At 40.0% G+C, this 1,153,433-nt stretch overlaps 12 protein-coding genes, 4 long non-coding RNA genes and 1 pseudogene across 40 annotated transcripts; 10 read left to right on the top strand and 7 right to left on the bottom strand.

Moving 5' to 3' along the window:
- Nucleotides 1-4,751: 4,751 nt before the first annotated feature.
- On the top strand, nt 4,752-40,442 carry LOC105481934 (uncharacterized). 2 transcript variants are annotated; one of them, XR_011625364.1, is made up of 3 exons: nt 4,752-4,872; nt 19,936-20,037; nt 40,285-40,442. It is a non-coding gene; the product is annotated as an uncharacterized lncRNA (long non-coding RNA). The 2 variants fall into 2 exon arrangements; XR_011625363.1 differs by lacking the exon at nt 40,285-40,442 and adding an exon at nt 20,395-20,508.
- Nucleotides 40,443-58,392: 17,950 nt separating this feature from the next.
- LOC105481825 (uncharacterized) lies at nt 58,393-82,365 on the bottom strand. The gene is made up of 7 exons (XR_011625883.1): nt 82,154-82,365; nt 81,909-82,018; nt 80,626-80,729; nt 75,622-75,688; nt 64,526-64,704; nt 60,594-60,693; nt 58,393-58,711 (listed from the first exon to the last, which is right to left on the bottom strand). It is a non-coding gene; the product is annotated as an uncharacterized lncRNA (long non-coding RNA).
- LOC105481826 (G protein subunit gamma 2) lies at nt 72,118-199,477 on the top strand. Of its 5 annotated transcripts, none has more exons than XM_071100187.1 (5): nt 85,303-85,738; nt 102,756-102,796; nt 110,502-110,537; nt 180,602-180,717; nt 196,240-199,477. In XM_071100187.1, exons 4-5 carry the CDS (start codon nt 180,631-180,633, stop codon nt 196,366-196,368), a joined length of 216 nt encoding a protein of 71 aa, XP_070956288.1. In that variant the 5' UTR covers nt 85,303-85,738; nt 102,756-102,796; nt 110,502-110,537; nt 180,602-180,630; the 3' UTR covers nt 196,369-199,477. The 5 variants fall into 5 exon arrangements, with proteins under 5 accessions (XP_011739881.1, XP_070956288.1, XP_011739880.1 ...); XM_011741578.2 differs by lacking the exon at nt 110,502-110,537 and adding an exon at nt 96,978-97,035 and having other exon boundaries at nt 85,311-85,738; XM_011741579.2 differs by lacking the exons at nt 85,303-85,738; nt 110,502-110,537 and adding an exon at nt 72,118-72,333.
- Nucleotides 199,478-219,829: 20,352 nt separating this feature from the next.
- RTRAF (RNA transcription, translation and transport factor) lies at nt 219,830-234,807 on the top strand. The gene is made up of 8 exons (XM_011741576.2): nt 219,830-219,986; nt 221,615-221,739; nt 223,864-223,963; nt 228,622-228,708; nt 229,825-229,913; nt 231,911-231,979; nt 234,316-234,364; nt 234,480-234,807. Exons 1-8 carry the CDS (start codon nt 219,926-219,928, stop codon nt 234,632-234,634), a joined length of 735 nt encoding a protein of 244 aa, XP_011739878.1. The 5' UTR covers nt 219,830-219,925; the 3' UTR covers nt 234,635-234,807.
- A 61-nt stretch (nt 234,808-234,868) lies between these two features.
- On the bottom strand, nt 234,869-298,628 carry LOC105481822 (nidogen 2). Of its 4 annotated transcripts, none has more exons than XM_011741574.3 (22): nt 298,335-298,628; nt 297,416-297,721; nt 290,281-290,513; nt 283,852-284,156; nt 283,411-283,770; nt 273,046-273,195; nt 272,370-272,615; nt 270,958-271,158; nt 269,091-269,321; nt 260,004-260,150; nt 259,179-259,307; nt 257,188-257,331; nt 249,997-250,116; nt 249,006-249,239; nt 245,024-245,245; nt 244,249-244,418; nt 241,600-241,729; nt 240,938-241,109; nt 237,946-238,103; nt 236,629-236,752; nt 235,816-235,928; nt 234,869-235,570 (listed from the first exon to the last, which is right to left on the bottom strand). In XM_011741574.3, exons 1-22 carry the CDS (start codon nt 298,560-298,562, stop codon nt 235,560-235,562), a joined length of 4,134 nt encoding a protein of 1,377 aa, XP_011739876.2. In that variant the 5' UTR covers nt 298,563-298,628; the 3' UTR covers nt 234,869-235,559. The 4 variants fall into 4 exon arrangements, with proteins under 4 accessions (XP_011739876.2, XP_011739877.2, XP_011739873.2 ...); XM_011741575.2 differs by having other exon boundaries at nt 260,004-260,147; XM_011741571.3 differs by having other exon boundaries at nt 283,411-284,156.
- A 159,125-nt stretch (nt 298,629-457,753) lies between these two features.
- LOC105481820 (prostaglandin D2 receptor) lies at nt 457,754-466,996 on the top strand. The gene is made up of 2 exons (XM_011741570.2): nt 457,754-458,723; nt 464,830-466,996. Exons 1-2 carry the CDS (start codon nt 457,878-457,880, stop codon nt 465,061-465,063), a joined length of 1,080 nt encoding a protein of 359 aa, XP_011739872.1. The 5' UTR covers nt 457,754-457,877; the 3' UTR covers nt 465,064-466,996.
- A 26,464-nt stretch (nt 466,997-493,460) lies between these two features.
- On the top strand, nt 493,461-508,798 carry LOC105481819 (prostaglandin E receptor 2). Of its 3 annotated transcripts, none has more exons than XR_011625882.1 (3): nt 493,461-494,303; nt 504,263-504,946; nt 506,177-506,263. XR_011625882.1 is itself a non-coding variant. In XM_024792862.2 (2 exons), the coding sequence occupies exons 1-2, from the start codon at nt 493,461-493,463 to the stop codon at nt 506,408-506,410; spliced, it is 1,077 nt and encodes a 358-aa protein (XP_024648630.2). In that variant the 3' UTR covers nt 506,411-508,798. The 3 variants fall into 3 exon arrangements, 1 of the variants encoding a protein (XP_024648630.2); XR_987203.3 differs by having other exon boundaries at nt 504,263-504,379; nt 506,177-506,227; XM_024792862.2 differs by lacking the exon at nt 504,263-504,946 and having other exon boundaries at nt 506,177-508,798.
- A 92,045-nt stretch (nt 508,799-600,843) lies between these two features.
- On the bottom strand, nt 600,844-729,949 carry LOC105481818 (thioredoxin domain containing 16). Of its 4 annotated transcripts, none has more exons than XR_011625880.1 (23): nt 729,733-729,949; nt 721,727-721,836; nt 720,869-721,173; nt 719,866-719,948; nt 715,084-715,157; nt 714,216-714,290; nt 701,327-701,448; nt 697,231-697,321; nt 693,575-693,725; nt 679,462-679,628; nt 679,012-679,072; nt 676,980-677,103; nt 671,453-671,596; nt 670,867-670,926; nt 659,374-659,542; nt 658,902-659,038; nt 646,037-646,121; nt 644,211-644,349; nt 632,127-632,287; nt 630,755-630,945; nt 617,519-617,793; nt 607,690-607,855; nt 600,844-602,744 (listed from the first exon to the last, which is right to left on the bottom strand). XR_011625880.1 is itself a non-coding variant. In XM_011741568.3 (22 exons), the coding sequence occupies exons 3-21, from the start codon at nt 721,044-721,046 to the stop codon at nt 617,528-617,530; spliced, it is 2,478 nt and encodes an 825-aa protein (XP_011739870.2). In that variant the 5' UTR covers nt 721,047-721,173; nt 721,727-721,836; nt 729,733-729,949; the 3' UTR covers nt 615,778-616,622; nt 617,519-617,527. The 4 variants fall into 4 exon arrangements, 2 of the variants coding, with proteins under 2 accessions (XP_011739870.2, XP_011739869.2); XR_011625879.1 differs by lacking the exon at nt 600,844-602,744 and adding an exon at nt 605,558-606,403; XM_011741568.3 differs by lacking the exons at nt 600,844-602,744; nt 607,690-607,855 and adding an exon at nt 615,778-616,622.
- A 528-nt stretch (nt 729,950-730,477) lies between these two features.
- On the top strand, nt 730,478-816,385 carry LOC105481817 (G protein-coupled receptor 137C). 3 transcript variants are annotated; one of them, XM_071100183.1, is made up of 7 exons: nt 730,504-731,009; nt 776,075-776,118; nt 777,912-778,140; nt 810,690-810,839; nt 812,054-812,179; nt 812,355-812,473; nt 815,059-816,385. In XM_071100183.1, exons 1-7 carry the CDS (start codon nt 730,566-730,568, stop codon nt 815,078-815,080), a joined length of 1,134 nt encoding a protein of 377 aa, XP_070956284.1. In that variant the 5' UTR covers nt 730,504-730,565; the 3' UTR covers nt 815,081-816,385. The 3 variants fall into 3 exon arrangements, 2 of the variants coding, with proteins under 2 accessions (XP_070956284.1, XP_011739867.1); XM_011741565.3 differs by having other exon boundaries at nt 730,511-731,009; nt 813,453-816,385; XR_011625881.1 differs by lacking the exons at nt 812,054-812,179; nt 812,355-812,473; nt 815,059-816,385 and adding exons at nt 798,191-798,273; nt 800,286-800,423 and having other exon boundaries at nt 730,478-731,009; nt 810,690-810,816.
- A 594-nt stretch (nt 816,386-816,979) lies between these two features.
- Nucleotides 816,980-876,088, bottom strand: LOC105481816 (endoplasmic reticulum oxidoreductase 1 alpha). The gene is made up of 16 exons (XM_011741564.3): nt 875,848-876,088; nt 862,723-862,842; nt 860,623-860,706; nt 856,299-856,337; nt 847,595-847,671; nt 847,427-847,500; nt 842,171-842,291; nt 839,874-839,920; nt 837,657-837,668; nt 833,880-833,906; nt 833,674-833,766; nt 828,789-829,035; nt 827,933-828,002; nt 822,978-823,064; nt 822,757-822,890; nt 816,980-820,262 (listed from the first exon to the last, which is right to left on the bottom strand). The coding sequence occupies exons 1-16, from the start codon at nt 875,959-875,961 to the stop codon at nt 820,202-820,204; spliced, it is 1,407 nt and encodes a 468-aa protein (XP_011739866.1). The 5' UTR covers nt 875,962-876,088; the 3' UTR covers nt 816,980-820,201.
- Nucleotides 876,089-879,300: 3,212 nt separating this feature from the next.
- LOC105481815 (uncharacterized) lies at nt 879,301-886,129 on the bottom strand. Its single transcript, XR_987200.2, has 4 exons — nt 886,002-886,129; nt 880,454-880,549; nt 880,163-880,326; nt 879,301-879,488 (listed from the first exon to the last, which is right to left on the bottom strand). It is a non-coding gene; the product is annotated as an uncharacterized lncRNA (long non-coding RNA).
- Nucleotides 886,130-886,168: 39 nt separating this feature from the next.
- On the top strand, nt 886,169-909,184 carry LOC105481813 (proteasome 26S subunit, ATPase 6). Of its 2 annotated transcripts, none has more exons than XM_071100178.1 (14): nt 886,169-886,323; nt 887,319-887,398; nt 887,492-887,531; nt 887,768-887,820; nt 890,737-890,804; nt 891,047-891,161; nt 893,522-893,609; nt 898,963-899,024; nt 899,111-899,234; nt 900,214-900,275; nt 902,064-902,184; nt 902,313-902,393; nt 905,148-905,219; nt 908,687-909,184. In XM_071100178.1, exons 1-14 carry the CDS (start codon nt 886,197-886,199, stop codon nt 908,803-908,805), a joined length of 1,212 nt encoding a protein of 403 aa, XP_070956279.1. In that variant the 5' UTR covers nt 886,169-886,196; the 3' UTR covers nt 908,806-909,184. The 2 variants fall into 2 exon arrangements, with proteins under 2 accessions (XP_070956279.1, XP_070956280.1); XM_071100179.1 differs by lacking the exon at nt 886,169-886,323 and adding an exon at nt 886,341-886,522.
- Nucleotides 909,185-911,624: 2,440 nt separating this feature from the next.
- On the top strand, nt 911,625-966,891 carry LOC105481814 (serine/threonine/tyrosine interacting protein). 2 transcript variants are annotated; one of them, XM_071100180.1, is made up of 12 exons: nt 911,625-912,019; nt 930,427-930,518; nt 932,382-932,414; nt 934,305-934,358; nt 939,253-939,350; nt 943,814-943,874; nt 944,605-944,641; nt 945,037-945,076; nt 945,169-945,219; nt 946,854-946,926; nt 957,462-957,555; nt 959,975-966,891. In XM_071100180.1, exons 3-12 carry the CDS (start codon nt 932,397-932,399, stop codon nt 960,046-960,048), a joined length of 600 nt encoding a protein of 199 aa, XP_070956281.1. In that variant the 5' UTR covers nt 911,625-912,019; nt 930,427-930,518; nt 932,382-932,396; the 3' UTR covers nt 960,049-966,891. The 2 variants fall into 2 exon arrangements, with proteins under 2 accessions (XP_070956281.1, XP_011739865.1); XM_011741563.2 differs by lacking the exon at nt 930,427-930,518.
- On the bottom strand, nt 964,148-981,463 carry LOC105481812 (glucosamine-phosphate N-acetyltransferase 1). Of its 2 annotated transcripts, XM_011741561.3 has the most exons (7): nt 981,243-981,463; nt 977,660-977,703; nt 973,459-973,626; nt 972,371-972,433; nt 970,737-970,864; nt 969,633-969,694; nt 967,016-967,411 (listed from the first exon to the last, which is right to left on the bottom strand). In XM_011741561.3, exons 3-7 carry the CDS (start codon nt 973,610-973,612, stop codon nt 967,264-967,266), a joined length of 555 nt encoding a protein of 184 aa, XP_011739863.1. In that variant the 5' UTR covers nt 973,613-973,626; nt 977,660-977,703; nt 981,243-981,463; the 3' UTR covers nt 967,016-967,263. The 2 variants fall into 2 exon arrangements, with proteins under 2 accessions (XP_011739862.1, XP_011739863.1); XM_011741560.3 differs by lacking the exon at nt 977,660-977,703 and having other exon boundaries at nt 964,148-967,411; nt 981,243-981,461.
- Nucleotides 981,464-981,559: 96 nt separating this feature from the next.
- On the top strand, nt 981,560-1,129,724 carry LOC112426669 (uncharacterized). Its single transcript, XR_003018057.2, has 6 exons — nt 981,560-981,707; nt 1,065,350-1,065,592; nt 1,073,902-1,073,992; nt 1,096,187-1,096,307; nt 1,128,120-1,128,299; nt 1,129,602-1,129,724. It is a non-coding gene; the product is annotated as an uncharacterized lncRNA (long non-coding RNA).
- On the bottom strand, nt 1,052,753-1,150,434 carry LOC105481933 (FERM domain containing kindlin 2). 7 transcript variants are annotated; one of them, XM_071100170.1, is made up of 18 exons: nt 1,150,282-1,150,434; nt 1,149,770-1,149,935; nt 1,118,527-1,118,760; nt 1,091,188-1,091,322; nt 1,078,679-1,078,711; nt 1,078,123-1,078,348; nt 1,077,915-1,078,017; nt 1,075,183-1,075,290; nt 1,071,844-1,071,978; nt 1,070,814-1,070,863; nt 1,069,469-1,069,593; nt 1,060,544-1,060,650; nt 1,060,190-1,060,411; nt 1,057,368-1,057,391; nt 1,056,812-1,056,832; nt 1,056,142-1,056,266; nt 1,055,688-1,055,829; nt 1,052,753-1,054,012 (listed from the first exon to the last, which is right to left on the bottom strand). In XM_071100170.1, exons 2-18 carry the CDS (start codon nt 1,149,924-1,149,926, stop codon nt 1,053,839-1,053,841), a joined length of 2,121 nt encoding a protein of 706 aa, XP_070956271.1. In that variant the 5' UTR covers nt 1,149,927-1,149,935; nt 1,150,282-1,150,434; the 3' UTR covers nt 1,052,753-1,053,838. The 7 variants fall into 7 exon arrangements, with proteins under 7 accessions (XP_070956271.1, XP_070956272.1, XP_070956273.1 ...); XM_071100171.1 differs by lacking the exon at nt 1,057,368-1,057,391; XM_071100172.1 differs by lacking the exon at nt 1,078,679-1,078,711.
- On the top strand, nt 1,101,677-1,102,354 carry LOC105481811 (large ribosomal subunit protein uL6 pseudogene; annotated as a pseudogene).
- Nucleotides 1,150,435-1,153,433: the final 2,999 nt, after the last annotated feature.

Genomic DNA, 1,153,433 nt, shown 5'->3' with positions numbered 1-1,153,433 from the left:
CATGTACATAGAAAAAAATAGAGGAAAAAAAATGTTAACAAGGAAATTCCTCAGAACTGAAAGCCATGCATTTCCAAACTGGAAAAACAAACAAACAAAAACAATGCAAGGAATGCCTAGAAAATGAGGAATAAAGACCAGTCCAGGACACAACATCATACAATGTTAAATACTAAAGATAAAGAAAAGACCATAAAACCTTCCACAGACTTTTTAGAAAAAGAGAGAGAGGTTTTACAGTTCTCTGAAGAAAGTGGGAAAAGTTGCTGATGCCTACATAGAATAACTGAGCGAGCAAAAAGAGGAGGTTATTAACTCTTAGAACAAAATGTTGAAGAAAAACATACAATCATAGTATAATATATGGGTTAACAATGAACAAGACTTGTAAATCATAATGTAAACACTATTATAATGTCAACTTATTAAAAGTTACATTATAACTTTAAAAGTTACAAATTAAATAAATTAAAAGTTACAAATATAACATAAATACAGGAAAAGAAGGGAAATTCTATGTCGATAGTTTGAGAGGAGTAAATGTGTGTAAAAGTGCTATATTGTCATTTTCCATAGTAGGAAGTTGATAATGTCCCAAATTGAAAAAGCATGAAGAAACAGTACACAAATATAAGACTATTACTTAGAAATGTGGAGGTCAATGCATTTCTGCTAAAACCACTTCAAGAGTTGAAAGTGTCAGTGTTTGGGGAAAGAAGGAAGAAAAAGCTGCTTTTTTTGTTGTTTGTTTGAGGCTTTGTAGTATATTTGACAAGTTGTGTAGACGTGTTGGATAAAAATAAAAAGTTCCTTTTTATAACAAGAAGATAAAAACTATTTTGGTCACTAGCATAGACTCCTGTTAATAACCCCGGGTTCCTGGAAACCATAAAGAGAAAAGCACCAACAAGTGGAAGGAAGTGGGGATTGAGTGGGTGTTCGGTCTCTATTTTGAGGAGTGGGCTGTTAAATTTGTCTTGAATGAACAGAGGACGTGGGCGCCCAGCCAGGAGATGGAATGGAAGAGGGAGGCTGCTGTTCCTTTGGAGTGGGCTCTTGCTGACAGCCCACTCAGGCTGCTCTGGGAGGTGTTAGGCTATTCATGAGAAGGCTTTGGGGAGCCGTCTGGGAGCTGTTTGTAGTGAAGGCGCCAGAAGGTGAAGCGGATCCTCTTCCCCCCTGCACACGGGGACACGTGGGGTTGACACCCAGTAAGAGTGATCTGACTCCCGTTTCTTCGGAGAGAACAGCCAGCAGATGGGTGTCTGGTAACCCAAAGCCTTTGTTGAAATGACCCAAGTCAATTGCTCCACCTGGCACTGGGGCTGGGGCAGACTCCAGTTTCAGCCACAGGCCTCTAGGGGCTAATGACAAAAAGTGGAGTGAAAGACCAAACCTGAGGCTGGTGTTCAGAGGGAGGGGTTGGAGACACACAGAGTGGGGAGTTTTGGAGTCAGGAAGGGAGGAGAGGCTAACCAGGAGATTATTGATCAGCCTAGCCCCTAGTTCTAGGGTGTACAAACTTAAATGATTCTCGGAAGCTCTAGAGGAGCTTTGCGAAAGTATAGATTTATTTCCAGGCCTTAGCCCGCATCCACTGATCAGAACCTCTGAGGGTAAGGCTGAGGGTTCTGATGCACCCATTCATTCTTTGACCTCCCTTGGGAGCCAGCCGTGCCAGTTCCAGACCACCCTGCCCATTTCCCAAGACAACCCTCTGCCTATTTGAGCTCTTTCTCTTCATCTCCCTTCATCAGAATTTCAGATGCAAAGAGAACTTTCTGAAACCCAGTGTCTGCGAGAATACTGTTAAAAAGTTGCTTTTTGCTAGGGCGTCGACAGCATCTGTCAGTAATAAATTCATGCTATCAGAGAAGCAGGTGCTTTCTGGGAGGGGTTGTAGCAAAGCTTCACACAGATTGTTGCCATTTTTATTCCCATCATTCATCTTCAGTGAGAACCTCTGAAGGGCAACTCAGAGGTTCAAAGACGAATATTTCTTGCCCCTCCCACAGCCTCCAAGGTGTGGAAGGTGTGTTGTGGGGAACATCAAAGGGCCAAGCTCTTGTGGTTTTGCTCAGCACCAAGAGATGCTACCAAAAATGAAGATACCTGAATGGGCTGAAAATAGAGCTTTGCTTTTGGAACTGAATTTCTTTTCCAGAACACAGAATACTGGGAGAGTACGAGGAGAATGCTAGAGAGCCGAGAGAAACCTTTCCCCTCCAAAATGGGGGGAAGGTGGTAGATGGATTTTTAAAATTGGAGCCACTAGATGCTGTATTCAGCTGCCTGGGACCTGCATTGCTGATTTTCCTTTTGGGTTTTGGTATTTGTAGTCACAAAGCCCTCCCCACCAAAGCCACCCTAATTCAAAATTCAGAATATATATATTTTTTCTTTTATTTTCTTTTTGAGACAGGGTGGCCCAGGCTGGAGAGCACTGGCGCAATCTAGGTTAACTGAAGATGCAACTTCCTGGGCTTAGGCAATCATCCCACCTCAGCCTCCTGAGTAGCTGGGACCACAGGCATATGTCACCATGCCCAGCTACTTTTTGTACTTTTTGTAGAGATGGGGTTTCACCATGTTGCCCAGGCTGGTCTTGAACTCCTGAGCTCAAGCAATCCGCCAGCCTCAGCCTCCTAAAGTGCTGGGATTACAAGCGTGAACCGCAGCACCTGGACCAGAATAGATTTTCTATGATGAAGAAGATCCAGACCTTTAGAAATTGAGGGTCGGCAGAGCTTTAGCTTTCATTAAATAACAAATGCACCAGGTTATAAACTTCATGAGGGCAGAAGCCATGTCTCCCTCGTTCTCAGCTTCATCCTGAGGAACTAGCACAATGCTGCATGGAAAGGGTGCCCAATAAATGTAGAATCAAGCAGTGAGTGAAACTTCTGCACCTGTGCCGGGATGCCAGGTGAGCCTCGTGGAAACCCCCAAATAAGTCCTCCTTACCTATATTCTTCATTCTGACCTCAGTTCCATGACCCCTCCCTAGAAAGTTCTTCCATGACCACCCATTCCAAAATTGGTTCTCCACTGTGTCTGTACCACAGAACCCTGTTTATTTGTTAACACCAGCAATCACAACTCTGATTCACTAATTCATGTATTGATTATTCTTTGCCTGCCTCTTGTACCATAATGTGGACCTGTGAAGGTGAGACCCTTGTCCATCTAGCTTAATCTAGCTTAACATACGCTAGCACTTAGGGCAGGTTCTTGGCACAGCAGGCACTCAATGAATTGGGGTCGAATGAATATAGTAACACTGGATCATTAGAAGAGGAGAGAAAACTTCCTCAATGCTAAAATGCACTTTTTATCTATTCTGGAAGGGGGCTGCATCTTCCATTGGATATGGATATTTAATGTCATATTTCACTCCCATTCCTCTCTGAAAAGTTGCTAGTACAATCATGTGGTAGATTGCGTCTTAGCACCAAGGAAGGACGACAAACAAGGATTATTCTGGGAAGGGAGCTTAGCTGCCTCTAAATCCAGGATGCTTTTTCTGAGCAATAAGGAGGATGGAGGCATATCAAAGGGGACAGAATAAGGAAACCAGTGCTCAGAAATGATGAGAAGGAATGTGGAGTAGGAAGGCATCCGGAGATGGCAGGCCCAGCCTGCAGTGGTCTTCATCCTGCACAGAGCAGTATGAATTTTCCTTCCTCCCACTTGGGAGTGGATGGGGCCAGGAGTAGCTGCCTCACTTCAGGTGTTCCAGCAAGCATGCATTCAATGGCCTACAGGCCTGAGGTAGCAGGGCACGTAGGCCTAATCCCATCTCCTGCTTGAGTCTCGGGTATGGCACAAAACCAAAGTCTGTGCTTAGCGACTGCCCCAGGTTTGAGCAACTGCATAAAGGATCATCTGCTCAAAGTATAGCCGTGCACCAACCAAGTGAGAACCTCTTGATAGAGCTTGCATAAAACGCAGGGGATTGGGCCCAATTCCCAAGCTGCAGAACCGGCCTTCACAAACAAAGCCCAGGAATCGGCTTTTTTTTTTTTTTTTGAGATGCAGTCTCACTCTGTCACCAGGCTAGAGTGCAGTGACGCGATCTTGGCTCACTGCAACTTCCACCTCCCGGGTTCAAGCAATTCTCCTGCCTCAGCCTCCCGAGTAGTTGGGACTACAGGCACGCACTACCACGCCGGCTAATTTTTGTATTTTTAGTAGAGACGGGGTTTCACCATGTTGGCCAGGATGCTCTCGATATCTTGACCTCGTGATCCGCCCGCCTCGGCCTCCCAAAGTTCTGGGATTACAGGCGTGAGCCACCGCGCCTGGCTGAATCTGCTTTTTTTTTTTTTTTTTTGAGACGGAGTCTCGCTCTGTCGCCCAGGCTGGAGTGCAGTGGCCGGATCTCAGCTCACTGCAAGCTCCGCCTCCCGGGTTCACGCCATTCTCCTGCCTCAGCCTCCGGAGTAGCTGGGACTACAGGCGTCCGCCACATCGCCCGGCTAGTTTTTTGTATTTTTTAGTAGAGACGGGGTTTCACCGCGTTAGCCAGGATGGTCTCGATCTCCTGACCTCGTGATCCACCCGTCTCGGCCTCCCAAAGTGCTGGGATTACAGGCGTGAGCCACCGCGCCCGGCTGAATCTGCTTTTTAATCAGCTCCCGGCTTCGCGGGATTCTTAGGTGAGTGGTTCTTAAACCTACTAAGTGGAAGTGGGGGATGACTCATTCAGGAAGCTCATTCTCCTCCGCGGCGCCTCCTCCAGCCCTCTTAGATGTCTCTTCATCTTTCTTCTGCACCTTCAGTTTCTCACACTCCAGGCAGCTGCTGGTGTGCCTGCCCGTGTCAATTACAGAGGAGAAAGGAATCCCACAGGCCCCTGCTGGGCGAGCTTGGGTGAGTCTGGGGGAGCTCCAGGCGTGCCCCATAGAGCCTGGGAGGAAGTAGGCCGGAGCTCTCCTTTGGGGACCTACTGCCTGTTCCTAACTGCAGCCTGACCTCTGGTGGTCAGAAGGGAGTCGTTTGGTAGGAAGAACCCCAGGAAGTTGTCTTTTTGCGATTGGGGGCTTGGGGGAGAAGGAAATTTAATCCTTATAAACTCCATCTCTACTTGCAGTGGTTCCTTTGCTAAGCATGGGGTTATCTGAGGAGGGAGTAGTGTGCAGTTTATGGCTCTTCCAAGTTCCTTGTTTTGCCTCGGTTGCACACTGACTTGCCGGCTCCCCTGTACCTCAACATTTGTGGGAGCACTTCAGCTGCATTGCTGCATTTCATCTGAGGGTGCAGAGGAGAGAGAGATGGGCAAGGAAGGAGATGTTGGGTCTTTTCATGTTTTTACAGGTGTTTTATTTTGTTTGTTTTGTTTTGTTTTGTTTTTTAAGGCGGGGTGGCCAAGGTTGAAAAGCATAGCAAGCAGACACAGCTCTAGAAGGTGTGCCTGTGGCCTCCATTATTCATGTCTTGACCTTCCTTCAGCAGCCAAGCGCCCACTCTGGCTCTCACTTGGTTGGGGCACCTGAAACCGCTGAGGCCTGAGAGCTCTGGCTCCACAGCTGCAGCAGCCCTTCCTCTGCCCCACCAGGCCCAGGTGTGGCTTTTCTGGCATCCAGATCCTTAACCTGGTCACCATGCTAAAGCTCAGTCACACACAGGATGAAAATGGCCATAAAAACACTTAGAGAAGCCTCTCCAGCAATAAATCATCCTCTCCTTTCCTTTTAATTCTTAGGAATTAATTAACTTAATTATTAGTTAATTAATTAATTATTAGTTAATTAATCAATTAACTAGCAGAACTAGATCACCTGACTTCCATGATAAACAATAATGTGCTTTTGCACTTCCAGAACCAAAATATAGTGACCAATTCAAGGAAGTGTTACTCTTTAGTAATCACAAATAGCGTAACAGTGTTGGTAAACAGAGAAGTTAAGGCTCGACCAAGAAAGGTAGTGCGGTAGAATGGGAAGTGCACAGTCTGGCAGTTGGGAGCTGGAGCTATGGTTGGGTTGACTGTGCAATTCATTTAGTCAGTCATTTAACAAACATGACTGAGAGCCCTTGATGAAGCAGGCATTGCACTGAATGCCGGGAAGACCAAGAAAAGCGAGACATATGACCCCTACCCCCAAGTTATTTTCAGTCTTGTGGGAGGCAATTGAAAGACATATTAACTGTTCAGACCGTGAATCTGTCTGGCATATTTAGCTCCTCGATTTGCTGCACGGTCTTTATCATTGTCAATCTCCTTCAGAGAATGCATGGAATCTCATTCAGTTCTCGCAATAATCTTCTGAGGGAGGTCTTCTTATCATCCCCATTTTATAGGGAAACTGAGTCCTTAGAAAGATCAGATAGTTTGCCCAAGGCCAAATGGCTGGTAAGTGGTGGAGCTGGCACTGCAATCTAGGTCAGCCTGACTCCAGAGCCGGCGCTGGTGGCCACCAGGCTACACGGTTCTCCAAGGTCTCCCACCTCTAATCTTGTTTCACCTGCTCTCTTGCAGAGTCCACTTCCCGCCCTCTCACTTAACAAAGTCATCCCTGCCCATCCACCCAGCCTGATGGTCTTCCCTCCAGTCTCGGGACAAGGCTCACACCCTCCTGCAAAGCCCATGCACCTCCCCTGTGCCTCCCCTAGCCCTCTTTGGACCACGCCTCTGCATCTTCCTCCTACGCCTTCAATTTATCACACTCTACTCGTTTCTTCCCCCTCAGTCCACAAATGTGTAGAGGGCCCTCCTGTTCTAAACAATCCCATAAACACAACAAAAGAGCTTCCTTTGTCCCGTACCCAGCTGAACCCTGCCCAGTCCCCACCCCACTAGCTCTACCTCAGCAGCCCCACCCCATCACCCACCTCTCTCCTCTTCCCATCCAGCGCCATGCAGAATGTAATTGCTCTCCCCATCTCTCCTTCCTCAGCTTCCGTTCACTCTTCAGTCCATTCCCCTCTGACTTCTGCGGCCTTTTCACTGCCACATCCCATGGAGAGTTTTCAGTCTTCACCTTGCTGGGTCTCTCTGCGGTATTTGAAACTGTGGGCTCCATCCTCTCGAGGGTCTCTAGTCACTTGGTGTCTAGGGCAACACTTTCTGCCTCTCTTTATACCTCTCTGACATTCCTTCTCCCTCTCCTTTATGGACTTCTCTTCCCAACAGCTTCTCTCTGCTGCTTATCCCGTAAATGTTGATGTTCCCAGAGTTTTCTCCTTGACCACCCTCTTCACCTGCTTCTGGGGCAATTGCATTCACTCTCCTGGTTTTAACTGCACCCAACCATTGGTGTCTCCCAAATCAACGTCCCAAGCCCAAGCCCTCTCTCAGGCTTCTGCTGTGTATTCTACCTGCCTGCTGGTCACCCCACCTAGAGGTCCTCCAAGCACCTCTGTCTCAGCATACACAAAACCATTTTCATCACCAGGGTTCCCTTCTAAACCAACTCTTCCTTAAAAGTCTCTATTTCAGGTGGTGATGCCATCATCTCCTCAGTTCTTTAAGCTAGAAACTTTGAAGCCACCCTTGACACTTTACATCCAACCAGTTGATGGGGTCCTCCTGAGTGGGCTCCTAAATGCCCCTCTGTATCTTGTCCCGTACCCTGGCTCTGACCCCTTTTGTCTCCTTCCTGCATTACTGCAACAGTGCCCCCAGTGGTTTTCCTACTTACAGGAACGGCCTTCCGAAATATCTCCTCCACCTTAAGGGTTCAGCAATCTGTTTGAAATATGAACTGTCTTCGTCAAACCCTTGAGCGACCATCCATCACCTAGAGCAGGAGCCCCAGCCATTTGGAATGGCGTACAAGGCACCCTGTGACCAATATTGCCTATGGCAAGAGCCTCTCCATTACTGACTCTCCTCCGCGCTTCACTCTCTCGCAGGACAGAGCTGCCTGTGGTTGCTTGCTTGCATTTTGTTGTTTCTCACTTCCACCCATCAGGTACTGCTCTCTGAGGAGAATGTCTTTCCTCACCCCAGCGCCCCCCTCCACCTAAGCCTAGCTAACGCCTGCTCACTTCTGCACTAGGAATCATCACTAACCGACTCTCCCCACTCCCTCAAGTGTTTATATTCCGATTATTCGTCTATGCATCTGTATCACATTTCCTCAAGACCTAATGGGAAAGATGGTGATTCCCAATTTAAGCGCAGAGCTTCTAGTTACTTTAGGTAATCAAAATATTCTTTTGCTTGAAACATGAGGTTTATGAAATCCCCACATTTGGGAGGCCAAGCTGGTGGATCACTTGAGGTTAGAAGTTTGAGACCATCCTGGCCAACATGGCAAAACCCAACTCTACTAAAAATACAAAAATCAGTCAGGTGTGGTGGCGCACGTCTGTAATCCCAGCACTTTGGGAGGCCGAGGCAGGCAGATCCCCTTAGGTCAGGAGTTTGAAACCAGCCTGGCCAACATGGTGAAACCCCATCTATACAAAAACAAAACACAAAAAATTTAGCCAGATGTGGTGGTCCATGCCTGCAATCCCAACTACTCGGGAGGCTGAGGAAGGAGAATTGCATGAACCCAGGAGGTGGAGCTTGCAGTGAGCCGAGATCACACTACTGCACTCCAGCCTGGGTGACAGAGCGAGACTCCATCTCAAAAAAAAAAAAAAAAATTTATGAGCTCCCAAGGAATTTAAAATGCTTTAGGTGCCACTCTGCCCTTCAGAGGTGTTTACATTCCAGGTGAAAAGGAAGAACTTGGAAAGAAGATGAGAACCTGTCAGCAGAGGGCTACCTGGGCCTGAGGTGCTGAGGGTAGCCAAGACTACTTTAGCTCAGACCTTGGTGTGTCTGAGGTGGGATGGAGATTAAAATCCACACTGTCTCCTGATATCGGCATAACCACAACAATGAATGATGTCTGAAGTGGACGTGCAGCAGCAGAGAACATGCAGAGACATGTAAAAAACAACAACAAAAAAACCCCGTGCCCTTGATATTATGGGAAAAGAAATAAGGAATACACACACATCTTTATGGATATTGAGGAATTCATAATTTTAAAGCCTGGTCAAGGATCAGATAGACTCGATCAAGGGCAGAGACCCCTAGAACAGTTCATTTTGGAGTTCTGAGCTCTGGCAAGGATGTGAACAAAGAAGAAAGCAGCAACAAGACCTTGTGCAAATACCAAGAAGGCAAATCCTACAGCTTCCAAGCACCTCTACAGGGTCTGTCTACTCCAGTCTTCCCTTCATCCCTAATCCTCATGCCTTAGCGTCTCCTTTTGTGTTCTTTGGTTTATGCTTACCATTTGAAGGGTGACAGAGGCAACTTTTAAAAATATATTTTCATCTTAATTGAAACGTGCCGGGTTGCAAAATTCCGCTGCTGCAGATTTCTTTTCTGAAAGAAGAGAGTCGTGTGCTGCCATCTTGTGGTTGAGGGCCGCCACAACAACAATTATGTACTCCCAACATCCCGCCCAGTCCAGTGCGGGGGTGGCGGGGGTGGCGGGGGTGGGGGAGGGTGATGCGGTTTCCAGGTAGAAAGTTCTGGAAAGGGTTCTGCTGCAGGCACAGTAGCAAACAGGGAATGGCCAGTGGAGACACAGGTTTCACACTGGGGACTGACCTGGTAGTAATTAGTAGCACTGGAATAGGGTCCAAAGGGATTTTCCCTGGTCCCTCAACTAGTATGATTACATCTCTAGGTACCATTTCCCCCTAATTAATAGATTCTCATTAGTGATGATTTTTAAAAATGACCTTGTGCAGTGGCAGCAACACCAGACTGAGAGTTAAGACACCTGGTATCTAATTGCCCCTCTGCCACAGACTACCCAGGTAAACCAGCAACAGAGGATAATAGAAAAATTATTGACCTGGGACCAGGAGGTTTGAATTCAAGTGTGATCACAATCTGGTGTTACCTCAGGAAAGCTGTTTCACTGAGCACCCTCCTGTGCCAGGTACTGTCCTAGGTATTTTACATGGTTTTGTTTGTTTTATCCAGTTTCTTACTCCAGGATAGTGTTCTACAAGTGAGGAAACTGAGGCTCAGCACGATTGAGGGAGCTGTCCAAGGTGTCACGAAGTCAGTGAGTCAGGATCTGATTCAAGGTCTGACTCTAAAGCATATGTGTTTTATTTATTTATTTATTTAAGACAAAGTCTCACTCTGTTGCCCAAACTGAAGTGTAGTGGCGCGATCTTCCTCTGTCTCCCTAGTTCAAGCGATTATCCTGCCTCAGCCTTTGGAGTAGATGGGATTACAGGCATGCACCACTACGCCCGGCTAATTTTTGTATTTTTAGTAGAGATGGAGTTTCATTATGTTGACCAGACTGGTCTTGAACTCCTGACCTCGTGATCTGCCCGCCTCAGCCTCCCAAAGTGCTGGGATTACAGGCATTAGCCACCTTGCTCGGCTGTGGTTTATTTTTTATAATTATTTTCCCTTCATAATTGTGTATCATATGAATATGATACGTATATTCATGTGTGTGTGCAGGGGTTACACATAGGCCAGATGGCTTAAATTTATTGTGTCCCTTGAAGGTAGGGCAAGCCCAGTTTTCACAAGTGCTCAACAAAGCTACAGATGCTTATGCTGTTGCTTTTTAATTTCCTGTGCGTTCTCATTTTTTCCCAATCTAACGTTGTTTCTAAAGGCATTTAAGAGATCTAAGGACTCTAGCTTCAAAAGTCATGTTCTTTGATTTCTGAAGATAAAAGGGATGACCTAGAGAGGGAACACCGCCATTCTGCTGAGGGATCAATCAGAAAATTAAGTTCCTTACAGGGAAGACAAGACACTCTTCATGGCATTGATTTAGTGCTTTTTTCGGGGTTGTTGCTACAAGATCTCGCCTGGCATAGCAACCTTGTGAGGTGTGTGTTATTCTCGTTTGACCCTTGAGGGAACTCAGGTGCAGAGAGGTGAAAACACTTGAGATTACACAACTGTGACTTGAAGACAGACCTTTATCTTAAACAACTTTATTGAAGTATAATTGACATACAATAGACTGCATGCACATATTTAAAATACAAAATTTGATCTTTGATCAGTTTGACAGTATAAACCCATGAGACCAGCACCGCAATCAAGATAATGAACATATCCTTTATCCCATCCATTTCCTCATGCCCCTTTGGAATCCCCCAATCTCCACCCCCACGCTGCCATCCCCAGGAAACCACTGATCTGCTTTCACTACAGTTTTCATTTTATACAAATTTTATATAAATGGAAACATACAGCATATATACATTTTTGTCTGGCTTTATTTGGCATAATTATGAGATTCATTCATGTTGTTTTGTGTATTATTCCATTTTATTGTTAGAGCATATGTCTTTACATGGGTATGCCACTATTCATTCTCTTGATGATGGACATTTAGATTATTTCTACTTTGGGGCTAGAATGAATAAAGCTTCTATAAACAGTGATGTGAAAATACTTGCAGCAGACCTAAGTTTTCATTTCTTTGGGATAAAAATCTAAAAACTGAATGTCTGCATTATTAGATCAGTGTATGTTTAGATTTTTCACAAACAGCTAAACGATTTTCCCAAAGTGGTTGTACCAGCATGTATGAGAATTTCAGTTTCTCCACATCCTTGCCAATACTTAGTATGTTTAGTCTGTTCCACTTTGGACACTGTAATAGGTAGTAATATCTCATTGTGATTTTAATTTGCATTTCCATAATGATTAATGATGTTGAACAGATTTTCATGTGCCTATCAGTCATTCAAATATCTTCTTTAGTGAAGGTCTATTCAAATCTTTTGCCCATTTAAAAAATTGGGTTGTTCGTTGGCCTATTATTGAGTTCATGAATTCCTTATATATTTGTATAAAAATATTTTATCAGATATGTGATTTTTCAAATATTTCCTTTCATTCTGTAGATTTCCTTTTCATTCTCTTAATAGTGTCTTTTGAGGAATGGGTGTTTCAAATTTTTTTTTTTTTTGAGACAGAGTCTTGCTCTGTCGCCCAGGCTGGGGTGCAGTGGCCGGATCTCAGCTCACTGCAAGCTCCGCCTCCCGGGTTTAGACCATTCTCCTGCCTCAGCCTCCCGAGTAGCTGGGACTACAGGCGCCCGCCACCTCGCCCGGCTAGTTTTTTGTATTTTTTAGTAGAGACGGGGTTTCACCGTGTTAGCCAGGATGGTCTCGATCTCCTGACCTCGTGATCCGCCCATCTCGGCCTCCCAAAGTGCTGGGATTACAGGCTTGAGCCACCGCACCCGGCCTCAAATTTTAATGACGTCCAATTTATCAAAAACGTTTTCTGGATCACGTTTTTAGTTCTGTATCTAACAAGTCTTTGTAACCCAAGGTCACAAGGATTTTCTCCTATATGCTCTTCTAAAGGTTTTGTAGTTTTGGATTTGCTTTTAGGTCTATGATTTATTCTGATTAATTTTTTATATGATGTGAGATGTGTATTGGAGTTTTTAAAATTTATTTACTTTTTTTTCAAATAGATATCTATTTTTTTTTCAGCACCACTTGTTGAAGACTATCCTTTCTCCCCTGAATTTCCTTTGCCCTTTTGTTGACTGTCAATTGACCAGATATACGTAACTCCATTATTAAAATCTCTATTCTGTTCCATTGATCTATTTGTTTATTTTTATTCCAATACCATACTGATTACTGTAGCATTATAATAAATAGTTTTGAAATCAGGCAGATAAGCCCTCCAACTTTGCTGTTCTTTTTCAAAGTTGTTTTGACTATTTTTGGTCCTTTGCATTTCCGTACAAATTTTAAAATCAGCTTGTCAATTTCTATTTAAAAATTTCTGAGATTTTACTTAGAATTGCAGTGAGTCTATCGATTGTAAGGCTCACTTCATTTTTTACCATCTCTCAAGTGTCACAGAACTCTGTTTCCTATTTTCCATGTTTTGAAAAACATTCTTTCATTTTTTTCCCCCTAGTTTTGTGGTTGTTTCAGGTAGGAATTTTAAATCTCATTCCTGTTACTCCATCTTGGCTGGAAATAGCAGACTAACCAAGGCCTTTAGACCGCAGATCCCATGCTCTTTCCATAAGAAGCCTCACGTGAGAAAAGAAGGGTCAAGTCTCACCTTTAAACAAAGAAAAAGATTTTATAAAAAGTTAAATGTTACCAGTCTTCAACAAATGCTTAAAACGCTGATCCCTAACCCCTAATAAGACTGAGTGACTACACACTAATTTAAAAATTCTCGAGTTTTGATTCTCACAGATCAAATCTTTCTTTTGTTCAACTCTTTATTATGTAAAACCACAAAAACTCTCATCTCATGGCAAATTTACTCATTGGGAGAAGATGGACAGGGTCTGTTGCCTCTGTAATTCTGATACTTCCCAAGTGATTTTATAATACATGAATCAGAGGACATGGCTGTGTCCTCTGCATTTAGAAATAGGAATTCATTTTTCTGATAAATCCCCTTGTGACCCCAAACAGAAAGTGGAATACAAGACTATGGGATATTGGTGACTGTAAGCAGAAATCCTTATGATCTACCATATATGCTTAGCTTGACTTCATTAACTTTTTGAAAATGAACCTGCTGGGAAGACAAATCTAATGTCATCCATTAAATAAGAAAAATAAAAATTAGATCATAAAAGTGAATGTGGCTGGTGTGAAGGCAAACAAAATGAAAATGTTTTATTGCACTTCCTTATTTCAAAGCAACCTTTTAATTAAGATTTCCTCCAACAGCAATACTAATTTGATAAGTTTATACAGCCAGCACATTTCAATTTACACTTTCAGAAAGTGGCTCTTTTTCCCTATAAGGAATTTATATACAATCTCCAGGAAGGAAATAAGGATAAAGGCAAAGGGGCACACCTCCAAGTGCGATGTGAAGATTCTTCCTGTCCAGGTGGAATAGAGTGAACAGTAACATTTTCCATTTCTTAGATTATATTTTATCCTGTCTGTTTTTCTCATTCCTAGCCATTAGGCTGGTGCAAATGTAATTGTGGTTTTTGCCTTGTTGAAATCTGCCGTTTGATATTGGAATACATTCTTAAATGTGGTTATGTTATACATCATTTTAATGCGCATTTCTTGCTTTATGTTTTTTTTTTCCTAATGACTTATTACTTGCTGTTTATTTTATGTTTATTTCAGACTATGGAAATGATGTTAGACAAAAAGCAAATTTGAGCAATTTTCTTTTCCGAGTTCAAAATGGGTCATAAAGCAGCGGAGACAACTCGCAACATCAACAACACGCTTGGCCCAGGAACTGCTAATGAATGTACAGTGCAATGGTAGGTCAAGAAACTCTGCAAAGGAGAGGAGAGCCTTGAAGATGAGGAGTGTAGTGGCTGCCCACTGGGAGTTAACAATGACCAATTGAGAACAACCATCAAAGCCAATCCTCTTACAACTACATGAGAAGTTGCGGAAGAACTCAATGCCAACCATTCTATGGTTGCTCGATATTTGAAGAAAATTAGAAGGGTGAAAAAGTTCGATAAGTGGGTGCCCCATGAGCTGAGCAAAAATTTTTTAAAAATCATCGTTTTTAGTGTCATCTTCTCTTAGTCTATGCAACAACAATGAACCATCTGTCCATTGGATTTTGACATGCAGTGAAAAGTAGATTTTATTCAACAGCCAGCAACAAACCAGCTCAGTGGTTGGACCGAGAAGAGAAGCTCCAAAGCACTTCCCAAAGCCAAACTTGCATCAAAAAAATGTCGTGGTCACTGTTTGGTGGTCTGCTGCCAGTCTGATTCATTACAGCTTTCTGGAAGAAAGAAAAAAAACACGTAAATCAATGAGATGCACCAAAACCTGCCACACCTGCAGCCGGCATTGGTCAACAGAAAGGGCCCAATTCTTCTCCACAACAATGCCCGACTGCACTTCATACAACCAGCGCTTCAAAAGTTGAACGAATTGGGCTGTGAAGTTTTGCCTCATGTGCCATATTCACCTGACCTCTCACCAACCAATCACTTCTTCAGGCATCTCGACAACTTTTTGCAGGGAAAATGCTTCCACAACCAGCAAGATGTAGAAAATGCTTTCCGAGAGTTTGTCTAATCCCAAAGCACACATTTTTATGCTACAGACATAAACTTATTTCTCATTAGCAAAAAAGTGTTGATTGTAATGGTTTCTATTTTGATTAATAGAGATGTGTTTGAGCCTACTTATAATGATTTAGATTTCACAGTCCAAAACCTCAATTACTTTTACACCAACCTAAGAGTTTGAGAAATATTGTTGGAGGCATCAGGCTAGCTCTGGATTTTATCCCTCCTTGGACTTGTTTATGGCGGTGGGGTTCTGAATACCAGCAGCATTTTCAGTTGCCAGTTTCTATGAAAATGAGGCAGCATGCATTTGATAACTGCTCGAAATATCAATTCAAGCTTTACCTTGATAGCCAGTGATCACTAGAACATATAGTACTGACCCAGCTTCTCGGCTCTCTTAGAAGGACTTAATTACACAGTTGAATAGCTGCTAGAGTCAGCCAAAGATACAGGGGAAACGACAGTTAGAGGAGAAACAAGGCAAGATTAATTTGTGGTCTAACTCATTAAGACCTCCTGCTGCCATCTTTTGCCAAACCACTGAGCCTTCAACTTTTTAGAAAATGATCACATACCTCCAGCTACTCTTATTAGTTCTCTTGATTTTGCAGAAATCACAACAACCCCAGATGTCATTAAAAGCACCTGGAGCATGTAATTTGTTCAAAATGGGGAAAGCCTTCCTGGAGAGACAGGGACTGGTCCACAGGCCTTTTGCCCTTCTCTCTGATGGTGGTCCCAAGTACCTCTTGCATTCTTTCCATTCTTCCCTCCTCCTTCTCCTACTTGCTCTTCTCTCCTCTTTCCATCTTTCTCCCTATCCTTATCTCCCTCTGGCTGCCATGTTGAGGCTAAAGATGGGGTATCAGGGACATAGATCTGCAGCTACTTTCAATGTTCTTATTGAGCAATCTGTATCCATTATCTCACTTAATCCTTACGATAACCTTGAGAGGAGGTATTTCTCCCCCTTATACAGGTATAGGAATTGAAGCTTAGAGAGGCTATGTAATTTACCTAAGGTCATTAAGCCATTTTCTTTCTGTTGCAAACCCGCCCTTTTGTACTGTGCTTTGTGATGCCGAGGTGGGGATTCTGCAAACCACATTTCTGTATGGTCAGCTGGCTGGTGTTTTGTTGGCATGCCAGAAGGACATTGAGGCTGGATGAGGGAGAGGAGACTTGTTCCCTCCTGTTTGCCTCCTGTTTCTGTCTGTATCATCTCAATAATGGTTTTTCACCTCAGCAACAGCTGTTTTCTCTCTTGTTAAACTTTTATTTTATGTTTGAGGGTACATGTGCAGGTTTGTGATATAGGTAAACTCATGTCAGAGGGCTTGTTGTACAGATTATTTCATTATCCAGGTACTAAACCTAGTATGCAATAGTTCCTTATCTGCTCTTCTCCATCCTCCCACCTTCCACCCTCAAGGAAGCCCCAGTATCTGTTGTTCCCTGCTTTGTGTCCATGAGTACTCATCATTTAGCTCCCACTTATAAGGGAGAACATGTGGTATTTGATTTTCTATTACTGCATTAGTTTCCTAAGGATACTAATCCATCCATGTTCCTGCAAAAGACATGATCTCATTATTTTTTCAGGCTGCATAGTATTCCATGGTGTATATGTACTACATTTTCTTTATCCAATCAGCAGTCATTTTCTGCCCTCCCAGAATGAACTCAGAAATACCAGCTCCAGTCCACTGGCACCTACTCCCCAGAAATCCAGGTCCCAATTACAAAGAATTTCTACCCTAAGCCTCTAGGTTCTAATAACCTCATCCTCTTCTCTTCGTTCCCCTTGCCCTTTTTGGAAACAAGTGCTCAGTGCCAGAAAGAAGAACCAGCACTCAGACAGAGAGCTTCTCAGCAAGGCAACTTTACTTCTGCAGAAGGGTGCCGCTTGTGTCCGTAACAATTGCAAGAGCACACTGAACAAAGGAGATAAGGGATTTTTATCCCTAAAGCAGTTCCTGTTTCTGTGTCCTTCCCCTATTGGCTGGGGTTGGACCACACAATCTAAGCTGATTGCGATTGGCTAAGACTTAAACTTTTCCAAACAGGGTAAATGCACAATTTTCAGGAAAAGGAGGAAAAAGAAAGAGGGGGAGAGAAGAAGATGGTAGCGATTTATAATGTTGCAAATTATGACCAGGAAGTTGAGTCTTTGAAGAGGAACTTAGTTATTCCCAACATCCCAGGGGCAGTAGCTGCTTCCTAAAGTTATGATCTCTTTGGTGGCCCACTGTCCCCCTTTTGTCTTCAATACCAATTTAACCAATTCCCTCTATTAAGCTCTTTTCTGTGAAATTACTGGCTTGATCTCTGTTTTTCTGACTAATAACACACAGGAGCAGTAGGATTAAAAAATGAGTATGTCTGACTCCAAATCCAGGCCCTTAATTCCTACTCTTCACCCATTTGCAGCCTGGCACTCAAACAACACTTTAAATCAAGTATAATTAGGAACTCAAGTTATATTCTTTGCATGCATTCGTTGGGGAAAGCCCTAAGCATTGTCATATTGGTGACTGAACATTCTATCCACTGTCAAATGGCTTGGAAAGACCTGACATGATGTAAGTAAGTATAGTAGCATCAGCCAAGTAAGACGGAACTCTGATTAACCTATTCCTAAAAAGACCACAGAGGCTGCATGCAGGCCTGGAGCGGCGGGTGGGTGCAGGGCCAGCATGGCTACGGGCTGTGGGGCAGCAGAAAAACAATCCTGTTCACTGTGTGGAGAGTAGACTGGACAAGAGGAGGAAGTGGAAGCCTCCATGGAAAACTGTTGCAGAATCCCAGGATGCTTCCAAACCAGTCCCTGGGGGTCAACCAGAGCACAGACTGACCAGGTACCTGGGTGGAGACCTTAGCTGGGAGAAGGTGCACCTGGAAGGAAATTACAGAGGAGGTCAACATGGAACAGAAGCCCCAGGACAGCAGGAGAGGCCTCACCTGCCGAGAGGTGCTCTTGGCAGCTGGGCTGCTGCTGGCCATGGCCCTCACGGATAAACAGTCCTACCTCTGTGCCGACCACTTCTTCATTGCCCCTCAACAGTCCGTGGCAGATGCCAGGCACTGTCCCTGTGGCCACTTCAGGATAGGACAGAGTCAAAAACTGCTCACCTGGGCTGCCCTGTGAGGAGCTGAGAACAGAGGTGAGGCAGCTGAGGCGTGTCAGGAAAGGAGCCGCAAAGAGGATGAGACTGGTTTCACTTCTGGTCACCGTCGTGGTGTTATTCCAGTTAACACAGTGTCCTCCAGCTCCACCCCTGCTGCCACGAATAACAGAACTTCATTCCTTGTTATTGCTAAAGAGTACCCCATTGCGTCTGTGTACCACATTTTCTTATCCATTCATCTGTTGATGGAGACTCTGGTTGATTGCATATCTTGGCTATTGTGAATAGTGCTGCAGTAGTCATAGGGTTCAGTCTGTGGGAAGCAGCCTGCCACCCAGTGTTAGGAGCCTTGTCTCCTCTGTTTCTGTCCTTGAGCTCAATAATCTCAGGTGTGGGACTTTATCCTAATAAAATAATCCAAAGGCAGGAAAAAAGCCAAATGCAAAAAGGAATACTATAGTGATTAAAAATGAGAAACAATAATTTTAGGGGACTAGTTTATCAAATTAGGTTCTAACCACTTGACAGAATATTCTGCAGCCATTGTGTAGTTGGGAACCCATGTGATAACATGAAGAAAACCTTATGATGATAAGTGAATAAAATAAGATACAAAATTTTATACTATACTATTTTCAACTGCAAAATTATATATTTATGTAGAAAAATACAGAAATGTCAGAAATTGTGCTAGGGTGAAAGGGAAATTATGGACAAATTTTTTTCCTGTTTCTAAAACTCTCTGATGGTATTATACTGATTCTTTAAAAATTATTTTTAATTGACACATGATAATTATACATATTTAGGGAGTACATACTGATGTTTTGATACTTACAATGTGTAGTGATCAGATGAGGACATATCCATCATCTCAAACATTTATTGCTTCTTTCTCTTGGGAACATTCAGTACCATCTCTACTAGGTATTTGAAAGTATATAGCCGGATGCGGTGGTTCACGCCTGTAATCCCAGCACTTTGGGAGGCCGAGGTGGGTGGATCACGAGGTCAGGAGTTCAAGACCGGCCTGGCCAAGATCCTGAAACCCCGTCTCTACTAAAAATACAAAATTAGCCGGGTGTGGTGCTGCTCACCTGTAAGCCCAGCTACTCAGGAAGGTGAGGCAGGAGAATCGCTTGAACCCAGGTGGCAGAGGTTGCAGTGAGCTGAGAGCGCACCATTGCACTCCAGCCTGGGCAACAGAGCAAGACTCTGTCTCAAAAATTAAAATAAAGTATATAATACATTGTTTAGTCATCCTACAGTGCTATAAAACACTAGATTTGTTCCTCCTGTCTAGCTGTAATTTTGTATTCTTTAACAAATGTCTCCCTGTCCTTGCCTTTCTGCTACCCCTCCCAGCCTCTAGTAACCTCTGTTCTGCTTTTTATATCTAAGTAAACTTTTTAAAATTTCTACATATGAGTAAGAACATGAGGTGTTGAACTTTCCGTGCCTGGCTTATTTCACTTAACATAGTGTCCTCCAGTTCCATCCATCTTGAGTGAATGACAGGATTTCATTCTTTTTAATGGCCGAATGGCATTCCGTTTTGTATATATACCACATTCTCTTTTATCCATTTGTCTGTTGATGAATACTTGGGTTGATTGCATGTCTTGGCTATTGTGAACAGCACTGCAATAAACATGGGGTGCACATTTTAAAAAATCACAAAATTGACATATTTGCAAGTCAAAGATGTAATGGGAACTTAGCTCTCTGCATTTCTGCTGGAAATCTAATTTCTCTAAAAGCAGAACATGCATTTTTGACCTTGTCTTACTAATAATTTTATTTTGCAGGAGGAAGAGGAAGAAACAAAAGTAACTTCTCTCCTAGATTTAATTCTGACCTACCAGGAAGAACTGGTTGTTGAAGCCGAAGTACTGGAGTCTCTGGAGCCAGTGAGTCCGAGAATGTCTTTCACAGCGGGGATTAAAATGCCCAAGGAAAACCATTCTGGAAAGGCTCTGATGTGGGTTCTAAATGGGTACACAGTTCTCAGAAGGTCAGAGGAAATTGCAGTTTGATCCCATAATCAAACAATCTGAAAGAGAAGACAGAATAAGAGGGATGGGAGGATCTCCAAAATGAAATCCCTAGAGCAAAAGAGTATGAATCTTGATAAGAAGTAAAAGAGTTTGGCTTCAAAAATACCAGTGTGACTAGCAGAGAGCAATTTAACGAGCTTAATTTGTCAAAAGGCTGGGTGGTAAATGGAAGTTTACAGCATATAATCTGTGTATGTCTCTTTGTTCCAGGAACTCTCTAGAAGTGAACAACCCAAGCTGCTTATACTGTAGTGGAGGAGACAGACAAAAAACCAATAAATAAGCAATGAACCAATACATATAGGAAGTATGACAGGCAGTGGTAAGCACAATAACATTATATGTGTGTGTTGAACCACTTGAAATTGATAATATTCACCATTTTTTTACCTACAAAAATGGCTATTTCAGGCCAGGCGCCATAGTTCACGCCTGTAATCTCAGCAGTTCAGGAGGCTGAGGTGGGAGGATTGCTTGAGCCCAGGAGTTCAAGATCAACCTGGGCAACACAGGGAGACCTCATCTCTATTTTTGTTTTAATGGCAATTTCTTTCTTCTTTTTTCTTCTTTTTGAGATGGAGTTTCACTCTTGTTGCCCAGGCTGGAGGGCAATGGTGTAATCTCGGTTCACTGCAACCTCCGCCTGTTGGTTTCAAATGATTCTCCTGCCTCAGCCTCCCAAGTAGCTGGGATTACAGGCACCCACCACCACGCCCAGCTAATTTTTGTATTTTTAGTAGAGACGGGGTTTTACCATATTGGTCAGGCTGGTCTCAAACTCTCGACCTCCTGATCCACCTGCCTCGGCTCCCAAAGTTCTGGAATTACAGGCATGAGCCACCGTGCCTGGCCTTAAATGGCAGTTTCATTTGATACAACCTACTATATTGTCAGAAGGGTGAGATTTGACACAAGGAGTGAGAGACGACCTCTCAGAGAGAGTGGCATATGAGCGGAGACCCAAATAAAGCGAGGCAATGAGGCATGTGCAAACTGTGGGAAGTGTGATCCAGGATTAGGGGAAAGCAAGTTTCAGGAATGTGGGGTGGGAATGCTGGGTGTACGTGAGGAACATCCAGAGGTCCAGTGTGGATACAGTAGAGGGATGGGACAAAGAGCAGTAGGAGGTGAGACAGGAGTGGATGCCAGGAGCAGGTCCACAGGGCCTTACGTGACCTGCAGGTCATGACAAAGACTTCAGGATTTTTTCTGGGAATAAAATGAGAAGCCCTTAGAGGGATGAGGACGGGGGTGATTTGACTGGATTAATATTCTCAAATCCTGAAAAGCCTGTGGAGATGAGACTACAAAGGGCCCAGTGAGGAAGCCCCGCAACCATTTGTGGGACCTGTGCAGGAATCCAGGAAGGATCTGATAGTGACACGGGAAGGTTGTTAACAGTGAAGGAGAGAAATAGTAGAGTTTTCAGGGTGTATTTTGAAGGTAAAAGTGACAGGACTTGCAGATTGAATTAGACATAACAGTGGAGAAAAAAGGAATCCAAGATGACAGTAAGAATTTTGGCCTAAGCTACTAGATAAATGATGGAGCCATTTACTGAGCTGGAAAGAGAGGAAAAGGTGAACATTTACTTGGGTAGAAAAAAAATCAAAAGTTTGATTTTAGATATGTTGACTCTAACACTCTTCTCAGGCATCCGATTTGAGATCGTGTGTAGGCAGTTGGATCAACAAATTTAGAATCAGAAAAAAAAGACAGGAGACATACATTTGGGAGTTATTAGCATACAGGTTTATTTAATGCATGGGACTGGGAGAAATTACCTGGAAAATGAGGTCAGCTAGACCAGAGAAGAGGTCTTGGGACAGAGTTCCAGGGCCCTCCAACCTTGAGAAGCTGTGGGGAAGGTGATCCAGTGCAGGAGTCTCAGGAGGGGCTGGCAGTGAGGACAGAAGGAAATCGCAGCAGTTCTGACTCCAATTGCCAGTTCTTGCTGCAGCCTTCTTAGGAAGAGGAATCTGTCAGAAGGCATGGGGGAAGCTAGGGAAGGACCCGCTGGAGACTCGTCCTATAGCATCAGTTCAAATAAACATGAGGGCTCAATTCTAGAAAGCCACATCCTCCAATGAGAATGAACCCCTGCACTGTCCCTACCTCTTCCACTTCCTCTTCCTCACTCCAAGTGACGAAATGGTCAGTTCTCCAAAACAAACATGATCAAGTCTATCAACCCAGATATTTGAGGTATTAAAAAACCTCTTGTCTTTCAACTGTCCACAACAATTATCACTAACAAATTCTAATCAAATGCTCATCACTTTCTGAAACGTCCTTAGAAAGCAACTTACCTCCCATGGTGTGAAAAGATCTGAGTACAAGGAAAGCCAGAGGATAGATTCTTAGAGGGGGGTGTTGGTGAAAGTAGTAAAAGACTAAAGACAAAATTAATCAGGGGATAGGAGGAGGAAGAAAAACAGGAGAATCCAACTAGATTATAAAAAATGGGTAACTTACAAATAGAGGGCCATTCTGGGCAGTTCTGTTTGAGGACTTTCTCTAGAATACATGGCTGCTTAGAAGAATAAGAGACTCATAGCAAGAGAGGGGCCAATTAGGTACGTGCCAATCAAAACTGCCTCCTGATTCAGGGCATTTTCACCAATTGCAAATGATAGTTTTCATTCTAAGTATCTCTGGAAATGGATAGGTAGGTAGGTAGATAGATGACTGTTAGATAGATAGATGATAGATAGACATAGAAAAATAGATAAATGCGGGTCCTGAAGATTATACAATTGGTATAAAAGCTCTTCAGAGTTGTTGGGTTTAAAATTTAATGTTCGCCTTGTGCATTACTGGTAGGAATGTAAAATAGTGCCATTGTTGAGAAAAATCGTATGGCAGTTCCTCAAAAAATTAGCCATGGTATTTCCACACAATCCAGCTATTCCATTTCTGGGTATGTAGCCAAAAGAAGTGAAAGCAGAGCCTTGAACAGATACTTGTATACCCATGTTCATAGCAGCATTATTCACAACAGCCAAAACATGGAAGCAACCCAAATGTCTAGTAACAGATGAATGGATAAACAAAACATGATATATTTATACAATGAAAAAGTATTCAGCCTTAAAAGGAAAGGAAATTCTGACACATACTGCAACGTAGAAGAACCTTGAAGACATTATGCTAAGTGAATTAAGCCAGACACCAAAGGACAAATACTGTATGATTTCACAGACATGTGGTACATGGTTTAGTCAAATTCATTTTCATAGAGCCAGGAAATAGAATGCTAGTTGCCACGGGTAGAGGAGGGTGGGATATGAAAAGTTATTGTTACTAGGTACAGCGTTTCACTTTAGGAAGATGAAAAAGTTCTGGAAATGGATGGTGGTGATGGCTATACAACATTGTGAGTGTACTTAATGTCACGGAATTGTACACTTAAAATGGATAAAATGGTTTTTGATATAGTGATCAAAGATTATACAGTTAAGAAAGATCGCTCATTAGGCAATGATGTCTCGGAAAGAATTATTAAGATTGCTTAGCTGGAAACAAAAATTACATTAATATGAAAGAGGCTGCCTTTTTAAAAAAGTGCAGGGGTGTGTGTATGTGAAAATTGATGTATATGTGTCAGCACATAACCATTTTTGTGTGGATTACTTTCAAGATTTTCTATTTCTTCCCTTTGTATATGTGAGAGCTATAAATTCATCAATGAAAAATTATAAATCTCAATATAATTCTGATAGCTGGAGGATAGTGTATTTTCAGATTTGCTGGAGGAAAAAAACTGGACTTTAAATAATTAAGCCAAAATGATTGTATTAATTAACTTCTATCCTTAATCACTAATTTCATTTTTTACATTTCCCTTGACTTTTGGGGGAGAAATAATCTTTGTCTCAAAAGTGGGCTTTAGTGACCTATGGGTTTGATAAAGCAACCAGAGATAACGAGACAAGGATATTTAAATGGCAACATGCCAGCAATTATTGTTAGTTAATTGAAAGCTTTTATGATTTTGGCCTGGGGCCAATGCTTTTCCCCTCCGCTGGGCTATAATGTGGGTAAGGGAGAGGAAAAGCTTTGTTTTACTTTTTAAATAAAAGTATTAAGTAACTTTGACATTTTTATAAAATTAAAAGATAGTAAAAACAACTATTCTAACAGAACTAAAAACCTGTTATGCTTCAGTTGAGAGATTATTCAAGATAAGTCCATTTGAAATTGGGAGAAAATTTCTACTGCAAAGTTTGTCGGTGATAGCTATGCACTTCTGACAAAATACGAAATGGGGGGTATGGGCGTGTCATATCATCATGGTGCAGATACGCGGACGTGTGCTTCCAAACGATGGTAACCTAACTCGCTGTGCTGGAACCATACAAAATACCCGAGACTACTCAAAAAGAAGGTGAAAATTGTATGCAAAAATATATTTGAAAAATATTGAGCTAATATAACATGAATGTGGAATTATAAGTGAGGTATTGTAACTCACCTACAGATGTGTTTTTTGTGATCAGTATTTAGGGACTCAGACTATACTGTAAAAGCTTACATAGAAATCATTTTATATAAACTTTCCAAGTATGAAAGCAACCTTATATGCGTTTTATTCCATCTTTATGTGAATTTAAATCACATTTCTAAGTGCCTTACGGTAATCAAATCAAGGTTAATTTGTCATAAGGAAGATGCAAATTAAAACCACATTGTAATATCACTACACACCTACTAGTATAGTTAAAAAGAAAAAAAAACAGAACATATCAAGTATTGGTGACAATGTGGTGTAAATAGAACTCTTTTTCAATAATGGTGGGTATGTAATGTGGCACAAACACTTTGGAAACCTGTTTGGCATTATACTGTACTAAACCTGAACACATGCATTGTTTATGACCCAGGAATTCCACTCCTGGGAGCCAACAACAATGCATGTATGTGTTGTATATGTTCACCAAAAGACATTCACAAGAATGTTGATAGCAGCACTATTTGAAATCGCCCCCAAGTGGAAACTGCACAAATGTTTAACAGTAGGATGGATAAAGTATGGTATGTTTATGCAATATAATATTATACAGAAAGGAGAGTGAGGGATCTACAAACTAATATGCAACTGTACAAATGAATCTCACAAATATAATGTTGGGTGCCGGAAACCCAACATTACAACCCAACATCACAAATATAATGTTGGGTGCCAGAATTCAGTTGTACCTGCAAATGAATATGTGCTGTATGATTTCATTCTTTTAAATTAAAAAAATTAGTTACATGAAGTTTTGCTATTAGAAGAGGGTGATTTGGTTGGGAGCAGGGGTAGTAACAGGAAGGGAGTTCAAGGAGATTTCTCGTTGTTAGTTATGTTCAGTGTATCCATCTAGGTGCTAAACAGGTGCAATCAAAATTTTAGAATTCATCAATTTGCACGCTTATGACACATGCACTTTCCTGTATGTGTATTTCAATAAAATGTTTTGAAAAGTAAAATAACAAAAAGACACTACTAACAAAAATGACACTATTACATTAACTGTTATATTAAGGAAAACCTAAAAATGAGTTTTATAACAGGGGCTCTGCAGGTCATGCCGTCATGCTAAGAACCATATGTGCTCAAGATTCTCATGACCTTTTGGAAGGAGGTTGGGCTTGCTTGCTCTTTCTCTCTTTCTTTCTTTCTTTCTTTCTTTCTTTCTTTCTTTCTTTCTTTCTTTCTTTCTTTCTTTCTCTTTTTCTCTTTTCTTTCTTTCTTTTTCTTTTCTTTCTCTTTCTTTCTTCTTTTTCTTTTCTTTTTTCTCTCTTTTCTTTTCCCCTCTCTCTCTCTTTCTCTTTCTTTCTTTCACAGGGACTCACTGTCTCCCACACTGGACTGCAGTGGTGCAATCATGGCTCACTGCAGCCTCAAACTTCTAGGCTCAAGTGATCCTCCTGCCTCAACCTCCCGAGTAGCTGGGACTACAGGGGTGCACCACCACTAGTGGCCTTGTTTTTCTTTTCTGACAGCTGGTGCTACTCTCCGATAGTACCAACCAATATATCATAGACATCTGCACTATTTGGATTTTATTCCAGGACACCTGAACTGAGGGTAGAGAAGGAAGGAAGAAAGAAAGAAGAAAAAAGAAAAGCATGACTACCACACTCTCCTGTGAAAGTTCTACCTAATGGATATATTGTTTATAAATCATGTAAATCAGCCTATAACCTAGAATGAAGCCACCAGTGCACCACAAATGCTCTTTTATGGGGTGGGGTTAATGTCTGCAGTTCTGGGCAGCATTGTAGTTTGAATACAGGATTTGGTGTGATAATATGTAACAGCAAATGTCAAATTAGGTAGGGGTGTATACACTCTATTTCTATATATATATATCAGTATGTATGAAAGAGTTGGAAACTTACCTATGTAACAAAATATTTTACAAACAGAGGGAAGGACCCAGAGCAGATGGTTGAAAGCACCAACATAAGCTAATGCTCCATGAAACGTGCTCCATTGCTCACAGACACATTTCTCAACATCACTTATCCATTCAGAGATGAATAATTCTTTGTGGTAGGGACAGTTCTGTATATTCCTCTATCCACTAGATGCCAGGCATGCAACCCCCTGTTCAGGTTATTTTAGAGTATGTGTATGAAAGGACAGCTGTTAAGGAAGCAGGCCCAATTCCACAGCTTCAGAAAGTGGATGCCTAAACCTACAGAATGGGAAAAAATTTTTGCAATCTACCCATCTGACAAAGGGCTAATATCCAGAATCTACAAAGAACTCAAACAAATTTACAAGAAAAAAATCAAACAACCCCATCAAAAAGTGGGCAAAGGATATGAAAAGACACTTCTCAAGAGAAGACATTTATGCAGCCAACAGACACATGAAAAAATGCTCATCATCACTCGCCATCAGAGAAATGCAAATCAAAACCACAATGGGATACCATCTCACGCCAATTAGAATGGTGATCATTAAAAAGTCAGGAAACAACAAATGCTGGAGAGGATATGGAGAAATAGGAACACTTTTACACTGTTGGTGGGAGTGTAAATTGGTTCAACCATTGTGAAAGACAGTGTGGCGATTCCTCAAGAATCTAGAAACAGAATTACCATTTGACCCAGCCATCCCATTACTGGGTATATACCCAAAGGATTATAAATCATGCTGCTATAAAGACACATGCACACGTATGTTTATTGTGGCACTATTCACAATAGCAAAGACTTGAAACCAACCCAAATGTCCATCAATGATAGACCAGATTAAGAAAATGTGGCACATATACACCATGAAATACTATGCAGCCATAAAAAGGATGAGTTCATGTCCTTTGTAGGGACATGGATGAAGCTGGAAACCATCATTCTCACCAAACTATCACAAGGACAGAAAACAAAACACCACATGCTCTCACTCATAGGTGGGAATTGAACAATGAGATCACTTGGACACAGGGCAGGGAACATCACACACCAGGGCCAATCAGGGGGTGGGGGGTTGGGGGAGGGATAGCATTAGGAGACATACCTAATGTAAATGATGAGTTGATAGGTGCAGCAAACCAACATGGCACATGTATACCTATGTATAGCTCATCAAACCTGCACGTTGTGCACATGTACACTAGAACTTAAAGTATAATAATAATAATGAGAGTGGATGCCTATTAATCAAGAACTAACTACAATTTAGCAAATTTATTTCTAGGCTGGGGGAATGAAGCTGGAGAGTTGGACACAAGAGTCAGTACTCAGCTCTGAGAACATCTCAAAACTAACCCTCCTTCACCTCCAAAATACCTTCTAGCTTCTGTCCTCAAAAATATCCTCTATTTCTCGACTGTTGAGATAAGGGGAAAGAAGACAATAAAACAAACATCTTGACAACTTTGTGGGGCTTAGCCCAAACTCCCTAGAGAAACTCTCTTGACCAGAAGGTTGTAAATTGCTTTTCGAAATGGGTTTTTGATGACTACAGAGTGTACTGTCACATAGTAAATGTGGACATTATTTATGTCCCTGGACAGCAGCCATTTTGATTTTCCTTTGGGAAATTCATCCACACGTTTTGGTCACATATTTTGGTTAAATGACCTAGTCTTCAGCTCTAAGGGATTGCCTTAAGTCAGTCAGCACCTTCCATCTTCTCTGGCCACAGTGATTAGTTCAGAGATGAGTGTGTTGCCCAGTGCAAACCCATGAGACAGAGTAAATACTAGGAATTGTTGAGAAGATGAGGATTGGTCAGAATGTGGTAGCCACCTAGGTGTTGCTGAGTGAAGTTCTGAGGTTAAGAACTGTGGCAGCCATGTTGCTGCCATGAAGGGAATGGGCCTGATGGAAAGAAAGCGCTAAGAGTTATGACCAAGACTTACCATTTGATTCCTGGATCAAACTGTACCTGGAGTCAGGGCTCAATCTGGACTACTCAGTTATATAAACCAATTCTTATAATGTTTTATTTTTAAAATTTAACCCAGGATATAAATTTTCTATCACTTGCAGCATAAAGCGTCATAAGAAATACTGTATAGGCAGATTCTCTGGGAAAACCTCTCCTGGAGGATCTGACTTGGCAGGTCTGAAGAGAACCCAAGAACCTGGTGGTTTTGAAGTTCTCTAGCTGATTCCAATAACTAGCCAATTTAGTACATCTTTCTATGGCATGATTCTCAACCCTGGCTGCATGTTAGCATTGCTTGGGAAAGCAAAGATACTCGCAGAGCTTCCAAAAATAGATCCTGCCCCAGAAGAATTGCATAAGACTTCAAAGAGTAATGTCTTACCAAAGCTTTGCAGGTTAACATTTTAAAAATTGGATAATACCAACTGTTGGAGAAGTTGCATGAGAGCAACTGGAACTCTCCTACATAGCAGATAGAAATAGAAATTGATATAGACATTTTAGAAACCTTTGGCAGTATTTACTGAAGCTAAACGTATGCTTTCCTTATGGCCCAGCAGTTCCACTCCTAGAATTCAGTGGATATGATATGTGCAAGATTGTTCACAGCAACTTTATTCACAATAACCAAAAAATGGGAAAATCCAGATGTCCATCAATAGTAGAATGAACAAACTGTTGTTGTGTATGCATTCAGTAAAATACTACGCAGTATTATATATGTTATATATAATATAAAAGTACAAACTACTTACAGACGGCATCAATGGCTCACACAGACATATTCAGCTAAGACACAGATGTATAGGAATATAGATTGTATGATCTTATCCATATGAAGTTCGAGTGCAAGCACAACCAGGCCATGGTGACTGAAGTCAGAACAGGGGTTACCTGCAAGGAGGGCTTCTGGGGAGCTAGAAATGTTCTATATCTTGGTCTGTTGGTGTATCCAAGTAGGTGTAAAAATTCCTCAAACTTTGATGTAAAAATTGTCAAAAATCCTTGTAAAAATTCGTCAAGCTTTACACATAAGACTAGTGCACTTTACCAGGTATGTCATATCTCAATAAAAAGTAAAAAGCAAATAGGAAAAAAATATGACATGAATGTGCAGCCAGAGTTGAAAAGCCTTGTTCTAGAACCTCCAGCCTCAAAAGGGCATTTAACAGTAGGTCACACTCTGCTTGGTTTCTAGAACGTACCTTGTCCCTCTTATTTCTCTGAAGTCCTTCTTTCAATGGGCCGCCATGAAGACTGGCCTTCCTGTGTCATTCATGCCCCCTGGCCTGTGGGCAATGGGAAGGAGTGAATTAAATGCTCTAAATATTAAACTACTTGTAAACTTCCATTTTTACTTATAAGAATTTCTTATGCAATGATACCACTGGAAAATATAAATCCAAAATTTATCTGTGTATCTTCCTTTCCTGTGATATTTTCTAAACTGTAATATGGATGATATGTTGCTTTTTTTTCATATTGTACAATGAAGAAGTTTCTTGGCATCCTAGGCTGAAAGTGAAATTCATTTTAAAATATCTCTTCCTGGCCGGGCGCGGTGGCTCACGCCTGTAATCCCAGCGCTTTGGGAGGCCGAGGCGGGCGGATCACAAGGTCAGGAGATCGAGACCACGGTGAAACCCCGTCTCTACTAAAAATACAAAAAATTAGCCGGGCGCGGTTGTGGGCGCCTGTAGTCCCAGCTACTTGGGAGGCTGAGGCAGGAGAATGGCGTGAACCCGGGAGGCGGAGCTTGCAGTGAGCCGAGATCGCGCCACTGCACTCCAGCCTGGGCGACAGAGCAAGACTCCGTCTCAAAAAAAAAAAAAATCTCTTCCTGCCTTCAAATGATGGTCACAGCTATCTGACTGGGAAGCCGATTGATTACATTACAGAGTCCTTTACCTCAGCAGGCAACCAAAGTGCAGCTGCCACTCCTGGCCCAAGGCTGGCAGAGGCTTCTCAGCCCTGCGCAATGCCAGTATCTGAAACAAAAACGAGTAGTTAAATCTTCCCTTCAGATTGAAGATTCCCATCCAGTTCCTAGAATGAATTAAAATCCCATTCAAGATTGAGATTATACAATTCTTAAGGTTTCCACTATTTATGGTTGGAGGCTTCTTTTTCAAGTAGTGGGTTTATCTCTAACCCTAGAAAATACCCTTCTCTTTATTTTGACAATAATCATCACAAGCTACTCTGTGCAAAGCGAGATTTCAAAGCAAGTTAAGGTCCAGCTTTTATCCTAATGAGATTTATCAGGGACGCATGACATCTGCAAAAGGAAACATATTATGGTATAAACTATATCAAGAGTTTTTTTTTTTTTTAAAGGGAGTTCAAACAAAGTGGCCTGAGGGTTCAGAGTGGTTGAGATCACTTCCGATTAGGAGGAAATAACCAGAACCCCCCTTGCCCAGTCTCTGCCCATATGCCATATTTACATAAAGAGCAGTGAGAGGGCAAGAATGATGGAAAAGCAATTGAAACCCTACTGGATCCTCTGGGAGAATGTCAAAGGAAATACAAGAGATTGGCTGCAGCAAATCCCATCCTCCTCCATTTCTCTCTATCTCCCACACACTCTGGGAGAGGCTGCGACGACCCTAGGCTAATTACTTTTGTCCTGTAACAGATGACTTAGATCAGCCTCTACTGTAAACCTTTGATGTTGTTCCTCCCCATTTCTCTCCATTCACCAAAACAATAAAAACTCTAAGATCTGGAGCTTAGAGTCTACTGATGATGTCATTAGTCTAAGTATTTTATCTTCATTTAATTTTCATCACCACCCTCTGAGTTGGATTTAACTCATGTACAAGTTACAGATGAAGGAACCAAAGCACAGAGGAGTCAAGTAGCTTGCCAGATTCTCACAGCTGGTATGTGGTAGACCCAGAACCTTATGCTGGACTCCAAGCCCATGCTGAGATTGTTAAGTGTGAGCTCCATGGAACCTTTCTCCAGAAACAGAGCTCTGGACAACAAAAACAGCCCTCCAGACTGTAGCTGTCCAGGGCGCTGAGGCTGAAGAAAGATTTCCATGACCACAGGAGCTCACACTTACAATCTATACTCTCACTTAGCCTCAAAGTATTTGATGGTAGTATGTTGTCTTCTATTTTTATTTATATCTATTCGTGTCTATGTGCCTGCCATCCCCGCACCCCCATCATAAGAGTTATTGAGGACAGAGACTGTGACTTCCAGGACCCACTAGGAATCTGATACTGTCAGGCTGCCTTGACCAGAGTATGGGTTCAATAAACACCTGATTCCCTTTCCTATATTCCCTTTTGCACCCAGTGCCTAGCACAGTGCTATACACATACTTGGTACTCCAAAAATATTACATGAATCAAAGGCAGTAAGGACACAAATTTATTTCAGAATTTTAGGCCTAAGTTCTACATACCACTTTCATTTCTCTATATTTTGCATATTTTGTGCTGCAAAACAAATAATAAATAATGGCAGTGAGGCTTATTACAGAACTTTCAGATGAATTATGGCAGACTAATAGCAATCTTGCCCCAAAGCATCATCTGATCTAATGCATTAGTATGATTACTCTCAGCCTTTGAGTGAATTTCAATCATGCTTTTCTTTCTCTCAGTAAGAGCAATGATTAACCTGTTCATGAAACAAGACAAATGGAACTGGAAAAATAAGACTCACAAGCCACAGAATATGACTCATGATCAGAGGGGGAGAGACTAGCAATACCCGCAGAGGTCTGCCCTCAGCTCACAATTCATTCCCTTAGCTCATCCCCACTTGCCCTCACTACATGGTCTGTGTGCTTGAGGATCGGTGCTCTGTCACATGTAGCAGGAGTTGCTGGGTCTCCTGCCCAGACTCTGCTGCTGTAAATCATTGCTCCTCAGAGCTGAGTGTTGTATGCCAAGATTGGAATTGCCAGTATCCCAAATCCTGCAGACAAGCCTCTGCCGTAGACTTCTCCTTTGGATCTGAAAAGTGCCCTTGTAAAAAGGGTATTTCGGTATTGGGAGTCCAAGGCTTGATAAGATGAGGGTTGCAACATGACTAGGTAAATGGAACCTCAGATGACTGTGAGATTACCTTACAGGGCATGGGATGTGGGTTCCCACCTTACAGAAACAGGGGTTCTATAATAGGAGGAGCACTTCAGAAGCTGAAGAAGCACTTAGACACCCTCCCCTGAAATATTCCTCATTAATCAATTAAATCAAGGCATTTTGGTGCAACGGTGACTCCTTAGGGATTATATATATTATTTCTCCTAGTTTCCCCTGCCCTGGAGCCTAAACCCTAGGCCTCACCTGACTTCTTTGTGTTTTGCACCAAACTAAGAGCTAGATCCACCAAATACTACTACTAGTTAACATTTATGAAGCACTTACTAAAGCCAGGCACTGTTCCAGCTCTTTGTATTAACTTATTTAATTCTCACAACAACTCTCTAAGGTAGGATTTATATTTCCCTCTAATTTATGGTTGAACAAATGGAAGCACAGAGAAGTCTGGTAACTTGCTCAAGCTCAAAGAGTAGGTAAGAGTTGAGATTCAAACCTAGATAAGGGTAGCCCTGGAGCCCACTCCTTAAACCCTATAATATAGCTATGCTGAGAAAGAACAGTAGGTAGAGATGTCAGCAGAAGAGTCAAAGGCAGAGATATGTAGAGAGAGAGGGAGAAGATAGCCACAGCTTCCAGTTGCCACTCCTCGCTTCCGAAGATGGAGTCCATATGGGCTGGCTCCGTGACTTGCTTTGACCAATAGAATGTGGCAGAAGTGACACTGCGTATGTCAGAGGCCTAAGCTTTAAGAAGTACAATAGCTTCTGCTTTTTCCCTTTTAGAAACCAAGGATAAGAATGTTTAGGTTATTCTGCTGGAGAGAGAGAGCATGCCGAGGAGCCCTGGAAAACGAGACAGCTCACAGAGCAAGAGGCCATGTGGAGAAGGCCTGGAGGTAAAAATGCCTCATGGAACAAGAGGCCACATGCAGAAAGCCTGGAGGATGAGCTGCCCTGTGAAGTGAGAGGCCACGTGGAGAAGGCCTAGAGGAGGAGAAGCCTTCTGGAGCAAGAGGCCAAATGGAGAAGCCCTGGAGGGTTGGACACCTTGTGGAGAAGGAGGCCACGTGTAGAAGTCGTGGAAGTGAGAGGCCTCGTGAAGCCAGATGCCTTGTGGAGTGAGAGGCCGTGTGGAAGAACCCTGGGACTCAGCGGCTGATAGCACAGAGATCCTGTTGTGTGAGAGAGGCCTTCATGAACTTCCTGTCCAGCCCAGCTAGAGCCAGATGGAGTCATATGTGTGACCCCAAGTGAGACCAACAAAAGAATGACCCAGTGACCCTGAGAATTGTTAGAAATGCAAGGCACTAAGTTTTGGGGTAGTTTGTTACATAGCAATAGATAACTGATACAGATGGTTTGAATTACTTGACCTTAAAGTTTCTTCTTACCCCGAAAATTTATGGCTCAGTAAACTGAATTAAGCACATTTGACTGAAACAGAGAGATGGTGTAGGAAAAGACCAGAAGGTAAGGGTAGGGCAAAGTGAGGAGGGCTTTCCGTGCCACGATAAGGAATTTGAACTTTAACTGGTAGGTTCTGAAGCTGTCCGAGGAGGAAGTGACATGAGAAGATAGGTTTTTAGGAAGACCCACATAGGAGCAGCATGTAGATCAGACATGTGGGCACACAGAGCAGATGTGAGAGAGAAGGAGGCATGGAGACCTGATTGCTGAGCCAAAAGGATGCAGCTGAAAATTATGGAGCAAGCTACTGAATGCAGAATTAAACATTTAGTCTTCAAGATACAGATGTAAGCTGCTTTAACTACAGCCTTCTCTGTATCAACTCTTCATTTTTTCCAACTATGATGTTTTTACTTTCAAAAATCCATGGGAGAATACACGGTCTGTGGTTAAGAGCCTGGGATTTGAAATAAGAAAGACTTAGCTTTAAACCCCTTCTCTCACCTTCTAGCTGTGTAACTCTGGACAAGTTACTGAACCTTGCTGTATCCCAGCTTCTTCATTTGTAAAATGGATATAGTGATACTTGCCTCGCAGGAGTAATGCAAATATAAAAAGAGATTATGTCTAATGCATTTAGCATTGATAAATGGCTAAATGCTCAAGCAACATAAATACTCAATGATTATTTCTCTTTCGTGTAACAGTCCAGGTTGGGAGTGTCAGGTTGAGGGGGTGGCTCTTTTTCACATCTTCTTGAAAGAATTCATGGCAAAGGCTGTCTTCAGTTTATGCCTTCCATGGTTATTCTGGCCATCGCCATTCCAGAAAGAAGAGAAGAGAGCATAAAGGAGCCCGCCTAAAATGTTTTATGGGGTGGTCTCAGAAATGGCACACACTTCTACTTGCATTCCATTAGCAAGAACACATGGCTCACTGGCTGCCCACAGGGCTAGGGAACCCCAGCTAGAATCCTGTCCAATAGAAGACAGAGGGGAGAGAAGAGTGGGGTATTGGAGAGCGTCACAGAATTGCTAAACCAACCCGATTGCACATATCTACCACCAGACTGCACACCATTCCAGTTCAGTCATCATCCCTTGGGATGCAGCCTGGGCATTACAATTTTTTAAATCTCCTGAAGCGACTCTAATGTGCAGCAAAGTTTAAGAACCACTGGCTTAAACCACCATTACTTGGTTTTTCTATTGCTTGCAGCTGAAATCATTTTTAACGTATAGGTTTTCAGGGGCGGTGCTTCTCAGCCTTGTCTGAACATTAGAATCATCTGGAAAGGTTTAAGAACATTTCAAGCCTGGGCAACAGGGTGAAACCACATCTCTACAAAAAATTTAAAAATTAGCCTGGTGTGGTGGTATGCCTGTAGTCCTAGCTACTTGGGAGGCCAAGGGGAGAGGATTGTTGAGACCAGGAGGTTGAGGCTGCAGTGAGCCGTGATCATGCTACTACAGTCCAGCCTGGGGGACAGAGCAAAGTTTTTTTGTTTTTTGTGTTGTTTTTTCTTGCCTCAAAACAAAAAGCACAAAACATTTTAGTGGCAGGCCATGCATAGTGAGCCAGTAATGTTGGTATTACTGCTATAATCCCAGCACTTTGGGAGGCTAAGGCGGGAGGATTGGTTGAGACCAAGAGTTCAAGACCAGCCTGGGGAACATAGTGAGACCCCCCATCTCTTCAAAAAAATTTTTTTAATTAGCAGACATAATATTTGGGAGGCTGATACAGGAGAATCAGCCAGAAGGTTGAGGCTGCAGTAAGCCATGATCATACCATTGTACTCCAGCCTGGGCAACAGAGCAAGACCCAATCCCTAAACAAACAAACAAACGAACGAACAAATTTCAGTGCCCAGGCTGCACTCCATACCAATCATATCAGAGTTTCTAGGGGTGGGACTCAAGCATCTGTAGTTTTTAAAGCTTTTCAGGTGATTCTGATGTGCAGGCAAGTTTAGGAAGCACTGTGCTCAAAAAATGGTTAAATTGTTGAGACTTACTTCCTGTACACCTCTCTGTCTTATGGGTTAAGACTACACTTCTCAACCTGGCACAGTGGCTTATGCCTGTAATCCCAACACTTTGGGGGACCAAGGCAAGGGGATTCCTTGTGTTTCAGAATTCGAGACTGGCCTGGACAACATATTCAGACCTCATCTCTACTAAACATTTTAAAAATTAGCCAGGTGTGTTGGCACACACCTATAGTCCCAGCTACTCAGGAGGCTCAGGCAGGAGGATTTCTTGAGCCTGGGAGATAGAGGCTGCAGTGAGTCATGACCTCATAACAGAGCAAGACCCTGTCAAAAAAAAAAAAAAAAAAAAAAAAAAAAGACTTCACTTCTCAAACTGCAATGAGTATAGGAATTTTCTGGGGTCCTTGTTAAAATGCAGACTGTGATTCAGTAGGTCGAGGGTGGCACCTGACATTCTGCATTTCTAACAAGCTCCTGGGGAGGCTGGCCTACTAGTACACGCTCCACACTTTGAGTAGCAAGGGGTTAAGCAACCATAAGGAGTTATGTAACTCTAAGTTACAATTTAGCAGTTAGTTACATGAATAAAAATGTTTGAAAATCAGTGAGGAATATACTTTCTTGTTCCTTCCTTCAAGGGAACTATCATCCCATAAAAATGTAATAAATACTTGCATATTTCAAGCCGTCAAGAGGGCTGTTTCAAATTACCCCATGAGACATCTCAAAAAAGAAATAATCCTCTCTCAGTACCCAAGGGGAATTGGTTCCAGGACCTCCATGGATACCAAAATCCGCAGATGCTCAAGTCCTGGATATAAAATGGTGTAATATTTGCATATAATCTATCCACATCGTCCTGTATACTTTAAATCATCTCTAGATTACTTAAAATACCTAATACAATGTAAGTGCTATATAAATAGTCGTTACGCTGTATTTTGTTTGTATTATTTTTTATTGTTGTATTAATATTTTTTATTAATTTTTCCCAAATATTTTTGATCTGCAGTTGATTGACTCTACAAATGTGAAACTGATGGAAACAGGGCCAGCTGTATTCGACAGATATACTGTCTTTGAGGAAAAATGGCTTGATCTTTTGTCCAAGGAAGTTAGAAAAGTGTAGGCAGAGAAAGTCTGTGTCATCATTTTTTTAAATTTTAAACTAAAATTTTTTGCTTTAACAAATTCATCTGTCGTTAAACTAATAGCAAAGCACTGACAATAACTTCCAGAAGAAAATGCAGGAATGCTTTCTTAAAGAGGACACAAAATGAGGACAAACCACAAAGGAAATGGATACACTTCACTATCCTGGAATTAAAACATCCGTGCATCTAAAGCTCGTCAAAACTGAAAACATAAGCAATATCAATTTTCTCTTATCCCATTCTTTCTTGAATTTCCTCCAAGCTTGCGCTTACCAAGGTCTGATGACCTGCCCTTTGAGAAACCCAGTGTTCAATGCCAGGCCTCCGCTAACTTTACCTTATTCTCCAAAAGCTGTGTTCTCTTGATTTACAGAATACCTCTCACTTGCTCTTTTCTTATTACCTTTTTAAAAAGAAATACTATATGCACATACTTAAAATTGATTTGTATTTAGACTTATAAATGAAAAAAAACCAAAGCTCATTTTCCCCTCCTTACCTCTCCTGATGCCTGTTCCCCAATGACAACCGCTTTCCACTGTTTAACTTTTTCTTCCAATATTTAAGTGAATAATACCTTTTTATTTTTTGACTGGGGTGTGGTGGCTTATGCCAATAATTCCAGCACTTTGGGAGGCCATGGCAGGAGGATCACTTGAACCCAGGAGTTAGAGACCAGCCTGGACAACACGGGGAAACCTCACCTCTACAAAAGATACAAAAATTAGGCGGGTATGGTTGTGCATGCCTGTAGTTCCAGCTCCTTGGTAGGCTGAGGTGGGAGGATCGATTGAGCCCGGCAGGTTGAGGCTACAGTGAGCCTTGATCACACCACTGTACTCCAGCCTGGGTGACAGAGTGAGACCCTGTCTCAGAATAAAAATATATATATTTTTTTATTTATCACTTTTAGATATCTGGCAAAGATAGGATCTGCCACATCTCTTCCTTGTTATAGAAAAGCCTTTCTCTTTGCAATAAATAAATATTCTGCACAATAATATTATCTGGTCCCTCTGCAGCCTGTTACCTGGTAAGCAGTTTTATTGATGGCATTCATTGATCCCTTCTTGCCTTAATCAGTTATTACATTGGGGTTGCAAATGGTTATTTTTCTATCTAAGTTCACATTTCTTATCTGGCATGTTTTCGTTCTTTTCTTTTTTTATATTATGTCAATATGTTGGCATTAGTTATACTAATTGTTATTTTTGATGCTTTAATTGTTCCAAATTTGTCTAACGGGAGTCCTTCAAGTTGCTTCCTGTAACTTTTTGACATGATCCCATTAGTTCTTATTTCCTTAATTTCTGGAACAACAAGATGTCAAGGTTCACCTGTACTCTACCTGCAATAGACTTGAACCTAGCCATTTCCGCCAAAGAGCCTTAATACCTTTTAGTGGAGAATGCTTTTTTGGTTTTCTTATTATAAAAGTAATACAGGCCTATTGTAGAAAAAATAGAAAATAAAGGAAAATATAAAGAAGAAAATAAAAACCATATATTTCTCTAGCATCTAGAGTTAACCTCTCTTAATTTAATGTACTTCTGTCCAGGATTTTTTCTATTAAAAAAAATAGAAATTTCTCCTCTTCTACTTCTTCCTTGCTAGGTGAGCATGGGAATGTTATTTAACTGCTCATAACTTACTTTTCTCAATTATAAGATGAGATTAATAGCAGTTCTTCTATATAGCATTGTTTTGGCAATTAAATTAAGTAATAAGGTGTTTATTACAGAGTCTATCACACAGTAAGGGCTCAATTATACTATTAGAATTATCATTTCAGGCCAGAATGGTGAGTAGGATTTGAGCTAACATTAATGGGAGAGGAGGATTTAGGCTTATGGTGGTGAGATAGAGGGGCATTCTGAGAGAAAGAAAAAATCATAGCACAAGGTCTATTGAGCAAACCTGTTGAGGCAGAGTTATGAAGATTAAATAAAATTGCTGTCATGGCTGGGTAAGGTGACTCATGCCTATAATCCTAGGATTTTGGGAGGCTGAGGTGGGAGGATCACTTGAGCCCAGGAGGTCAAGGCTGCAGTGAGCCATGATCACGCCACTGCACTCTAGTCTGGGTGACAGAGCAAGATGTCTCAAAAAAAAAAAAAAAAAAAAAAATTGCTCTTGGCCAGGCATGGTGGCTTACACTTGAGGCAAGGAGTTCAATACCAGCCTAGCCAACATGGCAAAACTCCATTTCTACTAAAAATACAAAAATTAGCCAGGTGTGGATGGCACGCGCCTATAGTCTCAGCTACTTGGGAGGTTAAGGTGGGAGGATTGCATCTACCTGGTTTCAAACTCTCCCTACTCTGTGTCCTCTTTCAGATCTGATAAATTTAGTTTTTATTTTATGTATTGATTTATTCTCAGAGCCAGGGTCCACTGTGTCTCCCAGACTGGAGTGCAGTAGTGACATCATAGCTCACTGCAGCCTTGACCTCCCGGGCTCAAGTGATCTTCCTGCCTCAGCCTTCCAAGTAGCTGGGACTATGGGTGTGACCCACCATACCTGGCTAATTTTTTCTTTTTTGTAGAGATTGGGGTCTTGCTATGTTGCCAAGGCTGGTCTCAAACTCCTGAGCTTAAGTGATCCTCCCATCTCAGCCTCCAAAGTGCTGGGTTTACAGGCATAAACCACTGTGCCTGAACCAGATCTGATAAATTTCTTAAAGGTACCCTGGGCACACTAAGATGGTTATATAGTGTTAAGCATGTATATACGCCACTTCTAGCTGTGTGACTACAGAAAAATTACTTAACTTCCTTCATTATTTAGAATGAGATTTATGAATATATATATAGTATAAGGTCATTGTAAGAACAAACGCAATGTCATATATGTAGCACCTAACACCATGCCAGCCAGTCCTATATGTAGGACAAACAACAAACAATAATGTTTATTTATGATGATGCAGTTGAGACTGAAAATCTTTCTAGTTTCAGCGTTCAGAACCCCCCACCGCCCATCATTATGTTGTTTCTTATTAAATTTGTAAGCTAGAATGCCCATCAGATACATTGCCTTAAATGTGCAGATCATACATATTAAAAAAGACTCTCTTGTCTATTCCCACCACAGGTATCCACACAATTCATCCATTCATTCCTCAAGCATGTGTTGAGCGTTTGGCGATGCTTCATGGTGTTGGACTCTGGGCATTCACAGATGAACACATCTCACAAAAGGTGAAAATGTTTAAATCACGTGGGATAGAGAACATTCAGGGTTGAAAGTCAGAATACATGTTTGGTTATAATACTGCTTATTAAGCAAGTAGAAAATTAGAGTAAATATCAGAATTCAGCCCTTTAAGAAGACATACCTTCCAGAGAGCCTCAAAGGCAAGGTGGGCATTTGATGGCTTTATCTGGGTACATACACTGCAGGTTCACCGTGAGCAGGTGAGAGACATGGTTATACCTCTGAAATGCTGCAAGTTCATTTTTGAAGGATTTGTGACAGGAAACAGGAAAAGTTCCCTTATCCCCCTTGTGGGGCGTGACGGGGGAGTGGCTCGCTTCTTCCCTTCCCTGCAGCCTAAACCCCTAGGGAGAGCATGCAGCCGGGCAGGTAGTGGGGAGCGTGGGCTCCACCCCTACCGCAGCGTCTAGGGTTGAGTGTTTACAGTTCCCGAAGTCCCGGTGAGCAGTGTGTTGCAGTGTGCTTTTTCAGCTTAGCCATCCGCAGGCGACTTGTGTTAATCAGCTCAATTAGACCCTCTGCCTTACGGCAAGGACAGAGGGCTTTTGGTATCCTGGGGTTCTTGCCTAGTGTACTGGAAAAATCTGATCATACATGGGCTTGGAGAATGAGTGCAAGGTTTTACTGAGTGGTGGAAGTAGCTCTCAGCAGATGGAGGGGGAGCCAGAAGAGGGATGGAGTGGGAAGGGGTCTTCTCCTGGAGTCAGGCCGCTCAGCGGCTGGGCTCTCCTCTGACTGCCCTCTGCCAAATTTCCCTCAGCGTCTGCGTAGTTCCACCGTCGATGGCCTGTCAGTGTTTTTCTGCCAGTGTGTTCCTCTTGACGCCCAGCTGCTTGCGCATGTGCCCACTAGGGTCTCTCGGGTTTTTATGGGCACAGGATGGCGGGGGTGGGGGCTCAGGTGGCAGGCCAGGGTGGTCTTGGAAAATGCAACCTTTGGGCATGAAAGCAGGAGAGCCTGTCCTCACTTAGGTCCGTGGGCACAGGCCTGAGGGTGGAGCTCTCGCCAGAGACCCCGTCCTTCTCTACCCGGCACTTTCCTGCCCCCTCCCATATCAACAGCAATGATGAAAGACTCAGGCAGCCATCTTTTCAGGAGCATGTGACAGCCTCCATGACTGGAGCCAATGGTGAGTGTTTAAATTCTGGGTCCCCAAGAAATATTTTGGGAAGGGTCCTCCTCTATCCCACAGCTTTTAAAAATGTGCTGTGCTTATGGTATTGGCTCAGGTTTTGAGGATGTGTTTCTGGGATAATTCATGACCTCAGACAGGCTACTCCAAGTCTCCCTGGACCACCTGCATGGTTCAACCATATTCAACAATGAGCACTAAGATAAGAAAAAGAGGACAATTTATTGGCTATAACTGGGGAGGGAGGACAGAAGAGATAGAAATGGTGCTTAGTCATCTCTAAGCCAATGGGTTAAGCCACTTTCTAAGCGCCCCGCCCCCCTCCCCGCCCCCCTTATCCATTCAACGCATAGTTTTGAGTCCTTTTTACAGCTAAATAAACCTGCCACATCTCAAGGCATTCCCCTACTTGGGACAAAGTTATTCAGAGACACAGAAATAATGGCTCCTGCCAACCGCAGACCATGCACTGGGGTCTTCACCTTTATGGTCCCAGAAGGGACTGGGAGAGGGTTTGAGGGCATAGAGAGTATCAGCCTATGAAATACCAACTGCAGCAGCCCCAGTTCCTATTATGAAATAATCCACTGTTCTCTCTTCCTCAAGTCTTATCAGAAGCGAGAATATTATTTTTCATTGACTCATTTACCCTAAGATCCCACGAGAGGGAAGATAATCTGTGATTATTGGCTTGATTTCTGTACCCTACTTAGAAACACAAGTTTAATAAATCAGAGCATTCTTCTAGTTGGGTCAGATTGGCCAAGGTAAAATGAACAGTTACTTCAGGACATATTTTAGGCTAAACCATTCTCTGTATCTTCATTTTCTGTAAATATACTTTCAGGGGTGGGTAACAAAAACTTCAACTCAAACTGGATTAAAAAATAAAGAATTTGGCGGGGTGTGGTGGCTCATGCTTGTAATCCCAGCACTTTGGGAGGCCAAGGTGGGAGGACTGCTTGAGCCTAGGAGTTGCTTGAGCCTAGGAGTTCGGGACCAACCTGGGCAACATAGGGAGACCACCATCCCTGCAAAAAAATTGAAAAATTATCTGTGTGTGGTGGTGCACACCTGTGATCCCAGCTACTTGGGAGAGTGAGGTGGGAGTTTCGGTGGAGCCCAAGAGGTTGACACTGCGGTGAGCTGTTATCATACTACTGCACTCCAGGCAGAGTAAGACCCTGTCTCAAAAATAAATAAAAATAAATTTACCTTGTTGCTGAACAGGACACGCAGGGGCTAGACAGGCATCAAGGCTGGCTGATTCCACAGAGTAAGAATGTCAACAAGGATCCAGCTTATTTTTACCTCTTCACCCCACCATGTCTTGTGCCAGCCTCATCCTCAGGGAAGTAGGATGCAACAGTTCCAGGTATCAAACCTGGACACAATATCCACAGGAAGGACAGAGAGACTCTTATTGTTGCTGTATCATGGGAACCTTGTCCCCGATGCCCATCAGGTTTCATCCTCCCTCCATGCTTCATTGATTCCTTAATTCAATACTGGCAAGGAAAATGAAATTAAATTACCCTTGGCCATCAATGCCACCCCCAACCTAGAGATGGGGTCAGTGTCACCTGAGGCACCTAGCTGAGTGAGGAAGGCATGGAGCGCTGAACAAACTGGGGTTCTCGTAGTGTGGAAGTCAGGAGAGTGGATGCTGGCTGGGTACATTACATTTAGTTGCAGGAAACAGAAAACCTGACTTACAAGTGGCTTAAGCCAAAGAATTATTTCTCTCTCACAATATAAATTATTGCCTTAGCTGGCTGCTGGCACAGTTTCAGTGGCTTGATGATGTCATGGTCAGCAATCTGGTGAGGCTCTTGACCTTTCCCTCATGCTTGTGACCTTGTGGTTCCAAGGTGGGCTTCAAGTTTCATACATCATGTCTGGATTCAAAGCAGGAAAAAGGGGATAAGGGGTATGGGCTGTATAAAACACTATGTAAAATGTGCTGGAATCTGAGGGGCACATGCAAAAGTAGATTTAATTTCTCCTCCTTATAAGGGTCAACTATGTATATGGGAAGGAAAAACACACCGGGCAACTGCAACCCGATGTCAGTACCAAGAATAGTATGCAAATGACTATTACGGGCGCTCAGAAGCTTCACAATGGAATGGAAGTTGCAGCTGCCTATACCCGCACCCACATCTGGTCTACCTGCCTGCTATGTCACAGCCTGGCTGCATTACTGGGCTCACTTCAGCTCCAAGAAAGCTTCCAGAAATCATGGCAGGCACACCTGCAGTGAGCAGATCTGTGTCTACTTGTCCTTTATGTGGACACCACTTTTCTGTTGGGAGCACTGATCAATGTGTCAGACAGAGCTCGTGGATGACAATATTGTCCTGGCAGCGATCCAGGGTGGCTGGGGATAGAGAGCATTAAATGAGTCTGGCGCAGAACAGTTGAGGTGTGACTGGATGTGACAGAGGATGGCACCTCTTTGACAATGACATTATGTGAGCTTGGGTGGGCTCTCGGCTCAGGTTTCAGGTGGCCAGGTATCTGTTGCTGGCCACCCTTCTGCTGACATTTTACATTTTGTGACCATAGATTAACTTTGGAAGAAGTTGATAGAAAAGTAGGTCATTATTTGGGTGTTCCTGTATTTCTCATAACATTTTAAATTCAGTCAGGGCAGAAAATATATATGTCTTTCCTTTATACCATTACCCTAACCCCTGGCACATGGTGGGTTTCCTCTTGACTTTTGTGGAACATGCCTGGACCTTAACAATCCCAACACCCCACCATCCCTGCAACCCTGTCTTCTTCCCCATCTCTCCAACTGGCTTCCTGCCTTGCTTTCTCCTCACACAGATTTAATAGATGCTCTGAGCCCTGCAATGCGCTTCAGTTCTATTCTCTGAACTTGCCGTGGCACTTGGCACCATTAACTGCAGTTCTCTCTGCCTTGACTTCTGCACCCTACTCTCCCCTGTGTGGTTTTTTTGGGGGGGTTTCTTATCAGGCACCTCTTCTTTAAATGCTTGTTTTCCTTTGAGCCCCGTCCAAAGCTCTAGGTTCCATTTTCCACTTTCTACATTCTACCTGGTCCTTCATTCAAATTCACAGCTCAAATCTCTGCTTTTGCCTCCAGCCTAGATCTCAATCTCTCTCTCTCTCTCTCAAACTCTACACAACTTGAGACATCTCCACTCACATATCCCACAGGTACACCAAACTCAACATGGTCAAAATGGGAGACAGTCTCTCACTCCAAAATGGAATTTCTCTCTTTTTAAAGGACACCAGCATTTGTAAGCCAGAAGCCAGTGAGTCATCCCAGAATCTGCCATGTATAGATTTCATGTATCAGTCATACAGCAATTATTCTTATTATTAATTATTATTATTAGTTTGAGACAGGATCTTGCTCTGTTGGCCAGGCTGGAATAATGCAGTGACAAAATCATTACAGCCACAAACTTCTAGCCTCTAGCAATCCTCCTGCCTTAGTTTCCCAAAGTGCTGGGGTTCCAGGCAGGAGCCACCGTGCCTGGTCTACACTTATTTTGAATCCTGCTTTTCTACTAAGAATATCATAATCTTTTTATATTGTTAAATATTTATTGTATTATTATGAAAAAATGTTTTTGTTCCTTCTTACAAAACAGATGGCTATGGATGGAAGATAATTTGATAAATACAGAAAGCATAAAGAATAAATAACAGCTATAATCCCACTCCTCAGAAGTACAGTTATTAATATTTTACAAGTTTATTATACTCTCTAAAATGCATTTTCCATAACTGAACTACATTTTATACTGCTGCAGATTCCTTCAGGCATTATGAAATTAGAAACACTTTCTCGTGCTATTTAAAATATTTCCCAAATAATTTTTACTAATGGAGTAAAAGTCCATTTTATGGTTGTTCCATAGTCTATTCAACTGCTCCTCAAATGTTGGACTTTCAGGCTGTTTCCACTTTGTTATAAGTTGTAAATAACATCCTTACATATACTTGTCTGTGTTTCATAATGTAAATTTCTGGTAGTGGAATTAATCTGTCAAACTATGTGAATATTTAAAAGGCACTTGATGTATATTGTCAAAATGCCTTCCAGAAAGCTTTTATCAGTTTGTCCTCTCACCAAATAGGAGAAGGTATTTCTCACTGAACTCTCCCCCAACACTAGGAAAATTACTAACTGACTTACAAATCTTTTAAAACACACACACACACACACATCTGACCATTGCTTTAATTTTTATTTTTCACTTAAAATGAAATTGAAGACTTCAGCATTTTTAAATTGTCATTTATAAATTGGCTTTATATAATAAATTGTTTATGCCCTTTGGGATATTACTTTTTATAGAAATGTTACCATTTTAATGATTTATATAAGTTCTCAATATCAGAACATTAACTTGTATTGATATTTTTCGTAAATATGTTTTCTTAGCTTAGTGTTTACTCTTTAATTTTCTTAATGACTATCTTTATATATAGGAGATTTTACTGTTTATGTAGTCAACCCAATATTTTCCTTTATGGTTTCTTCTATTGATTTTAACCTTAGAAAGTGCCTGTCTATCCATAAATCTCTTCTATTGATTTTAACCTTAGAAAAGGCCTCTCTATCCATAAATCAAATATTTAGCTACCTTTCCTTCTACTATTTTTATGTTTTGTTGTACTTTTACATTTAAAGCTTTTATCCACTTGAGTTTATTTTGGCATGTCATATGAAAAAAAGACCTAACTTAATTTTTTTTTTTTTTCCTGAGAGTTAAGCAGTCGGGTAAGCATCATTTTTATAACATTACAATATTTTGCATTGACTTGCATTTCAAGACAAGATTGCTAAAAGGAAGCCACGATAATGTTTCTGATGAAGTAAACCTTATAACGTAATTTAGAACATGAGTGAAAGCTATGACATCCCAGGAGGTGGGGAGAGGGTGGGCCAAGTATGAGTTAAGCCTTGGTGGCAGGAATGAGTCCTATTTCTGGAAATATGTTTGGCTGGTGCAGGTGCAAATAGAAAAAGCAGGAGTGTGGTTATGGAACCTCTCAGGCCCAGGAGCATTCACACGTACGAAAGATTGATTTAGCAATGCCTAGATATGATGTTGCCACTTACATTTCTTTGGAGGTCTATAAATACAATGAGATGGGAATAAGAGAGAGCAGATGGGGAAGATGTAATTTTAATTTGCATCATTTCATACCCAGACCTCAATCCTGACCCTATGTTAAACAATGACTCATTTCTCTGCAAATTGCTAAATGTTTTAAAGAATATAAAAATTCTATATAAACGGAATGCAAATGTGTCTGCAAAATTCTAGGCTGCCTTATTAATGTATGCAGTTCATACGTTTACTCAAAAGTCAGGGGTGACTTTTCAATAGGAGAGGAATCACTAATGAGGTCATTCCCTTCACCATGGGTGTGGACCAAGAGCGTCAGGACATGTGACGTTTGTCTGCCTTTGGTTAACAGATCTGGATTTTGTCTGGAAACTCAAGTGTAAGACCTAGCGCCACCTGCCAAGGACCTCTGCTTTGCCTCGGTAGGCCAAAGTAAGCTACTGTATGCACGGTCCTGGGAAATTTACGTTGTTCTCTTTTTAGTTATAATATAATGACTTTATTTCTCATAATAACAGCATTGCCATGCAGAACTGAGGGCATATGAGAACAAAAGAAAAGAGACAGGGAGACGGAACATACTGCAGCTGCACACACACACACACACACGGCTCAGCTTTACTGATGAGATCTTGACTTAGACATGAAACAATCTTGTAATTCATGCAATTTATGAAACAGACCAAAAAGCATCACTAAATAAGTAGTTGTCACAGAAACATAACAAATCCTTAAGTTACCCAGCCACAGCCTATGTGGCTATGTAGGCTATGTGGGCTACATAGCCTATACAAAAACCAAGATTTTTCTCCAAAAAAATGGTAGAATATTCAAGCTGGAAGCAACTCAAACCATATTGTAGTGCAACTCCTTTCTGTTACATTTTGAGGTTTTCAACTTGATTTTACAACATTTTCTTATCATTTACCAGTTGTTTCCTAATGACCATTTCTCAACTTGCTTTTCCAGCCAGGTTACAAATTCCTTGAGCACAGAGGCTGCGTCACCTCCTCACGCCCACAAGCCTGGCTCATTGCCTTGCACATGAGAGGTGCACATGCAGAGGATGGTACTGGTGCTGCACACACACCTTTCAGTACAATCCCTGACAAGAAAATACTGCCACCGCATTCATTCTGTGTGGTCTGATGGCCCTTAAGGATGAACGAGGCAAGCTTGAATTATAATCATATATGATGCTGGCAAAATTAACTGGCACCAGGCAAAACATGAGTTAGCTGCCTTGTTTTTCAAGAATGTTGTTCTGATTTATGGCTTGTCCAGGTCCCTGGCTTTTGTCACCTTGGAAAGAAGTGAGAACAGAGAAATGCAGACCTCTCAGTCTGGGTGTTAATGCCAGTTTCTTGTAGCAGTCTGGTCAAGCACAGGTTGACCGCTGGCATGAACTACTCAGAGCCTCTTCTCTCAGAGTGTTGTCTTTACCCATGTTTTTAAAATAGTGATTACAAATGGAAATTTCATTCACTAGTAATTTAAAGAACTATGAGCTGTTAGCTTTTTAAAATAGTTTTTGTTGAGGTATAAATAAAATGATCCACCTTTAGAGCATTTCTGTCACCTCGAAATGTATCCTCATGCCTGTCTATAGTAAATCCTGGCTCCTACCCCCAGCCCTAGGCAAACGCTGACCTGTTTCTGTCCCTACAAATTGCCTTTCCTGAACACTTCATGTAAGTGAAATCATACATATGATAGGCTGTTTTGTATATCCGGCCTCCTTCACGTAGCATAATGTTTTTGACGTTCACCTCTGTTGTGGTCTGAATCTGTAGTTTTTTCATTTCAATTGTTGAATATTATTCTGCTGCATGGATTTACCACATTTTGTTGGTCAATTCTTCAGCTGATGGATATCTGGAAAGTTTCCAGTTTGGTCTATGATGAATCATCCTCCCATGAACATTCACATCTGTGTCTTTCTATTGTACATGAGTTTTTTCTCTCTTGTAAAAATTCCTAGGAGTGGAATTGTCATACAATAAGTTTGTTTAACTTTTTAAGAAACCACCAGGCCAGGTGTGGTAGCTCACGCCTATAATCCCAGCACTTTGGGAGGCTGAGGCAGGCAGATCATGAGATCAGGAGTTCAAGACCAGCCTGGCCAATATGGCGAAACCCTGTCTCTACTAAAAATACAAAAATTAGCCAGGCATGGTGGTGTGCACCTGTAGTCCCAGCTGCTCAAGAGGCTGAGGCAGAAGAATCACTTGAACCCAGGAGGCAGAAGTTACAGTGAGCTGAGATCATGCCATTGCACTCCAGCCTGGGCGACAGAGCAAGACTCTGTCTCAAAAAAGAAAAAAAAAGAAAAAGAAAAAGAAAAAGAAAAAAAACCCACCAACCTGTTTTTCAAAGAAGCTGTATCATTTTACATTCCTACCAGCAATGCACAAAGCGTCCAGTTCCTCCACCTCCTCACTAACATGTGATATTGGCTGTCTTTTTGATTATGGCCATTCTACTGGGTGTGGAATGGCATCTCGTTGTGGCTTTTATTTGCTTTATCCTAATGGCTGATGATATTGAACATATTTTCATGCTCTTACTTCCATTCCTATATCTTTTTTGATGAAATGTCTGTTTATAGCTTTTGCCCACTTAAAAAAAAGTTTTTTTAAATTATTGAGTTGTAAGAGTTTTTTTTATATATCCTGAATACAAGTTCTTTATCAGATTATGATTTGAAAATGTTTTCTCTCAGTCTATGGTTCATCTTTTCATTTTCTTGATGGTGTCCTTTGAAGCACAAGTCTTTTATCTTTGATAAGGTCCAATTTATTATTTCTTTTATGCATCATGCTTTTGATACTGTTTATGTAATGTCAAGATAAGAAATTTTATATAAATACCATACTTAATATATGTATAATATATAATTTTATATGAATATATTTTCTATTAAATATGCTATGAGGAAAATTAATACCAAAGCTTTCTCAATTATTCCTCCTGACCTACTTTGTATTTTGTTTTTGTTTTTTGAGACAGGGTCTGGCTCTGTTACCCAGCCTAGATTGCAGTGGTGCAATTTCAGTTCCTGTAACCTTCACCTCCTGGGCTCAACCCATCCTCTGGCATCAGCCTCCTGAGGAGCTGGGACTACAGGTGTGTGCCACCACACAGAGCAATTTTTCTTCTTTTTTTGTATTTTTGGTAGAGACGGGGTTTAATCATGTTGGCCAGGCTGGTCTCTAACTCCTGGGCTCAAGCGACCCACCCATCTCAGCCTCCCAAAGTGCTGGGATTATAGGCGTGAGCCACCGCACAGAGCCCTACTTTGTATTTTGAATAGAAGCAACAGTGGTAATGAGATTCATACTCCAAACCTCAGCATCACACAACATTCCCCTGCAGCAAATCTGCAAATGTATCCTCTATATCTAAAATAAAAGTTGAAATGTTTTTAAAAAGAAGCAATGGTAGCACTCTGTTTTAAACTAATGTTAACGTTTTCAAAGCCACAGTGAAAGAAATCCACTACACATCACCTAGAACTGGAGATCTAATCTGCCAGGTGGGCCACAGTACTAATAATGCAAGCATGATTCCTATACAAAATTTTATTAAACTGTGTTAGTTGCATAAACAAAACTATGCAGACACTCTTCTGTCTGTCTTGTTCCTTCTTGTACTCGGTTTCCTGTTTGTGTTTTTGTCATTTTCCTTTATGTGTGTATGTGTGATTTTCTTTCCTGCCTTTGCTAGAGTTGTCACCATGTGGATAGGAGACCCTCAAATCCTCAGACAACTGGTTTCTCAAAGGGTTGCTGGATTTGTTGCTTTTTCATTGTGCCAGCAAGAGCTAAGTGCCTGCCTTTGTTGAGTGGTAAATACGTGTTGGAAGCAAAAGCATCCTAATATAATGCTTTATGCTGCTAGGGCAGCTTTCTCATTAGTGCCCAGCATACTGAGCAAAGAAGCCGGGTTCCAGAAATAAATAGAAGCGTGCTGTTGACAGCATGAGCAGAGTCCCCTTTTTACATGGCAAGAAAGAGAGAAAGATCTTAATTCTGAATACCAAATTAAAAAGCCTTTAAAAGAGGCATCTGGAAGGATTTACTCCTCCTTCTGAATCAGCCATCAGTGGGCAGCAAGAGCTGAGAAATGATGCTGTCATGCATATGAGAGAGTGATAGGAAAAGGGGGAGAGTTAAAGTCTAGTGAGGCTGAGGGTTGCAGGAGAGCGTGCAGAGCCAGCAAGAGTGGATGGCTGAAGGTACCACGGCCCTTCCTATCTGCAGGTTCCCAGACAGGGATCAAAAATAGATATTAAATAAATAAATAATGACAACAATTTAAAAAATGCAAATTTTGAAAAGAAAATATAACAACTATTTACATAAGATTCACTTTGCATTAGGTATTATAAGTAATCTAGAGATTATTTAAAGTAATTGGAGGATGTGTATAGATTATATACAAATTTTAAGTCAGTTTCCATGAGGGACTTGAGCATCTGCAGATTTTGGTGTTGGTGGTTGGGAGGCAGGGGTGGTCTCCAGAACCAATCCCCCACCTCGTGAATACTGAGGAACAACTGTACACATGCCATTAATCATGCTGAGTGCAGTGATGCGGGTGGCAGAATGGAGGCATTGACCTGAAACAGGGACACCTCATCCTCTGAGATGAAGGGATAAGAGGGAAGAAAGGGTGTGGCTACAGATAAGCTAGTTATTTGGATGGAGTAAAATATAGAAAGAAATCACACCTGATGGGACCAATTGTACTTGCTGAAGTAGGAGATGAGGTCACCTGAATTGTTCAAAAGGATGAATTAGAATGGTGAAGTTTTGGAATGATCAGTGAAGGAGAGACACGAGAAACCAAGGATAAGTTAAAAGACCCATAAATAAGCACAGCTGGGATTAGGCACAGAATGAGATGGCTCTGAGGTTTTCTCCAGCCATGCTTGATGGCTAGTACTTAGGAGCACTGAGAAGATGAGTTGACACAGATCCAAGGTTTCCTAGGGGAAGGAGTGAGGCTGACACAAGGATGCAGGTGGGAGGTGTAGTTCAGGTAATTCACCACACCCTCCAAGGTGGGCAGGAAAGGAAGGGAGGCTAGACGGTGATAGCAGCAGTTCCCAAACTTATCTGTATGTAGAATCATCTGGGGATCTTTAAAAAGTTCCACAGCCCAAGCCACATCCCAGGTGAATTAAATCACAATCCCTAGGAGTAGGGCACGGGCACAGATGTCAATACTCTTTAAAGCCCTCCAGGTAATTCTAACATGAAGACAAGTTTGAAAAATATTGGGCACATACACTAGAACAGTGCTTCTCGAAGTGTAGTCCCCAAACTAGCAGTATCAAAATCACCTGGGAACTTGTTAGAACTGCAAACACTTGAGCTCTACTCTAGACTTATCAAACCAGAAATTGTGGGAGCAGGGACTCAGCAATCTGCCTTAACAAGCCTTCCAGGTGATCCTGATACCTGCTAAAGTTAGACAATCACTGAATTAGCAGGAAAAGAAGGAATCATGGTCACGGTGATCCCTCTGAGAACAGATGTAGTGAGAAAGCTAGAACTGGTATTTTTTGATGTCATACAGTTCCAGACTATAACTAGCTCAGCTTTGAGCCTTGAGGTCAAAGAATTAAAGCGTTGATTAGTGTGTTGGATGTTCATCCATGCATGTGTTTACATATCCCAGATTTACACACAATGGAAAAGCAGCGCCGTGGAGCTGGATGAATCCTGAGCCCAACCTGTGCCTCCGGTCTTGGGGCGTGCGGGGGAAACAGCAGCCTCCAATGGAGAGGGAAGCAAGAGATGGTGCACCTTCAGGGGAAGGTAGGCTTCAATGAATGGTGGTGGAAGGATACTGCAAAGAGGAAAACCTTGACGTGTTTATTCTCTGAGGGAATGGTGGAAAGGTTAAGAGCTTGGAGAGAGAGTCTGAGAGCGGTAGGACCCAGGAGGGAGTATAAAGCTGCGGAAGATGAGAGAATAACCCGGGATAGATGTTTGGGTTGTAGAAGGTCGGGGGAAGGCAAGCACCATATGCCTTGGGGGCAGTGGCCATGCATTCTTGGGATGAGAGGGCTTGGTAGAACCGACTAGCTTCCTTGACGTGAGTTATTTGGTGCCACTATGGGCGATTGTGCCAGACAGTCCTGCCACCATCCCCAGGGGAGCTGAGTCACTGTGTGGTGAAAGCCACAGTCTCCGGCAAGGCTGCTTTGTCCTGGGCAGGGAAGCTGCAAGGACTGGGGAAGCCGCCTCAAGGTGAACAGGAGGTGGTGGAGCCTGGTCTGCGGTGAGTGCTTTCACACAGGCGGTTTTCCTACTTCCCTGAGCTCCGGATTGTTTCCCCCAGCAGGGAGCTGTGCCTGCCTGAAAATGGTTCCAGGGCATAATTGTTATCATAAAGGAAAGCAGGACCAGAAGAACCTTGACAGCTTTTTGATATTGCTTATCCTAGCTCTGACTGATAAGGAGGCAGGAGGAAAAAAGGAGGAAGGAAAAAATCAAGGAGATAATCACAAAACAACAAGGAGATAATCACAAAAGCAGAAGAAAACATGTTTTTTTCACTGGGCTGAGTGGTTGGCTTATGATATCTGTCTGAACCATGGCCACACTGAGGATTCTGGAATGCATTCTACCAGTATGAATTAGGCATCCAAACAGCCACAAGATGTAGCTTAGTTTACAGACCCATGAAACTGCTTGGGTTGGTCTAAGGCCGGACTGTGAAGCTGGAGAAATTTGTTTCTGACTCTACTATTTTCAGGCCTCTTCTCCTCCCCAGGAACCCTTCTTCTTGGTTTTTCCTGCCCCTATAGCCCTGCCCTCACCCTTCAGGAACACCCCAGGGGCACAGGGCTGGGGACAGCAGAGGCTTACCCCCTCTATATCCCCGCTGCCTGGCAATTTGACGTGCAGACATTACAGGCCCTCTCTGTCTGAAGATATTAGCTCTTTTCTACCGTCACACTCCCCAAACACTCTTGTCACCATTCTTGGGAATGCCAAGGTCCACAGTGATGATGCTTTGGATTCCTTGTTGCTCAGGAATAATATACACAATATATAACAAGTGGGCAAAGGCACTGATCGGTAGAACAGACACCAGCTGTGAACACCTCAGTAAGGCAGCAAGGCACATGCTGGCTGAATAGCTGCATCCTCCTACCCACCTAGCCTTTCAGTCCTCCAATGACCTGGTCCTCCTGTGCCTCAGCTGTCCACTCCCAGGGGTATAGCCTAGTCTTGTTACCATCCATGGCAGCCCCTTCTCAGTCATCATCTGCTGCCTTTCCATCTTGTCTCCCCAACTCCAAAAGTTCTTTAAATCCAACAGTTCTTGGACATGCCTGCAAGTTATTGATCATACCACCTTTTCACTATCCCTTACAAGGCCCCCAAACCCTTATTCCCTCCTTACCTAGCTCAGATTCCAGAGCTCATCATCATTATGTCCTCATCTTACTTGTCTTTCTTTCGCTCCAGGGTACTCATGTGTCAACCCCCATTCTGGCTAAACCCAACTCATCACCTACTATAGACCTGAATTTGCGTAACTGCTATTTCCTACCATCCTTATAAATAAAAAACCCTATCTTGATCCCATATTGCCCTCCACTGACCCGTTCCCCTGCTCTCTTTTAGAGTAAATCCCTTAAAAAGAAGTATCAACCTACACTGTCTCCAATTCCTTCCATCTCATTCTCCATTAAACTCATTCCTGTCAGGATTTCACCTCCACCACTCCAACTCTGCTCTCATCAAGACCACCAGAGACATCCACTGCTAAACCTAATGGCCAGTTCTCAGTGTTTATCATATTTGACCTATGCTCCTAGTTGATCACTCCCTACTTCTTTTTTTTTTTTTTGAGATGGACTCTTGCCCAGGCTGGAGTGCAGTGACACGATCTCAGCTCACTGCAACCTTTGCCTCCTGGATTCAAACAATTGATTCTTCTGCCTCAGCCTCCTGAGTAGCTGGGACTACAGGCGTGCACCACCACGCCTGGCTAATTTTTGTATTTTTAGTAAAGATGGGGTTTCACTCTATTGGCCAGGCTGATCTTGAACTCCTGACCTCATGATCCGCCCGCCTCAGCTTCCCAAAGTGTTGGGATAACAGGCGTGAGCTACCGTTGCCCGGTCCACTCCCTACTTCTTGAAGCGCTTGGTTCTTTTGACTTCCAGGAGTCCCCACTCTCCTGGGTTTCCTTCTCTACAATTAGCTATTCCTTTGTAGAGTTTTTTCTGGTTCTTTTTCGTCTTACTGATTTCAAAATACTGGAGTGCTTCAGAACTTAGTCTTTGGACCTCTTCTCTATCTATACCCCCTTATTGAGTTCATCTCCTCTCATGGCTATTAATACCATCTTTGTCCTCATGACTCCAAAGATTATATTTTTAGCAAAGACCCCGCACCTGGACTCGTCTCAAATTTCAGTTGCCTATTGGGACATCTCCACTGGATGGTTCATATTTAACCTGTCCAAAGTGGAACTCCTGATCTTACCTTCAGTCTGTTCCTCCTGCATCTCTCCTGGCTCAGCAAATAACAACGCTACATATCCTTCCAATTACTCAAGCCAAAAAGCAGAGTCCATTCATGTCTTCTTTCCACTCGCAGACTCTACATCGAATCCATAGCAAACTTTGCTGGCTCAACTTTCAATATATATTCAGCCGCTAACCACTTCTCATCACTACTTCTACTGTGGTCCAAGCTGCCAATGTTTCTCACCTGAATTACCAAAATAGCTTCTTAATAAGCCTCCTTGCTTTCATCATTGTCCCGCCTCCAGTCAACTCTCATTATCACAGCAAAAGTGCACCTTTTCAAACATAAGATTATGTAGTTCCTCCTCTAAAATCCTCCAAAAGTTGTCCATTTCACTCAAAATTTCAGTTCAGAAGCTAAATAGTTAAAATGGCTGACAAGGCCAGACAGCACCAGCTGTTTCTCAGCCCTATTTGTCTCCACCCTTGTGTCCTGCCTCTCTCTCCTTTGCTCATGCCACACGATGGCCTCCTTGCTAGCCCACAAATGCACCAGGCATGCTCTAGCCTCAAGTCCTTTGTATACTTGCCATGTTCTCTGCCTAAAATGCTCCTCCTCCAGATCTCTGCTTTGCTAGTTCCCCAACTCCAAAAATTATTTAACTCCAACAGTTTTAATGTCACGTTCCCAGAGGCCCCTGCATTTAATATTCCTATAAACCTCCTCCTCCTTTGTGTTAGCACATTCTAGCCACCTCTTTAAAAACATTTTTTGCCAACACCTAATTATTATCTAACATACTGTATTTATTTGTTTATTACATGTCTCCCCAGTAGAATATAATCTGCAGGAGGATGGGACAGGAATTATTGCCTGTGTAGATCACTGCATAGTCCCCAGTACTAAGAACAATGTCTGGCACATGTCCCATGCTCAAAACATATTTTTCAAATAAAAGGATGATATAAATGAAAAGGACAGCAAGGAGGACAGCCTTGATCCATAAAAATCTGAACTATCAGTATCAGAAACCACAAGCAATAGGGAGAACTATGGTAATAAAAAGGGGTCATGAAAGCGCTATATGTTGTTTGAGCAACCAATTCTGAGAGAAGGAAGGGAAAAGCTCATTTCTTTGTAGTAGTTAGAAATTATCTGGCACTTTTTCCTTCTCATCTCATGGTCTGTAAGGAAGTGGACTTCAAAACAAAATTCACATTTGATATCACTAGAGAAGCCCTGCTATAATTGAATTACTTCATGACCAATGCCAGCATACTGTTATTTTCAAAAATAAATCACAGTCTAACATCTAAAAAGTAATCTAAAATCTTTGATGAAGTCTCATAAAGTGAAACCAAAGTGAAATACATTATACAATATGCAACATAATTCCTAAAGATTCTCTTCTCACTGTCAAAAGTATTATTTGCAAAATCTAAAAAAGAGAATTCCTATACAAATACATAGTGAGCATGTGTCAAAGTTTTAACTCATTACAATGATGGGGAGGCTGGGCATGGCAGCTTATACCTGTAATCTCAGCATTTTGAGAGGCCAAGATGGGAGGATCGCTTGAGCCCAGGAGTTTGAGACCAGCTTGGACAACATGGCAAGACCCTGTCTGTACAAAAAATACAAAAATTAGTCAGGCATGGTGGCACACACCTGTGGTTTCAGCTACTTGGGGGGCTGTAGTGGGAGGATCACTTGAGCCCTCAAGTTCAAGGCTTCAGTAAGTCATGACTGTGCCACTGACACTCCAGCCTGGGCAACAGTGAGACTCCGTTTCAGGAAAAGAAACAAATAAAAAATTTAAAAAATGGTGAAGCTACTTCAAATGATGATAAGAGAATATAATGTGTATATATAGTCAATGAAAGCAAACATAAATGGAGAAATATGATTGTTAATTAGATGCAAAACTATTACAGGGCAATAAACAACTATCTTTGGGGTTATCTTTTCTACTTTAGAAATAATTTGCATCTCTATAGAGTAAAAATTATTCTCAGTGTCTTAGCTGGACTTTCATAACAAAATATTATAGACTGGGTTGCTTAAACAATAGAAATTTATTCTCTCACAGTTCTGAAGGTTGAGAGGTCCAAGGTCAAGGTGCCAACATGATCAGTTTCCATTGAGGGTTCTCTTTCTGGATTTCGGATGGCTGCCTTCTCCCTGTGTCCTCACAAGGCAGGCAGGGAAAGCAAGCTCTCTAGTGTCTCTTCTTATAAGGGCAGTAATTCCATTATAAGGGCCCCACCCTCACAACCTCACATAAATTTAATTACCTCTGAAAGATTCCATCTCCAGTTACCATCACATTGAAGATGAGGGCTTCAATATATAAAGTAAGGGGTTTTAGACACAGAGCATAGCAATAGGCAAAAATGGTCTAAAAAATACCTGTTAGTAAGTCAGACAATTTTACACACTTCTGAATTCAGATGACCCTTAGGCCTACTAGACAGCATCTTCGCATAACAAGGAAGGTACACAATCATCCATTTTGCCTTTCAGAGGTTGGAAAAATTTTCTCAACCTTACAACTTATTTCTCTATAGACCCAATCAAGATTAAAGCTTATGGGGCCTAAAGTTTATATAATTTGGGGGGTGGGGCACGGGTGCTCTGAAAATAAGAAAGATATATAATGAATATGTAAAGACATTATTCAGGCCTGAAGGACTTGGAGGGGGTCAGTACCAGTGAGAATTTCATGGAAAATCTACCTCTGGTACCTCTTCATAGCAATTTTCACACCACCCCCAAATCTCTCTTCTAAACATTCTACAAAAATCTTTACCTTTAATGGGCTCTTTCCTTTTTCAACTTTTTTCCAGTCCCTCTTTGTTCATGAATTTCTTCTAATGTAAATCACTTTGCCCTCTCTAGGTGTCTGCTAGTTCATCTAGTTCTTGGCAACTCATTATCTTTTCAGGAGGAGGCAAACAGTCCTCCTTAGAACCTGAAGTAGGGTAAGATTGTGAATACAAATATATAATAATAACATTTGCTCCATTACACTAACTCTTTAGGAGAAGTCCAAATGCCTCTTCAAAAGGTGGAGATGCCAGATAAAGCTAAATGTGGACCATCCTAAGGAATTTCTAACAGTGCTCAAGAAGTCTTAAAGGGATGAAAGTTATAATTTGTGGAGTAACAGACAGATATAATGGAAGGATGTGATTGCTTGAGGGACATAGAAATGGTAATACTGATTTTTAGAAAAGCTTCTGGGAACCCACATTCTACAGACTATCACTCACCTGTCACTATAACCAGTTCGTCACAGCAGTATTGCTATGTACCATCTGCTGTGATGATGAATGAAATTACTTTCACATAAGAACCACCAACTTTCCCTGCTACTTGCTTTCTCCTTTACAATGATGTGGCCATATCAGTGGTAGGGGTCATACAGTGTTTCCATAGCTTACAGTAGGTGTCTTGAGATCCATTCAACAATAGCATCAGACTGCCCTTGAGACAGCCTCATCATGCAATACCAACTGAGTTAGTAAACATGGCCCCTGCTCTCTCGACAATTTCTAGAAAAGACCAAAAAACAAAGGCAGACAAAATGATTGGTGGGATGTTGCCTTCATTCAGTAACTGCCTTTGAAATATATAACACATTGAAGCTTTTGGAGATGGGGGAAGACGGGCATTTTAAAGGCTGGCAGGAGAAGACGACCTGGAATTGTCTCAGAGGATTCCTGTCTATTAACTAGTGCGATGCAAATGCCTCCTTATCTATACATTAACGTTCCCCCAGAACACCCCAAGGCATTCAGCACTTGGCCCCCCGAGCTGTGGTGGCTGGATACCAGCACTGCAATGGCTTCCATCCCTGCACTTGCCTGGCTTCTGCCTGCCACAGACTCCCCTGCCGAGGTCAGAGCCACATGGAAATGAGGCCTTCCTTGGTGACTGAAAACAGAGCTTGTCGACCAGCTGGGAGACAAGTGTCAAGTGCTGGGTACAGGTGGCAGATGAAAGGCTGGCGAGGTGCTAATGTTATTCCCTCCAGAGGGTGACAATTCAGAAGACAGCTGCCTCTGTCTTATGCTCCTATGTTCCGTGGATCCCAATGCCACTGGGTCCTGGGTAAGGACAGGCACTCGCCCTCTCAATACTGAGGTTGCTAAAGCCATTTTTACTTTCCAGGAGGATCCTTTCCATGGGTAAGAGGGAAAGCACTGGAGATGTCACCTAAGTGAATTTGGGAAGACATCTAGTGCTATAATGTATGCAAAGTTGTTGAGTACCTGACCTGACGTTAATAGAATGTAAATATTCTGGAAATAGATTTTCTTTTCCATTCCCTTCAGGGCATTTGATTTATTTGTGCTACGTCCTACTCTGAGTTAGAATACTTTATTATATACCTGGTTTAAAGATATCCTAAATGTCTACCCCGCCTCTATATAAATGTATAAGGACAAAACTCTGTGCTAAAAGAGTTGAGGGCTCTGAAGGTCGGCTCCTTTCATGTCCTCTCTGAGGAACTAGCAAAAGAGGAGACAAGAGAAAGCTTCTAGGTTAACCTGATGTTTATGAATGGCCCCCAGCTCAGCTGAGGTGAAAGTGAAACTGAGAGTCAATAATTACTGTAAGAAGCAAGAAGCAGCAGTGAACTAATCGAATCACAGAAGAGGCATAAAGGGCCAGAAAGTAGGAGATGAAGAGAAAGACTGGGCATCTAGGCTTTTGACTCTTTTAGCATCTAAACCTACGTTCTTACTCCATTTCTTTCATCTTGAGAAGGAGAAACATTACTATTTATATGCAGACCTCAGTTCTCCCAACTGTCTTTAGCTATAATATTTCAGAGGTCCAAGGCTATACAGGTAAATAAGATAGTTGTTTTCAAACTGTCCTCCCCAGTTGCCTCTCCCCACCTCTCAACTTCAGCAAAAACCCACACCACCCCCTACCTTTGATTTGAGATATGCTGACCTAGCACGTCGAAGTCTAATCCACTCCTGAATCCCATGTTCTGTGTGCCTCTGCAAACAGTCAAACAGATGCATCTAGAAAACCATTTTAAGGTAAATTTACAGGATCATCCACTGCTCCCCTGACCTACAACTTCTCAATACAGAAAAGACCCAAATTTTTGAAGCTCCCAAAGTATCTTCCTTTTAGAATTGAGAATAAATGTAAACATTTAACAAAGTAGAAAACTTTAGCAAAAACTATATTTTTCTTTTTCTTCTCTATTGTAAATATTAGTCTCATTACTAATTTTCAGGTCTTTTGCTGGGAGGGACTTTAAGGAAGCTTTAAATGTCCAGTCTTAGAAGTTTCAGGATAAGGGCTTTACAGGGAAACTTATATTACAAATAGATTTGGTAGGTGTCTTAGTTCAGGATGCTATTCAGAACACTATAGACTGGGTGACTTAAGCAATAGAAATTTATTTCTCACAGTTTTGAAGGCTGAGATGTCTAATATCATGGCGCTGGCAGATCTAGTGTCTGGTCTGGGTTCTCTTCCTGGTTTGCGGAAGGCTGTCTTCTTACTGCACCTTCATTTGGCAGAGGAGAGATCATGATCATCTCTCTCCTGTCTCTTACAAGGGCATGAATCCCATTCAGGAAGGGTCCACCCTCATGACCTGATTATCTCGCAAAGACTTCACCTCCAAATGCCATCACACTGGGGGTTTAGGCTTCAACATATGAGTTAGTGAGGGAATGAAAACACCCAATGCATAGCAGTAGCTAGGGTGGTGGTCATGCAGTATCACAGGGCAAGCACTAGATTTGGAAGTGGTCCCTGTTCTATAAAAGTCGCTAATTCGTTGATTGACCTTGAGCTCTTTGCGCCAGTATTCTATATGCAACAGAAGAGTCTATTTTATGATGTTGCTTTGAGGGTTAAATAAGGTAAAGTATATGAAAATGCTTTTAAAAATATAAAAAGTCACACAAAGTTTTATTGCTAATTTTTAATATACCACCTGCCTCGTTAGTGTCCTCTCCCCTTGCCACAACTGTAGCAAGCACCAGTATGCCATTTACCACTGGCTTTGCATAACCTAACCAAAATCTATTAAATCTAATGTACTTCTTCCCCTACTCCATTCTCCTCTACACACCCTTAAACAAATGCGCCTGGAAAAAAAAAATCATAAAGCAAATTTATAGGATTCTCTATTCCTGCTCCTTACAACTTCCCAATTAAAAAAAACCTTAATGCTAACCTATCATGAAAAGTTTGTTTTTATAAATGCAATAAAATATTTTCAATATTATGATTTTAAGTGATCTCATCTTTTTTTTTTTTTTCTGAGACAGTTTTCCTTTGTTGCCCAGGCTGGAGTGCAGTGGCACCATCTCGGCTCATTGCAACCTCTGCCTCCCAGGTTCAAGCGATTCTCCTGCCTCAGCCTCCCAAGTAGCTAGGATTACAGCAGCCTGCCACCACACCTGGCTAATTTTTGTAGTTTTTAGCGGAGATGGGGTTTCACCATGTTGGCCAGGCTGGTCTCGAACTCCAACCCCAGGTTAGTTGCCCACCTTGGTCTCCCAAAGTGCTGGGATTACAGGCATGAGCCACCATGCCTTGCCTGATCTCATCTTAATGTTGATGAAATAAAACAAAAATAAATTGAAAAATCAGTTGTGAAAGAAACATACCTCATTTAATATTATTTCCCATACCTAGATATAGGGAGAAAAAAGTTGGGATGAGAATAAAAGCTAAAATTTATCAAACACTTATTATGAGCAAAGCACTCTGTTAATTATTGCCAGATACAAAGTTAAAAGTATAACTCAGCCAGGGGTGGCTCATGCCTGTAATCCCAGCACTTTGGGAGGCTGAGGTGGGCGGATCACCTGAGGTCGGGAGTTGGAGACCAGTCTGGCCAACATGGTGAAACCCTGTCTCTATTAAAAATACAAAAAAAATTAGCCGGGTGTGGTGTCGCATGCCTGTAGTCTCAGCTACTTGGGAGGCTGAGGCACGAGAATCTCTTGAACCCAGGACGCAGAGGGTGCAGTGGGCTGAGATTGCGCCACTGCACGCCAGCCTGGGTGACAGGGCGAGGCTCTGTTTCAAAAAAAAAAAAAAAGTATGACTCATTCAAATATAAAGGGAGCACAAGTCAAAGGTTTTTTAACTTGTTAATGAAGGAACCAGCAGGCAGCTGAAATAGGAAAAACAAGTATTTATAGAGGCTGAAAAACAAAGAAGAATGTTTGAATAAGATTCATAATTTAGATAAAGATTGGTTCATGTCCAGAGGGCAAATAATAGTGTAACCTTGGAGTGATATTTCCAACCAAGATATTTTTATCCCTCTGCATTGCTCTTTGACGAGAATTATTTGCATTGCTAACAGTTTCCTATGAATTAACTTTTATACTTAGAGTTGTAAAATATCCTCATCAGTAGTAAATAGCAAGTCAAACAAAAGTACCCACCTGGAGAATTAGATAATCACCCACTCAGGTCTATACATAAGCCCCACTGACACTGAAAAGACTTGCTAATTTCCATGTCTTGGATAATTGTTAGCAGTACTTTATGCATATTATATGGGAGAATTTAATATTCATTATTTTATGAGAGCTACACAATTCTAAAAAGTGTTTATTAACACCTGTAATCCCAGCACTTTGGGAGGCTGAGGTGGGCAGATCACCTGAGGTCAGGAGTTCAAGACCAGCCTGGCCAACAAGGTGAAACCCCCAACTCTACTAAAAATACAAAAATTAGCCAGGCATGGTGGCGTGCACCTGCAATCACAGCTACTCAGGAGGCTGAGGCAGGAGAATCGCTTGAACCCAGGAGGAAAAGTTTGCAGTGAGCCGAGATTGTGCCACTGACTCCAGCCTGGGCAACAGAGCGAGACTCTGTCTCAAAAAAAAAAAAAAAAAAAAAAAAGTGGTTATTAATCCCATTTACACAGATAAACTGAAAATCAAGGAGATCAAGAAATGTGTCCAAATCTGACATAACAAATGATTACCCAGATCTGTTTACTTAGGAAGTCCTTGTTCCACTTGCTACAAATTATATATTGACAAAAAGAAAAGTGTTTTAAATTTTTTATTGAGATACAGCATTCATATGGTAAAGTGCAATACTCCCTAATAAACTCACGTTTATATATACATCTATCCTATTAGTTCTATCCCTCTAGAGAACCCTAGCTAATACAGACCCCATCTCTACAAAGAATATAAAAAAACTAGCCGGTTTGGTGGTACACACCTTTAGTCCCAGATACTCAGGAGGCTAAGGTGAGAGGATTGGTTGAGACTGGGAGATCGAGGCTGCAGTGAGCTGTCATTGTGTCACCACTGCACTGCAGCCTGGGCGACAGAGTAAGACCCTGACTCAAAAAAAAAAAAAAAAAAAAAAAAAAGCAAGACACTCAGCAATAAGTGACCCACTGGCATGTACACCCCATGGATGAATCTCCATTACAGCGTGCCAAGTCAAATAACTCAAGTCCAAAAGGCCACCTATTGTAATGATTCCATATATTTGACATTCTGGAAAAAGCAAAACTATACAGATTGTGAACCCCAAGTATCCGAGACAGGTCTCAGTCAATTTAGGAAGTTTATTTTGCTTAAGAACACACCTGTGACACAGCCTGAGGAGGCCCTGATGACATGTGCCCAAGGTGGTTGGGGCATAGCTTGGTTTTATACATTTTAGGGAGACAGGAGACATCAATCAATATATATAAGATGAACATTGGTTCAGTCTGGAAAGGTGGGACAACTCGAAAGAGGGAGGGGGCTTCCAGGTCATAGGCAGCTAAGAGACAAACGGTTGCATTCTTTTGAGTTTCTGATTAGCCTTTCCAAAATGAGCAGAGGGGTGACTTTGAGTTCTGTCTGTCCTTTGTCCTCAAGGAAATTCCTTGTGAGGGAGGTATGTAGCTTTTTAATCTTAGTAGCTATCTTTTTAGGAATAGAATGTGAGGTAGCTTTGCCCTACACAGTTCCCAGCTTGACTTTTCCCTTTGGCTTAGTGACTTTGGTGTCCCAAGACTTATTTTCCTTTCACAAGATAAAAACATCAATGGTTGTCAGATGCCAGGGGTTGGAGGAGTTAACTACAAAGGAGTATGACAGAATTTTAGGGGTGATGCAGCTGTTCTATATCTTGATCGTGGCAGTGGTTACATGATTGTGTGTGTTTGTCAAACTCACATAACTACTTTAAAAAGGGTAAATCTTGCTATATGCAAATTATGCTTTAATTTTTTTAAATGGAAAAAGAGCAAGATGTACCATAACACTTTTAATTTTTTAAACAGATTTCCTTTTAGTCATTCAGTATAAATATGGAGTCCTGGAATATGTGCAGAACCATGTCTATCTTCATGTTATTACCGTTCTGGGGTAGGTCTCCAACAGTCTTGCAACTTCAACGAGTTGTAGGATGCTCCTGGGGAGTTGGTCTTTGATTAACTGTCTTGCAATAAGCATTAGAAATGTGTTGTAGTTTTGAATCAGTTACTTGCATCTGGCAACCAGGATACTGTGAAGGACTCCAGAAGGTATGAAAGTACCTGTAAGAATGGGCAGAGGTGAGTTTCTCATGCCTAGTGAAATCACTGCTCCACCTGGGCAGCTCCATCAATAGCTAGATGTCATTGTCGGAGCTGGGAATATGGAAGCCTGCACCTCGGTCTGGGAGCATGACACTTTATCTTCTCCTTTACTCCCAGAACTTTTTCTTTCTTTCTTTTTTTTTTTTTTTTTTTTTTTTGAGACAGAGTCTCGCTGTGTCACCCAGGCTGGAGTGCAGTGGCGGAATCTCAGCTCACTGCAAGGTCCGCCTCCCGGGTTCACGCCATTCTCCTGCCTCAACCTCCTGAGTAGCTGGGACTACAGGTGCCTGCCACCGCGCCCAGCTAATTGTGTTTTTAGTAGAGACGGGGTTTCACTGTGTCAGCCAGGATGGTCTTGATCTCCAGACCTCGTGATCCGCCCGCCTCGGCCTCCCAAAGTGCTGGGATTACAGGCGTGAGCCACCGCGCCCAGCCAACCCAGAACTTTCTTTATCCCTTATTTTATGACTAAAAAACTTTATGTTCCTGTACAGTGTCTGTTGCATCTTTCCATCAATCATGTCCCCTGTGACATCTATAAAATGTTCCACACAAAATCTACTTCCCACAGAGAATCCAAAGTAGCTCCTTGAGCCCATTTGTCCTCCTCCCTCTTTACTGGGCACAGTCTTAGTTCTCCACCCTGGATGCAGTCCCCACAGTTGCCCAGTTCCCAGTTTACTGAGAGACTTCTCTCCTCTGTAAACACCTCACTTCTGTTCTCCCTCTTCCACTGGTGCCCCAATCTCAAACTCTCTGCACCTTAAATTTTGCTTCTCAGCCTTGTGCCTGGATTGTCACTCATTCTGTTGCCTCAGAATATTTCCTGAGGTAGAGCGTAAGGTGGTTTTGGACTCAGGGAATGGATAAAGAGAGAAATAATCTATTTCCATCAATCTGCCCATAGGTCAACCAACCAGGAGAGTAGCCTGACCTTTCAGAGCCCTGTAAGTGACTGCCTTTTAGCACATCTGCTATGATTATATGGCAGAAGACAATCCCCTCCTTTCTTTTATATCAGTTAGTTATGTTAGATAAGCAAATCCCTGAAGCTTCTCCTACCTTACAATATGCTGATCCCTAAAGCTAGGTTCAGTCCCTCATGTATAATGCTACAACAATGTACTATCTTTCACCACAGCAAATCTAGATTAATTGGAGCCTTCATGTATCTGGTAATTTTTTTCCAAGAGTAGAAGTCACAATCATACCATGAGGAGTGACCACAAATGCATAATATGAAACCCAAGATCAACAAAATACTATGGTTGGTCAGTTTAGCAAGTAAGAAAATGGGTAGTTATACAAAGGTCCATAACTAGCAGGCAAAGAAAACCCCAGACTTACAAATGGAGGAAAATGCAAGAGAATAGGAGGGAAAAACAAGGACAGCACCACAGGAGACCCCCACATTTTAAGTAATGGTTCCCAAATGTTACTCCATGAATCAGCTGCAACAGGCCCCTCTCCAGACTGACTGAGTCAGAATCTATGGCAGGGGACCCAGGAACGTAGACTTTAAAATTTCTCCCCAGGTGATTCTGATATTTGACCAGGTTTGGGAACCCTATGTTTAGAGTCTCCACCAAAAAAAAAAAAAAAAGCCTGGCACTGTTTGTTCTATATGAAATTCATATAATCCTCACCGTAATCCTCTAAGGTAGATACTATTTTTCTCTCCATTTTACAGACAAGAATCCCAGAGCATAGAAAAGTCACACAGCTAATTAAGTACTGGAGCCTGGATTTGAACCCAGGTAATCTGGTTTTGAAGTCCACAATAATATTTCAACAGAACCATTAAAAGGAAAGAAAACAAGCAAGCAAAACATTAAGGCACATGAAAAGGGAAGAGAAGGAAGAGATGAAAGGCAGATGAGAAAAATTACTTTGTAGGAAACAGGAAATTATTGTGAAATAGACAAGACTTCCAGCATATAGAGGTAGGTATAGATACAAGGAAATGCTTTTCTTTGGGGCCATACAATGACAACTGTGATCTTAATGACAGTTGCAGGCAATGCAGACTCCTTCAAGAAAGAAGAATAAATTGTGTCCAATAGACTATGCATGAAAATTATATTATTAATATATTTAAGAAAGATGTTTAATATAAGTTAACTGTTTACACACAGCTACCCAGAAAATCCCATCAAGGAAAACAGGCTGATCTCTGAACATTCTGTCTAATGAAGTTTCTAATTCACTGTATGTTATTTTCCTGTTGTCAAGAGGGCCTCCTTTTTAGCTCTCCTGGATGGTTACTATGATGTCATGCTTATTTGCCCTCTCCTGACCTAAACCATAATAAAATTGAGGTCCTTGAAAAATCCTCCTATTCAGAGCCAGCACACTAAAAGCTTATTCAGATATGAGACTATTGTCCTGATAATATCTGGTCTAGACATAGGGATTCATGCAAGAAGGTACAATTAGAATCTTTTAGTCTGGCGTTGGTGTCTTGAAATACATTTTCTAAAAATTTGATTTTAATACATGTTATTTTGTAGAGAGAACAAGGAATCATCTTCTCCAGGTCTATACCAGAACAGTTCATTTGTTTCTTCCTTCTGCATCCTCTAGAGCTGTCCAAGTTGTGCCCAGCAATAATGGAACCTATGACGGCAGGCAGAATTTCTTTTGCAGCAGCCACAGGGCTCCGCACGCACAAATGGAAGTGCTCAGAAGCTGGGACACCTACTGTCCCAGTTCCAGAGTAGCTTTTCCTGAGGTCCCACCCCAATGGTCACAGACCTACTCAGGGCCCAAAATTTATTTAACAAGATGGTTGGTTGGCCTGTGTTACCACAAATGGCCTGTGTGTGACCCTTTTTCAGAGTACAGTTATTTGCCAGAATTTTTTTTTTTTTTTTTTTTTTTGAGACAGCATCTCACTCTGTTGCCCAGGCTGGAGTGTAGTGGCACAATCTCAGCTCATTGCAACCTCTGCCTCTTGGATTCAGGTGATTCTCATGCCTCAGCCTCCCCAGAAGCTGGGAGTACAGGCACACACCACCATACTCAGCTAATTTTTTTTTTTTTAGTAGAGATAGGGTTTTGCCATGTTGTCTAGGCTGGTCTCGAACTCCTGACCCCAAGTGATCTGCCTGCCTCAGTTTCCAGAGGTACTGGGATTACAGGCATGAGTCACCACACCTGGCCTATTTGCCAGACTTGAAGAAAAATCTTCTTCTCCCTCTGGAGAACTCTGCTGTTAATCTTGTTGCCACTAAGGTAGCAGGCTGAGATGTTGCAGCTAAAGACAGCAGAAGAGACTAACAACCCAATTAAGTTATAATTAGCTGAACTATTTCAGGTGTTTTTAATCAATGCCCTCCTCACCGTAAATCATAGGCAAGGTCTTCAGGGGAGAGGGAAGAAATGACGCTTCTATATTAATGCAAATGTATACTTGTTGAAGGGCTGGATGAAGGCACAGACATCTACTTGGTTGTCTCACTCTTGGAATTAATGCTGACCTCCTCTTTCTTGCTCTTCTCTCCCTCTTACCTCCTCACAGACATACCCAGACACCTGACTGCCAACTGCTATAGAAACCCCTCAAATAGAACAATGAGAACACACGGACACAGGGATGGGAACATCATACATTGGGGCCTGTCGGGGAGTCAGGGGCAAGGGGAGGGAGAGCATTAGGGCAAATACCTAATGCATGCAGGGCTTAAAACCTGGATGACAGGTTGACGGGTGCAGCAAACTACCATGGCATATGTATACCTATGTGACCTGCACGATCTGCACATGCATCCCAGAACTTAAAGTTAAAAAATAAAACCCTCAAATATTTTGAGTGTGTCTACTCTGCTCCTGCCCTCAACCCTTCTTTCAATGCCTATCCCACACTGTCACGGGGCAGTCTTTCCAACATGCAAACCCGGTCACATCAGTCCCCTTGACTAACATTTTTAATGGTTCCTTATGTTTCCATTTTGATCGAATTGCCATGGAAGGTACTTCCTCAGTTAACCCCAGCCCACCTCTTCAGTCCACCATACCCACATACACTGGCCTTTTGGTCCCACTATGCCAAGCTATTCATGGGTCACAGGATAAGCCATGCTCTGGCCCAACTCATGCTTCTGAGCAGCCAGTTGCCTCAGTCTGCAAGGCCCCCTTTTTCTTCCCCAGCCCTTGGCCGCCACCTTGGTTTCCGCCGCTGCTCTCAAGACTTTCCTGGTGACTCAGGCAAAGGAAATGTCTCCTTTCTGTGCCTCTCCCAGCTGTGTGTTCTCTTCTCAGTTCACTCTGCTCCTTTCTGCTTTGTTCATGGGGCTTTCCCAGATACTCAACTAGTTTGATTGAAGACATTCAATTTGTTGAGGCAGAAACACGGAGCAGTTTTATCTTGCAAATGGCTGCTACCAGCTGTACGTTCCTGTTATTGACTGTCCTTTCCCTCTAGGGACCCAGTCCCCTTACCATTTGATTCTATGTCATAACTCATAAGTCATCACTTGTGTTTATTAAAACAATCTGGTCTGGTTTCCCATCTCATATTTGGTTCAAACTCTCTTTCCCCAGGGTAGGCTGGACTAGGCTGGGTAGGGGGCAGATCTTATGTCTGAGACTCTCCCCTTGTTACTCATGATGTCGCAGAGGAGAGGAAGAGGAGGAGGAGTTTCTCTAAGTCATTGTTTTCTTCGTTGGCTTCAGTGGTGCTGAAGCTGCTGGTGACTCTGCTGTTGTTGCCAGCTCTGTGTGTGTGTGGGTGGAGAGGAGTGTTGTATAAAGAGTTAGTATGCTCAGATGGAAGCCCCAAAACCTCCACGGAAGAGGACTCAGTTCCAAGAAAGTCCCCTGAGCACTGGTGGTTCCTTCCCAGGAGAACCTACCATAGCTTCTGGCTGACCCCCCCCGGAGGCGCCACACCATGGCCCTCGATATCTGTTCCTCTTCACCTCCTAACACAATTTTTTTTCTTTTTTTGAGACGGAGTCTCGCACTATCGCCCAGGTTGTAGTACAAAGTGCAATGGCACAATCTTGGCTCACTGCAACCCCCGCCTCCCAGGTTCAAGCAATTCTTCTGCCTCAGCCTCCCGAGTAGCTGGGATTATAGGTGCAAGCCACCACGCTGGCTAATTTTTTGTATTGTTGGTAAGAATGGGGTTTCACCATGTTGGGCAGGCTGGTCTCAAACTCCTGACCTTGTGATCCTTCTGCCTTGGCCTCCCAAAGTGCTGCGATTACAGGCATGGGCCACTGTGTCCGGCCCTCCTGCCACAATTTTTATTGAAACAACTTGGTGCTCTTGCTTTGATTTAAAATAGATAAAAGACACCGAATTTATTGTGAATTCTTTTTTTTCTCTTGCCTCTCTTAAAAATCTGTTTCTCTATGGGCTAAATTAGTGTATCATATTGGCCAAATCACTTTTTAAAAATACGTAATTTTCAATCATTAATAACGGCTGGTGCAGTGGCTCATGCCAGCACTTTGGGAGATCGAGGCGGGTGGATTGCTTGAGCCCAGGAGTTTGAGACCAACCTGGGCAATATGGTGAAGCTCTATGTCTACAAAAAAAATACTAAAATTAGTCGGGTATGGTGGTGCGCATCTGTGTGGTCCCAGCTACTCAGGAGGCTGAGGTGGGAGGATTGACTGAGCCCAGGAGGTCGAGGCTGCAGTGAGCTGAGATCATGCCACTGCACTCCAACCTGGGTGACAGTGAGACCTGTCTCAATAAATACATAAGTATCCATGGATCTTTAAACTATACTTAGATCTTAGAGACAATCTTGCCCAGCATTTCTCAAAGGATGCTCTGAAGAACTACGATGATTCTGTGAAAGCAGTACTCAGTGGCCAAATACGTTTGGGAAACGCCACATTCTTATTCTGTAGAATTCCCTCTCAGAGAGTCATCCCAGATATCAGAATATCAAAAGCCCTGAGAAGTCCCATGGTTAATAAACCTGGTCTTTGTTCTTGAACCTAAGATTTTGAAAATGAGTTGAGCTCTGATTTCCCCATCTGTACTTTTTACCCTGTGTGCCACCTATTGATCCAGTTTGGGACATGCTGGTCTGAGTGACGAGGCAGTGGTACATGCTGGAAATAATATTAAAAAATGGTAGTTACAGGGCTGGATCCATCCTCTTTGTGCTCTGTAGTCCCCTGGGCACAGAGCTTTGTCTGTCGACGTCACTGCTCCAGCATTTATAAAACGTGGGACACTCTAGTTCATTGCAGCTTCCACCTTTGACAAGATAGGTGTCACAAAATGACCTCGTGATTCAGCAGCCAAAAATTAACAGTAAAGCACCCGTAACTCTGTGTGAATCCTACCCAATTCAGTTTTTTAAATGTATAAACCATTTGTCAAAAGGTAGAAAGGTGGATATTGGAAAAGGAAAAACAGATTAATTTTAAACTACTTGACTCAGATATAATCATGAAAAATCAAGGAGATGTGTTATCAACCATTTTAGTTTTTGTATATATTTGGAGTAATATAGAATATTTTTTACATACAATTTTTTTCACACACGAGTGCTCTTCATATATATTACTAAAGATAGATATTACCCAGGCTATGAAAACTATAGAAACCTGGATTAACCAACTTTTGTTATGTGGTTTTATCAGGCTGTTACAAATCAATTTTAAAAAGACAGGAAACCATTTAAATTTGTTGTTAATTCTCTGAAGTTGTTGAATAGAAGTAAAAATTCAACTTCAACCCCATATTAAATTTGAGCGTTTGGAATCTTAATGCTAAAATTTAGAACTATAAAAAGAAGAACATTCTAAAAAAATGTCTGTGAGACCTGTTTTTTGCTTTGTTTTCTACCTAATTCTGCCACCCAGTTGAATATTTCAGGTTTCCTTGGTGGAACACAGGCTGAGTGCTGAAGGGCTCTAGCCACCTGAGAGTGGCATCTGCCTTCCCGTCACCATGCCAACACTCCTGGCTACAAAAAGAGGGATTTCCCCTTTTTCCAGTCTTCCCTCCCATGTGGGACAGGTGCATGCACCTCTACTCCAGGAAGGGCACCATTCGTAATTACAATTGCTTCCTTCCCTCCACTTTTGTGTGAGAGAAGAAAGCTTGAGATGCAATCCTTTGTCTTTTCAAACGTGATTTTTTTGGTTTTGTTTTTTGTTTTCTTGCTATTCTTACTGACGTCTTTGTGTGGTGCAGCGGCTGGGATCCCACTGCATCTACATGGCAACCAGGAAATCAGTCATTCAGAGTTGCCATGGTAACCAGAGGGGGGGAGGGGAGGAGAAGTCCATTTTATCATGGTAGGCTGTGTCCCTTCCTGAAAGCCTACAGAATTTTTAGACAGAGGTCATTATGAAATCAACAACAACAAACGCCCGTTGGCATCAAGACAGGCCTGTGAACTGGCATCCCCGGGCAAGATGCAGACTGGGAGGGTGGGAGTGAGCATGCAGCCGACCCCACCATGAGGCACAGGGCGTCGCCTTCTCCCCTCAGCACAGATGAGAGGTGACGAATGCCACTTGGTCTCTGCAGCGTCTGTAGAGGGAAGTCTGTAAGCGGGAGTGCCAACCCCAATTGGCAGATTCTCTGACACTTCAAGTCTGCAAAGGAAAGCAGGTAACCAACGTTGTATAAGAAGTGAGCCTCTTGGTTTGGGTGGGGGCACAGCTCTACTTTTATGGTAAGAGGAGCCCTGACTGCGGAAGTGGGCTGAGGCGTGCTGTCCCAAGAAAAACGGAAGTATCTGTTAAGTCTTGTTTCCTGTCACATCCTGGAGCTGAAGGTAGTCACATTTCAAATTTAAAAAAAGAAAGTCATGGGAAGTTAACCAGTGAGATTATCTTTTACAGGCAGGATAATTAGAATCCTCAGTGGTGTAAAATCTTCCACCTGTAGGCGGGTTGAGTTTTATCGCAGACAAGAGGGGCCCTGGGCCCTCAGAAGGCCTTAGCTCCTGGATTTATTTAGTCTGATCTTTGGAGAGCAAATTACCAAGAGTTGATCACACTTCCAACTAAAACTGAGAATGTGCTCCTTGATTTTAAAAAGTCTTCTAATGGCGATATTCTAATAGGCCAGGACATAGTGATGTTACTCTATGAATACAGGTCCGTTTTTTTTTTGTTGTTGTTGTTGTTGTTTGTAAAATGAAAAATGACTTCTCATCTTCCTTTTTAACAGTAGAAGGTTACGCTTTTCCTCTTTTGAAGTTAAGATGAACAAATTCTTGATTTCCTCCCCTCTTCCCTCCACACTGCCCCCTCCACTCTCTTGATTCCATCCTAGTAAATAGCTCCACCAGTCACCCTTCACTTTGGAGTCTTCCTCCCCCTTACTCTCCTTCCCTTACATCCAAGTCAGCAGCAAATTCTTATAGCCCTAGTTTCAAAATAGAGCCTGAATCCAGTCTCTCCCCATCGCCTTTACTATTCGTCATCCTAAGCCAAGCCAACATCATCTTTCTAAATTTCAAAAGGCCCTTCTCATTGTTCTGGTGTCCATTTTGGCTACCTTCGTTCTGGTCTCACAATGCAAGTCAGATCATGCCATGCCCTCGTTCAGACCATTTCCCACCCCATGGCTGTACATCACACTCAGAATACAACCATGACCCACAAAACTCGATTAAGTGTAGCCCTCGACTACTGCCCCATCCTTATACCCTATGTGTGCATTCTGCTCTATCCATGCTGACCCCTCCTTGCTGCTTCTGAACACGCCCAACTTCCGCAGTCTCGGGAGGGTGTTGTGCCCTTGTTGAAATAATCTTCCCTAAATGTTAGGAGGCCTCCTCTCACTTCCTTCAGGTCTCTGTCTAAATGTCTTCTCCTGCAGGAGGACGTTTGTATCAGCCTGGGTATTTTAGGAAATAGAAGGCGCACCATTTTTAGGAGAATGAAGGGAGTGTTTACCGAGGTATGTGTGGGGATCAGGAAACCAACAGCAAGATCTGATGCCACATCTAGGCTTGAAGGGGCTAGTGTTGTAGGAATGCAGAGAGTTGCAGTCCTGGACACCTGTGGGGCTGCCCAGAAGAAGCTGTGGTTCTTGAGGAAGGAAACCAGGACCAGAGAACAATGCTGAGGAATGGACACACTGACCTCACTTTCTACCCACTGGTCTAACACAGATGGAAATCAGAGACTAAGGGAGTTGGAGTAATGAAGTACTGGGTACTATACAAGTTATCTACTGTTGCATAACAAATGATCCCCAAAACACAGAGGTTTCATACAATATATACTTTTTTTCTCTTATAGTTTCTGTGGATCAGGAATTTGGGAGCAGCTTATCTTGGTATTTCTGGCCCTCAGTCTCACTTGAGGTTACAGTTAAAATGTCAGTTGTTTGAAGCCTTGTCTGGGGTGGAGGATCCATTTCCAAGGTGGCTTGCTTACATGGCTGGCAAGTTGGTGCTGGTTGTTGAAAGGAGACCTAAGATCCTCCCCATGTGGGCCTCTCCACAGGGCAGCTTGAGTGACCTCACAACATGGCACCTGGTTTCCCCCAGAGCAAATGATCAAGGAGGCCAAGGTGGAAGCTACAGGGCCTGTTACAACCTAACCTTGAAAATCACACATTGTCATCTCAGTCACATTCTATTAGTCACACAGATCAGTTCTGAGTCAGTGTGGGAAGAGACTATACTAGAGTACGAACAGTAGAAGCCCAGAATAATTAAGGGCCATCTTGGAGAGCAAAGCAAAGAAAAATGGAGAATGAATAGAAAATGGTGAGGGAAGAGATGGCAATCAGAGAATAACCAGCACCCTTCCTTGATCATCCAATTTAAAATGTTGTGTGCATTCCTGCTGCTCTGTTCCCCTTCACTGCTTTATTTTTCCTCTCCAAATTTAATGTTACCTAACATATTTATCTATTAATGATTTTATTTTTGGATTCACTCACTATCATATAAAATCCATGAGATCAGAAACACTGTTTTGTTTCCTTCTGGCACCTAGTAAACTTCCAGTAAATATTTGTATATTCAAATGTATGAATTATACCCAATTTTAGATACAAAGCAAATGGGTTATTTTTTGTTGTTGTTTGTTTGTTTTTGAGACAGGGTTTCACTGTGTTGCCCATGATGGAGTGCAGTGCCATGATCATTGCAACTCATTGCAGCCTCTATCTTTTGGGCTCAGGTGATCCTCCAACTTTAGCCTCCCAAGTAAGTTGGAACTACAGGCGGGTACCACCATTCCTGGCTAATAAAAAGTGAATACTTTTATATGGCCAATTCCAGTAATATCCCCATCCTTTTTAAACTAAAAAGTTGTTCCTCCCAACCCAACTCCATCCCTAAAAAGACTAATTACTAATCACGGAATTATAACTTTGTTTCTGCGAGTTTTGGAAGCAGCATAGTTGCCTCTTGGTCCTTTCTCTTTCTTTGGCTTCTGTTGTTTTCATTTGGCTGTTCCTTGGAGATTTTTATTTTTGTTTTTTGTACTTCCGCCCCTTAATTTTAGAAGTAAGTTTTCATATTTCTCCCTCTTAAAGTAAGTTGCCTCTTATGTGGCTGTTAAAATTGCCTGTTTATGTGGCTCCCATTTGAGTTCTCTTTGCAGCAATCTTATTTAAAAAATAGCTCTCATGAAAAGAATAAACCCCTCCCTCCTAATCTTCTCCCTTATTCTCTTTCTTCTGTTTATTCCTGAAATCTACCAAACGTACCAGTGAAAATTTCTTGTCTTCTGTGGCACATATGAGGCTAAAAAGATTGCTGACCTATGGTTACTGATGGTCGGAGGAAAAGAACAGATTACAAGCAGAAAAACCTTTCTTCTGGGCACTGGGGAACATGTAGAGTCCATTGTATTAGGCTGTTCTTGCATTGCTATAAAGAAATATCTGAGACTGGATAATGTATAAAGAAAAGAGGTTTAATTGGCTCACCATTCTGCAGGCTGAACAGGAAGCATGGTGCTGACATCTCCTCAGCTTCTGGGGAGGCCTGAGGAAGCTTACATTCATGGCAGAAGGTGAAGAGGGTTCAGGCACATCACATGGCAAAAGCAGAAACAAGAGATAGAGAGTGGGAGCGGGGTGCCACCTATTTTTAAGTCATCAGATCTCCTGTGAACTCAGAGTGAGAGCTCACTTATCACCAAGGGAATGGCCCAAGCCATTCATGAGGGATCCACCCCGACGACCCAAATACCTCCCACCAGGCCCCACCTTCAACACTGGGAATTACAGTTCAACATGAGATTTGGGTGGGGACAAATATGCTAAGTATATCAACTGCATATGCAATGCCAACCCACCGTGGAGCTTATGTACACAATGTTATCCCAATCAATTGATTATAAGAAGAAGAAGGCAGCCTCAGGAACATTTGCACCCAAATCTAGAGAGGGTGGAAGGATGATTTTTGTCCTCCATTGGCCCTAGAAACCGATGATAAATTAACACCTTTCCAGATACCAAGTGGGAGAAACCAGCCCCTTAGGTTATAAAGCAGGTTCCCTTGGAGCAGGGGAGATAATCTGGTTGTCAAAATACATAACTTGGCTCCCCATATGCTTACTCATCATTCTACACAAGATCTACACAGGAGCCTTCATCATCAACCCTTTGATCATAAGATGCCCTTCATATCACCATCAGCTTTTGACCCAATGGTACTAGAGCAGCAGTTTTGACTCTCATACTAAGAGTACATACTAACCTTGTCATTTACTTATATCATAAATGGGAATAGTGAGTTTCCATTGTTCTTGTGGAGTTCATTTACTCATTTGACAAAGATTTAGTGAGCACTTACTGTGTATCAGGCACCATCAAGACCCTGCCTAATCAAGCACACGGTTGTTGTCTTCCTACAGACTTAAGGGTAGAAAGATGTTTTTATTTTCCCATCTGATGATTGTCATAGATGGTGAGTCTTTGAAGAGTTTCCTTAGACTGTTATTCCATAATAAAATGGGAGTCTGTCTCACTAATAAATAGATTAAGCAAATATATCCATTCTGAACACTTTATTCCTTAAAATCTTATCTTTTTTCTGGTGGTGTCTTCTCAGCTGTGGGGCATGAACAACTTTTTTCTCTCTTGTCTATGTTATTTGTGGTTATTGCTGTCATGTCTTTCAGATATAAAAGCATTGATATATGTAATCCTTAAATAAGGGTGCCTGTAATGTCATTTTTCCACTTTTATATCAGCTCTGCACCAAGTGTGTTGACAGGATTTTGGCAGGATTTACTTAAGTCATATTATGCTGTTAATTTTCAGTTTATGCAAATCTACTTTCTAGATGTAAAAATTTAGCAGTGAGGGATGTACATAAATATTTTAATAGTAAATAAATGACTTGGCTGTGGTCGGGGTAAATTTCAATATTCTGAACTAGGAAGAAACCAATGACCATAACTGATCTTGAACATGTAACTCACTCTTTTCTTTGGAAAATAAAATCATAAACAATAAGGTATAATGAACAAACTTGCGATACTAACAGATACTATAGGACTTTGTTAATATTTTAAAAATAAAAACAGCCCTACAGAAATTTGACTTATCTCCCTCCTCCTAAAATGAATATCTGGACCTTACTTGTCATGCTCTTGCCTTTATTCATATATGCAAATAAGATTTATTGCACACCTACTGTGTCCTATGCACTGAGCACTGTACAAGGCACTAGAGATACAAGACTGAGTAAGACATTACCTGTGAGTTCTAGGATTTCACATGTGGTTGAAGATAGAGGTAAACATGTAATGATAATACAATGTGATAAGAGTTATAACCAGGATAAAGAAGTGGTAATTTGTCGGGGCAAGGGAGGGGAGTTATAAAACTGCACAAAAATAGTAATTTGCTAAAGAATCTTAATTATAGATTATTTTTGCCAAGTCAATAATTTGAGACTTCCAATTTTACTCTATACTACATAATTCTTCTCTGTTGAAATTTCCCTGTGTAATCATACAAGTAATACTTAAAGAATGCTGAATAACTTCTTACTAAAGTAATGGAAATCATTTTTAGCAACATTTCGTGAGCAGTGTTTTGCATTACTGCAAATGCACCTTCAGAGTTCACAGATTTGCCGGAAGAGCAATCAATTGACAACACTTTGCTTCATAAGAGTTTTCTACATATAGTGGGATTTACTATCATCTGAGTAAAGACAGATTTTTTTTTTTCCTGCTGGTTTAATGTTATTACTTGGTCGGTAACTTCACGGTCTTTCCTTTTTCAAAATCACTATCACATTTACCCCCTTGCTACTCTTCTCATTTTTTTGATTTCTGGGGACATTTTTGGTAATATTTTAAGCAGTCTTAGTAGTTATTCACTCATTCTCTTAGATTTTTAGCTGATTTTATAAAATGTTCTGGTATTTTCAAAATGGTCAGTAGTGGTCATAACTTTCTTCCACAGGATCTAATTGTTTATATTCAGTTAAAGTTAACAAACAAATACTGAGTGCATGCAATGTGCCAAGTGCTGTGCAAGGTGGGTGCTGAAGATGCAGAGATGTGAGACCCAGCCCTTGCCCTCAGGGAGTGGCAGGTCTAGTGATCCCACTCTAGTGGACTCTGATGGAAGGGATACATTCACAAGCCATAGTTCCCTCCACTGCTATGGTTCTGTTCGTGAAATTCTGTCATAGAAAATTCAAAATGAGAACCTGAAAACTTAGGTACAGAATAGAGGCAGGGGAGCCAAGGAAGGTCACAAGTAAATTTATGAAAACCCCTTCCAGTAGAGAAATCAACAAAGACACAAAGAAAAATGCCTTTAAACAGCTCCTTTAATTCCCTATCCTCTCTTGCCAACCTATTTACTGACAAAATAGATCACGCTGTCTAGTCTACATTTTTGGCACAGAAAAACTAAGTCTTGCCTTTCTGCCTTGCCTATAAATTATTGGAGTTATTATTGTATAGCTTTTCTTTCAAGATACTTCAAAATGATTTACATGTGTGATATTAATCTTGCAGATTTGTATCCTTTAATTCTGACATTCCTTTTAAAGGGCTATTTTTCCAAGGCTTTGTGCGTGCACAGTGTTCTCTAACCTCTGTCACACTTCACTGCAGACTCCCTCTTCTTGATCTTCTTGCTTGTTTCCTGTTGTCCCTGAATTTCTTTTTCTTCTCTATTTATTTTTATTTTTTTTGGGGACAGAGTCTCACTCTGTTGCCCAGGCTGGAGTGCAGTGGCACTATCTTGGCTTACTGCAACCTCTGCCTCCCAGGCTCAAGTGATTCTCCTGCCCCAGCCTCCCGAGTAGGCGTGCACCACCATGCCTGGCTAATTTTTGTATTTTGGGTAGAGATGGGGTTTCACCGTGTTGGCCAGGCTGGTCTCAAACTCCTGACCTCGGGTGATCCGCCTGCCTTGGCCTCCCAAAGTGCTGGGATTACAGACATGAGCCACCATGCCCGTCCTGTCCCTGAATATCTATATTGATCTTCAGGGACTTTTTGGAAGCAACAAGTTTTACTTCGCAGAATCACTGTTTCTGTTTTTATGGTAGTAACACATTTGGTTTAAATTATTTCACCTGACCCCAATCAATAGCCCAGCTCCAACTTTTGCTGGGGTTTGGAACAGTTTCTGCTTATGGGAAGACCAGAACTTCAGAAACATATAAGGCAGTCCTGGTTTGGGGAGTGTGGAGCCCTTGTTCCTAGTAGCCTGGTCAAACTTTCTCTGGGCACAACCGTTTGTATCCACAGCAAGGCCTCCATGACTCTTTTAAAAATTTTTTATTTGTTTCTATTTTTTTTTTTTTAGGTGGAGTCTTGCTTTGTTGCCCAGGTTGGAGTACAGTGGCGCTATTTCGGCTCACGGCAGGGTTGCAAGCGATTTTTCTGCCTGAGCCTCCCGAGTAGCTGGGATTACAGGCACCTGCCACCACGCCTGGCTAATTTTTGTACTTTTAGTAAAAAATGGGGTTTCGCCATGTTGGCCAGGCTGGTCTTGAACTCCTGAACTCAAGTGATCCTCCTGCCTCGGCCTCCCAAGGTGCTGGGATTACAGGCATGAGCCACCGCACCAGGCCGGCCATGGCTCTTTCTTACCTACTTCCAACTCTACTTCTGCCTCCCTCCTGTCTTTTGCCTTCTCCCTGCCTGTGTCCCTCTGTGCTACTGTCCTCTTCAGTAAGACCTCAGGCTTCATGGTTAGCCCTCCTCCAGCCCCCTTCTTCAACTTCCATCTACTCTTGGCCTCCTTACCCATCCCCTTCCTCTCCTCATCAACATTTGTGTTTGTTTTCTCATGAGGGATTAGGAAAGCAAGCATCTTTCACTCATTCATCACCGATAGCCTCCCCAGGAGTGTATGTATATATTCAACACACACATGTATTATGTGTGTGACATTTCAGGCAATATCAGAGAAGGATCTGGGGGGCTTCACACTACTGGCTGTGCCCAGAGCAAAAGGAGAGAACTCATGGTTCCAACACATTTCTCTCTGATGAAAGAGTTGGCTATTACTCTTCATGTCCCTTGTCCCACTAGCTTTCATGCTGGGCCGTGAGACAGAGACTGACATTTTTCATTAGTGAAGGCCAGCCACTCTCTCTCCAGAAAGATTAGTTCTGCCCACCCACCCCCTGACTCTCTTCAAGCCAAATATGATTCAGTCTTCTTGGCTCCCAACAGCTGGGCTTAGGCTCAGATGTCTGGGGGTAGGGAATGATCCTGTGACACACAGATCAGATCATGATTATATCTTTTTGAAGAACTCTTTAAAGAGGCTTCTGTTCCCTTTAGCTGATCCAAGAAATGCCTGGAATTCTAGCTTTTCTGTGATAAAATAACAGCTCAGTAATTTACTTATTATTGATTACTATTCAGCTGAACAATTAAGTAAGCCATTAAATGTACCATCAATGTAAAAGAGTGGACAAGATTTATGACTACATGGATTTACCTTTTTGTTCCCATTTACTCTTCCTTCTTCCCTGCAGCCCACACATGCACTCAAGGGGTGGCTTTGCTGGCACAGCTGATGGCTCCTTTCTGATAGGCTCCTTTCTGATTGGAAACAGAGAGAGAGAGAGAGAGAGAGAGAGAGAGAGACCGACTGACCTACCTACCTACCAAAGCTGAGACAGGGAAGAAAAAATAGGGTGGGCTCTGCCAGAGAAGGCAAGACAATCAAAAAATAACTAGGCCGGGTGTGGTGGCTCATGCCTGTAATGCCAGCACTTTGGGAGGCTGAGGCAGGTGGATCACCTGATGTCAGGAGTTCGAGACCAGCCTGGGCAACATAGCAAAATGCCATCTCTACAAAAAATACAAAAATTAGCTGGGCATGGTGGCGCACGCCTATAATTCCAGCTACTCAGGAAGCTGAGGCAGGAGAATCCCTTGAACCTGGGAGGTGGAGGTTGCAGTGAGCTGAGATTGTGCCACTGCATTCCACCCTGGGTGACACAGCAAGACTGTCTCAAAAAAAAAATAAAAAAAATAAAGAACTAGCTGGGCATAGCGGGGGAGGAGAGAGAAGGAGGTGTACAGCATTGCAGAGAGATTAGGGAGTTTGGGGATTTGGCATATGAGATGCTCTGGGACAGTTGGGATGTGGCAAAGATTTGAGAGTGCAGAAGGGGATGTGAGAAGTGTTTCTAGCTTATTCATCAGTCTCTTTAAAGTTCCTACAGAGATACAAATAAAGAATAGCTTTCTTTTTAATATTTATTTTCTTTATTGATGTTGTTGTTCAAGGTGGAGTCTTGCTCTGTTGCCCAGGTAGAGTGCAATGGCAAAATCTTGGCTTACTGCAACCTCTGCCTCCTGGGTTCAAGTGATTCTCCTGCCTCAGCCTCCTGAGTAGCTGGGACTACAGGTGTGCACCACCATGCCTGGCTAATTTTTGTATTTTTAGTAGAGATGGGTTTTCACCGTGTTGGCCAGGCTGGTCTCGAACTCCTGGCCTAGTGATCTGCCTGCCTCAGTCTCCCAAATTGCTGGGATTACAGGCATGAGCCACTGAGCCCAGACTTAATATTTATTTTCTAATTACTTTTTTGTTGCCAGATTATGCTTCTTTATAAGAAGTTCAATGCAGAAATGGAACTAGGAGTTGTCCTAGAATTTTTTAGGCTTGCCCATATAACAAATATTAAGAATTTGTTGTGCATGTGCCATGGATTGCTATAGAAAATTTGCAAAATATATATATATAGAGAGAGAGGAATTATTGTTTCTTACCCCATGACCAACTTCTCGTTTTTGAGACTTCCTTTTTCTCCCCTCACTCAAAGGAATGGAATTTCTGCCAATGATGCCTTTTCATTATACAAACATCTGTTGACTACCTGCTGTGTGACAAGCAAATGTGGACTTAACCTTAATGGACCCAAATGCTGAGGGGTGAGATGCACATCTAACAAAACATGAAAATAATGTCCTTAGTGCTGAAATGGAAGTAGAGGCAAGGCACCAGTCGCACTTACAGAAAAGGAAGCACCTGCTTAGTTTCCACGGTCAGGGAAGGCTTCTGAGAAAAGCTGAGTCCTAAAGGATAAGTAGGGGTTTACTAGTAGGCAAAATAGAGGAAGGGATAGGGCATTTCTGGCGACAGAAATAGCATGTGCCAAGATGCAGGGAGAAAACAGCACAGCCCCTTCAGGAACCTGCTGTGAAGGTTGTAGCATATAAGGCTACAACAGGCACTAAGGGAGAATGTGGACAGGTGACATCACAGAAGGCTTTGTATGCCATGCAGAGGAATTAAGGCATACATCCTGTGAGCAACCCAGAGGGGAGATACTGAAGTATTATAGTAGGAAAGTGATTTGATCAACTCTCCATCTCAGCAATGTACTTCTGGTGGGGATGGCTTTGAAGAGAGACTGTAGGTCGGAGGACAAAGTAGAAAGTATTATAATTGCACAGAAAAAAACAAAGCATTTGTGAAATAAGACAGTGGCAAGAGGAAGAGAGAGGAGGAGTTTGGGCAAGGAGATAGTTTGGTGGTGAGAATGAAAGGATGAAGAACTTTAAGTCAGATTGGGATAACAAAGATAAAAGATTTGGTGGTTATTCTTATATTCCTGATGTGGGCAAATGGTTTGTATTCCTCATTAAATGAAATGGAGAATATAGAAAGAGGAACAGGCTTTGGGTGAAGATATAGTATATAATCTGGGGATTATTAAACATAAGAACTCCAAGGAACATCCAGCTAGAAAGCTCAATAACATAGGAGAGACATCAGGCCAAAATTATGTCCTCTTCATTACCCAACCTCCGCTGCCAGTAGATGTAAGAAATACAAAGTATTAATGCCTGCAAATACGGCCATGCATGAGTGTTAGAGTATTTTATAGACTTTTGTTTTACCCAGTGATAAAATGTACTGGGATAGGCTCATGGTTAGCAATTGATGCATAAACTATTAATGGTGAGATGTCATTTTCCTAAGAAATTAACACTTTGCAAACTTGGTATGCAAACATGTGTTAAGAGCTCTAAACTGGATTAATCTATCCTGGCCAAGTTATACCCCCACACTTTACTTTTCTCTCCTGAAAAAGAGGCTATTAGGATCAGTTGAAAAGCAATGAGGTATTAATGAGAGAGAGATCTTAAAATCTAGTTTTTAGCTTTGTATAGAGTTTTGTTGGCACCTCCTAAGACTGGCAATTAACCTACTCTGAGTTTTATAAGGGCCAGAGATGGAAGAACTGATTAGAAGGCAGCAGGCAAAATTCCTAGAGATTTTATTGTTTGAAAGAGGTTTTACTATATAGGCTTAAATATAAATACCAGCCACTCTCTGATGGTTGAGAGAGAGAGTGAGTTAGAAACAAAAAGACACAAAAAATTACTGTACTTGAATCTAGAGTTAATGCCAGAACCTACTGGTCTAAAATTAACCATAGTCTTGTTTCCAACCATTAATAACATGCTTCTCATTTTTCTTAGGCTTGGCATCATGCATGTTTAAATTTACATTTAAAAGCTCCTGGTAACCTTTGGCACCAGGGTTCCTGGTGTGGAGGTAACTCACATGTTGGTGGATTCATGCCCAATCCTCTCACTACTGCAATTCTATTTGCTGGTGGATCGAAGGTAGTTGCTCATTTTCAATCTTAAATCAATCCATTTTGTGGCTTTTAGGTTTGAGTGAGTTGACATCAGGGTCCTTTTTGATGGAAGATTTCCTTGAAAAAATAAGCAAACTCTGTTCATGGAACATCAAATCGAAACAAAGGGTGTTTTGGGACTGTCTCAGAACATTTCACAGAAATTAAATTCTGTACCTTCTAGGTTAATGTGCTGTGGTCCCCACGGTGTGTTTGGAAGGCTCACCTGGTGAGTTATTCTCCATCAGTCCTAGATTTCTAACATTTCCTGTTAGTTTACTTGCTGGAGGATTAAGGCAAGACTGGATTAAAAAGGAGGAGTTGGGGAATTAACTGTTGCCTGGCAAGATTAGCTTTCCAGGCACTGATTCCTGAGAAAAGGTGATTTTTTGTTGTTGTTTTTAGCTCCATAGTGTTGCCTGGACACTAGAACAGGATTCCCCTTCCCCCATCTCATGTTTAATCTGTAGCTTCCCCAAAGTACCTTGTGTTAGTACTGGGGGGAGAATGACTCACACGTTGAATAAATTGTTATTAAGGCATCCGGGTTCAGTTGCGAACATACTAATAGTGAGGAATCGGAAAACCAAGTACTGGTGAGGGTTTGGCTGCTGACTGCCGAAATCACTTACTGAATGTGAGGCCCAATGTCCTCTAAAAATAATAAGAGTTATTATGTGCCGAATACTCCCTATGTCCCCAGAACTATTAGCATTTTGTATACCATCTCATTTAATCCTCAGGTTTCCACTGTAGAGCATGGCTATCATCAACTACATTTTGCAGATGAGGAAACTGAGGCACATAGACGTTAAATAATTTGCCCAAGTTCATACAGTCAGTAATGGCAACTTGGATTGAAATTCTGGCAGACAAACAGCTTGCAGTCTCTACCCTTGTGTGTTCCACGATATTACCTCCTAAGATGAAGGGAAGGGACTGGAGGATCGCGAGGGTCCTTTCAGCCCTGCTAGTGTGTGGGGGATGGGGAGAGGGATATTCAGTTTCTCTGTTGGGAATGTGTAGCATTCAGCACCACCTCATTCCTTCCCATCTATGAGAATCTTTTGGAAATAGTCCTCACTGTTAGGCCTATAGGTAGCATCGCCAAACTTGGTTTAGTTCCCGTGCCCCATAAGAATACTTATCAGGCCATTCTTTTCTGAGCATGTGGGTTAAGTAAGATCTCAGTGGTAGTGGGACCTTGGAGAAATGAAGCACCTGAAATGTTGGCCACTGAGAAAAATGCTGCAGTGAGAAGCTGCAAGCTGCAAGCTGCAAGCTCCCAGCTAGCTGGCTTGATGGGGACCACAGTAAATCAGGAGGAACAGTGGAGGCTGGTGTGGGATCTTGGGGGCCAGAACCTGACCAGGGGATGTTGACCCAAAAAAGCAGCAGCAGCAGTAGCAACAACAACAGCAAGAACAACAATAGCTACAAGCCAAGTTCAGGCTAAAAAAGCAGGCAGTGTGCCAGGAAGGGGGCCGACTGAGCGGTGTGTGGAAGCTGTCGCGGAGGTGACGGTGGGGCCATGAGAAAAGGGGAAGGAAGGAACAGACAGCACCAGAGGGACTTGAACAAAGGGAGAAGGGGGATTAAAGTCAAATCACTGTCAGCAGCCCAGGAGCAGACAAAACCACCAGAGTAAGCCCTGAAATGGAAATGAGAGGGAAAAGAAGCAAGCCGCTAACAGCTACCAAGAAGAGGAGGAAGTGGGAGATGCGCTGCTTCCTGTAGAGAGAACGTTGATTGAAGACAAAGCTGGGTGGGGACTAGTCCCTGGGCTGCAGCCGCCGCTACACATACTCACAACGCTGCCGCCGCGCTCCGTGGGCAACTCCTACTACTGCTGGGCTGGGCTGGGCTGGGCTGCGCCGGAGCTCGCCTGCACAGATCAGCTCCGGAGACAGGGGAAAACCACACTCCTCTGACCAAGCCTCGGGAGCTAAGGTAAAGGAAACGTTTTCCATGTTGCTCGTTTTTAATTGAGAAAAATGACCGTCGCCTGTGGTTTTAAGGTCCGATTTCTAAGGGATGATAAAGACATCGCTTCAGGACTAGGGGAAATGATTAGATTCTTTTGGAAGGGTCTTTGAGAACGACCACATTTATGACACATTTGATTTAAAAAAAACCTCATCATCAGTGCTTAGATTTGATGACTCGACAGGGCAACATGCTAAATACAAGAAGCTGTTTGTATAGTTCTCTCGGAAGAAAACCAGGGCTGAGTCGAAATCCATCTGGGGCTGTGAAGCCGTGGTCTGGTCATCAGAGCCTTGCAGTCCCCTTGTTTTAGGGGAGTAAGTGGTGTAAAATATTAATTGCATTCTCTTTCTTACACATTGCACTGGGATGTCTTCTGATCTGCAAAAATAATGGCTGTGATTTCGCTTTTGGGGGAGTTAAATTCTTTTGTACTTAGATTTTGCCAACAAAGGCTCGAATTGCGTATGTGAGGGGCAGTATTTACCATTAAAAAAACAGTGTCTTCCTCCCTTAGCTTGTGCAGCTGCTTTCAGGATAACCTCAGGCACAGCTATCATTTGCCAGTAGGTCTTATCCTAAAGTTGCATCCTTGTTCAAAGGAGTGTGGCGGGTTTAAGGCCAGTAACTTGTCCAGAATCAGATACTAGTATATGTATGGATTTTATGTTTATATGCGTTTTCTTCACCTCTAGGTCAAGGTGCATGCTAGCCTCGGTGAGGGATAAAATAAAAAAGTGCAGCTGGGTTCTTTCCTTACACGAATATGCTGTAGATAGACGGAAGTAGTAAAACCAGAACATGATTTTTATTCTTTGATTTTCTTGAGCCAAGAATGTTCTTAATGAGAGCTTGGGTCTATGGCTTGTTCATATTTATGAATGATATGTAAAAGTACACTAAATAGGTCTGGCAGATGAGAACTGAGATTGTGAGATTCCTCTGACAGGATATATAGGTGAGTTTAATACCCTGGTGTAGCACGATTTAAAGAATTAAGCTATTTTTTAAATCTTCAACAGAAAGTACAGTTAAGCAGTAAGTAGTTATTGATAAAAGGGGTTTTTTTTTCTAGAGTTTCTATAATGAAAGGAGATAATTTTTCAAAAGAAAGAGGAAAAAACTGCTTATATTGGAGTAAAAATAACAAAAATGTCAATATTTTGACACTCACAAATTCTTGAAACATAGGTTCTTAAATACCAAATATGCTAGTTGAGAGGGCATGTATATATGTATCTCCTCGTTTATCATCATTCTCACTTGTGAAGAGCTATAGGGCTGTTTTTAATGCTATCTTTATGAAATCGATATGGCTTCTCAAAATCTGTGGAGTAGCAGCACATTTTGAGAGATGGGAAGCTTTCATAGCTACTAAAGAAAAAAAATGTCTATTTCTCAGAGGTTTTTTGCTCATTAAAGTAAACCTGCACCGTGCCTAAGAGACAAAGTACTGCTGGTATTGAAACCATGGAACTCCTTGAAGGATTTACTGAATTTAATCAAACTTGTGGGCAAAACAAGTCGTGACATGGATTTTGCAGTTCGGCTTCCTATTTGCATCCTAAAGGGAAATATGTAAAGATCATCTTCTTAGAGAGGAGACCTAGGGTAGATCTTAGATCCAGAATGACCCAGTGGAGTTCTAGAATCAAGCTGTACATCATGAAATGAAGTAAAAAGTTGGTAACCTGAGCTGCATGGATGAGGACAGGCTTAGCTTACCCTTTGATACTTACTCCTCTGCAGGCTGTATTCACTAGATAATGCCAACACCCTGCTTTGTTTGGGGAGGCACAGACAATCTGCATTACTCTTCTGTGTGTGTTTCACACATGAGTAAGAAAATGAAACCTTGCCCGACGGGCATAGTAGAGTCAAGAGGGCCCTGCTATCTTTCTGAAAACAACTAAGAGGTGCCTATTTTCTGCACAGCACAAAACATTTCTTAATTGTTAAATTCCAGCTTGAAGCAGAACATTAGTGAGTAACAGCAGATCAGTAACTATGATGGTAGAATGTTTAGCAAAAAGATGAATATGCTTCTATGCTGTAAAATGAAACTATTTCCACTTATTCTGGCCATATGGAATATTGAAAGACATAATGATTTTTCTTGGGGTATTCACTGGCTGTTGAGGAGTAGACCAACACTGAAATTTTAATTGTACTATTTTTTTTTTTTCTGCCATATGGCCAATGGCTGAATGGAAACATGACTCCATTATTTCATGGCCAGCCTTGGGCCTCATATGGTGGGCATGTAGTGAATATGTTTGGTTGACTGACTTTGTTTAGCCTGCTTCAGAAAGCAAGCCCAACTTTTAAGTCTAAAAGCTGTATAGTCAAAGTAGAAAGCCTGTTCATAAAAGACTTCTGTGGGTAGGAGAAAACACTGTGGAGTGAAAAGAACACAGGCTTTGGAGGCAGACAGATCTGCCTTTGAAACCTATCACTGGTTCTTACTACTTAACTTGGTACATTAACTTAGGAACCTCAGTTTCCTCATTGTAAAGAAGGGCTAATAATACATAATCAAAGTTTTTCTTTTGTTTTGTTTTTGCTTTTGTGTGCGGATAAGTGAGTGCTTTCTACATAGAAGATACTCAAATGTTATTTTTTCTTCCTTGGTGACGTAAGGAAAAGTTAGCATATTCTTGGCCTTTACCACTGCCTCACAGGTTTAGGGAGACTTTTTTTATAGTGATAAAATATACATAACATAACATTTCCCATTTTAACTATTTTTTTAAGTATGCAGTTCTGTGGTAGCGAGTATATTGATGTGCTCTCATCACCACCGTCCATCCACAGAACTGTTTTTATCTTGCAAAACTGAAATTCTATACCCCTTTATCAATACCTTCTCTTTCCCTCCTTAGCTCCTGGAAACCCCCATTTTACTTCTGTCTCTATGAATTTGACCAAGTATCCCATATAAGTAGAATCATACAATATTTGTCCTTTTGTGACTGGCTTAATACACTTAGCATAATGTCTTTGAGATTGATCCATGTTGTAGCATGTGCTAGAATTTTCTTCCTCTTTAAGGTTGAATAATATTCCATTGAATGTATAGACAATACTTTGTTTACTCTCTTTTGATGGCCCCAGGGCCACATTTTGGCTATTGTAAATAATACTGCTATGAACACGGGTGTACAAATATCTGTTAGAGTCCCTGCTTTTACTTCTTTTGGGAACCCAGAAGTGAAATTGACATAGTAATTATATATTTAATTTTTTGAGGAACTGCCATACTGTTTTCCATAGCAGCTGCACTATTTTACATTCCCACCAGCAATGAACAAGGATTCCATTTTCTCCACATTCTCATCAATATTTACTTTTTATTTATGTTTTTGATAATAGCCATTATCAAAGAGGTATGAAGTGGTATCTCTTTGTGGTTTTGATTAGCATTTCCCTAATCATTAGTGATGTTGAGCATCTTTTCTTGTGCTTATTGGCCATTTGTGCATCTTCTTAGAAAAATGTCTATTCATATTCCTTGCTGATGTTTTCCCCCAGAAATACTGTGTTGAGAATCTTTGCCAATTTTTAGTCAGATTTTCAAGGAGACATTTTCAAATGGTGGGATCTTTTAACTTAACGTGTCATTAGGTCATAATCATAATCTTTGTATTTAACGTCCTTTATACAACAGTATTATCCCTGCCCAGATAAAATACTTCTCTCAAAAGTAACATTTGAAATCAAAAGGAGAGGGTAAGAAAATGTGCCTAGTTTCTGCTAGTTGGTGATGTCCAGAACCTGATAGTGAAATTCAAACCTTTATTGTAGACGGTCACACCAGTGATTCTGCTGGTCAAGTCTTAGACCAGGCTACCACTACGGAGGCACTGGAGAGCTGTTTCTTCAGTGCTTTTCTGGTCCCCTCTCATTCAGCAGAGAAAAATGCTCAATAGGTACATGGTCAGAAAGGGAGGGGAGAAATTAAAGTACTAAATTACTCTCAAATCCTTTATAATGGGGAGCATTAACTTGTGGGGAGGGGCTATGGTAGTTAAACAATACAATGGGTTTCTGAGACAACAAGTTTCTACTAATGAAATGTGATTCTAACCAAAATTTCACTTTTAAAAATAATGAATCCTCTGTTTCCTTTTCCATGACAGATTTTACTCCTTATCCTTAAACTGGTGAGGCAGGGTATGGTGAGGCTGAGGAGAGTTGGGCAGAACAATTAGCAGGGACCCTACTGAATAGCAGCAATATCTTAGCTTTATGGTGTGGGGGCAGATATTGACCTTACACGGTTTGAAGAGCTCCTGAATAATTAATGTTAACTTTCTGTAATGCACTTTGTCCATGTGCTGGGGATCGGGGTGGGGGGAAGTTTGCAAATAATGACCCCTAATTTTATTTAATGTGTACATCTATTCATTCTACAATTACTGGGAGAACCCAGGTGCCTGACATTACTAGATCTGGGGGGGAGAGGAGAGTTGCAGAGCTGTGTTAAGATTTAGTCTCCACCCTCCCACCCTCACCCCCAAGATGATGACTATGTTAATTAGCCTGATTTGATCATCACAATGTATACGTGTCTCAAAACATCACATTGTACCCCATAAATATACACAATTATTATTTTTCAATTAAAAATATAATGCAAGTTTTATGAAGGACTTAGTCCCTGGCCTAGGACATGCTAGAATGGTAGAGCTAAAAATGATCTGGGGCTGACCCAGCCTATATCGACCTCTTCATAAGGGATAATAAAATAGGCCTGGAATTTAGAGTTGCACAGTTCATTAATTCTTTACCTCCCAGTTAAAACTCCATTTCACTTACCTCCATATTAGAGCAAAGTCTTTATACATTATCACATTTAAAATTGTTTGTAAGACTAAAATATTTTGTTTAAAAAAAAAGAGTAGACGGTTTACATTTAGTACCCTATATAAATATGGAGTTTCTGTGTACACACTTGTTCAGGTGTAAAGGCTGCCACTGTGGAATAGAGATTTAAATTTTCAGGTAAGAGTATTAGAGATATCTGTAAATATATGGTTCTTGAAAATTCTTATGTTAAAGACAACAAGTTGTATTTAGTGGGAGTCAATGTTCAGACAATCTCTAGAGGACTTCATTAAACACTGAAAATAAAAAAGGGAGCTCAATTCTCAAACTTTAGTGATAACATGTTTCTTAGAAGTAGTACAACTGTATACAGAGGCTCAAGATAAGACAGGATCAGCCCCTTTATCTCTTGGCAAATATGTGTAAACAGTCAAGCTGTTAATGAAAAGGCTTTGAAAAACCAGTCTCTTGACCACTTCTTCCCTGTTCCCTGGCCTTCCTTTGCTCCCTGGCCAGCCCGGGTGTGGGGTCAGGCATTCCCCTGATCCTTTTCCCAGAACCCAGCACTCAGAGGTAGAGGAGAGGGGCTGAAAACTGGGCTGACTGGTTCTACTTCAGATTCACTACATCTCCGAGGGCCATTGCTGTTCTTTCAAAATTCCTTCCTTCTTCCTTTTGTAGTTCACTTTTCACTCTCTGCTGTGCATTTTCAATGGAAACCATTCAACCAAGTCCCTACTGCCTTTATTCATTAGAAGTGACCTCACCTTTTGTCTCTCTGAGAAGGCACATATTACAGACTTCCTCAACCTCATTCTTACCACCTCAAAATTTCCCCCATGTTTTCCTTTATTTTAGTTCATTTGAATTGCTGTCACAAATTACCAAAGATGAGGTAACCCAGAAACAATAGAAATCTTTTTTTTTTTTTTTTTAACACTTCTATGGGCTGGAAAGTCCAAGATCAAGGTGCTGGCAGATTTGATTTCTGGCAAAGGCCATGGACATCACTTTCTGTGTGTCCCCACGTGGCAAAAGGGGCCAGCTGGCTCCCTCCGGTCTCTCTTATAAGGGCACTAATCCCATGCATGGGACTCCATACTCATGACCTAATCACTTCCAAAGGTGGCCCCACGTCCTAATACCATTGCATTGGGGATCAGGTTCCAACATATGAATATGTAGGGGGACAGAAACATCTGCATCATTCACATCATTCATTCTCCTCTTCTTCCTAAGTCAAATTAACACCGTCTTTCCTTCAAGCCAAGAGTAAACCCTCTACTTGGACTCTCTATACCATTCCCTTTTACTTTCTAAGGGATCATGTTGTGACAATAATTCTGTCCTACATATTTAGTTTCTTCTCTTTCTTGGTCCTTTCCTCTTTGCCTGTAAACATGCTCAGTTTTCCCATACTCACACAGAGTAATTAAGAAGTAGATGAAACAAATTTCCTCCTACCTCTCTGAGGGCTCCAACTTCACTAACTTCAGTTCCTGTCCCCAAATATGAGTGTTCTCAAGATACGAGTCTTTGGCCATTTAATTTCTCCCTCTCCCTTAATCAAATTCTGTCCTGTGATTTCAGTCATTGTTTCTGTGTGGGTCAGTCCCAAATCTGATTAAGCATCCTGATCTCTCACCTCCTCTCAGCTTGCACAGCAAGCTGCCTGCAAATTCACCAGAACATCCAACCCACAGAAATTGAAACTCACATGTCCAAAACCGTGCTCACCATCACCTTTCCCACTCCTCAAAACCAGCTCCTCACCTGATTTTGTAACTGTTAATGACACCCCATTTCTCATTACCTCAGTTATGATAATTCAACTTCACTATTTTCCTCAGCAAGCACCCCTAGTTGCAGGAAGTTGTATAGCGCTTTGCAATTGTGATTGGGAAAATATCTTCATACTGACTCTTTTCCATGTTTATCGGCAGTGTTTTAGTTCAGGCCCTCCTAACCTCCAGCTGGGCGGACTTGTTTTTTGAGTTCTTTTCTCTCTGCCTGGGATAGGTTAGTTCCTGCTTCCCCTTCCATACTTCTTCCCCACAGTCTTACTTCTCTGAATAACCAAATTCCATCTGTCCTGTAAAGCTCAGTTCAAATGCTGCCTCTTTCATGAAGCCTCCCTTGGTTTCTTCCCTTTTTTCCCCAATAGAAAACAATGCCTCCTCTGAAATCTTTTGTTCTTTCATCACAGCATCTAGCTCATTCTAGTGTGTATAACAGCAATCTGCATTTTTTTTTTTTTGACCACACTCCAATCTCTTTGAGGACAGCGGTCACATTTGGTTTCATCTTTGTCTTCCTTATACCACAAAATGCAGTTTGTTTATTATTCATTTATTTAGTGAACATTCTTGAGTGACTCAGTTTTTGATGCAGAGTGTGTTAGACATAGTACTTGTCCTCTAAGAGCTCACAGACTCATGGGGAAAACAGACAAATACAGAAATATAATTACAATACAATTAGTCAATCTGTTCTAAGTCTTAACGTCTGCAGTGTGCCACGTGCTCTTCAAGATGCCAGGGAGATTAGGATGAACAAAACTGTCCAGTTGTTTTCTTGAAACTTCCATTCGAGAATTGGGAGAGATTCAATAAACACAGAAACCAGTGGTTTTTAAATCTAACTGCATGTTAGAAATCACTGAGTGGGTACTTTGAAAAAAATATCTATGTCCCAACCTCACCACAGAGTAATTAAATCAGAATCAACCAGGATTGGAACCCATTGACAGAAATGACTTACAATAAAATAAAATATCAAGTAGTAGTGAGTGCTTTGATGGATTGAAGTAGAAACAGATTGAACGGTGGGGACTGTGCCTATGCTGGCAGGGGTAATTGGGAGATTACTTCATTGAGTAATCCCTGAAGGGTGTCTCTGAAAAGGTGACATTTGAGTTGAGAACAAAACGATGCTGAGGAGTCAGCCATGTAAAGATATTGGGGTGAAGGGGGCTTGTGGAGAAGGTTTTGAGCAGAAGGTGCAGGTGCCTTTCTGAAATAAGGATCAGTTGAAATTTCAGAGGACATGTGTCCTTCTTCACATGCATGTACTGTAATCTACAAAATATGTCTTTTCCCTACAGAAAGCAGCTTTTCAATAAACTTTGTGGACTCCAAATGCAGAACACTTGGCTGCTGTGTTGATTACTTGATCTGGGTTGGATTTTATTTAGTTCAAATTGATTTACACAGTCAGGAAGACTACTCTGTTTATTACATTTTTTTTGTTGTACACTGCAATCAGCACTATACTACTTGTCTGAATTAAATACTGTTCTTATTGTTTAAAATAACCTTAGGTACCTGATATTATCTTTATCTGAATAAAGAGGAGAAAGCAATCACTTCTGCCCTTAATTCTGTTTTGGGGAACCAGGGAAAACCTCCTAGAGGAGTCATTCAGACCACACAGAGTAAAGAAAGCATTAACTAGTTTGAATAAGTGAAGATGAACATACATCAAGAATTAAGTTGAGAATGAGCATTTATTAAGCATTCAGTTTGTGCTGGATACTTTATATACATTACTGTTTTAGCTAGTTTTTAAAATAACCCTATGAAATAAGGTCACTATTTTTCTATCAGGATATTTCTGGCTGCTGGTAAAGGAATGCCCTACAAAAATGGTGTAAACAATAGGAAATTGATCCCAAGACCTCTGAAAGGAGGGTAGCTTCAGAGTTACTTATGTGGTAGCTGGATAATGTCTTTAGCAACCTGGATTCTTCCCTTCCTCCTACTGTGACACCTTCAGCAGGTTGATTTCCCGTCACTGTGTGGACATGGCTGCTACAATTTTGGAATTAAAGGCATATTTCATACGTAGAGGCATATCAAGGGGCGGCTGATTTGTTATGTGGCTCTTTTTGTTTTTTTGAGACAGGGTCTCGCTCTGTTGCCCGGGCTGGGGTGCAGTGGCATGATCATGACTCATTGCAGCCTCAGCCTGCAGTGGGAGGGCTGATCCTTTCACCTCAGCCTCCTGAGTAGCTGGGACCACAGGTGCGTGCCACCATGCCCAGCTAATTTTTGTATTTTAGTAGAGATGGGGTTTCACCGTGTTACCCTGACTGGTCTTGAACTCCTGAGCACAACAGATCCACCCACTTCGGCCTCCCAAAGTGCTGGGATTACAGGCCCGAGCTACCTTGCCCTGCCATGGCGCTTCTTAAAGTCACAGAAAATCTGTGTCCAGTGGAATTTCCCCTCACAACTCACATGCTCTATGTATGAGTAAGTAGGCAGACAGAACCACTGTGATTGGCTAATTTAAGAGTTTCCTCCTGAGGCCATGGAGCAGCCCAGCCTCTGAAAAACAAAGTCATCAAACCCCAGCAAAAGAGTCTGGTTCTGTTAGCAAGGAAGAGGGGGTTAGTGGGTAGACAGTCAATAGAGTTGGCCACTATTATTATTCCCATTTTATAAGTGGAGATATCAAGGCTAAAAAGCTTAAATAACTGAGCAATATCATACAACATTGAATTGAACAGAGTTTCCACGCATTTCCTTTTGAGAAAAACACGAACAAAAGCCTTGTTTTTGGCTATATAACAAACCTATACATGTACCCTTGAACCCAAAAGAAAATATATATATTTTTTAAAAACTTGTTTTTGTTTTTAGCAATGATCCAGGTAGGCCAGAGGAAGAATCCTGGCAAAAAACACAGACTGGAGGAAGCTAGGCAAAGTGAAGAATAACCTCCTAAACAAAATATTCCAGAAGGAAATACATCAGGTCCTATAAAGCAATAAGAATGCCATTTAATTTAGACAACCAGCCCTGCATTTCTGCATTATAAAATATATATATATAATTAAATTGAATTTTCCTGACTGGTCATTTAAATCAATTTGGTCTACGTAAAAATCTACCCTGGGCCAAGTAATGAGCTAGAGACGCCAAGTGTTCTGTGTATAGTATCTGTCAAACTTAAATGAGAACCTTGTTTTCTCTAGAGAGGTAGGTATTTTGTTGACTACAGTACCTGTAAAGAAGAATGGATCATCTCTGGAATTTCTGATTATGAGTTATTTAGAAAATAGTTTCCACTTTCCAGCTCCGGAGGCAGCATATACAGTTCCATTATTGTTACAGTCTCTTTATGGTTGCTACCTCCTACTTTGGCATTATATTTCAGAGGCTATGCATGTGAAGCAGCAATAGTGAAAAAGGGAAATTTCAGTGGAACTGCTGTCATTACAGTGTTTTGACTACTTGTCTCTAAGGTGTATTTCTGTGCATGTTCATCATAACAGACTAAGCATTAATGGTAGGAGTACTTTTTTAAATAAATGATGGAGTGCTTCCTACTCTTAGATTTGCATTTTTAGACAGGAAAGTAAGTTAATTCTAGACTTTGCCAACAGAGCTCTGTTTAAGGAGAGTATTTATCTGATATATATATATCTTATATATTAGAACCATATAAGAAAAATTGTGAAAAAATTTAAACCGAAAAAAACCCCTCACTTTCATTTTCTTTCATTATAGAGGCTTTATTTAGGAAAACTAATTGATCCTTTGCCATTTTTTTAAACCTCATGAATGATGGTTGTGTTTAGGGAACATTGCTGTATATGGGCATTAAGACATTTCACTGACATTTTTATTTTTTCTTTGGAAAAAAGTTGATATTAAATAGTTTTATGACTTTTAAAATTAAAATAAGAAAAATTTAAGTAGAGGTGAAAAGTCCTAGGCAAAAAAAAAAAAAAAATATATATATATATATATGGTCCAACTAGTCTTATTCATCTTAAAATAATCATAAAATACTGAAGTGTGGAAAAGTAACATTCAAAGATAGCACGTAGGAGAGCATAGTAGTTAAAGGATATTGGTTTAGAGTCAGAATTACTTGGGCAAGTTTCCTAAGCTTCCTATGCCTCAGCTTCTTCATCTATAAAATGGGAAATAAAATGATATCTACTTCACAAAACTGTCAGGAGAAAATTACAAAATAAATGTGAAATGTTTACTTAGCAAGGTGCCTGAATTGTAACGTCATTATTCAAAATGAATCTATTATTAGTATAAGTTATTGTTACCACAAGTCTGCAGTAGACTATCTTTTATTCTATCCAAGGGATTTGCACCAAATTCTGCAGAAATGATTGCTATGGCCCAACATTAATCATAGGTGCTCAGACCTTGGAATAAAGCATCCCCGAAGGAAGCCTATTATCGTCGGATGTCGTTTTGGCTTCATGAAGTGTTAGTCTGGGTTTGTGCTATTTGTTCAGGAATCCATGTGCTTGGCTATCAATATCTCCAGTTTTCCTTTCCAACTCAGGATAGGCTTCCACTTCCCAGTCTGCTTTGGTTAGGTGTGACCACATGCCTTGCCTTGGCAGGTGCAGTGAACAGAAGCGAGGTGTGTCACTTCCTGGAAGAAGCCATCAGAACCAGCATGTGAGTGCCATGGTTGAAGGATAGAAGTGGTCTCTGCACTCTTAAGCCTGGGTCGAACAGTCAAGACAACACAAAGATCATCTTTGCCAAACCGCAGTAGACATGGAGAGAAAGTGAGAAATAAGCTTTGCTCAAATAAGCCAGAGAGTTTTTGAGTTGTTGCCACAATATAACCTAGCCTATACGGATTCAAACAATCTGGTTTGCCCTTCAAACTCTAGAGAAAAAAATATATTATTGGTTACAGTACAGTAGATATTTGAATATAGTAATTTTAAATGACTATTTTGTGTGTGTGTCTGTGTGTGTGGTGTGTGTGTGTGTGTAATGTATTATATGTTAGCATCAAGGGATTTAAGTGAAATAGATTTATATAAATTCCATTTAAATTTCTTTTAAAATAGGGTTTATTTCCACTTCACACAGAAGAAATCAACATATTAAAATTACTAGCATATATATGTTTTATTTGTTTTGAGGGAGTCCACTGTGATGCCGATGTTAGGACTCTGAACTCCAGGCCTGGTATAATCATTAGGTAATGTTCCCTCTCACTGATAACCTTACCCAGAATGGTGCCTTGTGAAGCAAAGGAGCTCCCTAAGAGAAGATAATGCACTGAGCCATGCCCATGGCCTTTGCCTCCCGTGAGAACATAGTCTTCCCTAAGCCCTATTGTGATGTTCCAGTTGTAAACAATGGTGCTTAGTACATAGAGGGTCTAAAATGATATTTATTGAATAGATGAGTGGAAGTAGTCCACAGTTCTCCAAATGTCTGGACTCTTTCATGTTTGCATTTTAAAAATAAATGCTGTTGTTTTGTAGATTTGTTTGAAAACGTCTTGGTATTAAGACTGACATCTATTCTTTTATAACACTTTACATGTGGTCATGTACCCATAGATTTAGACTTTTATTTTATATTTTTCACTAAGTTTATTTCACCTGATTATTTCATTTGGGTCTCTAAAACCACATTATGAAATACTGTAGATTTAGACTGTTTTATTTTATATTTTTCACTAAGTTTATTTCACCTGATTATTTCATTTGGGTCTCTAAAACCACATTATGAAATACCTTAATTATTTAAATTAGGAACAGATTAATTATCTCCAGTGTACAAACTCAAATTAATTTCATTATAAACCTGAGGTTTAAATTGATTAATCTTGGAGTGTTTAAAGAACAAAATGGGTTTTTTCATCCTTAAGGAGAAAGGCATATTTGATGAATCTCTCTTCATCACACCAGTTATGATAATAGGCACAAGATATGTGCAAGAAAACTTCAGATGGATTTTATAAACCAGCCAGAAACCTGTGTGTCTGGGGCTTCTTGGGGAACAATCTGTGAGTCATTTTAAAAAACAAACACACTCATAATCACGGTGCATGTTGTTACCATGGTAATTAGGCCTGTTGAGTTGGCTTGCTTATGTTCCTGCAAAGGCAAGAGGGGGAGAGAAACAGAATTCAGAGCTTTGACTATTAGCTTCAATTTGCCTACTGCAGGAGAGAGTGAAGGGGTTTCTCAAGAATGTACTGGCACAGTCATTCTGAGAGGGAAGTGAAGAAACCCTGGCATCCTGCCTTTGTTATTGAATATAGGTTAGTCATATTAGTGTTGGATATTGTGGTTCACAAGGGAGAAAAGGATCATTTGGCATTCTCTTGGGGAAAATAGTTTCTTTCTCTGATATATGACTTCATGTAAGTCTCTAAGGTCAACCTTGTGGAGTGTCTTGTGTGCCTCTGCACAAGGTTTTAATGATTCTCTAAAAGGCATCAAATGCTGCTGATGAACATTATTGCAAGTTTAAATGATCTCAGCATATTATTCTAATATGGTTAGAGGCTGGTTTTAATGAGGCCATTGTTTCAGATCTGATTCCCAAGTAGGCAAGATATCGTTTCTCTATTTTATGGACTAGGTATGACTCCTTTATCTTGGACAGTCATAATGCAGACCTGTGGGACACAAAGGAGACCAGGAAGGTTATGTGAGCTCTGCCAAATCTATTACTACTCCAAGGGAAAATAAAATCAAAGCATATACTTGGTTGATGGACAGTCAACCAAATTCATGGGCCAGTGGAATTACTGTAGGAGAAATCCAGTATGATTCCATGTGAAGAACCAAGAGCACCCTTAAATTAAAGGTATGAGTGTACACACAAATCTGTTTTGAAGACTATTACTAAATTCACTTCAAGAAGTCTGGGGCCAGGCACTGTGGCTCACGCCTGAAATCCCAGCACTTTGGGAGGCCGAGGTGGGGCGGATCATGAGGTCAGGAGATCGAGACTATCCTGGCTAACACGGTGAAACCCCGTCTCTACTAAAAATACAAAAAATTAGCCTGACGTGGTGGCGAGCGCCTATAGTTCTAGCTACTTGGGAGGCTGAGGCACGAGAATGGCGTGAACCTGGGAGGAGGAGGTTGCAGTGAGCCGAGATTACACCACTGCACTCCAGCCTGGGTGACAGAGCGAAACTTCATCTAAAAAGAAAAAAGAAAAAAATAGTCTGGCTGGGTGTATTGGCTCATGCCTGTAATCTCAGCTCTTTGGGAGGCTGAGGCAGGAGGATTGCTTGACTCCTGAGTTTGAGACCAGCTTGGGCAATGTAGAGACACCTGTCTCTATAGAAAATAAAAAAAAAATTAGCTGGACGTTGTGGTGTGCACCTGTGGTCCCAGCTACTACTTGGCAGGCTGATGCAGGAGGGTTGCTTGAGCCCAGGAAGTTGAGGCTGCAGTGAGCCACGTTCACACCACTGCATTCCAGCCTGGGTGACAGAGCAAGACCCTGTCTCAAAAAAAAAAAAAAGTCTGGTTATCCTCTGTAATGAATAATTATAATGCATTGACTAAAGTTTTACTGCTTAGAGTATGCCTCAATCAGATTTTAAAGCAGAACTTTTTAAACTATAGATTTCGTTTTTCCTATCCTATGTGGAAAGAAGGCACATGTTGCCCAAACTTTATACTATGTTTAATTTTCTTAACATTAGTAAACAAAACTTAGTTTTTTTTCGGATCAGCAAAGTAATTCATACTGATTATTGAAAAATGTGGAAATTATTGAAAATTTGAAAGAAAAAATTAAAATGGCCCCATCTATTAATTAAATTGTTAGTTGAACTACATGTAACAGAGGCCTGAGTTCACAGTGGCTAACATAAGTTAGAAGTTACTTCTTTTTAATGTGACAATCCAGATGTGGATGGCCCAGGACTGGCAAGGTAGCTATGCTCCACAAGATCATGCAGGAACCCAGCCTCCTTCTATCCTGTTGTTCTATCATTCCTATGAGGTTTCTCTCACTTTCGTCGTCTAATGTGGCTTGCCATAAAGGCTCTGCTATAACGGGCAGGATGGAAGAAGTTAGAAGGGGAAGCTCTGACCCAGAAGTTACACATACCACTTTTGATGCTGTACCATTGAATTTTGTCACATGGCCACATACCTAGCAGCAAGGGAGGTTGGGAAAGGTAACTATTATTGATATGTAGGTGCTTAGCTTAGAATTCTATTAAAACCATGGAAGAAGACAAGAGCAGATGTTGGGATATATCTAGCAATTTCTGCCACTTTGGTTATTCTATTGAACAGAGGAAACATATTGTTTATATTTTGATGTATTTTCTTCTAGTCTTTATGTATTATAAAGATACTGTGTATAATTATACTAGAAAATGTGTTATATAATACAACATATGTATGTATGTATGTAATATATATGTTAGTGCGTATATATTAGAAAAATATATTGACATAGAAAATATATATTTAAAAATATTAATTTATGTAAATATGTATATTAGAAAATCGTTGAGTTCACACTATATGTAATATTTTATATTTTTACTTTAAAATTTAAATGACAAAAATGCATTTTATATTCTTTTTACTTTATAATAAAGTAATCTTATTTTAAGTTACTTTCTAAAGTAACAGTATTTATTAATTTTAAAATAAAGTTAAGTAAAAAGAGAATATAAAATGCATTTTTTCATCATTTAAAGCTTTTTTTCTTTTTTGAGACAGCATCTCACTCTGTCACCCAGACTAGAGTACAGTAGCATGATTATGGCTCACTACAGCCTCACTCTCCTGGGCTCAAGCTATCCTCCCACCTCAGCCTTCCAAGTAGCTGGGACCACAGGTGTGCGTCAACATGCCTGGCTAACTTTTGACTTTTTTTGTAGAGAACATGTCTCGCTATGTTGCCCAGGCTGGTCTCGAACTCCCAGACACAAGTGTTCGTCCCTCCTTGGCTTCCCAAAGTGCTGGGATTACAGATGTGAGCCACTGCACCTGGCCCATTTAAATTTCTTGTATTCGTTGTTTTAAAATTTTATCATGTGGAATTTCTGTTTTACTTAATAGGTTGAATTATTGATATTTAGGCTATTTCTAACACCTTGATAATTCTTCTTTGTCCACATTTTGGGTTTGTTTTGGTTAAAGTCATGGAGTGGCATCACTATAACAATGACTGAGAGCATATTTGGGTCTCTTGATAAACAAGACCAGACCGCTTTTGAGAGAAGTTGTGCCAGCTTCCACTATCACCAATAACAAATGAGTGCCGGGTCCAGAACCCCCTTGAACAGGCTTATTTTGCGTGTCGCACCTAGTCTTTGTTACTCTAGGGTTCATTCTCTGAAAATAAGTTGTTTTTAGCCCTTGGCTTTTTTTTTTTTTTTCCTCCTTTTTGCTGTCATTAATCATGAGATAATGGTTTTCTAATAACTTTAGCCCATTTAAAAATGTATGGCCCCTATGGTAGTCTGGGAATATAATTGGTTGGGTTGACATTGTAGCACACATGCCAGTCTCAAGTAATGTGAGGCCTCTGGAGATACTGATGTTCATTTGGTCCTAGAACCCCTTGTGAATCTGAGTTCCACCCTCATTCATAATATTCTAGATGTGAGATATCTCTTTGTTCTCAGACACAGCAAAATAGGAATGGGAAAGTGTTCCTTGAGGCTTTAGCAATTCCCTTTGAGCTGAGCGCTCTAGAGCTTTTCAGGAATAAAGAAGCTCATCTACGCAGGAACTTTCTTCCGTAGGAACCACACTCGGCACTGGACAAAAGTAGGCCACCTCTGCTCGATAGCCACAGAGGTCATCAGTGGCTAAGGGCATAGGTGTCTTCTACTTCCAAACAGCCTTTTGAAGCTTTGAGTGCCAAAGATACTCTTATAACCACCAACGTGTCCTCTCCACCCTCCTAAAGGGCCAGATACACACAAACTGTATGCACTCAAACTCTGTTCCTAATACCTGGAGCAAGACTGTGTTGGTCTCTGCTGCTTTGGTCCTGCTCGGAGCAAATTAGGTTAGGTCAGAAGGAAAGATGGTTCTTATTCATTCCATTGGTATACAGCCTCTCCCACCAAGAACTGTGCTTCGTCTAGTTTCCTAAGTGGGCGCTTTGTGTTTTCGTGTTTTCTTGCACGCTAGGGGATTTCACAAAGAAAGGGACTCCAATTTCACAAATCTATTTCTTAAAAGGAAAAGAGTTAATAAAAGGTTCATTTCTAGGCTCTGAAACGTAAACCTGTGAGACCTCCTGCCCTTATAACTATACTGCCATTACCACCCACCCCCGTGTCAGAAACTTCATTCATTCTGCTCGTCCAGCTCTTGTGTATCATGTTATTTTTCCTTTTAAAAAATTCATTTTTCTCTCTGCTTTCTCAACAGCCAGATCTGCCAGTGAGCCTCAGGCTTTAGGAGCTGAAGAGGTAAGAATTCTGACATATTTTCTTCTAGAATCTTGAATTTAACCAGAACTTAAAGAGGAAAAAAAATGTTAAGTGGTCTATAGATGAAAACATGTGATGTTTTATTGAAAGAAACAGTCATAGAGTCCTTATCAATAGTGACACGACTTCAGGATTTAAAGAAATAATATTTAAAATTGATTTTCATCCAGAATTTTTTCATTTTCTTCTAAAAACCTGAGTTGGAGATCCTTTGAGGCTGCTGCCTTAACAGAATGTATCCCTATGGCACAAACATAATTAATAGGTGGCAGACATTGAGGGCATACCCTGTGCAAGATAAAACCTCAGATAAGGCAGATTAGGTCAGAGAAAAGTAAACCCTGTTCTTAACAGATGGTTGTAAACATTGTAAGGGCTTTTCCAGCAGCAGCAGCAACAACAACAACAAAAGGTCAATCTAATGCTGTAGGGGTTTCATCTTGAAGAAGCTTACTTAGCTTTCGGAACTAGCTATAGCATTTGAATCTTGTTGTAGACTTGAAAGGTAACCATAATCCTAGACGGGTGATAATGTGTTTGCCTACTCCAAGATACACAGTTTCCTGTAGTCAATGACTTAGATTCCCTTCCACATTTTAAAATGTAACTTCATTATGAAAAATGCCAAGCATATACCAAAGTAGAGAGAATAATATAATGAACTCCTACATCTCCATCACCCAATTTCAACAGTTGTCAACTCGTGGCTGGAATTGTTTCATTTATACCTCTACCTACTTCTCTTCTTTCCCCATTGGATTATGGACACTTGTTGCATTGTTAGGCTTTTAATTGTTTATTTACATAACTGTTTAGGGAATACAGCAAATGCTAATAAAAAATAAAACCTACTCATAACCTGATTTGCTTTACTGGAGCTAATCATCCATCCATTTATGCATTCAGCAGGTATTTATTTCATGTAGACTAGGTATCAGACCTTCCTTAGGATAAGAGGATCAATTTTCCTCAACTCATGTTTATAAGGTTTGCAAATTTGGACTTTGGATATCTCCAGATGAGGTGATCTGTCAGAGATGTACTGACAATGAAACAATGGCCTTCATCATACAACTCTGTCAAATGTAAACATTCAGAATATGCCATAATTTTTGAAACCTGTTTTTGACATTTCTTCACTTTTGAATATACTGGAAACATGCAAGCATAAAACAAAACAAAGCTCCCAATCCTCTGATGGACCTTCCTGTTTCACCACAAACACTCATCCAGCCATCTGCCTCCCTTTCAAGAATACAAGCTCTGCGAGAGCCAGAATAGCAAATAACTTCCTAACCATTTGCCTCCAGCATATAGCAAGGTGTCTGGCACTTGTTATATATTTAATAAAACTGTTGAATGAATGGACAAAAGAATGCATGCCAGATACTGGGAATATGAACATGAAAAATACACAGGCCTTGGCCCAGAGTTGTTCAGTCTCACAGAGGAGAAAAGCGTGTAAAGAAGGAGGTGCTTGTGTCCAGCTTAGTAAGGTGGGAGCAGGGTGTGGTGGATGCTGCTGGAGGAGAGAACCAAGATGGGGAGGGGAAGAAGCTTGAAGGGAAAGGGGTCTTTGAGCTATCCATGAGGTACCTTCAGTCAGAGAAGTAGGGAAGGGCATTCCAAGAATAAGAAATCACGTGTAAGTGTACACAGAGGCCCCAGAGGGCATGACTTATTCCAGGAAGTTTTAGAAATTTAGGGTGGCCAGGGTGTGGCCAGAAAGTAGCCAACTGAGGAGATGAGGCTAGAGAAGAAGGCTGGTGAAGCCTGGGAGGGACCCTAGGGGGCAGGCTCCAGAGTTTGAATTTTCTCTGCTGAGTGGGGAGGCAGAAAAGGGCACACAATCAGAATTTTTTTTTTACAGGATAATTCCTTAGGCAGCAGAGAAGTGGGGAGAGACTAATGGAAGGGAGACGAGTGGAGGTCTTGGGTCTGGAAATGTTGGGCTGGATTTGGGAGAACTGAGGGAATTGTTGATTAAAGGTGAGAAGTAAAGGAGAGGAAGACATCTAGAATAACTCCCAGATTTCTTTTTTTGGAACAATGAATGGGTGGCGATAACTGTACTACAAAACAGGAAGGGAAGAACTGATTCAAATCTGTGGAGCAGCCACATTCACGTGAGTATGTGCAGGAGGCTGCTCCCTACGGACAGAGCAGTGGTTCTCAGTCCTGGCCGCATGTTGGAGCCTCCAGGGGAGCATCTAGAAACCCTAATTCCAGGCCCTACCCAGACCAGCTGAATCAGAATCTCCATGGTTGGGGCCTGAACATCTATAGGTGTTCCTTAAAGCTCCCCAGGTGACCTTAACGTGCAGCCAGGGTTGAGAATCTCTGGTCTAGAGCTGATTGGAAGAAAACCCTTTGTGCATGTGTGCTTTTAAGACCATGTATCGCTTTTGCTGCCCTATAGTCAAGTTCTTTTGGATTTAAGTACCTAATGTATTTTAGGTGAGGGCTGAGACATCCCGTATTCTATCAAATGCTACTAATAATGACTCTTTTATAAGTATCTGATGTTCTTTGAGTTGATTTCTGTCATGCTAATAAGTATGCTTAAATTCTTCAAATCAATCCAAGCAGAGTTTGTCAATGGAGTTTGCTGGCATGTCCAATGGGACAATTCTTCATTATCCTCTTTGGTATCCCTGTCCTTGGTTCACAAAAGGCTGTGGCATCTTCCAGTCATTGTGACATCCAGAGCACTCTAGGGAGACATTGTGAACCTGGTAAACTACCGTGTCTTTGCACACAACTTTAAAGAAGTTATTTGCCATTTTCCACTCAAAAAGCATTTTTCCTTCATACAAAATCAGTGGTTTCAGTTATGCTCAGTAGTTCCTGATGTAAGTAGTCTCTGTGCTAACAAAGGCAAGAAGCTAAACAAAGTAGACAAGTAAAAGGAAGTATCATTCTGTACTGTCAGGGGGATTTTGAGAATATTTGGTCTAGTGCTAAATTTAGTTTTCAAAGTATACACATGGAAGCAAATTAAACATGAGGTAATGGTCAAATATTGAGGTTAGAAGCAAAATACTACCCAGGCATTATTGAACAGCAACTGTGATAAAAGATGTATTAGTTTTCTGTGACTGCTGCAACAAATTATTACAAACCTAGTGGCTTAGAACAACACAAATGTATTATCTTACCATTCTGTAGGTTAGATTCTATAGGGATTTCACCAGGCTAAAAGCAAAGTTTCAATAGGACTGTGTTTCTTTCTGAAGGCTCTCTGGGTTGGATTTATTTCCTTGCCTTTTATAGCTTCTAGAGCATCCTCCATCTTCAAAGCCAGTAGCATTGCCTCTCTGTGTGTCTTTCTACCATAGTCACATCTTAATTTTTAGCCAGGAAAGGTTCTCTGATTTTTTAAGGACGCTTGTGATAAGATTGAACATACCTGGATAAGCCAGGCTAATCTCCTCATCACCGGGGCCTCCATTTAATCACATCTTTGAAGTCCCTTTCTCTGTAAGGATATGTATTTACAGGTTCCTGGGATTAGGACTGAACATATTTGGGACCTATTATTCTGCCTACTACAAGGTCAAAGAGACTAATTCTTCAGCACGGTGGAAATGCTTCAGATAGCAGACCATCTAATGTCTAACTGTTATAGTATTAAAACGTTAACATTTCCAACATGGATGAAGCCAATTCTCATCTTGACTCTACAGTTCTCACTTTGCAGGTCCAGGTACTGAAGTCTTTTGGTTTTCTTGAAGTATCTGGCATTGGATCAAGGGGACAGGTTGAAGTCTAATGGCTTCTTTCTTGGCCAGACTTTTGGGTACTACAGGTGTGACCCCTAGAGAGTATGCTGCTTTCATCATTTCTCCAACTCTGGAGGGTTTGCCTACGGTGTACAGGTTACAAGGTCTTGAATAGAACCAAAGAAATGTGAGGTTTTTATTTTATGCTGTTAGGTCTGCCTGTCATTTTATGTATTATTTATTAGGCTTTCAAATGTGGAAATTGGAGGAAAAAATAACATAATAATACAGAACCTCACTGGAGTGGTATTTATTATAGCCAATTTCTAGGTATGGTATAATTTCCTCCATACATTAAGTCATCCCCACAAAGTAAGAAACCATTTCTTGCCTGGTATATGAGATCGATCACTGGGTTGTTTTTTTTTTAAAAAATCATCTTTTGAGTAGAATATGGCTGGAAATTTATGGTGAAGATTTAAAATTTTTCAGCTTTTTTTTTTTTTTTTTTTGTAGCAAGTCCTCTTAAAATCCACTTTTAGACACTTCAGCAATACAGACCTGAAGTCCAAACCTAGAGCTAGCAGCAGGGCAACAAACTGCCCTTACTTGCCAAGACAGGGCTTTCCTGGGACACAGGACTATCGGTGCTAAAACTGGGAGAATCCGGGGCAAATCAGGACAGTTGGTCATTCCAGATGCCTAACAAAATGACTCTAATAGAAAGTAGCTGTCACATTGATGCATTGTTAAAATATAAATTTTGAGTGAACCAAATAATGACCATATCCCATAATATCTGGGTTGAAAACGGGGGTTAATCTAACTCTTTTGGAAAATCTATATCTATATATGCATGTTTGTTCAGGCCAGCTTAAAAAGACCAAAAAAGCCCCTAAGACTCAGAACTGAGAAGCAGCAGCCACGTTTGTAGTCACAAGCCCTCACTGCCCTTTCAGTTCTCCTGTGTTACCAGCAGGCTTCTGCACGTTGCCTCTGATGATGGAAGCTTTAAAAGCTTTGTTACTGAGGTGACCACAGGACCTCGCCGAATCTTTTTCAGCCTGTCAGCCTGCATGGAAGTTATAAAACCCAAGTTTGCCAATGCAGCACAGAGCTCTCTTAGCTTTAATCTTGCCTTTCATAGAGCAAAATTGAACTTTTCCCCGCTAAGAGATAGCAGAGACTGTTCAAGAAGAGGTAAGTATTAGGAAGACTATCTTGAATGCCCAGGGGGAGGGGATTGGAGTGGATCATGTCTTGGAGGCTTATTTGATTCTAAGAACATGGCGCTTCCTGACCTCCCAGCAGTGGAGCATGAGCCACTTACCCCCATGTAAAGTTGGCTGCATCTGGGTAAAGACGCTTGCTGGGCCTTTCCACACTGCTTCTGCGGTACTCTGCCCACATCATCCATAGCAAAGCCACACTGAGAAAGCAGGGAAGCTGAAGGTCCTGGGGCCTCATCCCTTACATTTCTGTGGCTTTTCTTTGGAGAATTTTGTTCTCTAAATCATTAGGACTAAGCAAAGAGAGCTGTAATCGTACTTGAAAGAACAATAAATTAGCTTCCCTAGAATAGGCATCTGAGTTTTAGGAGCTGGAAGACTTTTTTTTTTTTTTAATATATTTAATCGTTTCCTGTCTTCCAAAATTTCCTACTTGGTAGATCCAAAGCATATTTCAATTCTTCTTTTTTTTTTTTTTTTCCTTTCCAAAAAAGATTCAGCACTATCAGTCATTGAAGTAGAATCTGGCCTTCTGACAAGGATGGGGCCTGGACAGAATTGTGAATTATTTTGACTTTTTCCTCAATCTCTTTTTGGGTTTCTTCCTTTCAGGACTTTCAATCCTGGTTTCATTTTGCTAAGACTAGCCTCATTTCAGCTTCAAATCTTTACTGATTTTTGTGAATCAACAAGTTTCGGAAGAATTGAAAACACATCAAGTTCTTATGCTGTAATTTAAACTTAGGTTCTTTTATTGTTTTTCAAGGAGAAATTAGAGAGTAAATGTAAATAAGGATCAAAATAGCTATTTATCTGGTACAGGGCTTCCTCCTGGGGTGATGGAATGTCTTGGAACTAGACAGCGGTGATAGCTGCACAACACCGTGAATGTACTAACTGCCATTGAATTGTACACTTTACAATGGCTAACGGTTAATTTTATATGTGAATTTTACCTCAATTCAAAACAAAATGCTGACTGAACGTCAAGAGGAAAAAAGAAAAAGACTGTTTCCTCCTACCTTCAAATTCTGGAAGAAGTGTGAATCCGTTTTAACACACTCATATTAAATTTCTATACCAAAGTTGTTCTATTCTGTTCCATTGCTGGGCGCAGATATTTGGATGTTATCGTGTCTGCAAGGTAGAACTAATTAGGAAACCCTTGAGAGGTAAAAGAGGAACATCTCTGGGAGTTAAGATACTAGTTGTTTATTCTTTAGATGTGTAGTTTTTGTTACTATGTTGTAGACTGGCCTATACTTTGCAGAGCTGGTCACAGTAAAAAATTGTTTTTAAGTTTAAAAATTTAAAATACTGGACTTTCTTCCACCTATCGTGGGATAGAATTTGCACCAGCTAGGCTGGAAAGTGTTTTAATAGCCTATAGTAGCAGACTGCAATTCGTAGTGATAAAAGGGAGAGTCCATTTGGGAGGTCGAGGCAGGCAGATCACAAGGTCAGGAGATCGAGACTATCCTGGCTAACACGGTGAAACCCCGTCTCTACTAAAAATACAAAAAAATTAGACAGACATGGTGGCGCGTGCCTGTAGTCCCAGCTACTCGGGAGGCTGCGGCAGGAGAATGGCGTGAACCCGGGAGGCGGAGCTTGCCGTGAGCCAAGATCGCACTGCTGCACTCCAGCCTGGGCTACAGAGTGAGACTCCGTCTCAAAAAAAAAAAAAAAAAAAAAAGGAGAGTCCAGATGTAGTAACTTTAATGAAATGACAGCAAGGCAACAAATTTCATATATATAAATGCTTTTGATTTAAAATCTCCTTAAGACATTCCCAAGCACCATTACCTGATGGGGATTTGTGTCAAGGCATGACTGCAGAGGGATGCGCAAGCAATCCTTAGCTTAATCATGAAACTTTAGGACTTTAAATTTCTTTTAGATTTAGAGACAACCATTTTAACCTTTCTACAGAGATGTAACTAGGCAACCAGTATAGCACTTAACCAGTGCATAGCATTCAAACTTCCTAGCCATTTACATCATTTTTAAAAAATACTATTTAAATCTCTCTGTTAGCTTTGGCATATGCTGCCATGTAACCTTTAATTTCTTAGAAATATCATGCAAACCCGCAGCTGTAAAATGGTATGGTTCCTAGAAGCCCAGCATCGTCCAATGTTCATAAGGAAGTCAGCTTATAAGAAGAGCAGTAACAGCGTTGAAAGGTAGCCACATGTACTGTGTTTATAATTGAGAATTTAAAAAGGAGGTTTCATGTTTGGTGTGTGAATTTATGAGTTTAAAATCATATCCGTGGCAGATGGTAATGAGCATTTCTTACAATATGATTCATGGAAAAATATACATTCATAGAAATAAAACTAGATTTTATTTTAGCTGATTAGGTGGTAACTAGGGATATCTAGATCAATAAGCACGAACTTATTGAAAGCTTTTTCTGTACCAGGCACTATATCATTTATATACTATAACTGCTATATACTGTATACTATAACGGGCATATACTATATACTGTATACTGTAACCGGTATATGATCCTTTTTTGTGGCAATTATGATTTTATTTTTAGTTAGGGTTTTTTTTTATTATGAAAGGAATTCATGCAGAAAAAAAAGAATATATGTGAAAGATTTTAAAAATTCAAGTAGTAGAGACAGGCATAAATGAAAAATAAAAGTGTTTCTTTCCACCAACTTTTAGCCTCAGTCCCTAGAGGTAACCACTGTTGAGAGTTTCTTGTGTCTCTTACAGAGATTTTTCATCTCCTGGTTAATCTGTATCAAAAAGGTGAGTATAAGTGCCATTGAACCATCTGTTCATAAGCTTTTCTTCTGAGCTAAATTTTACATTTTGAGACACTATTATGCTTCTTTTTAAAATGTGCCTTTTAAAACTGAAAGAAAAAAAATGTCAGAACCAAAGTGATGCTAACAGAGAGGGCTGGTGGTAGTGAGAACTACAGCTGAAGGATGTTAATGTGTAGTTTTAGCCTCTGTTAACATTTACATGTGGAACTTAAGTAATAAACCTTAATGTAGTTCTTTTATGATTTTCAAAGTCATCTGGGGTATATTATCTCCCTTTATCCTTTAGATGACCCTGCAATGCAGGAACTGTTTATTTTACAAAGGAGGAAGCTGTGGTTCCCAGAGGTTAAGTAATGTGCTTAGGGTCACACAGCTGAAAAGTGACAGAATCAAGACAGAATCGAGTCTTTTCCAACTAGTCTTGACCCAGACCACATGGTAACTGTGAGGAAGAGAGAAGCGCAGTTACACCTCTGTGGCTCCTGCAGGAAAAGGCTGTGAAGTGAAGGAGATGGGTGCAGCCTGAAAATCTGGGCAGTTGTTTTGATTCAGCCCCTGGACAAGTTATTTAAGGCAGTAGAAACAAATTAAGGTGGCTGCCTCTCTCCTCCTAGTCTCCTCAGTGGCCGTTGTGTTCCGATTTTGTTAGGCTGTTTAGGTAACACTGACCACAGGGGAGGAGACTTGACCCATGCTGAGGAAGCCACAGTATTTCATCCCCAGACCACAGTGGTTAGTTCAGAGGGTGGGCCTGCCATCAGCAGGGGCCAGTAGGTTCTTCCTCTAGAATTTTCCAACTCAAGTTGAGAGGAGAGGTCCCATCCTTTCTGGTCCCAAGGCAGTAAGAATCACGTAAAGCTGTGTTTCAGTCTGTGGAGAGAATCAGATCCAGTGCACAGAGGGGAAGCAGAGAGAGTCAGAGAGAGAGAGAGAAAGGAAAGGAGGAGAGAGCTCAGTCATAATTGCAGTCCATGAATCCAGTCCACATGAGCCAATACATTCCCATGTTTTGCCCAAGCTAATTCAAGTTGTGATTTATAAAAGAGTTTTGACTTATACCTCTAGGCCTTAGTTTCCTCATCTGTAAAATGGAGGTTGTCACATTCACCCTGACTCTACCTGAAATACGTAAATATCAGTTGAGATAATGAATAGGAATACACTGTATAAATTGTAAAATATGACACACATATAAGATGGTATTATTCACTGATATGTCACACTGAGTTAGGAAAAATTGAAAGGGCAAAATTACCACTTATTTGGAAAATAAGTGAGTGCTTTCTAAGAGCCATCTGATGTTATGCAGAGTTAAAACGAAAGCTGCCAGGGTCCTCCAGATCTTCTTTTGAGACCTTCTTTCAAGTACTCTCTTAAGTTCTAATCAATACCCATAACGAATACAAAGATAGAGCTTTTACCTTTCTGGCCTAGATTTATTCCATGGGTTTCTCTTTTCTATCCCACGCCCTATTCTATAACATACACACACACCCCCCCCCCCCACACACACACCCCAAACAAAAAATAAACAAAATGTCATTATTAATATTTCAACATTTTAGCCTTTTTACTTAAAAGACCTTTATAGATTCATGTTAAATGTTAATAACATTTTGGCTTCATTAAAGAAAAATCAAGGAAAATAAATCTTAAAGCAGCTATTTTAGATATACTTTATGGGAATGATATAGTTGAGGTGATTCTGGAGATAGGAAGGTATTTGTTTTGGGCTCAGATAGGATCAAGATCCATCTTTTCCTTAATGGACTTATGTCTTTGCTATAAGCTCTAAGTAATCAAAATCTACTTGAGATTATAACTTATTCATGACACAAAAAGCATCACTTCACTTTTATAGCATTTTTCACTATATATGATAATACCTCTCAATGAGGAAAAACAGATGGTACCTCTCTGAAATCTTAGATTTGCCATTTAGGCAGTTTTTATTGTAGCAAGTGTCTCTTTCTTTATATTTGATAATTACAACCAAAAAATGGCTTAAAGCTTCAATCGAAGTGGAATACCATATGCAAAAAAGGTTGATGTCACCATGGAAATATAATTTATAAGCATGAAGAAGCATGACATATCAACCCGAAAATGTTTGGCTTTCCTCGCATTTTAAAATCTGTGAAATGTATCTACCACCTTCACTGTTCTCCTAAGTCTATGTGACTATGCTTTCACCTTACACAATTGCCAATGAGCATTGGTGTGAGGCTGAATTGATGCTGTCTGACCACTCTACACCTCATCTAGCCATTGTTTATCTTTGCCTGGGCTTGTTATTAACCCCATGAATGTCAGTGTTTTCATATAAACTGAGAACTTTGAATAAGTTCATATTCTGAATAGGGCATACTCAGCCCTCAGAAAATGTCAGCTGTATTGGAAACAGTTGACATCCTCAAACTGGTTAATTTCAAGAGCACTTAGTAAAAAGAGTATTTCCAAGGATGAGGGCAGAGTATAGGAAAACTGCAAGGGAGAATGCAGTTTCCCAGGGCTCCTGTATTATCCTTTGGCCTGAGGTATGAGGACAGTGAGGAGAGGACCTCCTTAGTGGAGCTGTGGCCTCCAGGAAAGGAATATAGCCAGATTATAATGATCCTGCAGGCAGAGACCCCAGGAAACTAGTAGCCTGAACTGATTCTTCCACTTATTCTGATTGCCTGCTCATGCTCCTCATTGGCCAAACCCAACTGGGAGGCAAAGAGCAAGGAAGTCTACTACTGGCTTCATGCAGTTTAGTTTCCTGGGGCATAAACCAGGTGGATGGAGAATGGGTTTGGAGGGGCAAATGAAAGATACACAACACAGTTAACCTTCATCATGGAAGTCTTGCATGAAGGAAATGGCAGCATTTCCAAAAAGTGTAGATAACTTAGAAAAAAATTGTTTTAACCAGCTTTCACGTTTTTATTAATTTTACTTAGTCAAGGTCATAGCCCATGTCCAAGTGGACCCAGCTACAATGGTGGCATTTGGACTGAGTTCAGTTGCTTGTGTGGTGAAAGATGATCTGGAGGAGCTACACAGAGAGAAAACCACCCTATGCTTTCCCTATTCACAGATAGGATGGCAACCTCAACTTACAGTTTAAGTTTGCTACAAAAAGTAGCTGGACACCTCAGAGCACCTTTAGATAGCCACCTTCTTGGGCCTCCCAACATCAAAGGAAATGACTGTTATCCCAAAGAAATGCCATGCCTGGCTAGTGGATTGAGTGGTCAGTTTTTAGTGTTGTCCATCTTGCTTTGAATCTCAGATGAATTATTTTCATTTCTTTGAGCCAGGGACCAGGATTACTTGCCTTGATCTAATCTAGATTAACCACTCTGATCCACTGAAAATGAATAAATCCACTGAATCAGATAAATTTGTTGGGGAAGTATTTGTGGCAGCACAAAATGATGGACAAAACAAATGTGGAATGCCATCCTAAAGCACAAACCTCCTCTATGGATGGGAAAATTCCCTGACTTGGGAAGTGCTGGGAAGGGTTGGGTCTATAATAGGAGCAGTGAGAGGCAGTGTGGTGTAGAGAAAAGAGCTGGGGCAGTGGAATTAAAACTAACTGAAGTTAGCATAGCACTGACTGTGACCACCTTGGCAAGTTACTGAACTTTCTCAACCTTAAGTATCCTAGTATGAAAAATGAGAATAACTTGACTTGCTGTAAAATTAATTGAAATTATATATGCAAAATTAAGGCAGTGTTTTCCACACAGTAGTCATGCAAATACCTCTTTAGGATGTATACACTTGTTGAAAACAACCATTTGGAAGTATAATTGAGATTTTAAAAAACTGCACATATTTGATATATGTAATTTGATGAATATGCCTATGCTCCTTTAAAAAATTATTTCTTAACAGCTTTATTTATGTATAGTTGATATACAATAAATAACACATATTCAAAGGGTATGATTTGATGAATTTTGATTGCCTACACCCATGAGACCATCATCACAAACAAGATGATGAACATATTCATTCAAAAGTTTCCTCATGCTCCATGATCATCTCTCCCTTCTATCTCCCTCTCAGTATAATTACACTGCGATACATCCATGCTGTATGCATCAACTATTTATTCTTTTTATTCTTGGGTAGTATTCTATTGTATTGGTATACCACAATGTTTATCTGCTTACCTATTAGTAGTGATTACTTACTTATGGTTTTGTTTGTTTTTGTTGTTTTGAGACAAGGACTCACTTTGTCACCCAGGCTGGAGTGCAGTGGCATGATCATAGCCTCGACCTCCTGGGCTCCAGCGAACCTGCCACCTCAGCCTCTCCAGTAGCTAGGACCACAGGTGCACACCACCACACCTGGCTAATTTTTAAATGTTTTTGAAGAGATGGGGTCTCGTTATGTTACCTGGACTGGTCTTGAGTTCCTGGGCTCAAGTAATCTTCCTACCTCAGCCTCATTTTTTTTAAATTCCATTTTCTTTCTTCTTTCCTCATTAATAGTATAAAAGAAATTTTTAGAATTCCATGTTACCACAGCTGACATCTCATTGACATCCTCCAGGAGTAGGGCAGTTTGCAAGAACTGGGTATAAATGCAGATATAATAGTAATTGTGTTTGTTAATCCCTGGTTTAGGTTGAGTACACAGCTGGAATCTGGTTCTTTCTGCTTCCTAGGCTTGCTTTTGTTTCTTATCATAAACAAGCAACCTGGAGGAAACACCACAAATGTGGTGTATCCATACAATGGATTATTCAGCCATAAAAAGGAACAAGGTACTGATACATGCTACAGTGTGGATGAACCCTGAAAACACTGTGCTAGGTGAAAGAAACCAGACACAACAGGCTACATATTATATGATCCCAGGCACTGAAATATCCAGAATAGACAAATCCATAGAGATAGGAGATAGATTAGTGGTTTCAGGCTAGGGGAGAGGGAAGAGGGGAAGGGGAAGTGACTGCTAATGGGTATGGGTTTGCTCTTGTTTTGTTTGGTTTGGTTGGTTTGTTTGAGACGGAGTCTTGCTCTGTCGCCTAGGCTTGAGTGCATTGGCGCTCCAATGCAACCTCTCTGCTCACTGCAACCTCTGCCTCCCGAATTCAAGCAATTCTCCTGCCTCAGCCTCCCAAGTAGCTGGGACTACAGGTGTGTGCCACCACGCCAGGCTAATTTTTGTATTTTTAGTAGAGACGGGGCTTCACCATGTTGGCCAGGTTGATCTCGAACTCCTGACCTCAGTTGATCTGCCTGCCTTGGCCTCACAAGGTGAGTTACCACACCTAGTCGTTGGGTTTGCTTTTTTGGGGTGATGAAAATATTCTGATATTTGATCGTGGTGTTGGGTACAGAATTCACAGTCTAATCTGTGACTATACTAAAAACACTGAATTGTATACCTTCGAAGTGAACTTTATGGTATTTCATTGTATCTCAATAAAGCTGCTATTTTATAAAAGCAGTCTGAAAAACTTTGGGAAAAGTAAACATTCAAGGGAAGCCATTAATTTAATCCCCCCCCCCTTTTTTTTTTGTTTGCCAATGGGAAAACTTAAAGCTTTTTAACTCATTGGTTGTACTGCACCTATATTTCCAGGTGTTGAGCACAATGTAGAACTTTCTAGCATTAGAAAATAAAAATGTGACATCTGCAGATAAATTGTGCTTGCAGATACAAGGTAGTTCAGTGCCATACTGTTTTGGTTTATTGGAGATAATAAAGGCCCTGTACCTACTTTGGCTTTTTTGTCTTTTCCTTTACTTTTTAAAAATAACATGCATTCAGATTGTCTAATCACTCTTTCCTCTAGCCTTACTTAGTTAACTAGATACAGGATATCCTGTCGGTAAAGCATCTTAGCTAAATCAGATTATTTATCAAACTCCTAACCACAGTAGATACAACTGAGTGAGTAAAATAGAAGTCCAAGTACTCAAAATAATCCTTGGAAAGGAAAAGAAGCCGGGAGATCAAAATGAGTAGTGATTTAGTCATGGGTACAACTTTGGTTTCAGGCAGCTGTGGAGGATGGGAATAAGGACAGACTTCCTCCCTTTCTAATTGTCTTCCTTCACCTGGTGAAACACTGCCTTATTTAGAATGCTTTTAGCTGCTCAACTGCTGTGAATCAGGACCAACATTGTAATATCTGGAAATAGAGCTCCACCTGGTCTATTCCCAACAAATCATTGTTTCCTGAGTACATGAGATTTGTGGTTGAGAAAAGGCATTTTTTTCACCTGCCCTCAAAAATCTTACTAGCCAAGGTTGGAGTTTTGGTGTCATTTAGTTTAGATCTTAAAGTGAAAGAAAGGTATTATTAACCCAGGGTAAAAGTAAAACCAATGTAACTCTACTCAGAAATGTTACCTTTGCTTTTTGCTATAACTTGGTAAATTATTTTCCCAAGGTGACTTGGAAACATTTATGTCACAGTGTGTGTTTAGCTTGGGTTTTCTGTTATATTCTTTCCAGCTCTGGCATACAACAAAAAATTCCATAACTTTCCATTTTACTCTGGCACTGGAAGAATATGGCTCCCAGCAATGTTCCTTTGAGTATTACTCTAGAAATATATTCATTCCGTTATGTATTAAGAATCTACAACACAAAGTACACCTGGAAGATGGTTAAGTGGCTTCTTCAATAAGAAGCCCATCTTCAATAAGATAAAATTCAGTAAAGTAAGTTTTTCTTCAATATTTATAGGTTCTGAGTTGGAATGACCCCCTGTAACAAAAGACAGATTAAAAAGCAAAAAACAAACAAGTTTATTAACATGTTTATTTCATATACACATAGTACACATGGGAGACACACAAAGATTGAGTAGTTCCTAAAGAGATGACTTTGAATTCCAGCTTATAGAGCATCTTCAGCAAAGAACAGTACATTCTTTAGAGAAGTGACAAGACGATGGAAAAGAACTTTGAGTCTCTAACTGGGCCAACTGTGGGGAAGGCAAATAAATGGCAGATAAAAGCAAGTTAGTAATCGTTGTTCATGTGGATTCCTCTCATACCATCTCCAGGCCAATAAGCGTCTAAAGTTGTCCCCAGTAATTAGCCTTCGTTCTCCCTGGTACAGAAGGAGAGGAGTGCAGGGCGGGATACCTTTTGTCTTTAATAATCTGTGTCCTACTTTAAGGCAAATAGAAGGAGGTAAAGAACTTTCTTGCGTCTACTTCTTGGTAACCTCCAGATGAACATTCCTTCCCATTTGGGGGTTGCATATGCTGGTCTTTCGTAGCTTCATAGGCGTGAAGCTATGAAAGTTAGACATAGACCTAAAGGCATTCTTTCTGTGTCTATATGTATATGTATGTGTGTGTATGTAAAATACATCAAAAGAATGCATATGTGTATATACATATATATATTAAAGACTGTTAGTAAAACAAACCCACATACATTCCCCATCTTTTAAGTACCACCTTTAAAAACTCCTGTATGCTTCTCTCCAATTCCATCCTCCTTTTTCCTCCTTCCCAGAAAGCCATAATCTGGACATTTTATTTATCACTTCCCTGCATATATGGTTTAGTTTGCCTGTTTTAGAACTTTAAATAAATGACATCATGCTTCTTCTTTGGCTTGGATTTTTAACCAACATTATGTTTTAAGTTTCATCTAGGTGGACGTGCATAGCTATAGTTTACCCATTTTTTACTGCTATCTAGCATTAACTAGTGTACCATTCTTCCACTGTGTGAAATACCACACACTTTATTCATTCTACACACGTTGGGCGTTTGGGTTGTGTCCAGCTTTTTGCTCTGATGTGCGACGCTGCTGTGTGCATTCTGTTCGTGTATCCTGGTTCACATCCAGGAGTTTTTCTAGGACATATACGTTGGAGTTCAGTTGCTAAGGCATAGAACATTGCAAATGTTCACTTTATTAGGTTGACCATTAGTGATTATACCAATTTATTCTTCATTAGCAGTATGAGAGTTCTTTTTGCTCCACTTGTCAACAGTTAAGTGTTGGACAGAACAGTCATTCAGTTCTCTGAATTTTAATTTTTGCTAGTTGCAAATATATTCTGGAATTCTATTTTTTTAAATAACAAAGAGTTGTTATTTAAACAACTCATTTTTAACCATCTTGGTGAAAGAGACAAGGACGTAAATTATTTGTTATTATGTTTGATAAAGTGAGCCATTACCATAGACAAATGTAGATATGTTTTCAAGCAATATTGAACCTGAGAGTCTTTTTTCTTTCTTTTCCTTTTTTTTGAGACGGAGTCTCACTCTGTCCCCCAGGCTAGAGTGCTGTGGCATGATCTCGGCACACTATAACCTTCGCCTCCTGGGTTCAAGTGATTCTCCTGCCTCTGCTGGGACTGCAGGCATGTGCCACCATGACTGGCTAAGTTTTGTAATTTTTATAGAGACAGTTTCACCATGTTGGCCAGGCTGGTCTCAAACTCCTCACCTCAAGTGATCTTCCAACCTCAGCCTACTCCCAAAGTGTTGGGATTACAGGCATGAGCCAACGTGGCTGGCCTTCTTTATTTTCTTTATCAGATATTTTAAATTTACAAATGTAACATGCTCTTGGTTTTACAAGTAAAAAGCTATAGGAAGAAGCTCATTTCTCCTTTTTCCCTTACTTCCCTCCTTCCCCATGTAACCAATGTTAATGCTTTGGGGTATATCATTCCACATTTTTCTTCATGCTCATGAATGTGTAATAAATATATGTTGGGTTGCAATTTATGAGATTGTTATTTTATTAGGCCATAGTAGTTGAAATCAGCAATTGCATATAGTTCAATCACATGCATGCATATTAGGTAGTTGTATGGAAATTTTTCAAATGTAAGAGTTAATGTGCAACTATCTTTTATGTGACAAATGTCACATAATTCACCTAGCTTGTAGCTGTGGATCTAACAGATTCGTGTTAATGATTACATCATCTTCACTCCCCTGTCGCCTGTGGAGCGATGTTAGTTTTGTCTTCTTGGTTGTGGTTGTGTTTCTTCTAACTAACCTGTCATACATCCGTGCTTCATTGTGGTGGAATCCCAAACAGCGGGATTGTTGAGTCAAAGCACTTAGATCTCTTAAATTTTAAAATATATTGCTAGATTTCTTTCTTAAAAGGTTGTAGCAATTTGGATGCCCATTAGTAAGTATGAGCCTGCCTGTTTTCTGTCTCCTAGTCATCACTGGAAATTACCACTCTAATGGGTGAGGAATGGTATTCTATTTTAATTTGCATTCCCTTGAATTCTGGTGAAGTTGAGCATATTTTCATATGTTTTCATTGATCTTTTGCATTTTCTTTTCTGCAAATATCGTTTCGAATCCTTTGCCCATGTTTTTGTAAGGTTATTTGGCTCTTCACTCAATTTATACAGAACCCTTAGTTTATTAGTGATAGTAATACTTTACCACTTTACACGCTGAAGTTATTTCTTTCCCAGCCCATCATTTGTCTGTTTTGTGTATAGTATCCTTTGCCATAGTTTTTCTTTTTCTTTCTTTTTTTAAAAGTATTCACATATGTCTGTGTTTTCCTTTATGGTTTTTTGGCTTCTTGTCTTGCTTAGGCATATTTCCTCTATCTAAGGTAATATAAATATCCTCCTTATTCTTCTTCTAATATTTTAAAAAATATTTCTCCATGTTATATATTAAATCCATCTAGAATATATTTTGTATATGACATGAGCTATAAATATGTTCCTCCAAACAGCCAACTCCATGACACCATTTACTTTAAAAACCCTCTTTTATCTAATGAATTGAAACACGTCTTTAATCGTATATTGTTTCCACATATACTTGGATCTGTTTCTGTACTTTGTATTATATTTCCTGGATTTATTTTCTATTCTAATATCAATGATACCATCTTCATTACAATAGTTTGATTTCAGGTTTAAGATCTAGAAAAGTAACTGGGTCCCATTTTATTCTTCTTTTTAAACATTTATTGCTATTATTTGACATTTTTTCCATATAAAATTTAAACTCATTTTGTTATATTGCCAAAAGGGGAAAACAACCATTGGAGATTCTAATTACAACTGCATTAAAATCATGTATTATTGGAAAGGACTTTTTTATATTTTGCTGTTTCCATCTGGAAAACATGCCTCTCAATTCAAATATATTGTAGCTTTATTTTAAAGTGCATTCATCAATATATAAAGGTTTTTGCTTCTTTTGGTGTTGGAAATTTGGTAAAATGGCTGGGTGTATGTTAAATATTAAAATAAATAGCTTTTCTTTTGTTAATGCTAAAACTTGTTCTCAGACTAACATACTGAGGAGTTCCAAATTCAGATCTCCAGGGACAGATGTCATAAGCTTGACTTAAGAAATGAAGAAATGTTAAAGCAGAGCCTCGCACCACTTGACTTAATTCCAACTTTGCTACAATGGATCGTATTATTGTGGATTATTATTATAGAGGAAAATAGTACTTTGAGCTCTGTGTGGTTAAGCAGGATGTTTCTTCTTTTAGTTCTAGATCAGCTATGATGTTAAGAGTAAAATTCTAACAGAGGAAACGAATTACCTTCCAGTTTTTTTTAAAGTATAATTTTATCTGTTGGACAGAGGCTCATTTGAAGATAAAACCTCAAGATATAAGCTTATTGGTACATAAAAGTACATGGAGGAGTCTCACTTATTGGAAGAATTTTATCATTAGTTTAACAAAACCTACAGTACTTATGTACTTATTTCTAAAAAGTAGTACTTACAAGTAAAAAGTACTGTTGCTTCTGGGAAATTAATGGCCTAAGTAGCAGTATAGATAGCCTTCTTCATAGTAAACCCATTCAAATGCCAATGACAGTGTCTCAAACAAAAATCTTCAATAACATAACCTCAGTATCCAAAAAACAAAGGAGAACTTTTAAAATAATTCAACTAATTTTTAAAAGTTGTAATTCCAAATTGCAAAACTATAAAAGAATAGGAAAAAAAAAAAAACCAATGAAGTTTAAAATTGCCTGATATAACTAAAGTCAGGAAATAAAAAGCCATTTAGTGAAAATTACAGTATTACATGCAATTAAGAATATTTCCAGAACTAGTAAAGAGAAGAGTTTACATGGAGAACTACTAAATAGTTAATTAGGGAAGCATATTTATTAACTACAGAATCAAATAAAAAAAATAGATAGCTTAAATAAACATGTATAAATAATGCCAGACCAAAATGATCCACTTCTATAATGGAACACAGTGTTTTAACTTAAAAATAGTAAGTGAAAGTACTTGAACTGATAGACTAAATAAATGTTAATGAATCAACAATTTAAGGTAGACAATATTTCCAGAATTCATTAAGGACGTGGCCTACATATTAGGAAGTTAATCTGGAAATTAACATCCAGAGAAAGATGCTAAGATGTTTACTTATAACATTTTCAAACTTCAGTGAGGAAGAAATCTTAAACATCTGGAAAAAAGGCCAGATAATATTCCAAGTACTGATTTCAGATGTAACTGAAATTAAGACCGTGAACTCCCCAAGGAAATGAAACAACATCTGCAGCTCTTTTTGTGGAAAAAATTATCCAGGCAAGATGTCATTCATTTGGAAAAGCTAGAGAAATATTTTCACATATCCCACTGATATGGTTTGGCTATGTGTCCCCACCCAAATCTCATCTTGTAACTCCCATAATTCACACATGTTGTGGGCGGGACCCAGTGGGAGATGATTGAATTACGGGGGCGGGTCTTTCCTGTGCTGTTCTTGTGATAGTGAATGGGTCCCATGAGATCTGATGGTTTTAAAAATGGGAGTTGCCCTGCACACGCTCTCTTTGCCTGCCGCCATCCATGTAAGTAAGATGTGACTTACTCCTCCTTGTCTTCTGCCATGATTGTGAGGCTTCCCCAGCTATGTGGAACCGTAAATCCAATTAAACCTCTTTCTCTTGTAAATTGCCCAGTCTTAGGTATGTCTTGATCAGTAGTGTGAAAACAGACTAATATACCCACTAACCCTAAATAGTCACTGACCTACACTTTGGATTCAGAACAGGAATTTCTTCACACTGTGGCCATCTTATCAAGTCCTGCTCTCAAGATGGGATACCAAAAACATTAACTAGGAGGATCATACATACACATTAACTAGACCATAGACCCATTGCAAAATAAAATTGTGATCTAAAATGTAAAAGGAAGAGAGGAAGGGAACTAATATTTAGAGAACATCTACAATTATCAAGTTTTTTATAACACATTGTTTCATTTAGACTTCAAAAAACCCTGCAGGTATTGTCCTCTTGTTTCAGATGAGAAAATAGTCTCAAAGAGGTTAAGTAACTTGCTTTGTTAAGTTGTAGAGTCAGGATTTGAATATGTGTCTTTCTGACTCCCAAGAAAAGTATAACTTTCCGAATAACAATCTAAAAATTGAGAATGAGATAAGAGGAGGAAGGACTAAAACCAATAGCCTAAATGTTCTTTTTTACCCATAGAAAGAAGCCTAAGAGCTTTGGGTTTTACTATTGCTGTAACTAGAAATCACCAAAAAGTGACTTTGATAATTTTAGTGACTTGTGTGTGTATGTGTTTGTGTGCAGATTTGATTTACATAGAAATAATTTACTTGAAAGAAGGTAGCATATTTAAGGTGCTTAATTAATAACTACAGCATTTATAAAGTAAAAATAAGCAATAGCAAAAATAAGAAAAAAAGAGATAGATGGCCAAAATATAACAATCATTATAGCTATAAACTTTAAAATGCCACATAAAAGATATGCACTTTAAACAAAAAGTCATACATTAGAATACAAGGCAGGATTATAATACATGAACCAAAATCATAAGGAAATAGAATAATATGTCATTATTGAACATAACACAAAGCCAAAAAAGATGAATATGTGAATTATGTAATGATGACCACTATCACAAATAATAAAGTGACTAAAGGAGGAATAGTGTTGAAACAAAAGGAACAAGCAAATAATGCTACCATGCAGTAGAATGATATTAGAATAGATGCCAGTCTCTTTGGGTGGCGTCCTTTTTGCCACAATCCAGGAGTGAATGTTGACTTACCATGGGGTATATTCCAAGAGCCTTCAGGGCTAAAGAAGAACTTTGGCCTTTGGAAATTTAGGAATATATGTTGTATACTGCCTGCTTTGTTAGCACTAACTAGAGTTGGACAGTTTGGGTCAATCTGAGCTGAATACAGTAGAGTCAAGTCATTTACTTACAGTTAGGAAATGTATGAGTTTCCTTAGCTTGATCATCTAGGCGAGGAAGGAGACTTTGTAATGTCAGGCAGCTGTAGAAGTGATGGCCCCCCTAACTAAGGAGGCAGGTTGTCATCTTGTACAACTCCGGGGTGGTGGCATCATGGGAGTAAACCTGTGATGTAAAAAGGATAATGTTAAAATTAAGAGGTATCACTTGGTGGACCCACAGATGGAACCAAATTTCCAGTTGAACTAGTATTCTAGCAGTAACTTCAAAAAAGGAGAGATAAGTTGAGAAGTTTGATGAAAAAGTTATTAAATGGGTGAATCCATGATCAAATTTGCTTTCCGGGGACATAAGCCCATGTTTAATGTTGCCTTCATTTCCTAGTAGATTACCAAATAGTGTAGGGTCCCTTCTCACCTGGTTCTGGGAGGGCAAGGAACTTATGTGATGGGAGGCTAGATGGAACTGAACATGGCCAAGTAGACAGACTGTCCTTGGCTCTGCCATGTTGAAGCCAGGGTCCCACAGGGGCGTGACAGCTGTGTGCCCCACAATGTTTTGAAGGAATAATGCTTTAAAGCAAGTTAGTGGGAAATATCTGCATAGTACTAACATTCCTTTCAAGTTCTGCCTTAAAATGAGATGGCTGGGAGGCCTGCTAGTATGAAAGGGGCTCTATCAGCAGAGAAACCCTCTGGCTATGTATTTAACACTCCCTAACTGTTCTCTAGAGGGTTCATGCTCTCTGGGTATTGTTTCCCATTTATTTTACTTTCCATGTATGGCCTGGGCTTCTCAAGTGAATTGCCTGTGTCCTGTGGTTACATATGTTAGAGAACATGAATACTAGTTTACAGATCTCATTTTCTAAAAATTTTGGAGTGGCATTATTCCAACCATGTCCCCAAGTTGCCTTTGAGGCTAATATTATTGCTTAAAAATGATTATGAAATATTCAAATTATACAGGAAAGGACAGAGAATTATTATTTTTTCCTTAGTGGTTCTTTTGAATGACTTGCAAGAACAATTTTAGGGGTAGAAGTAGCCCCTGCATTTAGATTTTGCTGGGTCTGACATATGGGTCTGATGAGCATTGGAATGGATGTAGGAAGGCACACCACAGACCTGGCCAGGAGAAAAGTTGGGATGGTTCTCCGAGCTCTTCCCTTGCTTCCTCATCCCTGTTTAATAAAAAGTGAAAGATACAAGCAAGTAACATGAAACAAAGCTAAAAAAGATCACTTATTAAAGAAAGAAAGAGGAAACTGTTAAATAACAGCTCCAGCAAAAGCCCAATGGAACAAACAACCAGCCACAAAGGACCAGGGAAAGCTCTTTGTCTGAATTAAAAATAACTAAAAATGGTACAATGTGCACTGAATGCAAATGTGCAATTCATTGCAGAGCCATCGAACTCTGTAACATTGCAACCTCTGAGATGAGGAATGTCTCTGCCACCCATAGGGAAGAGCTTCCCGGCCAACTGCTCCTGGGACCAAGGCACTGTCCCCTTTCTTTGACAGCCAGCTACAGCACTTGGGTATTGTCAGTTCTCCCTTCAGTGCTCCTACTGCAATACCATGAGGATTTGGTGGAAACCAAATGGTAAGGTAATCCAGAACACTCATTAATAAAGACCAGAAGATTCTGGTTTATTTCCCTTCAGCAGCAATGAGGAAAGATGGTAAAAGTGGAAAGAAAGAGCAGCTGTGGGAAGATTTCTGTATCTAATGGTGCCTTATTGAGCTTTCTGGGACCCCCATCTCTACTCTGGAATTGACCTGATCTTCAAGGACCTATGTCCCGATGTATGATACTCTCCCTTTTAACACTACCCTGTCTCTACAGCATATTTCTTGTCCTGACCCCTTTCTGACAAATAGTTTGCTCTAAGGCTTGTTAGAGGAACTTGATCCTTTCCCCTCTCCCTGCCTATTTCAGCCCCCAACCCTACCCCCATCAGCTCTTAACTGGCTTTGCCTCCACCAGGTTCCAGCCATTCTCTAACTGATGCCACAGTCTCTGAGCCAGCCCTACTCCCTTGGGGGTTAGGCCATCCCTAGCTCAGGCATTAGTTGGAACTGAAGTATGAATGGTTCTGACATTAAACAGAATTAGGGCTTATGTTCAAAATTGAGGATAGAAAAAGGAAAATAAACTTTTAAAAGTATGGTAAAATACCCATAGCATAAAAGTTACCATCATAACCATTTTTAAGAGCACAGTTCAGTGGCATTAAATGCATTCACATTGTTGTTCAACCATAATCACCATCCATCTACAGAGCTCTTCATCTGGCAACGCTGAAAATCCAACATAGTGAGACCCCCCATCTCTATAAAAATTTTTTTAAAAATTTAAAAACTGAAACTCTGTTTTAAATAAACAATAATTCCCTATTCTGCCCTCCCCCCAGTCCCTGGCAATCAGCATTCGGCTGTCTCTGTGAATTTGACTACATACATATAAGTGGAATCACACAGTATTTGTACTTTTATGACTGGCTTATTTCACTTAGCATAACGTCTTTAAAGTTCATCCACATGGTAGCATGTGTCAGAATTTCCATTCTTTTCACGGCGGAATCATATTCCACTGGAAGTGTTCGTCATGCTTTGTTTCCCCAGTCACCCATCAATGGACACTCGGGTTGCTTCCACCTTTTACCTACGGTAAATAATGCTGCTATGAACGTGAGTGTACAAATATATCTTCAAGGCCCTGATTTTCTTTCTTTCAGGTATACACTCAGAAATGAAATTGCTGGATCATATGATAGTTCTATTTTTAATTTTTTAAGGAAGCATCATACTGTTTTCCATGGCAGCTAAACCATTTTACATTCCCCCCAACAGTACCCAAGGACTCCAATTTCTCCATATCCTCACCAGTACTTGTTATTTTCTGTTTTTTAAATTCTAATTCTGAAAGGTATGAGGTGATATCTCATTGCCATTTTTATTTGCATTTCCCTAATGATTAGTGGCTTTGAGCATTTTCATATACTTATTGAAAAAGTTAAGAACATGAAATCTCATACAAATATGTAACAAGCACATGTAAAAGATCTGATTAACTCATTGAAGGAAACACTGAGTGAAAAAACCTGGTTTCAAGAATACAAGAGACTGAATTATATACAATCAATGAAAGAAAAAATGCTGAAATGAGATTGCCAAGTTATATTCAAAACTGGTTAATGTCCCACAGGGCAATAAAACCATAAGCTTTGGGGTTATTTTTTCATTCAAATAAGTGTCCTTCTACAGTGTCAGATGAATGTAGGATCTAGTATGACATTGAAGGGGACACAACAATCTTTCTACCTTCTTTCTGAGCTTTGGAACATTTTCCTTAACAGACTCAATACTTTTACTCCCAGAAACCAGTTCTGTTTCTTCTTTCCATGTTCTCTGCAAGAGGGTAGAAATGGGCCTGGGACGGAGCAGAGAGAAACTTTTGCTTTCCTAAAGTTCTTTCCAACTGGCCTTAGTGGGATTTTGGATCTATTGGTAGTCCAATTGCCAGAAAGAGTAGCTCAACAGTTAGGATTGAATAAAAGCGATGGTGCAAATGTATTCATCCTTTATATCCTTTCATCAGTTGACTTTGGGTTTTGTTTATTTAGGTTAGATATTCAGTCTGTGCATGCAAAGCTCAAATGTGGAGCATTTAAGGATGATACCAGCGTGTTCCCACATCCTGCCATATTGACCATCTAAAATATTTGAGAATGCTTAGGATTTGCTATCTAAGTAAGTGTTAAGTCTGCCAAAATTATGTTTCTGAATTATCATTTTATATAAAGCATTTGTTGTTGTGTGATATCCAGAGTTGGCATGCACCATTAGAGCTATATTGGGTGTTAACATACTGAAATGTTTTCATACCAGTTGGTAAAGATAAAGTATCTTTTTTTTGTTTGTTTTCTTTTTTTTGGAGACAAAAAAGTTGCCTAGGCTGGAGTGCAGTGTGATTACGGTTTACTGGAGCCTCAACCTCCCAGGCTCAAGCAATCCTCCCAGCTCGGCCTCCCAAGTAGCTGGGACCACAGGTGTGTGCCACCATGCCCACCTAATTTTGTTTTTCTATTTTTTTGTAGTGAAGCAGTCTCACTTTGTTGTCCAGACTGATCTCAAACTCCTGGACTCAAGCAATCAGCCTGCCTCCCAAAGTGCTGAGATTACAGATGTGAGCCACCACACCCAGCTGAGAAAGTGTCTCTTTATTGAGATTATAAGGCATCTAATCATGCCACCCATCAGTGGCCATGGCAGGGTAGTGGACCTGGGAGGACGGCCAGCATAGATACTGACAGCCCCAATAGCCACTGAGTGGTCAGTGGAGGTGTGCACAGTGCCCTCCCTCGGCCCTAGAGTTGTCAGGGATGACAAAGCAGGCAGTGGAGCAGGTGGCATTGGTGGCAGTGTTTTGGAAGTGGGGGTTGGGGAGAATGGGGGTGCAGGGGTAGAGTCAGTTGGAGCATAGACCCTCTGGGAGGCACTAGCATCCAGGTATATAATAACCCAGTAGTGCAGAGCCTGTGGTGTGCCCAGGAGCAGACTGTCAGTATGACAGCTACATCAACTAAGATCACAATAACAATCTGTAAAAAAAAAAAAAAAAAAAAAAGACCAATGATGTGGAAATTTCTAGAATATTTTGGTGAATTATTTTCTCCATAATATAGCATGTATATTTTATGATATAGTTAATTCAGCAAACAAAAGAAATTTTAAATAGATTTTGATTAAATCTTTTTGATTTTTTTTATATCACATACTGATATTTTATCTTTCTAATAAACATTTTCATTTTGAGTATGACTGTTATTTCTGGCTATATAAAAATTAAAGTTATTTAACCAAACCATCAAAACTAAGAAAAGAGGAAATTGGGAAGATACTGGCAATAAAATAGGTACATATTTGTTTTCTAAAATTACATAAAGTGCTTATTCAAGCTAAAAAGATGGCACAAGACTCCTATAAGCAGACAGTTGAATTTTAATAGACAGTTTGTAGAAAAGTAAAGACAGGTGGAGGAGAGGTTCCCCAAAGGCAAGGACAGCGTCTGACACAGGCCTGGTGTCCTGGTCTGCGTAGTGGGAGCTTGATAAATGTTAATTAATTGAATGAATAACTGAGTCAATGTATGAACAACTCTTCAACCTCACCAGTAATTAAGTAAATGCAAATGAAAACAAAAATGAGATATAATGTCATATCTATTAATTTATTAAAATTAAAGAAATAGGCTGGGCATGGTGGTTCATGCCTATAATCCTAGCACTTTGGGAGGCCAAGATGGGAGGATTGCTTGAATCCAAGAGCTTGAGACCAGTCTGGGCAACATAGAAAGACACTGTACAAAAAAAATTAAAAAATTAGCCGGGCAGTGCACACCCATAGTCTCAGCTACTCTGGAGGCTGAGGTGGGAGGATCATTTGAGCCTGGCAGGTCGAGGCTGCAGTGAGCAATGATTGCACTACTGTACTCCAACCTGGGTAACAGAGGGAGACTTCATCTCAAAAAGAAAGAAAATAAATTAAAATCCAACGCAAGAGAAAAATTCAATGCAGGAGAACCATTGTGGAAACAGGAAAGCTTGTCATCACTTTCTGAAAGGACCTATTTAGTTTATTATGAGCAATCAGGGATACTTTCTTCAACCTGTTTAGGGTATTTATCCTCAGGAAATGATGGTAAAGAAAATGAAAACTTTCTTTAAAATTGTTTACAATAGAGCTAAAAGCAAAAACTATAAGCAATTTACATACCCAATAGTTCAGTGAAATATAATGCTTTATATTTGAAATAATATATTTCAAATATAATCAAGTGATTATATTCACCTCCAGTTTAATGTTAATGAATCAACAATAGATATTAAATGTCTTTTAAACAAAAACACACAGAAAACAAGGTTATATGTTGATTGGTTGACCAAAATGTATAACAGAGGCTCCCAGCAACCTAACTCCATATTTTTGTTAGATGCAATGTTCTGTGTTTTTGGCAATTTATAGAACATAACTACCATGAATAATAAAAATTGATTAATATGTGGTTTGAGCAAGGGCGTGGACTTACGTGCTTACAGCTGCTCAAATATTGTTGATGATATTCAAAATCTTGGGTAAGGCAGAAATCTGTTTTTAGGTTATTGTATTTTTTAAAAAAAATATGTTTTCCCTATGGCAGTTCTGGCAGAACATACACAGTTCCAGACCTCTATGATTTTCAGTCTTTTCTGGAATTTTTCAACTCTCTTATTCTTTTTTTCCCCTAAGGTCAAGAAGAATATCATTATTTGAGTAGCATAGACCTGCACAATAAATCCTTACAAGATGGCAGGGACTTTCACAGATGTACTCAATATTTTCCCTTGTGTCCCTGCAAGGTCAGAAAATGAAAACCACCACCAATTCTATGGTTTGGGAAGAACTCAGATAGTGGCAGGGTAGCTGTGACCCAAACCCTAATCAAATAACTTTGCTACAAATAACAAGGACTCCAACCTCAGAGAATTTTGTTCTGTTCCCAAGCTGTATCCACCACGGGCATTCTTAGTTAAAAGCAGTAGTCAGCAGCTTTGGTGAACTTTACCATAGAAGGAATTTCTCAAAAGCCATGCAATGCTCAGAGAATCTTGGGAGAGCTAGAGAATCTTCAGACATGCAGGATGGGTAGACAGAGTAACACTCAAATCACACCACAGACCTGATCCTAACAAGGTGCCCCACCTACCTCTATTGAATGCAAACACCACAGCTCACACAGCCAACACCTGACCCTGGGTGCTCAAAAACTGCCACTGGGATTGCTGCCACAGCTGTCCCTGAAAGTCCAAAGTGGCTGCCATCACCCCCACATCTACCATCACTGATTCTCCACATTACCAGCTTCCAGTTAAGGGTCTGGCAGGAGCCTGAGTGTGTACCTGTACCTTAGCTGCAAGGGAGCCTGGGAAATGAATTTTAGCCTCTGCTTCAAAACCTAGGAAGAGAGGGAAAGGAGGGGAAAAGAATAGTAAAAGTGCCTTACCACCTTGCACAGGCTGTGTTAGAATTCTTTACAGAGAGGGATTCATTTGTGGTTACTCAGAGCACCATAGGGAGAGGTTGTTGGGATGAACTGCCCTGGCCCACCCACTCCAAACTAAGGCAGTTGGAGCATGATTCGTGCAGGGGCCTGGGCTTCCCAGACTGATGTAACTGCTCTGTATATATCCCCCTTTCACTCTAGTGTTGAGAAAGAGAGAAACTAGATACAGTGATTAAAAAATTTTTAATACCAAACTTCAAGCTTTTTGACTCACTCATGCTCCAAAAACAAGCGCAACATCAAGACTCTAAAGATGTTTGTGTCCACGCCCATTGTGAGATTCAAGTCGAGTTTTCGGTGTCATATTTGTGGCTTAGCAAGTTGTTGATCAGCTTCATTTCTTTAAAAAATTATTCTTCTGAAGGCACTTTGTGCTCATTGATATATGAGACCTCTTCAAACAGTTGCTACGTCTGCCTGATTGCCCAGCCAACTGGGGACACACAGAACACTATGGTTTGGATATGTAGGTTTTGACAGATCTTGACAGATAAATGTAGATGGAAATATAGCTACACTTAAAAATATTTTTTCCTTGGGCTGTAACTTGAGGAGGGGAGAGGAAGGGCAGTATGTGTCCAAAGAATGAGATCAGGAATAGAGGAGTTGTGGAGTAGAGGGAACGGGGAAATAATAGGAAAAATGGGAAATGACCCAGGGTTAAGAGAACTTGATCACTGAAACAATTTTCATCTTTTGTTTCTGTAGTTTTCTATGGTTCTTGTACTTATTGGGGACTACAATTAGCAAGATAGACGCATTATCTTGAGCAGGATTCTGTCTTGTGTATATCTTTATATCCCTCACAGTGTCTAGTGTAGTGCTGGGCACATGGTTCTTAATAAAAGTCTGAATGAATGACCCCCCAAAATTTTTTTCTTTTGCCATTGTATTTAATATTTTTCAGTGTCAACTTCCTGTTATGTGAGTGTGAGGGGTTGTGGGAGGTAGAGGAGTTTGTATTCTCTTCAACTTCTGACTCGGTTGGCTCGCTGCATCCATGCTGCTGAATCACCCCATCACCCAGGGACTGGAAATGGTTGGTCCCAAGTAACTATTTACCTTTCACTGTGACCCCAATATGGAGAAAAGTCTATTCTTGTTTCCTAGACACTTAAGATTCAATAACATTTGAAAGAATTATTTACAGAAGTATATTTGTTTTACATTTTTATTGTGAGATAGCTGTGGTTTTCAATCTTTGAGGCGGTTTATATTTTCTGTTTACCATATAAATGAAAACTACAGTAGATAAGTACCTTGAAAATAAAAATGATTAGGACCTGTGTTAAAACTGCAATACAATTTTCATCCTAAATACCTCACTACATAGTTTGGCTGAACTTTTCTGACCATACCTTTAGATTAACAGTGAAAAAATAAAAATAAATGTAGGGACATTAGATCCACCTTGGTTACCTTTACTCTTTAGTCTGAATGACAAGACAAGTTTCAAAGGAGTGGAAACTGAATTTGCCATAGACGTCAACCATGGCAACAGAGGGGATATTCTTTGGCAGGGCAATATGGTTTGGTTGTGTCCCCACCCAAATCTCATCTTGAATTGTAGTTCCCATAATCCCTGTGTGTTGTGGGAGGGACCAGGTGGAAATAATTGAATCGTTGGGATGGTTTCCCCCATCCTGTTCTCATGAAAGCTAGTGAGTTCTCACAAGATCTGATGGTTTTATAAGGGGCTTTCCCCACTTTTGCGCGGCACTTTTCCTTGCTACTGCCATGTGAAGAAGGATGTGTTTGCTTCCCCTTATGCCAAGATTGTAAGTTTCCTGAGGCCTCCCCAGCCACGCAGAACTGTGAGTCATATTCTTTATAAATTACCCAGTCTTGGGAATGTCTTTATTAGCAGCGTGAGAACAGACTAATACATTGGGTACCATTCGGTTCAACAGAGAACTAAAACAGATAGCATTTTCCTTCTTTACCCTTCTCAGCCAGTAAACTCAGAGGAGACTCTTGCTATCACTTTAATTCACAGAAGTTGCTAGAATCTGGGCTTTCCACATGAGGCAAAAGTTTTTACTCTCTGCCTTTCCTACCACCTGAGCCTCAGGGGCCCTGCCCCTTTCCTCCTGCTTCTTTGTTTTACTATTTCATATTAAGCTTTGCTTTTTTAAAAACCTACTAGGAATGAAGACATTGTGATACATTTTATGTACCATACTTACTGATACATAATGAACCTATTCTCTTTTTTTGTTTAAAATTAGTATTCTATAAATGTAAATTTATGCCAGAAGCATGATTTGGTTTAATCAATTTACTGAGTTTTTACTTTTACAGAGTGGTAAAACTGGATTAGAATGCCATTATATCTTAGTGAAGAACAAGAATTTTTTAACCTCACAGTGTCATCTCTAGAACAATAATTCCCCGCACTTTGAATTGGAAAAGATTTCTTTTTAAATAACATTTTATAAATCTCAATATATTATAGGATAGGAGATGTACTTTTAATATCCACTGGTTGAGAAAGCTATTAATTGTAAAGTATTTTTAAAGGAATTTGCATTTGATCTATCACACTGCCATCTCCCTATAATCGTGAAAATAGAACATATGTGTGTAGAATATATTTTGCATGCAGCCTGCTGGAGAATCTTTTACAGGGACTCCGTGACTTTATCATTAAGCCATGCTGGAGGCATAGGCATGACAGCTCCTGGATTTTATTCAGGCTGACAGCCACTGCCAAGTCTCCTTGGACCAAGCTAGCAATGAATTGATGGTGCTATGGGAGAAATTGGTTCCTTCCAGATATGCTGGCCATGCTCCTCTGACCTGTCATTGATTTTTGAAGTGCTGATTCATTCAGACGTTTTTTTAATTATATAAAAATACATGTACGAACCATTTTAAACAGAAAATAAATCATCCTACAACTATTTGAACACATATTTATGGCTAGATTCAAAAGCGTTGAAATTAAGGGTCTTGAGTAGAAATATAGTAACAATAATAGCAGAAGAATTTCTGCAGTGAGAATTCATTTCCCTCTCTGCATTTGGTGCTCAGCAAAACTAAACCTTTATTGGAAAGGAGTCCATTCCTCTTTCATCAGAGATTGCATTTAGCAAGGAAACAATGGACAGCTTTACCCAGTGTTCTGTCCTTTTCTCATTGTCAGGGTGTTCTTCTGTGACATTTAATTTGAACCACTGCCTGACTCAATACGTAACAATTTGATTGGGTCAGATAGAAAAGGTAGAAGTCTTTTTTAAAGCAAAGGATTTTCATTTGAAGGTTTGATAACCAAATTGATTCCTGGCTCCTGTGATCCTGGTGATGTCCCCTGGATTCAGTCCCCCTCTCCTCATCATTAGTGGTATCCTCCTGAGGAGAGAACAGAATACCCTACACTAACTTTAGTTGCTGGTCTTTACCAGTTTGAGGTTGGTATAAAGACAGAACCAATGTGAGACTAGGCTTAGAGTATAAAGTTGGTATGTGCAGGTTGGGAAATAGGCACTAAAAATTATAGAGTTGACTGGGTCATGTATTAGTTATCTACAGCTACATAACACATTAACCCAAATTTAGTGTCTTAAAACAATAAACATCTATCGTCTAATAGTTTTGTGGGTCTGGAATCCAGGGTGGTTCCGGCTCAGGCGCCCTCATGAAGATAGAGTTAAGGTGTTAGCCGGGGTGGCTGTCATCTGAGGCTTAAGTGGGTCTGGAGGATCTGGTTTTAAGCTCATTCATATGGCTGTAGGCAGGAGGCCTCAGTTTCTCTTGGCCGGGGCCTCTCCATAGACTGCTCATGACCTGGCTTTTCCCAGAGCAAGCGATCCAAGAAAGAGGGCCCAAGACGGAAGCCACGGTCTTTTGTAATGTAATTTTAGAAGTAACATATCATCATTTCTACAATATTCTGTTGGTCACACAGGATGTGAATACCAGGGCAGGGCTTACTGCAGGTCATCTTGGAGCCTGGCTACCACAGGCCCAAATGCCTAGTTTTTCTAGAAACCATGGAGAGCTGCATTCTTTTAAGTCTGGTGCTATGTCTAAGGACAGACTCTTGGTCAAGTTAATAAAAATGATCTGTCATATTTTATTTATTTATTTATTTATTTATTTATTTATTTATTTATTTGAGACAGAGTCTCTATCGCCCAGGCTGGAGTGCAGTGGTGCGATCTCAGCTCACTGCAAGCTCCAGCTCCCGGGTTCACGCCATTCTCCTGCCTCAGCCTCCCGAGTAGCTTGGACTACAGGTGCCCTCCACCATGCCTGGCTAATGTTTTTGTAGTTTTAGTAGAGATGGGGTTTCACCGTGTTAGCCAGGATGGTCTCGATCTCCTGACCTCATGATCCGCCTGCCTTGGCCTCCCAAAGTGCTGGGATTACAGGCATGAGCTACCGTGCCTGGCCCATATTTTAAAGTTATATATATATATAAAAAAAAAAAAGATACACGGGGTGCGGGGGGGAGAGAGAAAGAGAGAGAGAGTGAGAGAGTGAGTCTTGCTCTGTCACCCAGGCTAGAATGCAATGACGCGATCTCGGCTCACTGCAGCCTCCACCTCCTGGGTTCAAGCAGTTCTCCTGCCTCAGTTTCCTAAGTGGCTAGGATTACAGGCATGTGCCACCACGCCCAGCTATTTTTTTTTTTATTTTTTTTTTATTTTTAGTAGAGATGGGGTTTCACCATGTTGGCCAGGCTGGCCTCAAACTCCTGACCCAGTGATCCACCCACCTCAGCCTCCCAAAGTGCTGGGATTACAGGCATGAGCCACCACACCCGTCTAAAGAAAATTTTTATACCTTTGCTTTTATAATGTAAATTTGATTGTTATATTTAAGTAAAATACACTTATAAAGTGTAAATAATACTAGGGTACAATATAGAAATCAAAATTTTCATGTAAACTTCTTATATAACCATAGTTATTAATAGATATTTACATATCACTATAGAATAAAGAACTGCACTATTCTGAATCTTTTTTTTTCACTTAACAGTATATTATGTATATCTTTCAAGGTCAGTATATAAAATTCATTCTGTTTTTTGGCTACATAATATTCCATTGAATGACTCTGGCAAATAGAATAACGTTACCAGAATTATCTAACCAGTCTCTACTGTTGGACAATTGAGCTTTTTCCTTCAGCTGTTAATAAAATATGAATCGTGTTTGTACATAAATCTTTTTGATCTTTTTGTGCTGTGCGAGAATTCTTCAGGGCAAATCTTCAGAAGGTGAATTTTCAAGTGAAAGGGTATAGACATTAAAAATTCAACAGATATTGCTGAATTATCTGCTAAAAATGTACCTAATTACACTCTTTACAATGGTGACAAAACTGGCAATAACATCTTCCTTCTAAAATGTGCCTCACTCGACTTCGATATACCTTACGATGATTTTGAGGAAGGCATGGTGTCGTACTTGGCAGAGGAGTTTAAGGCCAAAAAGGAAAATAAAGGGCCTGCTGTAAGATCATAGCAACCATCAGGGATTGCATAAAGGACCCAGTGAGTGGCTGATTCGTAGGCAGAAGCAGCCCTTCAGAGCTACATGTAGCTCCAGGGCCCAAATTTGACTTCTCCCCCTTGAGTAGGAACACTGAGGATGTTTACATACCTCATTTGTTAATGAGCTAAACTCTGACATCTTCTGGCATCTGTCTGCACATTGATGAAGGCACTAATAGCTAGAAATGAAGAGAAATGGATTATGGAAAGCTGGCTTCTTGCAGTTCTTCCCAACAGCCTACAACCATTTCTTTTTGAAAATCCCACTGTTGCTTTGGTTGATACCTCAGACTCAAGATCCTTTAAGCAGCATACAAATAGAGAAAAGAAATGCATTGAGAGACCAGGACTCTGAAAGAATAGAATTGATCCATTCATTCATGGATTCATTCAACAATGAATAAATATAGTTCCCAGCATGGTGAGGAAGCTAAAATAAGCCATATGTATGTAATTGTGAAATAAGACAGGTACCAGCATGGAGGTTCCTGTCTAGTGGGGAAGATGTACAATTATCACAAATATATATTTTGAAACTGTATTTATGTCTAGAAATTAGTATTCCAGGAAGCCAGGAAAATGGAGATCTACAGGATGAATTTGAGGTCACTAAGAGAGCTGCTGGTAGAGTCATGACAGGCAGAAAACAAACGAACAAATGGTTTGTGTGCAAAGGCCCTGAGGCAGGAAAGAGGGGGGTTAGCTAAGGAACTGAAAAAGGCCAATGTGGTCAGAGGGAATCACAGCAAGAAATGAGGCTGAAGAAGGAGCTGGGAGCCAAATCATAAAGGACCGATACATTTTCCTGGAAGCATTTTGAGAAAAAGAATTCAGGATATGGAAGTGTTCAAAAGCCCAGGGATAGAAGGAAAGGGGAAAGTGACAGCCACTGGGCAGGAAGCGAGAGATCTCAGCTGGGGCAGGAGATCTCAAGGCTCTATTAGCCATGTACCTTTTACCCCTCATTGTCTACCTGGGCGTCATGGGCAAACACTGCTGTGCCCCATCTTTGCACATGGCACACACTTCGGAAGCTGAACAGCCTTGCCTGAGCCTACTTTTACCATCATGGACTTAAAAGTCTGTGCCCCACTTTGCCTTTCATCCACCTGGGAGGATTTCAACAAAAGTCCATGCCTTGTTCTATTAATTGAATTACAGAGGAAAGGCCCTGGTGCATTCAGCAAACCTTAATCCATCTCCCCATTACCCTAAAATGTTCAATGTTGTAAAAAGCCCATGGCAGCATGCCTCTAGAACAGCACTTAATTGACATAATATGGGTCACCTGTCTACATGGAATTAGCTGGCAGAGCTTCCAGAACAACCTACTTTCCTCCCTTCTGTCTTTAGTTTTTGAACTTCTGAAATGCATCACTGCTACTCACGTCAGTTTTGAGCCATTATTTAACAAAGAGGTGTACAGTTGGGAACTGTGCTTCTAGCTCAGAATTTGTCTAGTGGTGCAATTGTGGGGTGAGAAGGGAATGTGGTCAGGGCCCTGGAAGCTGGGGCAGGGGCTTCTCAGTACCATTGGTCAGCTTCGGCATGTGCAGCAACGAAAACAGAAAGTGTAATGTGGCTTGGTGTCATGCTTTAATGGAATAAGCCTTATAAACATCCTATGTACATGTGTATGTATGTGTGTGCTTGGGATGGGAAAATATGAATAAATTCTGTTATGGAGTAGGGAAGGGAATGGTTATCAAGGCCTATGAGAATGAAGTAGTCCCTAACCAGTAACTTGGTGGTTCTTGTGTCCTGACTTGGGAAGTCACAGAGCTGAATGGCCAAAGATGTGACCTTAGAGACCTATTGCCCGACTTCAAATTGTGGCCCCACCACTTACTGACTGGGAAATCTTGGAAATTTAGTGAACTTGATCTGAACTTAATTTTCTTCATCTGTGGAATGAGAGTAATGATAGCTTTTTTTTTTTTTTTTTTAAAAGAGACAAGGTCTTGCTCTATTGCCCAGGCTGGGTTACAGTGGTGCTATCATAGCTCACTATAACCTCTAACTCCTGGGCTCATGTAATCCTCCCACCTCAGCATCCTGGGTTGCTAGGACTACAGGTGTATGCCACCAAGCCTGGCTAATTAAAACAAAACAAAACAGAACAAAAAACATTTATAGAGACAGGGTCTCACTGTATTTCCCAGACTGGTCTCAAAACTCCTGGCCTCCAATGATCCGCCTACTTTGGCCTCCCAAAGCACCAGGATTACAGGCGTGAGCCACCATGCCCGTCCTGATAGCCTTTTCTTATGTTTTTTTGTTGTTGTTATTGGTAGATTAAAGGAGTTGAAGCATGAAAAGGGCTTTATATAAAGTAAATGAAAAAATATAGCTAACAGTATCAGGCACTGTTCTAGGCAATTTACATATATTAACTTATTTAATCTTCCCAAGCTCCCAGGAAATATGTGGTAGTGTTACCATCCCCACTTTCAAGATGAGGAAATGGAGGCACACAGGTTAAGTAACTTGCCCAACATCACATATTGAGTAAATGGCAGAACTGAGACTCAGACTTGGGCAGTGTGGCCCAGAGTCCAAGCTCTTGACCACTTTCCTGCACTGCCTCTCAGTCATACATAAATGTTAGCTTTCATTATTCTTGGGAGATGGGGAAGAAAGAATGGGGGATATAGTAGGAATGGCCAGAAAAGGAAGAGAGCACTAAGATTCCCTTGTACTTTAGGCAGGACTGTGAGCTGCTCCCATCTTCCACCCCCACACCCCAATCCCCAAAATCCCTTAATTCCAGTGGCTCAGCCTAAATACTGAGTGTATGCTGATAATGTTACCCCCTCCCTGACTCCAGTTAGGTGAGGGAAAGACCGTTGCTTCCTGCTGTTGCTAAGGCTGCCCTGGTTGGTGAAGGTTGAGCAGAGGTCTTTCCAGAGATGCCTGACCCCTTTTCCAGGACAAAACTCCCCTTGTGGGTGGAATCCTGTCGACTTTCATTACTGCTGGGCTTCTTCAGACAAACCAGTGCCCAGGGGTAAAATTCCCAAAACAATTGCATAATTGACCAAGTCTGACATTCTCAGAGAGCTATTCCCTACAGGGTTACCAGCCTGGATGCTTTCTTCTAAGATGTCAATGATTCTAATAGGAGGCCAAAGGCACCACACAGGTGAACAACATCGTGTGGGCAGTCCTTACAAAAACGTTACATCAGATATTATGCTGCAACCTGTATTTCAGCTACTGGCTTGGTTTTGGGGGTGGGGATGTGTGTGTATGTGTGTGTTTTGTTTCTTTGAGGTGGAAGATAGCCCAAGAAAAATGAAAACAAATGTTTAAGTAAAACTGCTGAAGCTCACTAAATCTGCTAGAAATTAATTAATTGAACCCATAAGCTTATGTTTCTGCTTTCAAAGGGGTGATACTGTGAAGTGTTCAGGAATGAAGTCTCAAGAAATCTGCTACCTAGTTTCAAATGGTAGGAGAAACAGAGGGACAGGGGAAGCAAAAGTGACCATTGTTAACTCTAGGTGGTTGGTATGTGGGTGTTCCTTGTTTTATTCTTTCCCCTGTAATGTATGTTTATATTTTTAAAAAGTTAATAAGTTGGAGGATGATAGAAGCATTAAAAAGTAGGCCAGGTGTGGTAGCTCATGCCTGTAATACCAACACTTTGGGAAACTGAGGCAGTAAGATCTCTTGAGGCCAAGAGTTTGAGACCAGCATGGGCAACATGGCAAGACCTCGTTTCTCAAAAATGTTTAAACAAGAAAATTAGCCAGTGTGTGGCTTGTGCCTGTAGTCCCAACTGCTTGGGAGGATGAGGCAGGAAGATTGATTGAGCCTGGGAGACAGAGGTTACAGTGAGTTAAGGTTGCATCACTGCACTCCAGTCTGGGTGACAGAGTGAGACCCTGTCTCTAAAAATAAACAAATAAGTTTATGAGGGAGAGCAGAAAGAACAGGTGCTATGGGATTGGTAGGATGAGAGGACAGTACAGGATGAATGGTCCTTTCCCCCATGTCATCATCTTTGGGATCAGGGAAGAAGGAGAGACATAGGGAGGAGGTCTAGAGGTTGTATGGAGGAGCAACAGATCAAAAAGCAGTGCTCTTGATAAAGGAATAAGCACAGAGCTCTTAGTACTGCTATAACACTAGAAGTTACTGTGGGAGTGGAGGTGACTTCCTTTAAGGTACATTTATAAGTTCTATTATTAGGATCAAAGTACTCTATAGTCTCCCTTAAAACTGACCACCAACAATGAAAATGTTGCATGTATATAATTTATGCATATGTTGCATTTATAATATATGCATATATGTTACATATATCCAAATATTTTTTATACATATGTTTCATTTCATATATATGAAAAACAATGGGAAGAATATCACTAAAATTTTATCTGTAGGTAAGAATTTCCTTGTGTGCTTAAAACTGGGAGTCACTCTATCCAATACAAGGTTAAAGGTCTTTTGTTTGCATGCTTGCCTTTTTATCTACTTTTGCAGAAGATATTGAAATTGCAATCAGCTTGTTTTTGGGGGAATGGAGTCATTCCATATTGGCTCTTGAGTATGTCTGCCACCACTCTGATTCTAGCTGGAGGCTGCCAGAAATGACTGTGCCATTGAATGGAGTTATTAGACAACATAAAACAGACGAGTCAGACCAAGGTAGAATGGAAAAGGACTGCCGTCTCAGGCCATTTCACTATGTCTGAAAGAAAAACTGATGAAACACAGGCCACAGTAACCATAGCTCCTGCTTTAATCCTTTCTCCCTGAATCTTCTTGAAGGATCCTTGTGCTAAGGGTTCCCAAGGTGTGGGAGGGATTAGAATAAATGCTGTTTTGGCAAGAGGTTTGGTAAATCATCTCGGGTGTTAAGTCCCGTGTAAAATTATCTAATAGTAATGAGGTGTCAGCAGTTTTTTTTTATCTATTTAAAGCTTTAACTAGACCACATGAGTAATGTGCTTTCAGGTGCTTATCTCTAATTAATTAATTCATTTGTAAGTGAAATACCTAATTAAAGCAGTCTAAGGGAGCTCCTTTGCGGCCTGGACCTGCTAGATCCAGTAACAAAGAGAGGTCTTTGCTGATGCAACTTGTTGAACTGATCCTCATGGGCTTTTAGCTTTATCAGATTTCATTTGAAGAGTTCTTCATGGTTTTTGTGTTTTCAAGTGTAATACAGACCAAATACTGGTCTTTGATACTGACCAAAGTCACTCATTTATGCGTAACTGTGGAAGAAACCTGAAGATGGTATGATTAGGGTCTTAATAAAATGGGGGAAATGGACAAAGACAATACGTGCCCTGCCATCATGCCTTTCTGTCATGTACACTGTGATCAGGCAAGGCCAAAGAGCCTGTCACTCCATGACTGCTTGCTTGAGTTTAAAAGTTCAGAGTCCTTTCTTTCTACTTAGGAGTATGCTTTGCCTTTACTTTGTCAGAAAACTATGTAACCCAAAGTATTTACCATTTCACTTCGGCTACTAAGAGATATTGGCCATGTTTAGAGCTTAAGTGTATGAATCAATTCAGTTTTCTCTTCCCTGTACTACCACTCACCTTCTTTGTTCTTTTCTTAGAATAAACGCATCATCCTTAAAGAAAAAGAGCCAATGCCTTCTGTGAAGGGCAGTTCACTGGCTCACAGATAAGCATGGCAGCTTTGGATTGAGAAAATTCTGTTTTGTCATATTACACCTCTGTTCCATTATGAGGGAGAGGATGCATTTGAGTGTAATAATTATGACTAACTTACAATGTGTTTTGCTTCTTGTAAACTGTTACTGCCCTAAATATGACAAATGGAGCAAAGAGCTTAAATGAATTCACGAAAGACACCTAAGCTGCTCTGAGGATATGGGAGGGGCTTAAAGAGGCAACAAGAAAAAAAATTGAATTTGGGGTAAATGGAAAATTAGGGAGGGGAAATGGGTAAATATGATACATTAGAAACCATCTGTTCTCTTTTATAAAGTGACCTTTTTAAAAAACAAAAAAAGAAAGAAACAAAAGTCTTCCTCTGAAATTTTAGCCCAGCCCTTAAACGATTTCTCCTCAACAGAAAGTTGATATTTTTCTAAAATGTTTTGTGACTAAATGCTATTTGGGGGAAAAAAAAGAAGTGGTATTTGCCTAAATTAGTGCTTTGAAAGGAACACATACTTAGCCTGAATCACTTTTGCCTACATATGTGAATTACGGGTCCTGTGTTTAGAACTTAGGAAACAGCTACTGTCCTGTGTTCCCAGACAAAGACACACCGCAGAACGCTACATCCAGGTTTTTGGGTTCTCCTGAGACTGTGGTAGTAGGTTACAGGTAACAATATTTGTTGTGAGTTAAACCTGTCCTAACTGTCATTTTCAGGGCAGGAGGCATTACAGTTATATAGTAAAACTATAAAAAAAATTAAAAAGTCAACCTCAAAGATAAACTTCTTGAGAACAGGGGCCTATTCCTGTTTGTTTCTTTATCCCTTACTGTACAACATACTACATATAGTAGGCACCAAAAGAATAAAGAATTATTGATTGAGTAAATGACATCACGCATCATTCTACCTATGTAATCATTTCATTTCTGTGTAAAATTTTCTGTGTTGAGTGGTAGCTGATAGTGTCTAACCAGAGGCTAATTTTAGACAGAGAGCCATATTTTACATCTATTATTATTTCAGCTAGACGCAAACACCGAAATTGAGTGGGTGCTGGAACACATCCATTATTTGCCCCCTAGAGATAAATGGAGTAGTTGAGAATAGTGCACCGTTGGCAGAGATGGTGGGAAAATGTGCACATTGGCTTCCCACGAGGACCTATTTTGTGCTAAGTTATTTCATATTTCGGTCTCTAGGATGCCAGTGTTATAACATCTCAAAATGCTAAAAATTTTCCACTAAAATAATCCCGGAAAAAAAAAAAGAGACGGAAATTAATCCAATTAAACTTCTCTCCTGGGAGAGCGGATTTGTAGCTGGCGCAGCTTCAACAGTAGCCATTGCGGGGGAGGAAGCCAGGAGTAGACGACCCAGGTGCTGGGAGGCCTACCTGCCTGCGGTGTGGTGGAGCAGTGCCAGGCTGCTGTGGACCACACCCAGGTTGGTGTAGGTATCCCAAGGGTGCAGTGTGATGGACAGGGTATGTCAGGTAGTAGATAGTGTCAGGGTTCCAGGGCCATCTGCCTGCTTTGAAGTGGCCTCCCATGTAATAGCATTTATTAAAATTCAGGGAAGAAGGTCTGGCCACTGGAGACTGAGGCCTGGCAGAAGACCCAGCCAAAACAGTGGGATGAAGGGAGCATTATCTGGGTGACCAGGTGTTTCTTAGGTCCCTGGCTATGAGGCTTAAGGAAGCAAAATCTGTTTCAGACCTCACCCATTGATGGAGATCTGATTTTTATCTACACTGCCAGGCATGTTCAGGGCTGGCTTGGGCATTGGTGGGCAGAGCCCAGTGAAAGCAAGGCTGTGGCTAGAGGGGAGGATGTAGGAGTTAGGAAAAACATGATCTGATGGACTTTCCCAAACCTTTGGTAGCCCTTAGGCATGTAAGTACATCCTAAGCTAATCCTTACTCTTTCAAAATGATATCTCATTTCTGAAATTTCTTCCATCATAGTGAAAAGTCCCCAAATGCTCTGGAGCCAAAATATCCACCAGTCAGCACGCTTCCCAGTGAATCCCAGCCGCTGCTGCGAAGAAGGATAAGGAAGAAACAATTTTTCTGTAGCTGTACTTACTGGGCCCCAGGTGTAAAGCACAAGAAAATTGCATCCCATTTGTCAGACAGCAACAACATGGCTGGTTCTCTTCATACTGCAATCGCCTCTGTAATCTTCCTGTGAGACGTAACATCCTCCAGGGAGAGAGTTGGAACCTTAGCCTAGTGCAGAGTTTATTAAAACCATGTCTTTTTTTAAATCACTTCACTTCCAGCAAACAGTATAAATCTTGCACACACTGAATTACCTCTGATTAAAGGTATTTAGGATTAATCAAGGGAGATTTCTTGTTCCCTGAAAGTAAAAATCAGACTTTTTTAAAAAATCATACCTTTGAGATATTTGGTCATGATTATTTTAATCACAAAGGAAAATCTGAACTTTGGATTATTTTCTTATTAAGCATCAGAAACACCATATTAAAAACTGATAAATGGCCGGGTGTGGTGGCTCACACCTGTAATCCCAGAACCTTGGCAAGCCGAGGTGGGCGGATCACCTGAGGGGTTTGAGACAAGCCTGGCCAGCACGTTGAAGCCTTGCCTCTACTAAAAATACAAAAATTAGCTGGGCATGGTGGCAGGCGCCTGTAGTCCCAGCTACTTGGGAGGCTGAGGCAGGAGAATTGCTTGAACTTGGGAGGTGGAGGTTGCAGTGAGCCGAGATCGTGTCACTGCACTCTAGTCTGGGCAACAGAGAGAGACTCCATCTCAAAAAACAAACAAACAAACAAACAAAAACTGATAAACCAAGCCTCACTACATCCCTCAAAAGTGAATACAAAAGCTACAGGATAATAAACCAGAAACGATAGGGGCAAAACAGTGGGCTGAAAGCCATCCCAAAAGCATTTTTATTAGACAGTGTCAAAAACACCTGCTGACGTGGTGACCTAACAAGCTTTGGCCATGTCGCCAAGCTGTCTTCATGCTCGTGGTAAAGAGATGCACCATCTCCACTCTGCAAAGAGCTGCTTTTGGCCAATTTTGCTTCTTAGTTGTCCTTATGTAGACATGAGTCCCAGCTGAGAGCATTTTTCCAAAAAATAAAGTCAACTTTTACCTCCTTCATTAAAAACAAAAAGCAGATTTTGCAGTTGCATCTTGATAAAATAAGGCAAAGGGTTGAATCCACATTTTAAAATTATCTATCCCAACGTACACGAAGATATTTTCTAAAAATAAAAGAACAGTTGTTCATCTGTGGTGTGACCTCCATGAGAGAATACTTGCCTTGTATTTGCAGGCTCTCTTTCCAATAATTTATGCTTGTGAAAATAAGTAAAAAATAAATACATTAATTTATATAACACAAAAATAAGACAATTTATACTTGGAGATCAGCTACAGAATAGAAACTAAAGCAGATTTGTTACTTAGGCACAAAATAAACTACGAACTTGCTTCTGTTTTCTTATTGCCTTCATTGTAAAAGGGTTTATAAAAACAAGTTTTTAGAGAAATTTTTGGAGAAATTCTTGTGTATCATCATCAAGGAAATAGAATTTAGAACATTTTGTTTTGTTCTGGTTTTAGTTTTGGTTTTGGTTTTGGTTTTTGAGACCGAGTTTTGCTCTTGTTGCCCAGGCTGGAGTGTGGGTGGCATGATCTCGGCTCACCATAACCTCCGCCTCCTGGGTTCAAGCGATTCTCCTGCCTCAGCCTTCCTGAGTAGCTGGGATTACAGGCATGCACCACCACGCCCAGCTAAGTTTGTATTTTTAGTGGAGATGGGGTTTCTCCATGTTGGTCAGGCTGGTCTCAAACTCCTGACCTCAGATAATCCACCCACCTTGGCCTCCCAAAGTGATGGGATTACAGGTGTGAGCCACCACGCCCGGCCTAGAAAACTTTTAATTATTTTACTCTAAATTTTATAATTTTACTCTAAATTTTATAACTTAAGAGTCTTCATTAATTTAAATTCTATTGATTCACAATTTGCTTTATTTCAGAAGTGATTGGAGTGGTGTTTAATATTACTCAAAAAATCTTTTCTTTGTAGATAAAAATGGAAGTGTTTAATGCAATAATGTGAAAACAAGATTGTAAGAATAATGCTTAAAATGTTAAAAGAATAATTTGTTTTTGAATATCTTTAAAGTCTTTAAAGATAGCTCTTTACATATAAATTTGCACATGCCAAACAAAAATTGTTTTATCTAGCCTTTCAAGCAGGTCCCCAGAAGAAGTGTTTTATAGCGAATCCAGCTCACATACTATGAGTTAGCCTCAGAACTTAAAAGTAATACATGTATCCCCAATTTGGATGTTTTAGACTGGTCTTTTTCCTTAGTTTGATGACTGAGGTTTGACAACATAACCAGTCCCAGCTAGTGGGTTCCTGGACCCTGAATGAAAGGTAGATTTGTAAGGCAGCTGAGCTTTGGCTGACTGAGACTCGTTTGTTTGAACACGTTCCGCCCTAGTCATGGATACGGTCCAGTAACTGGATAAAGATAATAAGCACTGAACAGCAGATGTTTATCAGACAAAACAGAGATCATCTTTTAACACTCTGTTGCTGAGGCTTTGGTATAAGTTTATTTAACAAATTTTAACCAAACACCTGTTTATGTACCAGATTCTAGGTATTTATAGTCAAATAAAAATAGATATGCCCCCTGTCATGGAGTGTACAGTCTATCTGGGGAGAGGAAATAAACACACACACAATTAGATATAAACCGTTCTCACTTTGTATCTGTTGGGGATTGATTCCAGGAACCCCCTTGGAGATCAAAATCCACAGATACTCAAGTCCCTTGTATAAAATGATATTGTAGAGTTGGCCCTTTGTATCTGGGGGTTCTGCATCTGAGAATTCAACCAACCTTGGATCAAAAATATGGTATTTGTGGGATGTAGAACCTGCAGATACTAAGGACCATGTTTGCAACTAACGCAGGACTGACTGCAAGACTTGAGCATCCTCAGATTTTGGTATCCACAGGGGTCCTGAAACCAGTCCCCTGAAGATATCAAGGGACAACTGTATTTGCATGTAACTTATACAAACCCTCCCCTATACTTTAAATCATCTGTAGATTACTCATATCTAATACAATATAATAATTATAATACTTATAATACCTAATACAATATAAGTAAATAGTTGTTATACTATAGTTTTAGAAAATAATTACAAGAAAAAACAGTCTGTACATACTCAGTACAGATATAACCACCCATTTTTTCCAAATATTTTCAATCTATGGTTGGTTGACTTTATAGATACAGAAGGCAGAATATAATTACAAATTATGATACAGAAGTACTCTGAACAATAGGAACAGAAAGCCATGAAACATGAGATACAATTGGAAAGACTGACTTTGGAGAGAATTTATAAATGGAAAGGTCCAGGTGAGCATCAGAGATTTTGAGCTCTTAGAATAATGTTCCTTGAATGGTTCTTATTCCCTCTTTCTGTTTCATACTATGTAGGCAGTGGAAGATGCCTTCACCATGAATTTTACCTGTGTTACTGCCAGTATAGGTGTCAATCTTTCTCAACCAAGACATCGTAAATTTCCATAGCCCCGATAAATTGCAACTGTTGGGGCCATGGAAACATAGGAGCTGGGCTGCTTAGGAGAACCTGAGTTCTTTGGGTGGGGTGAAGGGTGTGGTATCTATACATTTCATTAGGATTAGAGAGATATTGGTTCTGCTGCAAACATTGCCAAGAAGTCACCATATTCCTCTGAATAAGTCACTTAACTTCATTGAATCTCATTCTTTCTACTATAAAATTAGAGAATTCAGATGAGGTCATCTCTGAGGTCCTTTTATATTCAGTGTCCTAAAAGGCTGTATCGTATAGTGAAAAAATGTACAGACTCAGGAACCAGATTGTGAGGGGTGAAATCCCAGCTCTGTCACCTGCCAGCGATGTAACTAAGTACATTTCTTAACTTCCCTGTGCATCCTGTTCCAAAACTGTAAGATGGGAGATAAAATAGTTTGCACCTCATAGTGTTGCGAGAATTCAGTGAATTAATCTAGTAAAGTACTTAGTGCCTGCCTCATAGTATGTAAGAAGTGTTAACTGCTATTACTATTCCCTGAAAGAAGGTCACTTCTTCTAAGGACTGGACTCCTGTAGAGGCAGAATACTCAAGACCCTGGAGTGAACATATAAACAAAATATTGTATGGGAACCAATAACTGACATTTCCACAATTCTTACCAAACCTCACTTTGTGTTAGGCATGTTTTAAAGCACAACTTTTTATTGTTGGAAGAAGGCTCAAACCACAGAATGCTTTATTTCATGCCCACTTCTTCCTTAGCACACAGGCAGGTAATTAAGCCCCTGAGGATGGGGTGCACACAGGATACTGAACTAGTGGTTTCTTCATAATGCTTTCACACCTGTGGCCAGGACAACAAAGCAGGAGAAATCGATGCCATTATTTCAGAGGCCGAGAGGTAGATTCTCTTATGCCAATGGGTTTTTGCTCTGCTTAAGCAACATGAGACCTCATAAATTAAACTTGAAAAGGATTTTTCAAATTATGAAAAAATTCATTAAAAATGTATAAGCATTAACTTCAGTTGACTTACTGTATCATAGAGATTCTGTTTTAATTAAACCCATACAGATTTGCAATAAACAGCATCATTTTCTCTTCATTTCTTAACACACCCAATCTCTGAAACTCTATCATTTTGTTCCTTCACACCATTTTCTTTAGCATTTTCTTCATAAATGATACTGCCTGGACTCAGTTATATTATGATTAATGGTTATTAAATGTTTAATAAAGAATGAATTAGTAAGACTTTTACATTTCTTCCATGTTCTGTGTGTATATACATGTTTGTGTAATCCTCTGACAGCTAAAACTCTGACAATTCAGACCACTGTGATTTGGGGATGGTTGAAATAATGGAGATTACACTTTCTTATAAAAGAGAAGAAACTACTTTTTCTGTGAGAAACTAGGATACTATCATGAGAAAGAAATTGCTTGTGGATCTTATAAAACAGAAAATGTAGCTTTTTAGATAAAAGGAAAAGGAGAAGAGAAAGACAAGAAATTAAGTTTCCTTAGCAAAAATCTAGTTTCCTGAAACTTTTCTGGAGACCAGAGCACTAGAGTCTCTCAGTGTTTTTCGCTATGGATGACTCCCTCTTTTGGGGATGGTGGTAGTTGGCGAGGGGGAAGACTCCAAGGGATAGTAGCAGCCAGCTCTTCTCTCAGCCCTGACAACCACACCCTGGCCTCTACGCCTATCAGCGGCCATCCAACACTGTCGCTTTTGCCTTAGAAAAGTAGAGTTCAACCTTTCTGACAATTTCCACTGCCCCTCCTTTGTCCCTAGCCTCCTGTCTTCCTCCCTTGAGCCTTCTCCCTGTCTTGGGTTTCTCCTCCCTCTCCAAAGACTTTTCAGAAGGAGCTCAGTTTTTCCTAAAGAGTAAGAAACAAAAGAGTCTTTCTGTGGGAGTCTGTTTAAGACATAACGGACTCCTAGTTATAAAAGGCCCTTTCATTCTGTTTGCTGGTATGTGTTTCCTGAGCAGCCGGGGGTGGAAAGTCTCAATAGAGTCCAGTCAAAGATTGCAACTGCAAATTTCCAAGGCTGCAGAGTGGGGGCAGAGAAGAAGGGAAAGCCTTGTGTATAATGCCATGCAGACACTTTCAGCAAGACTTACTCAAGGCAGCCCCAGGAGCTCTGTCTTTAAACATGCCAACATATGTTTTGTTAGCAAGGCAGTTCTTTCTGGCAAATAACTTTCTTTATGGTTTCCCATGTACAGGGTGGTTTTGTTTTTCATAAAATACCCTTATTTAAAAATGACAACTGAGCAGAGAAAATAATAGGCATTAAGCAGGAAATGCTTGGAGCCTGTCTAAAGCTTTTTTCTCTTGTGGGCTGGCGAATTGCTGCCATGGGAAGCTGATGTGTTGATGTGTTGCCGTTTCGTTGGAACCTTCAAGATGGTGCCCAGAGTGAGAGGGAGCATTTCAAAGAGGATTCCTTTTTGCTCTTAGGTCTTAAGTTAGAATTACGTAGGGGTAAGCAAATTCAAATCAGAAAGTTTGAGATTTGGATTTGAACTGTGGAGGTTAAGAGAGGGTTGGTGTAGAGATTCACGTTCTTTGAAACTGTGAAATTGGATGGTTAGTGTTCACTTTTCCCCATACATACACAAATATATGTATACATGTTTACATTTTTATATTCTGTATTGGTAAATATGTATGTGTGTGTGTATATATATATATATATACACACACGCAGATGTTCTTGATTTTGATTTAAGTAAATAAATATTTGTTTGGCAGACCTTAAATGGATTTCATACTATCTTAGCACTTTCTTAAATAGAGAAATTGCCACCATGTGCCAAGATAATTATGGTAAAAGTTTCACTTTATTTAAAAAATATGTATATAGACATGGAATGGAATATAAAATGTATATGAATTTAAGATAAAATGGAATGCAACCCTTGCTTGGACAGGAAAGGATCCCAGATTCTCTGGGTTAGGGGTGGACTCTTCTCTCAGCTTCAACAGGCTCTGGGACGCCTCTGCCTAGGGCTGATCATGCCCTAGGAACGGGCAACAAAAATCAGAAAGATTCTCTGCTCAGAGATACTGGAATTCCTACTTCCCACCCAGCCTTCATTCTGTAGTTATAAAATTATGATCCTTTCCAGGTCTCTTTTTAAATGTGCATATTTCTTGATAGGCTTAAGCTATTGGTCATTCATACCTTATGAATTACTTTAAGCAACTAACATCATATTGAGATTGGCTTCATAGACCACAGAAGCACCTTTGGGTCCCTAACTGAGGTCCCTAGGTCCCTTAACAGTTTCGTAGACTAGAGCAAGCCAGTTAATTCACTTGAGCCCCAGTTTCTTAATCTGAAAATAGGAATGATGACACCCACCTAGATATCACATAATAGCTATGAAGTCAAAATGGCAAACTATACATGGAAGACCCCTATTAAATTATGAAGTACTATTTATATATCAGTCATCACTACCAATCATTTTACTTGAAATTAGTAGTACATCATCAGGCTTATTCATTTGAGTTGAGGTTAGTTAATAGAGAAGAATGGGATGGGAGAGGTAATTTTGAAATATAAAACATTTAGGAAGATTGGGCCTATATGTGAGAGTCTTTGGGCCAAAGTGAGAGTCTTTGCTGTCTGAAGGTATAATACTGCAGGTCAGAGGCAAACAGGAAGAGGAAGAGAGTCAATGCCACAACAAACTTCTGCTCTGTGATTCAGCAGAGGAACTTTGAGGAAGAAACAGCCCCTGACAACCTAAGTTGCTCTAAGGAGAAAAGTCCATGATGAGATTCATCTTAAATTGTTAGGCAAGCCGTAATACATAGACTGAGATGCAGTACTACTATACTACGGTTCTGCGCATGGCATTTTCCAAAGCCAGGATCTACCGAAAGTGTGAATAATTGGAGGTAAACACCGGTCTCACTTAGCATCTAGAAAATATCCTGTTCTCGAGCACATCTGACAATGCTGCCTGTCATTTCTGCTCTTGTGTTCATCATCCTAATAACACACAGCAGTTGTTAAGCTTGCATTGTGTACAGGTCACTATTCTAAGCACTGGACATGAACCATCTTCTTTTATCCCCACAGTAACCCTAAGAAGTATATTCTTTAACTCTCATTTTATAAAGGATTCAAAATCACAGCTAGATAGGAGAGATAAGTTCAAGTGTTCCATAGCACTGTAGGGTAACTAAAGTTCACAATGATTGATTTTGTATTTTCAAATAGGTACAAGAGAGGATTTTTGAATGTTCACAATGCAAATAAGTGATAAATGTTTGAGCTGATGAATATGCTCATTACCCTGATTTGATCATTGAATGTTGTATACATGTATGAAAATATCACTGTGTACCCCATGAATTATTATATCCAATTATATTATGTAATTAATATAATACAATACAATTAACATACACAATATAACATATAATGCAATATAACATATAATACATGTCAGTTAAAAATTTTTCAAAAATGCTCCCATTTTACAGTTGAAAACCTGAGACTGGATGTTTAAGTAACTTGACCAGTTAGTATATGGCAGAGGATCCAGGTGACAATAGACCTGAATAGATTCTGGGCCTCTTTGAGGCTAACCTCTTCCCAACTTATGGTATAGCCATTGTAGGTAAAGATAATTAAAATGTGTACAAGATAGGAAGCGCTCAGAATCTGCTCCTCTGAAAATCAGAGGACGATGCCTTCTTGGGGGCCTGCTGCTCAAATTCTCTTATGCAAGACTTGACATTGAAGTCCTTCATTTTATTTTATTTTTTGAGACAGGGTCTCACTCCATCACCCAGGCTGGAATGCAGTGGCATGATCTCAGCTTACTGCAACCTCCACCTCCCAAGTTCAAGTGACTCTTGTGCCTCAGCCTCCTGAGCAACTGGGATTATAGGCATGCACCACTATGCCCGGCTAATTTTTGTAATTTTTTTTTTAGTAGAGATGGGGTTTCTGGTCTCAAACTCCTGGCCTCAAGTGATTCATCCACCTCTGCCTCTCTAAATGCTGGGATTACAGGTTTGAGCCGCCACACCTGGCCTGAAGTCTTAAATATACTTGGAGAAGTGAGGATGAAGTAGGGCCAAAGAGAAAAAGGCTCCAAGGAAGTGATCAGTTGTTTTTGTGTTTAATTTTTTTTTTTTAAGCTGAATAGATGACTGAGAAAACAGAGGTCTAGGGACATTGAGAAGGCAAAGTGTCCATTTTTTTAAAAAGAGTCCACTTTTTTTAAAAGAAACATTATTTAATGAGTTCTCAATCTGATGATGTCATTTTTCTGTCTTCTGAAGTCTCCTGAAATCATCAGTTTGACTTTATGTTTGCTTCTAACACCAAGCTTCACCAAGGAACATTTAAGCTTATTTAGGGAAAAAAAAAGTCATGAAGAACAAAGCAAAAAGCAGATTTTAGATCTTAACTTTCACAAATATTCCATCTCTTCCCTTCTAAACAAGTCATAGAAACTATGGACAAAAGTAGACTCCTGTGTAATTAAAAAAAAAAAAAAAAAAAAAGCGAGAGTTTATATCTGACTGTGGAATGAGTTTTGGACTAATTTTTTTCAGGAGTCAGAGTAGGATGGCCAGGAACAGAAGCCACCTGTTTGGTGCTCAGCACGCCGTGAGAAACCCAAAATGACCTTGATACTTGCCCTTGCCTTCTCAGGTTGAGACAGCCAAGCGTAAAGACGTTCCCCTAGAAACCCCGACCAGCCTGCGCACTGGGCCGCTTGCATGCTGGGGTGGAGCCTCAGGAAGTTGGCGCCATTTTGCTGGGGGGAGGAACCTGGTCTCTCCTATTGTGGGTGGAACCTGGGATTTGGTCTCTGAGCGTGAAAGCCTCCTAGCAGGACTGTGGCTTTGCTAAGAGTCTCTCTTTCCCTTTTTTTTCTTTTCACCCAACACACCCTGTCCTTCTCACCCTTCAAAGTATCCGCAAGCCTAATTTTTCATGGTTGTGTGACAAGGACCCTGTTTTTAGTTGAACTAAGGAGAAAGCCCTACAACAATGTTTTGTCTTTCCCCGCCGTTAGCAGTTCCATTTGGTCAGATAATTTCATTTAAGTGGACAGTCAGTCCAGCAACATGATAAATAATTTTGTCTAGGATCAAATTTCTATTACTTATCCGAAGCTGATGTCATTTTGAATTACAGTCATCACACTTCTTTACTCTGATCCCATTCTCTCATTTAGTAGTATTAAAATTCTTCCAATTCACGTTTTATTTTGTAAGTCAGGGTCTCATGTTATTTACTCAAAAGTCAGGTCTTTTGAAGTCTCATGTTATTTACTGTTATTCACTCAGTGGGTCTACTTCAGTTAAGATCCATTGGGTGAATAACAGTAAAAACATGAGACCTCAAAAGTCAGACAGGTCTGATTCTTGATTTCATTGCTTCAAATTCTGATTCCAGTTTATCTCCATCAGATAGCCAAGGATCCAAAATGAATTTATATCACTTCCTTGCTAACTGAGGGAGTGCACTGAGCTCTGTATTTATTAGCTAGAGAAAAATTCTTATTCAATATAACAGATTGCTGTATTTCACATAAGTACTATCAACTAAAATTTTCTTTCGGTCTGGAAAAAAAAATGCCTCTTCTAGGTGTTTCCACCATACCCTGGGGCCTGCCTTAGTACAAATCACACCATGTTGAAATTCTGTATTTATGGGTCTGTCTTTACTTTTAGAGTGTAAGCTTCCTAAAAATAGGGACTGTGCCTGGTTCCCTGTTTTATCCCCAGCTCCAAGCACTGCCTGGTACATTAAATAGGCAAGCCTGAAATCTCTTGATGACACTGAGATTTGAAAGGAAAGTAGGCCCAGAGGGCTGGCAGGGTTTCTGTTCAATTGCCCAGTTAGATTAAATAAGGCCACCTAGATGTTTAGAAAGTGATCTGTTATGTAAAGGAAGGCTGAAAGTTTTTAAAATAAAGTCTTCTGGTGGTTTGTTGTTTTGTTTTTTTTTTGCAAACGAGAAGAAAACATGAGCTGATCCCCTTGTGTAATTAGAATCCTGAGGTTTTCATCATGACTCCAAAACATTTCCTAGAAATACCAAGTCTCCTCTGAAGTCTCTGTTGGGTGTTTGCCTTTCTCTCTCTCTCTTTTTTTTTTTTTGGAGACGGAGTCTCGCTTCATCCTCCAGGCTTGACTGCAGTGGCCAGATCATGGCTCACTGCAACCTCTGCCTCCTGGGTTCAAGCAATTCTCCTGCCTCAGCCTCCCAATAGCTGGGATTACAGGCGCACACTACCACGCCAGCTAATTTTTTTTTGTATTTTTAGTAGAGACGGGGTTTCTCCATGCTGGCCAGGCTGGTCTTGAACTCCTGAACACACCACCATGCCAGCTAATTTTTTTTTTTTGTATTTTTAGTAGAGACGGGGTTTCTCCATGCTGGCCAGGCTGGTCTTGAACTCCTGACCTTGTGATCTGCCTGCCTGGACTCCCAAAGTGCTGGAAATTACAGGTGCAGTGGCTCACACCTGTAATTTCTAGAAATAGATGTTTTTATTACCAGTGAACTTAAAATTCAGGTGATATATTTTTTTCTGGCTGACGAGAACAGATACTATCATCCTAGCAAATAGTTTTCTAGAGGCACTGAGTCTCCTATAAACATTTTCATTTATCTGTCTAACTGGCATCAGAGCAGCCCACGCCACAACTGTTGCCAGCCTCTTCTCTCGACGCCAGCCTCATATCGTCCTTGTGTGTTCCACCCTACCAAGGGTAGAGGGATCAAGGAAGCTCCTGTGGCAAACGGATTCCGTTTTATCTCATCCTAAAAAAATACTGTAATGTCATGAAAAATCAAGCCAAAACTGAGGAGGAAGGAGAGATAGACATGACTTTTAGTTTTACCACTTGTCTATTCATTAACCTCACCCACGTCCAATCACTTTTGGCTTCAGGTACATACGGCTTATATTTATGACTAATGCCTGGTATTCTTTCTTTACCTTGGGCCTTGCTTGGAGGAGCAAATACTGCTGGAGCTGCTATAGGGTTCTGTGATTTACAGGCATGAGCCACCGCGCCTGGCTGGGTGTTTGCCTTTTTCTAGCCTCCATACCATCACAATAACTAGTGAGAACTAAGCCGTAGTCTATAATAAATGATGTGCTTTCTTTGTTCTCACCGAACTCTAACATTAGGCATTTTTAAAGACTTTTATTAAAGATTCTGTTCTGTCGTTTATCTATGTGTGAAGCTCAGGAATAAGAAGTATTTCCCAAGCAACTGAGATTACTGACCTTAGGATTTGTAGGACCAATCCTGGGAATTTGAAGTGACTCTGTAATGGTAAAGTATTAGACCTCTGTAAAATGAATCAGACTCATTTACTTAATCAGGAGTTACCTCAGTTAAAGGGCCAGCCAGCAAGTAACCTGGCTTAGATACAGGGCTGCTTGTTGTTTCCTTTCCAGCTATTTTAAATAGCTGCTGAAATGGGGCCACGGACCATTTCTGTTCCTCCCATTCCTATCTACCCCCAATGGTGGATGCAGTTCATATCTGCGTGACTCATCTAACATTTGCTGCAGAAGTGAAAAGAATGGGAGGATGCTGAGAATCAAGAAGCACTAAGCAACCTTTCAGGACACACAGGGTTTCTGAAATGGATATCCATAAATCACAGAGCCCTCTAGCAGCTCCAGCAGTATTTGCTCCTCCAAGCAAGGCCCAAGGTAAAGAAAGAATACCAGGCATTAGTCATAAACATAAGCCGTATGTACCTGAAGCCAAAAGTGATTGGACGTGGGTGGGGTTAATGAATAGACAAGTGGTAAAACTAAAAGTCATGTCTATCTCTCCTTCCTCCTCAGTTTTGGCTTGATTTTTCATGACATTACAGTATTTTTTTAGGATGAGATAAAACGGAATCCATTTGCCACAGGAGCTTCCTTGATCCCTCTACCCTTGGTAGGGTGGAACACACAAGGACGATATGAGGCTGGCGTCGAGAGAAGAGGCTGGCAACAGTTGTGGCGCGGGCTGCTCTGATGCCAGTTAGACAGATAAATGAAAATGTTTATAGGAGACTCAGTGCCTCTAGAAAACTATTTGCTAGGATGATAGTATCTGTTCTCGTCAGCCAGAAGAAAATATATCACCTGAATTTTAAGTTCACTGGTAATAAAAACATCTCTCTCTAGAAATTCCATAGTGTTTCTATGCAGAGTACCAATCACCACTCCCTCTCTGTAAGGTGGCCTGTTCATGTTAGCCTCAAGCCATGTGACACTGAATAACTCTCAGCCAAGCAAATGATGCCCTAACCAGGCATGAGCTGGTCTTCCGATTCCTTTGTGTGTGCTGCTTTTGGCATATTTGGTTAATACACTGTACAAATATAGTCAGAACATGCTAATTTCTCCTACCAGCGTCAGCTTTGCTTTATTCCAGTGACAAAAAAGCCTTGTCCGGCCCATCCACATTTCTTGGTGAGGAGGACACAGTAACCAGCAGCCTGACCAATCCATACCCACTATCAAAGCAAAATGATTTCAGATGAGAGCTCTCTCCTTGGCCCTACTTTATAGAGGAAACTAGTCATTTTCACAGGAAATAATTAGTGTGAAAAAGGACTTTGTTTCCTAGGGTTTCTTAGCGCAAGCTCTTGTTCTCAGAGACACAAAACTCGGCTTCTGGTCACCATCCTTGACCTTGGTCATGTCACCTGATCTCTCTGTTGTCTCTTCATCTGCAAAATCGGTTTCTGGTTGGCCTCAGAAGTGTTTCCCCAAAACAGGAAGATACAATATAAGTCCTTGAAGGCTACCTTTCACTATCAAATGTATCACTTGTGTTAGTCCATTCTTGCCTTGCTATAAAGAAGTACATGAGTGGGGGTAATTTATACAGAAAAGAGGTTTAATTGGCTCATGCTTCTGCAGGCGGTAAGGAAGCATGGTGCCAATATCTGCTTCTTGTGAGGGGCTCAGGAAGCTTCAAATCATGGTGGAAGGTGAAGGGGGAGCAGGCACATCAGAGAGAAAGGGAGAGAGAGAAAGAGAGTGAGGGAGAGGGAGGAAGAGGGAGGGGGTGAAGAGAGAGAGAGAGGCCCACCCACACTCTTTTACACAACCAGATCTCACCTGAATTCAGAGTGAGAACTTATTACTGTGAGGATGGCACCAACACATGGTGGTGGCATGCACCTATAGTCCCAGCTGCTGGGGAGGCTGAGGTGGGAGGATTGCTTGAGCCCAGGAGCCCAGGAGACTTCAGTGAGCCGAGATCATGCCATTGCACTCCAACCTGGGTGACAGAGCAAGACTCTGTCTCAAAAACAAAACAAAACAAAAAAAAAAAGGAAAGAAAGAGAAAAGAAATACAGAAATACAGGTAGCCAGGCTAGTGTGATAGCAGTAGAACAAGGATAAGGGGTTGGATTCTGATTATATTTTGAAGAAAGAGTCCAGGGGTTTGCTGGTAGGTTGGAGGTGAGATGTGAAGCAAAAGGAAGCAGTAAGAAGACTCAAAGTTTTTAATCTGAGCAACCAGAAAAAATTGAGCTGCTGTTGACTGCTGTATGGGAAAGACTATGGAGGAGCAGGTTTGGAAAAGAAGAGTTTGGTTTGGGACATGTCAAGTGAAAGGGGCTTATTCACATACAGAGGGTGAGTAGGCAGTGGATATATGGGCCTAGAGGTGAGAGCCAAGATTTGTAACTAAGATACAAAATTGGGAGATGTAAGCAAAGAGAAAGTGTTTACAGCCACGAGAGTGAATGAGATCACTGAGGGGAGTAAGTGTCGACATACACGAATAAAGTACAAACACTCTGAGACCTGGGGATCAAGGAGATGAATCAAACCAAGAAGGGATACTGAGAAAGAAGTGACAGGAAAGCTATACAAGAATCCAAAAAGAAAAAAAAAAAGAAAAAGAAAAAAGTGTTGGTGAGGATGCAGATAAATTGGAACTGCTGGTGAGAACGTAAAATGGTTCAACTGCTTTGGAAAACAGTACAGAGTTTTAAAATAAAGTTAAAAATAGAACTAACATATGATTCGGCAATGCCTCTTCTGGGTATATATCAAAAGAATTGAAAGCAGGATCTCAAAGAGATAGTTGCACAGCCATGTTCATGGCACCACTATTCACAATAGCCAGGAGGTGGAAGCAACCCAGATGGCCATCAGTGGATGAATAAAGAAAATGTGGTATATATGCACAATGGATTATTAGCCCTCAAAAGAAGGAAATCCTCTTACATGCTACAGCATGGGTGAACCTTGAAGACATTATGCTAAGTGAAATAAGCCAGTCAGAAAAAGATAAATACTGTATGATTCCACTTTTATGAGGTATCTAAAATAGTCAAACAACTCATAGAAACAGGAAATAGAATTGTGGCTGGGCTGGGTATAGTGGCTTTCACCTGTGGTCCCAGCTACTTGGGAGACGGGAGGATCACTTGAGCCCAGTAGGTCAAGGCTACAGTTAGCCATAATCTCACCACTGCACTCCAGCCTGGGGGACAGAGGGAGACTCTGTCTCTAAAATAAATTAATAAAATAAAAATAATTGTGATTGGTAAAAGAATCAAGAAAGTACAGATCACTGAAGTCAAGTGAAAAAATTGTTTAAGAAAAAGGAAACCATCGACTGTGTTAAATCCTGCTGGGAGGTTGTAGTAGCCTGAATAAATGGTCTCTAAAGTATCGGGTCCTAATCCTTAGAATCCATAAATGTTAACTATAAGGAAAAAGGATGTTTGCAGATGTGATTAAGTTAAAGCTCTGGACATGGAACAGTTATTCTAGATTATCCTGGGGCAGGGGAGATGGGGGGGCCACCTAAATCCAGTCCTAAGTATCCTTATAAGAGAGGACAGAGATGACAAACAGACAAGGAAAAGGTCACGTGACCACCGAAGCAGCAATTGGAGCAAATTGGCCACAAGTCAAAGAATGTCAGTAGCCATCAGAAGCTGGAAAAGGCAAGAAATGGACTCTTCCCCAGAGCCTCTGGCAGGAGCATGGCTCTGCTGGCACCTTGATTTTGGCTCAGTGAAGCTGATTTCAAACTCTAGCTTCTCTGTTATAGAATAAACTTACATTGTTTGAAGCCATCAGCTTGTGGGAATTTGTTACAGCAGCCACAGCCAACCAAGACAGGGGTCAAATAGGATTAGGACTGAGAAGTGATCATTGGATTTGGCCAACTGGAAGTTGGATTTGCTGGTGACTTGAACAAATGTCATTTCAGGAAAGGCACTGGGGGAAACTATTTATAGTGGATATAAGAAATAATTGAAGAAGAGGAAGTGGACACAGTAAGGATAGCAACTCTTTCAAGTTCTCTATAAAGGAAAGCAGAAAAATAGGATACTGGCTGGGACGGGAAAGCAGAATCAAGGGACAGGTTTTATTTGTGTTGTTGCTTTTATTTTTTTAAGATGGGAGATATTTTAGATGTTTACATGCCAATGGCATTGCTTCAATAAGGTGGAGAGGAAAATTAATGATGCCAGAAAGGACCAGGAAAAAACTACAAGAATCAAGTCCTTTAGTGAGCAAAAGAAAATGAGAGCCACTGCTTGAGTGAAGGGGCTGCCCTGAGACAGGGGCAGGAGTGTTCATTCACCACAAAAGAAGAAAAGGCAGAGCTTATGCAGACAGAAGTGCAGATGCAGGTAAGTTGGTCATGGGAGAATATGGGCGTTCTCTTCTTGTTGCTGCCATTTTCTTAGTGAAAGAAGCAGCGAGTTCACCAGCTGAGAATGAGGATGAGGAGAGAGGAGGTATCAAAGGTCTGAGGAGAGAAGGGAAGATGTGAAAATCATGAGGTGACTCAGGAAATGTGAAAGGAAAGCTGGATAGCACTGAGGATCCACTTGAAGTTAATATCTGTGAATTTTAAATGAGACCAGCTCTCATGATGTGTGTTTATTTTGCACTCTAGTTGCTCCAGAATAGGTTTAGAGTTGAATCCAACCAGGATTGGGGATTTTATCAGCCAGTATGATGGAAAAAGAAAGAGGCAGGATTGCTGAGTAAAAAGGGAGTGGTTCCATGACAGGCCACGGACTCTAGGCCTGGTAAAGCAGCATGTGAGGGCATGAGGGTTTTGAGGGCCAGAGGAAAGGCATTAGGCTCAGTGGATGGAAGTCCTGCTAGAGTCAAAGAATCACTAGTGTCAGGGCACAGTGGGAGTGATCCTGAAAGCCAGGAAATGGACACCCAAGAATGAAAAGCTTAAAATCCCCTTTCCAACCAACTGGGATCCTATAGGTCTTCGGGCTTTTCTGCATATTCATCCACTTTCCTTGTACATTCCATTTTGGAGTATGGACTGAAACTTCACTATACTGAGAGAGTCCCAGAGCTGTCTGACTCACTGATGCAGTGATAGGAATAAAACTACAATCGACCTCTTGAACTGGCGCAAAGAACTAGAAAGGAATCAAGCAGTTGTTTACCTCAGCACTCTCACTTTACAGAGGGGGAAACTGAGGCCTGGGGGGGAATCACTCATCCATGATCACTCAGCAAAGTTGAAAGTCAAAGCCAGACCCTCAGCCTCAGCATTCAGTACCCTCCATGTCACCCACACTGACTCCCACATCCTCTGTGAACATCGGTTCAGACCTCGGGGTGCCAGGACTGTCAGCTCATTAAGCATCTTCATGTCTCTGCTACTTCCATGACCCTCTGTCTTTCCCTTCACATTTTCATCACAAGATACCACATTTATAAAAAAGAGCTGTCCTCTAAAAGCTCCCTGGAGATCCACACAATTATCTGTTTCTCCCTTTGTACAACATTAAACCTATTTTATTAAAGTGCAGAGACCTGCTTAGCAAATACTATTCACACACTAATCAGGGAGCCTTTGTAGTCAAATTTGCAGGCTTTTTAGTCTTTGTAAAACAGTGTACAAAAATAACAACTAAGGTGGAAATTCCAGCCCAGTTTCTTTAAGCCTAATACATCAGAATGCCTCACTATTGAGTAGTGATCACCATAGGGAAGGGAGGGGTCAACAGGGACAGTAGGATATTATTTTTATTTCACACACTCCCACTCATCCATTCTCCTAACAGGGTTTCTCCAGTAGTGACCCTACATTTGGAAGAGAAGAAAGGCAACTTAGTGAGAAACCTAAACCTGAATGATGCTCCCAATTTGGGGGGATGGCAAAATGTTAGAAACATTCAAGACAGTAAAAAGTGTATCTAACCAGGTGTCTTAAACCTGGATTTAAGTCCTTTCTTCTGACACTGTGTTATGGCTATGTTTTCTTTCTCTTTTCTTTTCTTTTTCTTTCTTTGAGGTTTAATTGGCTCACAGGCCGTGTAGGAAGCCTGGCGCCGGCATCTGCTTGGCTTCTGGGGAAGCTGCAGGGAGCTTTTACTCATAGCAGAAGGTGAGGTGGGAGCAGGCAAGTCACATGGCCGGAGAGAGAGCAGGAGAGAGATAGCTGTGTTTTCTGAGGCAATTCATATAATCACTCGGTCCCTTAAGTTTTTTATTTGCAAAATCAGAGTCGAGGTTCAGTGGGTTTTTAAATGCCTCATATTTAATCTCTCTTTAAGGCTTTGTGGCATAAATTTGCAGAGGAGCCATTTTTCTAGCTTGCTAATTTCTAGAAAAATCCTCAAGCCCCATCCTGGAGAGTCTTTCCTCTCATGAGTCTCCAGGGGCTGCCAGAACTGGACCAAACTTGTTAAATAAAACACAGTGCCACTCCGGGCTCCATGCTTTGGGAGGAATTTTCTAAACCTGTGTCACAAGTGATTAAAGTGTATTAAAGGGACTTCTGTTTTGGATAGATGGTTCTGCAAGATACGTCTGGGTCCTGCTAAACACTTAGATTTAAGAACTCTGTACTCCATGGTATATGTTAAGTAAGGTCAGTCAAGTTCACAGCCTTTGCTTTCTTGGAAGTGCTCTTGGTACCTGGGGACTGGTCTCAAAAATGTTCATTCTATGAGGGTAGGCTAGAAAAGGAAGAAGGTAAGCAGCAGAGGTGGCTAAATAGCTTCTTAAAATAGCTTCTGCAATCATGGTAGCTTAGGAACTATATATACACAATTGTCGACTCCTTCCATTGGCACACTAACTTTTTTTTTTACTCCACTGATTTTTTTTACTTCGTATTCTTTTAGAGATAGTGTCTCACTCTGTGGCCCAGGTTGGAGCACAGTGACATGATCATAGCTCATTGCAGCCTCAAACTTCTGGCTCCAGCGATCCTTCTGTCTCAGCCTCTGGAGTAGCTGGGGCTATAGGGTGCATGCCACCATGCCTGGCTAATTTTTTTTTGTAGAGACAGGTTGGTCTTTTGGCCCAGGCTGGTCTTGAACACCTGGCTACAAGGGATCCTCTCACCTCAGCCTCCCAAAGTGCTGGGATTATAGGTGTGAGTCACCACACCCAGCTATGAATTTTAATGTATATAAATTATATCTTGATAAAACTGACTTTAAAAAATAATATCTGTAAGATAAATGCTGGTCATCAAGTCAACTTTTCAAACAAGCTCCTTTCACCCTTTGGAGATGGCAAATAAACAGTCATTCTGTAAAAAGGGCCCTTTTCTTGGTTCTCCTCCCCACAACCCAGGGTATTTCTCTATCGGCATGGGCAATAGCTGTCTATGCCCTTGGTGAGCAAGTAAAAGGAAAGGTTGCTTGTCCCTTCATCTTTAATTTCTTACATCTTCCCTCTACTCCTTATTATCAAAGGGATATTGGCATAGCAGTTTATTTTAGGTAGCTAGGGAAGTCATTTTAAAAACAGTATTGATTGAAAGACTAAAAAGTGGCTCTGTACTATACATTATCAGAGATGTATAATAACCTTAAAAGATGGAAAATAAAGTTTGACACTTGAGTAATGGGGAAAAATTAAAATAACTTCATTCTCTAAAGGAAATGGAGCAGGGTGGTAAATCCTGCAGTGTAGATAATGAGAAATCTTCCCAAAAGGTCAACATTTATGCAGGCCCCACAAATGACTATGTATATTAGTTAATATTTCCTTCCCTGCATGATATTAGACACAAAAATGTAAACACTCCAAGGTGGGGAAAAGCACTTGAAAAATTACTGCAAAGATTAAATTGGTTGTCTATAGGTGCTAGGGTTGTAGAAGATTTTTACTTTCTGAATCTCTAAGCTTTTCAGTTTTCCAAAAATGGCTATGTATTTATTTATAAAAAGAAGTACATAATTTTAAAAAGTGAGTTGGGAAATAGTATTTTTAAAAGCGAATTGGGAAACAAGTGTGTTACCAGCCCTCCCTGTACTTTTTTTTTTTTTTTTTTTTTTTTTTTGAGACGGAGTCTTGCTCTGTCGCCCAGGCTGGAGTGCAGTGGCGCGATCTCGGCTCACTGCAAGCTCCGCCTCCCGGGTTCCCGCCATTCTCCTGCCTCAGCCTCCCGAGTAGCTGGGACTACAGGCGCCCACAACCGCGCCCGGCTAATTTTTTGTATTTTTAGTAGAGACGGGGTTTCACCGTGGTCTCGATCTCCTGACCTTGTGATCCGCCCGCCTCGGCCTCCCAAAGTGCTGGGATTACAGGCGTGAGCCACCGCGCCCGGCCTGCCCTCCCTGTACTAAGCTGATAAAAGGAGACAGGTGCTCTGGTGAGCCTTTGTATAAAAGATATAGGCCTGAAGGGGAGAAGGGAGCAGTCAATTATGGAAGCCTCAGGTGCTAGGCTTGCAAGTTTATTCTGTGGCCACAGGAAACCTTAACAAACAATGAAAGTGTCTTCCAGAATTAGTGAGGTAACCCACAGGCTCTCACATTCATTCAGTGGCTGGTTTCTTTAGAAACATAGCATAATGTGTGCATGTGCTTCTGGGTCACACACGTTAAGCACGCAGTAAATCCTTGTAAATGAGTTTTAAACCGCAACTTAAAATAGTCACCATCTCTTTAATAGGTTGTTCATGAAAATTAGAAATTTCAAAAAAGGATTTACCAACCCTCCCTCAAAAAATTTACCCCCCTTAGGATTGCTCATTAAGTTTTTGCTTAATAGAGTCATAGTTGGTTGTATCCAGAGATTTTTCCCTTTGCCATTCTTATTTCATGAGTCTTTCTTCATGTTCTTTGTTATGAGGAATGGAGATTATGCATGTAATGTTTGAGGTCACAGTGCTTAATAGTTGCTCAATAAACAGTGGTGGTCATTGTTTTCTGTTCATTCCCACTCCTTGTATAGCACTCCTTAATTTACAACGTGCTGTCACAAACATTAGGCATGCATGTACAATCCAGGAGTTGTTATCCCCACTTTATGGCTGAGCAACTGAGGCCCAAAAAGATTAAATCATTTTCTCTAAAATGGCTGGGAGTTTCAGAGTGGACTAGAATCCAGCTCTTCTGTCTCCTGGCACATGTTTTCTCACTATTATACCTAGTGTCAGTTGTACCACTAGAAATATCCCCAGATAACACAGTGATGGCAAACAAAGTGAATTTTACACAAGGGAGTGGAAGAGGTCCAGTTCCTATTTGGGGAGCTCAGCATCCTTTGTTCACCAAAGGATTTCTCATGTTATGATTTTGGAAGCCTAAGAGACCATCTGAGCAATGGCAAGGAAGCTCCACCAGGGTAGTCTCCCTGAACTACAGGGGTTGCCTGAGGTTCGAGAGACACTGAGGATTTAGGATGGAAGAAGTGTGAGTGTTGTTTTAAAATAAAGAAATTAATTAACCAATAGATAATTTCCTGCAAGGAGGCAGAAGGCTGCTGCCTGTCAGATCCCCCTTGCCTGCTGTTGCAGAGTATTAGGCATCCATAGGTTAACAGAGCCATTTTTATGGAAACTAGTTCCTTATTTCTCTTTTGTTGGAACCCTACTGGTTCATGGTCTGGGCTTCCATATTAAAAAAAAAAAAAATCCAACATACACAGTTCAAAGTACTAATCTTTTTTCCTTGGAGTGAACAAAGCCCACCTAGCGTCTAAGAATGCCAGCTCCCATTTATAGATACAAGCCATTTCCTTATCCAAATCTCAGATGAAAACTAAAAGCTTACATGTCATTTTAAAGTTGCAACATGGCCTATTCATTTCATTTTACAAAATTCGTGAAATCCATGACTTTGAAATCATTTTTCAAGGACTCTGTTTTTTGTCAAGGTTGTTAGAAACAGCTAACCAATGACCCTCTTTCCAAGAGGAAGGCTGCATCTTGTAAGGTTAATGTTTTCAAAACCAGCCGTTTACTGGAAAGCAGAGAGCTGTCATTTCAAATGATGGCTTCTGGCACCTGCGTGAGACAGGGAAGCCGTGTTGTGTCTTACTCTCCACCCACACAGCAAAGATGGCTCCCATGCTGATTTGAGGGAAGAAATACATGGTTTTGTCTCTCTCCCACTTGGTAAGTGGCAACTTCCCAGCGAAACCTCATGGAAATAGTCCAGAGTGAATTTTAGGTTGCTCTGTCGATATTTTGCTCCCTTGAGTCATTTTCTTCCTTCTTGACCCCCACAGCAGGTTTGGTTTGATGGGGTTTCCACACTGGTCCTCATTTGCATTTGCTCTCCCCGTGGCCATACAGGCCATAAAATTGCTGTTACGGATATGAAAATGGCCAAATATACCATAGACCCCAGATTAGGATCAGTCTGGTGCCTCTGAAAATGTGAGTTGAGAAGAACTGAAAGAAAATCTTTCCCTGGGGAGACTGCTTCCGAAACACCCTTCTGACGAATGTGCTGACCTAATCTAAGCCTCAATTTCCTTCAACAAGGGATGCAGCGCTCACTTCCCTTGAGTTGTGAGAATGAAACAAGATAATGCGGAAAGCCCTTGGCCCAGTTCCTGGCAAGTGGCGAGCTCTTGGTCCATAAGCGAATCTTCGTATTAGTGTGAGTTCCTGGTCCTCCATGAAAGAACAAAGCTTTCGGCCTGTAAAATCAAATCTCCGGAAATAAGAAGCACTAAAAAGATGAGGAGTGGGGACAGAGGGAGTGGGGAGGCACTTGGAAGGCTCCTGTTTTGTTTCGTTTTGTTTTGTTTACAAATCCATTCTTCATCTTAGCCAGCACCATGGAGTGAGTCCAGCTCTCTGCATCTGGCCCCGCTGTGAACCCCCTGAGGCTATCCACAGTTGGATATCTTCCTGTTCTTTCCCTGCCCTTCCCTCTTCAAATGCAAACTTGGGGGGGCTCAAGATTATTCCATACCCTTTATCTCCAAGCTAGTCCATGCCTGTTGGTATAGACATCTACCCTACACACACCTGCCCCCACCCTCTCTATTCTCATCTCCTTTTTTGTTCATCTCAAACCTCCACACTGCTGCTCAAAAATGAACAAAGGTGAGTGAGGAAACCAGGACATCATGACACCTAAAAGATCTTTGTGACTTCCCAATTGTTGAAAGACATGATTGGGAAAGAGTGACTGAGTGTTCAAGGTGGATTCCAACCCAGATCCTCTGGGGCTTGTAAGAGTTGAGAGAAAAGCAGTAAGTGTCCCAATAAATCTTTATTGATTTAAAATCTCCTTAGTGACTGAGAAACCAAAAGAAATTAGTGTTTGCTGATTAGTAGAGATTGAAATGTGCTCTTTTAGTATTTTTAGGTCAAAGTGATGAACTGGCAGTAGAAAAAGGTGACTGACAAACAATGACCCTGAAACCTGGCAAGCCGATATTTTGCAATTATTACTTGTTCACAATTCACATTGCAGCCACTATTGATAAGTTCACTAGAGTTCTGTTTGTGAAAGCCGTTTGGAGGAATGGATATTAACAGCATTCTAGTATATATCTAATAGTAGTATATATACCAATCTAATTAATGTATATAAATATGATCAATTTTATGTTGTGTGTATATATACATCATTTAGTAGCATATAATATAGCATATGTTAGTATATATAATATCAATTTGATGATGGTTTACTTACTTGCTGCAGAATAAATTAGAGTAGGGATCAAAAAAAGTGAGCGGCAAAAATGACCAAACTAAACATGGGTTATGGTATGAGCAATTAACAAAGACATTTATTCAGATGACTAATTGCAGAATCTCTGACAAATTCTAAATTGGAACATCTTGAAATTAGTCTACTAATTCAAAAGCAACTTACAATCACCAAAGATGTGGCTGACTGACACACAAGAATAATAAAACTATTATCAAGTGCCTAAGAGACTATAAACCCCCAATTTGTATTCTAGACACAAAAATCGTTTTTGTTTTGTTTTGTTTTGTTTTTTTGCCTATGTAATCCTAACTTGTAAATACACAAAACAAAATATCTCAGCACCTACTGCAAATACCAAAACACAGTCTTGAGAAACACACAGATGTAATTGAAATTACAGGCCCTAGGGAAGTCTGTCTGGATGCCACCGTTGAAAAACATCATTAAAGTATGAAAAGGATGGAATCCTCCGCAATTAACCTACGCTCTCTCCACCCATTAACAAAACATTTATTTATCTTCGTGCCACAGAAATAAGGGGTTGTGTGTTTATTAGTAAGCCTAAGTGACAAGAAAATGTGTGGTTTCTTAACAGAAAAGTTCCTTCTGAAAGAAGTTAAAGTGCTACATGTATTTTTAGAAAATGAAATCTGCTCTAATGGTTATTCTATAACAGGCCTATTTTTCATGTTTCTTGTTGGATGGGTGGGATGGGGACTATACTCGTCTCATCAGTTGAAAAGAATAAAATTCCTTCTGTATTATTCTTCGGTATGGAATTCAGGTGGGATAATTAGGGCATTCCTGCAGAATTCTATCAATCTCTTATACACATTTCCTATAATTGTTCCAGGGATTTTTGCTATTTGTATCTTTTTTGCTTACTGGCAAATATAACCCGGAATAATCTCATTCTGTCAGTACATTGCATAAGAGACTCTGCTCTGTTTTAGATGAGCAGGGACGAGATCTCCACAAAGCACAATATTACTGAGAATTAGGAATACTTAACACTTATTCATCATCACTGAGAAAATAATAGGGATTATAAGACATAAGATTATAAAAATCTAGTGAGTTGAAAGTTTGCACATGGAGTGCTTTCTTTGAGTAGATTTTTCATGCATAGTTTTATGGCTATTTTTTCAGTATCCTTTCATATTTCTCATTGAGGGTATTATGGGCCTTTGAGCAGCACAATTCATTGTTGACTGGCATACTACAAGGCATCAGAGTCTCCACTTTTGCACACTAAATGCCAGTAGCACCCCCAGTTATTGTCATAGCCCTAACCAACCCTACGCATTTCCAAATGCCTCGTAAGAGGCAGTACCTTCCTGGTTGGTTACCACTGCCAGTAAGTCTAGTGTGGGACCTTGAGAAAGGATTGAGTCCCATTAGAATTTCCGGATAGTAGATTATTAGAATTTTATTTATTTTTTCTTTTTCGATTTTTTTTTTTTTTTTTTTTTTTTTTTTTTTTAGAGACAGGGACTCACTGTGTTGCCCAAGCTGGATTCAAACTCCTGGACTCAAGCAATCCTCCCTCCTCAGCACCCCCAAGTAGCTGGGATACAGGCATGTGCCACCAGATCTGGTTAGATTATTAGAAATTTTAAAAGACATTTTGGCTGTAGAATTCTTAAAGGATCAACCTGTGGTATGAAGCTTTTCTCATTCAAATTTAAAGAAGTGTAACCACATGTATTCCATGCTATACCATGGTTGCCATATGATCCAGTACTTGGCAGGTGCTGGCAACTACTGGGCTCACAACAGCTTGTTGGACCAAAGAATGTCACTCTAGCATTATCCAACCTTTGGTCATCACCCCAGCTGATTTCCAGAAATGTTCTGAGATCCCAGAAGTGATTTCAGGAACTCAGATTTTCCCCAAGAGAACCTACCCTGACTCCATTTACCACTGCCCCATCAACTCCTAGAAAAGGTGAAGTCCACTGCTGGGCATGCCTCTGGGGTGGTCCTCTGGTGGCCCCAAAGCCAGGGTGGGCCCTACAAAGGGAAATTCCAGGGCATCACAAGTCGCAGGGCATCACCAAAGACTAGGCTGATGGGGTGAGGGGGACGAGTCTGTAGAAATGAATCACCCTCTTTTTTAACTAAAACGTTTTGTTTTTTTGTCATTTATCTTTAAAAGGTATATATGTTTTGAAGCTTTGTCTACATGATCTTCTCAGCACATTTATTTTAAAGCCATTTCAGGGGTTAATGGATTCAAACCTTTATTGTCTCTTTAAAAAAAACTTCTGCACAATTTGGATTACACGTAAAATGAAAAAGGGACACTTGCAAAGCATATATGATGTGTGTCTGCGCTTCCCTGTTGAAACTGCCTAAGCCTCTAATGGGACTCTGTCAACCCTTTTTATTGACCCCATTATATTCACAAGGTGCAACACCCTTTCCTCAAGAAGACTTCTTATTATATGCAATTACTTTAAAACTCATGTGAAGGTAGAAGACAAAAGCGTTCTTCTCCATTAAGACTCAGTGAATGTATGCACTTACTCCAAAATTGACCCCATAGTTGGAAGTAATGCACCCCTCAGCAAATGTAAAAGAACAGAAATTATAACAAACTGTCTCTCAGACCACAGTGCAATCAAACTAGAACTCAGGACTCAGAAACTCAATCAAAACTGCTCAACTACATGGAAACTGAACAACCTGCTCCTGAATGACTACTGGGTACATAATAAAATGAAGGCAGAAATAAAGATGTTCTTTGAAACCAATGAGAACAAAGACATAACATACCAGAATCTCTGGGACACATTTAAAGCAGTGTGTAGAGGGAAATTTATAGCACTAAATGCCCACAAGAGAAAGCAGGGAAGATCTAAAACTGACACCCTAACATGACAATTAAAAGAACTGGAGAAGCAAGAGCAAACACATTCAAAAGCTAGCAGAAGGCAAGAAATGACTAAGATCAGAGCAGAACTGAAGGAGATAGAGACACAAAAAACCCTTCAAAAAATCAATGAATCCAGGAGCTGGTTTTTTGTAAAGATCAACAAAATTGATAGACTACTAGCAAGGCTAATAAAGAAGAAAAGAGAGAAGAATCAAATGGACGCAATAAAAAATGATAAAGGGAATATCACCACCGACCTCACAGAAATACAAACTACCATCAGAGAATACTATAAACACCTCTACGCAAATAAACTAGAAAATCTAGAAGAAATGGTTAAATTCCTGGACACATACACTCTCCCAAGACTAAACCAGGAAGAAGTTGAATCCTTGAATAGACCAATAACAGGTTCTGAAATTGAGACAATAATTAATAGCCTACCAACAAAAAAAAGTCCAGGACCAGACGAATTCACAGTCGAATTCTACCAGAGGTATAAGGAGGAACTGGTACCATTCCTTCTGAAACTATTCCAATCAATAGAAAAAGAGGGAATCCTCCCTAACTCATTTTATGAGGCCAACATCACCTGATACCAAGGCCTGGCAGAGACCCAACAAAAAAAGAGAATATTAGACCAACATCCCTGATGAACATCGATGCAGAAATCCTCAATAAAATACTGGCAGACTGAATCCAGCAGCACATCAAAAAGTTTATCCACCATAATCAAGTGGGCTTCATCCCTGGGATGCAAGGCTGGTTCAACCTATGCAAATCAATAAACTTAATCCAGCATATAAACAGAACCAAAGACAAAAACCACATGATTATCTCAATAGATGCAGAAAAGGCCTTTGACAAAATTCAATAGCCGTTCATGCTAAAAACTCAATAAATTCGGTATTGATGGAACGTATCTCAAAATAATAAGAGCTATTTATGACAAACCCACAGCCAATATCATACTGAATGGGCAAAAACTGGAAGCATTCCCTTTGAAAACTGGCACAAGACAGGGATGCCCTCTCTCACCACTCCTATTCAACATAGTGTTGGAAGTTCTGGCCAGAGCAATCAGGCAAGAGAAAGAAATAAAGGGTATTCAATTAGGAAAAGAAGAAGTCAAATTGTCCCTGTTTGCAGATGACATGATAGTATATTTAGAAAACCCCATTGTCTCAGCCCAAAATCTCCTTAAGCTGATAAGCAACTTCAACAAAGTCTCAGGATACAAAATCAATGTGCAAAAATCACAAGCATTTTTATACACCAGTAACAGACAAACAGAGAGCCAAATCATGAATGAACTTCCATTCACAATAGCTTCAAAGAGAATAAAATACCTAGGAATCCAACTTACAAGGGATGTGAAGGACCTCTTCAAGGAGAAGTACAAACCACTGCTCAATGAAATAAAAGAGGACACAAACAAATGGAAGAACATTCCATGCTCATGGATAGGAAGAATCAATATCATGAAAATGGCCATACTGCCCAAGGTAATTTATAGATTCAATGCCATCCCCATTAAGCTACCAATGACTTTTTTCACAGAATTGGAAAAAACTCCTTTAAAGTTCATATGGAACCAAAAAAGAGCCCACATTGCCAAGACAATCCTAAGCCAAAAGAACAAAGCTGGAGGCATCATGCTACCTGACTTCAAACTATACTGCAAGGCTACAGTAACCAAAACAGCATGGTACTGGTACCAAAACAGAGATATAGACCAATGGAACAGAACAGAGCCCTCAGAAATAATACCACACATCTACAACCATCTGATCTTTGACAAACCTGACAAAAACAAGAAATGGGGAAAGGATTCCCTATTTAATAAATGGTGCTGGGAAAACTAGCTAGCCATAAGTAGAAAGCTGAAACTGGATCCCTTCCTTACTCCTTATACAAAAATTAATTCCAGATGGATTAGAGACTTAAATGTTAGACCTAAAACCATAAAAAACCTAGAAGAAAACCTAGGTAATACCATTCAGGACATAGGCATGGGCAAGGAATTCATGTCCAAAACACCAAAAGCAGTGGCAACCAAAGCCAAAATTGACAAATGGGATGTAATTAAACTAAAGAGCTTCTGCACAGCAAAAGAAACTACCATCAGAGTGAACAGGCAACCTACAGAATGGGAGAAAATTTTTGCAATCTACTCATCTGACAAAGGATTACAAATTTCCAGACCCTACAAAGAACTCAAACAAATTTACAAGAAAAAAACAATCCCATCAAAAAGTGGGCAAAGGATATGAACAGACACTTCTCAAAAGAAGACATTTATGTAACCAACAGACACATGAAAAAATGCTCATCATCACTCACCATCAGAGAAATGCAAATCAAAACCACAATGAGATACCATCTCACACCAGTCTCACAACCACAATGAGATACCATCTCACACCAGTTTCTGGAGTGAGATGTGGAGAAATAGAAACATTTTAACACTGTTGTTGGGACTGTAAACTAGTTCAACCATTGTGGAAAACAGTGTGGCGATTCCTCAAGGATCTAGAACTAGAAATACCATTTGTCCCAGCTATCCCATTACTGGGTATATAGCCAAAGGATTATAAATCATGCTGCTATAAAAACATATGCACATGTATGTTTATTGCGGCACTATTCACGATAGCAAAGACTTGGAATCAACCCAAATGTCCATCAATGACAGACTGGATTAAGAAAATGTGGCACATATACACCATGCAATACTATGCAGCCATAAAAAAGGATGAGTTCATGTCCTTTGTAGGGACATGGATGCAGCTGGAAACCATCATTCTCAGCAAACTATTGCAAGAACAGAAAACCAAACACTGCATGTTCTCACTCATAGGTAGGAACTGAACAACGAGATCACTTGGACACAGGAAGGGGAACATCACACACTGGGGCCTATTGTGGGGTGGGGCGTTGAGGAAGGATAGCATTAGGATATATACCTAATGTGAATGACGAGTTAATGGGTGCAGCACACCAACATGGCACATGTATACATATGTAACAAACCTGCACGTTGTGCACATGTACCCTAGAACATAAAGTATAATAATAAAAAGAATCAGTGAATGTAGTATCTTTATTCACTAACAATAAGTAATGTGCAAAGGAAATTTAGAAAAAAATTCCGTTTACAGTAGCACCAAAAAGAATAAAATACTTAAGAATTAACTTAACCAGGAAGGTAAAAGACTTACTCAACAAACATTTTTTTAAAAATTACTGAAAGAACACATAAATAAATGGAAAAAGACATCCCATGTTCATGGATTAGCAGACAATACTGTTAAAATGTCAATACTTAGCCAAAGCAGTGTACAAATTCACTGTAATCCATTTCAAAATCCCAGTATTTTTTGTAGGAATAGAAAAATCTGTCTTAAAATTCATATAGATTCTCAAAGAATCCCAAATAGCCAAAGCAGTCTTGAAAAAGAACAAGTTGGAAGACTCAACACTTTCTGATTTCACAATTTATTACAAAACTGGTAGTCAAAACTGTGTGGCACTGGCATAAAGACAGACAACTCATATATATACACCAATGGAATAGCATAGGGAGCACAGAAATAAACCCTTACATATATGGTCAAATGATTTTTGAGACGGATGCCAAGACCATTTGTCTGACTCAATTTGGGCTGCTATCAAAAAAAAAAAAAAATGTGATTGACAAGGTGGTTAAAGAATAAGCATTTATCTCTCACAGTTCTAAAGGCTAAACGTGCAAGATCAAGATGTCAGAATGATAAGGTTCTGGTGAGGGTTCTCTTCCTAATTTGGAGATGGCTATTTTTTCCCTGTTTACTCACATGGCTGAGAGAGAGGGAGAAATCATTTCTCTTTTTATAAGAGTACTAATCTCATTTATGCGAATTCTACCTTCATGACCTAATTACCTCCCAAGGGTTCCACCTCCAAATACCATTATATTGAGGATTAAGCTTTCACATGTGATTGAGGGAGAGAACACAAACATCCAGGCCATAATTCAATGGAGAAAGGCCAACCTTTTCAACAAATCATGATGGAAAAACTGGATATCCACAGGCAAAAGAATGAAGTTGGCCCTAACACTGTGAACAAAAATGAACTTAAAATGGATCAAACACCTAAACGTAAGAGCTAAAAGCTATAAAACTCTTAAAAGGAAACATAGGGCAAAAGCTTCATGACATTGGATTTGTATATAACACCAGGGCTGGCGGAGACACAATGGCATCCAGTGTTGGTGAGTGGAAGAGAGGAAGATGACCACAACTGGAAACACTGGGGTGGAGCTGGAGCAGTGTGAGAAGACTGTGAATTAAGCCATTTACACCCTTCTCTGAAACTGTGCACATTTTGATGCTTCATTCCTTTCCACCCAATGGTTTTTTATTCTTTGTGATCAGTCTCTTCCTTTTTCTTTCTCTTTTAAACTGACCACAATGTAGAATGTACATCTAAATATTCATTGGAATTTGCTGAATTACCTCCTGTGTTCTTAAGATATTCTCTTTCTTCCACTTTCCCCATACATCAGACAATATCTAAATACTAGTTGTTAGTTGCTTTTGATTTGCCCACATCTATTTTTCAGTCCATGAGCGTGGTCCACAATAGACAATCTTCCCCACCTCTACTGTGAATCACAAAATTCCAACTTTGAATACTATGTTGCTGGATCTTTTAAAAACAGATCATAATTTTCTGAAGCTCATTTCCTTGTAGACTTTTTGCTCATGTTGTGACTTCTGCACAATTTGAGGGTCAAGCAAATGAAACATTACACCCCAAAACATTAAACGCATGCTGTCCGAGAAGCAAGTATTGACTTTGTATATGATAAAAAAGACAACATACATGCATCCGTGCTTTCTAGCTATTTCCTGAAATGCCAAGTGATGTACCTCTATTCCTGGTTTATTTGAATTTGTTCAAACCTTATAAAGCCAACTATTGCAAACAAAACAAAGAAGAAAACGCATTCCAATTTTTAAGTGTGTAAGTAAGAAAAAGTTTGTCTTCTAAGCTTGAGGTATTTGGACCCTGCATCTCTCTCTCTCTGTCTCACACACACACATACACACACACACAGACATACACATACATGCACGCACCCCTCCATCTATGCTAAAAGAAGACCTCTACACTGATTCGTTTTTCTTTTTTAAAAAACTGTGATAAAATGCACAATATAAAATTTACTATCTTAACCATTTTTAAGCATATAGTTCAGTGGTATTAAATACATGTATACGGTTGTGCAATTATCACCACTATCCATCTCCAGAACTCTTTCTATCGTGCAAAACTGAAACTCTATACCCGTCAAACAATAACTTCCAATTCCCTTCTCCCCTCAACCCCTGGCAGCCACCATTCTACTTTCTGTCTCTATAAATTTGACTACTTTAGGTATCTCATAGAAGTGGAATCATATAGTATTCATCTTTTTGTGACTGGCTTATTTCACTTAGCATAATGTCTCTAAGGTTCGTCCACACTTGAGCCTGTCAGAATGTCCTTTCTTTTTAAGACTGAATAATATCCCATTGTATGTATATACCACATTTTCTTTATCCATTCACCTCTTGATGAACACTTTGGTTGGTTCCATGTTTTAGCTACTATGACTACTGTGAATAAGGGGGTCCAAACATCTTTTCAAGACCCTGCTTCCAATTTTGGGGGGTTATACCCATAAGTGAAATTGCTGGATCATATGGTAACACTTGTTTTTGTTATTTTTTTTTCATAGTAGCCATCTTAATGGGTGTGAGATAGTATCTCACTTTGGTTTTTATTTGCATTTGCCTAATGATTAATGAATTGAGCATCTTTTCATGTGTTTATTGGCCACTCATATTTCTTTGCAGAGATATCTATTCAAGTCTGTTGCCCATTTTTGAATTGGTTTTTGTTGTTGAGTTTTAAGTGTCTCATATTTACGATATTAATTCTGTATCATTTAAGTGGTTTACAAATATTTACTCTTATTCTATGGGCTGTCTTTTCACTCTGTTGAACTGTCCTTTGAAGCACAGAAGTTTTACATTTTATGGAGTCCAATTTGTCTATTTTTGCTTTTGTTACCCAGCCCTACTCCTTCACCAGTTGATTCTACTCTCTGGTGTCCTTCTGTTGCTCCTATTTTAGCTTCTGGCCTGTGGAGATCCCCCACTACGTGACTCTAAACCCAAAATGGATCCAGTATCCATTTTACATGAATCTCACCCTTAGCCCAAATGCACTGTCACCTCTTAGGAAAATAAACACTTCTTTGGAACACTGGCCTAGTACTTTACAATTCTTTCAGTCTTCAGGAGGGGATTTTTTCATTGCTTTTATGGGAAATCAGCTGGATGTGAAAAAAAGGGGAAAATGCACTAATTGATTCTAAAAGTGGTGCTTGACTCTGCCTGGTTCATACAGTAAAGGAAGAATATTCAGGGTGTAGCTGCCTAAAACTAGGAACACAAACTAAAGCCTAGGTTTACTTTTTCTCTTAAGTCCATTGAGGTTTCAAATGTGTTTTCCCTCCTGCATTTCTAGACTACTACCCCATCCCTCTTGTTTCTCCATCTCAACATCCCGCCTCCCTACTTCCCTTCCCTGCCTATACAGAGGACTTCTTCCATGATAGGCAGAATAACAGCCCCCACAAAGATGTTCATGTCCCAATTCCCAGAACCTAGAAATACATTACATTACATGGCAAAGAAGTTGCAGATGGAATTAAGGTTGTTAATCAGCCGACCTAAAAGTATATTATCCTGGATTATCTGGGTGGGCACAATGTAGTTATAAGGGTCCTTAAAAGTGGAAGAGGTGGGCAGAAGTCAGAGTCAGAGGAAGATGTGACTTCAGAGGAGGTCAGACTGATGTGACATGAGAAGGGCTCCGCTCACCTTTGCCAGCTTTAAAGATGGAGGAAAGGGCCAAGAGCCAAGAAATGTTGGCAGCCTCCAGAAGCTAGAAAATAAAAGAAAGTGGATTCTCAGAGCCTCAAAAAGGAACATAGCCCTACTTGTACCTTGATTTTAGCCCAGTGAGACCCATTTGAGACTAATGCTCTCCAGAATTATAAGATCGTAAATTTCTATTGTTTAAGCCCTTAAACTTGTAGTAATATGTTACAGCAGCAATAGAACCAATATGTTCTCTATCTCAGCCTCCTCAAGCCACTCCATCAGGAGATGGAGCTTTTCCCAGGGAGCATGAAAGGCATTGAGACACAGACTTTCCTTATGCTTGAATGACAATAATGGGTCATTTACTCAGTTAATAGCAAGTCTGTTGGCTAATGACAGAGCACTCCTCAATAATGGTGGCATCAATAAGATAGGCACTTATTTCTCTCTCACATCAAAGGTAGCCATCTCACAGTTGGCATGATGGCTCCACAAAGTCAGTAAGGACCCAGATCCTTCCTGTTCACCCTAGTGTAGCAGTCATTCTAGAGGTTTAAGATGGATTTCTGTGATCAATGCAGATGCCTCCCAGGCCAGTAGCAGGAGGAAGGAGAGACAAGGCATATACCTCTTCCCTTCAAGAACATTTCTGCTTATATCTCATTGGCCAAAACTTAGTAATGTAACTCTACCTAGCCTCAAGGGAGGCTTGCAATGTATCCTTCAGCAAAATACACCTAGCTAAAATTCAGAGTTCTTGTGGTCTCCGCTAAGAAGAAAAAAAGTCCCGTTACTAATGAAGAAGAAAGGAAGAGGGATTAGAAGGCAAGTTGTGATCTCTGCCACAGGTCACCCTGTAATCTGATGTAGATTCAGGGCAAAAGAGTCACTGGCCAGAATCTTAAATCTCCCAGTAAGAACTTGGTAATTCTGTGATAGTCTGCATTCCAGCGTGATGAATGAATTCCAGTTTGGCAGAAACATTAGCTTCACAGAACAGCATCCAGGGGCTTGTAGATTGTGGCTGCACCCAACGTTGGATGAATAGAAGAGGCTACTCTTCTGAATAAGTCAATGCTCTATCTTGGCCCTGTGAAGTCTTCCTAGGCTGTTAGATGTTTGTTTAATTGTGGGGCATGTAATTTCCCTGTGAGGCTGCGATGATTGGGTCCCTAACCATGCTGATGAAATAATACTTGTTAAAGTCTCCTTTTATTATTTTGTTTTTCCATGCAATTCTCCTTCCTTTGATCTCCAAATGTACAAAAGTAGAGTTCAGAGATCTCTGATTTCAAAAATTCCTTCAATCTTCCCTCCCATTTTGTTGTCTCCAAACTCTTTGAAAATAAATTGAGGGATGACCAGGCACGGTGGCTCACATCTGTAATCCCAGCACTTTGGGAGGCTGAGGTGGGCGGATCACGAGGTCAGGAGATGGAGACCATCCTGGCTAACACGGTGAAACCCCATCTCTACTAAAAATACAAAAAATTAGCTGGGCGTGGGGTGGGCGCCTGTCGTCACAGCTGCTTGGGAGGCTGAGGCAGGAGAATGGTGTGAACCAGGGAGGCGGAGGTTGCAGTGAACTGAGATTGTGCCCCTGCACTCCAGCCTGCGCGACAGAGCAAGACTCTGTCTCAAAAAAAAAAAAAAAAAAAAAAGGAAAAGAAAAGAAATTGAGGAAACAATTAATTATCCTCCAATTTATTCTGTAAATGTTGTTGGGTGGCTTATTTTCTAGTGTTCTTTAACATAATATTCTCCATGAAGGGACTTGTATGTTACAGAGAGTTATACATAATTTCTTCTTTTGTCTTGAAAAATTGGATATCAAGAAATAAGTACCAAAAGAGATAATTCATAGATTTTTGCTTTTTGGTCATTAAGAAAAGAATAATTTGTTGATTTTAGTTGGTATGTTAAAAAAAATCTATGTACAGAATTTGTTATGGGTTATTCTTCCTTTTCCAGCTTTTCTGTGTGTTCTCTCTTTTTCTTTTTAAAATAAGTAACCTGATCTTGCTTCATCCTTTGGTAAAAAGATTGCCCAAAGCTAGCAGAAGTCATTATTTTTATATAGTATCTTCAGAACAAGATTCCATTAGTGTCGACGAGGCAGTGTTTAATGTTTCTGTTTCATGGGTCATGCACTCTAGTCAAATCAAAGCACTTAGGTTTTGCTTTATCCAATAGGGTATCAGTGATCTCAAGGAGCACATTTACACAGATGGTCCTAAAATTGCATGTGACACCTTGACACAAAGTAAGATTGATTCAGAATGTGGGGGAAATGGGTATTGAGAATAAAATAAGATATTTTCCAAGATGAACAACAATAATAAAGTGAGATGGTATAGCAAGAAAGGATTAGAAGAGAAATGAATGTGGGATATTCATGAATATGAAAGGATTGGAAGAGAAATGAATGTGGGATAGGATTTGAAGGAGAGCACACATGGAGAAAGAGGTACGTAGAGACAAAGAAACCATCTCACAGTCTGCGTAGGAACAGAACTCTACTCTCAAACTCCTGGCCTTAAGGGATCCTCCCACCTTGACCTTTCAGAGTACTGGGATTACAGGCGTGGGCAACCATGCCCAGCCAAGAACTCTACTCTCAAAATGTTAATGTTCCAGATTTATAAAAGAAATAAGTTAATAAGTTTGTTGTACTTCATTTAGAATAACACTGGTGAACTAATTGACATATTTAACCATTAGGCATGGCAATCCCTCCCACTTGGCATGATAGACATGTCCCTGGGGAATTATGAGTAAAGTAGATCGTTGTGACTCAAACTTAATTTCAAATAGAGTGGGGAGGAATGGTTATTTACAACAATGCTGGAGTAAGTGACACTGAAAAGCCAAGCCTCCCACTATAGTGTCTCTGTAGTATAATACGCTGAAGTGGTCACAGTTAACCAGAAGGATAGGGTTTGAGCCCACTGGGAGAACATTTGGTAATATTCTGTGTGTGTGTGTGTGTGTGTGTGTGTGTGTGTGTGTGTGTGTGTGTGTGTGTTTTCCCTCTGAAGAAGGGATGGGGAAGTAGGGAGAGTTGGAAAATCAAACCTCATCCTCTGGTCTGCCTGCCAATCTGAGGTAATACTGACCGTGGATGGAGAGGGCTGGAGAAGCCGGGCCTGCCTACAGCCACTGCTTTGAGATCCCCTAGTTGCGATGAACTTGCACATTTGCTGGCTCGTGAATTCTCTGATACAATCTTCGTTTTGTTTTCTTTTCTAGTGTTTCTGAAAGATCTATCCAACACTCCGATGGCCAGCAACAACACCGCCAGCATAGCACAAGCCAGGAAGCTGGTAGAGCAGCTTAAGATGGAAGCCAACATCGACAGGATAAAGGTGAGGATGGCCTAACCCCACACTTCATCTAGCCTGAGTCTAAGGCACATGATTTGCCGTCATCTGTCACGTGACCACTCTTTCCTAGAGAGGGATAAAACCAGTAATGACAGGAGAGCATCTTAAAGATTAGGCAGAAGTTCATTTCTAATGTATCTTTCCCTCCTCCAGCATAAAATAATAGAATAAATTAGATCCTCTTTCCCGTGTAGAATTAAAAACAAATAACGCAACATAATAAAAAAGCAAAACAGGCTCATGGTTAAATTCCAGTGACAGAAATTAGAGAACATATGAAATATATCAGTGCACTAGTTCCCCTCCCTGTTCTCATGGAAACCTTTTTCTCATTTGGTTTTTAATTTTTTCTGTCCTGGTTCAGGTTCTAAAGCTAAATGTCTATCCTTTGTGTCTAACCCTTCTAGTTATCCTTGCACATTATAAGTTTTTTCTTCTTTATTGAATTTTTTGTCCTGCAAAACACAAAAGTCACACCTTGCCTCCCTCAGAAGTCTATGTGTTTCTTTTTTTCCTCTCCCTCCCCAGACCTAACCTGACAACTTTGCCGTAAGTTGGGGCTAATGCACCTAGAACCAAGACTTCAAATTCAGACCCTTTGTTGGTAGTTTTCAGATGAAAAGTTGGCTAATATGCTGTCATTATTAATAGATGGCTATGGCATGGTGGCAAAGTGAATTTTTGTTAACCATCAAAACTTTACTGCCCCAGAAGTAAAATGCCTTACCCAAGAATTCTATGAAATGCAACTCGGAAACATATCTCATTGTACTAAGATAAAGCTACAACCTTCTTCTAAATGCCCTTTTAAAACTAGAATATTTTTCCTATTTTCTCTATACTTAATTCAGCACCTGGGCAATCCAGCTGTCCTTGGAGTCTGACAGGGTCAATAAACTGTAGCTCATGGGCCAAATCCAACCCACTGCCTATGTTTATAAATAAAGTTTTATTGGAACACACTCATTTACATATTGTCTATGACTGCTTTCACTCTAAAACAGCAGAGTAGAGTGGTTGTAACAGAGACCATATTGCCCACAAAGCTAAAATAGTTACTCTCTGGTGCTTTATAGAAAGCTCACTGACCCCTGGGCTACAGCAGCCATTCTCAGCTCATCTGTGGGTTCCCAACACCCAGAGAGCTCTATAAAAGGACCAATTACCGAACCACAGCCAAACCAATTAAATTAGAATCTATTGGGGTATGATTCAGGCATCACTATTTTTTAAAAAGAATATTTCAGTTCATTCCGATGTATGGCCAAGGTTGAGAACCACTGTCCTATGGGAAGGAGTTTGCTTCTGCTAAGTTTCATCAGGTATGTGCTAGAGAGTGAAGAGAGAGCTATTCTTGCTCTACAAGTAAGATGAGAAAATACCCATGGACGTCTTCCCATTTATCCTGAATCTTCTTTGTAAAATTTGATGCCTAGTAATGGACCACAGGATTTAATCAGCTCCTGCTCTTCTTTCAACAGCCTTAATTCTTTACTCATGACTGAGATCAATAAAGGGACCTTACCTGGCTCCTTTGCCATCTTCCTCTTCTCTTTTCTTGCTTCTTCTTTTTCACTGTCTTGCTGAAAAAGCACAAGGCGACAGGTGGGCACAATAACTGCTGAGAGAAGTAAGGTGGCCCATGGATTGTCAAATCAGAAAGGGCCATTCAGTTATTTTTGAGGGAGAGGAGGTTCTGCCCATGGGCCTTCTGGAAAATACCACTTTGATTTTTGAGGTGGTCCAACTGTGATAAAAGTTTGCGAAGCTTTACTGTGGTTGATGTTTTCTGTTAATATTCAGCATCCCCAGTTACTGTTCCTGAAGGAGGATGTGATGTGCTTATGGGTGATGAAAACGGAGAGCAGAAGAACGATAATAGAAATAGAGCTTTTCAGAAATAGTCTAGATTTTATCATCCCTCTCCTGAATTACTGAATGCAAGGGGCTCCTATTTGCTGTCTGCAATTCCATCTCAACACATCTCCATCCCCACCATCAATTACCTTCCATATTCCTGCCAAATATAATGTTCTAAAAGAAAATCTAATTATACTCCTCTTCACTGAAAATCAGCTCATGATTCCCCATTACCAGTAAAATAAAATTCAGACCCTTTAGCAGTGTATACAAAGTTTCTCTGACCCCTGTCATCTCTTCAGCTTTATTCCTGCTCTCTTTTCTGCATGCCATGTAGAACCACTTTTAATTCTTTTGATGGAAATTTCAAATACCTAGAACATCCAATCTCCTTTGCCCCTCTACCTTGCTGCTTTACTTACCTGACTTTACTTAACACTTCACTGCATTGAATCATTAAAGATTCAGATCAAATTATTAGATCCTTTAAAAAGTTTTCCTGGATCCTCATCATAAGGTTGGATTTTTGCTGTTTGTTCAGTTGTTCATTCATTTACTTATATAAAGCTCTCTTACTGAGAACTTTCTAAATTGCAAGGGCTTGTTAGGTTCTAAAGAGATGGAGATAGACAAAAACATGATTCTTGCTCTCAGAGAGCCCTGACCTAGTTGGGGGCTACAAAAACATTGAACAAGGCCTGTTATTGATGCAAACAAGATATCCAAGAAGCATAGTTACCAAATGTCATCAGAAAGAAGCCAACCCCACACTCTGATTGCCCTTTGAAGAGACACAAATCACTACTAAAAAAGAAGCAAAGCATGAACCTGAAAAACTGGGTGTGAGTAGTTGCCTTCCTAGGTGATCTTCACATTCAAATCTCTGAATCCCACTTGACGCCACTGGACCTTACATTGAGAAATATAGCAACAGCCTGCATTTCAGCATTTGCTGTGTACCTCAGAGCCAGGCAGGCTTGCTGTGGTGGAGTGACAGATTATTTTTAGTTGAGCAGTTGGATAAAACGTTGACTGTGTTGACACGGTTGTCAGCTAGCTGGTTTAGGGCTTGGTTATCTGCCTTTACAAGTCTTTTCAAGGCTTTTGAGCATTCAGGCTTCTCCACCTACTTTCCATACATGATCCTGTCAGCAGAAAGGGGCTTCTCTCTGAAGATCCCAGGCTTGTGATTTTCCAGTGAGAGTAGTGACCTCTTCAAGCTATAAAGGATAGAAATGGCTTTATATATGTCTGGCAGAACCTACTGCAACTGAGGTGGCAAAGAATAGGACTCTTAAGAAGAGGATTTGGGGACACAGCTGGAATTGGAGTTGTTGAGGGTCTCTTAAGCAGGCGGTGGCCTTATCCCTCATGTGACCCCCGGAATAAATTACACTGCATAGAGTAGCCCTACTCTGTGAATAACATAGTCACATGAATAACATGTTTGTTTTTTAAGCCTTCTTGTTTTCTATTCCTTTATATCACAGACCCTGGAGATTTGGGCTAAGTGAACCCATTATCTGTTCATAAGCCTCAGGCATGTATAAATTATACTCCCAGCCTCTTTGTATTTCTTTGTTAGGATTTCATTCAAGGACAGAGGGTAAAGAGAAATAAAACGAAACTGGGAAGAGAGTTAGGGGAAGGGGGAGAGAGGGGCTGTGGGCTGTGACACCTGGATGAATGAAACAGCAGTAGACTCACACTAACACTAACCAAAGACAAAATGAAATAAACCTTGTCCTTAGAGCACAAGAGGAGGGAACATGCACAAAAGTAAAGGACAGCAGGGCTTTGGTAAATCTCTTTATTCATCATTGTATTAGGACTCTTTGAGTTTCTAATAATAGGAATCTAAACCAAGCTAGCTTAAGCAGAAAGAGGTACTGATTATAAAAGATACAGGATGTCTCAATCCAAGAGCGGAAATGTGGCTGGATGGGCAGTGGAAGCGAGAACTGCAAGGCCATTGAGAACTGCGAGTGCTCCATCACCTGTCTCTGCTTCTTTCTCTGTGTCTGCCTCTTCCTTTTCCTGAGAAGAAGGGATTTTTTAGCTGTCAGGTCCATATAGTAGGCACAAGATGACTGCCCATGGTTCCCAGGATCACAACTCATAGTTCCAGCTCCATGAAAAAAGAGATGGCTTGATTCAATACTTTTCAGTCTCCATAGCACATGGTCCTAGAGTGCCATCTCTGTTCCAGCAAGAATGAGCTATCTCCAGCTTCAATCAACTGACATTCGAATTGAACTCCATTATACAGACATAGACCCTAGGAATTAACCTGCCCATTTGGAGGAATGGGAATGGGAATGGGAATCATTGTAAGCTGGAAAGATGCTCTTTGGCAGGAGTTGCTATTAGTACTATGAAAAATAATGTAGATTTAAGAGCAAAAGATATAAGATGCAAGGCCAGGAGCATGGGTAAAATTATTGCTTCTTAATTAATTGGCTGTTCCATAAATTGACCCCACCGGAAAAAATGTCTCATTTCTCCCATATACTCACCACAGACCTTTCCAAGTGATTCCCTTTATTGTTCTAAAAGTGTGCTATGCAAAGTGTCACCTCCCTGGTTATTCTGGGTTTCTCACTGAGAATACCCTTCCCCCTTATTTCTTTGCCAATCTTATTCCTCCTTTAGGGGTCAGCTCAAGTTCCTACTTGTTCATGAATCTCTTTCTATTCTGATCATATTTACTAATCAATTTACTAATTAGTTTCATCTTCATCAAATAAATTTTTCCACCTAAACTACATAGTCCTTTTCAAAGACCATGTTGTCCACTTGTTTGCATCTTTCATGGTACTGGGGTGCACAAGCATTTTGTAAAAACTTTTTTTAGTAGACAGCTTTAAATTTGTATATTAAGAGTGTCATACAACAAAACATTACTATATTCCCCATGATATTCCCAATTACATTTATGGACTTGGAGATTCCAAGCATGAATGTAACTAGACAAATAAAACTGTGGTAATGGGGAATTCAAATTAAATTTTTTTAAAAGGATGGAATTAGTCATTTTAAAGAAAGATAAATTGTTTCATATCATTGTATGATCATACGTATCTAGCGTTTATAGTGTGCCTTCTGTTTAAAACACTTTAACATATAAAAAGAACAGACTGACTTTCTCGACGAGGACAAATATGTATAAATTAGTGAGCTGAATATGGACATTTCTAATGATTAAGTCATCTTTATGATGATTATGATAATAGATTGAAATTGAACTTCATGGAACCCTGTAGTGAGAAATGGTCCAGTTAGACACCATGCTTGGAACTAGAGAGAGGACATGTATTCCAGGTTTAGGACATTTTGAGTATTTTTCCAGCATTTGAGCTGAGAGTATCCCTTCCCTAAAATGCTTGTGTTCAATTTTATTAGGAAAAATGGAATACAATCCTCCTTCTAGGTCAACTGACAGTATTATCAGGGATGATAAAATCAGTAAAGTGTATCAAAGGACTAAATACAGGAAAGGGCTGTGTTCAAAGATAGCCAATGCTAATTCATTTAATTTGCTGAAAATGAAGCAAACACATTTAAAGTTGAAGTAAGGCATACATTAATAATGAAGCATAAAACTTCATTTTTATGATGGTTGATTAATTTTTAAAAGTTCAATAGATATTAATTACCAAGTACATATTTAGCCTTGTGCATCACATCTAACACCAATAGAAGTAGTACTATATAACTTTGGTAATTTGAAACCTCTGGGAAGTGAATTTTTCTGAATAGCCTAGTTTTTATACCAGATAAACTCTCCCTTCTTAAAAATGTAACTATTTTAATGCTAGTAGTGAATGTCTTTCTTCTTTCATTAAATAAATACATATAATATACTTTGCTTAATGACTGTTTTGCAAATTATTTACTTCCTTTAAAAAGAATCCTATCAATAAGTACATTCAGTTTAATATCACCTTGAAGGAGCAGGAAGAAGAAGACAACTTAGAAGAGTCACACATGATTTTATAAATACAAAAATAGTGGACACTTGTTCATACAATTATACTTTCTCTAGTGTCACAATCAAAATTTGATTGTGGGCATTCTTCACAATCATAGTGGAAAAATCCTTTAGGCTCACCTTTGGCCACTGGCAGTGATACTGGCATCACAGTGATTCAGGCCATCATGGTGATCTGTAGGGCATCAAGGTATTGCAGACATGGTGATGCAGACATCCTGGTGATGCAGGCTATCATGGTAATGTGGGGCATCAAGGTGTTGCAGTCATCATGCTGATACAGATGTCATGGTGATGCAGTCATCATGGTGATGCTGTCATGGTGATATAGTCATCATGGTGACACAGACATTATAGTGATGCAGTCATTATAGTGATGCAGGCCATCATAGTAATGTAGGGCATCAAAATGATACATCATGGTGATGCAGGCTATCATGATGATGTATGGCATCAGGGTGTTGCAGTCATCATGCTGTTACAGACGTCATGGTGATGCAGTCGTCATAGTGATGCAGGCCATCATGGCGATGTAGGGCATCAAAGTGATACAGACATCCTGGTGATGCAGTCATCATGGTGACACAGACCTCACAGTGCTGCCATCATCATAGTGGTGCAGTCATCATGATCATACAGGCATCATGGTGATGCAGGCATCATGGTGACACAGACCTCACAGTGCTGCCATCATCATAGTGGTGCAGTCATCATGATCATACAGGCATCATGGTGATGCAGGCATCATGATAACTTCTGCTTTTCATTCCCTACATTAGTGATCTTGCTCTCCATAGCATGTTTCATATTTTTAGTATAATTTCAAGACACATGAGAGAGTACTGAATTTTCTGGCATTTACACTGTTTGACATAGATTTTAATTTTCCTGACTTGAAAAATAAAGCCTTTCTTTAAAGTAGCCAATTAGCCAGGTGGGGTGGCTCATGCCTGTAATCCCAGCAATTTAGGAGGCAGAGGCAGGCAGATCACCTGAGATCAGGAGTTCGAGAGCAGCCTGGCCAACATGGCGAACCCATCTCTATTAAAAATAAAAAAATAAATAAAGTAGCCAACAGCTTTTGACCTGGTAAAAGAACTTTCTAAATAAATATCAGACCAACCTCTCCTTGTTTGAAAATTCTGTGATCTCCTCCCAGTGATTAGGCAGTTTCTTTTGTCTTTGCCCACATTGCCAGACCTGTGTATACTCTGTTACAATAACATGCTGTGAAGTAGTAAGAGATATATATGTATTGGTCTCTGCCCCCAGTTCCTGACACAGAGCTCCTAAAACCTTTGTAAATAAGGGGGCTAAGACAATCTTCGTTCTCGTATTTGGTCTTTGACCCTGATTTCTAAGAGCTATGTCATTTCCTGGATAATAAGAGCATATTTTGTTTCAGTGAGGCGACTCTTGGTGGGCTTCTAGATGAGCTAATAATCTATCATGCCTACATGACAAACCCTCTATAAAAATTCCAAAAGAACAGTGTTCAGAGCCACACACACTGGCTCATACCTATAATCCCAGAACTTTGGGAGGCTGAGGCAGGATGATAGCTTGAAGCCAGAAGTTTGAGACCAGCCTGAGCAACAAACTGAGACCCCATGTCTACAAATATTTAAAAATTAGCTGGGCCTGGTGATGTGCACCTGTAATCTTAGCTAATTGGGAGACTGAGGCAGAAGGATCACTTGATCCTAAGAGGTTGAGGCTGCAGTGAGCTATGATCATGGTACTGCACTCCAGCCTGGGCAATAGAGGGAAATTGTGTGTCTTAAAAATAAACAACAACAACAAATGGAGATATGAGATTTTTGGGGTTGGTGAACACATCCACCTGCTGGGAAAGTGGAATACCCCAACTCCAAGGGGATACAAGCTCCTACCCTCATGACCCTTCCAAACCTCACCCTATATATCTCTTTCTCCAACTCTTCACTTATAGCTTTTAAAATACCCTTTGCAATAAGTTGGAGATAGCAAGTGAACTGTTTTCTTGGGTTCTGTGAGCTACTCTAGCAAATTATCCAACCTGAAGAGGTAGCCATGGGAACCTCTGATTTGTTCCCATGTCGGACAGAAGTTGTGAGTAACCTGGGGGCCTATTACTTGCTATTGGCATTTGAAATGGGGCGGGGACAGTCTTGTGAGACTAAGCTTTTAACCTGTGGGATCTATTTCTATCTCCACATATATAGTATCAGAATTAAATTAAATTGTAGGACACCCAGGTGGGCCAGAGAATTGCTTGGTGTGGGAAAACCCGCACATCTGGTATCAGAAAAGAAGTATGTAGAGTGGTATGAGTACAGAGTAGGAGGAAACAGTTGGATTGTTTTTCTGTATACACTTCCCATCTCAAGCCTCCAGCCAGTATAATCTTTGAAATCCTTTTAAAAAACAAATTAAAGTTAAGTCAACCTTAGATGGCTCCATTAATGCAGGCAACCCAACTGAAGCCATGATTTTATGACTGATACCCTTAATGCAGAGGCAATTTCCCATGTGTATAGGCAATGACAGCTTGTCCAGGCTTATTTTTTTGCCTGATGGCTTGCAAGCATTTTGCAACATCAATTTTAAGATGTGTCTCAATTTCAGATGTAATGAAGATGGATTATATCTCTACCTTCTGTTTAAACTTGGGGGTCTGGTTTTTATCCTTACTGACAACTGCTTCCTCTTGGCATTGTCAAGCAGTCTTCCTAGGTAATTCTCCTGTTTTTTTGGAGCCTAGAATCACAGTCCGGTAGCCTTCATTGAAGCTGTCTAGAGTACCCCCCTGCCACCCCCACAACTCCTTACTTCCTGGTTCGCAGTCCCAGTCTGGTTTGGTGAGGATGCTGGATAGCAGGATTTTAGCAATTGCTAATCTGGGGAGATCCTTGGTGTGATCAAAAGTGAAGTCCTTCACTTGTGCAGTAGATCCCATCTCTCTAACCAAGAAACCTCCTCCAGCAATTTATTCTTCCACCTCCTGCCTATCCTGCATCATCAGTTTTTGATTCTCTACATCATTTCCATTATCATACAAACATGGTGTTATTTCTTCATCTTAAATAAAATTTGATTTTTTTCTTGATCCCTCCACTTCCCCTTCCAGCAACTGCCTCATTTGTTTACATTTTTTTGCAGTATGACTTTGAAAAAATCATCTATATCCACCATCTCTAATTTCTCTTTTCCTTTTCTTTTGCAAAGTCATTTTTATTCTGGAAATAATCTCAAAGTCACAGAAGAGTTGCATGTATGTTGCAAAGAATTTTGTTTTCTCCTGAACCAGCTGAGAGCAAGTTGTCAAAAGATGTCCTGTCACCTCTGAGTACTGTAATGTGTATTTTCTACAAGTAAGGACATTGTTCTACATACTCATAATACAATCATCAGAATCAGGAAATTAACATTGACCCATTACTACCTTCTAATCCTGAGATCCCATTGAAGTACGCAAATCATCCCCGTAATGTCCCTTTTGGCGAGAGGACCGAGTTCAGAATCATTTGTTGCATGTAGTTGTCCTGTCTGGCACAGTTTTTAGACTTCCATGACCTTCATGACCTTGACACTTTTGGAGATTATAGACCATTTTTTAGAATGTCACTCAGTTTGGGTTTGCCAGATAATTATAATTAAATTCAGGTAACAAAACTTTGGCATTAATATCATAGAACTAATGAGTATTCATTTCTTTCTATTCTATCAGTGAGACATTATCTCAAATTGTCACTGACTGGTAATGTTAAGTTTCATCACCTGACTAATGTGTTTTCCAGATTTCTCCACACAAACCTATTTGTTTTCTTTTTGAAGTTAAAAAGTATTTGGAATTTGGGAAGGAATGTGCTCTTTTATTCAGTGGTTTACAGTCTGCTACTATCATCATGCATTGTTGCTAGGACTCTACTTAATGTCTCGTGTGCTAGGAAGCCTTTCTACTCTGTCCCTATGTGATCTCCAGGATTGTTTTACTTTCTCCTTCCTGATATTCTTTGCATAGCCTGAAGTGGTTTTCTCCTATGCATGTGCCAATCAGTTTTTAACTAAAGACTCAAGATGAATCCTCCAGAGGCCTTAAGAGCTTTCTCTCCCCCAGTGTAATTCTTTCTTCTCTGCTATTCTCTCCTCAACTCAGGGAGATTGCTGAACTCTGTCTGGGTACTCCCTCCCTGTGCAGTGGCAGGCAGTAAGCTGGGGAAACTATAGAATTTATCTTATCTCCCTTCTCTCAGGTATCACTCCTCTGTGCTGACTATTGTCTAACAGTTAAAAATTATTTCTTCATATATTCTGCCCAGTTTTTAATTTGAGGCAGGACAGTTTAGTTGGCCCTTATTACTCCATCATAGTCAAAATCGGAAGTATAGAATGCTATACAAGCTCTACAGGGACAAGCATCTTTGTACATTTTGTTCCCTGGTTATTGCAAGTATCCAGACTACACCTGGCATATTAGATGCTCAGTAAATGTTTGTTGCATGAAATATCTGTTGAAGAAGATTATGTTTGAGAACTCCTTCAGCAGTTACTGTGAGTGTTGAATATGTGTCAGGCACTGATTATGTGGTGGTAAATAACACAGGTGTGGTCCCTGCCTTTGTGGAGCCCAGAGCCTAAAGGGAAAGGCAAATATTAAATGGCAAATAAACAGACGATATCCATAATTATAAATTGTGATAGCAATTTATAACTTTCTGTGAAAGAAAAGAATGTGAGAAAGTACTCTGAGAGAATAATGAGGAAAGTCACTGGATGAGGCGATCAGTGAAGGTTCTGCAAGGAGGTGGTATTTCTGCTGACTTCTGAAGGAAGATAAGAAGCCAACCCATTGAGGAGATGATGAGAAGAATGTTATAGGATACTGAATATGTGACACTCTGAGGCAAACAAAGAACTTGGAGCTTTCGAAAAGTAAAGGCGATATGTGAGAGGGAAGAATGCTACAACATGAACTTGGAGAGAGGGGCAGGCCCAGAACATGGCAATACCCACAGGCTGTTTTACAAAGTTTTGGTTTTCTACAAATTACAATGAAAAGTTATTGAAGGCTTTAAATAGGGGAATGATAGGAATCCACTTATATTTTAAAAATATCTTTCCAGCTACAGTATGGAGAATACTACTCCTGCACAGTTATGAACATAGGAAGTCATTTAAAACTGAGATAATTAAACATTTTTGTGCTCTCGACTCAATTGCCTGTCTGCTGAAGCCTATGGTCTCCTTCTCAGAATTATGTTTTTAAATACAAAAGAAACTGATGATATTGACATGAGGGTCATTAGAATATTTTTATAAAACATTTTAAATAATATTCTTTAAAATATTTAAAATATCAATTTTTAAAAATATATATGATGTAGTTATACAAACGTACTCCTTTGTTAACTGATTATGTAAGATCTATAGGCCTACAGTCATAAGGTGGATGAACATAAATGCAATGTTGAGGTGTCTGCAATGAATATAATATGATTGAAAGTATCTGGTTTCTATCAGTGGCCGAGTCATATGTACTGCTAAGGCTACTACAGTGTGTTGTCTATATTTATAATGAGAGTAAATGCTAAATTTCCATTTGAGGTTAGTGAAAAATAAAAATGGAAATTTTTTGTATTATTTGAAGTTCACATACCACCCCCCGAATTCTATCTGTGGACCCCTGGGGTAATCCAAACTAATTGCTTTTTATTTACAAAGTTATTTTAGTAATCACAAAGAGAGAAGACTGCAGTATGAACTGGGGTAGCTGCAATAGAGATAACAGGAAGGGAGCCAAATTAGAGATATCTCTGGAGGAAGAATCAACAGGTCAGAAAAGGGAGAGATTTTCTGGAGTTAGTGGGGAAATCTTTGTAGAAGTAAGCATAGGAATGTAAAAGAAGCTGTGTGCAAAATGTTAGCAGGGATTGTCAGAAAGCAGAAAGATCCGCTAAGCAGACTATTGCTGTGACTCATTATAAGGCAAAGGACAAGGAAGACAGCCACAGGTTAGAAAGGAGGAATGTTCATGAAGATTAAGTCAGGGACACTGAGACTCACAACTCAGTAGCTCAGGAGCTGTGGGACCTGGGGCAAACACTTAATGAAGCCTCCACTTCACATATTTAAGATGAGAATGATAATAGCTTGTGACCCATAATGTTGTTGTAAGGATTAAATAAGATACCGTATGTAAAGTGGTTAGCACAGTTCTGACACATAGCAAGGGCTGATAAATATTAGCAATTATTCTGATTACTGCTGGGATTCTGACACTGTTGGAGCATTGCCCACAGGAGATTGCAATCTCATTGAGGAAACAAGATAAAACACATAATATATTTTAAGAAGGAAACCATTCAGAATCAAATGTTCAAATATAAAGATGTGAGCAACTCTAAGTTATTAAATTTTCCTAGTATAGCACTTCCTGTATCATAAAAAGATTTTGAATATTCATGCCACATAGTTGTATGTGAGTGTTGCAAATGAGTAGGGATGGACGGTGCTGCTTCTCTTCGTAACAAATGAGTTTTAGAAATCACTGATTTACAGCCTCTGCTGCGTAACAGCTAAGCTCCTGTTGGGTGTAACAATGACTATTGCTCAAACTAGAAGAAAGAAGGGAGAAAAAAAGTGATCTCACTTCACACTGAAAGTCTGTCCTTTGTTTGCATGTAGGGGAGCTAAGACATAAAGAGGCTGTTTCCTTTCATTTTGTCATAGAGGCATTTCATAAAGAATTTCAATTTCAACCTTTGGAGCAAGGCCCACAGTTGAGTAGTTTATATGCAGATGGCTGTGACTTAATGGCAACACATTCGAGTTCAAGTTCTTTTTCTGCTGTGTGCTTTGCTGTATGATATTGAACAACTTACATAATCTGCTGAGCCTCAATTTTTCATCTATATAAAGACGATAATAATTCTTACCTCAGGATTACTGTGAAGATCAAAAGAGGAAATTTAACTCAATGTCTGGAACAAAATAATTACACAATAAAAATATTTTTATAAGTACTGTAATGTCTATTAAAGAGTGAGACTGATTTTTACGTACATATCATGTATTGGGTTGACTAGGGTCCCCTAAAATTTATGCCTACCTGGAATCTTAGAATGTGACCTTACTTGGAAATAAGGTATTTGTAGATGTAATCAAATTAAGAGGAATCATACTGGATTACGGTAACTCTAACTGGTGAGATGAGAAATTTGGACACACAGGGAGGAGAATTCCACAGAAAGACACAGACACTCAGGAGAGAATTCCATGTGAAAATCGAGATTGCAGTGATATGTCTATAAGCCAAGGGACACCAAAGATTGCCAGCAACCACCAGACACTAGGAGAGAAGCATGGAACAGATTCTCACTCAGAGCCTCCAGAAGGGACCAACCATGCTGATGCCTTGATTTCAAACTGCCAGCCTCTAACAGAATAAATTTCTGTTGTTTTAAGTTACCCAGTTTGTGATGACTTGTTCAAGACAGCCAGAGGAAACAAATACACGAACCAATACCTGTACCACTTTGTGTCAGTTAGTGTTGGCTAGAGGTTGTGGTAGTAACAGAAGGTGCCCTACCCTTCATTCTTAGGGGGTTTGCCACAGCACAGGCACACTTCTCACTCCTACCACATGTCAATCATAAATCAGCTGCCACTCCACACCGTGTCACCTTCATCAGGAACACTGGCAGACAGAGCAGCCTCTGTCTGGAATGTTGCCTCTATCTGTTCTGTGGCAAAGGGAACAGAGAGTCAAAAAGCTGAAGGGTTTATGGGATGAGAAGAGGAAACTGATTTCCCTACCCAACCAGTAAATCATAAAGTTGAAGTAGCCTTAAGTAACAAAGGCTGGGTGCAGTGGCTTATATCTGTAATCCCAGGACTCCAGAAGGTGAGGCAGGAGAATGGCTTTAGGTCAGGCGTTCAAGACCAGCCTGGGCAACATAGCAAGAAAATGTTTGAAAAAACAGCCAGGCATGGTGGCATCCACCTGTAGTCTCAGCTACTCGGGAGGCTGAGGTAGGAGTGACAAAGGTTTAATCAACTCAGCCCTGGGACAAGAAACAAATCAAGGGTATGGCCACTATGCCATTTGTTAAAATCTCTGCATCAGTTAGGAGGGTTCCTCATAAATTATTTCAGTTGGATAAAGTGGCATAGAGGAAGGGACATGGCAAACTGTGCATTGGCTCCGAAAGCTTCTGCCTATAAGTTATCCATATAAATTCTGCTCACGTCTCTCTGGCCAGAGCAAGCTTATGTCACTGGGCAAGTCTGGTGTCGTCCTGTGGGTATGTGTGTCCCACTTGTAGGGAGGGGCAGTGACTATCTTTAGTAATAATATAATTCACCCCAATCTTACATTAGATTATCCTTTCAGTAGTTGCCTTGATATCCTTTCAGTAGTTGCTTGAAAGGCTTTCATAGTAGTACAGTGGTGTTGCTTTCATGTGGAAATCTGTTTTTTTATATCATAAATTTGACCCCAAATGGGATTCCTCAGGTTGATCATTTACCTAGTCCCCAGATGTAGCTATAGATGGCTTTTAGTTTATTTACTGAAACTAAATCCACCCTCTCATGTAGTAAAAATTTCCTCTGGTGAAGATGGTCAAAGGAAGGTACTACAGGGAACTCCTAACAAGCAGCTACAAATGTGTTCTAAGAAATGACAGCATCGCCAGAATCAGTGACAGCCTCCCAGTGAAACATCACTAAAGGGCACAATGCTTGGTTAAAGTCACAGATATAACACTTTAATGGATATGATACATAAAAATATGTATTATATAGTGTGTGTATACATAGATATACCTCCTGATGTCTGCTTAAAAAGGGAAACTGACAAGGCTTTAAGCATCCCTAGCACAACTCCTGAAGCCGAGGCATGGCTACAAAATGATAATAATGGCTAGCCTGTGTGGAAAGCTTGCTATGTGCCAGACACTAAATGATTTACATGGATTATTTCATTTAACCCTTGTTACCAGGGCTGGGACTAGGGTGGGGCAATGAGATATCGGAGCACAAAAGTGAAGGAGGACCGGGCACAGGGGCTCAAGTCTGTAATCCCAGCACTTTCAGAAGCCGAGACAGATGGATCACTTGGGGCCAGGAGTTCAAGACCAGCCTGGCTAATATGGTGAAACCCTGTCTCCACCAAAAGTACAAAAGATTAGCCAGGCACCATGGCACACACCTGTAGTCCCAGCTACTAGGGTGACTGAGGCAAGATAATTGCTTGAACCCAGGAGTGAGCCGAGATCGAGCCACTGCACTCCAGCCTGGGCAACCGAGCGAGACTATCTCAAAAAAAAAAAAAAAAAAATGAAGGAGACAGCCACCCGCGGGGCTGTGTAAGTGCAGGGTTGATACCTGCATGCCCCTGCTAGCGAGTGCCTCCTTTGGTTTTGCACCCTAAGTGCCTCACTCACCTTAACCCAGTCCCAGACTTGCTGGCAAGAATCCTGTGAGGTCAGTGTCATCAACTTTCTTCTTTGCAGATGAAGAAGCAGAGGCTTTTAGAGGCTGAATATCTTGCTTCACTTTCACACAACGATGGAGCAAGGATTTGACGCCAGGACATTGGGCTCCAAAGCCTTGAGCCTTGACTGACTGTACCAGATTCCAGTGTTGGTTGTTTTTGTCTCCTTTTCCAGGTGTCCAAGGCAGCTGCAGATTTGATGGCCTACTGTGAAGCGCATGCCAAGGAAGATCCACTCCTGACCCCTGTTCCGGCTTCAGAAAACCCGTTTAGGGAGAAGAAGTTTTTCTGTGCCATCCTTTAAGTCTTCAAGAGGGGCCTGAAGAGCCTCCGGGCTCCTGGGACATTGACGTAGAGTTTTTAGCAAAGTGGGCACCTTTCTAGTCCACGGCATTTGAAGAGCGCGAGGAGAACCATCCTGGAAACTCCAGGCTATGCATGTTTAAAGATCTGGTCCCCTTTATGAGAATGCAAGCTGATCCACATCCTGAGTTAAGAGATCTGATTCTGCCGAACTGCCTGGAGGAGGGGAATATATAAAAATAAAATTGGTGTCACTTCTTTTCTGCTATCCCCCAGTCCCCCCCAAAATCCTCATGTTTCTGCTTCATATTTTAAAGAATAACAATTAAAACAGACAGCTGTACTGAGGTAAGATATGTATGACCTTCTTGGAATGAATATTGTCTTTAGAATACCCTTTGATAAGCTGCGCTGTCCGTGTAAGCCGAAATTCTGTTTAATGGCATTGATGTATAGTCATTATGCCTTTCTTTTTCTTTTTTCCTTCTCCTCTACCCCTCCTTCCACCCCTTCCCATTAGAGTAGTGTGGAGATAAGGCTGGACTTGTCTATCAGATTGAAATCCAAGAATGATCACATGAAATGTTTAGGGAGATGTTCCCCATGGTGTATCCTCGTGGTAACAATGACAAAAAATGCCGGTTGTCTGTGTTCTCTTTTCACTATTCCTAACATGTGTACATGATAGCTTTGATTCTGCAAGTAAAAGTAAATCATGTGTTGTGACTGGTGCTTTCATATATTTGTGACAATTTTTGAGTAATATTGCATGAAAATGTCCCTACGTTACATCCATTCAGAAGTTTTGTTGTTTTACTCTAAAGCCAGGAAAGGAAATGAGAGGGGAAAGACCCTGGGGAGGAAAGGAAATCTCAGTATTTTGAAAATTGAGATTACTTCAGAGCCTTAGCCATGCCTAAAATACCTCTGCGTTAATAGTGGTATAAATGCCTCTTCAATACGTTTTCCAGAATCCAAAGCATTTTGGTTTATCCGGGACCCAGGGCAGCACAGCTGTCACCAAGCAGGAGAGTTAAGGATTCACCATGAGTTGGGAAGTGCTTTTGCCATGAGTATGAGCAAGTTCCCTCCTTCCCTGAATCATGGACATTCTAGATTAAAAGAACATTTTTTCTGCTCTTAAGAAGAAAACCATGGCCCTCCTTTGTTCAAGTATTGGAAGAAATAAACCCACAGCTCCAGAGAATGTGACCATTCTCAGAACTCGGGCTCTTCAGAAGGACCTCGAATCGCCACTCTTTGGGCAGCAGGTGCGGCCCCCACAGCCGGCTCTACCAGGAAGAGTTCTGGCTCTTCTGTCCACTGAGATGGTCTTGGTTTTTCACTTAACACATTTTTTAATGGAATCTTTGTTTTTGTTCTCCATCTTGTTTGTTAGAGTCTCTTGGTCTTTATTTACAAATTCCTGGCAACTAGAGTGCTCCTTTCCCAAGATATGGTAGTGAGAGTAATTTTTCATTGTAGATGTAGTCTCCATCAGTAACAGCAGGCCCTGGAAGGCTTGATCACCTTTTTCTGTGTCATTTTCAGTCAAAGAGGCCCTCTCTTACATCTTGTTTGCTTTCAAATCCCCAAATACCATCTCCATCTCCCAATTAATTTTATTCTCCCCTCTTTCCTCTCTATTCTCTTTCTCCTGTTTTTTTTTCTTTTTCTTTTTTTTTTTTTTAAGGCATGAAAAAGGAAGAGAAAAAGATTTGCTATGCCAAGGACAGATTTTGAAACAGACTTGGTAAATGTTTTCCTTAGCTCCTTCATGGGCATGTGGGTGAAAGAATAAATACATCCAATTAAAGCTCATGCTGGGGTCGGGGAGAAGAAGATACTGAAACATTTGTGAAATGTATCAATGCACTTCTGTAACCAGATGCTTCTCTTCAAATTGTGGGGTTTTTGTTACAGTCAGGACACCCATGAAGATTTAGGGGTGAAAGAAACAGCAGAGTATTTATTAAACTACAGCATTGTACAATTAGCTTAGTAACACTGTGGCATAAGCTAAAACATATCACGGTTTTTAAATGGGCAAAGCATGAATTGAATATGTGGTCACATGAAAACAAGCATGAATGAATAAAGCACTCTTTGGTAGTGATTAAGGCATCATTAGAAGGCCCAGACGATTTCCACTATTCACAGCATTTCCTTTTCTCAGAAGGACTCTTTATATTTCCATGTAAATCTAGATCTTTGGAGCAGTTAAGATGGAATTACAATTTCTAGGGAGCATTTTAAGGAAAATGTTTTGGCTTTTTCATAATTTTATGTCTTACAGTATGGAATTATAATACGAAAATCTTTATATGAGTTTTGGCTTATTGGTATTTGTACTTATTCAGGGGAAACAGTCTTTCGATTACTTATGCCTCTAAAGAGTTTAATTTCTTGAGAAATTCAACAGTCCCATCACCAGCATAATTTTATCTTAAGGAATAACTAACAGGAAAAGTCAACTTAATTATTTAAGACCCTAGTTTCTACGTATAATATATTCAATAGTAATGAAAATCTGCCATGGAATTAACTAATAAGTAGTAACAATAAACTTCATATTTAGAATACAAAGTCTATAAAGAACAATTTTACATGATCTTCAATATCAACTCCAGTTTAAAAGGTGTTATTTTTAAAACATTTGAAACCAAGTACTGCTTAATTTCAGTCAGAAGATGCAAATAAATACTTTGATCTATGTCTGATTTTGCTAATAATATTTGAAGGAGATTGCCTACCAAGGACAAATTAAACAATACATTTAAAAATCAAACAACAAACGATTTCTCCATACACTCATAGTCACATATGGAATTTTGAGAAAATAAAGCATGCTGTCTCTAGGAATTTTTATACTTCTTTTTCTTCCTAAATATTTGCTTCTAGCTGCTCTTGGCAATGATAAATTGTTACGTATGCATTAATGTTTTGCAGCCCAAAAGTTGTTCACATTTTTCCTATATAAGATCTGTGGAGTGTGTGTTTCAAAGAGAGAACTACAGAAATGTTAAAGCAGGAAAACCTGAATGTGATGTGCACATTTTCATCCCACATGGACAATGTATGTGTTTTAATAAATGGAATTTTCAGATTCATTTCATATGCAGTCAATTTCATTGTGGAGGCCTGTGGACCACCTCACCCACTGATTCTGTCGCTAATTGGAGAAGGACCTGATGGTACGAATGGATGGGGAAATAGGAATCCATTGATTTTCTTTAGGATTTTGTTAATAGAGATGTCCTGAAGAAGAAAAACCTCACTTGACAGTCTAAAAGCATTTCTTACTGGGTCTGTACATCTAGGGTAGAGCCTTTGGAGACCGAGAAAGGTGGGAGCTGTGAGGAGAGTCCAGGGCTCTGTGACAGGGTGGACTATGCAGACAGAGGAGCTGTATTGACACTCTCACTTGCTGCAGGTATGCCACAGTGGGCTTTTTCCCTCAGGAAAAATAAAAACTGAACAACAGAAGTGCTATTCTCTGTAGCTATCCGTGATTTAAAAGGAGTACAGGAGAAGCTAAGTCCTTAGAACTCTAGATGCAGCTGCTCCTCAGAGATCTTCTCAGTCAAGAAAAGACTTTCGAATGTCCCTCAGATTATGCCAGTAACAGACCCTGTTAGTAAAGAAGGAAACACTGGATCTCCTGGGACTTGTGCCAGCAACAGCAGCATCTTTAAACCATGGATGAACGGGACCACTTGGAGTTTGCACACTAGTGTTCCACTGACATCAGTGTTTCTGAGACTGTGGTCCATGGACCACTTGCTTCAGAAGTGTTAATACCTGGAATGCCTCTTTACAAGGCAGATCCTGAGCTACCCATGAACTCAGAATCCCTGGCAGTGACTCAGGAACATGCATTCTGTTACATGCTATAGTCTGAGGACCACTACAGTATTTATGACAGCTAGCTTTTCACACTGCCAAAGGAAAGGCACAAACACTCGTAAATATTCTCGCTCTTCTTCCCACAGCCTCCAGAAGTGACTGCCTAGGCATGAACATGTAACTGAAGGGTGAGAATCTAGCCAGCAACTAGACATGCCACACTGAGGAAGACGCTGCTGGGCTTTGACTCTGCTCCTGTTTTGTTGTGCCCCTGCGGGAGGACTGCCTCCAGTTCTCATTCTTTAATAAGCTGGTCACATTGTAGACAGCGCTTACAATGACAGAGGGAATTGGAGCTGGGTCAGCTCCAATCCACAAATTGCAAATAATTTGCCAAGGGAAATCCCTTTCCCTTCGGTTCTGTCCCACATCTACATTTTCTTCTATTTAGAACCAGGAGACTCAGGCAGAATTTATTTTAATGAAGAAGGCCATGGGCTCCTGGGCATTTCCTCAGCAAGAACTACTGCTGTTTCTCCCTGGAAGTCATAAGAACAGGCGGGAGCAGGGTATTGCATCTCTACTATGAAGCAACAGAAAGACAGTGCCTGGGGAGTTCAATCCACCTGTGCTCAAGCATTAGCATGCACTAGAGAACCAGAACTAGACCCCAGTGCTCCCATACGACCTTGGGCAAGTCCTTTGACTTCTCCCACTATAAAGTGGGGACAAGAATACCTGACTCATTTATCTCACAAAATGGTCAAAAACAAATAAAAGAGGCTGGGCACAGTGCTCACGCCTATAATCCCAGTGCTTTGGAAGGCTGAGGCAGGCGGATCACTTGAGGTTAGAAGTTCAGCCTGGCCAACATGATGAAACCCCACCTCTACTAAAAATACAAAAATTAGCCAAGTGTAGTGGTGGGCACCTGTAATCCCAGCTACTCGGGAGGCTGAGGCATGAGAATTGCTTGAACTGGGGAGGCAGAGGTTGTAGTGAGCCAAGATCATGCCACTGCACTCCAGCCTGGGTGACAGAGCGAGATTCCATCTCAAAAAAAGAAAAGAAAAATGAAAGAGGTAAAGGGGCGTCATGAAGGCAGAGGTGGTAAAGAACCATTAGACTCTACTTGACAGCAACCTTCGAAGAAAGGAAACCGCTAGATAGCTCCTGCTCACCTCTTAACTCGCCTCCTTTCTCCTTAGTCCCCAAACGCCCTGGTTGAGACCCTCAGTGTCTCATGTCTGAATTCCCATCACACCAGCTGGTATGGCCATTCTGACGCTCATCTTCTCCCACTTTCACCCAATTGACCCTGAGTATTCATTAATTAGGACTTCTTTGATTGCAAGAAACCTAATGCCCCAAAATAGGTCCCACTTCAAGCCCAGCTGGATCCAGGTGCTTAGAGGATGTCATGGGATGTCCCTGTCACCCCTTGGCTATGCTCTTCTCTATGCTGGTTTAATTCTCAGACTCTTGCCTTGCAGCGTCAAGATGGTGTCAGCAGGCCCAGGTTTACATCTCAACAGTTTAGCGATCAAGGAAGAAAGATAACAACAGCTCTAGTAGAAGCCTCTACCTATATCCCTGGAACCCTTCCTAAGACACTATTGGCTAGATCTGGTTCCTGTGCTCGCCCACTCCTGGACCCAGGGATAGAGGTAGAGTCATTGGGCCATGTGGGCAGAACAGTGGTTCTAAGGAAATTGAAGTGCTTTTGCTATAGGAGGCAGGATTGAAAGTTAAAGGCCAAAAGCGACTGATGCCAACCACATCTTAACAGATTTATTGATGTTACCTCATCTTTCACCACGTTCAGAAACCCAAGGTTCTCTGGTTCATAGTGCTCTTGTCAACCACATCACGTCCAATTTCAACTTGAGAGTCAGGCCGCACTTGGCTAATCCCATCTTGCCTTCCAAACCCTCTTTTCCAGTTCATCCTGTCTCCTTCACTGTGCTGTGAGTTCATCCCACTTCCCTGTCTTTGCTGCTTTTTACATTTTTTTTTTTTAGACAGAGTGTCACTCCGTTGCCCAGGTTGGAGAGCAGTGGCGTGATCTCAGCTCACTGCAATCTCCACTTCTCAGGTTCAAGTGATTCTCCTGCATCAGCCTCCCAAGTAGCTGGGATTACAGGCACCCACCACCATGCCTGGCTATTCCCCACTTTGCTTCTGATGTTACTCCCTCTGAAATGTCATTACACAACTCCTTGAGTAACTAAACTTGCTTTTCTGTCAAGGTCCAGCTTGAATTCCATAAGGTCTGTGAATGACTTCAGGAAATAGGAGCCTTTTTCCTCTCTCCACTCCTGTTGCCCTTGTTGTCAGTATTGTTGAGTATTTGACTGTGTTTGAGGTGTTGTGCTAGGGTAGACGGCATGGCACCTGCCTTCATGGAGCTTGTGGTTTAATGGAGAAAGTAGACAAGTGAATAGTCAGTTAACAAAGTGGTCAATTCTAGGACACAGAAGCTAAAGGGAGGATAGAAGTGATGACCAGCCTGAGGAGGTGATGCTGGAGCTAATCGTACTTAAATGAAAATCTTTGAGGCAGAGTTTCACTCTTGTTGCCTAGGCCAGAGTGCAGTGGCACAATCTCGGCTCACTGCAACCTCTGCTTCCTGGGTTCAAAGGATTCTCCTGCCTCAGTCTCCTGAGTAGCTGGGATTACAGGCACCCACCATCACACCCAGCTAATTTTTGTACTTTTAGTAGAGAAGGGGTTTCGCCATGTTGGCCAGGCTGGTCTTGAACTCCTGACCTCAGGTGATCCATCCGCCTCTGCCTCCCACAGTGCTGGGATTACAGGCATAAGCCACCGTGTCCATCCAAGAATCTTGTCTCTAGGGTAATGTAACCTTTAGGAAATAAAGAACACTGGGTGGGTGGGCTTCTCTTTAATCTTTCCCTCATTTTAGGGCAGCTGAGAATGAAGCTCTCCCCTGCAAAGGGGTTGGCAATTGGCTCTGCACACAAAACAATGGGCCAAAGCTGAGTGGAGGTTGTCACCTCTCCCCCTCCAACCTCTACTGGCTCCATGTCTTCACAACATCATGGGGACATTCTCTTCAGCCAGCAGCCCTTTGGTCTGGGTGATACCACCATGCACCAACCTGGAAGTCAGGTCTCGTGGGCTTCAGGCCCAGGGGCTGGAGGAAATACATTGCTGGCTGCATCACCTTAATTTCAGCTCCCAGGAAAGAGGCCCTTCCACTATCTACTTCGAACAGTATCTGTAATTGCCCTTCCCTGTGTGTGCATTTGGCTATTTGCATTTGGATATAAATTAACTAGAACTTTCAATAAAATTAAAAATTCAGTTCCTCAGCTGAACTAGCCATGTTTTAAGTGCCCAATAGCCACATGCAGCTAGTGGCTATTGTCTTGGACAGCACAGATATAGAACAGTTCCATCACTGTGGAAGGTTCTATTGGACAGTGCTGCTCTAGGATAATAGCAACCTTTTTTCCATTACAAACAACTAACAGAATATGTCTTCTCCTTGAGCCCAAATTTTGACAAAACATCAAAAAGAGGGTGAGAAAGTAAAAGTAGTGTAACGACCCCTAATAATCACAACGATTGGCCACTGGTCATGGTAAATCATTGGTCATGGTAAATCATACAGGCTGTGGCATAGAAGAGATAAACTGAGGACTATATGTCATTCTTGGAACCCTCTAAGTCATATATTCACCTGTCAGTCTCACTCATGAACATACAATGATAATAATCATAATGATCACAACAGCAGCCGCAACAATCAAATGAACGCTTACTTAGTACTTACCTTTGAGCAAGGCACAATGCTAGACATTTTATAGACAGCACTTCATCTAATTTTCACAATAGCTCTAGGACACGGGTATTATTTATCTCCTGTAGCAGATAGCTTTGTGCCTCATGACACATCCGTGATCCACTGCTGATTTCAGCCACAGCTGCAGTGGAGAGTTCTCTGCAAGCTCATTCTTCCCAGTGAAAATTGGCGCCCCTGGGGCAATCCCCAGCCAATGAGAGATGAGTCTGGAGAAATGCCTCAGGCTCCCACCCTTTCAGAGGGGCATCTCTGGATGCATTTTATATGATTTCTCTGAGCATCCATAAGACAATGCTCAATCCTCAATCAGCCACAACAGTAACCAGCCCAATAATAGGCCATATTGCTTTTTCTCACTTAAATCTGCCTCATTTTCTCTCTTCCTACATTTCTTCTTTCTGGGATCACCCTCAACACTACCTTTCATAAACTACCTGCATCCAGGTCCTTGACTCAGGCTCTGCTTTGGGAGGATCTCAAAATAACTTCACCCCTACTTTACAGATGAGGAATTTAGCGTTTAGAATGGTTGACATTTCTCTAAATTCCCATTACTGTGAAGTGGCAGACCAAAGATATAAACCTAGGTTTGTCCTGATTCCAAAGATTTAACTTTTAACTATGATCTTATAGTGTAAACTGGAATGTAAGTACATAAGAGGGAGGTGATAATAAAAGCTCTGAGTCAGTTCTTATTTATAGAATAAGTGGATTATTTATAAACTTCAAACCTCTGAGTTACTTCTCTAAAATGAAGAAGTCAGTGAGCTCATGTCAATATTTACCTTTTCTTCACGGTGGTCATTTGGTACCTAGAAAGTATTGGCAGTAGCTTCCAGGTTCATCTTGCACTGAAAATATTTCCTGGTATCAAGGAGCCTGTGCAAGGAAGAACAAGAAGAGTGATTCTAACAAGGAAGGCACATAGAGTGTTTATGTTTTTCTTCAGGACTTTCAGGAAGGAAAACTCTCTTCCTTTACAGACTGCTCTTCCAATACCTGCTTCTGTGTCATCTCAGAGCCCAGTGACCCTCCAAGGGTCAGAAGCAGGATCATCTGAGTAAGAGTGAAAGCTTCCAGAGGCTTCACTCTCCAAGCCATGATTTTGAGTAAAGGATCAAGAAAGAATTTTAGGACAAAGGCCATTGCAAATGCAGTTTCAAGGACTCACTCAGAGCTTCTTTGGGAAAAAAGAATGGAGCTTATCTCCTTCCCCCACCATCGCTCCATTTCCTGTCCCTACTCCAGAGACATGTTATGTCCCACTCAAGCTTGTAACACAGAATCCCAGCACAGATCAACAGATGCTGCTACACATGCACACACTTGCATATGTGCACGCACAAGGAAAGGCTGTTCCAGAATGCTTGGGAAAGCCAACTGTCACTCTCAGAAGGGACCAGCATGATATGCTGGCATGCCCATCATCAAAAAATCACTACTCCCACCGCTAGGTAATCTGGGTTTACTTTATAACAGCAGTTCTCAAAGAGCATTCCAATAACTCTTGAGGGGCCTTGAGCCCTTTTCAGGGAATCTACAAGGTCAAAACTATTTTCATAATTTTATTATGATGTTATTTGCCTTTTTTACTTGCCTTCTTTCATGAACATAATTGGATATTTTAGAGGCTACATATTGACGTCACAACAGATTGAATGCAAACGCACATACAAGAGTCTGTCTTCTATTAAGCCAGACAATAAAGAAATTTACAGAAATGTAAAACAATGCCACTGTTCCCACTGTATATTTTCTTGTTTTGAAAAATATAGTTATTCGTCACAAGAATATGTTATTTATATTACCATGTAATGGGCTTGTTATTGTTATTTTCAATGAATTAATAAATACTTTTTTTTTTTTGAGACGGAGTCTTGCTCTGTTGGCCAGGCTGGAGTGCAGTGGCACGATCTCAGCTCACTGCAACCTCTGCCTCCCAGGTTCAAGCAATTCTGCCTCAGCCTCCTGAGTAACTGGGATTACAGGCGCGGGCTACCATGCCCAGCTTATTTTGTATTTTTTTTAGTAGAGACAGGGTTTCACCATATTGGCCAGCTTGGTCTCAAACTTCCGACCTTGTGATCCACCCACTCCAGCCTCCCAAAGTGCTGGGATTATAGGCGTGAGCCACCACGCCCAGCCTCATAAATACATATTTAAAAAATTTTTCTCACTTTTAATTTCTAATATGGCAAATAACAAGAGCTATAACCCACATAAGCCAAAGCCCTAATAATTTTAGGAGGTCCTCAATAATTTTCAAAAGTGTAGAAGTTCCTAGACCATAAAGTTTGAGAACTGCTGTCTTGTAGAATGCCTTTTAGTTCCACTCCCTATTTTGCAGATGGGAAAGTTGAAGTGCCATTCAAAATTATATGAAATGTAGTGGTAGAGTCATGAGCAGAACATAAATGGAAAGAGGAGATGATTCAAAAGGGCAACATAGAAGTGTTTTAGGTCATTCCCTAGGACCGTGTTGGAATGTTTTCTAGGAAAACATTCCTGAATTCAATTTCATAATTAAACAACATATTGAAAGACAATTTTCCACAAAAGCAAAAGTCAAATCATGACTCTCACATAGGTGTTAAATGAACACATGTCAAAGATTTTACCTAACTCATTATTAATAAGGAAACAAGGCAGATGTTACAATTGGCCAAAGCAAAACTAAATAAAAGAGATTTAAAGATCAGGAATACTGAAATGAATTTGCAAATGGGTGCAAAATTGGCCTCTTTCACCAAGGAGCAGACAAGTCAGGCCTCCACTAGACATGATTCAGTTGGGTGTGTAAAACAAGGATTCTTTTGCATTGCTATCGGTTATCTACAATTTACAGTTACAAAATAGCTCAAAGGCAAGGAAAGGCACTGAGCTCCCACAGAATCAGAATTAGATTACTTCGAGCCAAGTGCTGAGGCTCATGCCTGTAGTCCCAACTACTCAGGAGGCTGAGGCAGGAAGATCAGGCTGAGGCGGGAGGATCGGGAGGATGGTTTGAGTCCAGTCCAGCCCAGGAAACATAGCAAGACCCTGTTTTTAAAAACAAAAAACAGAGAAAGAAAAAAAAGAATTAGATAACTTGGAAGAGTAATACTGTAAACAATGCATTGTTTTCTACTGAAGTACAGGTTTTTCCTTACAATTGAGACCCCTTCAGGTGCCAGACACTGAGTTAAGCTAAGTAACTCAGAAAAAAGAAGAATTTAGTTTGGATCCTGTTCTCTAAGATCTTACAATCCATTCCTATTACGTCCCATCACTAACACTGAAGAGCACCTCTTTTCTCACAGAAAGACGTGGCATTTCTTAGGGTTTGTCTCTATCTGTCGGGTAATAAAAGCTAACATCAATTTAGTGCCTCCTGTGTTTTGGCTCTTAACACCCTCCCAAAAGCCCTATCAGATAATGATATCCTCTCATATTACAGAAGAAGAAACAGAAGCTAGAGAGTTAAGTCACATGTCCAAAATCTCAACCGGTAAGGTTCTTTTGGGGACCCAAACCTCAGTAGATCCAGTTCCACCTTCACGCTCTCCCTTAATCTGGTGCCAGTTCAACAAAGAGACTCCTCCTTGGCAAGAAATGCGTGATGCAGTTAGTATTCACATTTCACACCAGAAAGAGCAGTCGTTTTGACCCTTGAGAATCATGTGTTTTTATTAACCCCCTTAACTCAGTCAGAATTTTTAACAGCACTTTGCTTAGTAATAGACATGGTAGAACCTGAAGGATGTTTTGGTTACTTCATCTTTCTTGGTGGACAACTATTTCTAGATGGTCTAGGAAGAAGAATTTGTAAAGATATTCTCTCTGAGAGACATGGGCATTACAGACGGAGTTGAGAAGTTGGGCTGAGGGTTGGCTCAGAGCAGGAACTGGCAAACCACAGCCTATGGGCCAAATCTGGCTGGTTTTTAGATGGCCTATGAGCTAACAATGGTTTTACTGTTTTAATCATGGAAGAATGTTCTAAAATAATTTGTGACATGAAAATTATATGAAATTCAAATTTCAGTGTCTATAAATTTTCATTAGAATACAGTCACACCCATTAATTTCATGTTTTCTGTGCCTGCTTTTAAGCTACAAGGTTCATGCCCTAAGATAGCTTTCTCGGCCGGGCGCGGTGGCTCAAGCCTGTAATCCCAGCACTTTGGGAGGCCGAGACGGGCGGATCACGAGGTCAGGAGATCGAGACCATCCTGGCTAACACGGTGAAACCCTGTCTCTACTAAAAAATACAAAAAACTAGCTGGGTGAGGTGGCGGGCGCCTGTAGTCCAAGCTACTCGGGAGGCTGAGGCAGGAGAATGGCGTAAACCCGGGAGGTGGAGCTTGCAGTGAGCTGAGATCCGGCCACTGCACTCCAGCCTGGGCGACAGAGCGAGACTCCGTCTCAAAAAAAAAAAAAAAAAAAAAAAAATAGCTTTCTAAAACAGATTTGGAAACCAGGGTGATGTTACAATTGGTCAAAGCAAAAATTTAAAAAGAGACATTTAAAGATCAGGAATACTGAAATGAATTTGCAAATGGATGCAAAATTGGTTTCTTTACCAAACGGCAGACAAGTCAGTTGAGCTTCCACTAGACAGAAGTCAGTTGCATGTCTAAAACAAGAATTCTGTTGCATTGCTATCAGTTATCTACAATTTACAGTTACAAAATAGCTCAAAGGCAAGGAAAGTCACTGAGCTCCCACAGAATCAGAATATGATAACTCTGAACCAAGTGCAATGGCACATGCCTGTAGTTCCAGCTACTCAGCCAAATAGTTCTTCTATTTGCAAGATTGTCATAGATACCGTATGGCCTACAAAAGTGAAAATATCTATTATCTGGCCCTCTACAGAAAAAGTTTGCCAATTCTGGCTTAGAGTGACCTTCTGTGTCAGAATAATTTCTCAGAAACCCCAGAGTGAGTAGTTCAGAAGGACTTCAAGATGGCGTGTCCTAAATGCCACAGGGCTCAGAATTACTGGGGGAATTTCTGTTATTTCAGGAGACTTGGTAAAAAGGCCAAACCCCACCGGAGGCTTGAAATCCTAGCCTGAATACCACTTTGGGAAGGTTCTCCGCTGGGTTTCCCGCAGTTGGCACCGCTATCACTCCATGGCTGTTCTGGTTCATGTCCTGTGGAAGTCCACTTGCCTTTACCATTCATTACAATAATTACAGCTAAGTGGTGCCTCCTGTGTGGGAATTTGCCATCCCTGACAGGAGCAATCTTGCACATCGTTCTTCTTTCTCAAGCGCGCCCTCTGCTGGTCAGTTCTCAGAAGGCGCCACATCATCGCGTCTTTCGTCTGCAGATGCTCTTGGCAGCCAGAAGCCGAAGGTTATTTTGATCTAGAGACGAAAGCATTTTGGCTATTGTCTCCATGGCTGTTCGAGTTTTCGAGTACATAGGCATTACTACCTCAAGGTGTAGAACTTCTTCACTGTAGAAGACGCTGATAGAACAAAACTCCCTTTGAATGCAAACCTTTGAATGCAAAGTAATAATTCCCTAGGTAAGCTGGAAAGGCCTAGGTAAGCAATGCCCTGTTGCATGCTGGCTCCCCAAATTACTTGATAATAAGGCAAAGCTGAGTGCATAGTTGCCACCATAGGGAAGTCTCAATACACGAAGAACAAGGTCTTATTTATGAAGACTGACGTCTGGTTTAAGGGAGATCTTGTAATATTGGAGAGGGAGGCCTGATTAGAAATGGGTAAGGATTGTGACATAATAGTTTAGGATTGGTGGACACAGCAAGGGAATGTGAATCTAGGAATGTAAACTGTCTGTTGATGACTTGAGACTTTCCAGAAAGTTCTCCCATGAAGCATAAAGATTTGCAACTTGGATCTTCCAGGGCAAGAGTCTCTAGGCTAGTAAAGTTATGGTCCTGAAGGTGATGAAATTGTAAATAGCTGGTTAGGGTTCTCAGCCTCATAAGAAAGTGAATACCATCTAGGAGGCCCAGTGTGAATACCATGTGAATGTAGCCATTGCCCTGGTGACTTAGTACAAAATGTTGGGCCCACTCTGGGCTTCCAGCTTTGTTAGGGGTAACTGGAAGTGTGTTTCTACCTCTTTCAGTGTGTTTGGACATGGCAACTCTGCAGCTATAAGGTAGCCCACTAGGAAAAGAGATGATCTTTCTAGGCTGCTACGATACTGGTTTGACATGAGCATCTGTGTTAGGTTGGAAGGTGCCAAGGTTAATGAGAGACAGACTCTTGGGATCCTGCCCCTACTGGGGAGGAGCTCTGCAGAGGCCCACATTAAAAAGCTACAGAAGGTGCACAGTGGACAGTGCCTAGGCTTGGTTGGATGTGGGGAAAAGTCAGGGAAACCTGCACATGGTTGATGTCAAAACTGAGTTTTGAAGGGTGATGGGAACTCACTAGGCTGGGAAAGGATCCAGGGAAATGCAAACTGTCTGTTGATGACTTGAGACTTTCCAGAAATTTCTCCCATGAAGCATAAAGATTTGCAACTTGGATCTTCCAGGGCAAGAGTCTCTGGACCAGTAAAGTTATGGTCCTGAAGGTGATGAAATGGTAAATAGCTGGTTAGGGTTCTCAGCCTCATAAGAAAGTGAATGTCATCTAGGAGGCCCAGTGTGAATACAATGTGAGCGTAGCCATTGCCCTGGTGAGTTAGTACAAAATGTTGGGCCCACTCTTGGCTTCCAGCTTTGTTGTTGTGGAGGGTGAAATATTGAGTTTTAATTGGGGAGCTTCTCTGAGAGGTGGAGATTGAACAAGTGGGTGTACGCTTATGTTTAGGCAGACAGAAAGAGGAAGGCATGGAAAATCCCTGGAAAAGCTAAAATCACCAAAGGAAAGAGCATAAATCAAGAGTAGAGATAGACACCCCCTGGGGAAAACTATGATACTTATGCTGCAGCATCAGTGGTTGGTGAAAGCTGGCCAGCTTCAGTGTTCCTATGCTTCTCCCTCCAGGGCCAGAGGTTGTCAGAGGAGCCAGAAATCTATCTAGGGACGTGAGCCTGCCCCAACATCTCGGGGCCACCTGCCCAGTGGAGAGGGCCACAGACAACACAGAGGAATGTGCTTGGGAAAGGAAGGAAAAGAACTCCCCCACCTCACGGGGTAGGACCGAGGAGGACAGAGAAGGTAATTAGTTTTTGTGGAACAGAGGATTTGGCCTATTTCTTACTCCAAATTTAGTTAACTCAATGCCTGAAAGGTTGGGAAACAGGAGTGGGAAAGAAGTTGTTCCAAATGAAGGCTGCCGCTCGGGGGATCCTGCTGTGTAGGCTGCAGGAGAAGCACGGGTGTGCCTGGGCTGCTGCTAAGGTCTCAGGGGTTGAGCAGAAACAAATGAACAGTCCTGAAGGGAGGCAAGGCAGAGCAGTGGCCCAGGAACGGGCCCAAGTTAGAAATTCATGTGTAGAAGAAGTCAGCAAAAGGAAACCCACAACGTTCTCTGTGACAGCTGTTCTTATCTTGAGCACATCAGAGTTACCTGTAGGGCTTGTTAAAACACAGATTGCTGGCCCAACCCTAGGGTTTCAGATTCAGTAAGCCTGGGCTAGGGCTGGAGAATGTGCGGTTCTAACAAGTTCCCAGGTGATGCTGTTGCTGCCAATCCGGGGACCAGCATTGAGAACCATTGGTCTATGAGATCCCCCAAAAGGAGCTGCTATGGTTTGAACATCCTCCAGAAGTTCATGCGTTGAAAACATGGTCTCCAATGCTGCAGTGCACAGAGGTGTGTCCATGTTTGCCATCTTTTAGGTAAGCAGATGAGGCTGAGCTGCCTAGCTTCACAGGCCACACTGTGGCAGAGGATCAGTGTCCCCCGGGCTCCTGAGGCCATGGAGCTCTTGTCACTTGGATGGTATGGGAGCAGTGGGACTTTCCTGTATGACTAAGAGCAGCACAGCCCTGACACAGAGCACCTGTAAACCTGTGCACCAAGAACCAAAGAGTGGATAGAGATGAGAATGGTCCAGGGGACACCAGTATGGATCTACAAGGACATGGAAGTGATCTGCTAACTACCACTCATTCCTTGGCATGTCAGAAGTACCCCCAAATTTAGGTGCAACCCCTGAAAAAGGAGATCATAATGGATTCATCACAAATTGACAGTGATTTAACTTCTAAATTGCATGGAAAAGAAGTCCAAAGCAGAAATGAGGTTCACATGTGTCGTCTGTTTTGCATCACTTCCTTTAGCAACGCCTGGAATGAATGAACAGCCTAGGACAGACTTGACTTCCCAGGGCGCTATCAAAGACTGCCCATCTCCAGGAGATCCATACTTTTTAAAAAATAAACAAATTCCAACTATTTACCAACTGTGAGGAAAGGGTGTGAAAATGGCAGCAGCTTTAGAAACATACTCCACTGAGCTCTAAAGTCTAAGGCTGCCAGAAAGTTGGGCTCATTGGGGAAATAGCTCAAACCCTCATTAACAATCTAAATTATTTATTCCTACCTAGTCATTAGTGGGACCAATGAGGTCAGGTCTCAGGTTCCACCAATGCCACTAGGGAAACTCTACATGATTACAGCTGGAAAGCGAAGGATGACAGAGATTTCTTTTCCCTAGCATTTGCTAACACCCACACCCAGCACTGAATATTAGATACTGAGCACTAAATTCCCACGAGGCTGCTGCTCTTACTCACCAATGCTAAAGTAGGAACGACCCAGCAAACATGAGAAATAAAGAGAAACAAAGGGTTCAATTAGAAACGAGTATAAAGAGCAAACATTTTCTCTTTATTATCAAACCTCAATATAGTAGCATATTTACAATATTTTCCAGGGAGCTTTTTAAAAGAAAAGACGTATAAAGAAACTATTATGCTTTTTCTGAGCCTAGGACAGGAATTGAGACCAGAATCTCACTGGAAAATTGAAAAATCTCTTTGAATTAGAAGAGTCACAGTGGTGGAGCTGGGAAGTATATGTCTTGTCTGCTAGCAGCTATATTCCTCCCTTTCTTTCTCATGCTCTCTTTCTCTCAGGCTTAGAATTTATTTTTCTATAATTGAAAAATGATCCAAGTGGCTGTTCAGCTCTTCCAGCAATGCTGAGTTGTAAAGGGGAGGTATGAAGGTGAATAGTTCATACGGGTGAGTCTCAATCACCCACGTTAATGGCTGAAAAGAAAGTAAAGTGTAATTTGCAACAGATAATCCCACCATCCATTATGCTACACCAGACAATGCAGCAGCTTCTGACATTCACCGTTCCCACCCACTTCACCACTGCAAGGGCTTCCTAAACTGGTCTCCCAGCTTCTCACTCTCCACCAGCTCCCATTCTATTCTCCACATAGTAGCCAAAAGGATCCTACAACCCAAGCCACAGCTTGTCACTCCTGCTTAAAACCTTCAGTGGCTTTCTGGTGCACGTGAAATAACGTCCATATTCCACACCATGGCCTCCCTCCTCACTTAACACCAGTACACCCAACCCCTGGCTCACCGCCCTCCTACTGCCCTGATCTTCATTCAGTTTCACAGAAGCAAACCATTCCCCACAAGGGGACTTTTTGTTCATGCTTTTGTTCATGCTCTGCCGTTTCCCCCATTGGGAAATCCAGTAATAGTTCATATTTGATAGCTGGCTTAGATGTCACCTCCTCGATGAGACTTCCTCTGACCACCCTATCTAATGTAGGTCCCTTTCTGTTGACCTTCATCTCCTTTGTCTTGCTGTTTCCTGCCTCCCTTTTGGGCTGTAACCTCCATGAAGGGGAGGATCATGTCTGTCTTCATCATTATATTACAAGTGTCCATCATGCTGAAAGAATGAATGAATGTTCTCCACCCTCGCTCTTTACCCAGCTCTGACATCCTCCTTAACTGACTCATTGTGAGCTACCTAGGCCTTTAGATGTTGATATAGTTTGGGTGTTGTCACTGCCCAAGTTTCACATTGAATTGTAATCCTCAATGTTGGAGGTGGGGTCTGATGGGAGGCCACTGAATCAAGGGGGCAAATTTATCATGGGTGGTTTAGCACCATCCCCTTGGTACCGTCCTCATGATAGTGGAGTGAGTTCTCATGAGATCGGGTCATTTAAAAGTGTGTGGCACCTCCCCGCTCTCTCTCTCTCTCTCTCTCTCTCTCTTCTATACTGGCCATATGACATGCCTGCTCCCACTTCCCCTTCTGCCATGATTATAAGTTTCCTGAGGCCTTTCCAATAGCCTAGCAGATGCCAGCATCATAATTCCTGTACCTGCAGAACCATGAGTTAATTAAACCTTCTTTCTTCATAAATTACCCAATCTCAACTATTTTTTATAGCTATGTAAGAGTGGCCTAATACATATGTCATGAACACACAATAGTTGTGTCAGACTTTGAAGTAGAAGGTAGAATATCTTGTATTCTCCATCAAAGAGACTTTTACTTAAAATGTTCACAGGTGTGAGAGCTATGGCAGGATCAGGGCAAATCTGTAGGAGTTCTTCAGCTGGCAGGCTGAACTCAGCGCTGTGGTTTTGGAACCCTGGCAAGTCTGAACCTAAAGTAAAGCTTACTGTTTGGCACTCAGCTGTCAAGACAATGCCTTCTACAAGTTGGTCAAAGGATTTTTGAGGAACGAGATTTCCCAGCCCTCTAAGGTCCCTGCAACAGCAGCCCCTGTCTAATTCCTAGTATCTTGGAGAAAGACCAGTTCTCAAGAATTCGAAACAAAGGGAAAGGTCAGGCCTTTGCGGACATCTCAGCAACTATGCCTGGCAAGAGGTTGGGGGGGTGGTAGGGGGTCACTGAGGTACTAGGGAAAGGGAAGAGAGAACAGGAATATGCATGGGAGATCTGTAAAGCAGATGATCTAAATTTGACTGTATGCTGGTCAATATCATATGATACCATAACCTTTGCCTTATTCATTACCTGCTTTCAAGCATTCAGAGGTGGCTTTTCTGTAACTTTTGGGGGAAGAATCCACATAATCCTATCACCCAAATGTTGATCCCTGTTACTCTGCCCCCAACCCTGCCTCTTTAAACCCCTTCCTCTCCACGTTTTAGGACACTGCATATTCCTTGTTCTCTTAGTCCTTCCAACCACTTTTCCTATATTCCAAGACTCTTCCTCCTACTTCTTCTTGAATATGAATACTAGGTTTTCCTAGGATGAAGTCTTCCATCCTCTTTTCTTTCCCTGTCTTCTCATGAAGTTCACTGTAACAGCTTCCAACTACAACTTTATGCTGACGACTCCTCAATGGACATCTCATCCACTCACTCACATCCATTCCTGACATTTCAGCAGTGATTATGGGCTATATCTACAGGACTTCAAATTCAACAGGTGCAAAACTTAATTCTTCAGCTTCCCCAGACTGGTTCCCTTCTACCGGTGCTCCTGTTTCTGTGCAAGAATTCACTGCTCATCACATCTCTGATACGTGACCTTCCAGAAATCTCCTTTAAGCCATCCACCTCCTTCTCATCCTATGTTAAGTCCCATCAAGTCCTTGGATCTTTCGTTCTTTTCTCTCTGGGATCTGTCCTTATGTTAGAATATTCAGTTGTAAGTTACAAAACCCCAACCAAATCTGGCTCAAGTATAAAATAGAATTTATTGGATCACATCTCAGAAAAGTTGCATCTAGCTCCCTACCAGACATTTTCGGGAATGGCCTGTCTGTGCTTCTTGGCTGTATTTTCCTCTATGTTGTTTTCACTGTTCAGCAAGCGTTTCCTCTGCAGTATTAGATGTGGAAGGTGAATGCTTTATGCTGTTTGTATGACTACATAAATTCCTATTCATTCCTATTCCTTTTCTACCAATAAAATTGAGTTCTACTGCCCTGCCATTTTGCTTTTAATGCTAAATCATGAAATTCCAGAGCCTGACCTTAAAAAGAAGCAAGTTTTCATATTTACCATAAAGAGTCTTAGAAAGAGATGAAGGAGATGTTCTCTCATCGGGAGGCTCCCCCAGGGAGAGAGCCCTTTCTGCATTATACAACTTGTTTCAAAAATTCTGATTTCATGGGGTGTTCAACTGATAACATTCATTAGAATATAAAACCTGTTTTTCTGTGCACTGTAGAGACTTTTGTGGCTATTCCTGATTATTACCAACTTGTTCTGTTCACTGTTTTTGGAAGACCAATTTGAACAAAGGCTTCTAGTAAAACTGCTAAGACTTTAAAAGATGTTACAAGTTGTGAAACTGTCCTTCAAAGAGCAACTTGTTCCTCTGACTGGTTGCCTTTCTTGATAATGTGTTGCCCTGGCAATACCATTGAAATGGCCACCTCTATATTTCTGAAACCATATATTTCCTTGCAAATATTTTAGGTTTTCTGAGTCATGTGGTCTATGTTGCATTTATTCAACTCTGCCCTGTAGCACCAAAGCAGTCAGTTAGCAAATGGGCATAGCTGTGTTCCAATACAACTTTATTTATGGACACTGAAATTTGAATTTTATGTAGCTTTCACATGTCATAAAATGTTATTCTTCTTTTGATGTTTCAACCATTTAAAAATATAAAAACCATTCTTATCTTGCTTTTTTTTGAGTACTCTATCTAGAAATCTCTTTCCCCATATATTTGTGTGGCTAATTTCCTTACCTCCTTTTAGCACTTCCTTACACTTTGCTGTCTCAATGAGGCCCAACCTGACCATCTTGTCTAAAACTGCAACACCTATTATATCCTACTTTCTCCACTATCCCTACCCCTATTTCTTACCCCCCTTACCTTGTTGTAATTTTCCTACAGTACTTTGAACCTTCTGAATAGTAAATAATGTATTTATTTATTATTGTACTGTTTGTCTTCCCTTGCCCAATGATAAGCTCCCTGAGGTCAGGGATTGGTGTGTTTAAGTTCTCAGATGCCTCCAAAATGCCTACAAGATTGCCTGGCATATAACTGACACTCTAAACACTTTATTGAACAATTCAACAGATGAATTAATGGCCTGTCAAACCTATGATCAACCATTAGATTGAAGTTCAGGTCATTTGATAATAAAAGTTGGTTTCCAAATCCTTCTACCAAAAAGACACGTGCATTCTCATGTTCATCGAGACATGGAGTCAACCTAGATGCCCATCAAAGGCTGACTGGATAAAGAAAATATGGTACCTATACCCCATGGAATACTATGCAGCCATAAAAAGAACAAATATTATGTCCAAATTTGCAGCAATATGGATGCAGCTGGAGGCCATTATCCTAAGCAAATTAACACAGGAACAGACTACCAAATACCACAAGTTCTCACTTATAAGTAGGAGCTAAACACTGGGTACTCATGAAAACACACACACACAAAAGTTGCTTTCCTTTTCTTGAAGTATACAGAGGGCTTGGTCTTCAGAAATGGAATTATGTAAGATTCACTTACTGTTGGACACTCCATTCAGCATAGGCCAAAGAACTCCTTCAAATTCAGGGGAAAAAAAAGATAACTGGGTTTTAACATAAAAAATGGATTAATATTTGTAATATGTTATACTTCTTTTCCAAAATTTGCTTTATTCCCTGTTCAAGTCTGATGGGTCCCTTTGGCATTCCGCATTGTCAGAATCTTCCTCTGACCTCCCCATTCCTCGTGGTGGCCAGGGCTGATGACCAGGGACAGTCTTAAGTTGCTGACAATGGGGACCCTGAAGTAGAAAGACTAGGCCAGGAGTAAACAACTTCATTTTTTGCATTGAAAGGTCAATTTCAGAAAACAAATGGTAAGAGACTTTTTCCTTATTTTTTTTTAAAGAAATTCATTGTCTGCAATTGTGTTTCTCCCCCTTTTAAATTTATTATTTGTATGTAAGTACTTACTATTTTCCCTTCCTTGATTGGTTCATTTTTTTGATTTTTTGGTTAGTATTTCATTAATTATACAATTAGCATGCACCACAATATGAGACCTGCATCGTTGATCAAATTTTGTTGGAACTGAGACACCCTTGAACTGGTTTTCTTGATTCACTCTATAAGCATCTTAATTGAAAAATATAGATTATCTTGCAGTGCCCCCTTAAAACTAAAGCTGTATTCTGGCCTCTGTACTTCTTTTTATTACTATTATTTTTGAGATGGGGTCTTGCATGTTGCCCAGGTTGGCACGATCATGGCTCACTGCTGCCTCAACCTTGCAGGCTCAAGTGATCCTCCCACCTCAGCCTCCCGAGTAGCCGGGTCCACAGCATGCACTAGCATGCCCAGCTAATTTTTCCTTTTTTATTTATTTATTTATTTATTTATTTATTTATTTATTTATTTTTTAAGTTTTAGTTTTAGTAGAGACAAAGTCTCACTATGTTGCCTAGGCTGGTCTCAAACTCCTGGGCTTGAACTATCCTCCCACCTCAGCCTCCCAAAGTGCTGGGACTACAGGCATGAGCCTCTGCACCCGGCCTGCACTTCTTTGTAGTACATTTTATACTTCTTGTAATTCACTTACCCTTTCTAATTCTAGATTATAAGTATTTATTTACACATCTATGTTTGTCATTATACTTAAATTTCCTGAAAAGAGAGACTGTAGTTTACTCATTTGTATACTCCACAGATCCTAAGTGTTTAATTAAAATCTGTTGAAATGAAATGAAACATACATAGTTGGCTTACCCTCAAGAATTTCAATAGCTTCCCTTAGCTTGCCATGAGAGGCTTGTCCTAATCAGACCCCTGCCTTTGTCTATAGTCTTATCAGCTGTCATTCCCTCTCACCCTCAGCCGCTACAAGCTCTAGTCCCTCTGGGCCATGCTGTTGCTCATTTCCTGCTTTATACATCCTCTTCCCTCAAACTAGGTTACCCTTTTGACTGCACGGTGAATGCCTCACCATCCTCAAGCCTTAGTTTATACTTATCTATTTATTGTTTCCCTCATTAGCCTTTTAAACTCCATGAAAGTAGGGGCCTGGTCTGTCTTGTTCACTGCTCTCTCTCCACTGTCTGAAAAGCAAGTAGAGACTGGATCAGGAAAGATCTTAAATACAATATAGAGTTTTGATTATTTCTAGGAGGTAACCAGGAATCACTAAAACATAAGCAGAGAAAGTTATGGACAGTTTTTTGCTTTAGAAAAATCTCTCTCATTGCTGTGTGGGGGAATGGTGTGGAGAAAGCAGGACTGGCCCTAAGAAATCAGTCAGATAATTAGAGTAAGCAAAAGTGATGAGGGTCTGATTTGTGGCTGTATCAGTGGGGTCCAGAAGGAGGTGAGGGATTTGAGAGTTAGGAGAGAATGGCAGGAATTGGTGACCTACTGGATGCTGTGACCGAGGGTGAAGGGGAGTGAGGGACGGGAGTGAGGGACGGGAGTGAGGGACGATCTCGGCTTCAGATTTCACTCTGGCTGAGGATATCTGGAACGATCGCATCGTATTAACAGTTGTATGTGTACCTGTGGATCACTCCCAACTAGTCTGAAAGCATCTTACTACAGGGACTTTGCTTTGTCGTCTTTGTATTAGAAGAGCACCTATTATGTAGGAGGAGTAATAAATGAATGAATAAATGAATGAATGCACTCAAAACACTAAACAGTAATTCTGTAATCCAACGGGAGGTACAGCGAATACTAAAAGCCTACATATACTATTCTCTGCATGTCATAGCAAGAAAGAAAGGAAAGTAGCTTCCCAGTGGTTTTCTGCCTAGTGTACAACCAGGAAGCTGACAATAAAGTTTATTTGAGCGACGTCGTGCGCCGACGTGGCCCCGCCTCCCCAGTCGGAGCCTCGATTGGTGGGCATTTGCCGGCGGCCACCGCTTAAGCTACGATTGGCGGAGGCCGCCGTCATTTCGGAGCGTCCAAGCGCCAACCCGCCCTCTCGCCGCGTCGCCGGTGCCTGCGCCGCCCGCTCCACCTCGCTTCTCTCCCGGCCGAGGCCCGGGGGACCAGAGCGAGAAGCGGGGACCATGTTCCGACGCAAGTTGACGGCTCTCGACTACCACAACCCCGCCGGCTTCAACTGCAAAGGTGAGGCGACGGCCTTGGGCCGGCCGGGTGTCCCTGACCTGGGCGGCGGTCCCAGCCTCAGTGCCCCCACTCCACCTCCCCGTCGGGACCCTCGGCGGCCTGGTTTCCGCCGCCGGCCTTCGGGCCCCTCTCCTCTGGGTCGCCACGCACCTCGGCTCTTCGCCGCCCCTTCCCGGCTTCAAAGTCCTCTCACCTACTCCTGTCTCAGCATGTTACTTTCTGCACTTGCTTAACTCCAAACACCATGTAACTAGCTTCTCAGCACATAAAAGGAAGAGCATTCGTCTTTCTCACTCACTATTCAACTCCACGGTTCCCTGGGTAATTAGGCGATACCTTCAGCACCTGCTAATTATGGGCCAGCGCGGTGCTGGATGCTGAGGAAGGTGCTAACTTGAAGACTAGCTCACTGCCTGCCAGGAGCTAAAGGGTCGAGGGGTGCGAGGGGTGGAAGCAGTCAGAACCCACTGAGCGGTTTGAGACAGTACACAATGAAGTCAGGACCGATCACAGTGGGAGGGTAAGCGCGTGTAGTAACGGGCTAGTTGTGTTGTGTGGTCTTGCAAAAAAAGTTAATAGCAGATGAATGGGAAGGTTGAATTGTAAATACAAAGGTATTTGGGATTTTACAGCATTAGAATTTTAAAAAGTAATAACGTTGCTACTCACTGTAACAAAACTACTGCCCACTACTACTCATTTCCTTTGTATAGTTCTGGCCTGTGATAGACTGGTAAGTTTGAAAGTGATCAAGTATAACTTGTGATACTCAGACCATTGTATAATTCTCAAGACCTTATAATGGAAGCTTGAATTTGACTCACAAATTGAAAATAATATCTAAGCAGGATGTCAGTGTTTTGTTGATCTCTTGTAGAAGCATATCAAATTATAATCTGTTGTTTTTCTGCTTTAACAAAGTAACGATGAAAATAGAGCCTTGTTCTGAATTGGAATCTTTGAGTCTCAATGTTCTTTTCTGTAAAACGGGATATTACCTACCTCAAAAGAGGTATGGGGAGGATTAAACAAAACAATGTATGCATTTAATGTGCAGTTAACATTACATGACAACAGTAGTCACAGTTTTTTGTCATTTAATTTCTTTTACTTTTGTTATTTATTTTACTTTATTACTTTGCTATAAATTTAACCTTGCCCTGTCTCCCCTTTCTGTCTGCAAAGGAACTGGAATATTAATATTTAACACTTAAATAGCAAAACTATGTGCCAGGCACTGTTTTTATCCGTATTTATTTTATTTAAGAAACTTCTTAAATAAAACAACTTCTTTTAATCTTCATAATTCTATAGGTAAGTTCTGTTAGCAGCCTCATTTTGTAGCTGAAGAATCTGAGGCACAGAAAATGTGGGTGATTATCCCAAGTTCACACAACCAGTAAGTATCTGGACCCAGAATTTGAATTCAGGCCAGGATTTGAACAGATCATTGTTAATCTGTACTTTCAACTCCAGAGTCTGTACTTTCAACTCCCTCTTTTGGTTTAATTAATTTAGTATTTTGAAGTTAAGAAAATTCCACAAGAACATATATCTGAACATATACCTGAGAAGGAGGTATTTTATATAGTGCTTCTAGTTATTTTATGTGATGTTTTTTATTGCAGATGAAACAGAATTTAGAAACTTCATTGTTTGGCTTGAAGACCAGAAAATCAGACACTACAAGATTGAAGACAGAGGTAATTTAAGAAACATTCACAGCAGTGACTGGCCCAAGTTCTTTGAAAAGGTAATGAATTAGGAAGTAAAGTAAAAGTACAGAGACCTTGTCTGAAAATCATGGGAAGATGAGTGTAAAATTACTTTCTTCTTTTAAGATAAAAGTGATAATGATCAGTGTTAGGAAAGCTGGATGTCAGGGATTTCGCTTTTTTGTTAGATGCATCTTTTGCTTTTAGAGCAAATCATTTTATGTCTTCCTACCAGGCTTTCATTATTAGATAGAAATAGTTTTCTCTAGAAACATGAAGTTTCTTAAATAAATAATGATGTAAATATTTCACTTTCCCTTTATGGCCCAAATCAGAATTTTTGTCAAACTGAAACGTAGCAATAATACAGTGCTATTTCTTACATTAAAAGAAGACATTGGCCAGGTGTGGTGGCTAACACCTATAATTCCAGCACTTTGGGAGGCTGAGGTGGCAGATCATTGGAGCCCAGGAGTTCTGACACCAGCCTGGGCAACCTGACGAAACCCTGTCTCTACAGGAAAATAGAAAGTTAACTGGGTGTGCTGGCACACACTTTGTAATGTTAGATAATCGGGAGGCCGAGGCGCTCCACCACTGTGCTCCAGCCTGGGTGACAGAGTGACACCTTGTCTCAAAAAAAGATATCATTGACATGCTTGAAAACTAAGACTGTCATGTTTATGCTTATATTTAATGTAAACAGATATCCCTTGTTGTATACTAGAGAAATAGTCCTTAAAAGATCTCTGGTATATCATATTTTTGTTCCTAAATCATTTTCCCATTGATTTCGTTTTAGTAACACTTTTGCATAAAAAAATTCTCAGAATAAAAATCCGTTTACAGTGTCATTACTTACATTAAACATTTTTATCAGTTATATTTGATGAGTGAGATATTTTTCTTGAAAAAGGCTGTTTTTCATTTGTTAGAGCAGTGTGATTAGGTACTTTCTTCGTGGAATCAGTGATTTTATAAATTAGGGATTGTATAAATTACATCAGTGTTGTTAACCTTTCCGTGTCTCAATTTTCTCACCAATAAGTGAGGGTAACAATGGCGCCTCCCTCACAAATGTGGCTTTGTTTTTAATGAGTAACTGTTCACAGAAGTCCCTGGCGCATAGCAAGTGTCATAAGCTTATTACTACCAAGCCTCTATACTGCTACTATTAATACTACTGTATTCCTTTGCTCTTAGGAAATATTTTTAAAATTTTCAGTAAACTTCTTAAAACTTCGAAATATATTTTTAGGATTTTATGTTTGTTTATATTACATTTTATGGTCTATTCATGTGTACAAGACAATACAGAATTCTACATGTAGAAAGGTATTTAGAGAATATAAAAAATTTTCCAGGCTGGGCATGGTGGCTCATGCCTATAATCCCAGCAGTTTGGGAAGCCAAGACGGGTGGATCACCTGAGGTCAGAAGTTCGAGACCAGCCTGGCCAACATGGCGAAACCCCGTCTCTACTAAAAACACAAAATTACCCAGGCGTGGTGGCGCATGTGTGTAATCCCAGCTGCTCAGGAGGCTGAGCCAGGAGAATCATTTGAACCCGCGAGGCAGAGGTTGCAGTGAGCCAAGATTGTGCCATTGCAATGTTGTATTACATATAATTAATGTTGCCTATAATACTATTATATGCAACATTTATTTGAATATACAGCTTCTGACATTTATTTAAATTACTTGGTTACACCCTACATGTATGTTACATGGCTACTCTTTTGAGTGGCATTTCCATAATATGAAAGTTAAGATTTAGATAATGATTTATTGCATATCCTTTTTAAAGTTATCTTTTTTAGTTAATTGCTGTATGTATATTGAGACTAGGAATCAGAAAGCTTTGATTCTAGTCCCGGGTGTAAGTTCTGTAACCCTTGGCAAGTGTCAATCTCTAGGCCTCAGCTTTCTCATCTATAAAATGAGGAAGTTCTCGTATTCTATTTTTTTTCTTTTTAAGATGGTACACTTAAATGTTCCCTTCTGTTGGGTTATATAATTGCATCAAAATGTAGTAATATAAATGTTATTTAAAAATTGTTAGGGATCCAAACTAAAGGTCTCTTTCAACTCTCCCATTCTTTTTTCTATGACTTTATGGTAATAATGAAACTGGTGATTTTTTTTTTTCTTCTCCCTCACAGTATCTCAGAGATGTTAACTGTCCTTTCAAGATTCAAGATCGACAAGAAGCTATTGACTGGCTTCTTGGTTTAGCTGTTAGACTTGAATATGGAGATAATGGTACGTTTTGTGGGGAATGTGTCTTTTAAAGAGAGAGGAAGGATGGGAAAGGGAGTGTGAAAATGTAGGGAACTTAGCAGTTTGTTTTGTCTAATACTATTTTACCTTTGGATCATTCTTGTCACAAGTTAAAAGCACTTTTATTGTCTTTCATTGGTGTTTATATATTTCTTTTAGAATCTGGAAATTGTGCCCTCTGGAGAAGGCTAATTGTCTTCTCACAGAGTAACACTACTTTGATAATATGGTCTGCACCTTAGCCTTTCAAATTAAATTGTTGTTAGTGTCCCAGAATTGATGGGACTTTGAAGCATTGTTGCAGCAGGTAATTTCTCAAAAGTCTGAAACATGTCTAATGCCAATATACGTTAATACTCTATAGGCCAGAATATGTTACTTATGTTTACTGTCTTATCATAGATACTTCTATGGTTGGAAGCTTCTGAATATTAGTACCTGTAGTAAAAACAATTTTTCTTTACACTTGCCTTTTCTCTTATTAGACCATTTCATTTTGAAAGGCCTGCCAGCATCTGAATGCAAGATTTGATTATCTTATCTGCATCCTCTGCATTTTGTGTTTTTTGGTTAGTTATAGCCCTCTTAATTATTTACTTTGGAAGCCTTTTTATATCTTGGCTTATCCCTTTCCTTTCATCCCGCCTACACTGACCTTTTCTTATGTTTGTTGTATCTTCATTTCCATTGGCATAATCCTAATTCTGGCTCTTGTCACTTTCTGCCAGGAGTATTGTAATATCTCCCATTAGTGTCACCTTCTGTTCTTAACTGCATAGCCAACCAAGCTAACTTTGTGAAACGTAAATCTATTTTAGGATGCCACTTGCTCCTTGTTTCCAAAGAACAGTTCTAGTTACTTATTCATATTAATAAACATCATACATATTCATAAACACTAATTTCCCATTTTCTATAAAAAGAATTTTAAGCTCCTTAGCCTGGTAGTTATTGATGACTGATATCCAGCCAGTATTCACATCTTGATATCCCAGCTAAATTAGAATACTGTTTCCTGTTTATATCCCTTTTCCCCTTCCGTTTCTTTGTTCAAACTTATCACTTGGCTAATACACCGTTTCATTCTCTCTCTACACATCTAAATCCTACCCATCTTTTTAAGATCCCTCTCATATGCTGTCGTATGTCTTAGCAGCAGTATAATTTCCCTCTGAACTTCCATAGCTTTTAACTCTATACCTTTTAAGTCATTAACCACTTTCCATTTTGCTTCTATGTCTTATTCGTCCCAGTAATTTGTAAGCTGATATTCAGCTTTGATTCCTGCATGGTACCTCTGTTAGCTTCCAATTGATGCTGTAGCAAATTACTACAAATTCAGTGACTAAAAACACAATTTATTTTAGAATGAGAAGGCTAACATTAGTCCCACTTGGTTCATGTCAAGTTGTCAGCAAGGTGGGTTCCTTTTGGAGGCTCTTGGGGGAATCTGTTTCTTTGCTTTTTTTACCTTCTAGAGGCTGCCCGAATTCCTTGACTCTGGCCTCTTCTTCCATCTTCAAGTCTAGCAGCATAGCATTTTCCAGTCTCTATCTGACTCTGCTTCCATTTTCATAACTTTGTCTCTGACTCTGATCCTCCTGAGCCTACCTGGATAATCCAGGATGATCCCCCATCTCAAGATTCTTAATTTTATCATATTTGCAAATCTTGCCATGTAAGGTAACACATACACAGGTTCTGGATAGGGACATGGACATCTTGGGGGGTACAGGTCAATATTGTGTCTGTCACAGTACCTGACATAGTTTCTTGCACACAACAAGTGCTTATCAATTTCAGTAATTATGTGGCAAATGCAATATATGTGAGTGTTTACATACACTGATTTGGAGCGTCAGCCAGTTTTTTGCTGGTGCCTCATACTTAAATTTCAGAAGCCTTATGGCAAAAATCTTAAGGAAAGCTCAATTTGAGACTTCATTTACTTTTCCATTTAGTAACAAGTTTTCCATTAAAAAAAACTTGTTTTTCTTATTTTGGAAAATACATGTATTCATAAGCCTTGTAGCTTTAGTGTAGTATACATTTTAGGGCGTTTAACAAGGTCTTTTTATCTACCCTGCTCTGGATTGGTAGGAACTGTATATGAGCCAATTTGTAGCTTATCAAAAGTGTTTTTCAGTTATTCCCAAGTTCTTACATCTGAGATTATGTTTTATTCTATTTGTTCCATTTTTATAACCTGTTAACCTTCAATGGTAGATGCATATGGTCATGTATACCTACAGTTGACTTAAGTACATGTATTTCTCAGTAATAGCATGTTCTTTTAGTGAATAAAAGAAGCTTGTGTGTGAAATGTAAATTTTTCAATATTGAAAAAGTCAACATATAGTTGAAGGTGAATGGTATCAAAAGTGTATTAAAAGTCTAAGCTAGAAAACAAGTTTATTAAAATTCAGAATTGCAAAAACAGACATGAAAATTGCTCATATAATACTGTCTCCAATCAGTAGGAGGCACTGATGTTCTTTTGTGGTTTTACATTGATATGTTGCCTCCTTGACTTTCAAGTTACTTATTTTAAAATTTGCTGAAACCATTGTGAGTTTTTATTGTTTGTGCTCTACTACTTTTTGAAGCCTTCTGGTAGCTTGTCAACATGATTAATAACTGAAATTTTTTAAATATATAATTTCAGATGTGTAGAAAAATTACAAAATAGTACAAAGATTTTCATATACCTCAAGTCCACAAATGTAACATTTTACCTCATTTGCTTCATCCTTCTGTCTACACAGATACACACACATCATTTTTTTCTAAACGATTTGATAGTAAGTTGTAGATGATTCCTTTTTACTCTTAAACACTTTAAAACACATTTCCTAAAAACAACTTTGTCTTATATAACCACAGTACAGTGATCAAAATCAGGAAGCTATACTACTATTATTTATTCACGTTTTATCAAACCCCCAATTCTCTCAACAGAAAAAAACAACCCAGAACAATCCTGGATTATGCACTGCATTTAGTTTTTACATCTCTCTTAGTATATTAAAATCTGGAACAGTTCCTGTCTTTATTTGTGCTTCATGACCCTGACATTTATTTTGTAGAGTGTCCCTCATTTGGATTTATATGATGTTTCCTCATTAGATCTGGGGTTTATACTTTTATTAGGAATAATACAGAAGTGATGTGTTCTTTTTAGTGCATCATATTAGGAGATATGTGGTAGTGATATGTGCCTTTACTAGTTATGTTGCTTTGATCTCTGGGTTACGGTTTCTCCAGTGTAAAGTTACTGTTTTCCTCTTTGTAATAAATACATCTTGTGGGGAGGTACTTTGAGACTATATCAATTATGTTTTTGCTCCTCAAATTTCCCCCACTAGTTTTAGCAACCATATGATGATTCTTGCCTGCATCATTTATTATGTTGATCATCGACAAAGAGGTGTTTTTCTAATTTCATCATTTTTTTCTACATTTATTTGTTGGCTTTCTCTTGTAAGTTTTCCCATCTCTAATTTACTTGTTTGTTTAAATCAGTGTAGATACATAGATTCTTATTTTACTCAATGGATTATAATCCTTTCTGTCATCATGTACTTTGCTGTTTATATACTGCTCCAGATTTGGCCAGTGGAAGCCTTTTTAACTCTCACTTAAATTTTATGCTTTTATTTTTTCCTCGTTTCATTAACAGATCATGTAAGCACTCTATAGCCTAAGATGCCATTTTGAACATTAAGTTTAGTGAATTATTAATAAGTGTTATTTTTGAATTCCTTTTAAGTATTTTTTCAAATGAAAAGAATAAAATCTACCTTTGGAATTCTGAATATCAAGTTTCCATGAAATAAGTTGGAGGTTTGTATATGATGGTGTATTTGATGTATTTGTTTTTGGAAGGCAAGGTTTTTGGATTTTATATACAGCATTCAAAAGAAGATGGGGGGAAGCGTACTTTTTAATGAGTTTGTATTTAATCTTACATAACCTATACTTAACCCTTCTCCCATTCTTCTACCCCAGATTTCAGAGGAAGCTGTAAAAGCAGATTTTTACCTTCCTAAAATTTACATGTTTGAAATGATTGCCTTTAGGAATGTTAATGAAAAGATATTTGTGTCACATAGTCCAGTAATTGCTTTAGCTTAATCACAAAGATAGTTACATTGTCTTTTTACATTTTCTATAGCAAAAATTAAGTTTGATTGAATGAGTTGTTTTATACTTATACAGGTTAAGCATCCCTAATCCGAAAATCTGAAATCCTAAATGCTCCAAAATCTAAAACTTTTTGAGCACCGACATGAGGACACAAGTAGAAATTTCCACACATAAGCACTTAACACAAACTTTGTTTCATGCACAAAATTATTAAAAATATTGTATGAAATTACCTTCAGGCTATGTGTATAGGTTGCACATTGAACATAAAAATGAATTTTGTGTTTAGACTTTGGTCCTATCCCCCGGATAACCCACTTTATATATGCAGATAATCCAAAGTCTGAAAAAATTAAAAATTGGAAATTATTGGCATTTCCAATAAGGGATACTCAACCTGTAATCAGTTTGGCTCAGTTAAATTTGGTAAATAGCAGTAGTCATTTTACCTTGAGTTGCAGTTCTACAAGTTATATTTTTGCCTATTTTTATAGCTGAAAAATACAAGGATTTAGTACCTGATAATTCAAAAACTGCTGACAATGCAACTAAAAATGCAGAACCATTGATCAATTTGGATGGTGAGTATATAAATGCATAACATTGAACATCAACATTTTTGGTTTCTTAAATGTTTTTTACTTTGAAGAATGAAGTCCACGTTTACCTGGTTTTAGTAAATTAAGAAGGATCCATGCAGACAGCATTTATGTTGACATTTTATTCTCTATAATGTTTTTATAATGTGCTTTCTCCTTCCCCTTGCATTTGAATATCTGAATGTTAATTTGATTTGCTTCTAGTAATTTGGAGTTTTGATTTGTATAATCATGGGGGTCATTGTTTGCCTTTTTGAATGTATAAATTTCTTTTAATCCAATGACTATGAGACAAGTGGTAAAATTTTCCATTGTTTTAAGTCCCGGATGTCTTAGTAATTTCCCTTTTTAAAAGTATGAAGAATCTAATTACCTAAATTAGGATATGTAAAATATTCGTTCACTGCCTTATTCATTGTGACCTATAATTTAAGAGGTAACCCTTTTGAATGAGTGAGCCTCTTGGACACTCCAGAGCCGCTGCTTAGAGAGAAGGTTTTGGGAAAACTATCCATTGAGGGGATCTATGTACTAAAATTAATGGCCTTGGGAATAAATGTTAATTAAAAATGCTGCATAATTTAGCCTTGCAGAAAAAGTTACAGGACAAATATAATGTGAGTTAAATTACTCATTTATTGGATTATTCAGTTTGGCTGATGAAATACAGATACTTCTTGACTTAGGATGAGATCATGTTGTAAAGTCGAAAATACCGTAAGTCAAAAATGCATTTAATACCCCAAAAGACCCATTGTAAAGTTGAAAAATTGTAGCTGGAACCACTGTAAGTTCAGATTTTCCTCATCTTGCACTAGGGTTACATCCCACTGAACTCATTGTAAGGTCAAAAAATTACAAGTCTAACCATCCTAAGTTGGGGACCGTCTCATATGGTAATAGGAAAACCGTTTTATCCTACCAATTTAATTGTTGATAGTCTACAGGGCTTTGTTTTTTCTCTTGTGAGTAGCAGTTTTAAAAACTAAGAGATTTGTTGTTACCAAAAAGTTAAAACTGTTTTTGTATGTTCACAAATACATCTTAATTATACGTTTGCAGAGTTGTAAGGTTTTGTTTGTTTTTAATCTTTTATAGTAAATAATCCTGATTTTAAGGCTGGTGTGATGGCTTTGGCTAACCTGCTTCAGATTCAGCGTCATGATGATTACCTGGTAATGCTTAAGGTCAGCTTCATGTTCTTGATTCTTGACAGAAACTGTGCACATAGAAAAATGTGTTTTCTAAATATTCTTGTTATTAAAATTATGGTTGAATGACTAAAATACACAGAAGAATATGAGACATAAAGCAGATTTCATGGTTTTATCTGATTTGGATTGTCTGTTTTCTGCCTGCACTATGCTAAATCCTTTGCAAAGATGTTCTCATTCAATCCTGCCAGCAATCCTAGAGACAGCTGCTAATATCTTTTTAAAAATGTATATCATATGAAGAAACTGAGACTCAATGTCTAAGATGACACAAAAAATGACAGAGCCAGGATTTTAAGCACTGTAACCCTGTGTTCCATTGTTTTCCCCACAGTATCCTACTTCTGTTTAGTCTTTTTAATGATTCATGGTCCACATTTGTTAAGATGGTAGAAAATGCCAAATGAGTAATGGTGAATTTGGTCAAAAATATATAACCCCAAAATCTCTTTGAGAAATGAATCTTTCTGTCCCCAGTGCTAGATAGGCCACTCAGTTCATAACTATACTTCAGGGATCCCAGTAATCTGAAAGAGGTCTCTTGTTTCTGAGAGAAATCATAAACTTCAGAAGATTTATTCCTAGTAATCGTGAAAGTACAGTGGTGTGGATCAAGGGAGTGGTACTTAAGATACCAGACTTGGAAATTATTTTAGAAATTATTACTGATTTTACAAGAGATTAAAAGCTTTTAACTAGACCTTGTGCATGTAAACTACTTTGTGATAAGTTGAATAATTACATTTCACTCTACCCAAGAGATTAAGCCATAACTTACCATGCTTTTTAGATTTTTAGGTATTAAATGTCAGTTTTAACAAGACTATTGTATTCCTAAGTTATTACAATTTTCTATACTGAATCTGAATGTTAACTTGGATTTTCTCAATCCAGATTGCATGCCAAAAGACAAAAATGTTTTTAGTGAAATTTAGCTATTTCAAAGGCTTGTTCTTTATTCTGACAATTATGTAAATTGCCTTGGAACTGTTCTATAGTGATCATGTCAGTTTTAATCATAAAGTGAGAGGAGAGTCAGACAATGCATAGCTTATTTGGGGTGCTTTTGTTAGACTTCAAAACCCAAGGGGATAAAGTATAAATCAACTACAATAAAGTGCTATAAAATTCTAGTCCTAGCTGCACATTTGTCCCTTTTGAGTTATTTTAAGAGGCACTGAAACAGTAACATAATATAGAAAACATCTTAGTACATTTGCCAAGTACAAGAATCAGTATATTAACTGGCCTCAAACTATTTAATAACGTCTGCAATCACTGTTAAACATTGTTTGAATTCTCTTTTTCAAAGATAACATTTGGTTTTTTATTTAAAAATTATAGTTTAAGTTTTCACACTGATTTTTGAGTTGTAATTGTCATCTCCCTAATTAAAATTCCATTTTTTTTAAATTTGATTTTTAAGTGTGTATGGATGCTTGCATGCATGCCTACCATAATGAAGTGCCTTGGTGATGAAAACCACCAATGGTGTCCTTTACTAGAGTGAAGTGATGAAAGCAAAGTGTAAGACAGTATGTATGATTTGCTACCCTTTGTGCCAAAAATGTGTATTCGTGCTAAGCATGCTTGTCATTTCACACTTTTAGTGAGGGTAAGGAATCTGTAGGGGATCGCAAGGCTCAGGGGTAGGAAGGAGACCTACTTTTTACCATGTTTCTTGCTGTATTTAAAGTTGTTTTTTACCAGGCACGTGAATTACCTATTCAAAAAATGGTTTTAATTGTTGCAGGCACCACTCGACATTATTAAAATACTAGAAGCGTGAAAGGTTACATTATATTAGTGGTTGATTTTTTTTTTAATTTTTAATTTATTGGAGAGTTTATTAATAAACTTAGGTAATTCTAACTTCATGAAACTTAGCATCCTTATTCTCTGGGCTCATAGAAGTAAAGGATGACAGGCACACAGCCTATAAAAAGTAAAAATATTTTTGGGTTTCTTAGGCAATTCGAATTTTGGTTCAGGAGCGCCTGACACAGGATGCAGTTGCTAAGGCAAATCAAACAAAAGAGGTATGTTTCTATAAATCCTAAATAAGTTGTTAATGAACATTTCTTCTGGTATTATCATGATTTAAACTTTGCATGTATCTGTTTAAGATATCCATTCTACATTGGAACAACTTAAAGGATAGCTTACTTCAGTGCTTCCTAAAGCAAATTGAATGTATTCAGTGCCTAGGGGGTCCTTTTTGAGTGAAAAATCAAACTTCACTGAAGTTCCTCTCACTTTGTAACTTAAAAAAGCTACAAGTAGCTCATTCACAGTCCACAAATTATGTCTGTGGCCTGTTGAAGTTTAATTAAAAGGATTTACCCTTACGAAACTTACTGGATTATTTTGACTCATGCTGGAGAAGAAGGAACACACCTCACTACAAATTACTTTTCTTTTTCCATATAAATTCTATCCTTGCTTTTATTTCTTCAGAGTAAATTGTTTTATTCAATTTCCTGGCATAAAACATGAGAAAGTAATTTGGCTAAGGTCACCTAGTTGGTAAGTGATTGAGCTCAGGCAGTCTGATGTGAGAGCCTGTGCTCTTATGATAGGTGGGGAGAAGGGTCCATGTGTGGATGTCTGCATGAGCTTGTCAATCTGCCCAAGTGAAGGGACAGGGGGTTCTGTTGGAGTGTAAGGTTCAAGGTACAGGAGACTGAAATGGTATCTTTCAGTCCTACCTTGTAGGCTGAGAAAGCTATATCCCATGACTACCTTCCCGTTCAAGAGAAAATATGGAATATTTTTCTATTATATCAGAAATCCCTATATGCCTAAAGTTTCATTCGCTGTGCAGCGGTAGAGAGACTGTCCTCAGGTCAGCAGCAGCATCTGATAACACCTCCCTCCTGCAGCAATGACTGTAGTTGTAGTGAATGCCTTGGGCACAACTGTGTTGTTTGTCCTCCCTGCACCCCTCCCCCATCTCCCAATGTCTTTTGTCCTCCAGCCCCTTTAGGCAGGCCCAGCAGTGTTAAAAGGTTACTAATGCCAGGGCAGCATCTCTGAAAGACACAATTTTCTTTTAAAAGTTCTTATTAGCTCGTTATATGTGAATCGGGCCACTGGAAGTTGGATTAAAGATCAGCTTATTTCACCACATTATAGAACACACAGTAAATTGTTCTGGCGTAATAAAGTCATTCATTCATTCATTCATTCAACAAAACTATGTCTGATTTGGAAAGCAGCGTAAGGCTTAGCCAAATCTCTTTGCTCTTGTTTGTAAAGTAAAATTTAGTTTTATTTTTAATGTTCCACATTTTAATTTTGGTGTCATCTCAAAAGATACCAACCTATAACAATTTAGTGGAGTTCTTATAGTTTAGTGTACTTGTAACCATTTATAACTAGTATTTGAGGCATCTGGTAGTTTTCAGGGGTAGCTTGGTGGCCTGTTGGCAGACAAAGGAAAAAAAAATGGAGCCTCTGGTACTAGATGAACATATAAAGCCACTCAGTATAATTCTGCTCTTTAATTTTGTTCACTTGTGCTTTCATACCCATTGGTTTCTTCACAGTTAATCTGTTAGCTGTTTTAAAGCAGATAGAGCCTAGGTAGCTTTACATTACTAGATAAGGCAAGAATTGAGCAGCAACTAAAGCATTTGAATAGTAACAGGTTGTAACATTGAAAGAATAGGTAGTGTGTGTTTTTCTTGGCAATGATATTATATAATCAGCAGGAAGTACAGACTGCCTGTCCTCATTTTAGAGATTTGTTTCTGTGAAGTTTGGCACCACAGAATGGCATCATCATAGTCACCATATTTAGTATGTCCACAGGTGCTGAGTGGTTTAGTTTTTCATTTTCCTAGACTGTTTCAAAGTAACTTTCAAGTCAATTCTTGAAAGTTAAATTATACCTAAATCTTGGTAAACACCATGCTGGCTGAAAAAATACGTATTTTAGATAGGTTTGTACAATTCGTAAAGACAAATTAATGTGCTCAGAAATGGAATATAGGGTACTATTTTTGCCCTTTATACTGTTGCTTACAGTTACCAAAATAAGACAGTAACAGCCCCGCTCAACTCGCCTTCCACAGCAGTAATGACAAGGCACTGCTGCAATAAGGATATATTGTTTTGTATGCCTGGTCTAAAGGATTGGATGAGCTGTAGAGCTTCCTGGTACATTTAAAGCTAACTTTTATCCCCTAACCGGTTGAAATAGGGAAAACTCGCTAATCACAAGGCAAATATAAACAAAATTCTTAGTTCCCTTATCCATGCAGCTAAGAGAGTTAAGACACCAGAATAGCTAGGTGGTTTTCAGTTTCAGATGAGAAAAGGATGCTGTTCTTAACCATAAATACTCTTATTTTGTCTTTTTTTTTTTTTAAAGGGCTTGCCTGTTGCTTTAGACAAACATATTCTTGGTTTTGATACAGGAGGTAAGTGATTTTAAATTCAAACTATATTTTAGAGACTGAATACTTGGGGGGGGAAGTAAATGGCCTTAAATATAAAAATTATGTATTGAAGCAGTGTTCTTTTCTCATAAAACAGATGCAGTTCTTAATGAAGCTGCTCAAATTCTGCGATTGCTGCACATAGAAGAGCTCAGAGAGCTACAGACAAAAATCAATGAAGCCATAGTAGCTGTTCAGGCAATTATTGCTGATCCAAAGACAGACCACAGACTGGGAAAAGTTGGAAGATGAACACTTTAGGACTTTAGCTTCTCACCTGCTTAGTACAATTGGGAACCATACACTTCCGGCATGTTTGGAAATCAAAATGTCACATTCTCGGGGGAGGAAGCCCAGAAAATTGGGTATGTTCTAGAGATTTACCACCATTGCTTTTTTCTTTAATAAAGTTTAGGAAAGTAGAATTTTTATTATGTGCTGTATGTTTGCATAAATCACCTTTCTCCTTTGTGGTTAAGGGCTTTGTCCTATAGACAATATAGATCCTTAAGTCATAGGAAAACTTAAAACACTTTATTGGAGTAATCTAGAAAATTTTAAAACTGTTACATCTTTGGTATTTATAAATGTGATACTTTCTGTGGGTACTTCTATAGAGGCACTACAGGATCAGAAAATGCAAACTGAATCATTTTAGCACCTTTTGATATAAATAGAAATGCACTGATGCAGAGGTAAAAAATTTTAGAACTTTTGTTGGGAAACTATAAATAATTGGTCCTTTCCCATCAGTTCTGCATTGGCTTCTCCAAACTGTCAAGGTTTAGGATTGTATTTTTATATTGATCACATGTGCTTTAATTTCTTGGCCAGAAGGAATCCATAGCAAAAATCACATTTAGAGTCTTAAACTCTTAGTTGAATGAATTTGACCTTTTAAATATTAATGATAAGTGTTTACAAGAAGTTGCTTTAAAGCAACAGTTAAAATTCTATTACCTTTTTAAACTTGCAATAACCTTCATTTTTAAAAATACAGTAGTAAAGATTGAGGTATCAACTTTTCACAAAAGTCTTTTTGCACTAAATAATGTTCATCTTGTATGTTCAGGAACGTCTAATGGCCAATTCCTTTTTTACTTTGCCTTTGCAGTCACTGTTCTTCAGGGTCCAGGTTCTGATTGTAAACTCCAAGTCTTCCTTTACATTACTGTATTTACTTTCTTCCTGTGAGAGAAGAGCAGGGGTGGGAGAGGGTGGTGGGTGAGTATATTGTAGCCAAGTTGCAACAGCAAGTCTTTGCATTTTGTGTATAAACTAGGTAGATTTAAGGTAGTAAAGACTGGCCCTCAGGGCAGGAAGAAAGCAATGGTGGCAGTGTCACAGGCAGCAGGGGTAATCAAATACCATATATATCTCCCCCCTTCTCTACCCTGCTAATTTACAGGAGCATCCTAAAGCATATTTTTTACCTGTTGGGCAGTAGGGGTAGACTGCAGTTATCCCGTAGAGGTGAGATCGTTGTTCTGGGAGATACTCATCAGTAAACTGGCCACTATGTTTATTTACTGATACAACACCATCTCTGGTGACAGAAAGGAAGAGTGAATTCAGGGAGAGTCATTTACAAGATTAAGAAGTTAGCTACAAAAAGTGAGTTGCAATAGAGGAAAATTTCTGGCAGCTTTCTCTGTCCAAGGGCTGATGCTAAAGCCACACTAAAGTTTGAGGGACCATTGCTCTAAATCTGTTGGTCATCTCTAGCTGCATGTTACAATCACATGATGAGCTATCAAATCAGATTTGTAGGACATGGGGTAAAGGGCCTAGACTTTAATGTTCCACAGTTCCTCATTTGAGAGCTCGTCTAAATAGTATTTTTCGCTCTCTCAGACAATATGTCCACAGTGTTAGTCAAAAACCAACTTAAGCTCTATATTCAATATAGTTCATGGTATCAAGGGTAGTCTTACTCTCTAAAGAACATATTTAGATTAATATGCTTCCTTTTGAGATAGTTCATTATCAAATAGCTTTGCTACTTTTTAAGCTATATGTGATCAATACCATTCAATTTCTGGGTGAAGTAAAAGAATGATTTCAAAAACATGAAAGGATGAAAAGAAACATCCTTGAAGGATCTTATCTGCCAATGAGGAGGTGACAAAACAAAAGCCTCAGAGGTCTTACTGAGTAAAGTCACGTACTGACTTTTCGTAAAACAAGTGGCGTGTCCTCTGGAACAGTTGGCCTTTTCAGGCTTGTCCAGAATGTGTGGGGCTCACCTCCTCCAGTCTGTGTGGTAGAAGTGATCTGCATAGCTTACGATGCTGAAGGGGTACTTGAGGTTGTTGTGAATGACACGCCGTCCAGTTCCATCAGGTAGTGTGCACTCCAGTTTTTTGGTTCCTTTTAAAACAAAGGGGGAAAATGAGGTCCTTTTACACCACGGAGTAATAAGTTGCTTTGCCAAAAATGAATGACAGATTCCTTCTCCAAGAAAACAATGGAAGAATGGGGAAATAAGGTATTTTACTTCCATTGCAGTCATAGATTAACAACTGTAATATTACCTGTCCTATTACTCATCTCCAGTTTGTTGGATAGCATTCCAGTTTTTAGTAGAGATTCAAACTTTCAATCCTTTTTTGGAAGACAGGATTGCATTTACTGAAATCTGGTAAGTTTCTGCCTAAGTAGGGCATTAGACGTAATTATTTTTATAATTTGTGTGATTTCAAGCCTTAGCTTATAAATTATAACATCTGGGTAAATACTTGCCCTTTAATTACGGAGGCAGCCTTTTAACCAAAATCCTTAGTATTTTAAAAATATTTTCTAGGTAGGAGGGGAAAAAGTGACTAAAATGGTAACATATTTCAGTGTAAAGGAATCAGTCTTAAAAATTTTTATAATAACTAAACGAAGAATTTCCAAGTTTCACATTTCTCATGGAGCCCTGATTTAAATTTCAAATACTTTTAAGAAATGTAACTTGTTTTAAGCAACTGGGTTATAAAAGTGACCTATGTGCATTATAGGCCCTTTTATTAGATTACAAATTCAAGAACAGTCTTTTTCATATTCTTTAGTATAGAGCTAGACACACAGCATTTTTTCAATTGTGCTGATGAAAGCAAACAAATTTGGGTTGCTAATACCCATGCTATTACTGAAGGAAGCCACCTTCCTACAACACTTTTCAAAGAATGTCTTTAGCATTATAACAGATGTTTATAGATAAGTTATAGTGACCCACTCTCCCCGCACCAGAAGAATAACTTCAATTCAGTTTGTCAGTTCAACAGTGGCTAATATTTCTTTTAACCATTAAAAATATGCCAAGCACTCATGGTCAGGCAAGCAGTACAAATTAGCTTGATATAGCCTTCCTTCCACCCAAACCCCAGAAAGTTCATTTTAAGACTCATTTAATAGTATTTAGAAGTTTACAGAACAAAGAAAGGAGATTATGTGCTGTACTGTTAGAAATGTGTTTAAACCAAAAGATCTAAGTGATGGGATTTGATTTTGTAGTACAGTCTATTAGTGCTCACACTCACTATAATGAGGGGTTATCTGCATTCCATCAGTAGTATTACCTGCATCTGCCCAGCAGAGCAGTTTAGAGAAAGGGTCAAAGGTTAAGCCATTGGGCAATCCAATGTCTGTATTGATCAGAATTCTTCTGTTTTCTCCATCTAATGATGATGTTTCAATTTTAGGAGCTTCTCTATTCCAGTCTGTCCAGTACAAGTTGCTGTAAGTTAAAAATCAAGATTGTAAAAGAATAGCTATGTAGCCTGTGGTAGTCAGCATCTAAGCAGCCCGCAGTGATCTCCATCTCCTCATGTATTAATAGTCTTAAGCAATCCCTTTGAGTCTGGGCTGCATTATTTAGTATCTTGCTGCTTCTAGTGAGTAGAGTATAGCAGAAGTGATAGGCCAATATTAGGTCTCAAAAACTGGTTTCTGCCTTAGGTGCTCTCTCTCGCTCCCTTTGAGGGAAGTTGGATGCCATGTTGCAACCTACCCTATAAAGAGGAACATGTGCCAAGGAACTGGTGTTCTTGAGGGCTGTTGGCCAGAGACATTAGTCCTGCCTACAACCCATGTGAGCATGCTTGGACTGTGTCTTCCCCAAACTGAGCCTTGAGATCACTGCAGTTCGGCCATTACCTGATTGCAGCCTTGTGAGAGACTCCATCCCTGAGGAGCTCAGTGAAGACTCCTGACTCACAGAAACTGTGAGACTAAATGTTGTCTTAAACTGCTGAGGGTTTGGGCAATTTGTTACACAGCTCTAGAGGTAGCACAGCCATATTCCACTTTCACCTGTGTCACACGGTTTTCTGATTATTGTAACTATGCGGAAGAAGTCATTACTAAACTATTATCAGAATCCCTGCCTCCAAGATACCCCCCTTGACTCAACTGCCCCAAAACCCTCTGTTTGTTGAAATCTTGAATTGAATCTTGGGTTTAGAATAGAAGCAAAGACAGCTGTTAGGAATGGCTTCAATATAAACTGTGGAACTTGAAGAGACGTGGACCAGGGATTTTTAGAGGGAAACTGTTCTTTTTCTGCCAAAAATACAATTTGGTACTTGAAGGGGAATCTCGGTTATCCTGTACCTGGCACCCGGGGATGGAAGCCTTTTAAGTTAAGCACTTTACCTTTTAAATGCCACGTTAAAAATGAAAGATATTCATAACAGATACTAACTAGGAAATAATATGGTCCTATTAAGTGGAAATAGATTATTATAAGGAAACAGGTTTATAGAGCAGAAATAATGTTGAAAGCACTTTTTATAAAATACTGTTTTATAAAAGCTATAGAAGCTTTGAATAAAGCAGTTGAGCTATAGAGAACCTCAGAGAGAGAAGAAACCATAGGTTACACCCCTGTTGTGAATTTCATCCCTTATGCCCAATAGATGAAGCAGAGAGAAGCTGAGAGCAAAAGCCAGAAAGCAGTTTCCACTTTGTGCTAAGGTAGAAGTGGCCAGAAGGTAAAGCATGCATTATCATTCCTTCATCCCTTCTGATCAGTCTCCTCCCCAAAATGATTTAATATCATCAAAAACGTCTGAAATAAGCTCACACAGGTATTTGGTATAGATTATTTGGGGGATTGCCAGAGGAAGAAAGTTGTCAAGGTGAAATCTATAGAAAGCAAATGAGAAATATGCAGGAAGGCTTGACAACCATTCTGTTAAGCAGTTCAGGGAGATGTAATACATGTGTTTTATTGAAACCTGGTTCAAGGTGGGTTTTCTTTTCATTAAAAATTAAGTCCTTTAGCATTTCTATTTGCTGTCTGGATAAGAAAATTCTACTTTCATCTTGGCTGTGTTGTGGATTTCAGCTTAAAAGTATGCTTTTTACCCAGACTCCAGAGACATGGCCAAGGTATCATTGCTTACAAGATGGCAGCTCTCCCCAGTTTTCAGGTCAAGTACCAAGAAGGAATGAGGGGCCAGACACAGTGTCTCATGCCTGTAATCCCAGCCACTTTGGGAACCCAAGGCGGGTGGATCACCCAGGGTCAGGAGTTGGAGACCAAAATGGCAAAACCCTGTCTCGACTAAAAATACAAAAATTAGCTGGACATGGTGGCACATGCCTGTAATCCCAGTTACTCAGGAGGCAGAGTTTGCAGTTAGCTGAGATTGTGCCACTGCACTCCAGCCTCGGCGACAAAGCAAGACCTTGTTTAAAAAAAAAAAAAAAAAAAAAAACCTTCCAAATGTCAGAAAGGCAAGCCTATGGAAAGAGTTTTTAAGAGGGCTATTAATTCATGTTGTTAAGTCAACTGGAATAGAGATACACCTTTTCCTTTGTGTAGAACCCAAAGTTTGAAACCACCTTTGAGGCTCTGCACTAAGTATTTCATAGTCAAAAAGCACTTACCTGAAAATTAAAGCTGAAGGTTTTCTTTACTGATTTGAAGGGCATCAGGGAATTTCATTTCACAGAAACTCCACTTAAACATGGCAAGAGTTTCTCAAGATATAAAAATTCACCCTGGTTCTAACAAGTACTGAGACACTGAACAAATCCTGTATGTCACATTTGATGACCTTAGCAATTATCACAGACAGGGAAAATGTTTATCTTGATTTCTGCTACAGCAACACTGAGGCCAGAGGTGCTGCCTGAGCTTTGGTTAATGTCACTTGATGTAGGTCAGCCCTACCGTGGGCTTCAACCCTGGTTTCTAAATGTGCTGCTGGAGGAGTCCCACTTCACTTCCAGTTTAAGTGTCATCTGAGACCTTGCCTGATCATTTGATTCAGAGTAGCCCTAATTCTCACAACACGATCTGAATTTTCTACATATCACATCACAGACTAATACTGTTTATACAGTCTTGTTTCCTACTAATAGAATATAAGGCCATGAAAGAACAGACCTTGTCTTTTCCTAGAGCAAGTCCTGACGCCTAGTAGATCCTCAGTAAATCTTTGTTACAGGAATGCATTTGAGCTTTCACACACTCTTGTTCTGACCTTCCTCACACTATTTAAAACCCAAGGGCTTCACATCAGGATCTACAGGTAAGAGGAGAATTAGGGAAGCCCAGCTGACCCTCGGATTGGATCCACAGCGATGGCGCGGGGATTCACCAGATCTGTGTGGAAGAGGACCTTGCGCTCAGAGCCATCCAGCAGGGCGCTCTCTATCTTATCCATGACACTGTCCGTCCAGTACATTGTTCTGCGGATGTGGTCGATGGCAAGTCCTTCAGGGCTTATCAGACCTGGAAATAAAGCAAAGTCAGGACTGGAAATGGAGGGCAAACCTGAAGCCCTCCAGGAGTGGGGTGGGGCAGGGGGTCAGCAGGGGAAAACAAAGCCCAAGTGGCTCTAAGTCCCCAAGAACCAGGTTAATAGAGAAACGAGTACTTTTGTTACATATTCTACTACCTCTAGCTTCTAGACCAGACCTACCAGTTTGATGACAGCCGGCATCCACAGTGCCAGAGCCAGACTGAATAAGGCCTCATCCCGAATTCTTACCATGAGTTCTTTTCTTTTGAGAATCGCTCACAGTAGGAATCACCTATTTCATTCCTTATGTATGAAGGTGTTTGCTTACAGAGGGGCTAGTCTTATACAGCTCAATAAAATGACTTGCCTAAAACTTAACCTCCCCTAGGAGAGAAAAATCGACGGGAGACTTCAGCATATAGTAGACAAGTGACTGTAGAATCAAATGAAATGCAGACTCTGCTGAGTGAAGCTGCTGACCTGAATTCACGATCGTCTCAGGCTCTGCTCCCAGTTCCAGACTGGCACGGCTGATTGTCCGTCCAGCGACATCTGTCCAGTACACCATCCTCTCCCGGCAGTCGTAATCAATCCCCACGATTATGGAGCCCTTTGTGCACCAAATCATAGAAGAATTAGGTTACATTTCCCCTTTGTTCACACTCAGCTGCCTTGCTCATGCACAGCTGCACTGAGCAACACTGCACTGTGATCCTGCAGGCAGCAGAGCAGAGTAGCTGGACATGTGGGCACTCTGGGGTGATATCCAGGCTCAGCCACTTACTAGCCATGCGGCTTTGGGCATTTAACCTCTCTATGCCTTTGTCTCATTTGCAAAATGAGGCCAATAGTGTACCTGCTTCATATGGTTTCTATAAAAATACTGTAAATGCTTGTAAAGTCTCCTAATTAGTAATTGTTATACAGTAAGCCCTTCAATAAGTGCTATTATGACCGATTTAAAAAAAGAAAACCAGCTCCTTCAGTAATTAGAGGACATGGCCTTAAGCAAAATAAGTTTTTAATATTTTACTGGGTAAAAACTGAATCCCGATGTCATCAGCACTTTTCCAAGAGCCTTAATAAAATTTGCCACTATATGCCAACAAAATCTACTCTCCCCTCCTCTGTGAATATGAGATCTTTCCTCTACCTGAAGTGCAATCACCTATACTCTTGCCCCAGACTCTTAGAAGGAGACAAGACATTGGTTATATCCTGTATTGAAGTATAGCCAGGCACAGTGACACGCCTGTAATTCCTGTCCGTTGGGAGGCCAAAGCAGGAGGATTGCTTGAGCCCAGGAGTTTGAGACAGCAACATAGTGAGACCCCGTCTAAAAAAAAAAAAATTGACTGGGCATGGTGGCACGCACCTGTAGTCCCAGCTACTCAGGAGGCTGAGGTGGGAGGATCGCTTGAGCCCAGGAGGGTCAAGGCTGCAGCAAGCTGAGATGGTGCCACTGAACTCCAGCCTGGGCAACAGAGCTACATCCTGTCTCAAAAGAAGGAAAAAGTCTATAATTTGTTGGGTTAAGGAACTAGGGAGTAGTGGTCATCCAACCTCTGGCTAGTGAGGTCTCTCCTCATTGCTAAATAAATGAGTCTTTAAAAAATGCTGAGTCTGACATTTTTCTACAACTCCATGCAGAACTTGCTTTGTTCAATGTTCAATCCAGGCTCCTGCTCTGAGAAGCCAACACTCAGGGATTCTCTGGCTGTCCCTGAGGTCATACAAGTTCCTGCCTTGCCTAACAGCCTCCTGGGGCTTGGCTTCACTTACGCCCCCTGGGAGCATAGTCAGCACAAGAAAGATTGTACAAAACGGGATTTGGCTCCAGTGGGGGGGTGGGAGGGGAGGGCTAAGGTCAACTACACTTTTATTTGAAAATTAAAAGGTCATTTGTCCCAGGCAAGAGTACACGTTGAAATGAGCTTCCATTAACCCAGGGAATCATGGGATTCATAAACCCATGTCATAACCTCAGGTTAGAGAGAACGTCCCAGTTTTTTCCTTTAAGTAAATTTCCCTAAAATGTGCAAATAACCCATGTCCCATTTCTTTCAGTTCCACTACCACTACCATCACCACCCTGTCCCGGTCAGGGGCATGTTCAGAAAGGCAATCAAGCTCTATGACTTGACTAGAATAAAAGAAGGTTAGCTTAAAGTGATGTCAACTTCTTAGTCTCTACCTCTTCCAGAGAAAGTTTTACAAAACAATGTGAGAGTTTTCTTGGGGGAGGGGATAGGACCCAAAAACTCGAATCTTAAAAAGAACACATCTCTTCCTAAAACACTGGCTGTTTCTAAGCTTTTCTGGAACCAAATAAGTATGTAAACATGAATGCCATACTATTCTTTCTTATGGATGAGCAAGTGCCTGGAGTGTGAAGTTCAACAATGGAATTAGATTATTTTCCACTGTGTCGATGCTGTTTTAGAGAGCTACCCTTGTTTTTCCCCCATTTTAGAGAAAACCCTCTCCCCAGAATGGGGTGCCTTGCATTAGGGAGGCTGCTGCTCAGGAAGCATCAAGCATCCCCTGGGGAAGGCGCCATCCACTCCTCTCCCAGCGTCACACACACACCTCAAGTTTTCATCTAGAGTCAGGGAAGCTTAGGAAAGAAGTGGGTCAAAGGGACAGAACCAAAGTGAAAGGGAAGGGCTGCAGCGGTGAGACAGTCATTAACTGACTTCCAACTTGGGAGTCCCCAACAAATCGCAGACACCACACCTTGTGGCTAGTCCTCCTGTCACTGATTTCCAGGACTTCTATGGAGATGTTATGACATACAGAGAACCCTGAGGACTTAGGGTAAGAGTCTGTCCATTTTCCCTTGGATCACCATACAGCCTCCATATGCTGACAAGTCTACAGTTCCCTTTCCATATATCTGAAACCCCATGAACAAACCAGAGCACAGCCTTAGTCAGTGACAGGTGACCCCCAGCAACGGAGAGCCCTGGTTCTGTGGTGGTGGCATCGGGCCCATGCCAATGGGCTGCAGCTCAGAAACCCTCCAGGACTTCCCTGCCCCAGTCCACTGCACCGCAACAGGGCCTGTGAGGTGGCTCCCACTGGGAAAGCCACGCAGCCCCCGCCCCCCACAGCAGAAATCCACTTTACATGCAGAGACAGCAGGGTCTTGGCTGCATCCTTCTGAAGCCTGGTGCCATTGAGGGGCAAGTAGCCAATCTGCTGGCCCTGGGTATAGAGCAGGAAGGTGCCCACAGATGGAGGGGTCACATCTGGCCGGGGCGTGGGCCGGACCATGGGTGGAGCGACGGTGGGTATACCTGTGGGAGAGAGGGTGGGAGAGGAGGAAGGGGAACAAGGGCAGGCAGGGAGATGGGAAGAAAAGTTACTTTACCACATACCAGAGCCTCCAAAAATATCAAAAGTTCTTTGCCCAATGCAGATGTGCTCCAGATGTTCTTCAAAAGAAATTTTAATTTCTAGGGTTTTTTTAAGGATCAATTATGTAAATCTGCCATTTACTAGGGAAGAAGGCAGCAAAACACTTCCCTCAGAACAAAGCAGAACAGGTTTTTTGTTTTTCAAGAAAGAAAGAAAAAAAACAGAGCCAGCACTGTGTCAGCTTCCTTTTAGGACTCCAGAGTGACACGTGTCCCCTGTCGCCCTGGGCTTGGGAGGGGGAGTAACTGCCTGCTGAACCGAGTTGCAGATGTTCCAATTATGGAAACTGTTAATGACAAAAACCAGACACCAAACACAAATTGGGATCTTGCGTGGACCAGATTATAAATCAACATAGCACGTAGTGACTTCTTTCATTAGACCTGGTGACCCCAACACGTCCCCCTACTTCAACACAGCAGATAGCATCCCTAGCAAAGGCCTTAAGTTCAGCTGAGGGGAGCGGGGGCGGCCCGGTGCTTACACGCAGGGGTGGTGCCTGGCTGGGAGCGAGTGCCCTGCACCTCTCTGCCATCTTTGTCCACACACCAGCAGAAGTCGCTCTTTCCATGGCACTGCAGGGGCGTGAAGTGGCCCAGGTCATCGCACTGGGGCACGTACTGGTCATCCCGGGGGGTGCCGCCGTAGTGCTCCAGCAGGTTTTCCCTCCAGCGCTCACAGATGGTCGGGGGCCTCTGGGTGGGCTCTGAGCAGATGGGGAAGAGGGAAGAAGAAAAGCCTTTGATTGTGAGCCAAGGACAGAATGCAAAATGTAGCTCGAGACCCCATGCCTGGCCTCCTGGCCTTCCTTCTCCTACTGTCCAGGTCTCAGCCAAGCCCGTGGACACCAAACTTGGGAAGCAAATGTGTTCTAAGTACTCTACCATGGGAATCAGAAAGAGATCGTCTGATGCTGCTTTCTTGCCAGGAGGGTCTGTCATCAAGGCCCAGCCACATCAAGAAAGAATAAGAGGAGGTAAGGTCAGCAGTGCAGCTCACTCAGCCTGGGAAGGGGCATGATCTCCCTCTGGCCAGGAGAGGCCCACAAGGCCCATCCTGCCTGCACCTCGGGCACCTCTGCTGATGGAGCATTTGTGCAGGTGATCCTTGGGGACTCAGTGGCCGAGGTGATGCTTAAAGCCAATTTGTATTCATTCCCCACTTGTTTCAAGCTTCAAGCTCCAGGACCTGCTGAGGAGAGGGCCATGTTGCGCCTGGCCAGTGTGCGTCTTAGAAAGTATTACCAAAAGCCCAACTATGCCACGGCGCCCTCTGTCTACCCACTGGAAAACTACATGGAATAAAGGTAAAACTGAGTGGAATTAGTAGTGAAGTATTGCAGAGGTGGTGGCAAACAGCTTAAAAATGGTTCTTACAGAGCCCAGTTTCCAGAAGTGCTTTACCCACCCTGCGCCTGGGATTATCTCAAAGCTGAATCTTTTCCTGCAGGCTCTAGCTTCCTGCCATGTTGCCCTTTCCCCCCCTTTCTCCAGCATCCTCCTCTCATCCCCTCCCTCACAGCTCTCTCTGTGGTTAAAGTCCTTCTGGCTTCGGTTGCGAAGCAGTTTCCTCCCAGGCTGCTTCCACAGTGCCATTGAGGCTTCGTTCAAGATACAGGTGGTTCTGAGCAGACTCTGCTGCAGCAGGTTATTGAGATAACTTACTCATTTATGTTAGGACTACCCAAAGGAACTTAAACAAGAGGAGGTACTTCTCCTTCCTTTTTAATTCCTGCAACTTAAAGCGTACGGTCTGCAGAATCACATAGCCAATAATCCTACTTGCTACCACCATTTAGATGTATAATAGAAATCAGAAACTGATAGAAACTGAGCCCCCTGCCTTCACCATCAAACCAGATGCTCCCCTAGTCTTTCCCATAGGAGTAAATGGCACCTCCATTTTTCCACTGCTCAGACCTGATTATCCTTGACCCTCCTTTCTTCCACCATCCACATCTGATTCGTCAAAAACTCTTTTTAGCGGTACCTTCAGAATCCACTTAGAATATCTTTACTTCTCACTACTGTACCCCCTTCACCCTGGTCCAAAAGCCTCGTCCTCTCCCTGGGATTTCTGCAGCAGCCTTCCCACTGGTTTTCCTGCTTCCACCCTTCTATGCCCGCACTCTCTGCAAAACCAGTGTAAACTCAATTAGCAGCAGCCAGAATGGTCCATTTAAAATATAAAGGCATTTCATGGCACTCTGCTCAAAACCCTCCAATGACTCCAAAGAACAAAGTTGGGAACATTATGATCAGGCTCCAGCACCTACAGTTCCTCTTGGAACACAAAAGACTGTGAATGAACTTGTCAGAGCTCAAACCCAACTAGCTCGACTGCACGACTCACCAGAGTTGGGGGAAGCGAATGCCATTTAGTTGTCACTGTAGCTTATGACCCATGGGAGGCAAAGCTCTTTTTGAGACCCCGTGGAGAAGGTTAAGACTCTGACTTCTTCACCCAAATGTGTCTCAATGGAACACAGAGAGGGAAATGCTACTTCCTCAAACACTGCAGGATTCCCTGGAGAAGTTCCCAACTCCACCCCTGCTCCACATTCAGACCTCCAAGGATCCTTTTTTGCTTTAAGGGACCACCCTGTGCTGTGTGTTTGCCTTCCAAAGAGATGCACCTAACTCCTGGGAAATGGGTGTCTCAAATCACTCATACATAGGCATCCCTTTCATTCGTTACTATTTGCTACTTTTCAACCCAACCATGAATGTCTTTCTCTTGTGCTTCTGGTTGGCAGGAGTTTAAGTATTTTGAAATCGGGGGCACAGAGCATCCTTACCCTCCCTGAAGCTGACCCCATCAAAGATGAGACCAGTCAGAGATAGCAGCCGGGTCCAAACCAGTGCCAAGAGAGTGTGTAGGCAGGAGAAAGTCCGCACAAGGGAACACGGCCCTATTTTCGTCATTCACTTCTCAGTCTCTTGGTTCCCCCTTTAAAATCATTGTCCTGAACATATGCTTGTCTTAATAAATTTAATCGAATTCTGAACCATTCCCCAAAGGCACCTCCCAACCATCTGATTTCTTCAAATCCCAGATGGAGTTAGAACATTTTCAAAGAGAAGGCATGAGGGAAATAGAATTTCTCTGTACCTTTTTTGGACCTTTAAAATCTTTTCCTAAAAATAGAAACAAAGAGGGACTATGGATGAAGCCATTACCAATTTTTACCTATATGAATCTGGGAACCACCAAGGCCTGGCTTTTTAAATTTTTTTTTATTTTTAAACAGTCTTACTCTGTTACCAGGCTGGAGTGCAGTGGACGATCTCAGCCTACTGCAACCTCCCGCCTCCTGGGTTTAAGTGATTCTCCTGCCTCAGCCTCTCGAGTAGCTGGGACTATACAGGTGCATGTCACGACGCCCAGCTAATTTTTGTATTTTTAGTAGAGACAGGGTTTCACCATGTTGGCCAGGATGGTCTCAATCTCTTGACCTCGTGATCCATCCGCCTCAGCCTCCCAAAGTGCTGGGATTACAGGCATGATCCACCGTACCTGGGCAACCATTAACACCATTAAAAGGGGAAAAAACTATTGGGGTAATGCTCCAGTTCTTTTTACTTTCACACATTAAAAGCCAAGACTAGTATTTATGGAACCCTTCTCGATAGTAAAAATGGATCTTTGGATAGCAAGCTGTATAGGAATCATTTTGGCTAAAACGGTATCAAGCCAATCCTATGCTCTTCATTAAATAAAGTTTTTCTGTAATGATTAAGGAAAAAAGTTTTACCCATCCCTGAATAATTCAGCGAGAAACAGAAAGTTGCCTTATCTGCCTGCTGTTGGAATCGACTGTGAACACTTGATCACCGTGCCCCACACAGATGCAGAATGCTCCGATGGTAGCAGGCATGTTCTCAGATTGTATATGGGCTAACCGAAACCAGATGCCTGTGTCTCCTCTGAGATGTTGGGCTACGTTACAGAGGGCTGGGATTGTCAGTTTAGAGAAAACTAGCTGGATCCACCAGCAGGTGTCATTTTTCTTATTTTTCCTATTGATATTAACACAGCCTTCATACTGTTTCCTGTCATTCAGAAGGCAGAGGTAAGCGAGATAGTTACAGAGGAAGGCAGTTTTCCTTCTTATCAAAATGCCAGTCTGGCCCGATCTTCTAACTGTCAGATCTCTCTAAGATGCTGTAACAGGTCTAAGGTAGTGGGTCTCAGTCTGACCTACATACACAATCTCAACTTCCAGTTTGTACTGGACAAGGGTCTAAGAAGCCAATGTGTAACAGATCATGTGTCATGTATTGTATATCTCTATGTCCTTATGACACAAACACGAATATATGTACGCACTATTATTCAAGTCTTCTCAGGAGGAAAGAGGCTATGAAGGATGGTGACTGGCCCTGTGCCTGCATGGTCTGGGCAGGAATTATGATCTACCTGCCACCAGTGCCATTCTGCTTCTTTAGCCCCAGGCCTAAGCTCACCTGGTGGTGGTCCACAGTGAGGCGGTGTGGAGCCAGGTGGAGTCTGGGTACCAGGAACTTCATGACCATCAGGGTCTACGCACCAGCAGAAGCCAGTGCTGCCGTGACACTGCAGGGGCAGGAAGTTGCCCTGTTCGTCGCATTGGGGGATGTGGAACTGGGCCCCAGGGTGGGCATACTGGGCCTGGGCATGGCGCTGCTGTTCTTCACAAGGTGTCAGGCTTGAGGTGGAGTCTTCCAGGATCAAGGCAGAGGAAGACACAGAAGACAAATAGAAGGCATTGCAACCCATCCACTTCACCAGCCCACAGCATGGCATGGAAAGGCACTAGGATTTTGGAGCCCTAGATTCTTACGTTATAATACCTTGCCACTATTTTTCTCGTCTCTCCCCGGTTCTTCCAGTTCATCCCATAGGTCCCTAGCTGGCTCTAAGTGTAAAGCAGTCCAGCCCCTCCCTATTATCATCTGGGGAAAATGAGGGGCAGCCGTGGCATCTGCCCAACATCCCAAGAGACTCTGGAGAAAACAAGCCAAAGCTCATTCATCCCAAGGCCCAGAGGTTAAGTCTGAGAAGCTGCAGGCCAACGGCAGTCACTAGACTACACCAAGCTGGCCAAGCTCCTCTAACACGGTCGCCACAGGCTTAACCCTGGCTAGCGGCACATATGGCTCCTGTTTAATAAGCTTGATCTCAACACTTCATCCAAATTGCATTCGTCAAGGTCAAGCGGATCACTAGGGCAGTTAACCAGAGCTGCTATGAGATGGGACAATGGATGGGTCATCTCCTGCAGGCCTCCAGGAATGTCACGAATCAGTGAACTATCAGTAAACTAGGCAGCAGGAGGTAACCGAGGAAAAAGAATCCACAGCCTGGAAAATCCAGCAAGGCTTCAGATCAGGCTAAATCAAGAGTGGGCTGTCATAGAAAAATACCCTTGAAGGAGCTAAGAGATTCATGTGCCTAATCTGGCCCTCTAAAACTTACCAGGTATGCACTGAAATCCATCCCCATAATATCCGGGTTGACAACGGCAGGAGAAGGAACCAGGAGTATTGTAGCAGGTAGCTGCGGGGTGACATCTGTTTTCTGAGCATTCGTCTATATCTGCAGAGGTCAGAAACAGAAGAGAGAAGCAAAGAACGCTATGACTTCACTCACACAATCTGTGCGACTGCATAGGCTTTGGACATGTGGATCATCATCCAGTGAGGTGTCAGCTTCAGAAGACCTTTGAGCATGAGCAGAAAAATGCTGACACCTAAAGGTAGGCTTAATAGAAAGGAAAAAAAAAAAAAATCAAGGAACATATGAGTTAACACATCAGACTAAACATGTTCAGTGTAGAAATCAAATGGGTAGTCACTCAAAGGAAAAAAAAAAAAAACATCCTACAGCATATGTTTCATTGACAGTGAATTCAAGGAAGTTAATTACCTTTGAACTAACCTTTAGACTACAAGTCATTAACTTCCTTTCAGCAATGCTGCAACAAAGACAAATATATCCAACAATGTTTTTTTTTTCTTTGGTTGTTGGCACCATCTCCATGTAACTAACATTCGTCTCTAGATGCAAAGGAGCCAGATGAGGCCCCAAATATTTTTCAGCTAAGAAGCACATTCCATCTTGCCTAATCAGAATCTTACTATCTAGAACCACACCCCCATTAGCCAGGTATTTTCTTTACTTTCCACTTTTAGAAGAAATAAGAAAAGAATATTATCTAGGGTTTTAAAATAATACTTAGAAAATGGAAATCTAATTTTGCTGGGCATATCAGTACAAACAATTCAGGCCCCTACACTCTCCACATGGCACCACGAGGATTAATTTTCACCATCATATTTCTCAAAACTACAAAATCCTGACACTTCAAACAAAAGCCAACTTACATTCCTTTTATTTAATGAAATCCACATATGCCAACAATGTCGATGTGACAAAGTCACCCCCCCACCCCCCATCCCCCATCCCCAGCAGAAAAAAAGCAGTTCTGAGAATTGAATGGTTAAAGGGATGAGATAAGCTATCTTAAGAGACAGGAAGTCTTTCAGAGTAAAAGGAGGATAAACAAAGGGTGTAGGTCCAATTAAGGCTTGGCTGAAAATAAAACAAAGCAGTGGTTCCATCCATCGTAATAACCAAAAGTTTCTTTAAAATGAGTGAATAGAAAAAAAAAATGTGGGATGGTGTGATCAGTGTAAAACCTAGAAAATGAGCATGTGTTGCATCAGTATGGTGCAGCCCATGGTAGAGACACATCAGCCTGGGAAGACAGAGATGTGAAGCCCTAGATTTGATGTGAGTGGGTTGGGAACAGGGCTAGCTCCTCACCCAGCCTCCCATGACCCACATGGAACTTCTTCTAGGGTTACCTGCACCACCCTTTGTCCAGACCACGCTGTCACTGGCTTATCCTCTAGTAACTCATGTTCTTTCTCGAGTACCACTAAGTACACACACTGGGCATTAAGCATAAGGTATTCCGTTCACTGGAGAGGAATCTTTTATGTTATAATTAGAAAGTAAGCATTCTGCTTATCTTCTGTCTCTGGGGAGTTTAGTCAGCATATATCAGTTCCTTGGAGTCCTCCCCCAAAAAGTTCTGAATACTCAATGCAACCCACAGAGTGTTTACCCAGGTGAGTGGTTGGCCTCCCTGGATACCATCATTTCACCTACAAAGGCAAGAAAGCAGATATTAATTCATCTGCAAGGGTAGAAACAAACCAAGTGTTCTGGTTGGTTCCTCAGTTGCCCAAAAATCAACCAATGTTGTCATAATTATCCTTGAGCTTGGCTCTGTCTCTTCAACAGGGCAACTCAAATGCCCAGCTGGGCAAAACCGATGACCTGACCATCCAACACCTTGGACCTGGAAGAGGCTGTAAAACTAAAGCTGTAAAAATTAACATCCAGCCAAATGCAGGAAATTAAAGCTATTCACAATACACATGCTAAAAGGACTTCTAATGGTAACAGGAACCCCAAGAAATGACAGGAAGCAGGAATTCCTGAGACACAGGGCCTATATCTGGAGCCCATGGAGCAGTTTCTTATTGTTATTTTTGAACTAAAGAGAGGGGATTCCCCAGAGCTACCAAATAAATCACTGATGTGCTTAGAACCTTCGGCCTAAGAATTCTGACTAAATCTGAAAAACCAGCCTTCCTCCCCAAAGATACTGTTGGCATCATCAAAGATACTAAAGTTTTGGGTAGATAGAAGCTATTAGAAATGACCAACAAGGAGGAGAAAGTCCCCAAAGAGACTGAAGATATCACAAGTGAGACATTCCTGCCCCAAAGATCGAGACTTCCTGAATTGCAGTCCTGACTCCTCCTTGGAGGGCCTCTCACACCATGATAGAGACGAGAGTCCAGCTAGTCCCTCCAGGCCCTGAGCATGCATGCACATGACTTCAGATATCAACAGAGAAAACATGGAAAGACTTTCAGCCCCCTGGCAAGGGAGGAACTTTATTGCACCATTGGAGAAGGAGGCCACTGCTTATGCTTAGTCATTACTAGCAGAGATCTGTAGGGACTGCTATAAAAACAAAAACATTCAAGAAGTAGTAGAGCCCCTTTCTCACTCAGGTAATGAAAGGTAGCTTAATCTCAATGCAATCCTCCACTCTATCATCTATTAAGCTGGTAAAGAAACTGTTTGGAAGATGTGTTAAAAATCCTTTGAGTTCATGCTTTTTTGCTTCAACATCCTTCTCACTGCCCCAATACTGAGCAAAACCACTAGGAACTGCTTGATGATAAACCTAACCACTGGCCTCGAGTTCCCCCAGGCTCCCGCCCCTTCACCACCGCCCACTTGCCTTTGAGCCCAGTGAAATTTCCTGGCATCAATTAACCTCAAACCCACCCCAGATCCCAATAAAGGCTTCAGCCCACAGGTCCCACTCTTTCTACTCCATAATCTGTTCAGTTGGGCACCCTGCTGATTGCACCTCTGTGTGGCATGTGGTGAACCCACTCCAGACCTGTGAGTGTAATAAACTACTTCCTTTCAAGTTTCATCCTTGCCTCCTCCTGTAACCACACTGATTTTACCATACCATACCCAACATCTACCTACCTTCTTGGAACAGGAAACCTGGCCAGGCACATAATGGAGATAATGCTTTTGTTATCAAAAAAGAGAGAAGCTAGGCCGGGTGTGGTGGCTCACGCCTGTAATCCCAGCACTTTGGGAGGCTGAGGGGAGTAGATCGATTGAGCTCAGGAGTTTGAGACCAGCCTGGGCAACATGATGAAACCCCCTCTCTACAAGAGATACCAAAATTAGCTGGGCATGGTGGTATGCACCTGTAGTCCCAGCTACTTGGGGGGCTGAGGTGGGAGGATCACTTGAGCCTGGAAGGTTGAGGCTGCAGTGAGCTGTAATCACACCATTGCCCCCCAGCCTGGGTGATAAAGTAAGACCCTGCCTCAAAAAAAAAAAAAAAAAAAGAAACAAAAGAAAAGAAAAAGAAAAACACCAGGAAACCCGAGAAAGAATAATGTCAGCATCTACCCTTAGGCTCCTCCTGAGTAATGATGACTCTGGGTAATGGGCCATCTGTAACCCAGCTTCCTCCACTCACACTTGCTCCTCCTGGGAAGGTCCCAACTCAAGACAATCTGCTTTTGCACCTGGCCAAGTCACAACAATCCAAAAGGACAAACATGTCTGAGAAATATCCAGCTCACACCAACACAAGTTTGAAATCACTCCAGATTGAGGGAAGCTGCAGAGGATTTAACTCTACTTGGATAAAAGCCTCCTGGCTAGTGACTCAGACCAGACTTGAGAACCCAAATCCAAGTGCAGCCTCTCCAGGGAGCCGGGTTTTTAACAAACTGTGGCTGGAGAAAAACTCCCACACCCCCTTATTGTTAGTTTGATGGAGTAAAAGAGCACATGTGCTTTAACAATGCATAGCTCCCACAAAATACAGCCTCTATTCTTTGTCACTGAGACACATGTGTACTATGGAATGCCTTTAAATATGCACACATACACCTATATTTCTATATTTATTCTTCAAGTTCCTTTCATGATTAGCCTAGCCTGATTTATGCATGGGTCTTTAGGAAAATGACCATTCATTCTCTACTACTCCACAATCTGGAAGTTTAGAAGGCAGCCACATGGTAAGTGGCTGTGGTAGGCAGCCTCTAAGATGGCCCCCAGCAATCCCTACCTAGTGGGATTCATGGTCTTGTGTGATCCCTGCCCTTTTAGTAACTTGCTTTTAATCAATAAAGCAACATTGAAGGGATGTCATTTTTGTGATTATGACTTCCATCTTGCTAGCAGACTTTCTCTGGCATTAATAAAGTAAGCTGTCATGTTAGAGAGGCCCAAGTGACAAAAAACTGAAGGCAACCAACAACCAGTAAGGAACCAAGGCTTTCAATCCAATGGTCCTCAAAGAACCGAATCCTGCCCATAACCATGAGTGGATCTTTCCCCAGTTAAGCCTGCAGATGAGACCACAGACCCATCAGACACTTTGACTGTGGCCTTGTGAGAGATCCTAAAGCACAGGACCCAGCTGGGCCATTCCCAGGTTGCTGGACAACTGATACTAAATGTCTATTGTTTGAAGCTGCTATACTTTAGGGTAATTTATTACACAGCAATAGATAACCTAAAACAGAGAGCCTAAATAAAATCCTAAAAGCAGAGAGCCAGAAATAAAATAGGGACAATTGAAAATGGCAAAAATAGAGAGGGCAAATAAAAGACAATACTTAAATTCCCAATATGAAAAAGTAGCCAATTTCAGAGCCCTAACATGACCCCAGAAGGTAACCAAAGTCTTGCAGGACAAATAAAGGAAAAAAGGAGGGAGAGAAGAATCATTTTAGAAGTGATCAAAGCATGCAGCATCTAAATTAATATTCTGATTAACACTCATCATATCTAGGCTGAAATTAATTTCAACTTCTTTGCTTTAAACCAGAACACTAAGGAATTAAATATTTTAAAAGCACCATCTCTGTTGATCTGAGCAGCCAGATGTTTAAATAAGAAATTCTACAGACAAGATTTTTCTCAATGGATTCACATTTCTTAGAGCTGGTACTAGGGTTAAACCAAACCAAATGATGTGTTCCACAAGAAGGAAAAGCATCATTCCCACTGTCAGGCTTTGGCATCTCACCCTGAACTCCATACCTGTAGAGGGTATCTGTAAAGAGTGTATCTATTACAGATATACTCAATGTTTTCTCACCAGTATATCTATGACAGATGGAGCTCCTGGCTGGTTAAGTGGGACAAACATCTGTGAATTACAAATCTACCTCATTCTAATTGGGAAATACTCTTTATCTAGAGCTAGGGGTGTTTATTCAAGAGGTCCATAGTCTTCTTACATGACTGGGCCTAATACCAAGACACACAGGAATCCCAACTGAGGGTTACCATCTGCATTAGTCAATTTCCTGTTGTTTATAACAGAATATCTGAAACTGAGTAATTGCTAAAGGAAAGGAATTTATTTCTTATAGTTCTAGAGGCTGAGAAGTCTAAGGTCAAGGGGCGAAATCTGGTGGCAGCCTTCCTGCTGGTGGGGACTCTCAGCAGAGGCCTGAGGTGGTACAGGACATCACATAGTGAGGGGGCTGAGTGTGCTAACATGTTATTTTAGGCAGGTCTCTCTTCTTATCAAGCCTCTAGTTCCCTTCCCATGATAACTCATTAATCCACTGATAGGGGCAGAGCTCTCATGATCCAACCACCTCTGAAAGGCCCTACCTCTCAATAGTGCCACATTGGAACGTAAGTTGCAACATGAGTTTTGGAGAGGCAAATATTCAAGCCATAGCCTCAACTTTCAATACTACCACCAAAAATATCTATTTAGGAAAAAAAAAAAAAAAGGGCGGGGGGCTGAACTGAGTCACGGCTTTGGGTTAGTTCAGCATAAATTGCTCAAGAAAACCATGCAGCAGAGCTTCTGTACAGCACAAGTAGAAAGAGTAAGGATGAGGCTCAGAAACCACCATGTGCACCTGCCCCATCCAGGGAGAAGTGGAGAGCTGAGCTGCTGTCACAGTGACCTTTGTTCTGTCAGTGACACATGCCCTCAGCCTGCTGTCCACTCAGCCCATCCTGCTGAAACCAAAGGGAAAAAGGAATGGCAGAAGGATGAGAATCAAACATCTGGTGAGGAGGAAGGAGGCCCGTGCTATTTGGATCTGGTATAAAGCTCCCAGGAATTGCAAAGCTGTTCTTAGCACATCAGCTCAGTGGGCCTGGGTGGATGGCAGCAGATGCAGACAGCAACACCAGGAGCAGGGGAAAGCCTGCCTTTTAAGGTTCATGTTCCCCAGCAGGCCCGTTCCCATTCCAAACACTTCTCCCACCATTCTCTCATCCCCAGTGTGTTGTTTTACACCCTGTGTGTGTGACTCACATGAAACCGAGTTTCAATCTCATCACATAGCACAGGGTATGTTTGGAAAACCTTTTGTGATTTAAGTAGATTTATTGAATGATTTCTATTTTAAAGTACTCCTAATCCTAGACATTTTATACTCAGAGAGTTACGTCTAACCTTTAAATAACAACCTCACACGTTCTTTCCAAGTTAAATTGCAATGGCTAGCCTTGCAAATGATTTGGTGCTTTTATAAAATACTGCATTAAGTCTTAAAGATAGATTTCTGGGAGAAAAGTTTCGATATGTGTGTCTTTTTATATGTGTGGAGTTCTCTCTTTTGCAAGAGAAAAATTAGAAATTATATATGTGTTTAGAGATAGATTAAAATATCACTTAAAGCAGGAGAATGACACAATCATAAGTGTTGAATTAAGCCATTAACCAAAGAGATTGAAAGGTGGAGACTGCCTAACAGGAAGGTATGCAATTTTCCCTAAATTCCTCCAGTCTGCACTGGCTCCAAGGAACCAATGTTAGAAGCTCCTGAGTGCTACAGGAATGTCTCCGCCAAGGAAGCCATATATGCTCGTCCATCTAGTCCACAGGAAATCACCCTTGGCTCCCCTTTCTAATTCAAAGGATGCTTTTTTCCTCGCTATTTTGGCAGCCACAAGGCTGTTAGAATCAAAGGAAGTCCTTTGTCTTTTCTGGGAGATCTCCATCTATGTGGGGATGTGCATCCAAGGCGACTTTCCACTCACTGAAGCTGACCCGCAGTTACTCACCAGTGCACTGGTGCCCGTCGCCAGCATAACCAGGCAGGCAGGCACAGCTGAACGCGCTGCCTCCGTGGTGAACACACCGGGCCTGTCCAGCAGGAGCACAGGTATGACTGCCATCCTCACAGGGGTTGGGAGGTGGGGTGATCACTGAAAAGAGAAGAAGGCAAGGGCGTCCAAGAGTTTAGGCCTGCAAAGGGTGAGCCTTGCTCCTCATGGCATGATCCACAGACCAACAGCAACAGACCAGGGAATGCAGGTTCTCAGACCCTACTCCAGGGGCAGTGATTCAGAATCTGGGATTTTAACAAGATTCCTAGATGGTTCGTATGCTATTAAAGTTCAAGTACTGGTATGAATTTGTGGTTAAAATATTAAGCACAAAAACCCATCACCTAAGCAGTCCTCAATTAAAGTTTATAACACTCCAGAGCAATTGCTACACACACACACACACACACACACACACACACACACACACACACACACACACACACACACACGGTTTCTCTTATCATTTCTACCCCTCCTTATCCCAGTGAATTAAAGTGCATTTTCTTTTCTTTTTTTTTTTTTTTTTTTTTTTTGAGATGGAGTCTCACTGTGTCACCCAGACTGGAGTACAGTGGTGCGATCTCGGCTCACTGCAACCTCCAGCTGCAGGGTTCAAGTGATTCTCCTGCCCCAGCCTCGTGAGTAGCTGGGATTACAGGCGCAAGCCACCACGTCCAGCTAATTTTTCTTTTTTTTTTTTTTTTTGAGATGGAGTCTCGCGCTGTGTCACCCAGGCTGGAGTGCAGTGGCGCGATCTCGGCTCACTGCAAGCTCCGCCTCCCGGGTTCACGCCATTCTCCTGCCTCAGCCTCCGAGTAGCTGGGACTACAGGCGCCCGCCACCACGCCCGGCTAGTTTTTTGTATTTTTAGTAGAGACGGGGTTTCACCAGGTTAGCCAGGATGGTCTCGATCTCCTGACCTCGTGATCCACCCGCCTCGGCCTCCCAAAGTGCTGGGATTACAGGCTTGAGCCACCGCGCCCGGCCAATTTTTCTATTTTTAATAGAGATAGGGTTTCACCATGTTGGTCAGGCTGGTCTCGAACTCCTGACCTCATGATCCGCCCACCTCGGCCTCCCAAAGTGCTGGGATTACAGGCGTGAGCCACCATGCCTGGCTAAAGAGTGCATTTTCTTTACTCTCATCCAGCTTTATCAATGGGATGAATTAGGATAGTTCTTTTGATCCATTCTTAGGTCTGTAGTAGTTTTTGGAAATATAGAAGGGGTAATTTGGTTACAGAAGGAGCTCTTTAGCCAGTCAAGTAGGACATGCATCAGTGAATGATGAATCCATCTCTTCTCATGTGAAAAATCCTTTAGGCTCTATCTAAAGAGCTGGAGGTGTTTACTAGAGAGGTTCGTCATCTTATTACATGATTGGGCCAGAAATCCCAACTGAGGTGGGCATCCTTCAATAACTCAACACCAAAAATATCAATTTAGGGAAAAACAGTGAAAATAAACAGGGCTGAAACTGAGCGATAGCTTCGAGAGATTTTGTTTTGTTTGTTTGTTTGAGACAGTCTCACTCTATTACCTAGGGTGGAGTGTACTGGCATGCTCTCAGTTCACTACAACCTCTGCCTCCTGCGCTCAAGCAATCCTCCTGTCTCAGCCTCCTGAGTAGCTGGGACTACAGGCTTGTGCCACCACACCTGGCTAATGTTCTGTATTGTTTGTAGAGATGGGGTTCTGCCATGCTGCCCAGGGTGGTCTTGAACTTCTGAACTCAAGCGATCCACCTGCCTCAGCCTTCCAAAGTGCTGGTATTACAGGCGTGAGCCACTACGTCCAGCCAGCTTTGGGTTATTTTAATGTAAACTGTCTTCTAAAGAAAACCATATAGCAGAGCCTCTGAATAGCAGAAGTCAAAACATTGATAAAAGGCAAGATTAAAGAGCACCATTGTGGCCACACAAGAAAATGATTTTGGAACTCACAGATGCAAGTATGCCGGTCATCTGCAAACTCATACCCACTCCGGCACTCACACCTGTAGGTTCCAGGCAAGTTGATACACACGGAGTTGGGGCCACAGCGGTGAAAGCCAGTTGCACATTCATTTTCATCTAAGAAGAAATGAGAACAGAAAAATTCTGCTTAATTCAAGGGTCCCGGAAGTGGAGGGTCTAAAAACTCAATGTTTTCTGACCAGTATGATGCTTCAATGGGACAAATGGTTGGCAGATGTAGAATTCTTAAAAATCAGATATGAATGCATGTTGCAGATAACCAGAAATAGTAAAAATTTCATGCCATTCAAGTAAACACCACAGGAAGATACATTTTTAAGTGAATATTCTAAGACTTCTTTAACTGTTTTAAAAATAATGGATACTTGGAAGAAAACCAACAATTTTTTTTTTTAATATCAAAAAATTTCTACCATTGCCTTTTGGGGATATAAGAAACACAATGTCTGTCTAAAATTTAAAGAAAACCAGAAAATGAGATTTTTAGTAAGTCTAAGAACTACTTATTACAGGCTCAAAATTACAAAACTTAACTCAAAACATCCAGGAATTGCAACAGATGTTTTCTTTTCACAGCCCCAGTGCAAAATCCACTCCACTCCAAACCATCTTTTCAAACCTAAACAGCTATGCTTTAATTTTTAAATAATTATATTCAGATTAACAGCTGCTAAAATCATTGGCAATGGAGGTTGTAAAGGTGACAGATACTTGTCTTCTACAGATATAATGCTGGGAGGGCAGAGGAAGAACAAGGGCTACAAGAAGGAGACACGAGAACATAGCTCTTACCCACACAGTTCCGTCCATCTCCCTGGTACCCAGAGGCGCACTCACAGGTGTAATCTACACCTGTCCCCGGATGGCACCGTGCTGTTGTGTCACACATGTGGCTCCCATCATAGCAAGGATTCACCGGAGTGGGGTCTGAATCCTCTGCTTGAGTAGAGGGGACATAAAAGTACAATCTGGCGATTGGTAAGAGAATGTCACAGATAGAGATAGAAGAGTCCTCAGAACTGACTGCATGTCTGTTTTGTGACACACCTGGAGACCTTACTCAATTATCCATATCCGAAGCTAGGGATTTTCTGCACTTCAGTTTTAAACTCCAGCATGGCTTCCTATTGCCTACCCTACAGACAACTAGTACCTTTACTTGCTTTCAGTAGGTTTGCATCCAGGGAATAAAAACGCCCAACACATCTGTTTTAAAAGTGCTTTTGCTCTATTATTTCCTGTGATTCTTGGGATAATTCTGTGTGGTGAGCTGTTATCCCCATTATGGGTCATTTTCACAGATAAGGAAATTGAGACATGGGAAAATTGCCCAAGCTCACAAAGTCAGGAAGTGGCACAGCAAGGACTCAGACTCCAACTTCCTGGTTCTAAATCTCTCGATCTCTTACTAAAATTCCCAATTTTTATGGGCAAATCCAATTAATTAAAAACATCTTGCTGTTTAAAGATTCCTAAGACTAAACGGGAATGACTTACCCAGTATTTACTCTTCAGGAGTAGCCTGACCGAGGATCCATCTACTCACTAGGTAGCGATTACTTAACAACTGAAACCTTCCCTAGAGAAGTCTATTTTGGCTGAGCATGGTGGCTCATGCCTGTAATCCCAGAACTTTGGGAGGCTGAGGTAGGAGGATCATTTGAGGCCGGGAGTTCAAGACCAGCCTGGGCAATATGCCAAGACCTTATCTCTACTAAAAAAAAAGAAAGAAAGAAAATTAGCCGAGCATGGTGGCCCATGCTTGCAGTCTCAGCTACTCCAGAGGGTGAGGCAGGAGGATGACTTGAGCCCAGGAGCTTAAGCTTGCAGTGAGCCACGATTGTGCCACTGCACTCCAGCCTAGGTCACAGAACAAGACCACGTCTTAAAAAGATGTATTTATTTCTACATAATAGTCAATGCTCATTGAGCATTTACGTGTGAGGCACTGTTCTAAACAGACAGAAGAATGCCTGATTACATCCTCTTAACTACATGGTGAGGAAAATATTATCTCCACTTCTGCATCACAGAGAGGCCAAATAACCTGCCCAGAGTAACACCGTCAGAAGAGGTGGATGGAGCTGGAATAAAAGCCTAGCAATCTGGCTCCATAGCCCATGCTTTCCACCGCTTTGCTGCAACCCTTGCGGAAGGAACTTCATGAAGTTATCTCGTCTACCAATGGCATAGAGGTATTGGAAGGAGTGTCAGATGCTCAGGTAGAATGAATCTATCAACTCGAGCACTTCTGTGTACTCCCAATTCTGCCATGTCAAATGGAAATAAGAATATGTACATTTGCCAATCCTGCTAAAGAAAATTAAGAAAACCCAACAGAATATATTTGAAAGGCAGTTCCCCGTTGGCAGGTCTACCCAGTCTCTACTGACTGCATTCCTTCTGCCTTCTCAGTGGGGCCACTGTTCATCATTATTTGAGGTTCTAGCTCAATCTCAGTCCCTAGAATTAACTCTAATCTTAGACTCAAAAAATTTCCAGAGCCCCGGCTAAGCCTGTCAGGTTCTACATTGAGCCATCTCTGCTACGAAGGGGGCTCCATCTAAGTTGTAATAACTCAGGCTTCTGCCTCATACTTCTGTGCCTGAGGCCCTGGTCTTGATAGCCAGCTTAGCATCCTCTGAGTCCCGTGCTGCTTGCCAGTTCTCACTACCCCCAGACACCAGCATCATGGCATCTGTAGGCAGACTCTGGCAGTACTACCCGTTTTACCACCTCCTCCTGGATTCTCTATCATTTCACTCTGACCCATGTCCCCCACCCTGCTTTGTACAGAATCTTCTATTAAAATGGAGAAACAACAACAGGAGAGAATCAGGTTCTTGTCTTATACTGAGCCTTCAGTGAGGACATGACCCTGATGTTCTCCGTTGTAACAGATGCTGACTCAGGAACCTGGTCTATGCTCTCAACTCGGCAACCACAACCCTACTGCTATCGGGGGAGACTTGCCCAAAGTGACTCCTAGTCTAGATCCCAAGTGCTGACTGCTGCAGCCAACCTCTTAGACTGGACTCACTCCCAGTCCTTCAGAGTGTCTGGCATTCTTCCCAGTGCCTGCCCTACTGCCCATGCTATGGCTCTTCCAAGTGCCCTCTCATAGCCTGCTGTGAGCTGCGATGCCTTGGCTGAGACAACCTTGTTTTCTGGCAAACCCTTTCCAACCCACTTTATAAGAAACACCACAGTGCATTCTTGGAGTGGAATATTCCCATATTATTGATTCCCGTATTATTGGCTGAAAATAAGGAGGGCTATGGGGTTTATCCTCAGTTCACCATAATGTTGTTGGCCGGAGTAACAGAATCTTTGCCAAAACAAAGGACCAACAAAAAATTCTAGCACTTTTTAAACCTGATGAACTATGTAAGCATAAGCCTAGCTCCCTGAAGCATGCAGACATCCTTGGAAGTCTGTTCCTCTGGATCTCTTGGCTGACAGGAAGGAGGCACTACGCTGGGGTTGTGGTTGCCAAGTTAACTTGAGCCTAGACCAGGTTCCTGAGTCAGTCCCTCAACAGGTTATAACTGAGGACAAGGTCATGTCCTCATCCATGAGGACCCAATGTAAGACAAGAATATGATTCTCCCCCATCACTGTTTTTCCATTTTAGGCAGATTCTGTACAAAATGCCTGGCATACCCCACCAAAGCAGGAAGTAATCGTCAACATGTTTTAATTTATAGATACTAATGCTTAGCCTTCTTATTCAGTACTTTCCAGCATCAAAATTTCACCATGGCACATTCCAGCAAAGATTAGTGAGTTCACATGGACATCAAGAGCTTACCACCCTGTTAGGCATTACAAGAAAAAAACAAAAACAAAAACTCAGCTCAAAAGTTGACTTGCAAACTTGGATGGGCTATATTATCCTATCTAAAATTGAGAGGAAAGTATCCCTAATTACTCAATACTGATTTAAAACGTATGTCACTTACAGGATTAGTTCCATAATTTGCAATCCCTAGTGCAGAATGAAAATGTGGAGCCCATGGTTCAAAGTAAAGCATTAAACCAAGCATGGCGCTCTTCTGAGCACTGGGCCCCATTCGCTGAACTTGGCTTCCCAAAACATTTTAAAAATACATTTCTAAAACCATTTCACGACTCCTTCTCTATGACTTGTAAGCTTTTCTCCTATTAGAGTAAGTAAAGAACAGCAGTATCCTTCTTAAGACATTTTCTATTTCACCCTCTTAAACTGCTCAACTCTCCAGCAGAGGATCTGGAACTAATTTACTCATTTAATCAAGGGGAAGAGCGGTTTTCCTTAAAGGAACAGTCCGTTCAGCTTCACTGCACGGCCCTCTGCCCAGAGCCTCCTCAACTTGCCAAAACGACCATTGAAGTGGAAGGACAGGAAGGATTTTTGGATCCTGTTTTATGACCCCCACAAAACGACGAGAAAAAAAAAAAAAACGGCTAGCTCACACTTAAAACTTAAAGCTCAAACAATTGGTGGGGGGTGGCACTGCTGGTTGGGAAGTCAACGAGGGACAGAGGCTTCGATTACTCACTGGGAAAGACACCCCAGTTCTGCAGCCTTGCCCTGGGAAATTGTGCCACAGCCACATCAGGTGTGGACAGCTGTGCTGTTTCCCATGAATTCCAACCAGATGATAGCTCCCTCCGGAAAAAGTGAGCAGTTCTTAGGAAGATACTGCTATGCACCAAGAGGGGAAAGAAAAAACTTGTCTGTTGGTGTTTCTTTTTTGTTGTCTTTTTTTTCCTCCTATTCAGGTAGAACGAACAGTACTGCTGTGGGTGGATGAAGTAGGGTTCAAACACAAAGGGTTTAAAAGACACACATTGCCTCTTTTAAAGTTTGGTCTAAATTATGAGGCAGTCATGAGGCCAGTGTGGAATATCAGAGCCATGAGGGGTAAGGGTGTGCATACTGGAGCCAGTGCCCTTGAGTCCCAGCTCACCACTTACTATGACCAGGCAAATTACTTCATTTCTATACCTCAGTCTCATTATCTGTAAAATGGGATAACAACCCCACCCCTACCCCACCATTGGGTAGAGGTCGCTGTGGGGATTAAATGAGTTAATTCATGTAAGGTGCTTAGAACAGTACTTGGCACCAAGTAAATCATCCTTTGACATTACTTGACTGGGGTGATAGGGAAAATCATAAAATTCTAAAGAAAACAAGCAACTTGGTACCTGCCAGTTTGCTTTCTCTGATCCTTTCTTACTCTCATTTGGTATGCTTCTAGGAAAAATATACCCAGAGATACATCTTTTTCCTAAATGGTTCCAGAATCTGAATGGGACTCCGTAGCCTAGGAGATTATTTCACGAACGGTTGCTTTTACAGATCAGATGCCTACACCCAACACAGGGCTGACCCGGACATTTAAAGGTAAAGACCATTCTCCCCAGTAGTTTTAAATCTCTCATTGAGAAATCTAGTACAGCAATCTTTCCCTTTCTAATTTACATGTTCCCCTAAAATCAACTCACATTTTCATGTGTTCATTTGCTACCTTACAATCCCATCTCTGGGCACCCAGTGCCTACATTCCCAACCAAGTTTCTTAAAACCAATCAACCAAACCACCTCGGGGTTCTCATTACAAGTCACTTCCACATCCTAGAAAAGAGTCTCGTCTTGATACCTTAATCTTGTCCTATTGCTGAAGCAACACTTCTTTATTGAGCCTGCTGAGGCTTAAGGAGCCCTCAGCTCCAGTAACAAAGCACAGAACTGTGTATTACTTACAGATTCACCTCGCTGAGGAGCTAACTCTGGGCTCAACAGTTTCAATACAGTGGCTGTGAATGAAGATGGTTTTTTTCTCCTTGTGTGGCTCTCACATTCCAGGGGAAAACATGACCTGGTTTTCAGAAACTAAATGTCCCCTTGATCTGACAAAGCCACTCCCCATCTGTAGAGTTCCCTGACTTCACAAGCTCATCCTCTGGCTTGCTTGAAACATTTTTTAATAATTAAGACCTTGGTTTTTAGGATGGTTTTACATTTAGAGAAAAATGGAGCAGGAAGTACAGAGCTCCCATATCCCCCCCCCGCCCGCAATGTGCAGTTTCCCCTATTAACATTGTGCATTAGTGTGGTGCATTTGTTATCCCCGATCAATATTGATACATTATTAACTAATGCCCATAGTCTGCAGTAGGGCTCTCTTGGTGTTGGACAGTTCTATAGACTGACAAACACATAATGGCCTATTACAGTATCGTACAGAATAATTTCACTGCCCTAAAAATCCCGTGTTCCACCCATGCATCCTTCTCCTCCTTCCTCCCGAACCACTGGCAAGCACTGATCTTTTTACTGTCTCTAGAGTGTAACCTTTTCCAGAATGTCACAGTTAGAATGATTCTGTATGTAGCCTTTATCAGACTAGCTGCTTTCACAGAGCAACATGCTTTTAAGTTTTCTGCATGTCTTTCTGTGGTACGATATGCTTAGAACATTTTAAAATCAGTCTTCACAGGTGAGGCTAATGGTCATTGAAATTTGAGAACCACTGCTTATTTTGAGACAGGTTTTGTTATGTGGCCAACACTGGTCTCAAACTCCTGGGCTCAGGTGATCCTCCCATCTCAGCCTCCAGAGTATCTGAGATTACAGGTACAAGCCACTGTGCCCGATGAGAATGGTTTTAGAGTTTTGTTTCTAATACTGTTTGCTTCTATTTTTATTTTTTGAAGCAGAGTCTCTCTCTCTCTCACCCAGGCTGGAATGCAGTGGCACAATCCCGGCTCACTGCAACCTCCGCCTCCTGGGTTCAAGCAATTCTCCTGTTTCAGCCTCCTGAGTAGCTGGGACTACAGGCACAAGCCACCACACCTGGCTAATTTTTGTGTGTGTATATATTTATATATTTTTTATTTTCTTTTGTAGAGACAGGGTTTCGCCATGTTGGCCAGGCTGGTCTTGAATGCCTGACCTCAGGTGATCCACCCACCTCAGTCTCCCAAAGTGCTGGGATCACAGGCATAAGCCACCATGCCCGGTCTTCAATTGAGATGTAATTCATATACCATACAATTCATCCATTTAAAGTACATAATTAAACAATTTAGTATATTCAGTGTTATACAACCATCACCACAATCAATTTCAAAACATTTTCATCACCCCCAAAATTAACCCTGTACCCTGTAGCTATTAACTCCCTATTCCCTCATTATCTCTTAGCCCTGGGCAACCACAATATGCTTTCTATGTATATGGATTTGCCTATTTTGGATATTTTATATAAATGTAACCATTTAGTGTGCTGTCCTTTGTCACTGGCTACCTTCACTTAAAGTTTTCAGAGTTCATCCATGTTGTTGCACATATCCGTACTTCATTCCTTTTTATGGTTGAATAATATTCCAGTATATGAATATATTTTTTGGTATCCATTCATCAACTGATGGACATGTGTGTTGCTTCTACCTTTTGGCTATTATGAATAATGCCACTATGAATATACACAAATCAGTTTTTATAGGGACCTACGTTATTTCTTTTGGGTATATAGGGAGGAGTAGAATTGCTCCATTAAATGGCAACATCGTGTTTCACTTTGAGAAACTGCTATTTTCTGTTTTTCACAGTAGCCACGTCATTTTATAATCACATCAGCAACGTATGAGGGTTCCGAGTTTTCCACGTTCTAGCCAACACTTATTACCCGTTTTTTGATTATACTCAACCACATGAGGTAAAGTAGTATCTCATTGTGGTTTTGATTTGCATTTCCCTGATGACTAATGATGCTGAGCATCTTCACACATGCCCATTGGGTGGGTATCTGTATATCTTTCTGGAGAAAGGTCATTGCAGATCCTTTGCCCATCTTTTAGTTAGCTTGTTTCTGAGTTGTAAGAATGCTTCATATACTCTAGAACAAGTCTTATTAAATACATGATTTACAATACTGTCTTCCCATTCTATGGGTTGTGTTTTCACTTTCTTAATAATGTCCTTTGAAGCACAATTTTTTTTTTTTTTTGAGACGGAGTCTCGCTCTGTCTCCCAGGCTAGAGTGCAGTGGTGCGATCTCCACTCACTGCAAGCTCCGCCTCCCAGGTTCACGCCATTCTGCTGCCTCAGCCTCCAGAGTAGCTGGGACTACAGACACCCACCACCATGCCCAGCTAATTTTTTGTATTTTTAGTAGAGACGAGGTTTCACTGTGTTAGCTGGGATGGTCCCCATCTCCTGACCTTGTGATCCGCCCACCTCGGCCTCCCAAAGTGCTGGGATTACAGGCGTGAGCCACCAAACCTGGCCTGAAGCAGAAACTTTTAAAATGTTGATGACACCCAGTTTATTTTGCTGTTGCTTGTGCTTTTAGTGTCGTACCTAACAAACCATTACCAAATTCAAAGTCACAAAAATTTACCCCCAATGTTTTTTCTAAAAGTTTTAGCTCTTACACTTAGGTCTGTTGGTCCATTTTGAGTTGATTTTTGGATATGCTGTGAGGTAAAGGGTTCAACTTCATTCTTTTGTATGTGGTCACTCAGTGGTCCCAGCACCATAGTTAACAGTTTAAAAGACTATTCTTTCTCCATTGAATTGTTATGGCACTGTTGTTGAAAAAGCAATCGACTTTTAATGTGAATGTCTATTTCTGGGTTCCCACTTCTATTCCCTTGATCTGTACGTGTATTCTTATACCAGGACCACATTGTCTTGATTACTCTACACTTCGAGTTTGAGAAATATGAGTCTGACTTTATGCTTCTTTTCCAAGATTGTTTTGGCTATTCTGGGTTCTTTAAATTTCCATATAAATTCTAGAATCAGCTTGCCAATTTCTGCAAAGAGCCAGCTGAGATTCTCATAGGGTTTATATTGAATTAATAAATCAATTCAGGAAGTATTCACATCTTAACCATATTAAGTCTTCCAATCCATGAATATGGAACGGTCTTCCCATTTATCTGGGTCTTAACTTTTTTCCAAAAAATGTTTTGTGGGATGCAATGTACAAGTACTGCACTTCTTTTTAAAAATTTATCTCTTTTTGAAACAATTTCTTAATCTTCGGTTTGCTTATTGCTACTATAAATGCAATTAATTTGGTGTACTGATCTTGCATATCCTGTAACATTGCTGAACTTGTTCTTTAGTTCTAATAGTTTTTTAGTGAATTCCTGAGATTTTCTACATAAAATGTCATCTGAAACTAATTTTACTTTGTCCTTTCCAATTTAGATGGCTTTTATTTCGTGTTCTTGCCTAATCACCCTGGCTAGAACTTCAAGTACTGAATTGAATAAAAATGGCAAGAGCAGACATCCCTCTCTTGTTCCTAAGCTTCAGGGAAAAGCATCCAGTCTTTCACCATTAACTATAATGTTCTGGGGATCGTGGAGGGGGAGGTTAGACATCAAGTTCCATGATGTTTTGTTTTTCCAGGTACTAGCTCTTTGCCCCACCTTGGTTTTGGATGAAAATTCTCCTCATCTGTTTTAGCTAAAATGTCACTTTTGTGGTGATATCTCTCCTCAATCTTCAAACTAGACTCATAGTTCCCTGCACTTATCACACTTGTAACAAATACTTGTCAGCATTGCTCTCCCTAATTCCAGTCCACCTTGTTCACAGGTATATTCCTGACTGGCACACACAGTTGGGTATTGCTCTAAACCAGCCTCACATACCATGCTCTATTTCCTGACTTTGGCAGGGACACTGTTCCCTGCCCTAAAACTCTTTTCTGCCTGTTTCCAACTCAAGGGCAAGGATCTGTTCTATTCATCCTTATACCTAGCACCTAACACAGCCTGGCACTAGGTAACCCTTAGTAACCTCTGTGAATCATTTTAACTCTACTTAAAAGGATGTCATTTTTACCCAACAACAAAAAAAGGAAACCTTACCTTCAACCGGGCCAATCTGATTGGTCACAGCAAATCTAAGCACTCTTTCTTCATCATTATACAAGGCAAAGACCCGGTCCACACTCAGCTGCTGGGTGGTAGGGAAGGCCGGGCGTCTGGGGGCGTGCCTGCACACCTGGTAAGTGATGTTCTGGTGGATGCGGTAGGACCATGTTTGGTTGATTGCACCAAAAGTCAGAGAGTAGTCTCTGGAACTTGTAGAGGTCACAGCTGCAATAAACACATTGGTAGTTTTTTAAAAAATATTAAATAAAGAGATTTTCATGTAGGGTGGATTTTTCTGCAGAGGTTTTCATCTAATTCTTGGAGTGTGTTCCCTTGGGAACTTCCTGAGTTTATATGAAAAAATTTGCAAGGAAATCCCAAAAACCTGAGTGGATGCAAAGCCACAGTGCTGAGGGGGAGAAGGCACTACAGTTGTCCGTGTTATTATATGCAAATAAGTGTTACTGAGTGCCAGTCATGCCAAGGGTGCTCTATACATACTGCCTCGTTTCTTCCTCACAACAGCCTGGTGAGATGGGCACTGAATTGTGTGATCAGAGGCTCACAGAGGTTAAGTAGCCTAAGATGCAACGCTGCTTCATGGTAGAACTGAAAATGAAACTCACACTGGTTTAACTCTACACCCTAAATTTTAAACCAATCCATCCTCTACATTGCACAGAAGTGACGACTTCCAACACCTCGCACTTCAGTAAATCTGAAGGATTCCAGAGAAAGAACAGGGTTGTCTCTCACAATCTGAGTCTAGGAGTCAAGCCCAGGTCAGTGATCTGGACACTGACCATTTTGTTCACAGCCCAGGTCGCTGCTTCCCATTGTCTTCCCTACATCTCCTGCCAGGCTGCCAGCTCTCAGCATAGGAGCAGCAGGGGTTAGAGGAAAGGCACAACTCAGTCCAGATTGCTGTGCTGCACAACAGCAACTGTGATAGAGGCCGCATCCTGTATGCAGGTAGTATTTTCACAGAACACATCACGCTTCACACACATTATTGACCATGTAACATAGAAAAAACATTTTTAGTTCCATGCTAAAGATGAGAAAATACATTCTCAGATATTAAGAGGCCTTTCCCTACAGATATTAAATGGCAAATCCAGGATATGTTATCTTTTGACTCCAAATCTAGCATTAGTTTTATAATAAAATACAGCATCTCTGTGTTTTTGGTTTTGTTTTTGAGATGGAGTCTCGCTCTGTCACCCAGGCTGGAGTACAGTGGTATAAGCTCGGCTTATTGCAACCTCAACTTCCTGGGTTCAGGCAATTCTCCTGACCCAGCCTCCCAAGTAGCTGGGATCACAGGAGCATGCCACCACACCCGGCTAATTTTGTATTTTTAGTAGAGACAGGTTTCGCCATGTTGGCCAGGCTGGTCTCAAACTCCTGACCTCAGGTGATCAACCTGCCTCAGCCTCCCAAAGTGCTGGGATTACAGGCGTGAGCCACTGCACCGGGCCTCTGATTTTTAAAGCAACCTGAACTCATCAGCTGAAACAAGCTGAGACAAATTCCAATAATCAATATTTTTCCATGTTGCAGAAAGTAGGATGGTTAAAAACTGTATATAATTATACCATCCCTACCCACCCCATGGACAATGTTGCTATTGATTTTATTATTTGAAAGTACTAGGTAGGGATATAGATATTGTGTATAGCAGCCAGCATTCTGCTCACTTACACATTTTCTTATAACAATAAGAGTAATAACATAGAGCTCATTTTATGTTCCATGCACTGTTCTAGGACATGGCATATAAGTCATTTAAGCCTTGTATCTATCTTGTAAGATGGGCATAATCCCCATTTTACAGATGTGAAGACTGGGTTATACATACTGGAGTCTGAGTAGTGGTACAGCTCCTTGTAGGGAGAGATGTGGGCTGTGAAATTTGCTGGGATGTAAGGCACCTGGCCTTGAATGTTGGTCTTAATGCTCAGATAGTTCTCTGGGTCAAGTCCCTCAGCAGTTTGAGTGATATGAACCCTCTCCTCTCCCGGGTAGAATGTAACTTCCATGTCATGGGTAAAGGCAGCACCTGGAGATGAAAAACATTCAGCATAGGGATGAAAAGAGGTCGTGCTTAAACAGTTACCAATACATACCGCCCCCTCCCAATTTCTACTGCTGTTGGAGATCGTGCCTAAGGAGATTATCTGATACTGAGAGTAAACACTGTCAGCTGTTGATTCCATAAGTTCCCAAACTTTTCCATTGAAGAATATGGTTTCATCCTGCCTTACCTCACCCAGCTTCTCTTTAAACAAGCTTGTATTCTGTGAGAAATACTCTTGGGAACGCCCTTGACTTTTCTCTAAGGTTGCTAGACTTAGCAAAAAACATATAAGCCTAACAACAACAACAAAAAAAACCACCCAAGACATTCAGGGTTTTTTGTTTGAATTTCAGATAAGTATGTCTCATGCAATTATACTAGAAAATTGTTTATCTGAAATAGAAATTTAACAAGGTGTGCCCTATTTTATCTACTTTTGACACAAGGGCTTTATTCAAATTTTGATTAAAGGCAAGAACCTATGAACAGCCACTGAGCTCTGCAGTTAAAGATGGGGGAAGAACTTCTCACAAAACTATTTTTCATGCAATAAAGATAAAACCACTAGGAAACAAGTTTTCAAGTGGGAAGGTGAGAATCCAAAAAATATCTTCTAAATCCTTGTTGTCAATGGGTGGCCTTTCCAGCAGCACTGGTACCTCCTAGGAGCTTGGTAGAAAAGCAAAATCACAGACCCCTTACCCCAGGCCTGCTGAACCATAATTCACATTTTGACAAGACCTCCAGGTGATGTGTGCAGGTGCAAGTCTGGGGCGCACCCCCCTATACTATTATAGGTTGCAGAGCTGGGAGAAGGGCACCCCTTCAACCATGAAGTGAAATCATCCCCAGGTGCCCCAAGTACCATTTGACAGATCTGTGCATAATTTTAAAAGCCTGACAAATATGCTTCAATGAATTGGAGTAAGAGGACACAAATGTTCTGAATGGAATCATCCTGTTTCTCAGAACAGCTGGGAGAACATTTAGAAGAAATCACTGCCTTTCAAAAATCAGTGATGTGAGGTCAAACCATTCCCAGCAACCTCTGGCCAGAGAACTACACACATGTGGCTCTAGAACGTTAAACAAGTGATTCGTCTTTCACTGTGTAAAGGCCTAAAGACATTGCCCCAAGGAGCACCACTGCCAAAGCAACACTGACTACCGACTTTCTCAGAGACCCTACTCACCTGCGAGGCTGAAGCCATTCTCAGAGCCAGGTTTTTCTAAAGCAAAGAGCCAGCCAAACAGGCCTCCAATTGGTGTGAGCGGGAGGAGGGCCTGGGCTGCTGGCTGTGGGATGTGGCTGATGGCTGTGTAGGCTCTGCCGTCATTGCCCACGACATACGCATGCAGGTCCACGTCAGTGAAGTGCACAGGTGTATGGCCCACGCGGAGGTGGCCACTCACTTTCCCATTCACTCGGTGAGGTGCCCCTAAAAGACAGCAAATCCAGTTAAGCTTGGGCATCATCCTGGCTAGAGATAAGTGTACACAGGTATAATTATTCCATTGACAACTTCCAAAACTCACTCTTTAGCAAGTCTCTTTAATGATTTCCTAACCAACCAATTATCCATATATGAAACAGTCCTGCCTCCAGTCTGTTTTCTCCCCTCCTCCTTCTCTCCACTACAACTTTGGCTCTAATGAGCTGGTAGAAGGAAGCATTTCTGGATAATCCTCAAATTGAGAATCAGCCCAAACCAGTTCATTCCTCTAACATTTATTGAGCACCTCCAAGTTGATAGCACTCTGATTTAAGTAGTGGAGATGTTTGGTCCATAAAGCAGAGCTCACAGTGGTAGCTGGAAACAGGTAAGCAGCAGGAATAGACACACAGGAGTTCCCAGTCCCAGTAATTACCTTCAGGCAGACAGTGCTTCCCATTTCCATAAAACTTGGATTGGCAATGGCAGCAGAAGCCAGTGGCATAGTCCGTGCAGAAGGCATGCCGGGAGCATTGTCTGTGGTTGTGTTCACAGGTTTCCTTGTTGGCAGCATTATATGTGAAGACTGAAAAATAAAACAAACTTGCCTTAAAAGGACTAAATGATTCCAGTGTCATTGCTGCATCAGGGACACAGCATCCACTCCACAGAAGCAGTTTACATCATAACAAACAGTTTTTGATGTTTAAGAGACTGGGGTAACATTCAACCCAAGGGAATTAACCTGCTTTGTCTGCTGGCAAGAAGAATTGCTTACTGCTCCCAGCTGGGTCTCATTGCCGAGTTGGTGAACGAAGATGAGGTTGCACCCGTGGGTTTGAGCGCAGTAAATGAAAGCGAACCAGTAAGTACGCGTTAGGTTAAACTTCATGAAACCACTATTTTTGTGGGTCAAAAAGGGCTAAATATCAGCACTTTTATATGGTTCAACCTAAAGACATCCTGAGAGGAGGACATAATAGAGAAGCTAACAAATGTCTTATGTCTAACCATCCTTCTTTCAGGTAACACTGAACTTAATAGCTGGTCTCACTACCAAGATTGTTTTGAGGGAAGGGTCTTAAAAAACACATGCACCTACCTCAAAGAAAGGGCATGAGGAGAAGGGGACGGAGGAGGGCAAAGCAACAGGGATTCAAGCTATTAAAATGCCCTATGCCCTCGGCAGGGTTTAACTATGATAGGTATGGTACAAGCATGATTTCCATGCAATAGCAGACAGCTTGGGCCCCACTCGCAGATCTTCCAGAAATTACGGAGGACCAAGATAAGCTCAGTGCTCCAGCAGCTGTTGCTTCCATCTCCTACTTATTCTACCCATTAAAAGAAGAGGGCCATCTGTGCTGCAAAGAAATGGGGAAACTGGAACAAACGCCATGGTTCATAAAGGAAATGGCCAAGAGGGTAGGGTGTGGCGGGGGTTGTGGATGGACAGGGGGGTGCTTTCTCGAGGACACTGGGGAATATGCCAATCCCAAGCATAGCCACCAGGAGGCCTAGTGGCTGCACACACCTCTGCCTCCGCATCTCCAGGAGGTGGAGTTGGCTGGAGACTCCAGGAGCATGCTGTTTAAGCAGGGATGGCATGGAATTCTAGCTTGAGACACTGATGCTAGTGTGAAGGAGGACACCCTACTCTTAGGGAAAACCAAGTGGTAGTTGTGTTTCAGGTCTATCTGGAAAGGAGACAGAAGTGGAAGGAAGAAATCCAAAGATCAATCTTTACCCAGTATTCCCAGGGAGAACAGAAAGCAAAGGAACTAACGAGACATAGCATCATATAGGTAACAATGTCACCAGGATCAAGACTTCCATCAGCAAATTAAAATGTAACAAAGTTAACACTTAAATAGCGCTTAACATATACAGGCTTTACGTTTATTAACTCTTAATTTACACAACAACCCTAGGTAGCAGGGACTCTGTTGTTGTTGAGACAGGGTTTTGCTCTGTCAGCCAGGCTGGAGAGCAGTGGTGCAATCTCGGCTCACTGCAACCTCGACTTCCCAGGCTCAAGCGATCATCCTACCTCAGCTTTTTGAGTAGCTGCAGCCACAAGCGTGCACCACACCTGCCTACTTTGTTTTTCAGTAGGTGTGGGTTGGTTGGGGGGAGGGGTCTCCCTGCATTGCCCAGGCTGGTCTCCGTCTCGAACTCCTGGGCTCAAGTGATCTTCCCACCTAGGCCTCCCAAAGTGTTGGGATTACAGGTGTGAGCCACCACTCTGGTCAGGGACAATTTTTTAACCTGTTTGCAGTTAAAGCTGAGGCACAGTGGACTAAAGTGCCTGAAGTCACAAAGGCAGTGCGTAGCAAAGGTGGGATCTGAACCTAGGACATCTAGCTCGAGAATCTTAACTGCTGCTCTCCACCACCCCTTCACTGGGAGCCAAGTACGGAGATCATGAGCACTAGGTTAGGGATGCCCACTAGATTAGGGATGACCACGTGTCTGGGGTTCATCAGCACAGACTTCAAGTATAATTCGAGTCATACTTTATAAACCGGGTTTAATGATAGAAGCAAGCAGGGAAGATTATCTAGATGAATATTACAGCATGCTGAAAAACAGCACAGGTAAGAAATGAGAGTAGCAGCAGCGGCATTAACTTTTGGACAGTACTGGAGAGCTGCCTGCAGATCCTTGGGAAAGCAGCAAGCTGAGGGTTGGCAGGACAGAGAGTGTCGGTTCAAGTGGAAAATCTGACTGGAACATAGTAGGAATGAAGTTATGACTCAAGATTTAGTATAGGGCCTTGATGACTTGGCTAAGAAATTCCAGTTTGATAAAAATAGGAAATTAGGCATGACTCAACTTTATTTAAACAAGAAAATGACAAGCTTAACTTAAATAGAAAATGATATAAAACTCAAGGCAGAACAACAACAAAAAAAACCCAGGATGGATTATGGTAAAATAGATGGCTGTGAAGAAAACTATCACTATTAAGAAAGGGAAAAAAAAAAAAATTTGGAGCGAAAAGAAATGAATGTAACTTGGATGTGTCAAAACCTCAGGTTTCTACAGCTCAGAAATTCACAACTAAGTGTAAGGAAGCAGCTCCTGGAGGGACTCGCACACTCACACTCACCAGTGTGCTCATGGCTTAAAGGCCATCAGGACTTTCTCCCAGAGCGCAAGGAATGGGGACTGCAGAAAGCGCCCAGCTCTAGGACTCAACCTCAGCCCTCCCTCAGGGGCTCTGTGGAGACTGCAAATTGTCTTTCAGCTTCTTCATCTCTAAAATAAGTAGAACACCTTTTCCTCACACCTGCATTGCCAAAAGTCGCATTTCTTCTTAATGCACTTCTGAACGCCAAGTAAAAAGGCAATCTGCTACAGGTCTAAAGAGCAGCCATTTGGTCGGGCGCGGTGGCTCACGCCTGTAATCCCAGCACTTTGGGAGGCCGAGGGGGGCTGAAATCAGGACCATCCTGCCTAACACGGTGAAACCCCGTCTGTACTAAAAATACAAAAAATTAGCCGGGCGTGGTGGCAGGCGCCTGTACTCATGAGGCTGAGGCAGGAGAATGGCGTGAACCCGGGAGGCGGAGCTTGCAGGGAGCCAAGATCACGCCACTCACTGCACTCCAGCCTGGGCGAGAGTGCGAGACTCCGTCTCAAAAAAAAAAAAAAAAAAAAAAAAAAAAAAAAAAAAAAGTGCAACCATTTTCAGAAAATTCAGATAGAAATCAATCCAAACTCTACACTCTGTTCCACCCACAAATTAAGGAAACAACAGGCACGGATTGTATCCTATTTCAGTTATTTTGTGAAGCCTTATTCTGCAACCCAATTCTTATTCTAAGGCTGAATTATGAAACAGGGAGAGTGAAGATGGAGGACAGACAGTATAGATATGGAGAGTTAAACTAGGTGGAGTCATAGCTTTTATCTAAGTAAAAAGAGACAGGGCGATGCAGCCAGCAACCTACAAGTGCAACTGTGCAAAGGTTTATAAATAGATTGGAAGCTGGACTACATTTTTCTATCATAGAAAAAGAAATTATAACAATGAGTAGGCTCCCATGACAGGCTATTATGAGACTTAAACTGTAATTACAATGGGTTAACTAGTTCCTGGTAAGCTAACCTGGGAGTCTTTTTAAACAGTTTTTTGTGGGATATTGTATTTTTAGGATGATACTTACTGAGCCAAGAACACACACTCTTTCAGCTTCATAATAGCCACAGGAAGGAAAGACGACGGATCAGCCCCTAATCTGGGGGGCAGGCAAGGCTCCATTTATAATCCCTCTGCCACGCCTGCCTTCATGCCCACGTGCACACACAGGTTTGCACACTTAGCATTTACAATGGCAGCTTGTTAGGTGAAAGGTAAATGCTTCTCACAATTTTTGTTCATTCATTCACTAATTCAACAAATATTTACTGAGTATTCACTATAGACCTGGCCTTAGTCTAGAAACTGGGGACATGGCAGGCAGCAAAAGAGACAAAAATTCACATCCCAGCAGTAGTCAATAAACAGGTAAATTACTTAGTGGGGTGGATGTGTAAGAGCTGTGCAAAGAAATACAGCAGAGAAAGACAAGAGGGTGGGAGGGGGCAGGTGTACATGGCTCTTTTAAATAGCACGGTCAGGGAAGACCCTGGGAGAAGGTGACTGAGCAGAGGCCAGGAGGTGTGGGAGTGAACCCCACAGATGAGGGGAGGCGGGGTGCTGTGTCAGGCAGGAGGGGTGTGTGGGCATGTGGGAGGGATGGTGAGAGGAGAGGTGGCCTGGGTCATTCAAGCAGGGTCTCAGAGGTCACAGGAAGGGTCTGGGCTTTCATCTGAGTGAGATGGGAAGCACTAGATGTTCTGAAGGTGGAACCAAGAAGGTTTGCTGGTGGATTGGATGTGGGATGATAGTCCTGATATGGGAAACCAAAAGGGTGGGGCTGCCAGTTACTGAGATAGGGAGACTGAGGAGGAGCACGTTTGTGGGGTTCAGTTCTGACAACAGCATGAGGCATCAAGGAAATTCACCAAGGGGTGAATAACAACTTACACCCTCAGCACAGCACCATGCAGTCCTTCACATGGAGAGCTGCATTTCTCCCGGTGGATTCCAGGGACCATGGCATCAGGATCACCTGAGGTTTCTGTTAAAAATGCAAATTCTGAGGGCCCACCTTAGACCTACCAATTCCACTCTCTGGGTGCATCCTAGCAATCTACACTTTAGCCACCCCACAAGTGATTCTCACACCAATTGATGTTGATAGAAGGCTTGGGATACTCACAAGCCTTGGATTTCTGAGCTAGGTGTTGCTCATTAATGTCGTTAACAAATTTAATCTGAGCAATTAGCAGCGCCTGGGGTGGGTAGAATGTTAGGAAATGCTCTTGTGCTCATTCCTGGCCATCTGAGAAGCAGGGCTCGGCCCACTTGGGCATCCATCCACAAGAATACCACGTGAAGATTCTTTAGTGAAGGTAACAGATGCACAGCAGCCAGATAGCCCTTCCCTGAAGAAGGGGGAGACCTGGAGCTAGAACAGTGCTTGAGCCCATGTGCAGCTATTTATCCAGGGCAAGAAAAGCCAGACCTCCAGCCGACGTGACTGCTCAAATTTCTATGGGAATTGCAGTGAAACTCAAAGAGGCTGAACTTCTTGAAGGCTGGGAATCAAGATCTGGATCCCAGCTAGATGAGATGTGCAATGAACACATCCAAGGAAAAGTGGCACTTTTTCTTTTCGGTGGTCATTTGTATGTCCCTTCCTATCGTGGCTTTGAGTGTATTTTCATGCACTTCTTCCTATTCTAGTAAGATATTATCTCCATTTTATCAATGAGAAAATTGAGGCCCACAGAGATTAATCTTCTGGCTCTAAATCCCATCAGATTGAGGGGGCATCAGAAACACTGAAGTGCAGAGGAATATGGCAGGGTCGGACAAGAGGGTGAGAGAGGGCAGGTGCACTTGGCTCTTTTAAATAGTATGATCAGGGAAGACCTTGGGAGAAGGAGACATTTGGGCAGAGGCCTGGAGGAGTCGAAGGAGTGAGCTGACTTAAAAATGCAGATTCTGGTTCAGAAGGTAGAGGAGGGGCTTGGAAATCAGTGTTTTTAACTATGTTCCCAGCTGAGTGAGAGGAGGGTAGATGAGACCCCACACTTTGAGAAATACAGTTTCTAGTCCATGGCCTCCTCTGGGACCCACACTCTTCTAGGAAGCTCCTGCCATGGAGAGTCAGACCATAAAGAGGTCTGCTGGCACCTCAGGGCACAGCGGGAAGGTGGAGGCCGGCCAGGTTTGAATGAGCTCATTTTGTCACGCATTTGTTAACTGAGGTTTGATAGTTGCTAAAGGATTCTTAACGTGAAGACTTTTTAAATCTCACTTTTTTTTTTCCATTTAATGCTTTTTTTTTTTTTTTTAACTTTTCTCATGTCCTTAATAGAAAGAAAAATGGGGTGGGGATACATCAGAGGAAAGAAAGAAATGCCCTGCCAAAGGACTTGAGACTTGTCCTAACTGGGAGTTTGTAACAAAATTCTCCTCTGCACTTGTTCTGAGCCACCTTTCAATCTTCATTTTCCCAGAAACACTTAAGCACTTGTCTGCAGCCCTTGGCCAGCCTGCCCTTCTTCACGGAGGGCCCTGGCCCAGCCACAGGGGAGGTTCCATGGTGTGGACCGGGTTCACTGGGCCAACACAGAGGGACGCGGGAGGCTTCGTGCACAGGGCTGCCTCAGGACAGCTGGAGCGACTATTAACAGTTTTTACCGCTACCTCAAACAAAAAGAATGGGCATTTTCACTGCAGGACAAATTCTTCTAAGTTTTTCCATCTCCCAGAATGACAGACTAGTTAGGAAAACCATATCCAACTTTATAATGAAAAAACAGTGGAAAGCTTTTTCATCCAGTTTTCATGTTTGTTTAATTTTGATGTATGTGTGTGGCATGTAACGATGCTGTTGGCAAACAGTGATCAGGTCCCTGGGGGTGGCCTTTTACAACTGCTGGCATGACACTAACAGGCTCTCTTCACTTCTGGTGAAGGGAGAGGGGCCCTACCAGGGAATCTCCTCATACAGGTGTCTTCACAGGTATTGGGGGCGGTGGGGACTCCTGGTCGCAGACCCTCTGCAACCTGGAGGTGCACCCAGCGGATGGTCTTTGGCACCTGGAGGGTTGCACTGGCAGCAGAACCTGCTTGAATTCTTCTCAGGGTGGAAGTCGAGCTTGCAACATGCTCCTGTAGCCTTTCCCAAGGCCAAAAGTGGAGTGGGACTACAAGAGGTTTCTGAAAACCAGGTGTCCCTCCTCCTAACTCATCATGCAGACTGGGATTAAATTAAGCTGCATATAGCACCACCTCAGCAGGCTTAAGAATAACTAAGACCCCTATTGGTAAACCTCATTCCTTTCTACTCACAACACAGGCAGTCCCATGGTCCCAGGCAACTGAAGCCCTCACTGCCAACTCTCTCACCTCACTGCCTTCATCAACCTTTGTCTCTGTCTCTCTCACTCCCTTCCTCCCTCCTCATTCCCACCTCTGCACCTCCGCTCTTGTCACTTCTCTGTTCATGTTCTCACAAATTCTCCCTTTCATACTCCGACCCCAGGCCTGGCTCAAGCCCCTCCTTCCTCACAATGACTTCCCCAACAGCAGTGACGCTCCTGGACAGTGCCTTTGACTCTGTGTCACCCTACAGCTTTCTCTAATTTCTTCATGGCTTTGTTGCAGTCTTTGCCCTTGCTAGAAAAGTCGCTAAGTATTCCCAAGCTCAGTTTCCATCTCTGTAAAATGGGAAGGATGATAGTGCCTATCTTACAGGACAATTTTTTTTTCAGACAGTATCTCTCTCTGTTGCCCAGGCTATGCAGTGGCACAATCATGGCTCACTGTAGCCTGGAACCCTTGGGCTCAAGTGATCCTCCCACTTCAGCCTCCTGAGTAGCTAGGACCACAGGTGAGCACCACCACACCTGGCTAATTTTTTAAATTTTTTATAGAGACGAGATCTCCCTATGTTGTCCAGGCTGGTCTCAAACTCCCCACAGGACAATTCTGAGGACTAACCGTAATAATGCAATCTAATGCCAAGTTCCCACTTTAGAGCAGCAGGCTGCACTCAGCAAATGCCAGCCAAAACTTCCACTAGCACCGAGTCAGAGACAGGTACATGGCAGGTGCTTGGGTAACTTTTTGACTTCACAACAAAACTACCAGAGCTCCCTGGAAACAAGACTCCTCAGACAAAGCATGCTTGCACATCCACCTACTGCTGTTCTGTGGCCTAGGAAGACAGAGCTCGAGTGTGGCCGGGACATTCCTGCCTGGTGTAGACATGATCTAAAAATCTAAATTTCTGAACAAAAAGAAAGGTCTGTAAAATGAGTCCCTAAGGGAAAAAAAAAAAATGTAAAAAGGAGTGATATTTTCTGGGCCTTTAACTAAATCTTGATTTCTTGGTTTAGCAAGATGACTACCCTGAAGCTTCAAGGGGAAACTAAAATGTATTGGGCAGGTGCTTCCCAGGCTCAGTTTCAATTCTCGCAAGTACATGACGAGGTCTTCATTAACTCTGTTTTAGGGCTGAGGAGAGCCAAGGGTCCAACAGACTCTATGTCTTGCCCCAAACCGCATAGCAGAGCTGGGAGTCAAGGTCAAGTCCACCCAGCACCAAAACGATGTGCTTTCTATTCCATCAGTAGAAAAAGCCAGATGTACGCCACATGGCTGGGTCCTTACTACCGTGCAATGTTCTATGTCCCTGCCACTGCCACCCCACAGCTTCCCAGAGGAAGTCCACACTTACCAGATAGACCTCTGAGCCTCCAATGTTTTATGTGAAAAAAATGGTCACTGCATCCCCTCAAAAGTATTTAACAATTGCGTGCTTCTATACTTCACACATCCCCCTAAATTCCTTTAAAAAAAAAAAAAAAAAAACTGGATTTTTTTGTCTAAGTTTCAACTTCTAGTTAGATTTCTTTCCCCCAAATGTGTATTAACCAGCTTTTTCACAGGCATTTTTTGCCATTACCAAGATGTCTATAGTGGACTGCATCCAGCAGGTGATAAAATATCATAGTTCATGCCCCACAGCGGTTATAGCTGTGCCTCTGTTCTACTCTACGGCTGGTTCCTGAAGCCTCCTGCCCTTTACTCCAGTGATCTCGAGCTCTCAGAGCCCGAACCAGGGTGTGCAGTCCCTTCTTAACCCTTTAATACATGACTCCATAGATCTGCTTTTTAATATTCCCACGCTCTTCCTGGGGAAGGAAATCACAACCCACAAATGAGAAGGCCATTCAGGAATGCATCTTTACCTCAAATCCCTTTGTGAAAATCTTGGATACTTGGCTTTAAAATGTACTTACAGGAAACTCATACTTTAAATTCTGGAGATTCTCAGAAGGATCTGAAGGTTCTAAAGACTTCCAATAAAATTTACATCTTCAACTTCATGGAAATGTGGCCCCTTAGGCACAAATTAACGCGAAACTCTTTAATACGCACATTCTTCATTCTCTACCCATCCTCCACCCCATTCCCACTGTTTTAAATCTTCTAAAATTAGTAACAGCAGCCACTATTTATTAAGAACCAGTGAGTGCAGACATGAAGCCAAGAACTTCACATACCCTGTCTCACTGAATCCTCCCAAGAAAGTCATGAGAAATCAGAGGCTTATGGGTTACATAGGTTACTTCATCACCCAGCCAGCTTGGTAGCCCGGATTCAAACCCGAGGCTGACACCAATGTACTCCCTCGAATCTTTATACAACGCCACATTAGTCAGAAACTATTTTCTTCCCTCCTGAAGTTAGTACTTCTCCATGCAATATCCTGCAGATAATACCAGAGCAGAACCCAAAAGGTGCTCTCTGCTAGGTCAGCCATGTTTTAGCCACAACAGTGACAGGAAACAGAAAAGGTGGAAAAACATGGAGATTCAGAACAAAGCAGTCACCTCTGACCTCTTTCTTCCTATCAGGAGGTCAGATGAGCAGTCCCTGGAACAAATGGGAGTGAATCTGGGTCAGTTTCCCATTCACATCTTTCCATGCCTGATGGGGAAGAAACAGCGGCATGACAAGTCTCGACGAGGACTAGAAGACTGACATAGGCCCCGTGTCCATGATAATTAACCACCACCTGCTCTCGGCATCTCCCTCCTCGCCTCTCAGTCCGATCAGTGAGTCATGAAATGAGGACAGGGCTCCAGGGAGGTGCATGCCACAGCTGCACAGCCATGAACCAGAAATGACAACAGACACAGGTGTTTAGTCATTTTCTTTCCCTGCGGGCTCTCCTCTCCCACACATCACAAGCATATCTCCCCAACCAAGGGAAGTGCTAGGCTTGTCCCACAACAGAGTATGAATCTGGCCTGTTCATCTGAGCCAGCACAACTCACCACTTTAAAAAGCACAAACCCATCCCTCACTGGAATGTGTATGAAGCCACAAAATGTTTTACCTTTGCTGAACTTTCAAACTGAAATAGTTCTTTACACTTGAGAGCGTAGCTGGCATAACAAACCCAGTTTTCCCCCACTCACTTCATGAGGCCCATATTTTTAAAAAAACATTATTAATGATCAAGAGATTCCAAACAGAATCTGCCTGCCAAGATTTATTTGGCAAAGGAAATTTACTCTATCTCTTGAAACACAGGGATTAAAAATTAGATCCAATCTTCTTTTTGCTAAACTTTTCACCTACCCACTTAAGAGAAAAATCACAACTCTATGCAAAACCAGCAAGGTTAAGATGAAACCTCAGCACCCAGTTTTCTAATGCACTCACCCTCAGTGTTGGAACCTATGTTGTCTTCCAGTCCCACCTCATACGTCCCTCGACTTAGGGGTGTAGTGTGACCTGAAGCGGGGTAATTTCGAAGAAAAATTTCTTCTTCGGGATGAGCTGGGGGAACATCCATTTCTGAAGGCACTGGCCCTCCATCTGGGTAGGGCTGGATGCTTCTGTTTTCAGGGTACGGTGGTGGAGTTTCCCAGGAAGGAGCCAGTGAATCTCTGTCTACCTCGGGTGGAGCTGGGCTTCTGGTGCCTCTCTCGTCCCAGGACTCAACTTGGCCTTTTAAATCTGGGCCCTCTACCTCTCCCAGAGATGTTCCTTCTTTGGTGTGAGGGTCCAAGGTAGCAGATTCTGTTTCAGGATAGAATGGCCAATAAGTAGGTGTTGGATGCAAGGGGGAGGACAGATCAGAATCTGGAGGGGAGATCCTACCCTCTAAAGGCTTTGTATCTACTTTGGACTGGAAGGAAACATCAATGCTGCTGTGGCCATTCAATGCCTCCTCTGGTTCACCCGGAAGGTATTCAGCTTCCTCCTCATTCACATCATAGTAATCCAAATTGTCCTCATTATAGTCACTTTCCAGGGCTGTAGCATGGCTGAAGGAACGTCCCAGGGGAACAGAAGAGCGGGCAGTGGAAAGGTCTCCTCCAACTGCGGCTGGCCTGACGTTGTCCAACAGGGAAGTGCTGCCGATATGGAAAGCCCACACTCCAGGGATCCCCAGGTTGCTTAGTCTAAATAAAAAGGAAACAGTCGTTGTAACAAATGTAACAAAAGTGTCCATTCACCCACCTTCCTAGAAGGTGAACAACCAACTGAAAGACAGCTGGGCATGGTGGCTCACACTTATAATCCCAGCACTTTGCAAGGCCAAAGTAGGAGGATGACTTAAGCCCAGGCGTTTGAGACCAGTCTAGGCAACAGAGTGAGACCCTGCCTCTACAAAACACTTCTCTAAAAAAAATTAGCCAGGTATGTGCCACACGCCTGTGCTTCCAGCTACTCAGGAGGCTGAGGTGGGAGGGGCACTTGAGCCCAGCAGTTCCAGGTTACAGTGGGCTTTGGCTGCAACCACCGCACCCCAGCCTGTGTGGCAGAGTGAGACCCTGTCTCAAAAAAACAAAAACCAAACAACCTGAAAGGCTATTAAGATCAGGTTCAGTTTTCACTGGTATATAAAACCAAATAAAAGCAGACTTACATGGTAACTAAAAGGATCATACTGGACTTTTGATGTGAACTACCTTTTATTTAACATTATGTTTCAAAGCTGTACGCCACAGAATGCCAGACCATCAAATTAGCAATCTGCTCTACAATCCAAATGGTTTATCTAAAATCTGGCTATCTGAAAATAAACAAGGAATGTAGGAATGTTTCATCCTTCCTCCACTTGTCTGGAAACTTATAACACATTTTTAAAATGTATGCTTAAAACTCTACCAAATACTGACACTCGAATGACTACTACATACTTTCAAGAGTTGGTGATGCCCCTTCCCTGTGCCAAGTGTTTCACATTCTTCAATACAGTCTGCAAGTTACAGGTGATCATGTTCAACTTTATAGAGGAGAACATAGGTTTTAAAAGGCTAACTGATCTTCTGAAAGTCACGTAACAAACAACTGGCTCCGAATTCAGTTAACACCAAAGCCCACGCTCTACACATCTACGTTATATTATGACAGAAAACCATACCACACACTGCAGTCAATAAGCATCTGAATTATCATTACTCTACAGAATATTAAAGACATTTCATTGTTTATTCACTTGAACTAACCAATTCGCTAATCCACAAAGAACGGTGAGTCAACGTAAAAAAATTCAAAGAAATACAAATGCCAAAACCTAAAAAAAAATTTTTTGCACGGAAAAAGTTAAGGAGCAAATAAGAAAGTAGCTTAGAGGTCTTTTAAAGCTTCTAGAAACAGCTCTCTCATTTCTTCCATGAGAAAAGAACATGGACTCCATTCAGTTTCCAAATATCCCAATATTTAGTTATTTTAGTCAATGATATACCCTAAAGAGAACAACTACATAGGAGTTCTGAAAATATGGGAAAACTTGAGTGAACAAGGGTCTGGCTATGTTGAAAATGCCAGTTTGTATACTCCTCTGATATTTATACAAAACACTAGGCTCAAATTCTCTCAAGCAATGGAATTACCTCAAAAGTCAGTCAATGAGGAATGAGAGTCAATGGCTAATAAGATAATAAAAAATTCACTGAATTGTATAAGAACAAAATATCTTTCTTCATTTGGGTGGGTATTCATCATGTTCATGTGGATTTCTATAGTAACAATATTTTTCAGTATAATTTGAAAATGTCTTTCTCTTGTGTGTATGTGTGTGTGTACATGTGTATGTATACGTATATGTTGTGGTCACTGTTGTGATAAATTTAGGGAAAGAGAAGCATAGAAAGAGAAACTGATTTTGTGTGCAATATGCTATACATATTTGTTAAGTTCATAAGAATTAATGTTGGTGTTTATTGGTAAGCAAATAAGGAAAACTAAAGACAGTAAGAGAAAATTCTGAAGTGCTGAGGATATTGAGTTTATTATCACATTAGAGGTGTTACAACTATGAAATTTCCTCTTGAAGTTAGAAACAAACTATAAAATCTTCAATAAGTGGAAAAATACAGATTATGGTCAATAAAAGCTAAATTAAAAAAAACCTTCTAATTATATATAAATCACTATCCTGGGTTTTGTCACTATGCATAATGGAAAAGTAACCAATTTGAGTTTCTTTTAAAAACCCAAGGTCATCTGAAAACTTAGTAATAGGAAGAGTTTTATTTATTAATTTATTTCTAGATTTCTTAATTTATTTCTAGAAAGGAAAATTGGGTTACAAAATGGGATGACAATGCCTTCCTTCCTGGGTTGTTAGGAGAAGTAAGTGAGAAAACCACATTAAAATGCCTAGCACTGACCAGGCGTGGTGGTTCACGCCTGTAATCCTAGCACTTTGGGAAGTCAAAGTGGGTGGATCACCTGAGGTTAGGAGTTCAAGACCAGCCTGGCCAACATGGTGAAACCCCATCTCTACTAGAAATACAAAAAAATTAGCCATGTGTGATGTTGTGCGCCTGTAATCCCAGCTACTTGGGAGGCTAAGGCTGCAGAAAAGCTTGAACCCAGGAGGCAGAGGTTGCAGTGAGCCAAGGTCATGCCACTGCACTCCAGCCTGGATGACAGAACAAGACTCCATCTCAAAAGAGTAAATAAATAAAATGCCTATCACTGGCCCTACACATCATAAATACTTATTAACGACTGTCTTGTCTTCCAGAATATAGAAAAGTATGATTTCAAAATATACACGTGTGAATTCATATTTAAATTTGCAGAGGAAGAGTATGACAAACATTATGAACTATATAATTTATGACCTTTGAGCTCACAGTTGTGAGACAAATTCGAGGAAGAAAATAATTGACTAGGAAAATAACTTTACTCTTAATTACTTGTTTATTTAGAGGTAGGGTCTCACTCTGTCACCCAGGCTGGAGCATAGTGGTATGATCATGGCTCACTGTAGCCTCAACCGCCTGGGCTCAAGTGGTCCTCCCACTTCAGCCTCCCAAGTAGCTGGGTCTGCAGGTGGACACAACCACACCCAGCTAATTTTGTTAATTTTTAGTAGAGATTAGGTCTCGCTATGCCGCCCAGGCTGGCCTTAAATGCCTGAGCTCAAGCAATCCTCCCACCTTGGCCTCCCAAAGCGCTGGGATTAAAACCACCTTGCCCAGCCTAACTTTACTCTTGAGAGATGCATACTAAGGCATGTAGCAATGAACTGGCATGATGTTTGTGACTTACTTTAAAACACTTAAACAAGCCGGGTGCGGTGGCTCACACCTGTAATCCTGCACTTTGGGAGGCTGAGGCAGGTAGATCACCTGAGGTCAGGAGTTTGAGACCAGCCTGGCCAACATGATGAAATACTGTCTCTACTAAAAATACAAAAATTAACCGGGTGTGGTGGTGGGTGCCTGTAATCCCAGCTACTGGGAGGCTGAGTCAGAAGAATCGCTTGAACCCAGGAGGCGGAGGTTGCAGTGAGCACAAGATCACGCCACTGCACTCCAGCCTGGGTAACAAGAGTGAAACTCTTCTCAAAAAAAAAAAAAAAAAAAATTAAACAAACAAAGAAATGAATATGGCAAAATGTTTACAATGTGTAAATCTAGGTGATGGGCATTTGGGTGTTCATTTAGTTATTCTCTCCACTTTTCTGTATATTTTTGAAAATTTAAATAATGAAAAGTAGAATAGAAGATTATATTGAAGGACATTTCTAAAATTTTGATGTACAGAAGTTCCTCCTAAGAATAACTCCAAGATCCAAAATCAGAAAGGAAAAGAGACCAGTAACTTTGACAATCTGAAATGTACGACTTCTAAATCATATACCCTTTCTCAGCAATTCCACTTTTAAGAATTTATTTTAGGGAGAAATGAGAATGTGAGCAATGTTTACTATGCTGTTTACTGCAATGATATTTATAACAAGAAAAATCAGAAATATGTGAAATGTTCATTAATAAGCTGTCTTTATACATATATGACACAATGTTTTATAACCTTAAAATGGTAATACAGACAGACATCTGACTGAAAGACCCCTACGAGAAGATATTCATGTGAGAACACCACTTACATAGCAAAAGAATCATTTTGGTTTTAAAAGTTTTGTATATACCTGGCCGGGTGCGGTGGCTCAAGCCTGTAATCCCAGCACTTTGGGAGGCCGAGACGGGCAGATCACGAGGTCAGGAGATCGAGACCATCCTGGCTAACACGGTGAAACCCCGTCTCTACTAAAAAATACAAAAAACTAGCCGGGCGAGTTGGCGGGCGCCTGTAGTCCCAGCTACTCGGGAGGCTGAGGCAGGAGAATGGCGTAAACCCAGGAGGCGGAGCTTGCAGTGAGCCGAGATCGCGCCACTGCACTCCAGCCTGGGTGACAGAGCCAGACTCCGTCTCAAAAAAAAAAAAAAAAAAAAAAGTTTTGTATATACCTGAATGCTATAGAAGGACCGTTAATACTCGTTATCACTTGAAGCAGTGATTATGGGTAACTTTTTCTTTTATTTCACATTATTCTGCATTGCTTGTGCTTTACTGTTTGTATTAAGCATGCATTACACTAAAGAAAAATATATGAGTCATTTGGCCCCATATCTTACTCTGCTTTCGCCAAGCAATTCAGAGATTTCTGGGAAGTATCAAAGATAAAAATGAAGGAAGGCATGAAAGGGGTTAGATGGAAATGCTGTCTGTGTGTTTGTGTGTCACACATGATTGTGAGTGTTAGTTCCAAGAGACCTTTACGGCTCTGCTCAGGGAACACAACTGCTTTTTCCCACAGGTCTTTTGGCCCCACTGTCTCCTGTCTCCTGTGTAGATGCCAGCACTTACCCAGGGCTCTGTAATTGTTGATCTATTTGTCTATCAACCCTAATAGGGTACAAGCTGCTGGTGTGCAGGACCAGTGTTTTAGAAATCTTTGTATTCCATGTGCTTGGCCATTGTCACCTCTCTATAATGCCTGAGGAATAATAAATCTATGAGCTCCCAAGTAGAAGAGGAGGGTGGAACCAGAGGAGGAAAAGTAAGGAACTGAATTTGCTCCAGAATCCAGACTAAGTGGCAGCCTAGATGGAGCCCTAAAGATGCCCAATGTGGGTCATAAGGATGGGAAAGGAAACAAGGACTCAGCATAAGAGAAAATAAGTAGTTCAGCACTCCAGACTTGAGCTTGGATTTTGGCTTCATCACTTAACCTTGAGATCATAGGCAATTTACTTAACTTCCCTAAGTTCCTCTGTAAAATTGGGAAAATAGTAGTGCTAACCTACAATTCTTGTGAGTTTTAATTAAGATAACATCTGGAAAGTATTTAGCACGATGCTTGGCAAATAGTAAGTTTTCAATAAATGTCAGCTCTGAGTAACCAAATCTGGCTATAGTGGTCTCTTTCTGGTAGCCGAGCAGAGCAGATGGCATGCAAAAGTATAAGGTGTTTCTATACCTACCCAGAACTGATTAAATGAAGCCGAGAAGCAGTTAATGGAGGCCAGGAAGTAACCAATGTATTCTGTCTGGCTTCTCTATTCAAGAAATGAATAAAAGCAAGGGCACCCCTATCCCCCTCATGCGCCCCCCCCAAAAAACCTGAAGTCAATAAATATCCTACTGGCACTATCTGTACTGGCAAAATGCAGAAGAGCTTATTATGACACTAGCTAAGTAAGCCCTCTGGATCATTCATTCATTCATCCATCTATTTGTTAAATGCCCATTATGGGCAGACACTGATGAATCTAAGGAATGGGTTCAATTCACTTTAGGTAATGAAGCCAGAGAGACATCCTCAGACTTCCGGAAACCTACAAATCTTAGTTATTTCTTTTGCAAATTACATTACTCAATTTAATGTTTAACAGTATCTGTCCAAAAGACTAAATCACAGTGTTTCCTCCTGTGAAATGATTAATCTGGAAAACCTCAAACAGGGCGGTTTATGACTGGGTATTTTTATGTGGTTCCAAGAGCAATGTTTTTCATATCAAGCCTCAGTGGCTCTACAAATATACACACATACTGTTCTGTTTCCAGTATCTATACCCAATAGAGCAGGAAAAATAAAGGACCTTTTATGTTTTGGTGAACTTGATCCTTCCAGGGTTTAATCTAGTTTCTCGGTTTTGACTTGATGCCTTGCTTAGAAGCCACCAAGATATTATTTAATGGTCTTATGGTCACTTGTGTTCAGGTACCTCCTAAAAGTCCTTCTATTCAAATAGGAAAGGGCTTCAGCTCAATGTTACTTACTGATAGAGATTTTTCACAGACTGTTCAGTGCTAGTCAAGCTGAAATACGGTCCTTCTGACTTCAGATCATCAGCCTCCCCTCGGCAGAAGCCCACCCGAGCTGGAAGCTGAAGCTGGACATTGTAAGACTCTTTGGGGCGGGTTCCAAGGAACTGCAGGCCGTTGGCAGGATAAAGAAAGAGGGCGTAGCTATCAGACCCATCAGATGCCAACACTGCCTGGAAAGTGTTCAGCTGTAAGAAAAAAAAAGAGAGAGAGAGAAACGTCCTGTAAAAAAACAAATAAACGAAGAAAGAAACAGAATGCAAGCAAAGCACCATAAAGTGCAAAGAATTTTCCCCTTTCTCAGGATTCCTCCAAACTGTTTTTAAATGTCATCTTCTTTAAAATTTCCTCAAGTTACTAATATAATTTCATAAGTGATATTATTTATTATTGCAAATACCATTTGTCAATTTAGATTAATACTTGAAATATGCATAGGTAAAACGTAGGTTAAAAATATATACACTTTTAAGTTTTCAAACTTCTCTCACCCAAACCTCTTTCAGCGCTAAGAGCAATCAGCAAAATTAACTTGTCCATCCTGCAGTCACTGCCCTAGTTTATAACCCTAGGCGCTCGGCACCTCTCATTGGTGTCATTCATTCATTCATTCATTCATTCATTCATTTATCCATTCATCCATTTATGCCCACTATGGGCAGGCACTGTGTTAGGCCTAGTTGGTCAAAAGGCCTCCTTACTGTCTCACAGCCTCACTTTCTCTCCTGTTCCATCTACACTTTCATACGAGCATCAGGGTTATCCTCATTTCACAGATGAGAAAAAGACACAGGGGCTAACAGGTCTTCCTCAGGTCAGGTGGCAAGTATGTGGTGGTGGGCCAGCCAGCTCTACAGCCCGCACCCTAGGACACCCTAACACCTCCTCAACGTGTCATTCAAGGTGAGTTGTAACCTGGCTGCATACGTCCCTCCCAGGCTCAGTTCCACTGCATCTTTGTCAGACTATTTAATAGTCCCCATTTGCACCATGTCCTTGGATGCTTCTACACTTTGCTTATGGTTCCCTGTGCCTAGAAACCCTCCTAACCTTCAAATGCTGCCACTCGGAGGTGTTTGTGATTATAGAATAATTTCTGTTCTCTGAACCTCTGTAACGCCTTTATGAGCATCTCCAGTGAGCATTCACCTCATTATGCTTGGTTAGTTGTTTATATGTTTGTAAACACTATTCATTTATTCATTTGTACACTAATTCAAACAGCCAAGTTTACTTAAGCCACCAGACATTATGCTGATGCTGAGGATGCGAAGGAGCAAAGGACAGACTTTGCCCAGGAGAGTCTCATGGTGTAGGACAGGGAAACAGTCATGGTTGAAATTGTAGGAGAGTCACTGGAGAAGGTGGTAGAGGCCACAGAAGGGGGTGTGTGTGTCCAGGACCTCAGGATGGGGGTTGGGAGGTGTCACAGAGGCAGCCGGTGAATGTTATAAACACTGCAGGAGCCAACACAGACCAGAGAGAGACCAGGAGCCTGAATCCGCTGCCAATTCAACACCCAGGTCCTTATAGGATCACTCCTTAACATTCCGTCTACCCTCATGTTTTCAACAAGATGAGATTTTTGCCTTTACCTTCATTCAGCGACCACTCCTCCTAAAGATCTGTTAACAGTGCTTGATTCTCTAAAAAGGTGTTATGTTTAGGCCTCTGAAACTCTCTCTCTCACTAAATCACACTACTTTTACAATTTAGTAAGGAACTGGAAAGGTATTTTTAAAACACAACTTACTTCATAAATAATGTGACTCTTAGAAATATTATTTACTGGTAAGTATCATTACCTCTCCATTCTGCTAGACAGACAAACTCGGGCACAGAGAAGAACATCACATTTCACTGAAGGAAACAGCAAGGAAGGAATGGGCTCTTCCCTTTGTTCTAAGCCTACTCCCACAGTTGTGCTAGCTCTTTTCTAATGTTAATTTTTCCTTTCAATGTTTAATTTCAAGGTAGGGTTTTGAGGTTTTGCTAATAGGACAAAGAAACATATGTGTAACACACTCTTCAAGAGCAAATAAAATACAATCAGCCATTCTTTTAGTTCTCTAACCCAGAAAAAACAACATCTTGCTTTGCTTCTTTCATTCATTCAATTCACAAAGTAACAGGGTGCCTAGTATATTTGTTATTGTTCCAGTTGTTCATTGTTCATCAGCAAAGCTTGACTTTTCCAGAAACAAAAAGCAAGAAATGTTTTTAGAGCTTCTCAGTGCTAGGAAGCCACAACTACTGCCAAATATAAACAAAGGCTGTTCTGCCTCATGTCTATCCGTAAGATAGTCTACATCATCAACTAATGTGGACTCAATAACTTCAGAGTTGTACATTAGTCAGAATAAAGAAAAATCTACTAGGGAAAGAAAAGTACTCGAAAAAGGAGAAAAAAAAAACCCATTGTAAAAAGCTAAGTTTTCAAAGCTCCTGGCACCGATCTCCCATAATAAATGTGAAACAGGAGAGAATCCTCTTCTAAATTTAGAGAAATTCTGTAAGATAAGGAGGTTGTAGAGACTGTGAAGAATTGAAGGGGATGGGGAAGGGGGGACGAGAGAAGTAAACAGAGCTGTGAAGAGGAGAGTCTGGCTTTTTGCTGTGCACTGTGGGCATTTAGCACTTTATTTTATTCATTCATTCAGCCAACCAGCCAACAAATTCATTTCAATTAAAATTTACTCAACATCTTCTATATACTATCCTTGAGATGAGCACTCATTATGGGTGGCAAGTATTTAATTGCTTTGTCTCCACCAAAATAGGCAAATATCAGAGGAAGGAAGTAACTTTCTTTTAAGTAGAATTTATGATCCCAAAGTACATGCCAAAGGAGTTTGGCTGTTTAAAAGCCACCCACACACTAAATGATCACTTGTAAAGTTCTCAGTTGGTTCTACAAAATTCTACATCTAATTGCTAAAGAGCCCACTTCATGAAGTCTTGAAGGGCTCCCCCTCTCAAAAAACCCCTTGACTGGCTTCCAAACAGGAAAGGTCCTCGCATTCCTAGATACAAGCCTCTGCAAGAGCCGCACAGGCTCTGTCTGCAAAGAGAAGCCCTCAGATGGGCTGCCAAACCCGACATACGAGTCACTGGTTCCCAGCTCCCCCAGGATCCCAGAGAGGAGAGAGGGGCCTCCATGGGGAGAGGAGCAGCACAGAGAGGATCAGGGTGAGTGGCTGCAGGCCCTGTTATCAGAAAGAGAGAAAAGCCAGAGCCCTCTGCAGAAACCAGAGCCTGACTCTTCCTCCCAGGTACAGGACATCCCAATCAATGTTGAAGTGACACTCATCAGAGTCAGGCTGATGCATACAACACGCACCCCTCTAAGAATTTCTAAATTTTGCAATTCATTTAATTAACTGCAGCTATCTGGCCAAAAATCAGAATAGTGACATCCTTTTCTTCAAGGGGCTTGCCTATAGAGGCTTATCAAAATGAAAATGAAAATGAAGCATTAGAGTGACTATTATAGGGGTCACAAAGTTCTCTTTGTCATCTTCCTCAGGAACACATGTCCTCTAGAGCTGTAGGATCATTGGGTCTGGCCTCCAGTGTTTGCTGTGAACACTAACCTCCATTCCTTAGCATAGTTCTTCATCTCCCACTGCCTGTAGGACACTGTCACATGCAGGACTGTCTCTCATTTATTTTACTGCACTAAATCCTATAGATCCTGCCAAAAATTCAAAGACAAATGCTGAGTACTATCACATCCCTAATACTATTTCCTTCCTGATACTCTTCAGCAAAATGTCAGCATTTCTAATTTCCATATATGGTTCAGCATTAACCAATTTCCATATATGTCTCTATTCTCTTCATCTTCACAGTGATATCTCAGACTCAGGCTGAACTCTCTTGCATAGGCTGTAGACCTCCCCTCTTCTAAACCTTGTCTCCAGAAGTCAAAAAGCTACAAAAAGTCCTGCTTTTACCCCTCATTTTCTCTGTGAAATCCAACAACCTCCATCAATGACTATCAACCTTTGAACCAAGTCAACATGTCTCAGTCCCCAACCACGTGGAGGCCTCCATTGGGCAATGTCTTAATTTGTGTTCTGTTGCTTACAACAAAATATTTGAAATTGGGTAATCTACAAAGAAAAGGAATTTATTTCTTACAGTTATGGAGGCTGAGAAGTCCAAAGTTGAGAGGTCACATCTGGTGAGGGCCTTCTGGTCAGTGGTGACTGCAGAGTGCCAGTCACTTAGGGCATCACATGGCGACAAAGCTGAGTGTGCTAATATGCTAGCTCAGGTCTCAATTCCTCTTCTTATAAAGCAACCAGTCCCACTCCATGATAATCCAGTAATCCATGAATGAATAAATTAATCCATTCATGAGGGCAAAGCCCTTATGACCCAGTCACCTTTCAAAGGCTCTACCTCTCAATCCTGCCACATTGAGGATTAAGTTTCAACACGGTTTTCAGAGGGGACAGATATTCAACCATAGCAGGCAACCTTCCACTCATCTGTCTTCTGTTATGGCCTGTGACTCCTTCATCCACTTCTCTGGGCCCAGCTCTCTCAATCTTCTCCCAGGTCATGTTCTAGCTCAGAACAATCTCTCTTGCTACCTCATTCTCAATATCCATTCTTTTTATCCCTTTCAACCCAACTGAAATTCCAGATAAACAAAACATTCCCCACACCACAGAGATCTATACAACTCAGTTGTCTCTAAACCCATCCCTAAAATGACAAAAACAAAACACTCCTCTTTCCCCCAAAAAAGCACAGCTAAAGTAAACACTAGTCCTCCACGTCTTCCATTGGTAAGTATTTCAAAGGTCTACACCATAACATTTTTGCTCTGTGAACTACCTATGACAGTTTAAGAAATCTCAGATTTACTGAGTTGACAAACACTATTTGTTCACATTTTTTTTCAGATACAATTACACCTTGATATTCCTGCAATATCAGGTGCAACATCTGGTCACACCTGACAGGAATATCCACGGAGAAAACGGGCACCAACTGCGATTGTTTTTAATGGCAAAGATGCCATTGCTTTGAATCTTCCAGTTTCCAGTAACTTTGCAATATAAGGTTAGTAAGCCAAAATTTAAGAAGGCCAAGTAGAACTCAGTCCTTCAAGCAAATTACATCATTGTTTGCCAAAATCTATCTCCAAAGAACTATTAAAACAAGAACTCAAGTTCCAGAGCTCTTTAAAATACCAGACAAACCTTCAACACGCGTAACTGAAAGAACATCCCCTATCCAAACAGAATCCTCCTTTCTTCATGAAACATTCTGAAGCCAACTAGCACATGGCAATGTCTGCAAGTGGATTTTAATTAGAAAAGTAAAAGAGAGTTGGAATTTACAAATCTTTTCTACCCTAAACCTCCCCCACCCCCAAAAAAGGACCAGACAAAAGTTTTAATTCCAAAAACCTTGCATTTAAAGAGTCCTTATGCAACAAAGAGAGTAAGCAGATGGTTACCAGAGGCTGGGAAGGGTAGTAGGGGTCAGCGGAAGGTGGGGACAGTTAACGGGCACCAAAAAAAAAAAAAAAAAAATAGAGAATGAATGAGACCTACCATTTGATAGCACAACAGGATGACTATAACCTGTGATAACAGGTTATTATAGTCAATAATAACTTAATTGTACATTTTTAAATAACTAAGAGTGTAATTAGATTGTGTGTAATACAAAGGATAAATGTTTGGGGGGATGGATACCCCATTCTCCAAAATGTGATTATTACATATTGCATGCCTGTACCAAAACATTCCATGTACCCCATAAATATATACACCTACTATGTACCCTCAAAAATTAAAAAAAAAAAAAGAGTCCTCATACAAAAGATATATATCACAGCATCCTTACAAGATAGAGATCAGTGACATGGGCACGTAACCTCACCTCTTACAGTGGGCATGTACCATCCTTCTGTAGTGAAGAAACATTTCCGTAAGTTAAAATTGAGATGAATCATATGGTTTCAGCCCTTGGAGTATGGCATTTTAGATTCAGGTCTAATTTCATAGAAGCAAGCCCTTACTTCCTTCAGGAATGAGGCAGTTCACCATTTACCAAGCCGCCCTGGCCCCACTCATATCCATTTGGAGGACTTCAAATGTTGATGACAAGACTAAAGACCGGGAGCCTGGGATTTTTTACTTTCCGCAGCTAGAGACTGTAAAGCACATTGAGGGCAGACTCCTATAAACTAAGGAACATGTGAACTGGTACCTGGAAGGCAATTAGGCAGAAGTTATCAAGAACTTTACCAAAAGTGCATCCTCTCTGACTTACCAATTGCACTTCCTGGAATGTCAACTAAGAACATGTGCAAAGATTTAGCTTTTTAAAAAGTAATTCATGCTATTATTTATAACAATGAAAAATCAGAAAAAGCCTTAATGGCCCCTGGGAACACTGGTTGAGTAAACTGTGGTAAATCTTCTGTATTATACAGGATTATAGCAGGATACAGTAGTATGCATCATCATAAATGATGTTGTACAAATACATTTATTGACATTGAAACATATTCACAATACACTATTCTGTGAAAAAAGCAAGTTATAAAACAATACGTGTAGTGTAAACTCATCATTGTTAATGGACAGCAATAAAGATATACAGAAGAAAAAACTCTGAAAATGTACACAGAAAAATGTTTATCAGTGGTAGGAAAATGAGTGGTTGTTTTCTTTTTAAAAATTCTCTGTATTTTCTGATTTTTTTCCCTTCAATGAACATATAATTGGACATACTTGTTGTATACTTAGAGATGGTTCTAAAAATAAGCAACCAAACAGTAAATTGCCTTATGTTCAAAGGGGCTCCCACATCTGCACTCCCGCTCTCACATCCGCTAAGCAATTTTTTTCGCAATGGAGTGACCACCTGCCAGGGTCTCAGAAGATGCTTAGAGACAGCATCTTTCCTCACTTCCAAGCCACTCCAGCCCCGCTACCTCCAACGTCAGGTTCAGTGCAAGAGTAGGCTCAGAAACAACTCCGAGCCAGTCCCTGGGTTGCAGCCCCAGAATTCAAGCCCATCCTTCAATTTCCTCAGCAGTCAAATATCCCTGGTCACTTACCTCTCCCGAGGGCAACGCTCCGCGCTTGACCTCCTCGTAAGCGCCCACCTGCTCCCAGGTGGCCAGGAAGGCGTGGGTGGGGGTAAAGTGCGCAGAGCGCGGGAAGCCAGCGCGCACATAGCGGGCGGCCAGGCCCAGCACTGCCGGGGAGGTGTCCTCTCGGTACAGGACTCGGCCCCTGCCGTGGCTCGTGTCGATGTCGGCCAGGAAAGGGGCGATGGCCGGGAAGTCGGTGGGGAAATCATAGTCCACATACTGCGTTTCCCTGGGGAAGTCCTGAGTGGAGATGATGCCATTGGTGCCCACCTGGGAGAGGACAGGGACAAAAAGGTGACGGTCGCTCAAGCCCAAGGACGCTACCCTGTCGCGCAGGGAGGGAAGGGAACTGACTTAGGCAAAAAGCCTCCCCTTCCCCACCGGCTGGGGGGAGTCTGGATTCAGAGAAACAAGCGCAACTTTTGCAACTGTCCCAGCTCCCCTTACCCCAACCGTGGTGCAGTAGGTCCAGGCGCCCTACAACTCGTTTACCTATCTGCTCACTCCTCTCAAAACCCCGGAGCCCCATGTCCCCGGAGAGGAAGCCTCCAGGTCTGAGGAGGGAACACCCCAGCTCCGCAGACGGGCACAGCCTTCTCGCGGTCCTAACTGCAAAGCCCGCTGGCCGCCCTTAGCAACGCCACCTTTTCTGCCTGGGGCGCGTACGTGGCTGCGAACAATTCTTGCTCTCCCCTGCAGGTCATTCTTGTTCCCCTTCAGCAGCGGGGCAGGCAGCGGCATCGCTCTGGCCGGGTCCCACCGCAAGGGTGCTGGGGGGCTCCGGGCGTGGGGGATGTTTCCTCCCCTCTGGAGGCAGGGTTTCCGTGAGAGCGACCCCTGGGAAGAAGCTGCGGGAAAAGTGCCAGGAGGGGGCTGAACTTACGTAGAGATTGCTGAATCGGGCTTCGTAGAAGTGCAGGGGGTTCGCCAGCTTCACCACGGCTGAGCTTTCGTCGTCGCCTTCCTGCAGAAGCTGGTCTCCCCACGACTCCCCGTATGGGAAGAGCTCGTCTGGGTGCAGCGCCGCGGCCCGCGACAGCAGCAACAGCAGCAGCAGCAGCACTGGTAACGGCGACAGCACCGGCCGCCCGGCCACCCGGTCTCCCTCCATGCTCGCTCGGCCGTGCGCTTCCCCGCTACACAGCGCGTCCCGCCCCGGCCTCCAGCCCACTCTCCGCGCCGCGCCAGCCTCGAACCTGGATCTACGCGGGCGACTGGGCGGGGCGGGACTCCAGGCCCACCCAGCACGCTAATTGGCTGAGGCCCTCGGCTGGGGACCAATCACCGGCTCTGAGAAAGTTCGGCAGTGGCCACCACATCTGGTTCTCGTTAAGTTTTCTAAGGCAGCGGCAGCCGCAGCAGCGCGGCTGGCGGGGTAAAAGCTCCTGGCCAGGATTGCCCGGAGCTGCTCCTTCCACTCCTCCCCTAGGGAGCTCCCGGGTCATCCTCTCATCCGGGCTGCCCCGCGGCCCCGACGAGCCCCATCCCCGGGACCAAATGGCCCGCAAGGTCTGGGGCAGCGGCGTTGCAGGAGATGAGCTCAGCGCAAAGGGGACCCCGCGGGGGCGAGCGCGGCTGCTGGCCTGCGAGGTCTGACCCCAACAGGCTGGCAGGGCGCGGGCGGGTGGCGGGGTTGCGGTATGAACTTTGCGCCCTGCCCTGGGGTCCCGGGTGCCCCTGGCCCTGGAGGCCCGGTCATCGGTCCGAGAAGCAAAGGGACATTGTCGTGGTCCCCTCGGCCGCTTCGCTCCACCCAGATATGCCCTGAGGAGAAGCGAGTCTTTGTACGAAGTCAGAGGGCTGACTCCTAAGTTCTGTCCCCTTGCCGAAGGCCGGCCGCTGGAAATACCTGCCCCCGGGAAAACCGCAGCAGGAAAGACCATGAAACGCGACTGTGTGTGATCCGCTCCGTTTGGGGAGTAGGATGAGGCATCCCGTTTGGGCACCAGGCAGAAACGGGCGAGGCGCGGGGATGGGAAGACCCTGATCTCTTGCCCATTGCCGCGGCCGTCGGAGCTGCCCTCCCCCGCCGTGGCCACGGAGGCGGTAACCTGAGCTGCTCCGCAGGACTGGAAACCGCACAACCTTGTAACCAGCTGCGCAGGAGAAGGGGAACCCCATCCACCATAAACATCCCCTCTGCGAAGCCTCAGGAGCCGGAGGAGATTTTATTACCATTTTTATTATCAAGAGCTTGAAATTTCCCAGATAGTCTGTTTTCTCTCCCAGGCCCCCCATGGGGTCCTTAAAAGCAAAAATATTTAAAAAGAAAGAAAGAAAGAAACCAAAAAGCAAATCCTTGGAAATGCCTTAAAGGACTTTCCAAAGACACACTACTCTTCGTAGGTGTTTATTCCTATGGGCCCACTGGACCAAACGCTAAAAACTGTGAAGACATCAGACTGTGAGACTCATAGAGCAGACACAAAATGGAAAACTGGCCCAAAGCAGTTTGCTTCCTCAGAGTGGAGAATTGTATATTTGATGTTCCAAAAATATATTTATGCTTGCACATATATTTTCTCATTCTTTCTGGGGTCAGAAATTTAAAAACAATTTTTATTTTACTGAGGATGAAATGAAGGTTCAAAGACATTACATGACTTGACTTGCCCAACATCATCTGAAGTTACTCGCTGATATAAAACTACTGACCCTCTGTAGTTTTACTTTATCTCTCAATTCAGCATAATAATAATAACTAACATTTATTTAGTGGTACTAAGCTATAAGCTTTGGAACAAGCAGACTCTGAGATGGTCTCCAGTGATCCCCATTTCCTAGTGTTCATTCCCCTGTATAAATCCTGCCCCGGGAGTGTGGACTGGCCTTGTGACTTCTAACAAACATAGTGTGGCAACAGTGATGAGAAGAAAGCTAAATAAGATTGTGGCTTCTGCCTTGTTAGCTGACTCTCTCTCTCTCTCTCTCATTGATTTTGATGAAGCAAGCTGTTATGTCAGGGAGGTCCACATAGCAAGGAACTGAGGAGGGCAGCCTCTGGCCAACAGTCAGCAAGGAACTGAATTCTGCCAACAACCATGTCAGTGAGCTTGGAAATGGATCCTTCCCCAGTTGGGTCTTGAGATGATACCTCAGCGCTGGCTGACATTTGATTGTAGCCTTACCAGAGACCCTGAAGCAGAAGACCCAGCTAAGCCAGGTGCAGATTCCAGGCCCACCAAAACTGAGAATTATAGTTTTGGTTAGATTATAATTATAGTTTTGGTGGGATTCCAAACCCACCAAAACTGAGAATTAAAGCTTCAGCTTCAGAAGCTGAAGAAGCTGTGTGTTGCTTTAAGCTATTATGTTTTGGGATAATTTGTTATGCAGCAATAGACAACTGATAACAGGTAGTCATTGTGTTAAGGAAACTAAAGCTTAGATGGGATTTTAAAAAATCGGTTATTATCACATGGCTGGTAAGTACCAGAGCTGAGATATGAACCCAGTTCTGTCTGATCTCTAAACCTGCACTCCTAACCACTAAATTATATTGTAGCAAGACCCTTTGGAAAGTAGCTCTAGTCTATGTCTCTAAATTTATCTCCCATCACAGCCAATCTGAAGTCTCACCTGAAGCTGAGACTTTAATTCTCAAATACAACATCCTTACAGGTAAGTACTTTTACCTACAGTGAGATTTCTTGGTCAATTTCAAGCCAACACCTTCTCATCTCTAAGACTTGAATCAAAACCCTCCTCCTTCAGGAATCTGGGAAAAGAAAAGAACTCCCCACATCTTTTGCAAAAATCTCATTAATAATCCACCCCTATTTAGCATATAATCAATAAATAACCATAAGTATAATCAGTCAAGCAGCCCATGCCACTGCTCTGCCTATGGAGGAGCCATTCTTTTGTTTCTTTACTTATCTAATACAGTCACTTTCACTTTACTTTGTAGACTCACCCCAAATTCTTTCTTGCAACAGATCCAAGAACCCTCTCTTAGGGTCTGGATCAGGAACCCTTTCCAGTAACTCTACTGCCCCCTTTTGAGCTATACATTCATCCTTGAAACTGCTTGCTATTGCCACATACATTAACCTAATAATGTCACACTGGACACTATAACTCATAGCCTATAGCTTAACAGTGCATAGCCAATCAGTGAGCAATGTTATTTCTGTAAACCAATGTGAATTCCTGTCAAACAATTTTGTATCAGCCTACTCCCTGTCCCCCTTTTCTGCCTGTAAAAAACCTGCTTGCAATAAAGGCAGCGTGAAGCTCATATCCAAGGTTACTTGGGTCTAAGTCTTCCAGGCAACTGTCCTCACTTTGACTCAAGTAAACGTTTTGTTATATTTTGTGCCTCTGTCTTTTCCTTTCAGGTGGACGAGGCTTTCCTGGAATCCACAGTCTGATTTAGAAGCCCTTTCTCCTGGCTTCCATGTGCCCTGTGCTTGCCGTGATCATACCCCCTATCACACATGTCTCCCATAATCCTGATCTCCACATGCTTCCCTCACCACCACCACCACACCTGGAGGGCAGGGATTCTGTCTTCTTCAGTGTCTGCCGCAATGCCTGCCTGGCTCATCAGAAGTGTAAGAAATGTTTGTTGAATTAGTGAAAACAAGCAAGCCAGCCTGGGAGGAGGACCCATGTCTGCTGGCTCAAAACGCAACATTCTTTCCCCTACACCACCTTTCCTGCTAATCTGACCTGACTCTTGTAATCCTCTTTACCAGGCTGCCTAGCAACTCACCTACCACTGCTCTCCCATTTTTGTCATTCTTTCATTCATTCATCCATTCAACAAAAATTTCCTGAAAGTTTAGCAAGACAAACACAACTCTGCAAGAAATAAAGGAGTACAAAATGTGGCCCCTGACCTTAGAGAGCTCATGATCTGGTTGGGGAAACAGAGCATAAGAGGATGTCACTAGTTTTGAATCTGGTGCGATCTGAGTGCAGAGAAATAGTTCCAATAGAGAAGACGCTAAAACGAACAGTCTTGTTTTCCTGTCTGCATAAAGTGGCTGAATTCTCCCTGAAATAGGAGGCTTTGGACAGCTGTACTTAAGAGGACATGCCTTTGAGCTTTTATTCTGATATTATTTTTAAAAGATGCTATGGGACCAAGGGTGGTTTCTCCTTTAAAATGTCATTTTGTGTCTTGGGGGAAAAGAAAAAAATCTGCCGTGGCTCTTTCACCAGTCAAAGTAAATACTGGAGAAATACTTTGCTTGTATCCACAGCTCTCTTTGCAAGAGTAGAATTTCCATGACTTGCCAGACTGGCTGAAGAGGCAGAGGCCCCTTTCAGACTGGAGGTTATAGAGGACTTCTGTAGCCTTCTTGGATTGGATCCTCAGGGTACATCAGAGCATTGCTTGAGAAATAAGATTATTTAGATGCAGAGCTTTTCATCAAGCCAAGGATGCTACCAGATGCCTTGCCAATAGACCTCAGCAAGAGTCTCCACAGTTATATATTTTTTGTGGTTATATTTTTGTTATAAATACCAAGACTTCAAGAATGATGATACTTCCTGTTATTTTAATCATTAGAATGGAAACACATTTGCTCCACAGTGTGGCAAATGGATCTTGGTATTTAAGAGCAAGTTCTATGTATAGCACCGATGGGTGTGTGTACATGTTTGTATTGGAGGTGGGCTTGGCAGAAAATGTCCCAGTTCTTGTTGCACACAATGTTTCTTTGCATAATTTTACTATCCATTAAATTCCAGGGTGTGTGTGCTAGCCTGTAGAGAAAATGGACTTGAACAAATTAGTATGTCTTCACAGACTCAGGTTTAATTGAAAGTAGGTTAGGCATAAGGAGAACCATGAAGTGAGAAAGTATTTAAATTAAAATGTGCAATATGAAAAGACCCTGTTCAAGCTTTTGATATGAATCACTGCAGATGCAGTTCTGCTGTAACATTTTTAAGCAGAGAGAGGGTTGGTGTGGCAGACACTATTGGAAGCTCTCCCAACAGCTGTCCCCTCTTTTTTTTTTTTTTTTTTTTTTGGTTTTAGAAACCCCATATTGTTCAGGTAAAGAGTGCAATAAGCCCGGGAATGATGGGTTGCTTCCTCAGCCCTGGCAGATGCCCTAAGATTGGTGGAAGCCAATCATGATAATGCCTTTCACCTTTATAGTGATACAGTCTCCTGTAACTTCAACCCTTCCCTCCCTGTTGGCCTTTTCCCCTCTGCCTCTAAATCCCCTCTGCCCAGTCTTACCCATAAAAATAAAAAACAAATTTCCCTACTTATTGGTTGCCTTAGTTTTATTTCTCTTACTTTCAAAAACTCTACTGGAAATGAATTTATACTTCCTGCCTCCTTCTTTCCACGGCAAAAATAATCTTCCCAACCCCATCACTGAACTGCTCAGGCAAAGACCAACAGTGAAATCATATTACCAAATGCTATAGGTAGTTTTTAGTTTTTATCTTACTGGGTCTTTTTGTTTCTGATCCTACTGACCACTCATTTCTAGAAATTCTCTACTTCCTTGACTTTTCCGGCCATTTTGTGGTAATATCGCCTGTGAGTTTCTCATTCTCTGCTTCCAATGTCTAAATATATGGCATGACCATGGCCTACTGCTCTTCTCATGTCATGCTATCCTTGAGTGTCTTGACTCCTCTGATGGCCCAGCTTCCCACCTATGCTCTAATGACTCTCAAATATATCCCCAGGCCTGAGCCTTCACTTAAGTTTAGAACTAACATCCAACTCCCTGCTGAACATCTCCCTGGAACAATACCTAAGCCTTCATCTAGCATAACTAGATTCAATACTCAGTATTTCTGAGTTTTCCATTTCAGTCCATGGCAACAATATTCACCCTTTCTCGATTACCATTGTCCTGTCTCAGGTCCTCACCAACGCTCACCTGCTAGCTTTTGTGGCAGAAATGATAGGTTCACTTCTTCAACCCTTACTTCCAACCTCCTTCTCCCTGGCCCCATCACTGTAGAAGCAAGATTATGACTTTCTCAGCCTTTCTTGCAGCCAAAGGTGGCTGTTTGTTATAGTCCTGATCTAACTTCCAGACATCCCTTGAAAGTCTGGGAATTTCTGGAAAGGTTTTGTGTTGGTGATTAAAGGAAATAGTTGTATCTTTCCCCATTCTTGCTACCTTAAACACAGAGGTGATGTTTTGAGCTTGGCCAGCCATTTTCTGACTGTGAGGTACAACGGTGAGAACAAAAGCATGGCCAAGCAAAAACACAGAGGGGAGCTGAGTATCTGAGTCAGTCAGTATCTGCCGTCACCAGACTCCTTGGCATGTGAGCAAACAGACCCCTATATGCTGAGTCCACTGATGCATGCAGTAGCACCCACTCCTCACGATCGAGTCTTTCCCCCAATTCTTTCTCTACATATGTATGTCTAAAACCACATCTGACCACCACATGTTCCTTTCATAGATCTCCCTTACCTTTGGGGAAAGCTAAAGCTGTGCAGCAGGGAAAGCCCTTTGTGGCTTGGCTTCTGTCTGTCACCTTCCGCCCTTGCCTGCCTGACATCTTAGCAATGATGAGCTACTTCTAGGTCACCACCCACACAAGCGGCTGGACCCTGGTGGGCCTCTGCATAGGCTGTTCCTTGCCTGGAACACCCTTCCCATCTTCTGATGATCTCTCATTCCCTTCAGTACTCAGTTCAGACATCACATCACATTGGCAGCCTCTCTCAGTTCCAGCTTCCACAGAGAACCTCTCCCCCAGCGCGTGCACAACACCCGGGCACACCCCTGTCCGAGCTCATCACTTATGTGGCTGAAATGGTCTATTTATGTCTGTCCCCTCCACTCTCTTCAAGGGTAGTTTTCATGGAATGATACATTATTTACTGCTTTTTTCCTTATGCCCTCTTACCTCCTCAGTTTCTCGATTTCAGACTGTTTTTACCATGAGCACAGGAAAAGAAAAGGGCCTTAGAAATGTCCTGAGACCCGACAGTCCCACATAGTCACTGGAATATGAGCCAGCCCTTGAGGATAGGACTGTATCTTCCTCATTCTCCATCTCATGGGTCTAGCACAGTGCCTATCTGTTACAGAAGGGCTGTTCAGTAAACTCTTGGTGATTTGAACTAGGAAAAACGTCCTCTAAAAAAATCTTTCATAACTCCTGTACTTATTTCCTGAATAATCCACTCCCTGATTCTTCACATATTTGTTACATTTTGCATTGTTGCTGAAAAGTGGAGATTAAATGGTTTGGCTTTTATGTTAGCAAAGAGATACCTTCCCTGATAATTATGTTTGAAAATGTTACTGCTAATGGCATCATTATGCTCCAGAAAGAATAGTGCAGAAAGGCCAGTATTGCTGTCTCCCCTCTTGTAACTCCTACTGAAAGAACAGGCTGAACCACACAATTTAGCACTTAATAATATAACATGAATATCCATCTTCTTCATGAAGACTTCTCTTCCCACCCAGACTGTAGTTCCTCAAAGGTACTGCTTTTCACTTCCTTCAAGACTCTAATAGCTACCTTAGACAATGTTGAATAAATAAGGGCTGGTCAACTTCTACTGAGTTGGGTGACTGCCCAAGAGTGACGCCAGTATGTGCTGTCTCCATTTGGTAGTGACCACCGCTGAGTTTCCAGAGGCTGTTGTCCTTGGCTTCTTCTGTGCTTCTTTCCTAGACATGCTTTGCTTCTTATGAAATGGTGACACCTCACTTCTATTGCATGTGACCTGCTGGCCACGGTCACCTCCTCTGGAAATTGATGCATGAGTCAGAACAATGTGAATGAAGCCAATAATAATAATAGCAAGCCTTAATTGAAATTTTATAATGTAGTATGCTCTGGTTAAGCACTGTGCATGCAATATGTGCAATATTTCATTCATCCAAGGAACATGCCCAGTTTGCAGATAAGGAAACTAAGCTGAGAGGGATTAAGTAACTTGATCAAGAACCCAGCCAGTGAGAATGGAAGGCAGAATTCAAACCCAGGAGGTCAGCCAAGCATGGTGGCTCACTCCTATAAACCCAGCACTTGGGGAGGCCAATGCAGGAGGATTGCTTGAGCCTAGGAGTTCAAGGCTAGCTTGGGCAACACAGTGAGACCCCATCTCTATTCCATACACAAAAAAGCAAACCCACAAGATTTGATTCTAGAACTCAGGCTCTTAACCACTTAAAACTATAGAGCTGAGGTTCTGATTGACCAATTACCTTACTTAGTAACATGGTCCTAGACTATACGTCTAAATCTGCCAATCTGATGAAAGAATTCTATCTAGTATTCTCTATCATTTATAAAGCTGGAATTGTATTATCTGTATTGAATATCATCTCGTAAATGCCTAGAAAATTATAAATATCTAAAATTTGTATAGGAAACATGACCTCATACCCTTAAGAGCTTGCAATCTAGATTTGGAGATAATAATAGCTATAATTTATTGAGTATTTACTATGCAGTAGACACTATAACATATTATTTGCAATCCTTACAACAACCTACAGGATAAGGAAAATGAGATTCTGAGAATTTGAGTGGCTTGCTCAGGCTGTAACAACTAGTACTAGCTGAAGTAAGATATCAATGGCCCCAACGGGTCACACACACATAAACATAGTTATGCTTCAGTAATCTGGTACAGAAACCTGGTTCATTAGCCATTCAGAATGATTGTGATCCCCAAAATGAATCAGAAATACTCCATGTATGAACATTAGAAATTACAACGATAACAAATAAATGAAGAGAAATGTGAAGACTACAAAATCACCCCAGTCTTTGATTCCACTGATGTAGGTAGACCCCCAAAAAAGTAGAATGTTCATATCAGACACAAAGATTAATAGACAAAGATACTCCCGGAGTTGCATAGGGTTCATTTCCACTGCCAAAGTAAGGTGGATAAAGAGCCCTTTTCTCTGTGTCTCTGTGCTGATGCCGTGGTTTTACTACCAAGAAGCCTGAGCAGACCTCAGAAACAGCTGGAGTTCTCAACCATAGCTGCAGATCAGAATCACCTGGGGAAGTTTTTAAACTCTCAAAGCCCAGACAATACCACAGACCAATTAATTCAGAATTCCAGGGGTGAGACTCAGGCATCAGTAGATTGTAAAATTCCCCAGGTGATTCGAAGTGTAGGGATAGCCAAGGGTGGGATCAACTGTTCTCTAGACACCTTAAAAATGGGTTTTTCTTTGGTACTGATTGGTTGAACCTACTTTCAATATTTTTTCAAGAGAAAATGATCTGTATAGTTTATGTGGCAAAGCAGTGACATTTAAACAAGTTCCTTAAGAGTCAGAATGATTCAGTACTTTTGTAGGGGGAAAAATATGATCTCACCATCTCTGTGGCCCACATCTGTGAGGAAGTACAATGATCCCTGGCTTGGCCCTACTTCTAGGGAAGTCGAAGGAAAAAGCAAGGCTCCTAAGTTTTCCCAATAACATGTCGACTCTGTTATTGCACATCTGTGGCCTACGGTGCTTCCTGTGAACCACACTAAATATTGCTATATCAGGCATCAGCCAGAGAATTTGGCCAGGAATTAATCACAACCCAGCCCTTAACAATGGTTTCCTGGACACACCTGATAGTTGAGACACAACCTAAGGGACATACCATTTCTCTACATTCCTGTATTAAGTGAAATCACGAGAAAATAATTTACTTGGATTGTGTTATTTTACCACTCCCAAAAATACCTTGACCGAGTTAGAATTTTATAGTTTCAACTTTTTCTTTTAGGAGATGGGGTCTCGCTATGTTGTCCAGCCTGTTCTGAACTCCTGGACTCAAGTAAATCTCCTACCTCAACCTCCTGAGTAGTGCTTTCAACTTTTATAGAAGGTCTTTATGAGAAAAATCAACTTGATATACATTTCAGTACATTTTTGTAAAGCTATATTCAAAGACATTGTCTACTATTTAAATAAATTTTCTCATGTAAGATTTGCAAGAAAAATGCCTCCTAAAATATGGGACCAGGACTAAGTGGATTTGCAGTCAAACTAGGTGCTGCTTTAATTAGACTTTGAGTCACTGTATAACACCATGTAGGTCACTTAGTGCCAGCCACAAAACCTGAGTTTAATCCAGCACTCATTTCACTTTAGAAAAGTATTTTGAGATTAGTTCTTCAACTTTATTGTGCTGAACAGCAAATGTGTCAGTCTTCCCACAAACCCAGTCTTTCTCCTGCCTTCCAGTGCAGCCCAATGCACCACTATTTCCCCTGACAGCCAAGCTGGAATTAGCCATTTGACTTCCCACTTTCCCTCTCACTGACATCCAGTTACTTGACATCCACAGATCATAAATTCACAGAGATCAAGATTTTGTCTGTTTTCCCCCCCCCCCACCCCAATATATTTCCAGCCCCTAGCACAATACCTGACTCCCGGTAAATGTTCAATAAACATTTGTGGAAGAAATGAAGTTCATAGATTTACTTCCTGCAAAGTGTCTTGCCTGCTTCTCACTCTCACTGCCAAAATACAGGCAGAGGTCTCACCACCTTTGCTCTCATGATATGACACTCCCTCACCACTGCATTTGAATCCATCTCTGCTTAGTCCACACACTCTAGTCTCTCTGAGGTCAGCTGCTGCTCATTAAGCCTTCTAAAATTCCTGAATATGCCCCTTCCTTGCTCAAAGGCACCCTTTGACCTAGAATTCAAGATAAGTGTTTGATATTATTCTTATGTCTGTTTCCAATAATCACTACTTGGAAAGAAAAATGGGAGCAGAGGCCAGATCATGGCAGCTATGAAGGAAGAACTGGGAGAGGATCAGGATGGGGACAAATCCCCTCTGTACCTTTCAGGTCATGGGAATGAAAGGAGGTCATGTACATGAAAGCAAGTTAAAACAGCAGAGCACGATGAATAGGGACGTTCTATTTGTTAGTAATCGATGTCCATGAAGATAACCCCCAGTCATTAAAAAAAAAAAAAATGCGAAGTATTTCAGCCTGTCAGACAAACAGCAGTCTCATTTTAGAAAGACTGCTGTTACTGGTTTTGGTTCGTAATCTTCCTAGATTAGAACAATCTTTACATTTGTAGAGGAGTTCACGGTTTACAATGCAGGACTCACAGGCATTATCTCATGTAACTCATTCCACCGCCCTTAAGAGATAGGCATTAATATCTTTGTGGGGCAGTACCTGATATAATTTTCATGATGGAATTTTGATTGTGAACACATTCTTTACTTCTGTGTTATCTTTACCTAAAACCTTGGACTTTGGATGTGAAGTTAGGTGCTTTGGTCTCTCCACCACAACTGTCTCTTCTCTTCAGCACCATCCATTGCTGTAAATACTTCTGGAGTAATCATTCACTGTGCACTATAAGTAGTAGTATTAGTAGTAATAGTAGTAGTAGTGGTGGTGGTAACATATAACTTTTATCAAATGTTTCATGGCCCAGGCATGCATCCATTATTTCATTTAATCCTCCTAGCAACTTCTTGGGGAGAATAGTAATATCCCACTTTATATGTATGAGCTCAGAGAAAGAAACTGGGCTGGATCACACAGCTACTAAGTAGTGAGACTGAGATTTGAACCTGAGTAGGCTGACCCAAAACCTGAGTACTTAACATCATTATGCCATATGCTCTAGAACTTTAGGAACATCTCCACCTTTCTAAATTGTCCTTTAAAGGTGTCATTTGCAAAAAATTAGCTGAGCATGGTGGTACGTGTCTGTAGTCCCAGCTACTTGGGAGGTGGAGAAGGGAGGATTGCTTGAGCCCAGGAGTTTTAGGCTACAGTTAGCTTTGATTGCACCACTGCATTCCAGCCCGGGCCACAGAGGGAGACCTTGTCTCAATAAAAGAAAAAAAAAAGTGTTATTTGTCTCCCCTAGCCATTTCTTTAATTTTTATTCTGTATATTGAATAAACAGGTACATTTATCAGTTGACTCAGAAAGAATCCTGAGCATTAGGTATCCTTGGGCATCATTATGGATTCGGTCTACATGTGTTTCTTACATTTTCTCTCTTATTTCACAGACTCATAGCTTTGTAGTACTGGAAGGAGCCTGAGAAATCCTGTAATCTAATCTCCACATTTTTGTGTGACAAAACTCTGACTCAGTGACATTCAGTCACTCGTTCAAGCGTCACAGCACCAATAGGAAGAAAACCAGGTATCTGGTGTCACAGGCTAGTGGCCAGTGAGCCAGAGTTCCAGCCCTTTCTGCTGCACTTCAAGCCAGGAATGAACAGAGGAGAGGAAAGAAGAACACCTACTGTCAGATCCGCGCAAAGCACTTGTGATGCACTCTTTCGGAGCTCTCTGGCTATTATCTCCTCAAACATAAAGTATACAGGAAGGGCTTAATAGACCCTTGTTCCATTGACTTAGATGTGGGAGCATTAACTTGATAGCTGGGATTGGAAATACCTTCTTTTAGCTCCTACTTGAAGCATCTGGTGGCCACAGTAAACAGAATAACAGGTAGATTCATAAAAGCAGAAAGCCCGCTTCTCACTGTTCTCTTCTGGCAGGAGGGAAAAGGTGGTCTATTCCAAGAAGGAGAATAAAACAATAAAAAGGCACTTGGGGGAGGGCCCTCCCATCAGCTTAGACTCTCAGGGTGCTGATCTGTGAAGTGGTCACTTCATTAAAAACATCTGGTGTACCACAGCCGTTACTTACGGTGCGATTTTAAAGACTTATTTACACAGGACAGTCTGATTCAGCCTCTCCTATTTACAAACCCAGATTTGTCAGACCTAAATCATTAATAAGCCACATAAATAGAGTCAGTCTCTTTTTTAGGCTCAGCTGGAAAATGGACTCAACAAAGCAAAGCTCAGCTTTCCAGCCCCGGGCTTGGGAGATTCTGTTGTGTTTTGTGTGTGTGTGTGTGTGTGTGTGCGTGTGTGTGTGTGTGTGTGTGTGTTTTCTTTCTCCTCCTCTTTTGTTTTGTTTTGTTTTTACTGCTACAAGGTAAAATGTAATTGGGAACAGTGCTGCTATTTTGCCAAATCCGATGCTAACTGCTAAAGAGGCGATTCTCATGCTGTCCATGAGCGTTGCAGTTTACCTTGTGGAGCCTAAGCATTAGGGACGCTAAACTGGAAGAGGAGTGAGCCCCTGGTTCTGCCCTTCAAGTGCCTTTTTAATTCATAGTTTCGATAGAAGGAAGAGGAACTTGAGGAATTTAAGAGAAACATGATCAATCCATCCTTTGGGTAGGGAAAGATAGCCCTCATGTGTGAAGGGGGAGCCGTCTGGTGTTCGAGCCTTGATGGACACTACCCACAACCCCTGTCATGCATGGTGAGTAACTGAGCCTGCCCTCCACTCCACACAGTTTGCATTTATATAGAGAGCTTCCAAGCTATGGTTCCGAACTCCCAGTCTTTCTTCAAATAGCAAGAATATCAGAGTTAATTTACACTTGGCAACCACCCCTGTCAATTTAAAAGCAGTTTCTCCCAACTCTATCCAGAAAATTTACAGGATGAATCAAGACTTGTGGAGACATTTAAAAAAAAAATAAAACATTAATTAAATTTTTCTTCCAATGGCATGTTTTTTAAAGTTGTTTTTAGATTTATATACAGTACAATTCAATTTTTTGGTGTACAATTCTATGAGTCTTTACAAATACTTAGAGATGCATAACCAACCCCCACAATCAAGATATAGAATGGCTTTTTGACCCCAAAACATTCACCAGTTCTTCCACTTTCCTCACTCCACCCTAATCCCTGGCTGCCACTAACCTATGTGGTCTCCAACCCTATAGTGGTGCATTTTTCAGAATGTCAAATACATAGAATCAAAAAGCTTTTTGAATTCCTTTTTTTTTTTTTTTGTTCTTCACTCTGACACCCACACTGGAGTGTGGTGGAGTGATCATGAGCTCAAGTGATCCTCCTGCCTCAGCCTCCCATACAGCTGGGACCACAGGCATGTGCCACCACGCCCAGCTAGTTTTTATATTTTTTGTAGAGACAGGGCCTCCCTGTGTTGCCCAGATTGGTCTCGAACTCCTGGGCTCACGCTAGTCTCCTGCCTCAGCCTCCCCAAATGTTGGGATTACAGGAGTGAGCCATGGTGCCTGGACACTTGTTCCTTTTTAGTGTTGAGCAGTATTCCATTTTACGGGTGTACCACAGTTTGTTTATCCATTCACTGGTTGAAGGACATTGAACCGTTTGCCAGATGTTAGTTCTTATGAATATATCAGCTATAAACATTCATATACAGATTTTCATGTGAAGATAAGTTTTTCTTTCACTTTTTCTAGGATTGGGATTGCGGGGTCATATGCTAAGTGTATGTTAAACTTTTCAGGAAACTGCCAAGCTGTTTTCCAGAGTGGCTGTGCAATTTTACATTCCCATCAGCAATGTATAAATGATCTGGTTTTGCCACATCCTCTCCAGCATTTGGTTGTCACTATACTTTTAGACATTATGATCCATGTGTAGTGGTATCTCATTGTGGTTTTAATTTACATTTCTCTAATTATTAATGATTTTGAGCATCTTTTCATATGATTATTTGCTGTTTGTGTATTCAAAGTTTTTAAGTAGTCTTCAAACATGATATATGCTTATTAAAAATTGAAATACTACAGAAATACGTTATATAGAACACAAAAGTTTCCTATATTAGTTTCTAGATATAGCCACTGTTAACAACTACTTCTGTATATTCCTCCATATTTTTCCATGTATATGCTAATATTTATTATTTATAATAGTATTTGTTTTTGCAAAAATGGTGGTATTTTATATGTACTGCATGAGAACGTGCTTTTATCGCTTAACAATAATCATGTATAGCTTTCCATATCAGTATATTTAGATTAACACCCATTTTTTCTGATGACTTTATAGTATAAGCTATCTTGGAGATATTGTGGGTTTGGTTCCAGACCACTGCAATAGAGTGAATACTGCAATAAAGCAAGTTACACACTTTTTTTGGTTTCCTAGTACATACAAAAGTTATGTTTACACTATAATGCAGTGTATTAAGTGTACAATAACGTTATGTCTAAAACACAATGTACATACCTTATCTTAAAAAGACTTTATTGCTAAAAAATACTAATAGCCATTAGAGACTTCAGTGAGTTGTATCTTTTTGCTGGGGGGAGGGTCTTACCTCCATGGGCTGCTGACTAATCAGGGTGATGGCTCCTGAAGTTAAGAGTCAGTGTGGCAATTTCTTAAAATATGACAACAATGAAGTTTGCCGCATTGATTGACTCTTCCTTTCACAAAAGGAAGCATACAATGCTGTTTGATAGCACTTTACCCACAGTAGAATGTCTTTCAAAATTGGAATCAGTCCTCTCAAACCCTGCTGCTGATTTATCAACTAAGTTAATAGACTATTATAATTCCTTTTTCAATGACATTCACAGCACTTTTACCAGGATTAGATTCCATCTCAAGAAACTACTTTCTTTGCTCATCCATAAGAAGTAACTCCTCGTTCATTGAAGTTTTGTTATGAGGTTGCAGCAATTCAGTCACATCTTCAGGATCCCCTTCTAATTCTAGTTCTCTTACTATTTCCACCACATCTGCAGCTCCTTCCTCCACTGAAGTCTTGAGCTCTTTAAAGTCATCCATGAGGGTTGGAATCAACTTCTTTCAAACTCCTACTAATGTTGATACTTTGACCTTCTTCCATGAATCATGAACATTCTTAATGGCATCTGAAATGGTGAATACTTTCCAGAAGGTTTTAAATTTACTTTCCCAGATCCATCAGAGGAATCACTATATATAGCAGCTATAGCCTTAGGAAATGTATTTCTTAAATAATAAGGTTTGAAAGTCAAAATTTCTCCTTGATCTATGGGCTGTAGAATGGCTATTGTGTTAGCAGGCATGAAAACAACATTCACTTCCTTGTACATCTTCATCAGAGCTCTTGGGTTACTAGGTTTCTTGTCAATGAGCAGTAATATTTTGAAACAAATCTTTTTTTCTGAGCAGTAGGTCTCAACGGGGGGCTTAAAATATTCAGTAAACCATGTTGTAAACAGATGTGCTGTCACCTAGGCTTTGTTGTTCCACTTATAGAGCACAGGCAGAGTAAATTTAGCATAGCTCTTAAGAGCTCTTGGATTTGGAGAATGCTAAAGGAGCATTGGCTTCAACATAAAGTCACCAGCTGCACTGGCACCTAACAAGAGAATCAGCCTTCCCTTTGAAGCTTTGAAGTCAGGCATCGACTTCTCTTCACTAGCTAGAAAAGTCCTAGATGACATCTTCTTCCAATAGAAGGTTATTTTGTCTGCACTTAAAATGTATTGTTCAGTGTAGCCACCATCATCAATGATCTTAGCTAAATCTTTTGGATAACTTGCTGCAGCTTCCACATCAGTATTTGCTGCTTCACCTTGCACTTTTATGTTATGGGAACAGTTTCTTTCTTTAAACGTCATAAACTAATCTCTGCTAGCTTCCACCTTTTCTTTTGCAGCTTCCTCACCTCTCTCAGACTTCACGGAATTGAAGAGAGTTAGCATCTTGCTCTGGATTAGGTTTTGGCATAGGGCAATGTTGTAGCTGGTTTGACCTTATATTCAGATCACTATAACTTTCTCCATGTGGACAATAAAGTTGTTTTGCATCCTTATCATTCATGTGTTCACTGGGGTAGCCCTTTCAATTTCTTTCAAGAACAATTCTTTGCATTGACAATGTGGCTGTTTGGCACAAAAACCTGACATTCAGCCTATCTTGGCTTTTGACATGCCTTCCTTACTACACCATTTCTATCTTTTGATTTAAAGGGAGAGATACTTCCTTTCACCTGAACAATTAGAGGCCATTGTAGGGTTATTAATTGGCCTAATTACAATACACCTGTGCCCCAGGGAATAGGGAGGCCTGAAGAGAGGGAAACAGAGAAATGGCCTGTTGGTGGAGCAGTCAAAACATACACACATTTATCAATTAAGTTCGCCGTCTTATATGTATGCAGTTTGTGGAACCCCAAAACAATTATAGTAGTAACATCAAAGCTCACTGATCATAGACCACTATAACAGATACAACAAAAATGAAAACGTTTGAAATATTGGTTGTTACCAAAATGTGACACAGAGACACAAAATGAACATATACTGTTGGAAAAAATGGCACCAATAGACTTGCCCGATGCAGGGTTGCCACAAACCTTCAACTTGTAAAAAACATAATATCTGCAGAGCTCAATGAAGTGAAATGTAATAGAATGAGTTATGCCTATATTCAGTTGTATGCTTTATTTAATAGTCTATTGTATTGTATTTTCTAGTAGAACATAAATTTGCTGTTTTTTAGGTCAAACGTCACATTTTGACAGTTCCATATGTTTCAGTGTAATAATAGTTGTGTTTCAAATATATTCCAGTAACATGTGAAGTTGTACAAACTTGATGATGAAATTATGCCTTGTACCTATCCCAGGTTTGAGCTGAAAATTGTGTTGCAGCAATAAGGACTATTTTAGAAGTGTGATCACTTGAATTATGTGGAATTATGTGGAATTTACTGGAAGTAAGTTCCAGTTAATTTTATGTGAATATCCTAAGAAACTTGGAATATGAGTAGCTGCTTTATCATAAGAAATAGCAAGAATACCCGAAATGTATGACACTGTATTTTTGTTCCACTGGGTTTTCCATATTAAACAAATTGATTCTGGTATATTTCATTTCAAGGCAATTTCTTTTTGCATCAATCACTCCTATTGACTCTCATAATATTCTCATGGGAGTCAAAGTACTATCAGTGTCCTCTTTTTTATTTATTTTATGTCTTTCTAGTGACTTAACCTTAGGTCCCTATGCTTACTTAAATTCAGAGATAAAGGGAAAATACTGACAATGTTCATTCTTAAGTAGAAGATTCTTTTGGTCTTTTTAGCCATAGATAAGCATATTTAATCCTAGAAGGCTATACAGAGTTAGAAAAGAAAAAGGAAATATCAGAGACCTTAGTGGGTATTTCCTCTCTCTCTTTTTTCTTAAGAGTATTTAATCTTTTGGTTTTCTAAGCAAATCTTTTGCAGCTGCTTAGTTCTCTGTTCATGTCAAGGACCCTTTGTTTATACTAACTGCACCCAAAGAATTCTTCTCACACAAGTTGTACTACTTAAGCTCTTTTGCAAGTCTCAAACTTTATCACATCTATGCAGAAACAGAACCATACTTTTCTTTCTCAACATTCCTTCTGGTCAAAGGAGAATGTAGAGGATTTAATTCCTTAAATGTCAAGTCTTAACCCAATAGTGCCTGTGATTTGCATGTGTCGATGTATGAGAAAACTTCCATAAGCCTGCAGCGAGATGCGCTTACCGTTTCCATGCAGAGTAAATTTTAGATGACAGTGCTAAGAAGGGACTTGGGGCAATATTTAGTTCATCTGGATTATTCAGGTAGTTATCCATCTTAACCTTAAAATCAGCAGGAACAAAAAAAATCTAAAAAACAATAAAACCACTGAAGCAAGTTCTCCTGGAGAAGACTGACTGCAGATACTTATCCAAAAGTTCACAATTTCTCAGTTCCGTGAAAAACAATTATTTGGGACACATTTGAAAAGCCCTTGAAAATTTCAAAAATCAGGTATAATTTTTAAAATCATAAACCCCCATAGTACACAGTAAATTGAGCTAATTCTGAACTCTTAATATTTTTTCAAAAGCTCAATGGCTGTGAAGAAAAGAAGTTCCTTTCATTCAGCTGTGTCTGTTCAATCCCAAAACCTAATATTATAAACATGTGGATCATAAACTCCATTCCCTTACATTGTCTCTGTTGGCACTTGTTCAACCAATTTTTTTTTTTTTTTTTTTTTTTAAGAAACAGAGTCTTATTCTATTACCCAGGCTAGAGTGCAGTGGTGTGATCACGGCTCACTGCAGCCTCGACCTCCTGAACTCAAGCAATCTTCCCCATTTGGCCTTCCAAGTAGCTAGGACTACAAGTGTGCATCATCAGGCCCAGCTAATTTTCTTTTTTAGTAGAGATGGGGCTCACTATGTTGACTAGGCTGGTCTCAAACTCTGAGCTCAGGCAATCCTCCTGCCTCAGCCTCCCACAGTGTTGGGATTACAGGCGTGAGCCACCATGCTCGGCCTGTTCAACCATTTTAGAGATGAGATAGTCAAAGCCAGGAGGGGTCAAGTGACACATCCAAGTGGCTGAGGATGCATATGCAGTGACTGAGGATGGGCTCAAATCGAGACCTTTGGAACCCTCCATATTCTTTCTACTGTACTATGATTGCTTTACCCAGAATATCCAGGTTAAAAAGTAAAAACACAGCTAATCCTCTGACATTTGCCATCTCCCAGGTACAGGCAACTGATGTATTATTTTCTGGCATTATGTAGATAAAATTTCATTTCTGTCCAGTCTTTCCAATCTTACTTGACTAACATTACTTCTCTCCAACTCCTATGCATTTCTCAGTCCCTCCGGAAAATTTCATCATCTACAGGGTTCATAGACTCAGGTCTAGCCTTAGTCTAGCCAGACCTTCCTCACTTGTGTGCTGTGTGACCTTCATCAAATCACTTATCCTCTCTGAGCCTGCGTTTCCTCATTTTTTGAAATCAGAAAAATATGAGCTGTCTCCTCAAAATGGCTGTAGGGAAAATCAAGCGAGGAAATGCCCGGGAAGCCTTTGAAGCTTTGCCTGACTGGATTAAGTGCTCAGCAGCAGTGTTCCAAAAAAATACCCGGCAAGAAAGAGCGTATGGAGACACAAATAGTAGAGGGACTGTGGACTTTCCACCAAGCAGTAGGTGACACCAGTGGTTCCAGGCTCCAAAGTGTATTTGATGACAATATGGAAGGTACAGTGTGGTTTGCTAGAAGCATCTGATACCAGCCAGAGTCAGTTTTGTGCATTTCTTTCCAATTCAGTGTTCAGTGAAGTCAAGTTGGTGGCTTGAATCAACCACGGTGGGAATATTTACACCATGGGAAACCTGCAAACACTGTAAAGCAGGTCTCCCCTTCCCTACCCAGAGAGCTGATTATTAAACATTCCCCAGAACACCACTGATAGAGATCAGGTCTAAAGTCAAACAAATCAAGGTTTGCGTCTAAGCTCTGACACTTGTAGTACCCGCTAGAGAAGCTCCTCCAGTCTTCTGAGTCTCTTATAGTTCCTCAACTTTAAGATGGGGCTCATGATACTTAGTTTAAAGGCCTGTTGGAAAAATTAAGTGGTGTAAGGTATTTGAAACACTTAGACCGGGACCTAGCAAATAGTAATGTCAAATAGTGGATGACAGTGGTTACTATCATTGTTGTTAGACAGTCTGGAGTAGTTTAAGTCTTAGGTGCATCCTATATATTTCACTTCTTTTGCATGGTACTAATGCAGACCTGAATATGATTGTACAGTGAGCTTGACTGCCTACGTTGGGAAAGAATTTGTTTTGTGGGGAAAAAAAATTCTATTTGGGTTCTTTTATTGTTTCTGTTTGAGAAAATATTTAAACAAATTTGAACATCTAAACAAATACAGTTTTAAAGCCAAAATCCAAGTGCTCTGGGAATCTCCTCTGAGCATTTTTCAACAATGTTGGGCCCAAAGCCAGAACATGCTACAAACTTTTTGAACCCACCCCACCCTCCCTCAACAGCAGTCTTCCCCCTAGGGAAAAGAGTCTGATACATTGCCAACAAGAGAATCTTCCTCCTTTGAATATCTGAAAACCTTCATCCTTTTTTTTTCTTTTCTAATGTAGCTAAAACTACATTTCAAAATACCTTCAAAATACCCAAGGGCACAGAACACAGAGAAACAAACAATGCTCAAATATAAAAATTGGTGAATGAAGGACCTAGGCCTGAGGTCCCCCTCGCTGTATGGCAGAAATAGCCCAGAAAACCACAGGGCTGAATTCTTTGTCCATTCCCAAGTTGCCCCTTCAGTTCCCTTGTCATTGAGGGAGTAGCTGGTCATCTCCTGTTGATGCCCTTGGCCCCTTGCAGTAGCTCAAGGCAATGCAACTAGGCAGTTAGGGAAAGGGGCAGCCATTTATTTCTCAGTCTGTTGCGAGGCCATGCAAAATATACAGCAGGAAAAAAAGAAAGCAGACATAATGGAGCCTGGAAGCCACACCCCATAGCTGATGAAGGAAGGATGTGGGAGGGATGGCCCCTGGAAGGTCCTTCAGTGTTGGGGAAATTCTACCACTTCCTCTTTATCCCCACCATCTGTCTCCTCCTTTTGCTGGAAGGACTGCCAAGAGCACATAATGTGTTTGATGTACCCTAGAGCAGGGTAAAATACAAGATTCTCTGTGGGCAGCTGCCCCTTCATTCATACATAGAATTTCCCTGGCGTACCATACCATGAGCTGCACTGCCACTGCCCCATTACTGTGGAAGCAGAAAGACAGACCAGATGTTAGAATTGTGATTTGTTCCACTGATAGAACCCCAAGAAGTGAAATCCTTTTTCTGAGGTTGCATAGCCTATGTCTGCAGCTCAGATGTTTTTTTACTTCCTCCCAAATGTGATTTTTCCCAGTCCACACAATGACTGGAACCCTTCACTTCCAAGATCTTAAACCTGGAGTCTCCATCTCCGAACTGACTTTGCAATTCTACTTCTTTGGGCTAACTTGAACCAAATTCCCACACGGCAATACTGCTCCTCTCCTATTTTCCACCATCAACCTCATCTGGACTCACTTATCCCCATGCAGAGGCTGGACCTCAGGGTCTGGCTCCAGGTCTAATCTGCCTTGCCTGGGCTTATATGTCTATTCTAAACTCTGTGTAAATTTTCTCTTTACACATGATGAACCTCAACTTCTTAAACATCTATTTTCTACAAGGATCCAGTAGATTTTAGGTCTAGCCACTCCACTATCTCAGCAGAGAAAGCAGAGACTGAAGCTGTGTTCTATCTCACTACTCTGTTGGGAAGTGTAATCACAGGAGTGAGGGATACAGGGAAGGAAGGAAAGTCAATGGTTGGATTCTCTATAGAGTTTTCTGCCACTGATTTCAACTGATGCCTTAATCTTGTGCCATCAGACCTTTACAAAAGTCATTATATAAACTGTGTCTAAGATGAGGAGAGAGGGTGAAGAATTTGTCTATCAGTTGCCATCTTCCATTGGCCAAGTATACACCACGGGGCATTACTGCCTTCTGCACCTCCAGGCTGAGGACAGAGTAGGGGTTTGTTCATGCATCTGAAGCTGTGGTCAGGAAGCTGTGGGTCTGGGGTCAAGAGGGTATACCACGTAGAGAGGATAAGACCCTGTCAGGGCGTGCTTGGGCAAAGTCTGCTTGAGTCCACGCCAGTGCTGGTGCCTACAGTGGGACTTGAATAAGACCTGGCGAGACCAGCTGAAGGTGTCTGATAACACCTACCACTGCCACCTCCCCTGCCCTCCATTTCCTTCTGAAGACAGGAATGACAAAAATTGTTTACAGCTGTTATTGGCCTTTCTTTCATGTGTGATTCTATGGTCATGAGTCAGAGAGGTCTTTTCTATGGTCATGAGTCAGAGAGGGCTTATTTGGATGAGCTCAATACTAACCCTTTCCTCACCCCATGCAGGTAATCATATTCATACAAAACTTACATCTCAGTAGATCCTCGAAGGGCAGGGTTAATAGGACTGATCTTCTAATTGATCAGATAACCAACCATTTGAAGCACTGCAAAAGAGAGATGTTTTAGATTTCCTTCTTTTAAACTCAAATTTTAATGATTGAATTACATGAGCCTGCCATCAAGAATGGAAACATATTCTCTATGCAAAGGGTATGATTTTACTGCGGTATCCTAGGAGTGGTCTTTATAGATTATTATAGATTATAGATTATTAGTCTGCTAATAAATTTTTTGCCAGAAAGAATGATTTAAGAATGAATCTCAATGAAATTCATCATCTTTGGCACATGTTTTCAATATTCAATCTGTAATTCTGCAAAAAACATTGGAGGGAAGTTAGTACTATCTTCTTTAAAAATTTTTCAATTTAAATAATCTCTTCTGTGTCATAGAACTTTGGAATCCTAGAGTCTCGATTGCTCACATACCTATGCACTAGAGTAGACCCAGAAATGTCTCCTGAGGATGATTTTGGTTCTGCCATGCAGAGATAGGGCAGCCATTCATCCAGGCAACTATTCTGGTCAGCCTCCTTAATTTCAGTCAGAGAATCATAATCTTACCTTTGACTCTATTGATTGCTAAAGCATTTGGATCTGGCTTTTATTAGCAACTCCAAATTTTTGCTAAATATTACAACTTTCAACTCTCTGTAGTCCAAGACTTATCCAAAGCTCAGTTGCAAGAATGGAGCTTGCCAAATGGCATATAATCCTTCACTCTATTGGAGATTAGCAACTTCGTCCTTGGCTCAAGCAACCTGTCTAGCAATCATGGCTGTAAAGTTATGCCTCCTTCTCCCTCCCAAGCCATCTCTCAACCACAAAATTACATTCTGAGGTTATATTTTCAATGGAAGAATGTTAAAGAAACAGCCATATAAATTCTGTATTAGAAGGTAACCCTACTGAAGCACTGTTCCAGAATCTGAGTGGAGTCCTAGTCAAAAAAACAAAGTTCAGCAACTAAAAAGTAATTTCAAAATAATGCAGACTTATAACTTGTGTTTCTTAAGCACAGTGAAGGAAATACACACTTCACAGCAATATTTATTTTTCTACTTTTCTTTTTTTAACAGGGTCTCACTGTGTCACCCAGGCATAATCATGGTTCACTGCAACCCTAACCTCCTGAGTTCAAGCACTTTTTCCACCTCAGGACCCTAGTAGCTGGGATTGCAGGCAAGCATCACCACACCCAGCTAATTTTTTTAAATAAAATTATGTAGAGATGAGGGTCTCACTATATTGCCCAGGCTGGTCTTGAACTCGTGGGCTCACACCATCCTCCTACCTTGGCTTCCCAAAGTGCTGGGATTAGAGGCACGAGTCACCACGCCCAGCCACACAGTAATAGTTCTAAAAATATTATCTGTTGGCAACAATAAACATTGGAGACAACTAGAGAGGAAAGGGCAAGAAGGGCCAGGGGTTGAAAAACTTACTGATGGGTATGATAATACCTTGGTGAAGAGATCATTTGTACCCCCAAACCTCAGCATGTAATATACCTAAGTAACAAACCTGCACATATGCCCTCTGAATCTAAAATAAAAGTTTTAAAAAAAATCTCATCTGTAATTCATTATCTTGATTGTGGTGATAGCTTCATGAATCCCTACATATATAGAAGCTTATCAAATAATACACTTTAAATATGTGTGATTTATTGTATATCAATTATACCTCAATAACATTGTAAAAAGTAATAAATGAAACTACCAGAAAAAAATGTCACATGTGTTCAACCATCATACCCCACACTTCCTTCAGAGTCTCTCAACTCCCAAGTCTCTGGGATAATTCCTGACTTGTCCTAACCTGCTCACCCATTTTCTTTCACCACCTATATGAGCAGGCCCTCCAGAGAAACAGAACTAATAGAATTATAGAATTTCCATATTTTTAGGTAGATATAGATAATCTATTGGTTCTGTTTCTACAGAGAGAGACCAGAGAGAGAGAGAGCTAGAGAGAGAGAGAAAGAGAGAGAAAGATTATGAGAATTGACTCAAGCAATTATGGAGGCTGAGAAGTCCCACATCTATTGTCTATAAGCCAGAGAACGAGAAAAGCCAGTGGTGTAATTCAGTCCAAGTCTGAAGGCCTGAGAAACAGGAGTGCTGATGTCCAAGGGAAGCAGAAGATAGATGTCTCAGTTTAGGCAGAGAGAGCAAATTCATCCTTCCTCTGCCTTTTTCTTCTCATCAGTCCCTCAGTGGATTGGATGATGGCTACCTACATTGGTAAGGGGACCTTCTTTATCCAGTCTGCTGATTTCAATGCCAATCTCTTCCAGAAACACCCTCACAGACACATGCAGAAACTACTCTTTATCAGTTTTGCGGGCATCCCTTAGCTAGTCATGCTGACATGTAAAATTACCACCCCGCCTCCTTTTGTACCAATTCTTCACCATAAAACCCAGAAGAAGTAGTCTGCTAACCTCAGAATCCTGCTTAGAAAACAAGGGAAGAGGAAAAACTAAACAGCTAAAGCCAGAATCTCCTTTGAGGAGGAGTGAAGGCAGGGGAAGGAGAGAATAAGAGCACTTATGTTTTAAAGCCCTCACAAAGAAATGTCCTATACTCGAAAAAACATCTTATCAATGAATGTGCTGCTGGGACAATACCAGCCATGCAGAGTGGGGATCTGGCCTGTGCCTCTTGGGGTTTTTTTGAGACAGTAGGCATTCATATATATTAACATGGAAACTAATTTCAAGTTAGCCATTTCTTGAGAGTTCTTATTTTGTTTTCTTTTCTTTCTAATGAAACAACCTCTATTTAGTGAACATGTGCCAGTGCATTATCCCTTAGCTTGCAACTCCAAGTGGATAAAGTCTTAAGTTTGACTGGCCCTTGTTCCAAAGTCTCAAGGCCAAGTGTGCTCTTGGCCTAACCATTAGAATAAAGCAGTGCCATCTGGTCGTATCTGCAGTGATGGTTTAAGTCTAATACACAGTTAGACTATGGCACCATAGGTCTACTATTCAACCTGGCTATTCAGGCCCCTCATATATTCATCATGAGTCTAGGACCCACATCTTCCTGTCTTAGAGTGGTGCCTGTGTCCAAGAAAAAACTCAAGCAACCAGCTGAGATTTCAAAATAATGCAATCCCTGACTAGTATTTTCAAACACTGTGAGACAGACATATAGCCAATATTATAAATGTTTCTTAAAGTCATTTTATTCTCTTTGTACTTTTTTCATGCCTCCTGACTCTTCCAAACCAACTTCTTCTCCAAACACTCTTTAAAGGGCACCTCTCCCAGCCTTAGTTCAATCCCTTTCTCTTTCTTCCCAATTAGTCATCAACAAAATCCAGAAAAAAAAAAAAAAAAAAAAAGCCCACAAAGGCAGACCTTTCTTCAAATTGTGGAGGAGGAGAAGAAACTGAGGGAGCAAAGCCAAAAAGCTCTTGAGGAGTACAGGGGTGGGAAAGGTTGGTGACATTCATATATTAAAAGTTATAAATTTGCTCCATCACAAATCCCTGTAGGATTTGTTAGACAAGAGAGCACGTCTTCTGTTACATCATTGTGTCCTCTTTCTGTGAGCAGAGGAAAATATATAGGCTTCAGGATCACGAAGAGCTATGCTCCTGCTTAACAGCAGATTCATTTTTATAGATACTGGCAATCCTCCACGGGTCGCGCTTCCGTGTCTGCACAGGTCATTAAGAAGTCTAAAGCCAAATTTACACCATAACTCCAGTAACATGCATAGAGAAACTACAGTGTGCAAAACTATGTGCTAATATCACATCTGGATTTGATATTTCCTATGTTTATCTTTCTCATCTACCAATTCCCTCATCTATTTATGTTCTATGTAATTTTATTAATGGTTTCAGATTTATTATGGAATGAGGTGGTATGGTGAATGAATGAATGAATGAATGAATGAGTAAAAACACACATATCTATCCTTCTATTTCCTCCTTTATAAGGTTATATCTGACTTGTCTCCTTAATTTTCCTACTTTAGCTGTACCATACTATATCCCTATTTCTGCTCAGGATTCCCCTCTTCCTCCCAATGACCTGGGATTGAAAAAGCCAGAAGTCATCTTTGGCTTCTCCTTTGCCTTCTCTCTCAGGAAGTAACTAAATCTTCATTGGCCAGTCCTCACTTCATTTGCTGCTGCCAATTTTCCCCTTCCTTTCTATTCTCAATGCCAGATTCTTGTTGAGGCCCTCATCACCTCATGCCTAGACCATTGCAATATTTTCCTAACTTCCTTCCTTGGCTATAGACTTTCCCCATTACAAATCATTCATATAGATGCTGTATCATTATTCCTAAAGCACCACCAATGCATACAAACTCCCTTTTTTGGTCTTTCCTAAATTTAAGCCCAAAATGTAAGTGTTTTTTAAACGTTAAGATTCTTTTACATCTAAATTATCTTTGAGGCGTTCCAGATGGTCCCCAGGTAACCAATAAGATTTATCTCCTAACCTTATGAAAGGAGAGATATGAAAATAATAAGGTATGTTTCATGACATTCATACTTCAGTTAGCTTTATCAACTCTGCGAATGACTGAAATAAGTATGTCAATGTCTGATTTGGGGATCCAGAAGCCAAGTCAGCATTTTTCTTTCTTAAGTGAAAACTAGACCAACCCCTTACTTTGGCTGTTTCTAACTATGCTAACCTCTTTTCACAACTTGTACATTAAAGACAATGTTAATTTTAAGGGCACTTATTAAGAACGAGAAACTTACCATGAACCCATCACCTACCTCACTGTTCCTCTTGAGCCCTCATCTGAGGCTTATTGACCTTGTTTATCTGCTGCAGGAATCCTAGCAATGACAAGCACATACAGGCCAGTTGATTGTCACCTATAAAATTTTTGGTTGTCTGCTTCCTACACACTGATTAAATGCTGCTCCGATCTAAATCCAGAGACCCTAACTTCTCTTCCTAGTTTAGATGACTCTCACAATGTCCAACATCTGCTCTAATCATGCCCTGTTCTGTTTTGACTGACATTCAACCCTGATGACAACCCTAATATGAAATTATTTGGTGGTCGCTCATACCTTAAGAACAATCAATGTATACACTGTGCTGTCTAAACAATATACTCTAAATATTCTATTATCAATCGCTTTTTCTTTTCACATATCTCTGACATGAGCATGCTACAATTAAGACAGGTCTAAGTTAATGTTTAAGATTTTGACATATTAGTTTAAAAAAAAACAAAGGATTTTTCTAACTTCTGCAGGCACCTCAATAAAAAATTTTTAAAGGAAATTGTTTACTTATTGGAAGCAATCTACCATCTAAAGAAAATCTCAATACTTAAGACTAAAGCTTATTCTAAAAGAAAATATACCAGCCAACTACAGTTGACCCTTGAATGACATGGTTTGAACGGCGTGGGTCCACTTATACATAGTTTCTTCTGCATCTGCCACCCCTGAGACATCAAAACCAACCTTTCTTCTTCCCTCTCTTAATCTGCATGCTCAACACGAAAATGATGAGGAAAAAGACTTTTGTGATGGTCTACTTCCACTTAATAAATAGTAAATATGTTTTTTCTTTTGATTTTCTTGATATTTTCTTTAAATTATTGTAAGAATATGGTATATAATACATGTAACATACAAATTATATTTATATTATCGGTGAGTCTTCAGTCAACAATAGACTATTAGTAGTTAAGTTTTGGGGGAGTCCAAGGTTATACACAGACTTTCAACGGCATGGAGGGTCAGCACCCCCGCAACCCTACTGTTGTTCAAGGGTCAACTGCATTATACAAAATGTACGGTTGTTAATGGTGTTACTGCCATTAAAAGATAGTTCTTCAATGTGATTTCATAATAAAATAGATTTACTCAAGTATAACTATGTATATATTTACATTATATAAATATAATGACAATTGCAAAATTTTCTCAAACCATTTGATGTTTTTCCAAGCCCTGTCTCTAGGGCTTATGTTTTATACCTATATGCCAAAAAAGTGACAAAATCAGGGTGAAATTGGTTCAGACTTTATAAAACTATGGGTGGAAAAAAAATTAGCTGAGAGATTCAATAGGTGACCAAATCTTGCCTTATCTCTAATAATCATAAACAGAAAAAATTGTATTTTTTTAAAAAAAACTCACTTTACAGTTAAAATATTTCAAGAAGTGTCATTGACATATTATTCCTGATGCTCTAAAAATATAAAATGAGCTAATAGTATTTTATAATCAAAACTGTCCCCGTTTTCCATTTTAATGAGATCTGTCAAAATCTCTATAAATTCTCACTGTATAAAATGGTTACAAAAAGCCCCATGAGATACACTTGACTCTCCCTCTGACAGATATCAGATATCATTTGGAGCATTCTGGTCTCGTCAGATACGATAAGGAGGATATGTAGTCATAAATCCAACAGATGTGAGCTGCACCTCCAAAAGGTACCCTGCTGGATTCACTACATGATATAAATTTAGAAGACCAAATATATTCAAACAGACCCCATTCGTGAAATGCAATGACCCCAATGAAAATCACCCTTAAAAATACACTGAAAAGGGCCATTTCAGGTACTGTTAACCACAAATACTACTCTGAAGTTCCAGAACACACACTGTAGACACAAGCTTCACAGTAAACATGCTTAAGATCCTCAGTTCCTATCTGACAATCAGCACCATGGTACATCTGACCCAAAGGTTCACTGAAAACCCTCTAGAAGCGGACAACTTCTGGAAATCCTCAGCTTCCTTCCCAATCCTCTAGAGATGAAAAAGATGACATTAGGTGTAGACCGTTTCCTTTCAATACCTTTAGATCAACATCTATGTTTGTATCAAAGGACTTACAATTGGACTTAGGTTGTACTGTTTGTCTCTTTGTTCTTTAGCTCTTTCCTTTTGTGTTAATCCTTTGGCTCTCATTTTAACTGCTTCTTTTCCTATAAAATTCTCTGAACTAAATTTGTCTTTCTCAAGGCATTTCAGTGACTAACAATCTTGCTAAGTATTAAATTTGATATACATTCTCAAAACTCACTAAAATATGTATTTTAACTTTGACACATCCACATACTTTAATGGGATCATAGGTCCCCATCAATTAACTGCTGTTACTGACATTTCTCAGAGCCCCAAAGGAATCCAAGGACATCAGAAAATAAGAGGATAAGACTTACTATGCAAACTGCAAAGATTAATTATGCAAACTGTGGTCCAATTATTTTCCCATAAAGCTATGCAGGAATCACTGCATGATTTTTAAAACTCTCCCAGGGATTCTGTCACTCAAAATTAGACCTATTAAGATCAGACTGTTATTAGTACCTACCTCATTAAACAGTACCTCAGTGGATATTACCTGAGTCTATTCCTCTTGCATAATGACAGAATTCTTGTCCTTACCATGCCAATATGTGATCTATCATTTAGACAGGGTAATCTAGTTTTCCCAAGTATTCAAAGCCTTTTTTTCCATGTGTTTACATTTTATTGAGAGTTTGACATGGTACCCTATCAAGAGTGGTTCAATACAGTGTATTTCATTGTTTTACATTAGGATTCTTGAATGTATAATGTATAATCCACAATTTATCTCTGACAATAGAAAAATCAAAAAAGCAACATATTAAAAAAAAAACAAAAACAAAAACTCCACCTTGAGTCCAAGAGGCTAGTATAAATTTGGTGGCTAAAATTGTCCTAAGTAATAAAATTTCCCAAGACTATTTACTGGCTAGTGAAAATGGAGTCTATAATATTTAATGCATTCTATTGTTCCTAAGTAAATACATCAAAAACAATCAATAAAGGGGATAAAAGTCATTTGCTCAATTAAAACTGATCAAACCGATCCTTGAGCATATTCTTCTGATTAGGCCTAGGCTAACTAAAATTAATTTACATTTAATTTTTAGTTAGCCTAGGCCTAATCAGCACATCTATTATTCCAGTACCTCTATTATTATGTATCCATAAAAATTAAAAATAGATAAATAAAAGAGCCATAGAGAAAAAAATTGGTTCCAATGTTCTTTTGGTATTTGTAATTATTGTCATACATGTTTGTATTTCTCTGCTTTTTACTGACGACACTGCACAAAAAGAGACTGAGGCGCTCATGGTAAATCTTGCTTAAGATTTTTTTTTTTTTTCTTTTTTGAGACAGGGTCTCGGTCGGTCACCCAGGCTGGAGTGTAATGACATGACTCAACCTCCTGGGCTCAAGCAAGCTTTCCAGCTCAGTATCCCAAGTAACTGGAACTACAGGCACACGCCACCATGCCCAGCTACTTTTTAAAACAATTTTTGTAGAGACAGGGTTGCGCTGTGTTGCCCAGGCTGGTCTCAAACTTCTGGGCTCAAGCAGTCCTCCCACCTCTGCCTCCCAAAGGGCTGGGATTACAGGTGTGAGCCACCACACCTTGCCAAGATTTTGTTTTGACAGACTTGTGTGCTTATGTCTTGACTCTCTCCCCCATTAGAAATGTAAGTTTCATGAGAAGAGAAACTTTGCCTTGTTTGCCATTGAAACTTCAGTCTGCCTAAATGTATTATAATGGTGCCTGGCAGATAAGAAATGTTCAATAAGAATTTGTTGAATAAATAGGTTTCCCTCACTTGCACAGATAAAGGACAACATAGAAGTATTCTCAGCAATTGGACAGAACAACTCAGCTGGCCTCTGGTAGTGGCCACATGTGTGGCTGTGGCAGTGGCCATGCAGGGCAAGCAGTGCCTCACAGTCCAAGCAGACACCTTTGTAGGGTGGTCAGAACCAGGAGCTCAGAACCCTGGCTTTGTCACTCACTGTTGCTTCAATAACCAAGACTGGATCTTGGACACAAGTGTGCATCTCTGGGAATTTCAAGATCTATTTAAGGAGAGAGGCTTTGGAAGAGATTGGACATCTTGCAGTCAATTGCCATCAAGACTAGATATGTGCATCGAAGGGACCATAGTCGTATTTACCAGGTTTAGACACTGGCATTACATTTGTATTTTCCATTTTGAATATGTAAAATCAGTCTTCCTGACTTAATTGTAAATTTCTCAATAGCAGACACTCAGTATGTTTGTGGGGGGTTATTTGGCCGATAATGGAATGAAAGCAACCTTTAGAGGTCTAAATCCAGGGAAACAAAGAACAATTGAAAGGAGGTCAAGGTCTTCCTATCTTTTCCTATACTGTACTCATGAGGACCCTGAAAATAATTTTTAAACCATGTGATATTAGGAAATGCAGCAGCAAGGAGATTGACAGAATTGTTATAATTGAACATCTAATGTGATCTGATGGTGATATCCGCTTGTTTATCTTTCAGAATAGCCAAAAATAAGCCACTTTTTTTCTGTTATTCAGAGTAAGTAGCCCAAAAAGAACCTGACCAAGAGTAATGGGTCAAACCTAATTTAGTTACTGACTTATTGTGTGATCCTGAATTCATTATTTCACTTACTTTCAACTGTATTCCTTTATCTGTTAAACAGCGATCATATTTGTCTGTGTCTCTCAGAGTTATTACAAAGGTTAATAAAAATTATATAATACAGAAATGTACTTATAATGTAAACTATTCTATATTAAAAGTGTTTGATATCTCCATTAGACCTCACATGGATTTTAAGCAGTATTTAGTTTGTAGGCCATTTGCTTTTACTGAAAAACCAGACAATCCTCTATGGTGCAAAGTCAGACAGAAAACAAGGTCGTTGCTTTGCAAAAACGTGTTGAAAGCACAGTCCTCTGCATAAAGTATTCATGAGGGAAGCCATTATTTCAGCCCAGAAATATTCAGCTACAATTTTCACAGCCTTTCTGAAAGTGGAAGGGAAATTAACATGCGGGATCACTGAAAGTTACATCTGACTCAAGCCAATAGCTCACCTGTTTGCTTTTATTTCAACTCCTAGTTCAGAACAGGCAGCGTTATCACTACTGATGCCTGCAGATTATATCACTCAGCCTCTTGCTAATGCAGGAAGCACTTCTTACGGACTAAGCTCAAAAGCTGAATAGATTGATCAATAAATATTAGGAAAATTTTGTAAACAGGATATATGCACAGGACACAAAACATTTAAAAAGACTCCAAAAAGTTTAAAATATTCCCTATCTATTTTTCTTCTTACTTATCTTTACCATCCCATAGGTAATACAATGCAGCTTGATATTTGGATAAATACAAATTTAAGAAAAAGGAACTTTTATTTCCTTGTGAGTGAAGCACAGGGAAGCCATTTAGAAGGCTATGTGTCTTTTAATCTAGGGATAAATGTCAGAATCAGAGAACCAGGAGTATCAGGTAGACATTTAACTGGCAAACACTGAGAGAGTTTTCCATTTTGTCTTAAAAGATTTTGCAAAAGTGGACATTCTATTATCACTTTAAGTAGTCTAATGTTTGATTACCATTGAGATATATAACACTGCTGTATATTTATATATAAATGTGTAAAACCAATCCAGCCCCTTTATAAGGATGAATGAAGAAAGATACCTCCTCTAGGTGGGTACATGTTTTTACAAGCAGATGATGCCTCAGTAGGAGAAGAAAGTGCTCCCCTTCCTGAGGAATCCAGCCTGAGCCAGAGCCGTTTTGCAAGTCCCCATTGACCTTCCGGGCTGCAAACCCTTGTGCAGTGCACAAACTCCACAACTGAATGGGATAATTCTTCGGTACTCCAGGTATTCATTGTCACAGCGTGGCTTTCCAACAACAGTATCTCACATTTGCACAGTGCTTGAGAGTTTACAAAGCTCTTTTCATATTATCTCATTTAATTCCTTCAAGAATCATTTACAGAGATGTTATCTGTTTCATAGATAAGGAAGCCTAGAGAGGTTAAAGTGCATGGTTGGAAGATGGCAAGGCCAGGCATTAGAAAACAAGTCTTTTCACATCCAGTCCTGGTTCCACAACAGCTTCGATGTTTAAATACACCAGCACATTTGGCCGTTTTTCATACATCTGTTTCTCCTCATTTACATCTTTGTAGGACCCTCAGCTTCATGTTTCTTTAGAGCATGGAGCTTCAAAATGCAAACACCAATGTGGAGATCAACTGATGAGTCAACACAAACCAAGAAGTGCAGCCCTGATGTTGAGCCAAGCCTTACAGCTTGCCCATGTTTCCTTCTCTTGAGGATGTGACATTGCTATCGAACACAATTTGACAACATTCATCAGAATATTAACGCCACACTTCTCTCAGGCTTTCCTCATTTTGTATCTGTAGCGTTTCATTTTAGATCCTAAATGCCCACTTAAACTTAATCATTTATCATCTTCATTTTTAATTCCTTTTCTGACACTCCATTAACAACTCCCTCTTCATCCTGCTTGATTTAACAGCATCTACAAATTTAACAAACATAAGCTCAATACTTGATTTCAAGTCATGTGGATGTCTTTCTCTTGTATCTTCCCGTCATGATAGAGCCCCTGGTAAGGGTGTTAAATTACATAAGGCTATGACTCTAAATATATTAGAGCAGGGCTCAGCAAGTTTTTTCTGTAAAGTACCAGAGAATAAATATTTTTGGTTTTTGTGGGCTGTATGGTCTCTTTTGCAACAATTCAACTCTACCATTGTAGCACAGAAGCAGCCACAGAGAATCCATAGGCAAAAAGTCATGGCTGTGTTCCAATACAGCTTGACTTAGGGACACTAACATTTGAACTTCATATCATTTTAAATGTAAAAAAATATTGTTTCCTTTTGATTTTTTTCAACCTTCCAAGCATCTAACAACTATTCTTAGTTCACAGACTGTACTAACACAGACTAGGACTTGGCTAGATTTGCTAACCCTGATGTAGAGCTCAATACTTATATTAACACATTGCAAGCAAGAGACAGCTATCGCTTTCATCCTCCCCTCCTATTTACCAGGCAATAAAAACACTACTATCAAATCCAAAAACCCAGAGGTAGAAAGGAGTAAAAATGCCTCTAATGAAAAAGATTTCATATTCTATCCAGAAATGATCATTCTCTTCAAGTCTGATTACAGATTGCTGTAGCTACGTATACTCATTTATTCATATGAGGTTTCAGATACTCATACTTCTTTTGTCACTTCAAACATTGGCTTCATGAAGTGTTCACAAAAAAATATGAAGAGATTTTTCACTCCATGTTAATAACGAATAGCTCCAGGCCGTGAGCGCTGGCCACTCTTTGTGTTGCCCTTGGTGCCAATCGAATGGGCCACCTGGGCTTCTCCTTCCTGTCTTGGGTGGTTTTAATACAGGCCAGCAGTCCAGGTCTGTGATACTTGGTTTCTAGGTTGGTTATGTGCTTCTGTGAGTTGAATAAATGATTCTGATTCAAGACATTCAGTTCTGGACAAATCTTTTTTCAACAGGAATTTCAAGCTGATGGAATGAACTAGGGAGAAACAGCTGATAGCAAAATAAAGAAATTGCCTGTGGCAGAAATTTTAAAGTGACCTCCCAGACTGTGGGCCTCATTAGGACTATAAGACCTGAAAACATTATACATTAGAAGATGAAAAATCTGGATCCTGTGGATTTAGCTATTTTGGGTTTAGCTGTGAGGTCTGGATCCTAGACTGTGGTGTGAACCTTCCTGGTTTTCACAGGACTGACTTTCGTGGCCTCATCCTGTCCTCAGGTGTCTCTGCTCCAGCCTCTTCCTCCAGTTCTGCCTAATGTGGGGAATTCTGGGTTTCTGCCCCAACACTTGCCTCTACCTGCGTTGCTGAGGCCATCCTTTTGAATTAGTGAGTTCCATCCTTGCTGTTCTGGTCCTTTCAAAGGGCAAAGTTGGGTTTTTGGAGAGGAAAAGACTGCAAGTTAAACCCAGAAGGTACCATATTCTGTATCAAATCAGTAACACATATATACATATAGGTTTTCATTATATGCAATTATAACTATATATGTGTTTTTGTGTGTGTGTGTGTGTGTGTGTGTGTATATATATATATATATATATATATATATATATATATATATATAGTTAATTCTGTTAATGTGTCCTGAAACATACTCTCACACAATGCGGGTAGGCATTCAAATCAGAACACTGGGTAACCTTTTAGGATACAATTTGACAACACACATCAAAAGCCTTAAAACTGTTTGTATTCTTCAATTGCATAGCCCATTTTTTTTGGAATATATATCCTAGAACAAGAATCTTTAATATAGAAAGAAAATCCTGCAGCACAGAAATATTCATCATAGCATAATTATGATAGAAAAAGGATAATCTAGGCCGGGAGCAGTGACTCCCACTTGTAATCCTGGCACTTTGGGAGGCTGAGGCAAACAGATCACTTGAGGTCAGGAGTTCGAGACCAGCATGGCCAACATGGTGAAACCCCGTCTCTACTAAAAATAAAAATAAAAAAAAAATTAGCCAGGAGTGGGTGCATGCCTGTAATCCCAGCTACTCGGGAGGCCAAGGCAGGAGAATCACTCGAACCCAGCAGGTGGAGGCTGCAGTCTATCCAACCATAGGAAAAAGACTTAGCTACATTGTATATATTTTATGAGTAGCATGTTTATAATACAACAAAAAGTGAAAAAAGCTGGATACAGGATTGTGTGCTGTATGATTTCCACCGTTTAAAAAGATATTTGCATAGAAAAAATTGGAAGAAAATATTCCAAATAATAGTTACTTTCCTGTTTATACTTTTAAGCACTTGATATGTACTACTAGATACACTGGTATAATCAGGGGGCAACATATGGCAAGATTAATAATATATTGCTCAGAGAAAGCATCTGAAGATAAAGTTGCATATAAAAATGAGTGCAAAGATTAAAAAAAACTCTACAGGGGCATCAAACATAAGTATCTACAAGAGCCAAACAATGAGACAATGGCAAATTGGCAAGCATGTTCCTCTCTGAGAGTGGCCACCTTTCCTCAACTCCAGCCATTTAGGAATACAGGTTCAATTTTTCAAGAAAAACCCTGTATCTAAACTTAATGTGGCATCTCTTAATTTTTGCATGTTAAGATCTAATTTAGGTTAAAAATATATCGCCTAGGCCAAATAAAACACATCAAACTGTTTTTTCCCCCAAAGGCTGTTTGTTTATACCTTCTGCTATATTTGAATAAAGATATGCATGCATAAATAGTTATAAGACAGAATCAGATCAAAATGGAGACAGCCATTATGACTGGATAATGGGATTCTGGTGATTTCTATTCTTTTTTTAATGCTTCTGTATATTCTAAATTTTCTTTAATATGCATGGATACGTTTATAATGGAACCTTTAAAGCATTGCTTTTCACCAAAGTACAATTTCTTTTTAAAAAAATATCTTGCCCAAAACCTGGTGCTTCTTTTTCTTGTTTCTCCCTACATATGGTGGCCATTAAATTAAATATTTAATTGTTCTTTTTGAAAAATAATTTTGACTTTTATTTGCGATTCAGGAGGTACATGTTCAGGTTTGTTACCTGGGGATATTGTGTGACGCTGAGGTTCAGGGTGTGATGAATCCCCTCACCAAGGTGCTGAGCATAGTACCCAACAGTTAGTTTTTCAACCCTTCCCCTCTTCCTCCCTTCAGTTGTTCTTAAAAGTAGATGTTAAACAGATACCATTGACAGAGTCATACAGAGATACAAGATTTACAGACACCAGCATAAAACATGAGAACCATGTCAAGTGGACAGTAAAACAGGGTGTTATTTATTGATTTATTTTGAGACGGAGTCTCACACTGTCGCCAGGCTGGAGAGCAGTGGTGCAAACTGTTATTTTACTGTAGCTGCCTACTCACTCTCTCTGCCCCCACCCTCTTTCCCTCTTCCTACCAAAACCCAATCAGAAGAAGGAATCATTTGAACCTACTTTATAACGAGACTGCAGTCAAGACAGTGAGAGAAGTAGGTCAAGTTATAGAATTTATGGTAATACAGGAAGAGTTGATGTCTTGGAAAAAGTGAAAGATTCTACACTCTAACTGGAATTATTTTAGTAATTCTGCTTTGAAAGCTGAGCTGTTTTTCCAGATATTCAAAAGAAAAAAAAAGTAACAAGAGAACATCTGCAATTCTACTCAAGATAGAGCTACTAATGTTAGAGAAAAAATATAAAGGAAGTTAGATGTACTCTTCTACAAGTGCAAGTGCCATTAGGGGCATTTTAAATTCTTTTTATATTTTCCTTGTAAGTTCAAAGAGATGGAGAGTTCAAGTTTCATTTTGTGCTGAGAGGTGGCGTGGCCCGTGCATGGAAGAAGTCATTTTTTATTCATTTGTTTGCTTCTCCTTGAGAACATACCCTATTTTCAGGCCTGACTCAGATCCCCTGAGGAGCTTCCACTGGGGCATAAAGAGCAGGGTTTGGGGAGGTGGGCTTGGTGGGAGTCCTGGGGCGCCGTGGTGGGCAGGGGTTAGTGAGGAGAAGTCATTGGGGAAGGTGTTTGTGTAACTTTGAATTTTTGCCAGGATTCTGATGGTTCCTGGATTTTTCCCTGGAAGGTTATATGGTTTGTCTCAGGTAAATGTTTAACAACCAATTCTCCAGGGAAAAGAGAGCCCTGATTTGTAGCATTTGCTGATTTTTACGGTGTCGGTAGTCCCGTCGTAGCTGATTTTAAGCTACTAGCCTGATGTCACTGAATACAGAACCAGGAAGAGATCCAGAGCCTTTCCAACATTCCACTCGTTTACGTGTTCTGATCTGCAACAGTCAAGCCTACTTAAGGGATTGTTGCTTTCCAGAGTGACTCAGCCCTGTTAGGAAGTTACCGCTATGAAGAAGTCCAGCTCTGTTCTCTACTGCGGCCTTAACCACCTTCGTTTAGTCAAACAGCGCAGTCTTACTCTGTGATCTTTTAAAACTTAGATTGTTTAACCATTTTATCTCAAGTTATTTACACTATTATAGTTATTTGCCTATATTTTAGCTGTTCGTTTTACTGGTTTTCTTTCTTTTCTTTCTTTTTTTTTTTTTTTTTTTGAGACCGAGTCTTGCTCTGTCACCCAGGCTGGAATACAGTGGTGCAATCACAGCTCACCGCAACCTCTGCCTTCTGGGCTCAAGCAATCCTCCCACTTCAGCCCTCCAGAGTAGCTGGGACCACAGGCACATGCTACCATGCCCAGCTAAGTTTTTCTCTTTTTTGTAGGGATGAGGTTTCATCATGTTGCCCAGGCTGGTCTCAAACTCCTGAGCTCAGGTGGTCAGTCCTCCCACCTTAGCCTCCCCAAGTGCTAGGGTTACAGGGGGGAGGCGCGGAGCCTGGCCTGATTTTATTTCCTTACTGTGGTTTATTTCAGATGGGGAACACTGGATTTGAAATGATTTCTTCTCCAAAAAAGTAGACAGCTTCATAATAAGAAGGCCTCTTTACTCATCTAAAACAGTTGTGAGGGGCAAATATAACAATACATTTTACTGTTTACTTTTTATTACACAGGTTAAACATGTGTGGCATTTAGAAAATATGATTTTAAAAGAAGAAAAAAACATAAGCAAAATGAAATAAATAAAAATTACCCATAATTCTAACAACCAGATATAACAACTGTACATAATCAACATATATCCTTCTAAATATATAAATATACACTTTTTTATTCACAAAATGAATTTATACTGTGCATTCCTCTTGATAACCCTCTCCTTTCTGTGTCAAGGAAAAACACATTTTTACTGTATCCCTCGTAATGATGTAGTGTGAGTATTCCATTACACCTTAATTTATTTAATGAATTGCCTATAGTTGGACATATAGATTGTTTCCTATATTTTGTATCCTTCAGGCTAAATTTCTGAAAGTGTAACTGCTTGGTTAAAGAATCCTCCAGATATTTTTAGACTTTTGATTGGGTTGTCAAACTGAAGCTAAAGAGTAGAGCGTTTATGAGGCGAAGTGTAGTGGTCTGTACCTGGAAGGAGATGAACTGCAGTGACAAAAATGCGATTATAGAGAGTGGAAACCATGAACTCACATTTATAATTATGGCTGAAGGAGGGAGGGAAAGGAGACAGCACCTTTTCCCAGACACAGTTTTCCTTGTAAGGTGGAAGCAGGCTAAAGCGGGAACCTGGAAAGGTGCTGTATTGGGAGCTGCTGTCAGAGATCTTGGAAGTTTGAGCTTTGGGTCCAAGCTTAGCTGCCTCCTGGGAGGTAAGTGATATTAGCTCTGTCGTTCAGGTTAGGAATGTATAACTGTAGTGGTCAGCTCCTGCTACAATTCTGCTGGGTTTCAGACAACCCCCAGGTCTTGGTGGCTGAGAATAACAAATAATTATTTCTTACTCAAGGTCTGCAGGCCAGCAGCAGTGTCTCCTCTTTATGCTGAATATTGGATGCAAGATCTAGGTCTTTCCTGTGTATTTTCTTCCTGGACTCATAATAAAGGACCACCAGCTACTGGAGCATGAGTTCCCAATAGGTAGACAAGGGAAGACCCTGATGAGTGCTCAAAACTGTCACCATGTCTTCTCTGTCTAGTTTCCACTGGCCAAAGTGAGACACATGGCCAAGCCCAGTGTCAGAAGGATGAGGAAGCAGTCTCTACTCTGAAGGAAAGGGGAGTAGAGAGAGGGAGTTTTTGCTGAACAATATTCAACCAACCATAGCAATGCTGCAAGTACTGCACATTTAATGAAGGTGTTGCATGAGCTGGTTTCTCCTGAAAGTGCTCCAAGCTGAGAAAGAAAATGGTTTACAATAAAAGGATGGAAAGCAATGAAATGAGCAGCTTGCCATGTCGTTCCCAAAGAGGAAGTCCCTCACACAGTATGTAAGTTCCTCTGACCACAAGGAAAGTGGGTTCAAACTGTTACCTGAAAGGAAAGTGGATCTTGGTTTTGAGGGGCTTTTATATACATGATTTGGGGGGAATTCTTAAAGAAAAGTAATGCAAAATTGCAAATATAAGTTAGATTAAGATTAGGAAGATAGGGCTGGGCGCGGTGGCTCATGCCTGTAATCCCAGCATTTTGGGAGGCCAAGGCGGGTGGATCATGAGATTAGGAGATGGAGACCATCCTGGCTAACACGGTGAAACCCCGTCTCTACTAAAAATACAAAAAAATTAGCCAGGCATAGTGGCAGACACCTGTAGTCCCAGCTACTTGGGAGGCTGAGGCAGGAGAATGGTGTGAACCTGGAAGGTGGAGTTTGCAGTGAGCAGAGATCACGCCGCTGCACTCCAGCCTGGACGACAGAGCAAGACTCCATCTCCATCTCCAAAAAATAATAATAATAATAATAATAATTAATAAATAAAGGAAGGAAGATAAACCGTAAGTTACACGTTTTGAAAAAACTGATAATTACCAAAAATATATCAAAACCCAGAAAAATAAGATATGTTAACTATCTGACACCTCTATGTTTTTCTACATTTGGGAACTGTAAATATTTTGATAATCTCTTCACTTAACAACAATCTTGCAATCTCATTTTCTATAGAAAGAAAAGATAGATTTAGTCATTCTTCCATCATGGCAGCTTCTGACTCCGGGTATTTCAAACTTGTTGTTTCTCCACACCCCTCACACTTCTGACATCAGGCACCCTGGACCTTGTTCATAGTATGATACTCCCTCTGGCCCTAGACCTTCTCATTGGGTTAGTTAACACGTTGGTCAGAGAGAATATTTCTGGAAACAACCCAAGTGTCCATCAACTGATGAATGGAGACATGAAATGGAATATTATTCAACCATAAAAAGGAATAAAGTATTGACTCATGGTATAACATAAATGAATCTTGAAAATATGCTAAGAGAAAGAAGCCAGACACAAAAGGTCTTGCTCTGTCACGTAGGCTGGAGTGCAATGGCACAATCTGGGTTCACTATAACCTCCACCTCCTGGGTTCAAGCAATTCTCATGCCTCAGCCTCCCGAGTAGCTGGGATTACAGACGTGCACCACCCACACTTGGCTAATTTTTGCATTTTTAGTGGAGATGGGGTTTCACCATATTGCCCAAGGTGGTCTCGAACTCCTGGCCTCGTGTGATCTGCCTGTCTCAGTCTCCCAAAGTGCTGGGATTACAGGCATGAGCCACCACACCTGGCTGGTTCTATTTATATGAAAAGTCCAGGATAGGCACATACATAGAGACAAAAAATAGGAGGAGATTAAGAGATAGAAGCTGGCAGTAGGGGAAGGAAGAATGGGAAGTGACTACTGACGGAATTCTTTGTAGGGGGTAATGACAATGTTCTAGAATTAGCTGTGATAGTTGCACAACCTTGTGAATATACTAAAACCACTGGATTGTATACTTTAAAAGTCAATTTTACGGTATGTGAGTTATCTCTCATTTTTTTAAAAAAGTGAGAGGCATTCTTGGAAGCATTTCCTGCATTCAAATAGCTAGAAATAGCTATACCCAGAAATGCCTGAAAACTATGTAAATATTATAAAGTTGGAAAAAAATGAAGTGTGTTTCCTACTTTCACATACCGCTCAATACAATACTTCTAAAACCAGATTCCACACACCAAGCAGTTCTCCAGCAGACATCAGTGGGTTGTCCTCTCTCAGTTCCACTCTGATGCTATCTACCTGGAGACAGTATCAGGTCCCACATGCCAAGCGCTAAGTTCCACAAGGCTTCCCCTCACCTCAGATGCCAGTTGCAAGCCCCCAGTTGTTTTACCTGTGCTTCTGACCGACCAGCTGTAAATCAGGGATTCCCAAGACCCCTTCTGCAGGTTCAACTAATTTGCCAGAACAGCTCACAGAACTCAGGGAAACACTTACACTTACTTGTTTATTATAAAGAATGTTACAGAGCATACAGACAAAAGAAAAGTGGAAGAGATGTATAGGTTGAAGTATAGGAGAAGGGGCTAGCTACAGGCCCCAACCTTCAGTCATCTCATTCACCTACAAAAGACACTGTTTTCACTCTGGAGATTCCAATGGTATTAGGAGCTATGTGCCAGAAACCAGGAGCTGAAAGCAAATATATCTCAGTCTAGGAAGAACTGCATAACAACATCTCAGTCTAGGAAGGATTGCATTCGCAACAGTGGTTCCATAAGATTGTAATGAAGCTGGCTGGGTGCAGTGTCTCATGCCTGCAATCCCAGCACTTTGGGAGGCTGAGGCAGGCAGATCACCTGAGGTCAGGACTTTGAGACTAGCCTGACCAACCATGGCCAACATGGTGAAAATACAAAAATTAGTTGGGTGTGGTGGCACATGCCTGCAATTCCAGCTACTTGGGAGGCTGAGGCTGAGGAGAATTGCTTGAACCCAGGAGGTGGAGTTTGCAGGGAGCCCAGATCATACCCACTGAACACCAGCCTGGGCAGCAGAGCAAGACTCTCAGGAAAAAAAAAAAAAAAAGATTGTAATGAAGCTGGAAAATTCCTATTGACGTCATAGCCATCATAATGTCATAGAACAACGCATTACTCACATGGGTGTGGTGATCCTGGTGTAAACAAACCTACTGCATTGCCAGTCATGCGAAAGTATAGCACTTGCAATCACATATAGTACGTAATACTTGATAATGATAATAAATGACTATATTACTATATTCTGTACTTGCTATATAATACTCTTTATCATAACTTTACAGTGTACTCCTTCTATTTGTTTAAAAACAAGTTAACTGTAAAACAGGCAGGTCCTTCTGAGGTATTCCAGAGAAAGTATTATTACCAGAGGAAATGACAGCTTCAAGCATGTATTGACCCTAAAGATTTTCCAGTTGGACAAGACGTGGAGGCAAAAAACAGTGGTTTTGATGCTCCTGACCATGCGTTGGCCTAGGCTAACATGTGTTTATGTCTTCATTTTTAACAAAAAAGTTTAAAAAGTAAAAAAAAAAAAAAAAAAGTACAAAAAATCAAATAGAATAAGGATATAAAGAAAATATTTTCATACAACTATACAATGTTTTATCTTTTGAGCTAAGTGTTGTTACAAAGACTCAAAAAGTTTTAAAAATTAAACAATTATAATGTAGAAAAGTTACAGTAAGCAAAGGTTAATTTATAATTGAAGAAAGAAAAGTATGATTTTATAAATTGAGTGCAGCCTATGTGTACAGTGTTTAGAAAGCCTGCAGTGGTGTGCAGTAATGCCCTAGGCCTTCACACTCACTCACCACCCACTGACTTCTAGTCCTGCACGCCCCATTCATGGTAAGTGTCCTATGAAGATACATCATTGTTTATCTGTTATACCACATTTTCACTGTACCTTTTCTGTTTGGATATGTTTACCTACACAAATACCATTTTGTTACAGTCACCTGGAGTATTCAGTACAGTAACATGCTGTACAGGTTTGTAGTCTAGGAGCAATAGACTCTACCATCTAGGTTTGTATAAGTACACCCTGTATAATGTTCATACAATGAAGAAATTGCCTACTGATGCATTTCTCAGAACATCATATCCTCATTAATCAATTTATGACTGTATTTTTTTATTATATCATAAATATACTAAACCCAAACTAAATATATCCTTAATTTAAAATCCCTTTAGCCACACACCAAAATTCCCTGGGCCACTAAATGCCATAAGATATGGATGGATGCTGATGGAGGGGAAGTCAGTATAGAAAGGGATCCTGGTTTTACTTTTACAAATTTTACAAAAACATATGACAAGGTGAATACATTGTTTAAGCACCATAATTAATCTCTTCATGCCCAATTACCCACCCTTGTGTAGACCACACACATTTAAAAATGACTAAATGGTCCTGAATCTTTTTATACAGCTTCTTGAAGGGAAACAAAGCAACAATTTCTTAAATCATTAATCCCTATTTAAAATGAACCTGAGTAGATTAACACATTTATCCAAAAGAAAAAGAAATAAAGAAGAAAAGAAAGAAAGAGCAGGGCATGGTGGCTCACGCCTGTAATCCCAGCACTTTGGGAGGCCGAGGCGGGTGGATCACCTGAGGTCGGGAGTTCGAGACCAGCCTGACCAACATGGAGAAACCCCATCTCTACTAAAAATACAAAATTAGCTGGGCGTGGTGGCTCGCGCCTGCAGTCCTAGCTACTTGGGAGGCTGAAGCAGGAGAATTGCTTGAACCCGGAGTAGGTAGAGGTTGCAGTGAGCCAAGATTGTGCCATTGCACTCCAGCCTGGGCAACAAGAGCAAAACTCCGTGAGAGAGACAGAGAGAGAGAGAGAGAGAGAGAGAGAGAGAGAGAGAGAGAAAGGAAGAAAGGAAGAAAGGGAAGGGGAGGGGAGGGGAGGAGAGGAGAGGAGAGGAGAGGAGAGGGGAAAAAAAGAGTTCTTAATTATTCAGGACTAACCTTTTTTCCCCCTCTCTAGAGATTCTCTCATTGGAATCTCTCTCAACAGAGCCTACCCCTCCCCAAAGGATCAAAGCCCACATTCCATTTCACCACCAAAGCCTAAGGAGAATCCCAGAGCCCTCCAAATTCTTTCTGCACTGATAACAGCCCCTCAGGCTGGGGCTTGCCCTGGAGGACTGCCCTCTGCCTAGCTGTGACCTTAATCGTGCCATGCACCTGGCTACCTCCTTCTCAAGCTTTTCTCCTCCTCACTTGGATTGAACTCAGGTGCCCTTCAATCCTCCAGCTGCCTGGAACCAAACTGCTTCCCAGCCTAGAGAAGCAGCTCTGCCAAACCCAGGGGTCTGAAATGTAGTCATTTGGGGGATTATATAATTCCAAACTCCAAAATGCAACTAGAGGTACTTTTTTGACATTAAGTGTGTTTTATTGACCCATTTCCCAATGGCCAAAACTATATTCATTTGGATGTAAACTTCTTACTTCCCACTTAGGCATTAATAAGAAATCAGCTTTAAGAAAATAAATTGTCCTTTCTTCCCTTTGCACATCTTCTTTTTATGTTGCTTAGAGCAAAGGTGGTGAATAAACACTAATCCCAATGGCCATCTAAGGGTTGGTTTCTGAGATATCTGGCTAGTCTAGCCAGAACTGAGACTTTTGTTTCAAAATGGTAGACCATGTACAAGCTGTAGTTTCCTCCAAATTTCTAGAAATAGTTTTGCTTAAAAACTAGATTAAGAATTTGGCTACAAATAATTTAAGGAGTAAAAGTTAAAGAGGTGGTTTTTTGTTTGTTTGTTTGTTTTTTGAGACGGAGTCTCACTGTCACCCAGGCTGGAGTGCAGTGGTATGATCTCAGTTCACTGCACTGCAACCTCCACCTCCCAGGTTCAAGTGATTCTCCTGCCTCAGCCTCCTAGGTAGCTGGGACTACAGGCATGTGCCACCACACCCAGCTAATTTTTTTATTTTCAGTGGAGACGGGGTTTTACCATGTTGGCCAGGCTGGTCTTGAATTCCTGACCTCAATTGATCTGCCCGCCTCAGCTTCCCAAAGTGCTGGGATTACAGGCATAAGCCACAGCACCCAGACTTTTTCTTTCTCTCTCTCTTTCTTTCTTTCTTTCTTTCTTTCTTTCTTTCTTTCTTTCTTTCTTTCTTTCTTTCTTTCTTTCTTTTTCTTTCTTTCTTTCTTTCCTTCTTTCCTTCTTTCCTTCTTTCCTTCTTTCTTTCTTTCTTTCTTTCTTTCTTTCTTTCTTTCTTTCTTTCTTTCTTTCTTTCTTTCTTTCTTTCTTTCTTTTTTCTTTCCTTTTTTTGTGACAGAGTCTTGCTCTGTCACCCAGTCTGGAGTGTAGTAGTGCTGTCATAGCTCACTGCAGCCTCAACCTCCCTGGGCTCAGATGATCCTCCCACCTCAGCCTCCCAAGTAACTGTGACCACAGGCGAGTGCTACCATGCCCAGCTAATTTTTTGTAGAGATGGGGTTTTACCATGTTGCCCAGGCTGGTCTCAAACTCCTGGCTCAAGTGACAGCCTGCCTTAGCCTTCCAAAGTGTTGGGATTACAGGCATGAGCCACTGCACCCAAGAAGGTTGGCCTGAAAAGGACATCTATAGTCCAAACTTATAGAAGACCAATGAGAAAGGTAGGCTATGCCTGGAGGCTGTATACACTTGGAGCAGAAAGGGGTCTGAGGCAACAGACAGGGTGTAGATGTGAAAGCAGTAGCCACCAGGCAGCAATGAGGGGGAGTCTGCCTCCAGGCCACGCTAGATCAGAGACAGGGTAACAGGTGGCCAGTGACCTTAGGAAGGAGTGGGCAGTACCAACACCCAACAGAGCAACCACTCAATGGCCTTGCCAGATGATACATCCTGTCCTCCCTCTTCCTGAAAGCAAGTCAGAATGCAAATCACAAGGGCATTTTTGTCTTTCCCAAAAAGACCATGAAAACAGGTGGGAAGAGTCTTAACAGGAAATATCAACCACAAAGATGAGCCCATAATCAAGAAACACAAAGTATTAGAGAAAATCAACCTCCATGAATGGAGACAATGAACTAAAGACGTGGAAGAACTTATGGATAATAATACAAAGTCAGTGGAGCTATCAGAACAGCACTTCAAGGCTGGATCCTGGTTTCCTCATTTCAGGCCACCATTCTTTTCCCTTCTCCACACTGCATCCTTCCCTAAGTCGGGCACTCCCTATATAGTAGAAGGATTTTAAAGACATTTCTTTATTTTCCCAAATAAAAGCTATTTAGGAAAAATAACTTAAATTAGAGTAAGACCCATACAAATAGATATCTATTTCATTTCTTCATTTCCTAATTTGAAAAAGGACCTTATTATCCATCCTAAAATTTCTGTATCCCATTCTATTCACAGGTCAATTTCCCCTCATCTCTCTAGAACCACTGCAACCGCTAACTCTTCTTGCTGTCTCCAGGCTCCGCTCCTCTCACCCACCCATCTATTCTTCACACTTCAGCCAGAGAGATCTTTCTAAAATGCAAAGATCGCTCCAGCTGCTCCAAAACTTTAAACATCCCCCTGCAGCTCTGTGAATACAGTCACATTTCTTAAAATGACCTACAAGACCCTGTAGCATCTGGCTCCTGCCTTTTTGTCTAATCCTATCTCTTGATACTTCAACAACCACCCCACCCCGTCCCCTTTGTTCAATAACCCACCCATAGCAAACTTCTTCCATTTGTTCATCTCCAAGCTGTTTTCTCTGCTTGGAATGGATTTCTCTCCCCTTTTCACAATGCCAACAGGTTTCAGCTGTGCTTTCATAGTTGGGGAAGCCTCTTCTGTCCTCCCACTGCACTCAGTATCTCACCCTGCATTTACCTCTTGGACAATAGGCTTTAACAACGGGTTTTCTTGTCTGTATCTCCACCAGTGTATAAGCCCCAGAAGGCAGAGGCTTCTTTGTTCTCTGCCTTATCCACCTGTAAAGCAAGGGATGCACACAATGATGACCTTTGGAATTGATGAGCTGTCTGATGTCTTTATCGATACTTCTGTGGCACATTGAGCAAATTTAGAGCCCAGTAGAAACATGGTCGTTTCCCTCTTCTCCCACAGAACGGATGTGCAAGCTATTCTCAGACCTGCCTTGATTTGTAGATTCATCTATTCACTCAATAAATACTATGGAAGGCCAGAAATATTCCATATGCTGGGTGCAGCAATAAACAGAATGAAGGCAAAGCTTCACCCTTGTGGAATCCATTTTGTAGGAAATTACTTGGCCACCTCTTTCCCATCCCTCCTAAGACCAACTTGCCATTCTGCTGGGATCCTCCCCAGCTGCTGATGAGTCTGCTGGTATAGAGCATCTGGTTTCATAACCACACTCATAGCTTCTTTTCTTCATTAAAAAAACTTTTTATTGTGGAAGAGTTCAAGCAAATACCAAAGTAGAGATAATAGGATAATGAGCCCCCATATATCTAACACATCAACACATCGCTGAGGTTGTCTCATTTATAGCTCTCATGCTCTTTTCCATTGCCCACCAGATTACTTTAAAGCAAAACCAGACATCTAAGTCGTTTCATCCATAAATCCCTTCGGGAGGAAGACAGCTTTCATATGGACTAGGAGAATGGAAAGGTCATAGATAGGGTGGGAAGAAGGCAGAGTGGCATCCTACCAGGGAATGAAAGAACAAGAAGTTTGGACAGGAAATGAAAATTATGTATGCAGAGACAGGAAGAAACCCTCCTGAATGGAGAGAAAGTTGGACAGATCAGGTGGAAGTGATTAAGAAAAGTTTCAACCCGCCAGCTCTGGAGCAGCCCGCGAGCTCACACCCAGCCTCTCTCCAGCCTCAGCCTGCACGCCACCATCACCATCTTACTAGGCACACCTCTCTGGCCCTCCAGGCCTTCCTCACCCAGCCATGACCCCCGCCTGGCCATGGCTATCTAGTCAGTTCACTGCTATTCCCATGGGTCACATGAGACAGATAAGGAATTTGATGCTGTCTGGGTAACATACTTCAACAAGCCAGATATAGATGCCTGGGAATTGTGTAAAGGGGTGAACACACTTGTTGGCTATGATCTGGTTCCAGAGCCCAAATCACTCACGCTGCTTTGTGGGCATTCAGACAGTTAAATGAAGTTGCTAGTGCAGTTCACATCCTAGAGGCTGTTAAGGACAAAGCAGGACCTCACAGGGAAATCTACCCCTATTTCACCCAGGAACTCAGACCAACTTTAAATGAATTGGGCATCTTCACTCCAGAGAAACTGAGCCTTGACAATGTGTAAACCCCATGGAGGGGCTTTTCAAGGATTTTATTGATAATGCTACTTAAGTGTAAACAGTCACCTGGAAATACTGGTGATAATATATTACCTTGTTTGAACAAGTTTTCCTTTACTGAGAGCCAAACCATCTAATGATAACTTGGACTTTAATAAAAGGGAAATGAGTTTGAACTGAAAAAAAAAAAGCAAAGAAAATTTCAAATGGCAGCCTAAGGATATGGGTTCCTGCAGAGGAGGTTTAGTTAAATATTCACAGGTTTTAAGTGTATCAAGGCAAGTTAAGCAGTGTTCAAGTGAGAATCATCCAGGCTGAACATGGGCCCAGGAGACCCAAGAGAAAAAAATGTATAGAGGGCAGAAGAATGAAGGGGCGCATTATTATAATTCACATGACAAGGGCCTAGACCACCGTCGTACTGGCAAAAATGGAGGGAGGAATGGGCTAGGATGGGTTTTAAATGTTGAAGGGACAGAATTCATTGCCTAGCTCAAAAAAGTGGTTAAGGAAAGAATAAGAGATGACTACATGGCTCCAAGTCTGGAGAATGGAAGTCATCTGCAAAGTCAAAGAAAAGAGAGGGAAATATTTTTGGGAGATAAGTTTTATTAGGTTGATGCAAATTAATTAAAGAAATTGATGTGTCTTTCAATGGCAGAAACTGCAATTGCTTTTGCAACAACCTAATACTTTGGATTTAATAATGGGATATATAAGTATAAATATTTCACAGTCCATGGAAGGTATAGAATTGGAACTGGAGTAAAGTGGTATAGGTTTAAATTTATCCACTTAAAATTGATAGTTGAGGTCAGGTATCTCTATTGGTGTAATGTATGGAAAATGGAAAGGGAAAAGGGAGGAAGGCAGACTGACTACTGATGAGAGGAAGGAAAAGGGAGGGGAAGACAGGCGATGGGAGGGGAAAGGAAAAGAGAGAAAGGGCAAGCAGAGGAGACAGCAGGAGAGAAGGAGAAAGGAGAGGAGAGGAGAGAGAAAAAGGAGCAAGTCAGGATGAAGAAGAATCATGGCTAAGACAGAAAAGGAGGTAAGAGTACCAAGATAGTCAAATAATCTCAAAAGCCAAAGAAGGGTGCCTTTCTAAAAAGATATTTTGATCATTAGTGAGACTGGCGGTTGGAAAAGCCCACTGAATATGCATGATGTCATGTACTGTACATTCACAACACACACAAGGCCACATTCAATCTGTTGACCTTGAGGGCAGAGCACAAGGCTCAGTTGTTCCCGCCCTGCCCCAACCCCCAGCGTTTGCCTCTGAGGAGAAGGAGAAGTCTGTACTAGGAGAGTTGGAATTCTTGAATCAGGCTAGTTGTTAGCTATGTTGTGAAATGGGCTCATTTTTAGAAACTAAAAAATTCATTTCTGTTTATAGTCACTGTAGTAAGTAGATGATGGGTCACTCTAATAAGTAATAGGCTTGAGTGAAAAGTGGGTCCCTCATTTGATGTCAGGGATGGAGTGACAAAGCCAGGATCCACCAATGGAGAGGAAATGGCCCAGCTTGGAAGGAGTGAGTTGTACCCCAACCAACACTGTGATTCAAACACAATTTGGGTGCCTCCTTTGGTGACATCAGGAAAAAGAAATCTAATATGTAGCCATATTAAACAAACTGAAATCCACAAATCATGTTAATCATGGGGCAATTTCATAATGGCATGGATTAAGTGGTGATGACATTACAAATATAAACAGAAGGAACATTTTTTAAAAGTCCAAAAAAATTGGAATTTGTCTGTGTACTACCAGAATCATATGGAAGAGAGGGTTCTTGGGTTCTAGATAATTGGCAGTGACAATATAAAGATAAATCATCCTATAGACAAGATGGTTACTTCATAAGATAATTTTTCTCATTTAATTTTTTTGAATATTCAGTTTCCTTTTTTGCCATACCCTATGATTACTAAGATTTATTTTTTCCACTGTTTTTAAATTATTATTATTTAGAAATAATTTAGATTTTGAATTATTTACCAAGAATTTACTATTTTCTTTATTTTTGGAAACCTTTATGTTTATTTCGAAAAAACAGACATTTTCAAACTTAGAAATAGAAAGAATAGTACAATGAACTCACATGCACCTATTACCCTATTTCAACAATTAATCAACAGTCTGCCATTAAAAAGAAAAAGGCTATTCTCCTTCCTTTTTTTACCTCTTTTCTTCCTATTTATTTTTTTTCCTGGAGTATTTTAAAGCAAATCCTGGACGTCATATCAACTCACCAGTAAATACATCAATATGCATTCATCTTTTACCAATAAGAACTTTTTAAAAACTGGCAGTCATGCCATTATGACAGTAATACAACTTAAAATAACTTTTTTGTATACTTGAATACTAAGTCTATGTGCAAATTTCTCTGATTATCTCAAAGATGTATTTTATAGTAGGTTTGTTTAAATCAGGATCTAAACAAGGTCTACACATCAGTTATTTCATCTCTTAAGTATCTTTTATTGTCTAAAAATGTATCCCTCTTTTTTTAATGCAATTTTTTTTGGAGAAACTGGATCGTTTGGTTTGTAGAATATCTCATTCAGGATTTGGTTTATTGCATCTTCATAGTCTTGTTTAAATTGTTCTATTACTTTGTTTTCTGTAAACCGGTAGTTAAACCTACTGGCTTGATACGATTTTTAGGCAAGAATACTTCTAAGTGGCGGTATGTTTTTTCCACTGCACAACATCATTATGTGGTCCAGTTGTACTTTTAATGATACCAAGATTGGTGAGTGGGTTTTGATGAGAGAAGCCTAATATTTCCATTATGAAATTCTTTGTCAATTTTTAACCTGTATTAGCAAACAGGTTAAAAGCAACTCATAATTGTTGCCTAGATTCATTTTATAGGGATTGCAAAATGATGATTTTCTAAGTCTATCATTTCTTCTGCATTTATTCATTGAAATTATCCTGTAAAGAGCTTTCCCTCATCAACAATGCGGTTACCCTGAAATACAGTACATATAAGAAAGGCAGAATAAATCCTTTATATTTCCCTTTTCAATACATTTTTGAGTAATACATTTACTCAGTACATTTTAGCAGCCTCCAAAGATGACCAAGGAGGGATTTTAAAAGTCATCAAATACTCCTGAGTTTTTAGATGTCTGATGTGTTTTAATTCTTTCTCATACACAAATTATCCCATTTTTGGTCAGTGGGAGCCCCTTAATGGTGGTTCTTGTGTCTTTTTGATATGACCCTTAAAACTGCCTTTACGAAGTGATGACAGTAAGAGAAAGCTGACTCCATCTTGCCTCTAACCTCCAAGCTGTCATTTCTGGGCATAGGCCAAGCTAACTTTGGGAGGATTTTAGTTTATAGTTTAACCCTAAAGCAAGGATGATAACAGCCACTCCCAAAACTAAATCACCTTTGTAAAAATAGCAGAAGACCACAAGGTTAGGATTATGAGAAGGGCCTGAATTCTGGTAAGATACAGGCATAGTTAAACAATGACCAGCCATTGTTCCAGAGGTCACAAGATTTTTAACTTCTCCAATTATTCCTGTAGATAACATCACTATTGTAGAACCTAAGATTGGCCTTTTGAGATGTTTTTAGACTTTTACATTTATGGCAACTGATTGACTCTACCCAGACCATGACTCGTGACAGAAATGGTCCTGTGGCCCCCATTCAGAGGCTGACTCAGCAGATAAGGACCATTTTCCAGGCCCCTGTGACTGCATCACCAACATTTCCCACTCCCTAGCCTCCTGCCCACCAAACTATCCTTGAAAAACTCTAACCTCCGAGCCTTCAGGAGACTGACTTGAATAATTCCAGTTCTTCTGCATGGCTGGCCTCGTATTCATTAAACTCCTTCTTTACTGAAACACTGTGGTCTCAGTGAATGGTTTTTGTCTCTGCAGTGGGCAGGAAGAACCCATTGGATAACTACAGCCCCATTTGTTTTGAAAGGCTTTCTTGTTTCTTCTTTGACACAAAACAATGTCCCAGACTCACCTTTTAATTTTTGCCCTAGACTTGGAATGAAGCATTTTTCCAAAGAGCTCTAGTTCCTGTTAGTGGGGAATAGGATTTAGAAACCACAATCTGGATGCTTATTGTGTTAATAACTGCTGAGTTGTCATTTCTTTTAGACTTTTTCAAGGGACAGAGCAATGAAATATGCATTTTAAAATTTATTTTAAAAGATAAAATTGAGTTTATAGTGATATTTCCAATTCAAATGTTAGAATATAATATTTTTACTTACCTTCTTTGATTTTATGTGCTTATTTCAGTAATCTTACTGTTACTAGTTATTCTGATGTTCTAGAATCATTTATATTTGAAGCAACAGCCAAGATTTATCAATGCTTGAAAAGTGAAAACAGAAACAATAAAGAAAAATAAAGGAAAACATCAATGCAAAAAGGAACTATAGTAAATATCCTTAGGGATGTAAAAGAAGACATTGCTTCCATGGAATTATTACAAAGAAATCTTAACCTATGTCCAGGAGTCCTGTAGTAAGTAATATGGGAACTATTATTTTTAAGCTATATATGTGTTATAAGCTAAAGTTGATAAGTAATATGTTAGTATAGAAACTGAGCTTTTCAGCATAGGAACAACAAAATACAAATATAAAATCAAGTAAGTAAAAACCCTGTAATCATAAAAAACTGGGAAATGTTATTGAAAGACCACCGTCTGGATACAAGTGCTCCTTGGGAAAACACCACAAGAATGCGATAAGCCAAAGCTCGATTATGAGAAATTCTACAGAACCTATTATCTGATTTCTTCTACAAATGAAAAGCATGAAAAGAAGATAGGAACTAATATGCATTTTGTGTAGATCTTATCTGGTTTCCAACTCAAGCCAACTTCAGAAAAGACACATTTTAGACAACTAAAGAAAGTGGATCACTGGGTATTACATGAGATGAAAAAATTACCAGTTTTGTTACATATAATAGTAGTACTGTTACTTGTTAAAACTCCCTTTCTGCTAGCAATATATTTTGAAGACTGTACAGATGACATGATCTTTGGGATGTGTTTTAACATATCTAGAAAAAAACTGGAAGGGACATAAGTGAAACAAACTTGGTCAGATATCGAAGTTAGGTGGTGTGGGTTCATCACACTATCCTCTAATTTGTGTATGTTTGAAAATATCCTTAATTTTTTAAGGTTAAAAGAAGACTTTATTTAGAAACACTAAAGAAGACAAAAATAAATGGAGAGATATAAGGATGCTTTAAAAAGGTAATTAATTAAATTATCTAAAAAGCACAAGAAGACAAGAAAGAATCAAGCTCAAATCCTATGTCCCAGGGTCCAGCAACTAGCAGGGTGTGCCTAAAATTCCCCCAAAGCTGCCACTGAGGACCTGAACTGGACTGCAGATGTCCCTCCACCCTCCTTCCTAGGGCAGCAATTAGCACTCCAGGCTTCTGGTTGGAGGCTCTTTGTGCAGCAGGCTGCACGTGCAGCCTCACAGTTCACAGAGCCCTTTTGGACTTGGAGTGAATAGTTGGTTACATTCTCCACATTTTTATGCAGATGACATTGCTTGTGGTGGATACTAGAGCTGAGGCAGCTGATGAAGAACTCACCAAGCATGGCAAAAAAAAAAAAAAAAGAAAAAAAGAATAAAAAAACCTCCCTAAGGGGACACTACAGGAAACCAGCCCCGAAGTGATTTCTTTTGAAATTCGGGGCAGCAGAAAGCTCATATTTCTTTTGGTTAGTTCCTTCACCATGGTTGCCAGCCTCAGTAAAGCTGAGTGTCCCTGTCTCCACCTCTGTCTCCCCCACCAGCTATTGTTTTACCTCAACCACCCAAGGTACGGGAGGCCTCTGTTCCATTAAAGAGCTCCTGGTGCTTCCTGGTGGCTGGTGATGATTCATTTTTATTCCCTCGAATCTTCCCCATGGCCAGATCATTGTTGTCCATATCCTTCCCACCCTCCAGGAAAGAACAAAAGGCAATATTTGGTCTTTTGGCTGGAGTCTATGCTGGACCATCACATCCCACACATGGCTTGAGCTAAGGGTTCCTCCAGCCCCCTGAGATTTCCCAAAGCATTTCGAGATAAACTCTTAACAGTAGGATACATTTGCTTTCCGGTTGAAGTGATGGGTTATATGATTCATCTGTTTCCTAAGATTTCCAGTTATAGTCATGAAATCTGGCCTCTGCCCCTGATGTAAAACCCTTGTGTTTATAAGAAGTAACCTAAGTAACCTACCACATGTTCAGAGTTGGAAACCTACTTCCTGTCCCCCGAGTTTGTAAACCCAGCAAGATAAATTTTCTCTTTTCAGCCATGCTTGAAAAGTTGGTATAACTGAAATAAGTTTTAAATAAGGCAAATTGGAATAAACTCCAACTCAATGATTTCATCTTCCCAATCCTGCCCCAGATCATGGCCATACCAGTGGGATTTCCAATTGCAAACAGCAGCAAACAGCACCAAATTCATGTTAGCAAATTTTAAGGATGAGAAAGTGACCTCGGCCATCAGAATTGGATTTGTAGCAGATGACAAATAAGATGCTCAGAATCACAGACCATCAGAGACGGCCGACTTTCCCCAGCATCAACCCTGTCCTTTCACAGGTGAGAAAACCAAGTCCAAGGACAGTCTTATTTTAAAGCCTAAATTGTGGTGGTAGCGAGTGAAACCAGTTTCAAAATGAGGTTTACCACAGAGGAGCCCAAACCCACTCTCTCACTCATGTCATGTTCTGAAGTGTCCTTCTTACTGGTTTCCAACTCTTCACCTCTCTCTTCTTATTGCTTCCCCCTGCCCTGCACACTGCTCCCTGCTGCAGCCACTTTCTCTGCAGCACAGCCCTGATCATATCTCTCCTGGCTTAAAACTATTCCATAGTTCTCGGCCTTAGCTGTTCCCAATGACATTCCAGTTGAACTTCATACTTCACTCGTGTGCCCTGTCCAGTCCATATGGAAAAGTAGCTGCTCGCAAGCAAGCTTCGTGCCTATCTCTTTCCCCACGTGATTTTCTCTGCCCAGAAGATTATTTCTCTTTAACAGGCAAGATCCACCTACCCTTTAGAGGCTTGGCTCAGATATCATTTCCTCCACAAATGCTTCATTCACTCTCCTAAGTGAAAGCCAGTTCTCACCTTTTTGTCTCTTTGCACCGCAGATCTCTATTTTGGCAGGTATCACATTCTATTTCATGTAATACTGTAGTTAATTACGAACATTCTGCGTCTTCCCACTTGACAATAAATTCCTGTAAGTCAAAAACTAGATCTTACTTACAACCCTAGCACAGTTATTTATTTAGAGTAAACATCATTTTTTAAAATTAAATTGGGTTGAAATCCACTATCTTTGGAAACCCAACAGCATTTAGGCATATAATTCTAAAAAGCTGAAATTTAATGTTTTATGTACTTTTATCCTGACAATCTCGGGTATGCTGAAGGACATTTTTACCTCCTATAATGTGTCATGGATAAAAATAGGGAGGATTCTTTTCTTCTTTGCTATTAGGTCATGCTCAGCAAAAGGTTCAACTTATTTTTTAGAGATGGGGTCTCACTATGTTGCCCAGGCTAGTCTCAAACCCCTGGTGTCAAGCAATCCTCCTGCCTCAGTCTCCCAAAGTGCTGGTATTACAAGTGTGAGCCACTGTGCTCAGCCAGCATGTATTTATTTAATACATCTAGAATGCAGGAAACACTGTGTAAGTTGCTGTGGGGGTAGAGAGGTGAATAAAATCTGCGACCCGGACCATAAAATAGTTGTGATGGGGGGCCAGGTATGGTGGCTCATGCCTGTAATCCCAACACTTTGGGAGGTTGAGGCAGGCGGATCACGAGGTCAGGAGATCAAGACCAGCCTGGCCAACATGGTGAAACCCCATCTCTACTAAAAATTTAAAAAATCAGCTGGGCATAGTGGTATGCACCTGTAGTCCCAGCTACTTGGGAGGCTGAGCGGGGAGGATTGCCTGAACCTGGGAGATGGAGGTTGCAGTGAGCCGAGATTGGGCCACTGCACTCCAGCCTGGGCCACAAAGTGACTCCATCTCAAACAAACAGACAAACAAAAATAGTTGTAATAGGTTAACTTTCACAGTTATGAACTCAAGGGCCAACCCAGGCATGAACTCTTAGGCATTTCGCAAACAACAACTGCTAATCACTTCTGTCTGCTATTAAAGAAAGTTGTGAAAGACTAACAGCCTTAGGAACTACCCTTAGTTAGGAATCAGAAGATCATGGGTCTACTTTGGACGGACTCTACCAAATTTCTATCAACGTGACCTTAGACAAATTGCTTATTTCTATTCATCTTCCTCATCAGCAAAACAGACTCTTCATGAAAGGGCTCTTCATGGGTTCCTTCAAGGACATAGGTGTGTTAAAGCAAAATAAATATAGCCTGAGAAGGACTCCATTCTTCCATATTTGAGTCCTTGTGGATGAACTGTAACCTAGCTTAATAGACAAGATTGAAAATCTAACTTAGGAGTATGCACCTGTAACAATAGCTGAGTCTTGGCCAATCCCAGCAGCCATACTTCAACTACTCACACACTGCTGAGTGTTCAGACTGTGTTCAAATAAGGCAAATGTCAACCTGTAACCAATTCAGCCGTTCTGTACGTCACTTCCTGTTTCTGTACGTCATTTCCCTTTTTTTGTCTATAAATCTTCTTCCCCCACGTGGTTGTGCTGGAGTCTCTGTGAATCTGCTGTGACTCTGGGGGCTGCCCCATTCGCAAATTGTTTGTTGCTCAATTAAACTTCTTTAAATTTAATTCAGATGAAGTTTTTCTTTTATCAGGTGTCACCTAACATACAAGTTTGTGGACCAATTCTGCAAACATATGGTATAAATTAAAGCAGTGGTTCTCAAAGTGTAGTTCCCAGACCAGTAGCATCTGTTGGGAACGTGATAGAAATGCACGTTCCCAGGCCTCAACCTTAACCAACTGAATCAGAAACCCTGGGGCTTTTTGTCTGGCGGAACGTTGGGTTCTGGTGTTTCCTCTTTTCCAAGTGGAGAGTGGTGCTGATGCTGTGGGCAGCTGAGTTGGGGTAGGCTCTCCCCACCCTACCAGCTCATCCTCCAGACTAGGCTAGAGTCAGCTCGCCTATCTCCTGAAATACTTCTGCTTGCCAAGGCACCAGGAGCCAACAGCACCTACTCTGTGAGCTTTCCTCACAGAGGGAAGGTTCTGTCTGAGGCTTAGTGAACAATGATTGCGAAAATACTTTCAAAATTGAGAGGGGCCGTGCAAATGTAAATATTGTTGAAGTTGACAACTCTTTAGGAAAGAGATGTGTGAAAAGGGAAAACAGAATACAAGGAAGACACTGGTGACAGATTCTATAAACTACTCCTAACTCTTGAAGAATCACCTTTTTCATTCTATACACAGCTTCCTTCCCTTCATTTTGTCCCACTTGTCTACAAATGTAACAAATGTGCCAGGTTTGGTGGTTCATGCCTGTAATCCTAGCACTCTGGGAAGCAGAGGCAGGTGGATCACTTGAGGCCAGGAATTTGAGACCAGCCTGGCCAACATGGTGGAACCCCATCTCTACTAAAAATACAAAAAAAAAAAAAAAAGAAAAAATTAATTAATCTTACTCCAGCTACTCAAGAGTCTGAGGCACGAGAATCCCTTCAACCTGGGAGGCAGAGGTTGGAGTGCTTGCCACTGCACTCCAGCCTGGGCGATCAATTTGAGAGTCGGTCTCAAAACAAAAAAGAACCTGAATTGTTTGGCCAGATGCAATTGCTGACACCTGTAATCCTAACACTTCAAGAGACCGAGCCGGGTGGATCGCTTAGGTCCAGGAGTTCGAGACGAACCTGGGCAGCATGGTGAAACCCCATCTCTACAAAAATTGCAAAAATTTGCCGGGCGTGGTGGTGCGGCACCTGTTGTCCCAGCTACTCAGATGCTGAGGTGGGAGGATCACTTGAGCTTGGGAGGTGGAGGCTGCAGTGAATCCAGATTGTGCCACTGCACTCCAGCCTGTGTAACAGAGAGAGACCTTATCAAAAAAAAAAAAAAAAGAATCTGAATTGTAGTTCAGACCCATAACCTACCACACACAAGAATCTCATCCTTTTCACTCCTGCCTAAGAGAGACAGATTTGTTCTTTACCAAATGCAAAGTTATTCGGCCTCTTTAATTTCTTCTCTCCCTCCTCTGGCAAACTGCCTAGGCAAAGCCACTTTCCAGATCAAGCAGTGTCATGGGGCAGCAAACGACCTTAAGTCATAAAAACAGAGTTTCAGTGACACTGCTGCTGTTTACTACACAACCTTGGGCAAATCCTGTCTTGACTTCAGAGTATTTGAGTGGAATGTATGCACAGTATTTGTAAACTAAAAACATTTGCAATATAAATGATATGATCATATTGCCGATAGCAAAGCACAGGTCGCCGGGTAAAACCATCCTGGTCAAGATCTTTTGTTTTCAAAAGAAGAGCATTCGTAGACAAAGGAGGAAGTCATGTTTATCTGTAGTAATTAAATGACAGGGGAACAAACCAAGACACCTACTTTCCTGAATGTTTATTCAAAACACGGTGGAATTAGTGGTTAGTGGCTAGCAGAGCCTCATATCTGCTCCTGTTCTCTGTTGGCTGTAATACAGTGTTTCTTTTTTTTGTTGCTTTTTTTCTGAGGCAGAGTCTCACTCTATCACCCAGGCTGGAGTGCAGTAGCTCTATCTCTGGTTACTGCAACCTCTGCCGCCCAGGTTCAAGCAATTCTCCTGCCTCAGCCTCCCGAGTAGCTGGGATTACAGGCGCCTGCCACCATGCCCAGCTAATTTTTGTATTTTTCAGTAGCAGGGTTTCACCACATTTGGCCAGGCTGGTCTTGAAATGCTGACCTCGTAATGCACCCGCCTTGGCCTCCCAAAGTGCTGGGATTACAGGCTTGAGCCACTGCGCCCAACCCTACGGTGTTTCGATAAGAAATCCAGCCATGAACAGATAAGAAAATCCAGCCATGAACAGATAAGTTGTTGGAAAAAGAAGGGGTATTTCGACAGCTTTTCAGATATTTTTGTGGCCAATTGAAAAAAAAATCAAACTACCAAAATGTTAGTTTTTGAAAGATTAGTAGTAATATGGAATCTGAAACCATATCAATGAACTTTTTGTACTCTGTTATATTAAAATCCATTTATTGTCTTACACTTTGAATAGATCTTTTAATTTACCATGTGTAGGGTAAATAGTCATTAAAATAGTCATTCAGTGAGTTATGCAAATCATCACCATTTTGATACATTTCATTATACAATATAAAAATATCAAATTTATTAATATCACCATCAGATCGATCAGAAAAGTCTTCAGATATGGAGAACTTGTGAAGCTCACTGTGGTAGATGCAAGTTTTCTAGATTTCCAAGTTTTGCTTGAAAGCTCAAATTTTGTCATTGACACACATACTGTAGTTATTTGTTTTCCTTAAAGGGATAAGCTCACTTTATTTTTGAGGAAACATCTGCCAAATACTGAAGTCTGAAAAACCATAATTTCTCTGTCAGTCACTTTTTTAGTTTTTTTTTTTTTTTAAAGTAAAAATGATGTTCGGGGGAATCTTGTATATGTTGCAGGAGTGTTTTTCCTCAGAATAACTATCCTATTTCAGTATGCAGCAAAACTGTTCTGTGTGAACTCCCATTCTGTCACATTGAATAGTAAAAGGAAATAAATCCAAGCAAGGGTCAAGATTTGATAAAATCAGTAACTTTTACCACTTGATCAAGGCCATTCCCAGGTGAAACTGGCTTTTTTTTTTTTTTTTTTTTTTTTAACTGCGAGTGTGTGATAGTGAAGAATACAATGACTGTTAGAAGGGTTTTGTGCCAGTACCTCAATTTGTGCTAAGCTACCAGTGGATTTAACCATCACTTTTGCACCATTGGTGCAGGTATCAACCCAGGGAAAAAAGATAATATCTTGTTATTATTCTGAAAATAGTTTGACTTTCAGGACCTCCTGAAAGGGTCTCCGGGACCCCCAGGAACCTGAGGACATTTTGAGGACCAGTGCCCTACATAACCTTCCCGCCCGGAAGATCAAACTGTAATTTCCTCTAAAACCTCCTCTGAGAGAGTTAGCCTGAACAAGATCACAGAAGGAGAACTGGAAAAGCTCCAGGGAGACCAATGACTCCCGTCGACAAGGCACCTTCTAGGGAAAACTTTTATCCTCTTCTGCCCCCCAGTGGTCTACCACCAAGGACCTACCTATGTTAGGCTGGGAGGAAAATGTTTTTTTGTTGTTGTTGAGGTGGCAGTGGCGTTCTTTTACAGACACACTTCTGCATTCACTTCTAGATCTAAAATGTATATGATCCTTTAGCAGCTAAAACCTGAGAGAATAAATTGTCATCATGAGAAAGGCTGAGAACAGGGTTTCTGCTTAACTCGGGTGTACCCCTGCTACATTTGTCTCCCAGTGGCTACAGGCCTTGGCTGTCTGTAGCTGTGAAAACTTTTGCTACCTTTCCATTAAGGAACAAATGATCATCGCAGAGCTTTCCTGTTAGTTTTCTATCCTCAAAGCAAGCTTTCTCTTAAAAGGGTTCTAATTCATCTACGATAATAAAGGGAGGCCAACCTGGGATTATGAGGCTCTCCTCTGCACCTTGTTCTGTTTTCACTGAACTATCATAGAGAAAGATGAAATCCACACATAGATGTTCTAGCAATGGCCCTTTTCACACCTCGTCCCTCTCCCTCTACATTGCAAACCCTTGTGATTTGTATCCCCCAAACTGTAAGTGTTGTGAGGGCAGGAACTTTGTGGCTTGCCTCTTGTATTCTGAAGTGGCAGACCTGGATATTTGAGAGAAAGCTGAAAGCCAAGGTTACCAGAGGGGTCCCTCTATCACCCACGGTGAGGAAGTGGAGGCCTGAGGGGGCAGGAAGACAGGGCCTGGCACGGGAGGCCAGGGAGGCAGAGGCAGAGGACAGCCCTTGATGTTTACTCTCTCCCATTCCCTCTCCTTCCCCTCTTGCCAAGCTACCCCACGGTGAGATAAAAACCATGCCCATGGGGCAGAGGTGAGCAATCTCCATATCAGCTCAGAGAAGATTAGGTGAGAGAAAAGGAAGGAATGCCACGGCAGCTGAGATTGGGGGAGGGGGGAAGGAAGTCACTTGCCTGGTCATCTCCAGGAGGCCATTCCTGCAAGGTTATTCGTGCATAAGAAATATGGTGCAACGTTCATCTATGTAACAAACCTGCACATCCTGCACATGTACACCAGAACTTAAAAAAAAACTAAAATAAAATAATAATTTAAAAAAAGAAATATGGTGCAAAGATGAACGTATGTTGGGGACTGCGTGTAACCAATAACGTAGAGGCGACAGAAACTCAGAATGCTTTGTGAGGCTCAGCTGAGGGAGGATGGGTTCGATGATGACCAATAAATGGAAGAGAGTGGCAACTGGGGTCCTTTGTCGTAAGCCTCTAATCTCTCTCACCAAATGTGAATTCTTCACGTTTACACTAATGTCAAATGCAAGGACAAGGTTTGGGGCAATCCAACTCCTCACTGTTCTTCAAGGCCCATCTCCATCCCATCCCTGTGTATTCTCCCACTTCATCATCTGGCTCCAGCCCACCTTGAAATGTTCTAGCAAACAACCTGCAGCTTTCTAAATGAGTCACATCATCACCAGTCCCCAAAATGGTCATCCACTGACATCAAGACCTCTAACGACACGTGCCCCCGTTCTTCCTAGCCCATTTCCACCCAACCGTCAGATCCCATCTTCAGTGTCTCTGGCTGCCTGAGACAGGGCCACCGCACCCCATACTTTACCCTCATCCCTCTACATTGCAAACCCTTGTCAGTCTGTATCCCCCAAACTGTAAGTGCTGTGAGGGCAGGAACTTTGTGGCTTCCCTCTTGTATTCTGAGCACCTAGCCAGCGCCTTCACATCCAGATCAATACAGAAACCTTACAGTGTTCTAGGATCCAGGATTGACTGTGAACTCTTAGATCACTTACACATACATTCTTCTCTGAGAAATTCTTCTTAGGCTTTAAGTCATAGCTCAATGTTTCCCCGTCCTTGAAGTCTTCCTTCTCTGGTCTACTCATCCCCACTAATACTTGGTCCTTCCTCTGTGGCCATAGACCGTCTTTTGAACTGATGGTATCATATATCTAACTCTGGCTTGCAAAATATTTGCTTCATTGTATGTGCATCTTCATCACTGGAGTTAAAGCAATTTGAAGGCAAATGCCACTTTCAGGCCTAATCTTTCTTTGTTTATGTTGCATTGAAGTACTATAAAATACGCATTTATTTTGCAGGGGTCTGGGGTAGGCAGGTTAGACATGTGTGTTGTAATATAAGGCATCACTTCTCACCTTCAAAACCAGCACAAGACAAGGATGCCCTCTCTCATCACTCTCATTCAGCATAGTATTGGAAGTACTGGTCAGGGCAATCAGGCAAGAGAAAGAAATAAAGGCATTCAAATAGGAAGAAAGGAAGTCAAACTATCCCTGTTTGTAGACAACATGATCCTGTATCTAGGAAATCTCATAGTCTTAGCCGAAAGCTCCTTAAGCTGATAAACAATTTCAGCAAAGTCTCAGGATACAAAATCAGTGTGCAAAAATCACTAACATTCCTATACACCAACAAGAACCAAATCAGGAATGCAATACCATTCACAATTGCCATAAAAACTGTAAAATACTGAGGTATACAGCTAACCAGGGAGGTGAAAGATCTCTACAAGATCTACAAAACACTGCTCAAAGAAATCAGAGATGACACCAAAAAATGAAAAAATATTTCATGCTTATGGATAGGAAGAATCAATATCATTAAAATGGCCATCCTGCCCATGCAATTTATAGATTTAATGCTATTCCTATTAAACTACCATTGACATTATGCACAGAATTAGAAAAATCTATTTAAAAATTCATATGGAACCAAAAAGGAGTCTGAATAGCCAAGGCATTCTGAAGCAAAAAGAACAAAGCTGGAGGCATCATGTTACCTGACTTCAAACTATACTACAAGGCTACAGTAACCAAAAGAGCATGGTACTGGTACAAAAACAGACAAATACACCATGGAACAGAATAGAGAACCCAGAAATAAGCTTGCACATCTACAACTATCTTATCTTCCACAAACCTGACAAAAACAAGCAACGGAGAAAGGATTTCCTATTTAATAAATGATGCCAGGATAACTGGCTAGCCATATGCAGAAAATTGACTAGACCCCTTCCTTACCCCATATACAAAAATTAACTCAAGATTAATTCAAGACTTAAATGTAAAACCAAAAACTATAAAAACCCTGGAAGAAACCTAGGCAATATCATTCTGGACATAGAAACAGGCAAAGATTTCATGATGAAGACACCAAAAGCAATTGCAACAAGAGCAAAAATTGACAAATAGAATCTAATTAAACTAAGAAGCTTCTGCACAGCAAAGGAAGCCATTAACAGAGTACACAGACAACCTACAGAATGGGAGGAAAGTTTTACAAACTATGCATATGACAAAGGTCTAATATACAGCATCTATAAGGAGCTTAAATGAATTTACACACACACACACACACACACACACACGAAACCCCATTAAAAATGGGCAAAGGGCATGAACAGATACTTTTCAAAAGAAGACATACATGCAGCCAAAAAGTATATTTTAAAAAGCTCAACATCACTGATCATTAGAGAAATGCAAGTCAAAACTATCTTATACCAGTCAGAATAGCTATTAATGAAAAGTCAAAAAACAACATATGCTGGCAAGGTTGCAGAGAAAAAGGAATGCTTATACACTGTTGGTGGGAGTGTAAATTAGTTCAATAATTGTGGAAGACAGTGTGGCAATTCCTCAAGGACCTAAAAACAGAAATACCATTCAACCCAGCAATCCCATTATTGGGTTTACACGCAAAAAAATATAAATTGTTCTATTGTAAAGACACGTGCATATATATGTTTATTGCACCATTATTCACAAAAGTAAAGACAGAATCAACCCAAATGCCCATCACTGATAGACTGAATAAAGAAAATGTGGTACATACACACCATGGAATACTATACAGCCCTAAAAAAAAGAATGAGATAATATCATTCACAATAACATGAATGGAGCTGGAGGTCACTATTTTTAGTAGACTAACTCAGGAACAGAACACATGTTCTTACTTTATAAATGGAAGCTAAATGATGAGAACACATGGACGCATAGAGGGAAACAACACACACTGGAGCCTATCAGAGGGTGAAGGGTGGCAGGACGGAGAGGATCAGGAAAAATAACTAATGGGTGAGGCTTAACACCTGGGTGATGAAATAATCTGTACAACAAAACCCCATGACACAAGTTTACCTATATAACAACTCTGCACATGTACCACAAACTTAAAACAAAAGTTATATTTTAAAAAAGATACAAAATGAGATAGAAATAAATTCAAATTGATGAAAAATAAATAAATAAATGAATAAATAAATAAACACATAAAATAGAGTGGGGTTCTCACTCTGTTGCCCACGCTGGAGTGCACTGGTGCAGTCATGGCTTACTGGACCTCACACTCATGGGAATTAGCTATCCTCCCGCCTTAGCCTCCTAAGTCGCTGGGAGTACAGGCACAAGCCTCTGTGACTGCTAAAACATCACTTCTAGTGGTAATTCTCAGAAAGAATTTGACCCACAAAAGACATTTAAAGTGAATTTTGCTAAATTAAGCTATTTATTCACTGACTTTCACCATAACGTCAAAGACAAATTCACATGGAAAACATTTTTGCGTCAAGTTGGAGAGGAAGCTTGGTATAGTAGAAAACTCATCGTGTTATAATCATACAAACTTGAGTTTGCATCCCACTTCTGCTCCTGTTACCTTGAACAAATGATTTAACCTAATAATTGTTATCAAGCTGGCAGAGAGATTAGGGACAGGAGGAATATTTTTTTGTAAGCAATGAGCAGACAAAAATATCCCGTGAGTAATAAAACACGAAAATGAGGTATACTCAGAAGGTAGGGTTACAGTCAAATAACATTTACAACTGTATCAGGAGGACTCTTTCAGTTACAAAGATGGAAACTGAACTCAAATAGGTTAAGCAAAAAAAGAACAATTAAATCACAGTTCAGAGACTTCCAGGACTGCTGGATGGAGGTTGCTGACATGTCAATCCTAAGGAGTAGGAAGTCAGGACCTACTTGAGGAAAGATAAGACACATTGTTTTTCCTTACACCTTCCCACAGCTGGTCAGTGCAGTAAGCTGGAGGTAAGATTTAAGGGAAAACGCCCATCACCAGGGCCACGCGTATCTCCAATATCTTCCTCACGATGACGCTTGAAATGCTATCCTCTAGTGGCTTATTTGGGTTAGCAAGGAGAACTACCAGAGAAGCAAGAGTTAGCTGCATGTTGGAGTGTGTGTTGAGTCGAACACTCCCTCTGTACAAACATTCTCAAGCTTTTTGGTCCCTGGGCCCCGCTGACAAACTGGTAAAGCCTACTGATCCCTTCCTGCATCATATTTTTAAGTGCATTTTTAAAAAAACAGATACTACAATGGAAACATATGATATTGAAATTGTTATCAAAATACTTTTAAAATTGTGATACAATATAGGTGCTTCTTCATAGCTACCATCATTTTAAGGTAGCAACAAGGGTTTATGATCTTTCAAGATGTCTGCAGTGACTATAGAGAATATCTGTGCTATAAGAACATCTGTGTTTCCTGTGGTGACAGCATCTCAGGGATTGCTGTAACTCCTGGAGTGTGTTATCTGTGCTCATACTGGAATGTTTAGTTGTAATTTGAGGTTAGTGAAAAGAAGTAACTTTTTTCTTTCCAAATTCAAGGACCTTTTGAATTCTTCTCTCCAAAGAATCCACCTACCTACATAAAACAAAATTAATAACAAAAATAAACAATAACAATCCCTTGTTTTAAAACCTCAAATTAAGATTTTATGACAAGAACCAAATAATAAGAAAATGGAACATGGTGTGTTTGGCACATCCATGGAACGGGATGGAGAAAGAACTCAGGCAGTGGTTCTCACATTTTAGAATGCCTATGAAACCTGGACAGTTTGTTAAGGAGGAAGGCCATTCTTCCAAACATTCTAATTCAGCTGATCTGGTGATAAGGTCTGGAATTCCTCTCAAGGTCCCATAGCCAGTTAATGGCTCTGCTAGCATCTGAACTTGGGTCAGTCTGACCCCAGAGCCTGGGATTTTAACCACTACACTTTCCTTCCAACTGGAAGTGGGAGCAGGGCCAGGAAGGATACTACAAAGGAAACTAGAGTTATGGGATGTTGAAAAATTGCGCAAGATACAGCGAATGTCAGAGCCAGGCTTTGAATGTAGAACTCTGGACCCTAAGCCGAGTGCTGTACTACCAGAGGGTTGGATAAAGGAAGACTAAAGACTGACTGACAGCTTTACAGCCTAGTGTGTAGCTAACCTGGCCCTGTCTTCTAGCACCACCACTCAAAAGGTCAAACAGTTGTCTTTTGACTATCAGGCAAGTGGTACTGCCAATCCTGGCCCCATTTGCTTTGCCTGATGAAAAAACAGGCATGAGTCACTACGCCAAATACTACAGATCTGTTTGTAGCCATTGCTGGCCCCATCAGGAAATGCAGCACATGTCACACATCTAGAAATATCTCTGTTTAGCAGAGCCTTCTGAATTCCATCTGCTGATCCCATCTCTTTGATTTGAAAGCTCGAATCTCAGTAGAGTGGTTTTTCTTAGAGAGCATTCCTATTGCTTTGCAGGGCACACTGTAAGACACAGTTAGTAGCCTGCAACAGAAACTGAAGCATATTCCTCCTGGAATTTCTAAGGCAAGGAACACAGAGGCCACCACCAGTTGGAAGTTTGACAGGTCCCATCAGCCAACTCCAGTCTCATTTCATCTCTAAGACCTTACAAGAGCTGAGAGACCAACGTTCAGCACTCCTCTTATCTCTTCCACTCCATATCTTGGGAATTCAGCTGCTGACCATCCCTTATATGACTTATATCAGGAGTTGATGATAATCTTTCAGAAGTGTCATTCTAAATTTTAATTAATTTATTCCCTTATGGAAATAAAAAAAAGCAGGTGCCAATTTTCTGCTAAGGGGTAGATGAGCTCAAATTAACAACTAGGATTACCCAAAGGTTCTCCACTCTCTCCCAGGTCCTCTGCAGCTTATGAAGAGAGGAGGCAGTCTAGGAAATATGCCTCCTAAACCTCTGGGTTATAAAAGTAAGGATCTATCAATGGCCCGAGGAAAGGAAGGAGAAATGAGCAGGGTTCCCAGCATCCAGGATGAATGATGAGGTTGTCCTCGATATACTGGTCCTTTTGTCAAGCCTAAGACGTGGCTATTGCTAGTGGATCTCCACTTAAAAGAATGCATCTCCATCCCACCTTATGTAATGATGCCAGCATAGACTTGTTGTTTTGTTGTTGTTTAATTCTTATATTTTTAACTTTTATTTTAGGTTCAGGGGGACATGTGCATGTTTGTTATATAGGTAAATTGCATGTCACAGGGGTGTGATGTACAGATTATTTCATCACCCCGGTAATAAGGTAATAAGCATAGTATCCAATAAATAGTTTTTCAATCCTCTCCCTCCTCCCTTAACAGTCTCAAGTTGGCCCCAGTGTCCATTGTTCCCTTCTTTGTGTCCATGTGTACCCAATGTTTCACTCCCATTTGTAAGAGAGAACATGCGGTATTTGGTTTTCTGTTCCTGTATTAGTTTGCCTTGAATTACGGCCTCCAGCTCCATTCATGTTGCTGCAAAGGACATGATTTCATTCTTTTTTATGGCTGCAGAGTATTCCATGGTGTATATGTGCCACATTTTCTTTATCCAGTCTACCATTGATGGACATTTAGGTTGACTCCATGCCTTTGCTATTGCGAATAGTGCTGCGATGAACATACACAAGCATGTGTCTTTACGGCAGAATAATTTATGTTCCTCTGGGGATATACTCAAAAATGGGGTTGCTGAATCTAATGATACTTCTATTTTAAGTTCTTTGAGAAATTGCCACACTACTTTCCACAATGGCTGAAATAATTTACATTCCCACTAGCAATGTATAAACATTACCTTTTCTCTGCAACCTTGCCAGCATCTGTTATTTTTTGACTTTTTAATAATCGTCATTCTGACTGGTGTGAGATGCTATCTCATTGTGGTTTTGATTTGAATTTCTCTAATAATTAGTGATGTTGAGCATTTAAACCCTTAAACCAGTGAAGGATCCTCTTGGATGTGCCCCCTTTCTCACTCAGAACTATACTATTTTGCAACCTTCAGGTATGTCTTCTGCCTCCCTAACTCTCCCTCCTGTGCATGTATTTTATGGAGTGGAAAGAATAATAGAATTAGGGCCAGGAATCCTGGATTCTAGCTCTGGGTCTACCACCAACTAACTACTTCCATAGGCCTCAGTTTCTCATCAGTTAAATAAAAGGTGAGAATATGTGATCCCTAAGACCCCTTAAACTCAAGGTATGGGGGGTGTCATTAGCTTATCCACCTTAGGAGGGATGAGATATCAGAGCAGACCTCTAGCAATCTTTGGCCGAAAGATGATAGAATTTTGAGGTAAATATCCTCAATGGAGGAGACTATAAAACTAGAAAAGCACTTCCATTTGCAGGCATAAAACCTCCATAAACCCAAACTGTTGTTTCTGTTCTTGAGAAAGAACAGAACTAGAAGCCTCACACTATCTGTTCTCAAAATATACTACAAAGCTATAATCATAAAAATTGTGTGGAACTGGCATAAAGATCAATGGAACAAAATAGAGAGCTGAAATGAGCTCATGTATATATAGTCATATGATCTTTGACGAGGGTGCCAATACTACACAGTGGAGGAAGATAGTCTCTTCAACAAAAGATGTTGGAAAAAATGAATGTCCACATTTTTAAAGAAAATAAAATTGGAATCCAGCATATAAACAGAACCAAAGACAAGAACCACATGATTATCTCAATAGATGCAGAAAAGGCTTTTGACAAAATTCAACAGCCCTTCATGCTAAAAACGCTCAATAAATTCGGTATTGATGGAACGTACCTCAAAATAATAAGAGCTATTTATGACAAACCCACAGCCAATATCATACTGAATGGGCAAAAACTGGATGCATTCCCTTTGAAAACTGGCACAAGACAGAGATGCCCTCTCTCACCACTCCTATTCAACATAGTGTTGGAAGTTCTGGCTAGGGCAATCAGGCAAGAGAAAGAAATCAAGGGTATTCAGTTAGGAAAAGAAGAAGTCAAATTGTCCCTCTTTGCAGATGACATGATTTTAGAAAACCCCATTGTCTCAGCCCAAAATCTCCTTAAGCTGATAAGAAACTTCAGCAAAGTCTCAGGATACAAAATTAATGTGCAAAAATCACAAGCATTCTTATACACCAGTAACAGACAAACAGAGAGCCAAATCATGAATGAACTTCCATTCACAATTGCTTCAAAGAGAATAAAATACCTAGGAATCCAACTGACAAGGGATGTAAAGGACCTCTTCAAGGAGAACTACAAACCACTGCTCAGTGAAATAAAAGAGGACACAAACAAATGGAAGAACATACCATGCTCATGGATAGGAAGAATCAATATCGTGAAAATGGCCATACTGCCCAAGGTTATTTATAGATTCAATGCCATCCCCATCAAGCTACCAATGAGTTTCTTCACAGAATTGGAAAAAACTGCTTTAAAGTTCATATGGAACCAAAAAAGAGCCCGCATCTCCAAGACAATCCTAAGTCAAAAGAAGAAAGCTGGAGGCATCACACTACCTGACTTCAAACTATACTACAAGGCTACAGTAACCAAAACAGCATGGTACTGGTACCAAAACAGAGATATAGACCAATGGAACAGAACAGAGTCCTCAGAAATAATACCACACATCTACAGCCATCTGATCTTTGACAAACCTGAGAGAAACAAGAAATGGGGAAAGGATTCCCTATTTAATAAATGGTGCTGGGAAAATTGGCTAGCCATAAGTAGAAAGCTGAAACTGGATCCTTTCCTTACTCCTTATACGAAAATTAATTCAAGATGGATTAGAGACTTAAATGTTAGACCTAATACCATAAAAACCCTAGAGGAAAACCTAGGTAGTACCATTCAGGACATAGGCATGGGCAAACACTTCATGTCTAAAACACCAAAAGCAATGGCAGCAAAAGCCAAAATTGACAAATGGGATCTAATTAAACTAAAAAGCTTTTGCACAGCAAAAGAAACTACCATCAGAGTGAACAGGCAACCTACAGAATGGGAGAAAATTTTTGCAATCTACTCATCTGACAAAGGGCTAATATCCAGAACCTACAAAGAACGCAAACAAATTTACAAGAAAAAAACAAACAACCCCATCAAAAAGTGGGCAAAGGATATGAACAGACATTTCTCAAAAGAAGACATTCATACAGCCAACAGACACATGAAAAAATGCTCATCATCACTGGCCATCAGAGAAATGCAAATCAAAACCACAATGAGATACCATCTCACACCAGTTAGAATGGCAATCATTAAAAAGTCAGGAAACAACAGGTGCTGGAGAGGATGTGGAGAAATAGGAATACTTTTACACTGTTGGTGGGATTGTAAACTAGTTCAACCATTATGGAAAACAGTATGGCCATTCCTCAAGGATCTAGAACTAGATGTACCATATGACCCAGCCATCCCATTACTGGGGATATACCCAAAGGATTATAAATCATGCTGCTATAAAGACACATGCACACGTATGTTCATTGCAGCACTATTCACAATAGCAAAGACTTGGAATCAACCCGAATGTCCATCAGTGACAGACTGGATTAAGAAAATGTGGCACATGCCGGGCGCGGTGGCTCACGCCTGTAATCCCAGCACTTTGGGAGGCCGAGGCGGGCGGATCACAAGGTCAGGAGATCGAGACCACAGTGAAACCCCGTTTCTACCAAAAATACAAAAAATTAGCCGCACGCGGTGGTGGGTGCCTGTAGTCCCAGCTACTCAGGAGGCTGAGGCAGGAGAATGGCGTGAACCCGGGAGGCGGAGCTTGCAGTGAGCCGAGATTGCGCCACTGCACTCCAGCCTGGGCGACAGAGCGAGACTCTGTCTCAAAAAAAAAAAAAAAAAAAAAAAAGAAAGAAAATGTGGCACATATACACCATGGAATACTATGCAGCCATAAAAAAGGATGAGTTTGTGTCCTTTGTAGGGACATGGATGCAGCTGGAAACCATCATTCTTAGCAAACTATCACAAGAACAGAAAACCAAACACCACATGTTCTCACTCATAGGTGGGAACTGAACAATGAGGTCACTTGGACTCGGGAAGGGGGACATCACACACCGGGGCCTATCATGGGGATGGGGGAGGGGGGAGGGATTGCATTGGGAGTTATACCTGATGTAAATGACGAGTTGTTGGGTGCTGACGAGTTGATGGGTGCAGCACAGCAACATGGCACAAGTATACATATGTAACAAACCTGCACGTTATGCACATGTACCCTAGAACTTAAAGTATAATAATAATAAAAAGAAAAAAAATTAAAAAAAAAAAAGAAAAGAAAATTGGGCTCTCATCTTACACCATACAGAAAAATCAACTCAAAATGAATTTAAAATTTAAACATAAGACCCGAAACTATAAAACTCTCAGAAGAAAATGTAGGGAAAATTCTTCACAACATTGGTCTTGGCAATGATTTCTTGCATCTAACACCAAAAGTACAGGGAACAAAAGCAAACATGGACAAACAGAACTACATTACACTAAAATGTTTCTGCAATAGCACACATACACACACACAAAAAAAATCAACAAACTGAAAAGGCAACCCATGGACTGGAGAAAATATTTGGAAACTATGTATCTGATAAGGAGTTAATACCTAAAATATATAAGGAACTCCTACAACTCAATAGCAAAAAAATAAAAAATAATAACCTGATAAAAATGGACAAAGAACTTGAATAGACATTTCTCCAAAGAAGACATATAGATGGCCAATAGGTATATGAAAAAATGTTCAACATCACTAATCATCAGGAAAATGCAAATCAAAACCATAATGAGATATGACCTGTGAGGATGGCCATTATATATATATGTATATATATATATATAAACAGAAAATAACAAGTTTGACAACAACATGGAGAAATTAGAACTCCTGTGCACTGTTGGTGTGAAAGTAAAATGGTACAGTCATTATGGAAAACACTATGAAGCTTCCTCAAAAATTAAAAATAGAACTACCATATGATCCAGCAATCCTATCTCTGGGAACATATCTGAAGTAATTGAAATTAGGAGCTCAAAGAAATATTTGCACTCCCATGTTAATTGCAGCATTATTCATAATCAACAAGAGGTGGAAACAACTTCAATGTCTACCGAGTGATGAATGGATAAAGGGGACGTGTTATATGCATGTAAAGGAACATTATTCAGTCATAAAAAACAAAGAATTCCTGTCATATGCTAGAACATGGATGTGTCATTGAGGACAGTAAGTGAAATAAGCCCATCATAGAAGGACAAATACTGCATGATTTCACTTTTATTTTATTTTATTTTTTAGAGACAGGGTCTTGCTATGTTGCCTAGGCATGTGTCCAACTGCTGGGCTTAAGCAATCCTCCCACCTCAGCCCCCCGAGTAGCTAGGATTACAGACAGGAGCCATCGTCACCTGGCAATTCCACTTTTATGAGTTATTGGTAAAGTCATCAAACTTATAGAAGCAGAAAGTAGAATGGCATTTGCCAGGGCTGGCAGAGATTAGGAGATGGGAAAATTACTGCTCAAGGGATATACAGTTTTAGTAATAGGAGATGGAAAAGTTTTAGAGATCTGCTTATAAAATAGCATTTATAGTTAGTGATATTGTACTGTATGTACACTTAAAAATGTGTTAAGAGGGTAAATCTAATGTTTTATTTTTTTAACCACAATTTTTTTTAAAAAAAAAAGCTCTGTAAGCTCTTCCTAAAAATGAAGAAAGTCTAAGGTTAACCAAAAAAGCTATAGGGCCTCAGAAAAGATTACTTTTTTTTTTTTTTTTTTTTTTTTTTTTTTTTTTTGCACAGCTTTGCCAGCAGTGGTGCACGGTGCAAGCAGAGGAAACAGCTGAGCAAACATATTTTACAATACCTTCTAATGTTTGTAAGATAATCATTTATAAAAAGGAAACAGCCCATACCCCTAGGGTCTCTGTAGGTAGAGTCTGTGCCTAAGAATTTGATCCTGGATTATATTAAAGAACAACTGCTGTTTCAAAGCTTCTGCCAGTTTTTTGTCTTTTTTTTTTTCACAATAAAGTCATAGAGCAAATAATTCCTTGTTTAGCTGGGCCAAAAATGAATTTTTATATGTGCAAAGGATCAAAGCCTTATTTCAAAGGGAGGGAGGGAGCTATAATACTTCGTGTGAATTTGGAAGTAGTCCTCAGATAACTGGGTAAGAAGAAGGAGGGATCAGCTCAAAGGACACAGCAGAAGAGAGTAGGTAGGGCCCAAGAGAAATGTTCTAGGGCAGGGGATGGAATATCCATTTTTTAAAAATCTTGCAATAGTAATGTCTGAGGTTCAATTGTTGCTTCCTTCCTTGAACTGCGATTAACATATAATACTTCAATCTTTCTGAAAATATCTGTAGTAGGCCCCAATCTGTTGTCAGTGGAACTTTGGAGAAATGAAGAAAGAAGGATGATGTCCAGGGTGGAGGAGAGTGAGGCTGCAGGAAAAGGCAGGAGCTGGAGGAGGGATGGTCATGGACATGGAGCAGTGGAGACTTGGGAGGCAAAAAAGGGTGAGGCTGAAGATACAAGAAGAGGAAAAGTTCGTGCTTTAAAAAGGTCCATGAAGAGATGTAAGAAGAGAAAGGAGGTATTCACTTTGACCAGGTGGAAGGACCGGACCCTCTCTTCCTGCAATCTCTCATCTCAGCAATAAGCCCCAACATCTTACTTCACCTACCCTCTCAAGGAAACTGGGCCTTTATTTCCTTTTGGTAGAAGCTGAAAACGATAGACTACAGAAGAGGGAATTCCAGATTTGCTATGCCTCACATGAGATAGCTACTTATAGTGGCTACCAGACCACAGTCCCTTCCATAGAAACTGATATGGAGGATCTTCTAGATCTTGTAACCTCACCTCCTCCCAGTCTGGCCACTTCCTCCAGCAGCCTCCTGACAAAAGGTGCATGAGAGTTGATATTTTTTAGCTTTTTTGCATATCCCAAAAAATCTTTATTTTACTCTTACTTTTGACTCATGGATAGATAGTTATACCTAATTTTTCACCTCGAATTTTGGAAACACTGCTCATTATTTGCTGTGCCTCACATGAAGTCAACCAGATAAAAAACAAAGCAGCCTGGGACATACTGTCCAAAATGGTAGCCACTTGCTATCTGTGGCTATGGCTGAGCACTTCAAATGTGGCTGAATTGAGACGTACTGTTAAGTGTAAAACACACACCAAATTGTGAAGACTTGGTGTGGAAAAAATGTAAAATATCTTATTAGTAATTTTTATGTTGATTAATGTTGAAATGATAATATTTTGGATATATTGGTTTAAACACAGTATTAAAATTAATTTCACCTATTTCTTTTTGCTTTACTAAGTGTGGCTACTAGAAGATTGAAATTATGTATGTAATTATGTTTGTAAACCCCGGCCTACACTCTGGAGGCAGAAAAGGACCACCACCCACCACCGCTCGGCTTTGCCAGCAGTGAGTCCGCTCTCTTCCACGGCTTCTTCTCCATGCCTGAGATGCGCTGCCAGAGCTGGAGTTGCTCTGGATGGACAACCTCTGTGACCAGCTCCATCCCATTATCATCTCCATGAACTACTCTTTACCTATACGGATGCCCGATCACCTGCAGCTTGGGCCGCAGTCCCTGAACGTCCACCAGGCACAGGCTCTGGAGAACCACACTGAGGTCCAGTTCCAGAAGGAGCGCGGGTCTGACAGTAAGTGCGAGAGCAACTTGCAGCTACTGGCAGCCTTCGTGTGGGAGCAGCAGCAGAAGCTGGGCAGGCTCCAGTACAGCAGAGACATCTGGAAACTGCTCCTGAGCATCAATGTGACGAACACCCGTAATGAACACATTAGTACAACACATTAGAACAACACATTAGAACAACGTAATGAACACATTAGTCCAGACCATTGCTGTCCGGTAGAAATGTTATGCAAGCAACATATATAATTTGAATCTTCTGGTAGCTACTGCAACTAGTAGGTCTAGTCTACAACCCATTAGTCCAGACCATTGCTGCCCAGTAGAAATGTAATATGAGCAACATACATAATTTCATATATGAAGATTTCAATCTCCTAGTAGCTACATTTAATAAAGTAAAAGGAAATCGGTGAAACTAATTTTAATGTTGTACTTTATTTAAATCAATATATCCAAAATATTATCATTTCAACATTAATCAACATAAAAATTACTAATGAGATATTTTACATTTTTTCCACACTAAGTTTTCACAATTTGGTGTGTATTTTACACTTAACAGTACATCTCAATTCAGACCAGCTGTATTTCAAGTGCTCAATCATAGCCACATGGAGTGAGTGGCTACAGCATGTCCTAAGAGGCTTTGTTTTTTATCTCGGCATCATGTGAGGCACAGCAAATAAAAATCACTGGAAGAGTAGGACACAAGACAGGCATATTTTAATTAAGGGGAGAAGTAAATAATAGTAGAAAAGTTTGAAAAAGAGTGTGCCCAGATAGGGTGCCCTATGGAAAAGCCTGGAAATAGGGATGGGGTCAGTCACTCCGGGTAGAGCGGTGGCAGGGGGGTTTGGGGGAGGGGTCTTACTGTTCAATATGTAGGATTTGACTTCATTCCCTTTTTAAAAAATGCTTTTCTCTCCTCCACGTTTCTATATCTTGAATTCTCTATTCTGTAGTCTTTCTTTTTCAGTTTCTACAAAAAGGAAATAATGGCCTAATTTCCTCGAGAGGGTAGGTGGAGTAAGATGTGGGCATGAAGAATAAGTGTCTCACTACAGGGGACTTTGCCCATAACACATAAACACACCTTGCCCCCTCTCACCCTGCTGTCAGCCTCCCATCTCATCACCATCTCTGCAGTTCTGCAAGTGTCTCCAAGTTCTGATTCTCTCCAGGACTTGATGGGGCTACTTGATTTGTTCTCCTCTTGTGTTCTCTGTAGGCACTTAGGTAGTAAATTCCTCTACATTGCTATGGCAGTCCCCTCTCTGTAACCCATTTCTATTTCTTTTTTTTTCTTTTCTTTTCCTTTTTTTTTTTTTTTTTTTTTTTGAGATGGAGTCTCACTCTGTCACCCAGGCTGGGGTGTGGTGGTGTGATCTCGGCTCACTGCAACCTCTGCCTCCCAGGTTCAAGCAATTCTCTTGCCTCAGCCTCCTGAGTACTTGGGACTATAGGCGCATGCCACCATGCCCTGCTAATTTTCGTATTTTTTAGTAGAGACGGGGTTTCACCATATTGGCCGGGTTGGTTTCAAACTCCTGACCTCGTGATCCACCCACCTCTGCCCAGCTCTGCCTCCCAAAGTGCTGGGATTACAGGCATAAGCCACCACATCCAGACTCATTTCTATTTCCTATCCAGCATTTTCTATTCAGCAAACCTCTTTAGTGACATGCTGAAGTTTTCCTTCAGCTTTGCTATTTATCAAAATCTACTGTTTGATGTTGGCTTTAGCCCTGGCTTTTGAAAAGTAAAAAAACCAAACACCTACTTCAACATAATTTTTGTCGCTAATACTGGGTCACAAGATGGCCAAATAGGAACAGCTCTGGTCTGCAGCTCCCAGCATGATCAACGCATAAGACAGGTGATTTCTGCATTTCCAACTGAGGTACCTCGTTCATCTCACTGGGACTGGTTGGACAGTGGGTGCAGCCCACGGAGGGCAAGCTGAAGCAGGGCGACGCGTTGCCTCACCCAGGAAGTGCAAGGGGTCAGGAGATTTCCCTTCCCTAGCCAAGGGAAGTTGTGACAGACTGTAGCTGGAAAAACAGGATACTCCAGCCCAAATACTGCACTTTGCCCATGGTCTTAGCAACCAGCAGACCAGGAGATTCCCTCCTGTGCCTGACTTGGCAGTTCCCATGCCCACAGAGGCTTGCTCACTGCTAGCACAGCAGTCTGAGGTCGACTTGCTATAGGTGGGCTGGCTGGGAAAGGCATCCACCATTGCTGAGGCTTGAGTAGGTAAACAAAGTGTCTGGGAAGCTCAAACTGGGCAGAGACGACTGCAGCTCAGCAAGGCCTACTGCTTCTATAGATTCCACATCTGTGGGCAGGGCATAGTTGAACAACAGGCAGCAGAAACCTGCAGACTTAAATGTCCCAGTCTGACAGCTCTGAAGAGAGCGTGGTTCTCCCAGCATGGCATTTGAGCTCTCAGAACGGACAGACTGCCTCCTCAAGAGGGTCCCTGACTCCCATGTAGCCTAACTGGGAGACAGCTACCAGTAGTGGCTGACAGATATGGCATACAGGCAGGTGCCCCTCTGGGACGAAGCTTCCAGAGGAAGGACCAGACAGCAATATGTGTTGTTCTGCAATATTTGCTGTTCTGCATCCTCTGCTGGTGATACCCAGGCAAACGGGGTCTGGAGATTCCCGAAGAAGGACCAGACAGCAATATGTGTTGTTCTGCAACATTTGCTGTTCTGCATCCTCCACTGGTGATACCCAGGGACAAAGCTTCCAGAGGAAGGACCAGACAGCAATATGTGTTGTTCTGCAATATTTGCTGTTCTGCATCCTCCGCTGGTGATACCCAGGCAAACAGCGTCTGGAGTGGACCTCCAGCACACTCCAACAGACCTGTAGCTGAGGGACCTGTTAGAAGGAAAACTAACAAACAGAAAGGAATAGCATCAATATCAACAAAAAGGACATCTGCACCAAAACGCCATCTGTAGGTCACCAACATCAAAGACAAAGGTAGGTAAAACCACAAAGATGAGGAGAAACCAGAGCAGAAAAGCTGAAAATTCTAAAAACCAGAGCGCCTCTTCTCCTCCAAAGGATCGCAGCTCCTCGCCAGCAACAGAACAAAGCTGGATGGAGAATGACTTTGATGAGTCGACAGAAGTAGGCTTCAGAAGGTCGGTAATAACGAACTTCTCCAAGCTAAAGGAGCATGTTCTAACCCATTGCAAGAAAGCTAAAAACCTTGAAAAAAGGTTACATGAATGGCTAACTAGAATAAACAGTGTAGAGAAGACCTTAAATGACCTGATGGAGCTGAAAACCATGGCATGAAAACTTTGTGACATATGCACAAGCTTCAGTAGCTGATTTGATCAAGTGGAAGAAAGGGTATCAGTGATTGAAGATCAGAGTAATGAAATAAAGTGAGAAGACAAGTTTAGCAAAAAAAGAATAAAAAGAAATGAAGAAAGCCTCCAAGAAATATGGGACTATGTGAAAACACCAAATCTACATTTCATTGGTGTACCTGAAAGTGATGGGGAGAATGAAACCAAGTTGGAAAATACTCTTCAGCCACGATAACAAAGGCTTGGAACCAACCCAAACGTCCATCAATGATAGACTGGATTAAGAAAATGTGGCACATATATACAACATGAAATACTATGCAGTCATAAAAAGGATGAGTTCATGTCCTTTGTAGGGACATGGATGAAGCTGGAAACCATCATTCTCAGCAAACTATCACAAGGACAGAAAACAAAACACCACATATTCTCACTCATAGGTGGGAATTGAACAATGAGATCACTTGGACACAGGGCAGGGAACATCACACACCAGGGCTGATCAGAGGGGTGGGGGGTTGGGGGAGGGATAGCATTAGGAGAAATACCTAATGTAAATGATGAGTTGATGGGTACAGCAAACCAACATGGCACATGTATACCTATGTATAGCTCATCAAACCTGCACGTTGTGCACATGTACCCTAGAACTTAAAGTATAATAATAATAATAAGAGAGTGGATGCCTATTAATGAAGAACTAACTACAATTTAGCAAATTTATTTCTAGGCTGGGGAAATGAAGCTGGAGAGTTAGACACAAGAGTCAGTACTCAGCTCTGAGAACATCTCAAAACCAACCCTCCTTCACCTCCAAAATACCTTCTAGCTTCTGTCCTCAAAAATATCCTCCATTTCTCGACTGTTGAGATAAGGGGAAAGAAGACAATAAAACAAACATCTTGACAACTTTGTGGGGCTTAGCCCAAACTCCCTAGAGAAACTCTCTTGACCAGAAGGCTGTAAATTGCTTTTCGAAATGGGTTTTTGATGACTACTGAGTGTACTGTCACATAGTAAATGTGGACATTATTTATGTCCCTGGACAGCAGCCATTTTGATTTTCCTTTGGGAAATTCATCCACACGTTTTGGTCACATATTTTGGTTAAATGACCTAGTCTTCAGCTCTAAGGGATTGCCTTAAGTCAGTCAGCACCTTCCATCTTCTCTGGCCACAGTGATTAGTTCAGAGATGACTGTGTTGCCCAGTGCAAACCCATGAGACAGAGTAAATACTAGGAATTGTTGAGAAGATGAGGATTGGTCAGAATGTGGTAGCCACCTAGGTGTTGCTGAATGAAGTTCTGAGGTTAAGAACTGTGGCAGCCATGTTGCTGCCATGAAGGGAATGGGCCTGATGGAAAGAAAGCACTAAGAGTTATGACCAAGACTTACCATTTGATTCCTGGATCAAACTGTACCTGGAGTCAGGGCTCAATCTGGACTATTCAGTTATATAAACCAATTCTTACAATGTTTTATTTTTAAAATTTAACCCAGGATATAAATTTTCTATCACTTGCAACATAAAGCGTCATAAGAAATACTGTATAGGCAGATTCTCTGGGAAAACCTCTCCTGGAGGATCTGACTTGGCAGGTCTGAAGAGAACCCAAGAACCTGGCGGTTTTGAAGTTCTCTAGCTGATTCCAATAACTAGCCAATTTAGTACATCTTTCTATGGCATGATTCTCAACCCTGGCTGCATGTTAGCATTGCCTGGGAAAGCAAAGTTACTCGCAGAGCTTCCAAAAATAGACCCTGCCCCAGAAGAATTGCATAAGACTTCGAAGAGTAGTGTCTTATCAAAGCTTTGCAGGTTAACATTTTAAAAATTACAACTGCTGTTTCAGGGAGTTGCAAAAGCAGGAGGGCAGGGGAACAGACTACGGGACACCCCATATGCACTTGAATCTAGCATTATTAACTTTAAATTTTTTGAGCCTGCCTAAAGGCCAGATGTTATGAGCAGCTGAACAGCATCTACAGAAACCAGCCGCAAAGACAGAAGCAGAACAACTGGTTTGGTGGAGAGATCCGATAACAAAAGTTGGGAAATAGGTAAAATAATAACTTGGGGTAGAGGTTATGCTTGTGTTTCTCCAGGACCAAATCAACAGCTGGTTTGGTTACCATCAAGACACCTGAAACCTTATCATGAGTCAGATGCCCAGGAAGAGATTCCAGGAGGATCCTGAGGACCCCCCGGTTGCAGTCATGTCGAGACTGATTCTGAGGAGGACCTCAACTGTCATGAGCAACACCTGTCAAACACAGGCACTTACTTGGGGACAGATCAAGAAGCTGTCACAGATGGCAGAAGAAAACCTGAGGAAAGCGGGACAACCAGTCACAAGGAGTAATCTGACGGTAGCTATGATAGTGGTGATCACCATTGCCGTGAGTATTCCTTCAACAAGGGCTGACACAGAGAACAATTATACTTATTGGGCATATTTATCAATCTTGGCTGGCAATAACGCGTGGATGTAATCACTCTATGACACAGTTACACATGCTTTCTGATCTCAGTATTTACCATAATGAATCTGCCCCTATAATTAAGGAATACTGCCCTCAAAAACCTAAATGTAAACAGGATTGGACCTGCCCAGAAAAAAATGAATGTGCTTGTTTAGGAAGATTGCATTGCAGAACAGGCAGAGGTGCTGGGCAACGATTCCTATGGAATCATTATTGATTGCTCCCCTAAGGGGATGTTTAGCTTGAATTGCACCCCTCAGTCTGCATGCCACAGCCACACTACATTCAGCTGGTCTAACAAAACCGTCAGATGGTAGAAATGGTAAGAAGTATGGCAAGAGTTCCTATTATCTGGAAACATCGTGGTATAGTAGCACCTCAACCTCAAATGATATGGCTCGTTGTAGGAGCTAAACATAAGGATTTGTGGAAACTATTAATAGCTCTTAACAAGATCAAAATTTGGGAAAGAATTAAAAAACATCTATAAGGACACTATACAAACTCGTCTTTGGATATTGCAAAATTAAAAGAACAAATATTTAAAGCATCCCAGGCACACCTGGCCTTAATGCCAGGAACTGGAGTGCTTGAAGGAGCTGCAGACAGATTAGCAGCTAGTAACCCATTGAAATGGATAAAAACACTTGGAAGCTCTGTGATTTCAATGATGATTGTGCTTTTAATCTGTGTTGTTTGTCTTTGTATGGTCTGCAGATGCAGATCCAGACTCCTGTGAGAAGTAGCTCACCGTAACAAAGCTGCCTTTGCTTTTATCACTTTGCAAAACAAAGAATGGGGACATGTTGGGAGCAGGCCCCCAAAGCTGGCCATAAACACGATCTCTGCAGCACCGTGACATGTTCGTGATGGCCATGACACCCACATTGAAAGTTGTGGGTTTACTGGAATTAAGGCAAGGAACACCTGGCCCACCCAGGCCGGAAAACCACTTAAAGGTGTTCCTAAACCACAGACAATAGCATGAGTGATCTGTGCCTTAAGGACATGCTCCTGCTGCAGATAACTAGCCAGACCCATCCCTTTATTTCAGCCCATCCCTTTATTTCCCCTAAGGAATACTTTTAGTTAATCTATAATCTAAAGAAACAATATTTATCACTGGCTTGCTGTCAATAAATATGTAGGTAAATCTCTGTTCAAGGCTCTCAGCTCTGAAGACTGCAAGACCCCTGATTTCCCATTCCACACACGATATTTCTGTGTGTGTGTCTTTAGTTTCTCTAGTGCCACTGGGTTAGGGTCTCCACAACAGAGCTGGTCTCAGCAAAACAGAGAAATGTTTCTACTAATTAACAATTTTTTCTAGTAATAAAACTTCAAAATAGCAAAACTTCCAAATTCCAAATCTCCTTAATTAAAACACTTTATAATTTTGAGTCTCTTATAGAGGCCAGCAATTTAAATGGAAACTTGCCAAAATAATTGCCATGTACTGCCAACTATTTTCAATAATCGAACAGAAAATATTTTTTTGGCAATTTGCTGAAGCTATGAATTCTAGGTACAAAAGTTCCTTGCAGAAAAACTAGGCATATCAGTCGGTGAATTTTTGTCCTGCTAGGCTGGCAATGTTACATACAAAAGCAATATTAAGACTTGTTTTTGTTCAAACAAGTTCTTTAACATTGCACAGCTTTCTTTCCATCTTAAATCAACAAGTTGCATGAGTAGACAAGGCAGTTCCAAATCCCTTTTATTCAGGTAGATTGAGATGAAGATTGAGGCAAGGGGCCCACTCTCTCACTGTCCACTTCTAATACTCCTGTTACCTTACTGCATGCTATCATTACTGTCTGAACACACAACCAAGCCTATGACCAACACATCAGATGCTTGTGGCTCCTAAATAATCAATAGGCTTCATCATGGCTGTCATATTGTCACTGACAATTGCCTAACACTTTTCTTCACTGACTTTCCGTTATGTAAATATCTCTTCAGTTAGGTTTAATGTGATTTTAACTGTGTGAGACCCAGAAGGCTCTTGGCAGCCAAGTGAAATAGAAGCAGAGGTCAACAATAATCAACATTAATTCACCAAGTGGTCACACATGGCATGTCCAAGTGTCAAATACAAAATACAGAAATAGCACATTGTAAACAACATGGAGAAGATTATAATTCAGGAACTTTTTTTTTTCTGTCAATCTAGCAGATCAAAAATCCAATAGTTGCTTGCAGAAAAAGCAGTTTGTATCCTGGAGTATGCTGCAAAGTATACCAAACTGATGTGCCTTGAGAGGCCAAGTATCTTTTATATGTTACCTGTTGCAAAGTTCCATCTATCCTTCTATTCTAGGATAGATGCTGGAATTAGAGTGCATACAATAAAAATTGAGATACAAATGGAAATTTAAAGAGGATTTTTCTAATTTTCAAAGCCAATTGCATCTATCCGTTGCCACATTTCTAGATCAGGATATAAGGACAAAACTTTTGATAAAGTTTTGGTAAACCATCCAATGCCTATCTGCCCACCTATCCCCCAAAAAAAGAAAAAGAAAGGAGGGCAGTGATATTAAGTTTCTTTCTAAATATATTTAAGCATCTTTTAAAGGAAGTGGTTTGCCTCGATGAAATTGCACTATTACCATCATTTAAGTTTTAATTGCAGAAACCAAAGAGGAGCTAACTCTCTGCTTTAGGCAGTTAAAGGGAGGGAAAAAGACTTGGTAACTTAGTATTAACATTACAATCAGTAATTATCCCACACTGGCAGAGCCAGCCAAAATGCTGCTACTAATACTACTACTAAAATCTTCCACTTGGCTGGGCACTGTGGCTCACACCTGTAATCCCAGCACTTTGGGAGGCCGAGGCAGGTGGATCACGAGGTCAGGAGATCAAGACCATCCTGGCTAACGCGGTGAAACCCCATCTCTACTAAAATTACAAAAAATTAGCTGGGCGTGGTGGTGGGCACCTGTAGTCCTAGTTACTCAGGAGGCTGAGGCAGGAGAATGGCGTGAACCCAGGAGGCGGAGCTTGTAGTGAGCCGATATCATGCCACTGCCCTCCAACCTGAGAGACAGAGTGAGACTCTGTCTCAAAAAAAGAAAAAAAAAAAAAAAAAGAAAAATCTTCCACTCTACCCACCTCAGGTAAAAACCAACAATGCCTTTAATATTGCCAATGTGCAATATAGTGACCCTCAGAGCATTCCACAGCTGACAGTGCTGAGAAAACTGTCCAACAATGTCAATTTTCTAATATTTGACTACTAAAATTTTTCATAATACAATTGAAATATTAACTGAAACTTTATTCTCCCATCTCAGAAATTTAATCAAATGAAGGCGCTATTTGATGTTAGCCTTGGTTTTAGACTAACATTGATTTTAACATTCACCCATTTAGCATTTGGTCAAAACATGTATGTGCTGCATCTCCATTTTCCTTCTGCCTTTATGGACTTTTATTTCTCAATTTCTTTACTGTTCTTTTAGTGAGTTTTTTGTTTGTTTGTTTGCTTTTGAGATGGAGTCTTGCTCTGTCACCCAGGCTGGAGTGCAATGGCATGATCTCGGCTCACTGCAACCTCTGCCTCTTGGGTTTAAGTGATTCTCCTGCCTCAGCCTCCTGAGTAGCTGGGACTACAGGTGTGCACCACCATGCCTGGCTAATTTTTGCATTTTTAGTAGAGAGGGGGTTTCACCATGTTGGCCAGGCTGGTCTTGAACTCCTGACCTCAGGTGATCCACCCACCTTGGCCTCCCAAAGTGCTGGGATTACAGGTATGAGCCACCATGCCTAGCCTTTTTAGTGAGATTTTGTAAAGGAACAAAAGTAAATACACATGATTAATTAGTATATACTTGTTTTTAAACCTTGTTGGTTTCCTTAAGAATGTGATTGTCTTAGTCAGTTTGGCTTGCTATAACAAATATACCATAGACTGAGTGATTTAAACCATAAACATTCATTTCTCACAGTTCTGGAAGCTTGGAAGTCCAAGCTCAAGATACCGGCAGATGTGGTGTCTGGATACAGCCTGCTTCCTGATTTGCGGATGATCATCTTCTGGTTGTATCCACACATGGCAGAGAAAAACAAGCTCTTCTGTCTCATCTTCTAGGGGCACAAATCCTATTCACTAGGGCTCCATCATTATGACCTAATTACCTCCCAGAGGCAATTACCTATGACCTAGTTACCTCTTACTACCATCACATTGAGGATTTCAATATATGAATTTGGGGGAACACAAACATTCAGTCAACAACAATAATCATCATAGTAGTTGACACATACACAGTGCCTCTTATGTTCCAGAAACTCTTTTGCATGCTTTACCTATAATAACTCTTCTAACCCCTCAAGTGAGGAACTTGCCCACCTTAGCTCAGCTAGTAAGTAGAGCCAGGACTCAAGCAAAGCATTTTGGCTCTGGAGTCTATACTTTTAATCATTAGACTACTGCTTCCTAAACAGCTTTATTTGTCATTAAATGTTTTTCTACAATACTATTTTAGGTACTACTTAGCATTCTATTACATGGATAAATAATTTATATTAAAAATCTGTCATAATTGAGCATCTAGGTCATTTCTATTTTTCCTCTATTAAGCAACGTTGACCTGAATGTAATTATAGCCTGTCTTTGTGCCACCTGATGATTTTCTTGCATTAAGGATGTGTATTTTAACCACAGCCACTTAGAAGTGTTAAAAAATGTCGTGCAACCCACCCCGCTGCCTTCAGAACAGGACGCAAACAAGGCTGTAGCTCTGTCTTGCTTGGACAATTCTCCACTGGCACCTACCAAGCTGCGAAGCTTCCTTCCTGTCTTGAGGTTTCACAGCCAGTTCCTTTAAATTCCCCACAGTGTTCCTTCCCTTGCAGTGCTCACTACTAAGCAACAAACACATGCACACAGAGACCACTTGCCTCAGTTCCACAAACTTCTAATATAGCAGCAAGACATGCTGGAGTTAATAAACTAGGTAACTTACAGGTTCAAAGCCTCACATTACTAACTGATGCTGGCTTCAAGCATTCTCTCTTGCATTGCAAAAGGACAATTTAGAGCACCAACTCTGCTGAGGAGCCCATGTCAGCTACTCAGGAGTCTGGGAAGTGGTTTTGTTTATTAATTTATTTTTGAAAATTCACTTTATAATGCTCTGAGTGCTTTAAGTTTTTGTTAGTTCCATGAATTCTCCTTCAGTAGTCAAATTAATTCAAATCTGGATTTTGTAACCACGTTAAAAATGTTATTTATCAGGAAGTTTCTAAGTTGAACATAAAGCTTACATTTCTTGAGGCAACTTCTAAATAAGAATAATAAATTTTTACAGAGAATCTGTGTTTTCAAAGGTGTTAATATTGATTTAATATCCTCTTTCAGTTCCTGTATCAAATGTCAGAGTAGAATAAATCTTTAATGTTATGAGTAATCTCTAGACTGATGAAATAGCAAATCGAATGTTGAGTCAATAAGCAGGAAACTTTGGCTTTGATATTATACTTTTACACGTTTGGAAGTAAGAAAGGTATTTTAAAATGAAAAGTAGTCACACACATTAAGGGAAAACATGAGATGTAATGCAGACTGTCAAAGATAAGACGTACACATGCATATTTTTATTACATGTGTTTAATATTTTGGTTGCAACTACCTAAAGCTGTTATTTCTTTGAGTATTGAGAAGGCTTTGCATCTCACACTGTGCATGCTCACATACCAAACATTTGTGCAAAATAAGGCCTCACTTTCCACTTGAAAACTCTACCGGGCTCAAGAGGTTAAAGAGTTCCAACCTAGATCTTGTTATCCAGGAAACAGGGAAGAAATGCAAGCAGCTTACAAAGATAATATTTATTGGAGAATATGTCTCATTGTTAATTAATATGAGTTTCTAAAAAACATAAACCGTAATCATTTAGTGAGTTAATATCATACGCTGGACACTGTACTAAGTGTCTGTTTAGATTTTCTAATTTCCTACTTGTTTTAGCAATGGCTTATTTAGTACCACTAATTAATGTATATTTTATGAGATCTCACTCCACTTATTCTGTGAGATTTGCTGGTCTCTGATTTCTTTCCAAATGACTGAATGTATACAGGCATACTTTGTTTTACTGTGTTTCACAGATACTGGATTTTTTACAAATTGAAGGTTCATGGCAGTTATGCACCATGCAAGTCTATCAGGGCCATTTTTTCCAACAGCATGTGCTCACTTTGTAAGTCTGTGTCACATATTGGTAATTCTCACAACATTTCAAACCTTTTCAGCTTTATTGTCTCTGTTATGGTGATCTGTGATCAGTTATCTTTGATTTACTATTGCAGATGTGTTGGGGCTCATAAACTGCACCTGAACTTAATTAATAAATGCGTGTGATCTGACTTCCCCACTGACTAACCATTCCCCTATCTCTCTCTCCCTCTCCTCTAGCCTCCATAGTCCCTGAGACACAAGAATATTGCAGTTAGGCCAATTAATAACCTAACAATAGCCTCTAAGTATTCACGTGAAAGGGAGAGTTGCACCCTGATTAGTCAGCAGCCATCAACATGGAGGCAAAACCCTCCACTAGCAAAAAGATTATAACTCACCAAAGGCTCAGGTGATTGTCAGTGTTTTTTAGCAATAAAATATTTTAAATTAAGGTATGTCCATTGGTTTAAGGTATAATGCTATTGCACACTTAATAGACTACAGTTTAGTGTCAACATAACTTTTACATGCACTAGGAAAGCAAAAACTTCATGTGACTCATTTTATTGCAATATTTGCTTTATTGTGGTGGTCTAGAACTGAACCCACAATATCTCAATATTCCTGTACTTTAGTGAGCACTTTATCTTTTGTGTTTAGCATAATCAAGTATAAAGCAAACACTTTATCTTAACCATTAATTTCACCCAGCAGCATCCAAGACCAAGACATTGGCCAAATCATGTTCTTTTTCTCCATTTAAAAATGTAAAATGGGCCAGGCTCAGTGGCTCACACCTGTAATTCCAGCACTTTGGGAGGCCGAGGGGTGCGGATCACGAGGTCAGGAGATTGAGACCATCCTGGCTAACATGGCGAAAACCCGTCTCTACTAAAAATACAAAAAAATTAGCCAGGCGTGGTGGCACGCGCCTGTAGTCACAGCTACTCGGGAGGCTGAGGCAGGAGAATCATTTGAACCCAGGTGGCGGAGGTTGTAGCCAGCCGAGATCATGCCACAGTATTCCAGGCTGGATGACAGAGCAGGACTCCGTCTCAAATAAAAAAAAAAAAGGAAAATGAAGTCATAATTTTTATCCCATCTCTGTCCACTGAAAAGGCTTAGAGGCAACAGTCAACCCATTGAAATGAGAACAATTAGCACTGTCAATATCATTCCTCACTAAAAGGAGTCAGAACTCTTTGGATAAATGTCAGATCCCGAGTCTGAGGCAGAAAGACACAAGACGCTGGAACATCTTATCACACTGGAAAGAAAGAGAGAAAACTATCAAAGAATATGAAAGACAAATTGAAAAGTGTCCTACTGATTAAAAATGGTCCAATTTGAGCATCAAAAATAATTTGAGCTAGATTTGAAAAGCATCATGGTGGAATCCATAAGTCTATGATGATCTATCTATATGTGTGTATATATACACACACACACATATACACACATATATACATATACACACACACATATATACACACACGCACATACACATATATATACACACACATACACACACATATATATACATACACATATATACACATATATATACACACACATATACACACACACACATACATATATTAAAATTGATGGTAGCTGGACGTGGTGGTGCATGCCTGTAATCCCAGCTACTTGGGAGGCTGAGGCAAGAGAACCACTTGAACCCAGGAGGTGGAGGTTGCAATGAACCGAGATCACACCACTGCACTCCAGCCTGGGCAACAGAGCGAGACTCTGTCTTAAAAAAAAAAAAAAAAAAATTGATGGTCACCTTTGGAAATTGTTAGAACACTAATTCATTAATATGAAGTGATAAATAACGGGATAGAAGCAAGCATTTATTCTATCTTTCCTTTATGATTAAATTCCAGTAATACATGCAGAAAGAATTAATTAAAAATGATTAAAATACTACCCATTAATAACTCCTAATTAAAATATTACCCATTTATAACACCTAATGAAATAATGAACATTATCACTTAGCAGGTGAAAGGCTGGTTTGGAACAGTATGATGAATAAATTAGCCTAACAACTCTCAGATCTACAGATCAATCTTAACATCTCAAAGACAGAGACAATGCATTATGCGCTTCCTGCTGCCATGGCACCATCTATGAACCTAACTCACAAATTCAGAATTCGGATGAGTTTACAGAACAAATGACCTGCAGGGGGCACTGTTACAGATTAAAGAAATTTTAGGAACTAACAACAAAATGCGCTGTGTGAACCCTGTTTGGATCCTGATTCAAACCAACCAACTATAAAAAGACACTAATGAGGCAATTTGGAAATTTGAATGATGATATTAAGTCTAACAGATATTGAGGAAATTAAGAATATGTTTTCATATATTTAGTTTTAGGAAACTAGCATTATGGTTCTATTAAACAAAAGAGATCCCTTGTCTCAATTGAGACATATACTGGTGTCTTAATGAAAGAAATGATATATCTGGGTTTTGCTTAAAATAATCTAGTAGGGTGTGAGAAATGTAAAGTCAGTTGTTGCATAATATGGGGGGTTGTTATACTGCTTTCTGTACTTTTTGTGTAAGTTTGAACATTCCCATAAGAAAAAGTTTCAAAGGTGACAAAATATCACTTCATTCATTTCCTCTTTTGAAAAACACTAGGGTTTGCACCAGTGTGGACCAGGTGCTGGGCAGCACAATGTATTACCTAACTCACATTTATTTTTGGTGAAGGAAAAATATAATTAAATCCTGTGACTAAAAATAGAGATAAAAAATGAAGCACCAGGACACATACTGAGCAAATAGTTATGATTGGGGAATGGCTTATGTGAGTTGGAGAAAGTTTTGTCAGAGAGATAACATTTGCACTCCATCAGCTAACTTATTTGAGGCTGGCTTCAATGGGCAGGCCCTCTCTAAAACTACTTTACATCAGGAAAATCTCATAAGGACCTCATAAGCATTTGGTTTTCTCTTCTTATTACAATATGCATAGTTTGTTTTCTGGGAAAGGTGCACATAGATCTGCATGTGGTTAGCAAATTTTAAAAAAATTAATGGTTAAAATTTGCTAATCTCATTTGTTTTCCAAAAGAAAAGGGAAAATAATTCACTTCATTGTAAATATTAAGGGAATTTTGAGCCTGTAAAGGGATATTTAGGTAAGGGTTTCAAAATTTGAAGGTATTTTTTTCCAAGTTAAGGGAAAAAAGATACAACTACAGTCATGCATCCCTTAACAACACAGATACATTCTGAGAAATGCACCATTAGCAATTTTCTTCATTGCGCAAACATCACAGAGTATATTTACACAAATCTGGATGGTACATCTTGCTACACCCTAGGTTATACAGTATAGCCTGATGACAAAAAAAGGAAACTGAGGCAAAATTAATATTGAGAGTTTATTTGGGTCAAGGTTGAGGACTGCAGCCCTGGAAACACTGGGAAGTGCTCATTTCGGCCCTCCTGACAAGCTGGTTTTAAAAAGCAAAAGGGGACAAGAAGTGGGCTGATAGAAAACTTTGACAGGAATTCTCATTGGTTTACAGAAGTAACATCGATTAGTAACTTGCTACACATTGTTGAACTACAGAGTATGAGTTTCAGCTTCCGACATGTGGCATTTTATGGCTACCTGGCATCAGATAGTCTAGAGCCCACATAGCAAGTGGCTTCAAGAGATAATTATTTAGCTCAAAGGGTGAGTGAGATGAGACTGCTGTCACATTTTAATATCTCTCTGGGCCTGATAATTTAAAGGCACTCACATTCCTCTGATAAAAATTTCTTTTCTCTCTCAAGCTGATTGTTATTATTAGGCTACAAACCTGTACAGCATGTGGCCATACTGAATACTGTAGGCAATGGTAACACAATGGTAAGTATTTGCATATATAAACATAAAGAAGGTACAGAAAAAATATGGTATTATTATCTTACAGGATGACCACCATACATACGATTCCTTGTTAACAGAAACATTGTCATGCAGTGTGTGGCTATATTTCAAACCTAGATTGCTATCTTTATTGACATTTATATATAGTAAATGCCATAAATATTTTTGAAGGAAAAAATATTATGCATTCCTTCTATAATTAGTTTAGATATGGTGAGGCCTTTTCCTGAGAATAATGGTTTTATTTTTCTTTGACCCCAGTGGTAAATGAACAGCATTGGCTATCTCTCCACAGGGCCACCAACTACCAAGGAACTGGAAGACCTCTGAAGTTTGGGATTAGGCCAGATTTCATAATTTGCCTTGTGCATTTGGGAACTGGTAATAAATCTTCTTTCTCATCACTAACATCAGTATGTTTTTGTTTTAAAGTTGTATTTAGTAAAGGCTGAACTCCTGATTGTCATTGACCCAGAGTGAAGCATAATTTAGCCTGACTGACAGACTAATGAAGCTCAAGTTACTGGGAACTCTGGTTTTACGAAGTTGCCCTGAGATTGATCCCACTGTGCTGGGAGTCCAGAGGGTCCCATGATGGCTGCTCTGCTTTATGACCTCGGGAGAGTTGATGCAAGGAAGATACAGCAGCTGAATTTGGCTCAAAGCCAACCTTGCAGTGGTAAGAGTATTGGTATACAAGACAAGTGTTTACAGATGAAGATGTTGTGGAATAAGATGGAAGGAAGCAGGATTAACTAGTACAATTGGTACTCATCAAGGCTAAATCATTATAGCATCTTTGAATCAGAAGACAATGGAGAGTTCTTTAATTAGGACTGCCATTGAATCAAGAACTTCCTCTTCCAGATTCCTAAAAAGTGTTTATCTAATTGGAAGACCACCAAACAAATAAAGCACAAGAAATAAATGATGAATTCTTCTCATTTCCCTTAAACGAGAAAAATGTACTTTCTAACAAACATACTGTACATATCCTGAGTGTGGCTGAAGACAGGTGTGAGCCACTGCACCTTGCTCAAAAGCAGGAACTTTTACTCATTACTAAGGGGAATGCCAAATTGTATAGCAACTTTGGAAGAATGTTTGGAAGTTTCTTACAAAACTAAACATATTCTTTGATATGGTTTGGCTGTGTCCCCGCCCAAATCTCATCTTGAATTGTAGTTTCCATAATCCCCACATGTTGTGAGAGGGACCCAGTGAGAGGTAACTGAATCATGGGGGTGGTTACCCCAATGCTGTTCTCATAATAACGAGTGAGTTCTCATGAGATCTGACAGTTCTATAGGCAGCTTTTCCCCTTTGCACAACATTTCTCCTTCCTGCCACCATGTGAAGAAGGACATTTTGCTTCTCCTTTTACCATGATTCTAAGTCTCCTAAGGCCTCCCAGCCCTGTGGAACTGTGAGTCAATTAAATCTCTTTCCTTTATAAGTTACCCAGTCTTAGGCAGTTCTTTATAGCAGCATGAGAATGGACTAATACAGTAAATTGTTACTGAGGGAGTGAGGCACTGCTATAAGGATACCCAAAAATGTGGAAGTGACTTTAGAATGGGGTCACAAGCAGAGGCTGAAACAATTTGGAGAGTTCAGAAGATGACAGAAAAATGTGAGAAAGTTTGGAACTTCCTAGAGACTTAGAGATCTCAGAAGACAGCAACTTGTGGGAAAGTTTGGACCTTCCTGGAGACTCATTGAATAGTTTTGACCAAAATGCTGATAGCAATATTGACAATTAAGTCCAGGCTGAGGTGGTCTCAGATGGAGATGAGGAACTTCTTGGGAACTGGAGCAAAAGTGACTCTTGCTTTGCTTTAGGAAACAGACTGGTAGCAATTTGCCCCTGTCCTAGGATCTGTAAAATTTTGAACTCGAGAGAGATGATTTAGGGTATACAGCAGAAAAAATTTCTAAGCAGCAAAGCATTCAAGGGGAAGCAGAACATATAAGTTTGGAAAAATTTGCAGCCTGATGATGTGATGAAAAAGAAAAATCGATTTTCTGGGGAGAAATTCAAGCCCACTGTAGAAATTTGCACGAGTAACAAGGAGTCAGATGTTAATCACAAATGTAAAGACAATGGAGAAAATGTCTCCAGGGCATGTCAGGGACCTTCACCCCAGCCCCTCCCATCACAGATCTGGATCCCTAGGGGGGAAAAATGGTTTCATGGGCCCCCGTGCTCTGTGCAGCCTCAGGACATGGTGCCCTGCATCCCAGCTGCTTCAGTTCCAGCCGTGGCTAAAAGGGGCCAAGGTACAGCTTGAGCCATTGCTTCAGAGGGTGCAAGCTAAAGCCTTGGCTACTTACATGTGGTGTTGGGCCTCTGGGTGCACAGAAGTCAAGAACTGAGGTTGGGGAACCTCTGCCTAGATTTCAGAGAATGTATGGAAACACCTAGATGTCCAGGCAGAAGTTTCTTGCAGGGGAGGAGCCCTCATGGAGAACCTCTGCTAGGGCAAAGGGAAATATGGGTTTGGTGCCCCCACACGGAGTCCCCACTGGGGCACTGCATAGTGGAGCTGTGAAAAGAGGGCCACTGTCCTTCAGACCCCAGAATGGTAGATCCACTGACAGCTTGCACTGTGTACCTGGAAAAGCCACAGACGCTCAACACCAGCCATGAAAGCGGCCAAGAGGAGGGCTGTACCCTGCAAAGCCCAAAGCCACAGGGGTGGAGGTATCCAAGGCCATGGGAGCCCATCTCTTGCTTCAGTGTGACCTGGATGTGAGACATAGAGTCAAAGGAGATCATTTTGGAACTTGAAGGTTTAATGACTGCCCTATTGGGTTTTGGACTTGCATGGGGTCTGTAGCCTCTTTGCTTTGGCCAATTTCTCCCATTTGGAATGGGTATATTTACCCAATTACCTTACTCCCATTTTATCTAGGAAGTAACTAACTTGTTTTCGATTTTACAGGCTCCTCCTAGGTGAAAGAGACTTGCCAAGTCTCAGATGAGACTTTGGACTTGGATTTTTGGGTTGGTTAATGCTGGAATGAGCTAAGACTTTGGGGGATTTCGGAAAAGCATGATTGTGTTTTGAAATGTGAGGACATGAGATTTGGGAGGGGTCAGGGTAGAATGATATGGTTTGTCTGTGTCCCCATCCAAATCTCATCTTGAATTTTAATTCCCATAATCCCCACATGTCATGGGAGGGACCCAACAGGAGGTAATGGAATCACAGGGGTGACTACCCCCATGCTGTTCTCATGATAGTGAGTGAGTTCTCATGGGATCCATGGTTTTATGAGGGGCTTTCCCCTTTTGCTCAGCACTTCTCCTTCCTGCCACCATGTGAAGAAGGACGTATTTGCTTCCCCTTCTGCCATGATTCTAAGTTTTCTGAGGCCTCCCCAACCATGCAGAACTGTGAGTCAATTAAACCTCTTTCCTTTATAAATTACCCAGTCTCAGGCAGTTCTTTATAGCAACATGAGAATTATTAGCCAGTAATTGTGCTTCTTGGTATTTACCCAAAGGAGTTGAAAACATATGTACAAAGAAAAACCTACACATGAATGTTTATTGCATCTTTATTCACAATTGCCAAAACTTGGAAACAAACAAGATGCCCTTCAATAGGTGAAAAGATAAACTGTAGTACCTCCAAACAATGGAATACTATTTAATGATAAAAAGAAATGGGCTATCAAGCCACAAAAAAGACAACTAGGAAGCTTGAATGCATATTGCTAAATGAAAGAAGTCTATCTGAAAAGGCTACATACTGTATAAGTCCAACTATATGACATTCTGGAAAAGGCAAAACAGTAAAAGGACCACTGATTGCCACATATTAAGAGGGGGGTAGTGGGGAGGGATGAAGAGGCAGAGCACAGGAGATTCACAGGGCAGTAAAACTATGCTGAACTATACTGTAATTGTGAATACGTGTCATCATATATTTGTCAAAACCTACAGAATGTACAACACAGAGTGAATCCTAATATAAACTACCAGATTCAGTTAAAAATAATGTGTCAACATTGTGCCAGCAATTGTAACAAATGTATCACATTAATGCAAGATGTTAACAATAGTGGAAACTGTTTGCACCAGAAGTGGGGATATGTGGGAATGCTCTGTTCTTTCTATTTGATTTTTCTAGAAACCTAAAACTGCTCCAAAACATAAAGTAGATTAACATTATTTTTTTAAAAAACAAGAACTCATTGTTCTTTGGGACAATATCAACTAGCATAGTATATGTGTATTGAGATTCCAGGATAGGGTGGGCCAAAAAAATACTTGGAAAGATAATGCCCACCTTTTTTTTTTTAATGGAAAATATCAACACACAGGTCCAGGAAGTTTAACAAACACCAAGAAAGATAATTACAAAGAAAACTACATCAAGGCACATTGTAATTACATTGCTAAAAATCATTGATAAGGAAAAATCTTTAAAATAACCAAAGAGAAATATATGTTATATATGGGGGAATATAAGGCAACGAAATGACATCTTTAAATCACTAGGGGATGGGAAGGACCTTCTAATCTTCATCAACCTGTAATTGCATATCCAGTGAATATGTACTTCAAAAATTAAGGTGAAATAGAGACATTTTCTTATCAGCAGATCTGCACTGCAGGAAATGTTGAAAGAAGTTCCAGATGAGAGAAAATGATACCATATAGAAACTGGAATTTACAGAAAGAACTAAAGAGTACTGGACATGGTAATATATAATATGGGAAGTCTATTTTCAACACTAAAATCATAACATATCTTTTAAAAAGTCCAAATGTAGATGTTTTAGGCAGTCAATAAGCCAATAGTCACTATTATTAGCTTTCTAATTTTATGCTTTTCTTTAAAAAATTATGGCATTCACTAGATTGCATATAAAAAAACTGGTTATGAATATTAACATGAGACATTTAACTCACAAAATCTTTATTATACCATATTTCTCTTTTTCTGATTTCTTTGGCTAACTTATTAGAATATTATGCTTAAATAAGCAGAAATATAAACTTATGTTCACATCAAAATAATATTTTTATAGTAATTTCTTCTCTTTTTACAATCTCAGTCCTTTGACTTACCTACGATATCATTCTTCCTTTCCTAGCCAACCTGCTGATTTCACTCTTTCTCATATGTACCTTCAAACCAATTATTAAAAATAGGATTTAAGAATAGTATTAAAGAAAATCTGGAAAGAAAATATTTCTACCTAAGTTCTTTCTGCAATTTGAGTTTCTGCAAATATTTTTATTGTTGTGATAATACTGTTTATGTAATTTTTATATCCCACTTTCAAATCTAATACTATACTGAAAATAGCTTCTATTCCTTTTTTTAAAAAAAATCATTTTATTGCCTGTGATTAAGAGCTTCATTTCAGTTTGGATATTTGGCTAGAGGATAGGTGGCTTCAATGAATCACTCTGTGTTCATAAGTTTTTTGTTTCATTTATTCTTGTGTAATTTTTCTGTTTCTGACCTAAGGCTGGTTCTTATCTCATTTGCAACTGTATAGTCATTAACATCACAGAAGTTAATTTTTTCAACTGTTCCTCTTTGCTTCCTTTTCTACGTGTCACATCCCACCTCTAAAATGTGTAATCTCATTCATCCTGTAAGGACCAATTCAAATCTTACCTTCTTTATTTAACTATACCTGAACCTCTCCTCTAAACCTCTGTGGCACAGGATAAATAGTAGATGTTTGATAAATATATATATGTGTGCATGTGTGTGTGTTTTGACTTAAAATTAACAATAGAAAATGTGCTCACTTAAAATTAAATTAAATCTGGAACCAGTCATTTATAACTCAATACAAATTAATTTAGCAACATTATTTTTTTCCTAACAGATATTTTTCATCAATCTTAACACTCAATCTCTGAAAATAGCATGATATTTTAAAATTTCTGATTGCGGCTATCATGATATAGCTATAATTACCCACTCATGCTCTTCAAAACTTGCAGACAGGGTATAAGTGTCTTGAAAGAAATTCTGGGGAAAGCAGTCAGCATTCTTTTAAGATGCAGTACATTACCAGTTCTCTTAATACTGGATAACACTGTGTGGTAAAATATGACATATCAACAACTGGTGAATGAAAAGTGATTCCAAAGAGTTGGACTCTAAATACGAAGGTTTGGGAAATCTTAATGATTTAACCAATTTAGATAGTTTATATTTTCCCCTTTTATGTATGCACAAGTATGTTATACATAAAAAGATCAGGCCAGGTGCAGCGGCTCATGCCTATCATCCCAGCACTTTGGGAGGCCAAGGTGGTAGGATCTCTTGAGCTCAGGAGTTCAAGACCAGCTGGGCAACACATTGAAAGCCTGTCTGTAAAAAAAATTAAAAAATTAGCTGGCATGCCGATAATCCTAGCACTTTGGGAGGTTATGACAGGCAGATTGCTTGAGCTCAGGAGTTTGAGACCAGCCTGGGCAACATGGTGAAACAAAATATATACAAAAAATATAAAAAGTAGCCCAGCATAGTGGTACACACCTGAAGTCCCAGTCACCTGGGAGGCTGAAGTGGAAGGATCACTTGAGTCCAGGAGGTTGAGGCTGCAGTGAGCCAACATCTTGCCACTGCACTCCAGCCTGGGTGACGAAGTGAGACCCTGTCTCAAAAAAAAAAAAAAAAAAAAAAAAAAAAAATTAGCTGGGTATGGTGGTGCACAACTATAGTCCCAGCTACTTGGATAGCTTTAGCCCAGGAGGTAGAGGCTACAATGAGCTGTGATCACACCATTGCACTCAATGCTGGCTGACAGAGCAAGATCCTGTCTCAAAATATATATACATATATACACACATATATATATTTTATATAATTTTTGTTGTTATCTCTGTTAAAAATGTCCAAGAACTGCTGGAGTTTATTTTTAATCCAAGATTTATTAGTAACAAAATATTTCCATCAATGTATAATTATATTTTTAATACAGTATTGGTTTTGGAAATTTGTTAAGAGCCTTTTGAAAAATCTAAATAAATTATATTGACTAGTTCTCCTTTGTCTACATTTCTAATTAACCCCTCCCAGAAGGCTAATAGAATTTTACTAAAGCTTCACACTAAAAAGAATGGAACCCAAAGTAGCAGCAAGACAACAAAATTAAAATTCCAATTAAGAGTTCAGAAGCCCCACCCAAAGTCATTATCATCCATTTACAACCACTACATTATTTCCCTTGCATCTGACCATAAATTCACAAGATGAGAATTATGACTTTCAGGTAGGGGATATGAAATGGGTGGGGGAGAGCTTTGCAAATAATTTCATCACAGATGAATAGCATATGTATGTTTATATATGTTTGTATGTTAAAGGGATATATGACAAGTATATCTTATACACACAGTAAAATTTATATGTATGTATATATGTGTATAAGATATATATGTATTTTATACATATATAATGTATGTGTGTGTGCATGTGCGTGTGTGTATGTGTATACATGTGATGATTATGATGAGTTCACTATGTAGGGAAGGGATAGAGGCAAAGAAGGGGATTGGGAAAGAGAGATCTGAGAGTACTCAGGGCAGAGAAGGAAATATGTGTAATTACGTGGAAAGAAGAAATGAAGTTGGTCCCATGTGAACCTCAAAATTCAACATGTCTGAAAACTTGACTCGTCATCTACTCCTACCGTGGGATAGATGGAAAGGAGAATAAATTTTGCACATGTATTTAGAAAACAAAATCACCAGGACTTAGAAGAGAGCGTGGCACAGTGGGAAGAGCACCGGCTATGGAATCACCCCAACCTTGAACCCCATCTCTGCCTCCAATCAGCTAAGTGACAGTGGGCAACTTAACCTCTTGGAGCCTCCATTTTCTTATTTGTAAGATGGGTGCAGTAATAGCAGTTATCTCACTTGGCTGCTGAAAATATGAGTCCTTACTAGACTCCACGGAGCAACCCTTTCCTGTGACCCCAGTCTCTTCACCTCTCTAGGCTCCTTGCCCCAGCAAGAGGCTCATGCTTCACCTATCAGCTTAGGCTCCTCCCGTCCTTTTTTGTTTTTTTAAAGCTTCGTACGAGCTTTGACCTTTTCTAGCCTTGTGCGTGCCTTTGTTTTATTGCCCGTTACTTCATCTTGAATCCTTGATGGCAAATGCCTGTCAGTACTCTTCTCCAAATGGTTTCCATGGAGCCCAATCTCCATAATGCATTAGTGGAATAGGATTACCTAAGAAAAAGCACTGCTAGGGCTAAATAAATTTAAGTAATTATGGGTTAAAGAACATTAAGCCAGGTTATTTTACTAGGGGGTTTCTCAGACATGCTAATGTGCATTATACGTCTCCAAGACAGGTAAATAATGTACAGTTTTACAAAAACTGAACTGACCATATGACTTTTTTAACTGAAGAATCATATGACACTAGTATTCCTCAAAATACATTTTATTAGAAGGGAGACAATGGTTCAAACAGTTACTATATTCATTATTTGCACCATTCCCTGCCTTTTGGGAAATCCTAGTCTGGGGCTTCTGACTCTCCCCAACTGCCTCCTCACAATAGTCAACTGAGCCATAGTTGGCTGAGTTAAAAGATGTTCATTCAGTAGAAGAAGACTTCAGTTAATATAGGAAAGTAATATGAAAGTTATCAATGGTCACCAACAAGGTCAAGATGAAGGTGGTTCTACCAGACGGCGAAAACTTTAGAGTAAACTATAGATAGATTCAGTCTTGGGAAACAACAGAAAAACACAAGGCGAGTCCTGACATTTCAAAAAGCAAGGAGCAGTGCTACTAGTAAACATCAGATAAACAGAAGCTTTTTTCCAGGGTTATTTTTAAATAATTTTAAGATTGCTGTAACAGCCAAGAATTTATATCATTTTTCATAAGTACACAACAGTTTAATTATTCTAACCACAGAACTATAAATTACTACCAGATCATAAGTTAGGATTTTGAGTCTCATGCTTTACATTTTAGATACCTGAGAAATCTAGCTAGTGGAAATTTTCCAAGTCTTTAAAACATGATTCTGGGATGAAACAAGAGGTGATTTTTTAAATATATATTTTAAGACTGATTTTACCTCTTTTGTTGTGATTTTATGATGAGCAATTTATAAACATAAATATTTATATGCTTAACATGATATAGCTAATAACCAGTTCTCCCATGCCCCTATCTAAATGCTAACACTTAGACACCATAGTATCAGGTGTGTTGGCTTGAGATGAAGCAGGGACCCAGTGCCATCAGCATCTCAGGGTTGGTAAAACTTCTATGTGTATTTGGCCTGGGGAGGGGGAAACTCACAAAGCTCTTCTCTTCTCCCAGAGCCTCTCTCTTTTATTTTGCACTAAGTTTTCTAGTGGGTAGAGCCACAGGGTTTAAAAGCTCTAAAGATAAGCCTCCCCTATCCATGAGCATGGAATGTTTTTCCATTTGTTTGTGTCATCTCTGATTTCTTTAAGCAGTGTTTTGTAGTTCTCCTTATAGAGATATTTCACCTAGAGATACCAAATTTTTAGGTATTTTATTATTTTGTGGCAATCGTGAATGGGATTGCATTACTGATTTGGCTCTCAGTTGACTGTTGCTGGTGTATAAAAATGCTAGCGATTTTTGTACATTGATTTTGTATCCTCAGACTTTGCTAACATTGTTTATCAGCTGTAGGAGCTTTCGGGCCAAGACTATGGGTCCAAAAGGGTCTAGATATAGGAGCATGTCAACTGCAAATAGAGATAATTTGACTTCCTCTCATTCTGGGCCTAGGTATGAGCAAACATTTCATTGCAAAGATGCCAAAGGCAATTGCAACAAAAGCAAAAAGTTGACAAATGAGATCTTATTTAAGAGCTTCTGCAAAGAAAAACAAACAAACAAACAAAAACTATCAACAGAGTAAACAGACAACTTACAGAATGGGAGAAAAATTTTGCAAACTATGCATCAGACAAAGGTCTAATATCCAGAATCCATAAGAAACTTCAGCGAATTTATAATAAAAAAACAAACAATCCCATTAAAAAGTGGGCAAAGGACTTGAATAGACACTTTTCAAAAGAAGACATATATGCGGTCAACAAGCATATGAAGAAATGCTCAACATCACTGATCATTAGAGAAATGTGAATCAAAACTACAATGAGATACCATCTCACACCAGTCAGAATGGCTATTACTAAAAAGTCAAAAATGCTGGTGAGGCTGTGGGGAAAAGGGAATGCTTATACACTGTGGGTGGGAGTGTAAATTACTTCAACCATTGTGGAAAAGTGTGGTGATTTCTCAAAGACCTAAAAACAGAAATAACATTTGACCCAACAATCTCATTACTGCGTATATACCCAAAGGAATATAAATCATTCTATCATAAAGACACATGCACGCATATGTTCAATGAAGCACTATTCACAATAGCAAAGACATGGAATCAACCTAAATGCCATCAATGGTAGACTGGATAAAGAAAATGTAGTACACATACACCATGGAATACTATGCAGCCATAAAAAGGAATTGGATCATGGCCTTTGCAAAAACATGAATGGAGCTGGAGGCCATTATCCTTAGCAAACTAACGCAGGAACAGAAAATAGCATGTTCTCACTTATAAGTGGGAGCTAAATGACGAGAACACATGGACATATAGAAAGGAATAACACACACTGGGGCCTATTGGAGAGTGGAGGGTGGAAGGAGGGAAAGGATCAGGAAAAATAACAAATGGGTAAAAGGCTTAATACCTGGGTGAGGAAATAGTCTGTACAGCAAACCCCATGACATAAGTTTACCTATATAACAAACCTGCACATGTAACCCCGAACTTAAAATAAAAGTTAAATTAAGAAAAAAAAAAAAAAGATATGGCTTTCTTTCTTTCAACTCCTCTTTCTTCTTTGCTGAAGTTCTAAGCCAGGATCTGTTACAACATACAAGGGAATATATTATTTCCTCTTGTCCCTCCTTCCACCTGCTGGGCCTGTACTAGGCCCCAGTTGTGGCACCAGTCAACTCCATGCTAAGGGTAAGCACATTCATGTCATGTCCCTCTCTGGTGTCTTCCAGCCAGGTCCTGACAGGTGTGTGTTAGGTCAGTCTCTAATTAGAGCTCTAAGATCAGGATGTGTCCTGGGTGCAATGTTAGGGGGATGGGGGAGGAAGAAGTAATGAGTGAGAGAAAGAAATGTGAACTTACAGCTTCCTTGGTCTGAAGCCATATTGTCTAAGTGGCTTACAAAAAAAAGCAGAACCCACCTTACCAGGCCCTCTGAAAATAGGGACGAGAGTCTGAGCCACAACAAAAATTAGAATGAGACTTTCCTTTTCTCACCATTCACCTTTTCTGTACATTCACCTCCCTTAGAGGTCATAGGGAAACGGCTGGCTATGAGTAAACTCTAAATTCCGTGGTCCCACTGTCCGCTAATAAAAGCCTCCTTAATGACCATGAGTTGCTCAAATAGAGTTAAATAATAATCTAACTGCTTCTGATTTCTCTGGAGCCTGGAAACCCTACTGCAAAATAATCTAATCATCTCTCTCCACAATTAGACTATTGAGATTCAAATAATACATGATGTGTCTAGTGTAGTGGCTGGAGTTGGGAGGGGTCACAGAAGCCAGAAGGGAAAAATAGGTGCTCCTTAAAGAAATAAGAAGTAAGGAAAGTCTAACACCGTGGACATCACCATACGACATGAATGTCAGAAAAAGTGGGGTTTGTAGGGCTATGTGAATTCAGACTTGAACTCTTCCAGCTCACACTCACCAGAGAGCCAATGCATCCTGAGAAAGAAAAGGCTGAATGAGACAGAAGGGGAGGACTCAACTAGTGCTCTGTGACATCTGACCTCTTTTAGAAAGAGGTCTTAGTTGCAAACAACTGAAAAGAAGTGATTGGTTTAAATAGAAAAATAGAAAAAATAGTTCATGAATGGAGTTTAAGATTCTCTAAAGGCTGGAGAAACAGGATCTGGAGGCAACCCCACTGGGAACCATGCCCAAAATCACACTGTAGAACTCACCACTGATGCTACCACCCATAGACACTTCCGCTTGCATCACCAAGACTATTGATACTGGACAATGGGCCTGGATGCCACCTTAGGAACCTACAACTTCACCGCCTCTGAAAGCGGGATACAGCCTCCCCCAGCCTTAATGGACTCCATTTCTTTAGAATTCCAGCTCTGGCAAATGATTGACTGATCCCAGATTCCATATCTGTTCCCCAGCTACTTAGTAGAAAGTAGAGACTAAGATGGGGACTCTCTTGCCCAAACACTGGAAGACTGCCCAAAGGTGCTGATAGCCAACAAAGACGGCCCTGAGTTCACACATCAGCCACATACTAGAAAGGGAAAGAATTTTCCAACTGGCCAATGAGCCTCAGTTAATCAGAGACTGAGACAAAATTTGAACCCAAGCACTTTGGATCTCAAAGCTACACTTTTACATAGTAGAGAATTCTACCAAGATAAGCAATCTTAACCTAAAATTAACAAACTTGTGAGACCTAGACACAGTTAACTCATACACAATTTAAATTTAAATTTAAATTTAGATGCATTTTAGTCCTTTAACATAGGTTGCATAAAAAATCAGAATTATAGCTTATTATTTTTCTAGCTCTGGAAATAGCTGTTTCATTGTTAAAGGAGAAATTAATTCCAAAATGTAGCATTGTTTATAATGGCAAAAAAAAAAAAATTGAAAACACAATACGCATTGTGAAGGGAATGGATACATAAAATGTGGCGTGTTGTATGATGGAATACTACACTATTTAAGAGGAACAAATTTTATCAGCATAAATCAACATGGCTAGAGCTAAAAAATATGTTCCATGACAAAGGCAAGTTGTTCAGCAATATGCAAGGTATAACATATTTACATCTATCTTTAAGACACACAAAACAGTATATTATAGTGTTTATGGTAAAAAAATATTCTTTGTTTGGCCAAACTTTAGTCAGTCTCCTGAACCTTCTCATAAGCCCGTCTGTGGACTTCTTTACAAAATTCAGTTTTAGCAAAGAACCTTGCTAAGTCAGTTTAGCAAGAATGCCCACCCTTGATATCTAACCACGCTCGATATCTGACCGAGTTCATCCTCCACTACCTCCCAGGTGATGTCTGATCACTCTGGCCCGTCTTCAGCAAGAATCCCATTAGGTCACTTTAGACAGAATCCCCCTCCTGTTGGCTGATGTTTTCTCTTAGTAGTTTTCCATCCACTGATCCCCACTCCACTCCTTGGCTGTAAATTCCCACTTGCCCATGCTGAATTCAAAGTTGAGCCCAATCTCTCTTCCCCACTGCAAAATCTCATTGCTGTGGTCCCAATGCCTATCATGATGGTCCTGAATAAAGTCATCCTTACCATTCTTTAATAAGTATTATTTAATATATTTTTCTTTAGTACCCTAGAACTTAAAGTATAATAAAAAAAAAGAAATCAAATATATATATATTTTTTTCTTTAGTAATAGGCAAATAGATGCATAGTCAAATTTCCAAAGAAAAAAAGGTGCGAACTAGAAGAATACACGTGAAATTCATGATAGTGGATGTGCTTGGGAGGGAAGGAGATGTATGGGACCGAGAAGAGGTACAATTTTGTTTTTAATACTTAATTTTTTTATTAAAATATTTGAAACAAATGTAATGGAATAACGTTTGTTCATTCTAGATGGTGGAACATATATGAAATTTTTTCCAAATGAAACAATAAGGAGGAAAGAAATAAGGATGGAGAATATGGAAAAGGAAGAAAAGAGGGAGAAGAAATGGATTTCAATTTTCAGATAGATGAGGGATTTGGTTTGTTCAAAGGAAATTCCTCCCAGATGTCCAGTCTGTAACTCCTTTAAGCTCTTGCCCCCAGCACAGCCACACAGTTCCCACCTAAGCAGAAACTCCAGCCCTAATCAACAGCCTTGATTTTGAACAAGTTAAATTCTTCCTGCTTTTGGATCTTCATTTCTTTCCTGTTCACTCTTGACTTTGTTCCATGCTACTTTTTCCCGAGAGCCTGTCATTTCCTGGCTTCCACTTGGATCTTCTTGATGAAATCCTGTTTTTCTCCTTGGTTGTGCCATCTCTGTCACTTCTGCCCAGCCCCACTTTACCCCTACCTTTTATTTACCGAGGTAGGGGTGTCCACCTTTCTCTCACCAGACAGTTTCTGGCCCTGAAAGTGAGTGGGAGGCAGGTAGTAACCAAGAAAGCAGGACCGAGCTGTGCTAGAGTTTTCCTGACACTTCTCTTCAGAGCTCTCACAAATCAGTTAGGGGTGCAGGCTTTCAATTAGGAATTTCTAACACTGAAAAAAATCCGTTTTATAAAAATGTAATTATGGCATTATTTGGAATTAAGATGAATTGTGTATTTGCAAACAGAGGAGGTTATTAAATACTATGAAAGATAGAGAAATTTAAAACACCAGCTAATTTAGAATTTTCCTTTTTCAATGAAAGTATGCCTGTATTGAGACTGATGTTATCATAATAGTACCAAGCCAAAAAAAAAAAAAAAAAAGTTTTTCTGCATTTGTTACAATTGCCTGCAATTTAAAGAACAACGTGGACTAAACAGGATTTTATAGTTAAGTTGAGAAATTAGTCACTGTCTTTAAATTATTTCATGGACTGGACATGGTGGCTCACACCTGTAGTCCTAGCACTTAGGGAGGACAAGGTAGGAGAATCACTTGAGCCCAGGAGTTCGAGACCAGCCTGGGTAACACAGGGAGACTCCCTCTTTACAAAAAAATTTAAAATTAGCCAAGTGTGGTGGCATATGCCTGTGATCCCAGTTACTTGGGAGGCTGAAGTGGGAGGATCTCTTGAGCACAGGAATTTGAAACTGCAGTGAGCCATGTTAGTGCCACTGCTCTCCAGCCTGGGCAACAGAGTAGGATCCTGTCTCAAAATATAGTAATTATTATTATCTTGTGGGAAATTTATTTTTAAATTCTGAAGAAGTGAATCATCAACTAATCTGTGAGTGTATTTGTAATTCCTGTCCTATGCTAGACAATAAACAAAACACAGCACAGCCCCACTTCTCAAGAAACTTATTTCTGTGCCAAAAAAAAATGGAAGCATTTTTCTATGAATTTTTGAAATGAGATTGCTTGTTTGCTCTGGACATTTTAAATGAAGGCTTCCTAGATTGAATCATTTTTCAGAGCAGCCAACGTGTAATAAGGGCATGGGTAAGGGGTAGATGAACAACATACAGTAGGCTCCCAGCCAAAGTAACACCTTTAAAATTTATTGTTTTCAGGCATACAATAATATAGATGGCAAATATACAAAATCAAGTTTAAAAATAAAATGAGACAGATACTACTGAAGCCTCCATTACCTTGTTAGATCCTATTTCCCCATCTCCATCTTCAAAATCCATTTTAGATGGTTTAGATTATCCAGAAATTGGTGTTCATCATTCCCATGCATATTTCTACAATTCTGTAACATATGTATGTTTCCATAGACATTATATGGTACTGAATTTATGGTTTTAAACTCCACACAAATAGTATTATACTGTATATATTCTCCTGTAACTTTCTTCTTCTCTTTCACATTTTGTACCATTCAGCCATGTTGATATATTCATTGTACTGTTGTATAGTATTTCTACTATTGCTGCTGTTGCTGTTGTCACCATTGTTAATGGATTTTATTTTGTTCTTGACACTGTTCTAGGCATTTTACAGTATTGTACACTGTTCTAGTATTTAATCATGTTATCCTCAAAAAATCTTTTTATCAGATAGGTACTATTGTGATCCTCATCATCAAGTGAAGAAAAATTTGGGGTTTAAACTCAAAATCACATGATCAGTAAATTACTGTGAAGACATCACAATCAATTTATGCATCCTTGTGGACATCAATGTGATTTCCAGGTATTCATCATTACAAATACTGAATGCTGCAGTGAGCATCCTGTATATGGCTCCCTGTGCACCTGTGCAAGAATTTCTGGGAGTGTACACCTTGAAGTGGAATTGCAGCATTAGAGGGAATCTACATTCTCAACTTGACCAAATTTTTCCAAATTGTTCTAAGTGATTATTCTAATTTACACCCCCCAACACCCACTCCTGCCCCAACAGTGTTGATTCATAAGGACCCACCACTGGGGTTTTCAGACTTAAACTTTTACCAATATGATACACATAAAGTTTTACCTCACTGTGAGGTTTTTTGTTTGTTTGTTTGTTTTCACATTTCTTTGATTTCTACCTTTGTGCTGCTAATATTTAAGAGTGAGTAATTTATAAAGAACCAAAATTTATTTGCTCATAGTTCTAGAGGCTGGAAAGTGCAAGATCGAGGTGCCAGCAGGTGTGACTGTCTGCTGAGGAACATTCTCTGCTCCCAGAGTGGCACCTTGTTGCTATACCCTCCAGAGCCCAGGAACACTGTGTCCTCACATGGTGGAAGACAGAAGGGCAAGTCTATCAAGGCCTTGTATAAGGGTCCCTAATTCCATTCATAAGGAGAGGCACACTAATCATCTAATTACCTCTTAAAGGCCCCACTTCTTAATACCATCACATTGTAAGTTTCAATGCCTGAATTTTGGAGGGGACACATTCAAACCATAGCAATTATTCTTGAGTTTAAGCTCTTATTCCTCCATGAATTGCGTATCCATATCCTTTGCAACTTGGTTCTGCTTCTTTTTAGGAATCCTGCACATATTAAATACTAATCCTTTGTCCATCACCTACACTGTAAACACCTCCTTCCAGTCTGTGGTTTACCATGTCCCCCATCCTATCTCTTATAATACAGAATTTTTTTTAATGTAGTCAAATTTATTGATATTTCCTTTATGGCTTGGACTTACTTTGTCTTTTTAAAAAACATATTTTCATGCTCTAACATAAATTCTTTTAAATGTCCCTCCTATCAACTGAAGGGCAGGGCACAGTGGCTCATGCCTATAATCCCTGCACTTTGGGAAGTTCAAGACCAAGCCTGAGCAATATAGTGAGACCCCTGTCTCTACAAAAATAAAAATAAAAAACTAGCCAGGTATGGTGGTACCTACCTATAGTCCCAGCTACTTGGAAGGCAGAGGCAGGAGGATCCCTGGAGCCAGGAGTTCAAGGCTGCAGTGAGCTATGATTGTACCACTTCATTTCAGCCAGGGCAATAGCTCAAGATGCTCTCTCTTTCTTTCTTTTTTTTTTTTTTTTTTGACAGAGTTTCACTGTTGTTTCCCAGGCCAGAGTGTAGTGGCACAGTCTTGGCTCACTGCAACCTCCACCTCCTGGGTTCAAGCGACTCCTGCCTCAGCCTCCCAAGTAGCTGGAATTACAGGCACCCACCACAACGCCTGACTAATTTTTGTATTTTTAGTAGAGACAAGATTTCACCATGTTGGCCAGGCTGGTCATGAACTCCTGACCTCAGGTGATCTGCCCACCTCAGCCTCCCAAAGTGCTGGGATTACAGGCATGAGCCACTGCACCCGGCCTAAGACCCTCTCTCTTAAAAACAGAAAAGACAAAAAAATAAATAAATAAATAAATAAAAAGAAGGCCAGGTGCAGTGGCTCACACCTGTAATCTCAGCACTTTGGGAGGCCAAGACTGGCACATCACCTGAGTTCAGGAGTTCCAGACCAGCCTGGTCAACATGGCGAAGCTACATCTCCATTAAAAAATACAAAAATTAGCCGGGTGTGGTGGCGTGCACTTGTAGTCCCAGCTACTCAGGAGGCTGAGGTAGGAGAATTGCTTGAATCCAGGAGGTGGAGGTTGCAGTGAGCAGAGATCGTGCCACTGCACTCTAGCCAGGGTGATACAGCAAGACTCCATCTCAAAAAAAGAAAGGAAAAAGATTTTGCTTTGGACATTAATTTCTAATTCATGTAGGTCAGTTTTTGTGCATGGTAGGATGTGGAACTCTAGTTTTACTTTTTCTCCTTGTGGTTCATCATTTTTCTATTTATCAATACTCCACCCTCCCCTCACTGATCTGTATTGCTATCTCATTTGTTTCTTTTTTCTTTCTTTTTTTTTTTTTTTTTTTAACCAAGACAGGGTCTCACTCTATCACCCAGGCTGGAGTGCAGTGGCATTATCATGGTTCACTGCAGCCTTGACCTTCCAGGCTCAAGCGATCTTTCCACCTCAGCCTCTTGAGTAACTGGTATCACAGGCATATGCCACCATGCCTGGCTAATTGTGGTATCTTTTGTAGAGATAGGGTTTTGCCATGTTGCCCAGGCTGGTCTCAACCTCCTGGCCTTGAGCAATCTTCTCCCTTCGGCCTCCCAAACTATTGAGATTACAGGCAAGAGGCACCCTACCTGGCCTTCTTCCATTTCTTGAGCATGTTTTTTTATGTGCATGAGCCTGTTCCTGGACTGTCTACTCTGTCCCACTGTTCCATTTGTCTAGCCCTGCACTTACATCACACTGTTGAATTACTTAACTTTATTTTCAATTTTGTTATCTAACATGACATGTCTCCTTGCTTTTTCGTCTTTAACATTACTCCTGGCTCTTTTTGGCCCTTTGATCTTTCATGTGAGTTTTAGAGTCAGATTATTAAATTCCACAGAAAAGGTTTTTTATTGTATCAACATTTATTAATTCAAGGTTTATGGTATTAATGTTATCGATTAGTTTGGCAAAAATTGAGCTTTTTATATTCCATGGGTATCTGCCTGTTTCTTATCAGGCTGTCAGTCCTGGCCCCTCAACGTATCAGGCTCTACATTCCTCTTTCAGCTACAGGGTCTTGCTCAAATTTCCCTTTTCCATTGTCTCTTTTCTTTTCTTTTTTCTTTTCTTTTTTTTTTTTTTTTTTTTTTGAGACGGCGTCTCGCTCTGTGGCCCAGGCTGGAGTACATGGAATGCAGTGGTGAGATCTTGGCTCACTGCAACCTCTGTCTCCTGGGTTCAAGATTCTCCTGCCTCAGCCTCTTGAGTAACTAGGACTACAGGCATGCACTACCACACCCAGCTAATTTTTGTATTTTTAGTAGAGACAGAGTTTCACCGTGTTGGTTAGGCTGGTCTTGAACTCCTGACCTCAAGTGATCCATCTGCCTCAGCCTCCCAAAGTACCCTCTATTTCTTCACTTATTTACAGCTCCATATATTTCTGCCTTTTTCTGGGCCATCCAGGGATAGGTCTGGAGGAGGAGACCAGCAGCCCATGCTAGTCTCCTACTTGTCAAGAACCGGAAGTGCCTTGTTTGTGTTTTAATTTTGAGAACCCAAAGGCCCCATAGAATGTCATTTATGTCACTCTAGAGAGAGATGCATGGTAATATCAAAACTGCTTCCCCTCCCCACAAAAAACATAAGAGTTCAACCAATGGCTGGAAAAAGGGATGCAAAAAGGATGTGAGTTGAGAGGCACAGTTTATGAGAAGAGTCCAGCACCCACACTCTCCTCTTTAGGTTGAACCCCAAAGTTGTGGGGTTGATGGAGCTTTCTGATGAGTTTGGGGGGCCTGCAGAGCAGAGGAACTTTGTGCCTCCCTTCCCAGCTGTGGCCTTGAGGAAATGAAGAAAAGGTCCCACAGAAGATCCAAGTCCAATCTGACTCAGCAATACCCCAGCACTGCTGAGTGTGTTGTCCAGGAAAATGGACCGGACAGCAGCCCCACAGAGGCCCACACCGGCCAGGTGGCACAGGACAGCCTCTGGAAATGTCCTTTGCTCTGACAAAGGACACAGGGAAGGCTGCAGATGAAAAGGTCCTATGATGGGACAAAGGGGAAGCAACATTGGTGGAACAGCTGACTATAAGCCATGGTGGAGCTGAAGATGTCAGCAAGAGAGCAGGGTGGACACAGTGCATGGCCAAGCTCAAGAGAGAAGGCACAGGGGCAGAGGCCAGCCCTTGCACAGGCGTTCCTCCCCCTCCCCCAGTGCCAGAACACTTCCCAGGACCTCAGGCCTCTCCCAAGGAGAAGGAAAGGAAAAGAGGAAGAGTTGCCAAATGAACAGAGCAATTAGATAAAAATATTTCTAAACCTAAAGGGACTGCATATAGCAAGTCTAAGTTTCCCACCATTAGCAAGGCCTAAATGGAGTCCAGTTATAGTACTATAATAAGCCCCCAACCTTTGTGCACAGATAAACTGAAATAGTGAATTTCATACTTGTGACAGCTTTCACTTTCATTTTTATCTTAATGGTTTAAACATATTTGCCATTGAAACTTTCTCATTTTATCTGTTTTGTTCAGTCTATTGTTTCACTGGTCACCAACTTACTTCCTTTTTAAGATTTCCACTATGTTCTCTTTGTATTTTATTATTATTAGAGTTATACATATTTTCAGAGAGTAGTAAATACTATAATAGATCTGTAAGACAATTTCTTTGATCCACCAATTCTATACTTTTAAAAAGAAAATAGTGTAAACATATTTAAAATGGAAGTTATCCAGGCAACTCAAGATAGATCTGTATAGCAAACTAGCAAATAAAATAGTTTGACTTATCTTTTTATAGCCAAACTTAAATATCAAACATAAAATTTAATGTATAGCAGAAGCATCTATTATCTGAAAGTTAATATATATTGTGATATATAATACATCATATATCACCTAATGATGATATGTGATGTACATCTCAGAAAGCAGAGTTTGTTTGAACTGAAAATTTGTATATTACAGTCTTTTACTTTTATTTACCAGATCAGTGAAGTCCATCAGCTGGTTAGTCATAATAAGTTGGTGACTGAGAACAACCTAATATGGCAAACACAGTTTACAACACTGAGTGAATAAACCCTGTTTTCTACAGCACACATCCCAACACGAGTGCTAACAAACATTTATTTCTCAACAGTCCTTAGAACTATTAATACGAACTTTCAATATTGAAGAAGCTCTTGGCCCTCCTTAGTAAATAGACTTAGATTGTAACTGGGCAATTTAGCTTCAAAATGCATTTTAAAACTTTTTTCGCCTTTCTCTTGGGGTTTCAAGACATAACCTTGAAGCAAACTGCAGCAGCTTTTTCTCTTAGCCTTAAAGCAAACTCCACATCCCTCCCTTTCTCACCATACTCCCTTCACATTTATCTAACTGTATACTAGTACCTAATTATGTGCCTTCTTAGAAGTTCCAGGGGCTAATCTGGAGACACACAGGCCAAGCCTGGAGACCCACCTACAAAATTCCAGAGACCACTTCCAGGCGGCTAACTAACAACTTGGCCATTGTTGAGATGGCGGTCCACTATCTAGGTGGGCGGGACCCAAGATAGTCACCTGAACATGACACTCTGACATTGTACTCAGCCTAATTTTTGCATGCCTTCTTTACCAAGTTTTCCCTTTTTAAGCCCCTGCCTTCCCCCGCAAAATTGAAGTGGTGGCTTTGGATGGGAATCTGGCCACTTCCCCTTTACTAGTTTCAGTTAATATTAATAAAGTCACTTTCTGCTAGACTTCGCTCTTGTTAATTGGACTCTACAAGTGGTGAGTATCCATACCTGCGTTCGGTTACAATTTTGGTGGCCCTTATAGGAAGCACTGTGGGCTCCCCCAGCCTTAGCCTGCCAGTCTAGTTTCTGTCTGGCAGGGCACAGGGCCGCCTGTGAGCTACAGCTACTGTGGCTACTGTGTCCCCTTGGCTGGAACATTAGGGAGTTCCCCTGCAGCTGCCAAGACGCTTTTGTCTCAAGGATCGTCTTTCTCTTCCTGCTCTGGTGCCTGCTACTTTCAGTGCTTTGCTGGTGCAGAAAGAGTAACCTTTAGAGAACTCGACACATTTTGGAATTTTGGAAACTTGGAACTGGGTAAATCCGTTGGAGTGCACCCGACCACCCTCTGCCTCCTTTGGGGTGTCGCTGGGGCTCTGCTCTATTTAGACTTGGCCGCTGGTGACAACATTTGAGCACTTTATGCATTTATATTTATTTGTATTTGTGGCACCCTTAGGGCTTTGCTCAGTGCAGACTTATTCTCCTGGGAGGCCGGCTTGAAACTGAGGCAAGGGATTTGAGACTGTACTCAGCCTCTTAACTGGTGATTTGTTTGGAGGTGCATGAATGTGTGGCCCTTGTACGTGGGCCCTGAATGATCTCTTTCTCTCTCTCTCTCTTGCCCCTTGTTCAAGCATCCTCCTCCTGATTATCTCAGAAGCCACCTGCAGCCTTATTCCTCTCAGCTGAAAGCACCTTTAGCTCCCTCTGGTTGGAAACACTTCACCTTGACTGGTGACTTGCGGAGGTGGGAGGGATTTGTTCCCCACCATTTGGTTCACTATGGCCCAGGGCAACACCTGTGTGTTAATTAAGGCTGTGTAATATAGATATAGATATAGATAGATACCACTGTGTAGGTCTGAGGTGCTGAGGCTCTCCATGACCCCACACCATGTGGTAGTCGGGAGGCTCACAAGCCTCCCCTTCTTCCTTTCTCTTTCCCCTTCCCTCCTATAAAATTTGAGCTTTCTCCTCTCCATTCCTGTCTCTTCTTTCTCTCTTTTCCTTCTCAATCCAGGGGTCCAACATGGCGGGGGAAAAGCAGTTTCCAACATTCTGGCCCCTGATTTTGTCATCCTCTTTGGGATTCCAGCTGGTTACGTATTATGGCCCATTTATGTGCACATTTTAAACTGATGGGCAAGTTACAACAAGAAAAATGTAGACCTCGAATGGTTAACCTGCACTACAGAGTTAAGTAGAGTCTTCAAAAGGTCTCTATCTTCTTCTCTTCTTTTCTGCCTGCTTTAAATCTGCTGTTATGAAGCTGCTGGTGCTGAGATAAAACTCATTATTTATGGTCTAACTAGAATATAAACACTGAAAACTCATTTGAAACTGAAGGAAAAAAACTGCCACAGAGACTGCTTTACCCCAAACTTTGGTTCACAGCTTTCCTTGGATTACCTATCAGGGCAAACAAAATTTAGCCATGGGAACAGATTCCAATCACAAAAATAACTTGGAGCCAGCAGTCCCCACAAATACCTGGAAAACTAGGTAAGGCCATGATGGGAAGCAGGGCATGGGAAGAGGGGAGAGTCAGACACACCTCACTATACCTTCCCAGCTTTTTGGATTTTAGGCACAACTGATTGGCATTAACATTAAAACAGTTCATAAGACTGATCAAACAGAACCTGTAAAGATAAAACACCAAATTACAAACAGGACCTAGGGCAATGCCAGGCAAGGGTTAAGTCACTCACTCCTACACTTAAAGAGTAAACTAGGTCTTAAATGCCTCAAGATTTTTGTTTTTCTCTAGCAGCCAAACAATACCTGGCTTCAAGATCAGCTGACTGACTGACTCCTGGCCTCTGTGCCACCAGCCATAACTATGACTTCAATTAGACAAGAGACTAATTTCAATAACTTTTTCCTGATGAAAGACTACAAACCATGGGCTAGTTTACAGAAAGTGCACACTTACATGTCTTTATGTCCTATAAAGACCTTTTGATATATAAGTCCTAAATGTAATATATTTAAATGTAAATTCTCCACCTCAAAATAAACATGGGTCATACATGCATATTTGTTCAATACACATATGTCAGGACCATCTTTGTAAATATTCATAGTTTCTCCTACAACCTGTTAAGTATGTATATTTAGCCAACCTGTTGTCATGTGCGCAGAAGAAATCTGGGTTCAATTAATAGTGGGAACCATGAACTATAACTAAGACTAAACGCTGTACATATTTCCTGGATAACTCTGAAAGCATATCCTCAGCCCTACAAGACACATAGGCAAACTAGTGCTACGTCTAATCCCACAATGTCTTTAAATCATATGGCTTTAGATATCCTAACTATGGCCCAGGGCAACACTTGTGCATTAATTAAGGCTGTGTAATATAGATAGATATAGATATAGATAGATACCAGATTCTTCTCACAGTATAACCCAAGCTATTCAGGCCTTAAATACCCATATTTCTATTGGATATTATATATACTATAGATGCTCTCTCTCAAGACCCTGTGACAGCATGGTTTAGTCAACTTCCTAACACATGGAAGACTCTCCTATACAGTATAATTGGCTTTCTACTCATTGCTTTCTTTGTTTCTTATGGATTTTATTGCTGCTGTACACTTTATATGGGAATGCAGGACATGCTTTCCCCAAAAATCCTAGGTCCTCACACCATAATGCTCCAACAAATCCCACTATGATTCCAGGGACTCAAGAATATTTCCAGCTCCTGGTCAACAGATTCCATTCCAATACTCCCTAACTACACCCTTCTCAGCAGGAAGTAGCTGCTTTTCATACAAATGGAATGGACTACAGCTCCCAGCATGAGTGAGGCAGAAGACGGGTGATTTCTGCATTTCCAACTGAGGTACCAGGTTCATCTCACTGGGGCTTGTTGGACAGTGGGTGCGGGACAGAGATGCAGCCCACAGACCGTGAGCCGAAGCAGGCCGAGGCATCACCTCACCTGGGAAGCTCAAGGGGTTGGGGAATTCCCTTTCCTAGCCAAGGGAAGCTGTGACAGACAGCACCTGAAAAATCAGGTCACACCCACCCTACTACTGCACTTTTCCAACAGTCTTAGCAAACGGCACACCAGGAGATTATATTCCATGCCTGGCTCGGAGGGACCCACGCCTACAGAGCCTCAGTCACTGCTAGCACGCAGTCTGAGATCAACTTGCAAGGTGGCAGCGAGGCTGGGAGAGGGGTGCCCACCATTGCTGAGGCTTGAGTAGGTAAACAAAGTTGCCAGGAAGCTCGAACTGGGTGGAGCCCACCACAGCTCAAGGAGACCTGCCTGCCTCTGTAGACTCCACCTCTAGGGGCAGGGCAGAGCTGAACAAAAGGCAGCAGAAACTTCTGCAGACTTAAACGTCCCTGTCTGACAGCTTTGAAGAGAGTAGTGGTTCTCCCAGCACAGAGTTTGAGATCTGAGAACGGACAGACTGCCTCCTCAAGTGGGTCCCTGACCCCCAAGTAGCCTAACTGGGAGGCACATCCCAGTAGGGGCCAACTGACACCTCATACAGCCAGGTGCCCCTCTGAGACAAAGCTTCCAGAGGAACCATCAGGCAGCAACATTTGCCGTTCTGCAATATTTGCGGTTCTGCAGCCTCCGCTGATGATACCCAGGCAAACAGGGTCTGGAGTGGACCTCCAGTAAACTCCAACAGACCTGCAGCTGAGGGTCCTGACTGTTAAAAGGAAAATTAACAAACAGAAAGGACATCCACACCAAAACCCCATCTGTACGTCACCATCAACAAAGACCAAAGGTAGATAAAACCACAAAGATGGGAAGAAACCAGAGCAGAAAAGCTAAAAATTCTAAAAATCAGAGTGCCTCTTCTCCTCCAAAGGAACCCAGCTCCTCACCAGCAATGGAACAAAGCTGGACGGAGAATGACTTTGATGAGTTGAGACAAGAAGGCTTCAGAAGATCAGTAATAATCAAACTTCTCCGAGCTAAAGGAGGATGTTTGAACCCATCACAAAGAAGCTAAACACCTTGACAAAGATTGGACGAATGGTTAACTAGAATAAACAGTGTAGAGAAGACCTTAAATGACATGATGGAGCTGAAAACCATGGCAGGAGAACTATGTGATGCATGTACAAGCTTCAGTAGCCAATTAAATCAACTGGAAGAAAGGGTATCAGTGATTAAAGATCAAATGAATGAAATGAAGTGAGAAGAGAAGTTTAGAGAAAAAGGAGTAAAAAGAAATGAACAAAGCCTCCAAGAAATATGGGACTATGTGAAAAGAACAAATCTCCATTTGATTGGTGTACCTGAAAGTGACAGGAAGAATGAAACCAAGTTGGAAAACACTCTTCAGCATATTATCCAGGAGAACTTTCCCAACCTAGTAAGGCAGGCCAACATTCAAATTCAGGAAATACAGAAAACACCACATAGATACTCCTCGAGAAGAGCAACTCCAAGACACATAATTGTCAGATTCACCAAACCTGAAATGAAGGGAAAAATGTTAAGGGCAGTCAGAGAGAAAGGTCATGTTACCTGCAAAGGGAAGCCCATCAGACTAACAGTGGATCTCTCGGCAGAAACTCTACAAGCCAGAAGAGAGTGGGGGCCAATATTCAACATTCTTAAAGAAACGAACTTTCAACCCAGAATTTCATATCCAGCCAAACTAAGCTTCATAAGTGAAAGAGAAATAAAATCCTTTAAAGACAAGCAAATGCTGAGAGATTTTGTCACCACCAGGCCTGCCTTACAAGAGCTCCTGAAGGAAGCACTAAATATGGAGAGGAACAACCGGTACGAGCCACTGCAAAATCATGCCAATTGTAAAGACCGTTGATGTTAGGAAGGAACTGAATCAACTAAGGAGCAAAATAACCAGCTAACATCGTAATGACAGGATCAAATTCACACATAACAATATTAACCTTAAATGTAAATGGGCTAAATTGTCCAATTAAAAGACACAGACTGGCAAATTGGATAAAGAGTCAAGACCCATCAGTGTGCTGTATTAAGGAGACCCATCTCACCTGCAGAGACATGTATAGGCTAAAAATAAAGGGAGGGAGGAAGATCTACCAAGGAAATGGAAAACAAAACAAACAAACAAAAAAAGCAGGGGTTACAATCCTAGTCTCTGATAAAAGAGACTTTGAACCAACAAAGATCAAAAGAGACAAACAAGGCCATCACATAATGGTAAAGGGATCAATTCAACAAGAGGAGCTAACCATCCTAAATATATATGCACCCAACACAGGAGCACCCAGACTCATAAAGCAAGTCCTTAGAGACCTACAAAGACACTTAGACTCCCACACAATAATAATGGGAAACTTTAACACCCCACTGTCAACATTAGACAGATCCACGAAACAGAAAGTTCACAAGGATATCCAGGACTTGAACTCAGCTCTGCACCAAGCAGACCTAACAGACATTTACAGAACTCTCCACCCCAAATCAACAGAATATACATCCTCTTAGCACCACATCACACTTATTCCAAAATTGACCACATAGTTGGAAGTAAAGCACTCCTCAGCAAATGTAAAAGAACAGAAATTATAACAAACTGTCTCTCAGACCACAGTGCAATCAAACTAGAACTCAGGATTAAGAAAATCACTCAAAACCTCTCAACCACATGGAAACTGAACAACATGCTCCAAAATGACTACTGGGTACATAACAAAATGAAGGCGAAAATAAAGATGTTCTTTGAAACCAATGAGAACAAAGACATAACATACCAGAATCTCTGGACACATTTAAAGCAGTGTGTAGAGGGAAATTTATAGCACTAAATGCCCACAAGGGAAAGCAGGAAAGATCTAAAATTGACACCCTAACATCACCATTAAAAGAACTAGAGAAGCAAGAGTAAACACATTAAAAAGCTAGCAGAAGGCAAGAAATAACTAAGATCAGAGCAAAACTGAAGGAGATAGAGACACAAAAATTCCTCCAAAAAATCAATGAATCCAGGAGCTGGTTTTTTGAAAAGATCACCAAATTGATAGACTGCTAGCAAGACTAATAAAGAAGAAAAGAGAGAAGAATCAAATAGATGCAATAAAAAATGATAAAGGGGATATCACCACCAACCCCACAGAAATACAAACTACCATCAGAGAATACTATAAACACCTCTACGCAAATAAACTAGAAAACCTAGAAGGGCAATCAGGCAAGAGAAAGAAAGAAAGAAAGGGTATTCAATTAGGAAAAGAGGAAGTCAAACTGTCCCTGTTTGCAGATGACATGATTGTATATTTAGAAAACCCCATCGTCTCAGTCCAAAATCTCCTTAGGCTGATAAGCAACTTCAGCAAAGTCTCAGGATACAAAATCAATGTGCAAAAATCACAAGCATTCCTGTACACCAATAATAGACAGAGAGCCCAATCATGAGTGAACTCCCATTCACAATTGCTTCAAAGAGAATAAAATACCTAGGAATCCAACTTATAAGGGACGTTAAGGACCTCTCCAAGGAGAACTACAAACCACTGCTCAACAAAATAAGAGGACACAAACAAATGGAAGAACATACCATGCTCATGGATAGGAAGAATCAATATGGTGAAAATGGCCATACTGCCCAAGGTAATTTATAGATTCAATGCCATCCCCACCAAGCTACCAATGACTTTCTTCACAGAATTGGAAAAAACTACTTTAAAATTCATATGGAACCAAAAAAGATCCCACATTGCCACGACAATCCTAATCCAAAAGAACAAGCTGGAGGCATCACGCTACCTGACTTCAAACTATACTACAAGGCTACAGTAACCAAAACAGCATGGTACTGATACCAAAACAGAGATATAGACCAATGGAACAGAACAGAGCCCTCAGAAATAATACCACACATCTACAACCATCTGATCTTTGACAAACCTGACAAAAACAAGAAATGGGGAAAGGATTCCCTATTTATTAAATGGTGCTGGGAAAACTGGTTAGCCATACGTAGAAAGCTGAAACTGGATCCCTTCCTTATACCTTATACAAAAATTAATTCAAGGTGGATTAAAGACTTAAATGTCAGACCTAAAAGCATAAAAACCCTAGAAGAAAACCTAGGCAATACCGTTCAGGACATAGGCCTGGGCAAGGACTTCATGTCTAAAACACCAAAAGCAATGGCAACAAAAACCAAAATTGACAAATGGGATCTAATTAAACGAAAGAGTTTCTGCACAGCAAAAGAAACCACCATCAGAGTGAAAAAGCAACCTCCAGAATGGGAGAAAATTTTTGCAATCTACCCATCTGACAAAGGGCTAATATCCAGAATCTACAAAGAACTTAAACAAATTTACAAGAAAAAAATCAAACAATCCCATCAAAAAGTGGGTGAAGGATATGAACAGACACTTCTCAAAAGAATACATTTATGCAGCCAACAGACACACGAAAAAATGTTCATCATCACTGGTCATCAGAGAAATGCAAATCAAAACCACAATGAGATACCATCTCACACCAGTTAGACTAGCAATCAATAAAAAGTCAGGAAACAACAGGTTCTGGAGAGGATATGGAGAAATAGGAACACTTTTACACTGTTGATGGGACTGTAAACTAGTTCAACCATTGTGGAAGACAGTGTGGCAATTCCTCAAGGATCTAGAACTAGAAATACCATTTGTCCCAGCCATCCCATTACTGGGTATATACCCAAAGGATTATAAATCATGCTGCTATAAAGACACATGCACATGTATGTTTATTGTGGCACTATTCACAATAGCAAAGACTTGGAGCCAACCCAAATGTCCATCAATGATAGACTGGATTAAGAAAATGTGGCACATATACACCATGGTATACTATGCAGCCATAAAAAAGGATGAGTTCCTGTCCTTTGCAGGGACATGGATGAAGCTGGAAACCATCATTCTGAGCAAACTATTGCAAGGACAGAAAACCAAGCACCATGTGTTCTCACTCATAGGTGGGAATTGATCAATGAGAACAGGTGGACACAGGGTGGGGAACATCACACACCAGGGCCTGTCGTGGGGTGGGGGGAGGGGGGAAGGATAGCATTAGGAGATATACCTAATGTAAATGACGAGTTAATGAGTGCAGCACACCAACATGGCACATGCATACATATGTAACAAACCTGCACATTGTACACATGTACCCTAGAACTTAAAGCATTAAAAAAAAAAAAAAAAAAGAAATGGAATGGAATTTGACAGCAGGGAATTGTAACTGGACAGCTTAGCTTCAAACCTTTTTTAAAAATCTTTTTTGCCTCTCTCTTGGGTTTCAAGACAGAACCTTGAAGCAAACTGCAGAAGCCTTTTACCCCAGCCTTAAAATAGACTGCACGTCCCTCCCCTTCCCACCCATAGACACTCTTTTCACATTTATTTAACTGCGTACTGGTATCTAATTGTGTGCCTTCTTAAAAGTTCCAGGGGCTAATCTTGAGACACACAGGCCAAGCCCGGAGACTCAGTGGCACAATTCCAAAGACTACATCCAGCTGGCTAATCAGTAACTCAGCCGTTGCTGAGATGTCTCCAGATATCTCCAGCCCACAATCCAGGTGGACTGGGACCCAAGAGAGCCACCTGAACCAGACACACATTGTACTTAGCCCAATTCTTGCATGCCTTCCTCATCAAGTTTTCCCTTTTTAAACCCCTGCCTCCCCCCAACCCTAAAATCAAAACTTTGAACAGGAATCCAGTCACTTCCCCTTTCCTGGCTTCCGCTAATAGTCACTTTCTTTCTACCAGAGTTCCCTCTTGTTAATTGGACTCTGTAAGTGGTGAGCCTCTGCACCTGTGTTTGGTTACAAGCTGAAGCTGCAAACTTACAGTAAAAAACAGAGTAATTATATACTTAAGTTACATTTTATGGCAAGCCATATTGTAAATATTTACTCACCATCTGCCCTATGTATCTAAATAAAGGCTATTTGGTAATCCAGCAGTTTCAATGCTTTCAACTCTCAAAGACACTTATATCAACAACTTCCTGCAGTTTTCCTACAAGTTCCTGTTTAAAAGCAATTTGCACTCTGTGTGAAGTATAATTTTAATCAAGGCTGAATCAAAGATATTGGGGCATACAATAATTTATTTCCATATATACAGTCTTAAAACAGTTTACCCATACAATATTAATTTCACTAATTGTATCTCTAAATCAAAGAGTAGATTACACAAAATTGTGTATCTGCTGTCCTTTTTATTAAGCATATTTCATGTTATGGTTAAGAATACCTAAACATTGATATTGTAATTCTCTTTTTTCCTTGGGAGTCTGAAATTTGAATGTAAACCGAAGGAGATACAGAAGTATCAAAATGAGGAGAGAAAAAGCCCTAGAGTGCTGAATTTGAATCCAAAGTATCAATATAAATCCAGGAGATATTTTATCGTCACTTTATAAATATAGTGTCCCAAAAGTTTTAGGGCAATATTAAGTTTTAAAATGTCAGGAAAACAAATGTTAGGAATTTATAAAACATATCCTTTAAAACAGCAGTCCCCAACCTTTTTGGCACCAGGGACCGGTTTCATGGAAGACAATTTTTCCACAGACGAGGAGCCCAGAGGGATGGTTTCAGGATGAAACTGTTTCACCTCAGACTCAGATAATCAGGCATTAGATTCTCATAAGGAGCACCCAAACTAGATCCCTCGCATGCACAGTTCACAATAGGGGTCACGCTCCTATGAGAATCTAATGCTGCCCCTGATCTGATAGGAGATGGGTACACAATCTGGGGGTTGGGGACCTCTGCTTTAAAAGCTTAAGTATTTAAATTTGTTATACTTATTTAATTTTGTGAATTTTGAATAATAAATTTGCATTCTCAATTAGAAGGATTACTGATGAGAAAACAAAGTACCACCTGTGGCCTATCAAGGGGTTTGAATCTGTGTTGGATCAATCCTCTAAATCCAGCTGTCAGGGAAGGGAAGTACCAGAGGACAGAGGAACAGGCTAAGCTTCACTGTGAGTGTGCAATTGCAAAATCCAGACTGTGAGAAACTACATGTTAAAGCGCCTGGGTTCCTCAACAGATAAATTGTCAGGAAAAGAAAGGGACAGAGTGGAAATCTGTGGATTATGAGCTTAAAAGAAATAAACTTCAAAAATTAGCAAGTCTAAGTTACAGTAGCTAGGGATTCTGGTATGCGTTAAGCAATAGAGGCAATAGAAAGCAAGATATTACTCACAAGTAGACAGACCATTTCTGCTAACATTCTATTGATCAACACTAGGTCACATGGCCACATCTGTCCAGCTCCAGCCGAGGCCTGTGAATGTCTCTAGCTAGGCAGCCATGTGCCTTGCTAAAATGTGGGGGTTTGATTATCAGAAGAAGAGAGAGTGGATATTGGTGAACAATTGTTAATCTCTGCCACTCCCTTAAAAATGGAATACACAAACTAGCACTGTGATTTCTAACTTACACTGTACAGCTTCTCTGAATTATTCTAGAACTTAAACTTGTGCTTGTCTTTACTTGTTATTTGGAAAGTATCTAGAGCCTCTCTTGATTTTCTTTATTTTCTCCCTGACAGCATCAAGAAAGTCAGAATCTCAATCAAGCCAGGGTCTAAATAGAAACTAAGACTCAAAGAAGTAGTTTGCATTGAGAGGAGAAAGGAGATATGCAGAGATAGGAGACTACCAGAAAGGGAAGGAGAAGGAAGGAGAAGGTTGTGCCCTGAGGACTCTCCATTCCCATGAGGCCTGGGGTGCTTCCTGCTTTGCATTCTGTGCATATCCCTTAAACACCTTTTTTACTTAAGCATCCTCAGGTGCATTTCTGTGCCTTGCAAACAATCTTCAGGAAGTATATAGCAACCTGTTCTAACATACTTGATCCCAAGTAGAAACAGTTTTATTTCCAGCAGGATTACAGGAACATTGCCTTATTTTGTATAAAAGTCTCCCCCAGGGACCCCCGTTTATAGTGAAAGCTAATTGGCTTAGGTTTGGGTTATATCAAATAACATATTTTATGACTAAGTAAAAAATATTTTCATTGTGCTATTATAGTAATTATGGTTAAATTTCCTTTGTTGTACAGCACTTTACTTTTCTTGGAGTTAATTGCCTATTTTTTTTTTCATTTTCTTTTTTTTTCTATGTACCCATTAATTCATTGATCATTAAACCCTTCAGCAGGACTCAACTGTGAATCCTTTCTTTGCCTCTTGAGACGCTTTTCCCTGCAGCTTTTATCATCTTGCTGCGTTCAGGCGTAGTTGCCCTAGAGGATTTCTGGGTGTTCTTCCCCCATCATTCTGGGAATTCCATTACTGTTTTCTTGTGCCAGATCACCTCTTTCTTGTATCCTATGTCTTCTTTTTGCTTTTTAACCCCTTGTGTTTTTGAAACACATCCTCTACTATCTTCTTGTAAAGGGTGCATGGCAGGTAAAGTTTTTGAAATATTGGGTGTCTAAGATGTTTTATTCTGCATGCCTTCTTGATCAATAGTTTGGGCAGTATTTCCCTGAATGTTGAAGTCATTTCTTCATTTGCACCTAATTTTCAGTGTTGAAGTCAAGAAGTCAAAATCTGATATAATAAAGTTAACCCTTATACTTAGTGATCTAAAATTTCATAATGATATGCTCTGGTGTGTTCTTTTTTTAGCCATGTTGCTGAGTACTCAGTAGGCTCTTAAATTTGAAAACTTCTATCCTAAAGTTCTGCAGAATTGTCTTGTATTCTTTCTCTGACAGTTTTTTCCCCTCCATTTTTTCTGTTCTCTCTTACTTTTGTGCCTATAAGACTAATGTTAGACCTGCTGGATTGATCTTTAATTTGTTCTTTTCTCTCCTATTGTCCATCAAGTCTTCTTGCTCCACTTCCCATTTAAAGTTGATGTTATCCTCTTTCTTGCTATTTCTGAAAACCCCCTCTTTACATAACATTTCAATTATTTTATTATAGATAGCATTGCTCTTCTAATCTAAAGTGTTCTTCTGTTGCATTGTCCCTGCTTTCTCTGGGAGGTTTCTTCTTGATTATTTTGTTCTCTATCTTCAATGTTGAAAGATTTTCTCAAATATCTGGATGTCCCATGGATGCTCGGTTATATTTAAGAGTGAAGCATTGAAAAAAAGAGAGATCGGAATCTCTACGTGCTTGGGCAGAGATTGTCTAAAGGAGAGGGGCTGCTTCCCTAGAGGGTGACATGGGGGGACGCTGCTTTTATTTCAGGGGATCACTATGTGTCAGTGTTTACAGGTCTTTTCAACCTATGCAAGATGAGATTTTGTGTTGCATTTTAGACATGAATATTTTATAAACTCCGTCTCATATTTCACCTACACAACTACAAGGAGGAAATATCTAGGAAATTTACATGGTAAATACTTAAAACTTTGTAACAAGTATGGCGATAATTAGTGGCTTAATTATAACAAAAACAAGACAGAAAATTCAATTTCCCATGATTAATAAACTTTATAACACAAGTGAACAAAGAGCTATCTCTACCAAATAGAACTTTCTGCAGTATACAAAGTCTCAAGATTATAAATTACAATTGTTGTATTTAGATGTTGCTTGTCATGGAGATTCTCTGCCCTTAGTAAGCAAATATTTAAGAGTAAGTATAATTACATTTTCAAGGGTCAGAGCACATGTAAACAAAAAGCCAAACTACACAGAACTTCACCTATTTGGCTTAGAATTTTTAACCATCGTGTCCTTGATATAATAAAATGTAAGAATCTTTAATTATCCATGTCTCATTAACACGAGGCATTTAACTCAACCCTGATTCTAAAGTACTTGTTTCAACCAAGTTCTTATTTCTCTGTGTGTTGTGTTTTGTTTGTTTGTTTGTTTGTTTGTTTTAGAGACGGAGTCTTGCTCTGTCGCCCAGGCTGGAGTGCAGTGGCGTGATCTCAGCTCACTGCAACCTCCACCTCCCGGGTTCAAGCAATACTCCTGCTTCAGCCTCCTGAGTAGCTGGGACTACTGGCGTACACCACCACGCCCAGCTAATTTTTTGTATTTTAGTAGAGACGGGGTTTCACCGTGTTGCCCAGGCTGGTCTTGAACTCCTGAGCTCAGGCAATCCACCCGCCTCAGTCTTCCAAAGTGCTGGGCTTACAGGTGTGAGCCACTGCACCCAGCCATCTATGTTCCTTTTTACATACATGTATGCCTTGTGATCTACTCATTTCCTTTCTTTTTAAGCTAGGCTAAAGTATTTTCAAGTTAATATACTTTTACAGGCCAGTCATCTTCTCCTGGCTGGTGGGATTATGGGAAAGTGGGGGCTAGAGGTGATAAATCTGGCAGTCAACTTTTTTTGTAGCCAAGAGGAGGAGACTGGGAAGGAATCTCACAATTCGATATATAGTCTTTCACTTCATCCACCTGATCTCATATGGTACCTCACTCCCACTTGCTTGTTTAATTTATTCAGCATCATTATAGTGGAGTTTTGGGAGAGAGCAGATATAAATCTGTGTTCCATATAGTATGTTAAACTGGAAGTCTTGATGGATTTCTTTGGAAATAGCATCTTCACTAGATTATTTGTGGGAGTAAGAAAATGATTCTTGACCTTTCCATTTTTTGGAGATATCTCAAAAGTTCTATATATTGCTTCTGTTTACTTTTCATTGACAAGAATTTATTCAAATGGCTAGATATAGCTGTGAAGGAGGCTGAGAAATACCAGTCCGGTCTCAATTATACCATCTGTTGATTGGTAAATTAAACAGGATAAAGCCTGTAAAGTACTGAGAATATAACTATATAAGTAGATGTTAGGTAAATTGTAGTCATCATCTATACTTTTGTGCTTGATAATCAGCTAGATTTTCTTTTTTTAAGACGAAGTGTCCCTCTGTCACCCAGGCTAGAATGCAGTGGCATGATCTTGGCTCACTGCAACCTCCATGTCCTGGGTTCAAGCAATTCTCCTGCCTCAGCCTCCTGAGTAGCTGGGATTACAGGTACCACCACACCTGGCTAATTTTTGTATTTTGAGTAGAGAGGGGATTTCACCATGTTGGCGAGGCTGGTCTCCATCTCCTGACCTCAAGTGATCTGCCCGCCTCGATAATCAGCTAGAATTTTATTTTGGCATATTAAAGGCCATGATTAGTAATAGTGTCACTAAAGTCCCACCTGGAGACAAACTGGTTTGATAAAACAAGTTCTACATATGCTGATCCTCTCTGGGAAGATTAATATTCACCCAATATTGAAAAAGTCGATCTGTGAGAAAGGTCTGGGAAACCTTCATTCTATTCCAATTAGGGACCCATGCTATAAATTAATAATAGAAATTTTGCTTAATATGAATTCAAAGAAGGGAATTTTCCGTAACGTTGAAGCAAAGCATCTCCCTCTAATTCTGATCCTTAGACAGACCAGGGTCAGCACCTGTTTACACCCTTTAACCAAACTCTCCCTAGACTAAGACAGAACAAGAGGGCCCTGAACTCAGTAAAACGCTGTGTCAGTGATGATTTAATGCTCTTCTAGAAATGCCTTTTGAGAGAGGTTCTCTCAATGTTTTATACCAACAGATTTTGACAGACTGAAATCAATCCTGTTTGTCCTTCCTTAGGCAAACATGGGCCTTGTCCTTGTAATTCCAGGGTGGATAAAAACTATTAAGGATAAACTATCATTCCATAATAAAACTTGGCAAATATGTCTGTAAAACAGCACCCAGAGAACATACTGCTCCATGCCATGCACAGAAGCCTAACTGGGTTCTCGTTTTGCAGAGCAGCAAAGAACACTTGGTCATCGTCTCATGAGCAGCGACCAAGAAAAGGCACATCAGCACATTTTAGAGCACTACTTCTGTCAGTCATGCCAAAATGCTAAGCAGCTTCCGTGGCTGTCCGTCCAGTGCCTAGGATACAGCTTGGCTCAGGATTGCACATAATATTTTTTTGAATAATTTTAAGCTTAGAGAAACCAGGGTGCTATAACGCAGTTGTCACCCAGAAAAGGTGAACTCTAAGACCACAAGTTTTATTTTAAGGTAAATTGAATTTTACTATACTATTTCAAACTACTTTGTTTAAAAATTAGTTTACGCTATCCCATCTCCTGAAGAGAAAGACTTTTATTTAACTTTATTCATCTGTTTTATATGTTTTCATTTTCTGCAAATTAATTTTGTACAGCCACTGGAAAATGAACATCGTAGTTCATTTGTTAGTCATTTGCCTTACAAAACATAACAAACTCCTTTGACTTAATTTTTCTATTGAATTGGCCTGTTTGAGGTACCCAACAGAACTAACATGCAATCCACACTGTATTTGGTATTTTAAATCCAAAGCATTTAAAACCCTCCCATATCCTAGGAAAAGCATGGACCAAACAGAAAAGCTCTAGAAAGGGAGCCATTTAGCCAAGGCCAGAGAAGAGAGTCCTTTTCCACCCCTCTATGGGAGTGAAGGTCACAAAGGGACTGAGCAAGACGATGTTTCCGTCCTTCTAAGGCTGTTTTGACAATGGGACTTCATTGCATTTCAAGGGTCAGTTTCACAATATATAGGGATATTGTCCCACTTAATCGGGGCCCACTTTTGCAAGAAAAAAATACCCTGACACAGTGGCAGGAATCACCACTTGTCTGCTTGAGTTTCTGTTTCTCCTCCAGGATCCCTGAACAGGTGTAGAGGTGCAGTCAAAGCAGGGAACGATGAACTGGCCTATTGCCACATACAAGTCTGGGATGTGACGTTTTACTGACATCAACAGTGCCTACACAAACCCCATGGCTTTGCTGGTTGTGTTCTCATAACCAAGCCCAGCATTTGCAGTGTTAACTCTGCAGCAGAATGTGAAAAACTTAACCTTTCTTCCTTTGCTTTGTTAGAAATCTTTTGCTTCATCCTTGCGTAGATTTAAATATTTTTCTCAGCCCTCAGGGAAAGTAACTCTCTCAGGATTTTAGGGATGGTGAAGCATTTATGTGCTAAAAACTGGGACTCCTTTGGAGCTATCTTTTCTGAGGGGATGGTAGCATATGTGTTCCATTTGCTTCCCTTTACTTCCCTACCCCCTTGCAGTTCGGCATGGCCAAGTGACTTACTTTGGCTGATGAAATGTGAGTAGAATTGATGTGTCACTTCTGGAAGGAAGCATGTAATTGCCGGTACTCAAACTCCAGCCTGCTCTTCCTTTTCTTGGTCTTCAGGACAGCACGTACTGAGAAAAGTTTCCCCGAGCCTGTCATCCTAAGTCACTGTGATGAGCAGAACCCTCCTGCCAATCCATGTTAGACATGGAAGGGGCAAGACATAAACCTTTGTTACTTTAAATCACTGACACTAAAAAAAAAAACCTCTATCATAACCTAATTCATTCTAATAGAGGGCTATTAAGGGTACATTAAGGGCTACTGTGTATTTGGAGAAGGAAGTGGATTGAGGGCTTTTGTGGATGAGGGAGTAAAGAGAGAAGTGGTTGCCCCAAGGGAGAGGCTGGGGAGCATGTTCAAGAGCGGGTCCAAGGGTCCTGGAATGGGCAGCTGGGCTCTGTCTCTGCAAGTGACTGCAAGTGACTTCCTCTGTCCCTACAGGTGACTCTCTTTGGTAGTCAGTGGCCAGAGAATGCTGAGGTCAAAAGCAGGATGCTTGCAAGGGAGAATCAGAGAATTGACCTAGTCCAAGAAGCCTGTGCCAAAGAAGCTTCCGGGTTCAGGGGAATGGTCACTGCTAACAATCCTAGGTGCCGGACACATTCACAGGAAGGTGAATTCATGGTCTGCATTAATCTGGGTCTCTAAGAAGCGATGCTATAAGGAGATTAAGATAAGCAAGAGATTTGTTAGCATAACACCAATGAGAAAAAATGGGGAGGGAGCCAGAGCCTGAGGAGGTGGGCAGAACAATCAGACCACAGTGAGTTCTGAGGCCTCTGAAGGAGAGAGGGAAGGAAGGGAGGGAGGGAGGCCTTCAACTGCTGTGCAGCTCTAGGAAAGTTTCAGCATGACTGATGAGTCCTCGAGCCAAAAATCACCCTTTAGAGGAATCCTGTGTTTCTCATGTCTTAGTATCCTTGCTACAGTTATGATTGGCTGGACTAAGACCCTAGAAAGCATGGCCTGGGGTTAATGCTGTGAGGAATTTCAGATGGCAGCACTGAGACCCTCAGTTAACAATGCTCCCGTGGTAGGAGATCTGAGAGGAGAATTTCCAAAGAAACCACACAGTTGCCTCACCATCCTTTATACCACTTACAAAAGTCTAATAGGAAGAAGATCGCTTATTACCCATAACATGTAGAACATTATCTTGGTGCTAACAATCCTACCATATATTTGTTTCAAGGTTTACAGCTTATCCTGGGCTTTCACATATCTCCTCTTATTTGAAATGGTCAGGGTGGCATTCCCTCCTTTATAAGGGTAGGAATTCTGAAGCTCCCTAGGGCACCTGACCATGCAGAGGGGAGTAGAGTCAAGCACTTGGCCCTTTCACCTTAGTCCAGGGCTCAGTCCACCTTATAATAGAAACACCTGCTGACAGCCAGTGCTCCCAACATGTTTGTCATGTCTTTAAATGAAAATTAACCTTGGCCAGGCACAGTGCCTCACACCTGTAATCCCAGCACTTTGGGAGGCCAAGGTGGGTGGATCACCTGAGGTCAGGAGTTTGAGACCAGCCTGGCCAACATGGTGAAACCCCGTCTCTACTAAATATACAAAAAGTAGCCAGGCGTGGTGGCGCACACCTGTAATCCCAGCTACTTGGGAGGCTGAGGCAGGAAAATCGCTTGAACCCAGGAGGCAGAGGTTGTGGTGAGCCGAGCATGCACCATTGCACTCCAGCTTGGGCAACAAGAGCGAAACTCCATCTCAAAAAAAAAAAAAAAGAAAAAAGAAAAAGAAAATTAATATCAGGCCACTTCCTTAATAGACTGCTCCAGAAAGAAAATACACTTCAAGAAGGCTCCCCCTCTGTTTGTTCTGTCAGTAGAGGTAGCATTTATAGGATGAGAACAAATCAAACATGAAACCGAGGGGTTAATTTGATAAGGTCTGCTTGCCCTACGTGCTTTTGGTTAATTGCTTTTTAGGTTGTTTCCTCCCCCACCTTTTCCACGAAGCTGAAGGCCACAGTAGCTGAAGTCCTCACTGCTAAATGCCAAACCTTTTTTTTTTTTTTTTTAACTCTGTCACCAGGGCTGGAGTGCAATGATGATCATAGTTCACTGCAGCCCTGAAATCCTGGGCTCAAGCAATACTCCTGCCTCAGCCTCCTGACTAGCTGGGACCACAGGTGCACACCACCATGCCCAGCTAATTTTTAAAAATTATTTTTTGTAGAGATGAGGTCCCACTATGTTGCCCAGGCTGGTCTCAAGCGATCCTCCCACCATGGCCTCCCAAAATGCTGGGATTGCAGGTACGAGCTACCACCCCCTGCCTGAACACTGAAACTTAACCTTCACTGGCTACTTTACAGATAACACATTTATAGGTCACCATGGTAATGGTTGCTTCAGTTGTTGTTCAGGAACCTGAGCCAGCTCCTGTCCAGTTTAAACCAGTTGAGACCACCGACCCTTCAACTGGGTATGCCCAAGAGGTGGCCTTTGATGTCAGAGGTCCAAAAACTCCAACCTCAGATCATGCTAACACCATCATTGTCTGCACATATGTCTTACGAAATGCCATAAACCCCAACCACACTGTGCAGAACAAATCTGTTTCTTTGTTTTTTTCCCACTGCCAATCACATTTCCCCAAGGCTTAGATCATCCCACTTCCCTAACCCTAAGCCTTATCTTTGGGGAGGTGAATTTGAGAGCTGTTCTCCTGCCTCCTTGCTTGGTGCCCTTGTGAACAAATCTTTTCTCTTTCGCAAAACCTGTGTCACAGTGATTGATTTACTGCATGCAGGGAGAATGGACCTGGACGGTTGTAAGGTTTCTTATCTACCAGGAAACTCTTTTTTTTTTCTTTCTGAGATGGAGTCTCACTCTGTCACCCAGGCTGGAGTGCAGTGGCACAATCTCGGCTCACTGCAACCTCTGCCGCCCGTGTTCAAGCGATTCTTCTGCCTCAGCCTCCCGAGTAGCTGGGACTACAGGCACCTGCCATTGTGCCCGGCTAATTTTTGTATTTTTAATAGAGACGGGGTTTCACCCTGTTAGCCAGGATGGTCTTGATCTCCTGACCTCGTGATCTGCCTGCCTCGGCCTCCCAAAGTGCTGGGATTACAGGCGTGAGCCACCACACCCGGACCCCAGGAAAGTCTTTATGAGAGGACTGTCCATGGACTAGAGTCTCTCATTGCCAGAGCAGCCCAGTGTGGCTGCAGGATGGGGGCGGAGAGGCTTCTGGGCTGAGACATCTTCCCTGTAAAGGGAGAGAAGGTCTGGGTTAGAGATGCAGATTCTGCAGGAAACCCCTCCCAAAGCCATAATACCTTTCTCAGCCTTTCAACAGGCTTGTTTATGTGGGACTAGACCAGCATATACTTTTATTTAACATTAATGAAGGTTTTCTTCTTTCCATAAAGAAAGAACTAAAAACAGTGGAACAAGAACTACCCAGACCATGGGAAAAATCCAAATCATAGTTCCACTGCATGAATCGGCACAGCTCAGGAGGGAAGACGAAGATATAGACTTTGCGCAAAGTTTCAGTGTCAAAGAGACCAGGCAGCCAATAAATGAACCATGGCAAGTGAAATGAAAATAAATATGAACGCTTCAAGTACCAAGAAAAGAAGAATCAATATGTCAATTCAAGGATTGTTGATTATATAGAAACCATCTGAAAGCACTGATATTTTCATTGGTTATCAGAAAAACACCCAAGAACAAAGACCTTTTAAATTATGAAATTACCTCCCAGAGGAATAAAACGTGAAACATTTCCATTCCCATAGCACACTTCATCCAACTTCCTTTTAGAGTAGGATGGAAACAAATTGCACTTTAGATCTGTTCATGTTTGCGTCCAACAAGAGGAAAATGTTATGGGTCCATAAAACAGCACTGAACCTGACATTTATTTGATACTTAAGAATCACTTATTCAGGGGTAGGAAATTGCTTTCCTTTCATAGTGGAAGCAATTGCCCTGGGTAGTCAAATTGGAAACAACAGGATATTGGGCTGGAAAAGGGTCCCTAAGTTCTAGTACTGATGACCACAACTAGGTCACGTTGGGCAGGTCATGGAACCACCCTGTTTCCTTATTTATAAAATAAGACAGATATTAATGGTTCAAAGTGTTTTTGCTCCTCCAATTGGCCTGGGAGCTTTGAATGAATACAGATGACTGGGACTTTCCCCAGAACTACTGAATCAGAATCTCTGGGAATCTAGATTTTTAAAAAAAATATCTCCCTGGTGAAATCACCAGGTAGTCATTCTGTAGACCAGTGTTTTAGGAGCAACTAGACAAGAAGCTCAATTCCGCTCCCCTACCAACAGTTCTGAAATTCTGTGACGGGGAAGAGGTAGGAAGAGACGGTCAGGGAGAGGCCATTCTTCTGTACATAGAGCACCTATGCACACCTGTGTTAGAAATGCAGGGTGCAAAGTGTTGGGATGCAGGCATGAGCTACTGCACCTTGGCCAAGTGCGGTAGCTCACACCTGTAACCCCAGCACTTTGGGAGGCTGAGGCAGGTGGATCACCTGAGGTCAGGAGTTAGAGACCAGCCTGGTCACCATGGTGAAACTCTGTCTCTACTAAAAATACAAAAATTAGCCGGGCATAGTGGCACGCACCTGTAATTCCAGCTACTTGGGAGGCTGAGGCAGGAGAATCGCTTGAACCTGGGAGGTGGAGGTTGCAATGAGCCACGATCGCACCACTGCACTCCAGCCTGGGCAACAGAGTGAGACTCCGTCTCAAAAAAAGAAAAAAAAGAAGAAGAAGAAAAGAAAAAGAAAAGAATTGCAGAATCAGGAACCTACTGAGTTAGAAACTGTATTTTAACAAGATCCCCATGTGGTTCACAAGCACTTTAAAGTCAGACAGTCCTACTCTATTCCACATAATCAGGAGTGCGCCTATGTACCTGCGTGCCAACCAATCATTTTCCTACCCAATCTCTGTGGCTTGGCCAACCCAGGAACATATCACAAAGGAAACATTCCCAGGTTTCCTGGGAATTTCAGGTGATATCACTTACTGGCTGCCATTCTCCTGAAAGCATGAGAATTTGGGACATCACCAACTCACTGTAAGTCTCTTATTAAACTTGGCTTAAGTTCCCATGAAGGCAGAAGAATGAGGCCAAAGTGAGAGAGCTAGGCTGTGTGTGTGTGGGCGGGGTGTGTGTGTGTGTGTGTGTGTGCGTGTGTGTGTGTGTGTGATAAAGAGAGAGAGATTATTATTAACGTTCGTGTATGTGTGTGTGTGTGTGTGTGTGTGTGAGAGAGAGAGAGAGAGAGAGATTAGTATCATTAACCAGGCAAAATTTTTCCAGAGGAATTCCAGAGGTGAGGATGACAGTCTCAGGGAGAAGGAAATTTTAAATTGTGTTTGACTATTGTTATTTGATTGGGGTAGAGAAAAATAAAATATATTGCAGCTCAAACTTCCTCAGGTGCTTGCTATCCTTACCCACATCCTGTCTTGAGAGTTCATTACCCAATAAAGAGAAAAAACATAACATCCCCACATGGAAAAATATTTATTTTTGCTTTTGGAGAAAAGAGAGCGGTCCAGCTTACAAAAAGCCCCTATAGTTGGTCACTTTCTCACAGAAAGCCCTGCTGATCTACTTCCCAGTTTACGTAACTTCAGCGCTTTCACAAAGCAGGAGGTGGTCAAGGAATGTGTATCAAATAAGTTCATTTGATACCTGTCTTCATAGCACTTATAACAATGATGCCTACCTCCTCTGCCAGAGAGAAAGCTTCGTCTAGTTTTTTGTCCAGTATACCCTCAGCATCTGTTGTGTGGCTCACAGTTGGCTCCCAATAAATACTTGATGGATGAATAACTAAATAAATACTTCTTCTGTATCTCACAAAACATCCAGGATACCACGAGAAAACATTTGATTGACCGGTATTTATTGAAAGCAATGTTTCTGGAAAGTAAAAGTTTTCTGGAAACTGCAGTGCTCCATTGTTTCCCTTTTCAGCTCACTGAATGACATTTTGCCATTTCCTCAAGCATAAAGCAGCATCAGTAATGTGTATTACTATGGGAAGAACGTTAATAAAATTAGTGAGAATGTGAATTTAAAAAAACAACAACCATGGAGCAAAAGAAACCACAGAGCACTAAATGACAATGGTCAGTGAAGGATCGTTTCCTGCGGCTCCCCATCCCATGATATATGTGCCAAAATAAACAAGGGGGAAAGGCCATATTTTAAGATAGAATGTGAAAAAATAATGACTCAGTAGTATGATTCAAACATAATGCAAGAGGAACTGATTAAAACAAAGGAAACGAAGGTTTTCATTGGTGGACATTATTATACAAAACTGTGCTTAAGCAAGGCTGTCTGATGAGGATGGCAGTACATTGGTTCCGACATGTGGAAAGTCCCCAAAATGCAGGTTAGTCTGCATTAAAGGTTAACATTCATGCAATGATAAAAATCCCGCAAACAATCAGCTGGGTTTTGTTCTCTTGCCCTCATCAGGACAAGAGTCAAGCATGGGGTGAAGGTGGGGAAAACCAGATATTAAAAGGAATTGACTCTACAGAGGAAACCAGGAATTCAACAGACAGTGACAACACAGTATGAACATCTAGACCAGAGCTAATCTCAAAACAGGATTTAATGTTTTTCTTTGGAAGCATTCTTCATTCTCTAGTCAGACTCAGATCGAATAAAACAAAACAAAAAACTTTTTGTCTGACTGGAACTCATTTTGCAATTTAAACAGATGTCCTAATTTGGTTCTCAGTAGCAACAGAAAATAAGTTAATTTCTTCTTCATGAGGAAATTCAAGCTAATCCAAATTACAACTAAACCATTCAACTTTTCTTTATTGAATCCATTTTCTATAACTCTTTTGTAAATTCCTGAATTAAGGTTACATTCTGAATCCTATTTAAATCATAAATACCAAAACATATTTAAATGTTTGTATAACTAATGACTTAGGAAAGAAGAGTAAGGAAAAGCATTACAGCATACACAATTAAAAATCATTTACAAAATTTTAAAGTCCACAGAGGGGATTTTGTATTTGTAAGTATATTTTCCAACTAAAGATATTAACCCTTTGTTTTTCATATATATTGCAAGTATTTTTCTCTGTTTGTTTAACTTCCTTGTTTAACTTTCATTACATATTAAAATATTCTCTCAAACTATAAGAAGTTAAAGCACTATAGTCCTGACACAGATGTAGATGAATACATCAACAGAATAGAATAGAGTCCAAAAACATCCATTTATACTAAAACTACTAATAAATCATAATGGTACCCAACACCATGAAACTAGTCAATGCCCCTTGGTGCCAATGCCGTAAACTGTGTCCATGAACCCTCACCAAGGCAGGCAGAGTTACTCAAACCCAGACCTCTCAGACCCCCAAATCTACACTCTTTATAAAAATATACTAGAGTCTTCGTTTTGTATCAGCACTATTTAAAACAATTACAGAAGGGGTATTGGAACAGTCTGCTAAAAATTTGAGGAAAAGTAAAGTTAGATTACTCTCTTGTATCACTAAACCTTTTTTAGGTGGACTAAAATCTGAAACATAAAAAAAATTAAGTACTATATTAAATATAGAACAGTTTTATAATCTTAAAGTAAATAAGGCCATTCTTAGAATGATATCAAGGTCAGACACCATAGAAGAAAACTGACCCGTTTGACAACTTAGATGAAGGAAGACACTATAAAGTTATACAAACCTAGAGAAACACTTGCAATGTATGTGAAAAACAAAGGGTTAATATCCTCAGTTAGAAAATGCACTAACAAATAAATATGAAAAATATCAACATTTCAATCAAAACTGGAGAAAAGATATGAATAGACATTTCATAAAGAATGAAAATAAATTGCCAAGAAATACATAAAAATATGTCCACTTTCACTTATTAGTGTTATAAAATGCAGAAAATACCCAGAGCTAGTGAGAAACTGTGTGCAGGAACAGGCATTCTTGTACACTGCTGATAGATGCATAACTTGATACAAAGAAAGATACATTTCCTTATTCAGGAAATAAAGGAGGTAGATTAAGTCATCTCTAAGATTCTTTCAAGATCTAAACTTCCTAAGGCTCTATATTTCTCTGAGTTGTGTCAATGATGTATTAAAGGATGTAGGAATCAATAAAATATGTTTTTGTAGAAATAAAATATGTTTTCCTCTCCAGTGATTTAAATCTATTTTGAGAATTTATATGATTTATATCATAAACCTTATTGCACTCAACACAAATATGTATCAAGGCAAGCATATGGAAGCACCTGGTGTTTTAGTCTGTTCTCACCCTGCTATAAAGAACTTCCTGAGACTGGGTAATTTATAAAGGATAGAGGTTTAATTGACTCACAGTTCTGTATGGCTGGGGAGGCCACAGGAAACTTATGGATCGTGGTGGAAGGTGAAGGGGAAGCAGGTACCTTCTTCACAGGGTGTCTGCAGACAGAATGAATGCAGGAGGAACTACCAAACACTTAGAAAACCATCAAATTTTGGGTTGGGCTGGTGGCTCGTGCCTGTAATCCCAGCACTTTAGGAGGCGGAGCCAGGCAGATCACCTGAGGTCAGGAGTTCAAGACCAGCCTGACCAACGTGGAGAAATCCGGACTCTACTAAAAATACAAAATTAGCCAGGCATGGTGGTGCATGCCTGTGATCCCAGCTACTTGGGGGCTGAGGCTGGGAATTGCTTGAGCCCAGGAGGCGGAGGTTGCGGTGAGCCAAGACCATACCATTGCACTCCAGCCTGGGCAACAAGAGCAAAACTCCGTCGCAAAAAAATAAAATTAAATTAAATTAAAATAAAAAATAAAACCATCAAATTTTGTGAGAACTCACTCACTATCACGAAAACAGCATGGGGGAAACTACCCTCATGAACCAGTTACCTCCACCTGGTCTCTCCCTTGACACATGGGGATTATGGGGGATTATAATTCAAGATGAGATTTGAGTGGGAACACAAAGCCTAACCATATCAAGAGTCAACCAGGAATTGACTCTGCAGAAGAAACCAGGAATTCAGCAGACAGTGACAATACAGTGTGAACATCTAGACTAGAGCTAAGCACGGGCTGTGGGGGCACATGAGACAGGCATTTAATCCAGGCTTGGTGATAAGGAGTGTCAGAAAGATTCTCCACATCAGCACCATGTGCAAAAGTGAGCCCCTGGAGGGGATGGGGAGTCCTAGGAGCTACTGGGTTCACCAAGGCTGGAGAGGTGAACAGCTAAGAGCCCAGACAGGAAAGAAAGGTTTTATATGTCATCTTAAGGAGCTTGGATGTTATTCTTACAGTAAATGTAAACCACCACAGAAATTTAAGTAGGAAAAAGACCAAATCAGATTTGCATTTGAGAAAAATCACTCTAGGAGATTCCCATTTCCAGTAAGACCATACACTGAGAGAGCCAGAAAAGGTTTCACATAAAAAATATGAAAAGGGTAAAAGTTTTAAAAATTAGTTCAAAACCATAATTGATACCACAGAAAAAGAAATTAAATCCTGAGATACCAAACATAGAGGGAACTGAAAATCAGAATGGTGAGTGCCTGAGCAGATGCGACACTCTCTGAATAACAGTAGGAAGTTTTGTCCTCCTTCAAGAGCTTAAACTTAACTGACACTCGATGAAGCTTGGGCCTCGGAGGAGCAGGGAGTTAGAGCAAAGACTCTGAAGAGTGACCCCTTCAGTATCTCTTTCCTTCTCAGCTCCTTCAGGACGTCACTCCAGAGGTGCTTCTGTCTCATGCTTACATCATCAATTTGTTTCTCCTACTGGATCATTCCTGACAGCATGCTAATAAGCTGTTATCTCCCCCATCTCAAGAATCCTTTCTTTGATCTCAGTTCCCCTGCCAGCTAACACCCCATTAGTCAGCTCTTCTTTGCAATGAAACTCCTCGAAAAGTTGCCTATACTTAGCACCTCCAATTTCCATCTATTGTCAAGTTTACCAGTGAGCTTCACAATACTATTGGCTAAACTGCAGACCTTATTCACATCTCACCCATTGTTCCATTCATTTTCTTTTTCTGTTCCAGAATTTTATCCAGTTCCCATATTGCATTTACTTGTTATTTTTTCTTACTCTTCTCCAGTGTGTGACAGTTCCTTAGTATTTACTTGTCTTTCATGACCTTGACACTGAGATCTGGTCAGCATATGTCAAGTGAAACTTGAAAGTTTCAGGTAGAAGGTTGAATGTGTGTGTGTCTGGAACACATAAGCATATTTGAGAGGTATCAGCATCTGGAGGAGGGTTGAAACCATGGGTCCGGATGGGTCATATAGGAAGGATACCGAGAGCAAAATGAGAAAAGACGAGTTGCTAGAATGGACTACTGAAGGAATGAAGCTGAGAAAGGGTGGCTAGAGAAGTAGGAAAAAAGCTATGGTGGTGTCTTGACAGAATCCAGGAGATGAGAGAACATTAAGAAGAAAACTTGCAACAGTGACAAATACTAGCAAAGTGAAGTCCTCCCTGTTAAAGCCATACAGGCAAATAATCAAGATCAATCTATTCCCCTTGCATATAGTAACTTTAAGGCAGTAAGATTTTATCCTGACAAATCCATTTCTTGTTTGTACACTCATTGATATAGTACGGACATTTGTCTCCTCCAAATCTTGCGTTGAAATGTGATCCCCAACATTGCAGGTGGGGCCTAATGGGAGGTGTTTGGGTCATAGAGTCAGAGTCCTGATGAACGGTTTGACGCCATCCTCTCAGTAATTACTGAGTTCTCTATTAGTTTTCATGGGAGCTGACTGTTGAAAAGAACTTGGCATCTCCCTGCCCTCTCTCTTGCTCCCTCTCTCCCTTTGTGATACAGGGGCTCCCTTTTGTCTTCCATCATGAATAGAAGCGGTCTGAGACCCTCACAAGAAGCAGATGCTGGTGCCATGCGTCTTGTACAGCCTGCAGAACCGTGAGCCAAATAAACTTTTCTTTACAAATTACTCAGCCCCAGGTATTCCTTTATAGCAACACAAATGGACTAATACATTCATATTTAGTGAAGACTGACTGTGTGTAGGATCTGTCCCAGCGTCTCTCTTCCCTTCTTTTCTCCTATTGAGACAAATCCAAACTCTCTCTTGGTTGTTTCCTGAGCTTCCAGAAACAAGCATGGACTTGACATATAAACTTATCTTTTGTACTTGGTTAATTCCTAAATTCCCTGGGCTTCCCATTCTATTACGTGTATGTTAAAGTCAAATAGATTTTTGTGAGATTATAACCTTTGGTTTCCTCTATATTATCCCCAGTGTTTTATAATCACTAAAAACATATTAAAAATCCATGTGCTCATTCTTTTGGTTTTCCAATATATAATCTTGTTTCACAATTCTCTAAGTCAACTTTATTCGGTACTCTCTTGGGATCATCTATATACTTTGTAAAGACATTTCCACTGAATCTCATCTAATGCTTTCCTCCCTGGATTAGCACACATGGTCCTAAAGCTCCTTCACTATATTCCTGCATTAATGGCCACCTACTATTAAACACCTACTAGTTGTTCTTTTTTCCATCAAGGAACTTAAATCTTGTAAGAAAGATAAATCATCAGATTAAACAATTGTAACACAATGCAAAATATGCCAAAAGAATGAGCAAAAGACTATGAGACTTTACTAGAGAAGAAATCACCTTTGGCTTGAGCGACCTGAGAGGGCTTGAGGGAAAAGGTGGCATTTAAGTGTGGTCTTAAGTGGAGAGGCCGAGTGCAGTGACTCATGCCAGCAATTCCAGCACATTGGGAGGCCAAGGCAGGAGGACTGTTTGAGCCCAGGAGTTTGAGACCAGCCTAGGCAACATTAGTGAGATCCCGTCTCTACAAAAAGGAATTTTAAAAATTAGCTGGACATAGTGGCATGTGCCTGTGGTCCCAGCTACTTGGGAAACTGAGGTGTGAGGACTGCTTGAGTCCAGTATTTCAAGGCCACAGTGAGCTGTGATCACATCACTGTACTCCAGCCAGGGTAACAGAGCAAGACCCTGTCTCAAAAACAACAACAACAACAACAAAAAGATGTAGAGGGATTATGACAGGTGAGGTAGGTGAGGATGGAAGGATGGAAGAGTGATGGAGGGGCAATGGTGTGAGCAAGAGCAGCAAGGCAGGAAAGCACACACAAAGTCTAGGAAGTGATGTGTAGGTATACTTGGTGGAAGACAATGTATCAGAGCCAAGAAGAGGGAGAAAATACTGGTAGCTAACTCTGAGCTCTTATTACAAGCCTGGCAGCCTACAAAGTGCTTTGTATTCATTCATCATGCCATTGAATCGTCACAAAACCCAAAGGGCAGATATCATTCCATTTCCATTTAACAGGTGAGGAAACCAAGGTACAGCAGGATAAAGTGACTTGTCTAACATGGCCCAGATAGGAAGGGCCTGAACCAGGATTTGGACACAGTAAGTGATTTTAGAGCTGTACACTGTGCTGTGTGGCCAGAGAAGGCAGAGGGACTGAATGAACATGGGGCCCAGATCCAGGGAAGCACTGAGTAGTCACGGATATGAAGAGAGGAAAGAGTTTCAAGAAGGCAGAGGTTGTTTTTATTCATAAATCTCTCCAAGAATCCATGGCCCAGGACATAGAAAAACCTTTGAGGGATGAGTAGTTGGCTACTGGAGACCTTCTGGAGAGCACTTTCAGCAAAGCAGTGGTGAAGAAGCCCAACTCCAGAGGATTAAACAGGGAGAGGGTGGGAGAATGGGGTGTGGTGACCAGAAAACCACCTTATCAAAAAGAGAGAGGACAGTAGTGAGAAAAGAGGGATAAACTTATGATTCTTTTTCAGGTTAATGATACTTGGGCTCATTTATATGTACAGAATAAGTTAGTGGAAATTGTTAGAGAAGAAAGATAGCTGAAGTGACAAAGTACTTTTTGAGGTGGGAGGTAAAGTTATCAAAGATGTGAGAAAGGCTCAGAGCACCACAGAGAGGAAGGAAGACAAGGGGAAGGGAAGGGAGGGCCTGTGAAGATGTATTGTGAGGTCAGGAGGCACAGGCTGAAGAAGTCTACTTTGGATGACCAAACGCGGTGGCTCAAGCCTGTAATCCCAGCACTTTGGGAGGCCGAGATGGGCAGATCACGAGGTCAGGAGATTGAGACCATCCTGGCTAACATGGTGAAACCCCGTCTGTACTAAAAGAAATACAAAAAACTAGCCGGGTGAGGTGGCAGGCGCCTGTAGTCCCAGCTACTCGGGAGGCTGAGGCAGGAGAATGGCGTGAACCCGGGAGGCGGAGCTTGCAGTGAGCTGAGATCCGGCCGCTGCACTCCAGTCTGGGCGACAGAGTGAGACTCCGTCTCAAAAAAAAAAAAAAGAAGGAAGCCATTGCCAGTGCTAAAAGTAGCAGGTTCAGCTGGAGGTGGAGATTTAAGGATTGTAGCACTCATTCACAACAACCTGTGGAAAGTCAACAAAAGTTGTGTTGGGTCTGGCCTGGTATAACGAATGGAGCAGGCTCACACCTCTCTTTATCTAGCTGTGATGCCAGTCCCTGGAGAGCACACCAAGCAACACATTCACCTTGCGTGTGCTGCTTTCCAGAACCAGCCACTTGCACCACAGACAAGGGGAATGAACATCCAGGTGAGATGGAGCAGGGCAGAGAACAAGAAATCTCAACAAGATATAGCACATCCATTAAGGAAGAACAAAACATTATGAGAGAGACAGTTTCCACAGTTAGATGCCCTTTCTCATTTATATGAAAATCTATATTTCATATTTCAGTATATCTAATTAAAAATGCATAATTAAGACCCAGGCATGGTGGCTCATGCCTGTAATCCCAGCACTTTGGGAGGCCAAGGCAGGTAGATCACTTGAGATCAGGAGTTTGAGACCCAGCCCAGACAATATGGTGAAACCCTGTCTCTACTAAAAATACAAAAAAATTAGCAGGGCATGGTGCTGCACACCTGTAGTCCCACCTACTCAGGAGGCTGAGGCACAAGAATCGCTTGAACCTGGGAAGTGGAGGTTGCAGAGAGCTGAGATCTCGCCACTGCACTCCAGCCTGAGTAAGAGTGAGACTCTGTCAAAAACAAAAGCATAATTAAGTGTTCATATTGAATATTTAAAGTATATGTGATATTTAAGTACATCTAATTGAAAATTCCTAATTACTCTAAAAGGATATGAACTTTAACAAATGTGCAAGTATATGTGCTGTAAGCTACCTACAAATGTCTCCTGAAAATAAACAGTTGAAAAATGCAATGTAGGCATCAGCACTTTTCTCTTTTTCTTTCATATCATTTAACCTAATGTACTAATTCATGGTAAATATTATGTAATTGCAAAGTTGTTTGGGGTTAAATCAAGTTGTGCCCCTTTTAGCCAAAACCTACTGCAGCATTTATTTTTAATTTTTTTGCTGTTATTTGGGGGCCTAAGTACCTATTTAAAAATGTGATTTAAATAATTTAAAAAGTATTTTAAACAGGTTTATGTCTATTGTGGGTCCAGCTTAAAGGACCACATTAGATGACCAGTCTTAGTCTTATTTTTAGTTTTAGCAGGGGTTCTAATGATTTGCTAAATCTTCTACTCTCTTTGTTTTCATCATCTTGAAACCAAGAACCTTACTGAACATATATGTGGAACTTTGGAGAAAATTTGCCTGAATTACTCTTTGCCATTCAGTCCTGTTCCGAATTATTTAGATATCTAAACATCTTGGGACAGTGATTTTTTTTTTACAAAATTATTAAACTAGACTTCATTCATCATGATGCCACTCCCATGTCTTTTTGATGGACTAATGCTGCTCTTTTCAATTACTTTGCCTTGTAGTTTCTCAGAGTTTCAAAACTGTAAGTTTTGGGAAGCCATAAGCAATGCTTGAGATTACCATAAGATGTCTACCCATTTCCATTTCCATTTTCCCTGAAAACAACAGTAAGGGGAAGACGTGAAAAACAGGCATCTGCTAGTCCATATATACAACTTTATGTGAGGTGAAAGCACACCCTTTTCTATGGGAAGATGCAGCTCACCGTGGGGATCATGGCTTAGGGAGCAGAGTTATTGGTGTGATTTCAGCCCCCACTAACTCCCTCAGACTATGATAGCTTTGTAGAGATTACAAGCCAGCCTCTAGTCAGCTCAGAGTCTGAATGGATTAACACAGATAACTGTTAAATAAAGGGTCCAAAACAAAATTCCTCAGGTTATAATGGGGTTCAGAAAGAAACTATGAACAAGTCCAACCATAACACCCAAAGGGAACTCATCCTTTGAAAAAACAACCAGACACAGGCAAAGAAAGCATGTCAGTCTCAAAGCAATCAGCTTCTCCTTCAATTCACTTACTAAGTTGTGTTTGAAACTCATGTTTTTAATTTCAGAAAATCTTTTTGAGTTACACTTGAATTGCCTTAAGTGCTTTTATTATTGACTTTTGTTAGTTCAAAGTACAACCAGTCCCATTCTGTGGCTCTGGTGTGTTAGAGCCTGTTTTAGTTGTTCTTCCTCTCCACTGATGCTTGGCTCTTTGGGTTTGTTATTTCTCTTGGTGCTGCTCATAGAGACTCAGTTTATCTATATTCCCTAGCAATCTGTGCTGTTTTATAGCAGGCAGCTTCCAGGAGGAACTCATTCTCTGTTCCCTGGTTTTCTCTTGCTCTCCCATGTTAGCAAGGTCTCATGCTTCTTCATTTCCTAAGAACCCAAAGAGCCTGGTGATGTTTCCCAGAGCTGATATTACTCATCCCTCAAGGGTCAAGGATTCCTTAAGCCAAGCAATCCCAGCCATAAACACTCATGGTTCCTTACTCAAGGCTCTCCTACTGTGGTCTTCAAGCTCTCATTTGGACCATAGAGAAGGGAGCCCAGCTACAACTTGGTTTTGAAAATGATGAACTATCATTGTCATTATTGCTTTTGTTGTTTCCATTTTACAATGAACTCATTTTAAACCACAGATCCATTATTTCAATGGCTCCATCTTTTTCACTGTGGACCCCAAAGTACACATTTAACAAAGAAGTCTTCACTGAGCTTTCATTATTACATTTACCACTGATAGACGTGGTGAAGTTGGTACACACAAGCATAAGATCTGGAAAATACATCTACTCAGAATATGAGTATGGAGTTAACTATTGCCTTGATGGTTTTATTGGATTCTGTGGGCCTACATCACTACAATATGTGGTAAAACAATTCTCCCACAGCTTTTCTTTGTTGGAACAAGGGTGAAACATTTCTTCTTACACTGTGCCATGACATAAGACCTTGGCACCAATGTGATTGTAAAGAGAAGCCCATGGGAACAGTAATAGGTCACACTGATTACATGAGCCAGAAGAGATTTATGTGCATGTCTAAAATTATTTAAATGAATAACATTAAAACTTCTTATGGAATTTGTTCATCTTTGGGGATATGGGGGTTCAAGTTTGAGAAACTTGCAGTGAAGATTGCCCCTAAATGGTCTCTAGCCATGAGACTCAGAGCCTACACTCAAAAGCCTTCCTAGTTGTAGAGTAGTTTGCATTCTTTAGAAGAAATATATATGTATTATACATTTTTTTTTTTTTTTTTTTGGAGACAGAGTCTCGCTCTGTCACCTAGGCTGGAGTGCAGTGGCACAATCTCAGCTCACTGCAAGCTCCACCTCCCGGGTTCACGCCATTCTCCCATCTTAGCCTCCCCAGTAGCTGGGACTGCAGGAGCCCGCCAGCATGCCCGGCTAATTTTTTGTATTTTTAGTAGAGACAGGGTTTCACTGTGTTAGCCAGGATGGTCTCGATCTCCTGACCTCGTGATCTGCCCACTTCCGCCTCCCAAAGTGCTGGGATTACAGGCTTGAGCCACCGCGCCAGACCAAAAAAAATATTTTTTCATATACCCTTGTGACATGCTACCAGCTCCAGTTCTGTTTTTAGATGTTTGCAGTTCACTTTACGGGATTTTTTTCATCAGCATTTTTCCGGAGAAAAAAATTGAATTGATATGCTAACTTATAACTTTCTTTTCTCAGTATCTTGAAATATTAATTACCTATCTCCTATGCAAATGTTTAAGTACAAGCCTTCCCCAAAGGCTCTAGACTTCAATTTTTTAAAGAGTTGTAATTCTTTTCCTTTTCTTTGGTTTTGTTTCCTCCCATTCCCCCATCTCCTCACTGCTGATTGATGTTTCAAACCTTGGGAAACCTCATTTGGAAAGACAAAAGAGCAGGAGTGAGCTTGACTTACTTGTGGTTTGCAAAGAATACTTTGCTTTTAATCTCATTGTAAATGAACATAAATAGATTCCTAATGTTCTTAGTTTCACTGTACCTACTATGTGGTTGGTATGTGCTTCTATCCAGTGAGAAGCAGCTTAATTTTTTTTCAGATCAAAAATCTGTAATAACTTTAGTTCATTTACATTTAATGGTATTCATGATATGTTTGTATATATATCTACCATCTTCCTATTTTTATTGATCCCACTTGTTTTGTGTTTTTCCTTTTTTCCTTCTTTTGAATTTGCACATATGTTATTGCATTTTCTACTTTATTATTATGTATTCTTTTACTCTTACTTAGCAGTTACTCTACAGATGATGACACGCATTCTTTATTACTACATGGTGTATATTAATATTTTAATCACCTCCTAGACAATGCTAAAACCTCAAAACATCTTAACTCCGTTCGCTACCTATCCCCACCCAGTGCCTTTTGTGTTACTGTTGTTATACATTTTAGTTTAACATATTTTTAGGCTACACAAGACATGATTACTATCATTGTGTAGAGTGTACATTCATTTGGATTTATCCACATGTTTACTCTTTCTTTCCTGCATCTCTGTTTTTCTGTCTGGGATCATTTTCATTATGCCTGAGGAATTCCTGTTAGTATTCCTTTCAGTGTGAATCTTCTGGTAAAGAATTATTTTAGCTTTTATTTGCTGGAAAATGTCCTTGTGTTTTCTCTTACTGGAAGAATATTTTCACTAGGTATAGAATTCCAGGCTGGGCGCGGTGGCTCATGCCTGTAATACCACCACTTTGGGAGGCCGAGGCAGGCAGATCACATGAGGTCAGGAGCTTGAGGCCAGCCCAGCCAACATGGCAAAACCCCATCTCTACTAAAAATACAAAAATTAGCCTGGCATGGTGACACATGCTTATAATCCCAGCTGCTCGGGAGGCTGAGGCAGAATTGCTTGAACCCGGGAGGCGGAGGTTGCCGTGAGCCAAGATTGTGCCATTGCACTCCAACCTGGGCAGCAAGAGCAAAACTCTGCCTCAAAAAAAAAAAAAGAAGAAGAAGAAGAACTCCAGGTTGGCACCCTGGGGTATTTCTCAAACCCCTGTCCTCACTCCTAGTATTTAAAAAACTTGCATTCACTGGCAAATTTCTTTCCAGCAGACATCAGTACACTGCTGCTCAGGCAGCTCTGCTATTTCCCCGCTATGGTGTCAGAAATACAGGTGCAAGACCCAGGAAGACTTTGCTTCAGGTTCTCTTACTTTCCCCTGGCTGCATCCCAAAGGCTCTTCCCAGGCTCTCATATACTTCACCTCCCTTTTCTCTTCACTACTTTCCCATTAATCTTCAGTATTGGTGACTTGCAACCCACATATACATTATTCAACAGTTTCTAATTGTTGGAAAGGTATTGAGAAGTAAATGGGTATGTACTTAATTTTTGTGAAAAGAAATTCAAGGTTGAGAAGGGCTTGCTATATTTCAGACTAGATAACTGCATGAGTATTAAGTAATCTGACTTTCCGTCTGATTACTAACTTGATTAGTCAGGGGAAGAAATGCTAGCTAGCTGCTAAAACAAACAAACCATTTATCTCAGAAGCCTAGCGCAGTAGAATTTTACTTTGTACTCACAGAGTTCATGTGTTTCCAGTGGGCAGCCTTCCATGTGGAAATCAGGGATGCTGCCTTCTTTAATCTCTGTACCTCTGAGGTCTCCTCTGCATTCAGCCAGCAGGAGAAAGAAGAGAGTAACTGGAGGCTTATGCAAGGCTGCTTTTCACAGGCTGAGTATCTAAGCAGTGCACATCAGTTTCACCCACCTGCATGGGCCAGGACTCAGTCCATGGCCACACCCAACTTTAAGAGAGGCCAGGAAATGTCATCAAGCTATGTGCCCAGGAAAAGGAAGAAACTGGTCTGGCAAGGAGTTAGTCTCTACCATAGTAATTAATAAGAATTCAATTGAAAATAATTGACTTTTTCCAAACCCAGCTCAAGAAGAATTATTTAATGTACACTTAATTTGTCTTCAAATTAACTCAGATATAATAAAAATTAACATAAACTAAATACTAAAGTGTTATTTATTCCTGTTAGTGGTTTTTTTTTCTCCTTAACATTCATAAAAATAATAAAACTAATGGCTTTTAAATAGTCCACCATAGACTAGAATTTTCACTACTGTGGATCATTATTCCAAAATCCACTACATATAGCATTAGGAGCAGCATAACCCCTGGTCTGTCCCAAGTTTTATTTTTCCATTCCTGCCCTGAGGTCACGAGAAATTAAAGGAACTGTGCTAAGGGACCCTCATACTCACTGCAGTTGTGCTGTCAGCTGTTCTTGGCCAACTGCCACCATCACAACCATCACCACTACTCTGTCACCTCCTAACAATGCCTAAGGGCCTTCCCCACATTGGCTGCTCCATTCTTCTCCTAATTCTTCATACCCCTGAGATTCCTTATTTTTAAGACAAACTCATCTCTTCCTATTTGCCATTTCTGTTCGATGACCATCTCTCCTCTTTTCACGAAGGTAGGGACCACATTTTCCATGTTCACAGCTCTATCTCCAGTGATATCTGGTAGATTAACAAATGAGGCTATTTGGGATCAGCCAAATAGGTACATCATGTACTTCACTTTTGTATCTCACTTTTCACCTCAAAACATCTGTCTCTATATATAGCATTTTCACATTCATAACTCCTGTCATGGAGATATGGAGATGATCTTTCTATGGCTTAGCTTTTTTTTTTTTCCTTTCTTTTTCTTTTTTTTTTTCTTTTTGAGATGGAGTTTCGCTCTTGTCGCCCAGGCTGGAGTGCAATGGTACAATCTCGGCTCACTGTAACCTCCACCTCCCAGATTCAACCAATTCTTCTGTCTCAGCCTCCTGAGTAGCTGGGATTACAGGCACCCGCCACTATGCCCAGCTAGTTTTTGGTATTTTTAGTAGAGATGGGGTTTCAGCATGTTGGCCAGGCTGGTCTCGAACTTCTGACCTCGGGTGACCTGCCTGCCTCAGCCTCCCAAAGTGCTGGCATTACAGGCATGAGCCACTGTGCCCGGCCTTATCTCTTTAACATCATGTCCCATCCTAATATCTTTGAGCCTTCCTCCCTCAATCATTTCCTCTTTCTCTTTATGCTCTCCTTTTCCACTGGTTTTTCTTTTTTTTTCTCATCTAAAACAAGTCTATTTGAAAAGCAAAGTACTTTCACAATATACTGTCATTTCAGCATTTTTGCTTCTAGAACACGAAGGACATAAAGTGCACAAGTATCAAAAAAAGTGTCTGGCTCAGAAAGCATATCAGTAGGTCTTTCATTTCACAGATCAGAAAACTGAAGCTCAGAGATTACAACTATATCCCCATAATCAAAAAGCAGTAAATTATATATAGCCAAGTCTCTCTACCAAATCACAAGACTCGCCCAAGAAAAACTAAATGACACATTCATTGTTTAGTTTCTCAAACAAAAGTTGATGCACATGGTACAGCCACTTCTTTTAAAAACAGTGTGGCAGTTCTTTTGAGAGTTAAACATACACCTAACATGCGATCCAACCATTTCACTCCTAGCTTAGCCAAAAGAAATGAAAGCACATGTCTGTATATTTCTGTAAAGACTTGTACAAAAATGCTCACAGTAGCTTTCTTGTTAACAGCCAAAACTTATGAAGTTCAATATAGGTCAATAAAGTTGTCTTTTTAAAAGTTTGTGCACATACTTGATATTTGATAGAATTTCTTTCTCAACTGGTTTCAATCAAGTAAAAAGCTCTTCACTTTTACTCAGTAGAAGATGTTATAAAAACTTAACACATCTCCTTCAGTAAATGTCTTTAGGTCATTGAAGGTCATCCCGGGTGGCCCACTGGTGTTTCCTCGCAACATTCTGATAAAAACTTTGGCATGACTGGGAGACATCTGAAGAGTCTCCGCCTTGGTGATCATGGAGTCTGAGAAGTCAAGACAAGGAAAGCCACTGTTGTATTTCAATCCAAGTTCCAAGGCCTGAGAACCAGGGATAATGGGTGGGCGGGGGTGGGGGGGAATTGGAGAAAGGTCTGGAATTCAAAGGTCCAAGAACCAAGAGCTCCGATGTTGGATGTCCCATGAGAGCGATACTATTTTTTCCTTGTCAGCCCTCAAAATATGAAGTTTTTGACCCATTTTTAAAACATTCATTTTATCCCTCTGCTTCTCAAGCTTTTAATTTCTTTTACACTAAAGTTACATTGCTGCCTCCAGTGACACATAACCCATGCACTCCATCTTCTGTGATCTGATAATTACCCTACTCTGCGCTTGTAAAGGTCATCAGTGACTTCTTGTTGCCAAATTCAATGATCTTTTCTCAGTTTTCATTTTCCTTGATCACTCTGCAAAATCTGAACTATTGCATGCTGTAGCAGACTGCAGGTTGACCACCAAATATCCCATTCTCCCTTTCTTCCTTAACAACACAATTCCAATTTTATTCAAGATGGTAATCTGTCCAACTGAAGGACAACATTCCCCAGTCTCTCTTGCAGTAGAGATGGTCTTACGAAATGTAAGGTGACATGCTTATATTCATTAGGTTAATGCCCACTGCTATAATGAATTCTAAATTCTCATCAGTATAACACAATAGGATATTTTTGCTCGCCTATGTTCAAAATGCATATTCCTGGTCACCAGTAAACATTCCACATGGTCACTCTGGGGTCCAGGATCCTTTAATATATTTCTCCAACATTTTCTAAGACCTCAGAGTCCTCCACATCCAGCTGGCAGATGGGGAAAGAGGATGAACAGCAGCATGCGGGAGAAAAGAACTCAGCTATATGGTGATACATTACTGCAAGGGAGGCTGAAAAATGTAGCTTACGGGACTGCTCAAGAGCAGGAAATGGATTTTGTGAGAAACCAGCTGGTCTCTGCCAGATGGCTAAGGTCGTTCAACTAACGGATTCTAACCCGGCCAGATCTGCAGGCATGATTGGAACAGACCACAGTCACTGCTTCCTGACTGGGTGTATCCTAGGGCAGAAAACCTCACTTGATCAGTCCCTAAAGCCAAAGATCAGTGTTTCCTCTTCACTCTCCACCATAACAAGTGTATTATTCTTAACATCTTCTCTTCTTCTTACTGCTGTTAACCCACAAGTTAATTTTCACGTTTCCCTAACAAGAACTCTTCCCAATCACAATCAGACTCATGAGCTTTTACAGCTATGAAAAGTGAAGTTTGAGAAGTAAATACTGAGATAAAGGAATTAATAAGTTGTCCATAAATTTGTAATTTAAAATTCCCAAAGATAAGCAAAATTACAAAATTGGACTGATGTTGGTTATTGTCCACAATAATGTTTTTTACCAAGTACAAAAAAAGTACAGATGAAGTTGATAAACATGCAGAGATCACAGATCTGTCTCACTGCCCAGATCAACAACTCTCTTGTTAGTTTAAATCACTCTGTAAAATCTAAATCAAAGTCCTCCCCAGCATTTGCTTGCCATGTTTACAGCCTTAGATGAAGTTTGCTGTCTATTCTTGATCCATTGGTTAAAAGTGTCACACCTATAAATTATCCTTCATCCAGCTCAGATTTCTGTCTAGTATGAAGACAATTTAATCTGTATTTAAATTCAAGCTTATCATAGAAACATTTGGACCAGGTAATTTGCTCCTCCTCTCTCTCCAGTTTTATTAACAGTAATGATAATCATTCTTAAAGTTGGACATGTCCAACTCTTCCAATTGTTTATTCTCAAAGCTTTTTTGCTTTTTTAAAAAAGTGTGTTTTTAAAATAATTTATCTTTCATAAAAATTTGTACCAGCTGATGTCATAGAGAAAAACAATCAATTTCAAAAGTCAATTTCAATTGTTTACTCTATGTCTTCCTCCAGAGCCACATCCAGGTATATAAAATAATTTTGAGTCCCAGACTTGTATTTGCATACAATTTGTGTTTATTTAACCTGGGCTCTCTGCTTGGTGGTTGAACAGAAGAATACTTTTGCTTCTTAGATAAGATACCAAATTGTTTAAGACTCAAAAATAGTCTTTCAGGACATGGACAAACAGTAGAAGGTATTATTGTTGTTCATTCATTCAGTAAACATTTATTGAGAATCTATTGTGTGTCTAGCAGTGTGTGCTGGGACAGAGGGGCACAAAGTTGAATAAGGAATCACCCCTGCCCTTGAGAGACTCACACCCAACATGCGAACAAACACACAACATTATACAGCAAATGTCTGGGGCATTTGAAGGAATCCAAGGGACTGGGTAATGTAGGTTTGGAATGAGGGTGAGGAATTTCTGGGAAGAATCTGAAGAAGATTGCTGAGTGATCAGAGAGATGAAATAAAAATTCAAGACTCTGCTGAGAAAAGGTAAATCAAAAACAGTGATACTGTTTGGATATCTGTGTGCACCAAACCTCATGTTGGAATGTAATCCCCGATGTTGGACGTGGGGCCTGGTGGGAGGTGAATGGATCATGGGGGCGGATCCCTCATGAATGGTTTAGCACCATCTGCTTGGTGTTGTCCTCAAGATAGTGAATAATTTCTCATGAAGTCTGGTTGTTTAAACATGTGTGACACCCTCCCCCCCTCTCTTGCTCCCACTCTTACCATGTGACGTACCCGCTCCCCCTTCACCTTCCTCCATGAGTAAAAGCTCCTTGAGGCCTCCCCAGAAGCCAAGCAGATGTCGGCACCATACTTCCTGTATAGCCTGCAGAACTGTGAGCCAATTAAACCTCTGTTATTTATAAATTACTCAGACTCAGGCATTTTTTTTCTTTTTTTAAAATTGTTTAATGTTGTCTGTCACTGTGAAAGTTATTTCTTTATAGCAACATAAGAACAACCTAACACAAACAGTATGAGTAAAACACAAATTAGTATTGGAATGCTGTGGCCTAGGCAGTGGCTTCACTTCCCTGGCTCACCAAAAAGGTGTTCAGGGAGGGTCCTTTAAACCTGAGGTAGGTATAGTGGGCCTTAAGGGCCCACAGCCTCTGAGTCTCAGCTGAGATGCTCACCAGCACTGCCATCAGTACTGGACACTGTAATGTGCCACTCAGATCCCATTCAGGACTAAAAGGCTTATTCCCCACGCTGTGGCACAGTCCTCAGCCATCAGCCCCCTCCATGTATTGCCTTGGCTGAGAGAGCTGCAGCACCCAAGGCTCTATGCCCTTCCCCAGGGTAACATGTCCCCAGTCTCTGGCCCATTCAGGGATACAAAAGCCTAGTACCCTTACCTTCAACTCAGCACAACTTTGAGGGGCCTTGTCAGCTTCTGAGTTTCTAGTCAGGTTGGTTAAGGTCTTTCACTGGAACTATCACAACCCAATTTCTCAACTCAATCCTGTTTCTGTTCCTTCTTTTTCACAGGTGTTAATCTCAAAAGCACTTCCTAATAGGTGTGCTACATATCCTATCTTCATCTCCATCTCAGAGTCTGCTTTTCTCAGGCAACCAAACCAGACACACCTGCCAACACCTTCTCTTGGAAGCTTATGCAAGCTGCTAGAAAAGCTTAGCAATGAATGAACCCTCACAGCTTATGATCAGGTTACAAATGGATTATTCCACTACTTCTTTACTCTCAGGTCATCACCCAAAGACGTTTTCAAAAAATTCATGTTGATCTTTTGAAAGTATATTTTCTCAAATTCCTACACGTACAGAGATCCTGATCCTGATTTACACATGGACAGAAGTCCACACTGCTACGCTACCACTCCACGTCATGGACAGAAGTCCATGTGTAAATCTCAATTTAGCAGCCAAAGATCAAAATGGAAATTCTTGCTAGACAAAAGGTTGGGGAAGCCTGAAAAGCAGGAATAAGAATCAAACAAAAATGAAGATTTTATTAAACTACCTGCAAATAGCAAACAGATGTCAAAATATTTGGGCAGACCACCACAAGACATTGTATGACCACAGAAACACAGGGCACTGACATGTGGTCTGTCCCTGGTGGTAGTTCTACCTCTTGACTTCTGAGCAGATAGAGAAGTTGCAGGGTCCCTCCTTTCTCTCTGACTCTCTGGTCTTCTCTGCAATTCTCTTTCTCCAAGGGAGAGGCTTGGGGAATCCAAAAGACCTGGATGCCATTTGAGACTCATCACATACCAGTTATGTGAACTTAAACAAGTTATTAACCTCTCTGAGTCTCACTTTCCTTATGCAAGAAAACTTCTGCAGTGCAGTTGGCAGGAATAAAAACATTAATGAACATCACTTACAGAGCCACGCAGAGCAGGCCACAGCACAGTGCTTAACATTCTCACCTTAGCTGCACACTGGGGAACTTCAAAAAAATACTGATGCCTGGAGGGCACCCACAAAGAGTCTGATATCATCAGTTTGGGGTGCTGAAGCATCAGAAAGGTTTAAAGCTCTCCAGGGGATTCCAAAGTGCAGCCAAGATTGATAACTGTTGTTCTATGCAGATTATTTTATTTAAACCAGATACTACTCTAAGAGTTCAGTCCAATTATCCCCCTTCACCCTCCTTCCCTCATTTCTACAGACAAGGGGATTGAGGTTTAGAAAGGTTAGAAGATTATGCAAGGGTACAGAGCTAGCAAGGGGCAAAGCTGAGATTTAAGTTCACACAGCATGACTCCCAGGACCTAACACATTATGGCCACACTGCTACACTACCACTCCATGTCCTAAATGTGAAGAAATGTCTAGCATGGTCTCTAGCATGCAGAACATGCTCCAAATTTGAGAGCTAAGTTTGTTTGTTGTTTTTTAGCATCCCTCCTCTCCATTTCTTGCTCTTCACAATCCCCAGCCCAAAATATCACTTGGAGTTCAGTAGAAGTGAGCAATGGATAAGATTTAGAAGCATAGTTAGAATGGATCTACAAAAAAAAAATGTTCTTTTTTCCTTTTTTCGCCTTCCTAAATCCCCACCGTAAGCACACACTTGTTTTATCAGTTTGTTCTCATGCTGCTAATAAAGACATACCTGAGACCGGGTAACTTATAAAGGAAAGAGGTCTAATTGACTCACAGTTCCACATGACTGGGGAGGCCTCACAATAATGGCAGAAGGTGGATGAGGAGCAGTCACATCTTACCTGGCGGCAGGCAAGAAAGAACTTGTGTAGGGGAACTTTATTAAAAACCGTTTATAAAACTATCAGTTGTTGTGAGACTTATTCACTATCACAGAACAGCATGGGAAAGACCTGCCCCAATGATTCAATAACATTTCACCAGTTCCCTCCCATGACCACGTGGGAATTATAGGAGCTACAATTCAAGATGAGATTTGGGTGGGGACAGAACCAAACCATATCACTTGTTTTACATTTAAAGTCTTTTAAAATAATTATTACAAATACAATATTGAAAATATCAGAATCTAAGGAGACATTTTTCTACCATCCCGTCTCAAGTGTAAGTGAATGCTTTCATTTGCCTATGTCAGCTTCTGAGCCTTGTCCATGAGCATCTATGATTTTTATGTTTACATTGCCATAATATAATTATATATTTAAAATAGTCATCCACATGATGTCATATATTTTCAGAAGATTTGTCCTATAACCCAATTAAGCAGCCTGGTACAGCTCTGTAGATAATGGAGGTAATTTTACCATTAACTTAGCCTAAGATATTTTCATTAAAGGTTTCCCTTTTAAGGAAAAAATGTACTTAACCTGGTTACTCTGAAAGCTAATATAAAAATGTATAAGCCTGTAGAGGTCACACAACATGATGTTTGTCTTTCCTTATCTGCTGTATGTCCCTCAGTCCCCACATGCTTCATCCCCCTCACCCCCATGCTTGGTACAGAGCAGGAGTTCAAAAAATATTTGACGCATGAACAAATGATACTTTTCTTGGTTGTACAGTGAAATTACAAAATAGGATTTCTCAGGAACTGGGGCAGAAGACTCCAAAGTTAGGCTTGAGAACAGGGTAGGATGGACAACAGCAAAGCAGGCAGGAAAGGCAACCGGAAACCCCATCATAAAGGCCAGCTACAGTGCCTGAGAGGAAATGTGTGGTTTCCTGAATTGCACTTGTTCAAAACCTTCAACCTTAAAGCATGACATATGTAAACCTTGTCAAGGACCCACAGCTGGCCCAACAGTCATACTTTGGGGTTGTTTTCTTTAAAAGTTATTTATAATCTTAGGGCTCCTAGGATAAATACAGAGTTGTAAGCCACTGTAACATGAAAATAAAGCTGCAAAGAATTGAAGTAGGTACGCTTCAGAAGAACAACCCATGCAATATTCCTAGAGGAAGGATTCTTAAGCTAGTGTCCATTGGGTCTCCTCTGGGTACCATAGAGGGACTTCAGGAAATGGTGAACAGCCTGAGATTGATGTAAAGTATATGTGTGTGTCTGTGTATGTGTGCCTGTGTGTGTGTGTGCATGTGTGTGTGTCTGTCTGCCTATGGAGGAGACCACAGCTTTCATCAAATTCTCATGTCTTTTGGTTATAGGGCCTGCTCTTCCTTTCACTTCATTAAGTCAAGTGGGGCTCTTCTAAACCCATTCTTATGTGCTAGGGGCTAGAGATGAGAATGAGAGACAGCAGGTAGAAGAGAGGGGAAGTAACTCTATAGAAGGCCTTCTATTGAGTCAGTATAAGTGAAAGGCTTAGAGAGTGTCCAACCTGCATCAGTACCAATAAAAATGAGCTCTTATTATTATTATTACACTTTGTCAAAGCACTTCATGTTTTCTCAACCTCACAACAACCCCACAAGTTCAGCATAAGTCCCATATTCCATTAGGTTGAACAACTAACCCAGGGTCACATAGCGAGTGGTGGAGTTCAGAACTATCTAATTTCAAAGCTTAGATTCTTCTTCTCCACCCTGTGGCCTGAATTACTGGCCAGACTTTCAGTCTGGAGGCAGCCTCTCTTTCTACCCTTCAGGGTTTCACATCTAAAGCCCAAGGGTCTTGCTCTTTCCCTGAGTCTGTCCATCAGAACAGGCATGAGGCCTAAAACTGAGCCCCTTCAAGCCAAGGCATAATCTACTTGCTTACATAACAAAACCTTAGTCATCCCATTGAGATTCCACACTCAAAGCCAATTTCTCTCACAGGTCACTGAGTGCTAGTTACAGATATAAAATCACGCTTATCACAATTAACTCCCTTGCCTTTATGATGCAGCCAAGTCAAAGCCCAAACAGGAATAAATTTTTTCTAGTAGTCACAAATCAGAGGCGTGAGAAAGCTCTATGCCAAATCCACCATTTTCTGATTTCAAAATCCATGCTAAAAACTGCAGTTAAACATTAGCTACCAAAACACCCTTCTATCAAATGAGAATCATGGTGATTGCATGTATTGAGCACTTTCTATGTGCTTGCTCTTTACGTGTTATTTCTATGCCTCAAAAGAGTCAGGCAGGTCAGATAGATGCTACTGATTGAGAGGATAAGCAAGTCCCATAGGGTCACACACACAGTGAGGAGCAGAACCTGAACTCGAATCCAGGCCTATCTGATGACAGTAACAGTGCTGCTAACCATGCCCTTCCCACCAACTCTCTACAGTCACTGTGATTCATGGTACCCAGGACCAACACTGGCTCTTGGCTTTCCCACAAACCACTTCCCTGAAATCTGGACAACTTCTTGGGAGGAGGAGCCATGGGAACAGGACAGATGAACTCCAAAATAGAAGACCTGGTGAGAGGTCCAGCTCTGCTGCTTCTCTAGCTCTGTCACCACGGGCAGATCACTTAACTTTCCAAGGCCTCAGTTTCCTCGCCTACGCAATGGAGATGAGCGTGAATGCCCCACATTGCACTGATTTAGAAGAGAGGAGGAGCTAAGGCTTAGGGGCTTTCCAGACACGAGTTACCTTTACCCTTCCTTAACTCGCTAATTCAAGACAACTAGGTGGAAGCCCTTTCTCAGCCTCCCCTCTTCGCTCATCTTCAGAGTTCTTGGCCACCCCATTTCCACCACCAGCACCCCTCGCACTGCCCTCCTCCCAGGTGGCTGCTGCTTAATTTCCCCTCCATTTCAGTAGTTCTTCTCTTGCCTCGCTAGAAGGGCTGGTGTTGGGTGCCTGGAATTCTGGCTATTTTCCTCCTGCCCTTCCGACTCGGCACCAGTCTGTCTCTACTGAGAACGCAGCGCATCCGGGCTGAGCTCTTCACTAGCCTGCTCCGCGCTCCTCAATGCCAGCACCAGGCGCTCACCCTGCAGAGCGTCCCGCCTCTCAAAGAGGGGTGTGACCCGCGAGTTTAGATAGGAGGTTCCAGCTGTGGGGAACACCCCGCCGCCCTCAGAGCTTTATCTGTGGCGCAGCCTCTCTGTCCGACCCACGCGCGGAGCTGCCGGGGGCTCCTTAGCACCCGGGCGCCGGGACCCTCGCCCTTCCGCAGCCTTCACTCCAGCCCTCTGCTCCCGCACGCCATGAGGTCGCCCTTCTACCGCTGCCAGAACACCACCTCGGTGGAAAAGGGCAATTCGGCGATGATGGGAGCGGTGCTCTTCAGCACCGGCCTCTTGGGCAACCTGCTGGCCCTGGGGCTGCTGGCGCGCTCGGGGCTGGGGTGGTGCTCCCCGCGTCCACTGCGCCCGCCGCCCTCGGTCTTCTACGTGCTGGTGTGTGGCCTGACGGTCACCGACTTGCTGGGCAAGTGCCTCCTAAGCCCCGTGGTGCTGGCTGCCTACGCTCAGAACCGGAGTCTACGGGTGCTTGCGCCCGCATTGGACAACTCGCTGTGCCAAGCATTCGCCTTCTTCATGTCCTTCTTTGGGCTCTCCTCGACACTGCAACTCCTGGCCATGGCACTGGAGTGCTGGCTCTCCCTAGGGCACCCCTTCTTCTACCGACGGCACATCACCCTGCGCCGGGGCGCACTGGTGGCCCCGGTGGTGAGCGCCTTCTGCCTGGCTTTCTGTGCGCTACCTTTCATGGGCTTCGGGAAGTTAGTGCAGTACTGCCCCGGCACCTGGTGCTTTATCCAGATGGTCCACGAGGAGGGCTCGCTGTCGGTGCTGGGGTACTCTGTGCTCTACTCCAGCCTCATGGCGCTGCTGGTCTTCGCCACCGTGCTGTGCAACCTCGGCGCCATGCGCAACCTCTACGCGATGCACCGGCGGCTGCAGCAGCAGCGGCGCTCCTGCACCAGGGACCGTGCCGAGCCGCGTGCGGACGGGAGGGAAGCGTCCCCGCAGCCCCTGGAGGAGCTGGATCACCTTCTGCTGCTGGCACTGATGACCGTGCTCTTCACTATGTGTTCTCTGCCCGTAATTGTGAGTTCCCGGGCCCCGAGGCAGCAGGGCACTGGAACTGTCCGGCCGCGGATGCGGGGCGGGAAGGGTGGAGCGGAGTGGGATGGGCGCGGCGCCAGGCGAGCTGCGCCCTGGGCAAGGAAGGTTTGTTGCTGAGTTCCCAAAATTGGATTCCCTCCACAGCCCCGAGATATAACTCAGTTTGCGGAGCGAAATGAGGGAAAGTTAGAGAAAGGAAGGGAAAGACTGAGCCTGGCTGTGTCTCCTTAGCCCAGCAAAACCTTCTCCATGTGGCAGAACTCCTTCCTCTCTGCTTCCTTCTGGGGAGATCTCGGGGTAATTTTTGCGCCTTAGGAGGAGCAGAACTTAGTTCCTCCTTGGCAATAGGAGTCCTCTACTTCCCGACGCCTGGGTGATGTTTTATTTTGTTAGACGTGCTCATGACTTCAGTGGTATCAGAAATGGGCGAATGGCATCTGGGAGGATCTCCCCGGTGTTGGCACAGATAGGGAAAAAGAAGTTTCATCCAGCCAGAGTGATTTGCAGATGCATAGTTTCAATTTTGAAAAACGTGTGCGTAAACTTTGAGGCGCCACGGCTGCTGTTTCTGGTGCTGCATCCGCCAGGGATTATGGCGATGGAGGCCGAGGCTCTTTGTATGTTTTAGCTGCTGGTGTCGTTTTCATAACCTGGCTTGACGGGTTTTGAGTGTATCTTGGCAAGTGAGGTGACACGAAAGCCATTATCTCTGGTTTCAATTTAGTAATGAGGATAGCGATGGAGATGAAATTACCTCCTCGTTTTGAAGGCATTTGTTCCTGGAGTCCCTGCCAAGACACCTGGGAGTAGGTGAGACTTGAGGAAACTTTTTCAGTGTTGCTTCTCTCCTTTCTCCCACCCCCAAGGTACCTGTTCAACAAAAACAACACTAAAAGAAATTCCATTGCCAATCCCATGTTCTCGAAATCCTGAGACTTCTGTGAATAGGAAAGTTGTTAAATTTCTTCTCAGAGTGTAGCAATTTTGGATATTACTTTCAATGGTGAATGAAAGGAAAATACAAAGCAATTTTCCTTTAACTGAAGCCTTATTGTGTGCGGGAAAAGAAGTCTGGGGCATGAGCATGCAGGGATGGGAACGGTATGCCTCCAGAATAAATAAACACATGAATCTATATCCGTCTAAATATAGACATAGGCACAGATGATATATAGCAGTGGTTTTCAAACTTTAATGTGCTCAAAATCACCAGCAGGGCTTCTAGAAAAAAGATGGCTGGACCCCATTCCCCGGAGTTTCTAATTCAGACATTTTTAAAGAACTTTCATTCTTAACAAGTTCCCAGGTGATATGCAAGCTCAGATTCAGGGTTCACATTTGTAGAATCACACTCTAAATCAGGAGTTGGCAAACCATAGCTCACAGGCCAAATCTGTCCTGGCCACTGTTCTATATCTCCCTGGAGTTAAGAATAATTCTTACAAATGAATCTCTGCAATCAATTTGATAAGGCCCAAGAGCTTTGAGCTTCAATTGAGCCAAGTACTATTTCAAGAAAAGTACTGTTCCAAGAAAACATTTTATTCTTCTCCTTGGTAGAAGTATATTACAAAAAAATTGTATTCAGCCGGACATGGTGGCTCATGCCTGTAATCCCAGCACTTTGGGAGGCCAAAGCAGGCAGATCATGAGATCAAGAGATTGAGACCATCCTGGCCAACATGGTGAAACCCTGTCTCTAAAAATACAAAAATTTGCTGGGCATGGTGGCAGGTGCCTGTAATCCCAGCTACTCGGGAGGCTGAGGCAGGAGAATTGCTTGAACCTGGGAGGCAGAGGTTGCAGTGAGCTGAGATCGCACCAATGCACTCCAGCCTGGGTGACAGAGCAAGACTCCGTCTAAAAAAAAAAAAAAATTGTACTCAATTATTAATACATTTTGATTTCCATCAAAAAAAATGTGGAAATGTGTTTTCTCCCATGTTATATTAGTACCTATCAAATATTTATGATTTTGTCTCTTGGCTCATAAAACCTAAAATAGTTACTATCTGGCCCTTTAGAAAATCTTTTAGGAGCTCCTATTATAAAGTTAGGGCCTCACTTATCTATGCTGTGATAAAGCAGACAGTAGCCAAATGCATGGAAATTTTGACCTTAGTTTGAATGTTTTAGTTAGACCAATGCAGAAAGCAGCACCATACAGTGGAAAGAACACTGCATTTGGACATGTCTCTAAGGGGACTTGGATCACTCATAGGGTAATGTGAGAATTGAAGGAAATAATGGAGTTGAAAAAGATTTTCTAAAAAACTTGCAAAGTTCCAAATATATTTAATGTTGACAGCATTCTTCACAAGAACCACCATTTTCTAGAAAGGATAAGGGCTTTAGCATCAGACATGGGTTTGAATCAGGCTTCATCACTTACTAGCTATGGTAGCAGCTAATTTACCCTTTCTGACTTCAGTTTCCTCATCTGTAAAATGATTATAACCATACTTGTTCTGTAAGATAGTTCTGTAACATGTTCAAATCTATAAGATTTGAAATTATATACACAATATATACATTCATCACCTAGCCCAGTACCTTGCCTCAATAATTAGCATCATTATTATTACTATTTATAACTTCCATGTATTACTGTTGCCTGCTGGACAGAAAAAAAAAAATCAAGAACTGCTATCTTCTCAAGAGATAGTGCTATATGCTAAGGCAGTGGCTCTGAAACTTTTTTTGGTCTAAGGGCCCCTTTATACTCTTAAAATTATTAATGACCCAGACAGCTTTTGCTTATGTGGATTAAATCATCAGTGTTTCTCATAATAGAAAAGAAAACTAAGAAATTCTAAAAATATGGTTGCAAAACAAGATAAAATGTACCTCTTGTGTTTTCCATATGTACAAGTAAAATGTGGGGATTTCAAAATGATTGAATGATAGTAAAGTTACAGAGATTATAGCAAATAAAGTGGAAAAATCCTGTTAAGAGCACAAAAGTACTGAAAACATCTCTGAAAACTCACGTGTACCTTCAACCTACTACCTTAAAAAGTCTAGAAAACACAAGGATACACAACCACATATTCTATTATTTGTGAAAGTGACGTCATCATTTGTTATCTAGCCTTCATAAAATTCACCGTACACCTGTGAGAGAATGAAGGGGAAAAAGGCAAATCATGTTTTTAATGACAGTAGCTTTGACCTACTGGACACATTGAATAGGTATTGGAGATTTTACACTCTTCTAAGTAATGGACCTAGCAATTGTATCTTTATCTGAAGGGGGAGACATGGGTGACAATAAGCTATATGGTTGACTTAAAAAGAAAACACTTCACATAAGTTTGTTTTCCATTTGCCCCTTTCTCCTCAAAGTGGAGTGTGGCAAAATATAATTCCAACCATTTGAGAATGCTTGATTAGTTGGGATCTAGACAACTAAATGATACTAGCATAATTAAAACAAATTATTTTATTTTCTAGCCAGCATTTATCCACGTCAAATCCATTAGGTTATTTTGACTTTCAAGTCACTGGATTTGTATTCGAAATGTATTGTTCACTGGGGCGTGGTGGCTCACACTTGTAATCCCAGCACTTTGGGAGGCCAAATCAGGAGGATTGTTTGAGCCCAGCCTGGGCAACACAGTGAGACCCTGCCTCAAAAAATAAAAATAAAAATAGTTAGCCAGGTGTGGTGACACGTGTCTGTAGTCCCAGCTACTTGGCTGAGGTGGGAGGATTGCTTGGGCCCAGAAGGTCAAGGCTGCATTGAGCCTTGATCGTGCCACTGCACTCCAGCCTGGGTGACAAAGTGAGACTCTGTCTAAAAAAATAATAATAATAATACACAGGCATTTTTTAAAAGTGCTCAACATCCAGAAAGAATTAGTGTGAGAAGAACGCCCTCTGATGGACATGGGAGGCATTGAAATAATGTTGCTGCCAGCTCCTGGACATCCCTGCCCAGCAGCCCTCTCTGGCTTCTGATGCCCTCTTCTATCCAGTCCACGTACTGTAACACAACAGACCTTGCCCTTTGCTCTTTAAATCTACCTCAGACCCTTTCCCTGGGCCCATCCCTTGCCTGTTATCCCTTACAGGCCTCCAACAGCCTCCTTTGAAACTAGCATCGCACCCATTCTTTCTGCTCCCTAAAATAGCATACACCTAAGAGCTGTCTCAAGCACTCAGGGTGTCCTCTATCTCTTCTCTGACTTCATGGATTCTGACAAGTGATTAAATAGCTTGTACTTATCTTTACCTGGTTTATAGACCTCTCTCTTGTAACACCTAATATATACATGGACATCCTCTCTCATCCATCCCTGCTCCCCCACCAACCTCCAGAACATTGTGGTTTTCTAAGGTAAAAATAATTTGGGCAAAAACATGTTTTTTTGTTTTTTGAGAGAGTGTTTTGCTCTTGTCGCCCAGGCTGGAGTGCAATGGCACGATCTCGGCTCACTGCAACCTCGGCCTCCCGGGTTCAAGCAATTCTCCTGCCTCAGCCTCCCGAGTAGCTGGGATTACAGGCGCCCACCACCACGCCTGGCTGATTTTTGTATTTTTAGTAGGTGTTTCACCATGTTGGCCAGGCTGGTCTCAAACTCCTGACTTCAAATGATCCACCCGCCTCAGCCTCCCAGAGTGCTGGGATTACAGACATCAGCCACCGTGCCTGGCCTGAAAATATGTTACATGCCTTAGAGAATGCACTGCAAGCTGCCTTTAAAGCTCATGCCATATTATCTACACTTACACTTTCTTCCTATTATATCAAACTGGAAATTTAAAAATTCAATCGAGTTAAGTGTTCAGCATTAAAGTGAATTTTAAAAATCATATGCCTACAAACTTTGCATCAAGCTTAATGAAATACAATATTTATGTTATGGAGAAGTTGTTAAGATTCTCTCTGCCACCGCCCGACTTCAGATGGGCGAGGGCATCCAGATTAAACAGCTGAGTCCAATGTAGGGTGTCTTCCTAAGTGCAATAGATTGGAGTGGCTGAGTCCACTGAAATGCTCTATAGAGAAGAAAGTAGAACAGTAAGGAAATGATTATGGGAAAAATGCATCTTCTCCAGGACATGCTCTCTGATTGCCTCGAATAGGTCCAGTCTCTTATCCATATCCCTTCTTACTAATGTTGAGTTTGCATGCTTCCTGTTCCATTAGAGACCATTTATCCTAATATGTATTTAGAATCGTAGGCATAGATAATGCAATGGAAAAAAACAAAAACAAAAAGAAGTGGCCAGCCTTAGGCAGAGTGGAAAGCGATGGTTGTGCTAGGTCTAGAGATCAGTGGTGACTGAATAGGAGGAAAAGCTGTTGTTTGAGGCATTTTGCAAGGCTCCAAGGAGGCTACAGAGACCCCAGGGAAGATCAGACAATAGGAGTTAGTTGGACCTAGGAAGGGCAGTCTTATATTTTAGTGAATGCTTTTGCCTTCTAGATTGGAAAAAAAAAAAAAAGGGATGTCACCCATGAAAAGGTTAACAATCTGTGCTAAGAAAAAGTAGAGCAATTTACATGAGTTGAACAGTATTTTTTTCCAAGTCATCTCAGGTCTTTTCATTGTCATATTTCCTGTTTCTTCACTTTGATTAAAAGCTTCCATTCTATTGGTGTCTGCATACATGTGACATTTCACAGGTGTGACTTATTTCTGAGAGAACTAATAGGAGACGACAGGAAGCAGGGAGAAGAAACGAGAATTGAAGAAAGTACGTGCAAGGACGCTAGCTAGAAGGAGACTCTGTATGAAAGCATGGTGACCCTGTTTGTAAAAGATTCAGCAAATCTTCTTGGCCTGGCAGGGACCTAGAAACTTGAGCCCAGCAGGTAGAATAGCCTTCAGGAACTTAATCAGACTGGGTCTCTGACAAGTTCTCAGCTTCTGCCCTACCTCCCAGGTCTGGCCACACCCCACCTTCCCAGCTCCCTGCTTGCACCCATCAGCTGCAGTGGCCTTAGCTACTTGTAAATGTACCAAAAACGAGTGTTCCAAGCTAAGCTGCCATGTTCTTACAGAAACTTAGGTGAAGTAAGTGAATCGATTGCTGCCATTAACCTTTCCACATCATAATGGAATGTTTTTCTTCAAAACAGTATCGCGCTTACTATGGAGCATTTAAGGATATCAAGGAGAAGATCAGGACCTCTGAAGAAGCAGAAGACCTCCGAGCCTTGAGATTTCTATCTGTGATTTCAATTGTGGACCCTTGGATTTTTATCATTTTCAGAACTCCGGTATTTCGGATGTTTTTTCACAAGATTTTCATAAGACCTCTTACGTACAGGAACTGGTGCAGCAGTTCCACTCACATGGAATCCAGTCTGTGACGGTGTTTTTCACTCTGTGGTGCGCTGAGGAATATGTCACATGTTCAGTCAAAGAACCATGATTTTAAAAAAAACTTACAATTTAAATCCTTAGAAGTTATCTTCCATAACAAAAGCATGTATATGTATTTTCAAAAGTATCTGATATCTTAACAATGTGTTACCATTCTATAGTCATGAACCCCTTCAGTGCATTTTCACTTTGTTGTTAACAGCAACTAAAATTTCATATATTGTCACCAATGTTAAAATTCTTAAAAAGCAATGGTATTGTCCCTACATTTGTACTTGGTGGCCCTGTTCTGTTTAGAGAGGCCTTGAGACATATGGGTCTTATAAAATATAGTGGAAACACCACCATTTATGATTATGTGATGGGCATTCTTAAAAAGCATAATTTCTTACCCTATTCATTTTTTGGTGAAACCTGATTCATTGATTTTATATCATCATTGCCCCTGTTTAATTCATTTCTTTGCCAATTGATCTAAGCATAGCCTGAATTATGATATTCATAAAGAAGCGAGGTGGGAAATATGACCAGGTCAGGCGGTTGGAGGGGCTTCCCCAGCCACCATCGGGGAGTACTTGCTGCCTCATGTGGAGACCTGAAGCTATAACTAGACACAGAGCAAGATATGACTATAGCCCACAACCCAAAGAAGCAAAAATTCATTTTTATCTTTTGAAGTCCAGTTTCTTTTGTATTGAGTCAAGGGTGTCAGTAGGAATCAAAATTTGGGGGTGGGTTGCAAAATGTTCTTTCAGTTTTTAAAACCTCCGTTTTATAAAAGATTTATCCTATCAGTGGATTCTTTGGTGGAAGGATTTATGCTTCTTTGAAAACCAGTGTGTGACTTACTGTAGAGCCATGTTTACTGTTTGACTGTGTGGCACAGTGGGGCATCTGGCACAGCAAAAAGCCCACCCAGGACTTAGCCTCAGTTGACGATACTAACAATGGCCTTAACATCTACCTTAACGCTACCTATTACAGCCGTTTTCTGCTGTCTGTGGAGACAGTAAGATCTTAGGTTCACAAGATTTTACTTCAAATTACACCTTCAAAACTGGAGCAGAATATAGCTGAAAAGGAGCACAACTGAGCACTTTAACAGTCATTTAAACGTTTACAAGGGTCAGCAACATAATGACCGAAAGGGAAAAGTGGAGGAAACGCAGCTGCAACTGAAGCGGAGACTCTAAACCCAACTTGCAGGTTAGAGCTTTCACCTTTGGTAAAAGAACAGATCGGGGAGGTTAGAGGGGTTTCAGCATGTCTGGAGTTCCTTTGGATCGGACACTCTCAGGACTCCGAGATGCAAAGCCTGCTGCTACATTTGCGTAGACTCAAGACCTCCAGCCAGAAGTCCCTTCCAAAGACAAGAGTACTCATGTTTACTTATTTCCAACTTAGCAGCAACCTCATTTGTTTCACTTATGTTTTTTCCCGTATCTCAGAGATAATATAAAGCTGGGTAATTTTTTATGTAATTTTTTGGTATAGCAAAACTGTGAAAAAGCCAAATTAGGAATACAAGAATTATGATTTGACAGTATAACATGATGAAAAAAATGCAGTTGTTTTTGAAATTTAACTTCTGTTTGTATCTTCAATGTGTAAGTACATGTGTGTTTTATTGTCAGAGGAAGAATGTTTCTTGTATTCTTTTTTGGAGAGGTGTGTCATGATAATTGTCCAGTTAACTTGAAAAGGCCCCAGATGAATCAATAAATATAATTTTATAATATTTTGCAGAGGAAATTACTTTTCTTTAAATGAAAGAAAAAAGCTTGGTTTTCTTTTGAGCAAACTGTTGCCAGCAATATTTCATTGTCTAGCAGTTTCATAGTGTGAATTTTTATACACTGTCCAATTAACACTTACATTACTTTAAACAAGCTTTCATAGACTTACCTAAGGACTTAGTACTCCTTTTTGTTTTATACAAAATGTAGATATACCATCTGGATGAAGTCCATGTTGAGATAAAACCAACTCTTCCATAATCTTTGTAGATTTATTCATTAATTCATTAAATAATTGACAGAGACCTTGTGCCAAGCAGCTGATTAGGTGCTGAAGAAAAGAATAAAAATAAGACTTAGTCATAGTTCTTGAGTTGCTCATTGTCCACTGCAGGAGAGAGGAGTGTAAACAGGATACAGTATAGAAATTCTCCAAGTATTGTGAGTACGCAATACTATTTATTACTATTAGAAGTAGTAATAAATTTACTATTAGAATAGTAATAAATTTACTATTAGAAGAGGAGGCCCAAACTAGGGACCACGTGTAGAGTTGTCAGGAGAACTTCACAGGAAGGAGATGCATTGAAAGTCAAGTATTGAAAACAAGTAGGAATTTTGACACTGATTGAAAACTGAAAAGAACACAAAGAGAAAGTTTACGTAAGATAAAATATATACGGTTAATAAATGTAGACAAATATTCAGCCTAATCAAAGAAATACAAAAATCAAATCAAATTGTATAACAACAACAAACAACAACAACAACAAAAAACCTATGACTCTCAATAACAGAGGTTATTCAGAGAAGAACATTCATGTTCCCCTGGCGAGTTCGTAAATGTGTATACCCTTTCTTGATAGCAACCCGACAGTGTATCAAGAACCTAAAGTGTTCTTTGCTGTTGTTCCAGTCATTCCACTGTAGCATTCTCTTGCAGAAAAAATACACATGAAAATTATGTATTTCTCAATATCTTTCCCTTTCCCCTTTAGATATTGAAACCCTCAAAATTGTCCTGGACAAGCAGCAGTGGCAACACCTGAAACTTACTACAAATGCAAATTCTCCAGCTCCACGTCAGACCTGTTGAATCAGAATCTCTTGGGTGGGGCCAGCAATCTGGGCTTTAACGTGCCCTCCAGGTGATTCTCATGCATGCTAATATTTGAGAACCACTGCTCTGCACAAAACAAAACAAAAAAAAAAGAAAAATACCAAAAAAAGATAAGAAAGTATGTGATAGACTGTATGTTTCTCTGACCTCTGATTCTCAGATCCTTTCAGTTGCAGATAATCTCTCAACACCTGAACTTCTACAGTGTTTTTATCTATAATGTTCTCAGCAAAGTTACAGCTTTTAAATATCTTTCAATATTGGAAGCCATTACTGATTATTTCCCAAGTTCAAAGTTCTTATAGCAGTGATGGGACCTGTCTTGCTCACTTGGAGGTAAAGATGCTACCTTCGGCAATGATATTTCTTTGGCCTCCTGCAGACACGTAATTGGGCACTAAGTCTGATGCTGTTCCCTTGTGAAAGAAGATAAACTAAAGAGCCTTTGTTTATGAAAATATTGTCAAAGATTATATCTAAAGTGAACTTTCATTAGGGATTGAGTATTTTCTAGCTCTCTATAGGATAAAAATTTCCATTGAAATATGTAAAGCTATTTTCAAAATTTCATAATTTGACTTTCTTGTATATTTTCAGGAAAATATTATACATTTAATCTTTCTTTCCAGGCATTAAAATCCTTGAGGACTAGACAGTCACCTATTTTTTTCTCATTTCTCCTAGTAATTCACACATATACTGTAGAAGAGCTATAAATATACTATAAATATATTGAATAAAAGGTGTTCTCTCTCATGATAGTCCTAAAATGTACGTCTATTCAATAAGAGGCTGCTGTACGGCTTGGTTAAAGATTCCTCTGTATCTGATGAAGAATGTTCTCATATCACCATGTAAGGATTTTTCTCTTAGGCCAACCAAAGGTGAAAATAGTACACGTAGGAGAAAATATTTTTGCTCTATATTATTTCCCACTGTTATAGACATTATGTAAGTTAACATGTATGTTTCAATTTTTATCCAGGAAATAGCAACTCATACATGATGAAATTAACAACATAAAAAGTTTGTTAATTAGGCAATCTTAACGTTGTAAAAACAACTTTGTCTTATTAGAACAGTGTTGAGTGGCCTACTCTTTAATTATTTTCTTCAGTGAGGCTAGGATTGCTGGTCTGGGTGTTCCCAGACTCTAGGTGGAGGAAAGCTGAGCGCGTAGGATGGGTGGTACTATAATTAGGCTTCCTCTCCCTACCGTTTCACAATAGCCAAATTCAGTGGAATGAATTAGCAGATCTCACCTGATATCAGTGAGATGAACATTCTAGTCTTCCAGATATTTTTATACAAACTGCACGAACTCAGGAGTCAGTTCAATTTAAAAATATTTGCAACGAAGGTGTTTAGAACCTATCATGCTCTGGTTACAAATACAGGGAGAAGATACAAGCTTTTCTTTCCCCCAACTAAAATGCTTCAACCAGAGAAAACAATAAAAATACAGTCAAGTCAAAGCTCAAATGAAAGTACATTTTAGGTGAAGTATAGGGTCCTATGATGATCTTAAACCCAGTAAGCACTTGGAGTCTAATTGGAAACACAAGACAAACTAGAAGTTAAAGATCATGCAGTGTAGTGCGAATGTTACAAAGTACTAAAGTATGAGTTATAGATTTCAAAACAATAAAGCCCCAAATTGGCGATAATTGATGTTTAAGATTAGTCTAGCAATGCACTGTATAAACACCTGGGCAAACAAAGTTGGTAGCTTGCCAACATCAGTTTCTTATCACTACAAAATAGAATATGGAAACAATAACTGTCATGACACACAATTCATAATGAATTTAGAAAATACTGTTCATTCCCCCCAAATTAAAAAACACCCAGAGTTCCCAATTAGATGAAAAAGATAAAGTACAGTGATTTACTGATTATGATTGTGTGAAAGTAAAAAAAATCTTGGGACCCCAAACTCACTAAGCCAAATGGAAACGTCAAGTTAGAAACTGGGTCATGCCAACCTGCATCTCATTTTGGTTCCTAAATAAGATGGCTAAAATACAAAAAGCTACATACCTCCATCACATTTCGCCCACAGGGAAATTCCTTGGAGGCCCCAAGACTTTTACCCTAAAGTGTTTCTGTTAAGATGCATCATGGCAATGTGAACCGATAGCTTTTCTCCACAGGTGTGGGGACATAGGCGCGAACTCAAAGTCATCCCTCTGCCCGCCTGAGACAAATGCATATCTGATTGTTTCCTCTGCTCTATCGTCTACATTATCTATATTATGTAAAAATGCAGATTCACTGAGCCAGACAAAGGCATGAATGACTGTTTTCCCTTACCCTCTTCTCACATGAAAATTATGTATTTCTCAATATCCTTCCCTTTCCCCTTTAGATATTGAAACCCTCAAAATCATCTTTGGGGAAAGGAATAGACCTATCTCCCAGGTGTGTATCCTTAACTTTGGCAAATAAACCTCAAAAAATGATTGAGATTTGCCTGGGTCATTTTCCTTGATTGACCACGGAGGGATCCTGAGTGAAGGTGGCCCCAGCCTGCAGCAGCTCTCCTATTGGTACCAGTTTGGGCTCTTTATAGCCCAAACCAATAGGACAATTTGTCGAGGTCTGGGACCTCCTCCCTGCAGGAAGTTGGGGCTCTGAGGTTTAATTTGATGTTTAAAAAAAAAAAAACTTTTTTTTTTTGGTGGGAGTTTTTACTTGCTTCTGTCAAGGAAGGCAAGCTTGTCTGCTTCTTATCAGTGGAGAACAGTCTTCAGCTTGAGCCTCATCACTAGGTAAGGAGCTGAGTTGAGATTCTGTCTTGCAAATTCTCATTAATAACTAAAGTTACTGTTAACAACCAGCTGGTCTTGATTTCTCCTTACATTTAGAGCACTCAGAAATTGTATAATTTGTGTGATTGCTGTTCGTTTTGCTTAGATGTCTTGTTTATTTGTTTCTGTCTTGTTAGGTATTTTTGTATGTTTCAGTCCTTCTCTTATTGGATTTGGCCAACTCTAAACCCTCTAGCTTATGAGTATGGAATTTTCCTCCCCAAAGAAATAAGAGCACGCCCCTCTCAGATGTGCAATGGCTCTGAGTAGGATTTCCCATCAGAAGAACATACTTAGGGTCTAATCTCAGCTAGCAGGTGCAAACAAGGAGCTCATCTCCCACACCTTGAGCCCCTGACACACAGTGCCAGGTAGCCACCATACCAGTTCAGGGAGTAACGGCCCTGAAAAGCTAGGTCCCCAAGCAGCACACTTTGGATCCAACAAACCCTCCGACTTGGTCAAATCTGAAAGAAAACTCTAAATTATGTGGAAGGAGCCCTTTAAGTTGGCTAAAAGCCCCACAGCTGTGGAACACAAAGTTCCGCCCTTAGAAACTCCAGCCAGGTATGTGCAAAAACACTTAGAGTGAATTGTCATGCAAATATTTAATCAAGTGGACCACTATAACCAAGGCAGATTCTAACTTACAGTGGCCTTGATGGGGATCTTCTGAGATGCCCAACTTAGTGTACCTGTGAACTAGGATGCAAAACGCAGGCACAAAAACTAAACAACCAGAATGGGAGAGCTACTTTCAGTGGTACCTAGAGAGGAGCAAATAGGGGGAAGATCGCCTCATGTCCTTACAAGAAGCCAACAAACAACTTAGAGTCCTAACCAAGGACTCTCTAAAGTTCTGTCTCTCTTAAAGAAATCCTCAGAATCCCTTACTTCCCCGTGGCACCTCCCCATCTCTAATTACACCCCCACTTTACCCCTGACCTCTCTGAACTTCCCGGACCAGATCTGTTCCCTCCTTCTCCTGCATGTTTCAATCTAACATCTTCCCCTCCTTATATGCCACTCACTCAACAGAAGGCAGTAGGGAGTCTAACTTCCAAGATCCTACCTCCTGACAATTCCCTGACAGTGCCAGCAGCAGCCTCTCATTTGGAAGATGTGGAAAAGGGGGACCCCGCAGGGCCATCTCTCATGATCACCCTGTTTTGGGAACAACCGGCAACACGTAGGGGAACCCCAGTCATTGTCTACCAACCCTGGTCAAAGGCTGAGTTGCAGGGCATAAAGAATTTCTGGGTCTGCATAAGATCCAATTGGGTTTGCCCAAGAATTTGAATTCATTATCAGAACCTATGACCCAGGCCATTCAGACCTCTAACAGCTGGTACACATGTTGGTCTCGGAAGCTAAAGCTAAGGAATGACTGGAGAAAGTACAGTGGTCAGACCCTGTAGCAGACTTAACCCCTGAAGGCCCAATAGAGCTACAATAACCAGCCCCCAGAAATCGAGAGCACAGGCACAAAGATGTGTGGGAATGAGCAACTGCTCTGTTAAATATCATTTCTTCAATATTCCAAAGGGTTGTGGATTGGAATAAAATCCAGCAATGCCACCAGAACCCAAATGAATCAATTTTAGATTATTTTATACAGTTTGACTGAGATAATATGCTCCAAATAATTAACTTACACTCTCTTGCCTGGTTCTTCTGATGAAAACCCTCATGACTATGTTCTGATGACTGACCAACTTCTCGCTCCCAGGACAGCCCTACAAGAGATGCCACTGGATAATGCTGAGATAGAATGGTATACAGATGGGTCTTATTTAAGATGGGAGGATGGAAATTTTAGAGCAGGATATGCTGTGGTTTCTTTACTAGAGGTAATTGAAGTGGTCCTCTTCCTCAAGCCAAATCAGCTTAAGGGGCCAAATTGATTGCCCTGACTCAAGCTTGTCAATTAGCAAAAGACAAGACTGTGAACATACGCTGACAGCTGCTAAGCAGTTGGAGTTGCTCATGACTTTGGAATGTGAAAGGAGAGAGGATATTTAACCTCCTCAGGGCAACAACACATAAAAAATGGACAACCAAATATCAGAGCTGTTAGAAACTATTCTCAACCAAAACTTTTGACAATTGTGAAAATCCCAGGTCACTCTACATTGGACACCACTAAAAGTGGAGTTAATTAATTTGCTATTGCTACAGCTAAAAAAGCAGCATTGAAGCCACCAGCCCCAATCCAAAAAATGATCATAAAGCCTGAAACACTTAAAAACATATCGAAGGAAACCTAGAATGTAGCCCCAACAAAAGAGAAATCCACTTGGAAACAGACAGGGAGACACCTGTCTCCTGAAACTAAAATATTGTATGGACTTAATAATAAACCATTATTCCAATGGGATGTCAGGTACCCCTTAAGGAATGTGTTAATAACTTGACACATTGGAATCCAGATAAAAGTATATCCTAGTGTAAACAATGTTACTGGAAACCATCCTCCACAGTGGCACAAAAAGATTTATTCCCAGTGTGTTATTTGTCCTAAGTATAATCCAGGGAAGCTCCTCCATGAGGCCCAAGGTCATTTTCCCCTTCCAGCTGGACCTTTTGAGATACGGTAGCTTGATTTTATCCAGCTGCCATCCTCTCAAGGTTACATGTCTTAGAATGGTCTGCATGTTCAAAATGAAAATGTAGATAATGAAGGATACCTGAAGTCACTGTAGGTCTATTCCTGCTGATTCTGACTGATGTTACCTTATTTTCTGGTGAGCTTGGGTATTATGAGAACACGTATTCTGGAGATTCTCTGATGCTTAAAATGATGGTGCCTTCCTCCAGAGGGGATTTGCACTCTCCAGGCACCTAGGGTCGGTCCAGGACTTCTTTAACCCAGTTCGGGGCATAGGGTTTTTTGGACCATCCAGTTGAGGTGAATTGGAGTTACAAACTCACACAGACTTCCAGCACGTGCTTGTCACTTCACAGAGATTGGGTTTTTCTTTACTTTCCCTCCTCTGCACTGTTCAACACAAAAGAATTTTTTTTTCCCTTAAGATCTCCTGGGGGAGTGTTGGAGGGTTAGAGGGTAAAAGTGGGTTTAGGTTTACTTCTAGTTCATTCCTGACCTAAGGAAGGGTGGAGGAAGGTTTCCTATTAGACTCCCCACCTTTGCCGGAACATAAACTTTAATTTCTGAACTTGTGGACCCTGAAAGAATAAAAACAATAAAATCCAGCTTTCCTTCATTGACATATGTCCTCAGAGGCAAAAGCAACTTCTGTGTTCTGAGACAGGGTCTGGCTCTGTCTGCCAGACTGGAATGCAGTGGCACGATCTTGGCCTACTGTGACCTCCGCCTCCTGGGCTCAAGCTATCCTCCTCCATCAGCCTGCTGAGTAGCTGGGACCACAGGCTGTGCCACCACACCCAGGTAATTTTTTGTAGATATGGGGTTTCACCAGTTGCTCAAGCTGGTCTCGAACTCCTGAGCCCAAGTGATCTGCCTGCCTCAGCCTCCCAAAGTGCTGGGATTACAGGCATGAACCACCACCCAGCTGCAACTTCTGCATCCTGCTTTTCCCTCTAGATTCTCGTTGCCATTTGGATTTTGTCATGATAAATCCTATCTTATCACCTTTCTCATGCTTTTCAGACTTTTCAAATTTTTGCAGCATTTTTCCAACTGGTGGATTAGTCGGAATAGTTTACTGACTACATTACCCAAAACATAACTTCTTTAAGTTTGCAGACTGTCAAATAATTATGGAAATGGGCAGGGAATCTCTTAAATGAAATGACTAAAAGTATTTAGTAAAAAGTTGAAGCAAGATCAGTTCATATAAAACTGTACAAGATACAGTCAATCCTATAATTTAGAGGTAAATCATAGCAATAAGTACTTTTCTTGTTCTTGTTTTTGTTTGCTTCTTTGGAAACAGGCTGGAGTGTTTCCAAACACCCAGGCTGGAGTGCAGTGGCACGATCATAGCTCACTACAGCCTCAAATTTCTGGCCTCTCATGATCCTCCTACCTCAGTCTCCTGAGTAGCTGGGACTACAGGCACATGCCACCATGCCCAGCTAAGTTTTTGTATTTCTTATAAAGACAGGGTTTCACCATGTTGCCCAGGCTGGTCTCAGACTCCTGGGCTCAAGCAGTTCACCAGCCTAGTGCTCCCAAAGTTGTGGGATTACAGGCACGAACCACTGTGCCTGGCTGGGACAAGCAATTTTCAAGGTCAGCTTCCCAGAGCCTCGCAAGAGTAGGGCACATGAAATGGGATGGCAGGGCATCACATCAGGAGGGGTCCAACCTTTCCCCATCTGGTCACCCACAGCAGCTCCATCTATACTGATACCTAGACTTGGCCAAAAATACCACACAGAACAGATAAGCATTACAAATTGCGTCAAGGGTCCCCAAGACCACCCCTGGTTTCAAGGCTTCTCTAGACGGACTTGCAGGACTCAGCATACAGTTGCACTCATGGCTACGGTTGATTACAGGGAAAGGATACAAAGCAAAAAAACCAAAGGGAAGAATCACATGGAATGAAGTCAGGAGGAAGCCAGATGCAGACTTCCTAGAGGCTTCTCCCATCAGAGGCACAGGGATGTGCTTCCTTCTTCAGCAACAAGGTGACAATATGGGTGAAGTGTTACCTATCAGGGATGCTCACTAGAGACTCAGTGCCCGAGGTTTTTTGGGGAGTTGGTGGTATAGGCAGCCTATGCCTGGCACATACCGCAGTTTCAAATTCCTAGACAAATAGCAGCTGTTCAGCATACACTATGTTATGTGCACAAAGCAATCCCAACACAGCAAACCACCCTTATCATGTAAGAAATGGTGGGAACCCTCCCAAAATCCAGGTTACCAGATGCCAACCATGGGCAACCTTGCAAGCAGGCCTTTCTAAAAATAGCAGTCTCAGGTCTGCTGTGGTGTCTCTTTACTAAACACACAAGAAGAAATATATCATTTAAAACTGATCTTGTGTAACTATAAAACATAAAGGAATTATCTGATAAACTATTAAAATATATAAAAGCTTATAAATATGACAATATAGAGTCAATAATATGTTTATATACTAGCAGTAACATATACAAACCAACAAACAGAAGGTCCTATATGCAATAGCAACTAAAACATATGTAATGCCTGGAAATAATCTTAACAAGACATGTAGTGACAACATTAAGTAAAAACACAATTATATGAAGAAATATAAAATAAAACTTGAAAAAGTAACCAGATGATTATTCCTGATTAGGAAGACTGGATATAAAAATGATGTTCAAAATTAATTTATAGGTCTAATGGAACCACAATGAAAATCTCTGCTGCTTTGAGTTCTTTCTTTAAAAGAAAAACATAGGTTTTGGGGGGTTTTGCCTACTTTGACAAAATGATCTCAAAGTTCACTCAGAGAATAAAAAAGGAAGAAAATTCAGAAAAAAAAAAGTTGTTAGAAGGTGAGTCTCATTCTGTTTTAATCATCTTACAATGATATAATTAAAACAATGTGGTAATTGTACAAAGAATAGCCTAGATCAATGAAAAAGTTAAGTCCAAATATGGTCTTAGTATATGAATAACAAAGAATGCCTCACAAATCGATGAGGAAGACAAAAGTTAGTCAGTATGATTTAGGAATAACTGTTTGACAATTTGGAGCACATTCATCTAAACTCTAATTTTTTTTTAAAGAAAGCCAATCATGTCTGATCTTTTTATTACTGCAAATAGCTATTATGAAATATAATTAAAACCAAGTGTGTTTGGCTTTGGAAAGGTTATAGTTACATTAGTATTTGCTACTTCTATATGTCAAAAAAAAGTAGGTAAAATAAAAGGGCAGACAGGCCTGGGAAAAATATTGCAGAGTTAATATATTTTATATTAATAAAATATACATTCACATATTGCTTAATGACGATATACATTCTGAGAAATGTGTAATTAAGCAGTTTGTAGTGAGAACATCATACCCTGTATTTACACAAACCTAGACGGTACAGCCTACTGCACACCTAGGCTACATGGTATGGCTTATTGCTCCCAGACTGCCAACCAGTACAGCATGTTACTATATTGAAAATTGTAGGCAATTGTAACACAGCGGTAAGCATTTGTGTATTTAACATATCTAAACATAGAAAAGGCACAGTAAAAATATAGTATTAAAGGAAAAAATGGTGTACCTGTGTGCGACACTTACCATGAATGGACCTTGTAGGACTGGAAGTTGCTCTGGATGAGACAGTGAGTGGGTGGTGAGTGAAGGTGAAGGCCTAGGACATCACTATACACTACTGTAGACTTTATAAACGCTGTACACTTACATTAAATTTATTTTTATTTAAAAATAGGGTTTTTTTCTTTGATAATAAATTAACTTTGGCTTACTGTATGGCCACCACCATATATGCAGTCCATTGTTGACAGAAATGGCTTTATGCAGGACATGGCTGTATTGTATCTTTATATGGAGCAGAGGTGATAGTAGAAAGTATTTTGTCCAGGCCATGTGGCCTTGGATAAGTCCTTTAGCTTCTCTAAACCTCAATTTCCTTCCTTCTTGCAGGTTGTGGCAAGGCATAAATATACATAAAGCTCTTGGCATATATTCTACTTATTATGGTTGACTGACAAATGATAGCTAATTAGTAGTGGTGGCAGTGGTAATATACTTGTAGTGATAGTAAGAGCTCACATAACTAAGAAAGCATTGTCCCCAAAGATAAATGCATTAAAAACATGAACAGAGAATTCTCAAAGGAGGAAATAAAACTCATAAACTCGGAAAAATGTTTGACCTCACCCACAAAGTTCAAATTAAAACCATGAAATGGCATTTTTTGGCCCACTAAATTATCAAAACATTTTTTAAAAAGCAGTACCCAGTGCTGGGAGGGTGTGTTGAAATCGATATTTTCATACATTTCTGGCGATTTATAAATTAGCACAACTCTGTTAGGAAGTAATGTGGAAATATGTGCTGTCATTTCCCCAAAAGATCATATCCTCTGATTTAGTAGGCTGAGATTTACTCCTAGGAACAGACCCCAAACATAAAAGTGCTACATGCATACAAATGTTAAGTGTAGTTGTTCCTGAATAATTAAAAACAATCTAGCTGTCCAGCAGTAGGAGAAATTACTACAAATTACTCAGTAGGTATGATAAATAGAATGTTACTCAGAAAATACAAGAAGTAAGGCCGGGTGCGGTGGTTCACACCTGTAATTCTAGCACTTTGGAAGGCTGAGGTGGGCAGATTGCTTGAGCTCAGGAGTTCAAGACCAGGCTGAGCAAAATGGTGAGACCCCATCTCTACTAAAATGCAAAAAAATTAGCAGTGCATGGCTAATTTTTTATGTCCGGGTGCCTGTAATCCCAGCTACTTGGGAGGCTGAGGTGGGAGAATCGCTTGAACCCAGGAGGCAGAGGTTGCAGTGAGCCGAGATCGTGTCACTGCACTCCAGCCTGGGCGACAGAGTGAGACTCTGTCTCAAAAACAAACAAACAAACAAGAAGTAGTCCAGGCGCAGTGGCTTATGCCTATAATCCCAGCACTTAGGGAGGCCGAGGTGGGCAGATTGTTTGAGGCCAGGAGTCAAGACCAGCCTGGGTAACATTAGCAAAACCCCGTCACTACCAAAAATACAAAAAATTAACCAGGCATGGTGGCAAGCACCTGTGGTCTCAGCTACTCAGGAGGCTGAGGTGGGAGGATCGGTTGAGCCCAGGAGGCAAAGGTTGCAGTGAGCCAAGATTGAACCACTGTACTCCAGCCTGGGTGACAGAATGAGACCCTGTCTCGAAAAACAGTTAAAAAATTAAAAAGAAAATGCAATGTGAGAAAATAAAACAGGAAGCAGGATTTTATGTGTATTGTGTAGCAGACAAAAGTGGAAAGACATATTTCAATTTAGAAACTAATATTAAAATGTATGCTTATAGAGAATTACTACTTTTATAATTTATAAATTATAGTTAATTAAAATTAGATTTTGATAATTATTTCCACATGATCTCTTTCTTCTTTAAATGACACCAAAATTTAACCTCAAAATCTTGGCACTGACAGCCCTGAGGTTTTTTATATTGCTCCTCTAGAGGGAGCACAAGTGCTTGAAATACTTCACAACCATAACGATCTGTTTCACAATAGTCAAGAATTTTAGAAGGGCAAGAAAACACAGTAATCTACTGCAGTTTATCAGTAGTGTAGTCTGGTGTAGATAATCTAGTCTTAGATACAGAAGACGACCTCTAGCTATAAATAATTTATTTTCTATTATCAGCGCTGCTTTTAAGTGACATCAATTTTCTTGCATTGAGTATATCATCTTTTTGAGTTGAAGTTCCCAGTAGAGATGAAAATGGTGAAAAGGAAAAGAAAATCAAGGATGCAAGATATTCTCAAAGTCCTAATATTATTGACATGGAATTATGGTTTAATAACTTTTCCTTGAACTTCCAAAGAAAAGTGCTATCAGCCCATTTAATTTTTTGCTTGTTTGTTGTTTGTTTGTAGTTGGTATCCTATTAATGCTGAGTTCCACAGAGCACCAAGAAAAGGAAAGGGAAGAATTTGTATCTTTAATGCATCAGTTAATTTGACTAGGTGTCTACCCAGGCAGGGCAACTCTGATCAAGGATCCAATGTGTCTCTTGCTATGCCAATTGCAAAAGCAGATGGGGTTTCGCTTTGGACGGTCCTCAGGGTCAGCCACTTTCTAGCTCTGAGTCCACTCTAAATGTTCTCAAGTTTGTTCAATTTGAATTTCAAAAACCCTAATTAAGGTGCATAATTTCCTTCTCGTAACCCAGTTTTGCCACAAAGCTACATGGAATCTAGAGCAACATGAACAACCATAGCTTCTTCACAAGTACTTATTCCTCCTTCCATCTTTATATACTCAGACAACAACAAAGGCAATAAAAGATGGGGATGATAGGAACCTGAGAACTCTTTTTTCTTCTGACCTGAACAATGACCATCTTTTCAAATAACATAACAAGTCCTAAGACAACAGCAGATGAACTATTTCTCATGGAAGCTAGAGGTAGAAATGCCCATAAAACTTTTCTATTTAGGGAAGGCTTGCTCAGGAATCTCATTTCCTCTATTGGGTGTAGTCTGACAGATGAGATAAAAGGCCAGGATCCTGCAGGACCATCCCCGCCGTGGAGCCCTTGCCCAAAATGAAGGTGCTGAGCTTCACTCCCTGCCTGTCGGGACATCTTCATCCATCTTCTTTGCACTTTCAAACTACTACTACTACTACTTAGTATTGTAATTATTTTTAATTATTTAAAAGGATGTGAGCATTGTAAAAAGTTACCCTCCAAAAGCCCAAAACCCCTGCTAATTTAACTTAAGGTTCTCCAGCTTTCCATGTCAATATATTTTCATCTTATCTAATATCTAGCCCATATTCAAATTTCCACAATTTGTTCCCAAAGTGTCCCTTATAGCTAATTTGTTCAACCCACAGCCCAATCCAGGAGCATGCATTGCTTCTGGGTGAAATGTCCTTTGAGTCTCTTAATCGAGCCCAGTTTCTCTTCTTCTTCCTCCTTTTTTTGTTTTGCGACAGAGTCTTGCTCTATCACGCAGGCTGGAGTGTTGTGGTACAATCACAGCTCACTGCAACCTCGATCTCCTGGACTCAATCGATCCTCCTGCTTCAGCTTCCCAAGTAGCTGGGACTATAGGTGGGCACCACCATGCCTGGCTATTTTTTTGTATTTTTAAATAGAGATAGGGTTTTTGCCATGTTGCCCAGGCTGGTCTCAAACTCCTGGGCTCAAGCAATCCACCCACCTGAGTCTCCCAAAGTACTGGGTTTACAGGCATGAGCCACTGCACCCAGTCCTGTCTTTCTTCTTTTTAATGACTCTGACTTGTTGAAGAGCCAACCAGGACAGTTTTCCTAATTCCTGACTTTGTCTGCTTGCCATTTACTATGGCATTCAACTTGTTTCTCAACTGCTGAAGTTTACATCTGAAGTTAAAACTAAATACGATGAATTCAAGTTAATTTTTAAATCTATCATAGATGGTGGTATACTTCACACTGCATCTTCATCATATTAGAGAAGATAAATATTAATTGCTTGCTAAGATTCATCCCTGGGTTAGGGTAATAGTCTAAGCCTTTTATTGAGTGACAGAATGTTGATTTTTTAATTCTGTCCTTCTACATTCTTGGCAAGCATTCTTCTGAAAATAGAACTTTCTCTTTCATTTGGAGCTATTTGGTTACTCTAAGATACATTCCTTACATAAAGGTTAGATAAATGCTTAATTCTTTCTTTAGTTACCAGTTGTCAAAGTAAGAAGTCAATTATCAAGCCATCTCAAATGATGGCTTATGAGTTCTCTCTTTGGCTTTCTCTTTTTTTAGTATCCCTATAGAAACATGGATTTTTAAAATTTAGTGTGATTCAATTGATTAAATCACTGTTCTTTTTGATGTTCAAATTGTTGCAAATTTGGGTAAGCATGGGCTCCCAATTTGGACATACTTTTTATTTTTATTTTCCATTAAAAATATTTTTAGCATTTCTTTTGTATTTATCTACTTATTTATTTTTGTGCATGAATGAGTTCTTTAGTGGTGATTTCTGAGATTTTGGTGCACCTATCACCCAAGCAGTGTACACTGTATCCAGTGTGTAGTCTTTTATCCCTCACCCCACTCCCACCCTTTCCCCCAGTCCCCAAAGTCCATTGTATCATTCTTAGGCCTTTGCATTGGACATACTTTTTAACTTAGATTTTACAGATAATTTTCCTTCCTCTGGCCATTATCTCAGTCCCCAATTTATGCTTAATATTTTTTGTTAATGTTCTTCTCTCATTGATTTAGAAATACTCTTAGACTATATATCTGTGTATGTTTTGTCTACTATAAAAAAGTTCCACTTTTTAATTTTCAGGTTTATAATTCACATGCATAAAAGTATCCTTATTTGCCAAGTCAGTGATTTGTTGTCCATTTTCTTATCAGTTTTCAAAACTTTATTGTTGTCTCTTCTCTGACAACAATATGGCCTCGTGGAGAGATAGGCAGGAGCCAGGGCATGAAGAGTCTTGTATGCCAAGTTGGAGAATTCAGACTTTCACCTGAAGGCGATCAAGAGACAATGAACAGGCATTGAAGGGGAGTATCATGATCAGATCTCCTTTTTGGAATGATCAGGTGATCAGGCTATAATATGGGGTATTTCACAGATGTGAACAGGACTAGAGGCTGGAAGTCCAGTGAGGGACCTAACCTGCAGTGATTCAAGTAACTAGATCTAAGAAAGTAGCAGTGGGTATACAGAGAAGTGAACAGCTCTCAGTGTATTTGGAAGTAGTCAGAAGGGCCGGATGCCATGGCTCATGCCCATAATCCCAGCACTTTTGGAGGCCAAGGCAGGAGGACTGCTCAAGCCCAGGAGGTTGAGGCTGCAGTAAGCTGTGAACGTGCTACTGTACTCCAGCCTGAGTGACAGAGAGAGGCCCTGAATAAATAAACAAACAAACAAATAAATAATCACCAACAGGATTTGGTGATTATTTAGATGTAGAGGCCAAGGGAGAGGAAAGAGTCAAGGATGACTCCAGGTTTCTAGCTTGGGCAACTGCATGGGCAATGATGCCATCCACTGAGATCTAGAACAATGGATGTGAAACCAGCTTCACAAGGAAGTGTAGCATGCTGCCTTTATAAATGCCAAGTTCCACTACGTTGTATCCTCATTGACATATTAATGAGCACATTTTCCCAGTGAATGCACTTTTCTATTCCAGGAAGTAATACACATCATTTCTACTGGAAATCGTCAACATTCCCTCTTTTTTCTTCCACAACCTCCTCATCCTGCACTACCAGTTCCAGCAAACTCCCTGCACCTGTGCCCACATACACTGGCTTCCATCCTGCTTCAGTGGAAGAAAGGCACCTGCTGCTCTTCATGGCACTCCTCTACTTGTGCCCTACAGCCCTCTCATGTTCTCAAGGTGTCTGCACTGGCAAGTACACTTTTTCTCTTCTGTATCATCTTTTTCTCCCTCCCTTAAGGATGATTTCCATCTATATGCTATTATCCATTTTAAAAAGCAAACTTCTCTTGACCTCATGGCCCCTCCAGCTACCACTAAATTTTTCAACACTCTCAAAGCTCTTCAAACTCATTCATATTGTTGTTTTCATTCCTAGCTTTACTTTCTCACCTTTTATTTCTCCCCCGTTCTGTTCCTTAGCTTCTCTCTATTCAGGTTTTTATTCCCACCATTCTACAGAAAGAGCTCTCAGCAGGGTCCCCAATGTAGGTACATTCCACAAAAGTCAAGGCCAGATATCTGCACTCGTCTTATTAGACCTTCCAGCAGCACTGGCCAAGTCTCCCATTCCCTCCTTCATTCATTCAACACATCTGTATTGAGCACTTACTCTATGCCAGGCACTGTTTTAATCCTTGTGGATACAACAATCAATTAAAAAGACAAAGATTCCTGCCCTCTGGAGACTTATATCCCAGCAGGGAGAAACAGTTCACAAGCAAAAAACAGTAAATAACTAAATTACATGGTATGTTAGAAGGCAATAAGGGCTATGGGAAGGAGAAAACATAGAACTCAGCAATAGGCTGGAAGAGTTTCCCTTTTAGCACATAATTATCCCTATAACGAAACATACCCTCTGTGACAATATTTGATATCAAGCCAAATTACAGAATATGTCTCTACAACCTCACATAATAAAAAGGAATCAGATTTTCATCTGCTATCTTTCTGAAGTGCTCTCCTCTCCCCTAATTCTCCTGGATTTGATGTGAGGACGCTGGAGAAAACACAGAAGAAACAGTTGAAACTCGAGAAGGGGGAATGGGGATTTAGTATTTCCCATTGTGATACTATGTATTGGATCCTGGGGGCAGGCAACAGAAATGGAAGTGGCAAACGTCCAGGGTATAAGCTGACTCCTTTTTTGCCCTCTTTCCAATTATGTCAAGTGATAGCTGTTTTCTCACAGTGGAGAGTGAGTCAGAAACTCAAAGTATGATAAATGGTCCAGGAGGGAAATTCTCTGTGGGTTAATACTTTTTGTTTTCATGTGAAAGAAAATAAAGCTATTGTGTAAATATCGTAATTATGGTAAGTATTGATTTTCTACTAGGAATGGCAGATTGTTTACAAAAACGACTGCAATCATTCCTTCGTCGCTGTACGCACACTGCTCCCATCAAGAGGTAGTCTGTTTCCCCCTCCTTTTATCCAATCAGGCCTTGGGACTTACGTTGATTAGCAGAATGTGGTGGAAGTGATGGTGTGAAACTTCCGCATCTGGGCCTTACAGCATTCACTTTCGCCCTTTTGGAACACTGTGCCACCATAGGAGCCGGCCCAAGCTAACATGCTAGGAAATGAGACAAGCCCTGCCGACTGAGGCCTCCCAGACAAACCAGTCCGCAGTCAAGCCACCAGAAGACTGCAGCCACAAGAATAAGTCCATACAAGACCAGCACAAGAACCTCCTAGCTGAGTCCAGCCCAGCATAATTGACCCACTGAACATAAAACCATAAAATGGACTGTTTCAAACCACTCAATTTTGAAGTGAGCCTGTTATACAGAAATGGGTAACTGATATACTAGGTATTAAATATTTATTATTTATTAAAATGATAATCGTTTTAACATTGAGCATTGATCTTTTAATAAGTAGAATTTGAATAAGTAATTTCAATGTTTATGAAAAGAGGTAACAGTGAAGAGTACATACTGGAACTATTTTTTCAATAAAAAGTCCAGTAGTGGCCAGGCGTGGTGGCTCATGCCTATAATCCCAGCACTTTGGGAGGCCGAGGCGGGTGGATCACGAGGTCAGGAGATCCAGACCATCCTGGCTAACACAGTGAAACCCCATCTCTACTAAAAAATACAAAAAATTAGCCAGGCGTGGTGGCAGGCGCCTGTAGTCCCAGCTACTCGGGAGGCTAAGGCAGGAGAACGGCATGAACCCGGGAGGCAGAACTTGCAGTGAGCCGAGATTGCCCCGCAACACTCCAGCCTGGGCAACAGAGCAAGACTCCGTTTCAAAAAAAAAAAAAAAAAAGTGCACTAGCCCTATATCTTGAAATAAGTGTTTATTTTTATAAAAATTAACCACATTATCCATAGTGTTTCATGACTCACTTCATCCACTCAACATTGTAGATACCTACCCATGTCAATACATGCAGAGCTATATTTTTAAAAAGTTGCATAATATTCCATTGAACAGATACACATAATATATTGGTATAACTCCCTTTTGACTGACAGCTGGGCTAGTTCCCAATGTTAATGTATTATAGATAATACTGAAAGGAACTTCTTTATACTTACAACTTTGAATACTTACTCTTTCAGCCTTGGTTTTCTCATCTGTAAAATGGAGATATATCTGACCCCTCCTATAGAATTGTTATAAAGATTAATGACACTTTGGGACGCTGAAGCAGGAGGACTGCTTGAGGCCAGGAGTTTGAGACTAGCCTGGGCAACACAGTGAGACCCCGTCTATACAGAACTAAAAAATTAGCGAGGCATGATAGTGCACATCTGTAGTCCCAGCTACTCAGGTGGTTGAGGTGGGAGGACGGCTTGAGCCCAGAAGTTCAAGGCTACAGTGAGTTATGATTGTGCTACTTCACTCCAGCCTGGGTGACAAAATGAGACTCTATCTCTAAAAAAAGAAATAAATAAGATGAATGAAATAATGCATATGAAGCCCTTAGCAGTTTGGGGAATGTAACGAGCCCTTAATAAACTGTGGTTTTGTCATCATTATTATTATAAGCTTCTTTAGGGCCCAGACCATGTCAGCATGGTCCCTCAGGGCCTGGCACATAATAAGTGCTCAATATTAAAATAGCTAACACCTGCTAAATGCTTTCTATGGGCCAGGCCCTGGGTTCAACTGCAACCTATGAAGTATTACAGGTACTGCTATTATCCCCATATTACAGATAAGGAAATGGAGGCACATAGAAGTGAGGTAACTTGCTTAAGGACAGAGCTAAAATTTGATTTCATAGCAATCTGACTCCAAAGCCCATGCTCTTAAAACTATACCATGCTGCCTCAGTAAATATATCCCCTCAGTAAATATATCTAGAAATCAATATGATAGATTTCTAGAAATGCAACTTTTGGGTCTCAGGACATACATATTTTTAAGACTTTTCAAACATATATGTAACGTAAGTTATTATAATGTTAAGTTTTTGAAAAGCAGTAAATAAAATTTTATATGCAATGTTATCATAACTATGAAAAACAATGCATAGAAGAAAAGTGGAAGGAAACCCATCAAAATGTTATAAGTTACCATTTCTGAAGGACAATTCATGGGTGACTTTTTTCCTTCTATTTTTTAAAATTTTTCTATAACGAGTTGTTACTTTATAAGAACAAACTAAATAACCATAGCCTTGCTTTTGGTGTTATATGTGTTGTTCTACCTCACAGTTCATTCTGTTCTTGAAAGCAAACCTCTCTAAGAAAAAGAATTTTCATGATTAAATGGCATTCTGTATCCTCTATCAATCTTAGAAAGGAAATTAGGGTCACAGGAAATCTGCCTTCCTAACATGAGCATGGTAACTTGTTTGATCTAACTCCTGGCACTAATAAGGAGTGTTGTAGATTTACCTGTCTGATATTTCCTGACTGAGGACAAGAGAACTGTTGTACTCTTGCATCCATTTGTAAAGCCCTTTTTATTGACTCAGGGTTTTGCAAAGACTTTATCAAATTGTTTCTCAAACAATCCTGTGAGGTTGTAGTGTGTTCCACTGAACCTTGGATACACATACACACCTACATGAAAGCAAATGTAGCCAGATAATAATTTGATATATTAACCTCTGTACTTTTTGCCCAGTACTTGCTGCTACTCCAGAGCTTTCCCCAGTTTTAGCAGCAGCTAGAGTGTTCTCTGCTTACTCCCTTGGAGAAAGAACAATATAACAGACCTTGAAGAACACAGGTATCAATTCTTGGCTTATGACTTTCAAAAGCCTAGGCTTAGAGGAGGCCCAGATGACAGAAAATGAAGAATAGCAAAGTTTCACCACGTCTCCCCCCATCTAATTCCTCAGCCAGTGAAGGAGAGAGGGTGAAGCTCAAGAGAACGAGAGCTTAGATATTAATACAGAGATTTCTTGAAAAAGTGGCCCTGTACTCCCAAATCTCAGAGGAGTTTCAGGGATCTGACATCGTAGAAAACCTATGCCTCACTTGGGTATAAACAGGGACAGCAGGAGGAAACAATAATTCTCTAAGCCTTACACGGTATGGAAATAGTGAGAATATTTCCCATGAGTGCAGAAGTAATGAGGACATGGAAAGAAATTACTAGTCGTCAAGTTCACTCTTCTGCCAACTCCAACCTGCTGTAAATTTTAATTCTGGGATTTCCTTTGCATTCTTTTTAGAGTTTCCATTTCTCTACTGAGATTCCCTACTTGTCCATTGACAATTTCTCTAATTCTTTGAACATATTTATTAAATTCAAAATCCAGGTTATCTGGAAGTCGGTTTCTATTGACTGTTTTTTTTTTGTTTTTTTGTTTTTTTTTTTTTACATTTTGGTGGACTAGTTACCACCTTTAGGAAAGAGGAACTTCCTGGCAATGCTAGTGTCAAAACTGGATTAAGCAATGACATTCAGGGATGACAATAATCTAATGTCAGAGTAGTTGCTTGAGGTGAAGGAAGGTATTATTTTGATAGAAATGACGCATAATGTGTAATGATTTCCAATCTTCAAGTAAACATGACAGTTGTAAAACCCTTGTAAAAAGTATAAGGATAGCATCTCCAATCCTCTTGATTGGCTTCAAACAACTGACATGACCTGCCCACTCTTTAAAGAGTAGAACTGGAAGAGAATTTAAATCATTAACATCTAAGTCCCTGCCTTCTACCAAGTATGAAGACCATGTCCTCCAATGATGACAATTTTTTTCTAAACAAAAATCAGCTTCCTTGCATTCTAATATATAGGTAATATATACTTACAGAAAAATCAACCAAAACAGACAGGTATAAGGAAGAAAGTACCATTTAATTACTATTAATATTTTGTTGAACATCCTTATAGATGCTGTTCTATGCAAATCCTTATGCATATAAATATTGCACTCACACTGTCACCAACAACGAACCCATTTCTCTATGTCTTTGATCATACTGGATGTGCGCGATCTTTCCAAACTTTACCATCAAACAAAAAGTAAGACTTAAATTTTGTTGAGTGATTTGGTTCTCGTGCTGAGGATAAGGATCTTGTCATGTACTTCTTTCTGGCTTTTAATGGACAGTATGTGCAATATATAGTGGCCTGGAGCATAAATAAGATGGTTTGGCTACCATACTCCCAGATATATTGCACTAACTCTGTGTGTCCTTGAGTAAGCCACTTCATCTTTCAATGCCTCCATTTCTTCACATGCAAATGAGGGATTTGGAATAGGCATTCTTGAGCTTCTTCTCTGGCTATCAGTAGGGGAGTGATGGCGAATGCACCACGCAGATCTGCAGTAGGCCCCTTTGGATGACTAACTCGATAGCCATGCCCAGCTCCTCTCCCTTCCCTGCTTCTACTCTAGAAGAGGCTGGAAAAACTCAGCAGCCCTTCTGTAGGCCTTTTTTGGAGTTAAGGGATGACAATGTGACCAAATTCTAGCTAAAAAGACAGAGGGAAGTCTATCTGGATGCTTCTAGAAAGCCTTTTGCTTTCCTGATGGAAGAAACAGGCACGAGAGAGCAAGCTCACTGGCACTGTCTCTCCTTTGCCCCTGGCTTCCAGGTAGACTTGATGTCTAAACCTGTAGGACAGTGTGTTGGCTTTGCATTGTGTTGGTGTAAGCAGCATCTGTTATCCAGAATCCTCCCATAGTTCCAGCATTGGCCACAAGGGAAATATTGCATGAGATCTGAGAGGCAGCAGCCAAGCAGCAGCCATGGTTTTTATGCTGTAAAGGACAACACAAGGTGTAAGGAACATTGGCAGTTCTCACACATTGTCACTGACCTGCTGCCTCACCTTGCTGGCATGAGCAGGAGCAAGCCTCACAGTTCCTCCTGCTCCCGCCAGATCACCTCCTATGGCTTCTTAAAGTCCTAAGCCAAGTGCATCTGTAGCTCGGTAAAAGGTGCCAGCATGTTTTGCAGGACACCTGTATTATTGAGGCTGGAGGTAGTGAGAGACACCTGTAGATCCAGCCTGTCCTAAAGGACTTCAGTCGTTCATGAATTCCAGTTTGTTCTCACAGATTCCAGTCTGTTCCTGCTATCATCCACATCTAACTTTCTACTCTGACTGCAATCCTGGCTGACCTATAGTGACTTCAGACTCAACACTAGAACCAAAGATAACAAACAGCCATGCCAGGACTCCTCCACCAGGTCTCATCCTGCAACGTCTAGGGCAGCACTGTCCAGTAGAACTTTCTGTGATGATGGAAGTGTTTTATACCTGAGCTGCCCAGTATGATAGCCACAAGTCACATGTGGCTATTGAGCATTTGAAATGTGCCTAGTGCCACAGAGGAGCTAAGTTGTTACACTTATTTAATGTTAATTAATTTAAATTTAAGTAGCCAGATGTGGCTAGTAGCTACAATATTGGTCCAGGCAGGCCTAGTGCCTAATAATAAATTCCATGTTTTTTAAATCACTCGTAGTGGCTCTGTTTCTCTGGTTGAATCCTGACTGATACAGGCAGCAGCTGCTAGCTACATGGGAAAAGCATGGAGACACAAAGCCAGCATTACTAGGAATCACAGGGCTAGAGGAAGAAGCAGCCTGGCTCCTGGAAGTTCAACCAGCTTACAACCTATGAACTTCTTAGTGAGAAAAAAAATAGACCCCCCAGTGGGCAGTGAACTACAACTGTGTGCTTCCAATAAATCCTGCCTCTTTTCTTGGTGGTTTCTGCTTCCTGCCGTGAAGTGGTGTAGACCTTGTCTCGAATACTACAGGACACAGATGGTGTTCTTAGAACTCAATTTGAAAAAAAAAAAAAGTATTCATGCATGCATAGGAATCATAAAATATAAATTTAAACTCATCTTTTGAACAAGGAAAGTAACATCAATAGAACTATGAACAAGAATTGTTAGCTTTCTGCCCAAGCAATTCTCCTTTCCTTCATGTTTATCTTTGCTTTCTCTTGAAGAATGACCTAGAGGAAGTAACTCACCTTCCACAGTCCTTTGAGTTCATGGATATACAAATGAACACTATGAACTTTAGACTTTAAGAAGTGTGTATTAGTCAGGGTTTTCCAGAGAAACAGAGCTAGTGGGATGGATATATAGAGAGATATTTATTATAAAGTATCGACTCATGCAATTATGGAGGCTGAGAAGTCCCACAATCTGTCATGTACAAGTTGGAGACCCAGTAAAGCTGGTGACAAAGTTTGAAGGTCTGACAGTTGAAGAGCCAATAGTGTAGATTCCAGTCCTGGTCTGAAGGCCTGAAAATTATGAGTGCCAACAGCAGAAGATCAATGTCCCAACTCATGCAGTGAGGCAGAGAGTGAATTCCACCTTCCCCCACCTTTTTAGTTCTATTCAAGCCCTAATGGATTGGATGAAGCCCACCAGCACTGAGGAGGGCATGTGCTTTACTCAGCCCATCAACTCAAACACTAATCTCCTCCAGAAACACTTTCACAGACATACCCTGCTATCAAGTTTAACCAGCTACCTGGGCAGCCCATGGCCTAGTCAAGTCCACACATAAAATTAACCATCACATAGTGTTCCCCACATACAATGGCCCCACAAACATGAACTAAACAATTAGCAAAGTTATATGGCTCAATTCTAGAACTGAGGGTGTTAATCTGTTTTCTGTTAAGAAACTCTAGGCTCTATGTAAACTGAAACTGTATCAAGATGTTGACATTAAAATTAGAAATGGGAAGAAGCAGCTTTTAAACCACAACATTAATTGAGGGTAACTGACAAGCGAGATTAGACTTGCACTTAAAGGAACAAATGTGATGATCCAGTTGCTATGTAGCGACAGCAAACTTATCAACCCTCCTACTCAGCACTACTCAGCAATCTAGCAACATGGAACATACCAGAACTGCTAAACCAAACACACACACACACACACACACACACACACACACGTATGTATTCTGTCCAAACGCTGGAAGCAATTAAAAGGAGTAATTTGAACAAGTAATGCTGAGCAGCACAGCAATTAATAGGATACTGGCCCCCCAAGATATATAGGGTCCACTCTAGTCTTCCTCTTGTTACATACCTTACCACAGGTGAGACACCCTCAGGGCACTACTCACCCAGACCCCATTCACCCTCCATTCTAGACCACCTTCCAGGTACCTGAGATCATGAAATTTCCTGCTCAAATATTGGTCCCATAACTTGCTTCCAGGGTTTGATCAGGCATCTTCCCTAGGTCCACCCAATCAAGGGTCAACTGCATGTTTGAGGTACGTATTCCCAAGACCGAGGTGGCTTTTGGGAGAGAGCTTGGTTATCAAGAAGTATACTGGCCACATATTTCTGTGCAAGACTCCTTGTGGTGCAACACTGAGTCAGGGGTTAGGAAGACAAGGGGGCAGGGGCCTGAGGGAGGATCTTCAATTGCACTCTTGCTCTGGTATTCATAAAAACCAGGGGCCGGCCTGCCACCAGGTACCCATCCAAAGAAAAGCTAGAGACAAATACATAGGAAAGGTTCAATAGTAGGTTTTTGTTGTGAGGGGCCTTATGAAAATTAAAAAGGTATAAAAATATTTGGAAATAAGCACTGTGCAAATTTAGTGAATCTAAAAATCCCTTATTTAATAGTAAAACTGCAGTGCAGAATGCTATAAACCAGACTCATAGTGTTTTCCTATTAAGAAATACTTCTAATTTAAGTTTGATGTTTCCCCATTGCTTGGGGTGAGATGGGGGGAAAGTTGGAGTAGGGGAATAGTCAGAGATGGAGGCAAAGATTAGTGGTAAGTTGTTACTGACCTGCAGAGTTTACAGCTTGAAAGAAAAACTGTAGGAGTTAAGATCCTCTTTCCTAGGAATCCATGCCATAAGAAGTTTAGGGATTGAGGCAGTGGCTGCTGATATGTGAAAACAGGCCTGTAAACTTTGCAAGCGATCCAGTAAATTATGCTTGTCCTAGTGGGACCCCCCACTCCACATTTCAACCCCCAGGCCAGAATCATCAAAGTTGGCAAAAAATATTCATGGAGAGTAAGCAGGCTATAGCAAGATAGGTTCTTCAGCAGGCAATTTGCTTCCTCCCACGTGATGACTGTCTTCTTGCCAGTTCCCTAGGCAGATCAGACCCTTCACTTCCCAGTTGGCCTCCCTTCCCCAAGTGAATGTGATTTCTTACAGAACACAATTACCCATGTTGTCTGCCAAACTGGATTTTGTTTTGTTTTAAGTATCAGCTCATTTTCACGACTATGCAATTATGACAATATGTGGTAGGAAACCATTACTGTCAGCTACAGTCTGAAACTGGCCACTTACCAATACACTTTGCCAGGAACGAGTCTTTCTGGAGGGATACTACGTGGTTAACAGAACACGTAAAGATAAACGGCTAAACAAAATATCAACATTTTCTTACAGAGCTGAGCTTAAGGACAGAACAGTGATGTGCAATGGTTTTCATGTATCCACAAACACAATTCTGTACAATTACAAGAAACATTCCTTTTTTTTTTTTCTTTGATGGTTGCTTAACCAAGTGGTTATTCTTTATGCTGTTGACATAGGAAAAGGTGAAATGCTAGTAACCGAATCAAAGGGGCAGTGCAACAGGACGCTCGGTGGTGCTCATTGCGTGGTTTGGTTCCTTGGATGGACACACTTGCTTTACACTTCCTCCCAGTTTTTGTCCCAACCTCTTAGTGTATCTTCCTGGGAATGGTAAAAAACAAAGCAAAACATTTTGGTCTTACTTCAAGCTGCCTTTGGACTGTTATTCCCTTGTTTCGCTCTTTTCATGGGATTGGATTCTCCTAACTTCATTGTTTGGTGAGTCTCTTTGCTTTGCTCTTTGCCCCGATCTTCTGTGCATTCTGCGCCGACCCCGCAAGTGCTCCTGCACTCCCTCCCAGCTCGCTGCTGGGGCTTAACGCTTCCCAGCCGAGGTCAGACTGCCGTGCGAGAAATGCCTCTCCGGCCGGTTGAGGACAGTTCCAGTACGGCAACACGTGCGCTTCTGCCCAGTGCCGCGCCCCGCGGGTGTTCAGACGCCTTCTCTCCATCCCCGCCGGCGCGCCCCAGGGACTCGGAACGCCCCCGCCAGTGTGACGCGTCCTGCCTCCCCTGCAGCTCGCGGACACTCGCACTTGCAAGGCCTGGCCAGCGCTCCTGGGCCCGCCCCCCGACGGTGTGGGGGCGGAGACGACGGCTCCCCTAGGCTCTGGCTCCCGGCCTTGGCCTGCGCGGGTAGGCGCGGGAGCCTCGAGCGCCGCTCGGATGCAGCAGCCGAGCCGCCACTCGGCGCGCGGCGGGAGACCCAGGGCAAGCCGCCGTCGGCGCGTTGGGTGCGGGAAGGGGGCTCTGGATTTCCGTCCCTCCCGTTTTTCCTCTGAGTCTCGGAACGCTCCGGCTCTCAGACTGTCTTCCTCCCAGGTAAAGACCGGGAGAGGAGGACACATCTCTTTTCCAGGCACCCCACCATGGGCAATGCCTCCAATGACTCCTGGCCTGAGGACTGCGAGACGCGACAGTGGCTTCCCCCGGGCGAAAGCCCAGCCATCAGCTCCGTGATGTTCTCGGCCGGGGTGCTGGGGAACCTCATAGCACTGGCGCTGCTGGCGCGCCGCTGGCGGGGGGACGCGGGGTGCAGCGCCGGCCGCAGGAGCTCCCTCTCCTTGTTCCACGTGCTGGTGACCGAGCTGGTGTTCACCGACCTGCTCGGGACCTGCCTTATCAGCCCGGTGGTACTAGCTTCGTACGCGCGGAACCAGACCCTGGTGGCACTGGCGCCCGAGAGCCGCGCGTGCACCTACTTCGCTTTCGCCATGACCTTCTTCAGCCTGGCCACGATGCTCATGCTCTTCGCCATGGCCCTGGAGCGCTACCTCTCGATCGGGCACCCCTACTTCTACCAGCGCCGCGTCTCGCGCTCCGGGGGCCTGGCGGTGCTGCCCGCCATCTATGCCGTCTCCCTGCTCTTCTGCTCGCTGCCGCTGCTGGACTACGGGCAGTACGTCCAGTACTGCCCCGGGACCTGGTGCTTCATCCGGCACGGGCGGACCGCTTACCTGCAGCTGTACGCCACCCTGCTGCTGCTTCTCATCGTCGCGGTGCTCGCCTGCAACTTCAGTGTCATTCTCAACCTCATCCGCATGCACCGCCGAAGTCGGAGAAGCCGCTGCGGACCTTCCTTGGGCAGTGGCCGGGGCGGCCCCGGGGCCCGCAGGAGAGGGGAAAGGGTGTCCATGGCGGAGGAGACGGACCACCTCATTCTCCTGGCTATTATGACCATCACCTTCGCCGTCTGCTCCTTGCCTTTCACGGTAAGTCACTCCGTACGTTTCCACAGCCCAGCTCTGCTCAGCCTTCTCATGCTCTCCCCTGACGCCTCCACCCTTTCCACCACCCTACAAACTTTTTGCAACTTGTAAAAATATGTCCTAATTTGTAAAGATCTGTAGCCTTCCCCACTCGCTTCCCCTCCTCTTTAACCCACTTCCTTCCTCCCTCAATCCTGGCTTATGGGCATTGCTAGGCTAGTTTCATATACAGTAATACAGACCGTCCGAAAGGGAGTCCTGGGCCTCAGCTAAGCCAGCCAATCTCCTCATCCTAGCCCTGTGCGGTGTCCCTTTCTCGCTGTTGCCTGTCTTGGCTTAGTAACTGAGAAAGAGGCAGCCCCTTCCACCTTAGGATGGCTGTCACTGTTCCAACCTGATGACCTGGAGCTGCAGTTTGCTGCCCTGTACCTCTCACCCACTGTTCTCCACTAGTTCTCCATGCTTGCCTTCTGTTCCTGCCAGGGCAAAATGTAGTACCCAACCCATAACATTCCAGCTGCCATTGAAAATGGTCCCAGATGAGAAAGGTCCCTGATGCAGAAATTTAGAGCATTTGTTATTTGTCCTAAAAGTCCAACAAACATCAGTTTATAGGTTTCCCAATTTATATATTTGAATGGAACTCTTTGTGGCCATGAAAGTTTATAAAACCATAATGATAACTAGAGGAAATACTTGGAGGAACACTTTGCTAAGCATTTGTAATATCTTGCAAAACACCCTCTTAATGTCACTGTCAGAAATACACACAGGTGTCCTTCAGCTTACAGTCATGCACTTGAGCACAAAGCTACATGCAGGAATGGCTGGTCCATCTCAGGAAGGGAAGAGTGGGGCTACCTGGGGGACTGAAGGACAAGAGATCAAGTCCTGGCATCATGCTGCCTTGATTTGGGGCAACTTTAGCAGTTAGTTTATGCTAACTAACTGCTAAATGATATGAGGCTGTGAGTTCAAGTCTCCTGAAGTGTAACCTTTTAGCTGAGCCTGGAATATGTCTGAGAATGTGCTGGCCTCTTACAGGGGCTAGGAATTGGGAGCTGTGGCAACTCCACTTCCTAATCTTCAGAAGAGCTAGACTGCTGCTGCAGCATCAAAGCAGTTAATAGTGACTTCCACCTGCCACAATCTTGGAGAAAATAAAAGAGATGGGCAGGGCCTACTATTAACAGGTCTGACCTGTAAAAGCTGGAGGAGAAGTAACTTTATCCTATCTCCTGCCTCCATTACTGCTTCTTATATCTTCATGTGCTCATCTTCAGGGATGGGAAGGGACACAGGGTCCCAAAAGCCTGAATATGATTCTCTCCTCCCCAGCCCAGTTAACTCCCTTTCTTAGCTACGTTCTCTTCTCCCTGGTCCCCACTGTCCTCACCCTTCTACCCCATCCTCTGTCAGGGCAGAAACTGTTCTGAATCGGTTGCTTTGAGGGAATGAGATGGAATATTCAAAGACGCCCTCTTATAAAATGAAGTCGGACTGTGGGAGGCTGCATCTCCCATACCACTCTGAGCACGGGAGTTTATGAAACAGAAACGCTGTGATGTAGAAACCCACATGGCTTACATGCTTTTGATTTATTTTACTAGTAGGAGCTTTTGATGATGTTAGGAGCTAAATCAGCTTTTGAAGGTCAGGACTAGGATGCAGAACATATATCTATGAAAGGAAGCATTTCAAGTTCCACTAAACAGCTTTGCATTCAGCTCGGGAATCAGAAACTATTCCTGAAAGACTGTCTTAGGGTGGTGGGAATTAAGATATCAGTTCTTAGGGTTTTATCTGTCATTTGTGAGTGTATTTATAAAAACATCCCCCACCATCAGCTACTTAAATAGCCTGGGAATGGGTTTGGGGTGATAACACACTTGTGAAAATGATTTTTAGTCTCTTTCCTACATGAGCAAGAGGAAAAAGGTCTCCTCTTTGACCATGACTGACCCATTGCCTAAACTGTATTTTTTTTAAATAAAGGCAGTGGTTTCCAACAGGTTGCCCTGTTTTCATGTAAATAGGCCTTTTACCATGAGAACTCCATCACTGCCATATGTTTCTGTAAATTCAAATACATGTGTGTGGATATAGATATAGATATAGATATAGAAATTGTTTTCCCTCCCTCCGTTAATATTAGGCCAAGGGCTGCTCCAGAGTTGCCAGATAGAAGGGGCTTTGCGACAGAAGTCTGGCTAAAAGGTGTTGAGGGAGTGGGAGCTTTGCTTTGAAGCTGTGTTTTTATTTCTATTTCCTGTTTATGGCTTAAGGGGGCCAGATGGAGACTATGAAGGGGCTTTTGCTCCCCCAAGCCACCCCTAAGCATTGACACTATCAGCAAATTCCTTTTGCTTCCGCATATATTCATGGCAAAGATTCCCAAAGAGCCGGAGAAAATCCTAGTGTGAAAGTAATCAGAAAGCCAGCCTCCCTGACTTCCATTCTTGGAACTACCATGACACCATATCCAGATGAACTCGACACAAAATGGAAAGGTGAAGCATTGTCACCTCTTAATAAGAAAATTTATATTGACCACTGATGGCTTTTATTGTCAATAGATTATTGGGAATAATTGCTAGTATATTTCACTTACATAGCACTTTAAGCTTTACGAAATGCTGTACTATCTTGATTTTAAGTTATTTCTTGAAGGGCTTATCTGAAAATTCAAGCTTATGGCTACTGTTTGGTTCATACATTCCGCTGTTCAGAATCCTTGGCATGTGCCTCCAGGGGAAGTTGCTTTTTCCTCCAAGTCCTTTTCTTCTACTTGGCCTACACTAAAATTGTGGTCAGAAGTGGCCTATACCAATCTCACACCTGAAGCAGGAATCATTTCCACATGTCCTAACAGGGGGCTCTAGAAGCAAAGGTTTATGGTTGCCTTCAGAAGTGTTTCTGCTTCTCTAACGGAGTGCACGTGATCTGATAGAAATACAGTGTGAACCACAAATGCAAGCCACGAACGGAATTTTAAATTTTCTAGTAGTCATATAACAAAAAGTAAAAAGAAACAGAGAAAATTAATTGAATTATATACTTTATTTAACCCAATATATCTAAAATATTATCAATTCAAAATATTAGTTATGTAAAATAATTATTAATAAGCTGTTCCAAGTAAGTTTCCTCTTTGTATCCCAGAAAATAGTAGCAATCTACTTTATCTCTTCCCACTCCTTCCTCAGGATAACAAGCTGCTTTCTATGTCCCTCAAAAGTGGACCAAACCACTGGCAACAAGGAGGACAGCTATACCCAGTGGGACACCAGTCTATTCCACAGCACTCCAGTAGTGGACAGAGGAGGGGAATGGGGGAATTCAGAAACCTGGAACTACTAATGTCAAGCATTGTCCCAAAGTTTGAGCAGGTTGGAATTACTGCTTCCTCCGAAGATGCCAGTCTAGGGCTTCCAAAATTTTGGAAGTAAAACTGTAAATTTTTTTTAAAGGCCCAGTCCCTTCAAGTGAAGTCCAATTCAACCTCATATATCATTATTATCAACCACAAAATAAGACTTTTGAATGCTAACTTTTGCATTAACCCATTATCTTCACAACACCATAGGAAATAGTATGATGATTTCTATTGTACAGACGAGGCAAATGACTCACGCTGTGTCCCACAGCTAATGGGTGGTGGAATTGGGATTCAAAGCTAGTCAGTTTAAGCACTGAGCCAATTAACCTAACCACAACACTATCCAAGAGAAAGTACTCATTTCAGGGGTAACAGATGAGATTAACTAAGATTTCATAAAAGAGCTGTGAGACTATTATAAATATCTGGACACTTTGCCTCTTAATTCCAACTAGTTAGCTTTAAAAATAAAATGGCAAGGACCTTTTTCTTCATGTCAGCTCAAGGGAGCTGAGCCGGGACCAACTATGTGGTTCCCTTTCTTTTCTCCACAGACCTATGAAACAAAAAGCTGAGACTCAGATTCTAGGAGATTGGCTAATGTAAATGCTGGTCTAAATTAAGAAATAATCAGATTATCCCTCACATAAAATCTTTCATCAGAACAAATAAAACCTCTCTTAAGTGATCAAAAACCATGTGGTGTTTGGGAAATGACATTGTTTTGGCTGCCCAATATGAAATTCTGCATGGAACCAACAACATATTCCAAACTGTTTATTCACTAAAGGGATATTGTATAAATTAATAAATTCCTCCTTATGTTAATCAGCTATTGCCATCATTTTACAGAGATGAATAGAAACTCTCTTCCTGAAATGGAACAGAACACAGGAAATATATGAGATCTCTATTCTTGCCTCAGATACTGGTTGTGTCTTCATATCCAACTCATATTATGCCCCTTTCTCACCACTTTTCTAATTGTGGATAGCTTCTGGCCATTTTAAACTGTTTTCCACATGCCATGAGGATAAAGTGCTTAGGCGTTTTTATTCAGTTCTAAAATTTCAAGAGTAAACCATTGACTCATACTAAAAGCTCTCCAATTTTAGAAGTTATTTAGGGTTATAACTTCTAGGTAAATCTGATTAGTGGAAATCTGATCTTGGCAATACAAAACAAACTCCAGTAAACGGTACTAGAGTTTCTTGTTCATTTGTGGTATTCATTATGTAAAATATAACGTGATTGGGGGTTGAAAAGCTGATATGACATTGGTAGATTACATATATGCAAAATATAACAATTCTGGTAGGAATGAAAAAGAACTCCAGACATCTCTACAGACATAAGTATAACCACAATGAACTTTGCCTGGTGATAGTTTAAGTTAATGTCCATAAACAACTGGAAGGCCCTTTATCATTTAAACATCATTAATGATGTGTTTGGGGATAGATGAGACAGTTTTAATACACATGATCTTTTAAGAGAAAGTTCCTCTATATGAGTGTTTTCACTTGACGTCTTTTCTCCTTTGCCATTTGATATTATGAATAGTGATTTGAATAAAGACACAATTACACTGGTTTTAAAAATGTAAACACAAGGAACCTTATTTCTTTCCCCAAAAGAGAATTTGTGCATCATGTCCACACCTTTGGTCAAGTGGGTCCTCACTGCTATCTCAGATGGTTTAGGCCAGGTTCTCAGCTTAAAGAGAAACAGCTTCTGGAGATGGTATATTTCTTCTTTGGCATATCAAAAACCAATCACAGTATTAAGTTTAAAAAAAGAATAGAAATGGTGAGACAGTGTTTCGGGAAGGCAATCAACAGGTCTCTTTCCAGCTAGAGGCTTAAGACCCAGTTAATCTGCAACTTGGTCTGCTCAGTTGGCTTCTCCTGACCTATTTTGAAGTTTCTGACCCTCTACTCCCTGTCCTTATCTTGAGCTCAAGTCCATTGTGCCTCAGTTTACATTATCAAGGTATACTAAGCTCCATTTTTCTGAGAATATTTTGCTACCTAAAACTGCCCCTAACAGAAAACTAAACCTATGAACCTTGCAGCTGGGACATATATGTGATGGGAAGGGCCAGGGATCTGGTAAGTACATTTAGAAAAGGCGGAAAGTTCCTCTAGAGCAGGGTCCATAACCTGTGCTGCATGGAAAGTGCATGGATTTTCTGCCTGAAATCATTTGCAAAAATGTTTATATGAGTTTATATGTTTGTATGAGTCGTGGGTAGATGGTTCATAGTGTCCATCAGTTTGTCAAAGAGTTAAGAGCCACCATCTTGGAATAAATAGGCCCAGAGGTCTAAACCTTAGCATTTGCTCTTTTTTTGTTTCCAGTTCTGAGAAGCACAGAGCAAAGGACACTCTAGTCCTGCAGCCACACGGATCTGGTTTTTCCTACTGAAAGAAAATAGGCTTCTGTTTCCCTCTACCACAAAGCACCTGTGATTCGGGCAAAGGAATTTCATTAAAGCATCATATACCTCAAAAATAATCTCCCCACAAAATGTTTTTTTTAAAGAATAAATTAGGCAAAGTCTATAGTCAGGACATCTTAGTGTCTTTCAGAAGGCAGATAACCATATAACAATCTATGCTTGCAATTTAACTGTGGAAAAGTGTGGAGGAAAAAGAAGTCCCAGTGAAAGCTAAGTAGCTACTTAGCAATAGCCATGGCTTTTCAGTCCATAAACAGGAACCATGATATCCATAAATCTTTGTGACATCTTTGAAGAGAAATCTCCTCCAAACCCATAATGTGGTCAGACATTTGTGAATTTCATGCGAAGCTTTACATTACAGGCTTTTTATATAGATGGCAGCAGAGTGTGTAGCGGCTAAAAGCAAAGTGTGGTGTCCCATGGATTCAGTTTGACTCCACATTTTCTCTACTTACCCAGACTGTAATTCTATGCAAAGTAATTGATCTTCTAAACCTTCATTTCCTTCTAACATGGGAATAATAATACTTTGTAGGTTTGTGTAAATATTAAACAAAATATGCCTTATAAATTGCTTGGCACCATGCCTAACACACAGTAGGTGTTTAATAAATGTTAGCTGCTATCTCTAGAGGATTCCATTTCCAAGGGAAAATCAGATTGTATATTAATGATCAGGAAATGAATTCTGAAAGCTCAAAGTCTTTTGTTTGATTGACCAGGCCTAAGTGGGCCTTTTGTTTTTAAGTGTGATAAATGAATAATTTTAAACTATTCCAGGTTTTAGATAAGGTTCTAAAGGGATGTCTCACACCCTGGCTGCACATTAAAATTACCTGGAGGAGTTTGCAAACCTTGATACCCATGGCTCAGCCTAGACTAATTAAGTCAGAGTCTCTGGGTTCTGGGGGAACCCACCCCTAGTATTTCAGCATAGGTTCTTTCTATTTTCCCTAAGTGTTGGCCGGCTGAGAAGTAAAGAGAAAGAGTACGAAGAGAGGAATTTTACAGCTGGGCCGCCGGGGGTGACATCACATATTGATAGGACCATGATGCCCACCTGAGCTGCAAAACCAGCAAATTTTTATTAAGGATTTCAAAAGGGGAGGGGGTGCAAGAACAGGGAGTAGGTCACAAAGATCACATGCTTCAAAGGGCAAAAAGGAGAACAAAGATCACATGCTTCTGAGGAAACAGGACAAGGGCAAAATCAAAAACTCCTGATAAGGGTCCAAGAAAGATCACAAAGCAAAGGGCAAAAGCAGAATTACTGATAAGGGTCTATGTTCAGTGGTGCACATACTGTCTTGATAAACATCGTAAACAACAGAAAACAGAGTTTGAGAGCACAGAACCAGTCTGACCTCAAATTTACCAGGGTGGGGTTTTTTCCCCACCCTAATAAACCTGAGGGTACTGCAGGAGATGAGGGTGTATTTCAGTCCTTATCTCAACTGCATAAGACAGACACACCCAGCACGGCCATTTATAGACCTCCCCCCTGGAATGCATTCCTTCCCCAGGGTATTAATTATTAATATTCCTTGCTAGGAAAAGAATTTAGCAATATCTTCCCTACTTGCATGTCCATTTATAGGCTCTCTGCAAGAAGAAAAAAATGGCTCTATTTTGCCTGACCCTGCAGGCAGTCAGACCTTATGGTTGTCTTCCCTTGTTCCCTGAAAATCACTGTTATTCTGTTCTTTTTCAGGATGCACTGATTTCATATTGTTCAAACACACATGTTTTACAATCAAATTGTACAGTTAACACAAATATCATAGTGGTCCTGAGGTGATGCACATCCTCAACTTATGAAGATAACAGGATTAAGAGATTAAAGTAAGACAGGTGTAAGAAATTATAAGAGTATTATTTGAGAACTGATGAATGTCCATGAAATATTCACAATTTATGTTCCTCTGCCGCGGCTCCAGCCAGTCCCTCTGTTCAGGGTCCCTGACTTCCCACAACATCTGGGGAAGGAAGAAAAGCCTCAGAATATTTTTATGTATGTATGTATGTAGGTATGTATGTATGTATGTATTTATTTATTTATTTTGAGACAGAGTCTCACTCTGTCACCCAGGCTGAAGTGCAGTGGTGCGATCTCAGCTCACTGCAACCTCCGCCTCCTAGGTTCAAGCAATCCTTCCCCTCAGCCTCCCAAGTAGCTGCGATTATAGGTGCCCACCACCACGCCTGGGTAATTTTTGTATTTTTTAGTAGAGATGGAGTTTCACCATGTTGGCCAGGCTGGTCTCAAACTTCTGACCTCAGGTGACCTGCCTGCCTCAGCCTCCCAAAGTGCTGGGATTACAGGTGTGAGCCACTGTGCCCATCCTATTTTTAAAGCTCCTCAGGTGATTTAAATGATCAGCCAAATAAAAAGCCCTCATTTGCTCTAAAATTCTGAACCCATTTTGTAGTTGCATTAAAGATAGAAAAGTAGCTCAAAAGAATAGTACCTGGTCAGTGCCAAAATGAAGTTTTCTATGGGAGGCTGCTTCTATACATGACAATGCTAAAATAGCACTAATTCTCATCTGTGCCACTTTGTAAATGTCACAACAAGGCTCTACCTTCTTAACAAAGCCCTGTAGAGGGAGCCTGCCCTAAGGAATTAAAATTCACTGATTCATTGGGATTAGCACTTGGTACTTTTCTCATGTATTGGTAGTGCATACAAAAAGATGGATAACTTCTACCAACCTCTGAAACTGAATTGCTGAATATCACTGACATATTATTAATTATCTTATATCCTTTGTGACATCCTTTAATTCAAAACTCAAGACTGGCTGGAGGGAGAGGAGAATGGGCAGTTATTGTTTAATGGGTACAGAGTTTCAATTTGGGATGATTAAAATAATTCTGGAGATGGTAGTGATGGTTGCTGTTCCTTGTGCTTCTATGTGCATGTAGTCAAGTGCATCCACAAGAGGAGACACAGGAGACGTTCAGGAAAACACAGACATGGCAGATCGCTCAAGGCCACACGAAAAAACATCGGTTTCAGTTAGGAGGCAGAGGGGCAGGAGGGTGGGGAGGATCTGGGCCAAGACTTTATTGGGGTTTCCACAAGAAAGGCAGAGCAGGGTAAACAGTTTAGGGTTGGTTAGGTGGAATAATTTCAGCGGGCTCTAAGCTATAGGGTTGGTCCCTAGTTGCCTGATACCTGGCACTGGAATGATTAAAGCAGAAGAATAAATATTTCCTCTGGGTGTATGGGCTAGATAGAAGAGTTCTGGCCCTGGATAGGTTAGTCTGTGTATCACAGATATGCTCCCAGCCTAACTCTTTGCTGTCTCTACAAATTAGCTAGCCCCTAGAGGGGCAGTCTCTCCCGGCCAAGAGGAATTTAAGATATCAAAACATAATATGCAGAAAAGTGAAAATATAAAAAATATGATTGCACCACAATGTAAATGTATTTAATGTACAGCTGAAAATGGCAAAATGGTAAATTTTATGTTATATTTATTTTACCACAACTTTTTAAAATCCCAGTATCCGTAAGATCAAAAATATAGTAATCTAGGCAAAAGACAAGAACCAAAAGAAAAAAATGGGGAAGTAGAAGACAAAACTTACATCAAGAATTTTGAGGGTCACTGAAATATGTCTCTTCTCCAAGTATAAAGAAGGAACTGGCTGGGCGCGGTGACTCACGCCTGTAATCCCAGCACTTCGGGAGGCCAAGGCAGGCAGATCTTGAGGTCAGGAGTTCGAGACCAGCCTGTCCAACAGGGTGAAACCCCGTCTCTACTGAAAATACAAAAATTAGCCAGGCGTGGTGGTGGGTGCCTGTAATCACAGCTACTCAGGAGGCTGAGGCAGGAGAATCACTTGAATCCAGGAGGCAAAGGTTGCAGTGAGCTGAGATCACACCACTGCACTCCAGCCTGGGTGACAGAGTGAGACTTCACCTCAAAAAAAAAAAAAAGAAAAAAAAAAAAAGCTGTCTTCTACAAAATATTGGTCACCTCCCAAAATGCAAATTTTAAGCAATTCTCAAAATTACCCAGCATAGTAGATGAAAAGGAAAGGAAACAGTACAGAATTGCTTCATCCTCTACAACCGTTTTTCACTTCTCATTATTCTGTCACGCTCTAAAGACATTCAGGAACTCTGATGTGGGTTATTCTCCCCTGAAAACCTGACTCATCTTAATGTGTGAAGCTGCAACACCAGAGGCTATGCCTTTTCTGCACTTCTCTACTGGCCAATTCAGTGTGAGTATGTTCTCTGGCTAAACTAGATCATCAACTCAGCTGCAGGCCCTTTCTACAGGAGTGCTCAGTTATGCATCACGTGCACACGTGTGTGTGCATATGTAATCACGAATGTGTTTTAATCTATAGACCTATGTGCATCATTATCCTGAATTTCTTACCTCCAAATCACTCCTTTCACACACCAGCCTGTATAGTTTTCATCCAAAATAGTTTAACTGACAGGAAAACTATTGTTCCATTGCATCTCCTCACGTAGTTTTCCCCTTCTCTCTGTAATCTGGGAAACCTATCATCAATTCTTTTTCCTCACTCATCTGCCAAATCTTTTCTCCACTCCCTATGCCAAGATTCTCCAGCATAAACACCTATGGCTGCCAAACCTTCCTGCCCTTGTCCTAACGTAAACAAACTGAAGATGACTACCCTTTGCCCTCTCTGCAATTTGCTTTGTATATCCAGTTGCCAGATGCCTGCGGAGTAAGTACGAGGAGAAAGGAAACAAACTGCTCCTTCTTCTGCAGAAAGGGAGCGAAGAAAAGAGGGGCTAGGTCTCTAAAGCCATCGGTAAGAAAGACCCTGGAGCCTTATAAAGCACTGGTTTTAAATGACTAGGTGTGATCTACCTTTGTTTTCCTCTTTTCTGTGAATTTTGTGGAAGTGTGATCTTTATCAAGATGCACTATTCCATTCCTTCCAACCTGCCCAAACATTTGTGTTGCTCCCTAAGTATCTAAGAAATTGTTTGAGAGCTGGTAGAGCAGTTTGGTCCACATGTAAAGATGTGTCAGCTTTCCAGTGTTCAGGACATTGTTCTGGGGCCTTTGCTAATACAGGCCTGCATGTAGCACACAGTGAGCACTGCACTGCCATCAGGAGAGTTGGAATTTGCATCCTGATTTGGCCACTAATCAGCTCTGGGTACTTAAGTAAATTATCTAATTTTCTATACCCCAGTGTCTGCATTTGTAAAATGGAGATAATAACAATGAACACTGTGGAGCACTTATGATGTGAGCACTGATGTAAGTAGCTTACACACATCACTTCCTATCATCCTTTCAGCAACTCTGTGAAGTGGGTGTGTTATTATTATCACCCATTTTAAAGATGTCAAAACTGAGGAAGAAAGGTGCATTATTAATATCTTGCCATTGGTCCCAAACTATATACAGAGCTAGGATTCAAACCCAGTCCAATGGCCAGAACTCATACTCCCCCTGAGGGTGTTCCATTGCAGACCCTGTCTCACTGAATTGCGATCATTCGATTTAGTATTTGGAAGTAAATGTAACATGTTATTAATTTTCCTGAAGTTCACTTCCCTATCTGTAAAAAAGAGACAATCTCTAAGTTTCAGAGTTTCTCTAAGGAGTAGAGATAAAGCAGGGTTAGTACCCAGAACAATTCATGACACATATATTAGGTTATTGATACATTGGAGCTACTAATATTATCATTATTATTTATATTATTAAAAGATTCTATTCTAGGTGACAAGAAAAGTTTATTTCTGTCCATTCCCAGTGACACCAGAACATTGTGCATAGTGTTAATGTTAATTGCATTCCACAGAAAACATGCTTTCATTGAGTTCAAAGGGAAAAAATACATTCATTATGTTACAGTTTACATGAGGAAGAAAGGTGAGATTCCCACAACCCACCTTTCGTTTCCCCCCACTACCACAGACAAAACATGGTTTTGCTTTTAAATCTCAAGACATAACATAGGATCTAAGCCTGTCTACTGCTACGATGTAAAACTAACATCATTTTTCCTCTTTGCGTCTTACAGATTTTTGCATATATGAATGAAACCTCTTCCAGAAAGGAAAAGTGGGACCTCCAAGCTCTTAGATTTTTATCAATTAATTCAATAATTGACCCTTGGGTCTTTGCCATCCTTAGGCCTCCTGTTCTGAGACTAATGCGTTCAGTCCTCTGTTGTCGGATTTCATTAAGAACACAAGATACGATACAAACTTCCTGTTCTACACAGTCAGATGCCAGTAAACAGGCTGACCCTTGAGGTCAGTAGTTTAAAAGTTCTTAGTTATATAGCATCTGGAAGATCATTTTGAAATTGTTCCTTGGAGAAATGAAAACTGTATGTAAACAAAATGAAGCTGCCCTAATAAAAAGGAGTAAACAGACATTTAAGCTGTGGTCAAGGCTACAGACCTGCTGACAAGGCACTTCATGTAAAGTGTCAGAAGGAGCTACAAAACCTACCCTCAATGAGCATGGTACTTGGCCTTTGGAGGAACAATCGGCTGCACTGAAGATCCAGTTGCCTTTTGATTTAAGCTTTCCTGTTGAATGACAAAGCATGTGGTTTTGTAATTTGTTTGAAACCCCAAATAGTGACTGTATTTTCCATTTTAATCTTGCTACTACCGTTATAAACTTATAGTGTACAGCCAGACCAGATTAAGCTTCATATGTATGTAGTCTCTAGGAAGTCGATATGTGGAAGCAATCAAGCCTGCTTTCTTGTGATCACTTAGTGAACACTTTATTTGAACAATGAAGTTGAAAATCATAGGCACCGTTTACAGTGATGTTTGTGTATGTGGGAGTCACTACAGTACTATTCTTACAAGAGTGGACTCAGTCGGTTAACATCAGTTTTGTTTACTCATCCTCCTGGAACTACAGGTCAAGTTGTCAGGTTATTTATTTTATAACGTCCATATGCTAATAGTGATCAAAAAGACTTTAGGAATGGTTCTCTCAACAAGAAATAATAGAAATGTCTCAAGACAGTTAATTCTCATTAATACTCTTTATTTATCCTATTTCTGGGGGAGGATATACGTGGCCATGTAGGAAGCCAGATATTAGGATTAAAAACTGAAAATTTTGGTTCATTCTTCAGATATACTGGAACGCTTTTAATGTTGATATTGGGGCCATGAGTAAAATAGACTTTATAAGACGACTGTGTTGTACCAAAATTCATCTGTCTATATTTTATTTAGGGAACATGGTTTGACTCATCTTATATGGGAAACCATGTAGCAGTGAGTCATATCTTAATATATTTCTAAATGTTTGGCATGTAAATGTAAACTCAGCATCAAAATATTTCAGTGAATTTGCACTGTTTAATCATAGTTACTGTGTAAACTCATCTGAAATGTTACAAAAATAAACTATAAAACAAAAATTTGAAAATGGAATAGTATTTTATGAAGTCCCTCAAATAACATTTTGCAATTAATATAAACATAGTACCATTTAAATGAGATCAAAGTGGAAAAATTATATTTAATTTGGCAGATTCGTAAAGTGTGGTTGCCAGGTTTTAAAAGTGTGGTTGCAAATTAGAGTTTAAAATATTCATTATAATACTTGGTATTAGAAGATATTTTTTTCCTCCAGTTTTTACCCTTCCAGTATGATCCTTAAATTAGTAGAACCATCTTATTTTTTACATAGTGTTATTATTGGATAGCCACTCCTAAAAAAAAAAAAAAAGAAGAAGAAGAAGAAGAAGAAGAGAGAGATGCTTGTTTTTTCCAAAGTCTCATTGAGTTGTTTACCAAAACTATTTCCTTTAAGCAGTTATAGAACTAGACGATCACTTAGAATGATTTCAAACCAATCTAGGCATCAGTGTATTTTGATACAAACAATCTACGTCAAATCAGCTCTTAAGAAGAATAAATAAGTGGTTTGCTTTTCTACAAATTTAAACAAGCCAGGCAAAATTTAACTAAAATCTCGACATATAAATAAATCTTCCCTGTCCACCAGGCATTCTAAAGTTAAGAAATTATTCTAAATGGGACTAATTAGGCCCATGGGTAATTCCTAAACATAAAATTCTGAAGTTGCTTTGAATCTAGAAGATTGATTCCTTTTATCAGATGACTTGTTTTTCTCCAGATGAAAATGTCAACTACAATTTTTCACCCCACCTTACCCCTCCCCCTAAAATCCCAGAATAATGCCTGAGAACTGAAAATAAAAACACAAAATTGGACATAATATCACTAGCAGGAACAAAATGATTCACTCTGGAGGCCAAAGTATAAGAATTTAAGCCACTTATTTAAGCACTGGTATATCTCTAGAACTTTGTTTTCCTCATGTACTCCTGTTCCATGCACTGTGCTGGTATTTCATTTACACCAAAATATATGTAGAAGGAGTTGAAAGTAAAAATCCTCTGTAATGGTCATTACCTCCTATTAATGGCAATTTAAAGGTAACTTAGAAAAAAAATTACTAAAATTAGCTATGTAAATATTCCCTTTCTAAAAATCTTACCACATCAGACATACCTGTTTAAGTTACTGATTCATTATCAAGTTAAATAAAACAATAGAATTTACTTAGCCTGATATATTAAAGAACTGAACTGTGATAAAAGAAGATCTAGACTTTATTCTTTGCCCCCAGTAGTCAGAATGAAAAGGGAGAAAGAAACTATAGTTGGGATTCCCTGCAGCATGCCAGCCCTAAGTTTAGGTGTTTGGATATGGGATGGACCAAGCTGTCTGCTCTGAGCTGAGTTGTTCCTCAGTGGTTCAGTGTGGCCCTGGTCATCTTTTCCAAGAAAGAACTGAAAAATTCTGGTGCTAAATTGTGGCCTTGAATCTCCAAAAATCTGATTGGGATCTGAGTTTTCTTAGAAGGTATAAGATGACTCTGGAAGACCTGCATCACAAAGTGGGTTGGACCCGCGACAACCCAGAGCGAGACCAAAACTCTGGAAACCACTCCAACTCCAAATCATGATGCTTGCAGAGGCCTCGAACCCTGAGGAGGGAGGCAAAACTGATTCACATCACTACACGCCCATGTAATTCAGTTACACTTCGGCATCTCTGTCTCCTCAGCGTCAGTGCGCTTTGAGAGAGGGATTGTCCTAATACTAATGGCAGGTCAGCTCTGATCTGAACCAAGAAATAACAACACATTCCAGTTTAGAATTTGGTGACTTTGAAAGGCAAGGGAAGACAATTAGCTCTCACTTAGGCAGAGTTTTGTTTATTTCACTTAGCTTAAGCCAAATCTAATGGTTTTTGGAACTTGGGAAGAGCCACTACTTGGAACTTGGGAAGAGCCACTACTTGAGCCATTTACAGAGAGAGATGCATTCCTCTCTATAAATGATTATTTCATTCATGTTGACTTGCAATGCCTACTCTTACTTGCTCTGTTACAACCTGAATATTTGAAGCCTCTCTTCTGGCTTCATCAAACACTCACTCCATTGGCTTTCCTCTCAATCACCTAACAGCACTATAATTGATTTTTAAATTTACAAGTCATTTTGATGACCTAAAATACATTCTATGGAAAGAAGTATTATTTTAGCAATTCACAAAAGCTACATTTTAATTTATACATGGGCCAAGGCCATGTATTGGGCATTACTTATTTCAGAAAATTACTTTTTTTCCCCCCTGGCAGCTTTTGTGTTACTATACAAAAAAATTAAGTGCATTTTCTCGAATATTTTTATTTCTTATGAAATGTATGTACTATGTAAGGTCAATTTTAGTGGTTTAATTCTGTGATCCATGTATTTCATGGCACATGATAAATCCTAATAAGGTTAGGTATTAGTATCATCTTAGATGCCCATTCAGTGGCCCCTCTGACCTCTTTACACACACCTGGCTCTTATTTCTGATTCTCAGTGGTGGTGGTGGGTGCTAGGGGTGATGCTATATATTTATTAACTCTGAGTAACTGTCAAGAAAAATGACAATACACAAATGGGATGAATTTGCATCTCATAGAATGCAGTGAAGATTGGTACACATGGGAGAATGTAGAGGACCGAGTAAGTATAAAAGAGAGAGGAGGCCAGGCGTGGTGGCTCACGCCTGTAATCCCAGCACTTTGGGAGGCCGAGGTGGATGGATCATAAGGTCAGGAGATCAAGACCATCCTGGCTAACACAGTGAAACCCCGTCTCTACTAAAAATACAAAAAATTAGCCGGGCGTGGTGGTGGATGCCTGTAGTCCCAGTTACTCAGGAGGCTGAGGTGGGAGAATGGCATGAACCCAGGAGGCAGAGCTTGCAGTGAACCAAGATCGCACCACTGCACTCCAGCTTGGGCAACAGAGTGAGACTCCATCTCAAAAAAAAAAAAAAAAAAAAAAAACGGAACCAGACAGACAGAAAGACAACAGGGCATATGACACCTCACCATTTTGGTGCCCTCCTCCAGATCTTATCCAAGTTATCAATGCCCATCTAAAAACAGTGGGCCAGAACCAAACACCAGTAATTCTAAACCAGTCTTACCAATACTGAATGCTGATATTTCAGTTCCTGGCTTAATCTGGATATTATGTTTCTATTAATGCAACCTGGGATTACAAAGCTATCTAGAAACCAGGTCGTATCTTTGAAACCTCCGACAGATAGAAGAAGCAACAGCATTCCAGTTTACATAGAGGAAAACTGGGTGTGCAGGGGCCAAGTGAGTTGGTCACTAGAGACATCCTCATAAGATACCTTTATGATTATGGTGCTGATCTTGCCAACCTGAGACCACATAGCCATTTTGTTTCTCTCTTGTCTCTTATCTCTTGCTTTTGGATTGGCTGTGTACACTAGGGATGGGGAACTTTGGGCTTGTCTATTGAACCTGGTCTTTTGGGTTAATAATTTTGCCGCTGAGATTATGTGGAACTAGATGCCAGTGCCCTACCCCAGAGAACAGGAGTTCTCTTGAAGTGGAACTCACTGCTTTGAGTTACCAAACATTTTTACTAGAGTTAATTGGCAATACTCATCTCAGTCCTAACAGTGTGCCTGACAGATCATGATAAATAAAATGTTTAACAATTCAACAGTGGCACAAGCAAACCTTTGAAGACATAGTGGAGCCTTTTATAGCTCTTACAGAGCTCGTCAGTGCGGCCACATTGTGAAGTGTTCAGAGAACAAGCCAAAAAGCCCTAGGCTTTTGAAAATCCAATGTTAACTTTTTATGTTTTTAAAAATAAATGGCCTCATGTCCCCATGGATGAAAGGTATGATAACCAAAACACTGTGGGCTGCTTGTTGTGGTGTACTACTCTCTGACCTGTAAAAATAATTTTTTTCTGGTGTGAGTAGGCGTTCCGATAAAAGAAGAGCAAGCCTAATTGTAAACTAGAGACTTGACTCTCTTGACTACCTTTTATGGTGATGGGGGAGCTGGACACCCACTCTGAGAGGAAACACTTTCAGATGTTCACATCTTTCCATGACATGCCAGTCTGGAAAACTAAGGACAGTGAAGAGTCAGATTCCTGTCTTCTACAAATTTCTTCTGTGTTTTCAATGAAGTTATAGTAAACTACAATGGCTGCAAAGAAATATTAAGTGGGGAAACAAAATTATCCTGTTATCAGTGTTAAAGGCTTTTTTGAATAATAAGGACTTTCTTTTGTTTCTCTATTTGAGCACATTAAAATGCTACTAACTGGAATCCTTCATAGCAGGAATTTTGGATTAAGAGACAAATCACATGGGGGGAAAAAGCCTGATAACTTTATTTTTAAACTAATACACTGAAAGGTTAAGTGAGAATCGTGACACTGGGATTAGAATGCAGACGTCTAATCAGGGAATCTTCCATCTAGATGAACTTTCCATTGCCCAGGCCACCCCTCTCTGCTCTCTCCCCCTGCTCATTGACTCCAACCACACCGGCCACCATGCTGGGCCAGGAGCACACCCAGCAAGCTCCCATCTCAGGATCACTGCCCTGGCTGTTATCTCTGCCTGCAACAAATGCTCTTCCTCCAGGTAGCCCTGGCTCACTTTCCTCACCTTCTTGAACATTTTGCCCCAGAGATGCCTCCTCAGTAAGGCCATTACTGAACCCTCTTCCTAAAACTACACGCCCCTGCCCTACCCATTCGCTTTGCCCTCCTCTATCATTTCCCCATATGAGTGACCTTAGACATACCTCAAGATTGACTTTTTATATAATACTCATGGTCTGTCGCCCCCGAGTAGAATGTGAGTCCCAAACAGAGAATGCTGCCCATTTTGATGTCTAATGTTACGGTATCTCACACTTGCCAAGTGTCCTATACATGTAGAATTGTATCTTATACATTTCAAGGCCTTTTTCTATTTTTTATTTACTCACTGTGTTAACAGCAGTGAGGGTGTGTGGGTCTGCAGCAACTCGACTTTTGCCTCCCAGGAGGAAAGAATTTGGCTGAGGGCAATAAAGCAGAGAGAGAGAATGAGGCAGTTTTAGAGCAGGAGTGAAAGTTTATTAAAAAGTTATAAAGCAGGAACGAAAGGAAGTCAAGCACACTTGGTTGAGGGCCAAGCAGGTGACTTGAGAGATCCAAGCATGCTGTTCGGCCCTTGACTTGGGGTTTTATACATTGACATAGTTCCAGGGTTTCTGTTTCTCCTCCCTTGATTTTTCCCTCGGGGTGGGCTGTGCGCTTGCACAGTGGCCTGCCAGCACTTGGGAGGGGCCCCATGCAAGGTGGGTACTGAAGTTGTGCGCATGATCATTTGAGGCACTTTTCCCTTATCAGTCATGTGTTCCAAAAGGAGGGTCATATGCCAGTTAAACTCCGCCATTTTGCCTCTTAGTGCACATGCTTGAGCCTGCTCACCCAACTCCCAAGATCTTATAGGGAAGGTGCTCATCACCACTTTCAGCTGTTTTCTATCTATTGAGATGCAGCCTTTCCCTGGCACCAGCTGCAACCAATTACTATTTTAAAGAGGCAGTTTAACAACCAGCTATCACCTGATGGCTGCCTGACATTCCTGGGGTGGGGGACTCTCCTGTCCAGCTCATGTCTGCCTAGCTACCTACTCTAACAAGTATATTCTTCTAAAGATATTTTGAAAATGATCCCATACCATGTTTTGAATGTGGTAAATCTCATTTAGTCTTCAAAACAACACTGTAAGGCAGGCACTCTCTCCATTCTACAGATGACAAAACCTATTCAAAACTAAGCAAATAGCTCAAGATCACACAGCTTTTAAGGGAAAGTTAAAAAATTAAACTATTTTCTGGCCAGGCACAGTGGCTCACGCCTGTAATCCCAACATTTTGGGAGGCTGAGATGGGCGGATCGCGAGGTCAGGAAATTGAGACCATCCTGGCTACCTTAGTGAAATCCTGTCTCAACTAAAAATACAAAAAATTAGCCAGGCATGGTGGCACACACCTGTGATCCCAGCTACTTGGTAGGCTGAGGCAGGAGAATCACTTGAACCCGGGAGGTGGAGGTTGCAGTGAGCTGAGATTGTGCCACTGCACTCCAGCCTGGGCAACAGAGCGACAGTCCATCTAAAAAAAAAAAAAAAAAATTAAACTATTTTCTGATTTCAAGCCAGGGATCATTCTACTTACCCTACATAATGGAGATCTATAATGGCCCTCTATTTCCAACTCTATTCCCCTGGAAGGAAAATCCCATTGGCATGGCCCTGGCCTATCACCACCATATTTGCAGTATCTAGGATTATGTCCGGTATGTAGTAGGTGTTCATAAATATTTGTTGAATGAACGCATGGCTAATGTCGAGGATACAATCTCTGTCAACCTCTGAAAGACTTCATCTTCCTCCTGTTTTCCTTCCCTCCTGTCTGAACAACTCAATGTGAAGAGCTTTGAGTGGGGCAGACTAAGGCAGGCTTCTGCAGCTGGGGGTGTGAGAGCCCACACAGGGGCCTGGAGTGGAGTATCGAAGCTCAGACGGGGTGAGGATGGGGGTGCTGCTGTGCAGAGTGTGGACTGGGGAGAGTGTTCACACAGAAAGGCAGCCTACAGTGGGCATCTGAGTCCAAAGCGGATAAGGTTATTCACACAGGAGGTGTGATATGGTGTGGGGCACTGGAACCCAAAGAGGGAGGGAGTAGGTGCCCTGGTATTGGGTTGTGGGGCCTGAACAGATTGAGGCAGAGGAGGGTGTCCATTCAGAGGAGCAGCCTTGCTTGGACAAACAGAGCCCAGGGGCCTGGGGAGGCTGTCCACATGGGGTGAACTGCTGTAGGGAGGCAGAGCCTGACTGAGAGGATGGGGCACCCTTGCAAGGGGATGGCCTAGTGATGGGGTTTAGGAACCTGAGTGGGGTGAGACAGGCATGCACTTGTGGGATGGCCTGGCAGGAGCTGTCAGGACCCAGGCAGGGTGTGCATGGCCTCCACGTGGGGTGAGTCAGGGACTCAGATTGGGGACTAACAGCTTGAGCAGGAAGAGGGAGGTGTGGGGAGGGGAAGATGCTGGGGATGGGAGATTGGTTACATACAGAGGGATTTATCAAATAAACAAAGATATTAAAAATAACAAAAAACAGTTTAGTCAGTTAGAGAAAAATGAAAAGAGAGAAAACTGGAATGAATGCTGTGGTGTTGGATTGGAACTGGTATATTGTGTTAGCTCATATTTTTCAACATATAGAGATAAATATGGAAATAAATTCATATGTAAATATGTGTGAGTGTGTGTGTGTGTGTGTCTGTGTGTATCCTCTAGCTCTGTCCACTGAGAATAGCTGGGATTAGCAACCTCTTCCCCATCCAATAGCAATGAGCACACCTAGCTCATAGGTCTTGATTTCTAAATACTATTTTCCTCTAAAAGGAACCAGGGCTCTTCTGAGAAATGGCTGACTTCAAAACTGGGGCACGGAAAGTATAAAGCAAGCCTGGAACATCTTAATTATAAGGAAGTGCTCAAGGAATGAGAGAGCCACTTCACAAGAACACAGAAGCCAGTTTGAAAGGGGATTCCCACTGACCAAACTGGGGACAATTTGAGCATCAACATATATAATGATAATAATAGATTATGACCCCTTGAAAAAAATAGGAAACAATGATTCTACACAGATAAAAACAAATTTAAAAATGAAAGTTTAATGAGAAACAGGCAACTTATAAAGTTTCAAAGTACCTGACCATAAAATAACCATTAATTAGGAAGGGAAAGAATAACTTTACAGTAAGAAATCCTGACAGACCCTAATGTAATCAGGAGACCAAAGTAAACTATCAGCAGTGACAGAACCAATTAAATTGTAAGCCAGAAGACAAACTGCAATAAGAATACAGTGTCACTTCTGGGATATTTCTTCTTGTCGAAGAAGTACCTGAAAGAAGTAGCCTAACCCTAATCATGGAGAAATACCAGACAAACCCATATTGAAGGATTTCTACAAAATGACTGGTTTGTAATCTTCAGAAGAGTCAAAGTCACGAAAGTTAAGACAAGAGTGATGAACTATTCCAGACTGAAAAAAACTAATGGGACAGGACAACCAACTGCAACAGGGGAATCAGAACTCTATTCTGTTGCCATAAAGAGCATTATTGGGACAACTGGCAACACTTACTAGGTCTTGAGGAATAGATGCAGTAATGCATCCAGGTTAACTCCCCGACTGTGGTTATTAAATTGTGATTATATAGGAAAATGTCCTTAGAAACACACCATGAGGTCCTGAGGAATGATGATGCACCATGTCCACAACCTAATCTCAAAGAATTCAGGGGAAAAAAGTTACGTGTACTGTGCTCCTAATGTTTCTGTGAGTTTATGATTGTTTTGATACTCAAAACAATTACAAAATAAAACAGTAGGCATACTCCCTTCAAAAGAAAGCAAACCAAAAAAGGGCCATACTGTTTGCACATAGACATACATTAACGATGTAAACTAAAATCAATCTAATTCCTATCACTCTAATCTTTCCTCATATATTTTGTTTTTGAGTTGTGAATGAAGATGCATATATGAAACGAATATCAAAACTAAATGCCAATGATAGCTATCTTGCTCGTTGGAGAATGAGGTGGTCCACAAAGCTGCCATCTATCTGTCTATCCATCTATCTATCTATCTACCTACCTGCCTACCTACCTACCTACCATCCATCTATTTATTTATTTATTTAGAGACAAAATGTCACTCTATTGGCCAGGCTGGAGTGCAGTGGTGCAATCTTGGCTCACTGCAACCTCCGCCTCCTGGGTTCAAGAGATTCTCCTGCCTCAGTTTCCCGAGTAGCTGGGACAACAGGTGCGCACCACCACACCCAGCTAATTTTTGTATTTTTAGTACAGACGGGGTTTCACCATGTTGGCCAAGATGGTCTCAATCTCTTGACCTCTTGATCAGCCCATCTCAGCCTCCAAAAGTGCTGGCATTATAAGCATGAGCCACTGGGCCCAGCCAAAGCTGCTCTTTATAAGACTGTTATCAACTTGCTCACCAACAAGTCAGGCTAAGCATTTATATGACACGAAAGGAATTTATATACTTATCACTCTGTTCCCATTAGCGAGAAATAAACCAAACACATTTACAACTGTGAACTGTTATTTAAATTTACATGACTTATTTTGGAAAAATAATGCAGTTATTTCAGCATTAAGTTAATGATAATTTTAGATATCATATGAAAAAATAATTCTGTGCAAAAGAAAACAGTAGTCTACCCACCAGAGGTCTAGCCCACACTGTGATTATTTGAATTTGTGGGCTTTTGCAGCTTCCTCAGAATAATGAGTTCATTCTTAACTACAGAATAGCTGCACTTCAACTTTCTTGTTCCTCACTTCAACCTACACAGATGCAACAAGGTTTTGAATCTCCCAAATGGAGATTTATTGTTCTTAAAGATGAATTTCCGTAAGTCCTTTCCCATAATGAAATTTCCATTGAACTTTCCATGCATTTCCATAAGAGCAATAAGGAAATCTGTTTGCTCACTTCTCCTGTCAATCATAAATCTGTACTCAAAAGCATGGAAGGATTGTGTTTACTCTGCAGACTGTGCACCAGGATACCCAGGGGAGGGAGCAGATTGTCAGGAAATTAGTCAGAAGTACTGCCTCATCTACTTAGTGCTAATCTCCTCCCCAGCCCATCCTCCACCCTGGTGTAGGGGCATTGCCCTTGGAAGCAGAATAGCACAGTAGTTGGTATAAAGTTTGAACTTTGAGGTTGGACAGACCTCATTTCAAACCCTAACTCTGCCACTTGCTGTGTAACCTTGAATAAGTTACTTAGACTTTCTAAGCCCCTTTTTTCACCTTCATCATGAGGGTAGTAGCTGCCCACCTCATAGGATTTCTGCAAAAAGTCAAATGATAATAAAATCATACCAAAAAAGTCACAAGAGGTGTATGAAATACTTAATGTCTGGTACACAGTATGAGCTTTAAAAATGCCAGTTATTATTATCATTTATTGATATTTTAAAATGAGAATCTGATCATGTTTTCAGGATCCCATACTTCTAGTGTACTGATTTCCAATCCTCTGCTACTCAAACCTTTCTCATCATGAGGGACCTACACACACACACACCACCACCAACAACACTACCAAAACTAACAACAGCACCACCAACAACAACACAAGCAATATAACAACACTACCAATACTAACAACACTACCACTAACACCAACAACACTACCAATACTAACAACAGCACCAACGACAACACTAGACTTACTACCAATATAACAACACTACCAATACTAACAACAATACTAACACTAACACCACCAACAACACTACCAGTACAAACAAGAGCACCATCAACACTACCAATATAACAACACTACCAATACTAACAACAGCACCACCAACAACTACCAATACTAACCACAACAGCAACACCACCAATACTAACAACAACACTACCAATACTAACACTCACCAACACTACTAATACTAACAGTACCACCAACACACTACCAATACTAACAACAAAAAACTACCAATACCAACAACACTAACCCCAACACCAATACCAACACCAACACCACCAACAAAACTACTACCACCAGCACTACAAATAGCAACAACAACAACAATACCAACACCCTCACCCACCCACTACCCCTCCCAACATCATCATCACCATATTTGTGTTTGCCTGATGACTGTGACAGATGTTACCAACAAGTCTAAAGTTGACTGGAGAGCCTGAGGAGCCCACTGAAGCCAGAGGTGTTGCAGCTGCTTGAACCTATGTTGTGTTCACAGCAAGAAATCCCCGTCTCCATCCATCCAAAGACATTCGGAAGCATTCATGTATGTATTTTCCCCCAGGTAGTCTCACTGCTGGCTCTCTCATTTTGTTCAGGTCTCTGCTCAATGTCACCTCCACAGATAAGTCTTTCCTGGTCTATATAAATATAAAATCACTCAATAAAATATTTTTATTACTTTCCTTCCCCTTCCCCTCAGTCTGTTTATTTTTCTTTCTATCACCCTTCTCACTAGCTGGCAGTATATTATCCGTGTCATCATCTGTGAGTGTGTGTGTGTATATGTATTATCTTTCTTTAAACATAGAAAAAAAGTCTTTATCATGGCAAGGCCTTTGTCTGTTTTTTTTTTATTTTTTATGTTTTTGCTATTAGAACAATACCTCATCTAGTGGGTGCTTGATAAATATTTTTGAGTAAACAAATACATGAATCAACCAACCAATCAATCAAACTGTCAGCCAGCAGTTTAGGGACAAATAACAGTAACATTTAGTTGAGGTCAAAGGTCTTGCAAAAATGAAATATTCCCATGTTTGCTACAGGGAAATTTACAAAGAAAAGAAGATGACTTCAATACAGTTCATGCAAAAAAAAAAAAAAAAAAAAATCCCCAAAGCAGCCTTCACTACAAAGCTCTTAACACGCACTTATAAAAGCATATATTTCTGTGTTATTTCTTTCCTGTTTATTTTCATGACCGAGTTTTTTCTCATAAAATAGGTTTTCAGGAACAGAACCCCACTCTATAACACTGCACCTATAGGACTTCGCAGTCCAATGTGTGACTGTTGTCCAGGAACCAATTCATTCCTAAGTCATCAGTTTCCCCACATCATTGGATTTCCATCATCCCCAGAGTTAAGATCCAAGCTCCTTGGTGGTCAAACAACAGGGGGCTGGTTCCACTCACTTCCCCATCTCATTTCAGGCAACACCTGCTGCCTCCGCTCAGTGCTGAGATACTTCCAGTTTCCCCTCTCCATGCCTGGGTTCCTGCTGCCCCTCAGACTGCAGCACCTCCATTTCCCTGTCCTGCTATGCACTTAACCATTCTTAAGTCTCTGAGGAAGGTATTCCTGACCTGTACTTCCTACCATGACCATAATGAAAATCAAATGAATTCAACATTGTGATCAATAATATGTTTGCAACCCTTTGCTAAAACTGTTCAGAGCAAGTAAAACTAACATAATGGCCCTGCTTTTTCTCTGAAGCTGTGTATTCACTGAAGACATATCTTTAAAATGTTTTCTTCATAATATTCTCAAACAATTCACCCTATTCCATATCCACTGTAGATCCCGAGATTCTAATTGTGATAATATAATATGCATCTCTCCCAATACCTGTGGAAGTATACCATGATCCAAGCATGTAAAAGAAATTAAATACAGGTAGAAAAATAGCCTTAGACTAATTATTTTTCCCTCTGCAGATAATCTTACAAACAGTACCCAGCTTTTAAGAAATGGCAAAAAAAACAAAGCAAAACAAAACTTAACACTGATTTAGTCAGGCATATCTCTGTCAACTCATTCTATCAACTTTTAACTCAGCAAAAACTCGAAATAAGGAAGCCCAGTTTGGTCAGTCACAAAATTATATATTATTTCATGAAGATTTTCAGAGTATAAGTGATATCTCAGAAATAATGGTGTTATATTTAAATATATCATTTTACATGAAATTTTCTCAAGGCAAAACAAAATAAAATGGATATCTGATAAGCATTTGCATTTCTTATGCCAAAAAACAATACCCCAGGGGCCAAAACTAGAAGCTACAGTTTGAGTTTCCTAAGAAGTCAAGATAAAATCTCAAATAGTGACATAAATAATAAACTCAGCCAGATATGTTGGATTAATAAACTTTTTAGTAGGCTTCCACTTTAAATGTTGATCCCAAAGTCTTGTTTTACGTTCAGACATTTATTTCGAGTGAAGAATTTTGAACTAAGAATAATGACCAATGTTGGCATCTAGCTTTGGCTGAAAATTAAACACAAAAGAAAAATTAGCAAATACACACATAAGAGAACTTGTGCTTTGATTGTGAAGTGGTCATTATGACTATATATGGCATTTCCACTGAGAGGATTCTTCTCCGGAAATGAAAGTGTTGATTGAAAGGTTTCTTCTTCAGACCTATCTTTGGAAAGTCCTTTGAAAATCAAGTACACTTGCGGAAATATTTTGGTTTTTTTTTTTTTTTTCTTTTTTTCTGAGATGGAGTCTCGCCCTGTTGCCAAGGCTGGAGTGCAGTGGCATGACCTTGGCTCACTGCAACCTCCACCTCCCGGGTTCAAGTGATTCTTGCACCTCAGCCTCTGGAGTAGCTGGGATTACAGGCGCGCACCACCACACCCGGCCAATTTTTGTATTTTTAGTAGAGATGGGGTTTCTCCATGTTGGCCAGGCTGGTCTTGAACTCCTGGCCTCAAGTGATCCGCCCGCCTCGGCCTCTCAAAGTGCTGGGATTAGAGGCATGAGCCACTGCGCCTGGCCCAATTGTATTTTTTGTATCCTATGTACTTCCAGAAAGGATTTCAGGAAAGTTATAATGGTAAGTCACCTATGCAACACAATAATCATGTACAATTATGTATTTCTATTTATATATATGAACTAAATGAAAATAAACTACTGTTTCCTTAATACCGCATTGCCTATCTTTTGTGTTGATGATATGACAGACCTTTGTTATCTAATCTCAATAAGAAGAGAAAAAAGACTCAACTGCTAACTGTGAGGCATTCCAGAAAATGTAATGGACAATGTCCAATAGTGGAACAAAAGAAACAGTCTTCAAATGTAGCCTTAATCAATAGACCTTTATTAAAATTTTAAACTTGGCCCAGTTCAGGTATTCTGTATACACAGACAAGACAATATGATATATATAAGATACTTTCTGACTATCTAGCAAGACAACAATCATGGTGGCTTTTTATTGTGTCGATACCGTTAAGCTACAACTGTTTTCCAGTGCTTCCTTTTTTTCATGGTTTTGGGTTCAGGTTGGCCACAAGAAAAATTTTTGCCAGAATTAGAAGGCAGAAGTAAAGCCTCAGCCATGTTTAAGCTCTGAAGGGCGATGTTAGTTCAGGTAACACTGTGGCTCATACACATCGTTGTATTTGCTGGCTCATCTTGTTGGCATGGGAAGGCCATGGCTAGCCCCCAGATCCCAATCTCCTCCCAGATCTCCATGGGACAGCAGCCTGGCCCACTGTACTTCCAACAGGAGCTAGGCTGCTTTCTTCAGCTTTTTTGAATCCTGTGCCAGGTTCATGTGCTGTTCCAAGTGAGTGCACCAGGTCTTCTGAAGGTCACTCATATCATCAAGGGGGTGGTGGGAGCCCAAGAAAAGATATCCTAAATAACTATCCTAGATATCCTAGGCTGATAAAAGAGATCCTAGAAAAAGATCACCCTATCTTTGAGATTTATTTGGCTTCTGGCTTCCTTCAAAGATATTTTTAGTTTCATGCCATAAACAGGGCATGTAAGGGTGAGTCTACCCTCTTTCCCAAGAAGGCTGTCTTTTAGGCCAAGGAAAACAAATGGTAAAAAGGTTGGGGAACATTCTAGAAAGATCTTTATAGAACTGACAGAGTAAAAGAAGTGGTTAGGTTTCATGGTTTGGACAGGCTATCCCCAGAACAGTACACATTGTTTCTTTACTGACAATAGGAAAGAAAAAAAAACAACAAAAAACCCACACATATATACCTACAAAGCTAGTTGACCAGAACAAGAAGGAAATACCCTAGAAAATGCTTTATTCTATTGGCCTGGAAACCTAACTAATGAAGTGAGACAAGAAACAGAAACACATATGAGAGTTAGAAAGGAAGACACATTGTTTGTAAATAATGATTGTCTGCATGGAAAATCCACTGGGCACTTTAAGCAAACGATTGGAATAATTTTTTTTTAAGTTCAGCAAGTTTGCTGGAAAGATCAACTTGGAAAAACCTGTAGTGTTCCTACACACAATGACAAATGAGAAAATATAATTTTTAAAAAATTTTACCATAAACAGCAAAAATTACTAAGTAGCTTGGAATAAATATATCAAAATATGTGAAAGATCTTTATGGAGAAAATTACACTACTTTATTGAAAGGCATAGAAGACTGACCAAATGTACAGTTACATTACTTTCATGAATGGAAGACCCAATAATATACAAATATCAATTCCCACCAAATTTATCTACAACATCCATGCAATTCCAATCAAGATTTTTTGTGGATTTGTGTGTGTGCATGTAACTTAAAGTTATTCTAAATCCACGCAGACAAGTAAAATGACCAAGTATATTAGTTTCCTATTGCTGCTGCAACAAATTTCCACAAACTTAGTGACTTAACATTTATCATCTCAGTGTTTCGAAGGGCAGGAGTTCACAATGAGACCTGCAGGGCTAACATCAAGGTGTTGGCCCAAGCTGTGCTCCTTCCAGAGGCTTAAGGTGAGAACTTCCCTTTGCCTTTTCCAGAACAGAATTAAAAACAAACATCATACGATTATCTCAATAGATGTAGAAAAAGCATTCAATAATATGCAGCATCCTTTTATGACAAAAATCCTCAAGAAACTAGGCATAGAAGGAGCATACCTGAAAACAATGAAAGCCATCTGTGACAGACCCACAGCCAATGTCATGCTGAATGGAGAAGAGTTAAAAGCATTACCCCTGAAAAGTGGAACAAGACAGAGATGCTCACTTATACCACTTCCATTCAACACAGTACTGGAAGTCCTAGCCAGAGCAATCAGGCAAGAGAAAGAAATAAAGGGCATGCAAATTGGAAAAGAGGAAATCAAACTATCACTGTTTCCCAATTACATGATAATATACATAGAAAATCCTAAAGACTCCTCCAAAAAAAACTCCTAGATTTGATAAATGAATTCAGTGAAGTCACAGGTTACAAAATCAATGTACGCAAATCAGTAGCAGTGCTATACACAACAATGACCAAGTTGAGAATCAAATCAAGAACTCAATCACTTTTACAAAAGCTTCAAAAAAGTAAAATACCTGGTAATATACTTAACCAAGGAGGTGAAGGAGAACTACAAAACACTATTGAAAGAAATCACAGATGACACAAATGAATGGAAATACATCCCATGCTCATAGACTGGAAGAATCAATATTGTGAAAATAACCATACTACCAATTCCTATCAAAATACCAATATCATTTCTTATAGAATTAGAAAAAAAAACTCCAAACTTTCATATGGAACCAAAAAAGAGGCCAAATAGCCAAAGAAATCCTAAGCAAAAAGAGCAAAGCTGGAGTCTTTTCCAGCTTTTAGAGGCTGCTTGCATTCCTTGGCTCATGGCCACATCACTCTGACCTCTGATTCCATCATCTTATCTTCTTCTCTGATTCTGACACTTCTCCCTTTTTCTCATAAAGACCCTTCTGATTACATTGAGTCTGCCTGGATAAATCTAGGATTATCTCTCTATCTCAAGATCTTTAACTTAATTATATCTGAAAAGTCCTTTTTGCATGCAAAACAGAAAGGTTCTAGCGATTAGGATGGGACCTCTTTGAAAGAGGGTCATTACTCTGTCTGCCACACAAAGATAATTTTGAAGAAGAACCAGGAGAGGGTCCTTGCCATACTAGATACTAAGACTTATGATAAATTTCTAGTAATTAAAATCAGGTAGTATTGGAAGAGGCATAAGTAAACAGAACCCAGAAAAGGGCTATCATATATGGGAACTTGGTATATGACATAGGTAGTTTTACAAATTTGGAGGGAAAGCCAATAAACACTGTTAAGACAATTAGTTTTCCATGTAGGAAAAAAGAATGAGCTCCCTAACTCATCACATATATAAAAATCAATTCCAGATAAATTGTGTAGACATAAAGGTAAGGAAAATATTAAAATACTGACAAATAACTTTATGACCTTAAGTAGAGAAAAATTTCCTATATAGACCCCCAAAGCACAAATGATAAATTGTATACATAAAAATGTAATACTATTCCACAATAAAAGACACCATGCATAAAATAAAAAGACAAGCCACAAACTCTAAAACATGTTTGCCACCCATGTGACCAAAACCAAACCATTAATATTGAATACATAGAAACAATGTCTATAAATCTATAAGGTGGTCCAGTTATATAACAATTAAAATAGATCAGAGTCCTAAATCTAAGAGCTAAAACCATAAAAAATCTTAGGAATAAAATAGAGGTAAATCATCATGACCTTGGATTTGCCAGTGGTTTCTTAGATAAGACATCAAAAGTACAAGCAACGAAAGAAAAAAAAGATAAGTTGCACTTCATAGAAATTAGAAACTTTTAGGCATGAGAGAACACTATCAAGAAAATAAAATGGCAACCTATAGAATGGAAGAAATATTTGCAAATTATATATTTGATAAGGGTCTAAGATCTAGAATATATAAAGGGCACTTGTAACTCATCAATGGAAAAATGAATAACTCATTTAAAAATAGCAAGGACTTGAACAGACATTTCCCTAAAGAAGATATACAAATTGCTAACAGGTACATGAGAAGATGATCAATATCATAAGCCATTAGGGAAGTGCAAATCAAAACTGTGATGAGATACCACTTCACATTCAATTGCAATTGTGATAACACTTTTTTAAATGGAAAATTAGTGTTGGCAAAGTTATGGAGATATTGGAACTTTCATAAATTGCTGATAGAAATGCAAAATAGTGTAGCTGCTGTAGAAGACATTTTGGGTGTTTCTCTAAAAACCAAACATAGAATTACCACATGACTCAGCAATTCCATACCCCCCAAAATTGAACAGAGACTCAAAAAGATACTTTTAAACCAATGTTTATCAGACTACTATGAAAGGTGGAAACAATCCAAATGTCATTAACTGATAAATGGATAAATAAAATGTGCTACATATATATTATATACACCCCAATATTATTCAGCCATAAAAAGGAATGAAGTACTGATACACACTACAATATGGATGAACCTTGAAAACATTATACTAAGTGAAAAAAGCCAGGCAAAAATAACCATATAGTGTATGGATCCATTTATATGAAATATAATGAGTCAGCAAATGTATAGAGCTAACAGCTTAGTGGTTTCCAGGATCAGAGGTGGGAAGAGAATGGGGAGTAATTGCTTAATGGATATGGGTTCCCTTTTTGAGTGATGAGAAGTTTGAGTGATGATGGTTGCACTGCCAAATATCACCAATGGTAAATTTTATGCTATCTATATTTTAACACAATAAAAAAGCACAGGTGATAAACTGGATACATCAAAATGTAATACTCCTACACATTAAAAGACATCATAAATGATGTAAAAAAGATAAACCACAAATTCTTAAAGACCACTGCCACCCATGTAGCCAAAAAAGCATACAAGATTATAAAGTGAGCATCTATAGTTCTTTAAGAAAATACAAATCACACAATGAAAAAATGAGCCAAGGATAAGATCAGACAACTTATAGAAGAAAGAACCTAAATGTCCAAGAAAAACAAATATGAGAATATGTTCAACCTCATTAGTAATTGAGAAAATGCAAATGAAAACATCTTTTGCACCCTATTAGACAAGAATCACACATCAGATAAAAATGAATGGGTAAACTAGATCTAAATACTTTCTTATGGATAAGAAAGGTGAAAACAACCCAAATGTTCATTAACTGATGAATGCATAAATAAAATGTGCTACACATATATTACATATACACATACACTCAAAAACAATGTCAAGCTTAAAAAGTTAAGTTTCAGCTCATTTGTAGAATAAACAGACATTTGTGTAAAGTTTAAAAACACATAAACAGAAGCAAATATTTTTTTGAATACAGACATCTATAGTAAAGGTACAAAAACTCAGGACAGATACCCAGTAACTTCCTGATGACAGCTGTCTCTGGGGATGGAGAGACAGGAACAGAGTAAGGGTGGCACAAAAGAGGAGTTGTCCCTTATTTTCATTTCTTAAAAACAAAGTAAAACAAACAAACAAACGTCTGCAATCCCAGCACTTTGTGAGGCCAAGGTGGGAGGATCACTTGAGCCCAGGGGATTGAGGCTGCAGTGAGCAATGATCACGTCACTGCACTCCAGCCTGGGCGACAGAGCAAGACTCCATACCATCAGAGTGAACAGGCAACCTACAGAATGGGAGAAAATTTTTGCAATCTACTCATCTGACAAAGGGCTAATATCCAGAACCTACAAAGAACTCAAACAAATTTACAAGAAAAAAACAAACAACCCCATCAAAAAGTGGGCAAAGGATATGAACAGACATTTCTCAAAAGAAGACATTCATACAGCCAACAGACACATGAAAAAATGCTCATCATCACTGGCCATCAGAGAAATGCAAATCAAAACCACAATGAGATACCATCTCACGCCAGTTAGAATGGCGATCATTAAAAAGTCAGGAAACAACAGGTGCTGGAGAGGATGTGGAGAAATAGGAACACTTTTACACTGTTGGTGAGATTGTAAACTAGTTCAACCATTATGGAAAACAGTATGGCGATTCCTCAAGGATCTAGAACTAGATGTACCATATGACCCAGCCATCCCATTACTGGGTATATACCCAAAGGATTATAAATTATGCTGCTATAAAGAGACATGCACACGTATGTTTATTGCAGCACTATTCACAATAGCAAAGACTTGGAATCAACCCAAATGTCCATCAGTGACAGATTGGATTAAGAAAATGTGGCACATATACACCATGGAATACTATGCAGCCATCAAAAAGGATGAGTTCGTGTCCTTTGTAGGGACATGGATGCAGCTGGAAACCATCATTCTCAACAAACTATCACAAGAACAGAAAACCAAACACCGCATGTTCTCACTCATAGGTGGGAACTGAACAATGAGATCACTTGGACTCAGAAAGGGGAACATCACACACCGGGGCCTATCATGGGGAGGGGGGCGGGGGGAGGGATTGCATTGGGAGTTATACCTGATGTAAATGACGAGTTGATGGGTGCAGCACAGCAACATGGCACAAGTATACATATGTAACAAACCTGCACGTTATACACATGTACCCTACAACTTAAAGTATAATAATAATAAATAAATTTTAAAAAAAAAGAAAGAAAGAAAAAAAACCTGAAGCAAATAAAACACATTGTTGATATTTGTTAATTCTAAATAGTGGGCACCTATGCCTTTATTGTACACTTTCCATGCTTTCTGTGAGTCTGAATTTTTTTAGAGTTAAAAAACTAATAGTCTATTAATGTGGAAAAATAAAATAAGACACAAGTCTGCAAAGATGAAGTATATAAATGTGTAAATTTTGCTACGGTGAGAAAATTGACTAAACGTGTATGTGTGAGAGAGAGAGAAGAAGAGAGAGAATGGAAGATATTTCATGCATCGAAAACTGCCAAGTTGGGTTTATTTGACGAGACCTCTTAATGACAACTTTGGGGACACTCCCTAGTCAGGGATCTCTGGATAGGGCAGTGCTCAGAGACTTGGACATTTGCTCAGGACAGTGCATGCTGCAATCGACTCAGGGCACTTTCTGTTGCTTCTCTGTAGAAGCCAGCCAAGCAACAAAATTCAGAACAAAACTGCTACCCACTTCTGGCTCATCCAATATTTTTTACAGTCTATGGGTTCATGTTATGTGCTTATTGGCTTAAATCTGATATAAGCCATAATATTACAGGTTGGATCATCGTTTTTTAGACTATGTTTGCCATTCTAATCACAACTGGGAAAAAAGTGATCCCCGGCCCATTTGCTTTTGAGGCTCTTGCCTGACACCAGCTCATGTTTTCTGAAGAATACCAAAAGGAAAATGTTACCACCATTCACTCATTTAACAAATGATCTGCTGTTGATTTTCTGGGCTGCAGATTCTGTGTTAACATTTAAACAGCCACATGGAAATGACAACTTATTGACAAAGTTGGCTAAGAGGTTCCATGGTTCCACAGTTCAGATGTCTAAGTATGAGTCCACATTGCCTGCTTGCTCAGCACACAGGAATGCTTAATTTACGTGGTACTTTTTAAAGTAATAAACACTCCTTTCTAATGCAGGGCTAACTTGCAGAAGCCTGACTTAATATTCTTGGGTTTTTTAAACCATATCACAGGAGATAAAGCAGGGAATTCTTTTCCTAAGAATCACTGCAAATTTGTAAATATTGTATGTGAGTAAATATGGCATTAAGATGGAATTTCTGTTTGGTAAGATTCGTGACTGTTATTTTCACAGCATGTTCTGACATAGGAAGAGCATACTTATTTTTTAAGCAGAGCACACAATAAAATGTATAATCCTTTCCAAATCTCATTATTCAAAATTTTCTAGAACACAGCCTCCTTTGTTAGAATATAACCTTGTGGGCAGGGACTTTATCCTATTTATTTAGCATACAGGTTGTATCTAGTTAGCATCTGTTGTGAATAGTGCAAACACCAGATAATTACATGGATTATGGACTGCATTATCGAACCAAGAATCAAGATGTATGCCCTATCTTTTGCTCTTAAAAGATGGTATGAGAAAAACAAACAAAAAAAATGGAAGTAAAATATTAGGATTCTAATAACTCCCCAATCAAGAAAACTGTGTTTTTGCACATGAAGAAATAAGTGTGGTCATTGTAACTGTGGAAAAATATATAATCTCACACTAAGAACAGTAATGTAAACAGCACATGAACAATTACCTGTAAATCTCTAGAAAGCAAATCTTTATATTGAAGGACAAGAACCAAGATATTAACATTTAGGGGCACACACACACACAAAACAGGAAACATGATGTGGTATGGCCTTGCCCCTTGGGTTTGACTGGGCAGCCAAAGGGAAAACCCCTGACCCAAGCTGTCCTGGGCACATTCTCTTTCTGGTATTTGGAAATGAAGCCGAGAAAGCTGAGTCAGAATCTATGTGTGTGACAGTCCCTGCCGTGTGTAAGCTTGGGCATTCTGGGGAGGCCATGTTTTGCTCTGTGAACTAAAGGGCAGAAAAAGCCATTCAGTAAAGAGAAACAAAGGAGATGAATGTTGTATAATTTCCTGTTGCTGCTGTAACAAATTACCACAAACTTAATGGCTTAAAACATACAGATGTATGATCTTACAGTGCTGGAAGTCAGAAATCTAAAGTTGGCTGGCCGTTTGTATTCTTTCAGAGGTTATAGAGGAAATTCTACTTCCCTGCTTTTTCCATCTGAGGCTGCCTGAATTCCTTGGCTTATGGCTACATCACTCCACTCTGCTTCCATTGGTCACATCTTCTCTGACTCTGACTTTCTTACCCACTTCTAAGGACTCTTGTAATTACACTGAGATCACCTGGATAATCCAAAATAAATTCTCCATCTCAAGATATTTAATTTAATTCCACCTGCAAGGTCCCTTTTGCTATGTAGAGTAGCATTTTACAAGTTCCAGGGATTAGGACACCTTATGTGTGGTGGGGGGTGGGGGGTCATTATTTGCCTACCATAAAAGTTCAAGGAGGAACGGTGATGACAGGTTCCAATAAAATAAAAAGTTCCAATAGCAAGCCATTCCTGCATTTCTGCTCTTGGATGCCATGACACACTCTTATACTCCTGTAAGAAGCCTTTTGGGCAACAGCTGCCTGAGTGCTCTATTGACATGAATTCTGAAGACTTATTGGAACGTCATGATGAGTGAATGAATGTCTGCCAGGGCACCAAACAAGGAGAGCTATCTCATATGTGTCACAAATTCACCATCCTTGCTCAGGATTAGAAGTTGTAGAATTAGTATGGCTGTGTAAAGAATCATTTTGTTCATTATAAAAAGGGGGCTTAAACTATGAACATTTAAATCCTTGTTAATAGTACCAGAACCTTAATTAAGGGCTATTTGCCTTAGGAGACTGTAATCTCAGGAGCTGAGAGTAGGTAGGCCACATTTTACCATGTACCAGATGCATAGCACTTAGAAAAAAAATCAACTTGATGATTTTGCTATGTAACACCTCTCCCATTGAACAGAACAGTTGCTGTTCGGGGTCCCTGATCACAAACCTTTGAACAAAACAGTTGCTGTTCAGAATCACTGATCACGGACCTTAGGATCGCATCATATGGCTCCTCTTAAGTAGCATGGCCACAGCCAGGAGGCAATCTATCTCACTAGGCAAAACATTTTTCTTTGTCAGAGCATTTTCTCACAAGAGAAGGCCACTGGTTTCAGCAACCCAAAGTTTTCTTTCTGCCAGTTTTGTTTAGCACCCTGTGCCAGGAGCTCACTTTTGCCTGTATCCTTGGCACAATTTAATAGGGAATTCTGCCCTGAGTGACACTTAATAACCTCAGTAACCGCTAGCTCCAGTGTTCTCAGTGACTTCAAAGTGCTGAAATTACATCACCACATTCACACCAGCCAGAAACAAAGATAAGCCCAAGATGGCACAGAATTCATGAGGAGCTGAAGGGTGAGCTGGAGGGTACGGCTACATTTTTTAAGTGGCATCAAGAACTCAATCTGTCTCTCAGAATCAGTGACAGCACTTAAAAGGAGAGGAGCTAGACTAAATAACTCACCAGGCAGACCTCCTCCGTTTAACTGCCTTGAAGTTTTCCCTTCCTAAAGAATTCTTTCCTCTCTGAAGATTTAAGGAGGCACATGTGATCTAATCCCCCGCACTGTAGCTTCTAAACCCTGTAGAATGAGTGTTTACAAAGTAGGATCTTTTACTAGATATTGTAAAAGAGATGTCTGTGTGTGTGTTTTGCCAAGAAATTAAAATCCAGTCTTTGCCAAGGAGCATAAATATACTTGGCAGAATCCAGAGGCTCAGTAGCAAAGATAAAAGTAATTGTTCCCTTCAGCCAATTGCTCATACTTATTACAAAACATTTATCTTCCCCCAGGGTGGATTTTCTCCCCTGATGCAGTCTGGCCCAGGAAGACATCATCCTCCGCCCTGGAGGGCCCATGAGATGAGGGACACATCAGTACATTTCTATGCAATTCCAGATAGGTACAACCCACAGAGCACAATTATTGACCTAAAACATTTCATCTCTCAGGGATGTGATATTTTCCCCTCCAGTAATGATCAACTTTTAAGAAAGACATTTATATTTTAACTATGTCATTCTTTCCAGTGCTTTAAAATCTGATTTGATTTTCTTCAGCTCTCTGGGCTTTATATAAATGTCAGTAAACTGAATGGGCTGTCAACACTTAGATTAATGATTGGCTAACAGGAGATTTCTTAGTTTTACATTCAGTGAAGCAACTCAGGGACTGCAAGCGCTGTGGTGCTTTTACGATTTTTCCCTTAACCCTTCTATGCCCCTAAAGACATATCACCCTGGGAGAAAAACAACCACAGTGGTCTGATTCTGAGTAAAACCCCTCTGTTCTTCCTTTTCCTGCGAGGTATGCCCCAAACCAACTAATTATCAGAGAACTAAAATGTTGAAACACTCAAATTTAAACTGGTTAAAACTTTTCAACACGATTTGAAGGTCAAAACAAGTCTAACATTTCAACAAAAACTTGTGCCATCATCAGTAACTAAAATTTAATAATACTTGGCAGTGAATTCACTTTACTCTGTGTACTTGACAGCACTATAGCTGTATTTCTTCTTAAAATAGCCTCTAAAACGTTTCAAATAACTCAATTACTCATTTGTTTAGAACTATAGTTGTTTGTGTACTTATCTTACTTTTCTCTTGAATTGTGTGTTCCTGGAAGGGAAACACTCCAAAGCATTGCACAAGGAAACCAAACACGCATCAGACATAATCCCTGTTGTTCAGGAGGTGAGGAAAACACAAGAGATGAGATCCTTACACAAACAGCCATCCCCATCTTCTAATGGTCCTCTTCTGTTTCTCCTTGCACCCCACTGCTACACTTGCAAAAAACATAAACATTGCTTATTATTTATTAAGTGGCTCTTTTCAAAAACTTCTACAAAAAAAGCTGTCCCTCCAGATCCTTTTGAAAAAGAGTAATTCACATTATAAGTCATTCCTATAAATCATCATAATAACATATAATAAGGTTACTATTTGGGATTTTTTGAGCAGAGAGGTAGAGTAGAAAGAGGAAAGAAGGAAGTCTCTCTTCAGAGAATGACTAAAGTAAGCCATTTGGCAATGTTGTTAACATTGTAGCTCACATTTTATATAAAAGCTGGACACTACAGATTTTAGATTATAAATCATTTTTAAAAATCAAGCATCCTGGGGAAATGTTTTTAATACATTAATAATATTATTGTCAAGGTATTTTCCCACAAAACTAGAAATAAAAAAGTATAAGAGTCGAGTGCGGTGGCTCATGCCTGTAATCCCAGCACTTTGGGAGGCTGAGATGGGTGGGATCACCTGAGGTCAGGAGTTCGAGACCAGCCTGACCAACATGGAGAAACCCTGTCTCTACTAAAAATATAAAAATTACGTGGGCGTGGTGGCACATGGCTGTAATCCCAGCTACTTGGGAGGCTGAAGCAGGAGAATCACTTGAACCCGGAAGGCAGAGATTGTGGTGAGACAAGATCACATCATTACACTACAACCTGGATAACAAGAGCGAAACTCTGTCTCAAAAAAAAAAAAAAAAAAAAGAGTATAAGATGCATGGTTTTGCACATTTCATGGCCTGACAAGTAGTTACACAAACCAGAATTTCTTTTAATAAACCAAGAAAGTCAAATTTATTCCAGGAAAAAAAGGAAGATGCAAACAAGTCAAAATCTATCACTAAGATTTTTAGATAATAAAGACACTTAACAGTAACCATCTTCCACCTTCTTTAGCAAACTTAGTAAAACAAAACTTGGATTTATACAAACAATAACCTATGAAGGGCCTTGATAGTATATGAAGTGAGGCTGGGTGCGGTGGCTTACACCTGTAATGCCAGCACTTTGGGAAGCCAAGGCAGAAGGATCGCTTCAGCCCAGGAGTTTGAGACCAGACTGGGCAATGTGGTGAAACTCTGTCTCTATAAAAAAAATACAAAAATTAGCCAGGCATAGTGGTGTGTGCCTATAGTCCTATAGTCCTAGCTACTTGGGACGCTGAGGTGGGAGGATCGCTTAAGCTGGGAGGTTGAGGCTGCAGTGAGCCATGATTGTGCCACCGCACTCCAGCTTGGGTGACAAGGAGAGACCTCATCTCTCTTTCTTTCACTGTGTGTGTGTGTATGTGTGTGTGTGTGTGTGTGTGTGTGTGTAGTGAAATTTAAGTATCTAACTTTTCTAGTTCTACTAAGCAGTTTATAAACGTAATTTTAGGATTACATGTGCTAAGTAAAGCAAAGTACATCATAACAGAAAAGAGCCTCCCTTATGAGTAAAACACAGATCTTCCAAGATTTTAGCAAAAAAGAAAAGTCCCCAGGAAGTCATTCCAGAATGGGAGTCTGCTAAGGTTTTCCTCATGTTGATTCCCACTGAAGCTCTGACTCAAGAATAAACACTCTTCCCTATCCCCTCCCTGCCCCATCCCCTAGTTCCCTTTGACCCATTTAATATTTTCTTTTAGACTTATAAACGCATATACTTGTGTTGCTTTTCATTTGGTAGTGGTTTGTGCTTGATATTTTTTAAGACTTAACTAAATAAAAGAGAACATAAGAAATAATTATGGAAAACCAAAACTCTAAAAACAGGCACAATTCCAAAGTACATATTTCTGATCCTAAAATAATCTCCTCTAACCCTAAAGGACCAGTAATTCTTTGCAGTCACCTTACCCAGCTTCCATCTTTTCCAGTTCCCTGCATTTCTCAAGTTAGCTGAGAATTCTTGGAATCTATACTAATAAGAACCAATCTTAGCAAATAGTTCTTAGACACAAAATTTGACCCTTTCCTTTTGTTTCCTTTCTTTAAATTTCCTTCACCCGTAAGCCTCCACTGAAGCCCAGTTTCCCATTTGAGAAACACAACTGATTAATGGGGACATGGTGATTAGAATAATGAATTATCCACTTCTTTCTAACCCAAAAGTTACAAGTTCAGTCCACCTTCGGAAAAGGCTATGATTCAGTGGCAAGTCACTAAATATACAGCCAACTGTGTGATATCCCTAAACTGGACAACAGCCATTGCATACACACAATGTTGTGTCTTACTCCACACTACTGGCTTTGGAGGCCATGGAACTCAGGAGGACTCAGCCTGCTCAGGTCTTATCCACAAACCATCCCCAACAGCTGAATAAAAGGAAGACAAATCCCCTCAAGACTGCAGGAACAGAAGACATAAGCACTGGATGAGAAGAAAGTCATAGGGCTATTTGAACAGCAAAGGACTTATGGGAGGAAGTCATCGGGAAATGAAAGTCAGATTAACAGCCCAAAACAAACTGGAATTTGACTACTTGTTTATGACTCAACGTGGAATGCTACCAAGTTTTTTTCATGGACGTTTATTCATGTCTGAAACATAAACTAGTGAGAAAAAAATCCAACAACAAAAAAATAGCAACAGACTCCCAGTAATTAGAATAATTTCTAGATTTCTGCTTTTTGTAGAAAAACTACAGTTTGACAGTAATATTGTGAGGAAGACAGCAGAAGCCAAAGATTTGTGGGTGGTCTTTTTTTTTTTTTTTTTTTTTTTTTTTTTGAGACAGAGTCTCCCTCTGTCGCCCCGGCTGAAGTGCAGTGGCGCGATCTCGAGTCACTGCAAGCTCCGCCTCCCGGGTTCGCGTCATTCTCCTGCCTCAGCCTCCCAAGTAGCTGGGGCTACAGGCACTGGGTGAGTGGTCATTTTTTCAGATGGGTTCTCTTTTCTCTTTTTTGTTGGTGTCCCATCCATACTCCCTCAGCATTCACCTCATCGTAAACTCCCAGCACTTGTGGCTCTCCACTTTACAGCTTTCTTCCTCGTCATGGAGTTAGCCACACTACAAGTCAAGCCACAAGTATGAGAGTGCATCACCCTGAGTAATCCTCAGTCCAATGTGAGATGAGTAGTTGGTAGATAAATACTCTAACTTCTTCACTCCTCGATTGGTATAACTTTGAGGCCGGTTCTACACTAGATCCCAGTGTTCCCCAGGGGATTGAGCCCTGCCTGCCCACAGTGGTAACCCGATAACACACCCTTCAGAGGCAGCCTTCCCCTTCCCATCTTACTTCTCCAGGTCCCCATTGGTATTTCCTGGGATCATTTCCCTCCCCAAATTACTCATACCCAAATCTTTAGAGTTTGTTTCTGGGGGGACCCAAATTAAGACAGGGTCTTGGCTGACCCTTGTCCCACTGAGCCAAACATGAATGTCATGGCAAATCCATGTAATACCATGAAACAAGTTCCTAGGTACAGCAGTCCAGATGTGCTTCTGTTCAATCATCTCACATCTGGCATCATGAAGGCTCAGTGGGATGGGTAAAGGTGGACTGGTGCCAATGTAACCAAAGAATCAAGTTATGAAGATTATGTAAACGTTGATTCTGAACAGCATTAGCGAGTGTGTGAGAAAACAGGCATTCTCACTCAACCTTCATTGAAGTGGGAAACGTTACAATTCTTTGAAGGCACTATCTATCAAAACTTTGAATGTGTGTATAGACTTTGGCCCCCAAACTCCTCTTTTAGGAATTTATTCTGTAGAAATACTTGTACATGTATGTCTAGGAATTTTCATCATAGCATATTTAAAATAACAAAACAATGTCCACCAAAAGGAGACTGAATAAATTGTGGCGCATTCATATAATGGAATAATTCATAGCCTTTTAAAAAATGAGATAAACCTATATGTACTGAGGTAGAATATCTCTAAGATACATTATAAAAATGAAAAAGTAAACTATAAAACATAGTCTCTTTTTGTCTTAAAAAATTGTTTGTAAAGTAAATCGGAACATATAGAAAGACATATTGTGTTTTAGACAGGGAGACTCAACATGATAAAGATGTCAGTTTCAAGTTATTTCATAAATGCAATGCAATCTTAGTAATTAAAAAAATAACATCAGGTTTCTTTTCTGGAGCTAGACAAATTAATCCTAAACTTCATGCTAAAAATAAATAAATAAACATGCAAGAATAGCTAGGAGAGACCTGAAAAGAATGAGTAATTGTTGGGGGTGGGACAGGGATAAAGAGGAGAGGCTAGTCTCTATCTGTTATTTAAATATGTAATAGAAGTCTCCGTAGTTCAGCTGTATGGTACTGGTTGAATAGACTATGGCATGAATGAGAGACAGACCAACAGAACAATAGAAATTACAAAAATAGAGCCAAATCGGGAAACTTAACAAAAGAGATAGGTGGCATTTTAAATCAGTGGGTAAAAGATGGGTTTTAACATATTCTTTTTAATTAACAAAATTTTTAATTAAAAACATTTGAAATGAATAGACATTTAAACAAAGATACAAGCAGATTCATACATTCCAAGTGAATCAGGTATCTGAATGTACAAAATGAGACCATTTTAGTATTAAAATAAATCATGGATTAATTTATTTAAAACCTGAGAGTGGAGAAACCCCCTACCTAGAACTCGATACCCAGACTTCATAAGGTTAAAATGCTTTCACATGGCAAAAAGTCTTATAAGCAAAGACAAAAGACAAATTGGAAAAATATTTGCAGTGTTTATCATGGAGCTAAACTCTCTCGCACATAAAGAGCTCCTAAAGATTGTGAAGAAAAAGACCAACAATCTGACAGAAAACTCAAAAAATGTCTAAATACTTTATAGAAAAGTAAAAGCAAATGGTCTTTAACATATAAAAAACTTCAACCTCATTCATACTACGAAAAATGAAAATCAAAATTTAAGGAGCTATTATTTCTCTACCAACAGATGACAAAAAATCCAAAATCTACATCTGTTCCCAGGCTGTGGAGAAATAAGCACTCTTATGCACTGTTGGTGGGAATGTATAATTGTAAAACCCCAATGGAGGGGAATTTATCAATTCCACAAAAAATGTATGTTATACAAATATATACATAAATTACATATTTTTATATACAACTATATACATAAATTGTATATTGTGTATATATAAATATATATATAAATTATTTATTTATATATAAAAATATGGCCAGGCGCAGTGGCTCACGCCTGTAATCCCAGCACTTTGGGAGGCTAAGGCGGGCGGATCACGAGGTCAGGAGATTGAGACCATCCTGGCTAACACGGAGAAACCCCGTCTCCACTAAAAACTACAAAAAAATTAGCCAGGCCTGGTGGTGGGCACCTGTAGTCCCAGCTACTGCAGAGGCTGAGGCAGGAGAATGGCATGAATCCAGGAGGCGGAGCTTGCAGTGAGCCGAGATCGCGCATCTGCACTCCAGCCTGGGCGACAGAGGGAGACTCCGTCTCAGAAAAAAAAAGAATAAATAAATAAAATAAAAATATTAAAATATATACATAAATTATTTATATAAATATATACATAAATTATACATAAATATATAAATTATTTTTATATATACACATAAATTATATACTTTTTATATATACATAAATTATATATACATAAATTATATACTTTATATATACATAAATTATATTTATATGTAAATAAATTATATTTATATGTAACTATATACATAAATTATTTCTTTATATGTAACTATATACATAAATTATTTCTTTATATGTAAATATATACATAAATTATTCCTTTATATATAAATATATACATAAATTTATATAGATACATAAATTTATATATATATTACCCCTTGACCTAGTCATCCCACTTTTAGAAATCTAGCCCAAACAAATATGTACATCTATATATATATACACACACACACCCACACACACACACAGAAGACTATTTATTGTGACAATATAACAGCAAAAGATTGGAATCAACCCATTTATAGTCTATCCATCAATAGCATACTGGTTAAAAAAAACTCTTATGCATCCACATAGTAGAATTTATGCAGCTATAAAAAATATTAAGGCAGTGCTCTATATATTGATATAGAATGATCTTCAGGATACATTATTAAATTACTTTTAAGGCAGTGTTGAATAATATGAATAGTATGCTTGTTTTTTAGGTAAGAAAGAGGAATACAAATACTTGTTCCTCATGACAATGTTGTGGTCAACAATGAACCCATATACAGTAGTGGCCTCATACAGTTATAATGGAGCTTTCCTGAACAGCTGTCATATTTTTGCTGTAACTTTTCCATTTAGATATGTTTAGATCGCAAATACTTGTCATTGTGTTAAAATTGCCTACAGTATTGAGTACAGTAACATGTAGTACAGGTTTATGGCCTTGGAGCAATAGGCTATACCATATTGCTGAAGTGTGTATCATCTAGGTTTGTGTGAATACACTCTATGATGTTCAAACTATGATGGCATCTCCTAATAATACTTATATTTTCAAAATATAAACACTGAAAGGTTAAATAAAAAACTAATTAAAATGGTTATGTGGCCGGGTGCGGTGGCTCACGCCTGTAATCCCAGCACTTTGGGAGGTCAAGGCAGGCAGATCACGAGGTCAAGAGATCAAGACCATCCTGGCCAACATGGTGAAACCACATCTCCACTAAAAATACAAAAATTATCTGGGCGTAGGGCACGTGCCTGTAGTCCCAGCTACTCAGGAGGCTGAGGCAAGAGAATCGCTTGAACCCAGGAGGTAAAGGTTACAGTGAGCCAAGATCGTGCCACTGCACTCCAGCCGCCTGGCAACAGAGCGAGACTCCATCTCAAAAAAAATTTTGTTTTCATCTGACCACTGAATAGTTCAATAACAATGAGCACCTGCAACACACAGAACTTAGTCTCTAGATGCCATCCCCACCCTTGAAGGGAACAAAGACACTAAGGAGGATTCCTTGGAGGAATGACTAGTTCTAGGTTTGCAAAGAATAAAAGAAAATGTACGATATGAGCTTGAGAAATCTTTTTGTGCCAGAGAGTAATGAATGCTTTAAAGCACAGTTGTACATATAAAGGACAAAGAAGCTAGCTTGAATGAGCTCTCCACAATCAACTCAAGAATGGGAAGGAATTCAGACAGTAAGTGAAATCACATTACATATTTAAAAATCCAAGAGTTTATGATGATACTCAAAAAAGAGAAAGCCCTCCAAAAAATTCTGTGTCCACTGGAAATAGCTTGTTCAAAAGCTCTCTATTTCTATAATGGTAATTAAAGGGAAAGAATTAGGCATTTATTGTGCCTTTTCTATCTAAATTATAGTTCAAAGCATCCACACAGCTAGCCCTAATGTCAGAGAGTGCTATGTCAGAGAGTGCCTCATTACATAATCCTTTCAGATGATAAGTACTGAAGAAATCATAAAATTCAAAAACATCTATTTTACGATCTCTGATGAAATAATTGATTCAGGCCACAGTCATCAACAGATGCTAAAATCCTAGAAAAAAGGTTAATGGGGGAACTAGATATTTGCAGGATGCCGAGCACTGATTCCTTGTTGTTTGTAAGGGGAAAAGGAAAACTCTGTATTGAAGAGACCGTGCTGTCACCCGTGAACACACTGATAATCCTGACCACACTAGCAGTGGGACAGTGAGACACTGTGCCTCCTCAAGTGATACGATCTGAAGAACATGAGATCACCTATGAAATATTCTTGCCAAAAAGTTAATCCTGAATCTAAGCAGCTATGAAAGGGTACTTTCCACAGTTGTAAGAAAGCAACTACTCATGAAAAAGGAAACTGAAAATGGATTCTATATTAGGTGGGGAAATTATTGTCAATTTTGTTAGATGCAGTTAGAAAAATGAGCTTTTTTTCTTCTTGGAGCTGTGTACTGAAGTATTTGGGGGATGAAATGTCATGATATCCAGGAATTGCTTTAAATGTTTCAGAAAAAACAGATGAAATATGGCAAATATTAATCACTATTAAGTTCAGGGGATAGTTACTGTCTTAGAGAGCCCACTACAATAGTCCATCCTGTGAATATATGTTGAAAACTTTTAAAAAATAAAAATAAAAATACCTTCTAAAAACTGTATTTTAATATATTCCATTTTTTATTCTTAAATAATGATATATGAGATATATGAGATTTGTCTGTGTATAGAGAAAGTTTTACTTTTACTCATTCATTAATCAATACATATATGCTATGACTGGTGCTGCTTCTCATGACAGGAGCAGACACAGTCCAGGCTCTCATGAGCCCACATCAGAGCAGAGGAAGCAAACATTAAACTAGTTATGAAATTAATTGTTTAATTGCAGCTGTGATGAGACCTTACAGGAGAAGTCCAGGCTGTAAAGACAGCATCTAATAAGAGGAGATCTGGCCTGGCTGGGGAAGTGATGGACAAGCCAAATGCAAGGCATATATATTGTTCTCCCAAATGCAATGGAATCTTAGGATCTCACGAAGAGAAAGTGGCTGAATTATTGGTAGCAAGAGAGGACTTACAGGTTAGGGGCTGGAGCCAGCTTCCAGATGGTCCCAGAGGCCAGTCAGGTGAGAACAGGGCATGGTATCTGTAGGGACCTACACAGAGGACTTGCCATGTGTTAATCTAGCAGGAACACTGACTCCTTACCAAGCCCGACCAGGTACAACAGGTGGGGCAGGGAGAGAAGCAGGTTAGGGACTTCCTGCCTGGAATCAGCTGAACTCCATTTGTAGAGGGAGCGAGCTGAAGTCCAGCTGGGGAAAGCTGCGGAAGAGCTGAGCCAGGGAAATCAGGCAGGGCTCATCCAAGCACGCAGAAACTTGGACGATAGGTCAGACTCCAGTTTATTTACAAACAACAGTACATTACTTGAATTCCCCAAAGTAATACTCTGGAGGAGTATTAACTCGAAGTCTCTCCAGATTGCAAACTTCTCTCAGAGGAATAATAACACATTTTGTCTCTTCCTTCCAAGGAGATATAGAATTGTCTCTAGAGTTTGGCTTGGTATCCTTCCTGAAATAGTCAAGGTAACATGACTTTCTATTTCCTTACCCTTTACAGATGGAACAAATGTGGTGAGTCTAAAGAGACTATACCGAGTGGTAATTTTTTTAAAAACATGAAATATTTTAAGTACATGGAGAAGTAAAGTACAGAGAGTAATATGCAAAATACCTTGCCTACCACTCAGAATTGAAAATACATGTGTAGTATGGTTTTGTGCCTCTTTAAACAACTTTTACAATAAATTATCCAAGTCTTATCATACTATAAAGTATCAATTTACAAACTGTTTTGCCACTAAATACTGTTTTTTCAAGATTCATAAATGTAGATCTAGTTTATTTCACTTTAATTATTTGTTATACTCCATCATGAGAATATACTACAATCTGTTAATCCATTTTTCCTACTGGTAGGCATTTTAAAATTGTAAACTTTGAAATATTAGAGGTCACACATCCATGTGTGCTACTGTAGGTGAACATGTGCAAGCGTTTCTCTAACATTTATACCAGGAAGGGAATTCCTGTGTTCCTACATTTTTATCTAAATATGACTCTGGCCTCCTGAGGTGCAGAACATATCTTTAAACTGCTTTGAAGTTGGAGATGATGGAGAAATTCAGTGGGATTGTTGATGGACAATATCACCTTATGGAATAATTAATATACATTTATTTGTAGGGTATTTTGCTTTATATAATTACATTGCTTTATTTATTTATTATAATTTTGTTAATCAGTTAATGACCATATTGGATATTATAATTTACTAGCACAAATAACTTGCATTATAAGTTTCTTTTTTTTTTTTTAAGACAGAGTCTGGCTCTGTCGCACAGGCTGGAGTGCAGTGGCATGATCTCCGCTCACTGCAAGCTCCGCCTCCTGGGTTCATGCCATTCTCCTGCCTCAGCCTCCCAAGTAGCTGGGACTACAGGCGCCCGCCACCACGCCCAGCTAATTTTTTGTATTTTTAGTAGAGACGGGGTTTCACCATGTTAGCCAGGATGGTCTCAATCTCCTGACCTCGTGATCCGCCCGCCTTGGCCTCCCAAAGTGCTCAGATTACAGGCCTGAGCCACCGCACCTAGCTATAAGTTTCTTTTTTGTTAGAATATACTCTCCTCATCCTAGACTATCTAGTAAAGCAAGTCTTAGATCTTCTGGAGAAATCCTAGAATCATACCTTCCTCTCATCTTTTATAACCCAAGGACTATTTTTCCATCAAACTGTATATACATTAATTAGTTTTCTCATCTTATTATAATAAGAACTGCTCAATCCAAGTTTTGGATCTTTAGAAAATAACCAGTGTTGCTACACTGTTTATCTAATTTTAGCTATAAACCAAAAATCTTAATATTTTAGCTATCCTATGATCTCTTCAAGGATATCTACTTAAATGGCACCACTAGTCTACCACCCAGCTCACCTGCAAAATCTAAACTTCTGAACCAATAAATATGACTTTATTAACATATTCAAATATTTTTAACTATTTCTACTTGTAAATCATACATCCTCAGAAAGACATGAGAGAAAAGAAAAGGAGCAAAGTAAATCCAAGATTTGTGCAAATTATGAATTGACGAAGTTCTCTAATGACTTTTCACGGCTAGATTTCCTTTTTTCCTCTCTGTCAGCATTTTATTTTCCATCCACAATGGAGATAATGCAATGACTTTCATTCACATTTGCTTAGGGGTGATGTGAAAGCTGGTATGTAGCTTTAGTCAACTTTAAAATGTCAAATTTATTGAGTTGATTTATTTCAGTTACTTACAACAAATCAGGTTATCTTGACTGAGACCACCATTAGATGGTATTATCTGGCAAAAAAAAAAAAAAAAAAGGGTAGAGCTAACCTTTAGCCAAACATAGCAGGAATCAATAGAGTCTGTTTTTCATCCCTGAACTCATAGGTATCCTGTAAACTTCAGCTGACCTGGTATCATTCCAGAATGGGCCAGAAATCCTGGGTTCTCCCCAAGTCTGAGTTGTACTGTTTAAGCTGCATCAGAAGGAAGCAACCCACAATTTGTACTTCAGGACCAATAACTATTAAATAGAAGGAATAAGTTCTGGAGGCTATAGTGATAAAAGAAGGGAAACTTGTTTAGCTTTATAGCAACTTTTCATTCCTGTGCAGATATGTGCATCTTGAACATTTCAAAAGTACAAAGGCACAGCTCCAAAAACAATAATATAAACCAGATGTTCATATTGTTAATCTCACCAGATGGAAACAAACATTTACTTTTTCTCAGAAGATAGTGTACATTTTGGAGCACTCCTTAAAGATGACACTTACATGTGGTCGGGTTTGAGGGGCAAGACTGTAGGTGGGAGAATATTGTATTGCTAATTTGCACTTCAATTGAATCCCACCAGGTAAGACCCACTGGCTTGGGCAAATGCTGTGGTACTCATCCACCATCTCCATTAACAGGGCAGCCTCAGAGATCTAAGTCCAGATCCAATAACAGCTAATGATTTTTAGCACTTACTGTGTACCAGGCACTGTTCTACGTCCTTTCACTTGTATTTATTCATCTAATCCTCCATAACCTCATGAGGTAGATGCTATGTTTTTTTTTTCTTTTCTTTGAGACAGAGTCTCACTCTGTCACCCAGGCTGAAGTGCAGTGCCACAATCTCAGCTCACTGCAACCTCCCCTTCCTGGGTTCAAGCAATGCTCTTGCCTCAGCCTCCCCAGTAGCTGGGATTACAAGTATGTGCCACCGTGCCAGTCTTATTTTTGTATTTTTAGCAAAGACGGGGTTTCACCATGTTGGCCAGGCTGGTCTCAAACTCCTGACCTCTAGTGATCCATCCTCCTTGACCTCCCAAAGTGCTGGGATTACAGGCGTGAGCCACTGTGCCCAGTCGAGGTAGATGCTATTATATCCTCATTTTACAAATGAAGAAGTTGAGACACAGAGAGATTAAGTAACTTGTCCAAGTTACACAGCTCCAGAGCTTGTGCTCTGAAGCGGCTGGGTAGGAGTGTCCAATGGAGAGAATACAGTCATGGGTTCTTGGTTTCTGTTTCTGGTCAGGCCAATAAATCTCCTTCCTCATCCCATTTTACCACTATGACTAGAGACAGAAACTAAAAACCATCGCTTCAGGCTGCTAAAAGCCCCAAACAAAACAAAACAAAACAAAACAAAATAGCAACAAAATAAGGCAGGTTGGACAAGCTTGCTAGACCACAGCACATATTTTGCAAAGCTCCAAGACGGCCAGTCAGCTACAAGTTGACTGAGGTGTAAAACCCTCGGTGACTGGATCCCTTAGAGAATTATTCTAGGATTTGAGACCCCACTGCCAGACTCAAAATCCAGAGGGAAAGACAAAACCAAGAGTGGGACCTGCCATCCACTCTGAAGTGGCCATGAAAAAGTCCTGGCCTTTGGAGACTCTCAAAATCAAAGCTGTTTTGGAGCCAGATCAGGCTTCCTGGGTTTTTTTCCCGGCTATAATTTCATAAAATTCATTAATAGTTCTTCAAATGTTAATAGTTTCACTACAATTAAGGTTAGGGGAGATCTCCTGGTCAAGTCAATTTGAAAAAAAACAACATTCTGTTGAAGATACATAATGAATCATAATTAACGTGAATCTATTAAAGGTTTATAGATGTCCTACAGTAAAGAAACGTGTTTAATGTTGTTTAAGCTAGCATTTCCCAAACTTGCACCCCTGAACATATCATGGAATATCACTGGGACTAGCGCTCCAGAATGAAGTTGAACAGTGGCATCTCAAGACAGGGGTGGAAAGGTATAGATGCTCTCTGGTCTGCCATGTCTTAAAAACATTCCACAAAACCCGTTACAGCCCCTATATCCCCGCTTCCTGGGCCTGGCACCAGGAGGGCCTTCTCCTCTGAAAAATTTGGCAGGGTGAGGGCTCTGACACTGGCATTGCATAATCCCAGGCCTAGGCTCAGCCTCCTAAGTCCCATTGGACTTTTCTATCCAACAGCTTGGTGTGTGGCCCTAAGTAACTTGAAAATGAGCCTTTCAGTTCTGATCCACAAACCAGGGGGCAAGACATTTTGTTTGGATTTTCAGATCTTTGGCAATCTTCCATATAAGTGGTTCCTCAATAAGCAATGAATCACGAACATCCATTATGGACAGGAGCAACTGGGTAATAATAGAACAGACACATGCTGTCCTTATGGCTTTTTCTTCAAAAGAGGGGGAGCTAAACTGAATTAAGTTCGTTCCCACAGTATGTTACTCAGTGTTTCTTAGGGTATGAGAAACCTGGAAATTACAAAGCAAGCCAAAAATGAATTGCTCTTTGGTTAAGTCACACAACTAATTGTTAAATTCCTCTGCTACCAAACACAGCATCTCATTCCCAGTCTATCAAAGATCACCAAACCAGGCAGTAGCCACCCTACAAATATATTATCTACTGTTCCATCCAACCAAGGATCTCAGAGCTTTTTAAAAGTGCAAACTGATTAGGACATTCATCTTACTGGAAAAGAACTGTTCACAGGCTAGCGCTGTTGTCTTAGGACATTATTCTTTGCTAGGGAAGGTGGAAATTAGGACTGACTTTTATAGCTGCTATAGTGCTCATGAAGATCGTTAATGACACTTTGTGTTTGTTAAGGTGGAGTTATCAATACATGAAAACTCCTTATTAGATTGTGACAATAATGACCTAAAGCTGTTATTATAACAAGTGAAAACCGTACAATGAAAGGGAGGATAGCTATGTGGCCTTGATGTGGTTTCTGTATTTCCATGGCTTTAGTTTCCTCATATAAAAAGAGGATTGAAGAAGAAACTCATTAAACTTCTTTTAAGCTCTGAATTTCTATGAATATATCATAGCCTGGTATAAAATTTGAAATATCCCATGATATAGAATTACATAATTTGTACTGAACTTTTCATGTGTGTTTGCCTTAACTCCTCAGAGGAATGGTAGGCTCCTCAAGGGCAGAGCTGGTACTGCCTTTTCCCATACCTCTTTGTTGAGTGGCTTGTACTAAGTCAGTTCTGTTCTCTACTAAGCCTCCAGGCATAGCACCATGGCTGGCCCATCACTGGTGCTCAATAAATACTTGTTGACCAGCTAACATAAGAAGAATCACAATTCTGCCTTCACTATGCCACTGAAACTTCTCACCCAGAATCCATTAACCTCCTAATATTCCAGCCAAACAGCCTCCTCTTGGTCCTCATTAATCTTGACCTGTCTGGAACTTGGGATACCATAGAATTCAATCTTCTGCTTTTTTCTTAGCCTTCTGTACATGTCTCAAGGGGCTTGACTACTGATAGCTCTTTTAAGGAAAACAGCCTTTTCTGAAGATGTGGGCTGGACTTCTTCCATCACATTTTATAGCCCCTGAACCCTCAACCACAGCATTGATCATCAGGTGGTTTCCTGATCCCAGGTGCCTGGCTTGGAGTTCAATTTCCTGAAGTCTTTGGTCGAGAGTTGCCTGCACTACAGGCATGAAAAAGTCTAGGCTTTTGGCTAGCAAGTGGAGAAATAGAGAGGAACTGGCCCAGGCATTCACCAACAATATCGACAGGTCAAACATGATATCAGGGTCAGCAGGAGGGCCACATTGGAGCAAAGTCAGGAAATCAGGAAACTCTTTGAACAACACCAGGTACCCTCCACATGCTTAGTCCTGCCAATCAAAAGTAGCAGGGAGACTAAAGGTAGTAGTGACAAGGTGGCTGCCAGGGCCTGCTATATTGGCCTAGTCCATCTACTCAGTCTTCATGAACACAAGGCAGTGGGTGGGTAGACATGCAGTATTATCAGAACACTTTCTACTTCTACATCCCTGTGACTTGAAGATGAGATACAAACCAAGTATAATAAGAGAAGAGCAACTGTAATTCTTTCTTATCCTGTGGATTAGATGGGACATAAGGGAGAGGAAGGCAGCTGTTTATGCTTAGTGGGTACTTTAAATTTTACATTTTCATGTGATCAGGAAAGGGACAAAGTGGTCTGATGATTCATTTTACAATAATACTTATTAGGAGTTATTAGGTATTAAGTGCACGACAAGCATAATCACACTTAATTCTCACTGTAGTTATATGGGGTAAGCATCATTCTTCCGATTTTGCAGGAAACCAAGGCTTAGAGAAGTTTATTACTTTCTCAAGTTAGCTGGAATTTGGATCCAAGTCTTCCACGCCCCTAAACACTCTCTGACAGTGTGTCTCAACATTCGATAGACATGTGCTAGTCATCTACTCTGGAAAAAGCACCATTTTGGAGCTATGGAAATTAAAAATATGAACTAGACATAGTTCCTGTGCTCAAAGAGTAGTTCATGATTTGGTAAGATAATTAGAGTCCAGTCAAACTGGTGTAGTACAAAGGAGAATTGAGTGCCATAAGAAACTGAAACATCTATAGCAGTTGAAGACGGAGGTCAGAATGACTTGTGTAAGTTCAGGTAATAGAGAAGAAAAGCACAAGATGGACATAAGAAACACTGAATGATCCAGAACTGCCAGAGATGAGAAAGCTTAAAATGAGGCAGGAGGAAGTGCCGTTAGAATGGTAGTTTGGGGCAGATGAAGGATTCTAAATTTCCAGCCTTGATTTAGTTATATTCGCTCTGGAGAACAGCTGATGTTTTCCAGCAGGAGGATGCTATAGAAGAAGTCTGAAAGTGGTCTGCTGTGAGGGTTGGAAGTGGATCAGCTTGAGTGAGGAAGGACATTAAAGAGGCTGGAATCCAGCCAAGGCTGAGAATCCAGCCAAGAGGTAGAGAGCTGATGAGGGAAGGAGCAGTGAGACCAGAGGAAAGAGGATGGGTGAGAGGTGAGAGCAACTAGGGTTGGCAAACAAACAACTGTGGGGCATAAGTGGGAAAAGAAGTAAATGGAATCCCGCAGGTGATTCGAAAGATGATGGTATGATCGTCGGTAATGATCCTGAGAAAGGAACTGAGGAAGAAGAATGTTTAAAGGGAAGGTGATGAGTTCAAGATACTTTGAATATACCAACTGGGAAGTGTCCTCAACAAGCCCAAGGGCAAGCATCTGACAGGAATTGGAAGTGTAGGATAGGTGATAAGGAGATCGGTCATGACTGAATAGAGAAATGAATGTGTCACATGCATGAAGACTTGAAGCCATAGAGTACCAAAGGAGAGAAATCATTCATTGATCAATGAACCTGAATGAGCTCTTACTCTGTAGGCATGAAGGATGCAATGGTGATAGGAGCCCTGCTTTCATGAAATTTACCTTCAGGAATGTGGACCAAAAAGAACAAAGCCAAATGCAGAATTTTAGGGGACGTTTATTCTTAGAGGATGAATGGAGAGGAATAGCAAGACAGGTAACAGAGAGAATACCATGTCTTAAATGCCAAAGGGGATATGTTTCAATAAAAAAGGGTAAAATGTTGCAGAGGGAATTAGTTTGTTATAACTATTCCATATTTATGCCTTGAACCTTCTGAACGTGGAGATGCAGCAGAAGACCAGGAAGAGTTCATTATTGGGAAGCTTATGTTCCAATAGAAGGAAGCCAAGGTAAGCAAATTGAACACAAAAATTATACATTGTCATAACATAATAAGTAAGTAAACAAAATGAAGCAATGAGAAGCTGAGGACTGGGGAAGGCCTCTTTCTCTAGGGCTGCCAGGTGAGACCTCTTAAGGAAGAGATATTGAACTGAGACCTGAGGATGGTCTAAGTTCTTGCAGAGCAGTGAAAGAGTGTTCCAGGAAAAAAGAACAAGTACAAAAGTACAGAAGTCACAAAAGGTTATTAGAGCAATAGAAGGAAGGCCAGTGTGGCTGTAGCCTACTGAGCAGGTAGAAGACTGGTATGAAATGAGACTGGAAAACGCTACTGCCAGTGGTTTAGCAGAGAGAGGCTATGTCTGGGCCTTGGTTTGTGACAGAAGACATAAGGAAAGGGCCAGATATGAAGTAGAAGTGATAGAATTTCTTGATAGATTAACTATGGGAGATGAAGGAAAAGGGGAACCAAAGTTAACTCTGAGATTCTTTGCTTGAGTCAGGTAGGAGGTGATGCCATTCATGTGGATGTGAAAGACTGAGGGAGAAAAACATTGGAGGGATAAAGAGGTCCATCTGATACATGTAAAATTTAAGATGCCTAAGTGAATATTATTTGGATTGCTAAATAAAAATAATGGTTTTTTGGCAATAAGGAGGCCACTGGTTTCCAGGCAGAGGTGTGGCTCATGGTAGTTCCGGAATCATATCCTTTTAGCCACTTCCCTGACAGCACCAACAGAAAGTCTCTCTGAAGGATTCCATTGGTTTGGCTTGGGCCCAGTACCCAGCCCTGGGGTATTCACCATGCCAGTGGACTTCCAAGACTGGATCTTACCTGTTACCTTCACATTCTAGTGGCTGGTGGGCAGTGGGGCCCAGGGAAGGCATGCAGGGTTCATTTTCAGAAAGAATGTAAAAGACATACCACAGAGATAATAAAAATAACCACAACAAGCAGGGAAGTTTGCCTGTGGGAATTGCCATGTGGCAACTTTTTTTCTGGTGTCCTCTCCACTAAAACATTAGAACAATCTGTATTTTGTTTCATTAGAGACAAAAATTACAGTGAGAAATTGTAGTGGTATGTGGACATCTTTTGCCAAAATAGGCTCACTTTGATGATGCAGCCAATTGGCACTCCTAAGTTATTTCTGTTCAGAGTCCAGAAATGCTGAATAATAAATTGGCTGTTTGATCTAAGTGTTCATTCATTTCCTCGTTAAACAAGTATATCTTAGGTACTTAATATGTGCTAGGAGATGTGGGGTATATACAGATGTATAAGACAAATCCTTTAATCCTGTGGGAGAGATTAGACATCAATACAAACAGTAATACGAAAGAGAGTAAGTTAAGTGTCATTTGAAACAAAGTCCTCATTAGGAACCTGACTGTGATATCTTAAGGAGGAGGTGGTACTTACATAGAGAGAAAGATCCAAGAGAAAAGGATTTGCCAAAGCATAGAGACAGGAAGTTCAAGGTGGTATTGTAGAATGGCCAAAACATCAGTTGAGCCATATTCTAAATTTGCATTGCAAGTAATAGGATATAGGGGTTGGAAGCATTAGAGGTGTGGAGATGAGGAGAGGTCAAGAGGTCACCACACCTGCTCTGTGCATGAGCATAGAGAAGAGAGAAGATGGCAGCACTAGATAAGAAAGCATGGATGGAAAAAAAGGTATGGAGGGAGGAATGTTTGGCTGGACCAAGGGTGGAAGGTAAAGAGGACTTTTGGAGAAGAAGGAAAAAGTGACTGAGGTTTTAAGCCGAGTCAACAGGAAGCTCTGGTGGTTGGGGAAGGAATGGCCAGTTGGTTTTGGATATAGCTGAGCGAGTCTGAGGTGTCAGAGGGACAGACTGGAGTAGATTTTCAGCAGTGGGTTGGGCATATGGAAGCTGAAAAGTCATGTGGACTGGAGACAAAGCTTTGGGCAGTATTAGCTGGCAGGTGAGCTTTGAAAGTGTGGCAGCAGAAGAGATTCCTGGGCAGAAAGTGTGGAGGGGAGGGTTGAGGTCAGAACCTTAGGAAATCAGGACAGTGAGGAGTCAGAGCCATAATCTGAGGAAAGATCAGAGAATAAAGGAGGAAAATGTGATCATGACAAAAGCTAAGGCATGATCCAGCAAATCTTTCATGTGGATGAACTGGTTTTCAGAGAAACAGTTACCTTGTGGCAAACGGAAAACACATCTTTATCCCACCACAACTCACAGGAGGAGATCTTTAGGCTGAGTAGAGATGTGCTATGCTGCCAGTTAAGCAAGATTTGGCACTTTTGTTTGGAAGTGCGTTTGCCAAATGAGTTAAATATGTCCCTGTCTCACAAAGTGGGCAGTTTTCTCACAAAGTGCCTCTGTAGGCACTAAGGATGCAATGCAATGGTGACAGGGGCCCTGATTTAATGAAATTTAACTTCAGGAACGTGGATCAGAAAGAACAAAGCCAAATGCAGAGTTTTAGAGGACATATATTCTTAGAGAATGAATGAAGAGGAAGAGCAAGACAGGTGACAGACAGAATACTATGTCTGGCAGGGTCTGGACGGCTTTGGGGCTTCCTTCTGGACCCTTCTCAGGAGTCCTTCTCTACCTGGTGGAGTGGGACTTGGAAATAAGGGAACCAAGGAAGCCTTAGATTCAAAAAAGGAGGTTCACATAGAGGCAGATTGGAGGGGTGGATTATTTAAGGAAAAGGATGATTTTGTGGTAGGGGAATTATAAAACCACATCTAGAAGACTCTTCTGTGTTTTACTAGGAAAAGGGAAAGAATTAGAAATGAAAATTAAAAGGGGAACTAAGATATGAAAACAGTGATGTTTTCAGATATTCAAGCTAGTAAATGCTATTCCGTCATCCAGAAACTTGCACATTACATTATATGTGAATTGCCTGTTTTCAAAAAGAGCTGAAAGTCACTTACTTCTAATTTTAAAAATAACGCATGCTGGACTTTGAAAGTATGAAAACACAAAAGAAAGTGCAAAAAAATCAGGTTACCACTAATTCCTAATCCAGAAATAAACTTAGCCTGAAAAATTCTACCTTGGAATTGGACAATTAGGCTATTTCTAATCTTTTACTATTTCAAGCAATATTATAATGAACATCCTTGTGCATTCATTTTTTAATATTTGTCTGAATATTATCTTACTATGAATTCCTTTAAATGGAATTGTGGGGTGAGAGGAGAAGCACATTTTTTAAAACATTCAATAAATATTGCCAAATTACTCACAAATGATTATACAAATTTGGTACTCCAGCAGCAATGCAACAGTGTCTATTTCCCCTACTTCTCATCAAATCTTTTATATTACTTTGTATTTCACTATGTGCATAGTTGGTCGAATTTTTTCCTAAATGTTAACCTCTGGTATTTCTTATTTTGTGAATTGCTTGTTCTGTACTTTCCCCATTTTTTTGAAATATTCATCTTTGCCGGGCGCGGTGGCTCACGCCTGTAATCCCAGCACTTTGGGAGGCCGAGGCGGGCGGATCACAAGGTCAGGAGATCGAGACCACGGTGAAACCCTGTCTCTACTAAAAATACAAAAAATTAGCCGGGCGCGGTTGTGGGCGCCTGTAGTCCCAGCTACTCGGGAGGCTGAGGCAGGAGAATGGCGTGAACCCGGGAGGCGGAGCTTGCAGTGAGCCGAGATCGCGCCACTGCACTCCAGCCTGGGCGACAGAGGGAGACTCCGTCTCAAAAAAAAAAAAAAAAAAAAAAAAAAAAGAAATATTCATCTTTTTTTCATATAGTTTGTTACTTGCATGGATAACGATATAATTTATGTGCATATACATTTCAAATGTCTTAATCACAATTTTCTACCTTCTCATGTTTGACTTAATTTTATAGTTTTTATAATGTACAGAAACATTAAATTTGTTTCACTAAATATAGTCAAATATGTTAATCTTTTATGGTTTCTGCTATGCATGTTATGCTTAGAAAAACTTTCCCACAACAAAATTGATAAATAATCACTTATATTTTCCTATAGTTTTTTGGCAGTCACATATATGTATGTATGTATTAAAAAATTTTATTTTCAATAGGTTTTGGGGGAACAGGTGGTGTTTGTTTACATGAATAACTTCTTTAGTGGTGATTTATGAGATTTTTGTGCACCCGTCACCCGAGCAGTGTACACTGTACCCAGTGTGTAGTCTTTTATCCCTCGCCACCCACCACCCTTTCCCCTGAGTCTTCAAAGGTCATTATGTCATTCTTAGGCCTTTGCATCCTCATAGCTTATGTCCCACATGCTAATGAGAACATATGATGTTTAGGTTTTCATTCTTCAGTTATTTCACTTAGAATAATAGTCTCCAATTCCATCCAGGTTGCTGTGAATGACATTATTTTGCTCCTTTTTATGGCTGAGTAGTATTCCATTGTGTATGTATATATATATATATATATATATATATATATACACCACATTTTCTTTATCCGCTCATTGATTAATGGGCATTTGGGATGGTTCCATGTTTTTGCAGTTGTAAATTGTGCTGCTATAAACAGGTGTGTGCAAGTGCCTTTTTCATATAATGACTTATTTTCCTCTGGGTAGATACCCAGTAGTGGGATTGCTGGATCAAATGGTAGATCTACTTTTTTTTTTTTTTTTTTTTTTTTGAGATGGAGTCTCGCTCTGTCACCTAGGCTGGAGTGAAGTGGCACAATATCAGCTCACTGCAATCTCTGCCTCCCAGGTTCAAGCAATTCTACTGCCTCAGCCTCCTGAGTTGCTGGAATTACAGGCACATGCTACCATGCCCAGATAACTTTTGTTAGAAGAGACAGAGTTTCACCACATTGGCCAGACTGGTCTTGAACTCCTGATCTCAAGTGATCCGCCTGCCTCAGCCTCCCAAAGTGCTGGGATTACAGGCATGTGCCACCATGCCCAGCCTACTTTTAGTTCTTTAAGGAATCTCCATACTGTTTTCCATAGTGGTTGTACTAGTTTACATTCCCACCAACAGTGTAAAAGTGTTCTCTTTTCACCACATTCATGCCAACATCTACTATTTTTAAATTTTTTTATTGTGGCCATTCTTGCAGGAGTGGTATCGCATTGTGGTTTTGATTTGCATTTCCCTGATCATTAGCGATGTTGAGCGTTTGTTGGCCATTTATATATCTTCTTTTGAGAATTGTTTATTTTTGTCCTTAGCCCACTTTTTGATGGGATTGTTTGTTTTTTTCTTGATGATTTGTTTGAGTACCTCATAGGTTCTGGATACTAGTCCTTTGTTGGATGTATAGATTGTGAAGATTTTCTCCTACTCTGTAGGTTGTCTGCTTGCTGATAATTTATTTTGCTGTGCAGAAGCTTTTTAATTAAGTCCCATCTCTTTATCTTTGTTTTTGTTGCATTTGCTTTTGGGTTCTTGGTCATGAAGTGTTTGCCTAAGGCAGTGTCTAGAAGGTTTTTTCTGATGTTATCTTCTATAATATTTATGGTTTCAGGTTTTAGATTTAAGTCTTTGATCCATCTTGAGTCAGTTTTTATATAAGGAGACAGATGAGGATCCAGTTTTAGTCTTCTACATGTGGCTTGCTTCATAATTTATTTTCTTCTGCTGCGTTTGGGTTTGGATTGCTCTTGTTTCTTCAGTTCTATAAGGTATGACTTTAGATTGTCTATTTGTGCTCTTTCAGACTTTTCGATGTAGGCATTTAATGCTGTGAACCTTCCTCTTAGCACTGCTCTTGCTGTGTCCCAGAGGTTTTGATAGGTTGTATCACTGTTATCGTTCAGTTCAAAGAATTTTTAAATTTCCATCTTGATTTAATTGTTGACCCAACGATCATTCAGGAGCAGGTTATTTAATTTCAATGTCTTTGTACAGTTTTGATGGTTCCTTTTGGAATTGATTTCCAATTTTATTCCATTGTGATCTGAGAGAGTGCTTGATATAATTTTGATTTTCTTAAATGTACTGAGACTTGTTTTGTGGCCCATCATATGGTATATCTTGGAGAATGTTCCGTATGCTGATGAGAAGAATGTTCTGCAGTTGTTGGGTAGAATGTTCTGTAAATATCTGTTGAGTCCATTTGTTCTAGGGTATAGTTTAAGTTCATTGTTCCTTTGTTGATTTTCTTTTTTTTTTTTTTAATTTATTTATTATTATTATTTTTTTTTTTTTTTTTTTTTTTTGAGACGGAGTCTCGCTTTGTCGCCCAGGCTGGAGTGCAGTGGCCGGATCTCAGCTCACTGCAAGCTCTGCCTCCCGGGTTTACGCCATTCTCCTGCCTCAGCCTCCCGAGTAGCTGGGACTATAGGCGCCCACCACCTCGCCCGGCTAGTTTTTTGTATTTTTTAGTAGAGACGGGGTTTCACCATATTAGCCAGGATGGTCTCGATCTCCTGACCTCGTGATCCACCCGTCTCGGCCTCCCAAAGTGCTGGGATTACAGGCTGCAGCCACCGCGCCTGGCCAATTTATTTATTATTATTATACTTTAAGTTGTAGGGTACATGTGCATAACGTGCAGGTTTGTTACATATGTATACTTGTGCCATGTTGCTGTGCTGCACCCATCAACTCGTCATTTACATCAGGTATAACTCCCAATGCAATCCCTCCCCCCTCCCCCCTCCCCATGATAGGCCCCAGTGTGTGATGTTCCCCTTCCTGAGTCCGAGTGATCTCATTGTTCAGTTCCCACCTATGAGTGAGAACATGCGGTGTTTGGTTTTCTGTTCTTGTGATAGTTTGCTAAGAATGATGGATTCCAGCTGCATCCAAGTCCCTACAAAGGACTCAAACTCATCCTTTTTGATGGCTGCATAGTATTCCATGGTGTATATGTGCCACATTTTCTTAATCCAATCTGTCACTGATGGACATTTGGGTTGATTCCAAGTCTTTGCTATTGTGAATAGTGCTGCAATAAACATACGTGTGCATGTCTCTTTATAGCAGCATAATTTATAATCCTTTGGGTATATACCCAGTAATGGGATGGCTGGGTCATATGGTACATCTAGTTCTAGATCCTTGAGGAATGGCCATACTGTTTTCCATAATGGTTGAACTAGTTTACAATCCCACCAACAGTGTAAAAGTGTTCCTATTTCTCCACATCCTCTCCAGCACCTGTTGTTTCCTGACTTTTTAATGATTGCCATTCTAACTGGTGTGAGATGGTATCTCATTGTGGTTTTGATTTGCATTTCTCTGATGGCCAGTGATGATGAGCATTTTTTCATGTGTCTGTTGGCTGTATGAATGTCTTCTTTTGAGAAATGTCTGTTCATATCCTTTGCCCACTTTTTGATGGGGTTGTTTGTTTTTTTCTTGTAAATTTGTTTGCGTTCTTTGTAGGTTCTGGATATTAGCCCTTTGTCAGATGAGTAGATTGCAAAAATTTTCTCCCATTCTGTAGGTTGCCTGTTCACTCTGATGGTAGTTTCTTTTGCTGTGCAGAAGCTCTTTAGTTTAATGAGATCCCATTTGTCAATTTTGGCTTTTGCTGCCGTTGCTTTTGGTGTTTTAGACATGAAGTCTTTGCCCATGCCTATGTCCTGAATGGTACTACCTAGGTTTTCCTCTAGGATTTTTATGGTATTAGGTCTAACATTTAAGTCTCTAATCCATCTTGAATTAATTTTCGTATAAGGAGTAAGGAAAGGATCCAGTTTCAGCTTTCTACTTATGGCTAGCCAATTTTCCCAGCACCATTTATTAAATAGGGAATCCTTTCCCCATTTCTTGTTTCTCTCAGGTTTGTCAAAGATCAGATGGCTGTAGATGTGTGGTATTATTTCTGAGGACTCTGTTCTGTTCCATTGGTCTATATCTCTGTTTTGGTACCAGTACCATGCTGTTTTGGTTACTGTAGCCTTGTAGTATAGTTTGAAGTCAGGTAGCGTGATGCCTCCAGCTTTGTTCTTTTGACTTAGGATTGTCTTGGAGATGCGGGCTCTTTTTTGGTTCCATATGAACTTTAAAGCAGTTTTTTCCAATTCTGTGAAGAAACTCATTGGTAGCTTGATGGGGATGGCATTGAATCTATAAATTACCTTGGGCAGTATGGCCATTTTCACGATATTGATTCTTCCTATCCATGAGCATGGTATGTTCTTCCATTTGTTTGTGTCCTCTTTGATTTCACTGAGCAGTGGTTTGTAGTTCTCCTTGAAGAGGTCCTTTACATCCCTTGTAAGTTGGATTCCTAGGTATTTTATTCTCTTTGAAGCAATTGTGAATGGAAGTTCATTCCTGATTTGGCTCTCTGTTTGTCTGTTACTGGTGTATAAGAATGCTTGTGATTTTTGCACATTAATTTTGTATCCTGAGACTTTGCTGAAGTTGCTTATCAGCTTAAGGAGATTTTGGGCTGAGACAATGGGGTTTTCTAAATATACAATCATGTCATCTGCCAACAGGGACAGTTTGACTTCTTCTTTTCCTAACTGAATACCCTTGATTTCTTTCTCTTGCCTGATTGCCCTAGCCAGAACTTCCAACACTGTGTTGAATAGGAGTGGTGAGAGAGGGCATCCCTGTCTTGTGCCAGTTTTCAAAGGGAATTTTTCCAGTTTTTGCCCATTCAGTATGATATTGGCTGTGGGTTTGTCATAAATAGCTCTTATTATTTTGAGGTACGTTCCATCAATACCAAATTTATTGAGCGTTTTTAGCATGAAGGGCTGTTGAATTTTGTCAAAAGCCTTTTCTGCATCTATTGAGATAATCATGTGGTTCTTGTCTTTGGTTCGGTTTATATGCTGGATTATGTTTATTGATTTGCGAATGTTGAACCAGCCTTGCATCCCAGGGATGAAGCCCACTTGATCATGGTGGATAAGCTTTTTGATGTGTTGCTGAATCCGGTTTGCCAGTATTTTATTGAGGATTTTTGCATCGATGTTCATCAGGGATATTGGTCTAAAATTCTCTTTTTTTGTTGTGTCTCTGCCAGGCTTTGGTATCAGGATGATGTTGGCCTCATAAAATGAGTTAGGGAGGATTCCCTCTTTTTCTATTGATTGGAATAGTTTCAGAAGGAATGGTACCAACTCCTCCTTGTACCTCTGGTAGAATTCAGCTGTGAATCCATCTGGTCCTGGACTTTTTTTGGTTGGTAGGCTATTAATTGTTGCCTCAATTTCAGAGCCTGCTATTGGTCTATTCAGGGATTCAACTTCTTCCTGGTTTAGTCTTGGAAGAGTGTAAGTGTCCAGGAAATTATCCATTTCTTCTAGATTTTCCAGTTTATTTGCGTAGAGGTGTTTATAGTATTCTCTTATGGTAGTTTGTATTTCTGTGGGGTCGGTGGTGATATCCCCTTTATCATTTTTAATTGCGTCGATTTGATTCTTCTCTCTTTTCTTCTTTATTAGTCTGGCTAGTGGGCTGTCAATTTTGTTGATCTTTTCAAAAAACCAACTCCTGGATTCATTGATTTTTTGGAGGGTTTTTTGTGTCTCTATCTCCTTCAGTTCTGCACTGATCTTAGTTATTTCTTGCCTTCTGCTAGCTTTTGAATGTGTTTGCTCTTGCTTCTCTAGTTCTTTTAATTGCGATGTTAGAGTGTCAATTTTAGATCTTTCCTGCTTTCTCTTGTGGGCATTTAGTGCTATAAATTTCCCTCTACACACTGCTTTAAATGTGTCCCAGAGATTCTGGTATGTTGTATCTTTGTTCTCATTGGTTTCAAAGAACATCTTTATTTCTGCCTTCATTTCGTTATGTACCCAGTAGTCATTCAGGAGCAGGTTGTTCAGTTTCCATGTAGTTGAGCGGTTTTGATTGAGTTTCTTAGTCCTGAATTCTAGTTTGATTGCACTGTGGTCTGAGAGACACTTTGTTATAATTTCTGTTCTTGTACATTTGCTGAGGAGTGCTTTACTTCCAATTACGTGGTCAATTTTGGAGTAAGTATGATGTGGTGCTGAGAAGAATGTATATTCTGTTGATTTGGGGTGGAGAGTTCTATAGATGTCTATTAGGTCTGCTTGCTGCAGAGATGAGTTCAATTCCTGGATATCCTTGTTAACTTTCTGTCTCGTTGATCTGTCTAATGTTGACAGTGGAGTGTTGAAGTCTCCCATTATTATTGTGTGGGAGTCTAAGTCTCTTTGTAAGTCTCTAAGGACTTGCTTTATGAATCTGGGTGCTCCTGTATTGGGTGCATATATATTTAGGATAGTTAGCTCTTCCTGTTGAATTGATCCCTTTACCATTATGTAATGGCCTCCTTTGTCTCTTTTGATCTTTGATGGTTTAAAGTCTGTTTTATCAGAGACTAGTATTGCAACCCCTGCTTTTTTTTGTTCTCCATTTGCTTGGTAAATCTTCCTCCATCCCTTTATTTTGAGCCTATGTATGTCTCTGCGTGTGAGATGGGTCTCCTGAATACAGCAGACTGATGGGTCTTGACTCTTTATCCAGTTTGCCAGTCTGTGTCTTTTAATTGGAGCATTTAGTCCATTTACATTTAAGGTTAATATTGTTATGTGTGAACTTGATCCTGCCATTATGATATTAACTGGTTATTTTGCTCGTTAGTTGATGCAGTTTCTTCCTAGCCTCAATGGTCTTTACATTTTGGCATGTTTTTGCAATGGCTGGTACCGGTTGTTCCTTTCCATGTTTAGTGCTTCCTTCAGGGTCTCTTGTAAGGCAGGCCTAGTGGTGACAAAATCTCTCAGCATTTGCTTATCTGTAAAGGATTTTATTTCTCCTTCACTTATGAAACTTAGTTTGGCTGGATATGAAATTCTGGGTTTAAAATTCTTTTCTTTAAGAACGTTGAATATTGGCCCCCACTCTCTTCTGGCTTGTAGAGTTTCTGCTGAGAGATCTGCTGTTAGTCTGATGGGCTTCCCTTTGTGGGTAACCCGACCTTTCTCTCTGGCTGCCCTTAAGATTTTTTCCTTCATTTCAACTTTGGTGAATCTGGCAATTATGTGTCTTGGAGTTGCTCTTCTCGAGGAGTATCTTTGTGGCATTCTCTGTGTTTCCTGGATTTGATTGTTGGCCTGCCCTACTAGGTTGGGGAAGTTCTCCTGGATGCTATCCTGAAGAGTGTTTTCCAACTTGGTTCCATTTTCCCCCTCACTTTCAGGCACCCCAATCAGATGTAGATTTGGTCTTTTTACATAATCCCATACTTCTTGCAGGCTTTGTTCATTTCTTTTTCTTCTTTTTTCTTTTGGTTTCTCTTCTCGCTTCATTTCATTCATTTGATCCTCAATCGCTGATACTCTTTCTTCCAGTTGATCGAGTGGGTTACTGAAGCTTGTGCATTTGTCACGTATTTCTCGTGTCATGGTTTTCATCTCTTTCATTTCGTTTAGGACCTTCTCTGCATTAATTACTCTAGCCATCAATTCTTCCACTTTTTTTTCAAGATTTTTAGTTTCTTTGCGCTGGGTACGTAATTCCTCCTTTAGCTCTGAGAAATTTGATGGACTGAAGCCTTCTTCTCTCATCTCGTCAAAGTCATTCTCCGTCCAGCTTTGATCCGTTGCTGGCGATGAGCTGCGCTCCTTTGCCGGGGGAGATGTGCTCTTATTTTTTGAATTTCCAGCTTTTCTGCCCTGCTTTTTCCCCATCTTTGTGGTTTTATCTGCCTCTGGTCTTTGATGATGGTGATGTACTGATGGGGTTTTGGTGTAGGTGTCCTTCCTGTTTGATAGTTTTCCTTCTAACAGTCAGGACCCTCAGCTGTAGGTCTGTTGGAGATTGCTTGAGGTCCACTCCAGACCCTGTTTGCCTGGGTATCAGCAGCAGAGGCTGCAGAAGATAGAATATTTCTGAACAGCGAGTGTACCTGTCTGATTCTTGCTTTGGAAGCTTCCTCTCAGGGGTGTACTCCTCCCTGTGAGGTGTGGGGTGTCAGACTGCCCCTAGTGGGGGATGTCTCCCAGTTAGGCTACTCAGGGGTCAGGGACCCACTTGAGCAGGGAGTCTGTCCCTTCTCAGATCTCAACCTCCGTGTTGGAAGACCCACTGCTGTCTTCAAAGCTGTCAGACAGAGTCGTTTGCGTCTGCAGAGGTGTCTGCTGCGTTTGTTTAGTTTACTGTGCCCTGTCCCCAGAGGTGGAGTCTACAGAGACAGGCAGGTTTCCTTGAGCTGCTGTGAGCTCCACCCAGTTCGAGCTTCCCAGCAGCTTTGTTTACCTACTTAAGCCTCAGCAATGGCGGGCGCCCCTCCCCCAGCCTCGCTGCTGCCTTGCCGGTAGATCACAGACTGCTGCGCTAGCAATGAGGGAGGCTCCGTGGGTGTGGGACCCTCCCGGCCAGGTGTGGGATATGATCTCCTGGTGTGCCTGTTTGCTTAAAGCGCAGTATTGGGGTGGGAGTTACCCGATTTTCCAGGTGTTGTGTGTCTCAGTTCCCCTGGCTAGGAAAAGGGACTCCCTTCCCCCTTGCGCTTCCCAGGTGAGGCAATGCCTCACCCTGCTTCAGCTCTCGCTGGTCGGGCTGCAGCAGCTGACCAGCACCTATCGTCCGGCACTCCCCAGTGAGATGAACCCAGTACCTCAGTTGAAAATGCAGAAATCACCGGTCTTCTGTGTCACTCACGCTGGGAGTTGGAGACTGGAGCAGCTCCTATTCGGCCATCTTGCTCCGCCCCCTCCCTTTGTTGATTTTCTGCCTTGATGACCTGTCTAGTGCTGTCAGTGGAGTATTAAAGTCCCCTACTATTACTGTGTTGTTGTCTATCTCATTTCTTAGGTCTAGTAGTAATTGTTTTACAAATTTCAGAGCTCTAATGTTAAGTGCATATATGTTTAGAATTGTGATATTTTTGTTTTGGACTAGTCCTTTTATCATTATATAATGTCTCTCTTTGTCTTTTTTAAACAGCTGTTGCTTTAAAGTTTGTTTTGTCTGATATGAGAATAGCTACTCATGCTTCCTTTTGGTGTCCATTTACATGGAATGTCTTTTTCCACCCCTTTATCTTAAGTGTATGTGAGTCCTTATGCATTAGGTGAGTTTCCTGAAGACAGCAGAAACTTGTTGGTGAATTCTTATCCGTTCTGCAATTCTGTATCTTTTAAGTGGGGCACTTACATTCAATGTTGGTATTGAGATATGAGGTACTGTTCTATTCATCATGCTATTTGTTGCCTGAATACCTTGGTTTTGTTTTTTGCTTTTTTTCATTTTGTTATTGTTATATAGGTCCTGTGAGATTTATGCTTTAAGGAGGTTCTATTTTGGTGTATTTCAAGGATTTGTTTCAAGATCTAGAGCTCCTTTTAGCAGTTCTTGTAGTGCTAACTTGGTAGTGGCAAATTCTTTCAGCATTTGTTTGCCTCGAAAAGACTGTATATTTCCTTCATTTATGAAGCTTAGTTTTGCTGGATACAAAATTCTTGGCCAATAATTGTTTTCTTTAGGGAGGCTAAAGAATAGGACCCCAGTCCCTTCTAGCTTGCAAGGTTTCTGCTGAGAAATCTGCTGTTAATCTGATAGGTTTTCCTTTATAGGTTACCTGATGCTTTTGCCTCATGGCTCTCAAGATTCTTTCCTTCGTCTTAACTTTAGATAACCTGATGACTATGTGCCTAGGTGATGATCTTTTTGTCATGAATTTCCCAGGTGTTCTTTGAGTTTCTTGTATTTGGATGTCTAGGTCTCTAGCAAGGCCAAGGAAGTTTTCCTCAATTATTCCCTCAAAAATGATTTCCCAACTTTTAAATTTTATTTCTCTTCTTCCTCAGGAATACCAGTTATTCTTAGGTTTGGATGTTTAACATAGTCCCAAACTTCTTGGAGGCTTTGTTCTTTTTTTATTATTCTTTTTTCTTTGTCTTTAATGGATTGGATTAACTCAAAAGCCTTGTCTTTGAGCTCTGAAGTTCTTTCTTCTGCTTGCTCAATGCTACTCCTGAGACTTTCCAGTGTATTTTGCACTTATCTAAGTGTCTCCTTGATTTCCAGAAGTTGTGATTGTTTTTTATTTATGCTATCTATTTCACTGAATAATTTTCCTTTCATGTACGATATCATCTTTTTAAAAAATTTCTTTAAGTTGGGCTTCACCTTTCTCTGGTGCCTCCTTGATTAGCTTAATATCAATCTTCTGAATTCTTTTTTCTGGTAATTCAGAGATTTCATCTTGCTTTGGATCCATTGCTGGTGAGCGGGTATGATCTTTTAGGGGTGTTAAAGAACCTTGTTTTGTCATACTACCAGAATTGTTTTCCTGGTTCCTTCTCATTTGGGTAGACTATGTTAGAGGGAAGATATGGGATTCAAGGGCTGCTGTTCAGATTCTTTTGTCCCACAGGGCACTCTCGTGATGTAGTGTTCTCCCCCTTCTCCTAGGAGTGGTATAAACCAAACTATAGTGATCGTTTTTGATCTTCTGGGTCTAGCCACCCAGCAGAGCTATGAGCTAGTACTGGGGAATGTCTGCAAAGAGTCCTGTGATGTGATCCATCTTTAGGTCTTGCAGCTGTGGATACCAGCACTTGCTCTGGTGGAGGTAGCAGGGGGGTGAAGTGGACTCTGTGAGGGTCCTTGGTTCTGTTTTTGTTTAGTGCACTAGTTTTGTGTTGGTTGGCCTCCAGCCAGGAGGTGGCACTTTCAAGAGCACATCAGCTATGAGCCTATAAGGAGGATTCAAACTTGCCCTAGGGACACCTGGTCAAGTATTCAGGTTTCTTGGGCAATGGGTAAGGCAATAGAGCTCCCAAGAGATTATGACCTTTGTCTTCAGCTACCAGGGTGGGTAGAGAAAGACCACCAGATGGAGGCAGAGATAGGTATGTCTTAGCTCAGCCCTTCCTTGGGCAGGGCCTGCTGTGGCTGCTGTGGGGGATGGGGGTGTGGTTCCCAGTCCAAAGGGAGTTATATTCCCAGGGGGATTATGGCTGCCTCTGCTGAGTCATACAAGTCACCAGGGAAGTGGAGGAAAGCCAGCAGTCACAGGCTTCACCCCACTCACACACAGCCCAGAGTCCGAAAGTCTGATCTCACTCCCACCATGCTCCCCCTCAACAGCACCGAGTCTATTTCTAGGTAGCTGGTAATCAGGGCTGAGAACTTGCCCCAGACCATGAAGGCTCTCCACTAAGAAAGCAAGCAAACTCAGTTTTTCAGCATTTCAGGGAACCTGCAGCAGTGACCCATTTCCTTCAGAGGGTCTTTGGATTCTCTTGGCTGTTCTGGTATGTTCCTGCAGTGGTTCTTGGAGCAAAAGTTCACAATGTGAGTCTTCACACACTGCTCTGTCCAAGCGGGAGTGCAAGCTAGATGCCTCCTATCTGCCATCTTGCCTTATCTCTGTATTTATATTTTATATGTAACATTTTAATCTGTGTGGATTTTACTTTTGTATTTTTGTATGTGAATAATTAACCAATTATCCTAACACAACATTTCACAAACTTTGTTTCAAGGTGTTTTTGTTCAGGGAGATGCAAATTGATGCTATGAAAAATGGATCCTAAGATCAAGTAATTTTGAATAGACTTGCATACTATGAGGCCTCTTTTAGGAATTAATGATAACCACTAATGGTCTAATAAGGAATAACAAACTCCAATTACCTTTGACTTAGGGCTTTACAAATGTATTTAAGCATGAAACACTCTTTGCAATGCAACTAGTAAATGCAAATATGTATTGCATGCCTGCTAAATAGGGATTTAAAGGTAAGATATAGTAGCCCTTATCCTCAAAGCTGACAACCAAAAGGGAATTATAGTCTAATAAGGACCATTTTAGAGGCAGAATATGATACTTCCCAAGAGAGTGAACAAAATCTTTAGGGCTTGTCAATTAAATATATCTAAGGGTGAGGAAAAGGGAAAAGTCAGACGAGTCTCGGTGATTTGTAGACAGAACCATGTTGTGTCTGAATGTGTTCAGCTTGCACTGAAAGCACAACACTTGAATGGAGGCAATGAAAAATCTAGAACAAAATTCAGGTGAGAAGAGCAGAGATATAGATTTGGAAGAAAACAGCATAGAGGAGATAGATAAAGGCCTCAAAGTAAATGAATACCATGAGACATGTCTTAGCATGGGCTGCTATTACAAGATACCATAGATTGGGTGGCTTAAATAACAAATAAAATAACAAATTCATTTTTCAGTTTTGGAGGTTGGGAAGTCCAAGATCAAAGTACACCAGATTCTGTTCTTGGTAAGAGCCTCCTTCCTGTCCTACAATTTCACTGTGTGCTCATATGACCTCTTTTTTGTGTGTGCTCATGTGGAGCGAAAGAAAGCTTTAATGTCTCCTCCTCTTCTTATTAGAGGACTAATCCCATCATGGGGGATCCACCCTCATGACCTCACCTAAACCTAATTAACTCCCAAAGACCCCACCCCCATACACCATTACACTGGAGATTAGGACTTCAACATATGAATTTTAGGGGAGGAGAGGAGAGGGAGGAAACAAACATTCAGTCCATAATGAGAGAGATGAGCTGAGAGCCACAACTTGAGCCCTGGGATGTGGCCACATTGAGGAAGATGTAAGAAGAAGAGTTAGGGAAAGAAAAAAATATGGCAGCGTCAGAGAGGAAGGAGAAGAGTCTTAAATAGATTTAGAAGTCCTTGGGATATGTTTGTTTTACAGAATCATTCTGAGATATTTTATTAAAAATTAATTGGCAATTTCCTGGATAAAAAGCTTAGGACAGAGGGTCAAGTGACTTGGTCAGGGGACCATCATGAATCAGCAACTACATATCAGTTCACCACGTATTAAATGCAACTGAAAAGCAGAGCTGAGAAAGGAGAGAAAACTGAAATTCTACCAATTAAGCAACAAGGACGACATCATTTCAAAATGCAAAGAGTTCAAAATACATGGTTGTAATTTTGAAATCATCATGACTATACACAAAATTGGCCTTTCAGCTTTGGTGTGGCTCCAGGGCCCAGCTCCTAACCACTGTGCTAGAGACCTCCTTCTGCTTTGGGGAGGCAGAAGAAAACAGACTAGTTGCAGGAAGATGGGTAGTGCTTGTTATTGCATGAACTGGGGCTATCTGAAGTTAATGGCCAACTTTCTAGTTTTGAAGGGGGTGAGTGGACAGCAGAGTTTGCTAATAATGAGTAAGACCACAAGAACCTTCTGAAAGAGTTGGCTGAGTCACAGACTCTTAGGGTTTGTTTGAAATGTTTAATAAACTATAGGTGGAAGATCCCAAGTTCTGATGTGGGGATCAAGTATTCAGTTGGATCACAAATCCCTTCTTCTGCTTACAATTTTTCTTATGGCTTACATAAGGGCACCTTCTCTGGTTTGTCTCCTTTCTCTTTGATTGCTTGTTCTTTGATTCTTCATTCTTCTCTCATTCCTTAAATTCCATGTTTATGGACATGGCTCCCTAATTCCAAGTCTTTTACGTATAAAATCAGTTTCTTAAACTATTTTGGAAGATGTTTTCATGTTATCACATCTCCATTCATATTTCTTATTTCACTATAAACAAAACCAACCTCCTTAGCCCTCCACTCCCAGGTATCACCACCTGTAGAAGTGTTCCAGAGTTAGTGGGGGCTCAGAGCAGTGCCAGTGTGGAGAGGTGTTGCTGTTACTGGCAGAGACTAGGTAGAGGTAGCATTCAGTTAAGCTACCATGTTCACTCTCAGCCTCTTCTATTCAGACCCTGGATTATTATTAGTGCCTCTAAAGATGGTTCACTGCTACAGTGTGTTTGTTTGTTCCCTCAAACCCCGTGTTTAAATTTGATTCCCAATATTGGAGGTAGGGCCTAATGGGAGGTGTTTGGGCCATGGGGGTGGATCTCTCATGAACAGATTAATCCCTACCCTGGCTATGGGGGGAGGGGAAATGAATGAGTTTCTACTTTATTAGTTTCTGTGAAAACTGATTGTTAAAAGGAGCCTGGCACTTCCTTCTCTTTCTCTTGCTTCTGCTCTCACCATGTGATCTCTGCATATGCCAGCTGCACTTCACCTTCTGCCATGAGTGGAAGCTGCCTGAAGCCCTCACCAGAAGCAGATTCTGGCGCCAGCTTCTTGTACAGCCTGTAGAACCGTGAGACACATAAACCTCTTTTCTTTATAAATTACCCAGCCTCGGCCGGGCGCGGTGGCTCAAGCCTGTAATCCCAGCACTTTGGGAGGCCGAGACGAGCGGATCACGAGGTCAGGAGATCGAGACCATCCTGGCGAACACGGTGAAACCCCGTCTCTACTAAAAAAAAAAATACAAAAAACTAGCCGGGCGAGGTGGCGGGCGCCTGTAGTCCCAGCTACACAGGAGGCTGAGGCAGGAGAATGGCGTAAACCCGGGAGGCGGAGCTTGCAGTGAGCTGAGATCCGGCCACTGCGCTCCAGCCCCGGCGACAGAGCGAGACTCCGTCTCAAAAAAAAAAAAAAAAAAAAAAATTACCCAGCCTCAGATACTCCTTTATAGCGACATAAATGGACTAAGATAGTCCACCATATATCACTGGTTTAAATTTTGAGATAGGTCCTCAACACTGATAAAGGAATCACTAACATTATAGTTAACACACACTGATTGCTTACTATGTGCTAATCATTGTTCTAAGTACTTTATATTAATTCATTGATTTAATCATTATTAACTCTTTAAAGATGAGAAGGGTGGCTGGCAAGATGGCCGAATAGGAACAGCTCCAGTCTGCAGCTCCCAAGATCAATGCAGAAGGTGGGTGATTTCTGCATTTCCAACTGGGGTACCCAGCTCATCTCATTGGGACTGCAGCCCACGGAAGGCGAGCAGAAGCAGGGTGGGGCATCACCTCACCCGGGAAGTGCAAGGGGTTGGGGAACTCCCTTCCCTACCCAAAGTAAGCCATGAGGGACTGTGCCATGAGGAATGGTGCACTCCGGCCCAGATACTACACTTTTCCCCTGGTCTTTGCAACCCACAGACCAAGAGATTCCCTCGGGTGCCTACACCACCAGGGCCCTGGTTTTTAAGCACAAAACTGGGCAGCCATTTGGGCAGACACTGAGCTAGCTGGAGGAGTTTTGTTGTTTGTTTGTTTGTTTTCATACTCCAGTGACGCCTGGAATGCCAGTGAGACAGAACGATTCATTCTCCTGGAAAGGGGACTGAAGCCAGGAAGTCAAGTGGTCTAGCTCAGTGGATCCCACCCCCACGGAACTGAGCAAGCTAAGATCCACTGACTTAAAATTCTCGCTCCCAGAACAGCAGTCTGAAGTCAACATGGGACACTCGAGCTTGGTGGGGTGAGGGGCATCTGCCATTACTGAGGCTTGAGTAGGTGGTTTTCCCCTCACAGTATAAACAAAGCCTCTGGGAAGTTCGAACTGGGCAGACCCCACCGCAGTGCCACAAAGGCACTGTAGCCAGACTGCCCTCTAGATGCCTCCTCTCTGGGCAGGGCATCTCTGAAAGAAAGGCAGCAGCCCCAGTCAGGGGCTTATAGAGAAAACTCCCATCTCCCTGGGACAGAGCACCTGGGGGAAAGGGCGGCTGTGGGCACAACTGCAGCTGACTTAAATGTTCTGCCTGCCAGCTCTGAAGAGAGCAGTGGATCTTTCAGCACAGTGCTGAAGCTCTGCTAAGGGACAGACTGCCTCCTCAAGTGGGTCCCTGACCCCCATGACTCCTGACTGGGAGACACCTCCCAGAAGGGGTTGACAGACACCTCATACAGGAGAGCTCCAGCTGGCATCTGGTGGGTGCCCCTCTGGGATGAAGCTTCCAGAGGAAGGGACAGGCAGCAATCGTTGCTGTTCTACAGCCTCTGCTAGTGATACCCAGGCAAACAGCGTCTGGAGTGGACCTCCAGCAATCTCCAGCAGACCTGCAGCAGAGGGGCCTGTTAGAAGGAAAACTAACAAACAGAAAGGAATAGCATCAATACAACTAAAAGGATGTCCACACAGAAACTCCATCTGAAGGTCACCAACATCAAAGACCAAAGGTAGATAAAACCACAAAGATGAGGAAAAAACAGCACAAAAAACCTGAAAATTCCAAAAACCAGAATGCCTCTTCTCCTCCAAAGTATCACAACTCCTCGCCAGCAAGGGAACAAAATGGATGGAGAATGACTTTTATGAATTGACAGTAGGCTTCAGAAGGTGGGTAATAACAAACCCCCCTGAGCTAAAGGGGCATGTTCTTTTTTTTTTTTTTTTTTTTTTTTTTTTTTTTTTAGGCGGAGTCTTGCTCTGTAGCCCGGGCTGGAGTGCAGTGGCTGGATCTCAGCTCACTGCAAGCTCCGCCTCCCGGGTTTACGCCATTCTCCTGCCTCAGCCTCCGGAGTAGCTGGGACTACAGGCGCCCGCCACCTCGCCCGGCTAGTTTTTTGTATTTTTAGTAGAGACGGGGTTTCACGGTGTTAGCCAGGATGGTCTCGATCTCCTGACCTCATGATCCGCCCGTCTCGGCCTCCCACAGTGCTGGGATTACAGGCTTGAGCCACCGCGCCCGGCCTAAAGGGGCATGTTCTAACCCAATGCAATGAAGCTAAGAACCTTGATAAAAGGTTAGAGGAATTGCTAACTAGAATAGCCAGTTAAAGGTGAACATAAATGACCTGATGGAGCTGAAAAACACAGCACAAACACTTTGTGAAGCATACACAAGTATCAATAGCCAAATCGATCAAGCAGAAGAAAGGATATCAGAGATTGAAGATCAACTTAATGAAATAAAGCATGAAGAAAAGATTAGAGAAAACAAGAATAAAAAGGAATGAACAAAGCCTCCAAGAAACATGGGACTATGTGAAAAGACCAAACCTACGTTTGATTGGTGTACCTGAAAGTGACGGGAAGAATGGAACAAAGTTGGAAAACACTCTTCAGGATATTATCCAGGAGAACTTCCCTAACCTAGCAAGAGAGGTCCATATTCAAATTCAGGAAATATAGAGAACACCACAAAGATATTCCTCAAGAAGAGCAACCCCAAGACACACAATTGTCAGATTCACCAAGGTGGACATGAAGGGAAAAAAAATGTTAAGGGCAGCCAGAGAGAAAAAGCAGGTTACCCACAAAGGGAAGCCCATCAGGCTAACAGTGGATCTCTCTGCAGAAACCCTACAAGCCAGAAGACAAAGACAGTGGCAGCCAATATTCAACATTCTTAACGAAAGGAATTTTTGACCTAGAATTTCATATCCAGCCAAACTAAGCTTCATAAGCAAAGGAGAAATAAAATCCTTTACAGACAAGCAAATGCTGAGAGATTTTGTCACCACCAGGCCTGACTTACGAGAGTTCCTGAAGGAAGCACTACATATGGAAAGGAAAAACCAGTACCAGCCACTGCAAAAACATACCAAATTGTAAAGACCATCAACACTATGAAGAAACTGCATCAACTAGTGGGCAAAATAACCAGCTAGCATCATAATGACAAGATCAAATTCACACATAACAATATTAACCTTAAATGTAAATAGGCTAAATGCCCCAGTTAAAAAAAAACACAGACTGGCAAATTTGGCAAATTGGATAGTCAAGACCCATTGGTGTGCTGTATTCAGGAGACCCATCTCACATGCAGAGACACACGTAGGCTCAAAATAAAGGGATGAAGTAATATTTAGCAAGCAAATGGAAAGCTAAAAAAAGCAGGGGTTGTAATCCTAGTCTTTGATGAAACAGACTTTAAACCAACAAAGATCAAAACAGGCAAAGAAGGGCAGTACATCATGGTAAAGGGGTCAATGCAACAAGAAGAGCTAACTCTCCTAAATATAGATGCAACCAATACAGGAGCACCCAGATTCATAAAGCAAGTTCTTAGAGACTCACAAACAGACTTACACTCCTACACAATAATAGTGGGAGACTTTAACACCCCACTGCACATATTGGACAGATCAACAAGACAGAAAATTAACAAGGATATCCAGGACTTGAACTCAGTTGTGCACCAAGTAGACCTAATAGACATCTACAGAACTCTCCACCCCAAGTCAACAGAACATACATTCTTCTCAGCACCACATTACACTTATTCTAAAATTGACCACATAATTAGAAGTAGAACACTCCTCAGCAAATGCAAAAGAACAGAAATCATAACAGTCTCTTAGACCACAGTGCCATCAAATTAGAACTCAGGATTAAGAAACTCACTCAAAACTGCACAACTACATCGAAACTGAACAACCTGCTCCTGAATGACTACTGAGTAAATAACAAAATTGAGGCAGAAATAAATAAGTTCTTTAAAACCAATAAGAACAAAGACACAAGGTACCAGAACCTCTGGGACAGCTAAAGCAGTGTTTAGAGGCAAATTTATAGCACTAAATGCCCATAGGAGAAAGCGGGAAAGATCTAAAATTGACACCCTAACATCACAATTAAAATAACTAGAGAAGCAAGAGCAAACAAATTCAAAAGCTAGCAAAAGAAAAGAAACAACTAAGATCAGAGCAGAACTGAAGGAGATAGAGACATGAAAAACCTTCAAAAAAATCAATGAATCCAGGAGCTGGGTTTTTGAAAAGATTAACAAAATAGATAGAATGCTAGCCAGACTAATAAAGAAGAAAAGAGAGAAGACTCAAATAGACACAATAAAAAATGATAAAGGGGATATCACGACTGATACCACAGAAATACAAACTACCATCAGAGAATACTATAAACACCTCTACACAAATAAACTAGAAAATCTAGAAGAAATGGATAAATTCCTGGACCCACACACCCTCCCAAGACTACACCAGGAGGAAGTTGAATCCCTGAATAGACCAATAACAAATTCTGAAACTGAGGCAGTAATTAATAGCCTACCAATCAGAAAAAGCCCAGGACCAGATGGATTCATAGTCAAATTCTATCAGAGGCACAAAGAGGAGCTGGTACCATTCCTTGAAACTATTCCAAACAATAGAAAAAGAGGGACTCGTCCCTAACTCATTTCATGATCCTGATACCAAAACCTGGCAGAGACACAACAAAAAAGGAAAATTTCAGGACAATATCCCTGGTGAACATCAATGCAAAAATACTCAATAAAATACTGGCAAACCGAATCCAGTAGCACATCAAAAAGCTTATCCACCACGATCAAGTCAGCTTCATCCCTGGGATGCAAGGCTGGTTCAACATATGCAAATCAATAAACCTAATCCATCACATAAACAGAACCAATGACAAAAACCACATGATTATCTCAATAGATGCAGAAAAGACCTTTGATAAAATTCAACACCCCTTCATGCTAAAAACTCCCAATAAACTAGGTATTGATGGAATGTATCTGAAAATAATAAGAGCTATTTATGGCAAATCCACAACCAATATCATACTGAATGGGCAAAACCTGGAAATATTCCCTTTGAAAACTGGTACAAGACAAGGATGTCCTCTCTCACCACTCCTATTCAACATAGTATCGGAAGTTCTGGCCAGGGCAATCAGGCAAGAGAAAGAAATAAAGGGTATTCAAATGGGAAGAGAGGAAGTCAAATTGTCTCTGTTTGCAAATGATATAATTCTATATTTAGAAAACCCCATTATCTCAGCCCAAAATCGCCTTAAGCTGATAAGCAACTTCAGCAAAGTCTCAGGATACAAAATCAATGTGCAAAAATCAAAAGCATTCCTATACACCAGTAATAGACAAACAGAGAGCCCAATCATGAATGAACTCCCATTCACAATTGCTACTAAGAGAATAAAATACCTAGGAATACAACTTACAGGGGATGTGAAGGACCTCTTCTAGGAGAACTACAAACCACTGCTCAATGAAACAAAAGAGGGCACAAACAAATGTAAGAACATTCCATGCTCATGGATAGGAAGAATAAATATTGTGAAAATGGTCATACTGCCCAAAGTAATGTATAGATTCAATGCTATCCCCATCAAGCTACCACTGACTTTCTTCCCAGAATTAGAAAAAACTACTTTAAATTTCATATGGAACCAAAGAAGAGCCTGCATAGCCAAGACAATCCTAAGCAAAAAGAACACAGCTGGAGGCATCACGCTACCTAACTTCAAACAATACTACAGGGTTACAGTAACCAAAACAGCATGGTACTGGTACCAAAACAGATATATAGACCAATAGAACAGGACAGAGGCCTCAGAAATAACACCACACATCCAAAACCATCTGATCTTTGACAAACCTGACAAAAACAAGCAATGGGGAAAGGATTCCCTATTTAATAAATAGTGTTGGGAAAACTGGCTCGCCATATGCAGAAAACTGAAACTGGACCCCTTCCTTACACCTTATACAAAAATTAACTCAAGATGGATTAGACTTAAACATAAGACCTAATACTGTAAAAACCCTGGAAGAAAACCTAGGCAATACCATTCAGAACATAGTCATGGGCAAAGACTTCATGACTAAAACACCAAAAGCAATGGCAAATTGACAAATGGGATCTAATTAAAGAGCTTCTGCACAGCAAAAGAAACTATCATCAGAGTGAACAGGCACCCTACAGAATGGGAGAAAAGTTTTGCAATCTACCCATCTGACAAAGGGCTAATATCCAGAATCTACAAAGAACTTAAACAAATTTACAAGAAAAAAATAATAATAACCCCATCAAAAAGCAGGCAAAGGATATGAACAGACATTTCTCAAAAGAAGACATTTATGTGGCCAACAAACATATGAAAAAAACCTCATCATCACTGGTCATTAGAAAAATGCAAATCAAAACCACAGTGAGATACCATCTCACACCAGTTAGAATGGCAATCATTAAAATGTCAGGAAACAACAGATGCTGGAGAGGACATGGAGAAATAGGAATGCTTTTACACTGTTGGTGGGAGTGTAAATTAGTTCAACCATTGTGGAAGACAGTGTGGCTATTCCTCAAGGGTCTAGAACCAGAAATACCATTTGATCCAGCAATCCCATTACTGGCTATATACCCAAGGGATTATAAATCATGCTACTATAAAGACACATGCACCCATATGTTTATTGCAGCACTGTTCACAATAGCAAAGACTTGGAACCAACCCAAATCCCCATCAATGACAGACTGGATAAAGAAAATGTGGCACACATACACCATGGAATACTTACTCTGCAGCCATAAAAAGGAATGAGAGCATGTCTTTTGCAGGGACATGGGTGAAGCTGGAAACCACCATTTTCAGCAAACTAACACAGGAACAGAAAACCAAACACCGCATGTTCTCACTCATAAGTGAGAGTTGAACAATGAGAACAATGTAATCCCAGCTACTCAGGAGGCTGAGGCAGAAGAATCACTTGAACCTGGGAGGCGGAGGTTGCAGTGAGCTGAGATCGCGCCATTGCACTCCAGCCTGGGCAACAGAGCAAGACTGGGGCCTGTAGGGGTATAGGGGGACTAGTGGAGGGATAGCATTAGGCGAAATACTTAATATAGATAAGGGGTTGATGGGTGCAGCAAATCATCATGGCATGTGTATAACTATGTAACAAAACTGCATGTTCTGCACATGCATCCCAGAACTTAAAGTATAATAATTTAAAAACAATAATAAAAATAAAAAGTCTTTAAAACAAAAAAAATAAAATAAAGATGAGAAAACTAAGGCACAAAGAGGTTAAATAACTTACCCAACTGGTAAGTGTAGGAGCCAGGATTGTGCCCCAGCAGTGATAAATTTTTCCCCTCCTAGTTCAATTCTGTACATCCTGGGGATCATGCACAGCCTACCTAGGCAACTACAATAGAGATGGCAATAGCCTTGATTGCTCTGCAATGTTCTGAAGAAGAAGAAGAACAAGAAGAAGAAGAAAGAGAAGGAGAAGGAGAGGAGGGAGGAAGAGGAGGAGGGGGAGGGGGAGAGGGACATGGAGAGGGAAAAGGGCGGGGAGGGGGAGGGGGAGGAGGAGGGAAGAAGGGAAAGAAGAAGAGGAAAGAAGAGGGAGAAGAAGGAGGAGGAGGAGAAAAAGAAAGAAGAACGAAGAACCACAACAACAACCACAACCTAAAGGAATAGGGGTGATTCAAGAAGTAAGCTGGCTAAAGAAATTACACATAATTCACAGTGCAAGTGCTGTGGTGAAAGGTGGGTAAGGTATGCTTTTAAAGGCTAAAATTATCTCTGCCTTTTATTTTTCATTATAGAGCCTACAGTTATATATAACAGTTAACTCCTTGAGAGGAAGAAAATATTCCAAATTGCTGAACTGATTTTTTTTTTTTTTACACTGCCTATAACCCTCTCCAATGAAGTTGGAAACTCCCTTCCTTAGGTCAAGGAGATGGTGTTTGGTTTTATTTTAAATTGTGGTAAAAGAGACATCACCATTACATGCATTTACCATTACATGCATTTTTTACTGTACGGTTTGGTGGCATGACATATGTTCACATCATTGTTGCACTCACTCTTGTAGTCTGATTTTTAAGACAAGCCTGGACCACAACCTAGAGTCACAATTTGTCAAATAACAGCCACTTTGTTCCTCACAAGGAGTTAGACCCAAGCTGTCTAACTCCTAATATAGTACAAAAACAAGTCTGGATGGAGAGAAGAGGAATACAGTGGTAAGAGGCAAATAGTTCAGGCAGTATTAAGAAATGGAGTTGAGTTCTGACCAGTCTGACCAGCATGGTGAAACCTCATCTCTACCAAAAATACAAAAAATAGCTGGGCCTGGTGGCGCATGCCTGTAATCCCAGCTACTCAGGAGGCTGAGGCAGAAGAATCACTTGAACCTGGGAGGCGGAGGTTGCGGTGAGCTGAGATCGCGCCATTGCACTCCAGCCTGGGCAACAGAGCAAGACTCCATCAAAAAAAAAAAAAAAAGCAAAAGAAAGGAAAGAAGGAAGGAAGGGAGGGAGAGAGGGAAAGAAATGGAGTTGGGTGCAAAGCAAAGAGACAGATACATAAAGTTAGTGTGAGGCACGGAAACAAAGAAGACTTCCAAATGGCAGCAAATGACTCTGGTGCCATCCTACCTCCCTAAACTGCCGTCCTTCTTGCTTCCTGCTAAACCCTCCTGGAATGCCCTTTCTCTCTAATATCCTACTCCACACCTTCTCTAGCCCAGGAAAACTTGCTCCAATCCTCACTGCATTCATGACCACCCACCACATCTGCAGGTATTTCACTTCTTATTGAAATACATAATGTTAACATCGCACTGCTTTAGATTGTTGTTTAGCCCTTTCATGTGCTTCTGACTTGTTCCTCAAAATTAGCGAAGGCTCCCCCAAGTCAAGGACCATGTCTTAGGTATGATGCTTCATTAGTCCCACTTCCCATCCACCACCATCCCTCATAAAGCTGACCACATAATAGGCATTCAATGAATACTTGTTGACTCAAATCCCATTATTGTGGAAAACCCTCTAAGTGACCTTTGCATGAGTAAGTTCTCAATCTTTAACTTTCTATTTTTATGTGGCATGCTATGGAGATCCATTGTTTGAAACTGCTTCCAGAATTTCTGTTTACTAAGTATGGTTTGAGTTATTTCGTGCAGGCAAAAAAAAGAAAAAAAAAATGACTGTTAGTTGCCGGAAAACATTTTTTATAACATTGTTATTGGCAACTCATGCTGACATGGAACTAGTTCTTTATTTTGACTGAACTTTGAACACAGATTCACATCCTCTAAGTTTCTTTTGGAGACAACTTTACTCTCATAATAATTTCCTAAGATTGCCAGCTAACTCTCTCGATATGAAGCAGAAATGGCCTGTATATAGAAGAATGATCAAGCTAAAAGTCCAAAGTCTGTGTTCATTTTGCTGCCTTTAGTTAAAACGTTCTGCTAGCAGCAAGGCTGTAATAACCAAATGTTCACCATATGCACAAGCCCAAGAAAATCAAACAATTTTTTGTTGTAATTGGGTAATAATATGGCCTACCTTCTGTCTTACCATTTGAGTTTGAATATGAGCAATAGCAAACAAATACCATTTCTCTCAAGGAAGAACAAAGATTTTCAGGTCAGTATTATTCAAGAATGCACAGCACACAACACCCAGAATTCTGTGATACCAATGACTGCCCCATCTTCCCAAGGTCTTTGAAACACCCATCATGGAGGTTTCTTTTCTTTTCTTTTTTCTTTTTTTTTGAGAAACGGTCTGGTTTGTCATACAGGCTGGAGTGCAGCAATGTGATCTTGGCTCACTGCAACCTCCTCTGCCTCCTGAGCTCAAGTCATCCTCCCATCTCAGCGTCTCATGTAGCTGGGACTACAGGGGCACACCACCATGCCTGGCACGTATGTATGTATGTATGTAGAGACAGGGTTCTGCCATGTTGCTCAGGCTGGTCTTGAACTCCTGAGTTCAAATGATCCTCCCACCCAGCCTCCAGGCGTGAGCCACCATGCCCAGCTGGTTTCTTAACGATGATAAATTAGCATATTATAATATTTTAAATGTATTAAACCTCCTTGTATTTAAATTCCATCTTCCAATTAGATTGCAAACTAGACGTGAATAAGACATTGTTTACATTTGTTTGTTTCACTTACGCTTTGAAACCAATAACTTAATAATTGAATTGACTCATGATTAAGTCAACAAAAGTTGAACTGGCTTTTTCCATCAGAGACTAATGATTTTTTTGGTATTCTGCATTCAGAGGATGTTACCATCTTTTATTTATAAATTTAACTTATAAATATTTATCCTTTTTTTAATCAGAGGGTTGCCTGGACTAAAAAGCATGGTTAATACAGAAACCTAGAAGGTGCCAACGTTCTACTGTCTGATTTTTCAAGTATTTTTTAAAATTTTTGGACTACTCTTTAGCTTTTTTCCCAGGCTGAATCCCATCTCAGATGGCTTTTCTTGAACCAACGCAAGACCAGCTGATAAACGGTACGGTTTACCAATAGGCTAGTACTTCTACTCCATGTTGAATAGCTAAGTCCCTAATGCTCAGCAACACAGGCAGTAGTCTGTAAGACTAATCACATAAAGGAGCTAGGACATCTCCTTATCCCTACCATCCAGATCTTTCATGGACCCTGGGTTCTTCCATCTCCCCAGGGTACTGGTAGCCAGTGGGATTCCATTCCATGCTGTGTACATCAGATAACTGGCTCAGTCCCACTCGCCACCTCTCTTTTCTTTTTTATTGTCTTCTCTTCTCTCCCCTTCGTCCCCTCACCAGCCTTTCCTTAAGAACCACAGTCCTATGAGACCCCGGGGAGACTATTCTGCTGTCTTCCCCTGCACTGACCTGGGCCTTTGCCTCACACTCCTGCTAGCTCTTCCTTCCCACCAACCCCACAGATGCTTCCTGAAGCCCCTGCGCCCTCCCTTCCCGCCCAGCCCACACCAGGAAGTCCCGTGCCCCATCCTTCCCAATCCGGGGAACATGTGAAAGTCAGGCCAGTGTAAGTGAGGGTTTGGGAGTGAGAGGCAGGGAGGGGGCACTTTTATTTCTGGGGTTGTGAGAAAATAAGTTCCTGTAATCCCAAGTTAGAATCTGGAACAAACATCAACAAAGTAATAAGGAACGATTTGTTTCTCTAGTGCTGAGAGTATTATTCTATGGCCATATTCAATGATGTTGTGAAGACTGGCCTGGAAAACTAAACCACCTCTTGATTTAAAAAAAAAAAAAAAAAAAAAAAGTATCTGGGGTGTGGGCTGCATTTTGAGCTCCACTAACCTGCAGTCTAACCCAAGATTCTCTCCATCCTCTTCCTCAATTCCACTACTACTTTCCCTGATTAAGCCCATTGATTCTCAGAGCTTCAATTCGTACCTCTAAAAAATGAATCAAAACCTAGAATTCAAGTGCAACTCACCCTCTGAGCATCAGACACACACTTCATCTTGGAGATGTGCCCAGGCCAAGCTGTCCCCAAAGTTTCCCAACTCAATTAAGGTGCCCACTGAGCTCCACATCTTCCCCTCGTATCTGCCCATGGCCAGTGCAGAGAGACCTATGAAAATATTTAAAAGGCACTCCCCTGGGGGCAGTGGGGAGATATGAAAAATGAACTATGAAATGTGCCTGCCCCTTCCTTCGGGAAACTAGGAGCACAGCTTCCCAGGTCACAGGCTCCCGGTCAAGGCGCTGAGCTCCACTATGAGAGCACACGCTGAATTTCAACTCTGGGCTGTCATTCTTGTATAGAAGCTCCTCCTCCCGTCTTCCCTCTTTCTGTCACTATTTTCTCAGTCTCCGGGGTTGAACATCTACCAGTCAGCTTCGAAGGCAGTTCTTCCAGCAAGTCTTCCTGACCCTCGGAGTTAGAATGCGGTGCCCTCAGCGTCCCGTGCCCCACTCCCCCACCTGCTCCCGCCCCCTAGACTTAGCGCACTGCAGTGCAGCCCCCTGTGATTTCCCTGCAAATCACACTAGTGAGAGCTGGGAGTAATGAGAAACTCGGCTGTCTTAGTTATACGGCTTTTAGGGCAATTCCCTTATTTCATTTTATATGTATGGTTTAGGCAGTTGGGCAAGTGTGTTAGTCCGTTTTCACGCTGCTGATAGAGCCTGAGACTGGGCAATTTACAAAGGAAAGAGGTTTAATTGGACTCACAGTTCCACATGGCTGAGAAGGCCTCACAATCATGGCAGAAGGCAAGGAGGAGCAAGTCATATCTTAAGCGAAGGGGGCAGGCAAAAAGACAGCTTGTGCAGGGAAATTCTCGTTTTTAAAACCATCAGATCTCGTGAGACTTATTCACTATCACGAGAACAGTACAGGAAAGACCCGCCCCCATAATTAAATCACCTCACACCGGCTTCCTCCCGTGAGGTGTGCGAATTGTGGGAGTTTACAATTCAAGATGAGATTTGGGTGGAGACACAGCCAAACCATATCAGCAAGAAATACTGAATTTCCTGTTTTCTTCAAACCATTTTAGTTTTTATTTCTATTTTATTTATTTATTTATTTATTTATTTATTTATTTATTTATTTATTTATTGAGACAGAGTCTGGCTCTGTCGCCCAGGCTGGAGTGCAGTGGCGCGATCTCGGCTCACTGCAAGCTCCGCCTCCCGGGTTCACGCCATTTTCCTGCCTCAGCCTCCTGAGTAGCTGGGACTACAGGCACCCGCCACCATGCCCGGCTAATTTTTGTGTGTGTGTATTTTTAGTAGAGAGGAGGTTTCACTGTGTTAGCCAGGATGGTCTCAATCTCCTGACCTTGTGATTCTCCTGCCTCAGCCTCCCAAAGTGCTAGGATTACAGGCATGAGCCACCGCACCCGGCCAAACCATTTTATTTTTATTCCAAATCCCTATCCCACCATAGTGGGATGTAATTCGTTCTCAGTCATCCTTAGCCTTCCCTGCAGGGCCAAGACCCCAGGGACCTGCCTCAGTCACCAGGACACCCCCATGGGATGTGGGTTTTAGCAGCTATGCTGATTCTAGGCTATGTGTGGGGACACTGAAATCTTGGAAAAGTCAAGATTTGAGGTCCCATCACTCCCCAGGGCACTTCCAGGGAGCAAGAGCTCCCACACCATTCCCACTTTCACCCACCCACCCCCAAGGATGGGAACCGCCACCCCCACCCCACCTCCAGGCTTCCCTCTCCCCTCTCCCTCCAGGACACCCAGCCAACTTCCTCCATGCACTTTGGCTTTTAAAAACCAAAAATCAGAAAAGGAAGTGTCTTACCAGGAACTTCTGCCTTTTGCACGCTCTGAGGCAAGGTCAGAGCCTGTCTCCCTGCTTAAATGCGAGAAGATAAATAATAAAATACAGGAAGAAAAACATAAATTCGTATCTCAGAAAATTTCCCCAGCCATGTATCTGTCATCCTTGTCCTCTCGCCTGGCACCCTTGCGGTGAATAATACTCCCTCCCTGCCCCACCAAAGGTGTCCACATGCTAATCCCCACGACCTGTGAATATGCCACCTTACATGGTAAAAGAGATTTTGCAGATGTAATTAAATTGAGAATCTTGATGTGGGGATATGATTCTGGATTAGCCAGGAAGGCTCAGTATAACCACAAAGGTTCTGTTTTTAAGTTTTAATTTGTTCTTTAGATTCACGGGGTACATGTGCAGGCTTATTACAAGGATATATTGTGTGATGCTGCAGTTTGGGCTTCTATTAATTCTGTCACACAGATAATGAACCATAGTACCCAATAGGAAGTTTTTCAGCCCTTTCATCCCTGCCTCCCTCCATCCTTTTGGAGTCGCCAGTATCTGTTGTTCCAGTCTTTATGTCTACGTGTATCCTGAGTTTAGCTCCCAATTCTAAATGAGAACATGCAATATTTGGTTGTCTGTGCATTAATTCACTTAGGATGATGGCCTTCAGCTGCATCCATGCTGCTACAAAGAACATGATTTTATTCTTTTTTATGACTGTACAGTATTCCATGGTGTATATGTCTATATTTTCTTTATCCAATCCACTGTTGATGGGCACCTAGGTTGACTCCATGTCTTTGCTATTGTGAATAGCATTGTGATAAACATGCAAGTGCAGATGTCTTTTGGGTAGAACCATTTGTTTTCCTTTGGGTATATACCCAGTAATGGGATTGCTGGATTGAATGGTAGTTCTATTTTTAGTTCTTTGAAAAATCTCCAAACTGCTTTCCACAGGGACTGAACTAATTTACATTCCTACGAACAGTATATAAGTGTTCCCTTTTATCCACAGCCTTGCCAACATGTTATTTTTTGACTTTTGCATGTTAGCCATTCTGACTGGTGTGAGATGGTATCTTATCGTGGTTCTGATTTGCATTTCTCTGATCATTAGTGATGTTCAGCTTTTTTGCCATATGCTTGTGGACCACGTGTATGTCTTTGAGGAGTGTCTGTTCATGTCCTGTGCTCAGTTTTTAATAAAGTTGGGTTTTTTTCTTATTAAGTTCCTTATAGATTCTGGATATTAGTCCTTTAACAGTGGTTTTTATAAGAGGGAGGCAGGTGGGCCAGAGAGAGGAGCTGTAAAGGTGGAAGCAGAGGCCAGAGAGGGGAGATGCTACACTGCTGACTTTGAACATGGAGGACGAGGCCATGAGCCAAGGAATGCATGCAGCTTCTAGAATCTGGAAAAGTCAAGAAAACAGATTCTTCCTCTAGAGCCTCCAGAAGAATCACAGGCTTGCCAACACTTTGATCTTAGCTCAGTGAGACTGATTTTGTACTTCTGATCTCTGGAACTGTTATGATAACACATCTGCATTGTTTTAAGACACTAAGTTTAGGGTAATTTATTACATCCTATTGAAAACTAATGTGCCACCTGTGGGCAGGGACCTTATGAAGTATCTTGCACAGAGTACTCAAATAAAGTTTATAGAATTGAATTCCCTGCCTCTCATATGTAGAAATTCAGCAACAGCATACTAGACCTAAAATATCGTTTAATTGGCAGGATTTGGGCAGGGTAGTTTTGGGTTTTTCAAATGTATTTTCCAGGTGTTTGCCCTTACTCTTCCCTCTACCATCCAAGTAGTATTGGGGGCTTTGTTTGTACCCAGGTCTTGGGGCATGGGTGATCCAGCCTGAAAGGAAGAAGCACCTTCAGCTCCTGGCTTTTGAGCCCTTGGGGAGACCTCATTCAGTTGTAAGATTTAGGCATTGGGAAGGAAAAAATGTTTTTAAAATTTTCCAAATATGAATTTCTTTTAAATATCAGGAGCCACAACATGATACCAGATGATACCATGAATCGTAGAACAGAAGAAATGTGTGATTATGTAAGAACAATTCCTACCACAAGGACGGGCATTCCACCAACAGGAAGGCAAGAGAGATTCCTAAATGCTGAGATTGGAGGTCAGCTGCAGTGGGTCTCTGAGAAAGGCCTGTGCCTTGCACTCCCCTGGGCCAGGCATGAAGCCACGGAAAGAATGGAAGAACCCCCAAGTAAGTTTGGGAGATTCCGGAGCCAAAAAGACAGTTGAGACAAAGTGGATGCAGGTCACATGGACTTAAGAGCAGCAGGCTAAGCTGCAGACATGGGCAACAGACACCAGTTCTAGTGTAGTGTTAGGGACCAGACAAATGCCACTCAGCTAGTACATGGGACATTATGTGGCAGCTGTGCCTTGCCCCAGTGCAAAACACTACGGAAGCATCCTCACTATCCTCACCTTCACCCCTCAACAAGGAGGTGAACCCTAGTGTTTGCCTTAGCATTTAGTCCAAAAGAAATTGTTCATCAAGTGATCATAATTAGATAGTAGTAAGTCTTCCAGCACCACTGGCAGAATTTAGTGCTTGAGAGTAAAATAATTTCAGTTATGGAGAGATACAAACAATGACATCTTTTCACATCAAAAATTTGTACCCTGGTAAAAATTTCTACCAACAAATAACTTCTAATACATATGAAATGGAAACTATCATTGGAATGAAACTCAATCTTTGTTATATAAAATTTGTTTTTATTCACTACAGTTCAAAGAAAATAATCCTATTGTATAGCTTCATATTTAAAGCACCATTTTTCTTTCTTAAAAATGTTTTCACGGCTGGGTGCAGTGGCTCATGCCCATAATCCCACCACTTTGGGAGGCCGAGGGGGGCGGATCATGAGGTCAGGAGATCAAGACCATCCTGGCCAACATGGTGAAACTCCGTCTCTGTTAAAATACAAAAAATTAGCCGGGCATGGTGGTGGGCGCCTGTAGTCCCAACTACTCAGGAGGCTGAGGCAGGAGAATCGCTTGAACCCGGGAGGTTGCAGTGAGCCAAGATCATGCCATTGCACTCCTGCCTGGCAACAAAGCAAGACTCTGTCTCAAAAAAAAAAAAAAAAAAAAAAAAAAGTTTTTACAGTAGTTCTATATTTTTCTCTTTTATGACAAGGTGAATTTAAATTTTATATATCAATTCTACTTTAAATGTGTACATTTTACAGTAGGAGTCTTTTCCTCTTTTATCAAACATGAGTTGATGATTTAAAGCTCCGTTTTTCATCCCATAGCCTGGAAAAATCTTGATGCGAAAGAGAGATAATCTTAATTCACTCAGGGAAAGACACTCACCATAATTTATTTTTATGACCTATCAGTGCAATGGAGTGGAAAGGTCCCAGGCCCTGGCATCAGCAGACATGGTCTCTAGGATCCCCGTGTTCTAGTGCAGTCTCGGTGGGAGTTCCATAATCTCGCTCATATCTTGTTTCTTCTTCTCCCATTTATAAAATGAGGGTGCTGAAAGAGATGATCTCCAAAGCAGTGCTTTGCACACTTGAATGTATAGATCTTCTTAAAATATAAACTCTGTTTCAGTAGACGGAGGGGGAGGGCCTGACATTCTGCATTGTCACCAGCTCCCAGCTGAAGCTGATAATGCAAATCTTTGGACCACACTTTGAAAAACAAGATTCCAAGGGACAGCCCGTATCTAACCTGTCTTGTGTTTCAGCAGCTCATGTATGCATTCAGAGTCCTGCCATTCTGCACATGTTAAGAATATATTTCGGATAGTTAAAAAAAGACCTGTATTGTTCAGGTTTCAACTTAATTTGTGATTGGGATTACTATTAAGGATTGCAGATCACCATAAACAAATACATAAGCACAGCCCTTTCTTCTCTAGCCTAGTGGTTCTAACCCTAACTGCATATTAGTATCACCTAGGGTGCTTTCAAAAACTACCAGTGCCTGCCCACCCACCCCTGCTTACATACACACCAGAATACAATTTAACTGGTCTGGGGAGGGGCCCCGTCACGGGGTCTTACTCAAAAGCTCTACTTGTGATTTGTGCAGCCAACATAGAGAACCACTGCAGGCCAGTCTCTCCAACTATGAAGGCACTTCAGGTATGGCCAAGTTGGTTTTACTACTACCCACAGCTGTTATCCATTAACTCAGTGCATTCTCATGGAAAGTTTAAATTATACAACGCGCATAAACATTTCTCTTATTAACTCAGTAAGAGTTCTCGGCAAGAGAGATGATACAGAGCAACTCCCAGCTTTGTTTGGTCCTTTTTAGACAAAAACAGAAAATTATCAAATTACAATGCACACTGTGGCTGTAAGGAGCACTAAACCTCTAAGGGAGATTTTGTCCATTTTCTCTTTTGCAAGGCTCAAATTTAACCAGTAAAGTCTTGCAACGCTAGCAGAAGCCAGCAGAGGCAGTAAAAGTTTCTGGAGGCTCAAATGTCAGCAGAACAATCCGTCTCCAGAGTACAGGTCTTTCCACAATGTCACAGTGCTCAAGAAGCCAGACTCTGTGTTGTAATACTGGCTACATCATTTTCTAACTGTATGACGTTGGGCAGTTTTCTCAACACCTGAATTTCTTTATAAGTAAAATTAGTAAAAGCGATTATGATTAGGTTAAAACAAGTTGATGTGTGTAAGATGTTTTTTTGCACAATGTTTGGTATATAGTAACTATTATTATCTACCCCATGAGATTAGAAGTGTATTATTGCTACCCCCCACACACACACACACCTTAAAATTACATCTTAACATTGCCTTAGCAAGACTACAGGATACGTATATTTGTTTAGAAAATGATGAAAAATGTAGTGTGGCTGCTGGCAAGGTCGGGGCAGTCATAAAACCAGAATAGTAAATTGAGGCTGATTTGTGGCAGACCTTATTGACTAGGCTAAAAAGTCTAGCTTGATCCTACTGACAATGGACAGCCATTTGAAATTTTTGAGCCAGAGAATGATGTGATCATTTTCCTGCTTTAAAACAGATGAGTGCAGAGTTCAAACAGGGTTTGCAAGTATCTCACCTCTTAAGCCACCAGCATTTCTCTGCCCTACTTCTACAATTGATGTCACCACGAGATTGCAATTTGTGATTATCCTAAAGCAAAAAGGGACTCTCAAACTACTGACGTTTTCGTTTCTGTCCCAAGAGGACGACAGTTGAACAAAACCTTGAAGTCCCGATATACCTCTGACAACTCCCAGTCAGCCACATCCTTGGGATAATTTTATTTTTCCCTTAAATCTTATAACAGATATTTGTATCAACCTAAGTCACTTAGGTGATTTACATTCCAGTCCCCTAGCAAGACCCAAATCAAAGCAAGAGAGAAGGTAACTGAGAATAATGTCATGGATCATTCTGGAATAACTTAGGGCCTCCAGGTACTATGGAAATTTCTTCTTTATTTGAGAGAAATGGCTACCTTGCTAACAAGTAGCTCATAGGTTTAGGGTCAAGGAGTTTACAACTGAGAGTTGGGGCTTGGCAGATGTGATAAAGAATGTGAAAACTTATACAGGCAGTGAATTTTGCTCAAATTAACTCTCACATGTTAAAACCAGAGGATGTAAAATTAGGTAGCCTGACTCTGGGCTTCTACTTAAGGAATTAAGACCAAACACTCTTCCTTCCTTTCTCTCTCTCTTTCTCCCTCCCCTCCCCTCCCCTCCCCTCTCCTCCCCTTTCCTCCTTTTTCTCTTGCTCTGTCGCCCAGGCTGGAGTGCAGTGGTGCGATCTCAGCTCACTGCAACCTCCGCCTCCCAGGTTCAAGCAATTCTCCTGCTTCAGCCTCCCGAGTAAGTGGGATTACGGGTGCCCACCACCATGCCCAGCTAATTTTTGTATTTTTAGTAGAAACGGGGTTTCACCATGTTGGCCAGGCTGGTCTTGAACTCCTGACCTCGTGATCCGCCTGCCTTTGCCTCTTAAAGTACTGGGATTACAGGCATAAGCCACCACTCCTGGCCCAAACACGCTTAAATGAAACAAATAAATTTCTTCCAACACGTAAGTGAGAGGTATTTGGGAAGTGACGTGGAAGTGACGTTGAAATAACGTAACTTATAAACCTAGTTCTTTCTTGATTTGGGGAGAGTTATTTAACATTTAGATATCTGTTCTCCCCACAATACACAGTAGTAGCAAATTGTCAGTCATCCAGATGTGCACATTTCAACAAATGCTCTTGCGTGCTTATTATGTGCTAGCCCTTGCGTTTTATTCACTAAATCCTCACCATAACCCGATTGATTAGGTAACACTATTAATCCCATTTTGCAGAAAAGAGGACTGAAACGTAGATCAAGTAGCTTGTCCACAGCCACAGAGCTTGAAAGTGGCAGAGCTAGGAGGCAAACACAGAAACTAGAGTCTGTGCAGCTGCAATAAAATGCAGTCACTGCCCTGAACAAACGTATAGCCTCGTGGAGGGAAACAGCATGTACAAACACCTTTACAACACAAAGTGCATCTGCAAGAAATCAAAAGGGAAATAAATGTTAAGGAAGAGAAGGAGGAAGAGAGAAAACATTGTTGCCAGGGTCAAAGGGCTTCTGGGAAAAGTTGTGTTGGAAATGGGGCCGAAAAGAATGAGTGCTTGGGATTTCACAGGGTGAGAGAGGGAAGACATTCTAGGTGGAGAAAACAACGTGAACAAAAGCATGAAAACAAATCCCAGGCACATTTGGCGTATATCATTACTGTGCTTTAGTAAAAGAGAGGCACAGTGGGTGGAAACAGACTGCACAAGAGCCTGGAGAAGTATTAAGGGTCTGAACCAGCTGGTGGAGGAAGAGAAAGTAGCAAAGAAATCTATGAGACATTAATTACTAAGGAAGAATGCTGAGAATTTGGCTACTCTTTAAGACTAATGCCTAATTCAACTTTGTATTTAGGGTGCGTAATCCTATATCTGGTACATAGTACACTCTAAGGTCATGTGTGTTGATTGAATGAAGGAGGAAAAGAACCAGAGATGGGTCAGGAAGTCAGCTGGGTATAAGTAATTCAATAAGTGTCATAAAAGAACTCTGAGGTTATACATATGAGTAAATGTTGGAGTCGTGAACTTAAATAGAGAAGTCAAGAAGGGAAACTGATTTGGAGGACTGCCAGTCTACCTCACAAGGTTCTGGCAAAGATGAAATCAAATGAGGTTAATACAGTGCTTCTGTAACTCTATTTGAGGCATGTGTATTTACATTCATTTGTTCACTAAACATTCTTCCACATTCTCTGTGCCATGTATTCATTCAATGAATACTTCATGAATATCTGTAATCTGTGCTACAAAGATGAAGATAACACATTTGTCTGAGAAACTCGCTGCCTAGTGGTTGAGGTAGAAACAAAGCAGAGTAAAAATAGTAGCCAATGTTTATTGACTATTTGCTGCATGCCAAGCAAAATTACTTCATGTATTGACTCATTTTATTCTCATAACAATCCTATGAGGTGTATATTATTGTGATCTGTGGTAGGCAGAATAATAGCCTCCAAAGAGGCCCATGTCCTAATCTCCAAAACCTGTGACCATGTTATATGACACCACAAAGGAGAATTAAGCTGCAGGTGGAATTAAGGTTGCAAATAAGCTAATACTGGGAAAGGGAGAGTATCCTGGGTTATCCAGGTGAGCTCCATGTAACCATAAGAGCCCTTAAAGGCCGGGCGCGGTGGCTCAAGCCTGTAATCCCAGCACTTTGGGAGGCCGAGGCGGGCGGATCACAAGGTCAGGAGATCGAGACCACAGTGAAACCCCGTCTCTACTAAAAATACAAAAAATTAGCCGGGCGCGGTGGCGGGCGCCTGTAGTCCCAGCTACTCAGGAGGCTGAGGCAGGAGAATGGCGGGAACCCGGGAGGCGGAGCTTGCAGTGAGCCGAGATCGCGCCACTGCACTCCAGCCTGGGCAACAGCGTGAGACTCCGTCTCAAAAAAAAAAAAAAAAAAAAAAAAAAAAAAAAAAAAAAGAGCCCTTAAAAGTAGAAGAGGAGTCAGAGTCCGAAGGAGATGTGACAATGGAAGCAACATGTTACAATGGAGTAGTATTATGTCTCAACCCTCCATTGCCAGCTTTGACGATGGGCTTGCTGACACATTGATGTTAGCCCAGTAAGAAAGGCCTAATTCCAACTTCTGAGCTATAGAAATGTAAGATCATATTTTTTTTTTTTTTTTTTTTTTGCTTAAAGCCACTAAGTTTGTGGTAATTTGTTACAGCAGCAATAAAAAACTAATAAACTGTTCTATTTCTAGAGATGAGGAAATGGAGGCACAGAAAGATTAAGTTACTTGTCCTAATTTTGAGTACTTAATGTTGTTTTTTCTTGGGAGCTTGTTGGTTTTTCTCACACCTCTCAGGTTCATTTTTTCTTTGGCTCCTTGCAAGATTGCTCATCCCAACCCAATCTCTAAATGTCAGTGTTTCTCAGAGATTTCTTCCAGAGATACACTTCTCTTTCTCTTTGAATTCTTTTCTACATGATCTCATCTATGCCCAGAGTTTTAAATACTGCTCATGATGCTGTATTATACTAATGACTCCCAAAATGATATTTCTGACTGGGACCCTTTCCTCTGAGCTCTACACTAGTAAGCTTGGCATCTGACAACCTGATATCTTTATTTGAATAGATTACAAATATTTCAAACCTAACATGTTCAAAACAGAATTAATTTCTACCACAAACAACTTCCCAATCCCCATATGCAATTACACTTAAGTCAAAAAGTTTAGTCAAGCTTCATCCTCTCTTTCCTTCAACCTCCATGTTCATCCCACCAGCACTTATCCCAATCCATCCATTTTTGTCTGCCTTGACTACCAACCTGGCCTAAACGCCCATCATTTCTCACCTGCAAAATTGTAGTAACTTCCCAATGGCCTCTGCTTCTATCCTTGTTCCTTCATGGAACTCTTTTCCTCACCAAGGTGACAGTATCCTTCTTTGACAGTAAATCAGATCTTGCCACTTCCCTGCTTAACAACCTTTAATGGGTTTTCATTGTCCTTAGAATAACATCCAAGCTTCTTTTCCATGACTCCTAAGGCCCTGTGCAATCCAGTCCCATCCACCTCATCAGCCTCACCTGATGCCATTGCCACTCACTCATTCACCTTTTTTCTTTTCTTTTTTTTTTTTTCATTCACCTTTTTTCAATAACACTGGGCTTCTCTCATTGTCTCAACCCTCAAAGTTCTTTCCTGCCTCAAGGTTTCTATATCTGCTACTTCCCTTTTGTGGAGCGTACTTGCACACCTTTCACCTATCTATTCATTCTTTGATTTTCATGTGAAATGTCTCTCAGTAAAGCCAACACCAAACCATGTGAACTAAAGTATTTTCATTCTGTCATCTGACCTCTCCCAAACTTTATTGTTTATCTCAGGTCCATTACTGCCTTCATAGCACTGATTACACCCTGCAGTTTTTTTGTCATTTTGGTTGTTTTTTGTTTTGTTTTTGTCTTTCTAGAATGTTAGAAAATTTGCTCTCAATAAGAGCAAAAACTGTGTCTGTCTTAATACCACGGTAATCCAAGAGCTTATTACTATGCCTGACACAAAGTAGGTGCTCAAAAAATGTGTTCAATGTTGAATAAATGTTAATGTACAAAGTGAGTTATGTTCAAAATGGCACAGGAGAGTGACGTCAGCCAGATGATGGAGTAGGAGATGCCAACCTCTATCTCCCCACGAAAACCAACAAGTAGGCAGATACCCATAAATGAAAATAACTTTGAGAGGACTTAAGGGTCCAATTAAGAATCTGCAGAATGCAGTAGAGCAAAACGGAAAAGAATAACCCCACAGAAAGGACCACTGGGGAGATCAGCCTATCCAAGACATCTGGAGATGCCTAAGAACAAAGAAGAAGGGTGGAGGCTGCCAGTGTCAGTCACATAGTGGGTGTCACCACAGTCCTCTGTTCTCCAGAGGACACTGGCATATTTTTCACCACAAAGATAACCAACGCTACCCTGCTGCAGAAGCCTCCCAAGAGAAGGAGCTGCTGCTGTACTTCCTATTTCCTTCCAACCCTGCATGTTTCCCAGACCCTGGAGCTGCAGCTGCTTCATGTGTGAATGCACTCCAGACCTCAGCTCTGTGGGCATCCTGTGCGTGCCCTTGCCTCAAACACCAGAGCCACCACTACTATAGCTAGCTCTGCCACAGGCCTTGAGGACTTGATAGTATAATCCAGCAAGGGTCAAAACATGCATAAGATTGCTTTAAAATTTAGTGTTTCATCTTTAATGTGAATTTTACATTATTCTCCAAGATAGCTTTGTGTTTTATGTCAATAAAAAAGAATGCTATCTGTCTTCAGATAAAAGGTGATGCTTTATAAAGATGCTCTATTTTTCTGTCTGTGGCTGCATTTACCCCATTTTGAGATTTGCTCATGACCCTGAGAGAGCAGGAATTCATCACAGGAATTGAATGTAGAGGACTGAGATCAAGAGAATGTGCAGGTTAATGTGAAAAATGAACTTGGGGACAGAAGAGCTAGATATGAATCCTCGGTTATCCATTTGCTGGGTGACTTTAGCAAAGTCAATTCAATTCTTTGAATTTTAGTTTCCACACCTGAAAAATAGGCCTGCAGGTTATATCTCTCTAAGAGTTGTAGGCTGTAGTTTTTAATCTTTCCAAGCCCTTCTTCTTTTACCTACCTATTTTGAGGACCAGTCTAGTAGTGTGAGATAATGCCCATTCACCTTGAGAGGATTTAGAAATCAATGGGAACCAGCATGGACTAAGAACTCACCACAGTTCTGAAAAGTGAAAACTTGATTATTTAAAAAAATAGTCATTTGTAACCATATTTTAAAACAATTCATAAACTAATAGAATATCTTACATATACTGTGTCTTGATTTTTATAAAACATTTGACATAGTTTCTTGTGGTACTTTTATGGATAAAATGATGAAAGCTAACTTTTCTTACTGCTTAGCTGGCATTGCAACTGGTTGAATAATACATTGAAAGAGTATTGATTACTGATTCTGAGAAAAGTTCACTTAACAGTGTACCACCAGTCTCTGTAATAGGCCCTGTAAGATGCAGTATTTTCTATTAATAATATGGAAGAAATATTGTATCAACAAATTAGGTATAAATGATTAATACACCAGAGATTCAAAATGATCCTGACAAGCTAGAATATTATATATAAATTATAAAAATAATAATTTAAACAATATTAGCTGTAAAGTTGTACATTTAGCCTTAGGATAGAAAATTCTGGGTTGCAAAGCAATTCTGACTCAATAGATCTGAGTATATAGTTAGTTACAAGTGCAAAATTAGTTGGGGAAAAGTATGGTTGCTTTTTAGCTATCTTGGCTTTAGTTGATATTAATAGGAGTATTATACCCAGAACACAGGAAATAATAAGTCTAATATCATTCAGCAATGAGGAGATAAAATGTTAGATTCTGGAGAAGACTGTAGAAAAAACTAGACTATGTCCTGGAAGAAGTGACTAAATGGTGGGAGTGCTGTTTTATGATCATTTCAAATAAAAAAAGAAAAGTAAATAAAAACAAATGGTGGGAGATCTGGAAAACAGGAGGGTTGAAAGATGTTCTGGGGATGTGTAACCTGATGAGGAAAGTCTGGGGGATTGGGGGACATAATCTTCCCAGCCTTTCCAGCTACCTCCAAGCAGAGACAGTAGACGTACTCCCTCCCTGACATGGTTTGGCTGTGTCCCCGCCCAAATCTCACCTTGAATTGTAATAATCCCCCATGTCAAGGGCAGGGCCAGGTAAAGATAATTGAATCAGGCCGGGCGCGGTGGCTCACGCCTGTAATCCCAGCACTTTGGGAGGCCGAGAAGGGCAGATCACGAGGTCAGGAGATCGAGACTATCCTGGCTAACATGGTGAAACTCTGTCTCTACTAAAAATTACAAAAAACTAGCCGGGCAAGGTGGCGGGCCCCTGTAGTCCCAGTTACTTGGGAGGCTGAGGCAGGAGAATGGCGTGAACCTGGGAGGCGGAGCTTGCAGTGAGCTGAGATCTGGCCACTGCACTCCAGCCTGGGTGACAGAGCGAGACTCTGTCTCAAAAAAAAAAAAAAAAATAATAATAATAATTGAATCATGGGGGTGGCCTTCCCCATACTGTTCTCATGGTGGTGAATAAGTCTCATGAGATCTGATGGTTTTATACATGGGAGTACCCCTTCATAAGCCCCCTTGCTAGCTGCCATGTAAGATGTGACTTTGCTCCTCATTCGTCTTCAGTCATGATTGTGAGGCCTCCCCAGCCATGTGGAACTGTGAGTCCATTAAACCTCTTTCCTTTATAAATTACCCAGTCTCTGGTATGTCTTTATTAGCAGCATGAGAACAGGCAAATACACTCCCCTTCAGGGGATAGGGTCAGGACCTAGGGAAAAGGGGCAGGTAAAGTGGGCTCTAATACCAGATGAAAAAGAACCAGAAACCACTGAGTAGACTGTCTCAAAAGGCAAATCCTCTATTCACTGGCTGTTCTCAAGAAGAAACTTCATCACTCTGCATCAGGGATTTTGAAGAGGGGAGGATTTGTTCATCTGGTAAAGCTGGATTAAATAAACAATGTGACTTCTTCCAAACCTAAGTTAACATAATTTATTTACAAATTACTAAGACAAGAAGCTAAATAACATAGCTACCAGTCCGTACAGTATACCTAGTTTTACAAATGTGAGGTAAGGCAGAAGTTGCCTACAGATGCCTTGTCTCACTATTTGCGTTTTGTAGCAACTGTTTTCCTCCAGTCACTATTGCAACCAGAGTGAATGTCTTCATGCTTTCACTCCATTAGTGTACTGGTTAAAAGAGCATGAGCTCTGGAGACAGACCGCCTCTGCTTTAATTTTGGTTTTACCAGTGTGGATTGAGGGCACATTACTTAGCCTTCAAGCCTGTTTCTAATCTGTAAGCTGGGAATAACAGACCCGTTCATAGAGTGGTTGTGAGGATCAAATGAGACAGTCCATGTAAAGCACCTAGTGTGGTTCCTGCAACATAGCAAATCCTCAACAAATGTTACCTGTGATTGTATTATTAGTAGTAATAGACTGTATGGTTCTTTGCAATGTGGATTTTACCCTTCAACTTTAACTCTCTCCTACTTTAGGGCATAAATTACTGAGTTTGTCTTATTAACTGTTCTGCTTCAGGAACAGTAGAATTGATGATACAAAGTGGGGCTTCTTAAACAGATGGTAAAAGGTAGCATGGTGCAGTGTTCAGGACAGGGCCCTGGAGTCTAATCCTCTGTTATAGACTAGCTCTGTGACCAGACAAATCATTTATCCTATGCATCAGGACTGAATTATCTTTATGCTCTTTCCTGGCTAAAATGTTTTATCCTAAAAGGAGCCATGCATGGAAAATAAAAAATGAGGACAGAAGGAATAAGAAAACCGAAAAGCCTAAACACTGATGATTTAAAGTAGTCTATGAATCAAAGTATCTCCTTTGCAAATTTTACTGTGCAATTAATTGTCCTTGTGGACTGCATATGCTAAGGCAATAATAACCATTTCATCCAATTATAAGTTACTAAAATTGCCCTAAATTTTAATGAGTGTATACCTTGTTCAACAGAGGGGAAGCTAAAGGTGAAACTTGGCAGAGATTGTGACAGTACTCATATGCAGCCCTCATTATAGGTCTGCATGCTAAAGAAATGATCATAGCTGAAAGAAATAGGAAGTTGACTGCTATATAACCCTAGTGTGTTGTTTATTTGATTTGCTCTGAGATTCTGTAGATTTATTACAAAATCTTGGACAGATAGAATTAAAAGAATTCTTTTAATGACAGATGGCCACCTGAAGCTCTACTCTAAGCCAGAGCCACACATTCCCTGTGTATCAGAGATGGCCTCAGTAATCAGGGGCACAAGGTTCACTCTCCTCCTGTCTCCTGCTCCCCTCTACCCTTGTCTCCCAATTTTGCAAGCACCTCCAGAGTGAATGCATTGTACATGCAAAGAGTAAGATTTGCTCCTAGTGTCAAGGAATTCACAGTGTCATAGAAGGAATAGCCACATAAACAGATCACTCCAGTGCATCATCATAAGCGCAATGTAGAAATATGTTTGGAGCAGTATCTTGGTATTAGAGGAGGGCTAACTGACCCAGATGAGGAGCGGGGAATGAGACAATTAAACAAGAGAGTACTGGGCAACAATGCAAACCAAGTCTTTAAAGTTACATAGGAATTAGTAAAATAAATGGAATAGGCGGGGTGGCAAGAAACAGCATAGTGGCTGCAAGTGCACTATAAGCAGTTCCACATTGCTGAATCATAACATGCAGGACAGGAGGTAGGAAATATAGACTAAAGAGGTTGGCATGAAATGAACAGAAAAGATCCATTTGTGTGATGGTAAAGTGCCTAGACCGGTAGTTCTAAAAGTGTGGCCCATGGACCAACAGTATCAACATCACTTGGGAACTTGGACATGCACATTCTCATGCCTTATCCTAGACCTGCTGATCAGAAACTCGGGAGGTAGGGTCCAGCAATTGATGTTTTCAAAGGTGATTTTTGTGCACACTATGGTCTGAAGAACACTGGCCTAGACTATCTTGTAGTGGGAAGGGAAATTTTGAAGAGTGACATGGTCAGATTTGCATCTTAAGCCTCTGCTCAGGTCCCTATTTGTCCACCAAATCCCCGTCCCCATCTGTAGCAAAGCCAACCTGGAGACCTTTAGCTCAGAGAAATATTCAAAACTTCATGGTCTCCTGAGCCAGGCAATATTGGACGGTAGGGGCCCAGTTTATCAGCCATTTGTGGAAGTCCATTTCCACTACAGCATGCAATCTCTCATATTAATCCTAACCAAATAGTGCCTCTAAATGGTGAGGAAGATTCTGACAGAACCTGCTAGTTCTAGCTGCTAGATCAAATTCCTTTAGGCCCACCACTGAGTTCGGCTACCCCAATGCTGTCAATACCCCAGCCCACAACACCACAGGCTTTTACTCCACTTCGCACCTGTCACCAATACTTCAGAGTTTTATGAACCCGAGTCACGTTTTTCTTCCTTCCTGCTACAGTTCCTGTTGTAGTTCCTGCTATAACAGCCAAAAGAGAGTCCATCTAGTCCCTGATCCTGTGTCCACATCTTGGTTTAGTCTTTTCATGAATCTTATAAAAACAAATCAGGAACATGACATCAAATACACATTTCCCTGCCTTTCATGATTTTAGAGATCACTGGCATAATTAAAGGCCACTTGAGAAGGTGGACTTGCATTTGGGAAACAAAGTAAATTATATTTTCCTACATATTTATAAAACTATAGAGCTGTGTAACATCAAGCTACTGGGATGGAATATGTCCTGAAAAAATCCTTTTCACAGAAATATCTTATTGGCTACAAAAGATATAATTGGACCATTTTGAGATATGACCTCATCATCAATGAAAAATTATTTTGTCAAAAATTTCATGCAGATACCATACATATTTAAACTTTGAGATATTGGTCTATCTTAACCATAAATCTGTAAGTTTTATTTTTAGCACTGGAATTTCTCTACCGTTTATATACCACCCTCCAGTATATGAAATAAACAGAAGTGAAGCCACTCTGGTTGAAGCTCAGGAAGGGGGACAGAGTATCAGCTGTCAGCACTTTCCTTTTCCCCATTAGCAGTGCCTGATACACTTCCACAGGCTCATTGGTTTAGAATCATTGACCTAATTTGCTCCCAGCAGGCATGAATAATCCCATTCCACTAATAAGGCTGATTGAGGTTGTATCAGTCAGATTCTCCAGAGAAACAGAACCAATATGATTTGTGTGAGTGTATTCACTCTTTACATAAAAATATATAATATATCCCTTAAAATATCTTTATATATGAATATACTTACATATAATATTTATATATGTAAAATAAAGATTTTTTTTTGTCTGGGTGCGGTGGCTCACACCTGTAATCCCAGCACTTTGGGAGGCTGAGGTGAGTGGATCATGAGGTCAGGAGATCAAGACCATCCTGGCCAACATGGTGAAACCCCATCTCTACTAAAATACGAAAAATTAGCCAGGCATGGTGGCATGTGCCTGTAGTCCCAGCTGCTTGGGAGGCTGAGGCAGAAGAATCGCTTGAACCCAGGAGGCAGAGGTTGCAGTGAGCCGAGATCATGCCATTGAACTCCAGCCTGGTGACAGAGCAAGACTCCATCTCAAAAAAAAAAAAAAAAAGAAAGAAAGAAAAAGAAAATTAGCTGGGTGTGGTGGTGTGCACCTGTAATCCCAGTTACTCAGGAGGCTGAGGCAGCAGAATCACATGAACACAGGAGGCAGAGCTTGCAGTGAGCCAACATCGTGCCACTGCACTCCAGCCCAGGTGACAGTGCGAGACTCCATCTCAAAAAAAAAAAAAAAAAAAAAAAAAAAAAAGATATTTCATGTGATTGTGGGGCTGGCAAGTCTGAAATCTGTTAGAAATTCCGTCAGGAATTGATGCAGTCTTGAGTCCCAAGCTAGACTGGAGTCAGAACTTCCTTGAAGGACCTCAGTCTTTTTTCTTAAGGCCTTTAATTATATGAGACCCACTCACACTATAGTGGCTAATCTGCTTTACTTAGTATCTACTGATTTAAATGTTAGTTACATCTAAAAAGAATACCTTCACAGCAACATCTAGACTGGTGTTTGATCAAACAACTAGGCACAATAACCTAGAGAAGCTGGCGCATAGAATTAGCCAACTCAGCTTGGGCTGAGTTTTCTGGCTCATGTAGTAATGAAAAAGGCTCAAAAAATTTTTGACCAGAGGTGAAAAAAGCATCTTGTAGTGCCAGTGTGATCAAAAGATTCTACTTTGAAATGATTAATGTCCAAAACTACAGGTCGAGCAAGGGCCACAAGCAGAGTAAAGAAGGCCTAATTTTGGTGAATTTGACTTATCTCAAAAGTAAATTCTAGAGGAGAAATTCATCATCAAAGTTCTGCCAAAAACGAAAAGCTTTTCATTAAAGATCTATTAATATTTGAGGTTGATAAATTGAGGTTGAAACTCCAGCAGATTGGAGTTTCATGCGTAACTGGGACCTGTTTCCTAGCAGCTGGTTCTTGTTACCAGGGGTGTAAATGATGAAAATAAAACTTTTGCCCTTTGAAAGCTGAGCTCATGCTTCGTTTTCAAAAGACTATTAACTCTTTAACCTAAAAAAAAAAAAGTTCAGAAAGGAGTGGCTGAATAACCAATACAGTATAGTTCACTCATGCATTATTTGATCACTCAAGAAGTTTTTGGAATGTAAGTTGTGTATGTTTACACTGCACAGCCCAAGTCTCAGAATGGTCCCCTCTAAACCCACCCCAAGGTGAACTACATATATTACTATGCTGGTACCACTCTTATTTTGGCCTCATCTGTTGGATCAGGACAGCCATTTAAAAAAACTGACAGATAACATTGTATGCTTTTATTGTATACATGATGTTTTGAATTATTTATACATTGTAGAATGGTTAACAACTCTAGCTAGTTTAAAAATACATTAACTCACATAGCTATCACTTTTCTAATGAGGGCACATAACGTCTACTCTGTTTACATTTTTCAATAATACAATATACCATCAACTACAGTCACCTTGCTGTACAACAGATCTCTTGAAATTTATTCCTCCTATCTAACTGTAATTACGTATCCTTTGACCAGCATCTTCCTATAACTTACCCCTCTAGCCACCCTAGTCTCTGGTAACTCCATTATACTCTCTACTTCTATGAAATCAGCTTGTTTAGCTCCCACATGTGAGTGAGACCAAGCAATATTTGTCTTTCTGGACCTGGCTTATTTTATCTATTTATTTATTTTTGAGACAGAGTCTCACTCTGTTACCCAGTCTGGAGTGCAGTGGCACGATCTCGGCTTACTGCAACCTCCACCGCCCAGGTTCAAGCGATTCTCGTGCCTCAGCCTCCCTGGTAGCTGGGATTATAGGTGCGCACCACCACGCCTGTCTAATTTTTGTATTTTTAGTAGAGGCAGGGTTTCGCCGTGTTGGCCAGGGTGGTCACGAACTCCTGACCTCAAGTGATCCACCCACCTCAGCTTCCCAAAGTGCTGAGATTACAGGTGTGAGCCGCTGCACCCAGCCAGGCTTATTTCATTTAACATTATGTCCTCCAGGTTTATCCATGTCACAAATGTCGGGATTTCATCCTATTTTTATGGCTGAAGAGTATTCCATTGTGTATATTTACCGTATTTTCTTTCTCCACTTATTCATTGCTGGGCATTTAGATTGATTCTGTATCTTGCATATTGTGAATAGAGCTAAAATAAATATGGGAGTACAGATATCTCTTCACCATAGTGATTTCATCTCCTTTGGATATATACCCAGTAGTGTGTGTATGTGTGTGTTTAATTTTCATTTTGACTCAGTGTTCTGTGGAAAACTTTAATTCACTTGAAAAGGCTGAACTAAAAATATCAGTAAAGTTTCACTTTCAGCACAAAATTAGAAATGATGTAAATATAATTTTTTATCTTGAAGAATTATGATTTTAAGTTGGAGGATGGATGAGTGAATTAACAACTGTGTTTATGCTATTGGCATATGTCTTGGCCAGTTTTGCTAGTAAACATCTTTGTCAGTTCTATGGGAGCAATTAAACATGAAATATGCAAGTTTTGAATATTGCCAAGTCTTCAGGAACACGTCACTCTCATAAAATGAAACCATATTGTACTTTCCCTGCTTTAGTCATATGCCTGTACCATTCATGTCAATAAAGTTTCTTTAATTTGTTGACTGGCATCTGGGTTTTAAGAGGCAGAGAAGAGAATCATGATAAATTTATGTTTCAGGCTATTAAGCGATATTTAGAAAAACTGAAATAAATAGTTCATTGTATACAGTCATCTTGTAAACTTTAATAGTTTTTTTGCCTTTTTCACAGTCATGAAACTCTTTGACAACCTAAAGAAAGCTATGGGTCTAGGGCCTAGGCGCTTGGGAGGCCAAGGCGGGCAGATCACTTGAGGTCAGGAGTTCAAGACCAGCCTGGCCAACATGGTGAAACCCCATCTCTACTAAAAATACAAAAAATTAGTGGGGTGGGGTGTTGTGCGCCTGTAATACCAGCTGCTGGTGAGTCTGGGAAGGAGAATCACTTGAATCTGGGAGGCAGATGTTCCATTGAGCCAAGATTATGCCATTGCACTCCAGCCTGGGTGACAGAGCAAGACGCCACCCCCTCCAATCCCCCCCCCGCCCCCGTCGCCGATAAAAGAAAAATGGGTCTAACCCCCAGAAGAATGCATACACGTTCATGTACACTCCACTTTACCTACGTGTATTACAGACCCCAAGTAAAAAAATCCTTTCTTAGATATAGGATATTTGTGGAGTGGAGCTCTGCATAAGCAAGCACAGGTCCTCTAACACAGTCACCTCTACCTGCAGTTTCAGCAGTCAGCCTCTATCTTACTAGGTGGATGTGTAGATAGAATGTAGTCCTGGGTTCCAATTACCCTTCCATCAATCTTCCTAAATGTTCTGGGACTTCTCTTTGTATTCAGGATCAAAGAATTTTAGACTATTAAACCAAAGGTGAAACAAGATTGATGTTACAAATATTTACAACTATTTTTTTGGTAACTATCAGAGAGTACTAATGACAACTAAAACAATTTGGAAACACGGAATAAAACAAACTATACCATGTGCTAAATTTCATATGATAAAATATGAGTTAGGTAATCAGGGATAGTTTTTTCTTCAAATAGTTTATTAAATCAATTTGTACCAGAAACATACGCACACACAGGCACACATATATACACATATACATATATGGGTATACATAGTGAAGCTCTGAAATTACATGAACATACATAGTATTTATGTTAATACTTTTTTGAATATTATTTATAAAGACTATGCCTTTCTTGAAAGGATATCAAGATTTGAAAATCCAAAAATATAAAACAAGAATCTGTGGATTTTCACTTAAAAAGTAATTCTTGGGCCAGGTGTAGTAGCTCACGCCTATAATCCCAGCACTTTGGGAGGCTGAGGCGGGTGGATCACAAGTTCAAGAGATCGAAACCATCCTGGCCAAAATGATGAAACCCCATCTCTACTAAAAATACAAAAAAAAAAAAAAAAATTAGCTGGGTGTGGTGGTGCGTGTCTGTAGTCCCAGCTCCTCAGGAGGCTGAGGCAGGAGAATCACTGAAACCTCAGAGGTCAAGGTTGCAGTGAGCTGAGATCGTGCCATTGCACTTCAGCCTGGGCACAGAGCCAGACTCTGTCTCAAAAATAAATAAATAAATAAATAAATAAATAAATAAATAAATAGTAATTCTTAATTTTAAAAAAGTATAGAATTATTTCTTCAACTAGAAGTTTTGTCTATTCAACTACTTGTCACACATCTGTATAAAAGGGCATTTATCCACAGGATTATTTATTCAGAAAACATAAAAGGTGAGTTGAAAGATATCATCCAAAAAATCTCTATTTTAAAAAGACACTTTTGAGCCATAAAAATCATTATCTTTCTCTAGTAGACCAAAAACTAAAGATCATTTTCAGGGGAATGGACCAACAGCAAGGGACAGAGCCTGAATTCTCAGATTTCCCATAGCATCAGCGGACAGAGAAAACTTCCACTTTATTAAGTTGGATTAGAGCAAGTGTTAACAAAATAAAGTCTTCTACACATTAAAAAAAATCCCATACTGGCTAATTAAGGGAGCGAGGGAATTACTAGAAATAACTCGGAAATTCTTTCCCACAAATACTGAACTCTCATTCTTTTTACAATGCGTGTCTGTCAACAATTATAAGAAGGAACAGTAAGACAAGGAAAACGAAGAAATTGCTGATTACAGGTTCTGTTAAATTTTATATTTTCAGTGGTAGACATGATTTCTTATATGTTTATAATAATTTCACTTGGGTTGATTCCTAGAAACTTGGGAAAGTATAATCACATAGTTTATAGGTTTTACATTTATTTTTAGAAAGGCAAACCATCTCATGCATTCCTATAAGAAAAAATACCATTGTGAATTCTTGGGTTTATACTCCTAAAATACAAAAATGCTTTCTCAGGAAAAATGAATTATGATCAAAATTTTAAAAATCAGAGATGCAGAACTCAATCGGAAATTCCCTTCATAGGCTAGGGGAAGTGACCAAGGATAAATGAGAACACTGAGGCTAAAAGTTTCAGGTACTGGTTGTGTCTTTAATGTTTTCCCTGAAGCCCAAATCAGATTTAAGTAAGATCTAAGAGGTATGAGAGGTCTGCCTTGAATCCTAGAGCTTGGAAAGTCTCTGGGAAAAGACATGGAGAAAAGAAACACCTTGACGAAAACCTAGACAACTATGGCCTAGTGACTGGGATATATTTGTAACAATGTAGAAAAAGCAAAAAACAACAAAATCTATGCACAGGAGATCGATGATTTAAAACATCGAAATAAACTTTATACCATTGAAAACATACACTTTACAAAAGCACTATACCATGTAATTCAGATTCTGAGAGCTGTACACACTTAAAAGCAGAAAGTGTTTGCAGTACTACTTACAACAGCATCACCTAAAACACAGATCTTCAACCAACAGGTGATAAATGGCAGCACAAAGAAATTATCTAAAATGTATTCTCCCCTAAATTTGTTTTATAAAAATCCTGCCTAGGGCTGAAATTCATCAACTTCTGAAAAATAAGAATTTGGAAAGTCTCAGTTTCAAATGTCCAAGAAGAAATCTTACAACCGTAGCTCAATGGCTTCCTTTGGTGAAAAAAACAGGGTAAATCAACATTACAGTTCATCAATATCACAAAATGGATTGTAGGTTGCATTTGCCAGGCCTTCTTTCACAGTGCCCTGAAGTTTATTTTCCTCTCTCTTATGGGCTCTTCTTTATTCTATCATTTATTATCATTTATTATAATCATGAGATTGATGGTTTCTCCCATATATTTTCAGAGCATCTTAGGCAAGCTCCTTTACTTCTCTGAGCCTTAGTTTCATCATTAGTAATATAAAAATGGAAACACCTACCACTCAGATCTTCCTTCTTGGGACTCGAGTGTAACTCGTCTTCTAAAACATGGAAGTGTCTCTTCCCCACGCACCTGGGAATTTACTACAGTTACATGGTAATTATTTTTTCATGATTTGTCTTCAGATTTACAGCTTATCATGGACTTTTGTTCGCCATGTCTCCTTGAAAGACACAAAGGATGAATCTACCATTTCCTCTGTCTTATTCTCCTGCATTTCCTGCTTTTCATGCCTAGAAACAAAAAGATGACACTCACATCATGAATATCCATACTAACAACATTATCCCATAAAATGTTATCAATCTGAAAATTTCTGATCTTGACTATCACTCCATCTTCACTTTTAAAAAAGTTGTTTTTAAAGGAAAATTGCTATAAGATTTTAATTCACATCCATCAACATCCACCCCTCTACCCCTGCCCCTCGACTCCCATCAACTGCGCCTACCTAACTTGTGGTCTATGGGAAACACCCTTGACTTGCAGTCTGCATACCTCATTCAAGTTCTGATTCTACTCCTTAAGAGCTTTAGAAATATCCCCCTAACTGGCTGGGCATGTTGGCTCACCCCTGTAATCCCAGCACTTTGAGGGGCCAAGGCAGGCAGATCACAAGGTCAGGAGTTTGAGACCAGCCTGGCCAACATGGTGAAACCTTGACTCTACTAAAAATAAAAAAACTAGCCGGGAGTGGTGGTGGGCACCTGTAATCCCAGCTACTCAGGAGGCTGAGGCAGAAGAATTGCTTGAACCTGGGAGGGGAAGGTTGCAGTGAGCCAAGATCATGTCATTGCACTCCAGCCTAGGAGACAGAGTGAGACTCTGTCTCGAAAGAAAAGAAAAAAAGATCCTTTTAACCAGGGGTTCCCAAGCAGGTTCACTATCAGCATCATCTGGGCAGCTATTTAACTGTTAAAGCAGAATCTTGGAGCAGGTAGCGGAGGGCAGGAGAGTGAAACACACAAAAAAATACAAGGGTCTGTTTTATGAAAAACTCTGTTAGATGATGCAAATGAAGACTCTCGTTTGGGACCTATGTGCTGTAACTTCTTTTTTATTCTTTATTTATTTATTTAGAGATAGAATCCTGCTCTGTCACCCAGGCTAGAGTACAGTGGCGTGATCTTGGCTCACTACAACCTTCACCTCCTAGGTTCAAGCGATTCTCCTGCCTCAGCCTCCTGAGTAGCTGGGATTACAGGCCCAAGCCATCATGTCTAGCTAATTTTGGTATTTTTAGTAGAGACAGGGTTTCGCCATGTTGGCCAGGCTGGTCTTGAACTCCTGACCTCAAGTAATCCTCTGCCTTGACCCCCAAAAGTGCTGGGATTACAAGTGTGAGCCACCGTGCCCAGCCCTATGTGCCGTAACCTCTTGGTTTTGTTCCTAGCTTGTAAAATACTGAGTCTATTTTATAGTGATATTGTGAAAACTAAACAATGTATAGGAAAGAGCTTTATAAATGGGAAAACTGAATATAATACAAGGTAGTATGAATCAATATTTTTGTAAAGTTTAGAGTAAAATAAACTTATCAATCATTTCTGCAGCAACTATCACACACAGGATGTGATATAAACATATCAATACTGACTATCTTCTGAAATGCTCATAGTATAAACTCTCAGAGTGTACCAGAACACGATTTTAAAAACACATAAAGGAGTTTTGAAACTGAAAGACAAAATGTTTTCACAAGACTTTAGAATAACAAACATCGAAATAATTTCACTCTTTCTGACTTCTTGAATTACGTTAAGACTTTACTGTGGGAATCTGCTTCTCAAAGTCCCAGTCTTCTAGGAAAGCAGAGAAACACTGGAAGACTTTCAAGCCAAACTAAAGAAAAGAAATGGATGTGCACATTATTGGTATTGGTCTGCCTCCTTCCCATACCCAAGTTGTTTCCTGGAACCATAGTAATTGAGATGCTAAGGGAGGTTTACTAACTCGGTTCCCATTTTGTGCAATTTATATTGCAGGGGAATAAATTGTACTCTAATAGTCTGGAAAAATTATTTCAGGAAATGACTTTGGCCCTAGAGAGTATGTGATTCATTGTAATTTCCAGGGTAAAACATTCACCTACAATTTTTAATCCCTCAGAGGGCTTAACCTACTTACGTTAATGTAAGCAAAGGGGCTGGTAGAAAGGGATTCTTACTCTAAAATGATTGTAATTACCATTTTAGGGAGACCATGCGTTTAAGGTAATCTATCATAGATGTTTAATTTTCCTCTTTCATCAAAATAGAAACACTTGAAGTTTACTTTTTTACTCTTGGGAATGGGTGAGGAACAACTGAAGGCTTGTAACCTGAATTCATAAGCTACAGTCCAGAGCTCAAGCTCACTAGTTCAACAACACTTTGCTGTATCTGGCTCCTGTTCCTCTCTGGCCTCCTGGATGTCTTTTCTTCGAACACTCTTCACTCCGAATGGAACTAGTGCTCTTGTTTCCCCATGCGCCAGGCTGTTCGAGGTCTGCATGTCATCACCCAGGCTCTTTCCTCTCCCTGGAAATTCCTTCAGTAAATTCTACTCACACTCCAAAATTCAGCTTAAGCATCCTCTCCCCAGGAAGGTTTCCTGGCCCCAGACTAATTTAGCTGCTCCTCCTCCAGGATTCCCCACAATCCCGGGCCACCCTTTGCCTTAGCACTTATAACAACAGGCAAAAGTGATTTCCATGTCTCTCCCACACACTAGATGCTAAGGTCCTGCGGGTAATGGTCCATTCCTTATCTGACTTTATGTTCACAGCACTTAGCTCAGGGGCTGGCACTTAATAGGCATCACAGATGTTGGTTGGTTGAAGGAATGAATGTAAGTGAATGAATGATGTGATCTAAAGATGTGTGGCATGAAATCTCAGAGAATCAATTATGCCACTTGCCAATACTGCAATAACTGCACATTTTCTAATTTTTTGTGTAGCCAGATTTTTTTTCCTTTAAGTGGGAAAAGTTGAACTCAACTTCTCTGGTAACCAAGTAGGCAATAAAGGGAGTCACTTTGGGTGATTGTCCTTGTTCTTTGAAGAGTCATTTGAATTGTTTTTATATGTTAAGCAAATGTAAGCCAAGATTCTCTGCTTATAGCAAATGTTATATACCCTTTTCTAATACCCTTGGGTATTCACAATTCTAAGAAGGGGTGAAGTGATTTGGTCAAGGATCCCTGGGCTTTGGGACAACTTCTCAGTGGGCCAGAGTGTCCCCGAACAATGCTCAGGGGCAGGGAAGGACAAGGGGCTCCCTAAAATAAACCTGGAGGATAGAAAGGTACTAGAATTGTTAAATGGACCCAGCACTGAGCTATAGAGAAGAGCAACAGCAATCCCGAGTCAAGAGATGGCAGATGCTGGAACTGCTTCAACCCAGATTCAGGGCACATTTGTACTCTGGGCAAGTGGCTATGGGTGAACCAAAGTTGCTGGTGACTAACAACTGTAACATTTGGGGACCCAGGCCTCCTTTTGGCATGGGGCTTCTCAATGCAGAACCTCTAGGTCATCCTTACTGCTATGCTATTCCTGGGGCATATCTTCAAACCAGCATCAAGAACACGGCAGCATAGTCATGACCCATCCCCTTATCTTCCATTTTCCCACTTGTGTCAGAGGCTGTGGATTTGTTACAGCATTTTCCATTGCTGTTTTCCAGTATAGAGGTTGGAAAACCAAATATAGGACTTTCTTCCCAGCTCTTTTGCAGGTGGGAGTGGCTATATGGCCCAGCTCTGGCCCAAGTGTGATACACAAGCAGAATCTCCCAGGCGACTTTTGATTCAGCTTTTGTTCTTCTTATAAAATGGAGGTATCAGGCACTCACCTCTCTCTTTCTTACTGCCTTAAATTCATGTTAGATGCTTGAGCTTCAACAAGCATCTTGCAGAAGAGAAGAAACAAGCCATTACATTATGGATAGCGAAGCAAAGAGACAGAACCTAGGACATTGTTACCACCATGAAGCTGCTATATCTGGTGACTTCTTATGTAAATAAAGTAAAATATTTCACTTAAGTAAAATAAAACCCGATAAGTTATTGTTAGATTATCTGTTACATGCAGTTAAAGGATTCTGAACTGACACAATTTTCACACCTGCAGTCATATGCATGCAGACACTAGTAGCCACAAGTGGTATTTAGACACATTGGACAGGGGTTATCCCTTAGCAGGAAATCTGGTGGATTGTTAGTACAGAATGGTATTCTCAAGTACTGCACTCCAGGACACCAAGGGGAGTTGTTCAGCCAAACAAAAAACAATCTAGGTACAATTATGTTAATTTTAAGTTCAGATTTGAAGAACAAAACTGCAGTCAAAAAAGCAACTATTGACTACATTAACGATCAAATGGGACAGATTTTTCTACAACCTCCCCCTTTTGATTTCAGCGTGAGCACTGAATATGGACGAAATATTTAATACCACAAAGTGAAAGAAAAAATGTTAATGCTAGATATGAAAATAAGTTTTAAAATGTATTCTAATGGTATCTTTACTTGATCCTAGTTGAAAAGACTGAGGGACAATTGACTAACCTAAGTATCTTTGAATCCTAAAAACAAGAAGTGAAATATTCAGGTCATATGGAAGCCAAATTGTTAATGGTAGTTACCACTTGTCTCCATAATTGGAGTTGGAGGGAAGTGGGACCAGGTATTTTGGTTTTGTTTGTTTATTTCTATATTGTTTAAATTTTATTATGAGAATGTATTACTTTATTTTATTAATAGGACAAAATTTCTAGTAAATGAACCAATCTTTAAGATGAGATATATCCAATGCTTACTATGCATACTCCCATTTAACCTTCAATACCATGTGGTAAGCAGCATTTTCACCACTGGGGAAACTAAGATGTAAGATTTTAAGTAACTTTACAATGTCACACAGCTAATAATTGGAAGAGTCAGGTCCAAAGATTCTTCAGCACAAATCTAAAGCCCATTCTCTCACCAATGTGCTATACTGGTTATGTGTCCCTGATGTTTCTGGATATGCAGGTTTCTCAATTCTGTCTACCGACATGAGAGGTTCTTTGAATGCTACTTTTGTTAGACTGTTTTTAAGAAAACTGTTCTCCAATAGCTTTTTCCCTCAGACTTTAAGTATCTTTAGAAACAGGAATAACCCTACCTTCTTATAATGTTTAAACAGCGACTTACTCAGTGTTCACATTTGTCAAGACCATCTGGGGCGGGTGTGACCTTAGAGTCCTCTCCTGGTAACTTTGGAGAAGTGATTTAGATGCAGCACTCTCAGTAAAATAAACCAGATATTCTGAAGGAGTTTCATGGCACAAAGAACTGGGTAGCTGGTTAGGTTGTATCTCTAACAAGAAAACAAGTTTAAACGTGAGGAAAATTAATTCTTCAAAAATAGCCTTCATAACTATATAAAATATCCACCTGAGAAACAGAAAATCCAGACTGCATTTAATGTCAGAGGAAATGAGTGCTTTATTTGATTAAAATACTGATGTGCAATTTTGCCCACTATAAGTCAAGAAGCCAGTCTGGAATATTTCACAAGACTCCAGATTCTGCATCTGTTTTTTTTATAGCTCTCAAGGCCTGTGTAAGGACTTGACCCTGGGTTATCCAAACTAAATCTTGGATAGGCTTCCACTAATAAATCTTAGTAAAAGAAAAAGGCTTATTTTAAGAGAATGTGAAATTACAGCCTACAACTATAAAGTGTTAAGAATATTAACTCTAAGGGGAGAGATTATTGAATTGTCTGATTATTCTATAATCTAGTCATGGGCCATTTTAATATTACTTAATGTATTTTATATATATTTTAAAATTTCAATGCAGAAGGATGTTATGGACAGGAAAGGCTTTACATGGTATTATCCCACTAAATGGATGTGAAGGAGACTCAGGTTCAATTCCAAATTTTTCCATTCATAAGCTATAGAATGCCTAGATTTTTGTCTCAAGCCCAGGCTTGCAAACCCAACTCCTTAACTCTATATCTCTAGGCATCATTTTGTTATTGATTTCTAGATTAATTGCACTGTGTTCAGAGAACATGTTGTACATGATTTTAATCCTTTAACAATTATCAATACTTGCTTTATAGCCCAGTATATGTTCCTTTTTATAAATGCCTTGTGTGTGTTTGGAAAGAATGTGTATTCTGCAATCACTGGGTGAAGTTAGGTCAAGTGTATTAATGACATTGTTTAACTCTTTAATAACTTCCCTTATTTTTTTTCTGCTGGCTCTATTAATTACTTCATATTTAAAAATCTAATATGATGGTGAATTTGTCTACTTCTATTAATTTTTGCTTCATGTAATTTGATACCATGTTATTAGGTGATCACAAATTTACAATGGTATAACTTACTGATGAATTGAACATTATCATTATAAAGAATCTATCTTTTTAATAATGCTTTTGACTTAATATCTATTTCTCTGACATTAAGGCTATCTGACCAGCTTTCTCTCACTTGCATGGTATGTATTTTTTTCCATTCTTTTTCTTTTAACCTTCCTGTATACTTTAGTTTGATATATATCTCTTATAAACTTCATATAGTTGATTTTTAAAATCCTGACAATCTTTTAATTGGAGCTTTTAGTCTGTTTGCATGTATTTACTGACATTTCAGATTAAATTGTTGTCCTATTTTGTGCTGTTTATCCCACCTGTTCTATGTTTCATTCATTTTCTTTTCCTGCCTTCTTTTGGCTGGTCATTTTTTTTTGTAGCGACACTTTTTTTTTTCTTCTCATAGTTTGAAAATTTTCAATTCTCTTAGTGTTTACCCTAGAAATTACAAAATTCATACTTATTGAAACACAAAATTAATCAGTAACTATCCTTTTCCCAAGGAATGTAGAATGCATTAACTCTATTGATTCCTTTTCCTGCTTATATATTGTCATTGTGTGTTATTTTCATTGATGACTTTTTAAAACTCCACAGGACATTGTTTTATGCACTCAATTCTCATTCAGATTTACCCATGTATTTGCCATTTTTTTCCTCATTCCTTTTTGCCTCTCTTCCCTTCCATCTGGGATCATTTTCCTTCCACATGAAGAATATATCCTGAATCTCCTATTTTGCAGATGGCAACTCTGTTTTTGCTACTCTGAAATGTCCTGATCTTACTTTCTTTTTTAAAGAAATATTTTCATGGATATAAAATTCTAGGTTAGCAATTATTTTTCTTTGTTTACTGAATATATCATTCTACTGGCTTCTGACTCAGTTGTTGTCTGACACTACTTTGAATGCAATGTCTTTTTTTTCGTAGCACATTTTAAGGTTTCTCTGCTTTTGGTATTCTGTAGATTCACTGTGTATGTAGGATAAATTTGTTTTTATTTAATCTGTTTAAGAATTTATAAGCTTCTGAATTTGTGAATTGATGTCTTTCTTCATTCTGGAAAATTCTGTTAATTGTTCTTTCATTTGGCTTCTTTATCATCGTTTTCACCCTTCATCTCTCTGTGGTACATTCTGAGTGATTTTTTATGATCTTCCAACTACCTTTCTCTTTTCAGCTGTGTCTAGTTTAAATTTTTTGGTTATGGGTTTTTGTTTTGTTTTGTTTTTGAGATGGAGTCTCACTCTGTCGCCCAGGCTGGAGTACAGAGGTGCGATTTCGACTCACTGCAACCTCAGCTTCCCAGGTTCAAGCAATTCTCCTGCCTCAGCCTCCCGAGTAGCTGGGATTACAGGCATGTGCCACCACGCCTGGTAATTTTTTTGTATTTTTAGTAGAGATGGGGTTTCACCATATTGGCCAGGCTGTTCTCTAACTCGTGACCTTGTGATTCTCCCCACTCGGCCTTCCAAAGTGCTGGGATTACAGGCATGAGCCACTGCACCTGGCCAAGTTATGGTATTTTTTTTATTTCTAGAAATTTTCTTTCTTTCTCAAATTGGTTCTGTTGTCTTTTGATTGCCTATTTCCTGAAGATATGTTTAAGCTTGCCTTTTATTTCTTGAAACATAGTAAGCACAATTAATATGTCGAATCATGTTAATATCTGAAGTCCTTGTTTGGCTTTTAATTCTTGCTAGTTTTCAGTATGCTTGGTTTTTCCTTGTGTGCTTACTTAATTTTGACTATATGTAAACCACTGCCCGAAAAAGTTATCTTGGTCAATACTTGGGGGCCTGCTATGAAGTGGGTAGCTTTCCCCAGAGAGAATGTGTTTGCTTTTGCCAAGTTTCTAGTTCAAGGACCTGTTTGGGACCATTTTAAACTAATAATCACTTGAGAGTTTTTGGACCACATAGGTTATGGCAATTTGGTTTGCAAATCTCAAGGGCTCCAAGTCTGATTATTCTATAATCTAGTCATGGGCCATTTTAATATTATTTAATGTATTTAAATATATTTTAAAATTTCAATGCAGAAGGATGTTATGGACAGGAAAGGCTTTACATGGTATTATCCCACTAAATGGATGTGAAGGAGACTCGGGTTTAATTCCAAATTTTTCCATTCATAAGCTATAGAATGCCTAGAGTTTTATCTCAAGCTCAGGCTTGCATACCCAACTCCTTAACTCTATATCTCTAGGCATCATTTGATATGATGTAGGCATCATATCAAAACTTGGATATAGTTCCAAGTTTTCAGAGAGGGTTTGGCTTTTTGCTTCTCAGTATCGAAACATCTTCTTTTGTAGTATTTGACTATGTGGAGATGGAGAAGATTTTTTTCTTTTAAGTTTACCTTTTCCTCACAGGCTCTATGGAGTTCCAACCTTCCATGCTGGTTGGACTTTTAACTTTGGTTCCCACTGCAAAGCTGAAGTTTGGGGCTAGGGACATTTGCCAGGGTATGGGACAGGCAGTCACCCACGCCCACACTTCATGCACCTCCTGGGCCAGGCTGGACCAGTTCCGGCCCCAGGGTGAACTTGGAAATCTCACCACAGGCACCTTACAGAGGTGGGCGTGGGGAGACTACTCTTGCTTACTTGAGGCAGAAGTGGTTCATGGGCTCCTGGGAGGATTTAGAACTTTCTACACAACAAAATCCTTCCTTCGTCATCTTCAGGCCAACAGAGACACTTGGCAGTTAAAGAAACTTGACTGTGTTTTTATTTTTATATTTATTTTTTGTTTTTCATTTTAAACAAGAAGTTTATTTAAACAACCCCATGCTTGGCGTCCAGGGAGAACTCTCCAGGATGTTTTTAGAGTCTTTCATCCCTACTTAAAGACAGATTGCCCTACATGTTGACAGCTAGTATAAAGAAGTTATAAAATGTACTTGGATTTAAATGATAACTGAAAAAGGCCAGGCGCGGTAGCTCATGCCTGTAATCCCAGCACTTTGGGAGGCCGAGGCAGGTGGATCACGAGGTCAGGAGATCGAGACCATCCTGGCTAACACGGTGAAACCCCATCTTTACTAAAATTACAAAAAAATTAGCTGGGTGTGGTGGCAGGCGCCTGTAGTCCCAGCTACTCGGGAGGCTGAGGCAGGAGAATGGTGTGAACCCGAGAGGTTGAGGTTGCAGTGAGCCAAGATTGCACCACTGCACTCCAGCCTGGGTGACAGAGCGAGACTCCATCTCAAAAATAAAATAAAATTAGAATTAAAAAAAAAAAGTGAAAAAGATTAAAATTCTCCATCCTATCAATGTATTTAATAATGTTTCTGTTCTTTTTTTGTGTTTTTGGTAAAACAGAACAAAATGCCAGGCGCAGTGGCTCATGCCTGTAATCCCAGCACTTTGAGAGGCTGAGGTGGGCGGATCATGAGGTTAGGAATTCAAGACCAGCCTGGCCAACATGGTGAAACCCCATCTCCACTAAAAATACAAAAATTAGCCAGGCATGGTGGCAGGTGCCTGTAATCCCAGCTACTCAGGAGGCTGAGGCAGGAGAATTGCTTGAAACCAGAAGGTGGGGGTTGCAGTGAGCCAAGATTGCGCCATTGTGCTCCGGCCTGCGTGAAAGAGTGAAACTCCATCTCAAAAAAAAAAAAAAACCAAAAAACAAAAAACTCCAGAGCAAAATAACTTACTAAAATATAAATATGAGAGCTGAGTAAGTTAGCTTACATGGACAAGTGCTTTAGGAAAAAATACTTAAAAGCGCGTCCTTTAATTCTCTGGTTTCCTGCTTTTACTTACATTTTGGCCCAGTAATTTTTTGGTCTCTTGTCAGTCAGCCCCTCAATCGTTTGAATAAAGATTTTAAAAAATTATCTAGCATTCTAAATTGTTTTAAGTAACAGGGTTGATCACAAATAACCTGAAAGCTTGCTCTCTCATTTCCTTTTTAGGTTTTATTTAAGTTTACCTTATTAGTGAGGCCTTCCTTATCCACACTTCATTTTTAGAATCTCCTATACCTCTCCTTACCCTCTTTTGTCTTATTTTTTTCACAGCCATTATCATCTGTGTATCAACTGTATGTTTACTTATTTTCCATCTCATCTGCACTAGAATATAAGTTCCATGAAGAAAGGAGCTGTTTCATTCACATTTCCAAAAGCAGTGCCTGGCAGACAATAAACAGTATTCGTTGAATCAATGAAGAACAGCTCTCCACTAAGCTCCAGCCCAAAGTATCCAACTGTCAACTTGAAATCAAACAGGTTTTTCACTCTTAATGTAGACAAAATAAAACTTTTGATTTTCTGTTCACCCTACCACCACACCAGCTTCCCTTTTCCTCATTTCAGTAAATAGCACCACATTCTTTCAGTTATTAATATCAGAAACTTGAGTCATTTGTAGTTTTTCCCTTTCCCTCAAAACCTAGATCCAATCCATCAGCAAGGGCTACAGGTCAAACCTCTAAAATACAGCTCAAGTCCATCCTCATCTCTCCATCTCCATGGCCACTCCTTATGGCAACTGGAATCTTCTTCTGAAGTTTTGCATCCCATCATATTGCTCCCCTGCTTCTTGGTGCACTTAAATGCCTTACCATCCATGTCTTCCAAAACCCTGTGTAATGCTGCCTCTTCCTAGCTCTCCAGCCTTATCTCTTTACTGCCCCCCTTGCCCATTAGACTCCAGCCATATTGGTTCTATTCCATTCTTTAAATAAGCCAAAATCTTTCCTGAGTCTTCCAGATGCTATTCCTCTATCCTTAATGCTCTTTATTCTGATCTAGGGTGGCTATCTCATCCTTTAAGTCTTAGCTCAAATATCACTCCATTAGGGAGGACTCACCTCACCACTGTACTTAAGCAGGTGGTCCTCTGATCATAATCATTCTGTATCACTTCCCTTTATATATCCTTCATTGCATCATTGCAATTTGAATTATATACTCATCGGTTTGGGGAATTCTTGAACAGGAGAGATTTTCTGTACTTCTAGTGAGAGTGAATTTCTGCTTGGTTACTGGCACAGGATCCTGGGCCCACAAGATTTTCTGCCTTTCTCAAGGGCAAAAGATTTTTGCTTTTACATCTCCTTCAAGAGCAGTGGATCTCTGCCTGGGCCATAAGGGCAGGAAGGTTTGCCATCTCTCCCCCAGTGGCTTTGCTTTGTACAAGACAAAGGTCTGAGGAAGCGGGCAGTGTTTCACGCCTGTCAGCCCAGCATTTCATGCATGCCTGTGTCACTGAGGGGTCTCTTCTCACCAGTCTCTTGCCCCAGTCTTTCTCATCAGCATGCAGTGGAGGCTTGTGGAAAGTGATTGTGAACCTCTGTCATGTCAGGGGACCTATTTTAAACTGATATCGATTACACAGTTGGCCTTTAAAGAATTCCTTAACATTTAATGATTTCTGTCAGTAGACAATTCTCCACGGGTCTCTCACATTTCTGCATGATTGCATGGAAAGGTACTGCCTGCCTTTTTTCTGGACTACCTTTTCAAGGATATTTATATAAAGAACAGCCTGGAAAGACCGACAGAGATACCATCTCTCCAGACAGTATCTCCGTCTAGAAGAAGAACAAGTTTGATTACTGTCCAGTATAATAAAGACCTATTCCTCCAGAGCAAAGGGCAAGCATGCTAAATATCCATTATAACATGTTTGGTTCCCTAAACTCAGGGTTCCTTCTGTTATGCAATCCACTGTGGGTGCAGGTATCACCTGGGCCTCTTCTGATAACACTGTGGGGATGCTGACACTGACTAATGCTACTGGTGTAATAAAGTCATTTGTTTCCAATTCAGGAATCTGAGGCAAACTAACTTGCAAGGAGTGTAAGCACACAGACTCTTCTAAATTCTTTATAATTTATTCTCACTTGCTTTAATGGCAGCCTCCTATTCTCTGATGAAGGCAAAACAGTTCATATATCCTGTTTCTCTCTGAAGGGGGCTTGTCACTCTTTGAAAACCAGTTCCTTTGGCTACTTTCTCTGATGGATATAAGAAAATTTATCACTTTTTGTTGTTAGGATAGGAGTAACATTCTCTTGCAGCTTTCTACATCTTAGGTGGAAGTGAAAATCCCAAAGTGTATCTATTTGATTACTTTTTATTACTGAAATAGACACTGATTTGCAAACTCTTGTTGTTCACCTTACACATATTTAGTTTTTTAAAAAGCATAGGCATAAGTGAGGAACTCTAGGAATTTTGAAAAACAGCTCATGAAATATTTCATCACAAGGGCTGGAAACAATGGACCAGGATATTTACCTTCTAGCACAGGTGAGGCAGGAGAGGGTGAAATAATATGACTCATGAGAGATGAAATGTTATACAAAATGTATATATGCACTGGCAACCAACCCTACTAGAGGACCAGGAGAACATACAGAAAAGCTGTAACCACTCGAGTAAAGAGAGGGCTTTTGGAGCTCTCAAAAATGGGTAAGAGGTAGCAGAAAGATCTGAAAAGGATACAGAGGATGGTAGAACAGCAAGCAGTGTCTTGAGGATTCATGGGTTTTCTATTTCTTCATTGTTTTTCCTCCTCTGCATTCATTCTCTTTTTCTGGTAAACAGAATTTGGATTTCTTTTGTGAGATTTACCCCTTCTGCATTTGAAAGTACTGTTAGGACCATCAATTAAAGTGACTAGTGGTCCCCAACCCAACTTTCCCAGGACTCCCTGAGTCATAAAAGATAGTATCTCTGTTGAAACTGATTCTTCACTGACTTGTTAGTTCCTATTACATAGAACAGACTTAGTTCCTATCCTTTGAAAGCCTAGTTTAATTTTTCTTCTCTGAATTATCCAATATTCTCATTTTGCTTAAGTGAGCCAAAGTTGAATTTCTGTTGCTTGTAACCAAAGAAACCCAACTGATAGAGGGAGAGTAGTCCAAGAGAGGGCACAGTAGAGACTCAAGAAGGCTTGTGAAGGTAGTCTGAAACCCAGACACTTTATTTAAAATTATTACAAACATTAATGACTGTCAAAATTGCTGACAAAGGTACAATGACTAAGCAATTTCATGCTTCTATGTGCTGGTACTTAATTAGCATTTTCTAATAATTAGGCTAATGATGTTTTATTACTACAAACCATATTTAGAGTTCACTCTCATAGATCCCATATTAGAAATAAAAGCAAATGAAAATGAGTTGAATTAATAAGGCATCACATGCTACTGGAAAAAAATTGAGGAGAGGGTGCTGAGAGTAGCAAAGGGTCTATGTTATAAGGAAATACATGCACTTACTGAATTTTAGCTGTTTGATTCCTTAAATTTCAGTTATAAAACTCAGTTGTATCAGGCAAACCATACATGAAGATAATTTAAAGAACAAGATACCAAGTAGATACTAAAATGAAAAATACAGTAGAGCACCAAATAGAATATTCTCAACAAATGTCTCAAAAAATGCACAGAGCAAAAATGAGACAAACAACTGCTACAAACAGATCAGTCTAACAGCTAAGTGATTTGGAATGAAAATTTACTCTTTGGCTAATCTTTCCCTCCCTCACAGATGAGGCCCTGTGGCTCAGGGAGACAAAATGGTTTGTCTGAAGCTTGCAAGGGTATATTTCAGAGACGCTTCAGATGAAGGAGCCTCTCTTTCCATGAGGAGATGGCAGAATGCTGAATTCCTGTTCAATCTGAAATTTAGCCATATAAGTTGTAGAAATAAGAGCAGGTTTTAAGCCTCCCTTAAAATATAAATATCATTCTGAGTCCTCTTCTAGGGTTATCCCATCACTTTCTGAAAATATTAGAAAAGATCAAGTTGTATCCAGGTAATAATCAGGATAAGACCATCTAATACATATCTTTAATAGCCAAAATTTTTTCAAACATGATACTTGAGCAGAACCAGGAAATTCTGGAAACCTAGTCTGCCACAGGTTACCTCACCCAAGGTTACTCAGCCTTGGCACTACTAATATTTTGGGAAGGGTAATTCTTTGTTGTGGGGGGGGGGGGCTGTCCAATGTAGGTTATTTAGCAGCATCCCTGGCCTCTACTCACTAAATGCCAATAACTGCCCTAGTCATGACATCACAAATGTCTCCCAACATTGCTAAATATCCCCTGAGGAGCCAAACTGCCCCCGGGTTGACAAACACTGATTTCAATATCATGACTACAACAAAACAAATGTAACTGCCAGCTGCATGAATGCACTGCGGAGTTAACTGTGATCAGAGTTACATTTTAATTTTAATCCAAGTATAAATCACGGCTAGAACTAAGTTAGTGATGCTAGTTTTTGTCTAACAGGCCACATATGGCTAATGAACACCTGAAATATGGCTACTCGGAAGTAAGAAATGCAGTAAGTATAAAATATGTACTGTATTTTGAAGACTTGGTATAAAAAAGGATGTAAAATACCTCATTAATAATTTTTATATTAATTTAGCTATTTTGGGCATACTACTGGGTGAAAAATAATATCAAAATTATTTTGCCCTGCTCACTTTTACTTTGCTTAGTTACTAGAAAATTTTAAATAAAACATGTGACTTGTATTATAATTCTATTGGACGGCACTAGTCTACAAACTTGAAATGATTTAGTATTATTCTTTAAGGAAATAAATTAAGTCTAGTATGCCAAAAAAATTTTGGAAACCACAGCCCTATAAAATTAGTTCACCTTTGAGCATCATAACTCTTTATCATGCCTAAATGATTTTTCTGCTTCTTTAAACCAATTACTTCTATTCCAATGCTTTATTCTCAGAGTTTCAATCGGTTCTTTTCTGACTGCCGATTTATCTTCATGTTGTTCCTTATCATTCTCCTGTACATCTGTTTCTTTCATACACTTGGGAATTTTCCTAGTGCTATGTTGAGATGTTGCAGCATCCATCATACTTAGAAAATCGTAAGCTGGAAGAGGAGGTTTCCATTCCTGAGCAGGTAAAATTGCTGGAAGGAAGAAACAATCAAAGGTTAAAGATTAACAGCTATAAAATTGTCACATCAACATACTAGAAAATGTTTTATTTTGAAAAACACATATGTAGAAGTGAAAGCTTTATTAGTTTTACTTATCTAAGCAAAGTTAGGAATTTTTAAATTGTCATCGTCAACAAGAGACTTGATACATTTGTCATTACTAGCCATTTTCATTTTTAGATTACATTTACAGACTATTATTTTCTTTCAAAAAGATAAGCATGAATACGGGGAAAAAGGTCCAGAATCTCAATGCCAAAATATATGCCTTAACCTCTGTTGAAGTTTTGAAAAACAGCAATATGTGTAACAAGATCACAAACACATATGTAAAACGTTATATGTAAAATGTTAAATGAAAGAGTCACTTGCTTCCCTCTTTACTGCCAAAGAAATGTAACTATTTCTTATAAATCATTCAAGAAAAAAAATCTGGAACATATGTAATTATTTATTATATAGTTATTTATACAAGTGTTTCCTTACATTTTAAAGCATTTTCTGTTGTTGAAGCTTTTGATTAACATCTTTTCCACACACTTTATGAAAACAAGTTCATTTTATAAAAATAATTATAGACAAGAAATAATTAAAAATTGCTGTGGAATCAACTGTACTCTATACATAGTGATTAAATAATTTTTCTTAGATAAGCTTCATTACAATGAATCTTAACATTATTTTAAAATATTGGTTAGTAAAAGAGGAAAACTGATTAAAGCTGATAACATGAGATAAATTAGCTAACTGTCTTCCATTTACTAGACAGTTTACAAAACAGTTTCAAAATTTAGTTGTCCCATTTAGGATACTATTTTAAAAAATAAACTATATAAGGAAATGTACAAAGTAAACCTTTTAAATATAAATTCCAATGAAAAATCTATGCACTGTTACACGCTAAAAAATAAATGCTCATAAGATATAAACTTGAGCATCTCTCATAAATTGAGTATCTTTAAGAACTTAGAAAAATCATATAAATTGCAATTTCCTAAAGCTCAAACAAAAATCTGTATATTATACATGCAGTACAGCTGTACTTTGCTTATTGATATATAATTTCTTCACTCATACTCAACTATATGAAATCTTGGTGTTGCCAGGTTAGCAGGTTCAAAAGTGACAAACAGATGATATATTTTCTTGAATATAATGAATATAATGAACAGGTGAGAAGAAGTAGTTTGCAATATGCAGATAAATGTATATTAAAGTATCTGTAAGAGCCCAGTTTAGGCTGGGCATGGTGGCTCACATGTGTAATCCCACCACTTTGGGAAGCGAAGATGGGAGGATACCTTGACCCCAGGACTTCAAGACTAGCCTGGGCAACATAGTGGGAACCCTTCTCTACAAAAAATAAAAAAATAAAAAAAATTTTCTGGGCATGGTGGCACGCGCCTGTAGTTCCGGCTACTCGAGAGGTTGAGGTGGAAGATTCACTTGAGCCCAGATGGTTGAGGCTGCAATGAGCCGTGTTTACACCATTGCACTCAAACCTGGATGAGAGAGTGTGACACTGTCTCAACAACAACAAAGAGTCCAGTTTAAAGTGTAGCATGTAGCAAATATTATATTTAAGAATATTTATTTTTAAGGTCAACACTGCAGCCTAATGGTCTGAGACTATGATAAAATGCCTGAAACATCCCAATTCTGCTAATTACTTGCTGAAGGTACTCTACAAAGATCTTAAGGTTTTCAACTGCAAATAAAACAGTAACAACATAGGGTAACAAATACATTATTCATGAAATCAGTATTGACGATAAATAATACTAATTAACATTTATTGAGCCTTTACTATACACATGCATTATTCATTTAATCTTTACAATTTTATAGATGAGAAGACCAAAGCATACAAAGATCAGGGAACTGGGCCAAAGTTAAGTGTAAATCTCAAATAAGAATTGCCAGAAAGAGTGAGATGGCTGAATAGGAACAGCTCAAGCCTCCAGCTCCCAACGTGAGCAACACAGAAGACGGGTGATTTCTGCATTTTCAACTGAGGTACCGGGTTCATCTCACTGGGGAGAGCAGGACAATTGGTGCTGGTCAGCTGCTGCAGCCTGACCAGCGAGAGCTGAAGCAGAGCGAGGCATCGCCTCACCTGGGAAGCGCAAGGGGGAAGGGAATCCCTTTTCCCGGCCAAGGGAAACTGAGACACACAACACATGGAAAATTGGGTAACTCCCACCCTACTACGGCGCTTTACCAAGGGTCTTAGCAAATGGCATACCAGGTGATTATATCCCACACCTGGCCTGGAGGGTCCCACGCCCACAGAGCCTCCGTCATTGCTGGCAGAGCAGTCTGAGATCTAACTGCAAGGCGGCAGCGAGGCTGGGGGAGGGGCGCCCGCCATTGCTGAGGCTTAAGTAGGTAAACAAAGCCTCTGGGAAGCTCGAACTGGATGGAGTCCACCTCAGCTCATGGAGGCCTGCCTGTCTCTGTAGACTCCACCTCTGGGTGGAGTCTGACAGCTGTCTGACAGCTTTGAAGAGAGCAATGGATCTCCCAGCACGAAGGTTGAGATCTGAGAACAGACAGACTGCCTGCTCAAGTGGGTTCCTGACCCCTGAGTAGCCGAACTGGGAGACATCCCCCACTAGGTGCAGACCGACACCTCACACCTCACACAGCGGGGTACACCCCTGAGACGAAATTTCCAGAGCAAGAATCAGAGAGCAGCACTCGCTGTTCAGCAATATTCTATCTTCTGCAGCCTCTGCTGCTGATACCCAGGCAAACAGGGTCTGGAGTGGACCTCAAGCAATCTCCGACAGACCTACAGATGAGGGTCCTGACTGTTAGAAGGAAAACTAACAAACAGAAAGGACACCCACACCAAAACCCCATTAGTACGTCACCAGCATCAAAGACCAAACGCAGATAAAACCACAAAGATGGGGAAAAAGCAGGCCAGAAAAGCTGGAAATTAAAAAAATCAGAGCACATCTCCCCCTCCAAAGGAACACAGCTCATCACCAGCAACGGATCGAAGCTGGACGGAGAATGACTTTGACGAGTTGAGAGAAGGCTTTAGTTGATCAAACTTCTCAGAGCTAAAGGAGGAACTATGTACCCAGCGCAAAGAAACTAAAAATCTTGAAAAAAAGAATGGAAGAATGGATAACTAGAATAATCAATGCAGAGAAGGGCATAAACGAACTGACAGAGATAAAAACCATGACACAAGAAATACGTGACAAATGCACAAGCTTCAGTAACCGACTCGATCAACTGGAAGAAAGAGTATCAATGATTGAAGATCAAATGAATAAAATGAAGCGAGAAGAGAAATCTAGAGGAAAAAAAGGAAAAAGAAATGAACAAAGCCTCCAATAAGTATAGGATTATGTGAAAAGACCAAATCTACATCTGATTGATGTGCCTGAAAGTGAGGGGGAAAATGGAACCAAGTTGGAAAACACTCTTCAGGATATCATCCAGGAGAACTTCCCCAACCTAGTAACGCAGGCCAACATTCAAATTCAGGAAATATAAAGAATGCCACAAAGATACTCCTCAAGAAGAGCAATTGCAAGACACACAATTGTCAGATTCGCCAAAGTTGAAATGAAGGAAAAAATGTTAAGGGCAGCCAGAGAGAAAGGTCGGGTTACCCACAAAGGGAAGCCCATCAGACTAACAGCAGATCTCTCGGCAGAAACTCTACAAGCCAGAAGAGAGTGGGGGCCAATATTCAATATTATTAAAGAAAAGAATTTTCAACCCAGAATTTCATATCCAGCCAAACTAAGTTTCATCAGTGAAGGAGAAATAAAATCCTTTACAGACAAGCAAATGCTTAGAGATTTTGTCACCACCAGACCTGCCCTACAAGAGATCCTGAAGGAAGCACTAAACATGGAAAGGAACAACTGGTACCAGCCATTGATAAAACATGCCAAAATGTAAAGACCATCGATGCTAGGAAGAAACTGCATAAACTAACGAGCAAAATAACCAGCTAATATCACAATGACAGGATCAAGTTCACACATAACAATATTAACCTTAAATGTAAATGGACTAAATGGTCCAATTAAAAGACACAGACTGGCAAATTGGATAAAGAGTCAAGACCCATCAGTTTGCTGTATTCAGAAGACCCATCTCACATGCAGAGACACCCATAGGCTCAAAATAAAGGGATGGAGGAAGATCTACCAAGCAAATGGAAAACAAAAAAAAAAAAAGCAGGGGTTGAAATCCTAGTCACTGATAAAACAGACTTTAAACCATCAAAGATCAAAAGAGACAAACAAGGCCATTACATAATGGTAAAGGGATCAATTCAACAGGAAGAACTGACTATCCTAAATATATATGCGCCCAATACAGGAGCACCCAGATTCATAAAGCAAGTCCTTAGAGACTTACAAAGACACTTAGACTCCCATACAATAATAATGGGAGACTTCAACACCCCATTGTCAACATTAGATCAACAAGACAGAAAGTTAACAAGGATATCCAGGAATTGAACTCAACTCTGCATCAAGCGGACCTAATAGACATCTACAGAACTCTCCACCCCAAATCAACAGAATATACATTCTTCTCAGCACCACATCACACTTATTCCAAAATTGACCACATAGTTGGAAGTAAAGCACTCCTCAGCAAATGCAAAAGAACAGAAATTATAACAAACTGTCTCTCAGACCACAGTGCAATCAAACTAGAACTCAGGACTAAGAAAATAAATCAAAACCACTCACCTACATGGAAACTGAACAACCTGCTGCTGAATGACTACTGGGTACATAACGAAATGAAGGCGAAAATAAAGATGTTCTTTGAAACCAATGAGAACAAAGATACAACATACCAGAATCTCTGGGACACATTTAAAGCAGTGTGTAGAGTGAAATTTATAGCACTAAATGCCCACAAGAGAAAGCAGGAAAGATCTAAAATTGACACCCTAACATCACAATTAAAAGAACTACAGAAGCAAGAGCAAACACATGCAAAAGCTAGCAGAAGGCAAGAAATAACTAAGATCAGAGCAGAACTGAAGGAGATAGAGACACAAAAAACTCTCCAAAAAATCAATGAATCCAGGAGCTGGTTTTCTGAAAAGATCAACAAAATTGATAGAGTGCTAGCAAGATTAATAAAGAAGAAAAGAGAGAAGAATCAAATAGACGCAATAAAAAATGATAAAAGGGATATCACCACCGACCCCACAGAAATACAAACTACGATCAGAGAATACTGTAAACACCTCTATGCAATTAAACTAGAAAACCTAGAAGAAATGGATAATTTCCTGGACACTTACACCCTCCCAAGACTAAACCAGGAAGAAGTTGAATCCCTAAATAGACTCTGAATAGCAGGCTCTGAAACTGAGGCAATAATTAATAGCCTACCAATCAAAAAAAGTCCAGGACCAGACGGATTCACAGCCGAATTCCACTGAAGGTACAAGGAGGAGCTGGTACCATTTCTTCTGAAACTATTCCAATCAATAGAAAAAGAGGGAATTCTCCCTAACTCATTTTATGAGGCCAACATCATCCTGATACCAAAACCTGGCAGAGACACAACAAAAAAAGAGAATTTTAGACCAATATCCCTGATGAACATGGATGCAAAAATCCTCAATAAAATACTGGCAAACTGAATCCAGCAGCACATCAAAAAGCTTATCCACCATGATCAAGTGGGCTTCATCCCTGGGATGCAAGGCTGGTTCAACATTCAGAAATCTATAAACATAATCCAGCATATAAACCGAACCAAAGACAAAAACCACATGATTATCTCAATAGATGCAGAAAAGGCCTTTGACAAAATTCAACAGCCCTTCATGCTAAAAACTCTCAATAAATTCGGTATTGATGGAACGTATCTCAAAATAATAAGAGCTATTTATGACAAACCCACAGCCAATATCATACTGAATGGGCAAAAACTGGAAGCATTCCCTTTGAAAACTGGCACAAGACAGGGATGCCCTCTCTCACCACTCCTATTCAACACAGTGTTGGAAGTTCTGGCTAGGGCAATCAGGCAAGAGAAAGAAATCAAGGGTATTCAGTTAGGAAAAGAAGAAGTCAAATTGTCCCTGTTTGCAGATGACATGATTGTATATTTAGAAAACCCCATCATCTCAGCCCAAAATCTCCTTAAGCCTATAAGCAGCTTCAGCAAAGTCTCAGGATACAAAATTAATGTGCAAAAATCACAAGCATTCTTATACACCAGTAACAGACAAACAGAGAGCCAAATCATGAATGAACTTCTATTCACAACTGCTTCAAAGAGAATAAAATACCTAGGAATCCAACTTACAAGGGATGTGAAGGACCTCTTCAAGGAGAACTACAAACCACTGCTCAGTGAAATCAAAGAGGACACAAACAAATGGAAGAACATACCATGCTCATGGATAGGAAGAATCAATATCATGAAAATGGCCATACTGCCCAAGGTAATTTATAGATTCAATGCCATTCTCATCTAGCTACCAATTAGTTTCTTCATAGAATTGGAAGATACTGCTTTAAAGTTCATATGGAATCAAAAAAGAGCTCGCATTGCCAAGACAATCCTAAGTCAAAAGAACAAAGCTGGAGGCATCACGCTACCTGACTTCAAACTATACTACAAGGCTACAGTAACCAAAACAGCATGGTACTGGTACCAAAACAGAGATATAGACCAATGGAACAGAACAGAGCCCTCAGAAATAATACCACACATCTACAGCCATCTGATCTTTGACAAACCTGACAAAAACAAGAAATGGGGAAAGGATTCCCTATTTAATAAATGGTGCTGGGAAAATTGGCTAGCCATAAGTAGAAAGCTGAAACTGGATCCTTTCCTTACTCCTTATACGAAAATTAATTCAAGATGGATTAGAGACTTAAATGTTAGACCTAAAACCATAAAAACCCTAGAAGAAAACCTAGGGAATACTATTCAGGACATAGGTATGGGCAAGGACTTCATATCTAAAACCCCAAAAGCAATGGCAACAAAAGCCAAAATTGACAAATGGGATCTAGTTAAACTAAAGAGCTTCTGCACAGCAAAAGAAACTACCATCAGAGTGAACAGGCAACCTACAGAATGGGAGAAAATTTTTGCAATCTACTCATCTGACAAAGGGGTAATATCCAGAACCTACGAAGAACTCAAATTTACGAGAAAAAAACAAACAACCCCATCAAAAAGTGGGCAAAGGATATGAACAGACATTTCTCAAAAGAAGACATGCATACAGCCAACAGACACATGAAAAAATGCTCATCATCACTGGCCATCAGAGAAATGCAAATCAAAACCACAATGAGATACCATCTCACACCTGTTAGAATGGCAATCATTTAAAAGTCAGGAAACAACAGGTGCTGGAGAGGATGTGGAGAAATAGGAACACTTTTACACTGTTGGTGGGATTGTAAACTGGTTCAACCATTGTGGAAAACAGCATGGCGATTCCTCAAGGATCTAGAACTAGAAGTACCATATGACCCAGCCATCCCATTACTGGGTATATACCCAAAGGATTATAAATCATGCTGCTATAAAGACACATGCACACGTATGTTTATTGCAGCACTATTCACAATAGCAAAGACTTGGAATCAACCCAAATGTCCATCAGTGACAGACTGGATTAAGAAAATGTGGCACATATACACCATGGAATACTATGAAGCCATAAAAAAGGATGAGTTCGTGTCCTTTGTAGGGACATGGATGCAGCTGGAAACCATCATTCTCAGCAAACTATCACAAGAACAGAAAACCAAACACCGCATGTTCTCACTCATAGGTGGGAATTGAACAATCAGATTACTTGGACTCTGGAAGGGGAACATCACACACTGGGGCCTATTATGGGAAGGGGGGAGGCGGGAGGGATGGAATTGGGAGTTATACCTGATGTAAATGGCGAGTTGATGGGTGCTGACGAGTTGATGGGTGCAGCACACCAACATGGCACAAGTATACATATGTAACAAACCTGCACATTGTGCACATGTACCCTAGAACTTGAATAAAAAAGAAAAAAATAAAAATTAAAAAACAAAAATAAAAAAAAAAAAAGAATTGCCAGTGGCCACAGTTTCACAGAAATTAAGATATGGAACAAGTAAGGTGAGGTGGAAACCAGTGGCACCATGTTACTGATTTAGACTATTTCCAGAATGTCCCTACAACCCACCCCACCCCAACCCCATCTCAGAACACCACTGATGGCAAAGATCTATCTACAAGAGATGCTGACAGCAGACCCTGCTAACACAGAAGGCAGAATCCAATACACAGAGACTGTTTAGTTTTCTTCTTCCTGCTGCAGAGGCTACAGGATTAATTTAAGAATAGGAGCAGTGATGCACAGAAATGACGGAAACCCACAAAGAATGAGCTGGCAAAGACATTAACAAAATTGCAATCAAAGACGTGCCAGTCTCTCAGAAAACTCAGAATTATTACACTGATTCTTTCCTCTGGGTAATGGTTTGAGCTGAGGAATCAAAGCCCTCAGGTATGTTCCTTGCAGGAAAAGATCTTTACATAGGTGATGATAATACATTAGAGTTTACACTTTACAAAGTGCCTCCGCATACATCTTTTAAATAACTATGTGATGTATTCAGAGTGGAAACTATTAAACTCATTCTATAGTTGTACAGGAGGAAACCAAGAATGACTTGCCTAGAGCCACATAGTAATCAAGGAAGCTAGGTCAGGAGCTCAGGTTTCTATGTTTTGAACATGTCCGTTTTTTTTTGTTTTGTTTTGTTTAAGTAATTCTGTTTGAGAAGCATTCTAGCACTAGCTACACATAATCATGACTTAGAGTCCATGGTAACTCTGTCACTGCACCTGCAAAATTACAATACTCATTTGATTCTATAAAATAGCAATGCAGACAGTGAAGTGAACACAGACTTTCTGAGGAGTTTAACAGCTACAGCTGAAAAGATCCCTATACCATGTGGTGAGAATGAAGCAGTCAAAGATAAGTGATAACTACAGAAAGGTCTCCTTCCAGATCCACTTAAACAAAATATTGAATTGAATTTAATTAATTCTGTCCCATTTCCTAGGAAAATATTAAAACCAATAAATTACCTCAGAAAATTAAGACAAAAATACCATCTAAAGGAACCCAGAATAGCCAAAATCGTCTTGAAAATGAAGAACAGGGCCAGGTGCAGTGGCTCATGCCTGTAATCCCAACACTTTGCGGGGCTGAGGAGGGAGAGTTGCTTGAGGCCAGCAGTTCCAGACCAGCCTGGACAACACAGTGAGACCCTATCTCTACAAAAACAGAAACAAAGACAAAAACAAAAAAAACAAAGCCAGGCTTGGTGGTGCATGCATGTAGTGCTAGCTACTTGGAAGGCCGAGGTAGGAGAATCCCTTGAGCCCAGGAGTTCAGGGCTGTAGTGAGTAATGATTGCACCCCTGCACTCCAGTCTTGGGGACAGAGTGAGACCCTGCCTCAAAAAAAAAAATAACAAAACACAAATAAAAGAAAATGAAAAACAAAGTTGGAGTAATCAAATTTCCCAATTTTAAAACCTACTACAAAGCTACAATAATCAAGACAGTGCAGTACTAGCATAAAGACAGGCACAAAACCATATACATGTATGCTCACAGCAGCATTATTCATAATCGCCATAAGTAAAGGCAACCCAATTGTCCATTAACTAAGGAATAAACAAAATGAAACATATCCATGTAGTGGAATATTCATCCATAAAAAGGAATGAACTACTGGTTCATGCTATAACGTGGTTGATCCTTGAAAACCTTATAAGTGAAAGAAGCCAGACCATAAGAAGCCACATATTATATGATACCATTTATATGAAATGTCTAGATTAGGCAAATCCATAGACCCATAAAATAGATGAGTGGGTGCCAAAGGGTGCACAGAGGAGAAAATTGAGAGTGACTGCTAATGGGTATGGGGTTTCTTTTTGGGGTGATGAAAATGTTCTGGAATTCAATAATGGTAGTAGTTGCATGGTCTTGGGAATGCATGAAAAAGTACTGAATCATACACTCTAAAAGGGTGAATTTTATGGTATATGAATTATATTTCAATAATATGATTTTAATATAATCCATATTTTATTTAAGCATAATATGTTTGTTAAAACTGTTTAACTTGACAGAAATGAAGCAGATCACTTAGGAAGGATGGGTTTGGTGTAATGATTGACCCTAAAATAAATATCTGATGAAATACATACAAATATATAAACTATAATGGTAGATTCATACTATACCTGATGGTTGACATAATACTGAGAATTTGTATACCAGAATGTATATGTATATACATACAAAGACACATACATACATATTTACATATATACACACACATACAAACCTTATTTCAGGACTCTGTCATGGAACAGTGTCAAAATATCATTTTAGGATAGATCATCTAGTGTCTAATAAAATCCTTATATAGTATCTAGGAGACTTTTTGTTACATCAAATTTCATACTATTTGTTCAATATACTATAATAATCTAGGTTACTACATGTTTACTTATTTAAACTATAGCTACCGGCCTATTGTTGCCACAACTATGTATAAATGGTTAAGATTCGAATATAAATTAATATATACACATCCAGACTACAAATATAAATTTTTCTATGTTTTCAGAAAAGTAGATATTATGGTATGTTACAAGCCAGGATCATAGATTCTGGGCCAAGATCTATTTTCTTGTGGTTCATAATTCTGGCTCTGTCCAAATCAGAAAGGAAGTTAAATTGTTTCTGTTTGCAGATAGCATGATCTTATGTATAGAAAACACCTAAAGACTCCACAAAAAGACCTGTTAGAACTAATCAACAAATTTAGTAAAGTTGCAAGATACAAAACAAACAAACTGGACCCTTATCTCACTCTTAACTCAAAAGATATTAAAGACTTAAATGTAAGAACTTAAATTACTAAAATAAATTATTAGACAAAAACATTACAGAAACTCTCCAGGATACTGGACTGGGCAAAGATTTTTTTTTTTTTGAGATGGAGTCTCCCTCTGTTACCCAGGCTGGAGTGCAGTGGCATGATCTCCGCTCACTGCAAGCTCCGCCTCCCAGGTTCACGCCTTTCTCCTGCCTCAGCCTCCAGAGTAGCTGGGACTACAGGTGCCTGCCACCACACCTGGCTAATTTTTTTGTATTTTTAATAGAGATGGGATTTCACCGTGTTAGCCAGCAAAGATTTCTTAATACCCTACAAGCACAAGCAACCAAAGCAAAAATGGACAAATGGGATCACATCAAGTTAAAAAAAAGCTTTGTTCACAGCAAAGGAAACAATAAACAATCAGCAATGTGAAGAGATAACCCACAGAATGGAAGAAAGTATTAGCAAACTACCTGTCTGACAAGGGATTAATAGCCAGAGAATATAAGGAGCTCAAACTACTCTGGCGGGGGGGGGGGACACTAATAATCTGATTTAAAAATTGGCAAAAGATCTGAATAGACACTTCTGAAAAGAAGACATTCAAATGGAAAATAGGTCTATGAAAACAAGTATTTCTCTGATCATCAGAGAAAAGCAAATCAAACCTACAATGAGATATCACCTCACCCCAGTTAAAATGACTTTTATCTCAAACAAAGGAAATAACAAATGCTGACAAGAATGCAGAGGAAAAGGAAGCCTTGTACACTTTGTGGGGCTCGAGATTTCAGTGGAGAAAGTAGCTGCAGATGGGGTATAAACAGCAAGAGAACTAGAATTAGAAGTGGTGCCTGAAGGTGAAACTAAATTGCTGCAATATTACGATGAATCTTGAATGGATGCTTCTCATTAATATGCAAGGGAAGTGGTTTCTTGAGTTGGAAACTACTGAAAATGCTATGAACATTGTTGAAATGACAGCAATGGATTTAGAATATTCCATAAACTTAGTTGATAAAGCAACAGCAGGGTTTCAAAGGATTGACTCCAATTTTGAAAGAAGTTCTACTGTGAATAAAATGCTATCAAACAGCATCATATACTACAGAGAGATCTTTTGTGAAAAGAAAGCTCAATCAATGCTGCAAACTTCATTGTTGTCTTATTGTAAGAAATTGCCACAGCCCAAACTTCAGCACTTCAGCAAGTACCACCTGTCAGTTAGCAGCCATCAACACACAGACAAGACCCTCCAACAGCCAAAAGGTTACAATTCCCTGAAAGCTCAGATAACTGTTGGCATTTTCTAGCAATATTTTAAAATTAAGGTAAAAACATTTTTTTGGACATAATGCTATTACACATTTAATAGACTATAGTGTAAACATAACTTTTATAATATACTTAGAAACCAAAAAACTTGTATGATTTGCTTTATTTCAATATTTGCTTTATTGTGGTGGTCTCAAACTGAACCCACAATATCTCTGAGGTATGCCTGTACTTAGAACCAGAATTTTATATAACAATAATGTACTATTTGTAAAATATTCTCATTTTCTATAAAACCACATATTTGCTTACAGTTATAAAAAGAAAACAAGCTGGTATGCACATGGAAAAAGCTACACAAGAAATGTCCTCTGAAATTTACAATTTTAAATTTTATAAAAATAGATGAAAGACTTATGCTTTGGTAGGCCAAAGCTCCCACTGTAACAATTTTTTTAATGGCATAAATTACGAAAATCATGTTTGAATACACAGGTGATCTATACAAACAACATGGACTCAATGAATTAAAATCCAAGAAATAGGCCTTCATAGGGGAGCCGATCACTGACTGAAGTCTAGAACCTTTGGCCTCCCAGAGACTGTCCACATGGATGATGCTACCAGCATTTTAGTAACTCATCCTACCATTCTTTTGCTATATTTAGAGTTTAACATTTATGGAACAAAATACAGAACTACATGTATTAAACAAAACAGAAAACTTACTGATATGATTTTCTAGTCCTGCTTCTAATTTCTTCAGCCACAATACAAGGTTTTCTTCAATTATAGCCTGGTCTGAAGGAAATGCAAATACTTGGCCACCTGAATGCAGATTCACCAAAACAAGAACAGGGAGGGGAGGCAGAGGATCAAAATATGCCCGCAAGATTCGTCTCCCCACTGGAGTATTCTTTCTGCAAAAAGGAACAATTGAACATATTAATGTTTCTTTCTACAACAAAATAATGAAAATAGTAATTTGTAGAACATTAAACTTTTAAGTAGTATCATGCCAGTAAGTTCACTTTATGAAAAGATGTACTAAAAACCAAGAGATCTATGACTATGTTATTAGTAACTGGATTCTTTAAAAGTTTCTTTTTAACATGGGGCACTTTGTTTGACTTAGGAGAAAAGCGGCAGCCAATGACAATTTTAATGAAAAGCAGGCATAGCCTAAAGGCTTGTCAATTTAGGCTTGACACAACCAATAGTTTCCTTCCAACATTTGGCCAAGTATCCGATCATATATCAGCTCAAAAATCAAATTATTACATAACTAGAAGATAACAAGATACTTATTTTTATAAATACTTCTTTTCCATAAAATTGTGCCTTTTCTCAGGAAAAAAAGAAGACATTAATTTCAAATTAAAGAAGTAGAAATAATTATGTTCATACAAGGAAACTCTAAGTTAAAGATACTTAGTTTTCCTAATGTAACACATTCCACATTTTATAACATAATATTTTACTCTGAGATACCCATAATGCTAATTGCCTGGGAATGGGAAAATGTTGCCTCAAGCAGTAGAATGCACTGTGAAACTCTTCACAGCAAAAATGTACACTGCCCCATTTCTGTTATTTTTCAAATGAGTCTAAAGAATAAAATATGTCTTTCATCTGATGAATCTGAACAAGAAACAGTATATTATTTGTGAATTTTGTTCAGACATTAAATGTAACACAATCCATACATCTAGAAAACATACTAGGAAATATTGCTGATGAATGCACTGAAATCTGTCTAAACTTTAAAAATATAGAAGTACAGAAAAAGGAACTGAAGGAAAAGGTCAAAAATCACAATGTTTACATTCTGTATTTGCCAAATTTTCTCAATGGGCATCAATTCCTTTTAAAAATCAGAAGAATTATTGCTTTTAAAACTTTACTGTAGAATAAAATTCAATCTAAAATAAGGTAATCTTTGGACCCTGTTTGGGGGAGTTTAGTTACTAAAATATCATGATAACATATTTAATTCCATAAAATTAACTCCAAAGAGTTAGAGTTTCGTTTCCTAATGAAAATGTAATAATTATTAAACTTTCTTTACCTCTTACATATTAAAAAATAAAAACATACTTACAGATTTAACCAGCAAGGGGTAAGTGAATCCAAGTATTTCTGCTTTACCAGTGTCAATATTGCTTTTTTATACTGAGGATTTATGCTGCCATCACTGAACAAAATCAATAATGGTTTCTGAAGTCTGAAATAACTGGGAAGATTTTCCACAGTGATTTCTGGCTGTCAAAGAAAAGGAATAACAACAACAAAAAATTCATGGGGGATGATAACGAATACAATAGAAAACATTCAAATCGCTCAGTCAATTTTAGTTTGTAAAATGTAATTCAAATACATTTTCACTTAAGTAGAGATTTTACTATATTAATAACTATGAATCTCAATCTTTCTCATTCAATCCCACCTCATCTGAGTTATTTTCAAAATAAAACTATTTAGAGAATTTGAGAATAAATTAATTTAAGGGAGTCCCCTGTTTTACAAGATGTAACACTTCTAATAATTTATTATGCTAAAGTTTGGACCAGACTAACCAATACACACATCACAATTGTTATATTTTTCCTCTAACATAAAAATTTTGAAGAAAACTGTAAGCTGAAAAAATATTTTAACATCATTACTTAATAAATAAAAATAGATAAAATTTTACTTTTTCCAATATTATGGTTAAAATCGTAAAATAACCAAAAATATGCTAAAACAAATCCAAACACCAATCTCGTTTCTTTTGAGTTTAAAATAACTGAAAGAATTTAATACGAAATTAGAAATCTAATCCTTTTATCATTTTTATTATTAATTAAAAGATAGGCAGCTGGGAGCGATGGCTCATGCCTGTAATCCCAGCACTTTGGGAGGCCGAGGCAGGCAGATCGCCTGAGGTCAGGAGTTCGAGACCAGCCTCGCCAACATGGCAAAACCCCATCTCTATTAAAAATACAAATATTAGCTGGGCACGGTGGGGCATGCCTGTAATCCCAGCTACTCCGGAGGCTGAGGCAGGAGAATCACTTGAACCCAGAAGATGGAGGTTGCAGTGAGCTGAGATTGTTCCACAGCACTTCAGCCTGGGTAACAGGTGAGACTCTGTCTCAAAAACAAAAACAACAACAATAACAAGAAAAAAAACAAGATGGGGGGTAATCATTCTCCTGCAATTCGCCTATGCTATGCACATTAAAATAAAATTCTTTATGTCTTTTCTCGTATTAATCTGCCTTTTTAAAGTTATTTTCATGGAACCTTCAGAGGACAAAGAGGAAGCTTTCTTTTGGCCACTACACTCTTTTTATTTTAGAAATACTTCCTTTCTTCACTCACCTCCCACTCAAGGAAGGGCCCGAAATTCTATTATATTAATATTAGCAGTAACGACTGTCTATCCTCTCTCTCTTTCTATTCTCTCTTTCACACCTTTCTGTAATGGGGTAGACTTAAACAGTCACTTGATTACAAGTCAGAATCCCAGGTTCTAGATTCAGGGAATTGTCACAGTAATAAAACTTTGAGCAAATCACTCTGCACCCCAGTTTTTAAATCTGTGAAATGAGGGAATTGAAGGAAAAAAAATAAAAGATAATAACCATTTTTAAATGTATTTGTAGAAGACAATTTGTCTAAGCTGTTAGTAACAACAATTGGAAAGTGCAACAACAATGCTAATACATTTAGGATTAAAAATAGCAATGACATAGAAAAATAAAGCCTTCTACCATTATCCATTTTTAGTTCCATGTTCATTATTTCATCCTCTGGATACACCTGTGATCTAGATACATCATCCTGTATCAGACAGATAACCCCCAGCTGACATATGGGGAAGCTGACACAGAGACTAACTTGCTTAAGTCACCACAGCTACACAGTGGGAAGGAGTGATGCTAGAATCCTGGCATTCTGCTCACCAGTTTCCCCTTTCTTTAGATTGCACTACAAATTCAGATGAGCTTGTTTTCAATGGTGTCAACCACCTCTACATACAGTCCTAGTTCATCCTGAAGTACCAAATTCTGGCATATAACTTTCCTTATTCAGTTACCATTGCTCAATTCAAACATTTATTGAGTACAAAGTTCAAGATGTTAAGCTGGGTGCTGAATCTATAAAGAAATAAGATCCTTTCCTTGCCTTCAAAGAATTCATACTTTACAAGAGGGGAGAGGTAAGTATACAGACTGCTATAATAAAAAATTTAATGTATGACAATAAAAAAAATATTGGTTCAAAATTAAGCTAAAATCACAAGGTAGGTGTGGTGGTTAATACTGAGTGTCAACTTGATTGGATTGAAGGATGCAAAGTATTGATCCTGGGTATATCTATGAGGGTGTTGTCAAAGATTAACATTTTTGAGTCAGTGGGCTTGAAAAGGCAGACCCACCCTAATCGGGGTGGGCACCATCTAATCAGCTGCCAGCACAAATAGAAAAAACACAAAACAAAAAGTAAAAAGACTAGACTGGCCTAGTCTCCCAGCCTACATCTTCTCCTGTGCTGTATGCTTCCTGCCCTCGAACATTGAATTCTAAGTTCTTCAGTTTTGGGACTCGGACTGCCTCTCCTTTCTCCTCAGCTTGCAGATGGCCTGTTGTGGGACCTTGTGATTTTATGAGTTAAAACTTAATAAACTCCCTTTTATATATAGCTATCCTATTAGTTCTGTCCCTCTAGAGAAACCTGACTAATACAGTAGGGGAGCTCATGGATGATTTTAGGAATTGATATTTGAACTGGACCCTGGATAAAGAAGGTCTCGTGTGTGCTTGAGCAGGGATTCCAGACATAGGGAACATCATGAGGATAGGCAGAGAACTATTAAAGCGTACATAATATTTGGGAATAGTGATAATGAAGGATGCCAGAGTTAGGCATGCAAGAGGCAAATATGACTGTGAGACCAGATGAGTAATGCCTTGATATGTATTCTAGCTCCTGGGAATACTGAGAAGATTTCTGTATCAGATTGGTGAAACAGTTAGGCCTGTTTTTCAAAAGATGACTAACTAGAATATAAATTTGTGAAAAGAAGGACCAGTGGAAGGACCCTACTCTTTCCTATGTCTGGTCAAAAGAGAAAGACCAAGAGATGTGTGAGTTTAGAAGGAAATTGAGTTCTAAAATTAAAAACTTGGATTTAGGAATCATCAGCTGGTAGTGATGGTAGAAGCTATGGGTATGGATAACATTTTCCAAAGAAAAAACACAGCAAAAGAAAAAAAAGAGTTGAAGATGTAATTCTAGTGAATAAATGAGACAGAGGATGGTCAGAGGGATCAAAGAGGACTGAATTACAAAAGCCAGAAGAAAAGAGAATTTTAAGGAGGAATGGTGTAGACAACAGTTTTGACTGCTACTGAGAGGCTAAGGGGAAACACAATTAAGAGGTCATCAAATATGGTACCTGGAAGGTGACCTTTGGCTCTCTGAGTATATAACAGGCTATAACTGTGTGGGTCCTGGTGTTCTAAACTTGTCAATAATAAAAGCATAAAAAAGGAACTCAGTTTATCTGAGAAAAATACTAAACCTATTTCCTAACAGGAAATAGTCTTAAATATATCAATGCTTACGTAGTTAGTTATTGTGTATTTCGGATTTAAGCATTATTTATCTGGCCCAATTTGTCATCAGGTTCATTAAAATAAAAACTTCACACCATAATAAAAAAATTTTCACCCTCTGGTCATCAACTCTCTTTCCTCATCCAGATGAGGGCACTAAAGTCTCTCTAAAGCCTGTTTAATCTTTATTATAGCTGTTCAGTATTAAGTTGAACACCACAAATAAAAACATTGGAAACAAACACTGTCACAATGCATATTACATTTGCTGTAACTGTAAACAGATTTTGATACTAAGTTTCTCCTACGTTTCTAAGGTTTAACGAATATAACCTTTAAAAAATTAGAGATGAATTTTTATCCACTAGAGATGCCAAGATAAAAAGAGTAAAATGGTACAAATCTTCTGTAGGGCAATACAAAAATTATCAGAAGCCTCAAAAGTGGACCTACTCTTTGGACAACCAATTCAAATTCTAGAAATTTAACCTAAATCCATAATCATAGATACACCCAAAGATTACCTAAAAGGATGTTCCCTAAATTATAAATAAAACAAAAACTAAAGACAGCTTAAATAACCAACAAGAGGAAATGAGCCAAATAAATTTTGGTACATTAGTAAACAATATTATGCAGACGTTAAAATGTGTATCTATAGTACTTGATGGAAATACCATTAATATAAAAAGGCACATAGATACATACAGAATTTTAGGTTTGGGGAAATGTATTTCCTAACATAAACTTGGGTAGAAAAGTTATGGTTGATTATAATTTTCTTCTTTATACTTTTCTGTATTACCTGAAAAAGCCAAATAAAGGCTTACAGTAATTCCAAAAATACTACACTATGTATATTCTAAAGGAATTAATAACATGTCACTAATGACATGTTACTTTAATAAGTGATTTAAGAAAGATACATCATGAACATATCAACTCAATGATTTGATTACTTGTAACCTATAATTTTAACAGGAGGAGAGAAAGGACGAAACCAAGACCACAAAAAGACTTAATAAAGACTGCAGTCATTTAGTTGAGCCCAAAATGCAATGTCCTTTAGATCATCAAGACAAAAAACATAACAGGATATTCATTTAGCATCTATAGCTGATAAAAGTGCCCCTTGAGTCACTTTGGAAATGTAGAAAATATAAGTTCTAGCTATGTCTAAATACGAAAGCAAACAACTAAAATCAGGTAATACAGGTTACATTTGTAGTGCCCTTGAATCCATTATTATACAGTCATGTATCACATGATGTTTCAGTCAACAATGGAGTACATGTAAGATAGTGGTCCCATAAGATTATACCATGTTTTTACTGTACCTTTTCTATGTTTAGATACACAAATATTTACCATTGTTACAACTGCCTATAGTATTCAGTCCAGTAACATGCTGTACAGGTTTGTAGCCTAGGAGCAATATGCTATACCTTACAGCATAGGTACGTAGTAGGCTATACCATATAAGTACACTCTATAAAGTTCGTATGACAAAATCGCCTATCGATGCAATTCTCAGAAGATATTCCTGTTAAGTGATACATGACTGTACAGGTAAAACATATGAAAAAGCCTTTCATAAGAGAGTATTTTGTTCTAAAACTGTACAAATAGGAGGGTGAAGCAAGATAGCAGACTACTCTACCAGTCATCCCCTCTTCCCCTGCAATGACAGCAATTTAACAACTATCTACACAAAAAAGCACCTTCATAAGAACCAAAAATCAGGTGAGTACTCACAGTACCTGGTTTTAACTTTATATTGCTCAAAGAGGCACTGAAGAGGTAGAAAAAACAGTCTTGAATCATCAATGATACCCTTCCCCCATCCCCTGGCAGTGGCCACACTCCATGAAGAGAGAATCTGTGTGTTTGGGAGAGGGAGAGTGCAGCAATTATGAGACTCTGCATTGAACTCAGTGCTGCCCTGTTATAACAGAAGGCAAAACCAGACTGAATTCAGTGGATGCTCACCCACAGTGGGTGTATTTAAACCAACTCTAGCCAGAACAGAATTGCCCATCCTAGAAGTCAGAACTTGAATTACAGCAAGACTTGTCACCTCAGGCTGGAGTGTGCTAGGGCCCAAATAAACTTGAAATGCAGTCTAGGCAACAAAGGCTGCAACTCCTAGGTGAGTCCTAGGGCTGAAATGGGCTCAGAGCCAATAGGACTATAAGCACATATGACCTACTGAGATATCAGCCAGGACAGCTAGGGGGGTGCTGACGCCACCTCTCCCCTCATCCCAGGCTACACAGCTTGTAGCTCTAAAAGAGACCCCTTCCTTCTGCTTAAGGAGAGGAAAGGAAAGACTGGGGAAGACTTTGTCTTGCATCTTGGATACCAGCTCAGCCACAGGAGGACAGGACCCTGGTCAGAGTTGTGAAACCCCTTTTCCAGGTCCTAGCTCTCGGATGACATTTCTAGATATACCCTGGGCCAGAAGGGAAACTGATGCCTCTATGGGAAAGACCTAGTCCTGGCAGCATTTATCACCTGACAAGTGAAGAGCCCTTGGGTCCAGGTAGTACACTGTAGGACTTGAGTAAGACTCTGAGACTTGCTGACTTCTGAGACTGTGCAGACTCAGCACATTCTTAGCTGTGGTGGCGATGGGGTGAGACTCCTTCTGCTTGAGAAAAGTAGAGGCAAAAGTAAAGGGGCCTTTGTCTTGATCTTACACCATAGGTACCAGCTCTGCCACAGAAGGGTAGAACACCAAGTGGGTTTTGGGGGGCTACAATTCTAGGCCTTGGCTCTTGTATGGCATTCCTGGACTTTCCCTGGGCCAGAGGCAAGCCCACTACCCTGAAGCATGAGTCCCAGGCCAGACAGCATTCACCACAAGCTGATGGAAGAGCCCTTGGGCCTTAAGGGAACATCAGCAGTAGCCTGCCAGTACTCCCTGTGGGCCTGTGGTAGCAGTGGCCATGGGGTGAGGCTCCTCTATCTTTCAAAATGGGATGGATGAGTGGGAAGGACTACATCTCATGGTTCTAGTGCTAGTTCAGCCACAGTACAATGAACACCAGGTAGATTTCTAAAGTTTTTTATTTTAGTCCCTGGTACCCAGACAGCAACTCTGGACCCACCCTGGTCCTGGAGGAACTCACCATCCTAAAGGGAAGGACACAGGCCCAGCTGGCTTAGCCACCTCTGATTTTAGAGCCCCAGGACCTTGAATGAACATAGGCAGTAGCCAGGGAGTGGTTACAGCAAGTCTTGGGAGAGACCCAGCACTGTGCTGGCTTCATGTCTGACACAGCACAGTGCCAGTGGTGGTGACCCACAAGGGTGCTTGCATCACTCCACCCCCCAGCCCCAGGTGGCTCAGAACAGAGAGAGGGACTCCATTTGTTTGGGAGAAAGTAAGAGAAGAGAACAAGAGTCTCTGCCTGATAATTCTGGGAATTCTTCCAGATCCTGTCTAAGACCATCAAAAAGCAGTACCTCTATAAACCTGCAAGAACCACACTACTGCTGGGCTTGGGATGCCAACTAATGCAGATACAGTTTAGATCACAACACTGAAGTCCTTTCATACTAGAAAGCCTTCCCAAGAAGGACAGGTACAAACAAGCCCAGACTTGGAAGACTCCAATAAACACATAACCCTTTAATGCTCAGACACAGAAAAACATCCAACAGTACGAATAGTGTCCTGGAAAAGATGACCTCACCAAATGAACCAAATAAGACACCAGAGACCAATCCTAGAGAAACAGAGCTATGTGTCCCTTCAGACAGAGAAATCAAAATAGCTGTTTAGAGAAAACTCAAAGAAATTCACGATAACACAGGGAAGGAATTCAGAATTCTATCAGATAATTTTAAGAAACAAATAATTAAAAAGAATCCAGCAGAAATTCTGGAGCTCAAAAATGCAACTAACATATTGAAGAATACATCAGAGTCCTTTAAGAGCAGAAATGATCAAGCAGAAGCTAGAATTAGTGAGACTGAAGACAGGCTATTCATAAACAGTCAGAGGAAACAAAAGAAAAAAGAAAAAAAATACAATGAAGCAGGCCTACAGGATCTAGAAAATAGCCTCAAAAGGACAAATCTAAGAGTTACTGGCCTTAAAGAGGAGATAGAGAAAGAGATAGGGGTAGAGTGTATTCAAAAGATAGTCAACAGAGAATTTCCCAAACTTAGAGAAAGGTATCAATATCCAAGCACAAGAAGGTTATAAAACACTATGCAGATTTAACCCAAAGAAGATTACCTCAAGGCATAATCAAACTCCCAAAGGTCAAGGATTTAAAAAAAGGATCCTGAAAACAAGAGAAAAGAAATATAACACACAATGTAGCTCCAATACACCCAGCAGCAGACTTTTCAGTGGAAACCTTACAGGACAGTAACATGACATATTTAAAGTGCTAAAGGAAAAAAAAATTTTTACCCTAGAATGGTATATCTGATGAAAATATCCTTCAAACATGAAGGAGAAATAAAAACTTTCCCAGACAAACAAAATCTGAGGAATCTCATCAACACCAGACCTGTCCTACAAGAAATGCTACAGAGAATGCTTCAATCAGGAATAGGACATTAACGAGCAATAAAAACTCATCTGAAAGCACAAAACTCATCGCTAATGGTAAGTACGCAGTAAAACACAGAATATAATGCTTAATGGTGCTGTGTAAACTACTCTTAAATAGAAAGACTAAACAATGAACCAATCAAAAATAATAACCACAACGACTTTTCAAGACACAGATGGTACAATAAGATATAAATAGAAACAATAAAAAGTTACAAAGCAGGAGATGAAGTTAAACTAAAGGTTAACTTGATAGAGTGTAGAGGTTTTATTAGTTTTCCTTTGCTTGTTTGTTTATGCAAACAGTGTTGTTATCGGTTTAAAATAACAAGTTATAAGGTAGTATTTACAAGCATCATGGTAACTTCAAATCAAAAAACAAAATAAATACACACACAAAAATTTTTTTAAATTAAATCATATCACCAAAGAAAATCACCTTCACTAAAAAGACGAAAGGAAAGAAGACTACAAAACAACCAAAGAACAAATAACAAAATGGCAGGAGTAAGAACTTATTTATCAATAATAGCATTAAATATAAACAGACTAAACTCTCCAATCAAAAGGCACAGAATGGCTTAAAAGATTTAAAAAAATAGTAAGATCCCATGATCAGCTGCCTAAAAGAAACACACTTTACCTATAATGATACACAAAGACTGAAAATAAAAGGATGGAAAAAGATAATCCATGCCAATGGAAACCAAAAAGAGCAGGAGTCATTATACTAATATCAGACAAAATAGATTTCAAGACAAAAACTGTAAGAAGAGACAAATAAGGTTACTAATGATAAAGGGGTTGATATAGCAAGAAGATATAACAATTGTAAATATATATGCACCCAACACTGGAGTACCCAGGTATATAAAGCAAATATTAGTAGGGCCAAAAATAGAGATAAACTCCAACACAGTAACAGCTGAAGATTTCAACAACCCACTTTCAGCAATGGACAAATCTTCCTGACAGGAAATCAGCAAAGAAACATCAGACTTAATCTGCACTACAGACAAAATGGGCCTAATTTATAGAACATCTCATTCAATGGCTACAGATACACATTCTTCTCCCGAGCACATGAATCATTGTCAAGGATAGACTTTAGGTTAAGTCACAAAACAAGTCTTAAATCATTAAAAAAAAAAAAAAAAAAAAAAAAACCTGAAATAATATCAAGCATCTTTTCTGGCCACAATGGAATAAAACTAGAAATCAATAACAAGAGGAATTCTGGAAACTATACAAACACGTGGAAATTAAACAATATGCTCCTGAATGACCAGTGGGGTCAATGAAGAAATTAAAAAAGAAATTTTAAAATTTCTTGGAAAAAACCATACCCAAACCCATGGGATACACTGAAAGCAGTACTAAAAGGAAAGTTTATAGCAATAAGCATCTACATCAAAAAGTAGAAAAACTTCAAAGAAACAATCCAATGATACACTTAAAGAACTAGAAAATCAAGAGCAAACCAAACCCAAAATTAGCAGAAGAAAAGAAATAATAAAGATCAGGGCAGATATAAATGAAATTGAAATGAAGAGAACAATACAAAACAACTAGGAAACAAGTTGGTTTTCTGAAAAGTTAAACAAAACTGACAAACCCTTAGTCAGACTAGCTAGGAAAAAAGAGAGAAGACCCAAATAAAATCAAAGATGAGAAAGGAGACATTACAATTGATACAGCAGAAATTCAAAAGGTCATTAGTAGCTACTATGAGCAACTCTATGCCAATAAATTGGAAAATTTAGAAGAAATGGACAAATTCTTAGACACATACAACCAACCAAGATTGAACCATGAAGAAATTCAAAATCTAAATGGACTAATAACAAACAAAGAGATTGGAGCTATAATACAAAGGCTTCCAGCAAAACAAAACAACAAAACAAAACAAAACAAAAAGCAAAAGCTCAGGACCCAGTGGCTTCACTGCTGAATTCTACCAAACATTTAAAGAACTAATACCAATTATCAGGGAAATGCAAATCAAAACCACAATGCAATTCCACCTTACTCCTGCAAGAATGGCCATAATTTAAAAAAATAATAGATGTTGGCGTGGATGTGGTGAAAGGGAACACTTTTACACTGCTGGTGGGAATGTAAACTAGTACAACCACTATGGAAAACAGCTGGAGATTCCTTAAAGAACTAAAAGTGTATCTACCATTTGATCGAGCAATCCCACTACTGGCACACACACGTTTATAGCAGCACAATTTGCAATTGCAAAAATAAAGAACAGTCCAAATGCCCATGAATCAACAAGTGGATAAGAAAATGTGTGTGTGTGTATATATATATATGTATACATACACACACACTGTGGACTACTACTTAGCCATAAAAAGGAATGAAATAATGGCATTCGAACCAACCTGGATAGAACTGGAGACCATTATTCTATGCAAAGCAACTCAAGAATTGAAAACCAAACATCTTATGTTTATAAGTGTAAGCTAAGCTATGAGGACGCAAAGGCATAAGAATGATACAATGGACATTGGGGACTTGTGGGGAAGGGTAAAAGGAGGGTGATAAAAGATATCTTTTGGATAAAAGCCTTTTTAACTGGAAATGGTGGGTAGGGTGGAAGTGGTGATGGTTACTGGGTACAAAAACTAATTTGAAAGAATAAAGAAGACCTAGTATTTGCCAGTACAACAGGGTGATATAGTAAAAAAAAATTTAATTGTTCATTTAAAAATAACTAAATGAGTAAATTGGATTGTTTGAAACACAAAGGGTAAACACTTGAGGTAATGGATACCCTATTTACCCTGATGCGACTACAATGCATTGCATGCTTGTATCAAAATACGTCATGTGGCCAGGTGTAGTGGCTCATGTCTGTAATCTCAGCACTTTGGGAGGCCAAGGCAGGAGGATCACTTGAGCTCACGAGTTCCAGACCAGCCTGGGCAACATGGTGAAACCCTGTCTCTACAAAAAAACTCCAAAATTATCCTGTGTGGTGGCATATGCCTGTAGTCCTGGCTACTTGGGAAGCTGAGGCAGGAGAATCACTTGACACCGGAAGGCAGAGGTTACAGTGAGCCGAGATCACGCCATTGCACTCCAGCCTGGGTGATGGAAGTGAAACTCCGTCTTTAAAAAAAAAAAAAAGCTCATGTAACCCATAAATATATTCATCTGCTATGTACCCAGAAAAATTAGAAATTAAATTTTTTTTAAAAACCAGGCTGGGCATGGTGGCTTATGCCTGTAATCCCAGTACTTTGGGAGGCTGAGGCAGGCAGATCACTTGAGGTCAGGCGTTCGAGACCAGCCTGACCAACATGGGGAAACCTTGTGTCTACTAAAAACACACACACAAAAAATAGCCAGGTGTGGTAGTGAGCACCTGTAATCCCAGCTACTCAGGAGGCTGAGGCAGGAGAATTACTTGAACCCAGGAGGTGGAGGTTGCCGAGAGCTGAGATCGCAGCAACAGAGTGAGACCCATCTCAAAAACAAAACAAAAAAACCCATGTAAATAATAAGAATAGTAACTAACATTTGTTGAATGCTTACCAAGGGCTAAACATTGTACACAAAGCACTGTCAAATCATGTCTCATTCAGTCCTCACAGTAACTGTCTGCAGCAGATGCTACTATGAGCTACATTTTACGCATGCGGAAACTGAAGAACAGAGAAGTTAACCTACACTCAGTAAGAAATCAACCAACGATTTGAAGCTGGGCAGGCTGACCTTCCAGAATACACATGCTTTATAACACGTGTCACCCTGGATTAAGCATGTGAACTGAACTTCGGCCACACTAGTCACGGCAAGACGTAGACTTTTAGCAATGGACTCAAAATGCTGTATGCATAATGACTGAACAATAAAACAGAACAATCCAGTGAATCCTCAGCTCACAAATCACCAAGCCCTGTACCAGCAAAAAATGGAAAAATGTGTATTAACATATAGTATCTTTGATCTAGATTTTATTTCAAGTATCATCCTTATTATAAAACATACTCACAAACATTTCCAGTAGTGCATCTGTTACTATTTGAACTATGTCTTCTGCACGGGTGTTAGCTAGTGGGATGCTCTCTATTTTGCCTTCTGTGTGTCTGGCAAGCAGAAGGGCTGGAAGACTTGCAGCATATTTGTTTGACCTATGGAGAAAGGTAGTATTAAAATTCATGATCAAAATCTAGCATGTCAAAAACATGAAAATCTAGGCTAGGAGATCACAGTGCAAGGCAGCAAATGGGAAGTCCTACTGCTAAGGAAAAAAATGAACTCAATTTCCAAACAAACTTATCTTCTATGACAACCTACATTAAAAGAAAGCAACAGGTAATAATCTATAACAAACTAGATTTTTAAAAAGCAACAAGGCAGTAATCCAGCCAGATTTTTTTCTATACAACTTACTCATCAAGAAAATAAATCAGATTTGGAACACAGTGAATGGTTCTCGACCTTTCTGGACTTGCTCACCACACTGCTGAGTAAGAAAATGGGCATTTATGAGAAACCTACTATCTGCCAGGCACTATACTAGGTATTTCAATTATGTTTTTATTTAACTTTCAGAACTAAAATGGTCATTATGATCTCACTTTGCAGATGAGGAACTAGGACTTAGAGAGTGATAAACGGCAGACACAGACTTCAAATGAGGTGTCCCTGACACACAGTCTGTTCCTGACATAGTCTGTACTCTCTCCACTGAAACAAGAGCCCAAATCCACCCTCCCACAATCCCTTTCACTAACTAAACCTAAAAGAAAATTATCTAAATAGGAAGAAAGCTTTGTGTAAAATTACTAGTGAAGTAGTCATGTATAATAACTTAATTCACGCCAGAACAAAGTATAGACATTATAATAACATAAGCATTAGTTGAGAGGCCAGTTTTCAGATCACTTAAAGGAACCTCTTAGTCGACCAGCTGGTTATAAACAAAACACTGAAAACTACTGGTCTAAGTTTTTGGACCACAGCTAAATGCACAATGACAGCAGAGTAGAAGATTGTGGGTGATTACCCATTGTCAGATGGACAGTCCTCGTATTTCCTTCTTCAATATATACTTTATGAAAATCAGTGATTTCACATATAGAACAAAAGCCTGATCACCAAGAGCATATGTCACCAGTGTTCAAGATGGAAGATTTAAGCTTAGATATCACAATTAGGAATTTGTAGTCAGAAGCTAAGACAGACCAACTACTGGGGCTTAGTATGTACACCTATACCTGAAAATGGGCCATAGAGAATGTGATGTGTATTAATAATAATCTCCAAATTTGCAGTTCAGTCCTTCATTCTATAGCAAAAATACTAAATATAATACTAAATATAATACTAAGTATAAAATACTACTAAAATATTTTGGTAGTCTATAGAAGTCCCATCTTCTAAAGATAACGTAATTTAAGAGGCTAAAAAAGCACTGATTTTTATACACACACACACACACACACGCACACACACCCACTCACCCACCCAGGGGGTAAATAAAAACTCAGATGCTCAAAAAGTAAAATTTATCCCAAACTATGATAACTCCAAAGAACCACATTGTAGGTAACAGAACCCAAAGAGTAAAATTTTTAGAGGAGGATGGTGAAGTACGAATCCAAGATTGTCCCATGGGGGCTTTGGTCTAAAGTAAAATATCTAAAGAATCTATGGTACTTCCCAGGTACTTTATTTCCTAGAAGGAAATAAAAAAAATTTCTTTAGATTGCTATCTTATTTTCCTCCATCAGCTGTGTAAATATAAGCAATTATTAGATAACATTATTTTGCATAATTTCTTCTTCCCTAAAATTAAAAGAACAATAAACTTACAGTAGCAAAACATCTTCTTCAGAATAAATTCCAGTGATAACATATCCTTTTAGGTAGTTTCCTGCTTCACTAAAATCTTCTTTTGCTATAAATACATAGAGAAGACAGAAATCTGAAACCTTTATAATTGTGTATGCTATTCAACTGATGAAGAGATTTATAGATGGTAGTATTCCATTATTAATTAATCACAAATATAAATATTTAAGTGCATAAGACTTATATAATTTAGTGGTTCCAAAATAAATCTGTATTCTCTTTATGGCATGGGATTACTAAAGAAATGTCAATTGATAGAATGCAACATGGTTTCCAAAACAAATGTACTTTAAATGCAATTCATAAGATTTATAGCACTCTAATCATAGTTACTGAATAAATACTTCTTGCCTTTTAATTTACTCCTATGGCAGAGTAAATGGAGACAGCTGTCTTATGTGTAGCCTGAAAAGAGAAGTAGGTATGTAAAATGATATGCAGATTATAACCATAAAATCTAAAAGTATCTATATGCATAAAAAAACAGAAGACTGAAAATTCTAGCCCTCTAACAGTGTCTGTGTTAGGGTTGTGCAATTATAAGGGATTCTGTGTCTTTTAAAAAAACAATTCCTACATTTTCTCTAATGTGTTTTCATTAGTTTTGAACTTTAATTCGTATTGTCTTTTCTCATTTGTTAGAATGTACATATTCAAAATACAAACTATTTCTATAAATTTCTGAATACATTTTCATAAATAATAGCATACTCTGGATCTTGTTAATAATGACTATCCTATAACCAAGAAGCAAGTCTGAATTAAATCATTGTAGACTAATGAGAAAAGCACAGAGGTGGACTTATAGGTCAAATTCTTGCCAAGTGAAGGCCAAATGATAGTTCAATTCATACATGAAAGATTCATAGCAGTCAAATAGAAAAATACCGATGGAAGAATGAGTCACACAGCACCTACTAGGCTAGGCATGCTGAACCCAAAGATCTGTACCTCAGCAGTCAGCACTACATTCATGATGTAAGCATTCAACATTGTCAACATCGGGTAACCACAAGATTATTTTCTTTAAAAAGGGTACATACTTTCCATAAGATTGAGCAATACTGTCTGTAGGAAAGCAAACTTACTAGAGTAGCTCAGTAGGCAGCACGGGGAACTCATTTACAATCACAGCTTTAATGAGAAAACAGGCCAGGTGCGGTAGCTCACACCTGTAATCCCAGCACTCTGGGAGGCAAGGTGGGTGGATCACTTGAGGACAGGAGTTTGAGATCAGCCCGGCCAACATGGTGAAACCCTGTCTCTACTAAAATACAAAAATTAGCTAGGCATGGTGGCATGTGCCTGTAGTCCCAGCTACTCAGGAGGCTGAGGCATGAGAATCGCTTGAATTTGGGAGAAGGAGAATGCAGTGAGCCGAGATCGTGCCACTGCACTCCAGCCTGGGCGACAGAGAGAGACTCCGTCTCAAAAAAATATATACATATATATTTTAGCCCATGCTACATCAAAGTAGAAAAGACTCATAAGATTATAAACTAGAAATGACTGGGTGTCTGTACTTTCATTTCTAAGAGAAAACAGAGTGAAATTCCAGTCAATAGATAAACTATATCTAAAGCAATGACATAACAGAATCTGTTTCAGCTTCATTTTAGGTAAGTAGCAGTAGAAAAGTACACCATTATTTCCATATAATTTCCTCATACAAAAGACTCTCTATTTATGAATATGTCTCTTGAAAAGTCTCTTCATAAATCCACGTGTTTGTAAATCCTAAGTGACTCACAGGATGGAAAAATCTATGACTGTAGATCTCAGATGCATATTCATTTCCACTAAACTAGAATACATATTTTCCTCTGAACATTAAAAACCAGGCATATTCTCCTCCTTGCTAAAAACTGCATATATGTCAAAATATATGGCAACCTCAAATACAAGAAAGTACTCAATTATCTAAATAAAAAGATGCATAAAAAGCTTTTCAGCTACTATAAATATATTTTAATTGCATAAAATAAACACATTTATTTAGCAATATTGATTTTTTTCTATCACATCTTATTGAATAATTATTTTTATAGACACACATATATACATACATCTGTTTTTTACCTCTGTCAGCAGGGAGAGTTGAGAACCAAGAAAACCTCAGTAACGAAAAGCACTCCTAACCCCTATATTATACAAACTAGATAAAAGAGATGGATAAACTCCTGGACACATACACCCTACCAAGACTGAACCAGGAAGAAATTGATTCCCTGAACAGACCAATAACAAGTTCCGAAACTGAATCAGTAATAAATAGCCTACCAACCAAAAAAAGCCCAGGACCTGATGGATTCACAGCCAAATTCTACCAGACGTACAAAGAAGAGCTGATACCATTCCTACTGAAACTATTCCCAAAAATTAAGGAGGAGGGACTCCTCCCCAGCTCATTCTATGAGGCCAGCATCATCCTGATACCATAACCTGGCAGAGACACAACAAAAGAAGAAAACTTCAGGCCAGTATTCCTGATCAACATTGAAAGTCCTCAACAAAGTACATGCAAACTAAATCCAGTGGCACATCAAAAAGCTAATCTACCACAATCAAGTAGGCTTCATCCCTGGGATGCAAGGTTAGTTCAACATATGCAAATCAATAAATGTGATTTATCACATAAACAGAACTAAAGACAAAAATCACATGATTATCTCAATAGATGCAGAGAAGGCCTTCAATGAAATACCCCTTCATGTTAAAAACTCAATAATACTAGGCACTGAAGAAACACACCTCAATAAGAGCCATCAATGACAAACCCACAGTCAACATCATACTGAATGGGCAAACGTTGGAAGCAATCCCCTTCAAAACTGGCACAAGACAAGGACGCCCTCTTTCACCACTCTCATCCAACACAGTATTGGAAGTCCTAGCTGGAGAAATCAGGCAAGAGAAAGAAAAAAAGAGCATCCAGGCTGGGCGCAGTGGCTCACGCCTGTAACCTCAGCACTTTGGGAGGCCGAGATGGGAGGATAATGTGAGCTCAGGAGTTTGAGACCAGCCTGGGTAACATGGCGAAACCCTAGCTCTATTAACAATACAAAAATTAGATCTCTGAAAGGAGAATTATAAAACGCTGTTCAAAGAAATCAGAGAAAACACAAATAAACAGAAAAACATCCCAAGCTCATGAATGGGAAGAAACACTATCATTAAAATGGCCATACTGCCCAAAGCAATCTACAGATTCAATGCTATTCCTATCAAACTACCAATGATATTTTTCACAGAACTAGAAAAAAATATTTTAAAAATCGTATGAAACTCAAAGAAGGTTAAACATTATTTTTTGACAGTGTTTTTCACGTAATTTTACATAATAAATAAACCTGTTCATTCTCTCTCTTTTGGATGCTGCAGGCGCCCTCTGTAACGTTTCAAAGTCAGTTTGAGGTCAAAAAGACTTAATTTTAAACTTGATTTTGGGAAGCCTATTAAATATGTCAAAAGTCTAAACCACTTATCAAAATAGATCACAGGTCGCTGTAAAATAAATCATTTGTTTAGCCAAAGTGATAATTAAAAGGTTTTAAAAAGCAAACAACTTTATTTGTTGATTAAAAAAGGACTCAGTTTTCAAAAACAATTAAAGGACCTAATAAAGATAGAATATGTCTCCTCTTTCTCTCTTTTTTGAGAGTTTATTCAAAAGGTGAATAAAAGTGTTTTATTCTCTTATTACATGAAATTTATGTGCAAAAGAGAAAACTAAATTTTTGTTCTTGTATTAGTGTATGATCAATTCTAAAGCTGATTTTAATAAAAACTTATAAACAAATCTCATTTCAGTCAGCTTTTAATAACACAAGATTTTAAAATAAACTTTTTGTAATCTCATAAAAATTTTGAAGTTTTCTTTAACTTTCTACAATTTATTTAATCTATATCTTTTTTTATTCTTTTAATTTGAAAAAATCTTTAAGTAACTTCTAAACTAAATTTTTTTCTCACATTTTTATGCCTTTATAACTTTCCTCACCAAAAATATATCTTGCTTTTTTAATAGACTCTTTATTTACAATTCTCTTACATTTAATAGTTTTAATTATATTAACTATAATTTTGACTCTTAGTAACCCAAAATCTAGCAAAAACCTAGAAATTAATTTTGAACTGTTTTATATCAATATTTATAGATGAAAACCATTTTATAATTTTTAGAAAGATATTTTAATTTTATTAACAAATCTATTTAGCTTTTTTATATCATGTAAAAATAAGATGTCAAAGTACATAAACAAACATATTTAATAATTAATGTTTTAGTATTTTAACTTATTTAGGAATGACTCAGACATTTCATTATTATTTAACATGACTTTAAGATTTTTGATTATTGGAAAATAAATAATGACACAGGTACCCTCCTAAATGTCTTTCTCAGCTGTACTGAGTACCCATGTGGCACCCAATGCTTACAAAAGGCAGGGCTCTTTTGGGTCCTAAATTTACACACCAGATGTCAGGACAGAAGACAGGGCTGTGAAAAGGATGTCTGGAGAATCTGACCACTCCCAGCATGGCCATGAGGCAAATCCGGGCCAAGCAAGCAGGAACAAGGGGCCCCGCAGCGGGTTACCTAAGCATTGTCAACACGCCTCCAGGCCTCACCGTGGCCACCTGTCCAGACCCCAGAATCTTGAAGCTCAAAACCAAAGACCAGCTTATAATAAGATGTGTGCAAATCTCTGGGGAAGCCCAACAGCCAGCTTTAGCCCACAGACAAATCAAGTAAGTGCCAAAAATATCACAGAAAATTAGCAGTTTTATGACCTTAAAACATGTAAAGACAGCAGAAACCTGTCTGACCAGTAGACCCAGGCAAAAATGTCTGAATTATATTTAAGTTACACTCTTAAAGCCATTTTTATTTTACTTTGTTAACAACTTTAAAACTAGCTTTACCAAATATCATACAAATATAACACATATAGACATAGAGACATACAGACAGAAGCAGATTTTATGGCTCTTATAAAAAAATGTCATTTGCTGGCTTTTAAATGGTTTCTCTTTTCTTTTTTTAAACGTGTAGTCACCAAGTTCTTTATATTTTTGTTTACATACATATATTTTTTAGAGACACGGTCTTCCTATGTAGCCTAGGCTGGTCTTGAACTCTTAGCCTCAAACATTCCTCCCACCTCAGCTTCCTGAGTAGCTGGGATTACAGGCAGCTTTTTTGTTTTGTTTTGTTTTGTTTTTTTTAGACAGACTCTCACCATCATCCAGGCTGGAGTGCAGTGGTGCAATCTTGGCTCACCACAATCTCTGCCTCCCAGGTTGAAGCAATTCTTGTGCCTCAGCCTCCCAAGTAGCCAGAATTACAGGCACACGCCACCATGCCTGGCTAATTTTTGTATTTTTAGTAGAGATAGGGTTTCACCATGTTGCCCAGCTTGGTCTTAAAAACTCCTAACCTCAAGTGATCTGCCTGCCTCAGCCTCCCAAAGTGCTGGGATTATAGGCATGAGCCACTTCGCCTGGACCTGGCTACCTGTTACAAAGAGTCTTTTAAAAGAGGCAATAAAAATACTGAAATATTTTCTGAAGCTTCTGCACACCAATAGGCATCCCTGAATAAGCCTAATGAGAGAGTCCTCATTTTTAAATGTACTTCTAAAGTGTAGCATTTTTCATTTGAAATGTTCTACTGTAACTTTAAATTACCTTTAGTAACATTTTGCCATTTTTATAAGTGTTTGTAGGTAGTTGTAGCCAGAAAGTGGAGTACTCAGTTCTTCAGAAATGAAGGATCTCATTTTTATGTTGAATCTTGGCTTTGGCTCTTAGATTTCCTTGATCAACTTAGTCACTGACTGTTTTCCTACCTATGAGTGCAAGAAAAAGAAACAAAGGGGATACAACACAAAAGTCCCTGCAAATTTCTGAAAGCTAAATTTCATACTACCTACAATATTGCCATTTACTGTCAGTTTCTGTCTGATTCGGAAATCTGAGGCCTTTAACTAGATCTAAGTCAATTAATTATCAGATCTAATTTGATCCTGGACCCAGTCCAATTTCTGTAGCAACTTCCAAACCCAGTTCAGATAAAAAACAAATCTGCTCAAACAAACTCAGATAGCTCAGAACACAAAGTCATGGAGCTTCAAAGTCTGAAAGAGAACTTACCCACGATCCCCAGTGGCTGCGAGAGCAATGGACACAATGGGCCCAGCGGGTACACCACTTGGTCACTCGATGCTGCTGGGGGTCGCTAGAAGCTCTACTACAGGTCCTATTTCTGACTCTATCTGTTAAAAGAAAAACTTCAGACTAAATTTAATAGAGTTTAATGATCAAAGAAACATTTGCCGGTTGGGCAGCCCCCCGAAACCAGAATAGGTTCACGGCAACCCCGGTGCCAACATGGAGTCAGAAAGGATTTACAGACCGTAAGAGGAAGTGAGGTGCAGAAATAGCTGGATTGGTTACAGTTTGGCTTTTGTCTCATTTGAACAGGATATGAACAGTTGGCCACCTTTGATTGACCAAAACTTGGTGAGTGGTATAAGAGTAGGTTATAGTCTGTTTATACATCTAGTTAGGTTACAGTTCACTACTTATGGAGAAACCTTTAGTCTGAACTTAAAATATATACAGAGGCAGCGTTAGGCTAAATTTAACAAAAGTTAGCTTTTATTAGCAAAACACAAATTTATATAGAAATGTTAATAAATTCATATGACTTTTATCATTATTTATTCTCTCTTCAACAGATGTTGATGGTCCAGCTACTAACACATCAATGTGGCCGGGTGCGATGGCTCACACCTATAATCCCAGCACTTTGGGAGGCCGAGGTGGGCGGATCACAAGGTCAGGAGATCGAGACCATCCTGGCTAACACAGCAAAACCCTATATCTACTAAAAATACAAAAAATCAGCTGGGCGTGGTGGCGGGCGCCTGTAGTCCCAGCTACTAGGGAGGCTGAGGCAGGAGAATGGCATGAACCTGGAGGCAGAGCTTGTCCAGCCTGGGCGACAGAGCAAGACCCCGTCTCAAACAAAACAAAACACAACAAAAAAACATATCAATGTTTGCAAAAAAACAAAAACAAAAACAAACTAAAAGAAATAAAAAGGAATGAATATCTAACTGACAATATTGGGAACAATCACTCCAGTCAAATAATGAAATATCATATCCAGACTACATCATTTTGGTACACCAGAACTACCTTTAAATAACATTATGTTTTTTGACTTGTGAGATGATATGTACATTTCATCATTTGTGTAAAAATATGATGAAGCACACCATTTCTTATGTCGATTCCCAATGTAAAAAACAATATGAAAAATTCTTTTCAGTATTTGAATTAGGAAAAAGTTTTCTCTGTGGATTAATCAGCACCCTAACTTGTCTGCTGCAATTTATTACCTATGATGATAGATGGCAAAACTTTCACCTTTTTGTTTCTAGTTGCTACCAGATTGCTTAGGGCTAAGTTTTATGACAAACAACAGTGTTTTCTAGACTTTCTACATAATTACCCCCCACTGTTTTATTGCTGAGTTTTTACATTGTTTTCAATGATTTTATCATATTTGTGCTTTTTATTATCTGAAGACTTAAATTCTTCTTGGAAGGAGGCCTAGTGTGAATAATAAATGAGAAGGTTAGGGAAGCAGGCACCTGAGGTACAGAGAGGACAATGTCAATCGTGGGAGCAAAAACATTCAAAAGGGAAGGAAGGTGGAAGGGTAAAACACAGACTTACTTCCCAATTTTTCATAAAAATATTTTTTATTAGGTTATGATCTCTATAAAGCCAGGTGCGGTGGCTCATGCCTATAATCTCAGCACTTTGGGAGGCTAAGGTGGGCAGATCACTACAGATCAGGAGTTTGAGACCAGCCTGGCTAGCATAGTGAAACCCTGTCTCTACTAAAAAGACAAAAAATTAGCTGGGCATGCTGCTGCATGGCACACGTCTGTGGTCTCAGTACTTGGGGAGGCTGAGGCATGAGAACTAATGTGAACCTGGGAGGTGGAGGTTGCAGTGAGCCAACATCATGCCACTGAACCCCAGTCTGGGTGACAGAGCAAGACTCTGTCTCAAAAAAAAAAAAAACAAAAAATAGAAAGATATGCTCTCTAGGATTTTGCCTTCAAAGATGATAAGCCGCAGGGTACACATTAATATTCTTATTATTTATTTTTTGTAAGTTCCTTTGGCTTTTACTTTTTACAATTCTGAAAACAAACTAGAAAAAAATTGCTAGATGTAAATTTGTAGAAAGCAAAATTTAATATGTAATCAATAGTATCTACTATGTGCAAATATAATGCTAGACCAGTGGGGTCCTCTTCTCAGACAAATATTCTTAAAATCTTTCATTCAGAATTTGAAATCCATCTCAAGAAAAGAAAAACAAGGAGGAGGGAAGTTTCCTAGATCACTGGTAAGAGTTAGCATAGTGAAGAAAACATTGGCCAGGCGTGGTGGCTCATGCCTGCAATCCCAGCACTTTGGGAGGCCGAGAAGGGTGGATCACGAGGTCAGGAGATCGAAACCCATCTCTACTAAAAATACAAAAAATCAGTCAGGTGTGGTTGCGGGCACCTGTAGTCCCAGCTACTCGGGAGGCTGAAGCAGGAGAATGGCATGATCCCAGGAGGCAGAGCTTGCAGTGAGCCAAGATTGTGCCCTGCACTCCAGCTTGGGTGACAGAGCAAGACTCCGTCTCAAAAAAACAAAAAAAGAAAAAGAAAAGAAAAACAAAACATTGAGGGTTTTGTTACCGACTCAAGAGTCCATCTAGATGCAAAAGCAACAAATAACATTCCCAGAAATACCATCGGTCAGAAAAAACACCCTATGTGTACCCTTCCTTAAAAACTTATTAAAAGACACATTCCTGTGAAGCAAGAGATAAAGAGTAAGGGTCTAAGAAAAGAGAAGTTGTGATATTTAAAAAATACTATAGTTTATGCTGCCACGTAAAACTATCAAAGTAAAAATAATTGTTATAAGCATATCAAAGTTGAATGCAAAAACATTAATTTGAATTGCATCAAAAATAAGATGAATTAATAAATAGAAAGATATACAGGTAGGTACTAAAGCAAATATTAAATGTTAATGGTGGAATCTAGGTGGTGAGTATATGGGTGTTTACTGTACAATTCTTCCAACTTTGCTGTATGCTTGAAAAAGTTCATAATAAAATGTTGGAAAAGTGAATGCAAGGATTTTCTTTAAAAGATTTCCAACATTTTATTATGTATGATGCAATAAATAAATAAATTGTTCAGCAATAAAGCTAATGTGAGTCCATTACATGAAACCATGGCATACAAACAAAAAAAATCATAGAACCCAATCTCTACTAAAAATACAAAAATTAGCCAGGCATGGTGGCACATGCCTGTAGTCCCAGCAACTTGGGAGGCTGAGACAGGAGAATCGCATGAACCTGGGAGGCAGAGGTTGCAGTGAGCTGAGATCACGCCATTGCACTCCAACCTGGATGACAGAACAAGACTCTGTCTTAAAAAAAAAAAAAAAAAAAAAAAAAAAGGCAAGACTTAAAAAAAAAAAAGAAATTAAAAGAATCTTCCACAAGAGGGAGTCAAAATCATTGAAATGATCTTTAACTTTATAGGTTCAAATATGTTTTTGGGGAACATTTTCTCTAGTCCTGGAGAAAATACAAGCAAAAGAAGTAGACACCATATTTTAAAAAATAAAGAAAAACTAAAGAAACAGCAATGAAGCATAAAACAAGCAGCAGATATCCAAATCAGTTAAGATAATAAGTATAAATTACTAATGCTCACCTAGAAGAGTCAACAGAAAAAAAACAAGAAAATATTTAAAAATACAAATCAGAGACTTGATTATATATTCAACGTGCATTATAAAACTAATAGATTATAGTATCAATAGGTAAAGTGAATAAAATAGAAAACAATTAGACATATATATTACACACACACACATATAGATAAGGACTTAATATGGTGATGGTGAAATCACATATAGAGGAGGAAAAAAATGATAAATGTTACTATTAGAAAAAAAATCAAGTTGGCACCTATGCTCATCCCATGCACTAAAATATCTAAAGGGTTAAAAACTTTTAAAAAAGGGAAAAAAATCACAATCAACAGAGTAAAAAGGCAACCTATGAAATGAGAGAAAATATTTATGAGTCAAAACTTTGATAAAGGATAATATCCAAAATATATAATTTCTGCAACAACAAAAAAAATAAATAACCCAATTAAAAAATAGGCAAAGGAGTTACAGACATTTCTCCAAAGAATATATACAAATGACCAACAAGCATAATGAAAAGATGCTCAACATCACTAATCGTTTGGGAAATGCAAATCAAAGCCACAACAAGATATCACCTCATGCCCATTAGGATGGCTATCATAAAAAATAAAGTAAAATAACGAATATTGGCAAGGATGTTAAAGTCATTGGAACCCTTGTACACCGTTGGTAGGAATGTAAAATGATGCAGCCAGGGTGGAAAATAGTACTGCGGTTCCTCAAAAATTAAAAACAGAATTACCATATGACCCAGCAATTCCACTTCTTGGTATATACCCAAAATAATTGAAAGCAGAGTCCCAGAGAGATATTTCCATACCAATGTTCACAACAGCATTATTCACAACAGCCAAGAGGTAGAAGTAACCCAAAAATTCATTAATGGATAAACGCATAAACAAAATAAGATATATACATACAATGGAATAGTATTCAGCCTAAAATTGGAAGGAAACTCTGACACATACTACAATATAGATGAACCCTGAAGACATTATGCTAAGTGAAATAAGCCAGTCAGAAAAAGACAAATACTGTATGATTCCATCTGTATGAGGTACATAGAGTAGCCAGACTCATATAAACAGAAAGTAGAGCGGTGGTTACCAGGGCCTGGGAGGAGGATGAAATGAAAAGCTGTTGTTCAATGGGTATAGAGTTTCAGTTTTGCAAGATGAAAATATTCTGGAGATTAGTTGTACAACAATGTGAATATACTTAATACTTGTAAAATAGACACTTAAAAACAGGTAAGATGGTAAAAAAATAGACAAAGCAAGACAAATTAAAATAAGAAAATACTGCAAATTAAAGCAAGAAAAAATACAAGTGAATATTAGGTGACAAAAATGATAGGCTTTTTTTATAGCTAAAAGCAATGGAAAAAATCTTAAAGTCAATAGATTAAAAAAATTTTAAATGTGATACATAAAATTATCATTAAACAAAGCTAAAGAACAAATAACAAACTGAGGGAAAATAACTGGAACAAAATGACAAAAGCTTAACATCCTTAATGTACAAAGGTCTCACACCAATTCATTAGACAAACAGTAAAATCCCATTTAAAAAAATGAGTGGGCAAGCACAGTGGCTCATGCCTTACTACCAGCACTTCGGAAGGCCAAGGCAGGAAGACTGCTTGAGCCCAGGAGTTTGAGAGCAGCCTGGGCAACACAGGGAGACCTCGTCTTTACAAAAAATTAAAAAATTAGTGAGCATGGTGGCACATGTCTATAATCCTAGCTACTCAGGAGGCTGAGGTGGGAGGATCGCTTAAGCCAAGGAGGTTGAGGCTGCAGTGAGCTGTGATTGTGCCACTGCACCCCAACTTGGGCAATAGGGAGAGACCCTGTCTCAAAAAAAAACCAATGAGTAATGTATACAACTTACAATTTACAGAAGGCATAGTTATTCTACTGGGAATCTAAACTCATTATATAGTCTAAAATCCATACAAAGACTCAAAAATATTCTTCACATACGGAAGGAAAAAAAAAAAGAAAACAGTACAAATACAGTTTGTAAACAGTTAAGAAAGGCCAGGTATGGTGGCTCACATCTGTAATCCCAACACTTTGGCAGGCCAAGGTGCATGGATAGTTTGAGCTCAGAAGTTAAAGACCAGCCTGGGCAACATGGTGAAATCCCGTCTCTACAAAAACACAAAAAATTAGCCAGGCATGGTGGCACATGTCTGCGGTCCCAGCTACTCAGGAGGTTGAGGTAGGAGGATTGCTTGAGCCCCGGAAGTGGAGGGTGCAGTGAGCTGAGATCACGCCATTGCACTCCAGCCTAGGTGACAGAGCAAGACCTTGTCTCAAAAAAAAAAAAAAAAAAAAAAATTTAAATACGTTTTGATATATATATATTCACCAAATATTATGCAGCCGTAACGTTCATGAAGAATATCAATACATCACTGTAATGTTAAATAAAAACAAGATTCTGGCTGGGCACGGTGGCTCATGCCTGTACTTCCACCACTTTGGGAGGCCAAGGCAGGCGGATGACGAGGTCAAGAAATCGAGACCATCCTGGCCAACATGGTGAAACCTCGTCTCTACTAAAAACACAAAAATTAGCTGGGCATAGTGGTGCACAACTGTAGTCCCAGCTACTCGGGAGGCTAAGGCAGGAAAATCACTTGAACCCAGAAGGCAGAGGTCACAGTGAGCCAAGATCACGCCACTGCACACCAGCTTGGTAACAGAGCGAGACTCTGTTTCAAAAAAAAAAAAACAAGATTCTAACCTAGATACACAGCTTTAGCCCAATTATGTTAAAACATACATAAATATGCAATATGTAGGTACACAGAAAAAAGATGAAAGAAATTACATCAAAATTTAACATTGTCTCTGAATAATTAGCTTACAGTATTTTATTTTTCTTCAAACTTCTCCATAATTTTGAAATTCTCTATAATTTAAAAAGATATTCTTAAAAAATAAAACTAGCAAGCAATGATATACTGTACTGTATAATTTAAAAGCTCAGCTCTACTTACCTGTTGTCATGGTTGGACTAAATAGTCCCAGTACTGACACACTAGAATAGGAGATCAGGTCTTTATATAATTCCCCACTTAAATATTCTTCTGCTTCTTGAATCGATGTTATATTCACTGGATATGAAATCCTATTGCTGGATAAATATATAGCTATATTAAAAATTAATTTTTAAAGATATTTTCAGTTTAAAAAAAGCATACTAAACATAGCAAACAATATATTACATAGGATAAATATCTTACAAAATATAGAAAATTAAATATTATTCTTGAAGAAAATCAGACTCATTAAACAAAATTACTGTCTCCCCAAAAGTGACGAAATGTACATAGACTCTCATGAATATTTATTTTGTGATCTCAATTCTAGTATCCTCCTTAACCTATTTAAAGTGTTAGCAAAGTCTGAGAATTAGAACTTCTAAAGACCTAAACATTTAAAGATCTTATAATGAAGCTGAATACTTACAGCTGGATAAATTTTAGGAGATCTTTGGTACCTAACATTCCAGCGTAAGATACTGGGTTCTCCCCTTTCTTGTACATCTTTACAATAGGAAATTCAGTAACATTTTGCTTAGTACATACATCAGACCAATCTGCACAGTTTATTCTAGTAAGAAGCATAGTAGATGTGCCTAAATAAAAGGAAAATGCACATTTGTAATTACTAATTGTAGAAAATGCATTTGCTTAGGATTTTCAATATTTTTCTATCCCATTCTTATTTTAACCTCTCAGCATGAAACACTCCTGCTTAAACACTCTCTTGCCTTGATCTTTGCAACACCATCCCCTATTGGCCTTTTCCCTTCCTTTCTAGTTTCTCCTCTTTGTTCCCTTTTGTTGGCTCTTCAGCCAGTAGAGTTGGGAGTCCTTCAAGGCTCAGCTTAAGCTGCCTTCTCTTGTTTTTCTTCACTCTCTTCCTACACAACCTCAATAACCACAGATAATCTAATGAATACTGTATTTATGTCTTTGGCCCAAACTCCTTGTAGTTCCAAAAGACCCATGTATCCTTACTATATTCTGTTTTCCTTTGAATGGAAACCTCCTCAAACTCAACAAGTCTAAAACCATATATGGTTTCTTTTCTGTGTTTGTTGGTAAATGTTGCTGCTCTTGTGCAACTCAAAAAAACAAAGCTTCATCTTTCATACCTCCCCATTCCCAAGCCCTCCATGCCTATTAATTAATCAGCATGTTCTTTCAATTTTACCACCTAAATTTTTAGTATCTCTAATTACTGTCCATTTCTCTTCACTGCCACTACTCAAGTTGTTATTTCTCCTGGATAACTACAATAGGCTTCTAATTCATCTCCTTGAATTCAGTGTCTCTACACTAATACTAGAGATATCTTTTCAAAACTCAAATCTGTTTTGGTACCAGCTTACCCCCACCAACCTTTGCAGAGTTTAAATCTTTCTCACCATGTACAACTTCAAGGAAGCCTTCTCTGACACACTGATCTACATCAGGTTCCCTTGACATATGCTATTATAGAACCATGCTCCTTTCCTTATCTCCTTATGTAATTATATACTATTCATTATCTGATTAATGTGTCTCTACCAAGACAACTCTGTGAGAGCAGGGACTGTGTCTGTTTATTTATCACTGATTTTCCAGCACCTGCAGCACCTTAAATATGCATGTGAATAAATGACATATGTGAAACTCACATAGGACTTCAGACACCTAACCTGTCTAAATATTATAATTTCTTTTCAGCCTAAGAAAACACATAGTAGAATCTCAAACAGAAATTCCTACTTGCTCTATAATAAAACGTGTAAAGTTATCTAAAATATTATAAATCGCTATGTGGAAAGAGATCAAATGCTAAATAAAATAAGCACCATACAACTCAAAAGAATAAATTCTAATAAAAAATAAAATTTAGTATCATACTAGATCAAAGAAGGAATCTTTGTGTATCAATTTAGAATATAGTCTAAATGTAACTTAATCATATGATTAAAATTGTGAATGTGATATTTTAATATTTTATCACCAAATTTTTTAAATTTTAATTTTAATTTTTTTTTTTTTTGAGACAGATTCTCACACTGTAGCCCAGGCTGGAGCAATCTCGGCTCACTGCAAGCTCTGCCTCCCGGGTTCACGCCATTCTCCTGCCTCAGCCTCCCGAGTAGCTGACACTACAGGTGCCCAGCACCATGCCCGGCTAATTTTTTCTATTTTTTAGTAGAGATGGGATTTCACCTAGGATGGTCCTGATCTCCTGGCCTCGTGATCTGCCTGCCTCAGCCTTCCAAAGTGCTGGGATTACAGGCACGAGCCATGGCGCCCGGCCTTTGTCTTATTCACCACTATATACCCACTGCCTAGCACAGTGTCTATTACACAGTATGTACCCAGTAAAAATGTGTAAAATGTACATTGGTATTTCTTCATAAATTTTAAATTCTTACATTAAAGGATATTAATACTTGAATTTTGTATGAGCATATAAACAAATATAAATCCTTATATCTTCCCAAATCAGACCTGCTAAGGTACTTCCTATCAAAGTTCTCTTATCCTTGTTTTAATCATTTTGATACAGGAGTTAAGAAGAAATCACTTAGGCAGATAGCAAGGGTATGGGAGTCCTCGGTAAGGTTTTTCTTTTTAATGAAAAGCAGCCCCAGATCTTTTTCTAACAAAGAGCAGCCTGCAAGCTGGAAGTCTGCACGTACTGGCAGGAACTAAGGATTAGACGTTTTCAACATGGCCGCTCGGTCTTCCCTTCACTGCCAGGCATGTGTTCCATAAGGAGCAGACAAGATGGCCCCAGACAACTGGAAAGCCCATTTGTATAAGATTAAGGTGGGTCGACCAGACTTTCCTGTGCCACTGTGTAAACATCATACCTGACTGAATCAATCTATGAGCCCTGTGTAAATCAGACACCACCTTCTAAAACTGGACTATAAAACTCGACACATTCGCTGCCAGCCAGTCCTTTCCGCTTGGAGACCCATTCCTCTATAGAGGAAGCTGTTTCTCTTTCTCTTCTCTCTATTAAACTGCTCCTAAACTCCTTGTGTGTGTCCGTTTCCTAAATTTTCCTGGTGCATGACAACAAACCCCAGGGTATATACCCCAGACAACGCAGCTGCTTCAATTTCATCAATAAACATCTGGTGATGCTTGTTTATACAAAGTGCCATGTTATATATTTTGCCACCCAAGTACGGAATATAGTGCTCTTCCAGCTGCAGTGCTTTCCTTTCAATAAGCATCCTCAGTATGTCTACTACTGCTAAAAATGTGATTATTCCTTTGTCCCTACAGTTGAAATGGAAAATTTTGATGTTATTTTTAAAACCAGAAAAGTAATACTGATACATATCATTAAAAGTTATACTGAAGTTATCAATTTAAAAGTTTTATTTTTATTCCTGTAAAATGGTTCCAATGTTTATTCATGTTTCAATTAAAATAGTCTAATATTCTAAGATGCCTATAGTATTACATCCCATATACTTTATCAATGCAGTAATTTCAAATAGGTTCCTAATTTAAAGGAAAAAACAGATTATTTTAGATACAGGTATTATGTAAGTATAAAATTTTGACATTTGCTGCCACCTTGTGACAGAGTAAAAAACATTCTTCATTGTCTTGGACTAAGAGATACAAATGGCTTTTTCCCACAAAGTCAGATCTGTCAGAAAGACAGATGATAGAACTAAATGCCCAAGGTATTATTATAGTTTCCTAATTTATAAAGTTATAGTGTAGGCTTCAACATAAACACAAAACATTGTAATTACCTATGCAATGCATTTCTACATTAAGTTCCCTGAACTTCCAAAATAATCCATTCTGATATCTGATTACCAAAAAAAGTTGTTATTCATAAAGAACATAGTGAATGAAAAGGAAAACAAGTCCCGGATTGCTTATCTACTTTTTTATTCTACAAACACATACAACTCTGAGCCCTTGCATTAAGGAGACAGGTAGTCTCTTTATTTGGTCATTAATAGAAAAGAATGCAAGAAAATATCTTTCCATTTTCATCTTGTGTCTAATTAAATGGGGTGGAGAGAGGGATAATTAATCGTATTCTTGAGGAATATTATCCAATCACTACTTCATTATGATTCATATTTTCTCCTTCATTGCTTTTCTTCTAAGTATTTGCCAATAAGGCTAGAGAATCTAAAAGAAGAAAACTTAAATTTGTCTGTAGATTGCAACTTGCCTTGCATAAAGGAAAATATGAAAGCAAGTAAGAGGATTTGCTTCTTTAAAAAATGATTAGAGGCTGGGCGCAGTGGCTCATGCCTATAATCCCAGCACTCTGGGAGGCCGAGGCAGGTAGGTTACTTGAGGTCAGCAGTTTGAGACCAGCCTGGACCCTGTTGCTACTAAAAATATAAAAATTAGCCAAGCATGGTGGTGCACACCTGTAATCCCAGCTACTTGGGAGGCTGAGGCAGAAGAATCACTTGAACCCAGGAGGTGGAGGTTGCAGTGAGCTGAGATCACACCATTGTACTCCAGCTTGGGCAACAAGAGCAAAACTCCATCTCAAAAAAAAGGTTACAGATCGTTGTGTCTACAGACTTAATTATCCCTTCACTCAGTAATAATCAAAAGTTGGATCAAATGTGGTTGGGTAATAAAAGGAATGGGGACAGACAGAACAGCGTGTGGAGGCTCGCATCATGAACTTTTGCTCCAAAACTGCAGCAATACATAAGGAGAGCCAAGAGAACTGACAGACCCTCTGAAGGAAGCGATTGCACCTGCAGGACCTGGGAGACACCCCAAATACTGTGAGTACTCAAACTGTGGAAGTGGGAAAGGCAGATCGTCCACCCCGAACACACACCCCCATGGGGGAACCTAAAGGTCTAGATTACGGGAGAAGATTCTGACCTTACCTGGAGCTGAGTCAATTTAGAGAGCAGAACAAAAGTGAAATACACGGATAGAGGAAGCAGCAGGAAAATCCCTGTGGGCTCGCTGGGTACCCTACCAAGCCATCTGTGCCTCACCTCACAAGGGGTCCTTGAGGGCTACTGGAGGCACTCAGAAAGGCCACAGGCAAAAAGAACCTCCAGCTGAACTTTGTAACAATTTGAACCAATCGAAAAGTCTCCTGGCCAGAACTCAGGGGAGGGTATGAATCCAGTGTGCAGACGCCACAGGTTGGGGAAGAAAGAAAGCCGTACTTATTTTCGCAGCTGGAAGGCAGGTAGCCTAGGCAGGTTCTCAGCCCTGTTCACCCACTACCTGCAAACAGGCTTGGTGCTTTTGAGTGGGGGCACAGTAGAAGTGAGACTGGCCCTTTGCGTTGTATGGGAGCTGGGTGAGGCCTGTGACTGCTTTCCTCCACTTCCCTGACAACCTGCATGACACAGCAAAGACAGCCATAATCCTCCGAAGAACATAACTCCATTGACCTGGGAACTTCACCCTCATCCCCCACAGCAGACGCAGCAAGACCTGCCCAAGTAGAGTCTGAGCTCAGGCACGCCTAGCCCTGCCCCCACCTAATGGTCCCCTACCCACCCTGGTAACTGAAGACAAAGGGCATATACTCTCGGGAGTTATAGGGCCCTGCTCACTGCCTGTTCCTCCCAACACCAATGCACTTTCGAGCCAATGCTCTCTTGAAAGTGCCACCTCCCAGCAGGAGGTAAATCGGCACAAAAATAGTGCATTAATCAACCAAAGCTAAGAACCCTCGCAGAGTCCATTTTGCCCTTCTGACACCTCCACTGGAACAGGTGCCAGTATCCATGGCTGAGAGACCCACAGATGGTTCACATCACAGGACTCGGTGTAGACAACCCCAAGTACCAGCCTGGAGTCTGGTAGACTTGCTGGGTGGCTAGATCCAGAAGACAGATAACAATGACTATAGCTTGGCTCTCAGGAAGCCATATCCCTAGGAAAAGGGAAAGAGTACTGCATCAAGGGAACACCCTATGGGACAAAAGGAACTGAACAACAGCTTTGAGCCCTAGACCTTCCCTCTGACAGAGCCTACCCAAATGAGAAGGAACCAGAAAACCAACTCTGTTAATATGACAAAACAAGATTCTTCACCTCATCCCCAAAAAAATCACACTAGCTCTCCATCAAGGGATCCAAACCAAGAAGAAATCCCTGATCTACCTGAAAGAGAATTCAGAAGCTTAGTTACTCAGCTAATCAGGGAGGTGCCAGAGAAAGGCAAAGCCCAATGTAAGGACATTGAAAAAAATTATACAAGAAGGAAGAAATATTCAATGAAATAGCATAAATAAAAATCAATCAAACCTTCAGGAAACAATAGACGCACTTACAGAAATGCAAAATGCTCTGGAAAGTCTCAGCAATAGAATCAAACAAGCAGAAGAAAGAACTTCAGAGCTCGAAGACAAGGTTTTTGAATTAACCCAATGCAACAAAGACAAAAAAATAAGAAAATATGAAAAAGCCTCCAAGAAGTTTGGGATTATGTTAAACAACCAAACCTGAATAATCAGCGTTTTTGAGAAAGAAGAGAAATCTATTTGGAAAATATATTTGGGGGAATAATCAAGGAAAACTTCCCCAGCCTTGCTAGAGAACTAGGCATCCAAGTACAAGAAGCCCAAAAAACACCTGGGAAATTCATCACAAAAAGATCAATGCCTGGGCACACTGTCATCAGGTTATCTAAAGTTAAGACAAATGAAAGAATCTTAAGAGCTGTGACGCAAAACACCAGGTAACATATAAAGGAAAACCTATCAGATTAAGAGCAGATTTCTCAGCAGAAACTCTACAAGCTAGAAGGGATTGGGATCCTATCTTCAGCCTCTTCAAACAAAACAATTATCAGCCAAGAATTTTGTACCCACCAAAACTAAGCTTCCTAAGTGAAGGAAAGATACAGTATTTTTCAGACAAACACGAGAGAATTCGTCACTACCAAGCCAGCACTATAAGAACTGCTAAAAGGAGCTCTAGATCTTGAAACAAACCCTGGAAACACATCAAAAAAGAACCTCTTTAAAGCATAAATCTCACATGACCTACAAAACAAACACAATTTTAAAAAAAGGTATATAGGCAACAAATAGCATGATGAATGGAATGGTATCTCACATCTCAATACTAACATTGAATGTAAATGGCCTAAAGTAGCTCCACTTAAAACACACAGAATTGCAGAATGGATAAGAATTCACCAACCAACAATCTGCTACCTTCAAGAGACACACCTAACACATAAAGACTCACATAAACTTAAGGTAAAGGGATGGAAAAAGACCTTCCATGCAAATGGACACCAAAAGCGAGCAGGGGTAGCTATTCTTATATCAGACAAAACAAACTTTAAAGCAACAGCAGTTATAAAAAAGACAAAGAGGGTCATTATGTAATGATAAAAGGCCTTGTCCAACAGGAAAATATCACAATCCTAAATATATATGCACCTAACATTGGAGCACCTAAATTTATAAAACAATTACTAATAAACCTATGAAATGAGATAGATAGCAACATAATAATAGTGGGAGACTACAATAGTCCACCGACAGCACTAGACAGGTCATCAAGACAGAAGGTCAACAAAGAAACAATGGCTTTAAAGTATACCCTGGTACAAATGGACTTAACAGGTATTTACAGAACATTCTACCCAACAACCACAGAATACACTTTCTATTCAACAGTGCATGGAACTTTCTCCAAGATAGACTATATGATAGAGGCCACAAAATGAGCCTCAATAAATTCAAGAAAATTGAAATCATATCAAGTACTCTTTCAGACCACAGTGGAATAAAACTGGAAATCAACTCCAGAAGGAACCTTCAAAAACATGCAAATACATGGAAATTAAATAACTTGTTCCTGAATGATCACTGGGTCAAAAATGAAATCATGATGGAAATTTTAAAATTCTTCAAACTGAATGACAATAGTGACACAACCTATCAAAACTTCTAGGATACAGTAAAGGCAGTGCTAAGAGGAAAGTTCATAGCCCTAACTGCTTACATCAAAGTCTGAAAGAGCACAGACAGACAATCTAAGGTCACACCTCAAGGAATTAGAGAAACAAGAACAAACCAAGTCTGAACCCAGCAGAAGAAAGGAAATAACCAAGATCAGGGCAGAACTAAATGAAATTGAAATAACAACAACAAAAATACAAAAGATAAATGAAACAAAAAGCTGGTTCTTTGCAAAGAAAAATAAAACTGATAGACCATTAGCAGGATTAACCAAGAAAAGAAAAGAGGAAATCCAAATAAGCTCTATTAGAAACGAAATGGGAGATATCACACTGACACCACAGAAATACAAAAGATAATTCAGAACACCTTTATGGGCATAAACTGGAAAACCTAGAGGAGATGGATAAATTCCTGGAAAGATACAACCTTCCTAGCTTAAATCAGGAAGAATTAGCTACTCTGAACAGTCCAATAACAACCAGTGAAACTGAAATGGTAACAAAATTACCAACAAAAAAAGTCCAGGACAAGACAGATTCACAGCAGAATCCTACCAGACATTCAAAGAAGAATTGGTACCAATCCTACTGACACTATTCCACAAGATAGAGGAAAAGGGAACCCTCGCGAAATCATTCTATGACACCGGTATCACCCTAATACCGAAACCAGGAAAAGACATAACCAAAAAAGAAAACTACAGACCAATATCCCTGATGAACATAGATGCTATAATCCTCAACAACGCACTAGCTAACTGAATCCAACAACATATCAAAAAGATAATCCACCATGATCAAGTGGGTTTCATACCAGGGATGCAGGGATAATTAAAATACACAAGTCAATAAATGCAATACACCACATAAACAGAATCAAAAACAAAAATCACATGATCATCTCAATAGATGCAGAAAAAGATTTGATAAAATCCAGCATTCCTCTATGATTAAAACTCTCAGCAAAACTGGCATACGAGACACATGCCTCAATGTAATAAAAGCCATCTATAACAAACCCACAGCCAACATATACTGAATGGGGAAAAATTGAAAGCATTCCCTCTGAGAACTGGAACAAGACAAGGATGCCCACTCTCACCACTCCTCTTCACCATAGTACTGGAAGTCCCAGCCATAGCACTCAAACAAGAGAAAGAAATAAAGGCATCCAGACTGGTGAAGAAGTAGTCAAACTGCCGCTGTTCGGTGATGATATGACTGTTTATCTAGAAAACCCTAAAGACTCATCCAGAAAGTTCCTAGAAGTGATAAAATAATTCAGCAAAGTTTCCAGATACAGAATCAACGTACACAAATCAATAGCTCTTCTATACACCAACAGCAACCAAGCTGAGCATCAAGTCTAGAATTCAACCTCTTTTACAATAGCTGCAGAAAAAAGAAAAAATACTTAGGAATATACCTAACCAAGGAGATGAAAGACTTCTACAGAGAAAACTACAAAACACTGCTGAAAGAAATCACAGATGACACAAACAAATGGAAACACATCTCATGTTCATGGATGGGTAGAATCAGTATTGTGAAAATGACCATACTGTCAAAAGCAATCTACAAATTCAACACAATTCCCATCAAAATACCACCATCATTCTTCACAGAACTAGAAAAAACAATCCTGAAATTCATATGGAACCAAAAAAGAGCCCACATACCCAAAGTAAGACTAAGCAAAAAGAACAAATCTGGAGGCATCACATTACCTGTTTCAAACTATAAGGACAGAGTCACCAAAACAGCATGGTACTGGCATAAAAATTGGCACATAGACCAATGGAACAAAACAGAGAACTAAGAAATAAACCCTAATACTTACAGCCAACTGATCTTCAACAAAGCAAACAAAAATATAAAGTGGGGAAAGATACCCTCTTCAACAAATGGTGCTGAGACAACTGGCAAGCCACATGTAGGAGAAACAGGATCCTCACCTCTCACCTTATACAAAATCAACTCAAGATAGATCAAAGACTTAAATCTAAGACCTGAAACTATAAAAATTCTATAAAAAAAAGAAGACAACATTGGAAAAACCCTTCCAGATGTTGGCTTAGACAAGAATTTCATGACCAAGGACCCAAAAACAAATGCAATAAAAACAAAGATAAATAGCTGAGACTTAATTAAATGAAAGAGCTTTTGCACAGCAAAAGGAACGGTCAGCAGAGTAACAGACAACTCACAGAATGGGAGAAGATCTTCACAATCTATACGTCTGACAAAAAACTAATATCCAGAATCTACAATGAACTCAAACAAATTAGCAAGAAGAAAAAAAAAACTCCCATCAAAAAGTGGGCTAAGGACATGAACAGAAACAGTTACAAAAGAAGATATGCAAATGGCCAATAAACATGAAAAAATGCTCAACATCACCAAGGATCAGGGAAATGCAATTCAAAACCACAACTCAATACCACCTTATTCCTGCAAGAATGGCCATAATCAAAAAAATTTTTAAAAAATAGATGTTGGCATGGATGTGATGAACAGGGAACTCTTCAACACTGCTGGTGGGAATGTAAACTAATACAACCACTATGGAAAATAGTGTAGAGATTCCTTAAAGAACTAAAAGGAACTTGATCCAGCAATCCCACTACTGGTTACCCAGAGGAAAATAAGTCACTATGTGAAAAAGATACTGGCACACATATTTATAGCAGCACAATTTGCAACTGTACAAACATGGAACCAACCCAAATGCTCATCAATCAACGAGTGGACAAAGAAACTGTGGTGTATATGTATACAATGGAATACTACTCAGCCATAAAAAGGAATGAATTAACGGCATTTGCAGCAACTGGGATGAGACTGGAGACGATTATTCTAACTCAGGAATGGAAAACCAAACATCACATGTTCTCACTCATATTTGGGAGCTAAGCTATGAGGATGCAAAGGCCTAAGAAAGACAAAATGTACTGTGGGGACTCAAGGGGAAAGGGTGGGAAGGGGGTAAGGAATAAAAGGTCACAAACTGGGTGCAGCACAGTGTATACTGCTCAGGTGATGAGTGCACCAATCTCTCACAAATCACCACCAAAGAACTTACTCATGTAACCAAACACCACCTGTTCCCCAATAACCTATGCAAATAAAAAAATAATAATTTTAAAAAAGGAATGATACACTTAGGTTTGAGTATCTGGAATCAATTTCTTGAGTTTTCAAAAGTGTCAATGTATAAATAAGTTGTACATCAGTACACAGTTTCCATTAAATGAAACAAATTTATGAAACTCTATTATTCATTTATTCAACTGTTAAAAACCAGATGTTCTGCAATGTAAGGCAATATGCCAAGCCCAGTAGGCTGATATAAGGCACACTACCTAACCATAAGGAACTTACATTAAGCATACCTAATCCATTATTACCTCTCTAACAGGCCTCCCTCTTTTTCCCTATGTCTTTGCTGAGATGGTAGCACGGATATTTTCAGTTAAAGTCCATTCCTTGGATCTTTATTTGCCCACTATTAAATCAGGTTTCATAGGATAGTTAACATAAAGAGATCCTGGATATTAAAAAGCATTCCATCCATGAGGAGTAAACTATACAGTTTCAAGAACACAGGGATCTTTGATCTCTCATTAGACCATGAGACTGGGTCTTGAATCTGCCAAATTTTTATCTCCAGTATTTAACTGCAGTAACTGGCACAGAATAGGCACTCATAAATGCTTGCTGAATGACTGACTTAAACCAAAAAGATTGTTGGATTAACTGTGTAGCCACAGGTACTTAATACATAGGCTCTCTACGTTCTACTAAAGACAGTTCTATGAAGACAAATCAAAGTGAATGCTCCTAAGTACTCTTGAAACTCCTGGTTCATTAACTTAACCCTGGAGACACAAACATAGTAACCTGAAATTTTATGTGGTTTTCTACATTTTTTGCATGACATAGTTTTACAAATAGCTACAGTTCAGAATCAGAAAAATAAGCATGCATAGCACAGTACAATACCTTTCAGTTTAACTGCCACATCAACATAGGATTGCAAAAATGCCATGGATACTGCTTGCCCTACATGAAAATGAAAAATTCAACAGATATTACTATGTATCTCCAAAGCATCCACACTGATACGTAACAAATACACAGATTTATGAGGTTTCCCAAAATTATTGTTAAGCAGAAATATTCTACTATACATTTCTTAACATAGTCCAACCACTTAAGAGTTTCAAAAGCAACTGATTTTCCGCACTTGTACTGCAAGGAATATAGCTAAATAGCTATGATTTGAAGATAAAAGCAATATACTCACTATAAATCTATAATAACAATATGTTAAAATCATTAGCGTGAGTCACAATTTTTCAAAATTAATGAACATCTAGTTTAATCATTAACCTTTAATTTGTAAATCAGATATAAATAAATTGCACAATCCCAGAATCAGAAGTAAATGCTTCCATGCACACAGTCTACTTGAGACATACGAAAGCAATTTCATTTTACAACGTGCAATACATGAAATGCCAAAAATTAAATCTGTGTGTTTAAATGTCCTAATATGTAACAGTCTCCTCTAAAGAGTCATACTCACAACCAGCATAGAAGAGTACTATGCTGTCAGAAGCCGTCACTGTTGCATTAAATGTTTCTTCTGTTAGTTCCACTGTGAGTTCCAAAGGTAATTTTCTCTTCCTATCTCTGAAAACAGTTTCTGCCACTTCATCATCCTGATCATCTGAAATGTTGGAAAAGAAATTAATTTAAATATTGATGTATAATGAAAACTATTTAAGCTCTTCTCATAGGAAGCATGTAAGAATTCAGTACTTTATACAAACTTTTGAATTCATCCTATCTTAATAGTTAGGACGCATGATATTTAAAAAACTTTCCAGTTGCTTAACTGACGCTGAGATGCTTCCTGACCTAGAAGTTGTAAAGTTTTAGTCAATTTCAAAATTAAAACTTGTTCTACAAAGAATATTAATAGTGCTGTTTTGTTTATGTTGCCTCTACTATATGCCAAGCATTGTGACAGGCACTAGGAAAACTGGTAAACAAAACAGACATAGTCCTGACCACATGGAACTTCTATCTATGGAAAAGTCAGATAAACTGATCACCGAATAAACATATAATTACAAATTATGACCAATTTGTGAAGAAAGGTAAAGGATACACTGAGAGATTATATAACAGGGCTATTTAGATTGGGAAGCCCAAAATCTGCCAGGTAGAGAATCAAGAAAAGAATGTTTTAGACAAAGAGAATTACATACGCAAAAGCTCTGAGACATACAAGAGTTTAGCACATACAAGGCTGAGAGAAGGCAAATTTGACTAAGACAAGATGGGGCTGCAGGAATAAACAGCATGAGAAAACTCTAGGCTAGGCAGTGGCTAGATCATAAGAGGTCACATGAGACAAGAAGTCTGGATTTTATCCCAAAAGCATCAAGTTATGAGTGGATTCTGAATATGTGAAAACTCTTCCTTAATTTAGACAGACCAATCAATAGACTGATAGATCCATCCATCCATCCATCCATCCATCCATGTATCTTCAAAAATACATTTGGATTCATAAATATTCTGCTGGAAGTTTGTAGAGATTGTATGGTAACACAGATGGAGCATATAACTTGACTAAAGGATAAAGCTTCTTAGAAGAGTTGATACTAGCTGAATATGAAAAGAAAAAGAAAATTCAGGTAGGCAGAGAAGAAAGGCAGTGGTGGCATAAAGAGCAAAGAGAACGGCATGAGCAAAGGCACAGTGGCATGTAAGAGCATGGTGCAATCGGAAGTTCAAACACTGACTGGCTATATGATGATAGTAAGAATTGTTAATTTTTTAGATGTAATAATAGTATTAATTATGTTAATGTTAAAAATGAAAATCTTGTATTTCTGAAACCCAGGGAAATACTTATAGATGAAATCTTATGTTTGGGATTTGCTACAAAACAATAAGAGGTAGGGGGTGACTGGAGCAGGATTAGCCATGGTTTGATAATGTGAGGCCAAGTAATGGATAACAAGAATTTGTTCTATTATTCTATCTCCTTTACGGTATGTTCATAATTCTCTGTAACAACACATTAAAAAGAAAGAAGGGAGAAAGAAGACAATACATTCATAGAACTAAAGTATTGTTTTATACATAATTTCTAATACAGTCACACACCACATAATGATATTTCAGTCAACAATGGACCACATATACAACTGTAGTCCCTTAAGATCATAATGGAGCTGAGAAATTCCTATCTGGTGATGTAGTGGCCACTGTAGTGTCGTAGCACAACACATTACTCACATGTTTGTGGTGACGTGGGTGTAAACAAACCTACAGTGAGTCATATAGCACATAAGGCCAGGCATGGTGGCTCACACCTGTAATCCCAGCACTTTGGGAGGCCGAGGTGGGTGGATCACTTGAGGTCAGGAGTTCAAGGCCAGCCTGGCCAACATGGTGAAACCCTGTCTCTACTAAAAATACAAAACATCAGCCGGGCATGTTGGCGCATGCTTGTAATCCCAGCTACTTGGGAGGCTGAGGCGGAAGAATCACTTGAACCCAGGAGGTGGAGGTTACAGTGAGCCGAGATTGCACCACTGTACTCCAGCCTGAGCGACAAGAGCAAAGCTCTGTCTCAAAAAAAAAAAAAAAGTATAGCACATACAATTACGTACAGTAAATAATACTTGATAATGATAATAAAGGACTAGATTATTGGTTTATATATTTACTATACTCTTATCATTAGAGTGTACTCCTTTCACTTATAAAATAAAAAGTTCACTGTAAAACAGCCTCAGGTAGGTCCTTCAGGAGGCATTCTAAAAGAAGGCATTATTATCATAGGAAATGACAGCTCCATGCTTGTTACTGTCCCCGAAGACCTTCCAAAGGGACACAATGTGGAAGTGGAAGCGGGTAATATGGATGATCTTGACCCTGTATAAGCCTAGGCTGATGTGTGTTTGTGTTTTTGTTTTTAGAGAAAAGTTTAAAACGTAAAACATAAAAGTTTTAAATGGAAAAAAAAGCTTATAGAATAAGGATATAAAAAAAGAAAATATTTTTGTACAGCTGTATGATGTGTTTGTGCTTTAAGTTAAATGTTATTACAAAACAGTCAAAATGTTTTTAAACATTGTAAAAATGTATAAAGTAAAAAAGTTACAGTAAGCTAAGACAAATTTATTATTGAAAAAAATTCATAAATTTAGTACAGCCTAAGTGTACAGTATTTATGAAGTCTACAATCATGTAATGTTCTAGGCCTTTACATTCACTCACTGACTTACCCAGAGCAACTTCCAGTCCTGTAAGCTCCATACATGGTATGTACCCTATACAAATGTACCATTTTTTATCTTTTATACCGTGTTTTTATTGTACCTCTTCTATGTTTACACAGGTTTAGATACATAAATATCTACCACTGTGTTACAGGTACCTACAGTATTCAGTACAGTAACATGCCTAGGTTTGTGGCCTAGGAGCAATAGGCTAGACCATACACCCTAGGTGTGTAATAGGCTACACCATGTACGTTTGTGTAAGTGAACTTTATGATGTATGCTCAATGAAATCACCTAATAATGCATTTCTCAGAAAGTATCCTCATTGTTAAGAGACACATGACCATACTATAAATTAAAATTCTAGATCTGGATTTCAACACAACCTCAGCCATTTTCTAACTGTACGACTCTAGTCAATCACATAACTCTCTGGGCCTCAATGTTCAACTCTTGTGAAGCATGAGAGTTGCACTATATAACTTTAAGGTACTTATAAGCACCAAATTCCATGACACTAAAAAATTACATTCTCAATACCAAAATTAGCAAAGACCTATTTTCTTATTTACCATATTTTTTCTTGTTATTCATATATTTTCATTTTCCTGTCAGTCTTCTCTGTTTCTTTTTCCTCCTTTCTCTCTTTTCTTATATTCTAATAAGCTACCATCACTTGTAAATTTAGTCACTCCTCAGCTCTACCTTCCACCTATTCATTAATAATATACACACTATTTTCAGTCTTTTTTTTTTTTTTTTTTTTTGAGACAGGGTCTCACTCTGTTGTCCAGGTTGGAGTGCACTGGCATGATCTCAGCTCACTGCAATCTCCGTCTCCTGGGCTCAAGCGATCCTCCCACCTCAGCCTCCCAAGGAGCTGGGATTACAGGCACATACCACCATGCTTGGCTAATTTTTGTATTTTTTGTAGAGATAGGATTTTGTCATGTTGCCCAGGCTGGAACACAGGCTTCTTTTCTTTTGCCCTTTTGTGGAACCAGTGTTTTTCATTCTGATTCCATTTTGCCGATTTCTCTGGGGTACACCTGTCTCTGATTTACATTCAAAGACGGTAATAAATTCTTTCCTAACCCTCATCTAGTTTTCCTTTGTAAACGGGAGTGATACAAAGGGAGGGGGAAGAATTATATATGGGCACAACACCATACAACATTCTGGGCCAATATGGATTACTGATAATAGGAAGTTAAGATGAAAAATAAACAAAAAAGGCAAAGCTGCAAAAGAAATACTAGAAACAGGCTGGAGGTTATTGAACGTTTCCAACACAAAGAAATGAAAAATGCTTGAAATGATGGATATGCTAATTATCCTGACCTGATCACTATACATTATATGTATTGAAACATCACTATGTACCTCACAAATATGTACAATTATTATTGGTCAAATGAAAAAATAAAAATAAAAACCAGAAAGATAAGGCAGCATCAGAGGGTAAATAAGGCCATAGAGTCAGGAAACAATATAGAGGCTGTGGCCACAAAGAAATCTTCAAACAGGCGACTCCCACTGAAGACAGGAATCAAATAAACTGAGATTGCGGACAAGTCCTCTAACTCTGAAGGTTCAAATACAGGAACCATTACAGGAATAAGCGAGGAAACAGACCAGAACACAGGTCTGCTTATGTAATGACAAGCCCACTGAGAACTCCAGAGAGGAACACAAGCAATTCTAACCCCTGCATATCGGAAAAGAAACCAGAGCTCCACTCAAACCAAGAAACTGGTCATTGTAACAGTGAAAGCTCTTATTAAATTTATAATATAGATTTTGATCACAATGTATGGAGCTCATGAAAATGATATGTAAATTGCTTCCTTCTTAGAGCTTATAATGGTACTATATAAAACACTCAAGTATTTACTATATGGTATACAAAAATGAACAAGACATAATCCTTGATTTAGAAATATTTATAGACTAGTGGAGAAGAGAAAAAAATAAATGAATAATTACAGAAGAGGATTAATGTTATGAAAGATGTATCAGGAATAGTTATTTCACTATTGCCCAATTGTTGCTTTAAAAATATGAAATTTTAGGCCACTAGATTATTTTAGTGAAGTATTCTTGACTGTCATTAATAAATAACATTTTATTTCAGGATGCTTGAGTTCTAGCCCAGGCCCCACCATCTGCCACTTGTGGGACTTTGGGCAGATCACTGAACTCAAGAAATGCAGACTCATTGCGTACAAAATGAAGGTGGTATCAGCTAACTCAGAGCATAACAATCAAAGTAAATAATATGTGGGAAAAAGCCTTAAAAACCATACAATACTTCATAAATGTAAGCAATAAATTTTTTTAAAAGCTGAAATAACTGTTTAAAAAAAGTGTTAAAATGTTACTGAAATTTACTCCTTATACCATTAACAACTGGATTTATTTACAAGTACAAATATAACAATATTTATTAGAACTCCATTTCCTAATAAAAATAGTAACAGTGAATTATCATGTTGTAGTTTCTAAGTAGAGTTTTTAAACACGGACTAGTCCAGAATGGCTGAAAGAACTGATATGAAAGATGAAGGCACAGATGTGGGAAGTTTGAAGCCTGATATGTAACAATAAATGCTATTACACTAAACAAAATATAGCATCCTTACATCTTTCAACAAATCAACTTGACAAAATGTGATTCAAAATAAATTCCGCCAGGTTTCTTTACAGAGTCTTAATCTGAATACATTCTTCGAGAAAGTTAATTCATTAGAAATTTCACTGATGGGTGCTAGGCAGGATAGGGAAGGGATGAGAATCATAACACATTACCTATATCTGGACCTTCCATGTCATCGTCTTCATCTTCTTGTATTTCCTCAATGTGCGTATTATGTTCCACATGAGATATTATTAAATCAACATCATGTAATACCAAAAATTCCACTGGAACTCCCTAGAAATACATTAATTTTTAAAAAATGAATATAGCGAAGTACTTTGGCATAAAAATGTTTTACTTGGACCAGGTGTGGTGGCTCACACCTGTAATCCCAGCACTTTGGGAGGTCAAGGTGGGTGGATCACCTGAGGTCAGGAGTTCGAGACCAGCCTGGCCAACATGGTGAAACCTCATCTCTACTAAAAATACAAAAATTAGCCGGGCGTGGTGGCATATGCCTGTAATCCCAGCTACTTGGGAGGCTGAAACAGGAAAATCGTCTGAACCCAGGAGGAGGTTCAGTGAGGCGAGATTGTGCCACTGCACTCCAGCCTGGGTGACAGGGTAAGACTCTGAAAAAAAACAAGTTTTACTTGTTTGACACTAAAATAAAACTAAGCCTTTGAACTTCAATTCTAAAACTTAGCAAAACGTAAAAGGAAAGGTAACTCCAAAATTACTATGAAAAGAAAAGCATCCAAAGCACACCTTCTATAAAGACAATGGCTACACTGAAAAAGGTGGCAAAAAAGGTGCTGAAAGCTTCACTTGCTTCTTGTCACAACCACATTATATTGAAGTCTGTAAAACATTTCACATATAACAGCAAGTTCTACCTCTTTATAAAATGGAAATATATATAATTTTACTGCAAATAGAGCAAATCAAAATTGATTATTCCAACATTCCACGGAAATATTCAAAACAATATTCATCTAAATTAATTCCACTAATAAGTTCAATTTCCTGTTTAGCTATAAACAACATTAAATTACTATGTGCTCCCAGTTATTTTAAGAATACCAAATTCTACTGAGATCAATATTACTTAATATTAAAAATATTACTTAAGATTTATTTTACTATTGCCCAAGTGTTACGCTTTTTAAAATATGAAATTTTAAGCCAAGAGATTATTTTAGCAAAGTATTCTTGACTGTAACTCTATATTGGAATAAAGCTATGAGCTCTAAGTATGTTTGTTCTTTGCTATCACATATCTTCATTTTTTAACATTATATTCAAAACAAGCAATTTTGATTTCTACAGAAACATAATAAACTTAAAAAGTAGAGGAATCAAAATTAAACTTAATTTGTTCCAAAGATTCACAGAAATTTTTGTAGTAAGAGTAAGCCTTTTAATTAAAGTATAACATTAACACAGAAAAGAACAAAAATTTTAAGTATAGAGTTTGAGGGATTTTTACAAAGTGGACATATTTGTATCACCACCACACAGATTAAGATACAGAACATCATCAGCACACCCAGTGGCCATCTTCTTGCTCTTCCTGTCATTAACATCCCCCAAAAGTAATCACTATTCTGTCTTTCATCACTGCTATGGTTTGAATTCTGTTTTATCTTGTTTATTTTTTTGAGACAGGGTCTCTCTCTCTGTCACCCAGGGTGGATGTGCAGTGGCACAATCACGGCTCACTGCAGTTTCAACCTCTGGGGCTCAAGTGATTCTCCCACCTCAGCCTCCTGAGTAACTGGGACTATAGGCATGCACGACCATACCCAGCCAATTTTTTGTAGAGATGGGGTCTCCCGATGTTGCCTAGGCTGGTCTTGCACTCCTGGGCTCAAGTGATCCACCTGCCTCAGCCTCCCAAAGTGCTAGATTATAGGCATGAGCCACCATGCCCAGCCCAATATTATTTTAAACAAAACGCAGGATATCTAGCATAATCCTGATTTTGTTTTATTAAAAAAATACATATAAATATGTGAACATAGGATAAAAACCAGACTGACACATGATAAAAGCATCAAAATGTTAACAGCAATCTTCTTTGAATAGGAGCAATTTATAATTTACAGATTTTTCTATAATAAAATATATTACTTTAAGACCACATATATTAGCTTTCTTTAAATAAACAGATATTGTAGAACAATACATAAAACAACTAACCTTTTCTGCTCTTTTGAAGACCACATTAGCATGCTGAGGAATGTTCACTTCCAAAGAGTCCCTTTTTCAAAATGGAAATAAATGTTTTATGTTGCTAATGTGAAGACTAATAGTCACCCAGGACGTCAGTAGAAAACATAACTATATTCTTATACTAAAAATTATGAAAAAATATTACAATTTAGTGACTGAAAAATTTTACACATAAACATAGACCAGATTTTCTAGTCTCCATCTTAATCTCCATCTTCATTTATAACAAGGTTTTAAGTTCTAAGTTTTCATCAACCATAAATGAATGTACAGATTTTAGCACAGCAACTAGTTCTAACTATATTGGAATCCATTAAAGATTTGAGTTTACTTATAAGTGATTAAATTATCAAATTTTAAAACATGGAAACTATTAGTGTTTTGCTAAACATAATAAATATTTGATGTTTAAGATACCTTAACAAGAGCAGAACTCCTGCTTTTCCCAGAAGACGCCAAGCAACCCATTCTGCAGTTCTTCTATCAGCTTCATAAGTAGCCTGTTGGCTAACAATAAAAACCAGTGGCAAGCCTAGCTGGAGATGAACAGTTGAAACTTGTTGAGGATCTTCAGCAACTTCAGTCTTCGTTTAAAAAAAAAAGAAAAAGAAAAAAAGTGATAATAATATTCCAACATTTGGATTCAAATTCTCCTAATTCTTATTAATAAAGTCACAACTAAAAAAAGTCTGTAAAAAAATCCAACACTAACAGAAATGATCTCCTAATTTCCTGAATTTAATGCTCCCAATATACCTATATAGTTTTGTTTGTTTGTTTTTTGAGACAGAATCTTGCTCTCTCATCAGGCTGGAGTGCAATGGCACAATCACAGCGCATTGTAGCCTTAGCCTTCTGGGCTCAAACAATCCTCCCACTTCAGCCTCCCGAGTAGCTGGGACCACAGATGTACACCACCGTGCCTAGTTTTTTTTTTTTTTTTTTTTTTTTTTTTTTAATTTTTTGTAGAGACAAGGTCTCCCTATGTTGCCCAGGCTGGTCTTGAACTCCTGGGCTCAAGTGATCCTCCCGCCTTGGCCTTCCAAAGTGATGGGATTACAGGCATGAGCCATCATGTCTGGACCTCTATAAGTTTAGGCATTATAAAACTAATAGATTTCATAAGAAGTTAAACCAAAAATTATAATCATAAAGAATAAACATATTACAAACAAAAACAATCAATAAAACTGTGGGACTAATTGATAAATATTTCAAGGGAAACAGAACAGATAACTAAGGAATAAACTTTTTCATATAAGAATTTAACATATAATGACATATTACAAAACAATGAGGAATATCTGAGTTAAAGCAGCAAATTAAATACACACATCTAATTTCACTCCCTTCAGAACTCCCAGGAAAACTACAGCAGTGGGATTTTTAAAAGAGATAAACACACATATGTCAAGAATGGAAGAGAAGAAATGGTAGCACAATTTTAGACGTCAGAATAATAACTGACTTAGGAGATCCTACAAGGCAAAACCCTAAGTCATCAGAGGGAAAACTGCATTTTAACTACAGGATCCTAAAATTGCTCAGGAACTGTCGGTGTCAGGCATATCTGGACCTGGGAAGGAAATATTGGAAGGGAAGTGGCAGGAAGGCTCTAAAATAAGGAGGAATGTGTCAAAGCTTTTGAGAGGTAGTTAGATCCCTAGATTCCCCTCCCCAACTCTATGAGCTTAAACAACTGTCACTTCCCCACACCAGCAGAAATCTAGGAACAGCTGACAGTGTGGACACCATGCTGAAATCAGGGAGATTAAGTAACCAAATGTTGAGACGTTCGCCTCACCCCAGCTCTCTTTCCACTCAGTTCCCAGAATGCCAGCAGCCAGGCCTTTGTCCTCAATTGGAATTTGTATCCTTTTTGGGGGACTGAGTAACCCCCAAAAGCCTAAAGATACTGACATTGGGATTCGCCAAAAAGCAGGCCAGGCCCAATTACTCTATGGAGCTCTAGGCTCGGCCTTGCTCACCATTTCAGTCTGCTTACTGCCTAAGAGACGTGGACTTCTGCCACTGCTACCTGCACCTTCTCCACCTTCCACCATAGATGTCTCCCAGACAAGACTCAACCACACTCCTTGAATTCTCACACAGAGAATGTGTGAGAATCTGGAACAGTGTTGCCTGCCTCTGCCCCTCCTCCACTCTCCTCTCTTGCTGCCACCCAGCACAGCTGGCTTCAGGGTCCATCTTAGCACTGCTTGGCATTCCCAGGACATTTGAACTAGGCAGGGAGATGGGGTGTCATGTGGCCAGAAGGCACTGGGAAATCCCATGGGATGGTCTGTGAAGATCAGACACGTATCAGTCATGGGGCAGAAATGTCAAATACAGCTTACAATGGTGCCACCTTCTCACCATTCCACCTTCCCAACCCTCCTCGGCCCAGTCAGCCAAAGAGGGTCAGTACTATTTTGGCCACATCTCTCAAGTCTCCCCCAACCCCAACTGCCTTGAAGTCTCTGCTCTTTGTCAGAGACTTGCAAAGACTGATGTTTTTGTTCTGTTTTCTCATCATTCCATTGTGATAGTAAGAAACTAAGAAGATTAATGAAAAGGTCAGGCACAATGGCCCATGCCTGTAATCCCAGCACGCTGGGAGGCCAAGACGGAAGACCACTTGAGCTCAGGAGTTCAAGACCAGCCTGAGCTACAAAGCGTGACGCTGTCTCTCTTTTTTTTAAAGAAAAAATTAAATAAAAATTTAAAAAGAAGATTAATGAAGAAATAAGATGTGAACACATCACTGTTACATATGTATACATACATATTTAAAAGTCACCAAATCCCACCAATGTTAGAATTTCCAATCAGCTTTTAGTTTCAAATTCTAAATTGTGAATAGACATCCAAGGATTAACAAACACCTGAGGAAAGCCTCCAACGTGAAAGACAGAAACTAGAACACATAGAAAAATAAATAACATAGAGAAAATACAGACTATATGGGAAGAAGAAAGGTTCAGAAACCACCATAGACAACCTCAAGGAGATGGGAAGAAACTGGATCCATAAAGAAATGAAAAATAAAGTTAAATAAATCTCCCAGAAAGCACAACAGAAATAGATGGAAGACAGAGAAAAAAAAGGTAATAAAATTGAAGGACTAGTTCAAGAGGTCTAATATTTAAATAATGCAAGTCACAGAAAAAGAGAAGGGAGAAAATAGAAGAAATCATCACTAAAATAAACACAAAATTTTCCCACAACTGAAGGACACGAGTTGTCAGATTGAAAGAGCCCACTGAATAACCAATAGAGTGGATAAAAGCAGATACAAAGGAAGTTCTCCCAAACTTTCTAATAATTGAACCTTTTTTTTTTTTAGATAGAGTCTCGTTCTCTCACCCAGGCTGGAGTGCAGTGACAGGGTCTCAGCTCACTGTAACCTCTGTCTCCCAGGCTCAAGCAATCCTCCCATCTCAGCCTCCACCAAGTAGCTGGGACTACAGGCATGTATCACCACGCCCAGCTAATTTTTATATATTTTGTAGAGATGGGGTTTTGCCCGGGCTGGTCTCGAACTCCTGGACTCAGTCAATCCACCCACCTTGGCCTCTCAAAGTGATTCCTATCACCAGGGCATAGGAATCTTGGGAGCTATCTTAGAAGTCTGTCTACCATAGGTAAGTATAGATATGTAGATAGATAGATATATCTATAGATATATATATATATGTAGAGAGAGAGAGAGAGAGAGTACTCAATAACTTGAGTTATTAAGTACTCTTAAGTTATTTTGTCTACCATAAGTAGTCCTGTTCCCTGAACTTTGTGTAGCATAGGTAGACAAAATGCTAAGATGGCCCCCAAGATTCCTACCCCCTAGTGAACAAATCTTGTATAATCCCCTCCCCTGAGTGTCAGTAGGACCAGTGGGTAGCCATTCCTTTGGTTAGGTGACATTACATAGGAGTCTGTTGTAGCACACTCAAGTAAGATTCTCCCACTGGCTTTGAAGGAGCAAGCTGCAATGTTGTGAGAGGGCCATGTGGCAAGGGCTTGAGATTAGCCTGTAGGAAACGAGAACAACCCCTGTCCAACAGCCAGCAAGAAAACAGGAACCTGGGTCTTACAACCACAAGCAACCAATTTCTGCCAAAAACCTAGATGAGGGGAATACCCTGAAGGAGTAAAAATGACTGTTTGTTTTTCCTTGTGTATTCGGAGAACTATTAGTAATTCAGTGTTATAAAGCAAAAAGGAGGAAGAGTCAGCAAGGCTAGAAATCTGGCAAGGGGCCAGATCATTGAAAGCCACAAATATCCTGCCAAGAAAATGGGGTTTTATTGTGTAAGTAAAGTGAAGCCATTTACGAATTGCATGAAGTCATGATCACATTTTAAAATATCACTCTGTCAGCTTTCAAATGAGATTTCAGATGTAAAATTACATGCAGGAAGATGTAGGAATTAAGAATGTTTTCCCAGATGTCTGCCATCAATGAATGGAAAGTAAGATAACCAAAATAATAGAGAAAGAACCAGTGGTGGTAAAGGACAATACCTTAATGTCACATGTGTTAGTGCTTAAGGAGGGATACATCCAATTAACAGTTAGATATATGGGTGGGAGCTCCAAATAAATATGTGACCTGAAAATTCAGATTTGAGAATCCATGTAGTTAATACCACAGAAACAAATGAGATCACTTGAGGGGTGTGCTTTGAGCAACTATCACTGTGTAGCAAAGTACCCTAAAACCTGGTACCTTAAAATGTCAAGAATCATTTCTTTTGCTCAAATATGTGTAAGCTCATCTCTGCTTCATGTGGCATCAGTAGGCTATTTCAACTGGAGGGAAGATTCTACTTTACAGATGGCTCATACACATGGCTAACAAGCTGTTGCTGACTATCAGGAGCTCAGCCAGGGCTGTGGTCTAAGGGCCTTGATTCTCCTCTTCGTGCGCTTCTCCTCAGGCTGCTTAGTCTAACAATAAGATGGGGGTTTTCAAGAATGAGCAAATAAAGAGAGCAAGGCAGAAGCACATGACATTTTGTGAAATATAGCCATTAATGATATATGAAGTCATATATCATCACCTTAGCCTCATTCTGTTGGTCAAGGCAGTTACAAAAGCCCAACCAGGTTCAGGTAGAGGAGTCACAGACTCCACCATTCCACAGGCACAGGGATAGGGTGACATGATAAGGGGAGCTTATGGGATGGGAGGTACTGTTGGACTTCATGAGTCTTGGAGAAAGGAGGGAACCTATTCTGCATGTGGGAGGGATTACTGCAGCCGTAGTCTGCCCCCTGGCTACAACAACTCATATCCCTTCCATGTATAAAATACACACCTCTCTCCAAGCCTCCTAAAGCCTCATCCCATCAAGCTTTGATTGAGATCTGTGCAAAATGTAATACATCATCTACATTTAGTTCCAGGTACAGGTAAGTCCTTTGCATACAGCTCCTGGAAAACTATTCCTCTCAATCTGAAGACCTGTGAACTAAAGAGACAGATCAGCTGGGCACGGTGGCTCACGCCTGTAATCCCAGCACTTTGGGAGGCCAAGGTGGGCAGATTACGAGGTCAGGAGATCAAGACCATCCTGGCTAACATGGTGAAACCCCGTCTCTACTGAAAATACAAAAAAATTAGCTGGGCGTGGTAGCAGGCACCTGTAGTCCCAGCTACTCAGGAGGCTGAGGCAGGAGAATGGCGTGAATGAACCCAGGAGGCAGAGCCTGCAGTGAGCCAAGATTGCGCTGCTGCACTCCAGCCTAGGTGACAGAGAGAAACTCTGTCTCCAAAAAAAAAAAAAGAGACAGATCATTTTCCTCAATACATACACAACAGACAATGATGGGACAGGCATAGTATAACCACTATATACACTCCTAGTTGAAGCAGGGAAAAATGGAGGCACACGATAGTCACTGGTCTATAACAACTCTGAGGTTTGTTCAGGCATATGTTGCCAGTTCCTTGACTAGGGCTCAGTCCTGTTCCCTGAACTTGAGACTCTTGGTTACAAAGTCTGGGCCTTGGTCTGCCCTCCAACTCGTCATTTTTTTAAAACAAAACAAAACAAAAAACAAAAAAAGGAGCCTGTGATTGCAGCTGAGTAGATTTCTTAGCCTCTTCCTGCCCCTAAAAATTTGGAGGTATAAAGTACATATATCATTTTGTGCTATTTCTGTGTCTTACCATACAAGTTGGTATAATTCTTTTAAAATCTTGTGAGTTTCCTAATTATGAATTTTTTTTTTTTGAGACAGAGTCTCACTCTGTTGCCCGGCTGCAGTACAGTGGCACGATTACAGCTCACTACAGCCTTGACTTCCCCAGGTTCAGGGGATCCTTCCACCACCTCAGCCTCCCAAGTAGCTGGGAATACAGGTGCACATCATCACACCCAGCTAATTTTTTATGTTTTTGTAGAGATGGGGTCTTCCTATTTTGCTCAGGCTGGTCTCAAACTCCTGGCCTCAAGTGATCCACTCACCTCAGCCTCCCAAAGTGCTGGGATTATAGGCGGGAGCCACTGCACCCGGCCTAACTATGAAGTTATAATCCATTCCATTTGACAAAAAACAAAATCACAAACATCCTTGATAGGCAGAGAAAGTCACAGGGTAGAAGTATAAAAATTATAACTAAATAAAATATGTAATATAAATAGAAATTAGTGTTAGATATAAAAGTGACAGAAACACTCCTGCATTGGGGTGCAACTACCAATATTTTTCTACAATTCATGTATTACTATCAAATAACTAAAATTACTTAAAAATTAACTTTCAAAAATGATATAATAAACAGGATTATAGAAGACTATTATGAACAATTATATGCCAATAAATTTGATAACTTACAAGAAATAAATTCTTAGAAACATATAACCTACCAAGACTGAATCATTAAGAAACAGAAAATCTGAACAGATCTAGAACTAGTAAGAAAATTAAATCAGTAATCAAAAACCTCCCAAAAAAGAAAAGTCCAGGACCAGATGCCTTCACTGGAAAATCCAACTAAACATTTAAAGAATTAATGCCAATCCTTCTTAACTTCTTCCAAAAATTTGAAGAGGTGAGAATATTTCCAAACTCATTTTATGAGGCCAGCATTACCCTAATACTAAAGTCAAAGATACTTCTAGAAAAGGAAACTACAGAGCAGTATGAGCAATATCCCTAATGAACATTAAGGCAAAAATCCTCATCAAAAACTACCACACTGGGCCAGGAGCGGTGGCTCATGCATGTAATCTCAGCACTTTGGGAGGCTGAGGCTGGTGGATTGCCTGAGCTCAGGAGTTCAAGACCAGCTGGGCAACATGGTGAAACCCCATCTCTACTAAAATACAAATAGTTAGCCAGGGCATGGCAGCGTGTGCCTGTAATCCCAGCTACTCAGGAGGCTAAGACAGGAGAATAACTTGAACCCGGGAGGCAGAGGTTGCAGTGAGCCGAGATTGCACCACTGCACTCCAGCCTACGTGACAGAGCAAGACTCTGTCTCAAAATAAGAAAAAAAAAAAAAAACCTACCAAACTGAAGTCAGCAGCACATTAAAAGGATCACTCATCATGAGCAAGTGGGATTTATGCTTGCGATGCCAGGATGGTTTGACATACAGAAACTAATTAATGTAATACTGTATACCAAATTGACAGAACAAAGGACAAAAATCACATGGTCATTTCAATTGATGCAGGAAAAGCATTTGAAAATATTCAACACCATTTCATGATAAAAACTCTCAAAAAACTAGGAATAGAAAGAAATTACTTCAAGATATTAAAGACCATAAATGAAAAGCCCAGCCAATATCATATTCAACGGTAAAAAAAACTGAGAACTTTCCCTCTAAGACCATGAACAAGTCAAGGATACCCACTCTTGACACTTTTATTCAATGTAGAACTAAAAGTCCTAGCCACAGCAACTAGGTAAGGAAAACAAATAAATGCGTCAAAATTGGAAAAGAAGAAGTAAAATTATCTCTGTTCACAGGTAACAGGATCTTATATGTGGGAAACCCTAAAGATCTCACACACACACACACACACACACACACACACACACACTCTCACGCACACACCAGAAAACCATGAGAACCATTTTGCAGGATAGAAAATCAGCACACAAAAATCAGTTGCATTTCTATACACTAATAATGAACAATCCAAAAAGAAAATTAAGAAAATAATCCCATTTACAATAGCATTGAAAAAGAATAAAATACTTTGGAATAAATTTTCAAAAGGAGGCAAAATACCTTTATACTGAAAACTATAAAACATTGCTGAAAGAAAATTTAAAAGACATAAATAAATGGAAAGACATTGTGTGTTCATAGATTAGAAGACTTAATAATATTATTAAAATGTCTATACTACCCAAAGCAATCTACAGATTCAATGCAATCCCTATTAAACTCCCAACAGTACTTTTGGAAGAAATAGAAAACAAAATCCTAACAGTCATATGGAATCTCAAGGGATTTCAAATAGCCCAGACAATCTTGAGACGGAAGTACAATGCTAGAGGCCTCACACTTTCTGATTTCAAAATATATTACAAAGCTACAGTAATCAAAATAGCCTAGTACTGGCATAAAAACAGACACATAGACCAATGGAACAAAACAGAAAGCCCAGAAATAAACCTCGTGTATATGGTCAAATGATCTTTGACAAGGATGTCAAAATCACTCAGTAAAGAAAGGACAGTCTCTCTTCAATAGACGGTGTTGGGAAAACTGGGTATCCACATGCAAAAGAATGAAAATGGACCTTTATCTTACACCATATACAAAAATTAACTCATAATGGATTAAATACTTAAATAAGACCTGAAAGTAAAACTCCTAAAAGAAAACATAGGGGGAAAAGTTTTATGACATTGAAATAGGTAACGATTTCTTGGATATGACAACAAAAGCACAAACCACAAAAGCAAAAATAGACAAACTAAAACTTCTAACAGAGTAAAAAGACAACTGAAAGAATGAGAGAAAAGGTCTGCAAACCATATATGAGATAAAGAGTTAATATACAGAACACTTAGAGAACTCCCGCAATTCAACAACAAAACAAATAACTCAATTTTTTAAATGGGCAAAAGACTTGAATAGGCATTTTTCCAAAGAAGATATACAAATGGCCAAGCATATGAAATAATGCTCAACATCACTAATCATCAGGAAAATAAAACTCGAAACTACAATGAGGTATCATCTCATACCCTTTAGAATGGCCACTATCAAAAAAAAAAAAAAGAAAAGAAAGAAGAAAAGAATGACAAATGTTGGTGAAGATATGAAGAACTGAACCCCTGTGCACTGTTGGTGAGATTGTAAAACGGTACAGACACTATGAAAACGGTACAGTCATCCCTGGGTATCCATAAGGAATCAGTTTCTGTATGCCCCTTAAATACCAAAACCTACAAATGTTCAAGTCCTTTATATAAACTGTCATAGTATTTGCATGTAACCTACACACTCTATCCTGTATATCTTAAAATCATCTCTAGATTATTTATAACATCAAATACAATGTAAATGCTATGTAAATAGTTGTTATACCATAATTTAATTTTGAATTATTTTATTATTTTTATTTTGTATTGGGTTTTAATTATTTTTTTATCTGCAGTTAGTTTAATCCAAGGATGCAGAATCCACAGATACAGAGGGCTGAGTATATGGAGGTTCTTCAAAAATTAAAAATGAAACTACCATTTGATGTAGCAATCCCACTTATGGGTATATTTCCAAAAGAATGAGAAACAAGATCTCAGAGAACACCCATGTCCACTGCAGCATTACTCACCGTAGCCAAGAGGTGGAAGCAACCTAAATGTCTATCAATGGATGAATGGATAAATAAAATGTGATATATACATCCAATGGAATATTATTCAGCCTTAAAAAAGAATAAAATCCTAACATACACTACAACATGGATGAACCGTGAGGACATTATTCTAAGTCAAATAAGCCAACTGCAAAAACAAATATGGCATAACTCAGTGTATATGTGGTATCTAAAGTAATCAAACTCATACAAATGGAAAGTAGACTGGTGGTGTCAAGGTCTGGGGTCAGGTAGAGGGGAGATGTGAAGTTGTGTGTTCAATGAGTATAGAGTTTCAGTCATGCAATATTAAAAAGTTCCAGAGATCTGCTGTACAACAACGTACATCAGCTAATACTGTATTACACACTTTAACACTGTTATGAGGGTAATCTTACATGGTTTTTACAACAATGAAAAAAAGGCTCTAAAACAACCATGTTAGGAAACACTATGCTGTACAATATTGCACACTGCCACACAAGTTTTCTAGAAATACGAGCTAAATGAATAAATCATAACAGCATCTTTCTAATTTCCTACATAAAAGAGTAGGTTTAATTTAATCCAAGTGTCTTGAATCTGTCTGAGACAGACAGCTAGATGAACAAACAAAAATAACGTAAAAATTTCAGAAATTATTAAAAATGTATACACTTACCGATCTTTTAACATTTTATCAGATATTTACACTTGAGAATTCTTCTTGGAATTCAGATAAAAGCTTTCTTCTATCTACAAATATAAGCTGAATCTATCATGGAGAAAATCATCAGCATTCTAAAATGTCCTTGGTATTTGCCAACAGGACAATAATTGAACCATTTTCCCATCTGTGCTCACTGTTGGGAACCTTAATAATACATCTAAAACAACTCCGTATCTGGCAGAATCTTACTTAACCTATTTAAGATTGAAATTCACTTAAAAATTCTATGCTCAAGATTTATTTTCAGTTTGACATGATCAAAATGACACACCTCCCATCATGAATATAAGACATAGTTGTGTTATATATCTACAATTAGGTGTCCAAGTACCCTGGTTTACCTAAAAGAAAAAAAAGCAATAAACACACACACAAAAGCAATCTGCATCTATTTTCATATGCTTAGAAGTGAACTAATAATACATATAATTGCAATGATCAGACACAATGCAGTTTACAAAAAAGCCTGAATCCTACTTTCCATTTTTATTAGTTTATAAAAAGACTTTGTAAACATACCAAATTATTTCAGATCCTGAACCCAGAAACCCAGGCTAATTTGCAAAGCATCTTACTAAACACACAAAACCCAACCATGATTAAACCCTAAGGGCTTGTATATAGAATAATGTCTAAGATAAGGGGGGGGGGGGAGGTAGGGAAATGAGCTTCAGTGGTACTATGAGAGAATAAGAATAAAGCAAGAAACATGAATTCAAAGTCAACTATGAAGTCAGCTACTATACTAACAAGAACCTGTAAGAAGTCAACAAATTTAGGTATGAACTTTCGGGACCTCTCTATCTCATTCCAGTTAACTATACCATCAAAGGATATAACCCAGTTAGAACAAATTTTGGTCTAAGAGGTGTTTCCTATAAAAGGGTTTGGCATTACTCAGTTTTTTTAACCTCAAATGTATTATTTAAGAACAAAAAACAACCTCAAACACTGATATGGTCAAATGTTTAAAGTACTAAAACATAAAAGTGACCAAACCAGCTGAGGATTCTAACATCTTCCTAATTCCGCTGGGGTAAGACCTTAGCCACCCTCCAATAGTCTCAAGGAATCTTTCGAGGCTTTGTCTCCTTCTCTGTACTCTGCATTCATTTTCTCTGTTCTGGTCTATGAAAGTCCACGAATCTGTGCTTCTAGGCCTCACTCTGCCAGGTATTTCTAGGCTGACATCAAGGTTTGAATTCTCAGCTTAGCTTTCCAATTAGGCACTGATCTTCAGTTCAGCCTTTCACATGTTTCTTGGCTTCATGCTACTGGTCATTCCTACCTATTTCAGTGTCTACCAGGGCTTCTGGAGCCTCTGCCTGAATCTTATATCCCAGTTCCCTAGTTGTCTAGGAAAAAAAAGTTCAAACAAATAAAACGCTTATGTTATTCTGTGAAAGTGTTGAAGCAAACCCTACTTCAGACTTTGACAATTTAATATTCCTTTTAGGTGAACAGCAGTTAGAACAGGGTCACCTGCATGGCACAATTCTAGGTAGTACCATTCACATTGTATTTTATAAAATGTGTATTTCAAGGGACTGTTGTTCCTACAGAATGCAATATAAATGATGCCCTAAATTTTTTGCCATGTTATGCTTTCAGGTAAAACCACACTTAATTTAAGTCAATAAAAAGTTTCCAAAGTTTTGGTTTTTTAATTTCAAAAGTAATGCTACATAATTCCTAGTAAGCATCATAAAGTGAAATAAGATCAGAGAATCTTCCTCCTTATTATCTATCTACAAAAACAAAAAACAGTTTTGAAATACAGCCAAAAAAAAAAAAAAATTCATGAGCAGAAACTTTAGGAAAGGGCACAACTTCAAGCCAGAACGTTGTAGCAAAATAAAAACAGATTTTTAGTAAAGCTAGGTATGAGTCCTAATCTTACCCCCAATGCTGAAAGACAAAATCCTGAGAATTCATAATAATACTCCACTAGTCCAAGAGAAGGAAGTGAACCTGGAGGGAAATAGTGAAGAACCATACAGTGAACTGTCCTTTCTCTTTATGTCTGCTCTATGCTAGGATGGAAGCTTAAAAGACAGACAGACCTTTAAATCGCTTTCTTAAAAAAAAAAAAAAGCTTGTAGTCAAAATCCAACCACAGAAAAAAGTCACTTAAAGAACTAAGGAATGGCCAGGCATGGTGGCTCATGCATGTAATCCCAGCACTTTGGGAAGTCGAGGCGGGCAGATCACAAGGTCAGGAGATCGAGACCATCCTGGCTAACATGGTAAAACCCCGTCTCTACTAAAAAATACAAAAAAAATTAGCCAGGTGTGGTGGCGAGTGCCTGTAGTCCCAGCTACTCTGGAGGCTGAGGCAGGAGAATGGTGTGAACCCAGGAGGTGGAGCTTGAAGTGAGCCAAGATCGCGCCACTGTACTCTAGCCTGGGCAACAGAGTGAGACTCCATCTCAAAAAAATAAGAACTAAGGAATAAAGCCCATAAAACTGTGGTGGCGAGCTCTGAATCTATTTAAGTGCAGAAGCAATGCTTTTTAGGAAGAGGGTATTATGGTTACAAAACAGAATATACTGAATATAAATATCATAGACCTTGATAATGTTCAAAGAACAAAACAAACACAAATCAGAAGGGCAAGGGAGCTGAGATGGAAATAAACATATGAGGCTAATTTTCTCATCTTTCACAGGTAGGAAAAAGTCAATACTATCTAAAATGGAAACAAAGTTTTAAAATATAATGATTTCAATTTCTTAATGTCTTTCATAACCATTTTAAACACTTGAGACAATATTCCTTAAAGAGCCCTCTACTGATGAAAAACACTTATCAAAAGTTCCATAATCCCTCTAGTTTCACATCAATTTCATTTTCTTCTATTGAACTCAAGATTAGACATCTTACTATAAAGTAGTACACACGATATGACATGTCCATTAATCCATTAATTCCCCTATCTCTATGCATCCATATGGGTGCAAAGATGACAGGTGTGGGGGTCATCTAAAGTTAACTTCTGAGTGAAGGGATTAAGTGACTTCTTAAAACTTTTCCTTCATACTTGGCTGTAATGTTTGGATTACCTATAATACACATGCATCATTTTTATATTTTAAAAAAGACATACTGAATAAGATCTACTGAAGATTTTACATATGCTCAGCACAACCCTTCAACTTTTCAGAGAGAACAGTTTGCTGATCACCATCACCTAGTGTCTCTACAACATTCTTTCAGGCTAATGGTAAGGAAACTGGAGCACCAGAAATCCTAGGTTCTAATATCTACCAATTTTTAAAATAGTGATCAAAGCATTCATAAAAGAGGTCTTGGCCAGGCGCGGTGGTTCACACCTGTAATCCCAGCACTTTGGGAGGCTGAGGCGGGTAGATCACAAGGTCAGGAGATCAAGACCATCGTGGCTAACAAGGTGAAACCCCATCTCTACTAAAAACACAAAAAATTAGCCGGGTGTGGCAACATGTGGCTGTAGTCCCAGCTACTCAGGAGGCTGAGGCAGGAGGATGGCGTGAACCTGGGAAGCCGAGCTTGCAGTGAACCAAGATTGTGCCACTGCACTCCAGCCTGGGCAACAGAGTGAGACTCTGTCTCAAAAAAAAAAAAAAAAAAAAGAGGTCTTTTCTTAACCATGATGTGTGGTCTTTGTGATCTGCGAGTGCTCACCAACACCCAGAGTTCATTATTACTACCACAGAATATTTTCACTTACACAATGCTCTATTTGGGTTTCAATGCAATAATATATGAAGGTATTAAAATGTCATTTAATGGATAGTCTATTTTCTATTCTGCCTTTAATAAGGAATTATTCCTAAATCCCTCAAAATGAGAAAAAGAAAGGAAAAGATATAACTGTCATTCATCTAGTAAAACATGCATCTGTAAATCAAAACTTAATAAATTTTATGTATGTTAAAATAAGATACATACCTTTTGCAATTATACAGGCAGTAGAAAGCAAATAAAAATATAAAATAAGACACATACCAACAGAGGTGCTTTCATTGTCTTAATAAACAGGTGAATGTTCAGTGTAGTCAACGGCTGTTCCATTAGTGTTCTTCTACATTGCTGGGTCAAGTCTAAGACTAGTTTACAATGAAAAAAGTAGAGATGTGCATATTCCACATCCTCAGAGCTATAAATTAAAAATTAATTAACTTAATGAGGTTCAATATGTGATCCTTCTATCATCCAAAAAGATGTAACAATAAATTTTGTCTTAAGTCTCATGCTTTTGAATTATTTTAGTAAAAGTCTGAAAGAGTATAAAATTAAATGAACTTGGCAAAAAAGAAGATATAGGATATTAAAGAAAATTAACCTTCATATCTGAACAAACCATGTGAGTTGTATAAACAGTTTTTTTTCTGAACTCTTTAATATGGTAGTTTCTAAATTATAATAGGTTACAGGCAAGACTATAATCTTTCTTCCATAAAAGGCTGTCACCTTGCGGACAATGAGATTATCTTCAAATATAGTTGCTTTTCTAGAGCTATGCTAAATGGAGCTTTGTAACGCAAATTTTCTAAATTTAATTTAAACCCGAAGCTGTTTTGAATAAACTTCAGCCAAAACAGTTTAAAATAGAAACCATGTGACAGTTTGTGGGAGTTTGTGAGTTTGTATCTGAAATATTACAAAACTCAGCAAATATGGCTTATAATTTGAGCTTTGGCATTCCCTTCAGTATGAGAATTCAAAGATAAACTTATAGTGGAGATAAGGTTTGCCAAAATTAAAATAGCATTTTAGAAATATCCATATGGCATTAGTAGGGTTTGGCAAAATACTACAAAAATTTATTTTTAAAATGCTATTTTAATTCTTGAGACATATTTAAACTGAGCTGACAAGGTTCACTGATGTCAAATTTAATTGCAAAGTAATTTCTAATCAATTCAATGATTAAAGAAATAGTCACTCAAAGATTTACTTAATCCCTACTATGGGTGAGGCCCTGTGCTAAACACAACAGATAAAGGTAAATAAGACAATTACATCCTTGAAGGAGAGACAGTTAGTCAAACAATTAAAATGTAGTTTGTAAGTGCTATAATATGCAAAAATACTACAAGGAACAAGGAAATATTTCTTTCTGCTTCAAACTAGGAAGGAGAAGGAAGGGGAAGAAAAGGGAGATTACTGCAGAGCTTAAAAAACAAAAAGGGAGAGAATGACCCCTCCAATAAGATAGGACAAATGAGCATTTCAAACAAAACCTAAGATGCAATGAAAGCATATAACTTGTTGAGGAGATTCCTGAATAGTCACATACTGCTGAAAGGAAAGTGTTGAGTGCAGGAGGTCCTAGTTAAGGCTGGACTCTGTATCACAGCCTCTGAAACAACAGAATAATGTTGGAAAATTATTTTATCAGGGATCATTTGCTTGCAGATAATGGAAAACAAAAACAGTGAAACTTATTTGAAGTTTATAAGAGAATCTCACAGAATGTAAGGAAAATTCAAATAATTGGATGAGAGAAAAGTTAGAGAATAAATGTAGAGACCTGAACAGGAACAGTTCAGGGACCTTCGTTTGCCATTAACATTTTTCAGCTCTCAATTCAATCTGGGAAGACATCTTTCTGTTTTACTTACAAGAGGGCAAAACATTCCTGTGAGCAGAACAGCTACCCTGGTGTACAATCCAGCTTTTCCACGTCCAATTCGAAGTTCCTGGGAGAGAGGATCTCTCATCTCTCTCATTTGCTCAAGTAAGCCAATGGATTCGCTGGCCCTAGGTCAGGTGCCCACCTCTGATTTAATGGATTGTAACATTTATGGGGCATGGGTAATATCCTTCTTGGCCCACAGATTTTTTAGGAAGGGAATACAGGGAAGTAGCAGAAAGTACTGGAGCCTATGGCATGCTCTCTCTTTTACTATCTATCATAAATGCTTTTAACAAATAATTTCAAACACACTCAGATCCAATATGACACAGCAAGTAATATACTAGTCTTAACTGATGTTATAGCGCCAGAAGCTAGAATAGTGTCTACACCACATAGAAAGCATTCAATAAATATTTGGTGAATGAAAGAATTAACAAGTGAAAGAAAGAATGTATTCACCTCACTCCTGGTGAGGAGATAATCCAAATAGCCAACTACTTTATCCAGAAGTCATATCACAGCACCACTATATTCAGAATCTATAGTATCTCCCTGTCACCTCAGGTCCAGGGATGACTCATCACCATCTTGTTACCCATGAAGAAATGATAATCCAAACTTCCCCAATACATCATATACTCAAAGCAAATGAAAAACAGGATAAGAAGATAACTGTGCATTTTTAAATTCCCATTTAAAAAACAGGAAAAGCAAAAAAACTTACACAACAATACCATGCCTTAGTCTTAGATCAGAATATATATACATATTCTGTGTGTATATATATACACTATATATATACGTGTATATATATGTACATATATACACACACATATACTATATATATGTATAGTATAACTTAACAGGATGTGTAAGGTAAATAATAGGACCTATATCTTGCCAATAAATAACCACCTCTTTATGTTTTAATAACACTATTATTTGCAATTATTCATTAACTAAAAAATATAGAGGCTGGTAACATGAGAGAATACAAACAACTAACCCCCAGAGAAATGGTGGGGCTAGCATGCAATCACTGTGGTATGGAGAATAACAAGGCTTCCCCTATTCCAGGATGGGAAATCAGCAGTACAGACAAACAGTGAGCATGCATCCATTTTATTTAACTCATTAATGAGAGAACCAGCAGAATGAGACAGGTCAATAAGGAGAGACTAATGGAAAAAGGAATGCTGGTCAATGTCATACAGAGCAATAAAAATATAACTTCTCTTTGTAGAAACTTTCTTCTCTCCCTACTCCCCTTCCCTCAAAAGTCATTTCACCTTATCAGTTTGCTATGCACTAGCCTCTAAATGTAGAGCTATAAAATATCTGGGCTTTAAACATTTGTGTGTGGCATATCATATAGCTGCTGTTTCCTGAGAGGTCAGCAGGAGGGCTCATTAAAAACTCTTGGATGGCATTAAAAGGTCATACAATCACCATTTTGCCCTGTTTTGGATTAATTTTCCTGAAGAGCATTTTGAAGTCAAACAAAAAAGAAAGAAAACTTTAACCCTAGGTTGCCCAGCCAAAAAGTGTGGAAAATAGGCTTCTACCTAAAATTGTAAACTAGACAAGAAAAATAAACATTCAAACGTTCTGTTCAAAAACTGTACCTAAATACATTTAAGATTATTATGACAAAGTAACTTACAAAAGTCTCACAAAGAATTTCTGAAGCTTCATTTTGAAAGCTGTTATTTTACCCCCCCATCTGATCACCACAGGAGATCCATTCCTAAGATATCCCACTTGGCCACTCACATCTCGTAGCTTATCCACACTGCCTTCGTTACCTTAGTCTAACATCATTTCTGTATATTTTAAGACTGTAATACAGCAGATGATAGTAATAAAGAGGATTTCAGGTTTCATTTATATTTTCACATCTGCTATGATTCCTTTATCTAAGCCCATGCTGTGGGAGTATAATGGAAATGCTAAGTAATGTGAAATAAGTGAACAAGAAAAAAAAAACCTTTAAATTTTGACATATGCTTTTTATACATACCCAAGACTTTCCAAAAGGGCAATTTCTGTGGTTAAGACAAATTGGTATGTAGTCCCATACACAAAAGCAGCTTCCATGACTGCTCTGTGCTCTGAAGAAGAGATAAAGGGAGTTGGAAGACACGAAAAATTAGTTTGTGTGACTCTATGTAAACTTCTATTCTGAATATTATCCTACCCTCCTTTATGTTCTACTATATTTAAAGAAAAATCCTTCACAGGGATACTAGTTGGGAAAATGCAGGCAGTTAAAAGAAGTTATAAAAAGTCTATTCTATTCAAGGTAAGAGAAGAATTCAGAGGGAGTAGAAAATGAGTTTTACTTGAGAATATAATATACAACAAACTTGTGGTGGTTTCTTTCTAGTAGTAGGGAAGAGAATATGAACGCACCATACAATTTTCATGTTCGGTTTTATTTGTGTATGTGTCTGTGTATATTATTTCTGGGTTAGTTTTTTTAATCAAACTTACACTGAAAGAAAACAATAATTTTACAAGGCATATTAAGAAAAATGACCACTTCCCCACCCTCTACTGCATTTCCAATTGCCAAGGGACAAGCCCTTTCGACTCTTATTTCTTCTTCTCTTATTTCTTTTATCTCAACTCTTTATTTCATACATATATGTGTATGTGTATCATATATAACTTAATGTATATAATAAGAGTTTTAGTATTATCTGTTGACTTCCTACTGTGGAAGATGACAAATCATCTCTCTTTCCTGAAACTTAGCTCCACAAATGTAAATACGTCCCATCCCAACTCTCCCAATATAGTTCTAACTTTTATTAGATCAATATCTAGTATTTACTTTGTTGACACAGTAAATACTATTTACAGACGAGCCATATGGTACAGAATGGCCACTTTCCCTTTTTGAGCAACTTCTTCACTATAGTTATAACTATCTTTTTAAAAATTTTGTTTAAGTTTTTTCCTAATTTCTTCCTAAACTCTTCCACAATTTTCTAACTCTCTCAATACTTCAAATATATCAAGTATACTACCAAATCCATCTTCTTGTAAACATTTCTACGGAGCCTTCTGATTTGCTCCAAGATGGACTCTTGCTACCTGGCCTGCTGCACAACTGCCATCCTTAGGATTCTCTTACTCCCTCTCTTGTGTTGGGTCCTTTTGCCTGTTTTCCAATATCGTCTTCTTTATTGCTCCCTTGTGCCCATTATCTAACACCTTCCTACAAGAGGACATATGGAATAGATAACTTTTGCAGTCCTGCACATCTGAAAGTGTCTTAATTTTATTTTCACAATTAGCTATAGTCGGCTGGGTACAGAATTCTAGGGTCTAGTCATTTCCCCTGAGAATTCTGAAAACACTGCTCCATTTCCTTCCATTTCTAGTGCAGCAATTTAAGAAGTTCAATGCCATTCTGATTCTCAATCCTTGAACTGCAAACTCTTCTTTCCCCTCTGGAAGATTTTAGAATAGTCTTTTAATCTAATATTCTAAAATTTCAAAATAGGATGTTTTAGTGTGGCTCTGTGGTAATCCACTATGCTGGGACTCAATAGGTCCATTCCATCTGGAAGCTCGAGCCTTCAGTTCCGGAAATTTTCTTGAATTATTTCTTTGATGATTCCTCCTTTTCATGTTTTATTTTCCTTTTTCTCCTCATTGTCATTTCCAGACAATTATCTTCCCATCCCTCACACATTCTCCTAGCACTTGAATTGCGTATCATCAGATTATTCCACTCACCACCCGACCTTGGAGTCACCCAAAACACCTCAGCCAGGATCACTCCCCATCATTCCATGAAGAATTTAGCTTCTATCACAATGTCACTCTCTCTAGTACTACCCCTGTCTTAATCCTTGGGAATTTTATTATTATCCACGTAGATGATCCTTTCAAAATCCCACTCTCTCAGGCCTTGGCCTTCTTTATCACAGTCATCTTTCTTCAATCATATCTTAACCACTAACTCTACACCTTGCAATTACCAATTACTGCAATCCCCTCTTTAATTTCCATATCTAGCCTCCTCCCCCACACAAACACACATCTCCAGCTCACTCTGTATAGCACACAACTCTAACCCATCAAGACCTACAATCCATAGGTCCTCCCTCTCTGGTCTTCTCTTTCCCCCTAATTAAGCTTAAATTCCCTGGTCAATCTTTATAATAATTTCCCTGCCGTGTTTTTTAGGCTAAAAAATATAATCCAAGTTAACTCATTGTTTGGCCTGTTCAATACTTATGGCTGCAAAAGGAAACATAGCTGGGGAGAGGAGGAGGGAAGCCAAAACAAGCTAGCATCACCATGCTAATGGTGTCACTTTAAATTGCTGATATTAACTATTATTGCTGCCTAACAACCATTCTTTATTTCCAGGCCTCCGAAATAGCTCTCTCAACTCTTCCCTCAAACTAGCTGACGATTTTGTGTCTATTTCACTGAGAACAAAGAACTAATTAAAAAACAAACCAAAACACTTTTATAAACTCTTAGCATCATATCTATCTACCCACTTGGCTGAATGGATGTCCATATTTTCTCATCCCTCTGGTTACCAGAGATGAACCTTCTGTGCTCCCACCCAAGAACAACCCCTGCCCTTGTTCACTAGATTCCATTCTCTCTTGCTTACTTGAAAATTTTGCTCCAGCAACTCTCTCCTCTTTTTCCTGTGTGAGGCATTTCCCCTTTCCTACCAGATCTTTCTCGTTAACATACAAATATGCTTTTTAAAAAATTCTTCTCCTAACCCCATATATTCTTCCAGTCAGTGCCCTGTATTTCTCCTTCCCAATAGCAAAACTTTTCTAACAAGTCTCCATATTCAGTCTTCAATTGCTCTCTACCTATTCTGTCTTATATCCCTCCTACTAGGCATTATACCCCTACCACTCTACAGAAACTGTGCCTGTCAAGGTCACCAGTAACTTCTACACTGCTAGGCATAATGGCCACTTGGCACTTCTGATCTTAAATCAACCTTTCAGCATCATTTGACACAATTGTTCCTGCTCTCCACCTTAAAATTCTGTCTTTACCTTGCTTACTGGGCACTTCTACCATATTCATTCTGTCTCCCTTATCGGTTCCTCCTTACCTTACTGATACATAAATATTGAAGTATCTAATAGGTTCAGTCCTCTCTTTTCCTTCTAGACTCACTCAGTGATCTCTTCTGGTCTCACAGCTTTATTTCTCAAATTTACATCCCTAGTCGGTACTCCCAACATAAAATGCAGTCTAGTAATATCCAACTACCATATTGATATCTCTACTTGAATGTCTATTGGGTATTTCACAAGTATGATGTCAAAAAGTGAATTCCAAGAGCTTCCTCTCCAAACTATCTATTCACAGTCTTCTGAACCTCAGTTGCTAGCAAATTCACCTTTCAAGTAGCTCAGACCCAAACCCCAGAACCACCCTTGTCTCCACTATTTCTCAATCTATATCCAATAGATCAGCAAACTCAAGTTAGTTTTACTTTCCAAACACTGCTAAAATTCAAACTTACTGCCACCTCCATTGCCCTCACCCTGGTCCAAGCCACCCAGCATCATCTCTTGCTTGACTTATTGCAATAATTTCCTATTTTTCTCCCTTACTCTGTCTTTGCTCCTTCCAATCTAAGCTAGTCAACATTATTTACTGAATACTGGGCACTACTACACCAGGTACAGGAGGGCTATAAGGAAATCAGAAAGAAATAGCTAACACTTTGAGAGCACCTACTACACTCCAGGAACCATTTAATTATTCATTTAATTAATTAAATAATTTTAATTATTCATTAAAGCTCATTTGATTCTCACAATTACACTAAGAGGTAGGCATGATTTATTTTCCCCATCACTAGGAAACTGAAATTAAGTAACTTGTCCAGGGACTCACTACAAGTAATCAGTATGGCAAGAAGTCTAACCTAGAGAGTTCTTGTTCAACCACTGTATTATGCTGCCCATTTAAAGAAAAATAGTGTAATAGTAAAGATGCTTTAGATTTATTTTAAATATTAAGACTGTAGTAAGAAAATACACTATCTTAAGTACTTCAGCATACATAAGTACAGAGGCACAGCAAAGATTAAAGCAAAAGTCAAAGAATACCTGGTATTCCAGTGGCTCTTACATATGAGAATATAATATTTGCTTTTCCTTTCAGAGCATTTTCTATGTTCTGAAGGTCTTCCAGGTTGGTAATATATTTCACTTCATTAAAAAGAAGAGCACTGAAATAAATACAGACATAATTAGTAGAAAAATCTGGTATGTATTTAGTGACACCACACTTCAGTTAAAGAACCTAACCAAAAGAGAAATATATCTCCATTGAACAAATTATCAGTAGTGATAATGTAAGCATTTTAATGATACTAAATTAGAATCACTCTCCAGATCATTAATCTGTCTCTGAGAACATCAACCAGGGACAGTTGTGAGACGGTGTTCATTCTCTATTACAATGGTCTCAACAGATTAAAACTGTATTCACTAACACCCTAGTCTGGCCAAATAATCCCACATAGATCTCTCAGCCTTGAACACATTTAAGCCCTTCACAAACCTAAACAGCAGGCTTCTTTGCATGGCCTATAAGGTCTAACAAGACCTAGACCTTGTCTCTCTCTCCAACCTCATTTTGTTCTACCATTCCTCATGTTTACAACATTCTAGGCAAACCTCAGAGCCTCTGCACACAGTTTTCTTTGCTGGAAGCTATTCCTTTTGTTCCATTTTATAAGTATGATCTCAGATTAAACATCACTGCCTCAGAGAAGTCTTCCCTGTTGGTCTTGTGTAAGTAAAGCCTGTAGCATTTTCCTCTCATTTCACTAGTTGATTCCTTTATAGTACTTATTACAATTTATAATTATTTATATATTTATTTACTTGTTTATCCCCACCTTTCTCATTAAACCCTCACGCCCCTGAGGCAAGGATTTTGTGTATTTTATCACTATATCTGTAAAAACTTATAATACAGCCTAGTACATTGTAGATATTCAATAAATATTTATTGAATGAATGAAAGAAAAAGTAGGGCAGGAATTACTTACTCATTCTTTATTTGAAAAAATGGAAGTTCAAAACACTGAAGAGCTTACTCAAAAACGCATTTATTGCATCAAGAAGCCAGGGACAGAATACAGAACAGGTGTTCTCAGTACTAGTCCAGTGATCTTTCCACCTGACTGTAATTCTTCCAAATCATCCCTTCGGTGCATAAGTCAGATTGACTGATCATATTTATTCATCCCAAATTATCCCTTTTTTAAAGTTGTCTACTTCTGTATAAATTATCTATCCCTAACAACTCATTCCACTTAATCCCCATGTGCATAAGTTGTGTATTTTTGATAGGCTAAACTTCAAAAACTTTTGAAAACTTTTCAAAATTTTCATGTTGCAGGTCCAATACTTAAACGAACAAAAGTTCACTCAAATACTTCAAATAAATTAGTCAAACACAGTTCCTCCTATAAAGTTTTTCCTAATACAGCAGTTCTCAAACTTTTGGTCTCAGGAAACTTTTATATCCTTTAAAATTACTGAGGTCCTCAAGGAGCTTTTGTTTATGTAAGTTATGTTTATCAATAGTTGCCAAAATAGGAATTAAAACAGGAATTTAAAAATATTTATTAATTCTTAAAAATAAATGCCATTACATGTTAACATAAATACTTTTTATTTAAAAAATAACTAAAATTTACAAAACCAAAGGAAAACTTAGTGAAGAATGGTATTGTTTTACCTTTTTTTTTTTTTTTTTTTTTTTGAGACGGAGTCTTGCTCTATTGCCCAGGCTGGAGTGCAGTGGCACGATCTCAGCTCACTGCAACCTCCGCATCCTGGGTTCAAGCGATTCTTCTGCCTCAGCCTCCTGAGTAGCTGGGACTAGAGGTGCGCACCTCTATACCTATTTTTTTTTTGGATTTTTAGTACAGATGCAGTTTCACCATATTGGCCAGGCTGGTCTCGAACTCCTGACCTCATGATCTGCCCGCCTCGGCCTCCCAAAGTGCTGGGATAACAGGCGTGAGCCACCGCGCCTGGCCTTGTTTTACATTTTTTGCAAATATCTTTAATATCGGACTAAATAGAAGACAGCTGGATGTTCATTTCTGCTCCTGTATCCAATCTGTTGTGACATCACACATCATGTAGCCTCTAGAACCCCCAAACCCCATTCATGAGGGAATGAAAGTGAAAAAGCCAAATAATGCCTTAGTATTACTATAAAAATATTTCCACTTAGCAGGCACCCTGAAAGCGCTGCCCTAACTTACGCTGGCTGAAATATTTCCCCATTCATTACAGATTTGTTCCACTTTTTAAAAGAAATGTAAAACTTGATCTTCTATCATTCCCAGGGCTCTCGTTTTGCTTTTATAAGAAATATTTGCTGGGCAGTATTCACTATGTGCTAGATATTTTCAGGTTTTCATTTAACCCTTCAACAATACTTCTGGAACAGTATTACACACATACTCACACACAGGCAGCAATCTGAGAGACTAAGTAACCTGCTCCAAATCATACTTCTAGTTGCTGGTAGAGCTTCTGACACCAAGGCCAGAATTTTCTAAATTGTATTACTGACCACTCATAAAAATGGGAAACCAGGTGGAAAGGTGGCAACTAAAGAATGGCAATGGAGTCTCAGTGGCAAGCTGAACTATTGACTGCCTATACATTTTGACTAACAAGTCCAGAATCACCCTTCAGTTACTTCAAAACAGTTGGGTGGTACAATCTAGTTAACTTAATTGGACTACCATGTAAATTCTAGGCTTGGAAATTACATTCACCTAGTCATGACTTTTATTGTTTTATTATCTCCAATCTATTTGCTTCAAAAATTAAATCTGAGTGTACAACCCTCCCCAACCATTGTTTGCAATAAAGACTGGCAAATATTTATTAGGTACTTACCACATGCTAGGCATAGTACTAAGCACTTTATGAATAGTGGCAATTTGTCAATTTGGGGGCTGCCCACTCCCTTTTGCTTTGTCCAGTTTTCAAAGTCTTCAAGGTAGGCAGAGCCCAAGTGAAAGATCACACTGTCAACCTTGCTTTCCCAGATTCCTTGTTACAAGGCATGACTATCTGACAAACAATCACTTGCCTGAGATTCTGAAGCAGGAGCAAGTGATACCAAGAACAAGGAACAGTAAAGAATTATTTCAAGAGGCAGTGGCAATAACAGTTGGCTTCAAAGGTAGCAATGACAAGTGTTAGTCACAGCCCCAATGCAGGTAATGCAAGCCATAGTATCTAATGCTCAGCAATAATGCAGCTGTCTTCCTCAGACTCATTCTATATCATAACTTTCACTGTATCCAGAGCTGTCTAACCTTTGAGTCCAGTTATCCAGCTCTTCTAGCAAGGCTGAGATTTCCTATATCCCCTCCAAATCCTTTTCTGCTTAAGCCAGTCAGACCCAGATTCTAGGGCTTATAACTAAAAATCCTCAGCAATGCACTCTGTCTTGTTTAATTTTCATGGCAACCATCTGAAAGTAGAACTATCATTAACCCCATTTTAAAGATAAGGTCATGGGGCTTAAAGAGGTTACCCTGCCTAATGTCCCAAAGCTCATTAAGTAGTCATTATCCATGACATAATAATAACCAAAACTAATGACATTCATAATGTAATGATCTCTATTATTTCTCCCAATGGCTTCCTCACTTTAATATATTCTTTAATATATTAATTTTCAGAATATGAGGATCCATTCCACAGTCTGTGCTTCCTTACTCCAGTTCCAAAGAGGAGAAATACTGACAAAATGGGTTAAAGGAAGTCTCTCTTGGGATTTTCTTGCTCTGTTGATGGGGTAAAACAGCCTGGGGCTGCTCTAACTAGGTTCTTCCTGTCCCAGAAAGGCCTTCATTTTCTTTGGCATGCTTTTCCTGAGATTTTCTTGCAATAACTATTAGGTAGATAAGATATTTGGCCAAGAATTGAGTGGGTGTCAGAAAGAAAAACAACGAAGGGTCTACCTGACCCTACTTTTAGAGCAGCAGGCAACTCAATCTTTTTCGAGATACAGACAGTTTCTGTATTACATTTCTGTCATCATTCAAATTCTCAGAACCCAACAAAAAGGAAAATGTAAATGTTTTACCATACCAAAACCCCCAGGAAAAAAAAAGAGAGGAAGAAATGACTTTTATTTAAATTAATTACTGTGTATTATGACGGGGCAGATTCACACATAAAAAGAAATATCCCAAACTCTTTTAATAAGTATATCTAAATTAACACAGATTAAAAACAAATCAAACAGGTAGAAGCCACCTCTTGAGAGTACAATAATAAAGTTCGCAAATATCAGTCTCAGTCTTTTGTCATAAATTATATATTCTCCTATTAGCTTGTTTCTTATAAAATTCTTACTACTAGAAACAATTTTATGACCTTAAAATTTAAGAGTATTTCTGGTCTTCCCATTCTTAACAACGAAAAAGTAAAACTTCCAAATTCATCATCCACAAATCCAAAATTTAAGCACCTAATATGTGTCATGTACCACGTATGCACTGGTAGAAGCACTTTGTATAAAACTTTGCAGTTTGGAGATATAACCATTAATACCAATTAACAGAGCTGTAAGGAATTCAAATCCAAGAAAAGCAATTTTTTCTCATAATTTCCCAGTAAAAAGTACGTCATTATCGAACAGGAACCCACCTGACAGTATCTTATAGGAATAAATCTGATACAGATAAAAGAATGAGCAATAGCTCAATACCTATTCAGAAGAGACCAGCATGGGCACAGTTCAGGAGTTTTAGAGGAGGACAGTTGTAAAAGTAACTTTCCCCTGAGGTTATACAGTAACAGTGCCTAAACACTCAATCCTTACGGTCTGCAGTAATGTGTTAAAGAATAAAATATTAGTAGAAACTATGACAGTTAAAAATCATTCTTCTAATATTTGAAGTTCATGTTATGAGTAGTATGGGTAACATAAAAGGAAAGGAACTTCTGTTTTCTAATAAAATACAGTATTGTCACAAGAAGTACCATATCTTAATAAAGAGTCAATGAGGTTTCACTGTTTCTTACTGGATTATCTTTTCCTTTTGCATCATTTGGTGATTTTTTTTCTTTTGCATCATTTTATTTATTTATTTATTTTGAGGGTCTTGCTCCGTCACACAGGCTGAGTGGCAAAATCATAGCTTACTGCAGCCTCAAGCTTCTGGGCTCAAGCCATTCTCCTGTCTCAGCTTCATCCAAGGAACTAGGATGACAGGCACACATCACCATGCCTGGCTAATTCCTAAAATTTTTTTGTAGAGACTGGGGTCTCATTATATTGCCCAGGCTGGTCTTGAACTCCTGGCCTCAAGTGATCCTCTTCCCTTAGCCTCCCAAAGTGCTGGGATTACAGTGTGAGCCACCTCACCTGGCCTGAGGATTCTTAGGAGTCAACAATGAGTACAGGTAAAAAAGAATGGGCTGGGCATGGTAGCTCACTTCCTGTAATCCCAGCACTTTGGGAGGCTGAGGCGGTGGATCACCTGAGGTCCAGAGTTTGAGACCAGCTTGGCCAACATGGTGAAACCCTGTCTCTACTAAAAATACAAAAAATTAGCTGGCCATGGTGGCAAGTGCCTGTAATCCCAGCTACTCGTGAGGCTGAGGCAGGAGAATCGCATAAACCCAGGAGGTGGGGATTGCACAAGGCCGAAATCACGCCATTGCACTCCAGCCTGGGCAACAAGAGTGAAACTAAAAAAAAGAAAAAGAAGAAGAATGGCCTTTCATTGCAACTGCTGCCTCACGGCAAACATCCCCAGCAACTGCCACACCACGAACTCACATTTGTTTTTTCTTCTTAACTGATAAATAAAACTTCCTGCATTTATATATATATAAAACAAATAACATTTTAGATCACTGGGAAAAATCCATAACACATTATTTTCACGTGTTATTTTGATCATCACAATAATCTCATGAGGCTGCAAGTATAACACATAAGAACAAGGAAAATAAATATAAATTGCTCATATTCTCAATCAATAAAAATTAGTTGGGCCGGGCGCAGTGGCTCACACCTGTAATCCCAACACTTCAGGAGGCCGAGGCGGGCGGATCACAAGATCAGGAGTTCGAGACCAGCCTGACCAACATGGTAAAACCCTGTCTCTACTAAAAATACAAAAAAAAAAAAAAAAATTAGCCAGGCGTGGTGGCGCAAGCCTGTAATCCCAGCTACTCAGGAGGCTGAGGCAGGAGAATTGCTTGAACCGAGGAGGCGGAGGTTGCAGTGAGCTGATACTGCACCATTGCACTCCAGCCTGAGTGACAGAGTGAGACTCCATCTCAAAATAATAATAATAATTAATTAATTAATATAAAAATCAGTTGTTACTTTCCTTTTCTAAATACAATCCTCTCTCAGTATCCTCAGGGGATTGATATCCAGGATTGATTCTCGGATACCAAAACCCATGGATGCTCAAGTCCCATATAAAACGGCAGAGAATTTGCTATAACCTACACACATCTCCCTGTATACTTTAAATCATCTCTAAATTGGCCGGGCGCGGCGGCTCAAGCCTATAATCCCAGCACTTTGGAAGGCCGAGACGGGTGGATCACAAGGTCAGGAGATCGAGACCATCCCGGCTAACAAGGTGAAACCCTGTCTCTACTAAAAAAATACAAAAAAAACTAGCAGGGCGTGGTGGTGGGCGCCTGTAGTCCCAGCTACTCGTGAGGTTGAGGTAGGAGAATGGCATAATTCTGGGAGGCAGAACTTGCAGTGAGACGAGATCCGGCCACTGCACTCCAGCCTGGGCGACAGAGCGAGACTCCGTCCCAAAAAAAAAAAAAAAAAAAATCTCTAAATTACTTATCATACCTAATACAATGTAAATGCTATGTTATACTATATTTTATATAGTATATATGTTATAGTATATATAGTATAGTGTATATGTAGTATATATGGTATATATAGTATCTATATAGTGTATATATAGTATAAATAGTATATATAGTGTATATAATATAGTATATATGTTATACCATATTTTAAATTTTATTTTTTTTACTGTTGTATTGTTATATTTGATTGCTTTTTCCAAATATTTTTGATGCACTTGGAGTTGAATCCACAGATGCAGAACCTGTGAATATAGAGGGCCAACTGCATTACCATTCTTAACCCCATCTAGAAGCTGGAAGTAAAATTTTCCTCACATAGTGAATGAACCACTCAATTCTACCACTTTTCACTTTGTATATTTAGAAAGCAGAGTTAAGAATTTTTAGACTATAAATCCAAATCTCATTTTTAATTTAAATTTCATTTATTTCACAAAGTGGTAATACTTTTATAGGATTCGAAACACAAAAGGTACCAAAAAAGTTAAAGACTAAAGAGTCTACCTAAAAGTCCTTCATCCCCCACCCCCAGCTTCCCCATATCATTCCTATCAACCAATGTGTTCAGTTTTTGTGAAACCTTGTAATATTTATGCCACATACATGTATACTATATGCATTTATATGTGCCCCTGTAGAAAGAAATCCTGTGTTGCTCTCCCAGTGCTCCCACACAGATCAAGTCTCCTGAAGATCAAATCTAGCAAGATAGAAAAATGGAGAATTCTCATTCCAGGCATGTTTCCTTTTCTCCAGGAGCCATCTGCTTCCATTCAAAGAGAAATAAAACATATCTGTCATATTGCAAAATATATATTTGGTCCTCAACCCCGTTTCCTGGCATACAACTCTTAATATCCTTACAATCTCCACCAAACTGATGTCTTGTGTAAGCTAATGTGCTGACTGATGACTGGCGGATAGCTTTGGGATGAGGCCTGGTCACTAAAAGACCAAGGCATGATTAGAGGGTTAGGACTTTCAGCTCCAACCCTCAATCTCTGAGGAGGAGAGAGGTGCTAAAGGTTACTTGGTCACCAATGGCCAATGGTTTAATCAATCATATCTACATAACAAAGTCTCCATAAAACCCCAAAGGGACAGAGTTTGAAGAGTTTCCAGACAGCAAAATGCACAGAAGTTCCTGGAGGGTGGCACACCAGGGGAGGGCATGGAAGCTCCACGCCCCTTCCCATGTGCCCTGCCCCATGCATCTTTTCATCTGTATCCTTTGCAATACCCTTTGTAATAAACCAATAAACGCAAATAATTGTTCCCCTGAGTTCTGTGAGCCACTCTAGAGAAACAGCCAAGCCCGATGAGGGGCTTGTTGGAGCCATGAGAACCCAAATTTATAGCTGTTCAGACAGAAGCATGGGAGCTTCTGTCCTATGTGACTGGCATCTCAGGTAGGGGGCAGTCTTGGGGACTTGGCCTTCAACATGCAGGATCTGATACTATCTTCAGGTAGGTACCCTCAGAATTGAATGACAGGACACCCCACTGATGTCAGCTACAGAGGTGGTGTGTGGAGAAGACTCCTCAAACATCTGGTCGCAGAAGTATTCTATGCTTTGAGGGAACAAAGGAAAAATAATTTTTGTTTTTTCTACACACTATCTTCTCTTCCCCAGAGTCAAATGCTTATATTTAGGGATAGAGGCCTTCCTCTTCTGCTCTTACATTCCACAGTAAAAGATAAGCACTTTCTTTTCAGAGGGGAAGAGTAAGTGTGTCAGCTCCTATATAAACTCGGATATTAATAATGTTGAAGTTCTCCTTCAAACCTTGCTATGTATAGGAATAAGCATCTGACTCTTGCCTTGTCATTCTGCAGAGAACTAGCTATGAAGATTGCACTACCATGCTACTCTGGCTGCTGTTATTGCTGTAAGGTCAGTTCTCAAATTCAGAGGTCTTCTATGTGTGTATAACACAGATATATATATAAAACACAGACACACAAGTAGGGTAACAACTCAGACTCTTCAGAGTTTTGGACTTAACACCCCCTCTCCTATGTAAAAAGTATTATGCTATGCCCTAACCATTTGATGTATTTCACTTACTATATCCTGCAAAATCAATGCGAGAAAATTTTAATAGACTGGCAAGTCACTATATTTTAAATCAATGATGTTTCAGCAATATTGTAAATATCCTACCAAAAAAGGTACATAATTGACAATAATGGTCCAAAAATATATGTTTCAAATATTAACAATTAGTATAAACATAATCCTAAGTTTATACTTGTTATTCTATCTCAGATTTCACTAACTTAATTTTTTCTTCAATTCCATATTCTGAAAATAACAAATTATCTAAAACGTTGATCTTTTCTGTTGACGAAGTAGCAAAGTTCAAGTATAACTGTAGGTCACTGGTCCAGAGTAAAACATTCTAAATAAGGAACAATTCAAATGCTTTGGGATAAAAGTAATAGCATGGGTTACACATTTTTAAAAAGCAAGGCAAATAAAGTAACACATATTCTGTAATGCAAGCTTTTAGTTCATAAACAAGTATTTTGAGAAAAATCCAAACATCTGTAAATATTTCTTCTTATTATTAGGCTAAGTAGTGGATTTAGATCAAAAATAATGGAATAGTTAAAATTAATATATTTTCATATGTATGTCAATGAATTTTTGTAAATGGAGGCAATCCCAGGAAATTTTGACTTGCCTGTTTACTGACTAATAAAATGTAAATGTAGAATTATATATGATATATATATACAGCTCTTATGTACATATCTAATAGTAGATAAGAGTATCTTAGAAAAAAGGCAAGAATATAAACAAAAAAATTGCTTAGTAATAAGTTACAGTAATAATATCCTTAATATAAGAGAAATACTATTTTGCTTATTATTAATAAGTATAATAGTTGTAACTAGTTCATTTTTCAATTTATAATAAAAATCCATAAGATTGAAAGACACAAAATTAGTATGCAGAAATCAATCTTTCATATACTGGTATATATATTATACCAAGGTATATATATGTGTGTATTTATATATAATATCTATTATTATAATACCTATTATATAAATTATTACATAATACATATTACATAAATTATGTATAATAGCTATATTATAATATATAATATGTATTATGATTATATAGAATAGATATTAATGATTACTATAATTATATAAATACCTATTCTATATAATTATATATAACACCTATTCTACATATTTATATATAATACCTATTCTACATATTTATATAATACCTATTATATGTATTTATATGTAATACCTATTACATATATTTATATATATCTATTATATATTATATATAAAATACCTATATATGTATTTGTGTGTATATACATATATATAATACCTAGGTATATATATGTGTATATATATTATACCTCTCATATAATAGATAAAGGTTTGACAGGTATAGCCTTGGAATATTGCATACGATCAGGCCTGAAAGATCACATAAGGATGTTGGCCTAGAGCTGGACTCCTCACTTTTCAGTGGCTACCCAAAAGCCTAAGCTTATACAAAGGGAAAACAAAAATTCCCTTCCTCTGACCCCATGTCTACTCTTCTACTCTTATCTCCTGCTTCACATTTTATACTCTGGTAAAACCACCACCTTCTCCCAACTACTTCTAACCTCTATGACAAGCTTGTCCAACCTGTGGTGGCTCATGGGCCACATGCAGCCCAGTACAGCTTTGAATATGGGCCAACACAAATTTGTAAACTTTCTTTAAACATTATGAGATGTTTTTGCAAATATTTTTAAGCTTGTCGGCTATCATTAGTGTATTTTATGTGCGGACCAAGACAACTCTTCTTCCAATGCAGCCCAGGGAAGCCAAAAAAAAGATTGAACATGGCTGCTCTATGCCTTTGTCACAAAGTTCCTCTTGCTTTTCCCATCTTCCCCTTTTTCACCAAGTACTTACCCTTTAACACTCATCCCAACTGCCACTTCCTTCAGGAAGCCCACCTAATAAATATCCACCCTCATTCTAGACATGAGTAACTATTCCCTTCTCTGTGGATCCATTAGCCCTTATGCATACATACTTCTACTATGTTCCTTACTTATCACATATTAATAATAGATCCTGTTTCTGTATCTGTCTGTGCAACACTAAATTCCTAGAGAACAGAAGCCATATCCTATTCTGTTTTTTATAGCCAATGTCTAACAAGTGTCTGGCACACAGCAGGAACATGGGGAATAATCTATTTGTGGATTTCAAGTTCTATAAATCAGCATTAGTACAGCACTTAGAACAGGACACTACTAAAGGAGGATTGAATGAGCTGAGCCTCATGGGGTAACCAGTTTAGATAACACAGTCCTCAGTGCTGACAGCCTCTCCATATCTAGCGCCAGCTGTTTCAAAACCACCTTGTCATCAAGTTGTTCAATGTGGATATGCCACTCCAGGATTTGGTGTCAAATGTGGATTCATACTTTATGAAAAGACTTTTTTTTCTGTTTCTTCACCCTCATTTCTGGGTCATCAGGTATCCACTGGAAAAACAGCTGCTAACTAGTAAGCTTCCTGAGAACAAATGTTATATCTATTACTTGGACTTCTTGCTAAGCTTCATAGAACCCCCACCATCAAGATGGCTACCCCTCTGTCCCAGGACAGGGATTCCAAGGAATTCCTTCCTCGAAAGACCATCTTCACTCATTACAATTGGTTCCTTAGTCTACAAATATCAGGGCCCATGGTTGTCAGGAATTTCTAAAGGCCTTTTGTTAACATATTATTGGGACTGGAACATTTGTAAAGTGATAAGCACAACTTTTCACCTGTAAGTTTTGAATTTCCAGGAGTTAAACTACCAATTTTTGTAGGTAAGAGAGGAAGAGGAGACCCAAGGAGAAAAAGACCGTCAATGTCAGCAAAGGTCTTAGTGGACAACAGGCTTATAACATTAAATTGGAAAAGTCCATGTAAACCTGTGTCCTTAACAAGTTATATTTTCTAGCTCTGTTACGGAAGAGAATATCAGACTTAATTCAGGGAAAGATTCCAAGAATGGTCCCCAGATAGACCTAAATACCAGGCATGGAGATTCCAGGCCAGAAAACTTAAACTTTCTCTCTCAGTAAACACTGAGGTATGTGCTGGGACAAACTCTTTCCATACTAACTGGGCAGGCACAGAGCTAGAGAATCCAGAAAGAAATCCAGCTGGGATAAGAAGAAAGCCAGGTACTTAAAAAATCCCCATGAGAATAACGAAGATGAGTGGCACATGCCTATGGTCCCAGCTACTCGGGAGGCTGAGGTGGGAGGATCGCTTGAGCCTGGGAGGTGGAGGTTGCAGTAAGCCAAGATCATGCCACTGCACTCCAGCCTGGGTGACAGAGTAAGACTCCATCTCAAAATTTTAAAAAATTAAAAAAAATAAAAAACAAAGATGAGGTTCCTACCTGGTACTATGGTCTAAATGTTTGTGTCTCCCCAAAATTCATATGTTGAAATTCTAAATGCCAATATGATGATATTAGGAGGTCATAAGGGCAGAGCCTAATGACCTCATTCAAGGGCAGAGCCTAATGAATGAGATTAGTGCCCTAATAAAAGAGACCCCGAGAGAGCTCCTTTATCCTTTCATCATGTGAGGACACAGGGAAAAGATGACCAGCTACAAACTAGGGGCCCTGACCCAACACCAAATCTGCCAGTACTTTGATCTTGGACCTCCCAGATTCCAGAACTGTGAAAAACAAGTTTCTGTTGTTTATAAGCCACCCAGTCTATGGTATTCTGTTATAGCAGCCTGAACAGACTAAGATATCTGGCAAAATCCTCACTCCACCAGTTGGACCTCACTTGATATGGTTTTGTTGAGTCATCTCCTACTCTTACAAAAGTATCTCCATGTTTCTGTATACCTTGCCATTAAAAAAAATTTTAGATCCTTGATGTGGGAAGATAGATTAGTAATTTGTGTTAAATTGTTGCCTACAAATATAATGTTAAAACCCTGAAATATTTTAATGAATTGTGGTTATTTAAAATGAAATCAATAAATAAGTAACAAGTAAACAAATGAATAGGTAGCCCCTGTACTTACAAGAGAACATGGGCGACAATAGCATTCACATCAAACAAGGTGTCAGTAGGGAATTCTCTAAGCAGTATGTTGCCCCTATAAAAAGTTTTAAAACACAGTAATATTTAAAAACACAACAATATTTCCTTAGAATTCAATTTACTTGTCTATCAAATACATTAGCTTATAAGGTCTTTGATGTTACAGCCTGTGTCTTATCCACATACCTACCAGAGTCCTGGCACATAATACAACGTTCTCAAAAAATACATTAACTTTGAAAAGCCTAGGCTCTGGACCTGGCAAAAAGGCTAGAAAAAAATATGAGTCCAAACAAGGATTCCTACCAATCTCCCCAACTCACAATCAACACACACACACACATAAATTCCCCAAATTAGGCTGGGATGAAAGCAAGAAGGAAAAAAGTGTCCTCAGGGGGTCCCTGAGAAAACAGGACCTCTCCTCCCTTCGTCAGCCAAATCCCAAGGATTTGAGAAACCTCAGGTAGATCAAACCTAAATGCAGAGAGATTGGCAGATCTCTCAAAAATAAAGTACATTTATTTCACACACCCAAATGTGGACCTGACATATCTATCCAGAACACTAAATTTGGTAAGCACTTGCTTACCAGGCATTTGTTGTAGGAGTTTACACAAGAGCCTCACAAAACTATCTTGTGAGGTAGGTATTACTCTCTGTTTTATAAATAAGGAAGTTAAAGTACAGAGAGGTTAGGTAACAAATCTATCACTTGGACTTTTGGTTAAGCTTTACATGATCCCCCCTACATATAACTTTATTCTAGCTCAGTGATATTTTACATATTTAAATATTCTAGAAGTATAGCTTTATATTTGTCCAGCACACTCAGGAAAATAGCTTACTTGAATAAATATGCTTTCATCAGATCCTTTTCTTTTCCACAGTATCTTGATATTTCTTCTTTGACACAATTAACCTTTAAAAGAATATACTTAAGTTTTAGCATATATATCAAAAGGTCAAGTTTCTTGGTTGGAAAAACAAGAAGGAGAATTAAACACTACAGCTTGTTTCAGGTCAAATTTTGTACTTTACTTTTTTTTTCTCATTTGTATACTATAATTGTTCACATATTCAAGTGCATGAGATAACCCAGAGAAAGGCACTATTTCTGAATTCAGTCTCATGGAACAAGTAGGTGGCAACCAGGTAGAAAAGGAAGGACACATTTAAGGCAAGACAAAAAGTATGAGCAAAAGCCAGGAAGCACTTTGGGAGGCCGAGGCGGGCGGATCACAAGGTCAGGAGATCGAGACCACGGTGAAACCCCGTCTCTACTAAAAATACAAAAAATTAGCCGGGCGCGGTTGTGGGCGCCTGTAGTCCCAGCTACTCGGGAGGCTGAGGCAGGAGAATGGCGTGAACCCGGGAGGCGGAGCTTGCAGTGAGCCGAGATCGCGCCACTGCACTCCAGCCTGGGCTGGGCGACAGAGCGAGACTCCGTCTCAAAAAAAAAAAAAAAAAAAAAAAAAAGGCAGGAAGCACAAAAGTGAGTGCTAACTTGGAATGATGAAAGCATCTCAGCAGGTGGAACACAGAGGTAGCACATACTGCTGGGTTCCCACCCAAAATCCATCCTTCCCTTTTGTTTACTAACAGAACTTTGCTAAAAGCAAGTGTTTCATTAACAGGCTTTCCCAGCCTCCCCAACAGCCTGCAATGGCTAAATGGTATTAGGAGGAGTCACTGGGTTGGAACTCCTAAAAGGCTCTTAAAAGCGGGCTGATACTTTTGCTCTTTTCCCTCCTTCTTGACCAAAAATAGATAAGATAGCTGGAGTACCAACAGCAATCATGGACCATAAGGCATCTTTAAAGAAGCTACTTGCTAAGGATGGCGCAACAGAAAGAATGAACTAAGTCAATGATGATGTCAGAGCAGCCATACCAGCCCTGGATAGCTTATAATCTGAACTCTAAGTGAAAAAAATATATAACAACAATCTTGGCAACAACGTGAAGATAAACAGAAGGCAAAAGAACACAAATATAAGGACAGTTTAAAATAGTATCACATTAGTATAGGTCAAGGATGACTTGGACCAGAAGTAAAGCCAAAAAGGACAGAAGACATTGAAAAGGATTTTACAAATACAATACATAAAACTAGGGAGAAGACTGAGCGTGTACATGCAGATTGGGATAGAGGAGGAGAGGAAAGAGGAAGAAAAGAGCGAAGGGGTTTCTAGATGGGGCAAATGGGTAGCCACCAAGGTTAACTAACCAAAACTAAGACTAGAAGAATAGTTATTTTGTTTCGCATTTGGTAAGGTTTTTGTTTCTTTTAAGAGGGGGTTTTCCTGTTGTTCAATTTAATTTTAATAGGATTTAAGGAAGAAGAATAACAACTGGAGAAGTAACATTTGTTTAAAAAGGTACAAAACAGGAACCGACACTAAAAAATTAGAAATAGAGAATCAGAATTAAAGTCAGAGTATAGCCATAACCAAAAAGTAAATTTTAATATATGTAATTTAAAATTTTTTTTAAGTTACAGCATAAGGATGGTTGGTATTATGACAATAGATGTGTCCATTCATTCATCAATTCAAAATATATTTGAATGTCTACCATGTCAGTCACTGTTCTAGTCATTTAGGGTACAGGTAAGTTCCAAATAAAAATATTTAGCTTTAGAACAATATAAAACAGAGATAACTTAAAAACTAATATGTAGTGTTAAGTGCTATAAATAAAAAAAATTACAAGGGGATAGTATGTGATAGGGCATTTTAGAGAGGAAATCAAGGAAGGCTTCTCTGAAAAGGTGACATTTGCACAAAGAACTGAAGAAATGGAGTAATGCATACAAATACACAAGTAAGTAAAAGAGATGAGTTCTAAGCAGAGGGGAAAATATCTGCAAAGGCCCTGTGGTAACAGTACCTCCAGCAGGTTCAACTAACAGAAAGATGACCACTATGTAATAAGAACGAACTGAACAAAGTGGTGGGTCAGAAAATGAGATCGGCGACAAAGCCAGTGTCCACCACACTCAAAAGTTTATATTTGATCATAATTGCAATGAAAGGACTTTCGCAGCATGGTAGTGATGTATCCTGACACATCTGGCTACATATGGAGAAAAGTCTGTCACGGGACAAAGTGAAGGAAGAAAGCCCAATTATTAGGAGGCTGTTGTGGTTTCCCCAATGAGAAGAGATGGCAGGAAGAAGTAAAAATGAAGGTACAGGAAGTGGTCAGATTTGAAAAGTTCTCATAGTGGAACCAAGTAGTAGATGGATTACTTATCAGAGACAGAAAAGTCAAGGATGAGAGAGCTTTTTGTTTAAAATCTACTTTGATACACTAAATTTCTTCTGGTTATCACTTGTATAATATATCTTTTTTTTTCCCTTCATTTACTTTGAAGATTTCTGAAGCCTTTATTTTGGATGCATTTCTAAATAGCATTGGTTAGGGTTGGTTAGGGAAACAAGAAGGAGAATTAAACATTACAGCTTGTTTCAGGTCAAATTTTGTACTTTACATTTTATTCTGATTTGTATGCTATAATTGCTCACATATTCAAGTGCATGAGATAACCCAGAGAAAGGCACTATTTCTGAATTCAATCTTATGGAACAAGTAGGTGGTAACCAGGTAGAAAAGGAAGGACACATTTAAGGCAAGACACACAGCTCTAAATAGCATACAGCTTTCTTGGGTTATTGTATCCACCTTGACATTCATTGTCTTGACTAGAATATGTAGTCCATTTATATTTTAGCATATTCTTCATCCTACCTCTTGCAATCTTAACTTCTGAAAACAATCTTAAATACTGCTTTTTGTGAAATCTTTCCCAATACCATCTGTGACTTTCCACCTCAAAAATCAAATATGGGCTTTCTTCCCTTTAAACTTCAATAGACTAGGCATGGTGGCTCACGCCTGTAATCCCAGCACTTTGGGAGGCTGAGGCAGGAAGATCACCTGAAGTCAGGAGTTCGTTCGAGACCAGCCTGACCAATATGGTGAAACCCCATTTCTACTAAAACTACAAAAATTAGCCAGGCATGGTGGCATGTGCCTGTAATCCCAACTACTCGGGAAGCTGAGACAGGTGAATTGCTTGAACCCAGGAGGAGGAGGTTGTAGTGAGCCAAGATCGTGCCAGTGTACTCCAGCCTGGGTGACAGAGCGAGACTCCATCTCAAAAAAAAGAAAAAAAAAACTTCTATGGCACTTTATTTGTATCTCTCCTATTACAATGATCATAGTTATTCTATTTAATAACTAGCATTCTATTCCAGTTACTATATGTATAGTTATTTAGTGACAGTCTACCAGTTACTAAACAGTATGATTATCCCTTTTGAGTTTCCTACCAACCTACTGCTTCATTTCTAAGTTTCAATTTAAAATTTTATTCAGAGATCCTTGGAGATGATTGCCATTATCACTCTACAGTGAAATCAGTTGTTCAAAGTTAATTGAGATCTCTACATATACAGAATTCCCACATTTAAAAAATAGGTATTTTTTAAGGTATACAGCCAAAGTTGGTTAACGTTTCTGTGCTGTCTGCCCTGGGAACTCTAGCTGCAGAGACCAAGAGTGACAATAGCCATCTCTTAGAAGAGGAAAGCTAATGAACTAAGAAAAAATGTACTCAGAAAGTCAGGTAGACATTAACCTGAAAGAATTTAGTATCACTGGGTTACCTCTCATTCAGGTGTCTCATGTATAAATTCTAAGTTTAAATTAAATAAAAGGCTTACATATCTATGTAATCCATGATGCATGTGGAAATTTTCTATAATACTCTATAGCAAGTTTGAACATTTTTTGAGAAAACAAATATGTAATGTTGAGTTGTTATATAAATGCGAAAAAGTGAAACATAAACCATTATAAAGAGTTATAAGAATAGAAAAAAACCTATTCAATTACCTCCATTTTAAATGTTACTGCAGTTTGTGTAATAAAAATGTAAAAACAGTTGAATTTTGGCTACCTATTATGAAATATTCATTAGGCAAAACAAAACAGAACAAAAACCTAACTACAGGTTTGAGAAATGATACCACAGGCCCAATAGAATGGTTTACAACATAAAGTTAAATTCTTTTTTTTTTTTTTTTTTTTTTTTTTTTTTTTTGAGATGGAGTCTCGCTCTGTCGCCCGGGCTGGAGTGCAGTGGCCGGATCTCAGCTCACTGCAAGCTCCGCCTCCCGGGTTTACGCCATTCTCCTGCCTCAGCCTCCCAAGTAGCTGGGACTACAGGCGCCCGCCACCTCGCCCGGCTAGTTTTTTGTATTTTTTAGTAGAGACGGGGTTTCACCGTGTTAGCCAGGATGGTCTCGATCTCCTGACCTCGTGATCCGCCCGTCTCGGCCTCCCAAAGTGCTGGGATTACAGGCTTGAGCCACCGCGCCCGGCCATCATAAAGTTAAATTCTAAGCTAAAAATTTTTAAACAGCTTTTTGTCCCCTCTATATGTAGTATATTATACAATAATCTGAAACTATCATTCTGTGCTTCTGTTTATTCTTACGGAAAAAATATATTTCCACTTTGGAAAAAGATATGAAGCAGAAGTATTTTAAGATATTCAATCTTAAGCCATAAAGTTGCAAGATGTTTATCACTAATATTTTAGTAACATAAATATCTTTCTACCTTGGCAACTGAAATTCCATAGTCCTGCAAAGGTCTAACAGCCTCATTCAGTTCTTCAAGAAACACAGATGTTCTTGGGGAATCTAAAATAATAAATGTTTCATGAATGTTTATGAATTGCCCCTTAAAAATGAATTTTAAAATCTGCAAACACAGAATAATTTGTCCAACTAGCATACACCAACAATTAATTAAACATATCTCATTACATATTTTCACACCCTTGTTTTACTATTGTCTCATTATTCTTACTTCTAATGTTTTTATCATGATGTATTTTAACTTTGTAAATGGACCTTAAACACTTACTAAAACAAGAATATGATGTTTCATTTAAACCTAACATTTGGCATTTTTCCTCCAAATTTAATACCATAAACACAACACACATGTACACATACAAAAACTTTCCAAATGATTTTAAAATACCATTTTCGAATCACAATTATAAGGGAGCCAACAGAAATGTGTACTCACTTCACTTATTAATTCCAAGAATAGTATTTTTAAGACATGAAGACTTGAATTGGACTATCAAAAAATTATTAGTTATGTTCAATAGTTATATTAGTTAATTCAGTATAATTAACAATACAGCTAAAGCAGGGTATTAAAGTATTACATTTAAAGTTTTAAAAAACTTAAAATACATGCTAAAAACATGAGAAAGTATTCTTTCAGATGTTATGTTAGTAGCTAATTCTTACCTTGTATTTACTATGAACTAAGCATATAAGTAAAATCATTTAATCCTCACAACAAACTTACAAAGTACTGTTTCTTGTGAACAGATGATGAAAGAAAAACACAGAGAAGCTAAGTGACTTAACCAAGGTCACACCACAGGCCAAGTGGCAGGAGCCGGATTCAAACCCAGTCAGGATTATAGTAACAGCTCTATAGCACATATTATTAATCTTAACAGTAATCTCCCACTGTGCTTATTGATTAAATAGCAATAAAAACATCACAAGAATCATATTAGAATTTTAAAAATACTTACCAGCTTGACAAAAATAAGCTAAAGAGGCTTTTCCTGGTTGCAATGTACTAAAATACTTCTGAGGACTCAGTTCTAGTAAAGAGTCTACTGTTGGCATGTAAAAACTGCACATTATGACAAAAGAGATCCCAACTCTAAAGACACCGAAGCCAGAAGACATCATGAGCTGCAGCTGCATATGAGTGGAAGATTTTGACTGCTTTTTCACTGCTGTGTTCTGTTTCCTAAGACAACACCTGGCACAGAGAAGGTATTCAACGAGGGTTTGTTGAACCAATTTGTTAAATGAATGAATGGAGTAAAATCTGCAAAAAGAAAGTTGTCAGTCACATCATTTGATTTTGCTAGTACTTTATCGTAAAAATTTGAGGGGGGACAATATGTAACAACACTGACTTGATAATACTATTGATTTTTGATACTTACAAAAGATATCAAAGCTATCTAGAAAATGCTTAATTTAGTAGAGTAGTTAAGCTAATTGTCATTTTCAAGGGTTCTAAAATTAATTCTCAAACATTAATCAATCCATTTTTAATTGGGCATTTTGTTTTTATCTATAGTTGATTATGAGAAATAATCAAGTAATTATTTAATACCATTTAGATGGGAGTCAGACATCCAAAATATGCCTAATATGTTTACTTTTACTTTAAATCCCGTAGAAGAAACCTATTAAAACAATGGAAGAACATTCCTTCCAAATATACATAATTTGTAATGCCTAACACTTAGATTTCTTTATACTGCTTAAAAATTTAAATATCTTTTTCAACTCATACTTTAATTCAACTCTGTGTTCTGAAATAAAATTTGTTCTAGACATCCTCCTCTTATCTTCTTTCTTGGTGTACTTACTTCCATGCTGTCCTCTGTATCTGCTGTTAATTCTCTTTGTTTTCTATTTTGTTACTTTCAAATTTTTCTTGAACAACTTCAGGAAGTTTTCTACTGATGATCTATGTTATCTACATTTAAAAGAAGAAAGTTTAGAAAGAATAGTATAATATAAAAACAGCCACAGCTATAGGTGAAAATTTTGTGTTAGAATTTTTAAAATTTCAAACAGGACCCATCTCTTTCAAATGTAAGCTCACTATCTCAAAATAGGCAATAGGAAAAAACAGCAAAAGATTATTTCTATATACTCCTAAAGGTAGAATTTTTCAGCAAAGAAAAAAATGATAAAGAATTTGAAATGTATGAAAAATCATATTCAATTGAGTATTTCCTCTGCTCATTCAATATTATCAATAAGCATATAATATCTCTCCCTAATAAGCCAGTGTTCCTCAAAAAAAAAAAAATGAAGCAATTACTCATTGGTTATTTCCTAATAATTCTGTTCATCAGAGATAGTATATATCAGTGAAAAAATTTGCCATCAATTTTTAATGAGTCAAGAGTTCAAAAACTCAAAGGAAAATGACAAGCAAGAACTATAAGAGGTATATAAAAATGTAACTTTAATGACATAATTAAGGAATACCATTGCCATTAAAATTGATTATACATTATAACCATTTTAAACCAGCCTATTTTAAAGATACTTTATATTAATAAGGATGTTTTAAAATAGGTCATCCACTATTTTCTTCATATTCTGGAGAAAATGAATGCATTTCTGAGGCTAAGGGAATAACTATATAACGTTCATTACTGTATATGAAATAACTATAACCTAATTAAACTGTACAACACGAAAAGCACAGGTGAAAGATTTGAGTATAGAATATCATCTTACCTGGCCTCTAGGTTATAATTTAACTATTTTAACACTAAATTGGACACTAGTGTTAACACATTACTCTTCTCCCCTAGAATGTATTTTGTAGCACAAAAGGTCTAACCAGACAGCCAATGCTTAAATATTTTCCCGTATCTTCTATCTTGTTGGACAAACCAGATTATATATGTGAAAGTACTGTGCTTTTAATCAGTTAGAGACATTGGTGATTGTTCTAACATATGTTTAGAGTTAGGAACTCAGTAGTAATCTCTATAGTTTGCTCCATCTATGGTAAGATTTGATTATTTTAAAAATTACTTAAAGCAAAGAATACCACATGGGTCAGCTAGAAGTAGAATTTATGTCTTCATAATGAAATAAATACTGAATAATGATTTAAGCAAAACCATAACAACTGTTGAGAGAAAGGGAAGATAGAAAATAAGGAAACATGCAGCTAGGGTGGGAAAAGAAATGAAAAGAGAACTAAATTTTCAACTTTCACAAAACCAAAACCAAGTTTATTGAAAATAGGAAGGTCAATGCCAAAACAAACAGTGAGCAGTTAAAAGTAATTGGTTCTAAGGAAGAAGAAATGGAGGCAAGGGAGTTGGGGAAGGATATCTACCTTGTAGGGCCATGGAAGAGTGGACATTTCACATGCATGCAAAATAAAACGCAGTTGCTCAGAGACATGCGGTCCTCATATAAAGATCTTAACTAAAGGCAAGAGGATGTGGATGGAGAAAGAGAGTATCAGCAAGAGCACAGTGAAAACAAAGATACAAAAGGTACTCAGTGACTTTTTTTTTTTTTTCAACCTCCAGTAATTAGAAAAGGTAATTAAAAACAATACTTGGCCAGCCACAGTGGCTCACGCTTATAATCCCAGCGCTTTGGGAGGCCGAGGCAGGAAGATCACTTGAGCTCAGGAATTCAAGAGTAGCCTAGACAACATAAGAGACCCTGTCTCCATTAAAAGTAAGAAAAAAAAAATTTGTCATGCATGGTGGCACACACCTGTAGTCCCAGCTACTCGGGAAGCTAAGATGGGAGGATCGTGATTGAGGCTGCAGTGAGCCATGATCACGCCACTGCACCCCAGCCTGGGTGAAAGAGGAAGATCCTGTCTAAAAAAACAAAACAACAACAACAACAACAAAAATTAATACCACAAAAATCTAGGTATCAAAACCAAGTGATGAGTACCTTTGGAGAAATGTGGCTGTATTATCTTGGTGTGACAGTCCATTAGTATAGTTCTAGTTCCCCTTGCAGTTACTGATTACACTGAAGCTCCCTCCATCCCCCACCTCTGGGGAAGTTAGTTAAGACCACCAGATGACTTACTGTGGCCAAGAAAATGTGAACAAAAGTGACATCTGTCTCTTTTGGGCAACAGTTTCGGCAGCTAGTGTTAATAAGGCCAGGCTTTACTGTCTTCTGTTGCAGTCAAGAGAAATGCCCGAATGGTGCCTATTCTATGAGCATAAGCATAACAGAGAACTCCTAGCTAATGTGTAATAAGCATGTGACAGAGGAAGAAATAAACCTTGTTGTTTTGTCACTGAGATGGCAGGGGCTATTATAGCAGCATAAACTATTTTCTCTTAACCTGTATATAAACTAGAAGTGAGATGCCACCTTGACAAAGACTCCAAAACACTGGGTTAGGGGCCAAGCAGCATAGAAACTGTTCTAGGCCTACTCAAGGAAACATTTATCAGAGACTGGAGCTCAGCAAGTGACCCATATTAACAGGTTTGATAAAACTGTCACTACAATAGTTTGGAGGTGACATGTACCTGATTAACTTACAATGAATATGTACCTAGGTTCCTGTGGCTAATGAACTTATTTATAGCCCTAAAAGAAGAGGTTGGAAGACAGATTAGTACTGTGTGATGGTAGCTGTTGGTGGTGTTTAAAAGGTATTAAAAGAAAAATACTCAGAGAAGAACTGCCATCCAAAAGACTAGATGTTCAAAACTTAAAACAATCCTTAGGCACCCACCGGAACATGGTCACAAAGCAAACTGACAAAACTGCTCAGACACAGAAAGAGGCCAAATGCTCCAAAGCCAATTTCAGATGTGGCCAAGAATAATAAAAATAGAAGAACCTCACACAGGGCAAAGCCAAGGACCACGGAGAACTATGCTGTAGGGCATGTGAAGAGTAAGAACGATTTGTTACTGGTCTAAAATAATGACATAAATACAGAAATGGAGTGTAAATGTTTAGAACATTTTATAGCAATTTCACACAGTAATTTTATGTTTATTGAATCTAGTAATTTTAAAATTGGGCTTGAAATTTGATATTCTTTATTTCATTTTTCCTGTAATTCATTTCTATTGTGTTAGATAGGAGTGGTGGTGTTGTTTCAACTGGCACAGAGAACTCAGGGAACAGAACTAGAGCCCTAGCAACATTTGCCCAGAGAGATTTCAACTGTAGATTGCTACAATCTAGAATCTGGTGTGTGTTTTCCATTCTTCTTCTCTCCAAACAGGAACACTTATAGTTCTCTCTCCCAACACTGTCTTATGTATTCAACAGGGGCTGGCAGACAGATAACTTCTATCTAGACCAGTAAAGAGGTGACCACTGCTGGGCATTACTCAGGGATCCTGAACTTCAGGCTTCATGTAGTGAAGATGGTAATTCTGAATTACCTCCACCAGGAAAAGCCAAGGAAGAACTACATGTACAAAGGAAAGCATTTGTTGACAAGAGAGAATGTTCAAATGTTTCTAGTTCTCTGCACGTTAAAATTATACCTCTCACTTCCTTGAGTTAGGTATGGCCATGACTTGGCCAATGAAATGTGCAAGGTGACATGTACTTCTGGAAGCTTTTAAGAGTCAGTATACGTGTGCAATGAATCACAACACACTTTCCCTCTGCCATGACCACTGATAACACTCAAAATTAGGCCTTCTCTGTCAGCCCAAGTCCCAGAAAGAGAACACCATGGGGAAAAGCTCCCAGCTGATCCAATATAAAATAAACTATTATGTGACAGTTACTACGGGACTGAATGAAGGGGGAACAAAGGCAGAAATGAAAATAAAGACAAAATAATCTGTTTTAAAGAAGGGGTCAGGAGGCTCCTTGCTTCTAGTGAATAAGGGCCTTGAGCTTCCACAACCCTTCATATTTACTGGGTAGCAAGAACAGGGAGCAGCAGGTAAAGGTTGGTCAGCTGCTTGATTTATCACAGGTTCACATGATTGCTAACAGGCTTCAGATGTTCCTGCAGATAATCACAAGAAGCACTGCGCCTGGGGCATGACTGGCCTCAGCCTTCTTCTGGGCAGCAGACGCAGTGTGTCAGTTTGCCAACAACCTGCTTCATGAGAACAGTTTGCTGTTCGCCTCCAGTGGTACGCTGAGTTGGTTACGACCCCCATTCTTTCTACCTCCAACACTATTAGGCTGGACGTGGTGGCTCACACCTGTAATCCCAGCATTTTGGGAGGCTGAGACAGGTGGATTACCTGAGGTCAGGAGTTCAAGACTAGTCTGACCAACATGGTGAAACCCTACTAAAAAGTACAAAAGAATTAGCCAGGCTTGGTGTCAGGTGCCTGTAATCCCAGCTATTCAGGAGGCTGAGGCAGGAGAATCGCTTAAACCCAGGAGGGGGAGGTTGCCATAAGCCGAGATTGTACCATTGCACTCCAGCCTGGGCAACAAGAGTGAAACTCCATCCCAGGAAAAAAACAAAATAAACTATGATTTTAAACTCCTAATGTCTCGGGGTTGTTTCCACAGTATAACCCAGTCTAGCACTATTAGTAGACCTGGTCTTAGTAATGGGTAAAAGGATTATGACTTGAACATAAGACGACTCTTTAAAATGCAATTTGACTATTATCACAACAGATGCCAATACTAAGAGACAGGAAAAGTCACAGGTAAATGTTTTCCATAGCATGTTTGCCAATACTACCGATACACCTCCCAACTACATGTAGACTTTGAGCCTTTGGGCTGGAAGAGGCCCTCAATTCTTCAGTATAATGGTCCTGCTAGCATGGATCAGAGTTGGCATGTAAGATGTAACTTTTGTCTCATCCCTAAAGAAGTATGTTTGCACAGCTCATTTAAATAATAGAAAGAATGAGTGACATGTAACTAAAGACTAATACAAGAGGGTAACCACACTGTAAGAATGGCTCCGTGAGACAATAGTAGAAAAAGGGCTAAAGCATGCACATAAAATGTTAAAGGCAATAAAAGTGTGCTTTGTTCAGCAACCGAATGTTAAGCTCCAAAGGACATCAAGAAGGAAGTACTTCAAGAGAAAATGCTAGACTTCTTGTTAGTAAGGAGATAGTATAAGGATTTGCCTTTGTGTTCCTGAGGCAGGTAGAACAGGTGGTAGCCCTCGTTAGCCCCACCAATCCCATTTTGGTATAGGGTACCATATGCAATAGTAATTGACAAACAGTTCTGCTTTTTTTTTTTTTTTTTTTTGAGACAGTCTTGCTCTGTCACCCAGGCTGAAGTGTAGTGGTGCAATCTCCACTCACTGCAAGCTCCGCCTGCCCAGTTCACGCCATTCTCCGGTCTCAGCCTCCTGAGTAGCTTGGAGTATAGGCGCCCACCACCACGCCCTGTTAATTTTTTGTATTTTTAGTAGAGACAAGGTTTCACCGTGTTAGCCAGGGTGGTCTTGATCTCCTGACCTCACGATCTGCCCGCCTCGGCCTCCCAAAGTGCTGGGATTACAGGCGTGAGCCACCGTGCCCGACCCAAACAGTTCTGCTTTTAAATGGTTGAAAGACTACTATGCTAGGGTCATCTGTCCTCTCAAAACAACAATATTAAATCTTTATGCATTTGGACACATTTAACTTTTAGAATAACTGACACCAAGCTTTTCTAGGAAACCCTTGGTTAGTTCCCCCTTTATAGGCCTAATATTCCCTTATGATTAACCATAAAATTAATGGCTTTCCCTCTCAGAAAAGAAGGAAATTAACAACTATAACTATTAAATAAATTGTATCAACATCTGTGGCCATCATACTCAGGAAAAAGACACACTTCCTATTTTGCAACAAATGGAGCATATAATGCTTACAAAGTTCACGCCTAAGAACATTCTGTCTGAAGTCAGCTTGCTTAGTTTAATGCTGCTACTGGAGAACAGAACCTGCTCACTGAACCAGCCTCAAATAAAATGTTGATTAGATCTCAACACAGTTTATCATTTCAGATCCAAGGAGGCAATAAAAAGGGTCAACATCTCTCCCCTTTAGAGCCTTTTCAAAGCAGTTGGGAGAAAAATCCTCTACCTGCACCCTCACCCCGCAACTCTATACACACACTCCCATGCCCCAAAAAAGAAGAAAGGAGGAGGCTATCCAGATTTGCTTTTACTGACACATGGCAGGTGGCAGGTAAGTCTCACAGACAAAGACCTAAAATTAGTATAGGTACCATCCAGATGTTTACTATCACTTTGAGCAGAGAATACAGGAGAAAAACACTTTTATAGCAAAAGTCTATTGATGACTTGAAATGTGCACATCAATGATTATGGAAGATGCAAATAGGCCATGGCAGAGAATATGCGGTGCCCTTGATTTTGACAAGTGCCTAAAACCACACAACTCTGATTTTATGCTTAAATGATTAAGCACATTACTGCAATCAATTACATCACTGCTGTCATGAGCATCCTGTCTCCTATTTGAAGAGACTTGTGTCCTGCCCTAACCACATTCTCTAAAAACACATGAGATGAAGTTCTTACGTTCCAATAAACAAAATCCTGTTCCAAAGCACAGATGTTGGATTAGGCCTATTAACTTCTTAGAGCAAGCCGTACCCTCTCATACACTGCACTCTCTACCTGCTCAGCTGAACGTTTCATCTGAGGGATGTCTAGGTAACAGTGCGGGGCCTGTACATCTACTACTACAGTTTGTCAGCAAACCTCCAAGGAACTCGAACCACACTAGTATCTGGTACCTGGACAAACGACTATCCCAGACTCTACAAAATAGACTTTAAAGTTCCCTGTGGAATACTTAGCTAGGAAAAAAAGAGAGCACCACTCTTCTTGGGCAAAGCATACGACAAAGGCCAGCCTGGACAATACAGTGAAACCTCGTCTCTCCCAAAAAAAAAAAAAAAAAAAATCAGCCGGGCATGGTGGCGCCAGTACCTGTAGTCCCAGTTACTTGGGAGGCTGAGGTGGGAGGATTGCTTGTGCCCAGGAGGTGGAGGTTTGCAGTGAACTGTCACTACAGCCTGGGTGACAGAGCGAGACCCTGCACGAAAAAAGAAAAACAAAAAAGCATAGGACAAAGGATGGTGAGGTAAGGAAAGCTGGGTCTTGGTTGCTCCAATAGACGTGGCAATGTCTTTCACAAGGATATTGAATTCGTAATGTGCTGTATATTCTAAAGAAAACAAATTATTTCCTCTTAATTTTGCACTACTTGCTAATTTTATTCCCAAATAGGAAAAAAAAAAAAATCAACAACTATGTGCCGGCCTAATATACATTAGTCTATGTGATTATTCCTCGCTTCTTTACAGCAGTAACATAGCATGTATTTTCTCTCAGCCCCAGGAATAGCGCCACCATCTACCATACACAGGTCCAAGGGCTTCAATACATGTGGAATTTAAACAGTACAGAATATTCTACTTCCTCTCCAGGCAATCATCAGACTTACAAGTCTGTTTCTGCCTTTTTCCCAAAACTGAAGCCCAGAGCATCTTCCCAAATTCTACGTTTGAAAGAACGAGCTTCCCCCTGCTCACAGATCGCTTCAACATCCATCTGACACTACTATTACTCCTTCTTAAGAGACATATCCCTTGGGAGGGAAGTGTCTTTCACTTAAGAGCTCCGGTTCTCCCCGTTGCCCCTTTCCATCCCCTTGACCCACAAAGGGCTCCGGTGTTTCCCGCCGTTCATACAGCGAAAACAGAAGGTAAAACGCCCTCAGGAGGCTCCAGGTGAGGCCCTTCAGTGCCCCAGAGGCGGGTGTCCTAAGTCAGACTCCGGAGCTCTGCAGTGCAGCCCTGGCTACAGAAAGCCGCTTCGTCTGAATCCCCGGGTCTGCAGGCAGAGCCCACAGCCTGAAGGACCGGCGCTGCCACCTACCTGCCCGGGACCTGCGGACGGGGACCTAGGCCGTTCCTGAGGCCGCGCGGCCAACAGTTCCCGCCGCCACGCGACGGAGTAGGAGGCAGAAGGCCGGGCCGTGCCAGACTAGCCGGGTAGCCTGGAACCACTTCGCCAACCTGCTAAGGCGTAGCACCGCTCCTTCCCAGCCTGCGGCCGCCACCGACTCGACAGAGTCGGCCTCCCGGACAAAAAACAACCTGCGAAGCTCCTCCTTCTCCTCGTGCTCCCTACGTGAGGCATTCTCTAACCAATGGGAAGCGCGGTGGGTGGAGCGAGAGTGACAGACGATTACAGAGTCCTCCCGCCGGCGCGAACGGGCGGTGCAGTAGCAGGTCCAATCAGCAGCGTGGGTGGGAAGTACAGGGGAGGGAGAAAGTAGGAAAATTAAGCCCCCAATCAGATTTCGGGGCCCTCGAGCGACGGGTACGGCGGCCCGTGGCCTTCCGAGCACGGCGCTCAGGGGGCGTGCCTAGCCGGGCCAATCGGCGCGAGCCCACAGTGCGGAGCGAGCGCCTCAAATGCTCGGGTTTCTCAGCTGATTGTCTCCAGCCGAGAGTTGTTTTTTGCAGCTACGGAGCCGAGCCGCAGCAGGAGGAGCCGAGACCCCCGAGGGGTGGGGGGAAAGAGGAGGCGGGGTCGGGGGGAGCCGCGGCTGCTCTGCGCGGGACTCCGGGTCCCGTCACGGCGCTTCCTGGGGTTAGAGGCTGGGGTGGGTGGGGGGTAAGGGGGCAGTCCTTCTCCCCTTCGACGGCGGCTCCGAGTCCAGCCCCTTCCTTCCCGCGCTCGCTCGCCCGGCCCCCAGCCCCCTCATGAGGGTGTCCGTGCCGGGTCCGGCGGCCGCTGCGGCCCCCGCGGCCGGCCGCGAGCCCTCCACGCCCGGCGGGGGCGGCGGAGGCGGAGGCGCCGTCGCTGCCGCCTCAGGCGCCGCGGTGCCGGGCTCCGTGCAATTGGCGCTGAGCGTCCTGCACGCCCTGCTCTACGCCGCGCTGTTCGCCTTTGCCTACCTGCAGCTGTGGCGGCTGCTCCTGTACCGCGAGCGGCGGCTGAGTTACCAGAGCCTCTGCCTCTTCCTCTGTCTCCTGTGGGCAGCGCTCAGGACCACCCTCTTCTCTGCCGCCTTCTCGCTCAGCGGCTCCCTGCCCTTGCTCCGGCCGCCCGCTCACCTGCACTTCTTCCCCCACTGGCTGCTCTACTGCTTCCCCTCCTGTCTCCAGTTCTCCACGCTCTGTCTCCTCAACCTCTACCTGGCGGAGGTAAGGCAGGAGGGCCGGCATGCGGGGCCCGGGCGGGTACGCGGGGCCGCTGGGATCAACTCCCGCTGAGGACCAGCGGGGGCGGGGGGGTGGGCAGCTAGAGGCGGACTGGAAACCAGCCTGGGGAAACTGAGGCACACCTGGAGTGTGAGCCAGTGTTTTCGTCCTAAACTTAAGTGGCTGATTGGCTCGATTACTGAGGGGTCCGGGGCTAGGGGGTGAGTGAGTGAGAGTGTGTGTGTCTGACAACTTAAAACAGCAACGGAACGAACCCTTTGTTTGGTGTTCTGGTCCTCTGAGGTAAGGCGTTGGTGGCACCAACAAAGTGGCATCTCAAGAAGTAGCAGCCCCGGTGGCTCTGTCGAAGCCGGACTGTGTTGAGGGAGGTTGGATGCTGAGGTAGCAGCAGCTCTGCTGAAGCTGGACTGCTGCCAGCCATTACGTCACCAGGCAGAGCTGTTCCTCTGCTATTGTTGCTGCGTTTCTTTTATTAGAAGCTTATATTCCCTCCTGCATCTCCTTTCCTGTGGCTCGATAAGCCTCACGCAAATTTCGTTCGATAGTTCCCCAGCAGGGTTGATGATCAATAACCAATGCTGAGGATCAGGATAAGGACCTCCATAAAGCCCTTAATGTTTGTCCCAGTTGCTTCGTGCTTTAGTGGTTTATCCTACCTCCTATAGCATAGTCTTTTTTGGACCTTATTAAGAGAAAAAAATACTAGCTCAACCTGTCCCTATTGCAGAAACAAAACCACCAAACTGTTTTTGCAATAACTTGCTTAATATCTGGAACCTAATCACACCCCCTTTCTCTTTTATGGGGAATTGCTGGTTGGATTGCATTGTTCTGCAGCGCTTAGGTATTTGACCCATTTCAAACAGGTTTGGGAGTGTAAGATTGTCAATCATGTGTGTCAGCTTGTGGTATTTAAGCCATAATATTTTGAGAATTTCCCCCAAGAAAGTCCTCCTTCCCACCAAAAGAAAAGCTTGAGGAGGGGAGGAAGCAAGGTGACATCATATGCTTAATACAGACTAATATAGAATAATATTGGCCTATGCAGCTAATCCTCTCAAAGGCTTTTTTGGAGGTGATGGAATTAATATAGTTCCAAGCAAAAAATTTTTTTAAAATGACATAGATTAAGTGTTTATATTTCCTACATAAACCAACTCTTTTCTCGTTTAATAAATAGGAAGTAGAATGCATAATTTTAAAGTCAGTCATAACGTCAACTATTTAGCACACTAAAAACAATAGTTGAAAACAACAAAACTAATTTAACTTTTATTATTTTCCTTCTCCATCCTTTGAAAGTCCAAACAATACAATGACAAAACCCCAAAGCAGTAAGCGGAAATAAGCAGCATAGGTTATCACAAATGAGATAATGATGCCATAGTCGTGTCACTTATTTGAGGATGTTCTAATCTAGTTGTCGTTTAAGCTGTTATAACACTTCTACCCTTTATACTTAAACTGATACATTGTAATCTTCCTGCCACCATTTCAGATAGTGTGTTAGTGACTTCTCAACACTGAAGCTTTTACTCCAGCTTGAGATGTTTACCTGAAAGTGACTAGCGATTTTTATGCCAGGAGCATCAGATGACTTGTTTTTTCCCTATACATTTTGATTTACAAAATCGTATGAATGATTCACTGTAAAATAGTTGGTAGGCATTTCATAAAGTGGATTAAACACTCTTTTTTACTTCTTGAGGTATAACATATACCATAAAGTCCACAATCTTAAATGCACACCTAGATGAAATTTTACATCTGTATACACCCATGTTACCACCACCCAGATTAAGATATAAAGCATTTTCCGTGTCCCAGAAGGTTCCCTTTTTACCATCTCCCCGTCAGTAGCTCGCTCAGATAAGCACAAAGTGGGTAAACACCATCACAAAAAAGGATATATATTTAAGCTCAAAATCCTGAAGGTAAGCTTATATAGCATAGAATCCACAGAGTGTCTAGATTGGGTCTTCAGACTTTGAGCTAATACTCAAGCTAGTGAGGAAGAATTTAAAGTCTAAAAGTCTTCCTGTTAAATGTTTGTGTGATGTACATTTTTTAAAACGATGAAACTCTATTAACCTGAAAAACATAATTTGGAAAGAAGCTGGGATAAAGCTTTTTTCCTTTGTAATGCCTGCTAAAAAGGGTGTGAGTTGTTTGTCTGTCCTTTCTTTTTATAATCAAATTAGCGATTTTAGGACACAATTGTACTTAAGAGAACAAATTGTCAGTTTTTTTGAAAGCCTATTTGAAAGGAGATATCTTAACCAGAAATCATTTCTCTCTTCATTACAGAAAATCGCCAGGAACCTGTATTTAAGAGAGTATTTGAGTTCAAATTTTTGTATCAATTCCAGATAACTGGAAGTATACTTCCCATTGATCATTCTGAATTAATGAAGTTTTTCCTAGTGAGTTCTTCATATTATAGCAAAGTGGAAGGGAAAGCCTATGTGGTAATAAATATAAGACTTAACTGATGTTTAATTTTTTTTAACCAAAGGCCCCTGTATCTTTTTTGAATAGTTGTGTGTGTCTTGATAACCAACTCACTCTGTCTTTACTGTATGCCGTTTTAAATACCAATTCCATATTACTTTTAACTTATTTAAAGCATTTGTTTTTTCTGATTCTCACTAAGAGTAGCTTTCAGGACTTAGTTATAAAGAACCGTGGATCAGTATAAAAAGTAAAACAAACCCTACTACTTTGAATACATTTTGGCAGATATTCTAAAACTCATGTTTTTGAAAAGAAGGACTTTGTGTGTGTGTGTGTGTGTGTGTGTGTGTGTGTGTGTGTGTGTCTATACTTGAAATAAGATGAAGGAAAGTAGCCCTTTCTTAAACAGTTGAGCTTCTCAGTGTTTCGTACTTAACCTCCTGGAAACCGATAGTTGAGAGAGAGGGGGGAAAAACCACCTTGTACACTAATCTAAAAACACATATTGAACTTCTGGCAGGATAGGTAGGACATGAGCTTTACCAGAGAAAGGTTCATACTCCTGGACTTTTACCGGAGAAGACTTCAATATTTAAAACAGACTATCTGATAAAATTGATTCTGTCTACCATTAGAACATGTTGAACGACTTAAAAGGAGAATTGACAGCATCACACAGTATATCCATGTAAGAAACCTGCATGTGAACCTCCTGAATCTAAATTTTTTTTTTTTAATGAGAGTTGATGGTATACCATCTTGAAGTGTTGTGATGCATGCCAAAATCAATGAGTTCATCTTCAACATATTGAAGTTCTTACTTCCAATTTGATCTTAGGAGTGCCAGTTGCTTAATCAGGATAAAGTACAGTGACTTAATCACAATGCTAAAACAGCTAGGAAAATTAAATTCAAAATCTTAACTCTTAGATTTATGGATGCTATTATTGTCCTTACCAGTAGATGTATTCTTATATTGGTATACTTCAAATAACTTGCAAGTCAACTTTCAGGTTCATTGATTTTGTTCTGTTCTTTGATTTCCCACAGAAGTGGAAATCATACTTCTACCACGTAAAATAGAAATTCCTTGAGGATAAGAAGGAATATTTTACATATTTTTATCTCTAGCAACTAGAACAATGGTGATTATATTATTGAATGACACTTTATAAAAAGGTCAAAATTTAGAAAATATTTAGTCATCTAAAATGTAGGGGTTAACTTTATTTTGATGAACATTTGAGGTAAATTATATACTGTCTGGAATCTATTTTCTGCCTAAAAGATTTCATACAATATAGAGTTTTGTTTAATGAAACTATTTTTATCTCATGGCAAATGGCCCATACTAATTAGGGCTTTGCTAATTTAGTTTCAATAAATTCTACAAAATAGAAAAGTCTGTAAGACAAGTCTCATATCCTGAGTCAGTTACTGTTTACCAGAAATAGTGGTTTAGCTCAATGTTTGACTTTTATCCATAACTGACTATAAACTGTTTTTGTCTGAATCTACTAAATTTTTTCACTATCTTGATCTTATTTCTCCTGAAATCATCTGTGAAGCTGAAGTTTCAGATACATACCTGTAACAGAAGACATGATTATAATGCCTTATATGTTATGCAACTGGTATTTTCAAAGCACTTTGTAACATTTATTTTCACAACCCCCATGAAATAGGTAGACATGGATGTGATTTGTCCAAAATTACATGGCTAATATGTATCAGATGTGAGACTATTATATAGCTCAGGTGCTATGAAGTCTTACCAAGTAATTTCTTCCTATACCATGAACTTTCCTGGATGTATCATTGCTTTATTACTTGGTGCTTCTCTAACTTGCTTTCCCATTTTCACACTGTTTGAAACCTTTTCCACTGTCTAGCAAAGTCCTTCCCCTTTCATCCACTGCATATGACTCCTGGTTTAAAGAAGTAGAAGCCAGGGTCATCTGGCTGACCATAGATTCAGAAAAATGCCTAACAGTGCTGCAGAGAGTAGTCAGTCTTTTTCAATGCATGATTGGGCTGGCAAGAAAAGGCCAGAAACTACCAAAAAAAAAAAAAAAAAAAAAAAAAAAACCAAAAAACAGCAAATGCAGAATGATAAACTCTCACACAAATGTGTGTCTTGGGGGTAGGGCAGGAGTGGTTTTCAGCTGCCTCCTGTTATGCTACTGCCCAGATTTTAATTTTGTGCGTTGAGGGTGTAGGGAGGTGGTATTGCAGGCTGTGCCTTGCAGTGAGGTCTTATTAAAGACTTCATCCCCTCCAGCATAATGCCACAATCCTTTTAAGTGTACATCTTCAGTGGATCAACTAGGAAAATAAGCAGGTCCTCAGAGCTAGATAGGGGGTACACATTGGGAAATAAAAGTCTTCCCTGGGAATGCAAAACAAGCTCATTCTTGTACAAGTTTGAAGCCTAAATTCACATAAGTTCTGTGAGTGGACTGGGGGGTTTCAGGAGATCTAACTTGAAAACATAGTTATCCTTGCTTGATACTAACCTCAAGGAGCTATAAGAAGCAGATGCAAAGCATCTGTGGAGGAATGTACTTTAAACCCAGACTTCTGACAGATAAAATTCCAAAAAACATGGGTTCAGAATCAAAACTCACACTGGGGAATTGCAGATACCAGAATTATCAAATACATAGTACACAATAATTACTCATTTATGAATTAAACACTGTTGAAATGTAAAACTTAAAATTGGCACATTTGGAAATCATTTTTAATGAAAAAATTAAGAACTGAAATGGATGGTTAAAACAGATTAAACACAGTTAAAAAGAAAAAGTGAACTAGAAGATCTCAGGAAAAGAAATCACTCAGAATATAGCCCAGAGAAATAAAAGATGGAAGATACAACCAATGGGTGAAGAGAGAATGAGGAAATAATGAGCAGGTCCAACATATGTGTAATTGGAATTATAGAGAAATTATTCAAAGGGAAAATAAGAGTTTACCCAAATTTATGAAAGACATCAAAGTTTCAAATCCAGAAAGCCCAACATATCCAAGGTGGGCTTTGTGAAAACATATTTTAAGTAAACTTCAAAACAGTGGCCTGACGTGGTGGCTCACGCCTGTAATCCCAGCACTTTGGGAGGCCAAAGTGGGCAGATCATGAGGTCAAAAGATCAAGACCCTCCTGGCTAACACGGTGAAACCCCAGCTCTCCTAAAAATACAAAAAATTAGCTGGGCATGGTGGCACGCGCCTGTGGTCCCAGCCACCCGGGAGGCTGAGGCAGGAGAATTATTTGAACCTGGGAGGTAGAAGTTGCAGTGAGCCAAGATCACACCACTGCACTCCAGCCTGGTGACAGAGCAAGACTCCATCTCGAAAACAAAACAAAAAAAAAAACTTCAATAATCAATGTGATAAAAACCATATGTATAGTGTAAAGGAGAAAATCATACGATCATCTCAATAGATCCAGAAAGAAGAATTTGACGAAATTCAACCATAGATGATTTTTTTAAATTAACTTTTAGTAAATGAGGGAAAAGGGGGATTTTTTTTCAGTCTAATAAAAAGCATCTTCAAAAAGCCTATAGCTGACATTATACTTAAGAAATATTCACCGCATATTACCTAGGACAAGGACAAAGTACTTCACAACATTGTGCTGGAGGTCTTAGCCATTGCAATAGGCAAGGGAAAGAAAAACGTTTGAAAATTAGAAAAATAAGTAAAATTGTTGCTATTTGTAGGTGACACAATTTCTTAGGTCAAAAATTCTAATCTATAGATAACTACAAGAAGTAATATCTAGGCTTATAGGATATAACTTTATATACTAGCAGAAAACAGAAAAATGAAATATAAAAATTCCACTTGGCAGGGCATGGTAGCTCACGCCTTTAATCTCAGCACTTTGGGAGTCCGAGTTGGGAGGATCACTTGAGCTCAGAAGTTCAAGACCAGCCTGGGCAGCATAGACCTCATCTCTACAAAAAAATTTTTAAAATTAGCCAGGTGCCGTGGCATATGCCTCTAATTCCAGCTACTTGGGAGACTGAGGTGGAAGGATCACTTGAGTCCAGGAGATCAAGGCTGCAGTGAGCCAAGGTTGTACCACTGCACTCCAGCCTGGGCGACAGAACAAGACCCTGTTTCGAAAACAAAAGACAATTCTACATGCAATAGTGTCAAAAAATTAAAATACTTAGGAATAAATAAAAGATGTGCAAGACCTCTACAAGAAAAACTACAAAACATTGAGAGAAATTAAAGAGGCCTCAGTGAATGGAAAAATATACCCTGAAAAGGTCATTGTTTTTAAGGTATTATTTCTCCCTCAATTTGACCTATATATTCAGTGCAATACCTATTACAATTTTTGCAGGATATTTTGGTAGCTGTTGCCAAGATGGTTTTAAAATATGCGTGGACATACGAGGGACTTAGTAAGGATCACACAACTTCAAGAGTAACTGTAAAGCTACAGTAATCAAGAGAGTGTAATACTGGGGTAAAGATAGACATATAGATCAATGGAGCAGGATAGAGAATCCAGAATTTGACCTATATGTGTATAATCAACTGATTTTTTTTCCCCAAAAGTGCCAAGGTAATTTAGTGGGGGGAAAGTTTTGTCAACTAATAGTTCCAAAATAATTGAAAATTCCTATGGGAAAAATGAACATTGATTCTTACCTCACACTATAAAATGTACTTGACATAGATCATAGACCTAACAGTAAAAGCTAAAATGTGTAGAAGACAGGAGAAGATGTTTTCTTGGAGGAGGCAAAGGTTTCATAGTAAACAAAAAGGTGTGAACCAAAATTGACAAATGAGACTATCAAAATTTAAAACTTTTGTTTTTTGCAAGACAGATAATGAAGAAGCAAGCCACAGACTGGGAGGAAATATTTGCAGCACATGTATCTGGCAAAGTACATTTATCCAAAATATATAAAGAACTCATAATAAGAAAATCCAGTAAAAATGAACAAAGGATTTGAACAGATACTTCACAAAAGAAGATATATGCATAGCCAAGAAACACATGAAGAGATGCTCAAGATTTAGTTATTAGGAAAACAAAAATTACACTCACATTGAGCTACCACTAAGCATTGATTAGCAGGACTAAAATTTAAAAGAGTGACAATACCAACTATTGACCAAACTGTGGATTAATTGGAACTCCTACACTGATTATATGAATGTAAAGTTTTACAACCACTTTGGAAAACAGTGTAGCAGTTGTTAAAAAACATAAGCCTGTCATAAAATCTAGCCGTTACAGAAGCCAGGTGTGGTGGCACAGGCCTATAGTCCCAGCTACTCAGGAGACTGAGGCAGGAGGATCACTTGAGCCCAGCAGCTCAAGACCAGCCGGGGCAGCATAGCAAGACCCTGTCTCAATACTTATGGAGAAAAATCTGGCCATTATAGATATTTACCCAAGAGAAATGAAAGCATATGTTCCTATAAAAACTTGAACATGGATGCACATAATAGCTTTATTCACAATAGCTCAAAACTGAAATTAACCCAGATGTTCATCAGAAATGAATGAACAAAATATACCAATACAAAGGAATACTACTAAGTAGTAGAAGCAAAGAAACAAACTACTGACACAACAACATGGATTAATCTCAAAATCAGTATGATGAATGAAGGAAGCCAGGGAAAAATGAGCTCACACTGTATCATTTCATTTATATTAAATTTTAGAAAGTGCAAACCTATGGTCACAAAAAACAGATCACTAGTTTCCTGGGGTCTGGAGCAGAAGGGAGGACTTACAAAAAGGGGGCAGGGTGAAATTTAGTGGCTGGGGAAATATTCTGTATTTGATTATGATAGTTTCAAAGGTTGTACAGCTTTCTTAAAACTCAGAATTGTACACCTTAAATGCATGCAGTGTATTGTACATAAATTATATTTCAATGAAGTTGATTTTAAAACATTTCAGGCCTTTGCAATTTACTCCAAGAATAAAAGCTGAAGCAGAGAAGAAATGTACAACATGCAGCTCCATCATTTATCAGCTCTGTGTAACTTGGTTAAGTTACTTGCTTAACCAAGATTTGGTTAAGCACTTACCTTTTCTGTGCCTATTTTCCTTATAAAAATCAGAATAATATCTGCCTCATAGAATTACTATGAAAATTATAGCCTTCATAAAAAGTGTTTGGGACATGGTATGTACTATTGATTGTTAGCTATTGTTAAATTTTAAATAATTGGGATTTCATAGTCTACATTCTCACACCCCTAAAACAACAAGCCAGAATTCAGTAACAAAAATAACTTGTAAAGCTGAGCATGGTGGCACGTGTCTGTAATCTCAGCTACTCTGGAGGCTGAGGCGGGAGGATCACTTGAGCCCAGGAGATTGAGTCCAGGCCTAGGCAATGTATCAAGACCCTGTCTCTTAAAAAACTACAAACAAAAAGCAACTTACAAAGGTTCATTTAGAAATTTTTAAAACAGTTATGAACAACATGGGTAAAGGAAGAAATTCCAATGGCATTTAAGAATACTATATGATAATAAAAATACTGTATATCAGAACTTGAATTATGCAGCTAGGTGGCATGCAGAACTAAATTTAGAACCTTGAATATTTACATTAGAAAAAAACAAATTTAATAAGCTAATCATCTAATTCATGTTAGAAAAAGAACAGGATAGATCCAAAGGAGATGAGTCTTGAGTAATAAAATAGAAAAAACAAAGAGGCTTGATAAAGCCAAAAGCTGCCTGATACCTTTGTTCATAATCAAACTTCTTTCAGAGGTGACCATGCATATATTACCATTTTCTCACTTCTCCAGCCGCTCTAATCTGCCTTTCCCCCATCACTCTACAAAATAGTTGTTGCCTATGGCTTACGGTGACCTTCATGTAAACAAGTTTATTAGACATTTTTCAGTCCTCATTCAAATTAATTTCTCAGCAGCAGCTGACCCCCCGTATCTTTCCCCTTAACACTGGCTAGCACATTGAATAGCATTCTCCTGATTTTTTTGTTACCTTGATAGCTTCTTTTTAAGCCATATGCCTGTCTTGCCATCAGAGAGGTTGAGATTTCTAAACACTTAAGCCTAGATCCCCTCTTCTTTCCAAGTGATCACATTCACTTTTGTGACATCATGCCACTTAAAAAGAGATGACTCACACACTTATCTCCGATCCTTACTCACCCATACTACTCTGAGCTGGCTCTGTAGATTCTGCACTGATTTGACATCTTCATAATATCTGATGCACTCAGATTCAACATGATCTTTCTTCCTCCTTTCCCACCCCACACCTATATTCATCAAAACCTGGTTCTTGAACCAGGCACAGTTGCTCTGCCTGTAATCCCAGCAATTTGGGAGGCTGAGGTGGCAGCATCACTTGAGCCCAGGAGTTCGAGGCTGCAGTAAGCAATGTTTGTGCCACTGTACTCCAGCCTGGGTGACAGAGCAAGATCCCAACTCAACACACACACACACACACAAAACTTGGTTCTCCTCTTTTGTTCCCCATTTCTGTGACTAGTATTGCTATCCAATTATTTATATAATTCAGAAACATATGAGTCCTTCTCAATATTGCTTTCTCCCTCATTCCGCACATTCACTGCATCACCAAATCCTGTTACCTCCTAATATCTCTTAAGTCCATTCACTTCTCCCCTTCAAAAAGTCTGCTCCAGGCTACTAGCATCTATTGACTAGTCCATGGCAGTTAGCCTTCTAATTGGTGTGTCAGTGTACTCTGGCCCCCAGAGGCCCAAACTCTGGTTTTTTGAAACAAAAATCTATTATAAAAACCTCACCCGACTAGGCACGGTGGCTCACACCCATAATCCCAGCACTTTGGGAGGCCTAGGCAGGCAGATCATGAGGTCAGGAGTTCGAGACCAGCCTGGCCAATATGGTGAAACCCCATCTCTACTAAAAAATACAAAAATTAGCTGAGTGTGGTGATGCGCACCTGTAGTCCCAGGTACTTGGGAGGCTGAGGCAGGAGAATTGCTTGAACCTGGGAAGCAGAGGTTGCAGTGAGCCAAGATCGCATCACTGAACTCCAGCCTGGACAACAGAGTGAGACTTCGTCTCAAAAAAAAAAAAAAAAAAAAGCCCCACCCCTAAATTCCTCCATTGGATCTAGTTACTCATTAGAATGGAGAGAGTTTTATACATACTACAAGGCACTTCATGGTTCCAGCCTAATCTCAAACTATGTTCCTCATTCCTCACCATTCCAGCCACATTAAACATTCTTTTAGTCCTTTGTACTTGCCATATTCCTTCTGCCACAAAGCCATTCCATTTTATTTTCCTGCAACTTAGAATGTTCTTTCCTCCTCCTTTGCTTAGTTAACTCTCAACTCCAGGGCGCAGTGCTTCTTCAGGGAAGCCTTCACCCAACTACTCAAGTTAGATTCCAAAATTATAGACTAGTAAAGCATTATGCTCCTCTTCATATCATTTGCAGTTGGAATTTTATATTTGTGTGACTTCTTTGTGTGAGCTTACTAGATTGATAAGCACTATAGGAATAAGGACCAAGTCTGTTCTTGCTGTATTCCTGGTACCTAATTTAACATCTGATGTGTATTAGGTACCTGTTCAGTAAATAATGAATGAAATTCTTGTTCACCATATCCCAAATAGCATAGTGGGGAGGAATCCCTGAATATATAATTTCACAGCAGAATTTGCTCTACCCTTTTCTTTCTTCTCTTTTCCCACTTATCTGCCTCCTCCCTTCAAAAAGAAAAAAATGCTTGCTTTAAAACAAGAGTCCCAAAATCAGATGCCTAGAAAAACCTGAATGCTACAACCTCTGAGAGTATAGGGAGTGTTGGTGTTTGTGGTGAATCGGAAAGCAGATGTTTAAAGAGGACAATCACATTAATTCGGTTCCAGCTGTGAGATTACATTGTCAAATCATCTGATTTTCAAAAGAAATCACAAATTTGGATTTCTTAAAATGAGAAATCTACTTTTTAAATAATGACAGGATTTTCAAGTATGTTAAAAATACTTTAGGCTAATACTGAATAAGCTAAGCAAAACTTTTGTGGATCAAACCCAAACCATGGGCTATTTTCTCCTCCTCCTCTTCCTCCTCCTCCTCATAGGAATAAAACAACTAAATATAATTCTGTCTTTATAATTTCCACCAAGCTTTAATTATATTTAATACCCATCAAAGTTAGTTAAAATGAACTCTGAGTAATTTATACCTTATGGAAAAATTATGGTGTTCTAAGTCTGACCAAATGTATAGAAAGTACCGTATATTTTTGGATATGCCATCTATGTCTGCCTTGCCCCACTATACTACATATTGCTTTAGATCAGCCACTATTTTACATTTATTTTGAAAGAAATTTTGCATACCCTTCAGCACTTAAGACTATTATAAATGTGGTCAGTGCTTAATGACTTAGAGTAAATTAGTGGTAAAGTAAGTGAATTTAAAAGAAGCGTTTTCTTCTTTCCACCTCCACAAACAGAATCAGAATCTAACTTCATGGACTGTTTCATCTAATTTGTTTTAAATAAAGACAAACTTTTAAAAATTAAATGTCCTTGTAATCTTATTATTTTAACTTTGGTAAAGGGGTACGTTTAAGACAGTACATCATAAATATCCCTGAACAAGGAATCTGGGCACCAGAATTCTAGTCCAAATTCTGCTTTATTTGAATAACTGATATTTGCAAATCATTATTTTTCTGGGCCAGTTGTATGATTTGTAAAGTGGTTAGTCTCAGTGATATCTAAGATACCTTGAATTCTAGTATGCTGATACTAATAAAGCATTGCAGAATTTGAGAATTTTTGCTTAAATTCCTTAGTACCTAGTTCTGTGATCTAATACAGTATCTGAATTATATTTCTGAGATATAGATGCCAATTAAACAGAGTTATACATAGCATGTTAAAACTGATCAAAATTTATTTAGGGCCCAGGGATCATCATCTTTCTAGAATAATATTTCAAATTTGTACCTTCTCTCTTCTTACAAAAACTCAATTATAGCTACCATTTTCATTAGCATATTAATCACACTCTACAATTTGTTTTTCCAGCCTCAGAGTCTCAGAGTATAAAAAAGCTTAAGAAATATTTTCTTAAAAATGTGTACTCTCCTCAGCTATGTAGGATCCAGTCATTTGAACTGCTTTGAGGCGGTGTAGTATATAAACTAAGGAGAATATGAACTCTTATTCCTTTATAGCCCTATTTTAAGTTGTTTCATTGGTGAGGAGCTCCTTGTATTTTTTCTGTCTCCAAGGGCTTTTGTGGAAGAGAAAGTTCAATGTGAGGGCTAAGGCTGTTAAGTACCTAATTGACATTTTTTTAAATCTATTCTGAAAAGAATAGGACATTAAACAGCAGGACTAACATCTGTAACTTAAGTCAGAATAGACAGAGCATATATACTTGGCAGTAGCAGGAAATCCTTTTGCCCAAAGTAGAAAAAGTGATATGATTACCTGCTAGGAGCATTATACGTAAGTAGGTTTGTAGAGATGAATTAACAGGCTAGAATCAGTCATGGTTAAAGGTACCTACATGTTTTAATGGATGGTAGATTTTCCAGGTTTTGTAAATTGGATGTTTACAGGGATACTATTAGAACACCAAATACAGGCCAGGCGCACAGTGGCTCACGCCTATAATCCCAGCACATTGGGAGGCTGAGGTGGGTAGATAATCTGAGCTCAGGAGTTCGAGACCAGCCTGGCCAATGTGGTGAAACCCTGACTCTACTAAAAATACAAAAAATTAGCTGAGCATGGTGGCATGCACCTGTAATCTCAACTACTTGGCAGGCTACAGCAGGAGAATCGCTTGAACCCGAGAGGCGGAGGTTGCAGTGAGCCAAGATCACACCACTGCACTCCAGCCTGGGTGACAAAGTGAGACACCGTCTAAAAAAAAAAACTCTTTATACAGAGGTATTAGGTAGTTAAGAACTTGGGCACTGGAGTCCCATTCCATGGACCCTTGCTAAGTGACCTTAAGCGGGTAACTTCTCTGTATCATAGTTTCTCCATCTGTACCTACCTCATGGGGTTGGGAAGTTAAATAGAATAATACTTTAAATATACCAAGAGTAGTAAGTAGTAGAACATAGTAAGACTCAAATAGTAGCTATTGTTATTTTAGAAAAAAAAGAGCATCTCTAAAATTAAGATTTTCCTCTGCTTTCTTACATATAAACTTTAGACAATATGATAAACACTTTTTCTAATTTATGGTAATATTTGTGATACCATTATTTCTTTACTGTATGATTAAGATAGGTTTGTAGGTATTCTCACCTTTTAGATGATAAACCGAGGTCATGGATTTGTCCTAAACCACATTAGAAATTAGAAGGATTGGAAGGCAGGTCTTCTGACTACACTGCTTTTTCTGTCGTACTCTAGAATGAGCAGTTTTAAGCTATTGTCAGCGTTCATTACTGCTTACATTCAGATTCTTTTTTTTTTTCTTTTGAAACAGAGTCTCACCCTGTCACCCAGGCTGTTGTGCAGTGGTGTGATCTCTGCTCACTGCAACCTCCACTTCCTGGGTTCAAGCAATTCACCTGCCCCAGCCTCCCGAGTAGCTGGGATTACAGGCATGCGCCTCCACACCCAGCTAATTTTTGCATTTTTAGTAAAGACGGGATTTCGCCATGTTGGTCAGGCTGATCTTGAACCTCTGACCTTGTGATCCGCCCACCTGGGCCTCCCAAAGTGCTGGTATTACAGGCGTGAGCTACCGTGCCCGGCTGAGATTTTTCTTTTTTTTTTTTTTTTTTGAGACGGAGTCTCACTCTGTCGCCCAGGCGGGAGTGCAGTGGCCGGATCTCAGCTCACTGCAAGCTCCGCCTCCCGGGTTTAGGCCATTCTCCTGCCTCAGCCTCCCGAGTAGCTGAGACTACAGGCGCCCGCCGCCTCGCCCGGCTAGTTTTTTGTATTTTTTAGTAGAGACGGGGTTTCACCAGGTTAGCCAGGATGGTCTCGATCTCCTGACCTCGTGATCCGCCCGTCTCGGCCTCCCAAAGTGCTGGGATTACAGGCTTGAGCCACCGCGCCCGGCCCCGGCTGAGATTTTTCTTAAGAAATCCAGATTAATTACCAGGTGGCTGGCAAGATGGCCAAATAGGAACAGCTCCAGTCTGCAGCTCCCAGGGAGATTAGCACAGAAAGTGGGTGACTTCTGCATTTCCAACTGAGGTACCCGACTCATCTCATTGGGACTGGTTAGATGGTGGGTGTAGCCCATGGAGGGCAAGCAGAAGCAGGGTGGGACGTCACCTCACCCAGGAAACACCAGGGGTTGGGAAACTTCCTCCCCAGCCAAGGAAAGCCATGAGGGACTGTGCCTTGAAGAATGGTACATTCCAGCCCAGATAATACGCCAGGAGATTCCCTTGGGTGACACCACCACGAGGGCCCTGGGTTTCAAGCACAAAACTGGTCGGCTGTTTGGGCAGACACCGAGCTAACTGCAGGAGTTTTTTTTCATACCTCAGTGGCACCTGGAACACCAGCGAGACAGAACCGTTCACTCCCCTGGAAAGGGGGCTAAAGCCAGGGAGCGAAATGGTCTAGCTCAGTGGATCCCACCCCCGTGGAGCCCAGCAAGCCAAGATCCACTAACTTCAAATTCTTGCTACCAGCACAGCAAGACCTGAGACGCTCGAGCTTCGCTGGGGGAGAGGTGTCCACCATTACTGAGTAGAGCAGGCGATTTTCCACTCATGGTGTAAACAAAGCCACCTGGAAGTCAGAACTGTGCAGAGCCAACTGCAGCTCAGCAAAGCCACTGTAGCCAGACTGCCGCTCCAGATTCCTCCTCTCTGGGCATGGCATCTCCGAAAGAAAGGCAGCAGCCCCAGTCAGGGGTTTATAGCAAAAATGCCCATATCCCTGGGACAGGGCACCTGGGGGAAGGGGGGTGACTGTGGATTCAGCTTCAGCAGACTTAAATGTTCCTGCCTGCTGGCTCTGAAGAGAGCAGCAGATCTCCCAGCACAGCGCTTGAACCTCTGCTAAGGGACAGACTGCCTCCTCAATTGGGTCCCTGACCCCTTTGCCTCCTGACTGGGAGATACCTCCCAGCAAGGGTCGACAGACACCTCATACAGGAGAGCTCCAGCTGGCATCTGACGGGTGCCCCTCTGGGACGAAGCTTCCAGAGGAAGGTACAGACAGCAATCTTTGCTGTTCGGCAGTATCTGGTGATACCCAGGCAAACAGGGTCTGGAGAGGACCTCCAGCAGACCTGCAGCAGAGGGGCCTGACTGTTAGAAGGAAAACTAACAAACAGAAAGGAATAGCATCAACATGAACAAAAAAGGATATCCATGCAAAAACCCCATCCGAAGATCACCAGCGTCAAAGACCAAAGATGGGTAAATCCATGAAGATGAGGAAAAAACCAGTGCAGAAAGGCTGAAAATTCCAAAAAACAGAATGCCTCTTCTTCTCTGAAGGATCACAACTCCTTGCCAGCAAGGGAACAAAACTGGATGGAGAATGAGTTTGACAAATTGACAGAAATAGGCTTCAGAAGGTGGGTAATAATGAACTCCTCCAAGCTAAAGGAGCATGTTCTCACCCAATGCAAGGAAGCTAAGAACCTTCAAAAAAAGGTTAGACAAATTGCTAACCAGAGTAACCAGTTTAGAGAAGAACATAAATGAGCTGATGGAGCTGAAAAACACAGCACAAGAACTTCGTGAAGCATAAAGTATCAATAGCCAAATCTGTCAAGCGGAAGAAAGGATGTCAGAGATTGAAGATCAACTTAATGAAATAAAGCATGAAGACAAGATTAGAGAAAAAAGAATGAAAAGGAATGAACAAAGCCTCCAAGAAATATGGGACTATGTGAAAAGACCAAACCTATATTTGATTGGTGTACCTGAAAGTGATGGGGAGAATGAAAACACTCTTCAGGATATTATCCAGGAGAACTTCCCTAACCTAGCAAGACAGGTCAACATTCAAATTCAGGAAATACAGAACACCACAAAGATACTCCTCAAGAAGAGCAACCCAAGACACGTAATTGTCAGATTCACCAAGGCTGAAATGAAGGAAAAAGTGTTAAGGGCAGCTAGGGAAAAAAGTCAGGTTACCCACAAAAGGAAGCCCATCAGACTAACAGCAAATCTCTCTTCAGAAATCCTATAAGCCAGAAGAGAGTGGGGGCCAATATTCAACATTCTTGAAGAAAAGAATTTTCAACCCAGAATTTCATATCCAGCCAAACTAAGCTTTGTAAGCAAAGGAGAAATAAAATCCTTTACAGACAAGCAAATGCTGAGAGATTTTGTCACCACCAGGCCTGCCTTACAAGAGCTTCTGAAGGAAGCACTAAATATGGAAAGAAACAACCAGTACCAACTCCTGCAAAAACATACCAGATTGTAAAGACCATCGACCCTATGAAGAAACTGCATCAACTAACGGGCAAAATAACCAGCTAGCATCATAATGACAGGATCAAATTCACACATAACAATATTAACCATAAATGTACACGGGCTAAATTACCCAATTAAAAGACAGACTGGCAAATTGGATAAAGAGTCAAGACCCATCTCACCTGCAGAGAGACATGTAGGCTAAAAATAAAGGGATGGAGGAATATTTACCAAGCAAATGGAAAGCAAAAAAAAGCAGGGGTTGCAATCCTAGTCTCTGATAAAACAGACTTTAAACCAACAAAGTTCAAAAAAGACAAGAGCATTACATAATGCTAAAGGGATCAATTCAACAAGAAGAGCTAACCTAAGTGTATATGCATCCAATACAGGAACACCCAGATTCATAAAGCAAGTTCTTAGAGGCCTACAAAGAGACTTAGACTCCCACACAATAATAGTGGGAGACTTTAGCAACCCACTGTCCATATTAGATTAATGAGACAGAAAATTAACAAGGGTATTCAGGACTTGAACTCAGCTCTGAACCAAGCAGACCTAATAGACATCTACAGAACTCTCCACCCCAAATCAGCAGAATATACATTATTCTCAGCACCACATCACACTTATTCTAAAATTGACCACATAATTGGAAGTAAAACACTCCTCAGCAAATGCAAAAGAACGGAAATCATAAACAGTCTCTCAGACCACAGTGCAATCAAATTAGAACTCAGGATTAAGAAATTCACTCAAAAGCGCACAACTACATGAAAACTGAGCAACCTGCTCCTGAATGACAACTGGGTAAATAAAAAAATGAAGACAAATGACTAAGTTATTTGAAACCAATGAGAACAAAGACACAACATACCAGAATCTCTGGGACACAGCTAACACAGTGTTTAGAGGGAAATTTATAGCACTAAATGGCCACAAGAGAAAGCAGCAAAGATCTAAAATCGACACCCTAATGTCACAATTAAAAGAACTAGAGAGAGGCCAAGGCAGGTGGATCATGAGGTCAGGAGTTTGAGACCAGCCTGGCCAACATAGCGAAACCCTGTCTCTACTAAAAATATAAAAAATTAGCTGAGTGCAGTGGTGGGCACCTGTAATCCCGGCTACTTGGGAGGCTGTGGCAGGAGAATCGCTTGAACCTGGGAGGCGGAGGTTGCTGTGAGTTGAGATTGCACCATTGCACTCCAGTCCGAGGGGCCATGTGAGACTCTGTCTCAAAAATATTAATAATAAAAGATCTGGAGAAGCAAGAGCAAACAAATTCAAAAGCTAGCAGAAGACAAGAAATAACTAAGGTCAGAGCAGAACTGAAGAAAAACCCTTAAAAAAAATCAGTGAATCCAGGAGCTGGTTTTTTGAAAAGATTAACAAAATAGATAGACTGCTAGCCAGACTAATAAAGAAGAAAGAGGAATCAAGTAGACACAATAAGAAATGTTAAAGGGGATATTACCACCAATCCTGTAGAACTGCTGACTGCCATCAGAGCATACTATAAACACCTCTATGCAAATAAACTAGAAAATCCAGAAGAAATGGATAAATTCCTGGACACATACACCCTCTCAAGACTAAACCAGGAAGAAGTCAAATCCACAAGTAGACCAATAACAACTTCTGAAATTGAGGCGGTAGTTAATAGCCTACCAACCAAAAAAAAACCCAGGACCAGACGGATTCACAGCCGAAATCTACCAGAGGTATAAAGAGGAGCTGGTACCATTCATTCTAAAACTATTCCAATCAACAGAAAAAGAGGGACTCCTCCCTAACTCATTTTATGAGGCCAGCATCATCCTGATAACAAAACCTGGCAGAGACACAACAAAAAAGGAAAATTTCAGACCAGTATCCCTGATGAACATCGATGTGAACATCCTCAATAAAATACTGGCAAACCGAATCCAGCAGCACATCAAAAAGCTTATCCACCATGATCAAGCCGGCTTCATCCCTGGAATGCAAGTCTGGTTCAACATATGCAAATCAATAAACATAATCCATCACATAAACAGAACCAATGACCAAAACCACATAATTATCTCAATAGATGCAGAAGAGGCCTTGACTAAATTCAGCAGTCCTTCATGCTAAAAACTCTCAATAAACTAGGTATTGATGCAGCGTATCTCAAAATAATAAGAGCTATTTATGACAAACCCACAGCCAATATTGTACTGATGGGGCAAAAGCTGGAAGCACTCCCTTTGAAAACTGGGACAAGACAAGGATGCTCTCTCTCTCCCCTCCTATTCAACATAGTATTGGAAGTTCTGGCCAGGACAATCAGCCAAGAGAAAAAAATAAAAGGCTTTCAAATAGGAAGAGAGCAAGCCAAATTATATATGTTTGTAGATGACATGATTGTATATTTGGAAAAGCCCATCGTCTCAGCCCAAAATCTCCTTAAGCTGATAAGCAACTTCAGCAAAGTCTCAGGATACAAAATCAATGTGCAAAAATCACAAGAAAACCTATACACCAGTAATAGAGAATTCCCATGTGTAATTGCTACAAAGAGAATAAAATACCTAGGAATACAACCTACAAGGGATGTGAAGGACTTCAAGGAGAACTACAAACCACTGCTCAGGGAAATAAAAGAGGACACAAACAAATGGAAAAACATTCCATGCTCATGGATAGAAGAATCAATATTGTGAAAAGTAATATATAGATTCAGTGCTACCCCCATCAAGCTACCATTGACTTTCTTCACAGAATTCGAACAAACTACTTTAAATTTCATATGGAACCAAAAAAGAGCCCATATAGCCAAGACAGTCCTAACCAAAAAGAACACAGCTGGAGGCATCATGCTATCTGACTTCAAACTATACTACAAGGCTACAGTAACCAAAACAGCATGGTACTGGTACCAAAACAGATATATAGAGCAATGGAATGGAACAGAGACCTCAGAAATAACGACACACATCTACAACCATCTGATCTTTGACAAACCTGATAAAAGCAAGCAACGGGGAAAGGATTCCCTATTTAATAAATCGTGTTGGGAAAACTGGCTACCCATATGCAGAAAACTGAAACTGGACCCCTTCCTTACACCTTATACAAAAATTAACTCACAATGAACTGAAGACTTAAATGTAAGACCTAAAACCATAAAAACCCAAGAAGAAAACCTAGGCAGTACCATTCAGGACATAAGCGTGGGCAAAGACTTCATGACTAAAACACCAAAAGCAATGGCAACAAAAGCCAAAATAGACAAATGGGATCTAATTAAACTAAAGAGCTTCTGCATAGCAAAAGAAACTATCATCAGAGCGAACAGGCAACCTACAGAATGGGAGAAAATTGTTGCAATCTATCCATCTGACAAAGGGCTAATATCCAGAATCTACAAGGAACTTAAACAAATTTATAAGAAAAAAAATCCCATCAAAAATCGGGTGAAGGATGTGAACAGACACTTCTCAAAAGAAGACATGTATGTGGCCACAAACATATGAAAAAAAAGTCATCATCACTGGTCATTAGAAAAATGCAAATCAAAACCACAATGAAATACCATCTCATGCCAGTTAGAATGGCAGTCATTAAAAAGGAAATGACAGATGCTGGAGAGCATGTGGAGAAATAGGAATGCTTTTACACTGTTGGTGGGAGTGTAAATTAGTTCAACCATTGTGGAAGACAGTGTGGCGATTCCTCGAGGATCTAGAACCAGGAATACCATTTGACCCAGCAATCCCATTACTGGGTATATACTCAAAGAATTATAAGTCATTCTACTATAAAGACACATGCACCCATATGTTTATTGCAGCACTGTTCACAATAGCAAAGACTTGGAACCAACCCAAATGCCCATCAATGATAGACTGTATAAAGAAAATGTGGCACATATACACCATGGAATACTGTGCAGCCATAAAAAAGGATGAGTTCATGTCCTTTGCAGGGATGTGGATGAAGCTGGAAACCATCATTCTCAGCAAACTAACACAGGAATAAAAACCATACACCGCATGTTCTCCTACGTGGCAGTTGAACGATGAGAACACGTGGATACGGGGTGGGGAACATCACACACCGGGGCCTGTCGGTGGATGGGGAGCTAGGAGAGGAATAGCATTAGGAGAAATACCTAATGTAGATGACGGGTTGATGGGTGCGGCAAACCACCATGTCACATGTGTACCTATGTAACAAACTTGCACGTTCTGGACATGTATCCCAGAACTGAAAGTATAATTTAAAAAAAGAAAAATCCAGATTAAACTAAATATTTCTTCTACTTCTTTCTTCCCTGAGATATTCTGTTGCTCCTTCTGATACATTCTGTTCCTTTCCCGGCCCCCCACCATTATTAGACCTATTTCCTCTGGTGAATCTGGTGCTGCCTTTGTCTTTCCAAAAAGCAATTCTGCTGTCTTCCTAGCTCAAAAAGCATGAAGGGTGTTATGAAAAATCAGTAATATACAATGGGGGAAGTAGTGTTGGAAAACTTTTTAAAGGACAGCATTGTTTCAGCACAAATTCAGTTTAAATCAGTTTTCCAAACAGCGCATGTTCTCACTCATAGGTGGGAATTGAACAATGAGATCACTTGGACACAGGAAGGGGAATATCACACACCGGGACCTATTGTGAGTGTGGGGGGATAGTATTAGGAGATAAACCAGTTTTCTAGGGAGTCTGAATCTATATTGTATGAGACTCTTGGTTCAGGAATAAATTCAGTATATTCCATAAACATAAGAAGCATTAAGTTATCTTCAATGAAATGTTTATAGTAAACTAATGAACAGTTCATAGTAATCAGTTATATTTTACAGATATTTTTAGTAACAAAAGCTCACAAATTTTTCTTCTCACCTATAAGTTTAATATTTCACTCCTGAAAATTTTAGTTATTTATACTTTTCAAAAATACTTCTACATGGTGGCATGCACCTGTAGTCCCAGCTCCTCAGGGGACTGAGGTTGGAGGATCACTTGAGCCCAGGAGGCCAAGGCTTCAGTGAGCTGTGATCATGCCACTACATTCCAGCTTGGGTGACAGAACAAGACCGTGTCTCAGTAAAAATGAAAATGAAATTTAAAAAATACTTTTAGTTAAGTCAGGGGCATGTAAAGTTATCTAACAATCTGAAAAACAACACAAAATAGAGATGTTAGACAGCTCAGTTATTACATTTTACTAAACAGATCATTTGATTTCTTAATACATTTTCTTGGGCATGTTAATTCTGCAGATCTTGAACATCTAATAACTAGCTGCTGTGACATATAGGTGGCACATTAATAAAACAATATTTGTCACCTTATAAGATTTATGAATTGCGAGAATTAAACTATACCATCTAAAGATCCAAATGTACAAATACATCAAAGAAAACCAGGATCCCTATGAGCCTTGAATTGGGAGTCAGGACATCTGGGTTTTGATCCTATTCAATTTCCCGTGTGTGTTCCAGGACAGCCTACTTTAATCTCTAAAGCTCAACTTTGTTATCCATAAAATTAAGTTACTGAACTAAATCTCTAAGGTTTCTGTTAGTCCAGGAGACTTCAGGGACAACCTTGCAGTTATCTTCTAGTGGAGTCTTATAGATAGAGCTTAGTCTCTCACCAAGAAGTTCCTGTGAGCCGTGTTGTGTGAGGTTTGTCATATAGGCATGGAGCATCCACATGGCTGACTTTACCCAATCCCCAGCCTCTCCAGAAGTTAAACTGATACTATATGGCCCAAGGCTGCACCATAACTCACATTTTTAGCAAAAACTATTTGGAATGGCCTAAGGCCCCAGATAAAGAAAAACTCTCTTATCAGGCAGACTACTCTACGTGTGTACACTTTGTTTAACTCCCACTTATAAGTGAGAACATCAGTATTTGACTTTCTGTTTCTGAGTTATTTTACTTAGGATAATAGCCTCAAATTCCATCAGTGTTGCTGCAAATAATAGAATTTCATACTTGTTATAGCTGAGTAGCATTCCATGGTCCATGTATACCACATTTTAATCATACATTGATAGACACATAAGTTGATTCTGTATCTTTGCTACTATGAATAGTGCTGTGATAAATACAGGAGTGAAGGTGTCTTTTTGATATAAGGATTTCTTTCCCTTTGGGTATATACCCAGTAGTGGGATTGCTGAATGGAATTATAGTTCCATTTTTAGTTATTTGAGAAATCTTATTGTTTTTCCATAAAGTTGTACTGAAAGAGATAGAGAGCAATGTAGTAATGCAGAAAGACTTCGCCCCACTTACATCACTATACACGTCATCGAGGCAGAAAGTCAACAAAGAAACTCTGGACTTAAATTGGACTTCAAACCAAATTAACCTAATAGATATTTATACAACATTCTACCCTACAACCACAGAGTACACATTCTTCTTACCTGCCATGGAACATTCTCAAAAATTGACCGTATGCTGGGCCACAAGGCGAGTCTCAATAAGTTTTTTAAAATGGAAACCATATTAAGCATCTTCTCAGACCACAGTGAAATAAAAATAGAAATCAGTACCAACAGGAACTCTTGGCTGGGCGCAGTGGCTCACACCTGTAATCCCAGCACTTTGAGAGGCCGAGGCGGGTGGATCACTTGAGGTCAGGAGTTCAAGACCAGCCTGGCCAGTATGGGGAAACCCTATCTCTGCTAAAAATACAAAAATTAGCAGGGCGTGGTGGTGCATACCTGTAGTCCCAGCTACTCTGCTCGGCAGGTTGAAGCAGAAGAATCACTTGAACCCAGGAGGCGGAGGTTGCAATGAGCCAAGTTCACACCACTGCACTCCAGCCTGGGTGACAGAGCGAGACCCCTCAAAAAAAAAAAAAAAAAAAAAGATACCTGGAAATTAAATATTTGCTCCTGAATGATCTTTGGGTAAACAGTGAAACCAAGGCAGAAATCAAAATATTTGTTTAAATGAGTGAAAATAGATACCAGAACCTCTGGGATACAGCAGAAGCAGTGCTAAAAGGCAAGTTTATAGTGTTAAATGTCTATATAAAAAAGACATTTCAAATTAACAGCCTAATGTCACACCCCAAGGAACTAGAAAAACAAGAACAAACAAAACCCAAAGCTAGCAGAAAAGAGATCAGAACAGAACTAAATGAAATTGAGACCAAACAAACACACACACACAGGATCAATGAAATGAAAAGTTGATTCTTGGCAAATATAAATAAATTAGTAGGCAAACAAAAGAAGATATAGGATTCAAATAAGAACAATTAGAAACTATAAAGATCTGATTTTATCTTTAAAATCAGATAAATTTAAATTTAAGGGTGCAGTGGCTCAAGCACATAATCCCAGCACTTTGGGAGGCTGAGGCAGGCAGATCACTTGAACCCAGGAGTTTGAGACCAGCCTGGGCAACATAGCAAAACACCATTTCTACCAAAAAAAAAAAAAAAAACCAATTAGCTGGACATGGTGGCATGTGCCTGTAAGTCCCAGCTACTGAGGCTGAGGTGGGAGGCTTGCTTGAGCCTGGGAGGCAGAGGTTGCAGTGAACTGAGATCATGCCAATGCACTCCAGCGTGGGTGACAGAGTGAGACCCTGTCTCAAAAAAAAGCAATAAAGGTAACATTACAACTGGTACCACAGAAATACAAAGAGTATCAGAGACTACTGTGAGCATCTCTATACAATTCTGATTTTTTATTATTTATATGTGACTTGTTTTTTCCTTTCTGAAAATAATAGGTTATTCTTTGATTCCAGTGTTCTGAAATGTCATAGTAATGTATCTTCAAATGTGTCTGTTTTCTCTCCATTTTGTTGGATATTGAACAAGCCCCTTTAACTTACTAACATGTATTTTTTAGTTTAGGGAAACATTCTCATATTTTTAACTTGATTTTCTCCCCTTCTTTATTTGTTTCTCTTTCTGGAGCTCTTAACGTTTGGATGTTAGACCTTTTAAATGGATCCATTTCTCTTCTATTTTGCGTCTGTCTTTTTTCTCTGCTTTTTGGTGGAGTTTCCCAATTTCCAGCCCGACTCTAGACTTTTTAAAATTTCTACTAGCATATGCAATTCCCTTCCATAAGCTCCTTTTTATTCTCTGAATTTTTTAACCAGCATCATGTTTTTGTTTCAGAGCTCAATATCTTACCTACTGTCTCTAAGTTTATTAAGGATAGTTTTCCTGTTTTAGTTTTTAAATCTGTATTTTTTTATTTGTTTGCTTTGCTCTCTTTTATTTTATTTTATTTATTTATTTATTTATTTATTTATTTATTTATTTATTTATTTAGAGACAGAGTCTCGCTCAGTCACCCAGGCTGGAGTGCAGTGGCGCGATCTCAGCTCACTGCAAGTTTTGCCTCCCGGGTCCACGCCATTCTCCTGCTTCAGCCTCCTGAATAGCTGGGACTACAGGCACCCGCCACTATGCCTGGCTAATTTTCTTGTATTTTCAGTAGAGACAGGTTTTCACCGTGTTAGCCAGGATGGTCTCGATATCCTGACCTTGTGTTCTGCCCATCTCGGCCTCCCAAAGTGCTGGGATTACAGGCGTGAGCCACCGCGCCCGGCCTGCTGTCTTTTATTAAAGACTTTGAGCTATGTGGTTATCCTTGGCTCTCTGCTCATGATTAAGAGTGGAGGCCAGGCACAGTGGCTCAGGCCTGTAATCACAGCACTTTGGGAGGCTCAGGTGGGCGGATCACCTGAGCACCTGAGATCAGGAGTTTGAGACCAGCCTGGCCAGCGTGGCAAAACCCTGTCTCTATTAAAAATACAAAAATTAGCCAGGCGTGGTGGCGCATGCCTTTAGTCCCAGGTACTCAGGAGGCTGAGGCTGGAGAATCGCTTGAACCCAGGAGGCCGAGGTTGCGGTGAGCTGAGATCGTGCCACTGCGCTCCAGCCTGGGCAATAAGAGCAAGACTCCGTCTCAAAAAAAAAAAGGAAACTCTCAGCTTATGGGTGAGATATGTACACTTTGAGCTTCACTGTAGGGTGATCTGGCTGAACTATTTGTTACAGAACCTCTGTTGCTAGTATGTTTAGATCATTCTTCTTGGGCTGCTAAGATTTCTCATAAAAAAAAAAAATATATCCTAATCTTCCAAAGAGTAAAGGTCTATACCAGCATTTTGAGAACCTAGTCAGGGAAGAGGGTTAGGGTGGGGGAGAATCCCTATGCTTGGTGTATACCAGTCATCTCCATTTTCAGTATGGTGCTAAACTATCAACTGTGCCTGGCATTTAACTTTCATACTTTAGACCAAAGGCTTTTCGGTGGCCTCTCCAGAGAATAAATACCCAGATATCTGCCAGGATAAAAAAGAGACATTTGCCCAGGGTATGGACTAGGGAAAGAGAGATTTAACTGCTCTTAAACAGCTTTTATCTACCCCTGTTTTAGCCACCGCCACTTCCCAGTTCTCTCTGATTGGTACCTGATTCTCCAGGTACCTTTTGAAGATTCTGAAATCACGTTATTCTCAACCCTTCTCACTACTAGCTTGGGATTCATCTTTCTTGGGTAATCATACATTGTGTTTGGTGTCCCTAAGGTCACCTTCAGCCTTGATGATTTGCTAGGACTCACAATTGTTAAACTCATGGTTACAGTTTATTATAGGGAAAGGACATGGAGTCAAATCAGAGGGAAAAGATACATAGAGTAAAGCCTGGAATAAATCAGACACACACTTCCAAGAGTCCTCTCCCAGTGGAGTTACACAGGATGTGCTTAATTCATTCAGCAATGAGGTGTAACAACACATGTGAAATGGTGTCTACCATGGAAGATCATTAGAAACTCAGTGCCTAAGTTTTTTTTTATTGGGAGCTGGCCATGTAGGTACCCTCTACCTAACAAATACCAAATGTCAAGACTCCAAGAAAGAAAACAGGTATTCAGTATAGACTATATTATTTGCACAAATGCTTTAGGTAAAATGAAGCACAACTTATCATTTAAGGAATGGTGGGAATCCTCCTGAAAGCCAAATTTCCAAATGCCAGCCACAGGCCAACTTTATAAGCAGTCTTTCTAAGGATAGCAGTCTCAAGCCTGCCATGTTAACCTTTTTCTGCACATACACCCATCTGCTTTCTAGCTTCCAACATTCGTTATTGCAGTCTTTCCTATTCTACTCAGACTTATGCCTTTCATGAAAATCCCTTTACTATTGTTTTAGTAGAATTTCAAGTTGGGACAAAATTAGATATGGATATTCAATATTTATTTGAATTATCAAAATTCATTTGATCATAACTTAAACCATACCAATTTGTATAATGTCATTTTTAAGCAGCTTAGAAGAAATTCGACTAAGCAGAGAGAAGAGACTGAAAGAAAAACAAAAAATTTTTTTTTTTTGAGACGGAGTCTCACACTGTAGCCCAAGCTGGAGTTCAGTGGCACAATCTCAGCTCGCTGCAACCTTTGCCTCTGGGGCCTAAGCAATAATTCTCCTGCCTCAGCCTCCCAAGAAGCTGGGACTAGAGGTGTGCACCACCACACCCAGTTAATTTTTTTGTATTTTTAGTAGAGATGGGGTTTCACCATGTTGCCCTGGGTGGTCTCGAACTCCTGAGCTCAGGCGATACCCACCTCGGCCTCCCAAAGTGCTGGGATTACGGGCGTGAGCCACTGCTCCTGGCCAATGAAAAAATTTTTTAAGCATTAGGGTATTAAGACCCTAAGAGAGATGCAAGAAGATATTGAATCCTAGAAACAAGAATAGGCTGCTGTAAATATATATATATATATATATATATATTTTAGTAGATATATCTACTAAATATTTATATATATTATTTATATTTATATAATAAATACTTATATTTATATATTAAATATAGAAATATATATTTCTTAGTAGACAAAATATATACATATGTTTTTTAGTAGATAAAAGTTATTAGGCAGGCGTGGTGGCTCACATCTGTAATCCCAGCACTTTGGGAGGCTGAGACAGGTAGATCACCTGAGGTCAGGAGTTTGAGACCAGCCTGGCCAACATGGTGAAACCCCACTAAAAAGTACAAAATAATTAGCCAGGCGTGGTGGCAGGTGCCTGTAATCTCAGCTACTCAGGAGGCTGAGGCAGGAGAATTGCTTGAACCCAGGAGGCGGAGGTTGCAGTGAGCTGAGATTGTGCCACTGCACTCCAGCCTGGGCAACAGAGTGAGACTCCTTCTCAAAAAAAAAAAAAAAAAAAAAGTTCTTAACCATATGATAGGCATTGAAAGTGAACATCTGGCCAGGTGCAGTGGCTCATGCTTGTAATCCCAACACTTTGGGAGGCCGAGGCAGGCAGATCACCTGAGGTCAGCAGTTCAACACCAGGCTGGCCAACATGGTGAGACCCCTTCTCTACTAAAAATTTAAAAAATTAGCTGAGCGTGGTGGTGCACGCCTGTAATCCCAGCTACTTGGGAGACTGAGTCAGGAGAATTGCTTGAATCTAGGAGGTGGAGGTTGATCGCGTCACTGCACTCCAGCCTGGGCAATAGAGAGACTACGTCTCAATGAAAGAAAGAAAGAAAGAAAGTGAACATTGAGGAAAAGTGCATGTATTCAATTTATGGCTAAAGTAGCTAAATGCTTCATATTTTATACACAGGCAATATTAATGGTAAGCTTGGGAATGGTGCACTACTCTCTATAAGAACTTAAGCAATTGATATGGAAATTGGATTACTGCTTCTGTGAAAGTCATCTACTTAATTGGATATGTATGCCTAACTCTTCACCATGGAAAAGAGATTATGTTTACCACAATTCATTTTTGTGTCAATTTCAAATTTTATATTAGATATGCTCTCCAGTAAAGTTTCTATTTTAGATCAACAAAAGGGGGAAAATTAAATTGACAAAAATAAATTCCATAGAAAAGCATCTGTTCTATAAGTGTTTCAGTACCTACTATCTTCAAAGCAACATGGTCTACATGTCATGGGTGAAAATAAACCATACAAGCTCCAGTGTAACCCTCTTGGCTTAGTCTGCTTAGTGTTCAGGCTCATGTAATAAAATACCATAAACTGGGTAGTTTATAAAAAACAGAAATTTATTTCTCAACATTCTGGAGGCTGGGAAGTTTCAGACCAAGGTGCCAGTAGATTTAGTGTCTGATAAGGACCCACTTTCTGGTTCATAGACAGTGCCTTCCCACTATGTCCTCACATGTTGTAAGAGGTGAGGAATCTATGGGATCTGTCTTATAAAGATACTAATCTCATTAATGAGGGCTGCATCCTCATGACCCAGCAGATCCCAAAGGCCCCCCTCCTGATACTAATCACATTGGGGGTTAGTATTTGAACATGAATTTGCAGGGAACATAAACATTTCATATCATTGTGTATTCCTCAAGTCTTGGGATACTTGTATTAATATTACATTAGGTGACAGTCACAAACAAAATATAATTGCAATACTCTCATCTTTCCTTTATTTGAAGAACTAAAGGAGATGTGTAAGTCTGCATTTTAAAATGGAAATATCTGGCCGGGCATGGTGGCTTATGCCTGTAATCCCAGCACTTTGGGAGGCCAAGGCGGGCAGATCACCTGAGGTAAGGAGTTCAAGATCAGCCTGGCCAACATGGCGAAACCCAGTCTCTAATAAAAATACAAAAATTAGCCGGGTGTGGTGGCACGTACCTGTCATCCCAGCTACTTGGGAGGCTGAGGCAGGAGAATGGCTTGAACCTGGGAAGTGGATGTTGCGGTGAGCTGAGATCTTGGCAGTGTACTCCAGCCTAGGCAACAGACTGAGACTCTGTCTCCAAAAATAAATAATTAAAAATAATAAAATGAGAAAATCATTTCAAATCACTTGTATATGGTTTGAATATTACAAAATAAAATTGAGTATGCTAGTAATATTATTTTAAATCTTCAATAATTCAAAAATCCTAAATATTTTCTAAATGAGGATCTGCTAGACTGTATATGGGATAAAAGTAGATTATATGATATAAAATATTTGATAGCCATTAACCCTTAAAATTCTTTATACTTTCATAGAATAATATTCTTTTATAAGTGGCCCATTTATCCATTTTTTTTCTGGTATTAAGAAAGATCTGGAAAGATATGGCGCATCTGACATAAATTGACATCAGTAAGTCATTTAGATACATTATTTATCATTCTGAACTTCAAAAAATCTACATAAAGCCTCTGTTTATTGTTTCATAAATTATTTCAGTATCTTAACAAATGATATATAATTGCTTGATATTTTTTCATATTACTAATTTTTTAACTCACGATCATGTCCTGTTAGCTATATTCTATAATATACTTGGCATCTATTAATAGCAGATAATTGTGTTTAAGCCTACTATAATCCAAATGTGATTTAAGCACCTGGTTATGCTTATATAACGCATTGGAACATGTTCTGCAAATCTGGGATGGTAGCTGACCTTTATTTTTTTTTCTCATCCAGCTCAACCCTCTCTTTCACACCCATTGTCCCATGACCTGTAATTTTTATGGATTATCCCTCTCACCCTGTCCTGATTCTCTTCTTCACATGATCCTTTTAAATGCCTTCACTGAACTCTAGCTCTTCTCAGATGACATTTCATGTCCTTTGTGGGAAAAATGATCAGCCTATTTTATACTTCCCAATACTACTTACTAATGTTATACCATCGTCATCTCTGAAATCTGTGCCATCCGATTAGATCATCATTGGCTGTAATAATAACTTCTACCTTCCTGGGTGAATCAGCACTTTCTTCTTTCTTGCTTGGTCTCCTGTGATATATGATCTTCCTCAAAGCCCTTATTGATAACCCATCTAATGTCTCAATTCAGTGGTTTCTCTGAGCTCTAAAACCCTCCATTTCTATTTAAGCCACCCAGTAGCATAACCACACCTTGGACCAGCTCTTAAAAACTGAGCTATATTTCCTGACCGATGTCTTCTCTTTTCCCTTATATATATTGAGTTTATTCTTTTATCTGTTTTTTACCCTCATCCTGACTTTTAGTCACTTTATCTCTTCTGTTCTCCCCACTCCATTCTAGTATTCCTCATCCCTTGACTTTTTGCAGTGCCAAACCTGTTCATTCACCAGAGTGAGTTCTTCCTCTACAATAGTTCCTACATTTTCTAGTTCTAAATTACTACATGAAAAAAATGCATCCTAGTTATTTGAACTTTTTGTAATGTGTCAACCTAAAATAACAGAGATTCTCCAAAGACAGTAAGTTTAGTCAGGAATGAGGAGAATGATTATGATCCAGGTTGTATGTGCTAAGCTGGATCATGGGCATATTTAGGGAGACCAAGGCAAGGGGAAACTTTTAAAGGCAAAATTCAAAAGGTTACATAGTTGTTTTGAAATGGTTACCCCTCCCTGCGAGGATTAATAAAAGAGTGATGTCATTCCAAGGCTGAACAGGCAGTTGCTGGATAGATGTCCTCACAGAAGTATTCTTTGTGCAAGGTTACGGTGACTTTTATGCAAGGTCGTGTTCTTCAGAGAATCCTTGTAATCATTTTTATTACAGAAATGTGCAAAAGACTCCTCCTTTTTGACCTCCCGACTCCCTTTTGTTAAGATTTGGCATAAGTGATTCCACTTTGATTCTGACAACTTTGACAGGATCTCCCTCTGTTGCCCGGGCTGGAGTGCAGTAGCATGATCATAACTCACTGCAGCCTCAAACTCCTGGGCTGAAACAATCCTCTGCCTCAGCCTCCCAAGTAGCTAGGACTATAGGTGTGGTTGTAGTCCTGATTGATTGATTGCAGAGACAGAGCCTTGCTATGCTGACCAGGTTGGTGTCAAACTACTGGCCCCAAGCAGTCCTTTTACCTCAGCCTTCCAAAGTGCTGGGATTTCAGGCATGAGCCACTGGACCTGGCCCATTATTTTTTCCTATTAGATTGTTTTCATTTTAAAATCAGAAAACCTTGCTAACTATATCCACTATCAACTGCTTAACTTTAACTGGACCTTGCTGTTTCTCAATATATTCTTTTATAACCTTTCTATTCATATGTTCCAAATGTTTTTCATATTCCTGTGCTTAAATCTAACATCTTTCACAAGAAGTGACCTTGCCTCCTACTTTCCTAGAAAAAAATAGAATCCATCTGCCAATTCTCTCATCCTTCTTCTCTATATCAAAATATCAGAATCCATACTATATCCACATTTTTTTATTTTAACAAAGAGCTGGTTTGTAAATTATTTTAAATTTTCTATGTAGACCTCCAGGTTTTTCTTTAATTTTCTTTTCTTCTCTCTTGACTCAATAGTGTCTTCCTTTTCAGGACTAACATGCCTCTTCTGTCTAGAGCCTTCCTGACAATTAAACTCACTCTCTGTTGCTTCTCTCACTCTCTCTCTCTCTCATTGTCTCTCCACTCTTCATCTTCTTCTTCTCCCTCTATTTAGTCAATTTCTGACCAACAGATTGCTAAATCTTCAACCATGAAGAATCTTTTACCCTACTTTAAATTTAACAGATTAGACTGCTATTGTTTTATGTACATATACTGACAGAAAACACAAGACCGAGACCAGGTGCGGTGGCTCACGCCTGTAATCCCAGCACTTTGGGAGGCCAAGGTGTGTAGATCAGTTGAGGTCAGGAGTTAGAGACCAACCTGGCCAACATGTTGAAACCCTGTCTCTACTAAAAAACACAAAAATTAGCCGGGCATGGTGGCAAGCACCTGCAGTCCCAGCTACTTGGGAGGCTACGGCACGAGAATCACTTGAACCCAGGAGGTGGAGGTTGCAGTGAGCTGAGATCACACCCCTGCACTCCAACCTGGGCGATAGAGGGAGACTCAGTCTCAAAAAAAAAAAAAGAAAACACAAGACCCACAAGTTAGAGTAAAAGACCGTTTATCACTCATGGCTAAAGCAGCAACAAAAGCAATGTCTTTTTGCTGTGAGTCTCAAAGCCCCCAAATTCATAGGGCAGCACTATGAGAGGATGTTACCTGCACATTCAGTGGGGAATGCTACAGGAGAGAAAACCCTGAAATAAAAAAAGAGAGACAGAGATAGACATTTATTCTGGAGTGTAAGCAAATCTTCACCAGGGAGAGAGAGGGAGACTTTACTATCCTGGAATGTCCTCAGGGAGTGCAATGTTCTCTACCTTTATTATACCAGTCAGGAATATTCCTTCTGACCTTAAAGTAAACACTATGTCTTGCATTCAAGGATGTTTGTCATGCAGTCCCCTTTGCTCAGAAGATACAGACCATGCAAAAACATGAGACATTCATAGAGAATTCTCTTCCAACACAGATTTTTCCAGGTTTCTCTTAGCTTCAGATATCTCTCAGTCTATACTCACTGCTTCTGTTGTCTTGCTTCCTATCAACTCTTTGCACTTCTGCTCTGTCAATCTGAAAATTATTCTTTGCAAGGTACCAGTGACATACCAGTCACTCAATTAAATGGTATTTTCTTAATCATTTCTGACATTTTTCAGAATTTAGCAATGGCTCTACTTTCTTCCTTTTAACTCTAAACTACTCTGCTGTTTTCTATGACTAGTCTGATTCTTACGTTTCTCTCCTCTGCCCATCTCCCTTTTCTTTACTCTGTGCTTTCTAATTCTGACTATTAAATGTGAACATATCACAGGTTGACTCTCATTCTACACTTGTTCACACCTCAAGTGTATTCTACTGAGTTTCAGCTGTCACCTCTATAGGTGACTGTAATTTCCCTCTTACATTCCAAAACTCACCTATTATCTTTTATTTTGCCTAGATGTAATAAATTTTAAATGTAACAATACATTTCATGACCTGGCTTTTAAGTTTTTTTTCAGTGGGGCCCTCATTCTATCAATTGTTTAGATTCAAAACCTGAAAATGTAGTTTAGTCAGCTCAGTCAAGTTCAACAGTCTTTTAACTGGAATTCTTTGCCCCACTGTAATGCATTTTATACATTGTCACTTAAGAAGTCATTCAAACATAGAATCATATTACAGAGTTTATAGCCAGCCTAATTCTTCAGCATTTTATACAAAGCCTCCATAATTTGATGACTGCTTGCCTCCAGCTTCAACTTCTGCTGTTTCCCACACTATCCCACACACCACCACCATATGAAAGTACTTTCTTTAACCTTAATTCACTGCTCATTTATTCAAATACTTTCTGAAAACCTATTGTGAACCAGGCATTACGGTAGGCACTAGGGCTATGTATCTGAGTAAATTATGGTCTTTCTTAAGAGAGAAATAAATATGTAAATAAATGCTGTAGAGTATGATTAATAATGCAAGAATAAAAAGAGTTTTCTCTCTCGCTGAGACACTTCACCTAACAATATAAAGAATGACATTCTCGTAATGTCTGGAAGGATGAGTTGGAATTTGTTATCTGGCCATAAAGCATAGTCTAAGCAAAGTAAAAAATATGTACAAAGGCACAGAGATATAAAATTGAACCACTTATTTGAAGAGTTGTAAATAATTCAGAATGACCAGGCCAGGTGCCGTGGCTCATGCCCATAATCCCAGCACTTTGGGAGGCTGAGGCAGGTGGATCGTTTGAGGTCAGGAGCTCGAGACCAGCCTGGCCAACATGGTGAAACCCTGTTTCTACTAAAAATACAAAAATTCACTGGGCATGGTGGCACATGCCTGTAATCCCAGCTACTCGAGAGGCTGAGGCAGGAGAACCGCTTGAACCATGGAGGTGGATGTTGCAGTGAGCTGAGATCATGCCAGTGCAGTCCAGCCTGGGTGACAGAGTGAGACTCCTTCAATAAAATGTAAAACATAATAATTCAGAATGACAAAACTGTACGTTTGAAATTGGGGCTAAAAGGATACAAGGATGGGAAGGTGGAGCTAGACAATAAAAGACCTTTTATGTATTAAAGGAGTGTGGACTTTTTTCTGGAATAGTGTGATCAGATGTAATTTTTTAAAAGAAGTTCCTCCATCATAATTTATTCAGGTAAGAATCATTGGTAGATATTACAAACTAGTCAAGGAAATTTGAAGAATAAAAGATATTTACATAGTCTCTAAATATTGCTCTATATGATACTCTTTAAATACAATGGGAAAACAGTAACTAAATGGTGGGAAAACACTATAAATACCACTTTAACCAATTTATTAAAGTTTTTTGTTGTGTTTTGTTTCTGAGACAGAATTTTGTTCTTGTTGCCCAGACTGGAGAGCAATGGTGCAGTCTCGGCTCACTGCACCCTCTGCTTCCCGAGTTCAAGCAATTCTCCGGCCTCAGCCTCCCGAGTAGCTGGGACTAAAGGTGCGCACCACAACTCCCGGCTACTTTTTTTAATTTAATAGAGAGGGTTTCGCCATGTTGGCCAGGCTGGTCTCGAACTTCTGACCTCAGGTGATCCACCTGCCTCAGCCTCCCAGAGTGCTGGGATTACAGGCATGAGCCACCACTCCTGGCCCAACTGATTAAAGTTCACAGTAATGGGACAAATCAGCATCATGAACCTCCTGATATAATGCATTGAAGAGAATGCAACATCATCACTTATGTGGTAATCCTACCAAAATGCATATCCAAAAATCTAATAATAAAGAAACACTGTAAGACCACTGGTCTCTATATTCTTCAAAATTGTGAATATCATTAAAGACAAAGGAAAAAAGTGAAGATTAAAAGAGACTAAATACACATAAAATCTGTACATAATGCATAATCCTGGATTTTTTTTCATAAAGGACTTCATTGGAATGATTGGAAAAATATGAATAAGGTATGAAAATTACATGATGGTATACACATACAGCTTTATGATTTTTGTAATTATACTGTCGTTACATAGGAGAATTTTCATCTTTAAAGAAGTATACACTGAAGTACTTAGGGCAAAGGAGTGTTGTACAACTTGCTCTCAAATGATTTTTTGAAAATCATACAGAACATTGATGTTCATAGCAGCAGCTTTCACAATAGCCAAAAGGTAGAGGCTACCTAAGTGTCCATTGATGGATGAATGGATAAACAAACTATGGTATATACATGCAATGGAATATTATTCAGCCTTAGAAAGAAGGACATTCTGACACATGCTGCAGTTTAAATAAACCTTGAAGACATTATGTTAAATGAAAGTCACAAAAGGACAAATATTGTATGAATCTACTTATATGAGGTACATATAGTAGTCAAATTCATAAGGACAGAAAGTAGAGAGATGGTTGCCGGATCCTGGAGGAGGAGGGAATGGGCCGTTATTGCTTAATGAATGGGTACAGAGTTTCAGTTTGGGAAAATGAAAAGGCTTGGGAGATGGATAAAGGTGATGGTTGCACAACAATGTGAATGTACTTAATGCCAGTGAACCATACACTAAAAAATAGTTAAATTTTATGTTCTATCTATATTACCACAATTTTTAAAATTTAAATAAATCATGTATGGAGGGGGAGTTTTAAAAAGTGGTCAAATGAACAGTTATCATCTGAAGAGGTGGATGGAATTAAGAATGATAGTAGAGGAATCAATTAAAAGGCTGTTGTAATAATCCGCTGTGATAGTGGAGATGGCAAAAGTGGATGCATCTGAGACTTAATATAAGTGGTACAGTTTAGAGATGAATCATACTATTTTCGACTCCTTCATTACATTCAGCATCTGGTAGGTGGTAGTACTGTTACCAAAACACAGTCAGGCACTACATAACAACATTTCAGTAAATAACTCACCCCACATAGAACAGTGGTCCCTTAAGATTATAATGAAGTTGAAATATTCCTATAACCTAGTGACGTAGCCATTTTAACATCATAGCCATTGTAACGTCATAGCACAGTGCATTACTCACATGTTTATGGTGATGCTAGTATAAACAAAGCTGTGCTGCCAGTGGTATAAAAGTGTACCACATACAATTATGTACAGTATATAATACTGGATAATAAATGATTGTGTTACTGGTTGATGTATTTACTATTATTTTAGAATTCCTTTCTACTTATTAAAAAAAAAGTTTACTGTAGAAAAGTCTCACATAGGTCCTTCAGGAAGTATTCCAGAAGAAGGCATTGTTATCATAGGAGATGTCAGCTCCATGCATGTTATTGCATCTAAACACCTTCCAGTGACACAAGATGTGGAGTTAGAAGACAGTGATATGGATGATCCTGACCCTAAGGCCTAAGCTAATGGCGGTGTTTATGTCTTAGCCTTTAAGAAAAAAAAGTTCAAAAAGTAAAAAATGAAAACATTTTACAATAGGAAAAAAAAGCTTATTGAATAAGGATATGAAGAAAGAAAATATTTTTGTACAACTGTATGATGTAGTTCTGTTTTAAGCCAAGGGTTAGTACAAGAGTCAAAAAGTTAAAAAGTATATAAATTTAAAAAGTTATAGTAAGCTGAGGTTAATTTATTGTTCATTTTAGAAATAAAATTAGTGTAGCCTAAATGTACAATGTTTATAAAGTCTACAGTAGTGTACAGTAATGTCCTAGGCCTACACATTCACTCACCACTCACTCACTGACACCCAGAGCAACATCCAGCCCTGTAAGCTGCATTCATATTAAGTGCCCTATACAAGTGCACCATTTTTTGTATTTTATAACATGTTTTTACTGTATGTTTTCTATGTTTAGATACACAAATACCATCGTGTTATACTTGTACATAGCATTTGGTACAGCAGTAACATGCTATACAGGTTTGTAACCTAGGAGCATAGGCTGTATACCATATGACCTAGGTATGTAGTAAGCTATATCATCTAGATTTGTGTAAGTGTACTCTGTAATGTTCACACACTGACAGATTGTGCTTTTTTGTTGTTGTTTTTAATTATACTTAAAGTTCTAGGATACATGTGCACAATGTGCATGTTTGTTACATAGGTATACATGTGTCATGTTGGTTTGCTCTACCCATCAACTCAACATTTACATTAGATATGCTATCCTCCCCAGGCCCCACCCTCCTATAGACCCCGGTGTGTGATGTTCCCTGCCCTGTGTCCATGTATTCTCATTGTTCAACTCCCACCTATAAATGAGAACATGTGGTATTTGGTTTTTGGTCCTTGTGATAGTCTGCTGAGAATGATGTTTTCCAGCTTCACCCATGTCTCGGCAAAGGACATGAACTCATTCTTTTTTATCACTGTATAGTATTCCATGGTGTATATGTGCCACATTTTCTTAATCCAGTCTATCATTGATGGACATTTGGGTTGGTTCCAAGTCTTTACTATTGTGAATAGTGCCACAATAAACATACGTGTGCATGTGTCTTTATAGTAGCATGGTTTGTAATCCTTTGGGTATATACCCAGTAATGGGATCACTGGGTCAAGTAGTATTTCTAGTTCTAGATCCTTGAGGAATTGCCACACTGTCTTCCACAATGGTTGAACTAATGTACACTCCCACCAACAGGGTAAAAGCGTTCCTATTTCTCCTCATCCTCTCCAGCATCTGTTATTTCCTGACTTTTTAATGATTGCCATTCTAACTGGCATGAGATGGTATCTCATTGTGGTTTTGATTTGCATTTCTCTAATGAGCAGCGATGATGAGCATTTTTTCATGTGTATGTTGGCTGCACACATGTCTTCTTTTGAGAAGTGTCTGTTCATATCCTTTGCCCACTTTTTGATGAGGTTGTTTGTTTTTTTCTTGTAAACTTAAGTTCTTTGTAGATTCTGGATATTCGCCCTTTGTCAGATGGGTAGATTACAAAAATTTTCTCTTATTCCTTATGTTGCCTGTTCACCCTGGTGGTAGCTTCTTTTGCTATGCAGAAGCTCTTTACTTTAATTGGATTCCATTTGTCTATTTTGGCTTTTGTTGCCATTGCTTTTGGTGTTTTAGTCATGAAGTCTTTGCCCACACTTATGTCCTGAATGGTATTGCCTAGGTTTTCTTCTTGGGTTTTTATGGCTTTAGGTCTTACATTTAAGTCTTTAATTCATCCTGAATTAATTTTTGTATAAGGTGTAAGGAAAGGATCCAGTTTCGGCTTTCTACATATAGCTAGCCAGTTTTCCCAGCACCATTTATTAAATAGGGAGTCTTTTTCCCATTGCTTGTTTTTGTCAGGTTTGTCAAAGGTCAGATGGTTGTAGATGTGGGGTGTTATTTCTGAGGCCTCTGTTCTGTTCTATTGGTCTATATATCTGTTTTGGTACCAGTACCATGCTGTTTTGGTTACTGTAGCCTTATAGTATAGTTTGAAGTCGGGTAGCATGATGCCTCTAGCTTTGTTCTTTTTGCTGTTTGTCTTGGCTATGCAGGCTCTTTTTTGGTTCCATATGAACTTTAAAGTATTTTTTCCAATTCTGTGAAGAAAGCCATTGGTAGCTTGGTGGGGATGGCACTGAATCTATAAATTATCTTGGGCAGTATGGCCGTTTTGACAATATTGATTCTTCCTATCCATGAGCATGGAATGTTCTTCCATTTGTTTGTGTCCTCTTTTATTTGTGGAGCAGTGGTTTGTAGTTCTCCTTGAAAAGGTTCTTCACATCCCTTGTAACTTGGATTCCTAGGTATTTTATTCTCTTTATAGCAATTGTGAATGGGAGCTCACTCATGATTCACCTCTCTGTTTGTTATTGGTGTATAGGAATGCTTGTGATTTTTGCACATTGATTTTTGTATCCTGAGACTTTGCTGAAGTTGCTTATCAGCTTAAGGAGATTTTGGGCTGAGACAATCGGGTTTTCTAAATATACAATCATGTCATCTGCAAACAGGGACAATTTGACCTCCTCTTTTCGTAATTGAATACCCTTTGTTTCTTTCTCTTGCCTGAATGCCCTGGCCAGAATTTCCAACACTATGTTGAATAGGAGTGGTGAGAGAGAGCATCCTTGTCTTGTGCCGGTTTTCAAAGGGAGTGCTTCCAGTTTTTGCCCATTCAGTATGATACTGGCTGTGGGTTTGTCATAAATAGCTCTTACTATTTTGAGATACGTTGCATCAATACCTAGTATATTCAGAGTTTTTAGCATGAAGGGCTGTTGAGTTTTGTTGAAGGCCTTTTCTGCATCTATTGAGATAATCGTGTGGTTTTTGTCATTGGTTCTGTTTATGTGATGGATTATGTTTATTGATTTGATATGTTGAACCAGCCATGCATCCCGGGGATGAAGCCAAGTTGATTGTGGTGGATAAGCTTTTTGATGTGCTGCTGGATTCAGTTTGCCCGTATTTTATTGAGGATTTTCACATAGGCATATTCGTCTAAAATTTTCCTTTTTTGTTGTGTCTCTGCCAGGCTTTTGTGTCAGGATGATGCTGGCCTCATAAAATGAGTTAGGGAGGAGTCCCTCTTTTTCTGTTGATTGGAATAGTTTTAGAATGAATGGTACCAGCTCCTGTTTGTACCGCTGGTAGAATTGGGCTGTGAATCCATCTGGTCCTGGATGTTTTTTGGTTAATAGGCTATTAATTGTTGCCTCAATTTCAGAACCTGTTATTGATCTATTCAGAGATTCAACTTCTTCCTGGTTTAGTCTTGGGAGAGTGTATGTGTCCAGGAATTTATCCATTTCTTCTGGATTTTCTAGTTTATTTGTGTAGAGGTGTTTATAGTGTTCTCTGGTGGTAGTTCGCAATTCTGTGGGATTGATGATGATATCCCCTTTACATTTTTTATTGTGTCTATTTGATTCTTCTCTCTTTTCTTCTTTATTAGTCTTGCTAGTGGTCTATTTTGTTGATCTTTCAAAAAACCAGCTCCTGGATTCATTGATTTTTTGAAGAATTTTTTATATCTCTCCCTCTTTCAGTTCTGCTCTGATCTTAGTTATCTCTTGCCTTTTGCTAGCTTTTGAATTTGTTTGCTCTTGCTTCTCTAGTTCTTTTAATTGTGATGTTAGGGTATCAATTTTAGATCTTTCCTGCTTCCTCTTATGGCATTTAGTGCTATAAATTTCCCTCTACACACTGCTTTAAATGTGTCCCAGAGGTTCTGGTATGATGTGTCTTTGTTCTCATTGGTTTCAAAGAACATCTTTATTTCTGCCTTCATTTCGTTATGTACCCAGTAGTCATTCAGGAACAGGTTGTTCAGTTTCCATGTAGTTGTGCGGTTTTTAGTGAGTTTCTTAATCCTGAGTTCTAATTTGATTGCACTGTGGTCTGAGAGACAGTTTGTTGTGATTTCTGTTATTTTACATTTGTTCAGGAGTGTTTCACTTCCAATTATGTGGTCAATTTTAGAATGAGGGCAATGTGGTGCTGAGAAAAAGGTATATTCTGTTGATTTGGGGTGGAGAGTTCTGTAGCTGTCTATTAGGTCTGCTTGGTGCAGAGCTGAGTTCAAGTCCTGGATATCCTTGTTAACCTTCTGTCTCATTGATCTAGCTAATATTGAAATTGACAGTGGGGTGTTAAAGTCTCCCATTATTGGGAGTCTAAGTCTCTTTGTAGGTCTGTAAGGACTTTCTTTATGAGTCTGGGTGCTCCTGTATTGGGTGTATTTAGGATAGTTAGCTCTTCTTGTTGAATTGATCCCTTTACCATTCAGTAATGACCTTCTTTGTCTCTTTTGTTCTTTGTTGGTTTAAAGTCTGTTTTATCAGAAAACAACTGCTGCTTTTTTTTGCTTTCCATTTGTTTGGTAGATCTTCCTCCATCCCTTTATTTTGAGCCTATGTGTGTCTCTGCACATGAGATGGGTCTCCTGAATGCAGCACACCAATGGCTCTTGACTCTTTATCCAATTTGCCAGTCTGTGTCTTTTAACTGGGGGCATTTAACCCATTTACATTTAAGGTTAATATTGTTATGTGTGAATTTGGTCCTGTCATTATGATGTTAGCTGGTTGTTTTGCCCATTAATTGGTGCAGTTTCTTCATAGCATCATTGGTCTTTATAATTTGGCATGTTTTTGCAGTGGCTGGTACCGGTTGTTTCTTTCCATGTTTAGTGCTTCCTTCAGGAGCTCTTGTAAGGTAGGCCTGGTGGTGACAAAATCTCTCAGCATTTGCTTGTCTGTAAAGGATTTTATTTCTCCTTCACTTATGAAGCTTAGTTTGGCTGGATATGAAATTCTGGGTTGAAAATTCTTTTATTTAAGAATATTGAATATTGGCCCCCACTCTCTTCTTGTTTGTAGGGTTTCTGCCAAGAGATCTGCTGTTAGTCTGATGGGCTTCCCTTTGTGGGTAACCCGACCTTTCTCTCTGGCTGCCCTTAACATTTTTTCCTTCATTTCAACCTTGGTAAATCTGACAGTTACGTGTCTTGGGGTTGCTCTTCTCGAGGAGTATCTTTGTGGTGTTCTCTGTATTTCCTGAATTTGAATGTTGGCCTGCCTTGCTAGGTTGGGGGAAGTTCTCCTGGATAATATCCTGAAGAGTGTTTTCTAACTTGGTTCCATTCTCCCTGTCACTTTCAGGTACACCAGTCAAACGTAGATTTGGTGTTTTCACATTGTCCCATATTTCTTGGAGGCTTTGTTCATTTCTTTTTACTCTTTTTTCTTAATCTTGTCTTCTTGCTCTATTTTATTAATTTATCTTAAATCACTGATATCCTTTGTTCCACTTGATTGAATCGGCTACTGAAGCTTGTGCATGCATCATGAAGTGCTTGTGCTGTGGTTTTCAGCTATATCAGGTCATTTAAGGTCTTCTCTACACTGTTTATTCTAGTTAGCCATTCGTCTAACCTTTTTTCAAGGTTTTTTGCTTCCTTGCATTGGGTTAGAACATGCTTCTTTAGCTCGGAGAAGTTTATTATTACCGATCTTCTGAAGCCTACTTCTGTCAACTCGTCAAACTCATTCTCTGTCCAGTGTTGTTCCATTGCTGGCGAGGATCTGCTATCCTTTGGAAGAGAAGAGGCACTCTGGTTTTTGGAATTTTCTGCTTTTGTGTTCTGGTTTCTCCCCATTTTTGTGGTTTCATTTACCTTTGGTCTTTGATATTGGTGACCTACAGATGTGGTTTTGGTGTGGATATCCTTTTTGTTGATGTTGATGCTATTCCTTTCTGTTTGTTAGTTTTCCTTCTAACAGTCAGGCCTCTCAGCTGCAGGTCTGTTGGAGTTTGCTGGAGGTCCACCTCACAACCTGTTTGCCTGAGTATCACCAGCAGAGGCTGCAGAACAGCAAATGTTGCAGAACAGCAAATATTTCTGCCAGATCCTTCCTCTGGATGCTTCATCCCAGAGGGGCACCTGCCTGTATGAGGTGTCTGTCGGCCCCTACTGGGAGGTGTCTCCCAGTCAGGCTACCCAGGGTCAGGGACCCACTTGAGGAGACAGTCTGTTTGTTCTCAGAGCTTGAACTCTGTGCTGGGAGAACCACTGCTCTCTTCCAAGCTGTCAGAGAGGGATGTTTAAGTCTGCAGAAGTTGTCTGCTGCCTTTTGTTCAGCTGTGCCCTGCCCACAGAGGTGACCTTTAGAGAGGCGGTAGGCCTTGCTGAGCTACGGTGGGATCCACCCAGTTCAAGCTTCCCAGCTGCTTTGTTTACCTATTTAAGCCTCAGTAATGGTGGATGCCCCTCCCCCACCAGGCTGCAGCATTGCAGGTTGATCTCAGACTGCTGTGCTAGCATTGAGCAAGGCTCTGTGGGTGTGGGACAGAGGTACAGGAGGGAATCTCCTGGTCTGCCAGTTGCTAAGACCATGGGAAAAGTACAGTTTTTGGACGAGAGTGTACCATTCCTCCAGGTACAGTCTGTCACGGCTTCCCTTGCCTAGGAAAGGGAAATCCCCCAACCCCTTGCACTTCCCGGATGAGGCAACACCAGCCCTGCTTCAGTTCGCCCTCCATGGGCTGCACCCACTGTACAACCAGTCCCAATGAGAGGAACCAGGTACCTCAGTTGGAAATGCAAAAATCACCTATCTTCTGCGTCGATCTTGCTAGAAGCTGCACACTGGAGCTGTTCCTATTGGCCATCCTGAAAGGGACCCCTCATATCTCCAAATGGTGCATTTGTAACAATGCATTTCTCAGAGCATATCTCTGTCATTAAGTGACACATGGCTGTACAGTAGGTAGGAGTAGATGCACAGGCGTCTGTCTTTGCCTGATGATTCACCTGCCTCACACCAATTTACTCTTCGTAAGTTGGCTCAGATATGAGAAGTCCTCCCTGATGCTCCAGACAGTTTTTCCCCTTACCTCATACACTTTCTTGGAGCAAATTAGTATTTTTCTCTTTATAGATTTAGTGATAGCATATTTTGCATTTATATCACAATGTATCAGAATAGATGGTTTATCTGTTCTTCCATACTCTGAGCTCCTAGAGAGCAGAAACCGTGGTCATGTTTATGAATCCATAGCATCTTTCATAGAATGTGATATATAATAGGCACTTGGTAAATGTTTGAATGAAATCAGTACATTACCATGTACCTCCACTATTTTTCTTCATAATACACTTTCTTCTTTCTTTCCAGGTCCCGAAAGTTCATACTCTACTTCAATAGTCCTGTAACTGGTCTTTCTACTTTTATTTTGTAGTTCCTCTGTAGTAGCCTGTACATTAATGTCAGATTAGTGAAATTCCGTATTTTGGAATAACTATATAAAAACCTTCAATATCTTCCCATTATCTAAAGAATAATTTAAAGTTTACCAATAAGGACTTGAGACCCTTAGTACCATGTTCTCAGAATATACCATGTTTATTTCAAATTTTGTTTACCTACCCGCCTAACTTTATTCAACAAGTATCTGAGTACCTGCTTTTTGTAAGGCTTTGTAAAAGAAGAAAGTTTACTAAATATGATATATGCTCATTATCTCTGTGTTCACTTTTGGTACCTCATCTCACTTTACTAATTCATTTCATTACTGAAGAAAATAGTCTTTGGAGAACACTCAGCCATATTCATATTTAAGCAAGAAGTTCCATTTTAGAATAAAACATGACTAATGAAGTTTAGGATAGGTGGCAAGCCATTCAGCACAATGTCTGCCTCATAATAAAACTTCAGTAAATGTTTAAACTGAATTAATTCTGTTTAAATCTTTAAAGATAGAAATGTAAGTTTATGTTGATAACAAAGAAAGTTATTGATTTATTGTTTTAAGCCTTTGGAAAACTGTCTTTTAATTTATGGTAGTTCAGCTTTTAACATTTGAACTTTGCTTGCTGTATGTTGTTTATAGTTGTAGCACTTTAAAACACAAAATCAGAACATATTTAAGAATTCAATATTACATGTTTTCAAAATTTTCTTTTTATATTCTCTTTATAGGTTATATGTAAAGTCAGATGTGCCACTGAACTTGACAGACACAAGTAAGTTTTATGAGTATCTAAATTTCTATCTAAAAGATCTAAAGCATTAATTCATTAATAATAAGGCTTAGTACCTAAAAGATCTAATTTTTTTTTATAGCAGACTTCTCGTGGTAGAAGGGGAGTGGTTGTTGAAGGCACCTTCACGGTTTTATAGAAAACCAAGTTGTTAGATTGGTTCAAAGGAAGTAAATTGGGTAGCTCAAATTTCTCTCCCTTCAGCCATACAGCTGACTCAGTTTTTGTTTGTTTGCTGCTCTGTCCCTGCCCTGCTTCAAATATTAGATCTAACTGCATGACTTTTGCCAAAGTTAGATTATGCTGTTTGAAGTGAGAATGTTCCATGAAATAAGTAATATTTCAGTACTGATCAATCTCAAAAGCGAGAGTGCTAAGCTGTGGAGTCAGGAGACTGGGGTTTCCAACCCAATTTTCCCACTAACATGCTTACTATGCAACTCACGTACCCTCTCTGTGCTTTGGTTTTCTAAACTACTCTAATTATCTGGATATATAGGTAATTCCAAGATCCTTTTTGGGTTTCAAACTATGTAATTACTGTTTTCGTTATTTAATCTGGAAGAACTTTAAAATACAACCTTTTAAAACGAAAATCTTTTTGCTTTACATGTACGCTAAGCAGTTTAGTTTGCTTGTTACAGATTGCACATTACCTTCAATTTACCTCATTTAAACCATTTCCAAAGGCAGCTACTTTATGATTTCCACTATTGAAATGACCCAATATATCAGGAAGCCAGATAAATTTCAGCATCATATGTATTTAATTTGGGAGTATAAATGTGTTTGAACTGGGATTACATTCATACAGATAGTTGTTACTGCTACTTGATACAGATAGCAGCCTTAACTGAAGAGTTCTTATGAGGTAGCCTAAATTTTCTTAGGGGGAGGAGATTAAGGATTTTATGTGCAGAGTTGCTCTTTATGCACAGTAAATATGCAACTTTATAAGAACATGAGGTATTAATGAGTGCTTGAAACTCTACATATACTGTCCCTATATTCTTCTTTAGTCAAGTTTGAAAGCATTGTTTGCTATAATCAGACCATTCATAAGGAATGTTGTTTAAAACATGCTTTAACTCTTAAAATTTTTTTTTCCTTTTTTTTTTTTTTTTTAATTGATACAGTCTCGCACTCTCACCCAGGCCGGAGTGCAATAGCGCTATCTTGGCTCACTGCAACCTCCACCTCCTGGGTTCAAGTGATTCTCGTGCCTCAGCCTCCTGAATAGCTGGGACTACAGGTGTGCACCACCACACCGGCTAATTTTTGTATTTTTAGTAGAGATGCGGTTTCACCATGTTAGCCAGGCTGGTCTCAAACTCCTGGCCTCAAGTGATCTGCCTGCCTCGGCCTCCCAAAGTTCTGAGATTACAGGCGTGAGCCGCCATGCCTGGCCTAACTCTTAAAATTAATATTAGGTAATCAATATAAATTTAGGTACAGTATATTAATTTTCAGGCACATTATAAAAGCCTGATAACTCTTGGATTGGAAAAGTTAATGAAAATATGCTTAATAGTTATAAAAATGAAAAATTTGGGATTACTTGAAATAGTGTTAAAATTGTCCTGTCTTATTCCTGGTAGAGACAACTGAGTTCAGCTCAACCTGAGATTATTTCTGAATAAATGCTTAAAAATCTATGCCATTCATAAACATTTCAAACTGAAGGAATTCTTACACCTAACATAACAAACTAATTCAGAATTAAATTTAATTTCTTGTTAGTTATATGACCATCTAATACACTTTTTTTCTTTCAGAGTTCTACTGCATTTCGGCTTTATAATGGCGAGCCTGCTCTTTTTAGTGGTGAACTTGACTTGTGCAATGCTAGTTCATGGAGATGTCCCAGAAAATCAGTTGAAATGGACTGTGTTTGTTCGAGCATTAATTAATGATAGCCTGTTTATTCTTTGTGCCATCTCTTTAGTTAGTTACATATGCAAAATTACAAAAATGTCATCAGCAAATGTCTACCTCGAATCAAAGGTAAGTATATTTCTTAAATTGGCACTTGAAAATCTAATTTCAAATTCTGAGCCTACTAATCATATATTAATGGAAAGTTTATATTGCTATTTTATTTTATTTTATTTGAGACAGAGTCTTGCCATATTAATCAGGCTAGAGTGCAGTGGCTCTTCACAGATGTAGTCATTGTGCAGTGCAGCCTTGAGCTTTGGGGCTCAAGTGATCCTCTGCCTCAACCTCCCAAGTAGCTGGGACTACAGACATTGTTTTTTTTTTTTTTTTTTAATATCCTGAATAACAGTTACACTTTGAGCATGAAAGAATAATCACTAGAAATTAAAAGTTATTCAATATTTGGTCCTTACTAAACAATGGTTTAAAGAAAAGAAGAAAGAATATACTAAGCATATTGTATTTTCTGTGATTCTGCATTGGAGGCTAATCACATGAAAGAAATCAGAATATATATGAACGGATCAAAAATAGTCTATAATATAAAGCCACACTCGCATCTTAAGATTTTGCACAGTAAGGGTGGCAGGGTTAGCAATGTTAAGATGTCATATAGGTAAAAGTGGTCTTTATTTGTATAAAGGTTAGAAAACGTTACTTCACCCAATAATATGAAGTCTGTATGATACTTGAAATAACTAATTGTGTAGCAAAATTTATAAATGCCTTGCTTCTCCCTTGCCTTATACTTTGGATCAACAAACAGAAGCCAGATATTAGCTTATTAACAAATAAACATGGAAGTTTCTACCATTGTTGATTGACTGTGTGATTGAGTAGAAAATCAGTCATCCCAGTTTATGTGTGGCATTGGGTGTGAGGGGGTAGATATGTGGATATTGGGGTGGGGTATGTACATAAATACATTTTTACAGTCACTTCCACGGAGAGCTTGCTTTCTTGCTTTAATTTGACATCATTGCCTATTCACTAATAATAAGCTGAGATAGTATCTTAGACAGTTAAAACAGTCCTCTGAAATATTTTTAGGCTTCTTTCTATATTGTCATTATCCTTAATATAGTCCTAGTAAAGTAAGGTACTATAATTAAATATATGGTAATCAACTTGTCCTTTAAATGTAGGCAGAGATTTTAATTTTACTTTTTAAATATATTTCAGTGGAATGCTGGGGGAGATACTATGTGTGTGTGTGTGTGTGTATATGTATATATATATGTAGAGAGAGAGAGAAGAGACAAAATCAGACTTTCAAACCTATTAATCTTACCTGGAAAATTATTTTATTAAATTTCTAGTCTAGTTTGCTCCTAAAATTTAAATATTTTAGGTAATTCAGGCTTTGGTTTGACTGTTAAAAATAATACTGTCACTGTTACCATCCATAATCTTCTGGTAGGAACAATGGCATTTTTACTTAGTATGATAACATTACTATAGAATTCATACCTCTTGCTTGTCTAGGGATAAAGCATAAATAGATGTTGAATCTCAAGTGCTTCTTCTCTAGATACCTAGTGTATTTCTAAGTTTGGTTTTTTACTTGCTTTGAAATAGATAATACTCTGAATAAAGTCACCAATCTGAGAAGAAAATTTCATTTAATAAATCCTCCAGAATTATTTGAACACCGTTCCCTTCCTATCATATGAAAGGTATTCACTTATTTATTATTAAAGTTTTAAATTTAAAAACTGCATGGATTCAGAATTATCTAGGAATACTACAGATATACATGTTCAGACATATTCACCTATAAAGGTAGATGACATACTAGATGATTTGTGTAATATTGTAATGTTAAGTAGTTCCCAATCTTCCTGATTAGATTATAAACTTCTGTATTCAAAGAGCATGTCATCTTGCTTTCATGTTCTTGTAAAATCACTAGACTCATTTTTGACTTTTGACTTCTATAACAGTGTACAATAATAGTCATTCCTTTTATTCAGTCAACAAGTGTTTATTGAGCCTCTTTCACTTACTGGGTTTTTTGGTGGTGGTGGTTGTTGTTTTTCTCTCTCTCTCTCTTTCTCTCTGTCTCTCAATACCTTTGGTACTCTTTCACTATCAGACTGACCCTGTTTCTTGCTGTCTTTAAGAGCATTTCCTTAAAGTTTAGACTTTGGTCTTCTGTCTTACTCTTTTCATTCTTCCTTCCTTTACATGTTCTGTGATAGTAAGATCCTCTGTAATTTGTCTCAACCAATCTTACCTTCCTTATTTCCAAATGACACACAGTATGCCCTGTCTCTATATTCTTAGGCTGTTTTATTATCCAGGAATGGCTTTCCTCCTCCCACACATCTCTACCTGATTGCTCATATCTTATCTAACTTTAAAGACCTCACTTAATCTTTCCCCTTGTTATGAACTCAATTTGATCCCTTCCCCCCAACTCTAAAATAAAATTTAGAAATAACTCACTATGTGAATTATCTTAAATTTTTATTTATTTCTCTTGAGGTACTTACCAGTTTATACAAGGTGGCATTTGTATATGAAATCTACTTTTTTTGTATTTTTTAATTGACATTTTATATTTAGTTGTACATATTTTTGGGGTACATGTGATATTTTGCTGCATGTATATGATGTGTAATAATCAAATCAGGGTAATTGGGATATCATCACCTCAAACATTTATATTTTTGTGTTGGAAATATTACAGTTCTTTCTAGTTATTTTGAAACATGTAATAAATTGTTATTAACTATAATTTCCATAATGTACTATCGAATACTTATTCCTTCTATCTGACTGTATTTTTGTACTCATCAACCAACTTCTCTTCATCCTCCCCTACCACTCTTCCTTTTCCAGCCGTTAGTAACCATTATTCTACTCTATCTCCATGAGATCCACTTTTGTAGCTCCCACATGTGAGTGAGAACATGCAGTATATTTGTCTTACTGTGCCTGGCTTATTTCACTTAATGTAATGAACTCCAGGTCCATCCATGTTACTTCAAATGACAGGATTTCATTCTTTTTATGCCCATGTAATAGTCCATTGTATACATATACCACTTCTTTTATTCATTCATCTGTTGATGGACACTTAGGTTGATTCCGTATCTTGGCTATTACATTTTGCTACAACAAATATGGGAGTGCACCTGTCTCTTTGACACAGTGATTTCCTTTCTCTTGGATATCTGCCCAGCAGTGAGATTTCTAGATCATATGGTAGTTCTATTTTTAGTTTTTCAAGGAACCTCCATACTGCTTTTTGGGGTTGTTTTTGAGATGGAGTCTTGCTCTTTCGCCAAGGCTGGAATACAGTGGCGCACTCTTGGCTCACTGCACACTCTGCCTCCCAAGTTCAAGTAATTCTCCTGCCTCAGCCTCCAGAGTAGCTGGGGTTACAGGAGCCTGCCACCACGCCTGGCTGATTTTTTTTTTTTTTTTGTATTACTAGTAGAGATGGGGTTTCACAGTGTTGGCCAGGTTGGTCTCAAACTCCTGACCTTAGGTAATCCACCCTCCTTGGCCTCCCAAAGTGCTGGGATTACAGGTGTGAGCCACTGCTCCCAGCCTCATACTGTTTTTCATAACGGTTGTCCTACTTTACATTCCCATCAACAGTGTACAAGCATTCTCCTTTCTCTACATATCTGCCAGCACTTGATTTTTTGTCTTTTTGATAATAACCATTCTAACTATGGTGAGATGATAACCCATTGTGGTTTTGATTTGCATTTCCCTGATGATTGATGTTGAATTTTTTCATTTAACTGTTGGCCATTTGTATGTCTGCTTTTGTAGAGATGTCTATTCAGGTATTTTGCCCATTTTTAATTTGATTATCTATCTTTTTGCTATTGATTATTTGAGTTCCTTATATATTCTGGTTATTAATCCCTTGTTGGATGGATAACTTGTAAATATTTACTCCCATTCTGTAGGTTGTCACTTCACTTGTTAATTGTTTCCTTTGCTGTGCAGGAGCTTTTTAGCCTGATGTAATCCCATTTGTCTATTATGACTTTGGTTGCCTATGCTTTTGAGGTCTTGCCCAAAAAATATTTGCCCAGATGAAGGTCCTGGAGCATTTCCCCAATGTTTTCTTCTAGTACTTTCATAGTTTCAGGTCTTAAATTTATGTTTTAAATCCATTTTGAATTGATTTTTGTACATGGTGAGAAATGGGGCTCTTTTTTTTTTTTTTTTTTTTTTTTTTTTTTGAGATGGAATCTAGCTATGTCACCCAGGCTGTAGTGCAGTGTTGTGATCTTGGCTTACTACCACATCTGCCTCCCAGGTTCAAGTGATTCTCCAGCCTCAGCCTCCCAGGTAGCTGGAATTACAGGCGCTCACCACCACGCCTGGCTAATTTTTTTGTATTTTTAGTAGAGATGGGGTTTCGCCATGTTGGCCAGGCTGCTTTTAAACTCCTGACCTCAGGTGATCTGCCTGCCTTGGTGTCCCAAAGTGCTGGGATTATAGGCATGAGCCACCACACGCAGCCAAAATGGGGCTGTTTAATTACTCTGCATATAGATAACCAGTTTTCCCAACACTGTTTATTGAGATTGTGACTTTCCCCAATGTATGTTCACTTTGTTAATTGCAAAATTGCAGAATTGGCATCTTTGTCAAAAATAAGTTGGCTGTAAGTGTGTGGATTTATTTCTGAGTTCTCTGTTCTATTCCACTGGTCTGTGTGTCTGTTTTTATGCCAGTACCATACTGTTTTGGATACGATAGCTTTGCAGTATAATTTAAAATCAAATACTGTGATGCTTCCAACTTCATTCTTTTTACTTAGGATTGCTTTAGCTATTCAAGGTCTTTTGTGGTTCCATATAATTTTAGGACTTTTTTTCTGTTTCTTTGAAGAATGTAACTGCTATTTTGACAGATATTTCATTGAATCTGTAGATCACTTCGGGTAGTATAGAAATTTTCACAATATTGATTCTTTCAATTAATGAGCATGGGATGTCTTTCCATTTTTTGTGTCCTCTTCAATTTCTTTCTTCACTATTTCATGGTTTTCATTATAGAGATCTTTTACTTCTTAGGTTTAATTTATTCCTAGGTATTTTTTGATAGCTGTTGTAAATGAGATTGATTTCTTTATTTCTTTTTCAGATTGATCACTGTTAGCATATAGAAACACTACTGATTTTTGTACAGTGATTTTGTGTCCTTCAATTGTACTGATCACTTATCAGTTCTAATGGTTTTTTGTGGAATCTTTAAGTTTTAATATGAGATCATGTCATCTGTAACAAGGATTAATTTGACTTCTTCCTTTCTAGTTTGGATGCCCTTTATTTCTTTCTCTTGCCTAATTGCTCTGGCTTAGACTTCCAGTACTATGTTGCATAAAAGTGGTGAAAGTGGGCATCCTTGTGTTGTTCCAGATTTTAGTGGAAAGGCTTTCAGTTTTTCCCCATTCAATATAATATTAGTTGTGTGTTTGTCATATTTAGACTTTATCTTGTTGGGGTATATTGTGTACCCTGTTTTTTTAGGGCTTTTATCATGAAAGGATGTTGAATTTTATTGAATGCTTTTTAAGCATTTATTGAAATGAACATACGGTTTTTGTTCTTGATTCTGTTACTGCAATATATCACATTTGTTGATTGTATACATTGAGCCTTCCTTGCATCCATGGGATGAATCAACTTGATCATGGCAAATGGTCTTTTCAATGTTTTGTTGAATTCTGTTTGCCACTATTTTGTCAAGGATGCTTGCATCTATCTTCATCAGAGATGTTGGCCTGTAGAGTTTTTTGTTGTTTGTCTCTTTTTCTGGTGTTGGTATCAGGGTAATGCTAGCCTTATAGAATGAATTTGGAAATAGTCCCTCTTCTTCAGTTTTTTGAAATGGTTTGAGCAGAACTGGTATTCTTTAAACTTTCAGTAGAATTTAGCAGTGAAGTCACAAGGTCTTGTACTTTTCTTTGATGGGGGACTTTATTACTGTTTTAATATTGTTACTCATTATTGGTCTATTCAGGTTTTCTTCATTATTCAATCATGGTAGATTATATGTGTTCAGGAACTTACCCATTTCTTCCAGATTTTCTAATTTGTTGGCATGTAGTTTGTAGTAGTCTCTAATGATTTCTTGTATTTCTGTGGTATCTGTTATAATGTTTCCTTTTTCTTTTTCTTTTTTATTTTACATGAATACTGCTTTTATTTATGAATTAAATTTGTTTATTTACTTTGAGACAGGGTCTCGCTGTGTCACCCAGGCTGGAGTGGGCAATGGTGTGATCTCAGCTCACTACAGCCTCGACCTCTCAGGCTCAAGGGATCCTCCCACCTCAGACTCCCAAGGCTGGGACTACAGGCATGTGCCACCACACCCAGCCAATTTTTAAAATTTTTTTGTAGACAGGATCTATGTTGTCCAGGCTGCTAATGTTTCTCTTTTCATCCCTAGTTTTAATTATTTGAGTCTTCTCTTTTTCTTAGTCTAGCTAAGTTTGTTGATTTATCTTTTCAAAAAACAAACTTTTTGTTTTGTTCCTCTTTTGTACTGTTTTAAGTCTCAATTTCACTTATTTCTGCTTTAATCTTCATTATTTCTTTTCTTCTACTAATTTTGGCTTTGATTTGCTCTTGCTTTTCTGTTTCCTTGAGGTACATTATTAGATTGTTTATTTGAAATCTATTTTTTTGATGGAGGCATTTACTGCTATAAACTTTCCTCTTGCTACTGCGTTTGCTGTATCCTGCAGTTTCTGGTACGTTGTGTTTCCATTTTTGTTTTTCTCAAGAACTTTTTAAATTTCCTTGTTAACTTATTCATTGAGCCATTGATCATTCAGGAACATGTTGTTTAATTTCCACGTATTTTTACAGTTTCAGAAGTTCCTCCTGTTACTGATTTCTAGTCTTATTCTGTTGCAGCCAGAAAAGATAGTGATATTATTCGACTTTGTTTGATTAATTTGTTGAGACTTGTTTTCTGGCCTAACATGTGGTCTATTCTGGAGAATGTTTTAGGTACTGACGAGAAAAATGTGCATTCTGCACAAGTTGGATGAAATGGTTTATGGATGTCTGTTAGGGCTAGTTGATTTAGAGTATAATTTAACTCCAGTGTTTCTTTGTTGATTTTCCACCTGGATGATCTGTCCATTGCTAAAAGTGAGATGTTGAAGTCCCCTACTGCTACTGTATTGCAGCTTATCTCTCCCTTTAGCTTTACTAATATTAATATTTGCTTCATATATTTGGGTGTTCTTGGTGTTGAATGTGCATATATTTACTGTTGTCATGTCTTATTGCTCAGTTGACTGAACCCTTTGTATAATGACCTTTGTGTCTTTTTACAATTTTTGACTTAAAGTCTATTTTGTCTGGCCAAGTGCAGTGGTTCATGTCTGTAATCCCAGCACTATGGGAAGCCAAGGTGGGCAGATGGCTTGGCTCAGGAGTTCAAGACCAGCCTGGCCAACATGGCAAAACCCCGTCTCTACTAAAAATACAAAAATTAACTGGGCATGGTGGCACACGCCTGTAATCCCAGCTGCTTGGGAGGCTGACGCACAAGAATCACTTGAGCACAGGAGGTGGAGGTTGCAGTGAGCCGAGATCACACCACTGCACTCCAGCCTGGGCAGCAGAGCCAGACTCTGTCTCAAAAAAAAAAAAAAGAAAAAGTCTATTTTATCTGATATGAATATAGCTCTTCCTACTCCTTTTTGGTTTCCATTTGCATGGAATATCTTTTTCCATCCCCTCACTTTCAGTTATGTGTGTCTTTATAGGTGAAGTGATTTTCCTGTAGGCAACATATAGTTGAATCTTGTTTTTTAATCCATTCAGCAACTGTGTCTTTTAATTAGACAGTTTAATCCATTTACACTCAATGTTATTATTGATACATCAGGATTTACTGCCATTTTTGCTTCTTCTTTTCTAATTCCTCTCTTCCTTTCTTCCTTTTTTACTGTTTTCCTTTGTGGTTAAGTGATTTCTCTGGCAGTATGTTTTAATCTATTGCTTTTTATTTTTAGTGTATCTGTTACAGATTTTTGCCTTGTAGTTACCATGAGGCTTACAAAAAAAATTCTGTAGTTATAACAAGTTATTTAAGATTGATAACAACTTTACTTTGATCACAAAAAGAAGAGAAAAAAAGCAAAGAACCCTATACACATTACCTCCATTTTCTTCCCCACATTTTGAATGTTTGATGTCATAATTTGCATTTTTATATTGCCTATCTCTTGGTAAATTGTAGTTATTATTTTTAATTCTTCTGTCTTTTAGTCTTCTTAGTAAATATATAAGTGGTTTATGCATCATGATTATAATATTAGTGTAACAATCATGTTAACAGTCTTTTTCTTGTGGTTTAAAAAAATCCCTTTAGCGTTTATTGTAGGACAGCTCTGGTGATAAATCCCCAGTTTTTGTTCGTGAAAGTCTATCTCCCTTTCACTTCTAAATAATGGCTTTGCTAGATAGAGTATTCTTAGAAGGCATTTTTTTTTTCCATCCGCACTCTGAACATATCATCCCATTCACTCCTGGCCCATAATGTTTCTGCTGAGAAGTCTGCTGCCAGGTGTATTGAATCTTTCCTAAATGTTATTTGCATCTTTACTCTTGCTGCTTTCAGGATCCTCTCTTTGTCTTTCACCTTTGGGAGTTTGATTATAATATGTCTTGGAGTATCCTTACTTGGACTGACTCTGATTGGTGACCTTTGACTTTCCTGTACCTGGATATTTATATCTTTCTCCAGGTTTGGGAAGTTTTCTGTTATTATTTCTTCAAATAAACTTTCTACCCCTGTCTTTCTCAGTTCCCCACCTAACTCCAATACCCCAATATCTGCTTTTTTATGTTGGCCCACAGATCCATAAGCTTTCTTCATTTCTTTTTTTTTTTCTTTTTTCTCCTCTGTGTATTTTCAAATAGTCTGTTTTCAAGCTCACTGATTGTTCTGTTTAACCAGTTCTGCTGCTGTTGCTCTCTATTGCATCTTTCATTTCATTCATCATATTTTCAGCTCCCGAGTTTCTGTTTGATCGTTTTTATTATTTCAATCTCTGCATTAAATTTCTTTGATATATTCCTCAATTGAGTCTCTGTGATTTCCTGAAGTTCATTTACCTTCCTTAAAACAGCTATTTAACATTTTTTCAGAGATCTCACATCTCCATCACTTTGGGGTAAGTGGCACCTTATTTTATCCATTTGATGAGGTGATATTTCTCTGAATGTTCTTGATGCTTGTAGAAGTGTGACAGTGTCTACATATCAAGGGGTTACATTTTTATTTTAGTTTTCACCGTCTGGCTTTGTTTATGTCTGGCGTTCTTCAGAGGGTCTTGCAGGGATTCTAAACAGACTGACTGTGGTGTTTCCTGAGCCTGTGTCCACTGCAGTTGTCTCAGCACTGGAGGATGCTCTAAGCCTAGGCTTGCTCCATGTCTTGTGAGGGCTCAGAAGTTGATGCCAATTTCTAGCCCAGATGGATCTGGGGAAGACACAAGAAAGGTACTGGGGCTGTGTGGGAATGCTGGCCAGGGACCTGAGTCCAGAAAACTGTCCCAGTGGCCTAGATGGGTGTGCCTCCCAGCAGGTATTTACACAGGAGTAGGTGGAGCTTAAGAGGCAAAGGCAGTATGACTTCAATGACATGTAAGACCTGGCCTCTGCCTATTTTTGTGATTCCCCTATCACTATCACTCTCCTCTTCCTTTTCTAGCCACATTGACTTTTTGTGCCCCAACTTCTCACCACAAAAGATATACTAAGTTTATTCCAGCCATATAGCTTTTGTATTGTATATATTGTTCCCTCTGTCTAAATTACATTTTATACAGGTACCTATGTGACAGCTTCTTTGCATTCAGGCCTCAGTCGCTTTTTCAGAGTTGCTCTTCTTCACTACCCAAATAAGACTGTCCCCCATTCTGATTACTACATCTGTCACCCTCTTTTGTTATCTTCACAGCATTTATCGGTAGCCAAAATTATTTCTTCATTTATTTTCATACTGATTTTCTGCTTCTCCCTGCTAAAGTATAAACCAGGAAAGGAGCTCTCTTATGTGTCTTATTCATTTCTCAGTCCTTTTCTAAAATAATGCCTGGCATATTTTAGTGAAGTGAAGATAAGGGTAGTCTCCCCTTATCTGCGGTTTCCTTTCCACAGTTTCAGTTACTGCAGTCAACCTCAGTCTGAAAATAGGTGAGTTCAGTACAATAAACTATTTTGAGAGAGACGAGCACATTCACATATCTTTTATTACAGCATTTGTTATAATTATTCCATTTTATTATTATTTTGTTAATTTCTTACTATGCCTGATTTATAAATTAAATTTTATTGTAGGTGTGTACGGATAAGAAAAAAAAATAGTACATATAGGGTCTGGTACTATCCATAGTTTCAGGCATCCCCCTAGGGTTTTGGAACAGATACCCTGTGAATAAGGAGGGGACGACTGTAGTAGATGTTCAGTAAATATTTGTTGAATAAATACATCTATGCTTGCATGTAGTCTTTGCCAGAGCAGCTTTACCCTAGTAACCAAATAAGCCTTCACAACTGGGTCATATCAAGGGCAAATTGAACCAATAAACATGCCCAAGTTCACATAGTTGAACCAGGATTCAAACTCAAGTCTGACCACAGGTCTCTGCTGGTAACCACCATGGATTGACTCCATTTACATCACCCTGTGTTTACGTATAATCTTTTAGGTATGTATTTTTATATAGGTTTTAATTTACATGGATATGTTTGTTTGCTTATTAATAACATTATTTCACATAAATTCTTATTGGAGTTTGCCATAATACTCTCCAAAAGAATAAATCATTTTATAATGCTATCATTAATATAAAAGTATACCTGCTTCCTCTGCTCCATCAATATTTGGGTCTAAATTTTATTTATTTTGGTTTTTTCATTGATATACCTTAAAAGTTTTAATTTAGATTTATCTAATTGATATGCATTTATAATTCATGTAGATAATTATTCACATTTCTATATGTATAAACTATTTCTCAATGATTTATGGAGTGGAATCTGGGAATTTATTCTTTATATCTTTGGCATGTGTGATTTCTGTTTATATTAAAATGTTATCTTTTTTAAGAATGATAGCCTTCATAAGTTTTATGTGTACCTAGTTATGAATAGATATTTAACCTTATTAAATTCTTGTTAATTACTTTATATTGCTACAGTTTTCCTTTTCTATTTATTATACAAATATAGTAAATTGACTAGATTTTTGTTACATTCCTTGAATTTTGAGGGTACAGCCCCCTTTTCTTATTTTTTTAATTTTTGTATTTTTATTATATTATTTAAAATGTTATTAAACTTACACTTGAGGTAAAATTAACCAACTTTTTTTGACTTTTTAGTATCCTTGTCAGGTTTCAGGATATAAATGTATTTATTTCAAATAAATTGTACACTACATAGTACAAAGTAGTAATAACTCAAGGTCTAGAGTTATATTGCTGGATTTAAATCAGAGATCTGCCATTTATCAGCTCGATGACTTTAACCTCTCTGTCTACCTTTAAACTGAAGATAAAGTATAGTAATCATGTCCATAGTAGTGTTGCAAGGATGAAATGATAATGTATGGAAAGTCATAGTATATTACTTGGCACTAAAAATATAAATGTTGGCTTGCTATCATCCTCATCATTGTATTTTGACATAGTTTATAGAATAGGCTTGTTCTTACAAAACTTGAAAAAAATCCTTTCATTACCCATTTAGCAGAATGTTGTTATTTGGTAAGCTTTTATGGTTTTCTTTTGTTTTTCACTGTTACTTGTCTGTTAACTAGTTTTATTTCCACCAGACTTGCTGTTTTATGGTTTTATGGGCAGTTAGCCATATTATCCTTACTAAAAATGTATTTTTTTCTGATTATTAAAACTTGGCAATGTGAAAGAATATGATTTTTTAAATATTCTAAACAGCAGTAGTGTCACCACTGACACTTAACTATATTTGGAACTCAGTGTAAATGTAAATATAACTTTATACCCTCCTTTTCCCCTTATACTAGTGAAGAATTTTCTCATGCTATTAACAATTCTTTTTAAGGCTGCATAACATTTCATCATATACCAAAATTAATTCTTATCCTACTGATAGGCCTTTAAGTGGTTTTCAAAAAGAATGTCAGCCTCCATAATGTTAATTTTCTTCAAAATCAGCTTTGTTTTGCTTTTTATTTTTAGTAAGACTTAGAGGTTTTAGTAATTACATCTAGAACTGTCTATCCCAGCCTCAGTTTACAGAGCACTCATGTATCTTTTATGTTATGATTTCCATTACTTTTTTTTTCTTTATAGGGGCATGTTCTCACTGTGTCACCCAGGCTGGAGTGTAGTGGTGCAATTATATCTTACTGTAACCTCAAACTCCTGGACTTATATAATTCTCCTACCTCAGCCTCCCAAGTAGCTAGGACTGCAAGCATTCACTACTACATTCAGCTTTTTTTTTTTTTTTTTTTTTTTTTTTTTTTGGAGAGAACAGGTCTTGCTGTGTTGCTCAGGCTGGCCTTGGATGATCCTCTCATCTTGGCCTTCCAAAGTACTGGGATTACAGGCATGAGCCATGGTACTCAGCCCATTATTTTTTTTTTAATTCTTGGAAAAGTTTTTATTTTTAATGTTTGTGGGTGCTTATTAGGTATATATGTATGGGGTATATAAGATATTTTTGGGCTGGGAGCCGTGGCTCACGCCTGTAATCCCAGCACTTCAGGAGGCTGAGGCAGGTGGATCACGAGGTCAGGAGATCGAGACCATCCTGGCTAACACGGTGAAACCCGGTCTCTACTAAAACTACTAAAAATTAGCCAGGTGTGGTGGCGGGCGCCTGTAGTCCCAGCTACTCAGGAGGCTGAGGCAGGAGTGTGAACCCAGGAGGCGGAGCTTGCAGTGAGCCAAGATCATGCCACTGCACCTCCAGCCTGGGGAACAGAGTGAGACTCCGCCTCAAAAAAAAAAAAAAAAAAAAGATATTTTTGATGCAGGCGTGGGAAGCATAATAATTACATTATGGAAAATGGAATATCCATCCCCTCAAGCATTTATCCTTTGTGTTTCAAACAATTAGATTATACCCTTTTAGTTATTTTAGAATACACAATTAAATTATTATCCATAGTCACCCTGTTGTGCTATCAAATACTAGGTCTTATTCATTCTTTCTAACTACTTTTTGTACCCATTAACCATTCCCACTTCTCCCCAGCCCCTTCCACCACCCTTCCCAGCCTCTGGTAACCATCCTTCTACTCTCTTATCTCCATGAGTTCAATTGTTCTCATTTTTAGCTCCCACAAATAAGTGAGAACATGCGATGTTTGTCTTTCTGTGCCTGGCATATTTTATTTAATGTGATGATCTCCAGTTCCATGTTGTTGCAAATTACAGGATCTCATTCTTTCTTATGGCTGAATAGTACTTCAGTGTGTATAAGTACCACATTTCTTTATCCATTCATGGGTTGATGGACACTTAGGTTGCTTGCAAATCTTGGCTGTTTGGACAGTGCTGGCTGCAACAGACACGGGAGTGCAGATATCTCTTTTATATACTGATTTCCTGGGTATATACACAGCAGTGGGGATTGCTGGATTGTATGGTAGCTCAGTTTTTAGCTTTTTGAGGAGCCTCCAAACCGTTCTCCATAGTGGTTGTACTAATTTACATTTCCACCAACAGTGTCCAAGGGTTCCCTTTTCCTCACAACCTTGCCAGTATTTGTTATTGCCTGTTTTTTGAATGAAAGCCCATTTCACTAGGATGAGATACTTCATTGTAGTTTTGATTTGTATGTCTCTGATAATAAATGATGTTAAGCACTTTTTCTTTTTTTTTTTTTTTGAGACAGAGTCTCACTCCATCACCACAGGCTAGAGTGCAGTGGCATGATCTCAGCTCCCTGCAACCTCAACCTCCTGGGCTCAATCAGTCCTCCCACTTCAGCCTCCCAAGTAGCTAGGACCACAGGCATGCACCACCTCACCTGGCTAATTTTTGTACTTTTTGTAGAGATAGAGTTTCACCATGTCACTCAGGCTGGTCTCAAACTCCTGAGCTCAAGCAATCTGCCCACCTCGGCCTTCCAAAATGCTGGGATTACAAGTGTGAGCCATGAGTACTTTTTTGTATTCTTGTTTGCCATTCTTTTGAGAAATTCTTTTGTCTTCTTTTGAGAAACATCTTTTCAAAGCTTCTGACCATTTTTATTTTATTTTCCTTTTTTTGAGACAGGGACTCACTCTGTTGACTAGGCTGGATTGCAGTGGTGCAATCACAGCTCACTGCAGCCTCAACCTCCTGGGCCCAGGTGATCCTCCTGCTTTCTGAGTAGCTGGCACACACACCACCATGCCCAACTAATTTTTTATATTTTGTAGAGATGGAGTCTCGCTATGTTACCCAGGCTAGCCATGAACTCTCGGTCTTAAGCTATCCTTCTGACTCAACCTCCCAAAGCATTGGGATTACAGGCATGAGCCACCATGCTCAGCTGCCCATTTTTAAATTAGATTATTAAATTTTTTTTTCCTATAGAGTTGTTTGAGTTCCTCATATATTCTGGTTATTAGTCCCTTGTCAGATGAGTAGTTTGCAAATATTTTCTTCCATTCTGTGAGTTGTCTGTTCACTTTCTTAACTGTTTCCTTTGCTGCACAGAAGCTTTTTAACTTGATATGATCCGATCCATCCATTTTTGCTTTGGTTGCTTGTGCTTGTGGAGTACTACTGAAGAAACTTTTGCCCAGACCAATGTCTTGGAGAGTTTCCCCAATGCTTTCTTGTAGTAATTTCATAATTTGAGATCTTAGATGTCAGTCTTTAATTCATTTTGATTTAATTTTTGCATGTGGCAAGAGAAAAGGGTCTAGTTTCATTCTTCTGCATATGTATATCCAGTTTTCCGAGCACCATTTATTGAAGAAACTACCTTTTCCTCAGTGTATGTTCTTGGCACCTTCATCAAAAATGAGTTCACTATAGGTGTGTGGATTGGTTTCTGGGTTTTCTATTCTGTTCTACTGGTTTATGTGGCTTGTTTTATGTCAGTAGTATGCTGTTTAGGTTACTAACACTCTGTAGTATAATTTGAAGTCAAGTAATGTGATTGCTCAAGTTTTGTTCTTTTTGCTCAGGATGTCTGGCTATTCTGGGTCTTTTGTGGTTCCATATAAATTTTAGCTTTTTTTTTTTTTTTTTTCTGTGAAGAATGTCATTGGCATTTTAATAGGGATTGCATTGAATCTGTAGATTGCTTTGGGTAGTGTGGACATTTTAACAATATTGATTCTTCCAATCCATGAACATGAAATATCTTTCCATTTATTTGGTGTCCTTTTCAGTTTCTTTAATCAGTTTTTTATAGTTTTCATTGTAGAGATCTTTCACTTCTTTGAGTTAATGTCTAGATATTTACTTTTATTTGTGGCTATTATAAATGAGATTACTGGTTTGATTTCTTTTTCACACTGTTCACTGTTGGCATGTAGAAATGCTACTGATTTGTGAATGTTGATTTTTGTATCCTGCTATTTTTTAATTTGTATTCGTTAAGCAACTGAAACAGTGCTGTGATTTGATTCTTTTTCAATATAGCACTCTCACTTGCTTTTTAAATACTAGTTATTGTAAATTTGAATAGTTTATTTCTACTCTTTCATTTTTTTATTTTATCACATATTTAAGGTTGCTACTTTCTTCCATGTCAATGTCCTTGTAGAGACATTTAATTCATTTTTTTTAAACTAATACAGGCATTTAGAGCAGTATGTTTTCTCAAGCACTGCCTTGGCAGCTCTCCATAATCTTGTAATGTTGTAGCAACAGTCATTATTTAACAAAAATAAAGAAAATTTCTGTTTAGATTTCAACCCTGTCTCAAACATTGCATATTTACACATCAGTGTAAGTTGGAGATTATCTCTAGTTATAGGTCTTCCTTCAACCCATCTTGGAAAAAAAAAGCCTAAAATTCACACATATGTTCTCCTTTTTGTGTTTGTTTCTTTGTTTGTTTGTTTTGAGATAGGGTCTTGCCCTGTCACCTAGGCTGGAGTGCAGTGGCCCAGTCTCAGCTCACTGCAACCTCCACCTCCTGGGTTCAAGGGATTCTCATGCCTTATCCCCCTGAGTAGCTGGGATTACAGGCATGAGCCACCACGCCCAGGCTAATTTTTTGTATTTTTAGTGCAGATGGGGTTTCATCATGTTGGCCAGGCTTGTCTCAAATTCCTGGCTTCATGTGATCCGCCTGCCTCAGCCTCCTAAAGTGCTGCGATTACAGGCGTGAGGCACTGCACCCAGCCATGTTCTCTTTAGGTTCCTTATCTTCCACATGAAATTATAAATTTTACCCTTTGCTTGATTGTCCATGCATGGAATCTGACCTACTAAATAATATAGAATTTCTGTATTCCAGGTTCTTGTTAGAGAAAATAAACTCTCAACTGTTAAATTCAGAAGTTTAGTTGCCAGAAAGATTACCTGAAGGATGTGCAGTCCATTTACCCACCTATTCCATTTTACACTCAGCCCAGTCCAGGTCACTGAAGTTTTGTACCAAGACTGCATTGTATCCTGGGTAGAGTCGTCTTTTCTGACCTCCACTCTGATACCATACTTTGGCCTACATCAACATATTTGTAAAATTTGTTGTAAGGAAAATTTATTTTAAAGCCATAATTGTGTAATGTTGTTGAGGATATTGTCTATATAGTGTCTCCAGAGAAGATATTTTGCTCAGATTCAGTACCTAAAAACTAGTATTGGTTAAATCCTTCTTTCCTCTGGCTGCTATGTTCAGAGGCAAATATGTGGCTCACCTCTGTCAACCATAGATGATCTTATGATATCTATTTTTGGTACTGGCTCTACCTCTAGTTTCATCTCACTTTCTTACCCACCATTCCCTCACACATATACACATACATTTCCATATTTATTTTTATTTTCTGTATATCTCTGTAATTGCTTCAAATTCTCTTGTGCAGTGAGAGTGGTATAAATAAAAAATAGAACCAGATATACTTTATATTTCTTTTGTCAGGTATATCAATTTGAAATTAATATGGAAAGGCCTTAGAGAGTGTGTATTAAGTGATTAAAAGATGGAAATTGGCCGAGCGCGGTGGCTTACGCCTGTAATCCCAGCACCTTAGGCAGCCGAGGCGGGTGGATCACTTGAGGTCAGGAGTTCAAGACCAGCCTAGCAACATGGTGAAACCCCATCTCTACTAAAAATACAAAAAGTTAGCCGGGCATGGTGGCGGGCGCCTGTAGTCCCAGCTGCCCGGGAGGCTGAGGCAGGACAATGGCGTGAACCCGGGAGGTGGAGCCTGCAGTGAGCCAAGATCGCGCCACTGCACTCCAGCCTGGGCAACAGAGCGAGACTCTGTCTCAAACAAACAAACAAACAAACAAACAAACAAAAAGATGGAAATTTAGGATCAGAGAGATAAGGATGTAAATCCCAGCTCTACTGTTTATTGGCTGTGTGACCTTAGTCAAATTGCAGCATCTTTAAGCTTCACTTTCTTGATCTGCAAAATGGAGATAATGATAGTGCTCTCATGGGTTGCTATGAGGATAAGAGCTGTCCATACCTTATATAGTTGTTGTAAGGATTAAATTAAAAAATACAGCCGGGCGCAGTGGCTCACACTTGTAATCCCAGCACTTTTGGAGGCCGAGGTGGGCAGATCACGAGGTCAGGAGTTCAAGACCAACCTGACCAACGTGGTGAAACCCAGTCTCTACTAAAAATACAAAAAATTAGCCAGGTGTGGTGGTGCACGCCTGTAATCCCAGCTACTCGGGAGGCTGAGGCAGGAGAATCGCCTGAATCTGGGAGACGGAGGTTGCAGTGGGCCGAGATTACACCACTGCACTCCAGCCTGGGCGACAGAGGGAAACTCCATCTCAAAAAAAAAAAAAAAGTGCTTGGTATAATGCCTACCACTAAAATATTGCTTATAAATGTTATTTATTATGGTATTAATGTAATTAGGGGATGGTAACCTAACTTCAGAGAGTTCCTGAACACTTGAAAATGTTGGCAAAATTTGACTAGAGAGGGGTCCTGTATAATGATCAAATCTCAAAAGGAACAGTCACTGAAAAAAAAAATAAGAATTACTGAAGAACAGGATTCCCCTTTTGAATATTTTAACTTTGCTTAACTCTATATGATTTATATTCTAATCTACTTTTTGGTAAGAGTTGACATGTCTGATAGATTACATTTTATCTACTATTTAAGTAGTTTTTCTTAGAAATTTTTGGAACAAATATGAAATGACCTTTTTGGTGGGCATTTTTGTTCTGAAATCTTATACTACAATCTCAGTTTTCTTTTGTTTGCATTGACATGGTAGACTGAATACTGTCTTTTAATTTTTTGTCTGTTGCTAACATTTTAAGTGTGCCTAACTAACTTAGGCAAAGTTTTATGGAGTTTAATTATTAATGAGCACCCCTTTCTATAGGGTAACTCAAATAGTTTCCATTTATTACCATGATTATCAGTATTTGTCTTTCTCATTAAGTTTTTTTTATTGCTGTTTGCTTTGCCTTCATTTGTAGAATTTCTGGGGCACTTTTACTTTTTATCAGAATTATAACTTTTTATCAGAATTATAAATCAATGAAGTAAATAAATATACTTTTTATCAGAATTATAACTTTTTATCAGAATTATAAATCAATGAAGTAAATAAAAATACTTTTTATCAGAATTATAACTTTTAACATTAAAATACATGCTAATAGAATTAATTTACTATAACATTATTTTTCATTTCAGAAAAAATAAGAACAGTTATAAGAATATAGAAGACATGTTACTTTTAAAGGACAAAATAACTCATCAGCATAAAAAGGTTCAAATCGGCTAGATGCTTGGTCCCTGAGATAGCAAGTTGGGATTCTTTGTATGAAAAACCAATCAAAGAATGGGTAGGAATGAAAGTTAAGCTTTTAGGCTTATGTATCTGGCCAGGGACATGTACAATTTTATATCTGGAAAAGGGTGTAAAAGGAATCATTGGTACTCAAGATCGGCTTGTCTGCCAGCCCAATCAGCCATTTGCAAATAATACATTTTCTCACTCCCTCTTGTATTTCTAACAGTTTTAATTATTATATAAACTTTTCTATTCTATATTCACTCAATGCTTGATGCTTACTATTTAACATATTGGGATGGGAGACAGCATCAAGCTTTTTCAGAGACACAGTAACATTCAATCAAATAATATTTCTTATCTTTCATACAAGGCAACTAACTCTGTACAGCTAATGCAATGGTTTATGGTAACTTAGACCATAAAGAAACAGGCTAAAATATTATTAATATCTCTCTTCCAGCACCTTGAAATAGCACTTAACTAGAATTTGGAGAGGGTGATGGTAGAAAAATACAGACTGCATTATCCCCTGTAATAGATGTGATTGCTACCTTCCTAATATTTTAATTTTAATATCCTAATATTATAATTTCTCCCTTGAGTTACTGGGATTTACTTTATCCCTCTTAAGCTGTGAAGCTTCTTTAACTTGCTGCCCTAGCTACTGCAGTTGTTGTACTCCCAGTCTTACTTCCTATTCTGTTGCTGAGCTGACCCACCACACCTTGTCCCATTTGAAAAATCCCTGCTTACACTTAGGTTTATATCTTCTGTCTTCTCCTAAGCCTAAGTAGTTTTTTCCCTGTGCTTCTAGACCCTTTTACTCTATGAGCTAGCATTTTCAGAAATTTTTTATTTTTCCATGGCTAGATAGCCCATCCAGTAAAAGCCATCCATTCCATAATGTCAGGGTCATAGGAGCCAGAGATTGAGTTTCATTGTGACTTAGCAGCATGAAACTGTTTGTGAAACTGTGTAGGCCTTATAATTATCAAGATATGTTTTTAAATTTATTAATTAATTCTACTTTATTTTATTGTTTTTAATGCTGAGGTTGGCATTTTAATTTCAAAATGGAAATAGTATTTGTAAGATGATTTGAAAAGAAAAATACATGCACGGTTCTATGTCTGGTAATGGCTAAGATTGCTCCTAATGGAACTTTCCACAGATAGGAATCATAAATTCTGGACAGTGTAAAAAAGCACTGAAGGCAATGGAGAACAACCACTTAGAAGAAGAAAATGACACTGAGTGAGTTTCCTGTTTTTTACAGCTTCTAGCCTGAGAGAAGGTCCCATCGATGGGGCAGCCAAAACTGAAAAAGGGAAATCCACTGTTTTACTGGCTTGAAAAATCAGAAGATAAAATTATAGTCACTACTGCAGATGTAAAGTGAGTAGGAAATCTTAGGAAGAAGATACCAGATAGAAGAAACCCCATACTTTTATTATAAAGTCTGTCAAAATTTTATCTGATACCTGAACTACACATGTGAAAGACAGGCTCCAAACAGCATAATTAAGGATAAAGGAATTTAACTGAGATTTCAGCTGACCTATGTATGGGAGACAAAGTTTGGGATTTCAGTTCAGCCAAGTTAGTTGTTTGCTAAAATAATCAAAAATCAACATCTTTCAGAAGAACATAGCAGAATCCAGACTCTTAAAATATGTTACTCACAATGTCCAGGTCAAAGTTACCAAATATATGAAGAAACAGGAAACACATACTCAAGAGCAAAAACCAAAACTCAAAAGGCAATGAAGACAACCCCACTACCACCAAGATAACCCAGATTTTGGATTTATCAGACAAAGCATTTATAATATGCTCAAGAGTTTGAAGGAAAATACCCTTGGATAAATAAATAGGAAATCTCAAGAGAAATAAAAACTATTAAAAAGGAACTAAATGGAAATTCTAGAATTTAAAAATACAGTATTTAAAATAAATGTCACTCTCGCTTAACAGCAGCATACTGGAGATGAAGGAAGAGTCAGTTAACTTAAAGATAAATCAATAGAATGTATCCAATCTAAAGAACAGAGGAAAGTGGGGAAAGAATATAATAAAACAGACAGAAGCTCAGGAGTCTAATTATGTGTAACTATAATCCCCAAAGGGAAAGAGGAAGAAAATGAAGTTTTCTTCCTTTTTCTCTATATTTGAAAATGTTTGAAAAAATAATAACCTAAACTTTCCAATTTTGGTGAAAGACATAAATTACAAATTTATGTCTTTCAACCTCAGCAAACCCAATCAGGATAAATATGAAGAAAATTTTGTCTAGGTTCATTACAGTTAAAGTGCTCCAAACTGAAAAGAATAAGAAAATCTTGAAAACAGAGAAAAATAAGTTACAGAATTACATAAAGGGACATCAATTTAGATGATCACTCACTTCTTATCAGAAATAATGAAGGCCAGAAGACACGGAAACAGTATTTTTTAAATGCCAAAAGAAAAAAGCTGTCAACTCTGAAATACAAATCCAGTGAAGATATTAAAGAACAGTGGAGAAATAAAAACACTTTCAGATAAAAGAAAACTAAGGGGATTAGTTACCAGCATACCTAACACTGTAAGAAATGCCAAGAAAATTCTACAGATTGAAAAGAAATAAAACCAGCTTGAATTTCAGCTCTTCAAGAAGGAATGAAGAACATGAGCAATAGTAAATATGTGGGTAAATATGATTTTTAAGTTCTTTAAAATATGATTATGCAAAGCAAAAATCACATAATATTGTGAGGTTTACATATGTAGATGTAATATATAATTCTCTATTATATATAACAACCATACCATAAAAGAGAGGGTGTAAATGGGACTATACAGTTGCAAAGTTCTGACATTTTATATCAAGTGATGTGATATTAACTACTATGTAGACTGTGAGAAGTTAAGGATATATATTATAATCCCTAGAGCAATGGTTCTCAATTTTTTTAGCCTCAAGACCCCATCACACTCCTAAAAGTTATTGAGGATGCCAGAGAGCTTTTGTTTGTGTATATCTATTAATACAAACCATACTGTAAATAAAAAATTAAGAGATTATAAAAATATCCATTTATTAATTTATTTAAAATAAGCCATTACATTCTAGCATAAATGTTTTATTAAAAAATTTTAAACAACAAAATAATAGAAGATAAGCATTGTTTTACATTTTGCAAATCTTTTTAGTATCTGACTTAATAGAACACAGCTAGATTTTTATGTCTGCGTCTGCATTCAATCTATTGTGATATGTTGTTTAGGTTGAAGCATATGAAGAAAATCCATCCTCATACATATATGTAGTTGGAAATGGAGGAGAATTTTAATAGACTTTTCAGATAATTGTGGATATCTTCTTTAATACTACACCAAAACTCAGAAGTGGAGGTTTCTTAAAGGTTAGTTGCCATGTGGAATATAAAAACCATATTGGTGAACTTTTTGTACTCTCCATTGGTCGATCTTGCATTTGAATCATTTTGTAACATCATGCATTAATCATTTGGAAAAGAATGGTCCTAGATCTTCAAAATGTTAATACATTTCATTAGACAGTATTGAAAAGCATGTGTTAATCATCAGACCATCTCATTAGAAAAGTCTTTTAGTTTTAAGAAGCTGTTAATCTTACAGTACAAGTATGTACAAGTTTCTAAAAATTACAATTTTCACTTAAAAGTTTACATTTTATCATTGGAAATAAATGCTGCCAGATGTTTTCATTGAAGTGATACACTCATTTTATTTATTTTTGAAAAAATACATGCCCAGTAGCCAAATCCAAATAAACCATTGTTTGTCTGCCAGAGTTGCCTGTCAGGTAAAAAATGGTGTTCTGTGAAAAAAAGTGGTTAGATCCACTCACAAGTCAATCACTTAAGTGCTTTTCCTCAAAATAGCTGCTGTACTTGAGTATGGAGGAGAATTACTTTAAGGGCACATCTCATCTTATCACACGAATGTTAAATACACATGTACTCTAAGGTTTATATTTAATATAAATTATATTTTCACTGCGTCACCAAAGATATTCTTCAAAGAAACTGACTCTCTTTTTTTAAGTACGAGTGCATAGTAGTAAAGAATACAGTCACTGCTGGTACCGTTCATTGCCACCATCTTGATTTATGCTAAGGCCCAATAATTTTACACACAATTGGTTTAGCACAGATAGTGAATATATCAACACAGTTGACCCAGGATAAACAATCAGAAAGGTTATTCAACGCTTTGATTATTTTGGTACCACTTGTGTTTCCTATCAGGCGTTGACATAAAAGAACATTTTCTTGGATGATTCGTTGGTGCTGACAGCATATAAATACAACAAAATAAGCCCTGCCACATCTGTACATTCATTCATTTGTAAGACAAAAATGTATTTGTAGACAAAACATTAAATTAATCTTTACATTTTCAGTTAAATACTTAAATCAGTGAATTTATGTATAATTGGAAATGGCAATGACATGGTTCTTTTATAAACTTTCCATCCAGCAGGCATTCAGCAATGTCGATTATGTAAGGCTATACTGGTTTCTCATCTATAGAGTACTTTACTGGCCAATGCAATATAATAACTTAGCCTTTATAATGCTTCAGTGAGTGGCCATTTCCATTCTAGTCTGGAAAGTTATAAAAACAATATTTGGTGTTTAAAGCATTAATGATACCTACATTTAAAATTTCAATTCCTTTTGCTTTAAACTCTGAATGGTCTCAAAGTGATGCTGCAGCTTCACTTGGACCATAAAACTATTCAAAAATGTTCTGTTACAGAAGACACAATAAAGTAAATTATTAACATTTATAAAACTTACTGAAAGAGGCTTCATATTTTTTCATATTTTCGTAATATTTTTTCCTTATTTATAGTTTCATCGAGTTCATTTGATGTAGATTCCTCTCTTCATTGAGTCAGAGAACTGTCTATCACTTTCATCTTTCTCAGCATCTTAGAGGTAAACAGGGAAGTTGGATGTTGGGAAAGATTATTGTGCTAAAATATATAACACAAAATTTACCATTTTAACCACTATTAAGTGTAGTCAGTGTCAAGTATAGTTCAGTATCATTAAGTACATTCATATTGTTGTGCAGCTGTCACCACTGTTCATTTTCAGAATGTTTTTCTCATCCCATACTGAAACTCTGTATCCACTAAGCAATAATTCCCCCATTTCTAGGCTAATGATCCATTCTTAAATATGAAAATATATGTAATTTTTTTATTTTAAAGTAAAATATTATATTCTAAAATCAGTTTTATTTCTAATTAATTTTTTTAAGTTTTTGAAGAAAATTCTTAAATATTGTAAAATAAATCTTCATGGTATACATATTCTTGTGTTTCCATGTAGGTGTGAGCACAATTCTAAATAACCCGTGGATAAAAAAAAAAAAAGAAATAACAAGGGAAATTCTAAAATATTGCAAACTGAAAGATAATGAAATAAAATATATCAAAATTTGTGGAATGCAGTAAAAAATGTACTTGAAGGGAAAAGCACAGTTTTAAATAATATATTAGAAAATAAGGATATAAAATGAGTGACACAAGATTCTGCCTTAGAAATGGTAGTGGGAGTGTGTGGAGTAGGAAAACGTAAGCCCAAAGTAAGTAATAGAACTGAAATAGGCCAGGCATGGTGGCTTTGGGAGGCTGAGGCAGACAGACAGTTTGAACTCAGGAGTTTGAGACCAGCCTGGGCAATATGATGAAATCTCATCTCTACAAAAAATACAAAAATTAGCTGGGTGTGGTGGTGTGCACTTGTAGTCCCAGCTGCTCAGGAGGCTAAAGTGGGAGGATAGCTGGAGCCTGGGAGGCAGAGGTTGCAGTGAGTCAAGATCATGCCACTGCACTCCATCCAATGCAATAGAGCCATATACTGTCTCAAAAAAACAAAAAACTGAAATAAAATAAAAATAGAAATCAATGAAATAAGAAACAAAACTTGGAGAAATTAAAGCCAAAAGTTGATTCTTGAATACATCAATCAATTTTATCTACAGGAAAAGAAAACAGTGAAAATACAAATTGCCAATGTTATGAATGAAAGAGGGAATATCACTAAACATCTTATAGACATTAAAAGACAAGAGGATATATGAACAACACTTTGCTGATAAATTTGAGAACTGAGATGAAATGGACAAATTCTTTTAAATATACAACTGTAAATTGATAGAAGACGAAATTTATCTTATGTTAGATTTTGTAATCTAAGTAGACCCACATTTATTAAAGAAATTAAAGTTATTATCAAAAATTTCTCAAAACTGCAGACCCGAATGATTTCACTGGTTGATTCATCAAATATTTAAAGAAGAAACAACACCAATAGTATACAAACTCTTAGAAAATAGAGGAGGGGGCTGGACACGGTGGCTCACTCCTGTAATCCCAGCGCTTTGGGAAGCTGAGGCGGGCGGATCACAAGGTCAGGAATTCAAGACCAGTCTGACCAATATAGTGAAACCCCATCTCTACTAAAATGCAAAAATTAGCCAGGTGTGGTGGCATGCACCTGTAGTCCCATCTACTCGGGAGGCTGAGGCGGGAGAATCGCTTGAACCCAGGAGGTGGAGGTTGCAGTGAGCCAAGATTGCATCAATGCACTCCAGCACTCCAGCCTGGGTGGGCGACAGAGTGAGACTCCATTCCCCCCACCAAAAAAAGAAAGAAAATAGGCCGGGCACGGTGGCTCACACCTGTAATCCCAGCACTTTGGGAGGACGAGGCGGGTGGTTCACGAGGTCAGGAGATGGAGACCATCCTGGCTAACACGGCGAAACCCCGTCTCTACTAAAAAAATACAAAAAATTAGCTGGGCGTGGTGGCGTGCGCCTGTAGTCCCAGCTACTTGGGAGGCTGAGGCAGGAGAATGGCGTGAACCCAAGAGGCAGAGCGTGCAGTGAGCCAAGATTGCGCCACTGCACTCCAGCCTGGGCGACAGAGCAAGACTCTGTCTCACAAAAAAAAAAAAAAAAAGAAAGAAAGAAAAGAAAATAGAAGGGAAGAACACTTTTCCTTTTTTTTTTTTTTTTTTTTTTTTTGAGACACCCAGGCTGGAGTGCAGTGGTGTGATCTCGGCTCACTGCAAGCTCCGCCTCCCGGGTTCACGCCATTCTCCTGCCTCAGCCTCCGGGGCAGCTGGGACTACATGCACCCACCACCACGCCGGGCTAATTTTTTGTATTTTTAGTAGAGACAGGGTTTCACCGTATTAGCCAGGATGGTCTCGATCTCCTGACCTCGTGATCTGCCTGCCTCGGCCTCCCAAATTGCTGGGATTACAGGCGTGAGCCACCGCGCCCGGCCGGGAGAACATTTCTTAGACCCGGTTTTATGAGGCCAGCGTTAGTTGATGCTAAAACTTGACGAAGATATAGTGGCAGCCGTCTGTATTCGCAGGTCCTACATCCATGGATTCAACCAACCTTGAACTGAAAATATTAAATAAATACAAAGTAACGATACAACAATAAAAATAATATAACTTTTTAAAAACAATACAGAATAACAACTATTTACATATTTTTCACAGTATTCGGTATTATAAATAATCTAGACATGATTTAAAGTATACAGTAGGATGTGCACACTATGTGTAAATACTATACCATTTTATATAAGGGACTTGAATATCTGTGGACTTTGGTGTATCCACAGGGGGTCTTGGGACCAATCCATGGATACTGAGAGATGGCTGTACATTAACACTTACAGACTAGTGTTCCTAATACTTAGAGACAAAATCTAATCAACATATAAAAAGGATAATTTATTGTGTCCAAAAGATGTCTATCCTAGGAGTGCAGCATTGGTTTAACATTTAGAATCAGTGTAATTCACTACATTAAAACAAAAGAGAAAAACCACATAATCATTTCAATAAACAATGAAAAGGCATTTGACTAAATTTAGTAACCTTCGTGATTAAAAAAAGAAAGAAAAAACTCTCAGCTAATAGAGAATAGAAGAAAAGGAAAGTACTTCAATATCATAAAAGACATCTACTAAAAATCCTAAAACTAATGTCATACTTAAATATTGAATGTTCTGCCCCTAAGATTGGCAACAAAGTAAGGATATCAGCTCTCACCATTTTTATTCAATATTCCAATAAGACAAGAAGAAGATACAAAAGGTAAAAAGTGGAAATTAAGAAGTAAAACTGTCTCTAATTGCAGATAACAGTTATTTAAGGAGAACATCTTAAGGCATATACTAAACAACTAGAATAAATGAGTTTAGCAAGTTCTCAGAATAGATCAAAATACTACAAACACATTGTATTTTTATATATAACAGGAATAATCAATTGGAAAATAAAATTTAAATGAACAACACCATTTACAATAGTAGCTCAAAAAAAAGATATTTAGGAAAAAATTTTCCAAAAAGCAAGCAATATCTGTATACTGAAAACTACAAAATACTGCTAAGAAAAACCAAAGAAGACCTAAAATTAGTGAAGAGATATGCCATGTTTGTGGATTGGAAGGTGCAGTATTGTTAAGATGGCAATTCTCCCCTAATGAATCTGTAAATTGAATGCAAACCAAATCATAATTTTACCATGCTTTTTTTAAAAAAAGGAAATTGGGCTGGATGTGGTGGCTCACACCTGTAATCCCAACACTTTGGGAGGCCTCGGTGGGAAGATTACTTTGGCCTAGGAGTTCAAGACCAGCCTTGGCAATGTAGTGAGATGCTATTTCTACAAAAAATTTAAAATTAGCAAGACATGGTGGTGTGCACCTGTAGTCCCAGCTACCTGGGGAGCTGAGGTAGGGATACCCTTGAGCCCAGGAAGTCAAGGCTGCAGTGAGCTGTGATCACACCAAAGCACTTCGGTCTGGGTGACAGAGTAAAATTCTGTCTCAAAGATAAATAAGTAAAAATTTAAAAATTGAAATTGACAAGTTGGGAAACTCACCAAGTGGTATACAGCTTTTCACATGTCAATCATACTTCAATAAAGTGGTTTAAAAAGAAGAAATTGACAAGCTGATTCCAAAATTTGTATGACAAGGTAGATGATCTAAATATTTAAAGTAGTGCTGGCTGGGCGGCGCGGTGGCTCATGCCTGTAATCCCAGCACCATGGGAGGCCGAGGTGGGTGGATCACAAGGTCAGGAGATCAAGGCCATCCTGGCCAACATGGTGAAACCCTGTCTCTACTAAAAATACAAAAATTAGCTGGTCATGGTGGCACGTGCCTGTAATCCCAGCTACTCGGGAGCCTGAGGCAGGAGAATTGCTTGAACCTGGGAGGTGGAGGTTGCGATGAGCCAAGATCACACTGCTGCACTCCAGCCTGGCGATAGAGCAAGACTGTGTCTCAAAAATATATATATATAAAAAAATAAAAAATAAAGTAGTGCTTTCCTATAGAATTTTCTGTGTTCATGAAAATATTTTGTAGCTGTACCGTTCAGTATGATAGCTAGCCAAATATGACTTAAAAAGTGGCTAGAGCAACAGGAACTGTTCAGGAATTTTTAGTTTAATTTAAATGTAAAAACTCTCATGTGGCTAGTGGCTATTGTGTTGAACAGTACAGAAAGTAACCCTGAAAATGAAAGGGGTTCATACTACATTATGTTGAAACTTAGTATAAAGCTACAATAATTAAGACAGTGTGCTACTGACATGAGAAAGACAGATTAGTAGAACAGAATGAGAGCTTAGAAATCAATCTACACTTAATGTGATTTATTGATTTTTGACAAAGATGGTAAAGCAGTCCAATACCGCAAGAAATTTTTTAAACTAGTGGTGCTGAAGCAACTCGGTATCCATATGGAATAAAATGAACCTCCAACTCTATTTCATACTATACACAAAAATTAATTCAAAATGGAACATAGACCTAAATGTAAATGAAACAAGTGAAAAGCTTCCAAAAGAAAACGGGGTAGTTGCAGCAGATTTCTTAGAGGGGCAATAAAAGGTAATAACCATGAAAAAATAAGTTGATAAATTAGAATTAATTAAAATTTAATCTCATCAGGCTGGGCATGGTGGCTCACGCCTGTAATCCCAGCACTTTGGGAGGCCAAGGTGGTCAGATCGCTTGAGGTCAGGAGTTCAAGACCAGCCTGGCCAACATGGTGAAACCCCATCTCTATTAAAAATACAAAAATTTGCCAGGCGTGGTGGCAGGCGCCTGTAATCCCAGCTACTCAGGAGGCTGAGGCAGGAGAATTACTTGAACCCGGTAGGCAGAGGCTGCAGTGGACCAAGATTGCACCACTGCACTCCAGCCTGGGTGACAGAGGGAGACTCTGTCTCAAAAATAAAAAATAAAAATAAAAGAAGTAAAAATTCTTATCAAAGGCAAGACTGAGAAAATGCAAAGGCAGGCCACAGACTTCAAGAAAATCATATATCTGATGAGAGTTGATTGTTAGCATATAAAAAGATCTCCTACAACTTATTGATTTAAAAAGACAACCCAGTTTGGAAGTGGTCAAAAGATTTGAATAGATTCTTCACAAAGAAGATATAACAATGCCCAGTAACACAATATTAGTCATCTGGGAAATGCAAATTAAAACCGAAATGAGATATCACTACACATCTTCCAGCGTGGCTGAAAAGATTGACAGTCCTGAATGAGGTCTATAATTGGACAGTTGGGTGGAAAAACTGAAACTGTCACACTTTGTTGGAAGTATAAAATTGTACATCCATTTTAGGAAAAGATTTGTCAGTTTCTTACACAGCTGAACTTATGACCACCATATGACCCAGCAATTCCACTCTTAGGTAGTTACCCAAAAGAGGTGAAAACATATCCACAAAACTATTTGTACAAGAATATTCATAGATTCTATCTAACTGTCATGTAAACAAACTCATATAATCAGAAAGTGGAATTAATGTGATTTACTGGCTCAATTTTCCTGGGTCTGAGTTTTCCAGGATGTGGGACTTCAGGTGCTAAAACCAGAAAACCCCTAAGCAAATCAGGAAGACTTGGTCACTGTCATTATCCTCTCAGCAATAAAAACAACTAACTCCTGATAGATACATCCAAAAACAAGGATGAACCTCAAAAACATTCTGCAGAATGAATGAAACATACAAGAGTTCATATTCTATGATGCCACTTACATGAACTTCTAGAGCAGGTAGAACTAAATTGTAAAAAAGCAGGGGAGCATTTGTGTTTTGGGTTTGGTTGATGGGGAAGGGGTGTGAGGGAACTTTCTGGAATGATGATGTTCTATATTTTGGTGGAGATTTGGGTTACACAGGTGTATACATTTGTCAAAACTCAATGACGAGTAAGTTAAGGTTTCTGCATATCTGCATTCTCAAAGTATCTGTAAACACTATTGAACTGCAATGTTTTGGATACTGAGGTGTTTAGGAGTTAGGTATAACTCTTTTTCACTTATCAAGTGTGGAATTTCTTTAAAAGTGGTATGTAAGTGTCAGAGACAGGGAAAGGAAAATCATTCCTTGAGAATTTCTCCTGAGTTGAATTGTTTGTTCTGACTCTATTTTAGGAAGATTTTCTTCAACTTTTGATAACACTTTCCATGTCACTGGATCCTTATTTTTCATTTTGTAATCCTGTATTTTGCGGGGGTGAATCTTTTGTTTTCCAAATGAGTGGGTGTCTTTCGTTGTTTTGTTTGTAATTTGACTAGAGGTTGTTTGGTTTGTTGTATTAATTACTTCCACATTGATTCTTTGCTCTTTTCTCACAATCTTTTTTTAAAAGCTTCCATAGTATTTATAGATTTAAACAGAGTTTCTCTGTATTATAGCCTGTTTCTGACATTTGTCTTATTTCCCAAAGCAGTGCATATAAACTTTTGCAGTTATTTTTGAGGATGGTAATTCTTACAGCATTCTGTTTTCTTGTTCTTGTTTCCTTACTTTGCTTTAATAATACATTACTTCTAAAATTGGATCTGGAGTGGTTTTAGATTAACTTTTTTATTAACAATTTTTTTTTGGATTCACAAAAATAAAATAGCATATTGTAGAAAATTTTAGCCTAATTTTTAAGTTTTGCCAGTTTTATTTTCACACATACTTTTTGTGATGGTAGTGTGTTAGCTCAGAGAAGGTACTCTGTTACTATCCCAACATCTTTCAGGGTATCTTTTATGGTTTTGTTCTTTCTTTTCATATACCTCTAAAATGAGTTGTTCTGAGGAAGTCAGTTATAATAATAGTTCTCAACCCCACAAGAGCCCTGCAAGACCCAGTGCAGTTCTAATGAAAACATTTTTAATTACCTGTTTCTATCCTGAAATTAATGGCTTTTTAACCTACCTACACACATAAAATTCAGTGTAATTGCCTTAATTGTAACATAATGAGGAAATAAAAGAGAGTAATTAATAAATATTTTGATACATTACTTTTGGAGCATGATGTAAGAGATGTTTGTATTTAGACACAGAAACCATGAATGGGGCAGCTATAAATGCAAACTGTTACGGTGTGTTGCATTGGTCACTTGTATACCACAAGCAATATTGCTGTCAATGTCATGATTTTCTGAAATATTTGAACAACTGATAAAATTCTGAAGAAAACAAAGTACAAATTTCCTTCAATTTACATATTCTATGTGTTTCTGGAAATTTGGGCATCTATTTAAACTATGCAAGCATGTACTTCGTTTATATTCAAAACAGAATTAGGTTCTGACTCAGATCATTATAAAGAGGTGTTTCATCTTCATGAATGTCCGGGAGGACATTAGAAAGTTATCAAGGCCAGAGCACAGTTATCTTAGGTGGAGGATTCTCCTGTGACTTGCAAGTCATCTAGCGTCCCTGGACCTTGTGCACTAAGTGCCATAATTGCCCCTTCTTAATCATTGTGACAACCAAACACAAACTTCCAAAACACAATATTGGGTGTTTGTGTGCAATGGAACTCTTTGGCAAGGATGTCACAGTAATTTTTTTAATGCATAAAATAAAATACACAGGATTGCAAAGAAAATGGATTTATGGAAATACAGACCCCAGGTTAAGAATCTCTGCAAGAGGTGACTACCACACCCTTCTCCAATATACACACTCCAGTTGAGAACCACTAAGTTGGAAGAGCTTTTTATGTTGAGGGAAATGCTGAAAGCCATAGTCTTAAAATTTTAAGGATTTGAAAGTACATATGGGTGCCCAGAACATTTGCCATCAACACTGTCATCAATAGGGGACTAACAACCACTCTCTAATAGAATCTAAAAGAATGAAAGCAAATAGCATAGGAACTCTATTTCTATTCTAATTTTGTATCAGAAATTAAGTGTATCAAATGGACTAATGCTTCTGTTTTCCATTCTTTTCTCATTACGACTAAACTACCTCTTTGATTAACATCAATTAAAGTTCAGATCTTTTGCCAACTTGTTTATTCATATATTAAAAGACAACCTTGGCAGAACAAAAATCTTTCTCCAGCTGCTATTTGGCAAGTTGGCAAAAAACGTCCACATATTAAACACAAGCAGTTCTAGGAATAGAAATTGAAAAGCAAAATAATCAAGAGTTTATTTCAACAGGTGCTCACTTAATGCTTTCTAGGAGTACATTGCAAGAGGTGACCATATTGTATGTACATGAATAGCTTGTCATGACAAATGTGTAGAATACTAAAGATGATTTTTATTTGTTTTAGGGTATGTCTCTGTGCCAGACTGTCGTCGTGGGCTCTGTAGTCATTCTTCTGTACTCTTCCAGAGCTTGTTATAATTTGGTGGTGGTCACCATATCTCAGGATACATTAGAAAGTCCATTTAATTATGGCTGGGATAATCTTTCAGATAAGGTAAATACCTACCACATATTCCCAGTCTAACAATGTGATAATTAACTTACCCTCATCTAGGAGAATACTGTAGTGTTTGACTTACAAACACATTTATGGAATCTCTGTTTACTGTCAGTAATCATACTTAAAGCTTTGTGTTTAAAAATCTTTATATATGTGTGACATTTGAAATGGTTCTTCACAGAGAACTTCTACCAAAGGAGTATTTTCTCTCTCCTTTTTGGTAAATAATAATAGTGCCACAGGCCTCTTGGTCGTATGCTAATTTTACTTATTTTTGTTAATGATGGTGTTTAAATATTTCTAGATAAATGAATTGGCTATTATTAGCCAATTTTCCTCCTCTTTATTAGGAGGAAAGTAACTCTCCCCTACCCAAGAATTACATATACTCTTACTATTTGGTTCAGGTTTAGATGTTTAAATAATGGCTTTCATAAAAATCTGGCTTTGTCAGCCTTGATAATGGGAGAGCATTCGTAGTTCCTTGGGTGTCCAGGTATTTGCTATCATAATTCCCAGTACTCTATGCATATTTTAACTTTCTAGCATTCCCATATGCTTCCTAAATGTACATTTTGACATAGCTATGTGTCATATTTTAATAGTAATTTAGCTTTGTACTGAATTTTAGGGACCTTGGAATACTGTTTTTCATTTACCTTTCTAAAGTGAAGGAATTTTCACATGTGGTTCCTTGTGGCAGATTCTCTTCACTCTTTTTTCCATTTCCCTCTCCCAACATCTGATAGAACAGAAACAAATTTAATATGTAGATTAGGTCCAAAAGCATATTTTAAGTAGAGCTGAGCTGAGTGACTTAACATGTTACATTTTTCTACAGGTGTAATTCAGGGTAAGTGCTGTTATTTTGCCTATGGAGCAGCTGGAACAGTAATGTCTTTAAAAGTCACTCTCTTCAGATTATGGGGCCTAAATATGAGATCACTCCTTATTATCCATATATTAAAATGGTCATAAACTGATACATTTTAAAAATTAACTGCTTTTTATTCTAACTTCAAAGCATTTTATGTCCTTTATAGGATAAGTGTCATTACGTGAGAAACCACAAAATATAGAAAGTTTTAAAGTTTATGTGCCTGTAGTTAATATATTTTATCTTACCTGATTTGAAACAAGTTAACTGTGGAGGTGATTGCTTATACATTAAACAGATGTAAAAATTCTCGGCCATATTCTGTTTACAGGCTCATGTAGAAGACATAAGTGGAGAAGAGTATATAGTATTTGGAATGGTCCTCTTTCTGTGGGAACACGTGCCAGCATGGTCGGTGGTACTGTTTTTCCGGGCACAGAGATTAAACCAAAATTTGGTATGATATCATAATATTCCCCAATGCTTGTTCTCTTATTTTTAAAAATTATGGAACATTTGTATTGATTTTCTATTTTTGGCAAAGGTTAAAACTAAAAATTATTGTAGTTTCTAGCCTCCTTTCTTAGTGGAAAAGTAAAACCTTCATATGCTATCTAATACTTTGTTCACAGGCACCTGCTGGCATGATAAATAGTCACAGTTACAGTTCCAGAGCTTACTTTTTCGACAATCCAAGACGATATGATAGTGATGATGACCTGCCAAGACTGGGAAGTTCAAGAGAAGGAAGGTAGATGTAACAAAGCCACTTAGCCTGAATTACTATTGAAATTGATTGAAAAAAAAAATCTAAGCTTTAACCAAAATATGAAAAAAGGTGATTTGGTAGTAATATGTCAATAAATAAGATCGGCAATACTGGAGTTTAAAGCAGATGTTAAACCCAGGGTGGGACCTGCATTATCAGGAACTACCATCTGACTAAAGCATATATGCCTTTGGGCTTAAATGGTACCATTTCATTTCAGGATCACTTGCTGGTTCAGAGCTGTTTGTGGGAGGGGGATGCACAAGGAAGAAATACCATTATAGTGATTATGTATCTGTTTCCATATCTCTAGTGCTGGTCAAAATTCAGAGAAACCCTAGATAAAACTCTGGGGAAGCTTAACTGCCATAGGAAATCTTCCCATGCCCTCCTTGTTTCAAAACCATTTCAAGTCCTTAACTAGTACACTATTAGCTGTGATTTGGGCAAGGAGAAAAGCTTAATGGCTGAAGCCATCAAGCATAATGGCTTCAGCTTGATATGACATTTTCTGTAATCCTAACTTCATCAGGACAAGTTACACAATCTGTTTTTTGAGCCTGTTTTTCATCTGTAAGATAGGGATAATAGAACCTATCTCAGAGTTTGTTGTGAGGGTTAAATGTATATGTGCGTCTGCATACATACATACATACATACACAGATGTCTTAGAATAGAACCTAGTACAAAAGGACTACATTGTTATCAGCTGATGATCAAGTTCTACCAGTTCCGAGTGGCATTTATTCATTCTTTTGTAACATAATGCGATATAGAATCCAGGATATTAGATAAAAGTCAATAAATTTGTGGAAAGGCATTATGTTATTTGACAAAGAACATATTTCAATATATTTGATTGCTTTTATTACAAAATTCATTGAAAATGCTAAAAATTCAAATGTGACTTCTTATATCCTGATCATAGTCCTATGGCTTCTTTGCCTTTTTTTGTTGCAGTTTACCAAATTCGCAAAGTTTGGGCTGGTATGGCACCATGACTGGGTGTGGCAGCAGCAGTTACACAGTCACTCCCCACCTGAACGGACCTATGACAGATACTGCTCCTTTGCTCTTTACTTGTAGTAATTTAGATTTGAACAATCATCATAGCTTATATGTGACACCACAAAACTGACAGCATCACCAAGTCATGATTCTTGAGTTGTTTTTCATAAATGTGTATATTCGATGTGTTTAAATTCCATCTACATAAACATTCCATTATCTGTTGCAACTGAAAACAAAATCTGGAAGTGTGGCTGTGTTTGGTAAAGAACACAGCTATTATTTTTGACCTTTTCATAGTAAAATGAAGTAAAACGGAAAGTTTGGAGTAGGAGAAAAGAGAGATTAGATCTTAAGGCACTTGATGGCCTCCAAAAATCCTGACTTTGGAACATCAAATGCATGTGTGCACTTTTATCTTTGTTCTGAAAGAGTCACTGCAGTCCCCAAAGTCATATGCCAATGTTCACACTGGAATACTATATTGTACACCGAACTGGAAGGCAATTTTCCTATGAAAATCAAAGCCTGTATATTCATTGGTATGCTCTATATGGAAATCTTAATAAAAATTTTATAGTGTGAACAGTGCAGAGTTAAGGCATAAAAATGTTTCACTCTCTATAAAAATCTACTGAAAATGTGTAATCATTGAAGACAGTTCTTTTAAGCATGATTTTAAAATAGCGACTGAAATTCAATCATTTTAAACAAATGATAGTAGTAATCCATTAGTTATGGCCAGCAGTGTTCTTTGGAGGCCACAATAATTTCAAGAGGAAAATATACCAGTGAAAATGGTGTGGCTATTTTGAGTAGAATTGGTCAGTTGATTATTTTGTATAATTGAGATATATGTGGTAGTTTAAGCATGATTCTTCAAGAAAGCAATAGTGACTTTTGCATAGGGAGATTTTGGTAGAAACTTCTTGGGACTAAACAAGTTTAGAGATGCATTTAAGAATTATTCACAAAATGTATAATTCTAAATTAAAACAAATATATTTTCAAAAGCATTTGATTTCTCTGAAGCATGATATAGCAGTGAATCAGGATTGTCCTCAGGTAAATGAAATCATGATACATTATTGCAGTGAACTCAAGTGCAATACTTTGTGAGACATATAATTCCTCCTATGATTTTCACATTTGTATATCTTGTATATGGGAAAAGCCAAATTAAATTGAATTCAAATTAATTCCAGCATTAGACTAAATGAGCAAATTTAAGTAAATGTACAAACTAGGTAAGTATAAAACCACAGGTTAACAATATTGGAGTACTTTTAGAATTACATTAAAACTGTCTTAAATGTCCTATCCCAAATCTTAAAAAGAAGAAAATGGTAGGCTAAGATAATACAGAATTTTAAAATGCACTTTGTACCAGTGTCTATATGGAAAGAAGTAGATGCTGAATACCTCAAGATGCCAAGGGAACAAGCAACATTGGGAAGTTGTCACAACGTGCTCAAAGACTAACTACAATTGTCTGCTATCTATTTCTTCAGAACTGAAACTAATACGAGTATCCTTTTCTGTTTTATACTTTGATTAGAATGTTATTTCCTCCCAAGTAGCTGAGACGGAGGCTGAGGCGGGAGAATGGCGTGAACCCGGGAGGCGGAGCTTGCAGTGAGCCGAGATCACGCCACTGCACTCCAGCCTGGGAGACACAGCGAGACTCCGTCTCAAAAAAAAAAAAAAAAAAAAAAAAAAAAAAAAGAATGTTATTTCCTCTCTTACTTAAAATGTATTTCAACTTTTTAACAACTGATACAATAACTTCACAAAAGTAAAACACTAGGTTGAAACCCTAAGGAAAAACTGAAATTGTTAATGCTTTCCATCTTTTGGGAGGCAAGTACAGAGACAAATAAATTTCTTTTTATGATACAAAATGACTTTGTATTCAATCAGAAGCATATACTTACTTACATTATTTTGGGTTTGTTTGTAAGTTCTCTCATTGTAACCAAGTTATTTAAAATTGTATAATATAAAAAGTTAACCATGGTATTAAGTGACAAAAGCGTATTTTTATTACAACTTCAGTTGTTAGATTTCTTCTCAGAATGCCAACTGTTTATTTTGCTAATAATGTTAGGTATCTAACATTAGATAGAGCTGTCTGAAAAGATACATTGTCTTCGTTAATCCTTGGGGTTCAAGGTGATGACGTTTTTCTGGTAAGGTTCCCCTTGATAATGTTCCTATTTAACCAAACTAAAAAAGATTACTTTTTAAAAATTTCTCAGAAAAAATAACTTGGTTCTTTCTGCTGCATTAGTTGATTGTTCCAAATTTGAGATTTGTAAGTTTATTCTTATCACTGACTAGGGTACCCAAATTCTTGCATTTGTCTCCTTATACACATCTAACACATCACCAAAGACAAATAAAGATACACTCTGGCCCAATCTTTGCTTAAAAATTCCAAAGCACTAGGAGCACTTTAAGTTTGGTCTCGAAAGTTGTTTATAAAATCAAAGGGCTACCGATTCCCTGTTCATCCTGCACTGAAGCACATGATAATATCAAACCTTCATTTTTGTTCATTAAAAAGTGAATTTCATTACTTACGTGTGTAATTCTATAGTGATTAGCAGTATTTGTTTTCATCATTTCACTTGGGTGGCCATTAATTTTGAAACTTTTACCACTCATTGTAGTTGGTTGTAGTTTTATGGAAAATGTAATTTATAGCTAAAGTGGCTTTTTTACGCATAGCTGCCTTTTTTATTGTTTAACAGTGTTTCTCAGCTATATAATCAGTTTCAAACTGGTTGTAAAAGTATAGCTGTGGCCAATGAATGTATTTATTTGTTGTTTCACTAAATTGTAACAAAACACTACTATTGAAAATAAAAGTGTTTGTGCTTTTATTTAGAGGTCTGGTTTTCTTCATCTCTTATAATGGACTAAGTTTCTATCATATAAGGATAAGAACATAGTGCTACCACAAAAAAAAAAAAAAGAGAAAAAAATCAGGAGTTACAAATGATAGTTTGCCTTTAGTGATCGCATAATTTGTCGTATCACTTAATATACACCAGTTTGACATGAAGTGCCATGCAGTTTAAAATGCCAATACATTATTAGATAGTACATTTTTATTCAAACATTAAGCTAAGAAAAATTGTTGTATGAAATAATTTGTAACACCTCTCCCCGTCCCTTTAGAATCTTGAAACAGGAATCCATTTATCTACCTTATAATCCTAGGAAGGTATTCTTTGATTATTCAAGAAATTCTTCAATGATGCTTAACACAATTTTCCCATGAAAGAAGTTCCTTTTCTTCCCAGAATAGACCCTTTTCATGACCCACCAAAAACCATACCAAATCTTGAATACAATTTCAGCTTTATTGACCCCCTGAAGTCTACAAATCCTTGGGACTCTACTGACCCTTGCTGTAAAGTGAAGGGAGTGAAAGTATTTGGAATAAAGGTAGGACCTCTAATATAATAAAGATGTCACTTTAAAATCAATTTATTCAACAAACATTTATTAAACGTTCATATGCCAAAAACTATGCTATGGAGATGCAAAAAATAAAAAGGTTCCTTTTCCTGCCCTTAAGGAGCTCACATTCTAGTGAAGAAGACTTTTGAAAAATAAAACAATACAGTACAATTTAAGTGACATACAATAGAGGTAGGTTGTAATTACAGTGGTGACACAGAAGTAGAAGTTAGATGACTCTCCTTGAGTGGAGCAAGGGAGATTTTACAGAGGAAATGCTTATGTCAGGCCTGCAAGATGCATAGGAATTTTCCAAGTTGGGGAAGGATGACCAGCGCACTTGATGCAAAGAGTACAGCATTTACCAAGGCGGGAAACCTGGCCATACAGGGCTTTTGAAGAACTGTTAGGTCTGTTTCACCAGAACATTCGGTGGAGGAAACATATTACACATCAGAAGACCTTGTACACCAACCAGAGGGGTTTGGCTTTCTCCTGAAAGTTCCTGAAGTCATGGAAGGGTATTAGGGAGTAATGCTGTCAGAGTGCTTCTAGAAAGCCTACTCTGGTAACATTGAGCAACAAATAGGAGACCAGCTAGGTATAGGAGGCAGGTTAGTACTGTAGGTATTAATAATATCAATGAAGATGAAAGAGTGATGTATCAGAGAGGTGGAGATAAAATCAGTAAAAAACACTAAATGATAGGGGAAGGTGGAGAAGAGGAATGAGCCTAGAAAACATAGAATATAATGGTTCTAAAATTAACCAAAGTAAGGAACACAGGCATTAGAGTAGGTTTTGCAGACAATGAATGTTTTAAGACACAGGTGTCTGTGGGACAACCAAGTAAAGTGCAGCAGGCAGATGGATTGAGGAGTTTGGCTAAAGATAAGGATTTAGGAATTGCTGAACTGAAATGACCCAAGCGTGAGAAGTGGTGTTATGATTAAGAGGAAAAAAAAATGGAGGCCTGAGGAATAACATTAAAGGAATAAATGAAGAAGCTAAAAAGGGGGGGTTCAGGAGTGAGCAAAATGTAAAAAATCAAGGGAATAAATCTTTCAAGTACAGGCTGTCAAAAATGTCAAATAAGTAATAGCTTGTGAATTAAACTGTGGATTTAGAATTGATTTTAGACTTCACAGGAAGGGACTGTTAACTATACAGCCAAACGGCAGATTTCAGTTGCGGAGCCAGTGGAAGGTGACAAAGTAGAGGTAAGAATATTCCTTCAAAAGGATTGGCTGTTTAAAAAAAAAAAAAAAAAGGAAAGGAAGCATAAGATGAGAGAGGGGGATACACAAAAAATGGCCATTTGAACCCACACTGTATTTTATGTAGAGTGATCACTTCATAGTCTTTTGAGTCTCCAAGAGGATTGACTTATTTAGTGGGTTAATGTCTTTCTTTTCCTGCCTTAGAGAAAATGAAGTGGCAGAGGAAAATAGGTCACATTATTAAACTTAGTTCTGCGATTATTCATTTAAAATATACTGAATACATATGCATACATTCATCCAACAAATATATATTGGATACCAAGTATGTGCTTGGCACTGTAGCAGGCCTTAGGGACACAGAAGAAAAAGTGTACAGCAGTGTCAACTGACATTTCTTAACCACTATATAAATAAACCCCACTCTACTAATAATGGGACATTTCAACATGTTATACCTGATAAGACATATGTAAAGAGGGCACATGATTTTGAGGTATATAGCTTTTTCTCTACAATTACCATGTGATATAAATTCCTAAACCCCTTCAAATAGCTTTATAAATGAAGAGCTTCCATTAATGAAAACCTCCCAAAATTACAGTTCAGTTTTAGGGAGACAAAGGAACTTCGTGTATAAAAAAACAAAACTTAAACTGGGTATGGTGCAGACACCTGTATTCCCAGCTACTCGGGAGGCTGAGGTGGGAAGATCACTTCTGCCCAGGAGGTCAAGTTCCAGCCTGGGCAACACAGCAAAACCTTGTCTCTAAAAAAAAATTTTAATAAAATAAATAGCCTACCCTATTACTATACACATCAAACGTAAAACGGGCAACAAAACTCAAAAAGAACTTTAGACTGGAACTTGAAATTATTATTTATTCTAAGGCTTATAGTAGTATAGTTCCAGAATTGTGGGAGGTTTCTTTTTTTTTTCTGAGAAAATCATTTTTAGAAATTATTCAGTATTACACTGAAGTATTTAGGGTTAAAGGGGCATGATGCCTGTAACTGACTTTCAAATGATTGAGGAAAAATTGTGTGTGTGCGCATGTGTATGTGCATGTGAGTGTGTGTGTGCGCGTGTGTGTACAAAGAAAGCATGAAAGATAAAGTACATATGAACAATTAGTGAATCTGGGTAAGAGAGCTCTTTGTACTATTTTTGAAACTTTTCTGTAAATTGGAAATTATATAAAAATAAAAAGTGTTCCCCAAATTTTATTTAGTATTAGGGAAAGTATTATGAGAATAAATATATAATCTATTCAACTTTTCACAATGTTTAGAAATCTCCTGTGCCTTTGAGTTGTTATTGTACATTTCTACACACAAAAATAACCCAATCAAAATAGCAATATCATTCTAAAAGTGATTTGTTTCATACCAATGTATTTTAGGATTGCCAGATAAAATACAAGACTCCCAGTTAAATTTGAATTTCAAACAAATAATTTTTTAGTATAAGTATTTTCCAAATATTCCATGTAACATATTAAAAAACTAATTGTTGTTTATCTGAAATTCAAATCTAACTAGACAATCTTTATATTTATTTGCTAAATCCAGCAACCCTAAATGTATTGAAAAATTCTACATTGCTAATTACGGGTCATTCATGAGGCCTCCTTAGCATTTTCCTATTAAATGCTTGCCATATTTACCATAGTTTTATTTATATTACATCTTATTACACAAAATGCTAGTTTCAGACACTTAGAACATTCACTTTTATCATATATGAATTTGATAATCCTCCTTTTATTCAATATTAAACTTTAAAATTTGTACCACATTATTAAAGTATTACTTTTCCTCACAGTAGTATTATACATAGATGTAACACAATTTTTTAAAATGTGTTTACTTAAAACAATATAATTCTCCTTTACAAAAGCAACTTTATATAAAATGTTTGGCTTAAGACTGTCATTGCTATTATGCCTTTGAATGAAATTCCACTCTTTGGCCTCCACTGTCCAGAAACAGGCACATATCAGCTTGTTTTCTTTAATGAATACTTTGTAACAAGTTCCTGAAGTTTTCTAATTCTTTCACACTTGTAGAAATTCTGTAACCAAAAAATATTTCACTCAGAAATCATCTTAGATAAATTTTATCTGTAAAAGTTACTCACTTTGCATTTTAAAACAACATTTTTAAAGTAACTTATTTCAATAAATTTCAGGTGCATAAAACATTTAATATATTTTAATATATTTTAGTTCTTAATTTGACATGGTAAAACTAAGGTATTAATGTCCAGAAATTAGTTATTTTAAAAGTATTTAAATATGCATGCCAGATTCAGTGATTCACTCCTGTAAACCCAGTATTTTTTGAGGCCAAGATGGGAGAACTGCTTGAGGCCAGGAATTTGAGACCAGCCTGGGCAACACAGGGAGACCCGGTCTCTACAAAAAAAATTTAAAAATCAGCCAGTCATGGCTGTGTGTACCTGTAGTCGTAGCTACGTGGAAACCCTAAGTAGAACTGCTTGAGCCCAGGAGTTCAAGGACAGTGGGCTATGATCATTCCACTGCACTCCAGCCGGGGCAACATAGCCAGATCCTATCTCTAAAAAAACAAATTATTTTAAATAAATAAAATAGCCAGGTGCAGTAGCTCATGCCTGTAATCCCAGTGCTTTGGAAGGCCAAGGCGAGCGGACCACTTGAGTCCAGGAGTTTGAGACCAGCAAGGGCAATATAGCAAAACCCTATCTCTACAAAAAATTAGCCCAGCATGGTGGTGTGTGCCTGTATCCCAGCTACTCAGGTGACTAAGGTGGGAGAATCTATTGAGCCTGGGAGGCGGAGGTTTCAGTGAGCTGAGATCACATCAGTCAATCAAATACCTAAGTATGAGATACATAAGTATTTAAATACTTCTGTATTTTAAGCATTCATAAGTATACTCCCTTTATATTAAAGCATATAGTATTTGGTATAAAATATGTATGTATACAAATATAATATTTAGGTATAAGTATTCATAAAAGTATTCATCTGCTTAATATTAAAGAATATAAGTATAAAGTATATAAACACAGAACTATAACTATTTTTAAATGCATAAGTATATGAATACTTAAAATACACCATATTTAGTAAATGTAGAAAGAATCAATGCTATTGGCCTATAAAGAGTAAGAATATTAAATGTATGACTACATTGTTTTCAGTAATTTTTGTAAAGCAAATTTTGTTCGAGTGTACTTAGTTCTGCTCTCTATCATGAAAAAAATAGTAGATTAATGAAATATTAACTATCAAACCCCTGGGTGCGAGAGACACAATTTTGAAGGTCAATTATTTCAAGCCCAAAATTATAATATTTTTTAAATGAGGAAATGTAGTCCTTTAAAAAATATTAATTTTTATAAATCTCAGCATTTCTTGCATGATAGGCCAGAAAGAATGCATCTGTAAATATTTTAATGTAAGTTCCTTATTTCATGCTTTTCTTTAATCATTTTGATGGGAAATAATTGTTTTAAAAAGAATCATTAACCTTTTTATATAATGGTGAATTCACAAAGAGATTTACATGTACACCTATGTTAAACATGATTTTTCTAGCACCACAAAAATAATTGGATAGCAAAAAAATGTGCTTTTAAACAATTTTTAATATACAAATTCGATAAGATGAATATTAAAATTCAATCAGTAATTATAATTATGATTTTATATTTACATGTATGCACATTTTTTTTTCTTTTTTTTTTTTTTTGAGATAGTGTCTTGCTCTTCTGTTGCCCTGGCTGGAGTGCAGTGGTATGATCTTGGCTCACTGCAACCTGTGCCTCCCAGGTTCTAGCGATTCTTCTGCCTCAGCCTCCCGAGTAGCTGGGACCACAGGCATGCTCCACCACGCCTGGCTAATTTTTTGTATTTTTAGTAGAGTTGGCCAGGCTGGTCTCGAACTCCTGGCCTGAAGTGATCCACCCACCTCAGCTTCCCAAAGGGCTAGGATTACAGGCATGAGCCACCGTGCCGCGCCCTAATTATGATTACAAAAGTCAACAGATGAAAATAAAGACCATCATGTACCAATTGTATATGTCTACATACTTGAGGTATTTCATAATATCCCATAATTCTGTAATGAAATAATTTCTTCAAAAAAAAAAATTCCTGGCTGGGCACAGTGGCTCACGCCTGTAATCCAGCACTTTCAGAGGTGGAGCCAGGCAGATCACCGGAGGTCAGGAGTTCAAGACCAGCCTGGCCAACATGGTGAAACCCTGTTTCTACTAAAACTACACACACACACACACACACACACACACAAATTAGTCAGGTGTGGTGTCATGCACCTGTAGTCCCAGCTACTTGGGAGGCTGAGTTGGGAGAATCACTTGAACCCAGAGGGCAGAGGTTGCAGTGAGCCGAGATCACACTACTGCACTCCAGCCTGGGCTACAGACCAAGACTCCATCTCAAAACTAAATAAATAAATAAAATAAAAAGGATATTCCTTACCCAGTTTTTTCTGAGAGCATATATGTTGCTTTAGACTTACTTGGCTACCAGAAGCAATTTCAGTACATTCAAACTAACCTTCCAAATGCGTTGAATAATGATACTATTTCTTGTCTGGTTAGATGGAATTCATAACTAGGTCCACTTTCTGGCATATTTGCTATCAATTTCTCAGAAAACAAGATCTTCAGAGCAGTGCCCAAACCCTGAGTCTATAACAGAAATAAGAAAAAAATAAAAATTAGAAAATTATTCATGCAAAGGGTAAATGAGAAATAGGAATGACTAGATTTGCTTACCTGAAGCTTTCCCCACAGACGACATTTAAAACAACCAACACAATCCATGATTCTTGAAATATTTCTAAAATGCAGTCGAAAGTCCTCCTGAAAACAATTTAACAAAATTTTATTAAGATGTACTATACAATCAATTACTGAGTATTTTCAGAGCACGTTCTATGTGCCTAACACTGTGCAAGGTACTATGGGGTACCAAAAATGAGAAGAGCACTAATATTCATTGATTTTACATACCAGATCCTTACATATACAATCTCATTTAATCTTCACCATGAATCCAAAGGTAGATATTATTATAATCTACACCTAATGTAAAAAACAAGATTCAGAGTGTTTAGGTAACTTGCCTAAATTCCCACACTAGTAAACAAAAAAACTTAGAACCCAGGCCTGCCTGACTCCAAAGCTAAACTATCTGCAAAAATATACAAAATAACTTTGTCAAGGTGTCCATGGTAGATGATTAACTACATGTCAATAGGTGGAGAAAGGAGGGTGAGGCAGGGTTAGAGACCATCATTTACCAGAAGGAATGAGGGAGGGAATGAGTGAAGAAGGTTTCTTTTTTTTTTTTTTTTTTTTTTTGAGAGGGAGCAGCGCCCTGTCACCCAGGCTGGAGTGCAGTGGCAGGATCTTGGCTCACTGCAAGCTCCACCTCCCGGGTTCACACCATTCTCCTGCCTCAACCTCCTGAGTAGCTGGGACTACAGGCGCCCACCATCACGCCCGGCTACTTTTTTGTATTTTCGGTAGAGACGGGGTTTCACCATGTTAGCCAGGATGGTCTCGATCTCCTGACCTTGTGATCCGCCCGCCTCAGCCTCCCAAAGTGCTGGGATTACAGGCGTGAGCCACCATGCCTGGCCCATTGTTACCATATCTTAATAATATTCTCTATCTTGGTTTCAGTACCTGTCCAGTAAGAGGTACTAATTTTTTTATTTTTATGACCACATGACATCCAAGCAAGAGGTACTAATTTTAAACCTACTTTAAAAAAACTAACCAGTAATATTACTCTACAAAGATTCTGTGATCTTTTAGGTTTCCTTTAAACTACAGCTTTGACCAAAACTTATAGAAAAATCATACTTTTAACAATAACAACAGAGTAATAAGGTTACTCTAAAGAACATGTTCCCATCCTATGAGCTGTTGACTTCTAGAAGACTTAATAGTTATTATGAGGATCTACAAAATCCACATGGAGACAAGACTGTATACCACAAAATAAATAGCTCACATGTATGCACTATAAATTTCCAAATGGATAGAAATGTTATGATCAATAAAACACAACTTTTACTTTAAAAGTGTTACTAAATGCACGGTAGCTTTTTGGCAATCATATTTTCAAAATCAACAGATACTAAAAATACTCTGTCATGAGAAGAGGCCTTGAAAGTTCCTGAGTATAAGAGACTCTCATACTTGTGAGAGTTGGAAGCCTCTGTTCTCAAAGATTGTGCTTGCTTTTGTAGATGCTAATTTCAATGTCCGATTCTACGTTAATTCAAATACTTGAAAGTGACAGCTCTCGAGTAAGTCTTTGTATGACATGTACAGAGAGCAGGCATGGTTGTACAATAGCCAAATAAACACTGTAAAAGTAAAACCAAGCACATCAAATAGCATGCATCTTCTGCTTAAGTGAACTTAATATGCTAGGACCAAATTAATAGGCTAGAAATTTACTAGATCAAATTAGTAAAAATTAGTAAGGATTTCACAGGAGAAAATCCTTGTGACTTAACAAATAACAATCATGTACAATAACTTGAGTATATCCCCTAATTATCTCAGGTTAGAAAAAGTATGGTCCTTAAAATAACCAGTACCTAAATCACTTACAGATTTTACTTGTTTAGACATACAGTTTTAGGTCATCACTTTAAATTACAGCCAGTCAACAGAATGATCAAGCATTCTGTGATTCATATTCAGTGAAACCAACTGACCAGTTCTTGCGCAAATTCTCAAATATTTTACAAGTCTTCAAATGAGATCAAATTCTATTTGAATTGAATGCTAAATAATTCTCCTTCATACAAGTCCTCTATTTCTAACCATACATTGATAGGGTACTAAGGAAACAAGATGAGATTTTTAAAATTAATTTATAAATATGACTGTTCAAATCGATGTTTACCAGAAACCACTTTTTAAAAAAGTAAATCTTTGATAGTAGCATGTTTTGTTTTTTACATCTTTCCTGTAAAAGATTCAGAAAAATTCTCTGTTACATAAAGAATCTCTACCTAAACTTCATAGGACATTAAAGGTGAGTGTTTCCGAGTTTTGATCAAATTAAAACACTGTGAGAAATCCTTCTAATCTGCACGATTTAAAAAGAGCTGATGCCAGAACACTTTCCAATAAAGCAGCAAGTAAACTAAAAAAAAAGGAACATATTGAAAATAGTAGGAAAAAAAGAAGTCTTATTACAGCATCTTCCCCCTCACTTTCTAGTTCCTGGAAGCTGTTTAGGCAGATTATATAAGCACTGAGGTATGTATTTGTAGCAAGAATGCTTCAAGTAGGAGGTAGATGGGAAGTCAAGAATAAGTATTATCTAACAGCAAAAAAACTGAGTGCATAAAATCAGCTTCTTTCATTACAGAAAGAAAGAATAAGAAGCAGAGGAAGATATTTGTAAATATTTTGATGAAATCAGGCTGGCTATGGTGGTGGCTCACACCTGTACTCCCAGCACTTTCGGAGGCCAAGACAGGCGGATTGCTTGAGGCCAAGAGTTCAAGACCAGCCTGGGCAAAAACAGTGAGACCCCCAACTCAACAAAAAAATTTTAAAAGTTAGCAGGGCATAGTGGTGCCAGCCTGTGGTCCTAGCTACTCAGGGGGCTGAGGTGGGAAGACGGCTTGAACCCAGGAGTTCCAGGCTGCAGTGAGCTATGATTGTGCCTCTGCACTTCAACTTTGGTGACAAAATAAGACCTTATCTCTTAAAAAAACAAAAATATATATACAATACGTATGAAACCAGACATATTTATACAGAAATCTATCTATACATATCTACCATATCTAGTATCTATATCCAGTATCTTTATTAAGACAAAGCCCAAATCATTGTTAATTGTTACCATATCTTAACAATATTCTCTATCTTGTGTTTCAGTACCTGTTCAGTAAGAGGTACTAACTTTATTTTTACTATTTTTCTATAACCAGATGACATCCAAGCAAGAGGTACTAATTTTAAACCTACCTTAAAAAAAACAACTACTCAATAATATTACTCTACAAAGATTCTGTGATATATATATATGAGATTTCATATGTACATATATATAATTGCGTGTGTGTGTGTATATATATATATAAAAAATCAGATCAAGCCCAGTAGTACGGAGGGCCACCTGCCTCTACTTACCAGTAGAACTTTGTAAGAGAGAAGAGAAATATAATTTTACTTGACCCCCTCTGGAAATCCCTTGAGGGTGGAAGCTCTCTTTCCTTTTAATGACAAAATATTGTGCTGTGCACATAATGAGTGTGTAATAAATCTTCCTGGTGATGTTTGATATTTATAGTATTATGTGGCAAATACATACTCAGAGATTGTCTTGCCTGAGGTTAGACCCTATTAAAAGGCAAGGCAATGACAAGACCCCATTCTGTGGGGTATTGAATCTATTCTTTCCCAACTGCACACTGGTATTCGTAACTGTCTTTAATTCCCAGTGAATAAGATGAATGGAAGGGGGTGTAATGGCTCATGCCTATAATCCCAGCACTTTGGAAGACTGAGGTGGGAGGACCACTTGAGCCCAGGAGTTTGAGACCAGCCTGGGCAACAGAGCAAAACCCTGTCTCTACTGAAAAAAAAAAAAAAAATTAGGTAAGCATGGTAGTACATGCCTGTGGTCCCAGCTACTCAAGCTACTCAGAAAGCTGAGGTGGGAGGATCGCTTGAGCACAGAATTTCAAGGTAGCAATGAGCCATGATCATATCACTGCACTCCAGCCTGGGTGACAGAGTGAGATCCTTTCTCAATAACAATAAAAAAGATGAATGACAAAACATCACACTGTGCCTTCTCCCACTAATGAAGATCTGTTAATTAATATCATCTTCAGAATTCTCTTCAGCAAAAGATAGACTAATATGCTACTCATGCATTGGATCCATTTCCTTTAATTTATTACATCTGTTACATGAGATCATCAATGTGAAAGGCATCTATAAGGTGTACAGCAATATACAGATATCAGTGTTACTTTGAATATAATGCAAAATAGAGTTTAAGTGGCACCTGCCTTTGGACTTGATTTTTTTGAGGAAAAGAAAGATAATGATTCTGATTTTTTTCTTATTAATTTCAAGATGTATATATCAAGATTTACTGTTAAGTATACATACATGTATTTTTTTTTAATTGACAAAAATTTTATAGGTTTATGGATACAATGTGATGTTTTAATGTGTATTTACAATGTGAAGTGATTAAACCAGGCTAATTAACAAATCCATCACCTCACCTAATCATTTTTTGTATAGTGGAAACTTTAAAATCTACACTTTCGGCAATTTTGCAATATACAATGCATTATTACCACAGTTACCATTCTGTGCAGCAGATCACTAAATCTTATTCTCCCTAACTGAAACTTTGTACCCATGGATCAACATCTCCTTTTTCCCCACCCACCCCCAACTCCCAGCCTGTGGTAACCACCATTCTACTCTTTTTTTTTTTTTTTTTAATTAAAGACAGGGTTTCACACGATGTTGCCCAAGCTGGTCTTGAACTCCAGGGCTCAAGCAATCCTCCCACCTCAGCCTCCCAAAGTGCTGGGATTACAGGCCTGAGCCACCGCACGTGGCCTACTCTCTACTTCTGTGAGTACTATCTATGGGTTTATATTCGTATCTGCATAAGTGTTAATCAGTTTGTATCTAACGATTAAGATAAAGTATAAAATAATTACCTTTAGTTTGTGTGCTTCTTTTTTATCCCCAGCAAAAAATGAATTCTCATCAAAATGCAAAGGAAATGACCTGCATTTTAAAACAGAGAATATTCATTTTCATGTGTTGTAAATATTAAAAGTACTGCTAATACAACATTTTACTGGTCATGATAAATAAAGAGGAGAAAACATAGTAAAACCAATACTCCAATGCCCAAAACAAATTCTTATCCTCAAGCCTCAAATCTCGATTCTAACTGCATGAGATAATTATAAGTACCGAAATTTGACCCCAAATCCAATTTGTTCAAATAAACATGAAAATAATACATTATCAAATACTAAAAGAATGGCTCTTAAAACTAAAAATGTGTGCCTCTCAGTACCCAAGTCAAAATAAAAACAAAAGCAAAATTCAATTTGAAAAGACCTACAAACAAAATTAACTTTTAATTATGTTCTAAATAGTTTTCCTTTCTCTAAATGAATACTTAAAAATTTCAGGCAGAGCACAGTGGCCTGCACCTGTAATCCCAGCACTCTGGGAGGTCAAGATGGGTGGATCACTTGAGCCCAGGAGTTCGAGACCAGCCTGGACAACATGACAAAACCCCATCTCTACAAAACATACAAAAATTAGCCCGGTGTGGTGGTTTGCACATATAGTCCCAGCTACTTGGGCTGAGATGGGAGGACTGCTTGAGCCCAGGAGATCGAGGCTGCAGTGAGCCATGATCGTGCCACTGCACTCCAGCCTGGGCAACAGAGGGAGACCCTGTCTCAAAAAAAAAAAAAAAAAAAAAAAAAAGAAAATTGATTTTGTACATTACTTGTCACTCTTCTATTAATGTATAAATTTTAATATATAATTTACTTGATTTCATGAAGTATTTCCAGAAGTAACATTTTGTTTTCCTCATCCTGAATTTTATTTCCAGTAAAGAGTTGAAAATCTGGGCGCTCGAAGAATGGTAACACTTTGGATAAAGCCCTTAGTTCTATTAAGTAGAGAAAATACAAGTTCTTAAGCCTTCTTGGACCTTCTCCTTCAGTCAAAATTCCATCAAATCGCTGTTGAAATTCTGTAATGTTGTGTCCCCATTTCTTTTCTAACCAGGTCTCTAAGGAAGAAGAATTAAATATTAAAAACTGAATTTGACAATTTTTACTTTAATTATCTTAGGTTATTCATGCCTGCAGAATTTCATTTAGCATTTTAAATTATATAATAACAACCAGAAAATGATTTTTCACAATTTAGCCATTAATAGTTTCATATTAATATTTTATTTTCTAAAACCCATCCTTACAATGAATTCAAAGTTTTACTGAAAAAGCAAGTCTTATTAATAATAAAAATCATTCTTAATTTTTGTGGGTGCATAGTATCTGTTTATATTTATGCCATACATGGCATATTTTGATATAGGCATATAATTTATGTATTAATCACATCAGGGCAGATGAAGTTTCTTGATACTCTACATTTTTAGTTACTTTAAAATGTACAATTAAATTGCTATTGATTACAGGGTCATTTTTATGGGTATAATAAAAATTATTTATAAATATAAATAAAATCCTGAATCTTAAAATTCTGAGTTCTGCTTAAACATTTTAAAAAATGTGTTATGTATTTTTCTTTGAACATGTGGTCTCTCTGCCTGCAAACATACAGAATTTTAGTTTTGATTTACATAGAGTTAGCTATGCACATATATTACTCTAAAAATAAACCATAGGTGCAAGAAAATTATAGAGTAAGTGTGTTTGGGTGAGTATGAGTTTGTACCTGTTTTCAGAAGAACAGAGCAATACTGGAACAAAACAAATATTTTAATAAGGTGACTAATTTACTAGAAAACTGAAAACCTCAAAAATGCTGAAAGCAAATCTATACTCTGCTTTTTATTAAATTCATTACTGTAAAATCTTCTGACTTATGATTCAGAATTTTCTGTTTTTCTTTGCCTAATTCTTATGCTAGACTTATAATTCTCTTGTCTCTTATAATTTTTTTTTATAGTTTATGAGGTATTCATTATGTGAGCTGGTCATGACGAATAAGAATGATTTTTATAAAATTTAGTAGTGCACACAAAACAATTTTTAGATGTATTTCCAAAATTGTGTATTATATTTTATTTAATTAGGACATTCCATTTGTTCTTTTACTTGAAGAATTCTACATAAGCCTATTTTTTTTTTTACTTAGTTTATTCTCATTATAATTGACATAAGCAAATTTATATATTTATTGAGTCAATTTGTTCAGGTAAGAACTAGGGATGCTTCACAAGTCATGAGGATTTTTTTTATATATAAATGTAGCAAACAAACATACAATACTTGCTGTGTAACAAATGCTCCATGATAAGCCATAAATATTCCTGCTACAGTTAGTTTGTAAGTTCAAGTCAGAGAAGGAAAATATTAATAGTGAAGAAATAAGATTGATTCTTCATGTGGAGATAACATTTTTCCATGCTGAAAAGCTAAATCTTGCTGAATTTAAAGAGAAATTCTGTTTATTTTATTTCCTAGTTATCTTTAGTTTTGTTTGTCCTATTATGTGTCTTCTAACTGTGTATTCATCACAGCCCTTCTTCTTTTTCTATGAGATGGCTACAGTTTTCTCACTGTTGTCTTCATGCTATGTCATTTTACATGGTACTTTGTAGGTTGTGATGAGAAAGTTGGTATTTTTAATGCACTCAAAAATTGGTTTTAACTAGAGAGTTTGCTTATCAATATAACTTTCACATCAGTTAATTAAGATAAAAGGCAAACACTGTCCACAGGTAAGAGGATTAAATAACCTAGCATTGTTTTTCTCTGCTTGTAAAAGGAAAATCTTATTAAATTCTTACACAGGTGAGGCGTGGTGGCTCATGCCTGTAATCCCAGCACTTTGGGAGGCCAAGGCAGGTGGATCACGAGGTCAGGAGTTTGAGACCAGCCTTACCAACATGGTGAAACTCCATCTCTAACGAAAAACACAAAAATCAGCCGGGCGTGGTGGCACAGGCCTGTAGTCCCAGCTTCTCAGGAGACTGAGGCAGGAGAATTGCTTGAACCCAGGAGGCGGAGGTTGCAGGGAGCCAAGACTGCGCCACTGCACTCCAGCCTGGGCGACAGAGCAAGACTCTATCTCAAAAACAATAATAATAATAATTCTTACACAGTGTGACACATATCAAATTTGCTAGAAAATATGTCATAGAAATTAAATTAGGAGTTAATTGTAAGTGAAGAATTTTAAATTTAATGTTCTATGATACACTTACAGCACATGTTTCCATGCAAAATCTTTCATTTTTAAGTGTGAATGTTAAAGGTAGAAAAATAATAAAATGATCTCTGTGGATTTTAAATTTGAAATAATATTTCTTTTCCATATTGATATTACAACTCAGAAGAATTTCTCACTCTTATTTTATGTGATTTTTTTTTTAGTGGGTGAAGGTCAGTCTACAGCTTATATTCTTAGTCAACTAACTGTAGTCAACTTCTTGGTCATTTTCTCTAAAAAAATTATGAAGATCATGGCAACTTTTAGATTAAACCATTTTCTGGTTTTTTAATGCAAACTTGTTTATTGTGTTCACAAAGTGGCCAGTCATAAGACCATAAGCAACGCCTGCCCTTTCAGTGGCTTTCCTACCATTACCATCTGTAATCAATAAATGTATATTTATTTTGTAAAACATAATATTTGGAAGTATATATACATTATCAAATGCTTAATTCTAGGTAATTATGCCACACAGTTAACGTTTCTGTGGCAAGAGCAAGTGACATTGTCAGCATTTTTCAAAACTACAAATACATTATTTTGATCTATAGTCACTACACTGTACAAAAATATCTCTTGAACTTATTCTTTCTATTAACTATAATTATGTATTTTTTTATCAACATCTTTTCAAACCCTCCTTTCTCCTAAATACCTTGGTGTCTGGTGGTCACCACTTTACTCTCTACTTCAGTAAGATTAAGTTTTTTAGAATCCCTTTGTAAGTGAAATCATGAAATAATAATCCATGTGCCTTGCTCGTTTTGACAAATATAATGTCCTCCAAGTTCATTCATGTAATGGAAAATAATAAAATTTCCTTTTTTAAAGATGAAAAAATAATAATAATCAAACTTCTGAATATAAACATATTCATAAAACCTAAATACACAATTTGAAAATGATGATCTAAAATTACTAATGAGTTTAGGCCAGGTACAGTGGCTCAAGCCTGTAATCCCAGCACTTTGGGAGGCCGAGGCGGGTGGATCACCTGAGGTCAGGAATTCGAGACCAGCCTGGCCAACATGGTGAAACCCCGCCTCTACCAAAAATACAAAAAATTAGCAAGGCATGGTGGCCTGCACCTGTGGTCCCAGCTACTCAGGAGGCTGAGGCAGGAGAATCACTTGAACCCAGGAGGCAGAGGTCACAGTGAGCCAAGATCACGCCACTGCACTCCAGCCTGGGTGACAGAACAAGACTCTGTCTCCAAAAAAAAAAAAAAAAAAAGTAAAATTACTGATGAGTTTAAACTGCCATTTAAAATCAAAGTTATGGCCAGGCACAGTAGCTCACGGCTATAATCCCAGCACTCTGGAGGCCAAGATGGGCAAATCACTTGGGCCCAGGAGTTCAAGACCAGACCAGCCTGGGCAACATGGCCAAACCTCGTCTCTACAAAAAATATTTTTAAAAATTAGCTGGGCATGGTGGCATGCTCCTGTAGTCATGAGGTAGAAGGGAGGACTTGGTTCAGGAGGTGGGACTCAGGACACTGAACCAAATTGAAAACTAGCTAAAACAGGGAGGGGGTTGAAGCAGCTTTCCATAACGCACACCCACCAGTGTGCCATGTCAGTTTCTCATTCCCATGGCAACATGCAGAAGTTACCACCCCTTTTCCATAGCAATGACCTAGAAGTTACTACCCCTTTCCTAGAAATGTCTGCATAATCTGCCTCATAATTTGCATATAATAAAAAGTGGACTATAAATATGGCTGCCGAACCGCCTCTGAGCTGCTGCTCTGGGCACACTACCTAGGGGGCAGCTCTCCTCCACGAGGGGCAGTACCTCTGCTGCTGCTGTACCCTGCCACCACCAGCTGGCCTTCGAAATTTCTCCTGGGCAAAGCCAAGAGCCTTCCCAGGCTAAGGCCCAGTTTTGGCCATCATACGCTAGACTGGGCAATAGAGTGAGACCCTGTCTCAATCAATCAAGCAATCAATCAATGAATAAAATGGAAGTTTCTATATTTTGTTTCTCAGAGTTGTGATACTTTAATTCCAGAAGAAATATGATACTGATGAAAATCAACCACAGTCTCATTTTCAACCGTATTAAGGCAAAAACAGCAGCAGGAAAGGCTTTTTACCCATTTAAACTCCAGGCCTGATACTGGCACACAAATAAAAAGGTTCTGATACAATAATATCTATCAAATAGCAAACTGTGCTGTTAGGAGCTATTTAAATTCCCACAAGAGAACAAGAATATTTCCAAAGTGATATGGACAATTTTGAGCAGCTTCTTAAAAGAAGGTAAAGAGAGTTAAGAGTATGTTGAACTGTTCAATTATGTCTATAGTTACCACCTTTCTGATTACTACCATTTAAGAGTGAATTTTTACTTCCTAATATTCAATCAGGTCAACCTTTTCCCATTCAGGTAAATGCCAGAAAAATTTCAAGAATATCTAAAAATAAGAGTGGTAAACTGAATAAAAGTAAATGTCACATACCTTGTAAAAGATATCTTGCACTCAAATGCACATTAATGCTTGCATGTAGGCCAGATATAAGTCTGTAGAATGCTCTTTTTTCTACACAGAGACCTAAGAAAAAGCAGTGACTTAGAAATAAAATTTCATATGTGAATCTTGTAGACATAAAATTAATCTCATGAGAAAAAGAAATCATTGAAATTTATTTTAAAGTTTCTAATTACCTTCTAGCCAACTGTAAAAAGTGTTCTCTGAAATCAAAAGAAAAATAAGTCATAAGATTGGAAAATGTCAAAATACAAGGTTTTCAAAAGTTTTAAAGCATTATAGCAAATTTGTGCCAAACAGCAATTTAAAGATTGTTTAACCTAACAGTCCAAGTCTTAATTGCAATTTCTCGAAAGGAAGAAGAAAAGTTTGTGGTATGGATTCAGTTAAGTACCAATCTGCTGCTTGGTCTTTAAAAGGCTTTAGCATTGCCTTAGGTAGACCCAGTCTCATAACTTTCTGGTTAAAGTGTTTTACATGAGGTCAAAATGCAGAATTTAAATAGTAAATCAATCAAGAATGGGAAAATACCTATCCTTGATAACAATTCATGCCATGAAGACTAAGGATTCATTACATGCCTTTTAAATTATAAAAAAATTAAAATGATGACAGTATTGGAGGGGTACCATTTGTATTTAGCTGATAATATTACATGCCATTCACTATTTCAAAAGAGCAATTCAGGAAAATGTTACAAACACCAAATATCACTTATATTCTTATGACCTAGTAAGATCATTCTCAATATATTTAATGCCTAGTAATTCTACAAATACAATAATGCCTAAATTAACATGATAGAATACTACCTAACTAGTCAACATGGTCAAATAACATACAACTATGAAAATAATGGCAGGGCACAGTGGCTCACGCCTGTAATCCCAGCACTTTGGGAGGCCAAGGCAGGCAGATCACGAGGTCAGGAGTCCAAGACCAGCCTGGCCAACATGGCAAAACCCTGTCTCTACTGAAAATACAGAAATTAGCTGGGCGTGGTGGTGGGTGCCTGTAATCCCAGCTACTCAGGAGACTGAGGCAGGAGAATCGCTTGAACCCAGGAAGCAGGAGTTGCAATGAGCCAAGATCGTGCCATTACACTCCAACCTGGATGCCAAGAGCAAAACTCCATCTCAAAAAAAAAAAAAAAAGAAAACAACAAGAATGTAAAGAATGTAGAACATGGCAATACATAAAAATGTTTACTTTAAATATACAAAAGGCATCAGAAATAATCATTACAACTCTATAAACATTCATGTATGCATTTGCTACAGAGATGATAAACACTGTACAGTGTTTTCTACTAAAGTTGCTTACAGTAATGTTAAAAATGAACCAAACAAGCATAAAAATAATGGAAGGAATGGCAAAGGGAATAAGCAATAAATTGGAATATATAAAAACTCAAAACATCTATTTGTCAGAACACTTCATAAACAAAAGCAAAATGCAAACAACAAACTCGGTAAAATGTATGTTGCAAATATGACAAAGGGAAAAGATCCTAAATATATAAAAAGCTCAGAAACTAAATAAAAATGCTGAAATGCCCACTTAAAAAGAGTGTATAAATAATACGAATTTAAAAATTCACAAAGGAAAAAATAATATGGTAATAAGAGGCAAAAAATGTTTGATCTTACAGGCAATAAAAAATGCAAATGAAAACAAAAGATATATGACTTTACCTATCAAATAAGATAAAAATATGATCATCTTTAATGCTGACAAGTGTTGGATAAAACTACTTATATATGTAAAACATAAATATCAAAATGTTAGCAGAGAAGTGTATCTGGTAGTAACTAAGGGTGTGGTTCCTGGAGTCAAACTGCCTGATTTAAATCTTAACTCTGCTACTTACAAATCATATTATTTTAGGCAAGTTGCTGAACTTCTCTTCATCTATAAAATGGAGACAGGAATAATACCCCTAGGATTGTTGAAAGAATTAAATAAAATCATATATGTAAATTGCTTAGAAAAGTGCCTGGCACAGAGTTATTAATTATTTGGGAATGGTGGGATTATAAGGAATTTATTTCCTTATAAAAATTTTCAAGGTTCTTTTTTTCAAGTTTTTGATCATGAATTAGGGAGTTAGGGGATAATACTGCTTAGGACCTAGGCTTCCAGTAAAATTTTCAGTTCATTGTGTGTCTGTGTGTGTGTGTGTGTGTTTTTTTTTTTTTTTAAAGACAGAGTCTTGCTCTGTTACCCAGGTTGGAGGGCAGTGACTCCATCTCAGCTCACTGCAACCTCCGCCTCCCAAGCTCAAGTGATTCTCCCGCCTCAGCCTCCCGCATAGCTAGGATCACAGGCATGCACCACCACACCCAGCTAATTTTTCTATTTTTAGCAGAGACAGGGTTTCACCATGTTGGCCAGGCTGGTCTCAAATTCCCGGCCTCAAGTGATCAGCCAGCCCTGACCTTCCAAAGTGCTGGGATTACAGGCATGAGCCACCATACCTAGCCAAGAAATCAGTTCAATATTATAATCCTGAAGTACCTATTCTCAAGTTGACCTGACTGTGGTCTAAACAATCAATATGATAGCTCTCAGGAATAACCCTTTGATATTTGGCCAAAATCAATACTTGTAATAAGACAGTTTCTCTAAGGATGGCTCCCACAGGTTAACGATCTTTTTTCTGATACTAAGAGGTCTTCAAATAGAATTTTAAAATCATAGTAGCCTCCTTTAATGTGGCTACAGTATAGCATAGAACTAGGTTGACACTCAAGGCAAAATAAGGTTACTCAAAACTGAAAATTGTAGAATCACATGTACCAGTAGCAAATATGAGGCATCTTTGGAAAAATAATCTCACTGCTAAACAATTTCTCTTCCAAACAGGTCTGAGTCAGCATTTTATTTAGCTGCTACAGTTACTATAATATAAAGTACAATAATAAAATAGCAATGTTATCAGACTTTCGTATTCTGTTATCTAGACATAAGGCAAAAGCAATTCATAAGAATTATGTTCGGAAAATAGATGATTTTGAGGGAAAGAAAAGTGATACTTCACATTTTAGCATTTTCACCTAGATAGACTAAAGCTAAACGCCATTAAGTCTTTTCATATTGTTAAGCATATGGTCTTAATACCAAATGTTGGCCGGGCACGGTGGCTCAAGCCTGTAATCCCAGCACTTTGGGAGGCCGAGACGGGTGGATCACGAGGTCAGGAGATGAGACCATCCTAGCTAACACGGTGAAACCCCGATTCTACTAAAAAATGTTTAAAAAAATTAGCTGGGCGAGGTGGCGGGCGCCTGTAGTCCCAGCTACTCGGGAGGCTGAGGCAGGAGAATGGCGGGAACCCGGGAGGCGGAGGTTGCAGTGAGCCGACATCGCGCCACTGCACTCCAGCCTCGGCGACAGAGCGAGACTCCGTCTCAAAAAAAAAAAAAAAAAAAAAAACCAAATGTCATTTCAATTTCATCCTTGAAGCAAAAAGACAAAGTAAACCTCATGTATGTTGAAACTGTTAGCATTAGTTAGACTTGGCAATGACAACTACATCCAACGAGTCAGCATCAACCTTAGAAGCCAGCTCTGAAATCAACACTCATCATTCCCAGAACCTTCCCACATGAAACCCAGCAGATCCTAGAGTTCAACAGTAAAAGAGACAGGACATTTCCCTGGCCTGAGGCAATGGGGGAGATGGGGAGTGAACATGCTTCTATATTCAGGGTGGTAAAATGTGCAAATGAATGATCAGAGGCTGAGGCATGCTGTTTCTAACGTCTGAACCGAGACACAAAGTCACTTTCCCTTAATCTGTGCTAGTACCTCCAGACTTTCAGATAAATAAGTAAAACTTGAGTTCTTCTGATTTTTAGAGGTGGGAAGAAAAAATAAACTTTGCCATAATAAACATTTGAATGTATAAACAAATTCATATATGTAATATATAATAAAGAAATTATACTTACCTTCACTTTTCCCTGAAAAGCAAAACAAAATGTTTATTAAAATAAATTCCTTCCAGTGCCCCTTTTATAATGCTACACTTTCATAAAAATAAGACTAGCCATTATGGCTAGTTTTAGTCCAACAGTTCATTCACACAAGTAAAATCTGAAAGTGAGACATTCGTGACTGCAACTCTATCTGGTAGTGATATGAATTATGCCTGATTTGACTAAATGGTGTTATCTCCATGAGTGTGCATAAAGAGGTTCAGCTCATGTGAGATTTAATATACCCTGACAGGAGAGAAAAATCTAATCCATCACCTGAGAGTAGTTTTCAGTATCTTAAGGACCTATGTTTATTTGGCTGGCAGAGACTTTTTCCACCTTTATTTATCCTAAAGCTGTAATATAGTTTCTGTTAAAGATTTTTATTATTGCTTTGAAACCTCCAGCCTCGCCTTATAATAATTAACCTTAGTCAGGAATATTTTCAGACTATTTATAAGATTCAAATTATACATAATACAGTAATTTGTGTGCCACTGCTTATTTACTACTGAAAATGTCTTCAAAAATTTTGCCCACTTTTTTTAATGCCATCAGTTTATTAAAGAAATATATAATCACTGCAAATATATGTTTTATAAAAAACAGGCAGAATAAAAAATTATTCATAATTCCCCAGCTCAAAGATAAATACTATTTACATTTTAGTGAATGTCTTTTTAGTTTATAGATATATTAATTATAAATATATTATACATATTGTTTTGATACCTGCTTTTCCTCACTGTGTTATTGGTCACTTTTTGATTTAAATGAATAAAAATTTACAGCAACATTTATAATGGCTATTTTCTACTATGTGACTACACCATAAGTCATCATTTAACCAGTTCCCTAATGATAAACATTTAAATTGCTCCTATGTATCTTTATGGTAAGTGACGTGGTTAATTACTTTATCAAATCATGTGAGATCATAATGATCGCCTCCGTTAATTTGCATTTCATCTGATATTAAATCAATGGCTTCCACTGAGTCACCACATGTGACTCTGTATAAACCCAAAAGCCTTAAAGATTTTTCATTCCTAATCTAAGAAAGAGAAATCTGCCAGAATTTAGGGAATGATGCAATCTCAACCCCTTCTAGGAGGAAATTTATATTTGTTAACTATTTGAGATCAGCATCTTTTCAAATAAAGTTTAAAAACGAAAACCTTACACTTTTGCTGAAAGCACATTAAAGATTTTATCAGTAAGCACATATTTGAAGAGAATAAGGATACATAATTTCTAAAGAAAAAGTCTGAACTCATACACTGAAATGGCTTATTCAACAAACCATTCTTCATATTATAGACAGGGCAGGGTTTCTGTAAGTTTTAATTTTACAGCCCGTCTGGCATCTACACAGTGTCTAGCACATATTAAATGGTGGATAATCATTTGCTGAAAGAACAACTGACTTTCACTATTGTAGACAAGACCACTAAATGAGGAGAGCAATTTTCACTGATCATGTATCTAACAAACTACTCCATCTATTATGTGTCAGGCTCTATACAGAGAGATAAAACAGATAAATGCTACCCATATCTTCAGAGTACTAGGGTAGATTGATAGATATATAAATAATAATAAAACAATGCTACACAGTGGAAAAGGCCGTATGAGAAAAACAAAAGAATTAAAAACAAACGCATGCATCAGATTACTTCATGAGGAGGGAGCGATACTTCTGGTTATAAGGACCAGGGAAAGTTCTATGGAAAAAGCAGCATTTGAGCCAGACCTTGAGTGAAAATAGAATATTAAAAATGTTATTAAGATATAAAGACATGTAAAGTTGAAAGCAAATGCCCAATATATGCAGTAATTTCAAGCTTTAGAAAAAATTTGAGAGTTCTGGATATTTATTTATCTGTGGGATGAGTAAAGCTTTTAAAACACTGACACTTTACTATGTCTGCAAAAATATATATAATAAATATATACCCTAATCTTTATTTTTTGATAATCTAATACCAGGAACTTCATTATAAAAATATTTTTTACTGAAGTACAAATAATTTAAGCACCAATCTCTGCAAGGATGAGGCATAACTCTACGGAAACGGGACTGTGGATTTTATGACCTCAACTGTTACTGCCATTTATCTTGCGTTCCCCTTCCTTTGAATTAAAGTTCCCTAGCTGAGAAATAACATAACAATGCAGGAAGTAACTTACCTTGACCAGAAGCCAAAGGATTTAAAGGTCTTTTAATTGTCTGTGGCCTAGAAGTAAAAAGAATTAAAAATATAAACACAAATATGTTACCAATCATGTTATATTTAAGTGATATTATCTCAGAAAGTTGCTTAATATCCAAAATCAAATTGTTTTATTGAGATTATAAAATACTTAGTTTCCTCTAAATGCTTTAAGGGAGGGTGACTAATTGTTGTAGTAATAATAGTTCCTGATCTTTTCCCACTGTAGCGGCCAGCAGGCCATTTCCTAATCGCTTCTTCAAATGAAAGAAGAGAAAATAGCAGCCAAGCTCTTCTCTTAGAGTCACTACTATGTTTTTATATATACGATATATATATATCTTTATATATGTGTGTGTACGTATAGCACAAAGTGTACCCCAATTGAAAGACAAATAAGCAAAAAATATTCAATATAAGCATTAAAATTAAAAAATGGAAAAAAGATAGTGTAGATTATTTTCCACTTAGGTAATCTTTAGACACATCAATTTGCCCTGTAGCTAAGTTTGTTACAATTTAAATAAAAGTTGTTTGTTCAGTAGGAAAAAATAGAAATTTTCTGGAGAGTTACTATGTCACTAAAGTGCTTTTAAATCCCAAAATAAATATGCATTAGTATTAAGAGTAAACTATAGGGATTGTTTTAACATCTATTTTAAAAATTTGCACAACTGGAGACATTTTGAGAACAGAATATGTAACCTATATTTTAAAATACACAATATAATTAACTTAGCCCCTTATACATTGTTTATATTGTTAAAAATTATGGGAATCAGGATACAAATTAGTAAGAAAATGACTACAAAACTAATACAAATCTAACAAATGCTTCATGGATTCTTAATTCACATTAAAAATAACAACAACAGTGCCAGGCATGGTGGCTCACGCCTGTAATCCTAGCGCTTTGGGAGGCTGAGGTGGGTGCATCACCTGAGGTCAGGGGTTCAAGAACACCCAGGCCAACATGGTGAAACCCTGTCTCCACGAAAAATACAAAAATGAGCCTGGTGTGGTGGTGCGTGCCTTTAGTCCCAGCTACTCAGGAGGCTGAGGCAGGAGAATTGCTTGAACCTGGGAGGCGGAGGTTGCGGTGAGCAGAGATGACATCACTGCACTCCAGCCTGGGCGACAGAGTGAGACTCCATCTCAAAACAACAACAACAACAACAACAACAACAACAAACCTTTAAAGTAAATCTTTAAGTCAGTAACCAAATATTTCTAATAATAGTCAAGATAATTTAAATAAAACACACGGCAGAAATAAGTAATAAAAACTGTCTCCTTTCCAAACTGGAGAAATTCTTCAAGTTTAAACAAAACAAAACAAAAAAAAAAAACACCAGTCTGACATTTTATTGGTGTAAACATAATTACTGATCTCATACTTATATATGACTTATAAAAAGTGAAATATACAATATTATCCCCATATTTGGGAACTCCAAAGACTTTCCCAGAACTCTCTCCATCTCTAAGACAGCATGACGTGCTCGCGCATACATTGTTCCCAAAAACCAGTAAGTACAAAGTTTAGAGCCTCGAGGCTTACATGTGAGTAACCTGAAGCATTTCTCAGACACCTGGTGATCAGCAACTGCCTCCAGCCTAATGGTTACCAGGACAAAGTGGGCTCTTTCACTTACTAGATCTTTGACACAACACAAATCATACAACCTCTCTAAGTCTCAGTTTCTGTCTATAAAACAGTGATGACTGCGACACAGGGTTACTGCAGGGACTAAAGGAGAAAACATATATAACGTGCTTACCACAATGCGTAGAATACAGTGAGTGCTCAAAAATGAAACCTATTATAATTGTTCTGTGAAATCAACTTAACTGTAAAATAACTAAAGTCACAGAAAGGGGTGTGGAGAGCACCAAAAAGAGAATTAAGAGTTGTATATTCCTTTCTCGACACCACCACCATGTGATCTTGGGAAATGAAGTAAACCTCTCCAGCTCTAGGTTACCTCATCTATAAAATGAGATCCTATAATCTACTCAAGGAACATTTGCAAAGGGCCTACAATACTCCCATAAAAGTCTAATACGCCTCTAACTCTTAAAAAAAAAAAAAAAAGGAAAAATTTGTGGAAACTCATTTCCCCAGAAGGAAACTGGACTAATAGTCATGTTTCTTTGTACAAATACATCTTTTAACAAAGTGAATTTTATTTTTAATTTTAAATCATTATGATTGTTTATAAAGAGAAATCACCACATCTTACATGAATTTTTCTAAATGAAAATGACACATACTTAAAACAGTTTTCTTCATAGATGACGTTCCATATTTTCCAAGCATCTGGTCCCTTGTAACCAGTGTAGCGCTCAGGATTAAGAAGCAAATCTACATATTCAGCATCAGGGGACTGAATGTCTGTAAAATAAAATGTCTTATTAAATCTTTCTTATCCTCAGTTACCTTAAAAAGCTAGTACACAAGACTGTATTCCATTGATTCTAGCGCACCACAAATTTAACAATGTGTCAGGAATTTTAAAACAACTATTCAGGAGAAAGAAAGGAAAGAGGCTGGGTGTGGTGCCTCACGCCTGTAATCCCAGCACTTTGGGAGGCCAAGGTGGGCGGATCACTTGAGGTCAGGAGTTCAAGGCCTGCCTGACCAACATGGTGAAACCCTGTCTCTACTAAAAATACAAAAAATAGCCGGGCGTGGTGGTGCACGCCTGTAGTCCCAGCTACTTGGGAGGCTGCAACAGGAGAATCGCTTGAACCCGGGAGGCAGAGGTTGGAGTGAGCTGAGATTGAACCACTGCACTACAGCTTGGGTGACAGAGCGAGACTCCATCTCAAAAAAAAAAAAAAAAAGAAATGACAGAAAAGAGAGAGAAACACACACTGCCACATTAATTGTACATACTGGCTATAAAAACATTATGATTTAGGAACTGTAAAAATAGGAATATGTGAATTTTAGAATCAAAGAAACATGGTAATTCAATTCTTATAAGCGATCCAGACAAAGAATATAACATACATTTCCCTCCACATTAACCACAGCAGTTCATCAATAACTACAGTAAATGAAGGAGTGTTAGTATCATACACTGCTTGTTACCAAATACTTTCTTCTTAGACGACCACCAGCAGGATCTGCTACCAATCTGGCCAAAAGCAAAAGTTACAATGCAGCATGATTCTGTGTCAACATTTATAAAAGGGAAAACTGGAAGCAACCTAAACATCCAACATCACAGAACAGTTAGAGCACGGGCTCTGGAGCCAGAACACCCAGGCTAGAATCCAGATCCTGTTACTTATTTATCATTTATAATGTGTTATCACCTCAAAACAAAAAAGATGGTCCCAGGGTGGGCGTGATGGTTCATGCCTGTAATCCCAGCATTTTGGGAGGCCTGAGGGCAGACCGCTTGAGCCTAGGAGTGATTCTAAAATTCACAGGCAACCTGGTGAAACACCAGGCATCAATAAAAAAATTAGCCAGGCACCATGGCACGTGCCTGTGGTCCCAGCTACTCGGGAGGCTGAGGTGGGAGAGTCACTTGAGCCCAGGAGGTCCAGGCTGCAGTGAGCTGTAATTGCACCATGGCACGCCAGCCTGGGCAACAGAGTGAGACCGTGTCTCAAAAAAAGATGGGCCATAGTCCTCCAGTGGCTTTGGGAAATTATTTGGTACTATAATAATACTTTATTCATATATAAAGCTTAACAGTATGAGCCAACGAAGAATGAAACAAAAAATGAAAAAGTGGACAAAAATGATCTCAATGCAACCAAAGTCAATGACAAAAATATGAGCACAAAAGTGCTTAGAGGAGAGTCCATCAAGCTCTCAACTATACCTATTTTTATTATTAAAAAACAAATATAAAAACAAAAAAAAACCCTAAGCGTGGTTATTTTTTACTCCAATCCACAGTATATTAGAAGAATAAATTAGGAGGAAAGTTGCTTCTAGAAGCAGTACGATGATGGCATCTTAAAATAGCAGAGTTCAATGCAGAAATGGCAATGAAAATAACTAGAAAAACAAAACATAAGGACTTAAAAAATTAGCATGGAATCATCTAGTTCAGGAATGGATAACTGTTCCTTTCAATTAATACTAAAGGTAACTGCCACATATTAATTATAATAAATTCATTTTATAAACCCTGATGTTTAAAATATATAAACAGCCGGCCGGATGCAGTGGCTCACGCCTGTAATCCCAGAACTTTGGGAGGCTGAGGCGGGCGATCACATGAAGTTGGGAGTTCAAGACCAGCCTGACCAACATGGAGAAACCCCATCTCTATTAAAAATACAAAATTAGCCAGGCAAGGTGGTGCATGCCTGTAATCCCAGTTACTTGGGAGGCTGAGGCAAGGGAATTGCTTGAACTCGGGAGACAGAGGTTACAGTGAGCTGAGATCACGCCACTGTACTCCAGCCTGGGCAACAAGAGTGGAACTCTGACTCAAAAAATAAATAAATAAAAATGAAATAAAATAAAATAAAATATATAAACAATGGTCAGTATCCAGTACTTTAAGAAAACTAACCACCAAGAAATGATTAAATATTTAAATATTCTACCTAGAGATAAACATTTGTTGCCTCATAATTTTAATTATACTTTATTCTTCAAGCTTATAAAAAATATTACTATATTAATGTAATATTATAATTATATTATAAATCTTATAATTATACTATAAATATTATAATTATAATTATATAATTATATTTAAATTACTATAATTATATTAAATATTACTATAATTATATTTGTGCCAAGAATTTTTATGATGTGTTGGTTCCTATCACTGAATAGAACATGAATTTTTTCACAGAAAACTAGTCAAACATGTTTTGTGAAATCTAAGAAAAGACATTTAAGAGCCCATTTGGCCCTTATAGGAAGATGCCAATATCCAGCCCTAGAAGGAGAAAACGTATGTTGTGCAAAAACCTATATGATGTGCTGTTTTCTATCACTGAATAGAACCTGTTTTTGACAAAAGCTCAAATTTCCAATTAGGATTTTAAAAATACCTTCTATATTTCACATACCATTTACATCCATTATTTAGTCCTGCTAAAGCTGTCTTTCTTTAAAATATTCAGCTTTTTTAAACAGAAGAAACTAATACAAATGGGTAAGTGATCCACCAAACTCCACCATATAAGAAATGAATCATTGATTCTCACTTGGTGCTGCACATTGTAGTCACAAAAGGATACTTTGTTAACGAAGGTTAAAATATTACCATCCTTTTTCTAACATTGGAGGACTAAAAAAAATTATAGTTGCATACTATAAATTTAGTTTTATCTCACAACAATATTTAAGGTAAAAATAAAAAATCCTTGTAGAAAAGATGGCAAAATAAGGGAGTTGGAAGAACATCTTATCCCCTTCCTTTACTAGACCAAATCTTGATATAGGTCTATACCCCTTATACAACATGCCTAGGACCATGTGTGTCTCGGCTGGAATGGAGAACTTTCCAGATTTTACGAAGGTAATACAGTACACACAACATCTATTGCATATTACTCCAGCTAGACCTGGGGCAGCAATCTATTCAAATACATAAATATTTCTACAGTGAAACATACGAATACTCACACTAAATGAGCCTGTGCTAAACACAGGGGCAGAAATTTTCAATTTTCAGAGTTTTCAGATTTTAGAATTGGAAATAAGGAATTATAACTAAGTATATACCAAAACATGGCTACGGTTTCCATTAAGGAAAGCAATTTTCCCCAAAAAGAAGCCACAAAATTAAAAATACTTTCTCTTTTATGGAGATTGTAGGCTTCATCTTTTGCTTATAATTAAAAGAATTTATATCACTGTTTTCACTAATTTGTTGTGGTTGTTTTGGGAAAGGGTCTCACTGTCTTAGGCTTGGAGTGATGCAATCAGGGCTCACTCCAGCCTCAACCTCCCTGGCTCAAGCAAAACTCCCACCCCCCTCGAGTAGCTGGGACTACTGGCACATGCCACCAGGCCTGGCTAATTTTTGTATTATATGTAGAGACAGAGTTTTACCATGGTGCCCAGGCTAGGCTCAGCAATCTTCCCTCCTCGGCCTCACAAAATGCTGGGATTATAGGCATGAGCCACCAAGCCAGGCCTGTTTTCACTAATTTTGGAAAGATCATTAGTCCACTAGAAAAGAGCCACAGAAGAATACCAAAACTCAATTTGATTTTTTTAAGCAAATTAAGAGGCTAACAATTCAACTTAGAAAAAGGAAATAGCACAAAAAGGAAGAATTGGAAAATCTATACATCTTAATCAGAGGTTTTTATTCTTTGTTGGTTTGTTTCTTGAGACGGAGTCTTGCTCTGTCGCCAGGCTGGAGTGCAATGGTGCAATCTCAGCTCACTGCAACCTCTGCCTTCTGGGTTCCAGCGATTCTCCTGCCTCACCCTCCTGAGTAGGTGGGATTACATGCATGAACCACCATGCCATGATCAGAGTTTTAACTCCTAGATTTTAATAGCACCAGAACTCTGGCTTAACTTTAGACATTACAAACTCGACCAATGGTTCAATATTCTCTTCTCCAAAAGCAACATGGACCATCATTAAGGAAAATACGTAACAAACCAACAGCAATATAACTGAAGGAGGTTTTTGTAATCCCTACATTTTAGCTATTTATGCAAAATGTATATACAAAATTTTATAAACTACTAGCTACACAGAACGGCAACACTTAAGAGGTAAATTTTTTCTAGAAACTGAGCTTTTTTAAACTGTGGTAAAATAGATATAATAAAATTTACATTAACCACATTTAAGTATACAATTCAGTGGGGTTCATTATCACCACTATCTGTCGCCAAAACTTTTCCAGCACTTCAAACAGAAACTCTGTAACCATTTAGCAATAACACCTACCCATCCCAAACTCTGACAATCTTTAATCTACTTTCTGTCTCTATGAATTTGCCTATTGTTGACATTTCATATAAGTGAAATCATTTAATACTTGCCCTCTGGTACCTGACCTATTTCACTCAGCATGTTGTCAAGGTCCATCCATGTTGTACTATATATCAGAGCTTCATTCCTTTTTCTGGTTGAATGGTATTCCACTGTGTGTTTTATATACCACATTTTGTTTATCCACTCAAACACTGCTGGACAATGGGGTTGTTAAGACCTTTTGGCTACAATGAACATTATTGCTTTGCTATCTGTTTGAGTCCTTGTCTTTAATTTTTTTGAGTACATACCTAGGAAAGGAACTGTTATGTCATATGGTAATTCTATGTTTAGGTTTTTGAAGAACCACCAAACTGTTAGAAACTGAGCTTTTTTCTTTAATAACATTTTTCTGAGATGGGGTCTTACTATGTTGCCCAGTCTGGATTCAAACACCTGGGCTCCAGTGATTCTCCTGCCTCAGCCTCCAGAAAAGCTGGGACTACAGGCACACACCACCATGCCCAGATTAAAATAATTTTTTTAAAAAAATTTCTTAGGTATAATTTTAAACATAATGCATACTATCAAAAATATTATACCATCAGCTTCACAGAAGTTATCTGAAGAATCATCATGCTTGGTCCACTGAAGAACAGCCTTCTGTGTTTCCTCACTTCAAACAAAGAAAAAAAAAATAATATTACTATTTTATAAGTTAATATGTAACATAAAGAAACATGAAATACTACTGAAAAATAAAATCAAACCTCAGAGATTCATCCACTGCTCCAAGTCGTTCAGCTTGTTCACATTCTTCAATGAGATTATTGGCTTCTTCAGAATACTAAAGTGAAAAAGGGAATAAATAGACTATAACTTATTGCATCTTTAAAACTTTTTTAAAATTTAGAAGTTATCTGAAGCTCTTTTTTGATTTTATTTATTTATTTATTTTTGAGATGGAGGGTTGGAGTGCAATAGTGTGATTCTGGCTCACTGCCACCTCCACCCCCTGGGTTCAAGCGATTCTCCTGCCTCAGCCTCCGGAATAGCTGGGACTACAGGCATGCACCACCACACCCAGCTAATTTTTGTATTTTCAGTAGAAACGGGGTTTCACCATGTTGGCCAGGCTGATCTCGAACTCCTGACCTCCGGCAATCCACCCACCTCGGCCTCGCAAAGTGCTGGGATTACAGGTGTGAGCCACCACGCACAGCCTCTGAGGCTCTTTTTATAGCTGGCACCTTCATCTTGGCTTCAAGACTTTAAAAAAAAAAAAAAAAGTTTTCATGTTCCTCCTGAAACCAAAAAATAAAATGCTTTGGCTGGGCGCAGTGGCTCATGCCTGTAATCCCAGCACTTTGGGAGGCCAAGGCGGGTGAATCACAAGGTCAGGAGATCGAGACCATCCTGGCTAGCACAATGAAACCCTGTCTCTACTAAAACTACAAAATATTAGCCAGGCATGGTGGCGGGCACCTGTAGTCCCAGCTACTCAGGAGGCTGAGGCAGGAGAATGGCGTGAACTCAGGAGGTGGAGCTTGCAGTGAGCCAAGATCACGCCACTGTACTCCAGCCTGGGCAACAGAGCGAGACTCCGTCTCAAAAAATAAAAATAAAACACTTTGCCTCTTGTTTTTTGGGGGGAACACAATTTACTATTATGTTCACAAAATAAAGAATACAGTTCTGATAACTCATTACTAAACTGCCCACGAATAAAATCTTCAAGGTTTTAAGAAAGTCATGCGGTAAATGGTCAACAGGCACTGTCTTACTTTTCTAATGACGTAAGTGTGGGCATCAGTTTTCTCTTCCATAAAATAAGCAGTTGGACCAAATCACGTGTGTCTAAAGTCCATCCCATGCCATGATGCTAAGAATGCCTGGGAACCAACCATGTCATAGAAAAAATATTCTGTAATCTCAGCACTTTGGGAAACCGAAGTGGGGATCATGAGGTCAGGAGTTTGAGACCAGCCTGACCAACATGGTGAAACCCCGTCTCTACTAAAAATACAAAAAAAATTAGCCGAGCATGGTAGCACGCGCCTGTAATCCCAGCTACTCAGGAGGCTGAGGTAGGAAAATCGCTTGAACCTGGGAGGCGGAGGTTGCCGTGAGCCCAGACCATGCCACTGCACTCTAGCCTGGGTTACAGAGCGAGACTCCAGCTCAAAAAAAAAAACAAAATCCAACATTTTTAGGTTTCCAAAATATATTCTTTAACAATCATATTTCCTCTCAATGTCCAACTCACTTTACATATATATTCTACTAGGCCTGTACATGGCATAAGGTAAGCAAGTTGGTTTATGGGATTTCATAACACACCAGTTCATCATACAGGTGAAGGACAACACTGGGAGGCCACGAATTCAATCACTCAACAAACATTTATTGAGTGTCTATTTTGGCCTTATTGTTAGGACAACTATACAAACCACTTTCCAGACAAGGACACTAAAATAAATGAACCCTAAAATAACTAAAATGATATAGTTTTTTGAAATATTTATTTATTGAGTGACAACTTAGTTTCATTATATTGGTATAAACATGTAAGACAACATAAGACAGCTTGCTTCAAAAACTATCTTTAAAAATAAAATTATTTCATATATAAGTATTAAAGGACAAAAGGATATATGTTCAACCTATAATCAAATGGCTCAGAAAATTATATATAATGTATAAAAATATATGACATTATATAGTACACATAAAATATATATCACATATATAGTGTTAGATATTATATAGTATATATATATACTTTTTTGTGTGTATATATACACACAAAAATGTGTACATATGCAAAAATACATGCATATATATACACAAAAATGTGTATTTTATATATATAATACACATATACAAATGTCCATTTATTTTATCATGCTTTTTGTGTGTCCATATATGCACACAATAAGTATGGTAAAACAAATGTGGCCAGGCATGGTGGCTCACACTTGTAATCCCAATACTTTCGGAGGCTGAAGTGGCAGGATTGCTTGAGTCCAAGAGTTCAAGAACGACCTAGGCAACACAGCAAGACTTTATCTCAAATAAATATATATGTGTGTGTGTGTGTGTGTGTGTGTGTATAGATATATATACACATATAAACATAAAACAAAAAATAAATGTGGTAAAATATAAAAATGTAGTGAATCTGCAGAGTGTACAAAATGTCTTTATATTAATGTTGCAACTTTTCTGTGAGTTGGCAATTATATCGAAATAAAAAGTTAAAAATACTGGCTGGGCGCGATGACTCACACCTGTAATCTCAGCACTTTGGGAGGCCGAGGCGGGTGGATCACAAGGTCAGGAGATCAAGACCATCCTGGCTAACATGGTGAAACCCCATCTCTACTAAAAATACAAAACAAAATTGGCTGGGCATGGTGGCATGCACCGGTAGTCCCAGCTACTCAGAAGGCTAAGGCAGGAGAATTGCTTGAACCCAGGAGGTGGAGGTTGGAGTGAGCCGAGATCACGCCACTGCACTCCAGCCTGGGCGACAGAGCAAGAGTCCATCTCAAAAAAAAAAAAAAAAAAGATTAAAAATACCTACCAAAAACGAACAAAATTTGTTTAAAAAATAACATATACCTAAGTATATTAAAACAAAAATTTTAAAATCTTACTATTGCAATTACCCAAATATTTAAAAATAAACTGAACAAAATAACCATTCTTAGTTGCTGCTTAATAATTTAATCAGCTTCCTAGTCACATCTGATACTATGTCATTAGCATTTTTCTGAAGAACATACTTTTTTCCAATATGTTATTACTTTTAATTTTTCATAAAATTGCCCATAATCAGGCTGGGCACGGTGGCTCATGCCTGTAATCCTGGCACTGTGGGAGGCCGTAGCAGGTGGATCACCTGAGGTCAGGAGTTTGAGACCAGGCTGGTCAACATGGTGAAACCTTGTCTCTACTAAAAATACAGAATTAGGCATGGTGGCACGTGCCTGTAATCCCAGCTACTCTGGAGGCGGAGGCAGGAGAATCGCTTAGAACCTGGGAGGTGGAGGTTGCAGTGAGCCGACACTGTACTCCAGCCAGGGAGACAGAGCAAGACTGTCTCAAAAAAAAAAAAAAAAACCTGCCCATAACCTTCTTCAAAGTTACATTTTATGGTTGATCAATTTACAAACATTTTGTAAAGTTACATTTTATGGTTGATCAATTTGAAATGATCGATGCCTTCTACAGATAAAATTTTTTTCCTTCTCGGCAGATGTAATTTTTTGTGTGTGGTTTTTTGCTTTATTTTTTTGAAACAGGGTCTCATTCTGTCTTTCAAGCTGGAGTGCAGGGGCACAATTATGATTCACTGCAACCTCCAACTCCTGGGCTCAAGCAGTCCTCCTGCCTCAGCCTCCCAAGTAGCTAGGACTACAGGCACATGCCACCACACCTGGTTAATTTTTCATTTTTCTTAGAGACATGGTTGTGCTATGTTACCTAGCCTGGGGTCTCAAGCTCCTGGGATCAAGCAGTCCTCCTACCACAGCCTCCCAAAGTGAGATATAATTTCTTTTTTTTTTTTTGAGACAGAGTCTCACTCTATTGCCCGGGCTGGAGTGCAGTGGCACAGTCTCAGCTCACTGCAACCTCCTCCTCCCAGGTTCAAGTGATTCTCCTGCCTCAGCCTCCCAAGCAGCTGGGATTACAGGCACCTGCCACCATGCCCAGCTAATTCTTTGTATTTTTAGTAAAGATGGGGTTTCACCATGCTAGTCAGGCTGGTCTCTAACTCCTGACCTCATAATCCACCCGCCTCAGCCTCCCAAAGTGCTGGGATTACAGGCGTGAGCCACCATGCCTGGCTGAGATATAATTTTTTAATTGAGAAAACAGTCTCAAAGTAAAATAAAAAAAAGAAAAAACATTCTCTCTTTAGGTAAATATGTGGAAGTATTTTAACCCAAATATTTTCACAAGTTCCATTCTTTTGCCCCTAAAGTACATTTCTTCAATAAATATTTTAAGACAAAACATCAAATAAGTTGTCTTTATTTTTTGATTATTTTTAAATGTTTGGACAAATTTAAAGCGTGGGTGTGGTGGCTCATGCCGGAAATCCCAGCACCTTGGGAGGCCAAAGTGGAAAAGCTGCTTGAGGCCAGGAGTTAAAGACCAGCCTGGGAAACACGGCAAGACCCCATCACTACAAAACAAATTTTTAATTAGCTGGGCATGGTGGCATGTGCCTATAGTACCAGATACTCAGGAGGTTGAGGTGGCAGGATTGCTTGAGCCCAGGAGTTCCAGGTTACAGTGAACTATAATCTTACCACTGCATGCCAGCCTGGGCAACAGAGACAGACCCTGTGTCTGACCAAAAAACAAAACAAAACAAAACAAAATAAAAAAAGTTTGGTCAAACTTAGATACAATGAAATTGTAATCCTCAATTTCATTACATCTCAGGTCAGAATATAAACATATCCAATTCAAAGCAGAGTTCTATCAAGAGGATATTCTTGCCACTAATGGAGATACTCCCAAACACATTTATAACATTTCAGAACACAATTTCTGAATCATATTAAACACCATTTGGACTTTCCTCATTTAATGTGTTTGATTTCTCTCTAGTTTTTGTAGGAATAAATTTAAAGGCCTTTGTTTACAAGCTTTGTCATAATGATTTTTTTTTTTCTTTGAGAAAGGGTCTCGCTCTGTCGCTCAGGCTGGAGTGCAATGGCATGACCATAGCTCACTCCAGCCTCAACCTCCCAGGTTCAAGTAATCTTCCCCTTTCAGTCTCCTGAGTAGCTAGGACTACAGGTGCATACCACCATGCATGGCTAATTTTCGAAATTTTTTCTAGATACAGGGTTTCACCATGTTGCCCAGGCTGGTCTTGAACTCCTGGTCTCAAGCAGTCTGTCTGCCTCGGCCTCCAAAAGTGCTGGGATTACAGGCATGAGCCACCACATCCAGCCACTTTGTCATAATTGCAATTTGTTAAACCTTAACAGCTAAACTTTGTTTCTTCTTTATGCATTCCATTCATTGATACTAATTTTTCACTGATTTAGAACAAATTGCAATAAAAACTTGGAGAGGTTCATTTATTAAAAACTGATCAATACTACTAAGAAGCTCTTGGGTTGTTTTACAAAGTAGTTCCTCGAAGCCTCAAAACATTTATAAAATCTGATTGATAACAGACAGCAAAATAAGTACTATCATACTGAAACCATACCAAAGTAAATTTTTTCAGCATCAGCTTAATCTCAAAAATTTCACAATCATAACTTAGTATGTATACAAATCACATACTAACTTTGACAATTACTCCTTTTTTTTTCTTTTTTTTTTTTTCTGAGACAAGATCTGGTTCTGTCACCCAGGCTTAAGTGCAGTGGTACAATCTCAGCTCATTGCAACCTCTACCTCCAGGACTCAAGCAACCCTCCCACCGCAGCCTCCTGAGCAGCTAGGACCACAGCTGCGTGCCACACACTCAGCTTATCACCGCTCCTATCTTAACTGGCAAAATATCACAGCTTGTGTGGACACAATTATGAATTATTTGTATATTTTTATTATAAATGCATTTCTGTTTCATAGATTTCTTGATTTATTAAGGACATTGGTTTTTACCCAGAACATTGCTTTTATCAAAATTTATATGTGTACTACCACAAAATATTTTACCTTCAATTTTGAGCTTTAACTGAATTTATACTAGCATTCACAATAGTGATAATGTTTTCCTTCAACAGAATGAACTTCCAAAAGTTTTACTTTCAGTCCATTGATTAAATGAAATAAATCGAACAATTTTTTTTTCTCTGTCTCCCAAGCTGGTGTGCAGTGACGTAATCATAGGTCACTGTAACCTGGACATTTAGGTTCAGCTTCCTCCTGGTCTCAGCCTCCTGAGTAGCTAGGATTGTGGGCAGGCATCACCACACTTGGTTAATTTTTTTTTAGTTTTTATTTGTAGAGATGGGTCTCGTTATGTTACCCAGACTGGTCTTGAACTCCAGGCCTCATGCAATCCTCACATGGTGGCCTCCAAAAAGCACTGGTAAGCCACCATGTGCCCAGCCTCAAGCGATTTGTTAAATGAAATGAAACAGTTGATAATGACACCATTCAACTATGTGCAAAGTTATTCTGCCACTGGAACCAAGTCAAAAGCTATGACTTCATTCTTTGACTCTGTGTGTGTATAAGAAAACATGGAATTAAAAATGGGCAAAATTAGTTTAGAATCTACGATGGAAAATGTTCAAAACAGTGGTTACCTCTGAAGAAGGAGTGTGGTTTGAATGGCATAGGTATGAGAAAACTTTGTAGAATAATGCTAACACTCTATATCTTAATAGAAGCCTAGGTTACACAGGTATATGCATTTGTCAACATTCAGCAAATGCACACTTAAGATTTGCATATTTCATTGTATGGTAATACTTTTATCAGGCCGGGTGCGGTGGCTCACGCCTGTAATCCCAGCACTTTGGGAGGTCGAGGCGGGCGGATCATGAGGTCAGGAGATCAAGACCATCCTGGCTAACACAGTGAAACCCCATCTCTACTAAAAATACAAAAAATTAGCCAGGCGTGGTGGCAGGCACCTGTAGTCCCAGCTACTTGGGAGGCTGAGACAGGAGAATGGCATGAACCTGGGAGGCGGAGCTTGCAGTGAGCCAAGATCGGGCCACTGCACTCCAGCCTGGGTGACAGAGTGAGACTCCGTCTCAAAAAAAAAAAAAATACTTTTATCAAAAGTACACATAAACAAATATTGGACTCTAGTTAATGATATACTTCTACTTATGTGGATCCATCTAGTTAATGACATATTTAGGAGGAGGTATACTGATGCCTGCAATTTACTTTGAAATGCATCCAAAAAATAAGATGTTCTAATGGATGGCTACAAGGATGGACAGATGAACAGATATGTGGTAAAGTGAGTTTATTACAATTGTGGAATCTAGGCCAGGCATGGTGGCTCATACCTGTAATCCCAGCATTCTGGGAGGCCAAGGTGGGCGGATCACCTGAGGTCAGGCGTTTGAGACCAACCTGACCAACGTGGAGAAACCCCATCTCTACTAAAAACACAAAATTAGTCAGGCATGGTGGCGCATGCCTGTAATCCCAGCTACTCGGGAGGCTGAGGCAGGGGAATCACTGAACCCGGGAGGCGGGAGGCGGAGGTTGTGGTGAGCCGAGATCGCGCCACTGCACTGCAGACTGTGGGCAACAAGAGCGAAACTCCGTCTCAAAACAAAAAAAACAAAACAAAATCTGAATAAAGTACGGACTTTCAGATACATTTTTTTCCCTCTATTTTATCTTTGATACTTTCCATAATAAAATGTTAAACAGGCTGGACGCGGTGGCTCACACCTGTAATCCCAGCACTTTGGGAGGCCAAAGCGGGCAGATTACCTGAGGTCAGGAGTCCCAGACCAGCCTGGCCAACATGTTGAAATTCCATCTCTACTACAAATACAAAAATTAGCCAGGCATGGTGGTAGGTGTCTGTAGTTCCAGCTACTCTGGAGGGTGAGACAGGAATCGCTTGAACCCAGGAGGCGGCGGTTGTAGTGAGCCGAGATCACGCCATTGCACTCCAGTCTGGGCAACAGAGTGAGACTCCATCTCAAAAAAATAAATAAAATAAAATATATAAAAAATAAAATGTTGGCCAGGCGTGGTGGCTCACACTTGTAATTCCAGCACTTTGGGAGGCCGAGGCGGGCGAATCACAAGGTCAGGAGATCAAGACCATCATGGCTAACACGGTGAAACCCCATCTCCATTAAAAATATAAAAAATTGGCCAGGCGCGGTGGCTCAAGCCTGTAATCCCAGCACTTTGGGAGGCCGAGACGGGCGGATCACAAGGTCAAGAGATCAAGACCATCCTGGCTAACACGGTGAAACCCCGTCTCTACTAAAAAATACAAAAAAATAGCCGGGCGAGGTGGCGGGCGCCTGTAGACCCAGCTACTCGGGAGGCTGAGGCAAGAGAATGGCGTAAACCCGGGAGGCGGAGCTTGCAGTGAGCTGAGATCCGGCCACTGCACTCCAGCCTGGGCGACAGAGCGAGACTCCGTCTCAAAAAAATAAATAAATAAATAAATAATTAGCCAGGTGTGGTGGCGGGTGCCTGTAGTCCCAGCTACTCGGGAGGCTGAGGCAGGAGAATGGCGTGAACCTGGGAGGTAGAGCCTGCAGTGAGCTGAGATCACGCCACTGCACTCCATCCTGGGTAACAGCGCGAGACTATGTCTAAAATAAATAAATAAATAAAATAAAACGTTAACAAAAACAAACAAAAAGAATGAGAGCTATTCAGTATAAATACTTCTCAAAGGGTTTCACCGCCGGAAGCAGATAAATGGGATAGTATGTACAAGGCAGGTTTTTTAAGTTTTTCATTAAGATACTAGACACATCAATAGGTATACGTACATACCTTGTAGCTCGCAGATTTAATTCCATCAGGAACCTCATCCTGAAAAAGACAAAATATGTTTTTAGATGGCATTTATTCTGTCTTTTTAAAACGTATCTTAAATTTCTATGATTTATGAGAAAAATCCATAAAACAAATTATCGAAGTTGGATTTTTTAACAGAATAGTTAGGTAGTATTTATATGATTTCTTAAAAGTAAATAAAAATTCAAGAACAAATTATTCTATGGATTGCTGAGCATACACTATGTATATTACAGCAAGGAAATGTAAAAATAGTCATTTAGCTATTATTCCTTTTGATGTTCAAATTGTTCCATATTTGGCCACTAGGAGATCCACTGAGTGCTAACTTGATATTCATACCTGTGTTCTTTTGATATTACTCCAGTGGTCCTTAGTAGAATTTTGTTTTGTTTTGTTTTCTGTGATGGCCAGATATTCTGGGTTCTTGGAACCCAGGGGTTTGGGTCACAGAGACAGATCCCTCATGAACAGCATGGTGCCATCTATGAGGTAATGAATTAATCTATTAGCTGTATTATCTAGAAGTAGTAAGTTCTATTATCTAGAACTAATCTATTAGTTCACTTGATACCTGGCACCTCCCTGCTCTCTCTTGCTCTCTCTTGCCATGTGATATGACAGCTCCCTTTTTGCCTTCTGCCATGATTGTAAGCTTTAGGCCTCACCAGAAGCCAAGCAGATGCTGGCACCATGCTTCTTCCCACTGCAGAACTGGGAGCCAAATCTTTGGAAGATATTATCCATCTAAAAATATTCTTAGTTTGTAAATACAGATAATGTTAGCTTAGCAGAGAAGTGCCACAATTAGATCAGAGTTAGAATGCTAACTGGCAATATTGTGGGGAGTGTGGAATAGAAGATGAGATGGGGAAGAGTCTGATAAAGTAACATAAATGTGTTAGTCCATTTTGCATTGCTATGAGGGAACACCTGAGACTGGGTAACTTATAAAGAAAAGAGTGTAACTTATAAATAAAAAAAATAGTGAAACCTTGTCTCTACCAAAAGTACAAAAAATTAGTTGGGCATGGTGATGTGTGCCTGTAGTCCACCTGTAGTCCCAGGTATTTGGGAGGCTGAGGTGAAAGGATTGCTTAGGCCCAGGAGGCAGAGGGTACCGTGAGCCGAGATCACACCACTGCACTCCAGCCTGGGCAACAGAGCGAGACCCTGTCTCAAAAACAAGCAAAAAACACAAACAAACAAACAAAAGAGTATTGGCATGAAAGGCATTCTGCCTTTCAGTTCTTCCCAGCTCTGCAGAAGCTTAAAATAACCAGATCCTGACTCAATTTTTCAGTGCAAATTGGTAACTTTCACCTGATTCTTTTATAGCACTTCTATACATTCAAATCAAATAATAAATATATATTTAACATTTCTCAAATGCTAAAATTGGTTTTCTCTAGGATTTACAATGAAATACATCTCATTCATCAATCTGTCAACTGATGGAATCAATAAGCTATTATTTTATGCTACAGTATTTTCAGCGTTTCTGCTCCCTCCAATCTTCTTTTCCAAATGGCATCTCCTAGTTCTACACCTCATCAATAATAATCTGAAATAATTGCTATCTCAAGATGAGATTTGACTTTGCAATAACTGTAAAATATTTATATTTTCTAATATTAATAAAAAGTTCATTTAATGAAGAAGTATAATTAAATGTCTTTATTAAGCATCTACCATATTTCAGGATTTTTACTAATTCATATAACTAGGATACTGGTAAATTTCCCCAACTAATTTTTTCTATTACTAAATTATAAACGTAAAACTTAGCATACAAAATGTTTACATTGTTAATATCACTTTAATGATATGCTTATGCTTTGATAGTAACAAAGTATTTCATAAATTAATCCTTTAATTTTCAGTAAGTTGTGTCTATATGAGGATTAATGTAACAAAAAACATGCTTCTCATTCTCATGGTAAAATGCCCATAAATAGTATTTGACATTGGCCTTAATTCCACATGCTAGATAAGTCTGGATAACAATATTTACATATGTAAAATTAAACCACCCAAAACCACAATACCACTTCACACCCACTAGGATAACTATTATCCAAAAGAACAGAAAGTAAAAGTATTGTCAATAATGTGAAGAAACTGGAACTCTTGTGCATTGCTGGTAGGAATGTAAAACGGTACAGCCACTGCTGAAGACAGCATGGCAGATCCTCAGAAAAAACAAATGGAACTAACACATGATCCAGCAATTCCACTTCTAAGTATATATCCCAAAAAACTAAAGTAGGGACTCAAATAAATATTTGTGCATAGCAGCATTATTCACAATAGCAAAAAGGTAGAAATAACCCAAAAGTCCATCAACAGGTGAATGTATAAACAAAACATAGTATAGGCATACAGTGGAATATTATTCAGCCTGAAAAAGGAATCGAAGCTGGGCATGGTGGCTCATACCTGTAATCCCAGCATTTTGGGAGGCCGAGGCAGGCAGATCACCTGAGGTCACCAGTTCAAGACCAGCCTGACCAACGTGGACCAACATGGAGAAACCCCGTCTCTACTAAAAATATAAAATTAGCTGGGCATGGTGGCGCATGCCTATAATCCCAGCTACTCGGGAGGCTAAGGCAGGAGAATCACTTGAACCTGGGAGGCGGAGGTTGCGGTGAGCTGAGATCACACCACTGCACTCCAGCCTGGGCAACAAGAGCAAAAAAAAAAAAGGAATCAAATTCTGATACATGCTACAAACATGTATCAGGCTAGAAACACTGTGCTAAGTGAAATAAACCATGTAAAAAAGGACAAATATTGTATGATTCCCGTAATGCGAAGTACTAGAATAGTCAAATTTGGAAAGAAAACCCAAATGGTGGTTGCCAGGGACTAGGAGGAGGGAGAAATTAAGACTTATTATTAGGAACAGTTTACAGTCTCAGTTTGGGAAGATGAAAAGTTCTAGACATAGATGGTGGCAATGGTTGCATAACAATGTGAACATACTTAATGCCACGGAACTGTGCACATAAAAACTGTTAAAATGGACAACTTTCGAGACCAACATGGCCAACATGGTGAAACTCTGTCTCTACTAAAAATACAAAAAATTAGCTGGAGGTGGTGGTGCACACCTGTAATCCCAGCTACTTGGGAGGCTAGGGCAGGAGAATTGCTTGAACCCAGGAGACGGAGGTTGCAGTGACCTGAGATGGTGCCATTGCACTCCAGCCTGGGCGACAGGGTGAGACACCATCTCAAAAAAGAAAAGGTCTACTTTATTTTAAAAGTAAAATAAAAAGATGTACTTTTAAAGGGAATAAATTGTCATTCAAAAATATTTTTTTTTTTTTTTTTTTTTTTTTTTTTTTTTTTTTTTTTTGAGACGGAGTCTTGCTCTGTAGCCCGGGCTGGAGTGCAGTGGCCTGATCTCAGCTCACTGCAAGCTCCGCCTCCCGGGTCCACGCCATTCTCCTGCCTCAGCCTCCCGAGTAGCTAGGACTACAGGCACCCGCCACCTCGCCCAGCTAGTTTTTTTTTTTTTTGTATTTTTAGTAGAGACGGGGTTTCACTGTGTTCACCAGGATGGTCTCGATCTCCTGACCTCGTGATCCACCCGTCTCGGCCTCCCAAAGTGCTGGGATTACAGGCTTGAGCCACCGCGCCCGGCCTCAAAAATATTTTTAAAACTCTATTTTCACAGTAGGATACTTCAAATGTTAAAGCTCTGAAAATTCCTAAGTAAAACCAGGTGTTTTGTCCACTCACACCCCAGGAAATCCAAGGCAAAAATACACCTAAAAAAAGGGGGGACAGAATTTTGTTTATACTTCAATTAATTTCATTTTATTATGCTACATACATAACTTGGTTCAGTAAAAGATGTAAGAGGAAAAACAAACATCAAGCCAAAAGAACTACTATCAATCTCCCTAATAAGTCAAAGGACTATATTAACCACAAAATGTTAATTCTATTATTATGAAGGCAGTGTAATTCAAAATTGGTTTTATAAGTTTGGGTTTTTAATGTATAAATATTGAATGTTATATTTAAACTAAGGACTGCACGATTATTTTAGTTATATTGGCCCCCTTTAAAAAGTTGTAATGGGCCGGGTACAGTGGCTCACACCTGTAATCCCAGCACTCTGGGAGGCTAAGGCAGATGGATTGTTTGAGCCCAGAAGTTCAAGACCAACCTGGGCAACCTCATCTCTATTTTTTCAAAAAAAATTCTTAAAATAAATAAATAAAGCAAAAAGTCGTAATGGATGAAAAAACATGTAACAGTTTTTAAATGTATACATGGTTCTTACAGATTGACATGGTTTGACAGCACAGTCCCTTCTTCCACACTGGCTGATGTCATTCCAGAAAGGACATGGTCTCTTCAGGTTTACCTGTAAAATAGTAATAGGAAAAAAAATGATAAAAATCAGAATCCCAAAATTATAATTGCCAGTTACAAATTATGGTGCTATAACTTGGTCACGTTATCAATTGCAAACATATTATTTCTTCCACCTTCTGTTGCCAGTTTCCAACAACTGCATAAATGTGAAGCTGGTATAAATTGGTAAACTTGGTTAGAAAGACACAGACTGGGCCAGAAGCGGTGGCTCATGGCTGTAATCCCAGCACTTTGGGAGGCCAAGGCGGGCAGATCACCTGAGGTCAGGAGGTCGAGACTAGCCTGGCCAATGAGGAAAAACCCCATCTCTACTAAAAATACAAAAATTAGTCGGGCATGGTGGCAGGTGCCTGTAATCCCAGCTACCTGGGAGGCTGAGGCAGGAGAATCGCTTTGAACCAGGAGGCGAAGGGTGCGGTGAGCCGAGGTTGCACCACCACACTCCAGCCTAGACAACAAGAGTGAGGCCGGGCGCGGTGGCTCAAGCCTGTAATCCCAGCACTTTGGGAGGCCGAGACGGGCAGATCACGAGGTCAGGAGATCGAGACCATCCTGGCTAACACAGTGAAACCCCGTCTCTACTAAAAATACAAGAAAATTAGCCGGGCGAGGTAGCGGGCGCCTGTAGTCCCAGCTACTCGGGAGGCTGAGGCAGGAGAATGGCGTGAACCCGTGGGGGCGGAGCTTGCAGTGAGCCGATATCGTGCCACTGCACTCCAGCCTGGGGCACAGAGCAAGACTCCGTCTCAAAAAAAAAAAAAAAAAAACAAGAGTGAGACTTTGTCTCAAAAAAAAAAGGACACAGATTGGGTTGGGCATGGTGGCTGACGCCTGTAATCCCAGCACGTTGGGAGGCCAAGGCAGATGGATCACCTGAGGTCAGGAGTTCAAGACCAGCCTGGCCAACATGGCAAAACCCCATCTCCACTAAAAATATAAAAATTAGCCGGGTGTGGTGGCAGGTGCCTGTAATCCCAGTTACTCAGGAGGCTGAGGTAGGAGAATTGCCTGAACCCGAGAGGTAGAAGTTGGCATGAGCAGAGATCACGCCACCGCACTCGAGCCTGGGCGACAAAGCAAGACTCGGTCTCAAAAAAAAAAAAAAAAAGACACTGACCGCCATTAAATAGACCCTGAACAGAGGGCAACTAGGAACCAAAGTAGCTCGACTCACATTCTTTTCAAACAAGAAACAGTTAACAGATAGAGAATAGACAATTGTAAACTCTGACTACAACTAAATACTCCATTGGTCAGGTTTTTTAAACTCTTCTAGTAGATATCTCAAGATAAAACAGCACAAGTCATTTGTTAAAATAATATAGGTCAGGATAAAGTCATGATTCTACAAAAAATATTTAATTATTTTAATTAATTGAAACCAATCTGATGTTTTAGAAAATTATGATCTCACCATTTTGATAACAATATATAATAATTTCTGTCCTAACTTAAATTTAACCAACTAGGTTCTAACTCAATTGTGTAAAATTCAGTTACTCAAATTATCCAATGGATGGTTTCAGAATCACATGGTTCACTCTTATGAACTGAATTTTCTTTTTTTTTTTTTTTTTTCTTTTTTTTTTTGAGACGGAGTCTCGCTCTGTCGCCCAGGCTGGAGTGCAGTGGCCGGATCTCAGCTCACTGCAAGCTCCGCCTCCCGGGTTCCCGCCATTCTCCTGCCTCAGCCTCCTGAGTAGCTGGGACTACAGGCGCCCGCCACCTCGCCCGGCTAGTTTTTTGTATTTTTAGTAGAGACGGGGTTTCACCGTGTTAACCAGGATGGTCTCGATCTCCTGACCTCGTGATCCGCCCGTCTCGGCCTCCCAAAGTGCTGGGATTACAGGCTTGCGCCACCGCGCCCGGCCATGAACTGAATTTTCTTAACAAAGCCTATATCAATTTTAATTAACAACTACAATGTTGAAGCTCAGTAATTCTTAAGAAAATGTAATTATCCATTTAAAGCATTCATATATAAAAAAATTAAAATTAAAAATACCTTGTAATATCTAAAGTAGTCACTTTCGAGAAGTTTTTGTAGTCTTGGGAAAAGCCTGTAGTTATTAAATCTATCAATAGTTTCAACGTCACAGGTACAATCATCCAAGTAACCACTAACCTGTTACAAAGAAAATGAAATATTAAATTGAAATGTCCTAAATGCAACAGGGTTCTTTTTCCTCACGTGGTTATTAGGAAACAGCCCCCTATACAACCAGTCCTTATCCTCCCTCCTCCCACATAGTTTCTTGAGATGGGGTATGACAATAATCTAGTAATACTGCTGCTCTTGCTATATACTGAGGAATGGATTGGATACTTCTGTAAGGTGTGCAGAGCTCATCTCACACACACACACACACACACACACACACACACACACACACACACAGAGTTGGTCCCCTGGCAACCATTTATTTTGTAACTCTGCCCTCCAGGCCATAGTTGACCTGACCAAGGGTAGGCATCTAACTCAAACCAGGTCATAGTCCCCCTCCAGGATCCTAGAATTGAGAATAACAGGGAAAGATGTCTCCCTGTGGCAAGACCAGTAAACAAATACTCCATCATGTGAACTGAGGAGCACATGAGCCAGATGGCAGAGAGCAGAAAAGTTTTAAAAGATACACAAAGCTTGATTGTGCTTGGAATTCTTGGGGGAAAAAAAAGATACACAAAGAAGCAGAAGTAGGAGATAGAGAGAAAGTACATGCTACTTGGATATCTGAGGGATTTCCAGCTCCCACTTCCACTTCTTTTCTGAGGCACAGCTGCATTCCCATCCTTAGCTTTCAGTAAAGATCTAACAACCCTCAAATAATAGGCTGTAACAATTTCTTAAAGGTTTGGAATGGTGCTTAGAAACTACTTATCATTAGTAATAATGAAACAGCAAACTGACCTCAAAGTCAGTCTGCTCTTCAAATTTTTAAAGCTAATGTCTCAATGATATGTACTAAATCAAGCTATTAAATGCGCATATCCTAGGATACAATGGTAATGATAATAAATATTATCAGTTATGAAACTAGAATTCTTTTTTTCTTTTTTTCACCAGTGTTACTTGCCAAATTAAACTAAAATTCTTAGGTGTTTATTTGAGCTAGAAAAACATCTAACAGAATTAAAGATTGCTTTAAGAAACAAATACGATTCCAAAAATAAAAACAAACCTAGAAAAAAAATGTTACATATAGCATGCTCCAGAAAAGAGATATTTATCATACTCTGGTCTAGATATTTGCATTTTAATCTACTTTGGATTATATTTTAGGAGGATCTATTGCCTAGAAATAAATAATTTAAAAATCTACTGACAAGGAAGCAAATCAATAATACTCTATTGAAATACTGAATTAAGATTCAGTATTTTAGAATACTGTAAAATCCTAAACTTTAATTTGAGAATATCACAAAAGAGTAATGGAAATTTTTCACCTAAAAGAAATAAGAATACTTTGGATGACAACAGCAATATTCAAGAGGAACTTTTTACTGCTTTTCCTATTCTTACTTGTTTTGGACTAATTCAGTTTCTAGAAATCTGATCTACATATTTTGTCATGTAATAACTATTTTCATTCCATATGCAAATTTGTCCTTGTTTCCTACTAAAAAGTCTCTGAATACACAAGAATCTCAGAGTCCTAATTTTGGATACCAACAACACAAAGTACTTTTAACCTAAATGATTTGATTTTTCAAACTTTCTTTTGAACTTTAAGAGCAGAACTTCTAGGGACAAAAAAATAGCTGTTTCTCCTCTTTGATACGAATTATTATACAAAGAATGACAGACACAGAGACTGCAAAGGCCAAAGGGACATATGCAAAGTAGAGACATTAAGTTACAAAAAGAAATACATGAAAAACTTGAGAGCAAGTTTCAAGACATCCATTCTTCCCCCAGAGGAATTCATTTTTAAGGTAAAAAAAATCTTCAAGACTCAACTCAGTATCACCTTTTTCAGCAAGCTGTCCTTCCAGTACTCCTTACCACCCGCTGGGTTACATGCCTCTTCCAGCTGCTCCCAGGTCACTCCATACACTATTATCTAAGTATTACTGTACCTCAGCAGTGAATTTATCTATTTGGCTCCTGCCCACTAGAGTATAAAATCCTTGAGTGAAAAATCATATACTTCCAGAAAGCACACAGTAGATGCTCAATAATTATTTGTGGCCTGTAATCCCAGCACTCTGGGAGGCTGAGGCGGGAGGATCACTTGAGGTCAGGAGTTGGAGACCAGCCTGACCAACATGGTGAAGCACCATCTCTACCAGAAATATAAAAATTAGCCAGGCATGGTGGCCCATGCCTGTAGTCCCAGCTACTTGGGCGCCTGAGGCAGAAGAATCACTTGAACCCAAAACGCAGAGGTTGCAGTGAGCCAAGATTGCACCACTGCACTCCACTGAACTCCAGCCTTGGCAACAAAGTGAGATCCTGTCACAAATAAATTATTATTATTAATTATTATTATTATTATTTGTGGAAGACGTGGGTGAATACATGAATGTTGTCCATTGGCACTCATCACTGGAGACCAGCACCATACCGTCTCATTAAACATATATAGAACCATGTCACCTATGGTATGCTCAGTGCCCCAGAGTACACAAGCACAGGGGCAGAAACACACATAGCAAGTAAAGCAAGCAGCAAAGGTAAACACCTTTTGTGTCCATCATTCTTCCTATCTCTATCCTCATTACAAACAAAGCTCTAAGAAGCCCCAAACCAGAAAGAAATGCAAAAATCCTCCAGAGCAGAGGTGGCATATAGCCAAGAGACCTCAAAGGGAAAGGAGACAGGATAAATGGTAGATTTTAAAATGTTCTTGGCCGGGCACAGTGGCTCACGCCCGTAATCCCTGCTTTGGGAGGCCGAGGTGGGCGGATCACGAGGTCAAGAGATCGAGACCATCCTGGCCAACACGGTAAAACCCCGTCTCTACTAAAAAAAATACAAAAAATTAGCCTGGCGTGGTGGCGGGCGCCTGTAGTTCCAGCTACTCGGGAGGCTGAGGCAGGAGAATGGCGTGAACCCGGGAGGCAAAGCTTGCAGTGAGCCGAGATGGCGCCACTGCACTCCAGCCTGGGCGACAGAGCGAGACTCTGTCTCAAAAAAAAAAAAAAAATTAGCTGGGCATGGTGGCGCATGCCTGTAGTCCCAGCTACTCAGGAGGCTGAGGCCAGAGAACCGCTTGAACCTGGGAGGCAGAGGTTGCAGAGAACCAAGATCACACCACTGCACTCCAGCCTGGGCGACAGAGCTAGACTCGGTCTCAAAAAAAGAAAAAATGTTCTGCCCCTTCTGAAATACGGAGTACAACCACAGGTGGCAGGGCAGCTAAGGGAGTATAATAAGGGTGGCAGGAGTTTCAATGGATGAAGACAGTTCAGTAAAGAAAAGACAGGAAGATTCTCGGAAATCCATGCCATCTGACAGCTCAGATAAGCCTGCCAACCTGATCCCTGGGAGAGAGTCTAGCAAAGATGGTGGCAGGATCAGTTCTAGAAACCAGAGAACAAAGCATAGTTACTAGAATAGAATCTCAGTCAGGCAGTGGCTCACGCCTGTAATCAGCACTTTGGGAGGCTGAGGTTGGTAGGTCTCTTGAGCCCGGGAATTCCAGACCAGCCTGGGCAACACGGTAAAACCCTGTCTCGGCCAGGCGCAGTGGCTCACGCTTGTAATCCCAGCACTTTGGGAAGCCGAGGAGGGCGGATCACAAGGTCAGGAGATTGAGACCATCATAGCTAACACAGTAAAACCCCGTCTCTACTAAAAATACAAAAAATTAGCCGGGCATGGCGGCGGGCACCTGTGGTCCCAGCTACTGGGGAGGCTGAGGCAGGAGAACGGCGTGAACCCGGGAGGCGGAGCTTACAGTGAGCCGAGATCACGCCACCAGCGGGGCGACAGAGCGAGACTCTGTCTCAAAAAACAAAACAAAACAAAACAAAAAAACCCTGTCTCAACCAAAACTACAAAACAAAAACAAAAACAAAAAAAACTTAGCCAGGCATGGTGGCATACGCCTGCAGTCCCAGCTGCTTAGGAGGCTGAGGTGGGAGGATGGCTTGAGCCTGGGAAGTCGAAGCTGTGATGAACTGAGATTGCGCCACTGCACTCCAACCTGGGCAATGGGAGTAAGACCCTGTCTCAAAAAAACAAAAACAAAAAAACAAAAAAAGAGTAGAGCTTCAGGAAAGGGCTAAGGTAAAATACAGTTAATAGACACAGAACAGGATCCTGGAAACAAAGCAAAATCCTATTACCTCAACTAAGACCAAAGACAGGTGCCAACTTGGAACAGGGAGGACTGGATGTTGTTTCAGGAAGTGCTAAGGCTGCCTAAATAACTACTAAATGGAACAAAGGTAAGGTGGAAAATAACTACTACACTATATCCCAAGGTGAAACAGAACTCTAACCTACCATAGGAATCTAAATTTTTTTTAAAAGCTAATGTGTTTCAAAGGTTAGTATCCTAACGTTTGAGGTTCACTGCTCTAAGCTTCAAGTAATGACAGCTTTTGGTAGAGGGCCAATCTAATAAGCAGAGATAAGAAGGCCCCAGTTGAGGGACGATAAATAGGAGGACCAAGGTAGGCCTGACACCTTAACATGGACCACTTCAAAATTCTAGCCTTTGGTCAGGCATGGTGGATCACACCTGTAATTCCAGAACTTTGCGAGGCGAAGGCCAGAGGGTTGCTTGAGTCCGGGAGTTTGAGACCAGCCTGGGCAACACAGTGAGGCCTTATCTCTACAAAAAAATAAAATAACTAGCCAGGCATTGTGGTGCACGTCTGTAGTCTCAGCCACTTAGGAGGCTAAGGTGGGAGAATCGCTTGAGCCAGGGAGGTCGAGGCTGCAGTGAGCCATAATCATGCCAATGTACTCCAGCCTGAATGACAGGGCAAGACCTTGCCTTAAAAAAAAAAAAGTCCTAGTCTTTTTAAGAGTTAGAGAGCCTTGGAAGGCTTTCTATTACAACCGCCCAAGCAAAACGGAAAATGCCTCTATTAATATCCCTCAAGGAACAGGCAGTGTGTAATAATAGTGTGTACATTCTAACATCAGACCTCCTTAGGTTTGAATCCCATCTCTTCCAGTCATTAGTTTTTCACTTATTTAACCTCTCTAGGCCTTGGTTTCTCGTATTAATAGAAAATAGTGGCCGGGCGCAGTGGCTCATGCCTGTAATCCCAGCACTTTAGGAGGCTGAGGCAGGCGGATTACCTGAGGTCGGGAGTTCCAGGCCAGCCTGACTAACATGGAGAAACCCCATCTCTACTAAAAATACAAAAATTAACAGGGTGTGGTGGCATGCGCCTGTAATCCCAGCTACTCGGGAGGCTGAGGCAGGAGAATCACTTGAACCCAGGAGGCAGAGGTTGTGGTAAGCCGAGATTGCGCCATTACACTCCAGCCTGGGCAACAAGAGCGAAACTCCATCTCAAAAAAAAAAAAGAAAAGAAAAGAAAACAGTAATAGTTTTCATCTCAAAGATGTGATACCAAGGTAAATAGTACAAAGTAAACTGTTATTACCCTACTTCTGCTTAAATGCTTCCAATGAAAGGGAAGCATGTATTACTTCCCAAAGCAGCACATGGCATTTTCATCATGAATAAGAAAAATACAGCCAAATTTGCAGCTAAAATTTCCCAAAAATTTGACATCTGTAGCCCCAATGGAACAAAGAACTAGATAACCAACAGTTAGCTATGGAAGGAGCCTCAATTACTTTGTCTGTTGACTCTGTCTGATTTGACCAAATGCAAAAGGCAGGATAAAGGAAAATTACCACATACTGCTTGTTCACTATTCTCATGTTACAGGTATCCTTTAATTTGCAATGAAAGACAAAAAAACACTTTCTAAAGTTTTCCTGTTTATCAATATATTCTAGTCTTATCATACATTATTTTATTTTTTCACTCAAAGCGCTGTAAGAATCTCTTCCTCATATACTTTTTTTTTTGAGACGGAGTTTTGTTCTTGTCACCCAGGCTGCAGGGCAATGGTGCGATCTCAGCTCACTGCAACCTCTGCCTCCCAGGTTCAACAGACTCTCCTGCCTCAGGCGCCCACCACCACGCCCGGCTAATTTTGTATTTTAGCAGACACAGGGTTTCACCATGTTGGTCAGGCTGGTCTCAAACTCCTGACCTCAGGTAATCCACCCGCATAGGCCTCCCAAAGTGCTGGAATTACAGGCGTGAGCCACGGCGCCCAGCCCTCATATACATTTTTTGTGAAATATCCTTTAAACGTGCTCAAAGTGTGAATTAGGAAAGAGAAAAAAAAAGGTATCCAAATAAAAAATAAGTAAAATTGTCTCTTTTTGCAGATGACATGATCTTACGTATAGAAAATCCTAAAGACGGCCAGGTGCGGTGGCTCAAGCCTGTAATCCCAGCACTTTGGGAGGCCGAGACGGGCGGATCACGAGGTCAGGAGATCGAGACCATCCTGGCTAACACGGTGAAACCCTGTCTCTACTAAAAAATACAGAAAAGTAGCCGGGTGAGGTGGCGGGCGCCTGTAGTCCCAGCTACTCGGGAGGCTGAGGCAGGAGAATGGCGTAAACCTGGGAGGCGGAGCTTGCAGTGAGCTGAGATCCGGCCACTGCACCCCAGCCTGGGCGGCAGAGCAAGACTCCGTCTCAAAAAAAAAAAAAAGAAAAGAAAATCCTAAAGACTCCACCAGAAAACCATTAGAACTAATAAATTCAGTAAAATTGCAAGAAACAAAATCAACATACGAAAATCATTTGTGTTTCTATACACTAACAATGAACTATCCAAAAAAAATTAAGAAAACAATTCTATTTACAATAGAATGAAAAAGAATAAAATACTTAGGAATAAATTTAACGAGGAGAGGAACGATCACTATGCTGAAAACTATAAAGCAGTGATAAAAAAAAAAAAAACTGAAGATTACACAAATAAATGGAAAGATATCCCATGTTCATAAATTGAGAGAATTAATACTGTTAAAATATCCATACCACCCAAAGTGTTCTACAGATTCAATGCAATTTCTATCAAAACTCCAATGGCATTTTTCACAAAAATAGAAAAAAAAATTGTAAAATTTGGATGGAACTGCAAAAAATCTCAAGTAGCTACAGCAATTCTGCAAGAAGAACAAACCTGGAAGCAGCATACTTCATAATTTCAAATTATATTAAAAGCTACAGTCATCACAACAGTGTTGTATCAGCATAGAAACACATACATAGACCAATGGAAAACAATAGAAAGCCCAGAAATAAACCCACACATATGTGGCCAACTAATCTTTGACCAAGACCATACAATGGGAAAGGACAGTCTCATCAATAAATGGTGGTGGGAAAACTGGATATCCATGTGCAAAAAAATGAAATTGGATCTTTATCTTATAATATACACAAAAATCAACTCAAAGCTGATTAAAGACTTCAATGTTAGACCTGAAACACCAAGACCCCTAGAAAAAAACATAGGAGGAAAGCTCCATGACATTAGTCTTGGCAATGATTTTTTTATGTGACACCAAAAAGACCAGCAACAAAAGCAAAAACAAGTAAGTGGGACTACATGCAACTAAAATGTTTCTATGCAACAAAGAAACAAGCAACAAAATGAAAAGGCAACCTACAGAATGGGAGAAAATATTTGCAGACCATCTGTCTGACAAGATGTTAATAACCAAAATATAAAAGGAACTCACACAACTCAACAACAAAAAAACAAATAACCCAATTAAAAAATGGGCAAGGGCCAGGCACGGTGGCTCATGCCTATAATCCCAGCACTTTGGGAGGCCAAGGAGGGCAGATCACCTGGGGTCAGGAGTTCAAAACCAGCCTGGCCAACAGGGCAAGGTGGCGGGTGCCTGTACTCCCAGCTACTTGGGAGGCTGAGGCAGGAAAATCACTTGAACCCAGGAGGCAGAGGTTGCAGTGAGCCAAGATCATTCCACTGCACCCCAGCCTGGGTGACAAAGTGAGACTCTGCCTCAAAAAAAAAAAAAGGATAAGGACCTTATATATCAAACATTATGTGCTACACCTTAAATATATGCAATTTTTTTTTTCCTGACACGCAGTTTTGCTCTTGTCATCCAGGCTGGAGAGTTAACGGCACGATCTCACCTCACCGCAACCTCTGCCTCCCAGATTCAAGCAATTCTCCTGCCTCAGCCTCCTGAGTAGCTGGGATTACAGGCATGTGCCACCACTCCTGGCTAATTTTGTATTTTTAGTAGAGACAGGGTTCCTTCATGTTGGTCAGGCTGGTCTTGAACCCCCCACCTCAGGTGATCTGTCTGCCTCAGCCTCCTAAAGTGCTGGAATTACAGGTGTGAGCCACCACACCCAGCCAACATATGCAATTTTTATGTGTCAATTATACCTCAATAAACGTGGAGAGAAATACATAAATAAATTGATGTGCTCAAAGTGTGCTTTATTTGGCAAAGAACTTCAGGTGTATTTATTGTGTTTTATGACCATAAAAAAATAACATGAAAAGTACTCATCTGTTGACACAAGTACACTGGGACAAGTCTGTCAATGGAAACAGGGAAATACCAAAGATTCCACACCAGGTAGTAGGCACCATTCTAAGGACCTAGAACGCTACAGGTCATTTTGGTTTTAAAGACTTAGTCTTGCTGAAACTTTAAATTGTCATCAAATGACTGGCAACCATCAGGAAAATATTTCTTCCACACAGTTTATTCAGAAAAGCCTGGAATGCAGCACACAATGAGAGTCAGTGGACACCTCTCCAGTGTAACCTGTTTCAAAGATCCCTCTGACTAAGTTTTAATCCTGGGCTTATTTCCACCCACCACTCAACATATTAGCAAGTGTCTCTCCCATGGCTCAGCCACTGGGGCTAACAACTAAAACCATTGTTTCAATTGACCTAACAAGACAATTGACAGGTTAAATCTGCTAAATGCACGCCAAGCTAAAAAATATCCATTTTTGGAGTATTTATTTTGAACTCTGAGCTACTCTCCCCTTTCATTAGCCTGACAGAGATTTATCGTGCTCCAATAAGCTATCTTGAGTGCTACTAGCACTAGCCATATTAAGATTGATAAAACATCGTGAGCAGGCCGGGTGCAGTGGCTCACGCCTGTAATCCCAGCACTTTGGGAGGCTGAGGCAGGTGGATCATGAGGTCAGGAGATCGAGACCATCCTGGCTGACACGGTGAAATCCCGTCTCTACCAAAAGTACAAAAAAATTAGCCAGGCGTGGTGGCTGGCGCCTGTAGTCCCAGCTACTTGAGAGGCTGAGGCAGGAGAATGGCGTGAACCCGGGAGGCGGAGCTTGCAGTGAGCCGAGATTGCACCACTGCACTCCAGCCTGGGCGACAGAGCGAGACTCCGTCTCAAAAAAAAAAAACAAAAAAAAACAAAAAAAAACATCGTGAGCAAATCAGAGTTTACAAACATCGTGAGCCACCATGCCTGGCCTAGGTTGTATACACAATTCTTACATGAGGTTACATATACAGATTCACAAGTCTAAGGCAATGAATCACTCATTTTGAGCAATTAACACTTAAGCACTATTATCAAAGGAACTTACAACATACAGTGAAAATAATTTTAGCAGGATTTGATGTCAACTAACAGGTGTATGTAGCAACTGACCAAATTCAAAGACTTCGTTGGAGCTATCAACCAATCTGAAAGATCAGTTCCAGAAAACATGCAAATGGCTTGCTACGCAGAATAATTTTTAAAATATACTCCTGCTGGCATAGTGCTTGCAGCTTATAATTTCCCTAGGACTTGTTGAGCATCAATTATTTACCAGGCTCACTTCTTGGAAGTGTCACACCATTTTTTTTGAATTCATTTTTTGATCTCCCAAAAATTGTTCACAGTAGGTTTCAACATATGCTTGATGAATTTAATCTGATTACTTGTAGAGCTCTACACATTTTAATTCAATGACTTTCTAAGGCCACAGCTCTGGCTCAAATCAGAGGTGACATTCTGTGAACTGAACGCTACAATAAGCCAGGCACCATGCAACAGTGTGATGATGGATGGGGATGTGGTAACCCAAGGCAGATGTGGTAAGAGGGACAGGCAACAGGAAGAAAAGATAAAACTATTACCACAACAATCAACGGGACTGTGCAGCTCACTGGATATTGTAAACAGAACCAGAGAAGATTTTAACTTGTATTTCCAAATATTAGGTGAAAATTTAGTTTTTAATTTAGTTTCTAGCAATATTTCCTAACTTGTTTTTTTAAGTGCTTAGGATCTGTGCCTCCCATGAATCCCCAATGAACATTATTCACTAAACTATAGCTCTTCAGGGCAGGGATAATGCCATAATTATTTCTGTGTCCCAAACACTCTGGTCAATGTGCAGAGTGGTTACGTTTGTTGAATGAATGATTAGTACCATTTATCTCCCCTTTTCTTTCTTCATTGTTTTTTCTTTTCCCTCTCATGCTGTTTCTCTGTGTATGTCTGTCTATATGCTTACCTCTACTTTTCTCTGCATGTCTATTCATCAGTGCCACCTTTCCTTCCTTCTCCCCTCATCCTCATCCCTTCCATTACCAGCCCTATTGTTTCATTTATAGAATTGGAATCGATAGTCTCTGTTCTTAGTTAAGTAGATCTTTTTTTTTTAATTTTTTTCACTTAGGCTCTCTCAAATCATGAGATAAGTAGACCATTCTAAATTTCTAAATTTCTGTTAAAACTTTTTTTAAACTATATGATCCTCGGTTTACATTATTATTATTATTATTACTATTATTATTATTATTTTGAGGCAGGCTCTCACTCTGTCACACAGGCTAGAGCACAGTGGTGCAATCATGGCTCACCACAGCCTCAAACACCATAGTCAGTGGGCTGGGAAAGGCAGACCCACCCTTAATCCAGGTAGGCACAATCTAATCAGCTGCCAGCACAGCTAGAATATAAGCAGGCAGAAAAATGTGAAAGAGAGACTGGCCTAGCCTCCCAGCCTACATCTTTCTCCTATGCTGGATGCTTCCTGCCCTCAAATATCAAACTCCAAGTTCTTCAGTTTTTGAACTCAGACTGGCTCTCCTTGCTCCCCGGCCTGTAGACAGCCTATTGTGGGACCTTGTGATTGTGTGAATTAATACTTAATAAACTCCCCTTTATCCCTTTATATATATATATATGTGTGTGTGTGTGTATATATATGTGTGAATATATATATGTGTATATGTGTGTGTGTGTGTGTATATATATATATATTTCACTAGTTCTATCTCTCTAGAGAACCCAGACTAATACAGACCAGGTCTCCAGGCTGGTCTCGAACTCCTGGGCTCAAGCCATCCTCCTACCTCAGCATCCCAAGTATCTGAGACCACAGGCGCACACCATTACACCCAGCTTTTTTCTTTTTTAAATTTTTTTGTAGAGACATGGGTTTTACTATGTTGCCCATGCTGGTCTTGAACTCCTGGACTCAAGAGATCCTTCCACCTCGGCCTCCCAAAGTGCTGGAATTACAGGCTGGAGTGACCACACCCAGCCCAATTTACTATTTTTCAGGGTTGAGTCTGAAAAGAAACACATTTAGCCACCCTCATTCTAAAAGAAAAAGGGGCTTAACAGAAGTTTATGTTAGGGAAGTATTTGAATCTGAGGGTATTGTGAAAGAGGAAAAGTTTAATCACTAGTTAGAAGAAAAAGAAAATAAATGTAAAGAATTTAAAGTTCTCCAATTTTAAGCAGAACTCCAAAAAGGTTACTAAGGGAAAACAAAAGTAAAAGTTGAAGAGTTCAACATATACTTTTATTCCACTATCCAAATCTCCAGAATGTAGTTGAAAATGTTACATTGAACATCTTCTTTCCCTAACGAATATTTTAAAGTCACTTATTTCTATCTTTTTTTTAAATGTTTAATCTCGGTGTTGCATTGTATTTCTAATCAGAAGAAAAATGACCCTTTTTCCTTTTAAGTACTTGATTGTGTGTCGTTGGCAATCATTGAAGGTAAAGGACTTTTCAATGTCTTAGTTGTAAAGTAGCAATTTTCTTTCAACTTCCCGTAGTTTCCTAGATAACACTAACCAACTCCCAAATCACTCAGCAAAACAACAAAATCCAAGAATGTAAAGCAGTGGAAGAGAAACCTTTCATAATATTTAAACGTATCTTTCCTTCTACACGGTATCATGCCCCTAAACACATGTTATTTCCGGTAATAAATTACTAGCAAAATCCGCTTAGAAATAATATGGATGCCTACCCCTTAGTTTTGTATAAAACGTAATTTTTATCAACAGAGTCAACCAAAAGGTGGCTTTGACAAGAGTAATCACATTGAAATACCAGATATGGAGGATAATGGAAACCTGTAAGTTTTTCTGAATTTTTTGCTCAAGGAACCACATCTCTTACAGAAGGAAATGATCATAATCCGCTTGTAATCAAACTTGTGCACTGAAGAATAAGGACCATCCTCCCAATTCATACCAGCTTAATGGGTGTCACGATAAGAGAATCTCATTACATTCGAGAAAAAGAGCACACAGGACCAGAAAACAGAGGGCAACTGCGGTCCCAAAGACATTAGTTAGTCGGGCTTAGACACAGAAAAACCACACGCAGCCATTCTTCCGCCTAACATCGAGATCTGAGAGGAGCCCACAAACGTCTTAGCCAGAAAGGCTGGCGAAATGCACGCAGCACTGGCACTGGGTACACAAGTTCCCGGTCAAGAGAGAAGTGAGAAAGATCTAGGCTCTGTGAAAATAGCAAATACTGGCAGTGCGTTGTACACTGTGCACACTCTCCCTGGGAAGAAAAGACCAACAAAGATGCATAAACCCACTCAACCGCGTGCACCTAACCCCTCTCCTGGGCCGAAGCACCGGAGGGCGCGCCGACGTCCAGGCTGCCGTGGAGGCCCGGTTCACGCCAAGCCAGATTCAGTCCCGGCCACCGGGCAGCAGCACAGGAGTCTCATTCCCGGCGGGACGAGATGCAAGGACGCACCCCCAGTCGCTCACCTGCCAGGGCGTGCGGGACAGAGCGCGCCGCGGAGGGCGCCGGGACCCACAGCACCAACGGGCACATTGCTCACCTGGCAGAAGCACCTCTGTGCCGCTGTCTCCGGGGGCTGCTGCTCTCCGTGGCCCGAGCTGAGCAGCCACACGGCTCCCAGGAGGCCAATCAGGAATCCCCAACCGCGGTCCATTGCCGCTCCGGCAGCTCGTCGCTCCACGCCCGGGAGTCCAGTCCGCACGCTCGGTCGCGGCCCGTGCGCCCTCAGATGAAGCCCGCGCGGGCCGGCCCCGGCGGCGCCCCACCTCGGGGCCGCCTCCTAGGCCCGCCTCGGCCCTCCCGCCTCTCAGCGGTTGCCACCTAGCGACCCAGCCTGCGGACGTGCCGCGGCGCCCGCGCCGGCAGCCCGGGGCCTCGGACCGGTTCCTTCCCGGCGCGTGAGGCTGACGCACCGCCCAGCTTCCCGGCTCGGCCCCGCCCGGCCCGGCCCGCGCCCGCACCCGCGCCCGCCCCCAGCTCTGTGACGCCCCCGGCCTGGAGATGCGACCCGGCACGCACAACCCCAGGCCCTGCGCGGTTGTTGGGGGTCCTTCCGGTTCCCAGAGCCAGAGCAAAAGCCGGAGCGGCCTGTGTTTTCCTGCGGGGCCCCGCCCCATCCCGCTCACTCCGGGCCAATCCTTCCGTATCTCAATGCGAGGCAATCAAATCGTACGAATTACGTGTCCACCGTGTTCCCGGCGGAGTCTTAAAGCTGAAAGGGATATTAGAGAGCATCTAGACCAGGGCGGCATATGTCATTTATATTTTTAGTAGCCACAGCAAAAGAGTAAAAATAACAGGTACATTTTATTTTTAAAATATTTTTATTTAACCCCGAATGTGCAAATTATTATTTCAAAATATAATCAATATTCAATTTATTCATATTTGACTTTTTTGTCTTTGAAATCCAGTGTGTATTTGATGCGAACTAGACCCATTTCATAGTCAAATGTGACTGGCTAGTGCCCACTGTATTGGACAGCGAGGGTGAAAGCCACCCTCTCATATCATAGGAGGAAACAGGCCCTTCAGGGAAGTGAGGTAACGTGAGCAAGGATTGGAGCTGGGTAGTGATAGAGCCAGGTCTTGTGATCCCGAGTCCTGATCTTTTAACATTCAGCGTTGGGACTAGTCTATACGCTTCCCCCCCCCCCCCCCCCCCGCCCAGATAGGGCCTTCCGGGGTCACCCAGGCTCTCCTGCAATGATGCGAACGCGGCTCACTGCAGCCTCGAACTCCTGGGCTCAAGCGATCCTCCCACCTAAGCCTCCTGCCTAGCATAGACTACAGGCGTGCGCCACCACGCCCGGCTAATTTTATTTTTAGTAGAAACAAGGTTTCACCGTATTGCCCAGGCTGTTCTCAAACTCCTCAAGAGCGATTCTCCGGTCTCAGCCTCCCAAAGTGCTGGGATTACCTTTTTTTTTTTTTGAGGCGGAGTCTCGCTCTGTCGCCCAGGCTGGAGTGCAGTGGCGTGATCTGGGCTCACTGTAATCTCTGCCTCCCGGGTTCAAGCGATTCTCCTGCCTGAGCTTCCCGAGTAGCTGGGATTACAGGTATAAGCCACCACGCACTCCATTAATTTTTGTGTTTTTAGGAGAGAAGGGGTTTTGCCATGTTGGCCAGACTGGTCTCTTAACTCCTGAGCTCAGGTGACCCACCCATCTCAGCCTCCCAAAGTGCTGGGATTACAGGCCTGAGCCACCGCACCTGGCCTTACTTTAAAAAAAAAAAAAAAAAAAAAAAAAAAATTTTTTTTTTATTTGAGACAGAGTCTCACTTCCTCCCCCAGGCTGAAGTGCAGTGGTGCAGTCTCGGCTCACTGCAACCTCCACTTCCGGGTTCAAGTGATTCTTATGCCTCAGCCACCCGAGTAGCTGGGATTACAGGCCTGCACCACCACACCCAGCTAACTTTTGTATTTTTAGTAGACATGTGGTTTCACCATGTTGGCCAGGCTGGTCTCGAACTCCTGACCTCAAGTGATCTGCCTGCCTCAGCCTCCCAAAGTGCTAGGATTACAAGTGTGAGCCACTTCACCAAGCCTAAGAAGATAGTTTCAAGGTGAAACTGGCAGCTTTCCGACATCTTGCATGCACATTAGAAGTTGAAATAGTTCAAATGACTCAAACTCATGTATTTTACTGCAAACCCTAGAGCTCTGCCTATCACTGCCAAGTAGACATGTAGTAAAAAGTCAACAACCCATGTGAGATCCTGATGGACCTGAGAAGCTCTAATTCTAGTATCTACAACATGTCTCTCATACATATTAATACAATCTCCCTCCTAACCTGAAAGCTTTTTTTTTTTTTTTTTTTTTTTTTTTTTTTTTTTTTTTTGAGACAGTCTTGCTCTGTCACCAGGCTGGAGTGCAGTGGCGCAATCTTGGCTCACTGCAACCTCCAGCTCTCTGGTTCAAGTGATTCTCCTGCCTCAGCCTCCTGAGTAGCTGGGACTACAGGCATACGCCACCACCCCCAGCTAATTTGTTTGTATTTTTAGTAGAGACAGGGTTTCACCATGTTAGCCAGGATGGTCTCAACCTCCTGACCTCGTGATTCACCTGCCTTGGCCTCCCAAAGTGCTGAGATTACAGGCGTGAGCCACCGCGCCTGGCCAAAAGCTTTTTCATATTCCTATATAAAGGCCCCAGTTATCCTTTTTAGGGCCAGACCCAGGAATTAAAATTGGCATGTCAGGCCGGGTATGGTGGCTCACGCCTGACCCAGCACTTTGGGAAGCTGAGGCCTGCAGATCGCTTGAAGTCAGGAGTTCAAGACCAGCCTGACCAACATGGTAAAACCTCGTCTATACTAAAAATACAAAAAATCAGCTGGACATGGTGGTGTGTCCCTGTAGTCTCAGCTACTCAGGAGGCTGAGGTGAGAGAATTGCTTGAACCCAGGAGGCGGAGGTTGCAGTGAGCCAAGATCCTACCATTGCACTCCAGCCTGGGTGACAGAGTGAGACTCTGTCTTTAAAAAATAAATCAATAAATAAAAGTAAAATTGATATGTCAAAGAAATATCTGCACTCCCATGTTCATTTCAGCATTAGTATATAATCTTTAATGATATTTTCTACTTCATCTTTCTTCACTGAATTGTAACATCTTTAAACTTCTTGAGCAGGGATTGTGTTTCAAATGTTCCTGAGACTCCCAGAGATCCTTAACAAGGATCTTGTCTTTGTATATGTTCGTGGAATAAATGAAAACCTTTCATTGGCCACAGTACTAATAAATGAAGATTAGGCCATCAAAAATGAGAAACACAATAAGAAAAGGGGAAACGAATAAAGCCTATGATTTTAGAAGGAAGCAATTTGAATATGAATCAGCTTAAATTTTACCCTAATACAATGACCTGTAACCTAGGGGAGCTTAAAAATGGCAGTGTTCCCATGATAGAAATTATTTCCCATAAAACTCAAACTCTTTCCCAGAATAAATTTCTAACAAACTTAGAAAAAGTATCCACATTTTTTTACTTTATTGTCTAGATAATTATAATGCTTTCTTTCAGATTTGCAAGAGATTTTAGAATAAGTAAATACAGTTTTATGTGTGTGATGTGAGTATCACTGAAGTGTCCCTGAGAATCTTTCAGGCCAGAAGGAAACTCCCTTTGTATGAATTTGCTTCTTCAAATACACCTGCTCAGGCAATCATCTCACCTGTGTTAGGGCCCATGCAATCACTGATTAGTCATTCAATAACTATTTAAAGAGCACCCACAGAGTACATAGATCAACCTTTGATTTCTGAAAGCCCAGCTTCCCATTCATTACAACTCTGCTAAATAACATTAAATTTTTTAGAGATGAACAAGGTCACAAACTTGTTTTTCTGATACTAGTGATTATAACAATAACATGACTTAGATTTAATGCACACAGCATTTCCTGATGGAATTCTGATTACTGTGTAAATAACAGCTACTATTTTTTTTTTTTAATGACCAAAGCAGGAAATGGCTTGAGCCCAATGTCTCAAAATGGTATGTGGGGATTTCTGTGGGAAGCTTCTCAGTACCTAAACAATTTCTGTCATTGGATAGACTGGAAGAAAATAATTTAAAGGAAATAATTTGGGAAAAGAAGAACGGCTAAGTAAAAACCTAATGGGTTTGATGCTGATATTTTTATTAGAATCATTCCTGTCAATATTTACTGAATTAAGGTTGCACATATGGTACATTACTAAATATTTGTCTCAAGGTGCTTAGAATCATCTGAAGTGGGAAGACATGCCACATAATATCTTCACCTTCTTTACCTCACATTCCTGAAAGCAAGCTGTATATAGTCACTAACTTCACTTCTCATTAACTCCTCAACTTCCTACTCACATTTTAACCCATGGTGCACTCTGGTTTCCAGCTCTACTCCCCTGAAACTCCTCTTTACATGGCCTTCCTATTGCCAAACCCAATGACCAATTTTCATGAAATCTCTGCTGCATTCTGAAAATGCCGATTCCTCTCTCCTTCAATTCGATTTCCTGCACTCCAGCCTGGACAACAAGAGCAAGAATCAGTCTCAAAAAAAAAATTTTTTTTTATAAATCAAATAGTATACTGCTTGACATACATAGCCCCACCATGATACAAATATTGGATAGCAATTTAACCAAAACTTACATATATTGCATGCATGGAGGATGCAAGTAGGAAAAGTGGGAGTCTGGAGTGAGGGTGTTAAATCTTTATCTTCCTAATTTGGTCAGAAGATAAATCCTAAAATTTATATATCAAGAAATAGCAGCATAAGGATATTATTTAGAAATACAAAGGTAAGTATAGTAGAAACACATTTAAAAATGAAGGGAGTGGAACTCGGGATTAAAGAAAAGTGAGACAATAGACACCTCTTTTTCTTTTTCTTTTTTTTTTTCTTTTTTTTTTTTGAGACGGAGTCTCACTCTGTCGCCCAGGCTGGAGTGCAATGGCCGGATCTCAGCTCACTGCAAGCTCCGCTTCCCGGGTTCACGCCATTCTCCTGCCTCAGCCTCCCGAGTAGCTGGGACTACAGGCGCCCGCCGCCTCGCCCGGCTAGTTTTTTGTATTTTTTAGTAGAGACGGGGTTTCACCGGGTTAGCCAGGATGGTCTCGATCTCCTGACCTCGTGATCCACCCGTCTCGGCCTCCCAAAGTGCTGGGATTACAGGCTTGAGCCACCGCGCCCGGCCACCTCTTTTTCAATTTAATCTTTAGTACTTTTTTAAAAAGCTCTCTTTATGTTATTGCTTTATTAAAAGCACATCCCAGAAGCCTAGAAACTCTAACTTCTTTTTTTTTTTTTTTTTTTTTGAGACGGAGTCTCGCTCTGTCGCCCAGCCCAGGCTGGAGTGCAGTGGCGCAATCTTGGCTCACTGCAAGCTCCGCCTCCCAGGTTCACGCCATTCTCCTGCCTCAGCCTCCCGAGTAGCTGGGACTACAGGCGCCCACAACCGCGCCCGGCTAATTTTTTGTAATTTTTAGTAGAGACGGGGTTTCACCGTGGTCTCGATCTCCTGACCTTGTGATCCGCCCGCCTCGGCCTCCCAAAGTGCTGGGATTACAGGCGTGAGCCACCGCGCCCGGCCCGAAACTCTAACTTCTTTATTTTATTTTATTATTTTATTTTATTATTATTATTTGAGATGGAGTCTCGCTCCGTCTCCCAGGCTGGAGTGCAGTGGCAAGATCTTGGCTCCAGAGACTGCAACCTCTGTCTCCCAAGTTCAAGCAATTCTCCTGCCTCAGTCTCCCGAGTACCTGGGACTACAGGCATGTGCCACCACTTCTGGCTAATTTTTTTGTATTTTTGGTAGAGATGGGGTTTCACCATGTTGGTCAGGCTGGTCTTGAACTCCTGACCTCAAATGATCCACCTGCCTCAGCCTCCTAAAGTGCTGGGATTACAAGTATGAGCCACCATGCCCGGCCGGAACTCTAACGTCTATTCCTACCTCAACATCTCACTGCTTAAACATAGACACATTAATTTAAGTGCACTTTCTTTGTTTTTTGTTTTGTTTTGTTTTGTTTTGTTTTGAGGTGGAGTTTCACTCTGTCGCCCAGGCTGGAGTGCAGTGGCGCGAACTCAGCTCACTGCAACTTCTGCCTCCCAGGTTCACGCCATTCTCCTGCCTCAGCTTCCCGAGTAGCTGGGACTACAGGCGCCAGCCATCATGCCCGGCTAATTTTTTTGTATTTTTTAATAGAGACAGGGTTTCACCGTGTTAGCCATGATGGTCTCAATCTCCTGACCTCGTGATCCACCTGCCTCGAACTCCAAAAGTTCTGGGATTACAGGCATGAGCCACTGCGCCTCGCCTAATTTAAGTGCATTTTCATAGGTATTTGGGAGTAGACAGTTGGGATGAAACATTTCTAAACACTTGAGTGTTGTGGCCAGTGTGGGAGCAAAAGTAGTTGCTACTTGCCTATTTGATACCGTTTCCCAATTTTTCTCTTAAAAATAAATCTGTTCCTCTTGCATTTGTTATCTATCACTGTGTAACAAATTACCCCAAAACTAAATGGCTTCAAACAACAAACATTTATCATCTCATGGTTTTTAAGGACCAGCAATTCAGTAGCAGCTGAACTGAGTTGTGTGACTCAGTCTCTCATGGTGTTGCAATCAGTACTAGGGCTGCAGTAATCTAAAGGCTTGCCTAGAGCTGGAGGATCTCTGCCAAGAACTGCTCGCTCATGGCTGTTGGCAGGAGGCCTTAAGTTCCTGGATGGCCGTTCCTTGCCATGTAGGTCTCTCCATAGATCTGTTGATGTGTCCTCATGCCATGACAGCTGGCTTCTTCCACAGGGAGTTATCCAAGGGAGACTCAAAAGGAAGGCTAACACTTTTTGTGATCTAGTCTCCATTGTTGCACACTGTCACTTCCATTTTATTTATCAAGAGTGTCACTAGGTCCAAGGAAGAGGAATTATGCTCCACTTCTTGAAGTGGAAAGTGTCAAATAATTTGTGTACGTATTTTAAAATGACCACACTCATCTGTGCCAAGTTATAGGAAAACAGATTGAGAAACTATCCTTACATGATTTTTGAAGGTCTACATCAATTTCATCACCGTTTGTTATGAGATCACTTTTAATGACTCCAAAATAAACTAAGATATGCCCGACCTTCTTATATCTCTTCCACCCTATATGTTCTAATTTTCATTTTTTGGTCACATTTGTATTTTTCTGTTTTCACTTTATGATATTTTAAGTTCCTTGAGTACTGGTCACTTTTCTTAGTCTTTTTATAACTCTGCTTACCTATCTTGGTGCCTGATATATTCATTCATTCAATATACATGTATCTCTTTTACTTCAGACACTGTGCTAGATACTGGGGATCCAATCAGGAGAAATAAATAGTCATAGTCCTTGTTTTCCAAGGGGTTACAGTCCACTGCAGGGAAAAGACTCTAAACATTTAGTCATGTTTAAGAATATATAATTCAAGTTGAGCTATGTTTTCAGATGGAAAGGAATACAGTCTTATAGGCATGTATAAAAAAGTAACGGCCAGGTACAGTGACCTGTAATCCCAGTACTTTGGGACGCTTAGGCAGGTGGATCACCTGAGCTCAGGAATTTAAGACCAGCCTGACCAACATGGTGAAACCTCATCTCTACCAAAAATACAAAAATTAGTCGGGTGTGGTGGCGCATACCTGTAGTCCCAGCTACTCGGGAGGCTGAAGCAGGAGAATCCCTTGATCCCGGGAGGCAGAGGCTGCAGCGAGCTGAGATCGCGCCACTGCACTCCAGCCTGGGCAACAGAGTGAGACTCCTGCTCAAAATAAAAAACAAACAAAAAAAACAAAAAAGTAACAGGGCTAGTGTAGGCATGGGGAAAATAGAAGATTCATCTGAAGTTGAAATGCTGCCAGATGGGTGACAGAAAAAGAACAAGGGTTAAGGGAATTTAAAATATTGATGTGATTAATGTTAAAATAACCTATCAGTATGTGCTCATAAATATTTGTTAAATTGAGCCAAACTGAACTATCTTTCTTTCTCTGCCTTGTCCTCTCTTCTTTACTTCTTGATGTCAGACGTTACAAATTTGGTATGGATGGACTAGTTTGACCAGAGTAGTTGCAACTGAGTGGGAGAAGGGACTATCCCTGCCCAATACAGCTTCTTTGTTCATTGTATGCTGCAAGAACCCAGTCATATTTAGAAAAATTGGCAGAATACGGTGGCTCACGCCTGTAATCCCAGCACTTTGGGAGGCTGAGGTGGGTGGATCATGAGATCAGGAGATTGAGACCAGCCTGACCAACATGGTGAAATCCCGTCTCTACTAAAAATACAAAAATTAGCCAGGCATGGTGGTGCATGCCTGTAATCCCAGCTACTCAGGAGGCTGAGGCAGGAGAATCACTTGAACCCGGGAGATGGAGGTTGCAGTGAGCCAAGATCACGCCACTGTACTCCAGCCTGGCGACAGAGCAAGACTCATCTTAAAAAAAAAAAAAAAAAAAAAAAAAAAAGAAAAGAAAAATAGAATGGAATATTCACACAATACCCATGAGAATTGTTCCTAATAAATTTGAAGGCATCCTTTACGTGACTTTGGGTCATTAATTTACATAAATTTGTACTTTATTTGTATATTTAGGATATACATATTTAAACTCAAACATTCATGGCCATTGGATATACCAAACAGAATCCATTTGGAGAATTTTACTCATTTTTTTTGGACAACAATTAATTGTCCCCAGGAACAATGATGGCAAGAGGTACAGCAACGAGGAACTGTACTGCAAAAATGGGAGTCATTAATACCCTTAAAATAAATATCTATTCAAAAGAACACTATTGAGTACTTACTATGCAGCAGACGTTGTGTTTAGGCATATTATCCTATTTAATACCATGACCCTATTAGAAAAGTGCAACTATTATGATCATTTTACAGAGATATTGAGGCAGTCTGTAATTTTCCCCAAATCACAAAATCTGAAAGTTGACCAGGCATGGTGGCTCACGCCTGTAATCCCAGCACTTTGGAAGGCCGAGGCGGGTGGATCACTTGAGGTCAGGAGTTCGAGACCAGCCTGGCCAATATGGTGAAACCCCATCCCTACTGAAAATACAAAAATGAGCCCAGAATGCTGGTGGGCGCCTGTAATCCCAGCTTCTCAGGAGGGTGAGGCATGACAATTGCTTGAACTGGGGAGGCAGAGGTTGCAGTGAGCCGAGATTGTGCCACTGCACTCCAGCTTGGGTGACAGAGCAAGGCATAGTTAAAAAAAAAAAAAAACAAACAAAAAACTGGCAGGGCACAGTGGCTCACACCTGTAATCCTAGCACTAAGGGAGGATGAGGAGGGTGGATCACCTGAAGTCAGGATTTCGAGACCAGCCTGGCCAACATGACGAAAACCCCTCTCTACTAAAAATACAAAAATTAGCTGGGCGTGGTGGCGCAGGCCTGTAATCCCAGCTACTCCAGAGGCTGAGGAAGGAGAATTGCTTGAACCTGGGAGGTGGAGGTTGCAGTGCGCCGAGATCGCGCCACCGCACTCCAGCCTGTGCGGCTGGAGCGAGACTTCATCTCAAAAATAAACAAATAAATCTGAAAGTTCTCTCAGACTTCAAAGTTCCTGCCTCAGCCTACTTCAGCATCTTTATCTTGTACCCTACATCTCTACAACCCACCCCCTACTGGTCTCATTGGCCTCCTTTCTGTTCCTGGAAGTGAGCCAAGCTTTCTACCCACCCCGCCCCACCCCACTCCAGGACTTACACTGTTTAGGTTTTCTTCAGTTGTTGCGAGGCTGGCTCCTTCTCATCTGAGACATCTGTTCTAGATTAATTCTTCCCACCATACTTCTTACCGTGTTTTAATTCCTTCATAGTATTTGTTAAACTCTTATTTTTTTAAAATTTCCCACCAAATGATAAGTAGATCTACCTTTAAGACCTCATTCACTGACTGAATGGATGGATAAAACTGCCTACTTCTCCAGCACGTGGAGGTCTTTGGTATACTGTGTTATACCAAAGGCCATCTGTGTTGTGTCGACAGGCCATCATCGGAACTCTTTTGAGGTATTACACATTCCCTACTTAACTTCCATCTCAGTTTATTACAGAGCCTTTTATACTTCCGGGACAGCAGTGACTTAATACTGAGGCCTCTAAGGGGAAGACCGAGATAACCGAGTCCTGCTTTACCCATCTCGGCCTGCCGGAAACGGTGTGGGTGTAGTCCTCTTTCAGTGTATGTCGGCGCTCTAGGTGAACCGAGACATAGAGGTGGAAGTGGAGTAGAAAGGCGGGGACAACCGGAAGGGGCGGGTTCATGGGCGAACCCACCCCTCCAGGCCGGGTTTCGTCCCTCGCCCCGCCCCTTCCCCCGCCCGGACGGCCATGGCCATTCCCGGCATCCCCTATGAGAGACGGCTTCTCATCATGGCGGACCCTAGAGATAAGGCGCTTCAGGACTACCGCAAGAAGCTGCTTGAGCACAAGGAGATCGACGGCCGTCTTAAGGAGTGTGAGTGCACCTTTCTTTCCATGTAATCAAGTGCCTCGATTCGCTTCTGCCTCTGACAAAGTAGAAGCCTTTGGCCGAGCCCAGCAACCGAGCCTTAGAGATGACCAGGCCTCGGTGAGGGACAAGGCGCTTTGTCATCCGGCCCTGAGCTTGTGGAGCAGCACTCCTTCGCGTGTAGAAAAGGACCAGTTCAGCCCAGGTGACAGAACGGCCTTGAGGTGGAAATGAAAAAGAAGTAGAGGAGGAGCGGGGAAGTGGGCCGAGGATGTTTCCCAGGTTAGGGTGCAAGGAGGGTAGTGCTGGTGGAGTCCCGGGACTTGAAGAGGGAAAGGCGCTTGAGTCAAGCAAGCTCAAACAAGAGATGAGACTCAGGGAGTCGGCTTGTTCTTGGAGTCGAAAGACGGCCGCGGAGCTTTGGAGAGAAGTGTTCCAGTTGTCATAATAACCCATATCGTCTTTTGTCGTGTTTCGTGATGTACTGTATCAGGCATACAAATTTCCCTTACCTCCTGAGTGCTTAACTTTTTTTTCATTTTCATTGAAATGCATGAGTGGTTTAATTAAATGAAGGAGGACCATAATTAAATGATTCTGTGGAGAACTGCATTTGTTGACTTTATTTAGGGTAGAATATCAGAGAATAATCCAAGTGGGTAGGTGAAGAGGTGAGGAAGGGTCTGATTATCATTCGGATTTGTAGTCGCAAATCCTAAGTGTCAGGGTGTCAATATCTGTTAAGAATATAACTTAAGATGTGCTTAAACAAGTATTGCCGATCAAGAAAATAAAAATATGGTGCTTTCTCTGTAACATTTTGTTGTTATACATGCCACCTACTCATTACAAACAGCATTATGTCTTGTATGGTTTGAAATAGTGGATGGGAAACTTAGGTAAAGTGAAATAGACTTACGTAAACAGTAAAGTGAGAAGTAGCCACTTAAACACACTAAGATTACTGTTCAATTATAAATGTTCAAATTGTATTATTTCAGTAAGGGAACAATTAAAAGAACTTACCAAGCAGTACGAAAAGTCTGAGAATGATCTGAAGGCCCTACAAAGTGTCGGGCAGGTAGGTAATGGAGTTTGGGGAATAGAGGTCATGGTAATTTGCTTTTTTATTTAGCTGTTGCCAAAAAGTAATGCTTTTTATTTTCTTCCTTAGATTGTGGGTGAAGTGCTTAAACAGTTAACTGAAGAAAAATGTGAGTGAATTAACTCATTAATTAGTAAAGAAATAGCCCACCTCTCTCTAACTTTTGAAATGCTTACTATTTTAATGACAATAATGCAGAGAGATAGTATTTTTGCATAGACTTAAGTTTTCCTTCAACTAATGTCTTCTTGGAGGACAGAAATACAACTAAACCCTCTATCAACGTGGATATGTATTTTTTTACTTTCTATTTTTCAATTAGTTCTTTTATGTTTTTTCTTCTAGTCATTGTTAAAGCTACCAATGGACCAAGATATGTTGTGGGTTGTCGTCGACAGGTAATACTTTATATTTGTATAGGGCTTGATGATTGACAAAAGTAGTTTCATGTAAGTTATTGTCTCTAATTCTTGAGGCAAGCAGGTCGGGCATTTATTCCCATAACTCACAAGGATGATTTGTTCAGACATAGCTAGTTATTAACAAAGCCTGAATTCAAACCATGGGCTTTGACTCCTAGCATTCTGTACTTGCTACTGTATTACATTGTCTCAGTGAGATCTATTAATAGCCACTTAGAAATAAAAGTATTTTAGAACTGGAAAATAGACATTTTAATGTCATTTTTAAAGAGGACTTACAAGTGTTAGATACCATCCGCTACCTGTGTTTATATTTAGACATTCAGAACTGTTACTTATGGACTGTACCATGGCCTAGGTTAATTTTGTATAAGGTCATTTGGATTAGGGTAGGGCAAGTTGAAATAATTCTCAATTTTATTTTATAGTTATCAACGATGCCAACAAATGACCTCAAGTCATTCAGTAGTGTCTGAAATCAATTTATGTACTATTCTTTAGAAAGTGCCCTTAGATAGAGAATTCTTTTAAATTCATTGGAAGAGCTTTCTCTGTTTTATTGTCATTTCAGGTTCAGGTTTTAAAACGTTCACAGAACATGGCTGTAAAAGATAATTTAATCCAGAAATTAAATCTCATATTAGGATTTTGCCTAGTATATAAGTGGTTGACATTTTCTTTTTTTTTTTTTTTTTTTTTTGAGACGGAGTCTCGCTGTGTCTCCCAGGCTGGAGTGCAGTGGCGTGATCTCGGCTCACTGCAAGCTCCGCCTCCCGGGTTCACGCCATTCTCCCGCCTCAGCCTCCCAAGTAGCTGAGACTACAGGCGCCCGCCACCACGCCCGGCTAGTTTTTTGTATTTTTAGTAGAGACGGGGTTTCACCATGTTAGCCAGGATAGTCTCGATCTCCTGACCTCGTGATCCACCCGCCTTGGCCTCCCAAAGTGCTGGGACTACAGGCTTGAGCCACCGCGCCCGGCCGTGGTTGACATTTTCTAAGTCAAAATATTAGATACCTAAACTGACAAGGGGTTTTTATGTCCCTTTCAGGGCTCTGTGGATGCCAAAAGTTGGCATTTCTAAGATATTTCAGGTTGCATGAGGGCAAGACTGTATTTGAAAACTAGAAACATTAGAAAAGCCAAAGTATATATAAGTTGAGTATCCCTTATCCAAAATACTTGAGCCAGAAATATGCTTTTGATTTTGGCTTTTTTTTTTTACTTCAGATTTTAGAATATTTACATTATACTCATAGAGCATCCCTAATTAAAAACATCAAAAATTCGACATGCTCCAATGAGCATTTTGTTTGAGCATCATGTCAGCATTCAAAAAATTTCACATGTGGAGCATTTTGGATTTTCAGATTAAGAATACTCAGTCTGTATTCCCTATAGATGTAAACATTGAAATAGCTTCATATTGATCTGTCCTCTTCTTTTTTCAAGTAACCTCACTTCTTAGCCGTTTTTCTTTCTTTGTTATATTAATCCTAGTGTTTTGCCTGTCTTCCTAAATTTGAGCTCTTTGTAAAATCCTGTGACAAGTGGTAATTTATATGATTCTGAAATTGTATTGGCAGGCAATTTTTTAAACTATTAAAAGGTAACTTGGCCAGGCGCGATGGCTCACGCCTGTAATCCCAGCACTTTGGGACGCTGAGGTGGGTGAATCAGGAGGTCAGGAGATTGAGACCATCCTGGATAACACGATGAAACCCCGTCTCTACTAAAAAACACACAAAAAAATTAGCCAGGCGTGGTGGTGGGCGCCCGTGGTCCCAGCTACTCGGGAGGCTGAGGCAGAAGAATAACTTGAACCTGGGAGGCAGAGCTGGCAGTGAGCCTAGATCACGCACGCCACTGCACTCCAGCCTGGGAGACAGTGAGACTCTGTCTCAAAAAAAGAAGAAAAAGTAACTTGGGCCAGATGGGGTGACTCATACCTGTAATCCCAGCACTTTGAGAGGCCAAAGTGGGCAGATCATGAGGTCAGGAGTTCAAGACCAGCCTGACCAACATGGTTCAACCCTGTCTTTACTAAAAATACAAAAAAAAATTAACCAGGCGTGGTGGTGTACACCTGTAATCCCAGCTACTCAGGAGGCTGAGGCAGGAAAATTGTCTAAACCCAGGAGGCAGAAGTTGCAGTGAACCAAGATGGCACCACTGCACTCCAGCCTGGGTGACAGAGACTCCGTCTCAAAAAACAAAAAAACAAAAAAAACAAGAGGAACTTCATCTTGGAAAAGTAACAATATCCTGAGTGTGAGATGGATCTATTAAATTCTATCAATTTTAGCCAGATATGCCAAGAAGTTATTTAGTATGGTTGAACCTAATGTGTAATGTGCTCAGCATGTGCCTGTCATGTAGCAAAGGCATGAATGATGGTTGCTGGGTTTTGGGACTTTCATTTTAAAGCATTTTAATAAAAATCTCTAAGGGGAAACTGCATTTTTCCCTATTCTCATGAGCATTTAACACACATTCTTCCCAGAAGCTGTACATTTCAAAATAAATCTGATGAGCACACCTTTAAAATGCTTCCCTTTCCTCTCCCTAGAATGTTCACTAAGGGATTTTTCTATAAATGCTTTGGTAGCAATTCCCAAAGTCACTGTACCATTGCCACCTCAAGCTTTGCATATTAGTCATTTCACATTTTACACTGAGATTACACAAAGGGGCATTCTTTTAAGGGGCAGGCAGAAATCACTTTAAATTACTTATTTTATACGCCATTTTGTTAGCATGGAGTTTATAATCTGATATTTGTGTTCTCTCTGAAGGGTAAAAATGAGTATTTGACTTCTAAATATTAAACTCTCGGTAGAGTGTTATTCCTTTCTTAAGTGTTTATGTAATATCTTTTGTTTTACAAAACTAGCTTGACAAAAGTAAGCTGAAGCCAGGAACAAGAGTTGCTTTGGATATGACTACACTAACTATCATGAGGTGGGTTTCTTATTCTATTGAGTTTACCTTTTATTTTTCACAAAGGGTGGTTTTTATCTGAGATACATGCTTCTTGAGATCACTGAATATTTTGGCACTTTTTACCTTTTACTAGTTTCTAATTAAGCACATCTTTTTGAGATCAGCTGCAGGTGTTTGCATGAGCAAGTTATCTGTATGCTATCTGTAGGCTGAGAGAAAATATATCTTCCAAAATAAAAATACTTACCTTTTCATTCTAGATATTTGCCAAGAGAAGTGGATCCATTGGTTTATAACATGTCTCATGAGGACCCTGGGAATGTTTCTTATTCTGAGATTGGAGGGCTATCAGAACAGATCCGGGAATTAAGAGAGGTTGGTACTGTGTGCTTTGTTCTCTGAGCTTAGGTAATAAATACTAGTAGTTTTAGGATTCTTCACAGGAGAAACAGGATGAAAAAGTACTTTTTGTCTAAATTATCTAAATGGTAGTTAAGAATATTATGCATTTACTATTCTTGCTAAGAAGAATAACACTGAATTTCTAGCTGTGAAAATTACTGTTTTTTTTATTTGGAGATAAATCGGTTTTAGAAAAATCCTGCTCTTTTTGTGGCAAAGGAACGGAGAAAAAGCTAAGAATAATTGATGTAATCTGATGTCCTGTGGTTTTGATTATCATAATAAGTTACTTGGGATAATGTGTGCAATGAGTTTTTTCCATAACCTCATTAATACTAGCTTCCCACGCTTACTGAAGGGTAGGGTACCTATTCCTTAAATATTTTATTTTGTTAAAGCTGTTTGCTGCCATTCAAGAAAACCACTGGCTTTAGAATTGTCTTAAATCTTTTAAACTTTTAGGTGAAGAATTAAATGAGGATTGCCTTACTTCATAGCACAGACAGCTTCTTAACTGTTATCTGTAAAGCAAATTACATTGTCATATGGATTTCATCTTAAATTAGGCTGTGAATATTTAGGAGTTAATGGGAGTAATTGGAATGTCTTACACAATCTGATTTAAACCTTAAGCCAGTTTTCATACTTCAGTACATTAATTTTTTTGGGAACACTTATTAAAAATACAGATTACTAGGCCCTCTGAGTGGTTTTGATGGACTAGATTGGGAGCAGGCATAGAAATTAGCATTCCAGGTGATTATGAAACCAACTTTGTCTTTGACAATACTTGAAGAAGCACTGGTCTAAGTGTAAAAAAAAAAAAAAAGGCAGTTCTCACCTGTATTTAATGAAAGGACAACAAAGGAAGAACAAGTGCTTCATAGAACGGTGAAAGCTTACTTTCAACAGCGATTTGCTGCATTAGCCATAGGAGCAGAAAGAATCCCATGTGTACATGCGGTATCCTTTACTGTCTGCAGATACTTTGCACTTTAGAGTATTGATTTCTCTCACTTCTAGCTTTTCCCAGTCACACTTTATGCACATATGGACACAACTTTTTTTTTTCTTTTGAGACAGGGTCTGTTTCTTTTGCCCATGCTAGAATGCAATGGTGCAATCTCAGCTCACTACAACCTCTACTTCCCAGGCTGAAGTCATCTTCTCACCTCACCCTCCCAAGTAGCTCAAGGCATGCATCACCACACTTGACTAATTTTTTTATTTTTGTAGAGATGGGTTTTCACTATGTTGTCCAGGCTGTTCTCGAACTCCTGAACTCAAGTCATCCTCCAGCCTTGGCCTCCCAAAGTGTTGGGATTTACAGGCGTGAGCCACCACACCTAGCCCAACACAACTATTCGATAGAAATTTCTCTCTCGGTTGGTTGTGGTGGCTCAGGCCTATAATCCCAGCACTTTGGGAGGCCAAGGTGGGTGGATCATCTGAGGTCAGGAGTTCAAGACAAGCCTGCCAATAAGGTGAAACCCCATCTCTTCTAAAAATATAAAAATTAGCCAGGTGTGGTGGTAGGTACCTGTAGTCCCAGCTACTCAGGAGGCTGAGACAGGAGAATCTCTTGTACCTGGGAGGCAGAGGTTGCAATGAGCAAAGATCGCACCATTGCACTCCAGCCTGGGCAATAGAGTCCGTCTCAAAAAAAAAAAAAAAAAAAAAAAAGGAATTTCTCTCTCAAGTTACTGGTACTATAAGTAATTTAAATTGGACTTTCAGATCCTCAATATCTCTAGTCTCCACTTTTCTTCCTTGAATCAATCTTGAGAGCAGAACATACTGTTCTTTTAAAGCTGCTGTGGCAAAACGCCAACAGATTAAAAATTTCATATACCTTTTCTCTTGGTATGTTATCAAATCCATCCCCCATTTTAGAATTATTTTGTGTTGTATTTTCAAATGCAAACTAGTATAGATCTTTTGAGTTGTGTTTTTTGTTTATATGTTCTTTTGACTTAACTGATTTTTTTGTAGTCTAATTTTTAATTGAGGTATAATTTACATTTAAAAAATGTAGATTCTTAAGTGTACATTTCAAATATGTTTGGACAAGTAATATATCTGCATAACCATCACCCCAATCAAGTGTGTGGTTTATTTAAAAAACACTATTTAAATTTTTTTAGATTTAAGAGATCTTAAATCTACCTAAAGCAAAACCTCTTAATATAAATGGTTTTACCTAGCATGGAAGTCTAGGTCTATTATGAATTATGATGTGTACACCTAATTAAGGTAATATTTGACTTAAAGTATTTGAAAGTACATTAAAAATCTTGACTAACTTTTTAAGAAACATTTAACTTCCTTTCTAGGTGATAGAATTACCTCTTACAAACCCAGAGTTATTTCAGCGTGTAGGAATAATACCTCCAAAAGGCTGTTTGTTATATGGACCACCAGGTTGGTATTGAATTATTTCTACTCCACCAATAAGATAAATGAATTAAGGAATAAAAAAAATGAAAATTTTTTTAATTTTTATTTTCTTTTTGAGACAGGGTCTCTCTATTGCCCAGGCTTTAGTGCAGCGGCACAATCTTGGCTAACTGCAACCTCTGCCTTCCGGGCTCAAGTGATTCTCCCACCTCAGTCTCCCGAGTAGCTGAGACTGCAGGCATGCATCACCATGCCTGGTTAATTTTTGTATGTTTTGCAGAGAAGCGATTTTGCCATGTTGCTCGGGCTGTCTCAAACTCCTGGACTCAAGCGATCTGCCCACCTTGGCCTCCCAAAATGTTGGGATTACAGGCATGAACCACTGTGTGTGGCCATAAGATGGAAATTTGATGTGGGTAGTTCCAACTTCTACTCTGTTCAGAGTGAGAATGAGAGAATATTTATGTCTACTGTTCTTTCAGGCATGCTTAGTGCATTTGTGCCTCACAGTATATTTATCTTAACAGGCCATGTGATTCTAGTTTAATAGTCTTCAAATTGTGGTTCACACATCTAGAGGTGCTTTCATGGAATCTGTAAGGTCAAAACTACTCTACAATACTAAAATGTTAAGCCAGGCGCAGTGGCTCATATCTATAATCCCTGCACTTTGGGAGGCCGAGGTGGGCGTATCACCAGAAGTCAGGAGTTTGAGACCAGCCTGGCCAACCAACATGATGAAACCCTGTCTCTACTAAAAATACAAAAATTAGCCAGGCGTGGTGGCGCACACCTGTAATCCCAGTTACTCAGGAAGCTGAGGCAGGAGAATTGCTTGAACCTGGGAGGCAGAGGTTGCAGTGAGCCGAGATCGCGCTCCAGCCTGGCTGGACTTCTCAAAAAAAAAAAAAAAAATTTTTTTTTATATAAGGGAAATGTACCAATAGCCTACTGCTTGACATACATAGCCCCACAATGACACAAAACAAAAAACTAAAATGTTGTTTGGCTCTTCCACTGTGCTGACATTTGTGCTGATGGTGTTAAGAGCAACATGGTTAAAATTAAATTACTTGCACTGTAGCGTGAATCAGCGTTAGTGGCATGAAACAGTACTAGTTAGTAACCATTAACCATTGTGTTCTTTACTGCCACATACTTGCTGTGTAAAAAAAAAGTCAGTTTCACTTTAAAGTCCTTGGTGAAACAGTAAAAATTATTAATTTTATTAAATCTTCATCTTTGGGTAATATTTTGTGTTCTTTGTGATGAAATGGAAAATACATATAAAGTATTTCTGCTGCATATTGAATAAGCTAGTTGTCTTTAAGAAAAGCACTTGTTGGCCGGGCGCGGTAGCTCAAGCCTGTAATCCCAGCACTTTGGGAGGCCGAGACGGGCGGATCACGAGGTCAGGAGATCGAGACCATCCTGGCTAACACCGTGAAACCCCGTCTCTACTAAAAAGTACAAAAAACTAGCCGGGCGAGGTGGCGGGCGCCTGTAGTCCCAGCTACTCGGGAGGCTGAGGCAGGAGAATGGCGTAAACCCGGAAGGCGGAGCTTGCAGTGAGCTGAGATCCGGCCACTGCACTCCAGCCTGGTTACAGAGCGAGACTCCGTCTCAAAAAAAAAAAAAAAAGAAAAGAAAAGAAAAGCACTTGTGCAGTTATTTAAGTTGCCAGCTGAATTCGTTGCTTTTTATGCAATAGTGTTTTTGCTTGAATGGACCATTTACAAACATACTGTGGTTATCAGACTGGTTACTGGTTATTAGTTATTGATTACTCAAGACTGGTTTTTGGTTATTTGGCTCACATTTTTTCCAAAGCGAACAAATTGAGCCTGTCATGTTAAACAACTGACACCATCTGTTGCCAGTGATAAAATTTGAATTGTCAGGTGAAAATTAGAATTTTTAAAAACATATATCTGGCACTATGTGGTTGACAGCTTTTTCTTTTTTTTCTTTTCTTTTTCCTTTTTTTATTTTTTTAGATAAGGTCTTACTCTGTTGCACAGGCTGGAGTGCAGTGGCGTGATCATCTTGGCTCACTGCAACTTCTACCTCTTGGGCTCAGGTGATTCTCCCACCTCAGCCTCCGGAGTAGCTGGGACTACAGGTGTGTGCCACTATGCCAGGCTAATTTTTGTGTTTTTAGTAGAGGCAGGGTTTTGCCATGTTGCCCAGGCTAGTCTTGAATTCCTGGGCTCAAGCAACCCAACCACCTCAGCCTCCCAAAGTGCTGGGATTATAGACATGAGCCACATTGCTCAGCCATGGCAGCCTTGTAATATATTAATACTTAAAGACTTTTCTGATCGGATAAGTCGTGAGAATAACAAAAATTTTTTATATTGTGTAATGAAAAATGTCAACATTTGGAAGATTTCCATAACTCAACCAGTACTTTCCAAATAATCAATACTTGATGTTAAAATATTCATAAGTAAAAGATCCAGTGTGCAGGATAGACCAATGTATTTTAATGTAACAGCAGTTTCTGTCATAGTCCATGTTGTAAGTAGATAGCTATTATAAAAAAGACAAAAGATAACAAGTGTTTGCAGCATGTGGAGAAAAAAGAAAGAACCCTTGTACACTCTTGGTGGGAATGTAAATTAGCACAGCCATTTTTGAAAACATGGAGGTTCCTCAAAAAACTAAAAATAGAATTACCGTATGATTCAGCAATCCCACTTCTGGGTTTATATCTAAAGGAATTGAAATCAGTGTGTCAGAGATAGCTGCCCTCCCATGATTATTTCACAATAGCCAAGATACAGAAATGGCCTAAAAATTGCCCATCAATGGATGAATGGATAAAGAAAATGTGGTGGCCAGGTGTGGTGGCTCATGCCTGTAATCGCAGCACTTTGGGAGGCTGAGGCAGGTGGATCACCTGAGGTCAGGAGTTCGAGACCAGCCTGACCAACATGGAGAAACCCCGTCTCTGCTGAAAATACAAAATTAGCTGGGTGTGGTAGTTCATGCCTGTAATCCCAGCTACTCGGGAGGCAGAGGCAGGAGAATCACTTGAACCTGCGAGGTGGAGGTTGCGGTGAGCCAAGGTCGCACCATTGCACTCCAGCCTGGGCAACAAGAGTGAAACTCTGTCTCAAAAAAAAAAGAAAAAGAAATGTAAATATACACACTGGAATACTATTCAGCCTTTAAAAAGGAAACCCTGTCATTTGTGACAATATGGATGAATCTAGAGGATGTTATACTAAGTGAAATAAGCCAGACATAGAAAGACAGTTACCACATAATCTCATTTTCATGTGTTAAAAATTGAACTCATAGAAACCAAGAGTAGAATGGTCATTACTACAAGTTGTGGTGGTGTATGGGGTTGGGGAGATGTTCAACAAAGGATATAAAGTTCACTTAGACAGGAGGAATAAGTTCTAGGTGATTTATTGCATAGCATGGTGACTATAATAATGTATTAGCTATTTCAAAATTGCTAAAAGTAGATTTTAAATGTTCTAACCACAAAGTAATGATAAGCATGTGAGGTGATGGATATGTAGATTCGCCTGATTTAATCATTCTTCAATATATACATATATCATAATTTAACCCATAAATATACTACAATTTATTTGTCTATTTATTTATTTATTTATTTATTTATTTTTTTGAGACGGAGTCTTGCTCTGTAGCCCGTGCTGGAGTGCAGTGGCCTGATCTCAGCTCACTGCAAGCTCCGCCTCCCGGGTTTAGGCCATTCTCCTGCCTCAGCCTCCGGAGTAGCTGGGACTACAGGCGCCCGCCACCTCGCCCGGCTAGTTTTTTGTATTTTTAGTAGAGACGGGGTTTCACGGTGTTAGCCAGGATGGTCTCGATCTCCTGACCTCATGATCCGCCCGTCTCGGCCTCCCAAAGTGCTGGGATTACAGGCTTGAGCCACCGCGCCTGGCCAATTTGTCAATTTAAAATTGATTTTAAAAAATTATATTTTGGCCGGGCGCGGGAGGCACTTTGGGAGGCCGAGACGGGCGGATCACGAGGTCAGGAGATCGAGACCATCCTGGCTAACACGGTGAAACCCCGTCTCTACTAAAAAATACAAAAAACTAGCCGGGCGCGGTGGCGGGCGCCTGTAGTCCCAGCTACTCGGGAGGCTGAGGCAGGAGAATGGTCTAAACCCGGGAGGCGGAGCTTGCAGTGAGCTGAGATCCGGCCACTGCACCCCAGCCTGGGCGACAGAGCAAGACTCTGTCTCAAAAAATAAATAAATAAATAAAAATAAAAATAAAAAATTATATTTTGATTAAAATTTTAATGTTGAGAGCAAAAGTACTTTGGAATTTTTTTTTTATTTGAGACCGGGTCTTACTCTGTCACCCAGGCTGGCGTGCAGTGGCAAGATTATTGGCTCACTGCAACCTCCACCTCCCGGATTCAAGCGATTCTCCTGCCTCAGCCTTCCCAGTAGGTGGGACTACAGGCACGTGCCACCACACCCGGCTAATTTTTTGCATTTTTAGTAGAGATGGGGTTTCACTGTGTTTCAATCTCCTGACCTCGTGGTCCACCCACCTCAGCTTCCCAAAGTGCTGGGATTATAGGCGTGAGCCACCACACCGGGCCAAGTACTTTGGAATTTTAAATGAAAATTCTATTTAGGATTTAGCTTTCATTTTGGAAAATTTACTTGCCAAACGATTATATTCTTTTTTTTTTTTTTTTTTTTTTTTTTTTGAGACGGAGTCTCGCTGTGTCTCCCGGGCTGGAGTGCAGTGGCGTGATCTCGGCTCACTGCAAGCTCCGCCTCCCGGGTTCACGCCATTCTCCCGCCTCAGCCTCCCAAGTAGCTGAGACTACAGGCGCCCGCCACCACGCCCGGCTAGTTTTTTGTATTTTTAGTAGAGACAGGGTTTCACCATGTTAGCCAGGATAGTCTCGATCTCCTGACCTCGTGATCCACCCGCCTCGGCCTCCCAAAGTGCTGGGATTACAGGCTTGAGCCACCGCGCCCAGCCGATTATATTCTTAAAAGGATTTTAAATGTTTGTTTCACATAGGCCGGGTGCGGTGGCCTCTGTCTGTAAGCCCAGCACTTTGGGAGGCCGAGGTGGCAGTATCACTTGAGCCCAGGAGTTCAAGACCAGCCTGGGCAACACAGAGAGACCCCGTCTCTGAAAAACAAACAGACAAACAAAAAACTTAGCTGTGCGTGATGGCACGTGCCTGTGATCCCAGCTACTTGGGAGGCTGAGGTGGGAAAATCGCTTGGGCCTGGCAGGTCACGGTTGCAGTGAGCTGTGATCTCGCCACACTCCAGCCTAGGTGACAGAGTGATTGCCTGTCTCAAAACAAATTTTTTCTACCTTACCATCTAATTAAGACTTCTTTTTGTCATTCTTAGGTACGGGAAAAACACTCTTGGCACGAGCCGTTGCTAGCCAGCTGGACTGCAATTTCTTAAAGGTAAAGGGAAGATTATTTTGTACTTATTGAAATTTAATTTTACTTGAATTGTCTTATATTTACCTTCCTGTTTTTCCTTTAATCAGGTTGTATCTAGTTCTATTGTAGACAAGTACATTGGTGAAAGTGCTCGTTTGATCAGAGAAATGTTTAATTATGCCAGAGACCATCAACCATGCATTATTTTTATGGATGAAATAGATGCTATTGGTAAGAATAACACCCTTGTTGAAAGTTTTAGGACTTTTTTTTAAATGTAAAAGAACAGCCACGCACGGTGGCTCACGCCTGTAATCCCAACACTTTGGGAGGCCGAGGTGGGCGGATCACGAGGTCAGGAGATTGAGACCATCCTGGCTAACACGGTGAAACCCCGTCTCTACTAAAAATACAAAAAATTAGCTGGGCATGGTGGTGTGCACCTGTGGTCCCAGATACTCGGAGGCTGAGGCAGGAGAATGGCGTGAACCCGGGAGGCGGAGCTTGCAGTGAGCCAAGATCGTACCACTGCACTCCAGCCTGGGTGACAAAGCGAGACTCCGTCTCAAAAAATAAATAAATAAATAAATAAATAAATAAATAAATAAATAAATAAAAAATAAATGTAAAAGAACCTTTTCCCCCCCCTCTTAATCTGTAACTGTGACTTGTATGAAGTAGATACCACAATGAATTAGATGTTACTTTAACCAGTTTTAATAACCTTTCATGGCCGGGTGTGGTGGCTCGTGCCTGTAATCCCAGCACTTTGGGAGGCCTAGGTGGGCAGATCACGAGGTCAGGAGATTGAGACCATCCTGGCCAACATGGTGAAACCCTGTCTCTACTAAAAATACAAAAATTAGCTGGATGTGGTGGCATGTACCTGTAATCCCAGCTACCGAGGAGGCTGAGGCACGAGAATCACTTGAATCCAGGAGATGTAGGTTGCAGTGAACTGAGATCACACCACTGCACTGCAGCCTGGCGACAGAGCGAGACTCCATCTCAATAAATAAATAAATAAACCTTTCACTTTAACAAAATGAGAAATGTTACACCAAAATCAAGTCTAACTTTGTCAGCATAATTCTTACTCTTTAGTTTTCATCTTAATGTTTTAAGCACAGACTGTTATGTTCTGTTTTCTCAAATGATGGTTATAGAGGAAAAGAGTAATGCATATAAATTTCCAACTCTACTATTTTAGGTGGTCGTCGGTTTTCTGAGGGTACTTCAGCTGACAGAGAGATTCAGAGAACGTTAATGGAGGTAATATTTAGTAAAGGGGGTTTATAAAGAAACCAGTGTTTATTAAATGAAGAACTGAACATTGCATATTTGATAGTCAAAATATATAGAACATTTTAAATGAAATATAAAATTTGAAAATATTGTCAGGAACGAACATGTTTCTCTATCACAAACTCTAAGAAAATGACTACTAGAAAATAAGGCTATCTGCCAAATTCCATTTGGTATATACCTGTACTATTCTGTGTGTTTTGAGCAGATCAGTCATTCATATATTTAAATTGATTCTTATGAATGTGATCTTGTGGTAGTTTTATGAAGACATTTTATGTAATGGTCATATTAAGACCGTTGGCAATAAATGAGCTATAATTATGTATGCAGCTGCTCTAAAAATTATTTTTTCTCTCACTTTATTGCTGAGACTGAGGCAATTAAAATAGTTGTGATAATTGAAGAGGATAGTTGACACAATGAAAGAATGCACATAAAGCTTTCCCCCAGTTTTACCTTTCCCCACTCCAAATTCTGTGAAAGTGATAACAAGAGTCCAAATACATTTGCCACTTCAAATAGAAACTAGGTAGCATGGGAAATGCAGTGTCAAATTCTTTCTTCTTAGGAGTATTTGAAAAATCTCTTTTCATAAATTATACAGATCTGCTCAGAAGATACATAGTATTTGGAAATTATAAAATATCTTAGAAACCTTAAATTGAGATATTTTTAAATGACACAAATACTAATTTTATTCAAGTAACTAAATATATCATCAACTAACACATTGTCAGACTAGCTATATTTTAGTTTGTTAAATGCAGTAAGGTTTTTCATTTATTCAAGAAAACTTTAGAAATTGAGACAATATTTTTTATGTCTTTCAATATTTCTGTGTACAGAATTATTTGAAAAAATAGACCAGACATGGTAACTTCTGCCTGTAATCCCAGCACTTTGGGAGGCCCAGATGGGCAGATCATGAGGTCTGGGCATCAGGACCAGCCTGGCCAATGTAGTGTCTCTACTAAAGATACAAAAATTAGCTGGGCGTGGTGGCACGTGCCTGTAATCCCAGTTATTCAGGAGGCTGAGGCAGGAGAATTGCTTGAACAAAGAGGCAGAGGTTGCAGTGAGCTGAGATCGCCCCATTGCATTCCAGCCTGGGCAACAGAGCAAGAATCTGTCTCAAAACAAAAAACAAAAAAAAACAGTCCCTCAGCTACTCAGGAGGTTGAGGTGGGAGGACTGGTTGAGCCCAGGAGGCGGAGGTTGCAGTGAGCAATGATCAGGCCACTATACTCCAGCCTGGGTGACAGAGTGAAACTCTGTCTCAAAAAAAAAAATTATGGGTTTACTATCAAATTTGTAGAAAAATCTTTGTATCCAGTTATCCTAATATAAATGTTGTATCTGACATATCATAAGCACTTTATATATTGGATTTTATTATTAGCTTTTATTTTTAAAAAAATTGATAAAATTTTGGACATTGGAAATTAGATCCACATAGTTTAATTTCATAATTCTTGACATGATGGAAGCCTTCAGATTTATTAAAACTACCTGGTAGCTATAGAAAGATACATAGCTATTAAAAGGCACATAATCTAGCTTAGAACTTTGAGGCTAGAAAGTATATCCCTTTATATAATAGAGAGAAAATTAGAATTCTATCAAATGACCATTCTGAAGATAGAACATATCTATCAGTAGACAATACATTTCATGGCATTAGATATATAAAAGGTGCATGCTATTTTTTTAATGGTTAGAATGTTTGTACAATCTGATTCTTAATATTCTTAGTTACTGAATCAAATGGATGGATTTGATACTCTGCATAGAGTTAAAATGATCATGGCTACAAACAGACCAGATACACTGGATCCTGCTTTGCTGCGTCCAGGAAGATTAGATAGAAAAATACGTGAGTTAAGGTTCTTCACCTACTACCTATTTCCCTTTGTGCCCATTTGTTTTTCCGTGCTTCACTTCACCTTCCACTGTATTTTATGAAAGATAAAACTGGACTATAAAATAATTTTTTATTTTCAGATATTGATTTGCCAAATGAACAAGCAAGGTTAGACATACTGAAAATCCACGCAGGTCCCATTACAAAGCATGGTGAAATAGGTAAGGAAGTCATCTATTTTATATGTATTTATATTTGGTAAATGAAGAAAAATACTGTTAGAAATTACTGATAGTTTCCTAAATCTGGTTTTAAATTCAGCAAATAGTTATTGAGCATCTACTATATGCTAGGAACCATTGTAAGTGTTTTGTAAGGGCTGACGATATATCAAGGAACAAAACAGACAAATTTCTGCCATTAGATAACTTACATTCTTGTTAGGAAAAAACAGATAAAGTTAGTAAAACAAAGTATAATAGATGATGGTAAGTGCTATGGAGAAAAATAAAGCAAGAAAGTGGGGGGTGGGCATGGTGGCTCACTCCTGTAATCCTAATGCTTTGGGAGGCCAAGGCAGAAGGATCACTTGAGGCCAGGAGTTTGAAGCTGCAGGGAGCTATGATCATGTGACTGCACTCCAGTTTGGCAAGACCCTGTTTCAGGGGAAAAAAAAAAGAAAAGGGGGATAGGAAATTAGGGAAGTGCCAGGAGCAGGCATGAGGATATACATTTTTAAACGACAGGGAGGATTAGCATAGGGAAGGACTGACCAAGAAGGTAATTTTTTAGAGATAGGGTCTCACTCTTGCCCAGGCTGGAGTGCAGTGGTGTGATCCCAGCTCACTGCAACTTCTGCCTCCCAAGCTCAAATGATCCTCACACCTCACCCTCCTGATTAGCTGGGACTGCAGGCACACACCACCAACCCTGGCTTGTTTTTTTGTAGGGAAGGGGTTTCACCATGTTGCCCAGGCTGATCTTGAACTACTGGGCTCAAGCAATCTGCCCACCTCGGCCACCCAAAGTTCTGGGATAACAGGCATGTGCGTCTGTACCCGGCCTGGTTTTTTTGGTTTGGTTTTTTTGTTGTTGTTGTTTTGTTTTAAATTTATTCCTGTTAAATGCTGACAATAGGTCAGATAAAGAGTTCTCAGAGTAGACCTTTGGATTTAACTATGTGGAGGTAATTGATAATCTTGTCAAAAGTAGCTTCTTGGGAGTGGTGGAGGTGAAAGCCTATTTCAGATGGGTTTCAGAGAGATTGAGAAGAGAGGCATTGAGTTTAGACATTTCTTTTTTAAGAGTTCCACAGAGGGGACAGAAGAAGTAGAAGGGGAATGCTGATGAGGATTTGGCAGAGTTTTCTTTAAGATGGAAGAGTTTACAACCCCCTCTTTTTTTTTTTTTTTTTTTAATAATGCTGCTGGGAATGACCTAGGAGAAAGAGAAATTGGCAATGTTCTTTCCTTGAAGACGGATTGGCCCTATGTATATGTGTACTTTTATGAGACTGGAGGAAAGGCAGAGTACATAGATGCTTATGAGGACAGGTTCTTAGTGCAGGAACTTGTAGAAGTGTTTTTTTCTGAATGTTTCTGTTTTCTCAGTGAAGTAGAATGCACATTCAGAATGAAGATAGGGAAGTATTAGAGATTTGAGGACAGAGGAGAAGGTATAAAGTCATTACCTATGGAAGTGAGGGATTGGACTAGGGTACAGGCCAGTAAAACATGGCTTGTGAGCCAAATTCTGCCTGCCCTGTGTTTTTGGAAACAAAGTTTTGTTGTAACCCGAGCATGCTCATTTATCTGTTGTCTATGGCTGCTTTCCTACTAGAATAGCTGAGTTGAATAGTTAACAACAGAAACCATATGGGCTGCAAAGCATACAGTATTTACTCTCTGGCCCTTTACATAAAAAGTTTGCTGACCTCCAGACTAGGGAAATCTAGTATAATTTCCAGGCAGCCTTAAAAACTCTTTAGAAGTTAATGGTCTGAAATAATGACAAATAGCTGATTGTTGCCTTTCACTATCTTCATTGCTCCTGTTAGAGAGTTTTGAACTGGAAAGACTGAACTGAACAAAGGATGTCAATGGATAGGTTTCTTCCACAAATACTGAACTCTTGCTAGATGCCAGATATTGTGCTAGCCTTGGGAATTCTTGCTCTCAGGAAGCTTACAATGAACTTAAACCTGATTAAAGACAATTCATGAATATCTGTATGATTTCAAATAGAGAACGACATGCCCTATATTGCCTGACCAAAGAGTGCATCATCAAAGTTATTCAAACTGTAGTAGCCTGTGCTGTCTTATTTCTCTTACTATTCTGTATCAGATCCATTGCTGCTACCCTAATCCTATAGCTCTTCGATTCATGTCTGTTATGTGGGTGGGTGGAGAACTCGCTTTGTTACTGCTACCATAGATCTGATACTTCACCACTTGAATCTTGCACAGAAACCAGAGAAGCTAGCTAATGCCTGCAGTAGCATTCAAAAATTCCATGTGATACAATTATGTCTGATTACTTTTCAGTTTTGCTATACTTTATATTTGGCTTGTATGATTAAACAAAATAAATTCCATTGTTATAATTGGTTTTGAGTGTTATAGGTTTATTCAAATTAAAGATTTGGTTACAGTTTTGACAAGAGTCATAGCTTAACAGGTATCTGGAGTTCACATGTGCATAGCTATTTCACTGTATAAAAATAGGTTAAGGTATTTTGAGATTTTGGTGATATTTCCTGTTTTTAAAGTTTCAGGGGTGTGTCTAATTCTGCTTGGTACTGGTTTATTTAACAGAAGTCTTAGTTTTTGGATATTAATATTGTGGAATGTTAACAGAGGTGATGTCTAGCTGTTCAAACTCAAAGTAAGCTCTTCAGTTTAAATTTTCGATGTGGGCATAAATCAAGTAAAGGTCTAATTTTTAAAACTAATTTCCAATATTTTTTCTAAACAGATTATGAAGCAATTGTGAAGCTTTCAGATGGCTTTAATGGAGCAGACCTGAGAAATGTTTGTACTGAAGCAGGTAAGGGTTTAAAGTACAGTTTTACTATTGATTTTTATTTTTAACATTTGCTGAAATTGTTTTGAGTTTGTCCAAAAGCAGAGCCTACACTTTGCAAGGATTTCGGTTCATGCTGTTCTTTTAGGAATTGATTCCAGGAAATAGGAGAAACAGGGTAAGCGAGATGGAAAGAGGGAAAGCTAATATGAGGGTGCACCATTGAGGTAGGTGCTGTAGGAAAGGGAGGTTAGATCTCAGAGAAACGTACAGAATGCCTACTAGGATCACCCAGCTGAAAGTTGGGAGACTAGAACATTGATTTACCAGTACTCATCCCCCATTGGATGAGATTTGCCCTTGGTAGTGTTAACTCCTTTGCACTTCCACATGCCTTAGGGCAGAATGTGAAAGGAGAGGCATGTAATAGAACACTGGCCCCCTGAAGTAAGTCTGAGGCTCTACAGAATTGCCTACTACACCTGTGGCTGAAATTAGAATGGGCAAGCACCAGAGGTATCTGCTGCAAAATGGATCATGTATGTTGTCTGGTACTAGTCTATGAGCAGTGTTTTGAAAGATTGATTTATGAATTATGTGATCATGCCATTTGTATAAAATGTAGTATTTAAATATAATTCTCTGTGGGTTGTGTGATACTTTTTTTTTTCACTTCTACATTGTATGTAAAAATTGTGTGATGCTATTTTTATTTCCAGTACCAAGTAGCTTTCATCCCTACCTAGAATCACTTAGTTTTTGTCTTCCATACAGAACCTTTAAATAGAAAAAATAAACTTCTACAGTATAGTTACTGACTTTATAGGTTATAGATTTTCTTAAGTATTAGAATATGTGATTTCCTCTTGCTTTTCATATCATGTTTACCCTTAGTAAATTCAACACAGTGTTTAAAGTGGCTACTCAGGGAGGGCTTCTCAGTACAAGTATCTTCATGGGTATTGGGTATGCTGTGAGTCAGTATCTGCATCAATATGCAGCTCGGATACTTCCGTTCACGTCTAGAAATGCTGTCAATACAAATCAGGGTAAATCATGCTCACAGAGCCTTATCAATAAACTAAACTGTTTAGAGGTAAACCATCATATAGCTTGAACAAGTTAGAGTAATTTATGACATTCTCTTTCCAAAATATAAACCAGACCAAATTATTATCAGAAGATTGTTTTGGTTAGATTGTAATCCAAATGCAAGCTGTGCAGTGAACTTAAAGGCTGTTGCTATCAAATTATATGCTTTTTTCCCCTTACATATTCTTACAAATTTACCTTTAGTTATTGCAAATGAGCTATAACTTCTGTGTGGATTAAAATTTTAGTTTTTTAAACTAGGTGGGATATTCACATCTGGAAGCATACTGAAATTCTTTCTTTTTAGACTTCAAGCCTTTTTTGTTAACATTTTTCTGTAAGTTAAAATACGCTTGATTCAACTATAGTTGCCCTTCCTGTTCAGGTCCTGACATTTTCTTTTTTTGGATTAGAATATATCTCTGTTTTATTTTTTCTTTTGAGACGGAGTCTCACTCTGGCCCAGGCTAGAGTGCAGTGGCATGATCACTGCTCCCTGTAGCCCAGACCTGATCATTTCTCCTTTATCTCCCAGTAGCTGGGACTACAGGCATGCACCACCACACCCAGCTAATTTTTGTATTTTTTTGTAGAGACAGGTTTCACCATGTTGCCCAGGCTGGTCTCAAATTCCTGGGCTCGAGTAATCCACCCACCTGGGCCTCCCAAAGTGCTGGGATTACAGGTGCAAGCTACCAAGCCTGGCCAGGCATCTCTTGTGCAGATTTACTCATTCACTAAAGAGATTTGGAAAACAGCCATGTGTGCAGGGTTTACAAAAATAACTTACCTAGTTTCACTGTAGCTTTCTAAACAAGTTTTGAAACTTTATTTTTTTAAAAATCAGTCATTTCCGTTCACCTGGTTTCTAGGACAACATAGATTGTTTCCTTATGTAGACATCTAGAAATGAAAGAAGATAGGAAATAATCCTTGAAATCTTCTATTTTAACTCCCTTATTTTATGTAAGTGAAAATTCGATGCAGGCAGATCCTCAGTGGAAATATAGAATTCATTTAATTAGTAAACAGCAATAACCTTATCTGCTTTAGTTTATCATGAGTTAGGATTATCTCAAAATCTGGGACCCATATCCATGACACAACTAATGTTTAATAAACTACATACAAGGAAACTTTCACCTCTTTGTCAAATAGTATTTGAGAAGGTACTTGTCAAAAAGTTGAAGGAAAAAATTGAGTTGTGATACTCAAATATGAATCAAATAAAAATACCAATTTGTACATAAATTAGGTAAATTTTAACACATGAATAATGACTCTGAATTTTGCTAAAACCCGCTGTTGGCTTTCTGTGTGATTCCCTATTCTCAAAGTTTTTGAATATTAACAAAGAATGGCTATCAAACTTACTCAAGATTTTTTTTTCCCCATAAATGTGTGCCTTCTAGCAAATTGCCTCCTGTCAAGTTAAATTATGCTTAAAATGTGTACGTGGTGTTGGTAGTTTTGATTTGTTTCGATTATTTATGCTTGTTTTTAGTAAGACCTACAGTCAGATACAGGGACCATTTGAGCCTGATTTTATTTTATTTTTTTGAGATGGAGCCTCACTCTGTCACCCAGACTGGATTGCAGTGGCATGATCTTGGCTCACTGCAACCTCCACCCCTGGGTTCAAGCAATTCTTCTGCCTCAGCCTCCCGAGTAGCTAGGGTTACAGATGCCCACCACTACGCCTGGCTAATTTTTGTGTTTGAGACGGGGTTTTACCATGTTGGCTAGGCTGGTCTCAAACTCCTGACCCCAAGTGATCTGTCCACCTTGGCTTCCCAAAGTGTTGGGATTACAGTTGTGAGCCACCGTGCCCAGCCTTGAACTGGATGTTAAATATTCATATAATTGTCTCACCTGTTTTTGTTTTAGAAAATAATCACACCACCACTATGGATTTTTTTGTTTTTTTTTGTTTTTGAGATGGAGTCTTGTTCTGTTGCCAGGCTGGAGTGCAGTGCCGCGATCTCGGCTCACGGCAACCTCCGCCTCCTGGGTTCAAGCCATTCTCCTGCCTCAGCCTCTCGAGTAGCTGGGACTACAGGCGTGCGCCACAATGCCCAGCTAATTTTTTTTTTTCTTTTTTTTCTTTTTTTAGTAGAGATGGGGTTTCACTATGTTGACCAGGATGGTCTTAATCTCTTGACCTTGCGCTCTGCCCACCTTGGCCTCCCAAAGTGTTGGGATTACAGGTGTGAGCCACTGCACCCAGCCTGTGGATTTTAATTGAGAAAAGATGGTGGTTTTTAGCAAATTGGAACTACTGGCTTAGAAGTAATAAATCTAAACTTCACGTTTATTCCATAGAATTACATTGTTTTTCTTGTAATGAGCATATAATTCATATGTGATATATAGCAGTCATGTGGTTTTATTCTCCACAGGTATGTTCGCAATTCGTGCTGATCATGATTTTGTAGTACAAGAAGACTTCATGAAAGCAGTCAGAAAAGTGGCTGATTCTAAGAAGCTAGAGTCTAAATTGGACTACAAACCTGTGTAATTTACTGTAAGATTTTTGATGGCTGCATGACAGATATGGCTTAATATAAAAATAAAGTTAAAGAAAATAATGTATGTATTGGCAATGATGTCATTAAAAGTATATGAATAAAAATATGAGTAACATCATAAAAATTAGTAATTCAACTTTTAAGATACAGAAGAAATTTGTATGTTTGTTAAAGCTGCATTTATTGCAGCAAGTTACAAAAGGAAGAGTGTTGAAGCTTTTCATATTTGCTGTGTGAGCATTTTGTAAAACATTGAAAGTTGTTTGAGATAGTGGTATAAGAAAGCATTTCTTATGACTTATTTTGTATCATTTGTTTTCCTCATCTAAAAAGTTGAATAAAATCTGTTTGATTTAGTTCTCCTACGTATATATTCTTGTCTTTTCTAAGAGTACATTTACTATGGTCCTTTAGGTTCTTTAGCAAGTAAACTATTTGATAACCCAGATGGATTGTGGATTTTTGAATATTATTTTAAAATAGTACCCATACTTGGTGTTCATAAGATCATCTTTTTTTTTTTTTTTTTTTTTTTTTTTTGAGACGGAGTCTCACGCTGTTGCCCAGGCTGGAGTGCAGTGGCGCGATCTCGGCTCACTGCAAGCTCCGCCTCCTGGGTTCACGCCATTCTCCTGCCTCAGCCTCCTGAGTAGCTGGGACTACAGGCGCCCGCCACCGCGCCCGGCTAATTTTTTGTATTTTTAGTAGAGACGGGGTTTCACTGTGGTCTCGATCTCCTGACCTTGTGATCCGCCCGCCTCGGCCTCCTAAAGTGCTGGGATTACATGCTTGAGCCACCGCGCCCGGCCTAAGATCATCTTCTTAAATAAAACATGGATGTGTGGGTATGTCTATACTCCTCCTTCCAGATAGTATTTACCTATTCTTCATTTACTGTGATTAAGCTCATTGTTGATTAATTGAAAATATACATGCACATCCATAACTTTTTAAAGAGTATGATTCAATGGAATATTTGCTAATATGTGACTTAGTTTTCTTGGTTTATGTAAGATGATCGGTCCCTGTTGAGGATGTGAAGGTCTGGACTCTCTTCCAGGAAATATTATAACATACACACAATTTTGCATATACTGTACTTTCAGGAAATGTATTGTTTCCCAGGCTCATCCAAGGACTCTTTAGGTATCTATGGATACCTGGCTAAGAGTGTATGATGTAGGGGATGTAGGAGTGTCAGAAATGTTCAAAACAAGATTTCTGTTACCTATACATGATTCTTTCTCGTATCATCTGGCAATAAAACTATAACAGTACACAAAGGAATCATTAGGCATAAATAGTTATTAAAGATGCTGGTGAAAAGAAAAGACAACTTCAGTTTCATAAACACTAAAGAACCAAAAATACATGACCTAGCTAATTACACAATAATTCTTCAAATTAAAAACTTCCTAGCAGGATATTATGTGCCTTTTTTTAATTTTAAAAGACGAAGAACAGTTAAAATAGTGATAGAGAAAATGGAGTGCTCAAGTTAGCCATCTAATACTCAAATTATACAGTTCTGTTTCTATGTGTTGGCAGTGCATTTTATGTGACAATATAAAAAGAATGTCGGGGGAGGTTTAAGTCAAATATCTACGTGATCTTTTCACTTATAATTTGCATTTAGTTAATGAGTAACTTGCCTTTTACCTTTGTGGCAGTGGTTGTTTTTTAAAGAATCAATTTGGTGTACAAATCCTTTCTTTTCTGTTTTTGAGACAGAGTTTTGCTCTTGTTGTCCAGACTGGAGGGCAATGGCACTATCTCGGCTCACTGCAACCTCTGCATCCCGGGTTTAAGTGGTTCTCCTGCCTCAGCCTTCCAAATAGCTGGGATTACAGGCATAGGCCACCACACCCAGCTAATTTTTGTATTTTTAGTAGAGACGGGGTTTCTCCATGTTGGTCAGGCTGGTCTCAAACTCCCGACCTCAGGTGATCCGCCCACTTCAGCCTCCCAAAGTGCTGGGATTACAGGCGTGAGCCGCCGTGCCTGGTCCAAATCTTTTCATTGTGGTTTTACAGGCAAACGCCACCACGCCCAGGGAATTAAAAAAAGAAAGTTTTTTTGGGGGGTGTCTTACTATTTTGCCCAGGCTGGCAAACTCCTTTTAAAAGATATTAAAAGCCATGTGGTTTATTAATTTTATTTCAAAATATAATAATTAGTGGAATAAGCTTTACAGTATTATACACAATTTACTGAGTCAGCTATCAGTTCCTTTTTCTGATTTTTTTCAGTTGTCATTCTTGATATTTTCTAGGTAATCTAAACGGAGTCGTATTTTCAAGTACTCTTAAAATACTTTTAAGATTGTTAAAGCATTGAGCCGTTTAATTCTTTGCTTAAAGGTGATGGGTGTTTCATTTTCTGTATGGCACTACGTGATTTTAAATCGAACTCTTCATTTGGTTATAAACTCAGCATAGATTGTGCAGAATTTTGAGAGGGGAGAAACTATAGCTTTCCTTTCGGATGCCACTATCTGGTGGGTAGCAGGTTTTGCCTGTCTGTTCTTACGTTAAAGAAGGGCTCTACGTCCTGTCTGGAAAGGGCGGAGCTGGCTCGGACCGCCCCACTGCCTTTCCCAGGACCTTCACTCGTCCTGTCCCACCGCAGCCCCGCCTCCTCCACGCCGGGTGAGCTGTGGCCTAGCAGCAACCGAGGCTCCGCTCCCCCACCCCCCGGCGTCTGCGCTCTAGCGAAGGGGCGGAGCAGGGGTGGTGGCGCGCTGACACCTGGCGGCGGCGGAGGGCGGGCAGAAGGCGAACGTGGGCTGGGATTGGCTGAGGCGGCGCGGGTGGAGGGGGAGGGAGGGAGGCGGCGAGACGGTTGTCGGGCTGGTACCCGTGCTGGATCCTGGGCGGCCTGAGGGTTGCGGAGACTTTAGGGGAGGGAGACGGCAGCGGCATGGCGGCCGGGTGTAAAACGCCCGACCCTCCTCTTATCCGTCTTCGCCGCCGCCGCCGCTGGAGTCACTGGGACCCTCTAGTCTGCGTGTGTTAGTTTAAGCCCGCCGCCCGCCTGTGAGCCCTCCGCTCCGCCGGCCCTCCTTCCTTCCGCCGCCGCAGCCAGCCCAAGGGTCGGCCGGCTGTGTAACACTCTCCCACCCCACCCACCAGCCCGCGGGCCAGCACCATGGAGGACATGAAGCTGGAGTTCCCTTCCCTTCCACAGTGCAAGGAAGACGCAGAGGTGAGTCGGCCCCGTGGCTGCCATGCACAGGCCTCTCCCTGTGGCTCCGGCCGAGGGGCGATCCCAGTCCCCAACCGTCTTAGCCCCCACCTGCGCGGGCGCCCTGCCTCCTGAGGGCGTCCCGGGACCTCTGAGGCCGAGCAGTCGGCTCCAATCCCGACTGAGTTTCTCGTCCTTTCCAGACCCCGCGGAGGGACAGCGTTTGGTGTACTTACATTTGAGAAGAGGAAAAGCAATCCCTGAGTCCCTAGGCTTGGTTGGCATCCAGGACTGACCTGGAGTAAGGTTCCTCTTTTATTGTCAAAGTAACTTGAAAGTGAAGTTGGTTTTAATCTCCTTTTGAGGAATGTCTGTGGTGTAAACGATTCACTTGTGGGACACATGGCCCCACATGCGGAGTAGACTCGGCGCCTGAAGTTTGGAAGCGCGCCTTCGAAAAGTTTCCCAAAGTTTTTTATTTTTAGACAAAGCTATGACCCGCACAATAAAGTGTCTCAAAGCTAGCTCATCTGAATCTGATAACTCTTAATCAGAAATCTCGACCTTTGGAGGAAAATTAATATTGAAAGTAAAATTCTATATACCTTTTCTCCTGGTTTCTAATTCGTGGCTATTTTTACTCCACCTTACATCCCTGCCTGCTGTTTCTATTCGGATTTTATTTTTCATCTGTTGCTAGTTTAACGTTTAACGGCATTGCAGACTACTAAATTAGAATTTTCTGGAGGCTAAATTAACAAGACGAAGATACTCAGCTATGCTTTAGTAGGATTAAGAAAGAAAATGTAACATCGCTAGTTAAAAATACCTTTAAAGTAGTTGGGAAAAATGAAGCCCTATTTTTAGGAGACCATTCAGTTTATTCCGAATATTTATTCTATTGAGTATCTTCATTTGAGGTTCTTTTTTTTCTTGAGACGGAGTCTTGCTCTGTCACCAGGCTGGAGTGCTATGTGGTGCGATGTCGGTTCACTGCAACCTCCGCCTTCCGGGTTCAAGCGATTCTCTTGCCTCAGCCTCCCGAGTAGCTGGAACTACAGGCGCGCACCACCACGCCCAGCTAATTTTTGTATTTTTAGGGGAGACGGGTTTCACCATTTTGGCCAGGGCGGTCTCGATCTCTGGACCTTGTGATCCGCCCGCCTCGGTTTCCCAAAGTGCTGGGATTGCAGGTGTGAGCCACCGCGCCCGGCCTAGGTTCACATTTTTGTTTGGAGGGCGCTCTTGTGGTATTGATGCTTGACAATTACATTTGTTTTAAGAGTAGAGACTTTGTGACTGGGTATCACCATTGCAAAATGGAGTGCAGTGGTGCGATCTCAGTTCACTGCAGTCTCGAACTCCCATGCCCAAGCCATCCTTTGACCTCAGCCTCTCGAGTAGCTGGAACCACACCTGGCTTATTTTTATTTTATTTTTTTGTAGCGATAGGGTTGTTCCTTAGGCTAGTCTTGAACTCTTGGCCTCAAGATCCTCCCGCCTTGTCCTCCCAAAGTGTTAGGATTACAGGTGTGAGCCACCGCACCTGGCCCAAAACTATACTCTTTATTTTTTTTTTTTTTTTTATTTTTTTCTTTTTTTGAGACAGAGTTTCACTCTTGTTGTCCCAGGCTGGAGTGCAATGGCGCTATCTCAGCCCACTGCATCCTCCCCCTCGGGTCCTGGTTCAAGCAAGCAATTCTCCTGCCTCAGCCTCCCAAGTAGCTGGGACTACAGGCACCCGCTACCACGCCTGGCTAATTTTTTTTGTATTTTTAGTAGAGACGGGGTTTCGCCGTGTTGGCCAGGATGGTCTCAAACTCCTGACCTTGTGATCCGCCCGCCTTGGCCTCCCAAAGTGCTGGGATTACAGGCGTGAGCCACCGTGCCCGGCCAATTATACTCTTAAATAAGAAAAAAAGAGGTCATATTTAGGCTAGTTATAAAAATGAATTTATACTTAACATGCAATAATGTGAATGAAGAGTATGCTTTTATTTATTTGTTTGTTTATTTATTTATTTATTGAGACGGAGTTTCGCTCTTGTTGCCTAGGCTGGAATGCAGTGGCGCGATTTCCGCTCACTGCAACCTCCGCCTCCCGGGTTCAAAAGATTCTCCTGCCTCAGCTCCCTGAGTAGCTGGGATTACAGGTGCCCGCCACCAAGCCCGTTTAATTTCTGTATTTTTAGTAGAGACGAGGTTTCACCATGTTGGCCATACTAGTCTCAGACACCTGACCTCAAGTGATCCGCCTACCTCAGCCTCCCAAAGGGCTGGGATTACAGGCTTGAGCTACCGTGAAGGAGTATACTTTTATATCCTCAAAATAATACAGTAATTTCAGCACTTAACTGCAAGCAACCTTACAAATAATGTAGAGGAGTCCCACATTCCAGGTGAAGAAATTGTACCTTACTGAAAATAAGTGATGTGCCAAATTAACAACACAGTAGCACAAAACACCAGGAGGACCTTGGCCTCCTAATTTATTGTTCTTTTTAATACACTTCAATTCTTCCCTGCCCTAATCTTAAAAATTCTAGTTTAAAAATTTCCCAGACTTTGCATTTAATCTGGTACTGTATATATCATTATGTATGCCTTATTCCTGCAAAACTGATAAATTCTTGGTGGGAATATACCTGTCTTTTCTGTGTGGGACTGTTGAAAGCATACTCTTTTTCTGTGCTGCCAGATGTGTGGGGATTTTTCCATACCAAGCAGTTTTCCAGCAGGCATGAACTGAATGTCCCATAATTCAGTTCTGTCACGTATGTACCTGAAGTTAGTCAGATCCCACAGGTTAATGGCTCAGTCCCACAAGGGTGCCCCCAACCTCAGATGGTAACCACAAGTAGTAGGTTGTCACCTATACACTCCTGACTGACTGGAAATCAGGGTTCCCGTTACTCCCTCCTTGGTTCAGTTAACTTGCTAGAGTGGTTTACAGGACTCAAGGAAGTACATTTACGGGTTTATTATAAAGGATATTACAAAAGATCCAGTGAACAGACAGAAGGAAGAGATGAATAGGGCAAGGTATGGGGGAAGGGGCACAACACCATCCCCAGTATCACCAGTGAAGAGCCGTGATTGCAAGTTGTCCAGGTGCTTGGCGTTTTGAACAAAGAATTGGACAAAACTCCCAGCAAAGCAAAGACAGAATGAAGCAACAAAAGAACAAAAGCAGGGATTTATTGAAAACAAAAGTACACTCCACAGTGTGGCAGCCGCCCTAGCAGCCCCACGCTTTACAGAATGTTCTTGGGTCCAAATACCCCCTAGAAGTTTCCCATTGGCCACTCCAAGCTCACCTCATGTAAATGAAGAGATGGCTTGCAGTTGGCCTGATTGGTTGCCAAATCCCCCACCTCCCGTCAGTCGGCTTCGTTGTGGACAGCAACCATTCAGTGGCTAGAGTGAAGTTACAAAGTTGCAAACGAAGATTCCACCGGCAATCAGTCTTGATTTGTAGAGGACAGCCGATTTTCCATCTACTGTGCAGAAAAGGTGGGGGGTGGTTGCAACAGGAGTATCCTCTGGTCCTTTTGTTACTTAGGCGTGGAAAGTTAGGGTTTTCCTTTCAATTTAGTTCTGGGAAGTCAGAGTGAAACAGCCTTAGATTCCCTGCCTCCTACTTGCCTCACTAGCACCTCCAGTGTTTCCATCCAGAAGCTCAACAAATCTTATCAACGGTTTTTATAGAACTTCATCTTCAGCCCCTCCCATAGAGGTGTGTGTGTGTGAGGCTGAGAGTGCAACCCTCTAGTCACATGGTCTTTCTGGTGACTGGCCCCACCCTAAATCACTTCATTAGCATAATCAGGTTTGATCATAAATAGTGGCTCATAAGTAACCAAAGACACTCCTATTAGAAAATTCCGAGAGTTTTAGGAGGACTATGACAGGAACTGGAGAGAAAGATCATGTATTTCATATTGCATCACAGGGACAGAGGTAATGCTTAAAGCTAGTGGATAATGATGCAAGTATTGTCTGCTGAAAGCCAATTCATTCCATATTTCATAATATTGCATGTTTGGTATCTTTTGGTTGCAAGCAACAAAAATGAACTTAAGCAAGAAAAAGAAGAAGTAATTAAATGCGGCCAGGCTCACGCCTGTAATACCAGCACTTTGGGAGGCAGAGGCGGGCAGATCACGAGGTCAGAAGATCAAGACCATCCTGGCTAACATGGTGAAACCCCGTCTCTACTAAAAAAAAAAAAAAATTAAAAAAAAAAAATTGGCTGGGCGTGGTGGCGGGTGCCTGTAGTCCCAGCTACTCCGGAGGCTGAGGCAGGAGAATGGTGTGAACCCGGGAGGCGGAGTTTGCAGTTAGTCAAGATCTCACAACTGCACTCCAGTGTGGAAGACAGAGCGAGACTCCATCTCAAAAAAAAAAAGGTAGTTAAATCCAGAAAGGTAGTGGTGCAGCTAGTTTCAAGGATTTGACTAGACCCAGGTATTATAAAGCATCAGAACTGCCTTTGCCTCTCATGAGTTCTTACCTCTACTTTCTCTCAGAGTCTCTGCTTTCTTTCCGGCTTCTCCAAGATGTGAAACTTGGCCATCAGCTGCTCTGGGGTCACATCTTATGAGTTTGGTTATTGAGGAATAAAACTGAGCACTTCCAGCTTCTGTATTTGAAATCTAGAGGAATGGCCTCATTTAGGTCATGTTCCCACACTTTGGATCAGTCACTGTAGCCAGGAAAGGGCAGATACGAGGGGCCCAATCTAGGTCATATCCCTAATTCCTTGACTAGAGGAGTGAAGTTTGTTGTTCGTAGCCCTCCCACCAAAACCATAGGAACATTTCCACAGGTAGAGGGTACTTTCGGGGCTGATAAAAGTATACATAGAGGCCACATAAATAAACTATTAAATAGCGTATAGTTTTTCATAATAAACTGACTAATAAATGCTGTTAATTTTCTAATCTCCAGTGAGATAATGCAAAGTGTCAAATGGTCTTAAGTAGTTAGAGTGATCAGCCAGCATTATTTCTTTGACATAGGGAGCACTACCTGGAAAGCCAAATTATAAATCAAATTTAATAACAATGGAATTCAAGCAGAGAGTTCAGTGAATGCTTTTAATGTTAATGTGATCAAGCTGTGATAGCTTGATGATTCTGTCACCTCTACAAGAATATTATTTTCATGTTTCTTGAAATATTGGTATTCTTTGTATAGGACAGTGCTAACAAAAATTTAGTTTGCAGAAAGATTGTTACTTTTTTTGTTTAAAACTTTTTCATGATTTTCCATTGTTTTGAAGATGAAGTTTAAACCCTTGACATTATTTCCAAGGTCCTGTATGGTTTGGCATCTGCATACCTCTCTAACCTCATTATGAGCTACTACTCTTGCTCCCTTCTGTGTAAGCCCTAGCCATATTTATCTTTTCTCAGTTCCTGGAATGCTTTAATTCCCCTCCCCCCCCCCCACCCCCACCTTTATGTTCGCTGTTTTCCCCTGCCTTGGCTCCAGTACCTTCCTTACCCTCACCTAATTAACTGCTTACCCTTGGGTTAAATCCCACTTTAGGCAACATTTCTTCAGAAAAGCTTTTCCTGTTTGCTAGTTGCTCCAACTCCTTTCTTCATCCCCTAGACTGGTTCACTTCCCCAGGTACTATAGCACTTGGTACTTTAATAATACTTACCTTTGTAACACTTACAATTTTTGGTCATTGTCTATTTTCCATTTAGACTGAACCTTTCATAAGAGAACTTAGATATTAGGAAGAAGGAGCAGCTGATAGTACCATTTTTTAAGCAAATTGATTGTAGCTGGGGCAGTAGGTTTTATAATTTAAAAGTTAATGTTTTATCTTCTCTTCTGATAGAAAATGAAATATTTATTTACATTGCAGTTTGGCAACTTTCCATGTTTCTCTTTCCATTTTTCTTGTGGATCCCATAGTACAGGATCAAAGATAGGAATTACTTAACATACCTGGCTGAGGATTCCTTTTCTAGCTCCTTTATTTAGAATGGTGCTTTTTAACCCTTCCTTACTGTAGAGTAAGGAATTTTTTAAAAATACTGATGCCTGGACCTTACCAGCACCTATTACAGTTTAATTTGTCTGAATGAAGCTAGATGGTTCTAATGTGCAGTCAGGTTTAAAAATTGCTGGTTTAGAAAATATCTTACTCGAGTGCTCTTCTGCCCCTGCAGTCCCTGCCCACCCTCTCTTTTTATTTGAGTGAAACATTTTGTTTTCTCCTTTGGTTTAAGCAAAGATCAAGCTTGGTGTGGGAATTAAAGGAAAAGGACTTTGGAGGGGTTTACCTATTTTTTGTAGCAGAGAAACTGCAATACTAACTTTTCTGTTTTGTGGAATGTCCCAGTGTAAGTCTAGTATTCTGATGATTTTTTTCTCCCCCAAACTGTTGCCCCCCACCTCCAGCCTATGTAAAATTTGTATTCTATTTTAGTATTGTGTATATAGGATTCGGCACTATCCTCAAACATGTGAACATATCACCTGTGGATAAAGGGGGACTACTGTATTTGTAAAAGTTCATATTTCATATTTCAATCCATATAAGAATTTTTTATTTTATCTAATGGTTACAGTCTATATCCTTCACTGATGTGTTTATTTGAGGGTCTTTGGACATTTTTGTAACTTTTTTTCCTATCCAAATGCAGTTTTATAGATCATGTTTATGGGAAGGAAGAAGATAACTCAGAAGGATGTTTTAACATGTGGTACCTTTTAGCGCATGTTGATTGAAAGATTTTCACTTGTGAATTAATTTCTCTCAGAATCATGGTGTGTTTCACAATAGAGGGTTATTTTGGTTTATCTGGCTTGCCTTGGTTTGGTAAATGTGGTTGAAGTGCTTGGCTACTCATAAGGTTTGGGGAATTGATTGTACTAATTAATTACAATAGTAGCTTAAAATAGATCATTGGTGGTGATACGAAGATGCTTCCATTAATACCACGGTTTCTAAAATGATAGATTTCAGGAGTAGTGTGGGTAGGCTGAGATTAAGAATTAAGTGTGATAGTGGTAAGACTTGGTTATTAGACACGTGTTCAGACAGATGGATATGTGGTAGAAGAAGACTATGAGCATTCAGACTTAAAATCTTGATTAGTAGGATCCATAGACAGGCAGGGTTTTTTTGTTTGTTTGTTTTTGTGTGTTTTTTTTTTTTCTTGAGACAGAGAGTCTCAAGAAAGAGAGACTCTTTTTTTTCTGTCGCCCAGGCTGGAGTGCAGTGGCAAGATTTCGGCTAACTGCAAGCTCTGCCTCCCGGGTTCACGCCATTCTCCTGCCTCAGCCTCCCTAGTAGCTGGGACTACAGGCGCCCACCACCATGCCCAGCTAATTTTTTGTATTTTTAGTAGAGACGGGGTGTCACCGAGTTAGCCAGGATGGTCTCGATCTCCTGATCCCGTGATCTGCCCGCCTCGGCCTCCCAAAGTGCTGGGATTACAGACGTGAGCCACAGTGCCTGGCCGACAGGTAGGTTTAAGGTTTGTTCTGTAGGTAGTAATCTGGGTTAGGGCAGCGAAGAAGGTGGATTCTGAGATCAGCATCTGATAATAACACCAGGAATAGTTCCAAATGAACTTTTCTGTGAGAGAAAGCTTTCTAGGTTTCAATGGATCCATACCTATTGCAGTAATTATGTTCTCTGAAGAAGGCTTATCTGTCCTGTGACTAGGAATATTTTCATTCCCTCCTAGTATACAGCTTGCTTTTCCCTCTTATAATATCTTCCTTGTATATATATCAAGAGAGTCTTTCATGTTGTATTACATATAACCTTATGGAAAGCTCAAAATTTATTTGAAGCCTCTTGTTTTGCTAAAAGGTTCAGGTAAATTTTGCATTCTACCCCATATGTACCTGTTTGTTTTAATATAAAAATTGTTTAAATTAGTAACCAGTGAAAGTACTGTTTCTCCCTAAAGAAATTTTTTGATAAAATTGATACTTCAGTAGTTTTGAGTGTCTTTTGGCGTGTTGCCAAATGAAAGTGTTGAGGAAATGCCACTGCAAAATATGACACCTTGGTAGATTGATTAAGTTGGAAACACTTGCAAAGAAGCAAATGGGGAGAAAGCCTTCTCTGAACTCCTATTATCTACCTAAGGACAGATCATCCAAAAGAAGCTCAGTTTGCTCCTAGGGAGTTTCATCAACCAGGGAAGATTAACTCTTATCACTGGAGAGGAGAGTAAAAGTCAGCACCACACCCAAACTGTCACAAAGTATCATCTGTTATTATTCTGAGGGCCCATTTGCCTTTCTCCAGAATTATAGTAGCTTAAAATAGATCATTGGTGGTGATATGAAATTGCCTATATACCCCTACCCCCATCCTATAGAAAGGATATATAGGCTCTTAAATATCACTGTTTTGTTTTGTTTTTTTTTTTTTGGTATACACTTTTCTTTCCTGTGATACCCCATGTACATAATAAATTTCTATACCTTTTCCTTTTCTCCTTTTAGTTTATTTCATAGACTGGTTTTAAATATCACTGGCTTTTTTTTTTTTTTTTGGTATACACTTTTTAAAAATATCACTTTTTTTTGTACACTTTTTTTCCTGTGATACTCCCATACGCATAATAAATTTATATACCTTTTCTCCATTTAGTTTATTTAATACACTGTTACTGAATCCTGTCGGTAGAGGGAAAGTCTTCCCTCCCTTACACAAGTATTTCCCAGAATATATGTACACTATTCCTTGATATGTGTTACCCTGTTTTTTTTTCTTTAATTATACAAAATTTAGTGATTTCACTTCAGATAAATCAAAAGTATACCTTTCTTTAATTGATTTTCTTCTTTTTCACAGCTCTGACAAGTTGCTTCAGGAAGATAAGGCTGGCTGTTAGACTACTTAGGAATCTTTTAAAAAGAAAAACAAAGTCAATAGCATTTAGTGCAGTAGATCTCTGAAATGCATCTAGTTTGTGCTTATTCTGTGTCAGGCACTGTGCTTATCATTAGGAGTACCATGACTAAAAAGAGTCTTTGGCCTAAAGTCTTTAAAAACTCTTTTCTTTTTCCTTGTTTCATTTCCTTTTTTTTTTTTTTTTTTTCCCCTTGAGATAGGGTCTGTCTCTGTTGCCCAGGCTGGAGTGCAGTGGCACCATCGTGACTTACTGCAGCCTCAACCTCCCAAGCCCAAGTGATCTTCCTGCCTCAGCCTCCCAAGTAGCTAGGACCTCAGTCATGCACCAACACTGCACCTGGCTAATTTTTAAATTTTTGTAGAGATGAGATCTCCCTATGTTGCCCAGGCTGGTTTTGAACTCCTGGGATCAAGCCATCCTCCTGCCCCAGCCTTCCAAAGGGCTGGGATTACAGGTGTAAGATACCATACCTGGCAAAAAGACTTATGTATAAAAAGATTACCATAACACATTAGTAAGTTAAAGAATCTGAGCTGGGCGCGGTGGCTCACGCCTGTAATCGCAGCACTTTGGGAGGCCGAGGCAGGTGGACCATGAGGTCAGGAGTTCAAGACCAGCATGGCCAAGATGATGAAACCCCATCTCTACTAAAAACACAAAAATTACCCGGGCGCTTGTAATCCCAGCTACTCAGGAGGGTGAGGCGGGGAATTGCTTGAACCCCAGAGACAGAGGTTGCAGTGAGCCAAGATCGTGCCACTGCACTGCACTCCAGCCTGGGTGACAGAGCAAGACTCTGTCTCAAAAAAAAAAAAAAATCTAGTAAACAATTATGTTTCCCTTATTGCTGGCTTAGAAATTACATGCTTTATTTCTATTGTGTTAATATCCATAACTTAATCATTATTTTATGCAGCCAATATTTGTTTAATTGTAACTATATGTTTGCCGTAAAGTTCATTCTTACATTGAAAGACTGTGTAGTGTATTGATTAAGAGAATGAATTCTGGATTCAGACTATCTGGACCCAAAATCAAGTTACTTAGGTTCTCTATGACTAAAATAGACAATGATAGTATCCTTTCTTCAAAGAACATCTTAACTTTTTTTCTTGAAAGATATTTTTCTGAGCATATATTCTTAATTAACAGTTATTTTTGTCCTGCCACTTTGAATGAATTATTCTTGTCCTCTGGCTTCTTTCATGCAATTGAGAAGTCAATGTCCATCTGATTGTCCTTCCTTTGTATGTAATCTGTCTTTTGTCTAGATGATTTTTTTTAATAAAAGTGAAATTTATGTAGTATAATGTACAAATAATAAGTGTACAATTCATTGAGTTTTGATAAACATACACTAGTGTAATCTACCCCATCAAAATACAGGAATATTCTATTAGCATAGAAGGTTACATCTACTTCCAAGCATTTCCTCTCCCATTCCACAACAGGCAACCAGTAATCTGATTTCTATCAACATAGATTAGTTTTCCTTGCTCTTGAACTTGATACAAATGGAATCATGCAAATGGACTCTTTTGTGTGTGGCTTTCTTCACTGAACATAATGTCAATGAAATTCATCCATGTTGTTGTGTTTATGAGTACTCCGTAGACTTTTATCCCTGAGTACTATTCCATTGTATGAAGAGACCATAGACATTTGAGTTCTTAGAGACTACAATAAATAAAGCTGCTATAAATATTCATGTAGAAGTCTTTGTGTGGGTATATGTTTTTATATATGTGTGTGTGTGTGTATGTGTGTGTGTGTGTATATATATATATACATATGTATGTAAAGCCTAGGAGTGGAATGGCTGGGTATTATAATAGGGTAGGTGTATGTTTAACATTTCATTTTACATTCCCACCAGCAATGTATGAGAGTCCCAGTTGCTCCACATCATCACCAGCATTTGGGGTTGTCAGTCTTTTTAACTTTAACCATTCTAATGGTATGTAATGATATCTTTTGATTTTATTTTTGAGTTTCGTGTGTGTGTGTGTGTGTGTGTGTGTGTGTGTGTGTGTGTGTGTGACGGAGTCTCACTCTGTCACCCAGGCTGGAGTACAGTGGTGCAATCTCGGCTCACTGCAACTTCCACCTCCCAGATTCAAGCAGCTCTCCTGCCTCAGCCTCCCAAGTAGCTGGGACTACAGGCGTGCTACCTCCATGCCTGGCTAATTTTTATATTTTTAATAGAGACAGAGTTTCATTATGTTGCCCAAGCTGGGCTCAAGTGATCCGCCTACCTCAGTCTCCCAAAGTGCTGGGTAATTTACAGGCATAGGCCACGGAACCTGGCCTACTCACTGATTTTTAGTTTCAATTATACTTCTTATTTCTACATATTCTGTGTTTTTCAAAATCATTTTCTTAGTCTTTGGTCATATTTTGATACCTAATTTCTTTAAATTTTTTATACTTTTCATTATTGCTTATAATATATGCAGTTTTGTAAGTGTAACTCAGTTGTTTCCGCTTCCTATGGTGGCTCACTTCCTGTTTTTAAATTAGTTTCTGATTGTGAGCTTGTTGGGACTTTATCTGTGTGAATTATTTCTGATCTAGGTTTAAGGTGTGTTTTTCTAGAGAGTATGTATTTGCTTCTTCCAGGAATCCAGGATGCAATCTACCCAGAACCACTTACATTAAATTCTCACTTGGCCTCACAAAAGTAATTGAATTCTAACCCCAAACTTGAGTGGATGCCAGATTGTGATTAGGAAGACCCCACTCCACCACACCAATACCTACCCAGAGCCAAAGCTAGGAAAGACAAGAGTACTCACTTCTATGGGATGAGTTGAATTTTTGGTTTTTTTTCCTTCCCTAGTTTATCTTTCACTGAGGATGTTGCCTTTGGGAGTTCCAGCTTTTTGGTCTTGATATGAGTTCAACGTTGAGCAGATCACAGACTTTGTCTTGTGTTTACAAGTACATTTCCATTTAAAATAAGGCCATAGTGAAGATGTAGAACAACTAGAACTCCCATACATTGCTGGTGGGAGTGTACAATGGTTTTGGAAAAGTTTTGGCAGTATGTAGTAAAGCCAAACATAGTTCTACCCTGTGTCAAAAGACAAAATTACAACAAATTTAGCTTAAAAATCTAACTGGCTTTTATTAGTGGTTCATCTATCAGGCAGTGTGTCATCAAAAGATTTAGAAAAGGCATTTCAGTGTGCTGTGCAGAGGAGGCTGGATTTATAGGCAAAATCTAGCTAAATAAAGCAGAAATGAAACAAAAAGTAGATTGGTCATTTCCAAGTTAGTTTCTTTGTAGTGTTGAAACAGAGGGGACTTCCTTATGCTGGCTCAGGATAACAGGCCTCCTCTGATTGATTGCTATGAATCTTTTGGATTTGTTTTTTTTTTTTTTTTTTTGAGATGGAGTTTCACTGTTGTTGCCCAGGCTGGAGTGCAATGTCATAATCTTAGCTCACTGCAACCTCCGCTTCCAGGTTCAAGCGATTCTGCTGCTTCAGCCTCGCAAGTAGCTGGGATTACAGGCTTCTGCCACCAGGCCCAGCTAATTTTTGTATTTTTAGTAGAGACGGGGTTTTACTATGTTGGCCCAGCCGGTCTTGAACTCCTGACTTCAGGTGATCCACCCACCTCAGCCTCCCAAAGTGCTGGGATTACGGGTGTGAGCTACCACGCCTGGCTTTTTGTTTTTTTTTAAACTGTCATTACTCAGGGTTTATAGTCTACTACTATATTGCTGAGAACAGTTTTCAAGATTAAAAACGAAAATGCTTTCTGTTTCTCTTAATTTAAAAAAACCTGAGACGCTCAAGCCTGTAATCCCAGCACTTTGGGAGGCCGAGACGGGCGGATCACGAGGTCAGGAGATCGAGACCATCCTGGCTAACACCGTGAAACCCCGTCTCTACTAAAAAATACAAAAAACTAGCCGGGCGAGGTGGCGGGCACCTGTAGTCCCAGCTACTCGGGAGGCTGAGGCAGGAGAATGGCGTAAACCTGGGAGGCGGAGCTTGCAGTGAGCTGAGATCCGGCCACTGCACTCCAGCCCGGGCGACAGAGCGAGACTCCGTCTCAAAAAAAAAAAAAAAAAAAACCTGAGACAAAGCTTCCAGAGCGAGAATCAGACAGCAACACTCGCTGTTCAGCAATATTCTATCTTCTGCAGCCTCCGCTGCTATACCCAGGCAAACAGGGTCTGGAGTGGACCTCAAGCAAACTCCAATAGACCTACAGCTGAGGGTCCTGACTGTTAGGAGGAAAACTAACAAGCAGAAAGGACACCCACACCACAACCCCATCAGTACATCACCATCATCAAAGACCAAAGGCAGATAAAACCACAAAGATGGGGAAAAAGCAGTGCAGAAAAGCTGGAAATTCGAAAAATCAGAGTGCATCTCCCCCTCCAAAGGAAGGCAGCTCATCGCCAGCAACGGAACAAAGCTGGACGGAGAATGACTTTGACGAGTTGAGAGAAGAAGGCTTCGGTCGATCAAACTTCTCAGAGCTAAAGGAGGAACTACATAACCGGCGCAAAGAAACTAAAAACCTTGAAAAAAGAATGGATGAATGGATAACTAGAATAATCAGTGCAGAAAAAGACCTTAAAAGAACTAATAGAGATGAAAACCATAACACGAGAAATATGTGACAAATGCACAAGCTTCAGTAACCGACTCGATCAACTGGAAGAAAGAGTATCAGCAATCGAAGAACAAATGAATGAATTGAAGCAGGAAGAGAAGTGTAGAGAAAAAAGAGTAAAAAGAAATGAACAAAGCCTCCAAGAAGTATGGGATTATGTGAAAAGACCAAATCTACGTCTGATTGGTGTGCCTAAAAGTGATGGGGAAAATGGAACCAAGTTGGAAAACACTCTGCAGGATATCATCCAGGAGAATTTCCACAATCTAGCAAGGCAGGCCAACATTCAAATTCAGGAAATACAGAGAATGCCACAAAGATACTCCTCGAGAAGAGCAACTCCAAGACACATAATTGTCAGATTCACCAAAGTTGAAATGAAGGAAAAAATGTTAAGGGCAGCCAGAGAGAAAGGTCAGGTTACACACAAAGGGAAGCCCATCAGACTAACAACGGATCTCTTGGCAGAAACTCTACAAGCCAGAAGAGAATGGGAGCCAATATTCAACATTCTTAAAGAAAAGAATTTTCAACCCAGAATTTCATATCCAGCCAAACTAAGTTTCATAAGTGAAGGAGAAATAAAATCCTTTACAGACAAGCAAATGCTTAGAGATTTTGTCACCACCAGGCCTGCCCTACAAGAGATCCTGAAGGAAGCACTAAACATGGAAAGGAACAACAGGTACCAGCCATTGCAAAAACATGTCAAAATGTAAAGTCCATTGATGCTAGGAAGAAACTGCATCAACTAGCTAGCAGAATAACCAGCTAGTATCATAATGACAGGATCAAGTTCACACATAACACTATTAACCTTAAATGTAAATGAACTAAATGGTCCAATTAAAAGACACAGACTGGCAAATTGGATAAAGAGTCAAAACCCATCAGTTTGCTGTATTCAGGAGACCCATCTCACATGCAGAGACACACATAGGCTCAAAATAAAGGGATGGAGGAAGATCTACCAAGCAAATGGAAAACAAAAAAAAACAGGGGTTGCAATCCTAGTCTCTGATAAAACAGACTTTAAACCATCAAAGATCAAAAGAGACAAAGAAGGCCATTACATAGTGGTAAAGGGATCAAGTCATCAGCAAGAGCTAACTATCCTGAATATGTATGAACCCAATACAGGAGCACCCAGATTCATAAAGCAAGTCCTTAGAGACTTACAAAGAGTCTCAGACCCCCATACAATAATAATGGGAGATTTTAACACCCTACTGTCAACATTAGACAGATCAACGAGACAGAAAGTTAACAAGGATATCCAGGAATTGAACTCATCTCTACACCAAGCAGACCTAATAGACATCTACAGAACTCTGCACCCCAAATCCACAGAATATACATTCTTCTCAGCACCACATCGCACTTATTCCAAAATTGACCACATAGTTGGAAGTAAAGCACTCCTCAGCAAATGTACAAGAACAGAAATTATAACAAACTGTCTCTCAGACCACAGTGCAATTAAACTAGAACTCAGGACTAAGAAACTCAATCAAAATCGCTCAACTACATGGAAACTGAACAACCTGCTCCTGAATGACTACTGGGTACATAACAAAATGAAGGCAGAAATGAAGATGTTCTTTGAAACCAATGAAAACAAAGACACAACATACCAGAATCTCTGGGACACATTTAAAGCAGTGTGTAGAGGGAAATTTATAGCACTAAATGCCCACAAGAGAAAGCAGGAAAGATCTAAAATTGACACCCTAACATCACGATTAAAAGAACTAGAGAAGCAAGAGCAAACACATTCAAAAACTAGCAGAAGGCAAGAAATAACTAAGATCAGAGCAGAACTGAAGGAGATAGAGACACAAAAAACCCTCCAAAACATCAATGAATCCAGGAGCTGGTTTTTTGAAAAGATCAACAAAATTGATAGACTGCTAGCAAGACTAATAAGGAAGAAAAGAGAGAAGAATCAAATAGACGCAATAAAAACTGATAAAGGGGATATCACCACCGACCCCACAGAAATACAAACTACCATCAGAGAATACTATAAACACCTCTACGCAAATAAACTAGAAAACCTAGAAGAAATGGATAATTTCCTGGACACTTACACTCTCCCAAGACTAAACCAGGAAGAAGTTGAATCTCTGAATAGACCAATAGCAGGCTCTGAAATTGAGGCAGTAATTAATAGCCTATCAACCAAAAAAAGTCCAGGACCACACGAATTCACAGCTGAATTCTACCAGAGGTACAAGGAGGAGTTGGTACCATTCCTTCTGAAACTATTCCAATCAATAGAAAAAGAGGGAATCCTCCCTCACTCATTTTACAAGGCCAACATCATCCTGATACCAAAGCCTGACAGAGATACAACCAAAAAAGAGAATTTTAGACCAATATCCCTGATGAACATCATTGCAAAAATCCTCAACAAAATACTGGCAAACCAAATCCAGCAGCACATCAAAAAGCTTATCCACCACGATCAAGTGGGCTTCATCCTGGGGATGCAAGGCTGGTTCAGCATATGCAAATCAATAAACGTAATCCAGCATATTAACAGAACCAAAGACAAAATCCACATGATTATCTCAATAGATGCAGAAAAGGCCTTCGACAAAATTCAGCAGCCCTTCATGTTAAAAACTCTCAATAAATTTGGTATTGATGGAACATGTCTCAAACTAATAAGAGCTATTTATGACAAACCCACAGCCAATATCATACTGAATGGGCAAAAACTGAAAGCATTCCCTTTGAAAACTGGCACAAGACAGGGATGCCCTCTCTCACCACTCCTATTCAACATAGTGTTGGAAGTTCTGGCTAGGGCAATCAGGCAAGAGAAAGAAATCAAAGGTATTCAGTTAGGAAAAGAAGAAGTCAAATTGTCCCTAGTTGCAAATGACATTGTATATTTAGAAAACCCCATTGTCTCAGTCCAAAATCTCCTTAAGCTGATAAGCAACTTCAGCAAAGTCTCAGGTTACAAAATTAATGTGCAAAAATCACAAGCATTCTTATACACCAGTAACAGACAAACAGAGTCAAATCATGAATGAACTCCCGTTCACAATAGCTTCAAAGAGAATAAAATACCTAGGAATCCAACTTACAAGGGATGTAAAGGACCTCTTCAAGGAGAACTACAAAGCACTGCTCAGTGAAATAAAAGAGGACACAAACAAATGGAAGAACATACCATGCTCATGGATAGGAAGAATCAATATTGTGAAAATGGCCATACTGCCCAAGGTAATTTATAGATTCAATGCCATCCCCATCAAGCTACCAATGACTTTCTTCATAGAATTGGAAAAAACTGCTTTAAAGTTCATTTGGAACCAAAAAAGACCCCGCATTGCCAAGACAGTCCTAAGCAAAAAGAACAAAGCTGGAGGTATCACACTACCTGACTTCAAACTATACTACAAGGCTACAGTAACCAAAACAGCATGGTACTGGTACCAAAACAGAGATGCAGACCAATGGAACAGAACAGAGCCCTCAGAAATAATACCACACATCTACAACCATCTGATCTTTGACAAACCTGACAAAAACAAGAAATGGGGAAAGGATTCCCTATTTAATAAATGGTGCTGGGAAAATTGGCTAGCCATAAGTAGAAAGCTGAAACTGGATCCTCTCCTTACTCCTTATACGAAAATTAATTCAAGATGGATTAGAGACTTAAATGTTAGACCTAAAACTATAAAAACCCTAGAAGAAAACCTAGGGAATACCATTCAGGACATAGGCATGGGCAAGGACTTCATGTCTAAAACACCAAAAGCAACGGCAACAAAAGCCAAAATTGACAAATGGGATCTAATTAAACTAAAGAGCTTCTGCACAGCAAAAAAAAACTACCATCAGAGTGAACAGGCAACCTACAGAATGGGAGAAAATTTTTGCAATCTACTCATCATCTGACAAAGGGCTAGTATCCAGAATCTATGAAGAACTCAAATTTACAAGAAAAAAACAACTCCATCAAAAAGTGGGCAAAGGATATGAACAGACATTTCTCAAAAGAAGACATGCATACAGCCAACAGGCACATGAAAAAATGCTCATCACCACTCGCCATCAGAGAAATGCAAATCAAAAGCACAATTAGATACCATCTCATACCAGTTAGAATGACAATCATTAAAAAATCAGAAAACAACAGGTGCTGGAGAGGATGTGGAGAAATAGGAACACTTTTACACTATTGGTGGGACTGTAAACTAGTTCAACCATTGTGGAAAACAGTATGGCAATTCCTCAAGGATCTAGAACTAGAAATACCATATGACCCAGCCATCCCATTACTGGGGATATACCCAAAGGATTGTAAGTCATGCTGCTATAAAGACACATGCACACGTATGTTTATTGTGGCACTATTCACAATAGCAAAGACTTGGAATCAACCCAAATGTCCATCAGTGACAGACTGGATTAAGAAAATGTGGCACATATACACCATGGAATACTATACAGCCATAAAAAAGGATGAGTTTGTATCCTTTGTAGGGACATGGATGCAGCTGGAAACCATCATGCTCAGCAAACTATCGCAAGAACAGAAAACTAAACTCCGCATGTTCTCACTCATAGGTGGGAATTGAACAATGAGATCACTTGGACACAGGAAGGGGATGATCACACACCAGGTCCTATTGTGGGGAAGGGGGTAGGAGGGAAGAATAGCATTAGGAGATATACCTAATGTAACTGATGTGTTGATGGGTGCAGCACACTAACATGGCGCATGTATATATATGTAACAAACCTGCACGTTGTGCACATGTACCCTAGAACTTTAAAGTATAATGAAATAAATAAAAATAAATCGCGTGGTAAAAAAAAACAAAAACCTGTCTCTCATTGTAGGATTATTATTCTCTCTTTTCATTACAGATGGATACCATTTCTACCTTCTGTGTTAAAAATGCTTTCTGGGCCAGGTGCAATGGCTGACTCCTGAAATCCCAGCTCTTTGGGAGGCCGAGGTGGGTGGATCATGAGGTCAGGAGATCGATACCATCCTGGCTAACATGGTGAAACCCCGTTTCTACTAAAAGCATACAAAAAAATTAGTCTGGAGTGGTGGTGGGCACCTGTAGTCCCAGCTGCTCGGGAGGCTGAGGCAGGAGAATGGCATGAACCCGGGAGACGGAGCTTGCAGTGAGCCGAGATCGTGCCACTGCTCTCCAGCCTGGGCGATAATGCAAGACTCAGTCTCAAAAAACAAACAAACAAAAAATTACTTTTCTGACTTGGAGAATCTGGGTGAAGGGTAAATGGAATTCCTTTTACTATTTTTGCAACTTTTCTATAATCCTAAAATTATTTCAAAATAAAAGGTTAAAAAAGTATTTTCCAGACTACTTTGGAAACCTAATTACTAGTAATAATTCTGAGTTTTAAGCAACCAACTTAGAAACTTTTGGAATGCAATCAATCCATTAACAAATGAGGACTATCTGTACTGTAATTTTTTTTTTTTAAGACGAGGTCTTTAGTCTGTCACCCAAGCTGGAGTGGTGGGGTTATCTCGGCTCATTGCAACCTCTGCCTCCCAGGCTCAAGCGATCTTGCCACCTGAGCCTTCTGTGTAGGTGGGATAACAAGCAGGCTCCACCATGCCCCAACTAATTTTTTTCTATTTTTAGTAGAGAAGGGGTTTCACTCTCTTTCCCAGGCTGGTCTCAAACTCCTGAGCTCAAGCAATCTGCCTGCCTCAGCATTCCAAAGTGCTGGGATTACAGGCATGAGCCACAGAGCCTGGCCTTCTAGTCTTATTTCGATTCTTCATTTCAATTTACTATAGTTACTTTTCTCTTTTTCTAACTTTTTAAAATATTTTTTATCTTTCACCATTGACATTTTGTGTTATTTTACAGCTTATTTACATTGGTCTGCATTCCAAAGACAAAACAAAGTCTCTTATCTTTTGTGATATGTGTTAAAATAATTGAACTAGACAAGAATGTTAGGACCAAGTGAGGTGTAGGAAAGGCTCTTTGATAAGCTTTTGGCATTTTAGATAAGAGATGGCAAGTACCTATGACACAGCATTTTTCTTTTATCCATTTCAGGTATTATTTGTTGTTGGTTTTTTTTTTTTTTTTTTTTTTTTTTTTTTTTTTTTTTTTGAGACGGAGTCATGCTCTGTCGCCCAGGCTGGAGTGCAGTGGCCGGATCTCAGCAAGCTCCGCCTCCCGGGTTCACGCCATTCTCCTGCCTCAGCCTCCCAAGTAGCTGGGACTACAGGCACCCGCCACTTCGCCCGGCTAGTTTTTTTGTATTTTTTAGTAGAGACGGGGTTTCACCGTGTTAGCCAGGATGGTCTCGATCTCCTGACCTCATGATCCGCCCGTCTCGGCCTCCCAAAGTGCTGGGATTACAGGCTTGAGCCACTGCGCCCGGCCTCAGGTATTATTTGTTGATCAGACATTCTTCTTGCTGTCTTGGACTACACAGTGTTTTAGGTATCTATTGTCAGTTGATTAGAGTTGGCATGAGAAACAAAAAAATCTAGTGACATCTCTGACTTAGAAGATCAGTTTTGGGGAGAATCTTCTGGAATATCTATTCTATTCTTAAGTTTAATGAGCAATTTCATCCATTATATGAAGTAATATAATAATTCTGGAAGCCTAGTTATTTAAAGAATGCCTTAAGCTTTGTTTCTTGTCACTTCAATTTTCAGATGTTTGTGAAACCAAGTCTGCTATTTTAATAAAATATTCTTAAAGTATAATGTAACTTTAAAAAATCTGCATACTTGTATGTCACATCTTTAGCCTTTAATTGGGTGACTTTTTAAATGTTATCTACTTTTATTCTTATGTTTTCCTCCCCTTTTAAAGGAGTGGACCTACCCTATGAGACGAGAGATGCAGGTATGGCAACCTTTTGTTTGTTCAAACCAACCCATGTTATTGTAGTAACAACCTCAGTTTATAGGATTTGAGACCTGCTGATTCATGATCTGTAGGTTCATCATTATGTATTTTAAATAATTATTTTAAATATTTAAGGTTAATCTTGGATCTTAAAAAGATGGGAAATTAGAGGAATGTAATAATAGGTGTTTGTACTTAATGAGTCACTTTCTCTTATTATTATTATTGTTATTATTATTATTATTATTATTATTATTTTGAAACTGAGTTTTGCTCTTGTTGCCCAGGCTGGAGTGCAGTGGCACGATCTCGGCTCACTGCAACCCCCGCCTCCCAGGTTCAAGCAATTCTCCTGCCTCAGCCTCTTGAATAGCTGGGATTACAGGCATGCGCCACTACGCCTGGCTAATTTTGTATTTTTAGTAGAGGCAGGGTTTCTCCATGTTGGTCAGGCTGGTCTCGAACTCCTGACCTCAGGTGATCACCTACCTCGGCCTCCCAAAGTGCTGGGCTTACAGGCATGAGCCACTGCACCTGGCCAATGAGTCACTTTCTTTTTCTTCATGTGAAAAATTGGATACTATCTTTGTATTCCTTTTGAAAGCAGTTTGCTTTCTCTGTTTGTGTAGATAGGGAGAGTTCACTGTACAACAAATAAGCATTGTTCATTTTGTGTCCGATTTTCAATCAACTTCCATAATTAAGTCTTTTAGAAGATCAAATTGAATACTTTCAGTTTGGAATGAATTAAATGATAGCTAACTCTCATAGCAACTCATTTTCTTTTGCATTTCATACTTTTTACAGTGAGGTCTGTTTGCCCCAGGATTAAGCAGTATCTTGTTCCTGGGAATCCCATGACTTCTAAAAATCTGTTACTTTTCTCTCTTAATGAAAATTCACTTTGAAAAAATATGTGAGTAACTATGAGGCATTTTGTTTGGTGCTATGAGGAATGCAAAGATGACTAAATGTAATTTCTGCCCACAAAAGCCTGGTGGGAGAAATCAGTTTTATATACAAATAATTATGACTTATAGAACTGAACTATAAAGTTACTGTTAGTATCTGGGATGTGATATATCCAGACTGAAAGCTTTCTATATTGAATTTACATAGAATAAATTTGAATTCAGCTTCTGGAAGGTACATATTTAAATTGTTGAAATTTTGTCAACTGGCAAATATTTGAATTTGGACTTTTTATGTTACAGTAATAATTTGCTTCTATCAACTATAGATAATAGTTTTAGGTCGGGCACAGGAGTTCATGTCTGTAATTCCAGCAGTTTGGGAGGCTGAGGCAGAAGGATCACTTGAGCCCAGGAGTTCCTTATCAGCCTGGGCAACATACTGAGACTTCATCTCTGTTTTTTAAAGAAAAAAAAAAAAAAGATTAAAAAAATAGATAATAGTTCCAATCTTGTTGTATCTTGTGTTGCTTTTGATTTGGCCAAATAAGGTTTTGTGTAGGTTTAAAAGGATGATTTCCTTTATGCCTATTTTATTTCCAGATTTTAGCAGATAATAGAAGTAAAATTTAAAAGATTTTATTAATCTAAAACGCAACATTACAATGTACTAATTCCATCCAAACTGCTTATAAAAAGCTCTGTAAGTTCACATATCCAACTTTTCAGAGCTGTTGATATAAAATAAAGCTGTTTAAATAAAACTTGAGTGTCTTATTCGATATTATAAAGCATGCCTGCATTTCTCTACCCAATCATTTGCTCATTGTGGATAGGAAATGCTCCCTAAATAACAAACTTTTAAGCAAATTGTTTTAACAACTATGAAAACACCCTACAAATTCAGTTATATGGTACATAGTCTTATAGATTTAAATTGCTGATGGTAAATACCTCAATTTTTTTTTTTTTCTAGGAAATTTTACCTGGATTGTTCTTAGGCCCATACTCATCTGCTATGAAAAGCAAGGTATGAACTTTGTTAGATTCACCAAGAGAGACTTTTATTAACCAACTTTTCTTGGGTAAGTTTTTTGGCAATAAAGAGTTTTATTTTAGGGAGCATCCACAAGTACTGTCTGTTAACAGTGATTGTCACTTTGGAGTACCTTCCTCTTTCCTTATTTTACTAGACCAGTAGTTCTCAAGTGTTTCACCACAAATCCCATAGTTTTTGTTTTTTCCTCATGAAATTTGTATGTTTGAAAGATTTACCAGATAACTGACCTTTAATAACTTACTTACTCTCTAAAATACTAGACATCTGTAATTGCTAATCATAGCTTCAGAACAATATGAGGTATACTTAAAGCCCAAAATAAGGAATTTCTATGTTTAGTTAAACCTTCCTTATCAAGGGTAAGACTGTGTGTGTTAACTGAAAGTGATTCACCTTAGTTGTTTTGCCAGCCAGACTTTAGAGGGCTGGTTGGTATCCCTAATCTGAAATTTGAAACTTTTTGAGCACCAGTATGTCACTCGAAGGAAATCCTCATTGCAGTATTTCAGATTTTGGATTTTTGGATTAGGAATGCTCAATTATAAGTATAATGCAAATATGCAAAACAAACAGAAAAATACAAACTCTGAAATACTTCTGGTCCCCGGCATTTTAGATAAGGGATATTCAATCTTTATAGATATTCTACATAGTCAAACTTTAATGGACTTACTCAGCTGCAGTTAAAATAGGTAGATCTCATTTTAATATATTCTTACCACTTCTAAAAGATTCAGTGCTGGCCGGGCGCGGTGGCTCAAGCCTGTAATCCCAGCACTTTGGGAGGCCGAGACGGGCGGATCACGAGGTCAGGAGTTCGAGACCATCCTGGCTAACACGGTGAAACCCCGTCTCTACTAAAAAATACAAAAAACTAGCCGGGCGAGGTGGCGGGCGCCTATAGTCCCGGCTACTCGGGAGGCTGAGGCAGGAGAATGGCGTAAAAACCCGGGAGGCAGAGCTTGCAGTGAGCTGAGATCTGGCCACTGCACTCCAGCCTGGGCGACACAGCGAGACTCCGTCTCAAAAAAAAAAAAAAAAAAAAAAAAGATTCAGTGCTACTAATTCTCTTTGAGTTACAACATGAAACGTACCACAAATGTCTTTCCCCAATACTTTGCCTGTTCAGAAGTCAGTATACTTAAACTGTGTTTGATATCTCTGTAATTTAAAATGATGTTCTTAGGAATTTAACCGGTTTTAAAAGGTCATTGATTTTGAAACTTGAAGGTTTTTTTGACTGCTGAAACATGGCTAAGAGTAAACCTGGACATCCTGATGACTTTCTGCTTAGTTGGAAAGATAGGGAGTTAGTAAAAGTAAGTACTAGGGAAAGGACAGGGCAGGTAACTATAGACATAGCTATAATTTATTTTGTAAAAGACTGATGTAAACAAGGTTATTGTCCATATAATTTGCTATTCACCAAGTACTAGTCTTCCAGATCGTTTTAGATAATTTTCATTTTTAAAATTTCCATTGTACTTTATAAATATACATACAGTATTTATCACATTGAAGTATTTGTTTAAAGATCTGTCTCCTCAATGGGAGGCTGAGGCAGGCAGATTACATGAGGCCAGGAGTTTGAGACCAGCCTGGCCAACATGGCAAAACCCTGTCTCTACTAAAAATACATAAATTAGCTGGTTATGGTGGTACGTGTCTGTAATCTCAGCTACTTGTGAGGCTGAGGCACGAGAATTGCTTGAACCTGGGATGTAGAGGTTGCAGTGAGCCAACATGGCACCACTGTACTCCAGCCTGGTTGACGGAGTGAGACTTTGTCTCAAAACGAAACAAAAACACACACCAAAAAAGGTCTAGTTCTTTAAAACTTCTTCTCTTGAAATGTCACCATGGTCTTATTAGAAAGAGAAAAAGCCTCTATGGCAGTATTTTATATTTCCCACCCTAGGTAACCATAATATAGCCCATATTTGTTTTCATAGCATTATCTGAAAACAACAACAAAAAATAATAATGGAGATAAACCTAAATGGATAAACTCCTTTTTAAACACTCATTTATTGTTATTATTATTTTGTGAGAGAGGAGTGGGGTCTCGCTCCGTTACCCAGGCTGGAGTACAGTGGTGTACTATCATAGCTCACTGTAACCTCAAACTCCTGGGCTCAAGCTGTCTTCCTGCCCCAGCCTCCCAAGTAGCTAGGACTACAGGCACACACCCCCATGCCTGGCTTAATTCTCAAATTTTTTCTAGAGGTGGGGTCTGGCTGTGTTACCCAGGCTAGTCTCAAATTCCTGGCTTGAAGTGATCCTCCCACCTTAGCCTCCCAAAGCACTGGGATTACAGGCATGACCCACCATGCCTGGCCACATTTACTTAAGTATATCTTTTATTAAATTCAAATACAGTTTAAATAAAAGAGTCAAATTTAGGGCCTTTGTAACTAGTAAACTATTTCTTTTTGTAAAGTTTTTCTGTTGTTTTTAAATGTGAGGTAAGGTCATAATTTGCTTTATATTAGGTTGGTGCAAAAGCAACTGCCTTTGAAAAGTACAAAATAATTCTATTCGCTGTTACGTTAGGGCTCTATTTTGATAGTTTATTTTTACTTAGTAGTAGTCTAATGGGCCTTCAAAGCTTGTTTAAGCATATTTATACATAATTATGTGCATCATCTTGTACTTTCTCACATTCATAAAGTAGATAAGAAAACTCCATAGGTCATCAAGTATACACGAAGGACTTAATTTTGAATTTGTTGTGGAACTGGCACAAGTCTCAATATAGAACATTGGTTAATTATTAAGCTTACCAAATGCTTATCTCACTTTCCCTAACTCAGGTTATACTCAAATACAAAGATAATTGAATTCTAATCTATGCTGACATAAAACTTGCTGCAGAAATTAAAACTTAAAACTTGAAAATTATATTGTCTTAGCTCAGGCTGCTCAAACAAAATACCATAGACAGGGTGGCTTAAACAACAGACGATTATTTCTGAGTTCTGGAGGCTGGGAAGTCCACAGTCATGGTCCGGCTCTGGTGAGGACCCTCTTGCTGGTTTGCAGATCCCTCCCTTCTTGCTGTATCCTCACACAGCCAAGAGAACGAGTTCTTGCCTCTTACAAGGGTACGGATCCTGTCATGGAGGTTTCTACCCTCTTGACCTCAATTTAAAACTGATTACCTCCCAGAGACTCCACCATCATATCTTGGGGGTAAGGATTTCAACATACGAATTTGAGGTGATGCAAACATTTAGTTCATAACACATAAATTATTATTTTTTTACTTTGCTCATGAATTATTAGTGCTACTGTTTTGTACTATTTAAAATGCAGGAAATGGGAATTAAATATATAGGATTTTAAACTGAATGTGTCAGGAAATTCAAGGTTATCTGATTCTCTTGCCATTGTGATTTGTTAGTTCATTTATTTAACAGATAATTATTGAACACTTAACTAGTTATACATACTTGACACTTAAGTGATTGTATTATACACTTTACACATACTGTGTATCAGTGAGCAAATACAAATCTTTTCTGTCAAGGAACTTAATGCTCTAGGTAATAAAATAACATCTACAAACTAACTTAAACTTATAATCACTTGCAAATGAAAATTTATTTTTTGGTAATTTCTAGAATTGTCATGTTAAATTGCTTTTAAGTATGGAGCCAAAAGCACTATAGGTTGAGTATCCCTAATCTGAAAAATCTGAAATGCTCCAAAGTGAAACTTTTTGAGTTTCAGCATGAAAGCACAAGTGAACTCCAGTCAAAATTTTGTTTCATGCACCAAATGACTGTATGAAATTACCTTCAGAGTATGTGTATGTGGTGTGTGTGAAGCATAAATGAATTTTGTGTTTAAACTTGGATCCTATCCCCAAGACATCTCAGTATGTATAGGCAAATATTTCTTTTTTTTTTTTTTTGAGACAAAGTCTCGCTCTGTTGCCCAGGCTGGAGTGCAGTGGCGCGATCTTGGCTCACTGCAAGCTCCGCCTCCTGGGTTCATGCCATTCTCCTGCCTCAGCCTCTCGAGTAGCTGGGACTACAGGCGCCCACCACCTTGCCCGGCTAATTTTTTTGTATATTTAGTAGAGACGGGGTTTCACTGTGTTAGCCAGGATGGTCTTGATCTCCTGACCTTGTGATCCGCCTGCCTCAGCCTCCCAAAGTGCTGGGATTATAGGCATGAGCCACTGCACCCAGCCAAGGCAAATATTTCAAAATCTGAAATCTGAAACACTTATGGTCCTATCTTGGGACCAGCATTTTGGATAAGGGATACTCAACTTGTATGGAATATAATAACACGCCATTGAAGTTGCCATTTTTAACTTCAGGAAAATTTTTAAATGGTGAAAGGTTAACTAGATTATGTGAAGTATGTAAATTAATTCTGACTCTTAAAGTATACTGGGAGAGGCAAGGAGTTGTCTAGAGATTTGGGCTCAGGTACTGCTGTTAACTAGGTCAGTGATGTCCAAGTATTTGGTAATGTAACTGTTTTATGTCTTAGTAGTCCCCTCTAAAGAATAAAGATTGCAGTCAATATATATAACTACCATTTATTAAACACTTGCTGTGTGTCCCAGGTGCTATGCCAAACATCTTGCATAAAGGCTCCATTAAGCTCTAAAATTATAGGTATGAAATATCCCTGTTAACCTTTTGAGGACATTAGTGTGTTAGTCTTGAATCACTGAAATATCTTGCTACCCACTTCAGGTCTATTATAAAATTAGCTTTAATCCCCTGGACTTAAGCAGAGACTTGGGTTCTGTGTATTTTCAAACATCTGTGTTATATAGTAAGAGGATGTTTGATATTTTAAAATATTCATCTTCCCTGTCCTCCCCCTGCTTTTTTTTTTACAGCTACCTATACTACAGAAACATGGAATAACCCATATAATATGCATACGACAAAATATTGAAGCAAACTTTATTAAACCAAACTTTCAGCAGTTATTTAGGTAAGAATTATTGCTATGATTTGTAAAACACGTATTGAAGATTCATTTCAGGTTTTGTACCATCAGTTTTTTCTGTATATAAAAAATGGGTCGTACAGTACATAGTTTTTTACAATAAATTTTACTTAAAATACTTAAATTATGCCCATAATGCAGAATTCTAAAGGTTCAAAATAGTGTATATTGTCAAGAAGTTTCTTGGAAAGTAAAAATTAAAAAGAATTTAAAAATAACATATACTGAAAAGTAGATTTTAGTATACATTTTTTTATCTCTTGAGGGATAAAGGAATTGAGTATCTAGGGATAGGTACAGGGAAACAACATCTACTATTACCTCTTTATTGGGTAGCTTTCCAGTGTTAGGTTAAATTTATGAGCATATTCTTATAGATAAACTTTTGTTTTTTACATTGCCTTTGTTTTTTTTTTACTTTGTATTTTTTGGAGATTGGTTTATATCAGTATGTATATCAAACTGCTTATTCTTTTTAAGTTGCATTATAATCCACTGTATGGCTATACTAAAATTTATTCAGTCTGTTGGACATTTAGATTGTTTCTGGCCTTATACTAATATGTATAGCATATAGTGACTATCATTGTACATATTACTTAATTTATACATGAGCATATTGATAGGGCAAATTTGTAGAATTGCTGGATATGAGTATGAACATTTTAAATTTTGATAGATGTTGCAGATTGTTTTCCAGTGCATTGTATCAGTTTACATTCCCACTGTCAAGTATATGAGAGTGACTCTTCCCTTGGTATCTCTCCAAGATGGAATTATGAAACATTTTGGAGAGTCTCAAAGTCTAATGGAGTAAAAGTGGCATCTCATTTGATGTTCTTATTTATCTTACAAGTTCAGTTGAGCATGTAATGGTTTTTAATGTTCTTTATTTTTTAACTTCATTTTTAAAATAGAGTATGTTACACCTGGTACAAAAACTCTACTTTTTCTCCTCTAAACCCAGACCACCATGCTCCTCTCTGAGGAGGCAGCTTCTTCCTTCAATATCTATGTAAAAGTATATATGTTAAAAATATTTTAGGCCAGCGCAGTGGCTCATGCCTGTAATCCCAGCATTTTGGGAGGCCGAGGTGGGCAGATCACCTGAGGTCAGGAGTTCAAGACCAGCCTGGCCAATGTGGTGAAACCCCATCTCTACTAAAGCGAAAATTACCTGAGCGTGGTGGCACATTCCTGTAGTCCCAGCAACTCAGGAGACTGAGGCAGGAGAATTGCTTGAACCCAGGAGGCAGAGGTTACAGTGAGCCGAGATCATGCCACTGCACTCCAGCCTGGGCGACAGAGCAAGACTCCATCTCAAAAAAAAAAAAAAAAAAAAAAAAGCTGGGTGCAGTGTCTTACGCCTATAATCCCAGTATTTTGGGAGGCTGAGGGGGGTGGATCATGAGGTCAAGAGATCAAGAATATCCTGGCCAACATAGAGAGACCCTGTCTCTACTAAAAATACAAAAATTTTCTGGGCATAGTGGCGTGCGCCTGTAGTCCCATTTACTCAGGAGGCTGAGGCAGGAGAATCACTTGAACCCGGGAGGCAGAGATTTCAGTGAGCCGAGATTGTCCCACTGCACTCCAGCCTGGCGACAGAGTGAGACTCTGTCTCAAAAAAAAAAAAAATTTAATGCTTTGCTTTATTTTTAAAATGAAACCAATCTATAAATATCTGTATACATACTCTAAAATACATTGTTTGAACATATAATAGAATACTATGTAACCATGAAAAAGAATGTGATATATCTATGTGTTTGGATTTGGGATGATCTCCAAAATAATGCATTGCATGAACAAAGCAGAGTGTGGAACAAGGTGTATATATTCGCAATGTGTTGAGTAAATATATATATACTACATTAAGTATATTTATTCTTGTATATGCATAGAAAATTTCTGGACCAACAGGCTAGAGACTTCATAGTGATTGCTTCTAAGAAGGGAAATTCAGGGCCTGTGATGGTAGAGGGACATATTTTTCTTTCATGTTTTTTTTTTTTTTGAAATGGAGTCTCACTCTGTCACCCAGGCTGGAGTGCAGCGACATGATCTTGGCTTACTGCAACTTCCGCCTCCTGGGTTCAAGCAATTCTCCTGCCTCAGCCTCCTGAGTAGCTGGGATTACAGGCGCACACCACCACTCCCGGCTAATTTTTTTTTGTTGTGTTTTGGATGGAGTTTTGCTCTTTTGCGCAGGCTGGAATGCAATGGCGTGATCTCGGCTCACTGCATCCTCCGCCTCCCAGGTTTAAGCAATTCTCGGCCTCAGCCGCCCAAGTAGCTGAGATTACAGGCGCCCACCACCACTCCGGGCTAATTTTTTTTGTGTTTTTAGTAGAGACGGGGTTTCACCATCTTGGCCAGGCTGCTCTTGAGCTCCTGACCTCTTGATCCACCCACCTCAGCCTCCCAAACTGCTGGGATTACAGGCGTGAGCCACCACACCCGGCCTAATTTTTGTATTTTTAGTACAGATGGTATTTCACCATGTTGGCCAGGCTTGTCTTGAACTCCTGACCTGGTGATCTGCCTGCCTCGGCCTCCCAAAGTCTTTTTCTGTTGTGTATGTGTATTTATGTGTATACGCATAGAATTATTAAAGAAAATGAGAATGTTGTTTTAAAATATCAAACTATATAAGGTGAAACTAATCTTAAGAAAAAACCAACCAAAAAATCATACTGTTCGTTTCTAATGTGTACTGAATTTTTGTTCAAATTATAATGTTGTTGGTGCAGGTTCTTTGTCCTAATGGAAGAACCGTTTCTCCTTAAACTTTTACAGTACTAGTTTTTAGAGATTGGTAGTTCTACTAGTAGTTCTTGACACAGAATATGTTATGCATTAAAATATTTAATTTCATTCTGAGTTAACATTTTTCCTCTGAAGCATTGTTTTATATAACTGGAATTCCCAGTCACTTCAGGCTACAGTCATTGTTGAAATCCTTGTGGGTTAAATCTTGGATTTTCCTCAGATCCTGGGGTTTAGCTTCTGCGGTGTTTTGTTTTGTTTTGTTTTGTTTGAGACAGAGTCTTGTTCTTTCACCCAGGCTGGAGTGCAGTGGCACGATTTCAGCCCACTGCAGCCTCCGCCTCCCAGTTTAAGTGATTCTCTGCCTCAGCCTCCTGAGTAGCTGGGATTACAGGTGTGCACCACCACACCTGGCTAATTTTTATATTTTTAGTAGAGACGGGGTTTCACCTTATTAGCCAGGCTGGTCTTGAACTCCTGACCTCAGGCAATCCACCTGCCTCGGCCTCCCAAAGTGCTGGGATTACAAGCGTGAGCCACCATGCTTGGCCTCAGCTTCTCTGTATTAAAGTCCTGAATTCTTTGAAGTTGTTACCGGGTAACTGATCATTGAAGAACTGTAATTTTTAATGCAAAATTGTCCTTAAAACTAGTTTAATAACTTAGCTAATTGCCTATAGTTGTGTTAATAAACAGTGGTCTCAGGAATGCTTAGAAATGGAAGTTTTTTACAAAATAAAACAAGCTAACATATTAAAAATGCCTTATTTTTAAGTATTTTGTAAAGTGTAAAATTCAAGACAGGTGCTCTCTCAGCTGGTTTTTTGGGGTTTTTTTTGTTTTGTTTTTTGTTTTTGCTTTACTAAAAATTAGTTCAAACGGTGGATGTTTGAGTCATGGTTCCATAGACCATGCCTTCTGTTTTTATTTGTTCCTTCTCTTTTAGACTTTGGACTTCCTCTGAAATGTCCTCTGTAGTTTTATGAGCAGGGGTCACAGGACCACTTAGAGAACAATCTTCTGGTCTTAGAGAAATTGATAGAAATAAAAGAATAACATAACGATTACAGGTACCTTTGTCTTTATTTCTAGGTCCACTCTGGTCTAGAGGAATGTATCTTCCTGCTTGTGATTTTTCTGTTTTAGCCAGATGGTTCATTATATGCCAATAAAATATGTATTTATTTTTGAGATAAGAATCTTGCTTTGTTGCCCAGGCTGGAGTGCAGTGGCCCAATCATAGCTTACTATATCCTTGACTTCCAGGCTCACACAATTCTACCTCAGCCCCCTGAGTAGCTGGGACTATAGGTGCACACCACCACACCCAGCCGATTTTTTAATATTTTTTAGAGATGGAGTCTCCCTCTGTTGCTCAGGCTAGGCTCAAGTGATCCTCCCACCTTGGCCTCCCAAAATGCTGGGATTACAGGCATGAGCCATTGTGCCCAGGCTGATGGATTTTTTTAAATACTAAAATATCAGAGATGTTAACATGGTGTTTCAAGTTTTAATGCCTTCAAGCAATGTAAAATCTACCACACAGTTCTTGGGAATATGATACTTTGAAAGTTGTTTTGCATTCTTGTCATGGTTACCAAGAAATAATGAGTTATTTTTTTAAAATACATTAAGCGTTTTACTTAAAGTGTGCTTATCACAAAATACTCTATTTTCAGATATTTAGTCCTGGATATCGCAGATAATCCAGTTGAAAATATAATACGTTTTTTCCCTATGGTAGGTACCAGTATTTTAAAAAATAACATTTAAATTTATTTATGATTTGACTTCTTAGTTGTGCTGCTGCTTTTTTCTTTTCTTTTCTTGTTTTTTTTGAGACAGAGTTTCACTCTTGTTGCCCAGGCTGGAGTGCAATGGCACAATCTTGGCTCATCACAACCTCCGCCTCCTGGGTTCAAGTGATTTTTCTGCCTCAGCCTCCCAAGTGGCTGGGATTACAGGCATGAGCCACCATGCCCTACTAATTTTGTATTTTTGGTAGAGACGGGGTTTCTCTGTGTTGATCAGGCTGGTCTCGAATTCCTGACCTCAGGTGATCCGCCCGCCCCAGGCTCCCAAAGTACTGGGATTTCAGGTGTGAGCCATCACACCCAGCCCCTTTAATTGTGCTTGTAAAGCTTACTACTTTTACTTTGCTGTGACTGAAAATTATGTGATTGTGTTTTTTAAAAAAATGAATTATTTGTAGAAAAATTTTTTATGATCTCCAGAAATTTGAGGAATCATATTGTGAATATATTAGATTCAAATTAAATTTTGGCTTCTTTTTTTTTTTTTTTTTGGACTTGTCTACTACAAGACAATTATTTGTAGCATTTTGGAAATTTGTGAATTAAGATAATTTTTATACCTATAAATTAGGAAATTGTTTTCAATAGGTTTCATTTTATTTCATTATATGCATTTATTTTATGCTTACATTAATCCACATGTCTTTTGCCTCCAGACTAAGGAATTTATTGATGGGAGCTTACAAACAGGAGGTAAATAATATTTCTTTTCCTTAACTAATGTTTATATTTTGATTATTTGTTAATTTTTTAGTTGGTATTTGTCTTAAATGCAGGATATGGAAGTTACAATTACATGTAGTAGCTTACTCCCAAATTTTTATTTTCCCAATTACTTGTTTCATTTGGATAGGCTTTCTGGAGTATCCCTGTAGACTGTTTTCAAATTCTCTGTGAGCTTTCAATTTCTTCAATAAGAGTCTGGTATATTCTCTACACAGCTAATAATAACAAATTGTAAAGATTTGAAAATAAACATCCAAGCGATTATAGTATATAAGGAAGGAGTTACTTTACTGTGGTTTCAATATATTTCAGCTGCTGACTCAGGTGTTTTTCCATTAGAATAACGAATTCATGTTTTTCAGGAAAAGTTCTTGTGCATGGAAATGCAGGGATCTCCAGAAGGTATGAAGTTAGAAATAATCTTTCTTTCTGTAACATTTAATTAATGAGTTGTATTTTCTGGTTGTTTTCTAAAATTATTTCCCCCTCTTCAGTGCAGCCTTTGTTATTGCGTACATTATGGAAACATTTGGAATGAAGTACAGGTAAGAAAATACCCTAAAACCTAGCCACAGTTTAAATTCTCATTAAAATGAAGCTTAATGGGAATGGTTTGGAAGTTTGAAGTTCTTATTCCCCTGATTATTTTTCATGTAGTCATGTTTGATTAGGCAGGCCCTTATTCTATGGTTAGTCTCAACCTAATTTATCTAGTTGTATAGATATGCATAGGCTAATATGGAAATCCTATGAAAAACTACTTACGACAAGAGAATTGGTTGGTCTGAGTATAAAAACTCCTGAACACAAATGTTAGTGCTTGCCTTATTTAAAAGGCTAATTTGTCATGTTCTACTTTAACAATAGTTGGATGAAAAATTACCTAGGAATTGTTTGCAGCATCTGTTTGTAATTCAGAGTAGTCTTTCTTATCAAAAATTATCTTTTCCAAGCATTCTATATAGATTTTTTAAAAGATGGGGGTGGTCATGAGCTTCTTACCCCAAGACAAAGCAAAAGCCTGGCCAGTGTACAGTATTTCCTTTCTCAGTTTTTCTTGTTCTACAAATTAGAAATCTTGTAGTAATCATTGACACCTTTTTCTCTTTCAGTCCCCTTTTATATTTAAATTAGAACGGGAAACTTTGCTTTAAAATATCTATTCTTAAAAGAATATTATTTGAATACAAATATTTATTTATTTATTTATTTATTTATTTTGAGACAGAGTCTTGCTCTATTGGCGGGCTGGAGTGCAGTGGCATGACCTCAACTCACTGCAGCCTCCGCCTCCCAGATTCAAGCAATTCTCCTTCCTCAGCCTCCCTAGTAGCTGGGACTACAGGTGCACGCCACCATGCCCAGCTAATTTTTGTATTTTTATTAGAGACAGAGTTTCACCATGTTGGCCAGGATGGTCTCGATCTCTTGACCTTGTGATCCGCCAACCTCAGCCTCCCAAAGTGCTGGTATTACAGGGGTGAGCCACTGCGCCCGGCCTGAATACAAATATTTAATTGCAAAAAGATTGAACATGTATTGATGGACTTTATGTTGTATATATTCTTTTTATTTGGAATTTTGTCAGAACATTAATGTTGGAAATAATTTGTATTTATTGGGTCTTTGCTGTGAGCTCAGTACTATTATAGGCACTTTTATCTAATTTAAGCCTCATAACAACAAAAGTAAACCTCTTTAACTAGTGATAATATTTTGAGCTTGAACTTGTACAAAATGCTTACATTTTATAAGCATTTAACATGCACAAAATGCTTACATTTTATATATTTATTTTAGAGACAGGGTCTTCCTCTGTTTCTCAGGCTGGAGTATAGTGGCACAATCATAGCTCACTGTAGCCTTAGACTCCAGGGCTCAAGCAGTCCTCCCACCTCAGCCTCTCAAGAAGCTGGGACTATACCACATCACTGTGCCTGGCTAATTTTTAAGTTTTTTGTAGAGATGGGGTCTGACTACATTGCCCAGGCTGGTCTCAAAGTCCTGGCTTCAAGCAGTCCTCCTGTGTTGGCCTCCCAAAGGATTGGGGTTACAGGCATGAGCCACTGCACCTGGCCACTTTACACTTATCTCCTATTCATAGTAGTTTCCCAAGGTAGGTGTTATTAGACTCTTCATTAAGTAATGCTGTCACATTAATATTCTTTTCTGTTTTCAGAGATGCTTTTGCTTATGTTCAAGAAAGAAGATTTTGTATTAATCCTAATGCTGGATTTGTCCATCAACTTCAGGTAACTTCTCTTTTCTTCCTCTTTAAGGCAGTTGGAAAGTAAGATATAAAATCCTTTGTACATGTAATTTAGGTGTACAATTTACTTTGTAAATACTTAAAATTGCCATAATCTGACTATTTTGATCCTTTATTCAAGTTTATATCTCTATTTAGAAGAATTTTCTTGAATGGGTGTGGTGGCTCATACCTGTCTGTAATCCCAGCACTGTGGGAAAACAAGGCGTTTGGATCACTTGAAGCCAGAAGTATGAGATCAGCCTGGGCCACAAAGTGATACCTAATCTCTAAAAAATAAAAAATAAACAAAAATTAGCCAGTCATGGTGGTGCATGGCTGTGGTCTCAGCTACTCAAGAGGCTAAGATGGGAGGATTGCTTGAGCCCAGGAGTTTGAGGCTACAGTGAACAGTGATTGTGCCATTGCACTCCAGCCTGGCCTACAGAGTGAGACCCCATCCCTAAAAAATTTAAAAAAAAATTTTTTTCTTAAAAGCTGGCATTACCAAGAAAAAAGGGTTAAAGATACATTATCAAATCTAAGGTAAAATAATGGCTGTTAGAAATGTCTTTGATTTTTTTTCTTCATTTTGATCACACAGAGCATAAGACAGTTTTGATTCTAAGTATACTAACTGTAACAGCTTTTTCCATTATATGTTTATCTTTTCCATGTTGTTTCATATTTTGTTGATGCCTGGTGGATGCACTGAAGAAGACAATAAATCTGAATTAATCCTATTAGACCAGGTTATTCAGTTTATTCCAAGAGGCCAAATCATAGGCTGCAGAATGTACTCTAGCTGATTACATCCAGTTATGTAGGAATAAAGCTCATATTTCAACATCAAGAATATTTATTACAAAATATATTGTTGTAGTTACCAAGCTTTAAATTTTATTTTAATTTTTACTTTTAATTTTTACTACATTCAAAAGAGAAACAGTGTCATCTGTGTTCAGCCTGTTCATGTAAAATGTTTGTCTTCTGACTTTATAAGTTTCTTTGCCTTTTACCATGTTGTAGAGAACATTCTTGTTTTTTTCATTAAAAAAAAAATTTTTTTTTTTTGAGAGGGAGTCTCGCTCTGTCGCCCAGGCTGGAGTGCAGTGGCCGGATCTCAGCTCACTGCAAGCTCCGCCTCCCGGGTTTACGCCATTCTCCTGCCTCTGCCTCCTGAGTAGCTGGGACTACAGGCGCCCGCCACCTCGCCCGGCTAGTTTTTTGTAGTTTTAGTTTTTTGTAGTTTTAGTAGAGACGGGGTTTCACTGTGTTCGCCAGGATGGTCTCGATCTCCTGACTTCGTGATCCGCCCGTCTCGGCCTCCCAAAGTGCTGGGATTACAGGCTTGAGCCACCGCGCCCGGCCTTAAAATTACTTTTTAAGCTTTTCTTTTTTTGTGGATACATAGTAGGTATATACATGGGTGCATTAGATATTTTGACACAGGCATGCAATGTGTAATAATCACATCATGGAAAAACACAGTATCCATCCCCTCAATCATTTATCCTTTGTGTTACAAACAATCCAATTATACTCTTACTTGTTTTTAAATGTGTAAAAACATTCTTTTTTAAAATTAATTTTTGTATTTGAAAGAGCAGTATATGCATATGTTTAAGAAAATTGTTCTGGCACAGTGGCTCACGCCTGTAATCCCAGCACTTTGGGAGGCCGAGGTGAGTGGATCACCTGAGGTCAGGAGTTTCAAGACCAGCCTGGCCAACATGGGGAAACCCCATCTCTACTAAAACTGCAAAATTAGCTGGGCGTGGTAATGCATGCCTGTAATCCCAGCTACTCAGGAGGCTGAGGCAGGAGAATCGCTTGAACCTGGGAGGCGGAGGTTGTGGTGAGCCGAGATCACGCCATTGCATTCCAGCCTGGGCAACAAGAACGAAACTCTGTGTCAAAAAATATATATATATATTGGAAAGATCCTGATAGGTATATCTGTGTGAATACACCTGTAAGGTAACTGAAGTGGAATTAGTGGGTTCCAGTGCATCTGAAATTTGATAGATGTTTCCAGATTGCCTCCAAAAAAGATGAAATAATATAAACTTATACCACCAGGAAACAAGCCTATTTCCTCCTACCCTAAATAACATCAGTAGCCAAAAATGATTTTTTTTTTTTTTTTTTTTTTTTTTTTTTGAGATGGAGTCTTACTCTGTCACCCAGGCTGGAGTGCAATGGTGCCATCTCGGTTCTTTATAACAAATTCTGGTGTGTCCTTTAGAGATCTGAAGTTTTCTTTTTTAAAGTGCTAGTTCTAGTTTTTGAACTGTTAATATGGTGACTTGAGTTACTGGATCACATTAGATTAGATTTCCTAATATTGAATCATCCTTTTGGTCCAGCAATGGATCCCACTTGGTTATGATACACTGTTTTCTTAATGTATTGCTGGATTGTATTTGCTAATCTTTTTTTTTTTTTTCAGGATTTTGGAATCAGTTAAATAGTAAATTGGTTTGTCTTTTTTTTTTTTTTTCTATCCTTTTCTGGTTTTACTGTCTCTATCAGTGTTCCCATTTCTTAATGGAAACTTTCCGTTTCTCTTTGTGCCATAGATCAATTTAGATTAGATTGGAGTTACTTGTCTCTTAATGCATTAGTATATGGCACCTGTGAATTATCTGACCATAATGTTTTATCTAATTCAGTTATTCATTATTTCATTCATTCATATATTTTGACAGTAGACCAATTCTCAGACAACATTCTTCGTTCGGTGTATCGGTTTGGTTTTCTTTTCTTTCTTTTTTTTTTTTTTGAGGTAGAGTCTTGTGCTCTGTTGACCTGGCTGGACTGCAGTGGTGCAATCTTAGCTCGCTGCAACCTCCGCCTCCTGGGTTCAAGTGATTCTGCTGCCTCAGCCTCCAGAATAGCTGGGATTACAGGCGCCTGCCACCACGCCTGGCTAATTTTTGTGTTTTCAGTAGAGACGAGGTTTCACCATATTGGCCAGGCTGGTCTCAAACTCCGGACCTCAGATGATCCGCCCACCTTGGCCTCCCAAAGTGCTGAGGTTACAGGTGTGAACCACTGTTCCTGGCCTGGTTTGATTTTCCGATACTCCTTAGGTCACTTTGGAAGTATTTATGATCTTCTGTGTAATCATTGATTTCATAAGAGTTCTACATAGAGTTAAGGAAAATAGTATCTTGTACTTTAATATCTTTTGGTTCTATTATTTTTTCTCTTCATCTGGTTAGTCCATGCCATTTTTCTGAATTCTAATTTCTGCTTGCTTGGTACTTTGCTTTAGTGTTGTTTGCTGCTGTGGTTGTGAATTTCCTGAATTGAAAACTTGGTTTCTTTTTATTCTTTCAAAAATTCAAGGCCACTAATTATCCTCTTTGCATTGTGTTACTCGCATGCTGCAGATTCTCATCGGCATTATTTTTATTGTTATAGCTTGATATTCTGTGATTTCAGTTTTGGTTTTTTTTTTAAATCTAATATATGTTGAGTTTTTTTTTAATTGTATAGGTGACTGGGTTTCAAAATTTTTAATTTTCATATTTAGTTTTATTGTAATCAGAGAATGTTTTTTAGTACATTGTTTTTGATGTTTTCTTTGTGGTTTAATATGTAGTTGTTGTCATGAATTTTATGGGCATTTGAAAAGAAGATGTATTCTGTTTTCAGGGGATAAAGTTAAATGTGTTTGTCCACTTGATCTGTCTTGGGCTGAAATCAGTGAACTGGAATCTATTACTGTATTTTTTTTTTTTCCTTATTTTTATGTTTACTTTTTCTTTCCACTTTTTTGGTTTTGCAAGTTTGTTTTCTGTACTTACTATTTGGTACATAGAAATTCAAGTTAGGTTTTTATTTTAGTTGTACCCTATTTAAATTTCACGGTTTTTTGGGGGTTTTTTTTGTTTGTTTTTTTTTTAGACAGAGTCTTTCTCTGTTGCCCAGGCTGAAGTGCAGTGGTGCAATCTCGGCTCACTGCAACCTCTGCCTCCTGGGTTCAAGCGATTCTTCTGCCTCAGCCTCCCAAGTAGCTGGGATTACAGGCATGCGTCACCAAGCCCGGCTAATTTTTGTATTTTTAGTAGAGACGGGGTTTCACAAAACATGTTGGCCAGGCTGGTCTTGAACTCCTGACACAATCCGCCCACCTCAGCCTCCCAAAGTGCTGGGATTACAGGTGTGAGCCACTGCGCCCGGACAGATTTCGGTTATTTTACCTTGCAGTTAACCTGGTTTAATATTGTAAATCCTACTCTTTCTGTTTGCTTGCATTTGCCTTTTGAGTTTTCCCATTCCTTTGCCTTCAAGCTTGCTTTTTTTTTTCATTATTATTATTATACTTTAAGTTCTAGGGTACATGTGCATAACGTGCAGGTTTGTTACATATGTATACTTGTGCCATGTTGGTGTGCTGCACCCATCAACTCATCATTTACATCAGGTATAACTCCCAATGCAATCCCTCCCCCCTCCCCCTTCCCCATAATAGGCCCTGGTGTGTGATGTTCCCCTTCCTGAGTGCAAGTGATCTCATTGTTCAATTCCCACCTATGAGTGAGAACATGCGGTGTTTAGTTTTCTGTTCTTGCGATAGTTTGCTGAGAATGATGGTTTCCAGCTGCATCCATGTCCCTACAAAGGACACAAACTCATCCTTTTTTATGGCTGTATAGTATTCCATGGTGTATATGTGCCACATTTTCTTAATCCAGTCTGTCACTGATGGTCATTTGGGTTGATTCCAAGTCTTTGCTATTGTGAATAGTGCCGCAGTGAACATACATGTGCATGTGTCTTTATAGCAGCATGATTTATAATCCTTTGGGTATATCCCCAGTAATGGGATGGCTGGGTCATATGGTACTTCTAGTTCTAGATCCTTGAGGAATCGCCATACTGTTTTCCATAATGGTTGAACTAGTTTACAGTCCCACCAATAGTGTAAAAGTGTTCCTATTTCTCCACATCCTCTCCAGCACCTGTTGTTTCCTGACTTTTTAATGATTGCCATTCTAACTGATATGAGATGGTATCTCATTGTGGTTTTGATTTGCATTTCTCTCATGGCCAGTGATGATGAGCATTTTTTCATGTGTCTGTTGGCTGTATGCATGTCTTCTTTTGAGAAATGTCTGTTCATATCCTTTGCCCACTTTTTGATGGGGTTGTTTTTTTCTTGTAAATTTGTTTGAGTTCTTTGTAGGTTCTGGATATTAGCCCTTTGTCAGATGAGTAGATTGCAAAAATTTTCTCCCATTCTGTAGGTTGCCTGTTCACTCTGATGGTAGTTTCTTTTGCTGTGCAGAAGCTCTTTAGTTTAATTAGATCCCATTTGTCAATTTTCACTTTTGTTGCCATTGCTTTTGGTGTTTTAGACATGAAGTCCTTGCCCATGCCTATGTCCTAAATGGTATTCCCTAGGTTTTCTTCTAGGGTTTTTATGGTATTAGGTCTAACATTTAAGTCTCTAATCCATCTTGAATTAATTTTCGTATAAGGAGTAAGGAGAGGATCCAGTTTCAGCTTTCTACTTATGGCTAGCCAATTTTCCCAGCACCATTTATTAAATAGGGAATCCTTTCCCCATTTCTTGTTTTTGTCAGGTTTGTCAAAGATCAGATGGCTGTAGATGTGTGGTATTATTTCTGAGGACTCTGTTCTGTTCCATTGGTCTATATCTCTGTTTTGGTACCAGTACCATGCTGTTTTGGTTACTGTAGCCTTGTAGTATAGTTTGAAGTCACGTAGCGTGATGCCTCCAGCTTTGTTCTTTTGACTTAGGGTTGTCTTGGCAATGTGGGGTCTTTTTGGGTTTCATATGAACTTTAAAGCAGTTTTTTCCAATTCTGTGAAGAAACTCTTTGGTAGCTTGATTGGGATGGCATTGAATCTATAAATTACCTTGGGCAGTATGGCCATTTTCATGATATTGATTCTTCCTATCCATGAGCATGGTATGTTCTTCCATTTGTTTGTGTCCTCTTTTATTTCACTGAGCAGTGCTTTGTAGTTCTCCTTGAAGAGGTCCTTTACATCCCTTGTAAGTTGGATTCCTAGGTATTTTATTCTCTTTGAAGCAATTGTGAATGGAAGTTCATTCATGATTTGGTGCTCTGTTTCTAAATTACTTGATTTTAGATGCTTTTCCTCAATATTGTCTAGGATTGAGTTTTGCTATTAAATCTGGTATCATCTGTTTTCTAATAGGTGAATACACTTTCATTTACTGAAAATGACAGGTACAATCTTACATTATTTCATATTATGCTTTCTGTTTTAAAAGGATCCTTTTTTTTAAACTTCTTTTTATAGTTTAAAAGTTTTTGATGTGTTTATGTTTGTTACATAATTTTTAAGGTTTTATTTATTGACTTTTCCTTTTTTTTTTTTTTTTTTTTTTTTTTTTTTTTTTTTTTGAGATAAGTCTCACTCTACTGCCCAGGCTGGAGTACAGTGGTGTGATCTCGGCTCACTGCAGCCTTTGCCTCCTGGGTTTGAATGATTCACACACCTCAGCCTCCCGAGTAGCTGGGATTACAGACATATGTCACCACATCCAGCTAATTTTTGTATTTTTGGTAGAGACGGGGTTTCACCATGTTGGTCAGGACGGTCTCGAATTGCTGAGATCATGTGATCCACCCGCTTCAGCCTCCGAAGTGCTGGGATTACAGGCGTGAGCCACAGTGCCCAGCCCTTAATCCTATATTTCAGTAAGATTCAGCCAATCCTATTACCTGTCCCAGTGTCTTTATTAAACTCTTGGACTTTGAGTATTATTGTTAAGGATAGTTCATGGAAACTATATTCCCGTGGAAACTATCCCTTTGCATATTGGAAAATATTTTTCTCTTGCCCTTATATTTGAATGACAGTGGCTAGATGTAAAATTTTTATTTAGTACTTTTTCCCTAGTGATTTTGTACACAGATCTGATATTAAGTATTTTTTGTTTTTTTGTTTTTTTGGAGATGGAGTCTCACTCTGTCACCCAGGCTGGAGTGCAGTGGCACAATCTCGGCTCAATTGCAACCTCCACCTCCCGAGTTCAAGTGATTCTCCTGCCTCAGCCTCCTGCGTAGCTGGGATTACAGGCACATGCCACCACACCCAGCTAATTTTATGTTTTTAGTAGAGATGGGGTTTCACCATGTTAGCCAGGCTGGTCTCAAACTCCTGACCTCAGGTGATATGCCCGCTTTGGCCTCCCAAAGTGTTGGTATTATAGGCGTGAGCCACCACGTCTGGCCTAAATATTGTTTTAGAAAAGTTTGAAGGCAGACCAATTTTAAGATTCCCCCGTTAGGTGAATTGATTTGTGTCAGGAGAAGGTTGTCTAGATCAGCAGTCTGCAACCTTTTTCGCACCAAGGACCAGTTTCATGGAAGACAGTTTTTCTGCAGATGGGGTGGTGGGGGAGATGGTTTCAGGACAAAACTGTTCTACCTCAGATCATCAGGCATTATAAGGAGTGTGCAACCTAGATCCCTCGCATACCATAGGGAGGGATAGGTTTACCACAGCGTTTGCACTCCTGTAAGACTCTAATGCTGCTCTTGATCTAACAGGAGGCAGTGCTCAGGTGGTAATGCTCCGTGGAGTGCCACTCGCTTCCTGCTGTATGGCCCAGTTCCTGACAGGCGATGGACTGATTTTGGGGTCTGCAGTCCAGGGGTGGGGACCCCTCGTCTAGATGACCATAAGATGCTTTATCAAGGTGTATCCTGGTTTTTTGTGTTTTTGTTTTTTGAGAGGGGTTTTGCACTGTCACCCAGGCTACAGTGCAGTGGTGTGATCATGGTTCACTGTAGCCTTGACCTCCTGGGCTCAAGCGATCTTCCCACCCTAGCTTCCTGAGTAGCTGGGACCATGGGTACACACTACCACACCTGGCTAAGTTGTTTGTTTGTTGTTGTTGTTTGAGACGAAGTCTCACTCTGTTGCCCAAGCTGGAGTGCAATGGCGCGATCTTGGCTCACCGCAACCTCTGCCTCCTGGGTTCAGGCGATTCTTCTGCCTCAGTCTCCCGAGTTGCTGGGATTACAGGCATGTGCCACCAAACTCAGCTAATTTTTGTATTTTTTGTAGAGAGACGGGGTTTCACCATGTTGGTCAGGCTGGTCTGGAACTCCTGACCTCAGGTTATCTGCCTGCCTTGGCCTCCCAAAGTGCTGGGATTACAGGTGTGAGGCCACACACCTGACTTAGTTTTTTAAATTATTTTTGGTAGAGATAGGGTTTTGCCATATTGTCCAGGCTGGTCTCAAACTCCTGTACTCAAGTGATCCTCCCACCTTGGCATCACAAAGTGCTGGGATTACAGGCTGTATCTTGTTGATTGCTCTACATCAGTTTTTTTCTGAGTCATAGTGTGCTCTTACCACTTGGAAATTCAAGCCTTCCCTTATATCAGGAAAGTTGTCTTCTATTGTGTATTTGCCCTTTTGGTTGTTCTATTTCTGTTTCTTTTTAGTGTACGCCTTACCCTGGTATAGTTTATGTTCCCTTTTTTCTTTATTTGCTCGTTTCTCTGTAAGTATTTTCAGCTTTGTTCTTTTTTATTCCACTTGATTTTTCTCACATTGTTTTCCATGTCCCATGCTGCATTGTTTCATTAAGTATTTATTTGGCATTGTTTTAATTAGGCACTGACAGTAAAGCAGAGAACAAAACAGACAATAATCCTTGACCTCATGAAACTTATTTAGTGGGAGAATCAGACAGCAAACAAAATGTAGTAGGTCAGAAGTAATGGATCCAAGAAAAGTAAGGCCATGTAAGGAGGGTGGGACAAGAATTGCGTTTTTAGAAGAGTGGTCAGAAATGGGCTTACTGAAAAGTGGTATTTTGAGCAAAGACCTGAAGAAATGCACATATTTGGGGGAAAGCATTTGAGGTAGAGGAATAAGTATTAGTGGTTTGAGGTGGGAGCATAGTTCTTAGAACGATACTCATTTCATCCTAGGGCCAGTCCTCATGACCTCATCCCAACTTAATCACCTGCCGAAGTCCCCACATTAAGTGTTTGGACTTCAACGTATGAATTTTCAGAGGAATGCAAACATTCAATCCTGTAACTGCCATATTTTCTTTGATTAATTTGTTCATAATTTTCATGTGCTTCATGGTATAAGTTTTATGGCATTTTCTTTATGACGTTTGGTTATACTCTTGCTTTTCTGTTTTTTTGGTTTTTTCCTTGTAAAATCTTTGAGTAAGACCTAACACTGGTTCCTTTTTGATTATTAGTCATCTTTGAACTGGAGGTATTCGTCTTAGATCAGCTATTTACCCAAGAATAAAATTGTGGGAAAGGGGCCAGAGGAGTGGTTGGGGAAGGCAGACAGCTTGAATTTTCCCAGGTTCCTTTGGTGGCATGAATCAGTGAGTAAGAAGCAGAGCAGCTTATATCACAGGTTTATTTTGTTTAAATTGATAAACACTGATGTATGTTAGAATCACCTGGGGAATTCTTAACCAAGCCAATGAAATGAAAATCTATGAGGGTGGGGCCTAGGTATGTAGGTTTTAAAGTGCCTCAGGTGATTCTCATGTATATCCAGGCTAGAATTGCTGATTTAGCCTTTACTTTTAGCTATCCACGATCAACTGATGCTTGGCTACCTAAAACCAAATTTCTCTTCCTCCTTACCATACTTACAGCCTGCTGCTTGCAAAAAACGGCAGGTATACATGTTCACATTTTCCTTAATATGTCCCACCTTCTCCCATAGGCCACTCATATTTTCTGACTTTTTCATACCATGCAAGGGCTTGTTGGTTTTATTTTAGGTCACCTTTTTTAGCGAGCTATGAACTGTACCTACTCTGGCCCACAGAGGAGTTATCTGCTATGCCTAGCTTAGTATGGTTCTATTTTTTGAAAATTTTATTGTGAAATTATAATACATATATAGAAAATGCATAAAATGTAAATAAACATCCATGTAACTATTGCCCAAGTACAGAAACAGAATGTTTACCAGAACGCCAAAAGCCTTTTTCATGCCCCTTCTCAAGCACAGATCTGTTTCTCCCTCCATAAAGGTAACCGCTCTCCTGACCTAGCTGGTAATCAATTCCTTTTCCCCTCATTCTTCTCATTTTCAGAATAATGGATATTTCCTAGTTTCATCAAATGTTTTCCTTGTTTTCAGAAAAGAGAAAAACAAAAATGCCTTTATTCTTATAACTGGAAGCAGAGGACTATTGAGATTGCCAATTTAGGTTTTTGGTGTTTTTTGGGTTTTTTTTAAACAGATGAAGTCAGAGATCATTATAGCTAATGCCATACTGACTGGCAGTTCAACATGTAGTACCCTAGCGCAAGCTATTAGCCAGACTTGATTTATAGTTATCAGTATTATCAGTAGTTCCGAATTTATGAGACAGGAATTTTAAACTTCCATTTATCTTCAAACAGTATGGGACTAGAGTTTTCAGTACAGATGAAGAATACCAAAAGTGTATTGTATATTAATCACTATTTTGGGTACCCAAGAATGTAAATATATATTCAAGGTAATTAACTTTTTTTTTTTTAAGGAATATGAAGCCATCTACCTAGCAAAATTAACAATACAGATGATGTCACCACTCCAGATAGAAAGGTCATTATCTGTTCATTCTGGTACCACAGGTAAGGATTTTTTTCTTTTTGGAGAAATTTGGGAAGAGAGATAATGAAAGGTGGAGAACTTGCTACAGGTTACACTGAACAATTTAAATTGTTTAGAAAACTTGTTAAACTATTGAGCTCAGATAATTCCAAAAGGATTCATTTTATAATGAATAAATGTGTACTGTAATAAGCTTAAGTCTTTTAAGTAGTAGTACATCCATGTTGTAAAGATTAAAATAAGAAGAAGAATCTGGAGAAGGGGCCCTAAACATGCTTAGGTGATCTTATTAAAAGTAAAGGGTGGTTAATACAGCATGTAGGGTGGCTAATGTGAGCTGTTTTTCTCTTGCCATCAATATTTCCATCCTTTCCTCCGTCTGTTGCTATTTCAGAAGTACCCTAAGCCCCTTATTTTCAAAGTTAATCCAGGCATGCTCTCAAAATCTTCCTTTCCCAAGACCGTGCTACCCGTGTTTATCACCTTTGTTTCTCTCCTAACAAAGCACACAAGGTATTTTTAATTTATTTCCAGTTTTTCCTACCCTGCAGTTCACTTCAACCTTTGAACCAACAGTTACATAAGGCAGTAAGAACAGCTTATATACCTAGTTAGCACTGACCTGGAAATTGAGGACAGGTGATCTGATCCACAAGTATAGAATTCATTGCACTCTACTGCACTGCCTCTAGTGAGTGATATGACTGTATATTCATCCCCAAGGCTCAACTTCCTAATTGACTTTTTTCTTTCCTTTGCCACATCTATCTAATAATTGCTTTCCGCATCCTATAGGGTCTGTTTTGTCAGTATTGTTAACATTCCTTTTTTTAATAGTGACCTTAATCTAGTTCAGGTCCAGATTTGCCTCCTCTCCAAACTTTTGTTATTTGGTCTGTTCTGTACATAGTGGCCAGACTTATTCCCATGAAAGATTTTTTTTTTTTTTTTTTTTTTTGAGACGGAGTCTCGCTGTGTCGCCCAGGCTGGAGTGCAGTGGCCGGATCTCAGCTCACTGCAAGCTCTGCCTCCCGGGTTTTTACGCCATTCTCCTGCCTCAACCTCCCGAGTAGCCGGGACTACAGGCACCCGCCACCTCGCCCGGCTAGTTTTTTGTATTTTTTAGTAGAGACGGGGTTTCACCGTGTTAGCCAGGATGGTCTCGAACTCCTGACCTCGTGATCCGCCCGTCTCGGCCTCCCAAAGTGCTGGGATTACAGGCTTGAGCCACCGCGCCCGGCCTAAAGATATTTCTAATAATGATATTTTTCCTTTGCCAAAGCCTCCTTTGGCTTCATTCCTACAAAAGTTTATAGAATGCCATAAGCCCTTCTGATTTTTCGGTTTCTTTCTCTCCTTGTTCCTCTTTATGTCTGCGTTTCAGAAAACAACTACTGATGGTTTCCTGTGTGTGTCTTTTCCCCACCTAAAGTGCATCACATTTAGTCTCCCTATTCTTGGTTCGTATGTCATCTCCTCAGGAAGACATGATGATTAATGCACTCTTCCTCCAAACCCTAGTCATTTAGAGTTCCCATAGAAGCACAGCACTTCATCTGAAACTTAATCACAGCATCTAGGTTTAGCCTAAGGGCTAGGATATTTTTTCTCATTCAATTGTGTTGATACTATATTTTTATCTTTATTAATTTTATAGTGAAACATTCTTCATATTAGAATGTGCCCTCTGAATTAACATTATTATTACCATGATGTAAGAGTCCTATAGGGCGTAAGTTTAAGGTCGTGCCATTGTTAGGCAAAAAACACAGCGGACCCTCTGCTGGTTTAACTGTTCCCTAAAGTTTTCCTCCATTGAGATTCTAATTTCTTGATTATGATTTTTGGAGATATAGAGATAGCTTTGATTCTAAGTGGGAGGTTTCTGTACTAGTAGATGCTGATGTGAAGAATAGATAAAAGAAAATCTCTTTATATGCTTCATACCTTCCTTTCTCCCAACCTAAACTTCATAGCTTCAGTGGAAAAATATTTTCAGCTGCTCTTCATAACAGCCTCTATGAAAGCAAAAAGATTATCTACAAAAAATTATACAAGATTAATTTCCTAAATTTTATGCCCTAAGTCACATGTTTATGGTGCCTAAAAAACAACTTGATAACAAAACATTTGTGTATTATCTCTTTAAAAGGTCTGTTTCCACACTAGTTCAAAAATTATTATTTATTTTATATGTAATACCTAAGACATACTTAATAATTGAGAAGGAAAATATATCCTGTCATGAAGATTAAAAAGTTACAATATTTAGGTAATGTAGATAACAAAGGAATTTACTAAATTTTGCTATAAGTTCAGTTGTGGAATTTTCATAGTGTATACATGATCACTTAATGAATAACAAAAATTTTACTTGCTGTAACGTTTTAACATGAATTTATTTTAGTGCCCTTTTAATCTTCATGCAATAACTTTTAGGCAGTTTGAAGAGAACACATGAAGAAGAGGATGATTTTGGAAACATGCAAGTGGCAACTGCACAGAATGGCTGACTGAAGAGCAACATTATAGAGTGTGAATTTCTATTTGGGAAGGAGAAAATACAAGAGACAATTATAATGTAAAATGGTAAAAACATAAGTAGTTTTTTTTTTTTCAATTACATGTTGCTTCCAGACATACTTCTCTGCAACTTGTTGAGCAACATTTTAAGATGTTGGACTTCTGCAATAGATGGCACTGATGGTTTTACTCCTTTAAAAAAAAAAAAACATACACACACACACTTTACAAGTTTTATTATAAACCAAGAATTTTGGACTTGCAAAGAGGTATTATTGCAATAATGCACTTTTCATACTTGAAATTTATTTGTATGATATAAAGTTATTACTTTAAACAAAATGCAAGTATGGGGGGATTGTTTATAAAGTTTGGGTAATTTATAACAAAAGAATTTGCTAAGGTTTGCTAAAAATTCATTTTTCTGTTCTATATATTACATTTTTAACATAATTTTACAGTTCAGTTTTATGATGGAGCCTCTTACAGAAACATTAACAAAATGCAGGAACCTGCCACATTTCTTTTTTAGTATAACTTAATAGCTTAATTACCATTTTATTTTTTATACTTCTTGTTCCATTATTAATCTTTAAATCATGACCCTAATCAGCTGTCCTTACTTTAACGTGATCTAATTATTGCTTCCTTTCTTATTACTTTCCTAATTTGTTTATTCTATATTAAAGAAAACTACAGTTTCAATGATAAAAGGAAAATGTTTTGATTTATAGTACCAAGTGCTTAAAAACAAGGATAGTGTCAGATTTTCAAGTGACTTTCCTTTTTGCATTTTTTGGCGGTAAAAGCCAAATGTTGTATTTGTTCTTTTCAGAGTTGTCCAGCCCTTCTTTCCTTTGTCCAAAATGATTCTAAATAGAATCTAATAAACCAATGTAGCACCATTTTTTTCTAAATGAAGCCCCAAAAAAGAAAAGTGCCTTGCATCGTTTTTAAAAAACTTAAATCCTCATGACCTCTAAATTAGTACGTAGAACACTGAAAAGTTCTTAACATTTTTGTGTAATTTCCTTTCTTTTTAAACCATAAATTAGTTTAAACTGAAAGTATGAGACTGGAAGAAACATTAGTAAATCATTTGGAATATAGAATGTTTACTCTTCCCTTTTATGTTGTCTTAATGATTCTGTGAGATTGTTCCGGCTCAGACAGAAGCTTTTCTTTGGGGAAGGTGATTTGTGGGAGACTCTATTGTATTTTAAATTAGCATTTTAATCCATTCTTGACATTCAGTTAGTCCATATCTGCCCCATAATTTGCTTTAGTAAAGTCACTTTATGGATTTTTGGCTATGTTTTAGTTTGTGTGTATAAAAGTTCTAAGAAAACACTTTTGCTATTTTAAGTATGTAAGGGAAGAGAGGAGTGTTTTTAACTTTTTATAGTGGATGACTTTAGGGTAGTACAAACAAAACTCCTTTGTATCTAACTTTTCTCAATCCTCTCTTGAGGTGCTTTACTAATGGGAATGATTTCTCTATGTTCCCTTGGTACCAAGAGGTACTATGCAAAGTAACCTATTACACCAAGTTACTTGCTTTGCTTTCCTCTCTATGATGTGATAATACAGTAAAAGCTTTCTTATCCAGCATAGTGGGAGAGTAGAGATTAATTAAAATTGTTAATTAAGAGTTAATTCCTATTGACCCAGGTGATATTCCTCTTCTGATTTCCCTCCCCTTCCCTTCTCTTATCTTACAACTGTGAAAACAGCATATTGTTAATCTCGTTGTCATCCAGTATTCTGCTTTGTGATTAGGTCCTTTGGTGTGCAGTGGTCTAGTGGAGTCAAGATTTGCATTGGGTTTTCTAAAATTCCAGTTGATAAAAGTTCCAGATAACATAGCTTTCCTGTATATAGATCACTACTGGGCAGGTCAGCAAAGATCTCTTACAATGTAATAACAATCTGTGATATTTCATTTAGCAGAAACTCTGCTTAAAAGAATCTTCATAATAATAAGTTTAGGTTTTAAAAACTTGTTTCATAAATATACATATATCCAATCTAGTAACCTGGCCAAAAGAACAGATTTTGTTATTGATAATTTGTAGCTGGTAATTTTCCACTTTTTCTATCCACTGTAATTTTTATGTTGTCACTAAAGTGCCTGCCCAGTACTGTATATTAGTCTCTCACAAACACTGGGAAAAGGGACTCTTATCATCTTGAGTACTCTAGAGATATATATATATATATATATATATATATATATATATATATATATAATTTTTTTTTTTTTCTTGAGACGGAATCTCTCATGTCACCCAGGCTGGATTGCAGTGGCGCAATCTTGGCTCACTGCAACCTCCACCTCCCAGGTTCAAGTGATTCTCCTGCCTCAGCCTCCCGAGTAGCTGGGATTACAGTCGCATGCCACCATGCCTGGCTAATTTTTGTAGTTTTAGTAGAGATGGGGTTTCACCATTTTGGCCAGGCTGGTCTCAAATTCCTGACCTCAAGTGATCCACCCACCTTGGGCTCCCAAAGTGCTGGGATCATAAGCTTGAGCCACTGCGCCCGGCTGAGTACAATATTAATGTAGACAAACCATGAAGTTTATTTTTTCATATAAGAACATTACAAGTTTGTTTTTTCTTACATCTGTCCACCTAATGTTCAAGTATTTCTGGTAGCTCTTCCTATTCTTTATTCTATTTGATTCCATTTCTGTGATTCCTTTATTACCATTGATGTTTTGTGATAGTTAACTATGATAAATTTAATCATGATTTATTTTCTAGAGTATTTAAAGTGGGAGTGATCACCCAATTCCAACATTAAAAGTGTAATCTGGGCCCATAATTTAGAGTGAAATTGTTATCAAAACATAGGGAAACTGTATTACTATTCATTTTGAAAATATGAAACTTGAGTATTGAAAGTATTCAAACCTGGAATGGCAGTATTCTAATTTCAGTTAATTGGTTCATGTTAATTTCTTACCTATTAGATGTTTAAACAGCAGTGTCCTTTGTTTACTTATATCTACTCTATGGTGGAAATGTTAAACCATGATAGCTTTTGCTACCAGCTCAACCACTTTTAGAACAGTTGTGGGGAGATTTTATGCTTCATCTGAGTTTAGAAGTAATGTCAGAAAATGTTAAGCATGTCCGTATTAAGAAAATATAAGGTTTCTAATTGTCTTATTAATATGGTAATTCAAGTGAATTAGAAATATTTAACTGCAATCTTGAATTATAAAGTTGAGATATATGTATCTCTCTCAAGATCTCAACTTGATGTAAAGTAAATGAGCAGTTACCTGGCGGATTTTTTTTTTTAATAACTGATTTAATCCATAATCTCATAACAAACATAGCTTCACCTCAGTATTTTCTTTCTTTCTTCGTTCAACAGTGCTCCAATAAGGGAATGCTAGAAAATAGGTGAGAAGTACTGAAAGACCTTTTTTTTTTTTAAATTATTGATTAGAAAAGGTCTCTAGGGTCTTCGAATGCTGGAATTTTTTTTTTTTTTTTTTGTCTTTCCCATCTGTGGCAGCTAAAACAAAAATCACTCAAAATATTCAGGTTTACATGTTAGCTCTCTCTCATAGGGAGTTGCCATACCTCACAGTTCAAAGTGTATTCTATAGATCAGTAACATTATACTGACATGTAATTGCAGTTTACTATGCAGCAAAAATGATTCAAGAAGAAAAATAACCTACAGTGTCTATATACCTTTGTATACACAATTGCTTAAGTTACTCTGCTTTTAACATTTGTACTTGGATAAAATGCTTATGTCTGTATAGGAATGTCACAGTACAAGATGCTGCTAGCCCAGGCACAAAGTATTAAAATTATTTTGTGAAGATTGGTGGTTGTATTAAAACTGCTGTGCCATTATACCTCCAAAATATTGAAAAGTTCATTCATACTGCTGCTTATGCCTCAAAACTTCTTTACTTAGATTGTTATCTACTGGGTAAAAGTAACCCAAATTTACTCCGAGTTAAGAGTGGATGAACATTGAATGTTGAGAAGCACTTAAGAGTATGCTCTAAAACACTGTGGTTACACACACACAAAAAATTATGGTCTGTACTCCAGGCAAGCCTCAAATTCCACCTCAAGTTTATTTTTAAGGATTAGTTGAGCAAGTTTGGAGTTGGAAGTGAGAGAATCATGTTTAAAGGAAAGGGTAGGTCATCCATAGAACAGCTTTAAGTCATTACGAAAAGAAAAATACTTCTTGCTTTTATAGTACCATCTTCCTCCATTAGGCCTACCTGCATACTGTGCTTCATCAAATCTAAGATCACCTCACAACTACACCATTATTTTAGGCACCACTAAAAGGCAATGTATGGCTAACAAAACTATGACAAACCATTGATAATATATCCAGATTTCAGATATGTTACAGTACATCTTAGTTGATGAAACAAAAATATACAAAACATGAGACACAGTAAAAATGACAACTACCACTTCATTATACCTTTTCACAAGCAAATAGTGCTCAAAAATGTGAACAGCCAGACACGGTAGCCCACACATGTAATCCCAGATACTCTGGAGACTGAGGCAGAGGATCACTTGAGCCCAGGAGTTTGAGATCAGCTTGGGAAATATAGTGAGACCCCACAGAAAAAATTAAAGCCAGGTGTTACGGCACACACCTGTAGTTCCAGCTACTGGGGAAGTTGATGCAGGAGGGATGGCTTGAACCCAGGAACTGGAGGATGCAGTGAGTTGTGATCACACCTCTGGACTCCAGCCTGGGTGATGGAGTGGGACACTGGCTCTTTAAAAAATGTGGGCCAGGTGCAGTGGCTCAGACCTGTCATCCTAGCACTTTGGGAGGCTGAGGCGGGAGGATCATTTGAGCCTAGGAGTTAGAGACCAGCCTGGGTAACAGAGAGAGACTCCATCTCTAAAAAAAAAAATTTTTTAATTAGCTGGGTGTGGTGGCATGCACCTGTAGTCCCAGCTACATGGGAGGCTGAGGTGGAAGGATCACTTGAGCCCAGGAGATTGAGGCGGCAGTGTATGGTGATTGTGCCCCTGCACTCCAGCCTGGGCAACAGAGCGAGACCTTGTCTCAAAAAAAAGAAAAAAAAAGAGGCTATGGTGGGTATACTGCCTGTGGGGTAGTCCTGCTCCACAAGGAGCAGTTAAAAAAAAAAAAAAAAAAAGTTTAAGAATGTTTTATGTAGCATTTTTTCATATTTACATTTACTCACCATATGGCTTCAAAAATCATAAACATACTCAACTAAAACTACAGATCACCATTGTCCTCAATGACACAATTTTTGTATGGTGTACCTTACCTGTAATTGTATTTCCTATGGGAAGATTTAAGAGGTATCTTAGGAACACTATTTAAAGGGATTTACTGAAGTGCCAACCTTGTGAATGATTTTACCTCAAATTGTTCAGTGGTAAGAAAGCTAGTAAAGCATTTAGTTTTACCTTTAACTAGGCTAATTTTTTGCTTTGTTTTGAGACAGAGTCTCGCTCTGTCGCCAGGCTGGAGTGCAGTGGCGTGATCTCGGCTCACAGCAACCTTCGCCTCCTGGGTTCAAGAGATTCTCTCACCTCAGCCTCCTGGGTAGCTGGGATTACAGGCGCGTGCCACCACGCCCGGCTAATTTTTCTTTTTTTAGTAGAGACAGGGTTTCACCATGTTGGTCAGGCTGGTCTCAAACTCCTGACCTTGTGATCCGCCCACCTCAGCCTCCCAAAGTGCTGGAATTACAGGCGTGAGCCACTGTGCCGGCCTAGGCTAATTTTTAACATGGGTTTTAATTACCAGAATTTACCTGATAAAACAAACTACCCTTTGCTAAGGTTGTAGGACTTCTGAAAAGACAAATAACTTTGTTGCGTTTCACAAAGGACAGATCAGTTCGTCTGTATAGGCCATAAGCAGGTAAGTAGTGCACTCTTGGTGAAGGATTTCTGTTGTTTTGGAAAGCCAACTATAGCTGGCTGCATGGAGGGAAATCCAAAATCCAGATGACGTGGCGTGAGTCAGTGGGGTGAGAAACACTGGTATTTTCTTTCCAAGTTCGTTTTACAAAGAGCACATAAAACTAAACTTTTATGAATTATGACGTAATCTAATAGTTCAATAGCAGACTCAAGAAAAGCACAGATGTGATTCTAACAGAAGACTACTCATATGAACAGGTTTAATGTAACATGGAATGCAAAAGATTAGAACCATTAAAGTATTTAATTCTTCAACTTTAAAAAATTTAAATAAATAAAACAGGATAATGACCAGAATAGTGCCATTATAATCACATTAAAAAGTAAAGCTTCCATCAACATTTTATGAATTTGGCAAATCTAGTACAATACATTTTTTAAGTATTGTGTTTCACTCAATTTTGTGATACTCCATTTTTGAAAAAACTTAGGAGAGGCTTCAGATACCCACGAAAAAAAAAATCAGGGTAGAAACACATATGCTGAGGTTTACTAATTCACTGTTTAAAAAGGACCTTAGATGTCCCACTATAATTGCTCTTAGGCGTTTTTAACAAATGAGTAGTTATAATTCACAGAAAAGACAAGTGGTACTTTTCAATCTACATAGACTGTACTATATAAACTTTTAGTAAAATATATAAATTGTTTTAATCTTGTCAAATAATTTTCATTTCTTCTACTTCTTTAAAAGGCTGACCAGGTTGTTTGCCTGTATTGAGATCAATGAATGTTGGACTATATACTATGTTATAATAACTAACTTATCCACCCTGACTTAATATGTGGGAAACAATACACCCCTAAGTGTATTGAGATGTTTCTTTGAAACAAAAATATTTAATTTTATGCATGTGATAAGAAACAGCCTTATTCAATGAATACTTTTTTAACTGAGCAACACAGATAGCAGACATATAACTCCTTATTACCCATACTCAAGAAATGAGGCCAAACTTTTAGAAAAATACAATGCAAGAAAAGATTCAAGTTAAAAATATATTCCTTTGGTTAAAAATCATCCCCTTTATAATATTCATCTGTAATCTAAATTCACAGCATGTCCCACCAGCCCAAAGTAATCTTCTAAATGTCATTATACTTGTAGTATTACAATGTTTTTTCAGTCCAGTATTTATGGAGGTCACTCGGCTGCAGCAACAAAATGTTTCAACTCTAGAAAGAGTGTACCATTGTAGCATTAGCCCCTTTGACAATTTTCTTAAAAGATTTTTACTTTAGAAACCTCCGACACATGTAGTTTTCTTCAGATACAGTATATCCAAACTTTTTATAGAAACCAACATTTTGTGGTAGACATTCAAGGGTAATCTTGTAACAGTTCAGTTTCTTGCTTAGCAAAGTAAGGGTTGATAATAACCTGAAATTTAAAAAGGGGGGATGGTGAGGAGATAGCATTTATTAATAAAAATTGATTCTAGTAACAATATGAATTAATGTTATAAAACTTAAGTTTCCTTAGAAACAGGTTTAGATTATGGCTTTTCCCATTGCATTCATGTAAGTAGATAAGCATTTAAATCACCAAAACATTTTTACTTAGAGTCAAATATACTTTTATCTAGTAATCTCCAGCTCACTAATAAATAGGACAAATACTAAACTCACCCTAAGCCCTCTTTAAAAATGAAATTTAAGGCCAGGTGCAGTGACTCATACCTGTAATCCTAGCACTCTGGGAAGCCGAGGCAGGCGATCACTAGAGCCCAGAGGTTTGACACCAGCCTGGGCAACATGGCAAAACCCCATCTCTACAAAAAATATAAAAATTAGTAGGCATGATGGCACATGCCTAAAGTCCCAGCTACTCCAGAGGCTGAGGGGGGAAGACCACCTGAGCCCAGAGATGTCAAGGCTGTGGTAAGTAGTGATTGCGCCACTGCACTCCAGCCTGGGCAACACAGTGAGTCTTTGTCTCAAAAAAGAAAAAGAAAAAGAAAAAAAAAAAAACGAATTGTAAGATGTATGTTAACACTAAAAGCCTTTTTAAAAAAATGACCAAAATTTTTTTGTAAAAGTTCTTTGTTTAAATCTATTTAAACAACTTGGGAGCAGTCAACATTCCCACATAAAATGAGTACATAATAGCTTTGCTCTTTAATCATTTTTAAAGCTGCTTTAATATTTGTGAAGGTGTGTATCAGATTAACTCAAGATTGGTCTAATTAATATGAAGTGGAAACAAAGCAAGTCTACATCTATACAAAGTTTCTTAATGAATCCAAACCCATTATTAAAGTGTGGATCTAAGTGCTTTAGAGGATAAAAACTATAAAAGATATATAAACTTGAAGGGTTTGCCCATGTTTGAACAGACTAAAAAATCTTATTTTTTAAAAAAAACAAAAGATCTTGATTGAAGTATGACTGGCTGGTTGCAGTGGCTCATGCTTGTAATCCCAGCACTTTAGGAGGCCAAGGATCACTTGAATCCAGAAGTTGGAGACTAGCCTAGGCAACATAGCAAAACCCTGTCTCTACAAAAAATTAGCTGGATGCAGTGGTGTGCACCTGTAGTCCCAGCTACTTGGGAGGCTGAGATGAGAGGCTCACTTGTGCCCCAAGAATTCAAGGCTGCAGTGAGCTGTGATCATACCACTGCACTCCAGCCTGGGCAACAGAAAGAGACCCCATCTATTAAAAAAAAAAAAAAAAAGTATAAAATTAAATGGACTAGAACACAAGAAATTGGTCTGTTTTGTTCACTGAAGTATTCTAAATACCTAGAATAGCATCTGATACATAAACAGGTATTTAATATTTGTTAATTCCTTAAAACTCAGAAGAGTTAATGTTAAAAAGCAAGTTCTTGGGCCAGGCACAGTGGCTCCCATCTGTAATCCCAGCACTTTGGGAGGCCAAGGCAGGAGGACTGTTTGAGATCAGCCTGAGCAATATGATGAGGCCCCACCTCTACAAATTTTTAAAAATTAGCCAGGTGTGGCATATACCTGTAGTCCCAGCTAATTGGGGGACTGACGAGGATTGCTTGAACCCAGGAGGCTGAGGATGCAGTGAGCTGAGATTGAGCCACTGCACCTCAGCCTGGGTGACAGGGCCGTCAAAAACAGACCCTGTCTCAAAAACTAAAAATTATAAGATGCAAGTTCATATAAAAGGGCAATAAATCAATACCACTTATTTATATTTATTTTAAATGATTTAGATAAACATATAGGGGATTATACAGTGAAGGCTGTTTCAGTATTTCTACAACTTATGAGAAGGAGAGATCATAGAATATTCTGTAATAGTTGAACACTTCCTTTGTTTTTAAATATGACAGAGAAGCTGAGGCAAATCCGATTAGCCCAAAAGTTTATCTCCTACTAGTATGAGAGTATTACTTTGAAAAGTTAATAATTTAAAGATGTTACTGTCTATAAAGAAGTATGCTTCCAATTTTCAAACTTTAAGGCAAAATATGTATAATAATACTTTATTTCTTCATGAAATTCAGTCTAAACTATTGGAGTGAGTTCAAAATTAATGAAGCCAAAAAGAACTTCAAGCAAGTATCTTGGTAAGAAACTAAATTGGAACAAAATTTATCCAGGGTTACCTTGTTTCTGCCTACTTACAATTTGCCAAGCTGCTTTCCTCTGCATTCATCACTAACAACAACATCTTCTACTCTTCCTCTCTGAAAATATTTACAATGTTTAAAGGAGTAAGCATTTACTTTTGTTTTTAGCTAAAACGAGTAAGAATTTACTGATAATAAGAAGTATATTTTGTAAACTTGAACTTCACAGAAACCAAATGCAAAAAATATTATACAGTGAAGGCTGTTTCAGTATGTATTTCTACAACTTATGAGAAAGAGATCATAGAATATTCTGTAATAGTTGAACATTTCCTTTGTTTTTAAATATGACAGAGAAGCTGGGGCAAATCTGATTAGCCCAAAAGTTTGTTTCCTACTAGTATGAGAGTACTACTATTAAAAGTTAATAATTTAAAGATGTTTTTACTTATTAGAGGAAATAGTATGAGTCAACTTGTGACCTAAACTTGTTTTGGCTGTGTCCCCAACCTTCCCACCCCGTTGTCTTTACACAAATATTAGGATGTTGATCAACACCACCAAAATGTAACCTTTTCATGAATATATCCATCATTCTACTCCTTGCTTGCTAGAAAGTTTAGATATCCAAATAAAATTAATGTCTAGCACAGAAACCCCACCGAAATTCTCAAGTGTCACAGAACACATCCCAAGTGTTCCCTACCTTATTCTCACTGAATTACTTAAGGTTTTCTCTCTTTTTTTTATTTACTGTTTTACGTGAGTTATTCAGGGATGAAAGGGCACTACATGCATTAGATGTATCATAATTCGAACAATAATATTCTGAACCCTTTATCATGTGGAAACAAATCTGTGCTCATGTAGTATATTCTAAGTATTGTTTTTTTAAGAGTAACATTAGGGATTTTGTGCATTACTGCTAAATTGTTTGGTTTCTCTATGGCTATACCAAATTGATCCACCTTACAGAACAATTTTAGCGTACAATTCATACTGTTAATACATTTTCTTTCTTAAAGCTCTCAGAACACACTGGGAAAAGGGATTTCTAAGAAGCACTAAAAACCAGTGAGAAAATAGATTTGTCTAATGGAAACTCAAAGTCAGTTGTGCTAGAAAATACCTGTCCATTTTACTTATAAGCAGCACATACCTTAGCACAGGAATGGATGAATTTATGTTCTATAATCAGAGTTGCTGTAGCAACAATCTGTCCTAGAGTCACATCTTCTACAACTGTAACATAATAATCCCCAGATTTCTTCATATGCTCAAAAGATTCTGTGGAAATTGGACAACAAAGTGTTACACAGTAGACATTCAATTTTATGGGGAGCCAGAAAAATACTAGGATTAGCTGACTTAATTACTAAATGTTTAAAGCTGTTTTACCATAGTAATTTACCTTCCATTTCTAAAGAAAATATTACCAAGTAGTTGAAATATCAGCAATTAGTATCAATTGGAATATAACCTACACATTCAAAATATCTGCTAGCAAAATAAAGACTAATATAGCTATTTTAGATGAACAAAACTTAAAATACAAGTAAATGGCTGATATTGCCACTTCCATGACTAATGAAAACTTCAGTTTCTTCATTTACTTTAAATAGATCTCTTTAACTTTTATACTCAATAGATATTCAAATATAACAAACCTGTGCACATTTTAACAAGAGCATGTTTACATGGCTCAATTCTAGAATTTTTAGTCTTGGTTTCAAAATATTTTTACAAAATAGATTTTAATTTTCCCGTTGTGATGGAAAGTGTTTTGTGATTACATGACTTGCTCGTTTGCTTTGAGAGCACCTTGCAAGGAGGTAAAACATATGTTTCCAACTAACGTTTCCAAGGCACATAGCAAATAGGTGCAAAGATATTTCCCCTCAAATGGACTGTCAGTACTATTGCTGAAATAACACGGTTTCTCATCTAATTGATGTGCACACAAAGAAAAATTCAGGAATAAAAACTGAGGCTAATAGTCTCTCATATTGTTAATTTCTATGGTCTCATTCCAGACAGAGATCTAAAATGGGAAAAAGAAATAAATTCAATGAATGAAAATAAAAATGAGAATCAGAATGATGGTCCTCATTCTCAGGAGGGTCAAACAGAGTTCAATACAAAATTACCTATTATAAGGAAATGAAGAATTGTAATTCCTCAGCTATTAAATATTACTAAATATTTAGTAATGATAATACTTCATTTCCTTTATAACAGGAAAAGCAGTGGTAGAGCACTGGACAGAATTAAGGTTTTATTCCTCACTGTAGCAATAACTACCTGTGATCTTGGGCAAGTCTTTGGATCTCTCTAAATTCCCATTTTCTCATATGTCTAAAAGAAGGGGGACAGGGGGTGGGTGGACTAACTCGTTAAGATACCTGCTAACCTTAAACTTCAATACAAATAAACCCCAAAATAAATTTAAAGCGTATGGTCTTAACTTTGATTCGGTAATGAAATTTATGTAAATATAACCACAGTAAGGGAAATACTACAATAAAAAATGAAAAACCTCTAGAGTTAACACCTAGGTCCTATGGTACAGTAATTATCTAATAAAGTAGTCAGATAGTTTGCAAAACAAAGTTACTGGTACATTTGGATTCTAGAACAACTCAGCCACATTAATTTAATTAAGAAAACAGCTAATTTGTTCTTTGAATAATTTCCAGCTATTTGAACAAAAACAGAAGTGGGCATTAAACAGCTCTAAACAAAAATGAAATGATGTTTCCCTTTATTTCAGGAAAAAGAGATTATAGTACTTACTCATAAATTGTTCAGGGCTGACAACTCCAGTCTCTGTTAGCTGACCCAATACCTTAAAAAAACCTAGTTTTGAAAAACAGATTTCAAATTACGAGACGAGCAAAAGGAAGACAGTATGAAAGTAAGCAATATATTAAGCAGGTGGGCTTATGGGCAATTATTTTTTCAGAACTTTCTATAATCTTTTAATTATTAGAATATAAAGTGAACCCTATTCTTCTGTAATTACTACATATAACAAAAATAATAACAGGTTTTACCAGTGCTTCTGCCTGCATATTTTAAATAGTGCTGACCTTAATATCCAGTGTTTATAGACCCAGAACATACATTCTTCAATGTATTATATTTTACATTAAGTTCAATGTAAAGGGTGCCAAATTTTCCCAAATATGTGATTTGGTTTTACTTAAAGGTACAATATGGCCAAGTACAATATGGCCAAATATAATATTTGCAAATTAAAGTGTAAGTAACACTGTTGAGATTACATACTCTTTAAAATTGTAATTTCTAGTGAATTTCATTAGTGTTACCTGAAATTAATGTGAAACTGCACCTGGAATTCTGAAAATCTTAACTTTTCTACACTCAATAATTAATTAGGCCAAAATTAGGCCTTTCAGGCTGTCTAGCAAAGAGATAATTGTGAAAAGTACAAAGTTGACTTTTAATTACCAAAGTTTAAGGAAGTTAACTTGGAGAATTTACATGTTAAAAAAAGAAATAAACGTACAAAAACCCTTTCAACGTATCCAAGGAAAATTATTTCCACCTTCATTCCCCAACCAGCTTAAGATTCCTCCTTATGTGTCATTATACATGATAATTTAATTTTTGTTCATGAGAAATCTTTTTGGCTTAATTAGGAAGGAGTGATGTCATATTTAACTCATTTCAAATATTCCACAGTAATATTTGGTCTTAGCTATGACATACACTCATTGGTATTGTCCATCACTTTAAAAACTAAGTATTATACAAAAAAAGTCCAAAAGTCAAATATTTTTTAAAAATTATCTGCATCATAATGTTTATAGAGAAAAATGGAAAGCTAACTCTATTTTATACAGGCTTGTGTACATTACCTCTATTTAAGTCAGCGGTACAGAGAGGCCTCAAAACCAAGCCTTCTCCAGGATGTGTTGGGGAAATGGCTGGAGAAAATGTAGCTGTATTCTGACTCCAGTCCACTTCTTTGAGTAGACTTGGGTCAAACATAGGAGTTTCATCAGGTTTCATCTTTCTAGTAAGGTCTAAAATAAAAATGTAAATATTAAGTCATTTTATTTAATAAAAGGAAAATTATGATTGTTGAGAAAGTTAATATAAATTAATGCAATTAGAAGCATTCTTTAGCAGATACGCGAGATATTTTACTGCAGCCTATCCTGAATCTAACATTAAACTCCACAACTACAGATAAATAGAAAAATCATGCTTACTATCAGATAAAAAATGGCTAAGTGACTAAATTAGTAAGTTTTAAACTACAAAATCCCATTTATTATCAGGCCTTCTTTTTTTTCTTTTTTGACAGAGTCTTACTCTGTTGCCCAGGCTGGAGTGCAGTGGCGCGATCCCGGCTTACCGCAACCTCCGCCTTCTCCGTTCAAGTGATTCTCCTCCTTCAGCCTCCAGAGTATCTGGGATTATAGGCATGTGACACCACACCTGGCTAATTTTTTGTATTTTTAGTAGAGACGGGATTTTGCCATGTTAGCCAGGCTGGTCTGGAACTTCGGACCTCAGGTGATCTGCCCACCTCGGCCTCCCAAAGTGTTGGGATTACAGGCATGAGCCACCGCCCCCCGCTATTATCAGGTCTTTTAAAACATGTTTTTCCTCTGGGTTTGTGCTACTAATGAATAGCTGACTTTTCATGGGCTCTTAAATTTTTTTTTTTTTTTTTTTTGAGATGGAGTCTCGCTCTGTCACCCAGGCTGGGGTGCGGTGGCCGGATCTCTGCTCACTGCAAGCTCCGCCTCCCGGGTTTACGCCATTCTCCTGCCTCAGCCTCCCGAGTATCTGGGACTACAGGCGCCCGCCACCTCGCCCGGCTAGTTTTTTGTATTTTTTAGTAGAGACGGGGTTTCACCGTGTTAGCCAGGATGGTCTCGATCTCCTGACCTCGTGATCCGCCCGCCTCGGCCTCCCAAAGTGCTGGGATTACAGGCTTGAGCCACCTCTTAAATTTTTTACATTATGTTCTTGGATTTTATTATTGAGCCAAGAAGTCATCTGCTTCAACAGGAAATTGCAAGGGGAAAAAATTTTTTTTAAAAAAGAAGTAATCTCTCAGTCTTACTTGCCAAAAAAGAAAACTTTCAGCAATGCACGGTGGCTCATGCCTATAATCCCAGCACTTTGGGAGGCCGAGGTGGACGGATCACCAGAGGTCGGGAGTTCGAGACCAGTCTGACCAACATGGGGAAACCCTGCCTCTACTAAAAATACAAAAATCAGATGGGTGTGGTGGCGCATACCTGTAAACCTAGCTACTCAGGAGGCTGAGGCAGGAGAATCGCTTGAACCTGGGAGGCAGAGGTTGCGGTGAGCTGAGATATTGCCTTTGCACTCCAACCTGGGCAATAAGTGAAATTCCCTCTCAAAGAAAAAGAAAACTTATTGGGCATGTAGTTTGTTTTTTTTTGTTTTTGTTTTTTTTTTTTTAAGACAGAGTTTCACTCTCCCAAAGTGCTGGAATTACAAGCATGAGCCACCGTGCATGGCTGAAAGTTTTCTTTATTGGCAAGTAAGACTCTAAGAGATTACTTTTTTTTTTTTTTTTAATTTTTTTTCTCCTTGCAATTTCCTGTTGAAACAGATGACTTCTTGGCTCAATAATAAAATCCAAGAACATAATATAAAAAATTTAAGAGCTACCATGTGAGCCACCATGCCTGGCCACATGTAGCTTTTCGTTTTGTTTTGTTTTAAATGAACTATGAATAGAAGATAATTGATGAACAGGCTCAAATTAATTTTTTTTGGCCTTCTCAGAAATACTTTACCTTGGCTATGATAGATATACACTGAAGGATTTTGTTTTCACAGCCGATTTTCTAAAAATCTGTAGTGTGGGCCAGGCATGGTGGCTCACACCTGTAACCGCAGCACTTTGGGAGGCGGGACAGGAAGATCACCAGAGGTCGAGACCAGCCTGACCAACATGGCAAAACCCTATCTTTACTAAAAATAAAAAATTAGCCAAGTGTGGTGGCAGCCACCTGTAATCCCAGCTACTTGGGATGCTGAGGCAGGAGAATCGCTTGAACCCGGGAGGTGGAGGTTGCAGTGAGCCCAGATCACATCATTGCATTCCAGCCTGCGCAACAAGAGTGAAACTCCATCTCAAAAAAATTAAATTAAAATTAAAATGTATAGTGTAAGTTTCTCAGTTGCATCTAAGCACCTTAAAAATAGCCGGTGTGAGGCCAGGCGCAGTGGCTTAAGCCTGTAATCCCAGCACTTTGGGAGGCCGAGACGGGCGGATCACGAGGTCAGGAGATCGAGACCATCCTGGCTAACACGGTGAAACCCCATCTCTACCAAAAAAAATACAAAAAATTAGCCGGGCGCGGTGGCGGGCGCCTGTAGTCCCAGCTACTCGGGAGGCTGAGGCAGGAGAATGGCATAAACCCGGGAGGCGGAGCTTGCAGTGAGCTGAGATCCAGCCACTGCACTCCAGCCTGGGCGACAGAGCGAGACTCTGTCTCAAAAAAAAAAAAAAAAAAAAATAGCCGGTGTTTTTCATGCTATTGAAAAGTGATTGGCCGGGCGCCGTGGCTCAAGCCTGTAATCCCAGCACTTTGGGAGGCCGAGACGGGCGGATCACAAGGTCAGGAGATCGAGACCATCCTGGCTAACACGGTGAAACCCCGTCTCTACTAAAAAATACAAAAACCTAGCCGGGCGAGGTGGCGGGCGTCTGTAGTCCCAGCTACTCGGGAGGCTGAGGCAGGAGAATGGCGTGAACCCGGGAGGCGGAGCTTGCCGTGAGCTGAGATCCGGCCACTGCACTCCAGTCTGGGCGACAAAGCGAGACTCTGTCTCAACAAAAAAAAAAAAAAAAAAAAAAGAAAAGTGATAATGATATTTCCCCCTCTTTTTTGAACATTTAGAAATGAGCAGGTTCTCACTCATTGTAGTGTTTTAAAAATGAGACTAAATAGCAGAGAAGTAATGATAGGAAGGAGGAAAAACAAATCATATAAAGCATAAAACTGGGGCCAGGGGGCTTCTGTGCAGCACAGAATTGCTGAAAGAAACAGATGCTTCCCAACAATTAAAAGTTGAGTATTCCTTATCCAAAATGCTTGGAACCAGAAATGTTTCAGATTTTGGATTTTTTTTTTTTTTTTCAGATTTGGGGATATTTGCATATATATAATGAGATATCTTGGGGATGGGACCCAAGTCAAAACAAAATTCATCTGTGTTTCATATACACCTTATACGGATAGCACAAATATTTTGCACAATATTTTAAATAATTTTGTGCATGGAAAACTTTTTGTACATGAAATCAGATGTGGAATTTTCCACTTGTGGCATCATGTTGGCCCTCAATAAAGTTTCAAATTTTGGAGTGTTGGATTTTTGGATTAGAGATCCAAAAAAAGCAGTCCCCAACTTATTTCTATATCCAGTTAAAGAAACCATATTTTAATGAGAAAACAATTTGCCCAATAACCTAACTCCCAATTGTTCCTTATGCATAAGTCACAGTATGCTTTAGGGCTAATATTCTTCACTTTTCCTTAAACTAATAAGTTTCTGCCTGTGTAATCCTATGTAACTATATAAGCAGTGCTACAATACAGTAGTTAAGGGAAGGTAGTGCGATGTGATGTAACAACAGAAGTTAACACTTGCTCAGCACTTCCTATGTGCCAGACTATTGAAAGAGCTTTACTAATTCATTTATTTCAACCATCCTACAGGTTAGGTGGGGTTATTATCTACAGTTTAACAGATGAGAAAATGTTAAGTAACTTGCCCAAGGTCACAAAATTAGTGAAGCCAGGATTTAAACCTAGGCATAGAAAGAGCATGAGCTTTGGATTCAGACCTGGTGTTCAAATGTCAACTGTGTGATACGTACTAAGGTAATTAAGCTCTTAGAATGTAGTTTCCTCATTTGTAAAATGGAGATGAAATTACTGGGAGAATTAAATGCATGACTGTATGCAATCAAGCACTTAGCAATACCTGGAATACAGCAAGTAATAAGATACATGCTAGTTAGCAATAAATTTAAAATTCAAGTTTATACATTTTTTTCACCTTTATTTTAATTCATGAATCAGGCACTGTGCTGGTTACAGGGACTGCAAAAAGAATGACAGGCTGTTATGTTTATGTTATACTGAAAGTTAGCATTCTTGGATAGAAAAGAATAATGCAGTTTATAATGTAGACTGCTGAGAGGTCCCCCCGGCCACACACACACACACACACGTACAAGGATTCAAATTATGCTGTACACACTATACCTGGTTCTAACAATATTAAGGAAAATACAGAAATTGTGATGATCAAGCAGTCATTTCAAATTTAACAAGTTTAATATCCATTCAAAATAGGTTTTTTGTTTTGCTTTATTCTGTTTTGAGACAGGGTTTCACTCTGTTCCCCAGGATAGAGTGCAGTGGTGCAATCATAGCTCACTGCAGCCTCGAACTCCTGGGCTCAAGTGATCCTCCTACCTCAGCTTCCCACAGTAGCTGGGACTACAGGCTTATACCACGCCTGGCTAATTTTTGTATTTTTAGTAGAGCTGGGGCTTTGCCATGTTGGAAAGGCTGGTCTTGAACTCCTGACCTCAAGTGATCCTCCAGCCTCAGCCTCCCAAAGTTCTGGAATTACAAGCATGAACCAGCATGCTCAGCCAAAACAAGTTTTTAATAGATGAATTTGAATCCATGTGTTTTAGTGTTTTGTCTAAATTGGATCCTCGAGGTTTGTGTGTGTACTCTCATCTGAAAGGTAGGTAGCAACATTGTTTTTCAGGTATGTAGATAACAGGCTAAGTATTTATTAATAAAGTGAAATGTGTACAGTATTAAAAATGTAAATTCCTCAAGGCAGCACACTATTTAAACATTTTGGTCACACTATTAAACATAGTTGTAAATACAAAGTTCAAAGAAAACTCAAAAGAGAATTTAAATCAACCTTAACCACATTTAACTAGATTCCTTTTTCCTATAAAGTCTGTGTTTACAATAAAAATGTGGTCTAGAAAACATGAAAAATAGGGTTAATAAGTTTCATGAGAGGGAAGAAGTGTACAGGAAAACAACTAGGATTAGGAAGCCCTTAACTAATGAGTTTTAACCAGGAAATACTAATATGTTCTTGTACTTCAGAGACAGTCTTATTCCACGAATGATCATAAAAATAAATAATATTGGCTAACACTTAATGAAAACTTTCTATATGTTAACTCTTAAAAATACAATGAACAATGTGTCATTATCCCAATTTTACAGATAAGGAAGCAGGCACAGTAACTTGCTCAAGGTTACAGTGCCAATAAGGAACAGAGTGAGGATTCAAAATGAGGCAACAGGGCCAGCTTCAGAAGCCCCTGACCTGTGCCGTTCCAGAGGGCACACTGCACTTAAATACCCTGCTGCCACTGTTTTGAAATTCTTAATTTTTTAACAAAGAACTCTGCATTTTAATTTGGATTACTACAGATTACGCAGCCAGTCCTGCTAGGTAGTATGACTTCAGACTCTGCTCTTAACCATTACACTGAAGATGCACTACAGTAGATATATTCCCTACCTTATTATTGTACAAGGGTTAAAAATTAAGTCATAAGCAGCACTTAGAACTTACATTTGGAAAATGGGAATCAGACTAGTCAAAATACATTAAACAAAGCATTCCAGATTGAAATAAGAATCTATGAACCAGGCAATCAGAAATTAAGATCAAAAATGTTTTTATGGGCTCTTCTACAAAACAGAGCCATACTGAAGGCCCACTTTAGCTCACTCTCTCCTCAAACGGTAAAATTCTGCTGGTGCCCAACTAATGTACTGGGCAAGGTGAAGCAAGATACGACTTGAAACCCAGTTCCAAAGGGTTTTAGAACATAATTAAATAAGTAACTTTATATAAATAATCTTTTAGCCTCTTCAAGTGCCCAGATACTGCAAAACTAGGAAATTTCTGCAAATTGCAGTTGCATGAAGCGAAATCTCGTATCATTAGGATCTTTAAAGTTTTTAGATTAACTTTAAAAAGTATAGTAAACACTAACCCTCCTTAAGGATTCCTCAGAACCTTTTCTGATTAACAGCTAAATTAGCGGGCGTTTAGAAGACCCGTTTAAGCCTAACCCTAGCCCAATAATGCCTAGTGAATGAATAACGAATAAAACTTACTTGTAGGTCACATTTCAGAAAATCCAGAAGGACAAAAAAAAAAAAAAAAAATTCCCAAACTGCCACAATACCGCGGAAAACATACACCAAATTCATTTTTACTAGTCATCAAGTCAATTGAATATTTTTTCACTCAATTGAATATTTTTAAACAAAATTTCAACTATTTGGCTTCTGAGCCTCGGTATCAGATTGGAATACGAATTGGGGGGAGAGGCTGCTGCTAGAAGCAACTGAGAGCAACAAGTAATAGACACCGGAGATAAAGATTTTAAAAGTCGATCTACAAATTTTAAAAACATAATCTAAGGCCAAATCTAAACCACCCTATGTATTTCTCAAGAGCTCCCGGGGCACCTTCTAAGTACAGGTGAATGGGGGAGGGGCGGACTTCGGATTCCTCTATATTCATTTTATAACAATTTCGATAACAAGAATCCATTCTGAATCTCTTTCGTTAATGATTTTTAACACACCTGGCCATGTTTATTAAATTGTGTAACTGCATGAATTTTCAAAAGTATTTTCTGATAGTTTATTTGACCTTTACAATCTAGGTGTTATTCCCAGTCTACAGATGAGGAAGCTGGAGCACCTGGAACTCCCAAGACTTGCCCCTTAGGTAACACAGCATATAAGTGACCTGGGGCTAGAATCCTCTTGTTTTCGCATCTTGACCTCGATTACCATCCTCAGCAGACCCCAATCTTCACATCATCCTACCATACAGCTAGCGCTCGCTCCCCTATTTGGCAAATCCTGCCTAAATTAATTTCTTAAGATCCATTCTAGGATTCGTTCATGAGGGATTATCCTAACAAAACGAATCGTATAATCGTCCGTTCAATTTTGTATGAAAATTTTAAATTAGTTTGGCTTACATAAACATCAGTTCCTACAACAGAAATCACAGTACACCACTCGGTGTTTCTAGAAGTAGGAGCCTAGGAAAAAGAGACAAAGGATGTCCCTCTGTACCGTGGGGAAAGCGCCGACCTAGTCGGTGCGGAGGTGGTCTTCGGAGCAGCTGCCTCAGGGGCTCCCGACCACCGTGGGATGCGCCCGGGAATAGGAGAAGAGAAGGGGCCTGGGAAGTTCGTGCCCATTCAAAACCCATGGCTGCAGAGAAAGCGACCAACTGTCTCATTTCCCACGCCAAAGTCTGGGAAGCGAAGTTCCGACCCCAGTCCCAGTGCCAGTCCTGCCAGGCCAAGACCCTCGTATGGCCGGACCGCTGGCCATCATCCTTAACCTTTGCTCCAGACGCGCGTGCGTTCAACTTCCTGGGACCCGCGCTCCACACCATGTGCACCCAGCTGGCGAGGATTAACGCCCGGCTCCTCCACAACACCCCCGGGGGCCTCGCCGGGGCACCAGTCACACCTGTTAGATAAACCTGAAGGCAGGCCCGCCCCAGCCCCCAGGACACACGGTCCAGCTCTCGAGCCCCGGCCCCGGTCTCTCCTCACCCGTAGAGGCCCCGCGATCGGCGCTCCTTGCCAGGCGCGTCGGACTCTCCCGCACCAGGGTGCACAGCACCGGATCCGGATCCGGCTTCAGCGCCAGCCCCACCTCCTCCTCCACCGCCCGCGCCACAGTCGGGAACCGCGGCCCAGACGTGGCAGCGCCAACGCCTCCACCCCGCCTCTACCCCCTCACGCAGGGCCGCGCGCAGGCGGGCGGAGGCGGAGACGGAGGCGCCGGCCGAGGCGCCACCGGCCCAGGCCCAGCGAGCGAGGGGCGGGGCCCGGAGAGCGGGGGCGGACCAGGAGGACGAGGGGCGGGGCCTGAGGTTCGCGTCGGCGCCCGGGGCGGTGGCCGCCGGACCAAAGCTGGGCTCTCCGGGCTCCTCCTCCTCCCTCCACAAGGCCTTTACCACCGCGTCATTGTCTCGGTTTATCTGCGTACGTCTGCCTAGCAGTCAGCCCAGCAGCGTAAGTGGTGACCAGTGTGGGCCTCTTTGATCCTGAGACTCGACCACTGGCCCTCTCCATTTGTCCCTTGTTGCCCTCCCTTCATGATTCAATCCATTAATTAGGACTTTTCCTACCAACTGGCAGCTCAGAGCCCCGCATCCCCAGGCCTCTGAGTCACAGTTCCTGCCTTCGTGAAACTAGGAGTTGGGGCCACTGCATTCTACTCCTTTGGGACTTGTTTCATTTCTCAGTCCCTCAAACGCTTTATTGGATGAACATGGAGTTCATGTTCATCCAATAAAAACTGCAACAGTTTTGCCGCCCAGGAGACATTTGGCAATGTATGAATCATTTTCAGCCTCTCATGTGGGAGAGAGGTGCCATTGGAATCTCCAGATGGTGGAGGGCACAGGTGAGTAGAGGCCGGGAATACTGCCAAACGCCTTACAATGCGCAGGACAGCGCCGCACAACAAAGAATTACCTGGCCTGAAATGTCTGGAGTGCTGAGGTTTAGAAACCTTTCGTTAGAAGAAAAGTGACTTCCTTCAGAGCCCCATTTCTGAAGTGTCTTACCTAAGTAGCACTTTGTCCCTATTTTAACAGATAAGGAAACAGAGGTTCAGAGATGTTACATAATTTACTAGTCTCGTAGCTAGTAGCTCCCCTTCCTTGCCTTGTACCATAATTTTCGATTTATTGAAATCGCAAAGTATTTTATTCTTAAGCAATAGTATTCAAGAACCCCATAGATCGTATACCAGAAATTACATTTTTTGCTCATTTATGAGATTTAAATTTCAGTTAACTCCTTTACTGATTTATGCTTTCTCAGAACTTCAAACATCAGTGAGCTGATGGCATCCACGTCTCTGTTTTTATCTCTGTTTTTACACCCATACATACAAAAGAATATATAGGGCATGAACAGGATGTGGTGGTGTGCATCCATAGTCTCAGCTACTCCAAAGGCTGAGGCAGGAGGATCACTTGAGCCCACGAGGTTGAATGCAGCCTGGACAATAGAGCAAGACCCTGTCTCTAAAAAAAAAAGAAAAGAAAAAGAATACGCAAGGCATAAATAAAAATAAATACTCATGGCTGGGCGTGGTGGCTTACACCTGTAATTCCAACATTTTGGGAGGCCTAGGCAAGTGGATCTTGAGCTTGAGTCCAGGAGTTTCAGACCAGCCTGTGCAACATGGCAAAAACCTGTCTCTACAAAAAAATACTGAAAATTAGGCAGGCATGGTGGCAAGTGCCTGTAGTCCCATCTACTCAGGAGGCTGAGGTAGGAGGATAACCTGAGCTTGGGAGGTAGAGGCTGCTGTGAGCCATGATTGCATCACTGCACTCCAGTCTGGGCCACAGAGCAAGACCCTGTCTCAAAACAAACAAAAATTTTAAAAAATACTTATGTACACACCACTAATCTTAAGCACATGGCCCTCCCCGTTTTTCTTATCAGATTTCTGGTCAGATGTTTTCAGTGATTTTCTCCTGTACAACAAACTGCTGTACATTTTATAAATTAGCAAAAAGTGAAATGTAAGCAATTACATAAAATCACAGAACACAAGACTTGTAAGAGGTACCCCCAGAGATCTCATACATTCCAGATATCCTCCTCCTTACCCACATTGGGCCATAAGAACCCAATTTCTCATTAATAGACAAGGTCGATCACTCTGGCCAGTAAAGTTAACCCCTTTCTTTGCCTGTAGGTAGGTTCACTTGGCAATGAGGAGCCCAAGATAACCAGGAGACAGTTTCAACTTCTGGTTTAATGGAACCATTGGAATGTCCTTTGGTGATTTTTATTTATTTTTCTAGATTCTTAGAAGAAATGCTGCATTCACCAATATTCCTTTTTTTTTTTTTCTTTTTTTTTTGAGAGGGAGTCTTACTTTGTAGCCCAGGCTGGAGTGCAGTGGCATGATCTCAGCTCACTGCAACCTCCACCTCCTGGGCTCCGATTAAGCAATTCTCCTGCCTCAGCCTCTTGAGTAGCTGGGATTACAGGTACACGCCACCACACCCAACTAATTTTTGTATTTTCAGTAGAGATGGGGTTTCACCATGTTGGCCAGGCTGGTCTTGAACTCCTGACCTTGTGATCCGCCCACCTCGGCCTCCCAAAGTGTTGAGATTACAGGTGTGAGCCACCACGTCCAACCAACAACAATATCCTCATCGGCACAGATAAGGCTATTATATGGAAAAACATGGATGTCAGTGATTCAGTTGAGAAATGATTCAGGAATGTTGGCCTGAACGAGAAGTTTAAGAATACCTTGGCCAGGCACAGTGGCTGACGCCTGTAATCCCAGCACTTTGGGAGGCTGAGGCAGGCAGATCACAAGGTCAGGAGTTCAAGACCAGCCTGGCTAACATAGTGAAACCCTGTCTCAGAAAAATACAAAAATTAACCAGTGTGGTGGCACACACCTGTAGTCCCAGCTACTCAGGAGGCTGAGACAGGAGAATCACTTGAACCCGGGAGACAGAGATTGCAGTGAGCCGAGCTTGTGCCCATTGATCTCCAGCCTGGGTGACAGAGCGAGACTCCATCCCCCTCAAAAAAAGAATACCTTAACCAATTTATTTCATTTATATTTTCCTCTTAATGTTTGCACAGGAATTAGATATAACAATCCATGTCTAATTAAATATAAAAGAGTTGTTTCACTAGGTATTACAAGTTCCAAGTGATAAGATATTATAGTTTTAAATTAGCCACATTGTTTCTTAGTGGTATATAAATTAATGGTGTGTCATACAATGGATGTGTCTAAGACTGGATGAAATATGGTACAGGCCGGGCACGGTGGCTCATGCCTGTAATTCCAGCATTTTGGGAGGCTGAGGTGGGCAGATCACGAGGTCAAGAGATCGAGACCATCCTGGCCAACATGGTGAAACCCCATCTCTAATAAAAATACAAAAATTAGCTGGGCGTAGTGGTGCACGCCTGTAGTCCCAGCTACTCAGGAGGCTGAGGCAGGAGAATCACTGGAATTCAGGAGGTGGAGGTTTCAGTGAGCCAAGATCGCGCCACTGCACTCCAGCCTGGCAACAGAGCGAGACTCCATCTCAAAAAAAAAAAAAAAAAGGTAATATGGTACATACTTAATATGGTCTTAAAGTTATAATTCTCTGTTATTGTTTCAATGTCCCCTCCAAAACTCACATTTAGATTTAATTGCCATGGTACAGTATTAAGAGGGGGAGGCCCTTAAGGGGTGATTAGGTCATGAGTGCTCTTCCCTCACATAATATGGATTAATGCTGTTACCATGGGAGTAGGTTCCTGATAAAAAAGGATGAGTTCAGCTCCTCCCTCTCTTGCTTTCTCTTACACCACTCCTTCCATGTGATGCCTTCAGCCATGGGATGACCCTCAACAGACACTAGTACCATGCTCTTGCACTTCCCAGCCTCCAGAACTGTGAGCCAAATACACTTCTTTTTATTATGAATTACCCAGTCTTGGGTATTCTATTACAGTAGCAGAAAACAGGCTAAGACATTCTCTAAACATGTTTATAAATTATTTCATTTGATCCTCATATGAATCCTGTGACATAAAGTGGGCACTACTATTTCCATAATGCAAGTGAAACTCAAGCAATTTTCCTTTTCTTTTTGAAACAAGGTCTTACTCTGTTGCCCAGGCTGGAGTATGGCTGCACAATCTCAGCTCACTGCAACCTCTGCCTTCTGGGCTCAAGCAATCCTCCCACTTCAGCCTCCTGAGTAACTGGGACTACAGGCGTGCACCACCACACCCAGCTAATTTTTTTGTATCTTTATTAAAGATGAGGTTTCACCACATTGTTCAGGCTAGTCTCAAACTCATGACTAGTCATGAGTTCAAGCCATCATGTGCCCACCTCAGCCTCCCAAATTGCTGGTATGACAGGCATGAGCCACTGTACCCAGCTGTACTTTTTCTTTTTTTTATGAGCGAAGCTATGTGTCTGTTCTCATGCTGCTAATAAAGACACACCTGAGACTGGGTAATTTATAAAGAAAAAGAGGTGCTCATGCCTGTAATCCCCGCACTCTGGGAGCCAAGGCAGGTGGATTACTTGATGTCAGGAGTTCAGGACCAGCCTAGCCAACACGGTGAAACCCCATCTCTACTAAAAAAATACAAAAATTTGCCAGGACTGGTGGTGGCGGGAGGCTGAGACAGGAGAATTGCTTGAACATGGGAGACCAAAGTTTCAGTGAGCCGGGATCATGCCATTGCACTCCAGCCTGGGTGACAAGAGTGAAATTCCGTCAAAAAAAAAAAAAAAAAGCTGGGATCATGCCATTGCACTCCAGCCTGGGCAACAAGAGTGAAATTCCGTCAAAAAAAAAAGAGAGAGAGAGAGAGAGAGAGAAAGAAAGAAAGAAAGGAAGAGAGAAAGAAAGAAGTTTAATGGACTCCTAGTTCCACATGACTAGACAGGCCTCACAATCATGGCGGAAGGCAAAGAAGGAGCAAAGTCATGTCTTACATGGCAGCAGGCAAGAGGGCATGTGCAGGGGAACTCCCCTGTATAAAACCATCAGATTGACTAGGCATGGTGGCTCATGCCTGTAATCCCAGCACTTTGGGAGGCTGAGGTGGGCGAATCACTTGAGTTCAGGAGTTCGAGACCAGCCTGGCCGACATGGAGAAACCCTGTCTCTACTAAAAATACAAAAATTAGCCAGGTGTGGTGGTGGGCGCCTGTAATCCCAGCGACTCAGGAGGCTGAGGCAGGAGAATCACTCGAACCCAGGAGGTGGAGGTTGTAGTGAGCCGAGATCACGCCACTATTCCCCGGCATGGGTGACACAGTGAGACACCATCTCAGAAACAAAAAACCTATCAGATCTCATGAGACTTACTCACTATCACAAGAACACCACAGGAAAACCCACCCCCATAATTCAGTTACCTCCCACTGGGTCCCTCCCATGACACGTGGGGATTATTACAATTCAAGGTAAGATTTGGGTGGGGACACAGAGCCAAACCATATCATTCTTTTTTTTTTAATAGACATTTGAACTTAAGAACTTAATAAGGCTGGGTGCAGCTCACGCCTGTAATCCCAGCACTTTGAGAGGCCAAGATGGGCAGATCACTTGAGGCCAGGAGTTTGAGACCAGCCTGGCCAACATAGTGAAACCCTGTCTCTACTAAAAAATACAAAAATTAGCCGAGTGTGGTGGTACGCATCTGTAGTCCCAGCTACTCAGGAGGCGGAGGCAGGAGAATCACTTGAACCTGGGAGGTGGAAGTTGTAAAAAAAAAAAAAAAAAAAAAACCTTGAAATATTACAGCAATACAGAACAAAGAGTGATCAGTCTCCATATTTCTGCCTTCAAAGATAACCACCGTGTTAGTCCATTTTCACACTGCCATAAAGATACTACCTAAGACTGGGTAATTTATAAACAAAAGAGGTTTCATTGATTCAGTTCCACGTGGCTGGGGAGGCCTCAGGAAACTTACAGTCATGGCGGAAGGTGAGAGGAAGCAAGACACACCTTCACAAGACAGCAGGAAGGAGACAGAACAAATGGGAAACTGTCAAACACTTTCAAAACCATCAGCTCTCGTGAGAACTCCTTTGCTATCAGAAGAACAGCATGGCGGAAACCGCCCTCATGATCCAATCACCTCCCACAAGGTCCCTCCCTCAAGACATGGGGGTTGCAATTTGAGATGAGATTTGGGTGGGAACACAGAGCCAAACCATATCAACCACTGTTAACAGCTTGGTAGATGTTCCTTCAGACTGCCTGGTTTCATTTTCAGCCCTTCCATGTAGCTGACAGCCTCGGACAAATGGTTTGTCCTCACCTTGTCCCAGTTTTCTTATCTCAGTATAATAGTACAGGTTTTCAGAGTTTGATGAAGGTTTAATAAAATAATATATGTAAAGTGTTCAGTATTGTGCCTGACATATAGTATGTGCTTAATAAATGCTCTTTGTGTACATATATTTGCATATAGTCAGAATAAGTTTGCAATAACAACCTCCCAAATCTCTGTGACTTAACAAGTTTTTTTCTTGTCTTACACCAATTGTTAGGGCACTTTCTCCATGTAATCACTCAGAGATGGAGGCTAATGGCAGTTCCACCCTATTCTGGTCAAAATCTGAACTACATGACATCTTTAGTGACCAGAGTAGTGAAAAGGGACTGGAAAATCATACATGGAACTTTTACTGCCTCATCCCATAATTGACATACTTCCCTTCCGCTCACAATTTATTTGCCATATTAGTAATTGTAAGGCTGCCTAGGTTCCAAGGTAGCAGGGAAATTCAGAGTAGAGAATATTTGGTGACTGCTTTACCTCTGTCACAATCCACATGTTTTTTCCCTAGTGTCATATAATACTGTCCAAACTGTGTTGTAATTTTTCTTTTTTTTGGCGTGTGACGTTGCTTTCTTTTAATTGAAGTGAAGACAAAACCTGGTCATGTTCAGAGATTAACAGCCTCATCCAGGTGGTCAAGTACAATTTTGTCTTTCTTGGTTAACCGGGCCCTAATTTCAAAGAATTTCCACATGTTCTTTAAAATCACCTGAAACTGTCCTGCGCAGGCTCACACCACGGCTCTGTATCAAGGGCTTGGCCCTGCCTGCAGCCAAACGGCATCTCACTGGATCTTCTCATCTAGAAGAGATCTTCAAAACCATTTAAAAATTTAAAAATTCTGTATGAACAGCCTTTTCATTAGTTGCCCAGTCCACAAGAACCTGGTGCTGCCTACCCCCTCGTCCAGGTCCACGTAGGGCCCGGCGCCCTGGGAAAACATCTTGTCCACGGCCGGCTTCATCTCGGGCCCGTGGCGTTCTAGGCCCACTTCCGGCCACGGGGCCGCTTCCTATTTTTCTTTTTTTTTTAAACAACTCTCCATATTAATATTCATTCACTCAGACTGTTAAGCCCTTCTATGTATCAGGAATTGTTCTAGGTACTATGACATATCAGTGAAGAAAACATTTGATAATCCTTGCCTTCATGTAGTTCATTAGACTGTCAACAGATCAGAAAAAAAACATTTAAAAAATTATAAAATGTTAGAAGGTGATCAAAGTTATGGTGAAAAATAGGAAAGGGAAAAGGCAGAAGAAGTGTTGAGGTGCAGTGTTAAATAGAATAGTCAGAGAAGACCTCTCTGAAATGTCATTTGAGTTAAATTCTGAAAGGTGTGAGGAAGTGAGCCTTGTGACTATGTCTAGAGGAAGAGCATTCCAAGAAAATAAAACTGTCAGAGTGGCTTGGTGATGCCTGAACATGCATTTTACTATTTTTGTACATGTCTGAAATTTTCCATGAAAAAAGTTAAAAACAAAAAGTAGCCCTGGTAAAAGGGAGGTTGAGGCGGGTGGATCACTTGAGGTCAGGAGTTTGAGACCAGCCTGGCCAACACAGTGAAACCCCATCTCTACTAAAAATAAAAATTAAGAAAAACATTAGCCGGGCATAGTGCCTGTAATCCCAGCTACTTGGGAGACTGAGGCAGGAGACCTGCTTGAACCCAGGAGGCGGAGGTTGCAATGAGCTGAGATTGTGCAACTGAACTCCAGCCTGGGTGACAGAATGAGACTCATCTAAAAAAAAAAAAAGGAAACAGAAAAAAAAAATCTTACCAATGTACCACCTCAGAAACAATGTTTTAACTTGTTTGTTTCCCCACACCCTCCTTAACTCTGGCTCCAGACATTGCTGGTTTTTACTGCATCATTGTTTCTCATACGCTAATTTCATCTTTCCAATTATTTGCTAAATTCTTTTTTTTTTTTTTTTTTTTTTTTGAGACGGAGTCTTGCTCTGTCACCCAGGCTGGAGTGCAGTGGCGCTATCTCGGCTCACTGCAAGCTCCGCCTCCCGGGTTTACGCCATTCTCCTGCCTCAGCCTCCCGAGTAGCTGGGACTACAGGCGCCCGCCACCTCGCCCGGCTAATTTTTTTGTATTTTTAGTAGAGACGGGGTTTCATTGTGTTAGCCAGGATGGTCTCGATCTCCTGACCTCGTGATCCGCCCGTCTCGGCCTCCCAAAGTGCTGGGATTACAGGCTTGAGCCACCGCGCCCGGCCTATTTGCTAAATTCTTAATTATATCTTACCTTTTTTTATTCCCCCCTTTGTATGATTTCCTTCAAAGTGATTGGACATATAATAAATTCTCTATTAAAAAATAGTAAATTGAGAAGTAAAACTTAGTGATGGCTTTACTAAATATGTCAGTGCCTAGTAATTCTTATAGCATTTTACTATGTTGAGGATGTAAAAAAGCAGGTTGCAGAAAATATTATATCTACAAGCAATTTTAAAGTTTTTAGCATTAGGGCTGGGAGCAGTGGCTGACGCCTATGACCTGAGCACTTTGGGAGGCCGAGGCGGGCGGATCGTGAGGTCAGGAGATGGAGACCATCCTGGCCAACATGGTGAAACCCATCTGTACTATAAAAAAAAAAAAAAAAAAAAAAAAAAAAATACAAAAATTAGCCAGGCATGGTGGCGTGTGCCTGTGGTCCCAGCTACTCGGGAGACTGAGGCAGGGGAATCACTTGAACCCGGGAGGCGGAGGTTACAGTGAACTGAGATTGCACCACTCTACTCCAGCCTGAGCAACAGAGCGAGACTCCGTCTAAAAAAAAAAAAAAAAAAAAGTTTTTAGCATTAAAGTGCTGATACTGCCAGACACCATGGTTCACACCTGTAATCCCAGCACTTTGAGAGGCTGAGGTGGGAGGATCACTTGAGCCCAAGAGTTTGAGACCAGCCTGAGCAATACAGTGAGGCTCCATCTCTATAAAAAATAAAAAAACAAAATTAGCCAAGCATGGTGCTACAAGCCTGTAGTCCCAGCTACTCAGGAGGCTGAGGCGGGATTGATCATACTACTGCACTCCACCCCGAGCAACAGAGCAAACCCTATCTTCTCAAAAAAAAAAAAAAAAAGTTGGTTCAAAAATACTTTGGATATTTTTTCAAGTAATTGGACAGATGCAAGGTACAACTGGAAAAGAAACCTTTCTTAGTCACATACTTATAATTCTTTCACTTAAATTTATTCTTTTTTTTTTTTTTGAGACAGAGTCTCGCTCTGTCACCCAGGCTGGAGTGCAATGGCACGATCTCAGCTCACTGCAATCTCCGCCTCCTGGGTTCAAGTGATTCTCCTGCCTCAGCTTCCTGAGTAGCTAGGATTACAGGTGCACGCCATCAAGCCCGGGTAAGTTTTGTACTTTTAGTAGAGACAGGGTTTCACCATGTTGGTCAGGCTGGTCTCGAACTCCTGACCTCGTGATCCGCCTGCTTCAGCCTCCCAAAGTGCTGGGATTACAGGAGTGAGCCACCACGCCCAGCTTAAATTTATTCTTTTGGGCCAGGCACGGTGGCTCACACCTGTAATCCTAGCACTTTGAGAGGTCAAGGCAGGCAGATCACATGAGGTCAGGAGTTTGAGACCAGCCTGGCCAACATGGAGAAACTTCATCTCTACTAAAAATACAAAAATGAGCTGGGTGTGGTTGCGTGCGCCTATAATTCCAGCTGCTTGGGAGGCTGAGGCATGAGAATTGCTTAAACCCAGGAGGCAGATTGCAGTGAGCCGGGATTGTGCCGCTGCACTCCAGCCTAGGTGACAGAATGAGACACTGTCTTAAAAAAATAAATAAATTATTTTTTCAGTTTACTTACTGTTGCCATAGAAACAGGCTACACTGCATAAACATTTTGAGTAAATTCTACATTTTTTGCTTAAGATGCCCAAGAGTCTCAACAATTAGATGATTGTGATTGAAGCAAAAAATGAAATCAGCCTCATTCAGTTCAAAGAGTTTGGTCAACTCCCTAAACCTTATTTAACTTGATTGTGAGGTCACTCCCAGACACCACTGGGAGTTTCTCTAAAAGAGCACTCACTTAGAACCACCCTGCATTGAAGGGAAGTGGTGACAAGCTGCTCAAGTAGTAAGGAAGAACTCTTGTCACAGACAAATTTGTCAGTGTTAGTCACACAACTAGAACATAATGTTTAAAGGAAAATGTATGACATTGCTGGAAAGCTATGTTGGAAGAACTGCGGCCAAAGCAAAGAGAATTACAAACATAGGGAGAATTGCACTTTCATGACATGAATAACTTAGAAGACTGATATACAAAAAAAAGCTCTGTGTTTTGTTTTCAGTTTGGTTTTCATAATTTAGTTCACCCTAATTGTAATCTATTTGATATGAGGCAAAATCTCTATTTTGAGAACAATGTTGTTACCTTAGAAAGGAAGGGTTAGGCCGGGCGCGGTGGCTCAAGCCTGTAATCCCAGCACTTTGGGAGGCCGAGGCGGGTGGATCACGAGATCAGGAGATCGAGACTATCCTGGCTAACATGGTGAAACCCCGTCTCTACTAAAAATACAAAAAACTAGCCGGGCGTGGTGGCGGGCGCCTGTAGTCTCAGCTACTTGGGAGGCTGAGGCGGGAGAATGGCGTGAACCCGGGAGGCGGAGCTTGCAGTGAGCCGAGATCACGCCACTGCACTCCAGCCTGGGAGACACAGCGAGACTCCGTCTCAAAAAAAAAAAAAAAAAAAAAAAAAAAAAAAGAAAGGAAGGGTTAGAGCATTATGCTGACATGCAGCCGGAAACATTTTTAGGATTTGGAATGATTCATTTTTTAGTATAAGACTCTCTAAGCATAGCCTTTATCTAATCATAAAAACAGTTTTACAATAGTGGCCATAACTCAATGTCAAACACAGACAACACGTGGCATAATCATAATTTAACGATCACCCAAGTTGCTTTGAGATCATAAATAGTAGTTTTCATCTCTGAACCTCAATTTTCTCATCTGAAAAATGGAAACACAAAATACCTTTTTTTCGTTTTGTGTTTTGTTTTCTTTTGTTTGTGTTGTGTTGTGTTGTTGTTGGGTTTTTTGTTTGTCTTTGTTTTGAGACAGGGTCTGACTCTGTCACCAATCCTGGAGTACAGCCCACTGCAGCCTCGACCTCCCAGGCTCAGGCTATCCTCTCACTTCAGCCTGAGATATGAACATGAAAAATACAAAACATAAAAAATGAAGAAGAGTTGCCTAAGAAACTTCTTAGTTGGCTAAGAGGGGAAAGTAGTTTAGGGAGAGGATCCAGCTTTGAATTGATTTTGAAGTAGTGTCGAAAGGAAAGCCAACATGGCTACATTGTAGAGAGACAGGATCCAGATCTTGGCAGCTTTGTAAAGGATTTGACCTTTGTACTGAGGGTAGTGGAAAGGCATCTAAGTTTTTTGTTTGTTTCTTTGCTTTTTGGTTTATATATTTAAGCGGGGAAGTGACATGATCACTTGCATTTTAAAAAGATCATTCTGGGTACTATGTACAGAGTGGAGGAGATGATGGCGCACAAGCACTGTAATATATATGTGGGTAAACAAATCAGGAGGCAGCTGGAGGAAATGGATTGGGGATTGACAGAGAAGGGGGAAAATATGGACTGATTCATGAGATATTTAAGAAATAGGATCAGTAGATTGTGAGGTAAGGATGAATGAATCAAGAATGACTTTCAGATTTTTGGCTTAAGCTAATGGGTGGAGGCCATTTACTTAAATAGGGAATACTCAAGGAGGGGAAGGCTTGGGAAGGAGAATAGTGAATCATAGTTGATCGGCACATAGCATACACAATAAGCCAGTGAGAGTACTAAAGTCTCAAATCACATGTATATGTGTGCAAACACAGGTTCTTATAAAAATCATACTTATGGCTTACTCTCTACATCTTGCTTTGTAAGTTCTGGATGATTCTTTCCTTTCAGTAGTCTCTTCCAATCCTATTCACGGGCATTTCTGATCTTTTCAGACCAGGTCTTGGGTGTTGTAGTGGCTGGAGCTTCAAACTGCACACTTTGGAGGCTTTTCTTTTCTATAGACTTCAAAACTTCTTGTTTTTTTCTCTTATCCTTTGGCCTTGCACTTAGGATCTGATTTCATCTAAAGATTGCTTCCACAGCTTGATCTTGTTAAAGTTCTTATACTTTTTATTTTCTTTATTGGATTCTATAACAATATACTCAATTATTTTCTATTGTCTTCCCTATGTTGTACCAACCTTCAAAAATAAATATAAAACAAGAAAACTATTTTGAAGGAAAAAGCATATTTTATCACAAGCTATTATTGCTAATGGTTATGAGGGACACCTGTTTTACAGTAACAAAACAGGGTTTAACTGAATTCTTTCAGTCTTCTTAAAAGATACAGCTCAAAACAATAATATAGAAAAGTTGAAAACAGAGTAAGGAAGAGAATAGCAGGCAAATAACAACAGAAAGCCAGTATCGATCTATTAATATCAGAAAAAAGCAATATTTTAAGGCAAAAGCATTACTAAAGATAAAAAGGGTCACTAGATATGATAAAAGAATCCAAATCCAAGCATGACAGGATTTAGAGAAAATCCCACAATCATAATGAGAGACGTTAACATCTATTTCTTAGTGATAGGTCAAGCAGACAAAAAGATAAAATCAGCCGGGCAGATGGCTCATGCCTGTAATCCTAGTGTTTTGGGAGGCTGAGGTGGAAGGATCCTTTGAGTCCAGGAGTTCGAGACCAGCCCGGCAGCACAGCCAGATCCTCCCTCTACAAAAAATAAAGAGTAAACATCAGCCGGGGTGATGGCATGTGCCTGCAGTCCCAGTTACTTGGGAGGTTGAGGTGAGAGGATCACTTGAGCCCAGAAGTTCAAAGTTACAGTGAACTATGATCCTTCTACTGTACTCCAGTCTGGGTAACAGAGTGATACCCTGTCTCAAGAAAAAAAAAAAAAAATTCCTTCAAACAATCAAGTTGATCAGCAACTAACCTAACTATAATACTAACCTGTGGGCCAATATAAACCTCAAAACTCTGAAAAAAGACAACAAAATTTAAATACTTAACAATATAACATTTAATGTCTGATATCCAACAAGAAATTATCAGACATAGAAAAAAAGCAGCAGGGCCTGGGCTTGGTGGCTTATGCCAGTAATCCCAGCACTTTGGGAGCGAGGCTGGCAGATCACAAGGTCAGGAGTTTGAGGCCAGCCTGGCCAACATAGTGAAACCCCGTCTCTACTAAAAATACAAAAAAATTAGCTGAGTGTGGTGGTGGGCGCCTGTAATCCCAGCTACTTGGGAGGCTGAGGCAGGAAAATCACTTGAACCTGGGAGGTGGAAGTTGCAGTGAGCTGAGATTGAACCACTGCACTCCAGCCCAGGTGATAGTGCAAGACTCTGTCTCAAAAACAAAAAACAAAAAACAAAAAAACAGCAGCAGGCCAGGCGCGGTGGCTCATGCCTGTAATCCCAGCACTTTGGGAGGCCGAGGTGGGCAGATCATGAAGTCAGGAGTTCGAGACCAGCCTGGCCAATATGGTGAAATCTCGTCTCTACTAAAAATACAAAAATCAGCTGGGCGTGATGGCACATGCCTGTACTCCCAGCTACTTGGGAGGCTGAGGCAGAAGAATCGCTTGAACCCCAGAGGTGGAGGTTACAGTGAGCCAAGATCAAGCCATTGCACTCTAGCCTGGCAACAGAGGGAGACTCCATCTCAAAAAAAAAAAAAAAAGGAGAAAGAAAAAGAAAAGAAAAAAAGCAGCAAATTGTGAACCAGAAAACTATATCTATGTAGACACAGTTTAATATTAACATTAACATTATAATACACAGTGTTCAAATATATAAACATTGTATATATATATATATAGTATATATCATATGTACATACACCCATTTATATTTTTGTTCCAGTGCTTTTCACCTTGGCTAACTTCAATGCTAATGCCCCGAGAGAGATGATATTGGTTCAGAGTGTTACAGAAATAAAGATACAGCAAGGCAGGTGGCTCCAAAATATATTTCATGCTAGATTGGGGAAAAGGGACATCTTCATGGGCTGTAAATTTCTCTCCACTTTTTTTTTTTTTAAATGAGAAATCTCATACAGGGAAGACAAATTTTAGTTTAAAAGTCTCACTAGTACTACACAGCAGTCTCATCCAAATGCTGGTGAAACTTCGGAACATGATCATGCTAAAAGAGCCTTTATTCTCCCCACACAAGTATTACAGAGTCTTCTGCTATTAACATCTATTGGGATTGGCATTCCCAATCACCTTCCTAGTTTCTGGGATATTCCCTCCCATCTACAGTGGGAAGTATGAAATTACTAATAAGCAGAACAGTGGTTCTCAAATGTGGTCCTGAGACCGGCAGCATCCGCATCATCTGGGAATTTATTAGAAATATAAATTATTGGATTCCATCCCACACTTAAAATTTTTCGTATTTTTGGTTGAGACAGCGTTTCACCATGTTAGCTAGGATGGTCTCGATCTCCTGACCTCGTGATCCACCCACCTTGGCCTCCCAAAGTGCTGGGATTACAGGTGTGAGCCACTGTGCCCAGCCATCCCACTCTTACTGAATCAGAAACTGTGGGAGTAGATTCTAGGAGTTTGTGTTTTAATAAGCACTTCAGGTTATTCAAAAGCTTGTTCAAATTTAAGAACTACCAAATCAGAAAATATTAGTGTACTAGTGGACATTAATGTCATGGACCCAGGATCTTCCTGAGGGAATTTTTCAGGAAGATACGAAAAAGAATATAGAACAACTGCAACCATACAAGTAGAACACCTGGATATGCAAAAACAGGCCATCTGAGCCTCTTTGAGGATAGTCATGGACAGCTTTCAGTATTACAATGTGCCCTTTCTTTCTTTCCTTCTGTCTTTCTTTACCATCTGAGTCATGGAGATATACACATATCCTTCTCTGTATTATTGCTACTACTATGGCAAGAAGCACAAAGGAAGGTAGAAAAGAAAAAGGAAGACCTATCTTCTTCCTTTTTAGAAAGTGTTTAATAATTTCCAGCTGAAGTGGATATTTGATATTTGCTCTTGTCTTTGCACCTCTCCATTCTCCTAACCGTAATTATAAATCAGGAGTGTGAGGATGGTGGAATATGACAATCACCTACAGGGAGCTTTATCCGAATATATATCTCACGCCCCCTCACTAACTGAGATGTTGACAGAGCAGTGTGGGTGGATTAGTACATATATGCTGGCAAAACTTCCTGTGATTCCAACCTACTTTTATCCTCACCTCTCCCTATACCCCACCAGTTATCTTGGCCTTTTGTCAGTGCAGGAGGAACTGTCAGGATCACCGAATTTATCTTCTATCCCCTAGTACTTACTAATATGCACCTACTACAACTTAGTGCCATGCTGTGAGATGTGGGCTCTGTCCTCGATAATTTTTTTTTAAGACTGAGCCTGGCCCTGTCGCCCAGGCTGGAGTGCAATGGCGTGATCTCCGCTCACTGCAACCTCCGCCTCCCGGGTTCAAGCGATTCTCCTGCCTCAGCCTCCCAAGTAGCTGGGATTACAGTCGCCACCATGTCCGGCTAATTTTTTGTATCTTTAGTAGAGATGGGGATTCACCATATTAAGCTGGTCTCCAACTCCTGACCTTGTGATCCACCCGCCTCGGCCTCCCAAAGTGCTGGGATTACAGGCCTGAGCCACTGCTCCTGGCCGAGAATTTTATATTGTAATTTACTACACAAAAGAAACAAACAGGCCGGGCGCGGTAGCTCACGCCTGTAATCCCAGCACTTTGGGAAGCAGAGGCGGGCGAATCACAAGGTCAGGAGATAGAGACCATCCTGGCTAACACGGTAAAACCCCACCTCTACTAAAATTACAAAAAATTAGCCGGGCGAGGTGGCGGGCGCCTGTAGTCCCAGCTACTCGGGAGGCTGAGGCAGGAGAACGGCATAAACCCGGGAGGCGGAGCTTGCAGTGAGCAGAGATCGCGCCACTGCACTCCAGCCTGGGCGACAGAGCGAGACTTTGTCTCAAAAAAAAAAAAAAAAAAGAAAGAAACAACCAGTGAAAAGTATTGGACTAAATGCAATCAAGTGCTATATGGTGTGATACAGACTTCAGGACTATGACATCTGGAGAAGAACAAGATCTACGTTTCCCACTCACTTTTACAACACTGTCTTCTCATCTTGGAATTTTTGGGGTCAGATGGCCCACCAAGCTGCCAAAAGGACAAATAGACACTCACATTCCACTCATGTATGTGAACAGAAAATGTAGAAGGGAAGAGTAGCAGCAATTGCTTTGTGAAACACGTCTGAAAATCATGGGTGAAGTGGGGCCAAAATAGGCCAAGAACAAAAACAAGAAGTCTTTTGATGTAGGGCGGCTGATCGGCCTGCGGTTATTTCGTGCTTCTCCATCCCTTTCCTGTTGCGGATCCTCGGCCATTTTGCTTTTGGTTTATTTTTTCAGCAGTGAACAAGTGGGACAAGAATAAACTTTAGTGCAATTTATCTTGTACTCCTTAACAGTAAAAGGTTTAGTGATGAGAACATTTCAAAATATTGACTAAGCTTTATCCACAGTAGGATATACTGTGGAATGAAAAAATAACAAGGTGAGAATAGTACACACACACACACACACACACATATATATATTTCTGCTAAAGGGGGAAAATAATATATTTAACATAAACATTTTTGGGAAGATACCCAAGAAACTGGCAGTATTAGTGGCAGTCACTGGGTGACTGACCAAATGGGCAGGGCAAAAAGGGAGTGTTCTGTGAAAACTCTTATATTTCTTGAATTTTGAACCACTGGTTTGTATGACCTATTTTTAAAAAATAAATCAAAAATTTTCAAGTATTGGCTAAGAGGAGATCTAGGAATCTCAGTCCTTTCACCTAAGAGGCATCATGATGTAATAGAAAGAGCATTGTTTTGGGGGTAAAAAAAGAACCTGGTTTTGAAACCTGGTCTGCTATTTACTAGTTCCATGACCTTGGCCACGTTCCTTAAGTTACCTGAATCTCATTTTGGGCATTAATAAAATGGCATAACAAAAGCTACTTTGTGAGGATTTGACATTATATAAAGCTACCTTGTGCTTACTAAATGGTAGCTATTATTCTGTGGATTTCCATTATCCCTGCTATCCATTACTACCAATTAGGAGCTGGATGGTGATTAAAGGGAACTCGAGTTATGAATGAGGTCTCAGAGAGTCTTAATTTACAAATATCAACTAAAAACTGCAGCAGAAAAACAACATTACAAAAAAAAATTTATTCAGGCATTTTTTGAGTCTTTAGGTAAGTGCCAGGGCTTTTTGAGGCTTCTAGCAATCAGTGACATTTAATGATGACCAGCTCCATAATGCAATCTAATATTGGTTCTCCTTTCTTCCTCGCTTCATTACCCTTTCCCTATCCCTGTTTCTGGGAACTGCTCTCCCTAATAAAGTAATAGCACATAAGCCTTTTGCCTCAGACCGTGCTTTCTGGAGAAACACAAGCTAAAACTAGGATCTGCCTAATCCCACTGAAGACAGTCAGGGACTGCATAGCAGATGCTACTGGTGTCCTTCCCATGTGCTTTTAGGCCTTAATATTAATAGGGCTTGCTGACCAGGAGTGGTGGCTCATGCCTGTAATCCCTTCAAGCACTTTGGGAGGCTGAGGTGGGAGAATCACTTGAGCCCAGGAGGTCAAGACCAGCCTGAGCAACATGGTGAAACCCCGTCTCTACTGAAAAAAAATACGAAAATTAGCCAGGCATGGTGACACGTGCCTATAGCTACTTAGAAGGCTGAGGTGGGAGGATTGCTTGAGCCCGGAAGTTGGAAGTTGCAGTGAGCTGAGATGGCGCCCAGCATGGGAGACTCTGTCTCAAAAAAAAAAAAAAAAAGTTGGGGGGGTTTGCTTTCCCCAAAATTGGCATATTTTGCTTTATGAAAGGGCTTTCTTTGCCATCCTCAAATAATACTTTATCCCATTCTGTGGACTGTCTTTTCATTTTCTTAATGGTGTGGTTCGTGGCACAAAAGATTTTAATTTTAATGAAGTCCAGTTTAGCAATTCTATTTTCATCACATGTGCTTTTGGTGAGATTTACTCCTATGTTTCCCTTCTAGTAGTTTTAGGGTTTTTTGTTCTTTGTTTTTTTTTTACATTTAGGTATATGATGTACTCCTAGTAATTATTTATGTATGGTTGAGGTAGGTATTCAATTTCAATCTTTTGCATGTGGATATCCAGTTGTCCCAGCAATAGTTGTAAAGACAATTTTTTCCTCATTCAATTATTTTGGCAATCTTCTGGAAAATCAGTTGACTGTAAATACAAGGGTTTACTTCTGGACTCTCGATTTTATTCCATTGATTTGTATGTTTATCTATGTGCCAGTACCACTGTCTGTATTACCATAGTTTTGTAAAAGGAAAAAGAGACCATTTTTCCTCTCTACTCAACACACTTGCAACATACTTCTGTGACCAGACGTGTGTGGGTTCTTCCCCACACCAAGGAATTCTTCAGGAGACACCAACTGAGTGTCCTAGAATTCAATTTAATTCTGATACTATCTACTTGGAGACAGTGTCAGATCCCACGGGTTAAGGGCTCAGTGCCACAGGACTGCCCCCCACCTCCCCACTTCAGACACTACTCGAAAGTCCCAGGCTGTGACCTGTACTTCTGACCTACCATCTACAAATCAGGGTTCCCACAATGCCCCTCAATATGCTCAATAGTGTGCTTGGATGGCTCACAGAACTTAGGGAAACACTTTACTTGCGTTTTTTGGTTTATTATGAAGAATATTACAGGCTGGGAGCTGTGGCTCACACCTGTAATGCCAGCACTTTGGGAGGCCAAGATGGGTGGATCACTTGAGGCCAGGGTTTGGAGACCAGCCTGGCCAACATGGTGACACCCCGTCTCTACTAAAAATACAAAAGTTAGCCGGGAGTGGTGGCTCACGCCTGTGGCCCCAGTTGCTCGGGAGAGTGAGGCAGAATTGCTTGAATCTGGGAAGCGGAGGTTGTAGTGAGCCAAGATCGCACCAGACTTGGTCTCAAAAATAAAATGAAATAAAATAATAAAATAAAATAAAAGAATATTACAAAGGACACAGATGAATAGCCAGATTAAGAGTTACATAGGGCAAGATCTGGAAGTGTCTCCAGCACAACGGTTTCTTTCTTTTTTTTTCTTTTTTTTTTATTTGAGACAGAGTCTCGCTCCTGTCACCCAGGCTGGAGTGCAATGGCGTGATCTTGGCTCACTGCAGCTTCTGCCTCCCGGGTTCAAGCGATTCTCTTGCCTCTGCCTCCTGAGAAGCTGGGATTACAGGCGCCCGCCACCACACGCAGCTAATTTTTGTATTTTTAGAAGAGATAGGGTTTCGTCATGTTGGTCAGGCTGGTCTCGAACTCCTGACCCCAGGTGATCCGCCCGCCTCGGCCTCCCAAAGTGCTGGGATCACAGGCGTGAGCCACCACACCCAGCCGAGCACAGGGGTTTCTATTCCAGTGGAGATGAGGTGGGCCACCCTATCAGCACTGTGGATGCCTTCACCAACCCAAAAATCAAATCTCTTTATCCAAGGGTTTTTATAAGGCCTGATCTCCAGTACCCCCTCTAATACTCCCCCATTTCCTTGAGGTTGGTGTTTAGAGCTGAATTTCATCCTTCTAATAATATAATCGTATGGTCTTTCTGGTGGCTAGCCCCATCCTGAGGTTATCTAGGGGTTCCACTCTAAGTCATCTCATTAGCATAAACTGGAGACAAAGGCCAAAAAATATACATTTCTTTTTATACACATTTGAAATTGGAATGTGTGGGTCCTCCAACTTTGGTCTTCTTTTTCAAGACTGTTTGGGCTATCATTTTTTTTAAATGTACATATTTTGGATCTTTTTAAATAAATCTTTTCTTACTCCGAATCCATCAAATATTTTTCAATATGTTTTCTAAAAGTTTTTTTTTTTTTGAGACGGAGTCTCGCTCTGTCGCCCAGGTTGGAGTGCAGTGGCCAGATCTCAGCTCACTGCAAGCTCCGCCTCCCGGGTTTACGCCATTCTCCTGCCTCAGCCTCCCGAGTAGCTGGACTACAGGTGTGCACCACCACGCCAATCTAATTTTTGTATTTTTAGTAGAGACAGGGTTTCACCATATTGGCCAGGCTGGTCTCAAACTCCTGACCACGTGATCTGCCCTCCTCAGCCATTATAGCCTTTTAGTAAGGTAATCTAGTAAGGTAAATCTCCCTATCTTGTTCATCTTTAGAAGTGTGTTTCTGGATCTTATATATAAATGTTAGAGTTTGACAACTTTCACAAAAACAAAACAAAAACTTTGGATTTTGATTGAAATTACATTGAATCTATAGATCAATTTGAGAAGAATTGGCTTTAAAAAATATATTGGCTGGGCATGGTGGCTCACGCCTGTAATCCCAGCACTTGGGAGGCCCAGGCAGATGGATCACCTGAGGTCAGGAGTTCGAGATGAACCTGGCCAACATGGCGAAACCCTGTCTGTACTAAAAATACAAAAATTAGCCAGGCGTGGTGGCGGGTGCCTATAATCCCAACTATGAATTGCTTGAGCTCAGGAGTTCAAGATCAGCTGGGGCCACATGGCAAACCTGTCTCTACAAAAAAAAAAAAAAAATTAACCAGGTGTGGTGGCCTGCTCCTGTAGTCCCCCCTACTCAGGAGATTGAGGTGGGAGGATTCCTTGAGCCTGGGAGACAGGCTGCAGTGAGCCAAGAGCGTGCCCCTGTATTCCAACCTGGGTGACAGAGAAAGACCCTGTCTCAAAAGAAAAAAAAATTGTATTTCTTTTTAAGCTAAGATTTTTTGAAGTCACAGATATTGAATTTTATCAAATGCTTTTATCTGTATTTATTAATTGTATGATTTTTCACTTCAATCTGTTAATGTAGTGAATTACATTGTTTTTATAAAAATGTGAAACCAATCTGTGCTTCGTAAAATAAACCCAACTTGGTTACCTCATTTTCCTTTTTTTATACATTGCTTGATTTGATGTGCAATTATTTTGCTTAGGATTTTAACATCTATGTTTGCGAATGAGATTGGTGGATAATTATCTTTTCTCTTTTTCTTGGAAGTTTTGCACTCACATGTTATGCTATCCCTTGAAACATTAGGAATTATTTATTTCTTGAATATTTGATAAAATTTGCTTAGCCATCCATGATTTTTATTTGTTCAATTTCTTTTTCCCTTCTTTATTGAATTATTTTGAATTGATTGAGGTTTCTGGAATAATCATTACATGTTTTCCCCTTTGGAGTTTATAAGCACACTGTTTCTATTCTTTAGTGGTTACTAGAAATTTCAACATGCGTATTAACTTATCCAAGTCTGTAGCTAAGCAATACTTTTCACCTTTGGTCTAAGAACCTTAGAACACTTTAACTCCTTTTACCTTCCTCCTGATCTATATTATTGTTGCAATGTATTTTATTTCTGTCTTTTCCAATTTTACACCATAAATCATTGTTTTTATTTTATATAGTCAACATTCATTTATATATTACTAACATATTTGCTACTTCCTTTTTGCATCTCGGACTCTCTAGACTGTTCCTTCTGTTAATAATCTCTGTGAGTCCTTTTCTGCTGTTTTGTTTCTGCTGATTCTTCCTCATGTGCTTTGTTTCTTGTGTGGTTGGTTTTTGTTGTGTTTTAACTGTAAGCTGTTCGTTATCCCTAGAAAATCATTTGTGGGGGATTTTGTGAGGCCTCAGGTGAAGGTGGGTCCCTTCAAAGTGTATTTATACTTACTTCTACCAGGTGCTTAGAGTTCTACTAACCCAGGACAGGACCACTTTAACGCTGTAGCCGCGGGCTTCGGGAATCATCAGCTGATGTGAATTTGGGCAGAATACCCAGGTGAGGCTCGGGTTTTAGTTACAATTTCTTAGGAGCAGGTTCTCATTCTCCCTAAGCCTCTAAGCACCAAAACATCTTCTCTTGCAATCTGCTCTGAGTTCCCACTTCTACTTAGATATTGGCCTGTGATTTTACCCTCCGGTGAGTGATTTTATGTTTTAAAGAATATTTTTAATGCCTATTAAGTATTTTTAGTTATCAGTGGGAGATGCTGTCTATATAACAATGTACCATTACTGAGTGTAACATTGTCTTCTAAGAGTTTTTTTAAAAAACTGTGGTAAAATATACAAAACAGATTTTATCATTTTAACCATGTTAAATCGTGCACTTCAGTAGCCTTAAGTACACTCACTGTGTTGTGCAACCATCACCACCATTCACCTGTAGAGTTTTCATCATCCCCCAACTGCAACTCTCTACCCAGGAAGCAGTAGCTCCCCATTTTCTCCAAAACCCAGGCCCCTGGCACCATTCTACTTGCTGTCTCTATGAGTTTGACTATGGGTACCATGTATGAGTGGAATCATACAGTATTTCTCCTTTTGTGACTGGCTTCTTTTAGCAGAATGTCTTCAAGTTTCACTGTGGCATGTGTCTTTCTAAGAGTTTGAAAGTTTTTTTTTTCATAGTTATAGCCTTAGGTTCCCTGGGATTAATTTGTATTTAAGTGTGAGGTGTAGATCTAAATGTATCCCAATACGGATATGCCATTGTCCCAATAGAATTATTGATTAATCCATCTTTTCCACACTGATCAGTAATGCCATCTGTCATATATCGGATAGCTATGTAACTATAAGCCTGTTTCTCTGTTTGGCTCTGTTGGTCTATTATCTATCCTTATACCAGAAAGTAGTCATAGTTTTTTTTGTTTTTTTTGTTTTTTTTTTTTTTTTTTGAGACAGAGTCTTGCTCTGTCGCCCAGGCTGGAGTGCAGTGGCCGGATCTCGGCTCACTGCAAGCTCCGCCTCCCGGGTTTATGCCATTCTCCTGCCTCAGCCTCCCGAGTAGCTGGGACTACAGGCGCCCGCCACCTCGCCCGGCTAGTTTTTTTTTTTTTTTGTATTTTTTAGTAGAGACGGGGTTTCACTGTGTTAGCCAGGATGGTCTCGATCTCCTGACCTCGTGATCCGCCCGTCTCGGCCTCCCAAAGTGCTGGGATTACAGGCTTGAGCCACCGCGCCCGGCCGTCATAGTTATTAAGACTTGAAAGTAATTCAATATTATTTCAACATGTAAACAATACTTTTAAAACATTATTATATTTTTCTAACTTTTAGGTTCAGAGGTACATGTGCAGTTTGTTATGTAGGTAAACTCGTGTCACAGGGATTTGTTATACAGATTATTTCATCATCCAGGTACTAAACCTAGCACCCAATTAGTTATTTTTTCTGACCCTTTCCTTCCTCCCATCCGCCACTCTCAAGGAAGCCCTGGTGTGTGTTGTTCCCCTCTCTGTGTCCATGTGTTCTCGTCATTTAGTTCCCACTTAGAAGTGAGAACATGCAGTATTCTTAATATCTGATAAGACAGATCCCTCCTCCTAGTAGGTATGGATTTTTTCTAGCCTCAGCCCATGTCATCTGGAGCTCCCCCATAGGCCTGTGGGTGAAGGCTGAAAGGGGAGAGGTAGTGTGGCAGAGTATGCAGGCTGAGGGTGGAAGCCCCCTGCTTTTTTGGTCTGTGCCTTCACGCGCCCTTGGGTTCAGTTTCACATGTGCTGCTTCTGCCTGATTGCTGGGGGTGCTTCAGGTGATCGCTCTGTGGATCAGAAAGCACCCACTTTGTGGCACTGCTAGATCAAGTGGTCTGCTCGTGGTCATTGCCTTCTCAGCGCCTAATAGCTGTCTCAAGAGTTGAAACATTTAACATATCCATTCAGTGAATTTTTTTTAATTGAATTTTTTTATTGAATTTACTTTAATTTATTGAATGCCTACTACATGCTAGCCCTGTGGATTTAGCAGTGATCCAAATTGACAAAAACCCTTGTTCTTATGAGATTTAAATTCTGGTCTATTAAAAGCAAAATACTATAGTTTTTTTGTGTGTTGGGTACAATGTATGATTATTAATGAAATTTGTTCTTTCTGAGATGGAGTCTCTCTCTGTTGCCCAGGCTGGAATGCAGTGGTGTGAGGTTGCTCACTGCAACCTCCGCCTCCTGGATTCAAGCAATTCTGCCTTAGCCTCCTGAGTAGCTGGGATTACAGGCACCCGTCAGCACACTGGGCTAATTTTTGTATTTTTAGTAGAGATGGGGTTTCACCATATTGGCCAGGCTGGTCTTGAACTCCTGACCTCAGGTGATCTGCCTGCCTCAGCCTCCCAAAGTGCTGGGATTATAGGCGTGAGCCAACACACCTGGCCTGAAACTCATTATTTTATTGGCCTTTGTTCTCTACATTTAAAATATTTCTGAAGACATGTTAATTTGAAAATACTTTATTGCCGGTGATAAAATCTTAAGGTTGTTTTAGTGAGCACAGCATTGACTGGCAAAAAGATATGTATATCTGCATAATTAGGTCAAATTTCTTTTTTCTTTTTTTCTTTTTTGAGACAGTCTTGCTGTGTCACCCAGGCTGGAGTGCAGTGGCACGATCTTGACTCACTGTAAGTTCTGCCTCCCAGGTTCACGCCATTCTCCTGCCTCAGCCTCCCTAGTAGCTGAGACTACAGGTGCCCACCGCCACGCCCGGCTAATTTTTTGTATTTTTAGTAGAGACGGGGTTTCACCATGTTAGCCAGGATGGTCTTGATCTCCTGACCTCATGATCTGCCCGCCTCGTCCTCCCAAAGTGCTGGGATTACAGACATGAGCCACCGTGCCCCGGCCAAGGTCAAATTTCTGATAGGCAAAACTGCAGTAATGGCGAGGCTTCAGCACACTCTGAATGCACTTGTCGACCTGCATCCTTCCTGAAAATACTTCACCCCAAAGAGTTTGCCTTTTTATTTTCTCAGTATGTAAAGTGGATGATTTAAAAGATAAAGGTAAAAACTTTCAGTCTGATCAATACTAACCATTTAATACAAACTAGTGACACACAAAAAAATGACTGAAAATTGCTCGTTTGGATAGATGTATGCTGGCTTAGCAGAAGAAAATGACGGTTCCTTTGAATTCAGGTTTAGATTATTTTCCCTCATAAAGAATGGAAAATGTATCACACAAAAAAATAAAAATCTGAATAAGGCAAATGACTTCACTGCTTATGTTAAATGCAGGTGGTGACTTACAAAGCTGGCTTATTTAGCAAATCCAGCTATCACATGAAAGGCAGTACTATACATTTCTGTACAAGATTGCTATAATTAATATTTATCATAGAAACTAGAAGTTATTTGAGACTCTTCATTTACATGTCATCGAAATTAGAGTAGTCATGGTAAAAATCATTATTAGACATCTTTCTTTCCTAACAGTTCTTTGACAAATATGTCTCCTAGATTCTAAAAGGGACTGACAAAAAAATCAGAGAAACTTTAGACCAGCAAATGACATAAATGACTTACCTTCCCACCAGATAATACTTGTCAAGAAATATACCAAAATTAGGCTGAAATTGCTTTACTCTATCACCTTTATTGCAATAAATCTGTGTATATCTTGTTAGGGATTAGCCTATCATAACTCACAAGATTAAAATATTATTGCTGTTTATATCTCTTTCTTTCTTTCTTTCTTTCTTTCTTTCTTTCTTTCTTTTTTTTTTTTTTTTTTTTTTTTTTTCTTTTTTGAGATGGCGTCTCACTCTGTCGCCCAGGCTGGAGTGCAGTGGCGAGATCTTGGCTCATTGTAAGCTCTGCCTCCCAGGTTCACGCCATTCTCCTGCCTCAGCCTTCCAAGTAGCTGGGACTACAGGTGCCCGCCATCATGCCCGGCTAATTTTTTTTTTTTTTTTTTGTATTTTTAGTAGAGATGGGATTTCACCATGTTGGCCAGGATGGTCTCGATCTCCCAACCTCGTGATCTGCCCACCACGGCCTCCCAAAGTGCTGGGATTACAGGCGTGAGCCACCACACCCGGCCATATCTATTTCTTTATTTGAATCTGGGTTCTCAAAAGCTTGTGACCTGAAAAAGAAAAAAGAAATTGCCTGGATGCTAAATCTGATATTTGGTATTGGCTCCATGTATTTAAGTGTCCGAATCTGATACACCCTGTGACCAAACAAGACAAATGGGAAACTCTTCCTCCTTGACGTTAAATTGAAAATCATTTTAAATATTAAAGCAAGACATATTGAACAGATGCAAAATTGGCATGAGTTTTAATTGTTATCCTGCAACAGGTTGCTTTAGGCAGCTAAGGTCTAATTATCATAGAAGTGGTCCCAGCTGCTTAGGAGGCTGAGGCAGGAGGATCAATCGAGCCCAGGAGGTCAAGACTGCAGTGAGTTGTGATCATGCCACTGCACTCAAAACTGGGTAACAGAACGACACTCTCATAAATAAAATAATACATAAATAGAGCTGTAAAGAACATCACTGGGACAATTACAGACATTTCGATTTAAGCTGGATAAGAGGTAGGACATTACTGTTGATTTTCTTAGGTTTGATAATGACACTGGGGTTATGAGGGAGAATATCCTTGTTCTTAAATGATGCTTGAGGGAATATTTAGGGGAAAAGTGTCATGATATCTGTGACTTTCAATGGGTTCAGAAATCAAAATAGATGAAGAAGACTGTTACTAATAGCCAGATGAAGGTGGTGGGTTTATGAGTGCTCATTATTCTATTCTCCCAACTTTTAAGGGTGTTTGAAATTTTTCAAAATAAAAACTTAGATTAAAAAATTATAGTTCTTTTTACTCTTCCCTGTTTAAAAAGAAGTTATTATGCAATTTCCCAGAGAGAATCTATCCCCAAAATATGAATTAGAAATTGGAGATCATACAAATTGGAGGAAGATTCAGAAAGGATTTTGGTGTTTTTCTTTTAAATCTAAGTTATACCACTCAAGGGTAAACTTAGATCTGAGGCAACACTGTTCATGAACTTTGTCACAACAAATATTGATTGTTTATTTGCCTGAACTCCGTTTAACCTTGTACATTCACCTTCGTGTTGGCGAAGAGTTGTATTTCATAATTCCTAGCAAGGCAATGCCACCTAGTCCACATATGTGTTCACATTATGGCACACCTGGGGGCGTGGTGGGCAGCGGAGCCAGGACAGTTAGAAGATGCAGTTTCACTTGGTGAGTTTACAATTTAATTGGAAGCCAAAACATGGTGAAGCTGAAGAACACCCTCAGAACAATTTGGAAACTACAAGTTAAAATAGCACAGTTCCCTGGGAGGCGGAGGTTGCAATGAGCTGAGATCGGCCATTGCACTCTAGCCGGGGTGACAAAGTGTGACTCCGTTTCTAAATAAATAAATATAAAATAAAATAGCACAGTTCCAAAAGTGGTGATAAGGAGGAAGCTGTCACTAACACTGGTGTAGAAAAAAAGCTGTGGTGATAATCCAGATGTGAACAATGACCAGACGTTTGCTATAGAGGTCACACTTCTGCAGAGATTACGTTTTTCTTCAAGTCCCAGTAGATTCAGGGTGCCACCATTGGAATTTTCTGTTGCTAGCCACATTTCCATTTAGGGATTCCTTCCCTGAAGTTGAAGACTGGAATGGCATTGTGTATCTAACCATGGAGGAACTGTTTTTGTGACCATAGTTTCAGCAAGTCCACAAAGCCCCCAGGGTAAAGAATGCATCCAGTTTACTCAGTATATATTGTGTATACAACATATCACAGTATTAGGTAGACATTTTTGATCCTTAGTATCAGACTTAAAAGAGAGTGTTACTGATTTTCTTAAGGAATGCCAAAAAGAGTAGTTGATCCCCTAAAACGTCATGATAGGCTGGGCACAGTGGCTTATACCTGTAATCCCAGCACTTTGGGAGGCCAAGACGGGTGGATCACCTGAGGTCAGGAGTTCGAGACCAGCTTGGCCAACATGGTGAAATCCTGTCTCTACTAAAAATACAAAAATTAGTTGGGCATGGTGACAGGCACCTGTAGGAGAATCACTTGTACCCAGGAGGCAGAGGTTGCAGTGAGCCGAGACCACACCATTGCACTCCAGCCTGGGCAACAAGAGTGAAACTCTGTCTCAAGGCCAGGCGTGGTGGCTCACGCCTGTAATCCTAACACTTTGGGAGGCCAAGGTGGGCGGATCATGAGGTCAGGAGATCAAGACCATCCTGGCTAACATGGTGAAACCCTGTCTCTACTAAAAATACAAAAATTTAGCCAGGCGTGGTGGCGGGTGCCTGTGGTCTCAGCTACTTGAGAGGCTGACACAGGAGAATGGCATGAACCCAGGAGGCAGAGCTTGCAGTGAGCCAAGATTGTGCCACTGCACTCCAGCCTGGACGACACAGCGAGACTCCATCTCAAAAAAAAAAAAAAAAAAGTGAAACTCTGTCACAAAAAAAAAAAAAGAAAAAAGAAAAAGTCATGATAGGGGAAAGAACATGACCTAGATTCATATAGGAGCTAAGAATTCTTACAACTACTATTGTCACGTGCGTCCATGTGAAGAGACCACCAAACCGGCTTTGTGTGAGAAACAAGGCTGTTTATTTCACCTGGCAGCCTGGCCAAGTCCGAAAAGAGAGCAAAGGGTGGTGGGATTATCATTAGTTCTTATAGGTTTTGGGATAGGCGGTGGAGTTAGGAGCAATGTTTTGCAGGCAGAGGGTGGATCTCACAAAGTACATTCTCAAAGGTGGGGAGAATTACAAAGAACCTACTTAAGGGTGGGGGAGATTACAAAGAACCTTCTTAAGGGTGGGGGAGATTACAAAGTATATTGATCAGTTAGGGTGGGGCAGAAACAAATCACAATGGTGGAATGTTATCAGTTAAGGCTATTTTCACTTCTTTTGTGGATCTTCAGTTACTTCAGGACATCTGGATGTATAAGTGCAGGTCACAGGGAATATGATGGCTTAGCTTGGGCTCAGAGGCCTGACATTCCTGTCTTCTTATATTAATAAGAAAAGCTAGGCCGGGCGCGGTAGCTCAAGCCTGTAATCCCAGCACTTTGGGAGGCCGAGACGGGCGGATCACGAGGTCAGGAGTTCGAGACCATCCTGGCTAACACGGTGAAACCCCGTCTCTACTAAAAAATACAAAAAACTAGCCGGGCGAGGTGGCGGGCGCCTATAGTCCCGGCTACTCGGGAGGCTGAGGCAGGAGAATGGCGTAAAAACCCGGGAGGCAGAGCTTGCAGTGAGCTGAGATCTGGCCACTGCACTCCAGCCTGGGCGACACAGCGAGACTCCGTCTCAAAAAAAAAAAAAAAAAAAAAAGCAAAACAAAATGGTGGTGAAGTGTTGGAGTGGCGAAAAATTTTGGGGTGGTATGGTGAGATCATGGGCGATGTTTCTCAGGGCTGCTTTGAGCGGGATTGGGGCGGCATCAGAACCTACAGTGGGAGAGGTTCAACTGAAGAAAGATTTTCAGGTAAGGGGTGATATTGTGGGGTTGTTAGAAGGAGCATTTGTCATATAGAATTATTGGTGATGGCCTGGATGCGGTTTTGTATGAATTGAGAAACTAAACGAAAGACACAAGGTCCAAATAAAAGAAAGAGAAAAATAGGTATTCAAGGACTAAGAATTGGGAGTACCCAGGACGTCCAATTAGAGAGTGTCCAAGGGGGTTCAACGTTATTGTTTGCTTGGTTGGTGAGTTTTTGGGCTCTATCCTTGAGTTTTTTTTATGTTGTCATTTACCAGACCAGATTGATTTAGGTAAAAACAACACTCTTCATTTAAAAATATACAGAGTCCTCCTTTTTCAGCAGTGAGTAAATCGAGGCCTCAGCGGTTCTGGAGGACAACTGCAGCTAAAGAGTCAACCTGGGCTTGGAGGACAGTTAAAGTTTGTGATGTATCTGTAACGCTAGCAGAGAAGTCATTAGAGAGGCTGCGGAATGTTGTGACAGAGGTTGAGACGCCTGCTATTCCACTTCCAAGTGCAACAGTGGAGGCAGAAAGTCCTAGACCCACAAGTAAAGGGATTAGTGGGATGACTCTTTTTGTCGTGTTGGTGTCTTGAGGGGGACAGGCAGTTGTTTGTTCCCATCTGCAAACTGGATTCTGGGGGTAAGGAAGACTAGAGTACATGTGCCCATCCAGTTGGCAGGTGGGCACATGTAGGTGGAAGAGACACATAAAAAGAAGAGACCTTGTGTCAGGCAGAACTGGAAATGTAAAGTGAGAAGGTGTATTGAAAGAGGAGTCCTGGGCCGGGCGCGGTGGCTCAAGCCTGTAATCCCAGCACTTTGGGAGGCCGAGACGGGCAGATCACGAGGTCAGGAGATCGAGACCATCCTGGCTAACACGGTGAAACCCCGTCTCTACTAAAAAATACGAAAAAAAAGTAGCCGGGTGAGGTGGCGGGCGCCTGTAGTCCCAGCTACTCGGGAGGCTGAGGCAGGAGAATGGCGTAAACCTGGGAGGCGGAGCTTGCAGTGAGCTGAGATCCGGCCACTGCACCCCAGCCTGGGCGGCAGAACAAGACTCCGTCTCAAAAAAAAAAAAAAAAAAAAAAAAGAAAGAGGAGTCCTATACCCAAAATCCTAGAGATCCAGCAAGGGCAGCAGCCATTAGAGGTTGTAATGGGGATGGATGGTGCAACTGCGCAGAGGGAGAGGTTCAGTTCTCATGGTGTATGAGAAAGCGCATAGTGTCTACAAATAACCTTGCACTGCTATTCATGGGGCTGGGTATAAGCAAGCAAGAGGAGGGGCCAGGAGGAGATTCAGACGAGCAGGGGGAGGGTTGCCAAGGATGGAGTGAGATGCAGGGTAGGTGTCCTCCTAACCAGTAGTGACTGCCAATGTTTTTTAGTTTGTCAGTAATGATAGAGGGCATATCAGTAATGTGAAGTTGGAATGCTCCCATCTGTTTGGTAATATATGTGACTGGGTTCTGGAGATAAAGAGCAAAGGAACATTTGGACAGTAGAAGGTTGCCTAAAGGAATTCCAGTAGGCTGTTGTCAGGAGATGCATAAAGGAACGGCAACAGGGATAGTTGTTTGTGTGGTTAGGGGTCCAAATATTGGGGGGGTGGAATTGACATAAGGAGAAAGGTGCCGTAGGTAGATGCGAAGTGTGGCAGCTTGTTGGTGTGAAATGCCTGGGATGTTCTCACCAAATCTGTCTAGAAAGTAAAGAAGTTCCTCAGGTGGGTAAAGATGAGGGCTATTAGAGGTTCTGAGGTGCAGGGAGATGGGAGAGTAGCCCAGTTGGCCTGTAGAGCAGGGATGGCTGTGTAAGAGCAGGAAGAAAGGGAAACATATAGCCAACAATTCTATGCTAGAGAAGGATTGGAGGCAGTGAGGAGAGAGTGGGTGAGATTGATAGTATGCTGGAAGTAACTAGGGAGAGGTAGAGTGGCATAAGAATGGGAATGAGAATAAGGGTGAGTATAAAAGTAAAGAATAGGACTTCATCAGGGTGGAAGTATTAGAGGGTGCCCTGTCAGCAAAGATCATCTATCCACTCCAAGAGGGAGTCAAGAGTGGTGGTTTGGGAATAGCACCAGGAGATATCAGCTGTGATGTCTTGGAGAAACAGTGTAAACCGGCAGCATAAACAAGAGCAGGTCATTTATGAGTAGTTGAGAATGGTGAATAGGAGCATGACTAGACAGAATATAGTAGGGATAACAAATTTTGGGGACACAGTCCAAGTAGTGGGGTGACTGTGTAAAGCCCTGTTGCAAAGAGTAGGGTAAGGATGAATAGACCTAATAGAATGAAGGTATGTATTAGGCTCATAAGGTTTATTATTGTTCTTCAGAAATGCGAGTGAGTTTAAGGGAAGTAGGGGAGAGTACTTGCGACTTCCAGGAGGAAGAGGAGATATTGGGCTGTCTGTCTGATGGACACAGCTTTATTCTGGAACGGTGAACCCAATGGGGAGGGTCCTGTAGGCGGACAGCAGTTGGGGTACTAGAGATGACTAAGTAGGGTCCGGTCCATCGAGGTTGTAGAGTTTGAGGGATCAGATTCTTAACAAGAACTGATCGTCCAGCTAGGGTGTCTTCATATGGCTGGGAATCTGGAGTAGGCAAGAGAAGATTAGCAGCCTGGCGAATTTCCTGGCTAGCCTGCTGGAAGACTGGAAGATAGTTGCCTAGAGGGCTGGTGTCTGGGACGAGGTTGGGGCCAAGCAAGAAAGTACGTCCATATAAAAGTTCAAATGGACTGTACCCTGTAGCATCTCGAGAACAGGCTCTAATTCTGAGAAGGGCAAGAGGTAAAAGTACTGTCCAATTCTTTTCAAGTTGGAGGCTGAGCTTGGTGAGGTGTCTTTAAAAGACCATTAGTCTGTTCTACCTTTCCTGAAGATTGAAGACGGTAAGGGGTATGAAGGTTCCACTGAATACCAAGAGCCTGAGAAACTGCTTAGGTGATTTGACTAGTAAAGGCCAGTCCATTATCAGACTGTATAGAGGTGGGAAGGCCAAACTGAGGAATTATATCTGACAAAAGGGAAGAAATGACCACAGTGGCCTTCTCAGACCCTATGGGACAGGCCTCTACCCATCTAGTGAAAGTGTTTACCCAGACCAAGAGGTATTTTAGTTTCCTGACTCAAGGCATGTGAGTAAAGTCAATTTGCCAGCCCTGGGCAGGGGCAAATCCCCGAGCTTGGTGTGTAGGGAAGGGAGGGGGCCAGAACGATCCCTGAGGGTAGTAGAATAGCAGATGGAACACTGAGAAGTGATTTCCTTGAGGACAGATTTCCATGATGGAAAGGAAATGAGAGGTTCTAAGAGGCGGGCTAGTGGCTTGTAACCTACATGGAAGAGGTTATGAAATGATGATAGAATAGAATGGGCCTGTAAGTCTGGAAGGAGATATTTTCCTTGCTCCAATAATCGTTTTCCTTCTGTGGGAAGAGACTGATAGGTGGAAGTTTCAGTGGGAGAGTAGGTGGGAGTGACCGATGAGAAGGAGAAAAACTGGCCGTGAGGGGCAGAAGTTGGAATGCTAGCTGCTGCTTTGGCTACTTTATCAGCATAAGCGTTGCCCTGAGCGATGGGATCTGATGCCTTTTGGTGGCCCTTGTAGTGTATGACTCCAGCTTCCTTTGGAAGTAAAGTGGCCTTGAGAAGAGTTTTTATTAAAGAGGCATTAATGATGGAGGACCCTTGCGTAGTGAGGAAACCTCTTTCAGCCCTATAACAGCATGGTGGTGCAGGATATGGAAGGCATATTTAGAGTCAGTGTAAATATTGATGCTTAATTTCTTCACAAGAGTGAGGGCTCGAGTTAAGGCAATGAGTTCAGCTTGCTGAGAGGTAGTGGAGGGGAGCAGAGTGGTAGCCTCAATGATAGACATGGAAGATACTATAGCATAGCCTGCCTTTGCTGGTATGTGGCTATTAGACCTGGTGGAACTGCCATCAATAAACCAGGTGTAATCAGGGTGAGGAACAGGAAAGAAGGAAATATGGGGAAATGGAGTGAATGCCAGGTGTATCAGAGAGATACAGTCATGGGGGTCAAGTGTGGTATCAGGAATAATGTGGGAGGCTGGATTGAAGTCCGGGCCAGGAAAAATGGTAACTGTGGGAGACTCAATGAAGAGTGAGTACAGCTGAAGAAGCCAGGGAACAGAAAGTATATGTGTCAGGTGTGAGGAAGAAAATAGATTTTGGAAGTTATGAGAACTGTAGAGAGTGAGTTGAGCATAGTTTGCAATTTTGAGGGCCTCTAAAAGTATTAGGGTGGGGGCGGCCACTGCACAGAGACATGATGGCCAGCCTAAAACAGTAAGGTCAAGTTGTTCGGACAAAAAGGCTACAGGGCGCAGTCCCAGTCCTTGTGTAAGAATTCCAACTGCACAGCCCTGCACTTTGGCTGTGTGTAATGAAAAGGGCTGGGATGAGTCAGGGAGAGCTAGCGTGGGCGCAGTCTCTAAAGCTGTCTTCAAGGAATGGAAAGAGGAGTGGGGAAAGGATTTAGGATCTATGGGGTCAGCTAGGTTTCCTTTTGTGAGTTTATATAATGGTTTTGTTAGGATGGCAAAACCAGGTATCCAAAGGCGAAAGTATCCAACCATGCCCAGGAAGGAAAGGAGTTGTTGTTTTGTAGAAGAGGCTGGGGTTTGAGAGATCAGTCAGACATGATTGGCAGGGAGATCACGTGTGTTTTTATGAAGAATTATGCCGAGGTAGGTAACAGATGGAGAAGAAATTTGAGCTTTGGAGGGGGATACCCAATATCCCTTGGAGAATAAACGTTGAAGGAGCAGGAGGGTGTCTTGTTGAGAAGATTCAAAGGAGGGGCTACAAAGTAGAAGGTCATCAATATATTGAATAAGGCGAGAAGTGGAGGGGGGGAAGAAAGTAAATCATGAGAAAGAGCTTGGCTGAAGTAATGAGGGCTGACCTGAAGCCTTGTCGTAGTACAGCCCAGGTAAACTGCTGGGACTGATGGGTGTCAAGGTCAGTCCAGGTAAAAGCAAATAGAGGCTGGGACGAGGGGTGTAGGGGAATAGTGAAAAAAGCATCTTTAAGATCAAGAACGGAATAGTGAGTTGTGGAGGAAGGTATTGAGGACAAAAGAGTCTATGGGTTGGGCACCACAGGGTGGATAGGCAAAACAATTTGGTTGATAAGGTGCAGATCCTGAACTAACCTGTAATACTTGTCTGGTTTTTGGACAGGTAAAATGGGGGAATTGTAAGGAGAGTTTATAGGTTTTTAGAAATCCATGCTGTAGCAGGCGAGTGATAAAAGCCTGTTGTGGGATGGGATACTGGCGTTGAGTGGGGTAAGGGTGATTAGGTTTTAATGGGATAGTAATGGGCAGGTGATCGGTTGCCAAGGAGGGAGTGGAGGTGTCCCATACTTGTGGATTAAGGTAGGGGAATACGAGAGAAAGGTGCAAAGGAGGCTTTGGGTTGGGAAGAAGGGTGGCAATGAGATGTGGCTGTAGTCCAGGAATAATCAGGGAAGCAGATAATTTGGTTAACATATCTCGGCCTAATAAGGGAACTGGGCAGGTGAGGATAACTAAAAAAGGGTGCATAAAAGAATGTTGTCCAAGTTGGCACCAGAGTGGGCGAGTTTTAAGGGGTTTTGAAGCTTGGCCATCAATACCCACAACAGTTATGGGGCAGGGAAACAGGCCCTTGAAAAGAAGGTAATGTGGAGTGGGTAGCCCCCGTATTGATTAAACAGGAGACAGACTTACCCTTCACTGTAAGAGTTACCTGAAGCTCGGTGTCCGTGATGGTCCGGGGGCTTCCGAGGCGACTGGGCCGTGTCAGTCTTCAGCTGCTAAGCCGAGGAGATCTGGGAAGGAGTTGGCCAAGGAACATTGGGTTTGGGCTCCAGGGGTTTTAGGAGCAGTGGCGATGGGAGTCAGACAGTCCGACCTCCAGTAGGGGCCTGCACAGACAGGGCATGGCTTAGGAGGAATCCCAGGCTGCAGGCATTCTGAGGTCCAGTGGCCAGGCTTTTGGCATTTGAAGCAAGGTCCATGAGGATGTTTTGAAGGAGCCCCTGGGCGCTGTGGCTTGGATGTTCTGAAGTTTTGTATGCTGGAGACGTGGTTGTGGGTTGTCTTACAGTGGAGGCAAGTAGCTGTAACTCAGAAATGTGTTGCTGTCTGGCTACCTCCTCTCTATTTTTGTACACCTTGAAGGCAAGGTTGATTAATTCCTGTTATGGGGTTTGAGGGCTGAATTCCAATTTTTGAAGCTTTTTTCTAATGTCAGGAGCTGACTGGGTGATAAAATGCATATTAAGAATAAGGCGGCCTTCTGGCCCCTCTGGGTCTAGGGCGGTAAAGTGTCTAAGGGTTGCTGCTACACAGGCCATGAACTGGGTTTTCATCTTTACCTTGGGTAGTTTCTTTAAGTTTGTCATAATTAACAGCTTTGTAAGCTGCCTTTTTAAACCCTTCAACCAGGCAGGAAACCATGTAATCTTGCCTAGCTATGACTGGGGAATCTGCCTGATGGTTCCATTGGGGATCTTCTCGGGGAATTGCTCTAATGCCTTCCTGGAGGTCTGACTCACGAAGCCGGCGGTTATCAGTGTGAGATTGGGCTAGAGAAAAACTCCTTCCCGGTCATCTGGGGAGAGGGTAGAAGTTAGGATGACATTTAAGTCACTCCAGGTTAAACTGTAGGACAGAGTTAGATATCAGAATTCCTGTATATATTTAAGTGGGGTCTGATGAGAAAGAGCCTAAACATTGGCTGATTTGGGAAAGGTCTGAGAGAGAAAAAGGCACATGTACCCTGACTGTGCCTTCAGCTCTGGCCACCTCTCTAAGAGGAAATTATTGGGCAGGTAGGGGAAAGCTAGTTGCAGAATGAAACTGTAAAACAGACCGGGTGTAGGGAGGGGAGGTAATAGAAGGGTTATAGGGTGGGGGAGCAGAGGTTGAAGAAGAGTTGGAGCCTTATTCAGCCTGGTGGGGAGTGACCTGAGGAGGAGCAGTCTGGGGAGGAGGTGAGAGGTCAGATGGGTTAGTAGACTCAAGCGAAGCTTGGGGTTGGGACTGAAGGGACAGGCAGGGGGGAAAGAAGGAGGATTTGGGACGCGTTGCACTGGGAACAGAGACTAGGGAGGGAACGAAGTGTGAAAAATGCCTGGACGTAAGGCACCTCAGACCATTTGCCCATTTTTCGACAAAAATTATCTAGGTCTCGTAGGATGGAGAAATCAAAAGTGTCGGTTTCTGGCCATTGAGAACGATTGTCAAGTTTGTACTGGGGCCAAGCAGTGTTGCTGAAGAAAATAAGATGCTTAGATTTTAGGTCAGGCGAGAGTTGAAGAGGTTTTAAGTTCTTGAGAACACAGGCTAAGGGAGAAGGAGGAATGAAGGGTGGAAGGTTGCCCATAGTGAAGGAGGCAAGTTTAAAGAGAAGGGTAGAGACACAGAGAAGGGGGGTGGGGAGCAGCCCTGGGCTGCAATGTGGGTGAGCAGCCAAAGCAGACGTCCCCGCAATTGACTTGCCACCAAGGGAATGTGGGTGAATGACCAAGGCAGGCGTCCCTGCGGTGATCAGACACCAATAAATGGAATGTGGGTGAATAATCAGGCAGGTGTCCGTGCAGTGATTAAACACCAGGTGAAGACTGTCTTCCTGAGTCCGTGACTGGTGCCAGAGTTTTGGGTCCACGGATAAAATGTGTCTCCTTTGTCTCTACTAGAGAGGAAAAAGAACTGGAATTGGAAGGACAGGGAGATTGAAGGGTAGCGAGAGAGGGAGATTGAAGGGTAGCGAGAGAGGCTGGAGAAGAGAGTGAAAAGACTGCTTACCCGATTTAAAATTGGTGAGATGTTCCTTGGGCTGGTGGGTCTGAGGACCCGAGGGCTGGAGGATCTCTTCACGGAGTGAGGGTGAGGACAGGGGACTGGTTTCCTGAAGGAGTCCCTCTGACCCGGGTCTTTGGCCCCAAATGTCACTCGCGTCCATGTGAAGAGACTACCAAACAGCTTTGTGTGAGCAACAAGGCTGTTTATTTCACCTGGCAGGCGGGCTGAGTCCGAAAAGAGAGTCAAAAAAGAGTGGTGGGATTATCATTAGTTCTTACAGGTTTGGGGATAGATGGTGGAGTTAGGAGCAATGTTTTGCAGGCAGGGGGCGGATCTCTCAAGGTACATTCTCAAGGGTGGGGAGAATTACAAAGAACCTTCTTAAGGGTAGAGGAGATTACGAAGTACATTGACCAGTTAGGGTGGGGCAGAAACAAATTACAATGGTGGAATGTCATCAGTTAAAGCTATTTTCACTTCTTTTGTGGATCTTCAGTTGCTTCAGGCCATCTGGGTGTATATGTGTAGGTCACAGGGAATATGATGGCTTAGCTTGGGCTCAGAGGCCTGACAACTATGACATTCATTCTAAAAGTTTTATCCGATGTGATAGACCTATTACAATTCTCATACATTTACCCAGGCACTTTCTGCAGGTATAAAATATATTGACTTAATATTGTGCTTTTAAGGCTAAAAAATCGTTTTTTAATACACGAAAAATGCACAAAAGTATTCCTTTCTACCTCTAGATGGTGCTGTGTATTGTGTTTTGTAAGCACAAGTTGCCTAGTTTTTAAATTGGACGGACTCAAAGATTAACCATCTTATTTTACAGATAAACTAAGATTCATTGAAATTTTGTTTCAAGATAAAAATTCTGGTTTGAGGCAGAGCCAGGACTAAAGCCTGTTTTAGTTGAAGTGTTTAATGTACGAATCATTTTACAGAAAGTATTGTTATTCCAAAGTTATTGCAACAGTATTATACAATTGTGACAAGTTTAAATTTTCATTTTATTGATTTATGAAATTTTCTGCCAGGCGCGGTGGCTCACGCCTGTAATCCCAGCACTTTGGGAGGCCAAGGCAGGCAGATCACAAGGTCAGGAGATTGAGACCACGGTGAAACCCTGTCTTTACTAAAAATACAAAAAATTAGCCGGGCGTGGGGGCGGGTGCCTGTAGTCCCAGCTTCTAGGGAGGCTGAGGCAGGAGAATGGCGTGAACGCGGGAGGCGGAGCTTGCAGTGAGCCGAGATCACACCACTGCACTCCAGCCTGGGTGACAGAGCGAGACTCCACCTCAAAAAAAAAAAAAAAAATTTTTTTTCTTATAAAGTTCTAAAAGAGGCCAGGCACGGTGGCTCACCCCTGTAATCCCAGCACTTTGGGAGGCTGAGGTGGGCGGATCAGGAGGTAAGGAGATCGAGACCATCCCGGCTAACACGGTGAAACCCCGTCTCTACTAAAAATACAAAAAAAATTAGCTGGGTGTGGGGTGGGCGCCTGTAGTCCCAGCTACTCGGGAGGCTGAGGCAGGAGAATGGCGTAAACACAGAAGGCGGAGCTTGCAGTCAGCCGAGATCGCGCCACTGCACTCCAGCCTGGGCAACAGAGCAAGACACTGTCTCAAAAAAAAAAAGAAAGTTCTAAAAGAAAATGATTCTCCAAATTAAGATGAAAATAGATAGTAATGACAGATAATAGACTATCATTATGTGTACATCTAAATTACTATATCAAAGAACTCCCAATGGTTAAAGAACACAGATAACTTGCTGAAAAGAAAATATAAATTGGTAATAATTACATGAAAATATATTTAAACTCACTAAGAATTAAAAACTAAAATAGCAACATGGTATCCCCTTGTCCCTTTCAGATGAGCAAAAAAGTCCATAAAGTGATCATATTTCAGAGACGCTGAGTGAGTGGTGAGACAGGCATTTCACCCTCAGGCAGTAGGAGTATAAATTAGTACAGTATTCTGAAAGTTAATCTGACAGATGTTATCAAGAACCTTAAATTGTTCAGACACTGACCTAGTGGTCCAACTTCTAGTCTGCTTTCTGTAGGAAATAAACAGAAATATGGACAACTTATGTGCAAAGATATTGACTACATCATTACATATGGTACTTGTAAATAAGAAAATCATTACATAAATTAGGATATGGTTATGCTATCTCACAGCCATTTACAAACTTTTTGCAAATAATTCTAAATGACATAAAGAAAATATTAATAATACTATCCTAAATTAGAGAGGAGACTAAAATCTATTAACATGGTATTAGCTTTATAAAAATATTATAGTATTTGGAGAAAAAGAATGAAAAACATTCAAATATTAACAAAGGTTATCTAAATATGAAGAGTATGAGTTATTCTTTCAACTTTCCTCTATTTTTCAAGTTTTCTATGAAGTATAAATAGTACTTCTATAGACAGAAAAAATGTTATTTTCAAAATGAAATAAGTAGCCTTTGAAGTGATTTTGAAACCTGTCATTCTGAAACTTGACATTGATATCTGAGGCTGAGAGAGTTTCAGCTTTCCCATTCTCCTCCCTTAGACTGGCAGTGAGAATGAGGAGGATATGCTACATGTAGCTTCATTTCCTAGAGTCAGAATCATTGTGTCTCACTGGCTTTCCCTTTTCACTGTTTGATTATGATTGAGAAAACTTTGAAACTCTAAAATCTAAAGTTTATTTTAGACAGCAGTGAATAATCATGTCTAAACAAATCTCCCTGAACATATATATATATTATCCACTTTTCCTCTTCAGGGTTTTCCCTCTCCCTCATTCATTTTATTCTATGGATTTTTTTTTTTTTTTTTTTCCTGAGACAGGGTCTTACTCTGTCGCCCAGGCTGGAGTGCAGTGGTGCGATCTCAGCTCACTGCAGCCTCAGTATCCCCGGTTCAAGCGATCTTCTCACTTCAGCCTCCCCAGTAGCTGGGAATACAGGTGAGTGCTGCCGTGCCCAGCTAATTTTTGTAGAGACGGGGTTTTGCCATGTTGCCCATGCTGGTCTCAAACTCCTGGGCTCAAGCAACCCACCTGCCTTGGCCTCCCTAAGTGCATGAGTCACTGTGCCTGGCCTTGTTTTATGATTTTTTATTGACTCCATTATTACAACTTAATTGTATGCATTATAACTCATCAAGCGTTCTAATGTCAAGCTCACACATTCAGATGTCTTGTGAGCTTCTCCTTAGTTTATCCTAAAACCAGTGACTAAAAAGGCTCTCAACTTAAAATAGACTGTTGCTAGCTCTCAATACTGAAAACATTCATTCATTTTTGGAGGAGAAAATATTGGTTCATCTGAAACTTCCTTTTAAAATTCAGATTGTCTTCTTAATGATGAAAATCATAAAAGGCATATTCAGTGTAAGTAGTGAAAAAGTCTAGAATTACACAGCAAGAGACCTTCACATGTGTCCTGGAGATTGGTTAGAAGGACAGTTAGGAAGTAACAGTTTAGCATTTCCATCTGCCACTAACCACTTGTGTGATATTTGACCTTTTTTTAAAAAAATTTTTGTTTTAATTTATTTTTCGTTCACCATCCGCATTTCCACAGTGGCAAATTATTTATGCTCAGTTTATTTGCCTATAAAATTAAGATGGGACTGGGCGCAGTGGCTCATGCCTGTAATCTCAGCACTTTCGGAGGCTGAGGCGGATGGATCACTTGAGGTCAGAAGTTCAAGACCTGGCCAACATGGTGAAACCCTGTCTCCACTAAAAATACAAAAATTGGCCAGGCACAGTGGCTCACGTCTGTAATCCCAGCACTTTGGGAGGCCAAGGCGGGTGGATCATGAGGTCAGGAGTTCAAGACCAGCCTGGCCAAGGGAGTGAAACTCCATCTCTACTAAAAACAAAACAAAACAAAACCCAAAAAATTAGCCAGGTATGGTGACAGGCACCTGTAATCCCAGCTACTCGGGAGGCTGAGGCAGGAGAATTGCTTGAACCCGAGCGACAGAGGTGGCAGTGAGCTGAGATCACGCCACTGCACTCCAGCCTGGGTGACAGACGGAGACTCCGTCTCAAAAACAAACATACAAAGAAAAAACAAAAATTAGCTGGGCATGGTGGTGTACGCCTGTAGCCCCAGCTACTCGGGAGGCTGAGGCAGGAGAATCACTTGAACCTGGGAGGCAGAGGTTGCAGTGAGCTGAGATCGTGCCATTGCACTCTGCACTCTAGCCTGGGTGACAGAGTGAGACTCCATCTCAAAAAATAATAGGAAAATTAAATTAAGATGGTAGCCCAGGTGACCTGTGACTCATGGTCTGATGGAGGGGAGGAATATTTGGAATTGTGCTTGCAGTGGAAAATCTGGGTCACATGACTTCCATATGTTTAAGATCCCTTCTGGCCAGGCATGGTGGCTCACGCCTGTAATCCCAGCACTTTAGGAGGCCAAAGTGGAAGGACCGCTTAAGGCCAGGAGTTTGAAACCAACCTAGGCAACAGAGTGAAACCCCATCACTACAAAACATTTAAAAATTAGCCGGGTGTGGTAGCATTGCCTCCATAGCCACAGCTACTCAGGAGACTCAGGTGGGAGGATTGCTTGAGCCCTGGAGATTGAGGCTGCAGTGAGCCATCATCATGCCACTGCACTCTAGCCTGGGTGAGAGAGTGAGACCCTGTCAAAAAAAAAAAAAAAAAAAAAATCTCTTCCGATTCTGAAATGCTTTTCTGCTGTGTCCCTTCATGACGATGTCTACAACAGGAACCGCCTGGGCCCTTGTCTTACAAGCTTGCACCCAGATCCCATCAGTTTAGAAGCCACTGTTTGCTTCTGTTTTTTTAGTGATAGGATCTGAATGTTTGTGCCCCACCCCACCTATATTCACATGTTGAAAACTTAATCCCCAAGGTTTAGGAGGTGGGACATTTGGGAGGTGATTAGGTCATGAAAGTGCTGCCCTTTTAATGGGATTAGTGCCCTCATAAAAGAGACACAGAGAACTCATTTACTCCTTCCACCATGAGGCCACAACTAGAAAATGCCATCTATGAACCAGAAAGCAGGCCCTCAGCAGACACTGAATCTGCCAGCACCTTGATCTCAGACTTCCCAGCCTTCAGAACTGTGAGAAATCAATGCTTGTTGTTTATTAGCCACCCTGTTGATGGTGTTTTGTGTTAGCAGCCAAAGACTAACACAGTTACTCAGAGAAAACACTGCTTAAGTGTTAGATCTAGGGGCAGAGAAACTGCTGCTGAACCCCTAAAATAATGTCTTGTATCAGTCATAAACACCTCTGGATGGGTGCAGCAGTCATGTATAGGGAATTGTTAGTGAAACTCTAGTGTCTAAATTCCTGCATTGTCTCCCTATTCCTCCCTATCCGGGGCCTACCTTTTGAGATAGAGTACACAGATGGCTACCTACGTGATGTGATTTGAGGGGACACAAGACAGGGTTCTTCATCTAGATAGAAATACCTACCACATGGCCTGCTAGTCCAACATTACTATATTTAACTTTGGCTCTTGAAGGCTACTGCAGATTATAAAGACATTCTTCAAAAAGTGGAGAAAATCCAACCCAAGGAGAACAGGAATATTTGTAGTGTAGAGAGGATGAAGTTCAAACAAAAACGCTGGTGAGGCTACCATGAGATTTTATAAAAACAGATTTAAGGCCAGGAGCGTTAGCTGACGCCTGTAATTCCAGCACTTTGGGAGGCTGAGGTGGGCAGATCACGAGGTCAGGGGATCGAGACCATCCTGGCTAACATGGTGAAACCTGTCTCTACTAAAAATACAAAAAATTAACCAGGTATGGTGGTGTGCGCCTGTAGTCCCAGCTACTCAGGAGGCTGAGGCAGGAGAATTGCTTGAACCTGGGAGGCAGAGGTTGCAGTGAGCCAAGATTGTGCCACTGCACTCCAGGCTGGGCGACAGAGCGAGACACTGTCTCAAAAACAAAAAACAAAACAAAAATCAGATTTAAGAAATAGTAGACTGTGACAGTGCCTCAGACAGCAGCCAAGGGCATTTACTTTTAACACCATGAGCATCTATCTTTACGTCTCTGTTCATTCCAGTATTATCAACATACCATGCTTTGATGGTAAATCACAAAGTCGTCATATAGTTTGCCTATTATGTTTGAGTAGCTGTTGAAGAATAGATTTCAAGTTAAGATTTCCTTCTTGGCTGTTTTTAAAATGATTTCTTTGGTCTGAGTTGTATTCCATTTTTGGCCATCAGTGTGTTTATAGGCAAACTTCTTACGTTTATCTCTGGGTGCTTTGTTTTGTAACTATATTTAAAGGCATTAATAGTGAATGCCTTTCACTATTCACCTTTAAACAAGATATTGTAAAAGTGTGTTAAATAAAGGGGAAATTTTCTATGCCTTAGCCTTGTAAATTGTAAACAATGAATAGGTTTTATTTTCTCTCAAAGTTCTTAGAGCTACTCACAGTTTATAAACATAGTGAAATGATAAACTTACCAGTTTATCATTTTAAATGTAGCTTAATTAGAGATGAAGACAAAAGCAGATTATGAGAAAACAGAATTCTGGGCACCTCAGGTAAATATAGTGTAACTTCTTTGGCCTAGGGAAATCTACAATTTACTTGACGTTTTGGTTGATTTTTCTGTGATTCCTCTTCTCCTATATTTTAAAAATATTCTTAGATGTTGTAGATATGTATCCATTTGTTCAACAGATTATCTGTTTGAACACAGACACCCACTGTGTTCTGAGAATTATGTTTGTGCTTGAAGCTACTAAGTGGAATAAGACAAAGTCCCTCTCAGTGTCAATAGGAGACAGAGATAACTACAGAGTCTTGTTACACACACAGAAATATGCTCGAGGTTCCAAGAGATCACCTGGGAAGGAGCCCCTGGTTCTGTCTGGAAATGCCAGGGGAGACCTGCCCAAGGAGGGAACACTTACGGGAGGGAGTGCCACCTGTCCTTGTGATCTAGATGGGGAGAAAAGCAGCTCTGTGACAAGTGCTTGGCTTGAGGGAGCCCTGGTGCTCTCCACAGCCTAAGAGGTTCTGGGGAGGAGCTTAGAGGTTCTGGGGAGGTGCTCAAAGAAGGACCACTAAGAGTTAGAGGAAAAATATCGAGTAAGAGGCATGCAGAGCCGAGGGCCAGGGCACAAACGTGTTCACATAGCTTACTCAGAGAAAGACAAGCAATTCAGAAAGCCTGGGAGGCAGAATCTGTCAGGGGAGCTGATGCAGGAGGGTGTGGTGGGATATACATTTGAGATTTGAACTCAGGTATTCAAACTCCATAGTCTGTGCATCTAAATGCTATACTATCCTGCCTTGAAAAGGCCTCAGGGGCCTTCTCTGGAGAGCCAGTGCTTATGTCACATGGACACACTTACAACACACATTATCTTTTATGTATATACATATAAATACTTAATTTGCCAGTGATAGGGAACCACTGAAAGCAATTGAATTTTAGTATTATTATTATTTTTGAGACAAGGTCTCACTCTGTCACCCAGGCTGCAGTGCACTGGCACGATCATGGCTGACTGCAAGTGTTGACCTCCTGGGCTCAAGTGAGCCTTCTGCTTCAGGCTTCCAAGTAACTGAGACCACAGTTGGACACCACCATAACCTGCTAATTTTTTTTCTTTTTTTTGAGATGGAGTTTTGCTCTTATCTCCCAGGCTGGAGTGCAATGGCATGATCTCTACTCACTGCAACCTCTGCCTCCCGAGTTCAAGCTATTCTCTTGCCTCAGCCTCTGGAGTAGCTGGGATTACAGGCGCCTGTCACCACGCCCAGCTAATTTTTGCAATTAGACGGTGTTTCACCATGTTAGCCAGGCTGGTCTTGGACTCCTGACCTCAGGTGATCCGCTCACCTCAGCCTCCCAAAGTGCTAGGATTACAGGTGTGAGCCACCGTGCCCGGCCAATTATTATTATTATTATTTTTTTTTTTTAGTAGAGATGGGGTGTGGGGCTGGCAGGGGGAAGTTCTCAGTGTGTTGGCCAGGCTGGTCTTGAACTCCTGGGCTCAAGTGATGCTCCTGCCTTGGCTTCCCAAAGTGCTGAGATTACAGGCGTGAGTCATTGCGCCCCGCCCTAGAGTCCTGATTTTAAGGGGCTGTAACAGAAATGAGGAAGAACAGCGTCAGGTGATGAAAGTAATCCAGACAGGCATATAATAAATGATTGTTGAATGAGTAAATACTTAATATGGGCAAGACATGGGGTAGTGCAAGGTTTTCTCTATTTGTAGATGAAAAAGTAATTTAAGAAGATTTCTCAATACTCCCATTGACTTGTGTGAAGTTGCTCCAGATTTTAAAGGGTGTTTGTCTTCTGTAGAGGCACATATTTTTTTTTAATTTTTCTTATGGAAGAACTATTGTTGATCAAAAAAAAGAAAAAGAAAAGAAAAGAAAAAAAGCAGTGAAAGGCCTAGGATTCCAAAATTTTCCTGATATTTTTAAACTGAATTGACAAATGCAATTGGAAAGTTAACACAGATTAAGTTGAGATTTTAAAGAGGGCTTCTGTAATGGCAGAAGCATCTTTCAACTCCAGCTGTTCTAACAGCAGCTTCCTGTCCATCTGTGAGTCATTATTTTAAAAAGTTGTATTTAAGTTAAATAATGTCACTACTTAGCATTTTTTGTAATTAGATATAGTGATTAGACTTTTAAAATTATGCTTGAGTTTTCAATTAAGAAAACCACGACAAAGTAATAAAATAACAAGTTTCAAAGATCTGAAAACGTCTATTGAGTAAAAAATACTGAATTAGAAAATTGAATTATATGGCATTCCTATTAAAGACAAACAAAAGGCTTCTAAAATTTTACATATTTAAGTAATTAAGACAATCGGAAAATTATGAATCAGGCTCTCAATTCTGTAGTCCCTTATAGTATGAAACTCCATGATAAATCTGCTGGATTTATGAACTGAGGATGCTGATTTAGGAGGGCGTAAAACCCTGTAACATAATGCTACTTACTGAGGGTTATGTTTCTTTGCTTGTTTAATTCTTTGAGAAAGTAAAAAGAATAGAGTAAGGGGTTGATTGAGCTCATCTGGAAGAACCCATGGCCCCATGCCCAACACGAAGCCTTCTCTTAAATCTTGCCTACTCGTTTGTCTGTGAGCCCTCTCCCTTTCCCAACCCTTCTCACCTGTTGTGAATCCCTGTGCTCCGCACCTTGGCATTGAGGGTTTCGTTCTGTCATTTTAAATTGTCGTAGTTGTTTCGTGTGTACATGGTAGAGGCTTGTCCCTAGAGTTTCCTTTTCTTGAAGGCAGGGAGCATGCTAGGTTTTATTGCCATTTTCCTACAAGGGCTTAACTCACTCTGATCTCTGAATACCCTGTTTCCAGTAGTCTGATCATTAATTTTCTGTGTCAGCTTAGCTAAGTTATAGTGCCCAGTTGTTTGGTCAAACACCAGTCAAGATGTTGCTGTGAGGGTATGTTTTAGATGATTAACATTTAAATCAATAGGCAGGGCGTACAGCAGATGACCCTCTGCATTATGGGTGGGCCTCATTCAATTAGTTGAAAACCTTGAGAGCAAAGACTGAGGCTCCTTAAAGTATAAGGAATTCTCAAGACTGCCCCACAGAAACCCTGCCCAAGCTTCCAGCCTGCTGCCCTGTGGAATTCAGCCTCTGGACTGCAACAGCCTCTCTTATCTGCATTTCTAGCCTGCTGGTCTGCTCTTCAGTTTTCAGACTTGCCAGCCTCCACAGTCACGTGAGTCAATTCCTTAAAGTCAATCTGTGTGTGTGTGTGTGTTTGTGTGTGTGTGTGTGTGTGTCTCCCCTATTGGTTCTGTTTCTCTACAGAACCCTGGCTAAGAAGTATGAGAAATCTACAATAGCAGGGCACGGTGGCTCACACCTGTAATCCCAGCACTTTGGGAGGCTGAGACAGGCTTATCATGAGATTAGGAGATCGAGACCATCCTGGCTAACATGGTGAAACCCCGTCTCTACTAAAAAGTACAAAAAAATTAGCCAGGTATGGTGGTGGGTGCCTTGTAGTCCCAGCTACTCAGGGGGCTGAGGCAGGAGAATGGCATGAACCCAGGAGGCAGAGCTTGCAGTGAACTGAGATCATGCCACTGCACTTCAACCTGGGAAACAGAGCAAGACTCCGTCAAAAAAAAAAAAAAAAAAAAAAAAAAAAAAAAGAGAGAAATCTACAATAAAGGATAACAAGACTGTAAGACATTTCAATGAGCTTTATCATTTTTATAGTAACCTCTGAGGAAACTACTATCTGGTTATCAATTTGAAAAAGTGACAGATCTTAAAGGAGAAATAACTTAGCCAGTCAACCACTGTACTTACCTCCTAATCAGACTATACTCAGCTGTCATTGATTTATTTTTTTACTTTTTATTGGGAAATACTTTTACATAAAAGTTGCAAGAATAATACAAAGAAAACCTGTATACTCTACCCAGCTTCACCTAGTTTACCCATTAACTTGATCATTGTGCACATACTCATGTATGCAACTTACAATATTTCTTTTTCTGAATTATTTGAAAGTCAGTTGCATATACTTCAACTCTTTTCCTCTAAATGCTTCAGTGTGTATTTCTTAAGACTAGGGATAGTCTCTTGCTAATCCAATACAGTTAACAACTAAAGTAATTTTAACATTGACATAATCTGTATTCCAATAGTATCTATTAGTCTAATATTACCCTTTAAAGCATTTTCCCCCCTTTATTTGGTATGAGATCAAGTTACCATGTCTTTCTAATCTGGAACATTTCTACATCCTTCCCTTGCCTTGTATAACATAGGTGTCATCAATTTTTTTTTCTTTCTTTTCTTTTTTTTTTTTTTTTTTGAGATGGCGTTTTGCTCTTGTTGCCCAGGCTGAAGTGCAGTGGCACAATCTTGGCTCACCGCAACCTCCACCTCCTGGGTTCAAGTGATTCTCCTGCCTCAGCCTCCCGAGTAGCTGGAATTACAGGCATGCACCACCACGGCCAGCTAATTTTTGTATTTTTAGTAGAGATGGGGTTTCTCCATGTTGGCCAGGTTGGTCTCGAACTCTTGGCCTCAGGTGATCCACCTGCCTCGGCCTCCCAAAGTGCTGGGATTACAAGTGTGACCCCCCCCAACCCCCCCAACCCCCACCCCTGCCACTCCCTCCCCTGCGCCTGGCTCCATGTGCCATCAATTTTGATGCAAAATTTCTAGGGAAATTGTTCAGTTAAAGGCAGTTTTCACAAAACTCAGAGTCAAGGATAAATCAATGTCAGATGTAATTTCCCCACTAGAACTTCATTAGGATTCCACAGAATCCTCGGTATGAAACATATACCCTACAGAGGCCTGACTAAATGAATCTCATGGCCCCATGGTTCTCTACTATGCTTTCCTCATCTAGGTTTTCCTCTTTGCCTTGGGCACAGTCAGTGGGTACGACAGACTTTCATCTGAAGTTTAGTGACTAAAGAGCTCATTCTGAATTAGAGCTGGACTTGGGAATTAGAACCAGATCTGTTCTTCATCTCATTAGTTCATAACATAAGACAAAACTAAGGGCTTCAGTTTTTCAAAAATTAATGAGAAGACATTGAAGTCACTGGCAACAGGCTTTTCCAAAATATGTTCTCTTAAGCCTTATCTAATGTATTTTATAAACAACTAAATATAATTAAGCTACATTTAGCCCATAGCAAGCTCTGGCTTTTTTTTTTTTTTTTTTTTTTTTAAACAGAGGGGAACATTTGATTAAATTACTATTCATCTGAAAACGTTTGATGGGGGAAAAAATCCATTAGATGCGTAAAGACAGATAACATTGAACAGTTAATTGGAAACAAAGAATCACATGATGTAATACAGATAACTAAGGAAAGGGGTTGCGCATCTGAAATACATTTTTATGTGCTGGTTGAAATATATTTTATAGTCCAGTTGAAATTGCTGTCATGGAACTCTTTGGTCCAAAACTGGAAGTCATCTAGTGTATCACATTACATCTTCATTTTGGCTGACTCATTGTGTTGGCATGTTTTTGCTACAGATGAATGTAGAGATGGTTCACATCATACTTTAGAAAATATGTCTTTGGATAACAGAACAGAACATGATTAAGGAGAATTCTGAATTATTAGGCATTCAAAAAAAAAAAAAAAAAAACTAAAGGCATTTTCTTTTGGCCTGTGAAAATAACTTAGTGTTGTTTTGTTTTGTTTTGTTTTTTTGAGACGGAGTCTCGCTCTGTCGCCCAGGCTGGAGTGCAGTGGCTGGATCTCCGCTCACTGCAAGCTCCGCCGCCTCCCGGGTTAACGCCATTCTCCTGCCTCAGCCTCCCTAGAAGCTGGGACTACAGGCGCCCGCCACCATGCCTGGCTAATTTTTTTGTATTTTCAGTAGAGACGGGGTTTCACCATGTTTGCCAGGATGGTCTCGATCTCCTGACCTCGTGATCTGCTGGCCTCGGCCTCCCAAAGTGCTGGGATTACAGGCGTGAGCCACGGCACCTGGCCGTATTTTTTTTTTTTTTAAAGAAAAAACAACAGGAAAAATATTAAAATTTGACGAGATGGGTACATATTTAGGTGATTACCAGTTAGCTAATTACCAGGCAGAAATCCCCAGGTAGCAGATGTTATTTTTGTGAAAAAGAAAGCTTTTTTGTGTTACTTAGAAAACTTAATGAATAAAACAATTGCCATTGAAAACCCTAAATATGATTCTCACTTAGAAACAAACTAATTGTGGGGCCTATAACCAGAGTCAGGAAGTTAGTAATAAAGTTAATGAAGACAAATGACCTAGTTACCTAATCCCATCAATGCCTCTTCCCTGGAAACCCAAATGGCCTGGGGCCAAAGAGAGGTCTGCTAATACTACATGCAAGAAACATCTTTGATGAAATAGGGGTTTCCAAGCACTTTTCTAAAGTACTTTCCATTATTTACCATACGGGAGATTAGGTGTGATGTGAATGCGAAACAGTTGTTTTCATTAATGAGAGCCACCCATGAGTCCCTGGACACCTTGACAGAGGACAAAGGCATGCTTCTTTCTCATGGTTTGAAGGGAATAAATTGTTTCCATCTGAATGAATCTGTACTGGCCAAATGTAGAAAGCAGTTGCATGTCCAGGGATAAATTCTGGCCTTTGCCTTCCTACTTCAAGTGGTTTTCCACCCCTTAATTTACCTAAATGAAATTTAGAGAGGCTGCTCCACACTTCCTCCCATGGAGACAGCTTCTCCAATGAGTCATGCAGACAGACACCCTCCAGCCACCCGGGTGTGTTCTCTTTTAAGCACAGACAGGGTGGCGTCCCAGCAATGGCCTCCCACGTCACCGACAGTGACGGCAGCCCCCTCCAATTTCTCGGAGTGGGTTGCAGACTCTGCCAGGTGCCACAGCCCTGAGAAACCAAGGAACATGTCTAAGGAGCCTACAGAGTGGGAAGGAAATGCGGGTCACTGAGGACTGTTGTGCGTCACCTAACAAGAGCAGCACGTGTGCCCGTATGTGGGGGCGAGGGCTGAAAGTGTGCTGGGTCAGGGGTGGGGTAGACAGGTGGTGACAGTAAATGGGTGTAGGGTTTAGACTGCCTGCAACAGGATTTCAAGCCTTAGGCATTGTTTTTTAAATCCCTGATTTAATTAATGTATGTATGTATTGAGACAGAATCTCTCTGTGTCGGCCAGACTGGAGTGCAATGGTGCAATTTCGGCTCACTGCAACCTCCACCTCTTGGGTTCAAGTGATTGTCTTGTCTCAGGCTCCCGAGTAGCTGGGATTACAGGCGCCTGCCACCACGCCCAGCTAATTTTTGTATTTTTAGCAGAGACAAGGTTGGCCATGTTGGCCAGGCTGGTCTCGAACTCCTGACCTCAGGTGATCCATCTTCCTCAGCCTCCAAAGTGCTGGGATTACAGGTGTGAGTCATTGTGCCCAGCCTGAATAATTTTTTTTCTATTCTCCCAAGAGGGCTTGGATATAACCACTAAATTTTCTAGCTTTTAGAAGGTCATGAACCTATGGGCTCATAGGACAAATACTGTTGGATTTTATTTACCAGAATGCAATTAGATGATCAGATAAATTATTGGTTACTTTGACAGTAACTCTGATTCCCATGGGACTATTGCTTTTGAAATGCCAACACTTTTTAGCCTTCCAAGGTTCCTGCTATGTGTTAAAGAAAAAACTAATCTGATACACTTGTTAAAATAGTAAGGCGGACTCTGTTCAGGACAATTGCAGTAAGAGCTTTGAAACAGAGAGACTGAGCTCAACTCTGAATATAATCAAGACAGCTGAGGTTTGATGGCCAGCAAGCAGAGTGAGGGAGTCAGTGGATAGAAATTATGAGACATCAAGGATAGGGGGCTTCTTGCTAAACTGATAACACAGGATTCTTGCTGAAGACAGGTCAAGGACTTACATGTCAAAGGTCCCGGGGGATGAGGAACTTGATCAGATATTGAGGGGTGGGGATTCTCTCTGTATGGACTCGGCAGGATTCTTGCTAAAACTGGATTTATGGAGACCCAGCAAGGGCAGTGAGGCAGGAGAATAGGGTCTGGGGCAGGGAACCTAAGGATTTCCTAGAGCTAAATCCAACAGAAAAACCCCAGCTTTCTAAGACTAAGTAAATAACTTTGTAACTCTACTTCAGCTATGACAGGAAACATCCTCTTCATTTGTATAGGAGGTACACCAACTAAATAACTTTGTAACCTCACTTCACCTTCTTCATTTGCATAGGGGGTACAACAAGTAAATAACTTTGTAACTTCACTTCCGCCTCTTCAATTACATATGCATACACCGAGTAACCAGTGGGAAACCTCTAGGGGGTATTTAAACCCCACAGAATTCTGTAACCCCCCCCCTTGAGCCCCTTGCTCAGGTAGCTCCCATCCTGTGGAGTGTGCTTTTGTTTCATTAAATCTGTGCTTTTGTGGCTTCATTCTTTCCTTGCTTTGTGCGTTTTGTCCAATTCTTTTTTCAAACCAGCAGGAGGCTAGACACCCTCAACTGGTAACAACAGGGGCCAAGGTCCAGGCCTGTTGAGAAGAGGGCTCAGAGGAGGCTGACCAAAGCTTGGCGAAGGAGAAGGCTGTTGTCATATATACTAAAGATGATTGTCCACTGCAGAAGGGGGAGTGAAGGCCCTGGTGCAGTTCATCTGAGAGGCGGAAAAGCCTTTCTCAGACTTGCGCTTGGGAGGTAATAAACACAGGGCTTCTATGCGAGGGCCGTGATGTCTCTTCTGAAAGGTAGATACCAGTGCCGCTGGGGCCAGCAGGGCCAACCACTGGGCCAGTTATTCTCAGGTGTCAGCCAGAGCTTCCGGGCCTTCTACCAGCCCAGCCAAACAATTTGCTGTTAAACTGGATCCAGAGAGACTTGGAAATCTTGATTTATATTCTAGGGTCAAAATGGACTAATCAAATCCCCCTTGTATTAGTTTTAGCTATTAAAAAGTTGAAAATGCATTTTAGATTATAAACCTGACCTTGTGGGGTGAGATAATTATCTTAAAAGCTCATGTAGGGTTTTGTGTGTGTGTTAAGATATACAAAACATAAAATTTACGATTTTCACCCTGAGTGTACAATTCAGTGCCATTAATTACAATCACATTTGCCACTATCTCCAGAACTTTCCCGTCACCCCAAACTGAAACTCTATACCCCTTAAATAGTTACCCCTCATTCTCTCCTCCCCAGTTCCTGGTATTCACCATTCTAGGTTCTGACTCTAAGAATTTGATTACTCTAGGCACCTCATACAAGTGGAATAATATAATTATTTGTCCTTTTGTGACTAGCTTATTTCTTTTAGCCTAATGTCTTCAAGATTCATCCACACTGTAGCATATGTTAGAATTTCCTTTATTTTATTTTACTTCATTTTTGAGATAGCGTCTCACTCTGTCACCCAGGCTGGAGTGTAGCAATGCAATCTTGGCTCACTGCAGTCTCCAACTCCTGGGCTCAAACAATCCTCCTACCTCAGCCTCCTGAGTAGCAGGGACTACAGGTGAGTGCCACCACACCTGGGCTAATTTTTGTATTTTTTGTAGAGGCGGGGTTTCACCATATTGCCCAGGCTGGTCTCAAACTCCTGAGCTCAAGTGATCCCCCCATCTCAGCCTCCAAAGTGCTGCGATTACAGGTGTGAGCCACCATATCCAGCCTAGGGGTTCTTTATATATTCTGGATATTAATCCTTTATCACATATGATTTGCAAATATTTTCTTTTTTTACTTTTTTTTTTTTTTTTTTCCATAGAGATGAGGTCTCACTATGTTACCCAGGATGGTCTCGAACTCCTGGGCTCACCGATCCTCCCACCTCAGCCTCCCAAACTGCTGGGATTACGGGTGTCAGCCACCATGCCCAGCCAATTTGTAAATATTTTCTTGCATTCTGTGGGTTGCCTTTTCACTCTGTTGATAGTTTCCTTTAGAAGGTTTAAATTTTGATGAAATTCAGTTTAGCTATTTTTCTCTTTTGTTGCCCATGCTATTGGTGCCATATCCAATAAATTTTTGCCAAATCCAATAGCATGAAGTTTTACTCCTATATTTTCTTTCTTTCTTTCTTTCTTTTTTTTTTTTTTCCAGATAGGATCTTGCTCTATCACTCAGGCTGGAGGGTAGTGGTGTGATCAGGGGTCATTGCAGCCTCAATCTCCCGGGCTCCAGCAATTCTCCCGCCTTAAATGGCCCCCTGAGAGAATCATACAATATTAGATGCCTGCTACTTAGGCACAAGACGGCTTTTGGGGATGCCGGACCCCCATTTACATGATCAACCAAATCATACGGTTACAAGCTATCTTAAAAACAATCACTAATAAAACCGGCAGAACCTTGACTATTCTGGCCCCGCAAGAAACTTAGATGAGAAATGCTATCTATCAGAATGGATTAGCTCTAGACTACTTGCTAGCAGCTGAAGGAGAGATCTGTAGGAAATTCAACCTTGCTAATTGCTGCCTACACATGGATGGTACTACAGGTGTGCGCCACTGTGCCTGGCTAACTTTTTATCTTTTGTAGCAATGGTATCTTCCTACGTTACCCAGACTGGTCTTGAATTCCTGGCCTCAAGAAATCCTCCTGCCTCAGCCTCTAAAAGTGCTGCGATTATAGGTGTGAGCCACTGTGCCCGGCCTATTCCTATGTTTTCTTCCAAGAGTTGTATAGTTTTCACTCTTACACTTGAGTCTTTGATCCATTTTGAGTTAATTTCCATATGAGGTGTAAGATAACGCTCCAGTTGTATTCTTTTGCATGTGAATATCCAGTTTTCCCACCACCATTTGTTGGAAAAGATTGTCCTTTTCTCCGTTGAATGGTCTTGATATCCTTGTTAATCATTCTGTTTTATTTAATATCCTTGTTAATCGTTCTGTTTTATTTGACATTGAGAAAAGAAAACTGTTCGAATTAAATCTAACCTTTTAGATTTATATTTCACTTTTTAATACATTTTCAAAATCCATGCATTTGCCACAGTTTTTCACCAGCCCTTTGCCCAAGAGTCAATGTGGGTCATGAACTTGTCTGCAGTAGGGGTGAGGAGACCTGGTCTAGGGAATGACTCTATTGGCTCCATGGCCTTTGGATGGTTTGAGGAAACTCAGGCCTCCCCAGTTTTCCTTGCTGGGTATCCTATAGATTGAGTTTTCCTTCTAAAGGAAACATTCCTTTAACTTAACAAACTTTTTGTTTGTTTGTTTTTGAGACAGTCTTGCTCTGTCTCCAGGCTGGAATGCAGTGGCATGATCTCGCTCACTGCCACCTCTGCCTCCCAGGTTCAAGCAGTTCTCCTGTCTCAGCCTCCTGAGTAGCTGGGACTACAGGCGCCCACCACCACACCCAGCTAATTTTTGTATTTTTAGTAGAGATGGTGTTTCAGCATGTTGGCCAGGATGGTCTCGATCTCTTGACCTCATGATCCACCTGCCTTGGCCCCCTAAAGTGCTGGGATTACAAGTGTGAGCCACCGTGCCTGGCCCTGTCTTAAGAAACTTTTAAAATGCCAGTACACATGGGAGGAATACAAAATATTAGTGACTCACATACTGGTGTGAATTCATTTACATTGCTTTCCTCCCAGGCAGTTAGCTGAGAGGAGGAGAATTTTAACTTTAACTTTAGTGGAGGGTTGGGGAGAAGGAGAGGGAGAGGAAGAAACTTTGCTTTGGGGACAAGGTCACCTTCCAAGGAGGAATGTGGGTGCCTGGGTGTGGTGCTACCCTGGACAGCACGAGGCATTGAGTAGCTCGGATGGAACCAGGAGAGAGGACCAAGACCCAGAAGGGGAAGTAGGAGAGTCTAAAGATACATTTTGCCCACTTCACAGCTGCGCCAGGGAGAGGCCCTGGGAGTGAGCATGAGTAATTCAGAGATGTGCATGCATGGGGCCCGGCCCTCTTTTGTTTATTCTAATGCTGTCCTGGCAGCAGCAGACACTTCCCCAGGCCTGGCAATGTTTCTTTCAGATATTGTCTGGCCAGTCCATCTTTGGAGGAAAAATGAAAAGATGGTAGTGCTGAAAAACCTCTAACTAGAGAATTTTCTTCCTGTGACCCTCACCTCCATCTCCAACACATTCACACACACAATTATCTCCTTGTGGGATTTGTCATGATTTTATAATGATTCTAATTTGAATTGCTTGCACTTGTTTAAATACCAGATATTTAAGATGTAGAGTGTGTTATTGATGCTGGGATACCTCTGGTGAGTACTGGATGGCTTGTGGTTTGTTTTGAGACAGGTCTCGCTCTGTCACCCAGAGTGCACTGGGTGACACTGGAGTGCAGTGGCAGTCACAGCTCGCTGCAGCCTTGACCTCCCAGGCTCAACAGATCCTCCTACCTCAGCCTTCCAAATAGCTGGAACCTCAGGCACATGCCACCATGCCCAGCTAATTTATTTTTATTGATTGATTGATTGAGACAGCCTCACTCTGTTGCCCAGACTAGAGTGCAGTGGTGTGATCTCGGCTCCCTGCAACCTCTGCCTCCTGAATTCCCAGCACTTTGGGAGGCTCAAGCGATTCTCCTCGCTCAGCCTCCAGGCACAAGCCACCACACCCAGCTAATTTTTGTCTGGGTGACAGGGGAGACTGTCTCAAAAAAAAAAAAAAAAAAAAATCACAAATCACTCTAGCCAATGATTTTCTCTATGACAAATCACACAACTCTCTTTAAGAAGTTAATGAGAGAGGCCGCCCTGTGTTATCACTAGGAAACTGGAGTTTCTACTTTCCATTATCTTTCATTCAGCATCTACTTTTTTTTTTTTTTGAGACAGAGCCTAACTCTGTTGCCCAGGCTGGAGTGCAGTGGCATGATCTCGGCTCACTGCAACCTCTGCCTCCTGGATTCAAATAATTCTCCTGCCTCAGCCTCCCAAGTAGCTGGAATTACAGACGTGTGCCACCATGCCCAGCTAATTTTTGTATTATTAGTAGAGACGGGGTTTTACCATGTTGGCCAGGCTGATCTCGAACTCCTGACCTCAAATGATCTGCCCGCCTTGGCCTCCCAAAGTACTGGGATTACAGGTGTGAGCCACCACACCTGGCATAGGAATAAGATATTTCTAATAATAGTTTTTCTCTTAAAGATTCCAATAAATGTAAAGAAATACCATACCTGTGAATTGAAACACTCAATATTAAAATGTCAGTTCTCCCCAAAGTAAAATAGAGATTCAGTACAATCTCAAGCATAATCCCAGCAGTCTTTAATGTATTAATAGGAGCTGAAAAGATGATTTAAAAATCTATGCAGGCCATGCGTGGTTCATTATATACTGTATTTTCTTTGCATATATTTGAATGTTTTCATAATAAAAAGTTTTTAAAAGCATGAAATATAAAAACCAACTGATTGGATAGATCATAGTTGGCTGCCATCTCTATACTTTTCCTGGGCAATGTTCAATTATCCATATAAAGGGGACAGAACACATTGTACTATTACAAGCTTTGGAGCCATTTTGCAGCTATGTGGCTTTGAGAAAATTTCTTGACTTCTCCGTAGTCTGGTTCCCTCTTCAGGCTTGTAACATTCATGTGAGATCACACGCCTCTGGTGTAAAGTGCATTGCCAAGCCCCTGTGATGCACTACTTGTTCAATAAGTGTTCATTACCGCTCATGGAGGGAAAGTGGGGCAGAGATTACCTTTAGGAAAATGTATTCTTGGCCAGGTGCGGTGGCTCATGCTTGTAATCTCAGCACTTTGGAAGGGCGAGGCTGCCAGATCGCCTAAGGTCAGGAGTTCGAGACCAGCCTGGCCAACATGGTGAAACCCCGTCTCTACTAATAATACAAAAATTAGTCGGGCAGGGTGGCGGGCGCCTGTAATTCAAGGTACTCGGGAGACTGAGGCAGGCAAATCGCTTGAACCCAGGAGGCGAGGTTGCAGTGAGCTGAGATCGTACCACTGCACTCCAGCCTGGGTGACAGAGTAACACTCTGTCTCAAAAACAAAACAAAACAAAACAACCACAACAACAAAAAAAACCCAAAACAAAAAACTATTCTTATTTGGTTTTGGAAAAATCCTTTTCTGTTTATTTTGAATGTGACTGACATTTGGGAACTGGCATGATAGGGACACACTGCAGGAGATTTGGGTAAGAATAAATGAGAGAGGACTCTGCCCTTGCAATAGACTCTTCACCTTCACACTTAACTTGAGAATTAACTTCTGAACTTTGTCTCCACGACACTATCTCCACATTCCTGACAAATAGCACATAAAGGGATAATGCAGACGACCCTGACTTTTTTTTTTCTTGTTTGCCTTTTGAATTTGAGGGCACCTATCTCTGGATTGTTTTGATTGGGTCAATATTTAAATTGGCTCTATTTCCTGTCTTTACAACAGCTAGTAATAGAGAAGGCTAAGATTTTAGACCCAAAAATAGCAGAAAAAAGGAAAAAAAAATCTCTCCAGCTAATCAGCTAAGCATATAATCATATCAACCCCGGGCCTGGAATACCGTTCTCAGTTTCTTTTATTAGCAACTTTCACTTCCGTGTTCTCACATTGTTATGGGCTAATCTTTTCCTTTGGCTGGAGTTCTTTTCTTCTTTCAGGCAAGGAATTCGTTTTAAGCACCTTCTCTATGCCAGGCCCTGTGAGGCACTGGGGATGTGCGGACGAGGGCAGCCTCCCAGTTCTCAGCCTAGGAGACAGACGCTGAGGACATAGTAAGAACCTTGTGGGGACACTTTAGAGAGGGTTGTCAGGGAAGGTCCCCTCAAGATGTCTTGAGTGCAGAGCTGTGGGATGAGAAGGGCTCTGCTGGTCTCTCTTGCTTTGCATAGTATCGGTTACCGGTGTCATTTTTTTTCTCTAGAGGACCTAGATGGAATTTACCAGAAAGAGCTGTCTTTGACGATTTATTTAGGGTCATGGGCTTTCCAAATCCCTTCACAGAAGTTGCTCTGAGCACCACAACATGTTTTGTTTTAGAAAAGCAGATTTAAGCACATCTGCCCTGGGTCTAAGGTCTCCGTGCACTCCTAGCCATGTCACAAAAAAGATTCCCACGCTTCAGCTCTCTTGCTGGTTATCTGTGATCTTGTTCCTTCCCTTTTGTCCTCCCCTGAGGATGTGCTCACGTGCTGCTGTCTGTTTCTGGCCCATCTCTCTCTCCTCATCCTAAATGTAAGGAGTGTCTTTAATGGACATTGGGCTTCCCACGGGTCTTCTCCATGACATCCTGTTTGGGAAGCTTCAGTGTGTTATACCCCTTTATCTTAGAGTTCTTTAAAACTTTTTTTGTTGCTTTCTCATTTTTGTTCCTCCAGTGCTTTTTAAAAAATACAAGCATTTAGCTGGACGCGGTGACTCATGCCTGTAATCCCAGCACTTTGGGAGGTGGAGGCGGGTGGATCACCCGAGGTCAGGAGTTTGAGACCAGCCTGACCAACATGGTGAAACCCCATCTCTACTAAAAATATGAAAATTAACTGGGCGTGGTGGCGCATGCCTGTAATCCCAGCTACTCGGGAGACTGAGGCAGGAGAATCACTTGAACCCGGGAGGCAAAGGTGCGCTGAGATCATGCCATTGCACTCCAACCTTGGCAACAGAGTGAGACTCCATCTCAAAACAAACAAACAATACAAGCATTTAAACTAATTTAGGTTACAACTGATGCTTCACATGCATGTATTTTTAAAAAGTTATTATTTATTTTAGAGATAGGGTCTCCCTCTGTCGCCCAGGCTGGAGTGCAGTGGTGCAATCATGGCTCACTGTGGCCTTGAGGTCCTGGACTCAAGTGATCCTCCTGCCTCTGCCTTCCAAGTAGCTGGGACTACAGGTGTGCACCACCATACCTGGCTAATTCTTTGCTTTTGTTTGTTTGTTTGTTTTTTGTTTTTTTTTGAGACGGAGTCTCGCTCTGTCGCCCAGGCTGGAGTGCAGTGGCACGATCTCTCAGCTCACTGCAACCTCTGCCTCCTGGGTTCAAGCTATTCTTCTGCCTCAGCCTCCCGAGTAACTGGGACTACAGGCAGGCACCACCATGCCTGGCTAATTTTTGTATTTTTAGTAGAGACAGGGTGACAGGGTTTCACCATATTGGCCAGGCTGGTCTTAAACTCATGACCTCATGATCCGCCCGCCTTGGCCTCCCAAAGTGCTGGGATTACAGGTGTGAGCCACCACACCTGGCATACTCAGCTGATTCCTTCCTTCCTTCCTCCCTTCCCTCCCTCCCTCCCTTCCCTCCCTCCCTCCCTCCCTCCCTCCCTCCCTCCCTCCCTCCCTCCCTCCCTCCCTCCCTCCTTCCTTCCTTCCTTCCTTCCTTCCTTCCTTCCTTCCTTCCTTCCTTCCTTCCTTCCTTCCTTCCTTCCTTCCTTCCTTCCCTCCTCTTTTCTTTCTTTTTTGTAGAGTTGGTCTAGAACTCCTGGGCTCGAGCAATCCTCTCACCTCAGCCTGCCAAAGTCCTGTGATTGCAGGTACAAGCCACCACACCTGGCCACAGGCACATTATTATTTTTCCTGTGTTTCTTCAGGATGATTTTAAATGATAGAGTCTCCCTCGTGTTCTGGTTTTCCCATCTGCACTTGGGAAATAGTTGGCCAAGTTTAGCTTCATTTGAATAACTCAAACATGTGCTACATTACTCCACATGACTTCTTCGTTTGTGGATTTGATCCAATTTCTTTTTTTAAAAAAATCCCTTTTGGAGGTTTTCACAAATATTTATTGAGCATCTACCATTTTTTCATGTCAGGGTGTGGAGCTCCTCACTGACCTGGAACCTTGCTTCCCCGCCTTGTGCCTGTGCCTTCCTGCCTTCTCCCCTGGGCCAGGTCGCTGTGGCCCACGGCCTCTCTTTGCCTGCTGAACACTTATCCCTGCCATCATGCACCCAGCAGCTTGTCATAATCAGCCGGCCGTGTGATATGTATCAAACTGCTTGTGTGCTGTCTTCCAAGAGTCTTTTCATCCCTGGGCCCTCCCTCACTGAATATAGTGTTCTCTCTTCCTTCTGGACACTAAAAGTACCCAATTTGTTAAAAGGATAATGGCCCTTTGCGCTCTACCTCTCCCTACTCAACTTAAGTAACCTGCTGTGGTCTTCAGCTCTCCAAGGGAAGTTTCTTCCCTTTCTCAAAAGAATATGTTGACCAAACAGCTTTACTTGCTTCTTTGGGGTCAGTGCAGGCTGAGGAACAGCTCTGAATTTGTAGATCTCTTGGAACAAAATGAACTCACTGGCCTCCGTGATTTGTGACCTCTTATATAGAGACATCACTCAATTATGTAATAAACATTTAGTTATTAAAGCCCCCACCCCCTTTTTAAAGAATAGTTGCCTTAACAGATTGCAAAAGACTATGCCCCAGGCTTTTATGGAATACAGACAGCTTCTTAGCTTAATTTCTCAGGATATAAATTAAGAACAAGTTTTTTTTTTTTTTTTTTTCTTTTCTTTCTTTCTTTTTTTTTTTTTTTGAGATGGAGTCTTGCTCTGTTGCCCAGACTGGAGTGCAGTGGCATGACCTCTGCTCACTGCAACTTCTGCCTCCCTGGTTCAAGCGATTCTCTTGCCTCAGCCTCCTGAGTAGCTGGGATTATAGGCACACGCTACCACGCCTGGCTAATTTTTGTATTTTTAGAAGAGATGGGGTTTCACCATGTTGGTCAGGCTGGTCTCAACCTCCTGACCTAATGATCCACCCACCTCGGCCGCCCAAAGTGCTGGGATTACAGGCGTGAGCCACCACAACCAGCATTGTTTTTTTTTTTTTTTTTGAGATGAAGTTTTGCTCTTGTTGCCCAGGCTGGGGTGCAATGGCACAATCTCGGCTCACTGCAACTTCTGCCTCCCGGGTTCAGACGATTCTCCCGCCTCAGCCTCCCGAGTAGCTAGGATTACAGGCATGTACCACCATGCTTGGCTAATTTTGTATTTTTAGTAGAGATGGGGTTTCACCATGTTGGTCAGGCTGATCTTGAATTCCTGACCTCAGGTGACCCACCTTCCTTGTCCTCCCAAAGTGCTGGGATTACAGGCGTGAGCCACCATGCCCGGCCTTTTTTTTGGACAGAGTTTTGCTCTTTCTCCCAGGCTGGAATGAAGTGGTGAGACCTTGGGTCACTGCAGCCTCTGCCTCCTGGGTTCAAGAGATCCTCCTGCATCAGCCTCCCAAGTAGCTGGGATTACAGGTGCCCACTACCATGCCTGGCTAACTTTTGTATTTTTAGTAGAGATGGGGTTTCACCATGTTGTCCAGGCTGGTCTCGAACTCCTGACCTCAAATGATCCACCCGCCTTGGCCTCCCAAAGTGCTGGGATTACAGGCGTGAGCCACCGCATCCGGCCTCAAGAGCAAGTTTTACAATCAAATCTTACAGGTTTAGAAATCGTTTTTAAGGATCAACATAATTTGCTCTCAAGCAGTTCTTGGAAGTAGAGGAGACATTTTTCATTCATGTTGTTTGCCTCAAGAACAAAAAACAAAAACCCTCTAGAAGTTCTACATTGCATGAATTTGTCTTAACCAGAGAAGATTAAAGAAAACATCTGTCCAGTTTCCTCTTTAAAGATCTTCATAGGAGGAATTCTGGGCATGTGAAAGAGGTCAAGGTCACAGTGTAGGCTCCATCTGTAGCACCGCAAGGTCTGGAATGGGGCCTTGCAAGGAACTTAGTTCCGGCTTCCTGCTAAGAATAAGCAGAAGACATTTACTTTTCATTATGTGGTTGCTTTCCGCAGAATCTATGAGAAAGTAGAAGGAAATGTCTAAAGTACTGCCAGATGGTGAGTACTTGGAGCCCAGAAGCTAGAGAATAAAGCCCAATCAGAAAGAAAAGTGACACATAGGACAAGACAGGCTCTTTTGAGAATACCTGAAACTAGAGTATGATAAACCTTCCATGAAGACATTTAGGCTGATCATACAAAGGTATTCCTTGGGTATGAGGTTTAGAAACAAAAGTCATATCTAAGTGACAAAGAGAATCTCAACATTAGCCTCCTATTAGCTACTGATTTGTTCTTGGCAAGTAAGTTTCTTCCTTGTTGAGGCTGTGTTTGAAGAGTTAGGGCTCCCTCTCCCCATCTTTGGTACAGATCAATTAGTATTGCCACTGCTGGTAAAAATTATGGCTTTTCATTCAAAATAAACCCTTGTAGACAAAGCTCAGGTGTGTCTCCTTTAGTCTATGATACTCCTCTGCCTTTTCCATTTTCACTGAAGCTGCCCTGAGCTAGTTTTACCGAATACATGTGTATATCTTTAAGTCTCCTAATGGTTTTACGTACCTGTAATTACTGCTTCTGCTGGTCCTCTCTATATGAACCACGACCTTTTTTTTTTTTTTTTTTTTTTTTTTTGAGGCGGAGTCTTTTTTTGAGACAGAGACTTGCCTTTTACTCTCTACAGCAGCTTCATAGTTCTCCCAGTTCCACTGGAGTGCAGTGGCACAATCTTGGTTCACCGCAACCTCTGCCCCCCAGGTTCAAGCGATTCTCCTGCCTTAGCCTCCCAAATAGCTAGGATTACAGGTGCCTGCCACCACGCCCAGCTAATTTTTTTTTTCATTGTATTTTTAGTAGAGAAGAAGTTTCACTATGTTGGCCAGGCGGGTCTTGAATTCTTGACCTCATGATCCACCTGCCTCGCCCCCTCCAGCGTGCTGGGATTACAGGCATGAGCCACCGCACCCGGCCAAACCAGGGGCATTTGAAAAGCAAAACAAAATAGATTCTAGGTGTTTTCAAGATTCTTTGCTATACGGCAGCAGTCTTTAACTTTCCTATACTGTTGTCTTCATGTTTATACATCTATAAAGCACTTTCAAATAGTGAAAGTGTAGGATGATTTCTTGAGAATCAACATCATTTTTAGAATTCCTATTTGATAAAGTTAGCATTTATGGAAGGCCTGGGTCTAGAGTACAGGAATGCCTTTAATATCCAGGCTGCAAGAGAAGGTGTCTGGTAAGCTCCTTGACTTCTCAGCCATGACTTGGGTCATTTAGTAACATTCGTGTTGACCTTTCCTTTTCTTTTCTTTTTTTTTTTTTTTTTTGAGACGGAGTCTCGCTCTGTCGCCCAGGCTGGAGTGCAGTGGCATGATCTCGACTCACTGCAAGCTCCGCCTTCTGGGTTCACGCCATTGTCCTGCCTCAGCCTCCTGTGTAGCTGGGACTACAGGCGCCCGCCACCATGCCCGGCTAATTTTTTTTTGTATTTTAGTGGAGACGGGGTTTCACCGTGTTAGTCAGGATGGTCTCGATCTCCTGACCTCATGATCCGCCCGTCTCGGCCTCCCAAAGTGCTGGGATTACGGGCGTGAGCCACCGCGCCCGGCCGACCTTTTCATACAATGCATGACAATGCTGTGATCTGTATACTGACCAGATCTTTGAGCTTAGAGTTGATTTTCTAATAGAGCTGATAGGTCTGTTCTTGTCTATTGTCTCTTATGGGATTTACAGGATAGTGGTACAGCCTGTGAGTATGAAACAGAGAACAAAGCCAACTGGACCACAAGGGGACCGAACCCCTGACCCTGGGCTCATTACTCCATTCTTAAACCACGGCAGCTAAATAGTCAATTAGAGGTTCACTTGGCAGCAGAGGCCAGAGCCATGTGCTGATCTTATCCAGGCTCAGGAAAGCACATCAAAAGAGCAGAGTGGCAGCTGTCAAGAGCAAGACTCATGTCCATTAGGCTGCAGTGACTTTTAAAAGACACTAAGAGTCTTTTAAAATTACAGAACCACCAAGAGTCTTTTAAAAATACAGTAGTTTTCTACATAATAGAAAAAAATGTTTTTTTAAGAAAAAATTTAAAAATCTTGGACATTAAAATAGTTTAATCATATTATGTATCTTCTGCATCTAGATGTTTTCGTTCAGCATCAGATTGAGATTCATCCGTGTTGTTTTGTGCATTGGCATTTTATTCATTGCTGTTTTGATTCCATCTTAGGACTGGATTATAATTTAGTCTATTGTTGAGACATTTGATTGTTCCTAGTTTCTTCCTGTTATAAGTTGTGTGCTTCTCCATATTCTTGTGCTTGTCTCCTGGTGTGTATGGGCAGGAGTTTCCCCAGGGTGTTTGTAAACCTTGCGGTGGAATTTCATGGGGGTAGGATAAATATAATTTTACCAGATGATGTCAAAGTGTTTCTGAAGTGCGCTGTTCCAATTTATACTCCCACCAACAATATGTATTCCAATGATCCCATACTTGATAGTCAGATTTAAAATATTTTACTAATATGGGTAGATCTGAAACTGTACTTTAATTGTACTTAAAATTTATTTCTCCCATATTTTCTAGAATACTAGTGAAGTTGAACAGGTTTTCATGTATTTATTGGCCATTTCAGGTTTCTTCTCTTGTGAAATAGCGAATGTTTTGTCCATTTCTCGTTTGATTGATCTGTGTGCGGGTTCATTTTCTGGATACCAATTCTTTGTCAATTATGTGTTGCAAATATCCTCTCAATTGGACTTGCCTTTTCCTCTCTACAGCAGCTTCATAGTTCTCATCAATGTAATCAGTTTGTACTATTTGTGCCTCAACACAAACTATCTTTCCCCAATGTCATATAAATGATCTGTCATCTTTTAAAAGTTGTGTGGTTTTCAATGAGATACCATCTCACACCAGTTAGAATGGCGATCATTAAAAAGTCAGGAAACAACAGGTGCTGGAGAGGATGTGGAGAAATAGGAACACTTTTACACTGTTGGTGGGATTGTAAACTAGTTCAACCATTATGGAAAACAGTATGGCAATTCCTCAAGGATCTAGAACTAGATGTACCATATGAGCCAGCCATCCCATTACTGGGTATACACCCAAAGGATTATAAATTATGCTGCTATAAAGACACATGCACACGTATGTTTATTGCAGCACTATTCACAATAGCAAAGACTTGGAATCAACCCAAATGTCCATCAGTGACAGATTGGATTAAGAAAATGTGGCACATATACACCATGGAATACTATGCAGCCATCAAAAAGGATGAGTTTGCGTCCTTTGTAGGGACATGGATGCAGCTGGAAACCATCATTCTTAGCAAACTATCACAAGAACAGAAAACCAAACACCGCATGTTCTCACTCATAGGTGGGAACTGAACAATGAGATCACTTGGACTCAGGAAGGGGAACATCACACACAGGGGCCTATCATGGGGAGGGGGGAGGGGGGAGGGATTGCATTGGGAGTTATACCTGATGTAAATGATGAGTTGATGGGTGCAGCACACCAACATGGCACAAGTATACATATGTAACAAACCTGCACGTTATGCACATGTACCCTACAACTTAAAGTACAATAATAATAAATAAATTAAAAAAAAAAAAAGAATAAAAGGAAGCAACTATGTAACAGAAAAAAAAAAAAAGTTGTGTGGTTTTGCCATTCACATCCAAGACTTTGACCCATTTGGAATCGATTTGGACTTCTACATACAGGTATGAGGTTGTAGTCCAAATTCTTGCTTTGTAAAGATAAGCACCAGCACCACTCACCCGGAAGCCCTTTTATTTTGTCCCAATCTGCATGGCCAGCTCTGAGAAACCAAGTGTCTGTATGTGCGCAGATATATTCTGGAGTTTCTGTTTGAATTCTCTAGTTGTTTTATTGATCTCTGTGCCAACGCTACACTTTCAATATACTTTACACTACTTGTTATCTAGTAAGGCGAGTCCCCTCACCTATTGTTTAGGAATGTTTTGGCTATCCTGGCCCCTTGCTCTTCTGTTTTCCCAGTGTTCCTTCTAATTGGATTTATAATATGGCCAGCAAGACATAAACAAGGTTGTTTAAATACACCGACCCGTAAACCTGACAGTAAATGTGTTCACTTGAATCTCACTTGTCATAAAGGTCACAAAATTGAGATCTGAGATGAGAATTTTATGCTCAGACCTCCTCTTTATCATGCAGTATCTGCAAACCGTATTAATACAGATACGATTTTAAACTTGTTTGGTTGGCTGTGCTGTTTTTAATCACAAATTTAATTAACATTGAACTTGGACCACTTCCCTGAGCAGTAAGACAGATAATGCCTGGCCAGTGAAGCCACATGAGACTATAATTAGATTTCATGAAACAATGGTCTCAAATTATTTTAAGTGCTTGTAATTTTTAGTAATACGCAGGCCCATGAACAAACATCAAAAGGGAAACCCAATTGAGTGTGTGAGTGTGTGTGTGTGTGTGTGTGTGTGTGTCTGCTGATAACTGTTTCTTTAGGGAATTTTAATGTACACATTCAGCCTGGGAAACTTTGTACTGTTTATTAAATAAAGCAGAGAAAACAAGAGAGGATCAACACAGCAGGAAATAAGGTCACCAGATAAGGCTTTTTGGCTACTGCTTCCTGTTCTGGGTAGCTCTGCAATTCACTCTGAGAATTTTACTCGCTTTACCCAGATTGCAAATTTCCCATTTCCTGTCACTTATCTCTGCCACCTCCCTCATTCTTGAGCTGCCAGACCAAAACAGTTCAAACAGATAAAGGCACAGTTAATTTGTTGAAGAGAACAGAGCTCTCCAGTAAACAACTTTTTCCTGGATCTTACTTTGTAGAGATGACTGGAAATATATCAGCAGAGTAAGAGTTGGATCAGCTTATTGTACTATGTTCATTAGGTCTACACCAATGTAGCAAGTCAACTCATCCTTGCCTTTCTTCCACCATTTATAGGACAAAAAGAGGTGACGATGCAATAGCTCCAAAAACATTTTGTGAGTGATGGATTTTTAACTCAGTGTATGTTTTTAGAATTAAGGAGAGATAAGATGGCAGCTATGCAGGGTTATCCATTCAGTATCAGTGATGTGGTATGTCGCAAAGGGATGGATTTCAGAAAGCCCTATGCTCAGACTTTCTGAATTATTGAAGTGATGAGTGAAGACGTTAACATGTTTTAAGTGATGAGTGTAGAACAGCTGTATCATTTATCAAACTTAGTTATAAGGGTGGCTGTGCACAGTGGCTCATGCCTGTAATCCCAGTGCTTTGGGAGGCTGAAGAGGGAGGATCATCTGAGGTCAGGAGTTTGAGACCAGCCTGGCCAACAAGGCGAAACCCTGTCTCTACTAAAAATACAAAAATTAGTCAGGCGTGGTGGTGGGTGCCTGTAATCCCATGTACTCAGGAGGCTGAAGCAGGAGAACTGCTTGAACCCAGGAGGTGGAGGTTGCAGTGAGCTGAGATTGCACCACTGCACTCCACCCTGGGCGAGAGTGACACTGTTTCAAAAACAAGCCCAAAATGAAAAAACTTAGTTTTAAGGAATAGATATTATGATCTCACTGCATCACTAACTGATCATTAAAAGCATCTTAAATAAGATTCAACATTTTTTTAAAAAGTAGAAATACAGTATACAGAATAACAGTATAGTCTGTGACATACTTGCTTTTTGTCCTCTGTAAGAGTAGAGGGTCAAGAATGGCAAGTGGCTTTTCCTTGATAAAGTTCGTGTCTCTAGCTCCTTGACTTTGAAAGTTCAAGGCATGTAAAATATAATTTGTACTGAGTTGAGATTACTGATTAACTACGTCACCATCAGGGGCTTCCAGCAGGTTTTTTTTTTTTTTTTTTTTTTGAGATGGAGTCTCACTCTGTCGCCCAGGCTGGAGTGCAGTGGCGCAATCTCAGTTCACTGCAACCTCCACCTCCTGGGTTCAAGCCATTCTCTTGCCTCAGCCTCCTGAGTAGTTGGGGCTAATTTTTGTATTTTTAGTAGAGACGGGGTTTCACCATGTTGGCCAGGATGGTCTCAATCTCTTGACCTCGGCCTCCCAAAGTGCTGGGATTACAGGCGTGAGCCACCGCGCCCGGCCAGGGGCTTCCAGCAGGTTTCTAACCTGCTGATTTAAGGTAAAAAGTTGGATGGGAGCTAGGTTGGGGTCCTGTCACCAGTGCTTTCATATCCACATGAGCTTGAGTCACATGGAGCAGAAAGCTGAACCTAGGTCTCTGAGTCCCAGCTGGTGTTCTCACAGACCTATGTTCTCTCTAGAGAGGTCACTACTAATGGTGTTCTCAGAATTCATGTAAGGTTTGTTTTTACTACTACTAGATAGGGAGATGATTGGCCTTGGCAGTAATCATAGATGTCTGACTTTAAACAGGTCAGTTGGCCTCCTCTAGCTTCATCTATAAAATGATGAGGCTGGACTGTATGCATCCTTGAGAGAATATGAGTACTTAGCATGCTTCCTATTGCATAGTTGGTGTCCAAAAAAAAAGTTAGTTTGCTCTGTATTAAACTATACTGAGGCTACACAAACTCTTAGTTCTAATAATAATTCCTTTGGTTATTTGGTTTGGTTAATAATTTTGTTATTTCCAAAATAACCATCATTATATTCAACAAACCCATGTGTAAGTGATCCTAAGTAGGAACCATAGCACTGAGATCCAGTCCTCAAGGATGTAATGATTTGGATACTCTAGTTCCACAGAAGGACCAAATTCAACCAAATCCTCAAACATGTAATAATTTGTTAGGGGCGACATGATATACTCAACCATAATAAGGATGATCACTCTTTAGTTCCGCAGAAGGACCAAATTCAATGGCAGTTCAGAAGAGGAAGAGAGTTTTTTGGCTGCAAGGAAACTTGAAAGTGTTTATAGAAGAAAGAACACTTGAGTTTTTTTCTTTTTTTTTGGGGGGGGATGGAGTGCAGTGGTGAAATCTTGGCTCACTGTAACCTCCGCCTCCTGGGTTCAAGCGATACTCCTGCCTTAGCCTCCCAAGTAGCTGGGACTACAGGTGCGCACTACCATGCCCGACTAATTTTTCTATTTTTAGTAGAGACGGGGTTTCATCATGTTGGCCAGGATGGTCTCGATCTCTTGACCTCATGATCCTCCTACCTCAGCCCCCAAAGTGCTGGGATTACAGGCATAAGCCACTGTGCCTGGCTTTTTTTTTTTTTTTGAGATGGAGTGTTGCTCTGTTGCCCAGACTGGAGTGCAGTGGCACAATCTCAACTCGCTGCAACCTCCACCTCCCAGGTTCAAGCAATTCTCCTGCCTCAGACTCCCCAGTAGCTGGGATTACAAGTGTGTGCCACCATGCCCAGCTAATTTTTGTATTTCTAGTAGAGACGGGGTTTCACCATCTTGACCAGGATGGTCTTGAACTCCTGACCTCATGACCTACCTACCTCAGGCTCCCAAAATGCTGGGATTACAGGTGTGACCCACTGCGCCAGGCCCACTTGACCTTTTTCTAAAATGCTAGACAGATGAGGTGTAGACAGGTACAAACTGGACGAAGGTCCAGGACTAGACATTCCAGACTTGGGGAGTGATAGGGAGATGGGATGAGTGCAAAGTGGAGAATGTGAGCTGCCCAGCTAGACTGCAATGCAGATTGTTGGGAGATAAGGATGAAAATGTGGGCTGGGAAACCATACAAAACCTCTGACCACTTTACTTTGGCTTTTATCCTGTAGGCAATAAGAAGTCATTAGAGCTGAAATGCAGTCAGTGCTATGTTGGGGCTGGATTAATCTCAAAATCACTGGCAGGGCAGCAGGGCAAACTAGAGGTGGGGCAATCAGCACAGAGGCTATTCTCACTTGCGTGGAGGCCATGGGACTAGAAAGCACTTGAATAGGTGTGGTTTCAATGAATGTTTTGGGGCTTTCGGTAAGTGACATGCAAGTTGCTGAATATTCAAGTTGGTGACTTGCACAGTCACTTACTAAAGATGAGGAAAGGGAGTATATTTTAAAACATTTAGTGGAAAGGTGCTCTTAAATTTTGGAGCAAGGCCTGTTATGGCTTTAGAGTGCAAAGAAAAGTCATGGAGAATGTGATCTCAGCCTTGTCTTAAGATGGTGCCACACTACAGCAGGCACAGGACAAAGAACTGAATTTGGATGATGGTGGCAGCAATAACAAGAGAAAAGATGCAAGGCTGTGTGAGGGGAAAATCAGGAATTGGTCTACATGCAAAGGGTAAAGGACTAAAAAGTCTTGAGTCTTGAATGATGACAGCAGTAATGACTGGCAGTAAATTCATAAACGTATTTTTTTTTGTAAAACAAGAATAATTTTGTTATTTAAAACAAATTCTGCCACAGCCAACTTCTATTTATAAGTACATTTCTAACATTTAGGTATTACACATTCATTTTTAAGTGTTAAGAAAATGAGGGCTTTTCAATTGAGGCGAAAGACTATCTTTGAGATAAAGTGTGTCTATCTGGCGATGATGTGGAATACTAACCCGTTCTCACAAAATAACAACATGTAGGCAAAGCATTTCCAAAAGGCAGAAGTTCATTTCTACTAAATTGATACTATGTAAACATTAAAAACAAGTACAAAAATAACTATTAAATAAAAGTTTTGCTTTTATTTAAAATAAAATGCATTTATACAGTCTTTGAACCATGGATTATTGAACAATACTGGTAATCCACCTCTCCCTCGCACCCTTTTGGGCTATGTGAGCTAGGAATTTTCTGACTAGCACCAATACAGATTGTAACAGCGCAACAGACTAGAACATGGCCAGTCCAGGCATTAGAGTTAAGGACATTGTGGCAAATCATCATAATGAAGTCATTCTTAATTTAGTAGATATTAAAACTGCACATTAATTATATCTCTTAAAGGCATTTAATTAATGCAGAGATGCTACATTTAAGCCATTTGCTAGTTGTGAGTAGTTTTTAAAAAACTGTACAATTTTATAAAATTTGTGTTTGTACATTAGTTACACAAAATGCATACTTCATAGAACTTTACTTCATATTGTAATGCAAAGAGTTGCATATTTTAGGCAGACAGTGATTATGCTGGTGAATACTAAAAGTGTAATACAATATGGTGTAAAAATAAAAACACAAGACAATATACATAACATGCTTATTCAAGGACAAAAACAAATCAAGCACGACAGACTAATAGCATTTTCCTTCAAGGTCAAACACAATGACATTATTAAACATCAGGCCTCCTGCAGGCCTGATTTATTTGGGGGTGGGGGGAAGGAATTAAATGGCTACCAGAAGTAGGATATTTTAAAACATGATATCAAATTAAACATACATTAAAACACATGCATTAGACATGATAAATAGAGTTCATATAGGTTAAGGCCTGGATAGCTTTAAAATAGATGGCTTGTTTCTTACAGTTTGGCTAGCTTAAATCAGTGATGGTCTGTTCCTGATTTGCCCACTATTTGTTTTAAATTCATGGCCCTAAGGAATGTGTGCCAAATTCAAGTTTATTATATCCTGATAGATTAATAGTCTTGCTTGTTTAGTGCACATATTAACTGGTCTGGTAAGGCAAAGAAGTTTTCATGATAAAATGATAAATTTCAAGCTTACTTTATTAAGCAGCATATAACAAACAGCTTTTAAAGTTAAATATTGTTATGGCCGTGGAGTTTCATTAAACAGTATTTCTATTCACACCCAACCACTGGTAAGTTTGTAGAACATCTCTTCATCTAAACTCTCATTTTGGTCTTTTGCACGTGTTGAGAGAAATATGTAGCCACCAATGAATTCATGAACCACTTTGCAATCTACTTCAGTACAAATGAAGGACAATCGTACTTCATCTGCAAACTCTACGGTGACCTGGAACAAAGACAAGAATCATCAGTGCTGTCCCGAATGCCAGGTGGCGGGGTCCACACAAAACGACTCACACAACTACTGCACTACTTAAAGCCGGTCCCATCAGAAAACACTTGTTGATCCTCAAATAATTAGTCTGTTTAAAACCTAAACTAGTAATGCCTTTAAGTCCCAAAGAAGAAGTTAAGTTTATTGCCCTTCCCCTACCCTTTTTTAAGTTTTCATGTTCTGAAAAGGAAGACTAGGAATGCAAGGGTTTTAGGTCATTCAGTTCTCAAATGGTCTCTGACGATTCAATTAACGAGAATGCCTCTCTTCAAGTCCTGGAGGAAAGCCTCCTTCCTGTGTTTTAATATTTGCTTCAGCTATTTAAACTTTAGGTATCACGTTTGAGTATTTCAGAAATATAAGATTCTTTGAAGTAACATGAATTGATACAATAAATCCAATATGATCCTAAACCAAATGACTTATTAGTAAAAGATTGTTCAATTTAAATGATATTTGTATACTCCAAGACCAGGGGCAACATGATGTACAGTGGTAAATGTGCCAGGTTTTTAAGCCTAAAGCATCTGAGTTTGAAATGACTCTGTAGTTACTTTGTGCATGGTCATAGACAATGGTGGCCCTCAAGCCTCTATATTGCAGTGTCTTCATTTGTTTGTTTTTTTTTTTTTTTTTGAGACAGAGTCTCACGCTGTTGCCCAGGCTGGAGTGCAGTGGCGCGATCTCGGCTCACTGCAAACTCCGCCTCCTGGGTTCACGCCATTCTCCTGCCTCAGCCTCCTGAGTAGCTGGGACTACAGGCGCCCGCCACTGCGCCCGGCTAATTTTTTGTATTTTTAGTAGAGACGGGGTTTCACTGTGGTCTCGATCTCCTGACCTTGTGATCCGCCCACCTCGGCCTCCCAAAGTGCTGGGATTACAGGCTTGAGCCACCGCGCCCGGCCATGTGTCTTCATTTGTAACGTACGGTAATCCAACTACCTTAAAAGGCTGTGATGAGGTTTTGAGATGGGGTACTAATGTAAGCCTCCAGTATCATGTCTGGCACAGGGTAGGCATTCAACAAATAGTAGTTGCTATTTCGGAGTAGAAGGGCTTTATCCATTACAGAAAGACAAAAAGGGCAACATTCTAAGCAAATTATATGCTTAGAATTTTAGTAACTGGGCTAATTATGAAATAGGCAAATTTAAGTGAGAAATGAATAGTCAACCATGGTCTGGTCTGTACTTTAAGAGGTGGTGGTGGCCGGGCGCGGTGGCTCAAGCCTGTAATCCCAGCACTTTGGGAGGCCAAGATGGGTGGATCACGAGGTCAGGAGATCGAGACCATCCTGGCTAACACGGTGAAACCCCGTCTCTACTAAGAAATACAAAAAATAGCCAGGCGAGGTGGCAGCGCCTGTAGTCCCAGCTACTCGGGAGGCTGAGGCCGGAGAATGGCGTGAACCCGGGAGGCGGAGCTTGCAGTGAGCTGAGATCCGGCCACTGCACTCCAGCCTGGGCTACAGAGCGAGACTCCGTCTCAAAAAAAAAAAAAAAAAAAAAAAAAAAAAAAAAAAGAGGTGGTGGTACAAACAATCATCAGAATTTATAGGCCTTTTTATTCCTAATATGCTAATTTGTATCAGAAGAACTATATTCAAGTAACATTGTGACGAGTTTACCATTTTGATTTCCCAGTTGACATTCCACTGTTTCATGTTGCTGAAACGCCATGTTTTAATTGCATCTCCGGTGCTGGCATCCATCCGAATCAGTCTGTTGTATGCAATTCCAATAAGTTCTTCTTTTTTGCCCCCTTGGAACCTATAATATTTAAGAAAAGAACAGTTACAACATGTCGTGGGGGAACATGTTGGACTGCTTTTCTTCAAGGTAAGTGTTCTCTAACCCTAAAAGAGTGCTATTCCCTTAGTAGTAAAACAAACACAATTATCTTGAATTTTTAATGTAGAAATTAAAAGCTTACAAAATACATTCTAAGTCTTTGAATTCTACTGTAATATGAGTTAACGGGTCTACACAGGTATGCTTTAAATGTTTAATATCTAATTACATGACATAGATGAAGCAAAAATGCAGATTAAGGTTTACACATAGATGCTTAGAACCACTGACCTTGCAATGAAGTGTGTGATGCCAAATTCAGGTAATGACTGCCAAGCTTGAATAAATCTCATCTTGGCTTCAATTAGACTCATCTGAGCTACATTCTGATGGGCCTCCAAGATTCTCGCTGTTATCTAAACATGATTAAACATCACCTTTACCACTGAACATTATTCTCTCATGGGACAATCGAGACAAAAGATCAAAAGATTGAATTACGTACCCCGTACCCCAAAATCACATTGTAAGAGTTGAAATCAAAATATCTGAAGCTACATTTGGAAATTTTAATAATGTATTATATAATGATTTTTCAAAATAAGTCTTAATTTCAGTTTTCATATATCAACAAAAAGTACTATTAGGAGTACACAGTTGCCACACTTGAGACATATTTCAAATGCATACAGATAACGGTACTACTATTATAGAACAGCACATTCTAATTCACATATAGATGAGTTTTAATTAAATTTAGCACTATGTCTATAATCAGAATGAATACCTGGAATACAAGTTTCTAGCAGGATTATCTGTTAGCAGCTTTAAGGTACTTGAAATCACCGTAATCATTTTTATTTTAAATTTCACTACGGGAGTAAATTCCATGAGGGAAGGTTGTGGCTATGAATTTTTTTTTATTCTTCTTTTTCTTTTTTGGTAAATATGGAGAACTTACCAAATCTCTTACATAGCCTGGCTGTAGATGGCAATGCGAGGAAAGAAAAAGGAAGCAGAAAGAAAAAAAAAGGCAATCAGAAAAAATGGCAATGAAGCAAAGAAAAAGTTGCGGTCACCTGCAAACCAAAATTCCAGCCAAAAGTCATGCAAAAAACTACTTTAGGTAGAAACCAAGCAAAGTAAATGCAAGAATGAAAAATGAAAATGAGGAAGCAGCAATTACTTTCCATTTAGAACACTGAGAAACACTCCACATTATTTTAGAATGTTAAATGTTACTAAAGAACCTAAGGGTAGAAATTTGTAGGGAGAAAATAAAAAGAGCAAATATTTCTTTCCCCCTACATCATGTACCCAGTTCTCACTGGTTAGGATAAAGCCAATTATTTTAGTAGCAAAATAAAAGTATTCAAAAGCCTTTAAAGTTTTCTCAGATTTAGTCAGATAATATGATCCATGCACTGCTTTTCAGAAATAAGAATTTGAAGGCATAAAATAAGTGCAGTGCCCATCTGTTTCTTTTTTTACACAAGAAAAGCAAACCCCTCAGTTACCATGTGTTTTTTGCATCCTTTTTCCTGGAAGGGAAAATAAAGAGATGCCGTATACTACATGAGGAATTTCGGCTTTATGGCATTAGTCATTTCCATTTAGATTAACATAAATCAACATATAGAATAATTCTTCAAAATTTAAAAAGCCAGTTTGAGAGTCATATTTGTTTAAAAATACCCATAGAGTATTTAGTTAATATATGTATAATTGAAGGGAATTAAAGTAGGTTAAATACAACAGGTTATTTTGATAGACCCAAAAGAAAACTACCAGTCGATATGCCCTGGAAGGGAAGAATGTCTTTGTGGCCTGCACATCTTCCTACAGACTCCAGAATGCAACTGGATATAGCTTAATAATTACTGAGCACTACGTCCAGTGTGACTAGTGTGGTGTCTGACACACAGTAGCAACTAAGCTTCTGAGGATCACTACTTACTAGGCGCCAGGGCAGTAATATCTGGAAACAATTTTCTTTTTTTCCTGAGACAGAGTTTCACTCTTATTGCCCAGGCTGGAGTGTGATGGCTCACTGCAACCTCCGCCTCCCAGGTACAGGCGATTCTCCTGCCTCAGCCTCCCCAGTAGCTGGCATTATAGGCATGCACACCACCATGCCTGGCTAATTTTTGTATTTTTAGTAGAGATGGGGTTTCACCATGTTGGCCAGGCTGGTCTCAAACTCTTGACCTCAAGTGATCCGCCTGCCTCGGCCTCTCAAAGTGCTGGGATTACAGGCGTGAGCCACTGTGCCTGGCCAACAATTTGTAAGTCTATTCCAGCAAAGTGTGGTGGCTCACGCCTGTAATCCCAGTGCTTTGGGAGGCCAAGGCAGGCGGATCACTTGAGCTCAAGAGTTTGAGACCAGCCTAAGCAACATAGCGAGAGCTCGTCTCTACAAAAAATACAAAAATTAGCCTGGAGTGGCAGTGTGTGCCTGTGGTTCTAGTTACTAGGGAGGCTGAGGTAGGAGGATTGCTTGAGCCTGGAAGATGGAGGCTGCAGTGAGCTTGAGCTATGATGGTGCCACCGCACTCCAGCCTGGGAGACAGGGCAAGACTCTGCCTCAAAAATAACAAAATACACACCAAAAACCTAACCTATCACTCTGGTGAGAGAAAGTAGGGTTAAAAATGTGCATTTGATTAGATGGCAACATGAAAGGCAAGGCCAGAAGGATCTTTAACCATGGACCACACACAAACTGTCCTCCTGTCAGTTAAAGATGAATCCTCATCTTTGTTCTCAGGAGAATTTTCAGTTGATAGTTTCTAGTCAAGAACTATCATTTAAAAGGCTTCTGAGAAAACAAATAGTTGACAGTGAAAATAATGTGTGGCAGTTCTCGTTTAAGCTCGTCTATCTCCCTGATACCTTACTGTGAAATGATAAAACTGGTCAGGTTTGAAATTACTTATTGCCTTTGAAGGCAAATATATTCACTTTTAGAAACAAGATTCTGTATAATTTTAAAATGAAATAACTACGAATATGAAAAATGAAATTAGCACTTGCTTTACTTTCCCTTTTTAACTTACAATCTACATTCCACACAGTTCCCCAGGGCAGCATTTCCTCCATTCCTTACTACTCCCACATCATATGACCATGGGATAAACAATTTCTAGGCTTACACAACCTCTGAGACTTAAAGACAAATACTCTGTGATTAAAACCTCTGAACATTTAGGTAGAAATAATTTCAGACCCATATAATCAATATTATATTTAAAGTTAAGGAATTAATAAGTGTTCTGGGCATTTCATTGAGCCTTTTCAGTATGTTTTAAAATTACTCCTTAACAAAGATTAAAGCACAATTAGATAAAAACAAAATATTTATTTTAAAGGTCTTCATCCCCCCCACCCCCAAATTGAAGCCTTTTCCTTTTATGGCATGATGTTGGGTGCAGGGAATACCAGGGCCTATCCCAAGTGAAATTCCCCTGTAAAGGACTTTTATGTTGTACCAAAGAACCATTTTCCTAAGTAGCAACCCTTTTATGGTATTAATTTCCAAAGAAAAGAATTCTAAACAGAGTGGACAAAAGCAAATTTCAATGAAAATTTACCAAACTGTGTAACTATGTATAAAATTTTGGTTAGGTTCTGACTGATAATGTTAAGAAAAGACACAGCTAAAAATGTACTCTTGTAAAGTTTCATTCTAAAGTTGGAAAAGCCCATTTCAACAATAGTTGGTATTATGAATTTTGTTGGGAAATGCTGGCTGCACTTTACGTCACATTTACTTAATTATATAAGGAATAAAATTAAATAAATTAAGGAACGCAAAGCATTGAGACCATATTCAATTCCCTAAAATGTCTGAAAGAACATCATCATGTTAACAGAATGATTTCTGCAAGTTGTTTAGAGTAAGTTCTCAACTATTCTGCCTCCTTATTAAAATGATAAAGATTTGTTTTAAATGACCAATTTAAACTTGACTAAAGGTTACTTTATTTCCTACAGGTTGAATATCCATTATCCAAAATTCTTGGGACCAGAAGTCTTTTGGGTTTCAGATATTTTTGGATTTTGGAATATTTGTATTACACTTACCGGTTGAGGATCCCAAATCTGAAATCCAAAATGTGCCAATGAGCATTTGAGAGTCATGTTGGCACTCAAAAAGTTTCAGATTTTGTAGGATTTCAGAAGTTCCAATTAGGGATACTCTTATCTGTATTTTATATTCTAACCACCTGACATAATATTAAGACTAAAAAGTTTTGTTTAAGAGGGGAAAAACAAGGTTATGTATAAAATTATAAGAACAAACCAGCAGAAAACAGATGAAGTAAAATGAAGCAAGTACCTGCTTGTTCTTATACTTTTTTAGATAGCGGGGAGACACCAAACATTCAGGATTTATATCAGTCGTGATCTGCTCTGGTATTAACTGAGGATCTGGGTTTAAATGCTGCATCTTCAGAAAGGAAAGAATATTTTGAACTTCTAAGTTGTAAGAACTGTCCGCCATGGTCTTGCCTTTGGAGGCTAATCTGCAGGCTGCCATCCAATGTGCATACTGTTTTTCCTGGAGAAAAGAAATACTGATGTGTGCAGTGTATCACGAGACAGGTCTTTCAAGTATAAAATATAAGGATGACTGGTCAACTCATTTAGAAATCCAAGAAAATTGAAGTGTATTTTTAACTGAAAGACTTACATTGTCACAACGAAGCCAGATTTCATTCATGCCCTCTGCAACTGGAATCAGGAGTTTAATGTTAAATTTTTGGCCTGAAATGTTTACATCTGGGGTAACTTCACATCCTGTAACAAAAAATTTTTAATTATCAAAATGGCTAAATTTACTTTTAAGAAATCTCAAGTCAATATAAGCAGCTCTCATTTTGTGGCATCTTAACATGTTGGATTTTGCCATAGTATTTTATGAAGGCATCTGCTGCAGAAGGTAATATACACATTTGCTTGGGAAGCTGGAATGAAAATAAGCCGGGCATGGTGGCTCATGCCTGTAATCCCAGCCCTTTGGGAGGCCGAGGTGGGTGGATCACCTGAGGTCAGGAGTTTGAGACCAGCTGACCAAATGGTGAAACCATGTCTCCACTGAGTACAAAAAATGACTGAGGTCAGGAGATGGAGACCATCCTGGCTAACACACGATGAAACCCCATCTTTACTAAAACTACAAAAAACTTAGCGGGCACCTGTAGTCCCAGCTACTCGGGAGGCAGAGGCAGAATGGCGTGAACCTGGGAGGGGGAGCCTGCAGTGAGCGGAGATGCGCCACTGCACTCCAGCCTGGGCGACAGAGCGAGACTCCGTCTCAAACAAAACAAAACAAAAACAAACAAAAAATTAGCCAGGCATGACGGTGGACACCTGTAATCCCAGCTACTTGGGAGGCTGAAGCAGGAGAATCGCTTGAACCCGGCAGGTGGAGGCTGCAGTGAGCTGAGATCGTGCCGTTGCACTCCAGCCTGGGCAACAAAAGCAAAACTGTCTCTTAAACAAACAAACAAAAAAACAAACAAAAACTCTATTCAGAATTTCACTTTGTAGGAGGCTTTACAGAAGGCAGTGCAGATTTACTGAACTAGGTGTTAGGTGATGGCATAAACAAGTAGTAACAGTATAATAAATACAGCAACGTAGAGCTCTGCAGAGAGACGTGGGTTCCAGACTTTTCTTTGTCACTTATTAATAATTATGGGCCATTTAACTTATCTAAGTCTACATTTCCTGACCTTGAACTCTACCTCACAGGGATGATTTAAGGATAAATAAGATAGGCCGGGCGTGGTGGCTCACGCCTATAATCCCAGCACTTTGGGAGGCCGAGGTGGGCGGATCACAAGGTCAGGAGATCGAGACCATGGTGAAACCCCGTCTCTACTAAAAATAGAAAAAATTAGCCGCGCGCAGGGGCGGGCGCCTGTAGTCCCAGCTACTCGGGAGGCTGAGGCAGGAGAATGGCGGGAACCCGGGAGGCGGAGCTTGCAGTGAGCCGAGATTGCGCCACTGCACTCCAGCCTGGGCGACAGAGCGAGACTCCGTCTCAAAAAAAAAAAAAAAAAAAAAAAAGGATAAATAAGATAATACACATGTCGAAGCTTCCTAAAGCTTATTCCAATTGTCTGAGAATGACATGAACAAAGCACAGTGTCATACGATCATGCAATAGGCTCGATGAGGAAAATTTTAAACTGTTAGTAGGGCTTGCCTTTTCAATTCCTCTTGGCACAGAACATAAGAAGATCATACACACTCCATATCCAGAAGAACAAATGTTAAAACTGTCATTTTCCCCCTCTACATAAATATTTTAGTATTAAATAAAAACACTTTAAATAAAGGAGAGGCCCTCTTTATTCTCCTCCCTAGCAACTCGTACCATGAATTTGGTAGATTCCCCCCTGCCCTTTGTTTTCTTTTTAAAATATTTCTACACACAAATGTCTTCTTTTATATCTCCTTTTATACAGGCTTTAGAATGATGAGAACGTGTGTGACAAACTGTTAAACGTGCAAAGTTGAAACAGTTGTTTGAAAGTACACAATCTTTTGCACAAGTATCATTTATAATTCAAGAGGATTTACGTATACAATTCCATAATAATTAGGCCTCTTTTAAAAAAACAAGAAAACTAAACAGGGAGAGACAAAGTGGGTGGTAACTCAGGCACTAGTGTAGGCTCAGAGGCCTACACTGGGCCACATCTCAAACACCCATTCCATGCCACCTCAGCTACCTACTTCCACGGCAACCACTGGACTTCCTCAGTTACCCAATTAGTGTACTTCTGAAAGGTGAAATGCAAACAGCCGATTCTGATCACAATCTCTAATCCTAACTCTCATCAAACTCTTTCAGGAACCCTATCCTGAAACCCCTCCACTTTCTCCCCAACAGCAACAGAAGGAAGCAACAGCTCCCTCCTTCCCAATCCAGCCTGGACCACATTCACTGGACATCAACTCCAACGGCCGAGACTCACTGTCTTCACATTATACATTCTCCTAGTAAAATCTGCCCCCTAGGTAAATAAATCCCTCTATCTTTTCCTTGCCTATACTCAGGCTGCTTAGCACTGCAAGGCGGGAAGGAGCAAGTAAAAAAGGTTTCACTGGAGATTCATGGATACCAACCTCAACTGGGCCCTTTATGCTTGCATCCTTCTGTGCTTATACAGACATTTTCAACAATGCCTACTTCAAATCTTCTCAGACATCCTACAATGTCACTTAGTCTCAAGGGACAACTCCACCTCTTATGTCTCCAAGAAAATGAAAGCCACCAGAAGTTAAGTCCATCCATTTCCTGCCACCCTAGAAGATAAACTGAGCTGTCCTTGCTTCCACACAGTGCGAGAGGCATCCCTCATCCTCCAGCTTTCCTATCCAAGTGGGCTGAGTTCATTACCATCCCAGGAACCCTGCTCCACCACCGAGATCCTCTCTCTCAGACACCAGATTTCCTTCTTCCTACTGCCACATTTCCATCAGCATTTAATTTCCTCGAATCTCTCCCATCTTATACCACAACATACCTCCCTTTTCTGTTACCTCTTTCCCCCTTCCTTGTCATAGATAAGGTTCATTAAAAAGCTTTGTCTCCTCTCTTTTTTTTTAATAGAGACAGCGGTTTCACCATGTTGCCCAGGCTGTTCTCAAACTCCTGGTCTCAAGCAATCCACCACTGGCCTTGGCCTCCCAAAATGTTGAGATTACTAGCATGAGCCACCGTGCCCATCTCTTATCTACTTCTCAATGATTGTACTTTGGCTCTATACTCAATAAACCACTGACGTCTACTCAGTTTGTTCTTGTCAAGGTCACGAACCACATGGCTAGATACTATGCTGGCCTAACTACCTTACTTTACTACAATATCGGACACTGTTAACTACTCTGTCCTTTTGAAATGACTTTTATGTTAGCTTTCATCATACCTCATTGCCACAGTCTTCCTATGCGTTTTTTTTTGTTTCCTTTGCAAGGTCCCGTTCTTCTAACCTGCCCTGTCTCTTAAACATGGGTGATCTGCAGGGTTCTGTTCTTCATCTTGTCTTCTCACATTTACAGACCACCATTCCAGTGGCTGCACTTACCATTACTGCCAACTGCTATCCTATCAGCATCTGGAGCATGTGCATCTTTCCCCAACCCAATGTCTACAGGCTAGTTCCAAACAGATATCCCATAGGCACCTCAAATTCAAAATATCCCCACATTAAACTCATGTTTTCCCCCAAACCCAGCTCGCTCCTCTACATTCTTATCTCAGTATCACACTATCCACTCAATGCACAAGTCAGAAAAATGACCCCACTTCGACCTCCTCCCAAATAAATCACCCAGACTATTGACCAAACTTCCTCAGTATCTATTCAGTCTGCCCCTTTTCTCATCTCATGTTGATTATCTTAATTTGGATTACTATCATCTCTCTAAAATGACTCCTCTGCACCGTAACTGGTATAAATATGGATCTTGTCATTTTTGTGTTAATATTTTCAGTGACATGTCACTGCTGCCAGTTCAAAAAACAATCTCCTTACCATTTTTATCATCTAATGTCTGCCAGTTTCTTCTGCGACTATCTCTCATGTTAGCAGGAATCACATTCAATAGCTATTAAGGAAGTATTCATCCTTTCCCTTAAATTCTATATTCCAGCAGCACAAAACTCTCTGCAGTTGCTGGTGCTTTTCTTTAGGCTTTTTTTTTTTTTTTGAGATGGGGTCTGGCTATGTTGCCCAGGTTGGTCTTTAACTCTTGGGCTCAAGTGATGCTCCCACCTCAGCCTCCTGAGTAGCTGGAATTACAGGCATGTGCCACTGTGCCTGGCTCTCTATCCCCAATGAAGTCTCTCCATCCTCACTGAAGGTTAAGTTATAGAGCACCCTTACCCCTTGCTCCTTTCCTTACTTTCCAAAGTACTATTTATTACGCCAATTGCAATTTTATCTCCCCAACATGCTCTAAACCACCTTGAGGATTGGGACTGTAAGTGGTTCTCCCTTGTATCTCTAGTACCCAGTAGTTTGTGGCACAGAAGTTCACTTAGTATTAGCTGAAATGAATTTTTAGAACTTTGCATTTTAGATCTCTATGAAGCCTTGGCATCCAGTCTAATACTCTCATTTATCAGAAGAAGATATTATAGGCCCAGATATGCTATCTTCCCAAAATCACAGATCTAAACCAGGTGTAGTGGTGTACACCTCCAGTGTCAGCTACTCGGGAGGCTGAGGTGGAAGGATCACTTGAGCCCAAGAGTTGGAGATAAGCATGTACAACACAGTTTCAAAAAATGAAACAAAAATCACAGGGCTTGTTTAGTGGAAGAGCAGCATCTAGGCCATTTGATTCTTGGTCAAGGTGTTATCAGTGTGGTGGTGCCCGTGATGAGTGTGATGATCAGTGTGATGAGTCCTTTCAGAGGACTTGGGAACAGCGGGATGAAAACTGAGAACAACTTATACACTTATTATCTCCATGCCAGGACTTGACCTCTCAGTTATACAGAAAGAAGGTTAAAATGTAACAGGGACAGTGAGAACAGGGGCCAGAAGACAGATCTAGTCTCAAAGTCAACAGTGATCATTTATGCTGGTCCTGGGCCGCTGAAGAGGGAAGCAGGAGAAGGCTGCGGTGGATCCTGAGGGCAGCAAAGAATGACTGACACCCAAAAGTGAAATGCCCGTGACTGAGGGAGGAAGGCAGTGAGCCTAATTAAGAGTTTCAGGTAAATTACAGAATTCCAACATGTGGGAAGAGCAATTCTCTACCCAGGACTGAGTTTTTCTATTTTTTTTTTTTTAATTTGTGTAACTTTAAAAGCAACAGTTTAAGTGACTACTAGGCAGAGCTCACGTACTAGGGTACAGATTTCAACATTGTGTTGAAATACAGTAAATCTATCCTAATGTACGATATACAGTCATACACTGCATAAAAGCATTTCAGTAAACAACAAACTGCATATATGACAGCGACAGTGCCTTCATAAGGCTATAATGGAACTGAAAAATTCCTACTGCCTAGTGACACTGTAGCTGTCATAATATCATAGCTCACATCTGTGTAAAAACTATTCTGCTGCCAGTCACAGAAAAATGCAGCATGTACAATTACAAATAGTACATAATACCTGATAATGATAAATGACTGTGTTACTGGTTTATGTATTTACTATGCTATTCTTTTTATCATTATTTTACAATGTACTTCTACTTAAATAAAAAAGTTAACTGTAAAACAGCCTCAGACAGGTCTTCAGGGGGATTCCAGAAGAAGGCATTGTTACCAGAGGAAATGACAGCTCCATGCTTGTTACTCCCCCTGAAGACCTTCCAGTGAGACAGGATGCAGAGGTGAAAGACAGTGATAATGATGAACCGGAACTCGTGGAGGTCTAGGCTAATGTGTGTGCCTGTGATTTAAGCTAACAAAAGGTTAAAAAAAATTAAAAATCTAAATATAAAAAAAGCACATAGAATAAGAATATAAAGAAAATATTTTTGTGTAGCTGTACAATGTTTAAGCTAAGTGTCATGAGAAAAGGGTCACGATGTTAAAAGTTCTTTTTTTTTTTTTTTTTGAGACGGAGTCTCGCTCTGTCGCCCAGGCTGGAGTGCAGTGGCGCGATCTCGGCTCACTGCAAGCTCCGCCTCCCGGGTTCACGCCATTCTCCTGCCTCAGCCTCCCGAGTAGCTGGGACTACAGGCGCCCACAACCGCGCCCGGCTAATTTTTTCTATTTTTAGTAGAGACGGGGTTTCACCGTGGTCTCCATCTCCTGACCTTGTGATCCGCCCGCCTCGGCCTCCCAAAGTGCTGGGATTACAGGCGTGAGCCACCGCGCCCGGCAAAAGTTTTTTCTAAAGTTACAGTAAGCAAAGGTTTGAAGAAAGAAAATTACTGAAGTTTTAAAATAAATTTCATGCAGCCTAAGTATACAGTGTTTATAAAGTCTACAGTAGTGTATAGTAATGTCCTAGGCCTTCACCTTCACTCACCACCCACTCACACCCAGAGCAACTTCCAGTCCTGCAAGCTCCATTCATGGAAACTGCTTTATACAAGTGTACCTTTTTTTTTTTTTTGAGACAGAATTTCACTCTTGTTGCCTAGGCTGGAGTGCAATGGCGTGATCTCGGCTCACTGCAACCTCTGCCTCCCAGGTTCAAGCGATTCTCCTACCTCAGCCTCCCAAGTAGCTGGGATTACTGGCACGTGCCACCATGCCCGGCTAATTCTGTATTTTTAGTAGAGACGGGTTGGTCAGGTTGGTCTCCAACTTCCGACCTCAGGTGATCGCCAGCCTCGGCCTCCCAAAGTGCTGGGATTACAGGCATGAGCCACCATGCTCATCCAAGTTGTACCTTTTCTAGATTTAAATATGTTTAGATAACAAATACTACTGTGTTACAGTTGTCTACAGTATTCAGTACAGTAAAATGCTATACAGGTTGTAGCCTAGGAGCAATCAGCTAAACCATACGCCTAGGGTGCAGTCGGCTATACCCTACAGCCTAGGTGTGCAGTCAGCTATACCATCTTGGTTTGTGTAAGTACACATACTCCATAATACTCCCACAATGACAAGATTGCCTGGTGACACATTTCTCAGAATGTATCGCTACTGTTAAATGATACACGACGGTACCAAGTACAATTTAGAAATATGAATCAGGAAAAGCACCTTTGTGTTTTAAGTGTTAAATGAAATTGTTTTGGGAGTCATTTTTGTGAAATCAGTCTGAAGCCCTTTTCCTTGGTGCTGTTGTCCACATCTGAGTACTTCGAGTTAGGCATATACGGCCTTACCTACAAAAATATGTGTATGTACAATGTACCCAAAGAAGAGATGGGCTGGGCCACTAGAAATAACTCTGAACTGGCTTGCCAAGGGTGGTGCAACCTTTGCTATTATCAAGCTGGTGAGAAACCAGGAGGCTATGGCTGCAGGTGTTAGCTCCAGCGCCTAGAAATACCTCCTTCCTTTCATTTTCTGTGTCTTAACTCTATTCCGAATTCAAGTCTCCCATGAATGCATCTGACTAGGATCTAAGTCTCACTGGAAATGAGTCTAGAAAGTGTATTTTAGTTTTTTAGTCTTTGCTCTAAGGGAAGATACAGTAAGAGGACTATGGAACAGACAGTGAGGAGCCAGCCGATTGACTGTATCATCCAAAAGGCATGCCAGGTGCCAAGGGTGTGTGCTCACGGGAGAGTGGTCCTCAGGGGATACAGCTTTCTGGAGGAAGTGGTATCTACAGGTGATTTTATTGAAAAGTATTACCCCAAGTGAGAGGCTCATTAACGCTCTGCAAAGAAATCACAGCAGCAGAATGCCATCTATCTGCAGAAGAACCAGACTAATCTGGAGAGGAAATTCGCCTACCATCTGAGCCAGGCCATCATCAGATGAAAAAAGTGAAGGAGAAGTACAAAGAACCAACAGAAGAAATCAATGAAATAGGAAATTAAGCTGTAGCTCATAGACCTTACTGAAGAAAAGGAAAAACAAAATCCAAAACAAAGCCAATAGCTTAGCCTTCATCCAGGCTTAGCCCAGGCTGTAGGAAGCAGGCCTGCCACAAATGCCCTGAGGGAAAGGAAATGAGCAACCCAAATACCAGCCCCTAGTTCTGAGATAGCTTTGGATTTGAAAAGACAGGACAAGAGGAAACCAAGGAGACTCAAGGTGTCAGCTAGAAGCCTCCGAGGAATATCCTGGAGTGGCCTCAGAAGCCAGGCTGAGAGCAAAGAAAAAACTGTGTGAGGAAGAGGTGTTGGGGAAGGGGAAGAGGAAGGGAAGGACTTGCCCAAACCCTGAAAGTGTCAGCGACCCTACTGGCGAGCCAGGAAAATTCAGAGGCTGAGGACCCTGAGTGGGACCAGCCTGTCATCAGGGAGGGTGAGGAAGAGCAGGATGTTGAAGATGAAAGCCCAGGGATGACTACAACGTGGCTGAAAATAAGGCAGAATCCAAAACAGACAAGGAGGCAGTCCCTGCAGAATAAGGAAACTCTAAATGTCCTTAATGCTGAAGCTGGAAAGACAACATACGCTTACTTGACAAGCTAGAAATGCAGAATCAGCTGGGTGTGGTGGCTCACACATGTAATCGCAGCACTCTGGGAGGCTAAGGTGGGCAGATCAATTGAAGCCAGGTGTTCGAGACCACACTGGCCAACATGATGAAACCTTGTAGCTGGGTGTGGTGGTGTACACCTGTAATCCCAGCTACTGGGGAGGCTGAGGCACGAAAATCGCTTGAACCCAGGAGGCAGAAGTAACAGTGAGCCAAGATCATGCCACTGCACTCCAGCCTGGGCAACAGAGCAAGACTCCCTCTCAAAAAACAAAAAGAAAAGTTGAGTCATACATTTCAGGTCAGGTCTGCATAAACAGATTACAACGAAATATTTATTGGAATTGAATACTTCAAAACTGTGAAAAGTACTATGTAAAAAAGACATATCTAAACATTTTTAAAGTACCCAAAGGAGTAAAGAAATTGATTTTTAAAAAACCTGTTTATCCCAGCAAGTGGCTCATTGACTATTAGGCCAATGGGGATGCCACCATCAACAGCCGTGGCAGGCTCTCCTTACCCCTGAGGTTCATCTGATGAGCTGGCGTGCCACTGGATTCTTCTTTGCTCTTATAACAAGAAATGGATGTGTCTTTGAAGGTGCACCAATATTGCTTGTAACCTTTCAAAGTCAGCTTTTTTGGCCTATGTATCAAACAGAATTAACAACAAAATCACTTTGAAGTAACTTTATTGACGCTATATTAGCAAAGTTTCACAATATTAAGTCTGGGGTCAAGTTTTACACATGCTGACATCGATCCCCCTTCGTCAGTGTCTTAGAGTCAGTGCTGCTGTTACTGGATGTGAGCCTCCCTTCTCAATCTACTCTAGAAGATCACGCAAACAGCGTGCCTGTGTTCCAGTATTCTGCAGCCGTAGTCATCACATCTATCACTGACCAGGAGGTCACATGGGAAGGGCAGGAAAAGAAAGGTGAAGTAAATGTCAGTAATTGGAAGATTCCTAAATCCTGTCATTACCTGCAGGTTTATGGGTGTCTGCAGAGTTGCCTTGGGGCCTCTATAAAGATGCAAGTTTACCTGGCAGGACTGAAAGTGGGGGAAGTGCTGCTTTCTCCAGGGTAAATTCCAATGGTGACATTAACTTGCCACTCCAATGTCAAACACAGAAGGAAGATGACAGAGCAGTCATGAGGGTGTGTAAGGACCTTAAGGTGCAGGTAGATGAGAAATGTGTCAAGGGGGAAGGAGAAAGGGTAGGGTAGTGGCATCTGAAATCATGCCCTTATCTCAGAAATGTTCCATATTTTGAACTGTTGTTATGTTCAGCTACGGTAAATGTTTTATTCTAGAGTAGTTTTATCTTATATAGTAGAAAACAGTATTTTCCACGTCACCTCCTTTCCTTTTTTTCCTCTCTGCCTTAATGCCGAGCTCTCTTGATTCTGGGCAATGCAGCTGGATAGAGTGTTTACAAATCTTGATCAGATATACTAGAACTTCATATACAATGTTCCATGAACAAATGAACAGAGTTCAATAGAATCTTGCGCTCTGAACGAGGAAATAATCGCTGGCAGTAACACAGTTCGTTATGTACTGCTTCCAACTGAGGCCCAGAGGGGCTGTGCCACTGTATTACTGTTTCAGCATCTGTATGATGCAATCTAGGTTTCACAATCTTTTTTTAAAAGAAAAATGTTTATCTGATAAAAGAATGAGCATTGTGATTTTAATTTCGTAAAAGTGGTTATTTTCTCTCATGGTAATTTGGTGTTCACCTAACTGGTAAATCCGTTTACAGTAGATGTGTTAGTCAAACTTACAGTTAGTTTCAATGTGACCATGACTATAAAACTGACAGTCATTAATATTTGGAATCCCTCCTCTTTTTGTACTTACTTGAAAACTTTAATATAGTCAGCAAGTTCAGGAATGGAAGTAATGTCACCCTAGGAGAGAGTTAAATCCTTTTTTATTTTTTTTAAATATTTCAAATTCTTTCTAACATTTGGTATCTGATATCAAGAACTAGCTTACTTAATAAACAGAACGACATAAAATACAGATGATAAAGATTTTAACACAATCACATTACATGGTCTTATGGACCATATTCTTGGTACAAAGGCATTTTCAAATAGCATAAAAGGTTAACAAAATTTTCATCAAAATGGCGATTGATACAACTCATAAGAATGTTATCTTTAATACCGCTGAAACTAGCTGCATCTAAATCTGCACACTGTAAAAGGCCCAAAGTGTTTCTTCAGCAGTAACTAATCCCTATACTTAAAAACCAAACCCAGCATTTCACAGTTTTCCCGAGATCTATTTTTTTCTTTTTGTAACATTTCAAATGTGCACATCACTAAGTGGATTTTTACCATGACTTGAGATTATTTTCCTCTGCAGAAATGTCTTCTCACCACTTGTAGAAGAATTTGCAGAGTATTAGAGTATTAGATATATTCTAACTGTGTTGAATGCACTAGAGACGAATACATTATTACTTTAGAAACAAACAAACTTCCCAGCGGTGGCAGGAGCACTGCTTAAGGCCAGGACTTTGAGATCAGACTAGACAACACAGTCAGACCCCATCTCTAAAAAAATTAAAAATTTAGCCAGGTGTGGTGGTGCATGATTGTAGTCTCAGCTACTCAGGAGGCTGAGGCAGGAAATGGCTTGAGCCCTGGAGTTTGAGAATGCAGTGACCACTGCACTCCAGCCTGAGCAACAGAGCAAGACCCTGTCTCAAAACAAAACCACCACTTTCCTCAAAGTTCCTGAAAAATTAACATCTGATTTCTCTCTCTAAAGCATTAAATATTTCTCTCCACCACCCCCCAAATACTTTGAACCTAAATCCACAAAATGGAATGCATCAATTCAAGCTAAATTAATAGGTAAAAAAAAAGATTCATCCTACCAAAATTGTTGACGTTTTACCCCCTTCCAAAGTAATCTCCAGGTCTGAAAGGGCAGCATCAACTTCATCAACTTCTTTGTCACTGTTGTTCAAATGATTCTCTGACGTCATGATTGACAGCTTATTGATATGATACTGAAACCAGAATTATTTTATTAAAATAATTGCTATAACTGTAAAACTCTAAGATGAAATTACTATCTGAATCTATATTTAATGTTTTTCAGTACCTAATTGGAAAAGACAGAAGCGTCTGGGAATAGAATGAAAGGAAATAAAGGGCATGGCACCTGAAATCAATATCCTAAACCTGCTAATAAGTATTTATCCAAAAGATGTAGGGTCTTTGGACACATACCAATGAATTCATCGTTTGGGGGCCCTTAGACTTAAGAGAGTTAACTGTCCTCAACTCTATTTCACATTAACAGAGATTTGACTTTTTTTTTTTTTCATTGTAATCTTCCCTGTGTCTATAACAGGGCCTGTTATCAAGAAATATTGAATAGACATATAGAATATGCATAAGGTCTTTTGTAGAAACGGATGAACACTGAATGCTGTACATTGCTCCTATTACCCAGGAGAAAGTCATCATTACTATGTCAAAAGCTAAAGCTCCACCTTTTCCCCAGCCTCGATTCAATGCTCTGTATTCTCATATGTAAGAATGTTTGTACATGAGTATGCACATGGATACCCACATATACGTGGGTGGGGAGGGGTGAAGAGAGAGCAGTCAGTAGTGGTGACTACTCATATGTAGGCAGGAAAATTTTGGGATACAGAATAGTTATTGATTTTAAATATACTTCAGTAAGTGACTTAGAACCAATATTCATAATCTAATAGATTTTTATGTTAAACCTTAAGTCTTCTACAAAGGTCAGCAGAACCTTTAAATCTTAATCAGTTACCTTTCAAAGCAACAAATGGTGCTCCAAATGTCTGAAGTATCCATTTAATACATTCATTTCATGGGAGCATTTAGTGAACTAATCTGAGGCCACTTACCAATGTTCTTCTGTGTTTTAAGGTTTAGTGACTGGTAATGAATAGTCTCTGGCTACTTCAATTGTGCTGAAATGAGATCTTACAATGGTAGAAATGTCCATGTTCATAAATTACGGAAAATGAGGTAGAGGTTGAGGTCCTCAGGTCCCAAATGTCAGAGTATATTAAGAACCAGGTGAAGAACTGGTCAAAAATACAGATCCTTAGGTTTACTCCAGAGATCCTGATTCAGGAAGTCTGGGGTCCAGCCTGGAATCTGCATTTTTACTCACTGCTCTGGGTAATTCTGATGCAAAATGTCCTTATGAGTCATACTGGAGAAATCCTGGCTGTGAATGGCACTTAAAAAATCCAGCTTTGCTTTCAAAAGTGCAAGGGATATCTTAAATTTCTTAATACACACTCTGACCTAAATGCTTTAAAAACAATGTGACTAATTCATCTACTTTACTTTTTATCCCCACCTTCTTGTTTTTATTATTTTGCTTCTTTTTACTATCGTAAATTTACTTTACACAATGATCCAGATGTCCCAAGGAGAGCATACTTCAGAGTACAGGCTCTGTCTGAAAGAAAAAATACTATGCATCTCCTCTTCACCATACTTTCAGTTTCCTTATTCTGATACTAGATGGTTTCATACAACCTTAGGGTCAGTCTCTGAGAAAGCCTCTAACAACTCAAGGTATCTGTATGCCAAAATACTCTCATTAAATCTAGATTCTAAAATGGTCTTGGAGGGCTATGGTTTTGAGCCCATTCCACTTCCATGAACTGAAACCTATGGTCTTCTCCTGCGGTGTTCTTTCTGTACTGATACAGAATGTCCACGATACATTTGGTGAGGTGGGCTGCAGAATCACGTCATTCTTGTGAGAACACCACTGTGTGTACTCTCATTTTACAAACACGTTTTGAGCACCGACTATGTGCCACGCATATAACAGGCATCTGTTGGTTTTAAAAACAACCATAAACATGACTATTTAATACAAAAATAAAGCAACAGTATAAAATCTGTGGTCTTTCACACATATTTTACAGGTATTATTATTCTATCATTGGCAAAACCTCCACTAGAAAATCATGAGCCTGTATCAAAGTGAGAAGGATGCAGGAAGAAAGCCATAACCAGGTAAGGGGACTCCCAACAAACTGCTCCAGAATTTAATTCAAGAAATTCGCCAGAGAGTCAGAATTATCTGGAAACACAATACAGGATCCTAATTGGCTCATTAAGCAAGTCCCTAGAAAATAACTGAAAATATCTGTCACCTGGGATTTTCCTTGTCTACGCTTCTTTGCCACTCTTTTCATTACGTAAACTAAGGTGAAAATTAGCTGTTCTTGCTTTATTTATTTATTTTTTTTGGCTAATCTCACTCCCCATTCTTGCTTTCTAATGGCAACTTTTTGAGTCACAACTGAAAACTTTTCTGGATGCATAAAAGAAGGCATCCAGAAGACTGAGAGCATTTTTGTGTTCTAAAGAAAAACAAAATCCTTTCTACAGTGAAAAGTTCTTCAGCTGAATGTCAACTCTGCTTCCTGTACTTCTGTTATTTATAGAACACCAACTTCATCAGGACTTTAGGCTGAACCTAGAATCCCGTCATAACCAGGAATACTTGCCAAAGCATTACTCGGGTATCTGAAATTTAAGAAAGATGAATTAATTTGGTCACCAGACCTCAGTATCTGTAAGAATGTGGACGTGTGGATGCCACCTTAAAGTTATTAATGAAGTGGATAATTTTTAAATAAGCTCCCCTATAATTCTGAAGGAGGTGGCATGTAAGAACCACATATGAAAAAACTGGTTTAATCTAAGGAGGCTTGTCAGTTATCTACTTAAGAATTATCACTGTAGAAAAAGGTTTGGTTCCACTAGTCTCTCTAAATCTTATCACCTAAAAGTATTGCTGTGCTACAGCCCATTTTATCATGTGTTGTATCATCCCCAGCTATTTATGAAATTATGTAGGTAAGCTTCAGATTAGATTTCAGAAATCTGATTTTTAATAAATATTTTCTTTCCAAGGAAAAACTGAGGAGCTTTGAGCAGATATATATTTGGGGGTGAGAGGATAATTTTTTTCCTACAAAATAGAGAAAAGTACTTAAGTATACCACTAAACTCTTGGAAAAGATAAAAAAATCAAACTAAAATGTATTTGTTTTGCTTTCCTAAGTGTCTGCTCACTTTCTTAATGGCAAAAATTCTGTCTTGTGAAATGTTACTGGAATTACTATTCCACTTTACTGTTTAAAAATACCTCCCTACCCTTTACCGAATAGGTCCCATTTCCTAGACCTTTCAACTACCTGCAGGGCTGCAAACATCATCATTTCTTCTTCTGTGCATTCAATTTCTTCCAGGAGAATGGCCCATTTGGCCTGCTCGTAAAGCTGATTGATTCTGATTGCATCATACTGCAGCAAGAGAAACAGTTATTTTGTAATATATAACCTTTACCATGGAAAAATTTCAAACTCTGAATATTCAATTGATAAGAAAAATTTAATACTTTTTTTTTCTTGGGATTTTAATTTACAACCAAGAATTTTTATTTACAATCAAGTATTATTAGAAGGATACCTATAGGGTCAGTCATGCATATATATGCCCACATCTAATTTTCTGTTAAAAATGACATTAAAGGCCAGGCACAGTGGCTCACGCCTGTAATCCCAGCACTTTGGGAGGCCGAGGCAGGGGGATCACGAGATCAGGAGATCAAGACCATCCTGGCTAACACGGTGAAACCCTGTCTCTACTAAAACTACAAAAAAAAAATTAGCTGGGTGTGGTGGCGGGTGCCTATAGTCCCAGCTACTCGGGAGACTGAGGCAGGAGAATGGCGTGAACCTGGGAGGGGGAGGTGGCAGTGAGCCGAGATCGCACCACTGCACTCTAGCCTGGGTGACAGAGCAAGACTCTGTCTCACAAAAAAAAAAAAAAAAGACATTAAAATATGACAGAGAATAATTGATTTTCCTGTATTAAAAGTAGATCCTGTATGTTATTTTTCAGGGAAATAACCACTAGACATTATAGCCTTTAACATAAAAAATCTAATTTGATGACATTAAAGTAAGGCAGAACTACCAATTATTTTTCAGGGTCGTTACTGCAACTTGCCATACTAAAATGTAATCAGAAAGCAAATTATTTTGGGGAACATTTTGTTCACTGTGGAGAAGCATACCCAGATAAAGTGGCAAGTCCGTGGAAACAGCAGTTATTTTAAGTATGCAAAATACAGGGCAAATATACTTGTGGAAAATGTTTACTTATATGTTATTCAATTATCCATTTAATTATATAAATAAAAGTCAACAGTAATGCCTTAAGAATACTATAGATTTGAGTATTCCTTATCCAGAATGCTTGAGACCTTCTGTTTTGAATTTAGAATTTGTATAGATGTTGGAATATTCCATTATACCAGTTGAGTGTGCCTAACATAGAAATCCAAAATGAGCATATCCTTTCAGCATCATGTCAGCCCTCACAAGTTTTAGCTTGTGGAGCACTCTACATTTTCAAATTAGGAATGCTCAACATGTGTTTTAGAATGTTGACAAAATACATCTCCACTCCCCTCACAAATGTTAACTATTCCCAAAGTAGCTTTGGCTTTACTAAAAGTAGATAAGATGTGGCCTGAAAATGAATTAAAATTATTTTCTATAATTTTATTATAGAGATTTTACTGTTGTATAAAGAATTACTTAAGCATATAATAAAAGATGATAAACATAACATTAAAATCTAGACTACAGTCTAAACATGAAAAGGATGAGAGGGTAGCCAAGATAGGTTTTTCCCCCCAGGCTGAAAGAGAAGTAGAAGATTCAAACCTCTGTGCCAAGTGTTTTCCACGGGGGAAAAAAGCTCCAGATATTTATAGCAAAGTTAAATCTTACCAGAAAAGTGAAGTACTATGGTAGCAGAGATAATACCAATCATAGTAAAGACAAATAACAGTGTTTGCCTGTTACAGAGGAAAAATATGTAGACCTAAGAAAAATTTGGCTGGGCATGGTGGCTCAGGCCGGTAGTCCCAGCACTTTGGGAGGCTGAGGCAGGAGGATGACTTCAGCCCAGGAGTTTTGAGACCGGCTTGGATGAAAAAGTGAGACTCTGTCTCTACAGAAAATAAAGTTAGCCAGGTATGGCTGGGTGAGCCTGCAGTCCCAGCTACTTGGGAGGCTGACGTGGGAGAATGGCTTGAGTCCAGGACTTTGAGGTTGCAGTGAGCCATGATGATGCCACTGCATCCAGCCTGGGGGACAGAATGAGACCCTGTCTCAAGAAAAAACCTTTTTTTTGAAGCAACATCTTTTGGCACGTAATTAGTAATCTAAAAGTAATTGAAAAGGTAATCTTTCTGAAACTTTTCTTTTACTTAAATAGAGTTGAAGAGAGGTCTTAAATTTTAAAAATGAACTTTGCCAATTCTTTTTTTGTTTGTTTGAGATGGAGTCTTGCCCTGTTGCCTAGGTGGGAGTGCAGTGGCACAATCTCCGCTCACTGCAAGCTCCACCTTCCAGGTTCAAGCGATTCTCCTTCCTCAGCCTCCCAAGTAGCTGGCATTACCAGCGCGCGCCACCATGTCTGGCTAATTTTTGTATTTTTAGAGACGGGTGGGCTCTCAAAGTGCTAAGATTACAGGCGTGAGCCACCGCATCCGGCCTAAACTTTGTCAATTCTATAGTACCAAACGAGTACCTTTAAAATACAAATCATGCCACACTAAGAGCTTAGAGATTAAAAAAAAACAAAAACAAAAACAAAAAAAACCAAAACCAAATCAACCAAAAGTTTCATTATCTTAATAACAACAATAAAAAAGGTTTAGTTATGCTGCCAACCTACTAAAATAGACGTACTTAAAATACAAATACCTTTGCCTAAAGGTTTGGGTTTTTAATAATTATTCAAGATTTCCTATATACAAATAATTCCTTATTCCACCAACTTCCAAAAACAAACATCCATATGAACAAAACAAATAAATGGGGGAAAAAAGATCCCTTTAAACCCTCGGTACCTTTGGATTCAAATCAAAAAAGCTGTAATACTTGAATCGGAGCAGTAAGGCCTCATTTTCCTTCACATCTTGTTCCATGAGAGATCTTGAGGAATCAAGCCATCTGGACAAATTAAGAATAGTGGAAGAAAACAACATAGAATTAAGACAACATTTCTACCTCTAGTTGGATAAAGAAATTCAATTTTATCTATATCTTAAAACTTACCCTTGGTTGATTTTTGCTTTATCAAGAAGAGCTTGAGGTTTGAACATTTTTGCCAAGATTTCTGGTGATGTGATTGGTTGACTGACAGCAAGTATACCAGGATTGCCTTCTGACAAAGCACTGTCACCAAACCAAGCAGAAGTTGGTGACAAAGGGCTTCCATCATGAGCATCGTAAGTGGGGGTCATTGTTTTACTATACAGTCCTGGGCTTGAATATATACTTCCTGAGAAGTAACATGAAAAACAGGTAGTAAGTATGCAGTACAGAATCTTAGTTTTCAATAATAACACATACTATGACAGAAAGCACATTGTGAAACAAAAGTTTTATTCTGAAAGGAAAGCTTAGTATATTATTTTACCTGTTATGAGAACATGTGTAATTAATTCTCCTTTTATAACATTAAAATACGTATTAACAAAGCCTTAAGAATATAATTAAGTTGGCAGAAATTTTTGGGGAAAAAAAATCAGTTCAAGAGAATTAGAAAATAAGGATATAGCTGAAGCAGACAGACCAACATTTTTTGTCTTTAAATTGTGGCAAGGCTCACCTTTCAGAGGGCCAATGTAAAGAACATCAGTGCCTACAGGAAAGGAAAGAAAGGAATTCAGAAGGTAAAGGAAAGGCAACAACAGAGGACAGAAACAAAAGAATGAAAAGAAAATGAGAAAAAGAAAAAACAGATTTTCCCTAATTGTGAATCATAAACTGAAATACACATTTCAAGTGGATTTCAGAGTACACATTTCAAGTGGATTTAAGAGAACCTTAGAAGCTACAACCTAAGTAAACCAGGTTTTTTTTGGTTCAACTTAAAAGAATGAAGTTGTGCTCTAGTCAAGCACATAGTGACAAACATGTCTACAACTTTTACCACCATTTGAAATCCACATAATTTTAAGGTAACACAATAGAACTAAATTCATTCATATAGATTAAAAATAATTTTATGGTAATGTCTTCTCAGTGAATAAACAGGTTTCAACAGATTTACGAATAAAGCATTTTTTTAAGTTCTAGGATACAACAAATAAAGTATTAATGCAAAAGAGTAGATAAAAGTTTGCCCTAGAAAGAGTCTAACAGAGATATATTTAATAGTCAAATCCCAAAAGGAAGGGATATTGCCTTATTTATCTTCTGATTTCTTAGTATTAGGGCTAGGCATATAGTAGAGGCTACATAAATAACTATTTGTTACATTAGTCAACTGATGGTATGTGCTTATTTAAACTACAAAAATTAAGGAGATGAATTTAAGGCATTTAAAAATGTTCAGAATGACATTAAGTACAAGCAGCTCCCCCAAGTCCTAGCTCTGTTAAATTATAATTTGTCCTGTAGTCATAATTTTTCAAAAGAAAATGTGTAATAGGTATAACACTGTTCAACAATGTACAGAAAATGGCTTTTCCATTCCCTAAATTTAGGGTTAAGCTTAGGAATCCATCTCCTTTACTACTATTTTTTTTTTTTTTTTTTTTTGAGACGGAGTCTCCCTCTGTTGCCCAGGCTGTAGTGCAGTGGTGCAATCTTGGCTCACTGCAAGCTCCGCCTCCTGGGTTCACACCATTCTCCTGCCTCAGCCTCCTGAGTAGCTGGGACTACAGGTGCCTGCCACCACGCCCGGCTACTTTTTTGTATTTTTAGTAGAGATGGGGTTTCACTATGGTCTTGATCTCCTGACCTTGTGATCCGCCTGCCTCGGCTTCGCAAAGTGCTGGGATTACAGGGGTGAGCCACCGCGCCTGGCCCTTTCTTACTATTTTATAACTCTTCTCCCCATGCAATGATAGAAACACTACCTGTGAAAAAGTGGTGCTAATGCTAGAGATTTTTTTTTTTTTTTGAGACAGAGTCTTGCTCTGTCGCCCAGGCTGGGGTGCAGTGGCCGGATCTCAGCTCACTGCAAGCTCCGCCTCCCGGGTTTAGACCATTCTCCTGCCTCAGCCTCCCGAGTAGCTGAGACTACAGGCGCCCGCCACCTCGCCCGGCTAGTTTTTTGTATTTTTTAGTAGAGACGGGGTTTCACTGTGTTAGCCAGGATGGTCTCGATCTCCTGACCTCGTGATCCGCCCATCTCGGCCTCCCAAAGTGCTGGGATTACAGGCTTGAGCCACCGCGCCCGGCCTGCTAGAGATTTTTGTAGCTGTCATGACCTAGTCTAGGAAGCCAAGGCAAAGTTAAAAAAAAAAAAAGTGTTTACTGAAAATATGTAATCTCTTGCTAGACACAGGATATTTGATTTGATGTCCCTGACATGTGTTCTTCCAATGTTAGTACTAAAAACACTTGTAAAATCCAGGCCGGGTGTGGTGGCTCACGCCTGTAATCTCAGCACCTTGGGAGGCCGAGGCGGGTGAATCACTTGAGGTCAGGAGTTCGAGACCAGCCTGGCCAACATGGTGAAAATAGGAAAATTAGCCAGGAGTGGTGGTGCATGCTATTCGGGAGGCGAGGGCTGCAGTGAGCCAAGATTGAGCCAATGCATTCCAGCCTAGGCAACAAAGAAAGACTCTATCTCAAAAAACAACAACAAAAAACCCTCTAAAATCCGAACACTGTTAATCCTAAAACACAAAGCAAAGCTGTGAATTCTTTATCAGCATTTGAAGAACACCGGGATCGTTAGTCCTGGGGCTTTAAAAGCTAGATCCTTAAACTAGACAGGTATTTTTCAAAATTAAAATTGTGTGACACCTTTTGAAAGGATTAATTGGGCACCCCACACTTATAAATGGGTTCAACACATTACTCCAACTCAGTTGGGCAAAGGGTATTTCTGCTACAAAGTGTGCGCATGTAGATAAAGTGTGAAAAAACATTAACTTCTAGGCAAAGTCTTGTTTATTTCAAAGATCTGTTAAATAAATCTGTTACAAAGAATGTCAGAATACTGAAAATGTGCACCTGGTGTGCTTATAATTCCTATCCAAAACTGAGTCAAGTTAGAATGGACAATTTGCTTTATAAAGTTTCTAATATAGAAAAGATACTCCCCCTAAATCACTGATAATGGTTTCGATCTGTTTCCCTGCCCAAATCGCATGTCTAATTGTAATCCCCAATGTTGGAGGAGAGGCCTGGTGGGAGGTGACTGGCTCACAGGGGTGGAGTTCTCATAATGGTTTTGCACCATCCCCCCTTGGTACTGTATAGTAAGTGACTTCTCATGAGATCTGGTTGTTTAAAAGTACGTGGCACCTCCCCCCTCCCACCCCTACCTCCTGCTCCAGCCACGTGAAGGGCTGGCTCCTCCTCTGCCTTCCACTGTAATTGTAAGTTTCTTTTTTTTTTTTTTTTTTTGAGACGGAGTCTCGCTCTGTCGCCCAGGCTGGAGTGCAGTGGCGCGATCTCGGCTCACTGCAAGCTCCGCCTCCCGGGTTCACACCATTCTCCTACCTCAGCCTCCCGAGTAGCTGGGACTACAGGCGCCCACAACCGCGCCCGGCTAATTTTTTGTATTTTTAGTAGAGACGGGGTTTCACCGTGGTCTCGATCTCCTGACCTTGTGATCCGCCCGCCTCGGCCTCCCAAAGTGCTGGGATTACAGGCGTGAGCCACCGCGCCCGGCCAATTGTAAGTTTCCTGAGGCCTCCCCAGGAACTGATGCCACTATGCTTCCTGGACAGCCTGCAGAACTGTGAGCCAATTAAACCTCTTTTCTTCTAAGTTACCAAGTCTCAGGTATTTCCTTATAGCAATTCGAGAAGGAACAAATACAGTCACACATTTAATAGAATCAGCCACCCACCCAAATCTCCCTTTCAACTTCCTACAGTTTGTATCTTCTTCAATTCATACTTAATCACTTCATTGTTCTTATTTGTTCTGTAGGCACTATGTGATAATAACTCACTTAGTGTTCACAACAACTCTATTATTCTCACTTCAGAGGAGGAAACTGAGGCAAAGCACGGTTAAATAACTTGTTCAAGGTCAAGAGCAAGTAGGGTGCAGCCAAGCTATAAATCAGCCGGTCTGGGCAGGCGCGGTGGCTCAAGCCTGTAATCCCAGCACTTTGGGAGGCCGAGATGGGCGGATTGCCTGATGTCAGGAGTTTGAGACCAGCCTGGCCAACGTGGTGAAGCCCCGCCTCTACTAAAAAAAAAAAAAAAATTAGCCAGGCGCGGTGGCGGCATGCCTGTAATACCAGCTACTTGGGAGGCTGAGGCAGGAGAATCGCTTGAACTCGGGAGGCGGAGGTTGCAATAAGAGATTGCACCATTGCACTCCAGCCTGGGTGACAAGAGTGAAACTCTGTCTCAAAACAAACCAACCAACCAACCAACCAACCAACCAACCCAGCCAGTCTGCCCGTAGGGCTACACACTGCCTCCATGTACTATAACGTATGTAAGCCATTCCCAATTCTGTTACTATTAAGGTGGCTCACGCCTGTAAATCCCAGCACTTTGGGAGGTTGAGGCGGGCGGATCACCTGAGGTCAGGAGTTCAAGACCAGCCTGGCCAACAAGGTGAAACTCTGTCTCTACTAAAAATATAAAAAATAAGCTGGGTGTGGTGGTGCATACCTATAGTCGCAGCTACTTGGGAGGGTGAGGCAGGAGAATCGCTTGAACCCAGGAGACGGAGGTTGCAGTGAGCTGAGATCACGCCACTGCACTCCAGCCTGGGTTACAGGGCGAGACTTTGTCTCAAAAAAAAAAAAAAAATTCTGTTACTAATGTCATTATTGCAAACCAATGCTTCGATAAACATTTGTGTAGTTATTTCCCAATTCTAGCAGCACTGCTGGGTCAGAGGGTATGGGTATTTTAAATTCCTCAGTCGCGGTTCAGAGAGAATCCCAACTAAGTTGTTTTCCTGAATGCCTGGTTTAAAATACATCTGAGGCAGAAAACTAGTAAAGACTCAGATAAAGTAGCAGATTTAGCAACAAAATATGAGCTTACTAAACAACATGGAAAGAGAACTTAAAAACTATGAGGAGGAGAAATAAAGAGTTCAAAAAGCACTACAGTCTGAGTCCACCTACTGTAGATATTTAAAACCCGATATAATCAAACTCCTAAATATTGCTATATTTTAACACAGTAAAATTTACCTGATTATAAATTACATATTTTTAAAAAGAGTACTAAAGCAATAAATTTTACAAAATTTTCACCAAAATACCTATCTTATACCATATTTTATTAAAAGGATTTTTATGGTATTATTTTTATATTTTGAGAAAATTTTCCCAAGCAAGAGTAAACCTAGAACTATAAAGTAAATGGCTAACAGATATAAGACCACATAAAAATGTAAAACAATATGGTTTTTTTTTTTTTAAAAAAGGCCACAAACAAAATGCCAGTATATAAAGGGAAGTAACACATTAAAATTTTAATATCAGTAAAAACAAAAATATAAATTAAACAAAAAATCTATCATTTGAAAATAGAATAGAAATGGCTAATAAACATATAAATTACTAAACTATCCTAGTATTTATCAGGGAAATGCAAAATAACTGAGATACTACTTATTGTCAAACTGGCAAAATACAGATTTACAACATTTCAATATTGAGCAGAATGTAGGAAACGAGGCATTTTCATATACTGCTGATGGAAGTACAAACCACAGAAACTTTCTGGAGAGAGAGAGAGAGAGAGAGAGAGAGAATGTATGTGATATAGTATATAGATATATATGTATCTACACATACAGGTATTTTTTTAGAGATAGGGTCTTGCTCTGTTGCCCAGGCTGAAATGCAGTGGTGTGAGCACCCAGGTTGAACTCCTGGGCTCAGGAGATCCTCCTGTCTCAGCCTCCCAAGTAGCTAGGACTACAGGTGCACACCACAATGCCCAGCTCTGGGATACATGTGACAGAAAAATTAGATACCACCTAGGTAGAAAAACAGATAAATACAGTTTTTACATAGGTAAAACTCTGAAGTCATTTATAAGAACTACGGAGACTTCTCTGCTTTGACACAAATCACCAAAACATTGAGCACCAAAAATCAAATTGCAGAGCATTAAATACATATTAGGATCTCATTTATGTTATTAAAATAAGACTAGATATGCAAATCTTACACCCGCATGTGTGTATAAACACACAGAAAGGGTATTGTTGAGCTGGACTCCAAACTTACAATCTCGTTATATGTAGTAATCAAGAAATGGCTCCCTCTTGAGAAGGAGTAGCCAGGGAATAAGTTTAAAAGGAACTCACCTTAAGTTTAATAAATTGTTTATATTACTTGAGTTTATCATAAAAGAGACTGTATTAATGTATAAATTTTGTAATTAAAAAATATGAGGTCCAGCCAGGTGTGGTAGCTCACGCCTGTAATCCCAGCACTTTGGGAGGCCGAGGCGGGCGGATCACGAGGTCAGGAGATCAAGACCATCTTGGCTAACAAGGTGAAACCCCATCTCTACCAAAATCACAAAAATTAGCAGGGTGTGGTAGCGGGCGCCTGTAGTACCAGCCACTCGGGAGGCTGAGGCAGGAGAATGGCATGAACCCAGGAGGTGGAGCTTGCAGTGAGCCGAGATCGCACCACTGCACTCCAGCCTGGGCAACAGAGCAAGACTCCATCTCAAAAAAAAAAAAAAAAAAAGAAGAGGTCCATCAGCATGTATCATTGAGTAAGAAAACACAATGTGTGTATAACACAGTCCCACTTTTGTTAGAAAAAAAATACGTAATTATGTAATATTTGAATATTTACTATAACCATGTGATACTTTTGTACTTAAAAGAATAGTTTTTAAAAAAATGTTTTGAGGCTAGGTGCAGTGGTCACACCTGTAATCCCAGCATTTTTTTTTTTTTTTTGAGATGGAGTCTCGTTCTGTCGCCCAGGCTGGAGTGCAATGGTGCGATCTTGGCTCACTGCAAGCTCCGCCTCCCGGGTTCAACTGACTCTCCTGTCTCATCCTCCTGAATAGCTATCCCAGCACTTTTGAGAAACCAAGGCAGGAGGATTGCTTGAGACCAGCCTGGGAAACATGGCAAAACCCCATCTCTACAAAAAATACAAAAATTAGCTGGCCATGCTGGCATGCGCCTGTAGTCCCAGCTACTTGGGAGGCGGAGGGAGGAGGATCACTTGAGCCCAGAAGTCTGAGACCAGCCTGGGCAACATAGCAAGACCCTGTCCCTTAAAAAGAAAGAAAGAAAAAATTTAGCAAACATTCCTATTATAATTCATAAAATAAACATTATGGCCAGGCATAGTAGCTCACGCCCATAATCTAGCACTTTGGGAGGCTGAGGTGAAAGGATCACTCGAGGCCAGGAGTTGATGACCAGCCTGGGCAACACAGGGTCTCTTAAAAAAAAAAAAAATGAATTGGAGAGATGGTGTTACTTAATGGTTAGAGGCATGAGCATTGGAGCCTGGATGTGAATTCTAGCTCTATTCCTTATTAGCTTTGTGACCTTGGAAAATTACTTAACCCTTGTAGAATTATTTCCTCATAAGTAAAATGAAGACATCACCAAAACTGCTGGTATTTTGTTTTGTGGCGATCAAGTGAAAGATTATGTATTCAATAATACTTATAACTTATTTACTTTTTTTTTTTTTTATTTTGAGATGGAGTTTTGCTCTTGCTGCCCAGACTGGAGTGACATGGCACGATCTTGGCTCACTGCAACCTCCACCTTCTGGGTTCAAGACAGCCTCCTGAGTAGCTGGGATTACAGGCATGCGCCACCACATCCGGCTAAGTTTTTGTGTTTTTAGTAGAGACGGGGTTTCTCCATGTTGGTCAGGCCCGTCTTGAACTAATGACCTCAGGTGATCTGCCCGCCTCGGCCTCCCAAAGTGCTGGGATTATAGGCATGGCTACCGCATCCAGCCCCTATAACTTATTTACTATTTTGAAATTGTTGACCATGGAGGAGGGAAAACCTGACATTATATATGTTTATTTCTATGTGGCTAAATTTTCTCCTAGAATATAAATTCATATATTTATTCTGTTTATATCAACAGTATATACTACTCTCCAACCATTAAAAATCAGAGACAGCCAAGAGGAAAAACAAACCATAAGGCTTATTTGTGATTTTGGTTTGCAACCCACTTTACTACCAAACAAAAATATTTTAAAAATATGGATTAGTATTCATATTAGCTGTGACTACTAAAAGAAAAAGTATTAGTGGGTTGTTCAATCTAAATTACTATGTCTTAATCAAGGCAGCCCAGCTTAAGAATTCATTGAAAATACTGATGCTAACTCAATCATGATTATTCATTAGCTTAAGTTATATACTAATCAGCTTTCCTACATTTTGTCATTATCACCAAGCTGAAGAGAACAGAAGCAAAAATGAGTAAGTTCTGGAACTATTACAAAATTATCCAGTGCTTCCAATTCTACCAGTAGCTTCTTGTCTTTTTGTTTTGTAAGATCTAAGCTGATAATTTTATTTTTCACAGTCACAGGGTTTGCTTCTAGCCATTTCTGTATGATGTAAAAATTTTAAGATTTCCTGCTTCCTGGACCAGCATACTCTCAAGAATTTCTATGCATACTGGTGTTCACCCATGGTTTCTGGGCAACAAAACCTCCTTAGCTTTCCAAATTCTAACTCTAAGACTTATAGAAACATTCAGCATTATCACTTCTATTGATATGGGATGATTCAGATTGCCACTACTCATGTGGGGTACAGTATTAAAGATTTGTTAGAGAATTTAAATTTTAACTTTTTTTTTCTTTAAGGTAAACAAGGCTACAAAAATTAAATAAAAGCTAGATTGTGGCATCTGTGGCCACTGACATATTTGCTAAAATTATGGGTCTGTATGTACTCATGAGGGATAGAAGGGGGAAGGAGACGGGTGTGCAATGGTGTAAGCTCTAGCTTGGAAGCGGGATGAGCCTGGGCTTACAGCTCAGCTCTACCAGTTACCAGGGATCAGCTTCCAGACAAGTGATTTAGCCACTCTGGGTTTTTCTTCTCAGGCTACCGATTTTTCAGAATTACTCAATTAATATATTTAACTGTGTGGATTAAATATATTACATGTAGTGTTTTGGACAAGAAGTTGCTCAATAAATGTGGTTGTCAGTAATAGCAATGTTTTAATAAAAATATATAATTTTTTTTCTGAAAAGGATCTCTTACAAATAAAGAGGCCACAAATGTCCCTTAGGACATTCAAAGCTGTCCAAAGGTCAAGCATCTGAAAGGAAAGAACTGAGGAATGGTACACAGAGCAGAAATAAAAGCAGCTGCAGTCTGGGTGAAAAGGGAACTGGGTGAAAAAGAACAAGGGAGCCTAAGATTGGGGAGGGTAAGAATTGGTAAGGATGCTCTTCTTGGGCACAAGCTAGCCAAAAATTGGGCAGCACAGGAACAGCCCAATGATGCAATGACAAAGGTTAGTACAGTCATGAGTCTACTAACAACAGGGATAAGTTCTGCGAAATGCGTCGTTAAGGGATTTCCCTGTTGTATGAACATCATAGAGTGTACTCATACAGGCCCAGATGGTATAGCCTACTACACACCCAGGCTATTTGGAAGGCACAGTCTATTGCTCACAGGCTACAAACCTGTACAGCATGTCACTGTACTGAATGCTGCAGGCAACTGTAACACAATGGTAAGTATCTGTATCTGTGTATCTACACATCTCTAAACACAGAAGAGGTAGAGTGAAAATACAGGGCCAGGTGCGGTGGCTCATGCCTGTAATCCCAACACTTTGGGAGGCCAAGGCGGGTAGATCACTTGAGGCCAGGAGTTCGAGACCAGTCTGGCCAACATGGTGAAACCCCTCTACTAAAAATACAAAAGTTAGCCGAGTGTGGTGGTGTGCACCTATCGTCTCAGCTACTTAGGAGGCAGAGGCAGGAGAATTGCCTGTATTTCAGCTGCAGAGAGCCAAGACAGTTCCACTGCACTCCAGCCTGGGTGACAGAGTAAGACTGCGTCTCAAAAAACAAAACAAAACAAAACAAAACAAAACAAACACCGGGCGCGGTGGCTCACACCTGTAATCCCAGCACTTTGGGAGGCCGAGGTGGGTGGATTGATCACGAGGTCAGGAGTTCGAGACCATCCTGACCAACATGGTGAAACCTCATCTCTACTAAAAACACAAAAAATTAGCCAGGTGTGGTGGTGCACGCCTGTAATCCCAGCTACTCAGGAGGCTGAGGCAGGAGAATCGCTTGAACCCGGGAGGCGGAAGTTGCAGTGAGCCAAGATCACCGCCACTGCACTCCGGCCTGGGCGACAGAGAGAGACTCCGTCTAAAAAAAAAAAAAAAGACAGTATTATAATCTTATGGGACTACCGTCATACATGTGATCTGCTATTGACCAAAACATCACTATGTAGCACATGACTATATATATTTCTTACTATGTCACAATATCACATGGACATAATCTTTTATTCTCTTTTTTTTTTTTTTTGGAGACAGATTCTTGCTCTGTAGCCCAGGCTGGAGTGCAGTGGCGCAATCTCGGCTCACTGCAACCTCTGCCTCCCGGGTTCAAGCGATTCTCCTGCCTCAGCCTCCAGAGTAGCTGGGATTATAGGTACCCGCCACCATGCCTGGCTAATTTTGTATATTTAGTAGAGATGGGGTTTTACCATGTTGGCCAGGCTGGTCTTGAACTCCTGAACTCAAGTGATCCACCCACCTCAGCCTTCCAAAAGTGCTGGGATTACAGGCGTAAGCCACTGCGACCGGCCCCTTTTATTCTCTTTTACCTCTTCCTCAACCCACAGGCTTCCACCAGTATCAGCAACCCTTCCCCACATTCCCTCCTGTACAAATTACTGACTGGAAGTAAATTTGATACTCTTTCTACAATTATGATTTGATAATTTTGTAAAACATTCAGAAACCAATGGTTCTACAATGCCCTAGCCTGAATTCCATCGTCTGCTGTTAAATATGTTCCAATGTTATCCTGAAGGAGCTGGGAGGTCTCTCCCCCATAAACTGGCTCAACTCATTTATTCACATCTTGCGTTTTTGCAAGGATGTTCTTTCTTAGGATCATTCTTTCTGCTTGGACTGCCTTTTCCCATCAAAAACCTGACCACTGGAACTTAAAAGCTGAATTCACAAACTTTGTTTGGAACTGTTTTCTGAATTTCGAAAACATTATCTTCTATAAAAGTCATTTAATATTTACATATTACCTCCTTAAGTATAGTAACTGTTTTTCCACTAACCTATAAACTACTTAAGAGTAAGGATTGTCTTATTTCTTTGTATCTTTCAAAATGCAATCAGTACATAAATACAGAAAAGTTACAAGATTTGTGACCTTAGAAGACTTTTTACTGTGCCATAATTTCTTATCCTTATCCTCAAAATGTGGGTATTAACAGAATCTACTGCAAAGAGCTGTAGTGAAAATTAGATGGGTTTCCATAGGTAAAGTGGGCATTGCACAGTAAGTGCTCTGTAAGTGTTGCTTTCATTACTAGTATCATCATCATCATCTCAGAATTTAAAAAACCAGAATGAACTAAATTAGTAAGATTAATTTAGATATTTGCTAAAGGGACCCATCCTAAGTAATGGATTTATAAATTGTGGCTGATGGAAACATGGGAAACTACAATGTTCAGTCCAGGTATATGCCCACAATTAAAGAACAATATAACCTAATTAATTAGCCACCTAGTTTCCCAACAGATATTACCAGCATGCCTGCTGAATGCCATATACTGAGTTAGATTCTGGTGACAAAAAGGTGAGACAGCCCCTTCATGCAGTGAGCTCACATTAGCAGGGAAGAACACAGGATAACAATACCAAACCCAGAAAAGTCTGCTGACTTATGACAGAAGGATTCCTAATTCAGATTGGAAAAGTAATGAAAGGCAATCTAAGAAAGCTCCTCAAAGGAGCAAAACCTTTAAGGAAAAAAGGTAGGAAGGCCAGAAAACCAGAATATGCAAAGCAGAGAGAAGGCTGTTGTGTGTGTGTGTGTGTTTTTTTTTTTGAGATGGAGTTGTCACCCAGGTTGGCTCACTTTAACTTCCGCCTCCTGGGTTCAAGCAATTCTCCTGCCTCAGCCTCCCAAGTAGCTGAGATTACAGGTGTCCACCATCATGCCTGGCTAATTTCTGTATTTTTACTCAAGATGGGGCTTCACCACATTGGCCAGGCTGGTCTCAAATACCTGACCTCAGGTGATCTGCCCGCCCTGGCCTCCCAAAGTGCTGGGATTACAGGTGTGAGCCACAGTGCCTGGCCTGCTTTTTTTTTTTTTTTTTGAGATGGGAGTTTTGCTCTTCCTGCTCAGGCTGGAGTGCGGTGGCATGATCTCAAGCTCACTGCAACCCCCACCTCTCAGGTTTAGGTGATTCTCCTGCATCACCCTCCCGAGTAGATGGGACTACAGGTGCGTGCTACCACATTCGGCTAATTTTTTTTTGGTATTTTTAGCAGAGACGGGGTTTCACCGTGTTAGCCAGGATGGTCTCGCTCTCTGACCTCGTGCTCCGCCTGCCTCGGCTTCCCAAAGTGCTGGGATTACAGGCGTGAATCACCACGCCCGACCTTCAGTAAGGTTTTAAGGAATAATGCATTAATTAAATAGTGGTGGTTTTCATGCTCTAAATACTAAAAAGTTTCCAATTTCTGCCTGAGTCCAATTCTGATACTATTCCTTTTTGACTCTCTGAACAAGAGAAGTGGGCTTGCTCTTTATTGATTCAACTATTAACACTGGACATGACGATTTGCACATGAGAGAAACCGACACTGGATAGCGATTTCAGGACAGAGAAAAATGCTGAAGGAGAGTTTTTGGTTTTTTTTGAGATGGAGTCTCGCTCTGTCGCCCAGGCTGGAGTGCGGTGGCATGATCTTGGCTCACTGCAACTCTGACTCCCAGGTTCAAGCAATTCTTCTGCCTTAGCCTCCGAAGTAGCTGGGACTACAGGCACGCGCCACCATGCCTGGCTAATTGAAGTTTTTGTTTTTTTTAACTTGACCACTCTTCCTGACCTACATGATCCATTTACCTACCACCAGAAAGACAAAGGTACACAGTCCACAGTTCTTACTTTGAGCCCATTGCTTGGTAAAAGTCTTACCTGATCCAGGAGTGATAAGAGGCCCCTCTAATTCAAGTGCCTCATCTTCAGACTGGTCATCTAGCTTCTTCTTTTTTTTCTTTGTTGGATCTCTGGGTTTCTTTAAGAGAGAAAGTTCTTCGGGGTGTCTGATATCTGTTAAAAAAAATAGATTGTTTTACTAGAACAAAGGAAAATTTAAACACTTTACACTTAGCAAATCTACTGTTTCAAGATAAGAATTTGTAACTTCCTTCTGTATGTCTGAGTTGTGTCAGACATTGATGTCATGCAAAATACTGATTATGACACGTAAACTACCCAAAGCATTCTTAATTCCTAACTATATAATAAATGTAATGACCTCAAAGTGGAGATAACAATCTACTAGGGTACAGAAAGAAAATATTAGAAGCCCTTATTTATATACTCATTTTTAATCTAAAACTGGAAGAAAAATTGAGATTTATATGTCCTTCACTCATAACGTACACATGATAAATGAAGTAAATGTCATGATACTTTTAAATCATTACCAAAACCCAATATTTTTTTTTGAGATGAGTTTCACTCTCATTGCACAGGCTGGAGTGCAATGGAGTGATCTCGGCTCACGGCAACCTCTGCCTCCCAGGTTCAAGTGATTCTCCTGCCTCAGCCTCCCGAGTAGCTGGAATTACAGGCATGTGCCACCATGCCTGGCTAATTTTGTATTTTTAGTAGAGATGGGGATTCTCCGTGTTGATCAGGCTGGTCTCGAACTCCTGACCTCAGGTGATCCACCTGCCTCGGCCTCTCAAGTGCTGGGATTACAGGTATGAGCCAACGTGCCCGGCCCCAAATCCCAAATTTTAATTGATTCAAATATTCTGCCCTGTATGAAATGGCTGCAAGTTTCTGATCTATTTTCATTTGAGGAGTCTGATAACAAGCAAAATGGTTAAATGAAAATAACAAAAGAAATTTAAAATGACCCAAGTAAACACACACACACGCATATAATATTACATATTGCACACCATGTTCACAAATTGCAAGACTCAATTTTGTTAAGAAGTCAATTCTCCTCAAATTAAGCTAAAGATTTAATGAGATGCCAGTCAAAATTCCAATTTGCTTTTCTGTAGAAATTGACAGATTGTAAAATTTATATGAAAATGAGAACAATCCTAGAATAGTCAAAGACATTCTTAAAAAGAACAAAATTGGACGACTTGCACTAACTGATTTTAAGACATCATAAAGCTGTATCAATCAAGATACTGCACTTACTGGCTTTATGATAAGACGTACAGATGAATGAAACAGAAGTGGGCCCCCAAAACAGGCCTACATATGGGTGATCAGAATTTTTTGACAAAGATACCAAGGCAATTCAAGGCGAAGGAAAAACCTTTTCAACAAAGTGCTGAACAATGATTCATATGTATATTTTTAAAGACCATTAACCCTTATAACAATATGCGAAAATTAATTCTAAATGACCACTGATCTAAACACAACAGCCAAAATAATGAAACTAGAAGCATAAGACGACAAAGATTTCTTAGATAGGACACACACAAAAAAGGAACCACAAAAAAATTGCCCTTTATTTAAAAACCAAAAAAACCAACCTACCTACTCTTTAAAAGACACTGTTGAGAAAACAAAAAGACAAGCATATAATGGGACAACATATTTGCAGCGCATATATCTTACAAAAGACTTGTATTCTGAATATATAGAGAGCCCAAACAACTCAAGAAGACAAATGAACTAAGGATCTGGACAATCACTTCATCAAAGAAATATGACCAAGCAGCACATGAAAAGATACTTGACATTATCAGCCATCAGGGAAATACAAATTAAAACCACAGTGAGATAGCGGTATCCACACATCAGAGAGGCCAGCATTAAAAAGACATACTACCCAGTGTCAGTGAGGATGTGAAGAGGAACTTGAACTCTCGTAAGCGGCTGGTGGGACTATTAAATGAGACAATTTTTTGAAAACAGCTCAGCAATTTTGTATAAACATACATGTACCACACAACTCAAGACATTCTACCCCTAATTATTTACTCAAGAAGATGAAAAGCACATTTGTAATAACTTGATTCATAAAGCCAAAACTGAAAATAACCCAGATGGATAAACAAAAATGTGATATTTGCAAACCAATGGTATACTACTTAGACAATGGAACACAACTCATCAATCAGTAAAAAGAAACAAACTATTGACACATGCAATAAAATGAATGACTCTCAAATTTATTATATTAAGTGGAAGACAAATTAGAAAAGAGTATATGTGATTCCATTCATAAAATTCCAGAAAATGCCAACAAATCCGTAGTGACAGAGAGCAGATCAATTTGCTGGGAGCTGAAGTTTGACAGGTGACAGAAATATTCTGAATGTTGATTGTGGTGGTTTCAAAGGTATAAGTATCTGTCACAACTCAAATTTTACACTTCAAACAGATACAGTTTATTGTATCTATTATACCACAACAAAGTTAATTAAAAAACAGTGTGAAATGATGAAGAACCCAAAAATTAACAGTAAAAAAGAAAAGCTGCAGAAAGGAGAAGCAATAGGTCTACAGTCATGCGTCACTTAAGGATGGGGATGTGTTCTGAGAAATGTGTCCTTAGGCAATTTCATTTTATTTTTTGTAGAGATGGGGTCTTGTCATGATGCCAAGGCTCCATGAGTTTGGTCTCCAAACTCCTTGGCCTCCCAAAGTAATGGGATCTATTATAGATGTGAGCCACTGCACCTTTTTTTTTTTTTTTTTTTTTTAAGATGGAGTCTTGCCCTGTGGCCCAGGCTGGAGTGCAGTGGTGCGATCTGGGCTCACTGCAAGTTCCGCCTCCTGGGTTCACACCATTCTCCGGCCTCAGCCTCCCCAGTAGCTGGGACTACAGGCACCCGCCACCATGCCCGGCTAATTTTTTGTATTTTTAGCAGAGGTGGGGTTTCACTGTTATTAGTCAGGATGGTCTCGATCTCCTGACCTCGTGATCCGCCCGCCTCGGCCTCCCAAAGTGCTGGAATTACAGGCGTGAGGCACCGTGCCCGGTCGCTGCATTTATTTTTAAAATTTATTTTAAAAATAAAGTAATTGCACTACGATGTTACAAAAGCTACATCATCACAAGGAGACAGAAAATTTTCAACTCCATTATAATCTTAAGGAGCTATCATTGGATATGTGGTTCATCGTTGGCCAAAATGTTGCTATGCAGCCCATGACTGAGTATCACAATGTCTGCAGCACTACACTATATGCCAGAGTATGAAGAAAACAGACAACACAATTCATATCACTACAAAACTTGTAAAGCTGTAGACTGCTAGTTACTGGATCAAAATTTTACATGTGGCAGTTTACAGCTTTAGGAGCCCATGACATCCACTAGATTCAACCCAGTCTTATAAATTCAGAAAGCTTTTTGTTTGTAGGGGACCTGAAACTAGGATCCTACCATGCTGCCACAGAGTTGATGAGGCACAATTTAAGGTGGAAGCACACAGACAAACTACCTAGATTCAAATCCTAGTTCCACTATTTATTAGCTGTGTGACTCTGGGCAAGCTACTCAGCCTGGTCTGAGTTTCCTCATCTCAAACGAGAATAGTGCCTCAGGAGGTAGCTGTATAAATTAAATGATACATAACAAATGCTTTGTAAGTATTTGTGTCTTAATGTTTTTCCTCTAATTATAAAACGGCTAACAAGAGAGGCCGGGCAAGGTGTCTCACGCCTGTAATCCCAGCACTTTGGGAGGCCAAAGTGGGAGAACTGCTTGAGCTCAGGAGTTCAAGACCAGCCTGGGCAACATAGGAAGACCTTTTCTCTACAAAAAAAAAAATGTTTTTTTAAAATTAACCAGGCATAGTGGTGCACACCTAGAGTCCCAGCTACTCGGGAGGCTGAGGTGGGAAGACTGCCTGAGCCTGGGTGTCCAGGCTGCAGTGACCCGTGACTGGGCCACTGCTCTCCAGCCTGGATGACAGAGCAAGACTATCTCCAAAACAAATAACACACACACACACACACACACACACACACACACACACACACACACACCATGGTAGAAACTTGGAAGTTACCCCCGCCCCCCCGGCAAAAAAATGTAAATAACTGAATCATTTAAAATGTGTTCTTTCAGTACCATAAGACAGGGCAAAAAAAAAATGTGCTTATAAAAGATGAAATATGACTAGTAAATGATCATTTTAACAACTGCGTAATATTCTATGTAAATAAATCATAATTTAATCATTCTTCTAATATTGAGCCCATTATAAATAATATTTAATAATTCTACAAACATCTATGTCCATCTTTGTCCATATTTTATTTCAGAATTCACTGGAGTAGAATTACTGGATTAAAGGTTATAATATAATTTTAAGGCAAAGATGGAAGATGGATATATGTTGTTTTATGTATTTGATTAGTAGTAACGTACATCTTTTCATGTGTTTTTAATAATTTATATATATTTTCTTTTCTCATTTTTCTGTAAGATTTCTTCAAATCAAAGTTAATTTGCACGTAAAAAACTTTCTTCTTTTTTTTGTCCATGTTTAAATAACAAGCCCAAATAAATTATTTTAATAAGTATATGGGTTTTGGTCTGGTTTTCTGTTAGAAACACTCGGTCAGGCACGACAGCTCACGCCTGTAAACCCAGCACTTTGGGAGGCTGAGACGGGTAGAGCACCTAAGGTCAAGAATTTGAAACCAGCCTGGTCAACACAGTGAAACCTCGTATCTACTAAAAATACAAAATTAGCTGGGTATGGTAGCGCATGCCTGTAATCCCAGCTACTCGGGAGGCTGAGGCAGGGGAATCACTTGAACCCAAGAGGCGGAGGTTGCAGTGAGTTGAGATCATGCCATTGCACTCCAGCCTGGGCAACGAGAGTGAAACTCCATCTCAAAAAATAAGAAAGAAAGAAAGAAAGGAACACTCTGGGGCATAAATAACTAGGTTTTCATTTTGTTCTGTATTTTACAGGCTATTTTCTGATGGGTTTTCTGAAACCTGAAAATGGAATTAACAGAAGAACTATCCTGAATGAGTATGTGACCACAGAGTAGGTGACTATAACTGCTCTTCAATTATTAATAAATTTCGGGTAAGTATATCTAGTAAAGAGCAGAAATCATGTTAACAAGTAAATACTTGCTCCTTAAATTCTGCCACTTTCTTGAAAGCATCTAGGCATATCTGATTTTTTTTTTTTAAAACATACTACAGCATTTTTCAGCTAAAGTTACACAATTAAAAATCAAATATTTTCTTCGTTCTTGTATATTTAGGTTATAAAGTTAACCCGCTTATCCTCAAATGTAATTCTTGGGGTTTCATGGATTAGCAATGATTGCTATAATTAGGTAGGTTCAGAAACTCAGAAGTGATTTCAAGTGTATCTTTTGAACCTAAGATTTATCTAATACAGCTGCATCATGATTTCCTAGAGTTATTTTTAAAGGAATAAGATTTAACACATGAAGAGATCTAATGGTTTATGAATTCTACTTTTAATTCACAATGATTCCTCAGCTTTAAATGCCAGTGGGGTCATATGGGGATAAAATAAAGGCATTAGAAAATTCCAAGCCTCTGAATAAGCAGTTGTCTATACTGCTTCAACATTAAGTGGAGGTAGGGTGGTGGTGGGGTAATCTATCTCTCCACCCATTCATTTCTCCAAAGTAAATGAAGTACTAGTATGTGATGAAATATCTAAAAAGTATTGAAGTATAAATAACAAATCCTTATATAACAAATCTCATGCCTTAGATATGATATGCTTCTATCAAAGTCACCACAGGCACTATTTAGTGGGAGACAGTAAAGCAAGCATTACATTTAGAAAAGTTCTCCCAAATGTTTCCGGCATATCCCCGAGGTTTGAGAGTCACCGTACTCCATGATTCAAATGTATTTTTGTTCCTAGGTCATTTTCTGTCTGGCTCACAACCAGGTAGTATTAAATGTATAATAATATGCATATTTACATTAGTAAAAGATTATTAAGTAGCTTTTTCATCAGTCTTAAGTAGATAAAGCAGTTCTTAACTAGATGGGCCCATGAGAATTGCTTGTAAAATCAATAATAACAATATTAAAAATACATGCTGGGGCCATATCCCCAGATTTTTGCAGTAGCTCAGGGCTCCAGCAGCTTGTTTTATAGAAGTTCTGTAGGCAATTCTGATTCCAGCTCTTTTTCTTTTTTTTTTTTGAGACGGAGTCTTGCTCTGTCGCCCAGGCTGGAGAGTGCAGTGGCGCGATCTCAGCTCACTGCAACCTCCGCCTCCCGGGTTCAAGCAATTCCCCTGCCTCAGCCTTCTGAGTAGCTGGGATTGCGGGTGCCTGCCACCACACCCAGCTAAGTTTTTGTATTTTTAGTAGAGACGGGGTTTCACAGTATTAGCCAGGATGGTCTCGATCTCCTGACCTAATGATCAGCCAGCCTCGGCCTCCCAAAGTGCTGGGATTACAGGTGTGAGCCACTGCACCCAGCCTCAAGCTTCTTGATAATCACTAGCTTAGGGAAGGGAGAGAATGAAGGGTAGGAAGAATGACTTCTTATTTTTCTAATGGTAGGTAGTTCCATATTGGAAGTGGGTAGCCATTGGCTGCATATGAAGTGTGAATAAGTGGTTTTCATTTCATTACAACAATAACGAAGTAAACCTAACTCTCCACATTAAGATACTGATTATTTCATTGACATGAGAATTTAGGACTTACTGATTTACTGTATGCCTTGTCTCAAGAAGTAATGAATAGATTTAGAAATCTGTATAAGATTTCTAGATGCGTAAGAGTGGGGCTGGAGAAGAGAATAAATAATTAAACAGAATTTATATCAAAATAAAACATACCCAGAGGACTGTGAGACATGAAAACTTTAAAATGGCCATACCAAAATACTATACTAATTTATGCTCAATTTTACATTTCAATAAGGATAAGCTAGCATTTATGAGGCACTACACAAAGCAGTGCTCTAGAACCTCTATAACAGAATATACAGAAATGAATTGACAGGGGCTCACTGTCACGCAGGCTGGAATGAAGTAGTGTTAGTGTGATCACAGCTCACTGCAGCCTCGACTTCCTGGGCTCAGGCAATCTTCTGGCCTCAGCCTCCCAAAATACTGGGAATGCAGGCCTGAGCCACTACACCCAGCCACAGCAATGAAATTTAATGTTTACTATAATTAGCATATTACCAAACAGAAGACAAATCTAGTCTAATCTATACAGGCTATATAAATACTATACATATAAAAAAGCATGAGGGTGAGGAATTGAGAAACTGAGATAAAGAAGGGTTCTCAGGGAAGATAAAGCTTTCTGGTTAAAAAAGCATATTGAATATGTGCATTTATTTTCACTCCTTTTTAAAAACACGTAAACAATAAAGAAAACATAAACCTATAAGGGCCCCCAAAATGGAAGAAAATATTGGATAATAAATCTCAGAAAAGTTTTGGGAGGCAGAAGTCAGATGGAAGAGTAACTTTGTAAACTGGATAAATATAAAACCAAGGTGTTTGTAGAAGGAGGTACCAATGGGAAACACCCTGATTCACTGTTCTAATCTTCAAACCGAGGCACAGAAAACAGACAGACTACCTGAAAAAATTTAGTCCGCCCCAACGTCCCTTTCCTGTTCCATTACTGAATTAAACTCAGGTAACCTACTCCACAGACACACACCCTTTAGGATCCTTTACAAGCAGAACCTGAACAGCCCTAGGGAAAAGATCTTTTAGATACTGATGTTTGAAAAAGCTTGCTCAATTTGTCTAAATACCTTACAGAGGGATGATGAGCTAAAATCCATACAATATAGAGCTTCCTATAAGGCAATGATAATGCCCCAGGCGGGCGTGGCTCCTGCCTGTAATCTCAGCCCTTTGGGAGGCTGAGGTGGGCAGATCATGAGGTCAGGAGATGGAGACAATCCTGGCTAACATGGTGAAACCCCGTTTCTACTAAAGATACAAAAAAAAAAAAAAAAAAAAAAAAAAAATTAGCTGGGTGTGTGGTGCCAGGCGCCTGTAGTCCCAGCTACTCAGGAGGCTGAGGCAGGAGAACGGAATGAACCTGGGAGGCGGAGCTTGCAGTGAGCCGAGATTGCGCCACTGCACTCCAGCCTGGGCGACAGAGCGAGACTCCGTCTGAAAAAAAAGTGCCCCAGCATTAAACATATGAACAGACTGCCAATGATTACTAGACACTTGAGAAAGGCTTCTGTGGTGGGCAGAATACTAAAGGTTATTTTTTTTTTTTTTTGAGATGGAGTCTTGCTCTGTAGCCCGGGCTGGAGTGCAGTGGCCGGATCTCAGCTCACTGCAAGCTCCGCCTCCCGGGTTTAGGCCATTCTCCTGCCTCAGCCTCCGGAGTAGCTGGGACTACAGGCGCCCGCCACCTCGCCCGGCTAGTTTTTTGTATTTTTAGTAGAGACGGGGTTTCACGGTGTTAGCCAGGATGGTCTCGATCTCCTGACCTCGTGATCCGCCCGTCTCGGCCTCCCAAAGTGCTGGGATTACAGGCTTGAGCCACCGCGCCCGGCCGAGAATACTACAGGTGTAAGATCCCTACCCATGGTTACACAAGCACCAATCTAGGTACTGCTCTGAGGAGTTTTTGCAAATGAATTAAGATTACTTATCAACTCATTTTAGGGAGATTATCCTGGGTTATCTGGGTGAACCCAATGTTAATGACATGAGGCCTCAGGAACAGAAGAGGCAGGCAGAAGAGAGATGAGACAGGAGTGGTCAGATAAATTCCCAGAGAAGACCTTGACTTGCTGTTACTGGCTTTGAAGATAGAGGAAGGGGGCCACAAGCAATGTGGAGAGCCTTTAGGAGTTGAGAATGACCCCTGGCAGACAAGCCAGAGGGAACCTCAGTCTTACAATCACACAGAACCAAATTCTACCACGCAAAATTAATTATCAGAGCCTCCAGGAAGGAATGCAGCCTTGCTGACACCTTAACTTCAGCCACTCAAGAGTCTACAGAGGACATGAGTGAGCCACTGTGTATACATACACCTTTAACCTACAGCGACTGTGAGACAAATTCGTGCTGTTTCGGGCTGCTAAACTTATGGTAATTTGTTATGGCAGCAATGCAACACTAACAAACCTTCCAACAGGAAAGACAAGAGACCAAACAAAAAGAAAAATAACTTATGAGAAACAGACACGACGCAGACTACAGAGAACAAAACACAACATGCTTAATGAAGAGGCTGAGAAAAAGACAATGACATCTACAAGAGATAAACAGGATAATATAAAAAACAATGAGAGGTGGTGTTCACACCTGTAATCCCAGCACTTTGGGAGGCCGAGGTGGGTGGATCACCTGAGGTCAGGAGTTCAAGACCAGCCTGGCCAACCTGGTGAAACCCTGTCTCTACTAAAAATACAGAAAATTAGCTGAGCGTGGTGGAGTGCACCTGTAGTCCCAGTTATTCGGGAGGCTGAGGCAGGAGAATTGCTTGAACCCAGGAGGCGGAGGTTGCAGTGAACCCAGATCGCACCACTGCACTCCAGCCTGGGCAACGACAGCAAAACTCTGTCTCAAAAAAAAGAAGAGATTAAGAAAGAGACTTTAGATATTAACAATGGAGGGGGAAGGGTCCTTTCCATTTATTTTCACTATTCTGTTGAAGTACAACTTATATAAAGTCCACAAATCTTAAATATATTTAAGAATACCTGTGTAACAAACATCCAGATAGAAATACAAAACACTGAAAACTGGCCAGGCGCAGTGGCTCATGCTTGTAATCCCAGCACTTTAGGAGGCTGAGGCAGGTGGATTACCCAAAGTCAGGAGTTCAAGACCAGCCTAGGCAACATGGTGAAACCCTGTCTCTATTAAAAATACAAAAACTAGCCAGGCATGGTTGTGAGTGCCTGTAATCCCAGCTACTTGGCAGGCTGAGGCAGGAGAATCACTTGAACCCGGGAGATGGAGGTTGCAGTGAGCTGAGGTCACACCACTGTACTCTAGCCTGGGTGGCAGAGTAAGACTCTGTCTCAAACAACAACAACAACAACAACAACAACAACAAAAAACAAAAAAAACAAAAACCCAAAACCCAAAACACTGAAAATTAAAATGTGATAATCACCAAAAAAAAAAAAAAAAAGGTCAAGCAAGTGGATCCATCCAAGAACAATGTCTGACTAACAGTAACAGAGAGAACAGAGAAAACAAAGAGGAGGAAATTATCAAGGAAATAATATTATGAAACAACTCCCCATAAATACAAGCAATATCCCCTAGTCAGAAGTCTCCAGCACAATGAATGAAAATAAAACCCTAATCAGGCAGGGCACGTTGTTACAAAATTTCAAAATGGCAGGGAAAAGAACAGATCCCAAAAGTTTCCAGTGAGAAAAGGCAGTCTACAAAAAAGATTAAAAATAAAACTCAAGCTTTTTTTGATGTGTCTACTGCAAGAATGAAGACCATTCTCAGCAATCAGACTGTCGACATTACAGAAAATGTTGACATTACTCTGAAGGGACGCACAGTTATTGTGAAGGGCCCCAGAGGAACCCTGGGGAGGGACTTCAATCACATCAATGTAGAACTCAAGTCTTCTTGGAAAGAAAAAAAAGAGGCTTCGAGTTGACAAATGGTGGGGTAACAGAAAGGAACTGGCTACCGTTCGGACTATTTGTAGTCATGTACAAAACATGATCAAGGGTGTTACACTGGGCTTCCGTTACAAGATGAGGTCTGTGTATGCTCACTTCCCCATCAACGTCATCCAGGAGAATGGGTCTCTTGTTGAAATCCGAAATTTCCTGGGTGAAAAATACATCCGCAGGATTTGGATGAGACCAGGTATTGCTTGTTCGGTATCTCAAGCCCAGAAAGATGAATTAATCTTTGAAGGAAATGACATTAAGCTTGTTTCAAATTCAGCGGCTTTGATTCAGCAAGTCACAACAGTTAAAAACAAGGATATCAGGAAATTTTTGGATGGTATCTATGTCTCTGAAAAAGGAACTGTTCAGTAGGCTGATGAATAAGATCTAAGAGTATCCAGCTACAGAAAGAAGATATCAGATGACTCCTAAGACCTACTTGTGATATTTAAATGATGCAATAAAAGACCTGTTGATTTGGAAAAAATAAAAAACAAAACAAACAAACAAACTCAAGAACATTATTAGGAGGCCAGGCATGGTGGTCATGCCTGTAATCTCAGCACTTTGGGAGATGAAGGTGGGAGGGCTGCTTGAGGTCAGGAGCTCAAGACAAGTCTAGGCAACACAGTGATACCCCGTCTTTACAAAAAATTAAAAGATTAGGCAGGCATGGTGGTACACGCCTGTAGTCCCAGCTACTTGAGAAGCTGAAGCAGGAAGATTGCTTGAGCCCAGGAGTTAGAGATTAGAGTGAGCTGTGATTGTGCCACTGCAGTCCAGCCTGGGCAACAGAGCAAGACCCTGTCTCTTAAGGAAAAAAAAGAAAAAGAAAAAAAGAAAACTATCAGGACTATTAATAGCAACATTGGAAGCCAAAAGATAATTTAACAATGACTTCCAAATTCTGAGGGAAAAATAATTTTTGATCCAACAATTCTATTAAAGGGCAGAATAAAGACAAACACAGTATCTCAAAAATTTACATCCCATTCACCTTTTTCTTACTATCCTGATGGAGAATTCCACCAACATAAGAGAGCAAATTAACACTGAGGAAAACCCAAAAGATAAAATACAAGAGAGAAGAGAAGATAATGCTGAAGGTAAGTCCTAGGGCTGTGACTTTCCACCTTGGCCAAGAAAATATCCACCCCAGAGTGCAAGAGGATGTCTAGGAAGAAAAAAAGAAAAGTGGGGAAATTGACTATAATCTGAAAATGTATTTGATCATGTTGAAAATTAAGGAGAATAACAGAAAGTAAACAAATCAGCAACCGATACATGTTGCAAAAGCAGCAAATAGTAAAAAGACATAGGACACTTTGGGAAGCAAAGATGGGAAAACTGCTTGAGACCCCAGGAGTTAGAAACCAGCCTGGCGCCTGAAATCCCAGCACTTTGGGAGGCCGAGGTGGGTGGATCACCTGCAGTCAGGAGTTTGAGACCAGCCTGGCCAACATAGTGAAACCCCATCTCTACTAAAAATACAAAAACTAAGCTGGGCACAGTGGCTCATGCCTGTAATCTCAGCACTTTGGGAGGCCAAGGTGGGCAGATCACCTAAGGTCAGGGTTCAAGACTAGCCTGGCCAACGTGGTGAAACCCCACATCCACTAAAAATAAAAACATTAGCTGGGCATGGTGGCACGCACCTATAATCCCAGCTACTAAAGAGGCTGAGACAGGAGAATTGCTTGAACCTGGGAGGTGGAGGTTGCAGTGAGCCAAGATCGCGCCATCACACTCCAGCCTGGGTGACAGATAAAGACTCTGTCTCAGAAAAAAAAAAACAAAAAAACAAAAATTAGCCAGGCGTGGTGGCATGTGCCTGTAATCCCAGCTACTCGGCAGGTTGAGGAATAAGAATCTCTTGAACCCAGGAGGTGGAGGTTGCAGTGAGCCGAGACTGCACCACTGCACTCTAGCCTAGGTGACAGAGCAGGACTCTTCCTAAAAAAAAAAAAAAAAGAAAAGAAAAGAAAAGAAAAGAAACCAGCCTGGGAAATATGGTGAGACCCCATCTCTAAAAGGAGGGAAAAAAAAAGGCATACGAGATAGGAAAGGTAAAAATACACATTTTGGCTCGGAAAGTAAAAATGTCTGCTTTGTTAATGTCAACAATGACAGTGATTCAGCCAAAAATTATAACAGTTATAATAAAGAAGAAAGGGTTGAAGCCAGGTGAGGTGGCTCATGCCTGCAATCCCCAGCACTTTGGGAGGCCAGGGCAGGTGGATCACTTGAGATCAGGTGTTCAAGACCAGCCTGACCAACATGGTGAAACCTCGCCTCTACTAAAAATACAAAATTAGCTGGGTGTAGTGGAGTGCGCTTGTAATCCCAGCTACTCAGGAGGTTGAGGCAGGAGAATTGCTTGAACCAGGAAGGTGGAAGTTTCAGTGAGCCAAGATTGCGCTACTGCACTCCAGCCTGGGGGACAGAGCGAGACTTAATCTCCAAAAAAAAAAAAAAAAAAAAAAAAAAAAAGGGATTGAGTAGAAAAACATCAACAGATATCTAAAATTGATAAGAAGTAACAGTATAAGCACATATTTAGAATTATGAAAATAAAAGCCAGAAACAGTAAAATAGTAGAAAGTGGTAGGGAATGCAACCAGGCACTGGGGAGAAATCAGACAGGAAAGTAGTTTCATGGTACAAGCCTTTTTTACTTTAATTCTGCATTTATTGCTTTGATTAAAAAATAATTTAAAAAAATCTTTCGGCCGGGCGCGGTGGCTCAAGCCTGTAATCCCAGCACTTTGGGAGGCCGAGGCGGGTGGATCACGAGGTCAGGAGATCGAGACTATCCTGGCTAACATGGTGAAACCCCGTCTCTACTAAAAATACAAAAAACTAGCCGGGCGTGGTGGCGGGCGCCTGTAGTCTCAGCTACTTGGGAGACTGAGGCAGGAGAATGGCGTGAACCCGGGAGGCGGAGCTTGCAGTGAGCCGAGATCACGCCACTGCACTCCAGCCTGGGAGACACAGCGAGACTCCGTCTCAAAAAAAAAAAAAAAAAAAAAAAAAAAATCTTTCTGCTTACTGAATAAAGAATGCATTGGAAAGAACAAGAATGGATAAACGAGACTGCTTAGGAGGCTCCTGGAGCAGGAAGAGGTGGTGGCTGGAATACCAGAGGAGTGGAGGGTGGAGATGGAGAGAAGTGGAAAGACTGAAGACATACCCTCGAGGCAAAACAAACATTTGGAGGTGATAATGAGATGTGTAGGTGAGGAAGAGGGCAATGCTAAGGATGACTCCCATGTGTCTGGTATGTGTACCTGGGATGGAGAAGCCTTTTACTACTATGGTGATTGCTTGGGGGAAGGCGGACAAGAGGGAGGAGGGAGCACAGAGATTTGGAAAGGAATACCATGAGTTCAGCCTTGAGTGTGTTTCAGTTTAAAATTTTGGTTAAAGAAATGGTTTTGTTATTATACGTAATGCTTCAATGAGCATATGATGGCTTTCTAAGAAAGATGCAAGGCTAGAAGAATATCTAGGAAGAATTAAGAATGGAGGATTTCAAGTAAGTTGGGGTAACAGGAACTTGATTTACTCTCCTGTTTTATTTAAACAATAAGAAATAAAGGAAAAGAAAAACACTTTCAGATATTAGGCAACAAGATATACAAAAGAAAGACTAAAAGGATGAACTGAGTGTACCAGCTTACTGCCTATGGGCAGGGGAGGGGCGCATGGGCCCTGGTCTTGCAGAGTTGAGAGATCTGGAATGGCATTCAGGTATGACAAGGTGGCTAGAACGTGTGGGGCAGGGGACAGGAGAGAAGGGAGCTCCACGGGGAGTGCTCTGGAGGTCTGCAGAGGTGTTTCCTGGAGTCCAGCTGAATCCTATTTGTGCATTTGTTAAGAGGAAGCTACCAGAGACTGCAGAAAGAACGAACGGCTAAAAGAGTTAATGTTCCCATCAAGGAGAGCAGAAAGACCTCTACACAGAGTACTGAGAACCACCCTCAGAAGACTATGACCTCAGTAATGAGGCTAAATTAGTCCTAAGGCTAATGTTGCCTCTGGTCTACCCTAATAAAGCTTCAAAGCAAAAGAATCCAACTAATTCCAAGTAATTTGGTGACCAGAAAAAAAAGTCAAGACTACTCAATACAAAAAAATCCAGCCACTGTGACGCATAATGACACACAGCCAGGAAGGAGTAAAGAGTGGGGGCGGGGAAGCACAAATAACTCAGATGATAGATAAAAAATACTGAAATAGCTATATAAAGATATTCCATGTTTAAGAAACTAGAAGAAAACAAACATAATAAAGAAAAAAATGAAAAATCTATATAAAAATGAAGCCAAAATCAAACTTCTAGTGATGAAAAATACATCTCAAATGAAAAAGGCACTGGATGGGATTAACAGCAGATTAGCAGCAGAAAGATCAATAGACTCGAAGATATGAATAAACCTTAAAAACATGATTTCAGGACACATCATAATCAAATTGCTGATAACCAGGGTAAAGATAAAATCTTCCAAGGCAGACACAAAACATAGAGGAACAATAATAGACTTCTCTGAAATTATGCAAACCAGAAGACAACTGAGGGACATCAATTACTGGGGGGTGAGGGGAAGTTTAGAATTCTTCTCCCAGCTGCAGTATCTTTCAAAAATGAAGGCAAAATCAAAAATTTTTTTTTTTTTTGGAGACAGGGTCTAACTCAGTTGCCCAATTTGGGGTGCAGTGACACAATCTCAACTCACTACAACATTTGCCTTCCAGGCTCAAGCGACCCTCCCTGCTTAACCTCCCGAGCAGCTGGAACTACAGGTGCATGCCACCATGCCCAGCTAATTTCTTGGTATTTTTTGGAGATGGGGTTTCGCCATGTTGCCCAGGCTGGTCTCGAACTCCTGGGCTCAAGTGATCTTTGGCCTCCCAAAGTGCTGGGACGACATGTAGGCATGAGCCACTGTGCCTGGACCAAATCAAAACTTCTATAAACAAAAGGTCAAAACTTCATCACCAGTAGACTTGCACTATAAAAAGAGAGGCGTATGAAGTTCTTAAGAAAAAGGAGACCACATGGAAAGGATACTTATAAAGAGCACTGAAAAACGGGAAATATGTGATATGAAAGACCATTTTGCTCATTTTTAAATACTTTACTGCTTTGGGGGAAAATAACATTGTAGGGTTTAGCATATATAGGAGTAAAATACATGACACAAAAAGGACACGAAGGAAGAAATGAAACTAAACTGCTGTAAGGTTATTATACTATGTGTGAAGTAGTGTATTATTTGAAGGTAGACTGTGAATAAGTTAAAGTCATATACTGTAAACCCTAGAGCAACCACTAAAATGGCAAAATGAAGGTCGTAATAGCTAGTAATTCACAAGTGGAGATCAATGTAATCAAAACACCTCCCCCCCAAAAAAAACCCCACCAAAAACCCCTTAATGTACCAGAAAGGAAGGAAACAGAAAAGAAATGGGACAACAGAGATCACAAATTGGTCTTCACCAAAATGAAAACTTTTGCTCTTAGAAAACACTGTTAATGAAATGGTAAGCCACAGATTGTGAGAAAATATTTGCAAAACATATCCAAAAAATTTCCATATCTGGGATATGCAAAGAATGCTTACAACACAATCAGATGGCAGCCTAATTTAAAAGACAGGCAGGCGAAGGATTCAGACACCTCATCATTATATGGGTGGCAACTAAGCACATGAATAGATGCTCAACAACATTAGTCACTAGGGTAATGTGAATTAAAGCCACAAGGAGATAGGCTCTGACACCTGCTAGAATACCCCAAACTGAAAAATGTTTCAAGGAACAGAGCAACTGAAACTCTCAAGTACTGCCAGGCAGAATGCAAAATAGCACAGTCACTTTGGAAAAGAATTTGGCTATTTATTACAAGGTGAAACATCCACTTATCATATGACCCAGAAACCTACTCATAGCTTTTACTGCTCTTGAGTAAATACCTATGTTCACAAAGACCTGTAAGTGAATGGTCACAGAAGCTTTTTAAAAAATTAAAAGCCCCAGCCCTTCCACTGGTGAATGGATAAACAAATTATGGTATATCCATACAACAAAGTACTATTCAGTAACAAAATGGCGTTGATAACACACAGTAATATGGATGAAGGTCAGAAGCATTATGCTAAGTAGAAAAAGCCATACAGAAAAGACCAAATACTGTAGGATTCCATTTTTATGACATTTTAGAAAAGGCAAGACTATAGTGGTAGAAGGCAGGTAAGTGGCTGGCAGAGGTCAGAAGGGTAAAGAGGACTGCCAGCAGAGGGGCATGAGGGGACTATCCTATATCTTGCTGGTGGTCCATTAGTCAAAATGCACTGAATTTTGCCATTACGATTATTTTACCTTAAATTATACCTTAACAAAACTGATCAAAAGGATAAATAAAATTAAAGGACACAGCTTATAAGATGTCCCTTGGGTCCTCTCCTTAATAAAAATTTCATTTTTTATTTCTTTAAACTCCTGGCTCTATTGCTCAATTCGACTGACTAGATACTAAAAAGGGCATTTGGCAGGTCTGCTGATCGGCTAACTGACTTGCCATTTCTCAGCCCTCTTGCTTGCGGTTAGTATACGGAAACTGGAAAAGTTAAGTGATATTCATGTTTTGCCAGTCTCCCTTGCAGCTAAGGGCAGTCATATGACCTAAGGTGGGCCAGTAGCATGTGAGGGGGGCTTCCGGGATGTTTTGCTTTGCTGTTAGGACACAGGTGTGGAATGCAGCTATAGGTTGAGCACCCCTAACCTGACTAAAATGCTCCAATGAGCATTTCCGTTGAATGTCACACTGGCAGTCATAAAGTTTCGAATTTTGGAGCATTTCAAATTTCAGATGAGGGCTACTCAATCCATGTATGCCTGGAGCTCTAGGAAGCATCTTACAATCATGAGGCCAACCTGACATGCTGAGGGATGAGGAACTGAGGGATGGAAAGAGTTTGTCCTTGAAGACACAACTGAACAATGAATCCAGTTCCAGCAACCACTTCATTTTCTCAAGTAACTTCTTCTGTGAAAAAGAAGGCTCTTAATAGTTTAACGCACTGTTAAATCTAGATTTCTGGCCGGGCATGATGGCTAACGCCTGTAATCCCAGCACTTTGGGAGGCTGAGGCAGGTGGATCACTTGAGGTCAGGAGTCCAGGACCAGCCTGGCCAACATGGCGAAATTCCACCTCTGCTAAAAATACAAAAATTAGCCGGGTGTGGTGGTGGGCACCTGTAATCCCAGCTACTCAGGAGGCTGTGGCAGAATTGCTTGAACCTGGGAGGTGGAGGCTGCAGTACAAAAAAGCAGTTTAAGTAACTCGTTCCATCTTTATTTAAAAATCCCCTCATGCCTGTAATCCCAGCACTTTGGGAGGCCAAGGTGGGCAGATCGTGAGGTCAAGGGATTGAGACCATCCTGGCAAACACGGTGAAACCCTGTCTCTACTAAAAATACAAAAATTAGCTGGGTGTGGTGGTGCACGCCTGTCGTCCTAGCTACCTGGGAGGCTGAGGCAGGAGAACCGCTTAAGCCCAGGAGGCAGTGATTGCAGTGAGCCGAGATTGCACCACTGTACTCCAGCCTGGCAACAGAGAAAGACTCCATCTCAAAAAAAAAAAAAAAAAAAAGGGGCCAGGTGCGGGGGCTCACGCCTGTTACCCCAACACTTTGCGAGGCTGAGGCGGGCGGATCACGAGGTCAGGAGATTGAGACCATTCTGGCTAACACAGTGAAACCCCGTCTCTATTAAAGATACAAAAAATTAGCCGGGCATGGTGGTGGGCGTCTGCAGTCCCAGCTACTTGGGAGGCTGAGGCAATAGAATGGTGTGAACTTGGGAGGCAGAGCTTGCAGTGAGCTGAGATCGCGCCACTGCACTCCAGCCTGGGTGACAGAGGAAGACTCTGTCTAAAAAAAAACAACAACAAAAATCCAATCTTTATTGTTACCACTAAGACAAAGCTTTTGTACAGAGTTCTTACGTACAGCTTATTTACCTAAACCACTTTAATAATTACAAACATTTAAAGCCCATTTGAGCTTCAGTCAGTCTGAGTTCTATTCCACTAGCATTTTGTGCTTCTCTATCCCTATCAGATAGATTCTTCTTCACAAGGCTAGAACAGAAAGAGAGAAAATAGGAATGAATTAGCATGTATCTAATGCAGAAAGACCCAAATGCCATGTCCTATTGATAATATAGAATGGTCACAAGCTCTAAACACAAAATATGTTCTTTTATAGTAGTTCTCTGTCGATTGTCAGATTTTGGGAGAAAAAGTTTCATTTCCTCTCAATAAGGCTCTTCATTTGTGAAGCCTGCGTGCCAGAATACATGACATTAAAAAAAAGACTTTCTTTGCCAACAGTCTTTCTGTCCAAAAGAAAAGGAAAATGCAACAAAAACTTCAAATTACACAGAAGCACTGATCTGAAAGTACGTTTTTGGAAGAAAATAATTATTATACAGAAGCATTTTCTCAAGAGTTAAATTATAAAAGATAATTTTTACCAAATTAAAAGCTTGGAAATGTCAGTGTTCAGCAAAAGTAGGTATTTCCCTTTAAATGGTGTTCTGTTGGTCTTGCATCACTGTCCTTTTTCAGTGGTTGGCACACTCTTCACATTTACTTGGTGATCTTAGGTAACAATGTATTTTGGTAGCAATAGAAATGTCCTCATCTTTCTTAGTTTTAATTCTACTGCTCATACAGTAAGTAAGCAAAAGCCACAAAAGTAGACACAAGAGAGTTAAATTAATTAAGTCACAATGACCACTACTTAGTGACTTCATTTTAATTTGGGGGAAATATTTAATAACGGGTTGAAAATTAAGTAATCTAAAATAATTAACAGAAAGAAACCCTAATTATTCCTGGGAAGAGGTATACACTGTCACTTCAGTGTTTCAGTTTCAGTGGTGAAAAAAAAATAAACCGCTAGACTAATGTTTTCCATAATGTAATTCGGGGGTTGGCAAACTTTTTCCATAAAGATAGTAAATATTTTAGGGTATGCAGCTCTACTCAACACTGCTGCTGTAACACAAAAGCAACCACAGACAATACCTAAGCCAATGAATGTAGCTGTATTCCAACACAACTTTATTTATGAACATGGGAATTTGAATTTTTATAATTCTCACAGCATAAAAAATATTATTTTAATTTTTCTTAACCCTTAAAAAAATGTAAAAGCCTAATGATAATTAGTTCCTGAGCTACACAAAAGCAGGCTGCAGGCCGGAGTTTGCCAACACAATTTAATCACTTGGCAAATCAACTACCCTTCCCTCTTTCCTAACACACATATGAAAATTTTATAGACTTCCAAGGAATATTTTATAGCAATAACAGTGTTAAATTATGTATTAAATATGCATTTATTAAATATGTATTACATTATTATCTAAGGCCAATTAGCTGTTTTCTTATTTATTTCTGTAGCCAAACCTCAACTGTATAACTATTTGACTGGATCTTTATGCCCTAGTTTTTCTCCCGGTTTCCTCCAAATGGGGACCCCATCTTAGGAACCCTGCTCTGTGATACTGACTCCAACTCTACCCCCAATTCTTCATGATGTTAAGCAGACTGCAGCATAGAGCCTGCTATCAGATAACCCTCTTCCCTGTCGTGCTGCCAGCATGTGAAGACATCTATATATTCACACATGTCAAGTACTTGGGCTCTCACCGAACACTGTGATCATCTAAATTTTATGTATCTCCTAGATTTCTGAAATCTGTGTCCTTGGTATCTGCTCTTTCATGTAAACATGACTAGTCTATAAAGCACAATCCCTTTTGTTTCAGACAATTTCATAATCAAGTGCCTTAGTTCTTGGAGTATTCTCTAATATATCCACAAATAAAATTACCACTCATTAAGACCCTCTCTTTTCTGTAGAAAAGACTTTAGTCTTATAACTTATCAAAATCTTATGTAAATTTCTACCCATTAATACTGACAGTGCACAGACCCTTAACAGCTGTTAAGACTGTTTAGAGGAAATATAATGTAACTACCCAATGGAGCAGAAATTCCCTGAACATCCTGTAACAGATCACTACTTTTTTTTTGAGACAGAGTCTTACTTTGTTGCCCAGGCTGGAGAGCAGTGGCGTGATCTTGGCTCACTGCGACCTCCACCTCCCGGGTTCAAGTGATTCTCTTGCCTCGGCCTCTCAAGTAGCTGGGACCACACGTGCCACCACGCCCGGCTACTTTTTGTATTTTTAGTAGAGACGGGGTTTCACCATGTTGGCCAAGCTGGTCTTGAACTCCTGGCCTCAAGTGATCTGCTTGCCTCGGCCTCCCAAAGTGCTGGGATTATAGGTGTGAGCCACCATGCCAGGTCATAGATCCTTACTTTCCATTTGATCCCAGTGATAGGATTAACTGATCCTTATTTCTTTATTCCATCATTTTTTCCTCTTATTCATTCAATTAATGTTCTCTAAGGCCATGCCCTATGCTGAGAATACAAAGATGGAAAGGCATGTTTCTGACTTTAGAAGTTTACATTCTAGAGAAAAACAAAAACATAAAAAGCTAAAAGTGGTTTTGATCCTTGAATGAAAAATAGCTTTCTTGTTTATACAAATATTACATATTAAATTGTTAAAAACAGCAACAACAAGAAAACAATTGGGGATAAAAAGCACATACTTGATATATCACCCTGAGATAACCTCTGTCAACATTCTAGTGAAATACTTCCAAGTATATCTCTAGGTGAATATTTAAACATAAATGGGATAATGTAGATATGCTTACTATATAGTATCTTTTTGTAATCTAAATTTAAAACATTGCAAACGCAAAATTCTAACACTATGAGATCCCCCAGGAGTAAATGGGCCAATATACTCAATGCATGGATGAGTGCTCTCACTGGATATGGCTTTGTCCTTAGAAGCTGGATGTTGCGGCCATGTATGCCACTAGAATGAGGTATTTGCCATCCTGGCTTGAGTCACGAGTTCCTGACTCAAAGTTCTAGGAGACATTTCTGATGTGCATGTAACCTAGACCTGGCCAACTGCCTGCACTCTATCTATGAGGAGGGTTGGGAAACAACTATCTGGACTTTATGGTTTCTCTAAGAGGGAGGTGGGCTTTGTCTCACACAACTCATAAGGTATGACATTTCCAAAACACAGAGCCAGAGGTTCAGATGCCATGCAGCCAAAAACAGTAGTAGTAGTAGGAGGAGGAGGAGGAGTAATAATAATGGAAGACCAACTACCCACTACAGATATATTTAGGAAGGTGGAGCAGTATTAGTGTAACAACCTGAAAATCTTCTCAACATCTAACTTCATTCTACACAGCAGAGAGTGGAATGAAGAATGAACGCATAAAACATTTTATAGGAAAAAATCTATGAGATTTGATGACAGCATGAGGCCAGTGAAGATAGGCATAATGAAGTAAGGTATAAGGAGCTCTAGATTCTTGTCACAGAGAGTGACAAGAACCACTTAGGTGACAAGAACCACTTAGGTGGGTTCTTGTCACTCTCTGTGTGATCTTGGTCAAGTCACTCCCTAAGCTCCATTTGGTTACATGCATTCTTGAGTTAAAGGCACTAACAATTAAAACAAAAAACAGGCTAGGTGTGGTGGGGCTCCTGCCTGTAATCCTATCGCTTTGGGAGGCAGAGGCAGGTGGGCTGCTTGAGCACAGAAGTTAAAGACCAGCCTGGGTAACATAGCAAGACCCTGTCTCTACAAAAAAATACGAAAATTAGTCAGGCATGGTGGTGCATGCCTGTGGTCCCAGCAACTTGGGAGGCTGAGGCAGGAGGATTGCTTGAGCCCAGGAGGTCAAGGATGCAATGAGCTGTGTTCACACCACTGCACTCCAGCCTGGGTGACAGAGCAAGACACTATCTCAAAAAGCAAAAAACAAAACAAAACAAAACAGGAAAAGATCTCCCCCCAAACAACAACCAATATTAAACTCAATGTCAAATGTTAAAAGCATTTCCATTTAAGTCAGGAACAACACAACAATAGTCATCATTACTGCTATTATGCAATACTGTGCTAGAGGTTTAATCGAATACCATAAGATAAATAAGATGTATAAAAATGGGAAAGGAAGAGAGAAAAGTTATTATTTAGAAGAGATATGATTGTTTACATAGAAAATCCAAGAGAAGGCCAGGCGTGGTGGCTCATGCCTGCAACCCCAGCACTTTGGGAGGCCGAGGCAGGCGGATCCCCTGAGGTCGAAAGTTCCAAACCAGCCTGGCCAACATGGCAAAACCCCGTCTCTACTAAAAATACAAAAATTAGCCAAGTATGGTGGTGCGCAACTGTAGTCCCAGCTACTTGGGAGGCTGAGGCAGAAGAAGTAGTAGAAACCAGGAGGTGGAGGTTGCAGTGAGCCGAGATATTACCATTGCACTCCAGACTGGGTGATGGAGGGAGACTCTGTCTCAAAATAAATAAATAAATAACAAAAAATAAATAAAAAGTAAAAAATAAGCAAATCCAAGGGAATCAATAAATTATCAGAATTTATCAAAGAGTTCAGCAAGGTATCAGATATTAGATTATAAGAAAAAAATATACAGCATTCCTAATAGCAGTATCCAATTAGAAAAAGTATAAAGCCCCTGGAAGAAACCTTTTTTAAAAAAGTACAATATCTTTCTAGATAAAATGTTATTTAAGGACAAAAAACGTAACTTCAACAAAAGGAGATTTTATTCATGAATGGAAAGACCTACATAAAATTAATGCATGCATTTCCAATCAATTACTATGGAATTTTCCCTGGAAATTAACAAACTATTTCAAATTTCATATAGAAACATATAATTCCAAAATCAACTCACGCAATTCTGAAAAACAGCAAAGAAGGGGTACTTGCCCTACCAGATACAGAGATTTATTATGAAGCTACAGAAATTCAAACAGTGTACTATCCATGTAAGGACATATAAATGGATCGATGGAAAAGAATAGAGCATACAAAAACAGATCCACACAACATGGAATTTTGGTTTATGACAGAGCTGACATTATGCTTATGTGGAGAAATAACAGACAATTCAATAAACAGTGTTGGCTAGCATTTTCTCCTAAAATATGCTATACTACATCTCTATTTCACAAAACACACAAAAGTAAATTCTAAGTAGATAAAAGTGGTAAACGTGAAAAACAAAACTCTAAGAGTACTAGCAGAAAATACAGATACCTGTAATTCAAAATAGGAACAGCTTTTTTAAATACCCCAAAAACACAAACCAGCGTTAACTTCTACATGACCAAAAAAGACAAAAATAAAAAGTAAATAAAATTAATCATGAACAAAGATTTAAGATATTAAACAGACCAGGAGAAATTATTTGCAGCACATATTAGAATTTATAAAGAACTACAAATCAATGGTGAAAGATAAAAGAAGAATGGATGAACAGACACATGTCCACTTGAAAGCCTGCGTACAGATGTTTACAGCAGCTTTATTCAAAACAAAGCAACCAAGTGAGGGGATAAATAAGCTGTGACACATCCAAAAGATGGAATATTATTTAGCACTAAAAAGAAATGAGCTGGCCTGGCGTGGTGGTTCATGCTTGTAATCCCAGCACTTTGGGAGGTGGAGGTGGGTGGATCGCCTGCGGTCAGAAGTTCGAGACCAGCCTGGCCAACGTGGTGAAATCCCATCTCTACTAAAAATACAAAAATTAGCCCGGCTTGCTGGCAGACGCCTATAATCCCAGCTACTTGGGAGGCTGAGGCAGAAGAACTGCTTGAAGACGGGAGGCAGAGGTTGCAGTGAGCCAAGATCGTGCCACTGCATTCCAGCCTGGGCAACAGAGCGAGATTCTGTCTCAAAAAAAGAAAAAAAGAAGCAGCAGCAGCAGCAGAAAAAAAAAGAAATAAGCTATCGAGCCACAAAAAAACACGGAGGAAAGTTAAATGCCTATTATGAAGTGAAAGAAACCAATATGAAAAGGCTACATACTGTATGAGTCCAAGCATATGATATTCCGGAAAGGGCAAAATTAGGTAAAAGGATCAGTGGTGGCGATGAGGAGAGAGGGGTGAATAGGCAGAGCACGGGAAGATTTTTTGGACAGTCAAACTATTCTGTATAATACTACAATAGTAGATACATATGAGTACGTATTTTTCCAAGCCCAAAGCATGTACAACACCAGAAGCGAACCCTAACGTAAACTACTGTCACTGAGTGATAATGATACGTCAATGTAGGTGCACCAGTTATAATAAATGTACCACTCTGGTACAGATTTTGAGAGTGGGGAAGGTTGTGCATGTGTGAGGATAGAGGGTATGTGGGAACTCTCTGTACTTTTGCTCAACTTCGCCGTGAACCTACAACTCTTGCAAAAACTAAAGTTTATTAATTTCTCAAAAATGGACAAATGACATAAACAATTAAAAAAAGGAACTTAGATGTCCAATAATGATTTAAAAACATACTTAGCTTTGTAAACTAAAACAAAATACTGTCTTTTTCTCTTGGAAACAAAAACAATAAAACAGACCATAATCAAGGGTTAGTGAGGATTTGAGGTAATGGGTTTTCATACATTGCTGGTTGGAATATAAACTGGTATAACCAACTGGAAGACAATTTGATAGTACTTTGAAATGAATTATGTATATATTTAAAACACAGCAATTTTACTTCTACTTCTAGGTGGATACTCAAGAGAAATTCTTGCACACACATACAAAACTGAGTAAGAAAATACCTACATGGTAATGGCAATAACACATACCACTTATGGATATATACACACAGAGATACGTGTCTGTGTGTGCGCGTCTGTGTATTTTACTAGATACACATTGAACTTATGATAGTAGTTGCTTTGTAAAGGGAAGTTAGGAGAATGAGACTCAAGAATTTTACCAGTATTACTTTGACTTCAAGTCCTATTTGTCATTTGGCAAAATGACAAAATATCAACAATCATTAATTCTTGATAACGGGAATTTGGTATTCTTTGTACTTTTCTCTCTTTTAATAATAATAATAATAAACCTGTTTCATATATAAAAAATTTCAAGGGCATTAGATCAAAAAGGCAATGTGAATCTACCTGTATCTCCCCTCCTATATCCCAAATCCCCTGAAATGACAGCAAAAGATCTTTAAAAATTGTAGGAGAGGGAAGATGAACATTTGTAACGTTGCTAGGAGACAGGAAACTACATAAAAGGGTAAAAAAATGAGTGATTCTTGAAAGACACAAAAAAAGTTGGTATTAGTTTAAGGGAAGCCACAGCCCAAACTAACACAACAAATGGGTGAGGATTCAGACTCCTCCAAGCTCCAAGCCTACAGGCATAAGCAGCAGTCAGGGCTCTGGGTTAAGAGGCAGGCAGTCCTGGCACCTCCATATTGTCCCCAGGCCAGTGCTTGAGACATTGTACAGGAGCAGCATTTGCCCACAGGCTCTAGCAGTGGGTGTGGGTGCTGACACCAGCAAGGAAGACTGGGTACGCTGGCGCTAGCCCAACTAAAATATTTTCAAATGTTTTCGGCAACATTTAAAACATTTGAAAATGTTACAGCATTTGCCCTAAGAGTGAAGCAACCTAACTGATCATTAACAGGGAAATGTGGTTATAAATTATACTTGATCTTAGCCAAAAAGGCCAAGAGGTGATTGGATGTAAATAAATAGTACGTCTATACTCTGAATTACAGCTTAAAAGAATGTATAACACATAGAAAAATCTCTAAGACATTACTGAGTTTAAAAAATACACATAAAATGCTCCTATTAAAAAACAATCCGGTATGTATGGATAAATAAATGCATAGAAAATCACCAAACTGTCAAGAGTGATTACTTAGGGGAAAGGGGAGCTTACTATGTATGTCTATATTCACTGATTCTTTTACAACAGAATATATTTATAAATTACTAGTATAATTTAAAAATTTAACATGAATAAAAAACTGTAGTTCTTTATTGGAATTAAAATACGAAGTCACTAAATGTATCTTTAACCAAGAACTTCTCAAATAGGAAAAAATACAATAGACTTCTGCACTAGTGGTAGTGACAGCAGTTCACATTTTCTCAGATGGTTGAATACTTCCTGTCATATGACATAACTGGGTCAGCCAAAGTAACCCACATCTCATTTCAGAATGCATAAATAGAAATACTACAGGGATGTTCAAATTGTAGACTGGTGAAGGAAGACAACACTCATAGTCATTTCCTTAGGAGCTGTGTCAGGCCTTCAATGGAGGAAGTGACACAACCTGCCTGAATCACTAAAATCAAATAGTGACTTATGTGAAGGAAACATTGCAAAGTCATGTATGTTCCCCTGAAAACAGTGCCTGTTTCCTTACCCTCCCCACAAAAACAAAGTATTAAATAACAAATATCAGATATAATTCTAGTAAGGAAAGAATCTCTACTAGGTTCTTCCTGTTCCACCTTCACCCAGCATTTATCTTAATAGAAAAACTTGAATGAAGTAGAAATTTCACACACATACATGTATACATAGACAGTTCAGCCCTACACCCCATTCCTTGGGATAAGCTATGTCAGTCATTGGTCATATGTACGTCACATAATTCGTATTTTAAGAATTTATGTAATACTTACTAAAAGTCTTACAGATGTCAGAAACAGCTTTGAAGACTCTATCAGAGAAATTCACTTTCACCTTCACATACTTCATGTTGGGAAGCTGCAGGCGGAGCAGTTTGTGCTGAGGGGTGAACTGAAGCTTAGCATCTGCCTGAATACCATACTTATCTAAGGTCCAATGTGTCTTCAAAAGCCAAGTTCTCTTCTTTTCCCACCAGAGAGCATGGTCAGACCAATCTTTTTTTACATCTATAAAAAACAAACAATAAAGAAACAAATCACTTAAAAACCACCAAGGTTACTTTGAGAAATTAAAAGCAGAAAACTAGATAATTGGGTATTTAACAGAAATAATTAACTACTAAGTTACTGTTATGTGACAGGTACAAAAGAAACACTAACAGCTGAGAAAACATGCTCTGTCCTGAAAAGCCAGTACACAAGGTGGCTAAGGCAGAATATATAAGGGCATCTAAGAATGTTCGAGTCAAGTACAAAATGGGACACATGGATGACGGAGAAAGTACTCTCTTGTTCTCAGAAAACAAACAGAACCCTGAGGGCTAGAATAGGAAGGATTAATAAAGACAAGGAGTTGGTGGGCTTGGAACTTGTCCTACAGGAATGGACAATACTATTCTAATGAGAAACTGAACAGACTGTGGTTTATGTAGTTGCAGAAGTATGTCAAGGTGAATAAGGGGTGGTGAAAAGATGGGGAACCAAAGTGAACAGAAACCAATATCCTAGGTGAAGAGCAGGAACAGGGAAAACACCCATGAGAAACACTGTAACTTAAGAGAAAGCTCCAAAAATAAAAAAACTACATTCTGGCCACATACACTCTCCCAAATAGATCCCCGAAAATGGATCTAAAGTCACACTGTCCAACATTTTTCTCTGAGCACGTTCTGGTACAAGTATAACAGGAAACATTAATATCTGTTCAACTATTTAACAGCCTTATGCAACTAAATGAAACCAAATAAAGAAAAGAATGTAATTTACACAAGATTTAGTTACCCCCAGATAAGGCAGGTCATAACAATAAGCTTGTAGCAGTAAAATCCAACTTCAGCTAGTTATTTATTTACTTATGACTAGGATAGGAAGTTGGTTTTTAAAGCCGCAATCAAAGTAAAGGCTTTTGGGATCAATTGTATGTTAAACTTACTAAGTGCCAACAAAAGGGAAAGTGATGTTTCAGAAAACAAAACAAAACACACACAAAAAGAACAGGCCCAGCATGGTGGCTCGTGCCTGTAATTCCAGAACTTTGGGAGGCTGAGGCTGGAGGATCGCTTGAGCCCATGAGTTCGAGACCAGTCAGGGCAACATGGTGAAGTCCCATCTCTACAAAAAAATTTTTTTAAAATTAGCCAGGTATAGTGGCATGTGCCTGCAGTCCCACCTACTTAGGATGCTGAGGTAGGAGGATCACTTGAGCCCAGAAGGTCAAGGTTGCAGTGAGTTGTGATGTGACACTACAATCCAGTCTGGGCAAGGGAGTGAGACTCTGTCTCAAGGAAAACAACAACTTCCAGGGGAAGGAAAAACATGTGAATGCTGGGCACAGTGGCTCACGCCTATAATCCCAGAACTTTGGGAGGCTGAGGTGGGCAGACTGCCTAAGCCCAGGAATTCAAGACCAGCCTGGACAACGTGGTGAAACCCCATCTCTAGAAAAAATTAGCTGGGCATGATGGCATGTGCCTGTAGTCCCAGCTACTCAGGTGGCTGAGGTGGGAAGATTGCCTGAACCTAGGAGGTAGATCGAGGCTGCAGTGAGCTGTGATTGCACCACTGTACTCCAGCCTGGGTGGCAGAGTGAGACCCTACCTCAAGAAAAACAAAAAAAGTGAGTAACTTTTTGCAAATAAAAATTAAAAACCATCATGCTTCTGAGATAAAGCTCATTTTAATAAAGTCATACCTTTAAAAAGAGTTCATCAACTTAAAGACAATTAAAAGTATGTATTAATCTAGAACCTGAAACACACACACACACATAACTAGTCTATCCCCAAATAAAAACCAAATTCCCACATTGATTATATGGCCGAAACACCTTCTACAATGGTGAAATTTACTTGATACAACTGAAGTTCTCATTGTGGAAGAAACATGCCACAGGTAGAAAAAGACTTTCAATTCTCCAGACATTAAAAACTTATTTTAATCAGTAAGTAGTTTAATGGGAGAATTACGGCTACAGCTCCTTGTGATCGTATTACCATTTTGAAATTTTAACATCTGTGGTTTTCGCAAAGTCCTGCCAATCATGTTATTTGAAGTTTGGCAAAAGAAATGCATGTAACTGCTATTTTATGACCACTTGCTTAATTGTGATACTTAATTGTATGTAGTACCCTACACCCTACTTTCTAGCACAGAATCTGCCAACTAACTTTTGGAAACAGAAAATTCTGATCTACCTCATGGAAGACAACCAAGGTCACATATTACTTTTCTTTCCAGAAATAGAAAATTAAGGGCAGAAAAAGGTAACCTGCAAAGAACGCTGGTAACCCAGCAGAGTTACTGCTGAGCTGAACTGAATGATCGGCAGGTGGTATATACCGGTTGAGCCTTCCTAATCTGAAACTCTGAAATCCAAAATGCTCAGAAACTGGGGGGGGAAAAAAAAGTTTTAGACTTTGGAACATTTCAGACTTCAGATTTTTGGATTAGGAATGCTCAACTGGTAAGTACAATACAGATATTTCAAACTTCAAGATCAGAAACACTCTGGTCTCAAGCTTTCAGATAAGGAATATTCAACCTGTAATACTTCCTTTCCCACATCTAGTGTCAACGTCAACCACTAAGGAAGCTACTTCATATACTCCCAGTGGGGAGGAAAGGAGAAAAAGAGCTGTAAGAGTAATAGGAGTCCACCAGCACATGTCATTTGGGTTCCTCCAGAAGGCATCCCTGATCTAAGAACTTGGGTGCAAGCAGCTTATTTGCGGGAAGGAAATCCCAGGAAGCACACTTGAGGGGATCAGTGAAAGTGAGACGGGGAGAAAAACTGACTGGAGGTTCCTCACTGCTGTGAGCACCTGGAGTTCAGTCCCTCAGGGCATGCCTCAGAACTCTCCCACAGGAGAAAGACCAGGTATCTCTCCACTTCCTTGTTAAGGGTTACTCCTGGGGCCATGACATTAAAAACTCTTAACACTTCTTGGCTGCCAGCATGGAGCTGGCTGCCCCGCACTCAGGCAGAGCAAGCTCAATCCCTGCACCTAAGGAAAAGAGCTTGTCAGCATGTTGGGGATCTGGCCACCAGGAGTGCAGGTGAACTGTGTGAAAGAGGGGGGCCTCCATAGCACCTGTATACAGCCTGAAAGGAATGTTTATTAAATTTTTAAAAAATAGCTGTTTTATTGTAGAAGCAGAGCAGAAGCAAAGCTGCAAAGACATAATAAAAGGCTCAAACATTGTGGCCCAGGAGTAGGTGCTAAAACATAGGAGGCAAAGACACCAACGTGATAAGGAGCTTTTGGGGACAAAATTTACATATGGATACTAATAACGAGGTCATGTGCCAACAACCACAAAATCTAAAGAGTTTTTATAACGTGAGGTATGAAAAGGACTACTGGTCAAGAACTCGACTTTCCAAGTCAAAACTACATAAATGTGACGCTGGAGGTTAGCAAACTATGAATGGCCCAAGGACCAAATCCTGCCTTCTGCCTTTTTATGGCTCACCGGCTAAAAACAGCTTTTGTACAGTCATGAGTCACTTAACAAGGGGGATAAGATCTGAGAAATGTGATGTTAGGCAAGTTCACTGTTGTATGAACATCAAAGAGTGTATTCACAAACCTAAACAGTACAGCCTACTACACACCTAGGCTATATGGTATAGCCTCTTGATCCTAGGATACAAACCTGTACATGTGTTACTGTACTGAATGCTGTAGGCAACTGTAACACAGTGATAAATATTTGTGTAGCTAAGTATAGAAAAGGTATAGTAAAAATAAGGTATTATTAATCTTATGGTACCAGAGATGTATAAACAGTCTGCTGTAGTTGACTGAAATATTGTTACATGGCTCCTGACTATTTTTAACTGGTGGTGGTGGTGGTTGTGGTGGTGGTGGTGGTGGTGGTGGTGGTGGTGGTGAGAGGGGAAATCCAAAGAACAGTATTTTACATAATTTTATATAAAGTTGAAATTTCAATGCCCATAAACAGTTTTATGAAACACAGCCACACTACTGTGTTCACACACTGTCTATGACTACTTCTGCACTACAACATTAGACTAGAGTTATTGGGACAAAGACTGCATAGCCCACAAAGACCAAAAGCCCAAAAGACCTACTATCTATATTTTAAAAAAGAAAACTTTGCAGGCCCCTGCTGTAAGCAGGGTTAACAGTGTAATAAAACGTCAATTTTCCATCAATTAGGCTTCCAACTGTGGCTTCAGAAACATGTATCTCCCCTGATACCCATTCTTCCCTTTAAAACCTGACCCTCCCCCATCAATTCCACCTTGGCTTCTCAAAGGAGCTACCACCTGCACCTAGCAAGAGAAAGGGACAGGATCCAAAGATTACGTACTGGACATCCTATGAGTGGTCTGTTTACCCACAGAAAAAAATAAGCTCTCTTACTGACTGGCAATGCTGGTAAAACTAGTCTTTTTCACCCAGAGAAACTAGTGGATGAATAACAATATAGGGAAAAAAAATTAGACAAAATAAAAGCAGAAATAGGAGACCAGAAAAAAATCAGAAGTATCAATACCACTCATGGCAAGAGATAAAAACAGAAAAGTAGGTGTTCTGACAGCAAAGTAGAAGACAGTGTTAGAAGACAGATAAGCTGGACTGTGGGGGCTTGTGACTTATGTTCACATACCGGGCTTTCGGTAGCATTCCTAAAGACTCAACACACTACCAACCTAGACAGCATTACTTGCAGAGTAATCACTACTACAGAATAAGAACATCAAACAGTGTTATAAAAATATTTGTGGATTCAACAAATATCTCTTGAACATATACTGTGTGCAAGAAGGCACTACTTTAGTGCTAGAGATATAATGATGAACAAAACAAAGTTCCAGCATCACTGAGGGAGACCAAGGTGGCTAGAGGAGAGGAAATGGAGATCAGTAGGAGGTGGCATCAGAGAGACAGGCAGGAGCCTTGTAGGTCACACTACATGGTTTAGGTGTTATAATGTATGAGATAAGCCCCTAGAGCAGTAGTTTTCTGCCTGATTGGCATTAGAATCATCTGAGCAGCTTTTTAAAAATACTGATGCCTGGCCCCACCCTAAACTAGGGCTATTTTGGTTTGTGAACAGCTGTCTGTTATTTTTTTATGGGCAGATGAAGGCTGCTACTTCCTATTCCACCATCTTGGTGACATCTCTCAAACCAAATATATCAGAATCTCTGTGGGTCTAGGAAATGGTTTTAAGTAGGAGTCATCTGTTTCAAAATCATTACTGATAATTTTGAAGAAGTGTGGTGATGGGGGTATGCAAGACTTCACTCTTGCAAGAGTGTGTGCAAGAAGTTAATGTGAGAGTGGAAATGACAACCATTTCAGTTATAATGGATGGGAGGTGAGGAAGCACAAATAAGAAATACAGGCAACTTTTTCTGGATATTTTACTGTAGCAAGGAGAATAATAGCAATAGAATAATAGCTGGTAGAATCACAGAATAATAGCTAGTAGATAGATAAAAAGGAAATGGCAGACCCAAGGAGCATTTTTAGCTTCGTTTTTAAAAAGGGAAAGCTATTACAGCATTATTTTAAAAGCAGCTGAAATGATTTCATATTTCAGATCATTTATAATTCTAATTATCATTCATTAATTTGCCCTTCAGCAGAATATCACTTCAAAACTCTCTAAAGACCTGACTGAGCCCTCTCGAACAGGCAAAGCAATATTTTCCCAACTTCCAGAAAATCAGCTCTTTCTTTGGTGCTGGCTTTATATTACACTACCTATCTTATTTTGAAAATAACAATATCTCCACATCAAGTCACACAATTGGCTCTACTCAGAATATCACAAGAACATACCTATTCTATTCATCAGTAGCAAAAACAAATTTTATACACTGATGAAAATCCTGAGAAAAATGATGGTACACCAACTGAGAAGCATTTGCCCAGGCAAGCATAAAAGCTAACTGCACATCAAAAAGTACTTAAAGGCCGGGAGCGGTGGCTCACTCCTGTAATCCCAGTATGTTGGGAGGCCAAGATGGGAAAATTACTTGAGGTCAGAAGTTGGAGTTTGAGACCAGCCTGGCCAATATGGTGAAACCCCATCTATACTAAAAATACAAAAATTAGCTGGGCCTGTTGGTGCACACCTGCAATTCCAGCTACTTGGGAAGGCTGAGGCAGGAGAATGGCTCACACTCGGGAGGCAGAGGTTGCAGTGATCCAAGGTTGTGCCATTGCACTCCAGCCTGGGCAACAAAGCAAGACTCTGTCTCAAAAAAAAAAAAAAAAAAAGCACTTAATGGCACAAATTGTGTGTACAGGTGTGTGTGTGTGTGTGTGTGTGTGTGTGTGTGTGAAGTAGTATATCTCGATGCAGTAACTCTTCTTTCGTTTGAGATGGAGTTTTGCTCTGTTGCCCAGGCTGGAGAGCAGTGGTGTGATCTCAGCTCACTGCAACCTCCACTTCCCGGGTTCAAGTGATTCTCCTGCCTCAGCCTCTGGAGTAGCTGGGACTACAGAGAGGTACCACCATACCCAGTCTAGCAAATTTTTGTATTTTTAGTAGAGGTGGGGTTTCACTATGTTGGCCAGGCTGGTCTTGAATTCCTAACCTCAAGTGATCCAACCGCCTTGGCCTCCCAAAGTGCTGTACAGGCGTGAGCCACCGCACCCGGCACGGATGCAGTAACTCTTGAAAGCACTTAGTTATCAAGTGTATTACAGCATAGCTTATCTCTAAAGTGGCCAGTTAAATCATAACAGACTATGCAACTCTAACTTGAAAAACCCACTGTGTGCAGAACAGATTTCAGACATCAACACACATTTAAGTTTTCCTCTAGCTGAAGACTGAATAGAAGCATGAACACATTATGATGACTTTAAAAGGAAAATGGTTATCAACAAATACTTATAAATAACAGCAAGCAAATGAACATACTACTGGATCACTAAAGTAGCGGTTTAGTTTCCTGTGTGACATCAAAATCCATAAGGAAATAACGTTGAAATTCCCTGAATTTGCATAAACTAAAGCTTTGGGAAACTTTCCATACATGAACTCCCTTACACGTTCTAAACTAGACTCTGGACTATGTTCTAAATAAACATTTCTGCTGTCCAGAATGGCAGGCTTGGTATTTCAAACATTAGATGACTGAATGCATGTGCACGCGCGCGCGCACACACACACACACACTATCAGCCTGGCACTTGGCCAGAAGTTAGCAAACATCATCGGAGTAGATTCATTCATCTGCATTATAAAACCATTCAAGGCGTAGACCACGCTCAAAAACTTGCTCTGACAGTCCATTTCCCCAAGGTCATGATTTTCAGTTATCCTCCAGGTATAGGTCAACTTTTATTCGGTAAATCTTATATTTCAAATTTCGATTTTAAACTTTCAGAAGTAACCCATCACAAATACAAGCTTTCGCAGAAAGGCTCGGGGGTGGGGAGTTGGGTAAAAAGTTATACTATTATGAAGCCATCACTTGTTTTCCTTCTCTGGGAAAGAAAAGGGATTTTATGATTTACTCATAAATTTGGCTTGTTTAGTAATTCTTTTAAGTCAAGCACTACTTATAGTTTACTATACCTAGCAAAATTCTTACTTCTATAACAAATTTTAGTAAAATATGTTAATTCTTCAAAACACTTTGCCAGCATTCTGGAAAGAGTTATTTCTGTGTCCCTCCCTTATTTAACAGATCCCATCACCACCGTATCACGTGCGCATAACAGTATCTGACAGACACTCAAACTCCTATCATTAACACTGCAAACTGCTACAACATTGACTGAATCAACAAAAATATCCTCCCTCAACTGTAACAGAATGCTCCTCAAATTCAGGAAGTGGTCATACACTTGCTTTACAAATATAACATCTGTGTATTCTAAGGAACAGAAGGCTTGGGTTTCTCATCATTAGAGGCTGAGAAATATTGCTTAGTCTACCAAACAGCTTTTGGTATCACAGTGCTCTCCCACTCCATGAGTCACCAAAAAAAAAAAAAAAAAAAAAAAAGAAGAAAGAAAGAAAGAAAAAAAAACACATTTTTTTTTTTTTTTTTTTTGGAGATGGAGTCTCACTCTGTCGCCCAGGCTGGAGTGCAGTGGCCGGATCTCAGCTCACTGCAAGCTCCGCCTCCCGGGTTTACGCCATTCTCCTGCCTCAGCCTCCCGAGTAGCTGGGACTACAGGCGCCCGCCACTGCGCCCGGCTAGTTTTTTTGTATTTTTTAGTAGAGACGGGGTTTCACCGGGTTAGCCAGGATAGTCTCGATCTCCTGACCTCGTGATCCGCTCGTCTCGGCCTCCCAAAGTGCTGGGATTACAGGATTGAGCCACCCCGCCCGGCCAAAAAATACATATTTCAAAGCTTTTTGCTAGAGAATATTATGCCCCACTTTATGCAATTCCAGCTCGCTTACACTCTAGAAAATATGAGCTCAGAGAAGGGAGACATTATTGAAAACATCCTATTTAATGTTTTCCTAATAAGATTACGAATTCCTACTTGACTGTTTTGATACAGGCTAAGATGCAATTATTGGCCAGGCTCATGCCTGTAATCCCAACACTTTGGGAGGCTGAGGTGGGTGAGTGGCTTGAGCCCAAGCATTCAAGGCCAGCCTGGGCAACATAGCAAAACCTCATCTCTACCAAAAAAAAAAAAAAAAAAATCCGGGCATGGTGGCCTGTGCCTGGGGTCCTAGCTACCTGGAGGCTGAGGTGGGATGATCCCTTGACGCTGGGTGGTCAAGGATGCACAGAAAGTTGATCAAATCTCACTCCTGTTGTTTCTGCACGAGAGTTGGAACCTATGCCTTACCACACATCCATGCACATGCCCAGGATTTGACTTGGGCTTTCAAACTTTGCACAGTAGCTGTTACTAACTTTTTGAGATAATATTCACATTCCTGGAGACTCAGTTCTGCCTCATCTAAATTACCAGAGACCAAACAAGGACCAGCCCAATACCTCCTGGACTTTATTTAATGCCATAATGTTGTCAGACTAAAGAGAAAGATGAAACTTGATCAAATAACTTATTTTTTCTTACCTTAAGTAACCACATCTTAAAAGTAAGTAAGCAACTTAGAGTTTGGAATGAAGAGGAGGTTAAGATGTTACTTTTGGGGGGCATAAATTTCTAGTTGCATATTTTTAAAGTATTAGTTCAGGAAAGAAATGCAAAATTTGTTTAATATTCTCATATGTCCATAAACTAGAAGCAAAGCTTACATTAGATATTCTTTGCTAAGGCAACATGTCATCGTGACTTATAAGTACAGATAACGTTTTTGGGCACGTGACTTGTTTCTGATAAATATATATTTTTGTATTCTGCTAATACTGTAATACTCTGTGCTGTTTCCTTTTGTTTTAGGACCCTCTTGAGACTCAAATGAGATACAACTATTACCATAATAAAGAGCTGACTGGAGGTAAAGAACACTACAATCCCAGTGTGCTAGTGACAAAGCCACTAAACAAGCTGGTCCTGACCTACTGTAAGCAAGCCATGCAGACTAAGCAGACCAGAAAACGTCCTTCTCCTGCTTTTCAGGTTACTTGCTCATACCATTTACCTACATCACTTAGTCGTTCATCTATTAAACTTACAAGACTTTTCCCTCTTTCATTTCACAGCCAGGCAGACTGAAACAATTACTGTACGTTTGCCCAAGACACCCTTGGAGAATCCTACTATGTTTTTTTCTGTCTACCACTGTATCTCAAACTTCTCACATTTCTGAGAATCCTTCTCCTTTGCAGTAGACAACCATGGATTCTACTGCAGAAAACTCAGAAGCCACAGATTCAAACTCTTTTACCTTCACGCCAACCCAAGCCTTCTTACATTTGGACTCAGATGGGCCTCCTGTCTTTGTGTTAACATGAAAAGGTGCCTCTTCCTGTCTATCTAAAGCTAATCCCACCTCCTATGCTCCGCTGCCCTTCCTGTCTTCTAGGAACCATGTGCTTCTCTCCTTACATTGGTTCTCCAGGGGTCTCATCCATTCTCATGGCTTTAAAAGACATTTACTTTCATCATTGGTGTCAGCAGCCCAACTTTCTGCTCAGACCGCCAGCCTATACACCCTACTGCCTATCTCACATCTCTTCTTGATGTCCCTCAGATAACTCAATTTGTCTAAAATGTAACCCAATTTTTTCTTATCCCTACTGTTATTATACTAATTAGCACCAACTGTCAACCCAGTTGCTCAAGCTAGGAATCTGAAAGTCATTGATACTCTTTCCCTCTTTCCCTCTTTCCTTACATTTGACAGTAAACTGTCAGATCCACTTCCAAAAACGTCCACTCCAGTCTCGACTGGCACCACCCTACTTCAGGCTGCCATCATCTCTTGCACTGACTACTGCCACAGCCTCCTAACTGGTCTCCTGCATTCCACTCAGCACTTTCCACACAACAGCCAGAGTCATCTGTTCAGCACTTTCATGCCACTCCCCTGCTGAAAATCCTTTGCAACTGCTTCTAACTGCAATAAAATCCAAATGCCTTATCAGGTCTACAAAGCTCCACACAATACGGCCTATCTACTCCTCCAAATGTATCCTGTGCTACTCTTCCTTTGCTCCAGCCACACTGGCCTTTTTTAGTTCTAAGAATCATGTAACTAAGTTCTTTCCTGCCTCAGTGCCCTTGCACATGCTACTCCACTCCTGGAATGTCTAACTCTCTCTCATCTTCCAGATTTTAGCATTAATTCCAAATTCTCAGAGAAGCCTTTTTGAGCTACCCTAGCCCTCCAATGTTCTATGTCCCTCCATACTGTTCTATTTCTGTATCCTGTGATATCACTGATCAAAACTGATATTTATTTTGTTTGTTGTTGGACAGGTGGGGGAGGAGAGTGCCAGCTTTCTTTCCTAATAGATTATGAACTGTCTAAGAAGACAAAGGTAATGCCTATTTTGATCACCATTATATTTTCAGCACCTAGCACAGTGCTGGGCAGGCAAGAAATATTTGACAAATTGAATGAATCCTCATTTTGAAAATTTTAAAGATCTCTCATTACTCAAAACAAGTTCAACAAGAAGCTTATTTTTAAGCCATCAATAAAAGTAAATACAAGTTTTACTAATTTAGGTGTATGTCTGAAAAATCCATTTTATCTTCAACTTCAGAAAACATACTTCAATCCTAACTAGAAGAGTGGCAGAGATTCCCCTAGAAAAAGGAAATAAAACTGAACAGACATTCTGTTCTCTCTCACCATCTTCTAAAAAGAATGAATTTCTTTGCTCAAGACAATCCCTATTGTACAAAATGATTATATTCCAAAAGGCCACTCGTAAGTCTGAGAATTCAGATTCATCATAGAAAAACACTATAAATAGTTAGGTTCCAAATCATACGATAAGTTACCCAACCAAAAATAATGTGACCTATACGACTAGCAATACTCTACCACACCAATTGTATCATAAAGCCTTTTGCAGAATGTATGGTCAGTGTTTCAACTTGAGAAGTAAGAAAAACTGCAAGCAATGGCACCTGCAGAGTGTGTGTTGGATGGGGGAAGAAAGGAAATGCTGCTGCCCAACTGTGAGGGAGACAATGGCTTCCTGAGGAATATAAAATTGCAGGGTACCTGGCTACTCCCTAGTCATCTTTTCCAGAATGCCAAGAATTAACCTGTTTCCCAGATACAATTTGTTGTCTTAAGCCAGGGTTTCTTTTCTCTACTAAACGAATGACAATAAAGAGTTTTTAACTTGCTTTGCTTTCCAATGCCTCAAATAAATAGACAACTCCAACTCTTCTGATGTTTCTACTGAGATTATATTGCCAATAATGTGTAAAGACAGGGCCTACAAGTAAAATTAATGCTTAAGTTTGTAAAAACAACGTCTGTAATATTATCCCTAATATTGACTGAAATGTAAAGGACACTAGGCATTAATCTCAGTATTCAATCACACACTCTCCTTACTCTCGACCCCTTTAGGTCTTTCTCCTCCCAAATTTCTCTTTCAATTTTAGAGTTGAGGACGATGGGGCATCCTGCTTTAGGATGTGCCCTCCTGTTCTGATCTCTTTAGTCACTCAGACCTTCAAAAAAGGGAAAGATGAGGCAAATGGATGAAGAGTGTGGCTCTTCAGGTGTATAATCAATGCACTAATTAATAAATATTTTCCAAGTAACTATCATGGCAGGCACTAAGTTGGGCAATGGGATATAAAAATTAGTAAGAATTACCATCCCAGTGGCACTTACACTCCAAGTGAGAGACACAGACAAATGAGCTAAAAAGATAAACAAAATGTCACAGAAGCAACCAATGTTACATGTGAAAGATTAATTAGCTTAGCCTGGCATTTTCACCTGGGTCTTAAAAGATGTGAGAGTTCAAACGTGCTGAGAGAAACCGTCCTGTAGGCAACGGAGGCTCTCAGATTGTTTCATTAACATGACTTTGATTTGATTATGAGGCACAAATTAAGAGTCTGGCAGCAAATTTACCGCAATATTCTATGGAGCAGTGCCTGACATACGGCAGACGGTGAAGAGGAGGCAAATGTGAGGGAGTTGTCTAAGCTAGAATCATGGGTCTCGAGGATACTGATCTCAGATGAGAGAGGACAGCTGGAAGGTGAAGAGGGGAAGCCAGAAAGCTCCTAACTTGATAATTAAATAGATGATAATAATAGCAGTAAGATTTGTTAAAAGGGACGGGCACGGTGGCTCACGCCTGTAATCCCAGCACTTTGGGAGGCCAAAGCTGGCGGATCACGAGGTCAGGAGATAGAGACCATCCTGGCTAACATGGCGAAACCCTGTCTCTACTAAAAATACAAAATATTTGCTGGGTGTAGTGGCGGGCGCCTGTAGTCTCAGCTACTTGGGAGGCTGAGGCAGGAGAATCGCTTCAACCTGGGAGGCAGAGGTTGCAGTGAGCCCAGATTGCACCACTCCAGCCTAGGCGACAGAGCAAGACTCGGTCTCAAAAAAAAAAAAAAAAAAAAAAAAAAACAGAAAAAGAAAAAAATAAATGTTAAAAGATAAATACCATTATAATCTCTTTGTTTTATAGATGAGAAAATGAAAGGAGAGAGAAGTTCCATAACTTGGCCAAAGTTCATAAAGTTAGCATATGTAGGAATTAGGATTTGACTCCAGATCAGTGTGATTTCAGAGGTGGCACTCTTAAATAACACTCCATTAGCCAAGATAAAGTTACACAGAAGAGAAGCAAGTCTGGGTATGTTGCATATGAGGACAAAAGACTAATGTCAGGACTCATTTACATTTCACAGTAAAATCCTGATGATTATCCTGCTCGTCTCTTATAGGAAATAGGTATTTAGGAGAAAGAAGATAGAACATCCACAAGGAGGCAAAGAGATTATTAAATAAAGGAATATTTTTATTACGCATGTCTTTCACTGATTTAATAATGGCAACCACAGACAATAAAACTCAAAAAGGTTATGGTTAGTAGCCATATAACTACTTGAAGAATGCATATACTAATATGCAAAATTAAACTGATTTTGAAACAACCAAAGAACACAGATGGCTATGAATGCAAAGAAGCAATTAAGAATAATAATAATAATGATGTACTCACTTTTGGTTTTATACTGGAAATTAAGACTTCTACTGTCCAAAAATAATTGGAATAACTTCTGAGTCATTCCTCTCTTCCTTAAGACTGTTCATTGGTAATTAGATTATTCTAGAAAGACCAGAAGCGAATTCCTAAATTACTCTTTAATCTACTTCTAGAGGGACAATCCTCCCTTCCGGAACTACTCTGTATTCTAGAGGAACAGAATTCTCAACAGTGCAATCTACAACACTATCATCCAGGACCTAACTTAAGTTTTTATAATGAGTTTCCACAACCATGAAAAACAGGAAAAGAAAGCTTTAAAAAAAGCCCCAACTCTAACTTACCCAACATATACTTTTGAACTCTGCTGAATCTTATTCTCTCGTATGGAGTTATTAATCAACAAAATGTAAAACAACAAACAAAAAACACTGGCAATGAAGCATGTAAATATTTCCTCCCTACATTTCTGCCCCATCCCATCTAGCAAAGTAAGGAAAGACCTACACCAAGATCACACAACAGTCATTATAGTAATCTAATCTTTATATCTTTGAAATTAGATACTATTTATCTCTACAAGTTGTATTTTACTTTTTCCTCTCCCTCAGCTTTTCTTTCCATCCAAGTAATATGGAGTCTATCCCTTAAATAGCTGCTAATGTGTCCCTTCCTTTCCTTCTACGTCGCCTTAGTTCAGGTCCCCAACATCTCTACCCTGAACTACTATAACCCCATTTTCTACAACACTATCCACAGTTATCTCTTAAAATGCAAACTTGATCAGTTTATTTGTCCACTTAAAAATTTTCCAAGTCTGAGCCAGGTGTGGTAGCACCTGCCTATAATCCCCAGCACTTAGGGAGGCCAAGGTGGGCGGATCACCTGAGGTCGGGAGTTCGAGACTACCCTGACCAACATGGAGAAACCCCGTCTCTACTAAAAATACAAAATTAGCCGAGCGTGGTGGTGCATGCCTGTAATCCCAGCTACTTGGGAGGCTGAGGCAGGAGAATCGCTTGAACCCAGGAGGCGGAGGTTGCGGTGAGCCAAGATCGTGCCACTGCACTCCAGCCCGGGCAACAAGAGTGAAACTCCATCTCAGAAAAAAAAAACAAAAAAACAAAAACCTTTCCAAGTCTGTTTACTGAATGAAGTATCTTATAATCCGTTAACAGGTTCCACAAATCTGTGCCCCACATTGCCTTTTTCTAGGGCTCTTACCACACCCAGATGCAGCTTTTGTTCTGGCCTGGTTTGTGGAACAAGCTGGTGTTTCAGATCTCCTTGATTGGCACCTTTTCCTTTCCCCCTTTATCAAATTGGCAAAATCAGACACCAGTACCAGCTCAAATATTACCACCTCTGAATCTTCAATGACCCACCTGTCAAAGCAGCAAAGTATACCTTAGCACTTTGAATGATATAATTCATTGTAATTTATTTTATGTAACTAATTTCCCCACTAGATTAAGAGTCTTTGATTTTATCTTGTGTCTCAAAAGCAGAGACCAGAGCCAATAAACATTTATAAACTACTTGTAATATACAAATATTTGTAATATACAGGCAGCATGTAAAGCATTCTTAATAATCTACTGAAAAACTGTAATTGTTCCAAGACAAAAGTTCATGTCAAACATTAAAAACTCTGTTGATTATAAATGTACATATGGAAATGGAAAAAATAGCAAAACTAATGTTTATTTAGTGTACTGTAATTAAAACATTAAAAACATTGAGAAGTGTTACATTTCTTTGTGAAAACTTAAGAATAGCTTAAATAGTGCTTGTCTTCTCCTCATAGAACTTATGAAGTGGAGCAAGTATCTCTTATGCCTTTGCAAGCTATCACACTCCTTTCTGAGTCTGGATCAACTTATAACATTTTATCCTTTGCTCTTTCAGTATCATGAAGTATCTCTGACAGCTCCTTCAGTATGCAAAGTTTTTGCTAGTGTCACTACCTCTGGGACATCTTCAACCTTTTTATCATACCACTTGTATCATGTATGTAAGTTTACCTTCACCAAATTCCTTTGGCTGTATATCTATAGTCTTTCAACTTGTGAAAGCATCCACATTTCCAGGGTGAGCTATTTCTTCTTTAACTCCATTTATATTTGATTCAACTATCACTTCTAGCATTTCATGATCACTTTTGTTAATTCACTGCAGTTTTATCTTTGTTGGTCAACTCTTTCAATTACCCATTTTTGTAAAACATCATGAGTTTCTCATGGGGGACAAAGAGGCAACACTACATACTACTGTTCTGTGTGTGAACCGTATGCACAGTGGCCAATGACAGATAGACTTTGAAATAAGTGACATGACTTGTCACTGATCATGATGGGCTTCTGCCATTTACATAGTGTTTGTGGACTGAAAAGATAGCCAGCAAAAGTTTTGTACTTTATGCAGTTACATTTTAGTTAATATATAAAACTAAAAGATAAAGTATGGTAGCAACTGAAATGTGAGCCATGTTGTCAGACAACTAGTGTTATTTAAAAATTGCAACTGTCCAAAGTGCAACTGTCCGGTATGTCATATTTCAAAAAGAAAGTTTTTAATCTGCTACCAGAAGCTGTAAACTGCTTCAAAGTTTACATATCATCTAAACTACAAACACATTTCAATTGAAGTACCCCATTCCATTTTAGATTAAGAAAATTATTTTACATTAAGGCTCCAATGGCTAACTGAGGCAGTGTCCAATTACAGGAAACATTTAGAAACTGCTATGGACTAAATGTTTGTGTCCCCCCAAATTCATATGTTGAAACCCTAATCCCCAATATGATGGTATCTGAAGATGGGGCCTTGAGGAGGTAAATCAAGCCATGGAGGTGGAGTGCTTCTGGTGGAACTGGTATCCTTAGAAGAGGAGACAGGAGACAGCTGGTTTCCCATCTCTCCTCCTTTCCCTCCCCCATGTGAGGAAACCACGAATAGAGTCCTCACCAGAAACCAATCATGCTGACACTCTGATCTTAGATTTGGCAACCTCCAGAACTGTGAGAAATAAGTGCTTATTGTTTAGGCCACCCAGGATATGATATTTGTTATGGTAGCTCAAGCAGACTAAGAAACTAAACCTCTAATGAAAAATGACAAATTGCAATTCTTCTACATAGCTAGTTGAAAACTGGGGAATTTATTCTTCAAAATAAAGAGATCAACTAAGTTTACAGATAGCCTTTTGAAATTACAAATCCGAAATGTCTATCAATTTCAATTTATTATCTGATACTACAAGACATACTAACTCAAAGCAGTTAAGAAGCTTTTTCAGATCACATAAGCCATGCAAGCAGTTACAGAGTGCACAAACAGAAAGCATGCCAATTATTCATTTCCAGAGGGTGGGTAACTTTCTATCCAATCCTGAAGGCTAGCTTATTGCTAATTTGGTTCAACCTGGCTTCATTTCTAGAAGACAGGACTCGGAGTCCATGCAATGAAAATGTCTGACAAATTCTAAGAGTAACATCAGGGCAAAACTCACCAGTGAGTATTGGACTTATGGAAGTATTAGTTGCGTTTGTCTCTTAAATGTGATCAATGACACTAGCTATCCTAAAGTTCAAAAGAAAAGCAATTTAGTAAGAATATTTAATTGGCTTTTACACTGTAAGTTTATCTCAGAAAATACTAACAAATTTTAATACAAAACTTCAGTGTATACTGGAAAAATTATTTCTTGAAATCCAAGAGGATTATCATTGCTTATACCTTACATGCAAGTTATTTTATATGAAATTGATGAATTTCCAATTCGTAAAAATCTGATGTCTCCCCCTATTTAAAGTCTCTTACGGGCATCTCACAGCTCTGGGGATAATGCTAAATCTTTTAAACCTGGTTCAGAAAGCACTTTAGCATTATTTCTTCTTAAGCCTCATGTCAAGCCACTGGTTCCCTAGGATTGCTCCCCCATCATCACTAGACTTCTTTCAGTTCAACTGGCCAACTTCCCTTCCCCAGCTTCCCATGCTGGGAATTCTCATCCTCTCCCCAGCCTGTTGTTCTGTCATCCTATCCCTTAACCACATTTCCCCATTTTTCACCTAGGTAATTCCTACTCTCAGGTCTCAGCTTAAAAGTCATTTCCCTCCACAAATACTATCCTATATGCTTGGTGCCGGTTCTCCAGTACAGAATCCTGTAAGTATTTCAATCACCATACTACTCACTACATTATAGTAATTACTATTTAAGGATTGTCTTTAGGTCAAGAGCGGTGGCTCATGCCTGTAATCCAACACTTTATGAGGCTGAGGTGGGCGGATCACCTGAGGTCAGGAGTTGGAGACCAGCCTGGTCAACATGGTGAAACCCCGACTCTACTAAAAAAAGAAATACAAAAAAATTAGCCAGGCATGGTGGTACACGCCTGTAATCCCAGCTACTCGGGAGGCTGAGGCACGAGAATTGCTTGAACCCTGGAGGTGGAGGGTGCAGTGAGCTTAGATCGTGCCACTGCACTCTAACCTGGGCAACAAAGCAAGACTCTGTTTTAAAAAAAAAAAAAAAAAAAAAACCAATAATAATAAAAATAAAGACTGTCTTTACCTTAAGACTGCAAGTAGAATGAGGGTAAGGAATGAGTTAATTTTGTTCATACTAGTTTGTAGTAGAGTCTCTGGCATTCAGTAGGCTCTCATTTAAAAATATTAACTGGGTAAGTTAAGGAATAATAGAGTATCATTTCACAGTTAACTATGTCTTTCTTCTCTATAAGCTTTTCTTCTATTTCTCTAAGCTAGTCTAAAATACACCATGAACACTGCAATCCCCAACCTGGAATGCCTTTCTTCCTAACTATCCACTCTATCTCCCCTTAAATAAGGCCGGTTATTACTCATGACTCTAAATCTCTGTCTTCCTGTATTCAAGGGCTACTTATTTGGCACTTCTCAATCAGATCATCGACTTAAAGTAATTTTCTTTTTTCACTTTGTTACTAGCAAGCTGCTCATATTGAGAGCCAGGACTATGCCTCGCTATATAATAGTTGGCTATCCATAAGTGTTTGCTGCTGCTACTACAGTCCAGTTTATGTTTCTCACATTCCTACACACGTCTCATGCTATATACCTCTATAACCTACCAAAAACAGAGCATGAGTATATAGATTTATCTCTATGCAGGAATGTTTACATATCAATGTCCTCTCTCACCTAAGGCCCTTCTTTGCTATTTTAAGTTCTTTAAGGAATTTACTGCCTAAACTCATTGAGGATCCTCAACAAATTTACTGGTCAAACTCCAAAAGGATCCTCAATAAAACAATTATTAGTCTAACTACTACTTACTATGTGCCAAGAACTGCTCTAAGTGCTTTACACATGTATATGCATTTAATCCTTACAACAACCCTAAGTGGTAAGATTACAACCCCATTTTGCTTATAAGGAAACTAAGTCACAAAGATGTTAAATAACTTGGCACAGTGTCACAAAGCTTGTAAGTAGTGAAGCTAGTATTTAAACCCAGACAGTCGGACTTCAAGGAACGTATTCAGACACTTCACAACCATTAAACAGAATTTACAAAGGCAAGAAAAACTGTTAAAATGGTTTCAACAAGAGATTAAATAAGAAGGGGTTTATGGTTAACTACTACATAAATAAAATGAAAACAAGTAGAATACTGAAAACCACAGTTGAAATTTATATTTTAAGTTTACATAGTATTTGAAGGATAACTGGAGATTACATTTTATTGAGCTCTTAGTACAGTCATTCTACTAATTATCAGAAATTGTTAATCCTTTAAATACCATATTTAGTCAATACATTAGCCCCCCCCAAACAAATAAACTACAGCTAAGTGAGATTAAATAATCAGAAGTTAAAATAACTTGCCCAAGGTCATATGTAACTAATAAGTTGGCCACATCTTACAGTAAGTTCTTAGCCACTAACAAAGTTCACTTATTTATTTATTTATTTTTGAGACAGAGTCTCACTCTGTCGCCCAGGCTGGAGTGCAGTGGTGCGATCTCCGCTCACTGCAACCTCTACCTCCCAGGTTCAAGTGATTCTCTTGCCTCAGCCTCCCGAGTAGCTGAGACTATAGGCATGAACCACCACGCCCGGCTAATTTTTGTATTTTTAGTAGAGACAGGGTTTTGCCATGTTGGTTGGGCTGGTCTTAAACTCTGGCCTCAAGTGATCTACCCACTTCAGCCTCCCTAAGTGCTATAAAATTCACCTTTTAAAGAAGGTATTTGTCTAACCAGAATATTGAATTTATGGAAACACTCCCTATCTTAGCATAGTGAGTCTGTAATTTCGTGTATGTGGAAGAATAACATCTGCTTCTAGATGATCTTCATACTTAATTCTTTATAGTATTACTAATAATGACGCAAAGTAGCACAATAAACTTAAAATCAATTTCTAACATGGTAGAGAATAAGTCAGAACTATTTGGCTTCCGGCTGGGCATGGTGGCTCACGCCTGTAGTCCCAGCATTTAGGGAGGCAGAGGTGGGTGGATCACTTGAGGTGAGGAGTTCAAGATCAGCCTGGCCAACACGGTGAAACCCCATCTCCACTAAAAAAAAATAATAATACAACAATTAGCAGGGTGTGGTGGTGTGTGCCTGTAATCCCAGCTACTCGGGAGGCTGAGGCACTAGAATCGCTTGAACCTGGGAAGTGAAGGTTGCAGTGAGCTGAGATTGCACCACCGCACTCCAGCCTGGATGACAGAGTGAGACTCTGGTCTCAAAAAAAAAAAAAAAAAAAAAAAAAAAAAAAAAAAAAAAAAAAAAAGAGCTATATGGCTTCCTTTTAAAAGACACATTCTCAATCTTTTATAAAATGCTGTTATTTATCTGGCTCAGTATAAGGAGAAAATCTACAAACAGTAAAAGAGCTGGGACTGTAATCATCATCATAGCTACATTTATAAAAGCTAAACACTTCATGTGTATTAACATAATCCTTATAATAATCCAAATATACTGTTATTATCCCCATTTTCCAGATGAGGAACCAGAGACACAGACAGGTCACACAGCCCAAGGTCACACAGCTAGTATATGGTCAAGTCAGGATTCTGACAGGGAGGGCTGCCTCTCAGTCTATGCTCTGCTTAACAAGGGCATTCCATCTTGGCAACAGAAGTCACTGCCACCTTGCATAAGACTTTTAAAATTATACAGGAATCACTTGCTTTTTTCAAGTTATTTTTAATTTCAAAGGTTATAAAATTCTTAGATCTGAACCCAGGAACTACATTAAGGAACACTAAGCTGGGAAGCACTTACCCAGTAGACAACTTCATCTACAATCAATAATGCTAGCACTTTACTGGTGTTTTATTCATAACCCTGAGTGTTCCATTAAGAAAAAGATATCAAAAACATCATTACACTGATGCTTTGAAATTACAATTGATTTTTAAAATACCTAATGTATTTTTTAGTTACAACATGATGTAAAAAATAAGACAGTTAAATATCTGAGAAAAGACTCCCTTCCGATTCTAAAGTAGATGTCACCTTCTCTGGGCTGGAGGTTATCAGTCCAAAAACCTTGATATGTGTAGAAAGGTCACCCCAAGGACCTTTCTGACTGCACTGACACTGGCTGGTCCTTATGTATCTAAATGACAGATAACTGAGTCTGAAACCTGAATCATGGAAGGAAATCAAAACGTAAACTTCAAATTGTAATCATTGACTGCTTATCTCTTTTTCTCAAATACACGAATTCACTTCCAAGCAGAATTAATGAAGTTGAGAGAAAATACCATAAGACATCACTTTCAATTAACGTTCAAAACGTTTTACTGTGTAACCCGAGGTGAGTTACTATGAACAATTATTTGTAATATTCTCAAAGGGAAATAGACCAGGATTTGTATACTGACCCTTTAATCCACAAGAGTATGGCTGTAGATATCTTATATTTAAAGACATTTAGATATCTTTAGATACTGTTTATGTATCTTTTAGTTTAGAGTTATCACATTTGAAGAACCATTTTCAAAGAATCCTAACACATTACACATTCCAAAGACATGGGAACAAACTTAAAGGATAGTTTACTCTGTGTTATCTATACTGAGATTCTAGAAATTGAAAAACCGACTTAGCCAGTAGGTTAGTCATTAGGGAAATGCAAATTAAAATCACAATGAGATAGCACTACTTACTTATTAGAATGGCTAAAATTAAAACAAACGACACTAAATTCTGACAGTAACAGGGGCAGGGGAGACCTGAGAGCAACTGGAACTCTCATACAATACTGACAGGAAGGTAAAGTGAAGGTATTTGTCTAACCAGAATATTAAATTTATGGAATATTAAATTTAAAGGTAAAGTGACATGGCCACTATGGAAAAGTTTGGCAGTTTCTTCTAACATTAAGCATATCCTTACTATACTACCCAGCAATCCCACGCCTAGGTAGTTACCCCAGAAAAATGAAAATATGCATTCAAACAGATGTTTATAGCAGCCTTATTCATAATCTCCCCAAACTGGAAGTAACTCAAATGCCCTTCAATTGCTAAATGGATAAAATGTGAAATACATCCATTCAATGGACTGCTACTCAGCAATAAAAAACTATTGATACAAACACATGAACGAAGCTAACATGTATTATGCTAAGTGAAAGAAAACAGATTCAAAGAGCTAGACAGATACTGAATGGTTCCATTTACAGGCCATTCTAGAAAAGGCAAATTATCGGTGGTTTTTAGGATCTGGGTTTGAGGAGATGAGATGATTACAAAGAACACAAGGGAACTTTTGGGAGTACTGTAAAAGTTTTCTATCTTGACTGTGGTACTTTTACATGTCAAAACTCAGAATATTATACTAAGAAGGATAAATTTTACTATATGTCAATCAGACCTCAATAAGCCTGACATTAAGAAAAAAAAATTAACAGGAAAAACAATTATATAATAATTATGCAAGTAATCTGTTAAAGAATGAATTATAACGAATTATATTTGTAACAAATATTTGTAACAAATTATATTTGTAACGAATTATATTTGTAACAAATATTTGTAACAAATATAATTACATTTTGTAACGTCATATTCATATACATATACATATTTGTAACGTCATATTCATAACGAATATGAATTTGTAACCACAAATCCAAGTGCAGAAGTCACACTTCTTAATTACGAAATAAAAGAATTATTTAAAAATATAGTTTCAGGGCCGGGCGCGGTGGCTCAAGCCTGTAATCCCAGCACTTTGGGAGGCCGAGATGGGCGGATCACGAGGTCAGGAGATCGAGACCATCCTGGCTAACACGGTGAAACCCCGTCTCTACTAAGAAATACAAAAAATAGCCGGGCGAGGTGGCAGCGCCTGTGGTCCCAGCTACTCGGGAGGCTGAGGCCGGAGAATGGCGTGAATCCGGGAGGCGGAGCTTGCAGTGAGCTGAGATCCGGCCACTGCACTCCAGCCTGGGCTACAGAGCGAGACTCCGTCTCAAAAAAAAAAAAAAAAAAAAAAAAATATATATATATATAGTTTCAGATGTATCTGTTTACCTCTCACTGGGCATATATCCCATTTTTAAATGTTCCATGGCATAAGCATTAATTTTTCAGTAAAATAATTATTTAAATAGAAATACTGCATACATCAGCTTTTTTCTGAAACTACTTTCATTAGTTTCTAAACAGGCCCAATGTTTTCATGTGCCTTTGCTATAAATGAACTAAAAACACTGCTCTTATAGAATATATGAAATAGAGAATTAATATACTACTGATGCTTTCGTGGTTTTAAATTTTTCAAATCCCTGGAATACCATCATCCACTTATTGGTCCACTGCATTTCACAAATCTTACAAAAATGGTACTTAAACAGTTCTCTGTTACACTGCAGAGGCAGGTGTGTGTTTGGAAGTTGGCGGGAAAGCAAAACGATAGCTGTTTTTTCTTGTTGTTTAGAGGGTAGGAACAGAAAGCAATCGCGAACTAAGCTTTTTTTGAGGAGTGCAATTCCCCACTAGCAAAGCTGGAACTTACTAAATATACTAGATTATATTTTAACCTACTTTTCCTTTTTTTCTTTCCTACTTCATATACTCAAGAGACTCAATGCCACAGAGAAAGTGGCCACTCTCATTTGTATAACACAAATAGTTTATATAAAGTATATATATGTAGTATCTATATATAATCTCACGTAATTCTCACCAAAACCTATGAGAAAACTTTTTTCAATTTGTATTTTATAGAAGTCAAAACCCACTCAGGTTGGATTCATTGTCCAAGGGTCATACAAACCAGTAAAGTAGCAGACAGAGCCAGAAGTTAAATCCAGATCTTCCAACACACTAGGCAACCTGTTATTTTTTAATAATCTGTGCCTCCATTAGCAACTACTACAGTCTGAGAACAGCTGACATTATGGGAAATCTATATCCAATGATGTCTAAAACTATTATTAACAGTTTATTTAATAGTAAGCTAAGAAGTAAACTAAATTTTAAAAATAAACTATGTGAAAAAGAAATTATAAAAATATCACTCTTGGCCAGGCGTGGTGGCTGATGCCTGTAATTCCAGCACTTTGGGAGGCCGAGGTGGGCAGATCATCTGAGGTCAGGAGTTCAAGACCAGTCTTGTCAACACAGTGAAATCCCATCTCTACTAAAAATACAAAAATTAGCGTGGTGGCAGATGTCTGTAATCCCAGCTACTTGGAAAGCTGAGGCAGGAGAATCACTTGAACTTGGGAGGCGGAGGTTGCAGTGGGCTGAAATCGTGCCACTGCACTCCAGCCTGGGTGACAGAGCAAAACTCTTATCTCAAAAGAAAAAAAAAATCACTCTGAAGTGAAATTTGCACTGATACTAAGAACCTTATTTTAAAAAGGTTAAACAATGTCTTTAAAGACCAAGGCTGAGGAACTGTTCTACAGGGTGGCCATAAAGTTTACAAACAGACACTATCATTTTACGTCTATCTTAATGTAATATCAATAAGGCATTTATTATATACTCCCCTGTAGTTCCACACTTGGTGGCTGTTCTGTATATCAAAGGAGATTAAGAAGCCCTTTCAACTAAATGTGAAATGAGATTCTAGATGGAAAAAAACAAAGGCCATTATTGGGACAACTGGCAAAATTTGAAAATGGATGCATATCAGATGACAGTATTGAATCAATGTTAAATTTCCTGAATGTGATCACTATACTGTAATTATGCAAGAGAAGTGCCTTGTTCTTAGGTGATACATATTTAAGTATTTAGGAATCAAAGGTTATAACTCTGAAACTTCATTCAGCTGCTCCCCAACATGTATATGTCTGTATAAAGAATTCAAATGGCAAAATACTAACTGGTGTCTAGATGAAGATTACAGTGTTCACTGAATTACTCTTGAACTTAGATGTTTGAAATTTTTAAAAATTAAGAGCCAAAGATAACAGGTAGAATTTTAAATATTTTCTTTCCATTCTCTTCAATAGCGATTAGACATTTCCAACAAGGCCTTTTATAAGTAATCGAATAAACATATTTTTAGCATCTCTATAAATAAGTTAACTCTAGTTGGAAACAAACAGTACTTTTTTTACTTTAAAAAACTGGGTATAAAACATAGCAGCAAAACAAAAACAAAAGGCAGCAAATAGCACATACTCTAAGGAATAGCTCATACTTTATTAGCTGCCACAGGATTATAGTAAAACTTGAGTACTATCCTCCACTTTTAAAGAGCTTAAAATTTGCTAAGAAACAGATACAATTTAATTCACTTCCTATGGATCATGAACAGTGTTTTAAACACTGAGTAAACTTACTATCAGATTTAACTAAAACTTAATTCACTTGTAAGATTTTAACATTGTTTCCTCCGCCCCAAAGATTTAAAAAATTATCTTATAATCTTTTTTTTTTTTTTTTTTTTTGAGACGGAGTCTCGCTCTGTCGCCCAGGCTGGAGTGCAGTGGCCTGATCTCAGCTCACTGCAAGCTCCGCCTCCCGGGTTCACGCCATTCTCCTGCCTCAGCCTCCCGAGTAGCTGGGACCACAGGCGCCCGCCAGCTCGCCCGGCTAGTTTTTTGTATTTTTTAGTAGAGACGGGGTTTCACTGTGTTAGCCAGGATGGTCTCGATCTCCTGACCTTGTGATCCACCCGTCTCGGCCTCCCAAAGTGCTGGGATTACAGGCTTGAGCCACCGCGCCCGGCCCCTTATAATCTTAATATATTTCACTATGAATGCAATGAGGTTGCATCATGTAGGCATTAATTTCCATGAATTCAATTGTGAGCCCTCAAGGGGAAACACTGAGGATTTCAACTGCATAGGCACCATTCCACCAAATAAGCACACACCTTCCCCAGGGAGCATTAAACCAGGATATAAGGGAGCCGTCTAGTTACATATACCTCTTTCCCAGTGTGCATCTTGCCAAGCTCTAATCCTAGTGTTTAAAGTATTTTTTTTGTGTAATGAAGCCCGTAATGTAAGCCAGCTTCTTCATCTGGTGCTCAACTAATGAAACTCATTTTTGGAGTTCCTAGAGGAAAAACTAGCTATTTTCCACTTCTGTGAGATGCAACGATCACTTTAAGGGAGTTTTAGTGGTAACTTTATTAAAATATATTTCTTTTTTTGGTCACATGTGCTAACTTCACAATCTAACTTGATCCTAACATGCAACTCCAACATAAATGAACTTTCTTCATTATTAAATAGCAAGAACATGACACACTTTTAAAGCAAGGACTTCTTTCTAAAGGCCACATTCAGAAACATAATCCTCAAATTTTCTTTTTCTTTTTTTTTTGGAGACAGAGTCTTGCTCTGTTGCCCAGGCATGGAGTACAGGGGTGCAATCATGGCTCACTGCAGCCACAAACTCCCAGGCTCAGGCAATCCTCTTGGCTCAGCCTCCACAGTAGCTGGGACTACAGGTGCACACCATCATGCCTGGCTAATTTTTGTATTTTCTGTTTTTCTGTAGAGATGGGATTTCACCATGTTGCCTGGCTGGTCTCAAACTCCTAGCTTAAGCAAACTCCTGGGCCTCGGCCTCCCAAAGTGCTAGGATTACAGGCGTAAGTTATTGTGCCCAGCCAATCCTCAATTTTTCTTTTTCTTTTTTTTTTTTTTTTTGGCAGGTTGGGGGCGGGTGGGACAGAGTCTCACTCTTGTAGCCCAGGCTGGAGTGCAGTGGCATGATCTCAGCTCATTGCAACCTCTGCCACCCGGGTTCAAGTGATTCTCCTGGCTCAGCCTGAGTAGCTGGGATTACAGGCACCTGCTACCACGCCTGGCTAATTTTTTGTAATTTTAGTAGAGACGGGGTTTCACCATATTGGCCAGGCTGGTCTCGAACTTCGACCTCAGGTGATCCACCCACCTCAGCCTCCCAAAGTGCTAGTATTTCAGGCGTGAGCCACCACTCCAGGCCTAATCCTCAATTTTTCTAAAGCAACTTCATATGTTTCTTTTTAGTTGCTCCTGAGTCCTCCAATTTGCATTTTTTCCCCTGTAGATTATGTGACTTGATCTAACCCAACTGCTACATTCTCCCTACTCATAGAATCAGAGCTAGAGGAAACTTAGAGATCACCTTTTTCCTCTCTGCTCACAGAGCTGGTGGCTGGAGATTTCCATTCAGTGAACTCCAAATTATAATAAATTCCTTATTCTCCATTTAAAATGAATTTTTACAGAAAGGTGGAAATTTAATTGTACACATAAGTTTTAAAAAGACATTTTAAAAAGTGATACTAAAACTCAGTGAACAGATCTACTTGCTATTTCCAGTCCGCCAGGCTGGAGTGCAGTGGTGTTAGCTCAGCTCATTACAACCTCCGCCTCCTGGGTTCAAACGATTCTCCTGTCTCAGCCTCCTGAGTAGCTGGGACTACAGGTGCCCATCACCACGCCTGGCTAATTTTTGTATTTTTAGTAGAGACAGAGTTTCACCATATTGGCCAAGTTGGTCTCGAGTTCCTAACCTTCTGATCCGCCCGCCTCGGCCTCCCTAAGTGCTGGGATTACAGGCGTGAGCCACCATACCCGGCCTAAACTGGATTTTAAAAAAATAAAAGGGTGTTTTTCACTTTCTGGATGAAGTATAAAAACTGAGGGGATCAATTATGAAGTATCAGCCTAGACTAAGTCGCAAATGCAAAAACTTTGTCACATTAGGATATAATTCCCTAAAGCCCACTTCATGGCATATGCTTTTGCTTTCTTTTAAAAGAATAGTGAATGACAAATGTGTTTTATATTAAGATTTAAAAGAGACCAAGGCCGGGCATGGTGGCTCACGTCTGTAATCCCAATACTTTGGGAGGCCAAGGCAGGCGGATCATGAGGTCAGGAGATCAAGACCATCCTGGTTAACACAGTGAAACTCCGTCTCTACTAAAAATACAAAAAATTAGCCGGGCATGGTGGCGGGCGCCTGTAATACCAGTTACTCAGGAGGCTGAGGCAGGAGAATGGCATGAACCCGGAAGGCGGAGCTTGCAGTGAGCCAGGATCGTGAGCCTGCAATCCAGTCTGGGAGACAGAGTGAGACTCCCGTCTCAAAAGGTTAAAAAATAATAAATAAATAAATAAATGAGATCTTTCAGATATTTGAATTAAAGTCAAAATTCTAAAAATTGTGTTTTAATGGCCTTAAGTGTCCACGTTATTTATAATAAAAGTCTAAATACAAACATATTGCTGACATATACTAAGGAAGCATTATTTACATTTATGTCTTGCTTAATTAAAATGCCTCACTCTGGGATGAACACTAGCTTCAAGATGAACCTGACATGCAAGGGCCAAACCATAAAATTGTATCATGACTTTTTTTTGTTACAGACCTCTTTGAGAAATTAAAGTGAAGAAGCCTCGTCCTAGAAACTTCCACATGTGCACACACACAATTTTAATACAATGTTGAGGGAATAGGTCATCCTGAGATCTATCGACTTCAGGGAAATAATTGCCACTACTGAAAGTTATCTGGGAAAATCACCTTAATATAATGCTTTTAGTATTCATATACCCTCCAAGAGATTAAAAAGGATATCGGAGATTCTGGAGTTTGAAAATATAAGTGAATGCTCTGGTGCCTTCTGTTCATAACTGCTTCAAGGCCACAGTAGCCTGAGTCTGCTAATTGTCCATCATTGCTCTGCAAACCTGAGATAACAGACTCTGTACCATCTCATCCCTACCACCAACTCCACCTTTTATCTAGACTCTGCAAGCTGCTTTGATCCTCTCTAGCCACTGTTGGCAAGTCAGTCATCCAGTCTGCCCTTTAATACCTTCAGTGACCTAAGTCAGGGCTTCAGAAGGCAGGTCATTCCAGTTTTAGGCAACTCTGAAAAATTACAAAGTTCTTTCCTAATTTGACTAGACTGATTTCTGGATGTTTTAAATGTTGCCCTAACGAATCTCTCCTCTATTTACTTGCTGACAGGCAACAAAATAGCTTACCATTCAAAGTATCTAATCCTAAAAACCAGGGGCATCACTTAGCTCTACATTTACCAAACAGGAAAGTCAGAGGCACTTTCTATTTGGAATTCAAAATACAAGAGGAATCAGTATTAGTTCAGTTCAAAAAAGATGTAAGGTTTCCATATGCACAGCATTTCCTATCTTGTTAGGCTTCTTTTCTCTGCATAAAAAATTAAAAATGCATCAGCATTAAAAGATTAAGATTATAGTCACAACATCATTTCTGTCTGCATATTCTCTGTATTTCTATTTATTACTGTAATTCTATAATAAACAGTCCTAAGCAATGCAAAATAAATATAGAAACCATTATTTATTCATTAGCTACAGCCTGGCTTTCGAGAACTACAAGTTGTCTCAGTCACCTTCCACAGCTCCTTTTCTTGCAATATAAAAAAATCTCCTATTGAAACCAATGTATTAATAAGGTCCATTTACCATAAATTAGAAAAGCTATAATACAAATGCTTGTTTTCTTTGAAAACAAAATATAATATCCAAATATTTGCTATTTTCATTCTTAATCTCATACCAGTGCTGGACAAAAAAGGTTCATAAATATTTTGCAAACAGTGACTGATTTATTCAAATCAGATAAAAATACTGTTAACTGCCAGTTAAATGGTTAATCAATACAGCAAAATCTAATTTTCACTGGGCTACCTACCTGGGAGGATTTTCTTTCCTGAGCTGTATCTCAGGGAGACAAACAATACACAGTCTTAAGGAAGAGACTACCTTGTAAGGAGCTTATCTTTGGTTCTTCAATAATAAAACTTCCTGAAGGGGTACAAAGCAGGTCCACCCAAATGAATTCTGCCTTATTTTGCAAACTGCATCAGAGTGCTATTTCAGTATCTTTACATAAAATAATCCTTAGATTTCCTGACAAATAAGCACTTCTCTACTTTCCCAGTGTAGCTTGAAAATGAATGCTGTATCAAAAAAAAAAAAAAAAGACGAAAAAAACCCCCAGAAAGTCCCCAACCCCCCTTCATTAAAACAAAAAATTCTAGACTGAAAAGACAATGCCACACATATATCACCTTATCACAACTGCATTATGTACAAAAGGCACTTTAAAGTTCAGGAAGATAGTTTTCCGAGCATTTCTCTTATGATCAAATCATCTATTTACCTGATTCTTCCAAATGAAAATGCTTTAATTCATCACAAACCAAATGTGTACTGCACACTCTTCATACTGTAAGATACCTTATTATTTCAAATCGGGTATCAGTCCAGTATATATTTGTACTCAAGCAAATACTGTCAACCTCAAATTAGCTTAACAAAGTCTGCTTTTTAACACAAAGTTCTTTCATTGGCTTGTTATTAATATAAAACCCAACGCTCGAAATGGCTTACATCGAGCATGGACTACGGATACCAAGTTTGTCAAGTACTGCCCCACCCCTTGTAAGAGTGGATGACTGGAACATTTTAATGCACTCCACCACGTAGAACAGCCACAGAAACTTCACACTGGCGCCAGTAGTTGCACATTTTCCAGCACAAATTTTTCTTAAATTGATTTTGCATCATTCTCTATACCAAACGTCACTAACATTCAGGTATGCTGAAGAAATAACCACTGACACTAATATCACCCTCCCCAACACACTTTTCTCATTCTTCTATCGTTCTGTCACTAAATGTTAAGAATTAACGAGTTCCCTGGCACACATCCCCCGTCCCCCGTAACTACGCAATTAAGGTTATAATTGGGAGGTTCGAATCACTACATATGAAAATTCAGAGTCACAAAACAAAGTAAGACACAAAGGGGAACAAGTCTATCTGCTTAAATACTGAAAGATTTTACATTTCTAAAAAGCATTTGCGAGATGCCAAGATTTCTCAAATGGGCCCCTCCCCCGCCGTGAGCCTCTTTCCTCCCCCCACCAATTCTGGGAAATCGTTAGTTGGACGCGGCTGGGATGCTACTCACCGAGTTTCTCTACCAGCTTAAGCATCACCCCTCCAATGTGCACCTCGCCAGTCACTCTCAGGGTGACATCGCGGTTCAGGTCCGTCACATGGACACTCAGTTCCCACGTCCCGTCCGCGTAGCAGCCATCTGGCATCCTTATCCCGTCCAGAGCCATGGCTCCTTCCTGCGAGCGTGGAGGAAATGGCTCTCGTAAGCGTCACTCCCCCAAAGGAAGGCGAATCCCACCGAATTCGCAGCGCCGGCCACGGGCTGGGTGGTGGTGGAGGACCCGAGGCTTTCCGCGCGAACTCGGGAGGGCGGTGACGGCTGCCGGGGCTGCGGGAGGACCCTGCGCCCCGCTCGCCCAGCAGCGCTCCTCGGCCCCGGCGCCGCCCGCCCCACACCGTCCTCGCCTAGCGGACCGCGGCGGGCTTCACCTGCCGGCCGGCCCCGAGACACGGCGCGGGCTAACTCCCTGTTCCCCTCCCCGCCGCGCCCCCTCGGGTCCCGGCGGGGTCCCGCTCCCTCACCGCGCGCTCCTCGCGCTCCGGGCCCGGGGCTCGCGCGGCAACAGGCGAGGGGCTGGAGGCTCGCGGGGCGGCGTTGTCCGCGTCCTGCTCCTCGAAGGGCGAAGCGCTGCCTGCGGCCGGAGCGGCTAATGGAGTCCCGTCGTCGCGGCCCCTCGCCTGGCTCCCCGCGCTCCACCCTCTCCCCGCCCCCTCTGTCCGAGCCCGGCTGGGCTGGGCGCGCTGGCTCCCTCCTTCGCCGCCCGCAGAGCCGCCCCGAGCGGGTCCGGCCGGCCTCGCCCCTGCCCCCGCCCTCCCGGCGCCGCGCTCGGGGGAGGGGGCTGCGGGTCCGGGGCGGGGCGGGGCGGGGCGGCGCGGGGGTGGCTGGGGGCGCGGCGGGGCGGCAATCTCGGCCCCGCGGAGCGCTGCCCTTTTATGGAAATGAAGGACCCGGCTCAGGGATTGAATCCAACATCCGGGCTTTAGGCGGCGGGCCCTGAGGAGGGGGAGCGGGGGAGCGAGGGCTGCCTTTCCCGGGGCGCTGGTGGCCGGCAGGGCGCCCAGAGCTCAGGCTGGACTGAGGCCCCCGCGGCTTGTGTCCGCGCTGGCAGCCGTGGGAGGGGGCTTCTCTGTGAGTAACGGCCCCAGGAAATTCCCAGGGCAAGATCGCTTTCGGAGAACAAAGTCCTCCCGCCCCCTCTCCACGCCTGGAGCTAGACAAAAAGCCTCAGGGCGGTGAGAGGTGCCGCACCCCCGGGAGCTGGAGAGAGGAGTCCGGGATGGAGAAACTTTAAAAAGTAAATGCCCAAACCAGCTCCTTGAATGTCCAACAAAAGAATGAGAAAACCCAGAGGGAGGTGAACCACAAAAATTGCTTTGCAAGCAATGTCCGGCACCATCAGCAACTCCTACTGGACTCCCAGGAGTTTGCAAGCGTTCTTAACCCCTTCGGACGCTCCAGCCAGATGCCAGTCAAACAGATGATGCTCTTGCTTGAGGGGAAAGGAAAGACACAACTTAGTGCCACCAGTTTTACTCGGAAACCGTTTCCCCAGCTTCTCCAGCTCTTTGTACTTATTTGCGTGTTTTTACACGCAATTTAGAACTAACAAGTCTATTAAAGCTGTTAGATGGAGATACATGCTCCACCCCACCCTCAGCCGCTCCTTGGATTTTAATACTTCTGGAACGGTGCCTACAGGTACCAGGAAGAGCCAAACAACTTCACCTGTTGAAGACTGACTAGTGATGGGGAACGGTCCTCCTGCTTCCCGCTTTTGTTTCCACTTCCCCCATTAACTGTTGTACTCTGTGGAGGGGACTCCTTTCGGAAACAGCAAACCAGGGGAAAACTGCCTTGCTAGCAAATTCACGGACTCAAAAAATAAATGTCAAGAAGGCTCAGATTAAAATACCTTTTAATGATAAAAGACTCCAGTTCGCAGTCTCATCGTCTTGTCGAACTGTCTCAAACGCTTGGAAAAGGAACTCACTAGGCAGATAACCTTTTGTTCGTTAACATTACGGGGAAACAAGATGAGAGGCCTCAAGAAAGGGGTGGAACTGAGAAAGGAGTGAAAGCAGCAAAATCTAGTCAGATGCCAAAGGCTTGGCAGAAAAAAAAAACCAGGGAAAACCACTGCAGTGTTTTTAGCTAGTTATCGTGGAGAAATTGATGCCTTGAGTCTCTTATCTGTCTACTCTCCAATATTTCTACTCATGGACATTCCAAATAGTTCACTTGGAAGCAATATGAATGTCCGGAGATGAGGGAGTTTATGTAAATTATGGTGTTAAAAATATACAGTAAAATGTTTTTAATAAAATAAGCAATTGCTTGTTAGGGCACAAAACTGGAGAACTGGATATGCAGCTATAAAATTACGAGCTTAATTATGTTAAATGTTCAGAGACAAAGACTGTAAGGAAATACAACAAAATGTTAAGAAGTTCTCTGAGTCTTGAGATCATGGGAGTTTTTTCTTTCTTCTATTCTTTATTTTCTACAAACTCGAAAACTTTACACCACTATCTAGAATTGCATCCAGCATTTCAGTTTCTCTTTACATGCCATTGCATTCATGATGATAGACACTGGATAGAGCAGCTACTGACTGAACTATGGGCAGGATTTTTCAGAGGTTTCCTTTGGTGTTTTTAAAAATATTTCCAGATAAAACTTGAGTTCTTTAAGAGCAGAGACTTCAAATTATTTTCATTGTCCACAAATTCACAATAGCTTGGCACAGAGAAAATGGAAAACATGCTGGTGTCAAACCAACACAAATGTCAAAGAAACAGTGGGTCTGTTCCGTGGAGAAATCTCAGGGGCCAGGTACAGTGGCTCATGCCTATAATCCCAGCACTTTGGGAGGCTGAGGCAGGAGGATTGCTTGAGCCCAGGAGGTGGAGGCTGCAGTGAGCTGTGTTCACACCACTGACCTCCAGCCTGGATGACAGAGTGAAACTCTGTTTCACTGTATCTCAGAAAAACAAAAAACAAATCTCAATGGGAAAATCTCCACTTTAAAAATGTACTTATTTATTTCCCCCACCTTATCCCCCAAAAGATTTATGGCAATGTATAAGGATGCATAAACTGTGAGATAGGATACGTTATAAGTGGCACAAAACAAGAAAAAAAAGGTGGGTGGGGGTTGGGAGACTTAGAGGGGTGGAGTAGAGATTTATTTATTTATTTTAGAGTAGAGGTTTAAAATGGAGCTGGGAATGAAGCTAAGAATTGTATCTTATGACCTTTGCACATGCTCCAGTAAGCTACAAAAAAATTATGGCTTCCTAAACATGCCATTCTAGAACCTAAAATATCTATGCCCTTTCTGAATATTCCCTTTCCTTCAGACAAAATTGTTGAAGCCGACTGTCATGGTTTAGAAACTCTTTTAATACAGATGGTCCCTGACTTATGATCTTTTGAGTTTATGATGGTGTGAAAGTGATATGCATTCAGTAGAAACCGTACTTTGAATACCCCTAGGACCATTCTGTTTTTCACATTCAGTACAGTATTCAATAAATTACATGAGATAGTGAACACTTTACTATAACATGGACTTCATGTTGGATCATTTTGCCCAACTGGAAGCTAACATAAATGTTCTGGGTACATTTAAGATAGGCTAAGTTAAGCTGTGATGTTCGGTAGGTTAGGTATA

This window comes from Macaca nemestrina, chromosome 7 (genome assembly GCF_043159975.1).
Source record: "Macaca nemestrina isolate mMacNem1 chromosome 7, mMacNem.hap1, whole genome shotgun sequence".
Lineage (NCBI taxonomy): Eukaryota > Metazoa > Chordata > Mammalia > Primates > Cercopithecidae > Macaca > Macaca nemestrina.
The sequence above is the reverse complement of the archived record's forward strand: the minus strand, read 5'-3'. Positions and strand labels throughout refer to the sequence as shown.

What these genes read in the sequence shown, in the direction of transcription:
- LOC105481826 (XM_011741579.2), top strand. Translation starts at nt 180,631, where the DNA reads ATGGCCAGCAACAACACCGCCAGCATAGCACAAGCCAGGAAGCTGGTA. An exon ending in CCAACATCGACAGGATAAAG is followed by an intron (nt 180,718 to 196,239) that starts GTGAGGATGGCC and finishes CTCCTTTTCCAG; the next exon opens with GTGTCCAAGGCAGCTGCAGA.
- RTRAF (XM_011741576.2), top strand. Translation starts at nt 219,926, where the DNA reads ATGTTCCGACGCAAGTTGACGGCTCTCGACTACCACAACCCCGCCGGC. An exon ending in ACCATTGATCAATTTGGATG is followed by an intron (nt 228,709 to 229,824) that starts GTGAGTATATAA and finishes AATCTTTTATAG; the next exon opens with TAAATAATCCTGATTTTAAG. An exon ending in ATTACCTGGTAATGCTTAAG is followed by an intron (nt 229,914 to 231,910) that starts GTCAGCTTCATG and finishes TGGGTTTCTTAG; the next exon opens with GCAATTCGAATTTTGGTTCA.
- LOC105481822 (XM_011741571.3), bottom strand. Translation starts at nt 298,562, where the DNA reads ATGGAGGGAGACCGGGTGGCCGGGCGGCCGGTGCTGTCGCCGTTACCA. An exon ending in GAAGCACTGTCTGCCTGAAG is followed by an intron (nt 272,616 to 273,045) that starts GTAATTACTGGG and finishes GCTGTCTTTTAG; the next exon opens with GGGCACCTCACCGAGTGAAT. An exon ending in TGACCGGCATACTTGCATCT is followed by an intron (nt 257,332 to 259,178) that starts GTGAGTTCCAAA and finishes TTCTCTTTTCAG; the next exon opens with TGATCACCCCACCTCCCAAC.
- LOC105481820 (XM_011741570.2), top strand. Translation starts at nt 457,878, where the DNA reads ATGAGGTCGCCCTTCTACCGCTGCCAGAACACCACCTCGGTGGAAAAG. An exon ending in TGTGTTCTCTGCCCGTAATT is followed by an intron (nt 458,724 to 464,829) that starts GTGAGTTCCCGG and finishes TCTTCAAAACAG; the next exon opens with TATCGCGCTTACTATGGAGC.
- LOC105481819 (XM_024792862.2), top strand. Translation starts at nt 493,461, where the DNA reads ATGGGCAATGCCTCCAATGACTCCTGGCCTGAGGACTGCGAGACGCGA. An exon ending in TCTGCTCCTTGCCTTTCACG is followed by an intron (nt 494,304 to 506,176) that starts GTAAGTCACTCC and finishes TGCGTCTTACAG; the next exon opens with ATTTTTGCATATATGAATGA.
- LOC105481818 (XM_011741568.3), bottom strand. Translation starts at nt 721,046, where the DNA reads ATGCAGCTGCAGCTCATGATGTCTTCTGGCTTCGGTGTCTTTAGAGTT. An exon ending in CAATGAAAGCACCTCTGTTG is followed by an intron (nt 679,629 to 693,574) that starts GTATGTGTCTTA and finishes TTTTAAACGAAG; the next exon opens with ACTGAAGTTGCTGAAGATCC. An exon ending in TAGTCCAACCATGACAACAG is followed by an intron (nt 646,122 to 658,901) that starts GTAAGTAGAGCT and finishes ATGTATTTATAG; the next exon opens with CAAAAGAAGATTTTAGTGAA.
- LOC105481817 (XM_011741565.3), top strand. Translation starts at nt 730,566, where the DNA reads ATGAGGGTGTCCGTGCCGGGTCCGGCGGCCGCTGCGGCCCCCGCGGCC. An exon ending in AGAGATTAAACCAAAATTTG is followed by an intron (nt 812,180 to 812,354) that starts GTATGATATCAT and finishes CTTTGTTCACAG; the next exon opens with GCACCTGCTGGCATGATAAA. An exon ending in GGAAGTTCAAGAGAAGGAAG is followed by an intron (nt 812,474 to 813,452) that starts GTAGATGTAACA and finishes TTTTTGTTGCAG; the next exon opens with TTTACCAAATTCGCAAAGTT.
- LOC105481816 (XM_011741564.3), bottom strand. Translation starts at nt 875,961, where the DNA reads ATGGACCGCGGTTGGGGATTCCTGATTGGCCTCCTGGGAGCCGTGTGG. An exon ending in TAACTTCTGTGAAGCTGATG is followed by an intron (nt 842,292 to 847,426) that starts GTATAATATTTT and finishes TTTATTTTACAG; the next exon opens with ACATTCAGTCCCCTGATGCT. An exon ending in TGCAAGATATCTTTTACAAG is followed by an intron (nt 829,036 to 833,673) that starts GTATGTGACATT and finishes CTTCTTCCTTAG; the next exon opens with AGACCTGGTTAGAAAAGAAA.
- LOC105481813 (XM_071100178.1), top strand. Translation starts at nt 886,197, where the DNA reads ATGGCCATTCCCGGCATCCCCTATGAGAGACGGCTTCTCATCATGGCG. An exon ending in ACAGTTAACTGAAGAAAAAT is followed by an intron (nt 887,532 to 887,767) that starts GTGAGTGAATTA and finishes TTTTTCTTCTAG; the next exon opens with TCATTGTTAAAGCTACCAAT. An exon ending in GGATGAAATAGATGCTATTG is followed by an intron (nt 899,235 to 900,213) that starts GTAAGAATAACA and finishes CTACTATTTTAG; the next exon opens with GTGGTCGTCGGTTTTCTGAG.
- LOC105481814 (XM_011741563.2), top strand. Translation starts at nt 911,963, where the DNA reads ATGGAGGACATGAAGCTGGAGTTCCCTTCCCTTCCACAGTGCAAGGAA. An exon ending in CATCTGCTATGAAAAGCAAG is followed by an intron (nt 934,359 to 939,252) that starts GTATGAACTTTG and finishes TTTTTTTTACAG; the next exon opens with CTACCTATACTACAGAAACA. An exon ending in AATGCAGGGATCTCCAGAAG is followed by an intron (nt 945,077 to 945,168) that starts GTATGAAGTTAG and finishes CCCCCTCTTCAG; the next exon opens with TGCAGCCTTTGTTATTGCGT.
- LOC105481812 (XM_011741561.3), bottom strand. Translation starts at nt 973,612, where the DNA reads ATGAAACCTGATGAAACTCCTATGTTTGACCCAAGTCTACTCAAAGAA. An exon ending in TACCGCTGACTTAAATAGAG is followed by an intron (nt 972,434 to 973,458) that starts GTAATGTACACA and finishes TTTCAAAACTAG; the next exon opens with GTTTTTTTAAGGTATTGGGT. An exon ending in GGAAAGCAGCTTGGCAAATT is followed by an intron (nt 967,412 to 969,632) that starts GTAAGTAGGCAG and finishes TTTAAATTTCAG; the next exon opens with GTTATTATCAACCCTTACTT.
- LOC105481933 (XM_071100170.1), bottom strand. Translation starts at nt 1,149,926, where the DNA reads ATGGCTCTGGACGGGATAAGGATGCCAGATGGCTGCTACGCGGACGGG. An exon ending in TCATCAGATGAACCTCAGGG is followed by an intron (nt 1,060,651 to 1,069,468) that starts GTAAGGAGAGCC and finishes TTTTTGTTACAG; the next exon opens with GATGTGAAGTTACCCCAGAT. An exon ending in CAGGCTATGTAAGAGATTTG is followed by an intron (nt 1,056,267 to 1,056,811) that starts GTAAGTTCTCCA and finishes AATCATGTTTAG; the next exon opens with ATAACAGCGAGAATCTTGGA.